Here is a 1084657-nt window from a genome sequence, read left to right as displayed (position 1 = left end):
ATATGTTGTCCAAAAATTTCAGTTTAGTATTTCGTCCAAAATTTGATCAAAAACCACATAGTTTAGTATGTTGTCCAAAACGTGATCAAAAACATGTCGGTTTAGGGCGCCTGTATAGCTCAATGGGTTAAGTGGGAGACCCGTGTACAGGCACTAGTCCCGGGTTCAATTCCAGCTCATGGCCCTTTGCTGCATGTCTTCCCCTGTTTCTTGTCTCTCTTGCACTATGCCTATTAATAATAACTAGCTGAAGAAAGGCCAAAAGATTACATTAAAAGAACAAATAATGTCATAGTTTAGTATGTCATCAAAAATGTCCCCAAAAATGTCATAGTTTAGTGTGTTGTACAAAAATGTCAGTTTAGTATTTCGTCCAAAATTTGATCAAAAACATCATAGTTTAGTATGTCATCCAAAATATGGACAAAAATGTCATAGTTTAGTAGATCGTCCAAAATGTGACTGAAAAACGTCATAGTTTAGTAGGTCGTCCAAAATTTGATCAAAAACATTTTATCTTAGGGCGCTCGTATAGCTCAACAGGTTAAGCAGGCAACCTACGTACAGGGGCTGGTCTCAACACAGCGGCCCGGGTTCGATTCCTGTTCGTGGCCCTTTACTGCATGTCTACCACCAACTCTTCTGCCCCATTTACTGTCACACTTGCACTATGCCTATCAATAAAAAGCCGAAGAAAGGCTAAAAGGTAATATTAAAAGAAAAAAGTAATGTCATACTTTCGTATGTCATCAAAAATGTCCCCCAAAACGTCATAGTTTAGCATGTTGTCCAAAACTGTCAGTTTAGTATTTCGTCCAAAATTTGATCAAAAATGTCATAGTTTAGTATGTCGTCCAAAACTTGATCAAAAACATTTGAGTTTAGGGTGCCTGTATAGCTCAACGGGTTAAGCGGGCGACCCATGTACAGGGGCTAGTCCTGTCCTTGCACCCTGGGTTCGATTCCAGCTCGTGGCCCTTTGCTGTATGTCTTCGCCCAACTCTTCTTCCCAATTTCCTGTCTCTTTCACTCAATAAAAAGCTGAAGAAAGGCAAAAAAAATAATATTAAAAGAACGTCATAATTCAGTATGTCATCAGAAACGTGATAGTTTAATATGTCATCTAAAATTTGATCAAAAACGTCATAGTTTAGTATGTCGTCCAAAATGTGACCAAAAACGTCGTAGTTCAGTATGTTGTCCAAAATTTGATCAAAAACATCATAGTTTAGTATGTCTTCCAAAATTTGATCAGAAACGTAATAGTTTAGTATGTCGTCCAAAATTTGGACAAAAAGTCATTGTTTCGTATGTTGTCCAAAATATGTACAAAAATGTCAGTTTAGTATTTCGTCCAAAATTTGATCAAAAACGTCATAGTTTAGTATGTTTTACAAAAGTCTACTAAAAAAACGTCATAGTTTAGGATGTCATATGTCGTCAAAAATGTCACCAAAAATGTCTTAGTTTAGTATGTCGTCCAAAATTTGATCAAAAATGTCATAGTTTAGTATGTCTACCAAAATTTGATCAAAAACATTCCCATTAAGGGCGCCTGTATAGCTTGATGGGTTAAGAGGGCGACCTGTGTCCAGGGGCTAGTCCCGGGTTCAATAACGGCTCGTGGCCCTTTGCTGCATGTCTTCCCCCATTTCTTGCACTTTGCCTATTAATAATAACTAGCTGAAGAAAGGCCAAAAGATTATATTAAAAGAACAAATAACGTCATAGTTTAGTATGTCGTCAAAAATTTGGACAAAAACGTCATCGTTTAGTATGTCGTCCAAAATATGGACAAAAATGTCATAGTTTAGTATGTCGTCAAAAACTTGATCAAAAATGTTTTAGTTTAGGAAGTCATATGTCGTCAAAAATGTCACCAAAAATGTCTTAGTTTAGTATGTCGTCCAAAATTTGATCAAAAACGTCATAGCTTAGTATGTCGTCCAAAATTTGGATAAAAACATCATAGTTTAGTATGTCGTCCAGAATTTGGACAAAAACGTGATCGTTTAGTATGTCTTCCAAAATATGAACAAAAATGTCATAGTTTAGTTTGTCATCCAAAATTTGATCAAAAACGTCGTAATTTAGTATGTCGTCCAAAATTTGATCAAAAACGTCATAGTTCAGTATGTCGTCCAAAATTTGATCAAAAACATCATAGTTTAGTATTTCGTCCATAATGTGACTAAAAACGTCATAGTTTAGTATGTCGTCCAAAATTTGATCAAAAAAGTTTTAGTTTAGGACGTCACATGTTGTCAAAAATGTCACCAAAAATGTCATCGTTTTAGTATGTTGTCCAAAATTTGATCATAAACATCATAGGTCAGTATGTCGTCCAAAATTTGATCAAAAACGTCATAGTTTAGTATGCCGTCCAAAATTTGGACAAAAACGTTTTAGTTTAGGCCACTCGTATAGCTCAACGGGTTAAGCAGGCAATCCAAGTACAGGGGCTGGTCCTGATGTAGCGGCCTGGGTTCGATTCCCGCTCATGGCCCTTTACTGCATGTCTTCCCCCAACTCTTCTGCCCCATTTCCTGTCACTCTTGCACTATGCCTATTAATAAAAAATTGAAGAAAGGCCAAAAGATAATATGAAAAGGAAAAAATAATGTCATAGTTTAGTGTGTTGTACAAAAATGTCAGTTTAGTATTTCGTCCAAAATTTGATCAGAAACATCATAGTTTAGTATGTCGTCCAAAATTTGACGAAAAACATCATAGTTTAATATGTCGTCCAAAATTTGATCAAAAACGTCATAGTTTAGTATGTCTACCAAAATTTGATCAAAAACGTTCCCATTAAGGGCGCCTGTATAGCTTGATGGGTTAAGAGGGTGACCCGTGTCCAGGGGCTAGTCCCGGGTTCAATAACAGCTCGTGGCCCTTTGCTGCATGTCTTCCCCCATTTCTTGCACTTTGCCTATTAATAATAACTAGCTGAAGAAAGGCCAAAAGATTATATTAAAAGAACAAATAACGTCATAGTTTAGTATGTCGTCAAAAATATGTACAAAAATGTCAGTTTAGTATTTCGTCCAAAATTTGATCAAAAACATTTTGATTTCGGGCGCTCGTATAGCTCAACAGGTTAAACAGGCAACCCACGTACAGGGGCTGGTCTTGATACAGTGGTCTGGGTTCGATTCCCACTCATGGCCCTTTACTGCATGTCTACCACCAACTCTTCTGCCCCATTTCCTGTCACTCTTGCACTATGCCTATCAATAAAAAGTATGTTGTCCAAAAATGTCAGTTTAATATTTCGTCCAAGATTTGATCAAAAACGTTATAGCTTAGGATATCGATCAAAAACACTTTTATATAGGGTGCCTGTATAGCTCAACACGTTAAGCGGCTGATCTGTATATAGGGGCTGGTCCCAACCTAGCAGCCTGGGTTCAGTTCCGGCTCATGGACCTTTGCTGCAACTCTTCTCCCCCATTTTCTGTCATTCTTGCACTATGCCTATCAATAAAAACCTGAAGAAAGGCCAAAAGATAACATTAAAAGAAAAAGTAAAGTCATAGTTCAGTATGTCGTCAAAAATGCCCCCCAAAACGTCATAGTTTAGTTTGTCGTCCAAAATTTGATCAAAAACGTCATAGTTTAGTATGTCGTTCAAAACTTGATCAAAAACGTTTTAGTTTAGGACGTCATATGTCGTCAAAAATGTCACCAAAAATGTCATGGTTTTGTATGTCGTCCAAAATTTGATCAAAAACGTCATAGTTTAGTATGTCGTCCAAAATTTGATCAAAAACGTCATGGTTTAGTATGTCGTCCAAAATGTGACCAAAAACGTCATAGTTTAGTATGTCATCCATAATGTGACCAAAAATGTCTTCGTTTAGTATGTCATCCAAAATTTGATCAAAAACGTCATACAAACAAATGAGCACAAGTCCCACGTGTTATAATGTTGCAACCTGAGGAACAAATGCTTTTGAGCTGCAGAACATTTTGTAAGATGTTTGGAAATTCTACAGTATTTTGGTCCTTTGGTCCTTTTCTCCTGTAGACTTCATGAAGGAGGAAGAAAAATAATATGAGAAAAGAAAAGAACTATTTTCTTCATGTTTCTAAGAGGGAATTGGCTACTTGCAGTAAGATGTAATTGCCAAACTTCAGCGAAAGGCTCTAAGAGTGACAACATTTAACATACACACGTGGACAAAATTGTTGGTACCCCTCAGTTAAAGAAGGAAAAACCCACAATTCTCACTGAAATCACTTGAAACTCACAAAAGTAACAATAAATAAAAAATTATTGAAAATTAAATAATCAAAAACAGCCATCACTTTTGAATTGTTGATTAACATAATTATTTAAAAAAACAAACTAATGAAACAGGCCTGGACAAAAATGATGGTACCCATAACTTAATATTTTGTTGCACAACCTTTTGAGGCAATCACTGCAATTAAACGATTTCTGTATTTGTCAATGAGCGTTCTGCAGCTGTCAACAGGTATTTTGGCCCACTCCTCATGAGCAAACAGCTCCAGTTGTCTCAGGTTTGATGGGTGTCTTCTCCAAATGGCATGTTTCAGCTCCTTCCACATATGTTCAATGGGATTCAGATCTGGGCTCATAGAAGGCCACTTTAGAATAGTCCAACGCTTTTCTCTCAGCCATTCTTGGGTGTTTTTGGCTGTGTGTTTTGGATCGTTGTCCTGTTGGAAGACCCATGACCTGCAACTGAGACCAAGCTTTCTGACACTAGGCAGCACATTTCTCTCCAGAATGCCTTGATAGTCTTCAGATTTCATCGTACCTTGCACACTTTCAAGACACCCTGTGCCAGATGCAGCAAAGCAGCCCCAAAACATTACTGAGCCTCCTCCATGTTTCACTGTAGGGACAGTGTTCTTTTCTTCGTATGCTTGGTTTTTGAGTCTATGAACATAGAGTTGATGTGCCTTACCAAAAAGCTCCAGTTTGGTCTCATCTGTCCAAAGGACATTCTCCCAGAAGCTTTGTGGCTTGTCAACATGCATTTTTGCAAATTCCAGTCTGGCTTTTTTATGAGTTTTTTTCAGCAGTGGTGTCCTCCTTGGTCGTCTCCCATGAAGTCCACTTTGGCTCAAACAACGACGAATGGTGCGATCTGACACTGATGTACCTTGGCCTTGGAGTTCACCTTTAATTTCTTTGGAGGTTGCTCTGGGCTCTTTGGATACAATTCCAACGATCCGTCTCTTCAATTTGTCATCAATTTTCCTCTTGCGGCCACGTCCAGGGAGGTTGGCTACTGTCCCGTGGGTCTTGAACTTCTGAATAATATGAGCCACTGTTGTCACAGGAACTTCAAGCTGTTTAGAGATGGTCTTATAGCCTTTACCTTTAAGATGTTTGTCTATAGTTTTTTTTTCGGATGTCCTGGGACAATTCTCTCCTTCGCTTTCTGTTGTCCATGTTCAGTGTGGTACACACCTTTTCACCAAACAGCAGGGTGACTACTTGTCTCCCTTTAAATAGGCAGACTGACTGATTATGAGTTTGGAAACACCTGTGATGTCAATTAAATGACACACCTGAGTTAATCATGTCACTCTGGTCAAATAGTTTTCAATCTTTTATAGAGGTACCATCATTTTTGTCCAGGCCTGTTTCATTAGTTTGTTTTTTTAAATAATTATGTTAATCAACAATTCAAAAGTAATGGCTGTTTTTGATTATTTAATTTTCAATAAATTTTTATTTATTGTTACTTTTGTGAGTTTCAAGTGATTTCAGTGAGAATTGTGGGTTTTTCCTTCCTTAACTGAGGGGTACCAACAATTTTGTCCACGTGTGTAAATGCCAGGATTTACAAAAATGTCATAGTTTAGTATGTCGTCCAAAATTTGATCAAAAACGACATAGTTTAGTATGTCGTCCAAAATATGGACAAAAACGTCATAGTTTAGTATGTCATCCAAAATTTGATCAAAAACGTCATAGTTTAGTATGTCGTTCAAAATTTGATCAAAAACGTCATAGTTAGTATGTCGTCCAAAACTTGATCAAAAACGTTTTAGTTTAGGACGTCATATGTCGTCAAAAATGTGACCAAAAATGTCATGGTTTAGTATGTCGTCCAAAATGTGACCAAAAACGTCATAGTTTAGTATGTCATCCATAATGTGACCAAAAATGTCTTCGTTTAGTATGTCATCCAAAATTTGATCAAAAATGTCATAGTTTAGTATGTCGTCCAAAATATGTACAAAAATGTCATAGTTTAGTATGTCGTCCAAAATTTGATCAAAAACGACATAGTTTAGTATGTCGTCCAAAATTTGATCAAAAACATCATACTTTAGTATTTCGTTCAAAATGTGATCAAAAACGTCATAGTTTAGTATGTCGTCCAAAATTTGATTAAAAACGTCATAGTTTAGTATGTCGTCCAAAATTTGATCAAAAACATCATAATTTAATATGTCATCCAAAATTTGATCAACAACATCATAGTTTAGTATGTCGTCCAAAATTTGATCAAAAATGTCATAGTTTAGTATGTCGTCCAAAATATGGACAAAAACGTCATAGTTTAGTATGTCATCCAAAATTTGATCAACAACGTCATAGTTTAGTATGTCGTCCAAAATATGGACAAAAACGTCATAGTTTAGTATGTCGTCCAAAATGTGACCAAAAACGTCACAGTTTAGTATGTCGTCCAAAATATAGACAAAAACGTCATAGTTTAGTATGTCGTCCAAAATTTGATCAAAAACGTCATAGTTTAGTATGTCGTCCAAAATATGTACAAAAATGTCATAGTTTAGTATGTCGTCCAAAATTTGATCAAAAACGACATAGTTTAGTATGTCATCCAAAATATGTACAAAAATGTCATAGTTTAGTATGTCGTCCAAAATTTGATCAAAAACGACAGTTTAGTATGTCATCCAAAATTTGATCAAAAACGTCATAGTTTAGTATGTCGTCCAAAATTTGATTAAAAACGTCATAGTTTAGTATGTCGTCCAAAATATGTACAAAAATGTCAGTTTAGTATGTTGTCCAAAATTTGATCAAAAACATCATAATTTAATATGTCATCCAAAATTTGATCAACAACATCATAGTTTAGTATGTCATCCAAAATTTGATCAAAAACGTCATAGTTTAGTATGTCGTCCAAAATATGTACAAAAATGTCAGTTTAGTACGTTGTCCAAAATTTGATCAAAAACATCATAATTTAATATGTCATCCAAAATTTGATCAACAACATCATAGTTTAGTATGTCATCCAAAATTTGATCAAAAACGTCATAGTTTAGTACGTCGTCCAAAATTTGATCAAAAACGTCATACTTTAGTATGTCGTCCAAAATTTGATCAAAAACGTCATAGTTTAGTATGTCGTCCAAAATGTCCCCAAGAACGTCATAGTTTAATATGTCGTTCAAAATTTGATCAAAAACGTCACACTTTCGTATGTCATCCAAAATGTGACAAAAAACATCATAGTTTAGTATGTCATCCAAAATGTCTCCAAAAGCGTCATAGTTTAGTATGTCACCAAGAATTTGATCAAAAACTTCATTGTTTAGTATGTCCTTCAAAATGTCACCAATATTGTCATAGTTTAGTATGTCATCTAAAATGTCACCAAAAACATCATAGTTTAGTATGTCATCCAAATTTAATCAAAAACATCATAGTTTAGTATGTCGTCCAAAATGTCCCCAAAAACGTCATAATTTAGTATGTTGTCCAAAATGTGACAAAAATGTCATATTTTGGTATGTCATCCAAAATGTCATTAAAACGTCATAGTTTAGTTTGCCGTCCAAATTATACAAAAGGCAGTTTAGTATGTCGTCCAAAATGTCACAAAAATGTCAGTTTAGTATGTCGTCCACAATTTCATTGAAATGTCATAGTTTAGTATGTTGTCTAAAATTTCATTAAAATGTCTTCATTTAGTATGTCGTCCAAAATGTGGAAAAAACCGTCATCGTTTAGTATGTCATCCAAAATATGACAACAACATTACAATTTAATGTCATCTCAAATGTGACCAAAATGTCATAGTTTAGTATGTCATCCAACACATAGAAAACAGGTGCCCAGGTAGCTCAATATGTTGAGAGGGTGACTCATGAACAGGACTGTGTCAGAGCCATGGACTCGATTCCACTTCATGGCCCTTTTTTGCAGGTCTTCCATACTTTCCAATATTTCTCTCTCCTTACCTGCTGAATAAAACCAACAAAAGGGCCCAAAAAACAAATTAGAAAAAAATAACGTCATAGCGTACTATGTCATCCACAATGTCACTAAAATGTCATAGTTTAGTATGTGCGCTCTCTGAATGCTTTTCTAGGGTGTTACTGTGCTGATTTTCCTGCTTGGCGTATTTTCAGATGTTGCATTATGTCTCCAGACTGCAGAGGGAGCTGAGGGTTGTTGGGTAAATGCAGCTACAAACTGACCAGTAAAACCTGTGTGGAGTTAGAGAGAAGTCAACTGACCATCTCTGCTGCAGTCGACATCAGCTGCTACTGGGATTACAGAACTGAATCATCAAAGATCCAGCGTGGGTAATGTAGGAAGCAGTTTATAAACAGGAAGAAGAATGTGTGGGGACATACTGACTTCCCTTCTCTCCTCCTCGTTCCTCTCGTTCTCGGGGGAAGTCATATACATCCTGGATATTTGTGCCTAGTGTGAGTCTCACAGAGTTAGAGGGATGTAGTAATAATAGCAGATTGGCTTTCTGTCAGTGAAAACTTGTCTGTAGTTGTGAGTTTGAACCTTGCAGTCCATCTGTGGATGACCAAAATCCACCACAGAACAGCTCAGAGTTATGTTCATGTTTCTGGCAGTCTTGTGCATTACTTTTATTTTGGATAATGCTTTTTTTGTTTCTCGCTATGTTTGCCTTTGTAACTCAACCTCATGCATGAGAAGCTGTATGAAGCGGATTGTATTTCCGGGACCCAGACAGTAGAATCTGAATTAGGGCTGTCCTCATGGTCTATTTGACCTCAAGCCAGCAGAGTTTCAGTATCAGCGGTGGCCGACTGTCCAGCTCTTGAAATTTCAGACTCTTTCAGCTTTTATTTAAACCATAGGTCTACTGCTACTGCTGCATCTCTAGAGCAAAACTAGACTATTTCTACAGAAACTGAGGGAGAACTGCATCCTGATTGGATCATTTCATAGGTAGGTCTGAACCTGTGTTACATAACTTTTTTCACTTTTAATCCTGATTCAATCTGGACCTCAGTGACTCATGTAGGGACGATTCTTCACTGAAAGTTGCTCATAATATGCTCATTTTAAAAGTATATTATCTTGTGTTATGTTCCTTACAGTTGTGTTTTCTCTTGTATTTTCTCACAATGTCATTTGCTATGTTATATTGTATCTCATTGACCGATATGTTTTTGCTTCTTTAGTTTAAATCTTGTGTAATGTTCTGTTATAAGGCTATGTTTCAGGACATGTGAAGCTATTGTTCAGTGACCAGCAACTCACGGGTGTAACAGAATTGAGAAGGCATGAGGCAACAGTAGTCTATTTATAATTTGATGGAGTGTTTTACTGGAATGATTCCATGATTGTGCAAAATGTTACTGATGTTTGTCGGTTCAGTTTGTGTTGATGGTGCTTTATAAAACTCCTCCAGACGGATAGCAGAAGACGCGCGTTTCTGTGATATTCCTCAGTTTTCTTGAGTCTCTGCTGAGAAGATCAGCAGCTCTCAGTGCATTTAACTGTTTTGGCTGCAGCACAGTGGAAAGAAACACCGCTGACCTCCACAGCATCCAGTCAATTTCAGTGACCTCACCTACCTGCGGCTTCAGCCAAAACATGAAGAGGTCGACCTCAGATGACCTGCTGTTTTTATGCTGCAGGTGTTTCTCCCTGTAACTGTAGAGTCAAAGGTACCACACTGTGCTTCTTTTCAGCAAATTGTTGAAAATCTCACGTGTCCCCAGAGTGTATTTATGTTCAGCTCAAAATACCACAATGATGGTTTATTTCACCATGACGTTTTAGCCCTGTTTTAAATGGACTGTTTTACTGTCTGTTGTCTTAAATGCAGCTGCTGCTGCCCATGCCCCCCTTCAGGAAGAAGACTCTCTCTGTATTTGTAAGGTGTATGCGTACCTTGTCGGATTAAATGTTTCAGTTATTGAATCAGAAGTTTAGTGGTGCAGCTTGGAACTGGCCCTGAAGTGAATGCAGATTAATACAAAGTCTTAATGGGCTGCATTTCAGGCACTATTTTGTACTGCTTCTGTTGTTTAAGAGCAGAAACAGAATAATATGTAAATGACACCAGCTTAATTGGAAATTTGGGTATAAAAAATGCAGTATATGTGAGCACAGAGAGCAAGAGAGAAACAACAAGATATAAACAACAACTGAGTTTATATTCATATATATAAATATATATATATATATATATATATATATACACACACACACAAAGAGGCAGCTAGAGAGAATAAACGGTCTTGAAGAGATGAGTTTTGAGTTTGGATTTGAAAAGAGGCAGAGAGCCAATATTTCAAATGTCCGGTTGGAGTGAGTTCCAGAGTTTGGGAGCAGAGAGACTGAAAGCCCTGCTTCCCATGGTGCTGAGGCGGGTGGAGGGCACTGTGAGGTGGACAGAGGAAGAGGACCTGAGAGAGCAGGTGGAGGTAGATGGGGAGTGGCAAGGTTATGGATTGCCTTGAATGTATACAGGACGATTTCGAATTCTATTCTGGATTTGACAGGGAGCCAGTGGAGTTGCTGTAGGACGGGGTGATGTGCTGAAATGAGGGGGGTTTGGAGATGATGCCAGCAGCTAAAATCTGGACCAGCTGGAACTTAAGGAGGGATTTGTGAGGGGGATCAAAAAGGAGAGAGATATTCAGTGGTCAATGCAGGAAGTGACGAGGCTGTGGTTGTACCGAAGCACAGCAGGCGACATGAAAACACAGAAACCCACCCAGTCCTTGTTTGTTGGTTTCCACCATCTCTGGATGCCCTTCATCTTCACAGTTTTCACGGAGATCTGACCTGTGGACTTACACAGCTAATCATGTCATGTTAATACAAAGGATTTTCTGATTGTTGTGTTGAATTTGCCATCAAAACTACAAGTAATTCACTGAGTCTTCAGTTGTTCAAATGTTGGGAGTGCACAAAGACTCTTGTGTTCGCTTTTACAGACAAGAGCAGAACATTCAGTGTGTTTTGTTCGTGGCTGAGACATTGTAGATTTAACAGAAGTAGCTCTGGAAAGTAAATAAACCTGGTGGACTGTGAGGCAGCTGCTCACTCTGAATGACTCACCTGCTCTTACTGCTATTCCTTGGCTATAGGCATAGCAGTAATAAGCATCATTATATTCGCTCAGCTTTTATCCATACTTCCAAGTTCATAAAGCATTCAAAAGAAGATCAAAATGGATTTTCAAAAGATGGGAACTTTAAAAAGAAACACTTCTGCTGATATGCCTCATACTAAACAAATCTTTAAAAATTAAAGGAAATTCTTTTTTAGGTAAACAATTACACTCACATTGAACAAGACCTGACACTTTCTCCCTTTCAGATCCAACATGGCTGTCTCTGAGCAGAATCTGGAGGACTACAGTGTTTACAGTCAACTGTCTGATGAGGAGCTGCTACAGATTGCTGTCGAGAGAAGCCTCATCGACAAACACACTCAACCAGGTCATGATCAGAGCTCATCTCCATCATTTGCACCTCCCACTCCAGATGATGCAACACAAACAAACCCAGACCCCAGCCGAAGATATCCTGATCCATCCAGACGACGGAACCAGGCCCCTCCACCTCAACCTCCAAATCAACCACCACCAGCTGTCCAAAACAGTGCAAACCCCCCTACAGCCATGTCACAATTTCTCTACCAGGCCTTCAAGAGGTGAGTTGCTCCAGAGACAATGTAAAGATACAGAAAATGTCTAAAACCAACCAATAAACATGTACAAAATAAACATTCAAAAACTACATGGCCAATTTTCAGCAAAACGCAAGTCAAAAATCAAACAGCTTTTCAAAATAAGTCTTTATTCTTGTTTGGGCTCGTTTCGGTTCAGTGGAATTATCGACTTATGGCTTAGCAGGTTTGCAGAAATAAATGATCTCAGCTGTGAATCTGTATCACTGATGGAGAATCAGCAAAAGAGAACTGGTGAAAGGGAGACACTTTACAACTGATTTAAATCTGAAACTATGAAGAGAAACTCCTCCTCCTCAGGTTAGATGTGCAGCATCTGGTACCATGGTGATGTAGTTGATTAAAAGAGTCATCTTTATGACACCAAAAGCATTGACTTTAGGTAAACATATCTTATTGACCCACTAATCTCTCTTTACACTACACCTCTCTTGTCCCAGAATCCTACAGCTACATTGTCTGATGATGTTCTGTTTACGATTTGATCACACTTTTAATGTTTTGTGTCCGTAGAACCCTTTAATTGCGGACCAAGGCCCATGTTTGATGTCCCCTGAGTGAACACTTGTTAGTCTCTTTGTTGGAATATCAGATAGTTTGCAGTGTTCACTAGCTGTGTACAGTTTCTACATGTTGTGTGTGTTAGTATCTGGTCCTCACAGGGAGGTTTTCGTGTTCTGCTGCAGAGAGTTCAGTCCTATACTGACGATAATTATCAATGAGGACGTTGAAACTCTGATGGATTTGGTCAGACGAAAGTCCAGCAGCCTGACGGAGCTGAGCGATGAGGGCTGGATCGCGCTTCATGAAGCTGCATATTACGGACGGCTGCAGTGTCTCAGGATCCTCATTAGAGGTCAGGGATGTTGTTGATTTCTGGTGCTTTGACACATACCATTTCTCATACTTTAACACCAAACAAACGGTTTTAAATACAATTTTAGCCCCTGTCATTTTTATACACTATGGGCCCCATTTTCACTGCAAACTAAAGTCCTGCACATCTGTGGAAACAATAAAATCATGGCTAGAAGTAGGGAGGAGTCAAAAATGCCTCTTGTGCACAATACAGTTACAGTGCCGTAAATCATAATGAAATAAAAACAAAAGTTAAATTTCTTTAAATGTTAATTTCACAGAAATGGAAAAAAAAAACAACCCAAAATCTAGAGTCAACATATACTGCATTTTTTAAAAACCCTCAAGTGTTTGCAATCCTAGAAAAAGATAGCTCTACATAGTACAGATATTAAACTATTTACATTTTTACAGCATCTACAAACTAGCTGTTTTTCAACTTTCTATGCACACCAGCTCAGTAATGTATTTGAACAGTAATGTATCAAAAATTCCCGCAATTCTCCAAGTTGAAACTGCTTGGTGTTTAGAGGGTTAAAGTGAAACTGCAGTCTCTGAGCACTCTCATTATACCTGTCATTTCACTGACATTTTTGCTTATGATGGGACACCTCTAAAACTGACTTCAATTATAACTTCATCGCCAATTAAGGTATAATTTTGTAACTGTAGCTATTTGTTGCAAGCCTAATTTCCCCAAAGTAATGACTGATATCTCACAAACATTGAAAATAGGTCAGATGTGTGAGAAACCTGATTGTCCACATTAGATGGCCATTTTATTTTATTTCATGTTTTTGTGATTCTGGTACCACTGTCTATTTTCCTGCTGTATGTTTTCCTCATGAAATGCAAGACGTCTGGTTTCCATCAGCTAAACAGTGGAAATAAAAGTATTTTCAGCCTCAGATGTTTCAGTGATTGAGGACTAGATGTTATTACAGACGTGGAAAATCTAGTTGTGGTGTAACACATGGTTTGACCTTTGACCTCTGTGTGTCCTCAGCTCAACCTGAGTTAGTGAACAAATGTACTTCAAGGAATGAGACTGCCCTGCAGCTGGCTGCACATCGAAGACACTTTTCCTGTGTTGAGTTTCTTCTGAATCATGGAGCCAACCCAAACACTGCCAACAAGTACCGAGAAACACCTCTTTTCACAGGTGAGCAATGACGTCACACACCCTGCTAAAAGGTGCAGTGTTTGGCCATCACCCTAACCTGACCAAAAATCACCCCCTTCTAGCGTCTGTCCTTCTGTTTTTAAAGTAACTTTCACAAACTTTGAGTGTCCTGATTCTCAGTCTCATTCTCTAGTCAATTCTCTAGATTTAATTCTTAGTCAGAATACTGTTGTCTACAGCATTTTCCATTCAAAGTTGCATGGGCATGGTAGACCTACTAATTATTCCTCCTGTTGTCCTCAATGACGGGCACCAAAAAATTGTTTACTTGTCTGGAAAAAGATCTAAAAATTCCGCAAAAAAATCCCCAAAATTTAAAAAAAAAATTTGCAAAATCTTCAGGAAGAAAATTCCCAAAAAATCTTAAAAGTTTCTCCAAATTTGGCAAGCAATAAATTTAAAAAAAAAAGAATTCAAAAAATAAAGATTGTAAATATTTTTTAAAATTATCTGAAAAAAATCCTAAAAATATCTGATTGCATATGTCAGTAAAAGTTCTAATATTTTCTTTAAGAACATTCAGAAAAAAAACAACAAAATCCAGCAAATTTCTCTGGATTTTGGTTGATTTTTTTTTTCTGAATGTTCTTAAAGAAACTTTTTTTTAACGTTTCTTTTTTCCACCAAAAAATGTGAAATTTCCCCAAAAATGTTGAAAATGTGGGAGTTTTCACTGTGAAAATTTACTTTTTTCCACATTTTCAAACTTTGAAACAGGTCAATTTGACCCACAGGATGACACAAGGGTTAAAATAGCAATACCTAACATCTATTTTGCAGATTCAAAGCCAGCTGAGTTTTCATGGATGTGATGCCAACAGTGGTGGTTTGTTTAGTTGATTGCTGACGATTGTTGCACAGTGCATGTTAGTTCGATTTCTGTCTAACTCAATCCTGCTCTGATGTTATGATAACGTAGGCGATGATGTTGTGAGATCAAGATGCTCTCCAGTGCCTGCACAACCTCAGGGCATTATGGGAAATGTGTACCTTGCACCTAATCTAACAGTTGATTAGTTCAGATATTGACTCAACAATATAACATTTGATTGAAGCTTTTCATTCAGCTGAGAACTGAATGAATTTGTCTGATTTTGTGGGTTTATTATAGCTTAGCCACGCTAGACCCAGCTCTTAAGACACAAGGGTCTAGGAACGCTGGACAGGGAGGGAGGTGGGCTAAAAGGTTGTCTTTCAAAGCACTCTGCAGCAATTGGGTAGGTATACAACCAATCAGCGCAACAAATAGGCTGACGTAGTTCCTAGAGCGCCGGATTGTGGCTAAGTCCCATTAGCTTCCCAACCAGCGGAGCCAACTGGTTTATTAAGGATTTGCCATATCCCGTCGGCATAAGTCCAAATACGTCTTTATTCTCAATGAAACACTTCAGTGCCGTCCTTTGTTTATCTTTCAAGTTGAATTTTAGCTTCAAATCTTTAAGGGCTGTGGCCAAAGCCGAGTCGAAAGATAACTGTTTATTGTGCGTCGGTTGTTTCTGTCAGAATCGTCGCGCCTCTGTCGTCACTTAGTTACGCCCGCCTTCTGACTCTACACTTCATGGTGATTCGTCCGGCCAGTTTTAGGAGCATCCAACCTCGAGCCTTATGGAGGGTAACTAGACCCACCCTGGCAGAGAATTAAATTCGTTGCTGTGGGTCGTCTAGGCTAGGTTTATTATGTAAACAGAATATATTTTGATGATGGTTAATGGAGACATTTATGTCAGAGAAACTGAATATATTCTGATTGTATATAATAAACTACCTACACTATATCACATTTCTAGTATGTTCTTTATTAAACCCCTGATGCCTGAATTTATTTACAATTAAAGAACATTTTTACACGTTTTTGCTTTCTAGCTGATGCTGAAATAAGTGGAGATTAATTTATCTACTACAAATAGAACACAGATATATAATAATTAGGTCCCACACTGACCGGTCCTACGAGAAACCAGTGATTGCAAAAGGTTCCAAGGTACGTATTGAATATGCTCAAGCTGGCTTTGGAGGAACGGATACACTAGCTCTGCTGCAGTCTGAATGAAAGTGGTATGTTGCAAATTTGCGACAACAGGCGTTAAGGGGTTAATATTACACTGGTTTGATTTTAAGTATGTAACATCACAGAAACTTAAACTCAGTGGGATGTAAGAATTCTTTGATTAACATCTGTACAGATGTTTCTACCCTGACAGTCTGGATATCTGACAAATCAGAAATGAAAGCCGTTGTCCTTTATTTCTTTCTACTGTATTTGACAATGTATTATTTTCAATTTGTTGTTTATTTGAAAACATAATTTGAGGCAATATTGTCCCACATGATGCAAACAAGACATACTGCTTAGACACAAATGTAGGTATTTATATTCACAGGGAGTTGCATTGGTTGTACTTTTCATCAGCCAGAACTCTCACACAATGCCAACACTGCATACTTTGGATGCTACGGTGTCACATTACGGATGCATTGTTTGTATCAGGTCACCTTACCTCTGTGTCTGGAGGCCTACAAAAAGTAACAGAAATCTGATGATATGGCTGTTCAGTTTGCTCTCCCTTTAGTAAAAGGCTTCTCATATTTATGCAACCACAACAGCCAAAATACAACAGCAATTTGTTCCTCCGGGGGGCAGCTCAGCCAAAGAGTGCAAATAGGCTGTTGCTTAGGAAGGTTTATACCAACTTTGAGGACTTCTTTGCCTTCTGGTCTTTAAAAGGTCACTTGTTGTGTCTTAGCCTGTGAGCATCCAAATGAAGCCATCGTGGAGCTGCTGCTGAAGTCTGGAGCTAAGGTGAATTGCACCAGCACCCAGGGGGGAACTGCTCTTCACGAAGCCTGCAGACATGGAGAGGTGAAAATCTGCAGGATGCTACTGGACGCCAAAGCTGATCTGAAGACTAAAAACATCTTCAGCATTCAACCGTTCTTCACCGCCGCACAGCATGGGCACCCAGATGTCCTTCGTCTGCTTGCAAGGAGAGGTCAGTGTTATAAACATGGACAAGAACTATCTCTTCACTGTCTGTCAGGAGCTCTAAGTGCATATATTCTCCTCAGGTGCTGATATAAACGTGCAGGCTGGAGATGGAGCATCACCGCTATTTGAAGCCTGTAAGAATGGTCATGTTTCAGCTGTAGAGGCACTGCTCTGTCTGAAAGTTGATACCAACCGAGCTACAAAGGCCGGGCTGCTGCCTCTTCATGTGGCTGTTCAGAACAATCACATAAGGTCTGAATCCCTCACAGGGTTTACTGCAGGAAACCTACAATTTCACCATCACCATCTACTCGTCTGTCTGCTGTCTGTCACCTTCTACTAACACACAAAGTACTACTGATAGAACTGTAACTTGACAACTGCCTTTAATATTTCCAGAATCGTGTTGATGCTGATCCCAGTCACCAGCAGGAGGGCAATAAAGTGCAGTGGCATCAGTCCTTTGCACATTGCTGCAGAGAAGAACAGGGACGAGATCATGGAGCTCCTGATCGAGAATGGCTTTGACGTCAACGCTGAGCTGTCAGAGGAATGCTCCAGAATGTATGAGGACCGGCGAACCACAGCACTCTACTTCTCTGTCTACAACGGGAATCTGGAGGCCGCTGAGATGCTGCTGGAGGCCGGAGCTAACCCCAACATCGACATCTTCAATCCACTGCTCATTGCCGTCCGACTGGGCTGGATGGACATGGCAGAGCTGCTGCTAAGTTACGGCGCCAACGCCAATGCTGAGATCTCCACACAGCCATCCGCGTTCCCATCAGCCATCCTGCTGAACATGGAGTGTCTGCCCATGCTCAAACTTCTACTGGACAATGGCTGCAATGCTCGGCCCTGCTTCGACTGTCCGTATGGCCAGAAGACACACCCACCCATCCCACCATCACGGCGTCCTGTTGAAGAATTGCAGTTTGGGGAAATTTCAGCACCCCAGCATTGCATTCAGGTGAGTGCTAGAGGCGGAAAGTACAAATCCAGGTACGTGTATGTGTTAGATGAAGGATGTCTTCCCTCCTGTTTCAGTTCTGCGAGGCTATCTCCATGAAATCTTTCCACCGGATATCCGGTCCGATCATCTCGACGCTGCTGGACTACGTCAGTCACGTCCGACTCTGTTCTCGGCTGCTTGAAGTTCTGGAGAATTGCAGCGATGGGGTGTTGATCAAGCTAAAAGCTCGTAAGGAACAAAAACAGCACCGACAGGTGACAGAAAGTTGACATTGCAAAAGTATAGGTGGGCAGAGACTTTAGGTCACTTCTCGGAGGAGGTTTTTGAATCGTGAGTTCCTACAAACATCTCTACGTTCCTAGTCTCAGTTCCAGTAGTGTCACATAGCCTGACTATTCTGCACTATGCTGAGGGTAGACTTCATCATCATTCTGCTATAGACGGGCACTCAAAGTTATTCATATTTTTTTAAACTAGTTGCAGTTATAGTGGACAGTGCTAAGCCCAGGATGCAGCAACGGTGTCCCCTCAAAAAAATGACTCGAGGAATTGTCTTGATGAAACATTTAAATACATGGAGGCAGGATTGTCATAAAAATGAATAATTTACTGAAATAAATTGTAGGGCTGCTTTCCTGCATGAAATAAATCCTTTGCAGAACTTTAAAGTTTCAGTGTGCTTGGTTGCTGTTCTGAGATTGTTGTTTCCAGTAGTGAAGGGGATTTTGAAAACAAGAACACATAGATAATGGATGAAGGGAAGAAAGCAGTGTGACTGGATGGCCAAGTGCAGGCTTATAGCATACAGTTCCTTATATAAGCTGTGTTTCTCAATTCAAATGGTCTGTGAGTTAGTTTAAAGTGTTTTGTAATCCACCACTGGTTCCAAAAGGGTTACTGACTTTCAGGAGAAATTTAATTCTTCAAATATTTCACAGTACAGAAGAAGCTACCTGAACTTGCCTTTAACAAATATTCCTAAACAAGTTTTAGAAATTCTGCTAAGACACTAAAATTGCATCCAGGAATGTTTTTCTGTTCAGTGTCAGTCTTATTGAAATGTTGACCTTCTGTTTGTGTTCTGGTCTCAGTTCCTCCTCATCCACTGATGCAGCTCTGCAGGCTGAAGATCCGACACCTGGTTGGAGTCCAACAGCTCAAACTGCTTCACACTCTGCCGCTTCCTGCCAGACTCATCCGCTTCCTGAACTATAATGTGCAGTGTTCACTCACCTGAAGTCACCTGTTGCTCCTTAGACAACCAGCCTGATGAAATACTGCACTGGTATTTACAAATGTTGCAGAGATCTGACAAACATCCTTCATTAGCCTTTTCTATTGATTAAAGTTAAACTGATGACTCTGTTAAATTGTCATGGTCACTGTGAGATGATCAGAAGCTTGTTCACCTTTGATCTGTGTAAAAAGTTTTACACAATAAAAAGATTTAAGAGCAATAACACGTAACTCATAACTCATTGCAGGTTGATTTTACTTAACAAGTGAAGCTTAATGTCGGTCAGCTTTGACTTGGCAGTCACTTTCAGACAGCAGCTGAATCTAAAAATAGTGCGCACACACACATACACACGCATTTGGGTATCACTTAGGAAGACCATTCTGCAGTATATAATGGTCTCGCTGCACCACACTTTCATTCTGTTATAGGGGAAAAATTCTTCGACGGGAATTGTTTGAGAGGAAGATTTGCATTCATGGTGACGAGCACTATATAAAATAGATAATTCACCTAAAAAAACTGGGCTATTTTACTGCACAAACCAAATCCTCTATGAAGTTTTCAGTGTGGTAGGTAGCTAGTACGAAGGTTGTTTTTGCTTTAAAACAGAAGCATGCAGATAGCGGAAGGAAAGGAGAAAAATCGCCTGGAATTAGCTGCTAACAGCAGGCTTACCCATAGTCTTCATCTGGTGAGTCAGACTACCCAAACCTAAACTTAAGACTGATCTTAACCCTGCAACCAAGTCCTAACTCTCTGACAGCCTTTGTGAAAAAGGAGCCTTACTTTTCCAAAATGTCCTCACTGATGGTCTACAACTCCAACTTGTCCCCACACTGATGGCTGAAGATAGATGTTAACAGTGAAGGACAAACACTGACCCACACTGAGAGTGAAGAATGAAAATGATCATCAGGTTAAGAGCTGTGAATAAACAGACTGAGAAATGTTTGTGGGAATCTGTAAAGTTAATACCAGCAGGTCTCAAATCAACTGCGTCAGGATTAACACTGAAAAATTTTCTCTTTAAAATGTTTGTCGAATCTATACAGAATTGGAACTGAGACAGATGGAAATCAATATTCTTGGACTAAATCTTAAACTGGTAGGGGAGATGATGAAAAAGGTGGTTCACTCAGGGAGACGCCCAGCCATTGCACTCCAGCCAGCTCATCCCTGAAAATTCCAAAATGTGGGAATTTCGACGGCATAATTTACGGTGGTGGGGGACTGTGACTCAAATTTCCTGCAAATTTCCCCACTGTGGGACTATTAAAGGGTTATCTTAACAAATATGGCAGGTTATGTTAAGGTAACAGACACACATTAAAAAAACACTGACTACTGACCAATCAGTTGTCTTGGAAAACAGAACTACTGTTCCTAGAGGATTCTACTGAGCTTATTTCACAGATAGTGAGAAGGAAAGACAAGCAATAAAGCGGTTAGCAATTATATAGTGCTTTTCTATCTTCATGGTTCTCCAAGTGCTTTACCATGTCAGTCATTCACAGATCAATAGTGGGAGAACTGCCATACAAGGTGTTCAGCTGCCATTGTGAGCAACTTAAATGTTTTGTACAGGGACTTCAGAATGCAGAGGGACTGGGGATTGAACTGCAACCTTGCAATTTGTGAACAACCAGCTGAGCCACAGCTGCTCAGTGTCATTGTTCTAGAGCTCTTTGTATAGTGATATAACCAGTTTACTCAATCCTTTGTAGTGAGCCTGCTTACTGGTTTAAACGATGTTTTTGTATTTGTAATATTTGTTCTTTACCTGCTCCCAAAACCATGTAACATCACTCCAGCTGGGAGAATAAGTACATGACGTGAGAATGTGAAATATGAAAACAGTTCTGTTTTTCTCATTTGATTTTTTATGATCGAAATAATTTGTCTTTTGGAAGTAGCATAAAGGAACAGCATCAGTAATTTTGCTGTACAATTCTGTGATTGAGAATCATGAATGACCAACCCACATTTTAACAATTAAAACACAACTGTAATTACAGTCAGGTCTACTCATGGGGCAGTGATTTCAATCAGCCGATTATCTTATGCATTGACACGGGGCAGTTTTTTTTGCGGCTTTCCTTTCTTACTTTCTCTGCAGCGGTGTTTTTAGCCAGTCTTAAAGTTTTAAATCCCTCTGGTGCCAAAATTGGCTTTTGAATGTGATTTTACGTTGAACCAGGATCAGAAATCTGTGGTTGACATAACTAGCTGATCACTAATTTTGTGTGACTGTTTAGCCTGACAGTGGTTGTTAAATTTAGTGAAGCCAGATAATGAAAGCATATACTGCTTATATTTTTTTAAACTTGCATTGTAGGGGAGGCTTCATGTCCTAATCTAACACAGACAAATAACCAACAGGCCAGACACTAACCCTGGAATCATTCTAATTTAATCTGGAACATATCTGGGCAGGTGCATCAACTTGAAATGGAGCTGAAATTAATAAGGGTAAAATCTCAGATTAAGTGGGTCCAGTTTTAGATTAACTGTCAGATCAACAAAGAGTTAATAAAACACACACACACACACACACACACACACACACACACACACACACACACACACACACACACACACACACACACACACACACACACACACACACACACACACACGTTTGTAGTTTGTACTTCTATCTTAGTGAGGACATCCATAGGCGTAATGCATTTCCTAGAGCCTTACCCTAACCTTAACCATCACAACTGATGGCCTAAACTTAATCCTTACCCTAACCTTAACCAAACCTCAATTCATACCTGTTCTCTAAAAACAAGTCTTCACCCTCAAACATGGCTGTTTCAAAGTGAGGACCGGCCAAAATGTCCTCACTTTGTAAAAATGTCCTCACTTTGATAGTTAAATGCAGAAAATGGTTCTCACAATGTAGCAAATACAAGAACACACACACACACACACACACACACACACACACACACACACACACACACACACACACACACAGACACACACACATATGTATATACACTGACAGTCATTAAAAACTTTGAGACCATATTTTTCAACATAATTTTTATTTTGAAGCCCGAAACTAGATTTTCTTCATATGAATCATTTGTTTAGCATATTGGCATACAGAAACAAAAATCTAAAGTTTCAAGAATGATTTCAAAATAAAGAATTTCACAAAAGAAAACGGCACCTGCCAAACACAAAGTCACAACAGTCAATACCCAGTACGGCCTCCATTTGCTTCGATGCAGGCAGCAATCCGTCGGCGCATGCTTTGGACCAGGCTTCTGATTGTGGGTTGGGAACAGCCCATACGCCTGGCTACATCACTGTAGCTCAAACCAGCGTCCACCATACCCAGTGCCCGGAGACGTTGTTCATGTGATAGACATGGCATGATGCTGTTCACTGGACTAACAATGGTGGCCTTTTTTGGGCCTTTATATAGGCCTTCAAAACCCAGTCTCAAATTGTGCAGATACTCACTGAGTATTGCTTGGTGTGTATTTGGTTCACTTTTGCAAAGTGACCAACCCATGTGCAATGAATCATGACAAAATGACAACTCATTATTATCTCAACTACCAGGGCACTAGATCATCAGTAAATCCACAATGAATAATTACAACCCCCCTACAAGTAGAATTCTGCGTACATTTCTACCTCAAAGTTTCTATTAACTGTCAGTATATATAGGTAAACATAACGTTTGTGCTGGTTTTATTCCCAGACAGGCCTGGAATTAATCCTAAACAGGTCTGGGATGAATCCAGTTCATGAAGCAGCTCTTCATCATTTGTTTTTGGTGTTTGAGATACTGTGATTCAGCTGTTTAGGTCGCTTCATGTGACTCCACCTGTAACATTAGTCAGAAAAGAGGTCAACTGGTCAGCATGCTCCGACTGCAGGTTCTTAAAATAAACCTCAAGTAACCCTCCAACACCCCCCATCACACACACACATACACACACACATGTGCAGACTTCATTGCAGACAGACGGCAGCAGAGCACGCGGATCTCACCACGCTTTAACTTGTAGGAAACAGCAGATATATAAGAGAGAGGTGAGCACCTTCGTCTACTGCAGCTGTTACTGTGTTCTGTAAAGTTTAACCCTCTGTTTGCTGTTGTTCATGTGGCTGTTTGCTGTTTATGTGTGTGTGTGTCTCTCACCAGGTGCCAGTTCCATAAAGAAACTCTATGAAGTAAGCTAGACTTATTTTAGTGTGTCTGACCTACTTTTAGTTATTTCACTTCTATAAAGCAAATTTCATCACAGTTCAAGCTCAGTTACTTTCATAACTTATATTGGGACACTAACCTGGTCCAAGGCTGGCTAACTGTCGGCTAACTGTCAAAGCTGAGGTGTTGTAACAATGAGCCGATGTACAAAGCACAGTTTTTGCACTGACCTTACTGCATGACTTAATTCCCCAATGTCAGTCAGAAAAATTGAAGTTTACAGAAAATCAACTTTGATTAAATTACACAATGATAAACAATGAAGATGTGGACTCACAGACAGTACATACTCAGTTATACAGTATATTATGTGATACCAAGCACTGAGGCTTGAGCTTCACTAAATAATAATTCTATATATAAATGACCCCAACAGAATGATAAAAGCTGCATAAATGCGTCAAAATACAGCAGTCTTTATCAATCATGGTGTGTATATTCACTGAAGAAGTGGTAGATAAGTGAACTGTTGAAGATGCAATGCAGAGCATTCCTTGCTTAGTTGGCCTGTATGTGTGTGCGTGTACATATATATCTCAACTTCTCTTTGCATTACGGTACAGGCCCCTTAAAAGCCACGTGTTTACATGTTTGATTTTTGAAATATAGCTTAAATTCTTTGTATTGTGTTATGCATATTTATTATGCTTGTGGATGCAGAAGTTAAATCTTGAACTTGTGTAGCTCGCTGATCATTTGTATTTATCTTCAAGTTCAGGTAGAACGGAAGTCTTTATGGTCACACACTGACAGTGGTGTAGATTTTGTAGGAAGACAAACAAAATACAGGCCATTTGATTAAAACAGCTCATCCTCATCATAAAAGTCTAATTCACACACAATAAGTTCCTATAACAAACCAGCTCTGGCGTTTCCTCCTATTTGTTTCAGACTGTTGACCCGTCATCATGGCGGCACCCAGCATTTCTCACTCTGGAACATCTAGTTCCAATCTGGCCTTCGAGGATTATTCTCTCTACAGTAATCTGAATGATGATGAGCTGCTTCAACTCGCCATCGAACGCAGTCTGACTGACACACACTGCAACACAGCCACCGACAATGCAACCAACACCAGCAGCACAACCAGCTCCACCAGCACCACCAACAACGCAACCAACACCAGCAGCACAACCAGCTTCACCAGCAGCACCAACAAAGCAACCAGCAGTGCAACCAGCTCCACCAGCAGCACCAACAAAGCAACCAGCAGTGCAACCAACACCAACAGGCCTCGTCATCACCGAGAAAACAGACCGAACCCTTCAGCCAAGAACACAAACCAACCCAGCTGCAGTGCTCATAATCCTCCTCCTGCCGAATCCACTGCACACTACAGTTCTCCAAATCCTCCAAGTGAGAAGCCTCCTGATCCGTACGTAACCCCGTTTTCTTCTCTTTATAATGAGTCTTAAAACAAACAGTATCTCAGCTACATATAGTCCATTCAGTTTTATTTACAGAGCACCAAATCATGACATAAGCCCTTTAAATGCAATGGTCAAGATCTGACGCAAGTATAGGACAGATTCTAAATTCTTCTTTGATGGGCACCTGGCAACAATGGTGATGAAAAACTCCTTTTTAACAGAATGACATGTCTAGCAGAACCAGGTTCAAGGAGGGTGGCCAGCTGCCTCGACTGGTTGGGGTGAGGAGTAAATAGAAAAGAAAACCAGATAGCAGAGAGGAACAGACAAACGACACATCAGAGAACATTAAACACGGAGCAGGTGTGCGAGCCGCAGGTCAGAAAAGTGAAGCTTCTGAGCCAGAGATACCTTCAGACAGGACAAAACAATACAGAGAGAAGATGCAAAGTTAGTTTTTAAAGGTCTGAAATGGTTAAATGACTGGAGAAACAAAGCATTCAATTTTTAATCCTTAGACAGAATAAAAGTAACAACAGAAATAATAACTGCTCCACAGCAGTTGGGCACAGTTCAAAGAAATGAAGAAACTCTGTACCTCCAGCTGAATGAGCTGGAAACAAAGCGAATGGAAACTGCAGGAACACATGGTGACAGCAAGAAAACTGCTGCCTTATTGACCCAAATACACATACTGGGTAAACTGGATGTAGAAAACCAGACATTTTTGCAGGTCAACATCTTCGCTCACAGCAAACGACTTAAGGCAGATTTCAGAATAAATTTACAGACAAATTACTTCACTTTCAGTTTTGTGCTGGACAGTGTCTGCCTCTGTGCTCTGATTGGCTGTTGTCCTGGTTGCAGGAAAACGTTTGAAGGGACGATCAGTCGTTTCATGACAGGTTCTGGAAAGAGGATGGTGGCCTATCGCAGAAATGATGGCAGTCTGGTCTACATGGCTCCAGAACCTGAAGAGTGAGTTCAGTTCTGTTAACAAACCATCTACATACATGTAACCATCTGAGTCACCTGACTCACCTGTGTCAGATGTGTCAGCTTGTAAATGGAGCGGCTAGGTCTGACTAACTGAACAATCCTTGATGAGCTATGTATAAAATTCTGCACTATTTTATTTTTCGTGATGACAGCAGGTCAAGACAGGGGAGAAAGTTTTACCTTTATTTAGGCATACAGGTGAGACAGGTGTACATGTGCACTGGTGGTTGATGGGTCTCATCCCTGCAGAGAGGAGGAGCCTCTGTTCAAAGCCATTCGTACAGGTGATGCAAACAAAGTGAGAGCACTGGTGATGGATCAGAGAACAAACCTGATGCTGCCCAGTAAACCAGGCTGGCTAGCGGTTCATCAGGCAGCATGGTTCGGCCAGGACGCCAGTCTCCATATGTTGTTGTCAGGTAGGTTCGCACACAGACACACACAGAGAGGCCACACTAATCTGAACTCGGAGGTCATTTATTCTGTGACTGTGTGAGCAGCTCAGCCAGGGATGGTCAACAAGAGGACAGCACGTGGTGAGACGCCGCTGCTGGTCGCTGTCAGCAAAGTGCAGCTGCAATGTGCTCAAGTGTTGCTGGAAAATGGAGCCGATCCTGACATCATGAACTATGATAAAGAGACTCCACTCTACAAAGGTAACAGGAGCCACGTGTCATCAGTGTGTCGGGTATCTTATACCGGTTAGACCAAATCTATGTCCTAACAGGACTGTTTTATAGCTGTTGGCCATGGAATACAACTTTGAGTACAATCTAAGCACCAGTGCTAATCCTGAACTCAGTGTCTGTACACACCAAAGAAGTGCTGACCTAATTTTGTTCTGATAAACTGTGCTCTAGTTTAATAGCAGGGTGGTCTGGTCAGGATCTGGAGGAGATACTTAGATTTCTCTGTAGTTTGGCTGGGCTGTCTGTGACAAACTAGTTTTGCTTCCCTGCAGCCTGTGAGAGGAACAGTCCTGCATTAGTTGCATTGCTGCTGAACCATGGAGCAGCGACAAACACTCGCTGCATTCAGGGCTGGACGGCTCTGCAGGAAGCTGTGGTTCGAAACAATGTGGAGATCTGTGACATGCTACTGAAGGCTGGAGCCAAACTCAACCTCACCAACATGTACGGCATCTCGCCACTCTTCACTGCAGCTCAGACTGGGCAGCTCGCCACACTGCGCTTCCTTCTAAGACATGGTACATAAAGTCTTTCTGTGTAGTGATACAGTTAACTACTAACTAACACTACAGCTTCTGCTAACGGCTGCTTGCTTCCAATGCTGCCACCTACTGCTCACCCCTGACCCCATCTTCATCTAACTACAGGTGCGGACATTAACAGTCAGGCAGCTGATGGAGCCACAGCCCTGTATGAAGCTGCTAAAAATGGACATGAGAACATTGTGGAGTTCCTGATCTCCCAGAATGCTGACGCCAATAAACCCGGAAAGACGGGACTCTTACCACTTCACATTGCCGCCCAAAGAGGAAGTGACACGTAGGTACTCTGACGATGACACGTTTAACAAAGTTTAAACCAACGTGTTTTGTAGGCTCTGAGAGTCAAATGTGATAAAAATATTTACAAAGAGGGTCTAACTGAAGTAGACAGACTTCTCAGGCTCAACAGCTACATAGAGCTTGATGTCATCGGCATACAAATGAACATCAGCACTACATTTCACTTCAGCATCGCGCTTTCCTTCTCTTTACAACAAATTTGCAAATTTTTTCAAATACATAAAAATATCTGACATTTTCCATCAGGTGTCCGGTGCTAATTCCTGCTTATTGCTTCCAGCATTGTCTCCATGTTGATCCCAGCCACCAGTAAGGCCAGAATCCGGCGGTGTGGCATCAGCCCACTGCACCTGGCAGCTGAGCGTAACCGAGATGATGTCCTTGAGACTCTGATTGAGGCTGACTTTGATGTCAATGCTCAGTTGTCTGAGGAGCGCACAAAGCTATATGAAGACCGCCGCAGCACTGCGCTCTACTTCTCCGTCATCAACAACAACATAGATGCAGTGCGCATGCTGCTGGCTGCTGGAGCCGACCCAAACCTGGACGTGTTTAGGCCACTGATGGTGGCAGCCCGGCTAGGCTGCATCCAGACTATCACCCTGCTGGTGGAGCATGGCGCAGATATCAACGCTTGCATCCCCACCCACCCCACCACCTTCCCTGCCGTCTACATGTTCTCCATGAAGTACCTGCCAATGTTCAAGTACCTGTTGGACCACGGAGGTGATGCTCTCTCCTGTTTTGACTGTGTGTATGGCAGTCGGGCTCATCCACCAATCAAAACCACTCGATCGGACAGAGAAGGGATCCGCAGCACTGACCTGCCAGAGAGACAGACGAAAAAGGGAATTCAGGTGACCTCTGTTTACTGTAATTAATAGAAAATGTTGTGGTGACCTTAGTTTATGTGTGTAAATTTATGCTATGATGAATGATTTACAGGAGGTGAGGCATTCATTCAACTTCCAGTGAATATGTTTATTATGTAACATCTGTTTAGCTTGCTTAGAACTAAACATTTATATGACCTTCGTTTACCATGTTTAATACAAGGCCTTCTGGTGACCTCTGTTGACTGTGTTTATTAAGAGGTATTCAAATAATCTACGTTTAATATGTCTAAAACAAATTGTAACCTTTTTAATGGCAGTTCTGTGACGGAATAACAGTTCTGTGATTGGCTGACAGTTCTGCGAGATGATCTCCGTCCCCAGTATCTGTCGGTGGGCGGGGCCAATCATTGATGTCCTATTGGACTATGTTGGTCATGTGAGTCTCTGCTCAAGATTGATGGAACACCTTGACAGTTACCCAGATTGGAGCAACATCAAGGAGAAAGCAGGTGAATCAGTAATTGATAATCAGTTGATAATTGATCAGGTGCTGCTGCAGTAAACAAGTTGGTAAAATGTGTTATTGCTACTGGTTTGTCTGGTTTGCTTCAGTGATGCTATTGGTTTACCAGGTGTGTTTCAGTGGAATTGGATTATGTTTACAGTCTCACCAGTCTAAGTTTGTTGCAGCTCCTCCGCGGCCACTGCTGCAACTCTGCAGGCTGCAAATTCTGCAGCTGGTTGGACATCGAAAGTTGAAGAAGTTACCATTGCCTGGAAGTCTGATTCGCTTCCTGAAGCACCAGGAGATGTCACTTGATGACGATTGATTCTTACCCAGTTGAACCTGTTGACTGACTAATCTACACTGACTTCTGATCTCTAAACTGGTTTCAGACAACTGAAACATTCACAGTGTGAGTCCTGCACGTGAAACACCACTGGAACAGCAGGAGAGTGTACAGTGGATAATGCTGTAAATGGTTGAGTTTTTTGGGATATAGGAAAGTATTGTGTTATATTCAAAAATGCTTTAAAACCCAAGAGGAAGGAAACTTTTTAAACAATTCGATGGAAAAGGACGCCGAGCATTGAACTCTAATCTTACAAGTTGAAGTACAGGGCATTCTGGGTTTCATGAACCAGCTGATCCCACATGTTGTCGTTTGTCAGTCTGTCATTGCACATTAGCAATGTCCTGCCATGCTGAGTATTTTCAAAGGCTAAACCCTCACTCCCATTGCTTCACTAGAAGGCAAATGAGTCAATTTCACATTGTTAATGGCCCCTTAACTATCGACAAATCACATGACTAAAAGTGTTAATAGTGGTCAAACTTTATTGCAAAGGATCTCAAGGCTGCATTATAAGTACCTGATAAGTGGTAGGGTTGTAGATCCCTTCCTCTGTTTAGAGATGACTATCCAGTTTAACATAGAAAGTTGTCCTCACTCCTCTATCAAACCATCTGTATTTTTTCTCCAGAGTGTGAAAATTGCTGTCCTCAAAGGATTGACCTTTATCCTTTAGATACAGGTTGACTGCTAAGTGTTTCCTGAGGAGCTGGCTCTACTGTGTTGAGCCATGTGCTTGTGGACTAGTTGTTTAGCGTCATTTATATATAGGTGCGTGTACTCTTCTGCATTGGACTGTATATAAAATGTTCCCCTCTATACTAGTGTGAAATTATGAGGCTTTCTGGAAGAGGTATAAATGTTCTCAAGACTCAAAAAGAAAGTCCAGCTGCCTTCTAATGATGTGGTAGCCTAGCCGCGCTAGACCCATGTTCTGAAGGCACAAGGGTCTAGGGCCGCTCAACAGGGAGGGAGGCGGGCTAAAAGGTTGTCTTTCAAATCACTCTGCAGCAATTGGGTAGGTATACAACCAATCAGTGCAACGAATAGGCTGACGTAGGTCCTAGCGCACCGGCGGATTGTGGCTAAGTCCCATTAGCTTCCCAACCAGCGGAGCCGCGGAGCCAACTGGTATATTAAGGATTTGCCATATCCCGTCGGCATAAGTCCAAATACGTCTTTGTTCTCAATGAAACACTTCAGTGCCGTCCTTTGCTTATCTTTCAAGTTGAATTTTAGCTTCAAATCTTTAAGGGCTGTGGCCAAAGCTGAGTTGAAAGATAACTGTTTATTGTGCGCCGGTTGTTTCTGTCAGAATCGTCGCGCCTCTGTCGTCACTTCGTTACGCCCGCCTTCTGACTCTACACTTCATGGTGATTGGTCCGGCCAGTTTTAGGAGAATCCAGCCTTGAGCCTTATGGAGGGTAACTAGACCCACCCTGACAGAGAATTAAATTCGTTGCCGTGGGTTGTCTAGCGCGGCTAGGCTAATGATGTGGATGACTGTCAATCTACACAGGCAAATAATCTCACAGTTTCATTGCCCTGATGATGCTAAAGCTTTCCTTCATGACGTCCTCAAGACATCTCCATAGCTCCATGTGTGACAAATGGTTATAATTATTTCATTCTTCTCCATTTAGGTATTATATTTCTTGTCTCTAATATTAATTTGTTATGGTGGTGAAGCATGCCTTTGATTTGTTGGAAGTTAGAAAAACCTGTTGCTTCTGCAGCATGTTCCTAAAGTAGTCTATGTTGTGTTTAGAAGTTTATTTGTTTGCCATAAGCTGTAAGGACTCAAGGTACAGTGACCTGTTGTAAAATCTTTCTTTTATTTCTGATTTATACTGAGGTATGATTTCATTGTGTTCTTTCATACTATGGACATAGTTGATTGTGACTTTCAGATATCAGGGAAACTGATCAATCAGGGAAACTTTAATTCAATTTAATGATGTAACCACACCGTCCCCCTTTTTGTATTCTCCTGGTCTTTGATTGTATCAAGACATGGTCACACTGCAAAATATTTGTATCATATTCATCTGAATATTACAAGCTCACTTCCTATAACTGATCTCTTAAGGGTTTGTTTATATTAAACCGAGTTTAGCTGCACTTTATGAGACACAGTTGAATAGTAATATCCCTGACAATGAAATTAAACTTCACTATGTTTTGCACAGAGCAGGTAGGGTCATGGAGGAGCGGCTACAAACATGTGCCTGCATACTTGTCTTCATTACTTGTTATACCAAAGAATAACACTATGTTTTTGAATGTCCGTTAAAATAAATTTTCATTAAAGAAACAAATAACTAAAGGAAAGTTTATTTTGTCTTCTATGAACTCTCTACATCATCCAAATGAACTATTCTGGATGATTTAACAAGAGTTGGCCAGATTATCCTTCAGTGATTAAAATCTATGTAGAGGTTAAACACTGTTCAACTTGTAAGTGAGCAAAGAGTTGATTACAGGCCAAAGCTCTTCTTTTATTTTTTTCAGTCTTTTCATCCTGATAGAATTCTGAAATTTGCCTCAGTGACCAATTCAATATTTTTAATGTTTGTGAGATTAAAATACCTTTTTTTCCCCACAAAGAAGTGCTGAAACGAGGCAATGTAATAATATATATGACATATCGTTCTATTACCCACATACATCCCTGTTTTAAGTCATGCCGAATTGTTTTTTCCTTGTTGCCAGGATTTCTTATCAAACTGAGCGATGTACAATCTGATTGCAACAAGCTGCTCAGCTCACCCCTTTCTCATTACTTAAAGCATCTTTTTTTTCTTATCTTCAAACAACCTGCTCCTACATACTCATACTGTAGTTTATCTCTGATTTGTAGTTGTTATGTACACTATTGTAATTTATGCACACTATACAGCTTTGTATGTGTACGTGTACTGTATTTATTTTGGCATTTTAGGCGAACTAGTGGGTATAGGAGATTTTTGGCTTTGGAGAGCATTTTGTCTGAGTATGTGTAAGAACAATTGCGTTGTTTTGCATATGTGCTGCTTTTTTTTTTTAAACTTCTGTCAAGAAACCAATTTGAAAACATGATGGTTCATTTCAAAGGGTTTATCCTTCTAATAAGACATATTTATTTTCTTTCTTACTGGCATCTGATGACACGAAAATACAGTTAGTGATGTAAAAGTATTAACTGCTTTGTGAAATACTCTGTTAGAAGTACTGTAGTCTTACAAAAAAGCTGCAGCTATGAACATGAAAATATAATTCCAGTGGTGTCAGTAAACGTGTTTTTATTTAAAAAAAGAGTTGAATAAGTAAACAATGAATGTCCAAGTTAAATAAATATTAAAAATGCGTATATGTCTGTGTGAGTCCTACAAATAAAACATACTTCACTTTGTCTGTATTGTTTATAAATGAGTTTGTTGCAGAAATGAGACTGAGTTCAAACATTATAGAGTCAAGTATAAAAAGCATTACAGGTATTAAAACCTCTGTTGATTTTGCTGAATAAATGTAATAAATGAAAAATATTAAACAGTATATTGTATATTTTGCACACATGAGCTCACACAGACAAATGCACACTGCTCTGCTTTCTCCACCAGATGCCACTGTGGTGTCATCATCCACAGGTTACTATGGCAACAGCATCCTTCATCAGTCAGACATCAGTGACTTAAAACATCGGCCTGAAGTTACTGAACAATAACATGCATATCAACATAATAAATAGAGAACAATCATAATTATAATAATTTAACAATCATAATGTGTCTGATTAGTTAATGCGTTTAAACATTATGTTTGTTTTCATGAATGTGCACTCACCAGACACTTCATTCAGCAACCTTTGAAACTGAAGGCAACACAAGACAACAGCTATTTGAAACATTCAGTTTTCTATTTATTATAAGGTCTATAAGGTGCTGATGAACTGGACTACATCACATTGAATAGTGTTTCTGTAATTTTCTCAACATCATTAGCATACATGAGAAGAGCAAACATGTTTGGATAGACTACAATTCATTGCAGAGCTGTTGTAGTTGACCACATTAGATTTCACAAGCATACTAATAAGGTGAATTTAAGCATAAAAGTTATCATCTGGTAATCAAGGTGAGCACATCATGTGACGTTCTGACCCCATGAAACCCGTAAGATTATATCAGCAGACTTGTTGACTGCAAGAGCTCCTGACTTTCATCATGTTGGAAATCCTTTTTCTGCAGGATATAGCTTTATTAAAAAAAAAAAGAGCCATTGATCTGTTAGAAGAGTTATGGCGTTGAGTGAGAACAGATTGCACAAACTCCCATTGGTCATGTACAACGAGTATTTATGGTAAATGGTCTGCACTTATACACTGTTTCGATTACCTCAGAGGCTCCCATGCAGTTTACAATGTGTTTTTCATTCAGCCATTCGCACACACACACACACACACACACACACACACACACACACACACACACACACACACGCTTCAGTGTGAAGATTGAATCTAATCTTGAAGCCCAGGACTTTTTAAAGACTCCTCTGCCTGTCGTGATGGGGATGAGTGCATGCTGAGGGTTTTGATATGTCTTAGTGTGGTGCTGCAAGTGATTTATAATCCATTATGTGCTGAAAAATCATTCCTAAAATGCTTTTCTTGGTGAAATGGTGAAATATTTGTAGGTCTTGGACCTTTCTGATGTAGCCTTCAAGCCTTTATTATAGTCTCGGGCACACACACAGCTATGGACAAGGTTCTAAGACTCGTGGTTTTTGCTATTTATAATTTTTATAGCCCATCTATGCTCTTCTCACTACTCTACATTCTACACCACTCTACACACTACTTCCATGTTCTATATTGCAGCATAGCCAACGCATGAGCACAAAGTTTGGGTGTGTGCACAGACTCTTACAGAATTGTGGAAATTTATGCCGTGCAACTCTTTGTGAAATTGCGGACATAGAAGGCATACTACTGGCCTTAGTTACACTCCTGTGGCATGTAAAAGGTGAACCAGAGAAAAAGACATGCATTACAAGGATTCTGTGCCTCCAAGTGCAAAAATGAAGCTAATAGTGACTCAAATGTGACCAACAATCAGGCGACTGGGTTGAACTGCAGGCAGTGCAGAGCAGAGATGAGCAGATAAGGAAACAAATCAGAGAGGTTGAAGGGAAAGTGAAACATATGTAAGGAGGAGCAAACTGCACCAAGTTATTAGCAGATACATTCAGCATGGTGAAACATCTTTCTAGGGTTGATGTGCAGAGTAGTGTGGGTTGTTGAGGTTATGAATATGTAAAGAGTCAAACAGAATATCTTTATCATGTTGAGGACTCTCTGGACTGTCAAACTGGATTGGTTTTAGACATCTGTGGGATATAATGTGGTAGCAGCAAAGCAGGCTGGACAAGCGGCTGAGACTGTCTCCAAAGTCTTAAGTGACTGGTGATATCAGAACCCAGAGGTCAAGGGGCTTAAAGATCAGAAAGTATTGATGAAATGAAAATTACAGAAGAATGACAAATTTAGCATTAATGAATAGGACTTCTACCTCAATCTAAGTTAAAAAAAAAAAAAAAAAAGCTATCTCTTTCACTCTCATTTGCACTGCATTAGCCTTATTTCTATGTGTTGTCCATCTCCCACTTAGAAACCAACTCTTCAGGTCTTAGCTGACCCATCTGATAAGGCAAATGTGTGATAATGTGCAGTTATGTCCAGCTGCATGTTGTGTTTCTCTAAAAGGACACTATGCTGTCTGACATCCTCCTGTGGTTGTGACAAGCAGACTCAGAATCACAGTGTATTACCGCACTGTCTGTGACCTCCAGGCTCCTGCTGGGCCACGTCGCACAGATGCACTAGGGATCTGGTGACATCTCATTAGCCTCTCTGACCCGACATTACATCTAATGCAGAATGACTATCTGCTGCTGTCTGAGGATTGGAGTAGGCCAGATAAGAAGGAGGACACTGTCTGGGTTGTGTCTAAAGAAAGAGAATTAATAAAATCTACCACAGCGTCTGAAGGAATCTCGGTGTTGAGATTAGTCACTAAGCTCAAAAATGATATCCACGCAGGGAAAGGAGAGCCATTTTCACAAAGTAGTTGGTTGAAACAAACTATAATCATATTAGAAGCCCTATAAGGTCAGTGTTATAGTATTTGCATCCACCAGTACACAAAGGTCTGCATGATATAAAATTTATCATCTGAAGTCTGTGAGAGTCTCCTTGTAGAGCCAAAATGTCTGTTCATACGGTGATTATACTGCAAGAGCAATGGTCTGCATGCTTGGCAGTAATGCGCATGGATGAAATATGTAGATTTAACCTTAAAATTGTGCAACAGTCTGCATCCATGTGTCTGCAAGGATATGTATGACTTAAATCTTGTTACCTAGTACCAGTCAAAGAGATGGTGTTTAAAACGAAGGCTTGTGTTGAGGAGAGGTTATAGGAGGAGATTGTCCAGTAGCCACACCTTTATAATTCATGATTAAAAGATTTGTAAATGAAGTAGTCACTGCCAAATTTTGCAGGTGCTTTGATTTGTACATACTTTCAATTGACAGTGCCCAAATGCAGTAGGAACTCCTAAATTGTCCAGGTATCCTGTGTGCGCTCTAATGGTATGTTCTACGTACAAAATCACAACACTGCTCTTGTTTCTAACTCATGTGTATTGTAGGTTTTTCAGACAGTGTTGCAGTTATAAAATCAGTAGTTTAAACTTGCTGAGCCACAGATTAGAAATGTAGTGTAGCTGGGCTGTGTTTTACTGACTCTTACGTGGCACTGATGCACCACAGGTAACATGAAAATACTGAAACTGACTCCACAATGACTCTCTTTCAGTTTCCACCATCTTTGAATGTACCTCAACATTACAATTTTCCCCAAACTGTGCATGTTGGCAAATGATTAAAGCTAATGATAGTGTTAGCCATGCGGCACGCTAACTCTATAGTAGTAGCCTATTACTGCTGTTACATTGCTTTTAAAAATAAACTGGATCTTCAGTTGTTCAGATGCTCGGCGTGCATGAAGACTCTTGTGTTCACCCTTGCAGCCAACAGCAGAACATTTGATTTGTTTTGCTTGTGACTGAGACATTTCAGAGTTAAAGAGAAGCAGCTCTAGAAAGTAAACAAACTTGGTGGAATGTGAGAAAGCTGCTCTTTCTGAATGGTTCACTTTGCAAGCAGTGGGTAGTGAGGAGGCAGGATGGTACAAATTTTTTAGCACAAGGACTTTTTGTTCCTCTCTTTCTGCTAATCATTGAACAAAATCCTGACTGTTGTAAAGGGGTGAGGTCATCTAACTGTGGAGAGGCTGGAGTAATGTTCCGGTAAGTGTTTATATTCTCACAGCTTTAATTCAAGATTTTAAGACATAACACAAAAAAATGATTTTAAAGCAGCTAGTACTAACTGCTTGCTTAACTCATTACACTTCCTAGTATCTCACCCAAAGCTCTCCATGTCACTGTTTAGTTTTCCTGCATCAGGAAACACAGTGGTGTGTATGTCGGATGTGTATGTTGGTTGCTGAAACAACATCCCATGTAGCATCACAACTGTATGACTGAGAGTGTGGAGGGGGCATAGTCAGATGTGACGAATGTGGTATAAATATGTGATGTGATGCGATTCAGTGTTTGTAGCAACACAAAACCCATGTTTCATGTTTCAACATGACCATATTTGAAACCATGCGTTGCTCATCTGTGTGAAAATGTTACAAAATTTATAAAAAGAAGAAAACAATCACATTAACCTACAGTAACTGCCCGAGACAATGACTGGCCACAGTGATTTCAACATTCCTGAAGTAATCATCATAAATTAGGACTTTTTGTGTAAACTCAGCATTTCAGAAATAGCTTCGGCAGGGCTTCTGTCGTAGAGTCATTATTAGACTCTGTGTGTGTGTGATGGTGGTGGTGGCATTACCTGAGTGTGTTTGTGGCCATGTGTCGCAGCAGCCAGGTGGGCTGGGAGACATGAAGCAGGTGTTCTGCTGTGGGAGCGTGAGGATGCATGCATTGCCATGGCAACAGGCAAATTTCACAGCCAGAGCTCATTCCAGCTTATTCAGCTCGGAAAACAATTTGGCTGCTGCCAGCGAGCGGAGTGGGCACAGAGATTATTGAAAGGCCAGGCTGAGGATCCCATCCAGGCTCTTTTCATTATCATGGTTATGCTTGTACTCAGACAACATTTCGAAGGGGAATGGAGGAAATCAGTCACTGCATAGACAAATAAAATCTGCAATGTCAGAATTAGAATTTGGACATAATGTATGTTTTGACTTTTAAAATATCCAAACAAACATGATGGCTGCTGTTTGACGGGAAAACCTTATTAGTGTGATAATCAGGGAAAGGAGATTAAATACAGAATGTGTGGAGTCAGGATGGAAGCAAAGTTTGAGTCCATAAAGATAGTAAGAAAAAAACACTACAATCTTAACACCATCATCGAGACACAGGTCCCAGCCATAAAACTAAAGAAACAGTTAGCACAGTTATCTTCTAGATGCAGAAGATGCAGGGGGCTGACAAAGTCCTCTGAAAGAACTCTTAATTTGAAAACTAGTAGGACAGTCATAGATCAGCCCAACATTGACTTTCCGTTAACAGCAGTGATTGATTATTAATAATTATGGTACTGGGAAAGATCATGACATCTGTTCAGGGTGGTTTTCACACATCCTGTTTCCAACTTAATGGAACAGTTGGGCTTTTTTTGGTGAAACGTGTGTGTTTCGAAAGCATATTTGGGTATTCATAACCTAGTTTTTAAAAAAGGATGAATGATTCGTATGTCAAATTTAGTGACTTTCTTCTTATAGCTGGTCAATATATGTGAGCTCTGAAAAAACAAGAAACAAACCAACTAATGCACTATTGTGTCCTGTGCATTGTGAGGGAAGGAGGACAGTGGCATTGAGATCGAAGGTAAACCTGGCACATTTTATTTATGAACAATCTCTCACAGACTCCACCTTTAATCCTTGTTTTACACTTTGATTGATTGTTGTTTGGAGTTGTGTGAAACGTTGTGGAAGTAATCTCCCATTAGAGCACATAATATGTCCAGGCCTGGTGTCGTGTCTTCATTTAAAACCCTGATAATGACATGACAAGTCAAAAGTAATCTTTTTTTTAATTGGCAAGAACAAGCCATGTAATTAATGAGGGTTTTTTAATCACACAGTTGCATCTAAATCATTTGCAAAAGTAATTAATCTACATGAGCTGTGAAGCTGTACCCCAAAGCTATATGAGTCTCTAAATGCCTTTAATCTATACAAGAATCTCTGTGCATTTACAACAATTTACACAAACAAGATAGCATAGAAATAAACAACATAAAATGAAGGTTTTCAGCTTAGTGAACCGCTACAACATTTAACTGTTGCTTCATACCTTCCCTCCGGGGTTTGTTTGCCCTCAGGCAAGGCTCACAGGCTAGTGACAAAGGTTTAGAAATAAGCAACACTATAGACTTTATGTACAGTGTTATCTGCTACAGCTGTGTGTTTCACAATGCTATTTCATTATGAAGTGTTCCAATTATAATTTCGTCATTACTCCACCAAGGAGTTATGTGACGACTGGCGTGCACAACATTACTCAAAAAAGGATCAACAGATTTGGATGAAATTTTCAGGGGAAGTCAGAAATGACACAAGGACCAAGTGATTAGATTTTGGCAGTGATGTGGCTTATAGTCTGGATCCATGGATTTGTTAAGGATCTCCCAATGCGAGATAGCAGCACGGCATCACTGTTACTATGACAGCAAGTAAACGTGACGTTCTGCTTGCTAAAGATCACATGATTGTGATCCTACTACAAATCCACTGCTGCAGACTTATCGGGACTTATCTGTCAGATATGATACAAGGAACAATTGTTTAAATTGTAGGGGTGTTTCCGATCAATTCCCGCCGCCTGCTACATATTTCGGATTTGGTATCCGTACATAACGTACACATGCATATCACACGCCTGTGCTCAGCTCAACGTCATTTTGTTTGAGGGTGCATCTATATGAAATGCCCACATTCTATAGTGCTGTGATTTCTGATCATCAATAACTGATAAAAAAAATGCTGCATTTCTACAAAAATATGCTGCATTTCTGACAATGCTGTATGGAGGAATGAACAGCCTTGGTGGAGTACTGCATTCTCTGAGTGCTGTTAACTCTGATACTGCACAGAAACTAGGACGTAAACATGTTTTTTAAAAGAGAAATCAGATTAAACAGAAGGTATATTAATAGAAGATATTCAGAAGGGAGCTGTGTTCAGTTTGTTTCTCTCATAATCACTATCTTATCCACCCATCCATTCAACACAGTAAGCGCTTTCACTCCGGTCGAATGTTATATTTTACATATTTACACATTGTTGTGCACAATAACGAATGAGATAGAGGAGTTAGTTTCACAAAAAGCATTTCTCAAGCACTGCTTACGCAAACTAGTGACACATTTACAAATTTCTGGGAGGGTTTGAAAAGTGAAATCGTCAAAATTCGTAATGTAACAAAATAGTATCACACACGCACACTACCCTGGTGTTTCATAGAGGATCACAACGTTTCTCTGAAGAGCTTCAGAGCCTCCTCACAGTTTCAACCTGCTTCTCCAAAACTGATATACATACACTGTGCAGGGAGTGACACACTGTAAGCAAACACTTTACACAGGCATATATAGGCCATTAAAGACGAAATAATCCTATCTCAAAGCACATAAAAAAGACAGAAAGACTTTTTTTCAAGGACATGTTTTGTGCAAAATATATACTTTCTCCCCTCACTCTTCCACGCTTCACTGGCTGGAGTTCATTTTGACTTTGAGTGCTTTGTGACTGATGACTGCTGGGTAATTTTGCTGATGTTTCTTTAGTGACTAGACAAAATTACATTTGATGAGTCACCCACTCAGCAGAGAGCCACTGTCTTTAGCCAGTCATAAATGATTTCCACATGGTGTCAGTCGTCCAGGCTCCCCTCAGAATGTGAACGCATACACGACGCCCACCACCACGATGTTCCCGATGGTGGCAGTGATGGCGATCCAGAGCCAAATGGCGTCCCGGGACATGGCCTGGTTCTCCTCAGGTGGGCTGTGAGCGGCCATGGAGGCGGCGTGGACGCTGGCGGACGAGTTGAACAGAGAATGGTCGGTGCTGTAGTCGTCGTTGGGAGATGAGTCCATGAAGGCGCCCGTCATCACCGGGATCTGGACGCACAGAACAAAGAAGGAGGAAGTCCAAGAAACATCTATTACTTTTACCTTTATACTGTCAATTTCCAGATTAAAGGTGTCATAAAAGCTGTCAAGGCATAAATGAACATCTAATTTAGTCTTCCTGAACCATAACTTTTGCAATTCATTGACAGTCACTTAAACAAATGTTCCTGTAAAATACTGAAATTTAAGGTTGCTGGTATTTTTCTGGATTTTTACCTCCCTCATCTGCACTTTCACCTCAACTGGTCGAGGTAGATGGCTCTGTTCCCTGAGTCAAGTTCTGTCTCAGTTTCTTTTTCCCTCCAAATAAAAGCGCTTTTTGTTTTGGCTCCTTCCCTCATGGAGAATCCAAAAGAAACTTTGGATTTTTGGGTTCTCCGTTCTTTGTTTAAAATATGTGAAGCGCAATGAGATGACATTTGTTGTGAGTTGGCCCTATATAACTAAAACTGAATGGAGCTGAATTAAAATTATTCTTTTCATAAACAATCAATTACTACATAATTAATTACAGCACATTATTATAAAAGACGTTAAACTCAATCCCGTTTAGTACTGATGTAATTTTATGTTGTTCTGTCTTTTTATTTCCCTTTGTTGTCAGCAAATGTGATGTTGGAGGATTTCTCAGAGTCTAGTTTGCTCCTGATTAATGGCTGATAAATGATCTATAATGCCTTTGCAAACAACTTATGAATAGTCAAGTCATTAATTAAGTCCTACAAAGTCTTCATGAAGGTGAACTATCAGAAATTGAAATCCAAAATCAGTTAAAGAAACAAATTTTCAAGAAAACCATCAGCTTTGAATCACATATGTACAGTTAACTCACTTATGAAGCTCACTCAGTGAAATTCAGTAACTTAGACCAAACCAGGTAAATTAACAAAACTACTGGAGGATAACAAGATGAACAAAAGAAATAAATATGACAGAATACTGATCATAAAGTCAAAGATAACCAGAACACGTTTATACATATTATAGAAAAGCAAATGTTCATATTCCTCCAATGTGAGACTTTTATGATACTGTGGTTTAAACTGAATGAATGTGGCACATTGAGCTTAATCTGATTCTAATCAACAATGAATCCCTGGAGTCGTTCTAACTGAATTAGGTTGGGAAAAAAGTCAGAGAGTGAGGTAAATCTTAAGTTTCTGACATCTTGTGTAAAACCTTGATAACCTGACCAGTGGGTGGTGCCAAAGAAAAACGAAAAACGTTTTTTTACTCTTGGGAATTTCTGATTCAGTTATGGCAATTAGAAAAGGTGACCACCAAAAGCAACCAAAAAGATAAAAACTGTCCCTGGTCTGGCCACAAGACTGAGGGCAACACACGTCTGTATGTTGCACACTTGGACAGAAAGGGGCTCCAAGAGTGCATGAGTTTAAAGTTCTTTTAATGTATGATCTCTCTTCAGATAAAGATGCAAAACAACACAGAGACATTCACCTAGCTACTGTCAGACTTCCTACCATAATTCTGCATAACATTACTGCTGGTCCCCACATGTAAAATCATCAGGATACAACACTACCCTGTTTCACGTTCAGATTCTTGTTTATTCTACATATATTCAGCAAAGGACTCTAATGTACCGTACATGTAAGTTCAGCTTTTGATAAGTATAATACTTATCAAAAGTAATACTGATCCACTCATTAAAAATCTTATCCATTGATTCAGCTTGGGACAGCTCTATTGGCTTCTGGAAATATTGCAAGTGGTGCAAACAGACTAATCTATCTGTATAAGTGGTACAAAATGACTTTTATCTTCTGTAGATGTGTGTATTGAAGCCTTATGATTTAGATATAAAGATTCAATGCTTTACATAATTGCCTTTATTTCCAGCTAACCACTCTGTCACTGCTAGCTCTCTGCAGCAAGCTTCCAGTCATGCACATACAGCCGTATTAAACCTGGTTGTGTTTCTTTACAGGGAGGTACTGAGAGACGACTGCAATCTGATTACTTCAGTGCAAGTAAACACCCTGACTGAACTCAGTGACACCAATGACACTATGCTTGTTTCAGTCTGAACAAAGCCTGAGGAGATTCACAAAAAGTACATCCAAACCATCGTCAGAGAACATCTGTGCCAAATTTCCTTTCACATTTTTTGAAACTGTCTCCCCCCCCAAAAGATCATCAGTCGTATCAGGAGATGACCAGCAATATTTGGCGTTTTTCTGACTGCCAGCTAAAATCAGTTTTTCTGCATATTCAGATAGTATCCAGATTTATGTCAGAACATCTTAAAAGCAAGATGAAAGAAAGAAAAACATGAAATTAAATGATTCTTGCAAATTGGGTCCAAAGCACATTTAGAGCAGGTTTAAAATGTAATCTAATTTAATTTCTACTGATACGACCCTGCCCTGATGCTCTGGTTGCTCAGATGTGGTTATTGGGTTTCAAAGTGTCTTTTAAATCACTAGTAACATGGTAAACAAAGACAACATGAAATCTATAGTGATGGAGGTGCTGAGCAGAATCCACGCTGCTGCTTGCAGAGCATTCTGACTACATCTTGAACAACAATAGTCTGTGGACAGACACGGGAAAGACAGAGAGACAGACGAAGTTGGAAGCTACGTCATTACAGCAGCAGTCTATGCAGTTAGGTTGTTGTTGTACAAACACATAAATATAAGATGATTACGAATAAATTACAGTGTGGACCGACATTGGTAAAAATCTGATTTCCTGCAATGTGAACAAACCCAAACATCCTCAGTGATAGTAGGTACAGGTCATCAGTATTGAAGGAAAAAGTAGTTTGCTGCAATATAAAGTTGACGGGGGTGGATGGATGGGTCAACAAAACACAGGACTTTACCAAGGTGTCCCACAGAGAAGGTTTTTTTTAAACACCATATCTTCTAACTCTAACTTAATTTTTATTACGAAAACTGTTCAGCGAAAAGTATTTCTGAAAGCATTTCAGGTGAGAAATAAGCTCCTGAATCTGTCCACATCTTAGTTCAACGGCGACTTGTTCAGACATTTAACGAAAGTTTTGCGATGCATCGGATCTCTGCTCACTGTTGCTGCATTTGCATAAATGAAAGGACTTTATGCCAATGAGCTCCGGAGCGATGCACTATACGTTAGCTACTACAATCCTAGTACCAGCAAACAGTGTAGCCAGCCCATAATAGAACACTTTTCAAGACACTAGAAGTTCTTGAGTCTACAAAAAGTCTTAAAATGTTGAACATAATAGCTATAACTGCACGTTGAGTTTGCAGTAGTCTGTGAATGTAGTAGACAGATGAGCATAAATATTAATTTGATGTTTTCAGCAAGGACACATGTTTTATTTATATACCAACAGGCTGTTGACAATTTTGGTTTTCTTCGAATGGAGTTCATATTTTCTGTGTGCCCACATGGGACATTATCAGTGCAGGACAGTCCTGTTGACCATCTGTCTGCGAAGAAAACACTTGACATGTAATCCATATTTGATACTGTCTGTTGACAAAGTTCCTGACATGTCTGAGAAGGACCGTCAGTGCTGTTGTCACCTTGAGAACTTGAAACCGCTTGCATTTTCATTCAGGCTCTTATTTCCTTCATCAGCAGCATTAAATGAGGTTCCCTGAAAGCCATTAGAATTCCCAATAAACACACACACATCACTGCTACACCATTAAACCCATTAAGTCAGTCCAAACAATCATTATTCTTCTGTGCCGTGGAACAAACACAGGCCTACACAGAGAGGAGATACTAACAGTTCACAGTGTGTTATGAATAAATAAATAAATACACTGCAAGCATGACCTGTACTCTGTCATATAAAAAATATCAGTTAAAACAGTAGGTGTATTTTTAGTCTTTCATTGCACACATATTTGACATTAGAACACAAAGACCCTCCAGAATTGCGATGAACCTGTCCAGATGAATCTTCCATATGTTGCTAAAACTGCATCTGCAAATAAATTATTCTCAAAACAGGCAAAATTCAATTGTTAAAACAGAATGTTCTATAAAATAGGGCCCAAATATCTAAGGTTACATCAAAAATCAATCATAATTTCAGGTAATGGTGCCAGAGCGTGGCAAAAATGGCAATCAGTTGTATTCAAAGCACGATCAGTTAGTCTGAAAGCGACCACACCATCAGAAGATCAATACTTCTAGGTTTGTTCACTGGGGAAAGAAAAGAAACTTAACCACAGATACAGAATTTGCTAAATAAAGAACACAAAGCCCCAAAGAGCAAAAAGGCAAAACAAAACAAAAACGTTAAAACAAGTCTGTCTAGTAATGTCTCAGAGGACAAATAGTTACTCCAAAACACATCTCAGGCTTGGAAGCAAGACCAAATGCCCGGGGTTGACTAAGATATAGAAGCATTTCACAACAGATCATGCATAAAAAGTCACATTTACTAATATTTACAGATCAGTGGCATTAACATAACCAGTGATATTACAGTGAAAGTGAAACATGGATTTGCTACTCTGGAATTGGACACCTGCAGTGAATCGACTCTAACCAGTGAATCGACTTTCATGCACACCCTATTCTCGTGCATAACGGTACGTTACATTATCAAATTAAGAGTTTAATAAGACTGAACAGCAGACGACCCAAGAGAGACAGTGGTTCATTTCTTCTTTTCCTTGTTGCAATGGATTAAAGTTTATCACCAAAGTATTTCCTATGGTATTAACAGTCACAGAAATTTTCTACAACATTATGCTATTAAGCCAGGAGCACACAGCTTTGGACGGTTACATGGACCAACTACCACTCCTCCAAACTCTGAACACAGACTTTGTTGCTCTTTAAAAGTAGAAACATTTCTTACTTATCATACAATTACCTTACCAGGAGGGAACTACATTTTAAAATGCAGGTAAGAATGCAGCTCTTTCGCGTAAGAACATATCTCTTTGGAGACAGGACTGGCTGCAGTACACATCCTTTTTTGCACACTGCATGTTGGGTAATAGATGCTTTGTGAAGTAACTTTCTGGCCACAACACAGAAATGTCCCATTCTGATTCCCCAGCGGGCGACCTGCTATCTCACAACTCTGCTAATCATTAAGCGGCTTCAACATGGCAGCACAGAGCTGGACACACAGCCTCATTTCTGTTGATTTTCTGCCTTTGCCCAGTTCCCCATTAATCACTGACACAGCTGCATATGTGCATGCTTCTGTAAATACTCCCTCCATTCTGTTACACCACTGCCTCTCTGAAATATCACTATTATTTTGCTGGCAAGCCACAGCCGCATAAAAGCAGAGATATTTTATTCTAGCATACAGTTTTTCCATAAAAGGAACACCTGCTGAAGGTCAGCCATGACATAAAATTAGCATCCAAATAAACTAGATGTGAATGCCTTTATTGTCATTGCACAAGTACAACAAAATTGGTTCCAAACTGACTTCCAGCAGGTGCTTGTCATAAGGGTTGTCACGAAATTTATAGAATCTGCCAGCTGCTGGAATATTCAAAGTCACTCAATTTAAACTGTTAATTAAAGGTTAAGTTGTGATTTTGCAGCTCCATCTTAGAAAGCAAGTATTTCTTGGCTTCTCAACACTAATCAGCCCATTTAATGTACAAAATAATAGAAACAACAGTCCTCAAGTGAAACCTATTATTATATTTGAACTATATCTACTTCAGCCAAGAATGGATGTAAATGAAGACGGTGTTTAGACACACGCTGAGCCAGTCATGTCATACGACTTTATTTTAGAACACTTATTTGGATGAGTTGGTTGTTTCCTCTGCCTGCGTTGGTTCTACTACAAAATCCATCAGAGAATTATCACAAAAAAAGCAAATCCTGCAAGTTAGTTCATGCAGCCCAATTTGAGTCCACTGTTTTTCACTAAACCCATCACACACTACCGTCCCAGCAGCAACTGACAAGTTCTAAAAACAAAATCACAACATAAATTGCTTTTTATATCCTCTAAAAACAGACAACAACAGAGGTCCTGCATCACAACAGTGTGTCAGTGCTTTCTAAAACTGCTTTAATGACAGTTTCCTTGACAGCAGAATAAATACCTAGCTAGGTTTAGACACAAAGCTACTTGGTTGGGGTTAGAATACACCTACTGGTGTAAATAAAAAAACCCTGTACAACATGATCCCCTCTGTCAAAACACAGCAACACTCTTTTATAATCGATAAGGACGATTATGTAAATTACTCTACTGAACAATCATTTTGCCCTCTGTGCAATGTAATAACTATTAAAGGTGACAATATGACAGAAGTTAGTTAGTTAAACAGTCCTTACATGACCCAGAAATCCAATAATGCTGTCTCATTCATTCATCCATCCATCCATCCATCCATCCATCCATCCATCCATCCATCCATCTCCTCCCTTATCTGGAGTTGGCAGCTAAGCAGGGAATTCCAGATGTTCCTCTTCCCAGCAATGCATTTTAGTTCTTCCTGGTGGATCCCATGACCCTCCCAGGCCAGATGAGATATATAATTCCTCCACTGTCTTCTCTCTACTGGACCCTCCCAGAAAGTCTCCAAAAGCCCAGGAGACATCTTGATCAGATCTGAACCATCTCAGCTGTCTCCTTTTGGCCCAAAGCGATTCTACTCTGAGCCTTCTCATGATGTCTGAGCTCCTCACCCTATCTCTGACGCTAAGCCAAACCACCCGAGGGATGAAACCCATTTCCGCCACTTGTCTCCTCTGCTTCATTCTTTTGGGCACTACCCGGAAGTCCTGACCATAGGTGAAGGTTAGAATGTAGGCTGACTAGTAAATCAAGAGCTGCGCTGTCCAGTTTAGCTGTTTCTTCACCAGAACAGTCCAGCACATCTTTCACATCACTGCTGATGTTGCACCAGTCCCTCTATCCATCTCACGCTTAATTTTGCTGCCATTTGTTAGCTAAATCTTAAGATGCCATAAGTCTTTCACTTTGGATAGCAACTCACCCTCAACAGGAGCAATTCACTGGTTTCCAGCGACGAATACAATTTTGATATTTAAATGTTTTTGAGGCAAATAAAACAGAATTTTAATTGAACTTAACAAATCATTCACACTTAGCAGTGGTGGTTATCGCTTGTCCAGGCTGTGTCCCCTTTGATCATATTATTATTATATATTATTATTGGTTGCAGTACTACCAAAGATAGCAGGAAGACATAAACTGAAACAAAAAAATCACGTCCTTGAAAACCTTTAGGTAACGCCATCGATTCAGTCAGTCACTGACGTTACCTATAGCTTGTAATTCTAACACTTTCTGTACAGCTTTTCTCACTCAATATTAAACAAAGCTTTATGTAACATTCCAGCATCAACACCTTTTGTATCAAATAAAGAAAAGACAAATGACTGATTCACCTCCATCAGAAAAGCCAAACAGTAATCCAATCATCAATCAGACTTTCGTCATGGCCTACATGTTGGTGGTCTGCTGGTGGTCTGACTCAGAGAACACTTTAGAAAGCAGCTGTTGTAAAGCCTCACAATCTTGATGTTGCCATGGGCAACAAATAAGCCTCCTGTTGGAAGACTGTCACGGGATGTTTAAGTGCTCTCTGTGGTTTAAATGTTTCTCCGTCTGTCGCCTGGAGGGCAAACGCATGAGGAAATGATGCACTGTATTCGACAGCAGAGTGAGGGAGCCTGCAGCTGCTGTTTGTTCACTGAGAACTGGCTGGATGTTTTTGTTGTTCTGAAAGCAGAATGCACTTATTACATTTTTTTGTTGTGTTGACTCTGTTCAACACAATAGACCTAAAAAGAAATAAAGGGCCTCACAAAAAAGCTTGTCTGACTTATCAGACCTAAATTGTTCTTTCCTACATGGAAATTATTCACTAGATGTGTGTGCATATTCAACACAGTAGTTCATAAAGTTTAGAGGTTATAGATAGTCACTTTCCAAGACTAAACACCTTTGTGTGGGCCTCAGGGTTAAAGCACTAACCATAAACGAACTATTATGTCTCAATTACAATCTGTCCAAGGATCCTTATTTAATCTTATTCCCCATCTGTCTCCCTTAGTTACTGTCATCATTATACCACTGCTACAGTATACAAAAGAACTTGGTGTACATTTACTGGAAGTGTAAGAAGTGTTAGTGAGCTGTAGGTGAAGCATATAAAGTATTAGTATGCAGTTAGCGTGTTAGCCAGCTGTAGGTAAAGTGTAGTAAGTGTTAGCCTGTCCTTTAGCATGTTAACCATCAGAAGTTGAAGTAAAGTATCAGTTTATCAGTTAGCATATTGGACAGCTGTAACAGAAGTGTATGGAGGGTTGTGCAAAATCACTTTGTGTGTAATGACTTCAAACTGTATCACCTCTCAGTAATTGCATTATTTGTAAGCTGACAAGTAGAGTATTTAGTCTTCACAACAATCAAAAGCAAATACTTTAGAGCACCTATATTGAAAATATAGATTCCAAAGTAGAAACACTTGAATACACCTGTGATCACTGACGCACAAATTAGAAAACCTGTGCTCACTGAAAAGCTGAGTACAGCTGTGGTTTTCACTTAGTCTAACTGGATTAACACAGTTTTAAAATTACCAATGAACACCAGAATTGTCTGAGTTGGGGACTTACAGAGTCAATCTGCATGTCTGCATCATGGTGTGGAAAACAACTGAAAGAGGAATTTAAAACTTATTTAAGAATTTAAAAAGTGAAAATCTGGAAACACGGTTGTGGCAGAAATGAGGAGTTACAGAATGAACCATAGTGCCACTAATTAGAACTAAACTGATTGTACTCCTAAAAGGACACAGGCAATGCACTACTTGTGTAATCTAGCTCTGAAAAATAGATGTGTAGCTGTTTCAAACTTCAAACAGGACTTATCAAAGATATTAGAGTTTCTGTGACAGCTCAGACTGTCACGTTTCTGGAATGAACCCGAGCAGAGAACCACACTACTGAGGCAGAGATAGGTTTTGGCAAGATTTATTACGTGAACAGGAGGAGAGGTGGGGGCTCAGGGGTGAGACCAGAGGGAGGTGGAGGAGTGAGTCCGGGTCGGGAGCTCCGAAGCCGGGGACCAGCGGCTGTCGGTGATTCAGGAGGAGACAGAGTGCGGCAGACGAAGGCCAAGAGGACGCCTGGTGGATGGAGGTTGGCAGGTGGAGAGGAAGACGGGGTTGGAGAGGTGCCGAGGAAGGAGGTAGTCACGGCCGGTGGTTGGAGCGCGCTGGAGCGGCGGATGGAATGTGGAGGCGGCAGGAGGATCCGGAGAGCAGGAGGGAAGCCATGGAGAAGGAACCAGGAGAGACATGGTGTCGATTGGGATCCAAGGCAGGGAACACGGAGACAGACAAGGCAGGAGGGAATCCGGGCAGCTGGGTCTTTGGGCAGACAAGTCTGACAATCTGGCAGCGTGTGGGAGGATGAACCGGAGTCTTATTGCAGGTTTGTGTAATCACGGAGATGAGCCACAGCTGCCCGGAGACTGGAGCGGGAGTAATTACTAAGTGGAGGCAGCCGTGAGGCTGCACACCACTTGGAGCCGAGCTGGAGAGGGAGAAGAGAGAGAGAGGGGAAAGAGAGCGAGAAAAGAGAGGGAGAAGGATGGGAAAAAGGTAATAGGAGGCCAGGTGGGAGGGGGACGAGGAGGAGGCCCTGACACAGACAGTGTGAAGAACACTGCATAAAGTGAACCTGTGGACTACCACAATGAATGTATAGTCCTTACAGTTAAGCACGGAGGTGGGAGAGGTGGGAGTGTAATTATATGAGGCTGCATACGTGCTAAAGGTGTCGGGAGATGACATTTATAGGTGGCACAATGAATGTAGGTGGACATACAGTACCAAATACAGGCTGACAAGATGTCTCAGAGACTGTAGGAGTTTGGCAGATCCAGAATAGTCCAGCATGACAATCATCCAAATCACACTGCCATAGTCACAAGAGGACCCAAGTGAAAACTATGGTCTGGGCTATGTTATGTAACTTGAATCCAATAGTACACCTTTGGGACATTTTAATGAGAAAATACAGCAACACAACCCCCCAGCAAAAAACAGCAGAAAAAAATAAATAGCATCTCTACAGACATGAGGTATTCTCTGTGCAGAGCAGGTTAGTTTTTCATTCTAGAGTGTACTGTTCAACTTGCAAGCAATTCAATTACTGAGAGGTGATACAAATTTTTGAATAATTTGACATTTAAGTGATATTGCATTGGGGTGTTTTCACTTCAGCTGCATAATGTGTCTACAGGCACAACAAATCACATAAAAAAGATTATCTTTACAGCAGACATGGTCATGAGTAACACTGGAACAACTGGTCCCCCAGAACAACATTTAACACACATATTTGCACAAATCTGTGTAAAAGTCATAAAACTGCAATATGCAGTGCACCATTTCTTGTGTAGTTTTTCTTGTTTTTGTAATTACTTCGGGGACTGTGGCTGATCTGCAGCATAATGACCAACTGCTGTTTTCCCCCCACATTTTTCTCTTTAAGTTCTGTTAGCGGAAGACAGCAGAAACAACTTTTTGATTTGCAGCAACACAAAAACCATGTGACAGTTCTGCATAATGTTAAAGGCGACTTACATTTCTAACCTGATCTGTATTCCGAGGGTTCCTTCAAAAGCCTTAAAAAGCTTTAATATCTGCATTATCGTAAGTCTCAGTGCTCTCCTACCTTTTCGATACTCTGCACACAACGCCACACAGCAAATCATCCACTGCTTCCAAGAGCTAATCTGGAAAATGGTGGTTCAAGTATTGGATTTTTATCCTCGCAATCTATATTGATGGCCTTTTCACAGGTTGTAATAGACGAGCACTTATTGAACAGTGGTCACTTGTCACAGGCATACTGAGAAGCTAAAAAAGAGAGATTTAGTCGGATTGATAATCTCCAAAATGTGATGATTCTGTGCTGCTCCATTTATGAGTTTATTTTAAATAATATAATAGCAATTGTTTGTCTCAGTGAATCAGAGTGAGAGAATCTGGATTCTGTCTGCATATTTTAAATGTCTTTATGTGACACTGCAGAGGGATAGCGGCTGTCAGAATGACAGAAGCTGTTGGTGGATTGAGATTAATGCTGTGCACCATCTAATCATTCATTTGGCAGCAATGTTTTCCTGTCTTTTTTGACAGGAACGACAGTGATTGTGTGTCCGGCACTGAGAGCCTCCAAAATGCAGGCGACCTACAGCTCATTACTGTCTGTGTCTAAATGTATCTCTACAATTGTATGCTGATTGCTATTGATATTACAGGAGCAAATTTGAAATGTTTGGGACTTAAGGATTGTTGAGATATTTACCTGAGGATATGGTGTCTGAGCTTTAAGCAGGTAGAAGTATCGAGTAACTATGTAAACACAAGTATTACAGTGTATTGTTAGTGTTATACTAATTGAAGTGTTTTTTTTTTTGCAAAACCAGACAGAGTCTACCCCTAACACTGGATCATTCCCTGTTAGTTTTTACACTTCTAATCTGTCTGCAAAGCTCAGTGTTATCAGTATATGTACAGATGGGCGACAAATTAAAGGAAAAAAACAACATAAGTGTTGCCATTCTTCCTCAAGATATCCCCCCTACTTGGTGGTAGAGTTGTCTAACATGATGCTCCAAAATCTCCCATTGGTGCTCAATTAGGTTGCGATATGGTGACTGGGATGTCCAGGATGTATGATTCACATCATTTTCATCAAACCATTGTCATCCTAGGAGAGAAAAGTCCAATCAGGATAGAAATGTTTCACTGTATGATAAAGGTGATTATTCAGAACAACCCTGGACTGATTTGCAGTGATTCCTCCCTCTAAAGGGAGAGTACAACCATGTCAGAAAAATACCTCCCCAGACCACAACAGAGTTATCAGTGGTTCAGGTTTTTCCTCTCATTTGTGCCCCATCTGTAGCTTCAGCTCTACCAAATGTTCCAGACTCTCCGTATTCACGATGATACTGACATGATACAATTTAAAGTAGCTGTTATCCAAACTAACGGTGCAGACTGAGATGAGATCTCATGGAAACCACAATGTTGACATGTTATCACTCCGATTTAACCATCATCTGGGTATATTGGGAGGCAGACAGTGACAGCAGCTCAGACACCTCATTCACCTTTCATTCGTCCTTCCATTAGAGCAGACAGGTAATGGATGAGAGATGAATGAGGTCTGGCGTCATAAAGCCATGCAGCCGCATATAATACATCTGGAACAGATAACGTCATTAGGCGATATCCCTCCACCTCTCTGCAGACTGAATGCTTTGGCTGCTGTGACACTGCAACAGGCTGATAGCAGCCAGCCAGATTAGAAACCTCTTTGTTGCACCTTGTTGTTGAACACTGAACAAGAGCAGAATAGGTACAGAATTTAAATTTCTTATTGAACTCGACATTCACCTCTGAGGTGAATAATCACATGAGACCAGAGCCAATCAAAAGAGTGATTACGGTAGTCATCAATTTGTTGCTCAGAGTTCTGTCTATTACTCAAAGAACACATGCAGGTAAAGATTGTCAGAAACCTGAATATACTCTGAGTATTCTGCTCAGTGCACCAGTTTTATTTTGTATCTTTGCAGAGATATTGGACAATCAGAAATAGTAACTTACTGCATCAAGAATTACACATAGAGAATCCAGATATCTTATGTTTCTTTAGGATGAATACAGTGAATTTGTAGGACCTATTAATGTTTTATTGTTTTGTTCAGACTTGTTGTCACGCCCTCTTCCTCTCCGGTGCTCTGGCTCCGCTGATTACAGGCAGCTGTGGACGAGCCCAGCTGCTCATAATTAACAATCAGCTGCTGATAAAAGCCTGGCTCTGCCACAGCTCAGACGCTGGGCCATTGCATGCCGCACTCTGTTCCATAGACGGTGCACTCTGCTGCGAGCACACTGCTCTCTGGATTCACGGATTACCTTGCCTGCTCGTAACCCCTGATAAATGCTGCGCCACGTCATATGCACCTTGCTGTCTGGACTCCGTTCCCTCTGGATTACCTTGCCGGCTCCATCTTCCCTCTTCACCCTGGAATCCCACCCCTCCTCCATCGACTCCCAGTCTGCCTGCTGCTCAGTTCTCACCACGTCTCCGCCACCGTCTCCCTCAGCTCTGCTCCCCACCTCGTCTCCCGATTCCCCTCCCAGACACTATGTGAGTTCCTCTCCCTCTTTAGTATTAATTTAGTTTTCATCGCGGCCTCAGGCCACTGTCCTTAGTTAGTTCTGTTTAGTTTTCCCCGTTCTGTTTTTTCCCCGTACCTCCCTTAAGGAGTGTCTCCCTCTGTTATTTTCTGTTTAATAAATTCTTTTGTAATTCACCTGCCTTGTCTGCGCCTGCTGCTTGGGTTCACACCGCCCGTTCTTAACACTTCTCTCTCAATGTTTGAGGCTTATCAGCCAGAAAGAGAAGTGATGATAAAGTTTATCTACATTCACCAAAGTCACAAGAACTGACGACATTTTCTCTGTCAGAGTTTTGGTCACACTAGAACATGTTAACTTTGCACAGTCTGTTGTACAGATTTGGGGAAACAATGAGTTGCACAGTGGGTTGGTGGTTAACACTTTTGCCTTCCAGCTAGAAGATCCCTAGTTCGCGTCCCGACCTTCCTGGGATCTTCTTGCATGGAGTTTACATGTTCCAGATTCCTCCCACAGGTTTAGATTCATTGGTAATTCTAAACTGTCCATAGGTGTGAGTGTGTTTGTTTGTTTCTATGTGTAGCCCTGTGATAAACTGGTGATCTCTCCAGATGTCCCCTACCTTCACCTTACATCAGATGGGACAGACTCCAGCCCCCATGTGACCATAATGAGGATTAAGCGGTGTATAGAGAATGGATGGATGGATGAGTTGCACAAAAGCATATTTAGCACAAGATCCCTGTACCTTCCAAAAAAAACAACAACCCTGATATCTACACAACTTAATTTAAATGTTTGTTTCCAGTTTGACTGCAAATAGCGATTAGCTGTCACAGACTTGCATCATCTCCTGCTTTTATTAGGAGTGTTCTTCTACCTCAGCTGGCAACAGAGCAGTAACACCACTAGTTTCTATTTTTTTCTGACTCCACCTTAAGTCTCGTTTTCCACTCCATTTTCGCTCAAGTTTCTCACTTGTATCTAAAGAAATGCAAGCTTCTCTTGTGCTTCATTTTGCCTATGAACAAATATTTTTACCTCTATAAAAGGTCTTTCAGAAATTAGCTTTAAACTATAATTTCAAACATGGTGATAAAAATGAATGAGCTGAACTCAGCCTTTCACTTATCTGCATAAATGCCTATAAGTAAAATGAATAAGCGATGAATACGGAGCAGTGTTTTCTTTAAATCTATTTTTAATGCCAGTCTTTGCATTAACGTAATGGACTCCATTTATCATATTTAAATTTCTCATCATTACCAAGCACTTGAATACATAATATTTAATCTACATATTAATGAGCATGATCAATGTCCATATTTTTCACTCTGTTTTCACAAATGACACACTCAGTATCTCACAGAGCATTTATTCTATTTCAGAAAGAAATTAGCATTGACATGAGGAAAACAAAGGTGAGTGTGTGAACTAATACACTCTGGGTTAACTCACTGAATTGAAGTCAGAACTCTATAAACTGAACTTTTCTCCAGAACTCCTCCACAGTGATGCACTATACTATACTGTACTATGCTATGCTATGCCATACCATACAGTAATTCACAATATATTGTACTATACTATACTTTGCAATACAATACTATGCTATGCTATTATGCTATGCTATTCTATACTATACTATGGTAGACTATACATTACTATACTATATGTTATGCTATACTACACTACACTGTCCTATACTAAGCTATGCTATACTAAGCAATGCTATGCTATGCAATACTAAGCTATGCTATGCAATGCTATACTATACTATGCTATGCTATGCTAGACTATCCTATACTACACTACTCCGGCCTGTAGTAAGCCATGCTTTGCTATGCTATGCTAGGCTATATTAGACATTATTATACTATCCTCAATATATACTGTTGGTCAAAATTTAAGTGTAGTTCCATTCTGACAGCAGTCAGTATCAGTGACGGTTATGTGCGACTGGTTTCAAAGACGCGAACCACTGGAAGTCGGAAAAAGTTGTTGAAAGTTTTGGCTGATGTTAAATTGCCTTTTAAAGACGGTGTGATGGACAGAAAATGCATAGTGCACTAAAAAAAAACCCAAAACTTTAAAAACTAAACTTTTTGACCACCTGAGGAAACCATGTTGTGTAATTTGCAGCCATTGTCTCTTTTGCTCACTCAGCCATGTGTGGATAAAAGCAATCTTTGATGTTGTAAGGCACTTGTGCAGTGGATCCATTAAGCAGGCAGACAGAGAACCCTGCTGGCTCACTGGATGACTCATTCACTTTGTGGCATTTCCTCCCTGTGATGCACCGTCACTTTCATTTGCTCTTCAATTTTCATTATATTTAAGTGAAAAAGCCTATAAGCATCTTTACTGTGCTGTCTTTTTTTCACAGCGGCAAAATAAAAATGTTTTAAGATTGTGCATCACCTCCTGGAGTTTCTTGTGTCACAGTGGGTCAACAGCATTCGTCTGGTCTCAACACTGCTGACACATCGACCTGTTTGCAAAGCGCCTTTTGATGGCAAGTTTTTCTCTTAAGAAAAAACTCAAGAATCTGCAGCCACAGGAGCTCCAACTGTTAAGAAAACTTGTTTTAACAACAGATAAAATGTGGGTCAGAGGTTTGCTTTTTGATCATTCTCAGGCGAAATAGAGTTAATCTTATGCTGTTTATTAATGACCAGAATGGATGATCCACATGTATGGAAATTATGTGTACTGTTAACTGGGCAATGGGCTGATAATGTCTAAATTCGTTATCTTTTTATAACTCTTGCTGATTTTAGTAAGATTTCCACTACATTCCTCATTAACTCTACGGTAACTGATACCTCCTCTGTAGTCAGATAACTGTTTAGGTCCATTTTGCTGCATATCAATGAATTTCCAACAGACACAACTAAAGTACAAAAAGACACTTCCATCAAATGTCTCCCCACGCTCACTCTTATCGATTGAGGAAAACTTCAGCAGTGCATTAAAGACAAGCAACTAAGGCATGTCTATCCTTAAACAACCCTGTGTATGAAGGTGCTCAGATAGTTTGAAAGCTTAGCATTTATAATTGAACAAACAAAAACTTTATCAAAGTTGCTGAAGTTATTTATTCATTCAGTTCAAGCAGGAAAGAAAAAACACTTAAAGTCCAAACCATGACCTTCTGCTGTGTACAAATCCTTCTCCTGTTTCTTTATCTCCAACTGCAACTTCTTCTGACTTTCAATGACAACAGGAAGACGACACTCGTAAATCAAACAGACGTCCTGTAAAAGAGAGCATTCGTCAAAAAGCAGCTGTAGATGGTAAGAACAATATGCAACCCAGGCAACGGAAAATAGGTTTCTTTACAAATAAACTCCTTCTGGATTACGCTTTGAGGGATTTTCTTTCTTTTAGCCAAATCACGTTTGTGACATTTAACAAACACAAAGCAACGCATGACATTTGCTTTACTGTCACTTCTTTCAATTAACCAATCTTTCATGCCATGGGGCTGAACTCATCACCATGGTAACCCAGACAATAGAGAAGCTTCAAATGTGTAGAGAAAGGGTCATATCTTAGCGCAAATCATGACATTTTCTTTAACCTACTCAAGCATCTTTTCCCCATAAGCTTAACCAAGCTTCTAATTGATAGTTATCATTGTGAAAGAGACAACCAAGGCATTACATTTTCCTAAATCTAACCATATTTATACCTACATGCAACCAAATAGTGATCAAAAACTTCAAGTAATCAAATGATAATAATAAAGTAGTGATAGTGATAGTGGAGGTTTGGTCACTGTCAGATACCTTCATTACTCCTCCTTGTGTGGACTTTAATGCTCTTTCAAATTGAAAAAATGTTTTAGAAAACTAGGCATGAAACTGTAAATGAGAATGCAGTTTACTGGTTTAGGAACATTGTTTTGTGGAGACAGAGTTGCAATACAGATTGTTATTTACTTCATTCACTGCTGAATTCATTTTTCCTGACATGTCCTGCAGGTGTTTGGTATCACTTAATGTGAGGAACGCCGACACATCCAAAACATTTCACATATGGTCTCACCTCTGGCGTTCCTGTGACTGCAGAAATAGTCTGATCATTGATGACTCGAGACATGTTGCAAAGAGATCAACACTGCAGGTGTTAAAGCAACAGAAGAGGCAGTTTTGTGTTTTTACAAAATAAGAAATATTCACACATGAATCAGAAAAGCCTTGAGTTGGAGGATCTAACAGGCGTAGACCTACCAGTAGTTATTTTACCATCAAAACACCGATATGTGTTGAAGGAAACCTTTCAAAGCTGCTACTCATCACTGTTGCTCCTGAAATGTAACAGAAGAATGAACGAAGGCAAAGAATTACAAGATCAGAAAGTCTTCAAACATCTCAGTGAAAAGGCTAATTAACAATAAATGCATTGCAGTTATGTTTGTTCTTTTAAAACAGTCTTCACCATTATATTTAAACATACATCTGATATATGTAACCTGATGAAAATATAATCACAGTCTTAGTCTATCTAGTTATATGAATGTATATTTCTTTATAAAATAAAAAGGAAGTAATACAACTTATGCACTTTACCTGTCAGGAGTTTTTTTTCCCCCTTTTATGAGGCACCATCTCTCTGGTTAATTGCAGCAGCATTACCCTTTTTGGTGATGATTAATTCCTCATCTTCATTGAGTTCCTGCTGAGAAGAACGCCACTCTGGTGTAATGCCTCTCTTTGCAAAATTGCATCTTCTTTTGGATAATCGTCCATCCTGGGCTGCTTATACAATGCATTTACAAGCACAGTGTACGACTGTACAAGACTGATTTTAGTCAGCTGTCACGGACCACAGCTACACTGTGTTAATGCATTAGCAGAGATAAATAAATGCCCCCCAGGTAAAACAAGTAAGATAAAAAAAGAACAACAAAATAAACACTCACGAGAAAATGAAAGCAAATCCAGAAAGGTACCTAGAGAATGAATCTGACTCCCATAGATGTAGACATTGGGTACAAGTTTGTTTCTGCTGCACATTTCAGATTTGTCCTTCTTATCTGCTTTTGGCATTCTACTGTTTTTGAAATTGCCCAAAAACAACGGCAACAACGTTTGAGCAAAACTGAAAATGGCACGTTTTGACAAAGATTTGAATCATGCAGTAAGGCAGATCAAGACAGTGCTCGAATGAAAATGTTCCACTAAAAAAAATTGCCTCAATCACTATTGTGCTGGGGCACCATCACTGCATCCTGGGCTTAACAGCACCCATAGGATTGTGATTGGTTTAAAGACACACAAATTGTCCTCCTACAGCAGAATGATAATGAGGTGCAATCAGATCATTCTAGATAGGTTGTGCTATGTAAGACGCTGATGGAGATGTGGAGACACAAGCAGACTTACAGGGAAGAAGGTGTAGCAGGAAGTCACACAACACAAAGAATTCATTCAACTCTATTTATCATAAACCAAGCACAAGGACAGGATCATTACCATCCCTACTAAGCCGAGTTATGTTCCCATAGAATAAACCATTTCTATTCAGTCATTTTTTGTCCCACATTGGAAAAGGTCTTAGAAAAAGTTAAATTACTGCTAAGTTTTATATCACAAGCTGTAATTAGATTTGCAGCCTGTAGGAGCAGCTAACAGGGTTTTGGACTTCGGCTCACACAAGCTGCACAGTCCACTGTCTCCACTAACCAGATCCTCCAGAGATAATATATCTGAGGTCTGTCTGTGCATTCTAAGCAGCAGACCTGGAGGGAGAGTCTATTATCTAACCCGATTAGAAGATTTCAGTAAGAGAGACTCTCACGTTTCTAATTTTAGTTTTAAAATCTGATTTTCTCATTTGGCTCATGTCGGAATGATTGACACCGTCTGACAAGCTGATATTCCACCTTGTCTGGTGTCTGTCCGCACACATCAAACCCATTACGATATGAGGCAGCACAGAGTGGGTGGCCACCGCTGAGCAGCCATTCACTCAGATGGGGACTCATAAAAGACAGATTAAAAAAGACTTGGCAGAAGTACAGCAGAGGCATATCCTGACTTTAAGTCCTGAGTACAGATCAAGTTAAAAGAGGACTGAATGTAACCAGGGCAGAAATACTGTTAAAAAATTGTCAAAAGGCCAAACTGAAACTTCTCTTAAGTTTGCCTAATGTACAGATGGAATGACTGATGCAATTAGTCATCACTGAAATGGAATTAATTGGCATCTGTTTTTATTATCAGCAAAACGACTGAACATTTGACTCCTCCAGGTTCTCAAATGTGAGTATTCGCTGTTTCTATTGGTTTCATATCATAATAAATTGAAAGTTTGTGGTTATAGAGGATGGATGGATGGATGGATGGATGGATGGATGGATGGATGGATGGATGGATAGATGATTTGTAATAAGTGCGGAGGATGTTTGTGATCTGAATCCTTTGTGAATGCGCCAAGTCTGTAATTTATAAAGTAAAAATTCCACCGCAAATTACCTACCGCATTTCACCAAACACCGACGTCTTGTGATAATACTAGTCCCATGCAGTTCTGCATCTCAGTGATTGGGGGGTATTTTAGTTGTTTTTATTTTTTATCGCGTGCCTTTTTCTACCTCTTTTGCGGTTGAATTATGGAGGCTGCGGTGGAAATTACTGACAGCATTTTAGGTGCAAATGCAGGAGTCGTTTTATATCACAAGCTGTAATTAGTCAACAGGCTTAATACCAACGCTCTGACGGTCAGTCATCCCGACAACACTGTCCACTGTTCTCATGTCACATTGCTGCTTTGACATATTTACTGTTGCCATGACTACTACATGCCAACAACAACACCGAATGTTGCAACATGCACAGATTTGACATCATGTCCAGGCTGTAATGTCAGTAAATTCGAGACTTTGCTTATCCTGTGCAAATGCACTGCAAGAAACACAGACGTGGGGGGAGTAATTCACAAATTAGATCCCCAGGTATTACTAATCCCATGAGAATAGTGCATTAGACTGTTGATTAGACTAAACAGGACATTTGAAGATGTCTCTTAGCTCTATTCTGTGGCATTGTGATGGTATTTTTAAGTATTCAAATGTTTCACAGACTAAACAAGTATTGCATCAGTGAATGAACAGACGATGAAAGTAATATTTTGGTGCATTCCAGCTATGTCTGTACTCACTCAATTATCTGTAGCGATGTGAAGGAATATTAGTTTGACTCCAGTTGTGTTTATAGAGTGACTACATTTCTCTCACAAACAATCCAGCCGCATCATATCAGTTTCACGTATCAACATCTTTAGTAAAGAAGTCTCTAGTGCTTGAAATGAACTCATCAAACTAAACTGCAGTGGAAACTATTCAAATTATTTTGGCTATTTAATATAACTTTAAACAGCCGAGAACATTAAGCTGAGCCTTGGAGGAGTGATAGCCAGCTACACAATTGTAGCACCAAAAGCTTCATCACCACAAAAATACAAGCAGTCTAAGAAAAAAAAGCAAATGTAATTAGAAACTGGGTACGTTTCCAAATCCCAGATACAAACTGAATGAAAAAACAGGTCTGCAATAAGGGAAATCTTGATTGTAATCATGGCCATTATAACCACATAAAAGACTGTACATCCTTTATGCTCCGTCAGAACTAATCAGACCTCACATTAATTTCACTGTGTGCACTGGAAAAAAGTGTCACTTGGCAGAGGATTAGAGTGTGTGTTATCTGTGCTGGAGAAGAAATGAGGACAAACGGAGGAAAATCCTTCCACAAAAGACAATTCAACATCCACCTCATATGCACCAGTGAAGGACAGTCAAGTCTTCAGAGCTGACAGCACATTATTTTTATTATTCGCGCCTCACAGCTCACCCGTTTCCTTCTAATGCTTTGAGACGATGGATTCTGTTCTTAACATCTCTCACGGGGTTGTGCTGTTTTGTTTCTGGTCAGATATGATGGAGGCAGCTTCAAATAACTATCTCTGCTGTTGCAACATCAAAATTCTGACCTCGATATGATACCTGCCTCAGTATTTAAATACCACAGCAAAGAATCGAACACGAGTTAAAATAATGTGATAATAATATAAGTGCAATCAGGTGAAAAGAATTAATAAAAAAGATGATGAAGGAAAACTGCAGGAGCGGTTCATCAAGATCAGCTGTTGCTCAAGTTTCTTCTCATCACATTGCTTCTTATTAAAGGTTAAATCCTTGGAGTGGGAGCAGTGCTTTAGTGCACATTTTAATCACCCACTTTCATTGTGCAGGAATTCAGCTGGTCATTATAACTGCTGCTGTTGATCTGAATACTTGAGAACACCAGATTTTTAGCAGTAGTATGAGTTCAAGTTTGCATAAAGAGATGTTTTTCACCCTGGCCAGTTAACTAAAAACATAAAAACTAAGTTTTTCAAGGCTGGGTGGATTTTAAACAGTAAGTGAACAGTTGGTTGTGAGAACTGGGGTGCTACATTGGGGGCCGCATTACAAAATCCAGGTGACTGAAATGGCAAAGCTCTGTGCTGAGTACCTATTAGAGCCCGTGTGGGACTGTTTTCTGCTCCAGCTGGATTTCTGACCATTACCAGCCCTTTCCACAGTATGCATATCAACACTCACAAACATTCACACCTGCACAGTAGAGATTTCCATTGACTTATTGTATCTTTTCCCACCCTGTCGCATTAATGAAGAGATGCACATCTGACAAAAATACCACAACAAAATTACATTAACATTCAGAATTTGATATTATCACACACATCTCATGTATTTCTTGATAGTATCTTGCTGGAAATGTGCATTTTTTTGTCTTTGAAATAGGGCTTACTTTAATCTGAGAGAATGGCGCAGATGCCACCTCAACCCACAGGTGCCAGACTTTATCCTGTTAAACATCAACACTTGTGCAATTTGGTCACAACAAAGTTCTTCTCCATCTTTGTGACAACTGGGAAATGTATCCAAATGTCAGACTTGTTTTGCCAAAAAACACTTAAATGTTTGTTTCTACTTCATTTGTTGACGTGCTGGTTGTGGTAATTCCTGCGACCTGCAGCTGTTTCGAAGTTTAAACTCTCTAGTGTCCAGTTTGTCCAAGGTGGGACAAACCATGAACTGACAACAGGGGTGTGTTAAATTTAATTTTAGGGACACGACCCAAGGAAGTGAGTGGTTTGATCCATGTCACAATCAAAGCAAATAAGGGAGTAGCAGATGAAGATTCAAGATGAAGACTCAACTACATAAATAAAAACAGACATGAAGAAGAAAACCTGATGTTGACATTTCAGATAACCAGCAAAATGTGGAAGATATACGGAGAAACATCCAACAACAAAGAGATGCGGAGGGAGTTCTCCGGGAAAAACCTGTTTCATTTCTTTTTAGCACTAGAGGTGAAAAAGTCAGCAGATACACAGACGTCAGAAAGACGCTTAAGACCAAAATACTCTCACATCCAATAACTGAAGCTTCATTCTGTCTCAATAAAGCAGCATCTTACATGAGTCAGGAGAAACTATCCAGGCGAAGCAGGAAAATATCCTCAAAGAACAGCTGCACTGTTGGAAAATTACTTTTGTAGTTAAAAGAACTGAGATTTTGCTTTTGAATATGTAACAGTGTCGTGACTTTAGGGCCTTCTCCTTACATCAGAATCTAGCTCTAAGCTGTTTAGCTCAGCTCATGGTTACATGATGCCCTATATTCCTACATGAATTTCAGTTCAAGAGCCACATTGCTACAGTCATGTGAAAATATCCCAAGAAACTTGTTGCTTTTTAAAATGTATTTGGACAAGAACACAAATCTTAACCTGCGTGATAGAGTTTCTACAGATGAAGGTAGTAAATATTCTTTTTTTACCATTTATTCAATAAACTTCAACAGGTTGATGTAATATTCTTCTGTAGAAAAAGCAAGTACATGTTGTGTTGCTTTGCAGTTAGAAAAAAAGCAGATTGTGGTAATTAAAAGCTTAACTTTTACTCAAACAACTTAGAGAAAGAGTTAACAGAAGCAGACAGGGGCTCTAACAAAAGGCAGCCGGAGAATCCAACTGCAAACCAGTGAACAATTCAAACAATAAAGTCCAATAAAGAAATCCAAACAAAGACCGGGGAAAATCCAACTAGAAAAGAACCGCAGGGGCATGAGAGGAGAAGCAGGATCCACAAAATACATTCGACCTCATACACAAGGTCTCATTTCTCTATTTTGAGTCTCCTCGTCCTCCTGTCTGCGACCCAGAAATCGATCTTGAAGAAGGTCTCAGTTCTGAAAATGCGTCTCGAGGAGAAATGAGGCATGTCTGAGGATTTATGTAGAACTCTTTCATGTGTCGTGTCATTCCTCTCAGCACATGTGTGTTACATAAAAACAAAACCGCATGACATCCATTCATTTTAGTTGTCAAGTTGTCATTAACATTGTTCTGCTCCTCTGACAGAGGTGATAAAATAGTAAAACAGGCTGCAGCAGAACAGTGGATAGATCATGTGCCACACGACATATCTAACTGATTTGAAAGCAGCAGCTCAGAGACTTGGATGTCTTATTTTGTTAAAAACCTGTTGCCTCCCCTCATGTCTCTATCTAGTCCTCCGCTCACAACTCTGGTGGGAGCGATGACAATTGGAGGAGAGGAGTGGAGGATGTGCAAATTGAAAAATGAGAAGAGGGAGCACACAGACTAAACACATCGGGGAGAGCAGGGGAACAAGGAGGAACTGATCGGGGCTGGAAATCACACAGGTGTGAAAACCAACAAAGACGCAGCACACAATAAAGGAACGATTCAAAACACAACAGGAAACAAATCTCAAACCACGACAGTAGATCAGCAGTGTAGCATTAATGTCGCTCCCTTTAGCAGACACAACTTCTTCGAAGTGTTTTGCATATTTATCCACCAGCTTCTGACATCAGCTTGTTGGAATTAGTAACCTCTCAGATGTTTGAAGGTTTTCTTGCTCATACTGCTGATTTCAAATCCCCTTAAGTCAAATCAGCAGGATTCAAATGGGGGCTATTCTATAACCCTTCTTTTTAAAATCATTCCTCTGTGTCTGTGCCGTGTTTGGGATCAATATCTCGGCAAAATGTCCAATTCTAGTTCAGAAAGGTGACCTCAATTTATCTTCAAGCATTCTTTGATTCGATGTAATTCATAGTTGAGTCAATAACTGCAAACTGCTCATTTCTGATGCAAGAAGCATCCTCAGACTGCAACATCTCCAGAACCATAGTTGGTCTAATGTTCTTCTGAAAAGATTCTCAGCCTGCACCGAACATTTCTACTGTTAGTGTGGCGAAACAGCTATACCTTTAATTCATCAGTTAAATTACTCCAAAGGCTCTTTCGTGACTCACCTCCCCATGCGCTTCTGTCTTTCTGATTGTTCCACATTTCACTGAGGAGGTTTTATTCACTAATCTGGAACCCCCGAGTCTAATTTGATCATTTGAAGCTCAGATAAATGTATCTATAACTTGAACGGAATGATCAAATGTCAATTTTATGTGTCAACTCTTCATGAAGAGAGGATCGAACAACTGTTTGTTTAAAAATGTTGTAAAAAGTCAACAGTTTCCATCAGATATCACGATTGTTCCACATGACTGTACCTTCATCTTCATCATCATCATAATTCATCATAACATCTTAGCTTATATAGCACTGTGTTTTGACAGCCAAAAGGAAACTCAGGAGGTAACTTAACAACAAGCACAATAAAGCTAAAACAAGCAGGCAAAAATGCAAAACACAATTATCTCCATATGAATAAATACGAGTAAAATAATTAAAGCAATCAAGCCTTAATAGTCACTGTTAATAAGGCACATTTTAAACAACAGCCAATGATGCAAATCGCTTTCCATTAAATGAATAAAATTAACTTTACAAAATTACCTGTTACATTTATATATTGAATTTCAGACCCTACAGTATTATTTATTATGTAAATTTACCCGAGTAAATTACATATTAAGGTTAAAACTCTTTAATAAATACATAAAACGCACATTTATCTAGCTAATTCAATCTTTAGGTTAATACACTACAATATTCACCTTTTCATATGAGGGACAAGGTGCTCAATAACAGATTAATCCATCCAATGTCACACATAATAATAAAAATAATAAAGAAAATTTCAGATCCGATCTTACTATAGGTGCAGCCATAGTTTATGGTATAAAAATCCACAATTATCAGCTGTGTTGCAGTCATTCAGGACAGATATCGTTGTATATTGACCCTGTTAATATTATAATAATAGTATATATGTCAACAAGTGAAAAAAAAAACCGTTTCTCTACTGTTGCAGCATCTTTAGAAACTAATTCATCTTTCAAACGAAGCTGGATCAGCGTAAGTCCAACTTCGCAACATTAAACTTATTTAATTACTATAATAATCGATGAAAATTACTACATTAGCCAAAATATATTTACCAGCTTGGTATTACATGACACATGCAAACTCAAACAGAGAAAAAAGTTCCACTGATGGCGCTCTTCGTGTATTCCCAACTCAGTTAAACAGCAAGAATGAAACGTGACGGTTTATTTATTTTTTCTTACCTGCGCTGCCATGAAGGACAGATCCATGGTGGCTCTTTATCGGGACGGTTCAGGTGTCTGGTCCTCCTGAAACTGCGTCCGTCGAGAGGTTTCCTAGTCCCGCTGGGAAGGACACGATCCCCGGCTGGAGGAGAGACTCTGGAGCATTCTCCACAGACCGAACACCAGGCAGCGTCCTCATGCAAAAGCGAAACTAGAAGGTTTAAGAGAGTCAGAGGGGGAGGTGGAAGAGAGAGAGAGAGAGAGAGAGAGAGAGAGAGAGGGGAGAGACGGACAGAGAGCGAGATCACAGCTTATAGCTCACATGCTTTCTTCTTCAGTGTAGCACGAAGTTAATTTCTTGCTGCAGAATTCATTATCAAGACGTAACAGGATATAAAATTGGATTCAGGCTGTTTCCTACTAATGCACTTTTGATTTAATAATCTTTGTTAAGTTGAAAAATGTGCTTTTCTGTTTCGTTTTATGACTTGGACAGGACTGGTCCTCAAACATTTCAGCCTCTTTAAGCTCCTTTCAGTAAAGCAAAAATGAATTAGGCTTTTTACAGTGTAGATAAAGAAAATAACTCAAGTTCATAATGAACATCAAAAGAAAAACACCAACCTATGCATGCAGTGCAGAATTATGCCGTTAAACAGTGATTATTAACGTGGAACTAGTTTGGTTACATCTCAAATCAAGTCTTTCAGGATAAGGTGAGATTTCAGGGACTACAAACCCAAGAAAAAACAATCATATGTCTGTGTAGATTCTGCCAGATCCTGATAATCCTAAGTGCTTCAATAGAAGTCTGTTGGACGTCTCTTTTTCTTCTTAAGTAAGTTTCACCTTCTTCCAAGAGACTTCATCAATTCTATCTGATTGGTGGGGAGTCCAGCCACCAATCAGACTCTCGGGGTGAGCGCATCTATTCTCACCCCGAAATCACATGTTCATGGTCCATTCATGACCCAAGAATCATTTGGTATGAAAGGTTGTGAAACTGTCAGAGGAGGTATCTCAACACTACATTATAAGTACCTGATCAGTGGCGTATGATATGAGGTTTCCAGTGTAGTTATTCTCACCTCCAAATATCTTACAGCCCTTTAACAAGACAAGAGTCACATGAGTCAAAATGCTCAAGATGCTCAAGATTCAATACTGTGCTATAAGTACCTGATGAGTGGTGTTGAAGGTCCCTCCTTCTGTCTAGAGATGGCTCCTCCATTTCAGTCCAGACACCCCCTTCACTCCTCTCTAAAAACCATCAGTCTTATTTTTCTTCACATTGCTGTCTTCAAATTAGTGTTTCTTGTCTTCTAGATGCAGGTCTGTCATGTCCTAAGGCTCTACTGTTTGTAGAACAGTTGTTTGGTTTTTGTATAAAGGTCTGTGCACTCCTTGTTGCATTGGACTGCATATATTGTGTTGCTTAGCTTGTATGTATGTCCTTTCTATGAGCTGGTCTTAAGACTTACTGATCTGATGACTCCCAACACTGATTAACCTCAGACCTACACTGTTTTTCAACCACTAATCATTCACAAAAGCTTCTCATCTGGGTCATTAAAAGGAGCAAACCAAAATTTAAAAGAAACTTAATTGTTCTCCTTCCTTTAAAGCATGAATATAAATTGTCAGAGTATCTCTTTTTTTTTTTATCAGAGATACATCCTGACTAAGTACAGACTCAGTGATCACAGTCTAATCATGGAGAAAGGACAACACAAGAAGTTACATCTGCCAACAGAGTCTGTCTCACTGCATGACAGGTGAGCTAGAGATGGCCCTGAAACCACGACAGGTATAATTATATAGGAGAAGAATAAATAAAGTGTCACTCTTTTTCTCAAATTTTACTGAACTCTATGACAATGAAATGCGACAGATTATATTATGAACAGGACATGCTGCACTTAGTCACACAATATGTGACAACATAATTAAAACCTCACTGTGCATGAAAAATAATTATCTAGACGTCCAACCCTTTTACACATATGGCACACATATTCACACAAAACACATATTATAGTTCTTTCTTATCCTCCTTTTCCCTTTGTTCTACTTAATAGTTTTGTCATTTGCTCACCTCACTTTAGAATTACAACACCCTTAATGCTTTGGCAGTATTTTTCATGCCGGTTAAGCATGTCGAATTAAATCAAACTGAATATATCCAGTCTGTACAGGAAAATGCTTTAGACTATTAATAGCAGAGACTGAGGTCATATACTCAGTAGCATTTGAAACTATCAAGTTGTTCTTGTACATTCTAAATCCAATGGGTTTTAATATGAGATCAGATATCTGGATTATAGTTTCTGCAGCTTTATTTATCAGGAAGTCTCACTGATCACTAAGGTCTTTCCCAAGAAAAGGTGTAAATAGAGAATGCATTTGGAACGAGATCAAATAATTCAGATCCGGAGGTGGTCTTTCTCAGATTGTGGTGTGATTTCTTTTAGGTGTAAATTACACCCACGGAAGATATTTTCCACCACTGTGTAGAAAAGATTCTGTAAGTCAAAATAAACTTTCTCAAAGGAACCAGAAACTTTCAAGATAGTTTGACTATCAAAAAACACCCTTAAAATCCTACAAAGTCCTTTAAATCCTTTCACTATAACCCATAAAATGTGGTTTTGTGCTTGCCAAATGCAGTCACATCTCCTGCTTTGTAGATAAAAGGTTGTTTCTGCCCCGCGGACCGGAGCTACAGACCCTACTGCAGCAGCTTATGTTCGATTCCAGGCTGACAGTGATTTGCTGCATGTAGCCTCCTCTCCTATCTCTCCCTAACTATCTCTGTCAAATAAAGGCAAATGGCCTTAAAAAAAAAAAAGCCCAAGACAAATTGTTTCAGCTATAAATCAAACTTCCACAGTCTTTGTACCCTTAGTGAACGTATGCATAATATACCTCTCTACAGGTACGTATCGGGAAGGATCGTCGTCTTGCATCATGTTTCCTACAGGAAAAGTTTTAATAAGTGCCATAAATGTTAATAAACTAGCAACACAATGATACATGCATAATAATAATACACATTGTCTGAATAAACAATAATATCATAATGATGTCATCATTGCATGATTTTGCAAGTCAGACAGTACATTTAAATAGAGTTTGAACTAGACAAGCTAGGTGTTTCTCATGTTTTCACGTCCACTTTGACTTTCTAAAATAGAGGAGAAATGTTTTCCTGATAAACGCCCTGCATGTCTTTCATGATATTACAGGCCAAGTATTAAATACACTCAGACTACAGAAAGGAATTTTAGGTCAATAATAGGGTAACACTTACTGTTATTTAAGTGCTGTTGACATCCAGAAAATGCACCGAATCAGTTCAAATCTTGTTTAATATGAGCCACACTGAGAATAGAGTCTAATATAGTAATACATTATCTGCTTATATGAGATGCAATCAAGATTTTAAGAGACTATACCTATAAAAACATATCTGATTTACAGTTGGCCACTGTCCCCTTTGTGGTGTTCTTCCATTCCCAGTGCCCCTGTCATATTTGGAAAGCTCTCTCGAAGTCCTGACTGCGTCCAAGAATCATATACAGAAACTGACTCTTCATGATCTGTTCGTAACCCTTTGATGCACAGTGTGGGTCAGGAGATACCCATTTTTTACCCATGATTTCTTTAGGCATAGCTTCAAACAATGCTAGTTTTTCTCCAGTGCTTGTTGCAGCACTAAGTTGGAGTTTGAATGCTGCTAGCTTGTTAGGTGCTCTTGGAGTGGTGAACTTTTCAAGGACAACTCTAAATTAAAACTGGAACTTTAACATCGAAAATCCAAGGTTTTAGCTTGGAAAAATAAAAATAAAAAACAAAACCTAGAACGTATGCATCAGTTTCCGACAGGTCAATGGTCCATTAAGGCCATTTGATGCTTTCCACTACTGCATGTCACATGGATGATTTTCGTCATCCACCATAGTCCTCAAGGTTCCGCAAGGACATCTCCGCAGACATTGATGTGCATCCCAAAATTTATCCACACACAGACTGTCAGGAAAAAATTATGCTTGAAACAAAAGCTTGTTATGAGGATAGACTGTACAATTCTCTGTCACCCAAACCTTTGAAATTCATCTTTAAACTTAACCTTACTTAAACTGCAGGACTTTGAAGGTGCTTTGATTTTTCCCATATGCTTCCCATTTCCAAACAAAGTGCCAGGAAAGTTCTAAATTATCCAGAAATCCTGTGCTGTGTCCATCCACTGAGCTCTGCACAACTCAGGAATGATGGCATTGACACAGGGCTGCAGCTCAGTCTGTAAATAGATGCCGTATCCTGTAAAAAGTGCAAAGTCACAGCTGGTCAGACACATTCATAGGTAGCTTGTGTGTTTTCTATGTTTAGTGAATAAAACTGCACGCGCATCCACATTCAAACTCATGAAACCATGAATAAACTTTAAGGACAGTCCATCATTAATGCAGAACCATTATCCTTTATCAGATATTCATATTTGGGAGTTCTGCCGCATACGGTGCTACTTGAACTAAGTCTTTGTAATTGCAATTGCATTGACATTAGAATTCAATAAGTGCCCTAATTTTAAATTTACAACTCACTTTTCATTACTTGTGGAATAGTGCAGAGTGAACATTGGAGTGCCTTTAGCAACAGCCCTAAAATCATGACATCTATAAACAACCAAAAGGTAATAAACCTAATAAGCATTGGTAATAGTCACACACACACACACACACACACACACACACACACACACACACACACACACACACACACACACACACACACACACACACACACACACACACACACACACACACACACACACACACACACACACACACACACACACATTCCAGAAATGATTTAAACATAAGTTATGGTTCTCTAATTGGATTTTCCTCTAATGACACATATCTACCATGCATGCTGAAATAGATCAGTGCTCAGGATTATGTGTGCTGTGTCGTAATGAAGGCATGTATTTCAACACACTGGTGATCCATCACGCTGAGCATAGCAGCTTTCAGCCCAGCTGCTGTTAAATGCGTGGAAGTCTGTGTGATTAATGCTTGTTTGATGAATTGGTAAATCTTTAATGTAACACTGTGCATTTCCCACCCCACTGCTGCTTTCTGCACCACAGTCTACTAGCTGCATGGGGAATTTTGCTTGGGATTCCAAAGATGTTTTGAAATAATTAAACTGATGCTTGTTGCACTGGTATTTCAAAGCCACTGGATGCACTGTGGCGACTGTGTGGGTGCCCGAATAGCTCGATGGGTTAAGCAGGTGACCCATGTACAGGGGCTTCTCAGCGGCCCGGGTTTAGTTCCCACTCGCGGACCTTTGCTGCATGTCTTCCCCCTACTCTTCTCCCTCCTTTCCTGTCCATCTCCACTGCACCTATCAAATAAAGCTGTAAAAGGCCAAAAAAACAAAAAACAAACCCCAACTTTAAAAAATCACTGTGTATCCTTCTGTAAATGTAAGAGCTCTGTGGACAGTGGTTGGGGAGGCCCGGGGTGGATGCCAGAGAACTTCACTTATAAATTCCCATTGTTGGCAGGTATGTTGTAGACTTCTGGTCTTGTTTTTATTCTAACCATGTAAGGTTAGCACATATTTCCGTATGGGAAAGACATCAGGAATGAACATATTTATGCTGTCTCACCAACAGGGAAAATAAATTACAGGTAAAGTAACCAAATCGGAAGAAAGATCTTCAACATAATGTCGCACTATGTCCTTATTAAAGCAAGTCCACTCTGTACTTTGGAATTACATTCAAAGTTTTCTTTTATGGTTGTAAAACCAATGTTAATGCAAGTACTTTGCAGTGATTGTCTAGAACTTCTGGCATGCAGTTATATACTTGCAGTACATGACAAACACAACGCAGTCAAGAGTTATTTCAGATAATTTGTGTGAGAGGTTTTGTCTCCATTGTCAGACACACTGCAGATTAATTCACAGGACCTTATCATTTCTCAGGATGAAGCCAGCTTCATCTAAATACCCCCTGTCCCCTAAGAGAGCCGCCTCTGATAGTATCCATTATCTCCTATTGTTTTCGAATTGCACATCCTGTCGAGATAAGCAGCCTAATTGTAACATTTGCATAAAGCAGAATAAACAGAGGACCCAAGCAGAAAGCCTCTCTGTGCATTTGCATTCAAATTACATCAGGCCCACGCAGACTGTCCCCATTTTTCTCCCCCTCCTCCTTATTGTCATCAAAGTCCCTCAGCTGGTTATTGTTGTGCAAAAGTTCGCTATTAAAAGCAATGCGTGGCAGCGTGTTGGGAGGACTAATAAATCATACACATATTACTTATATACAGGCAGTGATAGCAGTGGGTGTTTTCCAGCCACTGATGATGATATCATGTTGGCACCTCTGCTTCTTGTACATCGATGCTAAACACTAAATCACTTCAGTGGGCAGTGATGCTTCATTTATTGGGACTGGCCTTTTTAGACAAGGCTTCAAATCAGTCCTCTAGTTCCTGTAACTACACTGATCAGCCACAACATTAAAACCACTGACAAGTGAAGTGAATAACCTTGATCAGCAGTGCAATGTTCTACTGGGAAACCTTGGGTCCTGCCATTTACATGGATACGATTTCAACACGTACCACCCAAGAAACAGATCAAGAAACACCCCACTGCCATGACACTCCCTCATGGCATCGGCCTCACCCAGCAGGACACTACCACCTGCCTTACAGCAAAAACTGCTCAGGAATGACTCAAGAAAGACAATGAACAGCCAAACTGATCGGCCCGGATTGACCTTTCTAGATCCCAATCTGATTGAGGATCCTTTGATATTCACTGGAACAAGCCTGTGTGTGAACTGATACCAAAAGCAGCACCTGGGATGTGATATCAGTACTCAGTGGTATCTTTTAATCTTTCTGCTCTACTTTAATCTCTCTATAATAACAAAAATGGAATACAAAAATGGTAGTCCAAACTTCTCAATTTCATATGCAGAAGTTTAAATCTGTGTTTTTGAAACTGTCATTATTGCACTTTAGTTTCAAGATGAAGCCGTGGCGCTGCCTGCTTAGTTTACTAGTGATGTGTTTTTCAGCATATAAAAACATTATTTTTTGACATACTAACAAGGTAAAAAAAAAAAATTGCTCTGCAGGGAGTCTTTAATTATCCCAAACCAAAAGGAAACGTTGTTAAAGCTTGCATACTTCTGTCCTGATTGATAGATGGGTTTTCATCAATCACAAGGTAGCCACACCTTTCAGCATATTTTACTCTGTCTGGACCATACTTTACAAAATAAACACCATGCTGTATTGAAAACTTGAACAAGGTGGAAGTGACAGCATTTTCTGACAGATTTCAATAGACTTCTTTCTGTAACCAGAGGTGTCGCTCCCTGCTGGCTTTTTAAAAGAATGCAGGTTGAAGTCATTTCTGTAATGGGTTTCCTTATCATGTCTGAAAGCTACATCTATCTTTCATATACAGTCAGTGATGTTAACATTGTTAGTAAATGCAACGAGTTGTTAAAGTAGTACATTCTCAATACTTTGCTACTGCTACATTGTTAGACGTAGAAGAGCCTTAAGGAATGTTTTGGTTTTCCTCACCGTTGCCACTGTAGAGATTTCTTGAAGAATCCCAAAGAAACACCACAAAACATTCAAAGAGGTTTTTGTGGGGTTTGACAATACTTCTTCAACCCCAAAATATATCAGACAGTATTTAGATATTCCTGAAGAAAATGGAGACTTCATTTTTATAGTAGGCAATTAAGGAGCTTGGCATGATTGTTGAGAGCCTTTTTTGAATCTTATCTGGCTTTCTGCTGAAAGACCCCGTTGAGCCCAAATTTACCTTGAAGCTCAAAGAACCCCAAATTTAATGCCAAAAAGTTTTTAAAAATTACCCCTTACTCTACAAAAAATCCTCCAGGAACACCTTTAGTTATCAGAGGATTCTCCAGCAACATCTTCCCTGCGTTAGGGTATTAATTCCTTTTTCTCCAGGATCCCCACAAGCAAGCAGGTTCCTTTAATATCCCCAGAGTTCCTTGAGGGTCTCTGAATTCTAAGAGAATACCTCTCACACTTCAGCTTATCGATTCCTATCAAGGATGGAAATGCAGTTTCATTTCCACAATAACCTCCAAAAGCAGGACACTGTGGACATAACTAATCATGGACCAGTGCTCATTTGATGCTTTCCGAATTATTTGTGGTGGTTTCATGTCAGATTCAAATCAGAGTAAACTCCATGTCCCCATTCACCAGTGCTGTGACTGTATAAATGCCCACATAATTGGCTACTTATTAAAGTATACAACAGTGCAGTTATATTTCTTTTAAGTTTGATGTGCAAAGATATTACAAGACTAAAAATAATAACTATAGAGTTCTGTGCACAGGCTGTGGGTACTTCATGTTTTCTCTGAATTCTTAGCATCACATAGTGCTACCACACAAGACTCTGATTTGTTTCTAATTCATTCTACAGCAGTACAACAGGCCACATAAAAGAAAATAAATCAGCTGAGACAGCCTAAATTCACAGAAGAACTGTGGCAAGTTCTCCAAGATGCTTGGCTCAACCTGTCATGTATTTAATTAGTACAAAATCAAAGTATTAAAACAGCCAAGTGGTTGTCATATGGAGGGTTATGTACTGAAGCGGTCTCTTGGCAGACTGCATTGAATTCGTGTTTGTTGCCTGGCAACCTCGTGAAAGCAACAGCACCTCAGGAAGCCATTTTTGTATTATTATGTATATTTATCATGGGGATATTTCAGTGGATTGTCATTGGCACTATTGTCATGCACATGTGGCTCGGCTCGGCTTCCCATAAAACTGCAACAAGTTTCTATTTTGGCCCTTAAGAAACAACTTACAAGCAAAGGCTTGCTTATTTAGGGATATTCACAGCATGATCATTGTTTCTCAGTCATTTCTGTGTCCACCTAATGAATGTTAAGTTCAATTTTCCCTCTCGCTAAGCTTAGTTTTGCCACTCCAACACCTGAGAAATACGTCTCTTTAGATGCTAAATGCTGCACTGTGCTCATCGGTTCACTTCTAACAGAGTCTGTCTGCTGTTTGCAGCTGAGCAGACAGTATAGTGAAACCTTTTAGAGGTTTTCTCTGAAAACAGCAACCTGCTGAACTGAAAAACAAGCAAAGATTTGGTCCCCAGCTAAAACAATTTGCTGAAAGTTACTATAGAGCTCTATAAGCCTGAAGATAGTTGCAGATTGAGCTGATAATTCTCTGTGGGTTCACTCCATCAGTGACACACTTCATTCACACTGTCACACTGGTTTCTTATTGTCATTAGATACAGTGTAAAAATGTGGATTAGAACCACTTTAAATGATGCCATAACTGACTAGTATCTAATCTTCAGTTTGATTGTTACACTCCTACCGCAGTCTGTGTGCACAGCAGTGCATTACCCAGATTAAATGTCACTGCAGGTTTGTATTTATAGTTGGTCTCCAGTGTAGGTGTGAAAGTGCACCTTAGGCAACTGTATGACCTACTTTGTTCAGATTCTCTGTTTATCAGATTAAGAATCATCAGATGCCTCGGAGACAGAACTGTGATAGCGTGCCTGCTCAGGTCACCTCACAGAAATAACTCTAATGAAGCAGTGTAGATTAATGTTACCTGTACTATACACTCTTATCGCCCTACACAGGCTTGATGCTGTGTGGATGAAGCTCATTGATCATCTGGTGATGTGACATTGACGCAAAGTGGATATAATTGACCACGTCTTGGAGACAAAAAAGCCTGCTGCAACCTCACATGGAAACTTACAGGAAAGATTTCCTGGTATGATGAAACGGAACACTAATGATATCAAATGGAAAACTGTGATGAGCACAGAGACAAGAAAAACCCTAATCAGATGACTATATGGCAACAGCTCACATTGTCTTCTCTGACAGAGAAATTACAGAATAGTTCAGAAAATATGAGCAAAGCAGTACAATTCATTATCACCTTGGAGACTGTAATACATCTGAAGGGAGAGAACAGACATATTATCTTTCTGTAACTGTGAATTTCATCTTCACACAGACAATGCATATTACATTATTATATGTAAAGTCTTCACATTTATTAGACCACATCTATCTGTGTGCATTACTGCATTGATTAACTGTCCGTCCAGTGGTGACCAGTCAATAGACGGCACGTTTGCTGCCCCTCCGGCCACAATAAATAAATGAATAAAATAAAAAAAATGTTAGCATTTTTATATTGACAAAAACAACAAGCAGAGGGGAGAAGGGGGATCAGGATGCTTCTAAATTTGACAATAATTTCCAGCTAAAAAAAAAGGCTGTGTTATAGATTTGTTTTATGTGTGCATTAAAGGTCCCATTTGGTAAACCTTTTCAGCAAATTAATAAAAGTCTCAGTTGTCCCCAGATTGTGTCTTTCAATTTTTCAGCTTAAATCGATGCAAAAATATTAATTTCACTGTAAATGTATAATCCCTGGTTTTAGTTCTGTTTTAAATGCTAGCTGTCACTGTTTACAACCCCATCAGGAAGAAGACTCTCTCTGTGTCAGTACAGACCAAAACATTTGACCACCTGGTAGCCAACACAGGCATAAATCAAATCTGAGGCGACGACTTTTTATATTTCTATCTACATAGAAATATTGCTAACTTAACAGCACAGTCATTTTTAACTCGTGTATGTTGCGGTTATAAAATCTGTATTTTAGCAGTGCTTAGAAATGGATCTGAAGTTTCTGTTGGTTAAAATTGGGTCTTAATGTGCTGGTTTTCAGTCATTGTTTTATATTAATTGGCAGACAACAGAAACAGCAAAACCTGGTGACTATTGATTTCTATGTAAAAAATGAATAAAATTATGACTGGCTAGTAAAGCTGGGAGGCCGTCTACTTTTGGAGGACTTGTGGGATGTTTGAATAAAGCATCTTCATATTTTCATGGCATTTATTGTACAAATTTTAAGTTATTTAGACAAGCAAAACACAATAAAATAGGATTTTCACCACAGACCTTTGAAGGACATATTCTTGTCAAAAATAACTAATTGGTCCTACCACAGATCCCTGAGGAACTCCATGACTAACTTTTGTGTGAAGAAAACAGTCATTTACTTATCAGACGAATAAAACTTGTTACTTTTTCACAGAAACTATGTTTTTTCAGTTTGTTATGAGCCTTAGAGGCTGTTGTCTTGGAAGAGATGCCAGTCTAAGGTGTGAATCAGTGTTGTCACATTGTCAAACTCTGCTTCATAGCTGTTGAGTAAATCCCAAATATATCTACAATATAAAAGTGAATGAATTTAAGTTGCAGATTCAATATTTGGTTATATTACTGCATGCACCTTGGAACTCAGACAACATCTGTCCTTCAGTTTATGTCAACAGGCTTGCAACTTTGACTTTTTTTAATATTAAAGAACAGTTTCCAATACAGCTGTCTGACATTTGTAAATGCTATGATTGCTATACTATAATTTAAAGAGATTTCATCCTACTCAAACTGTAGAAGAGCTCCAACTCCAGTCACTTTGATTTGTCTCTGAAGAAAGAGCCCCATAGCATACATTTTTCCCTTCTTGGAGCTGGAGATAACATTTTAATACTCCTCTCCATTGAACAGATTGATGGGAAATCTTTAAGTCGACAGTGGAGGACACATTGTGTAATTTCCTATACAAATTAGTCACAAAACACCCACATTTACACTTCTATTTGCTTCTCAGGAGAATCAGCTCTCGAGATGGTCAAGCTTTTATGAGCAAAGTCATTTCTGGGAGGAAAAGCAGAACTCAGACACAGTAGGCAGCACTTCAGAACAGTTTTATTTGCCACATAGAACTGTGTGGAGGGAAGCCAAGAAGAGAGTTTCCTAGTAGATAGAGGCAGACTGGGTATTACGCATGGCGAAAGAGTGACTGGTTGACTTCAGTTATCAGAGGGAACAGAGTGGATTCTGACCAGAGAGTAGCATGACTGGGGATTGGGGCGAATCCACTGGCTGTTGAGTCAACTGAAGAGGTCTTACATGAAACTGGCAGGCAGAGAACACGAGTCTGGCAGTGAACCACATTGGCAGGCCGAACGAGTGTAGAGCTGTGGCATAAACTCTGCATGAACTTAGTAAATGAATTACAGGTGTGCTGGTAAATTGACAGCAGGAGAGGAACGAAGCACCAAGCCCCCAGCACACACAAATGGAGACAGAGGTCGAACAACAGAAACACTATGAATGAGGATGAGGCAAAGCTGGGACCAAGACAGTACCCTTCCTCAACGAAAGCTGCAGAGCGACCTGCTGGGCTCGTCTGGATGAGCCCAATGAAAGTCTCTGATGAGCTGGGAATCACTGATCCAGGTAATCATTGATGATCTCAGCAGCTGGAGGGGAATCGGAAGGAATGCTGAAAAGGAGTGGTATCAAGAGACACAGGGAATATATGATGGATTCTCGTGGTACTGGGCAATGTTAGCATGATAACTGATTTGTTGTATTTGTTCTACTGTGAATGGTCCAATTAAATGAGGCAACAGTTTTTAGGTTATCGTTTCGTATGGGGATATTTTCTGAATCTTTCGGACCCATTTTTCAGCCTGGAGTTGTGGTCTGGTGGCAGTTTGCGATGTTCTGGTTTAAGTTGGTGGAACAAAGCAGGGAAGAGCAAATGCCCCTCCTTTCTTTGGAGGGAAACAGATGACTGATAACCCAAAGGAGACTCAAAAGCACACAAACCTGTGACAGCATGGTGAGGGAATTGTGGGCTCTTGCTGGCCAAGCAACCTAGAAACACCAGGATGAGAAGTTGGCGGCGGTAATGCATCGTAGTGCAGCATCAAGGTCCTGGTAAAACCTGCTCTGTTTGGCCATTGGTTTGTGGAGGATTTAGCTGTTTCACGGTCTGTGGATGGTTTGGGAAGAACCACAAAGTGAACTGCTTTAAAGAACTAATCAACAATTTTGAGAATGATTATCATCTTGTGATTGAGGCAGACCAGTCAGTCCAGAGTGATGTAAGACCACGGACGACTTGAAGCATGCAGAGTGCATATTAAACCAACAGGTGGACAACAAGAGGATCTCCCTCAAGTTCAGAAGGAACAGCATCCATGGTGGGCCGCCAAAAGTGCATGTTGAGGGGTGATAGTGTTGCAGATAAATCAGGAGGTGTGCACCCACTGGAGAATCTGAGAATGGATAGAATCTGGGCCAGACAGTAAGGAGGACCTCTACTTGGATCAAAGTACACTGAGCATCCTTCACCACTCACTCAGTCTCCCAGATGACAGCTGCTAAAACAAAGCTTAGAGGGAGAATCGTGTCCAAACTGGGCTCTTCAGACAGAGATGTGTTGGCGCGAAAGAGCATCAGGCTTATTTTTATGGAATTGGATCGATAGGTGAGAGAGAAGTTAAATCTATGAAAAAACAACTTCAAGCATGCTTGACTGGAGTTCAGGTGTTTGAATGTAGTCTAGATTTTTGAGACATGTCCAAACCAAAAAATGCTTCCTTTGCACACTGCAGTCGTGCCAGCAATCCTCTAAGGCAAGTTTTACGGCAAGAAGTTTTTTGTTTCCAACATCATAGTTGCTTTCTGTTAGGGACAGAGAGCAGGAGAAGAAGGTGCAGCAATGGAACTTTTGATCTAGAAGGGCTCTGACAAAAGACTGCCTTCACTGTAGTATCTGAGGCATCAGCTTCAACAACAAACTGGAGATTAAGATCTGGTTGGTCCAGAATGAGAGCAGATGTAAAAAAAGACTCTTTAACTTAATGAATGCCTCTGCTTCAGGCTGGTTAGAGGAGCTGCCTCACTGCTATAGTCTCTGATTAGGCAGTAAAAATTAGCAAACCCAAAAGCAGCTGGCAGCAGAACGGGAACAGAGCAGCACATCCAGACAAAAGCACCCACAGAAGGAGAGAGGACCAATAAGAGATTCAAGCTCAAGACAAAAAAAAGAAAAAACACAAAGAAAGAGAGAGGGGAACAGCCAGGATCATGACAGAAGCATTAATGATATAACTAAAATAAATCAAAATTATCATTACAGAAAAGATTTCCCTGAATAAATGATCTCAGTAAAGTGACACAGTTGTTTAGGCTTGAGATTATTTTTCTGTGTATTCATCTTAACTCCAAAGCAAATATCTCTTATTAGTATGCATGTGCTGTTTGCTTCCCCAAACTTTAGAAATAAAAGGGTCTAGACATCCTTTGTTGTATTGAATCCACACATAATACCATAGCTTGGCTATATGGATAGATAATCAATAACGAACGTGTGTTGAATTGTAATCGGAGTCTGTGACACAATGTCACCAGAACACAATCCTGTGTGTGTTTATGTCAGCCAGGGGTTTATAAAAGTTGACATTCTGGTCATGCCCCACAAAGCAGAGGGACATCCACAGGTGGAGAACAAAATTATGAAGACACACATGAAAAATGACTCTGAAGTAACTAAATCACATTTTCAAAAAGGCCAACACAGTCAGAGCTTACAAGGTTGAATGAAAAATAATTCTTTGCAGTTTCATATCAGATCTGTCTCCTAGAAACTGTTCTTCCAGTTATACTTTATGGCCTGAATTGTGTTCACAGGTGTTTTTTTTGAGTGAATGAAGCACTATATTTTTACATCTAGCACACCACGTGCAGGGAGGTGGATGGTGGGCAGACAAAGAGCAGGATTCTATATTTGCTCGAGTGGTTCATATCCAGACTGATGCCTTTGTTAGGTTTAGGTGTAATGAGTGGAATATTGTGGTTTTAGTTGAATCTTTATAATCACACATTTTTTATGATTAAAGTCACTGCAAAAAGTTTTCTAATCACTACAAGCGAATGTTAATCTTTCAAAAATCCCAGGCAAATTTGCTGAAAGGTCTTGAGAAATCGCAGATGTAAGCATTGTCATATTCTGGCAGGCTTTATATTATACCTCTTTTTATACCCCTTTTATTCCTTTTTAAGACACGCAAAACATAATCAAAATGGATTTCCACCATATGGGATCTTAAATAGCTGATATTTTGTGAGAAAATAAACAGGCATATGTTGCCAGTGAACATTTTTCTGATACTCATTATCAACACTCTTACAACTTTGGGGCTGGATATATCAATTAGCATCATTTCTTCATTATGCTAATAGAGACGCAATCTGTGCTGCATTATGTTTCCACAATTAGTATTTGCTGTTGCAAATTAGTGCTATATAAACGCACTTTAATTTCAAATGACAGGTTTGTCTTTTCTCAGATCTGCTTTTATCCTCCTCATATTGCAAACGACACCAACAGTGCTCTCCATTTGTGCAAGAACTCCAAATCAGTACAAATCTGTAGTGAAGTGATGAGGACAGGAAGAAAAAAACAAAAACTGGACCATACCCAGCTAGAAAGATCCATTAATGATCTTAAAATGATCATTAATCCTCATACAGCTTGGCCTGAAAACACAGTTCTGATGATCTTGGATGATTTTTTTTATATCCAAACACCGTTAGGTGTGAGCTAAATGCATGATCAGCTTTATTTAGCACCCTCCAGATCACATGTTTGCACTCAGAAGCGATTGGTATGGCACTATAACAAATAAATTTGCTCATTTCAAGTGTTCATTTAGCTCATTAAGCTTACAGTAATTGAGGCTGCTGTGGCAGCACACATACACCCTCTATTGGCCAACTGACACTAAATGCAGCCAAGAAATCGCTCCAACACTTTCCTCCCCTCTAAAACCACAAAGTGTTGTTTTTTGAGTACAAGATACAACTTGTTAATTAGTGTTTTTCACTCAGACAATGAATTGTATCAATCTTCTCATCCTCCTCACAAAAAAATACAATAATATTTTTTCCTTTAAGGTTTGCTTCAGGGAACAAATAAACTTCAGGTAGATTGTGAAATATTTTGGCCATCCTGAGGTGTGGCAGCTGCCCCCACTTTACACACTTTATCAAAGCAGAGTGTCTTTCTCTTGCTCTCTCCTTTTCTGTCTTGGCACCCTGCATTCATTACAGGATGGCAGCACCTGTCTGTGGTGTTTAGCTGGAGTTATTTGATATGCCAAAGCCCATTAATCTGTTGGCTTTAAAGAGGCTAAAAGCCAAACTTGGCAAAGGAAAGGGGACTGCCCAGCCAATGTTTATATTGTTCACCACAGAGGGTCGAATGAGAGCCAGTAGACTTACTGCAAATAAAGTAGGCTGGAAAAACATATTGAGTTTCGTACTTAAACCTCATGAATGAACAAACAATGAGTGTCTAAATCAGAATTACTCATCACTAACAAGCTGACTGCCATCGGTGCATCACTTGATTAACCCTCACAAGTCATCCCATCATGTGTCTTGTGGATCCTTCTCCAAGATTTTAAAGTCATCTCACCACAGTCATGCCAGCGATCACGTACATAATAAATGCTTCTCTGACTTTGGGTCCACGTTGTTGACACAGCCAGTCCTGAACAAATCTCAAGTACTGGCCAATTTTGCCATCCAAAGTTATAGAATATTCAATTTTTATTGAAGTCCAAGAATTTAATCTGCTTGATTTGAATTCATCTGTATTCAAGAGCCACAATTCCCACTGAAAGGATGATGCCACATCATCAGTTCTAATTTCATAGAACCTGTTGGCGGGCGTTGACATAATCCATGCATGCATCACTCACTCATTCGGGGTCGGTTTATGGCAAATCCCAAGGCGTTTCCAGGCCAGATGAGATATGTAATCCCTTTGATGAGTTCTGGGTCTACCACAGGGTCTTCTCTGAGTTGAACATGTCCAGAAAAATATCCAAGGAAAAAAGATTCTAATCAGAATCAATTCAGCTGGCTCAAGGGCACCCATTCTAAAAAGATGTACTGACACATCATCAACTCTCATTCTGCTGGACCTGTCAGCAGTGTGTGGCATGATGAACCTCCAAACTATCCTGTCCATTCTATCCAAACTAGGCAGCGCTGGTACAGTCCTACTGTAACTAGAGTCCAGCTTCTCAGGGCAATAGTTCATTTCAGGTGTCACTTCCTCACCCAGGTAATTAAAGTAGGGATTTCCCAGCGAGACCATTTAACAGCGTTGCACTCTGGTTGTGTTGCGGTGTGTTTTGAGCTATGTTGCGGCGTGTCACCCCAGAGTTGCCTGCAGCTCACTTGCATAAAGTAGACTTGACTTCTACTTTATGCAAGTGAGGCGCAGGGAGCGGAGGTCCGGCGCTTAACAAAACCTTCATAATAAATCTTAACTAGCCATTTTTGAACTAAACAAGGACAAATTCAGCAGATGCACAGCTTCTTTCTTGGCTCAAATGCTTTCAGAAACATTTTTGGTTGAATTGTTTTCACATTAAAAGAGAAATTTTGCGACCGAGCCATCATGTTGCTCCGATGCTTCTACTGAACTGAAGGTCTGAACGGCTGTCGTGTGACCACCTAATGGCCCACTAGTACATGCCCACCAAGCAGGTGATATTCTGATGTGGAGCGTTTCTATGTAAGAAAAACGCACCTGTGGACACACAGGAACATGTCCACAGGGTCAAAATTACTCGCATTACATTCATTGTCTGTGTGAAACACATCTCGTTGCATGCTGGTTACATTGCGATGCATTTTGAGCTTTAGAATTTTAAAAATCCTGTTGCGTGAGCCTGCCATTACACAAAATGCAGCTGTCAAGCTTTAAAGACTTTCTAAGAGAAGGGTTGGCATCTCACCAATCAATGCTGCCCTTTACTGGTTACCTGTGACTTCAAGAATTGATTTAAAACTCTTAGATCTCATTTTACCAACTCTTGCACGATTAGGCCTCTGTCTTTATCTGTGACCTTCTAACTCCTTAAGAGGCTGATCACTGCTTAAGAATCTTTCTTTTTTTTAAAGTTATTTTTTGCCCCTTTAAGCTTTATCATACAGGACAATGGAAAGAGAGACAGGAAAGAATGCAGCAAATTCATGGGCTGGATTCAAACCCATGACCGATGCGTCGGGCACTATGGCCCCTGCTCATGGGTCGCCCATTCAACCAGTTGAGCTACCAGGCCCCGCCCCCTTGACTTTTTGCTAAAGGTGAAAGAGTATGTGTGCTGCTGTAGGACGGGCAAACCCAGTATCTTATTTGAAATATCTTCTCAATAGAATATCTTCTAATTCTGTAGAATTTCTCAACTGAAGAAAATTTGTTGAAAACTGTTTCAGTTATTTGATTCTTTTACTTTATGTCATTGTTGGTTTCGCAGCACTTTGTCTTGGTGATACATAAATACAGTAATTATTTCAAGTATTATTTTAATGGACAAAAACACACTTATGACTGCAGGGATATTTCAAATATGATCCATTGGTTTAACATCACTAATCACTTTGAGTGTTCATGCATTAATCCCAGTGTGTGCATGTGTGTGTACATATATTTTATCACACCCAGCAAAAACACACTACTGTATTTCATCTAAAGGTTACTTTGACCTACAGAGAGGGATGTGCTGTCTAACATCAAAATGTGCCACTATGTGTGTCTGTTTTCACATCTATATTATGCTCATTACTTAGTATGTGAATCCTTTGTCCTCTGCAGGACAGACATATTAGATGAAGCACTTCAGTAAATAAAAGTAGTTGACTCAGACTAACAGGTTTGTCTCAGATGACTGATGAAGCTTCTATGTGACAGCAGGGACAGGTGATTTATTTTTTTTCTTGCTGTTGTGGCTATGATTCATCCTCCTTCCCTTCTATTCATTTCAATAACAAGTGTAGCTGCTGTCAGCTTAAAACACAGTTACATAAAATATATGTTTGTTTAGGTTCCGCAATTTAATGTCTCTTTGCTATTATTATTATTACATTTTTGTGTTTTATCAGATGCCAAAAATACAACAGCATGATATCTGTGCTATAAATGTTATATATTTGTCATCGGCCATCCAACTTACTAACTAGTGTGCATCGGCCATTGAAAAACACATCGCTTGACTAATATTATTCAGTGGAAGAGATAGAAGCACATCCAAAACACCAGCGGATTAGCAAATACACATAGAGGTCACAGACAAAAACAAAATCTCATTTGGAACGTTTCAAGCATAAGTCTGTTGATATTCTGTATTTTTTTTAGAATCATCAAATCCCAGTAAAAGCAACGATAAATGCATTGTATTAACAATCATTGTTTGTGTATCCGCAGGCTATTCCTCTGTGCAATACAGTCCAAAAACAAATAAACACATATCAGTGAGCCACAGCATTGCCCTGGGTGACAGGTTTCTAATCTGTCTGTCCTAGAAGAGAAGCCCACTCTTCTCCTCAGCCTCGGATTTCTTCCCTTCCTTTTTCCCTGTGCTTGGCCGGCTTATTGTGCTCCATATTACAGCCTCTTGACTTTATAATTACTTTTCTTGGAGACGGTGACATGTTGCACTAAAAACTAGCCAAGCATTGCTGCCTTGTTCAGCATTCTCTGCCTTACATGGAACTACACTGAGACTCAAAATGTGATATCTGTTAGTCTTTGGAGCTGTTTTTACACAAACAAACATACCCAAACCCTTTGTCATGAAGGAACATGCCACCCAGGGCGACACTGTGGCTCACTGATGTGTTTTTAATAGTTTTTCTTTTTTTAGAAACAACACTCTTAAAATGAAATGTATTCAGGCTCTAGATACACGCACAATACTTGGGTAGGTAGGATCAATTCAGTGCTGGTTTGACTTTTCACGTTTGTAGAAAATAAAAACTGTACAAAATCACCATTGTCATGCTTTCAATAATCACCAAAGCCATCCATCCATCCATCCATCCTCTATACACCGCTTCATCCTCACTAGGGTCGCAGGGGGTACTGGAGCCTATCCCAACTGACTCGGGCGAAGGCAGGGGACACCCAGGACAGGTCGCCAGTCTGTCGCAGGGCTACATACATAGACGAACAATCACACTCGCATTCACACCTACGGGCAATTTAGAGTAGTCAGTTAACCTCAGCATGTTTTTGGACTGTGGGAGGAAGCCGGAGTACCCGGAGAAAACCCATGCATGCTCAGGGAGAACATGCAAACTCCATGCAGAAAGATCCCAGGCCCACCCCGGGATTCGAACCAGCGATCTTCTTGCTGCAAGGCAAAAGTGCTAACCACTACGCCGCTGAGCAGCCCTCACCAAAGCCAGTTAGACCATTAAAGTAATAAAAACACGAGCATCACTGACTGTCGCAACAGTAGTAGTTATCACACTCCTAGCAGTGTCTCCCACAGGCTACATTAAAGCTGCTGTCCGGAGTTTGAATCGCAGCATCTCCCAAAACACTGTTGGTCCCTCCCTCCGTCTGATTTCGCCCCTTTATTTGTGCACGCGCGCAGTACATGAGAGAAGTGCCCGGAGTGCTGCAGCATCTCGCCTGTTTTGCTGTTTTCCACTCTTCTACATTTAGTACATTTAGTAAATAATAAAGGAATTACGTTAGAATGCTGTATTGAGTCTAACTTGTCCTAATACCAAAATAACATGAATCTGCTAGGACGAACGAGTAAAGTTTCAATTTGTGATTACACTCGTGTATCCCTCTCGATGACGTTGTTTATCAAACTTAGTGCATTTACGCGTGTATATGTGTTACATTGTTTATTTATTTCTATCTAGAGTTCAGAATTGCATGACTCCTCTGACGAAGAGTATGTCCCAGACGCCCCAACATCTTCCTCCAGAGGTCGGGCATCTAAACGAAGCCGTCAGCCGGGCTATGGAGGCCGTGGTCGGGGAGTGACGCGAGCACCCCGAGCCAAAAAACGTCCTGCAGTCTCTTGGCCTGACAAGCCGTGGGATTGCTAACTTTTCTGGAAGTTGCTGATCCCTGATGCTCTCTCCTCCACAAGCAAAACAAATGTGCGCCCGGTTGCATAATACGTAGCTCGCCCACCTCTGCATGGGCTTGCTTGCTGTGCGCGTAACCGTTGATTGACAGCATGACAAAGCTGAAGCTCGAACTTGATTGGTCGGCAGCGACCGGCGCTTTTTGGAATAACATGGGGGTCTATGAGAGGAAGGCGGAGCTCATGAATAAATTTTCATATCGCGTTATACTAACTTTATATTATAGTATCGAACTAGACTAACACATTTAAGCTTTGTTAAACAATGATACATAAATTGAAAACAAACGGAAACTCCGGACAGCAACTTTAATTAATCGTAACAGCCCAAAAAAGGCAGTTTGTTGTCCTTGACATCCTCCCAGTTAACTTACTGTTGCTGTTCACTGAGCTGATATGTTCTGAGTTCCCTTACAGCACCAGACTGACAATGTCCCTACCAAGACAGAGAAGACTAAAAAGGAGCACACAAATACAAAGCACCCCGGCTGGGAGTTCATCAAGACAGCAAACAAATGCGTAACAAAAAAAAATCACAACACCCAAACGCAAGATGAGCAAAGTTGTATCGGCAACCCAATGAAGCAAGGAGTGAATAGAGTGATACATAGTGCAAACCAAAGAACCACTCCACAAACACGACACAACACAGCAGAGTCAACTCCACAGGACCAGACTCAAGAGTTCAACTGCAACTAAAGGATAAGAGACACTCCTCTGAGGACAGTACGTTCCCACCTTGGACAGAGAAGATGGATGGGTTGATAGAGAAGTAAAGGAACCAATATACAAGGGAAGTTTCATTCCTACGGATTGATGTAAGTTGATTTTCACTGTAAGTCAGAACTCCAGCCAAAATGTAAACAAAGCCATTATGTGCATCACGATATCGATCAGTTCTTCAGAAGTCATGTTCCGAGTGTTTTGTTATATCTAATTTCCATGGAGATGGCTTTCCTTTTCTTTAAATCACTGCCATCAGAAGAGTCTGACTTACGCTTGGGAACCATGATGAAGGGCAAAAAGCTAGCAAATGTAGAACAATCCAAGGTGGCATACAATCAGCGAATGCTAACAATGCTGTACCACCGCGTGACGACATATTCATCCGTAACCAGTTCCAACTTAACAATAAAACGCCACAGGTCAAGGACGTCGTAAACTGTGGATGCCCTGTACATTAATTTCAAACTGCCATCCCTAAACAGAGAAGAGGACCTACAACACCATTATCAGATACTTATAATACTGTCCTGAGATTGCTCCCTTGGCAGCTTCACCACCATTACCACCTTGAGTCATGTGAGTCTTAAGTGGTTACAGGGCCGTGTGCCATGTGAGTCTGGGTGAGAATAAATACTTTAGACTCCCCATCAGTCTGCCAGAAATGAAGAAACCTCTTGAATGAAGTGCAACATCTTCAAGGGTCAAAAAAGAAGTCTACTAGCCTTCCACTAAAGCTCTTAGGATTACCATGACCTGAATTCAATTAAATTTTATTAATATAGGGCAGATTCACAAAATATGTAATTTCACAGCGTTTAGCATAGTAAGATTACGAATTATAAAGAGAAAACAGAAACAATCCAAAATTACCTTTAGATTCTTTATGAGTGACAATGGGGAGGAGTGAAAAAAATGCCTCGAAAATAGAGGGAAAAAAACTCAGACAGAACCAGGCTAAGGGAAAGGGATGATCTGATTTGACCAGTTGGGTGAGAATGGGGATGAGGGAGGTGGAGGATAAAGTAGCTAACATTAGCTTGGTTATGAATTACTATTAAAAAATTTAAAATTTAAAGTAATTTCTCAACCAAGATGAGTCCAAACCTGGAGCCTCTCCTTCCTGCTGGTAATCAAATGGATGTGCTCAGCAAACTTGGCCTCTGACTGGCTGCAACAGAGGACGGGACTTGTGATATTTGATTTATTTATTTTTTGTCACAGGCAAAAGCCATGCAAAAGAGCAAGTGAATAAGATACTACAAGTCAATAGAACAGGAATGCAACACATTTAACACTTTTTGAAAAATTCCAGATTAACAAGATGTTTTTTTTTTTTTTTTTTTTTTTACCAACTAATAAATAAAATTAAAGAAATTACTTCAAGGAATTAAGGCTGCTGCTTTCTCAACAAAGCTCTGCTGCTTCCAAGTGTTTTCACCATCAAAGTTAGAAAACTGTGGAACTTTTAACTCACAAGTGGTCAGAAATCTTTCACTGTAGGATGAAAACAAATATAAATGTATCATAAGTTATGCAAAGTTATATTTTAGTCATTGTTAATTAAATTAATAAATTCAGGTAGAAAAGGATAGGAAGCAGCCAATGGAACAAGACTGCTGAAAACACCTTAGATAATAGTTATGAGAGGGAGTTTGCAACTTACTTTACTTTGGTTGACTTCTTTAGCTTCTTTCCCCCTTTTCAGGGCCATATTGCAATATTTAATCGAAGCTGGTGTACTGTAACTCGAACCAGCTGCTGGAAATTGGCGAAGCAGATGTGGATGTAATCATGGCTTTTCTTTTAGCCGAACAATCTGCAATACGGCAAGGTCAATGTGAAACAGAGACCACATTATTAGCTCTTCTGATGCTCAGCTCTCTGCCTGCACCTGCACCCTCATCATCAGGTGTGTCTCAGTTGGTACCTCTCCCTGTCCACCAGCCTCCTCTTGTCTCTTCTCATTTTGTGCGTTTTCTTTTTTTTTTTTTAATAATCAGCTATAGACGATCTTTGGACCAAAGTAATAGCTAAATTGACTGTGTCACTCTTCAGGCAAGCAGAGTCTGAATGAGCCATCCATCCATCCATTATCTATTCCTACTTTATGCAGCGGAGGGTGAGGAGGTGAGCCTATCAAAGCTGGCTGGGTAAAAGACGGTTCATCACAGCAAACAACCAAGCACAATCACACCCCTATGGCCAACTTACAATCACCGATTTACATAAGCATGTATTTGGACTGTGTGAGGAAGCTGGAGGAGTGAAAACCAACACAGGCACAGGGAGAACATGCCAACTTCACACAGAAAGACCCCAAGAGGGCCTTCGAGCTGTGAGGCGACAGTGCTAACCACTACACTGAATTTGGAGCCATGATTTTAACACTGAGACAGCCACGACATGCCATGTCAAATTTCATACAGACTACATCAGAAAGATTCAAAGTTCAGGGAACAGTTTAAAAAAGTAAAAGAATACATAGGGAACTTCTAAAGGTTCTCAGCCTCACCGGAAAACATCACAGGAGAATGATTGTTCTTTCATTATTTTTCAGCGTAGTAGGAAGACGGTGACATCTTGAATCTCCAGATTCTCCTCAACAGCATCAATGACATCATCATCCCTCAGAAAATGGCGACTACACAAGTTGGATTTCAGTTTGGGAAACAGAAGTTAGATGGTAATGGGGCAACAGTTTGAAGCAACATTTGGCTCTTTCTGCCACCTGTGAATTGTCCTGGAGCAACATCACCCCAGATCAAAGCTTTTCTCTCCTTTTCCTTTGATTGCTATAAACATTCGAGTTCTTGTGGACAGTGATTTAAGGATTTTTTGTTGTACAGTTATGCCCCAAAAAGGAGTTATGCACCATGTGTCTGGGTGAGGCCAAGAACTTTTTTCAAGCATTCTCATATGTGTGAATGTGAAAATGTGACTAGAGCTGTGTGGAAGTCCTTATGGGAACAATGACGGAGAGACAAAACTTCAAGAATTGGACTGAAGAAGAAAAAATAGAAAATAAGATCGTAATCGGTTACAAAGTAAATTAGAACAGGTCACTGAAATCACAGTATGAGGTAACAAATTTACAGTTCTACAGAAAGGATACCAACATTAACATTTGGCCTGCTGGGATCTAAAATCCTCTTCACAGTCCGTCCATTCTGTGATGCTGCTCTTTCTTTCGTTGTCTCCAGATTTCTGTGTGCAGAACCTCCCTTAAGACACATGATGGCAGCAACACGACGCTGTAAGTAAAACCATCGTCTCTGCTGAGTCTACGCATAGATACTGCTGTTGATTTGTCGTTCTTTTTTTATATTTTTTCTCCATTTTGTGTTTTAATATATTTTCTAATTAAATGTGTTTTAAAACGTTGTTGTAATAAATGAAGACTATTTATGTGGACTAATCTGATCAGATTAAACTGCTGGATAGTATAAAGTAGTATCTAATAATCTGAGTATTTTCTGTTTTTCATCTAATCTATAGTAATTCAATTTTTTGAAAATTTAACTTTGGACTGAAGCAACAAAACTTAAGGTGTCTGTGCCTATTTCAATCATTCTGGTACAATATTGTCTTGTGCATAAATGAACTGAGTATAAAAGAGCTTAAAGGTCTGCAGTCAGAAAAAATGTTGCTCACAGCTTCTCCTCCTCTTCTACATACCAGTAAACATTGAAACCTCAATTTTCTGACAGTACTAATGTGTGTTTTGATATCTTTTTGTAATACTGAAACACAACTGTATGCTTTATTAGTGAAGCTGTCTGGATAAAACATCAACAGGTGTAGATTAAAAAAAATTTGCCATGATGTAGTTGGCATTTAATGCAGAAGTGACTCATCTGCTTTTATGTATGTCATATTACAATACAATATGATCAAATATATTGGTCTTTATTTAAAAATTTTCAGCATTTCGCTACTAATATGTTGGGATTTTGAATGGAGGCAATTAGTGTGCAAAGAAACTATTAAAAATGCTCAAGAGAGTCCTTTTAACAAACCTCTACCTCAACAATTTTATAATGTTCTTCATCAAAAATCAATACAAGTTACTTCTGCTGTGCACCAACAACAAAAATGCTCCTTCATGTGCAGATGCTTGTGTCATTGTGTCTGACGATTGCAGGGATTTGACAATTAAGAAAGAGTGGATTATTCAGTGACATGTGAAGAGGCTAAAGTCAACACACATGAAGGCAACAGACACGCATACAGCCGCAGCAGATTTCATTAAGTTGTGGCTTTGCGGTCAGAGAGCCGGAGAATTGAGAGTCTCGCACCAAATCAATATTAAATCAGGAGCACACACTGAGCAATGTGTGTAAACAAATTTCTAAATTGCGAGCACAGATTGATTTCATTGTTATTGCTGACAAGAATAATCGGCATTTTGATCTGTGATGCTACAGATTAGCTTTTCCACATCATGCCGTGTTGGTGAGTCATTTTTGATGACAGAGCTGTAGAAAAATCGCATGCAGGCAAAGCAACACATTTGTATGGTTTCTGGTGTTTATGATATCAACATATGCAAAACAATAAATCCACATTTTGGAATGCATATGAGAAAGTCATTTAAAGAAGCTTGACAAAAAATTATTTGCAAACCTCCCAAAAACTGCTTTGCTGTCATGAAAAAACTAAAGTGATTTGATTTACAACTAGAGTTTCAAATTATGCACAAATGACTGATGTGAACATATATTCACATCTATGAAGTCCATTATTGTTCAGATTAATGCTTTCAAATTCAAAAACTTACCTCCATTGTGCATAATTAAGACATGTCATTTGGCAGGAACAATAAAACTACATGAAGACAATTTTTTTAGACCTGACACCATTACATTAAATGAAAACATTTTTATGAGGTTAAGAGGTTGTGGAAGGCACTTGAGTAAATGAAAAGCCTTTAAACAACAAGAGCAAGTTAAATGTAAGATTGTGTTGATAATAGACCACATGCAGGGGTTTGTCTTTTGGCTAAATCTTAAATAAACATATTTCTCTTCTTATCCTAACCAGTTGAGGCAGATGTCTGCCCTCCCTGACCCCATTCTACTGAAGGTTTCATCCTGTTGAAGAGTCCTCCTATTGTCTCAGCAGAGCTGCTCAGACAGAATCATTTGGGGTTGTTGGGCTTTGCTGTATAATTTTTTCAGGTCTTCACCTCACTGTGTGAAGTGAGATTGTGTATTTTTGTGTTTTGGCACTAAATAAAAAACAACAACAACATAAAACTGAAGGGAATAAATGTTAGAAAATCAATACAGACAATATTTTTGCTTCTTTTAAAGAATCTGAATGTTTCTAATGAATGTAGAATCGATATGCCCAGGACAAATCTTTTAACTTTACGATCATTATTTCCATTACTGAAATAACATCAAATCCCCAATCACCAGGGATGTAAGGGTTAAGGGTACTAAAAAACAGAATGTTTAGTGTGTTTTGTTCAAATGAATGAACAAACCTTCATATGATTCACATGTAAACAATAAAACATGTTTGCATATATTCACATTTAAACACAGAAGCTGATTTTATGTTATCAAAAATTACATCACCACACCTCAAAACAACGTATTTTAATCTTGTCAGATTTGTGAAATGATTTCAGTGCTATCTAAAGATTATAAGGCCAATATCAAGCAAGGAAACAACTATAAGGCTGTGTCCAGTGGTCTGGAGGGGGTTATATTACCTCAGGGGGGCGTCTTACCCGGGTTTAAGAGCTATAATACGGGCTAGATTAACCCGGGCTCACCGTGTTTACACACTGAGGTCATGTTGTTCAGGTTCGGTGTCATTCTCACTCCGGACTGCTCGGACGTGGAGGTCTTCGTGTCGGGTTCTCGGGTGGAAATAGGCCACTGGGACCCGGACAGAGCGGTTCGGCTGACCGCCTCTCAGAAGCTCCCCTCCTCGCAGGAACCGTGTCTGTGGACCGGCGAGGTGCAGCTGGACGAGCCGGTCAGAGAGTCTCTGTGGTTCAAGTTCGTGCAGAGAGTCCGAGGCTCGTTTATCTGGGAAGGTAAAGTGCATTTAGACAGAGTCATTGAGACCGAATCAGCCCAGTCAAGGTCTAGTTAGTTCACCTGCTGTGGAGGGTCCAGGACAGACAGAACCACCGCCGCCATCTTTGTTTTACTGTGTAATGAGTTCGTCCGACCACTAGATGGGGGTAAAGCGATATTTATTGAACACTTATCAGGAGAGACTCAGCTCCACGTGTAAAATATTACACCACACATGAAGTTCTTGATTTGTACTTCATTTATTTAGCACAAACATTAAATGAACATCAAAATATTATAGTAAAAGGCAGAGTTGTTAGTATAGATTTTAATTTCTGTGGTGGACAATTTTACTGACGCACACATTCACTCAATTGTTTTACACAATTGAGAAGGAAAAATATTAGCAGTCAGTGATGCTCAGTCCACTTGTAGGTTTATTAATGCAGAGCTCTCTCCAAGCCCAGCTGGAACAACAAAACAATCAAAACCTAACCTAATTACATTTCTTTACGTGCCAAATGTGCCTCACAGGACCTTCAGTGATGCATAATTGCACTCATGTTCACGAGCTGCATGTCAAGTTTAAATTAAAAGCTCATACAGTCTCTGTTGTCTCCTAAACATTGCATTTACACAATGGCTTCCAAGCAGTCAGACCTACAATTCAGTTTATTCTATTTTACTTATATAATGCCAATTCAGAACATGTCATCTCATAGCACTTAGCATGACAAAGGGATAATCATCTGAATTTTACACAAAGAACAGAGAACACAGAAATTCAAAGCTCACTTTGGATTCCCTGTGAGAAAGCAGTCAGCGACAGTAGGAAGGAACCAAAAACCTTTAACAGGGAGAAAAAAAGACCAACTCTCAGAGAATCAGGCTTGGAGAAAGTGGCCATCTGTCTCGACCAGTTCGGTTTTGACTTAAGATGCTCAAAATCCGCATAGAAACGCATGAATCTTGCTTCTATATTATGATTTTTAATCTTGTGATTATTTGCCACATTTATATTCATCCTACGTGAATATATATTTCCACACATGTTAAACATATACAAACACATGGTTCAAATGGCTGTACATTGTTTCCCAACACTTCTTAATTGGACCAGTGTATTTTGAAGTATAATAAATTTAAAATGTGAGACACCGTGCTCTTGGCAAAGTAAAGTCATCCACTTTCTTTCTTTGCTTAACCCATGATCTACATAAATATAACTGTGACTGCAGGGTAGCTGGACCAGTGGTTCTCAAACTGTGCATCTTGGAATTATCTATGATGATTCACAGCTATAATCGTATGTAAAGGTGCACTGTGTGGTAAAAATGGCTGAGAAGCACTCAGCTGGTCCACAGTTACTCTTAACTACCATCTGGAGTGAGATTTTACATCTTAAAGGTCTTGAATGCTCGTTTAGACTTTTAGTAATAATGTTATTTAACAGTAATGTGGATGGAAACTCCTTTTAATACTCCAGTAGAAGAGATGCAAAAATCCCTAAACACAAAACCCTAATAAATAACTCATAATGAACAGAGTAAATCTGCTGCCTGGAGGTGAGAGACAAAACTTAGTGTTGCACTAAGCAGAATTTTGAATCCACAAATTCACTTCAGCAAAGCTATAAAATATGATTTAAGCTCCTTCCTTAAAAGTCAATGTTATTGATGAGGATGTTTTTTCAGCAGGTCCACCCAGCTGCAGATGCCAGTATCCTCTTAAGTCTCTTCCTAAAGTTTCTCTATATGTGAAGGTGCTGTTGTAGTTTTCTTTCTGGTCTGTTTTACTTTTATTTTTTACTGTTGATTTAAACATATATTGCGTTTGCCTTCCCATTCCATTTTCTTTTAATGTTAGTTAATACATCACGTTTATTATGAAAGCTTTTATTAGAATTGATGTATCAGAGGAACATTTCTCTGCTGTATTCCGAATTTCTGTACGAAACAGTGGTAAAATTTGACAGTTTTGAGGCCAAAACAAAAACATAAAAGCTATTGAAATGTGAGTCTATTCATAAAACATTCGGGTTATAGCCTTGGATGTCCAGACTTAATGTTACCACCAGTGAAAGAAAACAAGAAAGTAAAATGTCTTCTTTAAAAGTGTTCTGTATGTATTCTCTTGAAATGTGGTTGTTTTTGATTCATTAACATTTAAGCAGCAGTTTTAATGCTGTAGCTGGTTGGGGTTGAACTTGTTTATGTAGTGGTGAATTGTTTATGCTAATGAATGAGTTTTATTGAATTAAATCTACATATTGTGACTGGACATGTCAGATGAAAGTAAGTGATTTTATAGCTCTTTATCCTACTTCTGCACATCTTTTTGTTGCTACCCAACTGATAGATTTACAACACTTTGGTCAACTCGGGTTGTTTTCAGTGTGCAATAAAAATAAATTTGATTTTGTATAATTTGATTTGAAGGTAGAGTACAAAGAATATTTCCCACTAGAGCTGCATAATGTTGGGAAAACTGACACTTTGATAATTTGTTATTCTGTGACAGATATTGTGACATTAAAAAAGAGCAGAAATATTCACCAGATGACTCAAATACATTGATTTGGAAAGAATGAATCATTTCATAATGATTGGTGTGATTTTGTACGGACGTGCATCTGCATAGAAGAGAAAAAGCAGTTTTTTGAAAGCTCAAAAAGCTTTTTGAACCTCATAGTTTTTAAAGTTTATCCCTGGCAAAGGCTTTCAAGATGTTTGTTTTTTTGCTTTGGATGGCATTGAAATGTGGCTTTGCAGCTGTGTATGAATGAATGGACTTGCTCTTATATAGCGCTTTACTACTCATCAGAGTACTCAAAGCACTTATACAACAATTGCTTCCATTCAACCATACACTCACACATTCTCACTCTGGGGCGGATGGAAGTGTGGCTGCCAATCCACGCCTACGGCCAACACCACCAACATTCACACGCATTCACACACCAGCGAAGAGCACTGGAGGTAAGGTGGGTTAAGTGTCTTGCCCAAGGACACAACAGCACATGACTAGGCGAGAGCGGGAATTGAACCACCAACCCTTCGATCATTGGACGACCAGCTCTACCACCTGATCCACAGCCGCCCCCAGCTGTCATTCAGAAGTTTTGGTGCTGAGTTACATTAGTTGTGCTGCCTTGTGTCGTACAAAAAATTGCAAGACACTGCCAACAGAGTGCATGTTTTTTTTGTCAACATCCTTTCTGTAACTAAAATATTTCTATACAAATGTGTGTTTTGGGCTGTACAGTGGTTCGCACTGTTGCCTTGCAGCTAGAAGATTTCTGGTTCACGTCCCATTCTGGGATCTTTTTGCATGGAGTTTGCATGTTCTCCCTGTGCATGTGTGGGTTTTCTCTGGGTTCTCCAGCTTCCTCCCACAATCCAAAAACATACTGAGGTTAATCGGTGATTCTAAATTGTCCAAAAGTGTGTGTGTGCTTGTTAATCTGTGTAGCCCTGGGATAAACTGATCAGCCTTCACCCTAAGTCAGCTGGGATAGACTCCAGTCCTCCGTGACCCTAATGAAGATAAACTGGTGTATAGATAATGGATGGAGGGATGATATTTGTTTCACTCCTGGTTCCTAGCTGACATGCTAAGCAAACATTGTCTTGGTCATGAAATTTTTGAAAAAAATCTGAGTAAACCATGTTTTATTAGACAGTCTTCTGTCATTGATTGCTCATTGAAAGGAAGCAAATTTTGTGTAACCCTCGTAATGCGGGTCAAAATTGACTCGTTTAAAAATGTGTAAAAAAAATTGATTTTGACAGTAAAACTTCTAATGACCACATTTTCAATATTTTTTTTGAAATCTTGGACATTTTTGGTGGGGAAAAAATGTTAAAAATGTTTAAGAACATTCACAAAAAAATCAACCAAAATATGGTGAATTTTGCTAGATTTTGGTGAATTTTTTTTTTGGTGAAAATTCTTAAAGAAAATATTAGAAATTTTACTGATGTATATATAATCACTTTAGCTATCTTTAGAATTGTTTTTGAAAATTTTTATAAATTTTTTGAGAATATTTACAAGAATTTTCTTGCCAAATTTGGGGATTTTTTTTAAAAATAAAACTTTTAGGAGAAACTTTTAAGGAATTATTGAAATTTTCTACCTTACGTTTTTGCAAATTTTCAGAAATTTGGGGAATTTTTTTGCTGAATTTTTGGATGTTTTTCAGACAAGGAAACAATATTTTTTAGTGCCTGTAAATGAGGACAACAGGAGGGTTAAATGACTTCAAGTCCCAAAAAAACATCCAGGTGCCTGTATTTGTTTTAGACAGAACTTAAAAACCATGTGTCAAAACATCCTAAAGCGGGAATACCGTCACTAACCTGCAGGATTGTTGTGTTCTGTGCCACCAGGTAGTGGTCCACATCATGACAGATGCTGTTCTTATGATGAGAGGAATGTGGTGGATGGAGTTTACTGCCACCCGATTGGTCACTGGATCGAGGAAACGGGACACACAGACGAGATGAGACACACCACCAACTTTTACTTCAGTGTGGCCGGTCAGAAGGCCATGCATTTCTCCAGGTAATAAATACAGTGACAAAAAAAGCAGCGTCTGCATGATGTTGTTTAGGGAATGCTGTGAGATTCTGAATGTCATGAGACAAGTAGAAGAACTTGGCCTAAAATGTTTCAGGAGCTATGATGGCTGTAAGATGGCAGCCAAACTTTAGACTGTTAGAGGAAGGCAGTGCGGGTGGAAATATGTGGAAAGCTGAATGCAAACTGAGGTGTACTTCTGAGCTTCAGAAGTGCTGGACAGAACCATCTGATCCCCTCAGGCATTTAAGTAGGTTAATTTTTACTGTACAGACACAAGAGCAGAAGCGCTATGTTCAATGAATCCTAACATGAAGAAGAACATGTTCATGTGCTTATTTTTCAACCTACACAGAATATATTTTTTAATATACATTTTATTTTGCCTTTTTTTTCTTTATTAAACACGATTGTATAGAAATGTGGAGGAAGACCTGCAGTAAATGGGGCTATAGCCCCTTTTCATGAGCCGCCTGCGCAACCAATTCAGTTCAGGCTAGCTTCAGCCGTTGCCGACTATGCCAAAAAAGATCAGCTAGGTTTTACAGATAGTGGTAGATGTGCGTCTCCGCCATCGCTTCAGTTTCTCTAGATTTGCTGCTTTGTCATTTTTGACTCCTTTGTGTAGTTTGGAGCGCCAAAGTACTTGGTCAGTGCAGGTGGACATCCATGATGAAGGCTCCATGTTGAAGTCTTTAAGGTCCCGCTTCAGAATGTCCCTGTACCTTCAGAATAATGTGAAGGATCTGTCGAGGCAGGCGGGTACCCAGTGTTTTGATTTTAATACTATTTTTGCTACAGAAGTATTAAGATGCCCAAATGACTGTTCTTTCAGGCAACGTTAGTAGTCCTTTAAACGGAGCATTGCAGTGAAGAAACAGTTTTGGTTCCAGTAATCACCTCTATCTTTTGAGAGCACTAAATTTTACTACTTTATTTCATGTCTTCAGTCTACAGATTTTTTTAAGCAGTAGAACTTGTTGCAGTCAGTACAAACAGAGATCCATCACTCTTCCACTCACTACAATGAAATGCGTGTGCACAGTTTTCTGCCTTTTTACCTAATAATGCTAGAAAATAATGAGGTCCTTCAGGGCCAATTAATTTCCATGCTGAAGTGTGATTTTTTTTTTTTTTTAATTATTTGTTGAAAAATATTTTTGGCATGTTGCCTTTATTTGATGATTTGCAGTGTAAAGAGACATGAGGCAGGACAAGGACATGAGGAGTAAGAGGCAGGAAACTAAACCATAGGTATTGCTGCTGTGTGCTATTAAGCATGAGTCCACTGGATGTGCATTAATGTATATCCTCCATGCAAATTGATTTCCTGCTTTGTTCTGATACTAAATCTGCCAGAGAAAAGCACTTCAGCGTTATTCATGTCACAACCCCCACCTTCCTTCCTGAGAGTGCACAGACAAAGCCCCGGTCGGCTTTCTGAGACCTGCTCACTCCTTTGTTTTTTAACCTTGCCGTCCCACTTTTAGTTATAATTGCTTTCTGTCACTTTGAAGATGATTGTCCTTTCAAAAGGGGGACCAGTAGCAGCGGTAGTGTCACCTCCACGACCTTGTGAGCGATCTCAATAGAAAGAAGAGGGCATCATTGAGAATTCACTTTTATTTTCAAGCTAACTCGTGCAGCGGTTGGCTCCAGTGATTGATAGCTGTTCTGTTTAATAAAAGCCGTCTTCATTGTGTCTTTGTATTAGTTTCCTTGAAAATCATCTTAACATATTTCACACATTTCTGTTGGAAACAGATTCTGAAGTGTTTGTCGAAGCTCATAACATATTTGGTCTAATTCAGCTTCAAGACTGAATGTTACAATGGAAATGCACATTTGTTTAAACTTTCCTCACAGAATATACCGTTGACCCGATGTACTCCAAGAAGTTTTTTTTTTTTTTGCTTCTGTCATATTTTTAGTCAGTGTAGGCTTAACTTTTACTACAGAATAAAGTCCTGCATTGTTATGGAAACTGCACTACCATGACTAGAAGAAAGAGAGAATGCAAATATTTATTTTGTGCAACATTACACTTATAACATAAATCATAAATTATCACCAAATTTATGTATTTTTGATTATTCATTGACCAAAAGTGAAATCCTGATGTACAGTTTTTTTTCAAATTGGTGATATCAGTACCAGGAAAAAGAATGGTGACACTGTAGATATTTAATTACATACATTTTAAATGTATTTCCATACTTATCTCCTATTGTAGCTTCTACGTGTAAACACAGCCAGCTGAATAGTCTTTGAATTTTTGTCATGTGACTGTTGGTCACAGCTGAGTCACCAATGGCTTCCTGGTTGCAGCAAAAAGCGCAGATTTTTTGATTTTACACAATTTGATGGAAACTGTTGTCAACGGATTACAGGATTAGTTGTATTTTTTCCCCCCACTGCTGGCTCTAGTAAATGGTGTAATTTTGGTGATTTTTAAAAAATTTCAAATCCACCAACTGGTTTGGGAGTTTAGAAGGTTAACTGATTCCTGTTCATTTTCTTTATCACTTCCTTTAATGACTTTTGTAGTTTTTGGGAAGCCAACACTATTTAATCACCTTTCAAGCCACCCGAACTGCCCTCATGCCCTTTTTTCTGTTTTCCCTAAAAATGTAATGTTAAAAATCAGCATACCTTCATTTTACTTAGACACAGTTTGGATCCTTTTCCTGTTAAAGCTGAATCATTCACTTTAATTCTTGGGACGGTATTATCTGTCGAGCAGTGAGTTTGTCTGAGGTTTTTTTGTGCTCTGTTCAAGCCACTGACAGCAGTGTGCCAAAGGTTTTGAAGAATGAAAAGACGCATCATTCTTCAACATTATTTAATAAACTGGATTTCTGCAATAAAACAGAGTGGCCAATAAGCTGTGCAGGAGGTTGAGTTGCACTTTTCCAGCATATCACATCAATAATCTTACTTATATGAAACGTCTCCTCTACTGGGGACCAATGGGTTGTGAAAAATCAGATCAGCTGAACAATCAGTATTTAGCAACAATCAACCTGCTATCTGGCCTAATTAATATTGATGTTAATTAAATAATGTAGTAGCTAGCATTACAAAACTGTTATTTCTGGCTTCCTACCCAGCAACAGTGGGTTATACATCTTAATTTCTGAAGAGTGGAGCTATTTTTTTTTTTTCATTTAATAGACAGAGATAGGTAGAGGCTTTTACTTGTCATTGTGTAAATCCATCAAAAGTTGTGTGGAACTTCGTGCAGTCAGCAGCGTGTTGAATTTGGATAAAAGGTGTGATGGAGGCAACAGCTCTGGGGGAGCAGCTGTTCCACAGTCTGCTGGTTCGTGCTTTTAAAGTCCTGAATCTCTTCCCTGATGGAAGGGGGACAAATGGTCTGTGTCCTGGATGGTTGGGGTCTCCAGTGATGATGCTGGCCCCTTTCCTTAGCTGGCTAACATAGACCGAGTCCAGGCTGGAAAGCTGTGCTCCCACAATCCACTGTGCAATCTTTACGATGCAAGCTAAAATGAATTCAATAAGAGATTCAAAAGAATTCAGATTTGTTGAGTGGATTTCATGGATTTATGTTTGATAAATGCTTTGGAATTGACTATTCCTTGCTTTTATCTTTTAGCCACCACAAAAGTGACATTTGTTGTTTCATTCACACACATCGATGACTGCTGCCCCAGAGGGTAAACATCTGTCTGCACATCACAGTCCACCATCACGTTTGACCGTACCCTGTCCTGTGGCCGCCTCAGACTGCAGATACAGAAATAACTTTTGACGAGTGCCATGCTAAAGCACGAGCTGACTCATCATTCTACAACTGTAGATGTCATTTCTTTAGCAGCTGGCCTTACCTGTGCTGAACACAGTCCAAGACAACATTCAGAAGATACATGTTCATTTTCCAATTAAATCTATAAATTAAACTGAGCACACAGTAAATCAACCTGCCCATGCATGTACCTCTTTTGCACACAGCAGATTCTGCACCATTGTACACACAGCGAAGCAGAAATTAGCACCAGACTCATGGGGCAGCGAGTACGTAACTTGCATAAGAATGAGTCAGCTTGGCTTGTGCCATCGGGTTTTAATTTGTGTCCAAAGACCTTACAAGGCTTATGTCAAGGACCTGTGTTCAGAAGGAAGCACTGTGACTTTGTATCTTGCCTATTAATAGCTTTTAAATTAGTCTCTCAGACTTTGCATCCACGTTGCCCCAAGTATGATACACACTCTCTGCAGTAATTCAATATTAGATGAGAGGAGACTTTTACTAACTTTCTAGCAGGTAATGCAAAGTTTTGAAGAGAGGAGCCCTCATGGTTATGCAGCCACTTTAGTTTTAACTTTTTGAGGTGTTTTTCAATTTGAATCAAAATTTAAAATCAAATTGGATTAGAAAACAGACAGATACCCGGTTTGTAAGATATATTTCTGTACTAAAAAGTGATGACCTTATACAGCAACCATCTAATACAACCTCCCAACCATGGTTATATTCTCCATAAATAATTAAACTAAGCTGCTCTTAAACTACCAGTCATGTGGGATAACTAACTAAGAGAAATGGCTTTAGACAGCTTCTTGTACACTTTAATTTCTTAATTAAGTAGAGGTGACTTGGGACATGCAGTACTGACACTGAGTGAGGGGAAAATAGTGGCAGAAAAAGGACAGTTGAGTCACAGCTGTTTTGTAGGAAGGTTTTTTTACGTGAAAAAAAGAACAAAACAAAACGACAGAGGTCATCTGTTAACAACAAAATGAGACCAAAGACGTTCACTCTGGGACATCAGGGATTAACAGCATCCGTCCTTTCTTTTACGTGTCACCTCCTCTGGCTGTTGACTTTATGCATACTAATGAACGCTGCCTCAAACAGTGTTCAGGGAGAAAATTAGAGGAACGAGATTATTGATGAAAAGCTCTTTGAGTTGCACTTGGTGTGTGAACAGTGCTATACAAATAAAATTAACATTATTAGTATAAAACATTGCTGCTGTGAAGGATTGAGGGAAGACAAAGAAACATTTGTGGTGACATGCTGAGGTCATGTTCCCTTTGATATGTCTGTAAAACGGTTTATAAAAAGCTTCTCATTTTGCACAGGTTGAACGTGAAATTCTGTGGTTTGACCATATTTACAGCCAAGCAGCATCTCTTGTTTGCAATTTCACTTGCCCTCTCAGTGACTCAGGCTCTCTGTCTTCTTTTTAAACCATCTTATCCTACAATACAGCGACACCACCCTTGTAATCCATCATCATATTTCATTTTATATCTCCAATGTCCTTTATGCTTCAACGAAACATCACTCTTGAAAAACACATCTGATAATATGTACCTAGGCATTTTCTTGCTAAATTTCTCAGTGGCTGATACGGCTACTATAACCTCAAGAAGTAAATGAAATGCTTTTTTCAGAAGTTCAACTTGTGCAGCATGTAATAATCCCTCAATCCTCCAGATGAATGATTTATGCCTCCCTGTTTATCGGCTCTAGGGTGATGCCTCGTGTTTGGCTGGGCAGCTGCCCTCGACAGGTGGAGCATGTGACAATAAAAATGAAGCATGAATTGGGCATCACTGCAGTGATGAACTTCCAGACAGAGTGGGATGTGGTGAACAACTCCGAGGGCTGCAGACGAAACCCAGAGGAAGCCATGACCCCAGAGACCATGATGCATCTATACAAAGACTCCGGCCTGGTGTACGTGTGGATGCCGACACCTGACATGAGCACTGAGGGTAAGGACACTGCTGTAGTAGTTCAGGCTTCAACGTCCTCCTGAATTACACTCAGTCGGGTCAGAGTTGGCGTCATCTGACTAAAAATCAGTAACCCTCACAATCTTTCACTATGCTTTGTTTTTTTTTTAACCGTCGATAGTGAAAGAAAATTTCCATTCAAATATTTTGAAGGTCTAAAAATCAGGATGGATAAATGCTACCATTAACTTTTTGTAGAACTAGATGAATGCAAGAAATAAGCTTCAAAAGAACTATGATTGATTAAATTATAGCCACCCCTGACCATAAATCACCTTCCAAGACCTCTATTAACCATGATGTGAACTGAGGAGCTATACATGGTTCTACTCCAAAGGTCTCATATGGTAGAGAATCCATTTTTATTGTATTTTGTACGTCTTATAAAGTTCAAGGTAAAATAAAAATGAGACTATGAAGAGGCTTAATGCCACCATTTCTGAAGTCCTGGTCAAAATGTGAGACTCTTCACCAGTAAATCATGTAATTTTTACTGGCAAACTCACCACAGACATGAGTGGAAAAACAGTGGCTTTGCTGTAAATTCTGTGATGCTGACATGGAAAATGATCACTCAAAGAGAGTTAGAAGCGATAGAATGTTGTGGTATTGCATACATTCATGTCTCTGCTGGCTGCAGTATGGTGAACTGTTTTGCTGCATGCTGTCGGACGAAGAGCGAGTCTCCTTCCTGAAGGGGGCGTGTACACCAGTAGCTCAGCTGAATTTAAAGCTAAAAAGTGAAGTGAATAGTATGTTGAGTGGAAATTTGAAAAGCACATTCTTGAGACATGTGAGAGCTTCATTATTTACTGTAAAGAGGCACGATATGGGACACTTTAATGAAAAAAATGAATAAAAATAGTAAAATTACATAAGATAATCTTGAGAGATCATATTCTGAGCAACAGACCCTGAAGCCTGCACATAATTATGACTAAATTTGTACCTCTTCATTGTGGTGAATGTACATTTTAAATATGAATGCATTTGCCTTGAGGCAAAAAAACTGCCAACTGTTGTTTCAACCATACAGTGTATATTTAGGTATGTTTAAATTCCTTCTCAAAAACTGATGCAATGTGATAAAAATATTCACTTAATCCACACAGATTACAGTTAGTTAAAGGATAAAGCTGATGATATTCTGTACTTCTCTTGATGCCAGCAAATCCCATTATAAGACCTAAACTAAAAATGAATTGGTCCTACAAATAAGTGCTAGCTGTAAGCAGGATGTAGCTTATTCCTTAGTGACCGAGTCAATCCCTCATATGCTTACTGTAAATGTTTTCTCGAGCAGCAAATGTGTATAAATCCACAGCTGAAAATAGTCCTCAGCAAATGCACTTCTTACTTCTGTCTGAACAAAGTTAAGTAGGGAATTTTCATGGAATTTACCAAAAAAAAAACACCCAAAAAACCTTCTCCTTTAAGCATATTGTGTGTTACTGTCTTCTTCGCAGGCCGGATCAGGATGCTTCCTCAGGCTGTCTTCCTGCTTTATGGTCTCCTGGAGAACGGTCACACTGTCTATGTCCACTGTAACGCTGGAGTGGGTCGGTCCACGGCAGCTGTCTGCGGCCTGCTCATGTATGTCCTCGGCTGGACCCTGAGGAAGGTGCAGTACTTTGTTGCAGCAAGGAGGCCGGCGGTGTACATAGATGAGGAAGCTTTAGTCCAGGCTCAGGCAGACTTCATCCAGAAGTTCGGCCAGCTGCGATCATCCATATCTTACTCAGAGACATGAGAGCTGAGTGTCTTTATGCTGACGTCTTTGAGCAGAATTCACATTTATGGCAAGATCCACTGGACTTTGGGGAAAATAAAATGAATTAAACCTAAAAAAAACTTCCTGAGGTGTGAAAAATCATCCTGCATAGTCAGCTAGGAAAGTGCCAGAGGGTGAAATAACCTGTATCAAGTAAATTAACCGTTTTTTCTGCTTAAACCTAATGCACGTAAATGACCCACTCCAGCCGAGTTGCCTTCCAAATGTGGTTGATCCCCAGGTATCTTTCTGCTGGCTGCCAACGTAGATGTTGCAAGCAATTAATCTTACTGCGATGTATTAGCTTTTAGCACCAACAGCTGCAATTTGTGCACTTGGAGTCAGCTGAGGATACCGTTAGTAATTTCAGTAGATGTCTGCGGGGGTGTTCAGAAAAACCTTTTTCCTTTAGCCTTTTTTGTATTAATCAATAAATAGAGTTGACATTTAAAGAAGGCAACTTTTAGCGGATGTGTTAAACTGCAATGAGTGAAGGGAACATGCAGAAAAAACAAATACTAAAAAGCCGCTGTGACAAAACTGCAAACATTGTGCAAGAAGACAGGTTAAATATTAAGAGAGATCTAAATTCTGCTTCTCTTTTCATTGTTTTTTCTACATCCCCTCCGGCATGCTGTGCTCTTCAGGAAAGGATGATTCCACAGTTGCTATTTCATGACTTTGTATCATTTTCGAGAATCCCCTTTTTAATTTCAGGAGGATTTTAATTTTTTTCTTATTTGGGAGAAGGGTCTGAATGCTGCATGGAAATGACACTCCTTACTGAAGCTGCAAATCAATTCTTAAACTGAAAATGTCAACAATGCCTATTCCTCTCTGTCGGGGAGATATTTGGCTCCCAGACGCTGAAGAATACAGCCCCACCCCATCTCTCTCTGAGAGCTTGATAGCATTTCATCTTCATTCATTTGTCTGACAGATGCTGTTCCGATCCATCTAGTAAATAACAAAAACAACATCCCTTTCAGACCATTTTAATGCATACATAATAAGCCATTAAGACACAGAACATTGTTTGTTGTCAATTTTGAACTTTTAAGTAGACTCTTATTTAGGATGTATTGCTTATTTTGCAGGGTTTTGGCTACCTTTCCCTGATTTAAGAAAGTAAGTGACCTAAACATTTACTCAAGTCTTCTAAAGTTTGATTACTTTTCAGTGCAGAGCGTCTATTTATGGAGGTGTCGCTACAGATGGCCCTTTGCAAGCAGAAGCAAATCATCATGGATTTTTCTAATATTAACATTCTAAAAATATTCATAAAACTGAATGTGACAAGCAAAATGCTTTTCTCCTCTGTTTTGAAGAAGCACTACTGTCTTTGTACTGGGCCAATAAAAACACATCAGAAAATACCAACATTAAAAGTGCTTCGTTATATTTAGAGAAGCCTTTTCAAACCCCAGAACTATTTTCTACTTGGATTATTCTATCTAGCACTATTTTTGTTTTTGTGTAAAACTTGTCATACCTGCTCAATCAGTGGTAAAAGTTTACAAAAACAATCTTATTAAAAGTTTTTGTGATCAACAATTTCATATTGAAGTATTTTATGTTTAGTTTAGTTTTTTTGTGACCCATACTTACACATGGTTCAGAAAACATCACTAGCTCACTTCAAAATTATCAAATTTTTGCCAGTGTGCGCCCAAAGATGGGACTTTCATGACAGCTTCATTTTTTTTCATATTCCAACTCCTCCATAATTAGCAGTTATTTGATTTACTGGCCCAGTATTGCAGATTCTGAATTATTTTAATGATGAGAAACAATGAAAATTTCCGGCTTTTATTTTAATTAGTTCCTGAGATCTTAGTACAAATGCAAATCTCACTGTGCAAAAAAACCCCTGCTTAAAGTAGGTTGACAGGGAATTAAAAAAATATGTATCCCAGAAAGTGCTTGATGATTTAAGATAATATTGTAAAGATAGCATTTTGAATACTCATAGTTTATGATAAAGAAGCTTTGAGCAAATGGTCGAGCAGAAGGCCGTGATGATTTTAGATGGAATAACCTAACTGTGATATGTACCGGCGATGGACGCTTCCTCAAAAGCAATAACAAAATTATTAAAGAAAAATTTGATGATTTGACTGAAATCTGCTCGATGCAAACTGCCATTAAATACACACAATGGAAAGCAAAGTTCAGTTGCGTGATCAAACTCCAAGCAGGCTCCTTTCCTGGCTCATAACCAGCCTGTTATAACCTGATTATGGAGCCTTTTGCCCTCCATCGTTCTCCCTGTGGCTTCTGTGCAGGTCGCTAGTCCACCGCTCTCTGGCCTCTCATCTCCCCCGCTCCGATCCACAGGCCTCCCCCTGGTGGAGGCTGCTGTTTGTGTGGACCGACCATTGACACAGTAAAAACCACCCACGTCCCCATGTCCCCCACCACCTCCAGCTAAGGACTTGAGGTGCATGCAGAGGCCGGTGACATCTGGTCCAGGTCAGCCACTAGGAACCTCCAACACAGCAGCAGCTTCACCCTGGTCTCTGTCCTCATGCCTCTGGGTTTAACTTTCTATTTTACGCGTATCAAAGCGAGATGACTCATTTATCCTTAGTTATTTTCATTTGCGTATTAACATTAAAATTATTCCCTGCACACCATGACAAATAATAAATAAAAATGGTTAAACTCAAAGTAAAGCAGTTAAAGTAAAATTAAACCCTGTTTCTACCTATTTTCTGGTAAAAACAGGTAACTAGCCCCACTGTGTGTGCGTCACTGTACGTGTGTGGGTCACTAATGTAGTCTAACTGGTAAACATGTTTCATTTATACTTATAAGCTCCTGTCAGTAATTCTAAAACATTTGTAGTCCACAGGATCTGCCAGTAACACGATCCCCCCCATCCTTGCACTCGAAACAAAGTAGATTTCCCACAGATGTATCTCAGTGGCTTAGACCATTGATTAAACGAAAAACCCACCAACATCTCCAAAGTTCCACTGTGTGCTGAGAGAATACACCGTGTCCTAGCGTTGTTCCTATTGTTTTGATTTTTAATGTCCCTGCCTGCTCTCAGCTTGAAGTTATTCTCTCCACTCCGCGTTCAACAGACACATTCATTCTGCTGAAGCACCATAGACCAGTTTTATAAATTCTCCTCTGCTGCGCACCTTCGCTTTTATCCCTTAATAGATAAAGATGGACAATTCCCTGTATTATTCTCACTGTACAATGAAAAATGCCAAGAGTAAAGCAGAATAATTATTTTAGAGGAATCGCCTCTTACGGTGTAAATCATATTGTATAGTTCAGTCTCATGGCTTGGTGATAACGCATTTGTATAAAAGGTGGACTGGAAGAATCACTCTGGCAGTATTTAAGCATATCTAGTGTTCTCATTCAGGAGGATTATACAATATCCTTTTTTTTTTTTTTTTTTACTGTAGGACTGTATACACGTTGCAAAAACATTGCCACAGCAATACCAAAGATTACCATAATCTTGTCACACACTGTAATATTCAAAATCCATGTAGCATACAAAAATGTTGGGAAACCATCAAATATCCAGGCCTCTAATAAATTTCTGATTTCATCCATTACAACTGCTTCAGCCATTTTGGGGATACTAATCAACAAGATGAATTAAGTTGGAGAAGATTCTTAGATCTTTGTAAGGCAGTTAAGGACAAATCTAGAGCAAGGCAGACACACAGTCTTCTATTTAAACGAACTGGACGTTAAATTTTGTGCTTTTTCACAGCCAACTCATGCCACGTCGCTTCATATGCTATGCATCAGCGACTTTTCCAAGTGATGAAAAACCAATCTGAGACAGTGCCACAGTCTGATAACTACACAGACGCCAACAAGATGGAAACAAAATAGCAGAGCTGTGCCCAGAATTTACTATCGAGCTTCCAAAATAGCATCTACAGGATGTCTAGATTGTCTGAAATGCCAAATTTACCAGCTGCAGAGACCAAATCCCATCATTGTTTGCATTAGAACTAATGCCTGCCAGTGTATCAAAGACGGCAATTATCCTGACGCCTGTTACATCGCTGGCAGCCTCCCAATCAGCACTTCAGACAGCAGTCAGCTCACACAGGTGCAGAATATTATAAAACACAAACCTGAGCCGCAGAAGGAGAATAAACACTGTAGGCGGATCTGCTGCTTGTCATAATGAACTGAGCTGTCATACTGCTGGAAAATATAATTACACTGGAGAAGTCCACATCACCGTTAGAAATATATGCACTCTCCAATAGCTTGAAATTAACTTAATTCAAATCCTCAGCTGTAAATTGCAGCAATAAATGATTACTATATGCAGCTGAAGTGAACCTTTAATGTTCTAACTGCTGCCTGCTCACTGTGACTGCTGTCAGAGTCTCTATATATTTCAGAGGCAACCTGTGGAGTGCAGACACATGATATGCCTCAGGTCAAGTCTACACGTCACATACCATAGCTGGCAATTAAATTCCACTCAATTTAACCACATTGTACAGTTAGTATTACAGCTGAACATATAGGGGAAATATCTAATCCAAGTATCCAATAATAATAATAATAATAATAATGCATTAAAAATGTGATGGAGCGTCACCCCATGAGATGCCATCACAATAGATTGTCACACAATAATGGCATGAATTTGTTAAACCACAGACACGACAGTTTAAATCCTGGATGCACTACATACCATATATCTAAAACTACAGCTTTTGATGTTTCCACTGTTTCTAATGTAGACTAATCATTCAGTACTAATCAGTTTAGTGCAGTACAGTTACAAAAAACATGGGGAATTTGCTCCGAAGTCGAACATCACTATGAACTAAAGAGAATCAGTCAGATGGTGAAGTGGATGCTACATCATGCAGCTCTTCATAATGTGTCAGCCTTCTTAGCAGGCGGTGCTTCACGACCTCTTATATTTACCTATATCACCTCCTACACAGTATATGACTGGATTTGACTTGATTTATCTGCTGTAAATGTACCAAACATGATGTATCTCCTGTGCAGAAACTGCACCGATAACTGCAAAGACAAACATCTCATAGTTCCACAACCACATTTGTTCTCAACGGATGCCTCATTTATAGGTTTAAAGCTTTTTATCAGTTCACTCAGACACTCGTTCCATATCTTGGAAAGGCTTATTAAAAATCTCTGCTTTATTTGGCATATCTGAGGCGACATGCATAGCTATTTAAAGTTAGCAAGGCACACTAAGAAGAAGACATAATTTACTTTCCTTATTAAATATAGATAATTGTCATACCTTGGTGATGCCTCACGAGTGAGAGTGTTTTAAGTTCAGTCATCTGCTTCATCATTACTATGTAAACTACTTTCAGCTAGTTTTTGATCTAAGGTTTATTTGCGTTCATTCACTAAAACTGCTGCCGATGCTAATTACAACATACTACACCCATGATATTGTTTAACCCTTGTGCTGTCCTGCAGACCAAATTGACCCATTTTAAAGTTTGAAAATGTGAAATAGTATATGTTTTTACAGTGAAACTTCTGATGTCCACATTTTCAATATTTTTGGGAATTTTTTGAACATTTTTTTGGTGGAAAAAAAATATTTTGAAAAAAATATTACAAATTTTACTGATGCGTATGTAATCATTTTAGATATTTTTAGAATTTTTTTGAAAGATTTTTACTCATTTTTTGAAAATATTTACAAGAATTTTCTTGCCAAATTTGTGGGATTTTTTTTTTTTTAAATCAAACTTTTAAGGTAAACTTTTAAGGAATTATTGGAATTTTCTTCCTGAAGGTTTTTCAAATTTTCAGAAATTTGGGGATTTTTTTTTTGCTGAATTGTATTTTTTTTCAGACAAGGAAACAATATTTTGTGGTGCCCGTACAAGAAGACAGCAAGAGGGTTAATACTACTCAGCTAGATGTTTGGTAGGGAATAATGTCAACATGATGAAACTACTCATAAAAGCAGTCTCACATTTGATCATGTGAACAGTTACATCTGAATAATGTGAGCAACATTATGTAATCATACACACGTGGACAAAATTGTTGGTACCCCTCAGTTAAAGAAGGAAAAACCCACAATTCTCACTGAAATCACTTGAAACTCACAAAAGTAACAATAAATAAAAATTTATTGAAAATTACATAATCAAAAACAGCCATTACTTTTGAATTGTTGATTAACATAATTATTTAAAAAAAAAAACTAATGAAACAGGCCTGGACAAAAATGATGGTACCTCTATAAAAGATTGAAAACGATTTGACCAGAGTGACATGATTAACTCAGGTGTGTCATTTAATTGACATCACAGGTGTTTCCAAACTCATAATCAGTCAGTCTGCCTATTTAAAGGGAGACAAGTAGTCACCCTGCTGTTTGGTGAAAAGGTGTGTACCACACTGAACATGGACAACAGAAAGCGAAGGAGAGAATTGTCCCAGGACATCCGAAAAAAAATTATAGACAAACATCTTAAAGGTAAAGGCTATAAGACCATCTCTAAACAGCTTGAAGTTCCTGTGACAACAGTGGCTCATATTATTCAGAAGTTCAAGACCCACGGGACAGTAGCCAACCTCCCTGGACGTGGCCGCAAGAGGAAAATTGATGACAAATTGAAGAGACGGATCGTTGGAATTGTATCCAAAGAGCCCAGAGCAACCTCCAAAGAAATTAAAGGTGAACTCCAAGGCCAAGGTACATCAGTGTCAGATCGCACCATTCGTCGTTGTTTGAGCCAAAGTGGACTTCATGGGAGACGACCAAGGAGGACACCACTGCTGAAAAAAACTCATAAAAAAGCCAGACTGGAATTTGCAAAAATGCATGTTGACAAGCCACAAAGCTTCTGGGAGAATGTCCTTTGGACAGATGAGACCAAACTGGAGCTTTTTGGTAAGGCACATCAACTCTATGTTCATAGACTCAAAAACCAAGCATACGAAGAAAAGAACACTGTCCCTACGGTGAAACATGGAGGAGGCTCAGTAATGTTTTGGGGCTGCTTTGCTGCATCTGGCACAGGGTGTCTTGAAAGTGTGCAAGGTACGATGAAATCTGAAGACTATCAAGGCATTCTGGAGAGAAATGTGCTGCCTAGTGTCAGAAAGCTTGGTCTCAGTCGCAGGTCATGGGTCTTCCAACAGGACAACGATCCAAAACACACAGCCAAAAACACCCAAGAATGGCTGAGAGAAAAGCGTTGGACTATTCTAAAGTGGCCTTCTATGAGCCCAGATCTGAATCCCATTGAACATATGTGGAAGGAGCTGAAACATGCCATTTGGAGAAGACACCCATCAAACCTGAGACAACTGGAGCTGTTTGCTCATGAGGAGTGGGCCAAAATACCTGTTGACAGCTGCAGAACGCTCATTGACAAATACAGAAATCGTTTAATTGCAGTGATTGCCTCAAAAGGTTGTGCAACAAAATATTAAGTTATGGGTACCATCATTTTTGTCCAGCCCTATTTCATTAGTTTGTTTTTTTAAATAATTATGTTAATCAACAATTCAAAAGTGATGGCTGATTTTGATTATTTAATTTTCAATAAATTTTTATTTATTGTTACTTTTGTGAGTTTCAAGTGATTTCAGTGAGAATTGTGGGTTTTTCCTTCTTTAACTGAGGGGTACCAACAATTGTGTCCACGTGTGTAGTGGTTACGTTTTCTTCAAACATGCTTGCACACATGTACAGATGTGCACATTGGTGTAAACAAATGCCACTGGAGTGAGACTCTAGTAATCAAGTAAGAATCGAGCTCTCTCTCTCTCAGCAACCCTTCTATTTCCATCATATTCACTGACCTGCTCCCTGAAGCACCTCTTCCCTTCGGCAACTACCACAATCCAATCAGCCACATCCAGAGAGGTCACGGAGAAGTACATCAAAGACTCACTAGAAGCAGTCCTAATCATCCTCTCGAACAGGTGTTGTTTCGTCTTTGTCTCCAAGAAGGACAACACACCCTGACTACTATGGCCTGAACAACATCCCAGGTAAGAATAAGTATCTCTTATCATTGCTAACTTCACCTCCAAGGTCATGATTGTCAATGATGAACTCAGAGATTCCTGAACTGATTTGTGTACCGTGGTGGCATTCTTGCTTTTTCCCAAGCCCAATCCAACAATGTCCACCTCTCCTATATGTCAAGAAAGAAAAGTATGAATTTCCCTCTGGTTCTGTACTGTTTTTGGGGTAAAAGCAGGGACTGAGTGGCCCACACCTGCAACCTGTAAGCAGCCCCAGAGCTTCCTGTTTTTTTGTTTGCCATCTTCTCCCACCTCTTCATCAAACACTACAGCCAGGTGGCAGTTCCTCTCACCCAGCTCACTTCGTCTTCCATCCTGTTCACTTGGTCTCCTGAGGCAGAGCAGGTATTTATTAGGCTTTAGAGTCTCCTCACATCAGCCCCTGTTCTGGCTCAACCAGTCAGTTCATTGTGGAGATGGATGTTTCTGACACTGGGGTGAAGGCGGTGCTCTCTCAGCACCCAGACTCCGGTCAAGCACTTTATCCATTCGCCATTTTCTCCTGTCACCTTTCCCCGGATAAGCACAGCTATGATGTGGGGAAACATAACTGTAAGCTGTGAAATTGGCTTTGAGGGAGTGGAGGAACTGGCTTGAGGGAGCCGAGCAGCCTGTTGTAGCTTGAACTTACCATAAAACTGGTTTCATATTCAAACAGCAAAGCAGCATGACTCTAACAGGCTCTGATCTGTGGAGGGTTTGGGTTCACTTTCACATACTGACCTGCTTCTGGTAATCTCAGACCTGATACTTTCTCCTGCCAACATGTTGCAGATGAGAATGCTTCAGCTTCAAATACCAATAGGGGTTTGGATTTGTGGTCAAAAAGGCTCGATCAGCTTCACTCTAATCTAGGATCTATTTTACTCAAAATCATATAAAACAAATGAATAAACCAACCGAGCCAAAAATGATCAACCAATAAGAAAGCTAACAGGTGACTAATCAATTAATCCACAAACCAAATGTTTAGTAATTAAATGTTTGGGCGTAAAGTTTTGTGGCCACCATCAGAACCACCAAAAACCTGCTTAAGGTTATTGGAATGTTAATTAAGTTGGTGTAGTGCAATTTTATTAAACATATAATTTGGAAATACTTGAATGGAATTAAATAACACACTGGTGTTGCTTTTTTTCTTATACTAACCATACTATAAAGCCCTTACCAGACTCGGATATGTAACGTAGCAGCTTCATCAGTCTGTCACAGTAACAGCATTCTGTTATTCAGATGTAGAATATAATTTTAATGTTTCTCATGGTTTCATTCAGAAATACCCACCACAGTAACGGAGAGAAACATGGTATGGACAGTAAATCAAACTACAAAATGACCACCAGTGCACACAAAACGGCTGCTGAGACACAAAACAACCACAAGTCGATACAAAATTGTCACAAAGACATGAAAAATGACCGCAAAAAGACACAAAATGAGTTACAAAATGACACGAAAAGACACTTATAACACGATTACATGCAAAATAGCTTGAAAAGACACAAGATGACACAAAGAGACCCAGAAGGACACAAAAACTCAAAATGACACGGACACAAAGGAATGTAAAATGACACAGCAAGACACAAAAGAACATGAAAAGACACAAAATGACCACAGAGAACTGCAAAATATGGAGTTAGAACAGTCTCATAATTCACAAATGCACACAGAAGAATTCACAAATGTAAACTGCAATCCACAAATGCACACAGAAGAATTCACACATGTGAACTGGGGTTCACAAATGTAAACTGCAATCCACAAATAAATTAAGAAAGTTCACAAATGTATTTCTGCATTCACAAACTGCTTTGTGTGTGAATCTTTTTTGAGACTGCTCAGTATATTGAACCAGACTAGATTTAATTTTACTGCACTGTAAAGTTTGTGAAGCTCTCAGCCAAAGACTCACGACATTAAACGTGTTTGTGTTGAGGCTGACTTGTCTCTCGAGGCAATGCGAGTGGAGATTAAAAAGCTAATTTTGTATAAACCAGTTCCAAAAGGGGGGAAAAAAAGTTTTAAATGTGTTCGTACGATAAAATGAACATCCTGTTACACTACTCACATGCACAACCAACCAGAGCAACACAACTACAACAACATCATCAACATCAACGCTCACGTCTTGACAGATTCACCGCCGTGACATCATCACGGAGTCACGTTTGGTCCCTGAAGGTTTAAACATTCGATCAGGAGGAGCAGACGATGTGCGGACGACTCCTCCGTTTCACTAAAACATCTTCTTGTCAAATGTTCATATGTGCAAACAGGGAATATTGGACGCGCATCGCGAGGTGTATTTCCTTTAAAACAACCGATTCGTGGATTATATACCGACTTCAAGACATGTTTTGGACAAAATAGTTTACTGGCTTGTGTCATCTGGATGTCCAAGGTTGGATTATGGCCGTTTTTTGTGGAATCTTTTTTTGTGTGTGTAATAATGAACCCGGAAATGTGAGTCGCGCTGTGTACGTTAAAGCCGTGTACAGAGAAAGGATGGATGGATATTCATTGTTTGTCGGACAAATGTGTTTATATTACCCGCTGTGGTAATCACATCTGAAAGTGATTTATACCGGCGGATTCATGAGAATCTAAGCTTTCCATCGGCGTATAATGTTTATATATTCGCGTTTGCAGTCTTCGGACATTCTTTAAATTCCTATGCAAATTAGTAAGTGTACCGCCGGCGGTACACTGAAGTTTAACGGGTTAAAAATGCTGGAGTTACTCCCAGCGCAAACTATATACTCCCAGTCCCGCTTGACTTCTCGCTCAGCTTTTGCCTCCAGCATAAGCCCCGGCCACAAAAAACGTCACAATGTTTGTAAACAAATAAAGGGTCTATTGTCCCCATCAGACGCCATGGTCTCTCCGACGGGCAGCTTCACTCTTCAGCCCAATGACACGGTGAAGTATAACGCTGTGCGGACGCGTTCATATGATTGGCTGAACAGTACACCCACCCCCACGTGGGGTGAGTTTTTGTGATTGGCTGAAAGGAGGGAGACATCTGATTGGCTACAGAAACTTCCGTGTTGAAAAAAATGCATTTGTGGATCGAGCTGACGGCAGAGCAGTCTCAAAAAAGATTCACACACAAAAGCAGTTTGTGAATGCAGAAATACATTTGTGAACTTTCTTAATTTATTTGTGGATTGCAGTTTACATTTGTGAACCCCAGTTCACATGTGTGAATTCTTCTGTGTGCATTTGTGGATTGCAGTTTACATTTGTGAATTCTTCTGTGTGCATTTGTGAATTATGAGACTGTTCTAACTCCATAGCAAAATGACACAAAAAGACAGAAAATTACACAAAAGACACACTGACGCAAAAGATGCAAAATGACAGACAAAAAGTGACACAAAGAGATCCAAAATGACACAAAAAGACTCCAAATGACATGGACACAACAACACAAAATGAGCACAGACAGACAGAAATAAACTGCAAAATGGCACAGCAATGCCACAAAATGAGACAAGACACAAAATGAGCGCAAAGAATTGCAAAATGACACAACTGAAGATACGACATGACACAAAAGACACAATATGGCGTAAAAACAATGTAAAAATGACACGGAGACAAAAACAAATTACAGAAAATTACTTGTGTCAGTTCTTGTGCAACAGGCATCACGTGTAGTCTAAGGTGGTTAAGGCTCAAGCTAGATGCTACAACTAAGGTAAAGTCCGTAAAGCGTATGTTGCCACGCTGATTTTTTTTCAGAAAGTTAAAAAGGAAGGATGGACTAGATGCACTCTGTGCACAAAAGAAATGAATTATGGTAGCAGGATGGCGCTGATGTGGAATACAGAAGCAGAACTTTGCCTTAATCATATGACACAAAGTGCAGCAGTGCTTTTGAGAAAGAAGAATCCACTGTGATGCAGCTGAAAAGATCCAATGTCACGACTGAACTCCTTGTACCTATGAGTGATTATAGCCAATGCAGTGCGTGTGCGTGTGCGTGTGTGTGTGTGTGTGTGGGGGGTCCTTCGGCCTCCTGGCTGCTAATCTGCTGACACTCCTGCTCCTGGTCCTCATCAATTCATCAGGCTCCCTGCAATGCTTCACCCTCAGTGTTGCATGTCAGTCTCCACCACATCGCTCAGTCTGTCATGTGCTGCTAAAGCCGACTCAGTTTCAGTAACCTGTTGCTCTTTGTGTTTTTGCTGCCTGTTAACCTCACTCTCCCTGTATCAGGATCCCAGTTGCTCTGTGTAACCCGCCTGCTAATTCTGCTCAAGTCCTGCCACATTCATTCAGCTCAGCCTTCCCTCTGCAACCTGTCAGCTATGACTCCAAACCGTTCACCATTCTGACTACCTCAGCTCCCAGCTTCCCTTTCTCCTCATTTGTAGCTTTTGGAATAAAATTGTGTTTAAATGCCACCCTTGTATGAGCTAATAACTTCTAATATGAGATTTTAATATGAATAATAACATCCAGTTCAACTTTAAAGAGTGGATTCTGTTAAGATAAGACTTCGGTCCTCTAAGACATGATATTTTGAACTTTGCCCTTTGAAACTTTAATCATTCATCCTCAGCGTACAGTTCTATTTTCCTTAGCAGTCCGCACTGTGCATTCACTCGCCATCGAGAGGTGAAGCTTTTTCACCTGCGCGGACAATCCCAGGAGTCACAGAAAGAGCCACGAGTGATTTATATTCATCCCATCATTCTGGGTTGCTCCTGGTCAATTTACTTAATAGATTCCAAGTCCAGCCATATCATTTGCATGCTTTGAGCTCACAGTGTACATAAGAAAAATCCAGCAATGAAGACACTGCCCTTAACTTTGCTCCCGGGCAGAACTCCAGCCACCCTGGCGGATACTGACGGTACGTATATAACTGTATGTGCTCCTTCAGACACGCTGTAGGCAACTCTAGGCAGAAATGAATTCTGTGTGGACAACAAAAACAGCATCATCCGACAGGTTTGTTTGCTCTTGCAAAAGGCAATTAAGTAGAAAAAGATACGCTGGGGTTTGTTGGAGGGTTTAATAATTTTATTTTAGCTATGTGGTCCAATATTGTGGTGACTCCAGAAGAACCTTTGGTGGCTACTAAAATTGTGAGTCATGGAGAGAGACCTGTCAAAACATAACCAGAACAAATTGCATTGACCAGACAACATGTGTTGAGCTTCTCTGCTGGGCTAGTGAAACTTTTAAACTGCATTATTTGCAGTTTGAGTCTTTCCAAAGGCAGTACACTACTGATATTCAATATCATCCAGCCTTTGTCCCTGAGAAACCATAACAATGACCAGTCTGATATATGCAGACTCAACATTTCTGAATACAATCCGAAGCCGTTTATTGCTGCAACACATAATCTATGCACCCAATTAATTTTGTAATCAGCTGGTGGGCTTCTTGCTTTTACTAACTTCCTTTCTTATCCAGAACCTTGGTGAGATTAATGAGGACACTATGTCACATTCTCTATCATGTTTCTTTTTATAACTGTACCAAAGACCTCTTTGAATGAATACTAAATAGACACCATTTGTTTGTCAGGAATTGCCTTTTAAATTTATGATCATGACACTGATGTCATCCACCATTTTTTTCTTTAACTTTTGATTGTTTTTATTTTGTCGCAGATTTGAGATGCTATTACTTACAGATTCTGTGTGTGTCTCATCTGTCTCAGTGGCTTTATTCAAATAATAATCCATTAAGTTCACAAAGTTTAATGGTCTCCCTCTCCATCAGCTCAGGTATTCAGGTAGCCCATATCAGATTTCTCTTAATGCCATTAACTGGTGTCAAATTTATTCTCTGTGGATAAATGGCTGTATTTAAAATTCATGTCTCACTGGCTGCTGGGTTCGTGTGCAGGATTTTAAAAAGCTTTGACTGATAAATGCAGCTTTGTGTGTGAGTTTTGACAAGACTAATCTTTGCCGCACAAATATTGCTTATGCCCTCATTACATGCATGTCTGCAGTTTTTTACAGTAATGGAAGCAGACCGTTGTTCGCTGTCGCCGGACTCCAAAATATTTTTAATTTCGAGACACAGCGCCACACAATATATGATTGTTGGCGGTTGCAATTATTTTCTCCTTTTATGATGCTGAAGGACTGCACTCAATTTAAGTACATTACGGCTTATCGCAGCGAAAGGAAGAGCGGTGGGTGAAGGGAAAATTAGAAATGGATGAAATAAGTCATTTGCTTTGACAACTTCCCTACACAGTCAGTCACTATGTGGCTGCACTGCCTGGCTTCCTGTAAAATCCATCGTTGCTGTCAATAGCGCTGTTGTTCTCTCCGTCTTCTACATTGCCACCGTCATTGATCAGTGTCAGCGGGACAGATTCTGATGCGAGCGAGGGAGGGGGACACGATGCTGTTGTGCCACACTGAATAACAAAAGTGTTTGCTGTGTCATGGGGGGGAAAAAAACCACGAGTTGTGTGCTGTGCTCAACCCCTGATCAGAATACTGATGCTTATATGTACACGCTGTCAGGAAATGTTACAACAATCTGTCAAGTTCTGCAGGCTCACATGGACAGAGTGTCATTTATCAAGCTCAGCAAGGACTGACAGCTCTTTGCAGGTAGATACTAGGTTCAGTGACCTTGGACTTGGCTGATAGAGATATATCCCAGATCAATAAATCCCATCTGTTACCTGCAGCTTTGCTCTGGGTCAGTGCTCCTGCTGAGCTCTGAATTCCAGGCTGTTTCTATATCTATGTCTTACTGAGGCAGGAAATTAAACAGATATCTTGAGCTGTGCTGCCATATGCTGTATTTTCGATTTGTTAGGCTCAGTTGCTGATAGTTTAGAAGCTGGAAACTACTTTCTGACAATAGAATTAACTGAACAAATCCATATGTTTAAATAGCTATCATATTTAAAAGCTATTAAGAAATTACCCAACTCTAATGAACTCTGTAATTATCAAAGATTTAACTTCCCCCGATTTCTTTGATTACAAGGACCATTGTAGGACCATGGCAGTAGTTTTGTATGATTTGCCTTTTTAATACAAATTTGTACTTTAATTGTACACTTTGCAGGCTTGAAGTAGTTTAATTGTTGTAGTCAAAAACCAAAAATATCCTCAGTAGTGAAATAAATCGCACTCCAACACACCTCTCAGACTGAATGGGTTTGTGTTTTCATTTGCTGAACTAATATCGCACCTGCAGTGTTTTCTGGTGCTCTAATCAAACTAAAAGGGTTTTGATTAGAATATCAGTTGAAACTGAGATCCCTGAAACGATTTTTGCCTTAAAGATTTATGATGCCAGCTCTTTGTGCATGACCAGGAACGATGCAGTGTTTTCTTTTCCCAATACTGTGATGCAGATTTACAGCAAAATAAATCTGAACACCGATACTGGATTTTTGAAACGGATACCAATTTAAGAAAATTAGAAGAACATATCAATATATCTGCCAATATTGTCAAGTTATAGCATGTTAAAGTTACAGTGAAAAGGGAAAAGGATGGGGTCATTGTTTCGTAGATTTCCAGCATCGTATTCCACAAACTAATTAGCAACTCTCCATGAAGACAAAGCTTGACTTTGCCCCACAGTAGCACTTTGTTACATACTCTGCTACATGTGCTGCAGACAGTGCTGAGAAGACTGCGAGCAATGGTGTGGGAGTTGCTCTGTGTCTCAGTTGCAGAAGACACATTTTTATGTTTAATGTTGTGTAAAAAAAGTTTACACAACAGTATTGGTATATATCACACCAATACCAATACATCTGTGAAAGATTAATATCAGGCAATAATACTGGCAACTGATATATTGGTAGAATGAATAACTCCATCCAGGGTTGACCGTACAGAGAAATATCAAGTCATCTGTTTTACTTGCTTAGTGCAGAATATTTCCTGACAGGTTCTGTCATTTGAACCTTTTCATCTGAGATCAGGAAACCTCTCCCATTTTTTTTGTTTGTTTTTGTTTTGTCAGTGCATAGAACTCGTACAGTTGATTTACATTCATTCTGGTATGTCACCTGAAAGTTCATCTATGTTCCTTCACCTTAAGGCGCTCCACAAAAACACTAGCACCTACCCTTAAACAAACCCTGGTGTCAATAAACCGCTGGTGGTGGTAGTGACATTTAAAACAGTGCCTCTCTTCATCTGATTCTGGTCTGATTCAAGGCATGTTTGACAGTTTGACAGAACAATCACTCTGTTGTTTATGCTCTCAAAATCATATCTAATGCTTTTTCTTTCAATTCATTTTTGTAAATCGTGCCTCTGATTCACTAATCCATCACATGCTTTTGCAGTAAACAACAGTGACATGATGCAAATAAATGGAGCCTCTTTATCTGAACTGTTTGTGTGGCTGTCTGCTTTGGTTGGATGTTCCTTCAAATTAATTTCCCTGCTGATTAAAGGTCAATTTAAATTTCAACTAGTCTAAGCGGACTCGTCTAAAAGTAAGAAAACACTGGTTGTGATTTTGCATCTTATCATTGTGTTTATGGGTGCAAAATATTCCTCTGACTTTGGTGAATGAAGTTGATAGAAGCACGTTTTGCTCTGATGAACTGTTGCATCTTTTCAGACTCAGTGGCTCCCACCTGCAGGAATTCACGCTGTTTGCTGGATGTGGCTAACGTTAGCAGTGACATCAGCAGCCTTCTTTCTTTGCAGGTTAACTTCCATGTGCCTGTGCTGAACCTGGTTACACATTCCTGCCGTCAAGTGGTACAATCTTATTGTCATTTCCTAGATCAAAATAAAACCTAAACAGATTTTTTGACATGTCATATGTCCATCACGAGGGGTGTCTGCTGTTTAATGGCGTTGTAGCTCCAATTAGTGGCGGGTGGCTGCATAACATCATAGCTAATCTGCCTTGTGAATCTATAAAATATGAATAACTTGTTTAACCGACTAGTATTTCAGATGTTTAATAGTTAAATTAATTACATGCATGATCACTGTTTGGGTGTGTCTGTACAAGCTACACTATTAATATTGGTCGTCCTGTTTGAACTGAATAAGGTTGGACAGGTGTATATATTACTTTGTGAAAGGAGCTTCTTTGAAGACTTGTTTCAGCACATAATTAAGCGGGCTAGTCCAGAGAAAGAGAATAGAGATTGTGTGGCCATGCATGATAAGTAGACCTGCCTCCTAGTTCCTCTCCCCTTGCCTGAATCAGTGATGCCAGATGCCAAAGCTGACAGCTCAGTTAGCATGGTAATCATGAGATCAATGAGCGCTAAATGATCCGATGAAAGCCCTGCCCATCATTTTAGCGTGACTCTGTAGGGAAAAAGGTTGCCGTGTGATACGTATCATTTTACTCTGAATTTTTGAGCACAAATTTTTGTTTATATCAGTCTCTAGTTGGCAGGAGGTGTGTAGAAATTATTCATGCTTTGACAATGAGAATCCAAATCAGAAAGCTTAAATTTTTGAATTCAGTGTATAAATATTGAAAGATAGAAATTTTTCAGGATTTTTCCTACTTTATACGCAACTCACATCTTCTGTAACTTCACTCTTTGGAATCCAATCAAGTTAATCTTCTTCTGGCATGTGATGTACAAGGAAACTTTAAAACAGGGAGCTCTCCCGGATGACAGCTCTGACGAATACGTGCCTCCGAATGCCCTTGCCCAATTACTAATCCTAGAAGAGTTTGCGATCGCGCTAAGGAAGACAGATCTAACATGGCCGTCCTGTGGTCCGTGATCAGAGAAACCCAGCAGGCCACTGGGGGAAAGAGGGTGACCTGAAATGGGTTGACAGTGGACAGAGCGTGACTCGTCTCATGCTTCGTCGCCCTCCTCACCCTCGTACTATTTGACATGGACTGCCTGCCAGGACAGATAACATTTACTGCAGAACACTGAAAAACCCTGCACACATGGACCAGATTTCAACACACACACACACTGACCTCTTTTCATCACATGGAGGAATTACTGTGAAAAACTGTCTCTGCGTAATTAGTCTTGCCTATTTAAGGAAAAGTCTTTCAACTGACCAGACCTTCAAAATGAGCATTTACAAATGGCTGTTCTTACCTTTTTAAGCAAATTGATTGTATGTAGTGGAAGTATTCACTGCACTGAAAGCTGATGATGTGCATCTTATCATTTATATGCTATTAGGGCACTAACCAGATAATGACTCACTCCACACAAAGAGAGGCAAATTTAGATTACCCATCAGCTAATGGGCCGTCTTTGAAACCGATGTTACATTCTCCCTTTAAACCACACATCACACTGGCTGATGGATAATTGGAAAATGGTAGTTTCTTTCTCCATGTTTGGCAACAACAAACCTTCAGTGAAAACCAAAGTTGCTTGAAGGAGCTTTTCTTCTTTCCCAAATCAAGATCTGCAGTTATGCTTGTTAAGCAGAGCTGGGAGGTGTGAAGCGGAGAAGCGCTCGTGTTGTCAATACCATTAACAGTTTATTCGTGTGTTGATTGTGTCTTTGGATGATGAATCCCAACATCATTAATAGGACAGTCCTGTGTGTGGAGGAATGAGGAGACATATGGCTGCCAGTATGCAGCACTGCCAGACTCATAAATCACCAGTGACAACAGATAATGAATGCAGGCCTTTAAGAGAAGATTGGTTTGCTCATTTCTGTATCAGCTCTCTGAAGTGAATTTATATCAGGAAAATAAGTGTTCGACATGAACTAACGTCTAAGTCAGAACAAGTAAAGATCAAGACGGAAGTAATTAGTCTGTTTCTGTGTAGCACGTGGCGCCACAACTATGAATTAAAGTTCATGTGTTTAAAGTTTTCTCTCAAATATCTCTATTTTATTATTAATGTAGTCAAAAGATGCTTATCTCTTACCACCGACTGCATTTTGCTCAGTCCTAAATCTCTGCTCTCTCCCTTCATTACTGCTGTTCATCAGCACATCTGGGCCTCACAGTCAGACAGATGGAAAGTAGATGAGGCCTGTCTGTAGTCTGGGGACTAAGCCAGGTGTTACCAACTTACTTCAGAAATATACTGGTTCGATCAAATCCCAGAAGACATTAGTAAAAGTCTTTGGCAGCACCTTTGAGGCCTCAGTATCTGGTTGTTGCGCCTGAACATAACTGCAAATTTTGAGAAAATATTCAAAGGCAAATTAGTCATGCAAAGAAGGGGGTCAATATGTTTTCGAAGTCTTCACTGCAGTGAGGTGTGGCGCAAATGAAATTGCATGATTTGACCTTTCCAGTGATCCCAGTTGTTTGTCGGCTCGAGAAAGGGTTGAAGAGAAAACTAATTTTGAATTCAAATTTAATTTAGTTACAGTTCCAATCTGCATACAGCTCTGTGTCCACCTCTACACCCAGTATTGCTGTCTGAACTGTTTATGAACACATCAATCACCTATAGCAGAAAAATAAGGAGCATGATGGGCTAAGAAAACTAAAAGGATGTTAAATCCAGAGAATGGGGCTGGAAGACGCATGGACATTCTCATGTGCCCCTCAACTGACAGGCATATGGAGAGTAAAGAGACAGACAGAGACCATAGAAACTACATGGACCTTTATTCAGTCCAGTAAGCTACAAAACCGCAGAGTATTGCCTTTTTTTGACAGTGACAGACTGACGGCTGAATTGAGATCTTACAGTTTCTGTGATAGCTTACCGAGGATGAGGATGAGATGGAGCAGCAAATGTTAAATGTTGTGGGTGAACTTTCCAAACATTATATCTGTTTTTAACCGTACCACCCCACTGCAACTGTAGTTTTAAAGTCTTCTTTCTCTATGCTTAGGCCCATCAGGCTTCAAGTTATGCCCAGCAGGCTGCAGGGACGCAATACCCTGGTGGAAGCCATGCTAATGTTTTTGGTTCTTCAATTTTGCTCCAGGTGTTCTCTTCTGAGATCAGCGCTGAATTTGATCTGTGTGTCTCCAGACTGTGTGACTGTGGTTCATGCTTTCATATAATAACGTAAATTATTTCATGTGAGAATCTTCCAAGTCAGGACAACACACACAATACCTTCACTGTCTAATTGACAGTTTAACCCTCCTGCTGTCCTCATTTACGGCACCAAAAAATATTGTTTCCTTGTCTGAAAAAAATCCAAAAATTCAGCAGAAAAATCCCCAAATTTCAGAAAATTTGCAAAACCTTCGGGAAGAAAATTCCAATGATTCCTTAAAAGTTTCCCTTAAAAGTTTTATTTAAAAAAATGTAAATGTTTTCAAAAAATGAGTAAAAATCTTCCCAGAAAATCCTAAAAATATCTAAAGTGATTACATATATATCAGTAAAACTTGTAATATTTTCTTTAAGGACATTCACACACAAAAAAAATCGAAATTTGCTGGATTTTGGTTGATTTTTTTGTGAATGTTCTTATGAAACATTTCTGACATTTTTTTTTAATCCACCAAGAATTGTTCAAAGATTTCCCAAAAATGTTGAAAATGTGGACATCAGAAGTTTCACTGTGTTTTCTTCCCCCACATTTTCAAACTTTAAAACTGGTCAACTTTGACCCGCAGGATGACATGTGGGTTAATTAGTTAGGAATGAGTTAGGTTCTAGTTGATATTAGAGATCCAGTTTTAAAACAAAGGCTGAACAGCTGATGGTTTCAAATCAAAATTGTTATTTGAAACCATGCGTTAAATCACAAAGGCTGCCATATAGAATATATAAGGTCAGATGATGTTCATGGTTCAAGCCTGCAGACTGAGAGTACACATCAGTGGAGTGGGCGGGGGGCAACATTTGCTTGACAGTGCCTGACAATGCACCTCAGAAAGTAGGCTACTGTATGTGCACACTTCAATAACAAAATGCATTTATTTCTGTTAAGCTCAAAGGACTTTTTTTTTTTCCAATTTTCCGCATCATGATTCTGATATTACCAGATTCCAGACAATTCCAGACAAGACATCTCCCCTGCAAGCATGAAAGTCAAGGTAGTGAAATTACCCTCAAGATATCTGAGTTTTGTAGGGCTAAACCAGCTGACATTCTGTATTAAGAGAGGGATGATGGCTAAGATCATATAGCAGTTAATGAGGCACCTGAAAAATGTACCTCCACAGTCAAATCACGTGCGCTAACACCGGTCTGTAATGACTTTGCAAATGAAGCAATAACAGGAGAAAGTTTGCCCTGTTGGACTCCACCTATCTGTCTTTATCTTCAGAAAAGTTCTATTCCATTCAATGTCAATCTTTCAACCTGAATATACGAGTTATCTCCTTCTCATTCCGTCGCACACATACACACTTGCATGCAGATGCACATACAAGTACACACAATTTCACTTGAAATCCCTCCCTAAATTATCCTGCAACTCTGGGGGCTTGTGAAACTGCCAAGTTGATGGGAGGGCAGAGGGGGATTGTGGGTAATTTCATGTCACATTTCCAGCAAACTGATGTCTCTTTGGACAGATAATAGCCTACAGCACACAGTGATAGAAAAGGCAAAGTCATAGTGCACCTTCACTTCAAATACTTTACTTTTCCGGAAACAATTCTATGTAGATTTTTCTGAGGGGGATTTGCAATTTTTTCACATTTATAAATTTGCATAGGCATATAAAATTGCTTTTTTTCTCTGAATATTGCCTCCATAATTTTATTGCCTCTGCTAATAATACACGATCATTCCATGTAAGCAGCATGAATAACTTAGTCAATGCATTCAGGCTTGCACTTGGTACCTCCATTAATGGGACAATCAATTTATCTCTCAGCTCCTGTAAACTATTTTGTGTCACTTGAAGGGACATTTATGCAGTCAAGCCAAACCACAGTCTGACGCTACTTTACTTGAGCGATATCAGATCTCCAGACAAACAACTTACATCTACCTGCAGCCTCTGGACAGAAGTCTGAGGGGAAACCCTTCATACATCATGTTTAAAATAAGAAACTGTGTCCACTAATTTCATTAGTGACTTACTTAACCTCTTCCCACTGGGGCTGGCCATCAAGAACCAGTTCCAACTCAGAGCTGGTGCCAAAACTTCAATTCTGAAGGAATAATTAGAACATTTTAATTCAGATTCAGTCAGGGACAGTGTACTACAAACATCTACTGTATATACCACCACCCGTCTGGATCATTATTTATTTTAGTTAAGTACATGCATGCAAGTTCTTCACCCTCTTAATGCATTTATTTGCATAAATTGAGAGTCTAGCACTATTCTAAGTTAACCTACTCAGTCATTACTGAGTTCCTTTTCAAGGAAGTGAAGAAATGTTGTCTAAAAAATGCTTTTCAAGGACCCAATTGGACTCTGCTGTTGTTACAGTAAAGTCAGAGAAACAAACACCACTATTGCTATGGTTTCATTGCTTGATTTAACTCTGTGTTAGTGCTGGTAACAGTAGCTTTGACAGTACTGCTCTGAAGAATAGAGGAGGATGCCGTAGTACTGCCATATGAACAGGAACTCAACACAAAGACTCTCAGTAAGTATTACAGCTGACTTTACTACCACCTTATAGCAACATCACACTGTGGCGCATGTTGGTGCTACTCTCACACACACACACACACAGAAACTCGCTTTACACAAGAAACCCATTAGACTACATCAGCACCTTCCTTAAAGGTGATGTACAGTCAGGCTTTGGTTGTGTAACTTCACTGGTTAAAACACAGTAACTATAATAACTCATACTACGGATGTCCCAATCAGGTTTATTTCCCCTAGAAATCATTTAATATTTGTCTGCCAATACTGAGTCCTAATCTGATACTATATTCTTAGTTAATACACACTTCAGTTACAGTGTATATTCTTAACAGCTAAAAAGTTCTGCAATGCATTAAGGGAAAAAAACTCCACAAGCTCCAAAAGATGAAGAGGCAGTCCCTTGACTCACGAGCGGTTCTGTGTTGGCAAGTAGAGAGCATTGTGCACCATGACAGAGATTTCAGTGACTCTTAATGTCATCCGGCCAGAAGTCGATAAGTCTCAACACCACCAGGCTCTCTCATTCAGACACACGAGTGACAGCGGATGTAAACAAAGAATCAGGCTTAGAAAACAGTGGACACTAATTAGTTGAAAAATGGTATGACTGACATTGATTCTGATCTTTGAGGATGGTTTAGAACATCCCTAATTCATACAAGTTATAATATTATGTGTTTGCTTACATTAATTAACAGTGATGGAGGAAGTACTAATATCCTTGACTACTGAACATCCTACTCTGTAAAAGTCTTGCATTGAAAATGGTATTTAAACTAAACAGTCCATGAAGGAAAATGTCTCCTGTGTCCTGCCCTATAATACACTATATTATATCATTACATTAAAATGACCATTGTAAAAGCAGAATAGTAAATGCAACAACCTGCAACTCAAAAAATCATAATCGTAAAAATACAAACGATACCCAGCCCTACCTCCAGCTCTGTGTGTAAAAATAGAAGCTCTAAATGTGAACTTTTTTACTGATTTTGCCTCATATGCTGCTTTGTCATGAAGGTGGCAGCAGACGTGTATCACTATTCAGCGCTGCATGACAAATAAAAGCTGTACGCAGGAAAACTTATCAACGAGCACTAAAACATTCAACATCTTGCTGCTGTTGAGAAACAGATAATGAGTCAGGACTGGGCCGATGATGCCCCCATCACAGATCCCAGCATCTCTCTCTTATTGACTGTCCCTTCACTTCTCATTTCCTTTCTGTCTTTGGAATTACTACGGTACTGGGGGAACAGGAATTAAGGATCAGAGGTGTATTTCCAGTAAATACTATTTTACTATTCTTTATCTTTTAGTAGCTATTTTATTCTTCAATTTTTAGTTTTACATGTTATTTTTAACACATCTATTTTAGATTCCAGTGTTTCCTCGGTGGGGAGCCGTCTGCATCTGGGGCTTTGCCAGGGCCTGGGCATAATGGCCCTGGAGCTAGCTGGCCTGTTGGGCCTGACGGGGCCTGCTGCCGCCCCGGGTGCGGGCGGCTCTCATTGATGGTGTTTCCTCTTTCAGGTGCTTCTGCTCTCAGCCAACAGACACTATTATTTCTTTTACTAAAGTGTGTGTGTGTGTGTGTGTGTGTGTGTGTGTGTGTGTGTGTGCATGGCTGTGTGACTGTCTGTGTGTGTATGTCTGTGTGTTCTTAGGAAGTATGTTGTGGGGAAGGGTTTGGGAGGGATGTGGGCCATTGTCTTTTTATTGTTTTTTATTGTTTGTTTTTAACTTGTTAAGCACTTTGTACTACTTTTGTATGAAAAGTGCTATAGAAATAAACTCTGATTGATTGATAAAACTATGAAAAGCAAGCAGTCTAAGAAATTCAATGAAGTGACGTGTTTTCCCAATGTGGCACCAGCACACGACACACAACTGAAAATACACAAATTTGTTTATCTTTTTGACAAGTTTTGTTCTTGTTGCTAAAGTTGAAATCACAGAAACTTGATTTCAGGCATCATTTCTGAGGGATCAACATCGCTTTCTCTCTTTATTTAATTAGATTCAGAATGATTCGAAAAGAGGCAAACAAGCAATTAAGAAATGACTTCAATGGGGGAAAAACAATGACAGAAGAGATAACACAAATTATTACACCAAATTCATTTACAGATTTTGATGGTAGTGATAAAGGAGGCACCGGATCCAATTAAAAAGCTGTCAGTCTTAATCTGCGAACCTGTTCCGACAGGATACGGCTCCAATTAAACCATGCAGTCTCTCTCACCCCAGATGGCCCGATGTCATCGTCCATCAGGATGTTTCACTGGTGTCATATGCCAATTCAGCAGACATCTCTAGCATAGCATTAATTCTAAATGCAGCCAGCCCTGATGTATTTCAACTGGCTACTGAGCATCTATCACTGTGAGGACCTCGGGGCATCATGTTGGGTGAGTCGACTTTAAAGGCCCAGGATAAACTCCAGCCCACGCGCTGTGCTGTCAGGGCTCTCGGCCTTGGCACTCACTCTTACTAACAACCACCTCACTGGTCCGCTGAGAAAGGTGGCTCTGCTACTTCAGCACTTGCGCTGCTCTGACATGTCCATCTCTCTGCCTGCTCGTCGCCCACTGCTGTGCCAAATATTCCCACCACTTCAACAGCTCCTTCAGCACCAGAAAGGAAGCTCTCTGGCTGCAAAGACCCAGGCAGACATCAGTAAATAAAGGATTGTCTTCTTCAGAGCAGCCCTGTCAGCCTCCCATAAGCTGACAGAACCAGCACAAGTAAGACGTATTTGCAGGAAAATGTGTCTCTCAAATCCACAACAAAATGCACATTTTTATTACCTTGAGCATGTAAATAACAGCTCCACAGCGACACGTTCTTACGTAATAAATTCTCATCAGCCTCATGCTTCATTTAATAAACAGTCTCGTGTAGCAGGGCTGAAAATATCCTGCAGGCAGCACAGCGAGTTGAATGAATGTCCCTAAGTAGTTGTAGTTGTGTTATTGTAAAAGAAAAACAGAGAGCTGTTTTGGGTTGTGAGGACGGTCGTTAATCAGAACTGTCACACTTGAAGAAAAACAAAAACATGACTGAGTATCACATATTATGAAATAGATTACAATGTTGCACAAGTTTGAATTAATTCATATCGAGAGTCTGTGTCTGTATACCGCAGGGAGAGGAGGGGTTGGTACAACGTACAACAGAGGTGAGGACATTCTGTGCTATGTCACAGTACCGTAATTGCATAACTTCTAAGTGGAACAGTCTGTAAAAAAATTCAGAACATTTTGGATTTACTGTATTTAAAACACAGGCCCCACAGGATCCATTTAATCCAACCATCCATGTTTTTACTTCATATGTCCACCTTTACTTTGAGGATGATCCTCAGCATGGAAAACTCCAGCGTTGCACTGACAGATGTTCTGCCATTCATCAGTATCACTTATCTTCCCAGTGGTTATTGAGTTGTGTTGCCTTTTTCTTTCCCAAAGGTGTTCTACTGGATTCAAATCAGGCGACATACTCAGTCAGGTAATAGTGTGCATTTCATCGTTATCATGCTGGAAAATTTCTCTTCTGCAGACTGGGAATTATCTAGTCAGACAGTATTTTGGTACAGTGGAAGACATTTATGGTGCCATCTATAAATCTCAGCTCCACAATGCTTTTTGTACACACACAGCCCTATACCATCACACTCCTACCTCTGTGCTTCACTGTTGGGACTGTGCATTCACTCTAAACCCTGGCAGTAACTGTGCTACAATGCTGCTGTACCACATGTGAGACAAACTAATTTTTTCGGGTCTAATCTGAATAAAAATATGCTTCCAACTATCGGCTTCTTTTCATGTTCTTTAGGAAGTTTTAATCTTGCTGTATTGTTCTAAACACCACATAAAGAGTTAATTATGTGGATGTCCTCCATAGTTGGTCATGTGACACAATGTCTTTCTCACTGTCTGAGCTCCACTGATAACACTTCTATCAAGTCTGAAACATTTTCCTGTTTGTTTTTCAGAGCTTAAAACAGAACACAGTCTGATTAATAGTACTATTATTGGTTCTATATCTCCAGATTACTGCTGCAACTGTGTGTTTATAGTTGGCCACCAATCTTCCTGTGCCCATTTGCATATTTGTGAAGACTCACTTTAACTCCTCTTTTCTTTGCAAGGAATGAAGATGAAGTCATGCAGACAGACACAGCCCACAGGTCTAAAACTGAAAACGTTCTGGTGTTCACAGGTCATTTAATAACCGTACTCCATCGGTGTTTATTTTAAGCATGACAGGTTTCTAACTTGTGTGTCAAATTTGTTGAATTAAATTTCTACTTTGAAGCCTTTACTTTCTGTAGTATTTGTGACATTTAACTGATATTAACTCCATGTGTGTGAATTATGTTGCATTCTGTACATTATACCTGTAGACAGTCCAACTCCTGCTGCTCACTGCAACCTTGACATTTAATAGTGATTTCAGAGAAAATTCAAGTCTAAGTCAAATGGGATATTTTGGCATAAATACCTTGAGCAAGACAAACCTGAGTGATTAGTGCCCCCACATTTGTGTTATTGCTATTCGTAAAATGAACAAGGACTTGCATTTCAATAACCTGTTTTGTTCATTGGTGCTGTAGTTGGCCTTAAAGTTTAGAATTTTTCCTTCTGTAAAAACTTCACTTTTCTAAAGAACATAAACCTTTTTCTTTTTTTGTTGGATTTCTTTCTGCAACAATGGCTCTTTTGAGTGTGTGCTGGAGATAAGTTTGAAAGAAATTATTAATGGTTGACTAATACCAACTATTTGAGATTGCGGCAGAAATCATCACCACAGTAAAACTGCAGACATTCATTACTATCCAACAGAAAGTTTTTCATGGGAACTTAAAGGACTTTGGGTTAGTTGAAGAAAATTTAATAAAAATGAAGAGAACCATACAGTGGATAATGTAATCTCACTACACAGGGAAATGGGAAAATTCTGATGTAACAATGACTCTAAATTCAAGAATTAACATTCACTACGGCATGTATTCAATCTTGTGCTTCAAAAGTTCCATCTGCTGAAATGCAAAATGAAAAAGTTGCAAAGACAGAAAGTGTGGAGGCAAAGTTGTGTGAAAGATAAAAGATACAGATGGAGAGAGACAACTGTCAGACAATGACTGATTAGAAAATGATAGTCACTTAGGAGATGAAATGGAAATTCAGTGGTGTTGTAACATGGTGATGACTGTGGGATGGTTTTATCCATTTGCATGGTGCTTGAAAAGGGGAATCCACCCAGGAGCTCACCATAAAAGTGTCCCCGGTCGAGCTGTGTAATTTGGGGGCAGCGAAGATGTTAGACTGTGATTGCCAGGAGGCAAAAGAGCAAAGAGGTGGAAATGAAGAGATGGAAGAACAAGAAGAGACGACTGATTTAGTGGTGATTGTGTCTGGTCCCGAAGCCAGTTCTCTCTAAGTGAAGAAACTGATAACTGACTGATGAGCAAAAGTTTAAAAAAAAGCAAGTAGAAAGAAAGAAAGAAAGACCTTTTCTTACATGGACACATTGACAGGAGAAGCTGAAACTTTGCTATTGCAACATCCAGAATGATTGAAAGATTTCTTTGTCATATCAAGCAATAAACAAATTATCATCACTGCAATGAATGTCCTCGCTCCCTGTGTCCCTGTCATGATTAATCTACTCTTACCAACTCTGGTGAGAATCTGAATTTTTTTTTTAAATGCATGTACAGAAAGATAGTATTAAAACATCATTTGCAATAATTCTGGTGCAAAAAAGTTGCGATCTGCTCATATGTACTGATGTAGGCAACATTGAACTTACAAAGTAAAACACAAAAAGGAAGTGTGCAGAGTAAACAGTGACAAACAACCTGTGTGCAATAGTTAAAGTGCAATGATCAACACGTGCAAAAATATACAGCAGTTCAAGATGTGAATGCTACAGAAAACACTAAATGTAATGGCAGTAATACTCAAACTAATACAAGTGTGTGGTTTTGGAGATATAGTATATGTGTACATGTGGCAAATAGGACCCGGGATCTTTCTCTTTGCTTTACACAGACATGTTTCTTTGATGCAGCTCAGTCTCAGCACTGTGGTACTATTATTGTTTATGTCCAGTGGTGGAAAAAAGTTTTTGGACATCCCATACATTTGCACATATATTTCACTCCTCAAGGGCTATTTGTTTTAGTACAGTCGCAGCCGAAATACTAAACAAATCCCTAAAAAAATCCATTAAAAACTTGAGATTGACTGCTTCCATAAAAATAAGAAATTTTGAGTGTTGGGTCATTTCGGTAGAATTTAGTTTTGCTAGTTATCGTTTGCATTTGTTTGTGTCTGTTTCATGCAGCCACACCTTTTGAAACACAGAAAGATTTTTCGACAAATATTTCATAATATTTGAGATTGTGTAAAATTTTCAGGGTTTTTTCCTCCACTGTAGTTCCAGCTGGCTATTCTCGATAAGCTTCATAGTCTAAACAAAACATGGATCAGAGCTTATTATAATGTTTTCTAGGGTTTAGTTGACATACACACGTGGACAAAATTGTTGGTACCCCTCAGTTAAAGAAGGAAAAACCCACAATTCTCACTGAAATCACTTGAAACTCACAAAAGTAACAATAAATAAAAATTTATTGAAAATTAAATAATCAAAATCAGCCATCACTTTTGAATTGTTGATTAACATAATTATTTAAAAAAACAAACTAATGAAACAGGCCTGGACAAAAATGATGGTACCCATAACTTAATATTTTGTTGCACAACCTTTTGAGGCAATCACTGCAATTAAACGATTTCTGTATTTGTCAATGAGCGTTCTGCAGCTGTCAACAGGTATTTTGGCCCACTCCTCATGAGCAAACAGCTCCAGTTGTCTCAGGTTTGATGGGTGTCTTCTCCAAATGGCATGTTTCAGCTCCTTCCACATATGTTCAATGGGATTCAGATCTGGGCTCATAGAAGGCCACTTTAGAATAGTCCAACGCTTTTCTCTCAGCCATTCTTGGGTGTTTTTGGCTGTGTGTTTTGGATCGTTGTCCTGTTGGAAGACCCATGACCTGCGACTGAGACCAAGCTTTCTGACACTAGGCAGCACATTTCTCTCCAGAATGCCTTGATAGTCTTCAGATTTCATCGTACCTTGCACACTTTCAAGACACCCTGTGCCAGATGCAGCAAAGCAGCCCCAAAACATTACTGAGCCTCCTCCATGTTTCACCGTAGGGACAGTGTTCTTTTCTTCGTATGCTTGCTTTTTGAGTCTATGAACATAGAGTTGATGTGCCTTACCAAAAAGCTCCAGTTTGGTCTCATCTGTCCAAAGGACATTCTCCCAGAAGCTTTGTGGCTTGTCAACATGCATTTTTGCAAATTCCAGTCTGGCTTTTTTATGAGTTTTTTTCAGCAGTGGTGTCCTCCTTGGTCGTCTCCCATGAAGTCCACTTTGGCTCAAACAACGACGAATGGTGCGATCTGACACTGATGTACCTTGGCCTTGGAGTTCACCTTTAATTTCTTTGGAGGTTGCTCTGGGCTCTTTGGATACAATTCCAACGATCCGTCTCTTCAATTTGTCATCAATTTTCCTCTTGCGGCCACGTCCAGGGAGGTTGGCTACTGTCCCGTGGGTCTTGAACTTCTGAATAATATGAGCCACTGTTGTCACAGGAACTTCAAGCTGTTTAGAGATGGTCTTATAGCCTTTACCTTTAAGATGTTTGTCTATAATGTTTTTTCGGATGTCCTGGGACAATTCTCTCCTTCGCTTTCTGTTGTCCATGTTCAGTGTGGTACACACCTTTTCACCAAACAGCAGGGTGACTACTTGTCTCCCTTTAAATAGGCAGACTGACTGATTATGAGTTTGGAAACACCTGTGATGTCAATTAAATGACACACCTGAGTTAATCATGTCACTCTGGTCAAATAGTTTTCAATCTTTTATAGAGGTACCATCATTTTTGTCCAGGTCTGTTTCATTAGTTTGTTTTTTAAATAATTATGTTAATCAACAATTCAAAAGTAATGGCTGTTTTTGATTATTTAATTTTCAATAAATTTTTATTTATTGTTACTTTTGTGAGTTTCAAGTGATTTCAGTGAGAATTGTGGGTTTTTCCTTCTTTAACTGAGGGGTACCAACAATTTTGTCCACGTGTGTAATAGTTTCACCTTGAGCAGAAAATCAGAGGTTGCAAGTGTTGCCTATTTTACTTTTGATAAATAAAGTTTATTGTCTGCAGTAGTAACAGTTCAGCAACTAGTGTTTTCGTGATTTCTGCTCACTATGAACAAATCGCTTTTTATTCAGCACAACATTTTATTCATGACTGTGGTAAAAATAGAAAGTTTGGTTCGATCACAAAAAAAGTAACTGAAAATTGAAAGAATTTTGTCCAGCATGTCTTGACAACACATCTCTGTCTACAGATATTACTGTGTTGTATTAGCATTAAAAATATTACCTGCATAACTTGCCGATTGACAAAGTTAAATTCAAAAATAAATATTTTTTCTTCACTTTTTTTAAGTAGGTAACTGAAAATGACCAATAATTATCAATCTTGACCAAAAAAAATAAAATTTATCAGGATAAACTTAGCTGGAGTGTTGCATGTACGCCTCATTTCTGTGGCATCAAATTTGGTGAAGCAGCAGTGGAAAATTTTTGGCGACAGTTCAAAACATCAATGCTTATCGGCTTGTTGTTACAAGGGAGTAACTTACTCTCTTCTTTACAGTTTTGCTGGGGTTTTTCAAATCTCACTGTGGCCTGGTGATGGACATAAAATTTGTTTTTGTCTTCTAAAATTCTTCCAGATGTCCTTTACTCAAGGTTGTTTGTTTTGCATCACAGTTGTGGAGCAGAATCTGGGGATGTTATTTCAGGTGAATATTTAGAGAATTTAGAGGAGTTAAGGCTTGATTAAGTTCGGTAATGGAGTGTGAAAGTTTTACCGGGGCCGCTTTTACTCTTTGCTTTCTTTATATCTTTGTAGAAATGAGTGCCGGTGTCGGAGGGATCACTGTGATGGTACAGCAAAGACATCATTCCACACATGACATCCTGATTGATCCGTTGAAATTATCACTTTTCTTCTCTTTCATTTTGCTGTAGCCGTAAGTAAATAAGATTCTTCAGACAGCAATAAAGTATTTCACATGGGAAGAGGAACGTTGGTCCCAAACTGCCGTCATGCAAACACAGACTCTCTGACAGAGGAGGCCTCTTTTAATGAGTCTCTCTGACTGACAGGCGCTGGAGTCTCAGTGAGCTTAATCATTAATAGCGGCGCTGCTTTCATGCACTTCTTTGTTGCTGTAGTATTTTATTATCCTTTCCAACTGTGTCATTCTGTGCTCTGCTCTCTGTGATTGCATCAGGTTTAATATCGGCCGGTGCTTGTTTTCATGGACTGAACACAATGGCTGAGAGAGGGAGGATATTGAGAGCGCCAAGAAGGAAAGCATCTGTTTCATTTAGCAGCACCCAGTTCCCATAACTAACGGCTCGTTGGACTCACATGCACTTGAAGAATTTCCTAAATTTCTGCTGTAAAATGTCGGTCTGTGTGTGTTCGAACTGGGAACATGGGAGAGAAATGAGCAGACAGGCACCGCAGAGCTGATGCTTTGTGAATTAGAAAACACAATAGTGGTGATACATCATATTCACTGTATGTAGCAGAGCAGCTGGTGACCCACAGAGTGTCACAGTGTCGACTTTTCACAAAAATACACACAATGCTGCATGCTAGTATATTAAGATGCCTGGTTAATATTTAGAACATGTCGTTTTGGTTGCTGTTGCTTGTTCAAAGCTGCAAATGTAATGGCTTATTTCCTCCCTCAGTCCAAAGATGCAAACGCAGACACATTTCACTGCTGCAGACATGAACCTGCCTGTATATTTCTGTCAGGCCCAGAGCATGCTGGGATATATTTTGTCTAAAGCAGGGGTGTCAAACTCTTCTTAGTTCAGGGGCCACATGCAGCCCAGTTTGATCCTCAGTGGGCCAGGCCAGAGAAATCACAACATAATAAGCTATAAATAACCACAACTCTAAATATTTTTTTTGTTTTAGTGCTAAAAAGTACATTCTGAAAATATTCACATTTAAGGAACTATCTTTTTACAAATCATGACCAAACTGAAATTTGTTAAGAGAAATCTGTGAAATTTCAACAACGTTATGCCTCAGTTTATCATTTATACATTAGAACTTACAGATCGGAGAGTGTAAAGCACAAGACATTCAGTTACAGGTATCTGGAACTGAACAATATAGTTTTTTACTTTAGAAAACGACAAATACAAGACAAAATATCACAAAATGAGACACATAACGACAAAAGCAAGAAACAAAATGACAAAAAAATGAGACAAACGATCCGAAACAAAACAAAGAAGTGACAAAAAAGTTGCAAGACGACACCAAAAATGACATAAGCTTGAAATAAAATGACATAAACGACACTCAAACAATGAATAAAGCAAAACACAAAATGACAAAAATAAGACCAAAAGCACAAGTGAGACAAATAGGATGCACAAAAGGACAAAATCTGACGAAAAACTAGAAAAACAAGACAAAATATTACAAAAATAAGACACAAAATGACAAAAGAACAATGAGCAATCTAATTTTTTTACGTTGTGTTCAAAAGAAATTTATAGTTTTCCCAAAGTTACAGTTTGCAGTTGATGTCGTCTCCGTAATTTTACATTTTCCAAAATTGTCCCGCGGACCGGATTGGACCCTCTGGACGGCCGGTTTTGGCCCATGGGCCACATGTTTGACATCTCTGATCTAAAGTAACCTTCAAACTTTCAAGTTCCTAAAATATGAAGATTTGAAACAGAAAGAAGAGTCTTAGACTATGAAGCACCAAATTAGCTAAAAAGGTGCGTAATGACCTCTGTTCGAGGATTTCACTTTGTAGGACACACATTAGAGCAAACATGAGGAGAAACAGTCAAATCTTCTCCTTCATAACGTGTTCTTTAGCCGATAAATTGCCTGTAATTTGGTTGCTAGGCTTCAGCAGCTTGTGACCCTGAGAAGAATCAAATAGAGTCTTTTATTATGGAAAAAGGGGAAATTAGGCTAAATGACATATTTGAAGTGACGGCTGATGTTAGTAGATTGTGTTTTCTTCTGGAGCTGGTTCTATGTACTTTATCAAAATCTAATAACAAGCAATAACATATAATGAATGAAATAAATAAATCTAAAAAAATTAAAAAAAAACTCAGACTAATGGAGTGCAGACTACTGAAATATGAGAAAAACATGCAGTACAGACTGAGTTTGTCCATTTCCTCAGTGCAGCCTGAAGTCAATTTTCAAAACTCCCTCCATGGTCTACCAGTTCTATTGTTGCTTGTTCTGTGACAGCAGCAGAGTTTCTGGTGGATGTGGAGTATCTAGATTGTGTGTGTGTGTGTGTGTGTGTGTTTTTAGTGCTCAAATATCATCAAAGAAAGCCCTGTTACTATTATTTCTTCCATTACAAGTTATGTATCTGAACTAAGATTTCAATCTAAACAACAGTTATATAAATATGCTAATTCACAGACGCCACTGCTGCCTCTATACACATCTAGCGAGATGTACAACTGTAAGCTAAAAAAGCTATAAAGGAAATTAATACCTAGTGTTGCATAAACCACAAATCACACAAATCCAGTGCAATGATTGTACGCCTAATGGTCTCAGTTAAGCACAGAAAAATGACTCAAATGCTTTGGAGAAGTGACACTTTTTCTAATAATTCCTGTAGTGTCTTTAAAAAGTTCAGGCTGAGAAAGAGACAGATAAGAGCTGTACAGTGTGTTTTTGCTTTTACAAGAGTGACCATAAACACATAAACACACAGCAGGCAAAATGATGCACATGACGACCAACATGGAATCAGAGTTGCTGATTCCCACTAAGCAACACATAAATGTGATTTGAATATTATTGTACACTTTTATGTTTCGTATCTTTGTAATTTCATTTACTTTTGGCTCTTACATTTGGCTCATTTACATTAAGTGTGATAAGGGCCTTTCGCAACCCAACAGAAAAAAAGACAAGGAAAACAGCTCTCTTTTTGGAGCAGAGAAAAACTAATTACCTTACAAAAACAGAGGTGAGACTAATGCTACATTTCTTTTTTATTCGTTCAAGATGGTGCCGGAGGTTGAATAGAGCTCCTATGAAGTTACAACAGCGATGTGGATGTCATGAGTGGCTGTGCAGGGTGGATGACATATTGTCTGAGTCATACACAGAGGATGGGCCACGGTGGCTGAACAATAATTGAGTCTATAGAACGGCTCAACCTTGGTGGGGAAGAAAGGGATTCTGAGAAAGTCTTCAGAAAACATGATTTCAAAGGAAAGAGCTGCTAATCTGTGTGAAGTACTGCTCTGTCACAGACTGAAGCAATCACTTGGAATTCTTATTCCAGAGACCTTCAGAAAAGCAATTAATCGACTGAAGAACTTTTCTGCGTGTTGAGCTAACCACTAAGATTCATCTCTGTGTATCAAAGTTACATATTTAGAAGGTTTTGTCCAAGAAAATAATCTTTCCTACCTTGAAATGGTTTAGATGTAATTCTACGCCTCTATTGCTGTTCACTCCTCTCTGCAGCTCGGCACACCAGCTCACCTATGAGTCTGCTCAAATTAGCCCGCGCTGCACAAGTTATAGTAGTAGAGGAATTTAACCAAACAAATTAGACCTGTAACCAGATTCTGAAGCAGAATAATGCTCCAGAATGGTGCTGTTGACTAGCCTAGCCGCGCTAGCCCCATGTTTCTGAAGGCACAAGGGTCTAGGGCCGCTCGACAGGGAGGGAGGCGGGCTAAAAGGTTGTCTTTCAAATCACTCTGCAGCAATTGGGTAGGTATACAACCAATCAGCGCAACGAATAGGCTGACGTAGTTCCTAGAGCGCCGGCGGACTGTGGCTAAGTCCCATTAGCTTCCCAACCAGCAGAGCCAACTGGTATATTAAGGATTTGCCATATCCCGTCGGCATAAGTCCAAATACGTCTTTCTTCTCAATGAAACACTTCAGTGCCGTCCTTTGTTTATCTTTCAAGTTGAATTTTAGCTTCAAATCTTTAAGGGCTGTGGCCAAAGCCGAGTCGAAAGATAACTGTTTGTGCGCCAGTTGTTTCTGTCAGAATCGTCACGCCTCTGTCGTCACTTTGTTACGCCTGCCTTCTGACTCTACACTTCATGGTGATTCGTCCGGCCAGTTTTAGGAGCATCCAGCCTCGAGCCTTATGGAGGGTAACTAGACCCACCCTGGCAGAGAACTAAATTTGTTGCCGTGGGTTGTCTAGCACGGCTAGGGTAGCTGTTGACTGCTTATTTCACAAATGATGTGTCCTTCAGCATATAAAAGACACCATGTGGACATCCTAACAAGTTGATTTCCACTGGAGGGGGGTCTTTAACAATCATTAACGTCCGTATTTCATATTTTTAAATTTACATTCCTCTAAAGCATGTCAAAGAAGTTTCTTGTGGCACTAAAAATCTTGGCATCGACGACAAATCACCCCCCAGCGCACACTATCAGTCAGAGCTCTGCAGTAGTGTATATTTCTCATGTCTTTGTCGAGCGTGTTGTTTATCCCCAGGCCCTTTAAATGCTCAATCATGTTCCGCAGCGTTCGGGGTGGAAGAGAAAAAATACATATGAGAAATCACATTTTATGATTACCAGAGAGGGCCAACTCTGAATACGTTCCATGCATCAATGCTGGATGCGGCTGAATAGCAAACAGCTGTATTAGTGGAAGACACCCCACAGCCTTGCTTCTAATAAGATGACACCAGCTCCTGAACTACACTGACTGCAGACAGTTCTAACACCAGGAACCTGATGCCAGCACACAATTGATCAATTGTAAAGCGAAAGTAATGGTTGCTCATCATTTCTGCCCACTGAGGGGAATTTATGAGAATTACATTTATTTCACAGCATTTCCAAGTCGATGCAAATTTTTTTATTTTCCAAGACGGACAAGTTGAGCCCATGCAATCTGTGCTGTAAACTTTAATTAAAATCTAAATCAACACTCAGTCCACCAATTCAGCAACATGGAGAATTGCTTGTTGGAAAAATCTCTCCTGGGTGTATTTGAGTCATTTGCTTCATACATTGTGCCGCTGAATTAGATTCATATCTCTTTTTTTTAGTGTCCAGGACTATAGGCTTGTGTGTTGATGTTTTTCTGTGTTTTGTGATGCCTGAAGGATGTGATTTGTACAGCCTGAATGTCTTTATGGCTGCAAGTAAAGATACTTTTATCCTGCCGATTTTAGAGAAACCATGGACTTTTTCCTTCAGCACTATAACCTTTAAATGAATAAATAATTGTGCTTTTTAGACACAGTTACACACAGCTAGCATGTACCTAAGGCAGATTAATCTGTAGATTAAAATCATGTTGTTTGCGACTTTGTAAGTTAAGTATTTTTCTGCAAAGTCACAATTATTCATAAATGTACTTTTTCAAAACTGGCTGATGTTTCTCAGCATAAACTGATTTCTACTGTCTTATGTTGGACACATTCTGCCAGTACGCTAATAGCAGTCATATGTTTATGGTAACATGCAGATTGTATAAAGTGTGTAATGCATCATGAAATAACATGGGAAATTACAACCTTGTAATCTATAATATTTGTCTAGTATACTGTTATCAAATACAACTACTGCTTTTAAAATCATTTTAAATCATACTAAAACTCGACTGAAAATAGATTTTTTTTGGGCCCAATGTTGAAACTAAATGCAAATAGTAAAAAAATCCTAACAGAATTCTATCAGCTAATATTCTTTAGATGTATGCTGCAGTTATATTAAATTTGTCTAACATATTCAAGCATCTTTTTGTACTATTTTCTGAAAAAAAGGTTTTCTTATCAGTGCACATTTGTGATACCGCAATATTAGCTAATAAATTGGTATCAATATCAGTTGGGCTTCAGATAGAGTGCATATTTTTGCAATGCTTTTTATGATTTTTAACATTTTGGCATCAAAAGATTATGAATATCCCCCACTAGGCATTGATTAAACCTCTAAGAACTGATCTCTGTGTATCTAAATTATATATTTAGAAGGGTTTTTCCCCCACTACAATAACCCCTTCGTGCCTAAAATGTCATATATGTAATTCTACACTGTCATCTGCTTTAGATTGTGCAGATTTTTGAAGTCTCGGTCTCTTTTCAACAACCACACCTCCACCTGTTGCTGCAGCTCAGCACACCAGCTCACCTATAACTCTGCTCAAACACTGTAAAACTGCATTACACAATGACAAGTTGTAATATTGGAGTAATTCAGCCGTACATGTTTAAACTGGAAATCCATTCTGAAGGAGAATAGTACAGATAGAACCACCCCGTCTACTCACAGCACTGGTTCCTGAAGTTTGTGATGTATCAAACTCTGGAAAAATCTGTTTTTGAGATTCTCATTACACTGCAGTTTCAAGAAGGAAATACTCAGCTGTGGTGCTGGATGTTTGTTTCACTCATGATATGTCTCTAAGCATGGAGAGAGAGAGAGAGAGAGAGAGAGATAGGTATAGATATAGATGTATAGACATGGTGTCAAGGTGAAGAAGTCGAGGTCTTGAGGTCTTGAAAGACCTAGTCTGAAGAAAAACACAGGAAGCGGAGAACTTAATAGAAAAAAGAATGAATTATATGACCTGGGTATGAGTGATGAATGGGTGACAGAGAATGAATAAATTAAAGCCCTCCTTGTCATTGCATAAAGCACAATAAAAGTGGACGAAAGAAAAGAAAGAAAATAGTCAACAAAATTATTTAAATCATGTAAGTAATATATTTCTTTACATAAGTTACATATTCAACACTAAGTATTGAATCTCGAGAACACTGCAGATTAAAATATTTCAATAGAATGCTGCATATTCAGTATGATAAAAAGCTGACGTCAAAACAAGGTCGGGCAGAGTGAAGTGAAATGAAGGCTCCGGGATAAAAAGTGTTTGAGTCTGTTTGTTGCTGATTCAATGGGCCTGAAGCACAACAGTTCAGACAAGTAATGTCTGGGACGAGTCTGACGATGTCCGAGGCTCTGCTGAGGCAGCCAACAGCTGTAAGTGTCCTCGAGGGAGCAAAGTGTGGAAGCCGATAATATTCTGGGTGGTGGAAATAAACCTCTGGAGCCGCTTCTGTCTGGAGGAGCAGCTGGTGAACCACGCAGATACAATACATCAGCACACACTGGATGAACAGCGCTGGAAGGACGTTAGCAGTTTCTCACAAAACCTGTTCTTTCTAGGAATCTTTGAGAGTTAATTGCTGCAGAGCCTGTTGTTGAAGAGATGTTGTCTTTGTGTACGTCCAGGAAACTGGAACCAGAAAACATTTCCACGCAGTCCCTATTGATGTGGATCTGCAGGTTTTCAGACTTGCAGTAGTGCACAAAACTTTTAGGTGCACATCATTTAGATTTTTAACACACCTTTTGGGGCCAAATAACGCATCTGAAAGGCTACTGCTTTTGTCATGTTATGAAAATAGTTTTACCGTATTTTCACGACCAAAAGGCGCACTGTACCAAAAGGCGCAGTCTCAGTTATGTGTGCCATTACTGTATTTAAAACACACATAAGGCGCACCTGATTATATGGCGAGGGTTTTATATACAATCCACGCCCACACTTCCCCCTTTAACGTTCTCATGGTGTCCTCTACTACGTCGGCCTTACAACAACACACACAAGCATACAAGTGTGCGTATTTAAAAATAGAGCGGGAGTAAAACTGAGTTTGGTATTCACATATTTTTTTTTTTACCGGTAATCGTCATCAATCAAACCCATGGAAGTCCTCATCCTCTGTTTCTGAATTGAACAGCTGCGCTAAACCTCCATCAAACATGCCAGGTTCACTTTCTTCACTGTCAGAGTCACTTTCCGTGCCGTGCGGCGCCTCGGAAATGATGCCGGCTTTTGCGAAAGCTCGAACAACAGTGCCAGCAGACACGTTAGCCCAAGCATCTACAATCCATTGGCAAATTGTGGCGTAACTCGCCCGGCGCTGCCTTCCACTCTTAGTGAAACTGTGGTCTCCATCGGTCATCCATCGCTCCCACACCGCTCGCAGCCTTACTTTGAACGGCCGGTTCACACCGATGTCCAGCAGTTGGAGTTCCTTTGTCAGGCCTCCCGGAATGACAGCAAGCTCAGAGTTCATTTGCTTCACTTGTTTTTTCACATCGGCTGTGAGATGGGCACGCATAGAGTCACAGATCAACAGCGATGGTGATGCGTGGAAAAAACCACCTGGTCTACGTCCGCCTTACAACAACACACACAGGACGCACTGCACCATAGGGCGCGCTGCACAATTTGAAGAAAATCTAAGACTTTTATGTGCGCCTTATAGTCGTGAAAATACGGTAATCATGAATAAATGTTTTTTAAGTTTAACCCGTCCCTTTTCATAAGGCTGATCTGGGACTTAACGTCAGTAAGAGGTAAAGCTCTTTATTTCTGACTGTTTCCATGTGCCATTGTCTTTCAATGAAACAGCTGTCAGGGCCAAACACAAGTAACTGAGAGACATCATGCTTGTTTAATGTTTCAGTTTAGAACGTTGATGCCTCCAACTATACTTTGGCTGCAATAAATGCACAGTGTTGGTTGTGTTGTCAGAGGTCATTGTTTCCGGCACACTTTTGGTGGTTGCTAGCACAGCATTACTTACATGTGTGCCAAGACTCATGTAGCTAACAGTGAGATAGGGTAATTCAGATTGTTTAATTTGAAGCTTATTTTCTGAACTGTAGACACTACAATTTACTGATATTCTCTAAATGCTTCACATGCATCAGTAGCATAGACAGCCTATAGACATTTTCAGATGAGGCATATGCAATCATCCAGACATTTGTCACTATTACCTGAATGATATTCAGGCATATCCGGAACAGACAAAACATTAACTGGAGCTGAAGTTTATTTTGTTGCTTCCAGCTGTTTGTAGGAGTTTTTCCTCCGAGTTTACTAAATACCTGGAAAATCAGGCAGCAGCAGAATCCCCTTGAGCATCTCCAAAGTGAGATACTTGTCACATTTACACAAAGGGGCAGTAGAATTAGGATACTTAGAAGCAGAAATTGTCAGCATCATGTAGGACAAACCTGATAACGATCTAATGCCAAATGACTTTGTGAGGCTTATTTTTCTACACCTTAGACAGGTGAGCCATCACACGCTAAGTCACAGTGTAAGTGCGGCTTATAAACTCTGACTTTGTTATATCCAAAGTCAGAGTTTATAAGCGGCACTTGAATTTTATCTGTCGGCCTTCGTAGCTGTTGTCCTCAGATTGAGTCCTGAGCTCCATTAAAGCTGTTTTACTGTAGAAGTCAGATCCATTTAGTGAAGTCACGTTGGGTTCAGATGCAACTGTGTTAACTCTGAATGAAACTGATTTGTTCCTGTTGATTTTTCTGAGCTTAATTGATACTCTCATGTTTTAAATTGAGCCAAGTTTGCTCTGCAGAGTTAGCTTGGGTGTCATATTTGCATTCATATGACAGGACAGCAATAAAAACAAGGGCAATATAACTGTAAAGAAAGTGATCTGAATCTGCATCTAAATTGATTTCTTCCTTCTACCTGCTTTGCCCACCTCTCTTCCAAGTTTTATTAAATTTGGCGTTGTTGTTTTTGTGTGACAAACAGGCAAACTGAAAACACACCTCCTCGCCTTGATGGAGGCACGGAGGCTGTGAAATGAGGTAGTGTCACGATTCTAAATTATTTTCAATCAAGTTGAACAAAACCTTTAACCTGAAACAACTCCACAGAACTTTGCAGAAAGAGCAGCACTTTCTGATCTGATGTTTTGTGACTAAAGTGACACAAGAAAAGCCCAGAATTCCTTTGATAAACACATCAGATTACTTTTAAAAGCTCTCCGTGGAAAATAGTTGTTTATTTTATGATGGGAGCGAAACTGTGGATTTTTTTTTTAAACTAATTTTAGTGACTTTAATGCTGAACTGCTCAAAGTAAAGCGTAAGAGCAGGGTGGCACTTAATGATGCTCAGGAAAAGCTCAGAATTTTCTCCCAAATGTCGAAAACAAACATTACTGGCATCAGATATTGAAAGAAATGTATGAGTCATAAATGATAAGACTGCTGCCTACTTTAGCATTAGTTCAAAGTGTGGAAGTTGCCGCTGATTTGAATGTGGAGGAGGTGGAAGAAGAAGAAGGAAAGACGTGGGTTGTAATACAGTGAATGCAGGCCAATAGAGACATTAATATTAAAAGCGGCGTGAAGGATGCTGCTGGTTGCTCCATAGGTGCCACCATATGCCAAATCTCCAACAGAGGAGCGATGAAGGCAGGAGTCAGTGTCCTCACAGCGCCTCTCTGTTCCAGGATAGTGGCTCTGCTCTCGCCCTCAGGCCCTCAGAAGGATCTCTTTATTCCGCTTGGATCCTCCTCTCTTTGGAGAGAGCTGCTGCCCTACTTGGGTTTCCTCATTCTGCGCCTACAATTGCCCTCCTCTGCTTCAAGCCTGTGCCACTTTCATCAGAGGACTACTTGAATCCATTCCACCTTGAATAATTGTGCAGGTCAAAGCTCTGTGTGGAGGAGCACCATTTGAAAACGGTTTGACATGCAGGTTTGATTTCACTATCAAGCATCAAAGTAAATTGGTTCATTTGGAAAACGCTGCAAACGGCAGAGAGGGTCTCGGTCTGGATATAAATGACACACATTGATTTTTCCTTCTTGCAAAGTATTTCTCGTTGTGGCTCGTGAATGAGCTATCTGGTTGGTATTCAGTTTGAGCACCTCGTGCAGTAATTGAACATGTAACCCCGTTACATCAGCATGGCCCATTTAACATTACTCAAGCAGGCAAGCAACTCATTATCGCAGGCTGAGAGGACGTCGGAAAAAAAAGGAGCAGCATGAGCAAGCGCATTGTGTTCATCATAAACACAGTCGGTAGGAACAGAGGAAAGTGTTGCAAGTGAAACATGAGCCTTGTTATGAATTCCGCAGCAGGTAGCAGATTCAGTACAACATTCGGCAAAATGTCAAGACAACCCTCATTAAAGCGCTCCTCCTATTATCATTAGCCGGCTGAATATTTGTAGCTGGTAATAGATGCGGCTCCGAGCTCGTTAGGCGACCTAGTGTCCATTTGTCAGGAATTAACGAGTAGCCGTGTTCATTAGGAGCAGATAAGCTCCGGAAAGAAGGTTAACTGATAGTGCAGAGGTTATCCGCTGCATGCGTCCACACGGGGCATTGAGTGGGTGGGAAATGTGAGAGACGTGTGTGTGTGTGTGTGCAGTTTGTTTCTTTTCAGCTTCGCTCACAGTTAACACTTGTTAACATGCATATGAACATTTGTTGAGATTAGCTGTGACAGGATTAGTGGTGAGTCAGATGTAATGCAGAAAGCTGCGACACACAGGGACGGACAGGCGGTGAAGAATAGAAGAAACATGGTCAGTCTTTACAGTCCAAATCTGGTGCAGCCATAGGAACATAAAGCTCATCCTTCCTGTATAATCAAGTCACTTCCTGTATGTAATGTTTTCCCCGATTCACCATTTTGACACCTTCCGCCTTCCTGCCATCTCAGTCTGCCTCCATATTTATCAGTAGAAGTCTAATGCTTCTCACCTTGTACCTCCTAACACTGACATTTTGCCTTCAGACTTCAGTGTGTAAAAATTCCAGATGTGACTGCAGTATACACAATGTGTGTGCTTTAAATTTGAGGTGTGTGTGTGTGTTGTTGTGCTGCGCTTGTGGAGAGGCAAAAGGGCAAAGTTCAGTGAAATTCAATAGCTGTGCTGCCATTAAATGACCTTTACAATAAATGCATTCCTTTTTCCAGGCCAGGGAGGGATAAGCAATTCATCCAGTCAGTCGCAATGAAGCCAACTTTAGCTTTGGATCTACTTTTACCCTGCAGGATAACATGAACTCGGGGCAATGGAAAATGTCTTTGCAGCCAGGCCTGGACACACACACACACACACACTCACACACGCACACACACACACTCGCGCGCATACACACACACAGTTTAACGATATTTCTAAATTTCTTAGAGTGCAGAACTCTGTGTCTGGTGTTCAGTGTGGGTCTATCATCTTAAATAATAATAAAGATCCAGAGAGGCAAAAAAGATTTCGAGACTACATTAAATTATAAATTAACATTAAAGAGCAGGTTTTAGGAGGGTGGCTGAGTCGAGAAAGTTACACCATCCTACTTGGAGAGTGGCAAAAGTGAGTTAAATAGACCTGAACAATGAAACAAAACCAATACATACTGGTGATAAAAAAAAACAAAACATCATCACTGGATTAGTGCATTATTTAATGTGTATCAAGGTGAGATTATTTCTTTGTATTTATGGATGTAAATGTATTTGTGTGTTTTTTTTTCATTGCTACATTAATATTTAAAATTATAACTGTGTGTTAATATCTAGGCTAAAGCGTGTAAATCCAATGCAGTGTGGTTAATTCCAATTAAACCTTTATTCTGTACATTTATTACAAATATGTCATCAAAAATATCTTTAATTACAGATAACAACCAAAATTACATCTTTTAACTTTAGGAGTTTTTCAGCTGTATCGCCCAGCCCCAAATATAATATTAACTAACTAAACCTTTGCTTTCTGAGGCTTTTGTAGATTTATTTTAACCAGCAATCAGTTAAGCTCCATTTTTCCACAGGAAGAGTTACATCCTGATGCTACTGTTAGTAATAAATACATAAAAAGGAACACCACTAAATCTTGTTAATGTCTCATCAGAAAGTTGTCAAGTAAAAGTAATTGCAGCTACGCACATCTGAGGAAAGAACAATCTAACTTATGTTGATAACTTCCTCTGGCTGGGCAGAGCTCAGACAGAATACTAACTACAAAAATGTTTTTTTTTAATGACAAGTAAGCATCATGAATACCACAAGGGTTTGGGAAAATGTGCCTGAAGCTGCAGGCAATCTGGAGTGAGACATCCAGCCACATGAGACGTAATATTGATAATAAAAATATCAAAGACTTTAGGGCTTTTCTCCTGGTTTGGACGTGAAGTATTAAGCTAAGCAAGAGACACTAATACTGAACACAGCAGGTCAAATAACATCCTGTTCACTAAACCACGGGGATGTAAAAACATGGACGGTGAAAAACAAGAGCTGCACGAAGTCGAAGGGGAAAAAAAGCATAACATCACATAACCAATGTGACAAAGAGCTGTGCCATCTGTTTAAATGAACAGGAAATTATGTTTTTTATGCTCAGATCAATAAGAGAGAGAAAGATGTTAAAGTAGTAGATTGAAATTTTTATGGGCATTGCACACCCATGCTGCCATAAATCATTTCTTTAAAGCATTAAGCACATTGTTTTTTTCTTAAACGACACCATCATCTGCAAAATTCACATCCAACTGCTCCTGTAACCTTCATCCAGCTGTTGCTCAGACAGTGCATCACCTCAGCTCAGTTCAAATTCATTAATGCCAGAAAAGTCTCAAGAAACAATGTCACCAAAGCATTAAAATACATCCTGTCCAGATATTTAGACAGTATTCAACAGTAGTATGAACATTAATGTCAATCTATGCACAGTATATTCCATGTATATGTATGAGTGTGTGTGTGTGTTTCTGTCAGTCACTGTCCCTCAGGTTGTGGCCTGTTGATACATACTGACAACACGATAATTGCTCGCTCCTTCTCCTTGAAGAATTTTGAAGTTAAAGTAATTTTTTAAGTCATTTAGCTCACTGAAGCCTAAAATTAAAATTAAGCCTAAAATTTCCAACATTAAACAAATCGTCTTATTGTAAAAAAGAGCTGTACGCTTTAAGCAAAATGGCAGAGATTTCATTATATATGACCACTTCTTGTCTTGCATCACGTGCAACACTGCTACAACCTTTACTTATGTTTACCCACTGTCCTCTCAAGGCTATTTTTTCGAATCTAATGTTTTCAGAAACGCATTTCATCAGATTAAAAGAGAAGGTTTTGGAGCGTATTGGACTGGTTTGAAATCCAGGAGCAGAGAGAATATGAACAAAGCGTTGTCCAATCAGATGCAGCCAATGTTTGAGGACCGTAGGAGGGTTGAATCCCGTGCTTTGATTCCTGATGATGAGGAGCAAGTGTCCAGTGTTGGGAAATGGCGCAAAGCCTCAAGTTTAAAACTGGCCTTGTGGACATATACCACGACATCCTGAGGTGTCTGAGGAAGAACATTCAGCACCGCAACAACAAGATTCAGATTCAGAGATTCGGTGCTTCTTGCAAATGGTGCTTATCGGGTTTAAAAGATGAGATATCCAGAGAGAATTATAAGGGATGCAGAAGCACTGTAAGGCTGCACAAGTAGACTACTTCAATGAGGATAGCAGCCAAATTCAAATCAGGTACGGTTGTTGACTTTTATAGACACAGTCTCATAACTTTTAGATCAATCCTTGTAAAGTGCAGCCAAAGAGGCAAGCAGGCACCCTTCCAGTCATGGTCTAGCTACCAATACTACTGTTAATAAGCACAGGATGTGATCTTCGGAACAGTTCCTGACAGATTAGACTGTGACAGAAATACACTTAATTCACATAAGTCACTCATATTGATGTGAAAAATGAAAGTTGCAAAAAAGAAACTTGTTTGCCTCCATGAAATCTGTAAGAACTTTTCCTGGCTAGCGTCGAAATCATTAATTCCTGTGGGCTGGACGGCTAAAATAATCAAGTACATGTTAGATCAACTTTAACACAAGTTACTCAGAACAACTCAATAATGTAAAATAGTGGCTTCACTTCACAGCAGCTCAGGTCATCTTTGACTCAGCCACTTTGGCAAACTGCAGCAGCCATTTGCTCACATTTTGTGTTCTTCTCACATCATTTCTCAGAAGGCTGTTTCAGCGCGATATGGATCAGTGAGTGTGAAAGCATCCCTAAAATGATCCACACAGTGGGTGGAACTGACTTTATTTAGAGATAGAGGGGGAAAAGGACATCTGAGAGGATGAGAGCACTTTATTAGAGACCAAGTTTGGCGATGGCTCTAGCTGCCGTGAAAATGTTTCATGCTATTTGTGAACCCTTTACCAGGCATTGTTTTTGCCACCATGCTTTGTCTCAGCACAGACATTAAGTAAATGAGGGTGGGATGACAGTAGATGGTCGTGTTGGCAGGATCTTACAAAAGCTTAACAAATGGTCCAAAAGTGGCTTTAACAACCTATTTATGGCTTAATGGGGTGGATGCTGTCGGGAGTTTATGTCCAGGCTGTTAGAGGGGTGAGGAATGCTGCCATTGGTCGCGATAATGTCTGAAGTATTTACACTAAAGTCATCATCATTAACTCCTTCCTCTCTTCACAAGCCTGGAGTGGTTAGACAACACTAAAAACTTTTCCCATCATAATATCTGCTGCTCTGTTGTGGCCTACGAGGAGCTGACGCCTCCGACACAATAGATGCAATCAAGACTATGTGTGCGTTTCATTTGTGCCACTGTGTGTGTGTGTGTGTGTGTGCTACGATAAATTCAATTTCCTAATAATTTCCTCATCATAATAGCACAGACTCTAATTACTTATTCATGACATTTAATGGAAGCAAACTGTCTGACTCTTCAGTAGGTAAAAACAGCTGCTCAGGATTCTTACAGGAGCCATTAAAGCTATTATCTGTTTGTGCTTTCCATGAAGTCACAGCCGTATCAGACTCATCTTGATGCCTTCTTTTTTTGCTGTCATTTTGCCTCAAGTACTCCAAACTCTTAAACACTCTTAGGTTGTTGCAAAGCTTCAAGCAGTTTGTCTATGAACTATCCATGGCCGTCTTTTGCTTACAATTACCCACTACTTCTTTCAGCATGCCTTCCTTATAGCAGGTAGAAGCATTTAAATGGGAATGCAGGAAAACAACCACTGCAGCTTTTTTTCGCTGCAAAACAGCCTCTATGCTGAATGACTGTAATAAAAGAAAGCCCAACATGTTTTTGTTCAAGAGGATGAAAAGAATTGAAGGTGTTCAGCGCAAAACTTTCCTGACTGGCAATGAAATTCTTTGCTTTCATCTTTTGAAAAGCAAAGTTTCTGCACTAATATGAACTATACCGTCTGTGAAGGAGTCCTGTAATCAAGGATTAACAGAACGGTTTGCATAACGCATTGAAAGTGTCTTTGAAGGAATGTGAACTTCTGTTAAAGAGGCTGTTAAACACATCCTCTTTAACTCAAGCAACAGAGCAGAAGCAGCAGCTGAAGATATTAAACCTGGATGATAAAATGATACAGAACAGCGACAGACACTTGCTCAACAGCAATAAGAGAACAGTTTGATAAAATTTGCAGGTCTACCAAGGTGTGCTAGTCCGTGGCTGGTAGCTTCTGGTCACCTCGTCCACACCAGACCTCCCACAGTGGGAAGCTGGTTTCACATTCTTACATCTACAACGCTGTGCAGAAGATACACTGGCATCAACCTGCTTTGAGGGCTGACCGAGTTGGTGCCAGGTTGCATGTAGAAGTCGATGCAGGAGTCCTGCCTGGTCATATCCAATTGTGGTCATTCTGAACCTTAACCTCAACGTGGTGTGGTAGTTTTTTTCCTGGTAAATCTCTGTTCACCTCTGGGTTTTACTTACTTTGTTTATCTAACGTTTTTAAGGTGAGATGACTCATTTATCCCGACATGTCTTTATTTAAGAGGATAATGTCTTATTTGTGTGTTTTTCAGTGTTGTAAAAAATATATATATAGTCATTTAAATTACTGTTATAGTGGTAGGAGAGGGTAAGAGTGCAAGAGTAAATAAACTGAGTACACATTCATTTGCTGATCATAACATGGTGACTCAGCCTTGTTCAAGAGTGTTGCTCTGATGCTACCTGTGATGCAGTTAGGATAGCGTCTATCTACGATCATTGTGTGGGAAATGTGAGCACATATTCTGAATCACTGTAAATGACAAGCTTTTGTTGTTTTGCTGTCTGTGTTTTTGTGTGTTAATACAATGTTCAGAATAGTTCAAGACATTACAGTGCAGTTGTCTGCTCTTGTGTTGATATAAATGACTGTTTCTCTGCTTGGTTTGTTATCAGAACCAGAATCTGTACTATCAGTCTTTTTTTTCATTTATATTTTTGCAGTTTTCTGAACAGCAGCAGAACAAAACAACTGCAGAGGGATTCATTGAAAATTCTACCCATTATTAAAACTTTCGGGTTTTGTCATGGCAAACTCCCCAGCACAAAACTTTATAATGACATGGTTTAGTGCATCATTCTTGTACAAAACGGTCTGAGGCTTTAATTCTTTTTTTGGTTCACTGCAACAGATATTTTAGTTCACATATGTGTATTACACACTCATCTCTGAGGGAATGAATTCTTCTGTATAATTTGACTCTGATGAGCAACAGATTTTTATTTTTTTCTGACTCAAAAAAATGTTTTTAGTACCAAATACTATTTCATGGGTTTTCAATTTTGTATCCAGCTGGTAGATATTAAAGTGTCACTTTGCGCTGTGGGACAGTGAAATTACTGCCTTCTTTGCTTTCAGTTAGCACAGTGTTTACCTGTGATAGCAGAATAGTTCAACCTAACTTTTCAGATTAAAACATCCCTTATGTATGAATGCAACTGCGAGTAAAGCCATTTTTCTTCAGGCCTACTGTTATTGATGCTGCATGCAAACAAAGAAGGAAATACACGCATACACACAGTAATTTGAAGAGAACATTTTTGGAAATAGTAGCCCAGCATCACCTGAAACCCACTACCCAGCAGACAAATTGTTCATTAAGGGGAAGCGATGGAGGAATCCAGAACAGAACATAAGAACTGATGATGTGTCTTGGCCTTGTTCCATGGAAGTAAATTGGATTGTTAAGACGAGTCATTTCTATGAGCTCTCCCTGTGATGTACAAGGCTGCCGCTGCCGTTCACACATGTATTTAGAGGTGAACTGATGTGGTTGATTCAGGGCCGATACTGATCCTGAGTATTAGTCATAACGAAGAGCGCTATCTGAAAAAACAAATTTGCAGTTAAAATGAAAAACTCCAACACAAAACGTCTTTAAGTCCTTTAATATCCTTCTGTGTTGATTGGCTGTTATTTCTGAAGTGTAACCAATCAGGTAGTGCTGTGGGCGGGACATTGCTCAAAACCACCAAATGACAACAGATAAAAAGGCAGGTGCATCAAAGCTAAAGATGCATATTTTCAAGTTATTTAGTAATATTATTTTTTTTATATAAACTAAGACAGATTATTTGGATGCACCCAGGAACATGCAACAAGCCACAATAATGGCTGCTGGATGGAGGTCATTAAAGGCATTAGAGGAGATTTAATTTCCTACGACTTTGAACGTAGCATGCGCATGCGCACATACAGCCTCTCCCTCACCCCCCTCTAACCTCCCCCCTCTTAACATTTACGAAGAAACGCCCCCCTCCAGAAACTTGCGTAGCACTCGTGAAGTTGTCTTTTACGGCTGGGTCCCCCTGGATCTTTATCTGCCGTTATGTAAAAAAAGATGAGCAAAACAAGTAGCCAGCTAACTACGAAGCTATACCAAAGCAACACATACAGAAAACACGTAAGTCCAAGGCGTACGTAATCTACGTAACTAGGCCTGAGCCGGAAGATTTTTGATTGACAGGAAAGGGAGCAAACCAAACGCCTCGGTCTGAGCGCGTTGATTGGCTGATGTTTTTCAGGTTCTGCCATGTCCACAGTTATTTTTTAAAATTTTTTATTCTTTTAGAAACCATACATACAAGTCCAGTAAAGGTCAGTATATTCATTTTATGTGAATCAGACAAATTAAACAAAAAAAAAAAACATCCTCCATAATGCCTTTAAACCTCACAGAAGACTTGAAAGGAACAGAAGGAAATTAAAAGTACCAATAATCAGAATAAAGCTGAATGTTGCACCTGATCTAAACTCCTGCTTGTATAAAGGATGTGAAAAAAAATGTAAGATGTCTTACATTGTGACTATTGAGACTGAAAACGGTATTAAATAAACAGGTTAATCTTGTTTTCTTTTAAAATCAGTGTGAAACTAAATCCCTCTCTGGCTGAATAGAGAAAAGATGTTTTTATCTCCATATAAATGCACAGTTAAGGTTGCTCCTTATCCTGTCTTTTGTTCTCTCATCACATTTAATCAACAGAAAATGCAAAACGACAAAATGGCAAAGTCAAGTGCTTCTGTCATGCTTCTTCTGGAATTATAGCGTTTGGCTTGAGTGATGAAGTGCTGCAGGAAACTGCGAATGGTACGCCGCTAAAGCCATCACATCTCTTCTTTATGCAGGATATTTACACCTCCTCTGTTTAAGTGGGTTTGCTTGCTTCTTGTGCATTCAGGCGCGGTATAGACAGAGTCTGCTCTCAGGGATAAACAGAGGTAGAAAGCCGTCTTTTATGCGGCCCACAAGTTGCTGTGCAGCGTTTCCAGCAGTCACTGTGGTGGGATCTGCTCATGGTCTGTAACCAGGGGAGCTCTGAGCTACTAGTCTGAAGATGTAGATAAAGAATGTCACCCAGCCATGATTGCTGTCGTGAATGAACGCACACAGAGAGACACAACACACTCAAGGAAAGAATTGAAACAATGTCCACATCGGCCAACCATGACGGGCCTGACAGGTAATCTTGGGAGAGCAAAGAAAAAGGGCATTCAGTATGTCTCTGCCTGGAGTCTCTGTGTGTGTAAATATGAAGATGAGAATGGAAAGCCCTCTCCTTACTGTGGAGACCCTCAAACCTCACATCTGCCCACAAGGAGAAGCCAAGACAAGAAGGAGAGACGTTTAAAAATGTGTTTTAAATTATCTTTTGATTTGTTGCAATAAAACAATCCACTGAAGGCCATTGGTGATAATACTCATACTTTTCATGTAAAGATTTGCATATATTGTACATTTTCTTCATCTAATCTCTATCCTGAATTGATGGAACACCTTTGAAGTTCCTTCCACAGAAAAGATCGCGAAGTCTTTGAACTATTTTTCAAAAAGAAAACTCATATGGCAAACAGCAATGCAAATCAATGAAAAAGTGCAGCAGCAGCTCCATGAAAAAAGATAAAAAGCACACAAACCCACCCCCCAAAAAGTAAGCAATGCACTGAATCTTATAACAAGCAGCACAACTTTTGCTCTTTTATTTACGTCTTTTTTTCCCCCACAAAGAAACAGACTCACACAGGCATTTGGAATATGAGCACCAGATTATTAAACACTACATGTCCCAAATTCAATGTCACAATTTGCCAAGAGGTTTGATCCATTTTAAATGAGCAATTATTTTCTTGTTTAGTGTTAATTCAGCTGAGAGTCATCTGTAGACGGGCCCGGTGTGATATTATTATGAAGAATAGACCTCAGTGTGCAGTATCTGTGCCCCCAAACAAAAACATTTTTCTACACGGTAAGAAAATGAAGCAGGAAAAAAACAGAGCACCGCTATCATTTTATGAGGCATCCAGCACTCATAACCACACACATAAGCGCCAACCCAGGCTGCATCCAGCTGCTCATGTAGAATATACCAACACAACACATTCACAAGGCAAAATTCAATAATGTCTGATTAGTTTACAGGCACCCTTCTGCTGGAAAAGAACCAGAAGAGCAGAAAAGTGTAGCTTTGCTAAAGTGGCCAGAAAAGAGGTCCGAGTCCATCGCATTAGCATGAAACTGTTGTGGCCAAAATGATCAAAATGAAGCATCATATCAGCACAAACTACTGCAGCTGGTTCCATTCTGCTCAACAACCAGGCAAAAGAAAAGAAACATCAACAGGGCTGTGCAGGTTTTCACACCACGATGTATAACAACGCTTCACACAACGCACCAGCAAACACACGACCAGAGACAGCTTGTCAAGAGCGCTTCACTTCATCAGAGGGATCAGAGGAAAAAACAAGACAATTTGTCAACATCAATGAAGATAATTAAGAGGGGAAATGGCAAAATTAGCATATCATGTGGCACATGTCTGGTGCTGGGTGATCTATCAGGGAGAAATGTTTCATTTCAGTCAGCGTTTATAATTGATGATAATTTTGACGTGACCTTGTTTTTCTAAATGCCAGGAGGAAAACACACTAAAAATGTATATAAGGATAAAGGAAGGATCTCAGCTTCATAAATGTTAAATGAAGAAAGCAGGTGAAACAGAGTAGTGAGGGTGAAACTGCTACAGCGTGCCACAGTCAAGGTTCAGAGAGAATCCAGGAAGAACGGGGACTCAACATTTACTCAACACCTGACATCAAGTCTGTCAACACTTTGAGCACTTTGTCTAGGTGGAGGAGGAAACTGTGGGAGACACAGAGGTGTGGGTGTTTTGATTGCTGATTCTGACTTGCGAAAGCAACTGTTGGTCACCACCAGCTGCAGCCTCGATCAGGTAAGATGTGGACGAGGTGATGAGAGGCTCAGGCAGCCGTGGACTAACACCACTCAGTAGACCATTAAAGGAGGGTAAAGCAGCTCCATTATCAAAGGATATAATGGGCTGTTTATGAGTCAGGATGGGAGCACATTTGGGGGTTTGTTTATGGAGCCTAACTTTAAGATTATGTGACTTCGTGGCAGTTGATGCATTTAAGTGAAACAGTCAAACAGTGTGGAAAGTGATCGTATTTCGTAACTTTCGCACACATTAAATATGTCGTTACTCCCATCTCTCAGTGAGGTCGAGAAGCATGTGGCTTTCATTCAGCCAATCAGCGAGATCACTCGATGTTACAGCAAACTACATCGTGACATTTGAACAATCAGCGGAGGCTTGGGACGTAACCAACTTCTTTTCTCCGACGTTGGAAAAAGACGGACTGTGACTTCCACATTTGCGGCCAAAACGTCAAAACTACCACGGTTAGTTGACGAAACTCACACATTTTGTGGCCGAGTAGTTGTGCTAAGTGATGATACAAACATTTCTTGGAATGTTTTTTCTTTTTTATAACTACCGGGCAAGGAACCATATGTCATTGAGTTTAAATTTCAACATTAAAAATTTAAATTTAAAAAAAATGTCACAAAAGTAAAAAATGCCCTCCAATAACACTAACGTTGAAATTTTGAATTTCAAAGCATTTACAGTGGGTACGGAAAGTATTCAGATCCCTTGAAATTTTTCACTCTGTGTCATTGCAGCCATTTGCCAAAATCAAAAAAGTTCATTTTATTTCTCATTAATGTACACTCAGCACCCCATCTTGACAGAAAAAAACAGAGAATTTATTAAAAAAGAAAAACTGAAATATCACATGGTCATAAGTATTCAGACCCTGTGCTCAGTATTGAGTAGAAGCACCCTTTTCAGCTAGTACAGCCATGAGTCTTCTTGGGAATGACGCAACAAGTTTTTCACACCTGGATTTGGGGATCCTCTGCCATTCTTCCTTGCAGATCCTCTCCAGTTCTGTCAGGTTGGATGGTGAACATTGGTGGACAGCCATTTTGAGGTCTCTCCAGAGATGGAGTGGAGGGCTGCAGTGATAGTTGATTTTGTGGAACTTTCTCTTATCTCCCAACTGCATCTCTCGAGCTCAGCCACAGTGATCTTTGGGTTCTTCTTTACCTCTCTCACCAAGGCTCTTCTCCCACAATTGCTCAGTTTGGCTGGACGGCCAGGTCTAGGAAGAGTTGTGGTCGTCCCAAACTTCTTCCATTTGAGGATTATGGAGGCCACTGTGCTCTTAGGAACCTTGAGTGCTGCAGAAATTCTTTTGTAACCTTGGCCAGATCTGTGCCTTGCCACAATTCTGTGTCTGAGCTCCTTGGGCAGTTCCTTCCACCTCATGATTCTCATTTGCTCTGACATGCACAGTGAGCTGTAAGGTCTTATATACAGCCATGGCCATAAGTTTGGACACAGTATGATTTACTATGTCTGTTTTGATGTCTATTACAGAACATAACTAATATTTTTTGACAGCACCAGTTTAATTAGTCAACAAATCAACAAGGGATATAATATCAATAAATTCCAACAATTGGAACAACTTTGTTCCCAAAACATAATATTAGAAGAAAATAACAAAAAAAATGCAGTACTTTCACAACCCAATTTGGTAAGAATAACAAAATGACAACAAACTCTTTTGATGTTTTTTTTAAATATGAAACTTAATATAGTTCTCAGGAGTTGTGTACTGTATTGTAAGTGACAATTTTGTGGTATTTTCTAAGATTCACAAGCGTCATGGTACTTGTGTTCAAACTTATGGCCATGGCTGTAGACAGGTGTGTGCCTTTCCTAATCAAGTCCAATCAGTTTAATTAAACACAGCTGGACTCCAATAAAGAAGCAGAACCATCTCGAGGAGGATCAGAAGAAATGGACAGCATGTGAGTTAAACATGAATGTCGCTGCGAAGGGTCTGAATACTAATGACCATGTGATATTTCAGTTTTTCTTTTTTAACGAATTTGCAAAAATTTCTACATTTCTGTTTTTTTCTGTAAAGATGGGGTGCTGAGTGTACATCAATGAGAAATAAAATGAACTTTTTAGATTTTGGCAAATGGCTGCAATGACATAGAGAGTGAAAAATTTCCAGGGGTCTGCATACTTTCCATACCCACTGTAAATGAGTGCCCTTTGTTTTTGTTAATGGCGATGTTGGGGATGTCAGGACCGATCAAGGCAATTTTTAATTGATCAGTATCGGCAGGAAACTATGCGAGATTCTTGTAGACACTCGTATTCACACGGAGCTTGTGCAACAAGTTACAATGATGACTTTTTCATGTAACACCAGGATGTAAGAACACTGTACTCGTTTATTTGAGCTTGATGTAACACTGATGTGCTAGCTGGAAGACATTAACCCTCACAGAATACATTATCTCTGCTTACCAACATAGAAGTGCCCCCTACCCCCTACTCTCGTGGCTACAGCACTAAAACAGGGGCTACCAGGTACTGCGGCTAATCTACAATACTTCAAGTGTGTACTCTCTGGGAAAATGGTATCGGGTACCCACAGATACTAAATAATAAATGACTTGGATTGAATCAGAAGAAAAAAGAAAGATCGAAACATCCCTAGAAGAAGAACACGAAGGACACATAGTTTTATCACTCAGGCCTGCCAGCGAAACATGACAGCTTAGAGTATATAAACGTGATCCATGTTTCCATTGAACGCTGCACCCTGAAGGAGACTCTCTGAGCTGAAATATTTTGGTTTAATCATGCATTAATAAAGGACTTTCTATTTGAAATGAGATTGTCTCAGATACTCTGTGGCCCACTGACCAACACTGAGGACTTCCATCCCAGAATCATTATCTTTCATCTTTTATGACAGTTTGTCCTTTATTAGTAGCTGGCAAGAGAGAAACTGGAGTGGTAGTATATGTCTGTGCATGAAAATTCACTTAGGAATTTATGTGTGTGTGCCTCCATTCCATCGGATTTTCTCCGGTGTCTATTGTTTACAGGAATGTTAATTTTTCCCCCTCACAGCCTAGAAAGAGATCAGGAGAGTGTTGGCCAGAATACAAAACGGCCCGTGATATTATCTGTACACAGCCGGTCACCCCTCTTAACAAAAGCTATCCTTTCCATCCCAAAATATCAGCCGTCGCCATGACAACCTGCTCGGATCAGCATGTATCCGCATTAGCTGCTGGTCTCATTGAATTCACCTGGGCTTCCTGATACATCCCGTTGTCTTCGGTAAACAGTAGTTTGTACAGTGTCAGACAGAGATAATCCTGTTCACGGGGACGGATTAGCCTAAATCAATAATGACCCCCCGCTGTGAGCACGCTGTGGCAGCTGGCAGCTACCTGACTGAGCCGGCCAGGTGCAATTGCCCGTGTGCTGTTTAGAAATCAAGGGGCACAATTAGCTATCAAGACAAAAAGGTTTATTATTATGTAACAAATAAGAGATTACTGACAGAGGGGTGCACACTGACACAATAAACCAGTGTGTAATTTCACTTGTCTTCAGCTGCTAATCAACTGAACAGATCCTCACTGTCAAGCATCTGAAGAATTCAGGCTATAATTAGGCTTTGAATGTGATAATTAAAAATTCCAGCTCTTGCAGCAGTCCAGCAGTTTGTGTAGTGAAACAAAATATCCCTCTTATTTAAAGCCCCACAGGCCGGTTTGTGTTCTCCCACGTCAGGCTGACTGATCAGAGAACTTGTCAATCGAAACGGTTGCATCCGAGGAGCAGCAGCATATACATGAAGGCTTTTCCACATGAGACACTAGACGACTCTTGGTTCTCCTCAAACCGTTAAAACCAGAAAAAAAAGATGCTGTGGGTGATTTAGAAATAGTTTCATCATGCAGTGTTTCTGGTATTTACAATCCTCTCAGCGCTGTCTGCAGCACATGTAGCAGAGAACATATCAGAGACAGAGGAGCGGAGCTAAGTGGTGTCTTCACGAGAAGTTGTTCACTGGTTTTGTGAAATACAGAGCAGAAAAGTTAAAAAAAATTACAGTTTCTATTTATTTTTGCAAAAGTTTCAATCAGACTCTCACACACAGCTTTGTTTTTGCTAGTTTTTTTTGTTTTCGCCTTACAGAGATCCAAAACATCATGTAAGTAATTGCATCTTTGAAAATTAGTGTGGAGGAGTCTGAGAAACATTCAAATACGCTTGCATCTTCCTCATTAAATAGACGTGCAAAGAGTCCCTTTGGTTTAAATATCCATTTTCAGAAATTGATTTTACAAGCTGCCATCCATTTTTGCCTGTCTTAGTGTATTATTGATTATTTGATTCCGTCTGTTAGTTTGTCGTTCCATCTGTGCGCAACATTACTCAAAAACGGACGAATGGATTTGAATTAAATTTTCAGGGAAGGTCAGAAATGACAGAAGGACAAACTGATTAGATTTTGGCAGTGATGCGGCTTATAGTCTGGATCCATGGATTTGTTAAAGATTTCTGCATCACTGTGAGTGTCACTGTCCTTGCCTAGCCCCCCTCTTCCTGCCATCTGCTTGTGTATCTGTTCTTTGTGCTGCTCTCCACACTGCAGATGATCAGCGTGGATGGAGAGCCGCTGCTGGAGTCGCACACCTGCAGCTCATGTCATCACCATCCCATCCACAATAAAACCGGCATCTTTTTTTTTTGACTGCATTTATTCTCATTGTTTAACTCCACAGAAGGGGTGTCAACATTTTATGAGATGAATGCATATTTTAGTCTTGCAGCCAAATATTTTAATATTTAGTGCATGTGTGTGACCATCACCAGCCCTCCCTGAGAGCTAAGCTGACATTCTTTATTAGAATTCCCTATTATGAGCCAAGGAGGGCAGTGCTACACCTCAGTGATGTGCAGGGGAAACAAAGGGTTCTGTGCTCAACTCAGCGTCGGATCATACTACCTATTCAGCCACTGCATTCGGCCGACCACGGTGCCACAGAGAACCTCCAGAGCAGCTTGCCCTTTCCCCCCAGAGAAACCTCCCGATTGAGGAACTGGACCCCCAAGGAGGGCCTCCAGAAAGAGGACTCAGAAGCCGTCCTCCAAATAGAGGGATCCGGCTCCCGCTCCCCGTAGAGGACCCAGCGTCATTCCTTGCCGCCATACTCCGTCGAGCACCGGCGTGTTCCTCCCTCAACTGCCGGTAGACGGGAGCCTGCCTTCCCCTCCCCCCTCACCTGTAGTGAGATTTTGCCTTAGTTGATTTACAGTGTTAATTATTTTGGAATAAAATCATATTCCACCCATACCGTGACAGCGAGATAGCAACACAGCATCACTGTAACTATGACAACAAGTGAACGCTACGTCACCTGCCTGCTGACGATCACATGATTGCAATTCTACTACAAATCCACCGACTGAGCAGCCTTGGCGGAGGTCTGCGCTCTCTGAGTGCTTTTCTTGTTTCATCCTGTCTTTTGTACATAATTGTGTTGCTTCCTGTCTTATTACATGGAAAACACTTAGATCAACTTTGGTTGTTTTAAACTTGCTACATAGATACATTTGATTTGACATATAAACAATATTGGCCTTTTGCAATTTATAAATCTTTACTGGTGTTCTCAGAAGCAAAAAAATATCCGTCAGGCCCTACTCAGTTGTGTCCATTTTAGATCATTTGTTTTATCACAACACAAGCAAACTGATGACAGCTTTTTGTATGGTTAGGTGAGGTCCATTAGCAGCTTCTTTAAAGCTTGTTTGATCAGAGCAGTGTGGACATTTATTAGGTTGTATTTAAAAAACAATACATCACTTACTTGGATCACGATGTGGTTCACTGAAGAAACGCACTAGTTGCTCATTTTCTACCTGAGAACGCGAACAGCAACACGTACTTCATCTGTTCTTCAAGTCGGCTCGAAAACACTCTGGGATGTTTCTGTCGGCATTTTGTTCATGCATGGAAGAGCAAAACGAAAGAATGAAGAAAAATAAGAGCAGGGGGGGGGGGGGGGGCAGAATGAGGGAGAAGGTAGTGCAGAGACAGAAAAGGAGGGGAAATCGAAGGCATCGGGGCAAGAGAGTGAAAAAATATGGGAGAGGGATTAACACAATTTCAACAGAAGAGGTGAGTCGGAGAAGGAAGCAAAATGAGAGACCCGGAGGGAGATTTATTAATGTAGAGGATGGATATAGACTATTGGGTGACTGCTGCAATGTTTCCCAATAAGAGTAAAGTCTGAACACAGGTGCAGCAGAGACATGATGTTTAATAGAAAGCAGGAGAGGAAATAAGATTTGTGCATTTGCAGAGACACATACATACACAGATTGCACTCTGCAGGCATTTTCTCTTTTCCCCTCTCAGGCTGAATGTGCGACCATCTCAAGGTCACACACATTTTTTGCTTCCTTCCTGCTGTTCTGTTGGTTTCCCTCCAAACACTGTAATAATTAACAATTAACCTTTAATCGACAACGCTTGTCAGAGCATGTCCGAGCACAGACAGCATTAGCAGCCTGCACACACATAATATCAAACACAATCCAAAACACACAAAGTCTGACCTTCTAGCTATTGAACACATGATTAACCTTTATGCTCGTTTAGCCTTTCGTTCGCTTCATTACTTGATGCAATTTTAATTACAAACCTGAAATCATGTTGCGAGAGCCCTCCCAAGAAATCCATATCTGGGCTTTTTTCCCTGAAGAAACATCAGCTAATGTGCAATTTGAATCTGTTCACATATTTTTTTTCCCCCCGAATTCGCAGCAGAGACATAAAAAAGTTAGTGTTACAAAGAAGCCCAGGAATTTGTCAGATCAAACTTTTGTTGGAAAAATCTCCCGTCATCCAGAAAACATGGCAGGTAACCCTCGTGGATTTCAGCTTTATTTATTTGGGTTTATAACTCCCAAAGCCAAAAGCTGTGCGTTATGTTAAATCTCACCAGGAGTCAATATTAAATGCTTCTTCTTCAAACCTCTGCTGCTTCAAGTTCCAGAGCTTGACAAGGAATCCTCCAAAGCAGATGTTGTTGTCAATTATTAATGGAAAGAGTGAACACATCTTTCTCAGAGAAGAACTCACAAAAGCCCAAAGCTATAGATTTACACCTAAACAATATGTGGACCCAAAGCTGCACGGAGCCAAACAAAGCTCCAGCATCAAAGCACACAATATATAAACTAACACAGCTCTTGCAGGTATGAATTAGCAAACTTTTCACACATGTAGAGAGGCACATTGTGGCTATATTCACTCACATCCATGTTGCTGATCACTGGGAGGAAGCAGGTTTTGTTATATTTAGCCGTTTGCTCCACTTCTGCACTTTGGCTTGTCCCTTGTCAGCAGAAAGCAGCGAGAGCAGAGAAGACAAGGTTGGCAGCTCCGGTTCAGCCGATACTGGAGCATCAGCTTCTATTGTTCACCTGCGGATTTGGGAACAAAAACCAGGTGTTGTGTCGTGCCATCCCAAGCCTCTTCCTCTGAAAGGATAACCTGCTTTCCAAATGCAATCTGCACGGACACAGAGGCCTGATTCCCGGCTAATTCTCATTACGACTAAAGCAACCGAAATGGGCTGCAAGGACACAGAAGAGGGCCTTAAGCTGGATTGGCTTCAGTTTCACTTCAACACATTTGAAGAGAGAGAGAGAGAGAGAGAGAGGGGTGGGGGGGGGAGGGAAAAGTGGGGCAACACTTTCTCTGGCAACTCTGTCAACCATGAATAATGGAATACAGACATGTAGAGGGAGCAAAGGGGGGAAATTGGGGAACTGATATTCGAGCCATGAGATTTTCATTTCATGTCCAAGGCTGTCACCCCGCTGCTTCTCCCTCGGCTCGTTTAATGAGAAGGAAAACTAGTAGCAGCAGAGCAAAAGCAGGCGGTGCTCATGTCCATAGCTACTCCACACCTCAGGATGGAACGAACGGTGTAAAATATTGATTAGCTAATGTCATGGACTAACACAATGATGGTCCAAGCAGAATCACTTCATTTAGAAGCGTAAAATACAGCCAGACACACAGCTGATGGGCGAAAGGATGTTTGACAGCCTACTTCTGCTGGTTTCCCAACAATCTACTGTACAGTGAGCTGACAGACTGTAATTCAGATCATCTACATCAGGGGTATCAAGCATGCGGCTCTTGGATGACTTTGTAAAGGGTAAAAATGACTGAGAATAAATTACCGGCAATTTATAAATTTGTAAAACTACAAATAGAAAATCATTTCTAGACAAGTATTTTTGATCATAAAGTAAAATATAACATTGCTTATTGTTCTTTTGTCACTTTGTGTCTCATTTTTGTAATATTTTGTCTTGTTGTTGTTGTTTTTGTCTGATTTTTGCTGTCTGCTCATGTTTTTGACATTTTGTTTATCGTTCTTGTCGTTTCGTGTTTCCTTTTTGTCTTGCTTGTGTTTTTTGTCTCACTTTTGTCATTGTGCGTTTTGCTTTATTTATTGTTTTATGTATCGTTTTGTTATGTGTTTTTTTTGTCTTGCTGTGTTGTTTGCCTATTTTTTTTGTGGTTTTCTTTCTTGTTTTTGTCAAATTTTTTCTCGTTTTTGTCATTTTGTTTCTCATTTTTGGAATGTTTTGTCTTGTTTTTGTCTTTTCTGACTTTTGTCATTTTGAACATACTTTTTTGCACTAAAACAAAGGGAAAATTCGGAGTTGTGATTATTTACAGGTTATTATGCTCTGATGTCACTGGTCCACCCCACTTGAGATCAAATTGGGCAGAATGTGGCCCCTGAGCTAAAATGAGTTTGACAGCCCTGATCTACACTATCAGTAATTAAACTGGAATAAAGAGAGAAACACCAGCATGAAGAAAAACGTAGAATGTGAGAGAAATGGACAAATATCTATCTCTGAGGTGGGCATCTTGTGACAAACAAAGCAGAATTGGCACATATTAGCATAGTTCTTGTCATATTAGGCTAGTGATAAAAACAGATCAAACCAGCATGATGAATAAACACTGACATGATGATATGTCAGACAGACATTTTTGAAATAAAACTGGTTGTTGAGGCACCAACATGCAGCACAAGTGAACCAGAGGAGACCACACAACACAACAGTTTGCAGGCAACATAGTGAGCAAATCTATCAAATCTTTTACAATCCAGCTTCAGTTCGTTAGAAGAAAAGTCTGAGCCATATGTGCAGCAAAAACATGATGTGTCAAATCTCAAACGAATAAGTACATAAGAAAAGATCAAATGTGAGTGATGTAAAAGTGAGAAAATCAAGAGACCCCCATCAAAAATAAAACACCAGGGACGCCATTAATCAGTAAGTCTGGTTAAAACTTCTCTCAATTGCAGCCTAAAGCGCAACTGTCTCTCTAAACTGACATACAGGAGGGAGCTTGAATGTAACTATGTGCAATAGTGAAAACTAGCAATCATCTCCACAGACTAAGTTGGAGAAGAGAAGACCGGACAAGAAGAGAAACAAATGGAGAATAGCGAGAGTTTAACTCTTCAAGTTGAAGGAAGGAGACACCATCACCTGCAGCTAGCTGTCAGACTCAAACATTAACCTGATGGGATCTGAACACTTCATGTTTGGATGAGCACTCGATCAGTGAAGCAAAATCTGAACAATTTTCAGAACTGATAGTTGGCAGGCTTTCCGATCAATAATCAATCAGTGAAAGACACAAAATGAACTCAGTGGTGACCAGTCTGCATCCGGGTGTAGGAACTTTAAACGTAGTCACATGACTTGAGGAACTGCACTGGTACAGACAATCAGCCACTGGACCACACTGACAGTATGATGACACACATCAGCTCACCTTGAAAATGAAAACTTGGGTTGGGAGGCATTTAGGGTACGTGTCCACTAGATGCATTTCCTGGCATGTAAATGTGTGGCATCTGAAAATCGCCCGCTTGGTGGGTGTTTACTTGAGGCCAGTAGCTGGTGTTCAGCTCCTGCCGACCTTCTTCTTTAACTATCCCGCCTGCCACTGACTGGACGCATCGACTCAGGAGCTGTCTGCTCCTGGATTTCAAGCCGGACCAACATGGTGGCTCAATCGCAAACTTTCACTTTTATGAGAAAACAGTTCAGCGAAAAGTATTTCTGAAAGCATCTGAGGTGAGAAACAACCTGTGCAGTAGCTGAACCTGTCCTCGTCTTAGTTGAACGACAGTTTGTTTGGATGTTTGATGAAAGTTTCGTGATATGTCGGACCTCCACACAGCGCACTGAATTTGTATAAAGTCGAAGTTGAGTCAACTTTATGCAAATAAGTTGTGGCTCGTTCCAGGGAGACACATTGGATTGCAGGTGGAAATGCATCACAACCGGACCAGCAAGCAACATGCTGCGTTTCACATAGACAATGAACGGGATGTGGGAAACTGCCGAATCTAGAGAACATACTGTATACCTTAAGTTTTAAGTGTCACAGGAGACTTTCTAATGGTTGCTCTTTACTAACTAAACTTTCCCTTTCACTTTTGCTCTCTTCTTGCTAACACTAAACTGTTGGTGTGCGGTGTCTTGGTTCACTACAGTGTTAAACAGGCAGATGCTCCACCTGGTGCCACAACAAGGTACTACAGCTATTGTACAATACGTTATCTGACTTCAGGGAAGTCTGATAATACTGGTCCACTGATGATATTGACATAAAAATGTAATATCGATCAGTATCGTTATTTATGTTTGGTTTTTTTTGCTTATCATGAAAACCGATAAAATTATGCCTGGATTTAGCTGCCATTTACTGGCACACAACTGATGACATCATCAAAATTGTACAGTATAGTTGCCACATTGTAAAAGACTCAGAGAGGGAGAGAGTGAATTGTTGTGTGAGACAATTAAAAAAAGGCATTTCTTCCATAGCTTAAGTTGAAGTAGTTTTCTTTTTTTGCACAGACAATGCTTACATTTGGAAACTATTGTTATATTTGAGATCGTGTCCAGTGGAGCATCAACTCAATTCAATTTTATTCATATAGTGCCAATTACAATTGAAATTGTCTCGAGACGATTTACAGAACCCATTTGTCTGAACCCCCAGAGCAAGCCTTAAGGCGACAGCAGCAAGAAAAACACCCTTTTATTTCACAATATAATTAGGAATGATGTGTTAATTCCACGACAGGAGATATGTGATGTTACCTAAAATTAGTTAAATAGCCCACATATATTGGTATCGCTTAATGGCAGAATCTGAAATTGAGAGGTTGACAATATCGGCATATGGGTTATTAGCAAAAATGAAAAATATCTGACATCCCTATCTGACATGCATGTCCTTCATCTTCTGCCTGAGCAGTTAATACAGCATTAGATGGTTAAATCGGTGATTGTAATTAATCAGTTAAATTATAAATATTAAGATCCTCTATCATGATACTTTTCTGGTATCTGTACACTGCGCAACACTATAACATTACATATCACTTTTTGTATTTAACCATTATTTATACAGATAATCTCACTGAGACACAGGCTTTCATACTCCTCAAGTAACATAATAAATAACAAAACAATAAAATAATCAAACAATATCGAGTCACTGACAAATAAAACAACACAACACTGAGTTACAGACAGACTGGTTCATGACAAAACAACATAGACATCAGAATGGATGTATCACTTAAACACAGCAGGACAGCAGTCTGAACTGCATGCAGCTACATTAACGGATACGCAAGTAGATTCATGAGCAACGGGATCTCTGAAGAACAAGAAGAAAGTCACCCAGGTGAGTTCTATTGTCTTTGTGGTAGCCTTATTGCCACTATTACAATTACCATTCCAGAGTGATCACTGAGTAGTAAACTTGTTTCCTGATATTGATTTCAATCTATCCACAGTTACTCAGGCAGCTTAATGAGTTTATTATTAGTTTAGAATGAGCCTTTTGTTTATTAGTAGCTCCTTGACCCTGGATTTACTGATTTCTAGGGCCATGACTAATACTGTGGGTGCACCGAGGCTCTCTCAGTCGCTATTATCCTGAAAGAAGCTGTGAGGAACTTTATTGGAAGAGTGACCTTTGTCTGAATGCCGTCACAGATTGGTGAAGCCAGCAATGTTACGTGTCCTATGTCTGAAAAATCCTTTAGAGAAAATGCTGAAGGTCGAATGAGGACAGCTCCTGTATTCACTGCCGGATAATTGAAAGCACTATTCAGTTTCAGTTATTTTCAAAACTCAAGTTGAAAACAGCCTCTGTGTCATCCTTAATCTGCTTTACAAAGAGTAGGAGTGAAGGATACCAGTTAGCAGCGATTCAGTATTCAGTTATCCATAATAGAACTGATTAAGATGGGCTGAAACAGAGGGGGCTGCCACCAGCTGTCACATCGATTCTCTGCTTACCTCAACTTTCTCTTTGGCTGGAGTTACTTCTATTATTTCTGCTTATAATGTAGAATCATTACCACTTTCCCTTGCTGCTTTCCCTTTTCTGCAGTTTTGCACTGAGTTTGTATGCAGTACGGTAGCTCCTAATCTTTCTTTGCTGTACTTGGAGAAAGTTGTATGTCAGCAGCCTTGTCTTTTGAAGGACCATAATGTCTTTTAAAGTTTAGTCACAGGAGCTTATTGAGAAGCAGCCTTTCAGAGGAACATGAAAAAAGGAAAAGAAACAAACAAAATTGCAGCTTTGAGGTCTTTGCAAATGCACACAAACACAAACACACACACACACTTACACAGCCGTACAAACTCTTTAGTGACACATCAGATGAGCACATCAACCGCTCTCATACTAAACTCCTACCTACATTATTCACTGACAACTCCTCCCTTGTTTCTGGGCTGGTAGCACAGTTACCTGCTCCTTTGACGCACGACGACTCCCTTCCCTCACATCAACCTGCCTGCTGAATGTGACAGACGCTTTAAAGGCCTCTGTGAGCTGTGTTTTGATCATTAGCACCCCATTTGTCAAAAAGAATATGCATATTCTAAAAAAAGATGGATCCCATGAAGACTCTTCTTTGTGGAGCAACTTCCTCTCCTACTGGGGAGCCAGACATTGGAGGCCACCAGGAGCTAAAACCAGTTCGTTGGTGTCGACCAGTAATTTTGAGACATATTGCAAATGTCATCCGTGTTTCTTTGAAGTCTGCCTGCGTTATGCTGCAGATTCATAATCATAGAACATATCGAGAACTAACCAAACGCTCATTACAGCTGATTCTATTGATCCTATCAGTCTTCTGTGATGGTGACATGCTAATTGTGTGTGTCACATTTAGAGCTAAAATATAAAACACCTGCTTATAACAAATTAAAAACAGCCTTCTTCCTCCAACTCCAGCTGTCTGTCTGCTTTCTACTCTCACCACCTGTTGAAAACTCAAATTCAGAAAAGGGAACCGTTAACTAGGCAAAAATAAAACTATGAATGTGATATTAATGAGCACAAAAACTCGTTTTCATGCAATATATGCAATTCAGTTTAATGCAGTTGGGACCATCAGTTGTGTTGTGCAGAAGTCAGGTTGGTACACAGCTGATAGCCCTATTTGACAACTGTTAGCACCCATGTTATGGCAAGAACCAATCAGCTAAGTAAAGAGAAACGACAGTCCATCATTACTTTAAGAATTGAAGGTCAGTCTGTCCAGAAAATTACAAAAACTTTGAATGTGTCCCCAAGTGCAGTTGCAAAATCAGGAAAGGAAGACCAAGAGTCAGCTCTGCTGCTGAGGATAGGTTCATCTGAGTCACCAGTCTCAGAAATGGTAAATTAACAGCACCTCAGATTAGAATCCAGAAAAATGCCACATAGAGTTCTAGTAGCAGACACATTTCTACATCAACTGTTCAGAGCAGACTGCACCAATCAGGCCTTTATAGTCAAACAGCTGCTGAGAAACCACTACTAAGGAAGACCAACAAGCAGAAGAGATTTGTTTGGACCAAGAAACATAAGGAATGGACATTAGACCAGTGGAAATCTGTGCTTTGGTCTGATGAGTCCAAATTTGAGATCTCTGGTTCCACCCACCATGTCTTTGTGCGACGTAGAAAAGGTGAACGGATGGTCTGTACATGCATGGTTTCCACTGTGAAGCATGGAGGAGGAGGTGTGATGCTGTGGGGGTGCTTTGCTGGTGACACTGTTGGGGATTTATTCAAAACTGAAGGCACACTGAACCAGCATGGCTACCACAGCATCCTGCAGCGACATGCCATCCCATCCACCCCCCCCTCACCCATTCTCTATATACCGCTTTATCCTCACTAGGGTCGCAGGGGGTGGGTGGTGGGGGTGGGGGGTGGGTGGTGGGTGGTGGGTGGTGGTGGGGGGTGGGTGGGGGGGGCTGGAGCCTGGAGCGAAGAAACAACCAAGGCGAAGGCAGGGGACACCCTGGACAGGTCGCCAGTCTGTCACAGGGCCCATCCCATCCAGTTTGTGTTTAGTTGGACCATCATTTATTTTTTAACAGGACAATGACCCCGAACACACCTCCAGGCTGTGTAAGGGCTATTTGACCAAGAAGGAGAGTGATGGAGTGCTGAGTCAGATGACCTGGCCTCTACAGTCACTTGACCTAAACCCAATCCAGATGGTTTGGGATGAGATGGACCGCAGAGTGAAAGTAAAAGAGCCAACAAGTGGGCAGCATCTCTGAGAACTCCTTCAAGACTGTTGGAAAACCATTTCAGGTGACTACCTCATGAAGCTCATCCAGAGAATGCCAAAGGGTGGCTATTTTGAAGAGTCTAAAATATAAAACATGTTTTGACTTATTTCAAACTTTTGTTTACTAAATAATTCCATATGTGTTCATCCATATATCTGATGTCTTCAGTGAGAATCTACAATGTAAATAGTCATGAAAATAAAGAAAAAACATTAAAGGAGAAAGTGTGTCCAAACCTTTGACTGGTAGTGTACATGCATTTCATATCCCACTCCACTTCAAATAGAAACATGTTAAAGAAAAGAAAAAAAGAACAAATCTTTGTTTGAGCATGTATAATGTTCAGGTAAACTGTGAGTTGAGGTTCATCACACATTAATGTACACATGCTGAACGTAAAAAAGAACCTTGACCATATGTGGACAGATATTTATTTATCTCCAGGTGCCTCCATCATATAAACCATGTCTGTTCTTTCCAGATAAGAGAGAGTCTTTGCTTTTTCTTATAGCATACACATATTTTTTTCTAAGTGCAGAGGAGTAGATAATTCTGAAATCCATCTCCTCATGCTCAACACACTGACCTTTTTCCTAACAAATTTATCTCTAAAACTACATGTCTCGTTCTTTTTAGTATAGTAAGCTGGACAGAATCTTACAGAAGCTGTGGATGTAGTGGTGTTTGTATGAACAGTGTATCCTGAATATACTCTGGCTGCTTCCCAGAACTGTTTTGATTCTATCACCAAACAGAGTGGTGAATTGTGACTTCTTCCTTTTAAAGCAAGGTACGTTTTTGCACTCCTGTAGCTGTCTGAGGTGGTGTATGTTTGCATTAGTTAATTATGTGTGTGTTAATGGTTTGTGAGAGTGCTTTGGTGCTTTGCCAACCCTCAGTGTTGTTGATGTGTCTCGTCTCCAAGCCTCTTTATAGATCAGTGAGGGAGCACGCTGAGGGTTTGTTCATGCAACCAAACTGTAGATGAAGTGTCTATCCATCTGTATTAGGAGCTTTTATAAGGTTTAAACCACTAACGTTAGTATAGGATCATTTCATCCTAAATCTTTATATTCTTTGAACAATTTCTGCTCAACCATCTCCTTTTTGCCTGAAATCTTATTGTCAAAAATTATGGAACGTTAAGACATTTCAGAAATTTTAGAAATAGTCTACAAGATAATACAAAAAAAAACCTGACTGGCAACTCACTTTCAGGAGGATTATTCAGCCTTTAAAATTTGAAGTCTATTCGTACAGTATTGACACCCATTCCTCGTTACAGCTGTGTTTCTGTGGGCAAATAATAGCTGAGTTTTAGTGATGTTAGTGACTAAGTCTGGAAAAACTAAATCATTGCAGTGCAGGTAACAGTAGTAAAAAACATTAATGTTAGGACAATCTGAAAATACAGTTCTTCAGCCTAACTTCCAACCTCTTCAACTTTCTATTAACTGTATTTTTTCTGTTCTGTAAAGCACTATGATTAGCACTTGATGGTCGGTCCGTGAATGAACTTCCCAACAAGGGTCGACAGCACAGTCATTGCTCAGACAAGATGCAACTTGATACAAACATCCTCAAGCTAATCTGGAGTGTGACAACCTGCCCAGCACGGCAGTGTCATCATCATTGGATTTGCTACCGGCAGACACCTTTATTTTTTATAAACATGAACAACATCATGTAAAGTCGGGCTACACTCACTGCTGTTTGAGGAATTTTATAATCGCGACAAAGAGCAAAACACCCACAGGCACATTTAGCAAGTCAAAGGTTGTGTCCCATTTAAAGAGAACATCATCTGCATATCAAACAACGCTATGCTAAACTGATTAAAAACCACAGTGCCTGCAGTGTCAGAAACTTTTTGTTGCAATTTCACAGCACTCTCTCCACTCTGATTTCAAAATATATGTACCACACAACTCCAGGTCACAATTTCCTTTCAGTGACTCATCTGGGACTTACACGGTTGTGCTACACCTTGGTGGAGTCCACAGTCACTGTTACTCTCATCAACATGCTGCTGTTGTGGTAACTGAGCTCTGAGCACCATGACCAAGAGCAATCATTTAATAATTCAGAGTGTTTTTTATTCACAATCTGCAGGGCGGTGGCAAAGTGTTGTGGTGCATCTACCACAACCAGGGAGCCACAGAGGTGTGATGAGCATTAGGTTTGCCTCTGGCAGCCTCTGTGCTATGAAAGCTAAAGGAAAACACCAGGGACATTTTGTCACGTCCTCATTCCCACACACAGTGGGAAATCTGTAGATCAAACTGGTATCAGTATGCATATTATTGGCATTAGAGATGTGATTATTACTTTTTTATTTACACAACAGATGTCCATTCACCTTCGTGTTGTCTTCAGGTCTAAAATGACCCGGCTGCTATGTTTAGCAGCAAAGAAAACGCCCTAAATGACCTTTTTTCAACTTGAAACTCGATGGCTTTTCCTAAAGTGAAATTTGTATTATTATCATAGGTTAATTCAATTCAATTCAGTTTTATTTATGTAGTGCCAATTAGTCAGACTGTCTCAAGACGCTTTACAGAACCGATATGCCGGAACCCCCAGAGCAAGCTTTAAGGTCACAGTGGCAAGAAAAACTCCCTTTTAACACGGAAGAAACCTTGAGCAGAACCCGGCTCTTTACGTGGGGGGATTCATCTGCCTGCTGGACGGCGGGTTGAGAGGGACAGAAAAGGTAAAGGTAGAGAGCTGGAGAGGTGGAGAGGGGGAGGGATGGGAGAAGAGGGGGCGGGGAACACGGAACATACAACACACAGTTGGATACATGTATGATAAGAGAGATGATACATACAAAGTACAAGCTAACATTTAAATAGATTCAGTTTATTGTTATGGTGTACGGCTCTGGCATTAAATATACTACATGTATATCTGGTAGTAAAATTCAAACAGTATGCAGATGAGCATATCAAGTATAGTGAGGGTGATGCAGAGTGGACTGGTGGAATGGGCGGCTGGAAGCAGTGGGCTGGAGGAAGGTCAGCAGCAGCATCCCACAGTGGACATGATGGAGACTAGACCAGCTGATGGGACAGCAACTACAGATCTGAAGCATCCAGCTCTGGGACCAAGGACACTCAGAGAAAGGAGGCTATACACCTTGTAGGTGGGAGAAATGATTCAAAAAGATGAGCTTAGATTAGTGTTGTATAGTTGAGTTTTGTAGTTTTCCATGTCATTGCACAGTATACAGCACACTGTTGTTTCCCTTCAAAAATGCATTTCAAGCTACTTTCTGCACATTTCAAGTACTATCTGTTGCTACACAAATAATGTTTACATCTATGCAGTATTTTTAGCAGCAATAGTAGTGATAATAAGCCTCTACTTTAGTACAGACAATAGTTATGGCATGCAAGATGTAATAAAAATGAGTGGTGTCCACTGATTAGATAGTGTTTCTGCCCCCCTAAGAGGGAAAAACCCAGACATTCACAAAGTGTGTGATGCAGGACAGGTTGGTTATTCATGTCAAATAGATTTTTGGTTGAAAATTCAATGAAGCTGCTATATTTTAAAAGGATCAGGGAAGGCGGATCACTTTTTACCCTGAGGACAAGGGGAGTGTACAGGATGTTAAGACAACACCAGAGTTAAATATTTTCCAGAAATCTATGAGGACAGCCAATACAATCCATTAGAGACCAGTGTTCTGTGATTGGTTCATACTGGTGCGGCTCTGAACACCGAGCAGGAATGTCAATGACCTGCCTGAAGCTAATGGTCCATGCTGTAATGAAACTGCAGAGACACTGACTAATTCCATGCACACCTCCCACTGTTCCCATTTCAGACACACCAGTGTCAGTCTGTCTCCCTTCATTAGTCCTCGGCCCTGATCAGACATCACGAATGGGCCTGTTACCAAGAGGAATGGGACAATAAATACTACTGGAAACAGCTGCACTCACACATGCATAATATCTGTATCTATGCAGGAGAGGCTCACAGCTAAAGCAGACTCTTAATGAAGAACATAAAAGTGATATAAGGAAGCAGACAGGACACGTCAGGTTGTGCTATCTGTTCATTTTTATTTAAAATCCCACAGAAGAAAATGCTGATTCAAAATGAAAACCTGAGGTCGATGCCCTGCCAGAAGATCCAGTGCAGTTAACTACATAAAATTAATTGTCAAATGGAGGGCTAATATGCAGCTAATGCTAATTCCCCGTGAGCAGTCAGCATATTCTGGAGATGTGAAGTGCACTGAGGACAATAAACTTCAGCAGACGAGTACTGCGAGGGAACAGTTAAAGCAAGTTAGTTCATTAGGATACGAGCTCAACTCAAGTTAGCGTGAGCTGGAGCATTTACACGGAGGACCACTGTGTCAGCATAAAATAGACTAAACTGCTGACATGATAGCAACACTGAAAACAAAAATTGGCTTTTCTCCCAATCTGTTTTTTACATCTCCCATCTAGGTTGCAGTTCCAGCACTCATCCCTCCCTCCCTCCCTCACCCCGACTCCATCCCTCTGGGGTCCAGCCTCTATCCCATATATCCCACGCAGGTCCCGCCTCCCCCTCAACATCTGTTCCCCGTCCCTGCCTTGTGCCAGGGGCAGATACCCACCAAGACAACCAGACCATCGGCCCCAGCTCTGCCTCTGCCTGCCAAGCATCTGATCAAAGAGGACAGCTGTCGAACGGATCTGCATGCCAGCCAGCATTGTTGAATGAATGAGAAACGGGCAGACGAAGGAAAAATAAAGCACTCAGCATCATCAGCACCACCGCTCCGTCCAGAAAAACGGGTTTGTTGGTGGACAGCTGAGGCCATACGGTAAAAAAAAGCCCCGGAGGAATCAGTGTAGTCAGTTTTTAGCCACAGCAAAGAGAATTAGCTGATCACAGATGGTGACGCTCAGAGGAGACGAGGGACAAGAAGACAAGGAAATTAAATAGATTAGACATTGTCTGATATCCTGTGAGAGGCTCATATACATGGGATAAGAAAGAGCTTGTAGAGCGGTACGGTGGGGGTTGTTAGGCTGAAACACTACACGCCACTGGATTCACTTCAGGCCAACTCCTGGTTTCCACATGACCAGTATGGAGTCTGAAAGTGCATTCATTTCTATTCATAATACAGCAGGTGCCTGTCGGTGTGCCACTCAGACGGTCACTTTCCCTCGTATTGGACAGAAAAACACACAGGACTCCCGTGAATGTTTCTGAAAGGCTGCCTGTGACTTTCCACTTTTACAGATGTAGCAGCTGGTTACAGGTTGAGCTGTAGCTCTGTGTTACTGTAGTTATTTCTGAGGTTTACTGAGCACAAAGGATGGACACAGCACAGGATATCTGGAGAATTTAGAACTTCCAACAGTGTTGATGGAAAGCATATATGACTCAAAACACCTCCAAAGTCCAGCAGCAGCTACTTCAATTCACCAGTTTTGTTAGGTTGGTGATGAAATGTAAGATTTAATTGTAGAAAAGGGATGATTCTGGGTGTTACAACTGACAGAAAACAGAGGAACTAGTGATAAACATAGTATTAAATGCTTCATTAAGGCCCTAAAATTGCTATCTGTTCCAAACTGGTGAGATTTATTCTAAATTTTACAAACTGACATTCACATGGCAGATGCAGACACAAGCCCTCGACAGTCCTCAGCAAATCTTTGAGCTGAATGAGCAAACACCGAGCTACACTGCTCTCAACAAATCCATCGAATACATTCAGGTACAGTTCACACAAAACAAGTACAGAAAACAGATTGTATGACTTGAAAAGTAACAACATTGCCAACACTGTCAACTAACATCCATAAAACTGAATAAATACCACGTGTCTCCAACAGTTACATTATCAGCTGTGTGACTCCAATCAGGAAGTCTGTGGGTACAGTATAGTGAGGCCAGTATGAAGAGGAAAATGTGTTTTGTCTGTGTTTGTCTGTGTGAAAATGAAGCTAGAATACATGAGGGAAACTTCTAACCTGTATTTTCAAAAAACAAGAAAGCTTCAATGAACATTTATTAATAAATACAATAATATTGATTCCTAAGTTTAGCTAACAGATGTATACAAAGATGGACAGAGCCTCTGGGTCAAAACAGTCAACATACAAGCGCCTTAACCCTGCATTCTTTCTAACAGCCAGCAGGCGGTGACTCTGCTGAATGTCAAATTAAGTCTGATTGCATAGAAGTTGTTGAGAAAATGGTCCTACTTGTCGCTTAATCTGTTACCTCAGTGAACACCTTCCTAATGAATTTATGGTCTCAGTAACTAGTTTTAAGACTTTCTGATGTTCATTTTGTAAATTGTTCTTCCATTTACCATAAAATAGATGATAAATCAGGGCATGTTTAGGGCGGGACTACTTGAGATAGACAGTTCACTGTCATATCAGCAGGTATTGTGTCCTTAAGTTCTTCAGACAGAAACTACTTTCTTGCTATATCCACTGTTGTACTAGAAAGTGATAGTCTTCCAAAAACAACCACAGATAAACTTACTGCTTCCTGAAGCTCCACTATCTAGTTTATATACATCTACAGCTGTTTTCATCTGGGTCAAGCATTCAATTTCTTTTGACCAGTTAAAATAAAATATTACAAAGCAGTTTTCCACTGCCAGCACCTGATTGACCCCTATATAATGACTTACGTGTCATTAATTCATCCAAATGACTTGATTACATTCATGAGGGTTTACAAAGCAGAGAGCCATGCATCCAGAAAAGCACGTTTGTGTGTAAAGTTAAAAATCAAAATAGGGGACAGGAAGTGACAACTTTGAACAGGCAACTTAAAGGCATTAGAGGAAATTTAATTTCCTACGACTTTGAACATAGCATGCGCATGCGCAAATACAACCTCTCCCTCACCCCCCTCTAACCTCCCCCCTCTTAACATTTACGAAGAAACGCCCCCTCCGGAAACTTGCGTAGGACTCGTGAAGTCGTCTTTTACAGGTGGGTCCCCCTGGATCTTTATCTGCCATTATGTAAAAAAGATGAGCAAAACAAGTAGCCAGCTAACTACGAAGCTATACCAAAGCAACACATACAGAAAACACGTAAGTCCAAGGCGTACGTAATCTACGTAACTAGGCCTGAGCCGGAAGATTTTTGATTGACAGGAAAGGGAGCAAAGCAAACGCCTCGGTCTGAGCGCGTTGATTGGCTGATGTTTTTCAGGTCCTGCCATGTCCACAGTTATTTATTTTAATTTTTATTCTTTTAGAGACCATACATACAAGTCCAGTAAAGGTCAGTATATTCATTTTATGTGAATCAGACAAATTAAAAAAAACATCCTCCATAATGCCTTTAAATAAAAACACATCCATAATTCTGCCTTAAGGGCAACACACTATGGAAGTGAAATTAAATTTAACAAAACTCTTGAAACAGGGCGACACACCAACGAACATCAACATGCAAAATGACTCACATGCATGAAAGTCATTGGTATTCATGACTTTTATGAAGAACTGATCAAAATCCTGATGCACCAAACACCGTTGTTTACATTTTCTCCGGAGTTCCAACTTACAGCAAAAATATCGACTTACATCAACCTGTAGGAACGGAACTCTGACGTAAGTCGAGGACCTCTGCAAACATACAGCTTTAACTTACAGCACATCATCTGTTTCAAACAACCAAGATGGTAACTGCCAAAGACCAAACACAGCTTCATGGCAAGAGATGTCAAAATCTAATAGCCAAGTCTGACCATCAGAGCTTACAGTTACCATCATGCTGATTAGCTATAATTACACTGTGGCTAGTCTGAATTTTTGTTGCAGATATCTACACCTTCACTTTGACCCATAAAAACAAGTTATTCCAGTTTAGATCAGTCAAAATACTAGTTGCAGACATCTCAAATGTCACTATGACTAGCCGGGACAGTTGGACACTCGTGAGGATCCCCCTTGGTTACTGGTCCAGTGAAGCGTTTGAACAGGACTTCATTTGAACCAATGAACAGAAATGATGATGCGGCTGTGGAGCATAAAAAATGTTGTGAAATAGGAAATGATTTTTAAGAGAACATGAGCTTTGTTGTTTCAAAACCTGTGGTCAAACTTCAGAAGAACTTCAGACTCAGGAAACTCCGACACGGTGGTAAAGCAGCTGCAGCTACACTTGTGGTTCCACAATGCTTAAAACCCAGTGTGGATGAAAGGTGAAGTGTTTTTAAGGACCAAAAAGGGAAGTCAAATTCCCTCCTACTTATGATCTCTAAGGACTTGACATGATCTGGGCGCTTGACAATCTACACAGAGTATGTTGGAAAAGAAAACTTGTCGACAAACATCCAGTAATCTTTTAACCCTCCTGTTGTCTTCATTTACCAAAAATATAGTTTTCTTGTCTGAATTTTTTTTTTAAATTTAGCAAAAAAAAAAAAATCCCTAAATTGCTGAAAATTTGCCAAACCTTCAGGAAGGAAATTCCAATAATTCCTTACAAGTTTCCCCTAAAAAATCCACCAAATTTGGCAAGAAAATATTTTTTTAAAAATGAGTAAAAATCTTCAAAAAAATCTTTAAAATATCTAAAGTGATTACATATATATCAAAAATGTTAAAAATGTGAACATCGGAAGTTTCACTGTGACAATATATTTTTTTCCTCCACATTTTCAAACTTTAAAGGGTCTATTTGACCCGCAGGACAACAGGAGGGTTAATGTAAATAAACGACATGACCTCTTTCTAAAAATCTGCACTTCATACGAACACCAGTGAGTGCTCAGAGGATGTCAACATTAATGAGATAGAAGCTAGGACACTCTGTCAGCTCTTTTATTTAGACTCCAGTACATTACCCTGAAGTCAAACCCCACAGTAACGTCTCTTCATCTCAACATTTTGCTGTGTGTAAAATAAGCATCACGGCCACGGGAGGCTGCTCTGGCAGAAAAGTCTTGCTGATTAAATGTAGACTTAAAAGATTGAGGACGTGCCTGGTGGGACACTTAATTCCTTTCAGCTTTAGCCTGACCTTTGACCTCCACTTGGAGGACCAAAAAATATCACTTACACTGTTATCACATCATCATTTAAACATCCCCTAAATTAATTGTGTTTTTGCTGAGCTGCAGAATACTAATCTTTGCTCAGTCTAGCGAGAAGGCAGCACCTCAGCGGAACGTGACAATCCAGCGCGCAGAGAGCTTCATCTGAGGAGGATTAAAGTGCTCTGAACCTATTAGATTGTTGCAGTGATTAAACCAAATCCACCTTCACATGCAGCCGCTCTCTCACATTAATATTAATAACAATAGCAACAATCTTTTTCTTACTGGATCCAGTAAGAGGTAAACACTACGTCTCCCTTGTGTGTGGTACTTTGTTACTTACAAACTTTGCTTCCACATACAAGCTGGTGATTCTTGTGTATTGCAGAAACGGGAGTGAAAGACTAATTAAAGCACCTCAGGGGGCACAGAGGATATGAGCACTCTGTCTATACGGAGCAGAATATGATCCAATTAGGGTGCGCTACCATTTGGGTACTGTTGCATTATTAAAAGGTTTTATATAACTGCTGGACCATAAATGATAAGGAGCGCTATTAGGAGAAAGAGAATCTTAGGCAGCATGGGAAAACTGACTACTTTGATTAGTTTCTTTTTCTTTGTTCAATCTGTGCAGGTGTCACAGAAAAGGCTAGAAATGATCAATGATTGATTTGTCAGAAATCATTTTTTTCCTCGGGACTTGAGCAGAGAGGACAAGGTTACACAACCACGACTCAATTGTTGACATTTTGTGATGAGGAAAGAATGAAGGTACAGTAAGGTGAGGAAGGAGAAGTGAAACAAGGAAGCAACCAGTTTGAATCTGACGCGGTCTAATAACTGCAGCCTTAAGAGTTCAGACAATTTCCCGTTGAGACATAATTGAATCCGACAGGCTGCTGAAATGAGTCCATTTTACTCCAACATGTGTGATCACAGTTCATTTATGGGCAGCAACAGGAGACGGCTACGGCCGAGCAAGATGGTAAATGTCTCTAATAGAGTTCAGAGTAAACTTTACCACTGAGAATCACAAAATGTGCTGCCATCTTAAAAAAAACAAAAACAAACCCACCAAAGTAACATCTTTTATCGGAGTCACAAACTGGAAAAACATAAAGAGTCACCTCCTTTTCTCTAAAGGTTCTTGAGCTGATTATGTGTGAAATGTGGCTCAAGATATTTCATCAAATGACTGTAATAAACCAAAAAATGAATCACTTGTACTAAATCCTGTAAAAAACAAACAATTCACTGAGAAGACACGAGTGACTCAACTGCAAACCAACAAAAATGTAGTTGAGCAGCAGAAAGCGTTTGCACAGAGAAGATGAGACTAATAGGGAAACAGAACATGTTTGATCAATAAAATAAATGCAGCACGGCTCAAGACTGTATACAGAGCAGCCTTTTGTTAGCGAGTTATTTGAGCAGGGATGTCAAACATGCGGCCCGCGGGCCAAATCTGGCCCTCCAGGGGGTCCAATGTGGCCCGCAGGACAACTTTGTAAAGTTTAAAAATTACAGAGGACTGTAAATTGTAAATTTGGAAAACTATAAATTTAAAATAATAAAGACAAGTTGTTTTGATCGTAAAGTAAAATACGAGATTGCTCATTGTTCTTTTGCCATTTGGTGTCACATTTTTAAAAATATTTTGTCTTTTTTGTTTGACTTTTGTCATTTGTCTCATTTTTTGACATTTTGTAACTTCTTTGCCTAATTTTTTGTCTGTTTTTTTGTTGAGTTTCATGTCATTTGTGTCATTTGTCATTCTACATTTGATGTTTGTAATATTTTGTCTTTGTTTTTTGGATTTGTCTGACTTTTGTAATTTTGATCACAAAATAAAATATATTGAGTTCCAGATATCTGTGACTAAATGCTTCGTTCCTTTATAGAAACACTGATCTGTGAGTTGTAATGTGCAAATGATAAACTGAGGCATAAAGCTGCTGAAATTCAACTTTTTTTTAAAAAAAGAAATTTCAGGTTGTTCATGACATTTTGTGAGAAGATAATTCCTTAAACATGAACCATTTTCAGAATGGACTTGTTTGCACTAAAACAAAGGAAAAACTTGGGAATTATTTGTAGGCTATTATGATCTGATTTTACCAGTCTGGCCCACTTGAGATCAAACTGGGCTGAACGTGGCCTCTGAACTACGATGAGTGTGATGCCCCCGTATTATGGGATACATTCAGTGCGGTGAAATATAAATATAATAGTGTGAAAAACAGTTTGTAGAGGCTGTTCAGCTGCAAATAGCAGAATCTTAAAGTATGTGGACATTTTTGGCAACACCTGTGGCCACTTGGAGAAATGTTGTTGACTCCAGGGAGGTGGAATTATTAATGCATGCAGTCAGAAGTGAGTAATGAAACGCAAATAAGAAAAAAAAAGAGCTAGAAGTAGATGGTGAAAAGACTAATTGCCTTTCATTATTCACTTGGAGTTCTCAGCTACAGCTCAGCATGCTCACTGCGAAGGTGTGATAATGATACCATCTCTCACTGCATGATCAATTCCTTTGATAAATAATAACAGTCCTGACTGGATGACAACTGAGCCAGTAAGGAAGCCTGCATTTCTCCAACCAGGTGTGGGAGCTCGAGGAGCAGTGTGATGAATTTCTGATCAGTGTTTATGGAAGCAGTCAAGTGATTAATCCAAATTACAGTTGAATATTCAGTATCAATCAACTGTAGCAATCCGAACAATTCAATCAAGACCAGCAGAGTGGGATGCGTTCTTGTTATAAAAATTTTATTTGGAATAAAACAACGTAGCCATATTACATGTAGTGTGGTCCATCTATTTTACATACCTCAGGTGAAGCGGCACAGCTCTGCATGGTACAGCTCATCATGATTGTAATCACTAAAATCATCATCATCGTCGTTGTCAGTCTACAGTCAGAGGAGGTTAAAGTAGTGTTGTTCGATCTCACAAGTTTTACAGGATAGCATATAGCACAACAACACGACGCAGTGAGGGACCAGTGCTCGAAGGCCAGTGGGAAAAAAACCAACAACAGATAAGGAAATACTCATCGTGACGGGAGGCGAGCTTCAGCAGGCCACAGACCCTTTGTGGTACAGTGATAGTAACTTTTTTTTTTCTCTTTTTTCACTTGGTAGCTCCTCGTTGCAGTGTACACCGATACAGTAAGCTAAAGCTTAGAATGCTGAACCACGTTGTTCTTGTTTGTAAATGATCACAACTGTTTTAAACAAGTTTACGAACCACAAAAACGAAACTGTGTCTGAGTCTGAGGTAGCAAGGCAATCATGGCTTTCCACTGATTTCTGAACATATATCTCTTAAAAAAATGACTATTCTACACGATGATGGCGGGCCTCTTACAAACCCAGATTCAGGACAACTTTAGATTTAAATCTATATTTTCCAAAAACTTCTCTCTTTATACACAACCCCGCTATAATTGTCGTCTCTCTCTCTTTTCTCTAACTGTATAGGCACAGAAGGGGTAAAGTTTACAAAGTCTGCCGGCATATCGATGCTTTAAAGGGGAACTTGACATCAAGCATGCTACGAGATAGATATTCAAACAAAACAGACACTTTGAGAGGTGACATTTTCAAAAATGGTCCTTTCAGCCACTTAATTTTGTCACTCAGGAACTGTGTGCATTTAACCAAGTCTGTGGCTACTTTCTTTGACAAATAACAGCAATTAGGGGCTAGATGGTATAAAGCAGTGGAATGACAAAATAAAATGTAACAGTTTGATTCCCAGTGAAGGCAGGACTTAAAAACAGAATCCCAAACCACCCTTTGAAAAACAAACAAAAAAAAGCATATTTCACTATACAAAGCCCCATGCCCATATACTCATCTGCATATCTAAATAAATCACTGACAAATGTTCAATTAAGTTCAGGTACAATCTACAATTCATCAAATGTACAGTTTGCATAGTACAAGACAAGGTGGTTAAAGTAGTTAAGTCGTCCGCTCTTGTGTGTCTTTGGAATTTCGGGTCGGGGGATCGTTGGTCTGGGAATGGTCTTGCACTGACGTGTGCACACGAACACGCTCCGTCCTCTGATTGGTCCTCACATCACCTGGAAACACACAAAGTTCATCATTGCAAAAAAAGTTACAGTGCAGCGCTGTGTCTGGGTTCAAGTATGGCCGCTAAAAGTTAGCAGTCCGAGTGCAGCAGGTGAACCCGCCTCATTTCTCTTCATCAAGACGTCATCGTGCGGAAACATGAGGAGTTTGAGCAACGTAATCGGGTTTGAAAGCTGGTAAATGGACTGAAGTCCCTCAAGCCAGTTATAGTCTATTAGGAGCGCAGCGAGCAGGAAAGGGAGGAGGTGGGTCTGGATGGTTCGGGGAAGACTTTTGCTGCTCTCTAAGAAATGAAATTAAGCACTCAAACCTATTCAGCCATGGCTTTAAGTAAAACTGAAAGGAAATCTATGAAATGCTGTTAACCAAGAATAAAAAAAACAAACAATAAAAATAGTAAAAGGATGTTTGGGAAATGAACATATCAGATATTGAACTGATGATGTGACAGTCAGATGAGATTATAATGTTGTACAGAGGAAGGCTTGAAGCCCAACACATCATCAACACTGAATGTTTGTACACAGAAGAGCTGCACGATGCATCATGGAAACTGCAATGTGCACGTGAAATAACTGAAACACATTGCCATTTGATACAAAAACAAAACTTTAAAACAAGTCTACAAGAGAAATGTGTCTGATGGTTCAGGCTCCACAGGCAGAAAAATTAGTAAGGAACAGAAGAATACTTGGTTACAAAATAGAAACAACATTAGTTGTAGAACTGCAAAATGAATGGAATATTGATCATGACTTTAACTTCTGACAGGTATATGAACATGTATTGACCAGCGCTGCCAAGTCTGCTTCTTATAAGTGACTTTGGGCTTCTTTTTCTCGCTTGCAAGTCTCATCAGTCATGGGTTGTGGGTTTTTGTTCTTGTTTTCTAAAGTGTAGTTGCCTATTTACTGTTTTTAATGCATATGTCTGTTATTTTAATCAGGGTTTAAAAATGTAAGTTATTCCAAGTTTTCATGTTGACTGCATTTACTGTCAATTTACTGCAAAACTGTTCGGCTTCTTTGGGCTCGTTTCCATACAGCTGGTTGCTTCTTTATATTGCGAGATTTGGCAACGCTGGTATCGACTGCAATACAGACATTTAAAATGCTCTGCTCATAGAAACACAGCCCACGTAGATAAAATGATTTGGTCTCAACTCGGTAAATCAGACATGAGAAGACCTGCAGTGGAGACTAGAGGCTTCTCTGCGCACAGCTACTGATCTAGAGTCGACTATAGACTGGATCTGAGGGAACTTCAACAAACTTTAGCGTCTATCAATAAGATGTTCAGGAACTGAGGGGTTTTTGGACGGATTTATTCATTTTTTTAAAGTATTTTTTGGCCTTTTGTTGGCTTTATTTGATAGGCTAGTAGAGAGGCAGACAGGAAAGCAGGGAGAAGAATAGGGGGAAGACCAGCAGTAAAGGGCCGTGAACTGAACCCAGGCGGCTGCATCCGGGACCAAAGCCCCCGTTCATGGATCGCCTGCTCAACCCGTTGAGCTATCTAGATGCCTGATTTATTCATTTTTTAAGCTCTACAGGATTGCACTGAATTCAGTAGAACCACAATTAGGCTACGATTCTAGGCTGATTTGTTCATGAGCAGGAATGTCGCACAAAATGTAACAAAGTAGTGTTCCGATTATTTAAATGTGGAAGTGTAATAAAAATATTTTGTCCAATAGTAAATTGTGACTAATCATCTCAGCATTGATCAAAATAATCGAGGTTAGAATTTTGGCCACAATCATGCAGCCTTTATCAGTTTTCTGGGAACATTTCAGCTGCAGAGAGGACGATGTTGACCACAGACAGGTTCTCAGTCAGCAGCGTGTTGCCGTTGCTACATGCGGCCACATGACTGATTTAAATCCAGCTCTGTGTGATGAAGTCACATCTGAATGTCATCCAAAGCAAAAAAAAACTTTTTTTTGGATGCTTTTGCCACCATGTGGGAATGGTTCCAAACACTTGGCACTCCAAAAAAGTCTTTGCACTAAAGTCATTATTCAGCCTCCTTTCAGTCATTTCTTATTTCCTGTGCAGATGCACTCCCCCACAAAACCACCCCAATTATTTTAGAGTGACTCATTCTTTCCCAGCACTTGTTCAAGTAATTTGGTGAAAATCCCAGTATTTTTTAATTTATTTGTAATATGCATCTCTGAAAAACTGTCAGTTTTTCCAATATTCTACTACTATAGTATGCAGCAAGCAGTTTAAATTCATTATTTCTTTATGTTTTACTGTATCGTGGTCAGCAGTGGACTTTTTTCTTCTTATTGAGAGTAGATGAGGCGAGGCACACTGGAGACCACCTTGGGAACAATCAACAGCATGTTTGCCTGTTTTTAGATTTCAAACTGAAGGATTCCTAACAGAAGAACCTTCATTATATGATTCACAGAAATCAGAAGAAAAGTGAGAGGATTTGTGGTTCACTTGTGTCTACTGTAAATCAAAGCATATTAAGAGAATTACAGAGTCACAATAAACTTGATGCGACTTAAATTAAATTCAGAGGTGTAACTTTCTGAAAATGATAAGCTGGAATGGTCACTGGAGAGAAAAATGGAAATGTTTTGCAACAACAAGCACCGCAAATGGATTTACAGCACATCGGCAGTTTAACTGGCAGGCGAAAGTGTTACTGGGGAGCAGAGAGACGAGCTGAGGGGTTTAAAAAGGCGCTTAGAGAAAAGGAAGAGTGAAGCAAAGCAGAGGGGGCACCGGAGCATGGTAAATAATTACAATGGGAGGAGGTCAGTGGCAGCGGCTTAAACAATACATCTGTCCCAAAATGCGCCTTGGCATCGGACCGAGAGAATGAGAGGAGCCGCTAATGGCGCTCCCCAGAGATCCATTAGCCACTTCTTTCCCACAGGCCGCCAAACGTGGAGGAGCTGAGGCAGGTGAAGGCTAGATGGAGGGAACTACGTTTGTGGCAGCGGCTGTAATTACTTCTAAAATGTGCTCTGCTCCAAATTCTCTCACCTTTAGCCATTGCTGAAACACTGATCCATCAACGCAACAATGGAGCAGGGAGAAAGCAAAACAAGCTGCTCATACAGAGGCTGCTGTACAGTAACTTACCTGTGGTCTTGAGGAGAGGCTCGAGGCTGCAAGAGACAAAAGAAAGAGACAGTAGAGTAGTTTAACACTTGAACTCCCCGGTTCATTTCCGTTTTCATAAGTCTTCACTAAATTATCAGCCTCTGGGTCCCTCCCACATATTCATGCACACGCTCTGCTCTGCTCAGTCCCGCTGCCTCGGAGCTGTGCGGGAACCAAATTCTAATAACTCTGCCAGATTAGAATGGATTTTTAACTAAAGCTCTCATAGGAGTAAAGAAAAAAAGTTGAATGCAATTTAAATTCAGTGAGCTCTTGTTCAATATTTGAACATTTTATTTATTTTTCTCTTTGATTAACATCCCCAAAGAAGATTTTTTTTTCCAAATTCGGCTATTAAGAGTAATGAGGTTGTAAGGTTTTTCATGATCATATCAAATACCAAATCTAAATGATAATGGAAAAAAAAACCTTAAGGGCTTGTTTAAAATCTTTGTGTCTGAGCAAGTGCTGCAGCAGAATCGAAACCACAAAGTCACGCTGAAGAGGAACCTCGATACGCTGCATAAAAATGCACACTGTGTCGCGCTTTTCAATGAAATATAAAGTAAGACCTTTTCATCCACCACTGTGCACAGCTGCTCAGGCTGCTATGACTTTAAAATGACACTTGTCAGCGCACAAACACATGCATACGCCACGCACAAACGAAGCTCAGTGACAGTATGAGGCAAAGGAAAAGGGAATCAGATGCAAAGCAGGACAGTGTGAAGTGGTGAAAGAGGCAGAAGAAGACGACTAAGGGATCAATAAAACAGTGATACTTCTGAAAATGTTTCATAGGGAGGACACAGGTAACACTCAGGAATTTATCTGTGCTGTTGAATAGAAGCTAGTTAAAAATGATGTGAATATGAGGTAAAGAATGACACACTTTGGTGTCTTATTTTACAGTTAATTTTACTACATATCCTGTAAAGTTTGGCTATTAAGATGCCACTAGAACAGATCAGGTGAAGAGATGCTGCCGAGTGGAACATATGGGCAAGATATTCATCGTTTGAGCTCAACAGTGAAAATCTTCCATTAACTGCAGCTACTTATTCTATACTACAAAGTTCTTCCACTGGCTTGACTACTACTTGTTTCCTTTTCTTAGTAGTTACTTTATCAAACAGGGAGGTCACGTTAGCTCAGTTTTTCGGATGGTGGTGACCTAGAGATCATAGCTTTGGGCGTTGGAAGGTCAGGGGTTCAAGACACAGCACTCCCATGTGGCCAGCGTTGGGCTCTTGACCTTTCTTTGCCCCGGGGGTATCGCAGTGTGGCTGACTCTAGCTCCGATGTGCAAAAAAGTATCTCAAACAAAATAAATCCATACACATCATGCTGTGAAAAAAGTATTTAAAAAAAACTTGTGATACATCAGGAAAGTCTTTTTTTTCCACAGTAAAAAGTTACACAGCTGTGATGAGGTCAGCGCTCATGACCGACTAAACTACAGCATAAATTAGTATAAACTGTAATTATGTCCACCTGTGAGAATTTTAAAGCAAATTTGTATTTTAATGGAAAAAAAAAACACTCATTTTCTGCGATTACTGTTTGTTGTGTTTTGCTGTGAAAACGCGCAACAAATGTGTTACGTGGATGGATTTTGATGTCACACGACAAACTGATGCTGCTCCTCAAACTATCACATCAAAACAAATTACACATCAATACCGTTTTAATCATAATGTCAAAAATAAGATATTGCCAGCAAATGTTAAAGTGTAAAACAGTAATTTATTGATATCGGTACTTCGAGGAAAATGCCAAACATTATTTGTTTCCAGCTTTCCAACTGTGACGTTTGCTGCTTCTTTTAAAACAATTAACAGAAATGAGTGTTTTGAAGGCGTCATGCTGCATTTAAGGAAACTGTGGTTCAGAAAAAAAATGCATTAAGCTTTTCCACCATGTTTGACTTTTTATAACATTTCAAAATATGTAGCTTAATTAATTTTGCAAAGAACTGCGGCAGCTATACAGTGTCAATTAATAAAATCCACTTAATTACATCGCAGAGGGAGAGAGAGAGAGAGAAGAGGAGGATTGGGAAACTTACGACTGCATGCAGGGAAGGAGTTGTTAATCTGCTCCATTACATCTGCCAGGTCAGAGCTGCTGTTGTGGGAGTCCAGCAGCTCATCTGAACACGCATGCAGGCACAGAAAGTTAGATTTAGTTACCACACACACCTCGACGTGTCAGCGAGCAACAAGTTTTTCTGTGATGAGAGCAACGATCAAACTTTCAGAGAACCTCACGAAAAGCTGCAAGCTGCTGTAGAATGCAGCTTATGCCAAATCGACCACATTCCAAGGACAGATCTTCATAGGATAAGACACAGTGAGTGTCTGTGGCCGACTATGCGACACTTTTGGAGCTCGAGTGTCTCACCTGAGTGTTCGGTAAGTGGCCCTCGCTCTTGCACGGTGGGAGGCGACACTCCATTTACCCTTGAATCCACTTCCGGCTGACAGCAAGACACAGAGAGCAGAAACAAAACAGAAAACTCCATCATTGTAATGTAACTGTTGCACTTGCCATCTGCTTGACAACTTCAAAATTAGCCCTGCTTCACAGCAGCAGGCGGAGACAAGGGAATACCAGAGGGCGGCACAATTAGGCTGTTGTCATGCGTACAAAAACATTTCTCAAACAAATCTCTGCCAATGTCCCAAAATGACTGTAAAATGCTACAGTACGAACCACTTTCAAAGACCTTGAAGGACATTTGCATGGATTTTTCAGTGAGTGCAACAGTAAAAATTTGTGAGCTGCCAACTTGAAGGATTAAATGAAAGGCATGACACTTAAATATATGGCAAATATTACTGAGCCCATAATAGTATAAAATACACACTGTGTCCACGGTATTAATCTTCATTAGCCGTCCTTTCCTACTCTTTAATGTCCACCCAGTTGCTCAGAAACAGCAGAGATAATCTATAAAACATTGTTGATATTCAGCATGTTCCTCACAGGGTTCTCCACTGTGGTCAGCTCTGTGATGTTCCTGCTCAGTAGCCACTAGCCCCACTTTGATATCAGCAGTGGGGTTCACAGCTGACTTGTCCTGCTGTGAGCCCCACTGTGTCGGGTATATCACTGAAAACATTGCTTCAGGCATAGAGGAGAATGGAAACACGGAAGAGGACTTGCAACAAAAAAAGCAGCCCGCGACTTTCCTGCCAAGCAGCCCCAATCTGATACACCAAACTCAAACTGACAACACGTTTGTTCTTCAACGAATCCTTTAATTTCAGAAAATTCCTACAATCTGTTCAATTGTGTTACCCGGGTTTGGCTAAAATTTAAAGGATTAAACTAATTTCCCAGTGCTTTCCTCTCGATTTCATCTTGTGTGCACAGAAAGCAAAATAAGTTGAATTTATGTATCTAATCTGAGTTAATAATTAGCTTTTATTATGGGAACTATTAAAAATATTGCAGCATGCTTGCCATTCCTTCCGGTTCTTTCAATGCAACAATAATTAGCTCAAATGAAGTAGTCCAACCACATCACATGAATGATGCATTGTGCTTTAATTTACTTCAGTCACACAACAACGCTCAGTCATGCACCTCTAATTGGATCTGTGCTGGTTCCTGCTCCCTCCTCCTCCGTTCTTTCCCTTTCTTGTTCAGAGCCACCTGTTTGTTTGCACTGTAGTGTATTTAACAACTCATTTGTATTGATGGGCTTTGCAGAAAATATTCTATTTCTTACAGGTCATAATGCAAACGAATTTAATGAGCAATCGAGAGGAGCACTAAATTTATGCTTATTTTACCCATTTTCAATTCAAGTTGACAACCGTTATTTAAAACATGAAATTTTGGGTAACCTCTGCTAAACATTAAGGGGCCGTTTACACGAGGACGCTTGCAGGTAAAAACATCAAAATATTTCAACAAAACATCCTGCCGTTTATACGAGGACGGCGTTTTGGGGGCTTAAAAACGCAAAAATTTGAAACTGGCCTCCAGAGTGGAAAAGTTGAAAACTCTCCACCGTTACGTTTCCGTCTAAACAGCAAAACGCAAAACTTTGCCGAGATCTGACCACGTCGCGTACGCGATTACGTCACATACGTGCGCCGGTGCTTTGGTTTGCCGGCCGGTACAAGGCAGTAAACAAAGATGTGTGATTATTTCCATCCTTCGTACCTTCAAGCAACTCTGGCAGCTCTATGTACACTACAGGAGTCGTACCAACAAACGTACAGAATCTGTACAGATTCCATTCATGAACATTTACCGCGGCAGAGATCCGAAAAGGGAGATAGTAAGCATGCGCGTAGACATGGCGGAGTTTTGTCACAGCGCCACCCAGCTGCTTGGCATGCATATCCAATCGAATTCCACAAACTATAGAGTCACCGTATATACGCAGATTTCCTTCAAAACCGCTCGTCTAAACGTGAAATGACAAGACGCCACATTTGCGTTTTCTGTCAAGATGGTCCTTGTATAAACGTAGCCAAAGTCTGAAAGTTAAACCTTGGAAATGGTCAAATCTGCTGCAGGACTCTGACACACTTAGAGGTTAACAAAAACATTTAGTTAGCTCATTTAGCAGCTGGTCCCTGCTTTCTGCCTCTTCACCTCCGTCCTCATCATCACCTGCAGGCTGCTTTTATTTACGTAGATCTTTTATTTAAGCAGATCAGATCTGTTAGATCTTAACACACTTTGTTTGACACCTTTCCAGCACCCCAGCAATGAGTACCAGACACATTTAACACATTTTAGATACTAATCAGCTCAATGCGCTGCAGCCAAGATGACCTACTGAAGATCTGCGTATATAACAGAAACACAGCTTTGGAAAAACATAGCAGCCCACCGAGGAAATTCCTGAACTTCCCGATGGGCGGTCAGAGCCTGGTACATGCAGATTCACAGATAAACTAGCAACTTGTGATCCAATATTGTCATTAGTAAGACGAAAAAGCATCATAAATGAATACTTCAAGTCATGGCTGATAAGAAATGTCTGATGAAACAGGCCATTTTTCTGAGCAAACACTTTGTGTCTAGTGACATTTATGGCAGAATCTCACATTCCCTTTAGCTTTCCGACTGCAAGAAACTAAATCAATGTCGCTCCCTCCCCTCACTCGTGTGTTCCTCCTTCATCTCATGGTGCCCCTGGCGCCAGTAAAGGCTAACATGTTGGAAATGTCTCTGGAGCACAGCGAGTGTCTTGAGGCTCGTCTTAGAATAGCTCAGGTCAGGGCTTTGGTCAGCCTTCAGGAGTGTGAATTTAATGCGCGCCATCAAGCCGGCTGGGCTTATTATTCTGCAGCCTGGCAGTAATGCTGCAGCTGATGGAAAGACATGTTGACATATCATCAGGTCTCTGGAGACACAGCACAGGTTCTTACTTAGTGTGGGGATGTTGTTCTGTGTGTAGGTGGCTGTGCCCGCCATCATGCTTGTATTATTTGTCTTTCGGAATCAGCATCAGGATGTGGTGACATGTTAAACTCAATGTGGGGACGCAGTGTCTTATAGCATACACAGCACTGGAAAGGCCCACAATAAGAAACTGAACAATTTACAGCACAAACCTCTGAATATGAGTCACTTAATATATAGTGCATTTTTTATAAATTAATTTATGTAACAACTCGTGACCCAGCTGAAGCAGAATAACAGAAAAATGTCTTTAAGTTAGTTATCTGTGTCAATAATAATCACATATTATGTATAATGTATAATTATGTGTAATATCATGCTATGTTCCCTAATGAGTACTCTTGCTTTTCAACATTCAGGACTTCCACTTAAAAACTTGCATTTCTACATTGCGACATTAACACATTCACTAACCTATATGGTAACAATCCATTTTATAGTTTTGTAAACTCAGGTTGTTGTAAACTCAGAGGTGTAAAATAAAAGCTGGTATGATATGAAACTCTTTACTTCAGCTGTTCCTGTGGCCTCCCCACAACTAAAAAGGAGAGCCTCCCATGTTTACAAGACAGAAGGAATTTTACTGAACCACTATGTACAGCTAAGTAGTCTATAGTCATCCAGCTCAAACTTCGTATAATCCTAACCTTTTACTGCCTGCTGCTTACAAGTGAGCCTGCCTGCTTATATTGTCATGGTGAACTGTGGGAACATGTGAGACTTTCATTAATTTGCTGAAAAGTGGCACAATACAGCTCCTTTAAGTTAGATACTATGTATACAATCAGTATGTTAACAACTGCATGTCTGCTGTCTAAAAACTCCCATTTTACTTGTGAAATGTTACCCCTTATCCATTAAACACATGCTGAGTCACGTCAGCAACCATTTGTTGTAGGTTATTCTCATGCTTCCAGTTCCACAGCTGTCCAGAGAACCAGTACCTGTTTGCTCAGTCTGTTGTGTTGAGTTTGTTGCTGGTTTGGCACAAACAAATCTGGTAGTTATTGTTAGAGACCCCGAAAATGGCTGGAATGGTAATGATGTGATTAGGATCTAATCTTGGTCTTGATGAGCGGTTTTTGTTATTCAGAGACACGACAAAGCCAGGATAAATGGGTTATCCCAAATACATACAGACGTGTGTGTGGGTTAATAATTGAAGCATGTATTTATGTTGACATAAAAATTAAATGACTTTGAGAGAATCCTTTCGATTTATTGGAAGCATTCTGCCAGTGTTTCAGATTTGAATTTGTCTTTTTATTTTACGAGCTGCTCTGAAACAACCCTGACAGCTGGTGTGTGTTAGTGAATCGGCGAACTGTGATTACTGCACGGCTGCTCCTCAACAACAAGCCTAATGACCCAAAAGGAAAGGCAACTTTTGGCGAAAAATAAAATTCAAGTCACAGTTGTTTGTGTGCTGTGCTCAAAGGAGACTTTGTGACAGTGAAAATCATACTTTTCCTGGAAAAAATGAATTAATTTTATTTAATTTTGAAAAAATGAGACTATAACCAAATAACCAGTGGCATGCTACATACTGGTTGTAAGAAGTTTCCATGAAACAACCATCATCAACCCTCTGATGTATATAAACTGATCAAAATTTAAATGCAGCCAGCAAGAGGTGTTCTTTTCTGACTAAGAGAAGAAGCTTATGAAACTCATCTCTATTATTCTGGTTAGAAAGGAATAAATTTACCCAATTAAGATGTGGCTTTAAAATAGTGTGATATCAGATAGTGTGAACAGAGCGCAGACTTTCACCAGCAACTGCAGAAATCCACCTGAAATGCAGCTCTATTCAAATGACACGATGCCACAAATGACAAAAGAAAGCTGAGAATGTGGCTGGCATGTCAGTTGGGGCCACATCCAGACACTTGAATGTCCACAACTTCCACTACTCGGCATCTAAGAAATCTTTTCAGACAGCATGGTATGACAGACAGCCTGCCACATGACAGCAGACCATATGTCACCACCCGAGCTACGGATCGTCACATTCAGCTCGTCCAGCTACAGAGTTGGTTGCTGTCGGCTGCAGAGACTGCTGATGAGGTTGTTGGTGTGCACAACCAGAGAATATCTGCTCAAACTGTGAAAAGTTCCCTGAGGGAGGCTGGTTCGCAATCTCACCAGCGATGCCAAAGCCTTAATCTTCCGGCAGAACAGTGTCCTAATTGGTTGTAGTGGGCCTGTTGGTTGGACACTAGCAATATGAAAAAAAAAAAAAAACCCAACATCCTTCTTGCTGACTAGTCTTGCTTTCAGCTGTATTGAGCAGACAGCAGACATCACACTTGGCTGCATATACTATGCTGATGCCATGGACAAAGAACACATCTGCTTTCCATAGATGGCAATCTCAATCGCCCAATTTTCAGGAAGACAAGGCGTGTGTGTCTTTATGTCACTGCACTTCTACCGGAGCTGCTGAAAAGGTTCAAACCCTCCCATAACCTGCAGACTCTCTAGATACGTCACCCTGTCACCAAAATGTCTGCCAACTTCACTAAGACCTTCAGGAAGAGTTCAACTGACAACCTCATTTGTCGGAGATGTGTGGTGATACAAATGGTGAACGTGCATTACTGTTTTTGACCCGACTCAATCTGCTTTTATCACTTCTAATACAGTTGTGCTTGGTTTTAGTTGCTTGATGTGCATTTTGTTCCAGAGATGTGATGGAACAGCAAATACTTTTCATTCTATGTTGAAAAGAACAGAGAACTTTGCTACCTCTGGTTTTAATTAGTTCTCATTTTAAAATCTATGTTGCTTTCTGTCTTTAAAGCACCAAATGACAGCTATTCTCTTCTGCAAACAGGCTCTTCACAGCTGCTGTAACAATCAGTTTTAATCTTTGCAATTGTCAGGGAAAAGCACTGAACAAAAAGTTGCCCCGAGTCCGTTTTGTCTCAGAGTAATTACTACTTTGGAAATATTTATGCAAGACTGCAAATATCCGTCTTCTCTCAAGTATAACCTGTAGATTATGGGTATGAAACTGTTCAGCAAATGAGTGCGAGCATTAAGTCACCTGGTGCAGTAGCTGCCGGAGGCGGTGGAGCTGAGACTCCAGCTGTTTGTTGTGTTCCTCCAGGATGTGCATGCGTGCCTCCAGCCGGCCTTTGTGTTGTCGTAGAAGCTTCGCTTCAGCGAGAAGATCGGCCTCATCAGGGTGGCCCTCTGATTCCCAGGGGCTTGCAGCAGGTGCCCCTCGCTGGCCATGCTGCTCCTTCAACTGTTCATACTCCCTCTGCAGCGTCCTGGGGAAGACAGGTTAGAGGCGAAAACCTACAATAAATAACTGAAGAAACAAAAAATAAGGATACATCCATAAACACACAATGTGTCATTGACTGGTTTTATAAGTGCGAAAACTACGTGAATCATGCCGTGTCCTTGGCAGTCATCAAAACTTAACCAGAATTAACACCTGGGAGCTTGCAGGAAGGTTTTTCCACGATCATCAAAACACCAAATGAGGGATAATCTATATTCTCTCCTGTGTGGTCTTTTCCATCATTAAATAATTATTACAAATATATGATTGTTGCTATAATCCCTGACAGACTCTCAAACAGAGCATTCAAAAGCCTCTTCCTGAACCCCCACAGTGGGGCGTCACAGAAAAATACCACACTCGTGTTTATCTCCGCTTTCTGCTTTCTCAGTAAAATCCTATTTAAAGTGGATAGACAAACATAAAGGACCCCTGCCAAATCTCCCGCCTCACTCCCTCCTCACCTCCTCTCTCAGTGCAGAACCCTAAGCTGCAGTGCTTTACTTAAGTTGGCATTTATGAGCCTGGCAGTAAAGCTCTCTCTCCCCTTTTCTCTCTCTCTCTCTCTCTGTTCTGCTCGCTCTCCCAGTCTGCCTGTATGTGTGTGTAATCAGTGTTAAATCACACCAGTCAAGCTACCGTGCAAAAACGTCTTTTCAACAATGGATTGCGCAGTCACTTTGTCTCTAAGCGATCTCCATTTACAAATCAAACCACGGAAGGACTTGGCACATGAGACATGCTGGGAGTTTGGGAAGTGTGTATGTTTGAATATTGTGCACTGGAGTGTGAAGTGAGCACGTGTACTCGAATTACACCGAGAGGCTGGGAATAAACAGTGCATGCAAAAAAGAAAAGAAAAACAACAACAGAAAAAAAACATTTTATTTAATTGGAGTGCATTTTGATAATGGCAGTGTCCATAGATTTGATACTAATAACTTCTTATTGATCTCAGAGAAACCGCAGCTAAGACGTGATAATCTATTTTAGTAAGATTATAATTTTTTAAGTGACATTTTTCATCTCTAATGTCCTACCTCTGCTCCTCCTCTAAACGAGCTATGATCCGCTCCAGTTCACCTCGCTCCTCCCTCTCCACAGCCTGGAGGATCTGGGCAGGACTCTGTGGCTGGCTGCTCGGGGAACCTTCCCCTCCCAGTGTCTGTACGTACTGAAGGATCAGGGCATGTTCATCATCCCTGTGGAAAGAGCAGAGGTAAGTGATCAGCAAGGAGTCCAAACATCTTGTAGTTATTAGTCAGTTTAATCCACCATCTGTTCACTTAGAGAAAGACAACTTAATTCAGCACTTGAGCAATGTACACAAGAAAAAATGTTTTGTCCTTTAAAGAATTATGATAATTACTTAAAACATTCGGATGAAGGCTGGGAAATACAATAGAGCTTTACAAAGGCATAGAGTTGCACTCAAAGAACCAGTGAAGCTGAAATGAAAGGGGTTTTAAACTGTGTAACATAAAAAAATGTTGTAATTATGTCATTTTATTTCTGTCTTAGCTGATTCAAATGTATTCTATCAATGTCCTTGCCTGTTTAAACTTTTTGTCCTTCTGAAAATGAATTCATTTTTCTCATCTACCGTCCATAGGTACAGAGATTTAATGCATTTCATTATTACTGCTGACACTATCTTGCAATCAATAACAAAACTAAATTTTACTTTTTAAAAGTACCACACTATGGACTTAGTGGCAAACTGCCTAAATTCCAGCTCACACTGATAAGCAACAACATCAAAACCAAATTTAGGTGAAATGAATCACACTGATTATCTTGTAACAGTACAATGTTCTGCTATGAAACTTTGAATCCTGGAATTAATGTGGAGGTTACTTTGAAACATAAAACACAGCTGCAAACCAAGCATGCCCTCCAGCAGGCCTTTCCGCTGGCAGTAACCTCTCCCAGCAGGACAATACACCCCACTACTCTACAAAAACTGTTCAGAGATTGCTCAAGGAATGCAACTGAGAAAGATGCTGCACTGTCCTGAAAACTCTCCTCATCCCAATTCCACTAAGCACCTGTGGGATGTGCCATAACAAGTCCTTTTTGCAGAGGCCCTGACCCACAACCCAAATGACCCAAAGGATCTATTACTAATGTCCACGTTCCAGACACCCCAAGAAGTCTAGAGGTTTCAGTTCATGCCCTGACTGGTGAGCTGTTCAGACAGCATCATGAGGGGAACTTACACAATATTAGGCACACGATTTGTAGCTGGTCAGTGCATTACGTGTCTAATAATATGCATGTTCCCCTTGTACAATCAAAACAGCATCTCTGGTGGAGCCATTTTTAAGGGTCACCAGAGGGACACTGTGGGGTGAGTAGAGCACACATTTAAGGAGCCACTGATTAGTTCAAGTGTGACACATAAGAGATTCATTGCTTTGATCGCAGGCTGGCTGTGTTTGAATTTGGACATTTGATTGTTGTTTCTTGAACCAAATAAATGGAATGGCATGTCCACTCAAAGTAAGTCATCTGATGTCTGGTTTGTGGAAGCAAAGAAATAAGAAGCACACCAATGAAGCCACGAGTAAAAAACCAGTGGTGTGTCACTAATCTCAAGGTGTCCTGGGGTATCAGGCACTAAGACATGAGCAGCAGATCTTGGATGTCCTGAAAGTGGTATGACAGGTGAGGTGGGATCTTTTTGGATGGAACTTGACTTTCAAACACATGTGTGATCAATTGCAATCTGGAGAATTTAGTGAACAAGTCTACACATTAAAATCTGTCATGTTCCTCAAACCATTCCTGAACAATGTCTGCTGTGTGGCACAAAGTTTGTCCTGCTGAAAGAGGCCACAGCCGCCTGGGAACACATTTGTCATGGAGCGGAGTATGTGGTCTGGAACCATGTTTAGGCTGGTACTACTCGTCAAAGTAGAATTCACATAAGTACAGGATCCAAGGTTTTCCAGCAGCATCACGCTGCCTCTGCCAGCTTGCCTTCTGTCCATAGCGCATTCTGTTGTCATCGCTTCTGAAGTTAAACGATGAATCCAGCTATTACATGTAAAGAAAACGTGATTCATCGGCCTATCTTGGTCTGCCGCTCTTTTATCCAGCGCTGACATTCACGTTGCTCATTACAGGTGCTTCTGATGTTGGTCAGAGGTCGGCATGGGCACTTATCAGCAGCCAGACAGCTAGCTATGAATCACTGTGTGTTCTGACTCTTTTCTATCATCCTTCTGTATCAAGGTTTTCAACCATTTGTGATAACGTAGTGGCTCTGTGGGCTGAACTACACACGCCAGCCTTAACTCCTCACATGCATCAATGAGCCTTAAGCAGCCACGACCCTGTTGCCACTTCACTATTTGTCCTTCAAAATAACTGGCATTATCAGTCTGACCATAATTGTGCAGCCCTAGCGAAAAGCTAATGAAAGGAACATAAATTGCGACGTTCACGTCTTTTTGCATAAAAGGAACAATACATCAAGCTACTAGCCTTCCATGTACGTTAAAGAGAAAAGCTTTTGTTTTTTAAATCGTTGACCAGCCTAAGCTCCTTGTGTGACATGAAGCACAAGTTCAGAGCACTTTTCTTTAAGACACAGATTTAAGTTTTTCGTTCAACCTTTCATGTATTTTGTTAAATTTATAGGCACCCATGATAAAAGAGTCATGAAATAAACTTTGTAAGCCGTGCCCCCAATATATTTTGAACCTTTCTGCTCTCTCAGTTAAAGAAAAAAGACATTTCACTGCTTTTTATCTTTTGTAACCAGTAGCCTTTCCTCGCCTTTTCTTGTCCGGTTTCATTCTTTCTGTCTTTACGAAGTCATTACTTTTAATTTTTTATTTTTTTTACATGAATCTAACTTTTTCTTATCTTTCAGAACATTCTGACAGAGATTACATGATATATATGCACATATATTTGAGTGATTCATCAGTGTTTCACTAACTTGAAAGCACTGAGTTCCTAAAAACGGCATACAGACATTTAACAGAGACAAGAAGTTGGATATGACACAGCTACTGAGTACCAACATGCAGTAAAGTACCAACACACACACATATACACACACATACACTTTTCCCTTTGAAATATTGGTATGCCGGGCAGACAGGGACTATGAAGAAAGGCTTGGTTCCCATAGAAGAACTTGAAAATTGGTGTGAGGTTTCTCTGCTGGGGCCCCAGACGGGGGTCCTGCACAAACTGAGTGACCAATTAGGCAGGTCCCCGACAACAGGAGTCTGCAGCAGGACAATGTGGCTAGCAGGGAGAACCCAGAGGACGGCAGAAGGGGATCATTACATGTGAAAATGGAGACTACAGGGGGTAGAGCCAACACAAAGCACCTGCTCTGAAACCCAGGCAGAAAGAGGAAGCGCTATGAAAGGACTGGAGGCTCAGGGAGTGTGCTGAACAGAAACAGACTCAGAAAAGAAAGAGATGGCAGGGGAAAGAGCATCAGTGTGGTAGAAGAATTAAAAGTGAATAATGGTGACGATCGAGGCTATTAGCTTGCTGTAGCTGCAGTGTGAATATGAGTGTCGTGCTCGGTGAGGGTGAGCCGAGGAGACGCCTGAGGGGACTTTAACAGTTTTTACGCAACAACAATAGTCGCCGGGCCTGATGCCACAGCTAGCATATCACAAAGCGAGCAGCTCCTCACAAGCTGAATAGTACTATCAGCTCAGCTCGCAGAGAAACAGTGAGATAAAGACGGAGGGAAACAGGAGAAAGAAACAAGGAAATCAGGAATACCAGCGAAAACTAAGTCAGAGGATGAAAGAAGGGCAGAGGCGACAATCTTTTATTCTCCCCCTCTGGTGAGACACGTTAAAACCTCGCTTTCTCTTTGCAAAGTCCAGCAACTTCGTCATTGGAGTTGTACTTTTGTTGATGCAGGGCTTCAACAAAGCATTTCAGTGTTAACTCTGTGCAGTGTTTCATTTGTATGTTGCCTGGTCCCAAAGGTAAAACATGATTAGTCTGCAACTAAAAATGATGAAAGGAAGCCGAGAGAAGGAGGGGAGGACAGGGGAGGATGAAAGGTGCTTTAACAAGTAAAGGGCTGGAGAAATTAAAGGGAGAGCGACGGGAATAAAGGGCATAATATGAAAGACAAGAAAAAGGCTCAGCACAGGGGAAAGACTGGAAAACGAGAGATAAGCAAACAAAAAAGCCTGGTTCAAAAAAAGGGAAAGCGGGGAGTCTTGGTCGTCAGTGACGTCAGGCAACGCTGTGCTTTGGCTGGAGGTCAGAGAAAACAGGCGAATAACTTCCTAATTAAGGATTCCCTTTTAGATAAAAGCAATGCAAAACAAAAACAACAAAAGCACCGTAGCCACCAAATGCACACACACACACAGCCACACTAATTATTGATATCACTGCACAGCTGGCAGTGAGTCTAAATCGATGTTTGCAGGATTTGAATGATCAGAAAATACAAGCTAAAAGCCAAACATGCATGTAATTGGTAAATGCACTCATCCATGCTACACGACGCAAGTTTTCGTGAGCTGCTACCTCCCAAAGTCCTACGAAGCGTGGGGATAATTTCTGAGTGTGTGTATGTGTGTCTCCTCGCAAACAGCCAGATGGACTGGAGTGATAAACAAAGAGGCTTGGGTGAAATCGGCTGTAGGCGGAACGTAGCACATCTTTGAAAATGAGAGGAAAGACAATCATAAACTAAGAAACAAAAGCTTGAAAACGAGGAGAAAGGCGAGTTAATTCGCAGCAAGAAGACACAATGTTCGACTTCGTTTGAAAAGAAATGCAGCACAGTAGTGGCCCCCTTAAAACAATACCACAACTCTTACGTGAGATTTCAAAGTTACTAATGGGCACACTGGTGTGAAAAATAGGACTACAGCAAAAGCTATAAACATTCATTTACACCTAATTCGATTCGATTGCAGCGCAGTAAGAGCCCCTGGGCATTTTCAGGGTAATTTCACTAACTTTACTTTTAAGCTCCTATCTGGACCAGCCATACATGCTGGATCTTTCCAGATAGGAGTCTTTCCAGATCTTCCATCATTTGATATGATAATGTTTGCAGATTTTTTTTACATAAGCCTTTATATCAAGGGAAAAACATCGTGTATTATGAAATTGTAATGTTTTTACATGCATCTCAGCACAAAATGCTGGCAGCAGAGACATATTTGCAGCTGTGCAGGGAAGACTGTGTGGAAGCTGCAATAACAAAACCATAATGGCATGGAAAGAATATGCACTTAGCGCCTAACATACTGGAGGTGGTAAAGCAGAGTCTTGGATCTTCACTGCCTGCTTGTGCACAAGTGACCTGTGTTCATCTGTTGACCACAACTTCGGAATAATTGCAATTAAAGGGAATCTTATTTTTCAAACAATGTGGAAGGTAAAGTCCACGTAGACATTTTCTGTCATTTCAAAACCAGATTACTCTTTGGCACAGGGTGGGAGAACTTGAATCAGTGCAAAGGTTAAGCTGCAGTAAGCCAACGCTATGAAATGACAGGACTTCATGACTTATTCAACCGAGAAGCAGGAGATATGGGTGAAGAAATGAGAAAAGATACTATCATGCAAAATTGATCCATCTTCATCATGCTATTGCTTCAGTATGTATGAAATATTTACCAGGCATAACTACAAAGCTCAGGCTCTTCTCTTTCTTGTGATATGATATTAACATATAATTGCTTTGATATGTTAATATCGTTTCACTGACTGCACTCCGTAGATATTAACATAAGTATATATTATATCTATAGCATGAAGAGGTCAGGGGTATTCAAACAAGACTAATGAGTGTGGAGAAGGACGTACAACTGTATGGTAGTAACAAGTATTACATCTGATTTAAATTCAAGAGTACTCTTTTTATTTTAACTACTGGCAAAGTTGGAAATGTCAAATCGTACGGCTTCATTTGCTATGTGATACACCTCGCTGGAAGTGTGTGTCAGGCTCTAAGGGTTAGGTTCACATTTATGAAGCAGCATGTTATCCTGCAAAGATCTTGTGTTGTAAACAAATGGTACTCGGAAATCATTTTTAGTCAACTAAGACGGCTGTAACGGTGGCTGCTGTTGTAAGTCCCAATTTATATCGCAAAAGACTTCAGCATTATTTAGCTCTTCAAAAATCTAAGTTTAATATATTGGGACAACAGAGAAAAACGATTTTGGTCATTTCCCTTGTCAATTAATGATACTGCTCAGGCTGCAGTAAATACATATTTTCTGTCTCAGACCCAAATGTTCCCCATTCAAAGCCTAGTTCTTAATCTAATGTGCAACAGCAACTAAAACAGGCTTTTATTGTATCAGGAGTATGCATAATTTAATGATAAGCGGAGCAATATTACCGTTTTTTTCTTGAAATCTAAACAATATGGCAGTCATATAGATGATTGCTATATTGTGCTCTCTGCTGAAAAACAGTCATTCTTAAGAAAGATTTACTAGTTCCAGTTATCTGCAAGCAGTATAATTTTATGGTTGGTTTTTAAATGTTCTTTATCTGCACATTTACATCCAGGCTGTTGTTTTACAGCAGGAAGCAAAAATCTAAGAAAAGCTCCTGATGTAAAAATGACCGAAAGCCCAAGACCTCCGGTTATGTTCTAAATGTTTTTTTTCCCTCTCTGCTGTTAAACCCATTAGCCTTCATCAAACCGTCATCTTCCTCACCTCATTAGCGCCGTGCACGCTTCTGTGTCGAGCGTCAGTGTTGTTTTCAGAGCTGGCAAAGATAATGGCTTCTTCTCTTAAATAAGCCACAGTATAAGCACAAAAGAGAGAGTGAGGAGGAGAAGTGATAATGTGTTTGTCCCACATTACAAAAGCTTTTAGGAGGAAAATAAATCCACCTCTGTTCCCACCTCCTCCTGCTCACCAACAGCTTTTGTCTTTCTATTTTTCTGTCTTCCTATGGATCAGCTGAAAGCAATGAGAGCAGACGAATGCAGCTTTCTTCAGCTGAAGACTTTGTGCTTCTAAAAGTGACACTCTAAGCATCAAGGTTGAATGAAGGTGAAGCGTTGTGCTCATGATGCATGGACATCAGAACTGCATTGTTGATGTGTGGAACCTACACACATTAAAGTATGATGCTTCACTTGATCTTGACTGGAGATTCTCAAAGGTCTTAACCGTCTTCCCATGCGTCTTTCCACTGTTGTGCTGTAAATACTTCTTTAAAGGAGAATTTCCCTTTTAAAAATCCCCAAACCATATTCCCTTCTTTACATGCAGCATACAGGGAATGAATCTCTCTGCTCTGAACGTGTGCACTTTTCAACACTTCTGAAACACACTTAGAAAAAGCAGTCTTTTTGGCTTACAGAGATCTGAGTAGCTTTTGCATCTTCTAGCAACCCGTTTATAGAATCCTCCCTGTCCGCAATGTATCCTGGAATCCAGGTAAAGCCAAGGCCTTGTGGTGCTATTTATACTACAATAGGTATGCATTGTTCTGATGACTACATTGCCTCTCATATCAAACACAGGAGAACACACAAGGCTCCTGTGGATGTTTCTGAGAGGCTTGCTGGAACTATATATAGCAGCTGCAGCACTGTGTCAATGCGATTATTTCTGAGCTGTGACAACACAGTTGGCTGGTGGCACAAGATTTCTGGAGAATTTAGAACTTCCTCCTGTGTTTTTGCATTATTGAGGGAAAGCATGTACAATTTAAACTACTTCTAGTCCCTGCACCTACTTCTATTGCAGCACTTTCAATGATAATTTTTTTTATGATAAATAAATTGGTGAAGACTTGATGTCTAGCTTAAAATTCCACACAGAGGAAACAGTTTAAAAACATGAACAGGCGTGGCTTATGTCATTCTCATCAATATCATCCAATGAATCCATAGAAACATCTTTCTTTCATCTACGCCTCACAGATGCTAAGATATTAACTGAAACATTTTGCGATATTTGTCAACTCATGGTGGCTATACCGCGACCATGTTTAAGTATGTGAGGCAGTGCTGAATGGGGACACTATCGACCAAATAGAAAATCTTCACTTAAATTACATTATTGCTGTGCGGCTCTATTTATTGAACTTTCCCAGACATGATGAAACATTGATGAAATCAAAGCTCCCTCATCTTCAAGCAGTCGTATGTGGTTACTACAAATGGTAAATCTGATCCCGTGCAAGTTGCAAAAGGCGTCCCACAAGGCTCAGTGCTGAGGTCTATTCTCTTCACTCTTCAGATGGATGATACTCTTTCTTTATGCTGATGATGTTATTTTGTAGCTTAATGTGGAGGCCGTACGTTCGGCTGTTCAATCCCTTCAGCACTGCTTTGCTTATTTACAAGTTGGATTGACTAACCATAAATTAGAACTTAATGTAGATTAAACGAAATTCAACAAAGCCAGGAAAATTATGATAATCTTATCTCTACCATGGGGCCAAATGGGTGAGCAAATTAAGAAAGGAAATTGGTTTCTTTAATACTAATAAAACATGTTTCCCTCTGCACTGTAATAGGAAGCTTACTGAGACAACTTTCCAGTCAGTCTCAGATTATGGCGACATTTTATACTTGCATGCTTCGGCTGAGACTCTCACACACCCGGACGATGTTTATCACTCTGCACTACGATTTAGTACCGGTGATAATTTTAATAGTCATCACTGTGAGCTGTATACTAAGGTGGGGTGCCTGCCCCTCTTTGTAAAGCCCTGATTCAATATGCTCAAATGATAAAATTACGCTGCAGGTGCTGGCTGTTCTTACTGAGCCTGGAAAATCCCATTTCACTCGCTGAGCAGCGGCAACCTGGAATAACATGCAGAACAATTTAAAGCTTGACTCATTTCTATCCTGAAGGCAATTTAAATCTTTAATTTCATTTTATTTCACTTGCATCTAATCTTGTTTTAGTTGATTGATTTGCTTTCAGTCTAATCACTGCGATTATTCTTAAGGTTTGATTATTTGTTTTCATTTGCCTTTCATTCCCATTTTTATGGAAGGTTTTATTTGCGTTTTATTTTTGTAAGTTATATTGTTAATGATCGACCTCAGTGTATTTCCCAGTTGATATAAAAGTCGAAAAGAAAATCTTTGGACTCCTTACATGCACAAATCAATTTCACACATGCATGCATACATCTAAATTTATCATGACGATCTATTATTTGGGGAATCTTGGAGATCTACATGCATCTTATCACAACAGGCGAAAAGCAATTCCCTCCAAAGACAAGAACACAGTGACAAGCGTGTGCCCGTCTGAGTGTGCGTTTCTGTCTGGGTGCACATGCGAGTGTGTCCGTGAGCTCATTTGAGCCTCAAAAGCTCATTCCCTGATTAGGATCTTGGCTGGGAAAAGGGGCCAATATGTCCTTTAACTTGAATGGCCTCCACAAGACACACACATGCCTTAACGCACACCATCAAGAGTTTCATCACTCATGCCCCTCATCAGCTTCTCCCGCTTTTTTTTTTTTGGCGATTTCTTTTTCACGCTTTGCCATGTTCTCATCTCCTCTGATCAAAGATAGCGCTGTTGTTATCAGAGATCCTGAGAGCAGTCACTCTCACTTTGTCGGCAGTCTAATCCATTACTTTTCTTGTAAAGTCCTCTCCTTTCCACTGTATTCAGCCACACCCCATTGTCTTTTTCCCTTCAGCTCATACTTCTGCTGCTCTCTCAAAACATTCCTCATTTTGCTGACAGTCTCTCCTGATTTCTTTCCAGGAACGTGGAAAGCCACCTTGTTATTTCTAGCACCATTGGAAAGGGGAAAATCTGACAATTCTTTCAGTTTCTATTGCTTCTACCTCTGATAAATGGCACAAATTTGGCATTTATAATTAAGGAAACAAGCCTTTCACCTCTGCCAGACAGGCTTTGGAGTTCAGAGGGTTAAACAGTGTTTGATGTGTAAAAAAAGAGAGCGAAAAATGGTGGAAATGCTGGAGAGTAACTTACATGCTTCCAGTGGCTGAGCTGCTGTCTGTGGGCAGAGAGCCATTGGAACGTTCCATCTGAGCCAACCTGGAAATTAAAGCATCATCAGTAAAAATTAAAGAATATCAACACCACAGTCACACACTAATTAAAATCTGAAGCATGTAGTGAAGTCTCCAAACAAATCAAATGACCAAAGTTATGAAAAAAAAGAATCATTTCTGCAGTCACCAACATAAGTCTGTTCATGCAGTCTCTGTCCTAATATAAAGGCAGCTTGCAGGACCATTTTTATTTCTGAGACACTGTTCAGAGTGTCAGTGGATGTCTACATGTGCAGCAGAGATGTGCGATTGTGTGCTGCACATGTGGATGTGGTTTCCTGTTAAAGCTGCCATGCTCATGATTACGGTTCCACATGTCAAAGCCTGTATTTACTAAACTCGTGCCATATCCTTAATTATGAAATTGAACTATGACAGAATATGTACGGGTGGAGAAAGTACAACTCCAAAGTCAAGTCTCATAAATGTCTGCATTTCTTTATGCATATCAATAAGCTGCGATATATCTTTAATACTCTGTTTAAATTGCAATTCATGGGTTTGTGTCTGTGTCACTGTTGATAAAACTATGCAGCCAGACACACTGAGTGAAAGTTAATGGTGTATGGCCAGTGGAAGGTTACAGGCCAGACAGAGCAGTGCCGCATCAGAAGACTATTCATGATTAAAGCTTTGTGTAGAAGTACACACTGGGTTGTGTTTTGACAGGAGTAACCTTGATACACTTTAGAGAAGATAAGATTTGGGCTGATTGCAAATTAATTTATTGCTAAGATGGGACTTAAACAAGCATATTTATGGATCTTAACTTTTACTCTGATAAATATAAAAAAAATGACAGGATTTCAATCCAAGTGCAGCAGAACATTAGTTTGGTGATGATGTTAATGATCGACTGCAGCTCTCATGCTGTGTGCATGGGTGTGTTGACGTACACAGCAAGATCATTTGAAGCAGGAGGCTGAAAACAGCCATCGGGCCGATCTGTTGCTACTCTGATCTCAGCAGCAGGTCCATAATGTTACAGCCAAAGTGGTGGGTGGCTGCCTGCCTGTCTGAGCTAACTCACCAACCAGACTTTGACAGTCATCTGACATTTAATGTATGCGAGCACAGTTTGTCACAAAATAAAAAGCAGCCGTGCGACATTAAAACTAGCATTTCATGATTCTTGCCGTTTGCCCTTCGCCGGCACCAAAATATCTGCTAAAACATAATGCGACATCAGAAGCCTTCCACTGGAATCAAGTTCAATCAATAAATAGTGTTTTTCCATTGTGCATCATTTGGAACAATTACGTAGATAATTATTATTCTATAATTATGTGGTGTAATGAGAATGAACTTCCAGACTTTAATGATTGTGATCAGTTGTTCTGGTGCTGTTTGAGCAGAAAGCGGACATTTTATTTTTTTTTTTTTACTTCTATCATTTGCCAGCAGAATCTTTCAAAGTGACGAAAATGTTCATTCTTCCTTTGTCATTCCGTTTTTTTTCCTATTTTTGTAATGTCTCGGCTCAATAGAGCAAGTTCAGTTTCCCAGAATCAGCAACAGGACTCTCTGGTAGACATTGGCAGAATGTGTTTTTGAGCCTAAAGTGTCATTAGAGATGTGTTTCATGGTAATGAGAATAAACAGAAGAAGGACAAGAAAGCCATTCCATTATTTAAAATGTCTGCACCACACAGGCATCTTATGACACTGAATGACATTATTGGTTTTCATTCAATTTAATTTCCATTTATTGCAAATCACATACCTGCATACATTCTGCATTTCTATTGATTATTTAATAAAAAGCATTATATAGTGTTTTCCCTCGCTTCCAAACAACTATTGTTTCCCATTTATTCCAGGCTTTTAATTTATACAGATTTGATTTGGTTGTCAGATACGCATTTATTGTTGTCCATGTCTGGATGTTGCTGCTTGGTAATGCATTTTAAAAAGAAGGGGATTGCAACCGTAGGGGTGGAAAAACACTTTTTGTACAAAGTCATATTCATTTGAAAAAGATCTGCAACAACAATGAGTCATTATTCAAAGGAAACAATATAAAACATGCATAAACACTTGAGCTTTCATTCTATAATGAAGCTCTTCAGCTGTTTCTTAAATGTGCAACATTTAAATGCAGTTAGCAGCTCTCTGTATGTGTGCTTTGTTGCTGATGAGATGGTGATGGGAGGATGCAGAGCGTACCTGCTGGCATACTGCTCTATCCTGGAATGGGTGTCATCATGAGAGAGCTGAGGTGACTGGGACAGCCTGGAAATGAATGAGGTAATGGAGATGAATGAGATTCAGCGTGCTCACACAACCGCATTAACACACACATGCACACACACACACACACGCTCATCCACACACAGCCACAATGGCCCCTCACAACATCACCTAGAAAACAAATCGGATGATCCTAGAAAGAGAAATAGGAGAGCAGGATGATCTACGGAGCAGTTGGATGCTTTTTGACAGCCCTGCTGGGATGAGCAACTGAATGCTAGTTGGGTGAGGAGAAGAGGGTGAGGAGACAGCAGGGGAGTGTTTGTTGGTCGCATGTTCAGCCAGTGGATCAGGAAGGCAGGCAGGCAGGCAACATGCAGTGCAGTCACGGTGTTGTTGGAGGGAGGATGTGGGTGAAGGGAGGGAGGCGAGTGAGGAGAGAAGGGCGTAAAGGAGGTGTTGTTTAGAGGCATTCCAGTCGGGAGACGACGTGTTGTCGCTGGTAGCGTAGATACTCACTCATACTGCTCCGGACACATGCTGATGAGGGTGACGGGACTGTAAGAGAATCGGGGGGAGGAAGGGAGGGAGGGGGAGTAAAGGTACCACAAAACATTTTAGGGTCAAAACCACTCAGTGGGTCGGAGACAAAAACACAGCAGGTGGAGGAAAAAGTGGAAGGAAAAGTGTGTCCAGTTGCTGGGCAGCTGAATTCAACACACAGGAAACGCATGTAAAAGAGTGACCGATTTACACAGCACATGAGGTTAAGATTAGCATTTGTGACAAAGGATGTTCCGATCCAATTTCAAGGGCTAGCATCAGGACAGATGAGGCATTTTGTAACTGATGGAGATCGACCTTAACCTAAACCTAATCCTTTGTTTGCATCTGCTGTCACATAGGTGTTTTAACCCTCCTGTTGTCTTCATTTACGGGCACCACAAAATAGTATTTCCTTGTCTGAAAAGAAATCCAAAAATTCAGCAAAAATTCCCAAAATTTCTGAAAATTTGCAAAACCTTCAGGACAAAAACTGCCATTATTCTTTAAAAGTTTCCCTTAAAAGTTGTATTTTTGAAAAATCCCCCAAAATTTGTCAAGAAAATTCTTGGAAGTATTTTCAAAAAATGAGTAAAGGTCTACCAAAAAAATCCTAAAAATATGAAAGTGATTACATATATAATAGTAAAATTTCTAATACTTTCTTTAAGAACATTCACCAAAAAAATCAACCAAAATCCAGCGAAATTCGCTGGATTTTGGTTGATTTTTTTTGTGAATGTTCTTAAGAATCATTTTTAACATTTCTTTTTCCCCCCACAAAAGATGTTCCAAAATTTCCCAAAAATGTTGAAAAATGTGGACACCAGAAGTTTCACTGTGAAAATATAAATATATATTTTCCCACATTTTCAAACTTTAAAATGGGTCAATTTTGACCCACAGGACGACACGAGGGTTAAAGAAAGCACAATTCATGACAGGAAGCTAAGGATGCATGTTTTGAATAGTTTTCTAAATCAACAATCAGCAGTTATCAATCAATAGATTAATCGGTAACATAAATTGAGCCATGTGTACATTTGTCCTGTGCCGATATCGCTATTTTAGTCAACAGACAAATGATATTAGCTGTAAAGACCACTCTATGACATTTGCTACTGGGATAAAAGACAGCTTTCCAAGCCAATACCAGCTTGTCTAAAATACATAAATTCTGGCTCGAGCGTATTAAGCATCACAGAAGTCTTTGTCATGGTGCCCATCGCTAACTAAACCCTTATAATGTGCTCTGCTTGTTAACATGGAACCGCCCATCGTCCAAGTGACTTTTTCTTCTCTGGTTGTTAAAGTATTAGACATGCATGAAGAGAATACAGGTTTTTGTCCTGTGTTGGAGCTTGTGGAGCCTCAGTACAATCATGTCCTCTCCACGTTACATTTCAGAACATACCCTGCAGGAGCTTTACAGCAATTCAGGTCTCTCTTGAGAATGAGATACCTGTACAAATAAAGGTTAAAAAAAAATACAAAGTTTGTCATCACCTAGGTAATAGTAAAGAATAGCTTGGGTGCAGAAATGCAGCTTTGGTAGCTTTAATATACTTGTAGTGTGTATTATCTAGAAATATTGAACCAGACTAGAACTCTATCTACAGAAACGAAAAGTTAAATGACTCCCAAACAAACACTTGATCGGGACATCCCTACCACTTCTTCTGATGTTGTCTAAAATCTGCTTCCAAACAGACTCGTAACACTTGTGTGTGAAAATTTGTGGGTCAGTGAATTTTGAGAAACTCAAATTGGGCGACTGGATTTGTCACTGCAGTGTAATACGTGCTGGTTGTGTGTGTGAAAGTCCACACACATAACAGTGATTTTGCTGCTGTCACACATATTCCAGTAAATTGGTTTTACACTTCCTCCTACATACAGGATGCTATGTCACAAATTCATTCCCTTTTCTCATTTATTTCCGGCAGGAGTTACTGGGAAAAAAATAGTACAGTAGAACCCATTTTCAGGTTCATGTGCTATTGGGTGCAGTAGGTTTTATACAAGTAGTACAAAACAGTTAAACAAGCATGCAAAGGAATACTGGTGCCAGTGTTTGTCTAAATAAAATATGGCAACCCAGACAAAGCTTCCGGTTTTCTAGTCCGCGATAATTGTTGCTATTGAGACGTAGAGCATAAATTCTTGTTTGTAAACAAATGGGACACGTTCTTATCTAAAAAAAAAAAAGGCTTTTTTCACAGTATTTGCTGGTTAGAAATTGGTAAGATAATAGTTAAGGATGACATTCTTTCGCGTTTGCTCCCACATTAAAGCAGAGAAATTCACAGGGAGACGTGAGGCATGGTGGCTATGTTTCACGCAGCAGGGCGTCCAATGTAGGCACACTTCTGTAGCTGCGAGGAGAATTCAAATTGTAACAGGAGATTCAGACAGAAGAGACAGAAAAAAGATCAGGGTCGGTAAGGCAGGCTGAGCTAACTTCTCAGAGCCACTGCTGCAGCATTTCATGTGCCCTCGCCCACATGTTTGCCCCAAGGTGCAGATGATGTGTTAATCTTGTCTCTCAGGAGATGATTGTTATCTTTACAAAGGTTGATGGCTGTGTAGAGAGCAGATGGTCACCCAAATTTGCCTGGCTTTTTTACTGGTATTGTGCTAAATGTTTGAATAAGCCGAGGCCTATTGCTTTGACGCGAGACTGTTTGCTATTTTATTCATTATGAGAATTTGTTAACAATAGCTAAAAGCAAGGTTACTACTATAGCTACCTCTGCATTCTGATTTGCATTACCACACAAGGGGAAAGTCAGACTTAATTGGACACAGAATTCCAAACAAAACATCAGGATAACACTAGCAGCATTTTCACACAAAAAAAGAAAATCAAAATGCCTTGGTTCATCAATAAACATCCACTCACAATTCATAAAACCTGTGAGGAGGGGAATGAAGAAGCTGCCTCAAATACTACCAGTTTTAGCTCTTGGATTGCTGTGCTTCCTGCCGGCTACTTTGGAAAACTTGGAACTGCTGACTGAGAAGAATCTGCTGGCACTCCATCGAGTATTTGTCAAAATTGTGCATTATGTTTCCCCATGCCTCCACCTGTCTGTCTAGAGGCAGCAAGAAGGCAGGAAAGAAAAACATGTACGTACAGGTGAGTGTAACAGAGACAGATAAATATTACTGTACACGTCTTCTGCATGTGTGTGCACATTTACTAATCATTTAAGGGGAAGTAACTGACAGATGAGTGTCATTTCCTATTTACTTAATACAGAGTATGCAGACAGGTGACAAATCAAAGGACAAACAAGGAACATGAGGTGATTTAAACAGTTTGGTATTTATCAAAAATTGTCTGAATCATGTCTGTAAGTTAAACACCTATAGAAGGTTTTGAAGTGGCATGTTAATCTGCACATGTATTCTACTCAAGGTGTTAGTGTGGGGTCCCAATGTGAGATTTGATTTATACTTAATAATGTCTTCACTTTTGACATGTCTACTGGCATAAAAAAACTGTCACTGTGCTGGCCAGTCACAACTACTGTGGTTTGGGTATCTATAGCTTAAACTACCTCTGAACTTCAAGTGGTCACATTTTTATTGACTGTGGGTTCATTTTTACCTGAATCATATATAGTCCTGCACATCTATGAAAACAGCAGCAAGAACACAGATGTGTCTTTGAATCATTAAACAAGAGTCGATGTTTGATTATTTATTATACAAAAATTGAAAAAAAAGTAATCAACATGCACAGCATTTTTCCAAGTGCCCACAAGTGTTACCAGTACTTAGAAACACTACATACTACAGACATTTTACTACTTACATTTTGTTTGTTTCCTATCTGCACTTCAGGTAAATAGTCCCTGAATTCTTGTCAGGTGACTGTTGATTGCAGCTAAATCACTTACAGCTTCTTGGTCGAGCTGGGCAGCACAGAATTCTTTGTTCTTTACAAAATCTGGTGCTAATGGATTATTTTTTGGCAAATTTGTAAGTGAGACATTTAGGATAAAGTGATTTTGATGAAACGACGTGATTTTAAGCTTCGATTTGGTTAATTTTCACAATGGAATTGCACGACAACTTCGAACAAAAGAATCATTAAATGTGGAACTTACTTGACACTTGAGAGCTTCATTCATTTTAAACTAATTTCCAAAGTGCGTATACTTACCTATAAAACAAACGTGCATACATAAAACTGCACTATTTGCTAATGTAATAATGTCTAGGTTCAAAAACTACTTTGTTGGCCCATACAGCAAACTTTTTACTTCTTCAGTCTGGTACCAAGTTCTCTTTCACCTCCTTTGTTTTCCATGACTACGAAAAAATTATTCTGTCAAGACTTTATTTTGGGAATAAAAAATGACTTAACAACTAGTTTCTAAATTCACGTTCAAGGCCATTAACCTCTCTGCAAGGCCTAATGCTGCAGAGATTAGTCTCCTCTATCTGGTTATGTAGCATAAAAAGCAAAAACCAACAGTGAGTGGGAAACCATTAGAACGGTTCTTTCACGTTATCAAATATAGCTGTGACGAATCAAAAATCCTATCTGCCGTGAAATGAAGCAAAGATATGAGTGGGAGGTGAGAGTAGGTGGTGTTTTGCTCTCTCTCAAGGTGGAGAGAAACAGAGTGGGTGGAATTACAAAAAAGAAATGATGTTACAAGAGTGCAGAGGAGAGAGACAGCGAGTGAGTGCATTAGGGGGGGCAATTATTCAGCAGACAATCTAATTTTCTCTTCTGCTGCTACACTACTTTAAAAATTACAACTTTTTAGAACTTCTCTTTGTTGAGATGATCAATGGAGCCTGACAGTGCACTAAAAAGGTTTGGACTGAAATTTTAAATATGAAGTCTCTTATTACAGTTTAAAACTATAAGCAAAGGAACTGAAATTGTGATACTTTCCTTGTAGTTCGTGCTTTATTTCATTTGTACTGGATGACACACAAACACACACCGTATATATATATATATATATATATAGTTGAAAAATTGGGAGTAATCTTCGTCTTCCTGCAACAAACATGGCAGTAATATTTTGGTGTCTCCCTAATACGTATATCTCCTCGTGGTAAGCAGGAGCTTAGCCTTGTTCCAATTACAGACAAGCAGATTTCAATTTAGGTCACAATGTTAATTTTAGTTGCACACCGATTGCAGAAGCCATTAAACTGTAGCAACACAGGGCTAGAATAAATGTAAGTATTTCTGATTGTATGTTTGGACCAGAGCTTACAGAGCTTATATTGTAGATAAGCTTTTTTTTTTTTTAATTATGTACACAAACCTGTGGCAGCACATGGCTAGCCCACAGCTCACAGTAGAAACCTAATGTAGTAAAAGGGACAGAAAGATGATGACCATGAAATAGCCCTAAATCTCGCTAAGTCTCCATTCCCTTCTGCGATATTTTTAAAAGATCTTTTGTGTTTCGCCTCAATTTCTCTACCTTTTAGGGACATTTATCAGGCAGGCAGCTCAGCAGGAGTCATTTTTCAGAGAGGAAGGGAAGTGAGAGTGGGGCGAGGTGGGAGGTGAGGAGGAGGACGAACGGGAATGGGAGGGATGAAAGAGGTCGACCAATCCATCTGAGCAGCGACTCAGTGCAGCTGGAAGTCGAGGAAAATCTCCCCTGAGAGAACAGGTGACTCATCGGGTGGTGCACGCATAAACATCTCTGAGATGTTGGTGCTTTAAAAGACACAAAACTACGTTGTTAACTAACAAGAGACGCCAGAATGTAATATTAAGAGTGAATGACGGATGGCATATTACACAAAAATATTGAGATAAAATGTCAAGGAAGCACCACAACGAGTAACAAAGTGTGACAGTCTCTGAGTACAGAGGCAAATGGGCTGGTATTCCAACAGGGCCGTGGGACAGACACACTCATGGGGAGGATGAGGTGCCTGTCTGAGGCATCTGCATAATGTGGGTCTAGTTAAACGGCCCTCCAGGGCGATTTAAGGCTGGCAGCTGAAGGGACATAAATCAGACGTATTCACTGGGGCCAGAGTTGCACGCGTAAGATCTACGGTGCAGCGACCGCACCTGGATCGAGAGGTAAATAAGCACATCAGTGGAGTGGGAAATTAACATTCCCCATATGCTGTAATGCAGAGTGCCCAGTATGACACCATCCATAACCTGTGACCTTATGGTTTTTATGACAAAGAGGGACTGAAAACTGATCAATCAATTTTATACATCAGTCATTTTGTGGGGAGATCCACTAACACTGTAAAAAGAATTACATAAGTATATGTAAAATGTCTTGTGCTCTCGAGGGACTTTTCCAAGTCAAAGAAAATATATTTTGAAAACTTCATTCTGGCCTAAAATGAATAAAAATTGTACATCTTACAATTTGGGTTGAGGTGGTGGAGTGTTATTTTTACGGTTTCCAGAGTCTGAGTGTTACAGATCTGAAATTGCTAGAGCACCTTTCTAGCATTTTAATCCTATGCAGATGCACACATGGACATCTATGAACACTATGAATGCATGACTGTTGTTATTATACTACTTTCTAGTCCACAGGATGTGTCTACACACAGACAAGTATGGAAACAGATCAAAAAATGCCAGCAGTAAAATATACACAGCATGTAAAGCCACCTGTGGGCACTTGGGAAAAGGTTTATTCTAGGTTTTTATCATTTTTTGTAAAGAAAAGAGAGAAATTTTTTTTTAATGATTCATGGCCTTGTAATTTTTTTATACTATAAGGAAGACATTTTTCATCCTAATCATATTACCATAGACTGGGGTGATGATGGTTACGGTAGCTGTTTAAGTTATCATGGTTAGTCATGGTTGTACGATTTCCATAGCATTGGAGGACTTTATTTTTCATCAAAACTGAGCCAACAAAAAAACTAAAATGTAACAGAAGCAAAAAAAAAAACACTCAGAAAATGCTTGGAGTTCAGAGGGTTAATAAACTACAGCTTTGCCAGTCAGATTTAAGCAGTTCTTTGTTTCAATAACGCACTTAAAGGTTACTTACGTTTCCATGTTGTCGCCCTCCAAAACTGTCTGGACTGGTAGGTAGCCGAGCCGTGGGTGTTTGGCAAAGTACTTCTTCGAGCGGAATTTGTTCTTCAGCACTTTGGTGAAATCACGCATGTCCTCGCCTGATGTCGTCTATGGGAGAGAGAAAAAAAAAAACGGAGAGAGAGAGGTGTTTATATATTATCTATTGCAGCGTATATGTGAGTTTATGCATTTCCAGTCTCTTGTGCACACATAATCAGCATAAGCACTGGCATGGAAGAGAATGTGTTTGCTAATTAGATACTTAGCAAAGGTGTTTCTGCCATGCAAGCAAACAGCAAATTACCACAAGAGTCTGACCAGAGGGAGAGAAAATCCCTTTGCAGAGGATTCAGAAAACCACTGCTAAACACACACACACAAGTCCACAGTTGACAGATATGCGTAAATGAACAGACTTCATTGAGTTCACTAGGCTTAATGACTAATCCACACAATTTAAGATGGTAGCCTGAGCAAACCAACAGCAATTATGGAACAATTACACTGAAGCTGGAGGAGAATTTATGCACACATGTGCTTTTGTGTGTGTGTGTGTGTGTGTGTGTGTGTGTGTGTGTGTGTGTGTGTGTAAGCTCCTTCCCATGTGGCTTAGGAGATGTGTTTTTTTGCACTCGTATTGGGTAGATTTTGAAAAGGTAGATAATATAAACACATAATATTACGAGAGAGAGAGTGCCAGAGTGAGAATGGGGGGGGATAAAATGCAATAAAGATTCTCAGCTGGAACCGAATGAAGATATTGCACTAATATGGTGGGCGTTGGAACGATTAGGCCACCAGGACGCTCTCTGTTTGACAACTAGAAAAATGTTAATCCCAACAAAACGACACACCAGTCACAGTCAAACCAATACAGCATACTCTCTGAGGAAAGTTCAAAACATTGAAAGTGCAGTAATCCATACAGCACAGCCCAAATTTTGGCGACTTCGATATTACTGACGAACACAATCACTTCCATAAACATCAGAACTTAATAAAAAAAGCAATATTGTGGCCATAAAATAAACAGCATGACAAAGATGAGCGATAGAATCCTATTGTATGGCCGCAACGGGGCTCACAAAAGCCACTATCAATCTGTAACTGGCTCTCAAAATCTGGTTTATTATTCAATCTTGGCTTGATATTTTCAAAGGCAAAAACTAAAATATAATTTGTTTTGAGCATGGGGAGAAAGACAAATATGATTATGTACTATGCTGAAGTTCTTAGAAGACATAAAGAAAGTATATAAAAACATTCACTATGCTGTTGAATAAAGTTGAGCGGAACTGTAGGATTTAACCCTGTGGAACCTGTGGATTTAAAAGGTTGTTTTTAAGAAATGACCAAAATTACAAAAACGGAAAAAAAACATAGAATCATTGGTGAGTGGCACGCTGTTTCATTGAAAAACTTCACGGAATCTTAGTTTGAAATCTTGATTTTTACCCAAAATCACTTTAGTCTACATTTCATTAAAAAATAAACTGTTACGTTGAACAGATTCTGCACTGAACAAAAAAATCTCTGCTCCTAGGTGCAGCCATGAAGCCCTAGTGATTAAGGTGCAGCCTTACAGTGACATGGGATTACATTGATTTGGTCGAGTTTGGGTTTCATTTCCTTCTAACAGGAGGGATTCAGCTTAGAACTACAAGCACTGGGGGATTACCTACCAGTTTCTGCTGTCTTAAAAACTTTATTAATCTGGATATGCAGCATTTATGAACACCAAGTTTCACAGACTTTCACCTGGATTTGAATCAAAGCTGTGCAAGGCTCCTCGTATTTTTGTTCTACAGGCACTCCAGTATCGATCTGGTTGTATGCCTTAGGTCATTGTTTAAACAGAACAATAGCTGCACCGTTTAGAGGCGTGTGTGGTGCTGCAAAGCAACCTGTCCTCTATAATTTGCCTGTATCTGGCTTCATTTACGGCTTTATTCTCACACATAGTCCGGTTGTTTGCGCTGAAAAGCCAATGGACAGTAGGCCGCTGTCAAAGCCATTATTCAAAGTGGTGATGGTGACAAGTTGTGACTGTTTTCTGGCAGACACAGAGCTGATATGTTCAAATATTCATTTAATCAGTGTATACAATCTCTTGTCTTATACTTTCAGATTTTCGTATGATTTTTTGCAGCACCCAGGAAGCTGTCATGAGCAGCTATTTTCCCCCAGATCAGATCTCTGCTGCACTGATTACTGTCCTTCCAGTGAGACCTGATATCCCAGCTCTTTAACCAGCACTGAGTTCAAGATCTCACTCAAACAAAGACTGTTTTACTCATCTACTCTGATTGTTGCTGTACCTCCATCAGATGTACTGTTACATGTAGATATACACAAATCACCTAAAATGACATTTCAAGAAGATTCACAAGGTATCAAATTGACTCCTGTTGTATCTTTGAGTTGCTTGGCTTTTTTTCTTTTTTCTTTTGGTTTTAGCTTTCATTTTATTGGTTTACTGAGGGAAAAAAAAGCCAATAAAATGCAATTAGGCTTTAAGATGCACTGCTAACAAATGACAAAAAGTGAAAGGGACATGCGGAATTCTATCTGAAGACCCTGCTTATTCCTTTCTTTCCAATAAAGCTGACAATCAGTTAACTCTTGAGTGACTAATGTACCCTACAGCTGAGTAGTAATATTAAACTTGCAGTTGTACTGTTTGTTGCTGCAGCACAGTTGAAAATAGGAAAGTTTTCTCAAAGTCATGGACGGCAGCTGCTGGGCTTCTTAACTCCTGGAAGAATGATCACTGCTCCCTACAGCTGCTCCTCCCAAGTCAATATCTACCACATTTACAAAATTGAAAAAGCATATTAAAAGACATAAATGAGAAACGTCAAGTGAAACTGGAGTCACTCAAAGTATGATGTTAAGCAATATTGAAAGAGCTGGCCCGCAAGTGTGAGATCCTAATTGAGAAAGAGAAATGTTCCATTTTGCCAAGTTCCCCCCTTTCCAATATTCTTCTCCCTGTGTAGTACTAAAGTGAAATATTGCCTCTCTGGCAAAAATTATTAAAAAAAGACCCAGGAGAGCCCTGAGTATTTTACTATTTGTTCATGTAAATTCAAATGAAGCCAGGGGTCTGTTGAGAGAACTGAATGTGTAACAAGTTGGAGAATTCAACAGCATGTGAAAGGGGACGAAGAGACAAGAGGGCAGGTGTGTGTCACCTTGTATTAATCATAGTGAGGGGCTAAAATGTGTTTACCATGTCACATTAGAGCACGCCAACTGAAACCCTGAAATAAACAAGCCCACAGTGCAAAGCATGCATGTGTTGGTTGAATCAAAAGCAACTGGATTGTGTCATTGTGCATGTTTGAGTGTGCGTGGGTTATAGGTTTTTAATGTCTGTGCTGTTTTTATTTATTTTACTTAAAAGCCCAACCAGGCGTTGGAGTTGAGAATTAGCTCAATGCTATACACTCTATATGTAATGCATCAGTGCTATGTGTTCTATGATAACTGCATGGCCCCTGATTAACCACTTGCGGTTCAAGGTCTGTTGTGTCCAAGGACACTTTAGCATGTGGAGGAGGTGAAAGTAGTAAATTAAATGTCTAAATTCTCTGTTATGTATGTGTCTACAGGATCTGTTGTTTCTGTGCTTCTCATTCATTTTCCACATAAGCAGCTGTGCAACGCATTCTCATAGAATTGTGTTTCCTTTGTGTAAATTTTATGTGAATGTTAGATGTTGAGCTACCACTCTATGTCTCTGGAAACTCTCAAAAATGTTTTAAAGTAAATGTTGCTGATATAAAATAGAACAGGTTGAGCAGCTGCATGGCTTATTTCTTACATGAAATGCTTTCAGAAATATTTTTTGGTAAACTGTTTTTGTAAAAAAAAACAAAACAAAACAAGTCAAATTTTCCAAATGAGTTACTAAGCTAGCGTGGTTTGAAATCCATGAATAGATAGAAAATGAGTAAAGCTTTCGTCCTGTCAGGTGTGTGGTTATAGGAGGGAAAAGTCTGTTTCCTGTTGGAGAGCTGCTGTAAATCAACTATCAGGACGCTCATCAAGCATCCAATACTGGGAGTTGTCATGACCCCTTGAATCCCAAAATGCACTTTTGGACAAATACCATGACAATTACTGACCTGCTTTCCTCATGATGTGCTGTCCACTCAACCCCAGCCTCCCACAGACTCATACTAAGTTATATAAAAATGATTCACATGAACTTAGAAAGATTTGGAACTGAGGTAAAATGGTATTGGGAGAGAAAAAGTCTGACTGTTGCACTCCTGCCCACAGACTTTGGTTTCAACAAGACAATGTCCTCACACTCAAAGCAAAGTACGCAAAGTAATGGTTTTCTGGGATGAACTGGAACGACGACTGTGAGCAAACAGCTTCACTGATTGTCCAGCTTTACTGAGGATTTTGTGACTGAGAGGGTGAAAATCTCTGCAGCCAGGTTAAAAAAATCTTGCGGAAAATCCAGATTCAGGTATGCAAGTATAGTTGAAAAACCAGAGATTTAGACATTACTGGGAAATCAAAACCAGCTGCAAGACATTACACAAGCTGCTGTAATAGTTCAGAAGTCTCACAGTGTGGGTTAGACGAGCATGAATATTCAGCAGCTGGAAGAGTCAGTGGTGTGTTTGACATCAGGATAGGAAGGTTTTAATGAAAGATGGGTTAAGAGGTAACTTCAGCCTGAAGTCTGAGGTGTGAATTTGTGTGCTTTCATTAAGTGGCTGAGTGGAAAAGTGTGAGCATGTGGAAAAGAGATATGAGCTGAGCTACTGAACACTTGTGTGGCTTCATGTGTGTGTGTGTGTGTGTGTGTGTGTGTGTGTGTGTGTGTGTGTGTGTGTGTGTGTGTGTGTGTGTGTGTGTGTGTGTTACTCCCTCACCGGTGTGCAGTACTCCACCATGGGGTAGTTGAGCTTGTGGCCCTTGGCGGTACGCCCAGAAAAGAAGCAGCTCTGACACACGTCATAGTTGAAATGCTTCAGACTGCGATACCTAGAGAGAGGCGGAGAGAGGGAGAGGTGAAAAGTGAGATAAGTTGAGTTGGGATGTAGCGTTCGTGGATGTCACTTTCATGTCCTCGGGGTTTTGTGTGAACATGTGTGTGCACATATGTAGCAATGCAACATCTCCAGGCTGCTCTGAGGACTCCTGGAGAGCTACTGCCACTGTCACTTCCTCACACGTACACACACATACATACATACATACATACATGCACAATATGCTGACAGAGTGATAGGTAGCTGGATTTCCACCAATACACAGCGATGTGACAACGACTGTCGGGATGTTGTCCTCAGCAGCGGCAGTAGCCAGAAGGCCATTTAACAGCTAAATTGAGACCGGAGCCATTCAGACATAATAGCTTAAGTCTTTTATATCTCTCTCCTCTCCAGCTCTCCCAAGGTTAGCTGACTGATGAGCTCCAAAGGAGAGTCATATATCAAAGGATGCAACAGTGTACATGACACCACCAAGTCAAATGCACCATTAGGTACTGACACACAGCATATTACCACGAGGAGGGGGCTTCAAGTCACCTTCAATTGGGAGGTGCTGAGACGGCAATTAAATAATTAGTTTATCCAGTAACAACTCTGGTTGACTATGGAACCTGTAGAGTCAGGTCTTCTGTAGATACACCCTCTGATCTGTTAAAAGGTGCTTTTTATGAAGCAGTTGTGATGAGATTCCTGTAAATACGCTTTACAGAGAAATGATCAAGATAAGATAAATTCAAGGTAGGTCTGAATGATATTAGAAAAACAATGACAGAGATATGTTTCACTGCCATATCTATTGCACCATAAAAAATAAAGGAATTATCACCATGATTTGACTTGAATACCTCTATGTGGAAAGAGATAATCATACTAGAATATATTGGGCTGTGAGCATTTGCATATAAATTTAAAGAGCAGTTTGGAAACATTGCCATATGGTGAAAAATACATCCGAAACACTTCTTGGCTTTGGTTGGTATTCAGATCTGTCTTGGCACTCGTCATACAGAGCTTTGAGGTGCTGATTTTAATGGTCAAACTAATTAGTCTTGTTGTCTTGTGTGGTGGCAACAGTTGCAAGACAGAATACCTGCTTTTAGCCATCCTTTCTGTCACCAAAATATCTCTATACAGCTAACATTATGCTACTGATTCAGGTTGTTGGGAATTACATACTCTGCAGTCAATCTACTACAACTGGCTGGTCACTGGATATTGTGAAAATAAATATACTTGGGAGCAGCATCATATCAATAGGGATGGTTCTCTTTTGATGTTTGTTTTTAATTTTCTATTTTAACTAAAACACACATTTTTAAAATAGGTTGCTTATTCCACATTTTTTAAACACTGAACCAAGCATTCACTGGCATTATTAAGTCAACAAATTATCACATTAAAAAAATATCACAAAGGGCTTTTGGCTATCAGGCATTTTGTAGTAGAATCCAATAAGTTTTAATTAATATCGTTAGGTCCAACATTAGAAGGAAATTTGCAAATATCAAGCATGCAAAGAACAAGTTTGCTTGAATGCACAGGAAATGATGCATGTTGAATGTGGTTTGGTGGCTTGTTAAATGTTCCACAAAATAGCAGCCGTTCAGTTAACAATTATAAAAGCTAACACATCTGTTGACACATGAAGCATCAAACTCAGCTTGAGTACTTGAATGATCCGCGGCGCCATGCCAGTTTAAAAGCTCCTGCTATTTGGACGAGAAAAATGAAATCGAAATGTAGCACAGCTGGTGTCATGTCTCAAGACCACACAAAACGCCTGCTCTGCATTTTCCTTCCACTTTCACTCCTGCTCTCTGCCTTCTCCTCCCACCAGCGCTCGCTCTCATCGATCACTGACAGAATTTGGGAGATGTGTGCTTCATCAAATGTCTGAATGTATTTCTCTTTCTGCTGGCAAAGCAGGGGATCTGAAGGGGACACTCCTGCCACCCTTCTCCACTTAGCATGCGGTTATACTTATCTCGAACCACACAAAAAATGATAAACTGCCCCCGACTGGAGTGGTCAGGGAAAAACTGAATTCTACTATAAACTCTGTTTGAAGCTGCTGATCTTCACGTACCCGGTGTTACTGTGTCGTACATCTGGAAGCTACTAAAACAAAGGCAGAAACTGGAATGTTGAGGCAACCTTTCAATGCTCTTTGGTCTAGATCACGCTTTCGGTAGAGGACAGGAGTCAGCATGGCCACTCTGACTGTGATCCACTGTGTGGTCTGACACCTCTCTGTCACAGCCAGCATTAGAGGTTCATAGTAATTTGCCCTGCAGTAGGTCTTATGTGGGATCAGACCACACAGACCAGCCCTCGCTCCTCACATGCATTAATGAGACTTGTGCGCTCTTGATGCTCTTCGTTCGCCATCTTTTGTACCCATTTCTCCCGCTTCAAGAACCGGTTGTTCACTCACAGCCGAATGTATTCCACCCTTTTATTGGTGCCACTGTAATGAGGATATCACGGTTTTTTACGTCACTGATCAGTGCATGTTTCCATCTGTGATCGTCACTCCCACACAGTATCAGAGTGTGGTCTGTTAGGAATTTTTTGCCAGACGATTGGCTTTTTGGGAACTTTGTGAACGCGGTGGTGCAATGTATGTTTACGTTTATGAGCGTCTTGTTGTGTTTGTGAATGTGTTTGCGTGTTTCTGTGCAAACCTTCGGATGGTATTTAGTCAGTGGTGTATCAGCTGCTGACATTTAGATAAATGCCTGCCCTCCAGAGCAGATCTGCCCTTTATGCTCAACTAGGAGAGAACAACGCCGAACAGTGGCACGTTTAAGGTCTGTGTGTGTGTGTGTGTGTGTTTGTAGCCTGTTACACGTTGCAGATTGTATCACCTCTCTTTGTTTTGTTTGTTCCACACATCCTGACTTAAATGCTAGATGTGAGTGTGCGTTTACCTGAAGCCAACAATAGGACATTCCTTGCAGATGTTACACTTGGCCTGATGTTTGGCTGTTTCTGCTGCCGCCACTCTGTGCAGGACAGGAAGCCAAACCATCGACTGGGGCTCCAGGCGCATCCAATCAACAAACTGCCTCGGCTCAAGCTCCACTTTATTGGTCACCTGGGCATTCAAGAAGAGGGGTCAAGTGTTAGGAGCCTTTAAATCAAAAGTTTATCAACCGCATTGAGTTTACAGTTTCTATAAAAGTTCAACAAACAGAGCTGATAAACTGTTAAAGTACTTTGCTTGCAGGCACGATAGAAAAACATGCACACCAGGCTGTAATTCTTCCCCTGTTAGCAAACAGCTAATAAAGATGCAGATAAAACATTATTCATGTTTATTGGTTGAAGTATCTTACCATGAACATCGATTGATTTCACCACCCTCACTGCCCTTGTCCTACATGCTCATAGCTGTGCTGTTAGCTAACAGCCATGTAGCTCTGCTGTGAAAAACCCTCTCAAACTCCTTCTCTTAAGTGCTGCTCAATACTTTTAGAGGTGTGATTTTAATGCAGTTTGTACTTGCAGTTTCCATTACTCAGGAAACAATTTCTCATGCTTCTTCAAGCACAGTGATCAATCGTTTCATCTGGTATAAATAACTATAATTCTGTATAACTGTGAGTCAATCTATTCATTTCAACTGCATCCAACCAGAAACATTACCTGAAACTGGAAAATATTTTTCAGCAGAATCTTAGTTCAGCTGCAGATTATAATGAGCCCAGTGCAAAAGGCATCACAGGGTGAGAAGCTTTGACGTGGCTGCTGTAACTGCTAAACAAATCAAAGGCAACCTTTCCATCATCTCCGGCACATAAAAAGGCCAGCAAATGCAGCAAAGGGCAGAATATATTTGCAATAAGAGGAGAGAATAATCAAAAGGAATAGTGCGAGTGTGAGCGCTCCCCTGATCCCTTCCCAAGGCTTATGATGTGCAAGACAATAGAGCATCTCAACTTTGTTAGCATATCCTTCTGGAAATAAATGAAACAAGCAAAAAAAATGCACATTTCAACCTGAAAATTACTAACAGGGATTGGCTTTTGAATGAATGTTCACAGCTGGTTCTCAGAAACAACAATCAGGAGTGAAATAAGTGTACATTTCTGGTGTTAACTCACATTAAATAATAAAAAAAACAACATTAAAATTTTGCCCTTTATCGTTTAATGCCATTTAAAGTTTCCAATTTCTCCCAACTATGCACTGTATTTCACAGGGCAAGTTCTTATGAAGGTTGTTTGGATTGCCCCTCAAATCAAAGTTAGGTTTCTGTGCTCTATAACGTTTTTCTTCACAATACAAAACCATCAAGCCATCTTTGCACACCCATTCTGGGGACATGTGAGATTTTCATTAAATTGCTGAAAAGGAGAACAATATGGGACCTTTAAGATTCTGAAATGAGGACAATCCCGATGAATTCTTCACCCTGATGACATCTCAAATGGTCTTTGAATCCTCCACCCTTCAATTTGACCTTCCCCTGCACAATCTCCCCGTCTGTCCTTTCCCATACATTAGTCTCATCTTCACCTTCTTTCCCTCCTCCTCAGCATCTAACGGCAGAATTATAGCACTTACAGATTAATTACTGCCGGGCTGAAAGGATGACTAGATAGACGGATGTGATGGATAAATGAAGGAGAGCCACAAAGGAACAGTGAACGAGGCCATATTTATGGCAGCGCATCTCGTTCATCACAGACCCATTAAACCAAATGGACTGGGTGACTGCGCTGTCACTGGCAGGGCAAACCGACACACAGGGCGGCACAGGCCTCTGCTTGTCTGTCTGTATGATTGTGTAAACGAGAGAGAGAGAGTTTATGTCATCCTGGTTTCTACCTGCTAACCCGGTTGGATGATTTACTGATTAATAAGCAACTGGACTACAGCTGGCACAGCAATTCATGGCCGAGTCAGTGAGCAATTTGTGCGAGTGTGTGTTCTTGTGTGAGTACTCGCGCATGCTCGCCTCTCTCTGCATTAATACGACATCAAGAAAGTGAATTGTAGGCTGCACGGTGTTCGTCTCTTTGCCTTATTTTGAGGGAGAAAAAAAAAACCACAGAGAGATAAAGTTTAAAACTGCCTCACTCTGCTATTTTGGGAGGTGCAGTGCAGGGAATCAGTGAAATTTATAGCTTCCTAATTTTAATGTTTGGCTCCCATTTATGACTGCCGAAGCATGAGCCAGGGGAGAAAGAGTGAGAAAAATGAAACAGTGATCCCCGGGGAGATGAAGACATCATTAAATTCCAGTAACGTCCAGAGATAAACTCGGGAAAAGTGGTTAGCTGGCCGCAGTAAAACACTAGAGGACAGCCAGCAGAAGACTGGAGGCCATTTGAGGCTTCATGGTTGGTCAGCAGAGCTTAAATATTGAGGCATTTTTTACAGGATTGAGAGAGGCAGGTGGTTTTGGAAGGTGGAAGAAACTCGAGTGCTTAATTACAATTAGAGTCTGGAAGATACGTTGAATCATAATCTCTCTCTCATGCTGACCGACTTGTCAAACATTGTTATCTGTAACGTCACCAGCTTAAAATATAATGTACACAACTTTTCAGCCTCTGGTTCCTCTGATTCTGAAACCACAGAAGAATCCAATGATTGATAGAAGCAAACACAGAAATATTGCCAGAGACAGTTCCAGCTCTGACAGTGCAGTGCCCCTCAGCACAGCGATAAATCCTGTCTTTTTCCTATGGATACTGTATCAGATAGGTGCTGATTCGTGTCACAGACTAGCTCAGAGTGTGACAACAAGGAGTCCATGCAAGAAATCTTCTTTGAATAAGTGACCCTTCAGATATTTTTTTACAAGTGTCTCCTAGCTGTAACAGTTGGCAGACATGAGCTGTGTTTTAACAGGCACAAAGTGTCTCTAAGACATAAATAAACTTGAAATATTCTGGTCGGTTGTAGCGACAGGTATGAGGAATGAACTATAAGATAAAGCCCTGAAGATCTCAGGGCTAATCAGTTATATTTCTGAATAACCATTGGAAGTACAAACAACTGATCTGATGCATAATCAGAGCCCTGAATCCTGATCTGAAAAGATTAGACCCAAACACCAGATAATGCAAATATGTACTTTTTTCCAAACAAGAATGACTATTTATATTAGAAAACAGAAATAAGTGAGTTGTTGTACATTACTTTTGTCCTTGCATTTTAACCTGCTAATGCCTAAGAAATTTTTAAGCACCTTTATATTTCTGTGACATTTTTCACTGTACTATAAAGTATTGCATGTCTTTGGAAATAGCACCACCATTGCTAGGAGTAGAGAAAACTAGAGTAACACAGTTGTGGTGCCAAGAATCAGAACAAGAGAAACCTTGAATTTCTCTGGTTATTTATTTTACAAGAACTGAAAAACCTGCCATCGACATGTAAAACATTTCTCCGAGTGCGTCAGGTTTCCGGTGCTGGGAAAAATGGTGACTCATTTTTAATTTGCTTCCATACTTGTCTCCTCTCTGCTCTGTATAACGAGACATGAAGAATAAAGTGATTTTCTGACAGAACAGTATGTCACAGATAATAAATTCAAGGACAGCTGCAAAGTTGAAAAATTGAAAGTTTCTTCTATTTTTACAGTTTCTTGCTTTGACTAATGGTAGAATTTAGCAAATTAAAGCTGATGGTGAGTTTTGGGGTATAGAGGGTTAAGTTAAATCACAAATTATTCAGTTTCCCCTCTCAGGGCAGAGCAAGCCAGTAAATACACACCTCTGAGAAGCCTAAAGTGCTGGGTTCTTGGCTTTTTTTTAGAACAAAAAATATTCAATGATCAACAATAATCAAGATAGCTGCCTGTTATTTTTCTGTCAAATGACTATTTGAACAATCTCATAATGAATGCAGTGACAGACTCACCAGTCTTATCTCTAAGCTAACACTGACCGCTTTTAATGACAAAAGGTTGTAAATGTAAGAATATCACGGATTTCATATGCTTTGTTATGCATGCATCCTTTTTTCCACAACTCAGTGACATTTAGCCAAAACAGAATTTCAAAACAAGATTTTTTTCCCATGTCCATAATCCATCCAGTGTTAAGAACATTATGTGGCTATGAAATCCCACGCTTATGTATTTTCTGGATGTGTTCATCAGTACACTGACATGCATGCTTTTAGTGCACATGCGTGTGTGTGTGTGTGTGTGTGTGTGTGTGTGTGTGTGTGTGTGTGTGTGTGTGTGTGTGTGTGTGTGTGTGTGTGTGTGTGTGTGTGTGTAATTGTGTGAACATACATGCTGGAAGCAGCTGCGAACGCTCGGTTCGATGTTGGACCCTCCGAACGCTGCCACCTCCCCCAGCTGCCTCGGGATCTGGATGGCTTCGTGCAGCAGCAGCCCGAGCTGCCTCTGGTCACACGTGTCACCTGCCGACGCGACCTGGCTGAAGAGGTCTGAGGAGGGAGCAGGAGGCAGCAGAGTGAGAACAAACACAGATAAAAATGAGAAAGAGAGAGTGAGGGATAAAGTCAGTGCATGTGGGTGATATCTAAAATAAAGAATACAGGCATAAATAGATATGGAAGGAGAGAGAATGATGATATACAGCAGGAAGTGGGAGGAAAGGTGCTAGTGTACGTATGTGGAATATCAGGTAGGAGGTGGTGGGGAGGACACAGGAAGAATCAGGGAACAGATACATTTTTAATCTCTCTGTCTTAGTTGTATCATGCCAAAGCTTCTAATCTCTCCTTCCCTGCCTCCAGCTCTCTCCACTACTTCTTATAGAGATTGACAGAGCTGTACTGGATATGGATGCCTGCCCAGCGACACACAGGCTCCGTCAGTGAACATGTTGACAGCGCGCTTTTTTTGATAAAGTTACGAAACATCACCAGAACTCATGCATAAAATGAGCAAAGAGGGCAGAGAGTGTAATCCGGAGGAAAAAGAGGAGAGGGAGGAACGGAGGGCATGACAGGTCTTTCTGCTTCGAAGCTGCCTTTGATCTCTGTGTGCGGTCTGGCCCTGATGCCAGCTCCTGTTATAACTGTGTGTACACGCAAACACCAGCAATTACGTGACCCCACTTACTACACACACCTCTTAAGACGTCCGACTGCTCAACACCCACATCTCCAACTAAATATGTTGTGCAACAAGATTCCGTTTGACATTCGTCACAAAAGCAATAGAAAATGGCAGACCACCTGGTTGGGCATGTGCTTAGATATGTGTGCAATGCAGTGCAGCTATATGCATGAGACTGACAGTCAATGAGACTCCAAAAGAGTAAAGGAGGAAGGATGCAATCAAGCGTGCTTGATACCCTTCTCAGGCTAATAGAAACTGCCAGTGGAACGAATAGGCTCTGGGATGGAGTCCATGCCATGGCAAGAGAAAAAGGAGGAGGAGTAAAAGGGGAAGGAAGACGGATAAAAGAAGGGAAGCAGGAATTAGTACGATAGGAGAAAAGACAAAACGGAACTGTTAGACGGAGGAACAATGGTGTGAGCGGTGACAGCAAAGGAAGATAGACAGAGTGAGATAAAGCAGCAGAAACAATGAGCAGGAAGCCAAAATGACAGTCTCCTCCCAGTGCAGCAAGCCTATATTCACTCTCTGTAATCCTCAAAAATAAATCAGAATAGGAAATTAAATAAAGAACAGGGAGAATGCGTAGGTGGTCTCTCATCCAATTAGACGACCCGTTCTCTAACTCCTCTCGCTCTTACTGTGAGTTTGATTGATACTGCTGGGATTACAGCTCTGGTGGAGCAGTATGGGATGAACTGGCTGCAGACTGCTGTGTACATGGGGGCGGCACGGCTGTGTGTTTAAGTGCATGTGTACCTCAGCAAATATCTCACCTACTCTTTGGCACTTACATTTGTATTTCTCCTCCAGGTGACCCTTGGACAGAGACAGCAAGCCAATCTTCATGGAGAGGACGCGGATCTTCCCGCTGCGGCCGCTGCAGACACAGAAACGCACAAATCAGAGCCTGGCAATGAGCCAGTTATATTTATTGTGTGCCCACTTTTCTGTAGGTACATTATGTTTACGTGTACTCACTTCATTTCAGATCTGAATTATATGCAACAGCAGTGACAGAAAATCATTACATGCCTGGGAAGAGAAGAATCTTCAACAGTGTGTGAATGTGCTGGTGAGAGATGGCGAGATTTTGAAATGCTTTTCTGTGCACACACAAACAGTGTTTAGACCATTTGATTGTTTACAGCATGTAAACACACGTGACTACACAGAGAGCGCTGTATGTTCGTGCTGTTCTGGTGGATGCAGGGTGTGCGTGCAAATTTGCATATGTATTTATGTTCCCAAACAAAGACAGTGTGGAACAGCATTTGGACAGCAACGGAGGCACATGTTGGTGTCTTTAACATGTTGACAGCATATTTAGAGTATGGAGAATGAAAGCAAAATGATATGGAGATATGTAAACCCATTCTATAATCACGTACGATTATTAAGCATCAAGCATGGAGCTGATTGTCTTTGATACAATCTGATTGAAGACATTTTATACGCTGCATCTTGGAGCACAAAATTAAACTTCTCAACCACAAAACACATCAGGAGATTTAAAAGACATGTTGTCATAAAAAAAATATCAAATCTACATCAGTTATCATTGCCAGGAAGTGTGGAAACAGAAAGAATTGTTCAACTTTACGACAGTCCTCGAACCAATCACTAAATGTCAGCTTAAAATCACAATATTTCATCAAAACCAATGTATTCTACAAGACTTAAAAAAATCCATAATCAGGTTCCATAAACAACAAAGAAATGTGCTGATTAGTGCAACTGAGAAGCAATGACTGACCCAGCTGTGACCACCAGTTATGCGACAAAAATTCAGCGACTATTCAGCTGAACTACGTGGAATTGCAGGCTTGTAACGACAAATTTAAAATATAAGTCGTAAAACATCTACAGTATATAGAGCCACCATTTCTCTCTTGTATTGATAACGTCTCTTGGAACTTGCAAAAATGTTGTACAAACATGTGTCACAAACCTAGATGCAAGTGCTAATATGCATAATTCATTGGTTTTATCAAAATCTGTGAAATTCAGAAAAGCACGTACGCTGATCCATAATCTCCGTACGAAATGTGAAACAGGTGGCATACATACGTGTCGTAAACATTCAGCAGCCAGTTGAGACACATGTCAACACAGAGAGGCACGTTGACCAGGTCTTTGTGCTCCTGCTCCAGGCCGTCGTAGATGGACGTCAGGCAGTTGATGACGTCAGGGACGGTCAGCAGCTGGTTGTTGTTGGTGAGTTTGTGCTGCTCGAAGGTGTTCTGGGCGACGCTGAGGTCCAGCAGGTCCACTGTGGGTCAGGAGAAAGCAGAAGAGAAACAATGAGACATAAGAGAGGACGACTGGTGGGAAAAAAAAACAGTGAAGAAGGGCGGAAAATGGAGGAAAATTAATAAAGACAGTGAGAACAGTGACAAGCGACCAAAACAAAAAAGAACCATTGGCAACCTTTCCGATTTGTTCGTTGGGCTTTCAGTGGCAGCTCAGATTTTTCTAAAAATGCCAACAAATCTGAAATGGATGAGGAGCTGAAAACGGCACAGACTATTCAGAGAGGCACTTCAAAACTGCAGCCTTGACTAATATTTTGTCCAAAACAGTTCAAAACAACTAAGTGCTTCAGTCTGCCGGGGAGCACAGACAGAGAACAGACGGATCACTGTGGTTAAGTATTAATATGGATTCTGAACCAAAGAGGCAAACAAGAAAAACAACTTTAATTTAATTTGTAGGCTACATCTTTTATGGGCAAAAAAAGCAACGTTACTTTTAAATCCATATCTCATTTATAATTCCATCATGTTTTATATGCAGCTCTTGCTCTTACATATCTCGAGATAAGAGGGTAAAAGCAAAGCAAAAATCTAAAAAAACAGGACAATCTACTAAAACTGGAAGAATATTATTAAATGAAACAGCCAGCTGCATGAACAGAATTTTGTCTTGGTGTGTTTGCTGCAGTGTCTATAGTCCTTGAATACCTCACAAACGTGCTTCCTCAGCTCTCAAGAGGAAAGGACGTGAACCTGACACTGGATGGTGAGGAGTGGGACGGGACTCGTATGAACAAAAGAGATGAGTGTAGGTTTCCTTCCATTTAGGATTATGAGTGTGTTGGTCCCACCCTCCCTCTGATTTCGCCCCTTTATTTGTGCACGCGCGCAGTACATGAGGAGTGCCCGGAGTGCTCCAGCATCTCGCCTGTTTTGCTGTTTTCCACTCTTCTACATTTAGTACATTTAGTAAATAATAAAGGAATTACGTTAGAATGCTGTATTGAGTCTAACTTGTCCTAATACCAAAATAACATGAATCTGCTAGGATGAACGAGTAAAGTTTCAATATGTGATTACACTCGTGTATCCCTCTCGATGACGTTGTTTATCAAACTTAGTGCATTTACGCGTGTATATGTGTTACATTGTTTATTTATTTCTATCTAGAGTTCAGAATTGCATGACTCCTTTGACGAAGAGTATGTCCCAGACGCCCCAACATCTTCCTCCAGAGGTCGGGCATCTAAACGAAGCCGTCAGGCGGGCTATGGAGGCCGTGGTCGGGGAGCGACGCGAGCACCCCGACCACAGCATCTAAACGAAGCCCGCAGGCGGGCTATGGAGGCCGTGGTCGGGGAGCGACGCGAGCACCCCGAGCCAAAAAACGTCCTGCAGTCTCTTGGCCTGACAAGCCGTGGGATTGCTAACTTTTCTGTAAGTTGCTGAGCCCTGATGCTCTCTCCTCCACAAGCAAAACAAATGTGCGCGCGGTTGCGTAGTGCGTAGCTCGCCCACCTCTGCATGGGCTTGCTTGCTGTGCGCGTAACTGTTGATTGACAGCATGACAAAGCTGAAGCTCGAACTTGATTGGTCGGCAGCGACCGGCGCTTTTTGGAATAACATGGGGGTCTATGAGAGGAAGGCGGAGCTCATGAATAAATTTTCATATCGCGTCATACTAACATTATATTATAGTATCGAACTAGACTAACACATTTAAGCTTTGTTAAAAAATGATACATAAATTGAAAACAAACGGAAACTCCGGACAGCAGCTTTAAGGTGATGGTTAAGCTGTAATGGGAGGAACAAGGTCCAATAACGTGCCACGGTTCAGCAAATTTTAATGAGAGAACACATCTCGCCAATATTTGTATTTCAATTTTAGCTTCATATTCCACAAAGATGGTTCCTGTAACCATGACTGTATAGTATAACCCCTGGGTTTATCCTTGTTCTGCACCACCTGTCTTATATCTACAAGTTTTACAACAACCACAAAGCATTGTAAAAATGGAAGTTCACCATATGGGAGGTTAAAAATGTGGATTCAAAGCAGTACTCTGACAGACGGACCCATGAAGTGGTTCTTTCATTCTGAGAATGAGCTGCTGAGATGGCAAGAGTGTTTGAAAAGATGAACAACTCAGATGCATATTTTAGAAAAGAGGGCAATTAATTAACTGCACCTGGGAGCTCCTGATATGGGCCACATTCTGCATGGAGTCACGGGCTTGTTTTGTACTTTCTTGTTTTCTGACCGTTTGCTTACCGAGTTCTGTCTTGTTTTAAATATTTGTGTGTACTGCATATGATGAAGTGTATTCACGCTGACAACCAAGGCCAGCTGTGTACGTGGTGATGATGAGCTCTACGGTTTGGTGGAGAGGGAAAGGGCTTGTATACAGATGCATTTTATTTACTACTTTGAGACATAAATAACTATTAGAGGACAGCAACAATGTTTGGGTGTGAGGTTTGTCTCAAAGTAACATCTAACACTGCATTCTAACAATCTAATCATCAATGTTACTCACTTCACCTTTCAGTGGGTTGAATGCTGTGGCTGATAGCTGTATAGTACATCAGTCTGTTTATTATGAGACTAAACCTAGCAGCTGGTCAGCTTCACACAAAGGCTTGAAACTACACACCAGCTAGGCCGTTTCTACCCAGAGGTAAAAAAATAAATAAATCTGACAATCAGCACCTTTTAGGCTCACTAATTAACACGCTCTTATCTCAGTTTTTTGTGTCAGCAAGACAGCAAACAAACACATCACGCAAAATGTCACACTACTAATTTAAGAAAATGTTTTGTTTTTTAGGGGGAAAATGTTCAACATGGCAAGAACTAGTGCTGAGAAAATACATTTGGAATTCAATGAATTTATGGAATCAGAAATTCTGAAGCTCAGACTCTTAATCAGTGTTTTTTTAGGTCCACTGCAAACGTCACCCTGATTCAGATGTATCAAAAATAACTAAAAACCAAGAGATCAAAAAAAAATTTCACTGGTGTATGAAGTATGAAACAGTGGTCAAATGTCCCCCTCCCTTTGTTTCTTTCTGCAAATCTTCCTCTGACCCTTGATGATTTCCCTCACAATACTTAAACTCTGGTCCCTCTTTGAAACTCACATTTCTCTCACCTCATCTCCTCACTTTTGCCTTCTCTCCCGCTGTCCTCGAGACAGCACTAATTACTGGAGTAATCCACATGGAGCGGGCACAGCAGGGCAGCCCTGCTATCAGAGAGAGAAAACTTTACTTCTCTCCAGCTTTGTCACTATACACTCCGATATGAAGCTGAAAGGCTGTGGCATATTAGCGAGATGCCACGCAAGCTCATTTGTGCTTCTCCAGCCCCCTGGCACAGACTTAACCCAATTAGCTGTTTTATAGTATCCCTGTCATGTATGTGTGTGTGTGTGTGTGTGTGTGTGTGTGTGTGTGTGTGTGTGTGTGTGTGTGTGTGTGTGTGTGTGTGTGTGTGTGTGCATACCCCATTCTTTGTCACATACAGGCATGTAAACACACAACAGTTCATTCAGACACACATTGGTCTCTGAGCGACGACTGCACATGAATCCAGGCTAACAACTAATAACTACCGATTCCTCTGCTGTGACTGTGTGTTTGTATGTGTGCTTCTGTTGTGTTGTGACTGTTCTCCTAGATGAAATTGAATTGCAGCGCCTCGAGTAGAAATCACTCAGTCTAATGCGTTTCCATCACAAACACACGTGTGATCAGAGAGGCAATATGAAATAGCCAACTAAAATGCCTCATTCTAACTTATTAACACAATAACACACTGATACTCGTGATTACTCAGGTACACACTGCTGCACAAGCTGCGCACACACATGAGCCTGAGAAATGGTCTATTTTTTTGTCTGTAGCTTGTTTTCATACACACACACACCCACGCACATACAAAGGAAACTTCCTCAAACAGCAGGATGTAAATGAGCAGGGTGTGCTCGCAGTGTGTGTTGCAATAATAATGTCAACAGCTGGATAATAGTTAACATTTGTCACCATTATTACCCTGTGCTGAGCCCAAGTCGCTGCCTACATGCTGGTTGAAACCTCACAAGGGGAGAGGCGACATGCACCTGCAGTGTGTGTGCATCTGTGTGTGCGGTCTGGGTTGATAACCACCTGGGACTGCAGGTAATAGCCACCTTTATCAAAACTTCCATTAGAAACAGGAAAACAGAAACTCTGGTGTTGAGAAAAAAAATAAATAAATAAAAAAAAAAGTCCCACCTGTGCACAACAAACAGGGCTGCGCTCAACAGGCTTAACACAAGTCGCTTTGACTGCGTGTACACAAAATCAAACGCAAACACACATATTCATACAGTGTGTGATGTTTCAAAGCAAAACAATAAAATCCTTGGCTTCTGCGTTCAGGCAAAAACATGTCGTTGCATCTCAGCGTCAAACCAAGCAGACCACAACTGTAGGCGCTCAGGTGTGTGTGTGTTTGTGTGGCTTACTTACAGCACAGTGCTTTCTGCAGTCTGCGAATCTTCATGGCTGTTCGGTATGCTGAGAATCTCACGTTGTTCAAGTCAGCTGCAAGCAGAGAAAGAAAAAGAGAGATGAAAGAGAAATGGACAAAAAGAAAGCCGAGGCAGGAAATCAGAAAACAAAGCGCAACAGAAATCTGCCTTCCGGGCAAGTAGGACCTCTGTTTCAGTGAAATCTGACTTTCTGTTAGTTATTGTCTACGGAGACAGCAGAGAGGAAGGGGGTGCTAATGTGGACTGTGTAATTAGGTTAGTGAGTTCTGTCTCAGTGGGGGCCGGTGCTATTTGTTGAGCCGCTGGCCTACAGCGAGCGCTCCCAAAGTTTCACAGGTTATTACTTATCAGGCTGCTCATTTACGGACAGTCATGCTGCTGCTACACAGGGACACTGACATGCATGTGGATACTGACAGGGAGCAGGAAAGAGGGAGGGAAAAAAAAATCAGCGTGCGATTTTCATAAGATTAAACATGAAATGTAAATTGGCCAGACAAGATAGAAATAAGTCTACAGGATGCTTTTGAACCCTGATCAGAAACCAACCCACAAAAGACCAGAGGCCTGTTTCATGTTCAGTTGTGGTTTTCTTTGGATGGTCCCAGCAGGTTGTCTGTGTCTGGTCACTTATCCCTATCTTTATATTTACATTTGTCTATCGGACTTTTGTTACCTACAGCATATTCTGTTTATACACTCAGTGCATGCGTCCCTGTTCATACTGTTCATTCTGTTTATGCTGTAATCTATTGTATATACCTACACTGCATATAATGCATTACTAACATCTTGGATTCATATTCCTTGCATATTTTAGATGCACTGTTTATACTGCTCATACTTTATATCGACACTGACCAGGCATAACATTATGACCTCCTGCCTAATATCGTGTTCCTCCTGCTTTTGCTGCCAAAACAGCCCTGACCCATCAAGACATGGCCTCTACTAAATCCCTGAAGATGTGCTGTGGTATCTGGCACTGAGATGTTAGCAGCAGATCCTTTAAGTCCCGTAAGTTGTAAGCTGGAGCCTCCATGGATCGGACTTGTTTGTCCAGCACATCCTACAGATGCTCGATACGATTTAGATCTGGGGAATTTGGAGGCCAAGTCAACACCTCAAACTCAATGTTGTGTTCCTCAAATCATTCCTGAACCATTTTAGCTTTGTGGTACGGTGCATTATCCTGATGAAAGAGACCATAGGCATCAGGGAATACAGTTTCCATGAACAGGTGTACATGGTCTACAACAGTGCTTAGGTTGGTGGTACGTGTCAAAGTGACATCCAAATGAATGGCAGGACCCAAGGTTTCCCAGCAGAGCATTGCCCAAAGCATCACACTGCCTCTGCTGGCTTGTCTTCTTCCCACATATGCATCAATGAGCCTTGGCCATCCATGACCCTGTTGCTGGTTCACCACTGTTCCTTTCTTGGACCATTTCTGATAGATACCCACCACAACAGACCAGGAACACCCCACAAGAGCTGCAGTTTTGGAGATACTCTGACCCTCTCATCTAGTCATCACAATTTGGCCCTTGTGAAACTGGCTCAAATCCTTACGCTTGCCTATTTTTCCTGCTTCCAACATCAATTTTGAGGACAAAATCTTTTCTTGCTGCCTAATATATCCAACCCACGAGCAGGTCCATGATGAAGAAAAAGTCAGTGTTATTCACTTCCCGTGTCAGAGGTCAGAATGTTATGTCTGATCAGTGTGTTAGGACATTTGTACCCTTAAAGCTGTTCCACTTTGACATTTGCCATTGCACTGCAATTTTACTGATTTTTGTGCACTTTTGGTTTGATGTTAAACAACATTTCACTGTCTTAATACTTGTACTCTGTGTGATGACACCAAAATTTATTCTAATCAAATTCCATCTATTTTATTAACATTAAACACAGAAAAAATAACAGAAAAAAAGCGCAAAAGTTTGGGCTTTTTGTAACAGTTATGAATCTTTCTATTTGGGATTCAGGAAAGCACACCAGCTCGTATTGTGGATTTGACATACTTTTCGGCTATTTACAACATTCAGCTAATTTACGATCCGTCAACAGATTTTTGGTGATGTTCAATTCAGGGTAACTTGAGGGCCACTTAAAAACTTCTGCCTTTATTTCTTGAAATAGTTCCTTGTGGATTTTGAGGTGTTCTGCTGTAGAAGCGAACCTCCTTATCAGACTTACTGCATGATGTTCCCATCCGCTGACATTCCCTCCACACACACCTTCAGTAATTGAGATGAATTTGAATTTCCAGTATCCACAGCACTTGTTTACAAAACTGGAACAGTGTCTTTTGTGATGAGGTCGCAGCTAAAGTTCCCTGTTGATTACTGCTCCGCATACACCTCGTTTGTGAAAATCTGCAGACTGTAACGGTGGACTGCCACTCCTGTGTCAGCTACAACTTCCTGCAGCTACTTTGCAATCATAAGTGGGTTTTGTTTTGCATTTCTGCCCAGCAGCTGTACAGTTCATCTGAAACTTTTCTTCCACAGTTCCCCTGCTTGTTTAGATCCACATTAGTTACTCTGGTGCATAGTAGCATTCAAACAGCAGCTACTTCCTGTGGCCCACATTATTACTGTAACAATACTTAAATAAAACACATCAAGCACCTCATTTCTTAATGACATCCTTAATGATATTTCAGGCTGTGGAAAGTGCTTTGATATCTTTTTATAGCCTTCTCCAGCTTTGTAGACATTAATTAGCTTCACTTCAGATTCTTAGTCAATTGCTTGGAGGAGCTCATAAATTTGAAGTCAGAAAATTTATCAGCTCTGGAATTGTCATCAGCTGAGTCCTTAAACACTGAGCTTTTGCACATGACACACTGTTTAAATGCCATCTTTGTGAAACCACCCCCACCCAAACTCAGCCATAAAACAGGCTTTATCAATGCTATTTCGGGTGTCACTTTAGCCAAATTCCAAAAAAATGACTTTCAGATTTACTTCTACCACGACTGTCTGGTCAAATTTAGCTTGTAACACTCACAACAATGATGCATTACATTTAAAAAAAAAAGTCAAACAGCAGCATCTCTTCCCCGAATCAGCACCCCACCTGCTTTGGATAATGTACAGAAAACACTGTGAAAAAGCTGGCATTATATTTACTTTCTAGCAAAGAAATACTTTTAAAACAACTGACAGTGAATTCTGTGGATTATCCAGAGTGACAGGAACATAGTTTCTGGACAGAAAAGTTGCTTTTGAATTTACTAAATGGGATCTTTAATGCTTCCATTGTACTGGAGGCGTAATTCTCAGAGACAGTTATCTGACAGTATCGTATTACGTGGGCAAATAAACCACAGCTAATACCTCTTGGAAAGTGTCGCTATGTTTTTGTGATTTGTCTGAACTTTTACGTTTATCAAAATCCAGCATAAGGTGAGAGATTTAGGAGCAGTAGTGACATTACACTGATCCACCACAGTGTTAAAACCACTGACAAGTGCAGAGAAGGACAATGACTGTCTCAGTACAATGAAAAGTTCTGTTGAGATCCCAAAGCGGTGATCCGATTTCCATATTCCTCAAATCCTAATCTGATCGATGCACCAGAACATATTGCACAGGCAATACCAACTAACTCAGCCTGTCCATCAACATACTATTAATCAATCTTGTATGCTGATAAATTGTTTTCTTTACACACTCTACTTTTACACGGATGGGGTGGGTATTTGCAAAACATTTCAATCAGAAAATACATCAATCTAGTCACTGTTTTTCCCCTGATGCTGCCTGATATCACTCCTTTAGTGTGCACAGGCTGAACTCTCCCCTTGTTTACCTTCTGCTTATCGATAGACACTACAATTTACAGACACAACAATTTACAGCTAGGCGGCCATGCACAGAGAGGCCTCTATTCTCTGTGCTCATCTACTGCAGCTCAGACAGGTGTGACACCAACAATTACTTTGAAGAGAGGGAAATAAGGCACTCCAGCGTCAGATTTACTCAAGAGGAAACTAACTGATTTTATCTACATGGGTTGTTCTCCGAGTGGAGCATTTTAAATGTCAGTATCATAGTTGATCACGTTTATCTAATTGTGGGGAGCCAAATTTATGATTGTGGTTACGATCTGTTGAATTATGCTGCTCTTCTACTGTGGCTGCTATTGTGATTGAGCATTAAAGTTTTCCTTCTTCACTGGTTCAGTCGGTATCTAACCGCTTGCACCTGCGCTCTCATTATCAGGTGTAACTGATAATGGTGTATTTAATGATAAGCTATAGAAATTTTTCAGGCAGGGAGAGACTTACTAAGCCAGGAAATAAAAACTACTACTTTCAACTACAATGGCTAGTGCAGTTGTTAATTTGCCTGTGCCTGGCAGAGGGGCACCAAAGCAGCCTAACATCATCACCATATGAAATTTTGACTCTCACACTCAAATCAAATGGTCGCATATGTGACCATTATGGTTGTAAATGTGTGTCTGATGTGTGGTTGTGTGTTTTTACCGAGTGATTGGTAGAGTTCTGTCATCTTTGGATGGTCCCAGCAGGTTGTCTGTGTCTGGTGACTGAAAACCACAAAAGCAGAAGAGGACAATTAGACTGACAAATACAAAAAAAAAGCTGATACACATACAGAACCAGAGATAGTCATGTCAAAACATGCACACACAGAAATACTTTCTGTACTTTCAAGGCTTGTCAGAAGAGTAAAAAAACAAGGACAGACAAACAAAGTTTGAACAGTAAGGTACTTCAAAACACACACAAAACTGTACAAGTAGACACAAACACTGGTCCACACAAACTACACACAAGCTAACATCACTTGTATTATCATTTGACGTGAGCAAACATTGTTGATGGTTTTATTGACGAGTCTTTTGTTATCGCCTCTGAATTGGGGACAAAGGCTACAGAAAAATCATAAAAAAGCTTTGGATGAAGCAATACAGAAGCACACATACACACAAATAGACAATTACTGTGAATCCTTCACATCAGCACAACATCTGCCTTCTCAAACCCCTTGAGACGTAAAATATAAGGGGACCGAGTTTCAAGTCTGTGTTTACATTTGTGCCTCACACACACAGAACAACATAAACCAAATATATTGAAACATTAAAAAATAAAAACAAGACCTGTGTCAGAACTGATCAAACTTGGCTGCCTTCATACACACACACACACAGGGCAGAGAAAAAGTGACTTTCCTCAAGCTGCAGCTGTCAATCAGTGCATCTGCTTGAGCTCTGCTGGCCGCCGTGGCGGTCTGTGTGTGTGTGGTAGTGTCTGCATGCACATATTTCAAGAAGGCACCTAACTGTCAGAAGCAACTATGTCTGAGAAGATTTCTGGTTTCTGGAGGATGGTTTTTGAACTAAAAGTCTGTTTTTGAATGCAGAGGCTCCCCTGTGGATTCTGCAATGGCTCACTCTCTGCTGACAGTCGTCAGGAAGTAAAGTCGAGTGCTGACAGAGAACTGCAGAGGCGAAGTGGATGGCACTAGTCCTCCTCACACGCAGATGTTCATCACTATTCAACAGCTGTACTGAGCGATGACCTCTTTCACACCTGGCCGGGCATTGCTAATGCATGGACTTTGCTGTGCTGAGGACCTACAAAGAGTTTGCCCGAAATGTCGAGGGAGCTTGATGAATCCAAGACAAGGGATTCATTGATATTTGCCCCTCACAAACACAAAAGTGAGGAGGAAGAATTCTGGATATCCAGGCCCCAGTTGGCCAACAGCTTTTGCCATGAAACATTTTTCTGTCACTGAAAAGCAGAAGGGCACATTAAGGACAATACAGAACTGGTACAATGATGCGAAACGCAAAAGTCCATATCGTATTTACAGACACATACAAACTCAGCACAAGGCAGGCAGTGTTTTCACCGACAAACAGATTTGACAGCTTGTGCTTATATCCACAGCTCATGAATGCCACGATGAGGACAACTGAATTGTCAAGTTCAACCGTCTGCAACATTTTCTCCTCAACACATTCCCTTTGTAATGCCTACGCAATCTTTTTGTTGTTCTGTCAGAAGAAAAAAGCAAACTGATGACACACTTACTACAAAGCGGCAACATTTTAGATAACACAGTGGGAAACATTCATAGGCGAGAGGAGAGGCATCAGGGAGCATTAAAGAGCAGGGGACAAAAACAGATGTGCCGGCAGGTCTCTGAAAGCTCCTTAGAGGTACATGTAGCAGTACATCCACAGTGAACATCAGGATAAAGTGAGAGGGGTTGGTTTCACACTTGTAATATGATGTGTGTTCACACTGGCCTTTGACAAACAAACCAACAGCTGTAAGCTTAAAGTCATACAATCTTGTACTATACATTAAAGCTACCAATCCATCGTGTAACTGGTTTTGCTACATTCTGAAGAATGCTACTTGGAGCTGGACTCCATCTCAGTGGACAATGGATGGAAGGAAAAGTTCATCCTGAGCAGTTCACCTAACCATTACGAAGCGACAAACATGTATGTTCACACTTCAATAAATTGACGATTTAGAATCGACAAATAACCTACCATGCATTTGTCTTAACTGAGGAACAGTCCATCACAGGCACAAGGACAACAAGCAACCTTCTGACATAAAGGCCTCAACTATAAACTGTATATAATATAATATTTTTCTATATATACAGTCTGTGACCTCAACTGACCAGCAGACTTGAACTCAAAAGCCGGATGTCAGTACTAAACACTGCCAACACATTCAAACTATAAAATATACACAGATCAGCCACAACATTAAAACCACTGGCAGGTGAAGTGAATAGCACTTAATATCTCATGAAATGGCCCCCTGCTAAGGGTGAGGTATTTAAGACAGCAAGAGAAGAGTTAGCTCTTAAAGTTGATGTACTGGAAGCTGGAGAAATTGGCAGCATAAGGAACAGAGCAACTGTGATGCGGCCCAAATTGGCTGGGGTGACTGGATCAAAGCACCTCCAAAATAGTAGGGCTTACTCATGATCAAAAGGAGTCATGTTGGAAAAAAATGTTCAGGAACAATTTGAAGAACATGATAAAGAGTTAAAGGTGTGAATACATTGAATAGTGTTTTAGCTTTGAATTCATGCTCAGGTTATATACTGTATCTACTTTGATAAAATCCTTTGGTTGGTCTGTTTTTCTTTGATACCACAAAAGAACAGCAGCTAAATTGCGAGATTGTCCTTTTCAGTCAGGATGTTTGGCACAAGACAAAGTAGACCTCTAGCTTTTAGACCAGCTTGACTGAAAGAAATGGTCAAACACAGTGCACCAAATGGGCGCATTGCCGAGGCAAATACATGACTGCAAGTTGTTGTTGATTCCAAAAAATTAAGTCTGCCTTTCAAGTCTTTTATTTCTGACCTTGATCTCTGATCCCAGTCTAGTCCAGCCTGCAGAGCCAATGTCCTTCCTCCTCTATTACACACGTGGACAAAATTGTTGGTACCCCTCAGTTAAAGAAGGAAAAACTCACAATTCTCACTGAAATCACTTGAAACTCACAAAAGTAACAATAAATAAAAATTTATTGAAAATTAAATAATCAAAAACAGCCATTACTTTTGAATTGTTGATTAACATAATTATTTTAAAAAACAAACTAATGAAACAGGCCTGGACAAAAATGATGGTACCTCTATAAAAGATTGAAAACTATTTGACCAGAGTGACATGATTAACTCAGGTGTGTCATTTAATTGACATCACAGGTGTTTCCAAACTCATAATCAGTCAGTCTGCCTATTTAAAGGGAGACAAGTAGTCACCCTGCTGTTTGGTGAAAAGGTGTGTACCACACTGAACATGGACAACAGAAAGCGAAGGAGAGAATTGTCCCAGGACATCCGAAAAAAAATTATAGACAAACATCTTAAAGGCAAAGGCTATAAGACCATCTCTAAACAGCTTGAAGTTCCTGTGACAACAGTGGCTCATATTATTCAGAAGTTCAAGACCCACGGGACAGTAGCCAACCTCCCTGGACGTGGCCGCAAGAGGAAAATTGATGACAAATTGAAGAGACGGATCGTTGGAATTGTATCCAAAGAGCCCAGAGCAACCTCCAAAGAAATTAAAGGTGAACTCCAAGGCCAAGGTACATCAGTGTCAGATCGCACCATTCGTCGTTGTTTGAGCCAAAGTGGACTTCATGGGAGACGGCCAAGGAGGACACCACTGCTGAAAAAAACTCATAAAAAAGCCAGACTGGAATTTGCAAAAATGCATGTTGACAAGCCACAAAGCTTCTGGGAGAATGTCCTTTGGACAGATGAGACCAAACTGGAGCTTTTTGGTAAGGCACATCAACTCTATGTTCATAGACTCAAAAACCAAGCATACGAAGAAAAGAACACTGTCCCTACGGTGAAACATGGAGGAGGCTCAGTAATGTTTTGGGGCTGCTTTGCTGCATCTGGCACAGGGTGTCTTGAAAGTGTGCAAGGTACGATGAAATCTGAAGACTATCAAGGCATTCTGGAGAGAAATGTGCTGCCTAGTGTCAGAAAGCTTGGTCTCAGTCGCAGGTCATGGGTCTTCCAACAGGACAACGATCCAAAACACACAGCCAAAAACACCCAAGAATGGCTGAGAGAAAAGCGTTGGACTATTCTAAAGTGGCCTTCTATGAGCCCAGATCTGAATCCCATTGAACATATGTGGAAGGAGCTGAAACATGCCATTTGGAGAAGACACCCATCAAACCTGAGACAACTGGAGCTGTTTGCTCATGAGGAGTGGGCCAAAATACCTGTTGACAGCTGCAGAACGCTCATTGACAAATACAGAAATCGTTTAATTGCAGTGATTGCCTCAAAAGGTTGTGCAACAAAATATTAAGTTATGGGTACCATCATTTTTGTCCAGGCCTGTTTCATTAGTTTGTTTTTTTAAATAATTATGTTAATCAACAATTCAAAAGTGATGGCTGATTTTGATTATTTAATTTTCAATAAATTTTTATTTATTGTTACTTTTGTGAGTTTCAAGTGATTTCAGTGAGAATTGTGGGTTTTTCCTTCTTTAACTGAGGGGTACCAACAATTTTGTCCACGTGTGTAGTCTAATACCTATTTTGTGTCAACTTTGTCTTTTCATTGTCCATATAAAAATGTTATATTTTAATTTACAACTAAAATGAACCCACAATAGCCTACAAATTGAATCAGCCACTTTTCATTACTGGCTTTAAAATGGTTAAATGCTTTAACCAACTTTCAGGAAGAACTTGATTACTCCACCATCAAACAATCACAAACAATCCAAATGCATCCAAAAAATGAAACAGCACATCTCAACTGAAGCTTAAAGTCTCTACAACATTTGACTGGACACATGTGGCTGCATCAAAACTTTGTAGAGACACTGAACTTGTCACTGGACTAGATTTAAGCTGAGCGAACTGAAAATCATTAGTCAAGTCCAACCATTAATTCCTCTTTCAAGCTTTGCAAATGTGAGAATTCACTTGATTGATAATGCGTGCTCTTTCAGATTTTTTTTGACATTTAGGCTCCACAGCAGAAAATGGCTTCTCATTTGCATCAAATTAAAAGCAAATTAAAATAGAAACGTGGCAATTAAATTGTCCTATAATCAGAAGTACTGGTTTCCTGATTTGGCAGGCGTTAGAAAGAACGAGCCAGAGTGAGCGAGGGAGTCTGGAGATGAAACCACTTGGGTCTTGTGCAATGCATGTGACATTTTCCTTCACAAAAGTCATTAAATGACATCTCAGAATAAGCATCAACAAATCAAATGGGGTCACAGGAGGCGATACTGCAGCAGGGAGAAAAAGATGAAGTTTTTGTAGCCACTAGGGTAACGCGAGAGAAAAAATAACCTTTTACAAGAGGTTTTTATGAGATTTCTGCCTGACCAGGCAAGCAAAGCAGCTGAAGCTATTCAGGAGAAGTGAATGGTCTGACCCTCTCAGAATAACACATCAGCACAATAGGAATTCCGCTTATCAAAAATAATTGCCGTTTCCTTTGACGTTTTCTTTGCAACATTGCCATTTCTGGCTGCTCAGAGTCTCATTGAAGGTTAAAGTGGTTCTGCTAATTACTCAATTCTTTTCTGCTGCTCTATAATTAACCATAACCACAATTTCTCACTACTCTTTCCTTCTGTCCTACAAATAGACAAAGTATTAAATACTGCCTCTGGGGAATATAACAACAGAACATGTAAATAACAAATTTCTTCTGGAATATATCCACCAGGACCAAAAAAAAAACTTGTGGTAGCAGACCGGCCAAGCACTTCTGCACAACATTTCCTTTGCTGGTGGGAGTTTGTCACTGTCACACATTTAGAGGCTGCCATGAATAATCATGAGTCTGCAGATGAATGATCGCTAGCGTATCTGGATACCCAAAGAGACAGAATTAGTGAAATGTCTGAGTAAGCAAGAGGAAGATTTCAGGAACTTTTCTTTTACTGACAGCAGCCTGCCAGGCTTATCACCAAGTGTCTGTGACAGCTGATACGTGCCTGCATTCACCACCTGACATCTTCTGTCTTTCTCCGGCTTTCACTGCTCCTCCTCTGCCTCTTTTTTGCTTTTAAAAAAAAGTAACCCCCTCCTTCCCTGCAAAAACAGCATTCTGCTTTTGAGTTACAGTTCAAACTGTTTGGAATTCCTATTGAAAATGTCTTAAATTAGACATAATGGCTGCCTTTTCTGCGACATACAACCACACACGCACTAATGCACGATGTCAAATGCCTCCCATCAAAAACACAGACAGCACGACTACAAAAAGCCTTGGAACGTGGAGGGACTCTCTCTAATCTTTGCACAGATGCAATCTCACTATATTTCCTCTCAGAAAGCCCAGAAGCTGCATAAGCCTACAACTCTGGCAAAGTGTCCCCAAAATGGGACAGCAAATCCAGCATCAGGCAGCACACACCACCGTTCAAAAGTTTGGGGTCACTTAGAAATGTCCCTATTTTTGAAAGAAAAGCAGCTTTTATCAATGAAGATAACATTCAATGAATCAGAAATGCAGTGTGGACATTGTTAATGTGGTAAATGACTGGAAAATATCTGGAAACAGTTGATTTTTAATGGAATATCTCCATAGGGGTACAGAAGAACATTTCCAGCAACCATCACTCCTGTGTTCTAATGCTACATTGTGTTAGCTAATGGTGTTGAAAGGCTCATTAATGGTTAGAAAACCCTTGTGCCGGTATGTTAGCACATGAATTAAAGTGAGTTTTCATGGAAAACATGAAATTGTCTGGGTGATCCCAAACTTTTAAACAGTAGCGCGTGTGGAATTTGTGTGAAGCCGTTTGATTTTCCCTAAATACGTCAATTGAACTCTTCACTACAGGGGGTGGACAAGCCGCAGTTTTAATCAGGAGCCCTTTGTCAGCCTGAAGAAAAGATGCAGCGCATGAGAGGAGATGGAAGAGGAGTTTGGGGAAATGAATGTGTCAAAGAGTGACGCGCATGTCCCAAGGATGTCACAGTCCTGAAAGCAACCTGTGATTAGTCCTGGAGATGGATTTAGAGTTCAGATCAAACAGCCAATTAAGTGGGGTTTTCATGAGTGTGTGCAAGCCTGCTTGTGTATTTGTGTGTGAAGGAAGGGAGAAAAGTGTACTGCAGGCTATCTTCATTTTCAAAATGAAGGAAAAGCCACACACTGCAGCAAAAAGCTGAAGGACTGAATTTTTTCTCCCCTTTCTGAGAAGCAATTTAGGGTTGCTATAAGAGCCGCATTGGAAAGAAAAAACCTGGTCCTGCCAACCTAGAGGGATCCGCAGAGCATATGGTGTGTTCACAATGAGCCCGTCTGTATTTGGACAGCGGGTTTGAGTTTGGAGTTCATCTGCATCTTTGGGTGTGTAAGCGTTTTCTTGGCAGCTTGAAGGTGAGCGTCACTACATATGTCTCTAAATGAATTTGACTGTATTGTTTAGTGCTGAAGCCTTTGTGCACATGTGCTTTGTTTGTGTGAGTGGGCGGATGCAGGTTCATTGGCTGGGCACATCTGTGATCACAGGCTGTTGTTGACTCTAAAGTTATAAGCCTGCCCTCTGAGTCGCTGGCTGTCTGGCTTTCATCTGTGATCCCACTCTAGTGCCAAGCTTCAGGCCCAAACACAGCGCAGGTGTCGCTAGCCTTCTTTCTTTGTCTGAATCCTATTTTCCCCCTTGACGACAGTATAGATATTAATTGTGGCAACTTTAAAACGGAGAGAATAGTGTTCTCTATTTGACTGTAAGAGAATACATTTTTGAAAATACAGGAAGATCCATGATTTGTTCAACTCCCTGAACCCCAAAACCCACTGGAGGGTTTGAAAGGCATGTTTTTTTTTATTTAATTGCACCATTTATCACAGCCAGAAACAGCAAAAAGAACTGTCAAGAGTTTCTTGCAGTTCTTGATGTGGTAGGCCAAAAACTGCACCGACTAGACCCTGCAAAAAATTCTGTGGCTCATTAGTGCAACTATGAAGCCAATATTGACTGACAGTCACAAGACTAAAATTCAGAACTGGGCTGAACTGCAAACTGTGTTTACGCAGAGCAGATGGGAAACAAGTATTTGTAGGACAATTTCAATAGCATGTATAGTCACCGTATATTTCCACTATTTCTCTCAATTTTCTTTATGATTTACGGCATTATAGCTTTGTTATCCTGCACAACAAAACATAAAAATGAAAGTTCTCTGTACTTCTATCCATAGTTTTATTGTTTCCACAGAGGTTTAGAACTTTATATTGCTGCAAAAAATGTCGTACAAGAAGAAGACACCTAGAAACTACTTGGGGTTCAGAGGGTTAATGTGACAATTTATTTTGTTGTCATTGCATTTCCTTGTTTCTGTTTTTTTGAAATTGAATAAATCATAACGAAGGTGCATCCTAATATTCGGGTTGTATGTGTTGTGGTCTACTTCTATTGTGAATATTGCTATCTGTACCTGTATCTTTAATCTATTTTTGGATCTAATTTGCTTTTGTATTGTGTTTCATTACTGCATTGTATCCCATTCAGCTATTAAACAAAAGCATTGGAAAAGCAAGGATTGGATGCCTTAACAAGCTGATTACATTATTAAAGTGCTGCCATCAAACAAGGGTTTTTAGAAACTGTCCAAACTATACCCCAAAATCATAAATTACCCATATCCAGCTAGTTAAAGACTCCACTAGCAGAAACTGTGAAGATATTAAACAGAAATATAAATGCTTTGTAAAATGGTTGTATCAGAACATTTGGAGATATTCTTCTTTTTACTGGGACAAGATCAGATCTATAAATCTTTATAGCAGAAGCTTTTATTGAAGGTTGCGCTCTGGACAATGGTACAAGTAGTTTTTCTTATTTTTGTAATGGCCATTTGACAATTTTAACTGAGACCATGACATTTCGACTCAGGGCACAGGATGATTCATGGGGCCAGCCATCAAAAAATACGCTCATTTTATCATCCTAAATAACAAAGTCAGGCAGTAACAGTATTCTAACAGAAACCTGAGACGCAAGCAAAGACAGCATAATTTATAAAAGATAGCTAAAACTGCTACCCAAAGATTTTTCGAACTGCCAGCAAAAAACAAAAAAAAAAAGGGTGAATTCGGGTTTGGTTAGGCAGCAGTTTCCTGATACACGGTTACATGATTTCTGGATAATGAGGTCCTTCACACTTTGTGACTGACATTTACTGAGCAGTAGAGGAGCTGTCCTGGCTGCTACAGCACAGATCTTCTCTCTGCCTGTTTAAACAGAAACAGGCCTGATTTGGCAAAAATTAGAATGGGAAGCAAGACGTCAAGCTGAAGTCATTACAGTCACTGTTAGCACTGTTGGTGCGGGAAGCTGTCCTGGGATTCAGCCAGGTATTATCTATTCAAAAAGAAGTTTCTAATGTTGAACTGAATGAGAAATGTGGAGGTGAAACTGACTGAATGCTAATTTACAGACGGAGCAAATTGGCAGACTGAAGATCCTGAAGTGAAAGAAGAATAAATTATGTGCGTGCACAGAAAAACATGGAACAATGGCTCCATGACCATTTATGGGGTGAAAAGGTCACTAGAAGGCTGAGCTCTAAATTATACAGAAAATTGAGGAGACTGCAATTCGCTTCCAGGCAGCATATGAGGTTATTTCAAATTCAGCTCTGAGCATTTCTAAACTTCAAAAACATAATTTTACTCCACTTTTGTATTTTTCACAGAATTTTAGGCATAGATTTGGTCATTTTCCTGACGCAATTGCATGTCACACTTGATTAGTTTAAGAAGTGTATGAAAGTTGGAAACAAGACAATTCTTTCTCTTTTTTACATCTTCTTGCTCTGATAAAAAGTGTCATTTTGGTGATTTTTTTTAAACATAAGATGCCAAAAATGCTGGTGGAGTTGTTACTGGAGGTGGAGATGAATACTTAATTCAAATAAAAGAAAGGGTTTTTAATTATTTTTACCGAATTCCTACAAGCAATATCCTGACTGCAAACCAACACACACAGACACATGCATACATTAATACAGGCACATTGATTGCTATCAAAGCCATTTTGCTCCACTTACTTGATGTAGTAAGGAACCTTATTCTGTGAAACAGCACGTTGCCAGGGGAGCTGTACAGAGGCTGCAGACAGAGAGAGACAAAGATAAAGGAGAGATGAGGGGAGAGACAACAAGTCAAGTAGTTAAAATGGAAACGCCATCTTAATAAACAGCACAATTTTACCATGCAGTAGAGTAATCCTTTTAGCGTTTGGGGCTTGACTTGAAATAATTCTTACATCTAACACTTCCATAATAACATAATCTAGCTATATAAGGAAGACTCTTACAAAGCATGAAATTAAGGGAGGGAAAGTAAATGGATATTGTTGTTTCGGCACAGAGAGAGAGGACGGAGACAATAGGGCATGGGAAAAAAAAAAGTTTATAAATGGAAGAAAAACTTTTGAGAAAAATGAACACCGTGCTCAGGTTTATGCTGATCTTCGTGGGCACAAACAAGATAATAAATATTGACTGGACAGGGAAACGTTGAAAATGACAAGCTGATAAAGTGTGAAAGCCAGCCAAATCTAAGACTCGAGAAGCTCTCAAGAGCAATAAGAAGCAGAAATGTTGCTTGATTTATCGCCCTCCCACTTTCCCTCCTCCTTGACACAGCTCTACACTCAGATAGAGAGATGAAAAGACAGTAAGAGAAAGAGATTAAGCGAGATTGGGAGATATATGAGATGAATAGGGCGAGATAAGGACGCAGTACTTTATTGATCCCTGAGGGAATATTAAGCTACTAGTGTAATGAGAGCGAATGTGTGATGGAGTAGATAGTGTCACAGTGCCAGGAAGATGAAAGAAGCGACTGAGCTGTGTTTTGTCTGGTGCAGTGGCTGAGCTCTCACAGGCGCTTATTTTGTAAATTCATGTCTGTTGGTGACACAGCATGGCCGCCGAGGCTACCACCTGCTCGGAATCACACGCCATCCATCCATTTTGTGCCAGTGTCTGACGTCCAGCAAAGCAAACCAGGTGAAGCAGGAAGAGCACTAATGGCCGTGTGATTACAGAAAATGACGAAAGAGAGAGAGAGACAGGCAGCGAGAGACTGGCTGCTTTGTTTAATGTTCACACTCCTGCATTTGTCTTTCACACCAGCTTTGTCTCTGATGCTCTCTGTTCTGCTAATGACCACTCTAAAGAGGGAGGAAGAGGGGGAGAGGCACTGGAGAGCTGTAATTAAGCCTTGCATTATTCAAGATTAAAGTGCCCAGTCTGCAAACTGTGTGCATGAGTATGCATGTGCACCTTTCTACTGAGCATGCGTGCCTGTGAAGCGTACAACTAAAGACGGCAAGATGAGAACAGTTCTGAGGATGTGCCACTCTGTAGCTGCGGAGAAACAAACCAAATCGCCAAGAATGTCTAATTCCCTGAGAGAGGTAATTGGCTCCGTACTCACTGGAGAGGAAATGCTGCGAGGAGGGGCCGAAGTCTCTGTGGGCTTCCTGAAGGAGTTTCAGTCTGTCCTCCACTGCCACCTGTACAATGACCACACACAGCGGAGAGAACAGTCAGCTGTGGGCTACAAAGCTTCGCTCACGGAGCACAGAACTTCACAGTGGCTGGACCTGGCGTCATGGTTGGAATGAATTCAATTTCAGCGCAATTAAGTTAGAAGCGGATTTTCTGTAAAACTCTGACTCAAGAAACTTTTTAGAGGTGTAAAAATATACAATATAATACCTTGAATGGGTTTACAGGTAATATATATATTAATTCAAGACATTTACAAAGCGCAGCTGAGTGTGTTTGAATTCACTGAACTGAGGTGAATTTGTCCCCACATGGTTTCTATCATGCACACACACACTGCAACTAATTGAATGAGCTTAAATGTACACTCCTAAGCAGCAGTCAGTGTATTACTACACTCTCAAGCATTTCAAAGGTTACAATTACAAGTAACAGAGTACAAAACAAACTTTAAGCATGCGGTATAAGTGCAACCCTATGCAATATCATTGAAATGTCAACTTGTTGAAAATATAAAATATGGAAAATAAAAAAATTACAGTTTAAATTTACTATATTAACAATGCATTCACCACAGTAGCAACTCAATGAAACAAAAGTCTGTACATCTTTCATTACTGGTACTCAAAAATCTTCATTTTTTGATACCTTGTGTGTTAAGTTTTATTTTAGAAGACAAGCTCAGTCCTTGTCAATATGGAGGATACCAAATTTCTTCAGCTGCTCTTTTCTTGAGGGCTTGTGTTGCTCTACCTTTCTTTATAAAATACCCCAGAAGTGTACTGTTGGATTCAAGTCAGATGCCATTCTTGTCCAGGTCATAATTTTCCTCTTTTGTTTAAAATCTCTTGTGTGATTTTGGCAGAGTGCTTTGGATTGTAATCAGGCTGGAATTTTGCCAAGTTTTTGCAGACAGAGTCATCTTGTCAGACAGCATTTCGGTTTATCCACAGCCATCCATTGCCCCTTACACCTTTTACACTCATGCATCTCTATGTGATCACACTCTCACCTTTGTAGTTCACTGTCAGGGCTATGCATCACTGTGGTAGTCTTGACAAAGGGTCACAACTAACTTTGTGGACCCCATCTGGTCTTATCTGACCAAATAATGTGCTCCCAATGTCCATCAGGCTTCTTTTCATATTCTCTAGCAACATATCCTCTTGCAGTTTTCTACCAAACAGTGAGCAAGGGAGCTTTTTATTGGATGTTGTCCATAGAGTTTGACATTATGCAACATCTTTCTCGTGGCGGACCTTTTACAGAAACTCCAATTTCCACTGATAACTCCTTTGCCAAGTCTGAAGCACTTACCTGTCTGTTTTTCAGAGATCGATGGTGCAAATAGTACAATGTCGGTGACGTTATTTTAGGAAGACGACCGCTACAGCTCTGATTAATGGTCCTAGGTCCAACAACTAGGAAGTTCAGATGTTCACACAGCATTTTAGAACCATGCTGATGGAATTAGGCTAATTGGAAATCACAGGTTTACTCACCATTTTCAGTATAGTCCTTGTTGAGTTTTTGTTTTTTAATGATCACAAAAAAAATATCCTTCTGTTTAACTTAGACTTCTGTTTAACCTCTCAGTTATTGGGAGGTGGCCCAAGTCTGAATCATCTTTGACATTTCAGTGATATTGCATAGGAGTACGCTCACATCTGTTGCATACTGTAAAAACATGCATCAGGTCACAGATTCGGCATCTGGTGTATTGTGACAGGCATGGATAAACACATTATCCAGATCTCTGGTGACTGTCTTCTCAGTAAATAGATGTGGCCTAAACTAAAGTTCTTTGACAGCAAAACAGACAAAAATATGATGATACATGTCAAGCAAGTTTGACCAGTGAAATGTCATTAAAGTGAAATTGTTGTGTTTAGAAAACAATTTGTATGAGTGACTTGATAAAAAATTTAATCAAACAGAATTATAAATGCAGCAGTGTCTCTGCACTAAGACACCAAAAAGAGAGAGATGTTGAAAAGTCAGAAATACGTTTAAAATGACGCCCAGCAAGGTTGAGCAATTTGAGGAAAATATCGAAATGTGAGTTTTCTGACAAAATATTCTCTGTTAACCTTGCCAGCAAGTTGATTTCTCGCGATATTTGTGAGTTCACAAATCTCTCAAGAAACCATCTTGCTCCGCTCCCGCCTTCACTTTTCGTACAGCACCAAGTTGGTTCGGGCCAATCACGCAGCAGTATTCGTGGGTGGGGCGGGATAATGGGCGGGATATCCGGGTGTGACGACGACACCAAGCGCCAGTAGATCAAAACAAACATGGCAACGGAGGACAACGATCGTGTAGATGCTGCTATTAAGTCAGTTTTAGCTGAATCTCCTATCGCTTCTTTGAAGGAAGAACAACGAGAGGCTCTTTGCGCATTTCTGGATGGTAAAGATGTTTGTGCTTTTTTACCTACGGGTTTTGGTAAGAGTTTAATCTACCAATTGGTTGTGAAGATCCCGCGATTGGCTAAAAACAAACCTGTCAGAGGCGGGACATACTGTTGCATTGTCCAAGCCGTGCCTCTTTCCTCCAAACGGATTTACATGGAGCGGTCCCAGATTGATATTGTGGAGTACTATCAAGTACTACACAATTATTAATCTGGCTATTGCCAGGTTAATTCTCTGTGCAATAGATTGAAAACATGCAATGGGGCATTACTACATGAGGTACCATCAAAAGTGTGACTGTCAGACAGGGATGATTGGATGAATTTGTAAAATCACAGACAGAAGTTAAAGCCTTGAGTTGGGTGGATAATGTAGGAGCTGAGGCTATTGCATCAGTAGAACCACGGCCTGCATGACTGAACCTCAGTATATATTGATCAACAGGTAAGCAAACAACTCTTGAAAGTTTCAATCTGCCCTGACTGAAAGTTCAAGCACAGCACTAGTCTCATTATTTAATAGCATGCCTTGTATGTCCTATACTGCAGCTTTTGCAATTTGCTAATTGCATTGCTTAAAATTGCAATTTCCACTTAAAATCAATGAATTATTCAGCCTCAACCCACAGATCAGAAAAATGGATAATGACAGAATCCGGTCGTGTCTCATTGCATATTAATTATCATCCAATGCAAAGACACTATAGATTTATGTTACTCACATTCTCCTTTATACCTTAATTATTACTAACAGTCACCTTAATTGTGATCTATTACAATTTATTTTTTAACAACAAATGTTTAGTTTGCTCATAATAATTGCTTTGTTCACCTTTGCATGCAGTGGCTTCAGAGAAAGGTGAAGCTTCACACAGCTTTGAACCATCAATCACACAAACATTCCGTGCTGCACTCCTTTGAAAGCTGAGTATTGACCTCTGAGGCAGTACACCTGTGTCCTGCTGTACGTGGCTGTGGGTTTGCTTTGCTCCATTAGTCTGACTAGCAGGACAGTATTGGCAGTCTGCAATACAGAGACTCGCACATGCACAGTGGTACCTCAGGCGCTACGGCAGCCAGATCACAGATGTCCACGCTGAGATTCTGGAAATACGCACAGAAAGGCCAATAGCTCAGTTTCTTTTTGGCCACTAATGACTGTTGCGCTCATACTGCCACAGCAAGAAAGATGACAGCTGTCTGCATACGAACACCAAATCATCAAACTACACAGTCGGACCTGGCTTCTTAATGAAGGTCCTGCGTTCCTGCAGACTTTAAGAAATAAAGAGAGTGGGCAAAAGATGCGGACAAAATGTACAATCCAAGGAAACTCTGACCTTCTCCGACTCAGTATTTGTGTTATATTCATTGTCCGGTCAAAAAGGCTGTTCGTGGGTGTCTGTACAGTACACAAAGCGACAAATTAGCCCAGCTACCCAGTTTTGCTCTGCCACAGTGTCACAGTTAAAAAGAGATGACTTTAGGCTTCTTTCCGGGACTTCATTTTTCTCAACACACAACTGGTTCCTGCTATTTTTTCTGCCCACATTCCCACCTAATTTATCAGCAGAAACGGATGCTGTGTGGTTGCATATGGATGAAACATCAAATAGTTTATATTAAAATAAAAAGTTTGCATTAGTGTCTTTGAAATCGCAGTCCATCTGCAACGTCAAAGTGTACTTTAAATCGATACGATCACAGCTGACCTGTATTCAGGTCTGATCTGTATTCAGTCCTCCTACTACTGGACACTACAAGCATTCCTGTCCAGAGATCTCAGAGGTTCAAAGAACCACTCATTGAGAAGAGAAATACTTGAACACAACATTTCTCTGTATCAACCTCTGGCTACACCAGTCGATAGATTCCTAAGAGTCAATCTGATTAACAAACATTTTCCCCTGGTTATTCTGTATTAGCTAGAGACAAGGAAGAAACAGTTCAAATCCCTAAAGAGTCTAAAATTTAACTCGTATTCAAAGAGGAAAATAACAAAAAAAAGAGAGAGAAAATAAGATAATTGACCTTTATTGATGGCTGAAATGTGTCTCAAGGAATTTCCCACCAGTCAGTCTCTTACAAACTCAGGGAGAAAAGATTTCACTGCCTAATTCATAGCGACTCCTGCTCTCTTTCTTTGTGTTGACTTGTGTACAGGCTTCTCCACGGCTTTCCCTTTAGGGCTGAGACATGCTCCACTCTGAGAAACACTCAGCGAGTCCCACAGTGGATCAGACCAAGACTATCAAGCGCACAGAGAGCCAAGAATGTGACTGGTGTGCAGTGAGAATGGTGTCCATTGATGTGCAGAGACAAAGTGTCGCGTCGAACATGGAGCTGTGTTCAAATAAAACAGGTACACAGGGAGAGGGACAACTCTCAGTCCCTCGTGTATTTGGCTGACATAAAGCAAAAAAGGCACACAGCGAGGGGAACTGAGAGAATAAACAGAGAACAGACAGAAATCCAGAGACGAAAACACAGGCAGGTGGGAGAATGAGAAAACAGGAAGAAAGAGCAGTAACTTAGACAGGCGTGGACAAAATGCTCAAGGAAGACAAAAGCCTCACATAACAAAATGTGAGTGGAAACCACAGCTGCACCAACATCTGCAGATGATTCAGGAGGGTTTAAACTACCTGTAGGAGTTTCCATCTCATGTTGAGCTGGTCCAGTTGTCTGGAGGCGGTGGACGACAGCTGGATGTCCAGCGGCGTCAGCTCTGCAGAAAGCTCGTTAACGATCCGAACATCCTGACGTAACGGGGCGACCTCCTCTCTGAAGGCCTGGACGCAAAATTTATTGTTGTTGCAGAGTGAAAGATGATAATCATAATATGTTTCAATTATCACTGTTGTGCTTCCACAAAGAGAAATAGAGTTTCTGTCACACAGAAGGTTGATTATCATCCGTTTCATCATAATTGCTGTTTATCTTTTTCATGTTTGACCTCATAATCTCCAACTAGAGAGAAATCAAGTTTTAAATTGAGCTTTGCTGTGCTATAATTTGCTTTAAAAGTCTACTGTGGCTGTTGATATCACATTAATGCCTATGTTCTGTACTGTGTGTCCCATATTGGAGACAAGTGATTCCAAAGCTGTAATGTAATCTATTAAAAGAACGTTTTATCTAAAGTGGGTCCCTAAATGACACAGATATTAAGAAGTATAATTGGCCTGACTGTCCATATGACAGAGACACAGTCATTAAGATCTGAGGTGTAACAGACAGTGAAATGAGTGCAGTCCTTGTGCTTCCACATATAACCTGTCAATCATGACTTGGCTCTTTCAGTTGCCACTGTTCCTCCTCTGTGCTCCATTTATAAAAAAAATGCTGTTGATATATTTTGTTTGCAAACAGAATATGATATTTGTTCCTCAGCCAGGTCTCTTTGGGACAAGACATCCTCAAATTTGATGAGCAGCATTTGCAAACAAACAAGACGCAATCATCAAACCGAGTACATCATCAAATCAGGCAGCATTTTGTTCTCAGAGAGGCTGTGGAGATTGTGTGAAAATTCAGCCAAGGCTCACTCACAATATTGTCCACACTTTTCATTTCATGGACGAACAGTTTTGGCGGATACTATTTACTTGATCAAATTGGTGTTGACTCGGTAATTTATAATCCACCAACGATTCACGGGAAAGCTTTCAATGACATTATCTAAGATTTTGCATGTAAAACAACAACAAGATGTGATTTGTTGAAGAAGAGTTGAACCGAGTACATCAGTTATCAGTGTCACAAAAAGAATAGGGAGCGGGTCGTGGAAGTTCTGACTTGACGTTTATGGTACATTAGCGCTGCTTTCCGTCTGACTCACCATGGTCTTATCGATGTGGTCCTGGAGAGAGTCGATCAGCAGATCGCCCACAGGCTGCCAGGTAGCTTTGGCCTCCTCTGCACGAGTCAGCCGCAGGTCGAGCTGGTCCATGGAGCTCTGCAGCTCCTGGAGTCGCTCCAAGGCTCGCTCCACCTGACTGTGCCAGCCGCCCACGTGTCCTTTCAGACGCTCCCACCGATCCATCACCTCACCTGTCTGCTTGCGGATTGCCCGAGCCAACCCTCGGGCCTTCTCCTCTGGGGTGAGGTCTGGAGGTAGAGAAGACAAAGAGACGGCAAGAAAGGTGTTATTTTGTCAACAAAGACAGGTTTATGGCTTATTTAGCATGTTCTCAGTGATCTTCCCACTACCAAATAATGATGAGGAGAATTTTTAAACATATAATGAAGTCCTCCTCCTCAGAAAATCAAACAACTGCACTGCTAAGGCATTCAAAATATGAACTCATCTAGCTCTTTGTTATTTCAGAACCCTTTACTTCTTCAGCGTCATTGTTGTTTTCCAAATGTGCGTACAATTTAGAGGGAAATGTCTAAGATAATTTCATATCTGATTCTCAACCACAAAGTAATCTAATCTTCATTTGCTCAAACATCTCACTATTGAGATACAGGGGGCTAATTTTTCTAACTGTGTAATCTGATTAAAATCACTTCTTCCCTAAAATGATGCAGTTGATCATTTAAAAAAGGCTTGATTCTGTGTTTTATAATTAGTTTTTTATGTCTTTGTGAAATGCTGTGACTGTAAATGTTATTGGGAACATTAAAGTACTCAAACCTTTCTCGGGTAATTTCCCTCCTATTGCACATTACTTTCCACTATTTGTATGATTTTATCTTGGCCAAAGATTGGCCAAATACATGGACAAAAAAATAAGAAAAGAAAATTGTGAAAAAAGAAAAAAAAAATTACAGCTAGAATGGAAGTAAAGGCATCAACGCATAATAGAAGTGACCAAAAAAAGAAAAATGGTGAGAGAGACCGAGGATCTAGGGAATAAGAAAGGCAGGAAAGGTGAGAGGAAAGGATAATTGTGACAAATCGGAGGATGCAGTTAAAGAGGAAAGAGCAGCAAGGAGAGAAAACTACTCCCCAAATACCCATCTTAAGAAAGATGAGCAGCTTTTATGAGTTCTAAGGTCTCATCTCCAGGGTAGTGACTAAATTACCATTTTCACCTGTTGCACCTCTGCAATCTCTCTCCTTCTTCATCCTCCTCTCTGCATACACAAAAGTCTGACAACTGCAAGACATAATACTGCAGGTAGCGCCTAATGCTCACACACAGCATCAAAGCGTCTGTGTTTTGTCATGAAAAATGTCAGCTACAAGCAAAACAATAAGCGTCAATTTAGCTGCACTGACTAAATAAAAATAGTAGGGGAGATATTTCGAGACTTTAACAGTGTCACTAAGAAATTCAATGTCCTCTGATTGCAAAACAAGTTCAGCTAAATTTAAATCAGCTTTTCAGCTATTTATACAATGAGATGATGCTTTGATATTTGCATCAAAGATCACAGACAACAAGCCTATCGGTCTGCGCCCCTACATAGCCCCATGGGGAGGTTTAATTATTCACACAGTAAGATTTTAGTGGAAGGGAAATGTGCTGACTTTACCAAGACTTCCCCGCCGCATCAAATAGAGATGGAAAGGAAATGCTGAAGGAGTCGGTGCATGTTGGCGCCTATGTGATATAGCGGTATTACCTCAGACAGATTTTACTGAATGGTGTTTCAAGGGCACTTGACCTTAAACTGGGCCAAATAGGTCCTCACATTGAGTTTAAGAATAAACAGACATGCTGCTGTGAAGGTCTAAAAGCTTTCTGGTGCAGAATGTCTTGAATGAGAAACCTTTCTGATCTAATTCTTCATGTTGGTTGAATAGGAGTCTACAAGGCTGCTCTGGTGACTGAAGCCCTTTTCAGACATGGGTTATGGAACATTGCTGGCTTTATCAGACTGGAAAAGTGGTGGCATTCTGTCATTCAGATGTAGATCACTTTTATGTTAATGTTCCCCGTTAAATGTCCCGACACCCGAGGATGGCCGCTACGGAGTAAGTGACTTATCTGCAGCTGATAAACTGATACTCTGTAGGACAGCTCACCTGTCAGCTGTGGGGGAAAAAAGCTCATAATGAGTTGTTGTTAGATCCTGATCAATCCTGTCTCCATGTTGAGGATGCTTCATAATTCTACACAATGAATAAAGCTTGTTCCATGTGTATATTTGTTCGGATGCTCACAACTCTCTGGCATTGGAGATGGGTGATATGGATCCTTGTGCTGTCTGGTGCTGCAGGCATTTAATAAACTCAGAGGAAAGACTCCTACAAACAGCTGGAAGCAACAAACTAAATTTCAACCCCGATTATCACTGATAAGTCTCGATCTCATTTGTTCCTTTTTCATTGCAGTAATGTTTAATTTCTGTGGACACTTCAGTTCAGAAATTGTAGGACAAAGTGAATGAGAAAGGTAGCCTAGCCGTGCTAGACCCATGTTCTGAAGGCAGAAGGGTCTAGGACCGCTCGACAGGGAGGGAGGCGGGCTAAAAGGTTGTCTTTCAAATCACTCTGCAGCAATTGGGTAGGTATACAACCAATCAGTGCAATGAATAGGCTGACATAGTTCCTAGAGCGCCCGCGGATTGTGGCTAAGTCCCATTAGCTTCCCAACCAGCGGAGCCAACTGGTATATTAAGGATTTGCCATATCCCGTCGGCATAAGTCCAAATACGTCTTTCTTCTCAATGAAACACTTCAGTGCCGTCCTTTGTTTATCTTTCAAATTGAATTTTAGCTTCAAATCTTTAAGGGCTGTGGCCAAAGCAGAGTCGAAAGATAACTGTTTATTGTGCGCCGGTTGTTTCTGTCAGAATCGTCGCACCTCTGTCGTCACTTAGTTACGCCCGCCTTCTGACTCTACACTTCATGGTGATTCGTCCGGCCAGTTTTAGGAGAATCCAGCCTCGAGCCTTGTGGAGGGTAACTAGACCCACCCTGGCAGAGAATTAAATTTGTTGCCGTGGGTTGTCTAGCGCGGCTAGGCGATGAGAAAGGTGTTGTAGTATGTAAACTGTGTCTGTTGGACTCCGTGATGTTCTTGGATGAATATTAGTGCATAAATGTGGAAAAACCTTTTCCAAATTGCTTCACACAACTCAAAGTATCTTGTGATCTTATGCATCCTCATCCATTAATGTAATGGCATGCACTTTAGACTTGAAAGTGTGCTGAAGTGATGCAGAAACCTCATAAGACAGCTGCCATACCTTTTACAAAAAGTGACCAGATGTCCATTTCCACATAAAACTGAAGCATTCAGTTCCTGTCAGATCCATGGGAATGAGCACATGTGTGAGAGGAGCTTTAGAAGTGAAGATACTGAACATGTATTTGCAAAAAGTAATTTCAGATCAAGTCTAGCTAAGAATGTTACTCCATGACCTTTAGTGACAGCAGCCTCTAAAATCACCGTCTACTCTTTCCTTCTTTACTAAACATAGAACTACTTTTACACACTGCCATTTAGAATACGTTAATTTAGTTTATAGTGTCTTAAACACACAATACGATAAGCTGTGTTTTATAGATGTAGAAATTACTTGTCCAACATGTAGGTGGTGACACAAAATGATTCTGATTATTGTATAAAAGCTGTAAATCATATGGTGTGGTATATAAACATCAGTTTATGAGTAAGAGTCTAACATATAGAGAGCAGAGATCAAGGGAATGATACAGAATAGAGAGACACTTGCTTTACTACTAAGAGATCAGACTGCCTAAGGCTAAATATGAGCTGTGATTTTACAAGAGACTGCTGAATTAAGTGGAGAAAAAAAACATGAAAAGTGGCTGATGGACTGAGGGAAATGTAATGATAGTTTAAGAAGCATTTACCATTTTTAAATAGGCTTCCGGGACTATAATTTTACGTTAAGTTAAAGCACATATACAGATGCTTTTTTTATGGAATTGGAACAGACCGGTCTTTGGCTGCAGGTTCTTGCGTGGCTCTCCGGGACCCTCAATGGGCTGGTCAGCAAGAAACATCCTGGCCTGGTCCAAAGTACTGATTACCAAGTGCTCGCGTTCCTTCAGTTCTGACCGTAGTAGCTGCAGAAGAAAACACAAAGCAACGAATTGTGAGTATAATCAAAGATAAATTACTTCGAGATGATTATAAGAAAAAGAGAGCAAGGCTGCTATTCAAACAGCAAAGTTTCTGGTATAACTGGAGACAGAACAGCTCGTCTAAAAGAGAAAGAGAGTGCACTTGTGAGCAGAGTTCATTTTTTAGAAGAGAATTCAAGAGAGATAATTCATGCATTTCCTTTGCAGGTATGCTCATGTTTGATTCTCCTGATTTTGCCTGCAGCAGTGAACTCCAAGTGAACTCGGTGTGTTTTCAACAGGCCGTCGCATCCAGATTTGTGCTCCTCCCACGGAAATATCGACTAATCAACCAGTTCTGTTTAAATAAGCTCTGGCGTTTTATGCATTTTGAAAGACACACTTCTGTTTTACTCAAACTCGAATGCACACACGAGATAAGAACAGGAGCAGATGTTTACGTTCGGCTTATAGACGAAATAAACATCGCTTTCAATGGCTAATTAGATGATCGGTGCCCAACAAAAGCAGTTCCGCTGGCCGGGCTTCATCTATTAGGAGTAAAGGCAAGAAGGAAGAGAGCAGCTATGTCGGGAGAGTCAGCGGCAGCGAGAGATCTGAGAACCGAGCAGCGATTGAAGGCAGGAAAACGGGGTCAAACCGGGCATTTCCTTGGGGTCTGTGTGAAATTAGCTGAGCGATCCATGGAATAAAGTGAGTCACTGGGCGCTACAACCCTGCAGGAATTATCATTATAGAGCCAACTAGTAACACCACATATCCTCTTACAGAACAGCTCACACACACACAAACATATGGTCATTCACACACTCCAAGCCCGACATCACAGAAAAAAAAAAGATAGTAAAAGTTCACGGAGCAATTCGACAAACGCTTTTAACCTCTCGTCAAGCAGTCAGCCTCGATACAGTGCACAGCCGAGGCAGCGAGCTTGGCACGTAACAGTATAATTATTCATGTTTTAATATACGTGCGACCCCGGGGGACTTCATTGCCTATCGGAGTATGTGATTGCTTTGTGAGACGGCAGTGTAGTTTAAGATGCTGCGAAGGAAGTTGATTAGATGGGACAATTCGCTGTGATAAAGTCTCTCACTTATCAGAACTATCAAACAGATGAGTACAGCGAAAGGGCAAAAATCCAGTTTTTCATGCACGCGCACAACATTGACCGAAGGGCAGATGGCAAGATTCAGGGTTCAGTGCGATCATATAACCAGCACCACTCGGAGACATAAGAAGAAATAGGGGAGATTAGCGGCCTTGAGACGCACATGCTACTTTTTCTTTCAGTCTGAAACAAAAAAAACCCCACTCATTTCAAGGAGTAAGTTGCTGTCAGAGTTAAGTTTAGACTGATGCAATGACAATTTCACGCAGCCTCCCGCAGACAAATGTACCCTTACGCTGAAATGGAGCATCCAACCCAAATTAGATCATCCCAGCTAATAAATGGCTTGCTCCGTTCCAATGATTTCCTCCCAGCTAACATGGAGGAGACATAATAGGCAGGTAGCTCAGAGAGGGGACCTTGAGAGATAGAAACTAAATGAGAGGTGATTGAGGAAGAGGAAAAGGGTTGTGAGCAGAGATAAGAGAAAGAGGAAGGTGGGATAGAGCTGGGAGGATGACTACCAGTAGAAACCCACCACTCAGTCTTCCATATTATTTGTTTTGCACTCACTGATGTGTTGGTGGTTTAAATGAGGCTTTAGAAGGGATTTAATTGAGCGTGAAGAGACTGTTCATTCCCAATATTCTGTACATACTGCTGAGAGTTTAGCAAGTAAAATATTCTGATATCTGCTTTAAAACATAATTTATTCTTTCCTGCAAATCACTGATAGCAGCTCAGGGTTAGCGCTGGTTGAATAAATCAGGGGAGGCTGGTTACGACCAGACGTAGAAGGAATTAATATTCACAGCGCCAAACCAGCACTCTGTGTACGACAGAAAGCTAAAGTAATACTGAAGCATTGTTTTATTTGTCTGAGAACACAAACTTTAATGATACAGCCACAAGACATGGTGTGACATTTATCCATTAGTTATGATTTATACATTATATTTACTAAAGAGCAGACGTTCTTACATGAACTGAGCAATTATTGAACTATAAAATAGTAACAAAGACATGAAAAAAGTCTTCAAAAAAGTTTTCAAATGTTTGCTTGTAAATGCCTCATCAATCTCATAATTCATTTTCTATTCATCTACTTAGCAATTAATGAACCAACTGTTTCAGTACTAATGTCATTTATTAACTTTCAATAGAGTCAATCTCTGATGGTTTTTGTCTTATGGTAGATAGACAGACATTGAAGCTTTTGTTTTGCACATATCAAAAGTTTGGTCTCATGTAATACATTTCAAGCATTTCTAAATATTATTTGACGATATTTTTGGATCCATTTGCCAAATTTTGACAGAACCCGAATGCGGAAAACGTCTTTATAGTTGCTTAATAATGTGAAAGATTGTTGCTAGAGGTACGGACCCGTACCCGTAGCCTGTGGACTACGGATACGGCACTTGCCATTTGCCAATCAGATACGCGAGATCTGGTCATGTGACTCCCGGTAGACGGTAGCGGTACGGACCCGTAGCATCAGTACTACAGGTACGGACCCTAAACCTGACCCTAACACTAACCCTAACCTTAACCTTTGCTTACCTTTCAACAGTTTGCAGTGGTTAGCAGCTTCTTGACTCGCGAGACTCGCGTACGGGTCCGTATCTGTCTGGCAAATGGAAAGTGCCATATCCGTAGCCCACAGACTACGGGTCCGTATCTGTAGACACTACCAATGTGAAAAATGAACTCTGAAGCACAGTCTTTATTAACTTTCTGATGCCCTAAACGTGCCAGCAGGTCTGAAAGCTCATCTTTTTAAAAAAATAGCCCAAATTACCCAAGACATTGATCAGAGCCAGAAAGTATTAAAACAGACTCAATCATTGCTTTTTTTATGTGCTGGCAGTCCTTAAACTACTCATCTGTGATGTTCTGTTCTGTCAGAAAACCTGATCAAATCTAAGCTTAAAATCACCTGTTTCATTAAAAGAACTTTTAATTGTTGTGTTTAAAATCTTGCCAAAAATAACATCTGCTTTATTTAATTTTTTTTTTTTTTTTTTTGTCTGACAAAAACTCAGGTACTTTTTGGCCAAACTGGGTTGAGCTGCAGGCTGTGTTGACACAAAGCAGCTAGCGGACAAGTATGGAAGCAAATAAAAAAATCGAAATTATACAACATTTAGTTTGTAGAGCTGCCAACAAATAATCACAAAAACTCAGCTTTTGTTCTGTCTTTTTTTGGCAATTTTTTCGATTTGTTTTGATTAATGTCATTATAATTTTGTTACACTACACAAAAGACATTTTTGAGTTCCCTGTACTTCTAATCATGGTTGTGCTTGTTTGCATACAGTTGCAGGACTTGATACTGCAGTAAAAATGAGCTCAGTGAGTAAAAAAATGTGACAGGAGCAAACAAATGTCCAGAAACAGCTTGGGGTTCAGACAGTTAATACCATATCAATAATAAGATCATATCACATCAGTGTAGTCCGATTAGTATTTTGTATTCTTGTTGGTTACAATAAATGTTGAAACTTATGTCAGTGGTGTTGAATCAAACATTATCCTTCACTGTTAACTGACTCCAAAGACAGAAGCCACAGAAGGTTGTAATCGGCCACACAAGTAGAGCCAAGTAATTCCCCCCTGCCAGAAACAGCCTCTGTATCTGACATCCAGCCACCGGGCATCCTAGCAGTTCACACAGACAACACCAAAGACCTTTACCAAACACTCAAACAGGTCTTTTTCAGTAAAAGCTCAACATGCGCACATTATCAGAGCGTCACACTTTTCACAGGGAGCATCAGAGGTAAATATCAAACACATGTGCAGCTTTCATGTTGAGAAAAAATAAACGTTTTTAACAAGCAAATCCCCGCTGGCCGGTGAGTGATAAGACATAGCTCCCAATATCAAAGATAAAACAAGGTCCGTCTTCACATTGTTTTTCTTTATAGTAGTTTCTCAGCACATCAGAATAAGGTCCAGGCTTTTGTAATTTGTGATGAAAGGCAGGACTCTCACAGCATCAGTCCTTGGACCTATGAGTGACCGTGACCTTGACTGTGTGTGCGTGTATTTCTCTATCTGATGTGATTATGTGTGTGTGAGTGTTTGTGCCCATGTTGTGTGTGGCTGTAGCAGCACAGCAAACTCTTATCACTATGTGCCCTGCGCTGTGGCGCCAATAAGATAACATCACAACACAGCTACTTTCAGAGCTCTGCCAAACATCCCTCTTCCTGCTCTCAAAACCCTGCTATCTCAGCCTCTCTGCAATATTACCGCAGCCCTCATCTTCTTCAAGAAAAAAAAAAAAAAAAAAAAAAGCCTCCCAAAAGGACCACTACAATACAACATCTCTCAACAGCAGAGAAGCACCTGACAGGAACTGAAGGGCCCCTCACGACAGGGCTTCGCTCACATCCAAACAAAAACACAAGGAAATGAGGAGTTCTTATTTTTCTGTGGAAAATCAAAACAAATTGAAGTTGGTATTTTTAAATCTTTTTCATGTAAAATGTTTGAACTTCCGTTGTCGGAGCCAGAGGAGATTTACAGCTCATAAAGGAGCCTCAGAGCGACGCAGCCTGAAGTTTTAATTGCTGCTTTTGCCCCTAACATTACTGTTATTGTAGAGTATCTGAAAGCTAGTGATAGATGGTGGTTTTGTTGAACTAAATTTTCTGGCATGCTCTGCTAAACTACTGCTTCCAACGTTGGTCATTTTTAAAATAAGTAAAATACCCGGAGGCTGTAAAAATGCCTCAGGACGAGGAAGAAATCAACCCGAGACAGCTCTGCAACTAATAAAATAGAAAACTAAATAACTTTTCAGTGACAGTTATTTTCTTTAAAATATGTACACTATATTTTACACTGTTGTGGCTGCGTAACTGCGATGACTTGAAAGCAGTGTATAACATTTTGGTGCAGTTTTAACGCTTCTAGAAAACAGAATATTTTCAGATAGGTTTTCACTTGAGCATTAATGCTGTCACTGTCTTTGAATCTAATTTCCTACACATGCTGGTACTCATATTTTGGTAACTTTTTTGGTGGGTGTAGCAGGAAAAACACCAAACCGACATTCTATCATGTTGCCTCAGCAGCAGCCTTGATTTACAGCTGCCATCATGAACATAAGCCAAACATTCACCCTCCTTTCAGCTTTTTTGTGTTTTCCAATAACTCCCAAGGGAAACAACTGTCTCTTCAGCTCTTTAATGCTTCCTAACGTGCAGCAGCTAATTGTTCCTGTAACTCCATCAGCCTGCAGTTTGATGCTGAACTAGCACCGGAAGTATCTGTGCAAATCTGGACCGACACCGTGGAGTCGTAAAACCAAAAGATGAGCACATGTTGCAGAGCATGTTGAATTCTGTGGGGTCAACCCTACAAGTGACCCCCTTGTAAATCAAACCACTGTTTGAGCCAAAGGAGAAATATCGATTATTGCAGCTTTAAGATTGCAGAAGCCAGAAAAATACGTAGAAAAGGATCTGAAGATCAGCTTCTTGTTCTCCCCTTTAGCAGAACGTGCACTTCCGACATGCAAAGAAAGTCAACAGTCCTTTGTGACTTTACCCAGAATTCCCTACTCTCCCAAAACAAAGTCCTCCATCTAATCCACTGCACCACCACCTCCTGCTCCCATCAGACTTATTTATAGTTATTTATACCGTCTCATCTGCTACGGTTGAATGAAACCTATGACTCGTTAAAATGTCCTGACACAGGCTGGATTTTCTGAAAACTAGGCATCGGTGCAGGACTCTAGTTTCCTCTCAGACCACTTGACTTACATTATGCTGCACGGTCAAAAAAATATTGCCTACCCCAGCCCAAATGTTGCAGTGTTTTATACCTCCATGGTGAACAATAAAATTGTATTGAAGAAAACTGCATTTCCTCAGATAAACTAACGACGAAGGACAACGACTTCATGAAGCTGCTGCCAACAAGGGCAAATGAAGCGGACAAAAACAATCAAAAGTTACTAAAAGAGAGCCAATTGTAAGTTTACACAAAGTCCTTCCTTTCCAAAGAGACCCTGAGGTAAAGTCCAGCGCAGCACTCCAATCAATTTCATCCTCCTTTTACGACCTGTCCATTCAAGTGCAAATGGTGCTAATCAATCATGCAGGCACAATGATTAAGACGGGCTGTGCAGCAGATTAGGCTCTCCTCACTTCAGGCTGGGTAATTGTATGCTACTTAAGCACATTGAGACTGCTAAGAAAACCAAGTTAACTAAATTTAAAGTGACACACTTTGCCTGTTTGTATTTATTCTCTCTGAAACATGTGGGGAGGCTGCTGAAAGGGCCTGACTGGACAGGACTAACAGTACAGACAAGAAGCCAACTGTTGCTGAAAGATAAGAGCCGTAAAAAAATGCCCAGAGGCGTTTGTTCTGTTGTTCCAACTCTCTGATCTGAAAGCTGGTAATTTAATATAAGAGACTGATGAGTTTAATCAGCTGGATGCTGACAAAGGCCTTTAGCTGGATAATTGAATGTGCAATTAATAAGCGCTAATATGGTCATTTTTGAAGAGAAAAACAGATACAGATCAATACACAGAGGAGGGAGCAAGAAGTCACTAGAGGAAGACAGAACAACACCCATCTTTCCCTCTTACACTTTTTAAATTCTATCGGCATATTGTCAAAAAAAAAAGATTCTTTTGAGCAAGACTGAACGTAACAGTTGCTTTAACAACTGAATGTCCTAAAAAATAAATAAACAGGTGGAAATGCACCACTTAAAGGCTTTTTCTACCTCCAACTAACCTTTTTTGCCCCACATATACATCTTTTTTCCAGCCTATTTCTTTGTCTTTCCTCCTCATCTAATTTTGCCTGTTTGCCGCTTCCTGTCAGTCACTTTCTTCTAGGACTGTTCGGATCACCGCTCTCTAATATTTTTCTTCCCTCCGATTCTTTAATAACAGCAATATCCGTTGCTCTCTGCTGGGCTAAGTGGCTTAGCCTTCCTCTTTTATCTCTCCAAGTCTCCCAAAATAAAAAGGAGGGGGAAAAAAAGGCAGGTTTTTCTACTTAGCCCTTCTAAGCCTTCCCTACCTCATAGATACCAATTTCCATATATCCACGCACATTCCTCCCATCTCTCTGACGGAGCAGTCGGCGTGTGTGTTTTGGCCTGTGTGTGCATGTATGCGTGAGCGCAGGGGACTTGCAAGTGTGTGTCTGTCAGCGTAAGCAAGTAATAGAGCATGACGTGTTCAAAGCCCCAGCTCTTTGTTCTGCTCAGCCCTCTCATCCTTCTCAGGGTCAGCAAGACCTCCAGGCCAATCTATTAAGAACACAGAGGAGAGCGAAGTGAAGGGAAAATATAACACAGTCAAAATGAAAAGTGAGCCTTCCTCACTCTCGGCTCCCCTGTTACATTATCTCCTATTTCAGCAATCTCAAAGCTGAAGACCTGGAGATGAACATAGGGACCGGAGAGACAACAAAGTCTGAAGTAGAGAGAAAAGGGAGATTGGAAAGACAGAAGACGCAAAAGCAGGAGGCCAGCAGCAAGACAGAAACCACAGAGGAGAATGACAGAAGACGAGATAAAAGCGCTGAAAGGGGGTAATGAGAAAAGGAAGGGGAAAGTGGAGATGCAGGACGATTGTATTCTGTGGGTACTGTGTGCTGCCAGAGCCATTCTTTCTATGATGGAGCTCATCTGATGGGCTGAGGCGAGCTCCGTCCCTCCGCTCCATCGGGTGTCGGGTAAAGACACGGAGCGAGACTCAACCTCATCTCAGACATTACAGGAGAAATTTTGATAAACCTGGACAGAGGTTCATTGTCTCAGGGATTACAACCCAGACAGAAGGAAAACTCTTAGATCGAGTCTTTGATTCCAGGTTAACTGGCAAATAGTACACCAGAATATCTCTTTCTTCTTAAAAAACAAATAATTTACCCAATCTGCTCTGCTTTCGAATGAGGATTCTTCATGAAATCACGCAAAGAATACACTTAGCAGGCATTACAGCAGCCAAGAAATTGATCATCTGCCATTCCCGAGCCCACTGAGTCTCTAAGGTAGATCAGCAATCCATCTTTCTTGATATTTTGCCTTTAAAACAAGTGGCTGCAGGAATGTTGAGAGAATATTGTTCTAATTCTCATGCTGATTTGTTTTCTCTTTCTTTTGTAAATTAAGATGCAGTTTAGAATTCCTATATTTCTATGGACTTTGCCTTTTCATTCATCTCTATATTTTTTCATTGTTCAAGCACACACTGCAATAAAAGTGTGGATATTCCGTTTGAGCTTTTGTGGGAACTCGTGTTGCTGTGTGCATGATTACTTCATTAATTTTGTATATACCAAAATGTAATGAGAAAATGAAATGCAATCTGAAAGTCAGATAACTGGCATCACAAATTGCAATAATGTTTGTGCTTGCAATTGCTTGACAAACTTTCACAAAAGCTTCCACATCATCACAGCAGCCACACTACATGCAAGACTGTCTGCATGCAGATACAAATGTGTTGTTGTTGGATTGAGTTCTAGCTGCATCATACATCTGTGGCACCCAGGTAATGGACTGTGTGTGCGCGCATGGATCCCAAAGTGTGCCGGCTGATCTGTCTGAGTGTGTCTTTGATCCTTCGCCCACGCATGAATGCACGTGTTTACTCTCAAGGCATTTTGGGGAACAAAATAATAGTGTGGTGAACGGGGTGCGGAGAAAAGCATTACAATGTCAACAGCAGTGGCGGCCAGCAGACTGGGAGTAAACAGTAGCCACGGGGTGAGTCATTTATCTGAAAGCAATTACACTCCGATGCACTATCACAATAACCAGTGGTTACAATAAATAATACAGTGGGCAGCACAGATGACAGTGATGGCAAAGGTGTGCACAGGTCAGCACAATAAAGGTATTGATTGCTTGTTAGAAGAAATGATGTGATGTGGGTTTAAGGTTGACAAAAAAAAAAAACAAGGATTTGAAGAATGTAATAAATTGGGCAACAGAATAGCAGTGATTTTGATGTTGGTCTTCGATTCTGCACTGATATGGGTTTAATGTAGTAAATGTACTGTAGCCACATCACTCACCAGCCGAATGCTTGATAATGTCAGGATGATTACGACCACTGCTTTAAAATTCACATTATCTTCTTGTGTTAGCATGGTTATGTTCTAGTAACACTTTGCCCTTTATCGGGTTTCGAATGCTGACAAATGTTCTGTGACTTCACAGGGGGTGATGGTAGTCATGATATCGACAAGATCGTCATGTGAGGCTTCTCATTCACCTTAAAGTACCTGCAAACCTACTCAGTTATTTTGGAAATAACGCCTCTGCTCAGGATGAAGATGGGTGAAAAGATGCTGGAATTATGTGAAATTCAAACTCCATGAACTAACAGCAACGATAGACTTTTGCGCCCTGAGGCCAGGCTCAGATTGCAGGAGTTTCAGACTGATTCCCCCTCATTTCACCCCTCTTGACTGCTGGAGAAGAAATCTGGTCTGGGATCGTAGTCTGCACCGATGTCTGGTCCAGATTATTTTGTAATGTGAGGAGTTTACAGATCCAGTCCTTAACCTCCCAAACCGCCCGCAGACTCATCTGGGCCAATTCGATGATATCAAACATGCTTGGTATTTATCAGGATGGTTACGATAATCACACAAGCTCCGGGAGCAGCAAACACTGTTGACAAGCAATGCGAAACATTTTAGCCCCTGAGGCTAACGTTAGCTACAGACATTACAACCTCCACTTCTCATTGAGAAAAAGATAACCCTTGTTGACCACATCTTCCAAACATTTTCTTATGCAGATTTGTGTAAGCCCTACGTTTTTTTTCCCCTTCTCATTAGCACTAAAGCAGTTTGTTGCACCAAAGTCTCCATTATGTTTACATCCAGATCCCCATGAGATCACATGAGGTGGTGTACAGGATCAACTTAACTCCCTGTAGTGTGTAATGCGGCATTATTTTCCAATCTTGAAATATGTTCATATCCAAGATCAGATAAAAGAATATCTGTACATTTTGTTATGCACCTGCTGCAACTGTATATCAAAATGTGATATTTCTAATCTGTTAGAAATGAGTTTTTAGGAGTTAAATCAATAACTGAAAAATAAAGAAATATATATGTCAAGGCATCATGTAGAGTTGAGAGTATGGTTGAAAATGGTAAAACATACTTAAAGGAACAGACAAAGAAAGAATTAAAATGTAAACTTGACAGTATTACTCGTTGGAAACTTCAAGGAAACAATGAGGGATGAGCTGTGGGGAATGTTGCACAGTGGGGCAGGAACATGGCCTGTGGCGACAGTACGCACCGTGCAGTGGTTCTGCTGTTGGAGCAAGGTGGGCACATCTCCTCCAATGGGCATCTGCTTGGCCAGCTCCTCATCCTTCATGCAGATCCACCTCCACAGCTCCTCCAGGAGGCCCAGCAGACGTGACCAGCGCTCAGCACTCGCCTCCAGATGGGCTCTGCCAACAAGCACCAGCCACGTTAATTATTCTATTACATCTCTTTAATAGCATCATCAGTATTTTCTTTTGTCAGTTCAAACATTGCAACTATTTATTTATTGACTCTTTTTTTAAATGTTTGAACCTTAAATACAATGCAGTTTCCTCAGAGAATTCTTGACTAAATCATCGTGTTTATTAAGGCTGAACAATGTTCCTCTTATATGGTTAACTTATTCCTATGATTGTCATTTTCAAATTACAATGAACATGCTCCTTAAATGTAGTTCTTGCATGTTGTGTCATCTTATATGTTAAAAGAGGAGCCGATTGCAAGACAAAGCAGGTAGTCAGGCAGGTTACTAAAGCAAATGTGACTTAACTCTCTGAACTCCAAGCAGCTTTTGGCCATTTTGGCTCCTGTCACACTTTTTTCTCACTGTGGGTTCATTTTTTACTGCAATAAAAAGTCCTGCACCAATGTGGAAGAAGCAAAGGCTACAAGTTCAGAGAACTCAAAAGTGTATTCTATGCAGTGTAAAAAAGTTCTAACGCTATAAACTATAAAAAAACAGAAAGAACAAAAGCTCAGTATCTTTGATTATTTGCTTTACAACAGTTGAAAAAAATCTGGAATCAACATGTGTAATATTTTAACCTGGTTTTGCAAAAAAAATACACAATACCTGACAGATATTTTTCTATTTGCATTTTTACAACTTTTACAGATTGTGTGTTTTTACACTACTCGACACATGAGCTCTAGAAACATGCTTCCCCATGCTGAACGTATCTCCTGACAGCTTGCTCCTCTTTATAATGCTGATAAGCCATGCTGCATTTACTTTATTGATCACGTATGTTTTATTTTCCTATCAGCTTCTCTTATTGTTTCTTCGCTGCCCTGTAAAAACACAGCCTGCAGCTCACCTGAAAAGTCACAGACTTTCTGTTAGGTGACTGGTGGCTGGATCGCACAGAACTTGATTTATTTTACAGACTTTGATGCAAATGACATGCATACATATATTTACGGTGGGTTCTTGAATGATGCACATTGAAAACAGTGATTTTGTTATATATCACACTTTTAGCTCATCTTTGGTTTCTTTTCTTCACAGAATTCCAAGTCAGACAACACATTCACAGAGCGTCAAAGTTGAAAACTAGAAGATACTTTGTTTTTTTACTCTTTCCGGCTCTAATAAATTAAATTGTTTCAGCAAATTAAAAAAGAAATCATGTCTTTCAAACCTGCTGGCAGGGTCTGAAGTTCAGAGGGTTCATATCATTGTAGTGCAGAGCCTTACAAGAGTCAAGGCAAACACAAAAATCTGGAAGCAGGTTTAACACAGCCTAAGAAAGTAATAAATCCCCCCAAAAAAAGCAGGCAGAGGGAAACACAACAAACAGAGGGGGTAAACACGAGCGAGGAAAGGTGGACAGATGAACTGCCAACGGACAACGGGAGAAACAGCCGGCTAAATACATCAAGGTAATGGTCAACAGGTGCAAACAATCAGGGGATTGCAGGGAAAGGAACAAGAAAAGACAGGAAGTAAAGGCAACAAGGACATACAAGAAAAGTAAGTACCAAAATAAATCAGGAGAGTGATGACCACAGAGACAGTTATTATACCGTTTGCACCGCACAAGACTTTTATTGTTCAACTATATATACAGTATTAATGACAAATCAGTAGTATTTAATAAATAAATAAATATGTGCCATAGATTGTGACATGTGCATGTAGGATTGCAGTAATATAAATGTGGAAATAGCACTTATTAAAGGCTGATGGTTACATCTGAGCACAAATAAAGACATATATTCTTAAACAAGCTAGTAAAAACTTGATTCTCCACCACTGAAGAGAGGCTGCTGGGTCTCTACTGGAGTAGGTGTTATTAGTATAAGTGGATGCCGTTGGCTAACTGTGTGGGTGGCAGCACGCATGCAATATCTGTTGATAAACACTTTTGTTTTTCTCCTCTCCTCTGGACATAATATGTCTGAACATAGTGTAACAGACCTCTTGTTGCCACTCGCTGAGTTAGCCTTAATTATACATGTACGGCAATTAGGGCATAATGGGCTGTATTCAATCAACACACAACATCCCATCTCCAGCACTCACCCACAAAGGTCTCTTGTCTGTTTTTCTCCTGCTTCTTTCTGTGCAGTCCAGCCTATTATGTCTGTGCTGCTTGACCTTGACAACTTTGTTTTTTGTGAACCATATTTAGAATTTCTCCCGGCCCTGTTTTATTGGCTCTGGTTTGTCTTTAACTTTTCCCTCTGCCCCTCTCTTTCTTGTGCTGCTTCTCTCCAGCCTCCCTCCTCCACTTTGCCTTTGAACACCTCCATCTGGCCCTGTCATCTTCACTTCCACCTTCACTTTCTTCACCGTCTCCATCCCCACACGTCACCAATTTTCTTTATTTATGCTGAGGTTGTGGCTGACGCTGCACTATTTGTGTGCTTAGAAGTTCGTCTGCCATTCTGCGTGGCCCTTTGATCCTTCCGGAGCTGTATTTCATCGCTGTGCTTTAAGGTGGATGTAAGGAACACAGACATAATTGTAGAGCTGATAGGAACCACAATAGTTCATAAGAAAATCCCCCATGATACTGAATTTATGCAAACATATGGTTTTCCATGAATCCAGTTCATTTGAGGGGTGTTTGTTCGTGAACAGGACTATGTTTTCTTTTCATGAGCTATGAGTAGTGAATGTTTTAATCAACAGCAAGTTAAATACATTATAAGTTAAAAGCAGAGTACAGGGTGTTGGAGGGAAAGCACAGTATAGTGACCTTAGATTAGTGTAACTGATGATATATGCTTTATGTACTTTCACAGACTTCTATTTTGGCTTCCTTCAGATTTACTGCTCAGTGTTTTAGAGCGGACTCAGGGCAACCTTGGGCCCTACTTTAATTGAGGAACTGCAACAACAAATATGAAGCATTAAGCCTTAGTGAGTCTCAAAGTGCACCTTTGGTTTTGATTCATGTATGTTTGGCAGCAGAAACAGGCTAACTGCTCTGAAACGACTGTACCAATCACACTGAAGTATGATGGCAAAATCTTAAAAATTGAAGAACCAGAAACTGCAGGAAATTATGTTATTGTCTCGACAGCGTAGAGTGGTACTATGGGAACACACAGGACTGTCGTTCTGAAGCCAAAGGCAGACGCACAGAACAGTCAACTAGAACAAAAAGAGACGTAAATAATAAAGATGGCTTGGTGAAGTAGTTTATATGATCACATCAGCCTGATGCTATTTCAGTCAAATACTACTCTACACATGTTACTGGCTTTAGGGGACATAATTCCCTTCATTTAAAGTTAAACGACTTTGTTGAATCTTAGCCAAAATCTGAGATTTTTGCGTCTTATTACGTTTGTAGCAACTAAATTTTTTCGTCATCTGCAATCTGTTCCAGCAAGTAGGGTAAACTTAACAATCCTGACATGAGGGAAACTCTCAGGTTTCTCTTCTAAAGGGAGCTGACTGTCATTTATCAACGACTGTCGAGCTAACCCGCTAACTTGCAGATTTTCTTCAACAAACTCTGACTTTATCTCCAACTCCTCCCCTCCTGCTGAACCTGAAGAAGCTATCTGACATACAGTCCGTATCAAAGCACATAACATCAAAGTAGATATTGGATCATTACACAAAGACTATTTTTAACATGACCGCTTACCAATGTAAGGACGGAGACATTAATCTTTTGACATCGTGATTCATCCGCAGCTCAAAATAAAATCTGTCTTTCTTTTAATAGTTTGACTTTGTGCAAATTAAAGCAGCTGATGGGCAAACATGTAAAATACTGTAATAAGCGTATATCAAATAAAAATAATCATGAAGTTGTTTATTTATCAAGCTGTGATTGGTACACGGATGGAACATTCCTATCACAGAGTGAATTGTGAATATTTCTGAGGATGATCATGTTGTAGCTGAGAAGACTTAAATATTCGAAAACAAAATGTCTTTCAAAAGTGAGTTTTTGAATATAGGATGCATGTAGTCTTACTGTGCACTGATAGGTTTATATATTGAAATATTCACACATCTTCAGTCAGTTTGCGCCTTTTCAACTGCATACCATTATTTGGGGGTGATGCTGCAACAAAGGTCAATAAGTAAACTACGTCTGAGTCCTCTTTTCATCTTTGGTTGCTATCAGCTGCTATCAGGCTATAGCTGAAAGAAAAGATTTGAAAATGGAATGCAATTTCAGTAGGATTCCAGTTTTATCATCCATTCAGAAAAAAATATGTCAGCTATGCAATAAATAAGTGGACTCTGGAGAATAAAGTGCAAAAATGCATAGATGTTAACTTACTGCCTTCTTTCTCTACTCCAATGTTAAGGTCTGAACTATGATGCATTCATGGTTTCAGCTCCACTGGATTAAAATGGAGCCTCTGTTCTTTATTTACCCATTTCCACAGTGAATCACAGTATCAGAGTTCAATTTACCCATTCTTTCATTTCTTAAACCTGCTCTCTGGAATCGACCACAGCTGGATTTTAATACCTTTAAAAGTTGGAATGTGTGTGTTTGTGTGTGTACTGAGCTAAGATGTTACGTCCGCCTGAGCAGAGAGCAAAGAATTGCCCGCAGTGTTTGACAAATATTGGAAAAACAGCTGATGACAGAACACATTAAAAAGTGCATGGACTGCACAGACAAGAGACATTTTAATCAAGCTACTTCAGAAAACATTGGTGCAACAACTCGACTACTACACAGCGTTTTCTACGAGTGCCACACAGATGTTTAGGAGCTTAAAGCTTGAATGAATGATCATTACTTAATGAGAATTTTTTTTTGTTATTTTTTTACAGCACAACTCTCTAAGACTCATTGCAAACACTGAAATAAACAATGTTTTAAAAGTAACGGGTCTCTGTCATATGTGAAAAATGTGGGCTATGAATCATCCTCATGATGTAACTGTAGTTTAAAATGGTATTTTTCCTATTAAGGTGAGAGTTTTAATCATGTTGTGGAGATAAAATGAGACGTAATGGATCAAGTATAAATGTTTTTCTGCGTTTTATCTATTGTCTACGTTTTTGGATGAACTGTTTTATCCCACTTTGTTTTGTATGCAACACAGTGAATGTTTATTCTCAAATCATGCCTGCTTTCTGTCCATAGTTTTCAGACATGAGCTATGTAACACTGCATCGGTCTGTTGAAGTGATTCTGTAATTCAGACATAGGTCACTTTCACAATAATGTTCCTCGTGGCTTCATTCAGACATACACACCACAGTGTTGGAGAGTTTTGATATATGCCATTCACGCAAGACTGGACAGCACAGCAAGTGATGTATAAAGCATATTAATGCACGAATAAAAGAGCAGCTTATCAAGCTGTCCAACTAATGAATAGCCTCGTTTTCTTTTTAAATGTATCAAAAGAATTTGTCTAATTGCTGCAATTTACAATGTGTTTTCCTTGTTACTTGGTTAATTGTTGCCATTTATTTGGTCAATCTGAAGATGGCTGCTAACTAATGACTAGACTAAACAGCTCACCTGTGAAGTGAAGAAATGCACGCAGTGTGACCTTCTGTTAAGCTCCTGACCAACCCTGTCTCCATATCAGAGAACATTTTAATTAGAAAGAATTAATGAACGTACATTTGTTGTTCTGCATGTGTAATACAGTGGCTTGGAAAATCCAAACTGAATCTCCATGTAATCTCCTATCTCCATGTTAAGAGATACAGGAGAATCAGTTTGGCATTGGGCGAATTGAATCGCGTTTCCCTCCCAGGAAAGTTTGGTACGACCAATCATAGCACGGGAGGCGGGAGTTAATGCTGCGTCATCTTCAGCGCCTGGATTACCCATAAAACACCTGCGCACCTCCCGTAACCAAACACCGACTTGGTTTGGCTCCGATTTGAAGTTATTCCTAACACCGCTAATCGTTCGGAAGGAGTCTTTTGTTGCGTAGCCTTTTCAAAAATAAGTGTTGTACTTGATAGTACCCCATGTATTCGCAGATTTTTGTGACAAAAACGGCAGTAATCATTCACCGCGACGCTTTCTCGGCTGCATGCCGTTGTTGTTTGGACTACATGGACTTCAAGGTCGATTTGTTTGTGGGTCACATCCGTGTTACGCTGATTGGTTCTTTCTCGTTCAAGCTGCATTCGTTAGCCCCTCCTTTTTGAAATCGTCTCCTATCATCACAATGCCACACTGCCTTTATTTGTATTTATATTAATACATAAATAAAGTCAGTCTGGATTTTCCAGGCAAGTAATACAGAACAACTCTCTTGCTCTACAGATGCTCTTATGGATTCTGTTGATGTATGATCCTGCAGGTAAGACTTCAGCTTTTGTTAACGTTTTGTCACAGCGTGGATTACATTCATTATTGGTGTGTTTCAATAATCTGTTCTACAAAATCTGTTTTTAAAGTACATCATAATCTTGTGCATGCCTTTCTGTTAATGTGACAGCATGCAGTTAACTTGTACTTGATTACTGCGTTACAGACGACCAGCCGGATGCGTGCAGAGGCGTGTGCACCGAGTCTGCAGCCGCCTGGTGTCGTTTGCATGTAATGTAATCAAGGTAAACACAATGGACACTGTGTGTAATGGGCCTGCTCTCTGGTGCAGCACTTCCTAAATTGGATACTGCACATTCATTAAAATGAACTGACGAAGAAAGCTTTTCATCCAATATAAAGCAGCCGTGGACAGCACCACAATCATATCGGCTTCCTTCAACCACCCGCACAGGACCCAAAATGATCAAAGTGGCAACTGAGTGACGCTACAGCAGACAGGGTGTAGTTCGGAGAGTCTATTCTCAGCATGTCTAAGACATATTTTTCACCAAAATAGTAACAGCTCACTTTGTGCTGCCTCATTTAAAAGAACCGCCCACTTGTTTGTGCTTCTCCTCCCACCTGTGCTCTGTTCTCTCTGTGATGGGCACCAAAATACCACACAGAGGGGTGAAGCAAATTTCCTAGTCAGGACTATACACAATTCTCAGAGCACTACATGTGCTTGTTGTTGTGCTATCACAAAAATAGGGTCTCTTGAGTTCCTAATTTTTGTTGTTTTGTTTTCTTATTTTACATGCAAGAATCAGAATGTCTCTTGGAAACTAACTTCTGCAGTGGTATGATTCACTGGTTGGTTAAATTATTAAACTGAGGCAGAGACCCACTTGAACTGGTGCCATGATATATTTTCTTTTGAGAGTTAAGAGCAGCAGAAGAGCAAAACACTTCAATCTGAGATGCATAAGAGGGAGAAAGGAAAAAACACCATTTCAGTTCACAAGTTGTGAATCCAGTTTAACTGACCGGATGTTGGCTGATTTGGCCTTCAGGTCGCTCCAGCGTTGGTTCATGTCGTCCAGTCTGTGTTGGAGGAACACCGCTTCCTCTGAGCTGCCCAGTGCTTTGACCATCTTCGACTTGTTCCCGTCCACGCTCTTGTAGATGTCATTGTGGGCATCGATCTCGGCCTGGATGTCCTACAAATGGAAACAAAGAGAAATTGCTTCTTTAGGGAAAAATAAGGTTTCGAGCAAATGCACAGTCAAGGACAGCAGTAAAGTAAGTTCGTATCGACTACAACACTAAAAATTAGATGCCACAGTTGTCTCGGCTGTCAGTTTATTATTCATAAATCAAAAATAAATATTGGATTTTACCTGCACAGACTAGCCTGAAGGGAGTTCATGGCATATTGCACACAATGTTTCCAGAGGTCAAAGAAGTTTAGATTTTCATGGAATGTCGTCAAGGAACTCTGACTAAAAAGATTTTAACTTTTACCTTTTCACTGACTCGGGAGACTCAACCCAGCAAGGAGTAAGTCCCCAACGTCTGCCTCCGAACTAATGCAGCATTAGGTTATACCAGGCCTGGGATACAGTACGTAACAGAAATGCAACGTACTGCTATTCCAAAATGCTCTGTTTGTGTGTGTGTGGCTACAAGAGGCTAACACATTCAATACTGTAACGAAGCACGATTTTTCTGTGTGAGTGTCCTTAACACAGCAGCTCTATTACATAAGCACATTTCAAAGCGTATGTGTGAGTGTTTGTGTGTGAGGGCTGAACCACAAGGGGGACTGACGCAAGCAGAGGATCCTGTCAAATGTTTTATTTTTAGATGTGTAAAAGTGCTCCATTTTCTTCTCTCTCTCTCTCGCTCTCTCTGTTGGGACTCCCCTCAGTTCAACCTATTTCAACTGCAGATAAAGAAAAGTCGGCAATACCGTATGGATGAGTGTAACACTGCCTGGAGCATGCAGACGGATTTGCAAACGGGACAAAATTAGCGTAGATAAGAAAAGGGTAATGAGACCTATAGCCTACAACAGTACAGTGATCCAAAAATAATTCAGGAGGTTTTGTGTGAAATCGCTTCATTGCCTGAAGTTGTTGCTTGTGTATACTTTGCATTGTGGTATTTGGCATGGAATTGATGATATTAGTAGAGTTTAATTTTGCAATTACTGTAATTGTAAAATCTAGAAAATCTAGGAAGATTTGATGAATGCTGCTGCATTGTTTTACTATCCTCTGTATTATAAAAATAAATGACCAGTTAGAGGTCCTGTATTGTGGATCTTATCAGCCAATTAATCAAAGTCTACTGAATATGAGAAATGTTCAGCTAAAAATACTACAACGATCGCTCTTCTTACCATGACTGTATGACTCCTGATTTCAGTCCCGTTTTAAATGGGCTGCTTCAGTGTCTGTAGCTATAAATTCAGCCGAGCTGCTGCTTTCCATGTCCACTTCAGGAAGAAGACTCTCTCTGTCTTCGTGATTGACAGCATGACACAGGCATGAATGAGTGTGTAAGCTCAGTACTGAGCCTAACTTTCTCTCTGACCAATCATTTTTACATGTAAATATCACCAAATTCGGAGCACAACCATTGGTTAGAACTCAAGTGTTTGGTGAGTTTGTCAAATAAATGCCTCTGAAGTGAAGATTAACCTGTAGCCTTAATGGGTTGCATTTCAGTCACTATCATATTTTCTCTTCTGTCTGACATCAAACGGAAAAATATATGAATGAGACCAGTTTTACTTTCCATCAATTAAAAATGTTCCTTAGCTTTGCATGTTCCACAAAGCTCTGACCTGTGGACATACAAATAAAAGCTAATGGTATTGTTAGCCACATTAGCTGACTACACACTAACACTAAGCATTTTCCTATTGTTGGGATGACACTGCCAAAGCAAATAACTGAATCTTCAGTTCCTCAGATGCAGGCAGTGCTTTAAGACTCTTGCGTTCACTCTTACAGCCAACAGCAGAATGTTTGGTGTGTTTTGCTTGAGGCTGAGAAATTTTAAAGTGAGCAGAAGCAGCTCTAGAAAGTAAACAAACTTGATGGACTGTGAGGCAGCTGCTCTCTGTGAACAGCTCACCTCTGAGGCAGTAGGCAGTGAGGTGGCAGAATGATGCAAAGCTGAGCTAGACAACTATTATTTTCTCAACCAGTTCTGAGTAGTTCAGCAAAATTTGAAAACAAAAAAAACATTTGATGTGTTGGGTCCCTTTGTTTAAATTTGTGAAGTCTTCACCTCACTATGTTTAGTCTTATGACACAAGTTAGAAATTGGTGGCAAATGAACAAAACTGAATTAAAATTCTCCTGGCTTGTGAAGCTGAAATTTGATCTAATTGTGTGGATGCTTGAGGAATGCCAGAAGTAAACAACCCCGTATCCTAGCAGCTTTTACTTTAACAGAGCAATGGATTTCCATCAAATCTGTAAATCAAGCCAAAATCTGAAAATTATATTATAGTGAATATTGAATATATACTACCCATAGAAAGGTTATTTACTTTACATGCATTTTGTACAGTAATGCAGTGGTTCTCAACCCTGTTCCTCAGGACCCCATGTCCTGCATGTTTTAGATGCTTCCCTGCTCCAACACACCTGATTCTAATGATCAGCTCGTCAGCAAGCCTCTGCAGAAGCCTGATGACGAGCTGATCATTTGAGTCAGGTGTGTTGGAGCAGGGAAGCATCTAAAACATGCAGGACAGTGGGTCCTGAGGAACAGGGTTGAGAACCACTGCAGTAATGCACACTTTCTATAGTGGCACTAATGTGGTACTAACCTAATCATTAAAATCACACACACTAACAGTTGTATGCGGAAACTGACAATAAGCAATAGAGGACAAATTCTATTAAAAAAAAAGGCCTCATTATCACTTATTCACCCTTAAGCATACACACAAGCAAAACATTGAAATAAAAAACTAACACTAAGTGGCTGGACTGTATGTCACCCCCACATAAGTCATAGCCGGTATACAGTAAGTGGAACATGTGACTGCAGCTCAAACATTCTGAACAGTGTGTTCAAGGAAAAAGTTGATCAAATATAGTCCAGCCACAGGACGACCGTGTTACTCCTAAAAAAAAGTTCACAGAGTCATCTGTGACACTGTGCTGCAATTTAACGAAAGCCAATCGACATTTCACAAAGGCTCAAGCAAATCCCTCAACGGCGATCTGCAAGGATGATCACAGACTGGCTTTTTGACACAAATCAAATGCCTCTTAAAGGTTATAGAAGAGGGAAAGCGAGAGAAACAGTCCACAATAGAAGATGGAAAGAAAGACGGGGAAAAAAAACGCAAAGAGTAAAAGACAAAGAAACATTCTGCTACCGACTCAGCTGGCCGTGAATCAAGTCATTACCCAAGTGCTTGCCTTTTCTTTCTCTCCAGCACTTCTACTTCCTTCGACTGCACACACAGAGAGCTCAGATTGTGGGGGCATACAGAGGTGCATAAATTCATTTACAAAGAACCCTTTAAATTTCATCTCACCCAGTGAAAACCTGCTCAGAGCCGGTGGTTTACGTGTGTGGACGTGTATCCTGGGGGGCTCAAGAGTGACAGATCATTTTCTTTCCCTCGCTTGCTCTTTCTCACTAACATGCACAAACACAACACTTGTGTGCAACAGGTCATCGTGTCAGAAACAGCTGGCCTCTGTTTTCTAACCTCCCATGTTTTATTTATGAGTTATTGACTTAATACAAGGCTTTAAGGATCTCAAACTTTGGCTCTTTATTCTCATGTACAAACTGACAAACACAAGCTTTCAGCTCCAGGCTAGCTGGGAACACACTGAAGATGTGAAGATGCAAAGACATGCCTGCAGTTGTAGAAACAAGTGGCGTACAGTTGTCATCGCACACAACAATATGTCAAGTACATTTACAGCACTAACAGGCAGCTAGTGACTCAACTGCATTACTGCTTCTCTCACCTACCGGCATGCAGAAAAACACAGATGTGAGTGGGAAGAAAAGGCAGCAGAAAGGTTAATGGGTTCTGGGTCTCATGCAGACTGGAATGAGTGATGGAGGTTTGCTATTTGTGGGCTGGTTGGAGCGCAAATATGGAGTGACAGAGTCTCCCTAGAAAATAAAGCTACAGTTACTACACAGAGTTTTATGAAAGCATTAAACATAAAGTTAAGTTGTGGCTGAAGTGAAATACACTAATATGTTGACAGTAACTTTGCCCAAAATAACCATTTTACTTTGACAAACAACAATGACCCTCACTGGGCTAAGCCATGTTTGTCTATAGCCCACAATTAATGTGAAGGTCTGCTTTGACAAATTATGTTCATTTCAGGGCTCTGGGTCTCATTCGATACTAATTCTCTCTCTGCATGGTAGCCCTCTCTAACTAGCAAAGCAGGCCAAAACCAATTATTCCATTTTAATGAGTCCAATAATGACTGCTCAGACTTCATAAAGCTGACTGCATTAGGTCCACAACAACAAACACGAGGGAGATGGAGAGTGAAAAGTGGCTTGCTTCCAAAGAAAAATGCCTAAAATCTTTACATATCTACCTGTTCAAACTTTCCAAGCAGCTCCTGCAAGCTGAAATTTAAGCCAATCATCCTGGAGTGTGTGCTCTGGCTCCTCCGACCTCCTCCAGTCTCTACATGTTCTCTACTGCCATGCAGCTTGAAGGATATTAAAGACTTTGGACCAGTAGATAAGTCCTCCAGTGGTTATGGTCAAAACCAGAACCAGAAGGGTCTGGACTCAGATAAACAGTAAATCCAGAGTCTGAACAACCTCGAATACCCAGATACCCAGCTCTTGTAAAAAGTGCGAACACAAAAGGGTCAAATCCAGGTCGCTGTCCCAAAACAGGCGACTTACACACTTCACACACCCTACGGCAGCACCTGTATATGCGTGCCGGTGCGTGTGCTCGCCCAATCCCACCACATGTTCGTAGCATCCTCCTCTGAAAGGCAGCCAGGCTGAGTGGGGAGGGTGACAGTTACCCTGCAGTCATGCTTCCGAGCTGGGACTGGGATTCAGGGACGATTGGTGCCACTGGAGGTTTGACAAAGTAGCAGCTGGAGGCTGAGGGATGAGTTCTTCTGGCTAGGAACACGCCACTGAAACTGAGCGGAAAATCCAACTGATCTTGGGTTGAGGTCTGCAGCGTGAAGATAAAGGTTTGTGTCTCGAGGGGTGAGTAGGCTGAAGTAAACCTTCAAGCGGTCAAAGACAGGTCTGCTACTGTCCTTCAGCCCTGCTATGCTTCCCTTCCTCCACTTCCCTTCTGGGCATAAAAAGAAGCTGTGTACGATGTCCAGCAGTCCAACTCAGGGCAGGGGCGTTTGTTCTCAATTACTCTGATAAAAACACTATCCCTGCCGGTCACACAGCCCCACACACTTCAAGAGCAGAGACGGCGGCACAAAGAGGCACATAGTTTGCCCTCTCAGTCCCTTGAGGGAAGGTAACATGGGCTCAAAGACACAGAGTTAGCTCAGAGCCTGCCTCCATACCAACCTCTCAGGTCTCCAGTCTGGTCTCGCTCTCTCACACCCTCCTAATCACTGCCATGACTGGGCCACTTAGTCAAAGAACGCCTTCTTCTTTTTGTTGGAGCCACATGTTCGCAGAGAGCTGCCTCAAGACTCCACGTCTTGATCCTGGGCGCAGAGTCTGACTTGCTGGCCTCTCTAACTCCAAGCTCTGCCGATTATCTCGTTGCCTCTTGAGGAGGTGAAGGGGAAGGTGTTGATCTGTTTGCTATTCCGTCCTCTTTCTCCTCTCGCCAGGGAGAGAAAACTTCTTTAAAAGTTACCTTTCTTCTTTAGCTTTTTGTTCTCTCTCTGGGGGTCACACAAACAGCCGGCTGGTTTCCCCATTCCTCTCTGCTCCTGTGTTGCTCTCGCTCTCTCTGGCCACTAGCCCCACTCTATCACACAGCTGTTTATTATTTTAATCAGTATCCTCCCTTTCCCCTCCTCTTTCTACCTCTCTCTCTCCCCCCTAAACCAATTTAACACACTACACACCCACTTCCTGTGGCCTGCATGGGCAGAGAGGAGAGTTGAAGAGAAAAGTAAAGAAATCTCTGACAAGTTAGAAATGAAATGAGGACTAGGATTCAGTATGAACAAAAGTATGAATGGATAAAAAAAAATGGAAGTGACGAGAGGAAGGAAATGTGGAGAAAGAGGAACATAGAACAAAACAGTACCCTCCTGGTTGAATCTGAGGGCAGAGGAGCAAAAGTGCAAATGAAAACGTCTATCTGTTGAGTTAAAGAGTTGTAAAAACATGTGGATGTTGTGTTCAAAGAATGACAAAAGAAAAAGGCAAGAATTTGGGATGGTGGTGCGTTCAAGTGTAGGACAGGAGATATATAATCTACTGCATGACTATAAGAATCTTTTTCAGGCATTTGAATAAGAAAAAAGTATCAACGATGATATCTATGATTGCTCATATTCAAATTTCCCCTCCTAAAAATACTAAACTATAAAGGCCGACACAGTTCAGATCACACAATCTGAATACCATCAGCCTACTGGGGACGGCATTAAGCAAGCTGTGAAATTCCTACTGTAGAACAAAGGCTTTGGTTGACTTGGGCACCAGCTGTGGGCTATAGGGTTATGATAAAGAGGTGCAAGCATTAAACCTGAGTCCATATATTAAACCTGTGTGTGCACGAGTGTTTGAGTGTGAGTGTGTGCTGGCATTCTGAACAGCAGGGTAGACATGTGGTGTGCATCAAAGACATGCAGACAGATGGCTGTCAAGTGAGAGAAAAAAGAAAAAGTACAATGCAATCTTGCATATTCATAAGACAAAGGCTTTGAAGTGTACTTAGCTAATTAAAAATATTTACATACTCGAGGCCCTTAAATAGCATTTCTGATGTACTCTGACAAATATATGCCGTTTGAGGGGGGGCTCCGGTGAAGGATGTTAGATTAACTGTTGCGAATTGGCACATTTGACAAGCTCAACTAAAGCAACAATAAACGGAAGCTGAGATGAAAGAAAAAAATGTGATGGAACATGTTTGACAATGTTGGCTTGCCAAAGGTTTTGACACCAACTCTGCAGGCAACTCCAAGAGTGTCACTCAAAAACAAACTGTATACGCAACTTGAGGCAGGGGATGTTGGGGTTAATGTGAGGCTACATTACTGAGCTAAGAGGATTAGAGCCATTACAAGGGTAAGAATGTGACGCTTCCAATCCCTTGAGCAAAAAAAAAAAAGAAAGAAAAGTTGACTGAATGAGCAGAAGAAACTGTATCAACATAAACTCACTGATACTAAGGCGAGGATAGAGGAAAAAAACAACATGAAAGTTAGCAAAGCTGGGAAGAAAGAGTGGGATCAAGGTGGGAGAGAGAAGGAAAGAAGGGCTGGGTGACATATCTGATAAATACATCATGATAAAATGTTTAATTTCAGTCAATATCAATGATTACTGATCAATAATTGACTTATATTCATTAAAAACAGCAGAATGGAGGTTTATTGGTGTTACATTTCGCTTTATCACCCAAGCCAATGCTCCGGGAAGAGATTTTCCCATGATTCCCAGTGTAAGTTGAAGCTTCACCTTTAAATTTAAAGATTGGCAACATGTAAGAGCAACAGTGTACAGGTCAAGTCAATCAAAAGTTCTCCCCTTTCTGTCCTCTCTCTTTTTTTCTCCAGGTTGCAAAAACACGAGTACTGCTGTTACTGACTCGGCCCTTCATGGAGTTGAAACGAACATAGAAGGTTTTCTAGTCAAACCTTTAAAGCTGCACAAACCAATCTACTGAACCACAGTGTGGCCGACCTACAGAGAATTAGTGTGTGAACGACTTTTAGCTCAAATTTAAGGTTTTGATTTCAGACTCGGGTCAGAATTTTCCAGGGCGGTCAGTCTTGGACACGGTTATTTGAGATCTGCACAACTTGTAGATGATTTTTCTTAAAGTGGAATGAGTTGCTTGAAATAATTTGGTCATCATGCCAAATTCATAGACATCCAAAAGCTTTTTATCTGAAAGCCTTAGAGAGCTCATTAGAACTTGGCATGATGACGCCACACACTTCAGTAGCAAAGAGAACAGCAGAGTCTCGATGTCAGAGGTTTAAATAAGACACGTTCTACCTGTCAATCCAGTCCGTTTTATGGATTTGATTAATATTGATTTTATATTTCTCTATATTTTGACAGAGACTATGACTGTCATTTTTATGTAGCATTTGTTTCAGTTATTAATAAAGAGAATCAGGTGTTTGCTTGTTGAAAAATAAGGAAGAAATTAACCTTTCACAAATATTCTTTTCTCCACATCAAGTCATCCACCTTAGGATCACTTCAATGTAGTGGAATAAAAGAAGTTTTTGTTCTGTTTTTTTAGTCATCCTGGCCACCAGGATGACTATTTGCATATTATTCCCCTGGTAAAGGAAGTCAGAAGAAAAGACACAGCTGAAGTAGAAAAATCAGGACAAAAGAAGGAGGAAAAAATGAATATGAGAGCAGGGATACTAAATCTGAAATGTATTTGATCAAATACAGCAGCCTTATCTCACTGTCCACCATGTTGGCTTAAATATAGAGAAGACTGTCAAAAGGGAAAATATGAAAGAGTCAAAGAGCAGCAGCTAAAAGCGAGGAGACAGAAGCAGAACGGTTTACTCTCTCAGATGATGTCAAGAAGGAGCAGAGGCCATACTGTGGAAATAAAGTTGGACAACTATATCGCAGGACCCCAAACACAGCAAATGAACACTAGGGTGAACAAACACAGATATAGCAGCCTCATTCTAACAGCAGACCTATCAACCATGGTGTATTGCTCAGCAGCTATTCCCCTGTCGGATCGTTTAAGATTCATCCGATCCCATCTAATCCAGGCTTTCTGCCCCTACAATGTACATACATATAATGCCTGTCAAAAATCAATGCAGCTGCAGCATTCCACAGTAATTCTTAGCCTCTTAAATCCACATCCAATGAGGTTGCTTCCTGTGTCTGAGGTTATCACTAGCACTCCTCTTCCTGTTAGGAGGGCAGCTCCCTTCAGGGGAGATCAGGGCTCTGATTTGTGTGTATATCAGTGTGGAAAGTGAGGTGTTTTTTTTCTCTGTTGCTCATTTGGCAGCAAAACAAACCTGTCAAACTTTGGAACAAATTGCCGTGGGTGTAAAGAGATGAAAGAACTCTTCCTGTATGTTAAAAGGGCTCTGCTACTCTGCATTCAAATGTAAAAATCTTTTTAATTAAATAAACTGTGAAATGGTGCAACAGAAAGATCTTTACACTTGAAGGTCATTAAGTGGAGCTTTACTGAAACACTACATAAATGTTAAGCCTTCATTTTCTTTGAGAAAATGATTACAGAGTGGACATTAGCTTTATACATCACATCCTGCATACACTGTGCTTTAGATAATACACGGTTAGTGCAGACCAGGTTTGATGATTGGAGGAGGATGAGGAGATAATGTGGTAGATAAATGGAGTGGCATTGACCAAACAGTGCTGCACTTGTCTCGCAGACCATATCGTCCAAGCAAAAAAGGATCAGAAATAGCTGCTCTGAATATTGTAAGTTGTATACAGTGTAAATATCAACTGACAGGATGGAAGTATTGCATGAAGCAAAAGCTCATGTTTGTCATGTTGCAGAGCCCAGTTCTGACACTGCCGGAGTGACTTGCATATAACAAAGCCTGTCAACGTGACTAAGTCTACTTGTCTAGTGTCTGAATCTGAACAATGCTCCATTTAAGTCCAGGTTAAAATCAAGATTACTCCATGAAAACAAAACAAGAGCTAGATAAGTGCAATGTCCAGTCAAAGTGCAAATGCATGTACATTGCAAAGCTGACCTTTACTGAGCTGCTAATAGAGAAAACAGCTGGAGTCAAAGGTCACGCAGATCATTAATAACTTATCCCAAGGATCCAATAATGGTCCATCATCCACAAACACGTAATCATAAGCAAGAAAAAGGACATGTGCAAGCTCCTAAACAGAAAAGTGGAAATTGATTAGGAGTGCTGTTGCCCGGTAATCAGCTATTGATTCTGGAGATGCTTTCGTATTTTTGTGTTTACAAGACCCCTGGGAGGTTATCTTAAGACTGAGGTAAAACGCAGAGGTTCTTTTATGCGTTGGGGTTGTATGTACGTGTGCACATGGGGTGTGATGCAGCGTATCAGCGGAGACGTCGCCAGTGAACACGTCTTATTTAATTTCGCACAATTTTGCAAAAGTTGTAAATTAATATCATGATATGGCCTCCAGAGAGAATGTAAACGTCGTAGATGTCAAATAGAGATTAAAAAAAACTAATGATGCCACATATACTGAACAAAAATATAAAAGGAGCATTTAATATTTTATTCACTGCAATATTTTCCTTTTTCACATAAAGACATTAATATTTGTTTTCCTATAACTGAGCATTTTTATAACAGACTGGATGTCATGAAACAACCAAGAAAATTTTATTTGATCTTTGTAAGTCAGAAAAGAAGACCATTTTCACACTGCATTTCTATTTTTGTTTGGTGTACATACATGCTGTGTTACCTGTAAATGCAGCATCTGTCGGTGGGAAACTCGAGGTACAGAATGTACAGTACAGACAATGTAAATGTATCTGTAATAATAATATTGGTGAAAACATGGAGGCTAGATACAACCTCAAAAAACAAGCTCTTACCATTAAAGTCTTAATAACTATACATATAATATAGTTCAACACTGACATGGAGGTCTCCGTTTTGAATAGAAAATAATTAATTCCTGGATACTGGGCCTTTTGAAACAAAAAGATTAAAAAAAATTCCATCCATTGAATTTTTTACTATGAACTTGCAGAACCGACTGGATTTTAAAACCAGAATCCTCCTGAGGATTCTTATCACCCTGCTCTTCACTAGCATTAAAAGACTCGTGCTCCTCCCTCTTCCCTTCATCACTGGGAGTATTTGAAGTGCTCTGCCTCCGAGGAACTAAAGACCCTGACCGTGGCGGGTGGTCTGTCAGTACGTAGCCAGTGCATCTCAACTGAAATAAAATAAGCCACTGTGACATTATCTCTTGTGAAGTTGCTGCCTTCTCAACCTCGGGTTGAGATAGGACTGTGCTTAGCACATGAGCCCGACACCTGCTGGGTTTGGTGGCGAGAAAAGAGGCCTCGAAAGGTTAGGCGATTGGTCTGACTAGTGTGTCACACTAATGAAGTACTGCTTCCCTCTTTAGAGGATTACTGTGTGGAGAAAAACTCAGAGGGTTGTCCAAACATGAATAATGGGGTATAATAACTCATTATTGTGAGCTGATGTTAAAATAATGGGCTATCATACGTCATAAATAAGACATCCCGCAGAAACGTAAACCATAACAGCACACCCCCTTACACACATAAACAAAGAAAGTTAAATATACAGATATTTTTAAAGAAAATGTCACGCATTGTCAACATGACAACACAGCAGACGGCTGCAGTCTATGGGCTGGCTAGGAGCGACAAAAAGGATGAGAGACGGACTGATGGATGAAAGATGATGAGTTGCTACGTACTTAAGTGAATGAAGCCGAAAAATAAAGAAAAACTCGGAGAAAGCGATGGCTTTAATATCTATAAAGGAACAGATGGTATCGTCATAATACCCTCAAGAAAGCGACGGCACAAACAAAAGTGGAGAATGTGAAGCGTTTAGCTACAAAAGTGTGATGGGATTACCTTGGGTTATTTTTCAATCATGTGAATTGCTTGTTTTGACCAGAGAAAACAGACAGATGAATAACAGGTGGCGCGGGAAAGGGTGCATTCAAACGCTTTTCTGCTGCCGCCTCCATCAAAAGCAACCCCCAAATTCTCCATTATCTGTCATATATTTTCTAGTGAATCTCATATTTACTAATATCAGCACCACATGCACATCCTCTTTGAAAAACTCACTGAATCAATTCAGCAGCTATAGTCATAGTTGTACATGTCTGAATTCCTTAATTGGTTTGAAAGGCATGTAATCTTTGTTTTTTTTAAATGAGCAAAATAAAATCATTTGTCTGAACTGAAACTGCAAAGTCTTAAGTTTAAAATAGTGTTATTTCATCAAAATCACTGTCTCATTTAAAAAACTGCCTAAAATAATCAGTTTCTTTACAGATTCTTTAAAAAAAAAACTAAAATTCTGTGCTTATTGAAACAACCATGAAATCATTAGTGTCTCAGCTGAGATACAGTTGCATTACAAAAATTTAGGAATTAGGCTGAACTACAGGCAATCAATTGATCAGAGTTTATGTCTACAGCCTTTTACAGCAGCCCAAAGGGTGACCAAAGTGCTTCTTTGTGAAAAACACGAGAATAATTTAAAAACAACACAGTAACTTAAAAGAGGACAATCACACTCACACCTATGGGCAAATTTAGAATAATCAGTTAACCTCAGCATATTTTTTGGACTGCAATGCTTATAAAGAGAAGATAGGAGACAAACATGACAAATTTACATTTAGACAAAAAATAATAAATGAAGTGTCGCTTCTATTTTCAATATTTGTAAAGTGGGTAATCAAAGAAATGTAACCTTTTCTCTTAGGATTTATGGGATTATAACTTTCTTACAGTGCACAAAACACATTTTGAAGCTCTCCCTGTTTCTACTTAGTGCACAGTGTTTCTATAGAGGTGCAGGGCTTTATGATAAAATGGAAAATGAGCCTTCAAAGAGCAAAAATTGACAGGTACAAAAAAATTCCCTAACAGCGCTGGGGTTTCAGAGGGCTACAAAAAAAAGTTTAAAAAAAAACAAACAAAAACAGTCATTTGCTTCAGAAATAATTCTGCCCTGCATTTCATTCTCAACTTCAAACATTATTGTTGTCTGTTAGCAGCAAACTGCAAAAAAACAAAAGCACCATTTAGGATGACCTTGATATCTTTGGACAATGAACTGGTAAAACCTGCAGACTTACTGCATATTGTTTACAACTACCTTTTATTGAAGTTTGAGACATGCTGTTTAGCTCTGGTGTGACATTTACTGTCTTTCTCTGTTTGAGACAATTTATTTGGAGTTCACATCGTTCAGTGGAGGGGAAGAGTGTCTGAATTGGAGTGGCCCTGCTGGGTGGGGTTCAGCTTTGAGCGTGCACAGATGAAATAATCTGACAGTTTCTGTGCAGCCTAAAATAACTGCTCCATCAATCACACAGATAGCCCAGCTGGGATTTTAAGACGATGTCTGGATGAGAATTACGGCTTCATTAAAGTTAAAAATCTATAAATAATGGGCTTCCCGTTGATTGAACATTGTTTGGATCGATAAGCACAACGCATATTCCACTCCTTCCTGTGTCAAACTAATTTAATGAGAATACTATGTCACTAATCAACCACTGACACAGCAACCAGGGAACAAGCAGCAGCACTGATCTGATGATAGATGACGCACATTTCCATAAGCCAAAAATCACACCGTGTGGGGGTCTAAATTCATACATGCGACAGACAGTTCCTGTCCAACCCCTCAGGGACAAACGACTGGGTGGGACTCACAGCAGCGCTTCAGTTCAGAGTAGAGATAAGACCAAACATTTTCCAAACACCACATTTGGCATTTTTAGAGAACAAAGACCACATCCCAAACTGTGATCTATTAAGTCACCAAAAACAGCTAAGGACATTTAAGACTGCTTAAAAAAATGTAAATGATTTTTTTCAGCTGTGTGATTTTATTATTGCCTACTAGTGGTAAAAAAAAAAAAAAAAACAGCCTCAAAGCAGCAGAGCTTTAATCCAGCTGGAACTGAAAGTTAATGACTGAATGGAAACAGTAGTTTACAAAACAATCTCACTATAAAGGTCCACTAAAGCACCTGATAAAATCACATTAACTTCATCAGCAGGTGGCTGCACACCTACTACTAAATACTAATGACATCCCTTTTGTCAATACAGCATATTTTTCTGGCTAATCTTTTTGTTAATAAACACATAACTACAATTCAACAGAAGAATAAAAAAGAAACACGAGTATGTCTTTGGTATATTGTTCTCCTCATGTTGGATTTTTGCCCAGATTTTTCTCACTAAATATGTGCTTTACAAAATGACGTGTATTTATTATACAGACTGACAACAAATAAGACAATTTTTCTTTTGTTTTAGGGTTTGTGGAGGAATTAAGCTCACAAACAAGACACTTAAAAGTTTCCAGTAGTCCCAATTTCATTAAAAATCTTTATTTTTCCAAGTTTCTGATGGTCCCTCAACTAATTAACTAAGTCAAATTTACATGCCTCATTAGCACTTGGAGAAACGTTGTGCATCTTGTTTCACTTTTTTTCCAGTTTGTTTGAAACAAATAATCAAAGCAATTCAGTTTTTTCATGATTTATGACAAAGCCTTGTTTTCCCCCCGCAAAAAGTCTTTTTTGAGTTCTCATTACTTGTAGTCATGGTTGCAGTACTGCCGTGAAAAATGAGCCCACAAAGAGTGAAAGTGTCACCGTAGCAAAAAACTCTTTAAGGGGTTAAAAAAAAAAAAACAGCTAAGAAAAGGAAGAGTAAGGAAGGACAGTTGATTGGTTTGAAGCCAAGTTACACAGTGGATGTTTGGCATTGAGGCAAAGATGCTCACAAGAATCAAAACAGCTGACACATCTCTGGAGGGCACTGGCAGCTGAAATGAGGGTAAGAAACATAAATATGTAATAATACGCACAGTATGTTCTGCTAGAAAACCAGGTTAAGTCCTTCCACAGCCTTTGAACATCCAAACAGACTGGATATCACGCATTACTGCTCTGGCAGGGTTGCAAAGGTTTGTGGGTCTGCAAAATATTTCATTCTTTTCGAAATCTTTGCCGTGATAACTTTCCAAGTTTATAAGTCAAACCTCAGGGAAATTCAAACAAACACATTTTTACAAAACACTATTAGTCCTGTATCAAGGTGCCAGCTGAAAACAAAGTGCGCTGTTCTCTGAATGCACAATAACGCAGAGTTTTGAATGTCTGCGTTGGGGATATGAGGCACTGAGGAGGAAGCGATGACACTGACATAGTGGGCACCAAAGTGCATGATGACTTCTTTTTATTGCAATGCAGTTTTCTGGTTCTACAGCCTGTTTGCTCCCTGTACACCCCAGCCTCTCCATCCTACCCCTCATATAAACATTTCTTCTCTTAGTCATATTTATCTTCCTCCACTGCTCCTGTTAACTCAAATTCCTCTTTCTTCCTCCTCCTCCTCCTCATCCTCTATCTCTCCCTCTCAGCACCTCCATCTCATCCTATTCATCGTTTTTTTCTGTCGTCTCCACCTCCCAGTTAGTTTATTGCCCAAGGAAGGTGAGTGAGATGTCTAACCTCCACATGCTGCCCTCTCTCTGAGCTCCCATCAACCCAACAACAGGCTGATGGTTGGCTTATTACTTCCTGGAGTGTTTACTGTAGGTGAGCTGTCTCACTCTATAGCGTTGCTGTGTTTTCTGCCCTGCTGTGCTAAATTACTTAACCCATCACTCACGCACGACTCTCCGTCTTTATTTGTCGGCTTCCCTTTCCTCAGCTTTCCTTCCTCTATACAGTATCCCTCTCTATTTATTTTACTGTCTCAACATTGACTGCATGTAGCTATTTCAGACCACAAGTTAGAAACCGTTTGCTGCTGCTGCTTGACTGAAATGACTTGTTTGATAATGTGTAATCTACACTGCCCTGACATCCAGAAGACCCATCGGATTTAGAATAGATCTGAGACAGAGTCATCTCAGCAGGGGCATTTTTATTCCCGGGTTTAAACTGTTTCGATTCTCATGTACATGGTTGCAGTTTCATACTCTGTCTCCCTACTGCGAATCCATTTCAAGTTTTAATGAGTGTCATCAGCGTTCGGCGCCACTCTCCTCCCAGAAGATGGTTTGCACGGCGCAACAGCTTAGCATGTGTCGTGAATTCCAACGCTCAATTTTCTTCTCACGGACGGGCACTGAGCCACTTTTTTTCCCCCCCTCTCACTCTGCTGGGTATAAGGTGAAAATAAGAAGTAAAAGGAGTGAGAATGTCCTGTGGTCCGCATGGTTTGTCTTTCAAAGTTCTTCATCTCTTGGGCAAACTGAGTGCCGAGCGGTTAGGGACAAATCTCATGAGCACAAACGTCGTCACTAGTGAGCTCCTGGTCTGAGTCCCAGCCAGATGGACATTTACTGCTCGTCATTCCCCTGCTCTGCTTCCACACATTTCCTTTCTGACTCTGCTGCTCCTGTCTGATAAAGGCAACATGTCAGAAAAGTAACCTTAAAAAAAGAATAACCTTTGCCCTTTTCTTCCTTTACACCAACACATCCTGGTTGTTCCCTGTTGACTTTCAGACAGAAGAAAGGGTGAATAAAGCCAGCTTACACTACACCAAAAATATATAAATATTAAAAAATGGAAATACTCTGGCAGCTGTGGCTGCAGAAAAATACTGAAATTTCAGAGAAAAACCATCCCATAACTTACAGTAACTTTCCCAAATTGAAACATAGCTCCCCATCCTTTATTTTACACAAGATTGTGTGCAATATTTATGACTTTTGAATGTTTAATGAAGGCTTTTTAGACATGTAACAACATAGTCGAATAATGTTTAAAATAAGTCATTCAGCACATTACTGCAGTTTCATTATACGTCATGTAGAAATCTTTTGTATAAGAATCTACCATTAAAAATGTATTTCTAACTTTAAAATGAATGGATTTTCTTTTGAGAAACTGTTGAACCATTTATTGAAGCGTTTCCTTTACCCTTTGCACCAGACAGCAATAGGAACATTGTCCAGGTAAACAGACTCGTTGCCTGTACAAGAACACTGATTGGAAGCCATTAACTGCTACAGAAGTCTCTGTCATGGTGGCCCACTGCTAGCTAAACCTACACAATGCTCTCAGCCACACAAACACCGAAAACCACCTCTCCTATCCACAACAATCACAATTCAAACACGACAACTGAAATAATAATCACGCGGTGCTAGTAACGGTTTATCTGTAACTATGCAAGATATCTCTCATTTAATAAAGTAATGAACGTAAAAAATCACAGTACCAATACTGTTTATTATCACTATGCCTACATAATTTTAGAAATAGCTTTACAATACTAAAATTGAATTTAACAGTTTCATCAATGAAATAAAAAATGAGAAATATTTATAAAATTACAATTAAAATGGGTTACTAAAACTACATTCCATTTTATTTTTACAGTGTATCTTGTGGCCTTTCCTCTTCCTCTCCAGGGCTCAACTCCTGCTCTATAAATATGAATTCTGATGTCAGGTTTGCATCCATCTTCAAACTTGCCTGTACTACTACTCCCTCCAGAGGAGGAATAAGGACCACTTAAAAGAATGTTTTTCATTTTTTAGAATGTACACCTCTGCTGAAGTTTGAGAGATGTCTACCACCAACACCAGCTGCCTCGGGGCTCTGCTGTCACTGAAGGATTCAGCAGTCTTGTGCCCTCAACACTGACGCCAACTGGCAACAAGCAAAGACATTATTTTCAGACGCTGTATTCAAAACTGAAGTATGAGTAAGGCTCCCCAAAGTTTTAAAATATCTGTTTAATTACTAGGGCATGTTCTTCTTGGTAAACGTATGCATCAGCATTCCTTAAGAGGTCAGCATAAAGTGTGCAGCTTCTTTTAGTCTGGCTGACATACAGGGTGACACCGATGTCATGAATTGCAGATTTCACACAAGGATATATGTCTGCAGTTGGTAGCTATGCTTTATCACTTCACACAACCTTTAACGCTAAGTCCCAGAAATTATTCATCGCATTAATTTGCTACACACTTGACTCCATGCACAACTTGTTCCTCCTCTAACGAGACATATTCTGTCAGGCAGTAACTGAGGCTCAGATGGAATTCTGAAGGTTTACTGAGGTGGAATAACTTAACTTCACTTCTGTGTCCTGTCTGATGACCCTCTCCAAGAATTAACCACTTAGACAGTCAAATCAAAGAGATGAGAGGCAAAAGGGCAGTGAGATTACTTAAGGGCTGCTTTCCAAAAAAAAAAAAAAGTGAAGCAGAGGAAAGGTATCATTAATTTGACAGTGAATTAGTTTTTAGAGTCCATTAACTCAGTGGGACATAGCTGAAATAACAAGGTGCTGTCAAAGTGAAACATGAATAATGACATACTGTAGACCAATGGTAAGAAACATGTCTGTAAAATCAGACAGTCTGCCTGGAACTTTACATAAAATCATCCTTTTTACGGGCCATAGTGTTGTCTCCAGATATGACGCATTTAGGGGAACATAAATTGAAAGTCATTCATCTCTGCTGCTCTTTGATGTCACATTACAAACTACACACTGTTCTGTGCTCTTCCATCACTCCTCTCGGTGACACTTCATGAAACCCCCAACACAAACACACACAGTTTATCATGTATTGTACTGATGGGACAGGAGATGATACGATAAAACTCAATCTGTCCCTGTTCCTTCGCAGACAGGGTCACTCCAGGACGAGTAAGGGTACAGTCATACATAACTGATGTCAGATCAATATGGAAGCGGGAATACATTTTAATCCCAGAATCAGTCAAATGAATAGTCGTGGTCCATCTTTCATTCATTCTGTAGGAGCATCATCTGTTACCTCTTAGAAAAAGCAAATTACAAGTTGATATTAAGATCGATAAAAACGCATTTTCTGCTGTAACAAAGATGTGAAATCTGCCACACATTTCGTCTCAATCGATTACCAATAACATGAATAATTCTCCTCAGTTGACAAACCGATTAATCCCTCCAAATATGCACACCTTGAACTTTGTCTCCACAAGAGCTGACTGTGCTGGGCCTTGTTTTCTTTAGGAAAAAGTTTTTCACATTGGAAACATTCAAATAGTGTTTGCAGGAATGCATCTCTACCCTCCCATCAGATCAACCCACTGCCATGAGATCAGTGTTCATATTTTCACTTTGAAATTCCAGACGTTGTTCCCATTTAGAGGATCAATTATGGTGGACAGTCACATTCCATAGTTTCACGTTAGAAGATGCACATGCTTTAATGACCGTGCATGAAATGGGCCACGAGTTTGGCAACAGCACAAGCCCAATCAGTACCGATTTGCTTAGCAGATATTAAGGTCAGCTTTTAACTAAAGATGAGATCTCTGGAGGCTACATGTTGTTTGACAAGACCAATTATAAAAGATCTGTCTCCTCTGTGTTTCGGCGCGGGAAGATCGATTATGATCTTACATGAATCTGTTCTAAAGTTACACAACTTTTACTGAGAAGTCAATCACCCCTTTCATCAAACAGTAAGAAAAGTTTCCTTCTCCCAACAAAGTTTGTACACTTCCATTTATAACACTGTATGATTACTACATCAAACAAACAGATTGACAGGAATGAAAACACATCCACCTCCAATTTTCTGAACATTACACTGGCATGACCTCACCGAGGAAACCAGGACAAATGTAATCAAATGCATGAACAGAGGACATGGGGACACAGCTTTGAACTTGCACTTACAAGTACACCAGAGGCTTATTCAAATGAATCTGTGGGACGGACAGGGGAGGTGGGGAGGAAGATGGGAAGACCTAAAAGAGTGTGCGGCCTGAAAAGACTGACATTTCCCTTTCGTCTTGATTCGCACAGAGGGAAACATTTTTGAGCTCGTACAAAAAATATACATCCCCCAGTTTGATCCGTCTACTTCTTTCTCTCTTCCTCTACACTGTGACTGATCAAAAAAAAAAAAGCTCTCAAGAAGCAGAGTAGTAAGACGAGCAAAAGTAAAGAAAATTCAATTAGTCTAATTAGATGGAGAGACACAAGCAATGAGCGTGCAAAGGAAAGACTGAGCGAGAGGTGTGCTAAAATGAAAACAACATGTTTGCGAGTCCATATGCTTCCACAGTGTGTGTGTGAGTTTCAATGTCTTAAACACTGCGAGATTTGTGTGCTACCAGAAAAAAAAAAGTTAATGAACAAACACCAGCTGCTTCCATCACCGAGGAGCAGGAGCACGAGGAGTGGGAGGAAAACCAGAGAGATGAGGAGTAAAGGAGCGGCGCTTGTGCTCATCTGGGCCTCTGCAGTGTCTGCCATGGCTCAGCACCTCAAATGAAGATGAGAGGGCTGTAGGTAGGTGAGAACAGTGGCAAACACAGACTGGGTCAGATCCATGGAGGCGACGACACATTTCTCAAGCAGCACTGAAGGAGGCACAAATGTTACGCAAGTATGCCTTGTGACTTCAAAGCCACAGATCAATGCAAATGTGCATGTTGAACATCTTTCTGGATTCCCTGGAAGATGAGCCTGAGTAGTGCTGGGTCATACGATGAGCAAACTCAGTGAGCTCGACTATATGATTGGAGAGTAACGAGTTAGTCAGCGTTACTGTCTCAAATGCACTAAATCACAAACCAGGGACTTGGTGTATCTATTACAAGACCAAGTCTAGGACATTGAAAAAAACAGCAATTTGGAAAAAAATAATGGACAAATATTACATCTTATGAGTCTCACTGAAATAAGATCTGACTCACTCTGCATCTAATATCTCCAGATAAACTTAAATTGGGAAAAATGGACAGAAACGGTTGGGGAAAAAAACTCAAATCACAAAGCAGGGACTTTGTGAATCTATTACATGATACATCTGGATAAATGACACAGAACTTATGAGTCTAACTGAGATGAGATCTGACTCCATGTCCATCAAAGGTCTTCAAATACACTCTAATCTGGGAAAATGTTTCATATCCACTTGTGACCATCAATCATCACTTTGGGTCAATGTTCTTGGTCTGTTTCCCAGAAATAGGGAACAATTCCCTAATAGATGCACCAGCAGGAACTCTTAGATTGTTACTGCATCTGAATTAAATAATGATTTTATGTTACTGCTGGCCTGTCGAACAGTTTAAAAGAAGTGCATTTAATGGTCGCTACTAAAACCAGCATTTTTCCAACCTTTTCTATCCATTTGCTTCACATTAATGCAGTCACGACTTGTCATTAGCGAGTGCAGAACAAGCCGTACAGCTCTATTAACAGCCAATTCAACTCGCTGTCAACAGGTTTCCACTCATTTTCCTCTCTTTACAATTTCCCTGCTCTTCATTAAATCCTTTTTTAAACAGGACTATACTTTTTACAAAATAAAAAATTATATTGTGGTAGAGGAATGCAGTGCAAGCAAGAAAGTTGATAAATGTAGCACCCTATCATACACAGAAGTTAATCACAGTGCTTCATAGGCAAAGTAGAATAAAAAAATAAATAAATAAATAAATTAAATGAGATTAATCAAAAACAAAAAAAATGTGCACACACATTTTATAGAATAATCCCAACTCACTAAAATGGCAGAAAAAGGCAAAATTTAAGAAAAATGAAAGCATGTAGAAGATAAACTATACAATAAAACAGAAAGAAAACACATTGAAGTGAACCAAAGTGCAGCAAAGTTGCAGAGAAGAATGAAAAAACTTAAGCAAGCTGAAGTACTAACAGAGCTACACAGCAATAAAAAAATTAAGCTCCTTAAGTAATGTTTAGGTTAAAGTCAAAGTAGTGAAGACAGGCAGACATGAGAGAAACCACAGTGATGCGTTATTTTTTTTTCTTGGATGTGAGAACCAAAACAGGATTAGGATGGGAAAAAAATTTAGACTACACCAGGAGAAAAAAGTTAAATAAAGAAAGGTATATTATCAAACACCTCTGTTCCTCTTGTACTGCTGCATATATATGAAAGAATACTTCTGGTTTATTTCAACTTGTCATATTTGCCATAAAAGTGGCAGCTGTTGTGTTAACGCTTCAGTTCTGTTTGTAGGGATTCAGGGAACTAAGGAGTCACACAAAACTGCTTGTGAACAGACAGTGAGCATGACCTCCCTGTAGTTTTCCAAAGAAAGACCATTTTCGGACAAATCCTTTTAAATGTTTGTTTTCAAGTCTGAGTAAAGGTCAGAAATCAGTCGTCTGGAACAGCCATTTTGCTAACTGCATTAGGAATCTCAGTCCACGGATACTTGCTGGCTGACCTAATTACCAACATACTCATCAGTACACACAAGTTTGTTTACATGTGAGGCAAACTTTCCTTGTGGTCATTCTGCCTAAGAAAACTCCAGTTAAATGGCAGATTAAAAGGACAACAGTAGGTCGTTTCAGGTTGATGGTCAAATGTATATCAAAACCAGAATGGAAGAAATCGTGGAGGATGAAGATAGAAGAGGAAAGACGACAGAACGTCCTGAGCTGACAAAAACTGTTGCTTAAAGAGTGGTACATTTCATGAGATTTGTCAATGTCACTAATATTGAGAGGAATTTCTGCTATGAAATTGAAACTAATTAATTTGCAGATTTTTTTAAACAATATCGAGATGGAGATTGTGTTTCACTTTCTGAAAGAAAAGATCAAGATCAGCTAGACCGAACACTCAGCTCTGCACTGGATTTTTGGGGCTGATGTCAAATTTCTTGAAGTCATTGTTTTACTTTCCAACAATGCATTTCAAAAATAAGTTGGCAACATGTCATGAAGACAAATCTTGACTCCGCATCACTGTGTACTCAACTGCGCTCTACTACATGTGCTGCAGGAAGTGCTGACAGGACTGCCAACAATAAGAGTCACAAACACACTATTGGCGCTTTTCCACTAGCAGGTACTCGGCTCGACTCAGTTTGTGAGGTTTTTCATTCGTACTATTTTAGTACCTACTCAGCTGAGGTTCCAAGCCAGCTGAGTCGAGCCGATAATGTGACGTCTACAGAGTGCAGGCCACTGATGGGACAGAGAGTGACGGCACACGAGGGCGACTCCTTCACGAAAACCGGTGAATGTTTTGTGACTTGAAGAAACTTTTCCATTACTTATACCATTGGTGGCAAGCTTACATTAAACAAACAAGATTATTTTGAAAGTAACATCTCTGTCTCCTGTATGCAGACAGTAAGCTAGCTAGTTAGCCATCAACGCTAATTCCGTGGCGGGGCCGCCGCACTATGACGACTCCACACATGATGATGTGGTACTCAATTCTAATGGAAAACGGCCGAAACCGAGTCGAGCCAAGTAGATACTAGTGGAAAAGCGCCTATGTGATGACTGTTTCCAAATCATCCTAAGCACCATTTTCTGTATTAAGTTCTGTAAAAAAAAAAAAAAAAAAAGTTTTCAAATTGCTGTATATCAGTATATGTCAATTGTTATACATCTGTGGCAGGTTAATATCCATTAACCAACTGAAATATCCAGAATTCTCCTTTAAATACAATATTAGAGGGGATTTTTTTTAAGCTCAGTTTGCTTTCAAGTCTACTTTTAGTGCCATAGTGGTCAAAATGCCTTCATGTAGCTTTAAATACCCACAAGCCAACATTTGGTTTTCTATCCCACTATTAAATGCATGTTTCAGATTTGTCATTTCAGCCAGTTGCTTAGCCATGAAAAGCTAAAAACTCATAAACATGGAACACAGTGGTCGGATATCAGTGATCCCTCTGATGTTCTTTTTGTGACGAGCATTCACAGACACACATGCAGGCATGTGTTCCGACACACACATTTATACTGTCTTCTTTTTAATCTGTAAGCGGTGCCTTTGATCTTCCTCGATGAGGAAACGCATATTCAGAAGCAGCAACAGCGAGACATGAAAGGGCTGTGCAATTATGGTGAACTAAAGCGATTCCTGAAATATGGATTTGTTAATAAACACTTGTACACATTAGTTTGATATGCTGCGATAAGTCCATATTCTAACACATTTGCAGATTTGCAAAGGTTCAAAATGATTATGAATACATAAAATAATGCTGTTAATCATTCAAATAGAGAGATGGAATAGTCTGACACATCATTAATGCAAAACTATTTAACTTCAAAGAAGACAAGAGACAGACAGAACTGTTAGAATCCAAATAACATGCTTAAAATATGAGAGATGATGCCCAAGAAGAAATCTGGTGATATGACACTGTACGGAAGCCAGTTTGCTTTGACAGTCCAGTACAGCTTATCTGATGCATTTTCTATATCTATATAATCCTCTACTTACTGTCTAATCTGCTTTTTCATGTTCTATCATATCTCCCAATCTACCACACAATCACTTTACAGAATTCACAGTGAAACAAACACTCTTAAAACATCTTAGAAGAACTGAATAAAAGCAGTACAATAAGGCAGAGGTGCGCACTGTATGGTACACAGTTAACTTTCTATTGATGGCATGACATCGTTGTTTGAATGGATTCTGTGGATAGCGTGCTAGCTTGTCATCAATTTCATGGTTTGTTTGAAAGGCTCGTCTACTCAAGAAGCTTCTGCTATTCCAGTTGTAACAAAGAAGCTTTGAATAGAGCAAAAAGCAGACTTGCCAATGGCAACAGAATCAGGGCTGTTTTCAAAGGACATTCTGCATCTGGCAGTCCTGAAGTGATGTAACAACCACAGCAGCATGTGAAGTTATGTTGCTTCATACTTTGACCACAAATGGCAAATAAACAGGATCTGACAGGCAACAAGACTCAGAATCTGTAGTCATGCTTGCTGCTCGATGAGGCTACAATTAGGTCTAATAGTGCTTTGAACTTGCTAACAAAAACAATGTTTAACACTGATGTGCCATGTTCATCATCCGAGTATGGCCCATTAGCATGCTAACACTTTCTATTTAAAACTAATCATCTTGAGGGGGATATGAATGTGTGTAGTAACATTTAATAGCAATCCATCCAACAACTGTCAGTTTATCTAATCAAAAATTAGAGAAAAAGAAATAAAAAGAATTGAATTAAACTGCTCGACTAGTAAAGGATGCACAAAAGGTATAAGCTCACCTCCTGAGTCCTCCTTTCAATGAAAGAAAGTCTATAAATTCAATAACCTTTCATGTCACATCATCGCCTTTCACATTGTACATCCTTTGTAACAGCAATAACAAGCTCTTTAATGTAGAACATACAATGATGCATCAAGATGTTTTATGCAGAACCGTTTAAATGTCGCCTGCTGAAGTCCGAGCTGACTGATAGGATCCATTTTTATGCACGCGCAATTTGCATCCATTTAGCAGAAATGTGTGGTGTCAGCAGCCGCTCACCTTTTGATACCCAATTAGCCTTCCTCTAACCCCCTGTACCTTCAGCAGCTGCATCAAAAACTGAAGAAAAGAGAAGAGAGGGCCACGACTCATTCGAACTGGGGGGAAAAAAGAAAAAAAAAAAAAACTGCTTCGTTTTTGTTTGTTGACTTGACAGATTTTGTAATCCCCGACAGAAAGTTGGAGAAAACAGAAGCCAGCCCGAGGCAAGATGGGAATTAATGCCTTAGTGCCGACACACACACAGTAAAGCCAAATGAAAACAACAACAAAGTTAGAGTATATATCTTCAAGGCTGCAGTTGTAACCGACCTGTAAAATTCACTTTATCATACACAATCAGTGAGTAAAGCAGGATGAAGGCAGAAATCCTTCAACTTCACGAATACTGAGTAATAGATGATTAGTCATCTGTGGGAGGTTTCTCACAATCCCACAATCTATTACAGAGCAAATAAAAGTATTCAATTGCACTTCACATGGAACAGATTTAAATCCTAAATGTTAACTTCTGAAATATTCATAAGAGGTCAGTCCAACTTTTTTAGTCAGCACATGCTTCCTCACTGTTCAAATAACAGCAGCACGACTCTTTGAGCAACTGCGCAGCGCATATTAGCATATGCATGCTTTTGACTGGCAGTACTTAAAAAAAATAATCAGACTAATTTTAATGAAGCCTGAACTGCTGAGCTGTCCTCCCTGATGATAGCAGCCTCTGTAATTGAACCCCATATGTGGCTGAGATCCTATTTTCCAGCGTAAAAAATAATGAAAAAATAACATGCTTTGAAGAATCCAGGACATCCCGGTGATAGATGTTTACCGTCACAAATCATCCGAGCACACACTTTCAAAATTCTGTGACGGCCTTAACCGAGCCGGCTTAAAGCAGACAGAAAAGTATCGAAAAATGTCGGAGCGATAAGAAAAAAAACACCAAGTGAGTTACCATTGATGTCGAGGCCATCTTCACTCCACAATCTGATTGAGTTAAACTGGATTATATTTTTTATAACCAAATTTAAGGTTCCAGCTCTTTGCACTTATTTTTTCCATCACTCTCCCTCCACCACCATGACTGTCATCAAACCCACTTGGATTCTGACGGCAGGATGTGATTTACAGCCGGGTTGCTCTGATAGTCCACTTAACCCTGACTGGGAGAGTTGTGATGCAGTAATTGGCTTGACTTGAAGCCCAATCTCTAAATCTCTTTGCGAGTAAACTTAAGAGCCAAACTCAGAACTTGCGCACACACACTCACTGGCCATTCATTCTCACCGCCTGGCCACTTCTGCCTGACAGGGCACTCTTTGGACACATTAGGATGCTCCAAGGTTTCAGAATTGACGCAACACTAACAGCAGCCTATGCCGAGAGCTGCCACGCGCCGTCACACACAAACAAAAACACATTCAAGCACGGCTCACACACAGTAAATGTACTAAATGCAGCTGTCTGGAGTAATGATCAGCATTACGGTGCTTCTCATCTAAGGCGGCCAGTATTGATTCACACTCAAAATAGATGCTCTAAAAGCTTTAGGATAAGTAGAGCTCCACTCATCTCTCTCTCCACTAGTTTACTTGTTTTTATATATTGTGGTCCTACAGAGAGGAAAAAAAACTCCACTGCAGCACACTGAGGCTAAATTATAAGCTCCCATTTCTACCTGCAGAGATACATTTTGGGGAACAAAATACAGGGCTTGGCAGGATACGTACAGTTTTCTGTTAAACCGGCACACAGTGTCCATTTGTGCAATGTGACTCTTACAGCAATGTGGCTGAAAGCTGATTTTTACATATTTCAGAGCCTCTGCCATCACGTCTGAAAATTCACATGAACCACTGACTCTAGACTATTAACTGGAGTACTGAAAAATAAGACTATAGGCACAAGCACAAGAAAAAATGGACATAAGTAAAAGTACAATGAACAGGGACAATGAATTATTTTTTTCAGCTCTGCCAGAAAGCACATATACAGGGTTTCTGTAGAAATAAGCCAGTCAGATTGAATGTGTTTTTAATGCCATTTTAACGCTATACTGTAAAATTTTCATGTCGCGATCGTGAACTCAACAAGTTACACGGGTTTGTTTTTTATAAAAGATGATTTTTATATGAAAACTGCTCCTTTTCACTATTTCTGACTCTGGAAACCACCCATGGGCTGCAGTCATTCTCTGAAATCCACATTTTCTTGCCATTTTTTGCTGGAATTTGCATTTCCCCATTCCCCAGCTCTCCTCCACTTGGTCCAGCCTGCCGGCCAGTTTCAAAACATGCAGTTTTTGGCAATTGCACCCGACCGGCCGGAACAATTGTCGCAATGTTTTGGCATGTTCATGCAGATGCACATATCTGATGAATCGCAGTCTATACTGTTGTTATATATTATTATTGTCAAATACTCGTCTTGAAAACTGCAGAAAGAATTCTCAATGCCACTGAGAATCAAATTTATTGATTTTTAATGTATTTAAGACCTTAATTTTCACAAAATCAACTTAATGACTTAATGCTTTTGAATGCCCTGCAGAAAAATCAAGATTTTTGCATGCAACAATTCATTTTGTGCACACTGAATACTTATTTATGAATGTTTTATTTACAACTAACTGAAACTGCCTGCATTATGACATGTAATAACATGTAATTTACATTGAACGATTGATATGTAAATAAGTCTGCCTCACTGTACACACTGGCGCCTTTTCAGGACAGACTTACTGAAAAAGAGAAAATGAAGTACATTTACTGGATTTTACTCTTTAGAATTCTAGTGGTCTCTCTAATTAGGATTTGCAGCTTTGGGATATAACAACAAACAGGCAGTTTGATCTCTGACTGGTTAGAGAATGTAGATTTCAGTAAAAACATGAAAAAGATAAGAAGAATTGCATTTTTACCTCCAATGAAACAGTTCATAAATATTTTCTACATCACGATGTTTGAAAAGTATTGGTCTTCATAGTGATTAGGTCTGAAATAAATATATTCTTCATTCACTATAAGATGTGTGTCCTGTATGAAAGATCAGAGAATTTCAGGAGCGCCTTCAACTGAACTGAAAATATGGAAATCACCACGTTAGCAAGTCACCAGCTATCAGAAATATGCAGCACATATACTATCATAAAGGTCATCTCATAAAGCAAAATGCCACAGAAAGGCAGCTTGACAAACAATCTAATCAGACTCAACCTTCAGTAGCAATGGAAACGTGAGATGACGCAGGATGAAAGATGAAACGGCATCACATCGTTTTCTTCAGTGAGACGATAATTACATCAACGATCCTTGGTGTCAAAGTCAGACTTCTGAGACATCAGAAAGGTGAGAGGTTGAGAAAGTGCAACAGAGAAGCCAAGTTTGAAAACATTAATTAATTCTAATCTGAAGCGGGACTTTCTCAGTGTGTGCTACAGGTTTGTATATAGTCTGGAAATGGGACTCATACATTCTGTTGCAAGAATGCAGCAACCATGAGCCAACCGTAAGTGTTGTAGCTGTTTTATGGGCAAATTGAGTTAAACCAACTCTTGTTCACCAAGATGAGGTAAACTATCAAAAAAAATTAGTCTGCTGTGAGAGATCAAAGCACTGCTGGACCACGAAAACATGGCCAAATAACACAGATTTCCTCAGGATAAGTTCCTTGTTTGTGAACGCAGTGTTTCTGTGGATGTTTCTTTCTTTCCAAATTGATTTCCATAAAACATAAAACAAAGTGCAATTTCTGCACATATGAAGGGGAAAACATCTGAGTCGTTGCTGACCACGTATGTAAATTCAATTGTAATTGGTTCCAAAGAACACACTTTATTTCGCTTAAATAAAGCCGGTATTCACAGAAAATAAAATGAAATCCGATTAACCTTCTAATCCACCCTCTTTCAAAGGCATATTGTCTTTCAAAAATGGGCAAAATGACACCATTTATCAATCAGACACTTTAACAGGAAAAAAATAAAATAAAAATGACTGAATTTTCAACACAAAGTTTTTGAATAATCGTGTGACTTTTGGCATCATCAGGAAAACAGACCAAATCTTAGGCTACAATCATTATAATTTATAATATTGCTTTATTTTAAATGTCTAAACATTTTCCCAAAATAAACCGTTTGCTCCAATGAGATGCTGTGAAAAAACCACTAATTCTGCACTCCTTGGTGTAGCCGTAAAGCCATTAGCGACTGCAACCAATGCGAATTTCTGTTAAATTCTGAGATTTTTCAGTTGAACTGGGCTGAACTGCAGGCAGTGTTTACACAGCGCACATAGGAGACAAGGATAGAAACAAATTCAGTCTAAGTTAAAAAAAAATCTATAGTATGTAAAGCCAGTGTTTTTCCACAGTATTGGTAACACTTCTAAAAATGTTCGACATGTTGATTCAAAGTTTTGAAGAGAAATTCAACTTTTAAAGTTAAAGAAATACCCTTAAAACAAAATTTAATACAATCAGCACAGTAGGCATCTCACTAAAATAAAAATAAAAAATACAGAGCTGTTAAGCAAATGATATACAGAACATAATTCCAGTTTTAGTGATCCAACTACAGCACATTATGGCCTGAAACATTATGAGGAAGCAGCCACTTATAAATGTCAGTCGAGCATTAACAAGTCGGTACACTCTGTCCAATGGCAGACAATGACAGAGAGAGTGAGGCGGAGGCTGGAAAGATTAAAACGATGGAAAAAAAAAAAAAAGAGTGCATGTGTCATCTTAGCTGTGCAGTCAATCAGCATTAGATCAACACACACCAGTCAGCACCTCCAGTGTTGAAGCCATTCATCAAGATAGTCTGTTTGTGACCAAGCAGAGAGAGCAGCACAGTCACTCTCTGCACATCTAGATGTACCGACTGTGTTCGGAGTGTATGTTAATTAAGCTGCGCAACTGAGCAATTTGGTGTTGACTGACACATCTATGGAAAGGTTGGAGCTCCAAATTGATTTACCACCTGCTTAAGGCCCGGGCCTGTCACTACAGCTGTAGAAATACAAACAACTGGGCTCAGACAGAGGCGAAACTGCAAACTCACAACACCAATGTTTAAGTCACTGAAGCATTTCAGGCCAATCACAAAACACTCTGAAGTAAAACTGAAAAAAAAGTGGACAAGGATGAAATAGAGAAAAAGGTATACAGTCTTCCGTGATTGCTCTGCACTGGAATTGCAGAACAGAAATGAATAAAACCCACAAAAACCTGTGAAAAACCGAGTTAGACCACTGACATAGCCAGAGGCCATCTTCCATTACAGAGACCATTTGTCCCCTCCAATTCTATCCTTTTAAACATGCAGTCTCCAAAAGCAATTCAGCAATACAGCACATCATCCCAATATCCTTCATACTACTGGGAAAACAGTTTGGGAGCGATCCAATCAGACTCACGACTGTTTCATATGATGAAATAACACTGAGGCTGCAACAGCATGCGATGCCCAGGAGAGCTCTGGCTGGACATTACAATTCAGAGAATTCACATCAGAGTGCTAAGAGCATTACTTCTCACGCAGCTTTCTTCTTTATAACTCGTCTGTGTTATTGTGTTTTTGTAGGAGGAGTGCAGAGCTGCCTCATTAAATTCCATCGAAGACAAACTCCTCTCAGTGTTTGAGTGTCATCAGGTCAGCCCGGTCAAACAGTCATCTGCTTAGTGAGGAAACAACAATGGAGAAGAACGGAAAGTATTTTCTTGAAAACTTCCAGTTTCTAGTAAAACCCTAGATCAGAACTGCAGAAAGCGTTAGCATGCAGCTGCTGAAGCCAGATGCAATTACTCTAATGCATTCCATTTAGTGCAAGATAGTTTTATCATTATTGAAGCCATTAAAATATCTGTACCAGAGGTTTGAATGGCTGGGAATGAACAATGAACAGCCTACTCAAGCCAGAATATAAATGAGTTTGAAGGCTTTTCTCTGGAACACTTTACTGGCAGTCTGGATCCTTTTTTAAAGCATGATTGACATTTTTCACATAAATGGAAACTTTTCTATAATTGTTGAGCTCATAAATCACTCAACCTGGATTGATTTCATGCACTGAGAACACTTGTTTCCTGAGCATTTTGGCCCTCATCTACTGACTGACATCCTTTAGATTAGCAGCTGCCCCTGTTGCTGAAGACTAGTCTGCCCTGTAATTGAAGCTAAAATGACAATAATTTAGATTTTGAATTATTAAAGAAGGACAGCAGGTAAACTGACTAAAACAGCAGGTAGGCATTGAAAGCGCAGTGCACAAAGCAAGTGTGCCTTTTTTGTGATACAAACAGTGAATTACCAATGTACAGAGGCACATAAGGACATGTGACTGCAGGGGACAGGTACAAAAGGTAAGCTCGGGTGATGAAGCATTAGTGAGGTGTCAAGGGAGCCCAGCTTCTGTCAGAACTGTTCTATGTGGTCAGCTTTAGTCCCTGGTGTCTGTTATAAAACTGCAACCTTTAAAGAGCCCATTTTATGCCTTTTGGGTTTTACCCTTGTGTTATATAGCTGCTTTTATGTGCATGTGAAAGGTCTGCAAACTTACAAAATCAAAGAGTTATTTCCTCTCACAGAAAATACTGCTTTTGAGCAACCTGAAACGCTTCATTTGAAGTCCAGCATTTTCCTCTGTTATTTTCAAATCGCCGGGTAACACATTTGATAATAGCAGCAAGTTCGTCATGCACAGTCCAACAATAATTCCTGGTGGGAATGTTTCTGCCACTTCTCTTTGACCTGTGATCATAAATCTTATTCACATTCGGTCAGTCAGTGGACCAATCAGAGCTGAATGAGCTTTACAGGTGGTCTTAAAGAGGCAGCAGCTAAACAACATATAGACCCCAAAAATAAAATTATTGTGAAACTTGTAAATGAGTATATTCTGAGCTCTTTAAGCATGCCGTCTCTGGCACTTATTAAGCTGCAAACAAACTGTCGAAGTACATCTCTGCTGCATGTGTATGGGAGGATGAAATAACATTCATGTTCCTTCATTATTTTCTATTTTCTCTTGCCTGTCTGTTTGCGGGTCCTCTTGTTTCCAGCAGTCTGTGCGTGACTCCGTCATGGCAACCAGCATTTTCAGATTGTGTTTGCTAGCAGCATAGTAGTGTAATCCATACTCAATGAAGCCCACATCTGATTAATATGTTACACAAACACTGAAAAACAATGATTGAGCTCAACAAAAAAAAAAGTTCTGACAACTTCTAATGAAATTATGTTCAACAACAACAACAAAAAAAAAAACACACTGCGTTAGGATTAGCTTTCCTTCTCCAATCAAAGGCATTGTTAATTACGAACTACTTAATAATAGTTACCAGAAACAAAAGATTTTAAAGTTATTACTCAAAAAATTAAGTAGGTAACATATTTAATTGCCATTATTTATTATAACACTTTTAGTTGACAGTTTTTTTTAATTAAGTTGCTCCAATGTTAAGTATGTAGGGGAGGGGACTTGAAATAATGACTTCAATGTGAAGAAAAATCAAGCTACAATGTCAAATTTCAATAAGTTACAAAAACTTGAACATTTAAACGTTTTAATGAACTAATGCTAAAATGTGAGTCTAAATTACAAACCATTTTAATTTAATGTAATTAATAACATTACACAACCTGTCAAAAGATACTGTTTGCAACTTCAAATGTTAATTTAAATCTGTAAAATTATATTTTTAACATTGCAACGACACATAATAAAAGAAGTATTTTTTAGAGAAACTTTGGCATGAAAACACACAAGCTCTAGAGCTGAAGAATTAATCGATTTGAAGTAGAAATCAATTTGAAACTATGCAATTAGCAAATTGTAAGGGCTCAAACTTAAGATTAAAAAGATGCAGCATATCTGATTCACTGTTTATTATTTATAAGTACTTTCACCTGTTTCAGTGGTTGCTGACAGAAAGGCCCTATTGTTTGAATATTGAAATTATTTAATTACATTTTTTATTACCTTGTTTAATCTGACACAATCACAGCTTTTGTGATTACTATTCTATCTACTATGCCATTTAAACATGTAAAAAATACATGAACAAGAACATAGTGAATGTTTTCATGGTGCTGAACATTTTAAATCCATTACGCAGTCAATGTTGATCTGAAGCTTTAAAAAAATGACATTGCAAACCGCAATATTTGCTAAAATAAAAAACCCCATCCCAGTTAGCATATTTTTCTGCAAAATTGAAGCACTGACTGACACCCAAAGTGAGCTACTGTTTAAAGTGAAAAAAATAGGATCAGGTGAACAGTTAGATTTCTCTTCTGTCCACAGTTACTTGGATCTTGAATGAACTGTCGCAGTAAAAAGCACGCTAAATCTGCTAGCAAAAAGCTCTGAACAGCCAATGCATTTATGTTCCAACTCCTTGATCAGGACTACAGCTTTGGTTTGTGACCAAAGTGAAAACATCACAGACACAAGTGGCCAAAGTCTGTTTCCTGCCGTGGTCCATTTGGGTACAGAGGCTCACTGAAACAAAGAACACAACTGCTGCTACTTTGTGCCGAAAATATCTGGCTGACGGGAGATTTGGACTGTTCATTGCGATGCTTGTGGGACATGCACTTGTATTTCAAAGGGCACTTCCAACTGGGAGGACACCCTTTGGCTGACCCAGAACATGGTGGAAGTATTCCATCTGGCTTGGGAACATCTCGAGTTCCCCCAGGAGGAGCTGAAGGACATGGCTGCGGAGAAACACATCTGAGCTACTCCACTTTTGTTGCTTCCATGGATAAACAATGCTCATTTATGTGGGGGAAAAAAAACTTTCACTAAACAACTTGAGCATGTTGAAGAAAAAAAATTGATATTTAAACAGCGTAAAAATATAAAATTAATGAAAATGTGACATGAAAGCATTTGGAAAGGTGCTGGTGGATAAGATGGAGAGAGAGAATGACAGCGCTGCAGAGAAACGAAGGTCCACAGAGACATGCAGCCAAGCAGTGACAAAAAATATCACCAACCAGATCCACAAACCTGCTTTGTGAACTCTAAGACAGCTGTGACACCAAAATAAAAAAACGTCATCCTGTCAGAGTGCTGCTTATACTGATCTTGAGAGAGTAAGGTCTCCGTGCTGTCAACAAACAATAAAAAGTTCAGAATCAATATGTTTGAAGTGCTAACACGGCACCGTAGCTGGAGAGAGAGTGGTGAGTGTAGATAAACTCCAGGCCACGAATGCATCTTCATTCCAAACAAAGAAACACAGACAGAGATATCGTCAAAGTGAAACAAAAAGCTAACCAAATTCCAAACAGTGGACAGCAAACTGCTTTTAATTAGTTTGTATCAATTTAAATGTAATACCTTAGAGCAAGATGTTCCAAACAGGTCTGCATATGTGGCTGTTTCGAATACACTGATTTATTCATAGCGGCCCACAACAATATCAACACTGACCACCACATATTGATTCTTTTATTCTACTATTTAAAATGGGTAAAATCTTATTCATTGTAGAGCTGTGCAAAGCGCATTGATTTGCTCAGCCCCTCCTTGCCCCGCTCTCTCTCTCTCTCTCTCTCTCTCTCTCTCACACACAACACATTGACCAGCCCGTGAACAGCCCCTCCTCTCCGTGCACACTCTGAATCAAAACATGCACGGGAGGAAGGATTGTTGTTGGCTTTTCCCCGCAGAGTAGATGGCTGGCTGAAGTCCTGAACAGAATCAATCCGGCGTTCATGAATCATGAACACCTCTGCACAAATTTGCCCAAAGCTGAGGCGTTCAAGTTCACTTTGATAAGCTCTTAACGCTACGCCGTCAATCTGTGAAACCCAGCTCCATAAATAAGTTATTAGCAGGTATGTGAGGAACCACGTTAGTAAGGATAGCTATAGGTTAACATCGGAATACATCTGAGAAGCCAAGATAAGCACACTGTAGATTTGTAGCTGTTAGTCAATAATGATGACTTGTGCAAATACATAACAACAACGGTAGATTCTTCACGCTGATGCTGAATGTTTGCTCCCAAATCTGAATAAATATTGAAAAATGTTTTCAAAGACTTAAAAGGGCTTTAACTGAGGGGGCGCAAAGGCAGTCAGAACCAGAGGTATTTGTTTTTTTTTACATATTTGACACAAAGTGAAGCTGCATATATTGCTTAGTTATTCACTTGTCACAGAACTTTGAAAATAAAATATTAACAGTATAATTTAAGAAATCAAGTGTGGGCCTCCTTCTGCACACACATCTAATGAATCTGTATGAAAAAACAAAATTAGATTCTTGGAAAATTCCAAAGTATATTGCTTGTTAGATACTGAACCTCCTACCTCAAAAAACTACCTTCAAACAAATCGGAACAAATTTGAAGTTAGTTAGATCCACACACATAAAGGTACTCTGATGGTTGTAGAAGAATTCTGAAATGAAAGCCATGCCAACATCCACTACAAGTCCCTCCTGAGCATTTTAGAAAGAGGAAATTTGGTTCCCTCAGCATTATCCTTAAATTATCCTTCAGTAAATTAAAAACAAGCTAAAGAGAGATTCAGGAACAGTCAGAGGGTTCTTGCCAGAGGATCTCAAACAGCAATCAAACTCACAAGAAGTCAAGAGATCAAAAATGTGAAGTGGTGTTTGGCCTTGGACCGCGTTAAAAACAAGCAATAAAATGTAAAAATTGCTTGCGAAGTGTTAACCAGTGAAGTGCAGAAAGAATTGCAGCAATGTGGTTGTTTTTACTGGAGCGAGTTAAAAGTCAAGCAGCAGCATTTTGGATTAATTGGAGGCTGAGATTGTTTTTCTTTACTCATACCGAGGTAAAGTGTGTCACAGTAATCAAGCCTGGAGACGCTGAACGCATGAATGACCTTTTCTTCCATCCATCCATCCATTCTCTATACACCACTTAATCCTCATTAGGGTTGCGGAGGGGCTGGAGTTTACCAATTAGCTGAGGTACCCACAGAAAACCTACGCACAGGAGAACATGCAAACTTCATGCAATAAGATTGCGGGAAGACCGATTCACTGTGCAGCCTTTCACCTAATAATAAGGCATGGCCCGTTACATTTCTATTCTAATTTGAACATATCATTACGCACTAAATACTTATTGTGTTTTCCGCATGTTCAAACAGCATTTCAAATAAATCAAAAAACTTGCAGCAAGGCTAATATACAGTCATAATAGCTAAGGTTAAAAGGTAAGTAATTAATGAAGTCCAGCACAGTGCAGGTAGTGTGTATAAGTGTGTGTTTTCTGACCCTCAGCCCCTCAGTGAGCTGGATATCTGTCTCTGAGCTGCGTGAGGGAGGGGAGGCATCGAACAGTGAGGTGTAAGGCCATCGAGCTGAGTTATGATCACACACACAGACAGAACAGAGTGAAATGAGACAGACACAGTGGTGATGTCAGAGGGAAGGTCAACAGGAGGAAGGAGACCGTCAGAGGGAACGAGCAAACGCCCTGTCAATCATTCAGTTGCCATAGCGCTGTCTGGTAGGACGAGGCCTAAAATGAGCTATAAATAGAGCAAGGCAGGATGGGAAGAGGACAGAGGACAATTATGACACATCAGCCAGGGGTAGAGGTGTGTGTGTGTGTGTGTGTTTTGTAGTGTTTAGTGGTAATTATTGGTCTCTCTCTGGGATGGAAAACATCAATCCAAAATTAAATCTTGATGAGCCACCACAAATTGTCAAACCTGGGGGCAAACGCAGATTGCACACATATACACACACTCAGAACTTGAAGCTACATCTCTGTGAGGACCACGACCAAATTCTGCTTTTCTAAGCACACTCCAAAACGAAAAAAAAAAAATCTTACAGAATTAGAATAAGTTTACTCTCATTAAAATGCAGATAGCAGTATAACAAAATTTCGAAAGCACTACCTGAGTAAAGTGTGTGCGAAACAAAGTCTATAAAGACCTTGCAGAAAGTGCAGAAAGTCTATGAAGATAAAGATAAACAGACTGTTATTGTGCAGAAGTACAATGAAATTTGTCTGGAAGAACACGACAGTTGGCAGCAGTGCAAATAAGAATAAATAACAATAGCAGAATGGCAAAATAGATAAAAATACTCTTCAAAATAAAAAGAATCAATGTACAATATACAAAGTAAAGTTGTCAGTGTTGATAAAAAAAAGATGGAAAAAATGTTCTCTAACAGGGCATTAAATACATTCTCATAAAGCTGAGTGGATGAAAAACATTCGCAAAAAGTTACAACATTCTAAGCTATATATTATATAGCACACACACACACATACATACATATATATATGCTAGAAGTCTGTGCTAAAATTTTAAGTGTAGCAGCACCCAAGGGCAGATGACAATAAACAAGTGTGCATATGCATCTTGACATCAAAATTAACCCAAATGTCAGCTGATGCGACATTCTCAAAACCCTCATTGAAAAATCTTCAGTTTTACGTGCACACGGAGCAGAAGTCACACAGGTCCTTCATTCTTACAGTGAAGAAAATGACCCCCACACACACATTTTTGGCAGATTCCCCTCCATTGTTTCAAGGGCACAGCGGAGTGAGTCTCATAGAGATGATCTAATTACTGTCATTACCAGCATCTAATTGGAGCTTTAACATTAGAAGATTAGCTCAACCACTAACTGTGCTAACCTATTTTGGTGTTTCAGAGATCAAGGGAGGGGGGGAGCAAATTCAGAGAAGCAAAGATGGACAACAGGAGAGAGAGAGAGAGGGTGTGCTTCCTAGCCCAAAGAAAATGAGTACTGTTCTGTTGTGTATCATTTACTCACTTAACTTCATGAATCAGCACAGAGAGGACATGACAGACAGAGGGGGAAAGCAATGTGTGTGGCCCCGCAGTGCCTCTTCTCCCCTTTCAGCCTCCCCCCTACTTCACTAATTAACAATTGTTTAAATCCTCCTCTAATTCTGCAGACAATTGCCCTATTTGTGTGTGTGTTTGTGTGTGTGCTGCATGCTGAGGGTCCCTCACACCATTCACCAGATTAGTCGAGCTACTCTCGCCAAGCGTCGCCCACAGCGACCAAAGGTAATTGCTTTTTAATTAAGCCTCCGGCGCTAATCCCAATGATATTTAGCAGGCACGAATTGGCGCACACACATATTTGCACACACAAACACTGAAGGGGGGGCAGAGACTAAATACTTGGCTATAAACTGGACAAATGTGTAATAGGCTTTGTTGGTATTTTTCTTTTGTCCACAGCGGGAAGCAGGGCAAGCGGTGAAAATAAAGTCGCTCATGTACTGAAGCAATAAATGAATTTTCACCCCATGCCCAATCTGAGAAGACCCTTTAGACAGAAAATGAGCACTTGGGTCGATTCTAGACAGTGTGTGAATCCATGTGTGTGTGGGTGTGATTATCTCCCCGGTGACCCTCGAATAAGCCCTGCAAACCTCAACGACGGCAGAGGAAATCACACCTCTATCAAAGATTCCTTCTTCAATCTTTTATATTCTCTAGTCAGTGTCTGGTCTCACTTCCCATCTTTCCTTTCCTTTTTCCACACTCAATTCCTACCTCCTCTTGTCACAATACCCTTCTTTATTATCCTCTATCCTGCCACATTGTCATGTTTACATCTCTCTTTCCTCACTTCCATTTCTCCCTTAAACTTGGCAGCCATTTTCTTGACTGTCATGACATGTTTTTCTTCTGTGTTTTGAGTCACACTCCTCGCTTCTTTTCAGGGAAACCAGAGTCATCATCCTGAGGGGTAAGGAGTGAAAATGTCCCTCTTTTCAGACATTTGTATGATAACTATGAAATGTGCTGAACCGATGAACACCCACACTTGCAGTGCTGCAGTAAATCTAATTTGATTCCTTGTCGCGTCTAACAGCTCTGAATTTTCTTTGATGTCTGTGGTCCGATGTGTGAAGGTACCACTGAAGTGGAGCTAAAGCTTATGTTGGGCTGTCTTTCTCAAACATTTCCATTGCTCACGCTGATCCCCTCCTGTCATTTCTGATCCCTCTCCCAACTTTCTTGGGCATCACATAGAGCCGTCTCGTGTCTAAGCTTTTAACCGAGTTGTGTGAAAAGGACATTTCTAATTTAATGCGTGTTTTTAAAGCTTGTCAGCACAGATACTACAAGACAACAGTAAGAACTCCTTTGGGCAAAGTTAAGTTTTTAAACTAACTGCTCAGCATTCCTGTGAAGTGAACATCACACCCATCATGTTATTTTTCTACACGATTTTACTCAGTTGTATTTCTGCTGTGGCATTTGACTCTCACAGGCTGTACCCTCCCTGCAGATTACAGACTATATATAGCACGATTTATCTTTAATCTCCCCGTGATATAACAGCGAAAACCATTTTCAGCTGCTCTTTGTTTTTGCTGCACCACAGTATTTACCTCTTAGGGTATGCTCAGTGCACTATCCTCCTACTGTTATTGCCTTCATCCCTTTACCCCTCTCCCTGGGTCTCATTTTTTTCTGGTATTTTGTTCTTCTTTCTTGTCCACTTTCGCTCCTCTGATACTTTTTGAAGGGTCTTATTGTCTTTCAGCTCCCTTCCTCTTCACTAAGGCCACCGACAGCTCCAAGTCAGGGCTATGTCCTTCATGAGAAACACGTGAACTGGACCTGCAATTCACACGATTTAGTAAAGATCTTCTTGTCAGAATGCTGAACTGAACTTCCAGGTAGATAATCCTTCATTTCTTAAGTAGGAAAAGGGAATCATTTCCTCCACTAAGCTAGCCTACAAATAGGTACATTCATGTACAGTAAAAAAATGCAGACACTAAAATTGAAACAAAGACGCCAAATCCTTGGGTGGATAAGGCAAATCAAATTATGTTTATACAATTTGTTGCCTCTGATTGAAATTGGTCCTCAAAGGAATGACCTTGCATGATCAATTGTTGCCGTGTCAGAGAAAAGCACTTGATCAATGTTTTAGCAGTGTGTAATGGTCTGTGTCAAAAGTGTAGCATCAAAGTGGGCTCAAGTAGCATGTAAGTCATCTAAGAGTCGAGGAAAAGATGGGCAGAAGGTTTTAGGAGGACGGGAGGAAAAGCGGGAGAGCATGAATGATTTAAGAGTGGCATGCGAAAAGCAGATGACAGCATAAATAGAAAGAGGATGATGCGAGCCAGAGCATATGCTGCATATGGTGGTATTAGGGAAACTGGTACCGAGAGCAGCTCTGACAGGAGAGCAAGAATACGGGCACAGTACAGGGACTCTAGTTCAAAGTTTGGTTTTCCTAGAATGTGGTTTTACAAAAATCTCACAAGCTTGGTTATTCAATCAAAAATTGTTTGTCTCTGTAGACTGGTTCGCATTCAAAAACAGAATGGCACCAAGGCAAAGACACTTGCCCAGATGTGAATCAGAGATTTGAGGAGTGATAAATCACTCAAAAATGTGCACCGTCTCTTCCATAAAACAGATGAATTACAAAATCATTTGGGCTCAGTGCGGCGCAGAAATAAAACACCAAACCAGTGAAACGTAGCAGGAGCAGACGTTATCTTCCAGCAAATGTTCCTCTTCTTTTTAAAGAATTAATTACCCTTGACAAGAGAGGGAAAATGTCCAAAGGTAGAAGAGAATCACAGCAGAGACAGAATGTTGAGGTTAATGCAGGTAAACAGAGGGGAAAAAACGCAGGGAGGGTTGAAGAGGAGAGAAGTAGCAGGGGATAGCGAGAAGAAAACTCATGCAAAATTTCAGGTAAAATCTGTCGCATACTAACTGGGTCAATCCTCTTCTGATCATCATTCTGGTCTTATCGATTGAGTGAGGCCCACTATGTGTCGGGGAGTGTTTGTGTGAGGATTACACACCGTAATCTCTTCTCCAATCTGAAACTGTGATATTTGTCAGCACCACAGAGGTGTGGATACTCACACAGAGAGAAAACACAATATGGACTGTGAGTCAGCACTGTGTTGGACTGCTCACCATGGATATTGGCAGGGTGGGACACTGGATGTGGTGCTAAGGCCTTGTCAATGTGGATTGATTGTCAGACCAAGAATAGAAAAAGGAGCAAAGGAAAAATGATGGCAGCCCGAGTTCCATTTCCTCGACTCAGGTTGCCCCCTGGACTGTACCCTGACTCGGTCGGGCAAACAGTGATGGAGACACAGACGGCAGAGCGAGGGAGAGTTGGAAGGTCACAGAAACCTTCAGCTGGCAACAAAAATGACTGCGCCCTGCCTCTAGGTCAATATGTTCTCTCCTTCTACAAATCTTACAGCACTTTTAACATTTATTGAGAGACGGTCATGACAGAGGGGAAAGAAAGGAGGACAAAAATCCTGAGACGGGTTTGAATGAATGACTGTGTGGTGTGTGTCTTTTGTCCACTGAGCCTGCAGGACACTAATCTCTATCCTGTCTCAGCTCGATGCGATCCAGCTCAGGAAGTCTGCGCCGCCCATAGATCATAATGTCAGGTGAGTTAGAGTGTTCTGGCCAAGTCTGCTGTCTAAAAACAAACAAGTCCTCCGGAACAGCTGGGTATTGAACCTCAGACCCCTTTAAAGACCGCCAGGAATGTGTTTCTGGTACAAACTGCTCAAGTCTCTGTCATGTCTTGTTCATACATAAGATTTTAAAATTAAAATATAAAAAAAATGACACTATTTCAATGTTGTTGTTTTTAGATTTTTAACATTTCTAAATAGAGGAATTACAACAGGTTAATTTGTGGGTCCCTGACAGGCACTGTTGTGCTAAAAGAGGATGTACACTGAACAGGCTTGTGTTTTCTATGAATGGAGAACATACCTGATTGTAAGACAAGATCATAAACATGAGCACTGTTACCACACAGGGAGAAAAGACTTAAGAGGCAAGGCTCTGTTTGTCCCAGCTTGTCACTTTAAGGCTATTTTATGCTGTCTGTGCTCACATCCACAAGGGTACACGGTGTATAAATTTCATCATCCTTCCAAAGCTGCAAGGGTCCACGTGGATTGCCTGTCCAAAATTTGTCTGTCCACACTACAAGCACACCAACTGCACATGCTCCAGGAAAACAAGTAGAGCTAAAAACAAACACTTAGTATGAGGGGAGAATGTGTAAGAAGAATCACAGCCATCCACACCTACAGAAATCATCATTAACTGAAGCTGTACTTAAAGTGGTCACTGCAGAGCTTTGGAGGGGCTTTGATTCTGTACATGCTCTGAACTGGCAGAGTCCAAACACTGTGGGACGTTCTAAATTCTCCAGAGATCCTGTGCTATATCCACCAAGCGTGAGGAGCTGCTATATCCTGGAAACTACCTCTTTACAGGTTGGGTTCAGTGCTTTTTAACATCTGTTTGAGAACTCTGACAGGTAAACAAGGGACCAGATTAGAGGTGAACAGCGCAGATTTTTAAGGTTTGTTTTCATCATCATGGGAAGTAGATGCAGCAAATGGTAAAGTTAAATCAGATTAAATTAGTAAATTCAACTGTGGTAGTACAAAGTATCCCCACATTTTTGGGTCTTAGAGCTCAGTTCAAAATTCTGAATTGTGAAGCAGTTAATTTAATTCTGTATGAGCTACACTCTGAGCTTACGCTTGTGAAGCATGAACTTGTTGCTGTTAGGTGGATTTTTCAGCTTCAGAGAGCACAGCTACCCATTAACCCCTGCTTCCAGTCTCCATGACAAGCTAATCGCAAGTCAAAAACTGCTGCTTTGAAAGCAGAAATCGATCATACAATCCAACAAGTACATTGCGTTTGCCATTTAAGCAATATTAGTGCAGTCTTAATATGGAGAAACGTGTTCAGCACTCCCATCTCTTCATGCCTGTCTTTCCCATCTTTTTTTGCTTTCTTCTAAACAGCAAACTGTTGCTTAGTCTCGCATATTGAAAGGCTGGATGGCTACAAAGCTTTTCAGAAACATAAAGTATACATGATGATAAACCACACAGGCATTAGTGGGTTTAGTTTGCTGTTGGAACTTGCCTGAAAGCCACTAATGGAAGTGCGCTTTCAAAATCCATCACTAGGGCACATAAACGCAAACCCTCCACACACATGCATTACCGGCTCAATAAATGGGTTTACTGGATGTGGGAGAGACAAAATAGGATGTAGACAGCGAGAAGACAGAGCGAGGTACGTCAAAAGACTTTCATTCCATTTATATTTGCATCTATTATCATCAAGCATAGCTTAATGCATATTTTATCTCATCCCAGACTGGTGATTCTCAATCACAAAGCAAGTTTTTCTGTCCTCTTTGCCTCATCTCATCACAAGCGAATGGTCACTTTCTGCAATAACAATAATTGGGGACAGGAGAGCAGCTTAACTCCAGGCTCTACCAATGAGTTAAGTGCCATTTCACATCACTACTGCTCCCAATAGCAAGTCCATCTGCGGTGATTTACATGTAATGTTGACTGGGAAAGAAATCCTGTCCTCATTTTCTTTTATTGTCGCTGCTCATTCCCAATACTGTCTTGATGAATTCAAATGACCTGCATTTATGAATCTGTTACCACATAATTCACCCGCCTGTGACTCATCACTCAGGCTAACTGCAGAGTAAGTGGGTGTGTGAGTACACTTGTGTTTTAAATGTGTGTATGCACATACGTGTGAGAGAGGAGAACGCATGTGCGTCTAAACTAAATGTGTGTAAGGATGCGTGTGATTTGAGTGTGAGCCAGGCTGCTGGGGGTAAAGTGCAGAGGGGGTTATAAGCCTGCACCTGAGGCTCTAACTGCTAATGCTAACACTTGCTAATAACCCAGAGGACCCCAGCGGAGCCTCAAGGACAGAGAGGTCAGACAGCTGGGCTCCATGCCCACGCTTGAGTCACCTGTCCTGGGGTAGCAGTGAGCCAGGAGCAGAGGTGGAAACAGTGTGGCGTCCAAAGGCCAAAGCATTTGCCATACAAACAGTAGGGAAGACAAGGCATGACTGCACATTATCACCGCTTCAGGGCTGCTTCTAAAGTGGGTTTTGGTTGAACGCACATGCACACAAAGTAGGAGCCAACGCCACAGTAATGAGAGTAGGAGGACGCTCCTCCGGAGAGAGGTAGGCCCTTCAGCCAATTCCCAGCTCGTGATTACACACAGAGAGACAGTGCAGAGCAAAAGTGAGGAGATGAAATGAGCCACCAGGGCCCCTCTGCGCGCCACTCAGGAGTACTATTCACAAGTAAACTGGTCGCGTCACAAGCGTGCAAGCAATCGAGAACAGACAGCGCTACAGAGGAAGGACTCCAGGCTAAAGGACAGTGAAAAGGTACAATCAGGATTTTTCAAGGATTCGGTGAACCCCACATTTACATTTCAGGCATTTAGCTGATGCTTTAATGAGGATCCACAATAAATGCATGAAGGACTGTGTCCATAACCAAAGCCGGAGGGAGCCCCGTATAGACGCAACATTTCTCCAATAGCACACAACCTCATTAAACTTTATTGCTTTGAATTGGTAAAGTATGGGAAGAAAACAATTTACGCACCAAATGATAGATGGAATTCTAAAAACAGTTCACGTTAAATGGCTTCTGCTTGGAAATACTGCTAAGCTCAGTATTATACATCAACATAATGAGTGCTGTTAAGAGCTCATGCAAATACACATACACCCAACAGCCACCAGCAAAGCGCGATTAACAGAAAAAGGTTATGACTCAGTAGAATTTATAAACTTCCCCTCATTCACGACACAGTAAGTCAGAACAGAAGCCACAGTGCTCTGTCCTGCTACTGTTAGATAGTGAGGATCAATGTGACGGAGACGAGTGTGTTTTAAGAAGTTAAGCTAGAGATTGCAGCTTAACTGGATTGCCAAGGATAAAATGAAGCTTTCGTGTCAGTGGGATTGATGACAAGAACTGTTGACGTGGTCAGGTCAGCCAGGAAGTGATGGAGATTTTTTTTTTTCCGAGATTTTAAAGAAAAGTGTGATTCCATTACATCCCGCAAGAAAATAATGAATTAAAAATAGCATTATTGTATACGCTGTCAAGTTATTCCCCTCAAAAGTAATTAGGGTGGTTAAATTTTGTATTAATCTGAATATGCTTAAAAAGGGATTCCAGTTTATTTAGGTACTTAATATCCTGAGTCAGACAATAGCCATGTGGGCTGTTTAAGGAGCAGCGCTGTCCCAAAACAAAAAGAATGGCTCGACCCAAGAGGGAGCGCTCCGAGCAAATCCATCATCAGGAAGTCACTGTTCCAGTCTGGCGGCCAGTGAGTGCACCCCGGGGAAGCAGGACTAGCCTGGCATTACTGATTCCCCCAAGGGAAGGCCAAACGAAGCTGGAATGACTGATGCAACCCAGGGGAGGGTAATCGGGTATGGAATGACTGATGCCACCCACCAGTAGGGACACAATCCAGGAAGGTCTGGCCTCTAAGGATGCTGAATGGAGCCAAATGAGCGATTCAAGTCCGGAGTCGATTTAGTTCGGAATTAATAAAAAGGACTAGTGGTGGTTCTTTGTGCAATTGCTGTGCATGTGCAGGGAAGCACAAAGGATCTGATTTCACTTGCAAGGATAACTCCGGCATCTGCAAGATAAACTGAGAAAAAAACATCAAAATTGCTTAATGCTCTGTTTATCGCTCTCGTGTTACATTTTTTCACAAGTCTTGCCCTTGCGCTTCTCTATTCTTTTCTAGTTTGGCTGCAGAGATAAGAGAGAGCTAAATAGACTTTATCCATGATCATATTTATGCCAAATACAAAAAACAGATTGCTAAACAACCAAACACAAGCAGTAGAAAAAGGTGGAGCACTAAACAGCAATGAATTCAAGGATGGATTAAATTGAGCCACCACATGTTTATAGAGGCAGGATTGAGGCTGGGAAGTAATCCGAAACTGTTCTCGTGCATTAGTCTCTCTCTCTCTCTCACAGCACTGTCAGATCTCAAACAGCTGGTCCCCTCTGCCCCCTGACTGGAAACAGGTCAGTGTTGTGCAACGCAAGAGAGACAGCAATAAAGATCAGCAATCAATTATGACCAGTGGGGGAACAAAATGACACCAGTCCTGCACACATCAGTACTCTTTTTCTCTTGGGTAAAAATCAATCGCGCTCCCAAACGGCTGCTGTAACAGGTTAGAGTGAAAGGACTTTGTGTTTCATTGAACATCACAGTCTGTTCAGTTGTATTCAAGTGAACATGTGGTAGGAACTTGCTCAGCTGTGTGTAATGCGAGCATTTAGACAACTTTGCCGTAAAAAAGTCTGTTAATAACTTGCTTAGGAGACTTAACTGATAGTTACGACCAATACAGAACAAATTCTCATCAATCCATTGTCCACTGAGTATATAATGTCAGGATAAATACCACAAACACACTCTTCCCCACTTTGTTAGTTACATTGTAACAATGTCTGCATCACTACAGAGTCAAAACCAACTTCTAAACTACAAAAAAGAAAACAAGAATAGAAACAAAAATACAAAGAACACATACCACAACGGGGATGCACAGTTAGAATTATTCTTTACTATGCAGAGAGTGCCAGAAAGTCCCAAAGTCAGAGAGGTCTATACTTATATACGTACATGCATATATCTTTAAAACAGCATACTGTGGAGGTGACATCAGCTGGAACAGAATGTCTTGACAACCGAATGACTCATGAATAAAAAACAAAAATAGAAGAGAAACAATGGATGAGGCAAAGATAGACTACTTTGTGATCAACTCCACTGGAAAAGAAACACACACATGCAGCAGAAACTTTGCTGACAGGTATATACAGACAGCCTTCAAAACAGCAAAAGTAGTCTCAAAAACAAATCCAAAAGCCTGAAACAGACTCAGCTTGTGCAAGGTGAATCAGAAGAGAAGCCAAAAGCTTCAGTAGCATGCACGACTCCAATCATGCAAGTTTAAAACAAACTTGAGTTTAAAATTAGAAAAAGGAAAATGGAGAAAAACAAACGACAAAAAATGAACTCTCCGTTCTACTGCTCAGTCTCTCCACATACCTTGCAGAGTTTCTGGTAGCGCGGCGAGGAGATGGCCATCCTCTGGAGCCTGTGTAAGAAGACCACCACTTTCTGGAGGGAGGTCCGGACCATGGCCATCATCTTAAGACTGCTACAAGTCTGCAGCAGCCTGCTCCTGGTCCGCATGCTAGCACTGCCCTACCCCACTCATATTGTTCTCCCTCTCCCTCTCCCTAGCCAGCCGACCAGACCCCAGCCAAGCTGACGTGATGCGCACACACACATGTACACAGAGAGAGAGAGAGAGGGAAAAAAACCCACACACACACTTACAAGTGTACTCCGCTCAGCATGCACCCACGTTTCGTCACATACACACACAACATCCAATGAGCGCAGTCTCAGTTAGCGTTTTCTCTCTCTCTCTCTTTATAAACAGTCACACAGCTCTCAGCATGCACACACACATACGATGATGCGGGCGAGCCGGACAAGACGAGACACTCACTTTCTCCTCCACGCGGACATTCACACGCGCAACCCCGAACCGCAGAGCCAGAAGGGAATCAAATAAATCACTTGTGACGGCACCCTGCAGAGTCAGAGAAGGGTGACGGAGAAAAGAAGAAAGAAGAAGAAGAAGTAGAAGAAGAAGAAATATCTAAGGGAGATCGGAGTGGAAAGTGCCGGCAAGCTGGGAGGAAAGGAAAGGAGGAAGGCACGAGTTGCGCTGGATGAGAAGCTGTTCATATGCGGCTCACTTTTTACTGCCACTGATCCAGAGAGAGAAAGAGAGGGAAGGAGCGAGAGGAAAGAGAGAGAGAGATACCAAGGGAGAGAGAGAGAGAGAGATGAAAAGCAGCAGTGAGGGAAGGCAAACAACGCCTGTGAAGGGAGACTGACATTACGCCAGGAAGCCAACTGATCAATGAGCAAGAAAGAGAGAGAGCGAGAGAGAGAGAGAGAGAGAGAGCGAGAGCGAGAGAGAGAGGGCAACAATGAAAATGAGAGAGAGTGACGGAGAGGGAGTGAGGGAGTGAGCGAGGATTCGTAACACACAATAGAGTTGCGAAGAGGGAGGGGTTATTTCGGGCATCCAGGGTTCCTGGAAGTAGAAGTCCCATTCATTTTCTGCACTGGCAATCTTAGCTGGAGCACTTCCACAGCTGAGATGGACATGAAATTCTTGGCTGAATCATGAACAAAGAGATGAGTAAGGTGTATTGGAAACTGTCTCTAACGTCAACGATAAAAAGTAAAAAATTTCATCAAAAACACACGGAAACAAGCATCATTTTGGTAAGAATCATCCAATCACAGAGCTTGAATTTCTGGTATGTGCCACTCAGAAAAACAAGTGAAAACCCAAATTGATGCTTGGTAATACATGTAGCTTAAGTCAGCAAGTTCCCTGGGTCAATTCTGGATGAATTCAACATTTGTGCCATTTTCATTTCCCCCAGTTTCAAAGCAATTTGCTACAGCTCTAATTCGTGACTTCCTTCATCTCCAAAACAGCAGCCGAGGATCATGAGCAACAAAGTGTCTATATAAGAGCTATTTTTAGAGGTTTCTGTCACATCTTCCCATCCACCTCTGCAAATAGAGTTTGCCATTCTTGTTGTCTCAGCCTCAGACACCTGAGATATGATCACTGAACAAATTTCATGTGGTAAGGACATTTAAAATCTGTGAAAGCCACCGCCTCTCTGAATCCTCCAAAATCCACCATTGGGTTTAGACAGCATGTTTGTACTTGAAAGAATCACGTGAAACACCCAGTTCCATCAGAAAATTAACCAAATCAAAGCTTAAAATTGTGATATTTCACCAAAATCACATTCTACATGCCTTTTAAAAAATTCCCCTGAAATAAACCGCTTGCAGTGACCTGTCTTCTGTAAAAAACAAGAAATTCTGCACTCAAGCCAGGACAGGCAGAGCTGTGACCTAAAGTCACACGATATAAAGTCACGGATTATGTGTCATGTTTTCAAAAATATTACCTGAGAGGAGAGCAGGGAAGACTCTCTTAGCTGATAAAAGACAAAAAGAAGAGAAAGTGGAAAGGGCTAGGGCAGAAGGGCTAAGTCAGGAGAGGATAAAAGGTCTTTAAATCTTTTATCTGTACAGAAAACAGCTAAACTTTTAGAGAATAAATCTATTGGAAGCAAACAAGTATTGATGGGAAGACATCAAGAGACTGAACGGTTGGAGAAGGAAAACAGAGTCAGATAAAAGCAGAGATAGGCGTAAAATCATCAAAGATCATCATAAAGCAGCTATTTAGCTCCTGCAGAGTCACTGACTGCGTTGAATTATACCAAGGTGGGCATTTCAAACCAATTCATGCTCTCTATGACTCTTACTGTTTGACTTTTATTTGAAGTGCTGCTGGAAACATACTCTCTTGCTCCCAATCACAAGACAAGAGGCATTTATTTGAAGAGAGGATGGAAACCTCTGTACCGCCCAAGAGCAGCACACTCACCAACAGTTCCCCATAATGACAAATTAAAATGAGCACAAACTCATACATACACAAATTCTGTGTCCACAACAAGAAGGATTACAGTGCTGGCTTTCTACAAGTGAAGGCAGACTCCAAGGCAGAGAAAAAGACTGAACACAAAGAAATTGTTTAAATCAACATTCAGTTTACCTCCACAGCTAGCTGGAGTAAGCATTTACCAACACACACACACACACACACACACACACACACACACACACACACACACACACACACACACACACACACACACACACACACACACACACACACACACACACACACACACACACACACACACACTGAGAGGCAGCATGATAAGCTTACTGTGGAGTTCTGTTTATACAAGGCTTAACCGGCTACGGCACCCATTTCAGTCATTCCACAGAGTATTGACTCAGTTTCACAGGGAATTACAAGGAGACTGAGTGTTTTGTTGGTTCTGCGTTAATGGCACTGACAGTACCATGCCTCTGCTAAGAGGCTGTAGAAAGCATGTATGTCTCACTTGCTCACGGTCAACACACAAACACACACGGTGTTACTGCCCAAAGCGACACACGTAAAAGTCGAGCTTGATAAAAGCGCCTGTTCCGGCTGGGTGCACCTTTGCGCTTCTCTGATGTGAACCATTATCACACTACTCTCTACCATGTGTGGTAAAATGGAGTGGCTCACTGGGAACTGAATACTACAGACCACACAGCAGCTCCAGTCAGACATGAGACGTTACATACCATCAAATGATTTTGTGCTTCTGATACTATTCATAGCGTGATAATTAAGAATATCATAGTTTAATTGCCATGTCTGTACTGGACTGTAGCAAATTAATGAGCAGATCTGCTTTACGACGAGTCGGGATTCAAATTTTACACATATTCCTCAACAGAATTGTGTCATGATGGTTTTATATAAAATAATCGTCATACCTGATCCACATGATGGAGTGACTGTTCACTGTAGTTAATGTTAGTCCAGCTGCTGGAAACAGCTGCTAAGCTTGAACAGATGTCCACAAATACCATGGCAGCACATGTACCAGTCGTCTGTCAGTATTTACTGCCACCTCTAAAGCGTAGAAATGCGCAAACCAGAGCGACGCTGAGACATTTCATCACTTCAGAAACCCTGTTTAACCTCTGTAACCTGAAAGTGTGAGAGTTCTCTGTTCTTCTGTCCTGAAGGTAACAATACAACGACCATTAAAATGTACATTATAGAGTGGCTGTCAAGCAATCTATAGTTATTTGGACAGTTTGATCAGCCTACAATTAATGCAGGTTTTGTCTTTTGTTGATCTTTTGTGTCACGCCGCTTCCATTACCTTTATGTACTGTCCAGTCTCTTAAGTATGACAAATGTTAAACACTGCTAAAACTGCTGAAGTTTACTGCCACAACTTTTTCAAGAAAGTAAGCACATTTAGACATGTAAACGACAGCGAGTCATTTGCTGCACTACTGAGGGGTGAGCTGTTACAGTTGTAGTTCATAAGCTACATTTGCCCTCAGGTCGAGTTCTGAGCTCCATCACAGCTGTCAGGATACTATTTTACTGTAAATGTCTAAATTGTTTACTCAAGTTAAACACTTGTCATACCAAGTGTTTTGTTTTCTTAGTTTCACAGCAAGATATTTACACTAGTGACATCATTATGTGCATGGATGTTTCTCATCACTACATACACAATGTGACCTCTGGCATCATTAGAGTAATTACCAAAGAATGGGAACAGGTAGCAAAACGAACCATGAACCATAATTTGTTAGAGCTATACTATCACTACACATGGACATACTTATCAGTGTCTGAATGAACAGACGGATGAAGCAGCAATGCTACATATTACAGGTCTGAAAAGGGCTGAAATCAAAAATCTCTTCATCTGTTAATCACATCCTAGCTTATAGTTAACTGACTGGCATGATCAATTCTAAACAAACATTTCCCAAAAAACATTTCAGTGCTATTCAGCATCGACACTTTGAAGAAATTTCAGTTAATGTGCCATATTTGTATTCGTCGCAGCTCCTGACCACTCACCAACCGTGGGCTCAGTATGAAAACAGCAGTCAGAATGACAATAACCCTTGTCCAAACATTGTTAATAAAGTAATTTAACACTGAATGGTGGCACAAAAGTAATTTTCATTTTTTAAAAAGACAAATGGGGAACAACTCTGTCAACAAACATTAGTTAAGGCTTAAAGTCTGTCTCTGTTGCATTAACCCACTTTCTATGCATGAGTGCTATCAGTCAATCTCTACTACAACCAGTAATTAAACAAAAACAGGATGAATAAAGGAAGTGGGCGATAATTATTCAGAGAGATCCACCAGTGTTTTGGTGCACCAGTATTTCTACATTAAAGTGTGACTCACAACCAAACACATAATTACTTTGACACTTTTTGGGAATAAAATCCAATATTGTGCAGAGTGTGCCCTTTTAAACTTTAAAAGGCTTTCTAATAATGGATTGTGCTTAACACTGGGTTGAACAATATGTTAAATATTTCCAAACTGCAACCTTCAGACCAACAATTGTGGATATGTTTGGAGGGGAGTGTTTGACAAAGAGAATACAAAGTCAGATATTTAGGATTTGTTGTTTCCAAACCAGATGAAACCTAAATGTAGTGCAATCTAAATAAAGCAATGCGCATTTTATACTAACGTATAGCGCCAGCAAAAGATTCCAGCACTACCAATAAGTCACCTTGAGGCCTGATAAACTGTACAGACAAACTAAACAGCCGTCCAACACTATTCAAACAAGAGGGTGAGAGCAGAGGATAGAAGATGCTTGCAACACCAAATAAACTTGCCAGCAGGGATAAGAAATGCCATCAAATAATCAGGATGAACACTGACAGGTACAGTATTTGGTCTCAAACTTGATTTCTAAATTGATTTTCAGCATTAATCAGTCGCACAGCAGCCACTAATCTTAATTGTATTTAATCACAGACCTGCTTTGTAAAAGACAGAAATCAGTGCAACAAGAACAGTACATAATATAAAGCCAGTTCTTACTTGTGTTAAATTTGAATTGCAAGTCCATCATTCGGTGAGCTGAATTCTCAATGAGGCAGACCTTTAAATTGGCAACATAATGACAAAAAAAACGCTCCAAAAATAAAAACTTTCAATTAACTCAGCCAGTCCATCCATCGATCCATTTTCTAGAGCCTATTTCAGCTACTCCGCCAATCACGACAGCTAAAATATTTCTGTCCCATCTCTACATCAGTACAACAAATACAGTCTGATAAACAAGATAACAACATCCATTATTTCCTGATTATCAGAACTATATTTGCACCAAGACCAAATCTAGCCACGACTCAACAGGTTGCAGAAGTTCTTAATAATGTCCACAAAAATCTGATAAATCCTCAGAAATCTTTGTGGTAATTCATGCAGCAATTCCATGGCATTTTCTCTAAATCTCGTTCCGTTTTTAAATAGCTGGACAATGGAGAGACAACAAAACAGAGTGTCATTCTCAGAGCAAGAGATGAGGACAAAATTGGCGGGGGTCAACATTTTCAAAAAAGACACTACGCCTTCAGAAGAGAAAAAGATCAGCGCCTGTTATATCTGTTGAAACGGTGAGGTGAACCGACTGTAGGATTAAAATGTTACATCAAGATGAGATGTGTCAAACGGCCCCAGAAGGAAGGTTTGGGTAAATGACAAGCAAGTGAGAGCAAGCGAACGCGCACACACACTGGATTCCAAAGCCACACAGGACAAGAAGATCAATGAGCCACATTCAATGCACAGTGGCACTCACATGCCCTCTGTATGCCCTCTCATTCACAGCCCTTTAACCAGCAGCACATGGAGGCGTACACACACACACACACGCACACGCACACGCACACGCACACGCACACGCACACGCACACGCACACGCACACGCTTCAGTTCAGCTGCTGAAAGATGCATTAATGAAGGATGACACTGAGATAATAGGCTAGCACCTGTGCATCAATTCGCCACACATTCACAGTTTATCAATTTGCAACCCTACCTCCAGTTGTTGCCTCAGCTCCTTCACGTGGACGGAGTCCTGCGACACATCTTCCCTCTGGGAGGCGTCGGCCAGGACGTTGACAGTAGTCTCTGCCTCCTGGAGCCATTTGAGGAAGGACTCCAGCTCCCTGAGAGACACCTGGACGCTTTTCAGTTCAGTGTCCAACTGGGTCTGACGGTCACTCGCCCTGCCAATCAATACCGAGGCATCAAACAAGACTATACATGAGCAAAGATGTGATTTATGGGTAGAAATACAGCAGCAGTCAATAGATTATTAAATAGCAGCTGGTAGAAGCATTTAAACAGGAAAGCAACTGAGTGTGTATGCACCTATTGTTGATGCTGTTCCAGACAGCGTTGTGTTTGTCTGTAACCTCTTTGATCCTCCTGGTGTCGTCAGTAGCATATTCTCGCAAAAGGTGACTGGACAGCTCATTGAAGGCTGCAACTGGAGCTTGGCCTCGGCCCAGAGCCTGAAGAAACTCCTGTAAAACAGTCAGCGCTGTGGTAATCAGGAGACAGACCATCACACCGAAAACGTGACAGATGTGATTCACTGTGTAAACTGTACTACACTTACTTCTTTTCTTACAGCTTTCTATATATGGTTTCAGCTTGGTATCCCTCTTCAGTAAGACTAATTGCCATCCAAAGATATTAATGACCTACTCTATAAACTTAATAAAATCAAATAAAACTTACAAATTCAAAGAAATTAGTTATTCTACTGCTCAGCTCTCTGACACTGTTTATCTAACCTCTGCTCAATCAAGCATATTGCACAACACACGACTCCTTATTATACTAAATTTAGCATTTGCAAGTAAGTCATCCATTTATGCCCACCCAACTCCTGCTCTTAACAAGAAAGTACACTTCACTTTGTTACAATTATTCATCATTACAAGGCCACACAAACCAGAGGCAGCTAGCTGTGCATGCTGGGTTCTGCTACACTCAGTTGCCCTCTAGTGTTTGGTTCCAGTAATGTGTCAGAAACACTCAGGAGAATGAATTTGTTTCCACTAACACTCAGCAAAGTCAATGTCTCAAATTAAAATGATGGATTATGTGGGTGAATGAATATTATTAAAGGTCAAAGTGACACTTTATAGATTTGATTTATTCATTCCCGCCTTATATAAACTTGCACAGCGCTAAAAAGACTTGCCTAATATGTTACGGTAAAGTTTGGTGGAAGATTTTTCTCTGCATTAGAAATGCAAGCAGACATATTCCCATGAGAAGATGTCACAGAATCACAGTAAATGACCTCTGAGAGGACAAGCACCAGACTCACTAAGGTCATGGAAAGAAAGTTTAGAAGTGAAATGCTTCCCTAACCTTACTGTCTTCCAGCTGTTTAGTCAGGGGATCTCGGGACCGCTGAAGAAGGTTGTGGAAACGTCCTTCGTTGTGCCCAATGAGAGCCTTCACCTCCTTCCTCTGCTCCTCCCATTGGTTGCTGTGGCCAATCATGTTATCCAGCTGCTGGAGCCGTGCCTCAACGCCATGCTGAGTGCTGTCCCACTGGCTTCGTACTTTCTCCACTGGAGCCAGAGACAGATGCATCAGACGGAGAACAAAAAGATACAGCACACACAGCAAAACACATACTCTGAGCATACTTCTGGCAAAATTACATCTTTGCTGTTGTGTTTTGAGCAGCTTATGTGCTCTGGAAACTGCTCAGCACCTGTTCATTCAGTCTAGCACAATCATTCTGCTCTGTACTTACATTTCTCAGTAATGGACGTGCGAACATCAAGGTTAGAGGTCTTGTTTTTGATGTTCTGTGCCAGGGTGAAAATATCCTCTAGCTGGGGATGTCGCTGCTCCAGGTCACTCTTTGTCACCTGCCATGTCAAAAAAAACAAAAAAAAACACAGGATCATATTTGGTGATGAAAATTTACAGCAAACATATTATTCCACTGAAAAAATGTAATCACAACTTCCATCCCTCCTCTCTTCCAAACATTTCCCACCTGAAGACGCCCCATTGTGGTCCGGATCTCCTTCGTGTCGCCCACGGTGACGATATTCGACTTGAGCATCTGGGTGATGAGGACGAGCCAGTCCGCCAGTTCGGTGGCGGTCTCGTTGAGATCGGTGGGCGCCACGGTGTCTGGCGTGTGTGGCGTTTGGTGGTGAGGGTCCTCGCTTACCAAGCTGGCCATCTGCACGGCTGAGGGGACCGCAGACACTGGAGCAGGGGCGAAAAGAGGCAAAGGAACTTAACACAAGCAATGTTGACATATAGAGCTTCTTTAAAAGGAAATGATGCAATGAACATTTAAGGTGTTAGAGTGAGAGAGGAGGTGTTGTCAAATGGTTCTCGGAGGACAGTGGCATCACACTAAATGAAGATGAATGAGGCACAGGGACTGTTTTAGCGGGATACACAAAAGGACACCGTTGCTCACCTCTTATTTGTCATTTCATCATGCCTTTTTATGCTCTAAATAAAGGCAAACCAATAAGGAAGTGCAAATCTGCCACCTGAGTATTTATTCCAGCTGATAGCACAGGTTTGTATGTTTGTCATGTTGAGGAATTGCTTTATTTTCTGTTCAGTGGGACAGGTTTGCTGTAATTTCCTCCTTATGCCTTTGATGCATTTAAAAAAAAAGGAGCCAGTGATTGTGAATTCAAATGAGTGGATTTCTAGCATAATTTACCAAGCTGCTGGTGCTGGACGACATGTTGGTGATGTGTCCATGGAGAGAGAGGCGGCTGGAGAGATTCCCTCAGTCGACTATCCAGCGCTTTCCAATCAGCTGCCAGCTGCTCTACCTTACTCTGTAAAAGTGAAGGCACAGAGCGACACATACGTATAATTAATGACTTAGGAAAAAATATTACCACAGGAAAGAGCGTATCCAGACTTTAATAAAACAGCCAATTAAACTTTAATAAATTATAGGAAACGGAATTACTCAAAGTGGGGTAGTGGAGTGCAATATGGTATAATTATATGCTACAATTAGCAGTAGTTCTTTCCTAAATGATATTACTATGAAAGCTGGGACCTTTTCCTGAGGCAACAGCTGCTGTCGTCTCTGCAGCTCTATAGAATGAGCCAGCAGGTCCTCCAGGTCCTTCTTCCTGTCCTTCATGGAAACCTCCAGAGACTGGAACAGATCAAGTCGTTTTATTTGCGTGTATGATGAGTGTGGTTTCAGTGGGTATTTGTGAGTTGTTCCTTGTGATGTATTGACCTGCGCTTGGCTGGGATTCAGGCCTCGGGTAATGATCGTCTGGTGAGTGACGACGACCCAGTCAGTCAGCCTGTTCATCCTGTCCTGGAACTGGGCGTGACTTTGCAGATTGGTTTCCACCTCCCCGACTTTGTCCAGCAACTCATGCGTCACCTGCGGAGAAACCAGGGACATAAAAATGAGCCAAAGACAAAGAAGTTGTCAATGAAGAAGAAAGGAAGGACAGAATGCTGCACCTGTCACGGTGAAACATATTGCAGTATTAAAACATTTAAAGTATGGAGTTACTTCTACATTTCAAGGTTGAACTGATAAAAAACAGCGACACAAGTAGGAATTTGAGCTTGAATAAAGTGCTGATATGACGTACTTTGCTCCAGCTGAGGTTGATGGCTCTCAGTTTGCCAATATGCTGATCTCTGTTCTGAGGACTCACACTGGGACTGGCCAGGATCTGAGGAGCGTGTTTGTTCAGCCAACCAAGACGTTCATTCTGTGCATCCATTTCCTCAGCAAGGGCCTGCAAGGACAGACACGCTGACTCTTAATTTCACAATCACTAATTGAAGGAAAACGAGAGAAAGGTCAAGGGAATGCAAACTCAAGATAACGCTGAGCAGGTCAGCCTGTAAAACAGCTGTTTGATACAGCCGTGTAATGTCAATCATTGTACTTTTCACAGTGCGTCTCCATAAGGGAAAAGAGAAAATTGCTCCGCTCAAAACAAGAGATGCGAGTTCTGAGTATGTTCGCTCATGATTGAGATTCACGCAGAAATGTGTGTACAGTGTAGAATATAGGGGAAAAAGAAGAAAGGAAAATGCATCACAGGCAGCGCGGACCACAAAAATAGCACTCTCCAGCAGCTCTGCACTCCCATGAATCACACCAACCCGAGTATGCTTTGTGTCTTGTGGTACCTTGAGTTCTTTGAGGTTTCTGTCAGTGGCAGTGACAGGCAGGGAGCTAACAGCGTTTTCTGACTGCTGCAGCCACAAAGCCAGCTCATCGCGCCTCCTCACCAGGTCTGACATGGCTGGATCCCCTCCAGTCAACCTGCACACACAAAAACACTCGCACAGATTAGGATCTCACATTTCCTCCAGTTTGCAGGCCTAATCCTGAAATTTACATTTAAATTGCTTGTTATAGTCTGATTGATCACATTGATAACGATAACCTGCCAAACACCGATAAAGCAGCAGTGTGATGGTGATGCTACACTGTACTGCACAACTAAGACGTTACACGGTCAGCACATGGGTCTTATCCAGGATCCCCTAAACGGCACTGTATCATGTGTTTCTGTGGACACCTGCGCTGTCGATCAAGGACCTGCCGGTTGACAGCTCTCCATCGCTGACCCAGAGTTTCGAGCTTCTCTTCAAGCAGGAGCCCATCAGGAGATGACAGCTTCCCAATTATCTGCTCCCCAGTGCGGGTCAGTACAAACAGGACAGGTTGATGGCTGGCGAGGCCTTCTTCCAGCTCCTAAAATACATAGAAAAGAAAGAAAATGACCATGTTGGAAACAGAAGAAGAACTACAGTGGAATCAGGGTTCAGTGAAACAGCATAATCAGACTCACTCTGGCCCAAATCCCCAGCTCAAGTCCATCTCTCCAGGCAAATCTCTTATTGACACATAGGCATGATTTGTAGCGAGTCAAGATTTAAGCTGCCAAATCTCTACTTCCACCAAAAGAGATTTAACTTGCCAAGACAGACCCGTAAAGTAGAGTGAGTGATTGTAAAGTCCGCTAAAGGGTGAGTCAGCTAATTGATCTCTCAATTCCCATCCACTTGATCCCTCGTCTCGTTCTCAGCGACTGTGAAAACATGTGGAGGAGCTAGACAGACAGGAGTTTAGCTCAAGCTTCGCAAATCACACTGATAAAGGTGGAAATGGCGGTGGTGCTGTCAGCGATAATGCAGCGGCTTTAGAGAATTTAATTCCCCTTGGAAATGAAATTGCCGCTTTGGTAATCAAACAAAGCAAAATTAAAGGCCCCCTTTCGCCCCGCACGTCAGCTCACTTCTCTGCATTTCCTCTCTGCATAATGAAGACTTAGCTGTGCGGTGTTTATTAGGTACGTTTCAGCAGCCACTTTTCCCCTGGGGGAATGAAATGCAATTATCTTCTGTCTTACATATCCAACCATCTACCTGCCCTATATCTCGCAAAAGCATCCGAAGATGTTAATAATCTTGCAATGAACTTGTCAACATAAGATAATATTGTGGCAATGTCTGTATTTGACTAATTGGTGTTTAATAATAAAGGGAGAAACTAAGCGCACATGTAAAATAATGTGGAATACATTTATATATATGCAAATTCAGGCAGTCAGACACTTTCATCATCCATCCATCCACTGACCTCTTGACGTTGCCGAGCAGATTCTAGATCCAGCTGTCCATCAGGGCCGATGCTCTCAGACAACAGTGTCTCTGTGTCAGTCAGCCACTGACTAAGGTCTTTCAAGTCACAGTGAAACTGACCCCACTCCTCTATGGCACGATCAAAACCCCTGCAACAAAACAAGGAATCATACAAACACAAATAGTGTGTAAATATTAATTCACATCAAGAGATGGAGCAAATGCAAAGAAACTAAAAAAAACAAAAAACAGCAAGGATTGACAGTGAAACACTTCTAAACTTCACCTGTTTAAACCTTAAACACATCAATCAGGGTTCTGCACAGATTTTATAACATGAAGTAGACTTTTGGTTGAACAGTGATTTTCATTTATGGAAATATGCAACAGGAAACATGTCAAACATTGAAGTTTAAATATGTGAACTATGTAACTAAAAAAATCGCAGATGCAGAAATAGTTCATATTCTTTACTGAAACCTAATTGGCAACACTAATGTGAAAACATCGTTACAAGTAAATGCCCTGTATTCAAAATGTATATGTACTGTGAAGAAAATGTACTGACTGCTTCCAATTGAAGATTTTAACCTTGTAAGTACATCTATATTTGTTTTTTTATATGCTACAAGATACATTCTGTGCACAATACGCAGTTGACATCATGGCCAAGCATTTCCACAATGAAGCTGACTTCCAGGGCTGCACACTTAAAGCTCAGGATCAAATCCTGTCAACCTGCAGAGTGGAGATTTTTGTATCATTATTCTTAAGAATTAGTTTACAGTTCAAATATGTATAGCTGATTTATTTCAATTAAAAAAAACTCGCCATTGAGTAGCACTGAGTAGTTTTACAGTGTTTAAGCAGGTGAGCTGCCATGACTGAGTTGCATTTACTATCCATGTACAGTAAAGGAGGAAAGGTGTAGAGTAACATCAGCAGGGCTTTCAGGCACAAAGGGATTATTTTTCAGAGAAAACCCTTATAAATGTGTAAATCTTAATGAGTAAAGTTTTTAGGTGTTTGAGCAATGCCAGAAGAGGGAGTTTAAAGAGCCACTATCCAGCATGAAACAATGAGTATCTGTGAATGCATCATGGAGGAGGCCCCTCAGGACAAACTGGTCACAGTGCCTCAGGCAGCAGAAGACAGAGGGGGGTGAGAAGGAAAAGAAAGAGTCATGCAAGACCAAGCTCCTCCATGGGATATGTCATTAGCAGAAAGAGAAGGTGGCCGACATCAAAATATCCTCCCAGTGGCTAGAAAAGGCCAGTTTAACAGACAGCACTGAGCCTCTGATCATGGCAGCTAAGGAACAGACTTTAAGCTCCATAGAGGCAGTGGTCCACCGCAACAGACTGTGCAAAGACACCCCTCAGACAGTCCAGCATAGAGCAGCAGGATGTAAGATGCTACACTGAGAGGTATAACCAAGTGGCTGGGATAGTGTACAGTGCCAACAAAGTATGACTGGGGCACAGTGCTGGAAAAAGTTGAGAACAACAGAGCTAAAATCCTGCAAGACTTCAAGTTTTACGCAGTCACCCCAGTACCAAATGTGACCGATGTATGCTTGTGTTTTTTAGTTTAGTCTTTTATAAACTACCTGATATTTATTTCTCATTTTTTATAGTATTGACAATATTATTTCTACACTGTTGAATGGATGAGAGCAACGTCATTTCATTTAATGACAATAAAGCTAAAGCTCCAGAGTGACAAGCAGCTGCTGGCTAACAAACCTGACATAGTGGTTCCTGACAAGGAGCAGAAGAAGGCAGCTGTGACAGATGTGTCAGCTGACAGTTACACCAGGAAGAAGGAGCAAAAGCATGAGAATGACCCAGTACCAGGGGCTGAAGCAACAGCTGGAACAGATGTGGAAGGAGAAGTCTACAGAAGCATTAGAGAGAGGCTCCAGCAGACCCCAGGTACAAAATCTGAGTTTTCTGTCCTGAAGGAAGTAACAGGATACTGCGGTGAACCCTTAAACTTCAGCTTGATGAAGAGACATGCAATCCTTCATATGGAGGTATATTTCCTGTTTTTAAATTCAACTATTGCTTCACATTAATGTCTTTAAGTTAAAGCACAACCTTGTATTGAGCATTTCCCACATTTTCTTATTATTTAACTACAGCTGTCAGATAAAATGGATGAAGTTAATGGAGTAAAAAGCATCAATATTTCCCCCCGTAGTGAAGTAATGAATATAGAAGCTTTTTAAGTATTTCTTTCTCAGCTTACCCACACTGTGTAAATAGCTTATGGCAATATTAATGTAGTATTGCTACTGACTCTTCTGTCTCTACATCATATGTAAATAATCTTTTTTTCTTGTCTCTTTTTCTCTCTATTGGCATTTCAAACCTCCCAGGGGTATGTGGAGTTTGTTCACTGGTGGAGTGGTCAGAGTCAATCCCTATTTAAGACGGCTTCTGACTTTGCATTAAACCATTTGGCTGATGAAGGTTTAGCACTGAAGCGTTGCATTAATACATTTATTAGTACAAATTAAAGTCTGTTTTGTACTTGTCACCGTAATGAAGCGACATTAAAAGTATAAAGCTGCATAAAATAAAAGGATCTCAGTAAAAAAACAAATGCCTCCAACATGTACTTAATGTATAACGCATGTAGAGGATGGCCGTTTATGCATTTGGCAACTGAGCTTGGCTGAAATGAGTTCCAGAATAATGTACAAGCTCCATTTCAGCCATTTAATTTTGCTTTGTGAACTACAAAAGGGGTCAGCTTATAGATATGTCGTACATCAATAGCACTTAATGCATTTTTAGTGCTTTAAGTTTAGGCTGAGTGGGATTCATACAAATGTGTGAAAAAATGAAAGGATTCTGCTCTCTAAGAATAAAATCATGTTCAACCACTGGGAAATGATAAGAAAAAAATGGAAGTTGACCTCTATTAAAAATGCCATAGCAATCAGGAACCCTTGACACTGCCATGAAGTTTAGTGACTCTACTGAATAAAAGAAATATAAGAGGCTGATTACTTAAATGCATAATATAAAAAGCAGATCTTTATCACACTGGCGGTCTGTGTGATGGCCATTTCCTCCTACAGCATGGCTGAGAGCAGAACAAATCTGATCAGGGAGACACGTCGAGGAAATGAGTTTTGGATGAGCAATTTTACAAAATATACTCCATTCTTCTGATTTTTAATGATGCCCAGAGGTTATTGTGATTACAGATGGAGTGCTTCAGAGTTTGTGTGTAAACTCAAAATTAGCTTACTAGTTTACTTTTGTCTTTGCACAGACTGTACTCTGCAAATGAAGACTGTTTATGCCCAAGGAATCGTGCTGATGGTAGTCAAGGTCACCCACAATGTGTGTGAATGAATGAATGAGTGAGTGACGGAATATGTGAACAGGCATGAGATTGTTTATGCCCAAGGAATTGTTTTGATATTAACCAAGGTCAGAGTGTGTAGGGAGCCTTACCATGCACCCTGGTCTATCTCTTTGTCTGCTCCCGCTGTCTCCTGACTAGTGGACAGCTGGCATTTAATGTCCCTGCAGCTTGGACCAAACATTCTGACACACAGATTCACACACACATCACTTCTGAAAATAACAGCTTGTTTGTTTTTTTTCTTCACAGTGGCAGAGTTTTCGGTGAAATGCTTATTCAAGCTTGATTCAGCACCTTACCTCTAGCTAATGAGTGTGTGCAGGGTGTGATCTGTTAGATGATATTTATGTAAAGCTGGTGCACGCACCCCTTGCGGTGGCTGTACATGCGGTTGAGGCGGTCCCACTCTGCATTCAGCTGCGTGAGGGCATCTCCAATTTGGCCCGCTTCAGCAGGGGAAGCATCCCGGATGGCATCAGGCTGGCGCTCATGGATCCCTGTGACCTGCTCACTGAGACGCTCTAGATTCTCTTTGATATTCTGTGAAAAGAAAACAGAGGAAGAGGAACAGTAAAGTTAAAGAAGAGGGGGTTAAACTTTTAACTGTGGTAGCCATGTGAACCCAATTACCCTCAGTAATCCCACCCCCAGCCTTATCAGGCTGAATAACACTGTAATCAAGTTTAACTCCAGACCTAAGGCCTCTGATGGCAAAACATTTTGTTTTGGAACACTGTCCGAAAAGTGCAAAACAAGTCACGTAAATGATATGATTTCTTCAACAAAGATGTGTCCGTTCACTTAAAATGTGTTTTTCTAACTGAGATAACTGCTGTACAAAAGCAAATTCTTTCAAATATTGCAGATCATTTCTGTGACATGTCTGCAAAAACAGCTTCTAACATAGCAGGTTGGGTATGGAGTACAGCCCACCTTCAGGGTGTCCTCCTGGGTAGAAAAGTCTTCATAAAGCCCTCCACTAAGCTCTGAGGAGTTCAGGAGCAACTCGTTGTCAGCCATGGCGAGAAGAACTTTGTTGATGTCCAGCATGTAGTCAGAGGGACTCAGTGAAGGAGCGCTGCTACGTTCCACTGCAGACATCTCCTACACCACAGACGACATGGAGAAAAAGTCACATACAAGTGAATTACTTAGTTGGAGTGCTGCATTAATCCCAAAGGACAGTAGCAGTCTTACATCACATGAATCACAAAAACAATGAGGAAGGTAAAATACACTGCAATTAAAAGTTAAACTTCAAGGGGGAAAAAATCATAAAAAATATTCATTAATATGATCAATACAAATGAAAATGGAGTAAAGATAGATCCACAGCTATACTGTGTACATCTGCGAAAATATAATAGTTAGTGCAAGTCAAGCAAATAACTAAAGAGATCAAATAATCTGATAAATAGCAGGTGTGATACATAGCATCATAGATAAAAAAAAGTCCAAAGAAAAACTATATTCTGTCAGAAGAAGTGGAGTTCAAACCCAGACACAATTTGAGAATCACTTTAAACAGTGATGTAGCATTCTTTGTCACACAGGAGTGGAAGACTTCTACTGCTGAAAGTTCTTTGCCGTCTTACAGCAGGTCATGCAGAGGATGCGAGGCAACTGTCGTGAGGTTCAACAGTTTGTCAAGCACCCTCCTCTTCAAAACCAACTCCAAAGGCTCCAGAGAGGCATAGATTCTGCCTTCTCAATCAGTTTTGGTGTCATTGACTTTGCTCCAGCAGACTGCAGTCAGGAGCATTGCTCTACTCACAGCAGAGTGGTAAAAGATCTGAAACATCCTGCAGCACACGCTGAAGGACCAAAGCTTCTCCAAGCAGCAGAATCTGCTCTATGGATGTCAAAGTATTCGGATTCCTCCAATACCTAGGTACAATATATACTGTACGTGTGCATGGATGAGTTCCTCACCTCAGCTGTAAACTCTGTTTGCTCTCTAAAGGCGTGAGAAGACGAGTCCACAGAAACTTCAACCTGCCTGACTTGCAGCACCCTCAGCTCCTAAAGCAGGCAGACACACAACCACAAGTTAACGTGACTGCAAAAGCGTACATACCCAAAATACAACACGACAGAGACTTGTGCGATTCTAAATTTAAAAAAGACACCCTCACTATGAGCCAAGCAAAGAGAAGACAACATATTTTATGCATCTCACCCTGTGTGCAGAATATTGGCTCTGCAACCGGAGCAGCAGAAGTCTCAGCTCCTCCCTCTGACCCTCGTCTGAAGTTTGCTGCAGCAGTTCTTCTCCCCTTCTCAGCAACTCTTCCACGCTGGCTTTCTCTTCATCCATCTGGTGCAGGGAAACAGAGTAAAAGCTCAAATGAAGCTTAAATCCGTCTTTCCTCTATTCAGTGGACATGAAAAAGATCAACTTACACACTAGAATCTGGCATTTGTTCTGATACTTTGCCTAACAAGCTACAAGTTGCTCAGGCTACAGACACTGTAGACACCTCTCAGGAAAATACTGTTGAAAACACAGCAAGAGCTTTCTGACTGCCACAGTGACCTTGCTTTGGATTGGTCTGGGTTTTTTCAGCCTGTGTGTTTAACGTCATAAACCTTGATAACACAGATTGAATTCCAGACTTGTTAAGCCTTGAAATGCCCAATCAAAGCTTGTATTATCAGGTGGCAGCTTTATATAGCCTGAAGCCTGGCATATTACTCATAGAAAAGCTCATAAAATTTCAGAAAGAGAATCACCTGGGTCAATATTCTTTGGTTGTTAAAATTCCACTGGAAAACTGCTACAAATGGCAAACCTTTGACCAGACAATTGACAGACTGCTTCTTCCTCTATTCTCATTTATAAAGTACATAGAGGCCTGTCTTATTAAGGCAGATACTGCCAGTGTCTACTAATATTACCATGGCTATCATCATCAGTTGCTTCTAAAGTTTTGAAAGCGTAATGAAAATTGCTAAAAGTTAAGAGAAACCTGTGTACCTTGTCATCATCCAGGATGTTTACTGGGTCCTGCGGCTGCTGTAGAACCCTCAATGTGTCCCGGAGCTCTGCCCGAAGGTCCTTCACGTCACTGGGGACAACAGCCTCAGCAGGGTGAGTCTGACTTTCTGCTCGGATCTCCTGACTGTGAATGACCTGATTAGAAAGAATGAAAACAAACCTCAGGCACCTCAGTCAGAACTACAAAAATGAATGTAATTATCTTGCCGTATCCTCAAAGAGCATTCAGCCAAAATGAAACTTGCTGTCTTTTCTCTAGAAACACTTGACAGCCGTTTCTATGTGCATAAAGTTTGCATAAAACGAGTTTAAACTTTTTGCCTGTCATACAGTGTCATGTGATAAGATATGATTTATCTGGTTCCATTGCCCTTGGATCTAGTATTAATGATAGTTTCTCGTACCCGCTGGGTTGTATGCTGGTTTATCTCAACGACACCCGACTCCAGACTGGTCATCATCTGTATGCCACAAAGAAAAGAAACACATATACTCGTTAGATAAACTAGACACTGCTGTCTCTATTTCACATTTAACCCTCTGAACCCCACAATTTGCTGGTGGGTAAGAAAGACACGATATCTTTCAAAAAAAAAAATCAAAAATTAGGCTATTATTCAACCAAATGTACATTCACAATCATAATATTTCAGAAAGCAATTTTATTCAACATGCTTCATTTTTAAAAACGTGCCAAAAATAAACCAAGACTAGTCAAGATTCTGTGGAAACCAGAAACGTCTGTACTCCACAGCGCAACCATAAAATTATAGACACCTGCAACCATCAACCATTTTTCGCCTGAACTGCAGGCTGTTTTAAATAGAAGACAAGCTATTAAAAATGTAAACTGTATGTGCTGATTCTTCTTCCTGTGAGCTAAACAGTCAAAGAAATTCACCTTTAATTTTAAGATGTATGGGAATACAAGTCACTGCACAAAAGACATGTATGATTTTCTCTACGTCTAGCTATGGTTGCACTGTTTCCATAGCAGTGCTGGATTTTATTTGCAGTTGAAAATGAGCCTACAGTGAATAAAAACATGACAGGAGTAATAATGTGCAGAAACTGCTTGGAGTTCAGAGGGTTAACTTTTAGTGTATACACCAGATTGAATTCTGCCCCTGATGAATGTGGTAATAACTCTGGTTGACAGGTTTTTAGTTTGTGCTTTCTGTACCTTGGCAGTTTTTATGTGTTGGGAGACTTTGTCAAAGTTGCAGTTGAGCTCGGCCAGTTTGGGTTCGACCACATCTCGACAGGCGGGCCCCCTGCTGGTCATCAGAATGATAGCTTGGTCCCTGACACTGTCCACACGCAGACCGATATCCTCCAGCTCCTCCAGCATGCTCTAAGGACAAACCACAGAGAAGCTCTTCACATATTTATTACTTTATGCTTTCTGTCAATCTCTCTTAAACTGGATGGAAGTGTAGCCTTGGGTCGGATCAGGCAGCTTTGCACAGAATATACTGTTCAAGGTTAGCAGGGCTTGGGAACAGCTGACATTGAGTGGAGACCTTCATCTGTCATGTGAAGAGGAAAGTAAGGGTTAAGAATTTAATACAGCTTCAAGATACATTATTTGACACCATCATAAAAGGTTCAGGTTCACTCTCAACCCCACTTTTTGCATTTAGCCACCTACTTTTTCAGTCATACCCATAAAAACCTCTCTCTTGCCCCCACCCCAACTAGTCCTCACTCTCTTTATTCCATTTGGTGATGGTGAAGACAGGCAATCATTACTGAGAAGTACAACAATACCCAACAGCACACAAATATGTCTGCTTTTGAAAAGTCCCACCTTAACCAAGCACAAAGGTTTCTCCCTCAACAGTGTACAAAGCTAATCCTTTCGTGTGAAAACGCATTAAAATCTCTCTATACCACAAGGTAACAGCAGGGGTAATCCTTGGGTGGATTTTAACTGAATGCATTACCTTGCCAGAGGCAGTGATTTCCGTAAAGCACACTATTTGATACTTCTAAGCTTGTCGTTGTATGAGCTCTGCCGATTCTTACATATTTCTCAGACTTGGTCAAAGAAAATGGTATGAACTAGTAACTTTCCAGTGGTAGCACAGGGTTCCTCTTTGTGCTTGGTGCACAGTATCCACACATTTACTCGGACCTCTCCCAACACTCAGACTTCCTCTGCGTTACCTTCACCACGCTTTCCTTCTCTGCGGGGGCCAGTCGTTCGGCCTCATCCAGGTGGATCTGGGTCTGATAGAGCCAGGTGCTGATGTGAGCCAAGTTCTCATCAAAAATTTCTACTTCATTCTGGTGACTCTGCACACACACAAAGAAAACAAAAGCTCAAAGGTTTCTTTATGGAAAGCAAATATTAAGTGTTTAAGGTTTTGCTGTATTTTCTCTTCACCTAAAAAGAAAGAAAAAGTCATGATTTCCATAACCCTTTCATAATGTGCCGCAGTACGCAATTGTGCAACAACAACAAACTCTTTATTCTCTTTGTTCGAATAGCAAATATATTTATCTCGAGGAGGTGTTTTGTCTGCCCTTGTTTTGTTGCGGATTTAAAGTTTATTCCTTTGCCTAGGTACAACAATCCCTTGAGCTACACAGCATATTAAGCAGAAGTTTTATTTGGGTTGAAAATCTTTTAACGAAATAACCTTGGAAGGAGGAACAAATCTAAGATACAAGAAACTTAGATAATTTCAAACCTTACCATGTATTAAAAGTCTCAGCTTATAACAGAAAGCAGCTTTTGCTTCCTTACAAATTGTGGCAAGAAATGCAGATGTACAAAGACTTAAAGCAGGTGGGAGAATCTACTTAGTCAGAGAACATAGATAAAGAACACAGCAACTCATTATTTATTTTGTCCTATTGTCTGCAGTATTTTCACTCACCAGGACAGCACTGAGCCAGTCCTCGGTCCAGGTGCGGACTCGACCCCAGGCTTCATTGAGGCCACAGAGTTTGTCCTCCAGCTGAGCCTCGCTTCCCTCCACCAGAGTCTGCAGACCAGTACTGGTTTCCATCAGGCTGGACAGCTCCACCTTCCGACGCTCCGACTCCTTCAGCAGGTTCTGATGGACCGACACACACACACAGAGCACAATATATCCACCAGGGTCATGTAATAGCCTCCATGTTTCAGTAGTTTATCGCCGTGTCCTCTAGCTGGTGTTAAGATTTATCTCACACACTGCTGAACATAAAATATAAGGCATGAATTACAGGCACCATAAACATAAATAATAGCCTGCCTTGATATCCCAAAGCTCAAAATATTCACATATTCAACTTAAATAAGAGGGCATTTAAAAAACAGCTGTCAAACTGTCCCACTGCTCCATCTACTGGCAAGAGACAAAAGCACTTATTTGCTACTGCTAAAGACGAGCTGAAAACTTTGGGAAATGTCACACTGATTTAAACTAGTGTTGCCAAAGTAACTAAAGAAATCTGAGCTTTTATTGTTGCTTCACATATTTTTCCATTTATTCCTTTTGATTACAACAAAACAGTCATGGACAGCTACTCACATTAGCCCATGCAACCTCAGCCTCAATGTCAGCTGGCATGTCTCCACAGCTGTTCTTCTGCTGGAGCTGAGCCTCATTTGTGGTCAGCCAGGCCTGCAGGGCAGAACTCTCCTTCTGGAACGTCTGAGACAAAGACAAAGCTTTTTCCAGGTCCTGCTTGCCCTCTGTTACCTGTGAAGAGATTGAAAACAAGGGTGTCTTAAACAGGCCTCAGAGCAATGACGGAAATATTGAACACGATTTAAAATCCAACAGGAGCTGCATTTTGTATAATAAGCTGAATTCATTTGCTTTAAAAATCCCCAAAACGAGTTACCTGAGCCCCTAGGTCATTGTAGAGCAGTTTGAGAGCAGTAAGTTGTTCATCCATGGCCTTGGGGTTCTCTGTCTGCTGTTTCTGCACAATCTGGCGACCTGTTTTTATCACCGTCTCCACCTCCAGCTTCACCTCACTCAGCATTTTGTACAATTTCTAGACAGCAAAAAGACGAAATATGTAGTTGTGTGGGTGAAACAGACTGTCACAACAAAAATAGGTCCAAATCTCCGTTTATGTATCATGTAATGACTTATAATGCATATGCACTACAAGAATCAGCTGCAAGTAAACAATGTAGACAAACTGTGTCTGTGGGCCTGACAAAGGACTGGTTCTCACCATACAGCCGCTGAGGTGGGACTGGATTTTTTCTGGTTCCACGTCCTTTACATCCAGAATGTGTAGCTCAGCTTTGGCACCATCCAGGACTCTCTTACAGTCCAACATGCGCTGCTCAAAGTTCGCAGGTTTCTGAAACAGCTGGTACTTTGTGGAGATCTCCCTCAGCTTCCTCTGCATGTGAACAATGTGGAACAGATAACAAGGTTACACATTTCTGTCACAGCTCAGATGACAAACCTCTTCACTAAACGAATATATAAGCAGCAAAAGCAACTTCAGGCAAGTAAAATCCTGTCAGAACATGAGAAAAAGTCTGGCATGATTTATCGGTAACATTAATCTCTCTCCATCGTTAGACTCTACATATGAAAGCACAGTACGAGTGTTGCTTTATTAAGTGTGAACGATAATGTGGTGGTGAGAGCAGCAGAAACCAGTTCCTGACATCGTCCAGTAGGAGTCAGTGTTACCTGTAGCTGGTCCAGCATGGTGCCGCCTCGAGCAGCTTTGGCATCAGTGGCTGGCGAAGGCAAGTTAGCCACATTCCTTCTCCTCATCTCGTCCACTGTCACTTCGTGGGCTGCGATCTCAGCCCCGATGGTCTGAGAGAAAAGTGAAGACGAACACATGAATACAATGTACTAGATTAAAGGATCTGTTAACTTTATGTATCTACACGTTTCTACACGTAACTTTACATAAAAATCTTGTAAATTTAATGGATCTTCAGTTTTTAAAAAAAGTCATTCAACCTTTAAAATGAATATATTTAAGTTCAAGAGGTTGTTGAGGAATGGGTAAGAATCATGAAAAACAGATTTGACATAACCTTGCCAGCAAGTTGATTTCTCGTGATATTTGTGAGTTCACAAATCTCTCAAGAAACCATCTTGCTCCGCTCCCGCATTCACTGTTTGTACAGCACCAAGTTGGCACGAGCCAATCACGCAGCAGTATTCGTGTGTGGGGCGGGATATCCGGGTGTGAAGACGACACCAAGCACCAGTAGATCAAAACAAACATGGCAACGGAGGACAACGATCGTGTAGATGCTGCTATTAAGTCAGTTTTAGCTGAATCTCCTATCGCTTCCTTGAAGGAAGAACAACGAGAGGCTCTTTGCACATTTCTGGATGGTAAAGATGTTTGTGCTTTTTTATCTACGGGTTTTGGTAAGAGTTTAATCTACCAATTGGCTCCGCTCGTTGTGAAGCTCCCGCGATTGGCTAAAAACAAACCTGTCAGAGGCGGGACATACTGTTGCATTGTCCAATCCGTGCCTCTTTCCTCCAAACGGATTTATATGGAGCGGTCCCAGATTGATATTGTGGAGTACTATCAAGTACTACACAATTATTAATCTGGCTATTGCCAGGTTAGATTTGACAGGCTAAATGGCTATAAGAGTGCTGTACAAGTAGACAGACACTTAATATTTGTATATAAGCCATTAACCATAACAGAAGTCTCTGTCATGGTGGCCCAATGCTAGCTAAATCCCTTTGAATTATTGTATTAGAAGGAAATATTTGTAAAATGTAAAAAAACACAACAACAAATAATTACTAAATAAACATTAAGAGTGTTTTTATGTTAAAAGTAGCACAAGTCATTCATTTTATTTTACATTGGACACATAAATTCATAGATTATTTTTATTAGTATGTTCCTGTAGAATATATAAATTTAATGGAAAAATTAAGTGAAATTACAGGGCTTTTTTTTTTTTTTACAGTGTAGGATATAAACACAACACATGACCTCCCTCATGTATTTGTGCATTTCTTAGATCATTTGAAAGATTTTATGGATATTTAACATTCACATAGAACAATCATATTACTATGACATTTACATATTCTGTTGAAGTCTGCTTTTATGATAAATTCTGTACATAGGAAATACTTAACGACTATTTATTGAGCCTCAAATTGGAAGAAGAGTCTTTAGATTTGGGGGCTTCTCCAGGTGTCAGACCTTGTTTGTTGTGTGAATGCGCGCTGTCTTCGTGTGCACTGTACCTGCGCCTCCTGAGGGAGCTGGAAGGCGTCAATGCGATCAGTGAGGTAGGAGGTGAGCGTGTGGTCCAGCTGGTTCAGAGACTCCTGCAGCGTTTGGAGCGACTGTTCGTTCTCCTTCAGTGTCTGCAGCTGCTGCTCGAGGCCGATCTGCCGGTTCACTGCCTGAATGAGGACACACACAGAAAGTGTTCAGGGTGTAATGTAACCAGCTAGCCTCCTCTGATCATGTGCCAGTAGTTTTGGGGGGGAATTAGAAAAGCTGATATGTTCTTACTAACCATTACACTCAGGAATGAAAGCAGCCCATATCTTTTTGTTTCTGTTAAACCAATTTAGATTTGAACATAAATAAAGGTATGTTTTTATTATAACAGAATATATGCAGTACAATATCAAAAGAGTTCTAATAACGGCACAACATGCAATTAACCGTTTTCTGTACATCCTATAGATGCAATTCATGGCATTACATTGGGGGAAAATTACACAGGATAAAATTAAATGCACATTCTCACAGTAAAAGAACATGCCCAGGTACAAAGATCTGTTGAAAAAGAAATTCAAGCATACCTTTTACCTTATTCTATAGTAACAAACAAACAGCCACACACATGCACAAAGAAAAGGTCCTGACCTGGTGGTTGAGCTGCTCATAGCGGGAATTGAAGGCCTCTAGTTTTTCACTAATGAGTTCATCCAGTATGCCCCCGTCTATCAGCGTCTGACCCAGCTCTCTGATTTGTGTCCGGTTGTCCCCTGGGTGGCGAAGAACACTCTCCAAAGACTTGAGGGGAATGGAGAGACGGAGAAAATGATAAATGTCGGCGCAAGGAATCAGAAAAATCAAGCAAAGAAGGAAATGAGCACGAGGAAGTGAAATCCCCCCCCAAAAATGAAACAATCCTTTGATAAAGCGGCAAGAAAAGGTGAAGAAAGTTGCTTTGGAATGCCAACCTGAAAAAGCCCAAAAACATGAAATCCAGTAAACGAGAAAAAAGTGTACACGTGTGTATGAAAGACTGAGGAAGAATCAAAAAGCTGAGCTGGAGTGCAGATGCAGAAACTGCTTTGCTGGGTGTGTCAGATAGAAGCAAAGTGAAAAAAGATGATAACCGAACGAGAAATGAGAGATGAGTGAGAGAGTGAGCTTGTCGAGTGACGGCACTTCAAACAGTCATTGTTTACGTGGGGTCATTAAATGTGCTTTTTCTTCCCAGAGGTGATGGACAGAGGGAGCGACAGGCCCCCTCCAGAGCGGTGAGGCTGATTAGGAACACTGGGAGGAAGGGAAGGGCGAGAGAATAAGATCCAGAGGAATGAAAGGGGAGAGAAAAGAGAGAGACTTGTTGGGGGAGAGAGAAAAAAAAGACGCGATAAGGACACAGATGAGGGGGAGGAAAACATTGTCTTCAAGGGTCTTCAATTTCCTTCATCACTATGCGATGTTACAGAAGCAGCTCTGTGATTAAAGTGACTCTGACAATCATGCTGCAGGCGGTCTACAGATATAGCAGCAGAGGAAGACGGAGCAAGTGAAATTTGGAAGACAAATCAAAGACAAATGAGGCTGTTGACATATCGCTTCATGTGGTTGTGGAAAGCAACAGCTTAATATCTACCTAACCACTTAATTTGAGAGCCTATTAAATGGGAACATATTACAGAAATAGGTACAGTACAATTTGTTATTCCAAGATTTACTTTTATTTGATTTAAATTAACTGTAATTCACATGTTAATGACAGCATGTTGAAGAGCAGTGATTATGTCAAGTTACTTGTTCAGTTTCTTTTGACATGTGCCCTCAGCTATGGAGAATGAATGAGCTCATTTTCAAAAGTAATTCTGGAAATTATGTGAATACACGTATAATGTTAGATGTGATGGTTCTGTGACTCCTTGTTCAGAAACTAAATAAGCAAATATTCAGCCAATAGTGAACGTTGAGAGATGGTTTATCTTTTTCATCGTGTGGCTACAATCTCCTCAGAGGTCTTCACGGGTTCGGAAAAACTGTTGAAAACAAACCCATCAGCTCTAATTTTATGCCTGATTTTGAAGTTAATTTTCTACAATTCTACAATTTCATTTAGCAGACGCTTTTGTCCAAAGCGACGTACAACACAAGCAAGAATTCAGACATAAGGAAAAACCTGTAGTAAGTGCAAAAGTGCTTCAAGTGTGATTGGTCAAAGGTGTTGATATCAAGTTGCAGAAGAATTGCTACCCACCCACCCCTTTTTTTGTCTTTTTTGTTGTTTTTTTCAACTTTGTCAGCGCTAAATAAGTGCTGGGTTTTGGACCACCTGACTTATTCTACCCCAAAGGTGGAGTCGGATTAAGTGCCTAGGTGTTCTCTGAACAATTGAGTCTTCAATTGTCTCTTAAAAGTAGAAAGGGACTCAGCAGAACGCACAGAGTTTGGTAGTTTGTTCCACCATTTGGGAACAACAGAGGAGAAGAGTCTGGCTAGAGATTTGGAGCGGTGCTGGGCTGGAAGCACCAGGCGTCGCTCACATGCAGAGCAAAGTGGGCACGAAGGGGAGTAGACCTGGATCAGGGAATCCAGGTAGGCTGGGGCCGTTCTTGTAAATGTTTTGTAAGCCAGGAGGAGAGTTTTGAATTTGATTCTAGCTGCAACTGGAAGCCAGTGAAGGGAGATGAACAGGGGAGTGACATGAGCTCTTTTGGGCTGGTTGAAGACCAGACGTGCTTTTAATTTACAAGCAGTCAAAACAAAACTGTCTTAGCTAATGTAATGTCAGTAGCTTTCTGCTCTGTGACTGGCCGTAACACATAATAGAACTTTCTTGAAAAAGGTTGATAAAGAATACATCCAAGTTCTCTGGTATTTCTCTTGCAAATAAACGAAAATCAACGTTTACTCACTTTAAGTGCTGAAGGGTGTTACCAAGCCTGGAGAAATATTTTTTACTTCTTACATTTTTAATTTGTTTGTATACTTATCCATTACCTGCTCTGTGTAAACACATCCTGCAGTTCAGCCCAGTTCAGTCAAACAATCCCAGAATGTCTGTGACATGACTTCTTATTGTATCCCCAATGGCTTCATGATTGCAGAATTTGTTGTTTTTTCCAATGAAACTTATTTAACGGTTTCTAACAACGATTCTGATCAAATGTGATGATTCATGCTTGGCTTGTGTGAGGTTCACTGACAGATCTGCATGTCATATAGGATTAGTTTAAATCATATTGTATAATTTAAAATCCGACAACTGCTTACATTTTCTGGCTCTGAAAAATGGTGCAATTTTGCAGATTTTTTCAAAAGCTACATGCTTTTTTGGGGTTTAAAGGATTAAACATGAATTGAAACTGCCCAACAATAATTGTGAAAACAAAAATGAGAAGAACAAAAAGGAGCAGCAAATTAAATGCGATTACAAGACACGTGTGTGTGTGTGTGTGTGTGTGTGTGTGTGTGTGTGTGTGTGTGTGTGTGTGTGTGTGTGTGTGTGTGTGTGTGTGTGTGTGTGTGTGTGTGTGTGTGTGTGTGTGTGTGTGTACCTCCAGAGCTTCATTAACCGCCTCAGTGCTCTCTGGTAGGCTGTCAGTAGCTTGGACCTTCTCCTCCACAGTGCTGAGCCAACTCTCCTCCATGTCCAGGTACTGAAGCAGCTCCATCCAACAAGACCAAACCTCCTACAAGAGCACACCCCAACACAAACGATAATCAAAAACAATTACAAGAAAAGGAGAACGAATAATGATACTACGACATGACAGCCTTTCACCGTGCATTTTTACGCATCAATTCAATAGTTAAGTTAAACAGCAAAAGTCTAAGGGCACAGAGGCGGTGGTGACTAATGGATTTCAGGCAAAGAACATACATGAGCATAAGCACAACTCAGTGACGTGTCCGACCTTTACCCTGTGGAGTCTGGGGGACGAGAACTAGAAAACACAGCCCCTAACTATGACTTTACACTCACAGATCAGCTCTGAAAACCAGAAACTACCAGCATTCCCTTCAAGCTGCTCTTGTTCTTTGCATGGAAATTAACAAAATAGAATCAGAAATGACACAAAGCATAAACCCACACGTCATTCCAACACTGAACCATAATAAGAGCTGTAAGCTGACGGACAAATTGGGCCACTGATGCATAAAATGATGAATAAATCTTATGTTAATATATGCCATAGCAGCTTCCTGTACTTACAAAAAGGCCCTATACTCCAAGCTAATCTAAATGTATCACAATGAGAAAGTGCTGCTTCTTTTCATAGCCTCAGTCTAAAACTACTAACTGGAAAGCTTCATAAAATCATAGCCTGTTGTCACTTCAACTGATTTATGAAGAGAGTAGAGTTCATTTGTTTGATGATTAATAGTGTTATTCGCAAACTAACCAAAAATAAATAAAAAAATAACAAAGACAGAGTTCACAGGCAGAGGAAGCATTACCTCCAGGGTGTGACACTTGCTCTTCAGACGGTCACAGAGCTTGTGGTAGTTGGCTAAAACCCCTTCTAGCTCTGAGGTCAGCTCGTGTCCACTGCCTCCACCAGGTGGAGAAGTTCTGGACACCAGCATGTTAATGCTGTCTTTCAGGATCTTCACCTTCACCTCTTTCTGAAGCACATCCTCTCTAGCCCGCTGCGAGAACACGAAACAGAACAATGACAACAGAGAAACAGAGCTAGAAAAACATTAAGAAAGCACACAGCATCACATGATCAGAGAATCACCGTATTTCAACAAAGTTGTAACTCAGTCATATCCAGTCCTACCTTCATCTCCTCCAGCGATGCCTCCAACTCCTCAGGACTCTTGTACTCAAAGTCCCTCATGAGAAATTCCTCGTCAACTTGGGTCATCCACTCCTGCATCTCCGTCAGATCTTTCCTCAGATTCACCTGCCTCTCTTGATTCTCAGCCAAACGCTCCTGGCAGCTCAGAAGCTGCAAGGAAACATACATCATCAGGTTTTAAAAAGACACCAGAATGAATTTGGTAAGATCCATATTTTGTAACTTTGAATTAAATGCTTTAGATTCCTAAACTGGATTTACATACAGATGAGAATGTAAAAAATAAGCACAAAAGAGTGCAAGTCAGCTACAGCACTAAAGTCATTTGTTCCCCAAAGTCATGAACACTTTGGACAACACACTACAGATATGAGGACAAATGAATCCTTCACATACACACAAAACAAAAAAGCAATACCGTAATAAAACAATAATTACATTCAAATACACAAAGGATACACAGAATGTTTTTCCTCACCTGTTTGCTGAGTGTTGTCCACCTGCCGTGGCACTTGTCCAGTTCATCCTGCCCCCATTTGGCCAGTCCTGGGACTGCAGCCCCCTGGACAGCGCTCACATTCTCTGCCATCTGCTTCAATGAACTTTCCACTAACTCCATCTCGTTAACATACTCCTAGTAATTGGAAAAAGAAAGGATTTATTTCGGGAAAATTTTAAACAATTCAGGCCAAAGGAACAAGATCTAAACTCTTTATTCAGTTACTGTCTCAGAAAAAGCAACAGTAAAAAGTTTTTAAGTAGTGAAGTTAAAATGTCTTTATGTCAAAATGTGTTGGGGGGGGGGGGGGGGGGGGGGTTCTTTTGCATTGTATTGTCACCTTGCACCGATTAAGTTCTTCCTGTAGATTCTCTGCTTTACCCAACCTTGTGGCATTCCGAGACAACAGTTCCTGTGCTGCATCCAACTTACGTTCCACTTGCTCCAAACGCACCTAAACACAGCATTACTGTGAACCACTGACTACATAAACAACATTCATGTTAGAAAAAGTTAAAAGACAAAGTTCCACATGGAGCTTTATGGCCTTCTAGATCAAGTTGTAGCTACTCTACCTGGTTGTCCTTCATGCTACCCAGAATGCACTGCAGCATCCCCAGCTCTTCACGGGCCTTGGAGGACAGCTCACTCCATTTTTGTAGTTCTGCTGAATCGGAGGCCTGTTGCGTTTGCTCAATCTCTAGACACAGGCCCTGAAATGAACAACAGATGAAGTATGAAATGACAAATTAGGTAACAGTTAAACCTGACATCCCTTTGGTGGGAAAAAGGACTAGTCATTCCTAATCTCTTTCACTGAATGGGACTGGCTAGTGTGAGAAAATACTGTTGTGTTTGTCATTTCCATTTGATAGACTATGCCAAATAAGGATTCCTCCCAAAAGATATATTTCCTACAACAGGAAAGTCACTTGATATGGACTTGGTATCCAAAGAAAAACAGCAGTTCTACATACTACAGATGTTTTATTTTTTACATTTTGTTTCCATACTTGTCTCCTATCTGCTCTGTGTAGACGCAGCCTGCAGCTCAACCTAGTTCAGCCTTTGATTTTATTTTTGTCACCCAATAATGGATTCTTATAGCCTAGCCACGCTAGACCCATGTTCTGAAGGCACAAGGGTCTAGGCACGCTCGACAGGGAGGGAGGCGGACTAAAAGGTTGTCAATCAAATCACTCTGCAGCAATTGGGTAGGTATACAACCAATCAGCGCAACGAATAGGCTCCTAGAGCGCCGGAAATCAGAGGATGCGGTAGTTCGGTGAAGCCTTATTTATATAGTCAATGGGTGAAGCTCAAGTATATTACAGACATGTTAACAGAAAGATTATTCAGAGTCGGTGCTAATGGAGCTCAACGACTGTTGTCGTTTTTGTTGTTGACCCTGGCAGAGAATTAAATTCGTTGCCGTGTGTTGTCTAGCGCAGCTAGGCTAGTTGTTTCCGTCAGAGTCGTCGCGCCTCTGTTGTCACTTCGTTACGCCCGCCTTCTGACTCTACACTTCACGGTGATTCGTCCGGCCAGTTTTAGGAGCATCCAACCTCGAGCCTTATGGAGGGTAACTAGACCTACCCTGGCAGAGAATTAAATTCGTTGCCGTGGGTTGTCTAGCGCGGCTAGGCTAGGACTCTTAGCTAATAAATGCAAAATTTTATGCTCTTTACAGAATCTCATGCAAATAGTTCACTTCGGGCTAATTTTTAAAAGCACGTGTTGAATTTAATGTCAGATTTGACTTGGATGGAACTGCACATCATGTATGAATAGTTAGTTATGACATCTGGAAGTTCACGACTACAGCGCATCTGTACAACAGGAAAAATATGCCCATCTGGGAAAAATTACAGATTTATTGGAGAAAAAATAACCAACTCCTCAAAACAGTTTACACTTGCATATGATAACATGTGAATCTGCTTAATCAGGAAGAAGCAAAACTGAGTCAATAAAACGAGTATCACCATGTCTCATTAGGCTAATTGAGCCCTGAGATGCTGTCATGGTATTGTATGTTGTGGTTGTCGAGCTGACTGACAGGTGCAGCGGCTCCACGCTGAGCTGATAGGAGGTCCCTGCTGCATACATGGGCACGCTGCCCAGAATGTGCCACATCAACGCCCCCCTCCCCAGCACCCTATCTGCCATGATAACAAGAGCAGAGACTGAGCCGCATTCCACCAAAGGACGGAGGAGGAGACAAAAACACACACAGCAACACACACGAAACACAACCACGCGTATATTACAAAACTACATGGAGAAACACACCCGCAGAGGCATGAACACACCCCCTCTCCCTCTTACACAAAGGTTTAATACAGTGCAGAGGGAAGTGACTGACTGATAAAGAGGCCTATTGTGTTCTGGAAAACACAGATTAACACTCACGTCGATATATTGTACATACAAGCACACAGACACAAACAAAGACTGTTCAGACTGAAATTACGACAACTAAGAGATTGCATCAAACATGCAAAACATTTAGAAATTAATCTGACTAGGCTTCTGGAGATTTGAAATCCATTTCAGGAAGGTTAAACACAGAATAAACATTCAACATAGACCCCACAAGAGCATGGCAGGATCAGAATTAGACAAAAATTTCATAAACTGTTCATCAAATCAATCCTAAAGTCCTCTACAATCATATAAAGATGTCACACAATTGAAATATAACAGTATCAATCACAGCATGACTGCGATTATGCAGTCTGTTTTTGTCTGTATGTCAGGCAGCAAAATGTGTCTATTCATATGAGTTTGAAGTAAAGTTTTGTTACTTACCTGTGCCCGCTCCACTGCCCCCTCTGTTGTACGCGTGTCTGCTATCCCTTCTCTCAGAGTGGCCAGTCGGGCCTCCAAACCCTCCACCGGACTCTCTACCACCTGGGTGGCTTCCAGACTAGCTAAGGCTGGAACACGACAAGGACGAGGGGAGGTTTGTGGAAAACAGAGGAGAAAAGACAGTTTGAAGTTCAGGTATTACAACTTTTGCAATGGGACTTGATAATCAGGTTTTCTACCACAAGGGGGCAGTGAGCTGGTTGGGATTTCCACAATTATGTATGTGCAGAGGCTTCTGCTTCTTATGCTGTAAGAGGGTTCCAGATGTTTGACTGCATGTTTCTCTATAGGTCTAACTGTGCTACTGTCACAAACTATTTTATATCATATACTTTTACAGCTGTTGTGCCATCAACCCCCATTGCAAAGATTCAAAAGCACCCATTTTTCACAACTTCAGACTTATTTAATCAAGCATGTACATTTCCTTTTGCTTTCATTCTGAGTCTTCTGCTGCTGCTCCTCTTCACAACTGTCTCTTCTGTTCTGCTTCTCTGTGTGTTAATTACCAGGTGATTTAAAGCTTACATAATCTGGCTGCGTTTATATACACAAAGAGCAGAGATGGAGGGTAACTGCAGGGTGGGTATGGGGGTGGTGATAGAGAGGCCCACGCAAGAAGCGAGCGGCTCTCAACCAGAAACAAAATGGTTTTCTTTGGCTTTCATCCAATTCCTCAGAGTCATAAAAGTCCAAGAGGCACAGCAGAACAGACATGAATACACACATACACACCTGGTCAGGAGGGCATTAAAGTCTCCCTTTACACACTCATTTTTGACAGAGTCATGCACGTAAATTCCAGAGGTAAAACAGTGACTGATTTTCAGGACTGCTCTAGGTTTATGTCACGTCCTCAGGCACAGATGGAGCTGGCTCAGAGCTATGATGCTGCGTACAATCGCTCACGCATCCACTCGTGCATCCGTGAGCTTTTGAGGCCATATAAGGGCATCATCTATTACTTGTGGCTGGCCAAGGATTCATATAAAAGCTGATGTCAAATTTACACAGCCCATGTGGAACTAAGCTCTGCTGATCTTAGCCATCGCTCCTTCAATCTCCTTATAAACCTGAGAGCTTCAGAACAAGACCGAAGAGAGAAATAGACCTTTATTTTAAAGGAAGGCTTAAATCTTCTGTCCTACGCCTCTCATAAGAGGAAGTCAGATTCCTTCAAATGCACATGGTACTGTTATTAAAAATGGACCTACATAGAATAGGAAGTCATTTCTGATTTCTCTGCACTGATTTAACACATTATTTAACTACAGCTAAGACAGATTACCTTCATTGACTTCTTGTTCTCTGTTCTGGAGCTGCTGTAGAGTGGAGGCATGATGTGCAGATACAACCACCATGTTGTCTTTTAGAGATGGCACGGCTCCCAGCGATCCTGCCTCTGCAGACAGCTGCTCCAGTTGTGGACTGAAGGCACTGACCTTAGCAAGTCGGGACTGAAAAACACAAGACAAAGGACAAAGATCGTCAAGGTATTTGGAAGGATCAACAAATGTGATCCTTTTGATTACTCCTAAAAGCAAAGACTTCTACATGGATAATGCAGAAAATATTTGCTTTTGCTGTACATTCAGACAGAAAGGGGCAGTTCTTTATTAAAGATGAGGATATTCCATTGGATAGTGACATATAAAGAATAATCCTGGCACCACAGAAAGCAGGTCCTTGATGCCGCTATGATTAGCACTTTTCTTGAATATTGTAATGACGGCTGTTTTTTAATGAAGCAGAAAGATGGAAACATTTGCTTTTCGAATTGTAATCTATTTTGCACAATCCCTGTACAGTAGATGCTTTACATCTACTGTTTCAAAACACTGGAAACTGCACACTCTGCATCAATGAGTCACTTGACAGGTCTGGAAGTAACTGGGTGGAGTCATGCTTTACACTGACAGGTTTTCCCTCCCTGCTCAAAGTAAATTAGCCTCAAACAGAACAACCTTTGCTCCACACCTCAATACACACCAGGAAGGGTTTTATCCATCTTACTCTGTGTACCAAACACCGCTTTACAAGCATATGACTACCTCTTAACTTTATCTACTATATTACTATTTGCTCTCATGTTTGTTGTGAATTATAATCAGCGTTTACAGTGTTTCGTTTCTGCTGTAAACACTGAAGCATTCAGCCTATGCTTGCTAAAAGGGGTACAAGAAGGAATGTATTTAAAAAGAGATCAGATTGAAAGTTAATCTTACTTGACATTCTCCACACAGGTTTCTGAGTTCGACTTCACTGCACTTTTCTACAGGCGAGGTCGAGTCCAGCCACCAGTCCTGCTCCTCCAAGACCCGGTCCAAGTCTGCAAGTTCTACAGAAACTGCTCTGAGCCGGGACTGAGTGTGAACCCGCTCACGGGCTGCCTGCAGCTCTCTTGCACAGACATCCCACTCAGTCTGGACCAGGTCTATGTTTGGCCTCACCAGGTCTGCACTCACACCCTCTATAGAGAGACACAGAGTCAATGGCTCAGTTGCATTTAGCAATTAATTAAGCATTCACTAAATGTGCTGAATACAACATTCCATGTTTCAGTGGATTTTTGCTTGAACAATAGTACATCAGGAAAAATAAAAAAGTGTGTATCAGCCACACCTCCACCAAGAGAAGCTGTGTACACAGCCAACAAAAACAAAACAACAATTAGACCAAGCCAGCTTTGTAAAATACTTTGAATAGCCGTAATGGGTATTGCTGTCAGCTCAGTTAATGTTGTCTGCACTGTACCTGTCGTTCTCTGTGTGGAAACAGACACACATGGAGCAGCAGGTTAAGTGCTCCAGTCCCATGACCAGGACTGTGCAGACAAATGCGTGGAAACAGACATGAGTGGAGCAAAGGGGAAGCAGAGCAGCGCTGCAAAAAAACAGTGTAGACTCTCACACTGAGCTGCAATGAGTGTGCATATGTAAGGTAAATTACTTAAAATATATTTTTTTTAAATCTTAGTTTAGTGGACAGTTTCAGAGGGAGGGACTGACATGCACTGACATGTACCCAGGACCAGACCGGATACCAAAACACAGAAGACAGAATCTCAGATTACAACACACATGGAGGGCATGCCACTATACTTTCTGATAAGGACAATTATGACACTAGGGCTGAAACGATTCCTTAAGTTAGAGTAATCCGATTACTAAAAATACTCCAGGCACAATTCTTTGAATCAAGGCTTCATTTAATGCATTACATACTACACTACAGGTCACTGACGGACAACGGTCAGAGTCCGGACCCAGATGCCATCAGATTTTAAAATTTGACGGGACGCTTCTATTTTAACCGGTGCAGCTTTTTAGCGTTTACGGCTTTTACCAGATCGGAGGACTGAACTACGAAGGTAGTTCAACATATCCAGGCTTCATTTGTGTGAGTCAGCTCAACTAAAACCTCAGAGTTAGCAAGTATGAAGGTGGTTTTCAACTTGCTTTGTTAACTCACAAACAAGAGAGTTTAACACATAATCTAACTCGTTTTCCACACAAAATGTACGGATCGCGAACAGGTTGTTTTAATGGAGAACAATGAGAAACACAAAAAACGCTGCGACTGAAATGATGTACGACGTGAACGTATTTGTTAAATGTATTTATTTGACTGATCAATGCAGTTAATTATTTCTAACAGACAGCCACACAATAAAAGTACCAAACATATTGAAGTGCATGTAGGTCTGACACAGTCTCATAATGAAGGAAATCAGTCTAATTTGTGCCAAATTAAGTGAAACTAAAGTTACTGATTGAATATTCTCTAATAAAAACTAATAAACTGATAAGTTTTCTTATTTGTGTTCTAGAAGCTGCAGTACCAGCAATTTAAACAGACCAAACATAAAATCATATGTATGGGATTTCTGCATCACCAAATAAATACATGTGGGTTCCCATGGCTTTGAGTTTTAGTTGAAAACCCATGTACTATACTATATATGTACAATACTGTATGTGTACAATACACTGCAGATGTCTGTCCGCTTTCTGTAAGGACGGTTATTTCTGTTACACAGCACGCTCACTTCCGTTTTTGATGCTGTAACGCGCATGCAAAGCATGGAATCCGATTACTCGATTAATCGCACAATAATCAATAGAATACTCAAACATAATCAATAGTTGCAGGTTTATACTACACTATCACTGTATCTTCACATAGTAAATAGATGTTTGCTGCTATATTAAGGCATTATCCATGCTAATTCCTGTGTTGTATTGCATCTTCAAGTAGATTATGCATCATGCAGTCTGAATAGGACAGCATGTGTTTTAAGACCAAGCCCCCAGCAAGTTTAATAACACGAGTGGATAAAAAAAAAAAAAAAAAAAATTGAAAACATAACGGATGAGAGAACAGCAGAGATTTGGGAATAAAACAAGAAAAGTTTGGTGTTTAACAAATCTAGCCCAGCTTAGCAGCGCTGCCCCGCTTCTCCTCACTGCCTCCAGAACAGTGTAAGCACATAAAAGTCCTGAGTGCCTTTTCATTTCATTGAGCAGCTATATGAAATCAGCAACCCTGCAGGCTGGCAGATTTTTACTACGCTGTCGACAATGCACAAATATACACAAACACGCGTTTAGATTACTGGCATCTAAAAAGCGAATGACAATAAAAAATTGTAGGCTTGTAAATGCACAGAAAATACCAAGCAGCTGCAGAAAACTAATGAAACTTAGAGGACAGACATAGTCTAACAGGGAAGACTTTTGCTTGGGCCGGTGCTCATGAGCCGTTTAAAAAGCAATACTTAACAGACAGCTCTTAACACAGTGGAGAACATATCTGACAGAACATGGATGATTGGTTTACAATGATTGTTTGGTTTACCGTGCTTCATACCTCTCTCTAGCTGCTCCATCAGGCCTCGGCCCTCCTGGGTCACCTGACTAACTGTGGCTTCTTTTGCTAGGAGTTCCGACTCCAATATCTAAAGAGCAACACATATTTAAGGCAAGGTTTCAAAACATATCCTTTATTTACGCTGAAAATGCTTGTTTTAAACAGACCCTTATGCAGCTTTACCTTTAGAGTTTGCTGCAGGTCTGAGGTGTCAGGTGTAGTCTCAGGATGAGTGGAGGCCAGCGCTTGAGCTGACGTCTTCCATGTTTTCATCCAGCTCAATAGGTCAGAAAGCTTATTTTCAAACCTGGATAACACAGAACACAATGTGTGCATTGGTGTGTGTTTGAGAGGCTTTGATTTTTATACTTTTCTGGCAAGTTCTTACATTCTTCTGACTTCTGCATCTGTCTCCATCAGTCGTTTCTTAGGGGGAGCAGGTGGGGCCAACTCCTGGTCGACAGCTGAAGCAGCTGCAGCCACAGCAACCGTATCCACGACGATCTGTTCTTCCACCTGAGTCATTCCAGCGTCCGTCACAGTTTCCATTACCTGAGCAGTGAGTTGGAGTATTACTGAGAATCACACTGACAGAAATCAACCACAGCAAACACGTCACAAACAAATAAAATGCAGATCAGAGCGCCATCTTTTAAAATTACAGATACACAGAAGCAGAATAATGTGTATCGTACAAGTTAGCCTTGCAATTTTACAGTTTTTACATTTTAAGTACTTCACAAACTCACTTCTTGGACAGCTTGGATGTCCAACTAAATTCAAATGATAAATGATGTGGTTGATAAATTAAACTACAAACTCTTTCTGACAGATGTAGTCATCGTTTCTATTTCTGGGTTGTTTTTCCTACATCTTATTGAATAAAAAAAAAGTTTAGCTCCATTGACTTTACTTCCCTTCCTTCCTTCCTTGTCACTCAAAACTTAAGGTTCCTTTACAAATTAAATCCAATCAGTTTCCAAGCACCTCCTCCTAACTCAAGTATTTAGGGAGCTAACCTGCATTTCATCTCCTTCTAGGTGTTCACAGTGGAGTGTGGCTTTAAAGCTTAAGTATAAAAAAAATAGCTTCTCAAATAATGCCAAAATTGGCTGAATTAAGTCAAAATGAATTCTGGTCTGGTCTCATCTCTGCTTAACCATGCTCTCATGCAAACAGTCAACAACACAGAAAGGAGATGTGAGGAGAGAGGACAAGACAAGGCAAAACCAGAGCAATATATCAAGCATTCCTTGCGCATAATGTGTAAATACATGACACACACCTGGAAGGAGCAATCCTCCAATTTCTGGACCAGGTTGTCCCATCGCTGGGCCAGCTCCTCTGCATCTGCCTCGATCTTGGCTCCTGCCTCAGCACTTTGCAGCAGCACTGTCACATCCTGTCCTGCATCCGACAGCTGGTCCAAAGTTCTCCTCTTTTTTTCCATGTCTTCCTTTAAAATCTAAAGGAGAGTCAAGGGCAAAAACTCAAATGCACGAAGCATGAAAAATTAATAAGTTAAAGACAGTTACTGAACTGCCTGGGAAAGAGTTTCAGATTTATTGTTCAGTTTAACCCCGAGCAGATTCTAGGCATTTCTTTGGCCCTGTCCAATTGTTAGTCACTTAATATTCAAAAATGTCTTTTCTGGAATAAAGGAAAGTTAAAATGGCAGACACACAGAAAAAAAGAACAAACTGTAGTTGCATTTCTTTCACTATTCATTTTACAATTTAAAAAAAACAAAACATTTTCTCAACATGTCCACAGGTGTTAGCAATACTGAAGAATTATGGCTCTACATCACATAGATCATTTACAACTTAGTTTTACTTCTACAAACCAGCTGTTTTTCCACACTATGTGTTTAATTCTAGCAACATATTTCACCATGGAGAATGTATCTTCCTTATCTTTAATATCCCTGTTTATTTATCTTTTAAAGACAGCATGTTTTTCAAACCTGCCAGCAGGTTTTGGGGTTCAGAGAGTTTATTTTCAGTAAGAACACTGTGATGACATTTACCACATTAGCAACAAGCATTTACAACATATTACAGAGCAAATGCTACAATAGCAGCACAGCAACTATCAAAAACAGCCCTTCTACTTACTGCTAATCGGCGCACATTTGCATTCATTTCACTGGAGTCTTTAAAGTTGCTCGTCTGTACTTCACTCAAGGTCTCCTCTTTTTCAGCCAGCCACTCTTTAAACAAACCCTGCAGAAGAGGTGAGGAATCAGATTTAATTTCAACTACCCAGCAAGCAATATCAACAGAACTTTTGTTTTCAGTTTAACACTTAAATTCAAAGACAACTACATCAGTATCATGTTCCAGGGTTCTGTAAGGATTTTAAAATGAGGATTTGAGTCTAAGTTTCTATTAAAGTAAGAACAAAAGACCTGAAAGAAGAAAGATTCACTTTACACTGAAAGGAATTTTGCCCTTAACCCTCCATGTCTTACAAAAGCGATTAGTTTTAAAACTGTAAATGACATTTTGACTTTTTTCTGCATTTAAATATACTTTGGAGTCTTTCAGGAGTGAATTCATTCATTCTAACTGGCTGTTCACTTGGAAGGACGAATGAAAACTGTATCTGGTAGAAGACAGGACAGCAAAATATCCTACCTGATCTGATATAAGCTGTTGCCAAACCATAAAGACTTCCTGCAGTTTGTGCCACCTTTCTTCTGTCCAGCGGCACACAGCTGCCCAGCGTTCACCCAAAGACTGAATCCAAGATAACAAAAATGAAATCAAGCAGCAACTGTGTGGTAAAGATCTTTTTTACCCAGAGACAGATAAACTATTTACAGGCACATAATCCAAACAAAACCAAGACAGAAGTTGCGATGAGAGTAAAGACAACACAAAAAGCACAGTAAAGTACTAAAACACCTGCCTACACACAGAGTAAACACAGAAGGTACACAGAATTAATCAGAAAAACGTGTAGGTAATTATACCCACAGTAATAGGATTCCGCTTTATTTTTCAGTTTCCTGTCGCTTGGCAAACTTAACACATTTCCATTCTATGGTGAAAAGGTATAATAGTTCAGTGAGCCGTAAAAAAACCAGTCTGTGTCCTCTAGTATAACTATGAACTAAACAGCAGGCATCTCTCTATACTAGAAAGACAGGCTATTAAATGAGGACAAGTAAAAAGTCAGCTACCAATGTTAAGGTGATATTGGTGTAGTTTCAGCCTTCATTCACATTAGTCTGCTCACTAAGAAGACCTGCGTTTGAATTTCTTTGCCGTATACAGAATTAACTGTAGCACATGATTTACAGCATGTATTAGAAGAAGATCCCCCAGATTGACAAAGAATATCAGAAAAACAAATTAACTGATGGTCAAATTACTTGTAGTTGCTCCTCCAGGGCAGCAGTGGCGCTCTCCCCACTGTTCTCGTCCACCACGACCACCATGTGCGTCAGAGAGTTGACCTTTACCTGCTCCGCCTCCAGGTCATTCTGAAGTTCCTGAGCAGAAAAAGTGAATATAGCATTGGTCACATATTACCCATTAACCGAGCTTCATGAAGACAGTCCATGACTCATGAAAGATAAGGATCAAACATGTGCTATAAACTTGAGAAACATGTTTGCCTGTTTAGTGTTTTTGAGATCTCGTCTAGATTAAGTCAATTACCAGTTCTACTTTCACTGAATTCAAGCAACAAAAGCATTTCAACATAAGCTGTTTGAATGTGAAACCATTTACTTTGTGCTGTTCTATCCTTTCTTTGTAGATTTCAAGGTCTTTAGCTGCAGGTTCTATCTCTATCCTTCTGATTCGCTCCTCCGTCTGCGTCAGCCAATCAGACAGCTGTTGTAACTGCTGTTGCTGAAGATCCATCAGTACTTCATGGAGCCTGGAGCAGAAGAAAACAAGGACAGAAAGACAGCAGCATAGAGGTAGAAAGGACATGAAAGCCATCAGTGTAATAAACTTTAACGTACAACAGCCTGTTCAGTTGGTTTTTAACTGCTGCAACACAGTAGCGCAAACACTGGAATGACTCACAGTGCTGTACACAGACTCCACAGTCAATGAGTCACACACAAGCACACAGCTTAAATCAGGGTCAAATGCTGTAGTGAACATCTTGAAAATGATTTATGAAGGACTGTGCAGTTGTGTGTGTGTATTTTAAAGCATCATAAACCTTGACACAGACTGAGGGTTAGACTTGGTAGGCCTTGGAAGACTCGAGGCTTACCAGGTGTCACCTTTGTGTAACTTGCAGCCTTGTACATTTTTCACAGGAAAAACTCAAACATTTGATCTGAACTGTGACACTCAGAAATGACTTCTAGTGGACATGTTTGCGGCACTGCACACTACACTGTCTTCAAAGATGTTCCAGTTTAAAGCTCAAACTAACCCCAAAATGGAAATGGCTTTCAGTTGTTTCCAGCAGAAATGAAATGCATCAAAAAAGTGACATTTCCAGATTGAAAACAAAAAATAGCAACAGCATTTGAACACCTTTAAAGCGCTAAAGCAGGTGTGCCCATCTACCTGGCCTGGCGGTCCATGCTGGCTACTCGCAGGTTCTCCCAGCGGGAGTTGAGGAGGCTCATCTGCTCCCGGATTTCTTCTTCTTCTTCTTCTGTCAGGTTGCCCTGGGCGATCAGTTGGTTTCCTGCTTGCAGCACATTACCCACACTGCTCTGATGTGCCGTCAGCTCCATCATAAAGGCCTAATAAGGAAAGAGGGAAAATGGATATAATCGTAAAAAAAATAACTGCAAGTCTAACAATGAAACTCATAATTTGGTTTTTAAGTTGTATCCTGGAAACAAAGCATTAATGGGGAAAAAAAGAAACACACACACACACACAAGACTGCAAAGTCAAAGAAAGAAGCCCACTATATAACCCCTGTGTATAACCACATAGCTTGAAAACACGAGCATCTTGATCCAGATTATCCCAACATGGAAGCTAAAAAATAAAATGCCTATAATTTGAGGTTCCTTACTAGCAATTAGCACCCACGTGTTAAAGACATGGATGTTAGTCTTTGCACTTCTCTTTTCACCAGGTACGACACCCAGCAGACTACCCGACATCATTTCTGCATATTTGTGTTTGCAAATGCATCCTTGTATTCTTTAAAAAAGACTGAGCACAAACTGAAGAGACTGTCAAGTGGCAAACTGAGGGAAATTGTCAAACGGAAGTGGAAGAAAGAAATGTTCAAAAAGAAACACGAGCAAATACCGTTTGGTTGCTTTTTAACACAGAAATCCTGCTTTAATTTCACTCCAACAACTGAAAGGGAGACCAGTGAATTGAGTTATTGTCCGTCTCCGTGAACTCTCTGGATGAGTAAGCATTTTTCACTGCACTTCTGAGCAATTTGTTTTTGATGAGGCTTTGCTGGCAAAACTGGAGTAAGTAGGGAAACAATAAGGCTGAAAACAAACTGGATTGATTTTCTAGACCTCCTGAAAAGCCTGGCTGGTAAAGAGGCTTTGGATCGCGTTGCTCTACGTCTCACTACCAGTTTTCTGCTTTGACCTGGATTCCAGACATTCAACTTCACAAAGATTCACATTTCAGCCAAGGGAATCCAGCCAAAGCCCCTTTACACACAAGCACAGGCACAAACCTTGCAACTACGCCTTGTCAAGCAAGCAAGCAAGCAAGCTCTGTGCCAGGGCACCGTGGAGCGCTGTGCGCCACTGTTCTCAGCAGAATTCCTGGCATTCCCAACATGTACAGAGCACGTACTGCTGGTTGTGGGAAGCCTCGATTTGTCTCAATGGACAGTGACAGTTTTAAGGGGGGAAAAAAAATCGTGTGCAAGTCAATAACATCTGTAACGTTTTAATACTCTGAACCTCAAAGCCTGCCAGTCAGACGTCTTAAAAATTGACTGAATTAAAGCATTTATCAGAGGCACAACAGAAAGAATTTACAGGTTTTGAACTTTGATATTCCTTGAACTTAAGTGCGGCATGCAGTTCTATCAGAAAAATGCAATATTTATTCAAAATCACTTTATTATGCATACGTCATTAAAAAAATTGGCAAAAAACTTGTCTCCCTAACAGATTTTGCCAAAATAAATAAATGTGTGCTCCTCCTGAACTGCAGACTGTGTTGACACGGAGCAGAGACCAGACAAGTATGAAAACTATTTCAAACTAAGTGATAGAGTATCTACAGTCATAATGTTTTCGTGGGGCATGGTGTGTTGAAAAACTGTTGTACATATTGTTTACAGATTTTTTTCCTGCTTTTGTTTGGAGCCAAAGAAATTCAACTTTTTTTTTCCTTTTTAATGATTTATAGTATTCTAACCGCGTCATCCTGCACAAAGGGCATTTTTCTGTTCTGTCTGCTCACAGCCGTTGTTGTGCTTTTTCCACAGAGGTACAAGACTTTATATTGCACTGAAATGAGGCCACAGTGAGGAAAAATGTGACAGGACCAAATAAACACCCAGAAAATGCCTGGGGGTTCAGAGGGTTACATCCGTGATCATTTGTCTTATAAATGCCCCTTTACGATCTGTGTGATCTGATATAGTGTTTTATGTTTTACAATTTCAGAAATCAAAGATGCATTACTCACACCATAAAAAACCCAGTCCTACAAACAAATCCAAAGGACCGTGAACTGTTTTCCTCCTGTGTCGGTGCACGCTTGCCTGCCCAAAGCCAACCTGTACGTTTACTCGTACCTCATGTGTGTGGAACTGTTCTTTGACTTCTTCCACATCGTCCGACACTTCATCCTGAATGTGGAGGGCATCTTCAGCCGACAGCAGCCAAGTAAGAACCTCCTCCAACGTCGTCTGGTAGCTGTCAAGGTCCACCTCCTGGAAGCTGCCCTCCATCTCCCCCTCGGTCTCGGTCAGAGTGCTGGGGGTTTCAGGACGGGGGCTGCTCCCCGCCTCCTCCATCTGCACATTCTAACAAACATGAGGCAAAGAATGAAGGCATGGGTTGACTTTGTTGAACACAGACAGGCAGAATGTAACAAGAGGAATCTAGTGTCTCTTAATCATTCTACAGGGTAAAATCTACTGTAAGAAAAAGGGAGTTTTTTGATTCCCTGATGTGCCTCATGACAAAACTGACAATCTAAAGCTCTCAGGACAATGATCTCTATGAAATATGGCCATGCCCAAAACCTCCATTTGTCCTTTGTACTCTGAATTTCATTTTTGCACATCAACTGGCAAGTTTTAAAATAGACCCAGACATCTAGGAGGGGCTTGGTGCTGCTCTCGAAACAACTGCGGGCCCATTATGGGATGCTGGGAGGTGCCCCTGGCACACTGGGCAGGTCAATCCTAATTTTAGGAATAGCAGTGAGCTTGAAACAGAGTGGTAACCAGGATAAAGTTGGGTGTACAGTTAGGGAGATGGATGGTACAGTCTCAAAGGAGAAACACAAGGACATGACTGGGATGATACTTAAAATGCTTGAAGGATAAGAGGACAAACCTGTTTGGATAAAATATTAGAAAACATTCCAGCTGTGAGTGAAAATGCAACAGTTTCATTGAACTTTATCGTTTCTAATTCGACTACCATAAAGAAAGCTGCTAAAATTGAACAACTTCTCAAGTATAAATTCTATAAAACAGCTATCACACACTACATGGTCACTTGGTTATATACAGTACACACAAACTATTACAGTTTTCCGTTTTTGTAAAGGAAATACAGGAAAGAGCTTGACAAGTCTGTCTGGAGCCGCACTAAACAAGAGATAAAATCTCTGCAGTGGCACCCATGCCAAGTCAAGATGGCATAAATGCTAATGGGTGTGTAGGAACTGGTACAGCAACAAGTCAATCAGGCCTTTGTCTTCCGGGCTTCGACTACACAGTGGCAAAGCCTGTGCAGGAAGCTCAGGAAAGGTCACCTGCTGAAAATATTCAATGACCTTTTGGATATTTGGGAATAAGTCATGAAAGCACTGGAGGCCCTCATGTTATACCAGTGTTGACTGACAGAGAAGGAGCAACAGGGAGAGGAACAAAGACGAAAAGAGAGAAAGCTGTAGCCTTGGTCTATTCATTGACTCGAATGGCTGCAAAATAGCTGTGGTCTGGCTCAACAGAACATTTTATTATCACCAGATGATTTGCTCAACTCAGTGCCTGCATTCATCACTTCAGCAGTTAGAATCATGGAGCAAATAAGGCTTTACAAAGAATACACCAGCGCTCTTATAATCAGTGATACTACAATATGAAAGGTGGTAATGGAAAAACATCACATTAAATGTCAAGCTGAAGTTATCATCAAAATCAAAAATATCTAAACGCAGCTTTCAAGACACCTAAACAATATGATGAGCCCTTACTGTGAACCTGAAGCTGAACACAGCCATCAGAAACAAAGAGCCTTTATTGCTCCTCCACTCGGTCTCACTACCAGCAGTATTACGCATCACTTCCTATGTGGAGAGAAAGTGTGCCAGGAAAGTAAACCCCTTGTTGGACCAATCAGAACACTATTTAAAAAGACTTTTCCAACACTCGTTCCAGGCCGTGTGAAGTATGTGCCCATGGGCAATAAAAACTTAAGAGGTGGTTTCAGGATTTTCTGACTTCTGACTAAAACCTCCAAAAAGAGCTGCCCCAGGGCTGCATGCGATTAAACGCCGCTGAGAGGGGCTGAGAAGCAAACTAATATGGCTTAAGTGCACACATAAATTCTAATCGGTTTGATAAAGTTAGGAAATACAGTACAGGCTAGCTATCACAAGTTCATAAAACAGAAGGGAGTTGCATTTAAATCAAGCTGACAAGTGTGCACAGATGCTTAACATTAAACTGTATCAGTAGGTGCTTATCAGTCACAAACTAAAGCTAGCACTAGCACGTTGAGCTGAACAGTGAAATAACCTTCCCTGTCAACTTTCTGCAGGCACTCCCATTCTCACCAATTTATTCCCCCATTTCCTTCCACCCCCTTTACAGCCCGGTGTTTCCAGCATGCAGCTCGGCCTGTTGGATAATGTCAGAGGGGTGAGTCATGGCTCTGCTCCCTATTTGCTCGTGCCTGCTGTGCTTTTCATGAGCGGTGCTGGAGAGAACGAAGGAGACTGCTTTTTCAGAGTGGGAGTGACTCACTCCATCTGGCAACGCACAATAAGACGCTTCACAACACTCCAAACGCTCGCACACGTCAATTTCTGTGGCCTGAAAACGAGATGTTATCGGAAACGAAGCACAGCAGCAAAGTTGAAGCAGTTATGAGTTGAGTTTGTTTCTTTTAACATGTCCTGCTTTTCAGTTGTGTTTAAAAGTAGCTGGACTATCATGTTTCCATTCATAGAAAAAGATAACAGTTTGTTGACATAAACACAGAGAAAGGGGATTCTACAGTGAGGAAGACACACCAGCTGCTCTCAAGTGCTGTGTCCCTACTGAAAAAACCCTATCATGGGGGATTAAAGAGATTGCATTAAACGTTTGGGTTTTAGGGCTCTAACACAACTTAAATGCTGCAGTCTGTATATAAATTACACTTGTCAGGTTAGCCTAGCTCATACAGCTTTTCATATGGCAAAAGGCTGAAAGAGACAGAGGCAGACTGATGCAGCCAAAGGTGGGTGCTGTGTTCATCTCTGCACATATACTATACAATCCTCATAAACACAGTGCTTGAGTCTGTGATAATGTTCTTTGTGCATGCATAGTTCTGTAATCATGTAGAGCAATGCTAACTTTTGATTTCTTTTGGACTGTAATAGTTTAGAGGCATTTGAAGAACTGAAGTTGCTCTAATAAGTAAAGAAAGTCTATCTTAGGTTTACATAAGCTCAGACACTGAGAAGTGGCTCCAAATTTACAAGAACCAGCTATTTGTGAGGGAAAACACTCTTGAAGTTTGAACCAGCTCTGCTTCAGTCAGCATTGCTGCGTACCAGCTGTGGATTTTTTTAAACTTTGAGCATAAAAGAGCACCATGGATTTTGTTGGAAAACAGATGCAACTATCTCAAGTGAGCGCCCTTTTGTGAGAGAGATTTGGAGAATAGTACAGTCTGAACCCACATGTCTCACCTACTCTGGTCCTAAATGGAGAAGTATTATATCACTTGAAGAAACAGCTGTACTGTGTATTTTACCTGGGCACCGAGCCTTGGCCCCGAGTCCTCGGCCTCCACTTTGTATTTACGGGGCAGGGTCTCCACCTCTCTGATAGCCTCCATGCTCACGTCTTTGGGCAGCACGGCGAAAAGCGACGTTATGTACATGATGATGGACTTCTTATCTGGTAACTGCACTGCCACATCTAGGAGAGAGAGAGCAAGACAGTGGGAGGGAGATGGACAAAGGGCAGAAAGATCAGAGATACAAATTGAGCATGAGAGGCAAGAGGGAGAAAGTGGGGGATAAAGAGGTGAAAATTGCATGAGAAGGAAAGGAGCGTGGCAGATAAAGTGAGATAGCAGTTAAGGATGACAGGAGGAGATTAAATGGGAAGGAAGGGTAAGCAGGGAGACAAAACGGCAGGTTAAAACAAGTCGTGCTAATCACATACGGCTTTGATACGGGTCAGGTGCAACTGCCCCTCAGTCGTGAGATAAAAACAAGTGTCTGGATTTAGACAGCTCAAGTGCATGCATTCAGCTTCTTATAGATCTCCAGCCAAAGGAAACATGAAGGTATCTGCTGCACTGAGTTTATCCAACTGCTGGCAAGACATAAAGGTGGGATTCAGGAACAGACTGTTTTAATATGGAGGAATTTTAGACAGTCAAATATATGTCTGTGCATATCCAACTTTTAGTTTTTGCAACTATTATGAAAAGCAGTTGTCTATTGTAACCAGTTCAGATATTTTCCACCATTAAATGAACCTTTCAACCCCAAAACCTACCAACAAGTTTGAAATTACAGCATTTATCACATCCAGAAACTGTAAAAGCACACAGATTCATCTGATTTTTAACGTTCTGAAGATTAGTGAACTAATCTTAGGTGACGTCCACTGAAAAACGAATCAAAACGAAGCCTAAAATCAGGATATTCCATAAAATAGCTTCATTTTACATGCTTTATTAAAAAAATTCTCCAATATAAACTGTTCACATTAAACAGTTTCTGCATTCAGATTAGATATGAGACATGTATGTAAACATTAGTAAAATATATATTTAACAATTTTTTTTAATACTGGTATTTACAGTTTAAAAAACCAAAACGCTAATTTAAAAAATGATAAATTTCTGGGCACCCCTGTAGCTCAATAGGTTGAACAGGCAACCCATAAACAGGAGCTATAGTCCCTTATCTATCCCATGGCCATTTGCTGCATGTCTTTACCACATTTTCTGTCTCTCTCTAAACTGTGTACAATATTAAACACAAAAAGGCCAAAAAAAATAACTTGACAAAACAGCTTCCTTCTTTTCCTTTTTATGATTTATGGCATAATCCTTGTGTTATAATGCCCAAAATATATTTTACTACTGCTAATCATGGTGCCGGACTTTATAATATTGTGAAACATGAGCAAACAGTGAATAAAAATGGGGCAGGAGCAGAAAATACCCAACATGTTTGCCTATATTTTTAATCGGCTGACATTACTTGGCAGAAACCCATTTTCACTTCCACATAAAAAACGGCAACTCAAATTGACCGTGAATCAACATTGAAAAGCAATAAAAGGAAAAAAACCTCAGAGGGGTGGATATTTTTCCTGTATATTTTCAATGTGAGAATGTGGTCAAAATCTCTCAGAACATTTGTACCTTCTGGATCCAGTAGCTTCTCGATTGCAAGCTGGTCTTTGGCTACAGTGAAGGCATGGTCCAGTCTCTCCACAGGGCTCAGTCTGACCACCTGATCCCAGCTGAATGCATTTGGCCTGAACACACACACAGAGCAATAAGAGAAACAGTGTTCAATATGGTTAAGTACGAGAGAGATGATAAATCGCACACATCTGCACAACCATAAGCATTTCTCCAGGGGTCATTTCTGCTCAAATACATCAGAAAACGGATAAAACACTGAAATATTATCTAGAAAACTCATTACTTCTGTTGATATCAACACAGTGCTTTAAAGAGGACATCCTAATTGAGAAATAAGCTCCTAAATGTTTGAAATTTGCTCACTGTATACGCTGTGTACAGACACCACTCGTCCCTGAGCGGTGCAGGGGAGGACTTGTGTTGAGGCCAGTTGGGTGAGGAATGTGTGTGTTCAGTGATCCACCTAAAGCCTAGGCCCAGGTCTAAACCAACAATGGCCTTTCTCACAACTCACAATCCTGTTTGGGTGTGTGAGCATGTCACTAGTAAGAACAAGGGGTTACAGAATGAGGGGGGGGAAAACACCCCTGTCACTTCTCTCCCTCTCTTTCTTTCACATACAACAGTGTGGGCACACACACCGAGCATGAGCAAACAGTGACATGGCAGGCATAAACAGAACAAGTCAAGCAGTGTACACACACCCTGCAGGCACTGACCTGACAACCTGACCTTCTGCCACTTACATAGACCCTGCCTCACACACACACGCACAGAAAGCTTCCTACATCTGCCATTTCTGAATTCCAAGCCTTGGTTTCTTGACAACATTTGAAAGGCTTTGTTTCTGCAGTATATTTTACATTCAGAGTCAAAGGGAATATAACCGATATGCAATCTTGGCTTCACGCTGAAAATTAGTCACGCGGCCGCATATGTTCAAAAACAGAAATAATGTTTGGTTTCCAAGTGTGGAAATTTAAATCTCAAAAATTATGTAAACTGCACTGCCCTCCATAATTATTGGCATCTCTGGTTAAGATGTGCTAAAAGCCTTAACATAAACTCAATTTTTAATGCAGCAGCATACTCACATTGAAAATTGTAGAAAAATGCATTATAGGAGCAGATTAGGTGCGGTTTTGTTGGTTGTACAAAGTCTTAACATCAGGGGTGCTAATAATTGTGGCACACATGATTTGATGTAAAAGAATTATTTCTTAATGTGCGATTTTTTTTCCCCACTGAATAAATGCACTTGAATTAAACACTGGATTTTCCTCTTTTTTTTTTCCATTGTGGTCATATATTATTTAGAAAAAAACTGAATTTATTAGAAGCTAAAGAGCACATCTTAGCCAGGGGTGCCAATAATTATGGAGGGCGCTGTATATAAATATTACGTATATAGCAGCTTTTGAAATACAGTTAGAGCGCTGTACAGGACATGCAGATACAGAAAAATCCCAACAATTAAAGCAGCAAATATAAAATGCAATCTCTAAATTCTGATGTGTGACGACACATCTCTTGCGACTAGGCCAGCTCAAAATTAACACACAGCATACACAGTTACTCCATATCCATTTGTGACTCAGACGTATTCTTACGTTTACACTGGTTGCTGAAATGACAAACTAAGAAAAACAAGGCACATTCTCTATCTGCGATCAAGGGGCCAATAGCAAATTCTCTGGTGTTACAGTAATGCATGAACCTGACAGCAACCATGCACAACACTCCCTCCCGCAGTTAGCGTCACCATGACAACGATGTCAACAATAAGGAAATAGGCCACATTAAACAAACATTCATTTGGGGACAGGACTGCTGTGAATAATCTCCACCTGCACTGTCATGTAGAAAAATGATGTAAAAACAAAAGTTTTACACTTCATAAGACATTTCTATCACTAAACAAGGTGAGGTCTGAATTGTCTTGCCATTTGGGCTGAATGCATTGTGGTCAGCATCGACACTGATGTGGACTAAAAGCTAGTAGGTGTGAAGGATGATTAACTCAAACACATCATGCATCAACTTCGAATGCTATTTGCATCCCAAAGAAAACTCTCACGGTTCACTTTCCATTACAAACCTATGAATTTTGTCTGACAGAACATAATTTAAAGTGATTTAAGAAGTTTTTTAATTATTGTATTAACAAGACAGACTTTGGTGATGTGCAGGCTCAGACTGAGAAACCACTAAAGCACTGAAAAGGGAGATTTGGTTGCAAATGGAAACAAAAAGTCACTTGTATTTGCCAACAGAATGGATGATGTTGACCAAAAACAGATTCTCTGTTGGCAGTAGTGTTGACTACTACATGAGGCAACACAACTAATTAGCTTCACCATTTAAATGAGCACCACAAAGCTGTGTATGCATGGGGATGTTCAGCCAGAATTGAACGTCATCCAAAGTTTAAAAATAAAACAAAAACAACTATTCTAGATGACTGTGCCTGTGTTACACTGTGTGAGAATGGTTGCAAACATCCCATTTCAACTTCTATTCCATCATGGGTTTTTTTTCGATGCAGAGGCACTCCTTTAAAAAATCACCTTAATCATTCTAGAATGATTAAGTCTTTCCAGATTAGGTTTTTCAACTCATCTGGTAAAAACTCCTGCATTTTTTTTCTATTTTACAGTACGTCACAGAAAAACAATAGCAATGTCAGTTTGTTTCTCATACTCATAGACCTTTTGTCTAAACTGTGAGAACCCCTGCTCTAGTTCTTGTTTCAGAAGCCCCCAGAGTTCCATGTTCCTTTCTCACCTGAAGTGATGGAGGATGCCGTTGAGAGCGAGGCCATCAGCCCAGCTTGTAGTGAATTCAGCACGTTGACTTCTGGGTATGAGCGGGTGCACTGCCGTACCCAACTCAGTAAGATCTTTTCACTGTTGGTCTGCTGCAGGTTGGACATGATGTCCTTCATGACGTCTTTTACCTACAAAAACGAGCACATGGAAAGACACATTTTAATATAGATAAAGAAAATTAAAAACATTGTCACATGCACTCTTTGATTCCGTTAGGGCTCTAGAGCCTCTGTCTGCTGCTGCTCTTCTTGCGGGTCTCTGGCTGGGCGGAGCTGTAATCAACTAACCAGCCACACCTGGGAGTGCATCAGGCTATATAAGCCAGCTGGCTCTGCCATCTCTGCCTCTCCACTCAGCCATGTGGTCCTTGGTAGAACTTGGTTTTGTTTTACACTGACAACACGTGCTACACATTCTCCACTACCACACCACTGATTCTAACTGCCACACCCCATTGCTATGTTTCTTTACCATAATAATCTTTTGCTTCACTGAAACCCTCCGTGCATTTCCTCCTTTGTTGCGGGTCCAGAGCCGGTTGTAACAATCATAATATTCATTCCTTATTTGGTTGAGTAGCTTTTGTGATATGTAAAGTCATACTTACTCTAAAGATCCCTTTTCAACACCAGGGAGCCACGATGGATTAAGATCATCAGCAATTGACATGTTTCATTCATAATATCACGCACGAAGAAACATCCAGGCATTTTACGTTCTGCCATAAACCAGAAAGAAAAAAAAAAACAGCTGTACACTCTGTATATTTGTACATTCAAATAGCTGCTTTGTTCATGCCCACTGTCACTAGCTCAGAATTATAGATGTGGTACAAATTATATGCAAAAATCAGTTTTCTGGGGTATAAAAAAATATATATCGCTAATAAAACTGACAGCATGTCAAGCATGAAACACACACTGACACACATTCATGGTGCTTACAGTGACACGAGTGACATCAACAAACTAACAATAATAAAGAGTAATGAAAAGCTAATATTTAAGAACTGGCAGACCCAAACCCTTTAAAATAGAACCTCTGGAGCTGTTTGAAATTTCAGCAGGTCACACTCACAAAGGGCTTCCTGATAACCAGTTTACATGCGCACAGCATGTGTGCCATCAACACTGATGTTCCATCATCTGTATTTTGGATCCCTCTGGAACATCAGTCAGCAGTGAGCTCATAAAGTAAGCATAATGAGCCAGCGTGTGTGTGTGTGCATGAGGAAGCATGTGGATGGAAAATGCTCACCTGCCAGGTGAAGGATAATACTCCAGATGAGGCCTAAGGTCAGCTTATGGTTCCCATCCACAATATCTGTGCCTCCTATGTTTACCAGATCCACCTGAAAGGGGGAGCAGACAATGAGACAACATGTGGACAAACGGTGAAGATTGTTACTCTCTGATGTAGTAAAGGGAGGTGAATACTCAAATCTCATGCAGTTCTGCATACATTAATTATATTTTAAAAATATACACAGTTTCTCTCAATTGATTACAATATTTCAAAATTAAGTTAGCTTTAAGTTTGACACTCTGAGGCTCAACCTCAAATATGACTGACTTTGAACTGTTGGTCACAGCTGAGTCCCTCGTGACTTTTCGGTTATACCAAGAAGTGCAGAACTGCTGTTTTTTTTTTTTTTTTAACAATCTATTTAGTGAAAATTTATTTGTTTTGGGCACATTTAAAAATGAAACACTGAATTAAGTGACTTTAATGAAAGATCCCAAATTTAAAGAATGATTTGGATAGTTTTCCAAATGGAACAGTATGGTAGCGTAGTTCCAAAGACTGACAGAAAGTAGACAGACAGTTCTTTCTATTTTATAAAGTTTCTGGCTCTTATAGAGTAATTGGGGCATTTTTAAACAACATGTCTTTCTAACCCACCAGTGGTTTGCACAGTTCAACTAACTTGATTTGTAGACAAATTCCTTTCTTGTAACAAATTTTTTTACCATTTATTCTGCATAAGCAATGAGGCTCAGAAAGACCTGTAAACATACTTTGATCAGTGAAAGTTAAAAAAAATCCCAATAAATAACAGCTCTGGTTACAAAGTAGCATTAGAGATTCCTCATGCAGCTGGGTAAACAACACTGCTTCACATCCTAACGAGTGGCCGTGCTGTTATAGTTGAATATTCCTGGCCAGTGAATTTTCACCGTGTAGTGGATTATTCCAGCTTTGCTGCAGCTTCCCAGTGCTATCCCTGAAGTGTGTCGGCAGGTCTGTCAGACATCCACCATCTGAGGATGAGGTCATGTGTGAGATGATTACATATAAATATGAGGATCCAGACACAGAGTGGAGATACGGGATCAAGGCACAGAGTGGAACATGAGGTCAAATGTCTGGTCAACTAACTAGTGACATCAGTTAGCTGACCAGCACTAATTAGCATGTCATAGCTTGAGCACACAGGTCAGGCCATGACCTGATCTCTTTCTCTATGCAGGCTTGACGTCTGACCTTAGTTCTAGTCAGCCTCATAACTGCCACACCATCACTGCTCTACGCCTCTAAACACCAGTACTGTCATGAACAAACACCATTATCACCATTTCAAAACTGGCAGTAGTGTTTTTTTGAAGCAAACACATGTGAATCCCTGCAAGACTCATTGGTAGTTTAACACTCCTTTAACACTTCATATGTCCGCTCACGGGTCGGCATGAGGAGAATAAGTGGCACAAAAATGCCAAAGACTCTCTAAATCCAGCAGGACTTGGGTCCAAAACTGTGATTGTTCTTCAGCACAGACATCGTACAATTAAAGTAAAGCATGACAAATGTAGTTTCTGTTTCTACTACCATTTTTTACAAAATCCATTCATTTCAAATAAACCAATAAGGCCTCATTTCATTTCTTCCCAATCAGCATGCTCATGGGAACTCCGGCCAGCTGACCGTTATTCTGGCTCTTGAAGGAGTGAAACCAGTAGGGTTTGCATGCAAACTCCAGCCTCTGCTGCTTCCCACGAGCATGCCCTGCCATTTATCTCCCATTGCAGAGGTCAAGGCCTCAAGACAAACAATTGTACACAAAAAAGAAAAGGAAAGATGGAGGAAGGATGATGGAATGAAGAAGCAAGAGAAGCAGACAAAGAAACACCACAATGGAGACAAAATGACACATCCAGATGGAAGGCCATGCAGCCTTGTATCGTCAGAGGAAGCGTAATTACCGGTAGTTTGAATCAACTAAATGCCCCTGTGACTGCACAGTTAGCAGTGTTGTGCTTCAACAGAACACAGCATCAAGTAAATTTACAGGGTATTATGGTTTCCTCTTTTTGGTCATACTACATGGATAAATTGACCGTGCAGACTCTTCAGCCTCAGCGACAGTCAAAAACATTGGGTGTACACGTTTCAGCATCCAGCAAAAAAACACTAGGTACTTACGCTGTTTTGATGCAGCACTTGAAGTACTCTGTTGACGTTGTTGAGAGAATGCACTCTGGTGGAACCTCGCTCCTTTGTCTGAGGAAGAGGAAATACAGCAGAAATCAGCTGATAACACTTTCACTGTTCACTAACCAATCACAAGGCTGCAGGAATCTAAAAAAAAAGTTTGGCTATTGTTTGTTTCAGCAGGCCATACAGTTACAATCAATGAATGGAGTACTTTTGTGATTAGGAGGAAGATTAGTTTAAGTGGATGTAAATAGAATATAGAACATTCAAAGCATTCACATTGATAGCCATAAATATAACTTTTCTCCAGGTAAATCTTTAGGAGTAAAATATAGGAATCCATTGCTACCCCCAGACAAAGCATGTCATCACTCAGCAGTGTTTCACGCCATACATTCATCACACCCATTACCCTATCAGCAGTGTCCATGGGGCATCTTATGGAAAGAATGGCAGGATGAATAGCTGCCAACTGCAAATCCCTTTTAAGTCTTCACATACCTCAACTACTTATTAGCACCCAATTATAGAATTAGTATCCTGGTATCAGTGAGAAAGAGCATATATGGCAAAAGAACAGTTGCACTTAGCACAGCTGCAGGTGTTAGAAAGCTGATATGCTGCTGTATGGGTGGCAGAGAGATGACTGATAATAAGGAATACCCAATAAAATATATATTTATGTCCATGAAGACACATACAATGAAAAATCTATTTCTGTTTTCCAACTCTTTTTGATAGAGCATTACGTGGTTAAACTGTCCTAATCTTTACTGAACAACATCAAAATACTGTGAACAACATACATGCAGAAAATACAGATATGCAGAATTTATCAGACGTTTAAATAAAAGAACGTGTATTCATTTTGAAATGCTTAAATATGAGATATGTGTTAGTAAAGCATCTGTTTTTAATTGAGCCGTTTCAATTCTAGGAACTAAAAACTATCTGCTGAGGTCCCTTGTGTGGCTCCACGTTTACATTAGACTTAGCACTGGAGTTTGCATGAGGTATGCATGAGCCTGTACTGGCTTGAGTGGATGAAGCAGCCATGTTCCAGCTAGAAAAAACAAAAACATTGCACTTCTAGAATTTCCCTACATGCACAGTTAAAAACTCATAAGGAGTTTAGTGGTTTTACCATCCCTGCTTGAAATCAGCAATTTCAGGCTCCCATACGGTGAAAATCCATTTTTATTATGTTTTGCGGTTGATATAAACTTTGAGGTGTAAAACAAAATCTGTTAAAGTAAGAACACTTCACTTCTGTTCTCCTTCAAGCCCCTTCCCCCCTCCCCAACCAGATAGCCTTCCAGCTTTACAAGCCAATAAGAGTTTTACTCAGCTGCTACGTTCCAGCTGAGGAACCAGTAGTCATCTAGCTCAAACTTTGCATCATCCTGACCCCTCACTGCCTGCTGCATGCATGATGAACCATTCAGAAAGAGCAGCTGCCTCTCAGTTCACCAGGTTTATTTACTTTCCAGAGCTGCGTCTGCTACCTCTAAAACGTCTCAGACACGAACAAAACACACCAAGTTTTCTGCTAATGGCTGAAAATTGTGAGTGAGACAATGCACTCCCAGCATCTGAGGAACTAAAGATCCAGTGAACTACTTCCATTATTGCTTTTAGTGTCACCACAATAATGAGAAAGTTCTTTGTATTAGCATGTTGTGTGGCTAATCATTGTGACGCAGAGGGATATTTAGAGAAGGCCACTTTAGACCAATAAACAAGGACTGGGTGGGTTACAGTGATTTCATGTCTTTTTTGCTTTAGTGAAACCTAAACTCAGTCAGAACAACAGAACATGTATAAAATAGTGACTGAAACACAGTCCATTAAGACCATGTTAACCAGCAGTCACTTCAGAGACATTTCCAAGTTACGGCTTTGCACTGCTAAATACCGACTATATAACCGCAGCCTTGTTTGACAAACTCAACACGCAGATAAGTTTAAAAAAAACACATCTGTGCTGAGAATTCAACAATATTTCCATTCCCAGATAAACGTTGGTGAGCATATATTGACGAAGCACTGTACAAGGTGTAAACAAAGCGTTGATAAAATAGCAGCCGTGAAGTTCTAAAAAAAGAAAGCCCTGGAATTTCTAAGGTAAGTACATAATATTTGATAGTAGAAGTGTGGGGAGAAAAGGGGTCTGCAAAAATGTATGTGCATATACACAAGCTCACCAGGACAGTGCCAGTGAGACCCTCCAGCAGGTCCAGCAGCTTCCTCCCATCCCTCAGGTCAGAGAACATATCTTTGATGGACGTCTTCCCCGTCTGATAGGAAAAAATAAGACAACTGGTAAGTCAGATTCAGCTAAAACAACAAGCATCATTTATGAGAGCTGCTCAGTGCAGCTTCAGTCAGAAACAATAATACAGACCGTGATGTGGCAAAACGGGTGTTTACAAATGATTTGAACATTGAAAACGACTGTCAAAGTATCATTTGGAATAAACTTGCATGTCATGGAAGGACTCATTACTTTTCCGTTAATCGCAGCATTTCCTGGGTTGAATTGTCACATACATTAACTGTCAGTTAATAATGTTATGTGCCCACATAAGCAAAAATCATTATTCTAATAAGGAGGACACATGCTCTTTCTTTAATGCTCTTTAAAAAAAAAAAAAAGTTTAAATACAAAGCTAACAGCAAAGTAGGTGAAAAGAAGCCCAAAGGGCAATTTACAGAACAAGCAGTTGTGTGAACACGGCTCCGTTACTCGTTTTGGAGATTCTAGGTGGTATTTGCTGTAGGGCACATGCCTTCAAAATAAAAACAGTAACTCTAAGCGAATAGCAATTGTAACATGCTTACTGAATGTTGGGATTTGTGTGACACACAAATATAAATGATTACAGTTATATGTTACTTTGTAGTGCGCTGCCCCCAACACTGATTAGTGCAACACATTTTCTTCAGTTTGAAACCATCCAAAGCACAAAGACAAGAAGATCAACCATGAAACTAGGAGCATTTAAGAGCTGAAGAGGTTATACTGGACAGTCTGAGGAGTGAAATCTGAGCAATATCAACTGCATGCATTTAATAATAATATATATTTAATATTCTCTCATGTATGCCTATGAGAATAACGAAACATGAGAGCAGGAATACACACACAATGCATTAACACTGAGACAGAAATTATTGCTGGGAACTTTGATCGATTGAAATGAAAATGAAATCCTGTTTAGTTCATTGCTGCAAACATGTACAGTAAAGTTTGCCCTTTATTCTAACAAATTAAGACGAAATACAGCAATTTCTTGCCATTTGAAGCAATACTTGTAGCAAACATTTTAACACTTAAGTCTGCCATTATGTGAGCAGCAACGGTTGCCTTTTAAATAAAAAAAATCGAAGTCTGCAGAGAAAGCTTTTCATCAGAAAGAGGCTGTTGGTTTGAGGACTAAAAGGATTTGTATTTATTCATTTAGTCAGTTTTTGTTGTTGCTAGTTTCTTCTAATCCGTGCAAACGAAATTTGAAATCCATTGGTTGTCCACAGTCTCACACATTACCTTGGAGAACTGTGCATTTATCCATTTGGTGAACGTTTTCTTCTGCACTGCATCATGCTCATCTGTATAAAAAGAAGAAAAAAAGAAAAAGGAGTGATTTGTACGGAGGGTTAGCACATGTAACAGCAAAGAACACTATAAGCACTCAAAGTCCAGACCCACTAGTGGTTTATTTCAGTACCCAACTTCATTCTAGGTCAAATTCACTCACACACTGACATGCTGCTAAATGGTAATTGTAGCTGGAGGCGCTACTGCTTAAAAGCATCAAGATCAATTTGGCTGGAACGTCGGAAAATTACAGGAACAAAATGTAGACAAGGTGGGTATTTTTGTAACGTGCACAAAATGTCAAAAGGTGCGTACCAGTCTGTCCAAAAAAAAAGAGAATCTCTCTGCACATCTGCACTCACCCTTACCCATTTCTAATACTTCCCTGATCTCTCCAATTCTACAAATATTTCACATTCTCTTCCCACTTGAGTCCCTCCCTGCTCCTCCTTTATTCTCTCCAACATGGCTCTCTAATAAGGCCTCATTGTGTGTCAGGCAGAGGGTCAGCTGCTTTGATGTGCCTGGGCGATGTCTGGCTCCTGTAATGGATCGGACTAGATCTTGCGAAGCTTTCAACTTAGAAAAATTACAAACTCTCTCAGAATTTGTCCAAAATTTTTAAAAAATATGTAGGAAAATTACACAACAACAAAAAAATCACAGACTATTGGTAGTAGTTGAACGTGCTTGAACTGCTAGAGGACAAGTATGAACACAAATTACAAATGTAAGTAGTAAATTATCAACACTATGTAGAGCCACCATTTTTCTCCAGTGTTTTTAAACACCTGTGGGTTCATAGAAAAATGCTGTATGTGACGATTATAGGTATTTTTCATTTTTTTGTAAAATAAATAAGGAAATTCAACTTCATTTTCTTGATTTGTGGCCTTATAACTGAGTCACACCATACAAAATACATGAGTTCTCTATACTTTAGCAATGGTTGTGTTGTTTCCGTACAGATGCAGGACTTTCTTAGCCTAGCCGCGCTAGACCCATGTTCTGAAGGCACAAGGGTCTAGGCATGCTCAACAGGGAGGGAGGCGGGCTAAAAGGTTGTCTTTCAAATCACTCTGCAGCAATTGGGTAGGTATACAACCAATCAGCGCAACGAATAGGCTCCTAGAGCGCCGGAAATCAGAGGATGCGGTAGTTCGGTGAAGCCTTATTTATACAGTCAATGGGTGAAGCTCAAGTATATTACAGACATGTTAACAGAAAGATTATTCAGAGTCGGTGCTAATGGAGCTCAACGACTGTTGTCGTTTTTGTTGTCGACCTTGGCAGAGAATTAAATTCGTTGCCGTGGGTTGTCTAGCACGGCCAGGCTAGTTGTTTCCGGTTGTTTCTGTCAGAATCGTCGCGCCTCTGTCGTCACTTAGTTACGCCCGCCTTCTGACTCTACACTTCATGGTGATTGGTCCGGCCAGTTTTAGGAGAATCCAGCCTCGAGCCTTATGGAGGGTAACTAGACCCTCCCTGGCAGAGAATTAAATTCGTTGCCGTGGGTTGTCTAGCGCGGCTAGGCTAGGACTTTCTACCACAGTGAAAAAAATGAGCCAACAGTGAGCAAAAATGTGACAGGCTCAAAAATCACCCAAAAAATGCCTAAAGTTTAGACGGTTAAACTCCAGACCAGTCCCTCAACTGATGGCAGACACATATTAATCAAAAGCCACATACAGAACGGCAGCATCGACATGACAATCCTCAGATATACATCAGTCAAGTGATGTGAAGAGCCTGTCATGTTTTGCGAGTTTAGTTCGAGTGTAATTTCTTTCTCATGCTTTTCCTGTAATCTCCGAAAGAACTATCTCATTAAGCTGTCAGTCTGTTTCAGAAGTGGGGTCAAAAAAGAAATGCAGTCACATCTGTTTTTAAGGACTGGGACTGAGGTCTCACTCAGACTGCAACCTAGGGGTGGAGAGGTGGTAAAAGCATGCGTGTGTATGAGCATTAAACTGCCACTGTCATTCAACTTGCGGCTGTGTAAAGCACCATGAACTGAACAAAAGGGCAAAGATTATGATCACCAGCCCCAGCAGTCGTCGGCCTCTCTGCGTTGGGCGTGTAAAGTCTATGTTGAGTGTGTGTGTGTGTGTGTAGCCGCCGGCTGAGTGAGAAGGGGCATAAAAACAAGAATGTACTGCAAGGGGAGGCCAGAGGCAGGGGTGAGAGAGGTGAAGAGGTGAAGAGATGAGATAAACGGTAGTGGAAGAGGGGTTTATTGAGTGAGTTTCTCCATATTCAAGCTGAGGCTTCAATAACAGGAAAAATACTAGACAGTGTTTCAGAATTTTCCATTTTTTTCTTGACATGAGATACTCAGGTTGTCATTTTTATTCCAAGTTCTTATGTGCCATTCACAGCAGGAAATGGACAAGCACAAATTCTAAACCTAAAAGGATGACAGTATTTATGTAGGAAGAAACAACTGGACAAGAAAGCTTATACGGGGAGGCTAGAGGCAGAAGATGACAGTTGGTTAGAGTGGTAAACACTTGCACTGTCATTTTTTTTGTCTTGAAAATGATGTAAATCAAACTGCAGTAGAAAGGGCCTTCTGAGAGTACGCTGAAGTATCTATCACATAAACTCCAGCCAGCAATAATAATCTGCAAGCTTTTTTCTGATAAATACAAAAAGACAAAGAGGTGACAGACAATGGAACAGAGGAATGAAAAAATGGAACAGAAAGGATACAAGAGAAAAGAAGAGGCCGTGCAGAAAAACAAAGCCCTTTTCAGACATGCAGTTGTGACGGTAACTTAACGTGTCGGCCTTTCTGACTAAATGCACAACCTGCTCATTTTTACTGGGTCAATTCTGCATCACTTTCAACACAGAACAAGTCTGAGCTGAACCATCACATCAATAGATAAGACGCACACAAGCAACAGTACGTCAAATTGTGTGAAGTCATTTATGGACAGCTTTTCCCCCACATTTCAACATTAATATTTATCCAAAAACATCACAGTGTGACAGTGATAATAAAGACCTTTTCTACTCTATTCTATTCTGAATTATCCCCAGAATAGAGACAGAATCAATCAGGATTTAACGGTGAGTCATGCTTTAACTGTTGGTAATGTTGTAGTTTGATTATTATCATGCATGGACAGAAGTTTCCAGAAAAAAAAAAACATCAGGAAATCAACTCGGTTGGTAGCTATCTGGACCCTTTGAGAAGTTGTTACTAGTTGTGAATTGGTGTTTCAAATGCATTATTATACATCACTTAGTATACAGTGTTGAGTAAATGATAAACATCAAATATGTAGCACGGCTCAGTAAGACAAAGTGTAGTATATCTGAATGGAGCTGTGTGGACCATTAACAACAAAAGGATCTATGACTGTATGTCAGAATTCCAGCATTTTAACAGACTGATGGAGCCAGAAATGTTAAGCATCCCGTGTCTCAAAAGGGTGTAAAATTACAGCATGGCTGATAGAAAGTAGCTGCTATAACAGGGGGCCCAGTAACTGACAGCAAGCAATTACAATGGATAACGTGCAGGTGAAAGAGTTAAACATGTTCCAACAAGGACAGACAAGGAGAGAGGAAGAATGAAAGACAGGCAGACCACAAAACAAACAAAATGAAGAGAAAAAGCAAGCAGAGGGGGCCAAAATATTGAGAGAGGCAGGCAGAGGGGGAGAAAAATGCTGGCAAGAACATTTAGAAAACAACCCACAAGGAGCAGGAGGCGCAGGGCAGGTATAGTGCAGGTATGCTTTCAACACAATATCAATTTTCCTTTTATAAAAAGCCCATGTGGAGGCCCCCTGTCCTTACAGCTTTATCGGCACCCTGTGGAGGGCCTCTGAGACCCCTGAGGAGAGGGTCCCTGTGGGCTCAGGTCTCCTGGGCTCTCTACCTTAGCAGCTGGACAGGACAATACACCTGATTCATACGCAGTGCTGCCCCTCAATCTGTCTGCTGCTTCTACTCACCACAGCAAAGGAATGTCTTACTGCAGGACGGATCAAAGCAGAGACAGGGCTGTGTGAGTGAAAGTGTGTTCGAGAGTGTGGGTTTGTGTGAGCAGTGGAAAAAAAAAATATAAAGCAATTTATCAAACGTACAAAGGCGAGTCTGTGTAATATTACTGCACACCAGCCTTCATACAACATTAGCACACCAAAACACATGTCCACTTAAAGCACTTTGCCATAGACTTTTAAGATCTTCTCACCAGTACTTCAGCCATGGATGCACGCCATAAATACCACTTATGGTCACATGTACACTGATGAGCCACAACATTAAACCACTGACACGTGAAGTAAATAACAATGATTATCTTGTCACCGTGGCAGAGTTTGGGATATATCAGGCGGCAAGAGAACAGTCAGTTCTTCAGGTTGATGTGATGGAAGCAGGAAAATGGGCAGTGTGAGGATCTCAGTGACTTTGACAAGGGCAACATTGTGATGAACAGACGACTGGGTCAGGGAAAACTTATTTTAAGCTATATTTTACCAGGATTGTCAAGCTTAGGTGTCTTAAAATAAGCCAGATATGCTTTAAAAAATAGCAATTTTCACTCAAAAATAGATTCTCGCTTTCTCGGAACCTCCTAATTTGAGACGTATTAACCCTCCTGAGGTCTTAATTTATGGGCACCAAAAAATGTTGTTTCCTTGTCTGAAAAAAATCCAAAAAATCCGAAAAATTTTTGCCAAATTTCTGAAAATTTGCAAAACCTTCATGAAGAAAATTCCAATAATTCCTTAAAAAATCCCCCAAACTGGGCAAGAAATTCTTGTACCAGCAAATATTTTTTTTTTAAAAAGAGTAAAAAGCTTCAAAAAAATTCCTAAAAATATCTAAAGTGATTATATATCAGTAAAACTTCCGATATTTTCTTTAAGAACATTCACATAAAAATCAACCAAAATCCAGCAAAATTCGCTGGAAACATTAAAGAAACATTTTTAACATTTCTTTTTTTCCCCACCAAAAAAATGTTCAAAACTTTCCCAAAAACACTGAAAATGTGGACATCAGAAGTTTCACTGTGAAAATATATCTATTTTCCACATTTTCAAACTTTAAATTGGGTCAATTTGACCCACAGGATGACAAGAGGGTTAAACTTATTTTGGGTTTTCTTGTAAAATAATTTCAAGGTTGTTTGACTTAACAATATATTCAAGATGCATTGTCTAAAAACAAGTCCCTCCATCTTGCTGAAATGTCACTTATGTGAATTTATCTTAAATCAAGTGTGATGAGACATTTTGACTAAAAATAAGACAAACAGACTTGGTAAGATTTTGAGTTTTTGCAGTGCAGTAGCACAAGTTGCTGAAAACCTTAATGTTGGTTCTGATAGAAAGGTGTCAGAATACTGAATGTACTTTCTTGCTGCATAGGAGGCTGCACAGCTGTACACCAGTGAGCACGATGGAGTACAGGAAGAGGGCATGCCGGCAGAGGCAGTGTGCTGCTCTGGGCAATGCTGCTGGAAAATCTTTGGTCTTTTACTTCGGCATCTAACATTGCAGCAGACTGTGCACACCCGTTCACTGCAGCAATACTCCCTGATGGCAGTAGCCTCCTCTCAGCTTCCTACCACACTGCAAACATCATTCAGGAATAGTCTGAGGAGGGGAGAATTTGGCTCTCAAAATAAATATTCTGATACCACCGTCACAACCATGTGAATGTGTTTCTTTGTCTAATTAGCAACTTGCACCTCCGCACCTCACACACCAAGAGTACTGTAAACTATGGAGTCAAAACACACTGTGTCAGATACTATGTGATGACATCATTTTATACATTAGCATGCTGTTCTGGTTGATGTTCTGTAAATACATAAATACATGAATGAATAAAACATATACGCGGTACTGATTCATCTGTCCAAAAATGTGCTGAGGTTAATTGATGACTCTAAATTGCCCGTAGGTGTGAATGTGAGTGTGATTGTGTGTCTGTATATGTAGCCCTGCGACAGACTGGCGACCTGTCCAGGGTGTCCCCTGCCTTCGCCCGAGTCAGCTGGGATGGGCTCCAGCACTCCCCCGCGACCCTAGTGAGGATAAAGCAGTGTATAGAGGATGGATGGATGATTCATCTGTGCCAACTTTATCAGTTGATATTGACTGGAGCCCAAGTGTCTGAGCTCTAATCAAAGGTTTTTCTTGTTTAGCAGCATTAATGACCCTGGATTCCCTCTAAAATGAAAAAGTAAAGTTGTTCCCTTGTCTACTTCTCGGCTGCAGGCAACAGTCTATCAATGCTGGCAAGCTTCCACTAGAAAACAGTTATTGTAGGTCACTTGGTCATATGATGACGATATCCTATCAGCCTAGAGGAGAAGTGAACGGCACTAGCACAGTGGAGGAAGGGTCACAGACACATTTGATTGTGGAACAAATATTCAACCCCCGTAAATAATCAGCAATCACATTTCAGATAACAGAGTCATACGCACGTAAACACATCAGTGTCAGCAGATAAGTCTTTCTCTCTCTTTGTCAGCAGCCGAACAGGAAGAAGTGATTACATCAGGAGGAGTAATGTCACTGGCGTCTTCGTACAGCTCACTGAGTACATCGATAATTTCAGCGTATCGTATAGTACTCAGAGCACACCTTGAGGAACACAATGTTGTTCTACTGAGGGACCTGCAGATAAGCCACTGTGAAACTGTTGACTGTGGCAAATGTACACAAACCTTGCAAGGACGATGAAATAAAGAAATCCACTAGGAAATTGATCTGGAAGTGACAACATCCAGCCATCTGCTACTGTGGCTGTTTATTGCACAAGTTGCTATATTTTCAGATGAATGTTTGATTTGCATATGTCCATGAGTTTTCTGAGAGGTACATGATCTGGCAATCCTAAATCATGGACACTCTTAATCTAGGATATAATCTCCTTCAGTTAGTAGGATTAGTTGTGTCTGTGCATTTCAAGGTAGTAAGTTACTAATGTCTAGCAGTACAGTGTCAGAGTCAACCAGGATAAAAAGTACATGCTGCCTCTCTGGGTGTTTTAATCTCACAAACTAAGTCTACTCTGTATCTGTGTACTCTTGCTAATGTCCCCTTTCTACATCATGTGGTGACTCTGTGTTCTCTGATATTTCTCTCTAGTGGTCGATATGAATTATAGAGCAAATCACAGGGTGGAAACTCATCCACCCTAAAACATCTTCCATTACTCATGACTCGACTTTTCTCCTCATGTGTTCATCCCTCCCACCGGAGATGCAAGTAGAGGAGACGAGGAAGAGACACAAGGAGCGAGTAGTCTAGGCAACAGGCATTTAACAAAGTGAGACATCCCAGCCTTGGAGAAGTCAGTGTAAAGCAACATCAATTAAATATGATGTGTGGCACAGTTGCATCCTCTGTCCTTTGTTTTGTTTATGTCCTACCACTGTGGTGTTTTATGATCTCTGTTAGATGAGTAGAACAGTGTTCATTATATATGCACTTATGACTCAGTTCACACCATGGCATAACAGGACAAGAATGTACAGACGTCAAACATTGTTGCTACGTGACAACCAACGTACGATCGTCTGTTTGTCAGTCTTTCTGTGCACAACATTGCTCAAAAATGGACAGATTTAGATGAAATTTTCAGGGAAGGTCAGAAATGACACAAGGACCACATGATCAGATTTTGGCAGTGATGCAGCTTGTAGTCTGGACCCACAGATTTGCTAAAGATTTCTGTATCATTGCGAGATAGCGGCACAGCGTCACTGTAACTATGACAACAAATGAACGCTATGATTGCGATCCTACTACAAACCCACCACTGCAGACTTATCGGGACTTATCCGTAGGAAATAATACAACAACTGAGCAGGTTGGAAGAGTACTGCGCTCTCTGAGTGCTTTTCTTGTTTTATATTTAACACCCATCAACACACAATGAGGATGCAAGATGCATTTTAGGAATTGAAAGTGTGATTTCCAGGTTACGGGCAGGAGAACAGAGGAAACAAGGAGGCTAAAATTAGTAAAATGAGATAAGCCTGTGTTGATACAACTCACCCAACTCCAGTAAGCAAGTTTGGGAAAATCTGCTGGGAAAACTGTGACTATAAACGTGGCTCTGTGATTGTGATTCTTCCCCATAAACTTGTCAAATGATATTTTGAGCAGCTAATCAACTCCTGCTTTTATTAGTTTGCTAATATGTATGAAAAACATGCTGTATATGAAAAGTGCAACGTCTACAATGGGGAGGGATCAAACTGTGAATGAAATACGACTGCAAATCAATTTTTCTTTTAGTGCTGAAGCATTGTTTCCATTAGCCTAGCCGTGCTAGACAACCCATGGCAACGAATTTAATTCTCTGCCAGGGTGGGTCTAGTTACCCTCCATAAGGCTCGAGGCTGGATTCTCCTAAAACTGGCCGGACCAATCACCATGAAGTGTAGAGTCAGAAGGCGGGTGTAACGAAGTGACGACAGAGGCGTGACGATTCTGACAGAAACAACCGGCGCACAATAAACAGTTATCTTTCGACTCGGTTTTGGCCACAGCCCTTAAAGATTTGAAGCTAAAATTCAACTTGAAAGATAAACAAAGGACGGCACTGAAGTGTTTCATTGAGAAGAAAGACGTATTTGGACTTATGCCGACGGGATATGGCAAATCCTTAATATACCAGTTGGCTCCGCGGCTCCGCTGGTTGGGAAGCTAATGGGACTTAGCCACAATCTGCCGGTGCTCTCGGAACTACGTCAGCCTATTCGTTGCGTTGATTGGTTGTACACCTACCCAATTGCTGCAGAGGGATTTGATAGACAACCTTTTAGCCCGCCTCCCTCCCTGTCGAGCTTCCCTAGACCCTTGTGCCGTCAGAAACATGGGATCTAGCATGGCTAGGCTATGTTTCCATATGAGTGCTGTCACAATATTCTGTCCATACCTCCTTTTGTATGCCATTTTCCAGCCTCTGTGAACTCTACAGCTGTTAAATCTTTGAGGCTTTAGTGCCTCAGTCTTATGGTAGAGATTGGGATTGAGTCTCAAAGTAGCAGAGGTGTGTCAGTGGGAGTAGCCACGATGAATTAAGGTAGTTGCTAGAGGTAAGGACCGTACCTGCAGCCTGTGGCCTACGGATACGGCACTTTCCATTTGCCAATCAGATACGCGAGATCTGGTCACGTGACTCCCGGTAGACGCTGGAGGTACGGACCCGTAGCATCGGTACTACAGGTATGGACCCTAAACCTAACCCTAACATTAACGTTAACCTTAACCTTTGCTTACCTTTCAACAGTTTGCAGTGGTTAGCAGCTTCTTGACTCGCGAGACTCGCGTACGGGTCCGTATCTGTCTGGCAAATGGAAAGTGCCGTATCCGTAGGCCACAGACTACGGGTACTGGTCCATATCTGTAGACACTACCATGAAGGTAGATCTGTAGACACTACCATGAATTAACTTCCTGTACTGAACGTAAGAGAGCTGGCTGTGTCTTTCTCCCCCCTCTAGCTCTCACCTCGGTTGATTTTTCAACGTTTGTATTTAATATCAAAAGCAACAAAATCTCCAAAATCCCAAAAAAACATTGGGATAAATATTTATGATCATAATTTGCCAAGCTGTCGGACTGCCACCATTTCCTTAACCCAGTGTTGACTAACATTATCCAATCAAGTTGACAGTGCTAAAAAAAAAAAACAACAACAACACACACACAGGGAAAAACAAACCACAAACAAAAACCTCAAAAAAATTACATAAATAGGCAGGACAAAAATCACAGAAGCACACATGCTCCTCAAAGCAGCCAGCTGGAAACACAGAGCAGACACATAAAATATACAGACCCCAGTCTCCCACCCTCTCACAGGTGGAGAGGCCTGTGACCACACAGCAGGGAGAAGGGGCAAAACTGTGGGAGGTACTGAGGTGAAAATCAAACAAACCATCAGGGTTTCCACTACAGCATCACATAGTAAACATGAGAGCCCAGAGCTTAAATAAACAGACGTATTTACAAAGTTTGCTGCACCAGTGAGCAGCTGTTACCTTTAGCTAAATTATACTTAACAGCTCAAATTTTTGGCCAAGAGTAAGTCTCTCAGTCAAGCTTTGAAAGGCATGCAAGGCCACTGAATGAGCACAATTACCACGACAACCGTAGAAAACTAGTATTAGTAAAGTAACTGGATGTTTAATTAGCAGCATGTGTGTCTCAAAGTTACTGTACCAAAAACAAACTCATTTCAGTTACACTGAAAGCACAGTGCATGCCTTTCTCTGGTCGCTGATGCTAAACTATCAGCCTTCTAGAAAACCTGGCAGTGGGTTTGAAAGGAATGCCTTTTTTTTTTTTTTTTTAAATCACCAAAATTACACCATTTATCCTAGCCAGAAACTACTCATCTGTGACGTGCTGTTCCATCAAGAAAAGTAACCAGATCTCTGCCTAAAATTGTGGATTTCATCGCAATGACTTTATTCTACATGCCTCATTTAAAAAGTTGCCAAAAATAAACCATTTGCTCAAACCACATTCTGTAAAGACAAAAAATGTTGTTCTCATTGGCTCAATCATGAAGCCAGCAGCGACTCAGCGGTCACCAACGATCATATGACAACAAATGGAGAACTTTTTGACTGAACTGGACTGAGTTGCACACTGGAAAAAACACCCCTCTCAAAACAAGAAAAAAAAACATATTTCAAGGAACTTCTACCTTGAAATAAGTGAAAAATCTGCCAATAGAAGAAGTGAAAAATGGATTGGTGAGATTTCTAGAAATAAGATCTGATATTTAGAATATTGAGATCTTAAAATTAGCTGGGAAAACTTATTTTAAGATATATTTGGCCAGGATTGTCAAGCTTAGGTGTCTTAACCCTCCTGTTGTCCTCATTTACAGCACCAAAAAAAATTGTTTCCTTGTTTGGAAAAAAAAAAAAATCCAAAAATTCAGGGAAAAAATCTCCAAATTTATACTAATTTGCAAAACCTTCAGGAAGAAAATTCCTGAAAAGTTTCCCTTAGGGTCATTCCAGGTGAAATGACCAGATATTCCTTGGGGGTGTTCCTGCACCATTTTCAAATTAGTCCTAAATTTGCATGCCATTAGATAGTCACAAAAGTACTTTCTATGCAAAATTGTGGGCCTGTAGCTCAAATAGTCTCTGAGTTGTCAGAATTTGGGCCAAAAAAAAAAAAGCTTTGCCCGGGTTTTTTGCATCTTTAAGTGGTTAATTCTCAGCCTCTAGACATACCAGAGAGCTGTGAGTTGGTAAACAAGGCCTCTGCATGTAGCTAGTGCCCCACAAACATCCTCAGGTGTTTCCCTACACTCTGCAGGCCATGGGGGCTTGCTAAAAATGCTAAAAATTAAGAGATACCTACTCACGAGTGGGGTTTGGGACCTTAAAAGTACTAGAAATACTGCACAGAAGTGTTCTAACACCCCTGGGTTCCATTCTACACAAACATGTGTGATAACTTAGCAAACTGGAGCTTTCTAGGTACCTCAGTTTGGAAAATATGAGCTCCCAAAGTTGGACGAGATTTTTAATTGGCTATTTTTGGTGGCAAAAATCTCAGTGAGGGACAGGCACCAGAAACCTCAAATTTTTCTACAAGACAGTTCCATCTGTCTTCTATCACTGTACAAAAAAGCAGCAGGGTTATATTTGTAGTTACTGAGATATTCTTACTCAAAATGGCATGGGTGATGTCAAAATCGTTTTTTTGCTTTTCAGTACTTTAAATTGGGATAGAAGTATTAGTAGTCATTCCAATGGTCGTATTATGTACGTTTTGTTCTTTTTGAAATGTTAGTTGTTAAAGGGACTACCTTCAAAAAGTGTAATGCCCTTTTTGTGTCACAAGGTCTAGTTTAGAGCCATACCTGTAGATATCATGACATGTTGACACCCATTTGCAATGCATACATGTAATTATAACATACACATACAAATTACATGTACTAACTTGAATTCAGGGAGCTCTGGGAGTTCATGTTAGAGTAATTTAAAAATAACAGCAGTAATATTGAATTTTACAGTATCAGTGCAGTGGGATTAAACATGTTAAATTGAATTGTACAATGTCATGTTACAAGCAAAATACCTATACCTAAGTTATGTTAGTCTGTTAGATAAGACCTTATGTGAGTAAAAAGATGAGAGCAAATCCACCCAGAAACTACTTAGGGTCCAGAGGGTTAATGCAAGCTCTTACAATGACTATTCACAGGAAAGTTTACAGGGTGAACTTCTCCTTGGTGGCTGTTTCCAAGAAGACCCAACTTCTAGGATATGCTTTCTTTTCTTTCAGTAAAGATGCCAGTTGGAAGGCACTAAACCGTAAGCAGGACAAACACATAGCACTACAACAATCAGCTGGCAGGGCTTCATATCAACAAATACGCATCCCTCAACCCGCATGCACTCAAACAACCTTTGTCCTTTCCTTCCATACATACATAAAAAAATATATAATGCATGCACAATCAAATCTCATTCAGTTTGCTGGCAGAGGTGTGCATTATTTTGACTCTGTAGGTTGAAAGGAATGCATAGAATTCCTATAATTTCCCATGCATTCCTCCCTCCTCTCCTCAGTGGTCACTTGTCTAAGCTTGTCCCAGCCAGCACCGCCGTGTTGACATTCCTCCTTCAACATGATTTGGGAATTTGTAAGGAAAACACTCCACAAACGTCCACAAAGATTAACCCATATCCCCACTTATCATCTTCAAAACACCCTTGTGCTCTGCGTAGGTGCATGAATTGGTGTAATTACAGGTGAACAAAAGCGGTAAAGTGAGGAACACTGGAAAGCTGTGATGTAAGAGCAGGCTGACGAATGGTATTTTACAAGCCAGGTCACTCCATAACACAGAGGTATTACAGGCAAACAGTAAATCACCGGTGCAGCTTTTTAAAGGACACTGAAAGACAAAACAAATGGGAGTTTAACTGGTTTCAAGTCAACACAATCCAAAATCATTCTCTGCGGCTGTCTGTATTTACAATCTAACATAGCTTATTTGCAAAACAAATTTCATAGATTTATATCCCTATTATTGGTTTTGACAATTAAGAAACATATTTGTTTTTGGTTTCTGATTTTAAGACCGAGTGTTAGAATTTGTGTATCCCCGTCCTGAGCAAAATATTTAAAGGGTTATCAGTTGTAAATCAGTTTTTTACCCTCGAAATACAAATAGAAATGCTCAAAAAGCTTCCTAAAGAATAAACTGTATGTCTAAGCTTTGGGAAACCCTCTGACATCTATTGTGTATTTACCAATGAGCAGGAAAATGTTGTATTCACTCTGATCAGACTGAACAACGGCACTAAATATGCACACATTTTGTTGGCTTTTTCTGACTCTACCACACCTGTGACACACCTAGCTGCCACTGAACCGAGCATTACACGCCTGTCAAAAGTTCCTACCTCTAAGTTTGAGCCCAAGCTCTGTCATCTTTTACCAGAGGTTGCCACAATGTCGAACCACAGAAGCAGCAAAAGTAAAAAAAAAAGACAGGAGGCGATAGTCCGAGAGTATCCGCAACAAAACAGAATTTGATATTCCTGCCTCCTTCTCTCTCCTCTGCCTCTGTCACTCCTTGACCAGAGAGGGAAGAAAAGATTCGAGGAATGCAGCAGCAGAAAGAGAGAGAGAGAGAGAGACAGGACAGAGAATGAGGGACACTGTCTATGAAAGGGAAAGCGATTGAAGCTGAGCAGGACAGGACAGGACAAGCCAAGAGTGGGAAATCATAATGCATGGTGAGATAGAGGATGAACGCAGATAAACACAGAAACACTGTTCAGCACCATCCCAGCGTGCAACAGGACAGAAAGCAAGTGCTGTCACAAGATGGGGAGGAAAGACAAAGAAGGGCAAACAGACAACACAGGACGATGGCGGAGGCGGCGCAGTAGGCTCGGAGGCATTTACTTTCTGATCTGCATGTGCTGCAAGTCTACGAAGCTTGAATGAACGCAGCGCAGATCCAACTTCAACACAACGCAGGGCAGCAAAGAGGAGCTTGGGTGACAGCGACACAAAGATGTAAGGTCATGAAAGTACTAGAATGATTATCTAAGCGTCAAAATGAGAAAGTTGATTAAAAGTTGGCACTCTCTGCATCAAGTGCCCCAAAAACTGGTGTCAAGTGAGTTTGAAGTGAAAGTAAACTGTTCTTTCATATAGAAAATGGCCTCAATTCTGACTAAGAAGGTAAAATGAGGATGTAAAATGTGCCATTTTAATTCAATATGAATTAAAATATGAATGTGAAAGAGCATGAATACAACACTACATTTTCCAAAACATCGGCGAGATCCTAGTTTCTCTATAAATACTGTGAGGGAGCCTTCTGTTTCATTGTAAAGGTATACGCAAATAACACTGATCAGCTCAATGCCTCTGTTATAGGATGGACAAAAGCAATCCAGAGATGCTAAAAATTCAGAGGAGTATGTCCATACAAATAACCAGCATGCAAACGAAAACTTTTTTTTTTTTTACTGAAAGCAAGAAGCCATGGATGATGCGCACATTGAAAATCTAACTCTGGTATGTTTAGTCCAATTTTAAAGTTACTGAAGACAACCTTACCTAGATCAAAACTATATTCGTGCTTCCCTTTTCTTCTGAAAAAATTGCGCTTCCTCCACGACATCCACTTGCTCAAATTCATGACAGAAAGCCAGTCTTTAAAAAATTTAAAAACAGAGAAAACGCAAGAGAAAGAAATGAAAACAACTAATCCGGAACAGGAAGACAAGGTGGTGGTGGGAGAGTGAGAGAGACGGAGAAAAAAGGAAGAGGAAGCAGAGGTGTGAGAGCATTTAGCGAGTACGCTGGGTGGGTTTATTGGGGGTGCTGGGCCGGCCCGTTTGACGTGACATCACACACACACACTTGACAGACGGGTGACGAAAGTGAGCGACAAAAACAGAGAATGCAGCAGCTTGTCAATTAATATGTAAGCGACAGGTGACAGAGAAGTGTGTATGGTAAGTGACAGCTGAAACACAGGACTGCTGCTGCAAACAGCGCTCATTCTCACATATAGAAAACAGCAGAAAAACATGATCCACAGAGACCTAAACCCCTAACCCTGCTGACAATCACTGCTTTTGCAATATGAAAGTGAAACCTCAGAGAATTGCTAAAGTATCGCAGCAGATTAAGAGTCAAAATTCTACCCATGCTTCTGACATTCAGTGAAAATCTACAAGCCAGTGAAGTGGAGCAGAGAGCAGTTTTTAAAAAAAAAAAAAAAAAGCCAGAGTCCATTTGCTCATTGATATATTAAGTCAATGAGGAGCAACTGAACAAACAGCTCTATTCCCACACAGAGAGGCTGAAATGGAGAGATGTGAGTGAGGGCAGAAGGGAAGGGAGGAGGGAAACAGGGAGAGAAAGTGGTTCTTTTTTCCTGTGTTTTGTTTTCTCTTTTCCTTTCCTTCACAAAGAGGAAGTAGAGGAGGGATACCAGTTCAGTCCACCCTTCACCAACGTCCAGAGACTGACTGAATTAAATCCACCTCCTTCTATAGAGCGCTGCAGCAGCTGGCCTGGTAGGAACTTTCCACTGGGCTGCGTCATTTAGAAACAGGCGTCCTCTTCTGTCGATCCGACTTTGCAAACCGTCCCCGCAGCATCCATTATTAAGCTGCTCCAATACAGCCATGCATGTGCACATAAGCTGGAATAAACATCTCTCTCTCACACATGATTATTGCTTTTCAAACCCAAACCCTGCTTCTTCATAATAGCCAGAACCTTTATTTTCATGTCTCACCACAGACATTGCATGACAATCTGTTAATCAGTGAATTAAAGAACAAACTGTTATGCCATACAGACTTATAAAAATTAACTTAGATTGGGTCAAAGGTTTGTGTTATAGATGTCATTGCCCTGACTGTGACCAGACTGTGTCCTCCTTGTCAAGCCTGTTCTCCCACAAGCCCCAGAAACCACACAAGATTGAGGCTACATTTCGCTACTCTTTTGGCACGTTGCCTGACACTGTTGAGATGGAGGGAAACTGCTCCACCCTCAATTTCTCGCTGGATTAGGGATGCAATCTCAAATAGGAAACTTGGAAAAAAAAATCTGATACACACTCCAGTGTTCCAGGCGGAAATTCTTAAAGGGATGAAACCCCTCTTTAACTTTCTTTGATACAACCTCCACAAGGGTGCAGGAATACACTTTTCCTCCTTGGTCTGTGCTGACAGTGATCTGGATTTTTGCATAGAGCCATATATAGTCTTTCGGAGTCACCACATTTTTGGTTGTGTTAACATATTGGATGTAAAGCCTCATTTAGAGGACTTTTGGTGCTTGTATTCAGACTTTTAAACGACAAGAGGTGGATCGAACTGACAACCGGAGGTCATCCTGCATTGTGATACAGTAGGGAAGAGTCAATCACAGCCTAAACATGCTCTGTTTTTCATTTGCTTAAGGCGAAATGGGACCATAATTTACTAAATGAACATCATATTGCATTGAAAAAGTCTTGAAACTAGCAATTGAGATCATAAACTCATTAGGAAATGTTGACTCAGTTAACAAATCTCATAAGAAGTAGAGTAATTTTCTCACAGATTTCTATGCAATCAGACTTCTTTTATCAGCCAGATGAGCTGCCCCCTGCTGGCTGTTAGAAAGAATGCATGCATTGGTTTCACTCTTCAGACTAGGAGGCTCCATCCATCATTTCTACACAGTCTATGGGTATAACTTTATATTTGGTATAGGGGTGGTATTTTTATAAAAGTGAAACATTGTCAGAGAAATCATTCATAATTAAGGACAACTGCATTGCATACCTTCTACTAGGATTTTCTATCAACATCCATTATCTGCCGACAGAGAATTAGTTTCCCTGAAGGAATCTTCCAAACTTTCAAAGTGCTGCGGGAGTTTGTGATGAAATAGTGTAATTAGGTCTTTTTGTGTGTCCTGTTTCCTTCAGCCTCACTTCCTGATATTCAGGTTTAATTTCAGTTGTTGATCCTCGCAGTCACAAAACAGCAAGAGTCATACGACCTAATTATACTTAAACATGTTACGTCCTTTCGTGGTTTCTGTCAGATGATTTCTCCTTTAATTATTCTGTTTTTATGATTGTTATCTCAATACAACATTACAACATCAGTTAATGAGTTCCAAGTCAACACACAATTAAATATCGCTCCTTTTAAGTGTGTTTTTTGAGTCGGTTTGGCCGTTATGCACATGATTTCGCTTCAAACAATTGCACAGAAAGTGCACATATTCCACAATGCAATGGACCTTCATCCAAATCCTCACAATGTCTAAATCCTCAAGCCTGAGCTCGAACCTTTTGGCTCTATAGTTTCTGTCTCCTCATAGGCTAGTCTGTCTGTCTCTACCCCTCAAAGCAACACTGGAAAAACTGAGGTAATTCTTGAGCTTTTGGTATCAACACAACTGCACAGCTTTCAAATGTGTGCCCTACATATCTAGTTTTAGCATCATAACTACTAGAGCAAGTAACAAACTTGTTACAACCGAACAACAACAAAAACTACTAAGAGAAAGCGGGACTTAAATAAAGGGATTTAAGTTCTTGAGTGAAATACCAGTATAGCTTTAAGGGGTTAATTCAAACTCGCTCTCTGGGCCTCAGTCTGTTTTTTTGTTTTAGTAAATCCTGTCATGCGAGGGGTCAGAAGGTAGATTGGGCAACATGGCTTTGTAGGCCTAATGAGCTAGGAAAAAGGGGTAGAAGGGGGGATTTAAACTGGAGGGGATTGCTTGGAAAAGGGAGATTCACGAGACGAGATCAGCCAATGTGTGTGTGTGTGTGTGTGTGTGTGTGTGTGTGTGTGTGTGTGTGTGTGTGTGTGTGTGTGTGTGTGTGTGTGTGTGTGTGTGTGTGTGTGTGTGTGTGTGTGTGTGTTCACCACCATAGGAACATTCAAGACTGATCATTTTCTGCCATTTTCAGCCGTCTCTTGAAGAGCTTAAATGTCACAGAGGCTGGGTGGGGCGGCTCAGTGCTGCTCGCACACGGACCAAAGAGGCAGAGTCCCACAGACAACCGCACCCAGGGGAGATGTTTTGGCCAGTGCCTCCATTCCCAAATTTCCAGTCATGATTTTGCAGTGCGAGTTTCCTCCCACTTCCCAGGCGGCCAAATTCAGCTCCAAGCAAAGAGAGTAACATAAACACAGGGAGACTTGTGGGCCTATATATACTTCTGTGAAGATGCATCCAGCTGTGTTCCCTGTGGACACTTGTTTCTCAAATATGCTCCTGAAAACTCTCAATGACACGAGTGGGTCTCTAAATCCAGAATCACAGAAATAAAACACAAATTCAGGTCATTACAATGCATCAAGGGGCGTCCACAGTGAAAGCTTCTTTGTTTTGATTTGTATTCCCTTCTACCCACGCATGCACACCCATTATTGTGTATTTGCATTAGAGTGCATATCAGTGCACTCACCGACAGTTTGAACAGTTTTTTCCCCGCTTTCATGCCATAGAAATGTGGCAGTTAACACTCCAGATAGCCTTAATGTTTCATCCAATTATTTCTGAACAAGTAATCCAATCCCTTTCCACACAGGCACACACACACACAGCAGCTGAAGTATTTCCAAGCGCTCGGTCCACCCTACTGCAACAGGCCAAGGCTAGAATTAAGGATCCAAGACATGTAGCAGAGCTAGTATGGTGACAAATCACACCCTCCACACCCTTCATTTGGTGACATTTATACTCGCTTGTTCTCTTGTTCGGAAAAAAAACAGTATCTCCGACATTATACTCCACGTTACACCCAAAGACGGTGTGTAAGCAGATAATTATGAGTGTCTGTCATTCCTTTTATCACGTTTTTTTAATGGATTTTTCAACAGAAAGGGTAAGAACAAGAGCGAGAAAGTGTGGAAACAAAGTGTTGTATCCATTTGTTTTCTGTTGATTTTATTCAGACTGAGATTTAACTGTTGATTCTGGTCTCTTCAATTCTCCAACGTGAATCAACAACCTACTTTAAACATGTAGACATCCCATAAGCTGCAAGGTGTTGCTGTGATTCTCATTACACAACAGATTAACACTGGATAATTGGAGAGGGCAGGGAGTGAGGGGAAGAAAAGACAGAAACAATAGCGAAGGTCAGGTAACCAGAGCTGTATTAGTGTGGTTTTGAGAAGGGCTCTTCCACAGCAGAGCTCTCAGGTGTCAAAGAAATGGAGAGAAAAAAGGTCAGGTGAGTGTTCATTATTGTGTAATGGCTGTTAAACAACAGACAATAACCTTCTGGATGATATCTGACCTTTCGCATTTGTCTGCACACTGAGATTAGCACAGGGGGAAGGGAAGCGCATAGACCAGATATTTAGATAGGACTTCAGGGAGCTACAAGGTAATCCAACCAGAACTTCATCTTTACAGTGTGTTTCAGTCCATTTACAACTGCAGAAAAATACACTGATGGAGCTCAGTCTATTATATGGCAGTAATTATATATCAATCTTTTAACCTGAGACAAAACTGAAAATGCCCTACATACGTGATTTGTTGTTGTGAAGTTATTTGTCTGATCAAAAATCTAAAAGCTAAGAAAAACAGCAAAGAAATAGAATAAAATAAAAGTAAAATACTACATTCGCCTAAGTTGATATTCTAACAAGGAGTAACTATAACTAAAATGGAGCATAGACCAAATAAACAGGTACAATATGGAAATATGTCAACACTGAAGCTTGTCAGTCACACACCTTGACACACAGCAGGCACATAATTGTAAATTACGTGCCAAAGTAGAGTGATTTTTCTCCGGCTACACTGCTCTTACTAGCTTCACATACCTCTACCCTGCACCTTCGTCTCTCTATTCTTTACCAAACATTTTTCTCGGTCTCCCTGATCCATTGTGGGCTCCCACAGCAACTTGACACGCTGGAACACATGAACCTCCGGCCAACACCCCTCCGGAGCTGTGAGTGTGCAGAAGTGACTGACTATCTCGCTCGCTGATGTCCATCATAAGAGGCAGAGCAAAACAAAGACCAGCCTCAACCCACATCGGAGATTAGAGCTCCAACTAGCTAAAATTTTGATGTTCAAACAATCTGTTGATTACTGAAACAAATAACCAGCTACAAATTGCACAAGTACTCAGTGGTCATGAGTCAGACGGTAGAGTGGACTGTATACGAATTGCAAGGCAGGTTGGATCCATGGCACCCCCTTTTGCTGATGCAAGTCGTACCTAATAGGAGGTGAGCATTTTCCCCGTCAACTCTGCCACCACTGCTGTATGAATGTGTGTGAACAGATAAATGCAAAACAATTTAGAAATCGCTTTGTAGGTTCTGTAAAAGTGGGCACCATGTGTGATTTAGTGATCAGCATTGACATTTAGCATGGAGTTCTTTAATGTATTTGCCTAATAACAAAAAGAACAACAATGCTTATGTGCAGGCTACTTTTATAACAGACTACATGTGTGCTTTTTGTGATTTATAATTTGCTACTAGATATCTGCAATTTCCTATACTCAGCTGTGTTCTATACTTTTTGTAAAGCTGCTCAACCCAGGTCTATCCAGTGTTTTCAGGTGTGCTGTGCTGAGATCAGCAAAGATCTTGGTTCTTCCACAACTTAGCCTACGTCCACAGATTATGAGAAGGTGGTCCATGCTTTTATATAATCACATCAGTCAGTAATTCACAAATAATACATGTGATGATGTCGCCAACAAACTGATACTTAAATGTGTTGGCATCGAATTTCTTCATTGATTTTAGCTGATTGCGCTGATTTTTCATTGCACCTCGACTGTGGATTAGAGCTGCTGCAAACTGGAAATCTGCAAATCAGTGAGGCCAACACTGAAAATGCATCAGCGTCAATGTTTTAAACTGACATGTTTTATTAATTTTAGCTCCATAAAACAAATGCTTTTCTTCAGAATCACTATAAAATGGCTGCTTCATGACATAAGTTGTTTTTGGCTCCAGTCATTGATCACTACTATAGTTTCTGACAATTGCAGCAGTAAAATCAAACTCAGTTCAATTTAAAAGCTTCCTAAGACCCAAAGCTTTGAAAGTATGGTTTAATTCAAATTGTCAAAGAAGAAAAAAGGTGTTTGGTGCACTTTGTCCACTTTACCACAGAAACATTAGCGCAATGAATTAGCATCTGAAGAGAAAACGCACAGATGCACTTTACATCTGTTTCATTGTCTTGCTTTGTGTGCACACATATACTGCATTTTGATCCAGCCAAAATCCCAGTAAAGCCGTTTCATTTACATATTTTGCTGTTTCTGTTGTCACACAGCAGAATGAGTTTCAAATAGTGAAAGAACCACAGGCCATTAAGACTACACGATAACCAACAGATGTTTCTAAGCTACTGCTCTGCACCACTAAAGATTTCGCTTGCTCAGGACGGGAAAGAAATCTCTCTCTTTCTCATCCTGATTTTATAACCTCAACGTCATCTGACAAACTAACCACATGAGTTGTAATGTCTGTTAAGAATGCAGCTATATATTTTCAGAGCTTTTGAAGCTACAGCCAAATTCAGAAAGCAGTTACACAATAAGTAGAAAATAAATTGCTTTAGTTGCTCTGAGTTTGTCACACATCTACCATGTCTGCTGCACTTTGTTTTACTTGCAGACCTAAATTGCTCATTTTGTTAAGAGGTTTGAAAGAAACTTTAATTTCTTTTGAGTTGCACCACTGACCCAAATAAAAACTCCCCTTTTTATGTATTTTTATCATGGCAAAGCTGCCAGTTAAACCCTACAGTATTGCATTTACACAAAAAATGTGGCTTACATTTCATACTGTACAGCATTATTCATTCATATACATTCAATTAACTGATACAAAAACAGTTGTTAGATGTAGCCCTACTATAGATGACTGCACTGTTTAGCACATGTTTACAAAAGAAGTACACACTAGCTAAACTAACTCTTCCATAGCTCCAAAATAACAGAATACGCTCACTTTTTCTGCATAATCTGGTGCCAACTTTGTCAGTCAGCAATAGTGACAGTTTGCTGTTTAAGTATACACTCCAGTGTTGTGAATAAATTATTCAACCTTTCAGCAACGCCCACATGGTGACCAGCATGGAGATCACGTGAACAAGTGCATTAGCGCTTGTCATCTCAGCTGTGGAAACATCCCTCCACCTGCTCGCCACACACAGTCACACCTTCACCTGTTTGTCAGTCACTTCTGAGAGCCCAGGTTTCAACTCCATGTAGGCTACAAATCTTTCTCACCACATATCTTCCTGTCTAAATGTCTGACACCAAACACCAAAGCAGACAAACTCAGGTTTGTTTGAATGACACAGAATCAGCCTTAACAATCACTCACCACAGTTTATGAATGCCTGAAAATGTCTTCTTGTGAAACTGCAGATGTTGGTGAAACGTAGAGCAATGTGTCTTCCACAGACTCTTTTCTAATTGGTTTGTTTGCAGCTTTTTCAGTTGCTTTAACTTGGTTTCAAAGACTATAACATGCTCTTTGAATTGTAAAATAGAAGACCTATTTTCAGCCATGTTTCTTTCAGCATATCGACTGCACGCGCTCCATAAACATTCATCCAAAAAGTGAAGATAAGAAACATTTGGACCAAGACCTGCCGGTTACCTCAACATGAAAGAGCGTTGCTATATTCTCTGGACTGTTTTCGTGTGCAGCTATGCTATGTGCTAAATTTTCCCCTTCTTTGCCATAAAAGAAAACATTACTTTCGGGGTTGCTAGGGAAACCTGAATCTTTGTAAGAAAAGCACTGTGGTCTGGAGACAAGCGTTGTAAATTACTAACTCACTTCGGCGCAGTGGAATTCCTGGCACGGAATCTGCCAGCGCTCTGAGGCTGGGTGGGTGAAGAAAGCTGGCACATGGACCGGACTTTTCATACTGTACTTTACTGTTTACAGCTGGGAGAGAGACAGCAGGGATGGAGAGCTGGCAGCGGAAAGGGCAGGTTGAATCCCAGGAGATCACAAAAGAACATGCGATAGATGCCAGCATACGCATTTATTCACAGGGCACATTACAGCTTAAACTAGTGAAAACTACATAAGTTACACGTCCTAAGTTGATTGCAGCTTCAATCATCTGAGCTCCCAGCAGTTTGGGGGCATTTTCTGCTCTTGCCGTATTTTAACTCACTCTGGGCTCATTTTTCCCTGTAATATAAAGTCCTGCACTTCTATGGAAACAGCATGCCCATGGCTGAAAGCAGAAAGAACATAAAAAAATGTGTTCTGTGCAGTATGACAGTTTATAATGCAATAAATCATTAAAGAAGGAAAGCTGAAACACAAGTACAACATTTTTCCAAGTGCCCACATGTGTTACCAACACTGGAAAAATACAACAGGTATTTTACTATTTATACTTTAAATTTGTTTGAATACTTATATAATTTTCTTCTGTTTTCTGTAAATGCCTAAAAGCCTGCAGTTCCGCCCAGTTCAGCCGAAAAGTCCCTGAATTGTCGTCATGTGACTGTTGGTTGCGGCTGAATCATGAAGGGTTTCTTAACAAGGAGCACAGAATATTCTGTATTTGACAGAATATCATTCAGTTTGTTTTTGGTAATTTGACAGAATGAAGTGAGCTTGCTGAAACATTACAATTTTAAGCTGAACAAGTCTACGTCACAAATGATTAGCATAATCACAACTGGAAAGTTGGGGTTCAGGGGGTTAATCTTATAGTGGATGCAAGATACCTGATTTAGCTCAGTTTATGTTAAAGGATAACGATCCACATACGACAGCTCTGAATGCATGCACGACAACATATTGTGTCGTTTAAGGCCATGTGGGCTGAGTTAGCACTTTTAAAATGGGAAGCAGTTCATGAATCTTTACAGCTGATATATGAGAACCATCATAAACATTTGATAAACACATAATGTAAAACACATCTTCTAAAGTATCAAATCAGACCTACACAGGAAGAACACAAGTTATTTCTGGTTCAGTTTATCTCACTCAATCAGTCACTTTTGCTCACACCACCCCATCTCATACGTACAGCACATGAGCATATGAACGTGATATTAGAAAGAGCTTTAATCTGTTGCATTAAAGCACTCCTTTTACTACAACAACAACTTGTTTGTGTGCGTCTCTCTTTTCGTGGGTGGCGTCTGCAAAAGATTAACCTATGGAATGGAATGATCCACGGAGAAAGAGATGGCTGGGTGCGGCCCTCTAAACCCATCCCTGCATTCTTGTCCTCCCTTTTCTCTGCTGTCATTGGCCACCTGCCTTGTTACTTTCTCTTTCTTCCTAGTAAACACGTTACAGTCAACCATCTCTGCTTCTCTTCACGCCTTTGTTGCTTGCCTTGTCTCTGTCCCTTCTCCTTGCCTCCATGGGAGCTGAGGTTAGCTATGCGCAACAGGATTTCTGGCTGTGTCAGTGTTTCCTTTAACTCGTTTGCACATTTGGACCCACACATGCGTTTACACGCTCTATACGGAATATCATACAAAGGCTCAAACTATCAAACACATACCAGATCTCCACTTGATGATGTCGCTGAACTCTTCATTGGCTCCTCCTTCTGCGATGTCACCATGTGATGCCATTACTGCCAATTAATCCACTGTTGGAACAGGTGAAACTGTGTGATAAACCTCCAAGCCTCTTGATGTGCAGTGGAACAGCCCTCTTTCTCCACCTGTAAGCACGAGTAAAACCCCAAATCTGTCAGTTACATCTCGGTTAAGCTCCCAGAAATTATACCAAGCTTTACTCCTATTAGCTCGTTACTGATTTCAGGAGGAGAAACAAATCTCACATCAGAAGTGGCCAAACCAGGCCGCCCAGACTTGACACGCGAGTTAAAACACTCACAGCTGTTTGAGACTTCACCTCTATATCTGTCGGGGAAGAAACAGGTATGTTTCACACCGTAACCTTGAGCTGACAAGTTGGGTATTGATTTTTGTGTAAAAAAAAAAAAAAAAAGACTCCTGTAATCGTAACTGCTGCTGCAATAACTTAGAATTATGTTCTGGATTTTTGTAAACCTTGGAAACAAACTAGATAACAATGTCACAGTTTGAAATACATTAAAAAAAAGCATCACATAGCAATGAAGTTTGTTTATGTCCAACCACATTTGCTTCAGTTTGTCCCCACTAACCATCATACACGTTTAAAGTCTTGTCAAATTTAATTCTCTCTCCTAATTTAGAATTTTGGCTTCAAGTTTATTTCACACCATGGCAACGATTTCAGAGAAACCAAAGGAGCAGCGATGTCTTGTAGACAAGTTGGAACGACGATGGCTTTCTCTGAGAACTCTACAAAATATGACTGTACAGGAAGTTTTTATTTTGTTGGCATGGCATACAAAAACACACAGAACGCTGCGGTGATATGTGGTCAGCTTTCACTTGAGATCTGAAATGATCTCCAGGTATTTATTCTGACCTGTGAACTGATCGGCCGCTTGCCTCAGTCTTGTTTGTTCTTCTGCAACCTGCTTTTTATTCGAGTGCTAATGCTGGTACTTGTGGTTTGCTTGAACTCGGCGTGTCCTTTCATTAAAAACTCAACCGTGTTCACTCCCAGGGAAGCTTGCTTTTACCATGAAAGGAGTTGGTGAGCACTTTTACCAGGGGATACTGGGTGAGTTACAGTTCTTAAGGGATGATGCAAGACCCAAAAATAACAACTGTAAAGTCAAGACAGAGGCAGGCCCATCGATCTTGCCGGTATCTTGACAATTTCAGTTCCTCTGTTTGAGAGAGGAGTGAGATTTTTGACAACCAATGCAAAACAACTGAAGGGACACAACCTACCATCTTAATATGATCTATCAGCAGCTGTACATTGAAATTCTCTCAAGTCTAGTGTGTATTTTCTAGTTTGGTTGATTTGCAGGAGGCATGAGTGTAAATGAAAGCAGCTGGAGCCCAATAAATCACTCCTGTGCTGAATCTGACCAGATTGTCCCCTACGATACTGTTGCACAACACAGAGTAACTTTTTAACAGTAAATCAGCCGTGGTGGCCTTGTGGTTAATGTTTTATCTCTTAGGTATGACTGGAGAATTCAATCCGAGTACAATCTGGCTGGGGTGAAAAACAAAAACCTAAGCTACGTGCAGGACTTCAGGTTAAGCAAATACAGTGATTATTTGGTTTCTTTTTCAATGTTTTAACTTTTAACGGCGACTTTACTGATAAAAGTCACAAATAACGTGTATCCAAATCGCACACTCACCTCTGCTGTCACCAAGGGCTCAGGAGACGTGTTCCCTCAAAACAAGTCCAAAACGTGGAGAGTATGGACACAAACAGGCTGGAAAATGTACTGAAGCGTCTTCAAAGTCCGCCACTTGAACCAGTTTAAGGCATTTTCTCTGCGGCGCTGTTTTTAACTAACGAAAGTTAAACGCTAGCTCGTAAAGACAGCCGTCCTCATGCGCATCCAGACTCCACAATGTACACCCAAATAAATGCTTCACTTTTCTGCAATGCAAAGCAAAGCACAGCGGCCGTGGACCTAAAAGCACACGGCTGCCTGTGTCCGGCACACGGAGAGATGGTTATTAAATTTCACGGGTGAACACCGCAGCGATGTTCACTCAGGTCCCACAACTTTGTTCCTGTTGCTTTCTGGACTCTTTCTCCCTGTTGCGTTCAGCGATGTTAAGCTACAGAGATTCAGCTAAAGACAGCGGAAATAGTAGACACGTTCCTTTAAAGTAAAAGGTTGAACCTTTTACAGCCGTCGTCTTTTTTCTCTATGTGGCGTTTGAAATATCTCAAACAAATTTTATATTATGCAAATTATTGATTAAATTGATTAATTTACAACTCATCCTGATGTTAACACATGAAGGGGCTCACTAAACAAGCTACCGCGATCCCGTTTTAAATTTGAAAGCTGTAACCGGATTCATAGCGTCCACTTCGGGTAACTTGATTGATGTTTTCAGCTTTTTTTTTCTTCCTCCGGCTGTAAAAGTTTTCCTGACGCGGAGATGGAAACATGGCGCGGTGCTCGTCACGTGACAGAACCCCAACAAAACCAGTGACTCTCACTGGAAAACCAACATCTTTTAATAGAAACACTAATTGTGGAAAAATACCTCTCAAGTTTACTAGGCCGAGGGATTGTTTTCACGTAAATGAGTCTCCAGATCGAAGATAGGTGTTTTAATGTAACACACATGAATGTGACATACTGTTGTATTAAATCAACTACTTTAAGTGACAAATGTATTGTGAGAAATTGCAATACCACAGCTTAAAACTTAATTACAAATAAAGGCACTAAGATATGATAAAAGTGAAAATATATTAATCAAACTAATACAAAATTAACTTCAAGCATTAATTGCAAATTTGCGATAATTATAAGTCGCCAACTATTAAACTGATCATAACTAAATAATCGGACATTCATTGTTTGATTTTAGATTTTCTTGAGGAAAAAAAGTCAGAATTCTCTCATTCCTCTGAATATTTGTTGACTTCTATGACAGAAAAACTGAATATCTTTGGGGTATGCACAAGACACGGATCAAAATATGTAACTAATTATTCAGCAATTAATTAATTAGTTTGAGATTGTTTACCGAAAAAAATATTCTTCGATTGCAGCTTCCTAAATTTAAATATTTTCTGGTTTGCTTATTCTTCCATGACAGTAAACTGATTATCTATGGTTTGTGGGGAAAAAAACAAGACATTTGATGACATGATCTTGAGTTTTGATCAACATGTTTCATCATTTTCTGACATTTTACATACACCACAAGCAAATCTAACTAATTGAGAACATAACTGTCAGATTAATCAACTGAATTTACCTTAAATTGCATCAACAATTAAGTGATGCTCAGTATGAAACAATATTCTGCATTCAACTTTAATAATAAATCTAGTCAATATACTTTTCTTTAAGCAAAATTAGTATCAACAAACTTGCAACCCAAACATTTTTGTTGTTTTTTTTTATTTGTTTTTTACAGAAAAAAGCTATAAATTCAATTTATCGGGTTTCTATTTTTTAGTCAATGCATTAAATATACAAAACAGGCCTTTTATTATTAATAATGAACTTCATTTAAATAACACATCTGATACACAAAATGCAAACAAAACCTAGGATGGAACAGATGATTCAAATGACAGTTATATTATAATTTTAAGACACACACATATTTTAAATAAAAAGATCTGTATTGAGCCCCAATTTGCAATAATTCTTTAATAATAGTCACAATAACTGTGATCATCACTACAACAATTATTAATGTGTTATTACAATTAAAATAATAATTCTTGTATCAGGTTTCATTTTATCATACTGGGTGATGTCGGCCTGAAAAGCAACAACTTTTCTGTTACCTGAGGGGACTGAATAATAGATTACAGCTCTTTGGAAAGAGTCTCTGAGGCTTTGGGGATGCAGATATGTTGATCTCCCATTGTAAACCTTCATCCTTCTTCCTCCCGCTTCTCGGTTGTCAGGGCTCTTTTGTGGACGTTTCTTCACAAAGCTCGGAGAAGACGCTCCATTTCACAAATGAGTGTTCTCTTAGGCCTGCAACACCTATCAAGTGACAGCATATTTGTTTGGCGATGAGAGAAGGGAGCAGAGGGGGGGGCAAGAACACATAGAAGTTCACAGACTGCAATTTGTCACAAAGCTGCTGTGCATTCATAGCGTCGGGTTCAAGAACATTTCAAAAAGCCTCTTTTGCATCTGCACTTCTTGGTCTTATGCAGCTACACCACAGCAGGCTACTGAAGCGCTGCTGTTTCCTGTGAAGGTTTTCCTGTGGCAGACGCAGATGACCGGGTACCAATGAGTCTAAGGCATCGCCCCGGCTGTGAAATTACAGGGGTGAGAGTGTGTAGGCCTCTGGTCGACTCAAGCCCAGGAACGACAAGAAGGACCTACAGTGCCCTCTTCTGTCATAATGATGCTATTGGTTCTAAAAGATTAACAGCAATGAAAATGTAGTTTACTAACAAATACAGTTTTGTTTGCTTATTTTTAAAGGATTCAAAATTTAAGGTGCTCATCTTATTTGGTCTAGTTGAAAATACTTATTGAAATAATGCAGATTCACTAAATATCGCAAATGTTTGGATACTTTGTATTAACCAGCAGGAGGTGGTATATTTAAATATTGTGTATGTATTGCTTATCAGTATGATTTCATCCTAATGACATTGTTTTAGATCGAGATTATTCAGCATTACTGTAGCATCAATACTATGTTTGCATGTTTTTTGCAGTATAACACAGAGCAAAGAAACACTGTTCCCAACTAATATTAATAGTAATAAAACAAAATATTTGTATTTATAAAAAGGCAAGCTAATAACAAACACTGCATTACAGTGTTTTAGGTGCCTTAAATTAGTTGGTCACTGTTTCATTTTATATAGTTACTGTACAAATATGCCTCCTTTTCCAATGGCTTATTTTGCTATTCTTGTCGGTGGTCTTCCGAACAGAGGCTGATGTTATTTTATTGAAATGAATGCAGATTATTTGGTGAACCTCACAAAGACACCAACAAACAAAATAACTTTACCAGGAGTGGGGTTCGAACCCACGCGGACATATGTCCATTGGATCTTAAGTCCAACGCCTTAACCACTCGGCCATCCTGGTGTATACACCGCATCCCGCCGCGTTCCCCCTAGAAAAACTCAGAGCCCAAAATCAGATTAACCGATAAATTTATTTTTCATTTAATCTTCAGATTCTTACGCAGTTACCAATTCACATGGAATGTAGCGGTACCTCTGCGGAAGCGACGATGAATCAACAATCACGAGTCAAGTATGATGCTCGTGCGGTGTTAGCAGCTAGCAGCTAACTCATATCTGACTTCTGTGCCAATGTATGCCGTTTACGTAGGTAGCACAGCACGGCTTTAACTTAAACTATTACTTCTGCTACTACTTACGGTAGTGTTGGATGTGAATGGAACTTCAAACACAAAAACGCCAGCTTGTTTACTTACGGGAAGCCCCGCTGTGTGAATCGTTGTCAATACAAGTTATCTCACTTGGATCCGTGTAGTGGTGTTAGCATGCTAACTACGAGCAGAAGTTTCAGTTTCGATACAGCACACACAACACATGAACACACACACAGGGATGTTACGCTGTGTTTGCAGTACATTGCGACCAAAAGAGCGACAATGCAAAGCAAAGCTATTAACGCAGAAAGACGCTTATGAATTGTTCATAAAGTCAAGAACGAAAACAGGGCTGCCAACGTGTGACCAGACCTTAGAGTGAGGTTTGTTTTGTACGGGATGCTGATGAGGGGGCTCTGAATAGAGGAGAGTGTTCCCTCTAGAGCCAGACTGTTCCTAGTCTTGTTCAGTCCAAACAGTGAAAACAGAGCATTATAGAAGGTAGTCATATTAAGTCCAAAACTAGCAAAAGATGCCACTTAGCGTTCCATCATGGGGACAGCAGCAAAACCAGAAAACCAGTGTAATTTTCCACTCAATGTGCAATGCTGAAGGTTTCGTTTTGTGTTTACATTTAAATTGTGCACAATTTAAATTGAACCTTCAACAAAAACTTAAGAAATCCCACTGGTTTTGCTGCTGATGGAATGGCGCAATGCTAACACATGTTTTTACATCACATGCATACCCATCCATCCATCCATCCATTCTCTATACTCCGCTTTATCCTCATTAAAGTCGTGGGGGGTGCTGGAGTCTATCCAAGATGACACATGTTGGATAGACAACATTACAACATGAATACATGTGACTCCTTTTTATAAAAATCATGTGATTGTAAGGGGCTCTTAGGTTTATATGTGGTCCTACCTTCAACGACAGGTGTGTAGTGAGCATCTATCTTTACAATGTTTCTCTGAATAAACTGGCAGGTGTATCTTCTGTTTTGGCCGCTCTGATGCTTCACAGTCAGAAGAGAAACACAGTCTGTCTGTCCATTAAACTTGTACCCGTCCCAACAAGCTCCTATTCATCTTTTGATATTGCTCTGGTTTTAAGAATTCAAAGGTTTTTAATGTTCATATTCAGCAATAGATGAGTTTTCAGTGCAATAAAAAATTCAGCACTCTGTGTCTCTACCCAGCACTGTGGTAAACCTATTTCAAGACTGCATTTATTCAAACACATTCATTTTCATATGGAAATACTTGTTTTCAAGATTTAATATTTGTGTGTTTAATGAGGAATGTAGCCTGAAAAAAATGTAAACAGACTATTTTCTGTTTATTATTCCCAAAAATATACAATAAAAAAGTAATGACATGCCAGTCACCAGTCACTCACTGAATAGAATAGAATCACTTTATTCATCCCCGAAGGGAAATTCAATACTGACTCACATTGAAAAATGTTTTGGACATAACTCAGTAACTCATCTTACTGTGGTCAGGATGGATACAACTTTAATGGGGAGACATGGTTATGCACTTCAGGGCTACCTGGGAGAAGGCGGTTTTGGTAAAGTGAGAGCGTATTCAACTCACATGAAGAAATCAATTGTCATGAAAATCATAGACAGAAAAAACAATTAGTCCTAGTGACAGGGAAAACTTCCTGTCCCGTGAAAAAAAAATCATTAGATCTGTTAACCATCCCAACATTATCAAGACTCATCACATCTCTGAATCACGGCTTGGAACGGTAAGATATATTTATAGTTTCTTCTCTTTTATTGTCATTACTGCACAGTTGAGATTGCTCCTCTACACTGTTCATGGAGATCAATGTTTGTTTCACTTTTCCAAGAGAAGATTGGTTTACTATGAGCACAGTTGTCCCCTAATGTTAACCAATTGGTTATTGTAACCACAGTGACAAGAGCTCTCCAACCTTGAAGTAGTAATTTTAACTTAAAGCATATTCCCCAAGGAAACTAAGTTGCTTTTGTGCCTAATCTTAACAAAATCTCAATTAGTGCTTTTAGGAACCAACAATCAACAACAACATTCTTCAGCATGTTGATGCTGCTGCTACAGTTTATGTTGTGAAGTCAGAATTTTCTCACCTTTTTTCCTTTGCATCATTGTGCATTCACTTACACATACTTTGCTGTTTTTTTTTAATTTGTAGATCTACATAGTGATGGAACTCTGTAAGAATGGAGACCTGTCAAACTACATTTCTGTCCAAGGGGCCTTAGAGGAATCCTCCAGCTGCAGGCTTTTCAAACAGTTATGTACGGCCCTCCGGTATCTTCATAACATGGACGTGGCTCACAGAGACCTTAAATGTGAAAATCTGCTGCTGGACATGCACAACAACATCAAAGTGTGTGACTTTGGGTCTTATGTAGATGGTCAGATGGTGCTGAGTGAAACCTACTGTGGCACTGCAGCATATGCAGCACCAGAGATTTTAAAGAGACTTCCCTACAACCCAAAAGTGTCTGATGTGTGGAGCATGGGTGTTGTGCTATATATGATGCTCTATGCATCTCTACCCTTCAACGACTCCAACATTACAAGGATGGTGAAAGAACAAATGGAGCATTGCATTAACTTTCCAGAAATTCCACCTGTATCATCTGAAGCAAAGGCCCTCATCCACCGCATTCTGCACTCTGTTGTGGAGAATCCTCTCGCTGCATGGCAAATCTGCTAACTACTATTCCACTGTGTAGCCCCACCAAAAAGACAGATGGGTCAAAACTGAAACAGACCAGGAACCAAGGGAGAAAGGAGGAAAAAGAGGCAGAAGGAGAAAGAAGGGCAGGGGTTGGAGCAGGATTATAACACAATCTGGCTAGTACAAAGAGTAAAGTAGTGTCACAACTGCATCATTATTTTCAGTGGCTTTAACACATGATTGGGATGTTAAATGAATAACCAATGATTAACATTAAATAACATACCCGTTTCCAAAGTTGTGGATTTATGTTTTAATCTCTTTTTATTCTGAAAGACCAGATCCACCTCAAAACTCAGATTTTTAGAGCTTTTGTTTTTTCAGCTGATACTAAGCAGACCAAATTGTGTAAATTATGTGCTAAATTAAGTGCATTATAAATGATTATTGTTATTATATACCAGACATGATGCACCCACAATGCTCCAATGATGAGGAGGAAAGAGTGTTAAGAGTAGCTACTATAGGTTTGGTCAGCTTAGTCAGGCTGGGCTTAAGCAACTTGTTTTTTGTTGTCTTTTTTTTTTTTTTTGGTTGGTTGGTTATTTGTAAGTCAGCAGACCACTGGAGTTATTTAACCCTAAACCTGCTGTACCACTTTTTAACAGGATTTGGCTTCCTCTAGATCAGACACACCATCACATTAAAAGCTAAATGTCACAACTCTTACAGAGGAAATAGCTTGGATTATTTTACTGGATCAGATGGCACGTCTCTTCCTCCTTTACTAAAAGAAGAATCTGAAGGAGCGAGCTGATTACTTTAAATAAGTTTCCCCTATTCTTCTACAGGCCGTGTAGTATCATTTGTGACTTGTAACACCTGAATCCAAATTTCTGCCATGTCCCCCATCTATTCAACTTTCCATGTTCAGCTCATGATTTACCACCACTGGCTGCAGTTTGTCAGCTCTTAATCCATTCTTACCTTCTACCGTTCACTCTCATGACTTCAGTTCTTCCAAATTTCAAAAGAACACATGAACAGCTTTCCCACATGACCCGCGTAACTAAGCTGTTTACCAAATGACGACAAACTGATTTTAATTTAGTAGAACAGCATTTATTTTGTGTCAGTAAACCACTTAAAATGTAAACAGATTCCGCTTTTCTCTCTCACACACACACACTGAATAATTCTGTGATTTTACAGTTAATCAAATTTCAAACAGCCTGTAAGTTTAAGAATTAAGCTATACACATTAAAACAATGCAACTCTTTAGAGCAAGTCCATTTCTTTTATACTTCCTGCTACAAGTGTCTCTGCAAAGTTTGAAATTCACTATAAATTATGCATGATATTTTTCAGCTCAGTTCCATATTTTTACTATACATAGTTGATGTTTACTTTAATTTTGAATTGTCCATAAAATTACATAATGTCAAACTAACTCCTAAAAGCTTTAGTTCTTTCTCCAACAAGGTAGACAGGGGCAACACTGCAGAAAAGGGTTTTTCTTCTTGTACTGTACGGCCTTCTTGATGTGATCGTTGATCTGGTCAACATGTTCCTGAGTGCGATGCATGTGAACCTCGATGTTATTCAGGAGGGATCCCTGCTCCTCCACCAGCACGGCCATCTGCAGGAACAGCTCGTGGACCTCCTTCAGCCTGGCCTCCAGCTCCACCAGCTGCTCGTGTCTGCTCTTGATCTCACAAAAGGCCATGCGGCATGTTCGAGCCGCTTGTGGCTGAAGGCTCTGGGACAGTTCGGCCCAGCCTTCACCACCTTTGTCCACCAGCACATCCAGCTGCTCATCGGTGATGTCTGTGCCCATTATGGACGCCTGTCTCTGGATCCTCGTCCTGCATGTGTTCTTCTGCTTCTCCTCAGCTTTACTGTAGTCACTCATGACAGCACGGAAGGCATGAGTCAGCGTGTCATACTGAGTACGGGCGATGCGACTAACAGCAGAGTTAGGACCTTCTTTCTCCTCCAGCTGACTACTCATCTTACCCAGGTCCTGCAGACGGACGTACAGGGCCTCTGCACGTTGCTGGACCCCTTTGGCAATGGAGTCACAGTCCTTTTTAAGGAGGGTGAGGCGGCGCACGGAGGTACCAAAGCGTTCATTTTGCATGCACATACGCTCCACCTCCAGCTGGAGCAAGGAGATCTCCTTGCGTATGAACTGGGCTTCCTTCAGGACCTCATCAATAGCTGAGGAGTTCTCAAAGATCACTGCCTGTTGAGACAGAGTCACCTTGTCTGCGTCATACTCGGGGCCATTAAACTCTAATTCCTCATCCTCATGGTCCTCACTGATGGTCTGCAGCCTCTCCAGCATGTCCCGCATCCTGCCTGAGAGACCAGAAGGAAAGAAAATGCTGGTTTCTGGGTTCATCTCTAGTCCAGCTTTGGTTTGATTAACCAGAAACACAAGAGAGTTCAACAAAAAGATAAAACATATGCTTCATATTCAATATGGCATTCATCCTACATGTGGAGTTGTAGACACACATCGCCTATATACATGAAAATAAACACTCAGTGCTCTGATAGGACTGCAGACTTTTCTACATCCAAATTTACCCAGAGGAAACTGCAAAATTCATCTAAAAGCCAATGTCGGCATTGTACAACTGCTACAACTAATGCAACAACTGGTCAACAATGACAACAGTCACAACTCAGTGCCTCACTGGAATGCCTTTATTTAAACCAGGAACAAGGAAGACACTGCCTTACAGAAAAGAACACTTTTGCTGTGAAACTGGATTTGTCACTTGAGATAGTTTGAGATTTACATTTATTTGTCCGAGTAGTTTGTATATGTTCATCTAGTTAATCTTATTCTGGACAAAACTTGCAGAATTGTAGCATTTGAATGGCAGGTATCTTTCCATGCAGTGTGAGAGTTTAAACTGAAAATCAATTTCCTCATTCCATGTTGGTTTAAAAGTCGTAAAAGTTGTCACAATATATGATCAAATGACTTTAAATTAATCTCCCTTTATGCTGGCTGTGGAGCAGAGCGCTGACTGAATGAGTAGGAGTCATATCCATTATTAGGGTATATCCCAGTGGCCTCGCTTTCACTAAGAAAATCAATCAGATATAATTAAATTCTCAAATCAAACCACCTTACCTCTTCTGCCTGGGTCCCACAAGATTAAAAAAAAAAGAAGTAAATCCTTTCTTTTTAGATTTATTTGATCCAAGGAACTTGAAAATGCATAATACTGACAATCTGATAAGGAAAGTTGGCTGTGTGCTGCCTGTTCAGCATGTGTGTCTGCTGCCGCTTCAGACGTAACCGACGCAGATGAAGCCACTGCAACACACAATACTTCCTTGAAATCAGATCCTTTTTTTGAAGGTTTGGTTCACTTCAGGAATCAGGCAATTCAGTTAAATAAAAAAAGCCATTCTTGTCAAATAATGCACTCAGAACAAGTGAGAAAGTAGGAAATGAAACGTGTGGAATTACACTTTACCAGCTGAGGACTGCAGAACAAGCTGCTGTGTATTTGCTGATTGATGACACCTGTGTGTGGATGTTTGTGCACAAAGAACATGCTACATGCCAGGGAACAGAGAAATGAGTTTTCATAGGATGTCGTTCCATCTCATATCATCAGGGTTCTTCTGCTCAACCATCTCTGATCTGCTTGAAATGTTTTTTATTATATACTATGGATATTTGAAAGGGTATTTGTGAACTTTTAGATTCATATATAAAGTACTTTCTGAGTAAAAACCATTAACCCACTGAAAGCATGTTTTTGCACACTGAGTTTAAGGCTAGTTTAAATGACAATATCTCAGGAACTATAAGGAATAAATGCCTGAAATTTGGACAAGTACATAAAAAAACTTTGACTCTGGGCGAGTTCCATCCATCCTCTATACACCGCTTTATCCTCACTAGGGTCGCTGGAGTCTATCCCAGCTGACTCGGGCGAAGGCAGGGGACACCCTGGACAGGTCGCCAGTCTGTCGCAGGGCTACATATACAAACAATCACACTCACATTCACACCTACAGGCAATTTGGAGTCATCAATTAACCTCAGCATATTTTTAGACTGTGGGAGGAAGCCGGAGTGCCTGAAGAAAACCCACACATGCACAGGGAGAACATGCAAACTCCATGCAGAAAGATCCCAGGCTGGGATTTGAACCAGGCATCTTCTTGCTGCAAGGCAAAAGTGCTAACCACTACTCCACTATGCAGCCCTCTGGGTGAGTTGATCTCTGAAAAAAATTGAAGTCGTCATGAAAAGTCCCACGACTGAGTTCACATTAACAAAAAAATTGCCACTGAAGAAGTCAACTAGTGTCATTTTCTGAGACAGATGTAGCTGCATGTCACAATTACACAAAACGAAACACAAACGGTACTTTTCAGTGTGAAACACTTGGTCACAAATACGAAAACAGGTATTTTTGTTGAACTTTCAGAACTAATTGAGCACGTGTGGCATGTTGTTCCACAAACAAAAGTACCGATCCAAGTAGAAGAGAAATGTTTCTCCAAATATAACACAAAAGTGAATACAATTTTGAATACTGGCGTACAGCATCGCTTTCAGTAACTTAGGACATCACATATTCAGCTCGATGCAGTGCCCTAGTACTTGTAAGAAATGCTTGAAGGCAAAGTCCAGCTCACCACTTTTGTGTTAAAGACCAAGTTTGTTTCCATTGGAATACAAAACATAAGAATCAATTTTGATCCCATTAAACTGTTTCCACAATGATCATGAGAATAAATTTACACACAAGTACATCAGATTACCATTAAATAAACATCAAGACATGAACATTTCCAGCTAGAAAAATCCCATCAAATTTAAGTATTTGATCATGGTTATACTGATGTATGGGTCCTAAAATAAACAGCCCGGAAATGTTTTTTTCTTAGTTATATTTTAGTTAGATTCTGAATCAACGACATATTTGTGAAATAACAGTGAAAATATCCAGCTTTTATCTTCAACATTTCCTGAGATACTATTGTTAAAGCATAGTCTCAAATGTCAAAGCACAAAAAGAGTTGGTGAAAGTTGGACAATTTTTAAACGTAACCATCTGGAAATAGTGTAAAATTGTATGGATATCTTTAAAAATATCCATATTTCGTGATCTAAAAATTTCAGGAAAATCAGAGATGGTTGAGCAGAAATCGGTCTAAAAATTTGATGATTTGATTTGGAATGACCCACAGTTGGGTCATATTTAATTGTCGAGGATGTGTCTGTGTGTTCAAAGTGCAAATAAACACCAAAATACTAAATCTCATCAAAAATTTGTGTGCTGATGTAGATTTTATGTCAAAGCAAGAAAAAGGCCAGAGTCATGTAATATTTTAATATATTATGATGAAATAAAGACACCACAGAAGAAAGACAAAAAAGTATTATACAAAATTCATGAAAAACTAACCATCCATCCAAAGTAACATATTAGTGCACAGTCGACATCAACAGTGAATCCCTGCATAATTCTAGACTGAGGATGAGGTGAAGTCAACATGTTTACTTACGGGCTCAAAAGAGAGTATGAGGAAGAGATGGGGAATTCTTAAAGTGTTGTGCAATGTGGTCAACACAGAACGGCTTGTTACACACAATAATACAGAGAGAAGTTGGTGTAATCATCAAAAACTCAATTTTACAATTTCTAGAAGAGCCTCTCAGCCTTATGTTAACTAAGACCAAAGGGAATTACATGTAGAGATTATAGGACAGATGGTAAAAAAATTAAGGTAAGAATTTTTTGATTTAACCCGTATTTAAAATAATTTCTTTAAGGTTTACCACCGTGGCAGTGTACTGCATCATTTTCTACAGCAGCATTCCCAGCACTAACATGCATCTCGCCCCCTCAGTCGCATGAAAATATTCCTGAAAGTGACTGCATTTGTAAAATCACTGCCATGTGGAGACTCAGCAGGCTCTAAAACATGAAAAATATCTTCAAATTGTAGTTTCACACCTTCATCACACCTCAGTCATAGAGGAAGAATTGTGATTTATTATCATTTCATTTGAACGTCCCAGACTTTAATTACTTAAATATAATTAAAAATATATTAGCCAAACAAAATAGTTTACTTTTTTAAAAACCTTTATTGTAATTCAGGAAAATGTGTTTGAATGCAATAGCTATACAGGCCATGCAGATAAATACTTTGATGACAGGAGCAGTTTACTAATGACATGCTGAAAATGTCTATGTCTGGACAGCAAAGTGCCTTCTTGGCTGTCCCTCGACTCCTCTATTTCTCTACAATCAAGAGTTGAAACATGGAAAACAGCTGCAAAACATCTTTTTGAAAGGGTTGTTGCTGTCATGCCGTTTGGCCCTGCCCAGTTTGACGAGGGCGTCTTGGATTCCTTCGTCTGTTTTCTGCACGTTGCTCTGGATGGACGTCAGCATGGGGCCCTGCTCCTCCACCAGCATGGCGATGTCCAGGAATATCTCATGGATGCCACTGATGCGAGCCTCCAGGTCCACTAACTCTTGGTGACGCTTCTCGATCTGGGACAGAGCAGATCGGGCTGTTTTGCCTTCACTCACGATGTTGTCATTAAAGATGTTCCACTGGCCCTTCTCTATCATCTCCTCGACCTCCTCCCCCGTCACCTCGCGCCCCACTATCTCCATCTGCCTCTGGATCTGGGCCTTGCAGTTCTCTCGGTGACTCATCTCGGCCTCGTTATAGTCAAACATGGCGTCACGGAAACCGTTGCTGAGGCAGGCGTACTGGGTTCTGGCTATGCGTGTGACGGCAGAGTTAGAGCCGTGAGTTTCTTCCAGCTTGTGGGATGTTCCATCCATGTCGTGCAGACGCGCTAGAACATCCTCGGCTCGTTTCTTTATGTCGGCACCAATGGCGTTGGAGTCTCTTTTAATGGTGCTCATGGTGGTGGTGCCTTGCAACATGCGGGAGTTCTGCTCACGGAGCCGTTTGACCTCCAGGCGGATGAGCTGGATCTCCCTGTGGATGTCTTGGGACTGGGAGAAGACCTCTTCCAGAGCGGGGCTGTTGTCCTCAAACACCACCGCCTCATGGGGCAGCTCGTCCTCCAGGTCCACGTTGCTCAAGGTATCAGAGCCAGTGGGCTCTTCATACTCCATCGGCTCCACATGTCCATTGGACATTTCCTGCAGGTGGCTCAGTCTGTCCCTCATGGCTGGGCTGCAGTGGAAGATATTGAAGAGTTGATAACTGTAATCTACTGAAATGTATAATGTACAGTAATACAAAATTTGTAAAATCACAGAAATAAAAGTGAATTCACATGCTGATTGTCTAAGAAACGGCGAAACCTGTAAATAAAGCCCACATTTAAAAATTTGTATTTTTAGAAATTTTGCTTCATGTGATTACAGTGCATTTAAATCAGCAAATTATATTGCAATGTTAGAGACATTTGCAGTTATTTAAAATCAATACTGTGTATAAGAAGAATTGAAAAATAGTAAATGATTTTTGAAACTACTATTTTCGGATTTTTCTGTTCTGATAAATTACAGATAGTATCTAGTACACTATGTGTCTAAATAATCAAAAGAATATTGTAATTTTACAGGTATTTTAAGTTATTTAAAGCAGAAATTCTGTATGTTAAGGATTAAAAGATACTAAATGCCTTTTCTTAAATGTTTTTCCCTTGGTTTTCCATGTTCTGTTAAATTACAGACAATATCTAGTAAGATCATAGAAAAAAATGAATTAATTTACATGTTGATGATAAAAGAAGAAGAAAAAAAACAGGACAAAGCTTTAGATAATGTCCGCATCAAACAGTATACACATAGGAATTTGTGTGACCATGAAATGACACTGTTTTATTACACTACTGTTCAAAAGATTGATGTCACTTAGAAATCTTCTTATTTTTAAAAGAAAAGCATTTTTCTGTGAAGAGAACATTAAATTAATCAGAGATGCAGTCTTGACATAGTTAAAGTGGTAAATGACTATTCTAGGTGGAAACAGCTGATTTTTAATGGAATATCTACATAAGAGTACAGAGGAACATTTCCAGCAACCATCACTCCTGTGTTCTAATGCTACATTGTGTTAGCTAATGGTGTTGAAAGGCTCATTGATGGTTAGAAAACCCTGTGCTGTTATGTTGAATAAAAATGTGAGTTGTCATGGAAAACTTTTGAACAGTAGTGTACATTTAGCTAAAAATATAATTATTTTTACAGGTATTTGCCAGTATTTTCACCATCTTATCCCACTATATCCCACTGTTTTTAATGTACTTTTTAAAAGGCACCATGTATGCAAAAAAAGTTCAATTTATTTCTTTTAAACAGTGTGGAGACGTAATTAAATCTACAAATGTGAGAAGGATTTCTTTCTAATTATAAATGGTAAAGAGGTCTTTCATTGCAAAGTAAATTCTGGACATTTTATTTTCCAGTCATAGCGAGTTTGAAAAAATAAAATCTAAAGACACACAAATTCCATTCATGATCCAGACACAAAACAATATTTAAAACACGCCCAGCTCCTTGTTATATCTGTCTGCTTGAAAGTCTTTTCCTTCTTCCTTGGGGTAACAATCCACCCATCACCGGCCCAACAGGTTCTCCAAAGGTGAGTCAAAGGTGTTGCTTCTCACCAAACGAGTTCTTTTGACTTGTGAGCTGTGTGACATGTTTGTCCAAACATTCATTCTGACTTTTAACCAAACTGCAGCATCAGATTGTTGTTTTTTTTTGTTTTTTTTGTTTTTTTACATCAGATATGGTCGTATCTTTAAGTTTGAGAAAAGGTTCGAACAAAAACATGTCCAGTGTGTAATGAGGAGGCTGGTGACATTATTAGAAAGGCTTTGAGAGGCTGCTAGAAGGAGTACATGCATCACATGTCTGTCAAATTTGTTGTTCCTGCTTTAACTGGAAGTAACAGCTGGAAATGTGTATGAGTGATCAGAAAGGTTTAGATACAATTCCTTATTAAGCTCACATATAGTGGACAAAATACTGAAATGCGTACTAGTTCCTGATGCAAATAGAAATTCAAGTCTGGAGTTGAATATGTAACTGAGCTCTTTGGTTTTTTTTAATGGGAACGATTTAGATGATTTGCAACAAGTCAGTATCATGATGAGAATATTTGCGTGATAAACACCTTTAAAAATAGACAAACACTTAGAAATCCATTCAAAAAGTTGCCAAATACAGCTGCTTTTTTTAAGTAATCTAAAAATACATATCTTATGGTAATTAAATCAAATGAGTGGCTTTTCTCTACTGATCAATATCATAGTTTACTGTTTTTTAAATGACAGAGTCAAACATTTAGCAGATATGCAGGTTAATCGTTTCATCTTTCATCCTCATTGCCATGCACGGTGGTGAGTTTAGAGGAAACGATCTTACCTGTCGTGCTCTGATGTCCGCAGCTATCAAACTTTGTCCGCTGATGTCAGGCTCCGCAGCACCATCCTATCCTTCCTCTCACGGCTGTGCGCAGGACAAAAGGCCCCACGGTGCGTAAAGCTGCTGTGTTTGGAGCCGCAGCAGAAGGTTTTGCCGTGTGGGTTTCGTCCGGGTGATGAAGTGAGCCACGACCAAACACCGTGACGATGTGACAGCAGGAATGAAGCTCGGTCGGTTTGCAGTGACGCCGCATGTCAGGAGCAGGTGAGGGACGAGGTGTGATCAGCTGGAGTGTGTGAACAGAGAGGGGGCAGATGTGAGCATGACGCTGCCTTCAGGGGGCAATTAGGTAGGATTGGTAGCTGAGTTTTTAATGGTTGTGATATCTGATGGTCTCGGAGACGAAGGAGCCATAAACCCGCGCTGAACTGACGTCACAAGGTGTTAACAGCCACGCCCATGACTCCACACGAACTCACCTGTATGTGTGTGTTTGTGCGTGTATGTCTGTATGTGATTAAAGACCGATGTGGTTTTACCTGCTCCCTGCACTGTACATACAGTACCTGCCTGTAACAAACAATTATCTAACACATTAGTTAACCACACAATGTTCCTTTGGCTCAACTACAACATAAATGAACAGTTAGCATCAATCTTTTTAACTGTCTACTGGAATTATGGTCAACCAACAAATCCCACTGAGTTGGGATTACTAGCTTCTCCTCTACAGTCATTTTTAAATGCCATAACTATCTGACATTGTTGAAGATAGAGAAGGAGACTTGAAATCTTGACTTCAAGGTGAAGAAAAATGAAGTTTTAAGCCAATTTTATTGAAGTTGCCTCAATTTTAATTTAGTTTTAAATCAACTAATGCAGAAATTTGGCCTTAAATCACACAGAATATTAAGTTGATGAAATTACCAACATTAATAAGCCAACCAAACTTAGCAACGCAATGCTAGCAACTTTAAAGCTTATAATGGCACCGTGGATTTCGTGAAGTGGTGGGAGGAGGTCCTTTGAATTATTGTAGTAACACAAGTTTGTTATTGTTCCACGCACACTTGCATGCTCAATAGAGCCTAACTAACTTTGACGCAGTGGAGTAAAAACACCATGGCCAACGAGCGCCGTGGTGGTTTATTTGCAGAATGCACATATATCAATACTCTTGTCACAGATCACTTGCATAGGCTACAGCAATGACTCTGCAAGCTTTTGGGTGGAATTAAGCCTTGATTATATCCCTTGGTTGCACAGTGGGTCGGTGGTTGCACTGTCGTCTTGCAGCTGGAAGATCCCTGGTTTGCGTCTCTGGGTCTGGGATCTTTCTCCCTGTGTGTAGTGATTCTAAATTGTCCATAAATGTGAATGTGATTGTTTGTATATGTAGCCCTGTGATAGACTGTCCAGGGTGTCACTTTACCCCAAGTCAGTTTGAATAGGCTCCAGCTCCCTGCAACCCAATGAGGATTAACCAGGGTATAGATAATCGATGGATGGATGGATGGATGGATGGATGGATGGATGGATGGATATATCCCTTGTGGACACTTTGGATGCATAATTATTATTATACTATTTTCTGGCCCACTTGGAGGACACTTCAATAAATGTGCAGTCGATTGGCATCTACATATTCCACACTGCAACTTCTGTAGCGTTGTAGCCTTCTGCCCAAGGACACAAATTCCAGGCTGCAGGCAAACATCCACAGATGAGTCAGTGAGACTCCATGTTGAAATATGCTGCAGTGCACATGCTTGGCAACAGTGTGCATGTGCAGAACACAAAGACACTGGTCTACTGGGCATGCAAGCAAAAGAGTCCTCCAAGGGGACTTAAAGTGGATTAGAAAGCAATAAAAAAAATCAGTGGCTACACATGATGTCCACAGCTGTTCATGTGTGTTCTTAAGGGTGTACAAAAGTTTGTACATGCTTTTTATTCAATTATTTTATATATTGTAGATTAATACTGAAAACATCAAAACCGTAAAAGAATAGATATGGAATCGTAAACAAAATAGTGTTAGTCTTCAGTATTAATCTACAATGTATAAAATAATACAAATCAATAAAAAGCTTTGAATGAGAAGTTGTGTCCAAACTTTTGACTGGTGGTGCATAAGGCCAGTAACAAGCATTTGCATTAGATCTTGCATCAACAAGTATGTGAGAGCATGCTAGAGTCCATTTAATGTGAATTCTGTCACAAGTCCACAAGAGTCTGTATGGAGCCCTCTGTAGACATCCATTTATAGCCCCAACTTTTTGTCTGCACTGTGACTACACTACAGGGACAGTAGTGCACATGTTCAGCAGTGATGTGAGGAATATGAAGATGTAGACCTACCACACATGTAATGGGTCCTTTAAGTGAACTAGAGAGTAATTCAGTAACAACAACTGAACTGTGGTATCTACCAGAGTGCATTATCAATTCCTAATTCTTCTTCTAACACGTTTATCTCTGGTACATCAGAAGCCTTTCTTGGATGATTCATTGGTTTTTCCCTACATTACTTCATAGCTGCCGCTACTCCTTCTCTGTAGCTCGCTTGTTTCCCTCTACAGCTCTGAGCAAATATTGCTGGTTAACACATTCCTTCTAGTGCACCAGTGCTGGAATGTGCAGAAACCAAATTAGAGAATCCATTGCACTAGGAAATACAAAGAGATTTACCTGGCACTGACAGGCTTTATTACCATTGTGTGAACTCATTCGGCAAGGGCTTTACTGTGAAAGGCGTTCATATGTATGAGTCACACGCTCTAGTTTTCATATTTTTTTTATTTAGATTTTTGTTTTTTGTTTGTACTAGTAACAGAAGAAAGAGAGCAGTCAAAATTTGATGCAGAGAAACAGCTGATTCTAATTTGAGTAGACTGGACAAAAAAACCCAGGCCTCCAACCCCCACCCTGTCTTTTGATGCCTGATCTATCACATGCTATTGATTATAGCTTGATTACTCCAGTCTGAGATGAAGAACGATAAGATTAAATATATATTTTTTAATATAGGGGTATGCTGTGTTGGAAATCAGCCTATTCTACCGTTAAACAAGCCACAGAATATGTGTAAGGCTACTTCTGCCCAGTTCTTTTGATGGAGTAGTCAGGAGACTTCTTCTTAAAATCAAAAGTATTTATTAGAGCAAAATTGAATGTGCGATACAGAGCTCTGGGCCTGAATCTTCTGTCCCTAACCAACAACAAGTGTTCAGTCAGTGGAATTAGACTGCTACCTGTTCCTGGCCCAGTCTTCTTATACTCTAACGGTGTGTACAGCTATCGAGGCTGGCCGCCCCCTCCGGTGCTGCGTTGGTCCGCTCTCCTCTGTCACAGCAGATGTTTTGTCATTATCGCTCTCGTACGAATGACCCCTCCAAAGCAAGATTAGAGACTGCACACACAACAAGCTCATGTTCTTTACTGATTACGGCTTACGTCAAAAACTATCTGTACCTTTATTATCAAAAAACTGTCTGCACTTTGATTATCAATCACCTTATGTCTTGATCATCCTTGCATTCAATCACATGAGTAATAAGTAAAATAATGAACAAACTCCTTATTGATTCTGGACTTTTCTACTCTTTGTTTCATTACAGTCACACCATGGTAATGATGCTCTTGACCTTCCTATTCTTCAGAACCAATACAGCTCTTTAATATGCACTCTTAGCAAATTATAAAACACATCATTTCCCACAGCTGTATGTCCCACTGGCCTACTTGCAAAGGTCATGTAGGCTGTCGACCCCTGTGGCCTGACATAAGCTTATCTTCTTGCCGACTCGCTGAATTCCTCTCTTATGAGGCTGCTGCGTTCAGGTGTCGTCAAATTATACATAGAATACTTCAAAGTGAGATACTAAGTTAATAATGAAATAGACCTGTCCCTAAATGTAGACTTTTGTGTGGTTTTTAAACATAGCAAACAAGCGAACTTCAGCAGTAATGTTAGAGTAGGGACTAGAGAGGCAGTAATTTACACTGAATTTGATTACTTTATTTAATTTTGCTGAGCAGTAGGCTACACTCTGACATCGTGACATTCACGTGTCTCCTCTATAGAGTTTGAGTTTTCATACAGTGCCTTTCTCTGTCTGCGATTTGTCACGTTTAGGGGTTGTTTAAGCGCTCCCACATGTGAGTTTTTATATTTCCCACCGCCCCTGAAGACTGCATGCCTCCATCACCTCAACTTTGTTTCTGTTCCTCCTTGGTGAACCTCGCGACCCGCCGCCAGCAACAGGAGCTAAACCGGAGGACCAAAACTTATCAACCCCCGACTTTGACAAGAAATTAGTAAACAAAAAGCAAAAACGACCATGAAATTGGCTTTTATTCGCAGCGCTTACGGCAGTCTTCGGGTACACCCAGCCAGCCCAGGAAGCAGACTCTCCGGCTTGTCTCGGAGGTTCCTACCGCCGGTTGGTGCTACCGACAGCCGGGTGATCCTCCGGACGGCGAGTGCGACCTCCAGCAGCGGAACCAGGCCGAAGCTAACCATCGATTTTGGGAAGCAGCCAGAGAAGGAGGATGGGTCTGAATGTGGAAGTTCTGTGAGGTAACAAAAAAAACAAAACAGACAGACAAACGAACAAAAAACCCCCCCCACTGCATTGGTTAAAGGGCCAACACCTGACGGAAATTAATGTTGTTTTTGTATTTTTGTTTATTTCTTTGCCCTAAATTTTGATTCCACCGAGCGGTATTTAGCTAAAGTGATGGACGGTGGTCGGTCTTTTCCAGCTCCTTACCAGCTGCACGTGTCTCCGGTAGGATCAGAGGGACTCTGCCAGCTGATGTAACATTTATCTTATGTTGCCAAACAAGCTAACAATGCTAGAAATGAACCTGAATTCATCGGTTTGAACACAGAAGTGGATGGGTGCTGTTGACAAGTTTTAATGTGACGACACACTGACCATCTTTACCATTAAAATATGTTTGCAAAATTAGTTGTTTATGATACATATTGTAAGTGCAACTGAGTTCAATCATGTATTTTCTTTATAAAACTGAATAAATTGATATAGCAGATAACTAGCTAATAATGGACGCATGTATTTAATGTGTGCATTGTGGGCCAGATATAGGTCAGTGTGTTAACCTGTAGCCCCTCCCACATGATGTCACTACACAGAAAAGTGAGTGCAATCACACAGTTTTCATTTTATTTTACTCCCCTCCATTAAAAATTAGTTATTTATAATAGGCGGTCGTATATTACTTTAACTGCAACAAATCTGGCCACATCACTCACTTTTTTTTTTTTAGGAGAAATTACAGTTTGCAGAGGCGTATTTCCATCTTAAATTATCAGTGGTCTTCTGCTCAAGCTAGAAAAGCTGCAGGGTCTACTGTAGATCGGGGGGGTCAAACTCATTTTCGTTCAGGGGCCACATTTAGCACAGTTTGATCTCGAGTGGGCCGGACCAGTAAAATCACAGCATAATAACCTATAAATAACACAACTCCAAATGTTTTGCTTTGTTTTAGTGCAAAAAGTACATTCTGACATTTAAATTTCTGAAGAAAAATAATTCCGGTTTCAACAATATTATGCCTCACTTTATCTTTTATGCATTACAATTTAGAGATCACAGTATATCTACAAGGACAGAAAACATTTATCACAGGTATCTGGCACAGATTTTAAATTTACATTCATTTCCACATCTGTAGTAATCCCGACCACCTGAACTGACACACCACAAAAACTAAATGGCAACTATTAAGGAAGGAGGTTAAGTTGTCCGTCTGTCTTGTAAATCTTTAAAATTTAGGCAGCAAATATACATAAAAGTTGTGGCAGTACAGTGGACAGATTTAAAATAGCAGTGACTGTTATTGAAAGATTGCAGTTAATGTCTTCTCTGTCATTTTTACACTTTGCAAAGTCGTCCCGTGGGCTGGATTGGACCCTCTGGTTGGCTGGTTTTGGCCCACAAGCCATATGTTTGACACCCCTGCTGTAGATTATACCTTAACTCCAACAAACCAGCACAAAATCTTACGCTATTTTGCAACAACAAACTGTGTCCCATCCATGTTCATCACGTTATTTAGTTTCCACGGGAAACATTTTTGTTGCAGTCTGTGACCTTCAGTGTTTCAGAGTTTGGTTGTGTTGTCTGTATTTTCTTGTGTTTTTCTTTTTTTAAAAACTGCAGTGCTCTCACCACCTTAGGAAGAGTCTAATATTAATAATAATGCCAATATTTTATTTGAGATAGCTGTGTTGCACGTGTTCTCCCCTTTTCTGTCTGGGGTACATTTTCCATAATCTTACAGAATGGATACAACTAACCAGTTCATTTTTTCCCACAGTGAAGTGATCCAGAGCACTAAGGAGGCAATGGAGGCTCTGCAAGGAAGAAATCCAGCAGTCCGACCTTTGTTGGCCATTCTACAGGTATTGTATGGAAAAACATCAGCACGGATTAGGAATTGTGCTTCTCAATGCACATCTTACGATTTGTCTTGAAATTCACTTACATTTACTTAAAATCGACAAAGCGGTGTTATACTAGAAGTGACACTGGTTTGCCTTTAACCAGGGGTTATCTGTTTTTACTAAATTCACTGTATCATCAGGTCTGTATGTGTTTTTCTCAGTGTGCTTGTTTTGTCTCAAAGGCAGGTGAAGACGACGACGTGTTGCAGATCAACATGAAAATGGCAGGAAAGGTAATTCTTTCTTGTGGCTTGTCTATCTGAATTTAGTTCTTAACTTTGCCCATGATGTTTATTTGTTTTTTCCTCGTAAATTGTAAGTTCAGTTTGTCCTCTCGTTTTCTGTATGTCCCCAGATTGGCTTGAACGTCACTCAGATTTGTCTGACAAAGGAATGCAGTGAAGACGAAGTAAGTAAAGCTGACTCACAAATTAGTTTAATATTCTTCAGTGTTGTTGAACAAGTTTCTACATGACTTCACCATTCTCAGGTTTGAGTGTGCAGCATGTAATAATGGCGGTTATATTTAAGGCTTTCAGGGCCTCTTTCAGACCTGTGTTTCACTGAGTCATTGCTTAACTAAAAGTCAGCATTCAAACAGTGATTGTCTTGATTTCCTTTATGTCATGATTTTTTTTTAACCTCATGGTGTTTCCCTGCGTTATGTAACTGGAGCTGGGGAGAACTCCCTCTGCTCAGCAGGAGGTCAACTCTTGATCCGTCCCAAAGGAAGAAATTCCTGGGAATAACTCATGCATTTGAGCTGACAGTGATTTATGTTAGAATTCCTGACCTTAGAAGAGCTCCACTGCTCTACTTTCCACATTTCCCCCTCTTGCTCTTCCTGTGTTTCCCTCTCTCCTCTTTCATTCTCTTTTTCACCTTCCTCTGGGATTTTTACCTCTTTCTTTCCTTAATCGGTAGCACTAACGTTTGCATTTTAAAGGGACAAATGCTGTTTAACCCCCCTCTAGACCTGTGTTAAACAGTGTGACTAGCAAACCACTAAGGCTGCCGTTTAGGCGATATATTATACAGTATGTCTGACCCAGGCTGTAAGCTGTCATGTTAGGGGTTTTATGGGAGACGCCAATGTTTACAAACAGTGACGTCACGAAGTCACGTGATTACCGCGCTGGTTGGCAAAAGGAACCAGAGGAACAATGGCTGATGCGAACTATCCTTCCGTGAAATTGTCCGATTATGCTCAATCCTTATCACCTGAGGCCCGACAAATATACGTGAGTAAGCTGAGATATCAGAGAAACAGTAAAACCTTGCCAGATCCCTACAATTTGAAGACTGTGTGGGTTGACGATCCTTCATTGTGGCCGGACATTTCCTTCACCGACATTTATTTTTACTTGATTGACACCGCTGGGCAGTTTGCCCACCCAAAAATATATAATTATGAATTAAAAATAATATATCTTCTGTTAATCTTCAACAAGATGTCAAAGAAACGTCAATACGTTGCTGTATTTTTTGTCTGCAGTATGGCTTCTATGTAACAGTAACAGACCCACAGCATTTTTTAATTCTAAAAAAACGATCGCTAGACGCATACAGAAACAAATGTGGTTACAAACAGGAGGCTGCTGGCTTAAGGAGATGTTATTGAATATACTTCAATCGACTTTAGTATACTTTCATCGCCTAAAAACCGATCGGTAACACATGACAACACTGAACCAAACCGAAAGTGTAGAGATCGCTTCACGCGAAGGATGCGACACTAAATCAATATCTTTTGGTAAATAAGCTCAAAGTTGGACATACTAAACATGCTAAACTGTTGAATAGTTTACCTGAAGAAAAGTGGGAGCCACAAACACGATCTCTGCTGCTTACTGGGGTACAATTTTTCCTGTTGATGGCTGAAGCCACCGCCATCTTCTCTCTCCTGACATCGGTATTCGGTGAAATTCCAAGCCCGATCCCTTCTCAAAACGCTTCGTACAACCAACAACTACACACGATATTACCATTGTGGTAAATACATGTGCAATTTCATTCATGAAAAGCGATAACTTTACGTATTTGTTTCAAACACGATACCGTTCTCGTAGCAAGCCGTTATGTTACTGCCAGTTCTTGCCAACCAGTAGCAGTCTTGTACCACGTGACCATAGCAAATGACGACACGCTGGCGTCTCCCATACTTTTCTGTGGACCTCCTTGTGTCACAATCATGCAATAATACAATTTGACATTTTACCCAGATTGTTTTGATCTTTTTTTCACTCAAGTTTTTATTTATTTTTATACAGTTACACAAATAAACAAGAAAAACAATTGAACAATTCCTGGGTAGTAACAGAACATCTACATCATCCTTCAGTCCTATTAATCCTAATTTTCCCCTTGTTCCCCTCTGGCATTGCCATTTCAAATCCTGTATTCTGTCCGTTTAGTATCAGTATTGGTGTGCCATCTGGTTTCTGGGGGGATGTCCTGTTGGGCCTTTGTGTGGGGGGAAATTACATGTGTGGGTTCAGCTGTGGTTGTTCCAGAGTCTCTGGAACCCCAGCTGCCAGCCATTCCAGCTGATGACACCAGAGCTGACAACCTGCACTGCAATCCTGTTCTCCCCGCCTTCTGACCTCCCTGATTGGGCCACCCTCCAGCTCCCCTCCACCTTTATCCACCCACATGCAGCCAGCACCAGACCTGCAGATTATATATCTGCCACCATGTAATTAGTCGTGTTGGCTGGTATTCGTGACCAGTCCGCCCTGGTGCCTCTGTGTGTGACCAGTTGTTTGCGTTTTGATGAGTTTTGGTCTGTAGGTACAGGTGGTTGGTGAGTACCGCAGACCACTTCGGTCTGTAAACACTTGTGGTGAGTGCTACAGACACTGTTGTTGTTTAGAGTCTTTGTGAGTTGTGTAACCAGTGAGTGTGAGGCACCAGTTTAGTTTGTTTCTGTACTTTCGTATTAGTTTTTGTTACTGGTGATGGGTGTTGCTGATGTAGTTATGTTTGGCTAGGGAGTTTAGTTGCTTTGTTTTGGGTTTAGATAAGTTTGGGTAAACTCTGTTTGTCTTCACTTGGTTTTATTCTGTGCTTTGATTTAGCAACACTCACCAGTTGTGTGTTCTTTATTGTCACTTTATGTTCTGTTCGCCACTAAGCAATAAATCCCTTCAAGTTAGCCAATAACATGTTTTGTTTTTTTTTGTTGGATTGTAACATCCGTTTTTTTGTTTTGTCCGTTTGTGCTTCCTGTAGTCTCAGTTTGTAAGTTAGCTTTGCCATTATATAGATTTCCTCAGTAATTTTCAATCATTGGTCCTTTGCTGTTGGTCCTGTTTTCCCCCAGTTTCTCATTATGGCTTTTTTTTTTTTTTACATGCTGCTAGCAGTATTTTGATAGTTTGTGGAGCAAAGTCCCCTATATGTTTGTGTGATGTATAGGATTTTCTGTAGACTGATCACATACAGCATTTACACTTAAAAATGTGTGTTTTGTCCTTGTGTTTGCATGCAGATTGTAGAGGCGTTGCTGAAGTTGAATGATGATCCCAGAGTGCATGGCATCTACGTCCACCTCCCCTCGACCTCCCTCACCAGTCGAGTGCTCAACGCGCTCAAACCAGAGAAGGATGTAGATGGGTAAAAAAAACAAACTGCCAAGACACATTTATTTGTTCATAAAGAGTCTAGTTGTTTTCTGTTGTCACATACAAAGACATAATAATGAAGAGTATTTTTTTTCTTCTTGTAGATACTGTTGAAATATTTGTAAAAACTAGTAATGGGTTCTTTGCCTCTAAAACGTACTAAGAATACAGCAGTTGACATATTTATGCGTCTGCCAAGCAGGTAGAGGCATCATTTGTATTTCTCTGTACCAGTAAATGTTCACTCACATGTTTGCCTAAATCAGAAAAGGCTGCACAGAATTAAGACTAAGTTGACGGCGTGTCGTCGGCGATCAACTGAATGAGAAAATTAGCAAAGCATCCTGCATAATCATCACATATTAAAGCGAACTGGTTCAGTAGAGGACAAATGATCTACAGCCAATGCATAGGATGACAAACGTACGTATTGGTTGCTTTTCATTTTTGGCAGCAATCGACTTTATCTTTTGTATGAGAAAATAAAACATGTAAGTCTTATCCATAGCAGTTTACAAAATAGTCTCAATGTGGAGGCTGCTAAAAAATGCCCATCTTCCAAAGAGTTCAGTAATTGAGATGTTTTATATTTCCTTCTAATTCCCTATTTCTGTGTTGTTATAGGATAACAGATTTGAATATGGGCCGTCTGGTACGAGGAGACCTGAGCAAAGGCTTTGTGCCACCTATAGCCAGCGCTGTTTTAGATCTGCTCGAGAAACATGGTGAGTCTCTGCTGAAGGAAATCAATCCTAAGTTCAGTCGTTACTAAATACTGAGGCTGTACTGTTCGGGGGGGGGGGGGGGGGGGGCACCGATAAGGACGACTTGAAACCTAATAAAAACATGGATTTCCTGACTTATGTAGTTCTAACAGTACTTAGATTTGTCTCTGAAATAACTTTTCTCAAAGACGTCAAAGTGTGTGTAGTTGTTAAAATGAACAAATGTACTGATCACAGCAATTTCTAGCAGCATCAAGCACTGGCTGTCAGTGTTATTGTAGCAGATCAAGACCTACTTGTTAATGATTTAAACAGCTGCAACTGTGTTTATTTAGCCGTGAAACTGTCACTGTGGGTGTGTCCAATGCATATACTACCATACTTTTTAAAGATCTGTATAATATCCAAAAACTTCTTACAGTTAATGGTGGACAAGTACTACTGTACTGTATTTTTTTCAAAATATGTTCTGTGGACATATTTTGTCCATATTTTTTCATCCTTTGCTTTCCATAGATTTCCAATACACCATAGGATTTGCTGTCTTCATTTCTGCAGGTCTTCACTTCGATGCTTCCGAGTACACAAAAAGTGATGTTTTGCAGTGCAGGTTTTTTTTATGCTGTCATGACATTCCTTTTAGAAATATATTTAACAGCCTTCAGCTTCCAGTCACAACCTTGTGATAAAGACCGGACTGTAGAGCTGAGTGTGACTATTTTACACTTGTTAGAAAAAAGAAAAGAAAGATGCTGGCCATTTTCTGTACTTCTAATTCCTTTATTAGAATTAGGAGGTTGTAAGAACTGAGGCAGAGTCCCTTAGTTTGGGAATGTTGTGATTTCATTTAGAATGAGATAAAATGCTCGCTGCTTTGAAAATATATTTTGGAAAAAATCCTTTATCATTTAAAAAAAAATGCTTAAATTGGTATTTTCACTCACTACTACATCTAAACATTTCTGCAGATGCTCCTTTGGAAGGGAAGACTGTCTTGCTGGTTGGAGGAGAAGGACCCCTCTGCTTGGCCCTGCAGTGCCTGATTGAAAGAAATGGAATGGTAGCTCTGAAGAGTCACTGGAACTCCAGCATCCTACAGAGACAGGTCAGCTAGTATGCATGTTGATTCTTCTTCTTTTTTTTTTTTTTTTATCTTGACCTATAAAGAGGCTAAAGATCATGTGGTTTGGTCCTTGTCTGTTTCTGCTTTACATTTTTTGAGGGTCTTCTTTTCAGTGTTTGGAAAATTATTTATTTAAAACGCTTTACTATATAATACAGTGATATATATTCAATGAAAAGTCTCAATCCTCTTTACTCACTGTGTATTGAACCGTCTGTCATTTTCAGCTAGTCCACTTACAGTATGTGCAGTTAGTGATTGACCACATGGTGTCAGTGTTTGCTTTTAATAGTTGTCATCAATTTTTTATTTATTTAACCAGATCAAACCCATTGAGATCAATATCTCTTTCACAAAGGTGACCTTGTTCAGCAGCACACGTCATAGAACAATTGCAAGGAGGTGACAGTAGAAGTTAAAATATACGATTTTGAAGGTGCAAAAATGTTGTACGATAAAAACACGAGCAGGTGTCCCAGACCTGACTGCAGCAGTTTCGCTCATGGAGAAATATCAGTCACATTTTTCTGGAGAGGTTTTTCGGCTTTGTCAGTTTTTTTTTTTTTTTTTTTTTAATGCCTGTCATCCACACTTGTCCACAAATCTTCTGAACTCTAGAATTGGCTTCCCCCCTCATCTTTTTTTCATTTCTTGTACTTTATTCCAGGTGATGCAGGCTGATGCCTTGGTCCTGTTAGATGGAGCAAATGTGGATGTTCCACCCTCCTGGATTCGACCAGGGGCTGCTATTGTTTGCTGTGAGCCAACCTTGGACACAGGTATTGCTGAATATATACTAAATCTGCATGGGCATTAGCTACCGGATAAATTTTATTACATGCATACATATTTTTTGTCATCACATGTTGCTTGGATTTTAAATGCTTGCTGCTGCACACAAATTAGTTTAACTTGCAAGTTTCAATCCTGCTGCTGGCCTTTCAGTATACATTATATTAAATTGTTCCTGGCTAAAAAACCAAAAGACAGACTACTGTAGATGTGTTTTTTTTGAGGGGATTTCTCAGTTACTGTTTATGAATTGCAGAATATGTAGCTCTGTAATTTAAGACCGCTTTAAGCTGTATCTTTCTGCTGTTGCTGCTGTGAAATTAAAGTTATACATTGTATCGTGTTACGAAGCATGCATCCTCTGTGTTCTTTGTATCTTATTATTCTATCCATGAGTTGTTTGCTTTATTTTGTATGTGGCTATTTTTATTTAATGTGTGCATCATTCCTACTGTTTATTTTAGATGAACACACCTTTGGGTTGTCCTCGAAGTCTGGGTTAGGATCCCTCACAGCAGCCTACAGAATACATGTGAGTCTTTTTGTTTGCATTTTTGTCCTCATCCTTTTTGCTTTCTATATCTGGCCCCCATAATTCTTCGTTTTGCTCTCTGTCTGTTAGAATGTGGTACGTAATTGCAGTCGGTGGCTTAAGGAGCAGCAGTACCGACCCTGGCATCTGCACAGCCTCAAACTGCAGCCCCTGACCCCTGTGCCAAGGTACAGGCCAACATGTGTTGGGCTATAAAGAACTAAACTAAATTTTCCTGAGTGAGGTTCTTTCAAACCAAATTTGAACGTTACACAAGTAAGCTGAAGTGTGGCATTTTTTTTCCTCAGTGACATAGAAATATCCAGAGCTCAGACACCCAAACCAGTGACTCGGCTGGCTGAGGAGATTGGTTTGCTGCCAGAGGAGCTTGAAGCCTACGGCAGGAACAAAGCTAAGGTCCAACTCTCCCTGTTGGATCGCCTCCACTCGCAGCCTGATGGCAAATATGTACTGGTTGCTGGGTGAGTGACACTTACTGATCAACCATATCATGTTAAATTCCTTCAACTACTTAGATTTGTCACACAAAGGCCTACTAGTCCTCAGTAAGGCACCAAGCGATCACTGTCCCTGCTCCTTTGTTGAATACTGTGATTTATTTAGGAATAATGGTTTTCTGTTCATATGTGTATGACTGAATCAGTCACACTGCACTCTAACAAATTTGAAATTCAAAAATATTCTATTTTCTGTATGTCTAGTATAACTCCTACTCCACTGGGTGAAGGTAAAAGCACAGTGACCATTGGCCTAGTCCAGGCCATGTCTGCCCACCTGAAGCACAACTCCTTTGCCTGTCTCCGGCAACCTTCCCAAGGACCCACCTTTGGGGTAAAAGGTCAGAAATAAATGCTTTGATCTTTATCACACATGCAGCAATCTCAGAGCCTGCAGCAATCTCAGAGCCTGCTGCAATGAGGCTCAACCACTGTTTTACCATGTGAGGAAATCTATCATATTTCATACAATGTGGCTGAAATATATAGGCATTTTTCAAGCCCTAGAAGGTCCAATCATCACTACAGTGTATGTCAAGTAAAAGAGAGCTAATAAAACACAACAATCCCTGACGTTTAAAATGAACACTGAACATTAGGCAAGTAAACATTCCACCTTAAAAGCAGCCAGAGTGTTGTCTTTCAGAGGCACAATTCATGTACATTTTGACTGAAGTCCCTTGTTTTCCAGTGTTTGTATTTGTGGGCATTGTTAGACATGTTGATTCCATCCATTAGCTATATACCACTTAATCCTTATTAGGGCCGCAGGGGAGCTGGTTAATTATCAATTAACCTCAGCATGTTTCTGGACTCCTGGATGAAGCCAGAGAAAACCCACACATGCACAGGGAAACTCCACACAGAGATCCAGACCCAGGCAAATCGGATCTTCTAGCTGCAAAGCTACGGTGGTGACCACCGAGCCACCATGCAGCCATGTTTTATTTTATTTTCTTCTTTTTTAGGATTAGCACATTTGAATGTTCCCTCTAGCCCCAGCCATGGTTGAGCTGTTTCTACAGAGATGCAGGTCTTTATATTTCAGTAGAAAACAAGCACGCAGTGAGGACAATTGTGACAAGATGAAAAAACACCCAGAAACTTCTTCAGACTTAAATGGTTACGAGTCATACGTTAGTATTTAAATAGGTGTCCAACTGCTTCAAATTGTTTCGTTTGGAATGGAATTCTAAATTTAGTAACATTTATCAGCTAATGCATTTAGGGTTTCGGCAATGCCTTAGACTGGCACCTACTCTACAAGTTAGGAATGTAATTATATTAACTGTGTGATAATCCATCTTTGTCAGTGTGAGGCGGTGTCTACTCTCCCTGATGCGCTTTTTTTTTTTTTTTTCTGAGACGTAGTGGTTCATATAGAGTCCAGCTCTTCTCCTTGGTGTGTCCTTGTCTTGCTGTCTGCTTCTGACTGTTACCTCTCCTTTATGCCTAGGGGGCGCTGCAGGAGGGGGATATGCTCAGGTCATCCCTATGGAGGAGGTAAGGCATGCAGACACTCACTGTACTCCCTAGCAGGATTAGCGCAGACTTCAGAGTTTCTATGAAGAGACTCAAGCACACATTCACAACCCCTGCAGCTGTGACTACAGACACTGTCCATAAAGATGGAGAGAGGGAGGGGTGAGTTTCAAAGCTCTAGACATTAAGGCAAGAATGAAACAGCCTCTTCTCCCATTTGAGCCTGCTCTGTCTGCCCCTCCTTTTCACTGCACATGTGTAAAAAAAAAAAAAAAAATTGTTTGGTTTCCTTTCTAAACAGAAAATCTACATCACGGCCACATGACTTTATTTCAACCCTCATTGTTTCGTATTCACCCAATCCTACAATGTATACATTACTAGGATAATATCTTGATGCCTTGTTCTTTATCCCTTCACTCCTTTTTCTACTTCATTAATTTTTTCATTCTCTATTTTGTCTGCCCGTTATCCCTTTAGTTCAACCTCCATTTGACAGGTGACATTCACGCCATCACAGCAGCCAATAACCTTGTGGCGGCAGCCATCGATGCCAGGATGCTCCACGAGGCGACACAATCAGACAAGGTGACTGTGTTGAGATTTATTGTGAGAAGGAAAGTGCATTTCAGTGATTCTTCATGAAAAAGCACTGAATATCGATAGTTTGGTTGTTCTGTTTTTGATGTACTACACTTTTCCACCTCAAACTGCCAGTTTGAAAGGGGTTGCCTTTAAAAAAACACAATTGCACTATCAATCACAGCCAGAAACTGTAAAAACAAAACAAATTTGAATTTTTCATGGTCCTTGAACTACTCGTCTGTGATGGGCCATTAACCAAATCTATGCTTAAAACCCTAGTGTTTCATGAAAATGTCTTCATTCGTCATGTCTCATTTACTAATTTGCCCAAAATATGCTCTGTGTGATGAGCAAATGCTGTAAAAACCAAAAATTTTAGCACTCTTCCACATGACAATGAAGAAAATGACTCTGCTTCAACCAAAAGTCATGTGACTAAAATTTAGGACCTTTTCAGCTGAAGTGGGCAGAACTGCAGACAGCAGACAAATATGGAAACAAGTTAAAAATTTAAGTAGTAAAATATCTGTAGTATGTGTAGTCACTTGTTTTGTTTCTAGTACTGGTAACTTCTTTAGACACTTGGAAAAAGTTTGTATGTTTCCAAGTTTGATATATGGTTTATGAATGAGTTACTGTATGAAACAATAACTTTGTCATAGTGTCATAGATATTTTTAAACTCACTAGTTCTAGCCATGCTTGGACTGTTCCCACAGAGATGCAAGGTTTAATATTGCAGTGAAAAATTATTTCAGTCCATAAATATGTGACAACAAGTAAAATGGCCAAAAGCTGCTTGGGGTTCAGAGGATTAACCTTAGACGGCTCCCAAAGTCTGACAGTGTTCTTAATTTGCAAGTGTGTAATAACATTCTTGTTTTCTCCAATTCCACCAAGGCCTTGTTTAATAGGCTGGTCCCTTCAGTGAATGGAGTCAGAAGATTTTCACCCATTCAGATCTCCAGGCTACGTGTAAGTCTAAACACAGCAGTGCCAGAATCACTTGTCAACAGCAGTTACTAACTTGCAGTATTGAATATGGAGCTCACATAAAAACAGATTATTCTGTCCACTAGGGGGCCACAGTGAACTTATTTTAAATTCCTCCCCCTTATCTTCAATGTTCGCCTCATCCCCAGATAATTTTTGTGTAATGAATCTCCTGTTTGTGTGAGCATGAGTAATGCTTTATTTTGTATTGATGTATTCCTTACTAAGAAGATATGGTGGATGTTATGAATGCAAGAGGGAAAAGTTTGAACATAAGTTAACTCAGTGTTTGTCCTGTTGCAGGAAAATCTTTTGATAAGTTAAAAGCACTATAAAATATTTATTGCCCTTAATAGAGTAGGAGATAAAGATTGTTTTAAGTAGAGCACTCCCATTGAACCTGACAATGAGTCGATCATCTTGTAGCCGTTTAGTCTGGACTTGTTTTACATGCTTGGATGATAATGTGTCTCCAGGACTAGACTTCCTTCATGTGAAATAAAATGTATAAATTGTCATACAGTATCAAATGTCAAAAGCATCTCTTTTTCCAGAAAGGATCATACGGTCTTTATTCTCTGATTCCAGCGTCTTGGCATCTTTAAAACAGACCCCGCAGCTCTCTCACCGCAAGAAATCAGCACTTTTGTACGTCTTGATCTTGACCCTTCAAAGATCACCTGGCAGAGAGGTACCTCTACAAGTATACTAATTCTCTGTACTTATTTTGTTTACAATTGTACATCCAGCCTGACTCACTAACACGGATGGTGAAAACCACAGAAATTCAAAATTCTTATGTTCAACTGTTTCTCACAGCTCCAACTAAAGGACAAGTTGTATGCTTGTAATGCATTAAATGCTATTTTTCCTAGTTTATAGTCTTTTTTTTTTTTTTTTTTTTGTGCAAAACTAACTATTTTCAAGCTTCCTCTGCAACAAAATTGTGAAGTTATGTGCTGTCAAGCATACAGTGGTGAACTGGAAATGTGATAGATATTTGTGTACTGTGGAGATGTTCTAAGGGAAGACTTGCTGCAGAGCACCCAGTCTGATTTCTGATCTGTAAGCACTGGGGCATATTCTTGATCCAAAGCGTTGTCATGACTTACACAAATGTAATTTAGAGCAAAGATGTTTTGACAAACATCCCATGCTCCATAAGTGTATGTCTTATTGTGCCATTCCTGAGTAATGTCACATGTAGTCTTGAAACTGAACGCGTTTTCCATTTTGATATTGTGAATTCTAAAGTTAGTTCGTATTAGATTAGTGTCTCAAATGTTGAAGTGTTGCATTGGTCAGTCACAAGACAATCAACAGGACATGATAGTTATAGCATAGCAACTGCAGTTGTAGCCATGTTGGTTTAAAGTAGTTGGTGGGAACAACCAGCTGGGGGCTGCTATGACTGATATGGTACTTACTCTAGTGGCTCCAGAGGGCATTCTAAAGAGACGAACCCTGGAGATTAAAAACAGGTTTACCGCCTAATGTTTTGTGGGTGTGACTGTTCATCAAACAAACCATATTTTTCACTTCCTCTGTCATTACCAAACCAGCATGATAATATTTGACTAACATGTTTTTATTGGCTGATTATAACGGTATAGCCATTGAGTAACTGGTTTTCACCCGTATTATCAAAGTCTAAGTGCTGAGTGGGGAGTGTGTGTGTGTGGGGGGACTGTAAAGGTCCTCATATGGTTAAGTCCATTTTTATTGTTTTGTACATCTTAAAAACTTGGAGGTGTAAAGTTAAACTGTTAGAATGTAAATGCTTCCCACAGCCGTTCCTTTAACCCCTTCAAGTAGATCGCCTCCCAACTTTACACACAAATAAGGTTTTCTTTTTTTTTTTTAGTTTCAAAAATGAAATGGAGGAGCCAATATACATCCAGCTAAAAATTAGTATAATCTGCTCCCTCACTGCCTGCTTTGTCCAGGTGAGCCACTCAGAATGAACAGCTATGTCAGTCCACCAGGTTTATTTCCCTTCTAGAGCTGTTTCTGTTAACTCAAACAAAACCCAGCAAATGTTCTGTTTGCTGCAATGGTGAACACTGTTCATGCACTCGTGTATCTGAGCAACTTAAGATCCAGTGGAATACTTTTATTTTTGGCAGTATATTCACCATATCAGTAAGAAATCCTTGGTATTGGCGCATCATGTGACTGTTAGCTTTGATTGTATGAAAAGTCTGTCTCACTAATTTACATCTGTTGACTGCTGTCAATTACTGACAGTCTTATTCGTGAAAGTGACATGGAGAGGAGCAACTCGGCTGCAATTAAAGCTGAAGACACTGAAACAATCGGTTTAGAAGAGTCATTGTGAAATAGACCGTCTTTGCAGTATTTTGAACTAAAAATTTAAGACACATTCTGGGGACATGTAATACTCCCATTATTTAGCTGAAAAGATGTATAATATGGGACCTTTAGATGGCGAATCCCTTATAGGATGAGCATTTAAAATGAATCAGAATGTACCATACACACCAAAAACGGTTTATCAGAGTGCAAGACTGTGGATAGTGATTATTATGCATATTTAACATTTGTTTACTGAAAACTTCAAAATTGTAGATCTCATAACAAAATTTGTGTCTGTCATGTTTTACAGTGGTCGATACCAATGACCGTTTCTTGAGGAAGATCACCGTAGGACAGGCAAGCACCGAAAAAGGACAGATCAGAGAGGTAGGCAGCATTCATTCGTTCACAATTTTGATTCCCTCAGATTACTTCCTGTATATTTTTCACCCCTTATTTGTGTATCGTATGTTGACGGGCATATGAAAGCTTCTACAGTAATTAATTGTGAAATATACTACACCCTTTCATTGTAATATCTAAAATGTTAGATTTCAATTCCAGTAAAATACTTTCACTCAGTCAAATGGGTCTAATGTTGTTGTTGTTAAATTGACATTAGATGCCTGGATTTTTATGCGTTTGTATCTCATAGCGATAACTAAAAATTTTCCCATACACACACGCACTTCCCCTCCACACCTTCCTTTGTCCTTGATACGGCCCAGATGTATTTCACTCCCATATCTGTAGTAATGACGGTTAAATGAAATTCTGTAAATAAACACTAAATGTCAATGGGAAGCAAGCAGCCTTAAGTGAAAGCAAATGTTTAGAAAAGGAGAAAAATGACCCACCCATCTACAAATGCGCACACACACACACACCTTGGGCTGCCTCTGAGCTAGTTCAGCATATGCTTATATTTACTGCCATCAGTTCATCCATTCTGTTTCCCTTTCATTCCTCTGCCCTCCACCTTCCTCCATTGCTGGACACACTATAGCCCCTCAGGGTATTATCACTGGGAGTGGGAATAGAAATCGTGTGTTCCTTGGAGGATGGATGTGGTTTAAGTTGTTTTCTTTTTTTTTTTTTTTTTGTGACATGGAATGGAGACTTCTTTGGTTTTCCAGTCTTTCCTGTGTGTACCTTTAATTCACTCATGTTGTCTTGTTCTTTCCATATTTCTTCTATTTAATTGAAATAGAGAAAGTTGCTTGAAAATTAGTTAAACATGTGCATCGTTACATGTTTTTTTTTTTTGTCAGTCATCATTTCAAAGCTCCAGAATACTCTTATTCTCTTGCCCATGGGATCAACCTGGTGTCTGAGGAAGGTTTCCAGTTTTCTTCCCACAGTGTGATTTCTTCAGCACTGTGGTCTAAAGGCTCATTTCTTTCCCTTAAAACTGTTAAAATCATCAGAATGAGGGGATAAAAGTATTCCATTGTGAAAGTGTAAACAAATTGTTTTTCTTTGTAGCTACAAACTTGCACCTGATTTTTTTTTTTTTTTTTTTTTTGACTGTTTAATGACAGGTAGAATTTTCAGATCTGAGGAACTTAGAATTGTTGCCTTGGTAGTTTAGATGACACTTATTTTCCTGTCTCACGTTTCAGACAGGGTTTGACATTGCAGTGGCCAGCGAGATCATGGCCATCCTGGCTCTGGCAGACAGCCTGGAGGACATGAAAAACAGACTGGCTCGCATGGTGGTGGGGACCAGCCGCTCCGGACAGCCCGTCACCACAGAGGACCTCGTATGTGTTACTGTGTGGTCTCGTCATTCAAGGAGTGTGGGAGTTTTAACCCCTGGAAATGTCACAGTTGCCTTATTGCAACATCTCTGGATTACAGAACAAAAACACTGAGTCAGCTTCAGCTGTTGTTTATACATTAGATAAATAAAGAGTTCTGTCTGTCAAACACTGAAGAGGAGAGTTATAGAGGCATGAAGGTTTGACTTGTATCAAACTGTCTGAAACTTTTGAAGGAAACCCCGTGACATAAAAGAATCAAGTGCAAATTATTTTAACAGAAATATTCCAAAAGGAGGATTTGACCAGCCACAACAAAGCATTTAAAACAGTATTATGGTGACTAAGAGCTTACTTGCAACTTAACAAATGAAGACCAATCACTGACAATGGAAGGAAAATTTTTAAAACGAGTATATGCAATGTGAAGAAATGTAAACTAAATCAAATGCAGAAATACTTGAAGTAATGAATGACAACTACTCATTGATGTTAAACAATTAAGCTAACAGTGTTTATTATGGTTTCATTGTTAAGAAAAGCTCCGTTTCAGAGGTTAGGCAGGGTTTTCACCAAATCACTTTGTAGGGTCAGCTGGTTTTGGTTTCCCACAGATGTCGGTGCTGAAGAGGATCCCCTGTAAGGATGCAAAAAACCATCACCACACCTTAAAGCCAAGCCAGCGGGGATATGGTGGATGACTGTGTGTTAAACAGAAATTGCTGACTCTGCATTATCTGGGTGGCAAACTTTACTCAACATGTTAATATATAAAAGACAGAAGCTTACAAATGGACTGTGGCTCAATTTTTCATTAGTAGCCGACGACTGGGGTAGTGTGAGGGTCGTGTTTTGTCTGAATCCTGATGACTTTTTCTTATTTCCAACTCCCAACCTCATTTTTCTTTCTTCCCCTTTGTCAGGGTGTGAGCGGAGCACTGGCAGTGCTAATGAAAGATGCCATCAAGCCCACGTTAATGCAGACCCTTGAGGTGAGACACGCATGTAACCCCACTTAAATAGCCATTATCCTGCTTAGCTGAATATTTTCTGATGAATGTCTTGTGGAAGACGTAGGGTGCCTCTGCTGAGAGAAAAGCAAGGAGGAGAAAAGCGCTCCACTGAGAGCTTTCAAGAAAGGATTATAGATCGACTTCTTCCCCCTCTGGCTCTTCATCTTAATGACAGCTCAGTACTGTGCAGTTGTCAGGTGGAGCTCTCAGGCAGGAGATCCACCCGATAAAGTTTCATGCAGCTGCGCTTAGGAAACACTTTAATTTGGGTGTGATGACAATACCATAACTCTGCCTCACAACATCTGGCTTTCATTGTGGTTTAGACATTATCTTAAGATGAATGGATATGTGATCACACCTATGTTTATATTATATTTTTACACATGTATGTAATGCACACACATAGATAATTTGTGGCGTAACGCTTTTCTGTGCTAGAGTAAAACATCAAACTCTTGTCAAATTATTAGTTAATCAACAAAAAATATATTTAAGTGTGAATTTTGGGCTTTTTTTGTTTACTTTCAAGACACTGCCTGAGACTTAAGATTTTTTTTTGGACCACAATGATGAATTGGTTATTAATCAACAATTTAAGTAATTTTAACTAGCTTCCTTAACTTTCACATCATATTTTCTGTAGATATTAATATATTATTGAGCCCCAAAACCAGTAGGTTGGCTTAAAGCCTTCACAAAGTTGGGAATCATTGTTGCATGATGGTGGTACTTGGCATAAAAGCAGAAATTGGACATAGAAGGTTAGACTTATGACATATTGTTGCTGACATAAGTTCTCCTCAGGTGGTGTAAAACATATTCAACAAACCATTCTTGTAAAGTAGTTTCTTATCTTGTCAGTCTGGCTTATGGGTAGTGTGTTGGAGTCTGTACATTCAAAGATATTTGGTTTCTTTTTTAAGTTAACGCTGTAACTGTACACTTAACTGAACCTGAGACACACGGGTCAAAAGTTTGCTGCACAAAGCGTATTTTTTCTGGTGGCTTGATTTATGTAGTTAAAACGCTTTTTAGCACAATGTTAAGAATCGTGCTTCTGATAAGTTTTTGTTTCTGCTTCTGTCGTATATGGCTATTTTTCATTTGTTTGTTCCTTGTTGGTTTTGAACAAAAAGCTTGATTACACGGTTATTGGGTGGGGAAAATAAACACGGACTGTCCCAGATTCTGTGTTTTCACGGCTGTAGAGGGGGTGGAGGGTTGTATGCAGCAGAGATTTGGTTACTTTCTGTTTTTTTTTGAGGAAGCATTACAGTCCTGTTGTATGAAACTGTTTCCTGTGTGGGTTTCCTGTCATTCTGGTCAGGGAACTGGTATCGGAGCCGACCGGGCCTCAGAGCTTCATGAGAATTTTCCATCAAGCCTGACCGCCTGTGCCCTCTGTACTCTCTTCATTTGTTATTGTGGTGAATACAGAGGCACTCAGGAGAATAGAGTTGGCATATGAAAGCTGGTGTAAGTGTGCTGCAGCTCGCATTTGTGTTGTTTCAGACTCTCAGATGAGGCAGGGTTTAGGAGAGACATGGCGCAAGAAGAAAAGGGATAGTTTTTGATTTCACTCCCTGTGTACGTGCCCTCAGTTATTCTGTGAGCTTTTCAAACATCCTGTCTACATAGGAGGCAGTAGACCGTCGTGTAGATAGTCAGGCCTTGTGCTGTCTCACAGTAAAGGCTTGGTAATATCTTAGTAGTTTAACACTTTTTCACAGCTTGTGGAGTGAACAACACAAGAGATGCACACAATGGAAAAAGTACTGACATGATCGCCATCTTCCTGTTTTTGTTCGTCCCTCTTCCGAGCCTTCATAACCCTCTTGTTCAAAAGCTGGAGAGGTGACACACTGGACTTGTCACTTATTCCTGCATTTATCACCCTGTTGTAGCTGTTGTATGTCATGAACCGTTTCCTTCTGTACAGATGTGTAATGAGGTAAAATTTTGAAATGGGTCGTGTTAAAAGTTCAGGGGCTGGAAACAGATGGAAAGCCACGTAATGTTTGACGTGTTCGGACTTTCCAGTGAATGAGTGAAGGACATGTTGTTTAGTTGGGTAATAGTGCTAAAAGATTATTTCTTGTCACAATATAGTGTGCCCATCAAAGTCCATTTTCCCTTCGCTTTCCACTATTTTCCATGTAGCCCCTCTTTTTGTTGGTAAAGAAATTGCTGTTGTGAATTGTAGTTCTGGTTTACATGGGCAAATAGACAAGTTGGCAGCTTTTCTCAAAGCCTTGTTAAATGGCTGATTTACTCCTCCGAGGGGAGGCTGTTTATGCAGGCGCAGGGAGAGGTATGCAAACAAAAGCTTAGAAAATCATGCTCGGTCTTCCATCCTTCCTTTTTCCTCTCTGTTAAGGAATTCACATTGAGTGTAACAATAGGTCAGCTGGCTTTCGCCGCTGTTTGTTTTTTGTCCCCCCCCCCCGAAGGGTTTTGATCTTAAAGACTCTACTCTCCCTTGGCAATCATATTCGGTGTTTTTTTTTTTGTTTTTGTTTTTTTTTCTTTTTCCTGCTCCGTGCCAGCTATTAAACGTCTGAGGCAATAGTAGTTTCCCCTCCTTTGAGGGGAAAAAAAAAAATCATGATTGTAACCAGAGCTGCAGCTGGAAGTTTTTTGTTTTTTTTTTAACTTTCTCCATGAAATGTCAATGATTGCGTCCATCACAATTTTTCAAGAAGCAAGGTGATGTCTTCGGCCAACACTCCACATCCATCCATCCATTCCCTATACCCTGCTTTATCCTCACTAGGGTCGCAGGGGGTGCTGGAGTCTATCCCAGCTGACTCGGGCGAAGGCAGGGGACACCCTGGACAGGTCGCCAGAACACTCCACATATCCTGTAGATTTTTTTTTTTTTTTTTTATTGTTGTTTTTTTTGCCAGTGTCAGCTAACAGTTGCTTCCAAACTTCATCCCTTCCAGTCTACTGGAGTGTGTAGGTGTTAACCTATCCATTACGCAGCTCCACAGCACTCTGCTGGATGCAATAACTGAAGACCTAACGATCCCAAAATGAAAGCTCACCACCTTGTTTTGCCTCAACCCTATGCAATACGTGTTCTGTAATTGCAGCCAGTATAAAGCTCCGCAGCACATCTGCTCTGCGAAATGTTACGTATTCAGTGTAGCCACGACGCAAATCTAGTCATACTGTAAACATGACCACAGCAAATCTTGCGCCTGAAGTACTTCTTTAGTCTGTGTGTGTTTCCAGCCTTTAGAGAGTAATCCAAACCAACAGGAGAAGAAAGTTTGGCCCGCAGTCAGGTTGGCATGTCACTCAAGTACCTCTTAACGCGTGACTGCTGTTTAGACAAACACACTGCCAACCAAAGTGCATCCACACTTGGATATTTGTCCTGGAAGCTTGACTGAAAGATGCTGAATTTAGTATAAAAGAAGTGATTAGTCATTATTTAAACTTGGTCTGCTGAGTTTCTGTGGCTGTTTTCTCAACTACTCCTGCATGTTTGTGTGCCCCTGTAACTGTTGTAGGGTTCGCCAGTGTTTGTCCATGCTGGGCCCTTTGCCAACATTGCCCATGGCAACTCCTCGGTGCTGGCAGACAAGCTGGCTTTGAAGTTGGTTGGACGGGACGGCTTTGTGGGTAAGAGCACAGTCCATGCATACAGATCACACACACGAGCATGAAACCTTTGAGGATGATCGACAAGAAGATCCTAACTGTTGGGACTCAGATGGGCAGGCATTTAAAGCGTAAGCTTTTTCAGCAGGAGAGATTAAACCATAAATTACAATTTGAACTTCAGCTTTCTCCTTTGCTGTTGCAACCTTTGCCCTACATTTGTTTTATTTCTAGTTCTGGTCTCCCTGCCTCTGGGACTAATATGTTGCTCTGGAGTCCTGCTTTCTAAGAAACTGGTCAAAAGATTGTGTAAAAAAAAACAAAAAAAATGGGAGAGAGGAAGGAAGCAGGTCGATAATCTTAAGAGCCCCTGGAATGCTTTAGAGTAAACCACACTGATCCCTTTGATGTCGAAGCATACTTACGTATTCTCATTTTTATCTGTATCTATCCTGCTGCTCTCTTTGTCTCTTCATTTACTTCAGCTGCAGAAATATGTTTGGAACGTGTGTGTCTGGAGTTTGCCAGGTGTATTTTATGTACATGCAAATCAACTTGTCTTATATTTGAGTGCGACACATTTATTTTTTGCATAAAAGCAAAGGTTGACGATGCACAACATTTACCCAAACTATAATCTGTAGCTTTGTCATGTGTGGCCAGAGAGCTGGCCTTCACATCGTGAAGCAGAAAAGCTGGGAGGCTTGTATGTGTTTTTATATCTCCACTTTTCTCCACCCCACTTGTTTTCGTCTGTCTTTTTCCCTCCTTCCCTGTCTGTCTGTTACCTGACTCTCAGGTATGCCAGGAACGCGCCCTCCCTCCTTTTTTCTCCCCTGGCAGCTGGGATGCATGTACCCCTCTCACTTCCCCTTCTACTCCCCCCTCTTGTCTTAGAATACAAACATCCTCGGCTATTTGCTTTCTTGAATGAGTAATAACATAGCAAAGAAGTTCAACAAAATAAACATGTCTGCACAAACGGTATATAACAGTGAGCAAACCCTTGTGCAACATCACTTAAATGTCAAATATATCATAATTTTATGAAGTTACAGTAATTGCATAACAACCTAGTTGAACAGCAGGGTATGTCCTCTTGTGTGAAATTAAAAACTGAGTTTAGATTTGCTATATTAAAATTACGAGCCCCACAGTAGCAACTCGATCCAGCAGTAGTCCACCACCATGCATTACTGGAACTTAAATGTTTTATGTTTTCCGTTGTATTGTCTACCATTGTTTTTCATGGCAGACTTTATCGTCCTTGTGTGGAGGATATCCGTGTTGCACAGATTTCTGGAGCTATACGTCAATGTTTTGGTTTTTTTTGTTTTGTTTTTTCAATTCTTTGCTGGCAGAGTTGTGTAGCTCTACCTTTCTTTTAAAAATGCCCTAATTCCCTTGGTTTTAAGTCGGGCAGTACATTTAGTGAGATTATAGATGTTTATTTTTCCACCTTTTTGTTCGTTAGGAACTCATTTTGACATAGCATTTGGGACCGTTGTCATGCTGTAACGTTACTCTTCTGCCAAGCTTCTGGAGGCTGGAATTCATCTATTCAGCCAGTATTCTGGTATATCCACAGGTGTCTTCAAAACACCCATTGCACTCCTGTTACCTCATATCAGCACCTCTGTGCTTTACTGTCAAGACTATTCACTCGCTGTGGTTGTCCTTGTGAATTTACAGTTCGGATCAATTCACCCTAAAATTTCTACTCGTGACAAAGGAAGTACATGAACTTTCTGTGAACTCGGGAGATCTCTAGGGATAATGAAGTTACTTGTAGCCATGCTTCATCATGCTCCGTATTATTGTAGTGTGTTTCAGGTCACTAGGATCTGGACCTAAAATGTTCCCTTAGGTTGGAGGAGGGGGGGGACTGCTGGGAGATGAATCCCACATGCCAGATTTGTGTGATTCTCGTATCATTAACTGTCTGGAGTACAGAATAGAGATAGCCCCTGATGCTAACATTTTCCCACATCAAAAAGTCACTATTTTGGCCTCCATTAGTTGTATTGTGTAATTTTAGTTTAACTGAGCATTAAAATTTCTTTTATATATTTCTTCCACTTGTTTTGGTTATTGAACCAGAATCTGCACTCTCTACAAAAACAAGTGCATCCTGGAAGCTGCAAATACAGCTTTCACATGGTGTTTTTGATGGATTGATTCCAGAAGCGGTACGGAATGATTTGTGGATTAACAAGTTATTTGGATGACAGATAATCACCAATTTTGACAATGATATGGTGAAAAAAGGCCCCTTCATTTACATGAGTGGCTGCATTGCTTACTTTTTACAGCTGATCAGACAAAACAAGAAATCTGAAGACCCTTAAGGAATTGTGAAATAATGAAGGATGCGTTTTCTGACATTTGAAAGGCAACTGATTAATTGCTGAAATAATAAACATAGTAATTTGTAACAGCAAGAACTGTATGTTGCAACTTCACTGTTGTGGAAAACTCTTAACAGGATATAGATGGTCTTGTTGATGTAGCCTACTTTCCAGCATTTTTTTTCTGTTTTTATTGGCTGAGTGGTGTGATTGTACCAAAGCTTTGACTTGTAGTCCACCATCCAGCTTTCCCTTAGGCCTTGTTCATTACAACATGGACCTCCTCTTCCCCTCTGGCTCTCTGGATGGTTCATGGTTGTTGCACAGAACCAAAAGCTTGTGAATGTTTCCTTACAACTTCCTCTTGGGTCAACCTCCTGCTTGGTGTGGTGCCGTAGTGGGAACCTTGTTGTATTTGCTGTTGTTGCACACTAGCTCTCTGTTCTGCTTTCCCTTTAAATATGCCTTGCTGTGCTGGACTGGGTGTTCACGGTATGAATTTTTCTGTGCTCACTTTGTGGGAGATCACAAAAGTTTTTGGAAATATCCGCAAACACTGTACGTAAGAATGTGATTTTCATTGGCAGGCAGTTCAGTATGCGGCGCTCTAGTGTGGCGCTAATGAGAAACGCTGCGCTCTGTCGGGTTTGTAACCAAATAGTCTCGCTGCGTTCTTGTACTCTTCAGTTTATTTGTTGAGCAGAGATACTTTTTACGATGCAAATGATGAAGGCCCCAAACCACAATTTCTGCTTAACCACAGTATTGTCATTTATCTTCCTAGAAACTGAAGTCCTATTACTGAAATCGTTTTATTCCCTTTCCAACATCATTTAGCTTTTCTTCTGCCCAGAACAGTTTATCATTTAATTGAGCTCCTCGTGTCTTTGCACATCTTTTCCCTCCCTCCCTTGAAGCAGTGTCTCAAGAAGTAAATTATGCTTTCACAAGTAATACATTGAACCAAACAAAGCAGCTTGATGTATTTCCTCATGGAAACACTTGTTTTCTCACTAAACCCATAGAGATTTACTTTATCAAGTGTCAAGACACTTTGAGCGACAATAAATTCTTTTTCTTTCCAAAGGCCTGGTGCATAATGTTCACTTGAACTAATATTTTTGATTTTCTTCTTTGTCATGTTTCGTAGTATATTTCTTTAACAATTTATCTACACACATTTTATAGGCTTATCCTTTTCTTGTGTAGAATCTATATCATAATGGATTTTACATCCTAGTAGAATTGATGCCACTCCTGGAACTGTGACAGGTTAGCTGGTCTCTATTAAGTGTGCACTTAAAGTACAGATAGAATCTTGTGCATGCACAAACCTACAGGACATAGAATTTATCACCTTCATTTGTTTGCAGACATGGTTTAGGGTCACATTAATTTATGATCCTTTTAATCACCTTAAATGCTAAAAGGGTTAGCTGTTGGTCATTGTGTTCGTCAGGCAGGCTGCCCACGCATGAAAACACATGTGGCAGTCACACAGATGTTTACAGGACTGCCTAGTGAAGAGTGTGGAAGAAGGTTGTTTTTAGTTGGTCTGGCCCAACCCTCTAGTTGGAGCAGCACTCATGCTTTGGTGGAATGCAACTTTAAAGCTAATACATTTTCATTAGAATAATAAAATGGTAATTAGGATAATAAACCTTGGCTGTTAAAACAATCCAGCCCCTCAGTCTTTCTTCCTCCGTGTTCTCTTATGTAACTGTTTGCTGATTCTCGCTTTCATCCAGTGAATATGCTTGTGGATCTCACTGTCATTTAACTTTGTTTATAAATTCTTTTCTGATTGAACATGTGTATTTTTGGACAGGTTTCTTGATCTTTTGTTAATATATGATTGTGTAAATAATACTTCAATTGGGATTACTTTTGCAATAGTAATTTATTACAAATGGGTTCAGCCAGACTGTTGCAAAACATGGTCTGTTTTAGACTGTTTATGGTTCAGCTGTTACCCATGTACCATGAATTCTTAACATGAGGTCACTTTGGCAGACTCTACTACATTATGTGGACCTGTGGGAGAAAGTCAAAACAAACTTCATTTCTATGACTGACAGAAAGTCGTGCTACATTTGAAGGCTTGCTCGGTCTTCTTCGTCGTCAAAGAGTTTGTGGAGCTTTAGAGTTAAACTGGACTTCATTTCTCATAAACACTGACTGGCAGATGGAAGCTTGAGGTTACTAATCTGGAAACCCCTGCTCTGTGATGACATGAGGTTTATCAGTAAGTGGGACACTTCCTCAGAGCGTTTTTCTTGGAAACTTCTTTATCATTACTCCAGCCAGCATTTGCTGGTAGTTCTGACATCACAGGTGAAGCTTCCTCCCTATGAAAGGGGTTGAAGCAATGTTACTCATCATTCAAAATAAGTCAAACTCTTCCTTGCTTGTCCACTATGATGGTGACAGTACCTTCACATGCACCAAAACTGACAAATAGATGCCAGACATAATTTTGATGTTGGAGAGAAGACTGCTACTTAATATCACCAAGAGAGCAAAGGTGGCGCTCATTATAACAAGTACTTTTCTCTTGCCAAAAATGTCCCTACAGGAGCCTTCTTGAGGTTGAAATGTGTGTAAAGGTTAAATCTTCCTCCGCAAGTTTCTACAATGGAAAATGGCCTGTCAACACGAGCTTAAATAGAAACAGAACTGCACTTTACACTACGTATATTGAGTTTAGCTTTTGGACCGATTAATTTCACTGGGATAGCTGTGTATTGTTTCACATGCATTTAACCAAACAAAGCAATTAAAAATAAAACCTATATTGGACTGTACAAATAAGTAGCTGTAGTACAGTCAATTTAGTCACTTATTTCCAAACTGAGTGGTGTCCAGTGAATTGTACCAGACTAATTATTGATTCATTTGTAAATCATGTAACATCCATATCTGCATTTTCAGTACAAACAGCATCCGAGTTAACATGGAAACAAACTTGAAAGCTCTTGTATACATGCATTTATTTTCATTTCAGCTAACTATAAAAATCAAAGTTAAGTTAAAGTAGTCTTTGTTTAAAGTTCTGGTTTTGGCCCACCAGTGTGTTTTAGTATGGTGGTGCGACACACAAGTAAGAGGAGACCTTGTCTTAACAAGACAGTCATTCCAGGTGGACTTTTCGCTTTGTTTGGAGCCTGTTCAAGAGGCCTGTGTGGAGGGCTGTCCATATCAGAGGCCCTCTGTCTCTTTGAGAGCCCTTTCATTGAACCCATTATTCAAATACACCTCGGAGAGAAAACTGATTCACCTCTTTTTCCACGTTTTTTTTTTTTTTTTTTTTTTTAAGCTCACGTGTCTAGAGCCCAATGTGTCGATCGATGACATTATCTTCTGATACTGACCCATTATAGATATATTTGTCTGCATATGTGTTGTCATATATGAAACCTTTTTTTTTTTTTTTTGAACAGAAGATGAAACCTGCTCCATTTCAGAAATGGTGTCTCCACATAGTTTGTCCAGAAGAATAGTTCAAGTATTTACAATAATCTTAACGTTGTTTGCCGCACACGTAGCAGAGTATGTATCACTACTAAACAGATGGTAGCATGAAAACAGTGACCACAGCATTTTCTCTTTTCAGTATAACTCTAAAATACACTCCTCAAAAAAATTAAAGGAACACTTTGAAAATGCATCATATTTCAATACGGGGAAAAAACAAACTGGATATTAGCATTGATATGGACTGGTTAATGAGTTAGGAATGAAAAGTGCCACATTGTTTGAGAAAGAAAATTATCAACCCCCCAGGAGGGCTAAATTCAAGACACCCCAAAATCAAAGTGAAAAACTGATGTGGCAGGCTGGTCCATCTTGCTGAAATTCCTTGGCAGCAACTCAAAATGGTATTCAGTAGTTTGTATGGCCTCCATGTGCTTGTATGCATGACTGATGATGCCGGGACAAGCTCTGAATGAGACGACAGATGGTGTCCTGGGATATCTCCTCCCAGAACTGGACCAGGGCATCGCTGAGCTCCTGGAAAGTCTGAGGAGTAACCTGATGGTGTCAGATGGAACAAAACATAATGTTCCAAAGGTGTTCTATTGGATTCAGGTCAGGTGAGCATGGGGGTCAGGTAATGATATCAGTTCCTTCATCCTCCAGGAACTGCATGAATTCTATTACCACATAAGACTGGGCATTGTCGTGCACCAGAAGGAATCCAGGACCACTGCACCAATGTAGGTCAAAGGATTTCATCCTGATACCTAAAGGCAGTCAGAATGCCATTGTCCAGCCTGTAGAGGTCTGTGCGTCCCTCCATGGATATGCCTCCCCACACCATCACTGACCCACCGCCAAACCAGTCATGCTGAACAATGTTACAGGCAGCGTAACGTTCTCCAAGGCTTCTCCAGACCCTTTCATGCCTGTCACATGCACTCAGGGTGAACCTGCTCTCATCTGTGAAAAGCACAGGGCACCAGTGGTGGACCTGCCAATTCCTGTGTTCTATGGCAAATGTCAGCCGAGCTCCACGGTGCCAGTCAGCGAGCACAGCGGGCACTAGAGGACACTGGGCCCTCAGACCGTCTCATTACATCTCTTTCTGATTGTTTGGTCAGAGACATTCACACCAGTGGTCTGCTGGAGGTCATTTTGTAGAGCTATTGCAGTGCTCATCCTGTTCCTCCTTGCACAAAGGAGCAGATAGCTGTCCTGCTGATCGGTTGAGGACCTTCAACAGCCCTGTCAGGCTCTCCCAGAATAACTGCCTGTCTCCTGGAATCTCCTCCATGCGTTTCAGAATGTGCTGGGAGACACAGCTAACCTTCTGGCAATGGCACGCATTGATGTGCCATCCTGGAGGAGTTGGACTGTCTGTGGAACCTCTGTAGGGTCCAGGTATCGCCTCATGCTACCAGAATTGACACTTACCCTAGCCAAATGCAAAACTAGTGAAAAACGGTCTGAAAAGATTTGGAAGGAAAAAAATGTCAGTGGCCTTCACCTGTAAACTCATTCCTGTTTTGGGGGTTGTCTCATTGTTACCCCTCTAGAGCATCTGTTAATTTTATAAACACCAAAGCCGCTGAAACTGACTAAAAAGCCCCTCAGTTAGTTACTTGACCAGATCAGTATCCCACATGTTTCACTGATTTGATGCAATACTTAGATTAACAAGTGTTCCTTGGATTTTTTTTTTTGAAGCAGTGTATTATATGTACATGTATTTTTTTATTTATATATATATATATATATATATATATATATATATACAATGAATAACAATATATCTAAAGTTTTTACTCTCTAAAAAGGCGGTATCCTAATCTGCTGTTGCATCTGGTATATACAGTTATAAAGTCATGTTTGGTAGAACATGATAGTAAACATTGCAGTGATGATACAAATGATGAATGTAGTAGATGGCAGCACATAATCAAGTCAGCATGTCCTTTTCTCTCCCCAGTGCCGCTGCTATAGCTTTGTTTTAGTGCACAGATCATTGTTTAACCACCATCTTCTTACATTCTGCTTTTGTTTTCAACTCATGAACACAAACTCGGTAACTTACTAGTCGGCATGTTAATTTGATTTCTATTCATGTTTGCTTTGAGTGAAAACCTGTCTCTTTCCTCACAGTGACTGAAGCAGGTTTTGGAGCAGACATTGGGATGGAGAAATTCTTCAACATCAAATGCCGAGCTTCAGGTTTGAGGCCCAATGTGGTGGTGCTGGTTGCGACAGTTCGAGCGCTGAAGATGCATGGTGGTGGTCCAAATGTAAGTTAACCGAGCACCGTTACCACACCTCAATACATGAAATCGGTATGAATTATGTAGATAAATACAGCTGGAGACCTCACATTTTTCTGGTTTTCTTTTTGCCATGCTGTTATGAAATATGACATGCAATGCAGAGTAGTGATGATGATGCAGATGAATTCAGTAATATATGTGCTTGTGTGACTCCAAAATAAACTAGCATCTGGGACTGTCATGCAAGAGTAACGTGCTTTTAATGGTCATGAAAAACTACTTTGCCGTTAAAAAGCTGTAACTCAGAATTGACAGTTTAGCCATCTATTGTGGTTACTAAAGGTTGCACGCCTTTCCATGCACATTTCAACTAACAACAAATCTTCTGTACGGTTCAGTCAGATCCTTTCAGGTGTTTACTTTTTCAGCCTGTGTCCTGACATCCATATAGACAGTGAGAATAACACACGGTGTAAGCCCCAGTGCACACATGAACGACATTTGATAGCTCAAGCTAGCGTTCATTTAGATTTTGTAACTTCTAGATGTTTGTGCTGTTCTCCATGGGAAAATACAACTTAAATGGTCCACATTAATATAATTAAAACGGTTATAAAAATTTGATTAGCATTTCCTGGTATTTATTTGTGCCGCATTGTTTATCCCATGAAAACCGGTTCCATCTTCCAAATAAATGTGATCAAAAACAAAGTGGAAATATGCTAACTGAGACATTGCTTTGTGTTATGCTACAGAAGCGGGCAATTATTTTTTTGTGTATTTGTAGGTGTCAGCAGGTGCACCTCTTCCCAGAGAGTACATCGATGAGGTATGAGCCATGTCACACATACACACGTGGACAAAATTGTTGGTACCCCTCAGTTAAAGAAGGAAAAACCCACAATTCTCACTGAAATCACTTGAAACTCACAAAAGTAACAATAAATAAAAATTTATTGAAAATTAAATGATCAAAAACAGCCATTACTTTTGAATTGTTGATTAACATAATTATTTAAAAAAACAAACTAATGAAACAGGCCTGGACAAAAATGATGGTACCTCTATAAAAGATTGAAAACTATTTGACCAGAGTGACATGATTAACTCAGGTGTGTCATTTAATTGACATCACAGGTGTTTCCAAACTCATAATCAGTCAGTCTGCCTATTTAAAGGGAGACAAGTAGTCACCCTGCTGTTTGGTGAAAAGGTGTGTACCACACTGAACATGGACAACAGAAAGCGAAGGAGAGAATTGTCCCAGGACATCCGAAAAAAAATGATAGACAAACATCTTAAAGGTAAAGGCTATAAGACCATCTCTAAACAGCTTGAAGTTCCTGTGACAACAGTGGCTCATATTATTCAGAAGTTCAAGACCCACGGGACAGTAGCCAACCTCCCTGGACGTGGCCGCAAGAGGAAAATTGATGACAAATTGAAGAGACGGATCATTCGAATTGTATCCAAAGAGCCCAGAGCAACCTCCAAAGAAATTAAAGGTGAACTCCAAGGCCAAGGTACATCAGTGTCAGATCGCACCATTCGTCGTTGTTTGAGCCAAAGTGGACTTCATGGGAGACGGCCAAGGAGGACACCACTGCTGAAAAAAACTCATAAAAAAGCCAGACTGGAATTTGCAAAAATGCATGTTGACAAGCCACAAAGCTTCTGGGAGAATGTCCTTTGGACAGATGAGACCAAACTGGAGCTTTTTGGTAAGGCACATCAACTCTATGTTCATAGACTCAAAAACCAAGCATACGAAGAAAAGAACACTGTCCCTACGGTGAAACATGGAGGAGGCTCAGTAATGTTTTGGGGCTGCTTTGCTGCATCTGGCACAGGGTGTCTTGAAAGTGTGCAAGGTACGATGAAATCTGAAGACTATCAAGGCATTCTGGAGAGAAATGTGCTGCCTAGTGTCAGAAAGCTTGGTCTCAGTCGCAGGTCATGGGTCTTCCAACAGGACAACGATCCAAAACACACAGCCAAAAACACCCAAGAATGGCTGAGAGAAAAGCGTTGGACTATTCTAAAGTGGCCTTCTATGAGCCCAGATCTGAATCCCATTGAACATATGTGGAAGGAGCTGAAACATGCCATTTGGAGAAGACACCCATCAAACCTGAGACAACTGGAGCTGTTTGCTCATGAGGAGTGGGCCAAAATACCTGTTGACAGCTGCAGAACGCTCATTGACAAATACAGAAATCGTTTAATTGCAGTGATTGCCTCAAAAGGTTGTGCAACAAAATATTAAGTTATGGGTACCATCATTTTTGTCCAGGCCTGTTTCATTAGTTTGCTTTTTTAAATAATTATGTTAATCAACAATTCAAAAGTGATGGCTGATTTTGATTATTTAATTTTCAATAAATTTTTATTTATTGTTACTTTTGTGAGTTTCAAGTGATTTCAGTGAGAATTGTGGGTTTTTCCTTCTTTAACTGAGGGGTACCAACAATTTTGTCCACGTGTGTAAGCGCATACACACAAGCACATACACGAATGAGCATATTCAGTGTGGCTTCAAGATAAACTAGATAAACTAACATGAACATGTCGAAATGTTTGTTTTCCACTAATCTGTTACTCTTCTCAATATATCTGTGGTACTGATTTAGTGAAATAACATTATTTGGATTATAGACTTTTCATTTGTTTCCATACTTTTGGGTCACCCTGTAGATAAGGCTTCTGTGAAAGAATATATTATGTACAGGCTGTAGTTGTATCTGGCTGCTTATAATGCCAGTACGTTGATCAGTATTCTAATTCAGCTATCTGTTCTTTCTCATTTTCATAGCTGCAACCAGTCCATGTGTAGATTGAATCTGTTCGGACATCTTCTCTCGTTTGTGTTTTGGTGTTATTTTGATAAAAGTAATTGTTGTTCAACATTTCTTTGATCCAACTCCGGCATGATCTCCTCTGTTTCAGTGGCTGGTATTTGTACACAAAAGAACTTCATATAGTGGTATTCAAACCCCATAGCTCACTAAGGTTTTGGTGGTGTAAATGCACAGTGACAGACACACCAGTGGACAACTATAAATGCTCACAACAGCGTAGGCCACGTGTGTAGTGGCAGTGTAGAGTCAATGCAGGAGTGTGAATCAGTTTATACAACCCATGACTTTCTGTAGAATAACAGACTTTTATGAAGTTACTTTCTGTGCACTTCAAGGCAACGCAGTGCTCAGTGTTTGATCTGATTATCAAAGTCTTTATACTAGCTCTAGCCTTTAGGCCAGTGGTCGGCAACTGGCGGCCCGTGGGCCAAAACTGGCCCGTCAGGAATAATATCTGGCCAGCCAGATGATTTTGAAAATTTGATTTGGCACAGAGCCAAGCCAGTCCGTCACCGCAACACGAAACTCGCGTGGTCGGCTGCTGCTGGGCATTTCCGCGTTTGCGCTACTGGTCGGACACGGTTGTACCAGCCAGATTTCACTGAGCAACAGTGTGTGCAAAACGTGTGTGTGTCTCGGGAGTCATTTTTAATACATCTGTGATCAGAATTGAGACATGTCCCAAGCAGCGGCGATCAGCTGTAGAAGCTCCGCTGAAGGTGCCACGGTTAATGCCACTGTGCAGTGACACTTTTTGTGGCACCGCCGCGGTGCCACAAAAAGTGTCACTGCTAGCTGCTAGTGCCACAAATCGGTCTTGCCCGTAGTGGGATTATCAGTACAGGTAACCTTACTCAGGCTCTCCCATTAGCTTTGGACAAGTAATTACTGCCAATAGAGCTTCACTTGTCAACTACTTTATTTTCCATATTTTGCTTTTAGTTGGCGGTAACATTGAGGAAACATATTTTGCTTTTTTGGGGGGCTTTTTTTATTGTTACTGTAAGTGTTTCTGCTGTCTGACGACCAGCTCCGGCGTTGGGTAAGTTGAGTTAAGGATGTTAAATTAGTAAAATTAGCAACCCGAACTTTTAGTATGTTTTAATCTAGAGGAGAGCCAGTTTGCACCTTACAGTACCAGTGTTGTGCCATAAAGTGATTGCAGCCTGTTGGAGCAGTTATCATTTGCCTGGACTATTACCAATCCAGTTGTTTTTACCTGCTGAAATAGCTTTAAGGACCCATTCAGCTCATATAATGCAGTTTTATAATTATGAGTGCAGCCCCTTAGGTCATATTTGTGTGATATGGGCCAAGATAAGCTCTGCGTGTGAAATGTCCTTTGACACTCTTTTATAGAGATCTGTGTGATGCCATAAAGAAAATTTCAAATTATACTTGAACCAATCTCCCTCAGGCCTCCAGCTGTATTGTCACTGACATTTAATTCTACACCTTTACATACATAGTTGGCCCACCAACATGGATAAGATCACTTATTTAATTGGCAGCACAAATAGGACATTTGCATTTGGTTTCCAGGTATGTGGACCTTACCGGAGTGGAGGGATTCTTTTTGGTGTGAGTCTGGGTGTGCACATCCATATCTGGCTAAGATCACTGGATGCTCAGGCAGCTTCAGCTGAGTAAATAATGAAGCAGTAGAAGTTAATTCTGAAGCCTATAATAGGAACCAGCAGTACAGTGGGAAACGAAGCCAGGGAAATGAATTTATGGGACCTGTATGGCCTTACTTCACTGAGCCTGAGGCTACACACACACAGACACACAGATTGTAAGATTGCTGTTAATGTGTTTGGGAGTAACAGGCATCCTGTGCGTAGTAGTATGGAACAGAACATGGGAATAAGTATTGCATAACCCCACACAATAGGATACTACCACAAACTTATTACTGTAGTTTATTACCAGTTCAAGTGTAATAATAAACATGTTAACAACCTATCTACATCAACGAAAAAGTATAACCCGCCGTGAAGGCAAATGTCTTAAATTCTGATTTGTATTAGCTTGGACAATGCCAGCTAAATGGGTAAATAGGAAATGAAGGTATTTAAAGTAAGCTTCCTCTGGAATTACGGATTTCCTGTCCTACCCTTGAAATTACACCTCTGCCAAATACTTACCCAGACAATTTTTTCCCCTGTTGTGCTGACGATGTAATAAAAGCTCTTCTCACTGAGTTTTATTTATGGTAATTTTTTTTTACCGTCCATTTTCACTGTGACCCTAAAGAATGTTTGACTCTGTACGTGTTCTATATTACAGGAACTTCCATAGATTTTTTTTTTTCCCATTGTTTTGATGCATCAAGGGGGGAGAAAAAAAGGGAATAACACAGAACCAGTCCTGCTTTAAGGGACTATTATTGAGATGTACTGAAGCCATAAGTTGTGTAGAGCATTTTGTTGATGTATCTTCTTCAGCTGAATTGCAATAAGGTTTCTAATATCTGCTTTCTTCTGTCTTTTTCTCCTCTAGAATCTCAGCCTAGTTGCAGGTGGTTGCCGCAGCAATCTAAAGAAACAGATCCAGATTGCACATCTGTTTGGGGTACCAGTCGTGGTCGCACTCAATGTCTTTAAGTACGACATATGCAGATACACACATCCTCAAAAATACAGAATAACTTGCATGAAGAGCTATTCTGTTGTATACAATACTTACACCCTGTGATCCACAAGTCATTTTGGGTGTTTTTTTACTACTGTCACACTTTTACTTGGTGTGGGATAATTTTTTCACCGCATTATAAAGTCCTGTACTTTCATGGAAAGAACACAACCACAGCTGGAAGTAGGGGAAAGTCAAAAACCTCTTCCGTGCAGTATTACAAAGTTGAAAAAAAGAAATGCATACTAAAAGAAGTTCAAACAAGAATCAACAAGTGAGACATTTTTTCAAGTCCCCACCATGATGATATCACTACTGGAAAAATTGTTGGACCTACATACTATGGATATTTTACTGCTTACATTTTCAAATTTGTTTTATACTTGTCTCCTACCTCCTGGCTTCGTTAACTGAATTATTCCTGCATTTTTGTTGTGACTGTTGGTTGCAGCCAAGTTAAATATGACTCTGCGGTTGGGCTAAGGAGTCCAGTATTTTTTGTTTTTGATAGAATTCAACCTTTTTTTGGCAAACTGTTAAATGAGACATTTAGAATATAATAAATTAGATTAAATATTTCAATTGAAAGTTTCCAGACCAAACTGTACATCACACGTGATTAGTTCAAGGACCGTCAGAATGTTGAAGATCCATTGATTCTTTCTGGGTTTTTTTTTAAAATACTTCCTAGCGCTCACAAGAGTGTAATTTTTTTTTTTTGTTAATTTAAAAGACCACACTAGCGAGTTTTGAGGGTGTGTGGTTAAATGATACGGTAGTCCATACATCTTGTCAGCAAACTAAGCCACTGTTTGTGTTTAAGTTCATTTTACCAGCATGGTCACCAAGCACTGCTGACAATGTTTCCCTGGTTCTTTAGGACAGACACCCAGGCAGAGATCGACCTTGTGTGTCAAATAGCAAAAGAGTGTGGAGCGTCTGACGCTGTGCCCTGTCACCACTGGGCTCAAGGTGGACGAGGTTCTGTAGAACTGGCCAAGGCTGTGGATGAGGCTGCAAACAGACCCAGCAACTTCCAATTTCTGTACAACACAGAGGTGAGTGCAGAATTTTTTTTGTCTTGTAATGGATATAGCCACGTATTAAAGGCATGTCAAACAGTCTGATGCCTTTGTTATTGCTCTACAACAGGCAATATCCCTGTCCCTACTCTTTCAGTATTTGATACTTTGTTTGCGGTAAATGATGTCCTCTGGGAGTGTGTCGAAGTCAAAAACATCAGCTGCTTTGAATTACTGAGTTTAGGAAGTTGTGACTTAAATTAGTGGATCCTGTTACAATGTCTGTCTGTGCAAGGCTCCATTCAGTACATGCATGTGCCTGCATACTAAGATTCCAACAGGATTACAATATGTACTTCTTTCTTAAATCCAAATTTAAGTACATTAGGTTCAGCTAAATTTATATACTTTACACTGTTCACTCTGTTTACTTTCCATGCTGGTAGCTTGTATGGAGCGTACAGAAGAGCTACAGTTTTCTTTCATTTGGCAGCCCCTCACAACTAGACCTTGATTTCACCAGACATGAATCAGCATGGCCACTTATCTGGAGTATTGGCTTTTTAAATGTATTGTAAAGATGGAACCCTGACTAGCTCCAGCTCAGCAGATTAAATAATGAATGAAAGATGTGCCAATCTTATGGGGAGCTCCAAATTTACAGAAGAGGTTGTATGTGTAGCAGTGTGCGATTCTGTTTCCACAGTGTGGTCATTAAATAGAAATTCTTTTTCTTTTCCTTTTTTTTGACTGCATGGGAAAACAAAGGAATGCACGACAGGAGGTCAAAGTCTGACATGTTGAATGATTTAATTCATTGAGTTGAATCCTTAACTGTGACGTCACAATGATGTGTTTTCAGTTCACCTAATCTAATTCCCCTGCATCCCTTTGACTGTAGTGCTGTTGTGTATCCACCTGCTTCTGATGCGCTGTCTTTCCCATAGATGCCGATTGTGGAGAAAATCAGAACAATAGCCCAGAAGGTGTACGGAGCTGATGACATTGAGCTGTCTCCGGAGGCCAAGAGCAAGACAGATTACTACAATCAACAAGTGAGATCACTGACTCACACACTGACAGGAGTCATTCAGCTTCTCTTCGTCACTGTCCTTCTGTCCGTGTCTTACTTTCACCTCGCAAACACACACATTAGTAATGCTCTCTTTTTTCCCCTACTACAGGGCTATGGTTCATTACCCATCTGCATGGCCAAGACCCACCTGTCCCTGTCCCACATGCCTGACAAGAAGGGTGCGCCCACTGGATTTGTTTTGCCTATCAGAGATGTCCGTGCTAGCATCGGGGCAGGCTTCATCTACCCGCTTGTGGGAACGGTATGTGGTCCGTAACAGTTCAGGTGCTACAGGTTAATGCTAACAGGCTTCATGCTGCATTACATCTCACATAGATACTGCTCAGAACAAATTCCTTAAAGTGTATCTGAACCACATTCATATTGTGCTGCAGATCAAAGGTGTGGGGATTCATCTGGCAGACTGGTGAAGCCTAAAATATATCATGTTTTTACAAATCTTATATCTTTCGTTAATTTTTTGCATATCATTACATTTTGAATCGTCAGTTTAATGTAAAGTCTGGAGCATGCTGAGATTATGGTAATTATGTCAATGTGCAGATGTTGAAAGGCAAATGTACATTTTAACCTCATGTACAGAGCCACACACATGCTTGTTTGTGTATTCCACTTGTTAAGTGTGCAAGTCAACAAACATGTTTGTGTGTGCAGCTATGATTGCCTGTTTACTGCACAAGATATGAAGTCCTTCCTCTTCATTGTTACAGTAATATCCACCTCAAACACTATTGCCTCCAACTGCTTGCTTTGATCTCTCAGGGTTGTGGACCACTGGCTTGAGTTAGTGAGTTTGGACAGAAAATTAATTAACTTCCCCCTAAATGTAGCTGAACTGAAATTAGTGAAAAGTTAATGAACCTTCTCAACCTCAAGCAATTTTTTTTTTTTTTTGCTCCTGTCACATTTCTACTCGCTGTGGGCTCGTTTTCGAAACAAAATAAAATCCTGCACCTCTATGTGAACAGCTCAACCATGGCTAGAAGTGGAGAGAACTCTGAAATGTCTCTAGAGCAGTATAATAGATTTTTAATGCCATACATTATATAAACAAGCAAACATATTTGATTAACAGTAACAGGAAAAAAACTCTTAAGCACATGTTAAAAAAAAAATCGAGTGCTACATAATGTGGACATTTTGCAGGTTACATTTCTATATTGTTTCTCTACTTTTCCCCCTCTTATTTGTGTGAAAACGGCCTGCAGTTCGTTCAGCCAAAAAGTCCCTGAATTTTAGCCTTGTGACTGGTAGTCATATCTTCCTGGTTGTGCCAAAAAGTGCAGACTTTTGTTTGTTTTACAGAATTTTTTTTAGGACTAGCAGTTTTTGGTGAATTTCTAAATGAGACATGGATCTGAACATTCTTCCAGACTAAACAGCATGTCACATATGGAAGTTAAAGGACTGTTGGAAGGTGTAACATCTGGTAAATCTTTCTTTTTACACATTTCTGGCTTTGAGTGCTGTAATTCTGGTATTGTTTTTTATTTTGTTAATCTTTTAAACCCGCCAGCAGGTTTTGCAGTTCAGAGTGTTAATAGCCCCATCTGTGTTACCAGGAAACATGATTTCTGCGGTGTTAATTTTCTTCCAGCTTTTTTAGAGGTCATAGCAGAAACTTTTTGTCCATGAATCCTTGTCCTGGCACTTTTGTGGCTGTTTGATCACACAGGTTGGTCCCTTTAGCATTGTTCATGTCTGAGTCGTAGTTGAGATTGGGGTCTTGTCCCCTGCCTTTCCTGACAACCATATTACTGGTTTCAGCTAACTGGGCTGGCTGGAGCCTCTTGGTCGATGATGGGCTGGGCAGGAAGGAAGCCGCTTCCTGAGTGTTTTGCCTCCCGCTGTTTCACCAGTGTGCCCTGAGGGTTGGGGCTTTGATGGGCTGAGGCGGAGGTGTCAAACACTGGCCATGCTGGGAATGGGCCATGCTGGCATCTGTCCACTCTCTCAAACCTGCCTTTGATCTGCTTTGGCCCATGGAGCCACTTGAACACTGACAACGCTTGAACTGTTGCTAACCCAAAGGGGGTCTCTTAATTGTTCTTTCAAGTCTTTTGCTTTACCTTCATTTGACAGACAGATCCATAGATGGATTTTTTTTTAAGTTTTAGAACGTTTCCATGTCAGCATGTGGTCCTCTAGCTTCGGACAGACAGCAGTGCCGTTATTTTGGTTTGAACAGTGAGGTTCTCCAATGTTACGGTCTACTGCAGAAGTACATCCCACTAGAATATGAAAAGAAAACCCCATTATCAAGTTTTTGATTTGGTTGAATAATTATTTTTATACTTGGCTTCATAGAAAAGAAGTCTTCAAAGAGAGAATGTGGAGAGGACATAGCTTTTTCCTTGACACAACTTTTCCTAAGTATGTTTTGCTGTTTGTTTTGTTTTCTAATCAGTGTAAAGTGGTAAAATGTACAAATTCTCAAGTCACACTTGGTTCAAATAAGTGGACAGATCTTACTCGGTGACAGGGTGTGAGGATGGGAGGGGAGCTTTACATGGAAGGGTTCTATACAGGGTGAAGAATCAGGAAGGGGCTGATGTCATTCTTCAGATATGTGAGGGAGGGGTCGCAAGCAAAACAATAGATCTCTGTAGAATTCATATCCCTTCAGAGCTGCCTTCGCTGCACCATTGAACCTAAACAGTTCAGTTTTATCGAAACTCCCTCCTAGGGCTGGTATTCTACATGCTCATAACTGCTTAATGTTTAACAAGTTACAGATTGGTCTGAGGCCTGTGATTAAATCTATGAAAGGAAATTAAACCTTAATTTATTTTGGATAATTTCAGTCGTCATACTGATCCAGTAAATGTTTATCTGCAAGTTGACTTATGTTTTAAAGGGAGTGTTGCTAAAGTATTAAAAGTGATGCAGATATGGAAAAACTTACACATGCAAAGTGTGCACATCAGTATTCATTTATCAGCTGTCTGAGCTACTTCCTCAGCTGCACATTTTCACTGCAGCAGTACAAGATGCATAATGTAGATCGATAGTAATATTTACCCATCAAGTACAACATTATGACCACAGACAGGTGATGTGAATAACCCTGATTATCTCTTTATCATGACACTGGTTAGAGGGTTTGATATATTGGGCAGAAAGTGAACATTTTGTCCTCAAAGTTGATGTGTTAAAAGCAGGAAAAATGGGCTAGCGTAAGGATTTAAGCACATTTGACAAAGACCAAATTGTGATTGCTAGACGTCTGGGTCAGAGCATCTCCAAAACTGCAGTTTTTGTGGGGTGTTCCCGGTCTGCAGTGGTCAGGATCTATCAGAAGTGGAAGGAGGCGACCCAGTAGTTTAACAGGTTGAGTGGCCCAGAAACGATGGCTATAGTCCCTGACGCAGCAGCTATGGGTCCGTCCCCCCCCCCCCCCCCCCCCCCCCCCCCCATTCTTTTCCCCATGCCTATTAAGTCGAAAGGCAAAGTAAATCCAACAGACAAGCTGCTGTACTGATGCTGGTTCTGGTAGAAAGGTGTCAGAACACCCAGTGCATCACATTCTATTGCGTATGGGGCTATATAGTGACAGACCAGTCAGGGTGTCCGTGCTGACCCCTGTGCACCGCCGAAAGCACAAACAATGGGCATGTGAGCGTCAGAACTGGACCACGAAGTAACGGAAGGTGGATGAATAGTATAAAAAATAAGTTTAAACATTATGAATCAGTCAATCAGTGTTTACATCACCGGGGCCAGAAGCATGCCAACTGCACTTTTTGTAGGTTTACACATACATCCACAGTTACTCTTCTGCTATTTGGAGGAACAGAGATGTCAGTCACTGCACACACACGTTCCCTCTGTCCTTGATACACTCTTGTTGGTATACTGCTTTAACCGATAATGGGTCCTGATTGGTCAGCATGGTTTTAGGGCTGCGTTGTGGTCTGTTGGTTTGGCATGCTCTTGATGAGGCCTGTGTTACTTTTTTTATTAAGATCTTTTTTTGAGAATGTATAAAGATGTTTTGAAAAAAAAATCCACTAAATGTGGATGAGGCCTTAATCTTATTGATTTCACTTTCTCTCATGCTACTTTGGCATTAAAATGGCACAAGTATTTTGTGTGTTTTTACTTCAGTTTCATAATCTTGTCAGCCCTCTTCTTTAGAAACTGTGGTGTTTGTGGACAGAGAGTCATCTCCAAAATCAGTGGGGGGTAGAAATCAAGCTGCAGTGTCTCCTCCAGGGTTTTCCCCAACAAAGCTGCATTGTGTTTGGACATAATGAAGGGACTTATTTGTCCGAGTGGGGTTTCCAACTTTAGCCACGGAGTGTTGTGTGTTTTTGCGAGTGCCAACTTGTTTTCAGGCTTGAGTGGAGGACTGCTGGCAGAACAACACGTCTTTTGTTGCTTTCAAAATGTTGACAGTTTTTTGGGGGGATTTTTTGTATTCAGATGTTCTGTGTAATATTTTATTCCAAACAGATGAAATTAAAATATTTTCTTTAATTTTATTTTTAAAAACTTTCAAAGTTGTTTTTTTTTTCTGTGAGCTGACAGGTTGTTGTCCGCATCTGTTTTATTTAAGCAAATAAATAAAAACTAATGGATCATGGTGAGGAGCAATGAGAGAAGTCTGTCTATTTTAGCTCCCCCTGTCATAATTGGGATGGTATACCAGCTGCGTTTTATACACAAATCATAGTTTGATGGGGAGCAATGGTTGAAAGTTTTGTAGCTTTCATGCTTTCCAACTTGATTTTATGGTAATTAGATAATTTCTCTGAATGTCAAGGGTATTTTATTGCATGATGTACAATCACCATTGCATGCTCTCCTGAATATTAATCAGCTGGCTGTTTTGATGTTTTTTTGTTTTTTTTTTGCCATGTCTTTTTTTTTTATGTGTTAAGAGACTGTGACGACAGACGGGAAATGTGGGTACAGAGCATGGTAATGACGTTCAATAATTATCTTGGGCAGCCAGGATTTGAACTGGGGACTCACTGCTGACGGCTTTTGTGCATATGTAGGCTGGGTCATCGTACAGTATGGACAGTTGTCTTAAGCTTACATCTTGTTTTATTTCACATTTGTAAAGGAGCTGGGCTCGGTACAAAGTAGATAACGCAAGACAGTTGAGCAGGGTCCAAAACACTTCTGAGGCATAGCTTCCTGTTCTTATTTAACGAAGCAGAGAGCATGTTTTCCCATATGGAGCTAGGGTGGGATTCCATGGAGTCAAGACGCTGGTGGAGTAAAGCCTGTAGGTGGATGATGAATGCTTTTTGAGAGAACATCCCTGATGTAATATCAGAGCTATTTGAGTTTGATATGTTGTTTTTCTACAAAGCATAGAATTTAGAGATGTCCAGTCAAGGCAGTGTTTAACTGATCAGTGTGGTCATGAAGCTAAGCCCGTTTCTTTTAGTATGCTGTCACACAGGTGTCTTCAGTTTGAAGAACTTGACAGATTCAGCATTCTCAATGTCATCGACAATTAACAGTCTCATGCTGATGTTGCCATTTGAAGCCCAGGTCACATTATAGAGCCACAAATATCCCGGCTTCATAAGCTGCTGGGATATAGTAACGCTATCCCAGTTGATCCCAGCTTCAATTAGCACTGGATGGTATTTATGAGGCGTCGCAGAAGATATTGTCATGATGCCACTTCACTAGCTAAATCCCACAATGCTCTTTGCTCACCAACATGGAACTACCTTTCTAAAACATTAAATGACATTTTTGCCCTCTGTCCATGTTCCCTTTTTTTTTTTTTTTTATAAATGTCACAACAGTGACCTAACTAGGTCCTAGGCATGTACATGTGATGTACTTTGAATGATGTAAGTGATTTGGGGAAACCTTATTTCATAAATCAGCTCCAATATTGTTCCTCAAACATCAGAGCAAAGAAGACAATTTTTGTGCCAAAATCATAAAACAGCTCTTGTTTCACATCTATTCCAAACTGAAAATGTCCATAAAAATAGAACTTTACTGCTTTACTGTCTACAGGTCAGATTAATCATTCTCACCAATGATTAATCAAATCTAGATTTTTACAAAACAGCTGAAGTTAAGTTTGTTGCCTCCAGCTATTTGCAGGAATCTTTCCTATGAGTTTATTAAATACTTGCATTGTGTTCATTTATGAACATTGAACAACATCATTAGTTTTTTATTCATTTTAGTTACACGGAAATTATTCACCACATAAAGACAGCATTGGTCAGGATCTAACGGCATCGCACTGATGATTTTCTTCCCTCAGACATCAGCTTTCATCACTGTTCATTCGCTGCAGTTAAAAAAATAGTTACATGATATGTATACAACAGGCTTTTTAGCTTTTTTTCACACCTCGCATTACAGAGACTCATTGCTATTAGTGCAGCACCCAGATTCTGTTCTATTGTATTCATTCAGTCTTATCAACTCATTAAGTCTTTCATTCCACTGACAGGATGAAGTCACAAGCTCATTTGATTTACTTCCTTTATATAGTGTCGTGGCTGCAGTGAGCAAGTGATGTCACAACTAAATGAAGTCCAAAGAATTAAGTAATTCTCTGTCATCACTGCTCTTAATGTACTCCATTAGCGGGTAATATAATACACTGATATTGAATTCCTTTAAATCTGCTCATAGTTTGAGTCATCAATGGTTAAATCTTACTGGGTGGACTTCGGAAGGCACACTCATGTCACAGTTGACTGGCTAACAGTAAGAGTGAGCAACTAGCATCCGCTCTGTTCGACTGTGTAGGCGCGTCCTCCCTGTTTTGTCCCTTTTGGTTTACTTGCAGAGCCGCATTTCCTCAGACAGGAAACTCGCCGGTCACTTCCTCCTGTCTCATTTCCACTAATGGCCCTATAAAACTGCCCCTGGGTCAGAAGAAGGGAGGCATGCAAAGAATGTCGCTGCCTGTCTAATGAGCAAGATGATTTACTTTTCAGTGCGGACGGGACGACCTGGCTGGACTTTGACGGAGAAGTGCCTTCTGAGTCACACATGCAGTCTTTCTTTTTCATCTGCCAGGAAACAAACACTGGAGCTGACTTCGATTTGAACTGACTTACCTTAGAGTTACGTAGTTTAGTTTTGCTGAGTTGCTCATAGCACATGTCGGTAGCTTATGAATTTCCATTGACTCTTTGCTTGTGCCACAAATTACATTTAGAAGGCTTTCCGCTGTCAAGTATACTTTTCCTTTTTATTGAACATGGCTCAGGTTCCCGGGGATCTGATGAGAGTTAATCAGCTTTTTACAGTAGCAGAGCTCTAACACAACAACACACTGTGGATATGAACAGAATTGCTTCAGTCTTCATAATTGCTGTGAGGAAACGTCATGAAACAGAGTTTAAGTCAGAGGAACGTGGACAGAAAATGTTGGGAAACATTATATTCACAGTCATAAAAGCCTGAGGCACCTTTGATTCCTCTGTCAGTCCAGAAACTTAAGAATGAGGATCAGATAGTCCTGTTGACGGGTGTTTGTCCTGTACAAACTGATCACTTGTCCTCGCTTTTAAAGGATAAAACTAATATAATTTACCTCTTCTTTTTCCTCAAAATAACGTAATAAGCACTTTCTGTGAGCTACTTTTAGGCCAAATCGAAGCTCCCTGTGATGCACTGAAAGCCCAGGGGTTCTTTGCTTGTGAACTTGATCTATTTCAGAAGTGGTTACTCTCACTACTATGACTGTATTCTGCTTATTAACTTTGTCTCATATCTGAGAGGCTGCCTTTTGTATTCTATATTTTGCCGACATTGAATACAAGGCTAGTATTTTCTCCAGCTAAATTCACCTCCACTAACGCGGAGTTAAATGAGTCTAGATTATAGTTATTGAACCCACGGGGGTTGATCCTGCGCTGCAGTAATTTACATTTCCATGCTAAATCTTAGTGCACTATCGCTGGGTGTAGAGCAGCTGTGTTGTGGTGAAGGACTTAATGTGAGGTTTTGGTTGTTATAAAAACAGAAGAACCATAGAACTCATAAAAAAATATCTTCTGTGCAGCATAGTACAGCTATAATGGCATAAAAATGGCTTCTCAATTGCTTTAATGAGAGCATATTTTTTGTTGTTTTTGCAGAGTTTAGTTTTCTTTAATTTTGAATCAGATAATTAGAATATAGCAACTTTGATTAAATATCATGATTTTGGGCACCCCCGATAGCTCACCTGGCTACGTGGGAAACCCATAAACAGGGGCTATAATCCCTGATGCAGTGTTCATGGGTTTGAATCCAGCCCATGGCCATTAACTGCATGTCATTCCTCCACTCTTCTACCCAGGTTCCCAGTCTCTCTCTCTCCACTGTCCCTATACATAATAAAGACAAAAAGGCCAAAAAATATTTGTGATTTTAAACTTGAATTTGTTTCCGTTTCCTGATGGAACTGCACATCACAGATGAGTAGTTCAAAGTTGAAAATCTGACTGTTTTTACAGTTTCTGGCTCAATTTAGGTGTAATTTTGACCATTTCCAAAGGCAGCGTGCTCTACAAATCCACTGATTGGAATGTCTTTACCTTTTGGTCGTTTCTCTACAGAGATAAGACAATTTTTAATTTAAGATGTTTTTAATCTCGGTTTAAACACTTGTCATATTTTGTATAAGTACTTGTGTATTTGTTATCTTTCTTCCTGCTGGGACCTCTTTCTAAGTCATCACTGTAAATGAGAAATTGTTCTCGACTGATCTTACCTGGTAAAATAAGGAATGAAAAAAACAGTTATCAGGAAAATGTAGCCGTATGGGCTGCACAGTGGCGTAGTGGTTAGCACTTTTGCCTTGCAGCAAGAAGATCCCTGGTTCAAATCCCGGCCTGGGATCTTTCTGCATGGAGTTTGCATGTTCTCCCTGTGCATGCGTGGGTTTTCTCCGGGTACTCCGGCTTCCTCCCACAGTCCAAAAATATGCTGAGGTTAATTGATGACTCTAAATTGTCCGTTGGTGTGAATGTGAGTGTGATTGTTTGTCTGTATATGTAGCCCTGTGACAGACTGGCGACCTGTCCAGGGTGTCCCCTGCCTTCGCCCGAGTCAGCTGGGATAGGCTCCAGCACCCCCCTGTGACCCTAGTGAGGACAAAGCGGTGTATAGAGAATGGATGGATGGATGGAGCAGTATTTTGGGTGGATGTTTGTTTTTTACAGTAGTTTTCTGCATATCAAGCCTACAATTTGCTCCGTCTCTGATTACTGTAAATCAAATGTTGTATAATATTTAGAATCTTAAATAAGTTCTCACCTGTGATGTTTCTCTCTCGCCTCAGATGAGCACAATGCCTGGCCTGCCGACCCGACCTTGTTTCTACGACATTGACCTTGACCCGGTCACAGAGGAGATCACAGGGCTCTTCTGAGCATGCTCACAAATGATGCTCTCATGGGTATTGTCTCATAAACCTTTCTGCCTTTCCTGGCATTGTCACTGTAAATACTTCATAAGTAGTTGTCAGTATGGTTTGTTACGCGAGTCTTTATTTTCTCCCTGGAGTTACCAGCCTGTTGACTCATTGCCAAGACTCCAGTCTGTAAGGCTACACTCTCTCACTGATGCACACCGTTAAAACAGCATCTTGTTTTCTTCCCAGGATCCTCCGCTCCATGAATGCACTGTCAGATGAATTTCTCCCCGACACCTTTCACTGGAAATGGTTTCTTCCTGTTCTCAGCAGCCCATCACTCCCCACGTCAGAGTAACCTGTTCTGGGTGGAAAAACACCGGTGGAGCATTAGCTTTATGCTCTTTTTGCACATCTGTGTGATATGCGAAAGACAATGTCTGTCAGCTATATCGTAAATATCCCACGTGCTGTATATGTTTGCTTTTCACCTCCCTCTACAATGTTTTCTGTGAATGGGTCAGTTGGTCTGCTTGAATTTTATTTCATTCTTTTCATATACTTATGTTGTTGTGGAAAAGAAAAGCTTTCTCAATGTCTTACTATTGGTACTAAAACTTAGACATCTTAAGGTTTCTAACTGAAATGTGAACTAAGCTGCTGTTGTGTGCACAAAAAGCCATTTTTACCCTCTGGTGTTCTAACCTGTGTGACACTGAGTGTCAAAGCTGCTATACATTAACTGAAAATCCCTTTAAGTTACATTCACCCACTGTAAGCTATTTTTAAATACCGTCGCCGTTTACATTTTTTGAGGGCATAGGTTTGTGTTTGTTGTTGCTTCATCTAATTTGACTTTTTTTTTTTTTTTTTTTTAAATTGTTGAGCAGAAGTGTTGAAGCCACCCAAATAGTGCCTCTCCTTTATTTACACCTAACGCTGACTGTCTCAACAACTAGTTTTGATTGTGACTTCATCCACACTCAGAGTTTTGTTTTACAAACCGAACATTGGATTCGAAACGTGACAAGGTTTGGAAACATTCGGCTGTCTTTTGAACATTTTAGTTCTCTGATTAAAAGTGCCTTTCATATAAACCTTTAAATGACTGCAAAACCTGTTTATTTGTGTTTTTACACCCAGCAGCTGACTTGCAGCTTAACCAATCTGTTTGGACACGTGCTGCCTCCTTGTTGTCTTATGATTCTTTAGGACTGGGGTGTCGAACTCATTCTAGTCCAGGAGCCACATTCAGCCCAGTTTGATCTCCAGTAAGCTGCACCAGTGAAATCACTATAAAATAACCAAAAAATATCCACAACTCCAATTTATTTTCTCTTTTAGTGCAAAAAAGTGTGCTTTGAAAATGTTCATATATAAGGAATTATCTTTTTACAAAAATATTGTGAACAGTGTGAAATTTCTCAAGAAAAATAAGTTGTTAAATTATGCATTAACATTATGCCTCAGTTTATCATTTCCACTTTACAACTTCCAGATCAGAGTGTCTACAAAGGAACAAAACATTTAGTCACTGGTTTCTGGAACTGAACAATACAGTATTTTACTATATGATCAGAACGACAAAAGTCAGGAAAAAAACATTATTACAAAAATAAGACAAACGACATGAAGCTAAACAAAGAGAAAAATAAATTGACAAAATTTACGCAGTGACACAAAAATGGACACAAATGAGACAAAAAATGGCATAAGTAGACAACGCAAGCAAGACGGAAAACAAAATGAGAAACACAATGACCTCTCACTCCTGAAACCTTTAAAAAAAATGTTCAATCTTTTTTTCCTGTTTTCTGCCAACTACAGCTTTACTCACACAAAGTGCGGCACCTGCCGAGAAGCCAACAGTTGGGGGGGCCCCCCAGCAGCACCCCAGGGTGCAGCATCTGTCATTATAAAGTGTTTTGGTTTGCAACATGGAGCCAATGTACATGTGTGCACGTGTCATAGCTGGCATTCCTCACCTGCTTAGTCTGTTATTGTCTGCGTTCACCAGGCAGGACTTGGCCTTTTAACTACAGTAGACGCTGCAGGAATGCTCTCATTTGTACAGTAGTGCTCCAGCGGCAGATTCAGTGTGTGTTTGACACTGAACCCTCTTGTTTTGAGCTGATGACAGATTTGAAGACGTGGTGTTGATGAGGAGGATGCTTTGTAATGTGCTGGAAAATCCCCACTCTGTCAGGTTAGAGTTGTTTGTGTTGAGTTTCTGACTCTCAGAGTTGTTTAAGCTCTCATCTTTTAGCAGTCATATTTAATAGACTGACTAATTTCAGTACCAAGGACAGGTCCTTTTAAATGTCTGAAAGTAACTGAAGAGTGTCTGATATGCATTTCAGATTACTTAAGGCTGGATTAGCAACATGGAAACTGCTGCCTCTGGGTCCCCAAAAATCTCACTGTCACATTTTAGTTTTAAAGTAAATTTGACTAAGTTTGCATTAATAAAATACTGGGTCCTGCATTATTCTGTAGTCTTGTTACTTGTTTTTATTGCTTACATGGGCACTCTAACTAGATAATGTGGTGTTTCAACAAATTCTCACAAATTAACGGATATTTAGAAATCCATGAGGCAGGCAGTATTCTAAGAGTACTGATTAGTTTTTGACTGTCCAACTGATGCACAGTGGCAAAAAGAAATGAGTACATCCTTGTCAATAACTGCATTATTTTTAAATTGACAAGTAGAGTATTTCCTCATTTAAGAAATAAAAAAAATCTTCAGAAAGACTATAAAAAATAAAGGCCCCAATGTAGAATCTCAAGGCAACTTAAGTTAATATAAACAAGAGCAATCTGAGATTTCTGACCTCCACCAAGGGAAGATGTGGATGGTAAAGTTGGAAAATCTAAATCCGGATCCAGAATCCAGATCCTTATCCGGATCAACACAACATTTGAATGGAGTCTTCCCTGGGCCAAGATCCACCTCTGGTGAAAATTTCATGAAGATCCGACAAGTAGTTTCGGAGAAATCCTGTCCACAGACACACACACACAGACAGACAAATAAATAAACGGACCCGATCGCATAACCTCCTTGGCGGAGGTAATAAATGACACAGAATGGTCATTGAGGTTATGTGTTCTCCCCACATTAAATGCTTTCCAGAAGCACACTTAACGGATATCAGTGGACTTCATTCTAAACAGGACATCTTCATTACGTTTTCCTAATTATCTATATGCTTTTCTATTTGTTTAATTTCACTATACAAGGAGGAGAACGGGGAGAGAGTGCAGACCAGGTAAAGTGATGCTGTGCATCACATTTCAAATAAATGTCAAAAAATAATTTTTTATTTTTTCTACTTAGTGTTGGAGACTGGTTTACTCCAGAAACATACATGCTGTGTATGTTGAGGAGCTGCTGTATCTAAAGGAGTCATCTTTTCCCAGAAATTAGGGTTACGATATGTTTCTTTTAAGATTCCAGTGCATTCCTCCTTTGCTGTGACTCAGCATTTAAATAACCTTAAGCAGACTGGATGGTTTAATCACAGACTTTTTCAAGAAGTGTTATGCTTTTCTTTCACAAATGTGGGAATGAATTTGCGTTAAAATGTACAAAACAGTGAAATTTATCTTGCCTGGCCGGGCACCTCTGGGTGCTCAGCACCCCTAAACCTCTGATCCTGGAATCACCCCTGGTCCTGACAGTAAAGCACGAAAGTGGGAGTGTGATGATATGAGAACCTCAGATGCTACATCTAGTCAGTCTTGTTATATGGATGCGAAACGTGGACAATATCAAAGAATATGCAGAAGAGACTCCAGACGATGGAAGTGTGGTTCCTTTGAAGAATACTAAAGATATCGTGGGTAGAAAGAGCAACCAATGAAGACGTGCTTATGAGAGCGAATGTGAAAAGAACAATGCTGGCAACCACCAAATCGAAAAAAATTTAATTCCTAGGACGTGATGAAAGATGGTGTAGAAGATCTTATAACAGGCAAAATAGAAAGGAAGAAAGCAAAAGGACGCCAGAGAATGACTGTATCGACGACATCAAAGGTTGGACAAATACATCGAATGCCAACACTGTACTACATGCAACCTGTGGCAGAGAAAAGTGAAAAGGCAAGGTTGTCAATGCGATTACACAGGACACCTAAGAAGAAGAAGATGATATGGGTTTGCCTAAGTGCAAAACGTGTTTTGGAGATAGCAGAACCACGAATGCCTTCAGATATACAAAAATACTGGCTGACAGGATGACTCAGTGTGCAGAAGCTTGATAAAAAGCCATGATAACCATCCAAAATGACACAAGAATTTCAAAAGAAGAAAAAAATGCGACTAGTCCAAGTATGTCATCTGAGTTGAATTCAATGGAACATCTTTGAGGTATTTTTAAGAGAAAGGAAGAGCAACACGACTCCTCCAGCAAACACAGAAGCAATAAAATTACTGTAAGGAGCTACAATTTTAAATCATTTGACTCTTAACATTGCACAGCGGTGTCGTCATTCTATTGTGTACTGTAGCAGATAGAGACTGATCTCCCCCAAACAGATGAATGTGTCCACAGATGATCGAGTGACTCTGAATAAGTAATGAAGAATATTACATTTTTGATGAGTCTCATTTTCTGTCGTCTTTTTTTAGTCGTCTTTTATAATTCTCCCAACATCTGGTGGCTGACACAGGGATTATTTGTTGTATTTGTGACATCTTGTTTTTGAAGCAGAGGCCTTTATTTGCTTCTTTTCACAAAGTATTTATATGCCAGACCTTGTTGTGTCTGGGCAAGCTCTCTCTCTCAGTGCCCCCACCAGCCTTCAGCCCTCAGCGCCTCATTTTTCAAGTCCTGCTGTCTGAAACATTTCCCACGGGTTCATTATTGCATTTAATAAATAGCAGAGGCTCAGTGAGAATGCCTCCTAAAGTTTCCACACTCATTCTATTTATCAGTTTGGGTAATGTAGTGATGTAGTGCCTCTAGAAACTATTTATATGTTTTCTTTTTATAGCTTTTCAACATTGAATCGTGATAAATTTAATTTGATATTTTAAGCAAGAATTTACAAAAAAGACTGGTTCATATCAAAGTGAAAACAGAGTTCTTTTTTTTTAAGCTACTTTTTCACTTTATTTGACAGGTTAGTAGAGAGGCAGACATGAAAGTAGGGAGAAGAACCGGGGGAAGACCTGCAGCAAAGGGCTGTGAACCCAGGTCGCTGTGTCAGCTTCTCTGTAGCTGCTTTGAAATGGATCCATGTCACTTTACTGACAAGTTTAAGTCAATCATTTGGTTTTTTTTCCTCTGTAATCTGCTCCAGTGGCGCAATCGGTTAGCGCACGGTACTTATATGACAGTACGCTGTAGAGCAATGCCGAGGTTGTGAGTTCGAGCCTCACCTGGAGCAGTGTTCCTTGAATTCTTTATACTTGAAGTATAAAGGCTGCTGCTTTGGGGGCTCTTGCACCTGTTAATGGGTCGCCCACTCAGCCAGCTGAGCTATCTGGGCGTCTGTGAAAACAGATTTCTATTAAGTAATCTCAGTTATTTCTACAATTAGCAATTCATACTGGTATGACCTCTTAGCTTCTTGTGAGTGATTCTGATTGACTGCAGCTGCTGATTCTCTGAGCCACTTTAAGTATAAAGGCTACAATTGAGAAGTCTTGATAATTTATCCATTCCCTTCGGAGAATTCAAGAAAATCTGCTCTAAGTGAGGCTTGAACTCACAACCTCGGCATCACTCTGCAGCATACTGTCATATAAGTACTGCACACTAACCAATTGCGCCACTGGAGTTGAGTACAGACAGGATAAAACCAAATCATTGACCTGAACAAGTCAGTAAAGTGACATGGAGCCATTTCAAAGCAGCTACAGAAAAACTAAAGTGCAGTAGTGTCACTGCTACGATAAGGAAGAAAGCACAACCTATTGCATGCTGCTTAGAGACTGTTGGTCAGGATGGTCAAGAATCACCAAAAAGCAGCTCTGCAGTTAACTAGAAGCTGTACTCTGCCATGTATTTTAGTGCCATATGGTCAGCAGAATACAGTCAGCTAAGTGAACCGTCCTCTCCCATGGAACAACAATAGGACAAGTGTGAAAAAGCAAGTATCAATTTGTGAATGTTGCAGAATCCTTCTTCTCATTAATGTGTGTTTGCGTACGTAGGCGTGCTGTGTGTCTTTAATGTGCCCTCACATTATACTGAGTGGAGATACACCCGGGAAGGCTTTCAGTCTAATGAGCTCCTCCTTCCCCAACCTCCTTCTACATGACATCCGTGTTACTACTGGAAGGCCCATCACGCTGAAGGTCATTCACTAACGCCCTTATCTCCACACACTGAGGACAGCTGGAATTATGTTTTCTCTCTCATTCCCTCTGTCATGTGTTTGAGATATTCTTCGATTGTAAGACAACACGTCTGCATTAACGGGTTAAGCTCACAGCTGAGCTCTCCTTTGCAATATCTTTAGAAGAAATAATTGCACGGCAGCTCTATGTAGGACTGTTTGCTTCCATCCACAGCATTGTAGAGTGAAGCCATGCACTGTTGTGAGTTTATGTCCAGACTCAGAACATGTCAGGAAGGGAACTCATGAAAACATGTGGAACAGAGACTCCCTCATATTCTGACTTGTGACCAGTGCGTCCGTCATTCCTATTAGTTCATCATGTGTCAGTAGTTAGTCTGACTTCATGTAATTAGCATTCATTGAATTAAATCGTCATGATGTTAATCTTGTCAACACTGCAGATGTACAAAGAATTTTAATGTCTCAGAAGCTGGTTTGGAAAAGGCTGACAGAGATACTGAACTACTATGACCTCATGTAAACTGTAGCTTTTCAATAGGCAGACTGCTTTGCTATGAATCAGGTTTAGAGTCTTCATGCACTTCAAACATCCAAGAAACTGACCACCCAGAGGATTATGTTTGATTTTGATGGCGACACAACAATAGCTTTGATCACATGGTCACAAGTTAGAGCTCTGAGGAAACTAGAATGGTGACAGATACTCAGAGATGATGGTGAAAACTTAAAGGCAATGAAACGATTATGAAGTAATGACTGAAGTGTGGCCCATTAAAACTACATGGTAACCAGCAGGTATTTCAGAGTCATTTAAAAGCTGCTGCTCTGCACTGCTCATGTACTGATTTTATAATCTTAACATTGTCTGACATATGCACAAACATGCGTTAAAAACAAGAGCTAGAATTGATAGAAAGTCCTGGTTTCACACATTAAAACTACACCAGTGGTAGCTGTTGTGAGGTCGAGTGTTTTGCTCTTTGCTGTCAGTCACAGATACAGAGAGAGTCTTTTTCCTGAAGGGGGCGTGGACAGCAGCAGCTCAGTTGTATTTAAACCTACAGACACTGAAACAACCCTTTTACAACAGGGCTAAAACCAACAAATATACCGGCATGCTGAAATGGACCATCTCTGCATTGTTTTCAGCTGAAAAGTTGAAATGTACATACTGGAAATGTGACATTTAATCTGCTCAGAAAGTTGCACATTATCAGACCTTTCAAGCTGAACTTTAAGTACATTTTTTGTAAATTTAAAATAAAACGCTCACATTGATTATATGCAGGGTGTTAGTGGCTGTAAAAAGCATCGAATATTTTGTTGGACTGCCTTTAGCTTTGAGTATGGTGCTCATTCACTGTGGCCTCGTTTTGATAAGCTCACAGCATTTATTTATGTCCAGAGATGCATTCACTTACGACCAAGATCTTATATTGATGGTGGGAGAGTCGCACTGCTGCACAAAGTCTTTTCCAGAACTGATTTCTTTACTGATTTGTCAGTATAAAAAGTAATGTTATTCTATTATAACAGATGACAAAATGAACATCATTCAACTAAATCTGGACTCATCAGACCACATTACCAACCACATTTCTTCCTTGAAGATGATGGTTTACCACTATCCTTCCAGGTTTGAATAATGCGTTAAATGATTCTTAACCTGATTTTAATAGTTTCAGAAATCTCCTGAGTTGTTTTCTTTGCTTGATACAGGCCAATAATTTATCCTTCTGAGACAGATTAGCATCCTTTCCATGACCTCAGGATATGTCTTCCAGCATGGTTGTTTAAGAAATGTGAAGCTCCTCACTGCATCAGCTAAAAAAGTTGTTGCAGCTGAAACATTTTCATCACTGCAGTAATTATCCAATGGAAGGCTCTTACCTATTTACTAAATTATATCCAAGTGGCAACTTTTTTTTTTTTGGCCAGGCAGTGTATATCCAAAAAAGATTTTTAAAAAATGGCCCCTAGAGTTATTTTCAGTCCATGCTGTTACTGTTTTTTCCCAACACTTGGGTCATAAACTCTCAAGAGTTTTCTCATTCCTATTTGTGTTGTTGCACCGTGTGTTTGGGTTTTGGTTTATCTGTCGGGACCATAAGTCTAGGCCTGTGTGAACTTGGGTTTGAGTGCTCAGGCTGTAATTTGTGCGTTCTAAAATTCCAAACAAAATGACACATGGCTCAACCTGCAATTAGCATGTAAACCTGAACATCAGCTCCCCATCAGCAAGCGGAGCTGTTTTACACCCAAACATGTCATCAGCACAATGAACCAAGACAAACCATAATGTCAAGATCAACGAGTATACAACATGTATGCCAGAAGAACAGATTAGATCCAGGACTGAAAGCTGGACTAAAACTTTACAAGTGTGTTTAGAGAAACTTGAAATAAGATACAGATCAGTAGCCTAGCCGCGCTAGACCCAGCTCTTAAGACACAAGGGTCTAGGAACGCTTGACAGGGAGGGAGGCGGGCTCAAAGGTTGTCTTTCAAATCCCTCTGCAGCAATTGGGTAGGTATACAACCAATCAGCGCAAAGAATAGGCTGACGTAGTTCCTAGAGCACCGGATTGTGGCTAAGTCCCATTAGCTTCCCAACCAGCGGAGCCAACTGGTATATTAAGGATTTGCCATATCCCGTCGGCATAAGTCCAAATACGTCTTTCTTCTCAATGAAGCACTTCAGTGCCGTCCTTTGTTTATCTTTCAAGTTGAATTTTAGCTTCAAATCTTTAAGGGCTGTGGCCAAAGCCGAGTCGCAAGATAACGGTTTATTGCGTGCCGGTTGTTTCTGTCAGAATCGTCGCGCCTCTGTCGTCACTTCGTTACGCCCGCCTTCTGACTCTACACTTCATGGTGATTGGTCCGGCCAGTTTTAGGAGCATCCAACCTCGAACCTTATGGAGGGTAACTAGACCCACCCTGGCAGAGAATTAAATTCGTTGCCGTGGGTTGTCTAGCGCGGCTAGGCTAACAGATCAGTGTTGGTTGACAAAATGTTCTTAAAGAAACATTTTTTTTATTTTTCCATCAAAAATGCAGAAAAAATTCCCAAAAATGTTGAAAATGTGGGCATTCGAAGTTTCACTGTGAATATATATATATTTTTTTCCACATTTTCAAACTTTAAAACGGGTAAATTTTGACCCGCAGGACAACAGGAGGGTTAATCATAAATATTAGTTAACACGGAATCACAGGAGGTTTGTGGATAAAAAAATACTACATGATTATGTTATTAGCTTTTAAATAATTCAGATTGGTGGAATTATTGGGAAGGCTTTCTGTCAGGAAGGCTTTAAGAAGTCACGTGAGCAGGAGAAAAGCAAAGAAGGGGTCGAGGTGAGCACAGACTAAAGCCTGGCAACCCTGTTAGATTACTATGTATGCACTAATGGAACCGTTACATCTACTAACTAGCATTAGTCTTTCCAAAGTGTAATGCAGAGCCACTTCTGTACAGCTTTTGTTCTCATAAAGATGTATTTTAAAATCACAATCTCCCCCTATTCAACCACATAAGTACATCTGATCAACTATATGTCATGTTTTTGTCAATGAAAAGTGTATTAGTCGTACAGGATAGCATAAGAATACATCTGTGTTTAGTTCCATGTAAAAATGCAATCTTTTTGAACATGTTTTATTAGTGTGATTTAGGTTGAGCTGTGGATTTAGTTAAAGCTCTTGTACAGATGTGGAAACCAGTGGTACAAACTGCTGAAAAATGCAAAACTGACCCAGAATCTGCAACCACAAGAAGGAGACTAAAGACTGGATGGTCACAGTTTGAGGTCTCTACTAGAAAGGTGTCGCTTTTGATATTGCCTAAGAGTCATTAACGTTATAAACTTCATAATCATTGACTTTAGCATCCGTTCTAGATTTACAATCAATTGAGAGTCACTTTAAAAAACTGTCATCCTGTGTAGGAGTTCTCATGCATTGTTATGGTCTTGTCTGCAGAAGCAAATAACAACAGGGAGTGACCAAAAATAATTGTGTGTCCTGCAGTGATTTGCTTCAAAGAAAAACAAACGAGACATAGCACAGCCCCAGTGTGAGTGATGGTCTCAGCATGGCCACTCCAATAAAAGTTTGTCTGGCTCTGCCGCTGCAAGCAAAATCTAAAAAGAACAACGAAGTCCACATAAGGAGGAGATCATGGTGGATGAATGGGTCAAACAGAAGCCCTTCACTCAGAAGACTGAGGTTTGTGTCTGGCATGGAACACAGATTTCTTGCTAATTAAATCATCTTGGAGTTTAATGTTTTGAAGAACTAATCTACGGAAGAAGCAAAGAAACGGAGGACAACTGAGGACTCGTATTTGCATTCTAAAATAATGAAAAAGTGGATTTTGCATAATATGGGTAATTTAAAGCTGGATAAAGTTGGATTCTTTGCTCTTGTTGTTCATACTGTGCTTATTTAAATGTTGTAATTCTCAGGTTCAAGCATTAAGTAGTGAATTTAGTCCAAGCTATTGGATTAAATACAAAATAATTAAGATAAATCCACCTTATACAGGCTTATAGTGTACAAATAATAAACACAGATGGGGTTTTTACTGTTTCCATATTAGATTCTGTTACTTTCTGATTGAGTCTTTTTAAAACTGTCTTAATTATTCCACAAACTCACGAGTTTATCTAACAATTTCACAACTTATTCTGCAATTAAACAAGGGGAACAAGTCCAGTGTGCTTAAATTTTACCTGACACCTGTATATAAATGGTAAAATCTTCTTTCTTGCAGTATGTGACAGTGCAACAACTCTCTTTTCCCTGCTCTCTATAGAGTTGACTGTTTCCAAATGACTTCTGTTTTGTTTTAGGGGATTTCTGCATTTTAAAAACATGCACAGAATTTCTTCTCATGCCCTGTGATCTGTTTTAAAAGATCTCTAATTGCATTTTCCAATCTCCCAGGATAGATCTAATTTGTGCAGAAGATGAATGCAGCCTTTGTCCCCTCATTTGTGTCCTCCTCTGGTCTCACCTCTGTCCTCTTCCTCCATCAGCACCGTCTCTGATGCGGCAAGGCGTGCCGCCGCTGACGGAGGTGTCGGAGGTGGGGGTGTCCTAAAAAGAGTTGGCTGCTCCTCGCACTTCATCACTCCAGATCCAGTCCACCCCGGGGCGGAGCTGCACCGCTGCACTGCTCGTACTTTTCGGACGCTTTTGGATACTCGTTTCAGTCGTGCTGTCCGGTTTGGCGCAGAGGCTCATCGAGAGAGCAGCCAGAGACGAGTCAAGAAGAGAAGTAGAAGAGCACATCTGTGATTGTTGTTCATCATGGGAGCAGAGAGCTCAGTGCAGCGGGACGGGAAGAGCCAGGAGGATGCATCAGTCTCAGCTTCAGCTTCAGCCTCCGCCGGGGAGCTCCAGGAGGGAGGCAGCGTCCTCGACAGCAAGGTACGGCCGACACTGACGCCCTGCAGTCCGGTCACATCACACAGACCTGGGACCTGTCCTGGTTCTGCTGCAGACCTGCTCACTTTTACTCTTTTTAAAAAAATAATATCAGTCCACCTGTGTGTTTGTAAACATACCTGTCGTCACCCCCTCTCCCTCCCTCCCCCTGAAAGCTTCCCTGTGCGCATCAGTAACGCGCTGCGGCGCACAGGCTCCATGTGCGCCTGACGCTGTTTTTTTGCTGAGTAATGGGTCGAGTTGTCTGCAGTCCTGCAGTAATAAAACGCCAGCAGCTCAGCTTCAGATTTGCACACACACAGCACCAGCTTGGCTCTAAAGGTTTCTCAGCAACACTCCGGATAACAGACAGCCACCTATTTTATTTCTTTTTAGCACTTTTGGACCAAGAGCTGCTCTGAAGGCAGCAGTGGTGGATTACAATCAGACTGTCATAAAGAACAGCATCATTGTTTTCACCAAACAAGAAAAAATTACTCATTTTTATACTTCGGAACAGATAATTATCGTATTATTTATAAAACAAAAATCTAAAGTAAAGGAAATTCTACATTTTGGCCTCATCAAAACACATTTTATTACAACAGAAGTGGACTTCTAAAGAATTGACGCATTTTTTCAGTTTTTGTTATTTTAATTATCTATATCAACTTCATTTTGTAATTTTTGATTAAAATATCTACACATGTTGTGTCTGTTGTGAAACCAACAAGCTACTGAAGTTGACGAAAATATAACTGAAATGTAATGTGATATTGGAAAATTCTGATAAAATTGACCATTTCAGACAATAGGCATTATCACAGCTCTGCCTGGATGGATAATTATAGTTTATTTGTGCCATGAGGGCTAAACAAACACCAGTTTTTTTATGAGGAATTGATCTGCTGATTATTTTCTTGATTGCTTGATTGGTTATTTTGTCTTTAAAGGTCAGAAAATAGTTTTGAAAAAGATGGAAAGTCACAAACCCTCATATTAAAGAGGCTAAAAACAGAAGATGTTTGATGATTAATGTCCTGTCAATCACCAGGGTTATTGATTGTCAAATCATTTCAGCTCTAATTTCAAATCAAATCAAACATCTTCATCTCCAGAGTGACATTAACCTTCTGAACCCAAAACCTGCTTATGAGTTTGAAATGTTATTTTTAAGATATTCCCAAAATGACATCTTTTATCAGAGCCAGAACTGTAAAAACAGTAAGATTTACCTGATTTTGAACTGTCTTTGAACTACTCATCTGTGACGTCCAGCTCCATCAGGAAAAGTAACCAAATCTGAGCCTAAAATGATTTCATCAAAATTAATTAATCCTACGTGTCTTGTTTTTAAAAAACAAGTAGTTCACGTGAAGCAGATTCTGTAAAAAAAGAAAAAACAACAACAACTAATAATTCTGTTCTTCTCTGTGCAACCATGAAGCCATTATTGAATCAGCTGCAAACAACAATCACATGGTTATAAATTCAGGGACTTTTTATCTGAACTGGACAAAACTGGAAGCTGTGTTTACACAGAGCAGAGGGAGAAAAAGTATGAAAACATGTAAAAATGTAAGTAGTAAAATATCGAATGTGTTGAGCTTTATGAGCTGATTACAAGTTTTTTTCCATTGCTGTAGAATAAGTACTAAAAAATTTTAATCAGCGAAAAGTTTAGACACACCCTCTCATTCAATGCTTTTTATTTATTTGTGTTATTTTCTACATCGTTGATTAATACTGAAGATTAACACTTTTTTGTTTACAAAAATAATTCCATATGTATTCTTTTATAGTTTTGATGTCTTCGGTATTAATCTACAATGTATAAAATAACTTAATAAACAGCATTGAATGAGAGGGTGTGTCCAAACTTATGAGTCCTTCTGCTGTTTCCATGCAGGTGCAGGACTTAAAAATGAGCCCAAAGTGTGGAAAAACAATAGCCTAGCCACGCTAGACAACCCACGGCAACGAATTTAATTCACTGCCAGGGTGGGTCTAGTTACCCTCCATAAGGCTCGAGGCTGGATTCTCCTAAAACTGGCCGGACAAATCACCATGAAGTGTAGAGTCAGAAGGCGGGCGTAACTAAGTGACGACAGAGGAGCGACGATTCTGACAGAAACAACCGGTGCCCAATAAACAGTTATCTTTCGACTCGGCTTTGGCCACAGCCCTTAAAGATTTGAAGCTAAAATTCAACTTGAAAGATAAACAAAGGACGGCACTGAAGTTTTTCATTGAGAAGAAAGACGTATTTGGACTTATGCCGACGGGGTATGGCAAATCCTTAATATACCAGTTGGCTCCGCTGGTTGGGAAGCTAATGGGACTTAGCCACAATCCGCCGGCGCTCTAGGAACTACGTCAGCCTATACGTTGTGCTGATTGGTTGTATACCTACCCAATTGCTGCAGAGGGATTTGAAAGACAACGTTTTAGCCCGCCTCCCTCCCTGTCGAGCTTCCCTAGACCCTTGTGCCGTCAGAATTCAGAACATGGGTCTAGCGCGGCTAGGCTAGAAAAATGAGGAAAAACACCCAGAAACTGCGTGAAATTAAGAGGGTTGAGAAGTAACATTCAAATGCTTTACATTCATATTCACAAAATACATTTCATTCAGTTTATTTTAGATGGAAAGATGTTGATACTGTCTATCAGCAGTAGCTGTTATACTGTCAGTTAAATGACATCATCTTCTGATTCCCACTTGAAGTCTGAGACACTGCCAGCATTCAGTCTTGTTTTATTTCTTTGCATTTAGATATAAAAGCACATAAACAACTCTAGCATGTTGAAGTAAACATACATACATCTCCTCGGCCGTCTGGCCTGCTGTGGTCCAGCTGCCGTCCTCTGAGGCGTCCTGCCGACTCTGCACTCTTACCTCTGTGTAAATTGCTCACTGTGGTGTGACTGAATATTTGAAAAGTGCCTGCTAATGACTATGTATGCTTTGCCACCTGCTCTATCCACGCCTCATATTGGATGTATTGACTTTTTTATAGGCCATAGGTCAACAGGTCGCATTTCGTGGCTCGTCTCTTTTCCTCAAAGGTCACCAGAAAGGTCAAAAGATGTGAAGTGGAAGGAGAAGCACAAAGGACTTAGCATTTATCGGGATTTTAATCAGTTATGCTTGCTTGTTCTTGTTTAATTCTCAAGAATGTGTGTTGTTTACTCGTGTTGTTTCATGCTGGCGTGTTTGTGCAGTTGTTTTCCAGTGAGCTGACATCACCCCGTGTGGCAGTTGTATGTTTTGTTAGGCCTCTTATCGCAGGTAGCGTCGTGATAGCAGTGTGTTCACTCGTATTTTCAGCTGACATTGGAATGTACGATATGAAATATTTCAGAGGCATTGTGCTCTGTGGTCTCAGCTGTGACAGGTGATACAGTTTGTGAGTTCAGACTCGCTGTTTCTGCACGTAGCAGGGTGTTTGTTACGACGACTAATGAAAATGCAACGTTTGTTTATTCCAAATCAATGAAAGCTGGCAACCACCACGCTGGGATTCCAGAGGAATATTAGATAGGATTACCTCATGTGTAGAAATAGGAGAAATGCATGAAACCTCTGTGCCACCTCACAAACTTATAGCTTGGATCTTCCTACCTAAATTGAGTAAAATCAGGGATTACGCCATGATGTAATTTGGACCGGATGAAGTCAAACAGATTTACAGCTTAATATTATCAGTAAACTTTATTACTGCTTCTCTGTGAGGTTCAGTGATCTGAAATTTACATCCAGACTCGCTGATTCATGCACACGTGGTGAATGAAGACATAAAATGGTGTTAAATATTTGGCAGTGTGTTCTGAAGAAATTAGAAGGATATTTGATTTACATGCTGTGACGACACTGCAGATGTTTTCGCCACATTTTAATCTGATGCAACTGCTGCTTAGAGAAAAACTCAAGACACATTTGGTAAATAATCCCAAAAGCAAGGCTGCTACCAATTATTTCAATTATTCACTCATCCACTGACTGTTTTAAATGACACGATTAGTCATGGGGTTCATAAAATGTTGGAAAATTGTAAATTGTAGTCATCAGATCCTTCTAAAGTCTTCCAATAACTTTATAAACAAATCGCTTGTTTTTTTCCAACAAACTCAAAAATATTCAATTTCCAGTCACAAAACTCAAAGAAAACCAAAAAAAGATCAGATAAGAGAGAGGTTTCTTAAACCTGAAGGAAATTTATGGGCCAAGTATTGCTCAGAATACAAAATAACAGAAGAATGTTTTATAATGAAGCAAGAAGATATAAGTCAGAAAAACTGCTGAAAAACAATGAGCAAAAGCGCTAAAATAAAACTAGAAAATAAAGTAACACTGGCAATAATTCTGAGGTACTAAGTTAATATTGCTCATGTTAAAGAAATATTGCATGATTAATATTTCAATTGTACGTTCTGAGGTTTTCATCGACTAAACTGTTTGTGAAAATAGTCAACATTGTCACTCATTATCTGTTTGTATAAGAGCTGCTACAGTTAAGGGTTAGTCCATCAAAAGAGGTACTGAAACTGTTTTAATACCTCATTTTTCAAGCAAAAAAATCAAACATTTGAGGATTTCAGCGTAAAAAATAATCGTGTTTCTTATTCCGAAATTTTCTTTTTTTTTTTAGAATATTTTGGAGTTTTGATAGTTTTAGTGACAAAATCATACATTTAATCAGGATTTTTCAGAGCTTTCTGAGGTTTCATTGACCAGACTTAGTGAAAATAATCAGCATTATCACTCAGTTTCTGTTTATATGAGCTACAGTTAATCAATTAGTGGATCAAAAGACAATCTGAAGCTGTTTAAATACCACATTTTTAAGTAAAAATAGAAAACATCCGATGGTTAAAATGTGAAAATTGACCATGTTTGTTGCTCTTACGTCATAGTTTGGATAGTTGCGACAAAATCAGACATTTATTCAGCATTTTTCAAAGCTCTCTGAGGTTTTCATGGACCAAACTGTTAGCAAAAATAAGCAACAAATTATGAAAATGTTTGTGCCCACAGGAGGGGGCGTATTTGCATTTTGTGTATTTAAGAGAATACTGTGATAAACCTTATCTTCCAAGAGTGCAACTACATTAAAGTGTTATAAAGCATTTATTACATCTTCATATGCTGCTCACAAAAGCTAAATATGGGGATTTAAGTACAATTTATAGATCTGTGCCTGTAGTGCACAAACATCTGGCCTGCTCTCTGGCCAATTTTTCAAAACAGATTTTTGGACATTTTGCATGAATATGTTGTTTTATTGTTTTAATCTTTCCTGTCAGTATCTGATAGGCTGTAGCAAAGAGCATTTTATTGTTGAAACATGTCAGAGTGGGTTGAATGCTGACGCTAAAACTTTTTATTCAGAACAAACTGTAAACACTGCAGTCTTAAGAGTTGATCTATAAAGTTTGCGTGAAGTGTTTCTGTACATTTGTATCCGATGATGTATTTCAGGTTAGAGAGCAGGAAGTGTGTGTGTGTTTGGACGGTGACAGTTTGTACTCAGTTGAAGAGGCTGAAGCTTTCTCGCTTGATAAACAGTCGATAAATATCCTCCTCACTCCACAGAGGAATTTTAGAAATGTGTCTCTCTCTATCACCGCGACCCGCCTTCCTCATACCTCTGTGTCTCCTTGGCCTCGCAAGTGTTATCAAAGTAATCCAAGCTCCATTAAGGTCAAATACATGTAGGTGTTTTCAAGATATTTTTCCTCCAAACTGCTGCTAAGGCCGTGTCCACACGCATCCAGATATTTTTAAAACCGAATATCCGCGCCCCTCCGTTTAGGAAAAAATCTGCGGCCACATGTGTCCGTTTTCTACAAAAATCTCCGTCTACACGTATCCAGATACATGAACGTATATATCAAGCTTATCCAATCAGAATAAGCTTCCGTCTCGTGTCGTGCCGACAAGGAGTCGGAATTGCTTTTAAATGTTGTTTTGGAGTACATCGGGAATAAAACCCAGCAAGATATTGATTGGGAATCTTGCCAGAGCCAGTATGGGGACATACTGGCTCTGTTTTTACAGCAGTATCCCGCGGAGACCTCCGACGACTTTCCTCATGCCGGAGGCGAATTCCTAACGCGGACTATTCTAACTACAAAAATGAGGTGAAGCAGTAAATGAGCTTGTAAGATCAAACAAGCAAAAAGCGCCTGTAGTATTGTTGAAACCAGTACACTTTTGAGGACGTCCATTCTGCTCCGATTGTCTACAAAGGTCGCATGTCTGACGTCACAGCAGTTTTGTCGCAGGCAGTGACGTCTGCGTTCCTAAAACTCCGGTTATGCCTGTCCACACGTAAACGCAAACCCGGGGTTTTTCCCAAATCTTCACTTTGGCCGGAGTTTTCAAAACCTCCGTTTTCAGAACCTCCATTTTCAGAACCTCTGTTTTCAGAACCAAAAACCTCCAGTTATGACAGGCCGAATCGGAGAAAAATATATGCGTTTTCCGACTTGTCCGGATACGTGTGGACAGGGCCTAAGTGCTTCTCAAACTGGGAACTGTTGGTTTCTCTCTATAATAATAATAATAATAACATTAAGTTGTTTCTTTGAAGTGCCCTGAAGTGACATATGTTAAAATCTAGCACCATCTAAATCAAATTTCTTTTAACTGGAAAAATAAATAAGTCTTACTTGTTATTTTGTCCTAATCAACCAATGAAATTTGGGTACAGTTCTTACATAAGCTCCGATAATTATTGCAGTCATTGCATTACATGGTTACATTGGAATTTGATCGTAAACATGTTTTGCAAGCTGCTGCTGCGACTTTCACTGTAAGTGTTTGTCTGTACTGTACCTGCATTTAATGAAACAGACATGTAGTGTCACCAGTTAATCTCTCTCCTCTTTCAGACATGATGGTGGGCTCACCATTCTCTGTTTCTCTTTTGGAAAACTTTCTACATCTGTTAAAAATGCAAGATGCAAAGCTTGTGCTATATTTGGTGATATTTGATGGTCGGTGTATAGTTTTAGTTTTATGAACAAAATGGAAGATCTCTCTCACCTGCTTATCAGAGAGCACTTTTCCAATTCTTGCAAAAGCCTGGAAATTTTAGTTTTGGAACTGGACAAAGTTGCATACAAGTATCAGATCGATGCAGGGAAGGGTTATGGTTCATATGAGGTTGTATGTAATGTATGCAGACCAGCACACTTTGTAACTGTCAGCAATGTGGTGCATGAGCCACACAGTTTTTAAATTAAAGATGGTTTTTGGCTCTGGATTAAAACACAAAAGGTAAGGCAAGTTTATTTGTATTTGCTTTACATAAAACACTAAGAGCATTACAGTCAGGTGCAGATAGTTAAAAGATACCGTGCAGATTTTATGCATAGGCCATGAGAAAAGAAATGTTTTTAACCTGGATTTAGAAGTGTCTACATTTGGTGAAAGTTTAATCTCCAATGGCAGTTTGTTCCAAAAGGAAAAAACAAAAAGCCACAAAACATGACACCAATGCACATTCACTTCTAAAACTCAACATTCATCCCCTCCAGAAAGTAGCACAATGTCATGATTGCAATGTGGGTAATAAATAATTAACCCTATCCTTTTTGGTTCCTTGAGGACACTGTTGTACGAGAACAGGCCTCTTGGATGAGAGGTGACACATCTTCAAGAACGTAGAGGAGAAGTCCAAATGCCTTTTTATTCCATGATGTAAAAATAGCTAAGCAGATTGCACATTTTAAAGTTGAACTGAGGGGAGTTCTGACCCGAAAAAAACGTAAAATACACTGAAATGGAAAACATACGATCAGAACATGAGCTTCCATGAGCTGCATGTTCTAAGAGTCAAGATCAGTGTCATCTTGATTGCACCCAGTTAGATAGAAACTTCCTGTAAATACGCATTACTGTTGCAAAAGTAAATCCTCGGTGCTTTTAATCACATCTACAGACTCGCAGACAAACAATAGCAAGCGCTGCACAAACAGCAAACCATGGACATGAGACCTGAATCACATGTCGGCTCCTCCGCCTGTCACAATGGCAGCTGCAGGTGACTCCAATGATCTAACATCATGTTATGTAATGTAATGTGTCCTGATTAAAGCTTGTACGTTCCTGTATAATGAGCTGCGGCTGATCAGATGCTGCTGCTCTGATTATCCTGTTTAGCAGAGAGAGAGAGAGAGAAGGGGGAGGAAGGGGTGAGGCAGGAGAGGGGTCAGACAGAAGATCCATTGAGAATGATGGAGGGAGGGGGGGCGAGCTTGGAGACCCCGTGAGCTACCGCCAGTGGAGGAGGGCTGGAGAAGCGTTTTGGGTGGGCGAGAGAAGAGAGGACGGGTGAGGAGCCCTGGGGGAGAGAGAAAGGGGGAGTTACAGGGAGGTCCGACAGCGTGACACAAAGGCAGATGAATCAGCCGATTGTTCCCTCGGTCCTCCCTCCTGCCTGATTTTAAAAGGACACTGATGACAGAGGTTGAAGGAAAATGGGCTCAGGTAAAAAAAAAAAAAAAAACTCAGTGTGGTAAAATGTCTGTTAGCGTGGTTGAAAGTGGAGGTATGGACGTATCACTAACTGATCACACATAAAATATATAAAAATTGACTCATTTTCCCAAAACACTCACCATCCTTGAACATGGTGTACAATAATGCAGCAGTGGAGTCAAGGCCATTTTCTCTCCTGGTGCTCACTGGCTGGTGCCCATAAATCCATTGGCTAAACCACCACCAAAGGCAGAAAAGTCTCAACTTCTTCATTTGTCCACAGTAAAAGTCTGGTTGCCATATTCAAATTTTGAAGAGCAGAAGTTAGGTGAAGAGTAATGCGCACCGTCACTGTTAACAGCTTTTTTAAAAAAATGCCAGGTTTGGTTTTCGTGAAGGAGTTGCTCTCGTGTGTCGTCACTCCCTGTCCAATCAGTGGCCTGCAGACGTCACATTATCAGCTCGACTTTGCTCAGCTTGGACCCCTGGCCGAGTAGGTACTAAAATAGTGCCTGGTACCAGGTACTATGTCCTAATGGAAAACCTCACAAACCGAGTAGAGTCGAGCTGAGTTGAGACGAGTAGGTGCTAATGGAAAAGCGCCATATAGTTGGAGAGCAGAGTAAAGGAAGCCATCCATGTGAAACTGGGACTGCCATCTCTAAACAGAGATATAGTCTACGACACCACTTATCAGATACTTATACTGCAGTCTTGAGATTCCCCCTACCAAAAAATAAGTTTCATCACCATTAACACCTTGCATTATCTCGCATCTGGCCGTTTCCCAACCTCTCTCAGGTCTTTGGTCCTGAATGCATCAGGACACCAGGTATATGAACATACATATCTGGGACTCTTCAAGTCTGAACTGAAGAAGGCCCTTGGACGAAGATGAAGCAAGAACCAAAATTAGAAGTCCAGCTGCTTTTTTTCTGAAGCTCCTATGATTCCCATGAGCATCTTCCCAAACATTTTAATATAATAACCGACTTTCAGAGGCAATTTGTTTTCTGTCTAAAAGAAAATCTAATTTTCATTTAACTTTTATGAACTTTTTTGGGAGAAACAGGAAGTGGCTTTCTGCTAATTAGTCTGTCCCTCAGTCAGCCTCCCATTTTCCATCTCTTAGATTCGCTGCCAGCTCTAATACGATAAAAACAGACCGTTGTGTTTGTTCCTCTCCCCTCTACGCCCCTCACTCTCAGTTTTATAATTAGATCTAATAATGGATCAACAGGACAACACCAAATGCCAAATTATTACATAATGATGCTTCTTTTTTGTACTCAGCTTGTTTTGTTGTCTGTACAGTGCTGCTATGTTGTATTTCAAAGCTTAATTATCAGTTAAGTTGTTTGTACTGAGACAGAGCTCATATATATTAGTAGTTAATATTTTTGTCCGTCCATTGAATGCTTTGTTGTTGAGCTAACTCTGAAAATGCAGTGGAACTAATTATTTTTCAAATTTTATTAGCTTCAACTTTGATCTCTTTGAATATTAACAACTGAGGATGTTTTTCCCCCAAACTCTGCAGTGCTCACGACATGTACTGTATCTGGACAAGAAATAGAAAACTTTTTTATTTTCTCTGTATTTTCTTAAATTTTTCTTCATTTGATAGTATTTACCTCCAGAAGCTTTTAAAATCCCTCTCCGAAAATGTCGATTACACCCCTAAAAATTCATCTCTGTGTGTGAAAGGTGCAGATTTAGAAATTGGTTCCATGAACATAATCTCTTCCTACCTTAATGTGACTTATATGTAACTCTAAACTGCTGATTACTTTACTTACGGCCCACTTATGGCAGCTCAAGCACACCAGCTCACCTAACACTAGTAGATCACTGTAAAACTGCCACTACAACTACACAATGATAAGTTGTAATATTAGAGTAATGCAGCTGCCAGTTAACAGAGTTGGTTCTTTAGATTTGCTACCGATGAAATCATGAACGTTGTGTTTTTAGTCTTAAACTGGGACACTGAAGTTTCAAGGAGAAAATGCCGGGTCATGGTGTTGGCTACTTATTTCACTCATGGTTTGTCTTCTAACAAACAAAAAACACCAAATGCACATATTAACAAGGTAAAACACTGCAATTTTACAAGATGCAGCCTTTAGAGCTTCTTTATTTTGAAGATAGGAAAAATAAAATCACGTATTGGTTAGCTTGACCAGGACAGAACCTAGAACTGTAACTATGGGTTGCAGCAGGTAGATATTATTGCGATACAAGAAAACAAACCCATAGGGAGTTTGTACAAGTTAGTTACAGTTCATTAATCAAACTTTAAACCCTCATACTAGACAGCAGTACTTGTTTTAGCAAATATCAGAAAACGTCAGCTGCTTACGTTGGTGTCACAGCGCCATCTTGTCGTAATAAAGAAGATGCCATCAGACTACGTTCTCGAGCCACAAAGTCCACGAAGGGAGGAGGTTGGGGTGGATGGATGAGTCAACAAAACATTGGAATTTTCATTGTCGATCTTGTTTCTGTTGACTGCCTCTTTATCACTGTAACCGTGGTGATGAAGACCCTCTAAATAGGATTTTAATTTGAATCCAAACTAGGATCTGTGTCTAAATCTGGCATGATTCCTGATTTGCCTTGAATTGAGTGAAACCTTTATTGTTGCTCTGTCACACCTTAATGATGAGATACTTGTTTTTCAGCTGGGATTTTTAACTATATATGTGCTGCTGATACACTGCAGGTTGTTTCAGAAGGTGGGGATAAGCAATGGTTGCTTAGGGTTGAAAGATTTTTATAGATATACTCCCTTTAAGGATCACAAGCTAAATGCGTGTGAGGAGTGCTGTAAAACACAGTTTTTTAAAGCACTGACAATGCCATAATATAATAAATTCAGTAAAAATAACAGTTGACACTCTTAGCACAATGTTAAAAAAGACATAAAACAATGTAGACAAATGGTCTTTATTCACCGAGAAACAGAGAGGTTGACTATTTCAGGCAGGCTATTAGAGGCGCTTAAGTTGGATAGCATGACCACAAATTGGAAAATGGGTTTATTCAATTTATAAGTCTTTTTTTATTCACTTCTGACTTGCACAAACACACATCATTCAACATCACACAACAGTGTTTATTCTTTTCAAATGTTGGAGGTATTTGGAGGGTTTTCCACACAGAGAATTATCGTCTTGTGGTGAGGAGACGTTATTGAATATCTTCTCTCTGTCCAGCGGGCTCGTCTTGTCCCACTGGACTCTTACAGCTTCTCTGGCCAAATCATTCATTGTGATTGGGCAACACGTCCACAGCGGTGTCCTTATTCTGTGCAGTTTTTCACTCTTGCTCACTGCTGTGTCCTCATTTGAGAGCAAAGGTAACGAAGAAGACCGGTCATGCTCCGAATGACAAAGATTACTCAATAAGAAACAGATGATTAGTTCTGCATCTTGAGTAAATGAGAATACATGACTGTGCAAAATTAGATTGCGATCACACACACGTTCTCATCAAAGTATAATTACATTGTTCATGCCTCACAGAAGGAGCTCTGAATAGACACAGACGGCTCCTTTCTGACAGTTTTCTGTGCATCAAACAGTGGATTGGGAGTTTCAGATGACACCTTTTTTCCCTTATCCGTGTCTCTAACTTGGAAACCATCAGGTTTGAATCTTATGGTTTTGCTGCAGTTTTCTCCATTTTGTTTGATGTTTCTTTTTTGTATATCCTGAAGCAAAGTGTTCGTTTCACAGTGTAGAGAAGTAGCTCCTGCAGAGTCTGTTCCTTTGAAGGAATGAGAAGTTAGACTGAAATTACTCAGAAATGAGCATTTATATTTCTGTCACGGACACCAGACATCCCTAGCTATATAACCACCAGCCTCTGGATGGAAGTCTTGTCTTGGGTTCTGTTTCTGTTAAAAAAAAGACAGTGACTAAGTGTAAATAAGTGTTCCATTTGGATTTTATCCAGATGTGACAAACCAGACATTTGGTTTTACAACAAACTGCTTTAGCTACTGCCTCTGAGAAATCAACTTAATTAGAAACCTTATATAGTTGTTTAACCCTCCTGTTGTCTTCATTTACGGAAACCTGAAAATATTGTTTCCTTGTCTGGAAAAATTTTTTAAAAAATCTGCAAAATAGATCCCCAAATTTCTGAAAATTTGCAAAACCTTCAGAAAGAAAATTCTAGTAATTTCTTAAAAATTTCCCTTAAAAGTTTTGTTTGAAAAAAAAATCTACCACATTTGGCAAGAAAATTCTTGTAAATATTTTCAAAAAAATAAGTTAAAACCTTGAAAAAAAAACCCTAAAAATATCTAAAGTGATTACATATATATCAGTAAAATTTCTAATGTTGTCTTTAAGAACATTCACATAAAAATCAACCAAAATCAGCGAAATTCGCTAAAATGTTAAAAACATTTTTAACATTTCCTTTTTTCTACCAAAAATGTTCAGAGCTTTCCAAAAAATGTTGAAAATGTGGACATCAGAACTTTCACTGTGAAAATATTTTTTTTCCACGTTTTCAAACTTTAAAACAGGTCAATTTTGACTCATAGGACAACACGAAGAATAAAGCAACAAACAATGCTGTTATTTTTCTGCAGAGAACCACATTTGCTTCCACCTACAAAGCCTTTTCTCTAACTGCTGGGTGCTCAGTACTGTGGAGCTGGTCTTTTTTATGTCTATAAGAGGCACGGTTAGATTAAAAACTGTTCTATTCATAGTTCTTACCCTCTCTCCGCTGCACTTGTTCACCTCTCTGGCTGCCTTCCTCTATGTTGCTCGTCTTTGCACATCCATTTTTTATCAGCTCTGGTCCTGATGCAGCACTAACTGCTGCACTGAGCACCAGGGAAGATGTGTGAGGTCATGATGTAGGTGTGTGTGTGAGTGTGTTTTTTGTGGCAGTGTGTGTTTAGTTCTGGTGGGAGTCGGAGCATATGAAGGACAAATGTTGAGTCATAGCCACGGTGCGGCTGCTTTTTTGGTGTTTCTAATGTGGGGTAGAGTAGCTGCTGTAATCTGTGCAGCTAAAGCGTGTTTACTGTATTAACACACGACTCGTATATCAGTCACCCATCGAATTACAGTAAAACCTGTCTATCTGAAAAACAACATGGTTTATTTTTATATACAGGACAGATGCTTCATTTTCACCTGATCTGCATTTAGTTGACAGTTAATGTTGTAAGACTGGCATATTAGTTGTCGTTACAATGAACATATAAAATATTATTTTTATGTATTATGTGTTTGGATAAATGAAAAAAAGACCAAATAGTGTATAGTCAAAATTAGCTCCATCTCAGCCAAATACAACATGTTTGTACATGAAAGCATCAGGTATGATTTTAATAAGAGTGTATGGGATACAGCTACAACTATTAATAGACTGAAGAGCTGTCAATTATTATTTTAAATCACCGAATATTTTGGTAATTGATTCTCTGGATTGAATCATTTTAAAAAGGTACAATTCACTGATTCATAAACTGAATATCTTTACGTTGTGGACAAAACAAGACATTTGAGGATGTGGTTTTGGGATGTGAGAAACACTGATTGACATTTTTCACCATTTTTATAGACATTTTAATCGGCCCAATAACAGTCAATTAATCAATAGATTTGTCAATAATGAAAAGTAAAGGGCCTTTCTGCTTTTTCACACTAAGTGTTCATAATAACAAAGTACTGTCTCTTATAAACTATTTACATGCAGGGCCTGTGTTTATGATGGAAGATTTTTATATTTTGGTACTACGGCTGTTATTGAAGATCGCACTGACAAGAACAGATGTAGCAAGATGGGAACAGACGACAAGACAGAGTCAATCTCTATATAAAATCCACATATTGTGCATTTTTGGGGTCAAATTTCTCCTTATGGTGTCCTTCCTTTAACCCTCCTGTTGTCTTCATTTACGGGCACCAAAAAGTATTGTTTCCTCAGCTGAAAAAAATCCCCAAATTCTGCAAATGAAATCCCCCAAATTTCTGAAAATTTGCAAAACTTTCAGTACGAAAGTTCCAATAATTCCTTAAAAGTTTCGCTTAAAAAGTTTTATTTTTTAATAAAACCTCCCAAATTTGGCAAGCAAATTCTTGTGAATATTTTCAAAAAATGAGTAAAAATCTTCCAAAGAATCATAAAAATATCTAAAGTGATCACATAAATATCAGTAAATCTTCTAATATTTTCTTTAAGAACATTCACAAAAAAATCAACCAAAATCCAATGAAATTTTGGTGGATTTTTCTGTGAATGTTCCAAAGAAACATTTTTAACATTTCTTTTTTTCCACCAAAGAATTAGACTAGATTTCAGATTACAGTGATTGAGCAGAGTCGTGGTGCCGATCAGAAGGTCACTGCTTACTCATTTGAGGCGAATGGAAATGTTGTTTGAAACCGTAAACAGCTGCTTGCTGCTCTGTTGACATGTGAATTATGTTTTTGATGAATGAAAGCAATGAGACATGGAAAACAACACGAGAGGGTGGATGTATTCTGGGCAGAAAACAAGCTGCTTTTCAACACTGATTTCTTTTACGTGTCTCTCTTAACGACATTAAAATCAAATGACACTCCGACGCACGATGAAATTGGAGACATGACGAAGGTTTATTCTGAAATTCTTCACACGTGGCTGATGGGTACATATGTGCTCTGAGCTGCACTGATTCATATTTTTAGATTAACAAAGGGTCAAGTGACAACCTGTGGTGTCAAAGGATGACTACAAACCCACTCACCAGCCATCACATTTGCAATTTAGTGTCTTTTTGATCTGACTTTTCATCAGTATTATCGTAGGGAAGCAGGTTCCACCAAGATTTGAACTCAGATTACTGGATTCAAAGACCAGAGTGCTCACCATTACACCGTGCACTGAGAGTTTAAGAGGAATATAACTGCATTTGTGAAGATTTCCAATCATTCAAATCATAGGAAATCTCAGTGAAAGGCAGCTGGACTTGCTGTAGGTTGATGTTTTACCTCTTAGAAGTTCTAGAAAGGAGGTGGTGACAGCAAAAACAGAGGAGATTCAAAGTGTTATTTTAATTAATCCATCTTCAGTTTAATTACAAAATGCATATGTTCTTTAAATCTAGTATCCATTTTACAAAATATTTCTGGAATCTCTCAGAACTTTTACGTCACATCTGTTAAGGCTGACATTGATAGAAATGAAGCTTCATTCTCATCTTTGTATGCAGATTCTTCTTCATTACAGTTAACATATCCACACATCTTTCTGTGTCATGAGTGTTTTCCATGCAGTAATTAATTTAATCTGAGAACATCTGGACTAAAGCGGACAAACGTTGAGTTAGCCAGTTTGAAAAATATGTTTTTTTAGCGATGAAATGAAAGCATGAAGCTGTATTTCGTAATAGAACAATACAGTTCTGTCTGGACAACACAGACATGTTGCAACACAGCTTAAAAGCTCCGTTTTCTGAGTGTCCTGAACTTCTGAACTCCAAGCAGTTTATCTTGTCACATTTTTACCCACCCCATCTTAAAAAAGCTAGAATGAAAGTTGAATTTCTGTGATCATTTTTTAACAATAAAAATCTAGAATCAACATGCCGAACATTGAGATTTTTGAATCTTCATGCTGCATTTGTTTTATTAATCAAATCTGTTTTCATTTCATCTTAATCTCTCGTATTGTCTCCTCTCTGGTTTGTGTAAACATTTCCTGCAGTTCAGCTGAATACCGAGTCATGGCTTCTCACAGATTTTTGTGGGTTTTTTTTACAGGATCTGGCACAAACAATTTATTTTTGGTGAATCTTTAAATGAGACATGTAGAGGAAGGTGATTTTTAGCTTTAATTTGGTTGTTTTTTCTGACAGAACCACGTGGGGCAAGCCACACATTATTCAGTCTAGGAAGCTGGAAAGTTGCAAGTTTGATTATTGTGTTTTCAAAGTTTCTGACATTGATAACTGGTGTAATTATGGTTATTTTTTTCCCAGATAAAATGCCTCTCAACCCCTACAGTGGGTTTTGAGTTTCAAAGAATTAATTGTGATTTGAAAATACTCTCGTTTTTCCCTTAATGCAACAACATGATGAAGCAACAGATCTGGGGTTTAAGGAGAAAGGAGCATTGCTTCTCCAAGACACCAGACATCAAAAAATCTGTGTCTTTGAAAAGTGCTCCTCAGCCCCAAGGTCAGACAAAGATTGTTTATTGTTGAAGTGACAAATCTGACCCTGAAGACTGTTTCTGTGCCAAAGCTTGGATCAAACATATAGACATTAATAGGGTAATAATCAACGAGTGACTGTAGGCCTGAAGCCATAAAAAACAAAATCTGGTTTCAGTGTTTCAGTAATTAAAACCATGTTTATGGTGTCTGCTTGCGTTCCAGTCATCTTCTTTTCTCATATATGACTCAAATACTTATCGGGGTTTAGAGATATTTGGAGATTCATGACAGGAGGGTCAGCAGAGAGGCTGGATTTGTTTTTTCAACCCAGTTCGAGAAGCAGGCCTCTGGGGTCAGACGCTGGCCAGTGTGGCCTGATTATGATCGTGTCCTGGGGGGTCTTTTCTCCACCGACACTGTTGTTGTTGTTTGGCTCAGTTTGCTGTTCAAGTGTAGCAGCCGAACAGATGAAGGGGTGATGAAAAACAGACAAATTGTGGGAGGTATAGAGACTTGGGGTCAAAGGGTTAGTGACACACTGATGTAGGTAGACGAGGACACCCTGGTCTCATCTGTTGTCCTGGAATGGCAGCTAACAGGTGTGTCTTCTGGTTTGCTGTTATTTCATTCTGACTCTTTCCTCCTCACACAAAAACAGGCGAAAGGACACAAAACGCTGAGTGCTGAGGCTTATTTCTGTCCTCCTCTTGTTTAATTTATCTAACTCAGTGTCCCTTCTCTCACGTCATGCACTTCATGTGAACCGGAAATTAAGCACAGCTGACAGTCACACACTGAGGGACTAATGTGATTCTCAGGGCCGAAATGCACAACAACACTTACATGAATCTATTTACTAATTTCTGGCTCTAATACCTTACATAGTAGGCTAATCTGTAAAGGTGTACTTCCACACAGTCTCAGTGGAAATCAATCAGCTATTTGATGCACGTTTTTAAAAGCGTAGTGCAAGTTGTTCAGTTCTCTGGCTGCTGACCATTAAGGTCATTAGAATTTAAAGCATTCAAGTTATGCTGACACAGTTATCAATGAAATGTCTGGAACTGACATTTCCAGTCGCACCACCATAAAACTGACACTTCAGTAAAACATTTCATGAATTATTGGATGGATTGCTAAGAAGTTTAGTTCAGATTCTCATGTTCTCCTGAGGATATATGGATATATTGCAGCAACCGTTCTCATAATCACGTCAAAATGCGCAGTTCTCTAGCACAACAAAAAGTACCTCCAAAGCTTAGGTGTAATGTTAGCATGCCATGTGGCTAATGTTAGCGCTAGCTTGCGTTGTATGGCCACATATCAAGAACTGTGTAGAAACTGTAAAGCTGAGGGATGTTCAGAGATGGTGGAAATTTTAAAAAGTGGAACAAATTAGCAAGAACTGGTTGTGTTGCTTTGTTTTCATGTGAACTGTTCTGCTTCATTGTAAGCTAACCTTAGCCAGTGTTTGTTGTGTTTGTTTGCTTATGATTTTAACACAGACAGATTCTCATTGAAGCTTTTCTTATTTACACTTACTCCAGCAGTCACTTCAGATTCATTTTCAATCAGCTGCTCTGCTAAACTACTGATTTTATAACTGCGACATTATCTGACAAACTCTATATTAACATGCTTTGCTCTGCACTGTCAGTCACAGATACAGAGAGTCTTCTTCCTGAAGGGGGTGTGTACAGCAAAAGGCAGCAGCATTTAAACCTACAGACACTGAAACAGCACATTTAGAACAGGACTGAAATAGCGATATTAACCATCTTTTTGGCGTTTACAGCTTAAAAAAAGACATTCAAACAAAAAAAGGGCACAATATGGGACCTTTAAATCAGCTCTCAAGAGTACAGCTCTGATTTTCACAATAAAAGCAAAGCCACTGAAATGGAAAGATTGTAATTTTCCTTGTTATGAAGACTTTCAAACTAAAAACTGTTTTCTTTTCCTTCGTTTCCTGAGTCATCCAATCCTGAGGTGAAGTGTAATTAGTTACAAACAGACATAACTTTTAGCCACGAGACTGAATGTGACCTTTGTAGAGATAAACCAGTAGAGGAGCTGGCAGCACCACCTCTGGACAAAAAAAACACACACAGGGGCTCTCTGAAAAATGCAAGCAGCAGGGGAGGTTTATTGTAACGGATGCCTTACTTCCGAAAGCCAACATAAATGAAATCACAGTGGCAAACCTGCTCTGCATAAAGAGCAGAAGTGGATGAAAAAACTGGAATGAAATTAAAAAGAAGACTTTCCGTACTCTTGTAAATCTGCAATCTGGATATAACATGATGAAGTCACATTGGGCTCCATCCAGATGTCTAAAAATCTCTTAAAGTCTTGCTCAGTGTTGCTTTACTTCATTTAAAACCTTGTAGACTGTGTAACGGCTCACACAGGAGCTCAGGTACTCGGAGTTGGAGCACCTGAGCAGAGTTAATGGATTGTGGAAACAGTGAAGTGTTCTTCGAGGGTCTTGTCAGGCTTTGATCTTTGGTATGTACTGAATGTGGGGGTCAGATATAATAGATTGGGGGCTGGCAGGGGTGAGGAGACATGAATGGAGGAAGGAGAGAGGGAGGAAGAGGGGGACAGACATGACTTTCAAACAGGCACAGGAACCTCCTATAAAATCTGGGTGATGTATTTATTGGCAAATATATCTGGCAGCTTGTTTTTACATGATGGGAACTGGTGTGACTTTCATAGAAAATCAACAGATCATTCCAGTTTCTCAATACAGTCTATCCTCAACTAGGCATATGTGCTCATTTGGACGGCAACACATCCGATAGTTGAAGAAATTTTACTAAAAACAAAACTTCATGGTGATACTAGAAGAACAATCACTGCTGTCGTTAATGGGTAAGAGACTAATTTTTATCCTAAAAGCTACATTACATGTATGACTATTCATTATAAAAATCATTGATCATAGATATTGCAATATTGTCTGTTTGTGCAGCTAGTTTGTGGTTTTCTTTTTACGTTCTATTACCTGAAGTGTTTTCTAAGCACTACAATGTTAATATAAGGAAAATTTGGCAACAAGATTGCTAGAAAAAATATAAAAAAAAATCTAAAAAATAGTGAAATAACATTTGAAAACTGTAAAAACTTAAGAAAACAACAGCAATTTACATGTCTGTGAAACATTTTTTGCTTTGTTACATGTAGAAAATCTTTGTAATTTTATACTCTCAAATTGTAAAAGAACTAATTACTTTACAGTTTAGGGATGTTTTTACAGTATATATGTAAATTAAAGTTAGTTTTAGTTTCTTTTCTGTTATTTTTCAGCTCTTATTAGGTGTTATCTATAATTTACCAAAAGAGACTAAATCTGTAATTACAAATACTTGCACTTTTTTAGTCTATAATATACATATTTTTCTTTCGAACAATGGAACATGTCTGTAATATAACAATATGTTCTGCTAATTTAAATACAATAAAATAGTGTTGCTCTGTGGTTAAATGTTGTAAAAGAACAAAAAGTCCAATTTATATAATAATAACACATTATTTACAGTTTTAGCCTTTTTGATGCTTTCTGTGTAAATTCCTACTTTTTTCTGAGATTTTACTAGTTATTTTTAACTTCAAATTTCAATCTAAATCTGCAGAATTGCCATACATTTTTCAAAAAGTTACGTTTAAAACCTTTTTTCACAACGCAAATCTTGCAACTTGCAGTTTTTCTGTTAATCTGTTCCTCTTAAATAACATTGTTCTACATGCAATATGAACCATGTCTCAGTTAGATCATCTTAAACACTCTTCATCTTCTTTTTATCTCTACATCTCTCCTTTCACCTCCCCTGCTCGGTCTTTCTCCCTCCATTTGTCTGCTCTGAGACTCGATCCACACCTCAGAGGTCAGAGGTCGTGAGGTTAACTGTCTCGACCAGAATGCGAGCCCACTGAGAGTCTTTAAGCCTGTTATCTTCTGCGGTAAGTTTGCTTTTGTGTGCACATGTCCTCCTGAGAATAATCCAAAGGTGATGGATCGCGTTACTAGACTACTTTTAACAGTAAACAGAGACGTTTTCCCGCTGGTTTCTTTTCAGCGGCGGTTCACTGAGTAATTGTCCAAATACGGGCTGTAAAGCAGATAGAGCGGCTTTACGACTGCTGTTTTGGCTCCATCATCATACTATGATTGACGTTTATTGGTGATTTTGTGGTGAGATGGAAAACATGATCTGATATATGTTTATTTCTACAAGGATTTCCACATTTATTTGCTCCAATAATAGCTACTTTAATACACTATTCCAACCCTGTATGAACCTTAGATGCGGACTTATAAAGCTACCTCGATAATTACGCATAAATCACCAGGTTTTGGATTAAACTGTATCAAATGTGAACCGTAAACCACAATGGTCCTGTTGTTTTTTAACACGTGAGCTCCTAAATCAAGTTTTAGGGTGCTTTCAGTGTTACCTGCAGCCTGTTCAATAATAATATAAGGACAAGCCTGTTCTGTTTTATTTAAAGCAGAAGAGACAAAAAATTACAAAGCAACAAAAAATGGACAAACGACAAAAACGAGACAGAATATGACAAAAAAAAATAGACAAACAACACAAGCGAGGCAAAACCCCCCACAAAATGACAAAAACGATACGCAAAACAATGAATAAAGAAAAAACACAAAATGACCAAAATGAGACAAAAAACACAAAACAATAAGGAAACAAAATGACAAAAACATGAGACGAACGACAAAAAAAGGCAAAAAAACCCACAAAACAAGACAAAATATTACAAAAATGAGACGCAGAATGACAAAAACAAGACACAAAGTGACAGAAGTGAAGAATAGTATGACAGAAAATGAAACAAACAACACGAAAAAAAACAAGAGACAAAAATTACAGAGCAGCAAAAAAATGGACAAACGACAAAAACGAGACAGAAAATGGCAAAAGCGAAAACCAGAACAACAAAATAATAAATAAACTACACAAGTGAGACAAAAAAAACACAAAATGGCACAAAAAAATACACAAAATAATGAATGAAGCAAAACACAAAATGACAAAAAGACAAATAATACAAGCGGAACAAAAAGAAAACACAAAATGACAAAAAGATAAATAATACAACCGAAACAAAAACAAAACACAAAATGGCAAAAACAAGAAATAAACTGTTGAAAACATGAGACAAAGGACAAGAAAAGACAAAAAAACCAACACAAACAATGCAAAATATTACAAAAATGAGAGCGAAATCAGACACAACATGACACAAAACAAAAACGAGACCAAAAATTTGACAAAAAAGTTACAAAGCGACAAAAAAAAATGGACATGGACAAATGACAAAAGAACGATGAGCTATTTAGTATTTTACTTTATGATCAAAACAACTTGTCATGGTCTAGAAATTATTTTAAATTTATAATTTTACACATTTATAATTTGCAGTTAATGTCTTCTCTAAAATGTTTACGCTTTACAAAGTCGTCCCACAGGCCACATGTTTGACACTCCTGATTTAAAGGGACCAGAATTAAATAAATGCCACTAAACCTTGTTTACATACCTACTTAAATTGGTGTCTTCTCTCTGACTACTGTGACACTCGAGATGTGGCTTTAAATGTGGCAGCTGTGTCACCCTCTCCTCTTCCATTAACTCCCTCCTCCTGGGTTCTGTGTTTGGTTTAGAGGATGTAAATCTCCTCCGCTGGCTTTTGTGGAGCGATTTAAATGACAGCAGGTTGTCTCTCTCATGCAGCCAAGAAGCAAATGACGGAGGGGGATAACAGGAAATAAGAATCAAAGATGAAACGGCCATAACAGCATTAAGGTGAAGTGAAAGAAAGGATCGTAGGAACGCAGCAGAGGAGAAAATCTAATCTGTTCTTCAGGGCTGATCCGGATATTGTTAGTCTGTCAAAATGTGGGCAATCGGATGGGGAGGATTTAAAGTTTATCTTTGAATTACACCTCTCAAAGTATTACACTTTGAAATATATATAATGAAGACGCACCAAAGACGGCTTAACGCTGAGGCTTTTTTCTGTGTATTAGTGAGATACACCTCTTGATTTTGTTTGAATCTGTGCAAGTTTGAAGACATTGTAGTTCTCCGGTGAAGAAAAGAGCAAGGTTTGAAGAGCGTGCTGTTTAGCTAACCAAAATTTAAGTTTGCATTTTAAGTGACTTGGTGTGTAAATAAAAGACTGAATTACTAATTATTACAGTAGTCTATGGTGATACATTAAAGTCAATGTAGCATCTCAGGTGAAATGAGTTAAAATGCACCTCTGTCAACCAACAATCAACAGCTATTAACGTCTTTGTTCATGTGTACTTTAAATACCACTCAGTGAAACCAGAAAAACTAAATAGTAGATGTACTTTTAGTGGAGATATATGGTGGGTATTAATCTCCATTTTTCTCTATTCTTCATAGGTTAGACATATTCCATGAATCTGTTTTCTAAAACGTGTTGACCTTCCTACTCTCTTCAAGACTCTCAGCTTCAAGCCAAGAAAAAGTCACGTTTGGAGTCAACAAAAAAGCTAACACCTCAGTCTTCACCATTCCTTTTGAGTTCTGAAACTACATTGAGTTTTTCAACTGTCTAAGGTATTATTGATTACAACTCCTTAAATGATTGGAGAATAAACAGTTTTGAGTTTTTAAGTTGATTACTCTAAAAAAATTAGGTTGTTCCAAGTCATATTTAGACTTCATTCAAAACAAATTTTATAAGTGTTGTGTACATAATTAAGTTTTTAAGTTGGCAAGTGTGTGACATTGCACCAGTATTTAGCAGGTAGGAGAGAAGACTTGAAATCCTGACCTTGAGGTGAAGGAAAATTAGTCATTAAATTACCTCAACTTGAATTTAGTTTTAAATCAATCAACGCAATGTTAAGTTGACGCAATTAGCAACATTACTTTGTGAACAAAATCTGTCAAAAGGTGTTTGCAACTAAAAAGGTTTATCTAATCAGTAAATCAGATTTTTTTTAAAATACTGCACCTGCAGCCACATGTTTGCTTCAGTCGTGAAGATAGGTTCCTCTTTGAGTGTTTTAGAGTGGCTCAATAGTTTCTAAGAAATATTGCAGTAAATGGAGGATTTGTTTAGGATTTTCAAATGCAAACCAAATTACATTTGGTAACTTAGTCAACATTTCTAGCCGCAGGACGCCATATACAGGACAGACTCCAAGTAAACTGAAGCGCTGAAGAAGGAATCGTACTGAATGATGATGCTGCTCCATGCAGCAATCTGTCTCACTGATGTACAGGGTGTCCCAAAACATTTGACATCATTTCGAAGGCCAATAACTTTGGCAATTCCTGTTGAAATAACCTCAAATAATCACAGAATGTATAGAAACAGATCAAGATTTTACATTATTGGCCTGCGACATGAGGTCCAATTTTTTGGGACACCCTGTACTTTTACTAGTTTTTGGATGAAATGCAGGTTCACTCTGTCTCTATCCAGTTCACCATTACCTGTCTGCCACTTGTTCTAAATGCACCGCTTCATTTTACAGCTTGGATAATACAAACTGCAGCATTTATTTATAGCTCTGAACGCTGACTCAGCATGAGTCGACTCAGTGGCCGACAACACCGAGTGCATAATAGATGCACTGAAGTAAAAGAGGCTGCAGAGAAGGAAAGGGAAAGATAGTCAGTCTTTTTGAGTATTCAGCCTCTTGTGATAATCAAAGTTGAGACCAAGAACAAATGTGAAGAGCTGGGTGTTTACTGGTTTCAACACGAACATCTATGCATAATGTCTCTCTGTGGAGTCCCATTATAGACAACAGAATCAATCACATCTATTCGTAGATAGAAACATGGCTGCTCAAGTGTTTTCCAGCAGATTAAATTAAATTAGATCATATTAGTCAGAAAGCTGGACAGAAAAAAAGCAATCCCCGTCTGTTTACTCCATGCTGTTGTTCGCTTAAGCGGATGTTTTGTTGTGTGACCATCCCATTCCTTTGTGCACTTTTTGTAGGCGGAAGTCTGTCTTTAGGTCTTTGTGGCAGACCATGTTGACCAGGCAGACGTCAAAAAATGCACAGTTGGCAACCAAACGTCAACATATTCTGTCTGAGTAACTCGTAAAAGGAATTCAGGGCTGCTCAGGCGTCACAGTTCCGGCATCAGTGTTTGGGCCAGTTTAGTTTGAATTTGACTGCAATGATAAACTGAGACTGAGATTCCTTCAAGACCAACACACCCCCTAATTCGCAGTCATTTATAAATGTGATGGATATGAGATTCATTTCCTGATCACATACTGTTGCAGAATTGAGCTAGATTGAATTCTGAAGATGTTATTAAATTTCATTTAATCTTCATTTAACCAATAAATGTGCTAGATACAGAGCAATAAAAATATGTTGGAGACTAAAAACAGTCACAAGACCAGAATTAAACGTAAACACCCAAACAGTACCAACAATGAATCAATGTTTTTTCCACACATTTTTCTTCCTTGTCAAAACCTGGCCTCTACCTCACAGGTCAAACACCTAAGTCGCTGACAGGAGTCAGAGATTCTACTTTGTTGTTCTCGTAACGGTTGATGTAACCTCAAGTCCTCGAGACCTGGGATGTGTGAAATTGATGGACGTCCACTTGAACCCTCTGAACCTCAAAACCAGCAGCTTTGAAAGGCTTGCCCCCAAGAAAATCACTTTATTCTACATGTTTCAGTTCAAATTTCACTAAAAATTATCCGTTTGCACAAGAAGAAGAAAGTTTAAGAGGAAAATAAAGCACAGGTGATCAATGAAATAAATGCAGCATGGCTCAAAAAGGAGCAAGTTGCTGGAATATGCAGTCAGTGTGTTGAACTATTTCTGCAGAGTTAACATGCAGAGGTTGTAAAATAGCTACAGTGTTTACACAACTTTCTCCATTATTAGTAACACTTGAGGAGGTATGAAAAAGTGTTATACAAAACAACAAATACTGTAATTCAGCTTTCTTTTTTCTTATTTATGACTTATGGCATAACTAAGTCATGTTTGTGTTTGCTCTAATTCTAGCTATGGTTGTGCTGTTTACCACAGAGGTGCTGAACTTTATATCAGTGAAAAATGAGCCCACAGTGAGCAAATAAAATGTCCAGAAACTGCTTTGGGGTTTAGAAGGTTAAAGAGAACCTAAGTTTAAAATGGACTCATCAGTGTCCCTGAGGTGTGTATGGTGTTTTACATAAACTTTGTTGCACTTCCTTAGGTAGGAGTGGCAAGAGAGTGACTTGACTTGTTCACATTTACTACCACATCCATGTATGTGCTGGTGTACATACGTTAATACCCAACAAAAACCCCCAAAAATCTCACTTGCTCTTATGTCTGCTCATGGCGACAATATCGTTAAGGTTAAGGAAATATTACCTAATCAACTATGGTTATGTATGGTTAGAATTCAACAAATAAGAAGGCATACCTTATTCTAGGTTTGTGATGGGACACAAATTTAAAACTCAACTTTCTTTTCATCTCTTTGCATGTAGAGAACAATCTTGCCTGCATTCAATCTGAACGTTGGCCTTAAATAATATTCATTAGATGTCCAACATAGTTCTTGATGATACTGGGCCGACAATCCCAAGCACTCTGTGTCGGTCTAACTTAAGGCCAGAAGCGGTCAAAGGGTGAACATTTGGGGGATGTAAAGTCAGGTGTTTTTGGATTTGTGGAATTTTGGTGAAGGGGACAGAGAATCCTAGGAATGCCAGTCACGAGGAAGACTATGGGATGTTGGGGTTGCTGCAGGTCAGCGGATGGCTCAAACATCCAATCTGATCTGAGATTCTTGTAGTTAAAAAAGTATGAAAATGACAGGATCATACTCCTCTAAGTGCAAACATTAGAACTAATGAGCTTATGAAGGACATATGTGAGTGTAAACGATCCCAACAGACAACAATAATGTTGTCTGTTTCAAGTTGGTTTCAGATTTATTGTGAGGAAATCAGGTTTGCAGCTTGAATCTTGCACATCTGGGGAACCAGGCTTCACTATTCCAGAAACTTAACACATCAGTCAGCTGTGAGTTGTTTTCTTATTTGACAGTTTAGTGCAAACTTTGTATCAGATCAGGATTTGTGTATTTCTTCCTTCCTAATAACGCCACAGGCTGTGCACTGATGTGGCAGCTGTGTTGGCGTGTCTTTACACAAGTATCATGTTCCTGGGTGGATCAAGCCTTTTAGCAGCAACGACAGAACGGCACCGTGTGCACTTAAGGAACCATATTGTTCACGACCTCAAAACGAGGTTCTCCATCTCTTTATTGAGCTTTTCTGGGTGGGTGAACTTGGCCAGCGGTGAACAAACATGAAATGTATGATTGTATTATGCTTTTGCTGTAAATGTGTTTTGAGATGTCTGATTACATCTACAACCGATCACAGCCTCTTGCAGTCAAAGCCAACTCACTGAGCAGTTTGGCAGATCAGAGGCCAACGCAAACAAATCAGATGTTTTGTCCTTCCAACAACTGATTAATAGAATCCATTGTTTTGAAGCAGAGCTGCATAATGAATTTACTGGAGGGAGCTGTCTCGCTGCAGAATTGACAGGAGTGCGCTTAGATCATTCATGTCACGTTAAGTTTCACTAGCAAGGACTGCGCAATCAATTTTGAAGCTTGATTGTTTATTGGATGCAAATGAGCATTGTACCGGTGAAGACTGAGTTGAGCTGATGCTTTGTGGGAAGAAAAGATTAGTCGGGGATCAACAGCGGCTCCCGGACCCCTGACAAAGAGGAGAAGACGGCAAGAGGAGGCAGAAGTAAAGGGAGGGTAGATGGAGCACGAGAAGCAAGAACTAACAATCAGGAAGTGCAGAGTGGTATGTATAGACGTACAACAGGAAGGAAAGTGATTGAGGTGTGGTCCTGATTTCCATTTCAATTAAATGAGAAACAACTCTTTGCTTCCTACAAGCTTCTAAGAAATTTTGAAAACTGGTTATCCAGATGTTAGAATGTGTTGCTTTACTTTGTTTTCTGTCATTGTAAATTGAATATCTTGCAGTTGTGATAAAGCAATTTAAGATTGTTACCTCTGAGAAACTGTAATGAGCATTTCTTTACAGATTTTTGATAGATTAAATGAAGAATTATAAAAAAAATGATTAGCATTTTAAAAGTTGATTAAAAAAAATAGTAGCTTACAGCCATGTGCTACGGCTAATGCTTTCATTGCCTGCATGTCTGCAAGCATCTGCATTTTGTCGTCTACCCAAGTCCTTGAGGTTCCATGTCTGCAGATGTCAGTGTCCAAAGTTTCAAACCATTATGTCTATACTCCCCTCAAACATCCTGACTGTGAGAGTTCTGGGTATTTAAAACAAGTGTTATGAGGAGAGACTATGAGAATATTTTCTGTCATCCACACCTTTAGAATTCATCAAAGAAGAGTTGGAATTAAAAGTAGTGGCTGCTGTACATGCTTTCCATCGATGGTGTTGTGTGCCGCCTAGTACTTGAAATGTGACAACGATTCAAGGGCTCATGTTGGTAGTAGTGTACATGTACAGAATATGTAAATACAACCAACTGCACATGTATGGAATAGACTAGAAAATTTGCAATCATGAGTCCATGTTGTCCACAGTTGATTGCACATCTGCAAGGAAGTAGAATCAAGGCTTAACTAGCTGCTATATCTTAGAAGAAACATTCAGGGGAGTCTTCTGTGTTTTTCTGTGTTGGATGTAAAGGAGAAATCAATTTTCTGTGTGCAGGTGGACACATATCTATCATAATATGAATACAGCCATCGGTTTGGCTGCCGTCTATTCTCAAAGTCTGCATCAGTCTGAGAGCAGGGGTGCAGAATCCATGAATTAGGCTTCACTTCCTTATTTTTCTGAGCATACATCAGCTTGATTAGTTGCATTTAAAATGGAAAATTATCCCTTTTTTGTCCTTCTTCTTTGCTCTGGTCCTTACTCATCACCAGCTCCAACAAAATGTAGAACAGCCCTCCACCTGATGAATGATTTCAACCTCCCCTCGTTTAGTCTGCTCCCATTTTCTTTTTCTTTATCTTTTAGTTCATCCTTCCAACCTGTCCCAAGCAGATTGTCTTCTCTGTGGTGTCGATTGTCAGGGCTTTCCTGGAGGACTTTACATTGCTGGGAATGGAGCCTGAGTTGTCCATTAGTTGTATTGGCACCTTTGTGGGGAGACTCTGGTTCCTTCTCCCCTGGCTGGGACAGACAAAGGCTCAGACCTGCCTGCTATTGTCCGGCTGTCAGTTGGAGCTGGTTGCTGCCAGAAAAACTCTGTCAGTACTCAGATCCTCTGATAAAAGGACTGTGAGCCAGACTGTGTGTTGTTAACTTGTTAATACACTTGTTCATTCTGAAAAATGAATGAAGTAGATTTTTTAGATCCTCTTTTTAATAACTGTAGCTCTTTTTTACATTTGTTTGCCAGTTTACAAGTGATTCAACCACTGAACAATATCAGCAAACAGAAACACATAAGATTGATGAATGAGGTGAGTCTGGCTAGATGCAAATTTACAATTTTTTGTCCTTTTTGGGTTGTTTTTGTCTTTTATTCTGCCCATAAATTAATCTGCCTGATAATAAAACTATTTATGGACGTGTAATGGCAGCAGACACACCATTTAAGGATTAAAAAACATCCTGGCAGGTTGACTCTCTGATCTTGAAACATGATGGACAGGTTGACATGAAGGGATTTATTTAGTGGTAAGGATTGTTTGAAAGCCTTTATAGGTTTGTGCTGGTGGGGGATGACAAGCTGTAGATAGAGAGAATAGCTCTTGTTTGTCCTTTTCTGTTTAATTTGTACATCAGAGAGGTGATGCTCCATGTCTCTAGAGCCATGCTGTGACATCAGGGTTCACCACATCTTGATGCCTGCACTTGTCTTACCCCAGCTTGCAGTGCACCCAACTCCTACATTTACCCCAGCAGGTGGTGGGCTTTGTGCCCAGCTAGCTGTTTGCAGTCTTTATGCTAAAGCTGCAAAAAGATAAGCTAACCACCTCTTGTGTCTCACAGACAAGAGTAACAACAAAACAAGTTTTAGAGGAACTAGCAGGAAGATTTTGTCAGTGCTGAACCAATCATTTTTCCCTCCTTTAAGTTTTTATGTGAGGCTAAGCTAAGCTGGCTAATGCTAGCTTTGTACTTAGCACACATACATAAGAGTCATCTCTTCTAACTGTCACCAAGCAAGGCAGTAAGAAAAAAGTAATATATGATATATGTCCTTGTGTATGTAACAAATGCAAGTTTATTTCTGAAAGCAAACTTGACTTATTGTCTCTTATTTCTGCTTCTTTTTTAGCCTCTGCAGAAAAATGGCCAAATCTCCAGCATGACCAGCCTGAACGGACACTCGGAGGACAACACGCTGGCAGAAGGTTTGTGTTTATGTGTGTCTGTCCTGTCAGTGCTGTTTATTTATCGTGTGTGACTTTGGGAGTTGTTCCGCCGGTCAGTGTGGTAAGTGGCAGTGTTTATGTGTGTTTGTGTCTGGGATTTTGTACTGTGTCTTGTAGGTAGGCTTGTTTGTGTGGGGTCAGCTTTCAGTGTGTAAAAAAATTCCTGCCTGCAGATGTCTTTGTGACTGCTCGATCTGCTTGATCCTAAACTGATCCCTTTGTTAACATATAGGGGACACCTACATGGGCTTTTCACTTTGAAACCACGCACACACACGCACACACACACACACACACACACACACACACACACACACACACACACACACACACACTCACATCTGCCCACATACCAACATTCTCTCTGTGCTGCGACAGTCGTGGCTAGAGGCATTATGTTTTTCGGGTTGTCCCACCCACCTCTCCTATTCTTGTGAGGAAAATGTCTCAGCAACGCCTTGAGGGAATTTCTTCAAATGTGGCACAAACATTCGCGTGGATTCAAGTATTGGCCTGGTTACAAGTTGGTGATCAGAGGTCAAAGGTCAAGGTCAATGTGACCTTACATCTGCCCCATTCTTATAAACATCATAAATCAGGAACGTCTGGAGGGAATTTCATTACATGCTGCACAAATCGCCACTTGGACTTGAGGATGATCTGATTATATTTTGGGTAAAGGTCACAGTGACTTCACAGAAACAAAAAATTGACACAAATTTCTTAGCAAGATGAAATGATGAATTGATGATATTTTATGTCTAAAATGTCAAAGGTCAACTTCACTGTAGTCTGGTTTTGCCAGCCCATCCCAGTCTGTAGAAAATAATGGCACCACAATATCATTCTACTACATTGTATTTCTTTAAAATCACTAAAGTCATCGTGGGCAGATCGACGTAAAGGATGTGACTTTGGTGTTCTCTCAAAAAAGTGATGGAGGGAATTGTTGTGGTGGAACTTTTGCATACAGGAAGAGGAGCAAAGAATATACCAAAGGGAAAAAAAACTAGCTTGATGCAAACATTCAGCAAAAATTGACATTTTTATGGTGGTACGTTCCTGCTCGAAGGCCGTCGTTCTTTCCTGTATTGAAGGAAACCGCAACACGCAGATAGTGGAAGGAAAGGACAAAGCCAATCCCAGACTGATACCAGCATCCTACATCTGGTGAGTTAGACTAACTTCAATGTGAGACGATATTCTGCAAACACACTTTTCTGGCCATTTTTCAACATTAACACTCAGTAACAGACTGTGGCCATATTCCACACTTGGTCAGATACTGAAAACTGGTGACACTAATCTTGGACACCTTGAAACTTTAGTGATTTTATAGTGTATAAGTTCTTTGCAGAAACATCTGTATTTGAAGCATTATCTACTGTATAGCTCTATCCTCGCATATAGTATGTTTCTGGACAAACATGGACATAAACTTGGGTTGGCGAAAGTATGGAACATTCTTCTATGTGGGCAGCTACAAAAACATAACTTTAAATTTATCATAAATTAAAGAAATGCTATTTTTTTAAGTTATTGTTTTGGCCTTTTGTTGGCTTTATTCAATAAGTTAGTAGAGGTAGACAGGAAAGTAGGCAGATGTATGTGGGGATACCTGCAGTAAAGAGCTGTGAGCTGGAATCGAACCCCGGCCGCTGCAATGCAGACTTAACCAGTTGAACTACCTGGTTGCCCATAAATACAAATTTTTGTGATAAAATACGAACATATAAATGTTTATTGTAATAATAATAAAGTCTATCTTTCCCTCCCAGTGACTGTGCAGGAGAAGTAGACCTCATTTGTCAAAACATTGTTCTTATAAAGTGGAAATTGTCTATGGAACTTTACTAATCTTAGATAATCATTAATCAGCAATAAAAAAGGGTATAATTGGTTTGTGATGAAGTTGTGCGCTAACCTGCTCTGTCCATCTCCCGCTGTGCCTGTCTATCTCTAAAGCTACATTTGTTTATTTTCTTTGCCATTTCTGTCATGTCTCCCACAGTCTGGGAGGGCTGCAGGGCCGTGTACACCCTCCCTAAATATTTAGCAGGCCGTGACCAGGCCCTGCACAAAGCAATGTGTGCACTTCATAATATGTTATGGCCCAGGGGAAGGAGTAACCCTATACTACTTAAAACACAGAGATATGTCACATACCACTCTGTCAAATAACCTATTTAATAACCTATTTAATGAAGCGATTCTGGCTGTTCATAGAGTAACATAATACCCTCTTCAGAGCGTATGACTTGATGTGGCACACAGACCAGTGGAGAGTAATTCTGCTGTTAAAATAGTTGCTTCTGTGCTCATGTACTGTAAGGTAATTATTAACATGGGAAGCTATGGAACTGAAAAGAGGGTATTCACATATTTACCTCTTCAGGAATTCTTAGATCTTGTGCACTTAAGCAGAGACAAATAGAAACTGCAGAGCTTTTGCTTTCATGTGCACAAGTTGTGTCCTCTTTGTGTTCACCCTCTGAACTCCAAAGGCATGTTATCTTTAAAAAAAATCTGCAAAATTACACCAATTATCATAGCAAGAAACTGTAAGAAAGAAAAGAAATTGTAGAATTTTCCAGAGTTTCTGGGACTACTCATCTGTAAAGTGGTCTTCCATTGGAAGCATTTCAAATCTGCATAAAATCCAAGTTTAAAAGCAAAACATCTTACATGTTTCATTCAGAATTTTGCCAAAAATACATTTTTTAAAACTCTACTTCAGCTATTGGTGACTGAGCAGTGTCATGACAAAAATTCGGGGACTTTTCAGTTGAACTGAAGGCTGCGTTTACACAGAGAGGAAAGGAGACCAATAAAAATAAAAGTAGTAAAATATTAATAGTATGTTCACTGACCATTTTTGTCAGTGTTGATAGCACAGTTGGGGACTTGGAAAATGTTGTATGTGCTGATTCCAGGTTTCAACAACTAAAAACAACAAAAAAAACAATGAAATACAACTTTTTTGTTTGTTTTTCATTGATACACTACACAAAAGGCATTTTTGACTTCTTCCTACTTATAGCCATAGCTGTGGTGTTTCCATAGTGGTGCGGGACTTTATATTACAGTTAAAAATGTGTCCACAATAAGTTAAAATGTGACAGAAACAAAAAATGTCCAGGAATTGCTTGTGGGTATGAGGGTTAATTCTACTTTTTAAGAAACAGCAGAAGTTGAAGGTTTCAGAATAAACAACACGCTGTAGTCCTGTCAGTCTTGTGGAAATTTTTCATTACCTTTATTGTCCATTTATCTCTTTCAACATTTCCATGGCTTTTTCCTTCACTACTAAAAGCTCAGCAAGCAAGCTGCCAGAATCTGAATTGGAGCCACGAAAAAAACCTACCTGAACCCAACGTTCAGGACAAACGTTTTTCACTCAGATATCACCGTGGCCTGATTTGCCTGCATACCAGCAGACACTCTCACTTGAGCAGGACAAAAAACAGGAGACAGACAACAGAAGTTTTGAACATCCTTCAAGGCCACAGATTGAGGGGAGTGAAAGGAAGAGAGAGAGAAGATAGGGCAGAGACAAGTATGGGGGGGTTTCACATGGTAGCGCTGCTCTACCTCTTGCACGGACTGATAAAGACAGCAGTGCATTGTGGGAGACAGGAAGAAGGGAGGAATCTCTACTGATAACGCTAAAAAACAACAAAAGACTGGCTGCCGATCAAAACACTGACACATACGCAAACACACGACCACAATCTCTGTTTATCAGGTATAGCACAGTGTTTACAGTCCGCCCAAAACACGTCACACAGCAGCCGGAGAACTGGACAAACATGCTCAAAGTAGTTATTAGTCGGAGACACCCAACTCACTAAGTGTGTTTAAAGAAATACCTGCTTGTTACTGAACCCACTATGGATTAAAATTAAAGATGAGATTTAATAGATGATGCAAACACTAATACTGAGCTCTTCTGAATACATTTATGGGCATTAGAGTGATAAAGTAAACTTATCTAAATATACTGTGTCGATGTGCAAAAACTTAAAAACAGGTATATACGTTGCAGTAAAAATATTTTACTCCATCAGCTGTCGGTGAATGTTTAGTTAAATTACCTACAGTGTTTGTTTGAATTGGCGTGAGAGCATAAAAAAGATCTGGAGTTACATTTTCCAGGCCTTCATCAGTAGACTGCACTGGAAATACTGGTTCACATGAAGTGAAGGGGATGTGGAAGCAGCTGTATTTTAGATATTGAGAAATCTCATAATGAAAGACAAACAATTCACTCAAATAAGAAGTAAGCAGTGCAGAGTTAAAAATTTAAGTTTGCGGTTGCTTGTTTCTGTTTTTACATGGCGTGGTATCCATCAATCTGTGTGCCTAATACGTGGTTTCTACTTCTTTCCCCTGTTTAAAGACCTCTGCACTGTTAAAAAAACATCTGTAATTTTACAGACAGATTTTTTTCTGTATTTTTGGAAATACCTGAAAAGATCAATGCAATTACAAAAACAAGCTGTGAATTTATGTGTTTAATGTTTAAAAAAACATTTAAAAAATATGTTAAAACCTGTAACTTTGAAGAACCGTTTTTTTTACTTAAAAAAGAAAATATCATATATCTGTTAAAATATCACAATTCTGTTAAAATACATTCAGTTTAATGTAATTTGGCAAATATTTCATGTTTATTAAATAAAAGAATCTTATAAATTCAGTTTTGTAAATACATTTGTATTTGTGACAGAAACAGAAATTTATCTGTTAATTAGAAATAAAAACTTTCAACAGCAAAAATTTTGAATTAACTTGTTTTCATCAGAGTATAATGTCTATAGAAACTGGTAGTGTTTTTAATTATAAATATTTTTTATTGTATATTTTTCTTCATTAAATTTTTTTACACATGTAAATATCCTTCATTAAACATGTAAATAATATTAAAAAACATTAAAAAAACACAATCTAATGTAAAAAATAAGCCTAGAAAAAGGATTTTAAATATGGAAAATTACTGTATTTACTTTTCAGGAGCTGTTTCTGTCATTTTACTGTGTTTTTTGCCCCCTAGCTATCAGAATATTACTGCTTTTTTACACTTTAGACATTTGCCTTTAAAAGTTATGATCAACTGCATCTAATGCAATTTGAAAATCATTCTTAAAATTTGTCAAAGCAGAAGGCCAGAGGCTTTGAACTGTAGGGTTTGCAACAAATCACCAGGTAGACAGAAAGAAGTTGAATGAATATTACATAGAAGCACTCAGAAATGTTTCTCTGCTAAAAAAAAAGAAAGAAGAGACAAGCAAAAAGAAAGAGCCAGCCAGAGTAAAAATAGATGAGAATAAAGACATTAAACCACAGTTATTCATCAATGATGCAGCCACCAATTACATCAGTCTACAACATAACAGCAAGGGCATCAAGTTTAGTTTTCATCAAAATAGAACCCGTCTCTCTAATTAGTTGCCGTTAGATTTTGTGTTCACTGTGTTAGTCAGTGCATGTAATCTGCACGCGTGTTTGTGCTGCTAGTTCCAGGGGTGTGGGTTGAAGGGGTGCAGTGAGAGTCCAAAGAATGACATCAAAGCTGATGTAATTCACTGGCGTGAGCATTGACAGACCCACCCAGAGGGTTCACAGGCTCAAACACAGAACAGATGAGGTTTGCTAAAAGACTAGAGGAGGAGATAATGCTGACTGATGCCCCTTTTTCCATCAACTCACAGACCGATTTGAGAGCTGGTTCCTGATCTTAAACCAGTTCTTCAGCCAAAGAACTGGTTCTTTACTCGGAAAACCAAAAGCCACTTGCATCACGGGCTGAAACTGGGATGAATGTGACTCAAAACACCACCAAAAAATAGATAAGAATAAAGACAATAAGCCACAGTTTTTCATCAATGATGCAGCCACCAATTGCATCAGTAAAAGCAAGGGCATCAAGTTCAGTTTTCATCAAAATACAACCCGTCTCTCTAATTAGTTACTATTAGATTTTCTGTGTGCTGTGTTAGTCAGTGTAGAAGTGCATGTAATCTGCCAAAGAACTGGCTATTGACTAGGAAAACCAAAAACCACTTGCATCAAGGGCCGATACTAGTATGACTGTGACTAAAAACACCACCAAAAACTTGTTTCTCCCATTTTTGTAGCATCTAGTCTTCCCGATCCAAAGAGGAAGGCGACGTTTACAAGGACAGGAGCACCAAAGACAAAGCAGTCTGCAAGTTTTGTTGGAAAAGCAGAGACATGATGATGTGGCTCTTTAGTGGCTCTCTGGAAAAACAAACTAGTTCTTAGAAGGCGAGCAAACTGAACCAGGTCTGAACTCGTACCTAGTTTGTGGAAATGGTGTTTATTAATAGAAGTCACAGGCCAATCACAGATCAAAGACTTCATGACAGTATTTTTTTGGTTTCATCCCACTCAGAGTACAGTTAAATCAGTACACAGAATTCATTTATGTGTGTGTGTACAAATCAGTGTCAGTGCTGCAAGTTGTCAGTCAACTGTTGAGTAACATAATTTTATACTAAAATTAAATTCAGTTGAAGACAGTCCCTTAAGTTTGTGTGTATAATTACACATCATACCACTTTGGGTTGTTCAGTTTGGGTTTTTGCAACTTGCGATGCACTAAACAGACGAAACAATAAGCTGATTTAGCAAAAAAAGTAGTGGATATGTTACTTAACAATGACAAGTCGTAGCGACAACCCACCTCATGTGACAAACTGTACTTCATACTGTAACGATACAACTACTTCTTAGAGACATTTTTCAAACACTGCCGAAATAATTCACTGGTGTCTCTGTGTGCTGCATTTTCATTTTGTATTTGGTTGCAGGTGTAAATTTTTACGAGGTGACTGCAGCTTGTGTGTACTGTAGCTGTGTGTGTGTGTGTGTGTGTGTGTGTGTGTGTGTGTGTGTGTGTGTGTGTGTGTGTGTGTGTGTGTGTGTGTGTGTGTGTGTGTGTGTGTTTTATGTGCAGCCATGATTTCATTGCAGAATGGTCTTACTTAGGCTCAGCTCTGGGGACGTTCAGAGCTGCTCTGCCAAAATGTTCATCATGCCTGTGGAAGGGACCTCTCCCTTCACTTAAGCTCCGTCTGATCTCTGCCAATAAGGCTTCAAACTCATAACACAATCCAGCCACCGGATCGTTCCTCTTGGATTTCTGCCTGTATTCCTTCTACATTCCAGCTGACATTACTTATTACAGTCGACGATTCTGGTTCAGATGTTCGGCTTCTACTGTGCTCACGCCGCTGGAGGGAATACTTGTGCCCTTCATTTGTACTGTAGGTGTGCGCAGACAGCGATCCATCAATCGGCAGCGTGACGTCAGAGTGATTTCTCTCCCCTCAGAGAAAGGAAGAGATCCCAGAGGAGAGTGTTAGGGAGGCAGAGTTTTAAAACGAAGTGCTTGAAAGCCCTCCAGTCCCTCCAGGTCCGTTAATGTCCTGTGAGTAGTTCAATTATGTTCATCAGAGCAGCATGTTTTATTTAGTCATTGGTTGTGAAGGGGATGCTTTAAGGAGAGACATCGAGGCAGGAAATGATAAGAGATCTTGATTAGAAAGCTGCTGCTGGTCAGCTGCTGCCTCAGCTTTAAACTGATCAGACACAACTTACAGTTCTCAGAGCAACATAATGTAATGGAACAACCTCAACAACATTTCAGCTATTTAACCCTCTAAACCCCAAGCTCTGTCACATTTTAACTGGCTGTGGGTTAGTTTTTCACTGTAATATAAAGTCTTGCACCTCTACGGAAACAGCACAGCCATAGCTAGAAGTGTAGAGAACTCAGAAGTGTCTTGTCACAATTAGAATGATCGAAAAAATAAAAACTGGAAAACAAAAAAGCAAACTTGAAGTTCTTTTATTATTGATATGACAACCGACATGTCCATCCATTTTTCCAAGTTTCCAATGGTGTTACCTATTTTTAAAAAAAACTGCAGAAGGACTTTACATACTATAGATATTTTACTGTTTACATTTTTCTTTTGTTTTCATACTTGTATGCTCCTATCTGCTCTGTGTAAACACATCCTGCAGTTCAGCCAAAAAGTCCCAGATTTTGTGTCTTGTATTTGATAGTCAAAGCTGAGTCAATAATAACTTCTGGGTTGTGTAGAGGAGTGCACCTTTTTTATTTTATTTTATTTTTTACAGAATTTGGATGAAAATGATTTATTTTTAGCATTTTTTTTTACATGAGACTTGAATAATAAACTGTCCTTGATGAAATATCACAATTTTAAGCTTAGGTTTGGCTAATTTTCCCAACAGATTTGCCTGCTACATGTTATTAGTTCAAGGATTACAGTAAAGCTGGACATTTGTTACGCTTTTTTTTAAATTTTATTATTTTATATCCCTTATTAATCCCACGAGGAAATTCTGATTTTCCCCCATCTGGGGGGGTCAGAGCGCAGGGTCAGCCGCGGTACAGCGCCCCTGGAGCTCACACATTCACCCATTCACCACCATCAGGAACAATTAGGGGTTAGGTGTCTTGCTCAGGGACACCTCGACATGAGCACGACAGGCCGGGGGATCGGTTGCGAGATGGCCACTCTACCCACTGAGCTATGCCGTTTCTTTTTTGATAAATAACATGCCTTTTACACCTTCCAAGAGTATTAACCCTCGCGTCGTTCTCACAGTAAAACTTGTGATGTTCACATTTTCAACATTTTTGGGATATTTTTGAACATTTTTTGGTGGGAAGAAAAAGAAATGTTAAAAATGTTTCTAAAGAACATCCGCAAAAAAATTAATGAATGTTCTTAAAGAAAATATTACAAGTTTTACTGACATATATGTAATCAACTTAGACATTTTTAGGATTTTTTGGAATATTTTTACGCATTTTTGAAAATATTTACAAGAATTTCCTTGCCAAATTTGGAGGATTTTTTTAAAGTAAATTTTTTAAGGGAAACTTTAAAGGAATTATTGGAATTTTCTTCCTGAAGGTTTTGCAAATTTTCAGAAAATTGAGGAATTTTTTTTGATTTTTTTTTCAGACAAGGAAAGAATATTTTTTGGTGCCTGTAAATGAAGACAACTGGAGGGTTAAATGATGCTCAGCTGGGTCCTTTTGAGCTGTCATAAATACGACTGCACCTGCAGAAACACTGCCCGTCATTAGCACCATTTTCAGTCAGCTGGCTTCTTACTAGTCGATACTTTGGGTCCTGTGCTTTGCAGGGTATGGTCGTTTGGATCGGTTTTGCCGCATCCTTCACTGATCTGGTGAGTTTAGAGGTCAATGCCTTGCGCTCTTAGTTCTTAGCTCCTCAAGCTTTTCCTTGAGCAATTTTTGCCGTTTGGTGGAGCGTCTGGTCATGCAGAGGGGGAGGGGTGCTTGGTTTGGGGCAATGTTTGGGTAGGTGTCAAAGTAACAGCCACATGAATGTCAGGACTAAGTTTTTTTGTCCATGCAGAGCTTTGCACTGGAACAAGATCATCAAACTGTGGTTTTTGAAGCTGTGACCGGTTGGTGACATCCATTTCTAGAAGACAAACCGAATTGAAATAACTAAATTAGTCCTCGCTGCAAAGGGCCTGACAGTAATAAAATCACACTCATGCTAGGCTCCCACTAGGACTCAGACCCCCCAGGTCCTACTCGTCTCCACAGGCAAACCTCTCTCATCTTTCCCGGCATCAGGAAACCTAATCTCCCTCCTCAGCCCCTAACCTCCCCCAGGCACACGGAGGATTGAGAGAATGGACCAAGAATGTGGCTGACCCCTCCTTCTCCTTCTGCCATAATAGCGTTATGGCCTCTGTTTCGATGCAGCAAGCATCCATATGATATAATACGTTGTTTTTACCTTGCACTTAATGCCAAATTTTCTCAAAAGAAGGGCCAAGAATATGTCAGTGAGGTGATGGTTTTCACTCGTGTACAATGCAAAAATTAAGTTTAATCATCTTTGAGCAGGACACTTGATACTTGAACAATCTGCCTTGTTCCACCTTGACTTAAATTACCAACATTTGTCTCTTAAAAGGTCCCAAAACAGCTAAACCATTGTGGAATTATCTCACTCTGCTGGCCTTTTTAGCAAAAAATTTGATTTAAATACTCAGTTGAGATTAAATGACGTGTTAGGATGAACATTTTTGCACAAGTTGGTGGATCGCTGCCAGAACCTAATGTCAAGCAGAAATGTGCATAAGAATGAAGAGTGGAAAAGACATAAACAGCCAAGATTAGGATCATTTTTATGCAAGTTTTCACGAAGAGCAGATGGTTGAGCTTGAGCAACATTTTTATCAATAAGATTAATTTTTTTATCAGCTTCTCTCCACTATTTGGTACAAAGGAAACCTAGATTTAGTTTAAGTGTGAACATTCATTTACAATGAATCCTTGTTGAACTGGTTCCCCTGCTGATAGCTGACGGGAGGAAAGAATCATGTCCCTTCATCCACATTCATTTGTAAATGCTGACCAGTTTCAAGGCCTCTTCAAGCTCAAGGAGGAGCCCTTTGAATCCTCACTTCTCCATTTGTACATTCCAGTCTATACTAGTAGACAAGATGATGCATAACAACAACTGGAATGCCAAATTGCTGGTGCAGATATTTCAGGAATGCAGAGAAAAGTGAAGACATGTATAACAGATGGCAAATGCCGCACAGCTACTTGGGAAGAAACTTAAAGCAGCTTTTTTTCGTCAAAGGTTGTAAGACTTGAACTGGATTTCTAGGAAGACCAGCAGCGACAGATGCAAACATACTTGGTTGCAAATTCAATTTAGCCGATCGCATGCAAGAGGATGCCACATTTAGCACGTCTCTCAATGCTGAAAGCTGTGAACGTGATGTTTCATTGTCTTAGAGCAAAAAAAAACAAAACGTGAGACGTCACAGCCACATTGTTCATCTTATCACGTCACATCATGTAATGTCACGGAAAGACAGGACGGACTGTGCAGAATGAGTGTAACTCGAGGAAATGGGCAGAAGGAAGAGGAAGCAGTGATGTCAAGAAATGGCTGCATTTCCTCTCCAACATTCTTATCCGTCCGTCCAGCCCACTCACTAACAGGAGGAGAGGTGGACTCAAGAGGCCAGAAGAGATCGAGGGGAAAGTAGTGAAGGATTAAAGAGGATTTAAGTGCAGATTCGGGAAATAAACTACGGTGTGAAAGGAGCAAATGAAAGAGTTTTAAATGAGGGAGAAGAAAGGAAAGTTATTGAGTGAAACGTCTCTCTGATCTCGGGCAGTTTCACACACTCGGCGGCCTCGTTTCCTTTTCCTCCAATTATTTCAACATCATCCCTTTACAGTTCTTTGAAGAGAAAGAGGCAGTTTCTTCTGCGCCGTCCAATGATGTCATTCACATTTTTAAAGGCCACAAAACAGCCACTCCGTCCGGCATCCCAACCTTCCGCCGACCATTCAAGACCCCTCCTCAAACATTCCTGAACTCAGGCACGTTTTCAGATTCATCAAGATATGTGGGGCGTCACCTCCACAGACTTAACTCTGTGTTCTTGCGACTTAACTGCAGTTTAAATGCAAAACATATCTAAGCTTATTCACTGTTGTTACTGGAGAATTAATTTAATCAAACTCAGCTTTTTCTTATATAGAAAGAAATGACAGCTGTGTATTTATTTTCCCCTTAACGAGCTTTAAAGACAGTTTTCTAGTTTGTCTTATTCTGCCTCTTTGTGGAAACTATATAATGTTTGCATTTCTATTTTCTAAATGTCCTGGGCATCATTTTATACACATTTCACCAGCAGGCTGAAAGCGTTTAAAACTACTATTGAACTTAGAGTTAGTGCATTTCACAAAATAATTAATCAGTGTAATGACAGAAACCTAATCGCAGCTTTTCTGATAGCAGACAAATCATGTAAATAATTTTCTAAAGCAAACTGTAAAAATCAGAGGTTCGAGGTTTTCAAATGTGAATGTTTCATGTTATTCTTAGTCCTTTGCGACAGTACGCTGAATATATTTGGGTTTAGGACTGCCTGACAAGAGAAGTGATTGTTTCTTTTGCTATTTTCTGACTTCCTGAGCAAATTAAAGTGAGTTTGAACAATGTTCACAGTGTTTTGCTGCAGATCTTGTTACGATGGGCCACAGCAGATCAGCAGGGTGAAGGGGTTAATCGAGTTAGCCCTGAGACCCAAAAAGGATAAAGAAAGAAACACTCCATAGTGATCAGAGTGTATAGATGTGACCCTTTTAGAGCTTTTAAGATTTTTATTTGTGTATAATAGTGATGGCTGGTGGTATGTGAGGAGAAGTTACAGTATATGAAGGCAACTTGCAGACACATAAATCCAGAGCATGGTTATTGTCTTTCTTGTTGATGATGTTTAAAAAATACTGTAACTCCAAGAAAAACCATATTCATTCTTTGTGCTATTGTCTACAGTTTTTCCCATACTGTGCGGTCAGAATAGAAATCTCTCAGTATGTATGGAAGTCCAGGAATGTGATTGATGTGGATGACTCACATGAAGGAAGTTGGGAGGGAAGACGAAGATGAGGGCAGACCCAGTGGAGATTCTCTCCCTAAATTCCCCTCAGTCTGACTCACTGTATGCTCAGCATAATATACTGTCACAGTGGTCATTATGTAGCACTGATAGTAAAATACTCATTAGATGAGTCAACCCAACAACAGAAAGCCTCACTGGTGTGTCAGAATGACATTCTTAGTTGATGACTGATCAAACGAAAGAGTGTCTCATGATATAGCAATCAGTTTTTATAAAAATTCAAAAATTTTACATTTTTTCAACATGTACTCTGTTAAAAAAAGAAAGTTTTTTTCATAATTTTAACTTTTCTGAAATATTAGTACAGATTTTACTTGCTTTAATTAGAGATAATAATTATTAAACCTCAAAGGAAAAAACAATTGTTTTACATGTTAACCATAAAAATAGACCAAAACTGTACAAAAAAATGTTGAATTCTGAATTTACCCAAACAGTAATTCATTCTTTAATAATAACTGTATAATTGCAGTGTTTTTCAATGTATTTAAGTCAGTCAGTTAAAGTCATCTTTGTCCATATGTTGTTAAATTACATAAATTTCTTTTAGCAAAATCACATGGAAAAGTCTTGATTTACCTGTGCTGTAAAAAAGGGGAAAAATGTCAAATCTGTGTGTTTTTAGAAATAATTATTTATTCTTTTACAATGCGTGACTGTAAAATTACAGCATTTTTACTATATTTACTTCAGCAAAAATATTATTTTACATGTTCTTGATGTTATTTGATAAAAATTATACACTATGGATTGAAAAATGCTAAATCATTTATCTGTTTTAACTATTTTGGTAAATGAAAGTTTTAAAAAATCACAGAAAACCTTTAAAACATCAAAACCTGTTAAGACCGCACATAACATCTACAACAAAAATCTGTATTTTTACCCACGGTAAGTTTCTCCTTTATAGTGTGTGACTGTAAATTTGCAATTTTACTGTATTTAAATCAGCTGCAAGAGGTCATCATTTTAGTGATATTGCGTTTCACTGTTTTAGTGTATCTTCTCTGGCATGCTTGTCGCCACGTTTTGACTGTTTCTTTACGGATTTGTTTTTACAGTTTGATTAAATAACCTAACTAATGAATGGACCGGAAACTGCATCTATGACGAGCCTAATTTGAAAGTCTTATCCGTGATGGTGCCAACACTGTCCTTGATTGCTCCAGCCAGACTCTTTATCAAGAAACCTCCCACCGTATGAATACTTTGCCTACATTTTTAAATCCCACACACTACTGCTACTACACACTTTCGGGCGAAGGGGGCTGCTGTCAGACGATACTTGATTACTGCTGTTATCACCCATTTGGGAGCCTTCTGGAAGGAATTCACACATTCCTGTGGGACAATGCTGAAGTGTGACAGATCTGATTATGCTGGTATTTACCTGAGGATTTATCTGCATTCCTGCCAGTCTCTGTCCCCACACAGACAAAAGCTGAATTAAAAGTGTCTGTATGGGAGCAATTGAGAGGGGCCTATTAACATTCACATCGGGCAGGCGGTGACCCGATGGCACACCCATTCAAGATTGGAAATGTTGCTTTGAAGAATGAACATGTCTAGTGACTGTATAGTGAGCTGAGTTTTATCCTGTTTTTCCTTTTAAATAATGAGATTTTAGGAGCCGAAAAGCTGCCATTTTCATCCATAAAAGTCCTGAATTTCCCTCTGGATTACCTCCATCAACATTCCTACATGACTGGTGACATGAACTATGAGATACAAGGGAGGGAGAGCCTGGTTGCCTCCCGAAAAAAGGGGAGTAAAGGGGAGAGCTTTGGTGCTTTTGAGGACACATATGGATATTAAGGCCAGACAGTTTGCATCTACGTGACACTGTAGACGAGATTAAGTGGGTGGGGGGGATATGTGTGTCTGTCGTTGGAGACAAAGAGTGGTATGGAGTTTGTATATGTACAATAGTTTTTTTCTATTTTTTTTTGAGGAATGGTCGACTTCTTTGAGAGATCACATGGAGAGCTCCCGTCATCCAGGCTGAGGTCTGAGGGAGTGTGAGCGGATAAAGAGGGAGGAGGCAGTGGAGGTGGGTGGGTGGGTGGGGGGGTCATTCAGAACAGCTGAAGAAAGGCAGGAGAGGTGGGAGGAAGAGGGAGGCAGGGGTGGTCCTAACATGACATGTGTGTCAGTCTGTTGAAATGTGTGTGGAGCCTCTTTTCTGTTCATACTACTTGGAAGCGCTGGAAGAGAGAACGACACGGCTTCAGCCCGCAGACTGAGTTCAGCAGTTAGAACGGAGCCAAGCGACAGAAGCTCATCTCACAGATCTGTGTGTAGAGAAGTGATACTCAAAGACTGAATAGTTCGAGACAATTATTGAAATCATCTATTTTTTTAAGATTGTTTTTGTAATTTTTTGTTTTTGGAGAAAGGATTTTACAGACTTCTACCAATGCTTGGAACAATTACTTTAACAGGTAAGAGTTACATCGAATTATTAACATTTTACCATTTTATTTGGGCTTTCCATTCATTATAAAATACTTTATATTAATCTTTGCTAAACTGAATGTAAAGTTGTGGCTGCTGCTTCCTCTAAATATTTAAACTCTTCATCTATTTTTGTTACTTTTTGTCATTTATTTGCAACATATTGAAAACAAAGAGTGTTTATCTTACTGTATATGAGTGAGTATAGCTAAAGCCATTGTTGTCCTGAGGGTGTGGTTAGTTTGCATTGCGGTTTGTAGATGTCCCAGCACTGATGAGTGATTTCAAGTTGGAGACGTCTTTGCTTCGACCACCACAGAGCCTCAGTGTGTGTAGAAAATCAGATCATCTTTAACTGCTGCCGTCAGTCATACTTACAAATATTATTCCCAGCTGCCTCCTCAGGGCAAAAACCAAACTTCTAAGTGTCTTGAATTCAAACTGTGCATCCCATGCAACCGCTAACATTTTTTGTGGGAAAAAAATTCACACAGACACAGCTGCCAGGTTGAAATATACTGTGAAGATGCATTCACAGACTGAAGTATTTTCAACTCCTGCTTTCAGCTCATGCGTCCATCTGAGCCAGCTCCCTGCATCCCATCATGTGAAGTATTTCATTAGATTAGAGTGGGATCCTAATTCCCAGTGGGGTTATTCAGCTTAGCCACAGAGCATATAAGGGGAGGGAGGAGAGACGGGTGTATGGAATTAATTACATACCAAGACTGATTCTTCTGCACGTCTTATAACTGGAAGTGATGGTTCAGATAAAGCAGAGTGTCTGATTTCACGGTGACCTCAGGGTTTTTGGTTTTGATATATGAATGGAATGCTTAAATATTGATATTAATAATAAAAAAGTGTGTTTTCTAGGCTGGGCTGGTTCAACATACAGTCACATCTGGGTTGGAATTGATGAGAATTAGATAAAAGAGGGACAAATGGTCCAACAGTGGCATGTCATTAAACTGTTGATTCACAGAGACACTCTGACCACACCTTTGATAGAGAGTAGGGGTGCTAGGAAGCGTCTCTGTGGGGGGAGGGCATTGGGTGGGTGGGGGTCTCTGTTTTAACTGACTCCTATTGTTTAAAGGCTCTTCGTCCAGACTATAGTCATTAATAACGAGGATTTGCATATATTTGGCAAAGTTTGTAGCGCGTAGAAAGAATAGCTGCCATTCAGACTCCCAACTGTCACCCCCTCCTCCCCTCCCATCTCATATACACACAGTCCCTAAGTAGTGCTTGCAACAGCCACAACAGAAACGCTATCTGATCTCGCTGGAGACTGGAGTAGATTTACAACAATCAGATTTTTTTGGGGGGGCTGCGGCGATATTTAATATGAGCGCCGGGCCTTACCACATGCTCTCCCTCGCACATAAACAAAGCCTGTCTCCAGCAGAGTGAAGCATCTCAGCTATGGATGTGTGTGTCAGAGATATGTGACACCCTCTAAAGTGAGTTAGCCCTGTGGCCGAACACCCCCGACCTCCTCTCTCCTTCCCTCCCCTCTCGTTCCTTCATCTCCTCACTGTCCCCCCTCCTCACACCCAGCTCACCCCTCACATTCTTTCTGGTACAGTCACTACTCAGAACACCCTCCTCCTTCTCCTCCTCCATGCATTTACTCCTTCCCCTCGAATCAGAGATGTTAACGGTGCTGGAAAAAAAAAAAAGAAGGCAGGCCACAAAACAAAGATCAAAAAGACGCAAGACATGCCAGTAGTCTGTTAAATCAACATGGTTCCTGTTTTATTATCCATGTAGATGCACATGGTCGTGGCTGTAACAGTGTGACTACACCCACACGCACATCTTTGTTAAAAAAAAAGGCTCCACTACACCGGAAATTCATTGAAAACAGCCCAGAGGAAGTGGTCCAGTCATGTACAGTAAAATGGATTTTCAAAGCTTGTTTTCATATTAGCTGATTTAATGTTTTTTTTTTTACACTATGCTTGTGCTCTCCTGGTCCTGACTCGCCTGCTAAACAACAGTGTGATCTGACAACTACCCTAAAAATAACACCTATGTGAGACCGGGCGCGCTGCAGTGTGACACAGATGTCATTAATAACCACCCAGGGCCCCTTTTTTCCCATTCTTGTTCAGACCAGTGCACTAAAGTTATCAAATTTCTCCAAACTTACTCCAATCTTGTGCATGTCTTGATAGGAATAGGAACATTGACCAACCCCCTTTCCTTTATTTTCAGAGGCCAGAGAGGGTTAGAAGGCTATTGTGTTTGTATGCGTGTGTGCCTTGGGAAGGGGGTGGTTCCCCATCCATCCTGCTGTGGTGGAATTTGGGTCAAGGGGATTGGGACTTATTTTAAGGAGGGGTAATAGAAGCTTGTATTGTTTTGTATGAATACTATATGGCTGCAGACGAGACGCAGTTTAACCGAAAAAAACAAACATTCTTGAAATCCCCTGGCATTTAAATTGAAATTATGTTTAGAGCATCCTAAAATAATTTTCCTAAACACGGGGTGACCAGCATAGCTCACATTCCTCTCAAGTCAAATCTACACATGAGATATGGGCGTGCCCTCGCTAACAACATGAGTATATATAAAATCACTTTTCTTTATTTTCTCACACATATTTAGTGTGAATTTAGTGAGAAGTGATGTCGTGTTTGTCATAAGGTTTTACCCAATTGTTTGTGCTGGTCATGTAAATTATTAAATAACAGTTTTCTATTTTAGAGCTTAAATATTCTAGGAATGCAGCACTACTGAGGGAAGCTTCATGCCTATAATTTAGGTAAAGGATGTCGACAGAAGCGGGCACACAGTTTGACATTTTTGTGTGATACAAGAACAGTCATCTTTCACAAATTATAGAGATTTACTTACAAACTGAATCCAGCGTGCACAGAGACTGCATATTTAAATGCACTCTGTTTTTAAACCTGTTCGCTATTTTCTTTCTAGATTTTATTCTGAATTAAAATCTGGTATTTTACATAGCTAATATATTGAAGTGTAGTTGACCGGTTACTGACAGGAAAGGAGTCGAGGATAGTTCCCACAGTGTGCAATGTTTAAGGAACGTGTATGCATCTCTGTGTGTAATCATGTAACCTGGTATCCAGGGATTTAAAGTTTTGGGAATTTGTTTTGAGAGCTCAGGGGTCCCACTTGCGAAGTTTCCCAGACTGTAGTGAGCTCAGAGGAGACCCTGGCAAATCATCGTTCCCCCTCACCTTCCTCTGTCAAAGTGCAGATAGTCATGGCAGACATTTATTTTATGTGCATGTGTGGTTTCTGTCTTTGATCTCAGCTTTAATGCATCATTTGTCTCACATTAGTTTGACCCCTAAAGCAGTCACTCACCAAAATGGAATAAGTGTTTCAGTTTGACAAAAGTGTGAAATGTGGGTAACGCACTGCACCACTGGCCGGTTGTGTTACAGGCTTGCACACATTATGCTTTTAATTGTAATGCTCCAGCATTTTCAATGAATCCCCTTAGAGACTGTTGTTTTACTTGTGTCAGTGCCAAAGCTAAATATCCAAGGATTAGCTGGACTAAATTGCAATCTGATTGCAGTTAAGTAGCCAAATACCTGATAAAATCAGCTCAGCAGGTCACAATCTCAACATCTTTGATCATCTACAGATGGGAATAAGAGTTTTATGAATTACATAAAACTTGTTGTTTTTGAGTTTCTCTCTTAAGGTTTTTTTTGGAATGCAGAGTTCTGGTGTCTCCATCAGTGATTTGATTTCCTCATTATTACCTGAATTTGTTAAATTGAATGTTGCAGATTATAGTCTAATATGAATATCATGGGAATGTCATTAGTGACCCTTCTGTAGCACAGCAGTGGCTGCAAAGACAAGTAGTAAACTGAAATGAGAAATATGATCAACGTCTTACAGAAAGCTCTTTCTTCTCTTTTCATTTCAGTTGGCCAGCCGGATGGTGTGTCTGTGGCTCAGAAAGAGGAGGCTCCTGAGACCATGGATACCGTCCAGGATGAAGTGACTCCTCAAGTGAATGGCGAGAAAGTTGATAAAGAGTCCCCTGATGCAAATGACATATCTGCTGTTGAGGAAAAGGCAGCAGAGGAAAAGCCTGATGATGCCAGTGAAGTGGGCTTCAAGAAGATATTCCGCTTTGTGGGCTTTAAGTTCACACTCAAGAAGGACAAAAGTGAGGAGAAAGACCCTGTGAAGCTACTGACAGTCAAAGACAAGGAAGGAGAGGAAGTCAGCGGAACTGACGAACCTGCAAAGGAGACAGAGGTTGCAGCTGCTGAAGAAACGAAGGCTGAAACAGAGGCATCTGCTGTTGAGGTTCCACCTGAAGCTACTGATGAGGTGGCCAAAGAGGAAGGAGTTGTGAAGGAAGCTGAGACCAGTCCAGCATCTCAGGAGACTGTGTCTCCCTTCAGGAAGCTCTTCACTGGAGGACTCTTCTCAAATCTGCGAAAGAAATCCAGCATTAAGAAGACAAAAGAGGAGGAAGACAAGGAGGCAGCTGCTGAGGAGGAGAAAGCTGATGTAGAAGAGAAGGGGGAGAAATCTGGGACTGAGCATGAAACCAAGGAGGAACAATTAGAGATTTTTGTGGAGGAAATGTTAGGGGTCAAGGAAGACACCCCAACCACGTCAGGGAATGAAAAATCAGAGGTAACTCCAGAGCCCAAGGATATCCCTGATGAAACTACTGATGACACCAAGCAAGAAGACCAAAAGGCAGAGGCTGGTGCAGAAGAGGAGAAGGCTCCAGCTGAGGTGACTTCTGAGGCAGAGCTGCTGTCCTCACAGGAGAAAACGAAGCCTCAAGGAAGCCCCCTGAAGAAGATCTTCACCGGAGCTGGCTTGAAGAAGCTCTCCACCAAGAAACAGAAGGTCAAGAAAGATGCTGAATCAAAGCCCTCTGAATCTGGAGAGCAGGCAGCTGAGCAACTCCAATCCTCCACAGAGATAGCAGAGGCCCCCAAGGCAGACAGTGGGCCCTCATCTCCAGAGGAGTCAGGAGAGCATGTTATGTCTGTGGAGGTGACCCAGAATGAATCTAGTCATGAGAATGAAGGTGAAGTTTCATCTGATGGAGAGAAGAAAAAGGAGGGCATCATTGCCTGGTCCTCCTTCAAGAAACTGGTAACACCCAAGAAACGTGTAAAACGACCCTCTGAAAGTGAAGATGAAGTCACAGCTGAGAAACCAGCCAAGTCAGCCACCCTGTCCTCCTCGGAGAGTGCTGCATTAGCAGATAAGGGTACTGAGGAGGAGGGTAAGGAGGAAAAGCCCTCTGAGGAAGAACCAAACACTGAAAATACTGAGAAACTGGTCAGCAGCACAGAAGAACCCAAAAAGAAAATGGACACTTCTGTTTCCTGGGAGGCTTTAATGTGTATGGGTGGGCCCAAAAAGAGGACAAGGAAAACCTCTGATTCTGATGATGAGGAGACCAAGATTGAAGAGGAAGTTCCACAGGGGGAACAGGAGAGCAAAACTGAAGCTGCCGTTGTCACTTCCCAAAATACAGAGAGTGAAGGAGAAACCGTTTCTTCACCTGACCCTATAAGCAGCCCCCCTGAGAGAGAGTCCACCTGGGACACACTGAAACGAATAGTTATGTCAAAGAATAAGTCCAAAATTGAGGAAAAGCCCGAGGAGTCTTCAGACCAAGTCCTGTCAGATGGTGAGATACCAAAAGATGAGTCATCTTTCTCTTTGAGGAAGCTCTTCCCTGGACGCAAGAAGAAGAAGGTTGAAAAACAATCCTCCTCTGACCTGGCCTCAGGTGAGGAGGACTCTGACACCCCAGCTGTGGTTCCTCTCTCAGAGTATGATGACCAAGTTGAAGCTGAAAAAGAAACACCAGCAGAACCAGCTGAAATACAAATTAAAGTGTCTGCTGCTGAAGACAGATCCCCTTCGTGGATCCCAGCAGTTGTTGAAGATACTGATGATAAAGTCGATCAGCTGAGTGATATCCCAGAGGAGGCAGAGAATGCTTCCACACCAAAGTCTGTCGAAGTTGACCTTACAGAGGCTGAAGATAAGGCTGCACTGCTTCAAGTTCGAGGGCGTGCAGGGCGCAGGCTCTCCACTGCTGAAGTGAAACCAGTTCCTCAGGCTCCAGATGCAGCAACCACCCCTGTTGCTCAGGGACCCACTTCAGAAAGTGCAGTAGAGGTTGTGCAGGGTATTGAGGCCCAAATCAGTGAAATCCCAACCCAGACATCTGTGACTGTAGAAGATGTACCCATGGAGGCAGCCTCTGAGCAAATTGAGCAAGAAATAGCGACTGAGACTGCTACATCTGTGACAAATGCTCTTCTGGAGCCACATGCTCGTGAGGAAGCCATGGCTATCTGCATTGGCCTTGACACCAAGGAAATTGCCAGAGTAGGTCTACAGGAGCCTATGCAGTCCATTGTTGAGTCTGTGGCTGTGCTTTGTGATCCTCTGAGCACAGAGATGTTAGTGAAGGAGAAGCCACCAAGTACAGAGGAAGCAAGCGTTGGAGAAGACGAAGTGTTCGTCGCTCAAATACAGCAAGTAGATGCTACTGATCTTGAGCCACCTATTGAAAATTCAGTGTGCATAGACCCAGAGGTTGAAGTCACCAATCAGAGTTCTGAACCTGAGTTTGAGATTCTTGGAGCTGTCAGCAGGGTTGATGTTAACATGGAAAATAGCCCTGTAACAGAGATAATTGAGCCTTTGGCACCCAACTCATATGAAACCATGCAAAGCGCCATCACAGAGCAGACTGAACCAGTCATCCCCGTAGCCGCACCAAGTGAAGAGACTCCCATTGTCACAGAAACAGTGGTGCTGGTCGCCCCACTCGATGTTGAGTCTAACCAAGTGGTATCATTACAGCCAGTTTTTATGGGAAATGCGTCATTTTCAGAAACTGTTGATACTGAAACAGTCAAGGTACAGAAAACCAAAGGGGAGGGTGCTGTTGCAAGGACTGTGAAGGCCACAGCCATCCCCACTGAAAAGACGGATATCAGTGCAATCATTGAGCACGCCAGCATGAAGATTGAAGGAGTCAAGGAGGACGTCAAGCAGGAAGTCAAGCAGGAAATCAAGCAGGACAGTGAGATTGAGGCCCAGAGCATGGTCATTGCCCAGGCTGTCATTCAGGATGCGGTGGATAAAGTTTCAGAAGATGTGCCTGAACACAAGAAGTCTCCCAAGCAAACGACCCTCATTCCAAGACCAGTCAAGGCAGTAGCAACAACAGAGAAAGAGATTGACGTCAAAACTGAAACCCCTGTTATCACTGACACCCCTGTTGCTGTTGACTGTGAAAAACCATCAGCAAAATTATCTCCATACCTCTGTCTTGCCATGGAGGTCTCTGACACAATCCCATTAGAGTTAGCAGAGAGCCTTGAAGGGGAAAAGAAGGATGAGAAGCCAGTAAAAGACTTAAAGAAAGCTGTGGAGGTAAAAGCAAGTGAAGAAACTGTCATAGTGGAAGAAGTAGAAGAGATAAAGGAAGAGACAGGTGAAGACCTTGAACAAAGCAAGGAGGAACAGATCAATGAAGATGAGGAGCCAGAAGTAGAAGAAGCAGCTGAGGAAGTGAAATCACAGCCAGAGGAAGCCAAGTCAGAGGCCCCTTCAGGGGAGAGCAAACAGAAAACACTCTCAGTCCACATGCCAGTCCAGGTTGTTCTGCAGACAGCGGAGATGATGGAGGAACTTACATTTGAAGAAGAGGCTGCGGAAGAGTTTGGCGGCGACACTCTACCAGCTAAGAGACCCAGTTCACCAGCTAGGAGCCCTTCAAGAGGAAACAAACTCCCCGTGTTGTCAGAAGAACCTCAAGCGGCAGCAGAGGAAGTGAGCCAACCAGAGACGGAGAAAGCACCATCAGCGAAGTGTGCAGAAGTGATGGCCCAGGTGATCGAGGTGATTGAGGAGGCTGTGAAGGAGATCGAACCCGTGTCTTCAGACATCACGGCAACGTCATGAGACGGTAAGACTTATCTACAGCACTGGTTCACAGTGTGTTTGAATGTTTTGGAACCAATTTTTGTTCTCATTTTTTAAGTTTAGAGTGTTTTTTTGTATTTCAGTATTATAAAATTAATGATAGAATGATGAAGAATGAAAACATTTTTTTTTTAAATTCCTTTGTTGGCCTATCAAACAATCTTCTCATCGAGGCTTTTTTGAAACATCAATGGGTCCTACTTTTATTAGGGAGTAGGGGAGGGGATTTGCACTCTGACCAGATGAAAAAGCTTTTGTTCGGACTATGAGTAACCAGGGGACCTTTGATATCAAAGCAGGAATGCCGCCGTTGACCCCTTCTTTGTAGGCCGGGGTCTTAAAGGGAAGCGGTGTGTGTGAGGGGCAGATGAACTTGTGCTGAAAGGCTGATTATGATTCCTCTGCTCCCTCCTCATGTTTTTCTTCTATCACAGTCTCAGTATGGAGTCAAGAAACCATGTCGGTGTATGCATTTGTTAGATTCAATTACAAAGCTTCAAAGGACTGAAGTTGTTGGGGTTTTTTTCAATTTTAACTGAATTATATCTATTAATGTGCAGAAATGCTTTATAGACACTGTCTGATGTTATTTGATATTGCCAATGAGGAGGAGGCAGAAACTGGGCGTAGCTCACTCTAATATTTATTAGACAGTCATGCAGCTCCTATTCATGAAAAACAAATTAAGTAAAGAGAAAAAAATAAATATTCTGATAGTAAATATAAAAACTATTAGATAAAAAAAAGTAAAAGAAACAATTTGGACACAAAAAGTTCAGATTTTGGCTTAAATCTTTAATTCAGAATTTAAATTTTAATTCACAATTTCGATGTTTTACCTTCAAGTCAAAACTTTAAAATATAAAACTAAATCTTGATGTATAAGGTTAAAATTTAGACTGACTTAAAAATATTTGTTTCTTAAAATCACAACATTGTGTCCTTTTTAGTGTTCCTCCACTAATGGAAATTAACTGTGTAGAGATGATGTACTCTTATTTGAAACTACAATCACACATAGAAAATAGTATAGAGGAAAAAACAATTATACATTTGAGCAAAATTGTGTTTGTTTCCCTATTAAAAAAGTAGCTTTGCTTCTTTCAGTTCTTTGTGGACTCAGATGGTTTAGTAGAGAACCTCTTTTTAAAATCTATGGTTCTATTCTATCTATTTTTGCGGCATTTCTGGCTCCTCCATTATAATACGTTCATTAATGGTTTCTGGACTGTTGGTCAGACAAAACAATGTATTAAAAGATTTGAAAAACTCAGGCATTTCTCAGAGAAAATAGTCTGCAAAACGAATCAATAATGAAAACAGTTGCAGCTTTAATTTAATGCTATTACCTGCTACAAAGTCACCCCAACACAAGTAACTAACCTTTAATACTTTAAAAACATATAAATAAATTAAGAACCATTTCTTATGTAAAGAAGCTGTGATGGTGCTTTGAAGAACCTAAAAGGCTTCATTAAAAACATGATTTTTCAGTGGTATTCTAGTCTTACAACATACCAGGAGACAAATATGTCAGTCTGAGATGGTTTCTTTCTGTAGATAAGAGAAGACATGATGCAGGCTTTCCTCCTCCTAATATCTGTTTTTGTGGTTGTCCACCACAGCTGAAGATACAAGACTGATGCCTGGGAGACGGACTGTCTGGACCAGGATGTGAGTGATGAGGGAGAGAGACAGAAGGAGGTTCTGCTCTGTGGTAACTCGCTGAGACCGGGCCTCACCCATCCCGCCCAGAGACTGACTGACTGAGCTACAGCTCCGCCATTCTCTCCAGCTCCCCTCCCACCCTCTGCTTCATCCACCCATCCTTCAACCCCAGTGTGACCACCTCACCCACCCACTCACCCACTCTCACAGACACACACTCATGCATGTCCTGTGCCTCAGAAGCGTCCCATCTTGCTTGTAATCAGTGCAGTGTATGTTCAGCGTCTCACTTTCCTTTGCCCTCGTTGCACAGGATGAGGACCAGGCTGAGTGTGTATCTGTGCATATGTGTGTGTGCGTGCAAGTGCATTTGTGTTTTTTTGTGTATAGTAGCAAGAGTAAGATGGTGTCAGAAGGGGAAGAGATGGAGGATTATCTTGTATATTGTATTTATATCCTTGCGTATTCTTGCATTGACCCATACGTCTTTATTGTTTCTTTTTTTCCCCCACTGTTATTTTTTCCCCCATTTGTTATTTTATGGACATTGGTTCATTTTCCCCCCCAAAATCCCCATATTAAGCTGTGATATATCAAGTATTTTATTATGACAGTCAATTTTAAGATTGAAACAGTAAGACATCTACAACGTTGTATCTGGACAATGAGAATGTGACATAGTTTCATACAAACTGCTTTGAGTATCACAGCTTTAAACTGTCTTATTCAACTATTATTTACCAGTCTGTAGTAATTACTACTAAGCCATGGTACAAGTGCTACTCCACTGACAGAGACGCCATCAGGAGCGCAGATAGTGTGATGACATCTACCAGAAATGTGCCACATTTGTTTGTCATGTTCTTCAATCTGCACCCAAACATAAACTCAATAAGCTTCATGTAGGTAAGAAACACAATCACTGCCTGATTCACTGTGAAAAAGACGTTGTTACTCATTATTTCATGTAATAATACAATAAAATACTATCACAACACACTCATTTGATAATGTGGCCGAGGTATCTGGTAAACTTGTAAACAATATAGATGCCAATTTTTGACACTGTGCTGACATGTGCATTTAAGAAACACTTAGAAAGCATGTCATGCTCACAGTGTTTAAAGGCCATTTTTTCTGAGTTACTGTGTGACATGTTATATTGATGTGAAGCAGTTTGAACACTTTCTTTATTGCGCTGTATTTACAATTACTGATGGAAAGACGGTATGTCGATGCCCTCTACTGCTTACAAAAAGTAGTGCACCCTTTATTCATTGCTGTCATTTTGACTTCATGTATGTTTTAACCAGGTTAATAACGTATGACATAATCTTCGTTCGGTTCAGTCTTAAGCTAGACCTGCACTATGTCGTGTTGTTCACCGAGCATGATCTCGAGGGTCACTGGACTGGCACCAGGGAGGACGCAGACTGATTGGTTGATGATGTTAAAGAGGCACAGACACCAACCCGCATGGTACCAGAAATAAAACAAAAGCTCATTTTGCTCTTTATTTAAAAACCAAATCGAGTTAGGATAAATCAGGGAGTCATGGTCTTTCCATTGCTCATGGGATAAGACATCAGTTGCATCCAATTAGATTCCTAAAGCATCTCCTCAGCTACTTTGATTCAGGCATCAAACCTCAGTTACAAAGTTAGGGCTTACTGTGCAGATTTACTTTCATACTTGCATGTTTTAGGAATGCCTGAAACACTCCTGACTCACTTGATTCACTTTTACCACCAAAGTAATCATGTTACTATGGGTTACACTTGTTTTTTTCTTAACGACTTTGTAAAAAAAAAAAACAATCGCACCATTTCAATCATTTTAATATCCTATGAGCTGGACGTGAGTGCTTCTACAATCCATTGAATCTATTTTTTTGTGGCTGATACAACATCGTAGACTCACTTTTCACTCAGCTTCATGACCAAACGAGTCAAGGATCAGGAAGTCTGGACCCTTATTTAGGTCACCACTTCACTTTACTTTGACTCCACAGGGTGTGACACATCCACGATATAATTGCTTTATTTAAAATACATGATTACAAAAAGACAGTGAACTAAAGACTTGCTATTGTTGCATAATGTAAAGCATTTAGGAGCAAATCCCACCTGCTGTCCTCCCTGCTTTTTGTAACACTCAACTGTGAACCTGTTAACATTTGTACAGATTGTATACCTACTGTATGTACTTAAATCATATTGTTGTAATATTAACTAATAACCTGCATCAATTTAGCATAATATTCATGTAGCATGGTCTTAATTGTCTTTTATATTTTCCCAGCTGTTAATAGTAAGGACTCAGAAACCTGTCTATATTTCATTCAATAAAGTTAGAGAAAATTGCTGTGTATTTTCTATTATTTTTTAAACTTCTCATTTTTGGCAGCACAATGAGGTTGAGGTAAAAACAAGACAAAGCCATTTACTATTATAAAAACGTGTTTTTATTGTTCTTTCTTCACTGAAAAAGAAAAAAAGTTTAAACAGAAAAACTACTCACATTCCTGAGAACACAGATTGATCACAGTAGATGTCAGATGGGGAGGAGGGTAACATTGTGAGCACTAAAGCTGCTGGGTCGGGGTCCTCACTAGTCCTGAAATCATCATTTTGATAACCAACAGTGGACAGAAAAGACAAACTTGTCATCTTCCTGAGATACTGAGCTGTTTAAACACACACAAACACAGAAATTAACTGACAAGACTGGTGTCTGGATGATAATTACAGCTTGAACTAAGAGGAGGATTCAGTTCTTCTACAAAGCTGTGCATGTTCCTGTGAATCAATTTGGCTCAGAAAAGTGAAGGTCAGTAGTACAGCGTTTCGATCGCTCCTCGTTCAATACTGAGCATTTTTAATAGCACATATATACAGAAATGCATTTTTTATGTGAACTTAATGTAATGCAATATCCATTTATGGCAAAGCAGGTCCAATAAATGGCAAGTACACAGTCACATTAGTGAAAATATCTGTTAAAATGTGATGTTTTCCACCCCATTATTAGACCTGAGTAGACCATAAAGAAAAACAGCTCCATCTAGCCAAACACTGGGTGAACTGCAGCAAAGCGACCACTGCTTTCCAACACTTTGCACTGTTTAACATACTAGGGATGGGCATTTTTAAGATTTTTTTTATTCATTTCTGAAAATTCAAAGATGGAGGCAGGTCAATAACACTACCAGAAGACTACAGTTAAAATTATTTTCCTACAAATGAACATTAATTAGCTTTTGAGGGCTACATCTCAAGTTACATGTATATTATTTGTCTCCAGGGTGATGGCTACCACTACTGGCTACTAACAGGAATCTAAAATGACATTTGGAAGAGCGAGTGCAACTTTTTTTTCTGTTTTATGAATTGCGGGACACTTACAACCAATTTAGAGTTTCTGGAGCAACAAACGAGGCAATTCTGTCGCATTTAATAACAATTACTTCCTACGGGAGGGAACAATAAACATTTTACAAGCACCTCTGCAGTGGGTTCACCTCAGAATTCGGGTATATAAGAACTGGGAAAAAAAACATTGAGTTTCTAAGTATAAAGTTTTAATCACAGTTAAAATTAAGTTCACTTTTGCAACAGAGAAATCGACACAGATGCTGACTGGTATTTTTTTTTTTATCATTCAAACTATTTGAGTTATTATTACACTGAACATGTTTCAGCAAGACAAATTAGTTAACATGTAAAACACTTTCCTAGCTTCACATTTATTCAACATGTATGTTAAGATGTCTCACACGTTCTAGTCATCAGTAGTACATAGGAAGTGTCATCCCAAAGAATCTATGTCGTTGAACTGTTTCACAAACACCCCTTTTACCTCCCCATAAAACACACCTATATATCTCCGTGTTAGCTCATATATCTAGCCAGCTGCTTGTCATTAATGCAAACTCTTTCTGAGTCGCACCGTCAGTTAACTTTACTTCCACGCAGACAGGTGAAGAATTACAAACATCGCAGCCACTACTAACGTTTTTCATGGTACGGACACGGCTTAAGAACATATACAAATGTCAGACGGTCTTTACAATCCAAAAAAATAGTTCCCTTTGCATGAAATGTATAAGACGGTTAGCAATTAGCACAAACATGGCAAACAAAAGAGACCTAAAATCCAGTTTGGTCTCTTTAATCGTCGGTTATTTCTTGGAGGAATTAAGGATAGATTCATCATGCCCATCCCTCATATGTTAACTTCTCCTTAACGTATTCCTATTTTGAAAGCTATTTGTCTACTAATATACAAATTTCTTTGCAATATAATGTGTTCTTTGTAAATATAGCAGTGTATATAAAATTAGAAAAGCATGTCAAACCAAATTCTGGGGCTTTTAGGAGTAAATTCAAGCAATTTATAAAAGACAAGGTGTACAATATTGTACAGAACAGCCTCTCATCAAGGTATGTGTGTCTGGATGGAACATGTTGCCTCTTCAATCAGCAGGCAAAGAGTTAGACAATATGGAACATGCACAACAAGTAAAAATGAGAAAGAATTAAAAGTGGCACAAGAGTGATTGCTTTTGTTCACTGTGACCGATTCTCAGAGGCCACATGCTTAGTATGAGGGGCAACTGTGAGCTAATATGGTGGGACAAGAAGGAAACAGGAACTATAATCACATCTAGCACAGTCCAAATAGGAGTAGAACATACAGGAGGATGCAGCCAATGGTCATCATATAACATGTCTGAGTATTCATTCTGCTGGAATGAATACGAATGGAAGACAAATGTACTTTGATGCATATCGAGAATCTACTCAAATAAGAGCACAGATTGTCTCAGGTCGGTGTGCTTTTAGCTGGAAATTTAATTCTATACCTGATCTGCAGATTCAGCCTTTCAGCTATGAGCATGTAGAAATAACTGTGCAGTTCCGAGGCATTGTTAGTAATTTGTACCTCTTTCTCCTCCTCAAGTCTAGCGCAGCCCACTCATCGCACAACATGTTGTCTCCTCCGGAACTGCCTCAGCTTCCTCTTCCTTTCATGCTGAAAAAACTGCCTATGCAGCGTCACCACAAAACTAGCTCTGAAGGGTCTGGTGCGGCCTCACATGTCAGAGTATAACACCAATGCACACAAGCAGTAAAATTATGCCATTAGCATTCACCTCAGGTCAAATGTCATTGTTATTTGGTTTCTTTTGAATAGAGAGAGAGCTATAGGTTATTTAATTTGGACTTTTAGTTATTCCGAGGGCCAAAATATCCAAAACATGCCATCATAAAAACTTAATTAAGTTTAAGTAGATCGAGAACCTCCAACATACATACCCTGACTAACGTCAACTTTAGCTTACCTAATAACCATAACTTAGATTATAAACACACATGTTATAAGGGACAAATACACAGTTTCGGCACTATTCTACAAGGATCTCCTCGGTCTTTATGGGTTCTAGTGGAGTGCCAGAGTTGGACAAATCGGAGCCTTCATCTTTGGAAAATTCTTCACGCTGGAGCAGCATGCCTGCACCTGCGTTTCCCTGCAGCCCCACTAATCCCCCTTGGGTGAAACATAAGTGTTTGATCACCTCATTGGGATTGGAGAAGGTGGTGGCACAAATGTTACACTTGTAAGGCTTTGATGAGCCCAAGAACATCGCCTCCATCTGGCTGCCGTCATCTCCTGCAGCGCACAGCTCCATGCTCTGTCGGTCCACCATGGTGTAGGTGTCGGCCCCCTGGTTCAGGCACACGTGACGGGCTGCCTGGTTAGCACGGCAAAAGCTCTTACCGCAAGCACTGCATTTGAAGGGCTTCCCTGTGTGGATGTACATGTGTTCGCGCCAGTGGCTCTTCTGAATAAACTTGCGCCCGCAGGTGGAGCACTCGTACTTCCGCCGCTTCACTTCCCGGTCCAAGTCGGCGCTCTCCAGGTTGTCAATATCCGCAATGTCTGATGGAGGTGGTGTGTCCGCCTGAGAGTTCAACCCTCCCAACCCCCAGCTGGAGGTGGACACCTCTGCTCGGGGAGAGTCCGAGTTGGTACCTGAAACGGGGGTTTGTTCGCTGTCGCTGATGATCTCGACCGCCGCGGCAGCAACCGAGGGACTTGACGCAGCTTTGTTCCCTTTAGGAAGCCCCTCGACGGGTAGGTTGTGTTCTCCAGTCATGACAGGTGAGAGAGCATCGCTGGGCTCAGTCAGGGTCTGCTGAAGACTCTGGGTGTGCTGCAGGAGGTGCTCTCTCAGTAGACTCCTCTGGGTGAATCGGCTCCTGCAAAGGTGACAGGAGTAATGCTTCCTAAAGGAGGAACTCCTCTTCATTATGCTGGGCTTCACATGGAGGATGGCGTTGGCTGAGGAACCATCTGCACTTAGTAAGTCCATTCCCCCCTCCTCAACCACAGGCTTAGCGCCGCTGGTCGAAGCCTCCACATCAGGGGGTGAAGATGACAGCTTGGGTGGTACGGAATTTGAGTATGAAGTACTCGCTGGTGTGGACGGTTGCTTCCCCTCTGAGCTGACCTGCTCCACATCAAAGGGAGAGGACAGCTGCCGTCGAGTGGGCAGCCTGGCTGACAGTGCCACCTGCTGATCAGATATCTGGATGCCGTAGAGGGAGGTGGAAAGGTTGATGCTTTGCTCAGGCTGGGAATACACTGACTGGCTGGCCTCCTGTAAAAGAGGATAGGCATGAAGGAATCTGACCCCTTGCTCTAGTCGCGCAGGATCTATCAGCTGTGGTGCCAGCTTTCCTGTGTACATCAGGTTGAGGAGGTAGCTGAAGATGTCTGGCTGTATGTCAGCCGCCTTGAGACGAACACAGTCACTGCAACAAAAACAGATTACAGTCAGCTAGCAGCAAATAATGGGTAAGTTAATAATATTACACAATGTTGACCATCAACTGCAACTAAAGACTACAGCAGGAAACAAAACACTGCTCAAAAAATTTAAATAAATCATTGACATACACGGTGTAATTTATTGAGCACAAAATGACCAAAATTATTTACCCACTAAAAGGGGGATTCACAACCACTTACACTTCCTAACTGGACAGACAGATATCCCAGAGGTTAAGTTGAATTGATGCTGTACTGTGATGATTAGGTGTTCCTTATTTTCTTAAGCGGTGTAGATACAAGCGATTACTACACAGTTACTTTACAATGAGGACAACAGGTTATCAATGAGTGAACCTCACTATAACACGTTATCAGGTAGCACAGATGCCATTCTGTAACCCAAACCTTCTTAAAACCGGCTGGAGGGATGTTATAGGTTTTTAAAAATTGCTAAAATTACAACGTTTATCACACCAAGAAACTGTATAAACAGAAAGAATCATCCGATTTTCAACTTTCTGAGGGTCCTTGAACTGACCGTGTGTGTGTGGTGTCATTCCTTTTGTAAAATTTACCAAATCTAACCATAAACCTGTAGCATTTAAACATTTGCCAAATTTAAAACATGCACACAAACCAGATTCTGTGTAAAACAAATGAAAAAATCTGCATAGTTAAATTAATAAGTCATTACAGACTTAGCTGTGACCATCAGCCCCTTGACAAAAATTCAGGAACTATTCGACTAAACTGCAGGCTGTGTTTAGACAAGAGCACAGAGGAGCCAAGTATGAAGACAAATTAAACATGGAAGCTGTTGAGTAACCATATTCCCAATATAGTGGTGATACCTGAGGGCATTTGGAAAAACTGACATGCTCATTCCAATTATTTTTAATAGTAAAATAAATAATCAGAGAAATTCAACCGTTATTTATTTATCATTATTTTTATGTCACACTACAAAAAGACATCTATGAGTTTTCTTTATTTCTTGCCATGGTTGTGTTGCTTCCATAAAAGTGGAGGACTTCATACTACTTTGAAAAATGAGCCCACAGTGAGTAAAAATGTAAAAACACCCAGAAACAGTTTGGGGTTCTGAGGGTTAACTAGCACTACTCCGACACCACTTTTACTGCATTCCTACTGTGCTGTACAGTTCCTATTGTACCTGTCCTGGTGAATAAAGAGCATTCTGAAGTAGTTGGAGAAGGCGGCGAGGACGGCTTTGTGGGCTTTGAAGAAGACATCTCCTATAGCCACGGTGCAGTCGCACAGGAAGCCAAACTCCCTCTGAGCGTTAAGCTGTTGCAGCAGGATAAGACCATGGTTGGCCAACTCCATTCTTCAACCTGCACAAAGACGCACAAACACACACACACACACACGCACACACGAGCAGCAATGAGTTTCCTGTGTGGAAGCTGGCCAGAGATTATTGTGACCACAAAGAGTCAGGCAGACAGCAGTGATCTAACGACCTTGTAGAGGCTAACTTAACACAACTGAGGAATAATTTTGTTACGTCGGAGACAATTTGTTCGACATTAACGCCACACAAAATGATGTTGATTAATGGTATGGCTCTGCAAAGCAAAACACTGTGGTCAGACTGGTTGACTGTACTGTCCTGTAGGTTTAAACATGTTTTTCTAGTGGTAATAAAGAGGAAAAGGAAGTTATTTGTGAATTCTAATTTCTTAAAGCACATTGAACATGGAAAATGTCTTGTTCTATATCAATTTTAGAAGGCTGACGCTTGTAAGCAATTACAGCCAGCACGATCATCGTCAGTAGTCTATAAAGCAGCTTTGTACACAGATTCCCTAACTGACCTCTAATGACAACTTTAAGTATACATATGTCGTGCTAATCACAACACAACTTCTGTAGTTGTGTCAGCAAGATGGAAAAACTACATATAGACATCTAGTCTGTCATTGCCCACTTCAAACTAAAAGCTCTCAGAGAGTGCAGTACTCCACCAGGGCTGTTCATTCCCCCAAATCATCTTCAGAAACGCAGCACATTTTTTTCTATAAGCGCATCATTTGTTAATTAGTTATTAATGATCAGAAATCACAGCAACATAGAATGTGGTCATTTAATATAGATGTAGCCTGAGCACAGGTATGCGTTATGCATGTGTACATTATGTACGGATACCGAATCTGATCAAAATATGCAGTGGGAGGCAGGAATTGACAGGACTCGGAAACACCCCCACAATTTAATCAATTGTTCCTTGTCTCATTTTCAACTGATAAGTCCACAGCAGTCGATTCTTAGTAGGATTGTAATCGTGTTCGTCAGCAGGCAGCTGCAGCGTTCACTTGTAGCCATAGTTAGTGATGCCGTGTCGCAATCTCGCAATGATACAGAAATCTTTAACAAATCCATGGATCCAGACTATAAGCCACATCACTGCCAAAATCTAATCAATTAGTCCTTGTGACATTTCTGACCTTCCTTGAAAATTTCATCCAAATTCGTTATTCCATTTTTGAGTAATGTTGCTAACAGAGAGACAGACAGACAAACCAGCGCCGATCGTCACATAACTTTGCAAAGTAAAAATCAGGGTCTTACAATAGTTAGGCCCCCAAACCTCAGTGAGAGGCCCTTAAAACAAGAAGTAAATAAAACCAAATGCCTTATCTCTTCAGCTCTGTGTTAAAAAGGTTGATGTAAACACTACTTAGCGCGATGTTGTGTTGGAGTACTATGTAGGAGACATTTCAGAGCTGTGCACATTCTGCTGACCAATGAGATGAGTTCTGTTGACCCTAAAGGTCGCTGTAGGACGGAGAGGGCTTCAGGCCATCACATGATCAGCGTTATGGGTGTCGACACACATTCCTAAGGCAAAACTGGTTCTACCCCCGTGCACTGGAGCACAAAAACAGTCCCTAGAAAGGGTGCATCTCCTTTCTCCCAAACCTTCTCTCACTACAGATGAACAGAAATGTCTGGAGACAAACAATGACGAACATTTCAACAGCCAGTTTACCTCCCAAAGAACAAAAGTCTAGTCCTGTGTACCCAGACTGCATACAAAAAGACTTGAAAATCTCTCTACATGTGCATTTCATCAGAAAGGTCAGAGTGCAAAGATGCTGGTGTTATAGCATGGGCAGAAGTTTCACAACAACATCAAGAACTGAAGAGGCTACAGACAAAAGTACAACATGCACCAACGGTGGTCTTGTCACGCATAGCTTCTATATAAAATTAGTTAGCAGTTTATTAAGTGTAGCTAAAATTAATGCAGTCAAAATACAGCCCTGCAATGAATCCAATCCACATGAAAGTTAAACTGTACAGTTTTTGTTGAAGGTGACATAGAGAGGTGTGTATTAAGTTTTTTGTTCATTTTTAAAGGCTGTAGTTTGTGATTCTGTTTAACTGTGTGTCCATATAGAAGAGGGGATTCTAATATTTAATCAATTTCATTTATATCAGTCAGCAAAGACTAAATAAAGGCTGATTTTATTAATTAGTCAACAGAGAATGAATCAGTGAGTATTTTTATTTTTAAATTTTTTTAGCTATTTTGCTGAATGCTCTCTAGTTCCAGCCTCTCAGACTTTGCCATTCTGTAGATGACACCAAGCAGAATGTCTTTGGATTTCATTACAGTAAAATATGCCACCCTCCTTCCTAAAACATTATAATTTCATTATTTTCTGACAATGAAAAGCTCATTATAGTGCATTTTTTTATCAATGAGGATATTGTCTAAATGTTAAAAGAATATCTCTCAAAAATGATAATAAAATTGACCAACACTTCTCTAAAAGGGTTGACAAAAAAAAGTACATTGCAGGGTTGTTAGTGTTATAAACATGGGCCAAATAAACTTCTAACAGTGTGCTTATTTTGTCAGTGCTGCAGCTGCTCACTTTCCCTGCAGCGACTAAATCAATACATGGTTTCATTATTAGTCCTTATTATTACTCCTTCACCACGTCTGCAGAGCAGCTAAAGCCGTTCAAATGTGTTATTATTACTCCGTCAGGAAACGCGACGGAGTTGTGTGAAGATTGACGTACGTTTGTCCTTCTCCTGAATCTGTGAATCCATCTGTCTGTGCACAACATTACTCAAAAACAGAATAACAGATTTGGATAAAATTTTCAGGGAAGGTCAGAAATGACACAAGGAGCAACTGATTAGATTTTGGCAGTGATGTGGCTCATAGTCTGGATCCACGGATTTGCTAAATATTTCATCATCACCGTAACTATGAGAACAAGTGAACACTACTTCAGCTGACTGCATGAGAGAACAAAGTGCTGTCATTAAGTACTAAGGTATTAATTAATAAACAAGAAATCTAAAAAACATTCACTTTGTAGCTTCTAGAGCAACTAAATCGTATCATGATTGCTTTATGTTTTATCAAAATTGCTCTTTTGATAATCAGTTGATCTTAATGGTTTCACATCTAAACACATTAGTCTATCACACAATTATTATGATAATCTATTGGTGCAGTAGCATTGTCCAAGAAGAGCATTAGCTTGCTGCAACTTTCATTTGCTTTGCAGACATGAAAACAACATCTGGCAGCAAAAAAAATAAGTAAATAAAAAAATCAGCATGGCAGAAAAAAATGTTGTCTGAGAGAACACAGGCTTTACCTAATAAACAGACTAGAAAACTATAAAATATTCACATTGCAGCATCCAGAGTAGCTACATTTTTTCATTGCTTAACGTATTATCAGAATTGTTGCTATGGTATGCTAATTGTTAAGGGTATTATAAATCCAGTAGTTTGGAAAATAAAGGCATAATATTTTTTAATGCAGCTTAAGCTTGGTGCAACTTCCATGTGGGTTTTAGATATAAATCAACGTGTGACAGGAGAGAATACAAGTACTCAACACACTAGAAAACTGGAGAACAGTCTCATTGACTACATTTTGCAATTGATGTTGCTTATCAAAATGATTCATCTGATTGATTAATCTTAATAGTCTCAGCTCTAAGCACATTAGCCTATGCACAGCTGTCTGGATGGTTTATCCCATAATGACTTTTAATGCTGTAGTTTAATGACCATGACTGGCTTTAGCTTGGTGCAGCTCCAAAGTTAGCTCGGTTTACTCGCTGCATAAAGTTTTCTCTGAAAGTGGAGCCATGGGTTAGATAGAGTAGATTTGATCAGACAAAAAAAACCCCGTAAAATCCCAATATGTGCTATTTTAGCTACAACAGCATGAGCGAATCAATACGAACTTGTTTGCAACAATATAGCACCGCCCCTGATGTGATGTAGACACGTGGAACAGTTACTTCCGTAGTGACATTTGCTTTTATTCCGTAAATACGCCGTTAAACTGTCTGAGCAGGAAGCCCGAGAGCAGCCCGGAGCCGCTGCACGAGTGAAGCTCTACGGTGAAACGGCGGCTCCGGTACATAAAGGATCTACAGGCAACACACGGAGCTGAGCGCGCGTGGACCGATTTTCGGTTGCTATTGCTAACGCGAGAGAACGGACAGCTATCTGCGTGCACGCTGACGCGCGCGCGCACAACACACACACACACGTAGAGGCAGAGCGCGCGAGAGGCGCAGGGGGATGGGGCTGGTCACGAACGCGTTTCTTTTAACTTCCCCGTGAAAATTTACAGTTAGCCAAAGCACAACCGAGAAGCCCAGTAACGTAACACAACGGTTACACGAACGGGTGAGTATGTGGCTGAATAAACGTACCTGCACTCCGCTTAAATCGGTGGAGTTTGCCGTGTCGCCGTTGTTTGTTTGTTACCGGAGACTCGTCCGTCCTCTCTGGGGCTCGCAGCAGCTTCAACTGCTCCTTGTAAACGCAGCATTCGTTGGCGGCGGAGAGGGTCGTCCGTCGGTGTTTTCCGGTTAGGGGTTTTACGTTACAATCACATGACTGTGGGTAAACGCCAGCCGAAAAAAAAGAAGCAGCCGTTGTAAAAATCCGTTGAGCGAGGGGGCGGTTGAGTTAACGTTAATTTCCCGCACTGTGTAACCGCCGGGAGATCAGCCCCCGCTAGTCAGCTCTGACAGCCGGCGAGGACGAACGCAGACAGGCAGCAGCTACGTAGACTCACCGTGTGGTATTTAATCACTGCCGTTAACGACACGTAAACATTAAACCGAAGTGTGACGGTGTGTGTGTGTGTTCGCTCTCACTACCACCGAGACACACTGCTTCTCACGCAGTCCACTCTTATTTTTTACATTTTAAGGTGAAGCAGTTTCAGTGTTTTCAACAAGTTTAAATAAAATGTAGGCTACATATATTTAGCCCAATGTTAGCATCAACGTGATAACATTGTAGAGAGGTAACATTAATATTTAAATACAGTCCGGTGGCTTAGTGTGTACTTTTTTATTTTGTAGTTTTTTGTTTTGTTTAAACAGTAATTGCTAAACTACTTGATTACATCCCTGAATTTTTTTAACTTTTACACTTTGGCTATGCATGTACTGTATCAGTTCTCAGAGTTCTCAGAGATTTGACCACAGTTCACATCTGATTCTTTGGACATTTTTGCAAACACGGAAAGTTAGACCCTTTAGCTTTAATAAGACAAATGTTAAAATATGGATATAAACCAAATGCACATTATATGGCGCCTTCCCCCCTTTTCAGCTCTTTAAAACAAGTTGTTTATTTGTTCCTGTGTTTAAAACAACAGACACTCAAGAATTATGTGAAAATTATTAAGACAAAATACTTTGAGTGCATTTTCAGATTCAGTTTTCAGATTTGAACAAGTTTTGGTATCATTGTTCTGTATAATTTCATAGCACATTATAAATATGTCTTTCCCTTTTTCCCCCTTTAAACCCGACATAACTAATGAGCAACAGACACATAAGAGTTATGTTATATAACTAGATATCACTAAATAGCTTACTACAATATGTGTTTATTACTGAAATACTACCATACCTATATGTTATTTCACTATACAGTCTTTTGCATATACAAATGAATAGCATAAAACGCTACAGTATGAGTTAACTATTTAAGTGCCATATATATATATATATATATATATATATATAGACTTAAATAGTTTTATGCTCTCTCTATATATATATTTAAACTAACCTTTTCTAGGTTATTGTGTATAATTTATGTCCTTAATTTATTTTTTAATCTCAGAGAGTAGTATGAGTGAGTGAAACTTACAGTTGCATTGCTATTTGGAATTAAATTTGATTGTTTTTTTGTTTTTCCGTAGTTATTTTAGGAGTTCAAAATCTTGTTGGATGAATAGGAATTACACAACACATCTAAAAGAGTATTTTTAAACTTAAGTCTTTTATTATGTTGTGTTTTAATGCCAAAATATACTATAAGGTACAGGAGTTTTATATGTTACACAACTTGAAATTTAAGAAGACCAGTGATTGAGGTTATATTTGTTCGGCTTTGAGAGTGCTGCTTAGTCCTGGATTAAACTAAATTTTATTATAGGCCTTTCTGAGGCAGCAGAATGCAAGTTTGTCTGTGCAAATAAAGAAAATCTATTTTTACTCAAAGACTGCTGATACACCAGCACTTAAGTCCATTTACACTACCAGACATGTAGCTGGTGTTCACAGTTGCAGAGCATAACCAAGCAGTGGCAGAGCTGTTTAAATCCCTATTTATTCCCTAGTTATATGACGATTGGCGTTGGTTTGTCTGTCTGTTAGCAACATTACTGAAATAACGAACTAACAGATTTGGATGAAATTTTCAGGAAAGGTCAGAAATGACATGAGAACCATTTGATTAGACTTTGGCAGTGATGCGGCTTATAGTCTGGATCCACGGATTTGTTAAAGATTTCTGTATCATTGTGAGATAATGGCATGGCGTCACTGTAACTATGACAAGTGAACACTACGTCAGCAGCTGCCTACTGATGATCACATGATTGCGATCCGACTACAAATTCACCACTGCAGACTAATGCGGACGTATATGTTGGAAGTCATACAGGGAACAATTGATTAAGTTGTGGGGGTGTTTCCCAGTCATTTCAATTCCCGTCGCTGCTCCATATTTAGGTCAGATTCGGTATCCGTACATAATGTACATATGCATAACATACGCCTGTGCTCAGCGCAAGGTCATTTTGTTTGTGGGTACATCTATTTTAAATTACCACATTCTATGTTGCTGTAATTTTTAATCGTTAATAACTGATGAACAAATGATGCATTTATTTGAAAAATATGCTGTATTTCTGACAACTCCATGTGGGGAAATGAACAGCCATGATGAAGTACTGCGCTCTCTGAGTGTTTTTCTAGTTGTAAATGCTGTGGACCTACTGCACATTTAAAAAAACAGCAAACAGATTTTTATGACTTGTTACTTTTGTGTAATACGAGTATTTAACTTTTGAATTTTTCACCCTTAATGGGTTCTTAAACTTCCCATCCAGACATGTCTGGAAGGTAATCTGCTGTGAATAATGATTATTATTGATTCATTTTAATCCATAAAATGGCTCAGTTAGACGTTTAGTAATTCTTAAAATAACATTAAGACACTTTCAGTTAATGTGAAATCCGTAATATGTTCATCCATACACCCATCCATTATCTATAGTCCTCTTAATCCGCATTAGAGTTGCAGGGCAGCTGGAGTCTATTCCAGATGAATGAAGGCAGGAGATACCATGCACAGGTCACCAGTCTATCACAGGGCTACACAGAGTCAAACAAGCACGCTCACATTCACACCTACAGGGAATTGAGAATCACAAGTTAACCTTCCTCCCCCAGTCCAATGTCTTTGGAGTGGGGGAGGAAGCCAGAGAACCTGATGAAAACTCACTGCACAGGTAGAACATGCAAACTCCACACAGAAAGATCCCAGGCTCAGGCCGGGACGTGAACCAGGGACCTTCTCCAGAATATGTCCCTATTTTTAATCTACAAAAGTTTCCAAAGTGTAAGATGAGTTGCCTATTGGAACTGTACTTGTCTTCAAACTAGCAGTCATGCTTGAAGGTACCTTAAACTCATTTCTTAGTAGAGAGACCGTCCACACCTTGAACATACATCATTCTGTATAATAAAGCTCACACATCCAAGAGAAATAATATTGACTCAAACCATATATTTTACTGGAGACTAAGTGTTTTTATTCTGATCTCAAGAAAAATGTTGCTTACCAAAGAGTCAATTTATAAACCTAAAATATCTGTGGAAAACTAATTTTAGAGTTACAAAAAGTTTCAGTAGAGGGAGGGAACTTCAATCGAATTTCAAGCAAACCGTTTTCGTCTTTCCACAGGCACAGGAAGCGTAGGAGGACCTTCACAAGTGCACTTTGGAGTCACATCAATATTTTGTCATCAGATGTTGTCATCAGTGAGTTGGTAGATGTTGTTCCAGTGTAAACACCAATTTTTTCCAGACCTGTCATTACAGAGTTGCATTTCAGCCTCAGGGCCGGGAGTCCACAGGACAGACTGAGCGAGCTGCAGCATTTGAAAATGCCTGCTTTGCAAGAGGATGGGTGGAGTCAGTCAGTAAATGGAGATGGGAGACATAGGAGGGGGGCTTGAAGACCTTAAAGTCTCCGTCCTGCAAACAAAAAAAACCTCAATCTAATCTTCTTCACATTCATATTTGTGAAACTAGTCAATAAATAGAAATGTCTGTGGGGGTGTAAAATGTTTTGCACAAGACTGCCTGAGACCACAGGTGTTGGATGTAAATGACAGCAAAACAAAAGCCTGTTTGCTCTGCTGAAAGGCCCACAGCAGGGGTTTATTGAATGAAGCAGATAAACTGTTACCTCTGTCTCACTGTTGCTGTTTTGTCATGAACATCGATACATTCTAATCAGTAGAGTTTTAATGCTTCCCCATTGGCAAGAATTATGTATGCATGCCTCTGTTCATTTGGCTTTCTTATGCAGTCTCCTTTAACTCAACGGCTCAGTCAACAGAGATTCAGACTGGACTTTCACATGACTGCCCCGCCATTGATTTCCATTAAATTGATTTGTCCTGCATTAATGCATTTTTAAAAGCAGCAGCGCGGTCTGCAAGAAGCTGCCTAAAACGTACCGTGAGATTTGCGCCTGTTTTAGCAGATCCTGACGTAAATGCGCAATTTCATTTCTTTTACAAACAACACATGACGGGACTGCGCGTCGAGCTGAAACACCCGTTTAAACAAGGCTTTAACGTTAACCGCCACCCTCCCCCTCTTTCTGGGCCTGTTTTGAAACCGGAGTGGTGAGTCACTCCTCTCTCGGTTTAGAAAAACAGATCCGGCGGGGCTGGGGCCCGGCGGGGGGATGGGAGGCCGGCGGTGGATGAACACCGGAGGTGGACGCAGCTGGACTCCCACTCTCAGGGACCCCACATCCTGACAACGGCCCGGAGCGTTCCCATAGTGACTGGGGCTGCTCTTAGAGGGAAAAACACCGCCGGAGTGAATTGAAATGCGCATCTTTCCAGACTAAACTGGCTGCAGACGATTCATTGTTGTTTGAAAGGAGAGTCAAAAATGGTCACCTCATCCCATTTCCAAAATAAAGTTTACTGTATATGCTCCCATTTTGTTCTGGTTGCTGCAAGGATGAAAAGGGCCTACTTGAATCCCTATTGTATTTTTAACCTTTTATTAAATAGACATTCACATTGGAGTAGAAACTAATGAGCAGCAATATGCGTCGTTGAGAACACTAATTATTTTTGCAGCCCTGATACCCTAAGCAATGTCAGAATATTCAATTAACCATTTATAAAGTGATTTATGTGCAAAAATCTGGTATATGCTACAAGGCTGTGAAACTACATGAACTCCACATACAAATGACATCTCCATTTTGTAGCCTACAGGCATTATGAGTTTACATATTAAACTAATTATTGCTATTTATTTAGGGTCTCTTCCCTCCTTTACCGACACCACAGCCCACTCGACCCCCCCTCCACCTTTCCCGCCCAAAAGCCTCGGGGGTTCGAATCCTGGCCTTTTCTAATACGCTGGATCGATGTCTCCATGACAACTGTTGCCCCGGACAACCAGGGATGCTCCGGGTGCTGAGCTGAATGCCATGCGCAATGCGGAAACGCGCAACAGCCTGGGACCTGCATCAGGAAAAATACATTTTGAGAGCTTTAAGACTGAAAATATGAAATATGTTGCAAAAAATCCCAAAACAAAACACAATTGCACGACAGTAAAACAGTGTGCCATGCAGCATCTCCAACATCATGTAGGCTGTGACAACTTGCCAACATTGCACTTTACATTTCAGCCGTTAGATGGCAGCAGCGTATCTTTAATAAAAACCCGTGTCTACAAGGAACTCGGAAGCAAACATTAAAATGTAAAGGATTTTCAGCAGAAAGAGAGGACACGAAGATCGAGAAGAGCTGCTTTGTCGCCCTACGCGGAGGTAAAATTCGCGTTCACGCCTCACGTACTCTCTCTAAACTTTGCTCTGTCCTGGTGCTTTGACTGATAAAGTTTGATTTTGAAACGTGTCCCACTACTATAATGATGGCGGCGGATCAAACTGTGGCCGGAGTCCCCCCTTCGTTGTCTGCCAAAGTGGTTGGGTATGTTCACACAGTTTTGTCATAGTGTTCGCACTGGTGGAGCTAAACGACTGCGTGTTGTTTCGTCTGTTGTGCTAAGGCTAGCAGTAGCATTAGCTAATTGCTAAGTGACATTCTTCCAAGTTGGGAATGTGTACACATGCTTCCGTATGAGGCTAATACTTTTAAATGAGGACATAAATATGGCTCCACAGTTGTGCATAATACGTAATATTTCCAGTGGGAAAAGTCCGTACAGCTAGGGATGACCTTACATTGTGCTAATTAGCCGGTTAGCTTGCTGTTCAGTGCATACACCTACTGTATGATATACTGTCAGTCTAAAATGACATGTTTTCTCTGCAGGTCATTTGCTTATTTGACTGTAAGAGACAGATTGCCGACAATCCTCACTAAAGTTATTGACACAATACATCGCAACAAAAACAAGTTTTTTGAAGAATATGGAGAGGTAAGGATTGGTTTTGGTTAGCCCTTGTAATTTGATCTGCTTTCCTTGCTAACCTGTGTACATCCAGAATCATCAGGTCCTTTGGAAAACTTGAATTCCATTTTGACTGTGATTTCTTTATTTTCACATAGGATGGTATCCAGGCAGAGAAGCAAACAATATCTCTGCTGTCTAAGCTGAGGAATGAGCTTCAGACTGATAAGCCAGTGCTAGCATTGACAGACGGCCTGCCAGACACAGAGTCCTGGAACCAGTACCTGAACAGACAACAGAGACTGCAAGGAGACCAGGAGTCTGTCAGCTGGTTCAAGTCTGCTTGGCTTTATGTGGAGTGCTACATGTACCGCAGGATACAGGAGGCCCTCCTGCTCAAGTGAGAGGCATTTACAGCTAATAATAAATACAATTCCTGCTCTACACATTGCAATATTTTAGAAATGATTAAAACAAGCGTCGATATATTGCCCATCTTTTGGAGAAGTAAATGCACGATCTGTTGTTCCTTTTTATGGTCTAGTTATGATTTCTATTTTTTTCTTTAATTTCAGTCCTCCCATCAGTGACTATGATGTCTTTAATGAAGGAAAGACTCAAAGCTTCTTTGAGTCTCAGCAGGCTGTGATGGCCTTATGCACATACTTGGAGGGTGTCAATAAGAACATAGATGAGCTCTCTAAGAATCAGCTGTTTGAGCATTTCAACAAACTACTGCAGGTCAGTATCTTCTATACCCTCTTAAAACTTAAAAAGTTATATCACAAATCAAATTGCAATATCTCTAACAGATATTTTCCTGAATATTTTCCTTAATCAGCCTTACCTACATCCCTGAGCTGGATAAGCAATACAGAAAAGTCAATGTGTCAGAGGAACTTTTCTCTTGACTGTAAAAGTCATGCCTCAGTGCAGCATTCACTGAATAACGGATTTAAAATCAGTGATGGAGTGTTGCCGCAGGAGATCCTATCAATAGCACAAAATGTTCCCACAAGGTGGATAGCATGAATTTAAAACCACTGACATGATTTGTAACGTGTCATAATGTATATTCCAAATTAAGTGGGAACCTGATGAAGCCCACTCATATAAGTAGCCTGCGGGCTTCATCATTTCATTGTAATGCAAATGTCCTGTGTCAATCAAAAATATGTTATATGTGCCCAATAGAATTTGCGTCATGTAACCCCCCCACCCCCCACCCCCAATACTCTGCATATATGGCAGTTTAGTCCTTGGAACATTTAAAGTATTTAAACAAAAAAACATCAAATATTTTAATATTGTAGCATTCTAATAGGTTTTGTGACTTTTTATAGGTTTCTCTTTGGGGGAACAAGTGCGACCTGTCTATCTCTGCTGGACAAGAGAACTCCCAGAAGACGAGTCCGTTAGATTCCCTCAGCAGCTTACAACCCTTCATCTTGGTGGATGACTCCAACATGGTGTGGTCGACGCTTATTTCTGCCCAGAAGCCGGGAGAGTCGGGAAAAACCACTGCAGACAGAGTGGACATTGTGCTAGACAATGCTGGCTTTGAGTTAATCACTGATTTGATCTTTGCAGATTTCCTGGTTTCTTCTGGCCTCGCACGTCAGATTCATTTTCACGGAAAATCATTCCCGTGGTTTGTCTCTGATGTCACAGCCAATGATTTTCAGTGGACCATTCGGCAGACTATGGCAACCAATCACAAGTGGATGTCCAAGAGTGGTTTCCAGTGGCAGACCTATCTGAAAGAGGGTGTGTGGTGCTACCACGACCATCCTTTCTGGACACAGCCCCATGAGTTCTGCGACATGGCAGCTGATGCTCCTGACCTGTATGCCACGCTGCAGGGGGCAGACCTGGTGCTGTTCAAAGGTGATCTCAACTACAGGAAGCTGACAGGAGACAGGGAGTGGGACCACACAGTGGCCTTTCATACTGCACTACGGGGTTTTGGGCCTGCGCCACTGTGTAGCCTGAGGACTCTCAAGGCCAACGTTCAGGTTGGTTTGCAGTTGGGCCAAGGGGAGAAGCTGACCTCCCAAGATCCAAGTTGGATGACCAGTGGCAAGTATGCTGTCATTCAGTTCAACTCAAAGTCGGAATAGAGAGACTGACCTCAGCATCTTGCTGGAAAGACTTGGATTTGAAAGAACATTGCAGTAAGGAGTTACCTTTAAGCCATAAGACAATTTACTTATAAGTCTGCTAAATGGTGTCATTGCTCCTTGTCGTCTCTTAGCACTTGATCAAGTTTGATATGGAAATGCACATGAAGATTTAATAATTATTTTCACAACAAATTTATATCATCTCATGTTTGAAATGTTAGCACTTATAGATGAGATGCTTCACGGTGATTGAATTTCAACAATTGTTTCAAATTTATCCTTTGAAGTAATATATCAAGTGTGGCTTTTTTATAACAGGCGGCTAACATGCTGAGCGCCCGGAATGAAGTCACGATGTTTACAGATCCATGTAGATACAATTCCTGAGGTAAAAGTGAATAACAATTGGGCTTAACAAATCTGCATCCTAGAGCAGTAAAACATTTGCACGCAGGTGAGCAGAGCGGTGATAAATGTAATTTATATTATTTCTATTCACTCAGGTTGTTTTACTGTTGCACTCGGTGTCATTGATATGCATGCATCAAATCAAGCAGCCAGCCACTGAATTAATGAAGCACATCATAACATCATTTAATGCCTGTGTTCCTCAGTTTAATGGATAATTTTTTTTTATTGCGGCAATGTAAAAATAACAGTGACATGTGCTTGTTTTGTTCAAAATGAAAACCCAGACCTCTGCATCGTTATAGATAAAAGTGGATGTCTTTGTGCACACTATGTCATTTACAACCTCACTGTGGTGTCCTTTACCACAGAGCTGATGCTAACTGGATTTTAGTCAGTGCTGCTGGAGCAAAGTATGTTAGTTTCATTAAGTGTTTTTGTTCAATAAATGACTGCAACTGGTTCTGTCGCTCACTGTCGTACTTTAAAGGCAAGAAAAAAAGGAGTGTAACATGTGGTCTTTATTTTATAACAGTAGTTGTTACCTGTTGACCTTTCATATACTCAGGTCAGGTCAGACCAAGAAAAACATGACAAAACAGCTGGAAATGTTGCAACATGTGCATTACGATTCTCTGAACTGGGAAAACTGAATGGCATAATTTTGGCTGCTGACAAGCTTTGTGAATGCAGTCTTATGAAAACGAAGTCAATTACTGCAAGAAGCAGCCTATCTTGAGCCATTTAGGTGATTTAGCGGTTTCATTTGTCACCCTTCAGTTTCCTGTTTTTTTTTTTTTTTTTATGTAACTGTGTCTTGTTTTTTTCCAGGGGAAATGCAAAAAAATATATATCAGGGCTACTTGTTTTCCACTTGACCTGACATGTCCTAAAAATTGGGCTGTTTACTCAAGAAAGATTTTGCACAGAGAAGAGCAAATGTGGGCTCTCTGCCAAATTCTACTTTTTTTCACTCTGTGGTGTCATCAACAGTTTCATAGAATCATGTTTATGAATTCCTCACATAAATGACAGTCTAAAAGGCTTTAAATGGCCTAAATGATTTTGCTGTGCTTTCTGTGATTGAATCTGAAAATTTGTAACCTGGAAATGACTTGATGGCAATGTGGCAATTTACTATTTCTATGTGTACAGAGTTTCATTTCACAGTTGCTGTGACTGTTTGAGAATAATCCCTGTATTTAGAGTTTAATGTTTCAGCCCACAAGGTTGTGCTTTTTTCACCTTGACGCCTGGTCCCAAACCATCCAAGGACGAAAAGGATCCCTGAAAATCACAGACCTGAAACATTGATTCCCTCAAATGTTTATTTGTGCTCTGTTCCTTTTGGTTTGTGCATGTATATAGTGTTCTATTTATTCTGACACTTCACCTAGTAAAGTAATGATTAACTAGCCGGTAATATATCTCATCCTTCTTGGAATGAAATATCACTAGGAAAGTCCGATTTAACAAAAAACAATAATTCAGTTTAATTGTAATGTTTATTCAAAGAGATAACTTAGGTGATCCAGCATCTGAAATATTAAAAGAACATCAGTCCCCTCATTTAGGATTGATTGTGTAATTGCTGGCTGTCAGAATGAGATTTGACCTCCTATTTTGTTTGCTGTGTTATGGTGACCTGGCACTTAAATGCACCATGGTTATCGATTTGGCAGCATCTTTAATTTGTTTATCCTTTTTTTTAAAACCTTCCCACTCTTCCCATTGTGCCCATTGAGTCCAGGTAGATGCTTGTGAGGCAAGCAGAGGGTTTGGGGAGAAGACTGTGTCTGTGTTACGCAGCAGATATGAGGATGATTCACGTGTAAGGGGTGAGTATAGTGTGTCATGGTACATTCTGCTTTCATTTTAGCCTCTGTTGTTTTAAACCATTGTTGTCTCGTAACTAATGTGCACACTGATTTGATTTAATGCCGAGTCTCTGGTGCATTCAGTAATTTAACTAGAAATGTGCTGGTCATACTGGCAGTGTGCTAAATTAATGATGCATTTACAGAGACAGCCTTTCAGCTAGTTTACAGCTGGCTTTTATTTAGAATCCAGTTATAACTAAGAACGCTTTTTAAAATAAGACAGAGGTGAAGTGGGAATAGGGATGTGTGAGAGAAGACAGGGAAGTTGTTTTAGAATCACTATTTCTGTCCATCTTTCTTTTCCTCTCTCCCACCAGCTCTCCCTCCCTTCCAGACTCAGGAAAGATGTATGAGAGGAAAGGAGTGAAATAAAAAAAGAAGGGAGTTTGGGAGGAGTCTTTCCAGATGTCTTTTTTGTTGTTCTTGTTCTTTTGCAGCTTGGTGGGCTAAAGCTCAAGGCAGACAGGGCTAAAGCGCTTGAAGAATAGTGGTCTCTCCAAGTTGACAGGTTTCACAGGGAAGAAGAGACCCAGGGAGGGAGTGAAGACAGACAAAAGAGAGAGGGAGAGCTGCATACCACTCCCCCTCCCAGCAAATGGGAGAGGAAGTCTAAATCATGTTGCTTATCACTGCTGTTGTGCTGTGATGTTGCTTAGGCAGAGCCCGGTACAGAGCAGGCAGCCGTGTGGACCAGTACTCAGACCCAGGATTAGCCCAGCCTCCTCAGAACTGGAGACCATCTCTCCACCACGTCTCTCGCCTTCGCCACGTGCCCCCCTCAGTGACATGTACCCCGAAGAGAGCCGGGGTTCTGGAGGGGTAGCCACTGTGGACTTCCTGGAAGGGACGTACGACTATGCCACCCCCACCCCTGCCCCGACTCCTCTTTACAGCCACTCCACCACTGGCTATTACTCCGCTCCTCTAGATGCCCATGGACCACCCTCAGATGGCAGTCTTCAGTCCTTGGGCAGCGGACCGACCAGTCCTCTTGTGTTTGTGCCCTCCAGCCCCCGCCTCAGCCCCTTTATGCACCCACCCAGCCACCACTATCTGGAAACCACCTCAACACCCGTCTACAGGTGAGCGAACATTTCTTCTTTATGCGGATCAGCAGAGTGGAGAAAAGTGCTAGACTCTGTCAACAGGTTTACCCTTTTGATTTTTATAATATTAAAAGAACCTGGTGTATTTTTAGCCCCTTCTGATCCATCTAGCAATAATTCCCGTGGTAGGAATGCAAGTTGAGAGCAATGGCACATCTAGTGATGGATTCTGATTGTTTGGTCAGCATTGTTTGTGCCAAGTTTGGTGATTGTGTAACAGATAAGAGTAGTGCAAGCAGAAATAAGCTTGTCAGGGTTTTTTTTTCAGTTCAGATTCTATACATATATTCCATTCAGGAAATATTTAAGGAATTAACTTGTTTTTTAAAATAATTAATTTTACATATTTCCTAAATATATTTAGTACTTATTTTTTTTGCTTTACTGCCCTGGTGTTTTCTATTAAGTGGCAGCAGCTAGATGTAATATTTGTAGCTCATGAATCATGGTAATGGCATTTAGTTGCGTCCTCAAAATGCCATTGTAAACAAAATATAATTATATAACTGCCTTGTTATTTTTTTTAAAATCTCTTGCTTTATACAAAACATCCCCACTATCTCCATAGAGAGGATCAAGCTTTGTCCTGGTTTCTAATTCCAAAGATTAAGGACTTTGTCAGGGACCTTGAGAAAGGAACAATACGTGAGAACATCAGAAGTACACTTACAGATTGTGTCCTGATTCAGGTGGAAAACTGTGCTAAAGTCATTTTAAGTCATTTTCAGGTTTGATTTGATCTGTAATTGTTTGGTTAGCTCTAATGCTTCTGGATTTTTTGGGCAGACATTTCTAGGTGTATTTTCTGTTGTTGCGTGCTAATTGCTGTTGCTTATAGTGTTTTATTAGCATCATAATTTGTCGTTATATTTCTGAAAACACTAATTATTGAATTAACAATCATGGCCTGTTGCAGATCCAGCTACCAGCCGGCCTCCAGAGAGGAGCAGTGTGGCAAGTGTGATGAGGCATACGAAGTGGGTGAGGTGGGAACTGGAGCAGCGGCTGGGGCCTTTGAGATGACCAAAGAGACACGTTTCTGTGCCGTGTGCAGCGACTATGCCTCTGGGTACCACTATGGGGTGTGGTCCTGTGAGGGCTGCAAGGCCTTCTTCAAGAGGAGCATCCAGGGTAGGTAGCCTGCCTGCTTCAGATACTTGTGACCAGTGCATGTATTATGAAAATTTTATCTGTTTGGAAAATGTTTTGTCTTACTTAGTCTTACTTTACAGATTAACTACAGTTATTTAGGAACTGTCAGACTGAAATAAAACATAGGAAAGAACACGATACAGGACAGTAATGGACCGTACTGTACCCCACAAAAATGCATTTTGCTATCAGGCACTGTGGTTTAATCTGACACATATGGTGACCTGAACAACGTCCATAAATTTAAGTTAAAAAATTAACGTTAAAATAAAGGAAGGTGACACAAACTAGAGAATAAAGCAAAGAAAGAGGGAAGATATATGTTATAAATTATGACATTGTGAAACTGAGAGGTTGTAATTATAGAGAACAGACAAACATGTTAGTTTTACTGTTATTATTTTCACTTAAGAACCGCCTATCATTATTCTAGCCGTCTACCTTTGCCTCTGTGTGCTTGCTGAAACTTCGGTGCTTGGTGGCTTAGTCATGTTCATGATATGATGCTGTGGCATATTGATGCAAAATCTTACAATGAAAGAGTGGTCATAAAGAAACCAATAGTCTCCATGGCAATGACAAAGCCAAGATGTCATGTTTTACTTTTTTTTTTTCCAATCTCAAATTCATTTACAACGGGAATAGAGTGTTCCTGGGTACTAACTAATCTAAATCTGAACTGAACACTGGAGTGGGATGCTGAAAGTAATAGATTTTTTTTTTCATTTCAGGTCACAATGACTACATGTGCCCAGCGACCAATCAGTGTACTATTGACAGGAATCGGAGGAAGAGCTGCCAGGCCTGCCGTCTTAGGAAGTGTTACGAAGTGGGCATGATGAAAGGAGGTGAGTAAAAATACCAGCAGAAAGAAGATACTCCATCTCCTTTTGTCTTTTTAAATGTGCTTGTTCCATTTTGCCTTTGGTTACCTCATAGTTTTACCCCATTTTTACAGTTGTTTTAGAAAGGCTTTTAAGAATAATTTTTCTTTCACGCAGCTCATCTTGTCTGTGTATTGTTTTTATGACAGCAACATCTGGTTGCCCTCTTCTCAACAAACGTAAAAAATAAATGTCTAATTACCAATCCTGGTTTGTTGCAGACAACACTGGCACAAGTATGTGAGTGCTGGTGGATGCAGATAAGCTTGAGACTAACTTTAATATGACCTTGAGCAGATTTCCTCTTAAGGAGTACAGCTACTGATTAGCCCACACCCACATTTTTGTTTTCATACTTCTTGAATCTCTCTATCATCCTTATGTCCGTGCTATACTTTGTTTTAAGAACAGAATTTGAAGTTAGGTGAGAGTGATACTCAGGAAAATGTCTGATGATTTATTTACATGTGTGTAAGTTTGTGATGTGTCTATTTTGTGTATCTGCATATTATTTTGTGGTAAGAACCTGCTGTGTCCTTAAGGTGTGCGAAAGGACCGCGGTCGTGTTTTGCGCCGGGAAAAACGACGGACTGGCATCAGTGACAAGATTGCTAAAGACCTGGGGCACAAAACAGCGCCCCATCAGGACGGGAGGAAACGCAGCAGTGCGGGTGGTGGAGGTGGAAGATCTTCAGTGACTAGCATGTCCCCTGATCAGGTGTGGAAACAATGAATATCAGCTATTAAACAACTATTAGTTTTGTTCGTTGGCGGAAAATTTTGATGTGAAAATGTGACTGTTGGGTAAAGGTTTTAATCACTTTTATCTTACAACTTACTGGTTACGTGATCTGACTGTGTTTATCTCCTGTGTTCTCAGATGCTCCTCCTGCTCCAGGGTGCTGAGCCCCCAATACTGTGCTCACGTCAGAAGCTGAGTCGCCCCTACACCGAGGTCACCATGATGACGCTTCTCACCAGCATGGCCGACAAGGAGCTGGTCCACATGATCGCGTGGGCCAAGAAGCTTCCAGGTTTGAATAAATAAACAAAAATATAGGAGACACACCAAAAATACATACTAAAAATAATCGTTATCATTAGAAACATCATCCAAATTATAATGCACTGCAATTTTCTGCCAAGTGTGCTTGGCCATTTTGAACCCAAGCAGTTTCTGGACATCTTCTACTCACTCTGAGCTCATTTTCACTCCAATATAAAGTCCTGTGCCTCTGTGGAAAAGGCACAACCATGGCTAGAAATAGTCTTTTGTGCAGCGTGAAAGTTATAATGCCATGAACCATAAAAACAAAAAGTATACGTTGAACATTTTACCCACACCTTGGAATCAACAAGTACAACATTTTCCTGGTGCCCATAGGTGTTATCGATACAGAAAAATAATGGCTTTGTCCCCTATCTGCTCTGTGTAAACACAGCCTGCAGTTCAGCCAGAAAGTCCCTAAATTTTTATCGCATGACTGTTGGTCACAGATGAATCATTAATTGCATATTGGGTACACTGAGGAGCACAGATTTCTTTCTTTTTTTTTGCAGAATCTGCTTAGAGCCAGCATTAGTCGGTCATTAACATCAAACATATATGGTCTGTACTGTGGTAGAACAAATTGTTCAGTGCTGGAGGGACTGAATATTGTTCAGGACTGGTGTGTAGTGTTTATTGTTATTTGAAATGAACCAGCTCTTGTTTCCATACCATATTTTTATATTTTGCATGTACACTACAAAACTTCAAAAGTTTGGGATCACTTAGAAATGTCCTTATTTTTAAAAGAAAGATTTTTTTTCAATGAAGATCACATTAAATGAATCAGAAATCCAGTCTAGACTTTGCTAATGTGGTAAATGACTATTCTAGCTAGAAACAACAGATTTTTTAATGGAATATCTACACAGGGGTACACAGGAACTTTTCCTTCAGCCATCACGCCTGTGTTCTAATGCTACATTGTGTTAGCTAATGGTTTTGAAAGGCTGACTGATGATTAGAAAACCCTTGTGCAGTTACGTTAGCACATGAATAAAAGTGTGAGTTTTCATTGAAAACATGAAATTGCCTGGGTGACCCCATACTTTTGAATGGTAATGTACGTAAGAAAATCGTTGGCAGAATTAATGTCTAAAAAGTTACTATCAAACTGAGTGACTTAATGAAATGATCGAGTGGAACCAGGTGAACTAAAAGACTCTTGGTTGCAAATTTCGTTCTCTCAAAGACCATTGTCATTATTTGATGTTAAAGCCAGAGAAACGATTTTAGTCAGACTTTTTCCAATAATGATGCAAGTACTGTAATATTCTATCGTTTAATCTTCGGTGGCTAAAGATTATCAGCAGCTTAAATCAGTCGCTTTGGATTGATTGAATTAAAATATTTAACCCACAAGTATTTAGGTGAGGTCAGGTCTGATGCCTCTCCTAACCCTCTTGTTGTCCTGCAGGTCAAAATTGACCCATTTTAAAGTTTGAAATTCTTGGAAAAAATATTTATTTTCACAATGGAACTTCTGATGTCCACTTTTTCAACATTTTTGAGAATATTTGAACATTTTTTGGTGGAAAAAAGTAAAACATGTTTCTTAAGAACATTCACAAAAAAAATCTACCAAAATCCAGCGAAATTGGCTGGATTTTGGTTGAATTTTTTGTGAATGTTCTTAAAGAAAATATCAGAAGTTTTACTGATATATATATATATAAAATCACTTTAGATATTTTTAGGATTTTTTGGAAGATTTTTACTCATTTTTTGAAAATATTTACAAGAATTTTCTTGCCAAATTTGGAGGATTTTTTTTAAATAAAACTTTTAAGGGAATTATTGGAAATTTCTTCCTGAAGGTTTTGCAATTTTTCTGAATTTGGGGGGTTATTTTGCTGAATTTTTGGATTTTTTTCAGACAAGGAAACAATATTTTTTTTGGGGTGCCCATAAATGAAGACAACCAGAGGGTTAAACATTGAAATGTACAGATGTGATGTGAGATTGCAGCTGTTTAGGGATCTCGATTTGACTTCTTCGGCAGCAGCACAGAGATAGGAGACCTTTATAGTAAAAGCACACATAGACAAACACACACACACAAATGCAGAGCCATTACAGAGATGGTAATTACAGTCATCACCTTTGAGAGGATTGTTTGGTCAATCTGCTGGCACCCCATAGAGCTTAAGTGCAGCACAAGACACATCACCCTTTTGCATGTGCTCTCTGTCGCGGGCTCGTCAGGAGAGTAAATCCTGCATTTGAGGTATTGCAACCTTGTGCGTCACTAAAAGGCACACAGTTTTAATTGCAAGGGGTCACAGCCAGAGTACAGAGGGGGACAATGAGAGCGAATTGGCTGTAATTACATATGAACTGAGACAGCTGAGTGCCAGCGATAAGGCTTCTTATGAGGGCGCAGAGATTGCAGATGGTTTCATTCAAGTTCCTGTTCCCTGACCGAGAACAGGAACAAGAACATGCGTGGGACGAAGGAGAACGGAAAAACACTGATATACCATAACATGTCATAGTTAAAAGCCGCCGCTCTGGATATTCAGAATAGTTTTATTTACTGTTTTCTGTAGATACCAAATAATTGCAGTGATCTGGCAAAAAACAGAATGTTAAGGGTTTTTAATGAGAATTATTTGGAATAAATGTTCTGTGAATCACCTTTATCCTCATCACTGGTCACTTTATTTGTTTTTCTAGGTTTTCTGCAGCTGTCCCTTCATGACCAGGTGCAGTTGCTGGAAAGTTCATGGCTGGAGGTGCTGATGATCGGGCTCATTTGGAGGTCCATCCACTGCCCCGGCAAACTCATCTTCGCCCAGGACCTCATACTGGACAGGTAGTAAGGAAGTCCTGCCTGACGTCCATGCTGACACCTACCTCTGTATACTTGTTCAGCTCTCTGCCTTTGCTTTCTCCTCCCTGTTTTTCCTTCTTTGTCTGTCTCACATAGCTCTTAAGAGTGATACATCAGCATTGTAGATTTTCCATTTCACACCTTGCCCACCATTGTGCCATCCCAACACATCTGTCACAGAGTGAAAGACTAATTACATGTTCCCCATGGAGAGAAGAGCAGCCTCTCTCGAACCTGAAATACCCCCTCATCATTACAGTGCTGAGCTGGGAACCAGGACAGAGATTTAATCAAAGCCTCAATGCAAGGAATGATGGAAAACCAAGAATGACGGAGGGAGAGATGACGGGGAACAAGGCTGACGAGAGAGAGCTAAATGATGAACCGAGAGGATGAGAAAATAGAGATGCAGGCAGGCATAAGACACGGGTGTTTTCTACTTTACAAGCACAGCCTGTTCCCTCCATTTCCCCTCATGTTCAGAGTAAACAAGCTGGCCAAACCACAGTATCTACCTCAAAGAGAAAAAGAGAGCGTTGGAGGCAGCGAGAGGGATGAGAGAGACATGCAGACAGACAGAGCTTTTACGCTCTGATGTGCCTGATGGTCCCATTTGATTCAAAAGTGTATTACTGAGTATTATCTCTGAAACCTGGTCCCCATATGAGTGTCCTGTCCAATTGGACATGATGACTAAAATGCTGTGGGTCAGGGTTGACACATTCCCTTAGCTCTGCCCTGTCCAAGTTCATCTTGCACTCCAACCAGTGGATATCACCCATCTTTCCATCACTTTTCAACTCTGCCAACAAATGAAGCATTCCAGTGATTCGGTCCATTAGGTGTTTATCTGGATGCTCTTTGGATCGTTCGATGAAGCCAGAATTCTTTTCTTCTGATGCTGCAAAGCTTTGGTTGTTTATGTTAAATTTACGGTGACTGCTGTGTTTTATTGAAAACATATTTACTTACTGAGTGACTTCCAATCTTCATTTTTGTTTTAACCCTCGTGTCGTCCTGCGAGTCAAAGCTGATCCGTTTTAGCGTTTGAAAATGTGGAAAAAATGTATATTTTCACAGTGAAACTTCTGATGTCCACATTTTCAACATTTTTGGGAAGTCTTTGAACATTTTTTGGTTTGAAAAAAAGAAATGCTAAAAATGTTTCTTAAGAACATTCGCAATTTCTTTTTGTGAATGTTCTAAAAGAAAATATTACAAGTTTTACTGATATATGTAGAATCACTTTAGATATTTTTAGGATTTTTTTTGGAAGATTTTTACTCATTTTTTGAAAATATTTACAAGAATTTTCTTGCCAAATTTGGGGGATTTTTTTAAATAAAACCTTTAAGGGAAACTTTTAAGGAATTATCGGAATTTTCTTCCTGAAGGCTTTGCAAATTTTCAGAAATGTAAGGAATTTTTTTGCAGATTTTTTTTTTTTTTTTTTACATTTTTTTTCAGACAAGGACACAATATTTTTTGGTGTGCGTAAATGAAGACAACAGGAGAGTTAAAAAAGAAAGGAAAAAAGTTGAGCCTGTTTCTTTCCGTTCTGCTCTCCAGGAACGAAGGCGACTGTGTTGAGGGCATGGCTGAGATCTTTGACATGCTGCTGGCCACAGCTTCCCGCTTCCGCATGCTCAAACTCAAACCTGAAGAATTCGTCTGTCTCAAAGCTATCATCTTGCTTAACTCTGGTACGGTAACGTATGAATGTGAGGGCGTGCTTCCCAGTGTGTGACTGTGTTGACAGTTTTAGTAACTCTCTTGTGAAACATCTTGTGAAACAACTGAAATCATCAAAACATCAAGTTTAATTTTTCTGATTTTTCTGATTTGTTTGCATGCACACCACTTCACAGGTTATTATTGAACAGGGTCAAACTACACCCACAGAGGTGCAGCTCTCAGTGCTGCTCAGACACATTAGACAAACACAGTGCTCTGGGAAGGCCTGCACCGTCAATATGCCTGATAGCTGTTCCCATGACAACATGAGACAGCACAGAGGGCTAAGTTTGTCCTGGAGGTTCAGATATTCTATATAGGAAACTGAGATGACACTCCAGGCTCAGCTGCTGGAGCAGAATGAACTTTTGATTACTGTGATTTAAAATACTGCAACTGAAATGATTGCTTTCATCTGCATGCGTGACTCAGCTCTTTTATCAAACTGAAGCCAAACGTTGTTTCATTTCTTGACATGAATCTGTAGCAAGTTGATTGAATTTTATCATGTCAGTTTATTAGTTTGATCTGTATCATCCTGTATTGAGACAAAGTAACTTTGTGCAAAAACTCAATGTAAAATGCATCTTAAAAGAGCATTTCCTGTTTCAGTGACAGAAGTATTGCTCAAATATTGACCAAACTGTCAAAAAATTTGTACTGTTTAAGGAGGCTATCCATCACATTGTGATTTCATTGACACCCCAGATTCTTCCTCGTCTGACCCACAGAAAACCTACCCAGGAATTATTCTTAGACCCTGTGAGCATTTACAACCCCATTTTCATTCCACATCTGGACCATTTAATGCACCTAACCTTTGTTCTAAGCCTATGGATTAACTTATAATACACAATGCAAGAACACAAAAACACAGAAAGGCACATTCAATAACATTCAATTTAAAAAAATCTTCTTGGTTGTTTGTTTGAAGCCAAAGCAGCCGGTGTGAGGCGTAGGTTATGAGCTGAAGCCTCTGTTTGAGGATAGAAGGATGGATTAGATGGAAAATATGCAACAGGCTGATTGTTTTCTTCTGTTAGGTGCCTTTTCTTTCTGCACTGGAACTATGGAGCCGCTTCATAACAGCGTGGCGGTTCAGAACATGCTGGACACCATCACCGACGCTCTCATACATCATATCAGCCAGTCAGGATGCTCCGCTCAGCAGCAGTCCAGACGACAGGCCCAGCTGCTCCTGCTGCTCTCCCACATCAGGCATATGAGGTAAAAATGAATTAAAAATGGTCTCTTTTCATTTTAACGACATTAAAAGCCATGTGATTTCGACCTGTTCCCCTGAAGACCATGTTTATATCATTCTACCGCTGCTCTTTAAGGTGGTAATGATCTTAGTGTCATCAGTTCAGACATTTCTGCATCTCATCTCCACAAATAATAACAATAACTTAGGACTAGGGATGTCCAATATTGGCATTTTTGCCAATAACCGATATGCCGATATTGTCCAACTCTCAATTTCTGATTCCAATGTCAACTAATATTGATATATGTGGTGCACTTGTTTACACACTTCACAATGCAGTTTGATGATGTCATCATATGCACGCCAGTAAATGCCGGTGAAATCCAGGCATTATTTTATCAGTTTTCATGATAGGCAAAAAAAGGATGACGGTATTGACCAATGCTACATTTTTATGCCAGTAGCGGCATAAAGTGGACATCCCTACTTAGAACCTATAAAAAATGCTACACATAAATGTAAAAGAATTAAATAGCTACAACAAATACCAACAGTTCAGTTTAAGCCATATGATAACAATGAGTCTTTAGAAGAGATTCTTAAAAGAGGACACTTCCAGGCCGGGAGTTTCACAGCAGAGAGGCCGAAACAGCAAAGACCGGGTTTACCTTCAGTGACAGGTTTAGACATCAGAACTGTTAGTAGAACTCTGCTGACAGATAAATGCAAGGACCTTACCATTCAAAACTCAGCGGTATCCAGTGAATTACATCTAGGATTGAGGGAACATGCATTTTGGATCAACAGCAGTCTTTAAATGTTTCGCTTCCTTAATGTCAAAGTTACTTCAATCTGCTGATGGTTTGTAGGATAACAGTCTGTATGAGATACAATAGAACCAGCTGTTTGTGTGCTGAAAGGATGAGTTTGGTGATGTTTCTATGGAGGTTTAAAGTTATGTATAGTTAAGGATAAGATGTCTGTGAGATAAGTTTTGGTGATATCTTTTATGATAAGTTTGGTAATGTGTTTTTTTCTGAAATCTCACTCCAAGACCAAAAGTCAACAGAAACTGAACTTACAAATAACTCCTGTCTGTGTGGCTGAAGCCTGATGTAGCCTCGTCCTTTGTCATCGAGTTTTACTGTTGACCAAAAGCTTTTAAAAACTCATCAATCAGCGAGTTGTTTTTCTTCATTACAACATAGTAGTGTATTTTGTGTTGCCATATTGGCAAAGTCTGACTTTGCATTCCTCCTAAATGATCCAAAAATAAGCAAAGAGGTGAACTGTGAGTGGAGCTGAAGCAGCACCACCTTTAACTCTATGTAACTTTACACCTCTATACAATTTAAATGACTGAGTTGGATAAAAATCCATCTTTTGTACCGTTGTCAGAAAAAATAGGTATAGGTCTGCTTTTAAAAGCAGACTGTAAACATGTTAAGATGTCATGCAAAGTTGTACATTTTAATGCGGGACTACAGAAGAGCCCCTACTGGTCATTTGAGGAACTACATTAGCTTAATTTTTCTTCTCTGTAGGCGGCCGCTTGTTTTTTTTACTCCACCAAGGAATGGGGGAATTATGTGAGGATCGGCGTACCTTTGTTTGTGAATTTGTCTGTGTGAAACACTACGCAAAAACGGAGAAACACATTTGGATGAAATTTTCCAGGAAGGTCAGAAATGACACAAGGACTAATTAGATTAGATTTTGCAGTGATGCGGCTTATATTGTTGATCCACGGCTTTGCTGAAGATTTCCCATTGTCAGATATAGCAGCCTGCACAGTGTTGCTGTAACCATGACGTGAACACTGTGTCTTCTACCCACTGACAATCATGATTTCGATCCTACTACAAAATGACTGTGATTCATCAGTTGGAAATCATACAAGGAACAAACGATTAAACTGTGGGGTGTTTCTGAGTCCCATCAATACCTGCTGCCTGCTACATATGTAGGTCACTTATGTAGCAAACCCCAGCCAGACAATTTCAGCCATCAGCCTTATTGTGAACACAAATTCACCTTTCTGTCCTTCTGTCATTTCTTCGCTGTAAGACCTTGTCCCCGCTAGGTGCTTCTAAGTTCATACACATCATTTGCTAGACAACAACAGCGTGAAACCATTTTCTTTTATCTTTATGTCAATTTTCAGACTTTTCGGCAGGGTCTTCGTCATGTCAAGAAACCTCTTCTAAGAGAAGTACTTCCTGTACCACTGGAATGGTTACAAAATAAAAGCCTGCAACATTAAAAATATGCCTTTACAATAAAAGCATGGAGGAAATTAAACGGTTATTTTAACACTAGCAAAACCAAGGCTTTCCAAAACTGTGACTACAACATGTGAGCAGAAAAATCACAAAGTCTGTCTTTAGTTCAGCTGAAAATCTTAGTTTTTGTCTTTTTTATTGACCAAACTTTTCAGGAAGTAGATGAAGAATAATTAAAGCTCTCATGTAGAAGTCCAACTTATTTTGGATCCTTGTGGAGAGTTTAATCTTAGAGTTTGTAAAGCTGTTGAGTTTTTAGGGTCACATGGATTGTTTTGACATTTAATAGAGAGTTTAGCGTCTGATTGTAATTCTGTTCAGTGAGTGGATAATTTCAGTTATGAAGAGATGTTTTGTTTTTGCTTGTTTAGCTGTTGAGTGCATTAAAATCCTTTAAGACAAATGTTACAAAGTGGTTGATGGAGTTATTTCAGTTATGCATGTATTTATGGAAAATACTGAAATGTGTTGTGCACATCCAACCACCGAAATTTCATCCATATTTTACAAGAAGAACCATTTTCAATACTGCCTGCCCTTGCTCTGTTTTTTTAAGCTCAGTGGTTTTTTTTTTATTATCCCTTAATGTTATCTCTATAATAAGATTTTTACAAGCAAAATGCTCTTACAATACACCAGAATGCATGAAATAGGATCAATCATTTTCAAAACTTTCCAGGGGAGGACCCCCAGACCCCCCGTCAGCATCACACACAGACCAAATCTCAGTCTAAGGTTTGGTCACAAGTTGGCAGGCCTGAGTTACTCCGCCAAGGAAAGCCTGAAACATTAAAAATCCGCCTTCAAAAGAAAAACATTAAGGGAACTGTTATTTTAACACGAGCAAAACAAAAGCTTGCCAAAAGTGATGAACTGATCAACACACCTTCATAAGTGTAATTTACACGTAGTTTTAGTTTTGTTTTATTATTTATACATATATATATATATATATATATATATACATATATATACTATCAAAATAAAAAATAAAACTGAACTGTTGTGTTTTTAACAGTGGGTTTTACAGGGTTACATACACACTAGAGTATTAAATTTCATAAATAAGCTCTAATAAATGCAGCCTTTACTCCTGTTTGAAAAACATTCGCTAAAAACTACGACCAGCTCTTCTGAAATTACTCAGCCATTGAGAAAAATCCTCAGTGGAAATAAAATGGCTTGAAGCTGAGTGCTACATGCAATTTAGGAAAGTCAGAAAGCACAGACCAACTCGCATGTTTCTGTTTTTGATGTGAAACATGAAGGTTGTTGGTCAAGAACAACAAGAATGAGATGCTTTTCTCAAAAATATTAACACAATGTTGTCAATTCTACCAACAGCAACAAAGGCATGGAGCACCTCTACAGCATGAAGTGTAAGAACAAAGTGCCTCTGTACGACCTGCTGCTGGAGATGCTGGACGCTCATCGGCTCCACCGTCCAGTCAAAGGGTCGCAGGCCTGGTCCCAAGCTGACAGAGACCCTCCCTCCTCCACCGGCAGCAGCAGCAGTGATGGAGGTGGAGGAGGTGGAGGTGGCAGCTCCTCCTCCTCCTCAGCTGGTTCCACTTCAGGACCTCGAGGCAGCCATGAGAACCTGAGCAGAGGCCCATCAGGCCCGAGTGTCCTGCAGTACGGAGGCCCCCGCCCTGACTGCACCCACACCCTATGAGACGCAGCATCTGAAGGTCAAAAGTCGTTTTAACGGAGGATGTGTGAAGCACAGAATGATAAAGGGTTTATAAAGGAAAGGAAGAGGTTCTGTTTGACTTCAAGTAATGAGAGAATTATTTATTAATTCAGTGATTTTATAGCTGTTTAGGGAGAAATTACCGCTTTAAACTCACTGCAATCTGAGCTCCAGTGATCTTACACGCTGCCTTTCATAATATCTGTGATTCTGAGTCGACCTCTAAGAGCTTTTCAGTCCAGCTTTTATCCCCAGACCAGTGGGTGTTAGCTCATACTGTGGCACTCTGTTCGCTACTGTGATTTGAAATGACGAGCAGCTACTAATTTTTGAGTTTATTCGCCAAAGTGCACTTTCTCTTGGATTTAACGGGGCATTATTTTCACTTCTGCATTTGAAGGATGATCAAGCCAAATTACAATGAAACCGGTTTAAATGAACGTTTAATTTCTTTTGTGTTTCAGTCGCAACATTGGTCGACTGGTAAACGTCAGGGTTTGTGAATAGATGCGCAATTTAAAAACAAAATATTTCAGTAATCACGTTTTGAAATGAACACCGGCTGAGGATGTGTCTGTTGAATTTTAAGCAGCTAAAAATTGCACAATCAAATCCTGGAGCCCTGATTCCACAATAAAGGAGCTTTATTGTGGGTTAACTTCACGTTACCCACAGCTTGTAGTGCAGAGGAGGTTTGTTCTCTACGCTCACTTGGACTAATTTTTCTTCTTCTGAACTTTCCGTGTTAAATGTGTTTGTGTGAGTTCATCAGAGAGACTGAAAGCCGAGATTTTTGTCTTGATGCAACATTTCAGCAACATCAAAGCTACAACCTGCAACTATCCGTCTAGTAAATCAGTGATTACACGTTGAGGTTGGCTGGATTCACACACCGAGGAAAAAGTAAGCGATTGTTTTTCTTTTGCGAATTGGATCCAACTGATAACAGAAGACATCAGACAGATGTGATTACATGCATGTAGCCCGTACTGTGATTTATATAACATTTATTTAATTTACTGCCACAAACGACAAAGAAAGACGGAAATCCCCAAAGTGTTTAGACAGATGGTGAAGCAAAATTTCACATCACATCACTGAACTTGATCTCTGTGCAGTCGACTTCAGTGAATTCAGAACAAATCGGTTCAATCAGTGGTTAACAGACGCGTTTAGAAACAACTAAACAACCACCTTTACTTACTAAATGAGTCGGAAAAGTCCCCTCTAACAGGTGGTCTCAGAAAACTGTTCTCCTTCTGGCTGCTTTCTAATATCATCAGCAAACTCCAAATTATAGCCAGCTGGTGTTACATTGACATGTACGGACAGGTGACAAATTAAAGGAAAATCCAACTTTTGCCAGAGCAGCTTTCGTGCTCCTTGGCTGGAGGGATGAACGTCATTCTTTCCCTCACGATGATGGGAGCGGAGAGCTCAGTGTCCTAACATGTTGATCCAAAATCTCCCACATTTACTTCAGCTGGGTTGAGATCTGGTGACCGTGAAGGCCAAAGCAGACGATTCACACCATTTTCATTCTCACCAAACCATGAGAGGATAAAGAAATATTGCATCACATGATAGATGTATTCAGTCAGAACGACTTTGTTCTGATTTACAGCGATTCTTCCCTCAGAAGAGACAAATGGACCACAACCATGTCAGCAAAAACAAAACAAAACAAAAAAAACAGCAATGTAGCAGAACCACAAGGACTGATCCAGATCATGGGATCAAGTTCTTCTTTTAATTTGTCACCTGAGAGTAGAGTTGCAACAGTTAGTTAATCAGTCAATTAGTTGTTAAATTAATCATTGACAGTTTCAAAAATTAATCAGTTTATATGACTCTTTTTAGGAGAAAAGGGTAAAACCCTCTGATATCAGCTGCTTAAATGTGAGTATTTTCAGATTTTTTTTCTCCTCTATGACAACAGACTATCTTTGGGTTGTGGACAAAAAGATACTTGAGGAAACTTTGATTGACCTTTTCACCATTTTCTGACATTTTATTCTGATTATTATCTACAGTAATAATCACGATCAGTGTCGGCACCTTTGCTGCCTTTTTAGGCTCATTTAGATCTATTTTTTGGAACCGGAGCCAGTCGTAAAAACACCGGTCCTGGACTCTACTTCCTGCTCATGTCGATGCGGAGCAGAGAAAAACATGCTGCAGTTCTGAGAGGAGACTGTCCTTATTTCAGCCTCACTGTGAGAACATTTCTTGAGGCAGGTTCTGGTGACACTGACCTACCTGTAAGATGGTTTCAGAGCGAGCCCACTTCAGCCTCGCCAGATAATTCTGCTCTCCTGCTCCCCTCAATCTTTTCTCTTCTTTTTTCTCTGTACCTTCATAAAGCAAATACATGAAGGAGGATATTTCCAGCAATAACTCCACGTCTAATTGCTTGCAGTTACAATTTAGAAGCCAGGACAAGATGATATTTGGCTTTTTTATTCAGACGTTTCATGTTTTATACCTGGACTTTAACTGAATTGATGCAGTATAAAATTCTGCAGTTCTAAAAGGTGTTGCCAGAACAGAAGCGATAACAAAAAGTATTAACTTACAGTGTGTTGTCCAAACTGGAGGCATGTGGGAAGCCTTCCCCACTGGATCAGAAAAATTAGTTCAGTGTGAATCCAGCCAAAGCTCACTTGATCATCATCTGTTTACTCTGCATATAAATAAAAGCATCGAGTGGGAAAATGTTGCTCATCACTGTGTTTCCCCGACCCCCAAAATCAAAGCCCAACAATAAACAGAACTAAATACTTCATGTTTTATTATTTGCAAAGAGACTATTCTTCATGAAGTCGGCATTAGCAAACTGTACATACATAAATAACCATTTTCATATTTCATTTTTTTTTACAGATTCTGTTTAACAACGCCGTGATCGTGGTGTCTCGTCACCGCAGAATAATTATCGCAGTTATTACAAAGCGCACTGTTCCGTGTCGCAGCCTTCTACTAAAACACTACTGGTGATTGTGTGGCTTTTTTTTAAAAGCAGGGAGGCTTTCAAGTGCATGCTCAAAGAAAAAAGATAAAAAATAACTCACTGTATTCAAAGGCATTTAAAACAATAATATACAAATCAGTTGGAGAGCTTATCTTTTCTTTATAGTTGCCCCAGAGGGTTAAATACTGAAATCTAAAACAGGAACACAAGCCTTAGTTTCTGGGGGAAGATGCTTCAGTGCAGTACCTTCGACAGTGTTCGTGTCAGTGCTGTAAATTTGAGCTTTAACTTCACACAAAAACTTCATTTCCAAATTCAAGCGGGTTCTTTTGAAACGTGTCAAGCAAGAAAATAAGAAGCTGCACCTCATCCTTCACAGAAAACTCCCGCCGAGCTGATTTTGTTTCAGTCACTGTGTCTGAGCAGATCTTCAAAACGTGTGGAATGAAACTCTTCTTCCTAAAGTTGTGAATGATTGCTACTCAAACTGCAAGTCTACTCTACAATTTACAGGTACAATATTCCACGCTAAAGGTGGCACTTCAGCTAACGATCTATTAACTGATTGAACACTAAATAAATAGTAGCAGCACTGGATATCATGGACAAAAAGCACAGCTGACTTTGGCTCCCAACATACAGTATATAAATAGTGCTTTGTTTCTCAATGATTTCACAGGTTTCTTCGGAAACCTTAAAAATAATATACACATTTAAGTTAAAACGACAAGAAATATTTGGACTGGGGAACGGGGGGGGGGGGGGGGGGGGGGGGGGGGGGGGGGTTCTCCAGAACAGTCCGGAGAGCGTTGCTTTAAAGGGTTGAGGTGATTTCAGAAGAGCAGGTGTGCAATGTTAGTGACAGAAGTCTTCATGTCACCTCCGAGTCACTTCAGAATGCGAGAGTTTGTTGCTTTAGGGCACAGGGTGAAGAGGAAACATTCACAGGAGTCAGTGGAGTCCTTGGCAAAGCAGTAGGTAGAGACGTTCGGCCGCTCCTCCTCATATGGGCGGAGGTCCGTTGGTGTAGCGCAGCATGGGATGGAAGGAGCGAGCGAAGTTGTTGGCGTGGTGGCAGCTGTAGTCCTCCTCCGTCATGGGGACCAGGCATGCCAGGCCGATGATGAGGAGGAGGAGCAGCTGGACGGGGAGCGCCGCCCTGAAGACCCTCAGCAGGAAGGACGGGTCCTTAGAGGAGGAGGAGGAAGAGGGCGAGGGGAAGTCTGGGAGGTCAGAATGGGAGGAAACGCAGCCAGCGGCGCCTGGTGATCTGCTCCGGCTGCAGGAAGACCCAGACAAAAGTTAAACACAGCAGAGAGCCGGCCTGAGCTCAGGAGTATTTGCAAACACCGCTGAGCTGAAAGAACGTTCAGCTGAAGGTTTGTGTTCTTTTTTATGGAGTGAAAAATGCTCCAACTGCATGGCCTTAAAAATAGTGTATTTAAAGGAGAATCGCTCCCCTAAACTCCCTCAACTCTGGATTCTTTTTTCCCCCCAATAAATCTATTTTATACAAGAAGAACTTACACTTCATGGGCTTAAAAATGATGATAAACTTGGAATGTGACTATCCGCATTAAATCAGTGGACAAGTGATGATAGAATCAATATTTATCCCTTGATAACCAGAGGGCTGTACGACAAAACAAGTTCAACTAAACCTAGAAGTGATGGTGAGCATGAAGACAGTAGCTAGGAACTTTCTTTGTTAACCAAGTGTTCTTTACTAGACTTGAACGCATCATTTGGTTGCACAAAATGGACCGATTTTGTGCTGCAGTAGTTCAGTTAAGAGGAACAGGTTGTCATAATGGAGAGCTATGGAGGATACAAAAATTATTACTGTCCTATGATAAAGTGTACGTGGAAATCACTTAGTTTTTGGCCAAATGGAAGTTAAAACGCTACTGATTTAATATTCTGTGATAAATACCAACAGACGTCAATTTTCTAATTTGTTTTCTACAAGCTCCAGTAACGTCAAAGTAAAAGTGCAGCTAATCAAGCATTTACATATTTATGCAATTTCTGCATCGCCAACTAAATACATGTGGGTTCCTGTCCACATCTCTCCTTCCCTCTCCCCCTCTCCCTCTTCTGTCCCTCTCAACCAGCAGCAGATGGTTCCCCCCACGTAAAGAGCCGGGTTCTGATCAAGGTTTCTTCCCGTTAAAAGCGTGTTTTTCTTGCCACAGGGCTTACTCTGGGGGTTCAGGCAGATGAGTTCTGTAAAGCGTCTTGAGACAATTTGAATTGTAATTGGCACTATATAAATAAAACTGAATTAAATTGATACTGTAACTGCACAACTGTGTTCAGTGGTATAACTAACATATAATGGATCCCTTCACCTGAGAATCTGAGTCGCTCAGAAAAAACACTGTCAGGAAAAGAATTGTTCCAATGATGGTGCTCCTTACAGCTCATTTAAATCCTGAACTCCAACACCTTAGCGGGTTAGCTGTGCAGCATCAGTTACCATGGTGATCTAGCAGGTTAGAAGAGAGCCACCTTCATGACTTTTAGGATCAACACACCTCTCGCTAACCTCGCTTCATAGAACGGCTCTCTGACCTTTAGGGAACAGCGATGGGCATTTTTCACTACTTTCAGAACAAATAATCAATTGAAAAATGCATCTGTGGCTGCAGTGAAGCCGATGTTTGCAAATACTGTCGAGTAAAACAAACACCGAACAGGAAGGAAAGGAAAAATACAAGAATGAAGCAAAAATCCAGCAGAGAGAGTCACACACACGTCGACCTGAACACACACTGAACACTCACGAACACACGTGCACATTCGGAGGATTATAGGAGGGGAGACACTCTCTGGCTCTAGAGCCGACTATGTGAGAGTTCAATGCCACGTCTCTTCCAAACAGGAGCGGAGGAACTGCCAAACGCCTCTCTGGAGATTTCCACTGATAGAGCCAAGAGTCAGAGGGGAGGAACAGAACGTTCTCACTGCGACTCATCCTCACCGAGGCTGAAGGAGGGTCAGACACGCACTGCAAAAACTCAAAGTCTCACCAAGTCTATTTATTTTTAGTCAAAATGTTTCATTCACTTAACGATTGACATTTCAGCAAGATAGGGGGATTTGTTCTAAGACGATGCATCTTAAATATCTTAAGTCAAACAATCTTGAAATTATCTTGTGTTGAGTTGAATTTTACAAGAAAACTCAAAATAAGTTTAACCCTCGTGTCGTCCTAAAGTTTGAAAATGTGGAGGAAAAAAAAACATTTTCACAGTGAAACTTCTGATGTCCACATTTTCAACATTTTTGGGAAATCTTTGAACATTTTTCGGTGGAAAAAAGAAATGTTAAAAATGCTTCTCGAAGAACATTCACCTAAAAATCAACCAAAATTCAGCGAATTTCGCTGAATTTTGGTTGATTTTTATGTGAATGTTCTTAAAGAAAATAGAAGTTTTACTGATTAGATGTAATCACTTTAGATATTTTTTGGAAAGATTTTCACTCATTTTTTGTAAATATTTACAAGAATTTTCTTGGCAGATTTGGTGGATTTTAAAAAAAAACTATTAAGGGAAACTTTTAAGGAATGGCTGTAATTTTCTTCCTGAAGTTTTTGAAATTTTTTAGAAATTTGAGGAATTTTTTTGCTGAATTTTTGGATTTTTTCCAGATAAGGAAAAAATATTTTTTGGTGCCGGTAAATGAAGACAGCAGGAGGGTTAAAACTTCTCAAATTAGGAGGTAACATGAAAGCAAAAATCTATTTTTTAAATGAAAAACTGCCTCTTTTTTTAGCATATCTGGCTTATTTTAAGACACCTTAGCTTAACAGTCCTGGTAAAATAGAACGTTCCCCAGCTAATTTTGAGATCTCAAGATTCTAAATATCAGATCTTATTTCAATAAATCTCACCAGGCCATTTTTCACTGGTTCTTTTAGCAGATTCTTTCACTTATTTCAAGGTAAAGTTCCTTGAAATAAGTTTTTTGTTCTTGTTTTGAGAGGGGCGTTTTTTAAAGTGCATGAAGTCCTCCTCCATCCTGAAGTCCGTCACATATCAGAGATTTTATCAATGGTTTAAGGCCTGGCAACACCTCCTGCTCTGCTGGAGTTCTCACATTTAGGATTATTTCTGCTTCTCATACAAATTATGTAATCAGGGGGAAACAAACATATTAATTTTTTGCTACAACACTCATGATGAGACCAGTTTAGGCCGAATCTTCACCACGTCTGTGTGTTGTTGTTGGCAAAACTCATAGAAAGTTGAATCAGGAATGAGAGGAGAGACAGAGGTGAGTGACTTAAGAGGTCTGGAAAGGAAACAGGAGAAATTGGGAGTTAACGTAGAAGGAAAAACCTGCAGGAGTGAATGCATCATATCCTGCTGCAAAACTATGACAGGAATGAACCAGGAAGGAAAGGTGAGAAAGAAAAACAAAAAAAAGCTAAAGCTCAACAGCTGAGAGGGTCACTGGGGCTCTGATAATGCCATCTAGTGGGGGAGGAGGGTACTACAACGTCACTCAAAGGAAGGAGAAGCAAAAAGTATGACAGCAGTATTTCATGATGCCATTCAAAAAGCAGCAAAGACAAGCAGTGAAATAAAACATTTAAAGGAGAAAGGGAGCGGCCTGATGTAGGCGATTCCCCGCTCGTTTAAGAGCTGACAACACGGCCTCTAGAATAAGGGAGGATCATGGAACTCAGCGTTAGAGCCTCAAAGGAAATCAGAATCATCGAATAATGTTTGACGCTCAGTAAAAGCTGGGTGATTGTCATGCACTGATTTGGTTTGAATGAATAAAATCAGGTTTGTAGGCGGGCAGCTCTGGTTCCATCATCCTCCCGGGTCTCTAGAGTCCAGCAGAGAGGTACCTGTGGCGCGGGCCGCTCTCAGGGTGTCCTGGGTGGGCCTGACTACTTTTGCCTCGGGGCTGTACCACGTAATGAGCAGGGAGGGGTAAAAGAAAGAAAAGAATGTTTCAGTCAAGGGCAAATAAAGGCAAAAAGCCTCAGATGAGAGAAAAACAAACAACATAAAGAGAGCCATAACATCGCTAGGGAGAGAGTCATCAATAACCGAAGAGCAGCAACATAATCAGTGATGGTGATTGACTTTCAGAACCAAGAAATCTGGCTTCTCAAGACAAAATCCTGCAACATGAAGCTCAAATAAAATTACATCTGTAATTTACATTTATGGTAAGGCCTGAGAAAAATAGATTTTAACCTGCATATATTTCAAATTTAACCCTCCTGTTGTCCTTCGGGTCAAAATCGACCCGTTTTAAAGTTTGAAAATGTGGAAAAAAAATATTTTCACAGTGAAACTTCTAATGTCCATGTTTTGACATTTTTGGGAAATCTTTCAACATTTTTTGGTGGAAAAAAGAAATGTTCAAAATGTTTCTTTAAGAACATTCACAAAAAATCAACCAAAATCCAGCAAAATTTGCAGGATTTTGGTTGATTTTTTGTGAATGCTCTAAAGAAAATATTAAAAGTTTTACTGATATATATATGTAACCACTTTAGATATTTTTAGGATTTTTTTTGGAAGATTTTAACTCATTTTTTGAAAATATTTACAAAGATTTTATTGCCAAATTTGGGGGATTTTTTAAAAAATAAAACTTTTGAGGGATAGGAGACTTTTAAGGAATTATTGGAATTTTCTTCCTGAAGGTTTTGCAAATTTTCAGAAATTTGGGGAATTTTTTTTGCAGAATTTTTTTCAGACAAGGAAACAACATTTTTTGGCGCCTGCAAAAGAGGACAACAGGAGGGTTAAGCCACTACAGAAGAGTTTAATCAGTGAAACGAAAAGCCAGGTTTTCTTGTAATATTTGGCAGATCAATATGGTGTAGGGCAGCAAAAACATCTCATACCAGGGAGATGAGGGGGGTCAACAACAGTTTGTTTCATGTACATGTTAGCAGAGCAATTGCAGAAGGGAAAAAACATTTCTATTAATAAAAATAAAAGGGTGGGGAAATCTATCCGGGGAGAAGAAAGGAGTGCGCAGTATCAGGACGGGGTTGTCGTTTTTGCTGTTGAGCACACAGACTCCACCCTTCAACTGCACAACATGAGGAAGAACATTACCAGTCTTTTGCGACTTTGGACGGTCACCTCTGAACCACGACCAGCAGATCCACAGGTCTCTGATTTGCCGATGGGCAACGGTAAGCAGCCCTGAAAAACAAACCAAAGCAACAGTTGGAATACACTGGAAAAACGCCCCTCTCAAAACAAGAAAAAAAAAATTTCTTTCAAGGAACTTTTAATTCAATTAAAAGTTATTATTAAATTATTTCAATTAAATTATTTCAAACACTTGAAATAAGTGAAAAAAATCTGCCAAAAGCCAAAGTGAAAAATGGCTTGTAAGATTTCTTGAAATTAGATCTGAAATTTAAAATATTGAGATCTTAAAATTAGCTGGGAAAACTTATTTTAAGCTCTATTTTACCAGGATTGTCAAACTTAGGTGTCTTAAAATAAGCCAGATACATACACACATATCTAACAACAATCTGCTGCTACTCTTCAGTATCATCTGACCTGCTGCGTGTCCAGGGCCTCCAGCCTCCTCTCCAGCCCCTCCAGGTCTGAGCTGACCTCCCTCTGCAGCAGTCTCAGTCTGTTCCAGATCACATGGACCTTCTCCTGGGCCTCCAGACACTCGCTGCCCTGAGCCTGGACCTGCTCTGAGGTCTGCAGCAGCAGAGTCTGAGGTTTGGTGGTGACCAGCAGCTGAGCCGACAGCTCCTGGAGGGACGACACCTTCAGCTGCGAGTCCACCAGCTCACGCTTGATTTGCTGCAACGCAATAAAGCAGGGGTGTCAAACATGCGGCCCGCTAGACAAAAGCTGCCCCCCAGAGGGTCCAATTCAGCCCTCTAAGACCAGGCGTAAACTAACCGTGACGTCACCCGTTGCTTTCAACGGCGAGAAAATGAAGCCCGGATTTTGCTACTTCCTGGTCGCCGTTTTGGATTTTTTTGGAGCCAGTGACGTAAAAAGCGTCATCAAACAGACTGGACCGGAGAGCAACTAGGGGCAGGATTGGCTGAGGACTCTCTTATCCCGCCCACGTTTTGCCACAGAGGCTTCTGTTGCTGTCTATCAAGTATAGCCACGCCCCCTGGCTCCGCCGACTTTAACGATTTATTTAAAATTCTGTATTGATTTATTTTAAGATCGGCCACCTGATCTCTCATTTTGACCATGAAAACTAACAGGAAAAAAATCCTGAGCTGTAGAAAATCAGTCTATCAAATTTTATTTTTTCCAAAAATGAATTGGGGTCTATGGAGAAAAAGCTTCTTGGAGCCAACCCTAGCGGACGGCGTGATATTGCAAGTTTTTGACACTTCCGGGTTGGCTTCAATTCTGGAGCCAGATGCTACGTCCACTATATATACAGTCTATGTCTAAGACAGACAAGACATTAACTGCAAATTCTAAATTTGTAAAACCATAAATTTAAAATAATTTCTAGACCATGACAAGCTGTTCTGATTATGAAGTAAAATACTAGATTGTTCATTGTTCTTTTGTCATTTTGTGTCTCATTTTTGTAATATCTTGTCTTGCTTTTGGTTTTTTGTCTTTTTGTGTGACTTTTGTCATTTGTCTCATATTTTCTTCCTTTTGTTTCTCGCTTTTGCTGTTTTGTTTCCTTTTTGACTCGTGTTTTTCGTCTTACTTTTGTCATTGTGTGTTTTACTTTATTCATTGTTTTGTGCATCATTTCGGTCGTTTTGTTTTCTTTTTGTCTCGCTTGCGTTGTTTGTCTATTTTTTTGTCATTTTGTTTCCCGCTTTTGTCACTTTTTGTCTCATTTGTGTCTTTTGTCCACTTTTTTGGCGCTTTGTCAAAATAATTTTTGTCTTTTTTATGGCTGGACCTGAATATCCAAATATCTGAATATTTGGTCGCTGAATATTAATTTTGAGATCTGAATATTTGGGTTTTTTATGAGTTCAACGACCACCGGATAGCTTCTGTTTTGAACATTTCCAGCATTTTTAAAAAAAATAAAAGGCGTACAAACCTACCAACATGACGCGGGGTTCAGATGATGAAGCAACCCAATGATTACTTTCAAATTTGCTTTGTTTTGTCTTTCTAATCTTATTCAACAAATCATTTTAAGATACATCCACTAATTATTGTTAGAGCAGTGGTCCTGAAACTGCTGTACTGCTCATCAAGAACCAACGAACAACTTAGACATGAACTCAGATCTGATGCTATTTTTTCAAGAGAACATTTTTGTTTGTTTTCAGGGGGAAGGAAACCATCACAATAAGTTACTTTTGTTTTACTGAATTTTGCCAAACTAAAGAGTGTGAAGTAACACAAAAGGCTGACGGAAGCCAGACTCACACCACATATAAGCAGCATTCAGAGACACGTACCGTCAGGGTTTTGTGATGAGCTCTTAATGTTTCTCGATCTGCTTTTTGAGGGATGGGCACCACCTCGTTCCTCCTGCGATCGATGTTCTCCAGCCATAGCAGCAGACCGTGGCTCATTTCGTGGAACTCCTGAATAAAATATTCCATCAACATGAATGGAATTAGACTCTGGTACACAGCAATCACACAAGATAGCACAGAGGCATTCTGAGGGGATGAATATAGACGTAAAGTGTTGTAGCTTTCCTTTATTACTCAGCAGCCTGTCACAGTGCATGTTTTAGTACCTGACACTGCATCAGCGCCGTCTGCAGCTCTTCCCTCCAGTCCTCCAGCGAGGCACCGAGCCGATCCCAGCGAGAGTTCATTTCTTTCAGCTGGTCCCTCAGCTCCCACGCTTCCTCAGAGTCGGGCTCTGATTGGAGGAAATCTGCACTGCTCAGGTTGATGGAAAGCACCTCTGACTTATGAGCGTCCATCCCCTTCTGCAGCTCCTGGCGATGAGAAATAAAAATGATTCATGACAGCATCTGCACACGTGACGCAGGACATTCATTCTAATGCCAACAGTGAGGAGTGCAGCAGGACTAGACTGAAGACACACGCTGGATGTAGGTTACTTGGCTTCAGAACGATGTATTTATAGATTTGTGGTATCTTTCCAAATGCTTTACAGGCATCAAATGCCGGGCTAGATGCTGAGGTGTGAGTGTGTTGATGTGATTTGGTGTGTGGAAGGACAACACTGTCAGCACCTTCAACCGGAAATACGAGCAGGGTCAAATGACTGCAGCCAAACTGTACTTTATGTACAGTCCCTGATGATACACCACACCGAGACTGATAAGGCAAAAGTAAGCCAAGGATGAGAAAATAATGAAAAATGTGAATCCGATTGCTGCAGATATCAAATGCAAGAAAGTAAAAGACAGATATTAAGTAGATTATTCCTCCTGTTGTCCTCATTTACGGGCACCACAAAATGTTGTTTCTTTGTCTGAAAAAAATCCAAAAATTCAGCAAAAAAGTTCTCAAAATTTCTGAAAATTTGCAAAACCTTTAGGAAGAAAATTCCAATAATTCCTTAAAAGTTTCCCTTAAAGGTTTTATTTTTAAAAAAATCCACCAAATTTGGTAAGAAAATTCTTTTGAATATTAAAAAAAACAAAAAAAAACGAGTAAAAATCATCCCCAAAAAAATCCTAAAAATATCTGAAGGGATTACAGATATATCAGTAAAACTTATAATAGTTTCTTTAAGAACATTCACAAAAAATATCAACCAAATCCAGCGAGATCCACCAAATTTGGCAAGAAAATTCTTGTTAATATTTTCAAAAAATGAGAAAAATCTTCCCAAAAAATCCTAAAAATACCTAAAATGATTAGATGTATCAGTAAAACTTCTAATATTTTCTTAAGAACATTCACATAAAAATCAACCAAAATCCAGCAAATTTCGCTGGATTTCGGTTGATTTTTTGTGAATGTTCTAAAGAAACATTTTTAACATTTCTTTTTCCACCAAAAAATGTTCAAAGATTTCCCAAAAATGTTGAAAATGTGGACATCAGAAGTTTCACTGTGGAAATATATGTATTTTTCCACATTTTCAAACTTTAAAACAGGTAAATTTTGACCTGCAGGACGACACAAAGGTTAAACCAAATTTTGTCCCACAAATAGAGATTGCTGCTACTAAAACATTTCAGTGGATGTTCCTTTATGTTACAATATATTTTCTAATGTTCTTGAAGCTTTGATACAGCAACAAACACACGGATATACAGTCCACAAACCTTGAGCTTCTTGATTCTCTGCTGGATGGTGTGTATGTCGGTGCTGAGATCGAGCCCTCGCAGCTGGCTGAGCTCGGCCTCCGACTGACCCAACCAGGCCCTCATGGTCTGCAGGTCTGAGATCAGCTGCTGCCACTGCTGCAGGTTCTGTTTGTGTCTGTGCTTCTCACTCAGAGACTGAGCCTGGATCAGCTCCCAGCGCTCAATCACCCCTGGAGGTAAGAAACGGATCATTTAACACAGCCTGCACAGTGAACTGTACAGTGTGTGTGTGTGTGTGTGTGTGTGTGTGTGTAACTGACCTGCGCTCTGCATGTCTGGGCTGGTGGGGTTGGTGAGGCCTGGCATGTCGTCTTCGTCTTCAGTCAGCTCTCCTTCTGCTCGCTTCACTGCATCTATACTGCCACGACACTCTCCCATCAGACGCATCTGTACGGATGGAATAATATGTTACATGCATTTACTGAACTAAATAATGCTTTCTGATTGTTTACTTAAAAGGAGAAAATAATCTCTATGAACAAAAATCGCAGACATTATTGAAAACATAAGTCCATACACTGCCAGTCAAAAGTTTAGACACACCTTCTTATTCAGTGCTTTTTATTTATTTGTATTATTTTCTACATTGTAGATTAATACTGAAGATTAACATGTTTTTGTTTACAACATGATTCTACATGTATTCTTCAGTATTAATCTACAATGTAACAAACATTTTTTAATAACATTTATTTACCAAAACTGTGCAGATGGATTGTTCGTTGAAATATAAAGTTATTTCTCTTTACTAAACCTAAACAGCATATAGTAGTCACTGCATACAATCAAATACAAAAGAATTATATTGAAACTCTGGATATCAGTGTACTATGTCTATCACTTAGACATGACAAAATCAGTTTAAGTAGTTGATCTAATACTAGCTGATGCAAACTACCCATCAATGGCTTTTATTAAATTATTTTCTACATTGTAGATTAATACTGAAAACATCAAAACTATACGAGAATACATATGGAAATATGTTATATACAAAAAAGTATTAATCTTCAGTATTAATCTACAATGTAGAAAATAATACAAATAAATAAAAGCCATTGAAACTTTTGACTGGTAGTGTACAATAGCATAACAATATTGTGTGTGCATGCCGAAAGAAGTAATTTAGGAAAATGTAACACTGAACAAGAATCGTGATGACATGATCAGATCAGTCTGTGGCTTCCAAGATATGCAAGCCAAAATGATTACATTCCTCATTTATCATTTATTATTAGAAAGACAAAAAACAAATATCTTATCATAAATATGAAATAGTTTGTGCTTGTGTGATTTGTTTGCCATAAGTGACCAAACCGGATGTTAGTTTTTTTTAAAGAGTAAACAAAATGAAACTTCATTAGTCATGCTAAAACTATCCCTCATGATGTGGTGTAAGACAGCAGATGCTTATTAACATGAGGAGGACTCACGTAGCCCATGTAGGTGGAGTCGATGTCGGGGCTGCAGCGTTTGGCGGTGACCTCTCTCTGCTGCAGGTGATACCGTCCTGCATCCAAAGCCTGATCCAGCTGTCTCAGACTGGCCTCCAGCTGGCCTGGCTCGCCTAAACAAAGAGAAAAATCAGCTCTATAAAAGCAGAACGGTAAAATTTTCAGCGACGACATTTCCGTTAGCATGCTGTTGATGCAGAGTGATGCTGAAGTGGCATGCGTGAGTCTGAAACGCAACAAAAATGAGGGGAACACAGAAAACAGGTTTCCACACAATTAATTAGATGAGACATGAATGAGGGGAGAAAAAACACTGCTGCAGATGTGATGGTTGGAAGCAGTGATGGTGACATCTTTGCATGCAGACATACAAAGATTTTTCTAGATGGTGGGACATTGAGCCTGAATGATGCCTCTTAGTGCGGCAGTAAGCTTCTGTTAAAAAAAAAAAAAAAAGAAGAAGCGTGATTTAGCTGATGGCATGCTCTTCTAGCTCATGCTGTTTCCTACCAGAAGATGATTTCAAAGTGTTCTCAGTCAGTTTTATATAGGCCTCTGGGCTCTCTGGGATAACTACATCTGGGAAGAAACACATACAACACACACTACTTATAACGTAGGCACGACTCAACGAGATATTGGTGATAAACGGCAACGACCTGGCAGTCATTTGGCACTGATATTTTGTTTTTTCTACTGTTATTTCTATGAAAGTTTGTGAGATAAACGAGCCCAAGTATAATGAAAACAACTGAATTCATTTAAACTGCCAAAGGTGACATGAATGATACAAATTTAATTCAAAGAATTAAACACCAAAAAGCTCTACAATCACATTATAATGCTAGAAAGGTAAGAAATAATTATTTTCTCACTACTAAAGCTTTTCTGAGCAGTTAGATCGAATCAATTCTACTTCACCAAACTTTTTCCACCAAAATAACACATTGCTAACATTATAATAATTTCAAACAGTTGCTGTCATTTAGCTATCCTATTTTTCTGATGTTCATCAGCATTTATATGCCCACAAAACTTGATTCCATCTCATAGGTAACCCTGTGTTTCCTAGATCGAAGCACATAATTTGGTATTATTTATAGGGAAATTACTGATTCTTTAATTACTGAAAACATTTTTATTCATGTTTAACGATGTGCTTTCCTGTAGACAAACACACAGTAGAAGAATTTTAACCCTCCTGTTGTCTTCATTTGCGAGCAACAAAAAAATATTATCTTGTCTGAAAAAAAATCCAAAATTTAGCAAAAAAATTCCCCTAATTTCTGAAAATTTGACGAACCTTCAGGAAGAAAATTCCAATAATTCCTTAAAAGTTTCCCTTAAAAGTTTCATTCAAAAAAATCCCCCAAATTTGGCAAGAAAATTGAGTAAAAATTTAAAAAAAAAAATCTTGAAAAAAATCTAAAGTGTCTACATACACATCATATATCAGTAAAACTTCTAATATTTTCTTTGAGAACATTCACAAAAAAATCAACCAAAATCCCGCGAATTTCGCGGGATTTTGGTTGATTTTTATGTGAATGTTCTTAAGAAACAATTTTAATATTTCCTCTTTTCCACCAAAAAATGTTCAAAGATTTCCCAAAAATGTTGAAAATGTGGACATCAGAAGATTCACTGTGAAAATATACATTTTTTTCCCACATTTTCAAACTTTAATTTTGACCCACAAGGCAACACGAGGGTTAAACATTACTAATGAAGCTGCTCTATTGTACATCAATGGGAATCAAACTGATTTAAAACTGTCCCAGAAATGTGTGTTAGCGGAACATCTTATGACTGAATCCTCCAGAAAACAGCAAATATCCACTGAGCATCCATCGTACAGTTCGTACAGTCGACCTACCTGACAGCACCGTGGCAGCCGTCCTCAGATACTCATCCTCCTCCTCTTGACCTCGACTCCTCTCACCGTTGCCTCGTCCTCCAGGACTCTCCAGACCTCTGCTCAGATCGTAGTCGTGGTCCCACTCTAATGGGATGGAGTCCACGCTGGCCGGAGTGTCACGGCCCGAGCGGTCGGCCCGGATGAGGGCTGCTGTACCCGACGCCGGACGACTTGACGTCCGGGGCAAAGAGGAGTCGCCCCACTGCAGCTCAGTGAGGTCTCCACCCTCCTCCATCTCCAGCTCTCTGTCCGAACCGTCGAGTTCGTCATCTGCCAGCTGGGAGAGACAGACGAGAACATGTTGTCAGAAAGCACTGATGGAAGTGGATATAGTACAGTGAAGGCTACACGGTTGAAAATGTTATTTAAACTGGTGAGAGTGCAGTTTTGAGGTACGGTCAGGCCAACATGTGTGTTGTCCTGACGGTTAACACGCTAACAGGAAAGTGAGTGTCTCCCGTTTCCAAACAGCTGTCAGACTGACACTTTGATATGTTTTCACCATGTCAGGGCTGGTGAGAAATGCTGCAATGAGTTCAATTTCTAACACAACAACAAAAATAAAAAGCATGCTCTTCTACCTCCCTTTGTTACATTTCAGCAGGAAATCCTGCTCATTAAAATCAAATTTTACAGACAACAGTTTTGTCCCAGGAAAAAACACATCGCTTGTCCTTGTGTTAAAACTGTTTGACTTGTAATTTAAATAAGAATCGTTGTGCTAAGAAAAAACTACTGCATGTTGAATAGAAAATACTTCACCTTACCCTAAATAATAGCATTTGAGTGTTATTTAACATTTAAAATGGAGAAATATCGTTTTCCTGCATTTTTGCAGGCTAGTTAATATTTCTGTGTTTACTCACAGGGAGTCGAGTGAGTTTCTTGTAGTATCTGTCCACTCGTCCGAACACCTCCTGACAGTATCTCTGCAGCTCCTCCAGCTCCTCTTCGATCACGGCTGCGTCCAAAGGTTCGCTCTTCTCAATCAGAGCTTCACCCTGCCTGAACACCAGCTCAATCTTCCCCGTGTTCAGGTAGATCTCCTGCTGGAACGCCTGGAAATGTATTCCGCAAAATGTATAACCAATAAAATAACAGCCCATTCCTATCACAGCTTAGTTTCTTATAAATTGTCAAGAGAATCCTTAGCGTTTGGTATGTTTACTTGTCAAGTACCTTCTACTAGAATTTCTACTGGAAGCCAGACTGACCAGCTTTTATATTCCCCCCCTATTCTCATGATTAGGACAAAACAATCTCTTGAACTGTAAGTCAGTTGTGTTCTGCGTCATGCTGGCTTTAACTGAAATCCCCTGCACTGGCTGTTGTTCCCTCAAAGAACCAAATCTTCTATCTCCAGTGTCTTCAAACATGCCGTCCATCTTACCCTGAGCTGTTTTATTTTGGCCTGAACGTCACACTCAGAGAAGTGCTCTATGTTGGTGAGCTGGAGGTCCATCTCTGTCAGCCACACCAGGATGCTGTCTCGTGCCGTCTCGAACTCCTCCCTCTGGCTGATGAAGTGCTGCACAAACACAGACAGAAAGATGAAATCACTACCTTGTTCTAAATAATTTCAGCATAAATTACATAAAGTGTTTTTGGAAGATGGGGCTCCACAGTGGCTCGGTGGTTAACGCTGATGCCCCGTAGCCCTTTCAAAACCTCTCTAAGTCGTTGCACCTCAGACTACGTTACCTTGAGTCTCCGTAGGATGGCTGCCACCCTTTTCTGCAGGTTGTCCCATCGCCTGTTCCCATCATGCACCATTTCTCTGAGACGACAGGAGGAGTCCGTGCGGTTTTCTCGGGCCAGACGACGATACTGTTTGTTGATGAGTTCCAACTGGGTCAGACATTCCTGCACCTGACGCTGGAAGGCCTTTGACAAAACACACACATACAAACATATTATCACTCTAAACAGGACACATAGAAAATATACAACAGATATGAGTACAGTTTTGAGCAATATCATTTAAATGATCAAACGGAAACATAAGTGCACTTTTTCTAAAGTGACAAGTGGAGTATTTCATCTTATAAACAAACGATTCAGAAAGACTTTATGCAAAATACAGGCCCCAAAGTAGATTTACTATACTTATTAAACATGCCAAAGGTGCATTCTGAATTTGGAAAACACTGCTTTAAGTACTCTGTGCCTGCTGCCTGGAACTCACTGCAGAAAACACTAAACCTGAAGGAACTCATCACCATTGGAATTTTTAAAACCGTATGAAAGATCTTGCAGCAGCTACTTTTCCCACTTGGTGGTGTTTTAATGTAAATTCTTAATCCTGTGCTTTAATCTAGCATGCATTTTATTTATTTTGTTGAGTGACTTAGTGCTGTCTGTTTTTAATTGGTGTAATTTAAATGTTTCTCAGGCTGCTGTCTTGGCCAGGCTTCCCTTGAAAGAGGCTGTTGTATCTCAACAGGACCGACCTGGTTAAATAAAGGCTAAACAAAATGCATGAAATGGTTATAAAATGTTTTTTGTAACTAAAGCTGTGTCTAACTGCATGGCTGGATCATGGCTACATGTGCCAAAAGAACTACTAGAGGAACTGAAAAATCTGACTGTGTGAAGATTACAGATTGTCATTGCCAACATGTAAACTTAACTACTGTTGATATTTTAAAAATACTGAAAGTCACAGCAGTCATCTAAAGATTTAATCAGACAATGACGTCTGGAGCAAAGTGCAATAAATGCTCATTTAACCTACCGTAATTAGAACAACTTGAACGATTTTTAGATTTCAAATCTCAAAATTCTACATTTAATGAAAGCTTCAAGTCTGGACCTACGCAGGCGGATAGCAGCGGCCCAGGCCAGACAGTCAGCTAAGAGGAATGTGCACGTGCACAGTGATGGACAGCAGCAGCTGAGCAGACCAGTGCGAACGAGTTTCAGCAGCATGACACCACTTTTTCTTTCTCTCTGTTTACTCTATCCTGCAGTGACTGTCTCTGATTTTCTCTGCGGTCGTTTGAGATTTTTTTGTTTATCAAGAAACTTTAAAAGCATCAAGACATGCACATGTATGCAAACTCTGTGTAACTGCAGCTTTCTTTTCCTCCACATTTTAGTAAAAAATGTTGAATAGACTCACCTCAAACTTCTTAAGCTCTTCCTTTGCGATGGTATAGAGAACTCCAGAGGAGTTTGGCAGGGCGGCTGTTTTTTCTGAAGTCTTCAGCCAATCCTCAAACCTGGAGTAATCATCCAAAAACTTCTGCCACAACCTCCATGTTTCCTCAATCCTGCAGAGAAAAAAGTTAAGCAATGAGGGAAGTAATGTCTATTTAAATGTTCAGAAACAGCAGCAGTGTTATACTTCAGAGGATACACTCAAATAAGGTGCAGATGTGAAATTCAGGGCACATTTGCCATAATTGAACTCAGCAAAAACCTCCAAACACACAAACAAAGGCTAGAAAAATGTGTCTCTTTGGCATTGTCTCACAAAATCAGCAATAATGTGAAGACAGTAGGTTAGACAGAATTTATCCATGAGGCACTGACTTTAGCCTCCTCTCCATGGACATGGCGCAGATGTTCCTCCAGCGTCTGTCCAGTCCTCTGGTGGCCTGCTGGATGGAGTCACACTCTGTCTCTGTTGAACAGGCATCACAGTCATGCAGCAGGACTTCACACAGGTTCAGCACTGACGCCACACCTGTACTGTGTTTCTCTATGTCCCTCTGCAGCTCCTGTAAAACAAACAGAATAATAAATTTGTTTTTTCAGTACAGAAAAGTTGCATATTCAGCATCCTGTATTATATTTAACACCAATTGATGTCTTCTGGCCTATCTTTCCATCTTTGCTCCATTTGTGCTTCTGTTCACGTTTCATGACAGAAAGAAAACTCTGTTTGTACCATAAATTAATTAAGCAAATGTCTCCCAATAGTTTACAGAAGGAACACAGTCACCCTGCTGAACTACAGTAAGTCCATGTGTCAGCTAACTCTGCAGCTCTGGAGAGGAAGCAGGTCAGTGGGGTCTCAGGATCTAGTCCAAATTTAGAGCAGCATCTTGGCAGTAGGAAGTCTACTGACACCTACAGTGGACTGTCTTTAAACAAACAGCTAGAGATGCATACATGAGTCATGCTTTGATTTCCTCATGTGCTTCAGTGTCACTCCTTTTCCACCGACTCAATTTGAGTCATGTGGCCCTGCTACAATTTAGTCTGTACAGAAAATACACACAACATACATGTGTGGTTCTTTGTGCTGGTGAGGGTGGTTGTACATATAAGTGTGCTACAAGTGAGCAACAAAGGGCCGACGGATTACCACATACTGGTCCATTGCTGCAAAATGTTTAACCCTGAACTCCTCTGTTTGTGTATCCCAGGACTGTGTATGTGTGGCCCTCTTGCCTGCTGTTGGTTGAGTTTTCTCTGAATCTCCTGGTCATCACAGGTGTCATAGACGATGGGCCTGGAGAGTTCAGTCTCGATGTGAGCGAGCCAAGAGCGCAGGCTGCTCATGTTTTTGTCTAACTGCTGCACTGCCACCAGGGTCTCCCTCAACTTCTTTACCCTGGTACAGAAACAAAGTCAGAGAGGAAGTCAATACGAGGACAAGTGGCAACAGTAAAGGTGAGGAAAATCCTGACAGATTCTTGCACAGTTTATGTAAAACATACTGTAAATACAACTGATACACAAAATAATAAAATAAAAGCAAATGTGTCTGTTTGTTGAAATAGGTGCAAAATGTCAAATGAGGCAAAGTGACATTAAGAAATGATATTACATTTCCGCTGAAATAAAATAAGTAACATGTAACCAAAAATAATAGAGAAAGCAATCTGTGGCTCCATCCAGACTGCGAACCCAAAATAATGAAGAGTTTGTGTGTGTCTACATTCAGCTAAACAGACCAGAAGAGTAAAATGAGCATGAGGAGTAATATTTCACATCTGAGCAGATATTTTTGTTGGGAAGTGATGAAACCTTATTTGAACCCACACAGCAACTGGGGACCATTTTGGATCTGCAAGTGCCAGACATTTTCAAACACTGTCCACTGCAATCCATAAAATGTGAGCTATATGAGCCAACATCCAGTTCCTACATCAGTTCATCAAACATTCGGCGCCTCACCCTGCAGAGCAATGCAACGCTCACTGTCTCATCAGACAGGCTTGGTAGGATTTAGGCTGCAGATGTACTTTACTGCACAAAAGCACAAAAGCCCATACTTGTCTAAAAATAGATGCACTAACAGCTTTCCTCCACATACACTCAAGGTTACTAAGGGACTGACAGTACTGTCTAAGGAAAGATGTTTATGACCTGCAGCTATAATGTGCTGTGCACTCGCTGCTGCATTTCAAATTCCTAAACTAGCTGTGAGGCATCCCACAGTACCTCAACTGTTCACATTGTAGGAAAGTATATTAAACAGATTTAAGCATGATCTAATGCACCAACAGTCTTCTGTCAAACACAAATAGAAAATAATCAAATTTGCAAAAAATTTGTTTGCATGTTGCACAAGGTTGCACAGCTTCACTGAATCATGTCTGATCAGATGAGATGTGAGTCAGCTCACGATGCTATTCTCACACTAACAATAACACTCCTGCTATTGTTTTAATTGCCTTGTGTTGTCTCCACTCAGTGCAGGAATACCAGCTCGTTAAGACAAGACTTAGGACATTATTTTTAAATACTAGTTAAACCAGATGTACGATCATCATGAAGCTGAAACAACAATCTCTCTGGGAAAAAACTTAAAAGTATGCACGGCAGAAACACCCTTAAAACTACTCTGATACTGTAGCATTTGGTGCAGCAACGCAGACTAAATCAGACATTTTGAATCACAACAATGATCAACAATCATTCATTTCTATTTACATGTGATTCTACATACCGTAGCAGAAGCTGGTTAACAAACTACAACACACTATTATACATCTAAAGAGCAAAGTGCATGAGTCTAAATCTATGTTTTTAAGCATCAACATTTTTGTCTTTTACGAAACGTCAGCATAAAAGAATATCATCCTGCCTGTTGACATCACAATCGCAGTCCGGCAGATCGTCCTCGCTCGGGCATCCTGCCATGTTATCTGTCCCTAAGTCCAAAACCATGGGGTTGCAGGATTCTCAAAGACAATTTTAACGTCACAAAGCGTTAGCGTGTCGATCCAAACACTGCTCTCTTTCGTCTGTGAGCTCCACGTGGGACTTTCTCTAAACTCTGTCTGTACATAAGGGGAGGACCAGCAGGTAGTGGAGGGGTGGCACAACTGTTGCTCTCCAAGGTTAAAAAAAAAGAGAACCCCAAACAGGCATGTGCGAGTGTGTAAGTGTGAGTGCCTGAGAGTGACAAGTGCTGCTGTTTCTAAAAAGAGACTTACAGTCAGAGGCATGTGCTGCAAAGCTGGGCAGTGTTGGAATATCAGACAACACATTCAGACTGACGTCGTGTGAACAGAAGAAGGCTGCAGGCACCATGCATGTAAGCACACTTCAATGGTACAACGTGAACAAAAGTTTTTCAAAAATCATGTTTGCAGGAGAATAGTAGGAAATCCTCATGTCCACAAAAAATAAAAAATTCAGACACCATTGATGGACCTTTCCATAATACAAAACAAAAAAGAAAACCAGAAATGTTTCTTTGCTGACTGTGACCCTCTCCCTCTTGTTTTAGTGAAGAGAGGATATAAGAGACAAAGAGATTGCAGCTGTCTGCATAAAGTCAGAAACAGTCCTCCCCTTTTTCCCTCCTCCAACACAGTCCCAGAGGGCAACAGCCGGAAGACAGCCGAGGGGGGCAGCTGGGGTAGTTAGAGTCAGTTTGCGTCAGGTCAATAACTTTCAATGGACAACAAAGGCAGGGGAGTTTATTTTTTTCCATATTAAGTCATCAGAAACGGAAAAACTTCTGTTGCCTGCTAGTTTTAAAGTGCATTTTAGATTGACTCAGTCAGTAGAAGACAAGCTACATACAACTCTGGTAGGCAGCGACATCCAGAATACCAAAAAGCTACAAGGACACAACAAAAGACGGTTGAGGGGGGATGAGGAATGTGATCTCTCCCTACTTGGTTTTAAAACTCCACTGAGTGGACGTCACACGGACACCAGCAGGGAACTAATGATGTACCTCAGCTGCACTGTGGTACATGAATTTCCCATGGCTAAGGAGCCAAGTCCAGACACGCCTTCACTAACATCTACTTCTGAAACAAAGTGGGATCTGCAGGGTCAAGTGCAAACACACAGACTCTTAGTTTTCACTTTACATTGAAAAAATGAAAAAGTTAAAACATCAGAGTGCAGATCTGATGCTCTCTGGCTTTTCAGAAATAGGTGAACTGACTTCACACTGTAAAATCAAGATAACATCATATATTCAACTTGGTTTTTTTTTCATCCACAGAGCTCAACATTCATCAGAAAATTAAGTAACGTTAGTAATGATTTGTGCCATAATCAACTAATCCTGTTGAATTTTTTTCCAGCTTGCCTAAAAGTTGCATCTACTTTCACAGACCACACAATCTCTGCCATCAAACACACACTCTTCTCCTGGTCTCTTGACTCTTGTCCACCCACCTGGCAGCAATGAGGTCCAGCAGGTGTTGCCAGCGCTCACTGACTTTGCTGAGCTTGTGCTGGATTTCGGCCGCCTTGCCGTCTTGGCTGGCCCTGGCCAGTCGCTCGCCCATAACCTGCAGCTGCTGCTTGTTCTCCTGAGCGACACTGATCTCCTCCTGGTAGTCCTGGTGGACAAACACAAGGAGGTGTCAGTGCGATGTACAACGTATGAGCTTGTCCAGCATTTAATTAAATAGGACATCAGTAAGTCAAGACTTTGCAAGGGAATGCACCTATTATGCAGATATTGTTTTATATTCTTTAGAAATTTGCATTCAAACGGTAGAGTTTCATTAAAAAAAGTGGTTTCATTCGGCATCAGGCTGATGACAATGAATAAAATAGTTTTAGGTATAATTTATGCACAAATATATACATAAATCAACCACTGAATAGAAGTGGTCAACATCAGAAAAGCTTAACTGAAAATACCTGAAAGAAAACTATTTCACTACCGTGAACTTCATATATCTGTACAACAAGGCTATCATTCATTCATTTCTACATATTTGCATTTCAGGTGTATTTCTGTAAGGACTGAAGTTACCTTGCGTAGCTTTTCAATCATCTCTTCAATGCTGATGTCACCATTCTGAGAGACTTTGCTCTCCATCTGTGTGAGCCACTCACACAGCTCCTTGTTCTTCTCATTGAACACGGCCCACTCATTCAACTTCTCGCTCACCTGCTGCATGCGCAGGGAAAGCTGAGGGGACACAAGGGGAGACAGGTTGATTTTTAGACAGAGGACAAGACCAAAGCACGAGGATGAGCGTGAGAACATGAGAGAAAAGCAGCAGCATTGGAATATAAACAATGAAAGAAGTGATAAGTGAAAATATCAACCAAAGATAAAATAATAAGGTTTCTGACAGCACAGTTTATACTATTATCAGGAAAAGCTACACAGAGCAACAACAAAAACCTACTAAAGCTGCAACCAGAAATGCACCAAAGTCTTGTTAATTCTCTAAATCCTCTCTCAGTCTTATTCAGACACCTCATCACAGCAACACACAGCTCACAATAACAGTGTTGGTTCCTTAATGCCTGACATGTTAGCCACTAGTATAAAAAGTTAGCCACAGCTCTCACTTTGCCAAAGGTACCACAGCTGTTAGCACTATCTATCATTCATATCTATTCATTCTGCATAAGGATATGCTAAGGGCACAGGCCAAATATATTTAACACACATTTCTCTTATTTTACATCTCTTGTGAACGCATCAGCTGGATGAGGTATGATATGTTAATTAAATCCAAAAGAATGAGCAGATAAAGCTATAAATGTATCACATACTACACAGAAAAATAATTTATTTACTTACTGGGTCAAGGAAAATCACAAGAATGTGCACTGTGAGTATTTACCTGGTGGCAGACCTCCTCCCACTGGCGCTGTAGCAGCTGGAGGCGTTCCTGTAGCACTGTGATGTCATCTGCACTGACCACGCCCTCCAAGGAGTCCCTCAGCAGGGATAAGGAAGTAAGGTCATCAGTCCAGCCCTCCACACTGCTCTCGAATTCCTGCACCAATGACATGACAAGACATCAATAAAGGAAACGGGCATGTAACCCCTAATATTAAATGCAAAGACAGGAACCGAGCTGTCAAGACTTATTACATGAATTCAAGAATTATTACATGATGACAAACAGCCACAGTCGGTACAAACAGGAAAACCACAGACTCAGTCTGCTGAAGCTCAGTTGCAGCATCCTCAGAAATAGTGAGAAAATGCAAAACAGCCAACTGACGAACATTACAGCACGGCATGTTGAAAAATGACAGATGTGCTAAATACAGGAATTCGATGCCAGTCTTCTGAGGTAACACTGAAACAGGAACATATCCCATATCATATTAAAATAAAGCAGCTACAAGGATAAAGGCAGGATAAGGTAACAGAAGCATCCAACCTTGCATCTCCTCCTCCTCCGTCACTGTGACGGTTTTGCTGCGCTGCAATCATTTGTGGTCCGGGAGAATGTCTCTATTACGCAACACACACTCACAAAAGGAAGCACACACATGCACACACACATACATACACCCCCACAGCACACAAGGATTCTCTCTCTCTCTCTCTCTCTCTCTCATGCGCACGTAGCCTCTCTTTTTCTCTCTCTCCCTCTCTCTCTCCCCACCCCCTCTATCCTCAGCTGATGCTAACTGTGTGCAGCTACTCACAAAGCCCTCCTCCTCCCTGAGGAGCTGAGGACGTGTCATGCATCAAACATGACTGCATACAGTGACCAGTGGTTACCATGAACTGAAAGTGATCATAATCAGAATTTTAAAATTTCTGTGGGCGCAAATAAAGAAAGCAAGTCCCTGATTTCAAGCAGTCATGTTAAATAACTATTTACTCAAGACAAGCTCCTGTGCAAAACAACCAAAAAAACCAAGCATCCCTCTTAAAATGATACATCAAATCTGTTAAAACAGAAAAAAATAAAACTAGCCCGACTACCATAGAAGCAAGGTCAAACATCGGGACAGCAGCTAGATGAATACAGATGTTTTTTTGTCTTTGTTGCTGCTGATCTGATTGTTTATCTGTTTGTCCTAGCAGCCAGATTAAAGAGGTTATAGCAGGACAAGTCTGAGTCTGTGGGTGTGTGAATGTGCTAAAGAGGAAGAGACAGCATGAGCATATGTTTAATGAGAGAAAACCCCACTAAGAATTAGTGGGGAGGGTAAGGAAATAAATAAAAAAATGTAATTGTGTGTGTGTACATTCTCCTTACTTTGCATCTGATTTGCTCTGAGTGTAGCTCCTCATGGTGGTCCGGCAGCGGCAGAGACAGCTTTCTCTTGAAGGCTCTCAGCTTCTCCAGTGACACGTCTATGCCCTTCTCGCATCGCTCCCACTTCTACACAAACACCCACAATAAGAATTAGAGCAGAAAACACAAACGCACACTCATATGCATGGACAGCAGACCGTCTTTTAAGGAAAGAAGCTGCTACAGATTCTTCCTGCAGCAGCAGCAGCAGCAGCGGCATCAATAAGAGTAGAGCTGGAGAATTACAAACAGACACACTGTATACACACACATAGGCACACGTTAACGCATGGCTAGTCAGCCCACATCACTTCTCACACCATAGATGGCCCACTTAGCTTTGAGCCTCTCAAGCAACACCATAAGAAAGAGTGATTCAGCAAAAATCCACCAGCCGAAGAAGAGAATGAACAGAGCTTGATAATAAACGAGAGAGGTTCTGCTCCAAAGGGCAAAGATTTTGGCTATTTTTAGAGTTCAGGATGCAGCCTTATTCAGGATTAAACGTGGAAATATTTGGCAGGGCAGCAAAGTAGCATGCCTGAAGCAAGAGTCATGGAAAAAGAATAGCTACAGTGGCTGTGTAAACCAAGGAAGATAACGAGATCATAGAAGAATGAGATTATGATGAGGACCTTGGATGCATCTTTTAAACTGCGTCATTCAGTCCATTTCAAAACAGGGGACTATCCCAGCCTGTATCATCACCTCACAGGGTGTTTGTTTGTGTGTATTTATATGGATGTGTGCCACGGTTTAATCCTTTCTCATCTTTATGCACTGGTGTCATTTTTTAAAGCTTGAATGTCCTGCGAGTGTGTGTAAAGATGCTACTCCTATGCAGATGGAAGAGCGCTGCATCTCTGTACTTCAGCGCTTGTCAGGACAGAAGGTGCAGTGTTGCATAATTAAAGTTGTAACCTGGATTCACTGCCCTACATGTACAGCCAGGTTGACTCATTTAAGGCTTAGATGCCCTTCAGCACCCTTGAGAGTTGAAGACACAGCGTCGCCTGCAACACTGACTGTGCACAAGTAAAACCTCCTGCAGCAGGATGTCCGATAATGCAGCACTGATTATTCAGCAAACCTCATGAAGTGCCACAATACGTAACTAATGGGTGATAGTCAAACATAAAAAATAATGAGCGTGAATGGGAATAATTAGCCTGAAATAAAATAAACTCAATGCAGACCTAACGATGTTGTTCTGAGACTCATAAAACATCAACAGAGGGAGAAAAAAAGCACTAAATAAATAAGCACAATGAAGTTTCAGGATAATTCCAGCTAAAGTCTGACCTTGAGCAAACCATGCAACTCCCTCTTCTGTAGGTCCAGGCGATGGTGGGCATGTCTCCATCTCTCCTGAATCTCCATCAGCTCTGTCTGCAGGGTGGACTCTGCCCTGGCATCAGCTGACAGCAGCAGGCTCCTGCCGGCCTCCACAGTCAGGATGTAGCCTCCCTGCTGCCTTTGGAGCACCCGCTCCCTCAGCTGGAGGAGCAAAGATAGAGACAAAGGGCAGAGGGGGTACAAGTTAACTAAGGGAATCTAAGGTTGGAGAAAGGGTGAGGGTTTGTTAGAAAAGGGTTTACATTTGTTTAGATTAATCCTGCTTTATTGAGTTTAGGTTAAGTTGTTAAAAATCGTATATAAAGTAGGTTGGTAAAAGGCTCACACTATAGTTTTAAAAATTTGAGGCACTGCACTTTTTCAGTGACCTCATAAAAAATTCAAGCTGTATGAACATATAATTCCTTTTAAGGTGAAGTGGGAGTATCAGTTATTGAACTAATTGCCAATCTAATCCAACCGTTAAACCTGGAACCTAATTTTAATTAGAATGGTGCCTGGCTTAGATAGCACAGCATGGCATATTTAAGATAAAACACTTCCAGAAAAAAAATAGTAAGGCAATGAGGCTTTAAGCAGTGCTTACTTGTATCTGATCTAACAGGTTTCTGGCCTGCTGCAGTGCCACTGGTTCTCCCGGCTGATGTACATCTGGATCATGAGTCACTTCTTGAAGCCATCGTAGCAGCTTTTCTACCATCTCCTGGTAGTTCTGCCACTGGCGGACCAGACTGTCGATGATGCCTCTTCGCTGCTGGGCCCGTCTCACTACCCCTTGCCACTGATTGCTCAGTAATGCCAGCTTCACACTGAAGTCATCACTGTGAGAATAATATGGTTAGCTGGATATATTTTTTCTGGGACAGGTAAAACTATCATACAGAACTGTGTGTTTATTCACCTGTCATCCACTTGTCCCTGGTCCAGCAAACAATGCCCATCGCTGATGATGGAGTAAAGAATCTGTTGTCTGCTGAACATCTCTGCCTGAAACAGCTGCAAGTATACATATACCAATAAAACACTGTGCACAACCAAAGACAGGACTTAGTACACAGCACGCATTACTATCATTCATGTACTTGTACACAAACAGCGACCCTCTGACCTCATGGTCTCGCTGTTGCTCCAGCAGACTCTGGTAGTTGCCTGAGATCTCAGCAGCCAGCTTGTGTTCAGTCTGAGACAGGAAATCCATCCAGGCCTCACACTTCTGGAGGAAACTCTGCTGCTGGAGCAACACTGACTGCAGTTTACTGGAGAGAGAAACATTAGAAACATCCACATCAGCACACAAGAAGACAGATGCATTAAAAACTGCCACTATAAACTCTAAACATTTCTTATAACTTACTATGCTGTACATAAAAAATGATTTACAAGTTTCCAAGCTTATATTTCATATCAAAATGAAGACACATGGACAGACATCTACAGTGTATCTTTAGGCTCAGTGCAAACATTTTTTTCTGCCTCCCAAGATTTTTGACCTTTTACTCAAAAAAGAAAATGATCATGGCAAAAAGATGTTTCATGACTCACCACCATCCATTTATTTATGATTCACTGACATTTATACCAGGAGGCTTGAAGGCTGACAGTAAATAGTATGTTATCATGAATCTGTAAACCCTTAATTAACGCCTATGCAAAAAATTAAACACTATACCTTATCATAAAGTTATGCAGTATAAAAACACAGTATGTTTTCTTTATTTAATGAGCTCTCACATTGGTAAAAAGACAGCTGATGTGCTTTTGTTACAGAGAAGGTGTAAGTTTCATGTTTCAAGGGCAAACACAAAAATGCAGAATTTCTGCAATTTAAAAACAATTTTTTTTTTGCATTTATTTAGTTTTTTTCTTGGGTTTGCAGTGTGGTGGTTATTTAGCATTAAGAGTTTACAGTGCCACTGCAAACAAATGAAATATGAAGGTTTTAGCTACCTGAGCCTTTCAGTGAGGTGAGCAGAGTGAGTGGCCCAGGCTCTGTTGAGACTCTGCAGCCGTTTAACATCTCTGTCACTGACTGGCAACCTGTACACCAACTCATTCACACGCTCCAGGTCTGGGGATAAACTGCTCAGCTTCAAGAGGTGAACCTGGAAAAATTTCATTACACATTGTCAGCTGGGCAGTCTAAGGAACAAACATGTCACGCAAGTCAAATTTAAGACAGAGAAAAACATGAATTCAAGCAAATTCAAGATTTTCGCTGCACAGACACATATTACATGACCACTTCTCAGCAGCATTTTTCATACTTTGAGTTTTTCGATACGTGTCTGGACCACAGTGAGGTCTGGTGAACCGACTTGGTCAGACTCCTTCAGCACCTCCTCTGCCTCTGCAGCCTTACAGATCAGTGTGTCCAGCTGCTCTCTGAAACCCTCACAGGCCCGAGATCCAGACTAGAAAAAGCCAGACAGACACAGTGTTAATACAAAGTGATAACCTAATGATCATATTCTTTAATTCACATATGTAGTGTATGTATAGTAGGAAAAGTGACATGAACCTGATTCTGCCTGTGTCTACCAATCCCTGCGAACCTACCTGCAGTACTTCTTGCTGCCTGTGAAGGGCATGCTCTAGTGTTGTCAGACGATGTGTGAGCGACAGGCGGTCTGACTGGAGGGATGCTGAGGAAGAGGCGTCGACTTGGCTCCTCAGCTGTTCCCCTAATGCTAGCAGCTGCTGGAGGGACTGGTGCACTTGGTCCTGGTCACCAAGACATTCCTGACATAGCATCAGAAGAAACAGGAGAATGGGAAGAGAGTTCGATTAGTTAGCATATGACAATTTGTAATGTAAACCTTGTCATATTCAAAATATGTGTGGTTTTCACCCAGAGGGTCCTATTTGTTCCTTTTCTAGAACATCATGAAAATAACTATTTTGTAAAACCACAAATGAACAGAACAAATACTGTGTTTTCATGAGTTGCATTTAGCTGACAAGCATACTTTGCATTGCGCTATTGTGTGTAGTTGTGAATTGTGTGTTCTTTTCTATATAATTTTGCATTTTGCTGTTATTCTGTATTGTTTGTGATTATGTTGCTATTTTTTGTTCTGACCTTCCAAAGAACTAAAGATACAAATCAAGTGGAGGACAGTTAAGTTTGAGCTGTACACTGTTACTTCAAATAATGAAACAAACAAATGAAAAACATCTTAAACAGCCGATGCAACAGCAAAGACCACTGTGTCTGGCAACGGTTTGCATCAGTGATCATTTGTCAGAGTAACAGTCTGCTTGTGGTGTTACAACTGTGTGTCTCTAGATGTCGCCCAGTATGGTCTTACAAGCCCAGCGTGACACCAGGAGACCCCTGTAGTGTAAATCAGGGGCCTGTCTTTCCCTCTGCAGTCTCTGTCTCTAAAGGCTTTTGTTAGATTGTGTTGTGAATCTACATTTAGGCAGACAAAAGGATGGGGTGCAATTTGGTATTCTGCAGAGGGGTAGAGGCTTTGTGAACCCTCGGAGTGAGCTGACAAGCAGTTTAGGAGCTTATTTCCAGTTCCTTAGAGAGGAGATTGAGGCTGAGCGGGAAAAATCTCACCACACAAAATGTGGATGTAGTATTAATTTAACACGAGGATGGGACCCTGGAAGATTTTTTTAAAAATTGTTAGGTTAAAAGATGTTCACAAGGTCATATGCTGGACAGCTACACTTCACTGTATTATCTCTACTCACATTGCAGTCCTTTATCCATGCACTGCTCTCCTCCTCTGTGATTTCCCTGTCAGTGGCGCTCCTCAGCAGGCGATCAGCACGTTCCTCCTGTTTCTGAACTTCTGCCACACACTGGCCATACAATGACCTGTAGTGTTGCCACAGTCCCAGCAAGGCCTTACTGCTCCTCAGCTGCTCTGAGATCTGCTCTAGTAGAAGATTCCACCTGAAGCAGAGAATAAGAAATCCTGAGATCAACACAGTTATTGTTTTACACTTAAAATTTTCAGTGCAATTCAAATTTAAAGAGACTGAGAGATGTCTTTTAGTTATTACCTGATGTTGACGTCCCGGAGTGCTCTGTTGAGTGTTTCAGCCACGGAGGGGTGACACTCGGTCAGTAGCTGGTGGGTTATGGAGCCAAACTTCCTCAGACTGCTTTCCTGTTTATCCATCTCGTCCTGCAGGTTCTGAATCGCACAGATACCCACAAAGTTTACAATTCCTCCACTGTTACATAGATGTTTTTTTTTCAGGAATGTGCAACTTTTCCAGAAAACTGTTTATTTTCACTCCTCACCTCCAGACTCTCCACCTGCTGCTGAACCGCCTCAAGGGATCCATTAAGGAGGTGCAGCCTGGACACAGAATACCTTCCCTCCATCAGGTAACCATTAATTTCTTCAGAAGCTCGCCTGTACAACGTCCACTGCTCCAGCACCAACCGCAGGCTCACTTTCATCTGACTTATCTGATAGGAATGATAAAGGACAAATATGTGTAAGTGTGGGAAAACTCAGGAATCATTCAAAATGTAGACAAGGGATGTGAGAAACTCACCATGTGGTCCAAATGAGCCCAGGATTGATTCAATCCTTTGAGGGTCTCCTTCACAACAGAGCAGGCTGCACCTTTCTTATCCTGGATCAGAGCGTTTCCTCGTTCTTCTGCTTTCTCTAGATCCTTCTCTTTTTCTTTCACTAATTCTTCCAACTCCTGCGAGAACAACATATTTTTATTTTGAGAAAATGTTACAGAGTTCCTAAAAAAACTCAATCATGTGTGGTATGTCTGGGCATGCTGTGTCTCTACCTGACAGTCTTTAAGTGCATTCTGCACCGATGCTACATCCTCTATCCTGTGTCTCTTCTTCAATTTCTCCTCCTGTAATGTCAGCCAGGTTTTCAGAGCCTGGACTCCATTTTCATGGTCTAACCAACCTTCCACAAGTCCTTCCAAAAGCTGAATCTAAAATCCAAAATAAGTAAGTAAGTAAATAGAGCAGGACAATTTAACAGTGCAATAATAGCAAACTTTTAACTACACTTCAAACATTACCTTTTCAGCAATAAGCCCCTGCAGTATCTGCCATCTCCTGTTCATAGCTCCCAGCTTCTCAGCAAAGTCTGTTTTGTCACTGCGCTTCCCCTCCACATCCTGACTGCTGATCTGCAGCACTGACTGGTTCACAAAGTCCACAGTCAACTGTTTACAGGTCAGATCTATACGGAAACCCTGTTAAATAAAGGTGAGACAGATGTGATGAGGGAGACAGAAACAAAAAAAGGTGGTTTGGCACAAACACTTTTTTAAGGAAGACTGATTTTTTTTTTTTTACCTTGTATTTTTGCAAGAAACTCTGGACCACCTCTGAGCCCACAGCTCCCATGATCTTGTCCTGGTCTTCCTCTATAATGTTCTCCATGAGAGAGATCCAGCTCATCAGCTCTGTGATGGCATGCCGTGATGCCAGCTTCTCCATCTGCAGCTGATGGCCCAGAGGAGAGGGATTACAACGGTACAACGTAACTAATACAGCATTATCAACTGTACCATGTCAACAGCAACACCAATTACCACTGGAAACCAAAAAAAAAATCTGACCAAATATTGAGTTCTGTACAAAATTCATTCTGAAGAAAACAATGTTAACAAAAAGTAGTGAATACTAGGGTCATTAACGTGTAACAGCTGCCTTTCTCAGACCTGGTGTAGCTTCTCTTGTACAACAGGGATACGAGTCAGCAGCTCAGCCCATTGAGTGTCGATTTGGCCCAGCGCTGTCCTCAGGCCAGCAGTATCTACCCTTTTTAATCGCATAAGTTGGTTGCCTGTGCTTAGCACAGAAGAACGCAAAGATGACTTCGCATCCACCTCTTTGGAAAACTCCTATAAGAAAGATAAAACAGTGGCAGAAGTTACATTTTGACTGTTCATTCAATAAACTGATCTGAAAACGGTGAATAGATATAATGAATTATAATCAATAATATAACTGGAATATTTTTGTGGCTGATGTGATAACATAGCTGACCAAGAAGGCACAGAGGTGATCTCTGACAGTCTCTAGCTCCTGAGGCACGGTCACTGACTGTGTTGTCCAAAACTCCAGCCTGTCCAGAGCCGACTGCAACCAGTGGCTCAACTCTGCTGACTCACTCTGGTACCTGTGATTTAAAAAGGACAAATTATGTTAGATCTAAGGGATATTCTTTGGCATTTTCGTCTTGATTACATGGTAACAGCGAAGAAGGACAGGAAATACTATACGCAGAGGCTATTGTGAGTTCAGCATACTCAGCTTCTCTGCGTCACAAACTGGATTACTGACGCACAAAAACAATATAATTGATTCAAAGATTTGTGCAACCACAGACTCTGACCTGCTCCAGTGTTTGAGTGTTGAGTCAAGGCGGTGCAGCTCTTTGTTGACCTTAGTGGTGGAGGAGAGCCAGTGCTCTCCTAGTTGTGTCAGCTGGTTCTCCAAGTCTGAACAGCCAACGGACAGAAGAAGCTTCTTGCCCTCCTCCAGAACCTGGTACAGCTGAGGTTGATGCTCCGTCAGACTGGCCTTCAGACACTACAAAAAGAGGGGAGGACAGGTTAATATCTGACTACTTAAAAATTCAGTTCTCTAAGAAGCATGTTTGACAAAAGATTTTAAGGTTGGTAAGATTTTGAAACTGCATGGATGCATTTATTTGTGATGTTATGTGTGTGTAGTTTGTATAAAGGTGCTGACCTGGTAAAGACTGATCCTTTCAACAAGTCTCTCTTCTGTCTCCTCCACCAAACCTACAGTGGGGATGCTGCACTCCACAGCCTCCAGCTGTCTACACAGAGCCTGATAGTCTTCCACGAGCCTGCTCCATGACTGTCAGAGAGAGAGAGGGGAGAAACAAAACAGTATTTTATCTACTATATTTTCTGTTCTCTGCTCCACTTGGAGCAGAACTGAATGAAACTGCACAGATACTTTTCCTTATAATTCATTGTTATTCCCACCTCCAGGATTCCCTCCAGCTCCACTCCCCTCCTGTGGGCCTGTTTGAGCACACTCTGAGCTAAAGCCATGGTTTCCTCCAGGGCTTGGCTTTCCCTCTGTACCACCAGACCAGACACTTTACTGTAAAATGTCTGTGTGAGGATCATATGGCATTCCAGACCCTGGAAAAACTCCTGTATTCAAGGAGAACATGTTTTAAAGACAATGTTAGAAAAGAAGTGGGCAAAGCAAGATTTTAGCAATTAAAAAAATCTACTCCTCCTTACTTTGTGTTTGTCCAATAACATCTGGACCTCTATGACAGATGCCACAGTCATCTTTTGGTCAGCAGCCATCTTGTCCTGAGCGGTGTCCACCAGGTCAGTGAGGTCATGAAGTGCAGCTTCATACTGAGCCTTCAGAGACAAGCCATGGTTCAGGCTACTCCGTCTAGAGCCCACCATGAGCACCAGCTCCTCATACGCATCCTAGGAAGAGTTATCAATATGTCAAACAATGACTATTACAGTGCTGAAATGTTAGGAGTACTATTGAAGAGAAAAGGGACAGTACTTGTAGTTTGAGTAGTTCCTGGTTGGAGGTTTGATCAGACTGGAGTGCCTCTGCTCTGGTCTTAAGCTCAGTGAGTCTCTGCTCAAACTCCCTCAGAGTTTCTTCCACCTCTGACAACGTCTACAAAAGACACAACATACTCATTTGAAATCTCTCCGTAGAAGTTTGTTAGGCATCTTAAATATACTTTTATTCTTGTGTATCTGCTGTTCTTTGGTGTCATACCTCTATCTGTTTGGATACAGGTCTGTCTGAAGTTCCAGCCATCTTCTGCAGCAAGTGGTGTTTACTTTCAGTCAGGGCTGTGAACAGCAGCCTCAGCTCATTCTGATGAAATAACAGAAACAATAGTAAAGACAACAGCAATGAAGCTGGCCTCCCTAATCATTAACAAGACACATCAAAACACCACCTGAATCAAAATCATACTGGCGGAGTAACAGTGTAGCTTTAAGACCTGGAATGTCGAGTGCTCCTGCAGCCTGTCCCTCATGCTGTCGCAGTGCTGCTCCAGGGCAGAGTTCAGCAGGCCCATCCTCTCCTGTAGGCCCTCGAGTGTGTCTTCCATCAGAGCTCGCTCCTCTCCTCCACACAGCCGCCCCTTTTCTCCACTCAGCAGGTCTCTGTACTGGTTCACCTCCCTTGCTATCTCCTTCAGCTGTTTATTCAGACCCTGGACAGAGCAGCAGTAGTGAGTTGGTACATGTCTCCACCAGAGTGCTGGTTGCTTATGCTTGTTATTGTATCTGCAACAGCCTCTGTTTACAGTGTCAGTACTGTACAAATGATCAGAGTTAATTCTAGACGAGTAGCAAATAAACATACATGTAATAATATAGCATTCATTTCCTGCTGTGATTTACATGTCAAACTATTCTATATCTTTATATGTGAATAAAACTGATCCTTGTTTTTGTTTGATCCTACCTCTAGATTTGAGAGTTGTGTCTCGGTGTCTTCAGACAGCAGCACAGGACCAGACAGCAGCTGATTCTCAGCAGCATCTAACCAGGTGGAGGCTGCTGATACTGCAGCATATAGGTCCTGCTGTACTGTTGCGCCTCCAAAAGACACTGCCACTTTATTCTCACCACCCGTTGCCTGTGAGGAGAAAATAATAAATATTTACTCCATGCCTTGAAAGCTGTCAGTAAGGATGTTTTTGTTTTTGGTTAAACATGCAAAAATCCCTGCAGTAGCATAAGTAAACAGAGATTAGAACAAGAAAATTTGCACTTCACCTCTTGAGCGATTAGCTCCAGGCTCTGGCTACAGGCCTCAAACAAAGCTCTGGGAGAGCGAGAGTCCTGGCTGACAGGCTCGCCCCTGAACACAACACTGGGACTGGACAGACGGGACCGGTGGAGAACCTGCAAAGAGCGATATATAAGAAAGGTATGAAGGTCTGACTGGCAACAAACATAACAATGACAGCGTGAAATTACAGAAGAGGAGGAAAACATATCAACAAAATACACATTAACCTTAAAAAAAGTCCTTCTAATGTAGGTCAAATTTAACAACATTTATTCAAAAACTTCACACTGAGAAAAACAAAATATAATTGAGAAAATACAAATTCATAGCATCTAGTGTGTATACCGGGCTAAGCTGGTCTTGTTCCAGGGAACTGAGAGAGAGCTGCAGCTTTGTGCTCTGATCTTTATTCAGGTTTTCCCATCTCAGTCTCAGCTGGTCCAGAGGAGACAAGGTTTCAGTTTCCAGCAACACTCCACCAGGGATGGACATCTCACTGTAAGAAGGAGCAGAGGTGTTGTCATTTAAAACTAATATCTGGTCCTGGCAAGGCAAGGCGATTTAAGCTGTGCTGTGTAAAACTGCATTGTAGTCAAAATCCTGATTGGAAAACATCAAAACAATTGTTTCTGGATTATTTTTTTAAGGATGGAACATAGCCACAATGAATTCAACATGGCATAAACATGTCTGTTGACTAATATAGGTCCAAAACTCAGCCAATAGAAGTGTGGAGAAGTGTGACTCGAGTGTACTGTATATTGGTATTTTCACTTGTGTACTACCTGTAGTTTAGAGCATGTGAACCAAAAGCTGTGGGCACTCAGTATAATTACCTGTCCCCATTGGGAGTGGTCTGTTGGCTGAGTAATTCTTCCCCAACACTGGCAACAGACTGAAGTAGCCTCCTCTGCTCAGCAACTTGCTCTTGTAGCTCCTAGAATACAAAAGACCTGTATGAGACTCATCTACAAGATTTAACTGATTTAGTTTAAAAACTACACATGAGGTAGTCAGAAGCAAAGCAGTTAAGACTGGCTCTGCACAGGCAAGTTAAATATATGTAAAAAGATACAAAAGTTCAGCTTCAGTCTTACCCTCTGTCGAAGCAGGTTGTCGTGGTGCTGCTGTGTGCGTGTTGAGCGGGCCTGAGACAGCCAGTCCTGAACATTAGGACTCTGGGACAGAGATGAGTCTGGGTCACTGTCCTCCTGCTCCTGCAATGAACCCTGGGACACAGATAGATACCAAGGGTAAGAAGAGAGTTTAAAACAACGATGTTTAGTTTCTGCCATCACTTTTACTTCCAGGTGACTTTATCACCAAAGTAAAGTGATGTTTTTAGAAGAGACATTAAAGACGTTGACATGAATCTGTTTTATTAAACATTAAAGTACTGTGCAAGTCCTAAGAACTAATAAAAATACTGAAATATAGATTGCTGTCAGCAGTTCACATTGCCTAAAAAGTAACTGTAGTATCTCAACAATAAAAAAACTGAGTTTAATTGGTTAAGTAATGTCATCTGTAACCAAAAGTTATGTTAAGCTTGGCTAGCAATGAAAATGCATGGAACTGTCTTTGTTAATACGTTTCAGTGAAATCTGAGATGTGACAGAGGAAAACATGTTTTTGCTCAAATGGGACATAAAACACAGAGCAAAAAGGTCATGTTGTGTCATCAGAAACACACCTGAAGCACCGCATTTAGTGTTTGCATGTGATGAGTTAGCATCCTTTTGTCTAGTGTCTAAGGCCTATTGTGAGACACACAGGCTGTTGTTGTTGTTCCATAGTAGAAAACAGTGGACTTTTATGAAGGAACATGAAATGACCTTTAGTACTTTCTGCACAATACTACCATTGACTCTGTAACCCAATTCAACATAATGCAGCACAGCACAAGCTAAATGACACAGAGGCAGATAGGCTGAAAAATGTGTGGGCCTTTGGATGGTTCGGACACTGAATGCACGGATACAGAGAGATGAATTTAAATCGTGGGAAAACAAAACAGACAATATCTCACCTGTATGTCAACCTGCTTGTCCTGCAGCATCTGTTGCAGCTCCATCAGGCTATCCTTGAGGGAGCGCAGTTTGAGTGAAAGTTGCTCTGCCTCTCCTTTGGTTTCAGCCCGGCCCTCCAACAGCAAGCTCTCACTGTGGACGGATAGCTCTGACAAGTAGGATACCTTCTGCTCGATCTCAAACAGCATGTTCTAAAAACACAAAGAGATGCAGTTGATAAAAATAAAGCAGTATCTTTTTGTAACTCAACACGTCATTATGTCTTCCAGGCGGAACCTATTTCCCTCAGTCCTTTACTTAATATTTGAAAAGAAACAAGAGTAAAAGAGGCCCTCCCTTTCCATGTCCAGACTAAGTGTGAAAAGTACCAACAAGTGTATAGAAATGGAAAAGAGGGGGGTTAAGGTTGTGTCACTTCTTTCAGAAAGGGATAAAAGGGCTCTTAGCTGGAATGGAGAGGACACTCTCCTCAGAACATTTTCATGCAATACAGTGTTTCATATAGCCCGTTCCCTTCCGTCTCGAGCTGTTGCTCTAATCATTCAGTTCTCTCCTCTTTCTACCCAAAAGCCTCCTTATAGTATTGTAATTTAAATTTCAAAACAGCTCCTTCTATTTTTTGGCCCAGGATAAAATAGCTTTTGTAGGTTTTGTTTTTTTGTTCTCACTGATGCAACGGCAAAATAAGTAGAGTTTGCTACAGGGTAATGCAATGTGTGCCTCAAGTTTGGACTTGGGAAGTTTTTGCATGGACTGATGACACACTACGCTTAAGTGGTTTTTAAAGCTGCTTACAGTGAGATGATTTTCTTCTGTTTAAATGAACAGGCTGTGATTGTTTGAATACCTAACAAGGTAAAATCAACTAAAACTGAGAATAAAAAATACAAAAAAAAAAACATACTTTAAAGCACAAACCTTACTCATCTGGTATCACACTTAAATGAAAACGTTTCTTTGATCATTACTTATTGTAAGTTGTTATTCAATGATTTTACTCCTCCCTGCCAGCCCAAGTTCCTCCACTTTGGTGCTTTTCTCGCCTCCATATTTCTCTAAGGTCATATCCTGTAACACATTTTGTCCTTTCCAGTGTGTCTATACTGAAATAATCTATGCTTGCAGACAGTTTTTACCCCGTGGAGATGAGATCTGCATGTGCAGGACCTTTAGACCTGAGCGCCACAGGAGGCATATGTGAGTTATAATCAGCTTACTGTCTCCCAGCTGCTACGAATAAACTACAACACTCTGATTTACTTTGCCTGAGCAACAGAACTAACATTATTACTGCTAAGAAGCCAACTGTGGAGTGTCCTGTGATGAATGATAAAACATATATTTATATCATTTCAGTCAGTTAGATCACATGTATTGCAGATGTAGATTATTTACAATATCGGTATTTAGCATCTGTCTTGACTCCCCACAAGGTTGTGATAAAAAACAATGTTGTAGCTTTCTATTACAGCATCGAGATCTCAAAGACCAGGGACGCTAGCCTGAAGATATTGATGTATTTGATATCATATTTGATATTTATTGACAATATTTGTTGACAATTGTTTCTATGCGCAATGCAAGATCAACCTAATTCAAAACTGTCTCATACATATAAAAGCCTTTGACAGTGACACAACTGTGACTTAGGCACCCAGTAAAAAGCATCGCTTCCTACCAAAACCCTGAATAGAATCTTTACAAGGACATGACTGTGGCCACTGCTGCTACCGTTTAGCCACGGATGCTAATTACCCCACAGATAAAAGCAATGTTACCATGGAAACATGTCTGAGTAGGGGAGCAATCCTGACGAAAGAATGTTTGAGGACGAGTAAGGTCGGGCCCTAATCCTAATCCCAGAGTCTTAATCCTAAAGAAGTGTCTTTTTTGGACAATAAATGGCTCCTATTCTGTTCTGTTTTACAGCATTCAGATATTCTGTAAAATCTCTTCATTTTTTCTGGTTGCTGAGAATAAACTGAACAGTTTACATGCGACGAAAATAATGACAATATGATACCAAGAGAATGACTCCATGGATAGGCACTAGTTCTGGAACAGTTTAACAACACTTCAATCTAGCATTCGACAGCTTCATCAAAAACAGAACAGCAGCATTCATTCATTCTTACTGTGCATTAGCCACTTATTGGAATCCCAATTAAGAAGTTTTCCTCAACTGTGTCAGCTGAGGAAAAACTCCGGATAGGAGAAGTTGTCACTTTTATTCTTGATAAACCAAGCTCAAATGTTTTCACTGCTCAAATATTTGAGAGCAAAAATGCCAGTCTCACCTGACAGTCGATGAGCTGCTCCTCCATGTCCAGGTCTTCATTTTGGGGCTGAAGTGCAGAGCTGAGAGTAGCCCGAGTGCTTAGCAGCCAGTGGTCGAGCTCCTCTGCCTCGCTGTGGTAACGCTGCAGCGCCTGTTCCTGTCGCTGCTCTTCTAGCTGTTCACTTAGTTTCTCCTGTAGTGGCAAATGTCACGTGTTAATATTCCTAGATAAAGCTCATGAGCAGTTTAAAACAAAGAGAGTATACAGAGGCGCAAGATACACTAGAAAAAAGATCTGAGAATCCAGGACATTTTCCAGCACACACCTCCAGCAGCTGCCTCTTCCCAGAAGCCTTCATTCGAATGGTGGCCATCCTTTCTCCCAGCACAGTGAGAGTGGACTGAAGGGCCAGTTGGTCACCAGCATCCCCATCACTGTCGCTGTCTGCCAGCTCCTCTGAGAAACATGTCTGCAGCTCACCAATCTCATCCTGCAGCATGAGGATCTCATCCATCAGAGCCTAGACGGACAGCGATTACAAATATGTGAAAGGTCAAATTTTAAAAAAAAAATCTGTTGGAAGAAAGAGAGCTGATGAGAAATAATGAAGAAAGGGCTGAAAAGCAGACAGTGAGAGGGCAGCAAAAGAGAGTTTGTCCAAACTGCCTGACAGTGGTGTTACAAAAAGGAACTGAATCGGCCATAGCTGTGATGTTGGCATAGCAACAGAGAACAGTGCCATGCAGTTTGTGCAACCATTGCACGGCCTCAGGCAACATTAAACCCCTCAGTCATTCTCTGTTTTCCCAGAGTGGGCTTGTTTATTGTCATCTTTGTCTTTGCGCGAAGAGATGTCCCCTTTCTTCTTTAATGACAACAGTTCATATATTATGCTGCTACTTTCACTATTATTAAATGTACTGTACTTTGATCCTCTGCTTTAAACAATGGATGAATACAATTTTTCCAATACCTCCAGACCCCTGTGACATCCCCAGCTCTCTCTAACCTGGTGTGCAGCCATCTGACTCTCAGGGGTCTTGCTGGGCTCCAGGCCCTCATTGAGCGCCCCCTCGATGGACTCCATCTTAGTGGAAATGGACTGGAGAGATTCCTGATAATGTTGCTGCCGCTCCAGAGCTTCATACAGGCTCTTTTGCTTCTCGCTGATCTGTGACAAGAGAGAAATGATTGCAAAATCAAGGCGTTAGATGGAGTTTGTCTTGTGATTGGAGAAGCCAGAACTAATGTGAGATCTGAGGCTCAAGTTTCAGTCCAAAATTGGCTATACTGTAGTCTTGCTAAAGATGAGAGACAAAGACAAACTTATGATACATTTTTGTGATAACTTTCATAACAATCTAATAGTGTCACAAATCTACAATCTTAAAAGTAACTATGTGGATTTCTTAATCCTGTTCTTGACTCAGTCACGCCAAAATTTTGTAGTTGTGACAGAAAAAAAAGTTTTTGAACACTCTTAAAATTTTACACAATCTTAAATATTATCATGAAATATTTGTGGAAAAATCTCTTTTGGGTTTCAAAAGGTGTGGCTGCATTAGACAGACACAAACAAATACAAATTAGATTTTTGTTGTTTATTGTCAACAAGAAAAACAAAACTAAATTCCACCAGAACGACCCAATACTCAAAATTTCTTACTTCTATGGAACCAATCAATTTAAAGATTTAATGACTTTGTTTAGGATTTGTTCAGTATCATGGCTGTGATTGTACTAAAATAAATTCTTAATGCAATATACTTGCAAATATATGAGTTGTCGGAAAACTTTTTTTCCACCACTGTGTGCAAGTATAACATAGTGATATTTTTTGTGACCTCATTTAGCTGAATGAACCCGACGTACCACGTTCTTGAGTGTTTCCCAGGATCTCTGCAGGTCATCCAAATTAGCAGCGCTGGTTTCCAGAGATGGGTCATACAGTTCCTGGAGCGGTGCTCGGTTTAGTGTGCCTCGACCCTGTGGCACGACACAGTGAGTGTGGGCTTCATTAGTGTGTCAGAGCGATGAACGTTCGCTTTTTGACATTCACAGCGTATTCTATATCTGATATGTCCTGATGTCCCCAAACATACTACAAACAATGACTTTAAATCGCCACATTTGGAGCAAATATGCCGAATATGTATTGGTGAACATACATGCTACTAATAATGCACAAATTTTGAATAAAGTAATAGCAACAGTTCAAATAAAAATGTGTTAAGAAATTTACAGGATGTCACATTTCCTCTTGAAACTTAAACTGAAATGGCAAATGAAGTCAAGAGCTATGATTTAATGGTTATGGTATTTCTCTGTAATGGTAGGTTCAGCTACCACATTCACACCGCCACAAAAAGGATTTCTCTCAAAATCTAAGACTAGTGAGGACTGTCTATGAGCTGTGAGTAAAATTTCTTAGGTTCCTTGTCTGATGTTTTGACTTTAGATTCAGTTATATTCTCCACTATTATACCTTCCATGTATAGTTTTCTAATTTCCCAGTTGCCTTTGACCTTAACAGATTTTCTTCTTAAAACAGTGAACCACAATGACACGTCACAAGACAGAAATCCTGTATTTCGCAATAATAACAACAACAAAAAAACGCAACAATGACCTTTGCTATTTCTCTTGGACCAACAACGTTCTGCTGTTTCACTGCTGCATCAGCATAAGTAAAAGGCTGCGCAAACATGCTTTCTGCTTTACTGCATCTACGCTATGCTTGGAAAATGCCACCTCTTCATTGTTATCACAGCGAAAACCCAAGCAGCAAAGAAAATTTCTTCAGCAAAGTAAATATGTAAACATAGTGCTGATAAAAACAGAAGCAGGGACAACACAACAGCTCTCCAGCTGCCTCAAACACACAATACACTGTATTGATTGCGGCGCAGATGGGGAGGACATTGTTTGGTGGTGGGAGTCAGCTTGAAGTGGTGGTGGAGACAATGGAAGGGTTGGGATGCAGAAATAACATGTCCATCTTAACTGGTAATTCGGTCACATAGTTAATACTTTTAAAATCATATATTGACAGAAATACAGTAAGATGAAGGTATTTGTTGCAATAATATCTTAAAACTAACTCTCTAAACCCTAATTACCAAAATTATGCCATTTATAAGAGCCAGAAACTATAAAAACACAAAGAATCTCTTAAAAATCTTTGCCAGATCTAAGTTTAAAAATGTGACACTGCATCAAAATCCCTTTATTCCACACAGCTCATTAAAAAAAAAATCAATATGGAAGCAAATTAAAAATGTATGTAGAATATATATATTGTTTGTGGAGTTACATTTTTTTCTAGCATTCACAATTGTAACTGTCATACTGCACCAAAGACATCTCTGAGTAATCTCTACTTCAAGCCATGGTTGTGCCGTTTCCTTACATTGCAGTGAAAAATTAGCCCACAGTGAGTAAAAATGTGATAGGAGCAAAGAAGCATGTTCAGAAACTAATCAGGGTTTAGAAGGTTAAATTTAAAATCTGCAGTAGAAGTATCCATCAGTGTAACTGAATGGAAGAACATGTAAAATGGTAAATGACAGTTTTTAATTATTTTCAACAGAAGATACAGAAGACAAAATATTGGTTTGCTGACGCTTTAAGATGGACATTTTTACTTCAAACGTTAAGATGGTGACTTCGTATGATGATTGCGATGACAGAAAATTTGAGGTGTAATATGTAAGACGGACACGAGTTGTATGGAAGCTGGGCAGGCCCGGTAGTGCTGGAGGGCTTTGGAGATTAGGAGGGGGGATTTGCAGTACCTGGTTAAGAGGAGCGTCAGTGTTAGCCCCCGGAGAGGGGGAGCGGCAGGCAGGGGGAGAGGAGACCTCGCTGTTGGTTCCCTCCTCCCCTGACTCCTCTGTCACAGGGGAGAGGAGTGTGTGGCAGCGGCCGGCTGTCATCTGACCACACACACACACCGCACACAAAACACACACATCAAAGAAGCAGGTGGAATAAAGGGAGGAAGACGAAACAGAAAACAACCAGATCAAAGGAGTGAGGAGACAGAGAGAGAGAAAAATGAACAGGGAGAAGAAAAGAATATAAAAATTAATGGGGAAGTGCAGGTTAGGTAGATTGCAGTGAGCACACACTTTGCTGATTAAGTAGACAGTGAGTAATCAAATAACACAGAAAGGAGGCCCATCAGATCACATTAAACACTGCAACGCTTTTGCTGTAGCGCAGCATTACTGGGGCATAATTCACTGGAGCATTGCTCTGCGCTAGAATGAATGAACAGCAGACTTCACTGCCAGTGGATGAGCCACCCGGCTGTTTCATTGAATACATCAGGGTAAAGGAATGGCCCTTACCAGGAAACCGACGATCACACATGCAGTGATTGTTCACACCACACAGTTATCCAAACATACCACAGAGCTACAGTTTCAGAACCACAGTAATTTCCTTTTCATCAAAAGTATAATTCTTTTTTTAACTGGCACCTAAACACCGTCCATATTGTAGGAAAGTTTTAATGTTTTCTTCAATGTTTTAACAGGAATCTTGAAAATGTAGAACAAGATCACTCACATAGTTTGACAAAGAAGTACTGTTAAAACTGGTATGTTTAAAGTAAAAAAGAACACCACCCTATGGACATTAAGAAGATGCTGTCTAATGGAAATTCCCATTAGTATAAAGGTCTAAACTTAAACAAAGAAAGCTACAGCATGTCATATCTCACAGAGCCTGGGCCTGGTGAACACAGCAGCAGCTGTCCTAGAAGTAGCACAGTTGTCAGTGTGCCTGCATGCTTCAGTAGAGAGGCAGAGCTGAAATGTGAGCCAAGCCCAACTGGGATGCCTTTTGGCAGTTAATGCAGAACTCGGTCTACCGACTCAGGACCTTCGGAGGACTTTTTCCCGGGTTTATGATGCAATGCAACGCAACAAAGAACATCAGCACACCGACGTTTGTGGGAAACTCAGTGGTTCTATACAGTGAGCTTCATTGAAACTGAGCAGCACTCTAGCTGCACTGTGGTAACAATGATGACATGAAAACTATGTTAAACAGACAGAACTCAAGGATATCAGCAGTCCATGAAACACGTTTATCTCCACCATTACTAGACACACAAACCTGTCATGCTCGGCTAACGCACACACATGCAGTAATATCCTGTTTCCTGGCCTGCTGAGAGACGAAACACACCACAAAGAACCGCTAAAGGATGACATACGGTGGTAGCATGCAGACAGATTCAGTCGAATATGAAGCGAAGTGAATGACAAAGCAAGATATTCCTGCAGTGAGACACTTTAGAAGACAGCCAAGACAGTAACACTTGAAATGCAGATAAGATGAGGGAGAGAAGCGCAGATTATTTGTGTGAAATACCAAAATCACACACAGAACAAGAGAGAACCCCCCAAAAAATACTAATATAGGAAATTTAGAACCTGATACAGTACTGTGCAAAAATGTTAAGCATCTCAGAGATTCAGATTCTCATCCATCACATATCCTGATTTGTACTTGGGCTGTGCGATCCCAGATTCACTCTATACCATGACCACAACCCCAAGCATACAGTCAGATTCTTCAAGTGCTATCTTTACTGACAAAAAGAAGATGGTTCCTTCAGCACAGGACTCTACAGAGCTGATCTGAACATCATCAAGTCAGTCTGGGATTACATGAAGAGACCGAAGCAAACGAGACGCCTAAATCCACAGATGAACTGTGGCAAGATCTCCAAGATGGAGCAGCCAAGAGCCTTGAATAGCTGCCTAAAGCTACGTGATCACACCACATATTGACGTGACTTTTCTGTTTATTTGACTTACTATGACATAAACTGATTGTCAAACACTATTGTGTCTTCTCGCTGTATTTTAAAAACCTCCTCACGTTACTTTTATTGCCTTTGGGGAAGCACTGTATATATTTACTTGTCATGAGACACATGTTTAGTTCAGGGTTAGGGTTGTTACCTTGGAATTTAGTTATACAGATATAACTCTACAGTTGTTACCACAGAAATAAGAAGAGTAAATAAAAGGAGTTAATCCTGTAATCGTAACTGTCATCAGATGTCCTCTAATTTGGGATAACTTATGGATAAGTAAGCTAATTACATTGTCGTGAAATAAACTCTATGAATCCTCTAGAGACGCCAAAATGACCTGTAGGGATCCCTGAATTGTACTTTGAGAAGCTGTGGTTTTGACAGACAACAGAGGAACAGAGCCTAAGAAACCATATGCAGACACAAACACAAACACAAACATGGATGAGTACACATGCGCACAAAAGCCATTCAATTTGCACATGTGTGGGAATCCGAAAACTGCTTCGCCACTCACCATGACTACAGAGGGGTGTGCAGGAAGCTGCTTGGTGGCAGCTGTGGTGATGTTGGCTACAGCGCTTGGCAGCTCCTCATCACTCAGCTCCTCCATGCCGTCTGAAAGGCCCTCCACCTCGCTGACAGTCAGCAGCATGGTGGCGTGTTTGGCCTTCACTGTCAACATCTTACACTTGGAGTGGAGCGAGGCGATCTGCTCCTGGTAGCCACGGATCTTCTGGGCTAGCTCCTGTCAAAACATCCCCCCAAACAGAAAACACCACCACCCTCAGGATAAGGAGAGTGTAGCTCAGTCCACAACAGAAGATCAATAGTTCCCAGCTAAATAGGATCCTGTAAAACTGAGTTGGTTCAGCGCTGAATGTGGTGCCGGTTAGATGGGAGTAAGTGGAGCGAACGCATTCTCTTCTCTCCCTGGTCTCTCGCTTTTGGCTTCAGCGTGTAAGTGTAGAAAGAGAATAGCACTGCCTCACTCTCTTTTCTCCCCTCTCTGTCTCTCTCTTCTGTATCTCTAAACCAATCGGAGCAGAACAGAGGCGGGTGACTCAGATCGGTGGTGAGGCTAACAGACAGGATGTTTGGTTGAGGCAGAGAACCTCGCAGCAATAGTTCAAAATCCCTCAGACACTCCCTCTCGTACACATACACAAACGGCAAGGAAAAACAGGAAGTGACCTCACTGTCCACACCTCCCCCCTCCAGTGCCGGCTGCTTCCCTGCTCCGCCAATCTATGGGCAGATTCCTTTCAACAAAAGAGAGCCGCAAGGAGAGAGGGAGTGCTCATGGAGGAAGAATGACAGAGATGGCATCAAATTACAGCTATGCTACGAGCAGGCAGACTGGGTCCAGCCCTTACTTCCCTCCTCCTCCTGGCCCTCTGCTCCTTCTGTCCCGCAGATGGTGAATGCACTGATAATCAGGTCATGTGACTAACTGGGCCAGTGGACTTGCAGCTCTCTGCTCAGCTTAGAGATCAAACTTAGACATAAACATACAGCCAAGCCACTCAATATCAATAAAGAGACTGCAGCAACAATAAAATATCTACAAAAAACACCTCAGTTCATATCTTCCTTGTGCAGTTCTGAAAATAGATAATCTGTCAGAATCATGCAGGGGTAAAGTTAAAATGTAATAAAAAAGATGTGCTGTCTCTGCTTCTCTGCAGGTTTTTGCTACTCCCCCCCCCCCCCCCTTCTCGATCTTGCTCTCCGCATGGGAGATCAAACGCACTTACTCAGCAAAATGAAACTGCAGAAAGCACAAGGCTCGAATAGCTCAGGTGAAAACTGTAGCGATGGCATCTATCTGTGCAGATTATATTTATATGCGGCATCAGATAAAAGGAGGAATGCGCCTGTGTTGGGCTTGCAGAGGCACAACACAATACTGTCCAAGAATTTATGTACGATGGCATGGTTTGAAAAATGTACGGTTAAAAGGGATTAATCTTATATGCATTTATTGTGTGATTTCTATAGTGCACAAATCAGTTAAAAGCCCTTTCAGTTTCAATCAAGACGGCTGAATGTCTAAATGACTACTGTACACTCTGGCTTAGTCATAAGGGTTGTCAACAACTATTTTAAGATGCACTGTAAATTTCCTGCTGTTATAACTTCTCTTATTTTGTTCTTTTATGCAGTAACAGTACAGGAAATACACAATGACTCAATTTCTGTTTCTCTCTTTCAGCTTTTTGATGCTTTAAAAAGTGGAAGTCGTCATCAGCGTCATTTCCTCAAGTGTCAAACATATTGCCTTTTGAGGACAGGGAAAATGAGAAAGTTGTAGAGCTCTACAAGAAACATGCTGCCATCTGATTTGTTAACATTCTGATGTGTGGCGATCATCTACAGTCAGTCTAAATGAAACTCTATTGTGCTGCTGTTAGTTCATGGGCTATCTTGTCATAACAAGCTGTGCATTGTGTGACTAGACACCATTTCAGTGTAAATATAATATCTTTGGTGTGGGGCTGTTTTTTTATAGAACATGATAGACTATACAATGATATTTTAGGCAATATGAACTTTGAGTAGAGTTAGCAATAAGTTGCTTTCTGTTTCAGTGTCACAGTGGCTGCACACAAAGCACATCCCATCTCGGTCACTGAGGTCAGCAGATCAGGTTTTACTGGTGGTGCCAAAGACTGAAAAGAAATCGAGAGGGGATCGTGCTTTTTCTGTGGCTGCTCCTAGATTGTGGAATGAACTCCCACTACATATCAGATTGGCAATCTCTTTTAAAAGCGCATTTTTTTAACTTGGCGTATGGCTCAGCTTAGAGCTGGCTTTTATTGTACAACCTGTGTTTTATGTCGTATTTTTATGCTCACACTATTTTATTTGTATTTTATTTATTTTATTTTTGTTTTAACATGTACAGCACTTTGGTCGACAGTGTCGATTTTTAAAGTGCTTTAGAAATAAAGTTGATTGACTGATTGATTGAAAGCAAAGTAAATGTTTTCCAAGTCAGGCAGAGCAGAACTTCACTGCCCTGTACTTAACTGCATCAGATACTTTTCGGAGCGAGGCCTTGTTGCTCAAAGTCCAATCTCACAGCTGCTCTTAAGTCTGAATGGGAGGAAATCCCTTCAAGCAAGTCACAAAATCTTAGAGCAATAGCTCTTTGTTTAATTTGCGGATATGTTGTATAACACTTACATAAAAGCTGTAAAGATAAGAAACAAGTGTGTGTTGTGTCCTCTCGTACCTCATGGTGGTGTATCTGAGCCTGAAGTTCCTGTATGTTACTGGTGGAGACAGGACGGTCCTGAATGATGCGGTGAGCTTCCTCGATTAATCTCTGGAGGTTCTTCACCTCCTGTTCATATTGCTCATACTGCACCACAGCTTCCTGTCAAAGACGAAATAAAATGTCTTTGGTAGAAAGAAAGTAAAACATCAACAAATGATCACTGTAGGTAAATGATCATTTCTTTTGCCTCTTTTCACAGGGACGTCGAAGGTCAGTGTCACCTACAGAAGTCATCTGAGTCGAGTAATTTCTTCCCTTTTATATGCCACAAAACTACAATGATGCTGATTACTACATGTACCATATCTGTCAGTAAGTGCGTCCACATGCTTATTCTTTCGTGGCATTTATCAGAACAGGATAAACAGACAGCATTTTCAAATATAAAATCTTACATGTTGCTGATACTTAAGCACTTCTTCTGTTTACAGTCATCCTATGACAAAATTCAGAACACTATCGTAAGCGTTTGGATCTCAGTATGTATATAAGCAGTTTATCTCAAATTTGACTCTGAGTCAGAACAATGCGAGAACATGACAAGCTATTCATTTCAATTCTGGTTTGACCAAATGTGTTTGAATAAAGTGGCTGAGATGCTTTAGGTGTCTTTCCCTTTGAAGGCTCGTCTTCACAACAAGTAGCTTAACAGCAAAATCAGCTCAGAACCAAAGGAATGGAGGAAAACACCAGTCTGATGGAGGCGGAAAGAAAAGACAGACATTCCAGAGAAGGCTTGTTGTGACACCACAAGCAGAACTGAGAGCATCCACTCCAACAGGTGATCAAGTAAAGTGACACAGTTCTTCTCGGTTGCTTAGATGTTCTTGTTGTATATCTACTTGATTGGCAATCTAGCAATTTTGATGATTTAGGTTAAGAAATATAATATAATACAAAAATGCACGATCTTGGGAGTCTTATCACACTGACTGGTGATGTAATCCATTTCCAGAATTAAATTATCTCTAAGCTCTGCTATTCATTGAACAGTTAAGTAGATCATTTGCCAGATATGTAGCCAAAGGTTAAGTCTTCACCTTTGGCTACATATCTGACAGCTGACCAGCAGTATTCATAACACAAGGACTGCCCTCTACCTGCAGGATGTTGCATTGCTGTATTGTTGTATGCTGCAGTTGGCTAGCTTCTTGTTGCAGACTCTGAGCTGTGCGGCAGATCGGCAGACTGGCCACTACTTCTTCTGGTAGCCGGAGGGCGCTCTGACACTGCTGTACCGCTGCCACTTGCTGCTTAAAGCCCTCCATTTCCACCAGCAGACGCTTACAGGAGAATAAAGAGATGTTAGTTAAAACAAAGAACTGTCAAGCATGTAATTAAGTAACACTGTGTCTAAAATTTGCACGTAAACTGGTGCAAGTTCTGAGTCAATATCATAATGCAACTGTAAGCACACAATGTTTACTGTGGATATGAAGTACCCCTCTGAATCTACTTTAATTGTAAATTGTTTACCTGTCTCTGTGTGAGCTGCTCTCTGAGGCTGAGCTTGTTGAGGTCAGGGGAAGCAAGAGTGACCTGGATCTGGTCTACAGCAGCATGGAGGCTCTTTACCTCTGCCTCAAGACGCAACATGTCCTTAGGAAAGATCCAGATATAGCATATGAAAGGAAAGCACATGTGGGCAAAGTAACATCTAACATTTATCATAAACTAATAATGTAGATTCTTTTCAAAGTGAAAATCAGACTTGGGCAAAACAGATAATCAAAATCATTAGTGCTGATGCAGATCTAGTTTTTTAGGCATTCAATCCTGCAAAAAGTTTTTTTTTTTTTTCCAGTTTAGTTGGAGCTCTGAATAGTGAGCTGTGTGAAACATTCATTTGCAAATTCTAACCGAGCTAGATGTATTTAATGGGAATGAAACGAAATTACAAGACGCTGCAAATTAAGCTTGTGCTCTGCAGTGTAGACCTAGACAAAAATATAACTCGCAGGAGGAATTGTAAACAGATTTCGAATCCACAATGTTATTAGCAACAATCAGCAACAGACTGTCATGTGGGAACCAGCTGCATGACAATCAGATTAGCGTAACTGATTACTTCGACACAGCTTAAAACAGAGCATTCCATTATGATGGTGTAATACTTGGAGAGTGACCATAAGGGGGCAATGTTGCATTGTGGCTCTGAAAGGATGTGCACCTCTTGTTATGCATCAAAAGGTTTGGATTTATGAGGTGGAATTTTTGACAGTTTAACAGAAATGACGATCATTTGATCACAGTAAGTGGGGAAAAAAATGAGGAGGCGTTACCAATGTTTGACTCTTCTAATGTGTATCTACCTTAGCTGCATCTTGCAGACTCTGGAGGCGAGTCTTGGCAGTTTGCTGCAGCTCTTCTGTGCGTCTGCTGAGGTGTTTCACCTGCTGGCTCCACCCCTCCGTCTGCAACACATCTGCCAGCTGCCCCTCCCTCTCCCGCATGGCCTCCAAGTCACCATGGAGACCTCGACACTCCCGCAGCAGAGCCTGTCACCAAAGGAACATAAATTACAAGTCAAAGAGAGGAGCCTTATCTGTTGTGCAATTATACTAATTAAGGCTGGCCAACACAGAGCAAAGGATGACATTTCACTGGAAATCAAATAAGTGTGTGAATCTAATTAGCTCCAGATTTGTGGGGTACCATCACATTTAATAGGTTAATGCAGGAAAGAGTGCTATTTATTTTTGTAGAAACACACACAATGCGTTTGTTTTTCTTTTTTTGCACAACACGACAGCAGCTTTAAGAAATCTTGCAGCTCTTTACACTCCCTGCTGTGAGACTCATTAGGACTCACTTGGTGTGCTCGAATTTGCTCCTGCAGCTGGAAGGCAGAGCTCCAGATGATATTACCGGTGACCAGGGACTGAGCTTTTTCTGTCCAGCCCAAAATGAATGCCTTCATGCCCTGATATTCATCCACCTGTCTTTCTGCCTGTTCACGGGTAGAAGCAAAGACCAAAAAGACAAAACAATAAAGACAAGGAAGGAAATTAATTCAAGAATTTTTTGATTCTCACTCTATACTCTGGCAATTCAAGACATAAAACACTGTTAGAAATGTGTCTTTGGGGAGGTCTACAGAACTGGATGCCCATCTCACCTTCTTCAGTCTGTTGGCTCTGTCTTGGGCCTGCTGTGTGGTGTGGCGTTGCACCTCTGTAAATTTAGCCACAGCGTCACCCAGTTGCTTACACAGCAGAGGGTTCTGCTCCCCAAACTCCTGCACAGCCACTCCTAACTCGGCCAGAGAGGAACCGCAGGATTCACATTCTTCACAAAGAGTCTGGAGAGAAGAGGTTAAAAACAGAATTAAAAGGAGAAAGCAGATGGAGACAGATCCAAATCAAATCAAAATTGAAATGTACATGTCAATAAAACCTTCCATCCATACTCCACATTTTTAAAAGAATCAGTCTACATTTTGGAGAATGCTCTTACATTAGAGTTAGTACCTAATTAACAAATGATCCACAGTGCACAGATGACAAGTTGCAGTTTGATGAGAGGTTGTGGGCCAGACTATGTCTTGGCCAGGGAAGGTGATTAATTAGCAGACTTTCGACATGGATGCCTCCAGAACTGCAAATTATTCCTTTAACTGCACTGAAACTTCAGGTTTTCAGGTCTACAGATGGGCAGAGGAGTGACATAAGAAAAATGTTGGAGAGACAAGAAGAACAGGAGGGAAAGGGCTCAGACTCCCATCTGGAATTCTTCTCTCAAAAGTGGGTCACTGCTGAAGCAAGTATTCAAGCCATGCCATTCCAACTCTCACACACTCATTAACCTCAACATCTGCAAAATGAATAGCCAACTGAACAAGGGTTAATTGCTTCCTAATTAGTCAATCTGTCTGTTTGATTACTTTGGTCTGTTCTTTGGCTTCCTCCAGGGTCGGCACCCTTGTCTTCTAATTTTAGAGCGATGTTTTTCAGCTTGCCTCGATGTCTTGAAAGTCTGGAGCTGAAGTCTTCTTTCACATCTCTGGTCTGCTGCACCTCTCTTTCCCTTGCTTGCACCTAGAGTATAATGCAGAAATACATACAGTGTTTTTGGATATTTTTTTTGGCATGTATTTCTAGTATGATTGGGCAGAGAGCTGGCAACAAAGGAAAGACTCAAACTGTGGTCATGTGGTTATGGTAGTATGAGTCTTAACTACTATGCCACTGAGTGCTGCAGAAATACACATATTACACACAACTGTCAAATGCTAATACATGTCTTTTAACACAGCTAAATGAAAGAGGAGAAGTTACCTGATCTTCAGCAGAGCCCAGAGCCAGAGTCACCTCAGCTAGCTGCTGCTGAGCTCAGAGGGCAGACCAGCTCGAAGGTCCTGGTACTTGGACTGCTGCAGCTCCGTCATAACGCTCACACTTTGACGTCTGCTGATGACTTCACATGTGCAGTCTACAGTGCAACAACATCATATTTAGGACTGTAAATCCATTTGAGTATTTTTCTGTTTTATGATGTTATACTATATTTTATGCCAAACAGCAAGAAAGGCCGTCATCTTAGAAAAAAAGAGGTCTGTAGCTAGTGAACAAGGAAGTGTTGGCTTGTCCTTACGTGTCAGGTGTGTGCGTGAGTGCGTACATTTAGCGACCTACCTCAAGCTCTTGCAGCAGTGAATCAAGGTCTGCAGTGGGACTCAACAATAAGCCACGAGTGTCTTGGATCCAGCCTTTGACTAAGCCCAGCTCTTTTTCAACCTCCTCTCTCTCTCTTAGCTCCTGATGTACCTGAGCCCTGCTGGTCCGCACCTGCAACACGAGGCTAAACAAAACATAGAAAAAAGTAATACCAAGTGAAATAAGTTATATACAAAACAATATTCCATCTAAAAGTGACATTCATTTTATTTTTTTCGGTATTTGTCCATAACCCCCTAATATTCCAAGCAGTTTTCTGGGCATTTTTTTGTTTCCGTTACATATTTACTCGCTGTAGGCTCATTTCCCCTGCAACATGAAGTCCTGCACCTGTATGGAAACAGTGCAACCATGGCGATAAATATAGAGAGCTATAAAATGTCCTTTGTGCTGTTAGTCCCCGTTATGATGTCATAAATCATGAAAATGAAAAGTTAATTTTTAACCACTTATTTAAAAAAAATAAAAATGTGTTCCACATCATTGAATATGCCTACATATGTTGCTGAAATACTGAAAAAATGCTATAGATATTTAACTATTAAATTTTCATAGCCTCTGACTATTAGGTTTCTTTCATGCTACTCTGTCAACTTTAGAAAAATATTTCACCATGCTGAATGTATCTTCCAGCAATCAGCTGACAACTTGCTCCTCCTGTTTTTGAGCCATGCTGCATTTATTTCATTGATCAAGTATGTGCTTAAGCTTAAATTTTGTTAGTTTTCCAGACTAAACCGCTACCATCACAAATGATACGTTCATACAACTTTTCTGCTTTCATGCTTTCTGGTTCTGATAAATTGCATAATTTTAGCCTCTTTTTCCTTTCCATTCTGCTTCTAGAAAATATCAATATACCTTTGCTGTTCATATAAAGTCATGTGTTTAATTGCCGTCTCACCTGTCATATTGTTCCTGCATGCTTCGAATCTCTTGTAAACACGGTGTCTCCTCATGTCCATTCTCTGTCTCTTTCTCCATCACGTCCTCTCTCTCATCCTCCCCTCTGAGACTGCGAATTTGTTGCCCAAGCAGGGCCAGCATAGACTGCTCCCTCTCCACCTCCAGGCTGAAAGAGTCGTGGTACTCCAGGAGACTCTGAAGCGCCGCCCTAGTGGCTGCCTTCTCCACTGTGCTGTCTGGAACGCGACTGTGAAGGTCTTTGGAAACAGATCGCACTTTCTCCATCTGAGGGCCAGAAGTTCAAATACAAGCATACAGGTGATGCAGCAGATTTAGAGTTAATAGTTCACTGATTAGCAGGAAGACAATAGGTTTAAATCTGACAGTAGGTTTCATGAATGCTATCATGAAAAGTCAGACATTTGCTCACATTCATCTTGATGGTGGGCAGGTAGAGAATAAGTTTTAATAATGAGGGAGCTGGATGAATGTGTTTAAGTTCATGACTTGCCTCTGATTTTGTGGTTCAAGTGAAACATTTGACACTTCCACCGAGTTAGATATGTAAAATTAATTCCAATAATGTGATAACTAAATATATGTGTCCACCCCTGTGATTACTTCATTTGACTAATTATCTTTCAAAACCGTTTCCACAGTACATGAGACGGGGCTTTGTGATAAGCAAAGGAAGAAAACAGAGTCCTGATTGCCAGAGAATGACATCATATCCAGCCGAACAAAGAAGTCACAGAAAAACAGTGAACAACTGGAATGTGCCACGTAGGAGGAAGTGACATTTCCGTATAATCTGACTTCATTTCCCTTTTAGGAACAGCGTGTTGTGGGTTGTGTTGGGAGCTGACATCCTCCAAACTTGAAATAGGTCAAAAGGCGGGAAAACGCTTCATGACATACTGTTTTGGCAGGAGGAAACAACTGGCTGGAGCCTGGAATTACAATCACAGCACACCAAAGTGCTATTCAGTTGCTGCTGTATTTGACCCAAATCTGTAAATGCAAGAACAGTTTTGGTTGACTTGAATCTTACTTGGCTGTGAGGATTCTGGGAGTAAATACGTCCCTTGTTAGTAAATGTTGGCAGTTCAGTGGATTACTCAGTTACTCAAATCGAAACCATAACCACTACTTGGCCTAATCTTGAACCCTAATTTGAAACCAAGACTTTCCTAAAATTCCATTATTTAAATTATGGGGACTTCCTTTTGTCCCCAAAAATAACTTAAGCCCCCACAATGTGCTTGTGTAAACCCGATTTATGTCCCCACAATAAGCAAGCACACACAGACCAACACAAGGAACCACATACAAGCTCACTGAATAATTCTCCTCTGACCTTCTCAACGAAGTTCCTACCACTCTCTCTCAGTGTCCTCCAGTGCCCTCCCCTGGGCTCTGGCCACACTGCGGAGCCTGGACCATCGTTGCCATAGTGACGACACAGGGTGACTGGTGACAGCTTTGCTGGATTCGGAGATGATTTGCTCCAACTCTGCTGCGTTCTCTTTTCAAAGCATTCAGAGGCAACTCCAGCAGGTCAATGTGAGCCACCAGAGACTGGAGCCAAAAGAAAACACAACAGAATACACAAAATACACAAGCTCTTTAATAAAGACAATTACCTGAAACTTTTTACAGAGCACCATGAGAAACTAAAACTGCCCCATAAAGTTACAACTTCTCAGACACACAAACAATAAAGGAGTAATACACAAACTCTACACTCTTTAAAATGAATGTGCATCTGCCATGGTGAGGACAAATGCTGGAATTCAATGTATCGCAGCACATGATGTTAGATGATTTCTACAAATACCTGATAACCCTTATAATGTTTTATGAGTATTAGACAGTGACCCACCCTGTGTCGTTGGCACTTGTCCTCTGCCTGGTGGATACTGATAGCTTTTGCTGGCTGGTGAACATGGCCATCCTGTTCTCTGAATCATTCATCTGTTCGCACCAGTGTCTCCTTCTCATGTTGGAAGGAACTCCATTAGAGCTGTACACCTGGAAAAATACATGTTAAACCACTGCTGAAGTGACAGTATATTAATACGTAGAATATATACGATTGTAGAATGAATCCAAATGTAATGGATAAATAGAAATTGCACATCAAAGATTTTCAAAGCCAGAAGGTGGTCAAAACAAGTCAGCCTGGACCCCACCATACCTCATGCAATGAACACATTACGAGGGATAGAGGGTTTTCTATTTTGACATAAATTTTCTCTTGATCAATATATTGCTAGTGGCATTGCATATACAGATTAGCTGGAGATTATTAAGGGCAACTCTGTGCCTAGATGAATGTGTTTTGATGTAGCTTATTTCCCTGTCATTGGCATCGTTGTCATGGCAACGCCAACTGATGGAGGGAGCGTTTTATGTCGTTGCTGCCGAGTTCACGCATTGATGTTACAACTGAGAAATTGCTGTCAGCACATAAACCGCGGATACAGAATGTGTTTTGTGTTCTCCGGTACAAAATTTCTACAACTAGTGGCAAATGCACTTAACGAACTGTGTCTGCCTCCAGTTTGTGTTGCTGCTGTGCTGGAGATGTGATGCTTGTAACGCAATCATGCATCACAGTTGAAGGGTCACATTAAAGCAACTGCAAGCAAACAGTGCATGACTAAGCTTGGATGTATTTTGGATGTCTTGACTTTCTTCAATTTGAATGTATGTTGCTTAGTAAGTTAGCTAAAGTTAGCGGTTTAAATGATATTTTGCTGTTCTTACTATGTAACGTGCCCTGAGATGACGTGTTATTTTTGGTGCTGTACAAAAAATGAATAAAAAAAAACTGAATTGAAGTTATTACTAAATCTTCACAGATCTCTGACCTTGAATAAAAATCAGATGTGGACCTTTTGAGTTTGAAAAGCTCCATATATTGTTCAAACTTGGCGGACATGACACATACCTACGTAAAACTTCTCTGTAAGCATCCACTTGCTGTTTGACTTCTGTGTTTCTTAGCTGCAAAACCCGAGTTTTTTCTCTGAGCGCACTCATCACTCCTGCCTCCACAAAATCCACCAGCAGCGGCTCCAAAGCCCTCAGTTCCTCTAAAGCAGCTGTGGAGCTCTTTTGCTGAGCAGAAAGTTCTTCCAGGTCCCGCTCACAGTCTGTCTGGTTCTCAAGCTCCACCCCTGAGCTGGCTCTCTGGAGCAAAGCTTCAGCCGAGTCAGGCCATATCTGCATGGACTGCAGAGAAGAGTGGAGCCTCTGGACCAGGGAAAGAGCTTGATCCACAGCCAGCTAGAATACACAGAATGTGATTCAATTAATTTCTGTTGATCATCTTACTATAAGAATGTCTCCATACAGACGTATTCATACAGAAATACATGCTTCAGTCATTACAACACTGTCCGGTCTGCAACACTATTAAGTTGTATATGTCTGCTGATGTACAAAAATGTCCTGTTATAGGATCTTTACTGTGTCATAATATAATTGTAGACATCAGGATTTCAAAATGTTAAAAATGTGCTTTTGAAATTCAAGTTTTCATAGAGCTCATTTATGAAATGGATTTAAAAAGATCAAATATCAAAATCCTCCACAGCTGGGGAATGGCAGTAAGTGGTGTTTCTACCTTTTCATTGTAAAAAATTACATTGGAATGTAGTATTTAAACAATCTGAATCCCAATGACACTTATAAATTACTGATAGCATACTTATTTAAACATACAACATTGCACAGCATCTCTTGAAAAATATTTTGAATGTTTCAGCTTCCCTAAACCTAGTAAAAGTATGGGAGAACAGAAGATGGAAAACATTAGGTGGTGATCAGTTTCCTGATGATCTGAGGATTGGAAAACGTGATTGAGGCAGTGAGTTCTAGAATTGTATCAATTAAATACAAATCATTTCTACAATACTATCAGCTGATGCAGAAAAGATGACTGAATAACGTAAATAAGACATACCTGTTTAGCACCAATTTCTTGTTGAACTTGAGCTCCCAGCTTTACCAGCACCTGTAGTTTCTCCTCTATATGGGCAGGAACAGCTTCTTTCTTACTTTCATGCTTTTGCTTTTCTCTGTTACCCAAGAAATCAACGAGCCTCAATCTGCTTTTCACTTCTTCTTCCATGATTTTCAGTTTCCGCATCTCCTCGTGTATCCTCTCAATCTTGATTTCTGAAAATGTCAAAGGTTCCTTCAACTTTTCTTTAACAGTCTTCAGCCAGTCCAACATTTTCTTCGTCTCTCTTGTGAAACTTTCATTCTTCGTGACTGTCGTTTCACTTTCTTTAACAAAACTTTTAACTTCACACTGTAAAGACTGCAATGATTTAAGCTGGAGTGTAGTTTCTTGAAAAGCAGCAGCATCAAACTTCAGATTAAGCTTTTCTCTTTGTTCGGTACATTCTTTAGCCTGAGAGCTCACTTCATCCAGACTTTCCAGCAGTGAATAAAGACTTGTGATTTTATCTATGGCACTTAGGTCTTTGTTTGACTTTAGTCGGAACAGATTCTCTTTAACTGACTTTAACTCTGAGTCTACTTTAGACAATACTCTGCTGTGTTCAGCTAGTACTTTCAAGCAATCATTTAACTGTTTAATCTTCTGATCACTTCTCCTTTTGAGTGTGTTTTGGAGACTGAAGAGCTGCTGTGTCTCTTCAGCTTTGTATTGCTGACCCCTGCTGAGAAACCCCTCATTTTTGCCATGAATTTCTCTAACAGCAGGGCTAACATGGACTAAACTTTCATTATATTTCTGTATTCTTTAATTAAACTAACAACTTCCTCCTCTCTAATACTGATAGTCTGCTTCTCCAGATTGTCAAACTGCTCTTGAAGCTCGTCCAGTGCATTTCGAGTAATGTCAAAGAAAGTGCTGAACTCTTTTCTCTCTAAGATTATCTGTTGGACTCTGTCTTTTTTCTTTGGCTAAGGCTAGGATGGCATTGTACTGCTGAGGCAGGGCATTGAGCCGCTCCCATCCGGTAGCAATGGTCAATCTCATTCAGAGTCGGGAGGATCTCCTGACCTATTCTCTGGACAATAAGAAGGAGGTTCTCATACTCTGAGGCTTGTTCTAGGACCTTTTGAAAGTTAGACAGTTGTGTCTGTAAATCCGAGCTGTCGTCAACACTGCTTAAATTGATTTCAGGGAAGGTTATGGCATCTGCGTGTCTCAACCAGTGGCAAGTCTTGTCCAGGTCAACCTGAAAGTACTTCCTGGAGGTCAAGGCTTTCTCTAAGGCTGTGAGACGTTGGGTGGTTCTTTGGAGGGCAGTTTCAAAGGCAGCCTGTAGTTCCCTCAAGTCTCGCCAAGGTTCGGCTCTCTCTTTGTCGGTGGCATCTCTCTCCAGCTCTCGTCCTTGTACCAGAGAGATGCCAGCTCCCTCTGGTAAGCTCGTAAGCCACTCCGGACGCCCCGACATGCAGCTACCTGCTTGGCCAGGTCCTCCGGAAGAAGTGCAATGTGGTCATCTATCAAAGCCTTCCTCTCCTGTTGCTGTACCCAAGACAACGCTCTCCCTAGGCCTTGAAGGAACTGTGTCTCTCTGTGAAGGCCTAGAAAGGAAGAATTAAACATTACACATAATTTACAAAAGGATTTAGCAACACATGTTTAATCAGTAACAACACAGCGTTCTTTTACAGTTTCTTTCTTGGAATACCTGATTTCCTTTTTCACTGGACTAACAGATCAGAAATAAGTGTTTTCCTTTAGGGCACATGTGTCAAAGTCAAGGCCCGCGGGCCATATCCGGCCTGCGAGATCATTTTACATTGATTTATTATTATTGTTATTAATGGCCCGACGATATGAAGCGCTGATAACACACAAACTACAGATCCCACAATGCAGCGCCTAAAACATTTGCACTAAAACGTAGGAAAAACTTAGACTTATTGTTACTTCTCGGTAATTATGCTATAAGTTTACTGGTCCGGCCCCTTTGAGATCAAATTAGGCCGCATGCAGCCCCTGGACCAAAATGAGTTTGACACCCCTGCTTTAGGGTATAATTAAAATTTTACTTGAACAAACACCCCTGCTTTAGGGTATAATTAAAATTTTACTTGAATCCAATTCAAAGTTCCAGCTGTTTACCTTACTGAGGTACTTCCTCCTTTGGGCAACCCGAGCCCCAAGAGCCTCCACCTCAGTCTGGGCTTGTTCAACAAGCTCCTGCAGGCCTCTCTTTTCACTCAGCCCCAGCCTGGACGTCACAGCTTGGGCTTCGCTCACTGCCTGACCAAGCAGCTGCTGACGAGCCTCAAGTTCTACACATACGCTCAGGTGGTCAAACAGGAAACTCTGGGCCAGGTCAGGGGGTGGGCTGGATTTCAGTGCAGAGGTGAGGGGCAGGCCGCTGTTCCTCCACCCATCTCTGGCATCTCTCAGCTGGGTTTCCACTCTGGCAGATCCTCTAGTGTCTGTGCAGAGTCCTGGATCTTCTGCTGAATCAGAGTTTCAAGCTGGCCCAGCGCGCTCCAAGTGACCCACCTAGTGAAAAGTAAATAGAATCAAAACCATACATCAACATTACTTTCAGCATAAGTTTCCGACCATGTCAACATATATTTTAAGTAAAAACTATCCTGTTCTCACCTGTTGTTTGACCAACTCTTTGTCTAGCAGGCTAAGTCGAGGTAGAATAGCTTGCCTCTGGTCCCTCAGGTTCTTCTAGAGTTTCTCTCTGGTCCTCAAGGTCACTGGCAAGTTTCCTCAGAGCCTCAAGATGTTCACTTGTGCTTTCTGTGTCAGCTCTAGGTACATACATCCATAGGTTGAGTGACAAAGGCAGACAGTTCTGTTCTGGATTGTGTGTATACACAGAGCACAAAGCTAATTCTGGTACATAACATAATCAGTATTACTCATACATCCACACGAAAATCAAAGTTACAGTATGGTAAAAAAAAAAAACCTAAATTGAAAATTAAACATCACAGTGTCTGAGAAAAACCTGATACCTGGCAAGATAGTCCCATTCCCTGGACACCTGGTGGAAAAGTTCCTCCACAGCGACTACACTCTCCTGGTACTCTCCACTTCGCTGCAATGTCTTCCCCCCGTTGAGCTTCCAGCTCATCAGCCCGCTGGCCCAGGTCCATCCAGCTTCTTTTCAGTCTCCTTATCTCCTCCAGGGCAGGAGAGACCTGTCCATCCGTCAGCCTACCGATGGCGTTCACTCAAACGTGTTACCTCAGATTGCCTTTCCTTAATTCTGCTGGAGAACTCCTGCGGAAAGATAACAGTACAAGTTAATTTATTTTCATTAGTCTAAAAACTTCGTCTACATAACGATATCTAAACATTCTGTTTTATAATAAGAGTTTGCTACTAGTGTGAAACAAATTCTTTAAAACAAAAATCATGATCAAGAGCATTCGTAGCAAACAGACCTGTGCCTTGTCCAGCTGGTTCTGTTGCTATCTTGGGGCTCCAAGCTCTGCAGGTCTCCTGGTGAGATTCTGAAGTTGCTGTTCTGTCTCTCTTAGCTGGGTCTCCAGATCTGCCTTCTGTTCTTCAATGTCCCTCCAGCTGTCTGCCAACTCTTCGCAAAGAAGCATACGCTCCTCAATCTAGCACAGAGATACAATGGAGTCAATTCACCACTAGGCATTTTGTTAACTGAAGTATTAATTTATATAAGCAGAGCAACTGATGACGAAAGCTACAAACAGGAAGCTATGGGTCCTTTCGTTTACAGTTTGTTTTAATTGAACTGACCTGCAGTTTGACCTGCTGAATTTGCTGCTGCAGTCTCCCTGACCCTCGGCTTCTGACAGGTCACATGCTGAACACACAAGCTGGAGGTATGTTGCTGGCCTGTTCCTGGAGAGCCCGCTCCTGTTTCACCTGTTTTGTCAAAGTTTCTTACGGTTAATATCAATTTATTGACTGATGATATCTCCCCTTCATGATAACTGCAAAAACATTTGTTCTCTGCCCACATTTTGATCAATTCATACAAACTGAGAATGATGTCATGTAAATAAAATTATTAATTTGGAGATCTGTTGATTAATTCTGGATGGATTCTATATTTAAAAGAAATAAAGCAACCAACTAAACAATTAGACATCAAGTGTTGTGCAATGGTAAATTGTTTTTAGAAGCAGGTAGCGGCCTACTAACCTGCTGTTAGAGTCTCCTCCAGACTGAGAGAAGGATGTGGTAGGAGCAAAGGTTCTTCTGAAACAGAGGTCAGCCACGTCTGGCACTGCTGCAGTGTGTCTTGCAGACTCACATGTCTCTGTAACTCATTGATCCAGACTCTGATACACCTGTAAGATAGAGGAAGAGAAATGTAAGCATTCTCAACAATATGACACTAGACAGTAAATATTTAGGGAAACACAAAAATTATTTTGAAAACATTTTCAGTACTAAATTTCATGATACGTATGACTCTGAAATTCATTTAATCAAAGACACTGAAGTGTTGTCTATCAATAGCAGCAGATACTCACAAGCAAGAAAACACAATGAGCTAAAGAAACAATAAATAATACCGTTGGCAGAGGGCACAATGCCACAATGCATGGCTTTGAAGTCAAAAATTGGCCAAACACAAAGACCACATTAAATAAATAAAACCCGAACAAGAAGGCAGTTATGCCAGTATTCCATTAACAGTGTTGAATGTGGAGGCGTCTATGCCCTCCTGAGGAGAGTGAACAGCAAGGTCTGATTGACAGCGTTAATATGAGAACCCGAAAGAGAGGAGTAAGGGGGGCAAATGCTGGCAAACTGCCCAGTGGATTGGCAAAGGCTATAAGGCTGGCATGGGTGGCAAGTGGCAGGCAGGATATAGAGCTGCTGCTGCGTGGGACGCAGTTGGCAGTCATCGTAACACTGGAGGCGCAGTTGTAGAGAAGCCAGCAGTGTAGTGGTAAAGTGTGGCTGATCACACAATGCCAATTGGATGTGCGAGTGGTAGCTGGTGGTGTATCTTGGGAGGTGAGCTATGATGACAGACTATAGGTTGCCAAATGACAGAGTGGGGCTGGAGTTATAGGGCTCGCCAGATCTACTGAATAGTGGCGTGTGACCATTTTTGGCTCAGAACATGAAAAAGTGGAGTTGACGGGGGATATGTGGAGATTAATACGGGAGATTGAGTTAGTGATTTTGGCTGGGGGGCTCAGTTTGAGTATGGCTGCTGCTGAGCTCCACTTTGGCAGCCTTAATTGGTTGTGCCCTCTACACTGGCAGTGAAGGGCTGTTTTAAGAGATGGGTTTAAGTGTCAGAATGGGTTAGGATTAAGTGGATGCCGAGGCTGTTGGAATATTAACAGCACTGATATGTACACTGTGTGTATCTGTGCATGCACGTGTAGTCACACGCACATCCATGCATGGTTGTGTAAATGTACGTGCACCCAATGGACCAACATGTCTTACATGAAGAATATGTACATCTCAATAATTTAAACATAGAACTTATATCTTTCTCAGCTTCCAACAACTGCTACCCTCCCTCCTCCTCCTCCTCCTCCTCCTCGTCTGCATTCCCTCCCTCCCTCTTTCCATCTCCTCCTCCTCACTCACTCTCTGTGCTGTGCTACAGATGGCAGAGTAGCTGTCTCTGGTGCCTTGCTGGTGAGCCTGGACCTGCTGTCTCAGCCTGCTCTGCACACGGTCACTGCAGCCTTGTACCAGGTGGTCTCCTCGCTCTTTTAGGCCTGCCAAGCGATCCTCAAAGCCTGCAATTTCCTCCATGATGGCCTGTGGAGGATAAAGCAACCAAGTTGAATCATGTTGGAGAGAGTCTCCAGTGGAGATGTAATACAGGACGAGTCTGTTCAGCGGTTAGTGACACAGGAGGTCAGCGCAAACTGACACCACACATGGTATTAGACCGGCCTGATTGGATGAGCTTCAAAGAGGGTGACAGAAACATAAAGTTCATTTTCAGAGGACAGCAGGTTTGTACATTAGGACTCAGCTAGTTTTTCTGGTTTTCTAAATACAAGGTCTGTTAAAGACTGAGGGTGAACCGACTGAGAGAAAACAATTTTAGCAAAGTTCTGCAGATGTATTGTTCGTTGAAATATAAAATTATTTTTACTAAATCTAAACTGCAATCAAATACAACAGAAAAAAATTATATTGAAACTCTGGATATCAGGGTACTACATGTGTCACTCACACATGACAAAATCAGTTTCTCTAGTAGTTAATACTAGTTTATGTACGCTACCAGTCAAAAGTTTGGCACACCTTCTCAATTAATGGTTTTTATTCAATTATTTATACACTGTAGATTAATACTTCAGACATTTAACAGTAAAAGTGAAATAGTGTTTGGTCACCTTGTGCCTGGCCAGCTGTTGAGTGGCTGCCTCCAGGCTACCACTCACGCTGGGATCAGGAGTCACCATCCTGCTGGACATCTGTAGCAGCCAGCGCTCCACTTCCTGGAGTTCATTATGGTAAAGTTCCTGCTCCTTCACCTGGCCCTCCAAATTCTCCACATGACCCTGGAGGACGCAAATCACACAAAGAAACCTTGTTAATGTACACTCCTTTTATCTATGTGTGTTTTTTTTATAAAAATGCTAACACTCACGCTTGGAAAGAGCATTTATCTGAACAAAGGTTCTTACCATGGCAGCATTGCAGAGTCCAGTGTAGTCTTTTTGCAGCCTGTTCATTTTATCTCTAATGGAGGGGTAGTGAACAGAGGCCAGAAGAGCATCTCCCTTCTCCAGCACTGATCTGATTGACCCATCATGGGACTGAATCATCTGCAAAAGAGCCTGGGGACACAGACATACACCTTGTATCTTTAATATCCTCTAAGACCATCCCCAGGACATCTCAGTTTGTTAGGTTGAGTTAGATGGTAAGATGGTAATTTACTACCAATGACTTCTACTATAATGCTAATCATTTTCACATACATCCAAAAGGAATTTGTCAGCATAAAAAGTAATTGTTTAAAATACATTCATCTTTTGAGTAAATGGGTTAAAGCATGGTATGTCACTCATGTGGTCCATTAAGTTAATTATGTTCAGTACCATTTTGCTGCCTACAGAGTGGTATTAATGCAGGGTCTAAATCTAATTTTGCTGCTATACCTTGTACTTTGCCAGCTGTGCTCTCCGTTGGTACAGTTCAGCCTTGGGCTCCACTGGAGTGCTAAGCAAAGCTCTGGTCTCCACCAGCCAGTGAGCCTGAGCCTTATACCGGTCCTGGAACTCCTTAGCTAGCAGTAATGCCCGCTCCAGGAAGCTGCGCTCCTGCCTAAGTCCCCCAGCTAGCTCCTCCAGCTGGGCAAGACATGTCTCAACCTCTCCTCCTAAACTTTCAGCTCCAGCATCGTTCAGGAAGCCGGCTGCCTGCTCTGCACGCTCCCTCAGGGATTTCAGGAAACTGTGACCATGCTGGAGCTCAGACTGGAGATTCTGGGTGAAAGAGAGAGCAAAAATACAATTCAGCATGGGTGGATCATGCTGCTACAGTGCTATTGCAATGAACTTATACTAAATTATCTATTCCCAGGGCTCTATAGAGTTGAAAAAAATGGATAAAAAAAAACTGCCTTTCTGCACTGTTGTACAAAGAATCGTAACACACATGGTCAAGGATAAAGAAATATATTGATATCATAGTTTCAATGGCTTTGAGAATAACATTCAACACATCATCAACACCGATTTCTTTGTCCTTCACCTCAAGTGCTGCCCCAGTTACACAGACCATCCTGGCAGTGTGTTTGAAGGGCTTTGAACCCATCAGGTAAGCTGACACCTGCATGGCAAGATGTGGAGAAGACTGAGAGGTCATGGCGTGGAGAAACCACAGCGAATAATATGAAAGGAGGACCCAATTATAAGGACCCTTAACAGGCTCCAGTAGCTGCAGGGGTTTCCAGGGCAACCACAACACACCACACACATGCACAGACCTCTACTCCATGGGATGCCATCTAGCTTTCATCATCAGTCTATTATTGCTTGAGTAGAGAGTAGCCTCACACTTCAACAATCCCAGACCTTCAGCTACTGCTGTTGGTAATATAATATAACAAGACCTGGGCCTGTCTGCACACGTCCTTGATTCAAGCTTGATGTGACACTTCAGGCTTGTTCATCATTCCAACAACAATGCTTCTGCTTTATGAGTTTAACGAGCAACTATAAATGTATCTCAATGTAGAATACTGCTGTGTGCTTAACGTGATCTAAAACAAAGAAGTCTGCAGTAATTACATCTTACAGTGCTCTAGATGTAGTCCTGTGTGACTCATTATCTCCACTTCATACTGAAAAAAATCTGCTCTCATGTCATGCTTGAGATTCAGTTTTGTTCTTCGTAGCAGCAATGATTGTCTAAATATTGAATTAAATTTGCAAGATTTTGTTTGAACTAGCACATAGGAATAATTTCTTTAACATTTCACCAGAATCTGATTTGTTCTAAGTGACGCATTTGCAAACCCAAAACAAGTGAGGTAGCACATCCAACCTTTTAACTATCTTCAGTTCAATATCTCCAAGTTCCATTCGACATCTATTTGTTCTGGAAGGACGGAATAATAATTCAGTGGACTTAACAGAGCCTTCAATTTGGTCTGTCAATCCATCTTTGGATTAACTAAGCTTTCAGGGGAAGCCTTGAAATGTGCTCAGGCTCATACCATTGATTGCTGCTGAGGCACTCCCTGTGTCAGCCTCAATTATGCAAGGCAGCGTCCTCATGCACCTGCTGTAAATGATGAGTACAAGCAATTCAGACTCTTATTCTGCACCAACTAACAGCCCCCTTTATCTACTGATATGCATCTACTGTGGCGCTGACAACCATATTCATCAGTTACATTATCTAATAACAGAGAGAGGATATTGCTAAGGTGACCCTGATAGGAGTTTATTAGTGTCCGGTTTGAATATGTATACTGCAGTGAAACTACAGCACAGAGGCATCACACTGTGCTCTGCATAGCTGGACATTTTGTTGAAATGATGAAGGGGCATATGTTATTTTCTTGTTGTTTAGTAGTGGTAGTTTTAATATGAAAAATGTGCACATATTGTAATAAAAAGGAAATTTTGTTTTAATTTGCATCAGAAACCATCAGGGACTTTGGGAAAAATGCCCTTGAACATTTATGAAATGCAAGCAAAACTGGAAAATATGGAGGAGGAAAGAGAGGGGGCTTAATAATGAGAATCAACTTTTCCTATTTTGCATTTTGCACTGTCTCCATTTTTGTAGGAGCCAGTAAGGATGATGCCTTTTGGAGAACTGTAGTTTAGAGATTGCAATATCACATAAAACATGCAAGAAGAACTACAAATGAAAGTCCTTCTACATTATCACAATACTTTATTTTCCAAATTCTCACATTTTTAATCAGGGTGATCCACCACTGCTGTATGACTCATGTTTTTACAGCATCAAATAAAGTCCCAGTATAACTAATGGCCCTTGACACAGCTATCGACTGCAGGTCTTTGTGTCAATGCATAATCATCCCAGCTCACTGAACAGCTCTGCAGCTCTCACTACAGGAGATGAGTAAGTGGCAGAGCGCTCCTGTGTTATCTGCAGTGCTGGAAGGACACATGTGGTGGCAGCATGTCTTCAGTCCCAATGAAGAGACGGAGCATCGATCCCAGACAGGGATTACTGCAAAGGCGACACCAGATGATGTATTGTAAATGTCTATGTGTGTGTCTGTGAAAGCTTTTCTGTGTGTGTGTGTGTGTGTGTGTGTGTGTGTGTGTGTGTGTGTGTGTGTGTGTGTGTGTGTGTGTGTGTGTGTGTGTGTGTGTGTGTGTGTGTGAGGACGACAAAGAGAAATGAGCTATATGTAGTGATACATAAAGAACTGAAGTGGAGAAAATGTGTGAAATCACAAAGGACTCATAGATTTGGAATTTGCTGCAGCTTGTTAGTGAGTACTTTGGACGGGTTGTATGATATGAAACGGGTGCGTGCATGTGTGTGTTTGTGTGTGTGTGTGTGTGTGTGTGTGTGTGTGTGTGTGTGTGTGTGTGTGTGTGTGTGTTATGAAGCGGTAAGGGCACTGCATCAATTACAGTGTCTGTGCCAGCAGGCTCCTGACACCGGCGCTTCTTCATCCTCTTACTCACAGTGGTAGGTCTCTTCCTGCTACTACGCTTCCTCCAAAGCAGCACCCGCTTTGTCTTCATAAAGAGCCGATCGATACACACATACTCATCCAATCCTCCGCACACTCAGTGTGAACTATGCCAGGCAAATGATAGTGGCGATTTTCTTTTTATCACAGTTTGTGCATGTCTGAGCAAAATTACTTCCTTCTAATGCCATTTGGATAAAAAGAGGACAAAGCGAAATTGTTACAGTTTTGCCACCAAAGTGATTTCCCTTTAGTTGAGAGTGCTATCCAAATATTATACATGCACTGAATGCTGTGTAAGCTTTACAGGCAGACCAAGCATATTGTAGCTGCCAAAAAAATCTGTACACTTCATATCATAGCTTGTAAGTGGATATTTTTGCTGGCTTGGATGAGATTGAGCTGAAATTCTTCTCTACAAGCTAAAGTCTTGCTAACTCATCAGTTTGCTATGGTAATAGTCTGTGCCGATTTATTGCAGCGTGTTCAGAGACGTGTATCGGCGCCACACTGCACCTTCTATCTGAAAATTAAACCCTTTAACCATGTAAATAAAAAGAGTGCATGTGTAGTTTAACAAATGAATACCTCCAGTTTCTTCATCTTCTTCTCCATGGCAACCCGGTCCAAAGGCTCAGAACCGTCAGTTATCGTTGCAAAGGTTTTCTGAGTGGAGCTGAGCCACTCGGTGAAGGACATGCAAAGGTTTTCTGCCTCTTCAATACTTCTCAGCTCCTCCTGTAGTTGCTTGATTGTGTCCTGAAAATAGATAATAAAGGTCAGAGGAAAAGTTCCACAAATATTAAATTAAATTGCTAAATTGAGATGTAGTCAGTATTCTTGCTTTTTTTTCCAATCATGAAAAGAAAGAACAGTTTACTTAAAATAAATGTGTGCAGTACATCAACTATCAGTGCAGGTATTTTTATGTCCTTTTTTGGCAACAGACCTGATCTGATATATGATACATAATAAATAGTCTGCATTGGCCTGCTATATTCAGCATTTTTCTTTACAAGCTATAAGGTAAACAGCTTTGCTTCTGCAACTGCTGCTTTTATATTCTAGAGCTGAGAATTTTTGGAAAGACTCCACAAAGTCTGACTGTGCTTGGTCCCAGGAAAATACGGGAAACACGGCCAGTATCTTTTTCTTTTGAGGTGTGAAATGTGCCTCAGTGGTCTAACATCGGCCACCAAGGACCACAAGCTCTCTGATCAGCCATCAAAAGGTAAAATATCCGTTTCCCCCCTACTCTTTCATCTGCGCAGTGTCAATACCTTCACGACAAGGTGAAGTGGGGTTTTATGCTTTTGACGCATTATCCACTTGACTGAGTTTTTCAGTCAATAACACCACGAGGATGGAGAGGCTTTCTTGCAAGTTTGACACATTATTCACTCAACTTGCAAATCCTGCAGTGAGAAGCTCCAATTAGCTGATAGTGCTGAGTGCACACCTTTTCAGACTACACTAGGTAACAGCTTCTCACCTCAAGCCCATATGGCCCCCACTTTGCGCAGTATAATTACAGGCATCCACGGTATAAGGGGGATGTTATGTGTCTGCATACATGTGTGTCGGCATGCCTGTAAGTATATGCATGCCTGAGTCAATCTTAGCAGGGAAGGAAGGGTGTGGGGTGTACAGAGAAGGGACGGTGTAAATAGGAACAAACACGCACATACGCACTCAGATGTGTTACAGTGAAGGTGTAAAAAATCAATGTAGCGCAGGAACAGCTTTTCCACTCCTGGTGCGGGGTGTGAGATTGCCTTCTGTAGCGTTTAATTACAGCCTTAGCCCCAGACCAGAGGAGCCCCATTGATTTTCCTTTAGCCCCCCCCAGAGGAGCAGACAAATAAAGAGGCTGGATCTGAGTATACAGAGCAACACAGGCTGGGCTCTCAGGGATAACTTTCAAAGCTACTTCAATAGCCTGCTACAGAAGCAAAGTACAAACTCTCTTCGGAATAAATTCCATGGTGAGATGGCATAACCATGTGTTCAAACCCCACTGTGGACAGAAGCCAGCAGAAATGCATGCCAATTTATACTTTCTAACATCTATAACTAAAACAGTGGCACAGCGGCGTTTTACCCTATACCCAGTACATTCAATTATTTATGCTTTGATATTTCTAACTCATGATGACAGGCAGGTCTTGTTGAAGTAAATCTTCCGGCAGACTGGAAGCTGTACTAGTCTGACAGCAACATATTTAACCTATTTGTCTTGACATAGATACTACAAAGGCTCATTAAAGCAGCAAAACAAATGAGCCAAAGGGACTTACATACTCTGGATGTTATCAAGAAATCTGTGTGTGTCGTTTAGAATTTCAAACAATCATACTAACATGCCACTGTTGCAGACAAACAGGCATTCAGGAATAATGCAGGGAAGTGATTGTCTGAGGAAACTGATGAGGAGGAAAGGGTGGGTAAGTGGGTGTGGCAAATCAGGTGAAACTGAGGTGAAAACTGAGGGCATCTGCTGAATGGATGGAGCACAGCAGAAGAAATTCATGACCTGGGATAGTGGGAATGTAGCTGCGAGAGGACGAACTTGCAGAAAAAATACAACTCGGACAGGAATTGCACCTCCTTATTTTTTAGTTTTACATCACTGCATTGATGAGGAACATTTTTGTTGTTCTACTACGTATGCAGATGTTTAAAGGAAAATGGCTTTAAAGGAATCTTGAAGCAACAGAGAACAGTCGGAAGAATCATCAACTTCTATCAACACAGAGGAACAAATCCAACACATATAGTTTGAGTGCTGAATAGCCAAAGGAATAACTATTCATTTTATGCTACTTAAATAAGCATCTGACCCTTTATTTTTACTGTCTTCAAATAATTGTGATAACTAAAGCAGGTATTAATTACACTGAGTATGTAACTTTTTGAATCTTTCACTGAACCAGCATACGTATAGGTAAGTGTATTCCAAAACTACAAAAGTGTTATAGATATATGAATTTGTGTGTCAAACCTGTATGTTGAGCAGCAGGGAATGATAGCGGGCAGTGAGCTGGGTGGCAGTAACACTGACACGGCTACTGATGTAGGTTTCCTCCAGAACCTGCTGGGCCAGAGTTGAGAGGCCATCAACTTCTCCCTGCCGTGCTAGCACCGCATCAAGGCAACCCTGGTCGATAGGGACACAGAAAAAACGATAAATTAACATATTAGAATTATTATCAATGATGTATTTTTAACTGCCTGCTATATGTTTTTTTTTTTACGACAAAATACAAGTAGACAAACATCGGAGAAAAAACAAAATGAGATACAAGTTTACATCACTGACTACAAGACATGGTTCCCAGAGACTGTGTATGAGTGTGAGTGTGTTGCTCTAAATGCAAGGAAGGAAAATACTGAGACTGTCTGACATTCTGACACTAGCAGGAAGCATGCGCAAACAGGAGGAGGCCAAGCAGAGGAATACTGCTGCTTTACTTGAAATGAAAAAAAAAAAAAAGGATGTGTTTTTGTACAAAGAGACACAATGCTTCATAACTCATTCTGACAGGCAAAATCTTATCATTGGCTTGTATATTGTTGTGGCTGAATCCTGAGTGAGTAAATTAGAGCTCTGTTTTGGGAGCTGTCTTTATGTGAATGACAGTCAAATGAGGAATCTGAGTGAAAGGCATTCTTGACAGGATTCATATAAAGCCACTAAAATGTACTTAGATTTTTTTTTACATTAGCACTTTTCCATATGCGGACTGTAATTAGTATTAAAGCCTGAATAGGCAGTATTTTCTTGGTAAAATTAGGCAAAAATCCATTCTAACCATTCAACATTGTCCAATTCAAGTGATCTGAGATTTAGAGTTCTTCTCCCTTTCCTGGCTTTGGGTTTAGAAAAATTTGTACATATGACGAGCTCTTAGCCAATCAAAGGATTTTTCATTGAATCAGATGAGAAAGTGTAAAGAGCAACATAGTTTGCAATGAGACTACAGTGCGGTGGTGCAATCGGTTAGACGGTGGACCCTCATTCATGAGAGTGGGGTTTGAATTCTAGGTGAAGCCATAAATGAATATTCACTTTTAATTAGGGTATTTTTGAAAGGTGGGCTCATCTTAAAACAGAGACAGAAGATCTGCAAGAGTGGGATGTGTTTTTCAGATTTTGATGGGGGGTTTTGTTCTGCTTTTCCTCCTTTTCTGCCTAACCTGTGCTGAGTGTAGTAACCTCCTGCTTAGTGTCAGCTTGGGCAGACTTCAGCTCCCTGCAACACGATACAGGATAAAGCATGTATAACTAATAGGTGTCTGCCTACTGTAGCTTTAAGAAAAGATGAGCTGATAGATGTTCTTCTTCCCGTCATAAATGTTGTATTAAAACAAGTATGTGGTGTATAGCATAATCAAGTGTTATTTCTGACTTAAGATATGTATCCCAGTGTGTAAATAAAAGTGCAAGAGAAAAGAATGTTTGCAGAAATATTAACAGAAGGAATAACATACAGTCACAGTAAGTTGATATATGTGGTAAAGTTTGACATTTTGGGAAATACACTTATTTACAATCTAGTCAGGAATCGGATAAAGTGTAAGAATGTTTACTGCCAGCACCTGGCTAACTTAGCTTAGCATAAAGAATGGAAAGGGGGTACAACTGTTTTTTGTTACCTTTGCAAGGTAACACAAACCTGCCAACAAGCTCAGGTTCTCTGGCCAGTTCCAGTTTATCATCTACAAAGTTAAATGATTCATATGTTGTATTCTATTGATATAATCCATACTAAAAAGGCCATTTTGCTGTTCACTGGACTATTTCTTGGCTGGGAAAAACAACTTTCTAAAGTCTGCATTGGTTGCTTTACGACTGATCCTGGTCAAATGGTCAAGAAAGTAAATACATGGATTTCAGGAACTGGACAACAAACATTTCCTGTATTAATATAGTGTCTTGAGCTGTTGCAGGTCAATGTGTGCTCATGTTCCCTTGAGCTTGACAGTATTGACAGATGTGTGAAATAATAAGAGCAGATATATTAAATGTTCTTTCTCTGACCTGGAGTTTCTTCAGTTGAGTCTGCTTGGTGGTTCTGTCTGACCTCCGGTTACATCTGATATTTGCCACTTTCTCCATCTCCTCCAGCCAATGAGCCAGGTTTAGGAATCTATGGCCCATCTGTCTGAGGCGGGTCAGTGTGGAGTGGAGCTGGGCCTGAGTCTCCTCCAGGCGGCTCTGGTAAGCTCCCCACTCTCGCTGAGCAGTATCCAGGGCTCGGTCCTCAATCTGAGGTATACCCCAGGGGATTACTGTTTCTCTGCTTGTCAGCACAGATGAGAGCAAAGACTGGCCATTTGAACAGTGTTCCTGCAGGACCTTAGAAGAAAATAAAAGGATAATAAAGAAACTGTGTTACTGAAGAGTGCACAGTAATAATGCAAAGCTTTCCCCTATATTTGTACGTCCTCCACTGCACACAAAGCATCAATACCTGTAGCTGTTGCAGCGCTTTCTCAAGTGTATCCACGTTTCCTTCTGGATGAGACAACGAGGCCAGAGAGCCCTGCTCCTGCTCCAGCCAGTCCTCAAACACATGCAAGCCCCTTTGATATTCCTGATGAACTAGCACCAGCCCCTTGGCCTTACTAACTGCATTCTGCAAAACAAAATGTTGGGGACAAGGTATGCATTGATAAAATAGTACGGCATTAAACACTGAACACTGCAAATTTAAGTACAGTGGTGTTTTTGAAAAGCGTCATTGTATGCCGGTAAAACGGGATGGTACACTTAAAATCACAATCTGAATGTATATTTAAAATGTCTTTGAAATCAAAACCATCATAAAAATGTATTTGTGCTTACATCGGGAGACAAACATATGTCATGAATTTTAAATGATTTAAATAGAAGTGAATAAAGTTTTGAACACGCAGGTCACGCTTTCTAATATTTTTGTGGGATTACATTTTTTGAAGAGATTTTTGAAGTAGGCATTCACAGAAAAACTCTCAAAGCAGTCATTCATTATTCAAATGCCCGGAGAGGAAAAAATAAAGCCACATGTTGTGGGTAAGTACCTTGGCCTTTTCTTTGAGGGCGTTGTATCTACACTGAAGCTGCTGCACCTCCTGCTGGGTAGTGTAGTGCTCAGCCATATTGGAACCCTTTGTGGCAATGGTCTCCAGAGGACTGCTGTGGCTCAATACTTCCTCATAGAGAAGCTGAAAATTAGAACACAGGCATCATTGTAGTTTATCTGTAGTAACTGGGAAGCTCTTGGATCTAAATGTATGTAACTGGATGAGTCTAAAGAAGAGCAATCCATAAAACAATATTCCACTTTTCTGGAAGAAAATAAAAACCGGAAAAGCAAGGCAGCTGTTGAAAACATTCCACAAAATCGCAGTCATCTCCATGCAGCAGATAAATTTACTAAATCTACTCTGGCTTTTTAAGGCTAGTCAATATTGTCGCCATGCTTCACCTTCGTCTTTCCCAGGTTAGCAGTCTTGTCTCTCATCTCAGAGTACTGTCTATCTGAGCAGCTGAGTGTCTCTTCAACCCGATCCATCCACAGAACAAACTGATCCACATCCTCCTGATAGCTGGTCCATTGCGACAGAGCGCCTTCCAACTGACTGTGACAACAAACATGGTGCAGTTCATACAAAGAGAGCAGACAAGCGTGTGCAAAAACACAGATACGCATTGTACACAAGCAAACATTGAAATTGAATTGTCCCGGTAACCTTTCAGCCTGTTGAAATCCATCAAGCGAAACTAGACAGTTCCCAGTCCCATTTATCAAAACACTGACAGATTGATTGTTTGATTGTCACCTTTTGCACTGAATTGAGGCAGAAAGCAATGAGTCCCAAGAATCCTTGAGGTCCTGGATCTGTTTACGAATCACTGGGACCCCCTCAGCTGAAGTGTTCCTCTGCACTGCTTCTCCCCGTGTCAGCAGCATTTTTAGCTGGATTTCTCTCTCCTGACGGGCAGCCAGTAAGGCCTACAGACACAGGGGTGAACAAACAGATTAAAAATGTAAGCATATAAAGTGTGAAACAAATATCCTCAATTTGCTTTTTCTGAACCATTTCTGAACCAGCATCCCCAGTATATTTGCAAGGACATAATTTAGTCTGATGTGGCATCTTGAAAATTTGTTTTTCCAATTCCCTTTAACCCAAAGCTCACTGCCAGGTTTGAAAGGCAGGTTATCTTTAAAAATTGAAAAAATTACACCATTTATCAGAGCCAAAAACAAATTGTTGGAACTAAATTCTGTAAAAAAAATAAATCAACTCAAAAAAAAAAAAAAACACAACTTAGATGCCATGAGAGTTTGTGTACTTCCTCTCATTCCTTTTTGAATATGCAGACCTAGTCCAGAACGTTGAATATTTCTTTTGCTTTATGATTTTGTTTTGTATGTATGTATGTATGTATGTATGTATGTACTTGGTACTTGTCTTTACATATTCAAAATAAATATCTCAATCAATGATTGAATCAACAGTGACTAACAGAAAAAAAATCAGGGACTTCTCCGGGGAACTGCTGGCAGTGTTTACACAGTCAGATAGAAATAATCAGAGATTAAGAGAATCATAAATATGGTGACAGAAATGAACCATTACTGTACAACATCATTTTAAGCAATATTATACAAACCAGGAGTCCTGACGGTTCACGTATTGATATTTTTTAAACATTCCAAGTTGTAGTTTCTGTAATGCCAGATGTTCTGCTGTATTTGTACTTGGCTATAAAATCAGACACAAGGCTCATCTCATTTCACCAATTTCAGCCTCCTAGACTCCACAGTCCTCTGTCCCTCTGCCCATGGTCCAGAAATCAATCTGGTTGCGTCATCACAAAAGATATCTCAGTTCCTAAACTGCACTTTAAGGACAGAGGATTGAGGAGGCTTGCAGGAGGAGTGAGGATGGCATAAATGAAGCGAGGACGTCTAATTTTGTTTAGTACCTGTGTCTGTCTCCTCCACTTGAATCTCTAGAGAAAGATTCTAAGACGCAAGGAGAGGAGGCGAAATGTTTCGACGTTGTAGTTAGTGAAATGAGATGAGAGGACAGATTTGGTAAAGTCTTCAAGCTCCTACGAGACTCACATCTCACTGACAATAATGGTTTTCCTAAAACCATGACACTGGGTGAACTGTATCGCTGGAATGTTTTTTTCTTTCCTGACAATCACTGAAAATTATGTTGCATCTCTTTAAAGGATCCTCCCACCCATTCTGTCTGTGCTTACTTCTAGTTGTAGCATTCTGTCCTCCAACACGCTCTTGTCTGTTGTGGTGGAGATGCAGGTGTTGAGGACCCTCTGAGCTTCACACACCCAGTCCTGGAGCTCTTTAAGTCCTTGAGAGAAGAGGCGGTGTTCTCCTACAATGCGCTCAATCCTGGAAGCCTTGTCCTTCACATATTAAAACACACTCTGTAAACACACTCTTCAGATACTATATTGGTTCTGACAAACAGGTTAGCGCTGAGTTGAACATGATGGACAGTCGTTTCCGGTGCACAACAACACTGTCTTCAAATTGTTCTGTTTGAAATTACAGCCTTGTTTTTCCTCTCAGACGTCTCCAGAGACCCTTCCACCCCCACATTACAACACAAACACAACATATTTATTTGCAGCCATCAAACTTACATTTCTAACATCTGTCTAACTGTAGAGTGGAGAAATTAAAAGCTAGAGTAACTAGTGGCAATTTTAAATGACTTTTCCTGTCTCCATGTCTGGCAGGGAAGAGGAACTAAAAATAGCACTCCACTAGCTAGCCAGCAAAGTAAATAAATCCCATTCATCATTGCTGGGGTACTCTCATTGTCCTGAGGTATGAGAATGGTGCTTTGCGGTCAGTGTAATGCTTTGTTCTGTAATATATCAAATTAATCATAAGAGTGTGACCAATCTAATGAGAGCTTCAAAAAGGTCAGCTTCTTCAGCATTGACACATTCCAGCTCTGACATTTCAGAAGTGCTGTAGTGGATAAAGGTAAGCTACACTACCTTGGCCTCTTTATGTTGATGAAGCTGCAACCAGAGGGACCTTTTGAAGGTGAGATAGATTATTGTCCTCAGGTAAATTACTCTGGATACTAACACTTCCTTGGGTGCAATATCTTTACCAGAGGCGAGCTGATTAGGGCAACCAGGACTAATGTGCAACTGGGGAATATTCTTTAACACAACCAATCACACAGATCAACACCGAACAAAATGGCAGGACAGACAGCTCCGAAGTTTTCAAGCAAGGCACGTTTAGGCATGCTGCAGCATTTCTGTGACAGAAGCGCGCGTACAGTAAGGCGAAAAGACAGGAGGCCATGTGGTTACTGTGTGAGAGCAGTGTTACCTTGGTTAAGTTGCTGAGGGCCAGGTACTGTGCCGACAGCTGAGATACTCTGTGGACGAAGCCCTTGCCGGCTGCTTGTCCCTCCCAGAGATGATGAGCTCTTTCTCTCAGCCTCCCCAGCTCTACCTCTCGACTGGCCATCTCGTCCAGTACGCACTGGACCGGCATAAGGCAGGAGAAGGAGGAGATGGAGATGCAAGAACAGGTGGAGCAATAAAAAGGTGGGTGAGGAGGGAGTGTGGGGTTAAGGGTGACAGATTGGAAATGATGGTTGTGTGTGAGGGCAGTAAAATGAAACAACAACAAAATAATGTGTTTTTCATGACAGCGGAGACAGAGACAGGCGGCGTGAAAGCACAGAGGAGGGATACAGGGTTGAGTTCACATGTCAGAAGTACAGACAGAGTGACGAGACCACAGCAAAATACGTGGATAAAAACAGGGGAAAAGAACATCGTAATACAAGCATCAGCAGTATTTCTCTTGATGCTCATTTTTAAATAGAAACACTGTTATTCAGTTAGACACCACATTCTGTAATGTGGTGTCTAACTGTTATTCAGTTAGACACCACATTACAGAATGAGAGGAAGACACAAGGTTGATAAAGTAATGCAAAGGCGGGGGTGTAGATGTGAAAAGGTAAAGAGGATTTTGCCAACACAGGTTCGTACACTGAAGACAGCATGTATTGTATTGTACTTCAGATGTTCAGGGAAGAAATGTAATTGCTTGCAGGGCCAGACAAAAGGCAATGAGGATAAGTGCTACAGCGGGCGACAGAGTAAATACAAAAATAGCAACAATGATAAGGGCAGAGCTTTGAGATGGGCTTGATATTTTTTTTTCTCTTTGTCAGTTTTATCTTTTTAACGCTTCATGCCTCTCTTCCTTTTTGTCTCTGTCAGACGCGGCAGAGGCTGTTATCTCATCCTGAAAAAAAGGCCTTTTTAGCTATGCAGTGCTTCAGCTGTGACAGAAGGAGAAATAATTAGATTTCTGGACTTTTCCTCTGACTATTGTGTCAAGACGCTCCTCTATTTTGATCTAGCGGTGCTCGACAAATGTAATTAGGTCCTTCTCTTTTCCCCACTGATTTGGAAATGTACTTCAGGGATCCATATCTGATGAAGAGCTTACTATTTAGTAACCTTGGAAAATCTACTTAATATGCAATTTATGGTGTAATGACAAGGTCTACTTGAGTGAGGAGAGGAAAGGAACCAACATCAGTGACAGCAGATATAAAGACAAATGTAAAAAGGCACACGCTAATGTAAAGCAGTTCAAGGAAAATGGATCCCACAGCATGGATTAAAATGTCGTTAGGTGTTGCAAAATCTCTTGCTACAGGAATGGCAATGAAACACTGTTAAAACTAGCAGACAGCACCATGAATGACTTAAGTACCTGTAGTTTGCTGAGCTCCTGTTTCTTGGCTGGAAGGTCGTGGAGTCGAGCACTGCTCTCCTGAACTCTGACCTCTGTGCTGTTAAGCCAGTCCTGCAGAGGCTCAGCACTGGCCTCAAACTCTGTCATCTGGGACTGCAGGTTCTAGAAATGTGACACATTAGTAGGGCTGGACCCGAATATTCGTTCGCTACGGCGGTATCCGGATATTAATTTTGGTATCCGAATATTCGGACGTTGGACGTTACGGGGCGGAACGAATATTCGGATATTCGTCTTTAATAGGGCCTGAATATCCGGAGACCAGAAACCACTATTCGGGCAAGCCTTACACATTAGTAGTAAAATTTTGCTATAAACCATGTCTGCACAAACTAATACATTCAGTTTATTAGACAGGGTAAGCATTTTAATGTTAAGTTGAAATTATTTATTCATTATAATCTGATGTCAGATCTAAGATGTACATTAAATCCATACTGACATCTGCACATGTGCATAGCCTCTAGTATTTAGTAAATATTCCTTCTCACAATAAATCAAAGCAAATTAGTGCTTTAACATAAAAGTATATGGATTATGACAAGAGGTGAGCAACCACATAGATGGATATATTTCAGACAGATAATGAGTCTGCACTCATGTAAAGAGCTAAACAACGCAGCTGACCTTTATTTCACCTTACAGTCAGTCAGATTTTATTCCTCAGAGGACACTTCAGCAAAGAAAACGGCATCCAAACAAAAATAAATGCAAACCAACCTTGAGCGCATCTTCTCTCATTTGCAGGTTATTCATCAGGCTCTTCCAGTCCTCTCGAGCATTCGCCACCTTGGCCTTGATTCCCTCCACTCTGTCTTTGGACACTACAGCCATCAGCAGCTCCCCACTGGCTCCTACTGTACTCAGCCTGGCCTGGCCATTCTCCCTGTCACTCAAGAACTCCTGAGGGGATACAAAGACAAAGGAGCTCTGACTATTTAACACAAACATGCACACAAAGGGAGGAGGGTGTCAAAGTGAAAGGAGGAAAAAAAATGGACTGAATGACGACTCTCAACTTTTTTTTCTGCCTTTTGTTTCTCATGCAATGGATGATGGATAAGTGAAATCAATATAGCCAGTCTCTAATGGCTAACAGATTTAATTTCAGTGTCCCAGAATCTTACTATACACTGTGAAACGGAGTAATTACAGGGAACCGAGTTCTTACTAATTCTATATGCATGGACAGAAGGAGGATCCTGACCCAGAGATGCATTTAAAGACGAGGAAAGAGAGTGAGCCTAAAATGCGTTGGGTTTTTACATAGCTCCTCTGTACCCACCCACTGACAATGTACACACATATTAAGACACACACGCATATGCAGTATACACACACAGACATCCCTCCCTCAGAGCTGAGCTGATGACAGTAGCGCAGCAGGGACCACTCCACCATCTGTGCAGTCAGCACATCACTTACACACACTATAGCTTCAGCCTCCTTATTCTCACACACACACACACACACACACACACACACACACACACACACACACACACACACACACACACAGAAAGTCTGCGTCTTTCACTGTCTCCCTCAATCTCTCTTTATCTCACTGTCTCTTTATTTTTTGTCGCCACTCTATATTCATTCACAATGTTTTTCACACTTAACACAATTCTCAGCCTGCCAATGTATCTGTATGCCACCAATTAAGCATGACACAATGGATGCCCCTGCCCCTCCCACGCTGGCCCTCCTGGAGGTCAGCCATGTGGAAACATTGTTCCACATTCCTCACCAAGTCAATAATAAATAAAACATGATTGCCTCTGTATTCCTCCCTCCTTCACTGCCACATGCTCTATGAAATTCCCTCTCATCCTCAGAGATTGTCGAGAAACTTCTGAAGGTGTAAACACATAAAATCTTACAAAGTCCTTCTTTAATCGTCCTTTTGAAAAGTATCTTTTTCACATTGCATGTTCTGACTTTAGGCTCCAGCACCCCCCGCGACCCTAGTGAGGATAAAGCGGTGTATAGAGGATGGATGGATGGATGTTCTGACTTTCTGAGCTGTCGCTTCTCTGTGACCATGTGACTGTCATTATGTAAATTATGGATCAGAGGTTTTACCACTGCTGAACCGCAGTTTCAAAACAGCAAGAGTACAATCAAGTTCGTATTGTCTTAACACAAGAGCTCAACAGTAATACCACATTTCCTTGCCGGTAATGTGTTGGTGGATGTGGTCAGGTGTCTGAGAGGTAATTAACTGTCTGGTGCAGGGATGTAGGGACGTCTACCTTAACAGAGAAGCACCTGACTCTAAGCCAGGGCCCTGCGGTGCTCTGAAGAAGCTGCCAGGCCAACAGAGTGTCAGAGAAAGACACAGACTTCTCAGAAAGACACACAGAGATATTTTTGAAGAGAATGACAGAGAGACCCCACTGTGGAGCTTTCTCTTATCCCTTTTGGCTATGTGCCTATTTCCAGTTAATCCTGCCTACTGCAGGTCCCATCACTCCAACAAGCCCACCAGAGGACACTAAACAGTGGGCATGTTAATTTAGACATCCCTTGGAGCAATCTCATATTGTAGGTGAGTTGATTCTTCAAACATTAGATTACTTGACTTTTCTTTGTAGTAGCAGTCCTTTCTCGGCCAGTCACCGCTATGCAAAGAAAGTCAAAGCTAGTACTGGTGTGCAATTAGCAGCTCTGGATTGACATATCACTCAAAATTATGCAGATTTTAAGCTTCTCTAGGAGCAGACCAGCTTTTTATCAGTGATAAAAAGCTTGTCAACTTCAATGCCCCCAAAGCGGAGAAAAACTCAGGTTTATGTAAGTGAATAAATGAAAGTGCCTTAGCTCTGCTATCAACAGATGCTGACTCTGAAACCATCACTGCTCCAGTGGAGCTGGTTAATGGACAATATAAAACAGAATATATTGCCATGCTGGGTGATAATTCTCAGATATGAGACTATGACCGGATGTCATTATCTTCCCTGCAAACACTCTACCAGCACAAAACAAGTTATTAAAAACGTAATTTTCTCAAAAAGCTGGATTAAAGCAATATTTAGAAACAGTTCCATTCAAATAAAATACTACTTTCTATTCCTCCTCCAGTACATTCTGTCCCTGAACAATATTACAAAAATCTGATTAAATGTGTGTATTTGCTTTTCTGTGTCTGGTAGGGCTGTTTTGGGACAACGTCTGTGGTGCACAGGAGGTGGTGCATTTTTTATTTCTAGCAGCAAAAATGGAATCCAAACTGAGAAAGCGCAGTAACATCTGAATATTCTGAACAAAATACCAATTTCCGCATATCTTCAATGTGTAGTGCAAAGCATCCCACCAAAGACTGCACATGTCCACAATTTTATGCCACCAACATTTTGAGAACGTTGACAATTTCACAGATGTCAACTGTAAATAAGAGTTAGGGGGGAAAAAAAGACGAGTCTTACTTGAATCCTCTGCAAAGCGGTGGAGGCCTCTGTGACAGTCTGCGGCACATCGAAGCATTTGGCGGTGCTGATTTTGGCATTGACCAACCACTGCTGGAAGTCTCTCAGGGCAGCACGGAACCTCTGCTCTAACAGGCGCTCCTTATTCTGACACTCCCTGGATGCACGGAGGCTGAGGCTGCGAGGAGGTAAGAAAGAAAAGGCTTAACTCATTTAACATGTTCCTCACAGGTTGGAATCTCCCTCAAGAGATGAACAAAGAGAAAAAGAAGCTACAACCAGAAGGAAGTGTTTGCCGTCTATTGGCCATGTGTTCGTCAAAACAAAGAAGGCTCGTGCAGATGCTCAGATGCTGTCCGTACTGTACACACATCACGCAGGAACAGCATAAAGCCAAGCCTGGGAAGTGAGCAGGAATGAGAAACGGGCAGGTGGAGAAATGGTAAAGTGGGTGAAGTGGAAGGAATGAGGACTGGGGCAAAGAGGCCGAGTGGGGGGATGGTGGTAAGGGGTACCGCGTGGGAGGGGGTTGAGAGGCAACATATGATTGGGGCAAGAGTTCACAGGGGTGACAAGATGTAGAGAACGAGGCATGACAGCTTGCCTCGCTATAAGAAAAACGGTGAGATGGAGGAGATTAGTATGGAGGGTGACAAGATACAAAAGGGAGACTGTGACATTTTGATTTCAGTGAGTTTTATTTTAACAGACTTTTCTGCTGCTGTTCATCTGTCCTTCACCATTAATAGCTGTAACCATTGAATACAGCAGCAAAATAGACAGATCAATAGCACCAAGTATTGTAGCGTATTGAAGGAAATAAAAAGAATTCCGACACACACACAGGTAGGATTTTTGGCAGAAAGAATAAAGGAAACTGGAAGAAGTTAACTGCATGAACACTCAGTTTTTTTGTTTTTTTTTTACTTTTAAAGTCAATAATTCTCTGGCATGAAAGAGTGTAAAAAACACAGCGTTCCACCACCCTGACCTCTCCATCATTTTTTTCCACCTTCCTACATATGAGGCAAATTGCACCACATAAATTGTGAGGTTTGGAATGTACAACATGCATGTAGCTTCCTGGGATACTGTGCTGTGTAATTTATGTATGTCACATGATTTACTTCCTTTTGTTTCAACACGCAACTGTGCATTTTCATTCATTCATTTATTCAACCTTTATTTAAACTCGCAAAACACCGAGGTATGGAAGGTTTACTTATGGTGTTGCTGAGCAGTATAATTGAATTCCAACCGAAAACAAAAACAAAGCAGGACAACAAAAGAAAAGAATCTCAGGGTTTCACATGTAGAGGGCAGAGGGTGAAGGTTAAAGGAGGGAGGCGAAGAAGTGATGGAAAGGATGACAGAAGGGAAACAAGGTGCGCAGCTGTTTAAGCAAGAGTTGCTGTCCAAAGGGAGGCATGGAAAAAAAACAAAAACAAGGCAAGAACACACACCTCCCTCCTGCTGTAACAGACCTCCAACACACACAAACACAATAATGGACACACAAACCTATGCACACAAATACCCTTGAGTTTTAATGGTGTGATGAGGGCATGAAAGGCTAACGCAGTGGGGCTAGCACGGGTGTAGAAGAAGCACTTTTTTCTGCTGTGACAGACAAAATCTGGCAAGTGCTATGAAGAGGAGGGGGGAGTCGCTGCCTTTTCCTCCTCCGACTCTCGTTTTCATTCTGTCTGCTCACTCTTCTTAATGTAGGACAGGTGCAAAGTATGCACAGGCCAAGTCTATAACAGACTAAAGGGCCAAGTGAATAGGGAAAGGTGCTGTTTTTGCCAATCAGCAGCCGAAGCCAATTAACTGCCAAAAGCATTTCCAACAAGTTGACCTCACTCGGGTGTTTTGCCAACAAATGTTAGTCACAGTGCAGCACATTAAAATCACATCTATGTAAAGAAAGTAGATGATTTGTGCTGCTGTAGAAGTTCATAAATATTATTGAATATGTATATCTGTGTGCATGCATGATCTTTTGTTTGCAGTGTTATTCTTTCAAAGCAGGCAGTTAGAGCTTTAGTAAACAGACTAAAGCGAGCGATGTATCAGTATGGGAAAAACGGCCTTTCAGATGTGTCTAATTTCCTGAAAAATCGCACTGAACCTTGCATAAGAATCAACCTGAGAAGAACTCAAAACACAGGGAACAAACACAGGTAAGGGAAGGCAGTTACATGTCGCTTAGCAACTGATGGCGCTGTTGCTCTCTGTCACCTTTCACCATCCTCTGGCTGACATCACCGCAACTCTGAGATGGTGCCACACACACACACCCACACATCGACACACACACACACACCTATAACACAAAGAAGCTTGTAAAACTGAGTACTAACGTGAGCTGTTCAGTGGGAGAACCCTCTCCTTCTACTGCTGTGTTATGGAATAAACACTTCAATGTATGTTAGCTCATGTTGTATGTAGTATGTAAGTTGTGTAGAATATGTTGTATGATGTATGTACGTAACACATCCCTTATAGCACCAAAATTGAGCCACAGCAAAATGGTTTAATGTTCCCTTGTCTGAAAAAAATCCAAAAATTCAGCAAAAAATTCCCTAAATTTATAAAAAAAAATTTACAACATCGCCAAATTTGGCAATAAATAAAAAATAAAGAAAATTGAAATAAAAATATTTTCAAAAAATGAATAAAAATCTTCAAAAAAATTATAAAAATATCTAAAGTGATTCCATGTATAACAATAAAAGTTCTAATACTTTATTTAAGAACATTTGGGAAAAATAAATAAACCAAAATCCAGCGAATATATAAAATATATTCTAGGTCAGTAGTTTCCAACTTAGGGGGTCAAAAGTCGAATCAGCGAAAAAGCGAATTTCGCTGGATTTTGGTAGATTTTTCCCCTGAATGTTTTCAAAGAAACATTTTTTTTTTTACATTTCTTTTTTCCACCAAAAAATATTGAAAAACTTCCCAAAAATATTGAAATGTGGAAGTTTTCACTGTGAAAATTTCTTTTTTTTCCACACTTTCAAAATTTAAAACGGGTCAATTTGACCCGCTAGGACGACAGGAGGGTTAAACCTTCAAAATATGACTTTTTCCAATATCAAAATACTTTGCCATTTCACAATATATAATGACATGGCTCATGCATGCAAAATGACAGTTAATAAGTTAGACAGCATAGTACAGGATCTTTATTATCTATACTACAGACAAGCTGCCTTTAGCCTCACTACACAGAGCTAAAAACAATAAAAGGAAATAAGCTGAACACAGTATGAACAAACATAATTTTAAAAGCAGACATGCAATTAAACCAAATGAAAACGTAGAAGGTCCAAATGTTTGTGAAATCACTGGGATGCATTGCACTCAGCATTCACATTATAATTACTTGTCCACAGCATTTTTCTGATGCATCTACCTGCTGCTGTAGACTGTTCTGGCTAAAAGTGCACATAAAAAGGGTAACCTGAATTATTATTATTATTGACACCATTAATTTTAATTGAAAGTCCATAAGCAGCAACACAGCTCTATCTAATACGTCTGTTTTTCATTTTGCATCCACAAAAACGCACAAACAGAAAGATTCCTCAGCGTTCGCTCAAGCAGAAAGATTCCTCTCACCTGTTGTGCTGTTTGATGAGCGCGGTAACCCGGTCTGATTGCGAGCCCAGGTCTCTGGAGTACTGCACCAGGTCATTCAGTTGGCCTTTCAACTTCTCTGCCATCGGCTCGGCACTCTGCAAGCCCTCCAGTATATCCTAAACAACACAGAACAGACACCAGCTGGCTCAGTGTGACTGTGTCTGTGTCAAGGGGAGACACGCACAGTACGGATCTGCATGACACCCTTCTATAAGTGAACTCGCATTCCTATTCACACCCTGCTTTTTTTGCTTTTCTCACACTCACACACACGCTCCAGCACATACTCACAGCACTGCTTGTACAATAGCATTTCTGTTCTTCGCGGAGTGTGCCAGGAAGGAGCTGTGGATAACGTTCTCCCGCTCGTCCTAGCGTGCCTCACATTCTGCACTCACACAGTCATGTAATCCTGTGCCATGAAATATGTACAAGCTCGCTCTCTCTCTGACTCTCACCCGCTCGCTCTCTTTCTGACGTATAACGATTAAACAACCCTCCCTCTGCTGCTCTTGTGGACCTCGGCGCTCTCTTCTCCTTCTTCTCCTTCTCTCCCTCCTCCTATCATTCTACCACTTTCTCTCGGTCCCTCCTCCCACTCCTTTCACTTATTCCCTCTCACACATTTTTTCCTCCCTCTCGCTCTCTCTCTCTCTCACGATCTCTCCTGGTGGAATTCAGCTGTCAGCCCTCACAGATGCAGAATTGGTTGAAACAAGCACGTAACGAAAACAAGGCTGGACACAGGAAGTAGGCTGGAGGAGGAGAGAGAGAGAAGCGGAGGAGGGGAAAGACTCCTCCTCTGTTATTTGACAGCCCTAAATTGAGAAGAACTGGAGAAAGGGATGGCCCGAAGAAGCCCGGGGAGGAGTGTGTGGCTGTACATGCTGGCATGGCCTTGACAATACAGAGAAATTGTCACTCTGTAAACATCCTGTGGAGGTTAGAAACAGGAGCAGCAGGGGAGGTGAGGAGCAAGAGCATCTAAGAAATAACGCCTGCAGCCAAGAAAGACATCTCTGCACACTTCAGACCAACCAAGTCAGTACAGACAGGAGAAAAATAAGGAAAACAATTAGGGGGATGTTTGGGTGGGAAAGATAATGGAAAATAATGGGAAAAAAAAAAAAAACAACAAAAGGGGGAGGGGTAGAGGGGGACAGCAGGGGAAGACAGAATGAGCTGAAAACCAGGGAAAGTGATGGGATTGTAGCTGTCACTCCGCCGTCATTCCAGTAAAGCTGATTTACAAACTAATCTGTTTTTAGGATTTACAAATAGAATGGATAATTACTGGCAGAGGAAGCGTAGCTGAATGCAGAGGATGTATGTCTGTCTGTGCAAGTGTGTGTCTCTGGGGACTTTCCATTAAACAGGCTAATCACCGTCTCTGATGGTACAGTACCACACAGTAGACACTGTCAGCTTTTACACACAGCAGTGACTTTTCACTTATTACTTAAAAAAACAATGGTGAGAAGATTAACAGAGACTAATTTAGACATTGTGTTACTATTATGTTTATTTAAATTTCATGCTACCTTAGCCAGCTGCCATCCTTCCACTGCTTCCTCGCCGTTGCTCCGCCCTTCAGCTTTCACCAGCTCCTGACTCCACCCTCTCAGTTGTCCATCTAACTCTTTCAACTCGTCCTCCAGTTTGGCGGTTAGATGCTCGTATTCTTCTTCCAAAGCCGCTGCAGCAGCCAGAGCCCCCTCGAGGCCATCCCTGGCCCTTAGGGCGGCCCCCTCCCACTGCTCCAAAGCATGCGACAGCGCCCCCAGCTGTCGATCCATGGCCTCACAGCCTCCCGCCGCCGTGTGCTCCGCTGTGGACGCTGCACTGCGACGTACCCGACTGAGGCGCTCTCGGCCTTCCAGGAGGCGACACTCAACACGCTCCTAGAGAGATAGTGGAAACAAAGTTGCTACGGAAACTGTGGCTACAGAAACAGCAATCTCTGGTTGTGCAGTTTATTCTATTTAAAGCTGCCATATATTCTTTTTCTCTTACGTCTTTGACTCCATCACGTTTTATCTTTACCTCTAATTCTTTGATTCTGATGTCCCATATTTTCATTTGAAATCTCAGGCTTCTCTCTCTATACTGATACTGATTTCCTCCCTCTTCATCCCCCTTCACCTCCATCCCTCACTCTCTATGAGAAGGTAGCACTCGGTTGGCAGACGACATGAAAAGCAAACACTTGAGTTTGATGCAATAGCAGCGAGCTGAGAGGGGGATTGAAAGGGGCTAAAAAAACGACATCTTATCATTGTAGTGTGCTTGAGTATACAGATACAAAGATTAATGTTGAGACCATGAGTGAAAAATGAAAATGAAAGCTAGCTTGTGTATACAAGAAACGATATCTTCTCTTTTACTGAAATGCTTCACACCATGGCTTTGCAAACACACATTTAAATTGTGAAAATTAAGGCCCACGTGTAAAATTTAAATGCAAATGAATTTCTCCTCACATATTTTCTCTGCTCTGTAATTGTAGAATTGTCAGGCAGGGAAAACTGTAGGCATTAATTCCATTGCTCTTCTCTTTTACCTCTTATTTTTGCATGATAGTAATCCAATGTATTGGCAGGAAAATGTATCAGGAGAGACAGAGATATTTGGCATTGATATGGGAACAAACTGAGAACCAATTCCAATTCCCTACATAATTTGCTCTCCCCTTCACAGCGAGAATCCATTAAGATTAGATTAAGCAATCAGTTATATACGCAAGAGATAATAGGTAAAACACTTTTAAACCGGGATTCAAAGGAACGGCACATACCTGAAGCATGCGTGGGACTAAAACTCAGAGTGGAGCTAATTCAGTTAGAATTGTTTTCATTTGCACATAATAAATGCAATACTACTACAAAATAAGTGCTGTTGATACTGCGCTATTGTTTTATTCTGATGTACTCCTAAGAATATTGCTAGATGTTCAGTTACCTAACACTTACCACAGTAAACCTACACAAAAACGCCAGCAAATAAACAGTTTAAATGAATCATTAATCATCAGTGAACTTTCAATCTCAGTTTTTATGGCAAGGAAATCACCAAATACTTTACAGTTCCTAGATAACTGATCAAACCTGATCTGTTGATGAACACTGTATGAATGACACAAAGTTCCACGAACGCTGCCTAGTGGACTTTGTGTGATGAAATTTTCCTCTTAAATGGTGCACGGTATTCTAACATTGAGTGCTACATTTGGTTTTAAATTGAGTGAATCCAAATTAATGCTAGATTGTTTGTTTGTATTGTACAGCACGCTAGCCTTGCCACCTGTTAGCTCTGCAACAGCCTGTCAATTTATTGAAACCGTTCGTTTTCATTGGGAATGATGAAACCAGTAATTTCTTTTGTAGCTAAAGTTCAAATATTCCAGTGTAGAAACTCTTCTACTGCAAATGTAAAAGTGATCAACATGTTCTTAATTTGTATGCAACCCTCTTTCTTACCCTGACTTCAGACAGTTTCTTTTTGATCGATGCAGAGTCTCCTGATGTATCCGACCAATGCTGTAGCTCCTCCCCTGCAGTCATCAGCCAATCAGTGAGTTCCCTGACAGCCTCCAGGTAGTCCTGGTGCTCCAACACCACTGCTTGTGCCAAACGTACTCTTTCCTACAGAATTAACACAAATGAGGTTTACGCTTTAGAAGTTGGCAATATTACAGCAAAAACTAAGCTGAAAGAGGTTCAAGATCTTTTTCTTCTATATTGAAGAATAAAATAAAGTCCTTCATACCTCCACCAAAGCTGTGAGATCATCAAACTGCATTTGCAGCTGGGTACGAGCACCATGGTTAAAGCTGGCATCACCAGTTTTCTTGAACAGTTCTCTGGCTTTTTCTTCCAGGCTGGATAGCGCCATCTGGTGGTCTTCAAGGTCAGCCAGCAGGGCTCTCAGTCTCTCCAGCTGTGATGCCTTTTCTCTGGGTCCTGGCTGGGGTGTGAGAGGGGCACACACCTCCCGCTCAACAGCCTCCATCCAACACCGCAGCTGGGCAGCACTCTCAAGATATCCTCCCCACTGAGACACAGTCCACTCTAATCGACTGCAGGGAAGACAGTAGATCTCGGTTTCAGTGTGTGACTGGCACATAAAGGAATTATACAGTTTGAACAGACAAAAACATGTGTAGAATATCCAATGCATGCACGTGCAAAGAATATACAACCTACTTTGTAAAATAATAACACATTTTTAATGGACAGTAAAGACTTGTTTGGCGTGTTTGATCTGTGATTGTTATTAAACATATAGCTAAAAATGTGTAAAAGTAGGAAAAACATGACATTTATACAAATGTATGTGTAATCTAAATACTTTAAACTCCTATATTCTTCACTCATTGTATATATGATAATCAAGACAAAAACACAGTGTATGCTTTTTGACTCTCTTACACCGCTACAGTGTATATTTCAGACCCATGACAGGCGCAAGAAACGTAAACTGTCAGCAATACTGGCTTATTGCCTTTTATCCCCTTTTATCGAGAGGTTCAAACATACACAGACACAGATACACACCCATAATTTTCCTTGCCATCTGTTACCCCTGCATGTACAAATAACGCCAATATCCACACACTCACACACACATGCATCTCTATTTCACCTGCTACCCCTCGCCTCCTGTTATCCCCTTCCCCTTAAAACACAAACACACCCCATGTGTGACCCACTGTTTGCCATCCTCCATTAAGTCCCTAATGAGATCAATTTTTTCTTGGAGGGGCCATAATTGCTCAATTAAACACACACGCACAAGCCAGTGCATGTGCATGTTGTCATGCGCGCACACGTACACAGAGGAGCACACACTATGACACATCAATCAGCATTACAAAATGAGACAAATACTTCTCATTATGTATTTAACCTAATGGTAATTAATAGCACTGACACATTAATTTATCAAGATGAAAAAAAACTATTCCCAGCAGAGAGGATTTTTGGCACAAAGTTAAATGGCCTCAAAAATGTCCACAGGTAAATATTTTACGTCACATAAAAAAGAACGTAAACAATGGCTAAATTAAACACGATTACAGTTAACACAGAACAGATACAGTGTCTGCAATGATAGGACTGCTTGTTTTGGAGTTATTAACTGCACCCTGTGTGTACTCTATATACACTGGAATAATGTCATCAGAGTATATTGCGGGAAATACTTCAAGGTGAGAGTCTACCTGTGGCAGCTCATTGCGGTCACAAGTAGTGTGGCCCACGCATCCTCCACCTCCTGCAGCTGAGAGCGGACCATTTCCTGTCCGGCAGCTCCATAACTGCGCAGGGCCAGCTCACCCTTACCCATCGCCATGTTCAGCTTAACCTCCCCCTCTCCCTTTAAAAGCAGGATGTCCTGTGCAAACAGACATCATAGTGAATTGGATTTAGACATCAGAATTTTAAGTGGAAAAGTTTCTTAAGCAAACAGCCCCCTCTTGTGTTCATTGGAACAATTGTATATTGTAATAGAAGTAGACTTTTTTTAAAAACTATGATAGAATAAAATAAATTGATTACGCAGTGAAGAAAAAAATATGTGTATGCTCAATGGATCCTTACAATCACTTTATGCATTTCATAAACTAGTTATATTTTATGAAAATTACAGGTATGGATAGACTCCTAGTGAAACTCCCTCTCACCTGCACAGTCTCCAGCCTCTGCTCTAACTGCTCTTTGGTCCCCATTGTGCTGTCTACTGTACCCAGTCGCTCCTGGATCTCCTCCAGCCAGGCCCAGACTCCCAGGAGGGTCTCACCAAAGGCCTGGCTCTCCTGGCAGCCTCGCAGCCTCTCCCTGGCTGCTCTCAGCAGGGCCTGGTGCTCCATCTGTAGCTGGCCTGTCACTCTGACCTCTCCTCCTGACCCCCGGCCTGCTTCTGACAGAGCATGGGCCTCCTGACAGAGGCGCTCGATAGATTCCCTTACAGAAGAAATGGATATGTTATCCCTCAGAATAATTAACAGATGAAGGTATAGCATGTATAACATATGGCCCCAGATGCCCACATATACAAACCTTCTTGCTATCAGTTCCTTATGGAGGTCTTCCATCTTCTCCAGCTCTTCAGTGGTATCTGGGGCTCCTTGCTGGCTGTCTGCCCCAATAACAGGCTCACTCTTGAGGCTGACATCCATCTGCTTCAGCCAGTCTCTTATACCTTCCACGCAGTCATCAAAACTAGGAATGGAGAGGGGGAGGGAGAGAAGAGGCAAGAGGTGAGTTTATATTTAATTAAAATTCCTTGGCATAAAATGTAAGAAATGCCAAGAGCAATAACTTACTTTTTCAGAAGGTCAATGCTCTCTTCCAAGTCTTGCTGGTTTTGAGAGCAGCTGTCGAGGTAGTTCCTCCACTCTCTCTGACAGAAGGAGAGATTGTCTTGGACCTGTGCTGCTCCAGCTTTGGGCAGATGGAGCTGGAGCTTCTTGGCCTCCTCACAAACCTGAGAGAGACGTTCCTCACCCTCTGACGTCCGCTCAATTGACACCTGTGGATGTAGGAAGAGAAACATTTTACTAATAAAAACTGATGTACCTGCTAAATTGAAGAAATCAAAATCCACAACCTTCAGATCAGGACTTATAACATTTTTCACATGAGCAAAATTTCCAAGCTTCAAAAAATTACTTCTCTGGGAGTGTTTGTGCTTTCAGTGCAATCCCTTTGTGTCATTCTCAACCTAGGTTGAGACATAGGTTTATCTTAGTCCAATATTGATACTAAATTAAATGTAAAGTCCCAAATTTATTGTTAAATATTAATTTAAATATTTGCAATGATAAAATTATAACCTACAAATTAAATCATTACAGATACAGAGAGGTTTTTGGCTTATCGCAACGTCCTAACAACTGCATCATAGCAAAGACAGTATAAAAAGTATGACATAAATCAATACCTTTAGCCTTTGCAACTTGGCTCCAAGGACGACAACATCTCCTGATTGGTTAGAGCATTCTTTTAGCTCCAACTTCAAATCAGTGAGCCACAACTGGAAGTCTTGGACGAGCTCTGCTTTGAGAAACGGAAAGAACGAACATCCTTGAATCCTCCTTGAATTATATGGTGACAAGTTGAGGAAAACTGACGTGTGACAAATAACGGTGGAAAAGACTTAAAAGTGGAGGAACCTGAAGGCGAGAAGAGGCAATGTGTTGAGGCAGATGGGAAGTGTGGGCGTGTCCATGCTATGCAGTGCTAGGTTGCCTTGGTAACAAGCCCAAAATGACTCCCTCGAGAACAGATGTGACATTACTCTCCGAGGCACAGGTGTGTGTCGGAGCACTGAGAGTGCACCGGTGTACCTGGCAGTGTGTGTGAATGGAGTGTGAGTTTTAGTGGGCGGATTGAGTGTGCTCTGGGGAAAAATGTGGGATAATCAACACCAAATCTGTTGCACTACTAACATGGACAATGACATTGCTTCGTGTAATAGTGTACTGTTTAATTGGTTAATTATGAGGCTTAAAGTGTTATTAAAATTCTAATTTATCCTCATCAGGAAATGAGTTACGGTAACTACATAATTTAACTATGAGATAAATCACCAAATATATTTGGGATAAAGAAAAATTTAGTCCTCTCTATAAGCATCTGATGCACCATCAGGACAGAACTCCTCATACCAAAGCTGATAAATGAAATCTTTTACCATTGAAGTGGAGCTGTAGCCCATCCTGCAGGTTTCCTCTGGTCTTGTTACAGCGTTGGGCAACAGCCTCTGTTCGCTTGGCAATGGAAGTGAGATCAGAGGAGAGGAGTGACAGCTCCTGAGATGGGTGTGATCTGCACAGGGCAGTCAGGGCATCTCTAGCCGAGTCCATGTCTTCCCTCTGTTGCTGTACAACGCTCTGCAGATCCTGTAAATGAAACATAGTAAGAAATAAAGAGTGAGAGCCTGAGCGCATTCGTTATTATGGCTGGTGGTGGAACAATACAGACACATCTACAGTAAATCCCCCTATCTGTGTCTGTTGTACTGTGTCTATCACACAGAAGTGTTCTAAAATAAAATGTTCTGACAGCCTAAAAGACGGGGTTCTGTTGTTTGTCTGATCTATTGTCCTGAGTAAGGTCACATTTGTGTAATGCATAAAGGTTTTTAGAATTGATCATTATCATTATCTTTTATGGTGAGTGTCCTGCTGGAACAATAACAACTGTCATATAATAATTGGCTACTTTTATAAGGAATGTCGCTAATTAAGGCAACAAAACACATAGATCATGTCTTTTTCACTTTATTTTAGAGGTTGGAAGTTGGAAGTAATACAAATTTCTATAAATGAAAGAAGAAAAGCAACAGAAACAACAAAATAAACAATTGGACACTGCACTTAAACTTAGTGTGTTTTTGAGACAGACTCATTCCATACCTTAACTGTACTAATGTCTTCAAGGGAAGTAGCTTCGGTGAGATCAGATAAGGAACCTTCAACCGCCTCCAGCCGCTCGGCCATCTGGGACATGAGGTCTTCCAGTCGCTGCTTCTGGAAGTTGAAGTAGGTCAGAGTGTGTTTGGCCTGATTGTACACTTCCTGCGCATGGGCCATCTTCTTCCTCAGATCTGACTCCAGAACCTGGTTCAATAAAATCAGTAAGCCACATCTTACAGTCAGCTTTACATAGCACAAAGGCACTGAAGAGTATATTTAATTTTCTACGAAGTATGACGCAGCAATGTCGTTTTGTAGAATCATGCATGCATGTTCCTTTTCTGTACATACTACACACACTTTTTCTCAGTTCAGTTTCAAAATACTTCATATGTCAATCAAGGAGCAATTTGAAGTATCAAGGCTGACAACAAAACAAACACAGAAATCTCACCGACCTACACCTATGCCTTAATATGTTAGGAAAAGTTTAAATACAGAAGAAAAAGTTTAATTTCTCAGAAATCTATAACAATGACAGTCCATGGGTGACCAACAAGGGCACATACTATGAGTTTGTATTGTAGAGTAGAGGTTTGCAACTGGTTCTTGTCGTTTTTACAATAAGAAGTAAACCAGCAAAAAAATTAAAAGGATGAAATGCTTTCAATAAAGGAGGAATGAATCAGTGCAAATATTCCCTAATGTACTATAAAACTATTGCAGATGCTGCTGAGCCATATTACGGCAACATGAATGCATCCACAGTCCGCACATCTTCACACATGAATACTTTGACATAATACATCACTTACAATGTGTTTTCTAAAAGCAAACATTAAAGATTCAAGAGGTTTGCTTGAATACTTTTTACTATTAACGGATTTTGGGGGAAAAAAAAATCCATATTACTAAGCAAAATAAAAGTATTTTCTTCAGTTTTTGTGTATAATTAAATGTGAACTAGAGGGCGTAAAATCTTCACCCTACTATGTTATAAATTTATCCATATTTAGCAGTTTTCAGTTCTCATCATTATTACAATATTATCATTGCTGTTATTTAGAAAAGCTGCAGCCTCCGTTGCATATTTGAGAAAACTCCTTTACTTCTCGCCATATTCACCTGCATTTGTAATGGGGTTTCCTGCAGTTTGGCTTGCTCCTTCAGCTCCGTCACTCTCTCCTGCAGGACGTCCAGCCTCTGCTCCCTCTTTTCAACCTCAGCCTGTAGATCAAAGTGCAAGACAATTAAATCACGCCCACTCCCAATTCAGTGAACATTACACCACCATCATCACTCATACGTTCTGTTCTGCAGACGGCCCAGTGTGCTCTGACCTGAAAGGTGGCAAGATGGGCCTCTGTCTTCTCCTTGTTGCTTAGACTGGTGATGGTGTCAGTGAGATCAGCGATGGAGGGGGCGCTCCACTGGTTGATGTCCTGCTCCATGGCCTTCAGGTCATCCCAAAGTGACACACAGTAGCCGAGTCTCTCTGTGTTGGTTCGTATTTTCTCTGAGACCTGAAAGAACACACACCAGCAGCCTGTTTGAGCACAGAACAAAATACAGCTCAATCAACAGGAGAGGATGGACCCCTCTCTTTTGTCTTCAGCTTTCTCTCAGTCTCCCTGTAACAAGGGATGGTATGCTTAACTGGGAGATGGAAGAAAATCGCCGCTTAATTAGTTTGACAGATGTGGGAGTGAGAAGTGAGAGAGACACAGAAAGGCAGATAACCTGTCTAGACTTGTTTATTTTTCTGTCTCATTTGTGACAGCTGAGCAGCCAACTAACTCCCAAAAGAGGAGAAAATGTAAAAAAATAAATAAAAAATGAGGGAAAAGAAGAGAAATAAAGATCATTAAATGAGTAATGGTGCAAGTGTTTGGCAGAGCTGGATTGTGGACGTTATAATAGATTTTTTTCAAAGCCACAGTAAACAATACAACACATTTCTTTATGCTCTTCATATCATTATCATATTACCCTTCCACACTCGGGTAAAACAATATGGACTATTGACTTTTTGAACAAAATATTAATGGATGGAATTGTGGTCAATTTGTTAATGCTACAATACTCACAAATATTTTTCTTTAAAATATCTGATTATACAAGTCTAGCATGTTAATCTTTCATGCATTTATCTAAATTAATTGAGTGACTTTTGTCGTTGTCTACATTTCTAATAAAGCAGTTTCAAAGCACCACACATGACATCAAGTCCAACTCACCACCAGCCACTGATCTCTGAGTGTCTCCATGTCTGTCTGGATGGAGCCCATATCAGAGGTGGGAACCTTCGCCAGCTCTCTCTGCAGGTCTTCGACTGTGCTGATGAGGAGATCCATGTCTTCCTGTTTTTCTTTCAGCTCAGCTTGAATGGCCTCATGCTGCAGGGACAGAGAGGAGAGCAGAGAGAATGACAACAGGCCACCACTAGAGGGAGAGAAACAGTGCAAAGTGGAAGGAAGACCAGTTTTTAATCACTGAGATGCATCAGATTGAGACTTAACATCACTTAATAATATGCAGGATAACTAATGCACATTTAACTTGTTACCACCCAGTAAAAGCAATATATGTTTGTTTAAACTTCCCTGATGGACTGAAAAAAATTCTTCTGCATCCTATAAAATAAACTCACTGAATAACCAGAACGGTGAGTCATACAGGTGAAAACATCTTGTTCTCAGCTCATTAAAAGAGGATGTTTTGGACATACATATTTTGCACAGGAGAACAACAAATCCAACAACCCAATTTATCAGGAAAGTAATCGACCTTTTCCATGACACTTTGACTTATCACATCCGGGAAATCCCTGGCAATGAGGCACCAGCCTCACAGCAAGCTAATATGCACCTGGAACCGGGATCCTATAACTTGTGCATCTAAATGGCTAACATGGTTGTTTTTACGGTTACCATTTACAGCAGAGGTTTCTTAGAACAACGGACATTCTGTCTTGACTGCCCTGATAACGTCTCAGTGGCATATTTAACAAGACAAAGCAGAAAATTCAACAATAATAATGCATTTCAGAGAAAAACAAAAAGATACTGACTTGTGTAAAAGTCCTTTTAGCCTCCTGAGCAGTATGGTTATGGTCAGGCAGGTTGTGAGCTACAGCCTGAGCATTCTCCACAACTGTGGCGAGGAGTGACTTCAAGTGGCAGAACCGACGAAGAAGATCCACCACAGTGCCACTCTGTTCCTGACTGCATGTAGAAACAGGGATACAGCGATTACTTTTCAAGTGGTAATGAAAACTGGAGAACCAAAATCACAAACAGCAAAAGACTTCAAACTGCGTGAAAGAGTCAAAATCAGTCTCCACCATCTCTAATCCGTACCTGTTGGTGATCAGTGTACTGACATTCTCCCAGGCTGTCTTTACCAGAGCTACCTCCCTGAGAGCTTCTCCTGCCAGCTCACTGTCTCTTCGGGCCAGCTGGTTTCCCTTCTCTTCTAACCACCGTTGGGAGTGCTGCAGGGACTGGAGCTCATCCTCCAGCTGGACAAAGAAACGCAGCCTGGGAGAAATAGATCCAGAAGAAAACAATAGGGATTACTCGCCTGAGCCCAACATAATATATCTCATTTTTCAGGAGATCAAATTTTAATGGATTTGCCCACGTGTGGTTTAGTTTTCAGTAATATACAGTATATTAACATATTCTTGAGGAGTTTGGAATATGGTGTCTGAATCAAAAGCTTACAAGGTGCATTTAAAAGAAGAAGTACTATATTATCAGCATGTATTAAAGGAAACAAATGACTCATAGGCTGAGAAATAATATTTTGTAGAAAAACAATGAGTCAAATTAATTCAGTAAAACCAGGCTTTTAATCCAAATGAAGAAGGTAAGTTGAGTCAAATGAGGGCGATTTGCCATAAAATACATATATTGTCTGTTAAGTTATTATGATAAGAGATAAGTTATTATCCATGGTTAGCATAAAAGAGAATCGAAGAAGCTGAAAATGATATGCCTAGAGGAACAAAAAGCTATTTCAATGTTTACAATTTGTAACGGATTAACACAAATATTGCTATAGAAATGGTGATACTAAATATCCTAATATGTCTATTAGTTTAGGTGTGTTGAGTAATACATATTTATACCTGTTTTGAAAGGCTTGTACAGAGCTCTCTCTGGTCCCCTCCTGGTTTGCATTGTCTTCCAATTTCTTTAAATTCTTCATCACCTCCTCCCTCCTCTCTCTGAAAGAGCTCCACAAGGCCCCTAAGGCATCTGCTTCACTTTGCCTCCATCCCACGCCCCTCTGCACCTCCTCCAGAGCCAGTGTCAGGGCCACTACCTGTCCTCTACAAGATGTTCGTCCCTGAGGATGGCTCACATCTTTGGAGCCCCTCCACTCTGCTCCACACAGGTGCAGGTGTGCTTTGCTTAGCTGCCCATCTAACCCGACGGCCCCTGCCTCAAGCCGAGCCACATCTTTAGCCACTTCCCCTATTCCATGATGCAGCTCTTCAGCTTTGGAGCGATCCCAGCTCCCCCTGCCCTCCACAGCCTCATGAAGGTGGCGCACAGCACTGGTTGCTGCTCCATGCTTCTCAATGAAAGTCTTTAACTCAGTAAGGCACTCTTTACGGAGGAGCAGGAGGCGCTGGGATTCACTGAGGGGTTGTAGGCAGTCCTCTCTCCAGCCCTGCAGCTGCTGCTGGGCCTCCAGGGTGGAACTGCAAAGCAGGGTGGCCTCTTTTTGATGGAGAGTTTCTCTCTGTGACACATTCTCCTGTAGTTGTGTCTCATGCTCCTGCAACAAGAGGGTTCAATTAGATTCATTTATATTAGCTCGAACAGCAATCAATATAAACTTGACTACTGTAACTGCTCTAAGAAAACCTACAAAAAACATCACAGTTGACAGCAAATTACTGATTTCTCACCTTCAGCTTTGCAAGTGCAGCCTCAAGATCAGCAATATCAACCTGGGAAGAGCTTCTCAAGCCAGACAGAAGGTTTTCACTCCTTTGGGCCACGCTCTGCAGCGCCTGATCAAACTGCTCCAACTGCTCCAACTGCAAGTCCAGCAGCTGAAGCCTAAAGGACAGATGGAGGGCAATTTGGATTAAGAATATGACCCTGATTACTGTTTTGCAACTTGGGTAAGCTTGTATTAGATAAATGTATGAATCCAGTCATGTATTGGTAACTAGATGTACATAATTTATAAAATAGTAACATAAAAACAAATACCTGTGCGATATGCTGTTCTGTGCTGAATTGCATCTCTGCTGTAGTTGCATGAGATCATCACTGAGTTCTTGAATACAAGTTTCGGGTGCTGTGGGGTACAGACAAAGCCTGAGATTCACAAGACCCTGGAGAAGAGCCTCATAGGACGGGGTCTCCCTCTGCATTTCCTGGATTGGTGAGTAAATATACAAAAATTATGCAATTCAAAAACTAATCAAACAACAGAACAAAACTCATTCCTTTTTGTGCAGACAAAAAAATGAATAGCTAACTGATTTTACCTGCACATTTTGTAGTTCATTCCTAAGCTTTGCTTTATCTGCAGAGAGGAGTTGAGTGTCTGGGCAGCACACAGACTCACACCTGTCCAGCCAGCTTTTCATCGACGAATTCTCCTTTTCAAATCTGTAAGTACAAATGTGGCATGTATTCAAATAAAAGAAAATGTGAGCAGCACAATAGATGGATACCAGTAACAGCCTAAGAGGTTCATACACATGCACAATGACACACACAGCGATACTGTCTGTGGTATTTTTTTTTTTTTTATCTGACCATGGCTCAGTATCAGTGACAGGGTCAGAATGGGGCAACCATATCTCGCCAAAGCACACAGTGCTGCAAGTAATCCCTTATACATATACCTGCAGGGATGAGGATGAGGCTGACTACATAAAAAAACACAGCTCAGATACACAAACACACACACATAAAGCCTGCCATAGTTTAGCAGCAAAAGGATAATTGAGCACATTTTAAAAAAAGAAAAGAAAAAAAGACTCACTGGGTGGGTAAATACTAAAAAGCAAGCACCAAAGCGTTAACACTTTAAAAGTCACCATGTGACTGGATCATTATTTTCTCCTCACGAATAATAAACAATTCTTTGGAGAGTCTATTGTGCGGCAAAGAAAGCGATAAGAAAAGCATATAATTAGAATAAAAATGCAACGGCTGACAGGCGAACAGAAAGATTGCGTCAAAGACAAACTCTCACTATTCTACATCACACTAAGATGAGAGAATGATTCGGAAAATATAAGCGGAAATTGGCATAGAGCGAAGGATTCAGCAGGAAGAGCACATGCTCAAGAAAAGGGGAAATAGCAATATTTATACAATTAGAATAAGATACATGTGTGAGCAGAGACCACAGGCGACAGGGAGACAGAAAGCAAAAAAGAAAGGCTAAAGAATAGTAAAAAAAACAGATTTTGCTCTCTCTTATAATACATTTTATATTTCCTGCTTTTTTGCAATGTGAAATATTGAGACACACCACATACTCCACGCAGTGAGGCACCTCAGAGCTCAATTTTATTTTATAGCATCAAATCATAACATAAGTTACCTTAGCGACTTTACGTAGTAAGATCGAGACCTGAAAGCATCGTAAAGAGAAACCTAACAACCCCACTTTGTGAAAGCCCTTGCTGACAGTGGGGAGGAAAATCTCCCTTTTGACAAGAAGAAACCTCAGACGAAAGTGAAGTGAGAGAATTGTTCGATAAATTTATGATGACTAAACAGACAAATCTTCATACTGTACAGTGGGAAAGGACTCATGCTTGGGTCTCTAGTATGGTAAAAAAAAAAAAAAAAAACTTAGCTGATATTAAGGCAATAGAAACATGGGATTGGCACCAACCAACACTCTATTCTCATTGTCTAACACCTACATCTTCTTGCAAGGAAAGCATTGCATTTATACTGTAGTTATTTTCTCAAATGGTTCAATTTTCAGGACATGCATAATTCAAGCATATTTGACTGTTTATTGTACCTTTGCCACAGAGCTAGAAGGCTCTCTAATGTAGATTGTTTTTCTGCAGCCTTTCCCATTAACTGTGTCTGTTGCTTCTGGAGGTTATCCACCTCTTCTTCCAGCTGGCTGCCCTCTCCAAACCTCTTTGTGGCCGAAAACAGAGCCATCAGCCTGGGCTTCAGCTGCTCAATGCCCTGGCAGATCTCCTAGAGTAAATGGAAATGTACTTGTAATCAAGTCCTCAATAACTACCAAGTACACCCTTGAATATATCATATTAAAATGAATTCACAATCACAAACGTTGAAACAAAAAATAAAACAAAAGGCCCATATTGTCATAATGACGTATCATGAAGGCATGAGTTGTGTTTTTTTTCTTACCATGTGATCCTGGAGGTGTTTGTAGGTCTCTGATGATGATGCGCAATATGTGATTGGACAGTCCAGTTTTTCCTTAAGATCACAAATTGCTTTCTTGACCTGATAAAGACAAACATGTCAGTGATTATTATGGCTTATACATACCTTTTACAGTATAGAAATCTGACAACATTTTTCCGTGAACCTGTTCAAGGTTATCATTGCATCTCTGCCTGTAGGAGGCACTCTGGTTGAGCTGCACGCCCAGCTGCTCTACTCTCTCCTTCAGCTCTTCCCAGCACCGCATCATCTGGATGAGTTGTGCCCCGAGATGTCCGGCCTCTCCAGGAGTCACAAACCTGGACAAAGCCTCACAGTCAGCCTCCATGTGGGCTAGAGTGGCTCCTTTCTCTTCTAAAACTTTCCCCATCACCTGGAGAGATGAAATAGCAGAGAAATATTAGTGAGGGACAGTATATGTGAAATTATTAGAAGAAAAGTTACGGCACAAAAGTTGATTAGAAAAAAAATAAGTTTTCAAAAGCATGTGCTTTCAAACTAATGAAATGTCTGCCTCGGGATTTCTAAGTTGTGATATTCCAATTTTGTGATATTTTTTTCTAAACACTATCATGAAACTGACATGGCTGAGGTCTGGAATGCCAAGATTATATTTTATTAAATATGGTCAATTTATTTTCTACATGTAAGCCTTTGCTGCAATGCTGACCCAATTTTCCCTGGAGGTCAGATTAAAATTTCATTTTATTTCATCCTAATCCTAATAATTTTAAGGCAGCAGTGATACTGCAGACTACAAACAAGACAGCAATGTGACGTATTTTACTTGAAGCTACTATCAAACGTTTGGATGATGTATTTTTATTTGTGAATTTAAGAAGATTATTGAAGGAGTTGTAAAAAAAAAAAAAGACTACAGTGTACAGACAACATGGAGTAATGAAAAGTCTTGCCTCTGAGTAAACCTAAAATTAGGAGAGCCACCCACACCATGAGATAAAAAAGAAGGTACAGAATGAAATGCTAGATACAAAGAGACACCTGACATACCTCAACGGTGCTGATGTGTTTGTCTAAAGGATCCGAGGAGGAGGTGGTGCTGACAGCCTCCAGCTCCTGCTCTCTCTCATTGATCCACAGAGAGAAGGCGTCTGACTTGCTGCTGAAGCGCTCCCACTGAACGCACATTATCTCCAGCTGGACAACACTGGAAGACACAAAGTAAGATCCAATTCATTCCATTATGTAGAAATCAGAACAAACAATGACAAGAGTGGATAGAGCAGAACAAACACCAGATAGACGCCATAAATCCAGTATGACAGATCGGCAGTTTTGCTGTTGCACGCTGAAAACTGTCTCGATCTCTCACACTGAACCTGAAAATATGACTTTGTTTGAGAAAGTGGCAGCTTATTCCACTGCAATTGAAGAGTGTGACATACTTCTTGTTGAGATGGTCTTGAAGTTGTGTGACTGCCTCTCTGGTGGACTGGGCCTGCTGTAGAAGAAGGTTCTGATTCTTTGGCCCAAGCTGAATATCTGCTGCCTTCTCCAGGAGCAGATCCGCTCGTACAGAACACTCCAAAACCTTTGCGAGGAGTTCCTAAAGACAAAAAATAAACTAAGAAATTATAGGCGCAAATACCTCCCGTAAAGAATATGCATGCACAGATAGATGCACACATTCTGCACATACACACCTTGTTATTCTGATGTTCAGTCCTCAGGCTGTCCAGACTGTTAAAAATTAACTCTTTGTGCAGTTCATTATTGGTATTGGTGATAAACTTCCAAATAGTTTCTCTTTCTGCTTCAAAATTTTGCCAAGAGCTCAGAGTTGCCTTGAGGTGACAAGGAAAGAAGAAAGTTATATTAGAAGGTACAAATTCATACCAGATAATTACCTTTAAAATCTCACATAGGGGATGTGGGTACTGTGATATGAAGTGTCTTTTCATCAAAGGTTTTCTGATCAATTCGAGGAGAAGGACTAAAGTGCATCAACAAATCCCAAGACAGCAGATAAATCAAATTAACATACCACATAATAATCAATATCTGGTCATGGTTTAACACGGCACAATCAATGATCACGGCAGGGGAATGTGTGGATGATCAATGACACTGACATGTGCAAATATTGTCACGCTGACATGAGAAGAATCCAGGCTCTGTCTACCTGCAGATTGTGCTCCTTTGCCCCTGATTTGTGGTCAACCTCGATGAAAGCTCGCTCCAGCTCCCGTAGAGACTGACTGAGCACCTCCCCTTTCTGCAGCTGGCGGCAGTGTGACACCAGAAGCTCAGCCTCTCTCCTGTTAGCATGCAGGTGTTTTAGGTGTTGCTAGAATTCACAGACAAGAAAAAAAAATATGGTAAATAAGTGTCTTCATTTTTGTTTTCTTTGCTCAAACCAGACATAATGTAAATTGCAATTTTATTATTTTTATTATTTTATTTGTATACAATACTTCAATGTATAAAGCGTAAGACATTTTAATACAGAAACCTACGCTTCTGCATAATACACACCTGGTGAATGAGGTAAAGTTGTTTGGCCTCCTCCAAGCCATCGGCGTTCAGAATCCTGCTGCTCTGTTCCTCAGCCTCCTTTCGGGCCCTCAGAACCTCCTCCAGAGCACCTTGTACTTCATCCCTCAGCTCCTCATACTGGAACATAGCAGAACCCTCTTCCCCCAACTGTGGCAGAGAGGCAAAGGATCAGGTTTTGTTGAAAAATAACAATGAGAAAGAACAGTTTTAACACTTGGAATACCTGACAGAGTGAAGAAAACACTCCTCGCAGGTCAGTCGAGAGTTTGGCCAGAGCTGTTCTCTGTCTCTGGACTTCTAGTTCAGAGCTAACTTCAGACAGCCCAGTAAGGCGGCTCTTCAGCCACAGCAGGCTCTCTTCTCGGGCGTCCACTACTTCCTGCAGTGCCTGGAATTGACGGAAACACATGGACACTGAAGTTAAAATGCACCAAATCATAACCAAATGTCTGTGTCTACGGCAGCAGCGTGCTGGCTCACCTGAACAGCAGCATCGACTTGCTCCTGATGACGGGAGTTCAGTGCTGTCTCTCTCAAGAGTCTTACTTGCCTTCTTTGAGATGAGAGCCAATCAGAAAGCTCACAGAACCTACAAAATGGAACAGTGAGTTTTGACTTAAAGTAATCGATATAAATTGTTGGAAAAAGAGTCTTTATTTCTTTACCTTTCATTCCACTCTTTCCATTTATCAGGGTGCTGCTCCAGTTTAAGGTGGGCACTCCTAATTTGTTCCGTAACCTCTTCTACACCCCTTCTCGTTAAGTCAAGCGTTCGATAAGCCATGTCGTTGTCGGGTAACTTGTGACACAGATCCTCCATGTTTCTAATCCTCTTCTCACACAAAGTCAGAGGTTTACGTTCCTTGAAGAAAGCCTGAAGATAAAAAAGAAGGAAATGTTGGCATGTGAGAGGCTCTAGAATGGCAATGATGACGACGTAAAGTGATTTTGTTCTTTCTCTCACTCTTGGTTTAAAATGTTTTAAGTTTCTACCAAATCCAAGGCTCACTCTGTGCTCTTTGATCACTTGCTCACTGGTGCAGGTGCCTGACAGGGCTTGCATTTCTCTGTCCAGCTCTGCTCGGCAGTCTTGTAGGATGACAGCCACTCGACTTCGCTCCACCTCCACCTTCAGACGGAGCAGGTGAGATGGGACCTCGCCCTGGATATCCTGTAAGAAAGACAGAGGAGATGCAGAGTGCTGGAGAGTAGCATAGTAATTTCAGTGTCATATCACACCTGTCAGAGGAAAAATATCTGTTAGAATGACTGCGAATAAACACAGAGAGGGTCGCATTTTAATATAACTAGTTCATGTTAACTGGAAACAGACAGGAGGGATCTCTGTCAGTGTCAAAGGTCTTCCTGATAAGTTAATGTATCGGCTTGCTGTCTCTTGAGATGCACAGTAATTAGAAGGAGTGTTAAAGCACGGTGACCCCTGACCTTCCAGTGTTTGTGCAGCCTACGGACAGTTTCTTGCAGCCCCTGTTGCTCCTCTTGTGGCAGGATGTCTGTCAGCTCATCACACGCTTTCAAGAACACACTCAGCACCCGTTGGTCCAGTTGACCAAAAAAATCCTGCAGCATAAAAACACAGGACTAAAATAAGAGAGGCCATCAATATTTTTCTTCTGAGATTCTGGAAACAGGCTAACAGTGAAAGCTAAGCAGTACCACTACAACACCTAAATGTATAAATTGCTAATAGTAACGTTTCTGCAGATTAAATGTTTTCAGATGTGATCTTACAGTGTGTTTCTTCAGTAATTCTTCAGGATCTCCCGTCTCTCTCAAGCAGCCCTGAGCTCTCTTTAGCACTCTCTCCAGTTCTTGTTGTGATTCCTCAAACCTCCTCCTCAAGCAGTTGTTAGCCTCTTCCTGCCTTCTCCATTCCCCAACCTCCTTCAGCAAAGCCTGATGGGATGGGAGGGAAGCAGCAGTGATCGTAATGGGTCTCTTCGGTAATACAGTGTAATTACATTATTTGTTTTACATCAAGCAAATGAATAATGAGACGCAGTTTAATCTGCACAGCTACCTCCTGGGTGTTTTGATATTCCTGTAATCTCTTTACTATAATCAGCATTGCGGATAATGCTGTCTTCCTTGAGGCATCCTGGTATGTGTACATGTACAGTGTATGTATCAGACCAACCTGCGCTGAGCCTTGTATCTCTGCAACTCTCTTTTGCAGCAACGACAGGTCGAAGTTTCGGAGCACCTTACTGGTGGAGAGAGTCCTCTGTATGGTGTGGTGGTTCCTCTCAATCACTGACAGACATCGTTTACAGCTTTGCTGCTGGTGTAACAAATCCTGAGACAATCGGGAAAGAAAGTGAACACAAATACGTTCAGTGAGTTGACAGTAGGGCGATACCCAAGTATCCGAATATCCAAATATTCAGTCATTGTGGTGGTATCCCAATATTAATTTTGAGATCCGAATACTCGGATCTCTACTCTGTTGAATGAACCGAATATTCAGATATTTGTCATTAACTGGGCCCAAATATCCGGAGCCCAGAAACTGCTATTCGGACCAGCCCTAGTTTATACAAATATAACAAAATATTGTAAAACGTTAATTTTATAATATCGAATCCTTTCCAACCAAGCTGGATGTTAATTTAATGATGCAGGAAGAATTACGAAGAAGACAAAACAAATACAGAAATGCAGGTTTGGACACGTCAGTGCTTACTTTTACCAATTTCATCAGTTTTACTGAGCAGAGCGCCTTTAAACAATTACCCAGTTCAATCAAAATGTCTAAACTACTTATTACATATTTAAAATTATTGTGATTTTATGCAAGATATTAATCATAATTGTCAATTCACTGCATACTCGACTTCACAAGAGCAGAATAAAAGCTTAAAAATGATACTCTTCTCTTGTAGTAAAAGCAAGTTTTTGCTTTCCAGTCAAGCCTCAATCCAGTACCCATTTACTGGCAATTTAGTCATTTCATTGTCATCCTAACTAACCTGCCACTTGAGTTTTTGCTGAGCCTGTGCCTGTGAGTCTGGATCTCGTGCAGTGGCAGTGATGCGACTAGCGCGCTCCAAGGCCTGATAAAAAGCATTGATGTGTTTCTCCATCTCCTCCAACAGCGGCAGAAGGACGTGACATTCCCTAACCAGGGAGGGACACCGCTCTCTCACCTGGAGACACATAAAACAGGTCATTAAACAACGACATGGAAAATTAAAAGGATTTTTAAAAACACTTGGCAGATAGAGAAAAGTGTGTTGTTGCTTTTTTTTTAAGATATTGCACTGCCCTCCATGTTTAGCCTTAAATAAATCCTACCTTGCTCAGCTGATTTTTGGCTGTTGCCATAGTTGCCATGACCCTGGCAGCCTCATCCTGCGGTGCATCCTTGGCAAGGAGCTGAGCACTGCGGGCAGCCAACTTGTATTGTGTCTCCATGGCAACAACCTTTTGCTTGGTCTTCTAAGATGAGATGCGCAGGTAAAGGGTCATCTCACACATTCTTAAACTGAATGCACATTCACTATAAAAACTACATATATCATTATTTTGTTTACAGTTCTGTCATCACAGCAATGACATGCAGCTTTTACTAATTCAAAGTTTATGAGTTTACTAAGTTTACTAAGAAGTAAAACAATTGGGGAAGATAATGACATTATTTTCTATGAATGTTTCTGCCTGGGGAGCTGGTTGTTTGCGAATGTGTCTCTTTGACAGCTACGTCTCATTACAGTCCAAATGATAATATAACCGGGACCTAATCAGTGCATTATTATTCAGCTTGTGATTTGCTACCCACAGATTAAAAACATATACCTGGAGTTGGTGTAATGTTGAGTTTCTAAGCTTTCTTAGATCCTAAATGCTGACTAGACATTGAAGGTGCCAGTAAACTGGGCACAAATAATGACAATGAAACAGTGTCAGGTGAATCAACAGAAATCGCTGCAAATACACTGGGTTGTACTTGTACCGATGTGCTATCCTGACCTTTACATGTATTAGACAATCTGGCATTTATCTTCCCTCACCTCCACATCGAGTAGAAAGGCTCTAACATTAAGGAAAGACACTTGAACAGGGGCGTTGAGCTTGGATTCTGCTGTGTCTAGCAGCTCTTTCAGGGCCCAAACAGCCTTCAGGTGGTCTTTTTTCCACTTTTCCAACTCATCTGAATGGGCATACTGCAGTGAAAAAGAAACATTATTCAGAATGTGGAAAATGTACAGCTATCAGGTATGAATTAATTTGTGCCAAATCACACTAAAAATAAATCTGTCTCATACTATTTGACCCAATTCTGCTTTTTGGTCTGACAGTATTTTAAGATGTGGTTTATTTATTTGTTACTTGTTTGACTTTGAGGAACAGATCTCTCCATCGTCCATTCAAGAGAAGCAGCTGCTGCTTGAGCTCGAGTGACACAGTCTCATCACACGTTTCAATAAGAAAATTCCCTGCGTCGTTCAGGGCTGCGTGCTGATCCATCCAGTGGCTGAGATTCCTGAAAAACTCCTGGAAGAGAGGCAGGCTCATTAAAAAAAGACAGACAGAAACGGAGACAAAGAAATTAAGAAAAACAAAGAATGAGTGTCAAAGAAAGAAACAAAGAAAGCTAATCAAAAAAGAAACAAAGAAATGGATTCAAAGAAAGAAACAAAGGAAGGACAATAAAAAACTGGGGTAATTAGCTGTCTAATCCTTGGTGGGGATGTGAATCTGCGGTAACCATGGCAATGCAACAACAGGAATATCCTCCGTGGCTGGTTGTAAGTCAAAGAGATCATTTGATACTTGAGTGGAGACTGCTAATAAGATTCGTCTTAGAAAACTACATGCTTGTAACTGGGCTGACGTAAATTTGATTGCTACTACTCCGAGACATCTGAGTCCATCAAATACATGTCTATATGAGGGGATATTTAATCAGTTCACACAAAAAAAACAAGTGTAACGATGGATTTCATTCAGTATTAAAGTCTCTCTTCGGCCATCGGTTACACCCCTAAGAACTTGCCTCTGTGTTTCAAAATTATTAACACATTTTGGAGTTGTTTTCCATCAAATAATCCTCTCATGTCTTTAAATTACTCCTCCATATTGTACAAAAGTATAAAGTCTCCAGATCCATACAGCAGTTTGACACTTATTTTTACTCATGATGTGTCTTCTCAACATATGAGCACAACAACAAGGTAAAAATTAGATTGTCATTGGAGGGCGTCTTGGAGTCTCATACCTGTTTCATGTTTTCTGGTTGGCTCAGAGCTTCCTCTGCATCCTCCAGCCAGGCTTGTAAGGAGGCTACAGTGGAAGTGTACCTCTCCCAGTTGGACAGCACTTCCTCCAGCATGCTCCTCACACTGCGGACCTCCATGGACAGACTCCTCCACTGAGTCACCACCTCCCGCATGAACCTGCGCACTCCCATCTCACCATCATCCACTGAAAGAAAGATAAATCAAGTTTAGTAACAATTACACTTTGAAGACCGCAATGACTTCTTTCACTACCAGTATTGTTGCTAAGAACATCAGTCTTAGCAAAACAATACATACAGGAGTCATCACAAAGATTTTGAATATTTGTTTTGATTTTGTTTCCAATATTTAACATTCCCGATTTTTTTCTGACTGTATATGAATTCCATGTGAAAGTCAAGTGGAAAACGCATGTTCTGTCTCACAAATAAAAAGTTGAAGCAGCCATTTAGCAGCTGCTGATCTGTTTTGTCTGATGTGACCAACAGCCTATAGTGACCAACTGTTTTTGAGTACGTCTGATCTCATGTTACTCTTACATTGTGTTTTAACTGTCGCCTGTTACTGCTGTTTGGCAGAGGTACATAGTCTTGTTTAAGGCACAGGACAGATGGTACACATTTTCATAGCAACACCAGATGAAAAGCATATTGAGGCTGATGGAGCTACATTCCTTTGCAGACAAATCTCTGACCCCAAAAACTCACTGCTGGGAGATGTATCATCTGTGCTAGGCATTTATTTGATGCTAACTCTCCAGCCTCATAAGTCTTCTACCATAGAAGACTATCAGCTAGTGTGGAAGTGTGAGAAATTAACCAAAAACAAATATCCAGTTTTAAATGTACATCAGAATCAGATCAGTACAATATCTTAAAATGTAACCCTGAATTTACTATAACGTCAAACTAAACTTGTTAAAACATCCAAGTAGTCTCATATTAACCCGATCAGAAGCCGAGATGCTAACTATAGTACCAGCAGTTGTATATTTAATTTGTGGGGTGGACCAATCAAACCTCAAACGTCCTGATTTCTCGCCACACCTCACTTCTCTGCTCTGCATACCCTAAAGCAACACAACCCTGAAAACTAATGAAACCAACAAGCTAGCTCAGTTTTCGCCCAGAGACCTGCCAAAGTGGAGCAGCCCCTAACTAGCAAATGGGGTCGTATTCCCCATTGAGAGCTTGGAGTGGAGGAACCTCATTTAGCTGTAGCCTGCAGACTCTCCTCTATTACCGAACTGTAAAACCAGTCAGGGGAACACTGAGAGGCTGCAAGAGAAACCCTCATTGGTTACCGAGTTGTTGAAACAGTAAAATACAGTTGAGATATAATGTACAATTTTGAGATATTCAGTGTCAGTGAGAACACATTTATGGATGAATGATAAATTTAATATAAAAGTAACATTAAAGACAATATGACATTATATATCATGGTTTTTTCCTTTAATGTCTCTGGTCTTATCAGATCACTGTGGGTCACATTTTTAATGAATGAGTAGGACAGCTTCACTGCAATATTTTAAATGTTATGTGAGTTTGGCATCATTATAATGAAGTTCCAAGTACAGTTTTGAGTACATTACTGCCCCGCTATTAAACTGTTTATATTAAGTTTTTCAATTGAGTTACAACAAAATTTACCATATCATGATATAGTGATATTTTGTATAATGATATATATGATTTCTGTTACCTATTCCTACCTTCAGCTATTAAAGTGCCTATTTGGTCATTGCTTAAACCCTAAAAATCCTCTATGCGTGCCAAAGTCACATATTTATTTTTGTCCTTTGGTGATGCGTCTTCCAGCATATAAAAAAAAACAATGGACGGATATGTCAACAAGGTAAAAAAATTTGCTTTTCACCTTTAAATAAAATGCATACGTAAAACAGAGAACAACTGTACTCATATTAGAAACACATATTAGCAAATATCCAACATACAGTATGTATATTATACTTATAAACACACATCTCAGACGCTTAATTTGGTCTACATTCAAAAGTTTTATTTTAATCTCTTACCTGAGCTGTCAGCACTGACGTAGGCCTCAGCAGACTCTTTCAGAGTCTGAAACAACGCCTCGTAATTTTCAAAGAAACGATGCTTCTCCACAAATGACTGATGAAGACAATAGGAAGTTATCACATGCAAACAATAATTCAAGAAAACCTTTCATACAAACATGTAAAGTACCTTTAAAAAAATCAACTAATATTTCAGCACAAAATCTGAACTTACAATATAGTTGTGGAGCATCAGTTCCACAGATTCCTGCTGGCCGTATTTGATGATCCAGGACTTCAGCTTGGACTCGGCCAACGTGAGGAAGGCCTGCATGTGGTGCTTATTCTCCAAATATTCCATTTTAGCCAGGTGGATGCTAGAAGATGTAGAGACAAAGTTCATCCTAAAAAAGACAAAGTTCATACAGAACGTGAGACCTATAGTTTAACCTTAACACTCTACCGCTCCTCTGAACAGCAGAATATGAAGCCATGCCAAGTCAGGTGGTTCATATAATTCCAATACTGGATGCCTGTCAGCAAGCCTTACTATTGATTATAGTGAAAGATAAACAGATAACTTGTCTCCGTCTCTGTATTCTGGGCTGTATTTTATATCTTTCTTTGGCTACCTCTCAGCCATGTCTTGGAGCTGGTCTGCTGGAACAGGGACTCCATCAACACTTCTGTCTCTGTGGATTCTCTGAAACACTTGCTGGTGACTTTCCAGGCTCCTCAACACATCCTGCACAACGCACCGCAAATCAGACACAGAAACACATATGAAGAATACACAACAAATACGAAGATGAATAAGAAATATTATGAACTGAATAGATGTTATGATTAGAAGATATTAGTACAATTTCAAACAATATGCATGGTGATGTACTACTTTAAACCATTATTATGCCACCGCAGCCTCTCTAAAAGTACTTGTTATTGCATATCATGTGAGCATCGCTGTAGATGTTCTATTTTTCACTGGAAAATTGCCTCTCTCCTGATCCCTCTCTGCGTGGCTCCATGCTGACCTTGTGCTGTTCCAGAGCTCTATGTACAGTGGTGGCTGTGACGTCATGTGCCTGTTGGACAATAATCTCTTGTCGCAGGGCTCCTTCAGCCTCATGCAGCCATGCACCCACAGAATCCAGAGGAGCTGGCAGACACCGGTCTAGCTGAAGATGCCAGTCCAGGAGCTGAGATAGCAAAAAACAGTTGATGTGTCAAATGAAGACACTTAATGAAGTTTTAACACAAATAATTCAGATTTTGTCTTTTTTGTGGGGGTGGTTAATTCATGGATGGTAGATGAAGACAGTGACTGGCCAGCTCTTTGCATGGAACACAAATATGTCTTTGGTGCTATAGTGAAAGTTCAAAAATAAAAGCACATTAGTTTAAGATAAAACATACTTACAATGTAAACTGTTAAACACATGTTGAACATAAACAGATCATAAGGAGGTTTAATTGATTGCTTTGGGTCCATAAACTTATGCCAGCCCAATAAAGGTGAAATGGAATCAATTAATCTTACATAGATAAATGATACCATCGTAAGTTTTAATATGAGGTCATGACAGCAATCAAATAATTCACACTTCTCATAGCAGCTGACAAGGAAAAGGTCTTTGTGTCAGTCAGAATATTTTTACACTGGCCTTGAAGAGAATCTATAAATATATATGTGTTCATTTCTATTTTCTCACTTGCCTGAATGGTGAGACTAAGCCATAATTTACTAATTGTCATCATGAAGACTCTAAGATTCTACAGAAGAGCTAGACGGGGGCTCTTCTCTCACCCTATTGGAAACCCTTTCCCAGGCCTGCTTGACCAGAGCCTGATCCACAGTCAGCATCCCATCCCTCTGAGTGGACTGCAGAGCCCCTTCTACCTGCCTCCTCCTCATTTCCAGCTGGACACGCAGACTCTTGAACAACTGAAAAAGAAAAAGACGTGATGTACAGTTCTTGATTCCCGAAGAAAGGCTGCTCAGTATTCAAGTTACACCATAAAGACATCAGCGCTTCTTCACAGGTCACACCCTTTTCCCATTGGTACCTAATCAGACACTCATAAAATCTCTGGCTAATTGCCACTAAATACTGTCCCCCTGTCTGGCTCCAGAATCTCAGACTTGTACAAAGAAAATGAGGATATCCCACATGCTGCTGAATATGGAATTTATCCCGAGGCTTGGTGGAATAAGCCAGACTGAGTAAAAATATGACGGCTGCTGTCTGATCCCCACAGTGTAATGCCACTGATTAAGTTAATAATAGAAGCGTGTCTGCCCGGTGTGACCACTTTAAGCTGCCATACACCCACCCACACACACACACTAACCTGGTACTGTTGAGAAAGATTGCCCTCAGTCTCCTGGGCCTGTAATGCATCTCTCTCCAGCTGGTCGAGCCACATTTTGAGCTCCCTCAGGCTCTTGCGCTGCTCTCTCTAGGAGGCCGGGATGGGGTGGAAGGGTGTACCACGGGTGGAGAGATGGACAAGGAGATTGAATAGTGCAAAGGGGAAATAAAAAAATAAATTAAAGTGAGAAGGAAAGAGTATCACAGACAGGGCAAGAACAAGATAGAGCAGAGAAAGTGATTAGCCAGAGAGATGTTTCAGACATCAACAAAAGGATGAAAAGAAGAAGAGGGGGCAGAGGATGTACTGTTAAACATGTGTTCCCCTAATCCTCTGTTTCTCCCTGTGGGACAAAACGTCAAAAACCCACAGCTGCCAAAAACACTCAGCTTATACAGCGTACTTTGTCTAAGACCCCCTACTAACATTTCATTGGATTTTAAGTAACCATGACGATAATACTATGGTGCTCAAAAGCTTGTGCTGTACACTATTCAGTTTGAGAGCTGTTCAGTCTCAGTCTTCACTTTTATCACTTCACGATGGCTCCTGTAGGAAGTCCAAACTTTATTCTCTCTGACAGTTTAAGACATTAAAGTAGACTGAGTTAATTCTATCAAGAAGCAGTGTAATATTAGTTATACTGTACTCACCATGATTTCTGCAAATATTTTTATGTATTCATCTATATTTATCAGCAGCTGTTTACTTTAGAATTTAACACTTGTGTTGTTTTCATGTGAAAACACAATGGCTAATTGACCCTCAGGACAAACATTAGCATGTGAATGTGAAACACAACAAACACAGAAAGGAGTGTCGGTGGTTGGGAAGGTTTTACAGCACATTGCCGGTCTGGAGACTTTTAATCTTAAAAACAGGCAACCCGTACTCACATGCCTTCCATCAAATACGCTGTATCAATGCATACTGCTGATGCCAGAGGCTTTCATTGTCATGCTAATGGCACCAGGAGCCATAGCACTAGGTGGTAACATTCATAAATGGTAATATCACATCTTATTACACTGGACTTCCTTTTGTTATCATGGCTCAGAAACCCCGGGGCAGGAATATCCCATCATGTTAGATAAAGTGCCACTATTAGCATATAGGTTCTATTCTGACATGAGAAAACAATGTTTAATCTCATCCTTACAATGTACAGTAGGCAGTGATACAGAAATCTAATAGAACAGCCAGAAAATACGAATTAATCACATTTATATGGAAACCATGACCGTGCAGGGTTGCTAATTGCATTGAGCTGTTGAAAATGATTGAAAGCCTGCCCCTGGGACCTTAAGTTGCTCTATAACCTACCTCCAACATTTCCTCTATATCGCGGGGAGCAACATCATGCTGTGGGACAGAGGCCAGCACAACAACCACAGGAAAGTAGTCACCATACAAAGACACCAGAGAGAAAGACAAGAGGAGAGATGTACAAAAAACAAACAAGACAGACATGCCAGAACTCAGTGAAATCCCACTTTGGTTTTTGCCTACTTTAAAAAGGTAAAAAGGTAGGCCTTACTGCATCCAGTAAATTATGAATTGACCAAATACAAAATTATACAAATTTTTAAAAATGTGTTAAATGATAGATTTTAACAGGGTTAAAACAAGTAACTGAAAGTATTTGGCTTTACACACTTACTACACAAAGATGGAACGTCATCTACTCTATGTATATTTATATATATATATATATATATATATATATATATACATTTATATATATCACAGATAAGGTTTGACACACTACTGGGGACATTTTACGAGAAAGAAAAAACACTGAGGATGCAGACAAAGAGGAGACAACAATGACGGGCATATCCAGACTGTGACAAATCCGGCAGCTGGTTACCTCGTCCTCTGGCTGTTCCTCGGAGTCGCTCTGCTTTCGGTCAGTATGATGTTTCAGGAATTGAGCTACGTATGTCATAACAGATTTCTCATCTGGTTTGTCTACATCGACATCTGAGGAGGGAACCAGATTAATGTAATCAAAAGCAAATCAGGTATAGGCCAAGAGTAAATTCTCCAAGAGTTTGGCTCAATGAGAACAATAATGGCCACTGATATGAATAGGTATGACTGAAATAGACAAATGGCATCTCAAATGAAGACAATCTTCAGCGTTATAGATCAGTGTCCAAGGTCTGCATGGAGGTTCCACCATGCTGAATCTCATGGCCTAATGGACCTTAATTATACTGATGTCAAGCTTAATTTATCAGAGTTCATTCTGAAGGGCAGGCGTGAAGGGGCACAGATGGTGTTTGGCAGTGTCAGTGAAGTGCACAACTGATGCTATGACAGACCCACGATTGTGTTTCTGTTGTCTGAAACGTTAGCTGGATTTGATAAGAAACGCCTGATTTAAGTTAATTCATATTATTTGAGTGACGCAAAAATCAGGCCGTTTTTCATTAGAGACAACACAGCACAATAAAAACAAAAGGAAATATGACTGTGGAGGTTACTGGATCTCATGATGTTGTGGGTATGTGACTGGCTGTTCAAACAAATCCCTGTTCAGTTTGGTTTTAATAAATGCAACAACAAAGTCTCGAGGAAAGGCTATAGGAAATGTTATTTACCCTCTGGGTCAAGAAGCTGTGGAATGCCAAACTCAGTCTCAGCCAATAAGAAGGCCTCCTGCAGATTTTCTCGATTGGGTCTCCTCCACACACGTTCCATGTCAACTAGATTGGGCCGGAGGGCATGGATAACTGCAAAGAATGCTAAACCAGTGCGCCAACTGGGGCCAAAGTCTTTCACCTCAATCCCTAGACATCTGGAAAGGACAGGAGATCACAAGGTCACCGCAGATAAAACTGAACCTATGATGCAGTGACTTTGGAAGCAGATTTTACACTCAGTAGTCAGTGTACAGGGAACCAGCGGATTTAACACATTTTTTGCAAAGATTAGTGAATGTGTCTTCGTACTTGGTGGCTGTCTGCTGAACCCATCTCAGTAAGGCCCTCCTGGCTCCACCCTGCAGAGGTGGGACGGGTTTCTTTTTGACGGGTGGGCTGGTGGCCTCAGTGCTGCTGTTGGAGCTGTCCAATGAGGAGGTGCTGCTGGACAAGGCCTGGAGTGCTGGTAGGCTAATGGTGAGTTCCTCAATCTGCAAAGAACAGGGAAAAAGTCAGATTTAAGAACCCCCTTTGATGAAAATCAGGTGTTTCACCTTTTGAATATGTCCACATAGTGTTTTTTATACGCTAGAAGACACATTATACGCAAAATAAGTAGTCGACACTATGGCTGAGCAGGTCCACCTTAAAACTGCCATGTACCAATGACAGACTGAAAAATATGGATTTGGATATCTGGGATTTGATATGTTACAAACCTAAGAAAGTAATCCTGTCAGCTTTAAGAGTGAGGCTTCTATATTACTATTGGTTACCAGTTTGAACGTGTATGGCTGAATTACTGCAATACAACAAATTGCCATTGTGTAGCGTGTAGTTTGCACCTCTGATCACAGCCTGTGTACTGTACTGACACAACCTGTATATATGTAGGTGCTTTTAAATCAATACATGAAAACATTTACCCTTGATAAATCAATGTGCAGATTTCATTTATAAACAAATTACTACATTTACATTTTGTATTTGTGCTTTTGCAGTTATAAATGCTACAATTTCCTGTAATTCTGATTACGGAGTTGCATTGTACATAACAAATGAAACCTTATTATTATACTGGGAACGTCAGGTTATTATTCGTATGTGTGGGGAAAAAGTCTGCGCATAAACTTGGGACAACAATCTAAAGTATTATTAGACTTCAGCTCCAGCCAGCTCATCAGTTGTGGAAGATTTGTTGTTATGCACACAATCTATTCTCAGTTTCTGTTCGCCACAGCCAACAAACTGAGGCTCCTCACAGCTCAGAGAATCTGCAAATAAAATATATCCTACTGATATCAATACTGAATGTCAGTTAGTGAATAAGTACGTTATCCGGTGTTGTGCATTTCCTTTATCTAATATTGTCCTGGATGCTGGAAAAGCAGGCATTCATATGTGCTGATGTTGCTAAGAGACTGTCATATTGGGGTGAAATTCTTGTTGATCAGTTTAAATGTCTGAAATGCTTGAGGAAGCGACTGCTCATTTTCAGTGTGGATGCTTTCAAAGATAGATTTTACCATTTTAAATGTGTCTTTAGTTGAAATTGCTTGGGGTTTTTTGTAAGCCGGAAAAACCACATATTTTCTCTGCCTGCTTCTTAACAAGTGCTGACTATATTATCAGCCATGTTGGTTGTCAGTTTGAAGCTGTTGTGGTGAGCTATTTAGTGATACTCACACCATGAACTTTACTGAGTATCAGCTTTATTCACATTGTTTTGTGTCATTGTCTAATTGGCAAATAATAGGCTAATCTATGTGCACTGCACTTAGTTACCTGGAAATAGAGAATGATGGTCCACACCAAGCCCAGAACAATAGATGGCCGTCCATCCACGATGTCTGTGGAGTTGATGTTCACTAATTTGATCTATGTCCAAAAAAATCCAGCATTAGAATACATCATAAACAGACCAAATAATCCTACAGTACAAACTATTCCAGTTTATTCAGCTGAATAAACTGGAATAGTTCCAAATCAGCTTTACTATAATGTCATACATATGGATTACATAAACACACTTCCTCAATGTGGTGAATTGGTCTCATGCATACAGCATGGTTTCACAACATTAAAAACATACAGTACAGATGTTATACTCAGCACAGCATCAATCCTGGCTCTATCTATTCCATCTCCTGAACAAACCAGAGCAGTAATGTTATGAATACTGACCGGAGATCCTCTGTAGGCAGACTGGGAAAGATAAGAAAAGAGGAGGCAAGAGAGAAGGAGTGGGAAGAGGAAGAGAGTGAGGGAGAGAGAGCATTTAGAAGTAGTCTTGATATATTTGATTGAAAGCAAACGCCTCATTGACTGTGAGATAGTATCTCCGAGGTGAGATAACTTGAGTGGTTGGCTGAGAGGAGAGATCTATCACCCCTACACAGGCACCAGGGATTATATCCAGCAGAGAGGGACAGAAAGAAAAGGAGAGAGGGGCAAAAATGAGCAGGAAAAGGGAAAAAAGGGGGGGGTGATATCTTGCGACATGATGAAGTATTCTATATTATCACACAGAGTTTTTTATTACCGAGGTGCTGCAGCACAACAGGTCATCATTTGGTAATACGTGCCACCCCGTATACGTAAACAAGCATGGAATAAGAGATTGGGGGCAGGCAAGGCCAGTGTGGGATAGTAGTAGATAAGAATATATGCAATACATGGTTTCATATTAGACAACACAGCAGGCTATCCTGGCAAATCAAAACAGTAGTGAGAGGCAGAAATGGTTAACCGAAGTGTTCTGTGCAAACACGAGCAAATACAACACAGTTAACCATGTAGTAGTGGTTATGTTTGTACGTACGCTATGTTAAAATAGAAATTATTCAAAATTTAAGATTTCACTTTCCAGCTTCTCCAATGTGAGAATTTGCTGCTTCCCTTTATAAAGTCGTCAAGTGAATATGACAGCATTTGTGTCATTGGTGAGAAAAACAGCTATTTGAGACGATCCCCTTGAGTTCTGGAAATCAGTGTTAAAATCTACTTTCTGTCATTTTACAGCCTTGAGGAAAAATAAACTGTTTCAATGATGTTAAAAACAATTGTAAGTTGCAGCCCTGGTTCACACTAAAGCTATGAATTTGAATTCCCTGTTAAATAAATATACTACGGGGATTCAACAGCTTCAACAGCCAATGCATGCTGGATACAAGAGACAAGCGAGAAAAAGCAATTGGGTCTCTAAAATAAAATGTAAATCCGGTTTAAACGTACATCAGATTTACACACAGAAAATATTTACATTCAATTTTCAACTCACAGATGTACCCAGCCACTCACACACAGACGCATACAGCAGAGTGCCCACTGACGCCTCATCTCCAGACTGAAGATTACTGGCATAGGATTTACAGTTTTAACCCTGTCACACTTGAGAAAGACAAATCAATGTCTCTGCAGACACCAGCTCATACTCATGGCTTTATTTATGTATATCCAAGGACAAGCCAGGCGAGGCTTTGAAAAGGTTTTACTAATCTCATGGAAGGGCAGTTGATGCATCTTGATCATTATATCCAAAACCTCACTGAGCGGTTTTTGGTGTAATTCTGCCAATGAAGCTGGGAAAAGGAAGTGTGTTGTTTGTTAAGAAAGAAAACCGGAGCATACTAATAACCACAAGTATAAAAAGATTTGTGCGGCAGACAAGTACTCAGAGTCAGTTGAAATGACAGAATTTGTCTCAGTAACTCAATTGTTACATTTTCAAAGAATTTCTGTCATTTATAGACAGCCAAACAAACTGATTAAATTATTTCATTAAGACAAAGTCTGAACAACAGCAAAAAAAAAAAAAAAAAAAGAATTTGTGCAGAAGACAGAATATACTGGTTTGACGATAAATGAGGTTAGTGGGGAGATGGAGACAGTAAGAGGCGAGGAGGAAGGGGGAACAGGTCACAGAAGGTCAGGATTCAATATTTAAGCCCACAAGGCACCAGATGAATAGGGAGAGCAGCAGGATGGGTAAGAGTCAGAAAAAAAACAGTATAAAAAGAAGGCACTGAACTCTTACCTTCCTACCCTCAAGGAATTTGAGAGCAGTACCGATGTTAGCGACCCAGTGGATCCTCTTTAGCTTCTTGCCCTGCTCACATGGCTGGAAGGAAAAGGCAGAACAATAGATATGAGCAGACAGGAACAGACAGGGAAAGATATTGCGGGGATCAAATGAAACAGTGCTACTGAAAAGAAGAGATGGCATTTTAGATACTAATATATAAGTATTAAAAATATTGCACATGCATGGAAATTTAGCAATACAGTTAAAAGGAATCAAGAAGATAATAGAACATGGATGAAAACAGAAAATACAGTTTGTGAAATAATGTGAAAAAAGACACACAAGTCTAATCAGAGCTGTGTTTGACTATTGGCAGATCAATAGGACATAGGCAGCTTAGACCTTAGGCAATATTGGCCAAGTAAAATCCTCAAGCTGTGTGTGTCTTTGTCTGTGATGCGTGTGTGTTTGTGAACTCTGATCCGCCCTCGTTAATCTGCGCTTTCCTACTCAATTCAAACATCCTAATAAAACCGATCAATAAGCATTTCCATGTAATTGTGGCTCGTTTCACATGCGCTGCATTAAGTCTGGGGCTGTTTGGAGACTGACTGTTGACTGCTACATAGCAAACAAGCCAGAATTATAGTTTTTCTCTTTTTTCTTCTAACCAACCTGATCTGCGTCAGGTCAGCTCAGCAGGATCAAGCAAAAATGTAATCCAGCAAGATCAGAGGATATAAGTGTTTGAAGTCTGTGGCCTAATCACACGCTGTAGAAATGACCATGAAGCTCACCAGTTTTTGTCCAGAGAGGACTTCCAGCAGGGCCAGCAGCATCACACCATCCTTGATGTCCTCAAACAGGTCTGTCACCACCAGAGGCGGGACATGCTAAGCAAGAAAACAAATGCAGTCATGTGAGGGATTCAGAAAAAGATCTTTGATTTCATATTTTTCACATAATACGTTCAAATAAGCACAAGCAGAAAGAATGCTTCATGTAGTAATGATTTAGCTTTTAACGCTGAAAATTAAATGAAATAGCAACACTTTGACCTCAAAGCATCACAATTTTTCAAGTCTACAAGAGACATTTCAAAATCAGTACCTGGGAATTTAATTAGTTAAATAAGTTCAGTGTTGACATTAACTTTCCATTCCACGAACTCAAACAAAGCCTTCTCAGTTTTCATGGAATGCAAAGATCTGGGATTTAAGTCTTACTAGCTTTTGCCATGTACAGAAAACTAGGAGGCAAGTGGTGTTTTTTCCTGCACATTATCCTTCGCTAAGTGGCCGAGCACATATATAAACGAGGATACAATGCATATATTACACTGTAAGACATTAATTTAAACTTGTGAAACACGGATAAGGGAAATCCTCACAAGAAACATACTTGAAGCCCAAATAGAGTTTGGTGGTGCGTGTATTACTGACAGCTAGATTCACATACGAGCAAAAGCTCAGCAGCCACTGAATGGGTTCCTCAAATCCTAAAATATGCTGATGATTTCAAACTCTATCCTTCCCAATGACTTCCTCCCTGACCTGACACAGACTTCCAGACTTGAGGAAATCCACATATCTCTGTTTCTCGCCGACGCCACATCAAGGATTTCTCTTAAAGCACAGTCACATGCTGGGGCTGAGGAGAGGTTTTGGAGGGGAGGAGGGGGAGGCGTTCAGACGAGCGAACCATTCACAGGGAGATTAGCGGCGAAGGGAGCGAGAGAGGGAGAGAAGAGAGGGTGGGCGAAAGTGGAGATGTGTGCGCGAGTGTGTCTGTGTTACCACGTGCGAGCGGAGTGCGTGTGCGGTGAGAGAAAAACATTTGCAACCCCAACATCGTGAATGTGTGAGAGGGGTTTAACTGTGAAGAAAGAGTGGCAGCGAGAAAGATGATAGATGGCAGAGAGAGAGGGGACACTAACCTTCCGTCTTTCAAAATTAATTAGCAAACACAGACACTCTTCTCACTAATTCCTCTTCTAATGTCATTTTATGGTTTTGGATATTAGAATATTCAGACAGCACTTGTGCCCACATCATAGCGTGACAGAAGAAGCACTTGCAAAGACCCTTCAAAGGGATGAATTATACCATGAGCTAATTGAAGTTAAATTTACCTATTTGTTCATTATAATCCCAAAGCTAATGAGGAAATTTCAGACTAATTACAAAATAAGAAAGTAATATTCATTTCCTCTGCTAAGCAACATGCGCTAAAAAAATAAATCAAGAACTTAATGAGCTAATTACATATGAGTGTCTGGGCCATAATTGATTGTGAGGAGAGGAGTTTGAGGATGCGCGTCTGCCTGAGCTCTCATGTTATTCTCCTGGTGCACTTGACTCAGTGGATTCCAAAAAATCCACATCATAAAAGACACAGGGATGGGCAGAAACAAAGGGGAGGCTGAAGGGTTTCATTTTGAATTGCAATACATCCAGTTTGAACGAACAATTGATACTAGAAGCCTATTGTTAAAATCTTTTGAAGACAAAGTTACAGTAAAAGTGCATTCCTTGCACGTAAAAATACCAATAAAGAAATTGCAGTGAGTGAAATCACAAGTGGGGAAAATAGTGCATTAATTACTGGTAATGGTGAAAGATGCTTATCTATTTAAAATACTGTTCAGATGCTGGTAATAACGTCACCACACAGAACTAGCAGCGTGAAAAACCGTCCTACAAAGGACAACTAGGCTACAAATGTCAATTAAATAAACTGAATGGAGAAACAGACTGCTAAAAGCTACAACGTGATCAATATAACACTGAAAAAAATGAAAAAAGACTGCTCCATTCATATTTTCTACCAGAATTGTGCTGCACATATGAACCCACTTATTTTGCATTAAAACAATGCTGATGTTTATCACCTATAGTTTACCATCGTCCTCATCTCCAGTATTTTTCAAATTATGAGGATAGATATTTTTTGAACTATTTCCAAATAAAATGCATTAATTTAAATTTGTGTTATTTGGCATCAAATGCAGCTGCTTCTCTCTATCTGTGGTCACTCTGTCATCTTACTTCATATCTGATTGGTTACACATCATGAGCAGTAGCCCCAATATTGAAGGATAATTGTTAAAAATGTTCTATTTTAATGAAATATACATAAAACATAAATAGACGGCTTTTCAATGACGCTTCGTGTTTGTGCTATTCTTAATTTTAACAATGAGATTTTCATTTCTACCATAAATGTATCAGTTACAAATATCAGTTATCAACCTTCTTGATTATTAATTGTCAGTATAAGCTCTGAAAAACACATCAGTCCACCATCAAATTAAACACTATGTACATACAAACTGAAAAACCAACACTACCAATGAAAAGACACTGCCATTGACTGTATTCACAACAATTTAAGAAGGAAAGGAAAACAAAAAGGCTGGGAGAAACATCCCGGCAGCTTAGTTAGCTCAGGCCCATAATGTCTACCATGATTTGTTGTTTGTATTTAGTGTGTATTAAGGACCTGTCCCGCTCAATCCCACTGCTTCCACCCTTTAAAAAAAAGGAGGGAGAAGTGGGGACCAGTGAAGTAAACAGTGAGAGAGGAGCTGGGCTTCACTTGCTGCTGCCGTAATCTCTAAGAACACTTGGTTCACTGATTACTGTAGTAAAGCTGTTTGCCTGGAAAACGGCTGAGAGACGATGAGACCTCTGCTGTTCACACTGGCCACTCCGTAATTAAGCTTTAACCTTCTCAGAAAGGATTTGTCAAAATGGAAACTTGGGGTCCGCTCTCTGAATCCACCCCCCTTAAACGTGTCACTCCGCTGCAGAGTGCAACTTGAAAACCTACTATGCTTGAAAACTGAAATCGAGCCGTTCCAGGCAAAAATTTTGAAGCAAGAAAAACTGTAACATAATATACATACACAACTGACTGTCATCTAAACAACATCAACTTGTGTTTAAACCACAGCCTGTAAAAAACAGTGCCTTGCCGCTCTCTTATAGTTTATATCTTTGGTGAGTTAATCTGGTGAACTACTCCGAGTAATGAGAGTCATTAATCTTCTGTATAAATTACCAGCTTCAATACGTCCCCTCTCATAGAAAGTCTTTGTCAGAGCTCATAAGACTTCTTTTGTTATACCTGTGGAGTGGAAAAGTAAGGGGGAGGGGAGTGATAGTGAAAGGAAGCCCTCATGCTATGTCTCAGCTCACCTAACGATTAATCACATACCTTTAGGCACTGAATTAAAGACCTGTGATAACTGGAGTGGCCTAATCATCTGCATAGCCAAGGGCATGATCTACCCCTGTGAGAGCAAAGCTAAACCAACTGTTAAAGCTTCTCTGTCTTCTTTCCTCTCTCGATCCTTCTGTCTGTCTTACTTCCCTGCCATTTTCTTGCCTAATATGTCTCCTTAAATGGTGCTTTGTAGAGTAGTAATACATGTGAGACTAACCCTGTAAGATACCATATTATCTCTTCTAGTCTGAAGAACGACATCTTGCAGAAATGCACATCTTTATCCTTTGCACCAATTTTAAGTGACTCGTCACAAAGCTCTCCGAACATTCGCCAAGCTGCCGTGACAACCAAGACATTTTTGAAGACAAATACAGGCCAATCAGTGTCACTATGGCAACGTCAGGCATCAGGTGAAAGGGTAAGCAGTTTCATGATGGACGAGGAGGGGAAAAGCACCTACGTAATTTGATCAACTGGATGTGAGAACAGAGCAGCGAACAACTATGGTTATGAGATGAAATTGTCATGAGCCACATTTGCCGTGTATGCAGCTTGGAATCATGGACACCGCTTTCAGAGCTAACCCCAAAAGGTTCACTTTTTTTACCAAGCAAAAAAAATATCTTCCCAGATAGAACTGACAGTGAGTTTTATAACTGTACTTCCAGAGATCTAATGTATCAGAAAGTGCATTCTACTGTCTGATAAAGATGGACAGTAAACTAACTCTCCCACCAGAAGAAAAACCTCTTTGATAATGACCAAACCTCTCAGTGACTATGGATTTCTTCCTCAGAAGACTGGATCATTAAAACATGCTGTCTCTCTCTCTCTCTCTCGCTGCATCCTACCTTCCCACTTTGGTATCTTGTATGAACATCCAAAAAGTACATTAGAATGAATCTTCTTTCAGAAAATACTTATCTCAAATGAAATGAATTAACTGTTTATCTAACATGTAACCTGAATACGAGTTAGAAGTACTTGCTAAGATCATTTGTTACATGTAAAACCCTGTATGTTGTGTGATTTTCAAAGATTTCAGTATAGTGTTTTGTATGTAAAATTAAGCTTTTTTCTCTTTTTAGTTAACAGCAATATTGAAATCAGATTTGTAATACATATTTTAAGTATATATTTTCTGCTGAGTGACTGAGTGATGTGCCAATAACGACTATTCTATTTTCTCACATTCTTTCTTGGCTGAAATCCAGAGCGGAATTTAAAATCCTTCCCCTCACATACAAAGCCCTCAATGACCAGGCTCCATCTTATCTTAAAGACCTCATAGTGCCATAAAATCGCAATAAAGCAATTCCCTGTCAGCAGGCTTTCTTGTGGTTCCTAGTTGTTCCAAAAGCAGAGTGCGAGGCTTCAGTTTTCAGGTCTTTTTCCTGTGGAACCAATTCCCAGTTTGGGTTTAGGAGGCAGACGGCCCCTCTACTTTAAAGATTAGGCTTTAAACTTTCCCTTTCGATACAGGTTGTTTGGGTAGGGCTGAATCAGCCCTAAGTTATTGGGGGAATCCCCACATGCACTGAACACCTCTCCTCTCCTCTTTTTCATGGTCCATGCTCTTATATACCACTATTACATGTCACTGAGTTTGTGTCTTCTCTCTGCTGTAGTGTATTGTTTTGTCCTCTTTGCATGTGACTCTGGCTCTGGAGCAGCATGTTTCTGATTGGCGGTTACAGGTCCCACCAACCTCCCCTTAATGTTCTTAAACATTGTTTATGTGTTTCTCTCTTCTGCTTCTCTTTCCCTTCGACCCTGACCCCAACTGGTTCAGGCAGAAGGATGCTCTCCCTGACCCTGGTTCTGCTACAGGTTTCTTCCTATTTTAGCCAAAGAGCTTGCTCAAAGGGCACTGTGGGATTTGATAGGTTTGTCTTTACAGTATAATACTGTAAGGTCTTCACTTTACTATCAAAGTCAAAGTCAGCTTTATTGTCAATTCTTCAATATTTGCATGACATACCAAAAATCAAAATTCCGTTACTCTGTCTTTGTGCAACAATAGAGAACACTTAGAAGGTACTGAGATTAAAAAAATAGTATAAATTTAGAAATGTAATGTACAAAATACGATATAAAAAGGCAAAAACTATGAAAATTAACAACTAGAGAGCAAAAATTAGGTAAGCTAAGAACAAAGGAAGCAAAACTAGAACCAAGCAACAACTAAGAACTAAGAAAAGTAGAACTGAGTGAAATGTAAACACAACTACGTAAAGTGACCTGAGACGGCGTATGTTATGAATTGGATTATTTTTCTCCTTCTTTGATTGGCTAATCATCAACAGTCTGCTTGGGCATAAATGGTGTACTGTTACAAGAAACCATGCATATCTTTTCATTTCATTACTGTATAACATCAGTTGATGTCACGGTATAATCCAAGTTATGTTGAATTTCATCTATTTTGTATTGTATTGTTGTTTATGAATCATGGTGACAGACAGTACATGAATTTGTGTGCAGAATAAAATTTTAATCATATTAATTCAAAAGACTTAAAGGACATTTTTCCTTTTCCCTCTCTTGAGCACAGAGGAGAGAGACATACTATAACTAGAGACAAGAAAACACTGCTCTCCACTTTTGTACATACCCTTAGGAATTGAAAAAGTAAGCATTTTTGCATCATCTGCTTTTTCACATGCTTCAGCATAACTTCTCTATAATGCGCTATTGTTATTAGCCACTTGGCAGCACCAACAACTTTGGTTATGACCGGAGAACCCCCAACCAAACAACAACGCAAGCTATACTTTTGCTTTTGTCGAAATAAATAACAACCTCCATTCTCGTATTAAATATATTCTATTATTACTAACCCTAACCCGTAGTCTTTAAAAGTCAGTTTATTCATTTGCTTTACTGACTGTTTACAATTTGGTTCTTACTCAGTTATCATTTACTCTGTGTTAATAGTTGTTTAGATAATAAATATTTTTATTTTGACCAAGTCTATTTCTTTCACTGAGTTTGAGAATTTATGACTCTAAATATAAGACTACCTCTATTTCTCAGATAGTCTGGGATGGCGCAACAAATATACATGAAATTTGAATTCTAAGTAGTAATATTTTGCTTCAGTTAATTAAAGCACTTAAATAAAATTTAAAGGATCTTTACTACACCTGTTTCTATATGTTCTTGCTGCATTAATTCAAGAACGTTAGTTGCTTTTGTGCAGAAATGTACACAGGAAGATCAATATCACTCTTACTTCTGTATAGTAACTACTAACCTTCTTAGTATGGACACTAGAAACAGGAAAATTCTGCTGACCAACATTTCTAAAGCTCTTTAACTGACGCATTATATCGTATTGTACTTTATAAGCTTGTAAAATGTTGAATGGTCAGTTTTTCTTTGGACAGAGCAAAGCTTTTCTGTTTCCCTTGTTTCTAGTTTTTATTATTCTAAGATGTAAGATCCAGCTATATATTTTATACAGATGTGAGAGTGGTGCCAATCTTCTCATCCAACACTCAAGAAGACAGCAAATAAGCACATTTCCCACAAATACCAATTTTCAATGACCAAGAAGTACAAAAAGGACCACAGCTCTCCATGGCAGCAGAACAACTTTATAAATAAACTATGTCCTTATCTTAAATGTTATTAAAAATTCAAGAAATTTAAACATTGGGCTGTGTGTAATTTTCTGCTGGCACAGTCCTGTGACGTGATATTTAATATTACGTCATGGTTTATTCCCTTCACACTGCTTTTCAAATGAATTTTCTGCTCCACGTCACCGCAGTTCAAGGCCTCCACAGCTGTCGGAATCAAATAGGGAACCTTGAGAGAAGCATCACAGATTGAAATAGCACTTAATTGTGTTGCAGTGTGCCATATTTGCCTTGTCCACCCATTCCTGACACACCATTTAAGCAGTAATGGGTGAAATTGAGGAGCGTAATGCAGTATAACACAATAATTATGGGCATACAACGGCCCCTCAGCATGTGGCTGCATCAAGCGTAATTGTTTAGGATAAGTTACAGATATACTGTTGTCCAAGCACATTGAGGAGACAAATGAAGGGCAGGCTTTAGGCAAAACCTCTTATCTTGAACAATCTAAATTGGCCCATATTGAGACAGAGTGGTTACTAAGATGTAAATTACTCACTGTAGCTTCCAGTAAAAAAAAAGACATACAGCGGAATAAATGCTGTAATGTGAAAGCGATAATTAGAGCCACAGCAAATCCTTGCTACAAGCTATATGGGACTAGAAGAATAAAAAGGAAAAAGAAAGGCATGCAAGCAAGAATGACTGTTTGTGTGGTCGTAGTTGGCACATGCAGTCCCATGACCGGCTTCACAGTGTGTTCTGGAAATGGAGCAAATGTCACAGCACCCAGAGTGGGTGGAGTAAGGAAAAGTAATTCAAAGCAGAAAAACAATGAGACGGACAAGTTTTCAATGCACAAACGCCAGCATTTGACTAAACGGACAAAACAATACTGGCAGTAGCAGTGAGAATCAACCAGACCGTCTTACCTTTGCCAAGTGGGAATTGATCCATTTTGTGAATGTCCTTTTCTGCACTGCCTCCTGCTCATCTGTAAATCAGAGCCCACAGCATCACTATTAATCACATGCAATAATAAACAAAGCAGGGATTAAAACACAATCTTCTCATTGTCTATTGTTTTGAGAGTTAACTGGGTTTGCAGCGCTGGATGGTGACTCTAACTTTGATGCTATTACTTCCTGTTTAATGTGTTTGAACACAGTCACATGAAATCCTACATTACACTAATGCACCAAGAGAAGGCATTTGACATTTACCGATGGCCTTTTCACTAGCTGAACTCATCTTAGAGCGGACAGAAAATTCTGCTCTCAAAAATGCCCTTTAAGTGATGGAAGGGGCAGCGGTTCTTCCTATATCTGACCCACAAGACTGTTTCATCCCTTTCTGACTACAGCTGATGCCTTCTGTTGTACTGTTCAGTACTGTGGCAACACAGAGCCAATCTGAAACCAAATTTTGTGATTGACCAATGCACAAGGAATGACATGGTTTGTGGTGGCTTCAGCGATAAATGCCTTTTAGCAAAGTCAAAATCAATAGCGTAGATGTCTGCTGACAATGTCCCCTAAAAAGCCACTTAGCTTAAATGAGAACAAGACAATAAATCAAGCCATGTCTTTCACATGTTCACAACCAAGCATACAAAATAAGTATAAACTCCTAAATTAGAGAGACAATTTTGGGAAGTGTGTTTATTTTACTGACTTTTTCTAGCTGGCTAATACATTCCTGTGGTAATTTATTCTTGCTGACACCTTTCAACAGCAAAATTCAATGTTGTCTGCAGCCCATGCAATAAAATTTGGGACCTGGCTATTGTTGCCTCTGGAAGTGACACATTCATATGCATCTGCCACATGCAGTGAACACAACACTATCTTCCTGGGACTCAAAGGATCCCATCTTGTACAGTCACTGGCACTGTGATTTTGTCTGTCCCGTCTGTGCTACAGAGCAATATCCTTGAGATAAGCACGCTTTCAATGAGAGAGGACGTCTGACACTGCTTTCCTCTACCTTAATGAAATATGCTGACGGTTTGATTATAGTCAAGTTGGTTAGTGTGTCACTGGGTACTGTGGGCAGACGCAAACAGGAGGGGATGTGTCTGTGTTGGAGAGTAGGAGACTGGAGGGGGGGGCGTGATGTTCATACATAATGCAGATACATTCACGCATAGTCATACGTGCCACTGAGCAGGTCCCTGTTCTATGAATTAATCTTTTGATTGGGTCCGGGAGTAATCAAATATTGATGGGGGGTAATACTGGATGAGAATGGGAAAGATTTAGCCCGGCATCTTAGAGCAGGAACATGTGTGACGGAGAACATGTCTGCACGTGCGTGATGCCAGCCTCTCAGTCTCAGGGACGAGGTGACTTTGAACTCTGCGCACACACAGTCGCACTTAAGCACACACGCATTCAGTCTTTTGGTATCACAAAGGGAAACAGCTGTCCTCAGCAACCAAACCTCACAGCAGCATTTTAACACAGTTGATTACCTTCTGTTTCATTAGTCTCATCTACAGCCCCTGACTTCCTACTCTGACCCCCCACAGGGAGGATGACCTTAATGAAATCATTAAAATCCAGTTTGTTGTCTCAAATGCTGCGTCTGCTGACAAACTGTGATGGGACTGATTCAGAAACAGGCAGGCAGGGCAATATGAAATGACTTCAAACAAATGCTCACATTTCGAAGGATTTCAGTTGTAATTTCTCAATAGAATAATTAGATAATGTGACTTATCTATCAGACAGACAAGGAGGCAGACAGATTGAGGCAGATAGCCACAGGGTCAAAGAGAGATATGGAATCCAACATTTTGACAGCCAGCCTGCTGTGCTGTGACACATGTAGTAAGCTGTTACTTGTCTGCTGGGTACGCTTGCTTCACCTGCTGTAGGCTCAAAACTCTGCAACCTCCACACACACAGAGGCAGACACACACTCTGCCAAGGTAGAAACGCCCCCTTCAAATGTCTGCCCATTTCACTTAACACACACACACTCGCAGCCCCTCTAAAAATCTACCCTGCGGGGAACTCTCGGTAAGGAAATTACACTGCAAAATGCACACGCTCACACATTTACACACACGTACAGTAGGCACGTACAGTCCATACTGCAGTGCCACGCTGCACATGCAGGACACTCCATCACACAAGCAAAAATACATATACTGTGTACTTGGCTTCTTTTCCCCGGTCTAACCATTTCAGTAGCACACACAGCCATGCACATACACTGCCCCACTTACCGCGGAGGTAGTGGTAGAACCCTGCCACCAGGTTGAGGGACGTCTTCCTTTTCGAGGAGGTTTCGCCCCCTACTCGTCGTGCCATCTTGTGCCCCAGACTATGCCTTGATTTCTGCCTGTTTTCATGAGGACGTTGAGAGGACATCCACAACAACCTCTGGGAGAGACAACACTTGCCCTTGCTCCTGCCCTTGCTGCCTCCCCCCTTTTTTTGGGGAGGTGTCTTTAAAGCGCTCCCCGGAGCACCGGACCTCTAGAGGTGACAGCGGTGGAACTGTTGCTCTGAGGTAAAGCAGGGAGGAAGGTATCGCCTCCGCTTTCTCCTCTCGCCTTTTAAGCCCTGCTGTCCTCTGTCCGGTCCTGCAGTAACGGACTGCAGACTCAGTCAGACTCAGTGTTTTTCCTGCCTGTTAAGCAGCTTGGGAGTGCGATGTGTAAGTACGCGTAATGCAAAGATTGTTTGTGTGTGAGTGAGTGAGTGCTGCGCAGTGCCGGCTTGCCTCAGCATCAATCTTTCTTTCTTAGTCCCTTTCTCCGTCTCTCTCTCCCTATTTCCCTCTCATACAGTGTCTACCTTGGTCCTTCCCTCCCACGTTTTCTCTCTGTCTCTCTCTCTCTCTCAATTTTTCACTGTAGACTGCAGGAACAATCCACTTCCCTCCACTAGCGAGCCAATCAGAGTGTGTGGGAATGAGTGATGTCACAGCAGCTCCGTCCTGATGTGGAGAGGGAGGACTGAGTGGTGGTGGGTGGGTTGAAGGGGACTGTTTTGCAGGTTAGTAGGGGAAGAAGTGGGAGCTCCACTCTGACAGCACCACACACACACACACACACACACAAACACACACACACACACATTCTAACAGCAGCCGGACAGACATGCAGAAATTCCCTATGCGCTGCTGGCACTCTCAATACGCATTCTCTCTCTTTTTCTCTCCCTCTCCCTCTCTATCCACACTGATACCATGCGGTGCTCTGAAGCATGCGGCTTTCTACTCTATAGAGTCTGCAGGGGAGCAGACTATCACTGACAGTCGTCCTGTCTGATCTGCTACTGTACTCTCTTGAAAAAGGATCTGCTTTCATCTCGCCACCACAGTCACAAACAGTACATCTGTCTGTTTGTTTTCTCTGTGGGAGGGAGCACTGAATGGAACAGAATACGCTAGGAGAGAACGTAATATTTGAGGCCGGGTTGGGATATCGTATGTCATGTAATGTACACAGTATACGCGGCAAGATCAGAGTGTAAAGCGTCTGTAATGAAGATAATATAGGGTAATGCAGAACAAATACAACAATGTTACCTGTCTTTTCACTTATATTCATTCTGCTGGTAAAACTTTAATGTCAAACCAAACGAAAAACAGACAACACCAAGAACAATGGCAGTATTGTTCGTCCAATGATTGTGAGTTCAGCATCTAAAGAGATATTCTCCAAATACAAGAGCTACTACAGCTGAACCTGGGAATTGAACAGAAGCTAACTCGCCTAATAGAACGCCTATCAAACACAAGCATTAATAGATCGCAGAAGACTGGAAATCTGTGCCCCTCAGATGGACATCTTATGACATTATTGCATTGAATATTTGCTATGCCAGCAGAGTCCAGCATAACAGTAGCCATCTCACTAATATACTACATTTCTATCAGAAAATGGTATTGTCGCCGTACGTTGACCCTTTCTCTTTTTCATTGTCTGATTTGTATCTCTGTTTCCGTCTGACCTATGCTCTCTCTTATTCAGCCCGTCTACTTTCCTCATATGTGTTCCTCATTTTGTCTAAAAAGCACAGACACATGCACACAAAAACATACAGGCAGTGTGAGCTCTGGCAATATTAAAAGCACTGGGCTCCTCTTTGAAACCATATTCAGAGAGTTTCCTGGAAAGCAATATTCCTGCTGAAGAGCCTGGTGGGTCTTATATCAGCCTTAAAGATGAAAGGACTATTCATCATTTGTGTGATTTTCCCTTTTGTTCTTTGGGTTCCCCCCATAAGGGATTTTAATTATGAAAGTCATCAATAACCAATGGCAGCTGTCATCCGCTATCTGTCTGCTGATAATCACACTGCTGACACTTCTCCCTCTAACAGCTCTGAAACTGGCCGTCAAAACGCAGCCTATTCCACGGACCTGCCTTTAAAATGAGTGTCTGTCAGGGATGGGCGCCACATTTCTGTAAACATACTACGATTGTTGTGTATTTGCCAAACTGTGTGCATGTGTGTGCAGATACTATAGCCAGCTGAGAGTTCAAAGAAATATTCACACAGCCCTGGTTTTCATATTTACATTTACATTGGTTGTACTAGCCGGCAATAAACTACAAATGCACAATTTTCTATCAGGGCAAAGCAGAATCCATTGGGGCTTTCGCACTGGACAAAGTCACAGTCCTGACTTCATAACATTACTGCAACAAAATCCCTTGGCCTATACGCTACAACAAGCAGACAAAAATCTATTGTTCTTTACATACTGCTGTGAGTGCACCACTAGTCAGCCCACACATTATCAATGATGTAAATAATGAAACAGGCTATATTGACTGATGCACAATTTGTGTCCATTTATTCCAGAGTCTCTGCCAAGTTAAAGGTGTTTTGATGAAGAATAAAATATTGCCGGTGAGCTACACTTGATTGAGAAGTGTGAGGGAACTATCCAAGGTGCTGAACCTGCCGATGAGAATCCTTTTAGTCTGACAGTTGTTTTTGGTTTAATAGATTACATTTACAAGGAGCCAACAAAATAGAGAGCAGATATAGGTAAATACACTGAAGATACAACATTCAGTGTTTTTGTTATGTTTTAGAGAATTCTTCCATTTAACAGCCATATGGCAAAAAATGAGGAAGCTCAACTTCTCTGGTGAGCTAAAGTGTTTAGAAAAACAACCCCAGGACAAAATCAAAACAAGATGGTGAAGATTCATGGGACTTATTAGGCTTCACCATGGGAGTTCAGAAAAACACAGGGTGAGCAGGTGCATGCAGACACGCAAACACAGACACACACACACACACACACAATGAGAATGGAATAAAGTGAATGGAGACGGATTCATTTTCACAGCGACTGTATGTGCAAGAATAAACCAACAGACTCCTTTAGGCTGCAGATCTCTGGAGTGTTTCAGCCTTTCCAGGAGAAAAAGAGGGTGGTGGGGGGGGTTAAAACAGACTGAACCTCAGCTGGTCTGGATCCCTGTTGAAGCCCCTGGCAGCCCTACAAAACACCAGATCCCTCACTGAGGTTGTGGAGGTTAGACGTGGGTCAGTGCCCGGCGCTCACACAGGTATGTCTGCGGGGTGCGATGCTTCCTGAAGAGAGCAGGAACAGCCTCTTTTCAACCATTAAAGGAAAAACAAACGGCCTCCTAGAGGGTGGAATAACGCTGCTTCTGCTCCTATTGTAATCTATTCGCCCTAAGGATATTTGGGTTTGCTTTCTGAACAACCAAGACTTCTTATTTAGCCCCAGAAGAACTATAAAGAGACACAGCGCCCCCTAGTGGATACGTAAAGCTTTGAGCATGTGAAGTTCTCCTTTTAAGTGTTTGGTTTAAAGAAGCACTGTTCAGAGACAAAAGACATCCAGATGAGGCAACACACAAAAAGACGAGACAGGGAAAAATGAGCAAGCTCAGCATAAGCTCAGCATTTAAATTGCAGCCTCCCAGATGACCCTGCTCTGCACACGAGCATCTCTGATGTCTCTTAATCTATTAATGACTCCACAACTCACCAGCCACGATTATGGTCAGTCAGATCTGGACAGGCACTCCATGTACTTACTGTATAAGGTCACACACTCTGCTGTCAAGTATTAATTTACTAATACATTCATTTAATTATATAATCTTAATATTATTCAAGCTAGTGGGTATTCACAAAGAACAGCTGCACACCATGCTTACATTAATTGCTTAAAGGAGCCTCAGTGAAAATATTGCTGTACAGAAGTCTTTTTTTTTTTTAAAGTTTTTCTAGCAATAATACTTTTTTCTTCAGCAACACAAGATTAATGTAACATTCCTGTTAAACCTATCATTCACTAAATGGATGTCTTTGTTGTGCGCTGCAGAGGTACCTCGTATTTCTCCATATTCACACACACCAAACCTTTCAACACTTTCACACGCACACACACACACACACGCAACTCACCACAATGACACACAAAATGGTTTTACCGGTTTTGGAGGCTTTTCTGCCCTTCTACTCCTCCCAGTAGCTTATTTATCCACTTCTTGATTCCAGCTCTTCTCTTTCACCCCAACAATTCCTAATCTAAAAAACCCTTCTCGGCACTTCCGCCGGAGTACTTTAGCCCTAACACTCAATAACACCCTCTATCACACTCTCAGCACCTCCACTCAACCCTCACATGTCCATTCACGCTCTCCATTTGCCATCCCACTTCATCTACGGCACATTTTTACCAGTCCCACTGTAAGTGCTGAGACGGAAGTCCAAATGTCAGCCCATTAGCATAGCTAATTACATTTCAGCAATAATGACACCACATTAAAGAGAGTGAGAAGGGGGGAACAAGTCAAAGTGATTATCAAAACAAGCCCTTTCCGCTTTCAAGCACCATCACTCCCTTTTCAGCACCAGATGTGCAGAGAACGCACTTTGTCGATGACAAAAATGTCCAAATATCACAGTGTTCATTAAAGCCAGGCCACTGATACAGTAATTTCAGCAATTTCAGCACCTGCAGTAGTGACACACAAGCGCACAAGCGCACACGCACAAGCGCACACACGCACACACACATGCACACACACACGCGCACACACACACACACACATCAATGAAGCAGATGAACATGCAATTAGCTAATGTTAAAAAAAAAATCAAAGCTCTTATAATGTAATAAGAAACAAACAAAGAAAATTTATGTAACAATTTAATCAAAAATATATAAAATTAAGTTTATATAAATAAATTTGCAAAAATCCCCATGGGGTAAAAACCACAGTAATTTCAGTTATTAATCTGATTCATTTCTGACAGAGATGCTGCAGAAAATCAGATATACTCTGTGGCAAATCAGTGCTACGCCGCAAGCTATAATCTCCTTTCTTCTTTTCAAGCGGGCTTTTATCAGGCAAATATACTCAGCTGAACAAAACTAAATTTTAACACCATACACAAACAGATTGAACATGCGGCTAATACAAAGCATCTATTCCACTGAAGATACCGGGGGTCGTATCAAAACACCACTCAGTAGCACTAAGAGCATTACAAAGACTCAATTTGGCTTTGAAAAAATATTTTCAGCTTGATGTTTCTATGCTGCTCTCCATAAATGTGTGTGAGACCATTGTGTGTGTGTGTGTGTGTGTGTGTGTGTGTGTGTGTGTGTGTGTGTGTGTGTGTGTGTGTGTGTGTGTTTGTGTGTTTGTGCCTGTGGGATGCTTTGTGTGTATGTGTGGGAGTGCATGAGTGGGTCAGACGGTCTAAGCTCTTTATCCAGGTTCAGTGGCCCGCCACACATTACAGGGAAGAGTAAAGTGAAAGGACTGGCGTCAGCACACTAAATAAATCACAGAGCAGTAAATTCAGTTATAAGTCTCGTCTTTGCTGTGAAATAAAAATACTGCCTGGCACAGAGCCAGATTCATCTACAAAATCCTGTTGCATACAGCCACTTGAGTGTATTTATGCTTTTCCAGTTGATGCCATTTTCTGTCTTATTAAAACTGAGCCTAAACCAATTGTTTTTGTGCCTATTGTTTTACTGAAACCACCTGTCCATTTTGTAATGCATGCCATTCTGGAAAGGCATTATCAGTATCCTTTGAATTTCCTAAACATCACTCGGATGCTCTCTTTTTCTTGCTAAACATTCTTGAATTATTAAAAGGACAGAAACAGGGTTTGTTTTGTCAGGTGGCAAGTTGTGTTTGTGTTTGGAGCAGGAAGCCTCAAAGAGAGAAAACGGAGAAATGTGTCAGTCTGCAACATAACAGGAAATACCATTTCATAGATACAGCATTTTCCATTTGCTGTGTTTTTCATCTACAGTAAATAAAAAGTGATGGTGGATCGCATCCCTTTGAGACACAGTAACATGGGAACTGAATCCAGCAGTAAACAACGATACTACCCAAGTAAACACCTGACAAAGTGCGGAATTTTGCACTGATGTATAAGAGATGAGTTCATTTTTATAGCAAGGATGATAATAGGATTGATAAAGCATTTAGACAAGCTCAGGTGTTTTTTCAATGTCAGGATGTATTTCTGTGAGCGAAAGGTTATTAGAAACTATCTCCTGGTGCTCCGGGCGGATTAAAATAAAAACTTTGAATTACTTACTTATTTAACTCAGACAGCTGAAACCATCACATTATGTGGCCGGCTGACTTTTCTAAGGTCAGGACTTCACAGTTTGACCTCTATTAAAAGAACCTTCAAGTGCAGAATCTACCGCCAGCGGCAAAATTTCCCACACACCAATCACAATGTGACAGGTGAAAAAAAGGGGCAGCGGAGTCTGTGGGTGAAAGATAAGAGCATGCATGAGACTAAAAGTGCTACAGACAGAGGCTGAATGTGTCTTGGGGTCAAAAGCTCAGATGTCAGGATTATATCTGTGAGGGTATTGTTCGGGACGTCCATCAAAGCTATCTGATGCCTCAATCTGACAGACAGAGGCAGATATGCTGCTGAAGGTACTATATCATGGAATCAGTGTGGCCTTAGGCTGAAATTTTGGTCCATGCTAAATGTAATACCGAGTCAACAGTACATTGTAGTGCAAGATTCGATAAATATTCCTTTCATTAGATGTGTAGAGAGTAATTAAATGGTGCTTGGGTTACCTAACATTTTAGGCAGTCTGTCTCAACATCATCCGATACCGAAGATAGAAATGATGTCGGTTTGTTCAGAACGAAAGAACAAATACTCCCTAAGTATTTTTTGATTTGTATAGAACACAGAGACACCTATGTTTGAAATTCTATTTCACTAAAATAATGTTGGAATAAACGCTGATCTTTGTGAAGTTGCAACAATTCAAAGAGGGTTTATAGTAAATGAATTCTGTCCCACCTTCCATATTGTATGGGTGGGACCCTTAGTGGCCTAATCTTGTGATATGTCATTCAAACCTTCAATGACTGTCAGGTTAAAAGAGATTAGAGTCTCATTTGCAGTCGACGCTGTCACTGAGAAACTTCCATTTGTGCACAGACACACACACACACACAGACCATGTTATCAAACATAATGTTCTGTTACAGAAGCAGAGTCTGAACCAGACATGGCCAATAAGCCTACAGGGAAAAAAGAGAAAGCCTGTGCTGGCTGTCATGCGACTGCCGCTATGGCAACGACTCACAACCACAAAGTGGTAAAACAAGGAGAAGAAGCAGTAGAATAAATAGCATCACATGCTGTAGCTCTGTTCCTCACTAGCCCTACTGCCACAGTTTTGCTCTGGCAGCAGTGAGGACTTGCTCTGGGTCTGTTTAACTGCTCAGCTAAAATGCGGACTCCCAGTGGTATGATAGAGGGAAAAAAAGATGCATCACAGCTATTTTTAACACCAAGTGTTTGTTCCGGTGTCTATGTGTAAAACTGGGCACATGTGTGTGTGAATCCATGGTATCCAAAGCTGCAGACGATAAATGGTGGTGTCACAACTAAACAGGAGGTTGGCATGGCTCAAGGTGACCGTCTGCTTGGGCCTTCCTTGGCTGCGGCCGAATCATAATGTCGCCCCTGGCAACAAGATGTCACCTGGCCCAGTGCCAGGATGAGGATCTGTGCCAGGCCCACTAGCAATGAGGAGCTTAAAAACTGGTGTGTGGTCTCTCTACCTCTCTCTCTCCCCTGCTTGTCCAGTGTAATTTTCTTGCTTTTCCCCTGCTGCCTCTGTCATTCCTATTCCATCCATTCAATGCTCTCAATATGGGATTCATGTCTTCCAGATGTGCTGACCCGTTTTGCCCTTGCCCTTCACCCTTTTCAACTTTACTTCACAGTGAGCATCCTCCTTGACTACAATGAGATATGCAGAGAGCTTAAAACACATGCTGTATATTTCCTCAAATGCAGTCACTTTGTTTTGCAGAACAAAATGCCATGAAGTCTGAATTGACTAGGAAACTCAATCTGTGGCCATCTCCTTCTGTATTATCTGATCACAAGCAAATTGCCAGTAGAGGATTACAGACAGCCTACGCAGAGAAAACTCAAGCAGGTGTTCCCAACACAATGAGACTTAGCAAACTTGTCTGCTTGATGGGCTAGCAGACGGTGAAACCCAGAGGCATAGGCGGGATTGTGCGCCTCGGCCGCCCACGACAGAGAAAACAGGTGAGAAATTGAAATAGGAAAAACGGTGCATTGCTTTTCTCATTAAGGAGAGACAACAAACAGGCAAATTCCACAGCATATGGAGGAGTTCAGCCTGGGAGGTGTTCAAAGCGGCCTCGCCGTTCTCTGCCATATGGTGTCACTAATTGCTGTTTTTTCACTGCGACAGAGAGGTGCACCAAAAGAGATGGTTGAAGGGAGAAAAACACAGACCCAAAACTGGGGCAAAAGTTTTGATTGTTTTGATGTTACACTGAGCAGTTACTAACAGCTTCCAAATTGAGCCTGAAGGGAGAATATTTCATTTCATGGTATCTGGTGATTTGTGGAATGTGTCTAATTTGAGAACATTGTATTCTCTTGACAGGACAAGTAAAATATGTTAATCTAATCAGCCTTTTCAAGACAAACAAATGGCATTAGATACCCACATTTATATAACTCTCAGGTGCTAAGAAATTAGAGTACAATCAAGTATTTATCAAAAATATGTCCTCCTAACACACCAATATAACCATTTTCTGAACAATTATCCCACTGAAGTGGCAACCAGAAGACATTAAAGTAGTGTTATCACTAACAAAGGCTAGACTGATTCCTTTCAAAGCATTTAGGAACAAGCTTTTGACTATATGATGCCAAACAAACGAGCAACACTTGCTTATCTTATGTCACGTTCAAATTATGCTATGAGTCATTTCATGTGCAGGTTAATGAAACATACGTGTTCCTCTTTGATTCCTAGAAAACGTCTTGATGATATTATCACAGGTTCAGCACTCGTCTCCCAGGAGATGGACGGCAACCAGAAGACATCAAATAAAACATCACATCAAACTAGATTCTGTGCGCCCCTTCTAAACAAGCCAATGTGATCATGTGCTCAGAGGACAACATATACATCACCAAAGGTAATATGTAAATACAGCAACTAATGGTCATGCAGATCCATTCAGACAACAGGAAGCATGTCTGACTCACAGCACATCTCTACTCTAGGATAAGGGCACAAACAGAATCCAGCAGCATTAAATGCTCTGTCTCTGTGGTTAATTTGACTATGATAAAGCAGTACTAGTCCCACAAACCCTCAGTCTACCCATCTGTAAGGATTACCACGGCAACAAGACTCGTCGTAATTGAAATTACTGAAATTGCGTAACTGCTAAAGGGACAGTTTGCTAAATGAGATAAACGTTTCACTAACTGGTGTTGACATACCCCCTAGAAAGAAGGATCCAGTTAAAGGAGTATTGTTGGAACAAGCCACTGCATAATAATTCACTGCCTCATAGTGTTAAATGAGACTCCTGTATGTAGCTATAAGCAGTGAAAGCCCCTGTGGCTATTCATTCTCTACAGGTATATTTTGTTAGTTTGTCAATGTATCTAGCAGTACCATTCATCATTTTGCAGTAGATGAAACATGTAGCTCCTCAAAACAGGAGCATTTGCTTGTGGATGAATTTTAAAATTTTTGAAAGGTGCATTAATCCTCTTACATAAATAATATTGAAAGTTAACACCACTGCGTTGTGATTAATTGTTAGGTCTCGCCGACTGCACGCCCGCATCAATTTCTCTTTGCACTGAAGAGAGAGCTTAAGGGGAGGTTTCTAAATTTAGATCAATCAGTGCACAATTGGGATTCAAAGTGTGCATCCACACCTGCACACAGTGATGCAGAGGAGCCACGTGGCTAGTGATGCTGCTCTCAGCTTTCACAGAAACTGCCACCTCAGAAGCCACACAGGGAGCAGCCATATTGGATCTCGGCTCTAGTGTCACCTGACTTTCCTGCTACTTTGTGAGCGTCATCAATCTGATCCTGTTAGTAAGGGATATGTGATCTTGACACACAGAGATACACAATTATATGAAATCTGATTAAATGCCGACATCTGCTGCAAATGCCAAGTTACAGCACAATTGAGATACGATTTTTAAAAATCTGCTCATTTGATTTGACCAAATTTGAAAAAGGATAAACATAGTGGCTGTAGCTCCAGTGTTACAGCCACAGCAAGTTATTTGTACAGTAGGCTAAGGATAGTCCTGCTAATACTGTCGAGTTAAGAGAGAGCAATATACTTCATCCTGTCAGCCACTCTGGGGATTACCTTTGCATTGTCTGCTTCGCTGTCCATCTGCATGCAGACTCATACACAGACACACACTGATACTTTACCGTGCAGTATGTGTGCACAAGCAAGTAAGCACACTCCTACAGCAAACACACACCGAGCATGTGGACAAATGAACACAGACAGTAAATACACACAAAACAAGGGGAAATAATAATGTCTGCAACATGGTAAAAAAAAAAAAAAAAAAAATCTGCTGCCCCCAAAAAAACATCTGCATGAATCTCCATCTCTATTCTCAAGCATTGGCAAAAATGCAAAGATTCCACAGAAAGTAACGCAAATTAAAGCACTGATAGCAAATGAATGTTATTAAAAACATCACTGATTATAACCTAAGAATTCCACTGCTCTTGCATGCTGAATGCTGTGACATTGCATATCTCACCCAGTTATGTCCTTCTCATACCAAACATTTAGTAACCACATGAACTCGAATTCCAGCGCTACACAGAGGCGATGTTCATGGACACAAGGAGCAAGATAAGAAACCCAGAACTATTTTTTACAGTAACACTGAATGTCTTCAGCTAATTCTGGTCTGCTGTGTCATACCGAGCACTAGGTCACCTCTAAAAGCGCTGCAAACCAAGTTAGAGCGGTGTGAGTGAGTAAGCACTTTACACCTACCTTGCAGCTTCTGCATCACATTGGCAATATCCCGAGCAGAGTGTCCGTAGTGCCTAGGTGATGCCATACTGCTGTCCTGAGGTCACCAAAGTCACGTCCCAGCTCCTGTGCGTCACCCTGGCAGGATCCTCATGCTCTGGCCAGGACTCAGATTGGGCTGCAGCAGTTGCGTGTGTTCACATTGACTGCAGGATATTACGAGTGAATCATGTCCATGTTGCCGTGTTTCTCTTCTGAAGTCATCCCTGTTACAGTAGCAGTCTGCAATCCTCACACTCAGCAAAGCTCCTCCCCTGATAATGATGATGTAAGTGCATACTGTATGTGTATGCCAGCATGCATGTGTGTGTACTGAACATCTTAGAGGCCCCCTCCCTCGCCGGAGTGCTTTAGTTCTACAGACAGGATGGCTTCCTCGTCTGTATGCACTGCCACCTGCTGTCCAATCAAAAGGAGTGCTCTTCCATCGCGCTGAGACCTTTGGCACTGCTGTCCTGCCTCCTGGTTCTACTGTAAGAGGGGTGGCTGTTAGGTTTGTAAGTGTGAGAGAGAAAAGGAGACCAAATGTGAGAATGAGAGAAAACAAAAGCAGCGATAAAAGATCTGACGTGAATTTGTAAAAAGAATGCATCGTTAATCCACCCACAAAATAGATAAAAATGATCGCAAAGTTACCTTTTAATTGTCTATTTTTGCTGAAAATCATAGCAACAAAACTTGACCTGATGACACGATACTTTCTAAGGCTGTTGCAAAATAATCAGACTCATTCTGTGGACTAGTATAATAGCATATTGAAATATATAAGTGAGTTTTATTTGCCAGAAGTATTGCAGATATATGCACATTATTTTTCCAGCTCATTGCACGGAACATCAAGTTTCTATTGGACTGTAATTACCATTTTACCATTATGACTACTCCAACTTCAAGTTCACCTTTATTGTCATTCAGCAATGTCTGTAGCAAACAGTTAAACGAAATGGTGTTCCTCAAATCCATTCATGATGCAGAAATAAAAGTAACACTATAAAAAATATGAATAAATATAAGGTAAAAATAAATACAAGTCAAATTAAAAAACACTAAACTAAAAAAAACACAAGCTTATATCAGACACCATCATACTCGCTATTGAGGTGATAATGGGTGAGATTAATGTGAGGTGACAGGTGTGTGTGCAGGTCTGTGTGTGCTGCTATTAGCAGGTGCAGACATACAATGGCATACTTTTCAAGTACACACATTAACTGGGATTAATAAGGAAACTACATCAACTTACAAGAAACATGTTTTATATTTGAGCTTACATAATTTTTTATTTTAAAAACCTTTAGCCTTACATGTGTTTTCTTCATGTCAGTGCTCATTTTAGTCTGATGCCAATATTTTGTTTTAATGCCTAAACCAATCATATTATCATGTATCCCTAGGTATAAGGCCACCTGAAATACTAGCTTAAAAAATTATCATTTATACTATTAGCAAAAATTACTATAAAATCATTGATCACAAATTGAGGCAGAATAAACATCCATGTATCATATAGACTAAATAATCAGGTAACGAGTGGAACAAATAAGAATAGAGAAAATCACTGTTGAATGTTTTGAAACAAGATGAGATAAGATGACTCTGTTAAATATAAATCAATAATGTGTGGTCTTTACTCATTTGCCCTAATCATGATTTGTTGTTCTTGCCTTGCTCTGTGTACATGTATGTACAGCACTTTGGGTCAATCGGTGGTTGGTAAAAGTGCTATATAAATAAAGCTGGATTGGATTGGATTGTTGGGTATTCCTGCATCAAGGTTATCTCTAAAATCACAGTATTCAACCTAAATATTCTACAAAACATGTAGATACAGATATCTATGTGTCCATAAGTATGCCTTTATGTACACACACAGTAAACAAAATACAGTGCATCCAGAAAGTATTCACAGCGTTTCACTTTTTCCACATTTTGTTATGTTACAGCCTTATTCCAAATCGGATTCAATTATTTTTTTCCCTTAAAATTCTACACATAACACCCCATAATGACAAAATGAAAAAAGTTTTTTGAGAGTCTTGCAAATTTATTAAAAATAAAAAACAAAGAAATTACATGTACATAAGTATTCACAGCCTTTGCCATGAAGCTCTAAATTGAGCTCATGTGCATCCTGTTTCCACTGATCATCCTTGAGACGCTTCTACTGCTTAATTGGAGTCCACCTGTGGCAAATTCAGTTGATTGGACATGATTTGGAAAGGCACACACCTGTCTATATAAGGTTCCACAGTTGGCAGTGCATGTCAGAGCATAAACCAAGCATGAAGTCAAAGGAATTGTCTGTAGACCTCCGAAACAGGATTGTGACGAGGCACAAGTCTGGGGAAGGGTACAGAAAAATTTCTGCTGCTTTGAAGGTCCCAATGAGCACGGTGGCCTCCATCATCCGTAAATGGAAGACATTTGGAACCACCAGGACTCTTCCTAGAGCCGGCCGGCCATCTAAACTGAGCAATCGGGGGAGAAGGGCCTTAGTCAGAGAGGTGACTAAGAACCCCATGGTCACTTTGTCAGAGCTCCAGCGTTCCTCTGTGGAGAGAGGAGAACCTTCCAGAAGGACAACCATCTCTGCAGCAATCCACAAATCAGGCCTGTTTGGTAGAGTGGCCAGACGGAAGCCACTTCTTAGTAAAAGGCACATGGCAGCCCGCCTGGAGTTTGCCAAAAGGCACCTGAAGGACTCTCAGACCATCAGCAAAAAAATTCTCTGGTCTGATGAGACAAAGATTGAACTCTTTGGTGTGAATGCTAGGCGTTTTGTTTGGAGGAAACCAGGCACTGCTCATCACCAGGCCAATACCATCCCTACAGTGAAGCATGGTGGCGGTAGCATCATGCTGTGGGGATGTTTTTCAGCAGCAGGAACTGGGAAACTAGTCAAGATAGAGGGGAAGATGAATGCAGCAATGTACAGAGACATCCTGGATGAAAACCTGCTCCAGAGCGCTCTTGACCTCAAACTGGGGCGGCGGTTCATCTTTCAGCAGGACAACGACCCTAAGCACACAGCCAAGATAGCAAAGAAGTGGCTTCAGGACAACTCTGTGAATGTCCTTGAGTGGCCCAGCCAGAGCCCGGACTTGAATCCAATTGAGCATCTCTGGAGAGATCTGAAAATGGCTGTGCACCGGCGCTCCCCATCCAACTTGATGGAGCTTGAGAGGTGTTGCAAAGAGGAATGGGCAAAACTGCCCAAAGATAGGTGTGCCAAGCTTGTGGCATCATATTCAAAAAGACTTGAGGCTGTAATTGCTGCCAAAGGTGCATCAACAAAGTATTAAGCAAAGGCTGTGAATACTTATGTACATGTGGTCTCTTAGTTTTTTATTTTTAATAAATTTTCAAGAATCTCAAAAAAACTTTTTTCATGTTGTCATTATGGGGTGTTGTGTGTAGAATTTTAAGGGAAAAAATGAATTGAATCCGATTTGGTATAAGACTGTAACATAACAAAATGTGGAAAAGGTAACGCGCTGTGAATACTTTCCGGATGCACTGTATAATTTTAATAAAATGCAGAGCCTCGAGTTGGGATACAGTGAATGAGTGCTTCCATAGAGTCCAGTGGATTGCTTGATAATTCAAAGCCTATTGAGCAGTTGCATGAAATATCATGTGACATCACCTCTACAGTCTGCACCTCTGCTGCTCAAAGGTTAAAGGGGGAATTGTTTCATCTCTCAAATCAAATCATGCCTGGTACCTCGGAAACAACGAACTGGGACTCTAGTCTACACATACTGGATTTCTCCTTAAAAATATTTTTACAAGATGCAAATTTTACAGCTGGAAAGAAAATAAGCCAGAAAAGACGACTGATAATCAAAACACACCTCTGGCAAATGCATAGAGCATTTCTCTAAAGCACAACATTCAAGATGCTACTCCACAACAGATCAATGCCACTTTTTGAAATGCAGGAGGGAGGTGTGAGGAACCACCGGGCTCTGAGCACTTATCACGATGTGTAATCCCATTAGACAAGTCCTTTCATCATCATCTCTGGAGAGCTCTTAGAAGAGCTGACAGAGGAGCTACAGTGCTCTGGCCACAACATCACTCAATAAATGTAGATACAAGACTGGGCATGGAAAACAAAAAAGAAGAAAAAACAATAGATTATCACTGATTGCAGATTCTTCAGTTTTTATAAGTGATTGGCAGCAGGTAAATGAGGCTGATTTTATCGATGGGAGAGTCCTTCACAGTCAGTCTGTGTGTCCAGATTTGCAGGTTTCTGTATTGTCTAGGAAGCATTTTGAAGCTCTGCTGTGTACTTCTTTTCTGCAGTGACCAAATAAACCAAATAAAAGTAAATGTTTACTCTTGGGCAAACACTCAAAATGGTGATTGAGACTGTAGGAAATGTGGAGCATGAAACCTCTCATTCCAAAAATAAAACTACTGTGTTCTACGGGCAAAGCTCATGACTAACTGCATACAACTTGTTTCTCCACACTGTCAAAGCAAAATCACAGCTTACAGTGAAAATATCTCACAAGACAAAAACAATAATCCATCCAGACTGCATTTTCAAAGAGCCAGGGGTAAATGATTTACCTTGGAAGTTTAACCGCCTATTCAGATTCCACTGTATCAGCATTTCAGCTCTACGAATGTACATGCATCAGAATCTGCTGTTTGACTTGCAACTGCATTGAAATGTTGTGGGATTTAGTTGGGATTGGCCGGCTGCTCGGCAGCAGGGATGGACTGCTGATTCGTACATTTTTACGCAGCTCAGCTGAGGTGACCTCTACCGTTCAGAGTCCCTCAGGACCAAACAGATTCAGCAAAAGAGAATGCAGACAATGCTGCAGCAGAGGGGAGCAGAGAGCAGAGACAAAGCGCTCAGGTCAATAGAAACTCTTTCAATAGTTGCCAAACCCTACCCTTTTAAGATCCGTTTCCTTATCTAATCGTAGCACAGGCAGGGAGCAGGGACCGAGACCGCCAGTCTGGTAATCTCTTTCATACATAGTCAGCAGTTTTCTAAAATCTCATTAGAAAGTTGGTTGTCAACCTGTATGTCAAAATCAACATAGTAGCAAACAGGAAAATCCTGTGCTGCAAATGGATTTATGCCTGAGAGAAAATATGTCTAAATAAACAATTTAATCAAGAACAAACAATGATTTTCTTTGAGCAAAAAGACCAAATCTTCATAGGTACAAATGATGTCACTAAATCATATCAATATTTGGAGCCCAATATAACACAATGGTTTCAAGATACAAAGAGATGTGCATTTGACTCAGAACCCTTTTTCATTGCAAAACACCACAAGTTTTGCCTAAACTTTGTGTCAAATCACTGCTTCACACATTGCTAAGCCACACAATGGATCAGATATCACAACTGTGAGATGGCTTTTTTGTATGCAATGTAATAATCATCATTTGAAGCCCAGCAAACACACAGTGTCACATATTAAAAAGAACTACTTGAAAGCTGAATATCTCAGCTCCTACATAATTACTGTGGAAAAATTCTGAACTGGATGTTGTTTTTGACTATATAAAACAGTGTAGACCACATGTTTACTGTACACGGTGGGAATGGATCTGTTCTCCACGACTTTCAGGTCTCATTAAAGGCATTAGAGGAGATTTAATTTCCTACAACTTTGAACATAGCATGCGCATGTGCACATACAACCTCTCCCTCACCCCCTCTAATCTCCCCCCTCTTAATATTTACGAAGAAACGCCCCCCTCCAGAAACTTGCGTAGGACTCGTGAAGTTGGCTTTTACGGCTGGGTCCCCCTGGATCTTTATCTGCCATTATGTAAAAAAAGATGAGCAAAACAAGTCGCCAGCTAACTACGAAGCTATACCAAAGCAACACATACAGAAAACACGTAAGTCCAAGGCGTACGTAATCTACGTAACTAGGCCTGAGCCGGAAGATTTTTGATTGACAGGAAAGGGAGCAAACCAAATGCCTCGGTCTGAGCGCGTTGATTGGCTGATGTTTTTCAGGTCCTGCCATGTCCACAGTTATTTTATTTTTTTATTCTTTTAGAGACCATACATACAAGTCCACTAAAGGTCAGTATATTCATTTTATGTGAATCAGACAAATTAAACATAAAAAAACATCCTCCATAATGCCTTTAAGAGAAAAACTATGAAATTATCCTAAAGAATTACTCCATCTATTGGTGAAATAGGGAATAAAAGGAACACATGCAGTTTTAAAAACTGTTAATTCCTGGAAGTTAGTTTAATTTTCTAACCAACACAGCCTCTCTACATACAAACAAGACTAACCTTTGAGCTGTTGTAATTTTTACAAAGAAAAAAAACGCACCATGACAAATTGCTTACTCTTCCTCTCACCAACAACGCCTCTATTTTTAACAGGTTCATAGACAATTGTTCCAAAATGTAAAAATGTAGAAAGGCACTGTACTAAAAATTAAATTGATATCAAATGGATTTCAATAAACCTGTAAATCTGGAAACTATTCACTGGTCTATATGATGTTAAAAACTTAATAATATAGTAGATCCTTCATTGCTGCCTAAATCCTTGAACCCTGTACAGAAAGCTAATTTCCTTACCAAGGCATTAAGGACATTTCCCACCACTCTACCCAATTACATTTTGGCCGTGAACTGAAGCTATAAAGCTCAAAGAATGTCTCTTCCGCCTATGAACAAAACGGCCCATTACCATCCAATTTCTCTACAATAGGACACAATGACCACACATACTATTAGCTATGGGTGTTTGTTACGGGTGCTTGCTGGTTATTTGGTTTTATGGCAGAGCCAACAATTAAAGGAAGTTCAGGTTTTAGTCAGGCTATTCTCTCTTTTTGCCACTTAGAAGGCTTAGAATATAATACCCTCACAAAAATTTAGACAGAAAATACAACCATTTTTTTTTATCTTACTGAAGTTAATATGTTGACTCAGTCAACGCTGAGACTGAAGTTAGGATGAGGGATAACCTTTGAAAAGTAAAATTAAAGATGATGGAGCAAGTGGGCTGGCCTACATTAGACACACACCAGCCTGACTGCTTGCATCCTTCTTTCTGATGACTACACTGATGACCTTGCAGATTTTGCACTGAGTGGATTAAAGAAATGCTGAGTTTAGGATCAAGAATGAGTAGCATAGGCAGGTTCATTTCCATTCACTGCATACTAATTTGTTAAGGACAGAGCAAAAATGAAAGTAAAAATGTTGGTGCATTAGGAAGTAACCGCACTGCTTTTCTGTCTTATCAAACTACAAAGTTTGTACTGGATCTCTTCAACTGAAAAAGGACCAGACATCCAATCCAGGGACCACTGACCTGGCAGACACTGTGGAAAGACTGAGCTTACCAACAAAGACGCTGGAAATCAGGCAGATACCACATAGTCACACACTGTTGAAATGCACCAGAATACAACCACTTTTTGCATCACTACAACTGAGTATTAAAAGCACTCACAAACTTTCCATCATCAATCCCAGATGTGAATTTCAACACACATTTCAGGCCCAGAACTGTAACTGCTGGTCCAACTAATAGCAAAACTGCTGCCTGTGGTCACTGAGGTGGAAAGAAAAAATATGAGAGATTGAAATATTTATCATTTCTGAACGGAACAAAAAGATCGGTGCTTGCGGTGAACTTTCCTCTGGTGAAAGATGAAGGACTGACTCTAAGGCTGCTGTGGTGATACTTTCTAACATTAATCAACCTGAAGGAAATGATGGGAGAGGAAGTGATTATAGAAACACCCTGTCTCCCCACCTCCAGGATCTCTGTCCTGGATAGATAAGCCACTCCTGTTGCTAATTTCAAGCAGAAAAGCAGGAAATGTGACAGTGTAGTTTTCCGCTTCCATAAACAAGATGACTGCCAGAGTTAGCCGCCAGTTCTGTGTGCTTCTGGGCTGAGTCTCCCTCTGAGGGAGTCAGACAAACTGACAGAGAAAGTGAGCAAGGGACACGAGAGGGAGAAAGTAAGGGAACAGGAAAGAGACGAGGCAGAAAAGACAGGAAAACCCATCAGAAGGAAAGAAGGACAAGCAAGAACTGACAGAAGAAGGGAAGAATAGAGTAAAAGACTGACTGAATTAAGCATCACTCTCTCTTCTTTTACTCTGACAAAGAAGATTAAGTCATGGCTGCAAACGACACAAGTCTCTTTCTGGAAATACTTGAGTCTTTCGATGCTGGTGAGTGTGTATTCTTTTCAACTTTCCTTCTCTTTGAGCCTGTCTTTTTCATGTGGTTGCTCTGATTGGCGCCGTTGTTCTCTCAAGAATTCAAGCTTTAATCATCCCTGGAATAGATACAATATGTGGGTCGAGTTCCTTCTGAACAGTACTTTATCCAACTAATCTGAATATTCAAAGAAACCTTTTTTTTCCATTTCTAAGAATACTTACTCCAAATCTGTAAGCTACTGATATGTTTTCTTTCCAATTGGTTCCCTCAGGTTTCCCAAATGTCATTTCCAGATGACTTTTGACCAGTGTCTGCTTTCCCCTTTGCCAAAATTAGGGTAAAACTACTGTGGAAATACGGGTTAGCAACAATGCAGGTTCAGTCAATTTAACACTTAACTGTATTGAAAGGAAACTGATTTGTTTGCCCTGGAATAAGTCCAACAAGATTTGTCTTATCCGCTCCATTCTCTCTCTTCTCTCAAGCATGTTTATGTTGGCTTTACTTCTTCCAAGGCAAAGAAACAACAAGCAAAAAGTCACTGCTCTTTTAGTGGGAATCAGATGCAGCCAGTTTGTTGACTTGCTCTGGTAAACATGAAAGAGGAAAGGCTACTATTATTTTGTTACGGGGAACCAACGTTCAAGACATTATTGGCAGGACTCCATTTGTTAAAAGCAGATGTTTTTTGTGATCTCGGCAGGGCCATAGATTCTAATTAAAATTCCTTCCATTCCCCAGGGGAGATAAAAAATGACTGTCAATAAGGATAAAGTGCATTTACATGTATTGCATGTAGATAACTTATTAAACTTTTGCCCCTGCAGTGATCCTGAAAAGTAGGATGTTTGTGAAGAATCTATCAAAAATGCATACTGCAGCACAGATCATAAAATATCCTTCTTGATATTTCCTCTCTTTACAGTCCCTTTAATTATAGCTTTCTGTGTGTCCATGGCGGTTGGTTTGCTCTTGGGTGCCCTGGTTTACGTGATACTGACTTGGATGTCCCGACGCAAGGCAGGTTCTGCCAGCATCACCCGTCACTCACCTCGCCACTCGCACACGTCTTCACGAAACCGTCCAGGCTTCAACCGCAACAGCAGCTATGACCGACGAAGCAACAACAGCTTGGTCAGCGCTGCATTCAGCTTTCACCACCAGACATCCTCCCCAGATCACTTCGACCCGCTGGGGCACAAATCCAGCTTCAGGGCCTCCACTTTCCACCCGCTCCTCCAGTGCAGCCAAATCGCAAGGGAGGCGGAGGAGGGCAGCCAAATCACACTGCCTCGCACACCAACTCTGGCCATGTCAACTGGATCAGCTCAAACTGCAGCGCAGCCAGCTACCACACCATCAAGACCAGAGTCATTTTGGGGCAACAATGGTCTGAGGGGTCTCCCAGCTACACAAACGCCACCTCCAGCGTATGAGAGCATTATTAGGGCCTATCAGGAAACATGCACCTGAGAGGAGTGAGAGCACCAGGCAGATACTAACTGAATGAGTCCAGAGTTGCAAATGGACTTACAGAAAATACTGGACTAAATCAATCTTGATTTATACGACGAGGTGGAGCGAATGAAGTCAAGGTCAACTATGTGCCCTACTCAACACAAAAACACTCTGAAACAACATAAATTTTGTATTTTTTTGTTATATATATGTATACACACGAAAATTTTCAAATATGTACTTCTGGGCATTTATGCAAGGCTGCTTTTTCTCTGCGGGTGATATAACTATGTAAAAACCAGAGACAATCATTGTATATCTGGAGTCTAAAAAAGAAAAGTGTCTGTTAGCTTGTAGTTAATAAATTGCAGGTGTGGAAATTGAATATCTATGCAAATCTATGTAAAAGACCAGGTTAAATTGACCTGATGTTTTCTTTGTTGCCTCACACGCGTTTTATAGAGTTACAATATATGAATGTGTGTGACATTCAAAATAACTACGTGTGTGTGTTGGCATGAACAGTGTGTGTGAGTGTGACAGATGCCACAAAAAAGTGGGCATTAGGTGCAAGAAGTTTTTGTATGGTATGTATGTTTTGAATGCAATTTGCTGAAGTGTGCGTCTAAGTTAATGCAATAAAAGTAAGAATCAAAAGTTTTTCATCCAGAACTTTGTGGTCTGTAACTGATCTAGAGGATATTTGCTAACACACACAAGACAATCACCCTCTCTGACAAGGCAACAAAAGATATACACATAACAAACACTTTAACAATAATGCAATCAAACCGTTCCATTAGTGTTCGACAAATGTTGATTTTTTTTTTTTGAGATCGTAATGTACCGGTACATGTAGTACATCCTGAACAAAACAAGAGAAACATTTTATGAAACAATTACCCACAACGCAATCTATTACAACACCACCACAAACTGTAACCGGATGATAATAAATCAGTTTCACTGGCACAAACACCTGCTTTTGGGAATATTATGCTTGCAATTTTATTTTCACTCAGTAACAGTTGAATTCAAATGCTTCCAGCTGTGCCATTATTCTGTCCACCACTTTGAAGCAGACACAGTACCTTTATGACGGTTTTACTGCTGTTTCCTGAAGGGGAAAATCTTATAGTACAATTAGTTTGGAGTTGAAGGACACTGCCTTCCCCAGAGCTCTATAATTTTACAGGACAAACAGAAGACTCATCCTCTTAACTAAAACGCATCAACAAAAAATATATTATTGTACGTTGGATAGTTCAAATTCAACAACCACGCAAATACTGTGCTGCTACATGACAAAAATAAAGTCATGATTTATTCTTCCCTGATAGAGTTGCGGAGAATGACGTATTATTTGTGAGACAACTTTACGTCGTGTTTATGAACACCGGCTGCAATCGTGGAGGACAGTATCGTAGTTTTTTGAAATCCTCTACTTCGATAAATAAGGTAAAGTCACTGTTCATCAATCAAAATGAACCAACAGCACACCCACAGGTTAACTTTGTCCGTTGGCTGGATAAGCAGCGGTGAGCCCGAGAAGTGAAACGTTAGCCATAAGCTAACTAAATCTTCGGCAAATTACTGTTAGCTAATGGTTAATGTAGCTTCACCTCAACTGCAGCTTTAACGTTATAACTGACTGAAACCTATATCTGTGTGTCATTTAGTGTGACATATAAACTGAATGTGGTTAAACTGAGTGGCAGTGGAAGTGGCGACAGCCGCACCTACCTGTTATTTCAAGTTAGGGGTAGCTAAGTTAGCTAACGTTAGCTAGAGGACTTGTTGAACGAGTTTATGCTTTTTTAATGACAGTGTCACAAGTTGCATCTGTCGTTTGTTGTGTCATTAAAGCCTTGCAACTCAAAAAATCAAACCAAATCTAATAACCAGGGCAGTTTGGCTAATTTAACTTGGGCCGTTAATTATTTACGTGCCTTACATTAGCTACATTAGCTTCATCAGATTGTCATCATCCACACTTCTGATTCTGTGTTATCTACACGTGTTTTGTGAGACAGGCTGTGTTTTGATTAACTTGCTCACGCACTGGAAGGACATACAGGTGAAGGATGTCTGTTGCAGCTCTACGTTTGATCCGCTGTCGGAGGCTGAGTACAGCTGGACCACCTGGTGTGAAGAAAGTGCTTCAGTGGAAAGATTTAAGTAAGTTATTAGACATAATTGGTCTACGTGTACATAGCTTATTGTCAGGAATCTAATAGACTCAATTATTCTCAATAGATTAATTTAATCTGTACGTGAGAACAGTTTAAAGCCATTAATAAAAAATAATCTTTTTTTTTTTTTAATTTAGGGAAAGTTGCAAAAGTAACTGGAGCCGTTGTGTTGGGGTAAGTTGCAGTATTAACAAGCAGATTTTAAAACTTGACACCCGAATGCCCACATTGTATTTCAGTAATTTTTGTGAAAATAATTATCACCGTCCCACAGTTTATCCATTTTGCTTTCTGCAGGGGCTGTCTTTTTATTACTTATGAGGTGGTAGCCTTGGATAAGGCTGTGACCATTGACACTAGTGCAATTCTTCAGGAGAAATACAAGTCTTACATCTATCTGAAAGCCACTCCCTCCGATGAAAAAGACAACCTAGCTGCAGGTGATGAATATCATTCATTGCAACTTTATGGTTAAATATGAAGTTATCTGTCAACAATATTTGGAGTGTTTTTTAGAGATTTTGTTTTTAGACTTTGTTCTTCTCACATCAGTCTGATGATATTTGGTGAATATTACCTGAACAATAATCTAAATTCAGCATGCAAATGGTCCTTTTTCTTATGTACAAAAAATTTAAAGTATAATTTCTGTTCTTTTGATTAGCAAAGGATTAAATTTTGCCAGTTGTGAGCAAAACATTTTTGATTTGTTCAGCTGGTCACAAGGTGATCAGATAGTGTGACCAATTCATAGGCACTCCTTTGACCAATTATTATAAAAAGCCACCATAAAATATGCAGTTTTGTTAAGATGACAAGGCCACACGTGACAAGAAAAAAACAGAACGTTTTGTTGGCTGCTGCTTGCTGCCCACAACTAGATCCGTAGTCTGGCACTTGAATGTCCACAACTGCACCATTTGTAATTGCAGAAATAGTTTCAGACAGCTCTGGATGGATGTGTCTAACATCGTGATCCTGGCCTCTAAAAATATCCACCAACTTTACCAAGATTTTCAGGAAGAGCATTCCACAAGCATCAACACCTTATTAACTCTGTATGTCACATATGTGGCATTTGTTGCTCACTTCTGGTTTCTGGGGGTACCCTTTACCGATTATCATTTCCAAAACAATACTTACTTGGCCGTTTCACAATGTCCACTTTGTTGTATAGATATTATATGATGGGACAACAAATTCTTATTCCTGTATATTAAAAAGAAAGAATAGAATCTAGCAGGATCCATGCTGTGTTTCTGTTTTTGTTTAGTATGTGTCTGATATGAACAACATGTCGAACAGCCATGTCCAGCTGACCAGAAACATCTGTTCTCATTTCTTCCTGCCTGTCCTTCCCCTTCTCACCAACTTTCCTGCCTGAAACTTTAGGTCACTCTGTCACTGATCTCACTTCCACCAGTCTAGGTTCACTTTTTATGTGACAGCAATCACCATTTACTTTTACTGAAATACCTACTAGCAACCATTACTATGTAGCGTCTAGTGTCTTTGGAGTGATTTTGCTGAAATGTGATTTAAATCTTCTAGAAGGTGGTATTGAGTAGTAAATGTTTTCGATTGTGTATCTGTTCCAGGGCTTACACACAAAACAAGGAGGGAACTTCATAAAGCAGCAAGACGGTTTCTGGAAATATCCTCTAGGCTTTTTCTGCGATCACTAGATGGTAAGAAAAGTTGTTTTTATACCAGTTCACCTAAAAAATGGACTGTCATATTTCCCCTAATATTTCTGGATTGAAAGGTAGGCATTGTTGCAAATAGCGGCACAAATATTTCTGTTGTGTTCAGTGTGCACATGGGGACCAAAGGAAACACCTGCCTTGTTCATGCTGCACATCCTGTTTTTGCGGGCCACATAGTTTGTACATTAATGTGTATATTCTGCGATTCGCTGTAATATGAATTGGATTGTTTATGTTTGTTCGCACTATATCAACCACTCATGCTTTAAATTGTAAATGCAGTTTTGTAGGAAAAAAGAAACACATAAGTTGATTCACAAAATTATATTCTGGTGAGACATTGAAAAAATAACTTTTGACCTTTTATAAATTGATAGCTGCCAACTTGCCGACACAAGGTTTGCTACAGAAAGGTTGGTCATGTGACTCTCTAGCTGTTGTAATAATAGAAAAGTGGTGCTGTAGATAGAGGTCATTAGAATGGTAGAGAAAGTTTAAACAGTTTAAATTTACAGTTACAGACATTTGTTGCTCACTCTTCAATTTTATCCTGTAAATTTTAAGTTGCCCAGTTTGTTTTTTACCTATGTGTCTTAGAGCACTTTACCAACGTGGATGCAGACCCACATGAAGTGGCGTTATGGGTCCTGCTGAAGAGGACAATGTCGGCCAATAAAGCCATCAGACTTCAAGCTGTGCAGGAGCTAGCAGATAATTGTCATTGGCATGGTAAAATATGCTAAAAGTTGCATCTATCTTGAAGCCGATTTACAATACGTGAACAGAATTGGTATTAAATTACACCTGTTGTGAATAATTCAGATTACCAGTACCAGACAGCAGCCCAGGTTATTGACCAGCGGACAGCAGTGGGCCTGGCCCGAACTCCTCGGGTCGACCTGCGATTTTTCCGACACCCTCCTGCACTGCGCAACTTGGAGGATGTATGCATCTCTATGACAAAGTTTACTGTTAAGGATATATGGAAATAGAAGCTTTACAGTACACATGCACTGTATAAGAGAGGAACTAAAATGTTTTAATATCTTCTCAGGGTTTGTCAGCAGAGGATGAACTGAGGCAGCTGTTGGCATCTTTGCCCCAGTCTGAGGTGGACAAATGTGTTCAGTACTTCACCTCAATGGCCCTCAGAGAGAGCACTCAGTCCATGGCAGCACAAAGGGTAATGATGCCAGATGTATGCATACATGTTGATATTCATTAAGTCTTTAGGAAGGTGATTACCTCAAACCAAAAACAGCAGGATGGTAACTATCACCAGCATACCCAAGAAGTTTGAAAAAATCTTGTGCACTCATTATTGTTTCAGGGTGGTCTGTGGTGTTTTGGTGGCAATGGGCTGCCTTATGCCCAGAGCCTCACCTCTGTTCCTTCTGAGAAGGTGGAGTCCTTCTGTCTCCAGGCACTGGTACAGCACTCAAAGGTAAAGATTTCCATTATGCATCTCAATAGGATTTGGTTGTGGATAGTCTAATTTTCTTTTTAAAACTGATCACAATCATTGCAGCAGCAGATTGTACAAATCTCCCCCAACATTTAAAAGCAATTCAAGTAAAAGCTAGTTCAGAAACAAAGCACGTTTTGTTTTAGTTTAGTTTACACAGTGGAATCTAATGTATCGTGGCTGGAGAGGCCCTCGTCTGCATGCAATTATTCATAGTTGTATTAACTCATTATTTCATCATTTAATGTGGTTCACAAGTGAACAAGCATCTTAGTGCAGTAAAAAATAACCTAGAATGTGTTTGATACAAGGTTGTAATTTACTTACATTTGACTTTATTGTCTGCAGGTACAGAGTCACTGTGACCACATAGTTGCCAATGGGGGTCTACAGCTCCTCCAGAGGGTTTATCAGCTCAGGGGAGATTCCCTAAAAATTCAGAGGAACATTGTTCGCATTATAGGAAACTTGGCATTAAATGAAGGAGTTCACAAGGCCATAGCCCAGTCTGGTAAGTCTCTAATTAATCCATAGACAGCTCTGGTTATTTATCATCTTGACCTTGTGTGCTGTGGACGTTACAAAGAACAAAAATTAGATTATATTAATGTGCCTGTTTGATCTACAGATGACTTATTCACCACTCTTTATTTAAAAATGTTTGTTTTTTATGGTATTACCACAATTATTCACCCAGACACACTTTCAAGTAATTACCCTTGGGCACACCTGTCTGTTTGGGTGTATTTTCTCTTTGTCTGACTGGTATTAACTGATAGATGAATCAAACATTATAATGGATTTTACTTTTTCCCCTTCCTTCCTTACCTATGTGCTGCGCTCAGGCTGGGTGTCTGTGCTGGCTGAGATGATGCAGTCTCCTCATGTAATGCAGGCATCGCATGCAGCTCGCGCTCTGGCCAACCTGGACAGGGAGACAGTGAAGGAGAAATACCAAGATGGTGTTTATATCCTTCACCCACAAACACGTGACAAGTAGGAAATGAACTCCATTAAATTGTTTTGTAACATCATTTTTTTTTAGAACGTTTAAGTTTAATGCTATATGTAACCAAACACTTATTTTCTACTGTGTGTTAATTTCCAGTCAGCCAATCAAAGCAGACGTGCTGTTCATCCATGGAATTTTAGGGGCAGCTTTTAAGACATGGAGACAGAAGGACCGTGTTACATTAGAAGAAGAGAGGGAGGCTGAAAGCAAAGATGACTATACAGAGTGCTGGCCAAAGGTGACAAATGCCCCTGATTCCTCTTATTACTGTGCAGTGTTATGGATTTCCATGAAGTGTTTACCTCCCACAGTGAAATGAAATCTTTGCTGTACCCATTGATTGGTTTATCTGTCAAAGGGGAAACTAATTAATGTGTGGTTCAAGCTGTGCAATCTGAGGTCTTCCATTTAGATGTATCTTGAGAAAGTGAGTCATCCCCTCATTGTTATTCCATGTTGTTGTGTTCTTTTTTATTGACAGTCATGGCTGGCTGCTGATTGTCCAAATCTGAGAGTACTGTCAGTGGAGTATGACAGTCATCTCAGTGACTGGATGGCCAAATGTCCTGCTGAAAATCAGAGGTAAAAAAAATATAGATATGCAATTGTTTTATGTGTCATCTGGTAGTCAAGTTTAAAAAATGCTAATATTGTAAAGCTGTGCTGTTAAGGAAATATGTTCACTCCTTTACTGGGGAAAAAATGTCCACTATGTTTAACACAGAAATTAATTAAAAAATACATTAGAATCTGAATATTTCACACAGCTTTTTCCAACATTGTGTCTATTCAAAGCTAATTAAGATACTTGTGTGAGTTAAATATTTACAATCCTACGGGTTCTTAAAATCATTATGCACAATATAAACAGACCAAATGGATGGCTGGTTTGTCTCCTCAGGAAGTCTTTGGCCTATAGAAGTCAAGAGCTGCTAAAGAAGTTAAAACAGGCTGGAGTTGGAGAAAGGCCTGTGGTCTGGGTAGCCCACAGTATGGGAGGTATTCTGTCAGAACTTTCCTTCCACAAGCATGCCAAACTTTTACCCAGATCCCTTTAATACAATTTGAAAAACACATTTCTTTCACTCTTGCACCGTGCATGTGACAGTGTTTGACTCACAAGTTGCACTCACTATGCCTCTGTATGTGTTTCTGTCAGGATTGCTTGTGAAGAAAATGCTGATGGATGCCTCAGAGGATCCAGATATGCAGGGGTTGTTACAAAACACCAAGGGTGTTATGTTCTACAGTGTTCCTCATCATGGCACCTTTATGGCAGAGTACTCGGTCAATGTCAGATATCTTCTCTTTCCCTCTATAGAAGTCAGAGAACTCTGTAAAGGTGAGTACACACAATGAACTATGAGGTAAATGTCTGTTTCATAGAAATTGTTATAACCATCTACTGTGAAAATTATGTCTGTGTGTTCAAAGACTCACCAGCTCTGCGCAACCTGAACGAGAATTTCCTGAGCATTGCCAAAGAAAAGGAAATCAAGGTGCTGAGCTTTGCAGAGACGCTGCCAACAAACATCGGTCCCATGATCAAGATACTTGTGGTACCAACACAGTCAGCAAGTATGTAACACTGATGTACTTGGGAAATAAGGAAAGCCTGTCTGTAATGTATAGCTTAAATATGTCGAACAGACCTTGCAAGCTGTGTCTGTAATGTGATTGCTTTACCTGTTGCCTTCAACCTGATGTGGTTTGATTTCAGATCTTGGCATCGGGGAGCTCATTGAGGTAGACGTAGATCACCTCAACATCTGCAAGCCAGAGAAAAAGGACTCGTTTTTGTACAAACGCAGCCTCCAGTTCATCCAGGAAGCACTGAAGAGCTACATCAGCCACTGACTGAACTCTATCAGCAGACACACTGATACAACCTACTGTATACTTGAAATGTGGAAGAGCACAACCATCCCACAAAAAACCAAAAGGAAACAACTGATGCACATTCACATGGACAACCACTAATGTGATTATAGTATAGTTAGGGTAAATTAAATTAATTTTATTTTACTTGCTGATATATAAAAAAATGTGATAAAGAAGCCTTTGTGCATATTTTGTTGTCCTAATCATGCACCTATATTTGTATCTCTCACTAGTAATTCATGTGAATTTTAAAGATCATTTGCATTTTTTAATAACATAATTACTATGTTTACAAGTAAGTTCAGATGAGAATTTATTCAAATTCAAAATTTACTTTTACTATCATTTTTCTTTAATTTTAGACATATCACTTTAACACAGGATACATAATACTTATGTGTTGTATATTTACTTAAAGATGCACTGACATTTCATTACCACTTGTATGCCTCAGTATTTTTGACCAGAGCAATAATTTAAAATGTTATTTTTATATTTATGTATCTTACTTTAACAACAGTAGGACAGTCATATTGGGTGCCAAAATGTATTTTTCTTCCTAAGCCTTACCTCAAGTGGACCTCAATTAATATATTACCGTAGTTCAGGTTGCTTTATTTATTTGGGCTGATCAAACAATTGATCTGGAATCTCCATGTATTTGCAACTGTCACTAGAAATGCTAAATACTGGCAAGGAATTGAATAAATGTGTCAAACTGGAGGGTTTTAGTTGTCTTGTGTATGCACTGCATATCTAATGATAGATATAGATAAATAGATAGATAAACGTACTTTTATCTCTTACATTTGACTTGATTGCAGATATTGCAAGTTCCATACAGATAATGTGATGGGAGAATTTCCCATATTTGTTTTGTCATTAAAAAGTGTAACGGTTCATAGCGCACAGAATTAATGTGCGTTAAAATATAAAACTTGCTTCTTTTTTTCAAGCCTGAGAGGCGAAAGGCAGCGTGGAGATGGTTAAATATGCTATAATTTGCTCAACTAGGATTTGCCGCATACGCGGTTGTTGGATCGAAGATTGTCCCTCGACACGCACCGTACGTTAACAACGCAGTGACGAATTAGCACCGGTTAGCACAAGAAACAACCATAGACTGTATACAACTGAATCTATCAGGTCTGTGTAAGGCTGTCTCTTACCCTATGTCACATGTTTTTCCCTAAATGTAGCTTGGTACGCAAATGTGTAACGAAGGCTTACTCTATTTAATACTTGGAAAACGCAGTGTTTGGCTGAATATGTCCGTGATTATATTGTTTTCAGTTAGCGTTAGCAGTAAAAAGCTAGACTGAGGGTAATAACTTTAACTGATACTGTCTTTCAAAGATCGAGGTCGAAACATGCCTAAGCGTTCTATTCTTTTTACTGGAATTTACTGTCCTGTGTCTAGTTACTGCTACGTTAGACCTACCATTAGATAATTTACCATCAAGATCACGTCTTGTTTGCTTTGTGCCACAGGTCTGGATCACTTTCATTTGTCTCGACTGCCAAATTCCCTGCGCCTGTCAACATGGTCAATGTGCACAAAGGAGTCCTTGTTGAATGGTAAGGAAGGTTGTAAATCTGTTGTGAAAGCTTGATCGAGTAGAACCTGTGTAAGTTAAGGGATAACACAAGGAAAAGTAAACCTGTCACGCTTAACGACCGTTTTACGGTTTTTCAGTATATAATGTTTTTTGAAACCCACATTCACATTTGTGGAACATTTCCATTTGTGAAAATGCAAAAAAACAGGATTTTTATTATTTTTTTCCTCCCGCACGTTTTACAGTTTTGAAACTGTCTAGGCCTCTATGAATTAGACTTACTCAACCAGATTAAGTATGGTGGTTTTAGATCTGGTTTTCAGGATCTCATCTAATGAGGTACAACTTGTGGGGAAAAAACAATGAAATCTCCATTTTTTGGCATTTTACCAAATAAGATAAAGGCTTGACAAATCTAAAAGAAGGTTTCAGACAACGCCAAGGATTTATGTAAAATTACTTACATGATCTCACCATATCTAAGGGCTTACCTTAAATGTCCAACAGTTGTACATTATGGAAACACTGAAAAAACATGGAATCTGTCACTCAGTGCTCTAAGCTGAGTATGGCTTAACTTTACCTCAACCACAAAATCAGAGTCTACAAACTGGAAGCTAACTTCAGCATCTTCAACACCACTAGGTTGATTGTCAGAAAAGTCATTCAGAGCTTTTTTTTAAACAATACATTTATTCCTTCTTCGCCTTTCTTTCATCTGCTCATAGTGATCCTGCCATGAAACAGTTCCTCCTCTACCTGGATGAGACGATGGCCTTGGGAAAGAAGTTTATCCTCAAGGACCTTGATGACACACACTTGTTCATCCTGGCAGAGGTGGTTCACACCCTCCAGGACAGAGTTGGAGAGCTAATGGACCAGAATTCATTCCCTATCACGCAGAAATAATCCTAAACTTCATCAAAGAAGAAGTTTCTTCTTGGACATTGGACTGTTTATTTTCTTAAAATGAATATTGTTTGCAATGTTTTGTCTGCAGACTAAAATGGAATAATTGTTCGGTCTTTGTGACAGAGTAAAATATTTGTTTTATTACTTCGTTTTTGGTTGATTATTTTTCTTTTAAGCTTTGATAAATGCAAGAATCAGAATCAAAGATAGTATCTTTCCAGTGGGGTTGTGACTTTTTTTCCTTTCTTTTTTTTTTTTACAATTGCAGTTATTTTGTTGCTGTTCAATCAAATAATCCATCCATCCATTATCTATACACTGTTTAATCCTCATTAGAGTTGCAGGGGGCTGGAGTGTATCCCAGCTGACTTAGGAAACACCCTGGACACGTCACCAGTCTATCACAGGGCTACGCATGGAGACAAACAAGCATACTCACATTCACGATCAGAAGGAATATAAAACATTGCAGTTGAAGTTGAAAAATTCTAACCATGTCCATTGTGGGACTCCAAACTTTTGCTAAAATGAAGCCTCTGATGGGAAATTAATATAAAACACATTGATGTCTTTATGTCTAACTCCTGTGAGCAATATATGAAATTTCTCGCTTGAGTTCACTTACAACTTGCTGCAAATATTTTCTGTTGATCATCATCTAAATGCTCCTGAAATCCAACAAAAAAAAACATTTTAAGGACTACTTCTTCAAATGAAACTCTGTAGGTGAAAGCAACGTCTTTTTCTCTCAAAGTTACTAAATGAAATTAGAACTCAGTATACAGTATTTACACATTTCAAGGCATGGTGATTTAAAGTCAGTTTAGTGATTAAAAGTGACTTTTACAGGTATTAGGAAAAAGGTTAGTAGTGCCTATATCAAACAATAAATGTGAGTATTCTAAGTATAACAATATTACTTTACCACTAACAGGTTTAAATAAGTTTACATAACAGCAGCAATCACCACACAGACTCAGAAGTGGAGTTTCTGCTTCATTTTTGGTTTTTACTTTCCACATGTGAAAGGGGGTGCACCGTTCCTGGAAGTACTGCAATACCAGGTCGATGCGTGGAGTGGACGGAGCAAGCCCCTATTCCATCTCCCTGTTCCAAAAATCAATTTAATATATGGTCCCCGGGTAGGGGACGTATCAGATATTAAACTGATAAGAACAGATACTACACTTGATCTTAGCCAAAAGGCCGAGAAGCGATACTCCAGAAACGTCGGAAGCAGGAGAGCCATGCTGCTTACTACGATTCTCACTGACGGTTCAGTATGATTATACGGAAAACAACAAACTACCAGATGAAATGTACAGAAACAAACTGATTGTTTTTTGTCCTAATCGGTGACAAAAAGTTGTTTAAACTGCACATTTTAGTGTCAGAACGTCGCTAAAGTGAATGCGGGTTAATGAGATTCCTAGTCACGTGACGTGCTCCAGGCCAATAGTCGATGACAACGAAAAAGTATCAAAAACATCTATATTTAAACTTTAGTAGCGATACTTTCGATCTTATCTGTTACATAAATGATTAAGATATAGTGCAATGAATTCTAGCTGTAGGATGGTTGTCTATGAATGTAAATAAAAAATACTTCCAATATCCAAACGCTATCACAAAGACCCATCGAGCTCTGTCTCCCTCATGTGTACAATCACAAAACTGAGCCTGAAACTGCAACTGCTCTGATGTGAAACCATGCATGTGTAGCAAAAATATGAGCAAATGATAAATATTCAGTTCACCCACTCTGGTAAAATCAAATCATTTCTACGTGAGCGACCCAGTGCATGAAACTCACCAAGCTAGCTATGGGACTGTCTGATACTTAAATTTTCAAAATAAACGCCTTTATGACCAACAAAGTGATGTTTTCGGAAAAGTTAAACGTTTTAACATTAAGTACGCAAGTATTTCAAACTTTTATAGCTGTTTGAGTCAAAGCATTGACACGAAATTAAGAAAATTACAAATAATGCGGACTCTGTCCACCATCTTCAGAGCTAATGTAAACGTCAAAAGAGCACTAGAATGCAGAGATATTTAATAAGAGCACTTGTATTTAACGATACCTCAAAACAAGATATTTACAGTTCATTAACAGTTAGCATAGTAAGCTAGCCTGCTACATCAGCGTGGTTTGCTTAAACTTGGCTAGTTGAAACAACTGCACAGGCTGTTGGAGATTCTTACTGTCTTTATTTTGTCTGCACTACCATTACTATACTGAATTAAAAACATTAACCCAGTAAAAAAAAAAAAAAAAAAAAAAAAACGAGTTCAAATTTCAAACGTTTTACATTCTCTTCACCCTCTCTGCAGTTTTAGCTAGTTTATCAGTTAGCCTAGCTTAGCGGTTAGCAACACAAACGTCCCTTCAGGTGTAAAAATAAAAGTAACTAACAAATGCTGTGGTTTTATCTCATTTATTAAAAGTAAAACCAAAACAGCGACGGGCAAAACAACTTCTTTTTAAAGTAACTGGTATGTAAAAGCACAAATTACCTGAAATGTTGCTCCAAAGGGCGGAATAGCGGAACAAGTTCAGGGCCTTGTGCCGATCAGGTTTAGGTCATGAGCAACTTCAGGTTTCTGTAGGTGTTAAAGTTACAGCAAATACACCCAAAGAGAACCGAGTCTCATTTACTGTGAGCATTTATTTTTCTCAATAAAATAATTTGGAAAATGTCACCTTAGAAGTCCCATTCTATTTCATAAAATCTTATTTGTTGATCTATTTTGGATCATTGATTATCATTTTTAACAGTAAATGAGAACTGCAGTATAATTAGCCTTATGTAATCCTTTGAAAATCCTTGAAGACTGCTTAAGTTATGCTTTTTAATTGCTGATAAAGAAGCTATTGAAATTACTTAACTGTAATTGTTTAACTCCAGCCCTTTCTGCAGGAAATGATGCCTAAAATATTGAATACTTTGATCTAAACAATATTATCAGGATTATTGTAATACTACTTCTCAGTAGTTTCTGCAATATTAGCTTCTGAATCATGTGTAGCATTTCCTTTCTTGTGTGTATTTCAGTTTCATTTGCAACTTTTTGATTACATGTGCAATATTTCATTTTCATGTACAGCGTTGGCAGCATGTGGAATATTTCATTTTCATTTAATTTCTCAGGTGCAATTTTATTTCATTTTTTCCATTATCATGTGTGACAGTCTCACCTGTTTCAGTAATTTCATTAATGCATATGTATGTACTTATATTTTCCTGGTTTTTACTTTTTAAACACTGCATTTCTTGATTTTTTTTAGCAACATGTGGAACAAGAATTTCCTTTGGGATTAATAAAGTTTTATATTATTTTATTATAAGTACAGGTAAGACACTTCAATCAAAAGTGTCTTACATGTACAACAAAAGTATTTGTCAAAAATAAAGGCTTCTTTCTGTCTGCTCAGAGCATTCACCTGGTTGACACATCACACTGTCCATCCAGGCTTTAGCTTCATTTCTTTTGGCTGCAGGTTCTGGGTCAGTCTTGTTTCATCCCTAAAGTCTTTCTAAACCTGAATCATCCACATTTGAACTAATAAAAACACAGACAAAAAGGTTCTTTATTTACATGTATTTTATTTGTCTTTTTGTATTCTATACACATTTAACCATGACAATATTACGCATTGTTATGTAAGCAATGTAAGAATTTCATTGTACGTTGTAACTGTCTAGTTTTCAGTGCAAATGACAAACCTCCTAAATCTGAATCGGTCTGTCCCCCGCCTTCACCATGAGTCGGCTTGGATAGGCTTCTTCAGTTTATTACATTATTGTGCTGTAATTTATCACATTATTGTGCTGTAAAAGTCTGATCTATTTACAACAATCAGAACATTCTTCTGTCATAACAGTTTTATTTGTTAGAGATTTCTATCATCATAAATAAACTGGATGTCTTACCCTTAGGGTTGTAAGTCTATACAGTCAAAAATTTGCAACATTTTATTAACAAATCACTCTTTTTTCAACAGATGTTCCCTGTTTTGTGACAGCTGTTTAATTACAGATAATGAGCAACAAAATCATAGGGAGGGAAACTATTGATTTTACATCTTAACTGTAAGAAGTCAAGCCAAAACTGTAAATAATAACAAAATAGCAAAAAAAAATTTATGGTTGAAAATTTGGTCTTTTGCTATGCTTCAATGTCACTGAAATCTTTTAGATTTTTAACTTTTATTTGACAGATTTTCTCTGTTTTGACAATTACTGATATGTAGTAAAATCGGTAAAAGGGAAGCGTAAGTAGTTTAAAAAATAACTCCATTTTCATTATTTCATTTCATTTATTTATTTTGTAAGTTTAAATGTAGCCTATATACTACCACAGCATAAGAGAATTATTGACATTCAGTTTTGACTTTAGGTTTTTGAAACATGGATATTTCTCATTGAAGTTTTCATTTTCTTTCTTTCTGTATTTATAGAGATTGCGCCTTTATTCTGACAATAACCAACCGGAAGTTCTTTGTAGGTTAGCACTGCTCACTTGACCGAAGGCAGGAAACATGGACAATTACCAGATGGAAGAGGACCCGATGCTTGTAAGTAGCTACTTAAAACTCGCTACTGAATGTGTTTTTATCATCTAGAATTAGACTCACAATGCTGTTTGTGAAGAACCTTCTTGTTTCTGAGGTTAAACAGAAAGTATCGTTCATAGCGAGCATCCCTGTAGACGGTTAGCTTAAACTACAGTTTTCTCTGATATCTCACAGACAACGTTCGTTGTTGACGAAGTGAGGAAAATTATTAATGAGGTGAGTAAAACATTAACAATAATAATCATCTGTGATTCATGCACAAACTTTAACACCAGACATTCATTTCCGGCTAGCAGCTTTGTGTTAGCAACATGTTGCTAAGGACACTGTAACGGTTGCTAAGGAAGTTTCCCCAGCTGGACCGTTATGCTGTATTTAATATTTATTAATTTATATAAAGGATTTTGGGGAAACAGTTATTTGGATTGTTCATTTTAGGCTATTGTTTTATGATACATATTTAATGTATAACAGTCGTGACTCTGTGTGTGTTGATTAGTGTTACTGAAACACAACTTTGTTTACACTGCAGTCAGTGGAGTCCATCCTTGGAGGAAACGTGTACCAGCACATCAGAGTGAAGCAGTGGAACTCCAGTGTCACTGAACAGTGCCTCAGTCATCTTAGCAAGCTGGGAAAGCCGTTCAAATACATTGGTATGTGGACAAATGCCTCAGAAAAAAATATGTTGATGGTTCTTGGAACTTTACATTGATATTAAAACAAAGCATTTGTGTGTTAGTGAATTGCATTATCATGCAGAAAACTGGAGCAGGTCTACAAACAGCCTGTGCATGCTTCTGGGACAACTCTACTGATGGTAAAAGCACAACACTTCTATCAACACTGCTATGTTTTGTTTTGTGTGTTAAAATGCATGTGCTCTGTGTTTTCTTGGCAGTTGTAGTAGAGATGTGAGCGTGATAGGTAATGTTTTCTCCTGTCTGAAACTATCAGTGTAGTACTGAGCAAGACGCCAGTCTTACAAACATGCAAAGCAAGAATATAAACACAGCATGCACATACTCTTCTATTCTGACTTGAAGATAAGAAATTTAAAATCCGATTTCTATTGTTTGGGTTAGAAAAAAGCTGCATTAAGCCATCTGTGAATAGTTTTTGAACTACTTTACATTTCACATCACTTCTCCCCAACAATGCATTGGGAAATCTTTTCTGTAATTTAAATTCACTTTTTTTTATCTGGTCCATTGCTGCATTATTTTTTTAAACTTGTGATTATAGGAATCTGTTTTTCTTTTTTAGTGTGAATATTTTTTTAAGAGTAACTCTTTGTAAGCTATTGACCAAATACAGTGTGATAGAGAAATAACTGGATCTCAAGAACAAAAAAATATAACTGCAGCATGTAAGTGGTCTTTGTTAATGACTTAAGGAAAAAGTTTTTTTAAAAAAATCTGATTTCTATTGTGGGGATGCACAGTGAAGTAGTGGTTAGACCTTTCGCCTTGCCGCAAGAAGATCCCCGGTTCAAATCCCGGCCTGGGATCTTTCTGCATGGAGTTTGCATGTTCTCCCTGTGCATGCGTGGGTTTTCTCCGGGTACTCCGGCTTCCTCCCACAGCCCAAAAAAATGCTGAGGTTAATTGATTTCTCTAAATTGCCCGTGAGTGTGATTGTGTGTCTGTATATGTAGCCCTGTGACAGACTGGCGACCTGTCCAGGGTGTCCCCTGCCTTCACCCAAGTCAGCTGGGATAGGCTCCAGCACCCCCCGCGACCCTAGTGAGGATAAAGCGGTGTATTGAGGATGGATGGATGGATTTCTATTGTTAAGCTTAGCAAAGAGTCAAAGTTTGTCAACTGTGCACAAATAGTTTTTCAAATTTTGGTGTGTTACTGTAAAAATCCACCTTAAAATGCAGCTTTATTTAAATGGCACCAATGCTACAAACACCAAACTTTTCCTTGTGTTACAGGAAACTGTTCGGTGAAATGGGAGAACGAGTCCATGTACTGCATCGTCACTGTTTTTGGAATGGCCATCTGAACCTACAACAGCCAACATTTGTACAAATCTCTCTCTTTTTTTGCTTTAGGAAGCAGCACGTGGGGTTTGACCATGCTGGCTATGTTGTTTTTATTACAATGTGTTCGTTTTTCATGTTAAGTGCAATTAATTAAAACACTACTATGCTGTATATGCTTTGCTTTATTTACACGCCACGTGATACTGCTACATGTACAGCATTTATCTTGTAAAGCAACAAAATTTTGCGGGTACTTTAACACATTTCAAAAGCAATCTCATTTCACCACCTTAAACCAACATAAGCTACATTCACACGGAAAGAATCAAACATGTACTTTTATGTCAAAGCATTTACAAATGTGAGATTACAGGCCAGTTAGAAGAAAACAGAGTAATGTGAAGACAAGGCACCATCTTGATTAAAATACATACTTGTAGAGAACAGAGATATATTCGTTTTGGCTGTTGTTGTCCATTAGCTCTGGTTTTATAAAAGAAAATGGCAGCAATTACCTCATTGTAGGCAATTTAAGCTAAGCCATGGGAGGGAAATGATTATCGAACATAGCGTGTTCAACAAAGGCATGGGGAAAAAGTTCGTGCTGGGTAAAGAAATGACAGGTCAGCAGTGAAATGACAAAGTTGTGAGAAAATTCATACAAATGATCCAAATCCATCCATCCATGTAGTCAGATGATACAGTATCAAATGTTATCACTTTTTGGCAAAATAAAAATTCTTGAAAAGTGCAATTACAAAGCTTAGAAAAAAATGAATTAGTAGGAGGACTGTTACTTCGGTTAAGGCTCTCTGTATTTTTAAATGTCTGAGGACAATGGATTTATCAACAGATACCCTGTTCAGGAATCATGTGAGTAGAAATACATGCGGTCAGTGTACTTGCAGCTCTTCCAGTTGGGAGTTTCTTTTACCATTTCTGCTGTGTTTACTCAGCTTTGGCAAGAAAAAAAGTTATTCTCATTATTCTCAGACTGTCAGAGAGCAGAGTGGAATGGCACAAACAACAAAAGTATGCAGTGAAACAACAGTGGTTCAACAGAAAGCATTAAACACAAGGATCCCACGCATAAATCCCAAATGAATATCAGCACTTTCCCTGGTAATTGTTTGTCATCAGGCTGTGAAGAAATGCTGGTTTACAAAATGGTAAAAACCTTTAGTGGTTTACTTTAGCGTTTGTTTTCTTGTTTTCAATGAGTGGCTACATAACTCACCTTTCAAAAGTACAGTACATTCAGTAGACATGGAATTGATCTTTTTTTAAAAATATATTTATGTACACGTCCAGTCAATCATTTTATACTACCAATGCCAGTGCACCGTATTTGCACATGAAGGTTCCTTGTGACAGATTTAACACAGAGGAGGGAGGACACATCAGTCGCTGTCAGTCTCATCCTGGTACTTGGCGGTTGCTTTGATGGCACGTCCGTTTTGTAAAGGCATGTCTTCGTAATCACTCCTGTCAGAAACACAAAATCAGAAGGGTTTGTAGATGTTCACATTGTGTATAATCTGCACAACTGAAGCAACAAAGCACATACCCATATATCACTTCGTCATCCGAGTCGTTTAGCATGGAGAACGCTGGATTATCTTTCAGCTGGGAGTCTGAGAAATGAAACCAAACCGGCTGGTTTAATGCAATATGTCCATATACGCAGCAGCAAAAGAAGGTGTCTGAGAAACTACCTACCATAAAGGGCATTTTTGGAGGGAGAATACACAAATGCTAATGTGTACAAGTAGAAGTTGAGCAGGCCATAGAAGGATAAAAATTCAGCTGGTATGTCTGGAATTAAGGAACAACCTTTCACTATTTCCAACAATAACAAGCCATGGTACGATGCCAACAAAAAGCTGCTCAAAGGATATAGTTTTGGTAATGAGTAGACAATTCAGCCACGAAATTGTCTTGAAGAGCCTTGGCACCAAACCTCAGGTAGAGAATGACCATGCTGGAGGAGAGAAGCAGTGATTAGAACAACAACCCTTCAGAAGAAAAAAAATGGAGTTTGCTTTTCCTTGAACGCACCTTATAACGAGGACGACGAACGTCAGCGCCGTCAAAAACTTCAGCCGGAGATCTAGTGATCCAAATGACAGCTCTTTAATATGGTCGCAGTGAAAACTTAAGTTGACTCGAATACAGAGAGGTGTGGTGGGATACCTGAGTAAGGCATGTTCTTGAGTTCAGAACAAGCTCTGACGATCAGGAATATCAAGTAGAGGATGTAGAAGGAGACCACAATCAGGAAAAAGACCTTCATACCCTGAAGAGTTAACACAAGGCGAACAAAAACAAACGCTGAATGTTTATTACCCCATTTTCTTTCCCAACATTGCAAAAGTGGGCTGAAACGATCACGACGATGTTGCTGCCATTCCTTCAACTCCGACTTCATAAGAAGCTGCATAAAGTTTCACAAAAGGTTTCAAAAGCCTCACCTGAAAGTTTGCTATGTCAATTTTGTACAGATAAGTAGGATCCTGGAGTTCATTAACCCTGAAAAATCAAACAAGCAGAGTAAGTCTTTTCAATCCTGTTATGAATTAAAATAAGCAATTTGTGGGCAGAGGACTCACTTACGTTTGCCATATGCCGAGTGTAACCGCTGAGAGCCACAGCAGACCTACGATGATCAGCTTGGGCAGGTAGAACGTCAGGAATTTCCTCTCACCCTGCGGGAGTAAAGCGAGAAGATTCAGAACAAGCCGAAAACGACAGAAAATCGTGAAAGTACGGGAGTGACGCTGCGCCGACCTGAACCCTGATGCCGTGGTAGACGCAGAGCCAGAAGAGCAGCAGAGCACACAGGAAGAGAGCCTGAAAGAAAGCATCCAACGTCCCCGGAAACCAGCTGTTCACCAGGAATGACAGCGGGAAGAACGGATCTGAACAGCAGAGGAAAAAAACCCGTCTGAGTGGAGAGATGTGTGTTTTTCAGTAATATTCACACAGAGAAAAAAAATCATCCTGTAGTTATTCAGCTTAGCATTACTAGTACAACAGACTGTCACTTGAGGTGTAATGTGTTCTGTCTGTGGAATATTAAGTAAAGTTTTCCTCTTTATTAAACATTTAACAATAACAATGGGTTATATCACCAGCTCTCCACTGCATCTCAGTTCTTTTATTTAGCTACAAAACTTCTACATCTGGGAACATTAATTCTCTGATGACACAATCAGTGTCTGGGTGTTTGTTGCTCCTGTCATATTTTCGCTCACTGTGGATTCATTTTTTACGTCTCCCTCTATGGAAACAGTCAAAAACTCTTCCATGCAGTATAACACAGATATAATACCACAAATAATTAACAAAAAATAAAAGAAAAATAAATTGTCTCTGATTAACAAAATAAAAACTATCAACTCCTATTAAAAAATAGAATTAATATGTGCACTTTTTTTCTGAGTGTCTACCAGTGCTACCAATACTGAGAAAAAAATGGTGATTCCACATATTTTTAATATTTTACTAATAATATTTTTAATTTGTTACATTTTTTTTTTTTACAGAATCTGCTTAGCTCAAACTGATAATTTTTGGAAGATTTTTAAATTAGACTTGCAGAATAAAATAATTTTGACGTAGCTTTATGTTTTCACAGCTTCCGGTGCTGAAGAATTGTGTAATTTTGATCACTTTTTAAACAACAACATACCATTTAAACCCCCCAGCAGGTTTTAGGATTCAGAGGATTAAATAGCAGCTAATCTTTTATGATGGACCCATTTTAATTCAGTGATTTATAAATCATGTGTTAGGCGGGTGCAACCTAAAATGTGCTCTGAAGAGAGAAAAAGACACTCACCGTTGTAGAGCAACAGCAAAGGAAGCAGAATAGACATCCATTTCTGTTCTATTCCCCAGTCCCTCATAGAAAATTTCCTCAGCGAATGAGCAAACATACACTGCCACATAAAGGAAGAAAAAAGTCTGTTTTAAATGTCATCTTTTATTCAGTGTGTGCCGATTGAGCTGGAAAGTGGAAAAATGTAAGTCCTGATAGGTACAATACAATAACTTTATTAATCCCCGAAGGGAAATTCAATGATGGTAAACCATGCTCTTACCGTCACCATAAAGGTCAACACCACAAAGACGAACCGGAACCAGATTTCCACTTGTGAGAATGTCGGATTGTACGTTTTCCACTAAAGAGGAGGAAATGTAGAAAAGAACGAAAAGGCTGTGAGTGACCTGTGAGCTCAAGTAACTGAAAAAACTCCACAGCAGCAACGAAAAGGAGTCTTTTTCACTCACCACAAACTGAACCTTGATTTCATACGTGATATTTTCGAGGTTTTTGAAGCTGACAGAAACTTGATACTGGGTGTAGTTCAGGTAGCCGAGATGCAGCAAAATGATCTCATCACATTTCTGCTAGACAAGACAAACAAAACACGGCATCACTGATAGCTCAGTCAACAAACCGCTCCGTAGATCACCAGCGTCTATCTGACATGATCCTCAAATTTAAACCCAGCCTAAACTACAGGCTGCCATATTGTTGCTGCTGCCTCACGAGCTCACTGTCAGACAGAAAGATAGCGAGAGATGACTCACACTTACCACTCCGCAGTGTAAAGTCCGCGACTTCTGTACTTTGTTGATGTGCATCATGCTGGCGTCCTGCATCACTCCTTTCAGCTCCACGCTGATTTCAAAGGGCTGCTTGAAGTCTCCCACTGACACAGATAGCAAGAGTGGTCGTTATTAAGTATGTTTACGAAACAATAATTTAAGAAAAGGCTAAATGACTTTGTCTTAAAATCAGCTGTCAGGGCCGATGTTTACTTGTACGCTATTACTCCGAATACAACCAAATTTGATAATTATGTAAATGGGATTTTGTGTTTGGACATTCTAAAATAAGCCTTATTCCAAATGTAGCATTTTCTGAAGAAGGCATGTGTGACATACTGACGCTATCCAGAATTAGGAGCTTTCTGTATACAGCTCATTTGGGATTAACCTGTGTCTCAACTGAGGTTTTTACCACACAACCTCTCGCTTGCTTACAGTCAGCGAAGTGTGCTATAGACTAACCAGCTCGCTAATTGCTGGGGTAGGATTGCATGCCCAAAAGAAAAGCTCACAATTCTGGTCAGCAGAAGAAACACACCTACTTTTAAATTTTTTCAAAAACTTGAAAATGACCAGGTTCTAGAAAAATATGCTCGTACTGCAACATCGACCTTTCCAATAAGGTGGTTTAGGAAAGAAAAGAGGGACTCTGTACTATTGTTTACTATTGTAAAAGTCTGCCACAGGTCGACATTTAAAAAAAAAAATACTACTATAACGTAAAGAAGCGACTGTTACAAGCAGCCATGCCCATTCCATTTCTGGAATAAGCATCTCTGCTTAGCTTAGTGGGAATATTTTCTTTTTCGGAATAAGGGCAAAAATAAGCATGTAAGACATTTTTCCATGGGTGTTACCAATTCTGGGGAAAATGCTGATTCTACATGCTATAGATATTTTACTAATAATATTTTTAATTCGTCTCATTTCTGTTGCAAGCACAGCCTGCAGTTCAGCTGAAAAACATCAGATTTTTTTGGCTTGCGACGGTTCGTCTCAGGTAAGTCAGATATGTCTTCTTGTTTCGTGTTATTTTCTGCAGAATCTGTTTTGGTGCAAGTGGTTTATTTTTGGCAGATTTTAAATGAAACGTTTAAACACTAAAATAACTTGAAAATGAACAGGTTTTGGAATGAACCACAAAACCATTCTTTTGGGCAAAGTGGTTCGAGAAAGAAATGAGGGAGTCTGTACTTGCACAATGGAACAAGTCCACAATAAGTCTTCAAAAATGTTACTTTAGTGCAAAGAATCAACAGTCACAAGCAGCCACATCAATTTTATTTTTATATTATGTATGATAAAAGACATCTTTGCCACACTGATTGGAACAGTCATGAAAATAACTTAGCTGGAACATTGCCGTTTTTGGAATAAGGGCGAAAAATATATGTATATAATATTTGTGCATGTAAACAGCTAATTCTGTGTACTTACTATTGCTGTTCTGAGCCTGCATCACACAGGTGAGCCATAGCTGCTGGTTGTAGGTGGTGAGGGGAGAAGACAATAAATTGAAGGGCCCAGTCTGAAAATATAGAATAGATAACACGATCAGTTTGTTCATTATTATAAATGATAATTATTGTCATCATTTTAGAAATGTCTTACTTTAACTGAAGAATCCTTTACAAGGAACCGGGTGCCATTGCACTCGTGTTCAGCAATAATCTTAGGACCTACAAAAATGAACAAAACACAATTACAGTTTTCACGATGTAATGCCCCAAAAGTTTGATCCCTGAAAGGAAGACACAAGAAAAGACTGATTCAAACATCTGACTGACATGAATTTCCATGCTCAGTAACCCTTGGTTCACCTAAATAATAAAGTTTCCCTCTTTATTCATTAGCTGGATGCTTAAGTAAAGTTAGGAAGATAAGTTAATTAAGCAAAACATCTTCTATTAAAAGCAGTCATCAAATCTGGCTAAACAAATGGCCCCAACTCTGAGTTGTGGAGGAACTGAAACGGGAAAAGTGTACGCCCAGAGAGAAAAATAAATATAAACTGGGCTACAGAATAGTGAAGGAACTGAATGTTGCAATGTCTTTTTTAAAATAGATGCACAAAAACTGTTGAGAAATGTTGGACTATCCAGAAAGAAGCCAGAAAAAAAGTGCCAAAAGAAACACGTGTTATCAAGCACTTTGTTATCAGAGTAGCTGACATTATCATCCTAAATGAGTCACTCGGCTTTTATCTACCTCGCTGACATTAAAAAGCATTCTATCTATTTGTCTGAGTAACACTGAGCAATAGAAGGAGGGAGCAGCCAAATAGTAACATAATTATGATTTAATGAGCCCGGACATGTTTTGATTATTTAATAACAGACACTAACAGCTACACTAGGTCAAGATTGTACATTACACACTAGAGGAATTTTGTTACAACTACGACCTATATAATTTTGAATCATGAGAAATACTGCCATACCCGAGACAGGTGAAAAATAACTGACAAAATACTCATATCACAAATGCTAGCCTATATATTAGTAAGAAATTCCGTTATAACAACTGAAAAAAATGAAGCAAAACTAAAAGTATGGTCTTTATTCACAGTAACCAGCCTAAATCACTGCTTCAGTGTGTTTATCAGCTGTACCTGCAATCCCAATGAAGACTGTGAGGCCGAAGCAGATGAGGAAGACCACAAACACCAACACAAAGTGCCTTTTAGACAAGGTGTAGAGCCGCATGGGGGCCAGCCTGTCACAGGGAGAAAGTCATCAGATTTAGCATACAAAAGCTAATCGCTGCGACCACAAGAGGAAAGCAGAAGTAGAAAAAAAACTTGGTGAGTAATATGTATTTCATGGTTACTGCTTTTCGCCCACAGCCTGAGGTTCAGGTGCGGACATGTCAACACTAGCATCCGTGCTACTTCATGCTAGCAGTGACAGATGGTAAGAGAGAGCTACACACTGGTTTGAAGGCTCGTCCTCACACATTCAGGTCCGAGTGTTAAACCCCGAGTGTGTCCGCTGGTTTAATGGTACACTTACCGCTCCATTTCTCACGGTTCGTAGCCTCGGTGGCGAGAAAAAAAGCGTAAAAATGTTCGCAGCGGATCCACATCCGTGTATCAACATCAGCCTGCGACAACTGGAAGTCCTACGTCACCGAGTGGGAGGGGCCTGGAACGCGTGACGCCAGCGGAGCGGAAGAGGACGTTTCAGAGGGAGAAGGAAGTAATATAGGATCCTTCTATTGTCCTTCTTCACTCTTCTGTGTCTATATGCATCTTTCTGCTCTAAGACGCAGCATATACAGTGAGGTTCGGGGCTCTACATTTCGTCAATACATTACATTTGTAGTTGAGGCCCATTTACAATATGCAAAAGACGTTGCAATTGAAGGAAGCCAGTGTATGTATGGAAAGCCAAAGGTGCCATGATCAGCCACTGTTTGCAAATCAAACCGAAATGCAACTTTTGACAGTGGAAAGAGGGCTCTCCAGTCACAAAGCTGCATCTTACATCACCAAAAGCAAGGGTGTAGGTTTGCATAGGGACGGTAGGGACATAACACTACCAACTTTTCAAGAGGGTCAAATTGTCCCCACCAACTTTTAAGCAACCTTATTTGCATTATATAATGAGTTCAGTTATATAGGTAATTTTGATTGTCTTCCCATATGTTGTAAGGATAGAATTGACCCTACCATTATTAAGTGAATTATTTTCATTATGTTCAGACCAGGTTCAGACTTACATTTACCCCTTTTCACTTGCTGAATGTGCCGGTCCAATCAAATGTGCGTTTGATTGGCTGATGACTTGCCCCACCCCCCACCCACACACACACACACTCACACGCACACTCACACAGCCCCGACAGAAATACACAAGAAATAAACATGCCGCCTTCTCCGCCCCCTTCGAAGAGGAGGGATATTAGAAGTTTTTTTTCGGCCAGCAGCAGCAGCAGCACACGACACTGTAAGTAATGTAAAAAGACGTCAATGTTGTGGACGTGGGGAACACACCACTAATGGTGCTACTGAAACTCCGACCTGCATCAGAGTTAGCATAACATTAAACTGTGTGAACTTGCTAACCGGCAAAACTCGAGTAGGAAGCTGCTTAGAGAGAATTGTCCTCCTGTATAAATTTTCTACTGTTAACGTTAATTAAACTGTGAGAAATGTAGTGAACTCTGCTGGAAAATATAGAACCAGAAAAACGTGAGCAAGAAGCTGCTTAGAGAGAGAGGTCCCAGTCTGTGTTTCACAGGAAAGTGTTGACAGTCAAAAAAAAAAAACACATGTTGCTGCTTTTCTTCTTGTAAACGGCCTGGTTTAGAAGGAAAGAAGGCTAGAGCATGTTGTGACTTTACACTTTTGAAACCAAATACCTATTAGTGCATTTATTTATTAATTAAAATGTATTTAATTACTATCACCTGAACCAATACACATGAAAGTTAGTATAAGTCAATACAGATTTATTTTGCATTGATCATTTAGCTTATCAATTAATTAGGTTCATGTTCGTGAGAAATGTAGCCCTGACCCCCGTTCACCCAATCTGTTTGGTCTTATTACTGTCCCATCCCCAGCAAAAAGTGTACATGCAGGTTATGCTGTTATATCGTCCCTACCAATGTTGAGACCAAACCTACGCCCTTGACCAAAAGCCTAAACGTTGCTTTATTTACTGGGCTGCTTTATATCCCATCAGAAGCTAGCATACTAGCTCATAAAAGAAACACTCTTTTACTATGTTGAAAACCTGTTAGCTTTGGCAGTTTTTATAATGGCTGTGTCCAAAATCATCCATTCATTCCATACTCCCTACTCCTTATGTAGAAACCACTATATAGTGAACTATGTAAGAATCTTCTCTGCAAAAGGAACACTTTTGGAAACTACTCGGGTCTTGTTGCTATTAATTACGTCACTACTGTTGTTCAATTAAAGCATATTAGATTGATGCTGGCTATGGTAGTGAACCTACTGGCAATTTTAAACATAGTAATACAAATGATTATTATATTATTTTAATATTTTTGCACCATAACTCATGGATTTGTCTTGTGCCTGTTGTCATTTTGACAAGATGCACATAAAATAAAGATATGTTCCATGGAAAAAAAATCTTAGCACAAAAAAAATCATATTAACACAATGAAAATAGCTGTCAGAAGCTGTGGAAATGCCACCAGTCCTCAACTGGCTCTTGTGTCCTTTGCTCTACTTCTTCAACACAATGCAAGATGATACATATTGCTTCAAGAGTGACCATTAGCTGTACACTACTTATCAGAGTGCATTTTGGGAATAAATAACTTATCATTCAGACAGCACTACAAATTGGGGAATACCATATGTAATGCACTATATGGGGTATAGTGCGTGATTGCAGACATGTTATTCAGAAGAAAAACAAGCACTTCTGTCTGTTTTTTTTTTTTTACAACCAGTTAATTTAAAATTTCTGTATCCAATCAGTGAAGAGCAAAACCAGGCCACAGCAATCCATCAGTGAAAGGTGTCTGCCATTGTTTAGCAGGGAATCTTTGTTTTACAGGATTTAGAGGATTAAATAAAAAATTTCACTGAGATTAAAGTCACCTTTCCTGCCCTTGCTGTCTTTTAAAATAGTTTGTGTTAATCACTGCTGTGGAAATCCTGGGTGGGCACCTTTAGGAAATACATGGCTAGTTGTTTATGTTTATTATTTGTTTGATTGTCTTGTATTAATCACTGTAGTTATTTATTTATGCAGCTGCACTAGAGTCTATAAAAATTGGTGTAACTGATGGGTTTGCCCATATTAAGAATAAAAAATAGTGTCTTAATACATCTCATTAAAGCACTTTAAAAATCAGCAATATGCCACCTTATATACTGCAAAAAGAAACAGCAATTTAATTAAAGCACTGCTTCATTTATTTATCTTCTGAATACAGCTGCACTGGATGCCATAGAAATGGGAGTTTCCATTTCAAATATTTGCACTATTATGGCACTGTCCGTTTTCTATATGCAGCTGAATGTTGCAGCCAAGTGGAAAGAAGTTTCACACATGCGCAGCTCGTTGAAATCGCGTGCCAACCAACGTTAACTTGTAATTTTTCACAAGCTGTCAAAGCAGTAACCTGGACTTTGTTTCTTTTAATAATTTAATAATTTTATTCTACGTTTTTAGAAATAATCTGAACCCCAAAATGTATATTTTTAAATGAAATATATTGCTTTTAATCAACATCATAATGATATAAATCATGGCAGCACTTGTTGCCTTTGATGGACATCTAAAGGCCTCTGCCATTTCTAAATTGTGGGTTTGGCATGATCAAATAAAGTAATACAAATTGATAACACGTACAAGAAAATGCAAAGAATCACTAGCTTTTCTGATTTTTCCCCCCAACTTCTCCTGAAATACTGCATTATGCTTTTCACCGAGCATGTGTTTAGTGTGGCATAATCTAAATACAGAGTAAGAAAATACAACACAGTCAGAGCTGGATGCTCGTGTTTGTTTCTGATTGATATTATGCTCATAATAAAACAGGATCATTTAACACGCAGAAAATGAATTATGGTTGAGAGCGAACAGCACCAACAGAGCCCGGATCACAGAGCGGATCCATCATTGCCAGACGCCTACCTATAAAAGCGATCATCCCTGTACGGCGTCAGGTCCTCCTTCAGCTCGTTGTAGGCCTCCTGGATCTTCCTGCAGAAGTACTTGAGCTCGCTGTACAGCGGGTTCTCCAAGCCGGACGAGTAGTCGGAGTCCATCGCCGCTCCGAGCCGTCAGGCGGCTGAAAATGGCGATGTGAGGAGACAATCCGCGGCCTTCAGAGAACAACACACCGACCTGCCCGTATTGTCGCGTCGCTTAATTAAAAGTGCAGCCAAAGCTGTTTTATTTGTGTCTGTTCAAAGAAAGAAAGAAAGAGACAGAGAGAGAGAGAGAGAGAGAAAGCAAGCGGCTGTTGAAGCGGAGGGGGGCGGACACAGAGAGGCACGGCGGAGGGTCACGTGATCTGGGTTCAGCACCGCGGACAGAGACAATCCTCATCCACACATCCATAATATAATATAATATAATATTATTCATCTTCTATACACTGTTTAATCCTCATAAGGGTCGCTACATGTAGAGACAAACAATCAAACATGCAAACTTCATGCAGAAAGATCCCAGGCCCAGGCTGGGTGTAAACCAGGGGTCCTCTAGCTGCAAGGCAAAGTACTAACCACCAACCCACTGTGCAGCACATAATATAATACAATAATATAATATAATACAATACAATACAATACAATACAATAGTAATTTGGGTTATTACAACATCTGTTCTTGTACAGAAAATTACCCAGTTCAGGTCTGCTTAGATCCACTTTATGTTGGCACCAAGCTGTGGTTTTCTCCATCAATAACATGTAAATGATAAATAATGTAAAAATGAAGAGCTAACTCAAGGGTTATCTATCATAATGTCAAGCTGGCTTTGACAGGTTCACATCACCAGGAGTGACACTCAGGGTTAACTTTATAAGTTAGCAATAGAATAGAATAGAATAGAAATACTTTCTTGAGCTCTAAGGGGAAATTCTGTTGTTACATTAGCGAGCAGAAAGAGTAAAGTGACTACCACAATAAAAAAAGCAAATATAAGACACATATATTAAATGTATTAAAACTTATGTAGGTGAAACATAAATAAATGATTCATTTTATGCACAGTGTGGATAAAATGCTAATTATATAAATTATGTTACACATTATTTATGCATACCTCTAACCAGTCTCTCTTTGTCCTGTAGGTTGCTCTACATAGCTGTGACTGAGATGTTGCAGGTTTGACTGATGGTGCTCTATAGAGATGGAAAACAAAAACTTGAAGGCAGGAAAAACATTATCAAGTGATCTATTGACTATAGCTATCCTCATTTATATTAAAACTTATTTTACAATCATATCATATATAATGTACAAATATAAAATATAGCAATCGAGTGTCTGTCTTTCTCTTTCAGACGCTATTACATCCACCTGAATCTGGTGGCTCTGTGTGTTGAACTCATTAAATGTAAGCCAGAAACACTATTCTATACCTATATAGTACAAATATAATAATAACCTATATTTAACAGTGCATGTTTGCGTCCTTGCTTGCTGGAATTGTTTTCATTATTCATATAGTTTGACATGTCATTGTGACGCACCTTGAAATGTGCTACACAAATCATTATACTGAAACACTATGCTCTATTACATCATATATGCTGGTAACATTTCTGACTTATCCCAAAGAGATGCTTGCCATTTTGTAATATTAAATTCAAAATTCTGAGGGGGAACCCAAAGTAATATACTTTTACCATAATATTAAATTGTGCATGCCTTCCACAGCAGAACAAGCACTGCTGTTATTGTTCATGAATGATGACTGTGTCTGTTCCAGTTGGCTCACTGCTTTTAAAACATCTGCTGTTAGAGACAACAGAAACCACCTTAAGTAAACTCTGACAACTGTCCTGATGTCAACTGCGCCATCTCTGGATATATTCAAGAACCAACACCCAGTATTTTTTTTTTTTCTGAAACAATGACATTTTATTCAAAAGATGCGTGACATATACAATTATAAAATAATTTACATGGCATGCCTTACTATCCATTCACTAGAAATGTTCAGTCACCAAATCAGACTCGGATTTTTTTTTCGATGGTTTTTGTTATTTAAGTCTACACCTACAAATACAAAGCACGTATCTTTTCTAAAAGAAAAAGCCAAATCCTACAATATCTACAACAGGTCATCATCAGTTTAAAGTGAGTCCTGAACCAAGTCCATAACCGATGCTGAACATGAACTCAGTGGCTTACACTAGTGAACTCATGTGAACGGGTGTGTGTGTGTGTGTGTGTGTGTGTGTGTGTGTGTGTGTGTGTGTGTGTGTGTGTGTGTGTGTGTGTGTGTGTGTGTGTGTGTGTGTGTGTGTGTGTGTGTGTGTGAGAAGCCATGACCACGTACGTTTGAAGATAATAGATTTAACACTGATGGGATTGGTAGACTGCACAGCTGAATACAGACACACCTTGACTTGACAGTTACACTCTACATAACTAGTTTACCAACTACATTAAACTGGGCACTTACTCATTCACATCGTTTCCATCCAATGCAAACTTCACAAAACACTGAAAATTTGCCCCCCCCCCCCCCCAACCCCAACCCCAACCCCACCCCCACATTCCCATCTCACAACTTGGGCTACACTTGTAACAAACTCTTATCAACACAAAGAAATGTTCTGGAAACTCCACAATATACAGTATGTATAGATATTTTATCCTCTTTAGGAAATAATCTCATAAATAAAGTGTACAGACCATCAACGGAGATGCTGAACTAAAAGAACGGTATCAAACTGCTCAAAGTGATGACAAAGGATTTTTTTTTTCCCTAAGAAAATATTGCACAACTAACACAAAAAGATGAGTATTTTCTTTATGACATGCTCATGTTCTTTTCATTTTTAGGAGTGAAGGGACTTTGTTTCTTTCAGTCCCCATTCCTACAACCCCTCAGTAACAAGACATGCATCCTGTAGTATGGAAAGATCACACCAAATAATGGAATCATCTCATCAATTCAGAGACCAAAACAGAGCTGCTCCAAAGTGAGAGCTTTATCTATACTAAAAGTACTCTAAGCCTGTTTATTTCAGCTTTAAATTCTACCAAATTTTGGCACAAATGTTTATCGCACCAGTTCAGTTTCATTACACCTAAATATTACTGCTCTTTGTAGTGATTTAGGCTGCCATCCAATGCAAATAAAAACAGTTGCAGACATTTGCAATGTGCCTGATAATTTCCTACTGCCCACAATCCAGCCAGCTCTGTGTCCACAAGCTCCACTGCCTGACACACGCAAACAACAAAAAATAAACCAGCTTTTCAGATTTCAGAGTCAGCTTACTAAACGGACAGATTTCTACAGCTTCATTCTTCATTGGAGTTCTGACTTCAAAGATTCAGTGACGACAATTTCAGCTCAACTGCTCGTATATTTTTGTGGTTGCAGCTGTTGAACTTGAACAGTACTACAGCTTCGCTCCACACCTGAAATTACACTTAAAACACAGTGGAGACAGGTGTAAACAGAAATCTGTCCAAGTCACCCAAGTCTCTTTACAACATTTACATACGACTGGTACGTATTTACACGACTTCTGAAAAGAGTATGAAATGGCATAGGTGAAATATACAAAAATATTTCCTGTACCTTGCTTACATGTAATAGTGTGGTCTTTAAGAGCAGGGACGGCCACCCTAACTACATACTCACTTCACAGAAGTGACAGCAGGTGACACATCACTTCATGCCAGAGGTTAAGTTTTTCAGTCTAGGCTTTGGTGACTTCTTTGGCGCCATGTCACCATATGTAGATAATGAACTAAGTACAGGGTACGTCAGCCAAAGCTATTCTGTACACCACTCCCACCTGAATTCTCCAGACTACACAGCAATATTCAAATCGAATCTCCCAAATAAAGCAGGTAAGAAAACGTGACGACAGGGTATGAGGATTGTATATCACAAACGATGACAATAATGTTAAAATTCATATCTGACTAGATAAACGACAACATGTACATATAAATTAATCCATGTAGCAGAGTAACATTTCTCCTTCCTTCAGAGTCCCATGTGGAAAAGACTGCGCTTCACCTCAGCTATATTTAGTTTTCTACCTTCCCAACAGTGGCACACCTTCCACTCAACAGTGAAAAGTCTAAACTCTTAGTAGTGCTCCTAAATGATGCATATATCTAAGCTTCAGTTCCAGCCGAGATAGACTGAGATAGTAATAAAAGGAATGGCAGAGAGCAAACACAAAAAAGACCTTCCTACCCTCCACCATGTTTAGTCATTTAAGAAAATCCTAAAAGCAAAAGCAGTATAATAAAGTGGTAACTGTTTCACTAAAGGTTTGTACAGCAATGGATTTCAGTGCCCAGTAGTACCTGTGCGCTCTGGGAAAAATAACTTTGATCTCCAGAGTGTGGTTTTCAAGTATTACTGCTGCTTCTTTTGAAAACTGCACCTTGACCATCCCTCTCTTAGTTAACCCGCTGGTTATCACGTCTATAAGCTTCTTCTAGCTAAAGCAGCATTTATTTGCATGATGATCACCAAAGTTCAGCTCAGCTCTTTGGCCCCACATGCACTGCAGGGTGCCACTGACTGCCGAAGAGAGCAGATCTGACAGCATCCTCTACAAATGCGGTCGACGCTTATTGCACCAACTCTAGTGGCAGCATTGTGTAGTGCAGCGTGATTGTATTTCTCTTTATAGCCAGGGCTGATTTTAGTCTTCTCTCCAAAATCCTCTACAAGAGTTTGTTCATCACAAAAGAAACAGCTGTGCCCCTTCAACAGCTTGCAATTTAATCCCAGATATAACTCGGGGTAAGTAGTGAGGGAAACATCTCATTTGAGGCGTTGAGTGACATTGGCCAAAGCCACTGCAAAGGCCTGGACAGCAGAGAAGGGATACTGGAAGTCAAGGATGTAGGCATTGCCATCAATCCTGCCAAACTGCATCACCTATGTACAAAAAAACAAAACAATAAAAGACAAAACCATTGAAACAAATTCAGCAAAGAGGCATTAACAACACGTCATTAACACATTTAAAATTAACCATATTTGAAAACTCGTAAGGATCACTAAATGATATTACTTCAGTTGTCTTACCTGTCTGCCCTCCAGTTCAATTTGAAAGTTCTTGGCGGATTCCTGTGTGACTCGTCCACCAAAGTCCAGCTGGTAGACCTGCGTGGCTTCGTTCCACAGCGGCTGCTTGTTGGCCATGACATAGACAAACCCCTGGCTGCCCAGCCCTCGGTCCTCCTTCTCATTGGCTTTCCGACATTTGATCTCATCCAGCTCACAGGCAGCCCTCAGGTTCCTCTTACTCTTCCAGCCCTTCTTCCCACTCTGGCACTGATTGAGTAGCTCATCCCCGCTGATGAACAGCTCTGGCTCACTTTCTGAACTATCTTGGAACTCACTATTGGCAGTGGCCTTACTCATCTTTTTAGCTTTCAACTGCTGCTCTTTCTGGCCTTTCAGCTTCTTCTTGTCCCTTCCTCCCAGCCGTGGACTGGAAATGAGTGAGTTGAAATCGCCCAGAGCTCTGCCCTCCTTCTTTGACTTGCTCCCTTCAGCCAGCGGTGGCACATTTGCCTCCTCAGCTCGACCATCAACCCGCTTGCGGTTCTTCTTGCTGAACTTCTCAGATCGCTGTGGCACAGGGCTCTCAGTCAACGAGAGCACCTCCTGAAAACCTTCTCCAGCCTCGGCCATGGCCTCTTGTAATCCTCCGTGGCTCTGCAGTTCTGCTGGTGGTGGTGGAGGGGGTGGAGGAGGAGGTGGAGGAGGTGAGAGAACGTTTTTATCCACTGCCAGGTGGGAGGCTTTGGGTGGTAATGGCACTGCAGGACTGGGCATAGGCGGGCAGGAGTTATAGGTACCCCAAGGTGTGTGGAGGGCAATGGGAGGGATAGGAACCCCAGCACAAGCACTTCCTCCTGGATACATGGGTGGGAGGGGCAGCAGGCAAGGTTGGCTAGGTTTGCAGGGTAACCTGGTGGTAATACCAGAGTTGCATCCTGCTGTGAGAAGGGCACTGGGGCCACTACCTCCTTTGGGGACGAACAGGGGCGTGGTGACCCAGGGATGGGTTGGAGCTGGGCACCAGAATAGGCAGTTGCAGGGGAATACTGGAGAGAGATTTGGTAGCCTGTAGCTGCTGCAGCAGTTTGGAATGATGCAGCACTGGGGCTGGTGGGGGACTTTGGAGAAAGGACAAAAGGCAGCCTGGTTACATCCAAGTGCTGAGCTGGGCTAAGAATAAGGGGAGGTGGTTTATGTGGTCCAGGGGGGCCAGTGGAGTTCAAAGTTGCTGTCCGTTCCTGAGGAACCCACACCTCCTCAGTGGCAGCTGGATCCCACTGATAAGGAGGCGGACGTTTCACAACCAGCCCCGATGCATCATTTCCACCGAGTGCCAGATGCCTCAGTGACTGATTCAGTGTTTCATCCTCTGTAAATGCTGAATTAACATAATCAGCCCTGTCTCTGTTACTTCCACCTCCTGCTGCAGTTCCAGATCCTTCAAGTGAACTCATCAGGCTATAGGAGGACTGGGAGGCCAGAGGAGTAGCGCTGTTGGAGTGAACAATAACTGTGCTGTGTGGTGCGCCATTCCCTGGAGGGAAATCCTGTCTGATGATAGTTCCTCCTGCTATTCCATTAGCACTCCCTGGGGCAGTGCCTCCAACACTAGATCCACTGCTACACTGACTGCAGGTGTATAAGGCCGTTGGCACCCTCTGCTGGAACGAGGCTGCTAGTGCACTACTGTTTTTAGCCTTCGGAGGCAGTGGTCTAGGCGGTTCCAGCATCTGAGAAACTTTGAGTGCGGCCTCTCGGCTGTTCCTCCTGAGAGTGGCGTGGATCAGACTGCTGTCAAGCCTCTGACCAGGGTTTCTTCCAACAGTACTGCTCTGATTGGCTGGGTCAGGGTATGGAGGAGGGTCTCCACTGGGTATGGAATAGCGAGGTGCAGTGAGTCTGTTGAGAGTAGCGGAGGCGTAGGGCAGCTGGATCTTCTTGTCAGCGGCAGCAGAGGATGAAGAGGAGGTGACCCTGAGAGTGGCAGAGCTGCCAGGTCCCTGGAGTGTGTAGACATTCTGGTTGCAGACAAGGCGTGTTCGAGGACGACATACTTCTTCCACATTCCCACTGCTGTCAAATGTCGTTATCCTCTCATAGCCCAGTGGTGTGGGGTACTGCGCTTGTTGTTGACCTGAAGGATAAAGCTGGAACTCTCCCTTCTTCAGGCAAAGGTCACCAGGGGGAGGAGTTCCACTGGTGCCCCCTCCTGCTGCAGATGCAGCACTGGAAGCTGCAGTGGATGCTGACGCTGAGGCAGCAGCAGCTGCTGCAGCAGCGACAGCAGCAGCCACGGTTCCGGGGTAGGGAGGCGGGGGGTTCATCTTGCTGAGCTCTAGAGGGGCACTGAACACCACTGTGTCACCCTCAGCCAGCTGTGGAATTGAACGAGTGGTTTTGATCTTCAGTAAGTGCTCATGTTCAACCCCCACTGCTCTCTCAACCACTAAATCAGCAGGTGGATGAGGTATCTGGATCTGCAGTGCTCCTGTCTGTAGCTGGTGCAGAGTGGCACCTGAAGGCTGTCCTGATGACATAGAGGAAACAGGGATTTGAATTTGAAGCTGTTGCTGAAGCTGATGGTGGTGCTGCTGTTGCTGCATCTGATGTTGCTGCTGCTGAGACTGCAGTTGATGCATTTGTTGCTGCTGCTGCAGTTGCTGCTGAATTTGTTGATGCTGTTGTTGTAGTTGTTGCTGTTGCTGAATGTGCATGTGCTGCTGGAGCTGCTGTTGGTGCTGCTGCTGCTGTATGTGTTGGAGCTGCTGCTGAATGTGCTGTTGTTGAAGCTGCTGTTGCTGCTGCAGGTGTTGGTGTTGAAGCATCTGCTGCTGCTGGAGTTGCTGTTGCTGCTGAAGCTGCTGTTGGTGGTGTTGAATTTGTTGGTGGTGTTGTAGCAGTTGTTGTTGTTGTTGTTGCTGCTGCTGCTGCTGTTGATGTTGACTTGGTTGCTGTTGCTGCTGTTGTTGTTGTGAAGGATGATGAGAGGGTGGAGGTCCAACCATCAGACGACCGACTTCCAGTCCCCCAAAAATGACCTGACCAGGACTAGAGTACCTGGTGGGGACTGTGTACTGGGCTGTGAGGATGGTGTCCTGACTTTGGTCTGACCCACTGGCAGTTGCTCCAGCAGGGGTTGCTGAGGGATTGGTTAGGACATCTAGCTGAACATTCTGATTGGCCAGGAGTGACTGGACCAGACCAATGCTTTGGGCAGGGGACATGGCCTGGGCGGGACTATGTATGGGGGCGATAGGGATGTTAACAGTGCAGGGTGGGTTGTCATCGGCACCACCAGCAGGACCTGTAACAGGCAGGTCATCTTCATCCTCACTGAAAACATTAGGGCTGAAGACAGGAAGGTTGATGTAGTCCATAGAGATCTTGCGGACCTCTGGCAGGTAGATGGTCATCTGTCTGGGCTGCAGATGGAGGAGGCTTGTCTTATAGATAACTATGAGAGTGCAGAACAGGGCAAAAACAAGAAAAAGAAGCAAGCAAATGATAGGTAATTTAGTCAAATTGAAATTACATTTTTTTTAGTTATTTGTGAATTACTTATGTAAAGCTGCCACTATTAGCAAAATCAATGACATTTCTATCCAACGCATGTTTTTTTCCAATCTCAGTTTAACAAATGTTCAACTTCAGTATCACTACATGATGGCTGCTCAGGACCGCAGTCATTTTTGGTTCCATCCACTGGTCTTGCTCTCTGTGCTCACATATATTGTATTTTTATCCATATTCCCAATAAAGCTGTTCTCATTTACTTGTTTTTCAGTTTGTGTTGTCAGACAGTGAAGCAAGTACAAAGCAGAGACTGGATTCAGCTCACTAGGACAACATGTTAACCAGCAGTTAAAAAAAGCTGTTGCTCTGCATTGCTAAAATTCTAATTTAATAATTGTAACAATGTCTGCCAAACTCACCCTACAGGAGTGAAAGACACCGGCTGTGCTGAGAATTCAAATGTAATTTCATGAATTTAGAAACCACCATCAAAGTCAGAGAGCAATTACAAAATAAGGAGAAAAGGAGTTGCTTTAGCTGGTCTGTGCTTGCAAAAATATATACAAATAATAATATGTAAATCTTTGTTTACACATTGTGCTGTGCTACATTATACAATGACATGCAGTTTCATGAAATAAAATGAACTTACGTGAAATTACCATTTTGCTTTTTCCTTTTAAATAGCTGATATATTATTCAATAGGAAATACTCATTAGTGGCAGCTTTACCATGAAGTATAGTTTGCCATAAGACAGAGTTGTTGATAGGTTACCTGCACCAAGATTGGTTGGCAAGAATGTGGCCAGCCCCACTATCTTAAACTTTGTTCCCCAAATATTGGATGTGACCTGAGCAAGGTAATTTTGCTGCAAGACAAAAACAAAGAAAGTAATTAATGCATAGAAATACACAAATATAAGAGACACATTTTTATTAAAACGTATGAGATCTACGATGCACAGATATGCTGTTTAGCTGCCTCACATGACCCTGTGCACAGGCAGCATGATCAGTCCACATGGAGGCACATAATCCCTCACTGGCTTCTAACTCGGCTCAAGTAATATGACGTTTACCTGAGTGATGTCATCTAGAGGAAATTCCCTCCGTGTTAGACTGGGTGACCCAATCGAGGGTTTCCTTATAGGTAACCGTGGTGACCTGGAGATCTCCTGTGTAGTGCGGGACAGTTTGGGCGATTTTCTGGGATCGATGTTAATCCTGTTGGTAAAGGGACAAACTAAGTCTCTACAGAGAAGGCAGCAAATAAAAAAGAAGGTTTAGGCATGCAGTGAAACAACAAAACAAAAAGCAAACACAAAACATTTGATCAAAATCCACCATTTATGCAAAGTGGTTAAAACGGGGAAGTTAAAAAAACATACCTTTTTCATCCCTGGAATACAGTATGACTCACTTATTACGATAAACTACACTGAATTGGGCAGAAATGTAAATTTAATACATCTTGTGTTTCTTATTCTTATGTTTTTATGTTGTTGTAGAAGGAAGTAACGGCCAAGTAGAAAATCTGAACTTGTCATAGTTCAGGCATATAAATGGTTCTTGATTCAAACTAAGTAACTCTGCAGCATGTTAAAAACCTTAACCTTATTTAATATTGCGCAAAAATGTGCAGAAGATCAAGCTAGTACTGCCCATTTCACATGGACCGCTGCTGTGGAGGAGTCAAAGCAGCAAGTGTTGGATTAGAAAACACATTTTAGTATAGTGTAATAGACACAGGTCAGTTGTTTAGTTACCTGGGCAGTTTGGGGGATTTACTACTCCTGGATATCTTTGGAGATTTCTTGCCAACCCAGTCATCGCTCAGTTCAATGTCACTGGAGTCTGAGCAGTTACAGCTGTCAATCATGGCCGATATCAGACTGTTACCGTAAATCTCATCTGAGGAGACAAAAAAATACAGAATGAGACACTCAAGATAAATTTCACTTAACAAATGTGCTGTGTCAGCTTCTTTTACTGACTAAAAAGCTCAATCTTGCTGTTTTGGAGAGACTGACTCAGAAACAAATGATGAGAGAAAAAATAGGAGTTGCTCCATAGAGTGGCAGTCTTTTAGCGATTATTAAAGTGATGCTGGTCCTGCAAGGTAGATTTTGAAAACTACTTTAACAACCTGGAGAGAGGAATTGTCATCGTTTTAGCAAAACATGATGGTGCAGAAGTAATGCTCCACAATTTCTATAAATAAACATTTAAAACTATTCAGTCCAAAGCATTGTGCAGCAGGTTTAATTCTTTTCCTCGTCATAGTCATATGGAGTCTGCAAACCGCTGCTGCTCAAGTTTAGGTCAAGCTAATTTATTTAACGGACATTAAAGTGTGAATGGGCTGGAACCATTTCATGGCTGGCTTCATTTATCACTACATGGGGAGGAAGAGGGTTGATTTATGAGGAACCCAGGAGCCATCAGAGCACCCATTAAGCAGCTTTTAATTAACATAGGGCCATTCTGTCCTATGTGACTAAAACATACTCACGCTCTGAGTGCCAACTCAGAAACTCTGGAAAACTACTGGAGGATGTCAGAAATGTGTCTAGGTGGAATACTTTCAGTAGTTCTATTTGAATTTTCAAGAATAAATATACAAACAGCATATGTTAGGATTAACTCAGGACTAGCATAAGGATGACGCAGCAAATAAAATACATTTAGGTTGTTTGGAGAGCCTTGTAAAATAAAGTCTGTTAGACAGGGGGCAGTACCAGCTCATTTAAGATGTCAGAAGAGTATCATTTAGCTGTAAAGATCCATCTTTTTAACACCCACATTAAAATGTGGTAATTAGGTTGACCAGATGGCCTCAAAACATTCCAGGTCTTCTTTTTAAAATGTTTTTTTTGTTAGATTGTATTGTTTTGTTGATATCAAAGAAACTCAGTCTCACCTGTTTTCCCATCTGTCTTGGGGTCCATAATAACAAACTCGGGGCGCAGTTTACTTATTCGTCGGCCCTTGAGGATAGGCACCAGACCTCCGAGGTACTCCAGGTACAGAGTATAGCAGGGTCCCCCCACCTCAGGGTTATCCTCTGTACGTTTCATAGTGCAGTGCAGACGTTCGTTCCCAGCTGTTGGGTAGCTCACAAAATCCCGCATGTTGTTTGGGTCGGGGATGGGAGGCTGGAAATGTAGAAAGTGTAGTTAAGTTAAAGAAATTCATATTAATACAACAACCATTTAAAAGTAGAGCATGTGAGTCTCATCCAACATCCATTGTTTGTACACAGCCCTGGTTAGGTAAATGGCAAAGAAAGTGTGTGATCCGATCCACACAACACTGTTCCAGCAGGTTCTGTGCACTTCAGTGGTATGCATCAGGCAAACATCATGTAAATGTCATGGAAGCCATTCACAAATATTTTGATGGCTTTAATGGACCTGAAGCCCCCTTGCCCTGAGTTACCTTGATGGTGGGGACAAAAGCGGCAGTGACGTAAGAACAGAGGCGGGAAGGCATGGTGAGCTTGGCAACATCTTTCTCCTCCTTTACTGCGGTGGCGATGCCCTGCTGGCAGAGCAGCTGCAGGGTGGCAACGCGGTGTTCCACTCGAACCACGTAGAGCGCCGGGCCGGACGCCAGGAACAGGCGAGAGTCCCGGTGACCCCAGCAGAGCGTAGTGATGGGGCGCTGCAGTGTGAAGAAGATACACTGAGAAAGTGCACCGCATCTTTTTACATTGTTAATGTCAAGGATCGTTGAAAGTAAAGGTTTTGGAGTGTTATGGCTTTAATAAAAATCTCTCTTACACTTTGCTACTTTGTTAGGGGTCATGTCTTTGAATTAATTCTGAGAACAGCTTTCTCCTTCAATATTATTTACAACAAAGTTCCTCTACACTTATAGAAGACTGCTGACTAGACTTGATCAAGTGGTCTAGACAATTGCGTTGAGAAAACTAATTTTCTAACAATATATCATTCAAATTAGTCTCTATTATATCACTGGTCACTTTACAGAGACTAATTAATGTAACGTTAGATTAACATTAGAACAAATACAAAATCTAACAACAGAATAAATATTTTGTAGGATGGCAGCCAACTGGTAGGTTTGGCCCCACTATGGAGTAAGGAAAATAAAATTTGTCAAATTCAAGTTTTAGAAGACTTACAGTGCATGACATTAATAGAGTCAGTAATCCAACTACTGTGACTTCTCGCTATTTCAGTTCCTCTGCTGTGGCTAAAGTTGATCACCTGTGCTGGTGTGTCCAGTGAATAGATGTGTTCACCCCGCACGTTGTAGAACTTGACAATTGCGTTCCTGGTAGGTGGAGGACAGGAGGTGTCAGGGGAAAGGACTATCCTCTCCATCCCTGCGACTGCAAGCAGATCCCCCTGCGAGCACCACTGGACCACCACATCTAAAGCACAGGACACAGAAGAAACACAATCCTCATTACGTTAGGAATATTACCATATGCAGACAGCTTAGACAACACGATGTTCCTTTAGACAGATTTTGTAAAACCAAGTGAACAAGGGAGTGGGAGAAGCAATTAAATAGAGAGACACAAAGCTGGTGGGACACGTAGGTATCAGTGAGATTAATGATAAGACAGCCCACACACCTTTCAGACCAGTGTGGATGAGGGTGGGGGAGAGGTCGTCGTAGTTGTTCATCAGACTGATGTCTCCGGAGGTGAAGCTGACTGTCAGCAGTGGTTTCTGGCTGTGCACTGAGAAGAGACACAGGACAACACAAACGTCTTAGACAGGCAATGTGAGAGAAACACAGGGAGCTTAAAACATAGATATGGTCTCAGCTGTGAACTGTTGAACCCATGAACAGAACTATCACTTGCTTGCATTTACATTTAAGTAATGAAAACTGGTGTCAACTGGCAACTTACCACTGCAGTAACTGCAGGTTTTATGTGGCCAACACCATTCTACACCACAATGGCCACAAAAAGGCTGAAAGAGTCAATCAGGGGCTGTTTCTGAAATGTTTGTGCTATTGTGTGTCTATAAATCGAGGACTGATGCTGTAACTATACATACCTATGCACCCAATAGCGGTGGTTTAGTACAACTACAATTTAGACTACCACTACATAAGGGTATGACAAATAAAAAAAAAAACAATCGGCAGGCTTAATTTTAAGATTGAGCAAGTCTTTCTTAATGAATTTATTACAGAATAACACATTTAGAGTATTTTTAAGTAGATGGTTGAGTAACAAAACCCCTCCAGCAAAAAGCAACTGAAAAGAAGAAGGATCATCGCACCAAAAAGTTGTGCAAACTGGTCATCAATGCACAGGAGGATTGAATTTGTAATCAATAACGATCAAACATACAATTTAAATAATAACTGGGATCTCTTTTTGTTACACTGAGGTTGAAGTTTTGAGTTCTAACCAGCCTGACCCTTAAAATTTCTCTCTCCTTTCACATATTCCAGCAGTGACACAAATAAAATCTGCTTTTGATTTTCACTCCAATAACAGTTACTACATAGCAAGCAGTTTAAAATGAGAGCTGCATTAAACAAGATAGATGATGCTGCTGTAAATGCAGTGTATTGTGCTGTGCAGTCATAACGGGTCATCATAAAGAAGAGGTGGCCTGGTGTCTCAGTCAGATTGGTGACTTGAAAAATAATTTCCATTGGTGCCAACCAGTTCCTCTTGACAGGTGTAAATCAGTCAGCACACAATCCTGTCAATGCTAGGCTACTACATTAATCAACATTAATCAGGAATTTCCATGTTTGGAGACAACTCAACTGTAATGTTTGTTTTACTGTCATTTTAAATAAAAAAATCAGTTTTTAAATCAATCATTTTATCTTAATTTTTCCATCAAAAAAGCAACATATGTAGGAGGTATTTACTACTTTTCTGATAGAAAGGCAACTATTTTGGGGTTTGGACTATTGGTGGGTCAAAAAGAATTTCAACATGCAATTTCAGGTTCTTGGCCATTTTTTTTTATAGACAAAATGATTAAATATTAAACAAATCATTGGTTGTATCTCCAAAGAAATACCGTAATTCTGCCCAAGTACCTGCAAGAATGTAAAACTGGTCTTTATTAATAATATTCCAGTTGCTTTAGGTGAATCAGTACTCCAGAGCAGGAATATATTGATAGGAAAGACAGCCATTTCAATTTGAGGTGTAAAAGTGTACAGAAAAGCATGGCCTTGAGTGATAATTTCTATCGGGCCCAATCAATTCCTATTGACTGGTTTAATTAGTGAGTTAGAGCATAATCAGTGATCCAGCTAAGGAAAGCACTTTACAGCTTCACTGCTTGGTCTGTGGTGAAGGGACAGGAAGAAACAGCACAACGGGAGGGGAACAGTAGCACACAGCGCTAACAACTGGGAGTATTTCAGTTAAAGAGAAAAGGAGGCAAAAAAGCAAACAGGAACCAATAAGAATGAGCTCATTACGTGGGCTGGTGTACACAGTGAAAGCAGCAGGAGGAGGTGGGTAACCAGATGCAACTAAGCCTTGTGAGGCAGCTTTCAATCCCAGTGTAACATATACTCTCTGTTTGAAGTGGAAATTAGTTGAAAAGTTCCACTTCTGAAGCTTCATGAAACGGTTTAAGCTACAAAGTTTGCCTGTGAGATCAGCATCACATGTGACTTAGAAAAACTTTCTAACTTCAAGTTTCAATAAATAACTTCTGCACTTCAATCCAACGGTGTAGTCTAAACAAAGCAGAATTGTGCTTTGAAATGCAAAATTGTTCGACAAAAAAAACAACACAGAGTTTTGACCACCACCGTGTACACACTGGGCAGGACATCTGGTCATAATTACTACAGAACTGCATGTATCCAGCCAAAAATATGGTGTGTTTTAATAGATTTTTCAAGGCATTCACAGGTGGACAACTGTATCTCTGTATTCATACAGTGCAGATAAGACTCTGAACATAGCAGACCATTAACCAATCAAATTACAACTACCTCTTGTTTGTATGGAAACTGAACTTACTGTACTGTGCTTTGGATAGTGTCAGTCAAAGGATTTTAATCAACTTCAGACCGAGTTTACTTATCTTAAATACAACTTCATAGGTTAAAAAAATATTAGATTTTGTTCCGTTGGTCTTCATAGATTTCAGTGGAGAAACAGCGGTAGAGCTGGACTCTCAGTTGGTCACACCAGCATAGGAGTAATAGCAACTCAAGATTTGATATTTGCGAAATAGTTTAATCTCACGATATACGAGTTTTGTCAACAGTTGTTTCCCTGAGGTTGTCTGATATCAGTCCTGTACACTGGGGACAGACAGCAAAATCTGACATTCTAATGTCTGATTTGCCCAGGTTTAAACCAAGTAATTTTATCTTCATGGGCTGTTTTCTATCTGCGGACTTTTCCACGAGCAGAGTGCATTGTAAACATCAACATAGCCTTTGAGCGTGCTCATTTATGTGGGAAGCCAAATTAGAGATCGCTATTAATGTTGGTTTAGTTTTACAGACCCAGCACTGTGTTAGCCTAAGTCAGGTAGGGAGAGAATGAGTGACCAAATGACGAAGACAATGCACCATTTTAAACCACAACCGCTAATACAGTAACTACTTGTGCTGACCAGAGCGTCTCCAACATGTCATAATGATCATCATACACTCACAAATATGTGAAATTTTGACTCGGACACTTCGATAAAACGGTCGTAAATGCAACCATTTTGGTCACCTTGGTAGAGAAAGAGGTGTGGTTTGCCATAAAGGTCCCTGGTCACAGATGAACCATGTATATTGCATTTATATGGCATGCAACAAAGATGTAGACCATCATAAAGTCTCCAAACAGACCGAGTGGGTGTGAACAGGTCACTGTGCAGAGTTTTCTGTTCAAATCAAACCCTGTGCAGCATACCTTGTGGTGGGGAGTACTCGTCGGAGTCTGTGTCACTTTCACTGCTGTCCTCCACCAGGAAGCTGGGGTAGTTCCAGGACATGCTGACAATACCATCCGACTCGTGAAGCAGTATGTGGGCCAGCATGCGCCCATGGCAGTCCATCACTATGACCTGACCGTCTGCAGTACCAAACAACACCTGGAAAAGAAACGGCAAAGGGCTATTTGAGACGAAAAAAACTGCATGACATTTAATAGGGACACAGACACAAGAACAAACATTAAAAAGGGAGGCACACTCGGTCACAGAAAAGGAGACAACAAGCAAGGAAAGTCAAGAGAAATGCATTTTACAAAGGAAAAAACTTGAAGAAATAGACATAAACAGGTTGCAGGCGATGAACAAAGACAGAGACGTGTATATAGACTGAAAATCTGATGATGTCCAACCTGAGCTGACAATTTACCAGCATGAAAGCAAAAACACAGCCCAACAAAACCAACGAGACGCTCAAGACAGTCAGCGCTTGCTGTCACTCACAGATCTCTCAGGGCCCTTCTCCACCTTCTGAATGACAAGTGTTCATACTCAAAGTGGCAAATGAAAAACTCAAATTTCTACATGTATTAGCATTCAAAGGTTGGCATAGTGCTCGGGGGAAATGTCGTATCCTTCAAAATCTGTAAGGTGCGTGTCTTACCTGTTGGTCATCGGGAGTCCAGATGCCACAGGTAATCTGGCTTTCCAGGTTGATCTCGGAGGACCAGTGCCTTTGCCCACTGACGGAGCCCACCAGGACAAAGCCATCACGATAGGAGATAAGAGCCTGGGTGCCATCATGGGACCAGGTGAAGTCACTCACCTATAGTGTGCAAGACATGCCACTTTAGAATGAAATATTTAGAGGCTAATAGCTTTAATGAAATGGTTCAGAAAATGTTTTCACAACTCAACTGGAATTTACAGAATCAGCAGTCTCTGATGTTTGCTCTCCTGCCATATCACCGAGAAAAACTGAAAGTTATTTGATTAATTAAGACTGATTAAATTAATCAATCAATCATTTTTATAGTAAAATTCAAAAAATCCCATATGTCACATTTCTTTGTTAGTGATGTCACATGAAAATGACTGTCTTCAGGTTTTTGACTGGAGGTTGTACATAAACAATATGAACATGCTACCTCAGGCTGTTATGAACTATAACTGGGCTTTTTTTTTTTAAAGTTTTCTCTTTTATAAAATAAAATGATGAATTATTGAACAAATCATTTGTAATAGTCCCAAATTAAACAACCTAAAATTGTCCAACTACCTGCAAAAATGAGAAACTGGTCTTTAATAACAACATTCAAGAGTTTTAAGTGCCTCAGTAGTCACCAGCAGGAGTATAAATATCAGTCAAAGTGACAATTATAGGTGTAAAGAGGGGCACGGTCTCAGGGAGTTATTTGTAAGGCACTTAGACTCATCAATTTCCATTTCTGGTTTTAATGACAACCACTGGTACTGTCAGAACATGGCAGAACACAGAGTAATTGAAACACATGTCATCCTGCAGACTGTTAACAGTGAAAGTGTCTTCACTCAAATAGTGAGTAGCTTGGTGATTTTTAGTTTAAATTTAATACTTGTATGTAATCAAACCTTAACCTCCAGGGGGGAAAAAAACAGTGTTACATTGAAAAACAGAGGAAATAATAAAATGACAATACTGTTTAGACTGTCATCTAGTAAATAAATTGATCACAAACAATAAGATGCTGTCAGATTCAGCTCAGCAGATGACAGCGACTGACTGATGGGGTCTATACATCACCCATGTTTGATAGGCTTCATGTTAAATGAGCAAATGGAAGGTCAGGGATAAAGACTGAAGGAAACCCTCTGACTCGTTTCTCGGCTGAGAAGTGTTGGAGATAAATCGCTCAGTCAGTGACCACATGGTGGGAATGTTACCTTAAGACTATCTCAACGCTTTTGTACATCACTATTTTGTTTCAATATATAATATGTGTTGCTACTGCTGCTCGTCTTACTCCTAATATTGTCTGTGCAGTGCTTCTACTAACTATTTATACACACTGCATTACATTTTTATGAATACTATTTTTATGTCTGTACATTTTGTCAGTGAAAGCACATTAATAAGAATGCAATGAAAATCGTAATCCTGCTTTTTGTTCACTTTCTGTCTCTTACTTGAGCTCCACGGTCATTGACCAACTCCACAGACCAGCGACCTTCATATTGGATCCAAACAAAAATCCCTCCATCGGTGTCACAAGTGGCCAGTTTCTGGAAAGGCTCATTCCACCGCACCAATACCACCTGTAAAGCACACAAAATAAAAAAGGGGGGAAATGAGGGCGAAAATGATTAGATATTTGGGTCATTTTGACAGACATCATTTATTAGGAGACATGCAAATGAACCAATTCCAATTTAGCTGTGGCCTCACACAGTTTTGTGTACTCTTACCTACAACAGATAATATGAGATAACCAAGAACAAAGAGCTGTGTAAAAGTGCCCTTGATTAAGGCACAAAACTCTTGCCTGCATACTTACTGTTTCTTACTCTAATGCATCAACTGAATGCCTAAAATTCAGAAAATCCAATCCAAGTTCCCACATTTCAATGAGCTAAATTTAGCCTCAAGCGAGATGGAAATAAATCACAAAGTGGGTTAACCTCCTTTTGAAAAAGTCAAGGAGGAGTGAATATTCTACATTTTACAGTTGATGAGAATCAATCAAACCATCGTCTGAGTATTTTATATCCATGCCACACCTCTTTTTAAACCAGGAAATTTCTGACGACACCAGTAAAGACCTTGTTTTATGTGTGTTTCAATGCACATAAAATTTTTCTGTTCTTATTTTATGGAAAGCATTTCATTTATTCAAATAGGTATTTTGGAATATGCAGTACACATCTCAGAAAAGGGGAAAGCAGCAGTAAGAAAAAAATAAAAAGCTAAGAGAAGGGAAGTGAAGGGGCACGAGTGCATTAACGTCCCTACAGAAAATACCATGCTGTGGTTAAAGGGTAATCGCACAGTAAAGTCTATAGCATGTAACGGCTGCAACTCGCAGGGGCATGGATATCTGCATTCGTCCTGAGGTCACTGGAAAAACAGATGGATCCTCACTGGCAAAAGACACAAGTAGCAAAGGAGGAGGGCATTAAAAACTGCCAGAGAGAAGTAATTAATCAAACTGCATGTAGCCAGTTCCTCAGTCAGTGTCACTCATTTTAAAGGCACCCATTATAATCTCGATCCAGCTCCTCCTCCCCCCCGGTGTCTCTCTCTCTCTGTCTGGTCTTCCGTAGCGTGACTCAGCCTATTCCCAGAGGAATAATCCTAAGAAGGGAGCAGCTCTGCTCTCACTGAGTGAAGCACGTGGGCTGAACACGCTCAAACACACAACACAGGGCAGGTTTTAGTGGGGCTTATGCTCTTAGAGTGCAAGTCCAATAGATCAGGGGCTGAAAGTTGGATAAGCCAGCCAGTCCCGCTCTTTTTCCCCCAAACAACACCATCTCCTCTTTACCCTTGTGGAACACACTCATGCTCTAATACGTCCATGACACAGGTGTCATTAGCAAGGTGTTCATGACACCATTTTATATTCTTCTGAGAAGAGACAGTTACAGAAAAAAAATTGGGAAACCAAAGCTAATCAGTCATTCTTACAACACCTGAATACTAAACAATATATTCATATTTCTGAGGTAAAGGCTGCATTAGATCAACCACCCCAACTCTGAATAGTTTTACATAAAGAGAACATTCTGTAACAAATAACAAAAACAGAATGTTTAGAATGCACTTCTGCAAAATCGGACTTTGACCACTATCATACTCCTTTGTCACTTACATCAAAAAGTAATTTGGTTTTACGCAATATATAATTGTAAGCTAAATGTGTTTTAGGGAAAGAAAGCAGAACTACTTAATATGTGCACAGCAGCACATTCAATGAATGGTGCATCATTTCTAACTGAACTGACTACAACTTCAGCTCAGAATATATCTGACAAATCACACTATAGCTTTACAATAAGTTCTTTTCAGCAGAATCTTGCAATATCAAATAAATTACAGACAACGCAGAGTTTTTGAATATGTAGCAGAGATGATAAATAGCAAGGCTGAAGCAACTCAAGCTATCCATCATTTTTATTCAGCAATTCACTATTTGTCACTCTCTTCTGTATCATTAAATAGTTCTCCCAGGTGAACATGAAGTCATCTGTGTCACACAAACATGTTTATGTGAAGACACAATGTGTAGAGTTTGAGCTCAATGAGTGTACAGAGGCATTCATCACTCTCCTCAGCAATGAGTTGTCCTGTGAGCCAGATTTAGTGTGTTTTCAGTCCCTCATCTAGTGGTATATATCCTAATGTTGCTCTATATGCGTGTCTCAGCTGGCAAGCTGCAGGGAAGAGGACACAATGAGAAGCGGCCCACTGCAGGTCTGCAGCAAAGCTCTCTATGTCGTTCTGAGTTGACCATGTTCACAGACCATTAAAAACAGCCTGCCATCTATCATTCAGGGACAGCAATCACTCATGCAGCAGTGCTCACTGGGTGCAAAGCTAACAGGCTTCTGCAGCAGTGTTGTCAAAGATAACAAATTTCCATGCACAGGGATCTCGTTGAGGGAACACAAATCCTTGTTGTTACTCTGTCCGTGCACTGTCTGCAACCTCTGGTAATCAAAAGGGATTTTCCGGATAGTATTATACAACAAAATTCAGTTTCAACAAGTTGCATTAAGGCATTAGATTAGGTAAGAGCTCCGGTTTGCAGAATTCTAACATCATTTTGACATTGTACATACACTAACAAAAAGGGTCAAAAGAAAAACACACATGTTGTGTCTCACGTGTGCGCACTTAACTGCAGCCCCAAAGAGGTAAGAATAAACTGTGTATCTCAGTAAATTTAGCTCATTGTGGAGATTAGTGTGAGCTGGTCAGGCATCCTGCGAGGTGGATAGCTGAGCACCTCGCTGTGACGCAGCGGTCTGGGAGATCAGACGTCACATGGAGACAGACAGGATAACGGTGAGAAGGCACAGGACAATGAGGGGCTGCAAGCACACACAAAGACATGCGAATGTTTCTGAAAGAAGAAAATATTGATCAACAATTTTGGCCAATAATTACACAATTAGTGCTCTTATATTCAAAAATCTTTTCATGAACTTTGGAATAAGTATAAAACAATCAACATTTATAAAATTACAGAAAGGCTTGATGGAGGACTTTTAGCTGACAAGCATCATTTCATCCTAACCAATACTGAGTAAGGGAAAAAAAGACACAATGTGCTTCCATTTCCTTAAATTCTGCACATAGTCACAACCTCTGCTTGGGCACTTGGCACTGTGTTCACTCCTGCAGTGCTTTGCTGATGTCATTCCAGCCCTGACCTCTTGTTGGGGCTTAACAAGTGCCTCCACAGTATGAGCTGCACATTAGGAGTGAAGCAGCAGCTCTGGTTCTCCCTCTCTGTGTTTACACTGGAGGCACAGTATTGAGCTGTAGGTCAGCTGCATTTCACAAGAGCACAGAGTGCGCTCTACTAAAAATGAGTGTGTAGACGGTTGGATTGATTAAAGTAGTAGACTCTGTTCCACCCGATACATGAGAGGGTCGACTGAACAACACGGCTGAAACAACGTCTATGTAGACACAGTAATGGCTGTAAATTTGTAATGTTACATGGTGATTGCATAAAGGGCGTTTCAGCCATATTTCTTACATTTTCTTTCTTTCCTTGCATAGCCACCGTATTTGTGTATTGGGGTCTGACTGCTAAATACTACACCTTAATGCTCCTGTGTAAACACAGATCCTACATTGGAGCTGCTGCTGCTCTGCTAGCATGCCGTTTACCCTACACTTTCAATGTAAACACAGTTGTAGGGACTAGGCACAGAGCTGACCCTTGCAATTTAACTGAAGACCAAATCAAATCAAGGGACAGCTTTGGGTTGCACTGCAGTCAGCAGAACTGAGGGGACACTGTGACAGTGCAGTGTCATAGTGGTGCAGTTGTGAGGACGAGTCCACGACAACACTAGTCCATGGCACAACTTTGTTTTTGTACAAAACGCTCAAGAAAAGGTTTATATTAGACACGAGCAAGTCAAAGCAAAAATTAAATAAATAAAAAGATTACTTCAGTTTTGCCTTCATATGTTTGTCCTCAATGCAGAACTAAATTTGCCGCATACCAATAATAATCACATAAAATACAAAAGCAGTTATAAAAGGTTTAAATATGTTGACCACACAACTACAGCAGCTATAGGTTTAAGGGCTCAGATTTCTTGACTGCTGAGTCACTAATCATCAAAAGGTCAAAACTAACTGGTCGACTACACTTTAAAATTAGATACAGAGCCAGCCAGTGAGAAGACTCTTCCCTTTCCCTTCACTAACACGTCCAGCTTCTGTGATTCTGGGTTCTGACATGATATTAAATCGGACACAAAACGCAAAGCGCTGTGCTGATATGAAAGCAAAAAAGTCAGAATGAGCAAAGTGGGGCAAGAGTGATTTGAAAGACAACTGAATGGCAATGGGACAGGACCTTTGGGGGAGGTACACTCTGATGTATATGAGTATGTCAACCATGTGATAAAACCTTAATCAATGTTAATATCTGATAGATGATGGCATTTACGTTATGACAGCTTGTTTCAGTACATCAGCTGTGTGTTGACTAGCTGATTGTGCTTTTAAAAGTTTAGTAAGGATTAGGATAAGGGCCACACATTTCAACATTTTATGTATGCAAATTATTTGGTTATGTTGTTGAGTGAATTGGTGGTAAGGTTCTGTCTTAATAATGCAAAATAAATCATATCACCACCTGCCACACAAGCGCTAATGAACACTGTAGAAAACCACATGACATTTATAAACAAACTTTATCAGAGTGTGTAGATTGTAATGAACTTTTTTTTTGTCCATTTCCTAAACATGTTTTAGGACTATAATAACTAATTAGTCACAGTGTCAATGCTATAGGCTAAGCAGAAACCAATTAAGTGTGTCAATTTGTGTTAACTTCTTTTTACTGCAATACAGTAGCAAATATAAAGTAAAATTCATGGTATACAAAGTTTTCAAATCCTTCCAGCTATTTGCTATGTAGGATGGAATGAGGAGTTTTTGTCAGGCAAACAGTAGTTTTAAATTAAAGTGAACCTAAGTGAGCAAATATGTCTGTCTGATGATCCAAGACTACAAACACAGTTCATAATAAAAACAACCTGCAGTGTACAATCCATGTTGTCCTTCTTGGAAAATTTCTCATGAGCAGACACCTGGACCTGAAGACGCAGCTGAACCCAAGTGTTATGCAACATGTTCTCTCTAAGGGTTGGTGAGCACACTAAAGCCATTTCCACTAAGCACATTTGTTGAGACCATTTTAATGCAGGGGTCATGTACTCTGCAGACTTGAGCAGAGTGGCTTCCAATGGCAAAGATCAGTCAAGGAGAGAGCAGATGAGGGTAGGGTAGCATAGAGCACAGAGGAGATTAAGAAACAAGTAAGAAGACGATGGAGGTGTGGTACAGAGGAAGGAACCAATTAGGCAGTATGACAAGACCAGGACTGACAGGTTAGTCTCTAAACACAGGTCATGATGCAAGACAAGCTGAAAAAATCTCGTCAGCTTGTAGCCTGTACAGCAGGCAGATTTATTCTTCATTCAGTCTGTCTTGCATTTCTTTGTTATGGTCCTCATTAAGTCTTAACAGATGAGTTAGTTGTAGCGCATCACAGAAGTAATGCAGTACCCTGTTCTTCCTTTGTGGCCATTTGAAAGAGCTGTGCAGGTTCCAGATCAGTGTTGATTCTTGCACATGCCCACTACTGGAGACATAGACTGATTTATTTATGAGGCTTGCCAGGAAGCAAAAATTAGCACGAGAACATCCCAGAGTACATGTGAGAAACACACTGGCAGGACTCATCTTCACTGAATGTTTCATCTATCACAGTCTGCAGCACTTCAACACGTACCCGATGAAGTTTTAAAACTTAAATACTTTCAGAAGACAAAAGGCCAAAACTAGTGGCACAACAAAACTATACATTACCAAGTGCTTTTGACAGAATGTTAAAACTTGAGCCACACCAGTTTCTTCAAAGCTTCATAGGAGGGGATTTAAATCGGCATAGTGAATACTTTACAGTCAAATAAATTGGCACCATGTATTAGAATTGTAGACATAAATTAATGTGTAGATCAGTATTTAGGCCACACAAGGAAGTTGCACTGTTAATTCATCTTAAATGACAACGTGTTGAACGCAAGTTTTTGGCCTGATGTCACAGACTTCTGTTGGATTCAGGCTGCAGATACTTGTTCCTTTTTGCCTTACAAAATAGTCTCAAACTGGCCTCAAGGGAAAACTAGAATGTGAGATTTCTGCCTACGGGCATGATTCCATCTTGGTGTGTATGAATGTATTATAACTACTAGGGATGGTTCGATCCGATCCACTGGATCGATATCGCGTTCGATCCAGGCCAAAATGACTCGATCGAGCATCGGAGTTTTATATTAGAACTCGTTCGATCCGATCCATAAGCCCAATCTGTCTCATATATCCTCATCTTCTCTTTTCACGACATGCCGTAACACAGACGAGCCGTTGCCATGGTTGCCATGTGCCCGTGTTTTCGTCACGTGAGCAGAGAGTGAAGAGAAGCCTGGAGAGCTGTGGTCATCTCTTCCATGTGGAATTATTATATGCGAACGGAGGAGAAAAGTAAAATAGCTGAGTGCAACGTTTGAAAAATGAGTGTCTCAAGGGGTGGCAGCAAAACCGGACATTTTAACACAACGAACTTAATAAAGCATCTGTAGAAGCATCATGGAAAGCAGTACGGAGACTTTTTACAGGCGAGTGCAAAACAAAAAGTGACCCACGGCAACCATCGTTGCAGGAAGCACAACAGAAGGGTACAAAACTCGCTCCAACGCCAGAATATAACAGAGAAAATTGTCGAGTTCATTTGTCTGGATGACCAACCACCTTGTGTAGTGGAAAATGTGGATTGTTGTATTATTTTCGCATGAACGTGTGCGCCTTACGTTTCACTCTGTGGCCACTTGACGGCTTTTCTGTTGTACGTTTACTGTTTTTTTTTTTCCCACTGTTTTTTGGGTTAAATGTGATTAAGTAGCGAACTGTGGACATGTCTTCGTGTTAAATATGATTAGGTGACAGGTCTCTCCTCTTCTCATCTGCATGTCCGCCCCACCGGTGTCTAAATGGCATCAGGGTAGATCCTATGCTGCTCTCAGCTTCACTCGCATGAGAACGTTAGGACAGGGTTTAATCGCCAGATATTGTTTATATTCCATCAGTGTTGTACATGTCAATAAAATAATTGTTCACTGTGTTTTACATACAGTACAACATCAGCGGCTGCATGCAAAAGAAGAAAGACACTAGATTGCACTGTCACTGTTTACCCTTGTTTTTCTGTTTTTGTTTTGGTGCAGCAAATCAGGTGTATAGCCTAGATTTTTATTGTGTGTCTTGAGAAGCCATGTGCAACTACTGAGTACTACCTACATTGTTCTAGTGGAGATGCTATTATTTGATGTTAATTCATAAATTATTTATTGCAGCCTTGCAATGCCATTGAGGTGTAATGTGACTTTTCTGTTTATACACTGGGATTATTTAGTTTAATTTAAATATGTGCACCAAGTTGCAGTTTTATTTCAAACATTTGAATGGTGCAGCTGGGTCTGTTGTGTTTACAAACGCTGTTAAAAGCGATGTGAGCTTTAAGTTTTAATAAAGCCACAGCAGTTACACATAACTTGTTGTCACATGTTTTCCTTCTTTCTTTAGGGGACCAGAACAGTTGTTGTACAATGAACGTGGTGTTTTTAGATGTCAGTATCAAGCAAATTACATCCATGTATTATTAACAACTTTTAGAATGACAAAAAGAATCATATCGGTATCGGCCAATCCTGAAGGCTGCAGTATCGACATCGGTATCGGATGTGAAAAAGTGGTATCGAGCCATCCCTGATAACTACCATGTCTGCTCAACAGTTTCAGCAGTGATACAAAACTTTTCAGCAACCAAGAAATGAGGTTCCAGTCACAACAACCCCTGAACACAATGACATTGCACTGAACATTTTATCAGGATGCCTATTTTAGGTAACCAAAGTGATCACACACCACCCTTGAGATTGTCCTTTATGCTCTACTTTCAGTTTCCATGCTTAAAAAAATAGCCACACTGTGTGTGTGTGTGTGTGTGTGTGTGTGTGTGTGTGTGTGTGTGTGTGTGTGTGTGTGTGTGTGTGTGTGTGTGACTACTATGTACCGCAGCAAATGTCCTAAAAGCCAGTAATGTGGCAGCACTAGTAAGCCAGGATATAATTGTACACAGTATCCAAGTCTGCTGCAATGTGGACGATGAAAAAAATCTGCATTCCTATTTTATATTATATAGAATATATATTATTATTATTACTATTATCATCATAAATGAAAGAAACGTATGCAAATACCTGACCGCATCACTGAATCTACAGCTGATCATACATAGCAAGCACTTAAGCATGATTCAACCAAAAGACAAATATCATAGCTAGCAGATGACAGGATACTGACAGACAACTTGCCCAAAATCTCTGTTGTGGCCAACATTTCCTTGTCAACATACTGACAGTCATTGTCAAGCCTGTCTTGGATGTTCAGCTCTCATGGAGAATGAATGGACTCCTAGTGACTAGCTGCTCACTCTGTTCAGCATCTGAATGCATTGTAATGGGAAAAAAGCACCGGACTGTCAAAAGAAGCGTTGATCTACTCTGACGCACCTCCCAGAGGGATTATTCAGCAACACCACAAGCATAGTCATATCAAAAGATGTAAAACTTAGTGCTTTCATCTATTTTCAACTTTCAATGTGGTGCAACTGACATGCCTGCTGCTAAAGGTTAGCAACACAGTTTAAACAACTATTTAAAAATAGCATCAGGACATTTGAGGGCATTTTTTCCTTCAATACAACATTTTCTTATTTGTCTGGTTGATGTATTTTTAGTCTAAAAAGAATTCTTACGCTGTCATAGCTGCTACACAGTAAGGTATGCCATTTTTAGTATATTATCAAGAAAAAATAAACAACACAAATGGCAGTAATGTCCCACTGTCAGACGGCTTAAAAAAAAAAATCGAAAAAAAACTAACTCACTAGTTCTTACTTTGCTGTGTTTTGGATACTGTTTTTCTATGCTAGTATGTTGTCCAATTCATGACATTTGACATTATAATGTTTGTTTTGTATCAACTATGAGAAAGAGACATCCACTTCCAGCTCATATGAAGCTGGAACCAGTTAGTGTTGTTGCTGTGGCAACACACGCCCATTAATTTGGGAGTCGAAGCTTCTGAAGCAGCACTGAAGGAAGTACTCCAAATTTTGACCAAGTACACCATATTCATAATGAACTTCAACTAACCAATGAAGCTAGCAGCACAATTTCAGCTGTCAAAAGTAATCCTGCCTGCTGTTCTGTCAACACTGACAACATCTTGTTTCAGTAAATTTTTCTTAGTTGGAATGGTGATCGTGTCCAGTGTGAGTTTCAAATGGCTGCTGGTTTATGGACCTGCAGTTTGAGAAGAAAGTCAGATTCTCTGGTCTTTCACATGATATAAGACAAAGATTAACTTAAATAAGGTAAAGGTACAGCTTTTCAGGTCACACTGGTACATACTTCTACAAGCAATTCCAGCTTCATTTTTTAATATGAGAACTGTAGCACAAATAAAGTTCATTGTTATTAATACCAAACCAAATGGCTTGGGATGCTAGCCCAAATCATTACATTCCTAATAACACTAGTATGCCACTATAACAACCTAAAATAGGTCAAAACATGTCTACCAAACAACCACATTACATGAGAAATCTGGTGAACAGAATGTAAAGTGCTGTGCTCCTGACATCTGCTGTAAAAGATGGTTGTGGGAGACTGAACAAAAAGATCATGACGACACATATCTACCCTCGCTCCTTTTGAAGCTTTACCTTGTAATTGTTTGTCACTCTCGTAAGAAGGGAATTAGACACACAGAGGACAAACATTCATCTGGATGTATTACAGGCCTTAGAAAAGCTTGTCATTATCTGGCGGAGATCGTAACAGACTTTGATTAAGTGCTACAGCAAGACAACAGCTGAGCTTCACCACAACATAGTATACTTGTGGTGAATCCTTTTATTCCAAGTAGCTTGCAGCATCTGTATCGTAGCGGGACTCAAGTATAAAAAAAAATCAAACCTCAACTCCAAGCATTAGCAATATCCCTTACTAAAGCAATAAAGTTCTCCGTTTGCCCTGTCATTAACAGATGCCTAACAACTTAAGATCCGGCTTTTACTTTACAACATTGCTCAAATTGGGCCAAGTCCAAAAGACACATCCATTCAGACTTGCTTACATTAGAACGATCGCAGGACACTTGGGTCCATACATCAACAGGAATAATGGCTTAACTTAAGTATGCTGGCATGAGTATCGATCTTGGCAGGTACAGACTCCTACAGGATAAGTTCATATTGCATTTCTGTGTGTGCTCATTCATGACACGAGTTAAACTAATCTGCTTGAAAGGACAGTCGTCAGCAAAGACAAGCGCTCAATGCCAATGCTGATGTTTAAAGGGCAGGACTGTCAAGAGATGCAACTGCATTTAATGCTGAGTGAGCAGCTTTGGAAGACAAAGAAAGGTTAACCAAATGTATTTGCATTGTTCTTTTAAAAAAATAAAAAAAATAAGGTAATTTAAAATGAAATGTCGGCGAGAGGAAAGTTTTTTACCTGATCAAAGACATATTTTGATACCTAGATGGGATTCGACACGATAGGCCAAGTTCCTCGGGGTCATTTCCTTTATGTCATAATCTATAGTATACTGCATTCTGTCCTCTCTTCATCAGAACTGGGATGAAAAATGCTGTGACTGCGTGAACACATCTGTCATAACTTGACAGAATTAATTAGGAGCGTGACTTCCACTGCTGTCAGAAACCCCAAATTATGCACAGGGTAGACGAGTGATGGATTTCACATTTCCCAAAGCATTTATTTATTGCTTTATATCAAATCAAGAGTGGAAGTGGAGAGGACATTTACCATTTCATTACTGCTGCTGGATGACGGCAGAGAGGAAATGTGCTTTTTTCACTAAGTTGTTTCTGAGTTGTAATGTGAAAACCATCTTGATAGATGCTAAAATCACACATTTCTATTAGCATTGTTACGGTAAAATCTGTGTCACGTAACTTCAGTGGGGTAAATTGTGGATGCAATTTAATGGTACAATGAAAATGCAGAAGCAGCGATGTAAAGACCCGTGTGACTTTTAGGGCTGCCATCTAATAGTCAGTGAAATATTATTTACTGAGACTTAACCAGTTTTGATTACCGTAGTTGATTGGTCACAGGAAAAACAAACAAACAAAAAACTCCAACTCCACAGGAAGTGGAAACACTGATGGAGAGACATTATCACATACTCAGCTGGTCCCTGTGGTTTCTGCATATGGCAGGCAGGATATCCAAAGCATGTGATCATTTCAAGACTATAAGTCAAAGTCAGCTTTATTGTCAATTCTTCAATATGTACATGACATACCAAGAATCAAAATTACGTTACTCTCTCTTTGTGCTACAGTAGACATTAAATAAACACTTAGAAAGTTCTGACATAAAAAAAAATAAAAGGACAACAAAACTTAGCATGGCCACCAGCTTTAAAGTTAGATAAGTATGCATTATTTAAATGTGAGACGACCAGTTAAATAATGGGTTGAAGTAACAACCAGTACACAAGGAAGCTCTTTGGTCGTGGGCAGCACTAGTGAGCCAGAATGCAAGTCTATCACACTGAAAGCATCTCTCCTCTAGAGGACAATAATGAAGGTAAAGGTAAAACGATCGAAAACGACTGGTGAATAAAGCATTGTGTAACAGAGAGGAGTAGTGCAAAATTGTTGTTTTTGTATTATTATTTTGATGGACTCAGCTGAAGTGCAACAACCCTATAAGGATAAAAAAAAAATGTTATCTCTAGAAAATGAATAAATTGTAAGATTTTTAATGAGCTGAAAGTGAAACCTACATTTTTTTTCACTCAAACTGGCAACTTGAACGCACAAAAGGGTTGGATGAAGTCAAATTCACCGTGAAATATGTAAAATCATGGTAAATTATAAGTCGTGTAGATTTAACATTCTCCACACCGAATTCACCAAAATGACAAAAGCAAGAACTTCAGCACTTGGACCACATTCAAGTGGGCAGAGATAAATGACATTTCTGCTGTGCTTCAGTCACTCGGTGTAGGGATTCATCCACTCTCCCCTCAGCTGCCTTACGGAATGCTGACACAGCACCGTGCTCCATCTGACCAACAGCTACACCCGCTAAAGGAGAAAATGCAACCTGTGTGCAATCTCCACTTGTGCCAGCACTGCTATATATTGACAGGAATATTTTCTCTCTTTCTCACACACACACATACATACAGTGGATATACGACTCAGACGTTATTCAGCTGATCTATACGATCAAACTAAAAGGCCTCAGTGCACTAGAGGAGGGAAACTTCGGAGGGTATCACCCTAGTGAGAAAAAACAGCAATGCCAGAGAGTTGAGCACACCAATATTTTGACTAGTAGCAGCAGGACCTGAGGGAACTGTGCCACATCATGAGCCACTGAGGATACACTTGTGTTTCCTCCAATTAAACAATAAAAAAGTTGATCTAGTTGGCAATGCTGACTGTTTTGGCTGAATAAAAACACCTCTCTCAGCCTCCATGAAACAGTTTTGGAAAATACGAGCTACACAGATACATCTTTGTGCTAGACAAACCAGCGCAAGTGTTTTAGTCACTTCTTCTAAAACACCTACCTCAAAAAATGGTGGAGCCTGTTTAATGGTGATCAAAGGGATAAATCTATCTTTGCAAAGAGAAATGTAGAGAAACTCATGTTACGTTGCTGCATGGTGTAGAGGCTGGTTTCACTAAGAAGTGGGAGCTTATTCAAAGTAGTCAACTACTAAACTGAAGCTTTTAAAGGTATTCCTGTATATTTTTAATAGATTAAATATAAGATTTTTTTACAAAAGAATTCACATGCTGTGCACATCCATTATAGTCACATCATTGGAAGTGCGGTGTGAAGTAAGACAACTTAACTCAAACACATGCTACAACTTTTTACTGCTGGCTTGTAGCATGGGAACGCGTACAGATTCTGGCCACCATAGGGTGAAAATTAAGTACCTTGAAATATTTAATGTTATATACCATTTTAAAGGGTGTTGTCTGGGGTATTATCCAGTGAAGTTTCAGAGCTTATATGGCATGTTTCTATATCAGGTCCAATATGCAAAACACAAAAATGTGACGTACACAAAAACGTGACGTATTGGGACTGAGACATAAGAGGCATTTGTTGAAACTTAAGTTACTACTTGTAGTGCTGAAGACAATACCTTTTTGTGAGTACCAATCAATAGTACACACTAACTCATGACATGATTCCAAGCTGGTTCTGTAAGATCTGGAAATCTACAGGGCGTGACGTACACAAAACGTGACGTACTATGTCTGTGTATCATTAATGGACCTGGTATCAGATATATTAGAAGAAATAGTTGACTATTTAGTGACTAAATCTAACTAGCTACCACTACTAGTAAAATACCATAAACAGCTGGCCTGTATCATTGGTAAGCCATCCCTTGGCTTCATTTTTCACCCTATGGTGGCCAGAATCTGTACGCGTTCCCATGCTACAAGCCTGCTTGATACAAAAACAATAATTGAACCGTTCTCATATACCATGGCTAATCTACAAGGTAAATCTCCATAACATATGAAATTCATTGTGATTAATAGTTTCTTGGATATTCTATTTTGTCTAAATTTTATTCAGAAGTACAAGTCAAAACAAGCAAGGATTAGAAGAGAAACACTAAAAAGGAAGATTAGGTTGCAAACTAACACCAGACTGTTTGCTGTATGGAAATATTCGGCCAAACAGGTACTTTGCTGTCAGTGTCGCACAACTGTTGCCCCTCTGTGAGGCAACGGGACTAATTTGTTTGACCATTTAAATCTGCACCACAAAGCTCCGTGTGATTAGTGCAAAGCCAGATCTGAATGCTATCCAAAGCAAAATACTACTCAGGTTGCCTTTGCCAGTGTCACACCATGTGATGAAGGTCCTAAATGACATTTTTTCATTCCTACAAAGTCAACCAATTGACTCCACAGTGCATCATTCTTTCCAAATAAAATTTAGATTTTTCTTCAAGTACCAATATTTATCACAGAGAAAACACATATAGCAAGGTCAGCTTTTTTTAATTACAATATACCAGAGGATATACTAATTAGGTATGCCTTAAACATCTTTTCCTTTGTAGGAAAATTTCAAACAGACTTTTATCAAGGGCTCCACTGAACTAGACAAGGACTGGTTAGTGAGGCATTTACATAATTAATGTCATGTTATATTGCAGCTTTTACAGTGACTGTTAGGTAGGGTGGCCTTCAGATGGACTGCTTCTGTTTTTCACTCTCCTTGCCAACACTACTCTAAAATACCGTACTTTAATTTCTGTCATTAAACCATTCTTACCTCGCTGTTGTGTCCTCTGAGGTTAAAGTTGACTCTCTGCGGGGTGGGCCGGTCCCTTCTGCAGTGGCTGGACGTGAACGTGACCCCAACAACTCCTCGGCCGTTCCCGGTAGCGAGCCAGCCCTCCTCGTAGTAGCGCTTTCTGCACACTGGCTTCTCCTTCTCGCTCTTAGGCACCCGGCCCTTCCAGGACAGACACAGGATGTTGGAGTCGCTACAGAGCACCGGGCCATGCTCCACGGCGGCGAACATCCCTGCAGCTCCTCGCAGCTCTCCAGGGAAGAGAAAAGTACCCACAAGGAGGCTCTTCGGAGGAGTTAATCCCGTTACCAGCGCCTCTCCTCCAGTGAGGTTACCTGCTCGGTGTCAGATGTGAGACAGCGACAACGGTGCATAGTACTTGCACTTTCCCTCGGCTACTTCTGTGATCTGCAACAGTGATTCAAGGTGATCAGTGAAAACTTCCCCAAAAGCACGAATGAGGTGACAAAACTGTTACCATTGCTGGATTAATAATGCCATGGAGCCGAATGGGCTGCACAGACACACAACCACAAAAAGAAGGCACTCAAGTCATTTTGATGAGTCTGATCAGTGAGCTGCCTTGTTGATGGAACAAATGAAAGTGCCATAAAAATGTTTAGAGATCCAGACTGAAAGACAAACATCCACAAAAAGCGTTATCTTGTAAACTCAAAACCAGGCGACACATGCATCCCATCCAAGACGTCCCGACTGCTTCCAGTTGTTTTTCTCCTGATCAGTGTCTCATTTCTGCACTCTGCGTCCTCCTCATTTGCTCCCGGCTGTGTGTGTGAGAGGAGGAGGAGGAGCAGGGACTCCTCTCCATCAGCTGTCAGCCCGCAGAAGAGCCGCTTCTCCCGGTAACGTCATCACGTCAGCCAGCCTGCCTCTTGAACCAGCCTCGGGGATTCCATAGAGGACTGCTGGGGTTTGTTTTTTTTTTTTAAAAAAAGAGAGGATGTCACGATCAAATAGATGAATAGGAGTATAAAATATGGAAATTAGAACACGGTGAAGAGGCCGGTGTCACGATATAAGCAGTGCCAAACCGCTAAAAGCACTCTGCTGCCTGCCATAGCAGCCGCTAATTTAAATATTAATACGCTCGCCTAAAATTACCCCACAACCACTTTAGTTTGAGGACTATCCTGCTCTGCGGAAGGATATTTAACTAATTGCTGAATTATTTAGTAGAACCATTTTGGGTTCCGTTTTATTAGGCTACCGTGATGTAACGAAGCGGCCTCTCGCGGTCAAACGTTTAAAGTGACAGTAAAAAGAGGAAAACAGACGAGAAGGTAAACAAGAAAATAATGTTATCTTATGGTTAGAGGCACGAATAAACAGTGGCAGTCAGAAAAATAAACCCAACAACGTCCCACGGACACAGTGGCGGACGTTACAATATAAGATGCTAAAAACTCCTCTGATTCTTTGAACATAATCGACATTTACATCAAATCAGTTGTCATTTTGAGAAAAGGCACCGATTCCAGTCGGACAAGTAACGGTAAAGGAGCATCCCTTCAACCTCCAGCAAAAGAAACTGACTAAAATACTCTGTTGTAATACTAACTTAACGGAAAAAACTCGCCCATACTTCCAATACTGACATCCAAACGACTACTGCTGAGATGATGCCAAATTAGTCGAAACATACATCACCGTGAGCAGCATCTTAGCCACAGCTAGCCCGAACCTGGATGTTGGATCCCGGATAGGGCGCTCTATGGGCTCCCCGGATCAAAACAAAACGCCAGCCGCTGGGTTCATTTGTCCAGTCTTTTGACGTGTCTGCTTTGTGTCTTAATCTAAAAGAGATGCTAGAAACGCAGCTAGCTAACGTTAGCTGCCTATGCTGTCTACACCACAAAGAACAACCAGCGAGAGCTAACCGGCTAACGGAGGAGCTAACAGACCCTGAACCACAATCAGCGGACACTAGCTCCGTCCCTCCGCCGCTTTCACTCGTCGTTAACAAGCTACGGCTAGCTCCTCAGACGACGGTTTATTCCGATGTTTACTTGTTTCTAGCGTGTCGCTAGTCGAGTAAACAACATGTCGTGGGTGTATAGGGCAAAGTGGAGAAATAATACCGTGTCGTCAACAAAGCCGGAGTAACATCTCGGGGCAGTGGAAAGCTTACCTTGGCTCTGTTCTGCTGCTGCTTCCTCTGCCTGCAGACTGCTACTGTACACTCACTGGCAGGGCCCGACAGCTGGGCCACGTGACACGCACGTGATCAACACCAATTAAATCATTCACACCAATAGCTGTGACCCCGTAGCTTTAATCTGATCCCTAAAATGAGGACAAACATGTATGGTAAACCATTCCAAATAGAGCAACTATTAGAGAACGAATGTTATGTTTAACAGGTGAAAAATGGTAGAAAAACTTTTAAAGGGGACACAAACTTTCAATGCAGACATACATAATTCAAAAGCCTCACAATTCTAACAGATACCGCAGCAGCACCAGCAGTTCCTTACTTTGTAATTGTGTGTATACAGTAAAACAGTATATTGTTACATTTTCTCTCATCTATAAGAGTGCATACTTAAATCATTATGTGCTGCCCACGGTTTCCACTGCAAGAGTCCATCAAACCCAGTCGGGGCAAGACCGATTTGTGGCACTGGCAGCGAGCAGTGACACTTTTTGTCACCGCAGCGGTGCCACAAAAAGTGGCACTGCACAGTGGCACTAACCGTGGCACGGCTGCGGTGCCACAAAAAGTGTCGCTGCACAGTGGCACAAATCGGACCTGCTGTCTCTCAATAAACAAAAGGCGTCTAAACATTTAGGCCTTTTTTGATAGAGGGTAAATATTATAGGTTAAGGTATTTTTCTCTTTTGCTTTATTTTCAATAAAAACTTAATTATTTATGTGTTTACTTGTTGTTCAGTAGCGAAACATTCAATAAAGACAGATTTATGATGCCCAGTTTGTGCAGGTATCCACGTTTCAGCAGCAGCAGTTCCTCCTCCAAGACACGTGGGGGCAGCACTGACTCGCTTATCTTCTGCTTCTGTCCTCCAGAAACATGGCTGCCCCCACGGCTCTAAAGCGAGAATTGTTACCTTTGGCAAGGATATTGGGTGGAATCTCACATTTGGTAAGGAAACTGACACCTCTTTAGTTTTAAACAGCATGTACGAACATTAAACTAACACAACAGCTGTTTAGGTTTGGAAAACTGAACGTAGCTGCTTTTAAAATCTCACCTTTGGGTCACTCGTGGCGGCTGAAGCACCGAGTTTCTCCCAGTAAAAGTCAAATTTACATGTTTGCTCATTTACTCTTCTATTACCAGAAACCCAGAAGTTTGACGGTCTGTTCAGGTCACAGGAAATGTAGTGTAACACGGTAAGTAGAAGGTTTTCTCATGTGCTTGTTATTGTGGCAGCAGGTGTCATTACAACATTTGTATTTTACAGCTGTCTGATTCAAATCTTTAAAAAAAAAATCATTATGCAATACCTATACTTATCATAATTAATTCATTCAAGCTGTCCATAGCTGTAGGGGATTATTTCATAGTTTGCATTCTAAGGTACAAAGGGATGCAACATTTAAGATGATAGAAACAGGTAATATGTCTGTTATGAGCTTTAAAAGTGTGCAACAATATGTCAGTGTATTTTGAAACTCTGTAAAAGATATTATAGTAACAAGAATGTTATGAGGATTTTGTAATTTTTTTCCTTTGTCTTTTTTGTTGTTTTGTTTTTGTATTATGTTTTGTCAGTATAAGAGGAATGTCATAAGTGAAGCTCAAATCAACTAACTGCACATTTTCTTCAAGCTTTTTGTTAAATCACACCAGCAATTCTTAACTGTCTCTGCAGGTCCTGTCTTCCATTGACACCCAGCACTTCCTTCCACACAGCGACATTCTTATCATCGTCACCCTCAGCAGTAAGTGTTCATTTTTATTAACCTTATGCTGCATTTCTCCTGCTCTTTAATGAATTATTTAGTTTAGCACATACCATAAAGCGATTACATTGAATTTGTCGTTGTGTAAAGCCCCTCACTTAGATGCTATATGGTGTTTTTCTTCCAGATCACAGTTACAGAGGAGCCGGACACGTTGTTCCAGAAGCTGCTTGTTTCGGTCAAAAGTCATGACAGCGCCGTGTTGGACAGCTATGAGTTCTTTGCCACTATGGCGGCTAAAGAGCTGGGAATCACCATCGGGAAAGTGTGAGTCCTGTTAGCAACACTTTCAGTTCAATACATTATTGTCCTATTAAATGCTAAAATGTCTACCATCTCTTTACTTTGCTGCAGTTTTGAGCCTCCCAAGGACATAAAGAGAATGACACTCCTGAAGTCAGTGCACATCTTCAAAAAGCACAGGGTCCAGTATGAGATGAGAACACACTACCGGTGCATTGAGGTAAGGAGCTTTACCTTTTCTGTGAAACATAAAGAGTCATTAGACTTCCTCAAAGCTATAAGGCATTATTGAACTGGAGACATTACACTCTACTTGCAATGTAAAGCCCCTACACGACTGTCCTATTTGTGTCAAAAGGTTATGATGAGCGCTGCACGATATATGGTTTTAGCATCGATGTTGTTGATGGGTACGTGTGCAGCAGTCACACTGCAAGAAATGTGAATAACTCAAATGCACCGTGCTACAACTTTTTTTTGTTGTTGATGATACAGAACGAAAACTTCCACTTTTCTCATTTTCCATGGCTAAAATACAAAAGTAAATAGTCTGATAGGACATATTTTACTTTTATTTATGTGTTCCTGGATACGCTGATTTTTAAAAAAACTTTATTTACAAGTTGGTTGATATGAAGACTGAACATGTGCACAGCAAAATACTCAAAGAACAGGAGGGAGACGTTGAAAAGGACGATTTAATTACGACAGGAAACACAACATGAGTTATATGGAAATATTTCAGTTACAAAAAGATGACGTTAACCAAAGACAGGTACTCCTTTTCTACATGAGGCAACATGACTCAGCAGTGTTTTGGTTGCATTTTTAAGTGTAACACCACATGAGAACACGAGTAGATTTCCACATCCTTGCACAGGTCCTGTCATGTTCTACGGCTGTAGGTCTGGACTCTTTAATGAATTCTACAAACAGGAACATTTATAGCTCTTTTTTTTTTTTTTTTTAAATCTTTTTATTTTGTATGCATTTGCCCTCTAGGATGATAGATTCTTTCAAAATTTAATTATACACTTCATATCAAATAAAGAAAAGAAAGCCTCGGTCACAATATTTGCAGTCTTCACAATACTTCATTGTGATTATGCGATTAGTTTTATAAATTTCTATTTCCTTTTCCATGACTGACAGAACTTATGCAAACATCTCAGTTGATATGGAGCAATACTGTAACAGGCGATGGAAACGTTACAAAAATGCATCCACGTCCACAGATAACAAAATACACCAAAATTGCGATAAAAAGTTGACAGGATTCCTTGTTTATTAGCTTGTTGCATTAAGGTGTCTTTTGTTTTTGTAGCTGTCTCACATAACGGGCAGCACAGCAAAGGTTTACCTCGAATACATTCAGAGGAACCTTCCTGAAGGCGTAGCCATGGAGGTCAAAAAGGTAAAACACTGTCGACACACGAACCAGCTATAACCCGACCTGCTCACTCTCATTCTGTGTGAGAATTAGACAACGGGCTACAAAGAGATACATTTAAACCAGCTAATTCACTTGTGTGCGTTCTGTCCATGTTGTCAGACTGCCATGGAGAAGGTTCCAGATCACATCCTCAAGCCCCTGTGGGAAGACGTCCCCGCTGAAGACAAGCCCGGCCAGTGAACCAAACCACGACCGATGATTATTAAATGTGTTTTGACTGTGAATATGTTGTGTAAAGGAGAAAATATGAAATAAGCAGTACAAAGAAGTGAATGTGGTGGAAATGCTCGTGTATAATCCAATAGAAACGCTTTCATCATAAAAAATTGACACAACAGAAGGAGTTGTCTTTCAATAAACAATGAAAAGTCTGCATTTAAAGATCACTTTTTGTGTGTGTGTGTGTGTGTTGATGTCGCAGCCCTTTGTCGAAAGTCTTTAAATGTAGAACAGGTCAGGACTTTTCTTTCCAGCAGTCAGTGCAGCCATTTTCTTCGAACAATCCCTCTGTTTCATCCTGTCCTGCCTTTGTTTCCCCTGCACATCACTGAGGTGTAGCACTGCCCTCCCTGGCTCAGAATAGGGAATTCTAATAAAGAATATCACCTTAGCTTTCAGGGAGGGCTGGTGATGGTCACACACATGCACTTAATATTAAAATATTTGGCTGCAAGAGTAAAATATGCATTAATCTCATAAAATGTTGACACCCCTTCTGTGGAGTTAAGCAATGAGAATAAAGAGACAGACAAAAAAGAGGAAAGCTCTGAAATTTTTAGAAACAAATTTAATTTCCCTGATGTAAATTTTGTATTTTATTTGTTCAACAGACTGGATTTAGTGAATCTCATTTCTCTATTTGAAGACACCTACACAGGCATGTCCTCAATATTTTCAAACTGCGACCTATCCCACCTTTAAATATCTCTCAAATAGCTAGCTAGATACAGTAATATCCATGAATATTTGGACAGGGACACAATTTTTGTACCTTTGCCTCAGTACCCCACCACAGTGGAGTTGAAATGAAGCAATCAAGATGTGATTAAAGTGTAGACATTAGTTTTGATTCAAAGGCTTCAACCAAAAATATTGTATTCACCGTTGGGGAGCTAAATACATGTTTCACACAGCTGGTCTAATTTCACAGCCAAAACCAGGCTATGGTGAGTGATTAAGCTTACAACTGTTATCGCTCAATATGTAAGAAGTTGTTGATTTAAAAAAAAAAGTGTCTAAACACTGCAGAGGTGTAAAATCACTTCTTTGCCGTTGGCTGCACCCTTGAGTCATTTATTCAACAGTAGAAATGGGGTTTGAGGAAAATCTGCTGATTTTTTTTTTTTTTGGTTTTACAGTTTCAGATAAATGGAGTAATCTGAGAGATGTTTTGAAAAAAGATAACATGTTTACTTATTTTTCTGGAAATAGATAGGGTACTCGTTACTGAACAGTTGCTTTTGGTTGTGTTTTTACATTATAAAAACTGAGTTTTTTAAAAAAAAAAAATAACATGTTGGCTTATTATGCATGCAAGAGACATGGTACTCATTACTGAACCATTGTTTTTGGTTTTATTTTTATATTATAACATTGTGTTGTAATATAAGCTCAGACTTTAACAATCATTTACTCATAATTGAGAATTTCACTTGCCTACAAAGTATCTCCAAAAAGTAGCTGCATCCTTGGTTTACAAGGGTTTAATAGCAAATCGACTTCACATTTTGCTCGTAATGTTGTTGTCCTTTCTGAAGGTTGAGGTATTGATCCGTCTCAGGCTTGTTCTGTGATGAACCGGTGATCCACCCTGGGTGTCCACCGCCTCCCAACTGATATTGTTTCAAACACGTCGAGTTTGAAATGAATCGGACGAACAGTTTGTTGAGACAATTGAAAAACACAAAAAAGATTCTAGAATCGATAATCAAAGTGTGTGTTTTCAATACGTTACAATGTTTTGATGTTGGACTGTACTGTCGGACACAAAACCAGCACACGCAACATTGAATTTGTGTCTTTATTAAATAATTGACATACAAAAAAAAAAAAAAAAAACATTACAAAATGTAAGAAAAAAAAAGTTTGAAAACAAAACATCACACATTCTGGACAATTGGTGCTTTATACTTACGATCATTTTCAGGGAGATTTTCTGGTCAGAGTGGTGTGTTTATCATCAGATACTTTTTTTCACTGCTCTATTTAAGCACTGCCGAGGACTCTTACTCTATTAAAGACATTTAGTGTATCATTTTTACAAAGACAGCAGCGCAGACCTTGCAGAGTGACTGCAAACGTTTTTAGCTATACAACATAGTCACACTATTAGAGTAGATTTCATACCACTGCAGTGATCCCTTTGCTTATATGCTTGTTCAGATTTCTCCTGTATACACCATACCTATTACTGATGCTACTGACCGTGATTATTTGCTATGAGCAGTTCACCAAAATGCACAGACTTCCTTTTGTGCTCCATGCTTACATCAATATGAGATCTCTTTAATCAAAAACAGCATAATTTTAGTTAGAAAACTAGTCTGACAGTAGTAATGATGACATTTACGAGCAGAGGTGGAAATTAAGTTGGTAAAAAACTCTATGATCGGCTCTGCAACAGGCCTTTTTCACAGCAGATATTTTAACTTACCAGCAGAAGTGTCACTAATAAGTCTGCCTCTGATAATGTCTCTGTTTAATTCAAATATGACAGTAAGAAAGTGAACCAACATGTACAAAAGCAACGCCCTGAAAATAATGCAGCTCTACTGGATGTCCAATACATCATTTTCAAGCTATTTATATACTTCTGTCCTTCTCGCCTTCAATTAGCAAACAATGTAAGAGGTTTCATTGTTTCTCATTTCATCCCAGATTATTACATTTTTATAACAGTTTCTGCTGGAACATCTCTGCTGTACCTGAAAATGTTATAACATAAAATATGGATATTCATAAAGACGTGTGTCTTCTCGAAATGATCTTTGTTTCCCCGTCGACCCACTTCAGCACATTTTTTTCCACCTTTAAATTTAAAACTGTTGGACTAACAGTATCTCAGGAATTATTAAAGATAAACACACAAGATTTTTACTAGTATTTGTCATCCTGCCATAGAATAATCTGCAGTATAAGTCATCATGAAGAGTCCCATCTTCGAGCACACCTCTTTGTACATTGACATATATATATATAATGGTAATCTGAAGTATTTATGTGAGCCAGATTTTGATGGGAAAGTTATTCTTATCATTGTGGAAACTTTGATTGGATCAAAATGGATTCTCTTGGTGTTCCACTGAGTAAATAACTTGGATTTGAAGACAAAATTAACTGTTAGAATGTGAGTTTATATTTATAGTAATTGCTGAAGAGTTTACATTTGAGCATCTTTTCCAATAAGTAATAGTGTAATGCACTGAATGTGTGACGTCCAAAGTGCCTGAAAAAGACGTTGAACGCCTATATTAAGAATTTATGTTAAGATTGTGTAAAAGTCTGAGATTGTTATGGCAAAAAGACCTTGGTGAAGAGATTAGTCAGGAAACATGGAAAGGAGTTATTTCAAATGTGGGGTGGGCTACGAGAGATGCAAGAAGTTTGTCCACTATAAAATTGTACATCGCTGTTATTTTACACTCCTGAAATTGTTTAAGGTAGGATTAATCCAGGACAAAAGTGCCGGAAATGTAATAAAGAAGAAGGGACATTTTTTTAATGCTATATGGACTGCTCAAGGGTACTTCCTTTCTGGAAGATGCTACTGAAAAAATTGGGAGGAGTGGCTTAAATTATCTCTACCAGAATCAACACAGCTATGCCTATTATGAGATAAGTCTCTTCTTCCATCAAGACTGTATAAGGCGGAGCTTAGATTGATTTTAACGGTCTGTATGGTCGGGGCCACAATCATTCTACGGAACTGGAAGAGCCCAAGTAAGCCAGAATTTGCAGAATGGCTTTAGCTTTTGACAATGGTGAAAATTTGAAAATGGTGCAGCAACACCCCCAAAGAATATCTGGTCATTTCACCTGGAATGACCCACTTGTCCAATATTGCTTATTTGGAATCAATACCATGAAAAAATAACTAGGCTTTTCTCTTCTATAGCTATTAAGATTCTGACATCCAAACTTAGCCTCAAAGTTTGATGTGCAAAAAAATGACCTGAAAGTGGGTGGAAGGGCAATAAAAGCAAAACGGCAGAATGTATATCCATCCATCCTCTATACACCGCTTTATCCTCATTAGGGTCGCGGGGGGTGCTGGAGCCTATCCCAGCTGACTCGGGCGAAGGCAGGGGACACCCTGGACAGGTCGCCAGTCTGTCACAGGGCTACATATACAAACAATCACACTCACATTCACACCTACGGGCAATTTAGAGTAACCAATTAACCTCAGCATATTTTTGGACTGTGGGAGGAAGCCGGAGTGCCCGGAGAAAACCCACGCATGCACAGGGAGAACATGCAAACTCCATGCAGAAAGATCCCGGGCCCACCCCAGGATCTCAACCGGGGATCTTCTTGCTGCAAGGCAAACGTGCTAACCACTACGCCACTGTGCAGCCCCAGAATGTATATGATATATTAATTTAAATTTTCACATATACAATTTTATTTTCCATAGTTTATCTCAAAAAAACTTTAAATGAATCAGAGATGTTTGAGCAGAAGCTCTCTGATAATGTAAGATTAAAAAACCCAGTACAGAGTCACCCTTAATCGTCCGTTTCCTGACAATCCTGGCACACCTGTGGTTGTTTCGACGTCCGTCCTGAAAGAAAGAATCTCCTGGTGTCAGAGAGGGAGGGGTTCAAGGATTAACACACAACAGGCTCACCTTTGCAAGTGAAGTGCTGAACCTCGGGCATCACGCCGCTGGTGAAGGAGGGGAGAGATGTGAGGGAGGGCCTGGGTTCCTGGGGCCCGGGAGGTTAACTGTACTGTGTGCCCCCCTTCAGGAGACAACAACAGTCACTCTGTTACAATCAACCACAGGGAGGAACAAGCAGCGGCTGCAGAGGCTGAAGAGGCAGCAAAATGTACTGACAGTGCTGAAGAGATGGAGAAAGACAGGAGGGGAGAGTGCAACAGCTGTCTGTGGATATTTACTCATCACCTCTTGGGTCTGTGGCAAAGTTTGATTATTCTGTAGCGGCTGTGTGGTTCAAACAATGAAATCTATCATCTAAAAATAAAGCCAAATCATTGTTTGTTTGAGCCTGCATACAGTATAAATGATAAATGCTGCTCTTTTGCTTTAAGGACAGGCCTTTTTGTTTTACCTTTACAAATTCAGCAATTACTACAGCATGGAAAAGCAGCTACAAGCATTCACACAGACAGCAAAACCTAAAACAGCTAAATTATCTACTTTAGTCCAATTTATTTCATTTTCCATCATGTGGTGCCATCACATCATGATGTAGAGAAAATTTGTGCTTTGTAAAATTATAAGTTTGCTTATCAGAACTTATTTCTCTCTGCTACAAGTTACAGCAACTACATGCATGGCAAGATTTCTTTTAATATACAGAGAGTATGAGAAGGTACATAAGAATATTAAAATAGAAAGAATTATAAAACAAAACCGGTAAAAAATTATAATAAAATAAAAACCTCTGACCAAAATGCACATAGATGAGATTCTCTGAACCCTCTGGTCCCTTTGAAGTCAGATTGAAATTGCTGGTGATATCAGAATAGCAAGAAAATATGACAGTCCTTGGTCAAATCAGAGTGTTTATTCTTTTCAGATGATGTCCTCCTTTTAGACATGCTACCACTGATTTTGAACTGTGACATGACGTTCAGTCACGAGCATTTCAATGCCTTGAAGTGGAGCGGTTCTGAGTCCTCCAGTCAAATTTACACGGTAACAGACTTCTTAAAAAAACATTTTTGAAGTTCTCAGTTACAATGAATACAGTTAATATATTACGTTCCCAAACATTTTTTTTTCCTGGATTGCAGTTAATTTCAGCCCTCAGCAATGAATTCAGCGAGATCCAGTGAAAAATATGTTCCGTATAGGCTTTTGGTCCTCCAGACAGCAAAAGAATTAACTACTTTCCTCTTTACTTGGAAATGATCACTTTTAAATATCACAAAAATATTTAAGTTCACAATGAAATGGCAGTTCATTCTGTTTCAGAGATTACAGATATGTTGTAAAGTGTAATGACAACTCTCAGACTTGTTTGTGAATGAACAAAAAAGAAGAAGTTGAGTTTATTTTTAGTTTTATTTTTTTTCTTTCACGACTATCGCATACGTCTTGACGGTTCTCATAAAACACATTCACAGGTTCACAAAAGTTATGTTAATTACAGTGAATAGAGAAGTAACAGAGAAACTAAACACAGTAAAGAGTAATTTCTTATCTTAACTGAAGCAAATAAGAATGGAATTTGCTTTCATTAATAATAACTACTATATATATATATATAAATATAAATAGATATATATTTTGTCATACTATTCATTTATAATGCCTTTTTGTCATTACACAATAGACTGCTGGAGACAAACATGAATGTTCCAAACAGCAATATTCAGAACTTAAAATAGCTGCACATTAAAGATATATAGTATAAAATCAAATACTCATGAATACTTGACAAGTGTGATGTTGTCAAATCACTTGAAAAACTGTGGAAGTGTTAAACAATATTTGCTGCACTGTCAGGTGAGGTTATCATACATAAGTATCTCCATGTAACAGTAGGACAGGTTAGGGAGGTCCGAGGTGAACTAAACTAATGAACAGTGGTGCTTGAGGGCTGTTGCACCTTTTCATTATTTTTCTCCTCCTCCCCCACCTTCAAACATACAGTGTCACCCATTTTTAAATCTTTATTCAGAATCAGGAAAATGTCTTAAGGCTCACAGGGTGACTGTAACAAGAACCACAGAACATTTAATAAACTTAAACATGAATTTTCCTCCCTTTGATAACAGTGACTTGTTTTACCAGGTGTTTCTTAACAATGTCAGATAGTCTCTACAGTACCAACAGTATTTATTGGAAACATTAAGTGAGAATGCCATTACGTTGTTAAGTTGTGAGTCATTTTATGCGTCCTCAGTTGTCATTAGTCATTATCACAACATTTCTTTGCCAGTAGACAGTACCAATAACCAAACATTTGGCCAGTATTTCAACGATACTCAAAAGATACTCAGAGACTTTGTGTAACACATAAATCAGGGGCGCTTCATTCGCTGCACCACTTTAGGCCCCTTCTACGTTAACAAGTGCTCAGTAATAGTTTTTAGGGCAGGCTGTGTTAAAAGCGTCGGCCACCAGGGGGGCCTGGCCACCTCTGGCCTCTGCCAGGTGGGGGGTGAGGCGGAGGAGAGACCGGTCCATTGTGGTAGCTGTGTAAAAGGATAAAATCACACATTGGATTCTTGGCTTTGGCCAATAGGGGGCACACTCTGATAAGAGCAGCCATCTGAACCACTCCAGTGGGGGTGTGATCCCCTCTCAGTTAAATGTGTACCTTTGAAAGGCAAAATACAATGTAATGTGTTTGGCAATTTAATCATCCATGCACTATTTAGGAATCTAGCTACAAGAAGTTGAGCAGTAAGTATGCTTTTATTTAGTAACTGACTTTACAGTCTTTGACTTAACATTTGCTGTAGTGAGACAAACTATTAAGGCAAAACGCTACACTGCTTTTCTATTTGATAAACAACTAAGAAATACGTGTGGCTATAAGGTGCAAGTTCAGATAAAGAAAATTAAGCTATAAGGAGACTTAACAGAAAGGGAGAGCAGGACTGTGCATTTGTGTCACAACCCTCAGAGCTTTTGCTCAGTTACTGCATCACAGAAGCTCAGAAATACAACTGGTGGAAGCAGCTTACCAGGTGTACATGAATTCATTTAGGAATCTTACAAGCGTGCAAGCAAAATGCAGAGAATTGTGACTTTTAAAGCTTAAGCGTGATATTAATACTGAAACACCTCTTACCCTCTTGGGCCACGGGGGTGGAAGTGACGTGGAGGTCCAGGGGGTGGCATGCCACGACCTCGAGGGTGTGGTGGACGCCCTCTGAAACCAGGGTGACCTGGAGGAGGGGGTGGAGGGGGTCCATGCCTGTAATCAACAACAAGTAAAACATTCATCTATATTTTTAATGTACATTTTTAGTAACAGAAAACCCACTCTGTTGACTGACTGATCTACTGTTGATGCAAATGTAAGATCAGCTGGGTTACAACACATCCACTCATTCAGAAATGAAAACGAGGCTGAAACCTGACAGACTAAAAGGGTTGGCTAGAAAATGCATGGTTTGTATGACGACAGAAAGACACAATTACAAGGAGAAAACCCTTTGAGATGCTGGAAAATCATCTTCATGTATCTGCCACCTGGGTGTTTGTGCATGTTTTGAGTCTTGTGTGAGGAGGTTACCTGGGCATGGGTGGGAAGGGTCCTCTGAGGTGCATGTGAGGAGGTGGGGGAGGAGGGGGAGGACCCATGCCCATTGGTCCACCCCTACCTCGGTGACCTCTAAGGTCTGGGTAAGGTCGCATCCTCCCCATTCCTCTGCAAAGGAAGGGAAGTAATTTATCTAAACTGATCCAACTAATGGATACGAGTTATGCATTTTAAATCACCTAAAACATACACATCAATGGCAGCCCTTTAACTTAGGGGCTAAAAAAATGCAAAATTACACTATTTATCGCATCATAGTGAGAAACTGAAAAAAACATAAAGAATCATCAGATTTTCAACATTCTGAATGTCTTTAAACTCCACAGGTGTGACTTTTATTAGAAAAACCTAAATCTAGACTAAAAATCAGAATGCATCACCAAAATAAGTTTATTCTACATCTCTTACAAAAATATGGTGTTTGCGATTACCACATCCTGTAATAGACAAAAGAATTGTGACAAAAAAATTAGGAGCTTTTTGGCAGAACTGAAGGCTGAAGGATAGTTTTGTAATCAAATAAAAAATGCAAGCAGAAAATTATCTAAGGTATGTAGGGCCCTGTTCTTTCCAAAACCTTCCCAAAAACCTATGGCCACTTGGAAAATGTTGTATTATACAACATTTTCAGGACAATTCCACATATGTAAAGTAAATTATCAATTAATAAACGACAAAAAAATGAATTTTTGTATCATTTATGCATGTATAGCTGTACCAAGTTGCACACACGAGATTCTGAGCTGTCTCTACTTCTAGCCATGGTTGTGCTGTTTTCATATAGGTGTAAGACCCAGATACTGCTCAGGGTTCTGGGGGCTACAGTGCATACATATATAGAACTGTGCATATTTGAAACATCAGTACCTCATTGGCCCAAAGCCATTCATATCTGGGTCCTTCATTCGACCCCTCCCACGTCCCGGTGGACCAAAACTTTTCATCATGCCCCGTCCACCACGCATACCACCTCGGTTCAAACGCCCACCTCGGCCACGGCCTCTGAAACCACGACCCCTGAAGATAAAAGACAACATGAGAACCACCACTAGTCTAAGATCAATCGTGTAAAGACGTAACACTGCTGAACCCAAAGCTGTGCTATTAATATTTAAGTCTGTAAAACCTCCAGTTCAAAAATGATCCAAATTCAAAACTCAGGAATCACAAATTGCTACCCCTTACAAAGACAGTTAAAATTGAGTCATGCTCAGAATGTGATTTTTTGACTTCTTAATTTGCCATAAAAATGTTCAAAGTGTAATTTTGGGGGGAAATAAGCAGAAAAGATTGCATTTGGTTTTATAAAGGTCAGGTGTCAGCCTTAGCCAAACATAATTCTGTCATATTTGATGTTTTAACTTCATGAAAATTGTATTTTTTTATCACACATGGAAGATAAAGTGAGATAAGAGCTACTACAAGAATACAATCAGCATCCTAGTGTTTACCATGACTGCTTCATTTAAAGACACATCAGAGGAAAGTATCAGAAAAAAGACCTAATATGTTAGGTTTACTAAATACTATGAGACCATAAATACATGAAAAGACAGTGAGAGAAAAGGACAGACCTGAATTTGAGTTCAGTTACAGATTTCTCAGATTCATCCTTGGAAGTTTTAGAAGTTTCTGTGACCTTCTCTTCTGTTTCTGCATCCATCTGAAATGATTCAGTTCCAGTTATACAAAGACGACAGCCAGTATGGACATCTAGAAGACATTCACATTTGGTAAACATTTGAAGAGTTCATTTGCAAAAACAGGTAACTGCGTTTTATAAATTTTCAGAAAACTCATTTTTTATTGTTTACGTTAGATAATAATAACACTAATAATTTATTTATTCTATATTTTGCTATGCATTTTTCTACTGAGTCAAATCTTCAGTTTGATTGATATTATCTCAAGTAAACAATAAAATATAAGGTTTTCTGACAATTTATCAAAACGGAGTTATCTGTTTTGGCAAATGAACTCTTCATTTTAAAACTAAAATCCAACATACTTTTTGTTTTCACACACAAAATGTATTTTTCAAGCTGTGCAGCAAGTAGAATTTGAACATTTTACTATTTTAAAAGTAAATTTACGCAGAATTTTGCAGCAACACTGTTGTCAGTGAGCAGTTTTATGAGCTTATGGAAAAACACTGATGATCCATTGATTTTCGTTTGATTTTGTGGCTGTCCATCTGCTATGGAAGCTGTTTAAAATTTGCAACCTTTCTATCTACAATGTGAAAAAAAGAGAAAAAACTGTAAAAATATCACTGAGCAGAAAAACTTGAAATCCTGGTGCAGCATTTTCAACATTATTCAGTAGTTGGGTGGTTCATGCTCGCACTAAAGCAGGTCCCAAGTTTGCAAGTTATTTACAGGGAACTACTAGTCAAACCTGTTAGCATGTAAATTAACAGTTCCAGAGCTCAGATCAGTATTTTCAATGCAGCATGTTTGTCAATGCTGGTGTGTGTGTCGTGGGACTGAAGCCTTTTTGTGAGTTGGGGGAAAGATATGAAAAGAAATGGTGGGAGATAATTGAAGAGATTACATTTCTGACTTGAGCAGCTGCACTAAAACACCAAATTCCCATCGACTTAACATAGCCTTTTTTGGAGAACCATAATCTTATTCTTATTTTAGAATGCAATAAAACTACAGCCCATCTGATAAAACCTTTAAGGAACAACACTAATAGAAGACAGCATTGTAGGTGATAATGGTGGCACTATGAGGTCACCATGAGCTTATTGTTTAACACATTGTTTTTGACTTATGGTTGTTTCAGCAAGCAGCAAAAGTCTGCATAGGCAAGTGTAAAAGAAAATGTTTTAAGCTACAGGATCTTTTCGATCCATCAAAAATGAACGCTTTAACTGATGCATGTATGGCTTTATTCATATTTGAGACTTCAGTACACTTTGTCCCAACCTTTATCTTAACATATATGCAGCCAAAACTAATAATAATAATAATAAATCGATCAATCAATCAACAGTTTGGACATTAAATTGTTCAGTCTTTGTTGGGAGGTGTATGTGGCGTTGCTGAAGTACAGAGAAAGATGTTTTTGATAATTTCTCTAGCATAAATATATCAGTGAAAGAAGACTCTCTCTTTGGATTCCCACATGATTTCAATATATAGATGAATACAGCAAACTCCTGATTGCAGTTCGTGTCTAAATACATTAGCTTATTGTAGAGAAGTAGCAAAAGCAAGGCGTTGTACGGCTGTGCTACTGCTTAAGATGCACTGCCTACTGATAATAGGACTATAAACGTGAAACTTTAAATACTGTGACCGTGGGATGGAGGACAGTCACATATACATAGCTTTCCACTGTGGTATTTACAAGTAAATAACCCTGCAGAGCCCAAGGCACGTCGAGCGTCATGGAAAGATTTTTACCCTGATCCCTGAGAGGTGGCTGGAGCTGTGTGAGCTCTTAAATGTTAAGCTAGCTGCAGCAGAGAGGCCCTGTGCAACAAATACACTTAAAGTCTCTGATAATACCACTTAATGCTGCTAATGTTGAGCACAGTTGGCCGAGTTATAACGCAAAGCCTTAAAAGGGCCCCGTCTAATTCCTGGAGTTACCGTCGCACAGCACACCTGATATCAACAGTATTTGATGTCCAAAGCAGCTGTTTCGTAATATAATATTCAAGAAGGCTTTTGACATTTGGACAGCCACTTTCTATGTAAAATTATGACATTAAAAAGCACGACGAAACGTAATTCTGTAAGCTAAACGTTAGTGATTCAAGAAAGGGGCGTTTCTGTGCTTTTCAAACGGACAGAAAGAATGACTTACTTCAGTTGGTGGTGCAGTCGAGGTAGATTCAAAAAGTAATATACTCCCCCTAGTAGCTAATAAAAATAAAATGCATTAGAAAAATAAAAATGAAACGTACAAAATTTTCCTACAGCTTCTGGGGCTCCTTAGCGCTTTGAAATGGCGGCTTAGTCAGACATCCCAGGTTGGGATTTCTTTGTGAGAAAAACATTACAAGAGGGTCACGCCCACCGGGATGAATACTGGTTTCTCATTGGCTGCTCGGCGCTCTCATTCAACCGGCGCTCAGAATTGTAGCATTCTGATTGGAGGACGCGGCTGACGTGCTTCCAATTGTCTTCAGCCTCAAGACGGTTCATTAATTAACTGGGCCACAAGTTCAACACACAAACACATTTATTGCAGACGTTGAAAATACATTTGTATGTAACCCGGATCTCACACAGGATGGAGAAATGCGTGATGAATTGGTCACTTAAAAAAATCAGTAGATTTCAGGCACAACCAAACAAAAGTATCACACAACTTCTTCATATTCTAACATACACACCAAAAGATTAAAACTCTCCCAACAAATCTAAATTAGCTGGTAAGATAAACACGGGAATATTAGAAAGATTCATTAGTAAAGTTGTATTTCATACTCTTTAAGAAAAGAACTCTAAACTATAGGTTCAAACACAAAATTCATAATTCCAACAAAGGCAGCCTCATATACAATAATATATCCCCAAGTGCCTCAGAGACAATATTTACATCATGAATGTGGGGAGAAAAAAAAACAGAAAGAAAAATGTCAAATGAAACTGTATGGTGGAGTTTTAAAGTTGCTACGTTTGTCATCAGAGTCCGGATGAGAGTAAACCGTGTGCGTAAAAGCTGTCCATTGTGAATCCATTATGCGCGGCTCAGGATGTCCGAGAGCTTGTTGATGTATTCAATGGTGTATTTGAGCGTTTGTATCTTGGTCAGGGGCTGGCCTGTCTTGCTGTAGTCTGGCGGCAGGTAGTCACGGAGCTGGTGCAGAGCCTTCGCAAGGCTCCTCATCCGCATCTTCTCCCTCTCGCTGGCCTTCATGCGTCTTTTGGTGGACATTTTTGTCTTGCTTTGTTTTTGCGCCGCCGGAGTCACTTTGCGCCCCCTGAAGCCAAAATCTTGGATCTCTTGGTTGTCGCTGGAGTAGCACATCTCTGGCGAGGAGCACATGGAGTCCATGGCAGACTCCGGTGAGGAGGACTGAAGTGACTCCAGATTTTCTCCAAAAGCGCTCTCATGGCTCTTCCACTCGGACAGTAATTTGGCTGTAACATCCTCCAGATCCATGTTAGAAATCCAGACGGCCACGCAACGAGGATGACATTCACGGTGAATGACAGGCGGATCGTGTGAAAGTGATTTTGGCCAAAGCGTTTTTATATAGAAGGAGATCTCCGGAGGTTTATGGGTTCACAGCTCAGGCAAAAAAAAAAAAAAAAAAATAGTTCAAAGAAATCCGCAAGTGCCAAAATGCGACCCTCCAAGAAGGAGCTCGTTCGTTATCACTTGGGTGTGAATAAGGTTAAATAGACGGATAATGTGACAGAAAGACAAATAATTAGATTCCTTTTGTGGGAAATTACTCCTATAGTCTGCATGAGGACAATTGTCAGTTTGATGTGATCTGTCTAATGAAGCAATGGGAGGATGCTGTTTCACCTGACATCCTCACACCTCTCTGGCAAGTCAGGCCTGCGTGTGTCTTCAGACTGGAAGCTAAATAGCCAGAATAAAGACCATAGACCAGAGTTATTACTGACTTTTAAAAAAATAGATCCTTAGAGCCAGATTTTCTTAAAGATATACATTTTATCTGGGCAAGGAAATGCAGAATCTTCCCTTTTCCTGTCAGGAAATGGGAAAATTATTTGATATATCTGTCCTTACTTGACTTAAAATCTTGTTTTCATTTAACTGTGTGTAAATGGCACCTGAAGCAATTCTTCTCCAGTGCAATTTAACCTGTTGGAGTTTCACATCAAAGTTTCAAGAAATTTACTCAACACATTTGACAAGTTGAACTGGAAAAGAAGCTGCATCATCCTGACAATCTGCTATGTTGTTCTATGTATATCAGCTCTTATTCTAATAAAAATAAGATTAAAGAGCCAGTGCTGTAGGACTCGGTTGTTATTTGGGCAGAGGATGCAGCTGTCACCAAGCTCCTGCCAGACCTTTCATGTCTGAAAAGGTGTGAGGCCTCACTCATGATCAAGGGGACCAACACTGGTGGGCTATAAAACCAATGGCTCAGCGTCCTCTGTCCCCGTCAGCTGCAGCGCCTTCTCCCTTTAGCTCTGTGAAGTTACATTTAGCTTGTCATGGAGCACTGGGACAAAACAAGCACACGTGATGCCATCAGTGGGTTTTTATATAGTCACACTGTGCTAATACACAAAAAAGGAGAAAGACAGATAAATAAGCCGTTCATCAGAAAAACTTCAAGGTCAAGGTTCAATAAATAGGTTCTCTGGAGCTTTCAAACTTTGTTGCATTAATAATTATCATTTAATACTTAAAACTGTACACAATTTCCTTCTCTATTTTACATAATCAGTTCCCTTTATGATCACAGTATAACATTATGGCAAGATTCAGATTTTTTAAGTATTTGGTGTATGAAATATTTAAAAAAAAAGAAAAGAAAGAAAATCCATCAGATTCCTGCCTGTCTGATCAACAGTCCAGAATCACACATTAAAGTTGGAAGCATCAAAAATCTGGCATCTGTGCTTGAAAAATGACTTAATTTATGACTTGACTATCAACAGTGTGCTGCAGCTCCTTTGGGAAAAAAAAACTTACAGAGCAGAATTTGAACGAATGCTTGTGCTGATGTAGAAAACGGATTGCATGTCCTTATTCTGCATCCTGCTGCTCACTTCAGGAATTTCAGCCTCAGTCTCTCAGCCAGTGGCAGCGGACTCTCACTGCAGATCACTGAATCGTCACTATCTGATACAGAGATAGGTGATGCTGGAGCCTGAAGTAAAACATCATCACCCTCCACACTAACAGGTGGGACATCCTGGCATCTACTTTTAGCTGCTACAGGTGTGCCGTTTTCAGTATCGACCCTGTGGCTTTGAGATGCTACCTGATGACCGTGAGCAGCTTTTGCAGCCGGCTTGTTCATTTTAGGGATAAAAACTGGTTTCAGGGGCAAGTCTGAATTAAAGCTGCTCTTGATCTTGTTTTTGGACTTTGTGTTTGTGTGGCTTTGAGGTCCGGACTGCTGGTTTTCTACGTCGCTGTCCTCGCTGGATGAACAGACGCTCATACAAACACTCCTCTTGGTGGTCTGAGGAACAGTCGTGTCCGTCTTGGCACTTTGACCCGGGTCAGAGTGGCACCTCTGTGGTGGGACAGTGGATGATGAAACAGCTGTCCTGACAAATTTAAATTTCTGAGGCGGCTTTTTGGAGCCATTGGATGTTTCTTTTGTCTTATTTTGAGCTTGTACTCCAGGCTTTAGCTGCTCTTTTGAACTCTGAGTTTTGTATGTGAGTGGTTCATTTTTGTGAACAGCAGTTTCTTTCCCTGACAACTTAGTGTCTTTGTGACCTTTACTGAAGACCTGTCCATCAGGCTTTAACTTGGAACCGTGTTCAATAGCAGGTAACACATAGTTTAGCTGTTTTGATACCACATCATTGTATACCTGCACCTGATTCATAGATTTGGCCGTATTCCTCATGAGCAGCCTGTCCCTTAGAGGGCACTCGGTGTAACACAGATCGGCCTGTTTGACATCACTCGAGATGTGCTTTGTGTCTTCACCCTCTGTTTTCCTGACATGACTGTCTGTGGTTTTATTTAACTGGGGCTGTGTGGTGTGGTTTGCAGCCGCTTGTGGAGTTGGAGAGGATGTGAAGGACAGAGCTTCCCAGTCGATATCACTCAGGTGGAGAGCATCGATAACAGCAGAGACAGAAGGTGAAGCAGCAGCCTCTGACTCAGCATGAGATGGAGGAGCTTTGGGGTGGTCATGCAGGCTGCAGCCGTCTTCTTTTCCTTTCGATGCTGCTTCTGGCTCACCGGAGTGTCCAAAATGATTACTTCTGGTTCGTCTGTGTTTGAAATGGTAGGAAGTAGTGTTTCTGGTTGAACTGAAACACTCTTAAGGGTCATCTGAGCCAAGAGATCTGAAATACCATCGGAAACTTCTGATGGCTTCTCCTTTTACTTTTTGGTTTCCTCTCTGTAAAGGAAATTGAAACAGTGTTAGAAGACTGTCACCATGCACCATGAAGAGCATTCTCTGCTTTTTGCACTGCATCATGCAACTATCATTTGCACAACTGTGTTTATACATTCCTTTCTAGCTGTACATTTCTGTATATATTGTGTTACATTTAAATTTAATCACTATTTTTCCTCCCTGTTCTTCTTTCTATAGTTTCTTTATTTTGCATTATTCTCTTCCATATTCCTATGGTGACACCAACAGCAGAAACCAGATTTCTTGTATGTTGTATACATACTGGCCATTAAAGCCGATTCTGACTCCAGACATGATCTGAATGAGCCAACAGCCAATCTCAACACATTCACTATGGTATTTGTCAATTGCAGAGCTTTTTCCATCCCTAGTTGTCCTTCATATGAGGAGGTGAATGTCTACAGCGTTGAAAATCAGCGGGAGAGGAGCTCAACTTGCATAAAGTGACAGTGAAGCCTGTGAGACAGACACCTCTGAGCTGCATCAAAGCCTTTGGTGTGAACTGGCCGAGCTGCCAAACTCTACATTTTCAGGTGTCAGAGCTGCTGTAATAGACAGCCTTGAAAAACAAGTCAAAGCTCCAGGTGCCTTTGATCAGGACGACCTTCTCAGCACAGCATGGGACGCTTTAGAGCTCGTGAAATGAGTAAAGAAGCTTTAATTGTGAAAAAAATTGCTATATTTGCCGTCATTTGTAGTTAATTGTACATATATCTTTACAGACAAATGTTATATTGCATTGAATATATGTTTCTGAATTAATAGGCATTTAAAATGTATATTAGAAATGGTTGTCTTACTCTTGGTTTTGTTCTCCTCAGCCAGAGCTTTGTTTCTCAGGTAGCTCTCCACCACCTCTGGGTAGGCCACACGAAACAGAGATTCTTCCTCCACTGTCCTCACCTCATGTTGATCCTCTGCAGGTCGATCCTCAGGAAACACATAATGCTCTGCAGAAAAAGCATCAAGGTCGGGCCTCAATAAGCCTGGCATTTACCTCACAGACACAGAAAATGCAGTCCACTCCTCCACCTTTACAATGGAGCTGCAATTACGTTTTTTTTTTTGTACTCTAGAAAACATTTTAAGAAAAAGTTCCTAGAACATGAAACTACATGGTCAAACCATCCAAAGCCTTGTTGTCATCTGACCAACAATCCAAACCTCCTAAATACTGACTTTACTAGAATGTTAAAACACTTCTACAAATTCTTAGATCTATGGACTTGCAACTATCAGATTTTGAAATTTGTGCTTGAAAAATAACCTGAATGATTATCAGAATATCAAAGCAATCACCCATTCATTTTCCATTGATCAACTAACATATTACAGCTGTAGGTTCTGTACCGGAGGATTTGCTGATGATATTAACATAATCAGAGAAGAATTTAAATAAAGTAAATACATTTTTACACAAAATTCAAATACTTTATCCCTTTAAAACATAAATGCAATCATACATTTTCTAGATAATTACATGTTGATTTGTGCAGGACACTGGTGTGATAATGTACTTCCAGAATTTACATGCAAAATTAAACTTCATTGTTTCAATTCTGCAATCAAGACAGGATGATCAGGTTATTTAACCAAGTAACTACATTTTACAGGCCCTCCTTAAACTGCAAGGGACTGTTAATACTGTTTACTAGTGTTTCTGTTTAATAGTGTTTCTAATCAGTGACTTCTGGAGATGATGCTTTTGAATCTTCAGTGATTTAACTTATGTTTCTAGCCATGATATAATAATTTAACTGTACAAAAATATTTGTTTTTGTGGCCCAATAAATGAGGAAACACAGTCTAAGTTAGTTGATTAAGACTTCCTCAGGCCAGCCACGTCAGACGGGCTTGTTAGTGATGTGGACTTTGATACGACAGATTTCCCAGGTCGGGGAGGAAGCCAGTTTAGCACCTAGAGGCTGCTGTGACTGATCTGTCACCTCTGAACCCCACCTCACAGCCCGTCACTAATAGACAACCAGGTGACAAGCACCCTACACCCCAACCTCCACTTAGCGCAGCAGTCCTGTCAGTCAACTTAGGATTGCATTTTTGAAAATATCCCTTTTTTCCCCTTCATCTTAAAATGTGAACCCATGAAGAGGACGTGAAAACGGAGACATTCGGATTACATGATGATTTAAACTGACCTGGCGAGCTCCAGATGACTTCAAAGCAAGCAACGGCATTCCTCACCCTTGGTTTTAAAATTCTTTAATGGAAAGAAAAAAGGTTTGATGTTATGTGTGTAATGAAAGTCCCTTTATAACAACAATATCCTCACAGTGACATATATACAGTATTTTTTGCTTTAGGAGTACCGAATAGGCTTGATTTGTGCGGTCATATCTCTTCCATATTTTCTGTTCATCAACGCTGCGTAGGTCATCAAGACTAAAACCTTTTCGCTGGTGTAATGCTTTGGCCACTCCATCTTGTCATAGGCAAATTTCTAGAGAACAACAAATGTTTACATGCAGTTCATGGAGCAGGCATTTAAATAAACAAATCATCTATTAACCGATTACCTGCATCAACAGCATGTTTGGCTGTCTCCTCTTGAAGTGTGACACAGGCTTATCCTTGGAAACCAGGAACTCACTAATGATCTGTAAGATCAAGTTTAAATATCAAAAAATAACTCAGATGATTATATTTGTGATTTTTAAAAAAAGTAGATCAAAATAACTGTACCTCTGTAAAAGGGAACTGTTGACTTGCCAGAGTTTTCCTAAAAAAAAGAGATGTAACACTTGTAATTAAATGCCTGTTAGGAGTTTCTAGAGCCCTTGTTGACATCTGGAATTAGCTTTCCAACCAACATTCAAAAACTCAGAGATATTATCATGGAAGACCTAAAAAATGGAAAAAAAAGAAAGTATTTGAGTATCTGGAACCAATTGTGTGTTTTTTTTGTTCTTATAATCAATAAAGTAATGATTCCTCTAACCATTTTAGTGCTTATGAATCATTATCAGTGACATCACTTCCTCAAACTGACTCACCAGAATACCTAATAGACTTATTAACATGTTGATAAGCTAACTTCAGTTTCTCCTTTTACAGTCCAGTCTTTCTGATTTTCATTTTCTGCATTTATGTGACAAAGTTAAGCTGCAGATATTTCCTGAGAGGTGCGTACTTTCTGATGTTTGCCTCAAAAGACAAGGCCTGGCGGTTCTGCTCCCAGCGGTGCCAGTCACAGGGACACTGGTAGTCAAAGTCCTGAGGCTGACAGAATCGCTGGCTGTTGCAAAGAGAACAGCCGCCACGCTCATGTGCCTTCGCTGAGCCTGAAAGCAAAAGATGACAAATCAGAGGAAATATTTGAGAATGCACATGACCAAACATGGTTGTCAGATGCATGTCGACTCTAAAAAAATCTCTCACATATGTCTATGTTTTAACAAGACAGATTAAAATGGCCATGTGTGAGACATGTCACCCCCCTCTTTGCTTTTCACCTCTCAACGGGAACACGGGGTCACAGTTTAAAGTTCAAAGCAGCACTCACCAGGATGACGACATAAGTTGCAGTGAGGAACCTTCTTCACAACTCCATCAGACACGCATAGATTTTCCTCCCTCCACTGGATGAACCTGTGGCCATTCAAGAACGATTGCATAACCTTAAATACAGTCTACACAAAGTAAAGGAAAAAAATAAAAAACAGTTATTGGCATTTTTGTACCTCTGCAGAAGTGTTTGTCCTCTCAGTGTCTGGATGAGCTTCAGGGCCTGCTCTCTGCCAACACCTGGTATGCCCTTATGGAAACATTAAAATGCACAGTTAACATATCAGTGATCTTGATGTGGCAAATTTCAGATAAAGCTGTCTTCCTACCTTAGGAATATAATCACAGCCAAGGAGAATGCCCAGACCAACAAGGTTCTCTCTGGACAGATGTAACTCTGTTTGCACTCGAGAAGTCTGGTAACAGTCGACCTGAGGGTCCTGGAGGAAAAAGACAGAAACAAAACTAAGCAAGTGATTGTTTTTTTTTAACATTCAAATGAAATAGCCTTCCGATTAGTGGTTCAAACTACAGACTCAGGATTGCAGTTGCATTTTCAGTGTGGATTCATCCAAGTACTACTTTAATGATATAGTCTACTAATTGGCAAAATATTTGACAGAGTAGCAAGTAATTGCATCATATAATCCGAAAGAGTTACACTTGTAGAAGAAGAAAAATAATGAAATATTTCCATTGGTTGCAATCAGCAAATCATTTGCATTTTTACGTAATTCAATAACTAAATATAGATCATCAAAATTCAGACACATTTAATTTATCAGCTGATTATTTAAACAGCAATTTTGCCATCGAATAATAAACAGATTAGTATTTTGTATTCAAATAGATGAATTGAACCAAAGAGCAAATTCTTATGTCATTGGGGAAATGTCCTTTAAAGATTTGTTTTGAATAATTTTAGGTCATATACTTTTTCCATAAGTGGTTCAAATACCTGGTTAGAATTTCTAAAATGAAGTATATGCCTGCTTCTTCATTAAAAAAATAAAGTCAAGTCATGAATAACAATCCGCCACAATATTGAAATAACTTGCCAAACTTTTTTAGGTCCTTCTGGTTCTGTAAAAACAGATTGGAACTTTCAGGGCAAGAACATGGGACCTCTGGGGGTGTTCTGTGCACCAGGATGGTATATTGGGATCTGGAGAGTTTGGACGCAAAGCTAACAACTCAAGGTATAACAGCAGAACAATGGGTTAACTAAACACTCAACAACATCATCATTGGTGCCTGAAGTGCAAGAATGAGCGGAAAATAAAGTGTAATGAACAAAGTGCAGACAGGGGAAACAACAAACCATATGCCCAGGGAGAGAGCATGTGAGAAACTGAATCTGCCAGTTCATATAACTGAGCAGCAGCAAGGCCAGATGTTTACAACATAATGGTGCTCTTCATGCTTCACTCCTAAATAAAGACAAAACCACCCACATAAGACAGTCCTAAAAAGGAGTCAGGACAGCTGTCAAACACTGGAAATTAACAAGGAATTAGTTTTACCTCTGGAGAATCAATAATCACAAGCATAAAATTCAATTCCCAGAGGAGGAACTAAATAAGCCTTTTCAATAAACTATTAAACACACCCACGTCCAGAGATTTGGGTTAAACTACCCCCAGATATTAAGGTAAGAAAAACATACTTTGCTGTTCATATTGAAGTTCCTGTACACGGTCCTGGCCCCGTACAAGAAGGCGTCTCCATCATTGGTGATGCAGCCGTCCACCACACCCTGTGAATCCAGGTACGCACACATGGCCTCGGCCTCCCCAGCAGCTGTCACCCACGGTACACCCAGGTAGTCTAACATCTCTGCACACTGGAGAGGGGAAAGACAGGTTGGGAATGACACTGACATTTCATAACATTCTGACAGCAGTTTTCGCAGTGTGTTAGGGTGCATTGGCTTGCAATGCTTGGGTGGGTGGTACATGTCAAACATCCACATGAATGTCAGGACTCGAGGTTTCCCAGCAGAACATTGCATTATGGCAAGATGATTCACTTCACCTGTCAGTGGTCATAATGTTGTGGCTGATCTGTGTATTTTTACAGTCTGTAAAGGGGAGTAAGACCGACCAACCAACCTCTCGAAGAACAGCTTTAAAGCGCCCTCTGCTGGTGTTTGTTGGCTTCGACTTCGGAGCAGAAGCGTTTTTGAATCCTCCGTATCTGGTTTCTGTCCTCTTGCTCATGGTTTCTGCTTTAAGTTTGGGAGCTTCTCCTTCCACGACAAAGACGAGCTTCGCCCCCATCAGTGTGAGGGACGACACCCGGAAAAACAGATTCCTGGGCACAAAATGGCACCATATTGGAGTTACTGACCACAAGCTAATGTACAGGAACACAATTTTTAAAATTAATTGTAAAGAAGATTAATTTGTGAGTGTTACCTCAGATGCGGCTTCATAACTCTCCCCATCATCGCTTGGACGTGTTGAGCCTCGCAAACCCACAAACTCAAGTCAACTGCCAGCGTCTTTCCGCTCAAACTGTACAGTGGCACCGACTCACGAACCGGCTCGACGATGGACCACAAGTCGTGAACCCCCATAATCACAACAAAAGTTATTCGAACTAAATAAACGCGAAAAAATGTATAAAATGCGGTAACACTTAAACAACACAAAACACGACAACGAGTCGGAATTTTCAAACAGTGGCGCCGTTAGGCCGCGTTCCAATTCGTTCAGCGTCTCCTTACTACACTACCTTGTTGCTGCATTATTCATCTCAACGTCAAAAATAAATTAAATCTGGTATTTAAATTTAATTTATGTAGTGAATAACACCTTTATTCGGTAACTATAGTGGTTTTAAATGTTTTAGAAAAATGTACATTTTTAAAAACATGGTGGAAAGAAAAGGGCCGCTCGAACGAACTGGATCGCAGCCCGACATTTTAAGTCACGTCATATTCAAGCGCCTTCAATTCCTTGTTGCTATGGATACGAGACTGGCGATTTTCTTCTAGTATTTTTCTCTTCAGTCATGAACTCCAAAATACACCTAGAAATTGTTGGCTTAATTAAAGACAGCAATTTCCATGTTGCCAAAAGTATTGCCAAGGTAATCCTTTCAGTTTTGTTTCACAACAGCTCTCATTTATTTTCACCTTAACAACATTTGTATCTGTTCACGTACAGGGACTGAAACAGCAGTTTCCCGAGGCTTTTCTGGAACCCAAAATTCAACCACTTCTTGAATTCGACTGGCACGCATATCTGTGTAACAAGAAAAGGGTAGGCCATCTTGTTTACAAATACCAAAACTGTAGTCCATTCAGGGATGCAGAGGTGGGCTGCGCAGTGTTTTTCAGCTTTTCTTCATCTGTGCTAAATCAAATCAAATCAAATCAAGATTTATTGTCATTTTGCTGTACATACAACAGTAATACAGGCAAGATGAGAGAGCGTTTCTCCAGGATCCAATAACTTAAAGCTATTAAGTTAAGATATCAACACTCATGCAGTCACACTCCCAACATACACATACACACCTCCCTAAGACGTCCTTTTTACAAAATTGGCTGTATTTACAAATTGACAGTTGTGTTTTTAAAGAAGAAGAAGGTAAATTGTCAGGTATTGTTATATATTGTTATATATAATAGAAAAAATGTTTAAATATTTCACTGAAGTGAAAGATGAAAATGTTTTGAAAGGGAATTGACACCTTAACAGTTGCTGGGGGTTTTTTGCAATTAAATTTTCTTCTTTTGACATAAACAAGTGACATGTCCAAAACTATTCATATCCTTTCTCAGTAATTAATGACAATTCCTTTGTTTGCCACTCCAGTAATCAAATGTTTTTTATAATTTTGAAAAAAAATAAAATAAATGTCTCCACTGGGATTTATAACCACTCATCTTTTGCACTGATCTCCAGTTCTGTGAGGTTAGGCTCCTTGCCATTACTCTGATCTTCAGTTTCCTCCACAGATTCTTAATGGGATTTAGGTGTATTTCTGTTATGAATTTATTGAAATCATTGTGTTGTTTTAGGGTCCAGTGCTGCCCAAGAATGCCACATTTGTTCTCTAGAATGTTAATATAGCTCTGTTTTTTCATGCTGCTGTTTACTTCAACAAGGTTTCCTGGTCCACTGACTTAAGCCACTTCACCCTATGCTATTTGACCACAGAACTGATGACCAGAATCCTTCTTCTTGACTTTGGGCAGCATTGAGCCCTCCAAACAAGACATGGTACTGAAACATACAACCAAAATGATGAAGAAATGCATAAAAGTAAAAAAAAAACAGCATTTTGTAATGCCTCAGCCTGCGTCCACACCTGAATCCCACTGAGCTTCAGTTGAGTTTTGCATGAGCCTGTCTTGTAGAAGTGGAGTCCTTCTTGGTCCTTGTCTTTGTCTGCCAAAGGATCTGCCTTAAACTGCTGGTACCAGAATTGCTCAGATTCATAAGGACGACCTTGGTGATCCTCAGATTTTTCTTGTTCTCTGCCATTCTTGCCTGTCCAGGAGTCACCTTTGTCCTCCTAACAAACCCTTTGAGATTTCTTACATTGTGAAACTCTTATTTTTTAATTATGTTTGGCACTGTGGCTGCTGAAAGCACTTGGATTCAGCTTTGCAGTCATTCCCTGTCTTGTTAGCAGCCACAGTGCACAGCCAGCTATTTATAGTGTTTTAGAATTCTCTAGAACTTAGGTGAAACTACCAGGATCGCATCGAATGGTATAAAAGCTGACACTTTCTCAGTTACTCTAACTAATTAGACCTCTGCTCAGCCTGAAGCTTGTCACAGCTGTACTGGGGGATACATGATGTCCTGTCTGAAATCTCTGTGTGGTAATAAGAGAAAAGAATGTAAGCTGTGCCACTAATGAATTCAACAAAACAAACAGGAAAATCGGATAGGTGTCAGCCACATGCTGTGTTTCCTTCCTGAGCAGAGACATCCAATCATGCAAAACACTTGTATGCACCTAAAATAAATAGTCACAGAATTTAAATGTTGTAACACATTAAATTGAGCTGAATTTGAATGATGAGTTGACTAAGCAATCTATACAATGCATTAGTTTTGTACAGTTTGCACATTTCTTTTGTATATTCTTAATTTGCAAAGTAAACAGTAGCTAAAGCTGTCAAACAAGCATAGCGGAATAGTAAGAGCAGCATTTTCTCTGAGGTATATTATAGTACACACTACACCTTCATAGATGACACCATCTAAAATGACTGATGATAATGCTGTTATAAATAATGGATGTAAATGCGTGAACTGCAGCAATTTGTGACGCTCTACGCCTACACAACGAGAGATGACTGTCGTTTGGCGTTTTTGGTTGTTCTAAAATGCTGAATCACAACACATTCATTGTTCCAAACTTGTGATTCAAGGAGCTGCGTGGTGAAGTGTGGCAGTACTCCAGCGGCCTGATGTGCTTTCTGAACGGCTTTCTCCTCGGCAACGAAAACGAACTTGCCAGCTGGGCTCAGAAGCAGTGGAGTTTCACTTTCACTCGACCGCAGTCTTTCTACATGGCTCTCACTGAGGACTTCTACACCAAACACTTCCAGAAAACTGGGGCAAGTCAACATCACAGTCATATAAAGAACTAATGTAGGTAAAAATATGGATACATGAAAGGCCAGTTTCCCTTCTGAGGTTGGTATCAGGAAGCTCTGCAGCTAATTTAATTACATTTTAATGAAATAATTGGCTTCTTGCATGCATCTTGTGACTTTTCAGGTCAGTGTATGTGAAGCTTTGTAAACCACTCGGCTTTTTAACCTGAATATGACTTTAACCCTCGTGTTGTCCTGTGGGTCAAAATTGACCCGTTTTAAAGTTTGAAAATGTGAAGAAAAAAATATTTTCACAGTGAAATTTCTGATGTTCACATTTTCAACATTTTTGGGAAATCTTTGAACATTTTTTGGTGGAAAAAAAGAAATGTTAAAAATATTTCTTTAAGAACATTCACAAACTCAACCAAAATCCAGCAAAATTCGCTGGATTTTGGTTGATTTTTTTGTGAAGGTTCTTAAAGAAAATATTAGAAGTTTTACTTATATATATGTGATCACTTTAGATATTTTTAGGCTTTTTTTGGAAGATTTTTACTGATTTTTTTGAAAATATTTACAAGAATTTTCTTGCCAAATTTAGGGATTTTTTTTAAATAAAACTTTTAAGGGAAATAATTTAAAGGAATTATTGGAATTTTCTTCCTGAAGGTTTTGCAAATTTTCAGAAATTTGGGGAATTTTTTTTGCAGAATTTTTTGATTTTTTTCAGATGAGGAAACAATATTTTTGGTGTCTATAAATGAGGACAACAGGATGGTTAACTTGAGACATTAAAATGAAAAATACATATATGTGTTCCTTTGTTTTAGCATCAGTTTGTCTTTATGGACATTGAGATAGCAGGAGAGGAAGCAGGGAGGTTATTGTTCGAGGTGAGGCAACGCTGACACATGGAGCACAGAATCTAAACTCATGTATTTAAACAATTCATCCTTTATAATTAATAGTGACCGAGCATTTGACATTGTTCAAATTATGAATGTAAGAAAACAGACAATCCCTACAGAACACTGTGATCTGAGCACATTGTCTCTCTTCTCAGCTGTTCTCAGATGTCTGTCCAAAGACTTCAAAGAACTTCGAGGCTTTGTGCACAGGGGAGCGAGGACTGTCGCAGGGCGGCTTCCCGCTCTGCTACAAGGGCTCTCTGTTTCATCAGGTTGTGCCCAACGGCTGGGTGCAAGGTGGAGGTATACTGTATGATCCAGCAAAGTCATAACAGAGTGTCTCATAAAAAAAAAAAAAAAAAAAAAATCAATATATGCACAATGGAAATACACAAAGAGGCTTTAAGTGCAGGGAATTTAATGATCTTTGATATATTTATCTCTGTGGCAAGTACATACTAGTTAAAGATGTAGATGATACATTATTGATTTGGACATGGTTATGATGATAACTTTATTTAATCTGGAAGTGGTTTCCCTGTTCTCTTTTAGCTAAATGAACCTCTAAATACATGGACTTAATAGCCACATGACTCAATGTTTTTTCATTTAGATCATAAAGAAAATATTGGGGGGTTAAAGTGTTAAATGTATCCCAAAATAATTTTTTTGTGCCATCACAGTTTTAATTTTCTACCTGGATTTTGCAGATATTTCTCCAGGGAGCAGAGGTGATGGAGGCGAGTCAATCTATGGACCAACCTTTGAAGGTACAGTTTCTCCAATGACAGTATACTGTTAAAGAAAACTGTATATTCGCAGATTTATCTGAGCTCACTCTGTATTTGTCTCACCATGTGTCGGTCCTCCTTTAAGATGAGAGTTTTGCTGTTTCCCACTCTAAGCGAGGTATTCTAGGAATGGCCAGTAAGGGTCCTCACAGCAATGGCTCACAGTTCTACATCACCCTGCAGCCAACGCCCTGGATGGACAAGACCTATGTAGCCTTTGGGTTTGTACCACCAAACTCACTTAAAAGACACCTTTTAAATTTACACATTCTGTCACTCTGTAATAAATCAGCTCTCCAGTGCAGTCTTTAAGACACCCGATGTCTTCTCTTCTGTTTTCAAGTCAAGTGGTTGAGGGTGTCGACGTCCTGAGAAGATTAGAAGAGGCCAAGACCTACAACAGAAGACCAAAGTATGAATGTAAAGTTACAGCCTGTGGAGTGTTTAAACAATAGCTCCTAAGCACTCTTTGTTGATGCCTTTTCAAATATGGTTTTTGATGTAGGAAAATAAACTTTAAATTCATGTATACTATGACACACATTTGGTGTTTTTTTTAAACAAAGCTTTCATATTTATTTGTAAATTGCTAATTCTGTTACAGGGATTACTGTTGATCTTTGCACAGATTTTTATAGTAGCTCAAAGGACTTCATTGTAATTAAATTTAATTGCCATTTTGCATATTATTAACAAAAAAAATCGTCCACATGCTGCAAACTGAGCACACAATCTAAATTAAGGTGGGAGTAAAAATTGTCGCCTTTGTTTATTTAGTCATTCAGTCTAATTGTTATGATTTTCTGGGAACAGATGCTGATTCAACATCAACAATAACAATTAAAATTTATTACAGAGAAGAAGAAAAAGAGATCAGGGCAAATACTGACACATTTTATGAGTCATGCTGTTTTAGCTATTGCAAATAGGATATGATATATAAATATATATATATATATATATAAATATGATTATCTAAGACTAATTAGAAGAAGGGCTGCACAGTGGAGTAGTGGTTGGCACTTTCTCCTTGCAGCAAGAAGATCCCCTGTTCAAATCCCGGGGTGGGCCTGGGATCTTTCTGCATGGAGTTTGCATGTTCTCCCTGTGCATGCGTGGGTTTTCTCCGGGTACTCCGGCTTCCTCCCACAGTCCAAAAATATGCTGAGGTTAATTGATCACTCTAAATTGCCCGTAGGTGTGAATGTGAGAGTGGCTGTTTGTCTGTATATGTAGCCCTGTGACAGACTGGCGACCTGTCCAGGGTGTCCCCTGCCTTCGCCCGAGTCAGCTGGGATAGGCTATAGCACCCCCGCGACCCTAATGAGGATAAAGCGATGTATAGAGAATGAATGGATGGATAATTAGAAGAATTTAAATGACTGTAATAAATCACTTGTCCAAATGGAGACAGTCTAATTTGAATATTTTGCAAAGTGTGTCAATAAAATACATCAGCTGTTAAACATATAGGTTATAAGATTATCACCCTGATCACTAGGATGACAGTTAAGCCACAAATGATTCACATCTGTGACAATTTTTGATTCATTCCTCTGCTGTGAAATAACATAAATAGGAGATAAATGATGGTGACACGTTGTCGAAGAGATGTTAATGATTAACTTGAACTATTTTACCAAAAAAAAAAGCCAAGACCAAAACTTTTTATTATCACTATCTCTCAGTAATCACTGGCAAAGGATTTATTTGCCACAAGAGCTACCAAATGGTTCTTATAATTTCTAACAAGCTTTTCACATGTCTCTACTGGGATTTCGTTCCACTAATGTCTATGATGTTCTCCAGGTGTTTGAGGCTGAAAGACTCTGTTTTCATCACTCTGGTCTTCAATTCCCTCCACAGATTCTTGATGGGATTTAGGTCTGGACTCTACATTGGTAGCTCCAAAATGTTGATTTTGTTTTCTTTAACCAATTTCTTCACCATGGTGATGGTGATCCCCAGATTCCTCTTAGCCTCTTCCTTTAACCCTCGTGTTGTCCTGAGGGTCAAATTGACCCATTTTAAAGTTTGAAAATGTGGGGGGAAAAAATCGATTTCTACAGTGAAACTCGTGATGTCCGCATTTTCAAAATTTTGAGGAAATTTTTGAACATTTTTTTTGTGGGAAAAAAAGAAGTATTAAAGAAATATTTCTTAAGAACAGTCACAAAAAATCAGCCAAAATGCAGCAAAATTTGTTGGTTTATGATTGACTTTGTTTTGTGAGTGCTCTTAAAGGAAATATTAGAAGTTATACTGATATATATTACATACGTATGTAATCACTTTCGATATTTCTCTGGGTTTTTTTGGAAGATGTTTACTCATTTTGAAAAAATATTTTGAAGAATTTTCTTGTCAAATTTGGGGGATTTTTTTTCAATAAAACTTTTAAGGGAACCTTTTAAGGAATTATTGGAATTTTCTTCCTGAAGGTTTTTGCAAATTTTCAGAAATTTGGGGAGTTTTTTTGATGAATTTTTGGATTTTTTCCAGACAGGTGCCCGTAAATTAAATTTTGGCTTCCAACCACGTTCACAGTTTGGAGCTCCTTGTAGTTTTTGGTGATGTCTTACGCCTTCCTCGCTGGCACATGAAAGCACTCAGATTTGGCTTTATGCAGTACTCTCAGTGACAATCCATAATAACAAGCTCACTGAGGTGCTTGATTTAAGGCAAAATTTGCAGTGGACAACTGACTGATCATTCACCTTCTAACCGTACCTGCTTAGAGGATCATAAATGACAGGAGCCAGCTGACATTAGGCTAGACAGGTCACCAGTTCATCATCATAGGACAAACATCACAGGGCTAAAACACAGAGAGACCGACAACCATAGCACACAAACTCACACCTATAGGCAGTGTCTTTGCACTTTGGACTCTGGGAGGAAGCCAGGACACAGGCACAGGGAAAACATGCTGACAGAAACATCCAGAAACATCCACAGTGAAAGATCTCAGATGACCTGCAAGTTCAGACTCAGAACCTTCAGAACATTATGCTGCCCACTACTGCATTCAGTCGATTCATTTCATCGATTCTGTGGTTGGATGAGGTGAAAGTGAAGATCACAGTGAAATGCGGTGGTGGGAATGTAATGCTTTTCTTTGTCAAAATAAACCAATGTGTCTGCAGAGCCATGAAAATGGATTCTGGAGGAAAATAGCATTCAGTCTGCAGAAAAAGTTCAATTTTCTTCTGACAATGATCTAAAGCAAACAGTCAAAGTGGTGAAGAAACAGGTAAAAGAAAACAATAACAACATTTTGGAGATTCCCCAGGTAGAACCCAGACATGAATCACACCAAAGATCTGTGGAGACTTGTGAAAATCAGAGTGACAGCAAGGAAACTTCCAGCTTCAAAGACTTGGAGAAAAATCAGAGAAAAGGAGTGGAACAAAATCCCAGTGGAGAAGTGCTTAAAGGTTGCTAGAAATGATAGGGAAACATTTCATTGCTGTGGTGCCAATCAAATCAAATAAAAAGCTGGCTATTGATCCCTGAGAAAAATTTTAGATGCTGCTTTTTTTTTTTGGTAATATGTAACCAACAACAGCAACAACATAAAAATAGTTCAAATCTATCATCAACATCTTCAAACACAGTGTCAAATTGTCATTTGCCCCTTAATTGTGTTATTTGTAGGCTTAATCTTGGTTTTTTCCCCCTTCTTCTCTTTATTAAATTTTAATTGAAAATGGATAAACACCAGCTTCCAGAAAATGACAACAACATATAATCAGTTTGTGTGTTCAGTTTGCAGCATCTGGACAAATTTTGTTGCAAATAATATGCAAAATATAAATATGATAAAGTTAGAATGAGCACACTTTTGATAATAATAATTATAATAATAATAATAAGTATAAGTATAATAATCACTATTATTATAAATTATAAAAATATTTTTACTATTTATTAACTGTTATTAATAAAATAATAGTACTTTGTTAATAATATATATTAACAAAAGTACAAGCCTCAAGATAATGACCCAGAAATAATAATAATTAATAAAAATAATAATAATAATTGTTTGTTAACTATTGTTAATAAAATAATAGCATTTTGTTAAGACTATGTATTTTAACAAAACAAGATAATGACCAAGAAATAATAACAATAATAATAATAACAATAATAATAACAACAACAAGAGGAAGAAGATGAAGAATTGTTTATTAACTATTATAAATAAAATAATAGTATTTTGTTAATTCTCTCTATATATTAATAATATACTAAATATATATATTAACAAAACAAAGTAATAATACTACTACTACTAATAATTATTATTATTATCCATTTGAATATACTATTATGCTTTTGATAAACTAAAAATTAATAACAATAATAATAATAATAATAATAATAATATTTATTGTTATTATTATTATTATTATTATTATCATCATCATTATTTCTGGGTCATTATCTTGTAGCTTATATGTTTTGTTTTCGTATTTTGTATTTCTTTATTTAAATGGTTAAAAGAGTAGCAAAGAAAACTGAGTAGATTTTGTTGCAACCATTGAAATATATTTTTCAAAATTTGCACCAATGTCTGGCAGTCTTTTGGCACTTGTGTATGAAATTTTCAGGCTGGGTAAACGTCCTGGATGGCTGGATATTAATCACGTTTTGCTTTTAAAAATGCTTTAAGGGCCTCTGCCGCGTCACTCCCACCTTTAATTTAATACAGATAGTTGCGGCCCACAGGTGTACCTCCGTCAGGTGTTTGCGGCTGCTGTCTCAGCCAATCAGAAGTGGAGCTCTGCGTTAAATCGGTCCTTGTTTCCTGGGACGTGTTTGCAGCTGAACCCTCCCCGCCAGCAGCGCCACATGACCTGTCAAGTAGGAAGTGTCGAGCTAGCAGCAGCAGCAGCAGCAGCAGCAGCGTCAGACGCACAGACGAAGAGGGAGCTGTGAAATCTCCTAAGTCTCTTTCTCGACGTTTCGTTCTAACCCGCTACGTTTTGCTCCCGTACAAAGAGCCGCTAAGAGCTCCAAGTTGGCCGCAGTCATGTCGCTGAAAGTGGCGTTTTTCGCGGTGGCTCTGGCTCTGATTGGCGCAGCAGCCGCAGGTAAGTTTTGCGACCTCTCACCGCTTAGCTAGCGGCTAGCTGAAGCCAACCGTGTCCCTCCTTTAGCCACCCGGTAAACTCACTTTTACCCCTGCGTGTGGCTCTAGTTTCACTCCCTTTAGGCCCCGCTACACGTCTTGTTTTTTTAGTTTCATAGCTGTCATCTATTCTTTTTTTCTAGCTTACAAAAATAGCCCTTTTTTGGCAACTTGTCAGTTTTATTTCCACTCTGGCCAGCAAGAGTTACCAGGACCAGCTAACGCTTTAGCCTGCTAGCACGCTGTGTTGCCCGACATTATATTTACATCGTTAACTGCTATTTTTGTGCCATTATGTGGTTCATGGGAGGACACAAGTAAGAGCGCAGGAACAGGACTGGTGTAGCCCAGGTTGATCAGGTTATTAGTGGCCAGACCAGGTTGTTATGTAACACTCTCACATTACAGGCTCCTCTGTAGTGCCACACTTAGAAGATTTATTACCATGTATTACCCTGCTTTGTTTGCCTTGTGCCCGGAGATTCAACATGTCCTTTGTTTGCCTAGCCGCCCCAGAGAGTTAGTTTCATTTTCTGTCACATGTAAGGAAGTTACTGTAACTCACAAATAGCCATACCTAAATCTAATTTCTTCCACAGATGAATGTTCAACCAAGCCATGTGCATCATGTGAAGCGTTTACTGACTGCCAGTATGTTAACTGCACGACATGTGAGTATCTGTCTGAATGTGTGACAGGTTGTTGCACAGGTTGGTCTTTGTGTGTCCCTTAATTGTCCCCAATTGTGGAGACGGCTGAGCGGACTGGATGTGTGATTCCTGGGCACAGAGGGAATTTATGGCAGCAGTGGTGCGATCTTTGTGGTAACTCGGGCCTGTGGATCTGAAATCTGGATCTAAATCCTGCAGTTGCAGAGTATTAACGGGAGGGATTGTTTACTTATTAAAATGTCTATTTTCAGCTGTGACGGTCTCACTACTCAGTACTGCTGTTCTTTAATGTCTATATGTTAAATCATATCTCTGCCTAAACACAAGGGATCTGAATAGCATAAATCTCTGACTTCTGTTAGGAAATATGCTACAATGATATTTTTTAACCTAATTTGGAAATCCACTGCTTGTGATTAGAAGTGTGCACTGTTCAAAGTACTTGCCATAACAAAACTGCATGACAGATCGTTTCCCTGAGTCGTCCTCCTTCTACAGTTTGGTGTTTTTGTGTTTTCTGCTGTTAGTAGGTCAGGAGAGGAGCTGCTTGTTGTGCGACTAGTGGTGTCAGAAGTTACAGCTTTTGAGTAAAGCTTCTGTCATCAAATTTCTGACTTATCACACAAGTTTAATCAGCAGATAAGAATATAGTTGTACTGAAACGTGCAGGTTTATTGGCTCGAAGTGCACTTGTGACTGTGTTTGATGGAAAAAAACATTCCTCGTGATTGAAGGCTCTCTTGGGTAATGATGACCATTTGACCCTCAACGGCCTTATTCCCTTCGAGTTCAGTTTGTGTAGTCAGCCACACACATGGGTCTGTGGTGATTGTGAAAAGACGAAAAGGACCGGAAACGAGGGGTCGTGTGGCGGGAAGCTTGCAATATCCTCATAGAGGGGAACAGAAGGAAGGAGAGGATACCGACAAAAATGAGAGGAAAGAGTGTGCAAACAGGATAAAAGATTAATTTGCTGTGTGTTAACGTTTTTTGCTTCGAGTGCAGCTCAAGACTCAAATTTCAGTCGCTTTAGGCTCATATAATGGATAATGTGTGTCACAGGTTGGTTGGGTAACTCCAAAATCAGTAAGCTAAGCTCCTGTGACAGTTAAATTTAGTACAACAGGCACACAGTGTTTTAACTCACAGGGGGGTTGACCTGTTTGACAGATTCACCAATGAGAAGCTGTGATTCTCTCCAGGAGAGACTATCTTGAGATTTGGTGAGCCCACACCCTCCTCCTGCTTTGTCTCTGAATGTTGCGTGGCCCCCGTGACGGTGATGCATCCCTTTATGATTTATTTAGTGGTGAACAGGACGGACGAGATGGCAGTTATGCGCTGCTTTTTAGAGTCACGCAAGACTGGATAGGTGGGTTTCTTTTGTGCTTCCCAAGGGAGAAGCAAGTCCGGGGTTTAGATTACATTTTTATTCACAGGAGGAAATAACACCAACAGACACAAAAACCCAAATCAATATGAAGATAAAGCTCTGTTCCCATATTAGGTTGGTTAAGTTTTAAGCTGCTTTGATTTATTTTACAAAAGATTTAATAAGCAGTTGTTTTACCCAGATTTGAGTACGATAAGCACTCTGTTCTTGTTTGAAAATGTGTCTTCGGCTTTGACTTCCTGAAGACTTCCTTCTCACACCAAAACAAACAATCTACTTGAGCCCGCACTGTTTACCACACAAAGCAAGAGTACGGCTAAGGCTTTCACAAGCTCAAAAGTGGATCACCTATTTGAAATTACCTGGGCAAAAAAAAAAAAAAATCCCTTAAAGGTTAGCTCTGGCCAGCCAAGATGGCTTTAATGAAATGCAGCATAACCACACCGCTGTATTGCAAGTGAACGCCTACCACATTGTCATTACCAGATTTATCTTTGGCTTAGGGATTTTGTGTAAACAAGCCTTTGGTGTCAGAAGCGCATTTCCTTGCTGCCTGATGTTTGAATGCTCAGAAACTTTACACGTGTACACACACAAGCTCTGTAGCGCGTTTAAATGTAGGCTGTAGTCTGAGACAAAGCTTGTTGAGTGCTCTTCACTTAGATAGAGGCTGTTTTCTGCGGTGAGCTCGAGGCCCAAGACTCTTCGCTGACACCTCTTGTCTGAGCAATTTGTAGATGTGACGATAATGTCACCATCTTGGAAACGGGTGAGAAAGAGCTCTACCTTTCACAGCTGCCTGCGAGATAGTATCCCTCTGACCTGTTGGACTGATAAAATCCTTCTGCCACGTGGTTCAGTATTCATAGATCTGTGTCAGGTCGCGCAAAGGGTTTGAAACATAAGACGGCCAGTATTTAAGAATTCATTTAATCTGGGATCTAGCTGTATGTTGGTTAGGAAGGCAGTGAGTCATTTAGTCATTTCTCACTGCAACCCTCCAAACCTCAAGCAGTTTCTGTTGGTGGTTTTTGCTCCTGTCACATTTTGAGCCCCTCTGTGGGAACAACACAACCATAGTTAGAAGTAGAAAGAACTCAAAATGTCTTCTGTGCAGAAGTCCTAAAACAATAAAGGAGAATTTCTTTGTAGATTTTACAAAAATAGAGAAAACTAGGATTAACACAGACAACTTTTTCCAAAAATGGTGATCCATGTACTATAGATATTTTTTAACTTAAATTTTTAATTGGTTTCCATACTTATCTGTTTTGCCTAAACGCAGCCTGCAGTTCAGCTGAAACCTCCATGAATTTTTGTCATGCGGTGTTTGTCACAGCTGAGTTGCTAATGGCATTTGGGCGTGCTGAAAAATGCAAAAAAATTAGGCTTTTACAGAATCCGGCTACTGCAAATGATTTATTTTGGTGGAATTTTAACTAAGACATGTAGGATTGAATGATTCTGATGAAATATGTCAATTGTAGGTTTAGGTATGGTTAAGGTTCCAAAGGGAAATTCAAAGGTGTTGAAAATTCAAACTATTTTTTTTTCAGTTCCTCACTCTGATAAATTGTGTAATTTTGGCAATTTTTCAAAAATAATTTGACACATCACTTCCCTTTCAAACCAACTGACTGGTTTAAGGGTCCAGATGTTTAGAAACGTTTCACATTTATATTTTGACTTACAAAGTGGCAAATGACTAATTAGGGTTGTTATAAATTGTGTAGATTTCCTTTGCTGAGCTATAACGGTAAAATCATGTAATTAAGCAGGATGAGCCATTTAAAAAAAAAAAGAAAAGAAAACGTGCATATAATCAGGGAGAAGCTACACAGGCAGATGGAAACAGTGGTGATCAGTCAATACTTTGAGTAATGGACACTAACAGAAAAAAACTGCCTCAATAATCACATTACCAATTGTAAAGTAGCATAATTTTAAATAAAAACCTTGCATAATTGACTCCACAAACTACTAACTGTGGCAGAGATGCTGTTTAATAGTTGCTTGTGTCCAAATTCAGGGCAAAAGATGCATAAGCTGATAAAAGGAACACAAACTATAGTCATGGGAGCAAATGGAAAATGTAACACGAGCCAGCGAGTTGTTTTCTGTCCTTATTTGGAGACGGACAAAAGATGCTTCCAACAATTGCTGCAGACTGACTTTGTGTTAAACTTGGTTTATCTGTAATTTACAGGCAGCCATCTGGGGGTAGTCAGTGGTTGCTCTGGATTAACATATAACCAATAAGGAAGGTGTAGGAAGGCATTTTCCAGCACCAGGGGCACCACAGCGAGTGGAAACACTTTCCTTTATGATGTTCCCATATTCAAGGTAACACCCCCACATGCCCATAAAACAAACTCAAAAGTGGCGTTTCCACAAAGAGGAGGACAAAGGTCTTTAATGGCCTTCCTTGTCATAATATTTAACGGTTATTGAGGCTTTGTGGGAAATGTCTTTTCAACTTCTGTATTGCGTGACCTGTTTTAGTTTGAAGACGTGCTAAGCAGTACTCCAGAAAGAAGTGAAGGAAAATTGCTGCTGAAGGATATTTGTGTCCTGTTATTTTCACAGCTGTATCTGCACAAAATTATCCCAAAGTTCTGAGTAAAGGTGCTAATGTCATAGAATAATCTGTAATGTATAGTAGGGCTGCAGCATTGACTCCTGAAAGTGAATGCATTTAGTTTTTGTTATGAATGATGAAGAAAAGCATACAATTCTGACATTTTAGGAGCCACAGTTTATGCTCAAATACATACATTTTTCTAATTTATATTTAACTTCACACACTTCAGACTTCTCAGTTGACACTAGACATAGTGGGGACGTCGTGTTTAGGTTTGTGTTCATGAAGAAGCTTTGACCCAGATGTTATCAGTTTATGGACCAGATTTCTGATGTGGGTGTATCTGTGCTAAAGCTACTGATAGCATCAGTTCAGCTTCAACAATAGCCTACAAGTGTGCCGCATAGAACTGGGTGAATAGAAATGTGTAGTCACAAGGTGCTGACAGCCATGACTAATCGTCTCGTCACTGCAATACAGTCAAAGTTGTACATGAAATTACATGTTTGTCCAGTTTATCGTGTCTGTAAATCAGTAAAATTTAGTCATCTGCTGAATGTTTATGAACCTAAATCATTGACTGTCTGTATTTTGATTTGCTGTCCAGGTGTCTAGAATCAGCAAGACTTCATGGCGGGTCAAAGTTCCCTTCTGTCATTGTTAATAAGTCATCCGTTCACAGTAAAATAAAATACACCTAGATGATCAACATATGACGCACAGGACTGAATACACATTAATAGATGGAAATGTTTTCAGTCTAAGAACCATGATAGAAAATGGTACATTTGCTTCAATTATTGTGTTGACCTGCATGTTATTAGATATTTGCAACTGACTTCACTATCACTGTTCTTTGCTACTTCATTCTTCTGGGAAATGTGTACATTTCTCTACTACTTTTATCTGACACCCATAGTTACTTTGCTGGTAAATACGACAGATAAAAACATTTAAAGTATCAAATATAATGCAGTGTGACGGATCAGAATTGTTTAAAAAGCTTGATCTTATCAAGGTACAGCATAAATTATTCTGCTTCCCATTTTTGTGATGTATTATTAATTTGATCCTATGTTGTTTAGTAGTATAGCTCTGGGGCAGCGTCGTTGTTTTAAGAAATACCTGAAGTGCCATTTGCTGTCAGTTTCCATATTGTATGTATCTATTCTGAATGCAGAGTTCTAATGGAGTGTGTTTGTGTCGTTCTTGCTTTTACTTAAGTGTAGCGTCGGAATCTCTTTCGCTGCTGCAAGAAGTATTCCACATTCTCCTCACTGCGACTGCATTAGCTACAAGAAATTATGCTGATACAGTGCTGAAAATGAAAGTGCACAAACCAGGTTCAGGCGGGTATGATGGGGGCAGCAAGATGAAGGGAACGCCATCCTTCAGCTGCAGGATGTGGGCCTGTGAGCAACTGCTCTGACCTTCCTGTGCAGGAGATGAGCAACGAGAGCTGTTCTACCACATTTTGTGCTGCTTAGCTATTTACATGGACAGACTCAGTGGAAAACAGATTGCCAGCTGCAGATAACTGTGTTCTGTGTAAAATCTGCTGAAGAACAACTGAACATTGTCATGTTTTGGCGTTTTAGACAAATGCCCACAGTAGCATTGAATGTAACACACAAAATGAAGTCCTCCTGCTCTTGCTGACTCTAAAACATGATTTGACTGCTTGGATAAAGTTAGCTTCTACAAACCCTGAATCAAACATTTAATTCCTGATGCTTTTGTCTCTTCCAGCATTTATTGGTTGTCGCAATATGACTCTTCTTGGCGCCAATGAAACCTGCCACAACATCAGCTGCTTGGGTAAGTTTAACGACATCGTGGTTCTAAGTAACAATGAAAATGACCATTCAATGTTCTTTTAGGACTCCTTTTCTTCAAATGAAGTGTATAAACTCTGCAGATTCTGCTTTCCTGCTACGCTCTAAAGTGTTAAGTGTCAGTCTGAGTCTTTCTGGGTCTTTCTCTAAATATTTTCTGTGTGTCCAGCAGACTTTGCCACATGTGTGACATTATTTTAATCTGTGGAAGATAAATGGTGGGGGACAGTTACGCAATTCTGTAATTTGGGGGCATAACCTTCTTGTTTGGCTGGTTTCTGTTGCTTTCCCCTTGTCTTGGTGTTGGTTCCTTGTCCAGTTGATCAACCCACAACAGTCCAGGCTGAAGGTTCCCCACCTACCCCGACTGCTCACCCTTCTTCGACTCATACCCCTCCCACTACAGCCCCCCATACCTCTGTTGTTGTCCCCACCTCTAACAGCAGCACCACAGGTAACATTCCCTAAAAACCTCAGCTATCCCCTCCTGTACTCTGTGACGTGGGCTTTCCAATAGATTTGAGAGCTCTTAAAATTATAATTCTTAAGAGCCTGTGATTTTGATACTTTTATTTTTATGGGCTTCTTTTTTCAACAGCAGCCATTCAAAATGTTTACATTCTGTAATCAAGTCAACAGAAGAGTTCTGATTATTAAAAAGTACATTTTTTGCTCATTGTGCTCATTTTTTGTAACAACAATATAAAGACCTGCACCTCTATGGGAAATAGGTATAGAAGTAGAGAGAGCTCAAATGTCCTCAGCAGTTTGACACCGTTATATTCATGTAATCATAAAAGATGGTTTTATTTCTGACTACATGCTATAGATTTTTGTGCTTTTTTGTTTACATGTCTCTTATAAACAGGGCCTGCAGTTCAGCCAAAATTCAGCAAAAAAATTGCCAGAATTATTTGTCATGTGACTCCTGGTTGCACCCGAGTCACTACTGGCTTCACGGTTGGGCCATATAGAGCTGATTTGTTTCGTTTTTATGATACGATTTACAGATAAGTTTATCTAATTGGTGTCTGTTTTTGAAGTGATGCAGAATGTCACCAGATCAGTCAGAAGTATTAAGAATTCCAACTTGAAGCCTGTCACATAAAGGCATAGAGGCTAATGGATGTTTTCTTACTGTGACGCTACTACAGACAATGCGACTTCTACCGTTGGACCAACTTCCAGTACCAACGCCAGCACAACCACCACCACCACCACCAACACCACCACCACCACTACTGCAAGTAAGTCTGGCACAATGATGGAGAAATTTCTAAATCTGTCCTCTAATCTGTACATAAACGGCAGTATCTGATCTCCTTTGCCTTGTCTTTTACTACAGCTGTGGCCAACGTGACGAGCACCACACCAGTCACCCCTCACAAGAAGTCGACCTTTGACGCCGCCAGCTTCATCGGTGGAATCGTGCTGGTCCTGGGCTTGCAGGCAGTGATCTTCTTCCTCTACAAATTCTGCAAGTCCAAGGACCGCAATTACCACACCCTTTGAAGTGGCTTGCACTTAAGGTTCCACATCATTCGACCTATCCCACTGAGTAGACCCTGCCAGAGAAAACTCCCCACTCAGCACACATTCATCAGGGCGGACTCAAACAGTGTTTTCAAGCAGGTTTTTTTTTTTTTTCCTTTTCTTTTTGGGATCTTTTGATGTTTGTGCCACTTGGGGTTTTGGCCTGCGTTAGAGCTGCCTTTGTAGCTCGTATTAAGGCAACCACGCTGCCTGTATGTATTATAATTCACATCACACCAACTTGTACATCTCTAGTGACCAGACTTTTAGGCTTTGAGCATTTGATTACATCATCTGGTAGCTACTCCCACCTCCCTCATGCAGTTAGTCACTCTGCAAAGACCGTTTTCCAGTGAATTGATTGGGCGTGTTATTTACAGCACCTCTCGTCATGCGATCCTCAGTTAAACACACCACATGAGAGTAAAGGAAGTAGTCATGTGTGTGGAGTACCTTCACTGTTGATGCTTGGAAGTCGTACAGCTGCAAAGTGGTAGCATTTATATCGTTTATTTAAAAAAAAAAAAAAGTCTTGATTTGGAAACCCTGTTTGAGTTCACAGCTATTCTTAAATGTGATGACTGCGATGATTCAGTATTGCTTTTAGCCTCTTAAGTTGTAGGTTTCCTGTCCCTCACGCAGCTGTATCGTGTTTATAGATGATGGAGAAAAAAAAGGCAGAATTACCTACAAAGCAACACTCGATCATCTGATGTCGGACTAAAGAAAAAGGTTTTATTTTCATGGGAGTTTCTCTGAGCATTTAGGAGTCCTCTGCATTTTCTGCTGTTGAATTCCCTTGGAAAAATTTTCAGCCCATACAAGATGTTAAAAATGTCCAACATCAACTGCCAGTACAGCAGCTCAATGCAATAAATCATGGATCGAATTAATTTCACAACCATTAATCTCCCAACAGTCATTTCTGATCTTACCCACTTGGGTTGCTAATGTAGACCCCTTCCTTTCTGTGGAGTATTCAGAAGGGGTCAAAATTGTTGAATACTTCAGAAAATGTTTAAATGTATAAAATGGAGAATGGGGAGATATAAAATGGCATGCACCTTTTCTTGATGTGGACAGTGAGAGCAGTGAAGTGCCTTTAATGTCCAGTATGACTTAAAGAGAGAGAGAGAGAGAATGAAGAGTCTTTTCTTCCTGGTTGAGGCCCGAGTGTTGTCATTAGTTTATATTTGTAAGCAAGAAACGGTATCGCTGTGCTGATATTGGTGAGAACCGTAGTGTCCCAGCTGGACTGAAGAGCCTTTTATCGTTAAAAGTAGATGGTTATTACTCAAGGGCCTTGATCAGTCAAGACTATTGTCCCTGTAGGTACCATAGAGGACTATATTCAGTGCATGAAACCCACGGTCATGTCACCGGTGACTTTGTAGAAATTAATCCTTTAAAGGTACTCTCAATTTTGTAGCATCTAATCCTGCCGTCTAAATTTCCTTCCGTCTCTGTTTTAGAACAGTTGCACAGCAAACGATGAGCTGACAGGAAGTTTCAGACTGCTGTTATAGGTGCAATAAACCTGAGTGTACCTTTCTTTTAAAGAAATGGAAAAAAATATTGGACTTAATTTAAAAACTAGTGTATCGGAGAGAGTGTGTTTAAGTAAAAAAAAAAGAAAAAAAAAAGGGAGAAAAAAAAGTTTGAGTGTTGGCTTTGTGCACCTCTGATTTCTGACTTTGCCGTACAAACCAGAGGATTGAGAATGAAATGCAGAGTTGCAACAACAAGGTGGCTGCGCTTATGCTCATGTCAAGGCCTCTAATTAGTTAGCTGCTAACTGTGATTTCTTCCTTTCCCATTTGGTCCCTCCTGTACATAGCCATGTCCTGTGTTTTGTTCATCTTCTAGGTTTCAACTTAAGGAAAGGCTAAATGAAGAAGTGTTTTATTGGAAACTTTTTGCTCGTAGCAGCTTGTCAGTGTCGGGAATGTTTTGTTTAAATGCCTTCTTTGTGTTTTTTTTTTTTTTTTTGTCATTATTGCATGCTGAATGCTTGGAGTTGTGATTTATTTTCCTTCCATTGCATATGTTCTTAGGGGTTTAGACACACTTAAAAACCACTTAATTATTTGTGATTAGCCCATATGCTAGCTGAAGGAATGCCTTGAAACGGTGTGCATTAAGCCAAAGTCCTCACTTCTGGCATGGAAATTGAGCATTGCACTGACAAGCTTTGTTTTGTAACTTTGCCTTTATAAATGTTTTCATGGTTCAGCTAAAAAAGCAAAACGACAACAAAAAACAAACAAAAACAGATGCTTGTATAAATACTCAGTCTTGAATATTACTGCTAGATAATGAATGAAGAATTACCCTGTTTTGTATGACCACAAATGGTAAGAAATTCATGATCAAGTGTTTAGTTTTTTTTTCTTTGCTTCTATAATTTGGGATTACATGTTTACTGCTGCTCACTATTAACACGCCTTTAACCTACTGTCATCTGGTGGCATTAGGCTACAGCCCAAAGACCCAAGTGTGGCGAGTAGGCTAGAGCGTTTTTGCCTTAGCTGCACCCATCTCATTCACTCTCTGCATGTGGAGTCCCTTCGGCCAAATTAAGAGAAATACTTTGCGTTTTCGCTCACGGCTGCTGAGTGGCCTGCTGTGTAACCACTGAGTGCTCTTCGCATTCCGACATGGTAGCTGCATTCCTGAAGAACACAGCATCACATGTTGACGTTGTCCAAACGGGTCTGTTGTCCATGGATACCCGATGTCCGCTGTGTTGCATCTCAGCAACTCCTTCACACAAGCTACCAACTCAGTTCCCTGCACCTCTTAAGGAAAAGTGCCTTATTCAGTTGATATCCTTCTATAGTTGTGATGTAAAACGATATGCCACATGTATTAAATATCAACGGGACTCAGCACTTTCAGGCCCCTGTTAAGTGGTTCTCTGTGTTGTATTCTGCTTAAATGTCTGTCTTGTCACACTCGGCCTTAACTTCCTGGTCAAACTCAAAGAACATTTCCTTGTGACGGGCTGTTCAGGCAATTATCAGGGCCGCTGTGGCTTCAAAGGGTTCGCTTGTTGGATGTGTCTTGAACCTGCGTATCACATTTCAGCAGCATTTAACGATTACACGGTGGAATTATAGCTTAAGTGCTGCTTAAATGACTCTAATCGGATGAATGGCGTAGTTTTGAAACAGATGAAGCCTGGTCGTGGCCCGGACAGCTTCTCACCACGTCATTATCATAAAACAACTCGCTGGTGATGTTGTAACCACAGCCACCGACCTTGAGTGTGCTTTATTGCAACATTTCCTCCACACTGCATATCACATGACTTGAACTCCTCTTTGGTTGTAATATGTGGTGGTCGATTCGAATGACATGACATCTTCTGTCCAGTAGGGCTTTAAATTCACATTTTTGCTTGGTCATGGAGGGCTCTCCTATCAGTTTTCAGCCTTGTAGTGTTCAATTCAAAGCGCGATGAGTAACAGGCTTTTTGATTCCCTCCTTTTGCCTTGTGGCTTTATTGCTAAGTGCACACAATCTAGTGCCGTACTTTTACCCGTTCTTTTAGAGGCCATTAGTCTTGTAGGTACGATTTTTGGTTTTTCTTGCCACCCCACTTTGACACACACACAGCCATATGTAGACACTTGCAGGTGCCACAATGCCTCCTGAAATGTTTTTGTGCTTATTTTGTTTCCCGTTTTTTTCCCCCCCTCTCAAGCTTTTTCTTTTATGTTTTGTTTCTGGCCTTGTTTTCTAGTGTTGCCTTTAGCTTCACAATGTTAAACCAATAAAGTTTGAATATTGTTAAACAAATTACCCTATTTTCCTTTCATTTGACAGCGGTGTCGACTTCCTCAGAGCTTGTAATTTACATGAGTGGGACGATGATACGCAGGCAGGTCTTGTGGGGCTCTTATCGCCATAGTTACAGTTGAAAGGCCAGTTACCCGGACAACAAAAGGTGGTGTATCAAATTCGTGGTTTCCCTTTGTCTTGCCCTGTGTGCAACTAAGACTACGTCAACAAATTCTCTTGTTGGAGATGTGAAGAACAAAGCGGTGCAATCAAACCATATTTACATCATCGAGATATTTTTGTATCTCTAAATTGGCAGTATGCATATGGAGGTGGTTTAGTTGACTTTGGACAGTATTCCGCTAGTTATATTTCCAGGCTTTTTACAGTGAAATTAATATTTCCCAAAAATGTCAAGTAAATCTTAGAATAATTTGTCCAATTTGTTTTGCTGATATTCTTTGGCTGTATTTGTTAAAGTTTTGCCACTTTTTATGATCCGCTTCATGGATCATTTTCAGGCAGATTCACAACATGTATGCTACTCTTATGTGCAACATCTACCCAGCCCCATTCATGACCTCGATTCCTAGTTCCTTGTGTAGTGACGAGACGATGATTACAGGGAAAAGAAAAATAGATTACATTTCTAGCACACATTTAAATATTCCGGGGAATATTTAAACTAAAAAAAAAAATCCTTAAATGAAACAATCTTATGCTCACATCACAGCAGATGAATTTAAAAAAAATCTGATTGTGAGACTTCATAAAGATGGAAGTACAGTCACAGGAATACACTGAACCATAGTGCACTAATCAGTGGCCATCCTCCATAAATGATAACGGACAGTTCACTACGAGCATGTCTAGCTGTGAAAAAGAGATGGGCAGGTGTTTCAGACTTCTCAATGGGATTATCTGCTCAAATTGAAGTTTCTGTAACGGTTCAGTGTCAAGAGAATTGCATAACGTGAATCTCTACAGATGACTATAAGAAAAGAAATCTCTTGCTTGCTCTTTGGCACTCAACTGAAAGGTTTGACTTTCTGATGACCGTGGGAGCTTGTTCATTTGTCAGAGAAGATCAAAATAAATTTGTTCAGATTGAGTTCAACATTTTGATTTCAACCTGGTCAACGGTACCACGGTGAATGCATAGTCCTGAAGCATGAAGGTGGGAGGGTGAAGGTACAGGGCTGCATGAGTACAAAAGCTGCTTCAGAGATGATTATTTTCTTCATAGAATGAATCCAATAGAAAACCTTTCGGTATTTTAAATGTAGAGCAACACAACCTGTCCAGCAAAGAGCAGCTGGAAAAAATAAGTCTTTCAGGAATGGCAGAACATCTCTGCAGGAATTTTGTATCCTCCATGCTGAAGATGATGTATCCATCCATTATCTATACACAGGGAGAACATGCAGAAACCAGGGATCTTCTAGCTGCAAGGCAACAGCCCTATCTTGACTTAATTTGTTGCCTTTTGTGCTTCAATTCAGATAAAATTCATCTGATTGATGTAATCTCATATTACATAGGATGTATTTCAGCCTGGAATGGCATATTCCGGACTATTCTATGTCAGCCCCCTGGGTGTAAACTGGGCTAAGCTGAAGTATACTTTGGCTGGGGGTTTAATCTGGCCTGTTGCACATCGATCAAGTCAATCTTAGCTTGAGCACAAATCAAAGACAAAACGGAGATATTATACTGAAATCTACAATGTACAGAAACAATTGAAAGCAACACCAGCCAATGTGGATGTTCTTTCATAATGTTTTGCTTAAAATTTTCTTGGTTTTCAATTCAGTTTTTCCTTTGATTTGAACTTTTTAAATCGTAATTAGCTCAAGGACATTCTAGTCATGTTCTTTCATAATGATTTGCTTTCTGAGCATACCTCTTAGTAGCAAAAACCCTAAATAATTGAACAATTAAGAGTTTAACATGCTTAATCTTTATGTGTCAACAGGAATAAAGTGACCTAGGCCAGTTTATATTCGGGTATACTTTGGCCGGGGGTTAATCTGACTTGTTACATCGGAATGCAAACCAGGGATCTTCTAGCTACGAGGCAACAGTGCTAATCACTCTGCTGTGGGGCCTGTATTTTTAATCTAAAGCAAATCTAAATTGTTATTTTTTAATTTGACGTGAGAAAATACCTTCTGGTTCAACTTTGCAGAAGTTATCCAGTCACCGCAACGTGGAATAACTTCGAATAATTTGACATTTAAGTGATGTTACTGCTTATGACCACAGCTTTTTCTTCAGTCTACAAAAATGATCCTGCATGTCCTAAACTTTGAGTAGCCCAACACTTCCTCAGTGTGTATGTCATTTAGATAAAGGATCAACATATTATTGAACGGGAAACACGTGCAGGGTTTATTTCAGCATGTGCAAACATCAATAAAACTGCCATTAACATGTGAACTGTTGCACCAATAATGTCCAAACCAGTCGGTGCGAACCAAAAACAAAGTAACCAGACCTCCGTTCAAAACAAACCATTTGTTTTTTAAGTGTTGCTCTCTTAACAGGACACAAAGTCAGTTCTCAAGGTCGCTGCAAGGTTCTGCTTATGTCGCAAAAACTGTTTGCTCCAGAGGAAATGTCAGCGAGCATGTGTGGTTATCTGACTCACTCAAGAAGCAGAGTCCACTCGACTACATTCTTGAATGAGGTGTGTGCTTATAGTGTGTGTATTTGAGCTGAGCGCGGTGTTATTCTTCCACTGACCGAGTCCCCAGCTGGCAGCTTCCCAGAACTGTTTTAGGAGAGAAAGTTTGTGGACAGCCTCTCCCCAAGTCCATTAAAAGAACAGGCAACACTTATTTACTCTGTGCTGTTACTGGTGGCCCTGTCATGAGGAAGCGGAAAATCTTTTTGCTTACCAGCAAACATGTAGCCACACGGTGGGGATGCTACTTTTCATTTTTTCCTGTGTGAACCTCTAACCCCTCTGTGACACAGACTGTAATTTTCTCGTGTCTGAATGCCATACTATGCAGACATACCTTAATCTGTACAAGACGATGGACTTCAAACTGTTAGGAAATCCTTTTACTCACCCGCGGCAATGTGCATTACACAGAAACACAGCTGCCTCTCTGAACACACCACTGCTATTCAACACCACACAAAAAGAGGGGGCGTGTAGTCACAAGGTATCAAAGTTGCAGGGTCAGGAGTGTGGACAGAAGGGGACAGAGACGCTGTATGTGCGGGAAAGGAGGGATCTTGACTTGCCTTGGCTAACCTGATTGTTGTGTCCAGTCATGCTCTGTAATCTAATATAGGCGCACAGAGAAACAATGCATGAGGTTTAGTCTTTCTTGCAAACACCAGCTCAGTCCGTGTAACCATGCAGTGAACTCTGCATCATGCCAAGAATACCAGGACCAAGCAGCGTTAGCGACATAACGCACTGACGCAGAAACAAACAATAACAATCATCTGTTGTCTTCCCAGCCAACAGTCTTCCCAGAACCTCAGACTTGGAATTTAGAAGTTGTTTTCATCTTACTGCTTATTTCATTTCAACAATCTGTGACTGTATAGCACATCTAAGGTCATTTATTCTGTTATTTGTGGTATGAAGGCGGGGCAGGATATTGCTATTTGTGTGTCCAAAATATCACCTGGTGATACAATAAAAAAAAAAAAAGCAGACCCAGTCCTGATAAGGTGGATACAGGAATGCTGTGAGGCAGCTTCACGTGTGCTTATTGATTCCACAAAAAGGTGGCTGACTCAAACAAACAGAGCAAAGTTTAAGTGTGAGGCATGCAAGAAATGTGTCCTGTCATCTGACCCGCATATGATTGAGATAGCTTTCGTAGTTGAATTAAAGAGTCAAGCTGTTGTGGCTGTGTGAAATAGCAAAATTCTGAAGACGGTTCCTCCTACGAGCACAGAGCAAAAACACCCACGTCTGTCTGACCTGTGGTCGTGGCTTCATCTACTCAGCTGTGCGGCCAGCTGCTCCAACAGTTCAGAGCATTTGGGCCCTCTGCATTATGCTCTATTCAATACAGCTGGACGAATGATGCCGTACACATTATTATAAAGGTATATTTCATTAGTAAACATGAAATGACATGACTGTTTAATATAGAAGCCTTCAGGTTTGTACACAGATGTAGGCTTAGCACTGCCCTCTAGTGGTTGTTCTGGTGAGGTTCCAACAAAAACAGCAAAAATGAATACGTAGAGAATAAGCTTTATTAAAATTTTAAAACTACATTCTTAAAAATCATTTACATCAGCTCTATTTGAGATGAATTATACTTCATTCACATACTTTTTAAAGCAGATTAAGGTCATAAATTACACCCAATGAAGGCACTGTAAGCACAACCACCTTCCTAATAGGTTTTGTAATAATATACACAGTCCTAATTTGTTGCTAAAAATGACCCACAAGCTGTCTGGAGAGAGATGAAAACAAGCTGCAAGGAGCCGAGGGGGGTCTCATCCAGCTGTAGCATCAGAGCCTGCACACAGAACCTCACGTTTCCCACGAAAGGTCGTCTTGTTTGAGGCCGTTTCTCAGCTTCTGCGTCTCTCTGAGAAGCTGCAGGTTGTTCTGAGTCGTCATACCTTTCTTTTCTTTCTGTTTAGCCTTAACAGGGGAGGGGGCGGGTGGCTTGATCCCACTCAGTTTCTGGGCTGTGTGTTCTTTAGCACATGACTGGCTCTGGGCCATTTTCTGGACCTGTGGAGGAGCAGAAGACAGAAAACTTCACTCCACTACATTCAGATATGCAATATATTACAGATCCTACACAGACATGTTAGAGAAGAAATGACTTTGATTTAGATAATTATGTGTCCATCAAGAGTACAGTTACCTGGTTTATAAAGTCTTATAATCCTATCTTGTCTTCACATAAATATCCATGATTTATATTAACATATAATAACATTTATTAGCTCATATATATAATTTGATATATCTACAGTTTAACTACTGGAGACAAGTCCACTCTTTGTTTGTGCAAAGCAGGCCTCAAGTATCCACATCATTATAGTTGCCTACTGGTTCAAAACGGATTTCCAAACAAGTTCTGAGTTAACAAATCATGGTTGCTGGTGCACCTCAGATTTAAGAGGAGCTTGGAGCAACTTTCAGCAAAAAATATTTGAACAAAGTCCTCAAGAATCAAACGCTGAATATACGCCATTCAGTATAATCAAATTCAAACATAAATTTCTGTTCAGTGCTTTTACACATCCATAGAGTTCCTTTATGAGGTAAAAAAATGTCTTATTTGACATTTACCTCCAGACCCTCTTGGTTCTACTGATTTAAAGCTCACATACCATCTGCTGGTGTTTGCGGAGCTTCGTGATCTGAGCTCCCTTCTCCTCCATCCTGGTGTGCAGCCTCTGCAGCTCGCTCTGCAATTCCCGCTTTCGCTCCTGATGTTGGACGGCATCTATCTGACACACCAGCTCCTGATGTTCACTGACAAACAGACAAACACAAAGATTAATAACGGCTTGAAGAAAATCTACAAAGAAACAACAACAAAGAAAAACAATGTACAAGCTCATCTGTCCCAGCTCATCCTGCAGACCCAACAGCAGGTCAGACAGCGAGCTCAGCAGCTGATCCGGAGGCAGGCTGTCAGGCTGATGGAGGGCAGCGGAAGACGAAGGAAAGTCCTTTTGGAGGCTTTTCTTGGCTCCAGAGCCGGTCCTGTGCAGAGCGCTCACTCGCTCACACAGCTGGGGCTGGTGGTGCTTCATCATGTGAAGGATGGTCTGCACGTTGGCGTGGACTGAATGGCTGGGGCTTGTCGACTACGACGGGTAGGGAGAGAAAAACTCAGTCCAAAGGAATCAAGATGAGGGATTTTTTAGAGTCAGTGTAGAAATCAGAATTGACTTACTGTGCCGGCGACAAAGGGCATTCTTTGGCGCCTTGGACTGCTTAGTGCTACTTCAGTCTGTTTAGAGGTTTTCTGAGACACAAGACAAGTATTGTCACTGCTACGTCCAAACAAATATTGTTCTCTTTAACAAAAATAATGACTTTATAAGTAAAACTAGTACCGTAACAGTCTTTTTTGTCTTCTTCTTTGCCTTTGTGTCTTCAGTAGTTGGCACAGACAATCGAAGGTTGACGTCTAATTCCCTCTGCAGCTGCAGTCATCAGAATTAAGGCAAGGTTAAAATCTCAACAAAAACAAAAAACTGAATCATTCTTCTTTTTCAATCAATTTTTATGATGATTTTGTGGCATTTTACTACCGTTAGCATATTTTTAGTTTTTTGTACATATGAATACTCCGGTGTACTTATTTTCCATTTATCATACTTTAGAATAAAATTGTGTGCTACATAATCGCAATGTCCCAGTTTATTAACAGTGTTTCACACCATACCCTCTTTCTCAACCCATTTTCTGTCCAGTAAAGGTAAAATGCCCCCAAAATGTTACGTAATCAGAACAATTATTTGGCTATTTAGAAATATCCCTTGATACGTATTGTTGAATGTGTGCAAGCTAAGGAATAGGGAATGAAACTGCACACCGGAAAAGGTGAGTCCCATGTAACATTTAACAAAAGTGATCCAACCCTCATGTGAAACAGTGCATTGACTCTGACTGACCTCATCCGCCTTCTCCTGAACAAGTTTACGCTCATGCTCTTCTTTTAGTAGCTTCTGCTCCAGAATGGCAAGCTTCATCTGAAAGTTTAGAACAGAAAATCCACACTGAAATAATGATCTTATAGCTCAGCTAGTGATGATTAGTATTTAGGATACTGATTTAGGGATAAGCAGGCATTTTCACTGGATAGTCTGCAGCACTCAAAAACCTTAAGTCACCTCTGCCAGAGTCTGGGTTCTGCTCAATTTAAGACACTCCGATTCAAGTTTCTCCAGCTTCTCCCGCTGAGTTTGGTTGTTTGAGTTGCTCGGCTGCTGGCTCTGAAGTGAAGCCTGGTGGGGAGTAAGGGGGAAAGGGGAGTCATGTGGTTATTTAGTAACATGCACTCGTGTCATGTACATCTAGAAATGCCAGGAACTAATAAAAGCTGCATCACCAGAATGCATAGCGAACAAAAATCACTTGTTAACCTTTTGTGAAGCACTTTTATTCTTCTACCTGATTTTCCATCAGAGCACTCCTCTCCTTTTTGGCATTTTCAACCATTTTCCTCATGTAGTCCAGCTGCTTCTCAAGGACCTTACAGCGGGCCTCAGCAGACTGCAGTTTTGCATCCATATCTGTTATCATAACCACATGTATGACTTTAATAAAACATGTTAAGGTCCCAGTGAAGCACAGTGGCCTCTCTCTTTATAACATACCTTTCCTGGCAGAGTTATCTGTCTCAGACTGGCTGGCTGATGTTTGACTGTGCAATGCTGTGACCTGCTGATGCTTCTGAGCTTCATGGGAGAACTGATGGTAGCTCTTCTCTGCTTCCTTCCTTTCCAGCTCCAACCGCCTGATTTTCTCCTGGAGGGTCTTTAGTGCATCAACAACAGCTGCAGATGAGTTAACAGCAACAGAAATCATAACGGATTATTGTAAAATAACAATAATAACATTAATAAATCTTTCAAAACCGGTTACGACGTGCTTCACAAAAAAGAAGAAACATCGACCAAAAATGAAGCAACAATTTGACCAAGACTGGAGTTATGTGTTCTCTGTAGACAAGTAAATAGTGAGTTGCAGTGGTCCAGGTGGAAGAAAATAAGGGTGCGGCTTAGTTTTTTAACGATGTTTTTGAGGAGCATTGGTTTGACAGTGTTTTAGATTTGTATGTAGTTGGATTAACTAAGAATCTTAATGTGCAGAGTTAAGGTATTGATCAAAAGCAACTCTCAAGTTTCTAGTCGATTGCTTCAGATTGGTTGTTGGTGGGGCCAAAGACTGAGCCCTGTGGGACACCACATGACATGAGAGAAATCGAGGAACTAAAATTGTCAACAGCAACTTTGAATACTCAAAATTAAGAACAGTTCAGATCAAAAAGGTGGGAATGACAAAACCCTGGGTAAGACAAGACTAGGGCAGTGCCTGTGCCATACCTTTGCTGTCAATGTTCCGCTTGGTCTGTGGCACTTGACTACTGGCCAGCCATGGGTCCACCCTGACAGACGACTCTTCAGGGAGCTCCAGCTGTCTTGATACTGGTTGTAGCCTGTCTGGAGGCTGGTAATAACTCCCAATGTAACTGTTTTTGGATGGTGAATCTAAAATCTACAGACATTAAGGGAAGAAGATTACTATACAAACTATAAAAAGGTAGAACTAACATATTTTTCATCATCAATAGATTGTTTTGTGTCTAACATTGCAGAAAATATGCTTACTTTACATGTTTTTTTTATTTGACTAACAGCTGACGTGGAGTATCTTCTGCCTTAATTTTACTAACAAATTTGAAAAGAAAATGAGCAGAGTCTATCATAAACTACAAAGAGAGCACAACAAACCGAGTCAATCTCTAGAGCAACTGAGTAAAGGAAGCCCTGTGTTTTGATAAATACAATTCTCGACCTGCCGAGTGAGCATCAGCCTGCATGAAGCAAGCCAATATGTGATTTTCTGTTCTCATCAGCTCCTGATTTAAGACACATTGCGTATGATCAAGCGTTTCAATGTCTCCAACCTGAATATCTTATGATCAGGACATAACAGAAATGGAGTCTCCGTACGTTGTAGCACTTCAGATGGACCCTAATGATTCTCTGTCAATGTGCTATCACACACAAAACTTTCCATACACTTAAAATGTTCAATTGAAACGCTATGTTTATTATGGTAGTCTTGAGTTTCCAGTGACGCCTGCAAACTCCTAATTTTCTCTGATGGAAACATTGAAACACGTGTCACAAAAAAAAAAACAATCTTGGATTTTGGTTCTTTAACAGATTTATTAGAAAATTTGTCAAAATCTGCTCGGTCAAAAATACACATGTAGCAATTGCTAATATAAGACTGCCATGATATCCATAGTCAAGTGTATGTACAGTTTTATTGACAACTGTGTGCGTTTTAATGATTATATACTTATATACAGTCTTCCACAAACTATAATCAAAGGTATTCAATAACAGCATATCCTGTCTGGAGTTGACACCAAGTTAGTATTTTCCTGAATAAAAATTTACCATCACGCCGTTTTCCAAACAACCCTGCCTCCGTACCCCTAAAACTCTGAAATGACGATAAATAAAGCCTTAATAACGGGTTATATTAGTATAAAGCAGCGCTGACTTTGCAACCATCAGTTCGTATGTTTGCTAAACAACGCAAAGCTAACAAATTAGCCACATTCCGAGCTAACGGCGGGTTGACGGACGTTACCTGGTCGAGGTGAGTCTCCATTCTGAGACATAGAGAAAGATATCTGTTTATTTAATTATATATAGCAATCCTATAATGCTAATGTAAGCTGTTAATCACTTTGTGTGGCTAATTAACTAACTAGGCGACTCAGTTGTCCTGTCGCCGTTAGTAGAGGCGGTCCGGACTTTTTAAATTTCCCTCCTCTTTGCAGCCCTCCTCACTGTGGTTCCGCCTGCGACTTTTCAAGGTAATTTAAGATACACAGCTACATCTGATAAAGGTTTTTGTCACGGTTGGTTTGTTTAATATAATGTAATTAACAAGGAAAATGCAAAATAAATATAAAATAATAGTAATATAATAATTAAAGTAATAGTGCTTCCCTCTGAAAAAAGAGTCCTACACACCTCAAAAGAAAACATTTTAATTAGATAACATACAAAAAAATTAAAGTATTAAAAATGTACAATATTGAGACTAGATGTTTAAAAGTGGCTGCACAGTGGAGTAGTGGTTAGCACTTTTGCCTTGCAGCAAGAAGATCCCCGGTTCAAATCCCGGGTTGGGCCTGGGATCTTTCTGCATGTTCACCCTGTGCATGCATGGGTTTTCTCTGGGTACTCCAGCTTCCTCCCACAGTCCAAAAATATGCTGAGGTTAATTGATTACTCTAAATTGCCCGTAGGTGTGAATGTGAGTGTGATTGTTTGTCGGTATATGTAGCCCTGTGACAGACTGGCAACCTGTCCAGGGTGTCCCCTGCCTTCGCTGAGTCAGCTGGGATAGACTCCAGCACCCCCCACGATCCTAGTGAGGATAAAGCGGTGTATAGAGAATGCATAGATGGATGGATGTATTTGATCTACACATAGGTGTTGACAATCTGATTACCTATTGAAAGATCCCGGCTATGATTGTTAACCATTTATAGTAACTGTCAAATACACTGCAAATTTTGTTTTATCACCTAATTAAGGCCTGTGTGTTGTAAGACTTGTTTCCTTTTAGCCAAACACACTGAGGACATAACCTCGGTCACACTGGGATGAAGACACACAAGTTGTGAAACGTTTGTCTATTTGCACAATTAAAGGAAATAAATTAACCAGTGTGCTCTGGATCTATTTTGTCCTAATTTTTCTGTCCTCAAGCTGAGAAGAACCAGTTTCAGCTGCATTTTGTTGGAAGGTGTCCAATGAACTTTGCTTTTACAAGATGATTCAGTGTCCTCAGTATTATCTATGCCCTTGAATAAACTACATTTGAATTCAAACAGAACCGACTTCAAGATTGTACTAAAGCCTAGTTTATTCTGGGAAAATCATCCCCTTGTAATCCCCAGAATGGGATGCTAGAATACATCATGTTGTGTGGAGATGTGTGTGGCCCACTGTACATTTTAGAGGCAATTTCTCTGTTTAGTGTCTGATCACTTATGCTATCGTATGTTAGTACAACATCTATTTGTGGTAAATCCACTGATCACACTGTCAACATTTGCACAGCCGTATGCAAATACTGTCCTGCAGCAATAGGAAACGTATGTTGTGCAGGCTGCTGCTACATTTTGTTCTCTCACTTGCATCAAACACTTGTACTCTGAACAGCCTTGTACTGCACATCAGAATTCCATGTTAACTTTAATTTAATTTCTCATGCTGACATTGATGTGTTTTTCTCATATCAAATGTATGAGGCGTTTCAGTGTGCAGCTTGGCTGACAGATGCAGACGAAGTTAAACACAATGAACAAATCAAATGGAAATAAAAACAAAAAACATCTCCACCTTTCTGTCTGGTGTGTCTGTTTTTCTGCCTGTCTCAGTTATTTCTGATAAACAAGAGGAGGAGGGGGGCTGCTGCCAACGAAATGTCTGATGGGAGATGAAGTTGGGAAGCCCTACCCTACAAAACAAACACAAAGTCAAAAAGAATACAACTCCCATAAGCTTTTCCCCCTGGACCTGGTAACGTCCCACTAACCAATCACCTGTCAGAATTTTTACAGCACCGCCCTAGAATGTCGACTCCCTGTTTTCATTGGTCAATCCCACCTGCCGATCAAATGTTTACCTCGAGTTGCTGCTTCTTGTCGTCCCCAGCTTGGGACTAACGTTACCGGTCAGCGCTGAGACGAGGCGTCCCGTAGCAGGAGACCTGCACCAAAGAATGTGGATAAAGTGAGTATTTTAGAATGACACGTCCTCTTTTTGGGCCGCAGTGAAAGGTTTGTGTTTGGGGTTGTTGTTTTCGCCGCGGCTCGGTTGTACTTTGCTGGTGTCTTTGTTAACGGGCAGCTTGAAAGCCTTGACACGAAAGGCAGAGAGACAAGCAGCGAAAGATTGAATGGACTTCACTGACAAGCTGTGTGCCTTTTATTCACGATATGTCGAGGTAACATAGAAAGAAAGAAAGAAAGAAAGGAAAAACCCTCAAAAACCATAACCAAACGTTTTGGGGTTTTTTTATCTGCAAATGCACTTTATTGACTAGGTTGTTGAGAATATGCATTTAAATCATGCATTTATTAGTGGATGAAGACAAATAGTCATTATGGTAAAAGAGTGATAAGGGTTTCCATTTTACATTCAGTTCAAACATGCAGTTTTGGTGAAAAACATGCATTTTTTGATGACATATTTAATATACAAAATTGTTTTGCACCATTTTTTGCATGTGAACTGGTCAGTGCACGAATTTTTTTAAGAACAGACATTTCTGAGTGTTTCACTCGATTTTTAAGCAAATTTACTCTATCTATCTATCTATCTTTCTATCTATACACACATTAAGGGGTGACATGCTTTTTTATTCATGATGTGTAATAAATCCTATAGATTGTAGGTTCGACATTGCTTTAGATTACAGAGCTATTAAGACAGAACTGAATCAGAGCTGAAGTTGTGCATTTTTAAACTGTTTTACTTTACTGGGATTTGGTTGGGGGAAAAAACAAGACTCAGAATTGCAAAAATGCTGAATATTTGCTCAGATAATCATCCAGGCTGATAATTAGATGATTAATGTACTTTTCATTGGTTAAATGTGTCATACTAATTGCTGTTCTATTGCGCGCTGCTGTTAACTTCAAGCTTAAACTCCTACAGATTGTAGACTGTTGCTCCTGCTTATCACTTTGGGCCTGACTTACACACATACATATATGTATGCACACACTTTCCTACACCTCATGCACATTTTTTTTCCACACACAAAGATATGCTTCTATGCTTCTTCCTTGTTGACCTGTTTACTTTTGTTCTGTGTTGCATTTATATGTCTATTTATCTGTGATTTACATGTGTGTTTGTTCCTGCTGGCGTTTCTTGGCCAGGTCATGTTTGCAAGTGAGAACTGGTTCTTAAACATGTATATTTGGTACAATAAAGGTAAAACAAAAACCAATAGACTTATACTCTGCACTTTATATTTACTGCTATTGGTTTATTTCATGTTATATTTTATCTTCTCTGTGTCTAAATTACAGCCAACACATCAGCTGGCATTTGCTCTGATACTCATGTGTCTGTGATAGGCTAATATAGGGCTATAGTATCATCCTGCTCACCACTCTTCAATGGCTCAGTCTGATATCATCTAGGAGAAGTCATGTAAACTTGTTTCTGGTCTTATTTGTCCGCAGCCTGTTGTAAGACAGCACAAACTTTAGTCTTACGCAAAGCAATGGAGGTGCAGGACCAAGAGTCTCTGGGGCGATGGGATGGGCTGGGTAGCCGCGATGCCAGCTCCAGAACTGAGGCGATGGAGAACATCTGCCAGGACGTCATGAGGAAAGTGGAGGCCATCGGGCCCATGCCAGCATTGGCCCCCTCGCCCCCGGCTTCAGGAAGTCCCCCGAACAGCGACCTGAACGACATCCTGGCTCATCTTCTCATGCTATCCAAACGGTGTCCTTTTGAAGACGTCAAGGAGCAATGCATTCGGCTTCTCCAGGCTGTCCAGGTAGGAAGTTCATATGATGTTTAATGACACCCTGGTGAGGGTTTTGTAATGTGTTCCGTCAAGCTGTGCCGGTCGGCGATATGTCCTGCAGTGTTTGTTGCATTGTTCTACTGCCATCTGCCATCTTCCTCTCTTCACCTCCTCATAAGCATTGCAAACATTGTGGTTCAGTCAGAAGCTCACCAAGACTTATTTATGTTTGGTCAAGCGGATTACAGTCAATAATACGATGAAACACCACAAACTCATTAACCCCAGGAATATACCATCAACCCCCCTAGGCAATTAATTACACCATGGAGTCTAATCAAATTTTGTTACCTGAAATACTGTGAAATATTGCCTTCTCCTTCAAGGCCAGAGACAACTGGAATTGCTGTTAAATCAGGCATATTAAAGGTGAAATAAAAGACAATGATAGTGCTACTTTCAAGGGACACACATTTAATTATTATAGCATTTCATTAATATATTCACTACACTACACAATTGTTGGTAAATGTATGTACACATTCTCACAAAACAGTGTACTTTAGTATGATGATCTTAGTGCATGTCATGTACTTCAGCATAACAGACATTGTATGGCGATACTAACCAGTCTGTTTGGTGACAGTGGAACAACACAAGCTATCTTTCATACTTTCTGACAACAGATGTTTTCAACTTTATTCTGCATTTCATTGGATTTTCCGTCTACACTTTCATTAACATGGGCGTATGTCAGAACATTTTTGAATATGGCTTGTGATTAAAAGACTAAACCCACCATCACGCCAATTAAGCTGGTGATAAAGACATTATTTACCACACAGATACATCTTGTTGTAATATTTTTGCTGTGGATGTTCAGACTTAAAGAAAATATATTACTTAGTTGGTGTACGGTTTTAGAACCAGGGGTGCCGCTTAAAAGCATGAGATAAAAATGAGCACCTTTAAGCAGGTTTGGTATCAAAAACCTGCAAATATTTATAGAAATGTTGTCAATGACACTTGAATTTAAAAAGATAAAAGATGACAAAGATCTCCAAAATGTCATTTGGATAAGATTTTTGAAAGATTCCAGATAAATAGTAGTTTTATTTCATTTTCCATGCTTTTATTGTCTTCTCTACACTAAAGACGAATGGCACTTCATCATTACTTTGCTATATATGTTGTGAATGAGCAATAACAGACTAGGAACAGTCTGACCAGTTAGTTATATAAGTGCCATTTATTGATTATTATTTATTGATTAAAGTACAGCAATGGGCTCTTTCTAAAAAAAAACTGAAGTTTCATTTGCTTTATTATTCTCTTTTCAATTTACTTTTCACAACTGCCCAGTGAGTTCTGCTGGTAAAACCACTGACTGTGCATATATGTGGGTGTTCTCAGAGAGCTGAGGTTTATTTACTGAAAATACAAAACCATCGGCGACATTACACCAACATGACGCCCTACATTGCTATCCTTTTTCACTACACCTAATGCGGTCTGTCATTGCGTTTGGTAATCTAATTATGCTACGCTCAATGCTGTTGTTGTCGCAGATTTGAGATGTAGCAGGTGTAACCGCCCACAAGTCAGTTACTAATGGATGGTGCTATACTATTACAGCAATGGCGGCTGACAAAATTGCTGTTTCAACCAGCTGCTGACTGCAATATATATCCTTGTATCAATTACGATCAGTGCCAGCACTGTCACTATGCTGTCTAAATTTTGCCGATATTGGTGGTTTATTACGGAATCATGCCACTATTTTCACAGCATGAATCTCAATTTGTATAATCCTGAATATAATACAATTCCAAAAAAGGGGATAGGACTGCAAATACATGCATATTTATCGTTCCATTTTTTGTAGCTGCTAAAGCATTTTGGATTTATCTTGTTTTGTCAGCTAAATGTGTTATGATTGACTGGTAAAGAACTAAATATTGGATTTATCCCGGCTTTAGCGTGGCGTTAGCTGCGGCCTGCTCCACTTAATTAGCCCTCTAATAACAAACATAAATGAAGCCCAGCAACTTTTGATGGCCTGACATGTTGTTATTCTGAGGAAATGGACTGTTTGTACGTGGCATTAATTCCTGTTTGTGCGCAAGTGTTTTTGGAAGATGGAGGAGAGGGGCAGAGAGAGACGAGAGAGGGAGAAAGCTGCTTTGCGGGTTTAGCAGTGCACCACAGTACACACCGTCTGGTATTTTTGAATTATGCTAAGCTGCATTTGCACAGGGCTTGCCAAAGGCTGCATTTATGAGCCCAATGTGGTAGCTCATGTCGTTCTGGTCCCACGGTTGAAGACCTCCCCCCCCACCAACAACGCACACACACACACCTTTCTCACATTGTCAGGGATGGCGGGGGTAAAGGGAGGGGGTCTCCGGCTCAGACAGACCTCTAATTCCAGCAGATCCTCTGATTAAAGACAAAATCTTTGAAAGCACAGACACAGTCTTTTCCTCCTGTCCTGGAGAAGAGGAAGACCTCCTGCTTGGCGAGAATAATGTACCCCAATACCCTCATGGCTCACAAAACTTTGCCTCTGAACAATTTTGTGCTACTTTGCTGGCCCAGTGTGCATATCCATTCTGTGCTTTTTTTATGAACTGTGAAAGCAATTTCAGTGATATTTATAAAAAGGAGGAAATATGCTCCAGTCTGTGGGTGTGGCGTGGATAGTATCCCAATCCAGGCTCTGATGTAGGTGGTTAAAAATAAAAAGATGATGCTTGTGCATTAAGAACATTTAGCAATTCATGGTGACATACTGGCAATAGTTTGACCTGTTTGGGAAAATGGGCTGATTCACCTTCTTGTAATTGTTGCTAACAGACACCACTCATATCTGTAGCAGCCTAGAAACATATGTAAAGCTCACCATTTAACATGTTTGCTGGTATAAAGTGTAAAACATGACATTCTTGATTTATTAGGGTTTGTAGAGCTATTCCTTAGCTTGGTTTGTTCTTTTTCGAACTTGTATGACAAAACAGAGATTCATCTTGCACCTTTCTTTGGTTTTCATAGTTGCCTCACTTGCCTTTTTCATGCAATTTGAGTCCTTGTTTGTTCTTCAAGGCCCCCTGTGAGTATGCAGGACAACTGGAATCACAGTTAGAGGACGGATTTGTGGGCTTGAACATCTGAGATGTTATGTTGTCTTAGTATTACTGAGCCCCAGGGGTCAGGGGTTATGAGGTCACATGCAAAAATAGGGCTGCATGTGCGCGGGGAGGGGTCTGGTTCTCACAAGACATGCTTGTGTAGGGGTCAGCTGGGGTAACAAGGGGTCAAAGTGGCTTACCCATGCAACCCTGAGAATATGGTCAACACAAGCAGACGCCGTCTGCAGAGGGTCGTCCCGTGGCTTATGAAGGCGACTAACCTTGCTGAGCTGTACTGATTCCATGTATATAGGAACAATGGAGTAAAGATGGGCACAGACAGAATGTACCACTTCCAAACGCACACATTCATGTGCACACAAATCAAGAGAAACAATAGTAAGTGTTTGTTCTGAGTCCATGAACGGGGTGGGCAGACTCTCTCCCTCCGGTCACCATGTTCCGTCTCTGGATGAAAGGGACCCAGTCTTGGGCGGCTGGACAGAGACAGAGAGGGGTTTCTTTGTGTTATGTAATTACACCATTGTGTTAGACCCTTTACCCCTACATGAATTAAGAGCTACTCTCGAAAGATCAACCTGTTCTTGTGATGTGGGCTGAGATTCCAGAGACTCTGTCCGTGTCTACAGCCTGCAGGACTGAGAAGATGAAGTCAAGAATGTACATTAAATACCAAACGGACTTGGTGTCTCTTTGAATTTGATTCAGTCAAGTTCTTAGTACATGTGATGAACTGGCAATCCATTTTAGGACTTTTAGAAGTGTTTTTTTTTGGAAAATTGAGCAATTATAAGAATTCAGCTTCTTACTTTATTAGTTTTGGAGCTTGTTCTAAGACAAAGCCTTTCTTTTTTAATAACCAATGGCATCTTCATAGTTTTCCAGCATATTCATAGTTTTTTGCCTCTTTGTACTGTCATACCATTTGAGCTATGCATACGCTTTTTGGAGACTTTCATGGCCAATTTCCACAATTTAGAAAGATTATTTTGTCGATACGTTTAGAAATACAGTAAGATTTTTAATCAGATTTACAACTTGTGACTTCCTAATACAAACAAAAACGTTGCCTGGTTTGTTTCGTTTGTCCAATGTGAACCAAAATAAAAAAAAAAACGAAACATAATTAGTAGATGTAGTTATCATTGTTCATGTGTTTCCAATTAACTTACATTTTCATTTGTTGTAATAACTTATATTTTTCTGGTGTTTTTCGGAAAGAGGGACCATCTTGTCTTAAATGAGGAAATTCATTTACAACTTGGAAAATTGGTTGAAAATCTTTCAAATCTTGCTGTTTTTTGAGAGATCATTTTATTTAAGCCTTTTAACAAACCATTTATTTCATTGATAGATCTTTAGTCCGTTTCCTGTATCTGGTTTCTCTGAGGAGGCAGCGGCGGTGGATGTCCGAAATGTTTGCTGCTCCTTTATTTTTCTTTACACATACTTATTTAGCTAATTATGGACATTAATGATGACTCAGCAACCTCTTTAATAAACACACACGTGTGATTAATTAAGTGAAACGACTTCCTAGATCTGGCCTCCTCCCGGAATAACCTACAACACATGGACGTCTTGGCGGTGCCTCAGGCCCTTAGAAATGACATCAGATATTGATAATTTTCTGTTAAGGTTTGATTTATTCACAGGAGTTGCGTAAGGCTTTTGTCACATAGTATATAAAGGACAAGCACTGTTGTTGAACTCTTGTGTCATGACTGAAATATGCATGATTAAACAAACACGTTGCTTAAGTACATGCAGTTCCACTACCTGAGTTTGGTGTTGCATGGTAGCTAGTGCGTTCTCTGAATTTGTGATTGATTGTGGGTTTGGTTTGGTCTCAGAAGACTTGTTGTCTGTGTAAGCATGTTTTAGTGTTGGCATGCTTCTGGTGAGGCTGTATCAACAAACCCGACTTGTCAACCTTGACAGACAGGCGTGTGGATAGAAACAATATGGCTTTTTCTGAGGAGCCACATTCAAAGTCCACTTGTAAACTGCGGAATTAGCTCAGAGTGACAGAAAATCCTGTCCTGATGTGTTTTATGTGCGTCTGTGCAATAATGTGAGTGTGTACGTGTACCTATCTTTGTCCCGCTGAGTGTATGTGTGCATGCCTCCAGTCCTCTTTGGGCTACCTCTGCTTACTGTGTAAATAAAATGAGGACCCATACAGAGAGAGAGATCTGCTGGATTATGGGCAGTCTCTGCTCGAACCAGGTCAGACAAGTTGTTTGGTGAGGGGGAGAGAAAGCAGCAGTGGTAGCAGGCAGTGACCTTTGGCACAGTAGCTGTACAGTGAAACGCTCCATGGCTATGGAGGACGCGATAGAGAAATAAAGCTGGGGATTTACAGCTGCCAGCCAGCTGGGCAAGAGTGGTAGGACGGAGCGGCGATAGGAGTGGGTGGGTGTGAGCGGTGACTGCCGATGTGCCTGTGGACAGTCTGTGGGATGTTCAATCTCACTAAGCTAGATGAAGCTTTGTGTTGGATCGCATTGTTACCTCTTAAGGCCTTTTTACACACCGTTTCATTTCTATTGTTGCCGATACTGAGATGATTCCTGCGTGATGACGAAGCTCTTCACTGAGCTCCTCTTCTGGTAGTCTTCCAAACAGTGGTACAAAGCATGCTATCGCTGATTGCATATCATTTTGGCATCCTTTTGTGTAAATAAAAGGGATTTCTGTGCCACAAATGTCTACTAATACTAATACTTAATTCAACTGCAGCTGTGTGACTTTCTCAAAGTATGTTAAGGGTTTAAAAGCAAATAATGGACCAGTAAATAGGCTTCGTACAGCTTGAATACTTCAACATCATTAAACAGAAGAAAATAGAAGGGATTTCAAACAATTCATTGATGTTCTAACCAAACATCCTTCTTGCCACGGTATGAAAAGCCGTTTCTAACATGGTAGGAAAGCACACAAGCCTCCACTTTGATCCTACAACATAGACAGGCCCCCACTTTTCAGCCAGTGCAGCATGCTGCCGGCTGCAGACTGGGGAAGACTAGAAAGACGGGGAGGGGGCATGTGGGAAATTTGCAACTAGGTCACTGTCAATCCTGTTGTAAGCCTGAATAAATGATAAAAAAAGCATCATTTTCCTGTTTTGCTACACAATAGTAGATGTGCAAAAATCTCAGACATGGTTTTCTGTATAAAGAAGCAAGAATTTAGTTTTATTAATTTGCCTTCACTAAGCATCATCCGTCTTGAGTGTACCGAGTGTTTCACTGAAACATGCAAAGGCTGTATTATCCTGTCACAGAGGGAGGGACGGGTTAGTGTTGGGTATGGGCTTCTAGCACAGCATAAGCAGTCGTCATGGTACCAGTGGCATGAGGTGCAATGATGGAGTGGGTTGGTTGGCACCGCTACTTGGGGGTGGGGGTGCTGGCTCGTCTGCGATTATTTCTGGCCGTGCTATTCAGGAATCGAGGGGGAGAAAGAGAGACGGCGGAGTGAGGTGGAAGAGTGGGAATGAAAGTGGAAAAGAGAATGTGGCAAAATCCGACGGCTGTTCACTGAAGGTCGAACGAGGGACGGAGAAAAAGCAAAGTAGCGCAACGTGAGTTTTAGTGCTGGGAGAAAATAGGGGGGAAGGGGTGAAAGCGAAGTGAACAAACACTGTCTTTCTCTGTATTCACTTTGCAACCTCCAATGGAAAACTACTAGCACCCCACAACTACAAAGAGCCTCACTTACCAACGCCTGAGCTGAATATTTTCTGGCAGAGTCCATGTTGATTAGCTTTCAGTGACCCAAAATCAATGGCAATTTTCCTTGTAATAAGTAGCATTTCTCTTTATTTCCAAGAGCATTTTGTCAATTCACCAGTCTGCAGTTATTTCACTGAATCAGGGAAACATTAAAAGGATCATCTACACCTCTTAAGACTGTGGAAGAAGGTTGGAGGATGGATGCTGAGAGTAGCAAGGAGGTGGGCAACACAACTGTACACACAAGACCCTTAAATAAAAGCGATATCAACAAAGCCGTCTGAATTTGCGTTTGAAATAATCATGCTCATGCACTCTGGCCGTGCTTTCAATCCCAGACTGCAGAGTTTTTTGCTTACTAGGAGATTTAAGATTTGAAATAAGATGATCTCATAGTGCTGTTGAATAAACAAGTCACTTCCCTTCTCTCTCTCTTATTACCACAATGTAACAGATTTATAACTTACATATGGAATTAAAGTTCAGAAATTATTCATAAAGTCTTCTGCTGCTTTGTTAGCTCATTTTTTTCTTTTCTAAACACATCTCTCACAAGAATGTGTTCACCTCTTCTTTCTGCTAGTTTAATGCTGCCTGTAGAAGCCAAAGCCTGCATAAACATTCTGAATTCATTCTCGCTGTGAAAGACAGAATTATTAGGTAGTTTAGCAACACCGAACCCAAAAAGTTTCATCCACAGAGGCAACACAGCAAGACTTATCATAGCATAAAAAGCATCATTTATAAGACACTGGGAAAAAATAGCTGAATTCTATTTAGATGCTCCTCTTCCCCGGCCTGGTGTTAAATATGTAGACTAATACTGAAATGATTCACTGGGACACTAATGTTGATGAGTTACCATCAATGTTTTAATCACACCTGTCCTGGCAACATGTCTGCTGTGACAAAGGTATATTTAACCTGTAATCTGACATCATTACCCTGCAGCGATGGTCGTCTTTCCCTGAAAACATTCTGACATGTCAAAGGAAAGGCCTGATGGCTGATTTCCAGTTAGCTGCTTTGGTTTCATGGTTGTTTTATTGTGCGTGCTGGCTCACTGCCACACAGTCAGGGCTTACTGGATACTTGAACAGAAAGGAACCATAGTTAAAGTTATTAATAACATTTGCACTTGCTGCTGTGGAAAAAGGCCTGCCAGCTCACAGAGTTATGATACCACAGCTGTGTGGAGATGAATAAATAATCTAGATTTGCATTTTTCTCTGTACCCCAGTTATTTAATTATATATTTTTTCCTGCATTGATAAATCAAACAATTGATGAGTTGCCAACTAATAAAAACCAGCTTGATAATCAATTTATTGGTCTGAGTCACATTTAAAGAATAAAAAGTCTAATTTTTCTGATTCCACCTTCCTAAATATGAATATTTTCAGGTTTCTTTCCCCTTTCTATGACAGTAAACTAAATATCTTTGGGTTGTGAACAACGGAAGACATGTAGGGATGGCATTTTGGATTTTGGGAAAATACTGATCCACATTTTTCACCATTTTCTAACTTTTTGTACGCTCAACTACTAATCAATCAAATGAGAAAATAATTGAGGGACTGATCTAAATAATAAGTCGCAGCCCTATTATAAATACAGAAAGTGCAGCATGAAAAATGCCTTTCAAGAGAAACTGGAGGCAAGTCTTTGAGTGTGCCTATATTTTTCCCTTCTGTTGTAGTCATATACACCTTATTAGTAAGTAAAGTAAAGTAAATTTTATTTATATAGCACCTTTCACAGACAGAGAGCCACAAAGTACTTCACAGGATGAATAAAAACAACAATTAAATACACATAAATAGTCAACACTAAAAATGAGATCATAACAGCCCCAAAAACTAAGCAAAAGCTTGAGCAAACAGGAAGGTTTTAAGTTGTGTTTTAAAAGCGTTAACAGACGCAACTGAGCGGAGAGAGAGCGGGAGATCATTCCAAAACCTGGGAGCAACAGCCTGGTACGATCGGGCTCCTCTAGTCTTAAACCGAGTACGTGGCACCTTTAACAGATTCTGGTCTGCAGACCTTAAAGCCCTCGCAGGGGAGTAAGGCTGGAGCAGGTCACAAATATAAGAAGGAGCTTGACCATGCAAGGCCCGAAAGGTTAGAACCAAAATCTTAAAGTTAACTCTATAAGAAACTGGCAGCCAGTGAAGCTCCTTTAAAAGCTAGTTTATTAGCTAGTTCTATGTGAGTATAAACTGAACATTAGGATCTGCTACGGTGCTTCCACAAATTTTTATGTGCAGATAATTTGGTATTAACTCTCATGGTTTGTCTACGACTGATACCAAATACTTGTAATCAAGGAGACAATAACGGATCTTTGGAACTGTTTATATACTGGTGTTTTACATGTGCTTTATTAAGAGAGAACTTTTCTTCCATGTATTCTTCAATGTTGATAACAGGCTGTTACTTGACGTGTAATCAGTCATAAAGTATTGTTGTTAGGACGTCGTTCAGGACCACAGAGTGACTATAAATAGAGAGAAGTGGCTCCATCAGAGCCAAAGTAGTGCATTTTTAAGCTAGATTATTTTAATGTGAATTGGTTGGAACAAAAAACAGCAAGACTGACAATCAGAAAAAATCCTAAATGTCGGATCAAGGCTGATAATCTGTCAATCCCTACAGGTAATATTATACTAAAAAGATGCTTGAATTGAAAAAAATATGAAGTTATGACAGGCTTCAATGAAATTTTGCTTAAACAAAAGCTATGTAAAGGTAAGAGAATTAGTCTTCCTCTAAATTGAACTCAGAGGTATTTTTGATTACCAATTAGTTATCTCTTTGTAAAGTTTTTGTGGACTTTTTAAAAAGTGAACTATTATGGACAATTCACTTTAAATCAATGCTTGCACCTTAAACCATTTATTTAAATCAACAAATTGGAATTTTTTGTCCTGCAAGTATGCATTTAACTAAGTGGCGGTAGATTGTAGTTTAAGGTGAAGTCTGATCTAAACAGCGATTGTTTAATATTTAGCTAGTTAACATGCACCGGATTTACCTTCCTTCTCACTTTTACTGCTCCCTCAGATGTGCAGCTGACTTTCTGGAATAATGTTGTGTCTGAACCACTTTGTTTGTTGATTTTTATTATATTTTTAATATTTGTGCACAAATAGAACAGACAACCAGGTGACTGTGAGGAAATATTCTCTGAGTTTGACGAAAAATGTATTGGACTAGAATTGCCCACTTTCCCTTGAAGATGCAAATATAGCCGTTTTCAGCATAAGGTGTCTGAAACTAAACCTATGCTCTTGGACTTGAACATCCTGTGAGAGTACACACACAGACAAACACACACGCTCTCTAACACATGCACACTCTGACAAAATGATATGCTGATATAGAAAGTGGCTGCGTATTACCTCACTTGCCTCGTACACTCAGCTGCTGGTCTCAGACACTTTCATCTATTGACTTGCATGCCATCTGTTCAGGATTAATTTGATTGAATTCATAAATGAGTGATGAAGGTTATTGCCCAGTGGATGCAGTATTTGAAAAGAATCAATATGTGCCTTTTATCCTTCACCCTCTTGCTCTTTAATGCTCGGCTTTATACTCGATGAAACAGAATGGGCCGCTGAGTGGTTTCATCGTTCACACAGTATGCTGAAGGACCGAAGCAGCTGCAGTTCAGGTGTTCAGCCTCAGGAGGGCGCTCCACACCAGTTGTTGGCCCACTTTTTTCTCTCATCTCAAGTTGCTCGATGGGAATTTTCCATGTACTGGGCTGGATGCATGCAATGCTGTGCATGATTTTAATTTTTTCCTTTTGCCCTGGTCACTGGGCGTTCATCCAGTGTGTGTGTGTGTGTGTGTGTGTGTGTGTGTGTGTGTGTGTGTGTGTGTGTGTGTGTGTGTGTGTGTGTGTGTGTGTGTGTGTGTGTGTGTGTGTGTGTGTGTGTGTGTGTCTGTGCTTGTCTCTATGTGTGCTGACCTGTCTGTCTTTGAATGTGAGTCAGTATGTGCGTGTGTGTTTACACGTCTTGAGAGATTTATAGCAGTGAGCATGCAGGATTTAGAGGCATCTGCGGATAAGGTCACAAAGCATGAATAGCCCAGTGGCTGTGGTCCAGGCCTCAGTCTGAGGTAGCCCCTATTAGGATACAAACCACACAGGCTCAACACCAGGCTTAGCCAGCTGGAATACACAAAATATTAGGGGCAATCGCTCCTGCTTGGATCAGGAAACATTGTGTAACCACTAAAATAGAGCAGTCCAGGTGAAATGAGCCCAGGTGAAAAGTGCAGTTTTTAGCTGATTGAACCTTTTTCTTATACCTGTGTTTGTCTTGATCAGAAGATGCTACAAAAATGTCAAACATTAACTGGTTACAGCCTCTGAAATGTAAAATTTTGTTTGAAAAATGCAGGTCTTCAGGTTTTGGACCACTTGTCAGATAAAACTATGCGAAAAACATCAGTGTTCTGACATTTAGTCAGCCAAAATATTCAGTGAGGAACTGAAGAATATGCAAACATTCACAGTATGACACCTCAGTATAGATTTTGGACTGACATATTTACCTATCTGCCTTGAACCTTGCATGAAAACCATGTTGCACAAACATAAATAGCGTTCACAGAGTGCACACTTGATCCAATCTTGCGAGGACCTCACAGTTTGAGACATGAACTTAGCCGTGTCAGCACCTGATGGATCATTTCCCATTGCAGTCATTGTGTGGTGCTGCTCACCGAGTGATGTTGCTTCAAGCTTTACCCAGTGCCATGTTGGCTTAGGATCGGCTGTGGTGTTGTTTTAGCGTGTGTGGTATTGTTTCAGGCCCAGTGTGTTGGGGTGGAGAACATTGTGCTCTCTTCTCGGGGGTATTGTCCCAGGCTGATGTATGTGTGCTTGTTTATGTTACAGGCCAGTTTGTCAGGACGGTGACAGTTTCACGCTGCGGGACCTCCGCATTCCCACAGTCCTTCACCTCTGACCTCAGCTCTTTTGCTCCTAAGTTTGAGTGTGTATGGTGGAGCAGCAGACTGAGAGTCTATATCTGCATCTGTGATTGACATGCAGTGTTTGCAATAGCTGCTTGACTGGTCTTGCTTCATAGTGTTTACTTAGGGTAGGAAAACACACTCCCTCACATTGACCACTGTGTCTGGTCTAAATCTGGACATGCACCTTCATGTTGGGAGTTATTTGGTGTCATATCTCACACGTATACATACAAGAAGGCACTGTTTATATTGTGAAGTGTAGTCGGAAAGTTCCAACCATTAGCATTAATTTATATCAAATCAGCAATGTAGGAAATGTAGCTCCTTTCGGGGACATGAGATGCTTAAATAAACAAGAGAAACAAGGTGTCTTAACTTCCGAAGATCTGCTTGTTTGGATTTTTTATTTCATTCTCTTCAGCAAGAGAACCACTATCCATTAGATTGAGGTCTGGTGACTTTGCCACTCAACAATAATGCACCATTATGGCATTAAGAAGTCTTTAACTGCTTTGTCTTCAGCTCAGTTTAATAGAGAATGCTTTCTCTCAAAGTGTGATTTGAAGCAGGTGTGTTTGCAGTACAGCTACACACAATTCAAACATTAGAAAAAATCTTCTTAAAACGTATACACTTCAAAAGGTGTAAGATTTAGTTATATGTACTTCTTCATCACAAATGCACCTATATCGATCCATGCTAATATTTGCTACATTTGTGACCTCAAAGGTATTTACGGTTGTTCCAGTCAGCTGTCACGAAGCGTCTAATTCTGTAAGAGCAATGAGATACGGTGCCAAAATACTTGGAATGATATTGATCCACCGCATAGGCCACCCACATGCTTCGGAGGCACAGATTAATAGCTAGCGATACGTTTTCAACATATGGTGCGCTCAGAGCAGATTATAGCACGTTGATACTGATGAAGTCACATACATGATTATGATGCACATTGTTATAGTTTAGGGGACAACTACGGGGACTGTGATTAAAATATTTTGAATAAATAATATTTCACCCAAATTATTGCTATGTGCATGTGCTAACCAAACAGCTAATGGCATTTATTGCTTTTGCTTAAAGATATGTGATTGTTTTTTATATGGTGCATTTAAAACGATAGCACTTGCGCCAAAAAAGATCATGATTACTGTTACACATTACCTAACAAGTTCAGATGTTGGAGTTTGGACCCTATGGTGTTATTTATGGCATCATTGTATCTGACTACTTTACATATTAGGGATAAAACTCCACACATCTTTATATAATATACTACTTTACCTGACTAGAATACAGATTAAGGCTGAACCAATACAGTGTTGTTCATTCTGCAGAATAACCTAACTAAAGAATAAGCAATTAAGGTTACTAAAAAATAAGCACAATCAGTATTTTTATAACAAAAAATTTTACAACTGGCACAAAGTCTAGGTTTCACTGCTAACTTAGGCTTTACAGACAGATAAACACCAGAAACCCCAATCCAGCATGATCCACCAAGGATCCTGGATGTATTAAGGAGAATTGGATACTGGATTACAAAATAATACAGAATGAAAGCTGCTCAGTGGGGCAAATGTCAAAATACATCTACAGGCTTCCTCCAGTACGGTAGACAATATGTCTTATCGAGCCAATAGTCAAGGTTTACTTCCTGTACTTACTGATTGGATAAAACAGAACAATAATTTGTCTTTTCTAGAGTCTCTAAATGTTAATTAAACAACTGTAGGAAGCCATAAAGCAGTGTTTGCAACTCTCCCTATAATGGATTCACCTTTTTACAGCTGCTCCAGTAACTGTATATGGGTAAAGTGGGCCAGTATGAAGAACCCTGAAGTTGTAGTAACATGTTTTTGCCACTATGCTAAAAATACTTCATAGCCCAGCACTGTTCATGGGGGCTTGATAAGGATGTTATGTAGGGGAAAATATCTGAGAAACTTTATGACAAGTTAAGCTCTGTGTCTGTTGCAATCATGAAACCTACAGATATGATGAGTGTCACCCTGCTTATACCATAATCATCTGCTACCAAGTTATTATTAAAACTGTCTGTCCAGTGGAGATAACATCACATAGAGTTTTCTCTCTCATATATTCAGGCTGCCTCTTCATCCTCCTCTATCTTCAACTTTTTATGTCCTTCTTCCCCTATCAATCTCTCCTGCAACTTCTCAGTAACTCCTTATTTTCTGTCTGGTTTTGGCCTTATTTTTCTGAGTTTTCTTGCAGACTTCCCTCAGACTCAGACTACTAACACCTCAGTTTCAGTCCTGTTTCCCTTTACTGCAGTTTGTAGAATTGCACAGATTCATCTAAATATGATTCACATTTAACAGATATACATTCTCACTGGGAAGCCGTTTATCTTTTTTCTTCTTCTTTTGATTGTAGTTTATGATTGCACAGATAATTGTAGTTCCATCCTCGTTATCTGAGGCTCAGCTGTTGCTTTCTTTACGTACAATTTATTTTGAAAAGCAAACTTACAAACCTCTGGTGATTAGCTAAACTGTCGTGTTACTAAAAGATAATGGTCACTTTCCAACCAAACAGAATCCAGGATTTTTAATGAGCATGGTATGTATCAATATTTGCTCCCCTCTTTTGCAAAATATAGACAAAGTAAAAGGCCGTCAGAAATGCAAATGTGATTTGTTCTCAAAGTATGTTGAAATACGACTGTGTGTTACAGCTGATAAGCTATAATTAGGTGATAAATTCAACCTTGTAGCATGTTTTTCACACTCTGCTCCTCCTCTTGACGCCTGTTTGTCACACTTGTCAGCATCTGACTGTCTGTATGTATTTCTGCGGGCCGGTTTGTGGTAAGTGAAACTCGGTGTGTGTGCGTGCGCGTGTGTGTGCATGTGTGTGTGTGGGCTCTGTACGACACCAGTGTGATAGCTGTCTGCATGTTGATTAGGTCACTTCAGCTGCCCGTGTCTTGTGTCTTAAATAAAAGAGGACTCACGTGTCGCCAAAGAGGAAATGTCAATGTTCCCTTTTTTTTTTTTTAAGGTTTGTAGCAGTTCAGTGGTTTCAAAGTTCAAGGCTGAATAAAGAATGGAAACTTCGGCTTTTAAAGGTGCGCAGATGATGCACCGAGTTGTTTACCCTCCTAACGCTCACACACTTGTACTACATGTCCTAACACTGTAATTAGAAGAGATACAATTACATCATGTTGTCATCCATCATACCTTGTGAGTTTATTAGAGTCCCGGTTGCAGCCAGCCACTCACCACGACACACAAACACACTCAAACACACACATTGACCTCGCACAAAGCACTCCTGGAATGTTCTGACAGCACATTACCTAATGGCTCTGCACTATAACATCTTCTGAGTGTGTTATACACCAGTAAGCATTTTTGTCATACTTTACTGACTTGTTTTGCAGGAATCAGTTAGGTAAGGTTCTGGAAACTGGTCACTGAATTGCTTCACAAACATTGCAGGAAAAAGCTGATATTTTGTTGTTTGCACCAATAATCTAAGTGATCTTTAAATTATTCCAGATGTTAGCTTCAGCCACTCTGATAATATTACAAACTCAGGCATCAGTGTGCAGATGACACACAGTTTCCGCAAGCTGAACCCAGGTTAGAAGGGAGAAGTTTCAGTAAGTTGCACAAAGAATCTAGTTTGAAATGCTTTTTTGCAAACAATGATGATGCTCAGCGAAGCAATCTGGATGCTGTCACTGATTTCCACTTTGAGTCGTGCATGTGAAATACAACCAGAATGCTTTTAACTGATGGAGTCACGCTGCTAAATGAAGATATTTTTTCTCTCTGCTGATGACTCAAAGGAGCCTCTTCATTGTTTTCTGGCTGGACTTGGCTCACGTTGATTTTGTCTAAGATCTGCTTATGCATCAGCTAAAAGCGTGGGCTCAGTTTTAACCACAGCTTTATTTTGGGACTGGTTAAGCAGAGGTTTTGAATTTAAAATGTAACCCAGTTCTCTGATCAGCTTTATTTGATTTGCTTTTGTGATGTTATTAATTTATTTTGAATTATCTCCTTTTTGTGCTTGTAGTTTTGTGGCTTTTAATATGCTGTAAAGACAACCATATTTTCAGCATGTATTAACTGTGAAATCAGGGGTCTTTGTCCTTTTATAACTCTCATGCATTTGTGTGTGACATTAGATAACACAGTTAAACATTATCCGAATTAGCAGTAAAGAAGATGTTTTGTAAGTTTGTTTTTCCCCTTTTCTTTTTAACTGTAGTGAAGATGAAATTCACATTAGTCTTTTCATGCGGAGACCTTTTTTTGAACTGCAGAAATACCTTGTGCTCTTTGATTTGGATGAGTGGGCAGACAGGTTGTACCTGTCACAAAGCTGAATGTTTTTATGCATACATGTAGAACCCTCTGTCTTTACTTAATCGACTGTTTCACATGTTTTGTTTGGCTTCAGGAAATCCCATCTCAGATGGGTGAATTATGGCAGCGATTTAGTCCCATCACGGCTTGAGAGTATTACAAAGGGTCTCCAGCAGAACAGGAACCTCCAACCCTCTGTAATTCAGCAGAAATGATCCCAATTACAGGATAATTAAAAATTGCTTTTGGCGTCAGACCAACAAAAGGGAAATGACTACTAGAGACTTTTCTGAGGCTTAATCTTAAATTTATAGGATCTGTGGCACAATGGAAAACTATTTGGAACCCCAGTAAACACAAATATAGAAACATAAATAACCTCTGTTTCTGATCTCATCCGATAATGTATACCAGTGCACAAAGCCTTTATTAGAGCACTACAGCTATGGTGTACTGGTTTACTGTGAGCTTACTGTTTGTCTCTGCTGCTGCTGATTAAAAGTAAGAATGACCCGTCATTGAAATACCAAGTATAATCTCTGAGGCCAAAGAGCGCATTAGACAGAGATCTAAACAAGTAGAAATACTCGGAAACAATGCAATCCATTGTTTAATGAGCAAACGAGAGGGTTGGGAGGAACGTAGGTGAATAAACGGGTACAGTGAGGTATAGTAGAAACTGAACTTAAATGTAACAGAAAACAGGGCAAAGGTATGAGGGGGGAAAACATGTCGCAAGACCACAATGAAAGCAGCAAAAGGAAGATATGTTGTGCTGCAAGAAAGCATCTTGACAAAACAAAGGACTATGTTACAGTCTAATTCCACATGGCTCTTCTGGCATTCTTGTACATAAGGTCTGAAAATGAGACATTAATTACAGGGATCAGTTGGGTATTATTCTGAAAGCTCGTCATCAAACACACCATGTGTCATCTGGACGTGACTGATTCATAAATATTTGAGAAAAAAGGCAGTAGTTTGTTGTTTGTGCCAAAAATCAAGATTGTTCCCCTCTTTGAATAATTTCAGATGTTGGCTTTAGCCACATTGATGATGTTAGAAACTCAGCTGTCAGTGATGATACATTACCACCAGATGAACAATGATAAGACGAGAGAAGTTTTATTAATTGTCTCTAAGCAGCTGGTGACACAGCTAAATGAATTAACTGGGAGAGCACAAACCAGCACAAATGTACAGTGCCGATAAAAAGTGTCAAACCCAGCTGGAAGCGTTTCCTTTTTATTGCTTTTCAACACTGAATTTAATATTGCTTTCTGACAAGAATTTGCAAAAAAGTACTCTTTCATATTAAAGTGGAAACAGGTTGCTACAAAGTAATGTCAGTTAATTAGAAATAAAAAATGTAAAATAAGTGTTTACATAAGTTCTCAACCACCTTTAAAGTGTAGTAACCTTTTTACACAGTTGCATGAAGTGTTCTTTTATCTTCATGGTGTAATTATAGTCAGGAGTACTGATTCACCAGTGACTGGACTTTCCAGATATAGGTATCTTTATACTAGAGACACATTCACTGCACTAAGACGATCTCCATGTCACTAGGAAGTCATTTTAAAGAAGGTAAATACTTGTACACGTATCTTAAAAGTTGTATTTTATTCAGTGGACAGAGAAATCTGTTTTTATTTTGACATGAAACAGTCTTTTTTTGTGCTTTTTTGTCAAAAATTCATTTCATTCTTCAGCAGTAAAATGTAAAAAAATGGATAGAGTGTAGATGTTGTGAGGGGTAAATGTGACAGTTATAGACATTATAAAACAAAGCTCCAATAGAGAGAAATGTGGCGACAAAAGCCTAGCACTGCAATTCTGAAAACATTTTGTCTGACTTCCAGTGAACCTAGAAGTCAAGAATAGTAGGGGTCAAGCTTGGCTAAACTCTTGAGACAACAGAAGTATCTAGGCCACAGGCAGATAGATAGTTAGAGAGACAAAAACAACTTCTCCATCAATAGACATTGCTGGCAGATTGCCACACCTTGTCTGCTCCTCTGCAGGTTTCTAGGCATCTAGTCATGTTGCAGTAAACACTGTGAGGCCCTAAGGAAACCAGGCATGTCAAGGTTGGCAGCTAACCAATATAAAATATACACAAACCCGTGAGTCACCCATCGACTCATTTTTCTCCCCCCTTTTGTTCACTGCTGATGATAACATCTCAGTAAATACCTGTAAAATCTGAAATAGTGCCACATTTTCTTAACATTAAACCTCAGTCTTAGAAATGGAGAGAAGCAGGCCATATCTGCTGTAGGGACAGATCCCCTCATGATCCACATGAGCTTGTTTTGACAAGAGCCCCCCTCAGGATATCAATCAGCGACAGTTGTTCATTGGCTTGTTTTGAAGGAGTATCAGTGGGCCATTGACTCACTTCTCCTCACTTGACGTCAGGAAAGAAGGAGCTCCACAAGGACTCTTTGTCATTAATTTTGACACTGCACAGGGCACAGTGTGATGTGAGGAGAGAAAGCAAACAAGCAATGTTTGGTAACTTATGTAAGAGTTTCGCAGGGCTGATGTTAATTCCAGTAGGCGAGGAAATCAATTCACAAATTGTCACATTAAGCTTGATTTTACACTCCTGCATTGATTCTATGCAGATCCTGTAGCCAAAACATTCATAACCTACACCGCTGCTGACTTTTATGTTTGCACAATGCTAACTAGCTATGGCGTTTCTTTGCCTCTGTGTTGGGTTTCTTGGAACGGAGTGGATCATATTGAAATTGAAGCTTATAAAAACGGTTTTGCCAAAATTATTTCAAAATAGAAATAGGGAAACCGTTAAGACTCAAACAGTCTTAACGGTTGGAAAAGCTATGAAAATGCGAAATATTTCTTGGCTATGTTAGCGGAATACTGTCTTTTGTGTTGGCATTATGAGCAAGCCATTTTGTCTCACAGAAGCATTGTTTTGTGCAAATCAAAATGCTGTGTTTGCATGGCATTAGTGCTATTCATAGTTGTTGCCGTCTGTGTTGCTGCTGTAGCTAAATTTCTGGGACAGTGCATGTCTTACAGCATCTCCATGGTGTAGATTCAACCCAGAAAAATGAATCAAACTTTAAGCCGCAGCAGATTATTTATCTTAAAATCGGTTGGATGAACATTTATTGAGATTAAATGTTGTCGGTCATCTAAACTGGCCTTTAAAAATAGGTCGATTAAGCTGAGTAGGCAGATTGATTGATTATACAACCCAATTTTTCTCATTCTTCACATATTCAGTGTACCTTAGTCACCAAAAACAGTGTTCCTCTTTCAGCTGCTGTATTGCCCATCTGTCATTTTCTTTGTCAGTTCTGTGTGTTTGCTTGTCTTCATGTGGATGCCTTGCTTGTTTTTCTTTGCGGTATTGCAGCAAAGTCCATGCTGCTCTGTTTGTTTGCCCATTATATCTTGTGTGTGTTTAACTAGATATATTAGGCCAATTGCTGCCTGGTGGTTTGGTGCTGTGTCACATGCTTCTCCTCGCATGAATTTTTAATGTCTGTTTTCTAAGTTGATGAAGCAGACTGGTGCCGACAAGGCTTTTTTATGTTATCATAGTATGAGTATGTTAGCATAGAGTAGCTTTACAGTGTTTGAGCAGAGTTGTGGGTGAGCTGGTGTGCTCGAGCTGCATCGAGCGGTCAAAGTTCAGGGGCTCATCATGGCCACGCCCTTTGACTGATGCAAATGATTTTGATAAAGTGTCCTCATTAACACCTGTTTTACATACTGTCCGAATTTAATGTCTCTTGGAATTGTCCCGTATGAGTAGTTAACCACTGAAAAAGACCAAAATAGCCAAAAATCTCACAATTAATTCAAAATGGCGGACTTCCTGTGGGTTTAGATCTTGCATAGTCTAAAGGAAGCTATGCTGTTGTACAGTTACATAGTTTAGTTTTAATCCATTAAAGCATTTTCTTTCAAACAGAAAAACTTCTACATATGTAACTTTGATACGCAGAGACAAATTTTTAGGGGTTTCAATGCACAATTTTAATTAAATATAAAGTTAATTTAATATATCAGAGATGTGTTTGTGGTCAAGTAGAGGCAACAAGAGAATATCAAGAGAAAAAGAGCAGTTTATTCTGGAACTGTAGTATGCTGCTATTGTGGTCACATATGTGTTTATGAATATGGACCAAATATTAATATTGACAATTAATCATACCAGCAACATGAGCAGGGTCCACTCAAGGCTTAAAATGACTGAAATGAACCAAGCTGACCTACAAAATAACTGAGTGTGATGTGTAAGTTGCCCGGGTGTTGCTCCTAGATAAATCTTGGATAACCAAACTATTTTCCAGAGATTCATACACCGCCTGCGCCTGTCATTCCACACGCATGAATATGGGTCAGCAGGGCTCGGTTATATGTGGGTGAAGGAGGAAAAAAGATCAGTGGGTGCTGTTGGACCGAAGAATCTCTGTGAAATACCACGAGTGTCTGATCGTTTCTGAATGCCGGTGTTTGAAGACGAAAATCCAGCTGAGACGTCCATCCAAACATGCTGTCATCACTCTCTTGTCTCAGAATTTTTCCGTTCGCACTCAGGGGAAGAAGAAGATAGTACAGCATTCATATAAGACCTTAAAAATCCCTAACTTGTTTTCGCATCTGAAAACAATACTTTTTGTGAAGATGTGTGTTTTTATCACCTGCTGATATGCTAGAAGGCCTGAGCAGGTCCATTCCTCTTGATAAGGGCTGTGTTTTCGCAAGATTTTTCTTTTGAGAGGTACAGATTAGCAGTTGCAAACAGCACTCTGGTTGCTTCGTTGTGCAATACAACCTCATTACATAAATTTGGCTATAAGGAGGAAGGGGAAAGAGTGAGAAAAACAAGTCATGAATGTTTCCTCTTGGGCAGATTGGTTTAGGGTTTCTGTGCAAAGCTTGTATTTTTGAATCCCTCGTGCTGCTTTAGAGCACTGCAGGTTTTGCAACTACTATTCAATTTGTTTCCCGAGATATTTCTGCTACAGGTATCTTACTTTGAACATGTTTTTTTTGTGCTGATGTTGATGTTGGAGGCGCAGAATTGTCTGTGTTTTCGTATCTGTTGTCGACTGGTTTGTCAGGTGCTCTGTTTGTACTGGACAGGCTGTCTTCCAATGTTGCCAGCTCTCCACACCCTCCTGACCAGATACAACCAGTAACTCTCTCTCTCTGTGTGTGTGTGTGTGTGTGTGTGTGTGTGTGTGTGTGTGTGTGTGTGTGTGTGTGTGTGTGTGTGTGTGTGTGTGTGTGTGTGTGTGTGTGTGTGTGTGTGTGTGTGTGTGTGTGTGTGTGTGTGTGTGTGTGTGTGTGTGTGTGTGTGTGTGTGTGTGTGTGTGTGTGTGTGTGTGTGTGTGTGTGTGTGTGTGTGTGTGTGAGGAGGGTGGTGGTGGGGTTGAAAGAGGACATGACTGATGTTTATGTGCAAGAAACAAAGTCGGGCCTGTATATGTTTGAGGGAGATAGATAGAGATAAGTGAATGCTGGGCATGCTCTTGGGTAAAACAAAGTGTATGTGTGTGCACTATGCTCACACACACACATGAATTCGAGATCAGCCGCTACCTAATTGCAGGAAAGCACTCGGAGCCTATTAATACCCGACCCGACCTCCTCTTTATTCCCTCCATCCATCACTGTGAAGACTCGCAGAAAGCACAGAGAGCAGGAAAACAACAACTGCCGTTAACAGAAGGCAAGACGGCTGCTCCCACCACCTGCTCCGATTGGTCCAGATGCTTTGCTTGAGAGAGCCGCTATTGGCCGAGAGGAGACACACCTCTAGATTCTGTTTATGTGCAGCCAGAATAATGTAATGGGGGTGGGGGTGGATGGAAGAAGGGGACATCAGGGTGGAGTGTGATTGCGAAGGGGTTGGCAGAGGGTTAGGGTTAGATTGTGCAGAAACAGAAGGGAAGAGATTTTTTTTTTTTTTTTTTTTTTTTTGGAGGAGGGGGGAGTTACGTGTACGTTCTGGACAACATCCATTGGAACTTGTTCAAAAACTTCTAGGAAACCGGGATGTTTGTTTGCTTTTCTGTGTGCATGTGCACGTGTGTGTGCATGTTTGTGGGTTTGTGCTGAGCCCCATTTAAAAACGCAACCAGGCTAACCTAATTTACTCACACCATTTATAAGCCAGCAGCTCTTCCCAGAAAGTTGACCAAGAGCTACATGTAAGCTTTGTTGTGATAGATGAAAATCGACAGCTTTATCTGCTGTAATCACAACAACATGTTTCTGTGGTCAGGCCTGCCCTCGCTTGCTACAAAGGCACCACTTTATCATTAGGAGCAGCAGAGACGTTCGTGTTTTTCATATTTGATATACGCAGTCTCTCGGGCAGAGCATACATGTCATTCGTCACACGTGTGAGAGGAAGTGTGCAGCCTTTGAAGTTAAAGCAACCCAGCTAGTTACAGTAGGTCACTCTGTTTGAGGAGGGCTGTTGTTTTCTAATCGCACATACCAAGTGGGTAGGAGGAGCTTACAGTGTTTGTGTCTCAGTTCAGATGTACACAATGTAAATTTCTGGAGGTGGAGTCATTCATTGTGTCCAAATGCTTTTCATTACACTGTTATCTACCAAGATTAGGTAATCTTACACTGAAAAATATATTATGTAATCGCAGCTGTGTTGTATAAATTGTATTGGTAGTGAATTAGAGGGGTAGAGGGCATTTAGAAGCAAATGGTGGATCCTCCCACTTAAGGGCAATGGCTGAGAATTACTGGAGTGATATAATGTTCTGATACGGACAGAGAATTTAAGAGAGTTTAATGAACATTTTGAAAAATGAGTGCTTGCGAAATCTCTTCCTGCAATGAAAGTGAAATAAATAGTTTAAAAAAGAGACACAAACCAAAATATAAACCACACTCTGCTGTAATCAGCTCTGCTCAGGATAAGGATGATTTCACCCCGGAAAGTAGCTGTGATATGGACTAATCTGAGTTACTCCAATGTCCAAGAATAGTGAAAAGCCTGTCACATTACACATACTTATCATATCAAACAGCAAAAAGCAGGAAATCCTGACACTTTAACACTATAAACTATGATTTTCTTTAGCATTTTTGTTCGGTGAATTACTCAACTTTTCTGTTGATTGCCAAATTGTCGGTTTTGATTTTCAGTTACTTGGGTAATTGTTTCAGCACAGCAAGTTGAGTCACAAACTGTGAAGATTACTGTCCTTTGACCGCAGTTCCCAGGGCTGACTGAGGTCAAAGGTACTACAGATGTCACAGTTTCTGCAGATTTAAAGCGTGTATGCTACAGTCTGCATTAAGTGTTTATACTGTATGTAGGGTGTATTTATGGGCAGGGTCAAGGCCAGGAATTTGTGCTAGTTATGAAAGCCGAGAGGCCTGCAGCGTCATCCATGTCTTGTTTACCGCCTCGCTGTTTGTGTTTGCATGAGGAAGAGTGTCTGGCTAAGAACCTCTGAGCTCGCCTGTGGAAAAGGCTAGGGTTACTAATGTGTGGGTTACTTGCGTACATCCACCCGCCTGAGCATCATGTGACAAAAAGCAGGGGGCATTGAGGAGCCAGTTCAGATATGATGCATGTTGTTGCACCACCAGACCTCCCTGCTGTCTCTGCACGCCCCTCAATTTGCATCGACAAAACAAAACTGGCAGTTTGACAACCGCTAAAAAATAGACAAAGAAGAAACAAACAAAATTTTGGCCATTTATGAGAGAATAATGAGACTTCTTTTCAGTTAATAAAGCAATTCAGTAACCATACGTGTCAACTTATTGGACTTCTGTAAATTTGACACATTTTCTCCTTTTTAATTGCATGACTGACTGAACTTTTATGGGTGTTTTGTGTTTATGTCTGATGAGACTTCAGTGAAATGGTCCACTGTAGCCACGCACTGGATGTTACCAACTACATGTTTCACAAGACTGTGCTGTGAGCATATTCTGTGTTTATTACAGGTACAATGATGCAGTAGATTGCTTTTGTTGATTCCTCTTTTAATAAATCGTTAATATCTAACATTGGTTTTACTGTAGATTTTACTGATTTTTCCATCTGTGGGTATCCAAAGAGGTTGACATGCACGAGTAACTATGTCAGCTTCATTTTTATCTTCCTTTTGCAAAATTTCTCAATTTTGACATATAAGGTGCAATATTTTACCTCAGTTTTTTCAGTGGTATCGGTCATATGTGAGATATTTCATACTACACGTGACACGCAAATGAGTGAACACGTGATAACATATGTGTATGTGTGGTTGGGCGAATAGTAGAATGCATGCATTTGAATATTTAATTTAACCACCTGTCACCTCCTGCAGGAAATATCTGAAGGATTATTTTTCCTCCGATTAACATGTTCAGGCATGTTATGACATGACATTGCCTGTTATTTACCTTTTAAGGACATGTTCTCCCAGCAACAAGTTCAATTTGAACAAATAAAATCTTGTAGACACATAGTTTCTTTGCGTGAGGGAGTCTCAGCCTATCAATCATGACTGCACTTATCCATAAAGCCAGTGATTAAATATACCTTCTATGACTATTTAACAGCCATCAGCTGAGCATATGGCACTCTGTTTTTCTGCACATTGCACATACACAGCCATGCTATGTGAACATTCCTGTTTTCTGTGCTGGATGCTCTTCTTGCCTGTATGTCAGTTTACTCAGAGTTGAAGCGTTAACAGCATTTACTAAAAGGGTGCACACATAAGTCACAGTTACATATATGGTACATAAAAATGTGTATGCAAACAGACAGAGCCGTACCCTTGTGTGAGTCAACTGGTAAACCATTCATGAAGCTGATTTGCAGCACACTTGTGTGAAATGTTCGGTCCTTGGGCCAAACTGCTCCCACATGTGTGAATATAATGTGCGATGGAAAAAAAACTGTTTAAATCACAGCAGAAAAATGTCTGAGTGTGTCCAGTATGCTGTTCAGTGTCTGCACTTCAGAATTTGCACTGAGAGCGAAGTTTGAGAGAGAATAAAGAACCGTGTACAACAATAGATGTAGAAGAGGAAGAGAAAGCTGATTTAAAGAAGAAGATTGACGCTGAAAAGGTTGTGAGGGAAAGTTTGACTCTTACCGGAAGTGAAGCTCACTGTGCGATACACTGCACAGGAAGCAGAAAGACTGGGTAAGAGGTCGTCTGAGCCCACAGGGGGAAATTTCTCCAAGGTTTTAACAGCTGTGTGTGATCTCTACTGTAGCCTACATTTACATGTTTGGCATTTAGCAGAAAGCAAGAGTGCTTAATTCACAGACTACCAATATATGCAGCCAGTGGGAACGTTTTTGAATAGAGTTAAACATGTGTAATGCACTAAAAGCTATTTTTCTAATGACTACTTTACGGATTAGTTTATTAATGTAAAAGAATTTGTCTCCTATATGATTTTTTTTTTTTCAGGAGCAGTGAATGTCAAACAAGACCAAACACACACACACACACAAAATTGCATCGTCAGTCCAATTTCAACATAAATTCTGCCAAACACTGCGGTCTTGTGATAATATTTATTCTGTCTGAATTACCATCTCTGTGATTTGGAGTCATTTAAATAAAAAAATGTGAGGTTTTTCCTTTTCTCTGTACTTTCTACTGCCTCTTTCCTGCTTGAGAATTCTGGAGGCCACAGCGGCAATCATAAATGAAAGCTTGGACAGCATTTTGGTTGCATATTCAGGAGATTCTTGTTGCTGCACAGCATGAAGAGCTGTTTGCAAAAATAGCAAATCCATCGGAGGAGCAAAATCTCGAAGGACAACTAGATGAACACGCATGGCAGCATGGAGGAGGGAACATTTTGACAGGCTTAACAGTTATTATATGGCATTATCATGTCGGTAAACTCCAGTAAAACACAGACTTATCCTGTGTGAATGCACTACATTAAACACAAATGTCACATGTAAATAACATGAGTTCAGGTAGTACTAGTCCAGGGTAAACAGGGCTCAGGTATGTTTGCACACGTAAATGTCTGATTTTGGAGACATTTCTGTAGATCGACGAAGAAGACAGAACCTGGGTCGAAGAAGGGTCACTAAACTGCATAATTCCCCTCTGCAGAATGACTCATGAGTACAATCATCTAATCTCTCTCACATATTCAATATTTTAATATCTCATTTCACACATCAATCATATGCTGCCACTGTATTGCTTTCACTCTTATTTAATCTTTCTCACACCTAGCACCTCCTTACCCCCCACTGACGCTCTTTTTCGCTTTCCCACACACGCACAGATGCAGTTTCAGAACCACACACACTCGCTGACTGTGACTGAGGTCGGCTTGTTATTGTAGGCAGCTGGTGGAGGGCTTTCCTGTCCAAACAGCCCAAACGCTGAGGTGGCAGAGCTGCGAGGGACACGGGGAGAGACACAGAGGAGAGAGAAAATAGGCCGAATGGGGTGACCACCAGCTAATCCTCAGGCCGGGCTGGGGCTGAAGGCGGGGGTGGATGGAGCAGGAAACACAGGGCATGAGAGATGGGCAAAGGCCAATGAGTTCTTCCTCTCTCACCCCAAATGGCAGATAGTACATGGCAAACTCCTGTACACATTCACATGTATACATGAGTTTGGAACCGAAGCCACATGTGCACTTGAGGACGAAAATACACACTTGCTCGAAGTAATTTTGCAGTAAACCTAACCTGCTCCACCACCCGCCAAGTTTGTCACAGGAGACTTGTGGTGTTGCTCACCCCTGAACCTCATCCTGATCATTTTTCCCCTTTGTTGACAAGTGTCTGAGGTTGAAAACTCTATTTAAAATCTGAGCAGTTCCTAACAAATGCAAAGTTAGTTCAGAAGAAATGTTAGGTAATTCTGCTTTTAAGCCTGGATAAATTACACAAACCCAATAACCTGAAGCGTGATACACCACAATTAGACAAACCGCACAGGTGCCTTAACATTCAGTTGTGCCTCGGGTAATATTAGAATGTGAGTCATGCCGTTTAATGGATAATAAAACTGCCGGAGCTCTCTGGTGCTCCAGTGTAAAACAAGCCGAAATTAGAAAACATTTTGGCGATACTATTAAAAAAATATTCTGCAGTTTTGTGCTTTTTAAATTCAGATTGCTAATGTACTAGGTTTTACTGTCCTTTTGAAAGTATGAATTTATCAAAAAGCAAAAAATAAGTCAGCAGTGATTCTAATAATTAATAAAACAAGCAAAATTCACTAATATTACATAGCTAGCACTGCTTATGTGTGATAATTTGTTGCTTTTCTTTGTCTTATGTGATGTCTTTGAGTTTTTAAGTTGTGGTTGGACAAAATATTAATCAGTTTATCAAAAGTCAATTGCAGCTCTAGTGTAGCATGCTCTGTTTGAATTACGCTAGTTATTACAGTTTTCGTGGTATTATTAAACACATTTGAAGGGCCAACAGCAGTTAGAGGTAATGCAGATTCTGGAAGGGAAATATCCCCATGCAAAATGTTCCCTGCCATTGTTTCTGATATTTGGGAAATTCTGGCATTGAGACCATGAATATATATTTATATAAAAGTATTGGCTACCCTTGTAAAAGCAAAGGAAATAAATATTGAAATTCTCAACTGAAGATCTCTTTCCATCAAAGCTTTTTTTTTTTCAAGCACCGAAAAAAGCCTTAAAAATGGGAAAACTGTCTAAATAATTGCTGAGTGTGTGACAACAAATCTAGATTCTTTGGTTTTTAAAACCACAACATTTATGGTTTGGCTCATTTTCTATGTCTGGTTTTATGTGTCTGTTTGTCATTTGTCAACATCTTCAAATCTTCCATTCCATTACATTTTTAACTACTACAATAAACAAAAAACGACAACACAGAACCATTTATTTGGCTGATGATCCAAAACTTGTCACTGCTCTGTGACTGAATAATAGTCAGCACTGACATCATCTAAACCCTTGCAGAGGAAATGTACTGCAGTTGGACTGTTATTCCTATTATCCAGTCCTAGAAAGTTAGACTGTACTAAAACTTCACTGCTTTACTCAGATTACACTCCACCCTAAATGCCACCACAGTATTAAAGATACAGATGCCAGTGTACACCATAATCTGCATTTCCAGGGTAAACGACCCAAACTGCAACCCGCTGAGGCTCATGTGAACTCCCTCACACCTCAGGGCCTCAGAGTTATGTATCCCGGGGTAAGAATGACGACTGCAGGGGGTTTATTTCCGCACTCTGACACTCCTGTGTGACATTCTGCACTGGCTTCGACTGATACATCCTGGTGTTTATGTTTCTTCTTGACACATGCACAGTTTTTTGGGCACGAAAATACAACCGACCACAGTGAAACATCTCGAGACATGAAATAGACACTGGTTTGAGGAGCCAGAAAATGTAGAGAAAAGGAAAAGGGAAGGACCAGAAACTAAAACAAATGGTAGAGGGATGTGTTTTTTTCAGACTAGCTTATGCATCTGCTTTGTTGTAGGTTTTTTCCTAATCAGTGTCCATAGACTCTGTAAGGAAGAGAAGAGGGAGAGCGGAAGAGATAGGCTGAGGGAAAGATGAATGGGCAGATGGGGAGTCGGGGTGATGACTGAGGTGAGATAATGATGAGAACTGGAGGAGAGAGAAAAACATGCACACATTATGAGATGCTGAATAGACAATGAAAAGAGAGGATGGAGTGGGAGTGGTTGTTTTGGCTGATAGCCTACGCAGCTGCATTAGACAAGGCCCCTAAGCGACAAAGATCAGGAAAATATTAGCCACACTGATACGGACACTCTCTCTCTCATGCACATTCAGTTTAAAGACCTTCACCTCTTGGCAGCAGAGGCCTGTTTTTGTCCCTCTGCGGTCTCAAAGTGGATTTCGAATAATGATTTGAATCAGTCTTAGAAATTAGAAACTGGGTCAAATTGATGCAATCAAATGATTGCTGATGAATCATCAGAGAGGAGTTAAAGAGTAAACAGTGGAAATTGTATTGTGGTTTTCCAATGTTAAGGCTCTCATAAATCCGTGGGGTTTTTTTGTTTTCTTTGTGCACCAGTGACATGACTGTTATTCAAAGTCAGAGTGAAAAGTCGACTGTCAAAGAGAAGTGAGGAAAAAACTGCAAACATTTTTGGGCATTTTGTTTGACAAATGACAGAAGAAGTTGAGTGAGAAAATGGAAAACAAAAGTTGGAGAAATAAAGTCAACATCTCTTTATTTTCTCACCTTCACACTAAGGCTGAATGATTTGCGGGAAATCTGCAATTGGGATTTTTCTGACAGATATTTTGAATGCATGTTGATTTGCATGTGATGGAGGATTGCCACATGAGATAACGACAAGAAGTGTCTGTTGTACAGGAGGACATTGTAAAACCACTGACATGACAGTTTAAACCCTCACTCAGGTGCACTGCATAACATAGGTCTTAAATTGTGTGTGTTGATTTTCTGTTTCAGAAACATACAGAAGTGGTTGGTGATAGTGTCACAGTTCAGACATCTGGTTACAGATGTTGTTTGACACCTTGAGGCCACCACTGCTGATTCTGAGATTCATCTCAACCACAAATGCCTCTCACCGTCTTCTAATATACACACAGATGTACAAATACAGTAAATACTAAAAATGATACAAATGATACGGTATGCTGTTTTTAACAACACAAGGTCTGGTTTGTACCTTTTCCTGTAGCCTAAAAATTCATCTGTTTTCATCTGTGGATTGAGTGTTGTTCTCGATACTCATGTTTCCATAGTTTGTCATTTTCAGGAGGAGAGAGACAATATGGGATGAAATGCAACAACTGATGATGTTGTGCTTATGTGGTGCAGGTCTCAACTACCCTGCTAATTTAGTTTATCACATGAACGTAATGTTGAGATTATTTCATCAAACTGCAATTAGTTTGAGAAGTCTTCATTTATAACAGAAAAGACCTTGAATGACTGAGAACAAATTTGCGAAAAGTAAAACAGCCCATTTATTTACATGAAATGCAATCTGACACAGTTTGTCAACAAACCTTTTCTGACTTTAGGGCCTGAATTTTCAGAACAGCTACACGTGTACACGATCATTCACGCCACATCCGTCCATCCCATCAGACGGACGCCTCCAGTTTTGCTCAGCAGCTCCAGTACATTTGACAGTTCGGTGTAAAACTGTCCCTGCTGCTATCCAGAAATAAAGAGCCACATGTTTAGCAGTTCGTTTGTGTGTGATGACGAAGCTAGCTCATCGTTACTGACTGCGCAGCAAAGCAGTGGCAGTCAGGCGACACACACAAATCCAGACTCTATCCTCAGGTAACACCCTGTTTTTCTGACCCTGCCGTCAGAGGACAGTAGGAAGATTGCGAGCAGCTACGTGTCTATTAACATGCCTGTGAGAAACGGCACCACTCCTAAACCACAGGCAACCTCTGCTTATTTAACCCTGCGTGTGTCCATGTGTGTGTTCTCTGTCAACATGTATTGTGTGCCTGCAGGCTATTGTTGAGAATCTTTAAGCATCTGTGTGTGTGTGGTGAGTCTCCTAAGGCTTTGAATTGTTCTGAAAAACTTATATATACAGTACAAACACACACATTTCTATGCATCTGCTGCTGCTGTTTATCATTTTGACTATCTAACCTGATCCAAGTATCAACATTTAGGGCTGTTAGTCACTTTGACTAATGTATAAAGTCCAAGTATATTTCATCTTGACTTACTGCCTTTGCTGTCAACCAGCAACGAAGACTGTGGTAACAAGTTGCTATTCTACAGCCATAAATTGGCTGCTTGTAGTATTTTTCATTAAATAAGTGCAAAAATGACGCGAGGAAAAGAAAAATAGACCTACTTTATACTCATGTCAGATCTCCACTGTGCACATCTGCAGTTTATGGGCTCATTTTACATGTTATGTAAATCAGTGGCAGAGATTGTTCTTTCTTTTATTGTAGCCCAGATAGAAGAAGACACCAGTTTTCTAATTTCTGGTTTTGGTAAAATACTTAACAAAAAGCAAAACAAAAACTTGGGAGTAGTCCTACTGGGAAAGCTTCCCTGGGATAAAACCTGCTTAGGGATAGAATAATCCTCATCATCAGGCAGAATATTAATCAGCATGTGCAGTTTATCTATCAGTTACATAGTCAGAGACTTTCCTGTTGTGGTGATTTTCTCTGACTGCTAGTCTGAGGCACTCTTTGGTTCTTTCATGTCACCTCTCATCCATCAGTTTGTGAAACTAACATCACAGATAATGTCTGTCAGGCTGAAAGTTTTGTTTGAAAATGTGACATAAAAGTAAGCATGGGATGTTTCACATGTAAATGGAAGAAGATTTATTATTTTTGCCTTGGGAAAGCATCTTATGTCTTTATCTGTCAGTTTGCTTTTACAGTAATAGTTGTCACAATAATATGATGGTTCCCCTGCTGGAGAGACTTAATGATCTCTGCAAATCGATGTAGAAAACATGTCCATGTATCTATATCAACATCCAAATTTGACCAAAATGAGTTGAAAAAATATTGATTATCAGCAAAAACTTCAACTCTACGCATCCATAATCATTACCTGACTGAGATTCTGTGCAGTCACTGACTTCTACCATTTTTTTTTCCTTTTCCTGTCTCATCATGACATTCACTGATACCAGAATTAAATTCACTCTTGTCACTCTCTTAATTGTTAGAGTAAATCAAGTTATGTTCAGACTTAGCTGAGATTACTTTTGATAATAATATGTTAATTGACAAGCTCGTGAAAATGATGAATTGGAAAGGGCACGCTGTCCTTCATTTTGTGTGCTGCCTATAAAGCCCTGGATAAATTTATGTCATGGTCACTGTTAGAGCACGTAGCCATGGAGCTGTAGCTGTCTCTATGTGTGTTTGCGTGTGTGTGTGTGTGTGTGTGTGTGTGTGTGTGTGTGTGTGTGTGTGTGTGTGTGTGTGTGTGTGTGTGTGTGTGTGTGTGTGTGTGTGTGTGTGTGTGTGTGTGTGTGTGTGTGTGTGTGTGTGTGTGTGTGTGTGTGTGTGTGTGTGTGTGTGTGTGTGTGTGTGTGTGTGTGTGTGTGTGTGTGTGTGTGTGTGTGTGTGTGTGTGTACTTGTTTCTGCTATACCGGTGGGGACTTTGACCTGACTATTTGCTATAAAGGTGGGGACTTGTCTTACGGTGGGGACCTAAAATGAGGTCCCCATGGGTGGCAACACCGTTTTCTTGGCCATATTGTTGTTAATAAAAAATGTAAAAGTGCAAAAACGTTTGTTTAGGGTTAGGCATTGATTTGGTGATGGTTAGGGTTAGGGTATGGGTTAGGAGTTAGATATGAATGGGAGTCAATGGTAAGTCCCCACCGGTATAGAAAAACAAACGTGTGTGTGTGTGTCCTGTCAGAGTCCTCTTTCCTGGCTGCTTCCTGTTCAGATCCAGGGGTGTGCACCATTTCCTTCCTGCGCTGCCATAATCTCAGTCAGGCTTCCTTCATGTCTTCCAGCTTCATGAAATCTACTGTATGTGACTGTACACTGTAACAAATATCATTTTTAAAAGTATTTTTTTCACTTTTTTACATTAACTGTTACTTTTCCGATGTTGCGTGTTATGTGAAATTAAAAATACTAACTGGTGGTAAAGTCACAGAAGAAATACTATTTACTTACTAATCGTTCAGCAAACAGAAAAATACCGGCCAAAACTGGAAATAACCTTCCCATTAAAAATTAAAGAAAAACACTATTCCACAGATATTTGTCTTTATTTCAGACAAAATGTAATATTTAGGACTTTAAAATCGTAAATCATTCTTTAAACTGTTGTACATATTTTTGACCTGTGTTGTTAAATTGAAGATATCAAGTAAAATCTTAGAAAAAAAGGGTATTTATTTTGATGTCAACTGTAAAAAAAGCGACAGACCAATAGTGTAAATAATGTCCACATCAGAAAACTGTATTTTTAATGCCAAATAGTAATTTTGAATTTTAATTTTAATGTCAAATAATAAGGGACTGCCCAGTGGCTTCATGGTTAGCACTGTTGCCTTGCAGTAGAAGATCCCTGGTTCGTGTCCTGGCCTTCCTGAGATCTTTCTGCATGGAGTTTGCATGTTCTCCCTGTGCATGCGTGGGTTTTCTTCAGGTACTTTGGCTTCCTCCCACAGTCCAAAAATATGCTGAGGTTAACTGGTAACTCTAAATTGTCCATAGGTGTGATTGTGTGTCTCTAGCTTAGAATACGTTTTTTAACATAATATTTCTGGCTCCCTTGCTAACAGATTTTTAGTTTATTTTGTAAAGCTGCTGTGCGTGTGTCTGTGCACAGGTATGTATGAATGATGTACCTCTACAGGCGCTGAGGGTGCACATGGGGCACCGAACTTCCCTGCTGTGTTTTCCTGTGATCTTTGCTCTGTGTGCACAAACAGTGTCTGCACCTCTGAGGTCAGAGGCAGATAAGAGAAAGCATGGAGTGATTTTCCCACACAGTGATGTCAGCACTGTGAAAATCCTGTCACAAACCAGCCTGTGCCTGGTCACTTGGACTTTTTCCCCTTTGTCTTTTGTTCTCCAGCGCCTTCAGCTCTTTCATCAGGCCCGGCAGAACAGATGCTGTCCTGCGTCACTGATACCTGCCCAGAGGGTGGATGGTCACTGCTGCTGGCTCAGACTCGTAGCAACAGAAAATGCAAACAACAGAAAAAGACAATCCTGGCTCTTGTTTATGTGGTTAATACTTCTCCATCGTTGATGAAACATCAGTTTTCTTGCAACACAGAGGAATGTCTCTGCTTCCCGTCTGGTCGCTGCTGGGTGCTGCTGTTTTCTGACCTCTGCAAACCTTATAATTGGCTGCTTGTTGTGCTGGTGTTGCAGCAGTCAAAGCTTGTTTTTTTGTTTTGTAATCTGGATAAAGAGAGAATGCCTCTTGCTCACTGGATATGACCTAGTAACACTTGGAAATACATTGTTTAAAGGTTTATGGGGGCAAGCGTTAAAGAAATCCCTTCATCATCATATTTTTATTATCATTATAGTTTGTTCTTTGCTTTTTCAAGAACTGTTACACTACATATAGCGTGCAGCGGACATGATCTGCTGTGTATATACCTTTTGTGCATGTTTGTGTAGGTAATGTTTGTATAAAATTTTGACTGTATGTCCTCATTGTTTGCTTCTGTATATTTTATTTCTTGTATTTTAAGACAGCCAGAGTCAATCTGATTGTACTTGTCAAAGTTTATTCCACTTCTCACCACTTGATTGTCAGTCAGATCAGTAAGCTTATGAGATACAAATGCGTGTGTTTTATATATTAAAGCTTTATTTAAAGAAAGGACATATGTCACTCCACCTGGATGTGGGTGTTTAGGTATTTGAATCCTAAAATCCCTGTAATCCATAAATATCTTGATAAAATTAGATATATTTCCATTCTTTTAGCTGTAAAATCATAACCACTGCAGCATGCTTTTAGCTCATTTGGGGAATGGTCATAAAAATAGTAATAATTGTGGTGTCAACTGCTGCTCTTGGAGAACATAAGTTAAACCAAATACTCAGGACACTAACCCCAAACCTAACCAATATAAAATAGGAGGATAAAATGCACTGCTATGCTCTTGAAACCAAACAGCTTTTTCATTTAAAAACTTAAGAAACCTGCTCTATTTTATTTTATTCTAGAGTCTGAATTCTCTGAGATCATTTCACACATGTAGACTGCAGTCAGCATTTGTCAACTCTTTAGCTTTTGATTGATAAAATGTCACATCTGGTTTTTTAGTAGTCATCAGCAACCATTTGTGGAAATTTTAATCTGCAGTAACTGAATTTCTTGACCACTTGAAGGCAGTGGAAACAAACTGTGACCACAAAACTGACATTTTATCGTCTTTAAGGCTGGATTCCTGGAGAATGTAATATTCACTGCACTTGTAGCTCTGTTTTGGTCTTCACACACATGAGAAATATGCGGCTCTTCAGTCTTTAAATGCTCCAACAAGTTCTTGGCTCCCGCTTATTGCTAGTCAAGAGGTGGTCAGTCAGTTTTAAGATGTTTTTCTGAGAAAGTAGTTACTTGCTGCCACTAAAAATGACATGAGAATAAACAATGTGCATTGAAGGAAGTTTTAAAGCTCTCTAGACCAACACTTGTGCTGCAGTGGTTCTCCCCTGAATCGTGAACATCAAAGTGATGACAGACATCAGTGTTTGAGTCTCTGAGGGTAAAAGTTTTAAATAATTGTGGATGCCAACAGTGAGGTGTGGTGTATTGATAAACACAAAGAGACTCTGCTCAGTGTCTGACTCTTTGAAGCTTCTCTGGCCTGTGGTCAATCTGAAATCGTGGGACTGTTTCCATGTGTGTATGTGGCTGCCATAGCAACCGGGGGGGGTGGCGTCTGATAGGATGACCTGTCCCCTATCTCACTTAAGAGTCTCGCCTTGAGCTCTTGTGAGACACTTCTGGAAATATGCCCTGTGCTGTAACATGCTGCCAGCATCAGTAACACACAATCACAGATAGTCCGTAAATTCAGGGCACGACTGATGTCCTAAATGCCAGAGCTGACCAAACAGCAGCTGGACTGGCTGCTTCAAGGCTCTCTGTTAAAGTTCATTATTTGTCCAAAGTGCATAAGAAAACAGAAGCAGGCAAAACAAAACAGGAAGAATCCATGAGCATTTGTAAAAGCAAATACCATGAAAGCAGCCAGTAAGCAAACAGACACAGAAATAGAAACAGAAAAACTTCGTCAATCCTGGCTGCTGCTGCAGATATTTTAATCAGAGCCTGACCGATATTATTGGCCGATATTGGTCTGTCACAGATGTACTGTCATTGACTTGTATGTTTTCCAATATATGCTGATATAAAAACTTTCTTTTATAGAACATAACACAGGGGTAATTCATAAATGATGTCATGATGTAGTTCAGCTCCAACTCTAGTGTTTATGTTACTGTCAGCAGCGTCTGCAGCACATGTAGCAGAGCGCAGTCACAACTGAGCAGGTGTTGGTGTGCAGTCAAGCACTGCCTTCATGGTAAGTTGCTCAACATTTTAGAAAATATGTAACAATAACCCTATATTTTCATTGTACAAGAAGTCTCTAACATGTATATAAAGAATATTTGAACTGATCCTAAAATTGTTGTCGGCTATAAAAATCTAGTATCAGTCGACCTCATTTGTGTTTTGTGTACATGTGTGTTGACACTCTTTCCTTTAGTATGTCAGGCTGTCTGCAGTCTGTCTGTGACTGGTATTGTTTAGGCCAACAGACAGATTATGAGATGATGAGCCACTGCACCCAAACACCCTCACCCCATATCACAGCAAAAAAGTGTTGATTGCACCAACTCTCCTGTTCAGACAGCTCATTCACACCTCACAACCCAGAATGTATCCCTAAACTTCCCTTTTCATTTTCTTTCAAGCAAAACAACTTCACGACTCCACCTCACAGCAAACGTTCTCCTATGCAGCCACAAAACATCAAACTATCCCCCAAAGAAAGGCCTCGGTTTGGCTTTCCAAGAGAAAAACATTGATCTGTCTTCAGAGAGAAAAGCACTTTTCAAGAAGCCAGTGTTTTTCATCATTCACAGAAAACGGCGTGGAAAACAGCTTTTCCTCCTCTTTCCACAGTTGTTTCCATGCTGTATAATCATCTCGGCTGTAGGAGTGTCAGCATGTGGAGATGCCTGGACATCACAGGGGAATGTTTGTAACTCGCACCATTTGATAAAGAAAAATAGCAATGATCGCCGTGTCAAACCACAGATATGGTGGAGAAAAATCTTGAAACCAGTTTTGCAGTTCAACATATAACTGTGAGCGCAGCAACCTCATTCAGATGGAGAACAAGTCGGTGTTTTGGTAGTGCCTCCTCTGTGAAGTCTGGAGTCTAGAGGGCCCACTGTAGCTGGGTTGTCTTAGCAGCAGGGGACTATGGGGGCTGTATAGACTTGGCTGTGTTTTCTATGTACACTGTTCATGCTTGTGGTGTTTCTCTGCAGGCTGTATGTAGAACAGCCGTGGAGGACCTTCGCTCTGGGCTCTCAAGGTTTTTTTTTTCTGGCAGAGCTGATGAATTTGGTGGGGTTTGAGTCGTAGCATCTGTTGCTTTTAGGGGGCCTGGTATTTATCAAGCTGAAGCTTAGCTCCGTCTGCTGGGAGCCTAAAGGGAAAGAAACATGGGCGTACTATATAGGTTAACCCCCAGTTCTCCCTTCCTACGCCCTCTCCCACTCTCTTTTACCCCCAGCCCTCTGCTGCTTGTTGTTTGTGCAAAGGGAATAGCTAGGAGGGGCTACAGGGGGGGAACTGAAGGACGAAGGGGGTGTGAAGGGAAAAATAGAAAGATAGGGCACAACCTGCAGTGTTTTTTCAACTCCTTATAGTATCGTAGCTGAAGGCCTGAAAAAAATACTGGCTTATTTTTATGTAAGTTCTTGGCACCTGATGTTGTTTTTCAGAACTCTGCTGAGCACTGAAATGCAAATTGGCCCCTGGCTTTTCAGGAATCCACCAGCAAGTTCTTAGAAAGATCGCTTTGTTTTTTTGTTTTTTTTATCCCCAGCATCTTATAGCAACAGTTGTTACTTGTTTTTACGTGCATTAGAGAACAAACAGCTCCTCAAAAGCACACTTTCACAGCGAGACATGCCACCTCGGGCACCTACGATGGTATTTCCTCAGCTTTTTAACAGTTTGACTGCCTGCTTACATACATAGAAACACATGCATGACCCGAGCTGCTTCTCAGCGAGATGACTAATGTAACAGCCGGTGCTCAGGTGTGCTGTGAATCCCGCTTTGACCACATTCTTCGTAACTGTCCCACTGATGAAAACAACGATCCGTTGAGACTGCTTCAAGGCAGTGATGAGAAGCAACACCGAAACAAATTAACAAAAGAGAAAGGGAGTGGGTGGATGATGAATAGCAAAGCTGCAAGAGGTTTATTGATTGACAGAAAAGAGACAAATAACTTTATTGGAAAGATATAAAAGAGTCGTAGATGGACTATGAGAGCTGCTGTATCAGGTGAAGGAAAAGTAGGTTAAATATCTAATCCCTGCATGTGAACATATACGTATAGTGTTTTCTTTGCATCTGAGGACCTATTTACATAACCACTGGTCACCTTTCACTGCTCCTCTTTCCTTTCCCTGTTTGCTCTGTCAGTTTGTATTGACCTCTCTCCTGCTCTCCTTCCCCTGACTCTTCCCTCTCATACCTCCACTGTGATGCAACTCTCTTAACAAACATGTTTTCTTGATGGAGGTCTGCTCCGCAGTGTACACAGAGGCTTCACTGGTATAAAGTTGTTATCTGGGATTTACATCTTTTAACACGGAAACACAAATAGCTCACATGTCTGTCCTGCATCTCACGGCCCGCTCTGGCCAATAAGCCCTTTATTTATGCAAGATGACTCTTATTATTGGTTCAGTCACACCAAAACATGAGTCCTGACACGCTATAGAAAATAGAAGAGTGAGAAAAGGCTGGGCTGTTGTTTTTTCCTCCATTAGCATAGGTTGAGGTGAGCAAAGAATATAAACAGTGTTTTTGGGATTGCGCACAGTAGGCAAGAGGGTCTTCCTCTTTTCTCTCTCCATCTCATGTGCACACACGTATACTTCTGCAAACATATGTCGACCAATGCTCTCCAATCAAAACTTTCACAGTTAGAGGCAGCAACTGGTCAACAGGATATGAAACCTTCCTTTCTGCCTTTCTGAAGCGACCTTTTCCCTACTTTCTCAGTCTGTGCTCCTTGCATGAGCGTTTTTGCCATGTTTGTGGTTTACCCGGGTTTGTTTGGCTGACTTTTTGAGCCTGTGACATTCATTGTAAAACACAACTGAAAGCTATACCCTCTGTCAGTTTCCCTCGCCACATCTGGGTCTAGTAAACTTTCCATTTCTGTGCTGTAACTCTGTGCAGACTTGGAGATAATCGTTGTCCTGCTCATTTGCTTCATGTGTTAGGACTGAGTCATTCCCATGTACTTGGTAAAGGTGTCCGCTCTGACAGAGACCACTCTAATGAGCCTCACCCCTCATCCCTCCCCTCCCTCCTGACTGGTGTTAGTGGAAGGGAAGATGACCATCTGCTGCCCCAGTTGCCCAGTGACTGGACAACAGCCTTCCCTTATGGCACAGTTCCACTGTCCATTGTCTGCTTGAGAGTGTGTGTGTGTGTGTGTGTGTGTGTGTGTGTGTGTGTGTGTGTGTGTGTGTGTGTGTGTGTGTGTGTGTGTGTGTGTGTGTGTGTGTGTTCTTGTACTTGCTACATGGTGAGTACCATTTTCTGCATTTAACTATCAAAGTGAGGACATTTTTACAAAGTGAGGACATTTTGGCCGGTCCTCACTTTGAAACAGCCATGTTTGAGGGGGAAGACTTGTTTTTAGAGAACAGGTATGAATTGAGGTTTGGTTAGGGTAAGGATTAAGTTTAGGCAATCAGTTGTGATGGTTAAGGTTAGGGTAAGGCTCTAGGAAATGCATTACGCCTATGGATGTCCTCACTAAGATAGAAGTACAAACGTGTGTGTGTGTGTGTGTGTGTGTGTGTGTGTGTGTGTGTGTGTGTGTGTGTGCGCTCAGGTGCTGGCTATGCTAGTGGGGACCAAATGTCTCCACAACTGTAGGAAAACCGAAAACAATGTCACTTGTGGGGACCTCATTTCGGTCCCCACAAGTTTAAACAGTGTTTTCTTGGCCATGTTGTTGTTACTGAAAAAAGTAAAAGTGCAAAAATGTTTCTTTAGGGTTAGGCATTGTTTTGGTTAGGGTAAGGGTTAGGGGTTAGATATGAATGGGAGTCAATGGTAAGTCCCCACAGGAATGGCAAACCAGACATGTGTGCGTGTGCTTTTATGTGTGAGTGCTAAAGTTTGGCCTAATCTGCCTCTATGTGTGCGCTTAGTTGGCTCCATACAGTAGATGTCTTTGTGCGTTTGTGTGTCCTCCTCAAGGAGAGCCAAGTATTGTGTGAAGATTTCCTGTGGGAGTCCCGCAGAGAACGCACCCTCATGGTCTTCGGTGTGGTGTGAGCTGACTTGGCCTTACAGGCAGGTTAGTAAAGGGTCAGATGTATAGGCTGTATGCCAAACCTTTGCCCTAGTGCGTGAAGAGAATAGATTTCCTCTCTAGACATGTGTCCATGATCGCACACATGTAGACAAAGGTGGGATCCTGTTTGGAAGGGAAATATGTGATATTCTCTTAATAATTATATCCTGATAGATTGTGTTTCAAAGGATGCAGAGTGCTGAGTTAAATGAGCAAACTCTCCATACTATACTGTAAATATAAAGCTACAGTAGTTGTCTTAGGTTATGTAGTTTAAAGACTGGAAAGAGACAACAATAGCTCACCCTGCTCCATCTTAATGGAGTTGTTTTTACACTTCTGTTTGTGTAGAGATTAACAAACCAGATAAAACATATTAGTGAGCATTAGATAGCATTAGAGGTGGCTGGTAGGCAGATTGTTTTTACCTTTGGACAGAGCCAGGTAAGCTGTTTTTCCCTGCTACCAGTCTTTATGCTAAGCTAAACGCCTTTGAGATCTAGCTTCATACTAAATGCACTGACCTGAATGTGGTGTCAATCTTTTTAGTGAATTCTTGTGGAGGGAAAAAAATTAATTTCTGACCTCAGATGTTGTGCTACTTACACTTTTGATAGATTTGTATATTTATCTCCTCTCTGGTTTGTGTGAAGGTGGCCTGCAGTTCAACCGAAAAGTCCCCAAATTTTTGCCATGTGACTGATTTCAGTGAGTTTATTTTTGGTGAATTTTTAAATGAGACATGTAGAAGTGGCTTTGATTTGTACCATGACCTTAAGCTTGGTTTCGGTTGAGTTTTCTGACAGAATGGCATGTCGGAGATGAGTAGTTGAAAGATCATTGGAAAGTTGAAAATCAGGCTCTGATATTTGGTTTAATTTTGGAAGGTTTTAGGATTGTGAGGGTTTTTCAGTTCTACTGAATTTAGTATGATACATTGTAAGAAACAGCAGAGAAGTGAGTATTTTTATCTATCCATCCATCCATCCATCCATCCATCTCAGAAGGTAGATGCTACATTTAGATTCGGTTGCTGATTGGTGACCATCTTTACCCGTAAGCCCATTGCAGCCATGCTGATATAATACAACATTTGGAGTCTCAGCAGGACACAGACAAACAGACGGCGCCTCAGGTGAATGCACACAGCAGTGATGTGAGGAGGTTGCCATGTTAGTCTACAGTTCATGTTTTGTTATACAGCTCAAAACCAATACTGAAAGATCTGCAGTGGCTAACCACACATATTGTTCCCAACAAAAGAGATGTACAGCGCTTTATGTGATCATGAAACCTAATCCGGTCTGTGTAGAGAAAGCAAATACACACACTCAGCAAAGCTCATCTTCATCTTAGTCACCCCAGGAAGTCAACATACTGTTCTTATGTTTATCGTTTCGTTTCTGAGTTTGAAATCGAGACCAAAAGTCGTTCAACTTTTCTGGTCGCACATGTCTCTTAGCCTGTATTTACTCGGTGTGATCTGATACGGCATCAGTGTTCTTTGATATTTTTCTCACCCTCTGGTTCCATTTTTGTCTTGTCACTTATTCCCTCTCCTTCCTGTTGCGCACTCTGGTTCTCTCTCATAAACATGCACTGCACTGAGCTCAGTTACTCATTATCCCTCCATCCAGTCCTGTCAGTTATCTGCCTGCTCTTCCACTGCTTGCCTTGGCAGGGCAACAGCAGCAATCTGAGAGCCGTGCTCACGATGCTGAACTTTTCCTCCCAGACATTTATTGAGGAAAACAAGCCAGAGGCATTGCTTTTTTTTCTGCCGTGCTGAAAGAATCCAGTGAGCACATCCAGCTACAGTTCTGTCGGTGTGGCTTAAAACTCAGACCGTACACCAGACATTCATTTATGAGTGACAAAATTTACGAGAAGCTCTTTGAGTGATGCCAAATGTCTGTGTGGTTGAAAATGTTCTTATTCTACACTTATTCATTTTTATTACCTTTTAACTCTGACCTTGGCCTTTATTGCTAAATGATACACTGTAGATTGAGCAAAAAAAAAAAAAAAATAGGCAGAGAGAATAGGGGTTGACAAATACTCCTGAGGAAAGCAGGGAGATCTGGGAGATTTGCGGATTGGGGCTGAGCCATGCTGCTCCGGTTTTTAGGTGTGTGCATGTTTGTGTGAGAAACCTGATAGAAATCTGATTTGGCAGAGCCATTATCCCCTTTAGACTTCAACAGTAGGCCTACACTGTGCTGTGGCTGCCCCTAATCCCATAATGGGCTGACTCTGCACTGAAGCCACACAAATACTGTTCCCCGTGGTGAAAACCATGACACTGGGTTTGTTTCTGTTAATGCTTTCCATGTATATCTGCTGCATTACAGTGTGTGCATATGTTGTGTGTGTGTGTGTGTGTGTGTGTGTGTGTGTGTGTGTGTGTGTGTGTGTGTGTGTGTGTGTGTGTGTGTGTGTGTGTGTGTGTGTGTGTGTGTGTGTGTGTGTGTGTGTGTGTGTGTGTGTGTGTGTGTGTGTGTGTGTGTGTGTGTGTGTGTGTGTGTATGTGCGCCTCCTCAGGTGAGTGGGCAAAGATAAGTAATCTAGTGTACAGAGTCATCGATTTTCCCACTGCGCAGGAAGTGGCTGGTTATTGATTCTCTGGGACAATGATGTCACTCCAGACGGTGTGGGTTGTTTACTTATCCATGATAAGGTCCGAGGCGCTTTCTCTCCGCGCACTGGTCAAATAATCATCTCCTTCTGTCCTCTCTGCTTTTATCGCACCTCGTCATTCTTTCTGCCGCCCATCTCGTCTTGCTTTGTGAATGCCCTCTTTAACCTCCACATCCATTATGTGTGACATAATCACAGAGGAGGGATATCACTTAAAAATATCGTAAAAATAATCAGACATCTTGGCAATTATAACACACCAGGCATATAAATATGTACATTTTAACTTTGTGTATTATGTTTTTCCCTTTTATACAAAAGATCTGGAACTTGACTTTTGTCTGTGAACCAAAAAATAGTTTGCAACAAAGTTGTTTACATTCATTGATGCTCATTCCAAAGATACGAAGTTTAGCTTCATGACGTTCTTGTCCTTTTTCTTCCTGTTTGCAAAGTATCCAAAAATATTGTCTCAGTCCAGCCACAGTAACAGTTTAGCTGACTGACGTAAATCATGTTCTGTTACAGCTTGTCATCCTATTATATCACAGATTAATTAATTTTATCAAGTGTGACACCAGTGGGAACACCGCCTGACCTCCTGGCAGTGCTAATACAATGGTGTCTACCTATCTGGGTTACATAAGACCATTTGCTGCACAGCAGCACCCAGTGGGTCACCTGTGTGCTTGTTTTTAACAAAAAAAAGGATAAAATATCCAGGTACAATTACAAAGCAACAAATTTCCGATCTAAAAAAGTAATTTATTTGCTACATGAACACAAAAATCATTCATGTTTCTCGTCATCACAGTAATGCAGTCAGTGTACGCTACATTGGACAGAAGCCTCCTAATCTCTTAATCATAACTGACACTTGAAAGTTTGTGAGATATTTGTGAGTCCACAAGAAGAATGGTATGAAAGGTTTTCAACTGTTGGCTTGTTCTTTTCTCGGTCCCACAAGCCTGTAATTCATTAACCACAGAGCAAATATGTCCGACACTACCTGTATCACAACACAGACACACACACACACACACACACACACACACACAATGCAGGCACACTTGTGTTGGGGTTATGAGGTTCATGGAGAGTTTGTAAATGTCAAGAACCAGCACGCACACACAAACCTTACACATTAACCCACTGCATTGTTAATACACGTTTGAAAAAATAATAAACACAGATAATGTCTCATGAGACTGTAAAGAGTCTTTGGATGAAAATTTAATTAGAAGTATATTTTTTCCTACTCTGCAGCTTTTCTTTATATCAAGCCAATACAGTATGCAAGCATGAAAAAGATTGCTTAATGCACGCACTGTGACAGTTTTCAAAAGCTACTATACTCAGCTTTATCAAATATAAAGCTTTAGTTACTTCAGCCTTCCTGTTGTCTTCATTTACAGGCACCAAAAATATAGTTTCCTTGTCTGAAAAAAATTCCAAAAATTCAGCAAAAAATTTCCCCAAATTTCTGAAAATTTCCAAAACCTTTAGGAATAAAATTCTAATAATTCCTAAAAGGTTTCCCTTAAAAGTTTTATTGTAAAATCTCCCAGATTTGGAAAGAAAATTCCTGTAGATATTTAAAAAAAATCAATAAAAATCTTCCAAAAAAAAAAATCCTAAAAATACCTGAAGTGATTTTATATATATATATATATATATATATATATACACATATATGTGTGTGTGTGTGTGTGTGTGTGTATGTATCAGTAAAACTTCTAATATTTTTTTAAGAACATTCACAAAAAAATCAACCAAAATCCAATGAATTTAGCGGGATTTTGGTCGATTTTTTTTGTGAATGTTCTTAAGAAAGATTTTTTTTAACATTTCTTTTTTCCACCAAAAATGTTTCAAAAATTTCCCAAAAATGTTGAAAATGTGGACATCAGAAGTTTCACTGTGAAAATATTTTTTCCCATATTTTCAAACTTTAAAACATGCAGGACAACACGAGGGTTAAAGTTGTTAAATAATTGTAATTTTTATGCGTTTTATTTATAATTTATTGTATTACACGTGAATGACTCAGCAGCACCATGGACACGTTTCAGCCCACAACATAAAGTGCCTCGGTAAGCATTTTCTACATTTTTCAGCTGTTGTTTTAGACAGTACAAACTCATGAGCTCATGTCATATGCTTGTGTTTTCATATTTGAGGAACTCGCTGGGTATAGTCTCAGTAGTACGACATGCATGTACATGCACTGTGAGTTTGTGTATGTAGGTACTTTTCCCTCTCGTGTTTGCACACATTCAATCTGCTGGCTTCAGTGTATTTTCTGTACTTTGTCTTGGACCCTCTGTTTGAATATAAACTTTTGGTGCAGGAAAATGGCAAAGTTCAAAGCTGTAGACTGTACACTTCCGTCTGTTCGGAGACACATATGTTATGATTCAAACTTCGTTCGTTGACCTTTGGCTGGCCTGGTTAGTTCTGGGATACGGTTTACAAGACCCACCTCAAACAACTGAAATGTAACTGACACATACATACATTTAAAATATAATATTAAGTATATCCAAAAATAATAAGAGGAAATGAGAGAAGTTGCTGACTATTGGTTGAACCTCTTCCCCTGATTGTCCAGCAGAATTTAGCAACAATGACTGGGTACGATAGACCTATCAAACTTTCTCCATGTCTCCACAGCATTTTGCATGGAGCTCTATTTACAGTGGTGTTCTACATTTTAAGAGTTATGAAGGCCTCTGTCTTTTTTTTTATTGAACCTTTCTAAAATCAAAAACACAAGCACAAACATGTAAAGAATATGTGTCGTAGCTCAGTGTTAGCAAGCAGCTGGTGTTTCATACTGCATTGTGTTTGTGAAGTTAATTTATGTTAAAAATGCGTCTGTCCTTGATAAACTTGAACTGGCTGCCTTAAGTGTGTTTCTATATCAGAGTCTAGGCCGAGTTTTGCAGCTCTTGTCTTTGGGGGGATTTTCATAATCACAATGAAACTTGCCAGGAGGATAATTTTTGACAATTTGCCCCCTAAAATCCCCTGAACTCACTTTTTTTCCTTATGTAATACTTGGGCTTACTGTCACTACGCTGATATACGAGAGCTGATGAGGATGTTGACGTCTTTGCAGCAGCTTTAACCTTTTAGTTTTATCTATGTAGCCACTGTGTGGAAAAAATAAGGCTCTTTTTATGCAATTTTTGCTTAAAATGAAGCCAGATGGAAAAATTAAAAAGTGAGTTGATGATGCAGCTACATTGTTAGCCTAATTAACTGGAGGGTTAATGGCTTAATACAGCGAATTAAAACCGGAATAGCTGTCAATTTAGTGAAATAATTGACAATTGACTATGTGCATTTATGTCTGACTGAAATCAAAGACCCGTTGTTTAAACGATTATGAAGAATCCCAAGTGTTGAATCTACATTACTGCTGAGAACTGATCGATTCTGGTGAATGAGTAAACATCTTCATATCTTACCAGCGTTTATTTTACACTTCCAAGTTCCTAACAGCCACAAAACACAATAAAAATGGATTTTAACCAAATGGAATCTTTAATATGCAAAACATGAGCTGAATGGTTACACAGAAAATAGACTAAGTCCTTAAGTGAAATCATGTAGGGAACTTAAGTTACTGTAGAGAATTAACAGAACCTCAATTTTAGCTACAGGTACCAGTTCTGTTTACAAAGACAGTGAATTCTCTCATCATGTGAATTTATATAAAGGTTTATCTACTGCATAATGCCATTCAAAGCATCAGCCACACAAAATAACCTCTGATATTGATGGAAATGTTGAGTCGGTGACGGTGGGTGAAGAGGACAGAGACCAAGGTGATTGAGTTTCAAGCTAATCAAACACACATTTCATAAAGGATTAAACATTAATGGGGCTGTGGCTGTGACGTCATACTCAAGTGAGGTTTCTGCCAGCCATTTTGTTCTGAGTTCAGTACCGGGGCTCATTGCATTTTAATGAAGTAACAGGACACGGCCAAAACAGTTCTAAGGGCAACAATTAGGCTATATCACTTCCCCCCCACATAAAGTCCAGCAGTATCACATCCCCTCTTCAACTCTGCAATCAAAATACATCCTGGTGAAGGTTACAGATTGAGAGGACACACAATGGAAAAAGAGAAGGGCAGAAGTGAAACCGGCATCAGCAGCAGACAGAAGTACAGATTAATGCAGAGTGCAATCGTTTCTAATCTTGGCTGGAGCCTCTGCGATGTATTACATCGGACTTTATCAGCGTACCTCATACTGGATCGTCGCTCTCAAGACCGACAGCCCTTCTTGTGCTGTAAAATAAGAGTTCATTGACCTGCTTGTTTTCTGTAAGCAGCTACATGGAAACAATAAAACTCCGTCAGGGCTCAACAGCTCCTCAGGTCGTTGTTGCCTTTGATTTTCTGTGGCTCACATTTGACCATCACTTGTCCGTTGTAAGCTGCCCTTCTAAACATGTTGTTTATTGGTATTTTGGGGAGTGAATCCTTGGCTTTCTGAGTTCTCACAGAAACAGGTGAAGGGTCGGTTCTTTTGTGCGCGGTTTACAGTGCCTATTAAGAATTACAGGGCGATGATCAACAAGTTTCTGGCCGTGTTCCCAGTGAGATGAGTCATTTTTTGCTCAGTCAGCAAAGCCAAGCTCTTGTCAGGAAGAGAAAAAAACAGCTGTGCATGCGAGGGAGGCACACAGCAGCATCAGACCAGAGGAACGGTTTTATTTGGGGCTGTTAGAGTCTTCATGCCGGTGTAATTTACTTCTGTTTTTGGATAACATAAGCAGTAAAGATAAACTTGCCCTAGATTCCCCACACAAGTTTTCAGTATCTGAAACATTCACTATAATATTTTGCAAAAAACTCTGAGTTAAGTCTTCTAAACTTTTTGCAGCACCTCTAAGCAGCCGTCTCTTATGTTTCCATCGATAAACTTCACAAAGTCAAAGGAAAGCTGAGGTTGTTATTACAGAAATAGAGAGAATACAGTAAAGAGGAGGCCAGGCAAAGCAGAATGAAGAGCTTTCTACTGATTTGCGGTGGCTGTGTCATATCAAGCTAAAGATAGCAGGGGAGGGTTTGGTATTTTGTGTTTTTCTATGGGATCTTTTCTCTTGGAGCCCGTTGTATTGTGACAGCTGCCCTCTCCCTGTTAGAATAACATCCCAGGGAACTCACTCTTCCTCACGTGCACACGGGTTACCGGCCAACACCTTTTCCTCTGGCCTGTGTACCACAACACATGTACATTATTTAGGGACTTCTCTATATGCCTCACGGTATAAAGTCATGAAAGTGAAGTTATCTTTTGTTCCAGATACCTCGATCCCCTCGCCTTTCTTTCTTTTTACTTTAATTATTTTCCGTGTTCTCCCTGAGGTCTCTGCAGTTCCTCTGCGTTTCATGGAATCCAGGGAACGTTGCTTCCTCCCAGTGTTGGTGTGCGCTGGTCTAGGACCCGCTGGTCTGGGGGGGGCAACGCCTCTCCTCTCAGGAAAGCCGGCGCTTGGCGAGACCACTCCACTCTGATAGCCTGCCAGAATACACACAGATCAGAGAACAGGCCACTGAGAAAAAGAAGAAGAAAAGGGACCAGGGTTGCTCAAAGAGGGCCAAAAGGCAACTCCGGTCCAGTTAATTCCCACACTGAAGTGAAAATTATGGTGATAACTATTTCACATCAACCGTCACATGTGACTGTGAAGCTTAAGAGCAATATAATCTAAAAACTTTGCATCATTTTTTTGCATTCTAGTTGCTGCTTTGTACAAATGTAGTTTGCAGCCTGCAGGACAGGTAAGGGTTAACCCTGTTGTCTGCTTCAATAAATGTTCAGTGATAGATGAAGAGGCTTGAACCAAGAGCTGTGTTTGAAGAGTGGGGTGAGGGATATCCTCTTTGACCTCAGTTTTCACTCTTTGGCTGCATACAAGGTTTAAAACTCTATTTGCACCTATAGAAACTCTGTGTAAACGCTCTGCATCAGTTTTCATTCACAGTTGAAAACAGTTATTACAGCTTCCACAGTTGTTTTCATGGAAAAAGTTCTCTGGTTGTTTTTCACAGATGAGAGCTGCTGTTGTGAGCCTCTGGGCTAATTTGAAACATGTGGTTTTGTGTTTGCTGTGAACTTCGAAGACATTTGTTTTGCCACTTTTAGTCGGAGTAACTCAAACAGAGAGAAATTACGACTTTGCAAACACACGAGCAAACTTTCTATGAAACAGAGCAGAATAAGTTTTTCAGTGAACTTCATACCTCGGCACAACTTTTTTCTTTCTTTTTTTCTACTGTTTTCTTTCTCCCTTTTTTTCAGAGAAACAAGAGAGGCAGAGAGAGAGCAGAGAAGATTGGTTCCTGAAACTGTTGTTCTGCCCTGTGATTGGTGGAAGCCTGTTGCTAGGCTTATGTCAGTGTTTGAGAGTTTTCTGCTTCCTCTCTTCTGCGCACTGATAGGTCAGGTTTGAACTGGTCTGGTGGACTTCTGCCACTTGTTGAACATCCCCACAGTTTCTGCGGTTCCCTCGCGTCTCACTGCATGAGAAAACACAGCAGCCGCAGCGCTGAGACACACATGTGCAGAGTTTATGCCTGGCATGGCTTCCTCTCTGTTTTTTAATCTTATTAACTTTTATCATCCTCTTTATTGGCTCAAGGCTGTTGTCAATTCCTCTGCGCTCTCATAAAAGATAAACAACTGCTTTTCTTAGCATTTGAGAAAGTAGCTGGAATACTTTCTAACTTATAAAAAAAATGCAGTGAACTAATTCTTCATAGTTGACAATTAGATCTTCCTGAAACGTCTTTACTTTAAAACTACTGATTGTTCAGATTCAGGATCTAGTTTCTACCACATTCTACAGTAATGCTCTTTCTATCATTTTAAGTATGTTGTAAAAAAAATCCAGCTGCATGGGAAATTATGGCAGATTCAGTATCAATACTTCGCTAAACCCTAAACTCTACTGTAGCAATGTCGCTTATTGAACTTCACCATTACCAAGGTTTCACATTTTGCTCTTGTCTTTTATATAAGAAAACTTTCACACTCTGAATGCTTGAATAGTAGCTCTAAAATGTTTGGATTTTGCAATTTTGAGGAGCACAGAAGTGGGGATTGGCTTAAATTTAATGTGGACACAATGAATTCAAAAAATGACAAAACAAGTCAAAAAACATCCAAATAAAGTTGTTCCAGCAGGAATATTCACTTCTTTAACTGTCTGCCCATTTGCTCAGTAAGTTCTACCAAAATATAGCCAAGTTCACTGCTGGTACACTGCTCTTGCTTCCCTCTATGGGAAATGTGCATAAGCTGATGTTCCCATGTACAAAGTACACATTAAGCTTCTGTGGGCCATGGTTCATGCTGTAAAGCAAACTTATGTAACTTTCTCTGAACAACAGCCTCTGTGGCCACAAGAAGCAATTATGGGATAATTGGAAATTCTAAAATTTAGTGTGTGAGTAAAGTCGAAGTGGCTGAAAACTCTGAAGCTAGTTAAGAGTTGTCATCATAAGCTTTGGCTGATACAAGCCCCTGTAAAGCTGTGATGCCAAATCCCCAAAGTGTATAAAACAGTGCTAAAGTTGGTGTTGTATGATAAGTTTTTCTTTCTTTCAGGGGTTATTTTAAGCCCTTTTATACATGGGAACATTAAGGTCACTTTTACGTTAGTGTTCCTCACAACTTATTCAGACAAACACACCGCAGTGAAGGAGAAACAAATGGTATGTGTGTCATATTCAGGATGTATATGAGACTGGACAGTAGATCAAGTGTCACAGAATGTGTAATTTAACAGTAAAAAAAACAAAAGACTAAATCTAATTCCACTATGTAACAAGGATTTAACTGTAACACTGTGTGTGTGACCAATCCTGGTGCCATTTATAATTAAATAAATGATGAACTCAAGCTGTTTGAAGCAACAAACTAAACTCACATTACATTATTACATTAATTATTGGTGAGACTTATTAATTTGGCTTTTAGGCTCCGTTTTCACTGCGTTGCATTTTTGTTTTTCTGAACCTTTCCAGTTTTGAGAGGTATGACATTATAGAACAAAGTTTTTTGTGATTTTGACTCATATTTCGTGTCTTCTGCTCGTTGTGATGTTTTTGAACTACTATTAGTGCTGAAATCTGGAAGAAAAACTTCTGACTACCATTACTTTTGCATTTAAAGGGCTTACAGTTCAGACTTATGCCATGTATGAAGTGATACAAAAATCTTACTAGGTTCGACCTCGTGGGAATGCCATCCTGACCAGAGTGCTCATTCAGACATGTGCTGACATGTTCAGATGCCGTCACATTAATGGAAAGGAGTCTGAATGGGGCTTTGGGTACACTTTAAAGCTGATTTGTGTACTTGTTTTTATCGATAAAAAAACAAAAAGCTTCCTGCCTTACTGTTGTTCTTACTGTTAAATTCTGGAAAGCGTCACCGTTTTACCAGTGTTTAAGTCTGACTTAGCTGCACTGTATCCAAAGTGTAATTTAGGTGGAAACCGAAAACTGCTTCTTAAAATTGCCAAGAAAAATGACATTTAATCTTAACAATTTTCATGCCTATTATAGTTCATGGAGTATTTTTATTAGCATTAGTGTAAAGCAAGTGGAAATGTGTCCATTGTTCAGGCCCTTCCTCCAGCAGATAAGTATCTGAGACAAATCTGAGATGATTCTTGATGTTTCAAGGAGTCTTCCCCTTTAGTTAATCTTTGCAGTGTTGTCCTAACCCCAATCCAAATGCAAATTTCTTAAACATAAATATACAGCACACTTAAAGTCCCATCTCCAGGGTTGTAATTTGGTGGCTTCATTGCTGCCCCTACAGCTGCTAGGTCCTTGGTTTATCCCCAACAACATCTAATACGTCTTTCAGACCTCTTGTTTTCTCTCAGCATCTTTGGAGTGGTTGATTTCGTATTTCGCTTATTTAGTTTGCAACAATTAGCCACCTAAGAACAACACATTCACTTCAAATTCCCTGCAGGTGACATCAAACAGCTGAGACACCCACAGATACAGATCTTCAGGCACCTGCAGTGTGGTTTTCACTTGTCACACTGTGTTCTGAACCAGCTTCAGAAGACTCACCAGAACACACAAAGTCTTACATGTTGTTAAAAAAAAAAACAACCAGGTGAAACAGATGAAGTTCTGGGGTGAACAGTTTAGTCATGTTTTCTTAAAGTGTGTCAGTACTGGAGACAAAAATTCAACACAATTAAAGACACCAGGGCGGGGACTGAAGGTACAATGGGGCAAAAACACTTCAAAGGTCACTTCTGGAGATCTCTGAATCTTTCCACAGCATTTTTATTGTATGTATGTTTTCATGAGTGTCTCATCATGTAAGATTTTTATGAATATACTGTCTTGTTTACAAGCTGGTCTGTGTAATTAATCCCTGGTTACCAACAACAATCATGTGCTACTTATGATTTGGACGATCAGCTGGAGGGGGAATCTCAGCCTTCATCTACGAAGGAGAATGTACATTATTGCCTGGATCACTGAGACTCATACACACTACTGATGTGAATACGGTGTAACGAGTGCGTGCACCCTGACAATAGTGTTTGGCCCCGTCTGCGAGGCCGGACCCCCGAGCCTAAGCGCTTTTATGTGAAAAGGTTTGGTGTGTCGTCAGCCCTAACGCTGACCAGCCTCTTCTGCAGCTTTGCTGAGCCATGGGGCTCCCGACAGCCCTGGGAGTGCTGACTCCAGCCCTGGGAACATGTTTACTGCTGCCCTGCACCCCACCCTGTGGCATCAGGAGAGGGACCGTCGGGGGTGGCTCGATCCACACAATGAACCTGCTGAATACTGTGCTATCCAGTTATCGTTGCTGGGGACTTGCAGTCGGTTGACAAACTGGCCGGGCAGGCTCTTGATCAGATTGCACAGGGACAGACTTGTCTCTTCTTGGCTCCCTCGTTAACTCATCTTTTCCAATGTGACTTGTTTGTCTTTTTTTTTATTGGGTATCCTATCAAAGTCCACCCAAACACTTATGTAGTCAGAGTTGTTGCTGTAAAAATGAACTCTGACAAGATCAGTATTTCAGAAATTTTACGAGGTTTCAGACAGTACAAACTATTATATGCAGTTATTTTCCCTCACAGTGAGTCTTTGTGAAATCTCATAGAAGTCGTCTCTGTTTTGCTTGGGAAACATGCTATTTTGAAAGAAACATGACGCACAAATGTGTGTGTTTGTGCTTTTTTAATGTGGTTGTGGGCAATCTAGAGAAAACAACACTTGACTCGTATGTGCTACTATGATAAAACACAACTAGTTATCTGTTGTTTACCAAGAACTTTAAACACAAGTGTACTATCTCTGGTGAAAAGAAACATGTCTGAATGAAATAAGGTGAATATTACAGTGTCATATAAAATGTGCAGTACACAGTGTTGCTTTCAGATCGTCTCGGCAGATCTAATTTGGAGGTATTATTGACGTGCGGTGCGATAAACCAGTTGCACCCTGTTCCACTGTACAGGTTATTGTCGAGCTGGGGTAAACAAAGCCATAAGAGCTGCCTTTCTTATCTCTGCTTCCTCCTGGCTTTTAGAGGACTCCTTCACCCAGACCTGATTGGTGGAGGAATCTGTGGTCTGATAGGCTGCAGTGCAAAAACCACTAACTGAAGGACTGTTGTTGCAGCAGGTCCTGCAGCGATCCATCTCGCTGCGTGCTGATGCTGATCTTTGCACGGTGGACCTCTGGCTTTTTTCTTTCTTTTTTTTTTTTTTACCAAGGAGAACTGGTGGGGGCTCAGTTTACAGTTTGCACCCCCCTTCTTCTCCTCCAGTACAGCCAGAAACCAACAGGGGGACTTGCAGCTGCTGCTAGAGCCGGCTTTGGGGTTGTTGTTCCTAGTGAATGCATATCACACAGCACAGATAACACCAATGCTCTTTTTCTATTCTAGCTATTTTGAGTATTCCTTCAGTGTGTTTCTCCATGCCATGAAAGCAAATTCATTTATTGATTTGGAGAGCAAACTTAAGCAACAATCAGCTTGGGTTGATTGCATTAGTTTTGCATCCAGAATAGTGAATTGAATCATGATCAATGACAGCAGGGAACAAAAGAAGGAGAGAGAAGTGATGATGTTTTCTTAGAGGGGGGAATTGTTCTCTCAGCTCACGTTTAGGACCCCCCTCTTTCCTCACTCCTCGCTCCGCCCCTCAAACGCTCCTCGCACGCCATTGGCTCCTCGCGGGCTGTTTTCGGCGCCCTATTGGCCGCCGAGCGCGTCAATCACACGAGGCTCGACTTATTTACCGAATGTATGAGCCGGAGAGGACGGTATTCTGCTGCGGGGCTGCAACAGCTGACTACAGAGCACTTTGCCCAGTGCCTCAAGGAACAAAGAGAGAAGGAAACAGCCATTCGATTACATTTTTTTTAAAGCAGAAATAATTTTTCTACACCCCTTAAAACAAGCAGGGTGCAGCGAGGACACGACATGAGGCACGCCGTCGCACCTGCAGAAACAGTGGAAAATAATTCTTTTGCAGTGACAAACCTTTTAAAGATATGCACCCATTGTGAACGGATAAGCAAAAAGGTAAGAAAATAAAACAAGACTTTGCCAGCAGCTATCACTCAGGCTCGATCTGTAACGATTTAATGTGCACTTTGGATTGAGAAAAGAGTTTTTGAACGTGTCTAAGCGACATCTGTGCTTTTGACAAACAAGCTGCAGTGCAGTCTTTTGTCCAGGCTTGTTTACGAGTCACAAGAGTTGGTGATCATAGGGCAAGAAATCTTTCACGGATCTCTGTCGATTTGAGTTTTTGACCGATCTCCCTTTAATTGACACATATGAAGTGTGTTTTCAACCCGATGTCACTTGTGAATATTTTACATTTCACGGTCATTCATTCATCTGCTTCCTTCTCTTCATTGTCCGCTGCAAGACATGTCCCGACAAGCAGCGGAAAGTTACAGCTCAGAAAAGAGACAATGTCAGGGTCTTTTTTGAGTTTTAAATGTGTGTGATGCAAACTGTCACCACGTGTATTCGGATGTCTCATTGATTATAGGTTTAATTTTAATTTTATGCATTTTTCTTTTTTTGTGAGTGACAAGTTTCATGTTCCTTGGAGCTGTATTATAGTTTTCTGGTGTCAAACTATCACTGATGGGGAAAAATAGTAGAAATGAGAAGTCCTGATCTGCTTACATGTGGGGATTTAAGCAGCTTTTTTTCTTTTCTTTTTTTTTGTCTTACAGGACTTGGGAGTAAGGATCCCAAGACCTCTAGGTAACGGACCAAGCAGATTTATCCCTGAAAAAGAGGTATGTCATCTCACCAGGTATTTTCATCTCTGTTTCAGATAAAAAGTGGACTGAATCTGATTATTTGAAATGTTTTTGATCAGATTCTTCAAGTCAGTAAAGTGGACGCCAGGACACAGTCGATATTTGAGGATGCGTTTGCAGCCCTCGGTCGCCTGGACAACATTTCCCTAGTGATGGGCTTCCACCCGCAGTACCTGGAGAGTTTTCTCCGGACGCAGCACTACCTGCTGCAGATGGATGGGCCCCTCTCTTTGCACTACCGACACTACATCGGCATCATGGTACTTGCACACCCAGCCTATAAATTGTCAGATTTCTTGTCGTGTGGTTAAATATATAGCGCTGAACCTCCGTCTGTTCACCTGATCCTGCAGGCGGCAGCTAGACACCAGTGCTCCTATTTGGTCAACCTGCACGTGAACGACTTCCTCCAGGTCGGTGGGGATCCCAAGTGGCTCAACGGCCTGGATGAAGCCCCACAGAAGCTGCAGCAGCTCGGAGAGCTCAACAAAATCCTGGCCCACCGACCTTGGCTTCTCACCAAGGAACACATCGAGGTGAGAGGACGGGCACGGTGTGGAGGGTGGATGTGGATGTGAAGAGTCTGATGTAACACGCTGAGATCATGGGTGGGGGCTTCAGTATGGCTGCAGCTGTACGACTTGGAGACTCCAGCAGTGGAGGTGTAGTGACTGACAGCGATTGGGGTTGAGGCTGGAAAACAAAAAGAGACTAATTTGTATTTGAAAGGATGAACACATATTTTCCCACTTCCTGAAAGGTCACAGATATTGAAGTCACTATTTGGCTTGGAGTTAGCATCGCTCACAGTTTTTCCTTTTGTTTTTCTGTTTCTTGCAGCGCCTTCTGAAGGCCGAGGAACACAGCTGGTCCCTGGCAGAGCTGATCCACGCCGTGGTCCTCCTCACACACTACCACTCCCTCGCTTCCTTCACCTTCGGCTGCGGCATCACACCCGAGATCCACTGCGACGGCGGACACACGTTCAGACCCCCCTCCCTCAGTCAGTACTGCATGTGTGACATCGCCAACGGCAACAGTCACGCTAATCACCACGACGACTTGCTGGGCAACCAGGTGAGTGGCAACGGCGAGAGAGAGATAAAACTGAGAGCAATCCCTCCGCTTAAAGTCCTGTGAGTGCACTGATAGAGGAAGTTGACAGCAGCTGAGGGGAATTGTCTCTGTATCTGTACTTCTTTCATGATTTTATGTCTTAACTGTGCCCTTGCTTTTTGCAGGACATGTGTGGTGAGGTGGAGGTGCTGATGGAGAGGATGAAGCAGCTGCAGGAGTGCCGCGATGATGAAGAGGCCAGCCAGGAGGAGATGGCAACTCGCTTTGAGAGGGAGAAGACCGAGAGCATGCTGGTGGTCACAGCAGAGGACGAGGAGTGTGTCCCCTCCAGAGACATTTCTCGCCACTTTGAGGACCCCAGCTATGGCTACAAGGACTTCTCCAGGAGAGGGGAGCATGTGCCCACATTCAGAGTGCAGGTAGAGATCATGTACAGTCAGCAGGTCCTGTAGAGTGAACAGGAAGTCCACATGAATGTCACTGACTTATTATCCCTGATGTCTGCAGGACTACAGCTGGGAGGACCACGGCTTCTCTCTGGTCAACCGACTGTATCCTGATGTCGGCCAGATGCTGGACGAGAAATTTCAGATGGCCTACAACCTGACCTACAACACCATGGCAACACATAAGGACGTGGACACCAGCATGCTGCGCAGGGCCATCTGGAACTACATCCACTGCATGTTTGGCATCAGGTCAGTCACTGGACACTCAGAGAGCTCTTAATGTCCAGATGATGTAACCTTGATTTTATAATAGCTGCTGTTGTTATCAATCAGCTCTGTGTCACTCTGGCCTTGCTGATAACACTGTTTCTCTGTGTTCTTCAGGTATGATGACTATGATTACGGGGAGATAAACCAGCTGCTGGACCGTAGCTTTAAGATCTATATTAAGACCATGGTGTGTAGTCCTGAGAAGACCACCAAACGAATGTATGAGAGTTTCTGGAGGCAGTTTCAGCACTCCGAGAAGGTGAGATGCTACCTCTGATCTAGTTGCATCTATTTCAATTTGGTTAACTGTACTACAGTGTTTTAATTCCTGTCTTTTTTCTGTGTCTTGTCCTCTGTAGGTCCACGTTAATCTGCTTCTTATGGAAGCGCGAATGCAAGCAGAACTGTTATACGCTCTGAGAGCGATCACCCGCTACATGACATGAAGTGCTTTTGGCGTTTTTACCATTGTCTTTTTTTTACCGTCATTGTTGTTGCTCATTATGGGACACATAAAGAAAAAAAATCAAAGGGGGTGGGTGGGGGTGGGGATTTGACAAAACTGTGGACGAGAGCCCTGGGTTGTGACGCTGGATGTTGAGAAGAGGATCAGAACAAATGGAAAGCAAGAAAAAAAACAGAACTGTTGGAGAAAAATCATCTCAAACTATAAGTGGATACAGAAACCCAGTTTGTGTTGCCTGCAGTGCCAAAACTGACCAAGAGAGGGCAGTCTGTAGCAAATTCCTGCTCTGCTGGGGAGTTTGTGCCAGAGCACTGACACAGGAGGCATCCAGGACAACATTTCAGTATTCCAGCTGGCAACACTTTGGTTGCCGTTCTCACCTGTCTCCTGGTAGAGTCGAGACCTCGAAAATCCCCAGAAAGAAAGCTGTGTCGCCAGAAACGGTGCACTGTGATTCTGTTGTCACTGTTTTGTTTTAGTTTCTTTAATATCTTTTATTTCATTTTGTATCACGAGAAGCGGATGTTGTTGTCGACGTGGTTGCTGTTAGTGGTAACTGGAGATGGGCGCATTAACTTTGGGCGGTGTTTTTTACGTGTGCCTGAACTATCCAGCACAGTGTGCATACGTGCTGATGCTGCTGCTCCCATCTTATACTCAGTGGGGTCATATTGATCCCCAAATCACCCCTCACCCAATTTTCCCCCATCCCCATTACATAAGCCCCTGTCCATTAGAAATCCACTGCATTACCCCCACCCCCCTCCTGTCCTCTACCCACATCCCAAATCTCAAATGTCAAAGTAAGCTAATCCAAGGAGTGTGTGAAAACCAGAGAGGAGTAGAAAAAAACTCAAAGAACACTGTCTGAGCCCTTTTTGAGTTTGACTGTAGCTGTATGGATGAGGTCTGTGTTCATGATGACTGAGGTGTGAATGTTTGTGTGTGTTTCACAGAAATGACAGAAAGGAAAAAAAAAAAAGTACGTCTTGGAATTTCATGTGTCAAAAAAAAGCGAGGCACTTTGAAGGAAAGACTTCTTGCTTCTGCTGTAGCTGTGTTATTGTGAGATAACTGTTTATCATTTTTTTTGATGATGATGTCTTTTATTTTTATGGTAACGGTGGGGGGGGGGAAAAGCTAATCAAAAAGAAAGTTAGAAACCAGGTTTTCCAGGAGGGATTTGCTTCCGGTTGTGCTAACCACACCTCGTCTGTCTTCCGCTTATCCCAGCTGCCTGGTCATCCTAACACTTTCAGAGCTTTGGATTGTGAATTTTACCAGTAAACAAATACCTCTTCTGTTTTTCTCTATAAAACATATAAGAAGTGCTCTTTGGTGAGCAGAGACTCTTTCTGGGGCTGCCATGTTCCCGTCGGTCGGGGAGCCGGTGAACCCTCACAGGGCCGACTGCGGTCGATAGCTTTCGAACGCAAAAGGTTGTAGCTGTGCTTATTTCCCTGTTGGGGAAGTCTAACCAGTGCAAAAGCAGCTTTTTTATTTTGAACAGAGGTGTGAAACCTCTGCTGTTGTTTTTTTTTTTCTTTTTTGTTGTTGTTTACTAAAATCAGTAAAGTACTGCATTCTTCTGAGGCTGGACTGAGAGGATTGGACAGATGAATGAGTGAACGATGGGGAGGAGGAGGGCTGACGGTAAAGGAATGGTACATTTGGAAGTGGTTTGAGAGGAAGTGGAGATTTTTTTTCAAACTTCTGACTGATGTCAGTTACTGACACTTTTTTTTATATGAAAAATATATTTAAAAAAGAAAAAAATAAACTATAATATTGATTTGTCGTGTATCATTTGTAGTTTCTCCTAAACAACTTTAATTTCATTGCTTCGTCAAAGAGATTGTATCAGATGTGGAGAGACCAACACAATTCAGGAATCAAGCAGTCATAGCACAATCACCATCAGCTCACTTTTACTGCTCAGTTGCACAAGAAACTTAAATGACCCGTGATAATTAGTAAGCATATTGGAGCGCTGTTATGCAAAAGATGAGTCATGAGAAGATGGGGAGTTTTACTTATGCTCCAAAGTACACTCAGCTCTTTGAGAATAAAGCTGTTTCATCATCAGAAAGCTGAACTCAGGGGAATAGTTCAGTTTGTCATCAGTAAGTCCAGGGACTTTCATGTGAATTTCATTTTACTGTATTTGTTCAGGCCTGTGTGACTCACTAGGAACCAGGTGATGGTCCCTCTTCCTCTGGTGCGGTTGAGATCAAAGGTTCTCTTTTTCCCTGACTAACATTTAGATTGAGATAAAGGGGGAAGTTCCTTGTAGGACACCTTGCCTTGCTTTCCTTTTCACCCCCACATCACACCTGACTGGGAAAACATGTTTCGCTTTCCAGATGAGGCTGGTTCATCTGTCTGAACTTCAGGGTGTTTCCCAGAATTCTGTCTGTCAAAACACAAATCACCAGCAGAAAATCCTCACTGACCAAACTCTCTTCACATTTCGGTGACTTTCAATTTCAGACAATTTATGGACGAGGAAAAGGGTTTTTAAGCAACATTGATATCAGCCAGCCAACCGTCTTTCATATCAACGTGAGAAACTCTATGTAGAGAACAATGTTTGTTATCAGCTCTGGCTAATAGGTTGTTTAGGGGTTTTTGAATGATGGGCTTGTCTTGTGGTTGTTTAAGGTCACTACTGTGTGAAAACAGGGGACATTGACGCTGGGGGTTTTTACATTAAGTGCCGTTTCTGATTTCTTTCTATGTAATAACAATGTGAATTTGAAATGCTGTACTTTAGGCTACTTGGTGTTACTTGTAAGCACTGCCTGGCCCCATATCTGTGTAATAATAAAGGCTTTGAGAAGCAAAGTTCTTCCACGTTCCTTTGCTGTGTTTTAGTAGTTCAAATTTCACACAATTCACAGACAATAAAACATTCCCTTACAAGGTAAAATCCATACGAGTCATCTGATACCTTTACAACACAGCCTACTTTCCGTACAGTGCAAGTTAGCTGTATAAATGTGCAAAAAGATTGTTCTAAATCATTGGTTTTACATGTAAAGATACCCAGAAATGAATGCTTCGGCAAGCTTTATGCAAGTTAAAGTGCATGAAAAGGTTAAAAATAATGTTCACAAATGTTTCAAAAATATAGCTGCTTGTGTCGGGAGGACACAGAGTGAAGGAAATTGAGAAATAAAAATAAAATACAGATGGAAATGCAAATGAATCCCTGCATGTTAAAAAGCATACACATCCAGTGGCGGAATTTCCAGGCGGGCACGGCTCACAAGTTACAACAATTCACACATTATCAACGATCTTTCTGACTAAACTAAGATAAAAATTGAAAAATTGTCTGATTCCTGCATCATGAATATGATTTTTTTGTTTTTTGTGACAGTAAACTGAATATATTTGGGTTTGACATTTTATAAACCAAAACAAGAAATGAATTACTGGAGAAAACAGTCAACAGATTAATGGACAAAGAAAATGTGTTTTCCAACATATATGGCTGAATTCCTCCAACATTACAAGATACATACAAATTCATTCAATATTATTTATATAACACCAATTACAGGTCAAATTGTCTCAAGACGCTTTATTTTTGATTTTTCATTTGAAATATGACAAAGTAAGAAATTTAAACCTCTTGACTAATCCAATTTATTATTTAGTTTTTAAGAGACTAATCGACAATTAAAATAAGTTTCTCCACTAAAACTAATAAACATGAGGTCAAATAGAAGGAACAGTTTTAAATCCTGCAGTCCCACAATGACAAAAATAAAGTTTGTCAACAAAAACTAAATCTGCTGGTGGATTCCATTAAAGTCCTAATAAATGATAATAAAGTGTGATACTAAAGGTTTGTGGAGCTAAAAATCTCAAAGTAATGATATCAAGTTGAACATCTGGATGGAGGCTGATAAAAGTTGACCTCCCTTCATTTCTCTGGAGCCGACTCCATGGATTTTAGGGATGCTGGTTAAAGACCTATTTTTCTAGTCGTCTTCCTTCTAGTCGCTGTAAAAAGTCACTTCATCCTCATCGATTTCAACACCTCTTCATGGCAACCTGTTCTGCTTCCGACCTGGTGGAAACTCAAGAAACTCGGGAAAACCTGTCAAGACTCGGATTTTCGAAAAACTCGCCGGGCGGAGGAAGGTGTGGTGGGCGGTGGGGGGAGGTGTGGGGAGGGCTTCTTCTTAAATGTTTAGTTTTGGTCTTTTCTCACCTTTTATTCTTTTCTAATGTCTGATTTGATTTTGAAATGTTTGTCTTTTTAATGTTTGTTTTTTCAAATTTTTTAACAACTTGTTTGAAAAATTTCCTTTTCTTTCCCAATGTTTAATTTTTAGATTAAACCTTTGTTAAAGTTTTTCTGTTTAAATGTTTTTCCACCTTTTAATGTTTAATTTTCTTTTATTTTCTTCATTGTATTTTCTGTTTAATTCCTATTTAAAGTTTTGTCTTTAAGATTAAAATTTCTAATTAAACATTTAATTTTTTGATTAAATGTTTTGTCTTTTTAAAGGTTTAATGATCTAGTTAAAGAGTCAAAAAAAAAACATGAAAAATATTTTGCAAAAGTGAGAGGTCAGTTGCAGCTTTCGTTTTTTCTTACAACTTTTCGGTGGCTCCCCCCAAAATATCTGTTGTCCCCCCCCCCACTAAAATTAATCTGGGTCCACCCCTGTACACATCCACACATACATTTGTTTCACCTTTTGAGTGCAGTTTGACTTTTCTTCCTCTATTCCGCATAATTACCTGCATCATTTTTTTAAAACCTGAAACTCGAAGTCTTTTGTTTGTGCTGCGACTGTTTCACATTGACCATCTGGAGGCTTTAAAACTGGCTGTAAAAAAATTGTAACTCCATCCTCTGTGAAAAACAGCAGCTGCAGTCAGCTTTATAGTAGTTAGTCATGAGGTGGCAAAATGTTGACTGATTGCAGCACAGTGGGCATATTTTGAGGATTATACACCGCAGGAGGGAGTTGGGAAGCTTCTCTGGGAATCTTGATACTTTTTCTGACTTCGAAGCTCGTCACTGAAGTCACGCACAAACTCAAACTCGCTGTTTTTTTTTCATGAAAAGGAAACCTCAAACCCTGACAGCCATCTTTACAAAGCCACAGGAGGAGAGCATTTGATCATAAAATATAAATCCAGTGTCTTTATAACCCGAACTGTTCCATGACAAAATAAAACTCTTATCTCCAAGAGTGTCAGGCTGTTAAACCTGGAGACTGAAGCCCCGTCATCAGCTTTTGAGCAACAGGTAGGAACTGTGATTCCCAGCATGCCCTGTGGAAGTCCCTCGCATCCTCGTTTTCTGTCCACTTCAGGGCCTCCTCTTCATCTGAGGATTTAGTTAAAAAGAGTGGACAGAGCATGAAAGAGAGAGAGAGAGAGCAGTGAGAGGTTTCAGGTTTATTTTCGATACTTTACAGTGACAAGTTACGTGCTCAGGCAGCTTCCAGATGTGACCGTGGACGTATTATGTTCATAACAGAGGGAATACTACCCCTCCCTTCCCCTCGAGGGCAGCTGATGTGAATAAGAGCATGTTCTTTCCAGTGTGTGTCCCTCCCTCATTGCGTAAGGATCAGCAGCAACACCAACCTGAGTACGTGGTGAGCATCTCCAGCAGCGACTCTCTGTCCTGAGCGTCTAAGTGAGCCTCTGAGCCGCCACCAGTCAGGTTCCACATGGCCTGACAGACGTGAGCCGCCAGCTGCCAGTCACCTGGACCCAAGTCTCTCAGACAGTCTACCAGCCTGGACACACACACACACACACACACACACACACATCATATGACTAGAGGGAGGGGGATTCACATGACCACCAGGTTTCTGAACATGAGCACCACTTCACTGGACCTTCATCTGACAGAGGACTGTGGGTTTACGTGTAAAGAGGACGTAAGAAACTATATATTCAAACAATGCCCTCCTTTGATAGTCAGAAGATTGCACTACAGAGAGAAAACACCGAATTTGTTCCAGTCCAACTCCTCATATGTCAGAATTTACACAGAGAATTGACTGTGAACACATAATGTGTAGCTTGAGGTAATTAGAAGCAGCTTTATTCCATCTCAGAACAGCAAATTTTCAGATTTGCAGTGAATTCTAATAGCATAAAATCAAGATATTTATGTAGATATTAATGCTTTTTTTTTCTTGATAGATAAAAATTGACCACCTTTCAGCGTGTTTTTTTGGACACTGTAATTTAAGGCAAACTTTAGTAATCAGTGACGAAAATTCAACAAAAATAAAAACTAAACTGTTTTCTGTATTACTGTGACATGCAGCTATACGGTTCATAAAATATCATTCGTTGACTTGTCCATTGTAAATTTTTTTGTTTAAACGAGTTTTAAGATAGGGCTTTTCATGACGACTTGCTTTTTTTCATATTTCAGGTCATCCTTAAAGACTGTTTGATCTGTTGTTCTTTATTGTCGATTCTGAATAGAATTTTGTGTTGAGAAATAACTGAAAATTTCAGACTTTTATCTTTAATAGTTCTTGAGATATTGGCATCCAAACATAGCTTCAAATTTCACTGTGCAAAAAAAAACCCTGCTGAAAGCGACTTATTTTAAAATGATCTGAAAAGTGCTTGATATGTCAGTCTACATAATTCATAGATGGCATTTAAAATATCCATAGTTTATGATAAAAAAACGGCTTCAGGCAAATCAGCACCAGTTGAGCAGAAAGCCCCTGATGGTTTGAGATGAAATAATCCCGCATCTTGTTTGTATTAGTGGAGTTGTTTGTCTGTGCAAAGACCAGATTTCTCCACTAAAATAAACTTTATGCTATCTTTGCCAAAAATGTGTTTATTTTGGAGAGAGTTACATCCGTGTATTGATTTCACTCCCGTGTTTGTTTGTTACCATCTGGTTAACTTAGCATAAAGTCTGAAGACAGCAACTCTGCCTCAGTCTAAAGGTAAAAGTCCGTATATAACCCCACATAAAACCTTTCGTTGGTACATTTTGGCTTTTCTGTGGTGTGGAGAGACTTTGCTTTACTTCGTCTGGTGGCTGACGGACTGTATTGCTCACATGGACCTTCAATCTGTATTTCTATTCATATCTTAGTCTCAGCAAGAAAACACATTTCACCAATTGTCATCCCTCCTCTTTTCTATTTGCCACAGAGCTACCTTTTTATAATTTACCAAATTTAGTTTCAAAATCTTACCAACTTTGTCTATGTGTCTATTTCTTTTTATCACTTCAAATGTCCTGGATTTGCTACACTTACTGTGTAGTGACATGGAACACTTGCTTTCTTCTAAAATATTTTTATTATTATTTAATTTTTACAATATTTGATTTCATTCTTTTAATTTCCTGGAAAGTATAATTTAATGTACTTGCTAACAAAAGTGATTTTCATTGTGATTTTGAGGTATAATCACCAGGATGTCTCATTCCAGTGTACGTTTGCTACTACATGCTGCTTTTTCCATCAAACCTAACTGATATTTTTGGAAAAGTCTTTAATATGTCTTTCAAAAGCATTACAAACATGCTCTACACCGCCTGTAAATGCACACTGACATACTTGCACTCTTGTTCTCTAAGTGCATTTGTTCTTACTTGGCAGAAGCCCCCTCTAGTGAGAGACAGGCCCTGTTGGGAGGGTCCAGAGCCAGGTTGATGAGGACCCCGCAGGCTGAAAAACACATCTCAGCACTCTTGGAGTCGAGCAGCGTCACTAGAAACCGGTGCACTGAGAATTAGAGCACAGAAAGATGACGAGGTGAGGAGGCGGGTGAGGACAAAGCAAGGCAAAGATAAGAGAGCTGCTATCACCAGAGTCAGCGGGCATGTTTATACTGACTGTAGCTGGCCTTGCAGATAAGTCCAGCCTAAACATGACACAACAGTATACAGAGGTGTGCTGTGGTGGAAGTTCAGTGCCAAGTAAGTACTCGATTTTCTGCTGAGTGGTGTATATGAATGATGTGATTTAGAGCAGTAATTCTTGCGGTATTTCTGTATAGGTAGTGTCTACGGATACGGGTCCGTATCCGTAGCCCATGGCAAAAGCGTATTTCACGAAGTAAGTCCCTGGTTTGACTCCCAACTGTCATTCCCCCGCACTCTATCCCAATGTTTTTCATCTATCTCTGTTCTAGTTCCAGGCTTTAACCCTCCTGTTGTCTTCATTTACGGACACCAAAAAATATTGTTTCCTTGTCTGAAAAAAATCCCAAAATTCAGCGAAAAAAATTCCTCAAATTTCTGAAAATTTGCAAAACTTTCAGGAAGAAAATTTCAGTAATTCCTAAAAAGTTTCCCTCAAAAGATTTATGTTCAAAAAAATCGGCCAAATTTGGCAAGAAAATTCCTGTAGATATTTTCAAAAAATTAATAAAAATCTTCCTCCCAAAAAATCTTCAAAATATGTAAAGTGATTACATTTTTTTTAACATTTCTTTTTTCCACCAAAAAATGTTCAAAAATTTCCCCAAAAATGTTAAAAATGTGGACATCAGAAGTGTCACTGTGAAAATATATATTTTCCACATTTTCAAACTTTAAAACGGGTCAATCTGACCCACAGGACAACACGAGGGTTAAAGAGATGGAGACTTCATTCTATTACTGCTGCGGACTTTAGACACAAGGCTGAAGATACCTTTGTTTTGTATGATGAATTCTCGCACATCCCTGGACTGTGACAGGTTTCCATAGACACACGTGGCCTCAAACATGCCGTCCATACTGGAGCTGAGCACCAACTTCAGCATTACTGAAGTACAAAGAAAATGTGATTGGAGGAAAAGTTAGCACTTTTCAGCAATTGTTTTCCATTTCTCTCCTTTTTTTTTTGCCTTACACTTTGCGATGGTGAGTTCATTGCGTCTGATTGGAGAGTCTTCTCCCTGGTAGAAGGACAGGTTGTTGATGGTGCTGGCTACGTTCACCATCAGCTCCTCGCTTTCCTGAACAGACCTCAGCTCTGTGTCACCCAAACATACATTCACATACAAAGAAGAAGCAAAATAATAATTTTAACATGGGGCACTTTTTACAGAGAGGATGTTTTATTTGGTCTTCTTTCATTAAAAAAAATCTTCCTGAATGATATTACAGCCAACAGAGGGAGCATGTTTAACAGGAATACACTACTTAATGGTCCTGCTGTCCATTCATTCATGTGAAGTGACCCTTATTCTGGTAGCTGTGATGTGGGAATTGTTATTACAGCTTTTCATTGCCATGTTAAGAATGCTCGTATTCACAGAGAGCTCTTCCCCAGATAATGACTTACCAGGTGAAAGCATTGCTTCCTTTTGTGTTGATCAAAAGAAGCATTTAAAGTAAGATTATTAATTCTTTCCACAACCACATCATAGATCATGTAAAGTGGGTAGAACTCAGTATTAGTTTCTATATTTGAGGTACAGTGCAGATGTTACTGGAAATGCAGGAAAATGCTCAGAGAAAGAGGAACATTTCAGCAATTTATCTACGATAGATACATACAGAAATGAAGTGAATTCTGCTGTTTTGTTTGCTATAGTGCTGCTGTACTGAAATATCAAGGAAATGTGGTAAAAATAGCTGTCATCTGTGGGTAATTTTGGTCTCTTACAGCTGGAGTGATCATGAGCTGGCATATAAAGGTCAGAGTGACCAAATACAACCAGTCACAACACTGTGAGCAGCTTGGAAATAAAGTCTGTTCCTGATATAGCAGCACATGTCTTGTGCTCGGTCATAAATCGCAGATATTGCGGTTGCACTGTCAACCGGTGCCTGTGTCACACAGAAGTTTGTTTCTGGTCCTGACTGGAAATGCAGCCCCCCTCTTCAAAGCTCTGTAATGGAAAGCAGCTCAGCCTGTCATGAACTTGATCAAAACAGGACATCAATCAGCCAAGCATTCTCTTTCATCCTTTACTAAGATTTCGATGTCTGCCTCTAGCGTCTCCACATTCTTGTTCCGTCACCAATTTTACATTTCTTTCTGCTCAGTTGGCTTCCTCTGTTTGCCCTTTTTTTTCACTACTTTGACCTCTGTTTTGTTTTCTTAATTCTCTCTCCCTACTGTAATGCAGTCAGTGTAGGAGGTTGGCAGCAGAGAACAGAGTTTCACACCCACCTATCTATCAGTTCAACCTGTCCTGAAACCATCTAACCACACGGGAGAAATTCACACACGCAAACCAAGTCGTCTGTGAGATGTGACAGAACATCCTGCTCATGCAGCGAGGCGCTTCGCTCTGTCGGAGCAGGTAAACCAAAAGAGGATGTGCTGTGTATCGAACAGAAAGCACAGAGAGGAAGGCAGCAAAGGAATGAACAGGAGTGTGTTTTCAACCAAATTCACATCGTGTTCCCAGCACAGGGGAAGTGGTCGGGGCCTCGCAGATATTTACTGTACTCAAAATGCATTAAACAGCTATTTTTAAACTCCATATTCTCATACACTGCTTCCTTGGTATGATGAGATAAAAGACAACAAACAGAAAAAGACAAATCCTACAGCTGCACGCCTGCTGCTGTGCTCACCGAGCGTCTCCATCAGAAGCTGAAGGCAGGTTGTGTTGTTGGCCAGCGATGGGCCTACAGCCGGGTGGATGCACATGTTTGCCAGCACTCTGACCAGCTTCACCAGCACGTCGTCGGCTTCCTGCGCACTTATGGACGTAGTGGGATACCTGCACGGGGAACGGACACACTTCTGCAAGGGTGTGTGAGGTGACACGTCTTTCCTCTGGTAGCTGTTGTACAGTCCAAGGAGTGTGTCCATACAGCTGCTGCACTGAAAGAGCTGCTGGCGAGACTCGTCGATTTTGCCTGTTATGTTCCCGAGGGTGAAGAGAATTCGCACGACAAAGTCCTGTGGAGAGCAGTTGGAGATTATTCTCACAGTTTCTGAATTAAATAAAGTGAGCAGTGAATTCAGTTATGTATTTATTTATACCGAAAATGTCAGTGAAAAGACAATCTGTGCTGGGAAAAGTTTCTTTTTCGCTTCAAAAAGTGTGCAGCTAATCTGGTTTTCTTCATAAAGCAGCCTAATTTAGTATTGCAAAAAAAGAACAACATATATTCTGAGCTTTTTTCACTACTTCCTGGGTTTATATTTACCAGCTGTACATATACAGAATTTTGGAGAAGGCAACTAACAATCCATGTCATATCATATTGACCTTTTATTGTGACCTATTGTCCTATGTTTTATTATATGTTTCACTGTTATGTTTTCTTTGTGTACTTTTTGCAATGTGCTTTTATTGTGACTTATTCTTTTATGTATTACTGTTATGTCTTTTTTCTTTTTACCTAGGGACTGCGGATCTAAATGAGCATTGTGCTATAATCCGGCATATTTCTGCCCACTATAAATAGGCGCTCATTAATGTGCACTGTCCCTACCAAATAAAGAAATAAATATCTAAGAATCTGCTGACTGAAAGTATAACACGTCATGCAAATGGCCTTCTATTTTGACTCAGAGAAAAAGTTAAACATCTTTTCTCTGTTGTTTTGGTCAGAGAAGGGTTAAATTGAGCCATTTATGCGCACAAAGTTTCTGAGCTTTGCAACTGGTGACAAATTCTCAACCACTGAGTTAATCCACACTCCAGTCAGATGTGGCTTTACAGGACAATGACCAGATACCGTGGCCAGAATACTGACACTTCAACCAGCGACTATAAAAAGCCTCCCTAAAAAGCAGCTTTATTCGAACAACTCAATGCCACAGATGACAAGAGAAAGATGAGAAGGGGCTGCTGGATGCTGGTGAGCCAGATAAGACTGTAGCCGGGCACTTGAATGTCTGCAACTTGCCATTTGTCGTCTAAGAAATCATTTCAGACAGCCTGGTATGAAAGACAATCTGCCACATGATGCTCTGGAAGGATATGTGAGAAAATGTGATCCTGTCCCCCTCAACTGCCAAATATTACACACTGCATTTGTGTTTTTGTTTACTATGGTTGCTTTAACCTTGAAATGCCAGAGATTAGTGAAAAGAGCCCAAAGTGATCCGTTCAAATGTCTTGTTTTGTCTAATAAACAGTCGAAAAGTAAAGATATTGAGGTAGAAAATATAACAGATAAAAAAAACGTCCGTTTTAGAGGGCTGGAATCACAATATGTTGGCCACTTTGATTAAGGCAAGTAGTTTATTATCCAAACAGTTGCTGATTAGTTTGAGCTCCAGGATATTTACTGCAGACTTTCCTGAAAAGAGGGAGGCTGACTCACTCCACCTGCAGCTCGGTGAACTTGCCCTGTCAAGTAGCCCAATTATCAGTGTCACTCCTTCACCTGGTAGAGCTGAGAGCTGTGTAGACGTGCTCCTCTGTCACTTCGCCCCATCTTACCAAGAAAAATTACGTCACACTGAACTTACTAAACAACATGCTGAGCAGGTGAACACAACATTTCTCCCATAAAAGTGCAGAGGCGCTGCTGAGGATGGGACAAGCTGTCCCAGTACGAGGAACTTCTTACATGTTTTGCTGCTCAGTGTGTCCATGAGTGTGTATTTTTACACGCGGGTGTGTGTTTACTCCAGATGAGATTAAGAACACGCGTCACTCATTTATGATTGCCAAAAATCCCCCACTTTTCTTTTCCTCTTTCAACTGTCTTCCCTCCCCTCCACCTCTATGTCACCCCTTGCTCACATACAACCTCACCTCCCATATTTTTTCCTTTCTCATCCCTCCCTTTTCCTCGACTGACTGACCCCCCTCCCTCTAGAACGATTAAATGTCAAAACACACACGGCAGAGCAGCGAAGGAGGGAACGTTATGTGTAGATGGACACAGTGTCCCACAAGCGTGCTTAGACTTGAAGTGCGTAAACATGTTACCCTGAAAGTACACATGCTTGTGTGGTGGAGTGGAGTTACACCATGAGCGCTGGAAAAGTTCATTTTCACCTCTCTTTATTACACAAAAACTCAACCACGGCACTAAAACACAGAGGAGATTTGTGGACTCACCTGTTTTTGGTGATGTTTGCTCAGCAGTTCTAAAAATAGCTGGTAGCAGTTGGGGGTTTGGGCCAGAGCGGAGCGGCACTCAGAGTAAGAGGAGAGTTTACTGAGGGAGAGAAGAGACAACAAATACCACCGATCATTCCACTCACTAACTGCTCGGCTGTGCTGACTAAATATGGAGATATTAAATCAACATTGCTAATGGATATGTAGCCACGGGCTGGGATCTCATTTTTATGTTCCCATTGTCTTGGGCAAAAATATTCAAACAGTATTAGCTTTATCAGCAGTATTAAACTACTTTTTCTTGATATTTTCATTGCACTAAATATTCTGCCTGATGCTTCACATATTGATGAGGAACATGAGCAAAAGTAAGAGGCATGGGGATGCATCATTTGTATTGTTGCACTCAGTTTGGAGGATATTGAGCCTATATTGTCGCACAGTACAACTGGCAAACTTTCCAGTACATTTAATGTAAAGTGTAAGAGACAGTTCTACCATACATCAGATCAATCTATGCTAAAAATACCTTACAGTCACAGAGTGCTGTGTGTTTTATGAAGTATACAGCTCTCTGTCAAGTGAAAAACATGTTATGGATGAACAAGTTCAAGCAGTAAGTTCTGCTTTTCCTTTTATCTTAGCTTTCGCAATTTTCTGAAATGAACATTTCTAGACCTTTATTTTCAATAAACCTGACCTGTCAGCCTTATAAAAGTTCAACCTACAACTGTTGCAGTGTTTGCATGTTTTTTTCATTGTACATTCAGAACATCCTGTACAGTTGAAACGCTGATAAGTGTGAGTAAGGCAAAACATAAAACTGCCAACAGATGTGTAAACACCTGCCATCTGATGAATGCTACCTAACACTGGAAGCTCCTGTTTTGTTAGTTTCATCGTCATACGATGACTTCATGAAAGAGAAGGAAAGAATAGAGGGAAGTTAATAAGGAGAAAGAAGGTGACGCAAGAAAAAGAGGGTGAAATCTGATCAGTGCCTGTTTTGATTTAAATCAGGACAGGCTACGAGAGTTAACTTTAGTGAGCCATAACCAGAATTGAGGTGTGGCATTATGTTTTTCATTAGAACCACAGAGAAGTGCATGATACCTGTAAATTCTGGAAATGTTGGTGCAGACATCCTGGTCTTTGCAGTGTTTACGCAGCACTAAGCAAAGCTCTGGCAGTACTGAGAAGGAAACAAACAGCGGACGGGATTCAGGGTGATCGGCAAGGTTCCTCAGGGTTGCTGTCAGCTACAGGGGAAGAGAAAAAGAGGCCAGAGTTCAGAGTTAGTGATAGAAGCACATGCAGTACCTAAACAGACTGTATTTCATCCACTAATGCATATCAGTGTTGTGTTGTGGGCAGCACACAATGTCAGGCTTGTGCTTATTAAAGCTGGCTGCTGGACTGTGCAGGACACGGTGCCGCTGAGCGACAGGAAACTGCTCAGTAATGAAATTAATCATTCCATCACAAGAAGGAAACAGTAATTTCCAACACACGGCCGCACTGAAAGTTCTGGAACATTCATGGTGTGCTTATTTCCCCTTCTCTAACGGGATAATGAGCTGTGTTAGGTATCAAATAAAACACTGGTTCAAGATGTTTGCTTGAGCCAGCTTATGCGGTTTGCAGCAATCATATTCAGTGGAGTGAAACAGGGTGTGTTTAGGACCGAAAACTGGCCGGCAGCTAACATCATGCTCACAGAGCAGCTTTTATACCAGACGAAAACAAAAACATTTTTGTCTAATAGTGGAAAAATCTACATCAGCCAACCAATACAAAAAGAAGCACTTTAAACGTTTGGTTCCCCTTTTTTATGGACATGGTGTAACTTTGTGGTTTTGACTCAAACTGTCTGCAACTGAAAAGGAGAATTGTAAGATTTGTTTTACAATACTAAACCTAAAGCTTTGATAAGCATAACTCTGTGACACACCTGTACGAGGATGTGGCCTGCTATGGGGAAGTTGGTGTCTTCTCCTATGCAGAGCTTCTTCAGGAGTTTCTGAGCTGCACTGATACAGTTCTTATCCAGCAGAAGTCTGAGCACTGCAGCGTTTCCAGAGAGAAATTTCAAAGTACCAACACAATACAGCAGAGCTTCTCCAGATGCAGACACATCCTCATTGCACAGCACATCCAGCAACAAGTCTAGACAGAAAAAATACAAAACATCTGTCATTACCTTCCATATGCGATGGGGTATGTACCATTCTAAATGACTGAGTATAAAGTTTGACAAAAATGAGACTAAATAGAACCAGACAGATAAAAAATAACCCAGAAACAACAGCTAATTAAGAACATAACTCGCTGCAGAATAAGAAACCACTAAAAACTGTCATCCTGACCGATGATGGAGTCGTTCTGGAAGAGGATGTCATTGTTTTCACTGCGGCTGATCTGGAAAATGAGCTTACAGATGTTGAGCAGGTTGTTTCCACTGACGCACAGCTGGAGAGAAAAATGCAAAAGACTTTCACACAACTTTTGCACTAAGCAGTGGCCTGGATGCTTTATGATAGAGACTTGTGTCAGACAAACACACACACACACACACACACACACACACACACACACACACACACACGCACGCACGCACACACACACACACACACACACACACACACCAACAAACACACATTTTGCAAAACTCACAGACAACTCACAGCGAGGCAGAGCTTGGCGATGTGCAGGTTGAGCCGGGCAGAGTTGAGGTCAATGAGGCGGAACAGTGTTCGAAGTATCCCCGACCTCCTCTTACAGCGTCGACCGAGCATGTCCGCTTCTGCCAAGGTGCCGTGGAGAACGTCGCACAAATCACACAGACGGTCCAGCGAGGCCTCAGAGCTGCCTGGCATCGCAGGTGAGGGCACGCATCATATGAAAAACTAAGTCAGGATCAGGACAACATGTCAAACGCTCACAGAGAAAGCAAACATTCCAGAATGAAAACACCCACTAATGTGTGTGTGTGTTGGCGAGTGTGTATCCATGTAAATACAGACGAGGAAGGTTTTATGGATATTGTGGTGTGCATGTAGCATATGCTCTGCTTTATGGTGTATGGGAATGTGAGGTTAAATCCTCAATAATACATTGGTTAGCAGAAAATTAACATTCTCCCCCCTCTTCTAAGAAGCAGCTTGGAGTTTCAGTGGTCAAATGCTGGGGAACAATCCTGCAACAGGCAGCAACAGTCTTGACACAGAGGAAGAGAAAGGGTGGAGTCTTTTCCTTGTTTTTGAGGTAAAATAAATGTTTTCCCTGCATAAATAACAGGGTTTGGCCCTTTCTAAAAAGGATTGGACACAGTCTCACACTCAGCTGCGATTTCTCACTGAATCTGTAAGGTGTTTTATGCATGAGCCAGAAGGCCCTTGGTATCATAAATATTTAATATTTATCTTTCAAATGAATTTTCCATTAAATTTGTAGAATGTTAAAATATTTACAGCCATAGATTTCATTTCATGGCTGCCAGACTGCAGTTTCAGGCAAAGACAATTCTGTATAGATGCCAAACAAAACACGAGTTTGTTTGTATTTCTTCAGTGGCTGTGATTTCATTTTGCAAGACTTTCTGCGTGACTATCTGCCAGTGTTGAAAGATCTATTTTTCAGCCTGCAGTTTGAAAATGAACTATGATAAGGATGCACAGGGCAGAAGGGCTAAGAAGAGAAGCATAGCTCTAATAAACAGAGCAAACTCATTGCAACCACAATACATTTTAGATACTTAAGCCCAAAAAGGAAAAAATGTAGTTGTTGATTTCATGTGTTTACACTTTGTTTTTCCTTATTGTGTTGTCCACAATACCTGCAGCCACACTCTCTAGTTGATGAAGAAGAGGAGTGATCACATCATTCCACACCAGTGACTCTGCATTCTCCTCTGTGCTCACAGTGTTGTCTCCATACACCAGCTCTGAAATAAGCAGAGAATTGCAGTTACCCAATTACCACCTCCGAACACAGGCGCGGTAAGTATGGTTCACAAGTTCACTGTCTTAAAATAAAACAGCAGGAAGTTTGATGCCACACTGAAAGGTCACCATCCACAGCTACACTTCCTCCAATTTGTGTCTGCAAACAGTCTGCATGTGGGCATGGGAGTGTGTGCATGTGTGGTGAAAACACGTGGGCATGTGTGCTGGTGCATGCAAATGTCTGCGAATCTCTGAGACGCCGTGCACCTTTTTGGTGTTTTTTGCTGAATATTTGCATACCCCCATGCTCGGTGTGATCCAGGAAACTGTGGTTGAACAAACCAACAGCTCTCTCAGCTATTGGCTGGCTGCCTGTCATGGTGGAAATTGGGCCCTTAGCAACAACACCCCAATCAAAGTTTGACACTTTGAGGTTTGTTCAGTTACAGACATAGAGGTGTGTCTACACTGCTGGTGAAACAACATTTCTGGGCTCAAGAGTGAGACATTATATTTAGACTTGCTAAGACAGATTTAGTCACAGCTATCTTACAAAATAAGCTACATCTGATGTAGAATCACTGTGTAAATGAAGTAATATGTAACCTTAGGAAGTGCTGCAACTACATTTCACTTTTACATGCCCTACAAAATGCACCATTTGTGTTAAATATACTTAGCTTTGTAAAAATAAGACTGTACGGTTCATTTCGTGTATCTAGACAAACCTGTTTTCCGTTCTGCTCTGCATTCTGTGGGTCCTGAGTCAGCACCAGGCTGCATTAGTCTACTGCTGATACAAAGAAACACAAAAACATAGAGTCTGGTTATTTCAGATTGCAGAGACGAGACATAGTGTTCTTGCTTTGTTAAATTTACCTGACCTTTTGAACTCAGTCGGGCATTGAAATAACAGTCAAAAAAGTTAATCTAAGGAATAAAAGTATATATCTAAACACTGAACTGCTGTAAAGTTGCTGACTTTATTTTCTGGCAGAAAGAACAGAGGTGTGTTACCATCACACACCACTGGGTGTCCCTGTTGCAGCAGAGGTTGAGTGCAGGATCTGTTATCTTTGTTTAGTGTGCATGTACATTTACACTATGCAGATACATGCGTGTGTCTGTCTGCCTGTCCGTGCGTCACTACTTCTAATGTGTGTGTGCATCTGTGATGTTGTGTGTGTGTGCCAACATGCACCACAAACTGCAATCCCCAACAGACAGGAACTTGGATCTTGTGTTTGTGGGCAGTCTGGTTAAGGCTGTTCATGCTTTGTCACTGTGAGTCTCCACAGTGTCTCTGTGCAGTAACCGTAAAGTGCTCCCAGAAAAAACACACGCCCCAGTGTCATGCTACTCTATGTGTCGTGGCTTGCCCCTGCATGTCACTGTTACATCTCACTCTCGAGTCTGCACTACTCCACTCACACGCAAGGAAAATTACCCACTACTCCAGTGTGTTCTGTGGCATTTGACAGGTGGTGTGTCTTATGACTAATTACTACACGAGCAGCTGAGAAAATAATTATTAATAAATACAGATAAACACGAAGCAGCATGTTGAGTCATCCTTACCACCTTTGTAACTGCAAGATTTCTCCCACAAATCACACAAAAAGAGCAAATCAGCTTAAAATACAGAATGATGTAATTAGTTTGGTAAGAGGCAAAAATTACGATGTTGTCCGGACTGAAGCTTTAGTAGTGATATTAATTCAAAATGCTAAATTTCAGGATGGACTATTTTCTTGAGCTTTTGCACACAAATGACAGGCATTGAAATACACATAGCTGTTGTAAAAAACATCCTTTTCATTGGAACATCACCACACACTGTATATAGAATGATGAACACATTAATATACAGTACAGTATGGCACGAGGGTATTACTATAGAGCACACTTTCAATTTGGAGATTTAGTGATTGGTAAAAGCTGGCACATGGGGCAAATGCAGCAGGGAGTGCTGGCCGAGGCATGCTGCAGTGAATGTCAGGGGGCTTTGGCTATGTATGATAGGATTAAGAGCCTGATAATAAGGCCTCTTTGTGTGATTCTGCATTCTCTGAGACATGACCTCATCCCTGTCTTAGGCCTGGCCAGTGCACTGCAGTCACAATACATGCTGCTGCCAGCCTTGCCCAGATGGGCACCCAAATCTAATAGAGAGCCATTTGGAGCTATAGAGCTCTGGCTTATTGGAGAAAAAAAGAACCTAGTGGATGTCTAATCTCCTCCTATCTTTATATCTCATCCAACTCATCATATTAATCTGTCATGTTGTGTCCATTTCCATTTGCAGTCAGCGTGTTTCTGCCTTGACTCCCTGTGATTGTCTCTGTCTAATGCACCTTTTATGTAGTTCATTGCAACACTAGAGAACCGTGCGTCAAAAACTCTGACCTAGCACTTATTAAAAAGAGGAAGTTTTTAAGTTTGTCCTGTGTAATCATAAAGTGACCATGGTCTAATCACTTGGGACATCTCTTTGTCAGCAACAAGTTCCACAAACATTGCGTGCTAACTTGGCTTACGAGGGAGGAGGTGGTGCTGCGGGCAATGGCCCAGATTTCCTGTAAAAGTGTTTTATGGTCTATCCCCCCTCTATAGCCCCAGCTGCCCCACCCAATCGATAGGCGGATGGATTGTAACGACAGCCCCCAACCTCACGCCCAGAGTTATGCCCCTCGTGCTGACACACAGCTGATGAGGTCGGCAGAAAAAAGCCAAGCTTTTAGCCTCCCTGCACTGTGAAAGTGTAAAAGCTGACACACGATAGTAATGACAGATAGATGCAGTTTCATTGGGAACGAAGCTCACCGAGAAGCTTGATTTAACTGTGACCAAGATATAGTGTACAGTGAAGTTTATGAGGGTTTAAACTGGGGTCGAGTGTCGAAAGTTGAAGAATTTGTTCTCTTAGTTGGTGACACTACCGCTGCTCTAACTGACTTCATATATTCAGCTGTCATTGTTGGAAGCTGAAAATATCGAGGAAGTTTTTGGCTTTGGGTCAAATACATTAGAGCTTTAAAAGCCTCCTGCTTAACAAAATGTAGTACAGTGGTGATTAAAGGAACAACCCTTATTTTTTGACCATTCATATTACATCCTCATTAACATTAATTATTGAAGAGCTTGAGTTACCAGTGGAGTATCAGTTTTTTCTGTGTTCTTCAAGTCATCATTATTTAAAGTAATTAACTTATATGTTTGCAAATATTAAAAGGTGATATAAAATAATGTTGAATTGATTTTGTCTGATCTAATATAAAGAAATGATAAGAGTGATAGCTATATTTTCAGAAATTTAAACACCAAACATTAGAATCATCACTAAATCCTTTCCTGCTATGATTTTCTCTGACTAGGTGTCTGGATTAGCATCAGTATTAACCAAAAGGACAGTCTGTGAATCTGGGAAACGCAAACAGAAAGGCAAGAAAGCAACAAGCACAATTTGATGAAAGGCAAAAGCAGGAGGCACAATCAGCTCCATCTAGTAATGGCTACCTCTGCAACCTTGGGTGCCAATAAATCTCCAAGTCATTGTCGTGCTGTCGTTACGGTCAAAGAGAGGGAGCTGGAGAGGGCGGAAGGCCAGAAAGAGAAGGACACAGTGTACCTTGTAAGAGGAACAGGAGGACAGAAAGCCTACCTTTCACTCGCTGTTCTGCGTGGGCCTGGTCTGCGAGGAACCGTGGTGTGGTCTGCGCTGGAAACCCATTTAGCTGACTGCTGCTTTTGTCCCGGGACTGCATTTAATCTCTCTTTCACTAAAACACGGAGAAAAGATGTGGCAAGAAGCTATTTACAGATTGCTGCTATTATATTGAAGTGCTGCTTCATACACCATCACATACTGAACTTATACTGTATATTATATGTGTACAGCTGAAATAATTCAGTCCGTCTGCATTACCCGTTTTATTGTTTTAAATAGTACGGCGATTTTGCAGGAAAAGGTTGGAGAGAGAGAGTAGTCATTTTCCACTCAAAACAGCAATAGTAAATTATGCTTTTCAACCTAACCCAACCACAGAGAATGTAAATCAGGTGAAATGTCAGCATGTGAATGGCTCCATTCATTTCTCTTTGATGCAACTGCTTTAGCACAAGTGTCTCCGCAGAAGATTTAGAGTGATGCGACGAAAAATGCTGTGTTGTTTCCTTGATTCATTTTGCACCTATTAAACAAGTGCGCAGTCCTATAAATTCTGATATTAGCATTTTATTGTAAGCACAATATAAATGATTATCTACAAAAAACAATTTATTCACTGCGTTTGACAAATATTGTAACTTTCTTTTGAGCATCTTCTCAAAGTTGAGGCACACTTGCATGCAAATTATTTTCTTTCCTTACCATGTGTGTGTGCTTCCAGAGGCGGTAACGTGGTGAGAGATCCAGCCCTGAGGAGGCGTGTCCGTGACCCTACCAGGCCCTTCCTCGCTTCAGCTGGGTCAGTGGGCGGTTTGGGAAAGGTCTTGGATGGATCCTCGGCATTGCATTCGACAGGAAACTTTGGTTTCTGCTGCAACACAAACAATTCACTGACATGCGACGGTGTGGAGAATCAGCCCGAGGATTCATTCACCAGGTACATCACTTTTATGCACAAAGAAATCCTCTAGTTTTTGTAGCTATCATTACAATGCAATATATTTAAATCATAACCCCACTTATTAAAACCAGAAAATCTTCCATTTTGATAAGAACAGCAGTGTCAAAGCTGAGCTGGCACACGGCCCCATTATCCAATTGAGCAGGTGGTAAAAGTTAAGTTTTTCACAGTAAAACTCTGAATATTAGATGTGTACAAAGCTTACAATACACAGTTTTTGTGTGAGGGAACATACATGGTCCAGTGGAACGAGTCGAGTCCCAGAACTTGGCCTGGAGTCGGAAGCATCAAAATTTTGAGCATGAATACTGTAAAAGAAATAAACAATTATTTTGACACCTTATATGAGAACCACGGTTGATCTCAGAAATTGACCACCTGCAAAACAAATTAAAGTGGAATTAGTGACTAACCTAAATGTGGATGGAGGCCTGTTGTCCCATTCTGAGCGAGCGGAGTTCCTGCCAAACAGCTGTCTTTGTCCATCTCTGGGGGTAAACGGTCGGAGGGTGGACTGAACTCGGAGGGACTGTCTGGCTTCACTGACTATCTCTGCACTGGTTTTCCTCAAAGCGTTGCGTCGTGGGAGGAAAGGGCTGCAAATCCCATGTTTTGTCTCCATAGATTCCACTTATACCTAAGTGGCATTTGACAAGAAGGTCCACAAATGACTGCAGGGTGTATCAGTGATGGAAAACAGTCAGATATTTCCCGAACTATAGGCGTGAAACTTTTCTGAGGTGAAAAACGTCCAGTATCCAGGTCCTATACTTTAAAAGAAGTAACATAATTTAGGGAAAAGTCCTGTATTTAGTCTTATTTGACTAAAAGTAGGAAAATATTCTCACAGAATGGTAAATGTATCTGTTGTTTATTTGGATCAGTTTATTGGTTAATTGTTTAGTTCATAAAGTATGGTAAAAATAAAGAATAATGAGTATCAAAGTGTAAACTGACACTCTGAAATACTTATTTAATGGGAAGACCATTAGAAAATTCAGAGACATGAAAATTATAGTCAAATTTAAAAAGGACCACATTTTAGTAAAAACACAATACAACCAAATAAAACACAACCAAAACCTAAACTGATTAATCAGTCACAAAGATAGTTGCAGATGAACTGTTTGTTGATTATCATATCTATTAATGAACTAATTCTCTAGGTTCTAAGTGAATTAGTATTAATAATGTACATTTTTACTACTTTTTGTACTGTTTTGAGAGTTTCATAGATAACAATGCATCATATTTTAAAAGACAATGATGATTTTGCATTCAAAAATGAGTGAAATTTGGGGAAGTACTAGTACATTGCAGCATAAAGTATTAAGGTGAAGCAGAGGCTTTTTAAAACTGAGCTTAAGTATTGTAAGTAAAGACACTAATATTGAACCAGTAATGCCATCAAAATATTTTTTGTTAAGTGCTAACTGCTTATTTGTAGCCTGATGTTCGATCTTGAGGAAAATAAAATTAAAAACATAATTTGAATAGTGACAAATCTCAGTAAATATCAGAAATTAATTATGCGGTTTGGCTGATTTAAATATAGTAAAACATTATCATTTTACAGTCAGACCACTGTTTGTAAAAATACATATCTTGATGTGACAAATTATTTCTTTTACAGTCAACATATAAGTTATTTTCCGGTTATTCTACTAGAAATAATCTGTAATTTAACAAAACAGAGACAATCTAAATATGCTTCATTTTTTTCTCCATTTAAAGCCTTTATAAACACAAATTTTCTGTTTTAATAACCCCAAACGTCAATAAAATTATGATTTTTAAATTTATTTAAGGATTGTAAAATAGTGTAATTTGATGGTCAAATGGTGCAAAAGAAAAAATAAGCATCTGTAAAAACATGGACTGATGATGTGGATATTGTTTACAGTTTTAGTCTGTTTTTTGTGGTTAACATGTAAATTATTACTTTTTTCAACAATTTTACAAGTAATTATCTGAAATTTAGCAAAACAGGGAAACTGTAAAACAGCAGTAATTCATGCAACAACAATAAACAAACATTTAATACTCTTCTAAAAAAGTTCATCTTATTACAGTAGGAAGCCAAATTAAATAAACTGAGAATGAAATTTTTTGGGTTGTTTTAAGAATGCAGCTTCTACTTCTAGTGGTGAATTGAATGAGAAGTCCTTCTGCGCGTTCACGCTCCGTCTCCATGGTGACAGAATGTCGCTGTGGCAGCTTGGACAACAAACCCAAGAAACAAAATAAACTTAACATTCAAGAAGAGAAGCTTAAGCGTGTATATTATTCCACGCAATAGATACTAAAAAGCGTCACTTCTTTTCTAAGTGTGACCCAGTTTACCCGAGGAGCTCTGAAGCCGTTTGAAGAAACCGGGGTTGAATGTAAGCTAGTTCACCGGATAGTGAAGAAAACACTCACCGTTAACCCCTCTACGGCCTTCTGAGGGGAACAGACAGGACATATATCACTCCAGATGGTAAGGTGGACCTCCTCGTCCAGAATAGTAAAATCATGACACCTGAAACTTGTTAAAAACCGAGGAGTTTTCGAGCAGCGACTTGCAGAGCTGATGACACGTGCACTAGCCTCAGAGGTCCTGTAGCGCGCAAGGTGACGCGCGTTCACCGGTGCTGAACCAAAGACTGATGTTAGTTTAACCTCAGGTCTCTGCACTGGATCTGCTCTTTGTCCTGAAGTATAATCAGTACAGCTGATTTGACCAGTTCAACTCATATAATACAATTTTACACTTATATAGTCAGATACAAAGTGCAGAATAAAGTGTAAAATACACTATGAATAAAAATGTACTAAGTTTACAAAATGTATTGTTAAATGGCAACAACAAAAATATACATTGAATGAGGAAATTAAAATGCATCAAAATGACATGATTTCAGTCACAAGGGTAATATTTTTTAAAAAAAATATAACCCTTGGAATTAATTGAAAAGAAACTGAATCTTTATTTTATAGTTAAATAATTTCTATTAATCAATCAATATCCTTTTTTTTACAGTCTATAAAGGTTATTAGACATACCAAACACATATAGCCTAAGCATCAAAAACAATACCATAATATATAACACTGCCCATAATCTCATTTTACAGAACAGAAACCAGATTTTTTTATTATTATTTTCATTGTCAATTAATCTGTTGATTAATCAAATGGCTCGTTGGTTTGGAAATGCCAGAAAATGGGGAAAATGTCTGAAAAAGTATTTCCTTTATTGTCGTGTTTTGTCCACAGAGATATTAAGAACATAGAGGAGTAAAGAAGCCACAACATTTTCAGATTTAATAAGCAAGAATCATACATTTTAGAAAGTTGCTTTTTTCTTACAAAATTGCTTAAACTAATAAATTATCAAAATACTTGGCAATTTAATTAATAGTTGCAGCTCTGGTATAATTTTAGATCTCACACGTCATCATGCTATAAACTGCAAACATTTCTTTGGTCACAATTATTCAGTTACAGAAAATGTCAAGATTCACAAACACAAACCTTTGCTTTCATCATTGATATTAATTTATGTGTATTTGCTTGTTGTGTGTTTGATCCTGATTTAAACAGGTGTGGACGTGTATAAACTGGGCAATAATCAGTTTTTGTCACAACAGTGCATGAGACACAGGAGCAGTTATCCTGGTGTCTCTGTATTGTTTTACCTGTTCCCGTAGCTTCGAGGACCAGGTCAACTCATTTAATGCTTTTTAAAATTTGCTTAAACAATCAAGCAAGTTTATCTACATAGCACCTCATTATGCAAAGAGGTTATTCGAAGTGCTTTACAGGCACAGTCAAAATCAAAACAGGTAAAAGAGAAAAACTACATCAGTATAAAACAGTATTTTACAATTTAAATCAATAAAAACAAGTTACATTTTTGAAAAATATTTGAATGAGATTGACTAAAACAGTGAAAACAGACAAAAGGTAAGCACAATTAAAACCAGTAAAAGAAAAATGAAACAAAAAAGAATAAATAGAAGTGTAGACAAGCTTAATATAAGTGCAGGAACTTTATTTCAACTTGATACAATAAAATCTATTACTTTACAGCAGAGGGACAAAAGAACTGCTTAAGCTTGCTTTCAAAAATACCAACTTTTGGCCCAAAACTGGTTCCAGCAGCAAAATGACTAAAGGACATTTCACCGTGTCTGGTCTGAATCAGTCCCTCCAGATGTGTGGCACCTTCCAGGCATCAGCAAACATATCTCTGAGATGTTTTGATCCCAGACCATTCAGAGACATATAGACATTCAGTAGAGCCTTAAATTCAATTTTATATCCAACTGGAAGTCAGTGCCGGGATCTAAGAATCAGAGTAACGTCTCTTCTTGGTGTTTGTCAGTATTCTAGCAGCAGCATTTTGAGTCTTATTCATCTTATTATGAGGAGTAGCCTCTAGCAAGTACTAGTGAAAGCAATAACAGCAGAAATTAAATTTTTAAAATCTTAATTAGACACACAGTTTCTCAGTTTGTTTTCAAGATACGAGAGTGAATGGGGCTACTGAAATTTAGAAGAGTCAATATATAATTGAGGGACTTTTGAAGTCCATGGGATATATCTTGCATAAATTTTTATTAAAAGTAAAAAGCTAATGTTTTTTATGTTCTTTATGATCATGTCTTTACAAATCCCATAAATATTTATTATGGAAACAATGACTTCTTAATAAAAAAATGACTGGATATCACTAAAATGTCAACTAAATAACCAAATTTTGTAACAACCACCTTCTAATTAGCTAAACAATAACAAAATGAGCTTATTCAAAAATTATTTTGATTGTGTTCTTTTTATTAAGTTGAGATAATCATGACAGTGCCTTTTTTGGCAATATATCAAATTTATATGTAAAATAACAAATTGTATCTGTACCCGAGCAATCACTTTCAACTAAGTTACCCATTACAAAAACACCTTAAAGAAGTGTGTTAATTCCAGATCATATGACCTGCTCCACATGATGTCATTTCCTCCTGAAGAAAAGACTGGCAAGACTCCAAGGCTTTCAGAGTTATTTAATGTAACGTAGTGCGTGAGTCAAGTGTGGACAGTGTTGCTATAATGTCTTATAAATAACTTTCAATTTCAATTTTAATCAATTGTAGATATAATATTTAGAAAAATCTTTCTCTTAAAATGTCATGTGGTGTTTGTTCCGAATAAAAGAAATGTTGATTTTAGGTCTGAAAACAGCAAAAATGTGAACCACAATACCTGCTAACTATGTTACAAAAAATCCCACAATTATATATTGACCCAGATCCTCGTCACTGATATTTTTGACCTGGGTGTTAGTTTTTAGTGACCTGGACTGAAGGTAAACACTGAGCAGTCGTTCTTCTTTCTGTTCGGTTAGAATTTTGTCCTGTCTTTATTTATCCAGATGCAGTTTTGCTTCAACCAATTGTTCCAACAAATATATTAGACACTGAAAACAACCCTGTGTTATTGTCTGATCATCATAAATATCAAATCTGATTTGCACTATAGACTATTTCTTTGGTCACAATTATTTGGATGCGAAAGGAACTAATGTCTCGCAAGGATCTATCGTAACTGTCACCTCAGACATAAAGTTACATGTGATTACATGTCATGTTAATCCAGATAAAGGACAAACATCCATTTTTGGCACCAACTTCAGGAAACTAATCCAACTTCAACTTCAGGCAGATAAATATCAGGACACAGTTAATTTCCACATCCAACTTTTATTGATTTGAACTTGTTAGTAATCACCCTAAAAAAACAAAGTCGCTGAAAGTATAAGTTCTTGAATTCAAATGAACTGAAAGTGTTTTGTTTTTGTGGAGTTCCTTGATAAGCTGCATTTATACACTGATCCTGGTACCTTCCGCTATTATCGGTAGTTTCAGTTCATTGTTAGATGTTTTAAAGAATGTAAAACTACACAAATGTGAAGGATGACGCTATAAAATGACTTATCTACTGTGCTCAGAGGTGTTGTTTGTATCCTGAACCATCATCAATGTTAAGATTTTATCCCCTTTATTTAGTAAAATTATTGCCAAGCATGAGACACTGTGCTCTCTGCAAAGTAAAGTCATCCGATTTTCTTTCCTTGCTTAACTCACAATAACATCACAGTGTGTGCAGAACAGTTGGACCAGTGTTTGCCAAACTGTGTGTCTTGGAATTAATCTAATTTATGATATTTACAGCTATAATCTTATGTAAAGTTGAGCCTCATGACAAAAACAGAATCACTGAGCAGGTCTGGAGCTTCCACTTTTAGCTACCAGCTGCAGAGAGATTGAATATCCAATATTTCATTAATATTCGTCTTAATTTATAGTGATAATTTTATGTAATAGTAATTTAGGTGGCTGACCCAGGAGAAGAGATGCAGGTTCTGGTGAGGAGAAAAGGTTGACTGATAAAATTCAAAGCAAAAAACCCAAATAAAAAACGAGTAATCAGAGTAAATCTGCAGCCAGATCAGAGACAAACCTAATGTTGCACAGAGTAGAGTTTTAAATCCACAAATCAACTTCAACAAAGCTTTAAAATATGATTTGAGCTCTTTCCGTAAAAGTCTGTGTTATTAATGACGATGCGCTTTTCAGCAGGTCCCCCCCGATACTGGCATTACAGATGCCGGTATCATCTTAAAAATCTCTTCTTGAAGCTTGACTTCATGTGCAGGTGTTTCTATATTTTTCTTTCTGGTCCTATCTGCTTTTCTTTTACACCTGATTTTTATTGTTGTTTTGAATTTTACCTTTCATTGTGCTTCAATTTCTCTTTCCCCTTTGGTGTTAAAAAAGACATTACGGCTTCATATGTGTTCATGTATCAGAGGAGAGTATTATAAAATCATTTCCAGGCTGCCTTTATATTTTCTGTACTGAGTAGTTATGAAGCTTGATGGTTGTCTAAGGTAAAAAAACAAACACTAAAACAAACTTTATATTTTAATAATTTATTGTTTTTGACATCCAGGGCTATGACTAAAACATTAGAGATTAAAGCCTCAGACACTCAAACAACTGATTGTGATCCTTAGTTATGAAGTATAGCTACATTTTCAAACTTATACTTCCAAGGCAAAGACAGACCATCCAAATAAAAACACTCTTATGATTACTTTTTATTCTTTTTAGTACTCGTATTATTTTTACACATGATCTGCAACAGAGAATATTATCAGTCCCGACACTAATCCTGCACAACAAACCATGAAATATGACCAAGGCTGAGTCCATGACAACGCTGAAAAACCAAATCTCGTTGCAAATAGTACAACTGTTTATTACGTCCTGACTGCGATGACAAAATGTCGAACAGAGAATTAATCATTACAATCTGCCTAATCTCCTACACACTACAAAATACAGTCAGGATGCAAAAATACCAGCAGGACTAATACAGCTGCTGAGCTCCACTCAACCACGGGCACACAGAAATACACATATCTGTATACTGCAATGTCAAAAACAATTTTAAGATATGTTTTTCTTTAATGTACAAATCTTTGTTTTTTTAACAGCACATTAATTTATCTGACTGTACAGAGATTTTAAAGGTGGCTGAGCGTCCAAGTTGAACTCTGTTACATCGTCTGTGCTGCAATTTCAATAAGCCGTTTAACAAATGTCACAAATCAGTGTATGGGGAAACAAACATGCCCATACAATTTATCAAATTTAAACCTGGTAATAACTGATTCTTTTCAGTGGGAGCTTGAAAGCTTGTTAGAGTCGGATGTGCTGCACTCTAAAAAAAGTTTCACAATCTGAAGCATAGAGATTACAAGCGATATCAAATATGGATATATTGTGCATCTTCATTTACTTTAACTTATTAGCTTATTTTCTCTCTTTTTTAAAGCACTTTCTGACCACCGATCACTTCCGATCAGTGTAGTTCTGGGTTAATCTTAGTTTGTAGCCGTGGTTGTAGCTTAAGACTACTTCTCTAACCAGTCAAGCCAAAGACACACAGATAATGTTCTACAATCCTGTCAGCCACATATCTTAAGTAAAAATGAAGCTATAGGTAAAGGGCACTTCATTTCAGTTTCATTTTTATCTTGCAAAATGTTTTATTCCACACAGTTTGTCACAAAACATAAGTCAACAAAACATGTTGGCTCACTAGAAATAAATGACAGTCTCTCATATTAGCAAAATCCACCAATCACGATCTACTAAATTATTAAAAACGTTAAAAGTTCACTTTCAGAAAGACTTTTGTGCTACTACCGTGACATTCAGATTTGTCCGCCATTTTGTAGTTGCACAGCGTATGACGTTTCAAAAAATGCCCAAAATGGCCGCAGACTTACGCTGTGTTCGTCAGCGAGTTGAGTTCACTGCGAGTTGGTCTTTGGTGCAACGTTCCCGCTCCAGATGCACCATTACAGACCAGCGGCCGGCTGCCCCTCCTGACACACACTCTTGTTGTGGTTGTTCAGGAGAAAACACCTCCAGCTTCTACTTCCTCTGTCCATTCGATTGAACCGAACCATCCCACTGCTCTCTTCAAGCTTCATTTGCTGCAACTCAAGCATCAGTGCAGAGGAGAAGTCGGATTTGATCAATATTCATAGACAAATTCAGAGTTCAGGAGAAGCACATGATGCCGAAGTTCATTCATTCAACTCACGCTTCGCTCTGGGTCTCTTTAGCCCGTCTAGATGGGCTGACCACTTTAAACACCAATCAGGTCTGTCTGGATTTTCACATTCATCCACTCGTAAACCTTTTCCCCCTGGCTTTTTATTTTTTACACTGTGAAATATACATCTGAACAATCTTGTGAGTCTCTGGTTGGATTTAAATAGCCTTACATGCTTCAGTCTCTTGGATACAGTGAACCTGATTGGCCGGGAGTGCATGCTGGGCATGCCCAATCACAGGGCATCACCATGGAGCTTAGCAGCCAATGGGAGGAGGAAGATGGTCTCTGTGATTTCATTGTCACTAAGGGAGGGGGGGTAACATACTGCCAGGACAGTTGGCACTAACATGCTAAGCAGTGGACTCTATTATAGCCAGAGTGTATATGTTTGAGATAACCTGTGGAGCCTCATCAGGAGTGTTGCCGAGGAGACAACAGCACAAGGAAGCTCATCTCACCAGGAGCTATACAGTCCCATGCAAACGAGCTCGTAGTACACCCACGTCACAGTTATCACCGCCGCTGCTCACGTCACAGGAATGAATGGGTTGATTTGTGAGAGCCATCGTCCTGCTTGAAGGTGCTGTGTCTCCTTGGCAACCAGCTCCATGTCTGGCACTTAGCTCTCAGGACGGGGCTCCTTTCCTTCCCTTAGATTTGTCATCTAGTCCTGGTTTGACCCCAGACCAGAGTGCCGTCTCTTTTCCCACCCATCTGTCTCCGCCCTCCTGGTCTGATAACACAGTCACAGCAGCAGCAACAGTGTATACTGTATGTTTGATTAATGGATGTGACAAATAAACCTTTTCATCCTAAAAAAATTGTCATCTTTCTGCTTCTTTTAGGGCTGCAATTATCTTTGACTCATCTGTCATTTTCTTGATTAATTGCTTGGTTAGAAAACGCTGAAAAAATTCCCAGAGCCCACGTCGACCTCCTCAAATGACTTATTTAAAACACTCCAAACTCCTATTTAAATATTCATTTTCCAATCATAAAAGAGCATCTGAGAAGCCAATACTAGCATTTTTTGCTTGGACTTTAACTGCTGGCAAAACATTTTGTGCCAAACGATGTACTGCTTAACTGGATACTTGTGTCAGCTCTGACTTGTACATTAAAATGAATGTGAAAAACACACACTGGGATTTAGCTCAGAGAGTCTAAAACTGTAACTTTGTAGACGCTCCTTTTAAAAATGTCTATTTATTGAATTAGAAGACTGACAAATCCACAAACTGCATGTGAATATGGTGGGGTTTGTTTTATTGTCAGGTCATTTCATATGCTTTTGTCATTCCCCAAATAAAGATTTAACCCTCTATAAAGCCACTTATGGAATAAAAACAACCTTCAAAGTTGTTGTAAGATTTTCCTATCATATGAGCACCTGGTAAGCATTTCTTCTTTGAGAAAAAGTTACACATACTGATTTCTTTATCTGTTTTTCTTTCTTTTTTTCAGTACTCCAGTAAAGACAGATTTTGACTTTGACTTAGATTAAAAATGTAAGTTTAGTTGGATGTCTAAATCTGTTGCACAGAATTCTTTATCTCTGGCTTATCTTCGTGACTAAGACAGATTTTGACATCAAGACATTTTGATGACTAAAATAAGACATGAAGTGTTGCTGTAAAGGCTCCCGATCTCTTATCTTTTTTAATCTAGCCTTTCTGCAAGTTTCTTATCAGCTTTTCCATTAGTGCTGCATTCTGTAAGTAACCGCCTCCGTAAAGTTTTTATGAGGCAACAAGATGACGCTGGATCATGACAGAAATCAGCAGTCAGTTGTTCTTCACTTTTGCTCTTAGTCATCTGCTGGCTTGTTGCTGACCTGACACAAGAAACATAATTCCTGAATTTTTAGCACTATTAGCTCAGAAAATATGTGATGAAATACCCTGTTCAAAGGAAGTTTGTAACATACAGGAAGAACACGACAGAACAGTGTATTCAGCATATTTTATGGAGATAAAAAGCCACTACAGAAACTTCTATTACTTGACAGCAAGCAGTTTTTTTAACCAGCTGTCAGTTCTATTAAAGAAGAAGAGGCTGAATCAGATATAGGATTGTTGAATCTTGCACAGACAGTACACTTCAGACTACATATGCAACATTTCCTTTAGCAGGGTTTTTTTTTTAAAAAAAATGTCAAGCAGTCCTTATTTGTGTCATGAAACGTCAGAAGCAGAAGTGGGCAGAAAGCCAGACGCTCCTGCCGCCTGTAAGAGCGAACCGACAATGTACACAGACATTCAAATAAAACCGTCATGCTGGGCAGACAGTCGCTGTCTTATCACTCATCTGTCTTTGTGTGCATGGAAAATGCAACATCTCACATGCACACACACACTTGTGTTACGCACAGACAAGCTTTTTAGGAGCCTCGCCCAGGCACTGAATGCTCAAGATGTTGTGGAGCATAAAGGAGTAGTTGACATCTGGGGGGGATATACTTATTTGCCTTCTTGACAAGAGTCAGAAGAGAAGATTTATACCAGTAATATAAGGCAGACAGCTAGCCAAGGTAGGCTTAAAGCTCACAGAATAAAATTTTATGTCAAATTTCCTTATGCAATACGGAAAGTGTAAAAAAGTCATTTCTTAGTTGTTTCTACGAAGCTAAGCCGCAGATGTAAGAGTAGCATTAATCACCTCATCTAACTTTTTTCAAGCACATAAAACTATTCCTTAAAGTGATGCATTTGAATTTTAAATCCACCATTTTTATCTCAAATTGGTTCCCTATTGAAGAGTGTCATTCCACATAGGCCCAATGAAGGAAGTGATTTTTGTTCCCCTCAGATAACCATCACCCTGACGAATCCCAGTGAGCCATGTCCATCTCATTTTCCATGCTAATCAAAATGCAGGCGACTCAGCTCCACCTTGATGGAGCTTCTGTCTGTTTCTATGAATAGATTTAGCCAGCGTGGGTGCTGACCTGCCCGTGTGGTTCATCGTGTTCCTCTCCTGCATCGGTCTTCGCAGCACTTCTTCACCGAGGCCACCTGACCGCACACAAACATTCTCAAACGCGCATTCTCTGACTCACTCCAACACGACGGCCCTCTTTTTTTCTCATTATTTATCCTCCCTTCTTGTGTGGTTAGGTTTTTGAAAAAGAGAGAGAGAGAGAGAAAGATTCAGTTTAAGAAGTGAGCATCAAGGTCTGTGCTTGGCACTCTCACAATAGGCTTTTCACAACAAGTACACACGGGGGCTGGTGAAGGCCACCGGCGCCTGCTAAAGCCCTTTAACAGCGTCTGTTCTTTATCAGGCTTTGGTTTGCTCATCACGGCCACACTTTTGTTAGTAGCTGCGTGTGCCTTTTTGTGTATGTATGACAATAACCAGCCTCCTCCTTTTACTTGAATGTCTCTTGCCAATTCATGTTACGCAACCAAATGCAACACGCATGCTCTTTTACAGTAAAGACAACAAGAAATGGCATGCTAGCTTATTCTGTGCTCCCATGGCCACTTGTTAGATTGCAGGAATATGTCACTCATGATGCATATGAGCTGGTTTAACAAAGTAAGAAATGGTATCCGAGGCTGAATACCTTAGACTGAGAAGAACTTCAATTGATTTAATCATGTCCTTAACATTTTGTTTGAGCTCCTGGAGATTTTTGATCATTAACGGCAGCAGAAGTACTGATCGTTGTTTTATCACACTGGATTATAAATATAACATTGAAATGATGGCATGTTTCAGAAGTCGGCTGCTTCCCTTACATGTAAAACACAAAATACAATCTGCACTTTTTATCCAGCACCGCTCCTCCCAAACAAACAACAAACAAAACAACAAAATAAATTTGCTTGGTTTTCTGTTAACTTACAATTTTTGGCCCATGGACCTGCAAAAGAAACACACATTTCTTCATGCACAGCCTATAAAACTTGTAAAGCATGAAATATGGTCAATAATTGATATAATAACAGTGATTAGTGGCAACTTCTGTGTTTTGTCATTGTCATTAAATACCCTGACATTTGTGACGTCACACTTCAACCCTTGTCAACACAATCAGATGGAAAAGGAAAATATTGGCAGCTTTTGCAATGAATGGACTATAAAGTGTGAGGAAGTAAAGCGTGGATGTATTGCGTCAAAAGGAATTTGAATTTTCAATTTTAACAAGCTGTACCAAGATTATTTCTAAGCCTTCCCCCCATATTTCTTGAACCTCCTTGATTATGTTATTTTAAAAAAAATTCACCCTCTGCTTCCTTTAAAAAGCACTTCTGAAAGAAAAATATTGCAAGTGGGAAACTATCTCGCTAAAATCAAGCTGTTTGTTTTTTTTTACATGCACTGCACAAGAAAAGCAAGTGTTGCACAAATCAGCTCACACCGTGCTTGTTTGGTCTTTACTGCCGGAATTGTGAAATGCTGAGGAAAAAATATTAGACCTGCGTGTATTAGACCTGCCTGTAGGGCAGCGTGTGAGACAAATGCCAATATTGACAGGAGTGTGTAACATTCTTTCTTTGCTTATCACACGGAAAAAAACATTTCATCTGCAGGCTGCTGTCCTTGCAGATACACACAGAACAGCTGAGCCAAGTGGAACACAAAGCAGGAGAAAATACAGGACACGGTTGCTCATTCTTAAGATTCCCATCTAAGCCACATGTCAACCAGAAACCACGTTTTTTTCAAATTTAAAATCAAACATCCAGCAAACCCTGTCAACAATTTCTAAAAGAGACAGAAAAAGAAAACGGGATCCTCATACACTAGTACTGCATCTGATCCTGCAGAGCGTTTTATGGAGCTTTGTTGTAACCTTCACTATATTAACTGCCACACACAGTCTATATCGGTAAGGTCTCCTGGTCCTGCTGTCAAACCCCCTCCCCCAGATCCTTTGTTCCACTAAAAGAATCATCCATCTCCTTTGGATGATATCTGCTGGTGAAGGGCCATACGGTCACTGCTGGCGTCTCCCGCCTTGTTTTTCCTTGTTTTTCCCATAAATCCAATCATGATCCCGCCTGGATTAACACTGATGGACTTTTCTATGTCTGGACTTGCTTAGATCTTGCACGCACATATGCACACAAGCACAGTGTTAGAATCAGGTAACAATCTGTTAAGGTTATCTTAATGAACCTCAGCAGCATTCATTCAACAAAAAAAAAAATAGCATGCATGTGGAGTCTCACATTCTTTGCTCTCATGCAAAGACTTTTCTGCCTGTCCAAAGCCATGACTGTATATGGATTCACACACGCACATGCACAGACAAACATATAAACACCCAGATGTCAAAGCCTGCATGTAAACACATATGTAACACAGATGTAAAAGCGGCCTTTAAGAAGAAGGCTGGGGAAATGATTATTGTCACATAAGCACAAACACATGCGTGCCTAATGTCACACATGTGATGGGGCCAAAGTTACAAAGTGGCATAAGATTAAAAAGAGATTGAAGGTGCAAATTATGGTCCTTAGAGACCAAAACATCTTCTCCTCTTCTATATTTGACCACACTGATGAGATGCAGGCAGCATCTGGTTGGGAAAAAGGTGAACTGGTCCCACGTGGTGCTTTATTCAAGTCAAGTTGGTGTAGAACTTCCATTAATGTCACATTTCTCTTAATAATAAATAGGAATCTGCAGTGTTGGATGTGTGCCACACTGGATGCTGACCTCACCTCTCTATAAGCTCATTCTTTATGGTAGATTAGCTCCTCTTTGTCTTACCGGCCAAGAAACCATCAGCACCATTACTTAACGTGTGGAGAAACCAGACGGAGGGTGGGAGGGGAAAAGATGGAGAAAGGGAGTAATGAAGCTCTGTATATGCTTTCCCTGGTGGTTTCAATGGTGAGTGCTGGCCATAATTCACTCCAACGCACACGCTCACGAGCGGCAAATGAATGCGCACTCAAACACGCCTGTGCATGAGCACACAAAGCAATACTTTTGCCTCCCTCTTTGTGTCTTTGTGTGTGTCCTAGCCTCCATTTAGACCAGTGCAAAGAAGATATATGGATGTGTGAATCAGAGTGACCTTGACTTTCTGGGTGTGTGTGTGTGTGTGTGTGTGTGTGTGTGTGTGTGTGTGTGTGTGTGTGTGTGTGTGTGTGTGTGTGTGTGTGTCAGATGGGGGTTGGTGAGGGTCTAAACCGACTGTGCACCAACACACCCACATATTAATCATTGTAGTGGTACAGCATGGCATCAGTGTTCCAAAATAAATACACAATAACAAAGCTGCTGTGAAGTATTAGGCAAATTTGGGGATTCATGAGACTATTTTAAGTATTACTGTTTTTTAATCTTTAAGCGATGAAGAAAAATGCTATTGCAGTCAAGATACCATCAAATACAGTGAACACAACTTACAATAGATGTGCAACTACCTGACCCTAGACCTCGGGTTTTCTGAATATCAATATGTTGATGAAACACAACTTTTTCAAGAAACATGCATCACATTAACACAGAATGTTCAAATTAAAATGATTTGGAAAAAAAGATAACTTATCAGAACAAGAAACTGTAAAAACCGTAAAGAGACAATCTTCAGATGTTCACTTTTCCAACAATCCTTTAACTACACATCTGTCACAAGTTGGGAAAATCATCTAAATCTAAGCTTTAAATTGTGATATTTAATTAATATTACTTTATTCTAGACATTTTTTAAATGCCAAACATTTACTGTCAAAAAAAAAAAAGAAAAAAGTACCTTCCTTGACAAAACTGCAAAGCCATCAGTGAAGCTATGAGCAACAGCGACATGACAAAAACTCAGGGACTTTTTAGTCACAGAGCAGAGAGGACATCAGTGTGGAAACAAAAAAATTCTAAGTGGTAAAATATCAACAGTATGTAAAGCTGTAATTTATTCCAGTGTTGATGAGGTCTGTGGGCACTTTTGATTCTAGTCTTTTACTAAATGTACTTTTGCATGCTTTATGATTTATGGCATTATAATGGTGTTAAACTGCACAAGAGTTTCTGAGTTCCTGTCACTTCTAGCCATAGCCGTGCAGTTTCCATAGAAATGCAGGACTTAATATTGCAGCGACCAATGAGGCCACATTAAGTATAAATATGACAAGACTAAATAATGTTCAGGGTCTGCTCAGCATTACGTTTTAAGAACTAGACTGTGTCACAGGAACCGCCACAAAAGTAGAAGATCAGATGATAAAAGTGACGATTAAAGAGCTGTAAAATTATCTAAAACCAGCTAACACACACTGAACCTGACCCATAAAGATCTAGTAGCTGCTCAGTTAGCCCTTCTACAATTACACCCACTGCATATATACAGCAAGCCTGGTGTATGAGTTTAGCAAATGTCTAAGTTTGGTGATCCCTAAAGAAAACAGAAAATTTGATTTCCTACAGTGACCAAAAAACGAAAAGCAGCATGTAAGTTTTATCCATTCTTTTCAACTTATTTTATGCAGAATGGATGTTGTGAAGCAACTAAATGTGTACTATATTGGAAATAAAACTGAGCAAATAGAGAGTAGAATCATATTCCAGAAATCACAAGTCAGTGTCTGTATATATGCCAGGCATAGAAAGAATGAGGCTGTTGATGCTGCTTGTGGTTTGTTGTTTCACTCTTACTGAAGCTCTGGGTGAAGTTGGTGAATGTTTTTGTGGACTGGATCATGTTGTCAGACACGTCCATCTAGAGTTGTCAGAAATGATGTCTTAGATTAAAAACAGGGGAGTTTTGGACATTGAAGTATCTCACATGCAGCATCCATCTTGCCCATCGCCTGTTCCTGTCTTTCTCTCATAATCTGTGGCATCGTTTAATCTGAATAAAAGCACATTTTAAGGCCTTCTTTCATAATTCTTGGTCAAAGGAGTGTCTGTGAACAGGTCAAAGTATCTGATAATTGTCCTTTAAAGCTACACCTGACACAATCCTTAATTTAGTGACAAATTCTCAGCTCAATACATTCAGTGGTTGAGAATTTGTCAACAGTTTAACGTCACATAAACCTTTTGTGAACTTTCCAACTCCAAATCAGAAAAAGAACATGTCATTGCCCCAATACACTCCTATTCATACAGCACTACCGAAACACCAACACAGCCATTCATTGTGTCATGTCTTCTCTACTATGTAACTCTGTGCCAAACGTCTGGTAAAGTTCGGCACAGGTCTGTCTTACAGTCGAGGAACATTTAAAAAGAGGGCATCCATTGCGGCATTTTAGTCAATGAAGTTTTACCAATGAGGAAAAGGAATAATCACACAGACTAACACACACACGCACTCACTGGCTATTAATCTGGAGTAATGAACACACACTCTGTGAGATCACACATTCCCATCTAGGTCAGCGGTGACGATGCACGACATATTCACACATACAGAGTGACACACAGACACTGCTCCTCATCTTCACATGCTACATCCAGCCATTTCATCAGATGGCTTTTCCCGAGGAATCATTCGCCACCATGAGAGGACAGCATGTCAGAGTACAGCGTGGTAGATTGAACTGCTGCTACACACATGTAACATGCAGTCACATGCAGCCACATGTTAGAGTGGGAGGTAATGCTCTGAACCCAGAGGGAGGTGGGGGATGGGAGCATGATGGGGGTTAGTAGGTTTATGCAGCAACAGGACTGAGCAGAGGATGATGCCCCCTCACATGGGAAAATACAACAGCTGAAGTATTTGTTTGTGTGAGCGAGAGCACCGAGATGAACTCAGCATCTCCCGGACTGATATAAAGAAGGGGATGAGGGCTGGACAGGCAGCTTTTTCTGTCTCCTGCATGATTATTCCACCTCATCTAACCCTGCGTCCAGCCCAGCATCCCCCTCGCTCCTTCTCTGTGTGGGGCTGTTATTGAAGGGAAGTGAGGTTGACAGAGGAGAAACAGGATGAAAAGCAAGAGATGATACAGGAGAGACATGTGAGAATGAAGTGAAGCTGAGGAAACGGCTGTGAGGGGAGACCGATTTTATTGTGTAATATGTATGATTTCATTTGGCGTTTGTTGATCCTCATGAATAAATTAACAGACACAGTCAAATGAAACTGGAGGTTCATCATATATCTCTCGGATTAGATCACTTTGCTCAAACCTCTCAAAGCCGCCCAAAACCAATCAATGTGACAAATGAAAAGCATCAATCAACACAATGATTTCCACTCTTCAAACAGTCCACTCCTGCACTGCCAATGCGTGAGGTTATCCAGTTCAATCCCATCAATGACGGAGATGGAAGCAACAGAACCAGTCAGAATCCATGGCGATGCTTCACCAAGGTGGATAACATGATGTAGCTGGATCATCCGTCAGCCTCTGCTGCTGTTTTTTTTTTAGCTTCTTTTCTTCATCCATCCACCTTCTCCAAGTTTCACATGATGGTTTAATTCACACCTCTTTTCTTTTCTCTCTTTTTTTGTCCCTGAACACATCTCTGTGGAGTTAAATAGCGTGAGAGGCTACATCCACCATCTACAACCCCTCCTCCTCACCATCGTCTTCATACATCAGGGTCTTTATGTGACAAAGAGGTGAAAAACTACAGAGAGGTCAGGCAGGGATTTGAGAAAAAGGAAGGTGAAAAAATGAGGACAGTAGCTGGAGGTATTTCATAAACTCATACTTTCTTCTGGATATTAGCTGTTAAATTCCTAAATGAGACAGATGAAAACTGAAAACATTGCTGCCATTATAAAGGTGCAACTGACGTTGGAAAGATATTTCACTCATTTTAAGAATTTCACCTGAAAAACAAAATACTCCCAATGCTTTCAAGTTTTCTTAGAGCACTCTGTGTTCAGTTAGTTATTATTAGGAATACATATTATACATTAAAAACAAGATAACAGAATCAGCTCACTTTAGAAGGTGGTATACAAAGAGAAAACCTTGTATGGATTGTATACATCTATCTATCCATTGGTTACGCTGATGATGTTCTTCATGTTCTCGGATTGGTCAAAGCTCGGAAAAAGGATCAAAAATGTCAACAAAAACCAGGTCGGGAGTGATCAGACATGGAAGAAAGCTGAAATAGAGAAGGTTGCAGCAGGAACCATCAACACTCGATTCCTCCATGGGACTTCAGTTTAGTGAGTAAGGTAAGAGCAGAAAGGGAGCTGCCACTCGGACGTGGTTCTTCCACCCAGAGACGACCTCTTTCATTTGTCACCGCTACACATACTGCCCTAGTTGAAGTTTTAGGTGGAATATTCCTTTTAACCAGCCCCTCAGGTCTCTTTGAGGATTTTAGATGGAATACTCGGTTAAACCAACATTTTAAGTGCATGTCCAGGGATTTTTGGTGGAATGTTCTTTAAAGGTGGATGTATGAGGACCTTGTAGGTGGAATACTTCATGAAACCAACCTTTTAGGTCAACATTCAAAGATTTGAGGTGGAATATTCCTTTAAACCAACCTAAATTTCATGTTTTGATCATTATCAAGTGAGAAGCCTCAATCCAGACTCCTCATAGTGACGTTTGAGATTTATGCTGCTGTTATTTGTTTAGTCCAGACAAATGACAGAAATCCACAACTGTAATTTTATTTCAGGACTCAGTTATTAATGTCAAAACAATTCATGTGACTCTTAAAACTCAACAGCTTTACAAACTCTAAGATTAAACTCTACACAAGGACCCAAAATAAGTTGGACTTCTACATGAGAGCTTTAATTATTCTTCATCTACTTCCTGAAAAAAATGGTCAATAAAAAAGACAAAAACTAATATTTTCAGCCGAACTAAAGACAGACTTTGTGATTTTTCTGCTCACATGTTGTGTTGTTGTAAACTTACTCTTTCAACCCCCTGGAAACCAGCGTTTGTGCTGTTTTTGTGAGCTCCTGGGCAACCCTAGACAGCCGCTCGTAATGTTTTTTGAGCAACACACCATACTATGACGTTTTTACAGTGAAGGTAAACTAACAGTGAACTAGAGGCCAGGGCAGGCCAGACCCTTCTGCAGCACAGAATGGTCTGACTACACCTCATTATCACTCTGCAACAAATAGAAAAAACACTTTCGCTTGTTTGTATTTGTATTTTTAAAAAGTCACAGTCGTTTTAGCTAAGTGAAAGATGCAGTGACATAGGAATTGTTTTGGTGGGACATTTGCATACCGGGAGATGTACCCTGTTATTAAAATGATTAATTCACTGAAATACGTAGCTGGGCTGTGTTACTGTGTCATCCAAATCCTTTGCAAAACATTTTCAGTGCGGTAGGCTGCTTGCTTTGAAGTTGTTTCCAGTAAAGAAAGTCATTTTAATCTGGTAAAACGTAGATACGCCAATGACCAAATCCACATCTGGTGAGTCAGACTAAGCAATGAGTCACTGACGGTAATCTTATCACAATGGGGACAGAATGGCGGGAAATGGCATAAAGCTTAAAATTCATTGGCATGACACACAAAACATCCTCAAAAGTGACATTATGATTATTAGTACTGCTGGATCGTAACTACTTCACAAACTGCCATGAGATGAGGTTGATCTCAAAAGAAGAATTTACAAACCGAGAGGCATATAAATCAAAGAAAAACAAACTTTAGCCTCGTTATGGATTTCTAGAAAAGCAAATAAATATGACATTTTTTAAAGTCATAGAGAAAATTGCAAAATGTTTAAAAGACGAATTAAAAGGAAGGATGACACCACAGATGGAGGTGAAGCTGTTGTCCTTGTAGGAGTTTTTCTGACATGTTGTGGGCTGAGATGACGTGAACACACTCTCTTTTCCTCAGCTCACCCTACCAGTTCTTATCACTTCCTCTCCTATCTCTGTTTCTGTCGTTTCGTTACACCTCTGTCTATCACCTTTCCCATGATACTGTGCATCACACCCTCTCACATTTGTACTTGTGATGTTCCCACATGGATGCAAATACTGTGAATCTTAAAGGAAAAGACAGAGAAGAAAATCGGAAGGCCTGTGATTATTCGTGTATAAATTCATCTGTATAGCAGAGTGTGTTTGCCCATGAGCATGAACAGGATTGTTTTCTGGTCTGTTGGTACATGCACATCGTGTGTATGAGTGTGAATGTGTAATTACAAACGGGCTGTGCAGTGTGAAGAGATCCATCGTCCCACCGCAAGCTGTGAGTCTGAGCTATAATCTGCCTTGATGACGCTGATCACAGCCTGTGAATGGAGGAGCTGCGGGACAATGCTCAACCGCTCTGTGCCAGTGTGCCATTACAGGGATGACATCATTCCTCTGCAGCACTTAGTGCGCGCATGTACACTCACACACACACACACACACACACACACACACACACACACACACACACACACACACACACTTACGTACACAAGTATCATTTACGACTGCTGGATGTCATGGATCCGTCCTCATGCGGCCAGCAGCAATTAGTATGTTTTAGTGCACGTTTGTGTGGATGTGTGTGCAGCAGCAGTTCAGATAAGGTATAGAGATCAAGTGAGGCGACAGGCGAGGCATCAAGATTAAGAGAAGACCCACCACATCCATCAATGAGGCAGCATCAGTGCTGGGGGATGAGAAGCCCATTAATGGCCATATCTCAGCCGATCCATCACTTCTCTATCTTGTTTACACTTTGATCCCACACCACACGATGACTCATGTCTCATTAGCCAGTCAGTACATGCATGCATGGCATCGTATGTCCCCACTTATGCACATGATAGATAGATAGATAGATAGATAGATAGATAGATAGATAGATAGATAGATAGATAGATAGATAGATAGATAGATAGATAGATAGATAGATAGATAGATAGATAGATAGATAGATAGATAGATAGATAGATAGATAGATAGATTGATTGATTGATTGATTGATTGATTGATTGATTGATTGATTGATTGATTGATTGATTGATTGATTGATTGTCTCTCAGCAGCAGGAGATACCTTGCATCTTCTTCCTGGTTGTGGGGGTGACACAACTCTGCTATAATTTTGTACTTACAATTGGCTGTACAGTTGATTTTAGGATCTGTAGCTGCTTTGAAATGTCTCCAAGTGACTTTCCTGATTTGTTCAAGTCATCAATTTGCTTCTTCCGATCTGTTCTGAGCTCCTTAGACTTTCTTATTGTAGCCTAAAGACTTTATAAAATGGCCCCTGTTTAAATTTGCTCCAAGGAGTCAGCATCTTTAGTGAATTGTAATCATTTTCAAGAAGGTAAGAGGCCTTGCTACTAAGAAAATTTGATCAGCGCAACTTTCTGCATCATCCAAACTGATAATTCAGCAGATTTTTTCTTCTTTTTTTTGTACCCAAGACCTATATAATACATCTATAAAAGAATCAAATGCATGATTGTTTTTGTGACATTTTCATCATGGAAAATTCAGATATTCTATATAGGAGTCAACAGAGTCTTAGGAGTTATAAGAATCACTGGAAACTCAGACTGCCATGATATACAAGGTCTGTACAAGTGTATGTAAACCTTTGTTCATAACTGTAGATAGCCAAAGAGCAGAAAATACAACAGTAGTAAAGCATGTAAAGGCCTGGCATATACACAGATTGTGTATATGCCATCTATTATTCTTAGTCATCCTGTTTTATCTTTGTGTCGTGCCCTCTGTCATTATGAATAATAGCAACTGAAGCCAGAAGTGGCTCTTCAGTGGCTCTTCACCGTCCAGTCTGGCTGGACGGTTGTCTCTGTTTTGCTTGTTTAAGTTCTAAAGTTATTAATATTAAAGCCTTTGTTATGGCTCAGACTTAGTAGGAAGATGTGCTGTCTCACCACACCAAACAGCAAGCCTGGCTATACCTATTACAAACTGCAGAACTCAAGGGTGGGGCACGAAACTGTCCACCAGTGAGTGGACCGGGATTAGAAATCAGAATTTAGTCAGAGGTCATGAAGTTTGAGAAATATCAGCTATATGATGATTAATAGGGTTGCACCACTGACTGGATGTAAAGATGGGCAAACCCTCCTTGACGTCATTCATAGGTTTCCCAAACAGCGGTTTTGAAGCTCGGTGTTGTGCCTCCAGTCATTGCTAAGTTGTCACTGTCTAGTCTGGCTTTGAACAGAACCGAATAGTCTGACTGCATCTCATAATTAATCTGCAATAGGGGGAAATTGCTCTGATGTGTTCGTATTTCTTTAAAATAATCATCATTGTTTAGGGCAGAGCTAAACTAAGGATGCATGGAATTGTTTTGATGAAACATTTTCATGCAGGTTGATAAGTACTGTCATTAAAATGGATCACCCACCAAAAAAACATAGAGGGCTGTTTTACTGGACGATATGAATTTTCTGTAAAACTTGAAATTTTCAGTGTGGTAGGTTGCTGCCCAGATGTTGCTGTTGTTGTTTTCCAAAGTGAAGAAGACACACAGATATCACAAAGGAAGGACAAAGCCGCCTAAACTTAGCGGTCAGTGGCAGGCTTATACCTGCATCCTACATCCAGTGAGTCAGACGAGGCAGTGTCGCCTCCTAACACCCTGCTAATCCAAAAAATTGCAAAGAGGTGGAGCTGCTTTTTCTGGGTCACTGACATTATGCAGAACACTGAGTCTTAACAATTTTTTTTCTGTAAAATTGGACATTTTAACATGGGGTCTATCAGGATGGACTTTCTCTATGAGCAACCTTCAAGTGGCCATTTGTGGAACTGCAATGTTTGGCACTTGAACGTCGCCACTTACGTGACACTGTTTTATGAAATTACAGATAATAACTTTTAAAATCCCAGAAAAAGTAAGAATTTAATGTGAACTGTAAAAACACGGTCAAAATTCTAAAAGATGTCAAAACAATCTGTACATTCACAAATTGTAATGGATGCTTTTACAATGTTTAAGCATAAAATGACACAGTTTTATCATATTGAAATGTAAAATTGTAAAATCAGTTTTTTGAGAGATATTTGCTGTTATTTGAAAGAAGAATTATGTGTATTAAGGACTTAAAATTTGTAAATATTTTTGTTAATTGTACATAGATGTGCATATATATATATGTACTGGTTCTTTTCTGCTGCTGAACCTTGACTCCTCCTTTTGTCAGGTGATCGCTGGTCTTCCTGTGTTGATTCGTGACTGTCACAGTGGATGAAACTATGACTCACACTTCTGGCTTCATAGACACTGACATCAACAACATTGTATAATGCGCTACCTGGTGAGATAGATTCAGGACATTGTTGCCTAATTCCAGTCCTTTGAATCACTGCTCATTTCTTGGATTTGTTCAGATAATTCCAGCATACCTGGTATTGTTTTCTTGTTGTTTTCACAAGTTAGACAAAGAAGATGAGCTCAGCAGTATGATTAGGAATTAGGGCAGATTGTTCTTAGCTAGTTTACAAGATATGAAGTTCTTCAAAAATAGCAACTGAAAAATGGCCATAAGCATGAATGTATTTAACACATGCCAAATAAACTGCTCATGCAGCGTCCGTGTCAGCTGATTATTAAATTAGCAAGCATGAACATTAATAAATGGAGTTAATCAAAAGAAATGACAATCTAGTGTGATTATCAGGGTGGGAAGATGCTTCTTTAGGTGAGAAGTAGTTAAATTCCACACAAAATACTGGAATTTCTCTTTATAAGCTGGAACTGATGGTTCAGAACATCAGCTGTCTGACTTTGGCCTTCAGGAGGCTCATAACATTTTTGCTGCAAACATGCTATGGACTCTACATGTGGTCCTGACTCACGATACTACAGACGGAACAGTATGAACAGCAAACAAACACAAGATTACACGTGGGTGTAGAAAGACTCAAATGGCACTCAGAGGACATTACAAAAGATCAAACCGCTCCCTCTCAGGTAGAATTACACCCTGATCTTACACTGGGAGTAATTTAACCACACATTTGTTTAAAAGCACGACCCGTGCGTCAGACAACCATCTTAATCTGCACACACAAAGATAGATGCAAGGCCACATGAAAACACATCAAACATGTTATTGTCATGGGAAAATAGATGTCAGGTCCTGATAATTTACGGGACAAAGCAGTGCCTATAAGAACTTTGTACTCCCTTGGAAGTTTTCCAGTGTTATTGCTTTTTAACATCAAATCATAGTCAATATATTTTGGCTTTTTTGACAAGACATTAAAATGTCTACATACAACCGCAAAATCTTTAACTTTACTTTAAGTAACAATGTCTGTTTATTTTGGTCACCTGTCAGTGGCATGATATCCCCTTTACCCCCGCAACACGGTAAACATTAAATAATATAATGGAGCGTGCAGAAGGAAGAAGAAATAGAAAGCGGTTAACCAGTTAGCCACTTAGCTGTTTGTTTGCCATTCTGGTGTTCATCACTTGTCATGAATCATGATTTTCTTAGTATGATGCTGACCACAGATAACAGAACTGGGCTGCCACACGATTAAATTGCCACATATTCTCAGCCACGGCCACTGAACGGGCAGGGAAGGAGCTTATACAGACTCTTAATTAATACAGGGGTGAAACCTATTTTAAAGAGCTCTGGAAACAAGTGATAATAACTGTTGAACAATGCAAGACTGACCCAAAACTTGAAGTCAAAAGAAAGAAAGTGCAAACTGGATGGACACAGTGTGATGTCTTCAGCTGAACAGGAAGACTTTTGACTTAAGACTCTTATATGTACTTCTCTTAAATAATTTAAACCGCATCTTATCTAATGAGCTTATAATAAACATAACTACATTTAAAAGCTTATTATTACTCTGAGTCCTCATGGTGCACTTGTACATGACAGTGTTGCCTGCATAAGTAAGTAATAAAAGTAAGCGACAAAATAAAATTAAAATTTGGTCAACAACAATTTGATAATAATGAGACAGCAATAAAGTAACGTTGAGACAATGAGCCATCCCAATGTGAGTAATAGTCTCAGTGTGGCCGCCCTTATAAAAACTGTCTGGCTCCAACACTATGCATGGATGGTCAGCTCATCTAAGCTTGCAATTGACATTGTATTAGGCAATGTTCCTTTTATTTATTCCTTCATTCAACCTTTATTTAAACTCATTTAGGCCTCATTTAGTGAGAAAAGGCCAACAAATAGGCAACTTAGAGGCAAAATTTGTAAAAATTTTAAAATAAGAATATTGAATCAACTAGAACAAGAACAGAAAAATGCAATGAAAGTGGAAACCTGATTTGTAATAATAAAAATGTAATAAATAATAAAAATGAGTCCTGCTTTAGATTTTTTTCACAGCATTTGTTAATTAGAATACATGACTAACATGAACATAATTTTAATGCATTACCTCATCTGTGAACAGAATTCCTGCCTAAACCTGTCAGATTTTTATTTTCAGCAGTTTTGCTGAAGCCCAATATTCCCACACCACTTCCCAATGTCATTAACCCTCGCGTTGTCCTGTGGGTCAAATTGACCTGTTTAAAGTTTGAAAATGTGGGGAAAAAATAGATTTTCACAGTGAAACTTCGGATGTAAACATTTTCAACATTTTTGGGAAATTTTTGAGCATTTTTTAGTGGAAAAAAAAGTTTAAAAAAATGTTCACTGGATTTTGGTTGATTTTTTTGTGAATGTTCTTAAAAAATATATTAGAAGTTTTACTGATAAATATGTAATCACTTTAGATATTATTAGGATTTTTTTTGAAGATTTTTACTCAATTTTTTTGAAAATATTTACAAGAATTTTCTTGGTAAATTTTGGGGATTTTTTTTATATAAAATTTTTAAGGAATTAATGGAATTTTCTTCCTGAAGGTTTTGCCAATTTTCAGAAATTTGGGGAATTCTATTGCTGAATTTTTGGATTTTTTTAAGACAAGGAAACAATATTTTTTGGTGCCCATAAATGAAGACAACAGGAGGGTTAAAATATTACTGCTTTTACTGAAAGATCCTATACATACGATGTGTTAGGAGATAGAGGACTTCGGTGATATGCAATGTAAAACACAAACCTCAAACAGTACATCAGCACTTCCTATACACCCAGTCACATGAAGACCAGTTCCCAAATGAATCATCATGTGCTGATTTATGGTGGCGTACGGTGCAGTCTAAGTAAACAGGTTAATTGCTTCCTGTATTAAAACAAAGATGACATTTACTGAATATGAGCCCACTGACATGGAACAAGGCAGAGGCAAATAAAAGACTGAAAATGTGGGCGGAGATGGAGATTGTGGGCAAACAAGTAGACACGGTGATTAAGTTATGACATGACATGAAACCAGCCAGCGAGACACAGGAACAGACCGCATATAGGCGCTTATTTTATTATAATAAACCACATGAGCACAGCGCTTTGGAATGTCCTCATTCTGACTAACTGCACAAAATACAAATTCAAAGTCAAATTTAGTGATCTGTCATTTACAGGCTAAAAATAATGCCAGTGGTCATGAAGGGTTAAGGATGATGCAAAAAAAAATCCTGCCTTAAAATTACAGAAACATAAATCTGCATGAACTGTTGTTCTCCTAAAGTAAGCAAAGAAAGAAAACAGAAAAACAAACAAGATCAGATGAGCTTCCAGCTATTCTGTAACCTCAGTGACCTTCTACAAACTGGTCTGCAGCCATGCCAGACATTTAGTCGGTCAGGTGACCAGCTGACTGGGAGCTGCTATTGAAATGTGGCTTTGATATTTGTAGTTGTGGTGAGCTTGTTCTCTTGGTCATAAAGCATGTTTGAGTATATTGGAGTTCAGCATTGACTGTTTAGAAGAGCTTAGGGTATATTCCCAGTTCTTTTATCCTATATGAAATCCTTTCTTGTCATGAAAGAGCGCCTGGAGATACCAAGCAAACTGAAAGGGCTTTTTGTTTGACTGGAGTTCTTTTGTAGGCCACATTGGTAGACCGAAAGCACTTGAATCATGTCCTAGGTTTGGTAACAATGAAAAACAATGTGGTTATGAATGTACCATACTGTGTGTGACAACACAGCTTAGGCTTTACAAAAAGATCTCTCCGCCAACAAAGACCAAAGATGACATTAAATTGCTCGGCATTCCTCAAGTGCTGTATATACACTCAACAAAAATATAAATGCAACACTTTTGGTTTTGCTCTCATTTTTTAGGAGATGAACTCAAAGATCTAAAACTTTTTCCACATACACAATATCACCATTTCTCTCAAATATTGTTGACAAATCTGTCTAAATCTGTGATAGTGAGCACTTCTCCTTTGCTGAGATAATCCATCCCACCTCACAGGTGTGCCATATCAAGATGCTGATTAGACACCATGATTAGTGCACAGGTGTGCCTGAGACTGCCCACAATAAAAGGCCACTCTGAAAGGTGCAGTTTTATCACACAGCATAATGCCACAGATGTGGCATGATTTGAGGGAGCATGCAATTGGCATGCTGACAGCAGGAATGTCAACCAGAGCTGTTGCTCTTGTATTGAATGTTCATTTCTGTACCATAAGCCGTCTCCAAAGGTGTTTCAGAGAATTTGGCAGTACATCCAACCAGCCTCACAACCGCAGACCACACGTTCATTTCTCAGCCTCAATTCAATTCAATTCAATATATATAGTGTCGATTTCAGGTCAAATTATCTCAAGACACTTTACAGAACCCACATGCCTGAACCCCCAGAGCAAGCCCAGAGGCGACAGTGGCAAGAAAAACACACTTTTAACAGGGAAGAAGCCTTGAGCAGAAATTTTAATTTGGTTGGAGCCCATTTTACTTTCAGAACTATCTCAATTCTTTGTCATGCAGACTTAAGAAGGTGCTAGAAACGTTCCTCAAATATTTCAGTCAATATCATCAGCTGCTGCAAATCGGCCATTTCACCACATAGAAATGGTTCTTAGTGCACTGGTGTCTGGTGACTGTGGCGGCTGTTTGATTACAGTGAACTCATTACCATGTTGGAAAAATCAGTCTGAGATGATATAAAATTTGTGACATGGCACATTATCTTGCTTAAATGTTTAAATTACAATGTTGTGCTCTTAAAGGCCTGGTGCAAAGTTAGGCTGCAGTGTTTAAATCTGCTGAAACTCTCTAACAACATGAAAATATTAAGAAGCTATAAGATTTATGTAAAGTTCTATGTTTAGTTAGTGTAAGCAGTTGATAATGATTTAGTAATGTCATATTTATAATGCGTCATACTGCAAAGCACCTGCTGCTGGACTGCATTAGTCCAAGTAAAATTCTAGTCAGAGGACTGAATGTTTTATAGATGTCCTGCCAAAAACAGAATGCTATCCTGAAAGACTTAATTTCTTAATGGCATTTTAGTAAGAAGAGGTCATCATTTATGACACTGATTGGAATTAATTAAACGAGAAGCACAAGCTTATGTTAACACTGTTGAGATCAATATATTTCCTTGAGATAAAACAGATATTCAAGTTGCCATAAATGCCACAGTGTGAGAAATGTAATCTTACAGTTTTATGGAGGACACTCTTTGCCGTTTAAGAGTTAAACCACACTAATGCACACACAGAAACATACACATACACTCTTGAACTTCATACTTAATGTGAAATTTTCTTTTAATGATAACAGGCTTGACCTTTGACAGTGAGAAAATGTGGCTCGTTGGTCGTTCCTGGAAAGCGAGAGGAGGGATAAGACTGTCAGCAGAGCTTGTGATCTGTGTTAATATCTGATGTGGAGGCCTGGGGGAGATTTCAGACCTACAACCCCTCGTGTCTGACAGTTCCCCCTCTCCTCTTCTCTTAATGTTTCGCAACACTGGAGGAAAAGTACCCAGCACAGTGTCAGGTATCAGAGGTTTGCTGTACGTCTGCTCTCGTTTAAGGCGGCCTTACACAAAACAAACATTGTGCAAGAGGACTTCCAAGAACTTTAGCAGAACATGGAGTTGTTTTGCGGTCTAGATCCCTCTAGACTGACACGAGGAAGAGATTTATGTTCTGCAGGGAGTGTGAGGTTAAATTTGTTCGTACACGTACACGCACACAAACACACTTGTGAATTAACAGCACATGTAAGGCCAGCGAGAGCTACAAAGTTTTCCTTGCTTACTTGAAAATTCCTATCTTGGCAAAATGAGCTATTAACAGCAGATCTGCTCTTTAACCAAAACAAAGTGAGTCAAGACAAAGACACGGGAACGGTGTGGAGCCTCACCAAGCTTTATTTACATGCGCACCATTTCTTATACAAACTAGATTAAAATTCAAAATGGAATACACAGGAAAAATACCCACTAACATCAAGTCGAGAAGAAGCAAGATTAATAAAGGGCGAAGTCTGAAGGGGAAAAGCTCAGAGGGGCATTTGGAGGGGAGCTGGCCTGGGCTTCTTAACAAGGACAGGAGGATTCAAGAGAAGATAATAAAAGGGAAATGTCCAAGAGGTGATTAAGGTATCTAGTGGTATGCCTCTATTTTATTTGTTTTTTTGCTTTTGTTAACTTTAAAGCAGCTTGTGCTGTGCTGCAGGTGTGTGTGTGTGTGTGTGTGTGTGTGTGTGTGTGTGTGTGTGTGTGTGTGTGTGTGTGTGTGTGTGTGTGTGTGTTGAGCAGATTTCACGTGCCTGAATGAAGCACTGAGTGGTTGAGTGGACGGCCTGCTCCACTATTAAATGTAAACGATCTGCCTGAAGAGCCGAAACATTTCACACTGAACGTACGAAATGTTAGGAACACCTTTCTGTGACTGAGATTTGCAGTTTGTCAGGGACCAATAACCTCTCTTTAAATAGAAGAGGACTAGAGCGCGCGCTGACTTCACCTTGTCAGTCTTCTTCACAGGACCGGTAAAGTAACATTTAGTACAGGCAGTGCAGATGACTTGAAATGCTCAGCAGTTCAGGTGATGGCTCAGGATTCCCTCCCTGTCAAAAGAAATGATTGATAGTGTTCTGGAAATACTAGATGGAAATTTCAGCTCGTTGTCAGTTGACACTTTTACCACGTCAAAGGTTTAATCGATGGGAGCATCAGGACATGAACCTGCTCCATGTGGAATAAATCCAGTGTGAAGCTGAGAAACGTTCATTAAGGAGGGTTTTCCCTGCATCTGCGTTGACACACACACACACACACACACACACACACACACACACACACACACACACACACACACACACACACACACACACACACACACACACACACACACACACACACACACACACACACACACACACACACACACACACACACACACACACACACACTAATAAAAGCGGGAGGATGGCGCAAGAGCACCTCTGTCAGCCCTGATTTTAAAAATAGGAACAGAGTGTGTGTGTTTGAGCGCTAAAAAGGCAGGGTTTCTCTGTGTGTTACAATTTGTCGAGGGACGGCACCACTGGAGAGGTGGAGAGGGGTACAGCTAGCTCATGCACTAAACCTCAGATACACGGGAGATCATTCTAGCCAACCATGCACACCCAATCCTCTGCCTCAAAGTGATATACACAAATCTGTACACTATTATACACAGCAGGGAATACACTTTCATGTTGCTGCCCCAAACCAAGAGGGGGCACCAGGGTGTCCAGATTTTCAGAATCTGGTCCAACAATTCCATCTCTGGTAACAGTGTTCCCTCCTACCTGGCATGTAACCTTGTTTCTTCAACTTCAGAGGTATCACAAAAATCCATGGGTCAAGTACTACATGAGTATATAAGGACATACAGCGAGTATATATGCATTTCACACAATTCATAATGCATAAATACAGACATGCATACAGTCGGCTGTGCTGTATGCACCGTGAGGGATTACACATCCTCGTGGATTAAATTCAACTGAAATGAACTCCACAGATTAACACACAATAACAGGAGATACAGGAAATCACCTGCAGGAGCACCAGGCGTGTCCATGAGGGCGTGTGTGTATGTGCATCACAAGTCCAACGAGAGGAGAGAAAAAAAAAAAAACACAAAACGATGACAGCAGAAACCAAAAAAAACATAACAGACTGCGTGAAGTAATGATCCTGACGTTTATCTGCCTTCCTCCTCTTCATCTCAACAGCCAAAAGTTCACAGGTTACAAGTTCACAAACACAAAGCATTGCCTTTTATTGTATATTTTTAAGCAAGAAATGTTAAAATACTATTCGAATGTGACTTGATGTTTCTTAAACGGGAAGCCTCCCTTTCCCCCCCTGAGTGATTCTGTATATGCATAACAAGCCCCACAAGCTCAAGACAAGAAAACAGCAGAGCTTCAATACACATCCCTGCTGTTATTTTACTATCTGTGAGTGTAATATATATATATGTATATGTATATACACACATATATATATACATACATATGTGTGTGTGCTGTGATTTGGCTGCCAGCATATCCTACTGTTTGTTTCAAGTAATTTGGCAATATACAGAGATAGCTTATTGTTTTACTCAAGAAACGAATGGCTTCTAGAGGAATGAGCCTTAAAACCCTGCTCCCCCTGCCGTCTTCAACCTCGCCGTGCTACAAGTGGCTACAGCTCTGGCTTCTGCAGGTCATGGGTAAAAACAGAAAGAGAAAAAAAAAAAAAACAGAACAAACAAAATGCACGGCTTGCTCTCAGGACAGGATTCAACACTGTTTATAATAGCACCTGTTATGGTGTGGAAATGTTCACAACCCTGGGACACAGGTTTTCAATTTGGCTACATCGTATGCTGTGACAAATGACCTCAACAGAACTCACCAGAAGCTCAGAAAACTAAGACAGACGAGATCTTTTCCTTAAACTTCCCGCTGCCCTGCACTGTACAAGGATCCATGACAAAGATTTTCTTCTTCTAGGCTTTTGTCATTTTTTTTCTCTTTTTACAGTTTGATATACACAAGGATAAATCATGTTGCAGCTAATTGTAATAAAACCCTCCATATGCTACAGTTAATTTAAATCCAAGCAATTTGTAATAACAAAACAGCAAGTGTGTGGCGTTAAACTGAGGAATTCAAGATTCTACAACTGGGACGAGGTGTCAGTTTGTCTGTATGTGTGTCTGCATGTACTGTATGTGCGGCCACTCAGTGAGTAAAAACACTCATCTCTTCATTTCACCAAAACACCAATTTCTTTTTGTACAGACATGTATGATCCAGAAACAAGTATGATAAAACAGAAAATCCAAAAAACAAACACAGAACATTTAAAATCACTAAGAACAGAGGGAATTTTTTTTTCAACATAACATCCCAGGAAACCACTGGATCAGATTTACACCACATCACTTCCCGATTTTTTTTCCCTATCTTTTTTACACTTCTGTCTCTTTTTTCGTTGCCTTCGACGGGAACAACTGCACTGTGCACTCCTTCCATTCTATGCTTGATCTTTAGTCCTTGTATTCCACCTGAAACCCCTTCTGACAAGCAGTGTCTCTTTGATATCAACAGGCTGGGTGGCAAAGGAAAAAAAATTGCATAATTCTGAGATTTGTGAGTTTGTCGTGATTGTTTCTTCTTGTTGGTGTTTCACAGGAGGCTTTGAGGGCTGATGTGCAGCATCTCTAGAGTCTGTCGGATCGTTCATGGTTTCACCAGTGTGGGAGCGAAGGTAAAGCTCTCAGGAGGAAGTCTTCTTCTGTAAACACAGGGTTTGTATTTTACATTGTGCTGATGGCAGGTTTGGCAAAAAAAGGATGTTGTGTGTCTGATCTTCTCTTGCACCATAGTTCAGACCTGAAGAGACAAAAGACATCATATGATTCTATTTGAGTGTTTGTGATGTGCTTTAAAGAATAAAATCGTCTACAGTCTTGGTTGCAAGTCAAACATTTTAACGAGAATATCACCAATCCATGTTACCTACAATTTTCTGTTCAGTTCTGGATGGAAGCTCAAAGCTACTACAGGCACTTCTGTAAAATGAATGTATTTTCAATATGAGGGCAATAACAGGACTTTACAGTGAAAACATAAGTGTTGAATGGACTTTCATAGCTTGGTGTCTCCAAATATTTACTGCACATTTTGCACCATGAGTTAGAAAATAAAATACAAGACAAGTTGTTTTGTTTAGCAGACAAGAACGATGAAGCAAGGCAGAGCCGAAGTGGTTTTGTGAAGAAAAGCTTATAATTTTGTTCTGTGAACTCTTTCAATTCCAAGAGCAGAACAGACTTGGACTATTGGTCATCCAAGCATCTCAGTGTTTATTTTCAGGTCTGACAGTACCAGTAAGTCCACAACATCAACCATACATAATGCATTTAACCCTTGTGTTGTCCTGTGGGTCAAAATTGAGCCGTTTTAAAGTTTGAAAATGTGGGAAAAAAATATTTTCACAGTGAAACTTCTGATGCCCACATTTTCAACATTTTACGAAATCTTTGAACATCTTTCGGTGGAAAAAAATAAATGTTACAATTGTTTCATAAGAACCAATATCCAGCAAATTTCGCTGGATTTTGGTTGATTTTTTGGTGAATGTTCTTAAAGAAAATATTAAGTACGTTTTACTGATATATATGTAATCACTTTAGATATTTTCAGGATTTTTTGGAAGATTTTTATTTATTTTTTGAAAATATTTACAAGAATTCTTTAGTCAAATTTGGGGTATTTTTTAAATAAAACTTTTAAGGAAACTTTTAAGGAATTATTGTAATTTTCTTCCTGAAGGTTTTGCAAATTTTCAGAAATTTGAGGATTTTTTTGCTGAATTTTTGGACTTTTTTTCAGACAAGGAAACAATATTTTTTGGTGCCCATAAATGAGGACAAGAAGAGGCTTAATAAACCTTCTACACAGTACAGAAAGATTTGTACAGTTCAAGAAAGTGACTTATAGTTACACTCTAACATTGTGATACACATATCGTCATAAGTTCTACACAGAGACCTTACGAGATTTAGCATTTTGTTGGGAAAAATTGCACTAGTATCCGTGTTCTTGCATCTGAATAAGCTCACCTTTGCTCAAATGCCTCATGATTTTCACTCAAAAATACACACCTGCTTTGCACCCTGCCTCTCAGCCAGGTACCCAGCTCTGAGAGGTCTGCTTGGTGCTCGCGAAGTTGCCGACTCCGTTCATGTTGGCCAAAGAGTCAAAGTTAAAATCCAGGCCATCTGCATCCATCAGCTCATTCCTGATGATGGAGTCCATGTCACACTCCAGGCTGCCATTGAACATGTCCAAGTCCAGATCTGTGGGGAAACGATCCTGACAGATCCCTCCGCTGCTGCTAACTGTTCCGTTCAGGAAGATTGAGGTGTCGATCTGCATGGAGGAAGACCCGTTTCCTCCCAAGGGTGAGAGTAGGAGCTGCTGTTTGGCATTAGCCAGAGCATTAGCTTCGTTGGCTAGGTTCAGGCCTCCGTTTAAAGACCTGTGGTTGTGGTTGTTGCTTTGCAGCATCTCGCGCTGGCTGCCCTGAAGTCCTCCGGTGGTCCCAAAGGTCATTATGGGATCATTGCGGAGCATGAGGCCACGGCGGGAGTTCTGGGAGATGACGGCCGCCGCGCTGGCCTGTGACATCAGCGGGTCAGACTGGGTCATCATGACGTCGCTGTGGTTGTGGCTGTCAGAGTTGAGCAGGTCTTGTAGTGTCTGGCTGCCGAAGCGGGACATGCTGATGCTGGAGAAGGACGTCTGCTTGTTCTCCTGGATGGTCTGCATGGGGGACGGACGCAGAGAGGAGCCCGCTGTGTGAGGGCCGAAGATGGAGTTACTATAGCCATTACTTCCACCATTAGAAGAAGAATTGGAGGATTGAGAGGAAGTGGAGGAAGGTGAGCCGATCCCGTTGGGCTTGGACCCAAAGCTGAACCCTGAGGAGCCATTCTGTGTGACCTGGCTGGAGGTGGTTGGCACCAAGTTGATGTTGTCCAGCAACTCGTCCATCAGGTCGTCTGTGAGTCCGTCGTTCAGGTTCATTGTACCTGCCAGGTCTGCTAGGCGGGGCAGCTCAGTCGGCACAGCTTTCCCATTGCTTGTAGCAGGAGACAGCGCCCTGCCAGGACTGGAGTAGAGCATCGGCGAGAGAGGAGGCTCATCATCGGGCACCTCATCTAGCTCGGGGTTGGCCAGAATAGGCGAGAGGCGGCCGCTCAGTGTGCTGGCGTTGGAGTTAGTGCGAGAGCGGAAGTCTGTCCAGGCATCCAGCTCCTCGCTGCTGCGTGACGTTGGGCTTCCAGGCCACTTGGAGAGACCAGACGGACTATCTCCCCCGCCTTCACCTGCAGCAGCTGCAGCCTGCAGGGCGGCCTTCTTCTTGGCGGCACGGCCACGGGCAGATTTGGTGTACTTGTTGCTGTTGTCCATGGAGACCGCCCGGCGCCGTGGAGCCTTGCCTCCCTTTCCTCCCTCCGGGTTGATCATCCACCAGGAACTCTTCCCTGTTCCCTCGTTCTGGACACGGATGAAACGGCTGTGGAGGGAGAGATTGTGTCGGATGGAGTTCTGCAACACAAAAGCGAGAAAGACTACACTGAGTGGAGTGTGCTAAATCGTCTTGGAACAATTACTCAAACTATGACTGTCATCAGTATTGATTTGTTGTATTCACTCTTTCCTTTTGCCAATACAACACTCAATGAATACCTCTCATTAAGTCCAACAACAGTGATCCATAAACCACCCACTGCCACTGATTCTGCGGCAACGTAAACACTTGCTCTCTGTGACTAGACATACAAACAAAGCAAAAAAGCCCATTGTTTCAATTGTTTATCCACTAAATATAGACAGGCTCACATTAACGTGGAGCGGCACTTAGCGCTGATGTCTGCATTGTTCCCACTGTAGCTTTTGTGTTGTGGGTACAGAAGAGAAAAGAGACAGAGTGGTCTATAATCAAGCGTCTCCTCGGTTATGAATGACACGCACAAAAAGCCTCTGTGCACCAGATCATGTGTGTTTCTGTGCGCCTGTGTGTGAGTCTTGGCTGTTTTGTATTGATCAACTCTGTGCTGATTTATTGTGAGCGCCCAAAAGGCTCATTGTGGGGGAACTGGTGCACATGACAGCCTCTGCTAATGATCAAGAGTTTTATTCACTACACAGAGGAAGCATGCACACATTAAAGGCCCAAAGTGCAAAATAATAACCTTGTTGAATCACTCGTGGCCCCACTGCTGCTGACTTTGTATACATACACTGTTATCAGACGGTACCTTGTGTCATACTTCATACAGATACATTTAACTCATTAGCGGCGTGGCTCCAACTGAAATATCTTGACAACTATGGCAAGGATTTTACACATTCATGGTCCCCAGAGGAAGAAGCTTACTGACTTCTACGAACAACTGTCAGAAGAAGTAGCTTTGATGATCTTTTGATTTGGTATCATGAATTCAAAGCTTTACTTTACCCAATGCTTTGACTAAATATCTGAACATCTAATGTCTTTCTCATGAGGCTGTGCTTTAATTTCTGTTCAGTGATGACTGAATGTTAGCACATGAACACATCTAATAAATTATGCAGCCAAACATTATGCTACTAGACTCTTCGACTTGTTGAGATACAACGGAAAGAAGTTACCGCTAAGAATTTAAACAGCTACATGTGTTGATTCTGAGGTAGATAAGAGTAACTTTCATAACTTTTATCACAGTTCAAATCACAAATACCTGAAGTGGTAAATACTAGCAGAAGCTGTACGAATAAAAAAGAGTGAAACCCAAACTGGCGCCTTTCGGATGATGCGATGAGTCGGGTGATATTCAAACCGCAAGAAAAGAAGGTGATACTGTTTTGTGAAACTATGATACGTTTAAACAGGAGCAGGCCTCGTAGGCTGCCTCACTTCTGAGCTCGTTTCCAGTAATTGATTAGTGCAGGTTAAATGAAGGATTGTATGATGTAAGCTCTGGCTGTGCAGCTACTCAAGACTTGAAATTCCAACTATGCTCGATGCGTAAATTACACCCATGCACACGTCCATCTGGACAACTCCCTTCACGTTCACTCAGGCACCTACACAGCCACACATTTGCAGCCATCTGGTTACTTAAGAAAAGTTCCTTCATGGTTGCTATATGACAGCATAATGATGATACACAAATGTTAAGACACTGTTCTCAAATTTCAACCCAGCAACAGGACATGATTATAAAAATGATTCTAACCTTTCTGACTCGCCTCTAGCATTGATTACACTTTCTTCTTTTTCTTCTTGTGCCCCAAAGTCCAATAAAGGCCTGGTTAAGCTCTTGATTCGGTCTCAGCCCTCCTTCTCATTCCATGCCCCCTCCTTCTCACGCAGTTTCTGTTGTTTCACAAACACACAGCTCTTATGGGCCTTGAGGGACTCCAGGGCTATGCTATATCCTCCCATATAAACAACCCAACCGCCATCCACAGCATGCATGCATTTTTCCTCTCTCCATTTTCCTCCCGTGTATATTTTTACTCCCTCGAAACAGAGCAGATTTCTGGGTTCAAACCAGGGAGCACCAACATTTCTGAGTGTTTTGTGGGAATCGCAATATTGTTTTCCATGAAGCGGTCCCGTCTTTCCTGGGCAACAGTTTACAGACGAGTTGGTTTGGACTGTTATTCTGGTCAGAGGCAGTTCAGAGAGAGCAGGTTTAAGTTTCTGAATGCTACGTTGGCAGAGCGAGGACCTCTGGGGCCAAGCTGAACCTCTGACCCTGTGTGAGAGTGAGTGTGTGTGTGTGTGTGTGTGTGTGTGTGTGTGTGTGTGTGTGTGTGTGTGTGTGTGTGTGTGTGTGTGTGTGTGTTCTTGTACTTGCTACATGGTGAGGACCATTTTCTGCATTTAACTATCAAAGTGAGGACATTTTGGCCGGTCCTCACTTTGAAACAGCCATGTTTGGGGGTGAAGACTTGTTTTTAGAGAACAGGTATGAATTGAGGTTTGGTTAGGGTTAGGGTAAGGGTTAAGTTTAGGCAATCAGTTGTGATGGTTAAGGTTAGGGTAAGGCTCTAGGAAATGCATTACGCTTATGGATGTCCTCACTAAGATAGAAGTACAAACGTGTGTGTGTGTGTGTGTGTGTGTGTGTGTGTGTGTGTGTGTGTGTGTGTGTGTGTGTGTTCTTGTACTTGCTACATGGCGAGTACCATTTTCTGCATTTAACTATCAAAGTGAGGACATTTTTACAAAGTGAGGACATTCTGGCCGGTCCTCACTTTGAAACAGCCATGTTTGAGGGTGAAGACTTGTTTTTAGAGAACAGGTATGAATTGAGGTTTGGTTAGGGTTAGGGTAAGGATTAGGGTTAGGCGATCAGTTGTGATGGTTAAGGTTAGGGTAAGGCTCCAGGAAATGCATTACGCTTATGGATGTCCTCACTAAGATAGAAGTACAAACATGTGTGTGTGTGTGTGTGTGTGTGTGTGTTTGTTCTTGTACTTGCTACATGGTGAGTACCATTTTCTGCATTTAACTATCAAAGTGAGGACATTTTTACAAAGTGAGGACATTTTGGCCGGTCCTCACTTTGAAACAGCCATGTTTGAGGGTGAAGACTTGTTTTTAGAGAACAGGTATGAATTGAGGTTTGGTTAGGGTTAGGATGAGGATTAAGTTTAGGCAATCAGTTGTGATGGTTAAGGTTAGGGTAAGGCTCTAGGAAATGCATTACGCCTATGGATGTCCTCACTAAGATACAAGTACAAACATGTGTGAGCGTGCATGCGTGTGCTTCTAATAGCTGCAATAGAAATGCTCTTGAATGTTTTGGAATTGTTGTGCAAATATTGGCTCTGCAGGACGAGGTGCTTGTTTGTGACCACCAGTCCTCCAAAAACATTAAAAAAAAAATGTAAAAAAAAAAAAAAAATCACACTACATGGTATGTTAGTGTATGTATTCGTGCGGCTGAGTATTCTGTACAATGAGGCAAGATGAGAAGAAACACCAGGGAGACCAGTGTTTATCCTCTGCCAGCATCTCTCGAGGCATGATGTAATGCTGTTTTATTACAGAACATTTTATAAACACACACACACACCACTCGGGCTAAACGCTTCCAGCTGCCAAGTGGATGTCAATAATGGCAGAGGACAAACTTCGGTAGAGGAAAAATAGAACTTTTAGGGGAATGAATGAGAGGAGAATGAATGGAATGAGAGTTTCATTTTCCAACTGCTGTAAACATTTACCTGCCAGCTCCTGACACTTCATCAATCCTTCTCCCTCCGCTTCGTCCTACATCCCTTTATCCCCGTACCTCCGCCTCCTCCTTCTATTCCTATTTAATGTTTCTCTTTTCCGTGCCACTACTCGTATCCCTCAAATGTCAAACGAGGTATTTCATAACTCCGTGTGATGGAGGAGCCGTGAAAGGAAACGGGACATCTGCAACCGAAGCACGGACAGTGAAGAAAAGGAAAGAAAACCCAGCGCCAAGTGAAGGTGAGAGTGAGAAGATGGTGATTGCAAGATGAAAGAAGAAAAAATGTGCGCTCCATTTATCAGTGAAATGTGCAATAAACTGGATGTGAGTACAGCTGTGGTAGTAGTAGTCCTATATACTCTTCATCACTGTTATTCTGGAGCATTTAAACGTTTCCTAGGTTCACTCCACGGTACAGGGATGAGCACCATTTGTGGTTCAGTACATGGAAAATATGCTGTTTTACGATTTTGGTGCACTGACCTTTTAACCATTTGATATTTTCCTCGCTCCACATGTCATGCAGACATCCAGCCTCTCCTGCAGACCACAGACTCATTTCTGCCCTTCTTACTGTATTTAATGACACACTATGGCATATTATTTAACTTTCCATGAGTTCATTAAATTCCTTGTGAATAAAAAAAACACATCTCCTTAGGTCCAAAGTATCAGAAAAAGTCTCACAGAGGGAGTTCATTCTTTTGTCAAAAATAAATCCCAAGTCCTGTATCTTAAATCCAAATCCTCCCCTGCATCTGCACTTTCCCTTTATAACTGACATAGATTTACTTGGTAGGATAAATATGCCATGGAAGCTTTTTCTTGGAATCCTTTGTTTGTGTTTGGTTTTTTTGTGTCAAGATGTGGCTCTTAAAAGCAATGCTGTAAATCTGACATAAAAAAAAAAAAAAACACGATTATTATATGTTCTTTTTCCCGCTGGATGTTCAGATGTGCTGTGGGTTTGTGTGCCTACATGGCACATCTCAGTGTGAGTGGGACACTGTATGCTTACCACTGTGGCTCCTCTGGGGTATTCCCAAAGCCCATTAATAAAAACAGCTCAGTGAGACAGCAGCTCTGATTCAGAGCTCCTACTATGCAGCCACAGGAACTAAATAACACACACACACACATACGTACAGTAACACAGCTTGCAGCGGAAACCTTCCCAGGCACAATGACACTGCTGACACCATCAAGCTAATTTTAGGGATTTTGAAAAGAAAAAAATCTCTCTTATTTCATCCGAGCACCTCTGAGACTTAGATTTACGCACGGGGGCCCAACTCGCTAAGACAGACAAATGGGTTAGTAGGCTTAGTTTGAATTTAACCTTGCTTTTGGGATCTAAGAAACTGTCCTTAAAACACACAGTTTGACATTTTGGGATATGATGAATATCTGCATGTTGGTTCCATATGATTTTACAGCCAGCCGAGATTTAGTGTAACTAAGCATACAGTGGAAATCGTAGGAAACTGGTTTCCTGATGCAGCGACAAATTTGGATCAGACAAAACGAATACAACATGTCAACCCTCTAAATCCTAACGTCTGCCAGCAGATTTGAAAAACTTGCAGTCTTTAGGGAAATTGCCAAAAATATACCATTTAGCAAACCCAGAAACTGTAAAAACAGAAAGATTAATTCACTTTTCAATTTTCCGATGGCCCCTGAACTACTCATCTCTCAGTTCTATCAGGACAACTAAACAAATCTAAGCTCAAAATTGTAATTTTTAATAAAAATAACTTTATTCTACAGGTCTCATGTAAATGTACCAAAAATAAACAGTTTGCTCTAATCTGATTCTGTAAGTAAAAAAAAATAAATATTCCGTGCTTCTCAGCACAACCATGAGGCCATTGGTGATTTAGTGTGGCCACCAGTCACATGATGACTATTCAGGGAATTTTCAGCTGAAGTGAGGCTGAACTGTAGTCTTTGTTTACGCTTGCAAAACGTTGCAGAAGTGCCTCCAGTTCTTTTTCTTTGTAAAACAAGCAATCAAAGAAATAGTTTAAAGTGTTACTTAAGAGTCTCCATTTTGTTAGGTTACAGATAATATTGAGCAAAATCACAAAAATGAAATATTAATTTACATGTAAACACAAAAAAACAGACAGAATTACACAGTTTAATGTATTTAAATGCACAAAAAATATTATTTTACAAATATCTGGAGCTATTTTGACTTTTTTTAAACGTTACAGTATGCTGTTTTTCTGATACCCTTGCTGCCAGATTCTCTCAGGATTTTTTTTTTTTTTTTTACAGTGTAGGCAAGCAGTCGACTCATCCATAGAGTTTTTTTTTTATATATATAATTATTTTGTACTTTTTCAGTTGCAATGTGCTGTTTTAGACCTCACTAAATTTGACAACAGGACAGGCGGGTTATTCTAAAATTCACCTCTGTTGGTGTAGAAAATGCAGGTTCAGCTGTCAACTGTTCATTAAACTGGTTATCCAGGTTCACCAGTGTCACATTTAGCACAGCAGCTAACTCAAAGTACCCTGACAAAGCTCAACTTGCTTTGTGAGACAGACCCAGCTGTGTGTGTGTGTGTGTGTGTGTGTGTGTGTGTGTGTGTGTGTGTGTGTGTGTGTGTGTGTGTGTGTGTGTGTGTGTGTCTGTGTGTGTGTCTGTGTGTGTGTGCACCAGCTGCAGTCAGAGCTCAGGAACACAGAGGCCTTTTTGTCCGTCAGCAACATGTGGGAACAATTAATCACTGTCAGCAACCACGCTAGGAATCTCTCTCCCTCCTTTCTCTCAATCTTCTCATTTTTGAAGGTGTGTAGCTGAACCCATATTTGCATTTATGTAAATCTGAATCTGGAGTGCTGGAGTGTGTGTGAGCATATCAACATTTGTAAGGAAGTCTTCCAGAGACACTTCAGTTCTAGGCAGGAAATTAGACGATATATAAGAAAAGCTGTAAATGCATAGAAGTTCAGACCAGAATGGTAATTAAGAGGAAGATTTCTCCGATTGGTCTGGATGATTCTAAGACTGCTTTCTAATTGGTTGTCGCTGTTCCTGCTCCAGCGCTGGTGATTGGCTGAGGGGAATTGGTTTATGTAGCCAGGCAGTACAGAAAAGGGAGGGTCTACATGGTGTTGCAAGTGTATTTCATCACCCAGCGACAGCACGTATCTGAACTCAAATGTATGAACTGGGTCGGTTTCACTTGGCCATGTTCCTGTACTCTGTATGAGCCTCAGAGAAACAGTCAGCGTTGGACACAGACGCCACTTATTGGACGTTGAAAAGGGGACAGCGGAGGGAGGGAAGAGCTTCGTTCTTTAGGAAAGAGTTGTGTCAGAGGGTTACGGTGTCACCGAGTCAAGAGACGGCACCGAGCCAAAGGTCAAAGTGCTTCGAGGTTGCAGATCTAGTCTCATACTTCGTAGCTCTGCCCCTTTCACCCAGCTTCTCCTGCCATGATTGGACAAACTCTGTGACTTGAACCTCACACCTTTGGTATATTTAACCACCTACTGGGAAACTGTGGATGTGTGCGTGAGTCCTGGCCAAACACAAGCACACTTTATCAGGCATTATGTAAACCAGCACTAATCTGACTCTAATGTCAACAGTGGCTGCTGCTGCCGGGTCAAGCAGACAACAAGAGCGATGTCTGTGACCATTTAAGACGAGAGACTGACGAATGGATGTCATTAAAATAAGACTTTTCTTAAGAACTTTTTAGAGAATGAGAAACAGACTACCTTCATGCAAACGGTTAAAGGCAGAGATCTAGCAAACATACATTTTTTTAGTATTAGAAAAATCAATATATATAACTGACTGCATTTGCTAACAAGTCTCAATATTTTACAGCTTGATGGAAATGTACTTTTTTGCTGTAACTTCATAATTACAGTAAATGTTAAATTCCATTGCTAAAAACTAAAATTGGATTTTTTTCATTATTTATTTAAAATTAAAAAAAAAAAAAACAATCACCATGTACAACGCCATGCACAATGTACACTGGTGCAAGGAAATATTGTGGAAAAACACAGAGGCGCTACAAACAATAGATATTTCACAATTTACATTTTTTTTTATTTGCGTTCGCACTTGTCTCCTATCTGCTCTATGCAAACACAGCCTGCAGTTCAACCCAGTTGAACTGAAAAGTCTCTGAATTTTTATCACATGACCCCTGATTGCAGCATCGTCACAAATGGCTTCTCAGTTGCACCAAGAAGAGCAGAATTCTTTTCTTTTACGGAATTGACTTAGCGCAAAAGATTTATTTTTGACAAATTTTTACATGAGACATGATGCAACTGCAAGTCACACATGATTAGTTCAAGGACTGTCGGATGTGGAAAATCTAGAGATTCCACTGTTCTTACGGCTTCTTGTCCTCATAAATAAGTAATATTTAGGTGATTTCTCTAGCTATATCTATATATTTATATCTATATATAATAGAGGTGGGCAGTGAAAGTGCAGCAAGGTGGTGTAAAGCAGAGGTGTAGACAACAAGTCGCGCTTTGACACGTGTAAGACGGTTTATAAATAAACTGCATGGCTGGTCTATGCTAACGTTGCCGAGACAGGATGGTTATTTATACTGTGACCCTACACAAACACGCACACATTCTCACAGAAACACACACACCCAGACACACACTCGGTCCAGGTTCCAGCTGCCCTGAACTCTGGACGGCAGACAGAACATTCCATTCTCTTCAATCATATGTGTGTTTCCCGGCCAGCGGCTGGGTGTCTCTCTCGGCTTGCGTGTGTGCGTTTAAGTTGCGTTTATGTGTGTGTTTATGTGTGCGTGCGCTGGACGGGGATCTGGAGCTTGGCAGGAGGACTCCAGTTACACCTTATTCCATTTGTATTTCTGTTCTAACATTTTTCTGAATATGTTACGAGACACAGACACACGCTTAAATGTCTTGTCTTTAAAAGGACACTTATCTAATCTTTAACACCTGTTTAATAGTCATTTAGAGGAACAGAAGTAACTTCTCCTGGAATTAAAGTTCAGCTAAAGTGAACACACTGCTTTCCAAGAGTTGTGTTAAATCACGAAAAAGTCTGTTCTTGTCATCACAGATGCCTTACAACTGCAGCTACTCCCTCTCCTTCCATCTTTCCCATCTGTCTTCCTTCACTCTGTTGTTTCTGTCTTTGCGTTCATCAAGTATGTTGTGTAATTCCACATGCTCAAAGAACTCCTTGTTTACGCTCCCATTTCCTCCAATCGGTTAGCCTGAGGTGGGGGAGTTGGCTGACCCATCCCACTTCGAACGGCCAATCAGCGCAGGTCGGTGAGAAACGTGGTTAGTCATGTTACCCTGGTAGGGCGTCGTTGGGTCAGTGTATTTTGATCAGTTCTGGTCATGTAAGTTCAGCACGCACACACACACACACACAAACAAACAAGCTGGTGGGAAGATCACGGTTATGAAAATAAAAAGAAACTGCAAGAAAATCTATCACCGGCTATTTTCATGATTTGCATCTTGAAATGCAAATGTATGAGCTTGACAGGCAGTTACTGTACGTTCACCAGCGCACGTTTTTTTATGGCGCAGTCTGGGACCTGTACTCTTTGCTTTGGGACAACACAGGACATCCCTGCTGGGTTTTATCAACCCGAGTTCCAGGACATGCCGTCCTTAAGCTACCGAGCGACTGCCAAGAACACACACAAACACACACACACACACACGCCCAAACACACTGACAACAGAAACATCCCAGCGAGCACAAAAGCGACACAGACGGAGAAACGGGCCTAAAGAGCTGAACGCATCCAACAGCAATCTTCTTATCTTTGTGTAGTGTATATTTTAAAGAATTCAAGCTGTACCACACCTAAATGCTGCATATGGAGATAAATTTGGGTGGGCCAAATACTCCGTCTTACAGTATAGGTACTGTTCTACTGTAATCCCAATCACTTAATTGAGCAGCTAGTTCATAAACACAGCAAATCTGAGGCAGATAATCGGAACTTTAATGCAATTACAGTAGAAACCGAGTGACGAAGGAGCCAATTTCTCATGTGATCTAAAGAAAAAACGGTTGCACAAGGCGTTACTTTATTACATAGCTGAAATATTTCATAACTCAACTACAATTATGAAACTAAAATGTAACTACAATAAAAAAAGGGCACATAAGGGGTTGCTTTATTTTCCAGTCCGCACACCGCAGACTTGTACTGTAACAAATGAGTTTTTTCATACATTTTCAATTATTAGTAGGAATTTTCTTACTATAAATGGTTGTTTTATGGTGTTCACAGTATTAATCAATTATGTTTCAATGTTAACATCAGTGAATTTGACACTAAAACGTGCATTTTAACATAAAATCTTTCAATTCACAGCATTACAAGAAGGAAACACAAGCAGTTTTCAGTATATTTGGTGGTAAACTGCTGCTGATGTTTAGAATAGCGTATTTATGCTGGAGTATGAATTAATTGCTGTTTTAGTTTCTCCCGGGGCTTCGAGCTGACTGATCCTCTGCCCCGGCTCTGACATGATGCTGTGGTGACTTGCCGCCTGCCCTTTTTAAGAACTTGAACTATTTCATCATCTGACATCTAAAAATAGAGAGCGACTAGAGGGCAAGTCTGCCAGAGACGATTATCGTACTTATCCTGGCGTGTGAGTGCGCTGATGATAGAACGCAAAAACATACACAGACAAGAACAACACAACAGTGTAATGATGCATGGAGAACACGAGCGTACAGAGACGACACGATCGTACCAGTGTGCATTAAAGGGCTTTTCTGTGTGAGCAGTTGATTAATGAGACTTTCAAACTATGCGCTACAGAGAGAGAGAGATGGAGATTGAAAGACAGTAAGAGGGATTGAAGGAGACGGAGGCAGATAACGATGAGAGGAAAAGAGGGCACCCTTAGTATTAAGACTAGCAGGGTGTCTACATGATTAATTACATCTCTGTGCGATATGAGCGGCGCCGAGGAGAAGAGCGATGGAGGAAGAAGGGGGGAAGGGCAGAATCATTCATAATTATCAGGAGGGGAAACGCTGCAGCTCCTGTGGGAGAGATACAGTGCAGGTGACAAGGAATATGTTTGGGAAATAAACCTCACATCTACACGTCAGCCTCAGATGTATTTCAAGGACAACAGGGTAGCGAAGTGGGAGGATTTATTTTTGGCATTCGGGGGTTTGAAAGTAAATTTAAGTTCATTTTCTTGCATACATCGTGTATGTATGTTCCTGTACAACTCAACTGAACAACTAAATTCTTAATTATGTTTTGAGGGACGGGTATTTTCTGTAATTTATCACAAATATGTTTGCTGATGCTCATTTCATTGATCCAATCATATATTAGATGGGGCGGGTCTTGTCAATGCTGTAGTGAAAGGAAGTATTTCAACCCAAACTGTGACATTTTCTGTAACCCTTACCAATTTATACTGGTGGCTAACAAGGAAAAGTGTTTAACAAAGAGTGATATTTTCCTGAATCTACCCAGTTTATGGGCCTAACCCTAACTAGAAACCAAAAGTGAACAACAAAACTTGATTACGAGACTGATGACCTCTCTGTGGTGAGGGTAAGATTTCTGTTTTTTTCCCTCCATCCACCCTCCTCTCTCCTAACACTGGCCGCCTTTCCAATCATGTCACAGGTCAGAAATCCCATTTGCTTCTAAAACAAAATTAAATTATTAAATAAAACGCACTTAAGAATGCAGGTTCGTGTACAGGAACGTCATTTTGAGGATTGGGTTGGTGCCAGGTGACCGGCAGTGAGAATGCTGCAGCAAAATATGACCATTATTAAAGCTTAGGAGACAATTTTAACCGCAATTCACAGCCGGTATGAGAAATATCAAATCACTAAGCTTAAAATTCTAGCCTAATAATCCGTCTGAGTTCATTTTATTTAACTACATACAATGACATTATGTTAGCATTGGTCGTTTTATTCCTGACTTCCATACTGACACGTTCTGCAATAAGCCACCGAGGCTCATGGTCATTCTGTAGTTGATGAGGAAGATTTTGTATCAGACTTATGCATTAAACTAAGTGACAATGCTGAAAGGTTTAGAGGGCATAACTAATGCTTCATCTGCGATAGATAAATAAATAATATAATGTTTTAGGCACACTGAGGATCTCACTAATGGAAAACCTTCAGAGGCAAAATTCTCAATGACAGGGCAAGAAAAGGACAAAATAATACTGCAACAGTGTAAGAAAAAGCGGGAGAAGGAGAGCGGGCGAGGTCAGGGGAAAGAGAAGTGGAAGGACAGTGTGAGGAAGGCTGGGTGGGAAGACATGCTACTTTTATGTGTACAGCTTGGGTGAGGGGTTGATTGAGGTTTACTGCCTCTCTTAACACCACTCTGCCCGCAGCTATATGTTAACTGAGGATTTGGAGGAATTCTGCAGAGAACAATACGGCCGCTTTTACATGAGCCGAGGACATGCTTGGGTCATGGATTACACTGAGGGTCTGGAACAGATTTATCTAGCTAGGGCTTAGCTTATTTAACTGCAGAATGTGTAATACTTCGATGCTGCTCTTGAACGAAAAACGACTTGGTTCAGTGTCAGAGATTGTTTTGAATCGTCTTACTGTTATTGTTTTGTAAAAAATGACTCAAGTAATGACAAAACTAAGCTTTTTTTTTTCTGGATTTTCCGAAAGTTTCACTGTAGAACAAGGGATGCTTTTGGTTCTCACAAATCATGTCCACACAGGAGCCATAACAAGTCTGAAAGGAGGCTTTTCTTAACGTTTAGGTGTCCACAACACAAAAAGGACAGAAATCACTGCCTGACTAGTCTGATTTTAAAGGCTACCTTGTGCTGACATATGGGGCCCACTGGTATGCAAACGCAGCCTGTTGCAGTAGAGCTGCTAACATTAGCTATGATCTCAGTGGTAATGGCAGTTGTAAGAGAATCAGTGCCAATAAAATGTCCTTCAGGTTATGTAACACAAACATGCACTTGTGTCCTGCTGATACAGTTCACGGCTCAGTCCCCAAACTACCTTAGTGTCTCTCAAAACCACTCACAACTATAACATTGTCCACAACGCAGTATTATCCTTCACTTTTCTATGCTTTTTTATATGTTTACTTTGCACTGACACTGCACATGTACTCCAGACAGACCTTTGCCACCGACTTTCCCCTCAGCTCTTTATCAATACACTTGTCCATCTGAGATACCATTGCTCCAGTGTGTGTGTGTGTGTGTGTGTGTGTGTGTGTGTGTTTGATCCAGTGTTTCCACAACACAGCCTGCCTAATGCCTCAGGGCTGCATCCAGCTCACGCCCTGCTGGAAAGGGTTTGTGTAGTTTTCTGTCTGTTGATGTTTGCAGTTTATTAGCCTCTCAAACCTTCATTTCGCTCCGCTGAAGGTGAGCTGCATGATCTCACTGAGACAGATTAGGGTGATAATAGCATTACACATAATCATGTTGGCTAACTAAACAGTAGGCCACAAATCTAGTTTGAGCTCGATTGTTGGGAACCGGTGACGTGCTGTTTCTTGTTTGCCTGTGGGTATTTGTGTGTTTGGAGATTTCTCAGTGCAGCGCTGGAGTTCACATCTGGTCCAGATTAGTGTTGGGGCCCCGCTCGTGTTCACGGGGCTCTTCGCTCTAATGGTGCTAAAAACAGATACAGTACACATGACACACACACACACACATACACAACAGACCGCTGATTTTTACCGTATGTTGCACCGTGACACGCACATTTTTTTCAGCTCGGCTTTCATTCTTAGCTGCAACAACAACGCTGGGCTCGCGGAGTGATTTCACAAAAAAGGCATCACAAACAGTCATGATTGTTTTCCAACATGTAGGTTCTAGTTTCTAACTCAAACTGTCCATTTATCGGACTTTTCATACAGACTTCACAGTTCATTCCTCACAGCTGAACCTTCAAATCAAGTCTAATCCAGCTAAACTCCGTCTGAGATGCTTGGAGGCCTTTGTTTAGTACAAAATCACTCCCAAAGCTACAAAAATAAGACTTAGGTTGAAATTAACCAAAATCTTGTGCTGATCTCTTAAAGTTTTAATGATGCATCACACTGCAGACTCACTGAGGAGCCGCTTTTGTGCTTCTTTTTTATAGATTTATGTGGATTTTTGACCCCTGAGCCTGCTGGTTTACTACTGTGGACTTTGTTTTCTGTGATTTCCTCAGGTTTTAGAGCATGTAGGTCAGTTTAACTCGCCTGACCTGATCTATACAGCACCTCTGCACTAGAAAGTGTTTCTGTTTGCCTGAGTGTGTATGTGTGTGAGTGTGTGTGTGCGTGCATTTGTATATGTGTGTGTGTGCCTCCTTCTCTGCTGATGTCAGCACTTCCAAGCCCGTCAGCTCTCTTCCTCCTACACACCAGCTGAGCAGCCGCAGAAAGAGAAAGAGGCGCTGCTGAAGGTCTCTGACACACATATGCTCACACAGTACATCTGTGTCCAGAGTGTGTGCGTTTCAAGTGTGTTTTAGCACCGGGGGAGATCCTAACCTTTGCAAGGCAAACACCTGATGACACACAAACGCGCACACGGACGGCTGAAACACACACGAACTGCACAGAAGACGCACCTCAGAGTTTTCCCCCAGCAACAGTGAGCTTGTTTCTCAGCCCCTCTAGACTCAGCCCCTCTCAGGAGTCACATGTCTTCCTGTTTCGAGACAAAAGGAAGGAGAGCAGCAGCTTGCCTTAACTCTCTGCTCTCCTTCTCTACTCTTGGCCTGGACTTGACTATTTCTGCATGTTTATATTGCCGTTTCAGTGAGAGCAAGTGTCCTTATGTCATGAAATACTCCAAAAGTCCAGACAACTAACATCAAAAAACAAAAAAAATCTAGAAATATTCTGTCGTACTTTACACTTTGCCCTTACAAACTCTTAATTTTCCCCTGTTCTCATACTGTTACATCCCTTCCTGTAAAACAGACCATTTGAAATCCCGGTTTCTAGAGTAGAGCTATTGTTCTACGACCACACAACCTCCTTCACCGTTAAGTGTATGTGTTGGTCACGCTTGGTGTCCAACATGATTATGCCTGATTACATACGTGCATCGCTGAACGGGAGCTTGTGTGTCTGTGTGTGAGCAAACGTGAGCGTCCAAGTGCACCCAGGTCTTCCGTTAAGCTCATTAATCATTGCTGAAGGTGACGACGATGACGTTGCCTCGATGCCAAACTCCACGCTGCTGTGTCAGCTGAAATATGCACGTCCTCCTCATCTTAATTCAGCCACTGCTGTATGACCGTGTGCATATTTGTCTGTTTATTTGGGCATCTGTTCACAATTTGTGGCTTCTCATTTCCATGCGTTAACATGTTTACAAGTGAAGCTGCATATTGCATAATGCAAGTCTTATTTCACATCCTAAAAACTTTAAAAAATGCTACTGCATCAAATCAAGAAGCAACCTGGTGTTAAAAGAAAGTGCATCAAAACTTAAAATTGTACTTGTCATCAGAATAACCCAAGTATGTCGAATAAAACTGACAGGAGCCGGTGATGTAATATTGCATTAGCTGTTAGTTTCAGTTCTTTGGGCACGCTCTGCAAGACTTGCAGTTCTTCCTCACTGGTCTTTTTTCAATAAATTTGCTTTGTTCATATTTGTTTTTCTGTGCTGTTAGTCTGAAAAAGGCTTAGAGATGGGAAATTCCAAGATGATGCACTATCTTTAAAATCCATTTTTAAAATTCAATCTCCTGAACTGACTGAACCAGTGAGTGTGTTAAATCTAAATCCAGTTTCAACTGTGCATGTGGTTGTTTGACAGGACGTGAACTGCAAACCACAGCCATAGAGGGCTGAGCAGCACAGAACAGAGGCCCCCTTTCTGACCTGCTTTTCTACTCTTCTGTTCTTATATTTCCCTGTTAAAGAACAGAAAGGGGCAGTTTTTTTTTTTTTTGGTTGTTTATATGGTGCAAATGCTCTTTATGATTGTGTACTCCCAAAAACGGAAAACTGTTGCACGATGTTGGTCTGTTTTTTGTTGTTTCTGATCTGTCATCACATCATTCGGGCTTTATTGTGTGTAAGAGTTATGCTACACTTTTATGGCATTTTTTGTTTTTTAAGATGTACATAAAAGATGAAGGACAGAAAGTCTCGGGTGGAGAGAGACAGACAGAGAGGGAACATGCTGAAAAGGTTATGAGCCAGACTGCAATGAATTTTAAAATATGCATTTTAGTCCAAAGGGACCCACCACTCCTTCTAATTCCTCAATCGCCCACTCTACTTTTCTTCCACCTCGCAAAATGTACAGCCAATGAAATCTTCGCCGCTTGCGAGCCAAGTTGTTCCTTTCATGAAACGAGCGACGAACCATATTAAACTCATTATTTATCTTCATACTCGGAAAGGTGTCATTATTTTTCAATGCCTGGCTAGATGGAAATGCCACACACCACCTCTCTCTTCTCCCTGCTTGAAGTGAACTTCAATGCCATGGTGACTCTGGTGGAATTTCATTAGCAGAGTCCGAGCAGACTGTATATTGTTATCAACTCTGGGTATTTATTTTGAGCCCAAGGGCGGCGTGAACTTAAATAACCGCTCCTTAGAGGGTGGGTTATTTGGGGGTACCAGTAAGGCGTCTGGGCACCAGTGTACCCAGGGCAGAGAGGGTTCAGTGGGGACACAAGAGGCCCTCCATTGCCTTCCTTCATCCTTCTCTTTGTCCTGGCTCTTTCAGGCGCTCACAGCTTAGCACTCCGTTTCATACATGACAATATGCACACAGACACACTTACGATTGCTCACAGGCCACGCTGGGATTTCCTTACATCCTCTGGCATGTTGTACACATCCATGAGGACACACACAGTCAGGTGAACACTATCCTCCGTGGATACCATCATGTCGCCTCACCCTCCATCTAATCGAGCTCTCATCCCCACACGAGGTACTTTGCACTTATATTACCTCGCTATTAATAGAGCAGCAGCAACCACACAGCTACTGACTCTGTGAGTGTGTGTAGTTTGCATTAGCAGCATCAAATCGTGCCTGCAGGTATGTTGAAGTTTTTTTGCGCCCTTTAACAGTCGAAAACCTAGAGGGATGGGCTGAAATGTGAGTGGGGGATAGATAGGAGAACAGTGCAGCTGTGGCCTGATCTCTTCTAATCTACTGTACAGGCTCATGAATAAGTCTCTATCCTCTGGTCTAAACCCACTTTCCCCCCCCACCCCTTTCTCATCTCTCTGATGTCCTCTCATTGCCAGTTTCTGTATTTTTTTCTGTCATCTCCCACTCTTTTCTCTCCCTCTCTGAAAGGTCTTTTCTAAGTCAACCCTCCGCACAAAAGCTGTATGGTGGCACTAGCTGGCTGCAGGCCAAGACTCTGCTCTCTGCCTCTTTCTCTCCGTCTGTGTTGGTGAGCAGCAATTACTCAATCTGCCTATCCTCCTCCCCAACTCTTCTTCCACCTCTCTTTTTTGTTTTTTCCTCCTACACTTTCTTTTCTCCGAGGAGGCAGAGTGGGTAGAAAGTGTGAGCTCTCGAATGCTCAAATGTGCACTTTCACACGCACACATAGAGACACTGTGAGGTGACTGTGGAGCTATAGGGCTCAGTGCTTCTGAAAGGGGTGTGTCTGGTAATCCTTTGGAGCTTGTGTGCGAAGGCCTTGTAAACCAGAGAGGGAAAAAAGGGGGAAGAAGAAAGGAAGAGTGGAGGGGAAAAAAAAACGAGAGAAAGAAAGCGCTGACAGGCTTTTGAGCCAAACGGGCCTCTTTCTGAGAGGCTCGACACCACCGCTTCCACATGCTGATAAAAAAAAACAAAAAAACAACACACACATATGTTCACACAGCACGCTGATCTTAGAGTGTGTGAGTCCTTCGAGGAGTGCTCTTGTGAAAAACTTTACCTCAAAGCTGACTGGCATCACTTTGACCCAAATGCAAACATGGACACAGTAATAAAAGCCTTGCACATGAATGCTAGCCATGCAACAAGTTCACATGGCATCGGACAGCGTTCCTGGAAGGCAGTAAATTGGAGAAAGAGGTGCCAATGAGGACAAGGAGGGAAAAAATAGTGATGGGAAAGGCAGAGCATACTGCAGCCTGTGCAAGGAAAGAAAAAGTGGTTTCAGGTGTCTGGTGTGTAAAGTTAGAGCAGAATCCAACTGGTGAATTTTACCCTAGTGAACTCACATGCTGACCTCGCACCAGTCACTGTGGTGTGACACGTGTAGTCAGCAGCCACCAGCCTCAAACTGACAGAAATAAGCACAGGAAAAAGGAAGTGATGGTATTACAATGGTTGGTTGGTCTTGTCTAGTCACAAGATTAAGGAGGAACAAAGAGCTTTAAGTGCCTCTTGCTCTACCTTCTGTTGTAGCTAAAAAAAATGTTATCTATTAGTGGTGTATGTGTCTTTCTGCCTGATAAAATATGCTGTGCAATTTCTACCGTTGTAGCGCATGTCTTTTATCAGACTGTGTGCTTAAGTTTTAAGGTGTGGTCACACTATATATTACAAGCTCTGTAGGGCGTGTGCGCGTTTCTCTGTGTGTTGCTGTATGCTGCCCTATATGTTCGATATTTTTATGATGAATGGAGAGGGTAAATTTAAAGAAAAGTAAGAATTCGAAAGAGAAGATCTGCACTTTTGTATTTGTCTGTTTAATATTAGTCTCATAATATTCTGCAGCACAGAATGGAGCAGAGAATAATCAGGCGAAAACCACTATCATTCTGATATACAAGGGGAAAAAACACTCTGGGTTGTCTGCATTTCTGTCAGCCAGTTAGAGTCATACAGTGCAGAGCTAAGCCCGGTCTGCAGCAACAGTGTCCCCTCAAAATAATGATGGGGGGCTTGTTTTGGTGGAACATTTGCATTAAGGAAGGGGGGCACTTTAACGGAGGTGAGACATTGCACGATCTACATTTTCAGTGTTGTAGGTTGCTTCTTAGAGGTTCTTATTGTTTCCCATAATAAATGTGATTTTAGACAGTAACATATAGAGAGCAGATCGCACCAATGGCAAGCGTATACCTACAGTGTAAAATTAGAGAGACAGGCTAGTTTAATATAAATCTGGAGCCAAGAGACAGCTAGCCTTGAATATTCGGAAAAGGCTAGTCTGTTAAAAGGTAACTAATTCTATCAAGTTGAACCTTTAAGATTCTGATTGCTACTCTTAGACAGTGCCATGCTAGCTGTTTTATCCTGTTTCCAGTCTTCATGCTAAGCTAAGCTAAGCAGCTGCTGTCTCCAGCCTGAGACTGGATGGTCTAACATGAGAAGGCAGCATCAATCTTCTTAACGAGCTATCGGCAAGAAACTGAATTAGCATATTTTCAGTGCATAGCAGAGACCAGAGTAAGCTTGACCCATCAAACAAAGTGATGCGTATTGACGATACACACTTAATGACTAGCAGTAAGAAAACTGTTCAATAGAGTGTTTGATAGTTTCAGATCCTTGGCTTTTTCACCCTTAATCGTGCTCGCTATGTTCTTTGTTCAGGTCTCCTAAGACATGATAGTCTGCAGCAACTTGGGCCTCTTGCCACCTCTATGCATGAAGAACTGCCCTGGTGGAAGATGCAGTTACTAGGTACCGATGGTTGCAAATGCAAGATGGATTTTGCAGTCAAAAAACACCCACGACCATGTCCCCACCACCGCCACCTAAGTGACGCACTCTTAGTAGTCTGCATGGAGACACCCAAGGTCTATTCATAAATGACTGAACAATTATCCATATTGATTACAATACAACATTTAATCAAGACAAACTGCACTTGACTGGAGTATATTCAGTGAAAGTCCTTGCAAATGTGGTAATAAATACGTGACTGTGAAGAGCTTTGTGTGTCAAGTGATGGCACACTGAACCAACCTGTGTGGGACTGCTCAACAGTAACCAAGTAAACCGTACGTACTATCATCTGCATGATCAAACTCTGAGTCAGACTGTCCACAACATACATGGGTATGTGTGGGTGTGTATCCGTATGCATCTTTTGTTGTTTTTAGCTTAGCTTTCCCAGAATGCCCTGGAGTAAAAAAGCCTGCTGTCCGTCTGGTGCGCTATTCCGCACTAAGTGGGTCAGTGGCCGGCTGAGTAAGAGGGTAAAGTCAGGCTAAAGTCAGCCTGTGTGTGTCAGTGTGTGTGGATGTGGGTGGGGATGAGTCGCCTACAGCCACCATAATAAGTTCAAAGATAGGGCAGGGCGAGAAGAAGACAGAAACAAAAGAGATTTAAAAAAGGAAATAAGAGAAAACCAGACAGGCCAGAATGTACTTTAACCCAAGCAATCAGGACCAGATCTAAAATGTAATGAAGTCTACTGTACTAAATAATTGGTTTCTAATAAATAAAGAGCAGACAGGTGTAAAAGGGTGAGATGTGTAAATAGAGGGAGGCAGACAGACATGAAGAGGGAGGGCTGCACAGAACACAAACTGCTGCGGGGTGCTTTTAATGTGAAGTATGCAGACAGACATGGGTGCAGAGGGAGTAGTAAAGTGAAGTGTACAAGACTTTATTTTGTCTGCTTTTCACAGTCTGCTTGTCTGGGTTAGTCTACTATGGGCAACGCCTAGGGACCAGCACTTACGGGGGGTGCTGAAGTGCGTTTCTGTCTGTCTGTGGGAGCACTTAGGGGTAGAGTAAACACCGTGGAAGAATTTGGGTTAGTGTGAATTATTCACTCGTGTAGCAGAGCATGGAAGCGTTGAGCGCGGATCTCCTTGGGCGTCGCACTCGTTTTAAAAAGCCGGGATGAGATGCATGGGGTAAGCTGCGGCAGGGTGGCTATGAATGGGTTTACTGTGTCCACAAAGTCACAACCCAGCAGATTAGACAATCAAACAAGCCTCTGTCTGAGCTGTTTGTGGACCTGTGAGGATGCTCTGTGATCAGAGAAAGTAGAAATCGTAGAAAATCAGCTGGAGTCTGTATCCTTTCATCAGTGTTATTCATATTCTTCCCGTCCCCTTCCTCCAACATTCAAACAGAGAGAAAATAAATACGGTGCGCTGCTATATTTGCCAGGAGCTGTCTGTGTGGATAGTGTGTGTGTGCATATATGTGTGTTTGACTGACTAACACACTGTACTATTGCACCGCCGAGTGCAACAGGGCACTCCATGTTAAATCAGTCCCTTCCCCCCACCTACGCTCCCCTTGCCCTTTTCCGTCTCCTCGCTTCTTCAACTTCCCTTCCTCTTTTAACCTCTCTGCTTTATCCCCTCTTTTCCTCTCTCTTGCCTCAAGTCTGGGTTTGAAAGTTGGAACGTGGCCAATTAATACAACAGCCAGTTCACCAAAAAACCGAGGTGGTGGAGGAGGGGAGTCGAGCAGGAGAGGAGGCTCACATCACTACACACTGACCTACATACACTTCCACCCAGCTGATTGAATCCTACGTTGAGGCCTGCGGCCAATCACGAGTGGGGGTGGAGTGCCAGCCAGCCAATGGCATCAGCCACTCTTCGCAGAGCTCTTGCACTGTCTCCATACAGTTTTCAGTAATCATACAGCAGCTGAGAGAATGAGCAAGACACGGAGAGAAAAGGGTGACAGATGAGCGTCACTGGAAATGAGCAAAAAAGAAAGAGACAGAAGGGGGAGAGGATGAGACCGGGAGAGAAAAATTAGAAAGGCAAAAGAGACAGACAAAAATAAATTCCTCCCTTGTTTGCTCCTATCCTTACTGTCTTATGGTGCTACAACTGCAGACAGATGAAGGCTAATGCTGGTTAATGCTGAGGAGTGGATTAGTGCCCCATATTTGTCCTTGCTCCTTTCCTGCCCAGAGGTCTTGGTTAGCCTTTTCTGAGCCTGAAGTCTGTGATCTGCCTCCTTGCGCTAAAATTATTAACATCTTCCAGAGTCACCTAAAATTATCAAAGGTGGACAAATTTATCTCTGTAGTTCTCCAAACACCCCACGCTATGCTTTAATTTAGCCTCATGACTGCTTGACTTGTACCAAAGTGCTGAACTCCACAACTTTTGAGGGTTTGATGCAACACCACTGCAACAACCTGTACTGTCCACTTTTAGCGCGATAACATTAGCTGCTAAACCTCATAATCCCACAATGACGACGAGACCTGCGTTGGATCTGTTCTCTGTGCTCCCAAAAGTAGAAATGTAAAAAAAAAACAAAAAAACATTTGCACAGGTGCCAACAAAATAATCAATAAAAGTTTACATGATTCACTATAGATGTCTGCAACCGTGACTCACAGTAGAAACACTGAGCTCATCTAAATGCACCCTGCAGACAGACACTGAGATAACTCTTGGCCACACACACACCAGATTGCACTTAGCATGCGCACACACACACACACACACACACACACACACACACACACACCTTTGACAACGTGATGCCACCGCAGAGAGGATGAGGGCATCCCTGGCAGCAAGCAAAATGGAAAGTTCAACCTGCAGCCAACTAACCCCAGGGTCTGAGAGAAGCTTACATAAACATGTAAGCTATGTTTATGTGCAACATAGACAGCACATTTCTATTCTATTCTGTTCGATATTATTCTATTCTCTTCTTCGTCCTTTTGCTGCGGTGGCAAAAATAAACGGAAGGAAGGGGGGAAAAAAAAGCGTGTCAAAGGCAAGACAATAAAAAAGCTCAGAAAAGCAAACCGAAGGAAAAAGAGGGGGCAGCAGCAGTGGGGAGGTGCAGAGAGGCACCGCGAGGCACACTAACCCATATTTGAGGAGATGCAGGCTTATGCAGCTCCCACAACTGAAGCAACACTCTGGAAATGGATCACGGGCCTCGCGCTCTTTCACTGGACAGCTGAGCCTATCAGGGGTGATGAATCTTCATGAATAATGCAGACATTGACTCAAGTGGTCAAATGAAAATAGATTCCTGACCAATATTGACCTGTCTACTTGGGGGGAAGGAAAAAAAAAAGCAGCACTCTACTCACTAAGCTCTCTCCAGAGTGAGGGGGTCCGGGGTAATTATACTGTACTATGATAGTGAGAGGGGTGGAGGGGCTGCCGAGACCCTCCAGCCTTAACACTTGACCCTTATAGAGCACTCTTATGGTAGGATGAGGGCGTGGGAGCACACTGGTTGATCAGGTACAATGATTTTTACCTGTCTGCTTGTGGTATTGGGAATTGGCATTTGCCTCGGTGTTGCACTCTGCACCGTCACTGTAAGTTAGTGTTTTAATTGCTTGCTTTTTCCCTAATCTACTTCGTTTTCCCAACCAACAAAGAACGTGACTGATTTCTCACTATAGAGTCCAAGCAAATGGTTTGAGACATGACTCAAAACCAAAGATGTTCATGCTACTGAAGTTTGTATGAATGGAAAAGTTTCTCCTTTCTGCAGTACTTCTCTCTTTGCTTGACCATTAACTCAACATAACAAAGCACTGATGTTTGAGTTATGAGTGACTGGAGACTTAATCTTCACATTTCCAAGGCATACTTTTGATAATTCTAGTTCAGAGTCTGAAAAGCTTGTTTCTCTACCAACAGGATTAACAAAAAAGCACCACGAGAGACAAAATAGTCCCAGAGACGTAAAGTGTATCAACAGTTGTTTTTGGTAAATCGCGTGAATTTCCTGTATCCCTTAGTTATCTCTCGATACAGTTGCCTTATTGTGTAGAGTCTCTCACATAGATAGTAACAGTGTAACAGGGTGGGACTGCTCATGCCGTCTTGCTCCCTCGACTCCAGCCAGATCACGAGTTCCAGCACTGTACGTCCCCATCCCCCATCTCCTCCACCACCACCACCAGCAACAGCAGCAGTGTGCAGAGGGACTGACAGAAGACGAGGAGGGAGATGGAGGAGGAGAAAGGCAGAAGGCGATGGGCCCCAGTTTCTCAACTCTTGCTCTCTTTTGCTGTACTCGTCATGCTGACCTGAAGGCTTCCTCCAGAAGTGTGGATGTTTGGTGTGTGTGGCTAAAGTGAGGATATCTCTGGGGTAAAATGTACAACAACAGCTGAGACCAGGGCTTTCCCCCCTGCATTAGTCCTAGCCCCCTCTGCTTACAGTACAACACACACGTGCCTGTATAGTCATAGTGAGCACAAAGCCTTCACTATATCACGACTCCCACACATTCAAATGCCTGGACTAGAACATGGAAACAGAAATGTGCGTGAGAGAATGCCTCCTCGACTTTATGTGAGTAAATGCATGTAATGTATGCACACTGGTGCATGCTTGTTTGCTTTCAAGCGTTGTCTATAAGTATATTCCACATTCTGTCCTTGCCATAGAGCCATTTTGAGACCCTCCAGGTCAGTGTCTCTGGGTATCAGTTACTCTCCTCAGCAGCACCAAGGGACTCGGTGACTGATGGGCAGATGGCTAGCTGGTTTGGGATGAAGGTCAACGTGGGAACAGAGCGATGATCTACAAGGAGAGAGGAATCACAGATGCATGCGTCCATAAAGTCTATGAACGCGACGCACGGAGAAGATGAAGGAAGGGCTGAGGGAAAGAGAGAGAGAGTTAAAACAGAGAGGAAGGCTCTGTGTCTGGGTAGAGCAGTGCCCAATGTGCCTTGGGGCTTTGGAGCGATTTCATGCCCCCATAAGCAATGAAATGCACAGACCCAGACCCAGACACACACACACACACACACACACACACACACACACACACACACACACACACACACACACACACACACACACAGTGTTGGGCATTTTCTCTGCCCAGCTACCCACATCAGATGAAAAAAGCATGGCACGTGGTGAGACGGAGAAGGAGAGCAGAACAAAGATATGCAAAGAGAGAAATCTGCTGTTACTAAAAGTTGCAACTGAAGGATCTAACTATTCATAAAGCGTTTACCTTTTAATGTCATTAGCTAATAAATATATACACAACCTTCTTAGGTTACTGGTAGGACTCTTCAGTGGGGATTTCTTGGAAAGCAGCCTTTTTATCTTTTTTCGCAGAAAGACATACCTTGGAGCTCCTCAAACCCAAGTGTGTGGTTACCTTTTGCCAAAATCATGTCAGAATAGCACACATCTATGGTCGCTGAAGCAAATTTGTGCAACTCAAAATTACATTAGGAGGCAAATAGAGCGTAAAAACAGAAATGGATTGCAGATGTGCACACAGTTCTCTTTATACTACACTGGGTGTCTGTATACACTGAAGTGTGTGGGCACGTTTGAGTAGTCACAAGTCCCTCACAGACTCTTAAGGTCATGCAGATGCAGAAAGTACAGTCAGTTTTATTGGGTTTTACAGCCTCATTAACAGCAGTTCAAGGTCCAAATCAAGCTCTCACAGAATACAAGGTGCTTTGGGTTATTTCTCATATGCAACCAGGAACAATCTGACCTCTTAACAATGCTCCCTTATCTTCGATGTAACATCTATGTTTTAGACTTCTGCATCAAATGCAACACTCTCATGTAGAATTTGAGCAGAGTGGAATATATGGGAGAATGCGGAAGAGGCCCTTTTGCTATCAGCTCACCAGTTACCCAGAATCAAACTGAGACTGTAGGTTCGTGGATGAGGAGTCCCACTGGAAGCTTTCTCTGTGGGTTAATGGGCCAAGAGTCGACTTCTGACCTTTTCCCTTCATCAGCTTGAGATGGGCATGACCCTGCTCACAACCCCCAGCATCCAATTTCACCAGCACCACAGTTTCAGCCTTAAAACAGCTCAAGGCATTTGCACGGTTCCTCAAGTCAGCTTTTCAGGTTTTGAATCATTCCTCAAATCAAACCAATTTGTCCAAAAACTGTCTTGGCTCAAAGTCGCGTCAGTTTGTGTGCTGTCAGCATGTTTCTGGATCTCGCATTAAACAACCCATATCTATAGTAGATGTGCTCTGCAAGCATATCTGCTGACCCTTATCAAGCCCCCACCTCCCCCACTGTCTCTAATAAAACCCAGGTGTGCAAACACAGAGGTTTACCAAGGCCTCATAAACGATAACAGATAAGAGGAAAGGAGCAGAGTAATGAAAAGAAAGGAGCCCAGATCCACAGTGACCTTCTAATCTGGGTTGTGACTTGGCCTAGTTTTTTTTTTTTATTCTGAAAAAGAAGAAAATGGAAGTTCTTGCACTGATAGAACGCTATCTGTTCCCTCATCCTCTCAAAAGTTAAAGATATCTTAGTGGCAAAACATCCATCGGGTATCTACTTACAATCAATCTGCAGTGATGGTCACCAGCTAAAATGTACAAGATAGTGCACCAATTAAAAATGTTCAAATTTCCCTGGATGATATGTTAAATGATGCATATGAATATGTGTGCCAATTTTTATAACAAAATATCCAATTGTTTTAAAGACATCCAAGTCAAAATTATAAATGTCACAAAAAAAAATCACCAAAACTATGAAGACACAAAGCCTTGGAATCACGAATTTCTGTCCAAAAATTGTATTAATCAAGCAATTCAAAGATATTTGAACAGAAACATGGAAAACTACTGTATTAAAAACGTACCAACAGATGAGAGATGTGGAATTAATGAAAGATGACACACTCAGTTTTTAGCTTCCACTACTCCAGAGCAGATGGATTCCAGCTTTTAAAGAGGGACTCGGAAAAAAAAAAGTTAATTGAAATTGTATCCCTTGCGTGTTTCTCTGTAACCTCGCGGTTAGCTTCTCGTGCAAGCAGGCAAAGAAGAAAAAAAAAAAACCTCTGACATTTGATACATGTGAAAAACATAAATTACACATGACAAATGAAAGACATGTTTCTATTTCGTGTTTGTGTAAACTGTTTAAACATGTTCAGATGTGTACATGTACAGAAATGAACTGTCTTTGATGTAACCTCAGCTGCTGCCATCGGCCTCCTCTTTCTGTTTCAGAGGCTAAAGTTGCCTCAACAATGGCTCGCCTTCATCCCACAGTAACAAGCTCACACACACATACAGACACACACACACAAGCATAACCTCAGAAGACCAGGGCTGTAGTTGTGACTCCATGAAGACTGGGATTAACACTAAGAAGCTGATGTGTTTGGAACCAAGAGGCTGATTGGACTTTGACTGTAAATTCACATCTGAGTAGGCACTGTAAGGCTAAAACACACACACACACACACACAAGAAGGAACCATATTTTGCGCAAAGAAATCTCTTCAGGGACATTATGGGAACGATTATCAGATGCCCAGAAAGAACTGAAAACATCATTCCATTATTTTAATGACGCATGGAGGACGTGGAACATTGGAGCTCAGCATGCGTACAGCAACACATCTCAAGCTGTGTAATTCATACCAGAATCTGACACGCTTTGCATGTGCGACTCTGACCTATAGGATTTCACAGAGACAAGAGAATCCCGTGTGTCCACGCAGAAAGCCTGTGGGTTGAACAGGTGGCTGGCAGGATGGCTGCTCGATGGCACTCTCAGTCTTTGCTTATCAAATCTGGGAGTGCCGTCTCTGTGGTTGGAGAGCCTCCACTCGTAGCTCTGGGCCAGCAAAGTATGTAAAACAGCACCCTGGCCAAGCAAAACGATAGAATACTTTTTGCACAACAGACCAAACTGAGAACTACTTGTATAATTGGTAATTGGTTGCTGTTAACTAAAATGGCAGAAAATGGTGAAGAAAACGGAAAAACCGCATCTCCCTTGGGGTTAAGATAATTGTCAACCAGAAGACAAAGATAAGCAATCACTCAAGCTGTATACTGAAAAAGAAAAGCAGAAAATCTCAACTCTGTGAAAGCCAAAGGTTTGAAAGGCATGCTTTCTTTGAAAAACAGTCAGTGCCAGAAAATGTAAACAGAAAAAAATCCTCACATTTTCAACTTTACAACAGTCCTTAAACTGCTCATCTGAGACATGCCATTCAGCTTCATTCATATTTCATCAAAATCACTCTATTCCAAATGTCTTATTAAAACATTTGCCAGTAATTAACCTTTGGAACTGAGCAGGCTCTGTATAAAAAAAAAATAAAAAAAAGAATTCTGCACTCTATGCAAACTATCAATGACGCAGCTGCTCCCAACAGCAACATGAGAAAAATTTTGAGACTATTTGGCTAAACTGCCGGCAGTGTTTACACAGAGGAGAGACATGACAAGCAAAAATACGAGTTATAAATTATCTACAGCATTCAGAGCCACTATTTTTCCCCAGTACTGATAACACCTGTGGGCGCTTGGTAGATGTACATGTTGATTATATTTTTTTTTTTACATTTTGTAAAATAAATAATTAAACTAATTCACAAAATTATGTATGAAATTGTAGCTGTGTCACTGCACAAAAGACATTTTTGAGTTCTTTTCATTGGTTCATACTTTTTTTTTGGCCTTTTTGTTTTTATTATATAGGACAGTGTGGAGAGAGACAGGACACGTGGGTGGAAGAGTGGGGGAATGGAATTTTTGGATTGGATTTTTTTTTTTTAAACCAATGACAAAATGGTAAACTGACCGGCAAAATACTAGTTCTAAATCAGGTGAAAGTTAAACATTAGACACAATCTCTTACTTCTTCTAAAGAATCAGGTTAAACAGTTTTTAGAGATAAGAAGCATTGTTGTGTACATGACTCAGATCTGATTGTTTTGTGGCCGCTAGAAATGAATATTTTCAGAGTTTGCTTGTGTTCTCAATCAGTTCAGTGACTTTAGAATCTCTGAAATACTTCCTTAGGTGGTTATAGAAATTGTTCTCAATACCGCATTCAACAGTGGCGCAGACACAATACATCACACCACTCTGTGGGCTCATCGTAATCACTTATGGGATGTGTCTAATTCAGTGACTCACACATCTCCGAACACATGAAACGTGTTTGTACACACACACAGACACACACACACACACACACACACACACACAGACACACACACAGACACACACACACACACACACACACACACACACACACACACACACACACACACACACACACACACACACACACACACACACACACACACACACACACACACACACAGGTGGGTTAGCTCAATTTAGCTGCGACTATGGTTTCCAAAACACTTAATCTAGTATAATCCTGGTTTAATCTGCTGTCATCAATCTGGACTAACCCTGACTGAGAAGGAGGGGTATGAGTGGACTGAGAAGCAGGAGTATGAGGGGGTTGGTGGCGAGGTAAACACGACGGGGAAAGCAGATAATCTTGGTTTTAAAAGTGACTGAGAGCAACACAGAAAGGCTTGTGAAACTGATTTTTCTTTCATGTCGGCAGCTCGTCACTTTCACCCCCGTTCCTCTCCTCTCTTCATCTTCTTCTGTCTCACTCCTCTGACACAGAAAGCTTTATTGTAGTCGATTAAATGTTAATCAGGAACAGTAGCTCAGGCCGTCCTTTGCAGACTCAGTGATGCCAGACAGGTGGAGTGGTATAATTGAAAGAGACAGGCTCAGAAGAAAACAAATTAAAGTTTAAAAGCCAGGAGTCACATTGGTGAGACCGACTCAGGGATAACTCAGAATAAGTCACTGGCAGATGTAGAGGAGGGCATGTTCAGAGCTTCTACCTTTACAATTTTGAACTCCTGCCTCTGAGAATATATGAAGAAGGTGCCACATATAAAATTATTACACACACACAGATGGTGTATGATATGTTGGCGTGTACGGAGGTGAAGGGAGTCGATTACAGACGAGGAGGAGGAGGCAGAGAGGCAAGGGGCCCATTTCAGCAATGTGGTTATCAGAGAAACTGAGAAGCAAGGCCAGAATGGGAGGTATGTGCAGACTGAATGTGTGTGTGTGTGTGTTTAAGCAAAGGGAGATGTGTTCACTGGGTCACTCTGTTATCAGCTGTCACCCAAACTGCATGTCGTCTGTCCACCTGGTTGACAAGTTATCAGTTGCTATGGAGACAAATAGGCAACAACCCCCTGCCTCGCCCCGTCGACACAAGTATGCATGCCTTTATGCGTGTGCAGTTGACAGCGTAGAAGTCCTTTGAAAAGTCCTGAACTGTATCTACGATCTCTGCATTGCTGCCCAGTGAGTCGTCCTGCGCTCTGCTGCCAATTTTCGGTTTGCCATCCTATTTAAGGCCGCTCTGTTTGATCTATCAATATATAAATACATTTGATAACAACAGAAAGAAAAAATAAGTGGTAGAAAATGCAAATGACACAGCGGGTGTGGTAAAAACAGCATTTCTTCTGTCATATTCTCAGCACACATTTGGAATAACACATTACTTGAAATTTTTCTCTCAAATTCGCTCATTCCACTTTCTTGCCAGGAGTTAAATGAGAAGATTGCAGCCTTTCTCACATCTATACAGTAAATATGGAGCTCAATTCAGCTGCTAGTTGGCTTATTTAGACAGAGCAAACTGGCTAAGAGAGAGAGACGCGTAATTACAGGTTTTCTACATGTTCTATTTATTTTTAGACGGACAGTGAGTCTTGAAGCAACATGTCCTATAGCATGATTTTCCAGTCAGACTGGTGTTTCTGTATTTGCTCTTGCGCAACTACAACACTTCTGCTCCGTGTAATTTATCGATCGAGAGAGCTGTTCAGCTTTTCTGATAGGAGGTCAAGGGTCAGGGCCAGCTACAGCAAGCCGAAAGCACAGAGGAATGCAACGGAAGATTTTCAAGGAGACTAGAAGTAAAAACTAGTCTCTAACCACCACAGACTGTTGCTCTACTATACTGAGGGTATGGTGCATTTCTCCTAAATGTTAAAAAAGTACATTTCTGCCTTTGCAATGCTCTTCACTGCAAAAACTCAAAATCTCACCAAGTCTATTTGTCTTATTTTTAGTCAAAATGTCTCATCCCACTTGATTTAAGATAAATCCACTTTAACAAGTGACATTTCAGCAAGATAGAGGGACTTGTTTTAAGACGATGCATCTTAAATATCTTGTTAAGTCAAACAATCTTGAAATTATCTTGTTTTGAGTTGAAATTTACAAGAAAACTCAAAATAAGTTTAACCCTGGTGTCATCCTGCAGGTCAAAATTGACCTATTATAAAGTTTGAAAATGTGGGGAAAAAAAAAAAAAAAATTCACAGAGACGTCCACATTTTCAGTATTTTAGGGAAATCTTTGAACATTTTTGGGTGGAAAAAAAGAAATGTTAAAAATGTTTTTAAAGAAAATATTACAAGTTTTACTCATATAAATGTGATCACTTTAGATATTTTTAGGATTTTTTGGGAAGATTTTTACAATTTTTTTGAAAATATTTATAAAAAATTTCTTGCCAAATTTGGGGGATTTTTTTTTTTAAATAAAACTTTGTATGGAAACTTTAAAGGAATTATTGGAATTTTCATATCTGGCTAATTTTAAGACACCTAAGTTTGCCAAACCTGGTAAAATAGAGCTTAAAATAAGTTTTCCCAGCTAATTTTGATATCTCAAGATTCTAAATATCAGATCTTATTTTAAGAAATCTCACCAGGCCATTTTTCACTTGTTCTATTGGCAGATTTTTTCCACTTATTTCAAAGTAAAAGTTCCTTGAAATAAGTTTTTTGTTCTTGTTTTGAGAGGGGCATTTTTTCCAGTGTTCTTGCTTGCTAGTTCTGACGGTTCTAGCGACTTCAGCTGTGCACTTTGCTGCAGCTATCTTGCTGGAACACCAGTTTCACGCACCAACAGTTGGAGAAGATCAGCATGATCTGATGTTGTTTAAACTGCTGAGCAAATGTTTTGTAGCTTGAGGGTGCGCTGATAGCAGGATCAGAAATGCTGGCGACTCAACAGGCTCCCGGCGAGATACTGAAACATGATAGCTCTTCAAGCGCTTGTTTTATGAAGCAATGAACAACTTAAAGTTAATCCTCTGTGGAAAAAATGGTTAAGATTTGTTAGCATGCAGGCCGTGGAAAATTACAGCATCAGCACAGCCTGTCATGCTCCTCATTGGTCATAAAGTGAAAATTACAATGTGATTTTCTTCCTGCAGGATTGTGAGATTGCATTCAAGCCTCTCTAGTGCTATCTTTAACCTGCAGAACCACAGGCTGATGCAAGGCAAGTTTTGCTCCTGTCATCATTTTTTACAGCGCTATAAAGTCCTGCACCTCTATGGAAACAGCACAACTCTGCCTAGAAGTACAGACAACTCAGAAAGGTCTCCTGCGCAGTATGGCATAGATATAGTACTATAAACCATAGAAATAAGAAAATAAGAAAAAAAATAAGTTGAATTTCTTTGATTATTGCTATTACAAAAAATTCTGTAAATGACTGTAAATGCTACAGATAATTTTCAGCTTACATTTTTAATTTGCTTCCACAATTGTCTCCCATCTGCTCCTTTTAAACACAAGTCCCTGACTTAAAATAATTTTGATAAAATGTCATGATTTAAAGCTTAGATCTGGTGAAGCTTTCACAGATGAACAGTTCTAGTGCTGTGGGAAAGCACAAAATCTGCCACTTCTTTCTGTTTTTACAGTTTCTGTCTCTGATAAATGGTGCAATTTTTTGCCATTTTTAAACGATAACACGTTTTTTCAAACCTATTTCAGGTTTAAAAGTTTAAAGTGAAGAAAAAACTGAGAAAAATCCAAAATGATGAGAAATGTGCTCATGTGCATTCTTGACAGAAGTTAGATAAGAAAACTGACGGTTCTGAAACCTGCCAAGTGAATATTTAAAAGGGGCCAGCATCCTATTAGCTTAGCATATATGCTAGGAACAGCTAGCTGAGTTTTGTCCAAAGAGAACAAAAGCTGCTCCTAGGGCTGGGCGATATGGCCAAAAAATAAAATCTCGATTTTTTTTAGCCATCTTGGACGATTACGATTTTAATCGATTTTTGTTGTTTCTTTGCGGTCTGTTTGCTATGGCTAGTGCTAGCCATGCCGCACTCCCGTAGCTGCCAGCACTCTTCCCATTCTTTAGGATGCCTCTGCCGGAGGTGCTGAAAGAGATTAGTTGTGCTGCTACTCTTCGTTTTCACAGTACTTTTGCAAACCTTGCACATGACTGTAGTTTGCTCTGTGTCAGTTTTGTCAAAGCCGAACCACTTCCATATAATCGATGTAACATGAAGCCCTTTTCTCGCGACCAACTCTTCGTCTGCTGTTCTGTCCGCCATGACGGGGGTGTGAGTGTTTTGGCAGAAGGAGATGAGAGGCGGAAGCAAACACCAGTGCAGAAGTCGTGAAAGGCAGAAGAAGAATCTGTATTGTTATATATTTAAGCTCGCCTTGATTTACGATTTGGCAAATTTTCAAATCGTCAGGTTTTAAAAAGGTGAATTAATCGAATTAATTCGATTTATCGCCCAGCCCTAGCTGCTCCACACCTTCTCTACAGTTCACTAATTAGCATGTTCTAGGTTTGTTTAGTCCCTGCTGTGGTTTTACAATGCTGATCTCCTTTGTGTCCTGCAAGAATTTACACCAAATATACAGTACATGAGACAAAATGCCAGTTTATACCCGGCCCCCATCTGTCACCATGTTAGACACAAGTGTTTATATTTTAGATGCTATCAAGGACTGGGCATGTGCAGGCAGCTGGTTTCTATTATGCTGTGTGTCTGCTGAACACATACAGCCTCATGCAAAACACACAGCATATAAATCCTGTAACCTGTCTCCCTCCAACTATCATCATCGCCATGTCGAGCCGTTCTGAGTCTTGACAAATTCTGACAAGATTTGGAATTACTGCAGACAGCTCAACACAGCTGGGCCACACTGAGGTTTTCAGACTACTCATTTCTTTTACAATGTCTCGAGTGTCTGAAAAAATGCTGCAGTGTTAACATGATGGCCATAATAAGACGAGAAGGAGTCAAGGCATACTCCCTTGACTCTTTCTTGTCTTTTTTTTCATAATAAGGGGAGAGGCCCAAGATTTATCTCCATTCATTAGTGCCCACAACAGATTTCAAGAGCTGTGCTTCAGAGGAGCAGCAGCGAGCTACAGGGGAACGACTTGTTTTTGCTCACCACAGTGTTTTACATCCAGACAAATGAGAGAGCTGGCAGGAAAATAATGAGGGATGGCGTGAGAGAGCGCGAAAAGGGAGTGGGGGGAGAAAAAGAAGAGTTCTAGCCATGAAGGAGAGAGAGAGAAACTGTGAGAGAGGGTTAGCCTTTAGCCAAGAACGGCCTCTTAAAAATTAATACAGTGATCTGAATTCATCCCAAGTGCGCTGAATAATTGAGAAGAGTCTTTGAGGGGAACAGATCGTGCAGAGGGTGACATGGGTGGTGAGGATGCAGAAAATTAGGGGAAAAAGAGGAAGAGGCACAAAATATGCTCTTTCTTGTCCAGCCTTCTGAGGATCATTTTGTATGAGGGAGAAAAGAGATACCAATCTAAAGTGTACAAACAAATGCACACAGGAGACTTGAAAATATGCTTATTTCTGCATGTTTGACTGCCAGATCTAATTATGACAGGAAGCCTATGAAATAACATGTCCACTTCAACTCACATTCAGATGGATGAACAGTGAAACAAAGGAAGAGAGACAGAGAGAACAGACAGAGACACTTGTTGACATACACTTGTGGCCAAAAGTATCTGGACTTTCTGTCCTCATTCATCTGTGTACTTTTAGTTTAATTAATGGAAATCCTAATGCTTCAACACACAAAGAAATCGTAGACAATAGCATGACTAACTTTGCAGCACAGTTTAGGGAAGGTCCTTTCCTGTTGTAGCATGAAAAATACCTCACGCACACAACCTGGTCTTTAAACCTGCAATAACTCTTTTCTTTAAACATTTAGAGGCAGCTGAAAGAAGTTGAGATATGTTGTATTTTTTGCCCAATTCTTACAGTGGAGCTTTTTAAATCTGAAAACAGCAGCAAGAACACTGAGAGTGAAGCAAAACATCAACGTTTCAGGCCTAACAGCTGAGCACAAACACACTGTTGAGCTCTGTGAAGCCAAGAAGAGCTTTAGATTCAGGCAACAATTCTATCTGGGACATTTTTAATCACACTGTCATCGATTATACCCGATAAAAGAAGACAGTTTTCCCAGTTTGGAGTGAGCCCTGACCTAAACCCCAGCCAACACTTTAGACTGCATGCCACCCATCATCTAGATGCCTCAATGGATGAAGATTGTGGGTACCAGCCTACAATTGGCTGCACATTTTACACGGGTTTCTCCTCTCCTTCCACAAAACAACAATTTCCAGGCATTAACCCACCACACTGAAAATTCCAGCTTTTGCAGAGGACTCAGGTCTTGGGGAATTATTTGTTTTTATAACATTGTTTGACTCACTGTGTCTAAATGTTCCAGCAAAACAATTCTGTCACTATTCTGAGGGGACACCGTTGCTGCATCCTGGGCTTAGCTCTGCCCTAAAAGGATCGTGACAACTTCAAGAAACACAAATAAGCCTGAACATTTTTTCCCATCATTAGCACCATCCCACTAGCTAGGTAATGAGATCTTATGGAAAGTCTTCCCTGCTGCCACAGCTACATATTAGCGCCCTCTCTTTTAACCCATAAGAAGCCACCGTGACACCAGTGTAACAAGCACTTTGAGTGCCCCAGTCTCTTCCTTGTAAAGCTTTATGTCTGACCTTAACTCATTAAGTCCTTTAAGGAAAAATGGGTCTGGGTTCTTATGGGTTAAAATCACATATTCAGCAAATCACATATGGATGGAATGTTCAGGTGCCCTCATACTTACGGCTCTATAAAGCAATTTTAAGATGGAAATCTAGATGAAACGTAGCTCCACAGGCGTTTCAAGAAAAAACACGTCCATTGATTAGAAATGGAACCAGAACAGAACCTGGGGGTTTCCTCCGCGCAGAGGTTAACTGCACTGGGTAACATTATTCAGACTTGGAGGGGGGCCTGGAGCTGGTGGGTTCACATAACCCGTCGTTCCTTCACCGTGCACACCCTTAAACACCCTCCGTTGGGAATCACAGCCAGGGGGCAGTTGTAATACACTAATTTAGAGCCAAGCTTGTTAATGTACTCCCTCAGCAGCCCCCCCTCCCTTCTACTTCCTTTACTGTCTTCTTAACCCCCCAACCCCTTCCACTCCCTTTTTTATTGTCTTTTTGGTTCAGTTCCTCCAGTGTGGCACTGTGCCAGCTCCATCCGAGAGGACTTCTGATTGCGTTCTGCACACATTCATACTCACACAGACTCCCCCCCACTTTCCTCCCAGCTATCTTTTTTTTTTGGATTATAAGAACTTCCTTAATAGCCAGTCCTCTCATGTAGACCCTAGCTACTACCGCCCTTGTCTTGCAGTAATATTCATGGCCTACACAGGCATCTTATCACGTAGATCAAACTCGCCCCGATCTGCATTGAGCAGGCAATGAAAGACCTAATGTGCTTTTCTTTTTTCATGTGTGAACACCCTCCCCTTTTGTCCTGCTCTGATAGGAACAATAAATAATTTCAGCCCCAAAGAATCAACACTTTGAGCGTGCTAGGCCATTAAAATGATAATCAACATGCAGGCTTGTGTGAGGGGCTGTTTTCCATATGCCTCCAGACAAAGTCAGATGGGATAACGTTTAAAGAGGGGGTCGGGAGCCTATTTGTATCTGTGTGTGTGTGTGACAGTTGTTCCATTGATGAACCAGTTTTTTTTCCACCGCATTGTGGAGCAAGAGATAAGATGAGAAAAGATACGTACTCCTGGTGGTGGTGACTCACGCTCTCGTGGTTTCAGCTGAACATGAAGCACCTGCAAATAGCCTTCAATTACCTAAGAACTTTAAGACTAATATGCATGACATCATGTTGACAGCTACTTGTTGCAGGCCTGGAGGTTTTACAATTACAAGAAATCTAATGACAGAATTCTAATAACTTGTTTCAGGCGCCTGTATGGATTAAGACAGCAGAGACTTACAGTCAGAAATGGTGTTGAGCACGAACATGACCAGACGAAGGAACTTGTCTGAGCATGTCTTGGCATGTCTCTGCAAGAATGCATGACAGGTTTAAAGAAACACATGAGAATTTAAGCGGTTATCAAAAATGGCGAGAACTGTATGTGCCACATATGTAGCTATGTGTAGCAGTTAAAACCTCCTAACCTTAAATGTGACATAACCAGGTCTTGGCCCGTGATGAGTAGCTATTGGGAACAGTGAGACTGTTACAGCGGGGTTAAGTAACACTAGAGTACAGAGTTCAGTGCAGTCGGGAACACTTGCGCACACATGCACACACGCACGCACACACACTTCCCTTTGGAACTTCAAGCAAATACACATCTTTACATATCTTTCATTTATGTAAAGATACACACACACACACACACACACACACACACACACACACACACACACACACACACACACACACACACACACACACACACACACACACACACACACACACACACACACACACACACACACACACACACACACACACAATATGCTGTGTGTGTGTGTTTACAAGTGCTATTTTAAGATGCCGTTCATCACTCCCCCACCAGAGCAAAGCTTCTCTCAGCAGCAGACATTTCAGCACCTCTGAACCAGACCTGCCCTTCCCGGACAGAACTCTTGCTGAAAAGCTCCAACACATACCGTTAGAGAGTATGGCACCAAGGAAAAAAAAAAAGAGTCCCAACACTTGAGCTGACAAACTCCTCGCATACTCCAGAAATAACTTGACTCGATCCTTTTTCTAAGAACATATCTGTTTCAGAGTACAGATTCCTGGAAAATCTATTGACCTAATTGATGTGATAAAAGATAAATTATCTGAATGTCAATATGAATATGTAAGTTATTATGTCCTATTACAGAAATATGTACTTATTTTCCAACTCTAAACTACTTTCTTCATTAAAAAATTGCTGTTGAGTGTTGCCTAAAGGAAAGCAGTCACACAAGAACACAGCCAGAATAAAACTGGCAAAACTTGCAGTTTACATCAGGGAATATCTAATCAAAAAGTAAGCCAACAAGATTATCAATTTAAATAGACAGGTCTGATGTTTGCAAAACAGGCTTATTAAATTCTGTACAAATAAAGTATTGAGACTGGATATTCAGACCTATAAAAGGTACACAGACACCTGACAGTCCAGGTGAGGTCATGGTTGGTGTACAGTGTGTTGTGTTCTTCATTGTGTAAGAACAAGTAATAGCCAAACAGTAATGTTTCTATTAAGAGCATATCTAGTGGCTTTCCTTGGGTAAAGACAACCTAAGGTGATAAAAGTGTTATTGTTGGCTGTCTTAAGCTACTTTTATCAGGGCTGATGGTTAGCCAACAAAGATATGAAGCAGTGTGACGTAGGTGGGAACCTGGGAGAGAAACCCAGGGGGATTACTAGGATTTGCTCAGCAAATCTCCTCAACAAAAGGTGCCCCGGCTGCATGAAACTGTAGGTGTTCAGACCCAGCTCTGTGTGGAGGTGAAACCTAAGAGTCTCTGAAAGTGGCATGAGGGGGGAAAGGGGCTCCAAAAAGTTGCCGTACGGAGGTGGTGCTCTGAAAACCCGACCGTGAAGCTCCGAAAGAACAGCTGCTGTTAATGAAGTCCATCTAAACTCCACTGATTTGTGATATGCGGTGTCACAATTATACGTTTGCAGGAGAAGCGACTGTCTTATAAGAAAACTAACGAAGCCATTGGCCGAGAGCTGCAGCCGAGATTTACTGACAGCCCATGTGTAACACTAAACCACTGACAGCCTGGCCCTCATGCCCGACATTCCAGGAGTAACAGCCCTGCATGGTGACGGTGAACCTGGCCTTGACTTAGTGGGGCCACACACACACACACACACACATATACGCACACACTCCCACACAGCCTCCTTCTGCTCTTAACTGGAGCATATCACATAGCAAAACTTGAGAAGCCCTGACAGAATATGGCCTATAGGCTCCACGCCCCGTGAGACTGGTCTTTCTGCTTCTGATGGGTGTTAATCTCTGCTCTTTGACCTTTTGTGACTTCCTCCTTTGCTCCGACTCTCTTTCACCGGCCCCATATGTCTTTTGGGTGACTAGATTGATGCCTTTAAAAACGAAGCTTTATCCTTAACAGACAGCCCAGACGCAGGGCAACCTGGCCGTTATGTAATTCCCCCATGGCAGGAACAGCAACCTTGGCAGTTGCTTACCTGACCCAGGAGACTGGTAGCTCCCTGCCAAGGTTTACATAACAAATGGGAAACAGGGTGATGCGCTGCGGTTACAGTAGCAAGATGGAAATTTTGCTTTTAAATTAAAAAAAAAAAAAGCACCACAACATGAAGTGATAGAACCATAAGGTCTTAATCTCTCAACCACAGAGAGACTGAATGACTGGACTGAACCACAGTGTCACAGTGGAGGTTAGTCATAACGCAGAGCTCCTCTCAGGTGTTGCATGTTTTCTCTGCAGCATTATTCTGTTTGCATTCAGCTCCTCCTTGGCCCATTACTGGATTAGCTGCCGTTCAGGAACTGTCTTATGTAATTGTATCATTCTCCGAGTCTTAAACAGGATTGCATAAGTCAAAAATAGGCTACTGTGTTTCCAGACAAACCGGTTACAATGTCTGCTTGCTCCACTTCCAGCCATCAAAGAAGGATTGTGCATGAAATCAAACACTACATGAACATGCATCTGCTGCATTCTCCAAACCTTATGAAGCCTGATAAAATGCAGTGCAGGATTTGTATGTAAAGGTTATTAAAAAAGATAAATGATCTGATTTTTTTCTGCTGTTTTCTGCCTGCTCTGTAATTTCCATTAGTATGATAATGAGACGTGGGCTGTAATGAGAGCCAGACTTTCCAAAGAGATGCTCGTAAAAGGCTCGACAGCGGTGGCGTAATTGTGTGCGTGCGAGTGTCTTTCTGCGTGTGTGCGTCAGTGGGTTTACAAGCCACATGCTTTTTTGTTTTTGTTTTGATGGAGGAAGGAGGGGGGCTGAGCGGCTGCTGGGCGGTGGAGGTGCTGGACTCTTACCTTCCATCCTGCAGAGCTGTTGCTGTCGCCTTTGTCCTTGAAGTATGGGATGGATCTGACCATCCAGTCGTAGATCTGGGACAGGGTCAGTCTCTTGTCTGGTGCGCTCTCGATGGCTTTGGTGATCAGGTCTGCGTAGGAGAGGTTCCCCCAGGCGTTCCGGCGAGAGGACGCTTTCCTCGGGGTCTGCGCGGCGGCCAGGCTGCTGGGGGTCAGGACTCCGGAGGTGGCCGTCGGGGAGTGCGTGGAGAGCGGGGAGCCTCCGCTGTCCTGGCCCGGGGAGGACAGCGCTCCATCCGCAAGAGGGCTGTTGCTGCTCTGGTCCTCTGCCACCACACCGGAGCCGTTGACACCGATGGCCGCAGCGGTGGCATTGTCCTCCTCATCGTCCTCCTCCTCCGGGATGATATCTGTGTCGTTGCTCTCCGGTTTCACGGCGCTGGAGTCCGGTCGTGGCAGCGGCCAGGTGCAAGATCTCGGCCGCTTCTTGGGCTCAAAGTCCGGGTCGATGGCCACGTCCAAGTCCGGGAGCGCGTCGGGAAGCGGAGCCTCGGCCATGATCCCCCAACTCCACTCACTATCTGCCCCCAGCTGCCAGTTAATAAAGTTAGAAGATCAGAAACGAAGAGCTGTCAAAGTCGCGTCCCATGAATGCGCGCTCCCGTCCTTTGTTGCTATTCAACAGCACTGAAGTCCCAACAGGACTGAGAGCAACTTAAGTTATCAGCCTGTTGAGGACAGAAACACAGAAGAAACGCTCGGTTAGAGGTTAGTGAGAGCAGACAGCGGCTGAGCGAGCAGCTTTAACATCTGTCAATGAAAATGTTTCTTAAGAAAAAGAGATTGAAATGAAGCTGCTCCCTCCCTGAGATTCACTCCATTTATTCATTAACAGGAGCGACATCGCGTCCTGCTGAGAATCTGAACCAGAGGAGAAAGTGCTCATTTCTCTGGGAAACAAATCTCCCCCCTCTGAACACTTTAAATGAAATACCTTGCACGGCCAGTCACTTGCGCTCCGCGGTAGCAGGAAAAAAAATAGACTAGATCCTGGATTGTCCACTTCCAGATGCCATCTTGACTCTTTCACTCCTCAAAGTGCGCTCTGGAGACAGAGAGGATGTGCGCAGGGCAGGTCGGTGTCGATGTGGAATAAGACTGCCACCTCACTCCGGTTTACTACTGTATGTCGATTTGCTCTCCACTCAGTGCTCCACACACACATACGCACTCATACACGCACACACACATACGTACGGACACTCACATACACACGCACACGCATGCAAGTCGATGAAGGGCCAGCCCCCTGGATCCTGCGCATGGGATCGCCTTTTAAAGAGACACTGCAGCGCAGGTGGAGGCTGGAATACGTCCTGACATGTTGGTGATGTGCGCAAAATGACATGGACAAAGCATGAGAAGACAGAAAAGAAACACTGAAATCTAGTAATATTTCCATTTCAGAGTGAATTTTAGCCTCACAACCATTTTTTACAGGTTCCAAAACACTTTTTAGTGTCAGTAAAGCATTATTTGGAAACACGTGGGCAATATATTGATTATTTTTATAAAACGCCACAAAATATTTAAAAATACCAAAATTTACTGCCTTTAATTTCACAAAATTTTCTTTAAAGGTGGCTTACATAACAACCTCATTGTCAAAATAGCTGCCAATTAATCTTTGGTGCATTGATGAGTTCATTTACTTGTTTATGTTTATATATTGGTTTTATTGTAGAAACGCACTGTATTGATTATTTTCATAAAATGTCATAAAATTACCTAAATTCACTTCTCATAAATCCCACCAAATGGTAATTCACAGTGAAATTTGCTTCTAAAATGACTTGCACTACTAGTTATTAAGCATTATGTATGGACAAATCAATTAATGTGCCTTTTTTGTTGTGATGTTTCTAAAATAATGCCATTTTATAAATGCAGGATAGTGATTATTTTCATAAAATGTAATAAAATATTAAACAAATGATCTAAACTCACTACATCAGATGAAAATTTCCCTCAAAAATGACAGACCTCATTGTCAAGCTGGTAATTAATCTTTTGTGCATTGACTAATCAATTCATTTACATTTTGAAAAACTTATAAATCATTAACTTACTAGCATTAATGATCATCATCTAAAACTTTTCAAAAGCTATAAGCCATGATGCAGCAATTTAACAGGAATGTCATCATATACATGCATCTAATGTGAATATAATGTCGGTATAATCTGACAGTAATCTCTCACCAGGGGTCAGGTAATAATGAACATTACCATTCATCATTCTGAAGCATCTGGAGGAGAGCTCGGAGTTCAGTGGCTGATTGTGCCTTTAATCAGGGAAGCAGGTTGTCAATCACGTCCTGTCACGGCGCCCAGGCCCCGCCCCCTGCTCCTGGAGTCTGGGATGACGTCACCTGGTTTGTTGGCCAGAGATGAGGGCAGATATCCAAGAAGCTCCTCCATCCTGTAAGTGATGCTCTGGACCTCCCTCCTCCTCCTCTTCCTCCTCCTCCACCTTGACTGGATCAAAACAGCCTCGTCTTCTTTGTCTCACCGAGGGCTGCCGTGCGCGACGCCCGTGCTCGCTGTTTCTGTGCAGGAATGCGCGTTCACATCTGACCATAACATCTCCTCACTTAAGCCTTGCAGGGTGGCTTTGTTATAAATTCTGCTCATACATTTAGACACAATATTCTTATTACCTTTGTGTCACTGTGATCTGTTTGACTCATGAATTCTGTTTTTATGCTGTCAGTCACAGCGTTTATGACTGTGTCTCAGTCTTCACAACCATCAAGGCTGAAAAACAAAAATGAACACTATTGTTTGACGGTGCTCATTGACACACATTTCAGCAGACAGATTGCCGCAATCATTTACAGCAGCAGCAGTCTGGAGTCTTTACTGTACAGGATTACAGGAGATAGTCGTCCTGCACGTGCACACATACTGGGATGGTTTTTGTTCCCCTTTGCATCAAAGAGAATACCTGATGCAGCAGTTTGGCTCCCGCAGAGAACTATAGAGTTAACTGCTCTGCTGGATGTACAGCAGGAGGTGAGGAAGTCTGAGTTTGTGTCTGTATGCAGAGGAATGTGATGCACAGTGACCAGCTGTATCACAGTGAGATAAAGGCGATTCTGTGTATATATAGAATATCTGAATGAAGTAAATGCTTAGTACACTTACAGAGGAATTAAAGCATCATTTTGTTTGTATTTGCAGCTGGTGATCATTCAGTTATGTCTGGCTTTTGTTAACCAGCTGCTTTAAAAAAAATCATTTCATGGCCACTCCACATAAATCTGAGTTTTCTATTATATATTTTACTAATTTGGCAATAACATATATTGATGTCTAAAACTACTCTCTGCTCTCTACAGGTTTCCATTTTTAATGCCTTTTCTCGAGTGCATTCTGAACATTTATCCACTATTCCACCTTTAACTGAAACCAGCAGAAGAGACTATTTGAATAACTAAACACTGACTTTTATTTGCTTCATCATGTGACACCTGCACGCTGAACACAGTAGGCTGCAGCAGTTGTGTACTATACTATAGCATTATACGTGTCCTGACAAGTCTATTTAGATATTTGTCGATCTATATCTCATCAGACGTGTTCCTTAAAAACTTGGCTATGGCATCTTTAGCAAGGCTCCAATTTATTCTGCACCAAGATAAGCCCACTTCACCCTAAATGGCCCTTTTGAAGGCCACAATAGTGCAGCACAAGGAGACGGTCATACACATAAGTCTAAAAATACACACACATACCAAAGTCCTTCACATTTTTACATCTTTTCTATTTGACTGAGGACACATTCTAACCACTGACTCTGTATAATCCAGTAAAGACCTGATTAAACAACTGTGCTCTCTCAAAACTCATTTTTCAGACCTCCTTACATCAAATTCTTGCTACCTTTTATATATACAGTAATTGAATGCACGTTTTAGGCATTTTAGCATGTTTTGTGTTTTATCCCTCGTAAGTAATTAAAGTGAAGATGCAAAAGCTGCTTCAGGTTTTCCCCTTCGTCAGCATCGGGCATCATAACTGTGGTCCAGAGACGACGACGACTCCTCTAAGCCAGCGTGAATCATCCAATTAAGACAATCACAAAGCAGGCGCCCATCTCCGTTTATGGCTGTTTGCCCCAAATGGCATGAAGCTCTGATTGGATTAGGTGCCTCGGCATTGACTGATTTTTTTATTTAATTAAAAGTTATAGCGGGGTCGTCTCTGAGCCTAGCCACTGACTGAAGCATACGTTTATGCAACACGTCATGTGAGAGGATCTTTGCACACACCAACATGCTTGAACCGTCCCTTGGATCTAATGAGATTATGCATTTACTCCGGTGTTTTTGTTTTTGTCCATTGATACTTGCTGGTCGGTAGAAAAACAGAATCTTATATAATGCTCTTGGATGAGATAGTGGAGTAGCTGTGTGAGCGGGCAGATCCAGGCTGGAGTGGTGCACTAGGATGACCTCATCCTTAGATGGACACAATAATAAACCTGGAGGAATTGCTGCCCTCTGCTGCCACCTACAGGCCAACGGGACGGAGTTACAAAACACCATAGCCAGTTTCATCTGCAGTTATATACAGCTAGAATATAGATGGAAAAGGTGTAGCTGGTCGAGTAGAATTTATTTTTCCACTCTCCTTTAACATATAGTATATTACATCTTTAATGCTGAGGTCATTTTGTAATACAAGATGCTAGTTTTTCATTTGAATGTGGGGCAAAATCATAAAATACCTCAACTGCAGGAATTATTGGTTCTATTCAAATTATGCAAAATATAATACATATATTTTCCATGTTCCATTTTAGCGATTTCAGTGTTACATTTTACCCAAAAAATGGAAGAGGTTTCCTACATGAATATGAATGATACATTTAATTTATGTACAAAAATAGATCCAGAAAAGCACCAATAAAGCAATTAAAAGTGAACACTTGCAAGTTGATACACATAAAATAAATGAATTCTTTTAGATTTATTTTTTTCTTTTCTGTTAGTGCTTTTTTAAAAAAATCTAATTTAACTGCTGATTGCTCTACATTTTTAGAAACCTGGATTGTTTGTCTCAACAAATTCAAAAATTCAATATTGCAATATTTTGCCATAGTTTTTAGTTGGCAGTTCTGTATGCCATTGCATGCAAGAATGCAATGCAAATTTCTCCATCCAATAGCAACAAAGTCCAGTGTTAGAAATAGGGGCTGAGGAGATTTTAGTTCTACTTGGTTACAAATCCAGACTTGGAATAAACCAACAAGAGTGTAACAGCTACAAAAGATATCTCAACATTTCCTCATGCATAGCATTTTTAAGCCTACTCCAGATTTTCCTCACAGTAGGTTAAAGTTAAAACTGAACAAAGACTGATAATATTTCATAAAAACATGGCCAGGTTGAGAGCATTTCCATTTTTAGATCCATCCACTAGAGGGCAGCAAACTACCGCAGTGAGAGACACTTGGCCTCCTCTTCTCTCTGAAGTGAGCACCTGTTTGTCTTGTGGTTCACACATGCCTGAGAGATTTACATACTCTTTCAGACAAATAGTCCACAAGGGGGAGAGAGCACACCTCATAGGAAAACGCAGCAAATAAAAATGGTGCAGCGCTCATGGAAGATGAGGAGTAGTCAGACCCAAAGGCAAACGGGCTTCGTGCTTAGCTTTGCCTCGTTATAGATTTCTGTTAAATCTCTTATGTAGTGTCAGTGAGGTACTGTGTTGTCTGGAGGTAGATGATTATCGTGGCAGCGACAGATGTTAGGTGTTGGAGTGTTTCTTGCTGTGACTGCGGTCTCCCTCCACCCAGTAGGACTCAGTCTGCATCTCCATCAGTCTGGACACGGTCCTCTGGAAGGCAAAGATCTCCTCCTCGGCTGTGAACAGACTAAGTCGCTCTGCTGCCGCCTGAAGAGAGCAAACACTAGAGTTGGCAGCTAATACAATCAAATCTAACCTAAAAAAAAAAAAAGAGAGAGAGAAGAGAGGATAGATCTGCTGCCTTGTTATCCAGAAGTCACCCATTAAGTCCCCAGTCTGGAAGAATAACTTTGTCATTGTGAACACGGCATTCCTGATCTTTCTTTCAGTGAAACTTTCCAGAAAAAATAAAGACAAAAAGAATCAATCATTGAAAACAAACTTATTCAAAATGCACACCTCCCTTTTTCTCTCTAAATCCCAAAACTTGACAGCAGCTTTGAAAGACATTTTATCTTTAAAGAAATCACCAAGATTGCACCATTTATCAGAGAGAGAAACTAAAATCTAAAAAAAAAAAAAAAAAAAACATGATATTTTAACTTTCTAAGGATCTTTGAACCACTCATGCGTGGAAAATTTACCAAAATCTATGCTAACATTTGGGATATTTAATCAAAATCACTTTATTCTGCATGTCTCATTAAAGAACATAAAAATGGATACATAAAATAAACCATTTGCTAGAGCCAGATTCTGTAAAAAACAGATGTTTTGCTGTGTAATCCTGAAGCTGCGATTCCCTCAGCTGCAACTAATGATCACATGACATAAATTCGGGGCCTTTTCGGCTGAACTGCAGGCTGTGTTGTAAGTCATAAAGTTTCTATAATATGTAGAATCACCATTTTATTCCAGTATTGGTGACACATGTGGGTACTACAAAATGTTGCACAGGTTGATTCCAGGTTTTAGCCAAAAAAATAATAATGTAAGAAATTCAAATTCTGCTTTTTTTCCTGCTTTTTGCATTTAAAGTGTGATAAGACATTTCTGCGTTCTCGTTACTTCTAGCCATGTTTGTGTTGTTTCCACAGAGGTGCAGGACTTTATGTAGCAGTGGAAAATGAGACCGCAGTGAGTGAAAATGTGACAGGAGCAAAAAACACCCAGAAACTGCTTGGAATTCAGAGGTTTAACACCACAAAAACGACTCACAAGGCCATGAGTGATTATAACAATGTGGCGTGTTATTACACCAAAAAAGTAAATAAAATGGTGACATGTGAAGGTAAATAAGAGATGCTTTCTCACCCCGCTGAGGCCCAGATCATCCAGCAGCTGTCGATCCCTCTCATCGTCTCCTCCACTGTGGATGAACAGTCGCTCTAAAGGCACCGCCGCCAGCAGCACAACTCTCACCTGGGCCAAAGCAAGACATGTGAATGTCCAGTTTGTTTATGAAGATGACTTCCTCCTGTATATCATTAATGATTCAGTGTCCGTTTGCTGTGATCAATAATAATGGAAGTGGTTAACCAGTCATTCGTTCATTGCCTAAAATTACAGTACTCATATTTCTGGCTGATATGAGGTGTTTTATTGCATCCCTGAGATGATTTAAGTGCATATTGACTTTTTTTATTACTGAATCATACTCTCTCTTTGACATAATAAAGTATTTATTGATAAAATTACAGTGCACATGAGGTGAGTGCTGATGAGGCTGGCACAGTGTTGAGTGGTAATGCAGTTGTGTAATTACTTTTAGCAGAACTGAATGGATTTACTGTTTGCACTTTCAAAGCTATGTTACCAAATGCTGACACATCAGATTAAAAGTAAAAATTCCAATCCGGCATAAAGTGCATTTCACTTAATTTTGCTTCAACAGTGAATAATACGGAGAATGAAACTTCCAGCACACTGTCTTCTCTGAGCTGTCAGAGCTCTCTGGTCATCAGACTGGAAAAGCAGCACTGAATAAACTCTTAGAAAGGTTGCCCAGAATCAACCTGTGTCAGTGAGGTGTAGTGTTATCCCTTCACACCGTGCCAAAGGACAAAGAAGCTGTGCAAAATTCCCTAACCAGCATGCAGCAAAAAGATGAGAATAGTTACATCTGAAAACTAACATGTTGTACGACTGACACGGGTCTCTTTGTGGGGAACTCCAGCTGCTGGTTCCAGGTATCACCCTGGACTCAAAGGAGAAGAAGTCAAGATTAGTGCTCAGAGATGTCCCCGTCCAAATGCACGGGAAGTGGCAGGAGCGCTTGGATGTGAGCAGGCTGCAACATGTGGAGACTGTTCGCAAGGTGCAAACCCAATGACCAGGGCTTTTTTTGTCTATCAAGAAAAGGGTGGAATCTCATAACTGTGACAAGGCAGTGTTTACAGAGAAGCTGCCCATTAAGCCTCCATCCACCAATGCAGGCATCCAACACATCCTGCTAAAGTGCAAAACTGCGCTAACCTCAAGAATCTGCAGATGGACCTGTAATCAGCTCATGAACAACAACCATCACACCACTTACAAGCACCTTGTCTGATTCTTTAAGCCTGCAAACAGCTTCACATGAAGACACAAGGCTTCTAAAGTCTCCTTTTTCCACCAAGGACTGAAACACGAGAGTTGCCCTTAATATACAGCTTCAGTTCCCTCCAGAGATGATCAGGACTTCATCATATATGCATAATTCTCTGGTTTGCAGCTGCCAAGACCGCTCTTCTCCTCGAGCGCCATCCCCTTGAAGGAGGGAGTGCAGACTGCTCACAAGCGAAAGATGATGAAATATTTAAGGTTGCAGAAAGTCAGGCTGCACCACCATTATCAGGCTGTCGGAGCTTCAGCAGTGCATCAACAACACAGCTGTTCCCAGATGTGACCAGGAGGTCTGAGGCTTTTTTGGGTTTGGTTCGTTCTAATATTCTGCTTCACACTTTGTGGCAGAAGTTTGGTAAAAGCTCCTTCCTGTTACAACACAACAATACCCGCTTTCTGAAGAAAAGTTCTTAAAGAAATAGTTTTCTGAGTTTGATATAAAGGGGCTTCATTTACCACATCTCTGTCCAACCTTTGGAATAAACAGGAACACCAACATCAAGCCACTTCTTATCACCCAACATCAGTTCTGACCTTTTTAATGCTCCTGTGGCTGAATAGGAGCGATTCCAGGTGTGAAGCCATTTATTATCACTCATCATCAGTGTCTGACCTCAGTAATGATCCTCAATGGTGACAAATTTGTTCAGCCAGGTTCAAACATCCTGTGTAAAGTCTTAAAAGCAGAGTGAAGTCTGTTGTAGTGGCAGAATAAACTCCTGGGTTTGGAATGAGAAGTCCAGCTATAATGTCTACTTTTCTGGTGTAGTGCATGTTAGGAGTGTAACGGGAACGTCATAGGTGATGTAATAAAATAATAGTTAAAGGCAGAAAACATGTAAAAATAGAGAAAATGCACTGTAAAAAATATCCCACAAAAAACCAAAAACAAATTGGGAAAATCTGGCAGAAAAGGTGTCAATAAATAAAGCAAAAAAAGTGCAATTTTACTGTGAAACATTGTAAAAGAACCAATTAAAACACTGATTTTTTTAGCATTTTATCATTATTCACCTGTTTAACAGATAGCATGTAAATTAATACTTTTTTCTGTGATTTTATTTTTACATTTACAAAACAGGAAAAATCTGTTTAAAAAATGCAAAAACAGCAAACTGCTAAAAAAAAATAAAACATTTTCACAATGTAATGTGTGGTATGAGGTATCCCTATTTTTTAGCCTCAAACCTTGTTGTCGTAGAAGTTGTCTATGAGGGTGGTGAAGCGTCTGGCCTGGTCCTTCAGACTCAGCGTCAGCAGGGGAACATGGCGGATGAATACGGTGTCGAAGAGCCGAGCCATCTCCAGGTAATCACTGGCACCCAGAGCCTGCAGAACAACAGAGCAGGATACACACTGAAACAAAGTCAGACTTTCTAAATGAACCACACATCAGAGAGCAACCCTTTTCCCGTGCTGTCCTTTTGCACAGCTGCCTCCTAAACACACACAGTGAGTTTTCCACACTTGGCCTGGAAAAAAAAAAAAGACAATTGTGCATCGAGAGCATGTTGCGCTAAAAGACTCTTGTCGATGTCATTTTAGTCCCTGTCCTTGGTTCTTTGCCATTCAGATTGATTGCTCTCAAAATTAATGAGAGCATGCCAACATCTGTCAGAGGAAGCCTTGAAGCTCAGATGCCTTCTAAAACTCACCGCTGTCCATCAGGGTTGAGACTTTTTCACAGATTGCTGCAGCAAAACGCTTTATTTGAGGCACAGTGGGCCCAACCAATCAGAAAAACGTCAATAGGCTTGCTTTCTGACATTGAGCACAAAATAGGACCAAGATGGAGGTCAAAGGCTTGGGCAATAAGTACACAAAAGGGTGAAGAAATAGAGCATAGAGGCAATAAAGAGACAAGAGAAACGCTTTGAATTGGAGTAGTTTTGATTAGTGGTGAGTGGATTTCGTTCGTGTGAGAGCGTCCTGTATGTGCGAGTCAAAAAGAGAATAGAAGGATGTCTGCACTTTGAGTTTGGCCAGATGTTATTCCATAGATTTCATTCCACTCTGTACTATTAAGCTGTTTCAAAGGGAGAAAATTGCAAAACTCTTGTCCATGTTGGTATAATAACGGCATTTTGTTGAAGAAAAGGCTAAAAATTAAGACAAGCTGGACTTAATTTACTCTTTGTTTTGCACTTCGTAAACATTTATATCTCCATATAGCAAAAAGAAGATAACTGTCGTTGTGTTCTGGTGCTTTTACATACACAATGAGGCTACAGTGAAGTAAATGGATATTTGTAGAGAAAATGATGTGAACAACACTCACTCGACCACACAGCTCTTCAAAAGTACAGTCAGCGACGGAGCCGCAGGTCTTTTCTAGAGTCACATCTCTGCCCAGCACAGAAAGCACCCGAGGACCTGTAACTATGGAAACACGCACAGAAACAATATAAGTGATTCTCATGTTACACAGCTTTGATCATCCCAACTTAAACTGAATCTTTACGTTGAAACAAATCTTTAAAGAAATGTGCTGCGTTGCTACAGTACAGAACTAACGTTTTGTTCAGAAGTAACTCCTTTTTACTCGCTGCATTTGTCGATCCTTTTGGAATGTAGAATTCCAAAAGTGAAAATATTATCTTTGTATGCCAACATAATATAAAAAAATCCTTCTGTTATGCTTATATGTATAATGAAGTTTCAAATCAAGCATTTCTACATGTGTCTACAAATGTTATTTTGTGATATTGTGTCACTTTTAAACCGGATTTCTTAAATCTGTGGAATAAAAAAAAACCTAATAGCCACCTTCAAGGTCAAGTTCTGAAACTGAATTTAAATCTTCTTGTGCTTTTGCTTCTAATAATCAATAATACACAAACAAATCTGGCAGTTTTGACTAATTCTTTTAAATAAATGATAAACCAGTTGATGTTTCATATTTTTACTATTATGATGTACTTTATTAACAATTGCAAACTACTAATGTAATTATTCTAACAAGCATTGCTCTGTTTTCTGGGCTACAGTGCTTCATTGTTGGACAGACACCTGGTTACTAAAAATTTGAACTAGAAACACCAACGAATAAACTATTGATTTTAGACTTTTCATTAAGAACTAATTAAGAATATATTATGTACATTGTCAGTCTTATCCTTCAGAACCCTCTGAGAGATTGCCTGTGGGTTTTAGAGGCATGTTGTCTTCACAAAATCACCAATATTACAGCATTTATCGGAGCCAGAAACTGTTACATTGAAAAACTGAAACATTACAGTCGTCCAACAATCCATGACCTACTCATCTGTGATGTATTGTTCGATCTGAAAATCAAACTTAAACTGAAAATCCCATCATGCCATATGCATCATAAAAAAAAAAAATCAGCAAAAAACAAAACAAAAAAAAAAAGAAGAAGAAATTTTGCAAAATAGCAAAAAACGACACACTCCTCAAAAACACTTTAGTAATTTAGCTGCAGCCAGTAGTTATGTGACAAAAATTCAGGGACTTTTTGTATCAGCTGGGCTGAACTGCAGGCTGTGTTTTAACAGAGCAGCAAGGAGACAACTGTGGCAGCAAATTAAAAATGCAAGTAGTAAAATATAGCCTATAACATGTACTCTTCCAGTCAAAAGTTTGGATACACCTTCTCATTGATTGGCTTTTATTTAATTATTTTATACATTGTAGATTAATACTGAAGACATGAAAACTATAAAAGAATACTTATGGAATAATGTTGTAAACAAAAGTGTTAATCTTCAGTATTAATCTACAATGTAAAAAATAATACAAATAAATAAAAAGCACTGAATAAGAAGGTGTGTCCAAACTTTGACTGGTAGTGCAGAGTCGCACTAATTTCACCTAATATTAGTAACAGCTGTTGTCATTTGGACAAAATTTGCACATAATTCCATTTGCTTTTCTTAAATTATTGTAAAATAAAAAAACATAGAAATGAAATTTCATTTTTTTTTGTTATGACTTATGGCGTTATAACTGTGTTATACTGCACAGAAGACAAGTTTGAGTTCTTTCCTCTTCTGACCTCTGTTGTGCCGTTTCCATAGAGGTGCAGGACTTTATATTGCAGCGGAAAATAAGCAAAAAAAACGGAACAGGAAGACATCCAGAAACAACTTGGGGTTCAGAGGGATTATGTGCAAAAACGGATGGGAAAAAAAGTAGCAGATAAAAACATGCGATGCACAAATCAACCCAAACAAACATTTACTAATTTCTTTAACATTGGAAGCGTAAAGTGTTATTATGCTGTATCAGATTTAATTACACTGGAGATGTAAAGCAAGCAGAGCTTTGATGTTTCCTTGTAAATGCAATGCACTTAATGTTGTCCTTTAGCTTTCTTACCACTTCTTTGTCTTAATGCCAGCTCCTCAAACAGAGCATCCAAGAAGGCTTCGGCTCCAGGCTCCCCTGTGCTGCACAACACACACACACACGCACACATGCACACGCACAGGCGATGAGAAGAAATAATAGGATATGAAATTAATAATGCTGAAGTGGCCACATCAAACGGTGGCAGCAAGGAGAGCAGGGGAGGGGGGGTACTTAGCTTTTCACTCCGTCAGTAAAAAACAGGATGTCAGGCTCTAAACACAAGCATTAGCCTGTGAATACGCATCAAAATAAGAACGTGAAGTGTGTGTGTGTGTGTGTGTGTGTGTGTGTGTGTGTGTGTGTGTGTGTGTGTGTGTGTGTGTGTGTGTCTGCATGTGTTTTAACTCCAGGTAACAGGGTGCGATGGGCTCTGGTTACAAACAGTGAAAGGACGCAAGCACTTGTTTTTCCATGCGTGTGCACGTGTGTGTTTGTTCCTAACAGCATAATATGTAATAAGGAAAATAGAAAACTAGCTTTTAAAGCTCTGCCATTTTCTAATATTCTATTGATTCACATTTCATTCTTTTCATAGCTCTGTAAAAGGTAATGCGGGTCTTTATCAACCTCCCAGCCTGCTTCTACCCATTTATCCATCTGTTTGCCTTTTCTGGCTGTCTCTTAAAAAAAATCAAACTATGTGCACAAACATCTCCTCTGTGTGTGTGTGTGTGTGTGTGTGTTGTGTATGCAGCTTATGTTGACTCTTTATCGAAGCTCTGCACAAAATCTGAGCCGAGTTGGATGAAAACACGAACAAAAAAAATGTTACTACAGATACTGTGTGTGTCTTACAGGTAGTAGAGCTTCCCTGCTTCAGCCTTGTCCAGCCTCCTGTAGTCAATCCCAGCATCCAGGCAGATGGAGTGGCAGTATTCCTGTACACACACACACAAACACAACATACGGTAGTACAATTAAAATATCAGTCAAAGGAAAAAACATTCACAGTGTGCCTATCTAACATAGATGGGCAAGATGGGGGGGGGGGGGGGGGGGGGGGAGGAGGAGTTGATTTCTCTCAATTCTGCATTTTTAATTGGTTGGTTTACAATTAGGACACCAAAAAGTTAGAAATTTCAGTAAACACACTTTATACAAAATAAATCTACACGCGCCTTGCCGAGGACTCCGATTCACACAACACTGTTACATATTGTGTTTCCTGTGCATTAAATAGGAAATGGTACACTGGGAGTGAGATGGATGGGTAAATACTCCACATGCTAATTTAAGACAACACAAGACCAACTTTATTCATCCAGGAGGAAATTATGTTGCCAGAGTACAATAACCAAAGGTGAGTGGAATATACACAATGACACAGAAGTTAGTAGTAAAACAGAAATAACAAATAATATAAAGTGCAAAATGTACGTTTCTAAATAAGTTGCTAAATAGCAACAATCTTTAGACAGAATCGTGAGACAAATTCACCTCTTTTTCCTGTACAAACTAAGGAAAATGTATAGTTTCAGTCTTTTATCTTCTAGAATGGGAGGCAGTTTCTTTAAAGGGTAACGCTGGTATTTCTGCTAATAAATTGGACACTGGTTGAGATTATTTGTTCAGCTTATTCATATTTTTTTTCAGTATATTTCCCATGGTTATTGTCGAAAAATTCCTTTAAAAAGCACTAAATGAACAATGTAGTACTCCCCAAACTGGCTGTGCTGCTCATCCCAAAATCCACTAGCAACTACTGAGTATGTAAACCTTTTGTATATCCTAATTGTTTTAATAGCAAAAAAAATTTCCATTCTTATTGTAGTTTTTTACCAATTGATACTAAAACAAAAGTAAATAGTACATTTATTAGAGGTGCTAGTGAGAATTTTTGTCATCCTGACTGAAAAAAAAAAAAACTACGCTTCCCTTGTTCATCACATTGAGGTTTTACTTTTAATGCACTTGTAGTGATTTTTTTTTTACAACAATGGTGGTCAATGGCAGAGAGGAGCAACATATGAAACTCTGGCTACACAGATTGGGTCAAATGTTAATGCTTCAGTCGTTTTTTATGTCAACAAGAAGAAAAAAAACACAATTTCAAAGGCAAATTGCTTAAATCTTGTATTCTCAGCACATTTTTAAAGACAGATCTGAGTTTTTGCATTGAATTTTTAGTGATACCGTAAAGAAATATTCAAAATAAAGAATGGAAATATAAAAAAAAAATCAAACACACGAATGCAGTTAAGCATAGCAAGATATCAAACACACGATCATTTTTATTTTGTAGCTGTGAATTAAACCATTGTATTTCCTGATGATATATTTTTAATATGATCTGCTCCTGTAGTGCCAACGTGATAAAACAGCTTCCATTGCTCTGCAGTTCTCTCCTACACGCCTGTAATGTGAAAAGTAGACAATGGCAGCCGAGTGTCGCTGCTCCCTGCTCGCGCTAAATAATAAAACGGAGAAAGAGCAACTGAAGAATGAACAAATAAAATGACGGGGCATCGCAGAAGGCAGCCGGCATCTTACTATCCGCTGACAGCTCTGGAATATGGTGTCACTTCTTCATGGTTTATTGAGCTGATCCATTGTTTTGCAGCTATTCAAGTGTGTTCTCGCGGGGTCGAACCCGTGATGCAGGGTTCAAACTTTTCCAGATAGTGTAAAACGTCAACAGGATTCATGTCAGGGAGTACAGCACAAACTATAATCATCATCTCCACTATTCTATCAAAGAAAAGCGAGGAATTGCATATCATCCCATCCAAGCCATCACCGGCTGACTGAGTATTCAACGACAGCTCCAGTAAATTATGAAATCAGTGGATTTCTGCCACTGGCCTCCTTAAGCTGCAAGATAATTAGTAATCATCACAAAGCAAGGGGACGGAAATACTCTATTCTTCTCTGCTGTCAACTTTTTATCTCCGTGTCCGCTCACACAAACGGGGTTCCCACTCTGAGCCAATTGGCTGAATCAGGCTTAATAACAACCTGACAAACTCGCCCTCCCCCACGCACAAAAGGGAGGTGTCATTTCATCAACCTGCTGTGACCCCACCAACGGGTAAATAGTCCCTCCAAAAAGGGAAAAAAAAAAACTTGTCACTATTGCCGCTACATCATTAGAATCTCAGTTTGTCTTTTCTCCTGCCGTCCTCCCTTTATGAAGCGCCTCTACCTTGATGAAGATGCGTTTCTTGACGGCAAGGCGAAGTACAAATAAGAGAGGGAGAAGAAGGAGGAGGAATGGAAACACAATCAGTGGTGATGATTCCATTGGTTATTTATAATCAGATGAGGCTGAGGCCTTGCGGGTCATTACTTGATTATCCATCTTGAGGGGATTGTCAAGTTCTCACTCCTCCAAGATTTCATCCGCCTACACATTGTGGTCTTGCGAGCCCCCCACCCCCACCCCTCAATGCCGCCATGCTCCTCTCGCAATCCTAGTCAGCGTACTTTGCAACTTTCAGTCTTATCTCAAGCTGTGCCTTTAGTTTGTCCTCTAAATCCTGCTGTACAGATATGAAACATCCACCAGATAGACCCATTTTATTAGTGTAGAAAAAGAGTCAACTGATCAGTCAACCGACAAACTAATAAAGGACTAAAACAGGATTAAGCAGTGCATTCGTTTGAGACGTATTTCAGCTGTGGAATTGTTGCGATAGCGAGTATTTATGTGGAGCTGATTCGAATAAACTACAATTACCATGTTGTAGTAATTTTCGGACAACAACAGAAGTCTATGGCACATCGTAGTAAGATATATCCAATTTTATTCTCATTTTTTGGACAAAACAAGCAGTTCAATAGCATTACCTTGGGCTTTAGGGAACTCTTTCAGTATTTTTAGACAATTCATAGGCTAAACATACAATCAGCCTCCTGCATGTTTTTCAAATATTAAAACTTAATGCTTTCCTTTTGTCATTTCAGAAACTATACAAACTGAACCAAAAGACCTTGGGCTCTTGGAAATTACAACAGTCATTTTTCATTACTTTTAAAGAATAGATCAGATAAAACTGATAGCAAAACATTTGTTTGCTGCAGCCCTGAAAACTACAATTGCGCATTTTTGTGCTACTGGTGGAAAAACTAGGTAAATGCAGGGGACTCAGAAAGAAAAGCATGCAACTGCAAATTAAGAGTTTCGCTACTTGCACATTCACCGACTCAGACACAAGAGGGGAGGAACACAAGAGAGAGATGACAGACATGAGAATCAGAGACTCTTTAGAAGAAAGTCATCCAAACACATGTAGCTCCAATCATGTCATTGTCCGAGCTGTCCGCTGCTCTCTCTGGACAGCCGTTTAGCATAAAAACAGAGTGGCTTTCTTTTTTTTTCCTGCTCCCCTCGGCGCCTGCTCCCTCCACGACATATCTTTCTCTATCCTTTACTCCTCAAAAAGTTGCTTTTGAGTTTTTCAAAGAGCGCGGTGCCATTGAGCTGCAACAAAAGCCAAGGATAGCTGACTATTGGGCCCTGATGAGGTCCACTCCCTCATTACCCGGCAGCAGAAAACATTTGATGCTTTTTTTGTTTGGCCTGGAGAATTGACCAGGCCTCAAAGAAATGCAGGGTGGGAAGGCTGAAAAAGAGACGAAGGGGGGGGGGAGACAGAGAGAGGAGGGGAAAGGTTGTCGTTCATTCAACCATGTGTGTCTTACAGCCCTGTGTGGAGGGATAGAAGAAAAGTGGGAAGAGGAGGGAGGGGTGCAGGGATAGAGGGGTCGAGAGAGAGAGAGATAGAGAGAGAGAGTGAGAGAGAGAGAGGGGGGAGACAGACGGGGGAGAAAAGAGAGAAAGCTTAAAACACTGCCTTTATGCTGGCAAGTTCTGGACGACTCTTCTGACATCAAAGTGTTTTCACTAACTGGGGAGCTGCTGTGTGAGCCGGGGGTGTATCTGGTGATTTTATTCATTCTTGGGCAGTCGGAGGGGAGTGGGGGGGCTACGTGACAATGTGAACACCCTAATTACACCTAATGATCTATTCCCTTAAAGTGTGACCGCCTTGGGCCAGCCGCGGATTGTTCTGCAGGGTCGTTCTCACAACCTCCCCCTGCCTCGGCTGCTCCTCTTGGGGAAACATCCTTTGAGTCGGAGGCCCCACCTTTTGTGATCCGGGACCTCGCTGGACCCCCCACCCTCAACCCCTCTTGAGTTTCGCTGGCCCAAAACCGAACCGAAACCGCGACTCGGGGCGGGCTGTGCTACCTGCACCTGGCCAACAGAGGCTCCACATGGTTGTAACAACAAGTCAGGACATGAGAAGTGGGATCGATGTAGCCGAGCGTGTGAGAGCTACTAAAAGTTCTGCACAGGGTTCCATAGCAGATCAGATTAGACTTTAAAATGCTGCTGCTACATTGTAAAAAAATCAACCCAGCAGACCTATAAAGAGCGCTTCACTTCACACATTTAGCACTGAGCTCACATAAGATTGCCCTTTAGTATGAGCTAACACTGGTCTAAATACAGGCCAGGATGCTACTCTTAGCTACAATGATACTGATTGCTAATCTATCAATACGCCTTTGAGTATCCATAAAAGCACGAATAGGATTGTTGCAAAAAAAAAAAAAAAAAAAAAAAAAGAAGTAATTCTCAGTTTAGCTCATGTTCTGGACACATGAACCCATCTATATGCTGCTGCTCTCTCAGTGAATTCACACAATATATTGATTAGTTTGCACCAACTAATCTTGTCTTGTGTTTTAATATGCATGTAATTAATTAAGACAGAACGGTCAAAAAAATGCATGAAGCATATCAGTAATTCATTAAACGCATAAGAAATGACGGTACGCTGACTGCTTTTAATCATAAAAGTGTCAGTGATTACAGCACTAGTGTTAGTACCAGATCAGAAATGTGTCTCAACATATACTATGAAACTAGGATAGCGTGTCTTTCAGTCCTTCATTTATGACATGACGTTGGAGGTGGCAGGTAGTTTGTATTGATTTGCTACATTTTTATTCCTTTCCTTTCATCTGCAAAGCACTTTGTTGCATTTCATTTGCATGGAAATTGCGATATCAAGTTTGATTGATTTATCATAGCTTAAATCGGCCCCACAACTGCATGAAAATGTTGAGATCTGCGCTATATTGTATAGCAGATTTTCCACGATTTTATTGTGTACCTTTACATTTTCTTTGGTATTCTTTCAGACAGTCAAACTGTGAAAATCCTCTAATTCCAGCTTGTTAGATATAAATACTTTTGGTTTTGTCTTTCTCCTCTGTGAGAGCAAACTGAATATCTTCGTTTGTGGACAAAAAAAACATGACATTTGAGGACATTGCTTGGGCTTTGGGAATACATTTTTAACTAACATCTGATATTTTACAAATAATTCACAGATTATTTGATAATGGAAATAGTCTTCAGTTACAGGTGTAGTGCCATGTAAATGTCTTCTGGTATGTTAGTCTTGATTAGCCTAGTCGCGCTAGACAACCCACGGCAACGAATTTAATTCTCTGCCAGGGTGGGTCTAGTTACCCTCCATAAGGCTCGAGGCTGGATTCTCCTAAAACTGGCCGGACGAATCACCGTGAAGTGTAGAGTCAGAAGGCGGGCGTAACTAAGTGACAACAGAGGCACGACGATTCTGACAGAAAAAAACGGAAACAACTAGCCTAGCCGCGCTAGACAACCCATGGCAACGAATTTAATTCTCTGCTAGGGTCGACAACAAAAACGACAACAATCGTTGAGCTCCATTAGCACCGACTCTGAATAATCTTTCTGTTAACATGTCTGTAATATACTTGAGCTTCACCCATTGACTGTATAAATAATGCTTCAACGAACTACCGCATCCTCTGATTTCCGGCGCTCTAGGAGCCTATTCGTTGCGCTGATTGGTTGTATACCTACCCAATTGCTGCAGAGTGATTTGATAGACAACCTTTTAGCCCGCCTCCCTCCCTGTCTAGCGTGCCTAGACCCTTGTGCCTTCAGAACATGGGTCTAGCGCGGCTAGGCTAAGTCTTGATGCAATATGTGAAACACTTCGCATCTCCCTTCAAAATGCCATCTTGCCTGATGTGAACCACAAAAGTCTTTTGGTACTTAAGTAAATGTATAAATAATTCCTATATCTGCATAAGAAAGCCTCACAAAATACTTCAATTCCTTCTATCTAAAACCTGGACGTCTTTTCAGTGAAAAAAAATTGCACAAAATGCTGTCCACAGTTCAGTTCCGGGCCAACTAGACCTTCAATGCATGTCATTCTTCTGCTGTCTTTCCCTACATTTACCGTCTGTCTGTACTGTGACAAACTAAAAATGCATAAATGCCCCCAAAATCTTAACATACAACCACAAAAAACACAGAAAAAACATAATTTGGTCGAATGAAGCCAAGGTAGCTGGATCAAGGTGGCAGATTTAATTCTGGCTCTTCAAAAGGAGAAAAATCAATTTATCCTCTTTTTGAAATGGTTCAGGTTTTAGAAGAGAGGGACACAGATATGAAATAAGTGAGCTTTGCCCTCGAGGCACACAGTTAGTGACACTGGCCTGCTATTAAATGCCCCAGAAGACAATGAGTGTCATCAAATATCAAAATCCATTCGATTTGAACCGGCAGGCTTCCAGCTCTTCAAGCACGGTCCTTCTCACCAAGGTCTTCACTGGAGGACCACGTCCCTCTCATTCTTTAATGCTTGTTTCTCTTCCATTCGGGCTTTATTTATATATTTCCTCCTCTCTCATCACCAACTGCACAGCACACGGCATTTATTAATAATGACACACACACACACACACAAAAATAAAGGAGAAGGAGAGCGGATCAAAAGAAGGGTTAAAAACAGCAGGAAACCCAGAGATACTCAAAGTTGCCTCAGGGTTGTTGTCATGTTTTCCTCCTCTCTGCCGCTTTGTGCGCGACTGCAATCGAACAAGCGGAGGGAAAATAAAGTCACTATTCTGCTTCCAAAATACAGAGACCTGACCTTGGGTGAGTAAAGCCAGCGAGCAGAACAGGATAGTGATAGAATAAAGAGCGGGGATAGAGGGGTGGAGAGACAGGATGGGCGATGAAAAGTGGAGTGGAGAGGGAGGACAGTTTGTGAGAGAGAACGAGTGTCTTAGTTACAATACTGGCAGTGTCCATTAAAAAAAAAAAGGAGAAAAAAAGCCCTAAAACCCTGTATTTTACAGAACTCTGAGCTTTGCCATGGCTACAAAGAAAAAGAAGCCTCAACGACTGAATAGATTCACTGATGGAGTCTACAGAGCCGCTAAAACAGACAAGAAATTACAAATGACTGAGTAAATGAACCAACTGCTAAACAAACCAAACAGTGAGAATTCAATGAAGTTTGCATCTACTTAAAACCTTCTTCTTATTTCTAAAATGAGGAACTTAGATGATGGCGGAGGTCGGGGCGCTCCGGAAAAAGGGTGTCCCAACTAATCAGAAGTCAATCGTTAAATAAAGATATCAACTCGAGCGGACAGAGACGGTGGATTAACCTCTTCCCCTCCGGCTCAGGTGATAAGAAGCAGAGGTCAGAGGCTGTTTTTGCATGTTAACACCCTCATTCTCCCTATAGAAACACACTCTGGCACACACATGCCGCGGAGATCTGCACGGACGGAAGACGACCTGCACCGCTGCTCCCTGTGAGCATTAATTCAATCCATTAAGGGTCAGCTAGTTAGCAATGTGACCCCGCTAAAGCACACTTTAACGGGCCGCTATAGAGAAACGCTTTGCACCTCCAAAAAACCCCCAACCCCGAAAACCAGATGGCCTCACAAAGGGGAACATGGGACCCTGAAAGAGAGGAGGTAGTACGGGGCCGCGAGGGACAACAGGCATTCAGGACCTTGATGAGGGTGGATTAGAGAGGGCAAGGGTGCTGCTGGGATGGTGGGTGGGGAGCAGGGTGACTCCAAGACTTTCCCGGTTGCAGCGGGCTTCATTTGTGTTTGTGCCTGCATGTGCGGTTGTGATTCTGCAATGAGTTGAATTGATGACTCTGAAACTGTCCGTCACACCAGGACAACACAGATCGGCCTTATCGATGCCGTTAAAGCACCTGTCTGAAGTTTTGTAATCTAACAGGGAAAACAGTCTTGCCAGATCCATCCAGTGATGGAGTTGAGGCCAAAACTTATAGAAAATGTAAAAAAAAACCATCATATCAATCTATGTTATACATCAAATATGCAAATATGCTAATTTGTGACGCTATCTTATGTCTGTATGCACAGATTATACTAAAAAACCGAGTCAACCTGATTTCTAAATCAACCCGAGCGCATTTTTCCCGCAATTTGTACTGTAATTTTTTAGTCATAGCACAAAAAAAAAAAAAAAAACTCCTACATTGTTCTTCAGAAGCCTCTCTGGTTCTTCAGAGTGCCATCACCAGTTGAAGTTGGTTTGTACATACTCCATGTAGTCATTTCAAGTAACAAAGGTACTTTAGTAGACTCATCTGATGGCAGGTAGTAGCATGAAAATAGAGCTGCAACTGTCTTTTTTTTTTATCATCGATTAATCTGCAAGTCATTCTCTCAGTTAATTGATTTAACCATCAGAAAACAGTGAGAAATACTCATCACAGTTTCCTAAATCCCAGGTTGAGTACAGAACCCAACATAATACATGTATTATAACGGAGGAGCCAGAACCGCTGCAAATTCTTTTCTCTCAATTCTTGGTTTCCAGTTTGGATCCATCACCTAATTTAGGGTTTTAGGTGACTTTTTTTCCTCTGATAGTGATTGATTTTGTGTTTCTGCAACTTTGTGCTTCTCTGAGGCTGTCCGTTTAAATACCTATTTGTCTTTAATTGAATGAAGCTAAATGAATTGTAATAATAGCCAACAACATGTTCATGTGCTTGTTTTTTAACCTATACATTATTTGATTTGAAGATTCTGATAGAACTTTATTAATCCTGAACAACAATCTTGTGCCAGATTTTGCTAATACAAAATTTCAGAAAAAGAGAAAAGGAATGAAGGACAAAACATAAACAAGTGTCTTGAAAAAAATTCCTTAAAGTACATATTTTTTGCTGGTATAGTTATTTGGAATATCATTTATGATGCCTAATGATGCTTTGGAGGTTATTTAAAGAACCCCTTGCCAAAAGGTTTGCTTGTGGAACTAAAAACTGTTTTACTGTGGAATCACTGCAAAGAATTATTTTTGCATCCAGTTAGCACCTCTACCTTTCGGAGTATATACAAATACCAATGTATCAGTGATGTTTTGTTTTTGGAATATTATAAAATGGCACAAATACAGCAACATATACACTGATAAGACTGCCAATATTACTGTAGTACCATTTTGACAAAGGTGTCTGTTAAAAATAATGAGCTATAATAAATATAATTTTAAAACTATTTCACTCACTTAGCAAAGAAGTTCAAGTAGCAGTACGAGTGGTGATTTTCAGTGACCGAGTCACAAGAGAGCATTTATCTGCTACTTCATACTGAGAGTGTGACTCAGCCAAACCTTAGCAGAGTGTAAAAAATATCTCCATTTAAAATACAGGTCACACAGTAAATCACTACTAAGTTAAAAGCTGTCAAACAGGATCACTAAGGTGACTGTGTAAATCTCCGCAAACTAAGAAGGAAATATTAGAAATCGTTGACGATCACATTTGGAAGTTACAGATTAGATGAATTAGCACCTCTCTTCTGTAACTAAACACCATCAGTGCAAGTTGTTTGCATCATTTTGATCATATGAAGCGGGAAAATGACAGTTTTGATGCTGCATTGTTCCAAATGCTTACTGTACTTTATATGTTACAGTAAATATACAGTGATGTGTTTTGAGGAACTGACATGGTGGTGAGTCTTGTGCTTTTAACATAAATTTTGCTTTTGTTGGCTACCGTTTTCCTCCACTATCAATGTTTTTCTCTTCTGAATAGTAAAAAACAATAAGTTGTGAAATCATTGCTAAAAAAAAAAGCCGCCCTATGCTTGCCTTTATTATTTTGACTAAATACCAATAAAAGGTGCAAGAATGCCGCTCTCCTCTGCTGCAAGATGCATGACAACAATTTATTATGCAATTATTTATGATCAGGATCACTCCAAACACATCAATGATCATCTGAGATGCAGGCAGGATAATGATGCTGCCTGCTTAAATTGCAAAGCAGATTTTTTTTTTTTTTTTAGAAAATGCCTCTCCTCTCCTCTCCTCTCCTCTCCTCTCCTCTCCTCTCCTCTCCTCTCCTCTCCTCTCCTCTCCTCTCCTCTCCTCTCCTCTCCTCTCCTCTCCTCTCCTCTCCTCTCCTCTCCTCTCCTCTCCTCTCCTCTCCTCTCCTCTCCTCTCCTCCACCCATCTACCTTTCACATTACCTGTATCCACTCGCGCGCTCTCCCTACCTTTCTCTCAGCCTCTGTGCGAGTCTTTCAGCCTGCCCTGGTATGATCAAAGACAGCTTTGTGACACTGTGTGAGGCATCCAGGAAGCAGGAAACATCAAACCACTAAAGAGCAACTTGCAAACGGACGGACACAGAGACACAGAGGCATACATGCAAGTGTGTGTATGTGTGGGTGGTAAACAAATGAATAAATTAGCAAGACAAGAGAGAGGGATGACTTTGTCTCTACCTTCAGCACGTCGATGAAAGGTAGGAAGGTGTCCCTCTGAAGTCCGTTTTTGTACAGATCTGAAAGAGGAGGGAGGGCCTGTATTAGAGCTGCTGTTTAGCCTCCTAATAATGTCATTCCCCCGCCACAGATTGGCAGATAAAGTGGCTATTGATGAACTGAAGGATGGGTGGGGAGGCGCGACAAAAGGACTGGGACCAGGGGAGAAAAATGGATTTCTCTACCGGCAGCGGCAGCAACATAAAATTCATTACATTCCCAAACAATGGTGGCGAGAGAAAGGACCGTCGCCTTTTCAGCACGGACAATGTCCACAGCAGCTCGCTGAATAGAGGTTTCAATTAGCTCGGCTGGAACAAATTACATCTGAAGTAGCATCCCTGATAGACAGATAAAACAGACAGGGATTCACACACAAACAGGGACAAAGACATGCACAGACACATGCACGGTGAGGCTTAAGCTCTCTCCAGCTGTGAATGCAAACAAGTGGCTGTTGTTGATGTTTGTGCTTAAGCTTCGTACAGTAGGACCTGACACACAAACAACCCTCACTTCATAACTCGTATACTGTATTGGACTGTGCTGTGTGAGAGACATTACTGTTGCTGAGGTTCAAAGAATAGAGTTCAATATACCGGGACGTACATTTCAGAAGATGTCCAAAGTCTGCGTTTTAAATGCGACTACAGATGTACGGATTAATGAAAGACGGTATAGTGTGGTCAAGTGTGAAGTTTCAAGATCCAAAAAGCAAATAAGGACTCTTCAGAAATGTCAAACTACTCCTTTAAGACAAGTAGAAGGTGTTCAATCACACCAGGTACCAGCTTTTTCACTTATTATAGGTCTATTTTTCACTATAGCGTACCTTTAATGACTACAACTGAATGCAACCAAAGCCACTGTCAACGACATTTAGCACCTTAACTTATTTTGGTCACACAGATTTGAGTCCATTAATGCAAACTACATGCCATCAGCTCCAACGAGGGTGTTCCACTCCACCTTTTATCCCTCTAACCCTCCTCAATCACATTAAACTCAATCAGCATCTAAAAACAACAAAACATTACACGTTCGAGTCTAAATCCGTCTCTGAATTTTCCCTCCAAACACGTCTTCTTGAAACCGGCATCTCCACATCAATAAAGATGTAAAACCTTTCATGTCCACTTGTCTCTTATGGCTTTCAGTGTTCCATTGACCATGTAATTAATACCAAGTAGGCTTTCTATCAAGTTTTCATGGTGCTTTGTTCTTAATAGCTAGCAAATATAAGAGGCGTTGGCCTTTGTCTACAAGAGACATCGTGCTGCCATCCACTTGGCATCTACTTAAGGCTTTGAGACATCAACATCTTCTCCAAGAGAGAAAGACGTCAGACGGCACATCATGCATTTATCACCGCAGTGATCGCCGTCTTGCTAATTCTTCATCCATCCTTGCTCCGCTGGCTGTAAATGCAACATCAAAGCCTGTTCTCCAACTGTCTACAAAGGTGAGAGTTACATTAGCTGTTCTCCACCGTTTCTACGGATACATTTCTGCAACCAGAAAGCAGTTAATGTGGTCCAGTAAAGGTTGACTGATTGTTGCTGGACAAAATTAGTCAGTAAATGACTTACATGAAAGTAACGCAGCTGACTAATGTGTTAAGAGAAGCAAACACGGATGTCTCGGAAATACGACTTTGCATTTTAGCTGCAGGCAAACTGTGTTTTTTTCCAGTGGATTTTTAGGCCTCACGGATTGTTTGACCGCATTTTACTGTGAGCTTTTGTCCTCTCGGTACAGCTAAACTTTCTACAGATGCTGAATGTCTTTGCACCCTTGAATGTTTGCAGTAAGCGGTAAAAGCTTTAGTTCCGAATTTAGAAAATGTGCAGTTGAGGTGAACACTAGTGAGAAATTCGGTGCCTGGTCATTAAAATAAATCCGATCACACAACATCCCATTCCTTTTGTCCTACAAAGATCCCCAAAATAGGGGATCTTTATCATATAAGCCATCTAAGTCATATGATGATAATAACTGTAGCACTAAAACAGATGACTAACAGAATCAAGACAACTGAGAGCATTTGAAAATTCGGAGGATGTGCAGAGAAGTTAACCTCCGAACCCCAAAATCTGGTTTGAAAGGCAAGTAACCTCAAGAAAAACTTAAATAAAACTGCCTAAATTACACCATTTATCATTGTCAGAACCTGAACAGAAACAGAAAGAATCTTTAGATTTTCAATTTTCCAACAGTCCTTGAACTAATTACAATTAACATTCAGTCAAATTACTTCGTTCTACACATCAAATTTAAAAATTCCCCCTAAAATACATGAGAACAATAGAAAAAAATGTAAGGACTTTTCATCTAAACTGGACTGAACTACAGGATGTGTTTACACAGAGCAGATAGGAGGCAAGTATGGAAACAAATTAAACATGTAAATAGTAAAACACCTATAGTATGTAGAGCCACCACTGGTATTATTAGCACCTGTGGGCACTTGGAAAAACGTCATATATACTGACTCGCGTTTTTCCACTTTGCGTAAAATAACTAAGCAAAGTCGTTTCACATTATTTATAATTTACAGCATTATAATTTTGCTAGATTGTGTTTTCTCTACTTCCATCATGGCTGTGCTGTTTCCAAAGACGCACGACTTCATGTTGCAGTGAAAAATGAGTCCATATTGGGTTCAGAGGATAAAGAGAAGTGTATTTGATAATGTTTCGACAGACAAACAGTTACTACTTAAACAGCTGATAGACCATGACCAAAAAGACCATGTATCTTCAGCTGTGAATGCAGAATCAAAAAGATGTCTCTAGACCTGGTACAAAAACTCTGGCAGAAGAAACAGCCAAGTGCTTTTATGGAAAACATAAAAGCTCATAGGTACTTAACCTTGAGCAGAGATTTATAGGCTGGTGCAGTATTTACATGCAGGTTTGATTGGTTTATCAAGTGAGCAAATTTCCTCTGGGAACACTTACTTCCCTCATGAGGATGAGATGGCTAGAAACAGCATTATGTTTAAAAAGCGGCTGTAAAAGACAACATATCAATTCTATTTTGTGACACAATTATTACATGTACCTGCAATATTATTGAATATATATTGTTGCAACCATATATTCTGGGGTTAGCAATGACATTTGTTTTGTTGAGATGATCCCTTACTTCTAAAGTTACTGACTAGAATTTTTTTTTGTAAACCGAGTATAAAATATAAAAAAATCATTCCACTTCATTTATTGCTTTACATGGACCTGGAACTGCATACCTGCATGAGCACAAAACCGTCCTACTACAAATTTCCTGTATATTTAATAACAACACTTTCCTTCACAAGGGATCTCTAAAAAGACACATTAAAAAGTACAAGACATGTGTGCTGTCATACCATCGGAGGGTCTGTTGGAGGTGGCTACCACCACCACTCCGGTTTTGAACAGCGTCTCAAACAGCTGCTTCAGGATCATGGCATCAGCGATGTCAGTCACCTGATTAAGAGAATCAGAGGAGAAGAGGCCACATTTATTCACTGTATAATCCACCTTTCCTTGCCTCCTGTGTGTCTCTCTCTGAGGTCAAACCGTGCCATCAACACTCCATGTTGATTAGTGTCATTCAGGTGTGCTCATTCAGTCCTTTTTTGTCTGGTCATGGCCATTCACACTTACACATATCCACACACACACACACACACACACACACATAATCCACTTGAACTGACTGCAAATGGTCACGAAGCAGCTTTCTGCTGAGGACAAGTAGCTGAGGCAAGGCAACAGACCTGAGCTAATCAACTGAGCTGACATTAGAATGACTGGACGCAGGCACATAAACAAGAGGAAGAGAAGAATAATGAAAACAGAGCAATGTTGGGGTCACGATGGCAGACAAAGCTTCTACTGAAGATGGCCACATAAAGGCAGTAAAGGTGCATGTGTGTGTCTGTGTGCGCATGTGTTGTATAAACCAGACACAAGGCTATACGAAGTTGGAATGCATAAACCCAATTCAAACGCCTGCTGCCTTTTTCATCTACATCATTTCCATGAGTCCACAATAAACAAAGGTCGATGACAACACTGAAGCAAGGACGTTTATGAGTCGCTGGCTGTTAAATGAAGAGCTCTGACCTTTCTATTAGTAATCCAGTGCTCTCACTTTTGTTCTTATTCTCTCATCTCCCTCTCTTCCACCTATGTTGCTCTTTTGAACATCCATAAAGGGAAAAATCATGTTACCCTGTGATGCACGCCAGTCAAAGCGGCATGTATTTAACACGCCTGATTAAGCGCGGTGACCCGCTGATGAGAGATGAACATGAAAGAAACTAAATTATTTGCTTTTTTTTTCTGTTTAAAGTAGTAAGTCTTGAGCTGATTGTCATTTTATATTTTATAAAATAGATTTGTTTTCTTCTTGGAAAACAAAAAGATCTAAAAAAAAATCGGGCAAAAGACATTTCTTTAAAGAAAGTATTACAGTTGGGGGTTCTCGTTACACTGCGGTACATTATATTATTGACATTTTAGGTAAAATCTTAGGTTACTATGTATTTAATTAAAATTCTTTAACAAAGGAGGATGTCTTGAACAAAAGTAAGACTTCTCAGTCGTGTGCATGTCCCGCCTTCTCCTCTTACTGCCTCTTACCTACTTTCTTCTATATAACAGGCACTTCTGACAGCCATACCCACAGCATATGCCTCCTTTCATACTCTGGAGAGTCTTCTGCTTTTGCATATTAGCCCCACTGCCCTTGCCAATACTTGATTAACATTTGTGTTAAAGCCTTGATTTCACTAAGGAGAGGTGGCTAAGGGCATCAAATTAGCCCGTGTGTGTGAGTGATTCTGTGTGTGTGTGTGTGTGTGTGTGTAATGAGAATCAACAGGAAGCCAAGGCTCTGTGTCTCTCTGAAGGGGCCCCGATTTTCTCCAACCACAGGATTTTATTTTCATTTCAAAAGAATCATTTAAAAATGACCTTTTATACGGCATGGATTTGTTTATTCATGTGCCCTCAACATGGGCATAGTATGAGGGGCAATATTGATTGCTGAATGAGCAGGGGGAGAGGGACAGAGAATGGGGACCCACAGAATGAGAAAGGTGGAGGGGACTGATGTAGCACTTGTGGAGCACAAAAATAATGGTGCAATCTCTGTCAGCCATTGCTGATATTTAAATGAGCATCCAATTACTCAAGCGGCTGTCAGTTTACAGCGAGGGACACGGGTGCCAAATTAAACCTCTTTTGATGTTACACCTCTTTATGTACACAACCTATGAGCAATTTCACAGAGGCTGCACAGTGACTGAGGCCCTGAGACAATGACGCTCAAGCGTTTTCTTCTCACTCTTCTTCCTCGTCCTTTCTCACTCTCTCCCCATCTTTCCATCTCGGACCTCTCAATGGCGAGTATTCATTAGGAGAGCTGGGTGGGGGTCATAAAAGGAAGGAGGGGAGCTACAAATTACTGATAATGGCACGGTGCTAATGAAGAGAATGGCGAAATGTCATTAGCATTTAAGAGGATAAGATCCATCTGACCCGCCGCCGCCAGTCGCTTTCTAGCTCCACTCACTTAAGGAAGCAGGAGAGTGCGAGTGATACCCGGAGCCTCATTTGCATGGCTGAGTGGAGGAGGATGCTGATTGGTATAGACCCCCGCACCCACAACTCTCCCAACCTCACAACCTCTTGTTTATGCATCACAAACAACGTGCACATGTCTACTTGTTTCCCCCTCCATTCACTGGTAGCAACAGTCGACGAGCGAAAACAGCAAAGCTGGCGACGGCAAACAAAACAAATCAATGAGAACGCACAAACAGCGCCGCAGTCCAAAATGTGAAAGACGGGCAGATGAAAGGAGCAGCTCTTGATCCTCGCGGATGCATAGAGAGTGATTAGAGGGAGCAACTGCACCTTGTGTGACCTCTGACCTGCTGGCATTAACTGTAATGATATCAGGAGGGGGGACAGCATTGTGTTGCTAACAGATGTGCTTGGCTGGCTGACAAGTACAGAAACACATGTCCTTCTTCAATGCAGTGAATAACTAACTACCTCACACAGAGCTTCAGTAGTGGATCTCGGCTCTAACACCAAATAAAGAGGATTTCTGTATCGTTACTGACTAAAGTTGTCCTTTAGTTGTGGATGGCTGAGAGGAAACTAACCGTGAAAGGAATAAACAAGCAACACAAGAGTCAATTTTCAGGTACTAGCAGTGAAAATGTTATCGCAATACAAGTGAGATCATGCAATATTATCCTACTAAATCCCAATTTTACAAAATACTCGGGAGTGAGACTGTTTTGTGCCTCCTGGACATCCTTTTACTGTTTTGCTATATTCTAAAGAAGCCACTAGGTGTCCCCAGTCGTGTTTTTTTATCAGAAGAAGTACACGGCTGTCTAGACAAGCTGTGATTGAACATTCATAGTGATCACAGACTTAACACTCTTTTCTAGAATAAAAAACACACACAGTGCAACACTTCACATATTCTCCTGTTCCTGACTACCACAAGGCAGTTACACTACAAACAGCAGAAGCAAACTAGTAAAACATCACTTTGTCTGCTTCTTCTTCACAGTTTTCACAATCTCTGATCGACAGGATATTCCAAAGACTCATTCACTGTGGTTTTCTTCTGACACCAGATTTCAGTTTGGTTCTAATAAACCAGACATGAATGATGATTATAAAAGCAGCTACACATATAAGAGAAGTATGCAGCAAGAGCCAAAAGGATGCACAAATAAACACTTTGGTGTGTAGGGAAACAGAAACTGGAGCAAATGTGTATTCTCAAAAAAACTGAGATTGGGTCAAAATGTGTTTTATCTGAGGCATCATTCAAGTTTAAAACAAACTTTTTAGGCCTTCCTGGTCATTTGTTTCTGTTTACAATATATGTAAACATATAGGTGTCTTAAAAACATGGATACATTTATGATATATCCACAGTATGTTCCAAAAGATGCATATACTTTTCTAGAGATGTATGTATCTCATCTTCCCAGCTAGCATTAGGTGCTAAAAATGACATATGAAAGTCTTAACATGGCAATACATTACGTTGTACTAGCAGTAGGGCTTAACGATATGCAAAAAAATCATATTAAGATCTTGTGATTTCAATGTTTGTCAGGATTTCAGTGAGAATTGTCATTTTTGCATTTTTTTTCCTCACTGAAACAAATCTAAAAATGATGATGTGATTTTCTCTACCAAACAAGCATGTTCCCTTCAGTGAGCTCAGTCCATCTCTGTAGCACCACAATATTTCATGTAAAATACTACGTTGTGGCATATTTTACTTCAATCCAAAAAAAAAAAAATGCTGCTTTTGCAATTTGGAATTTTAGATTGCAATTTCTGGCAATATTTCATCCTTATTAACAAGCATCACCACAGCAAATATATACATCTGAATATTAAGAAACACATATTGAAAACTCTCAATGTCTTATTTGTTACTTGAAACTCATTTTCAAGCAGCAGCAACAGATAAATGCACACACATGCACGTTAACAGTCTCTGTTACATCCTCGCTCACCTGAAACTCATCAAAACACAAGAGGCAGGTCTCATTGCTGATCTCCATGGCAACCGGTGATATGGGGTCATAGGTGAACATTTTCCCTAGCCTTCGTTTTGGCAGGCTTTGTTTCCTCCGATGGATCCCTTTAAGAGACACACAAACGTCAGGCACATCTTAAAGCGCACCTGCATTGGCACCGTAAACCCACTGACAACACCGAATAAAGCCGTAATTTCACCTGTATGCATAATGTTAGACAATTAGCGAGGGGGGCTTTCAGGACAAACACTGAGATAAATGTAGGATCTACTCCGCAAGAGGAGTCAGACAGCTTCCACAAAGTCATGAGAACCAACTTTCGGCAGATTGTGCCGTGAAGTGGGAGGACGCTACTAACTTTTGTGGATGTCCAACATGAAGCCGTTGAAGTGGACTCTCTTTTTGCGGCCGTTTTCCACGCGGGAGTAGAACAGATCCATGAGCATGGTTTTGCCTGTGCCTGAGGGAGGAGAGAGATTAAGATAAAAGTAATATAAGAACTTCTTTCAAGAAAACAGACTGTTCTTTTTGTTTTCTTTAGAATTTTAGCATTTATATCTGTGTTCTTACCAACATCTCCGTATATATAGAAGCCTTTGGGTGGTGGTGGAACACTTGCTTCCTTTGGGGGAAAAAGAAAAAAATAGGAAATGACAGCAATGCTGCATGTTGTTTTACATTAAAAGCTGCTTGTAATCAAAAAACAATAGCACACCATAGTTCTGAACGGTCATCCAAAATAAATACATACATTACTGCCTTATTAAAAGCATAAACCACTATGGATGGTGACCTAGATAAACTTCTCTATGTTCATTACCATATATGTGTGAATCATCATTTAATAAACAAAGTATGCTAAGGCATTAAGCCACCACTACAGTGTGAGGTTTCACATTCTCCAGACTAGCCCACTGCAGGGGAGGAAGACAAAGGGGATCTAATCAACAAGACAAGCCAGGGTTCCCACGAAAGAAAAGCATCATCAGAGGAACAATGGGGGGATTTGTCAGACAAAACGGAGAGGACTGGATGAGGCTCCATACGAGATGGAGTGGACTTGTCTGTGCAGCCTGTTTAGCGCTGCTAATTGTGATACGGTACTGTTGCATTGAGGTGCTGCTGGAAGTCATTGTGCTGCCTGCCTCCTATTATCAAAAGGTCCTTGCTTCAAAAAAAAAAAAGAAAAGACGATGAAAAAAAAAGTCTTCTGTGTGACCAAGCTGAGAATATCGAGTAAAGCCAAATATCTCTAAAGAGGACCCAAGCCATGTCAATGCATGTGTCATCAGCTTAATCATGACGCAATTATCACTGGAAGCATATGTACCTATAAGTGGACAAATTAGAGATCTTTTATATGGGTTATAAGAACACTGTGGTCGAGGATTGTCCATCTCTGTATCTGGGCAACAGTAAATAGCTCCAGAGTTAACTCACTCCCTAAACAGAAGGGATTGTCCTCTTAAAATTTAATTTAGCAACAATTTCATGGGGATGGTACTCAATGTTCACTGCACTTGGTGTCCACCGCAGAAGGAGCACTTGACTCTGGTAAATGTCGACAATGGCAGATTGAAAACTAAATTAAAAAACAAACTTGCTGTCCATCCTCTCTCCCTCTCCTCCTCTCCTCCCCCTCCATCGCTCCACCGCCTGTCCTGAGCTGGATGTGAAGTACTGGAAGAGCAACAAGCCTTTCCTGTCTGCTCTGGCTTAACAGTGTGTGACTTCTCCCTGACTTCCCAAGCTGCCCTCTGGCATGGTGGGGTAATTGTTAGTGGTGGCTGGTAGCCATTCTGCCACGGCAGAGTGGAGACGGACAAGGCCGCCCCTCAGCTACTCTGTCTAGCTGAGCTCTGTGGCCTTGTCTCACCTCCTGGTGAAGGATATAGACTGGCACATGAGCGGAAAGTTCACATGCAGGACAGCCACTTTGGCTTTTAAATGACTTTAGGAAAAACTGTGTTTGAACATGTTCCTTTACAGCCAAAGATGTCATGTCTCGCACCAGCAAGGCCAATGGAGCGACTGTGAAGGCCAAAGTTAGGTTTAACTCATACAAGTGTCCTGCTGGAGGCCTACCGTGTACAGGAGGACTCTATAATGCAGGTCTGACTTGAAGAGGGTAGCTCCCACCAAACAATGGCCCATTGTCAGCCAACCATCCGCAAAATCACGCCACATTGGGTCAATATTAAGTCAAGTGTACTCTCCTCACAGACTTGGTCAGTTAGTGAGGACAATGGCGGCACTTTCACAGACAGAACAGACACCAAGAGGACAGTGGTGTGACCTGATTTAAACCAGAATAATTGCATAAGTACTTCAGCCAGTGTGTATGTGTGTGTGAGAGACAGAGCAAGAAATAAGGTGCAAAAGGAGAGGGGCGGGAGGTGGTGGTTGGTGGTGGTGTTGATAGCCTCACACCAAAGTATTTGTCAGAGTCCCAAATCAAAAGCAAAAAGGACAAGAATGGCCCAGACAATGGGGATCCCCTCATTACTGCATGGGGACGGTGAGAGAGTGAGAGGGGTGCCTGGACGGGCCCAGCGGGAGGTCTGCCCTGCTGCCTTCCAAAATCTCTGCCTAACCCTATGTGTCTGTGCCAGCCAACCAACAAAAACACTCCCACCACTAAATACTAGACAGTCAGCTCCCCTGACCTAAAAACAACAACAGCCCCCTGCATTATGCCGTTCCAAAACTCACATGCACAATAAACTTCCCAGACCCCTACCCTCCCTTTGACCTGAACCCCGTGGCCACCATCAGAGATGCAACTGGAGTACAGTGCAGTCGACTCTGTCAAGCCCCCCATATGTTAGACGTCAGTGGGGGTTTAGACTCAGAGAGTCCAGATGTCACACTGTAAAATGCTTTAAACAAATCCACACTGCCTTGTTGATCCCAAACTGTGTCCAGAACACTCGATTTTGCTTTACACATTTTTGCTTGGGTGTTGGAATTCTCTCAAGTAAAAAGATGAAAAAAAAAAAAAAGACACATTGGAAAGTGGTTCAAAAGTGTTTGCAGGATGTCAACTGCCTGCTCTCTACTTAGTGTCCACATTTCAGGAAATATTAAAGGAGTGAATGAGAGATGGATTTCAGACATAGCACTAGTCTTACACCTTATTCAGCCTCTTTATCAGCTTTAAACAGTATCACGCTCTTCATCTGCAGATGGAGTTTGCTGTGACAATAGATTGATGTTCTCAGAATCTGTTCGTAAATCTGCCTTTTTTTCAAATCCATAACAGCTACAGAGCACGTATATCAAAAGAACCATCTCAGTCACAACAAACCTCCTCTACTGACAATGAAGGCTGTGTAAGATATGTTTGAAAATACCAGAAAAAGCTACTAAAGCGTAAACCTTGAGCTTGAATGGTGGTATCAAATCGATAATCTTGGTAATGAGCACCACATATTCTCTTTTCTATATGAACCATGACTGAACAGTGAGAGGGATTTGAGTTTATGTTTTGTGTTCAACAACACATGGCAAATCATTTCACCGGAGGGGAGGGATTTTAAATCCTTATGCAGACGCATGCAGACAGGAAAATTTGGCTGCATCAGAGCAAAGCATTAAACACCTAATGGTTCTATGTCGTAGTGTTTACCAGGGCCGAACAATAAATCAGTGCAAATCAAAATCTGAAACAATGCAATTACCACACTGCAAAGGCTGGAAATTAAGATATGGGAGGTGTGGCTATTTAAGAATAAGCCTGATGCTGTAATTCAATCATATTCGAATTGAGCAGATTGAAACTTCAGGGTTGTTTGTGCTACCTATTGATCATTGTATACTATTCAAAATGTGTGCCCCAGCCTTGTTATTTAATGCCATTTTGCAGCACTTCTAACCCAGTGTTAAACTTTTGTGTCGCTGATTTTAGAAATGAATTCCATCCTTCTTGTGTGACAGTCTTTTTTCTTTTTTACCATATCCCAAGTAGTAATGATCCTTTACATATTTTAAATCTATTACACAGCAAATATTGAAGTTAAGATGTCACTTGCTCTCTGTTTTTGCAGACACTTGTAAAAAATCTGCAAAGAATAATCTAAATCAAGGGGATAAACACAGCAATTTTGTGAACTATTATGTTAAAATTCAGCTCTACAAACTGCAATATTAAAATAATCAGCATGAGTATATGAAAGGGATGATACCCGACAACTTGAATCATCCATTACGATTATGGAAAGCACACAGTATTATCTTTATTATAGCTTTCTTTACCTTTTCAGTGGGTTCAGAACTTTTGTTTTCAGCTGGCATTATGCCAGTCTGAGGTTTACTGCTGTCATCTTGTGAGCTTGACCTTGGTGAGTTCAGGTAGATGCTGTTACTGTAGGTCTTCATGGTGTGCTGTAGCTGGGCCAGCTGCTGGATAACGTGTCTCTGCTGGAAATCTTTCCTCAGGTGTCCACCCTGAACCAGGCGGTCGAAGTGTTGAATAGTCTCACTGGAGACACAATTATCTGCTGCTGGAGCCTCCGAGGGGCAGGAAGGTGCAGATGAACTGCATGTCCTCCAGCTGCTGTAACCTGAAAGCACTACAATAAAACACACCAGAGTTGATTATTACTTCGAAAACACCTTGGATCAGTTACGTGACTGAAAAACAACGCAGAGGTTGTGTTATGTAGCCGGCAGTTACAAAACGTGTGTCACCTTCACAGCGACTAAAACACAGTCTGAAGATTTAAGTGCAATGTGCCGTAAACTGACCTTTACCACCGCGACTGCCTGACAAAACACAGATCTTCCTTGAAGTCAAAAACCCGTGTTTTAGTAGAAAATGTTGAGCGCTGACAACTGCACCTACAGTGCAAGTCGCCATGATGTTTCAAAATGCCAAAACTTTATTGAGATTCAATTGACAAGAGCATGTCTCAACAGCACGACACCAGCTTGGGACTCATTTAACTGTCAGTGTTGTTTAAAACTCCTAAATGTGATATTATAAAATGCAATATAAAGACGAAATACTCATACAATTTATTTTAATTAATAATCAGTGGTGTTTTGCATATATTAGCTTGCAGAAGCCGAACAATGAAAACAAACTGTTGTAAACTTTTTGCTCATCTAATATTTTATTCTATGGTTATACAATTTCTATGTATTTAAAAAAATAGAATATAAATAATTAGCATATTTTTGAGCATTAAATCTTGAGTGTGGAGCATGACATTACTGCATGTTTACTTGCTGCCAGCAATTGCTTCATACCGTGATCGGTGACTTATCGAGATTATAGGACTAAAGTTAATGCATTTATGACTGCGGTGTAATAAATGATCGAAGCAGAGTGCCCACTGGCGGGTTGTAAACAAACCGAGCAGCAGGTGGCCGAGCAGCGTCAGCTGAACCTCAGCTGATCGGAAGTGCTGTCCGACGATCTGTCAAGCTCACGTCAGTGCGGAACAGAGCAACTCTGGAAATTACGTAATTTAGCTTCAACGTAAAGTTCACGATTTCACTTTTGAATGCAAACAAAGACAACATAACGTGGAAAAATGAAAAAAATTAATTATTATTTCATTGAATACACACTCTGCCTTAATTGTTTTCGTTTTTTGTGACAAAATCTTTTATCACACTGACGCAACATTCGCCAAATTTTTAATTTTGAAGGGCAGCAACGGAACATACATATGTGTAGTGTGACGAACTTAACACAATCTGTAGCTGCTAAAAGGACAGGGAGAAATGGCTGATGCCATAGCTGATACAAGAAGGCTTTTCACCAAGCCCCAGAACTTAAATGATGCTTATGGGCCTCCGAGTAACTTTCTAGAGATTGATGTGAGCAACCCTGAGACCGTCGGGGTTGGCAGAGGCCGATACACCACCTATGAAGTCAGACTGAAGGTGAGCCTGCAGTAACAAGTGCTAGTGACGCTAGCTTGTAAGCTAGCTACCTAAACTAGCTAACCTGTCTTTTTTTGGTCAAAGTAAGTTATAACTTCTTGACATTAGTGTTGCTGCCGTCAGTAAGACGCGCTTAGAACCACAGTGTCGATATTTAAGTGTTTAGGTGCCAAAGGAGTCAGTGTGAAGGATTCTTTGCTAAACGAATTAGCCGTCGCTTGCTAGCATGCTAGCAACGTTTGTCTGGCTAATAGTGGTTGGCTAACTGACGTTACACTAATTATTAGTTACTGGTGTGAGCGTTCCCCTGGAGTTATTTGAGTAAATGGTTATTAATACGTCTTCGAAACGTTTTGGCAACAATGTTTACAAGTACTGTTGACACAATAATAATAATAATGATGTTTGCGTAAACGGCCTCAGGAACGTTGTCATCGCCATGGGAGGGAAGAGATATTGTTTACATTTGCCTCAAGTGTTTTTCTACAGTGGCGTAATAGTGCAACTGTATTACCAATTCACATAAGCACCATGTTTGCAAATAAGATAGCGTTATGTAATCTCTCTTTAAGATAAACAAACGATGATCAAATCACCTCTCTAAAAAGTTAACGCCTTTCTGAACAGTTCAGAGTTGAACTCCAGCCACACGTCATTTTCAGACTGCAAACTGTAGATAACAGCATTGGTTACATTTTCTTGTAGCTCTCCTGATTTTCCAGTGTGTTTGTTTTTTCATCAAAACCGTCCAAACTAGTATGCTTCAGTACTGGCCTAAAAGAGGACGTAATTTCTTTAGTCAGCTTCTCTGGAACTGTAGACAGGATGCAGTATGCTGCCTGATCCTCTCCTGTTTCGCTCACCCCCCAAACACATTTCCTTCCTCCAGCTCCAGTTGAGAACATGCAGGGGAGAGCAACTGCTTTAATTCTCTGGAAACATCCTGTCATCCACTTACAATCTACTTGGTTGCTGGTCATCGTGCTTATGTAATTCCTTTCCAAATGTGTAGTCTGAAACTATTGGCTAATACATACCAGAACTTTGACATTACAATTGAGCAATCAGTGAAGAGTGTAACGGTTAGACAATCCTAAAAATTGCAAAACACGGATCCTGTGTGTATTTTTTTTCAGTCAAAAAAATCAAGGCCAGAGGAACCTGAAAGTAATTTTAGACCAATTTTGAGCAGTAGTGTCAGTGTTTTTCAAAGCACAGGCAGACGATGATAATTTGAGGTTATATTTAAAAAAAGTAAACCAAAGTTTTTGCTTCTGAACTTTTTCTCAAACTTTCAAATGTATCACATGGCCTTCATCAGCAAATAGAGTTTGGGAAGTTGTCATTAATCTCCGTTTCAAAGCCATTATAGGTGAGAAATCCTAGAGGTGGTCAAAACAAGGAAAAGCTTAAACATGCGTAGTTCGGTTACAACTCAACATTGTGTGGTTGAAAGCGCAAGAGAAAAGAACTTGGAGAACTATGAGCTTTTTTTTCAACAACTGGTTGTTTCCAATGACAAGAACAACCTATTGTACTTATATTAGGCATTGTTTAAGTGCTCAAATTTTGAAAGGTAAAATGCAAAAGTTGTTAGTATGTAAATACAATAACAGATCAAATAAATTTAGTTGACAGTGAAGACAATCAAGTAACTGCCTTAAACATTGTCAAGTTTGTGTTATTTTCTACAGAGATACACTACTAATCAAAAGTTTGGACACACCTTCTCATTTGATGGTTTTTCTTTATTTCCATGACTATTTCCATTGTAGATTCTTACTGAAGGCATCAAAACTTTTAATGAACACACATGGAACTATGTAGTAAACAAAAAAGTGTGACATAAAACAAAACATGTTTTATATTTTAGATTCTTCAAAATAGCCACCCTTTGCTTTGATTACTGTTTTGCACACTCTTGGCATTCTCTGGATGAGCTTCATGAGGTAGTCACCTGAAATAGTTTTCCAACAGTCTTGAAGGATTCCCTGAGATGCTGAGCACTTGTTGGCCCTTTTGCCTTCACTCTGCCATCCATTTGATCCCAAATCATCTTGACTAGGTTTAGGTCAGGTGACCATAGAGGCCAGGTCATCTGACGCAGCACTCATCACTATCCTTCTTGGTCAAATAGCCCTTACACAGCCTGGCGGTGTGTTTGGGGTCATTGTCCTGTTGAAAAATAAATGATGGTCCAGCTAAACGCAAACTGGATGGGATGGCATGTCGCTGCAGGATGCTGATTGTGCTGATGATTTTGAATAAATCCCCAACAGTGTCACCAGCAAAGCACCATCACACCTCCTCCTCCATGCTTTAGGGTGGGAATCATGCATGTACAGACCATCCGTTCACCTTTTCTGTGTCGCACAAAGATACGGCAGGTGGAACCAAAGATCTTAAATTTGGACTCATCAGACCAAAGCACAGATTTCCACTGGTCTAATGTCCATTCCTTGTATTTCTTGGCCCAAACAGATCGCTTGCTTGTTGCTTTTCCTTTCCTTAATCTTCTGATTGGTCAGTCTCCTCTGAACAGTTGATGTAGAGATGTGTCTGTTACTAGAACTCTGTGTGGTATTTACCTGGGTTCTAATCTGAGGTGTTAACTTGTGATTCGGATGAACTTATCCTCCGCAGCAGAGGTGACTCTTTGGTCTTCCTTTCCTAGGATGGTCCTCATGTGAGCCAGTTTCATTATAGCGCTTAATGGTTATTGTGACTGCACTTGGGGACACATTCAAAGTTTTTGCAATTTTCCAAACTGACTGACGTTCAGTTCTTACAGTAATAATGGACTATTGTTTGTCTTTGCTTAGCTGATTGGTTCTTGCCATAATATGAATTCTAACAGTTGTCAAATAAGGCTGTCAACTGTTTACCAACCTGACTTCTGTACAACACAACTGATGGTCCCAACCTCATTAAGAAGACAAGAAATTCCACAAATTATCCTTGACAAGAAGACACACCTGTGAAGTGAAAATCATTTCAGGTGACTACCTCATGAAGCTCATCAAGAGAAGGCTGAGAGTGAGCAAAGCAATAATCAATGCAAAGGGTGGCTACTTTGAAAAATCGAAAATGTGACGCATGTTTTGACTTATGTCACACTTTTTTGTTCACTACATAATTTCATATGTGCTCATTCAAAGGTTTGATGCCCTCAGTGGGAATCTATAATGTAAATAGTCATGAAAATAAAAGAAACACCATTAAATGAGAAGATGTGTCCAAACTTTTGACTGGTAGTGTCCATTTTTCTTTTTCAAAGACCTCTCATTCCTTATTCATCACGTCGGTCCCCACATACGGTTTTGTATAATTGTAACGATTCCAGTGCCGTAATACGTGTTTTTAATATGCAGGCTGTACTGCGAGTCTAAAACTGTCAGGCAGCCACTGGGCTTATCTGATTGCCTCATCTCTTATATTCAAATTGTCATTTCAGTTGACTGACACCCCTGTAGTTAGTGGCCTGGAGTATTTATATTGTTTACCAGCCCTTAAGTATTTTATAGTTTCCCTTTACCTTAAAGAAATGGGTTTAGTGGAGAGAAGCCGTCTCCAGGCATTAGCGTTGAATATAAGGCTACTGTACTTGATTAGCGTGTAATAATTAGCATATGCGTGTAATCAGCATTATTGTGCACTTCATAGCCCTGTGTGACCCTGCTTTGCATAAGACCACAGAAGAAGCGGCGCATCCCTCACTTCTCAACAAATGTGGTGTCAACTTAGCTTTGCTTCTCTCCTTCTCCTTTCTTCAGCTTTCTTTAGAAGCATTTTACCCCATCTCCAGCATTTTAAGAGTGTTAGCCACAATGCCTCGGCCTGGAATGCAGTGTTTGTTTTGCTGTTTTTGTTTTATCTTTCCCATTTTTCTTATAATATAACGGACTACTTTAATTTGATCATCTCTTTATTTTATACAGTTTCTGTCTATAACCTTTTCTCCTGTTCTCATCGCTGCCCCGTTATCCACCCCGAAATCGAGAGAGCTCTTGTGGCCGCACTGAGAGAGTCTGCCTAATCCCCTCATTGAGAGAAGAGAAGAATGAAGCAGGCCAGGGTGTGGGGGAGCTGGAGCATTTACTCCCCATCCTCACCCCCCACCCCCACCCATGGGAGGGCAGAAAGCCACCCCCTCACCAGTCTTCGTCCCATTGCCCACTTATCCTATTTCACTCCCAGCTGTGTGCAGTCAGTTGCTTAGTTCATCGTATGGTTGCTATTGTGCCTTTGATAGCTATATAGGCTGAATGGATGATTTGCTGTTAAGTGTAAACATCACAGCGATGGCCTATTCCTACTATGAAATTCTGAAGTTTGCCCTGACTCTGGTTGAAGAGGTGTCAGCTTATTCTTATGCCTGTGATTCAATGCTGGTGTCTGGATGTTCGCAAAGATAGCAGTGAAACAAACTGTTGAAGGATTGGATTATCATGTGAGAGCCTAACTTTTTGCACTGGCCATGATGCATATGACACAGTCACTCGTTTACAGTCAGGCCTGTATTTAGCGTTTAAAATCAATGGCATCAAACTACATCTTTCAGTCAGCCCTTTTTTCAAAAAAAAGTAAGAGGTGGTAGCTAAGTTCCTTTGAAAAAGAAGGCGTGTATCTCATTTTGCCTGAGCAGACTTGTAATGTCCAGGGTCATGTTGAAACAGTGAATTTCTGTTCTCATCGAAATCCCTTCCTTTTAAGTGTAATTTTTTAAATGGCTTATCGACCACAGGAAACTGGTCGGTTTGGTGGGCTTCTTTCTCTGCCTCTGTGCATGTTTTTCATGTTGCTAATGGAGAGTTATTTTTCGAAGTCCTATCATGTCATCTTAATGGTTTTTTGGTTGTTGCGTGTTTGGAGGACCCCCCACCCCCCCCACCTCAGCAGCATAGTGCATTTGTTTGGACCCTCAGCAAATAGAGGATTGGAACTGGTGTGTGTGAGAGGGGGAGAGAGAGGGGAGGAAGGGGTGATGGGTATTATCAAAATTTCTTGTTTTTAGTTAGTTCCCATCTCATCCAGAGAGCACATTCAGAGGAGCGAACTTTGGGATCTCACTTTGTTTATGGATAGAGTACATAAAAGGGCTCTTATAGCTCTGTCTCTCACTCTCACTCAGTCTTCTACCCCTCCTCTTCTCTTCTCCCATAGCTTCTCCCTCTCTCTTTCTCTTTTCCATTTGGGCACTGGGGTGGGGGCCTTTGGTCATTAATAAAATGGGGAGAGATGGGGAGCGTGTGTGTGTGTGTGTGTGTGTGTGTGTGTGTGGTGGGGAGGTTGGGGTGGGGGGGCTTGTCAGGCACAGTCAAGTGTAATCCAAAGTCTACAGCATCCTCTTCGACAACTATTTTAATGGAAATAGGGAACATATTGTATCAAGGCAACCATATCCTACTTGAAATGACAGTATCAAAAGTGGGAGTTGATACTATGGCAACAAAGCAGCTTTTTGCCAGCTAGGCGAGTCGGAGAGAGGGTAGGCTGTCAGGCCACAGGGGCCGGCAAAGCGAGGGAACGAGTGAGAGAGTACATGGAGAGGCGAGAGCAAAAGACCCATAGCCCCAGCGCTTTTGTTGCTGGTCTTTTTTTCCCATTTTGGAATATGATGCAATGAGATGGTATTATGTTGCCATTTTTAATGCCATTATTCTGAAAGGAGACTATATGGGAGGGGTAAGACGGGGGCATGGGGGAGGTTTAGGATGCGCACTCTCAAACTTGACTTAATCCATCCTGCTAAAAGCTAATGCATGGTGGCCTTGAACTATTCTCTCAGGAGATGAGTGATCTTTGTCCCCTCTCTCCCTCTTTCTGTGTCTCGCTGTTTTTAAGGGTTCTGCCTCTTTTCAACCCATTTTCAATGAGCCTAAGGTATTGTGTCCCACACATTATGAATCACATGCTCTTCCTATGAAGCATAGATTGCACCTTGTACACTCATAATTGAAAGTGAAGCTAGGAGATCTACTTTGATGTAGGTACATCTAGCTTTATGCTCTTTTTTTAAAGATAGAATATTTCTCTTTTAAGGTGGCCATTAATTCCACATTTATGTATTTATTTGTTGTTCTTTAAGTTTAGAAAAGTCGTTTGTGCCCTATAAGTTTTTTTTTCTGTCCCATAGAAAACAAAAGAGTCAAAATGTGCCTTTTTTATTTTTTTTTATTTTTTTAAGTAAATCAATGAAATGCTAAGGCCTGACTGGGTGTGGGCTGGTCCCATCTTCCAATCACCACAGGGGCCAGTAAGTTGAGACACCGGGGCCCTAAACTCTAACCAGCCATGAAGAGAACAGAGGCCAGGGAAACCTGATCTTTGACTCGTAGAGCTCTCACGCACCGCCTCTTTCTATGTGTTTGTGTGAGAGAGAGAAAGCGTGAGTGAGACCTCTCATTTTTCAGTTCTGTCGTTTTCGGTCCTCCCCTTGTCCTGCAAGGCCAATCTCTTAATCAGAGGGTTTGAGAGGGTGAGGGAACTGAAAGGCCAGGTGACTTTCTTTCCTTACACTCTCACTGCTCGCTTCATTGTCTTGAGATTAGTGGTCTGGACTCAACTGTGTGTGTACAAACAGGCTTGAATGCTTTGGACTATTATATTTACATTGTTAACTGTGTGACTGGTCAAATCTTGTGCTTAACACCTGTGCATGCATACTTTATGTACACCAGTGTGTGCTTGCGCGTGGTTAAGTGTTTTCTGTGTGCACATGATGGGATTAGAGTCACGGCGGTGGCAGATTACCTGTAACTGTGATCTGTTGTGGTGGGGATTAACTTTGTGGCGCTCCATGCTGTGAGGTAACATGACGCAGCAGGGACAAACCATGGTGAGAGGAGAGTGGAGTTAATGCCAGAGCACTGGGGCGATAAAGCTAAGATAATCCACTTTTCCTGTGACCTGAGAAAGAGGAGGAGTGAGGGGATCATTGACAACTTCACCTGGAGAGAACTTGAAATAAATGGGGAAAGGGGAAATTTTCAGGGTTGGTGAGTCATATAAAAACTCAGTGCGAACAAGGAAGTGGCATAGCTGTACCCTGAGTAAGGAAATATTCGTATTAATGCAACTGTCACCTTAATCAGATTATATCATCGGCAGTAAATGAGACCTTATTTTGCTTGTCTTGAATGTTAGTGAATTTTTTTTTGCATGTACAGATCATAACGTTCAGATCATTTACTGTGAAATATAACAATGGATACTACATTAACATGCCAAGTGTCAGTTTTATTTAAAATCCTATGTGAAATAATACAGCTCCAGTGTCCAGTAGCGTTGAGTGACTGAATAGGGATATTAGCTGCTGGTGATTGTCTAAGTGCAATGCTGGTTTGTGTTTTTTTTTTTTTTCCACTTCATCTTGCTAATTGAATGGTCTACATCCAGTAGAATAGAAATAGACCTATAATCGTCCAGGCATACTATTGGGGTTGATATTTGACATTTTCCTACTCCTCTTTGTTATTTTAATGAACCGATTATCAAAAGGTTGAATACGCTACTTTGGGTCTGATGCAGTTGGCTGTCTCTGCCTATAGTCACTCTGTGATCTCAGCAACCGTTAAAAACTGAACTGGAAACATAAGCCGTCACAAACTAGGGAAGTAGCCACTTTCACATTGGCCAAGGGTGCACTAACTGGTAGTGGCTAATTTAGAGGCTGCAACAAACTACCACGAAACAGTTTCTGGAAAACAATAGCTAATGATGCTTTAAAATACAGATCTTAGTGAGCAATAAAAAATGACCGAAGCATAACTCCCATTGCTGGCGTACATATTATTCAGTCATAATATTCCTTATTAATGAAGAACCCTAGTTGTTAATGGCAGTTTTTTTTTGCTTTCACAAATATTGGTTATTGGTATCTCTTCATTACCAATCAGTATGGACCCTGAAACACCCATATCAGTCAATCCGTACTTTACGATTTAATTCGATAAATAATTCACTTGTAAAGTACTATTAGAAACTGAATGAGGAACTGGTAGCTGGAGTGTAAGAAGCAAGTTAGTGACAAGTTTCTGTTATGTCAGAGAAGTTTATTAGGATCCCCATTAGCTCCCACAAGTGGTTGCTAGTCTTTCTGGGGTCCACACATAAAAATCAAAATTTTCCAAACATTAAAACATACATAATACATTACAATAATGTCCTATTAAAACAAACGATTATTGCTAAAAAACGATTTGCGTGAGCACAAACTGAGATTATTACTTTGCCGTTATCAGCCATGAAGTGTCTAAATTGATCTAACTTTCAGTATAAAAGTTATCACGATCTTGTGGACCATGCATAGTTCCCCAGAAAAGGAAATAAAGGCTTACTGCATGCAACGTTACAACAATGTAGCTCTGCTTAGTGCCTACAGAAAACTATGCAGAGTTGGTCCAGGCAGTAATGGCTAGTTAGCAGCTACATGGTAGGCTCCTTTAAAGACACTTAGCCTAAAACCAGAGATTCCCTGCTACAGTCTAGAGCCACAGATCTGGAAAAGCAACACAGCTCTTTACATGTCTGATAGCTTGATGAGGTAGGTTTCTGAGACTGACGGATTTGTTTTAAGAACAGGTAGACAAGTTTATCAGTGTTAACTTAGATACATAGGTTCTAGACAAATTTTGCAGAGGTTTTTGTGCTACTAGCAATTCGTGAACTCCAGATTGTTTCTGTCCTGAAAAGCCAACAACAATGCTTCCTCCTGTGCATGTTTTGATTCAGAGTGTGCATGAGAGGAGAGGCTGTTCAGACGTGTCCATTGCAGTCTTATGTTTTTGTGAGAGAGAGAAAGCAAAATTGACGCACAGCTCTGCTATAAAATAAGATTTGACCCAATTTAAATAATAGAAAGCAGAAATTCAGTGTGTGGCAGTCAATGCTGAGATTATAGCATGCTCAACTAATCATGTGATCATAGCTCAACTATATCTATGGAGATAACTGGGATTAGGATCATATGTGATGATGATGTTTTGGCCAAATCACCCTAAGAACACTTATAAACTCATCTTCGTGTGTCAGAATTATACATTTCAAAATTATTTTCAAGAAAATTCCTGCCTGCCTTAAAATAGCTTAGATGTAACTTACTGTTGCTTCCTTTAATCTTTGATAATAATATATATGGATACACACATGGACAGCAGCAGGTACCCACAGATACATAGTTGTTTGTTACTACTTGGCTAGTCTGCCTGAGAGCCTCCTTTCTATTAATTGAATTAGATTAAACTTTGTCATTTAACAGTGAGTGCATTTTCTCCAATATTACTATATACAGAGTGTACAGTGTATTGCAATGTAAACAGAATGGTATGAAGCATGCATGCTATTGCTGGTGTGGTGTAGTTACCACACAGACGCACATTTTGAGTCGTATTCAGGTGTGTGCTGAGGGTCCAGCATGCACGATCACAGATTTGATGAAATGGCAAATCCTCAGCTCTCTGTAGCTCAAGCGCACCAGCTCACCCACAGCTCTGCTCAAACACTGTAGAACTGCTTCATACTAGGCAATTTGTAATATTGGAGTAATTTAGCTCGAAACTGTCATCGGTACACTCTAGCGTCAAGGTGGAAATGCTCAGCTGTGGTGCTGATAGCTTATTTCACTCATGAAGCTATATAATAAATACTATATATTTTTTAAAGAAGCACCACATGAAATGGTACCAAGGTAAAGGAATTGATTTTCACCAGAGAGGCTCTTTAGGAAAAAGAGCTACAAGGCTAAACTAATGTCACTGCCTGATTGATAAAGATTTTGAAATTAGGTGGAATTTCAAGCACCACAGTTTCAGTTCTCTCATTTGAGGCATTTACCTACTAGATGAATAGATGAGTCAGTAGTTTGCCATCGACACTAGAAAAAAGTATTATATATGATTATATACCATCAGAGTATCTACATTTACAGTTGAACATGAAATCCCAGGCGGTTCTCTTCATCGTTGCTGAGATTTTAACAAAGGAGTTTATTTTTTTTTTCCCCACCAAATTTTGGGTGGACTCCATCGTTTTGAAGACTGGGAAGAGGACAGAGCAGAGAAGGAAAGAAAACCAATTCCTGTTTTCCTCGTTGAAACACCATAAGAGGAGTCTCAAGGGCACAAAATCTGACTTATTTTTGCAGATCAAGGGAAATAAAGAGGAAAAAAGACTGAAAAGGGGAGACCATGAGAGCGAAAAGACCACTCCTGGTCTCCCTCCTCCTCAATTAGTCTTGCACAGAGCAGGCGAAGCTCCCAACCTCTCCAGTTTTTCTGCTCTTCCTTTATGACCACATACGCCCCCTCCTTTCTCTTTTGTTCAGCCATTTACTCAGCCTTCTAGTTAACTCTCCTTCCCCTTTACTGCGCGCAGTCACAGTCGTCTGCTCATCGATCAGTCTGCTGCTCACGCTGTATTCAAGCTGCACCTACTTGCTCAATTGCTTTGCTCTTGTGATTCCTTCTTCCATGAATTCTGACCTTCTGTGAATGTGGCCTGCCAATGAAATGCTCATTCATTCCCTCCTTGTTTGTACATTGTCATGGGATGGCCATGTGCTGTCAGGACTGGTGAAGAGGTTTGGCATTGTGCTGTTTGCTTCAATGTTCTCTGTCAATGTCGAAACATCTCCCCTTTTTAATATGAAATTCACTCTCAAGTGCTTGTCAACAGCAACTTAGAATTATGCACACATCTGTGCATTGGCGTACACGAACACAGAAAAATTGGCAAAACATTCTGAGTGCGATAGACCTTGGTGAGCAAAACATAAGTGAACTTTTTTTTTTCGCCTGGAGGCCAGTTTCAATTTTTCTATTCAGTTTGGTTCAATTTGAAGGAGTCTTTGTTTTTTTTTCTCCCCCATTTTTTTTCCTTTTAATAAAGTCAGAGTAGATAACACAAGGCTATGCCCAAAACCACTGCAATAAAACCTTTCATTCTCTTTTTTTCATGTTGGCACAATCTCTGCCTACAGCTTTCAAGTGTAATTTTCTGCTATTTATACCATTGCTACAGAAAGTACAAACCCCAGTTTGGTTTGTAGCTTTAAAAACTGTATTTTTGGACATATTTGTACGTGTTTACAGTCAACAGTGCAGTAACTGTTTTAGATCTTGTTTTAACCAATTGATAACCATTGCTTTATAGCTTATGAATCAAACAAGCCCTGTACTAATCACATTACCTGAGACAAATTCTGTTTTCATAGCAAAAAAAATATTCGTTACAAGGTGGATGAAGATATTTGCTTAAAGTCATGGAGTCAGTCCAATGAGGCAAAAGGAAGCAGAACTATTATTTTCATAATTTTTTCATCATTAATTCATCTCTTGATTATTTTCTTCATTAATCAATTAATTATTTGCTTTGTAAAATGGCAGCAAATGGTGCCCATCACAATTTCCAGAAGCTTCAGGCTAATGTCTTTAGTTTTATTCTGACCAACAGTCTAAAACAACAAACTAAAAGCAGCAAATTTCCTCAATGGAGACACTTGCCGATGAATCTTTTTTTCTTGTTTATCAGCAAATCAACTAGTGTAGCTGTAAACTAAAGCAGGAAGCACCCGTTGTTATAGTCCATCATGACACTGTTTCATCATGGCTTAAATATAATAGCCAGCATGCATCAAAAAAACAAATTGAAACTAGAGCTTAACCTTTAAAAACAGTTGCAAGCTACACAATTAGAAAATACAAAGGCTACATTTGAGGATAAATGATATACAGCACATCTGCCCAGTTTTTAAAGTAGTGTCAGTCGTTTTACAGATCCATTCCGTTTGTGACAGCCACAGTTTTGATGGTATCATGTGGTCCATCATGTTTTAAATCGACTCCACAGTGAATTTTAAACTGAAGCAGGACTTAAAAATAATATCACAAATCCTAATTGCAATATCTTTCAGAAAAAAAATTGCAATTAGATTTCGTCCTCAAATCGTACAGTCCTGCTAGGGGACATTTTGTGACGTGATCACAGCATTTGTGACACACTGAGTACTCAGTGGTCATTATGTCATGTTTACACGAGTACTCACAGGTCAGACCACACCCATACTCAAATTTGGCTTTGATATGATCTTACCTACTTGCCTGTACAGTTTCATGAGTACATCTTACACACTTGTGATGATGTTGAGTTGACACACTCTGTCCACGTGGAGACTTGCCACAGTATTCAAAGCTGCCCTTGTTGTTTGTTCCTGTGAGAGTAGTTGTGTACAGGACCATGTTTTGTCATGATCACACACACAAATAGACTCTCTATCAATACCTGCCTCTCTGTCATGGCAAGAAAGTGCTGTATGCAAGGCAAAGAAATCCTACGCTGCAAGAATACTGTCAGAGTTTATTCAGGTGCCAATGAATGAGACAGTTGAGCAACAGATTTTAACAGTTTTGTTAGTCAGTTAATTGTTTCAGTCATTTATCAAGAAAGAAATTAAAAGAAGAAAAAAATCTTCTATTTCTAGCTTCTCAAGTATGAACATTTTTGTGTTTTTATACACACACACACACACACACACACAAATTTATATACATGCATAGGATTGGTAACTTTTTGTTATTTTCTGATGTGTTAAAGACAAAACAATCATGTAATAAGTATGAACAAAAATGCATTCATGGAATAAGAACAGTCCAGGATGTGAAGAAAAGCATGAACACACACTTGATGTTACTGACTGGCATTTTACCTGAATGTAGATTTAAAGTATTTGTACTGAACTCTGCTTTCTGAGCTGTTGTTTGAACTCTTCATTTGCCTAAGTTTAGTTAAGGCTATTTTGTTAAAGAATTATTATTCCTTTCGAATAACACCTGCGAGCATTTTAGGACCATTCCTTTGCGAATCAGTGCAACTCTTAAATGTGACATCAGTAACAGTTTGCCTTTTTGTGTCCACAGACTAACCTGCCCATCTTCAAGCTGAAGGAGTCTTGTGTACGGAGGCGGTACAGCGACTTTGAGTGGCTCAGAGCGGAGCTGGAGAGGGAGAGCAAGGTGAGCCACTGAGGTGAACTCAACACAAAGACTGCTGAGTCGCTGGTGTTTCAAAGCATCACATAGCATTGACCAGATCTGCAGTGTTTTGGTATGAGAGATAAAAAAAGAGATGTTGAAAGGGCTTTTGAACTCCTGTGGCTTGTTAAAACACATTCCCCCAGTCTGAGTTGAGTTGGTAAATTGTCACAACACACAAATGTTTAGACAAGATCATGTTGTTGAACTATTTTATTAATTTTTAGCATTAGAACCGTATTTCTGCTCGTTTAACTGATGCTGTTTATATCCATTTGGTGCTTCATTATCTCAGGTGGTCGTACCACCTCTCCCAGGAAAAGCTCTCTTCCGACAGCTTCCGTTTCGAGGGGATGATGGGATATTTGATGACTCTTTCATCGAGGAGCGGAGACAGGGTCTGGAACAGTTTCTTAACAAGTAAGCCTGTTCACACCTCCTCAGTCTGTATCCATTTTCCCGCTGCTTGGCCATGAGGTTATTCTTTACAATTTCTTCTCTGCAGCTGCAGCCATTTGCAGCTTGCACCTTAGTGAGGTATTATTTTTACTCTGAAGAACAATGAAACACTTTGAGCACTGAGTAGATTCAACTTTTTCACTTCTTTTCATATTGTTAGCAAACTGAACTCAGAGACAGGCAGGTCTTTTCCTCACCATCCTCCTTAATTCTCTTTTATAATTACCTTGCAAAGGACAAGAACAACCAGAGGACTCAAGTGTGCACCCCCACAACATCATTTTTCCCACATTTGTTTTGTTGTTGATGTGTAATTTATGTTAATTGCAGCTCAAATTACAGCGCGTGGTTCCATGGGATGGTGTGTGCACCTCTGCTTATTTTTGATCCAGCATGTCCTCATTTTCAGCTGTGGAACAATAAAAGTTACAGTGTGATTGTAATTATTTGCTTTGATTGCAGACTTGGCCATTATCTTTGTTTCATGTGCAAATGCACCAATGTTTCCTGTTGGAATATTAAGTGCGCAAAGACAGTTTTGAAAATTAAAATCTATAAATATGCTTTTTAAGGAAGATGAGAATGTGTTGGTAATTAAGGTCCCCCCCTCCCTCCTTTGCTTTCTGTGAATGAAACCGCACTGTTGATCATATTATTGTTCAGCCTTAATAGTGGCTGACGTGGCTGGCGGCATTGTTTAATCTGTGATTGAGAGCATTGTGAAGAGGAAATGTTTTGAAAAGCTAAACATGATTGTCGCTGGGAAACAAGTGAGAAAGAGGAAAAGAAAAGGATGAAAATGAGTTTTTGATTAGACTAGTAAAAAAAAAAAAAAAAAAAAGATGCTTCAGGTTAAGAGAAGGGCTTAAACCCGATGTTCTAAACGCAATCAAGGCCGTGAGATTTTGACACGCTTCTTCCGCGCCTTGTCCACCATCTTGACATCTCCAAACCGATTAAGCAGGATTTATTTGCGGCGGGATTGATCCGACCAGTGACTGCCCCGGTGTTCAACCTGTGAATCATTCACTGTGCTGCTTAATTTGTCTGAAATATTTCCTATCAGAGGTTAAGTTGCATACATTTGTACGAACTTATGTTGATCTTTTCTGAGTAATTTATTCTTTTAAAAAATGTCAAGTTTTAGGGTCTCAGGTGCACGAGCTCATTCTCATTAAGTTTTTCTGCGTCATCTGAATGAGCATCCAGGGAATGATAGTAAAGTGGCTTTAACAGAGGAAACGCAGCCCCAAACGTACAACTTGTTCCTCAAGAAGTAATGAGATACAGCTGTAATAGAAGTGATTTAAAGTGCAGATTGATTTAAGTAGCAGCAACCCACATGGGAGTGGAGTTACATTACCTAAAAGTCAGGAGAGACATGTACCGGTTGCACTTTCAGAAGGCTCTTATGTGCCTTCCATTCTGATTTGAAAGGTTTTATTCTCTGTGTGAGTTTTACTTTAATATAACTCAGGAGTGTAGGAAAGATAATAATGCTGCTGCTGCTACAGAGTCAATTGCCCGTAAACCATCATCTGTTATAAAGCTAAAGCTAGAATGTGGAACAAACAATCATTAGGTTGAAATGTGAATATTAAATGAAGTCAAAAATGCCAAATACATGAATTGACTTTCTTAAACAGGCATGATTTCTGATTTATTTAACGCAATTACACTGGGAATAAATTAAGAATAGCAACATGTTATGCAGTGAAGTGTTTTTGTAGTTTCTTACAGGATTTAAACATTTAATTATGTGGGTCTTTTTCCAGCTTAGCCGTGTGTGTTTTTATGTTCAGACGTACCTTCATGTCTGTTATCTTTTGGGTCTGTTTACATCCACTCAGGTGTCAAACCCTCCTTCTGCTCTCTTGTGTTTCAGAGTGGCCGGTCACCCTCTAGCTCAGAACGAACGCTGCCTGCACATGTTTCTACAGGATGAGTCCGTGGACAAGAACTACACCCCATCCAAAATCAGACAAGCCTGAAAAGAAAAGACGGCTCTGCTCGGCCTGCTCCGGCTCGGCCCCGCTCAGCCTAGCTTTGCCTGACAACCCAAAGCTCTCTTCACTGCTCCAGGTTTCTCTCAAACAATAAACATTTCAGTGACAACTTCTCCCTCCCCCATGCCCCCCAAAGTAATATCGTTCACTGCCTCTTTTAGTTTAGTTACCTTGATCGGTGTTTGTTTTCACTTTCTAATTGGAGTCAGGAATGTTCGACACATAACTGTGGTTGAAAGTAATTTATAGTAATTTCTCTTTATGTCCGGAAAGGCCACTAACATGGATATATTATGTATTTATCATTTAGCTATGTCTTGAATATATTCATTTATATAGTAACATTAAATGAGCTTTCTATGTATGCAGAGCTCTTGTAATGACCCACAACGTTTCCCCATCCAGTACTGGCATGTTGCTCACCATAACTAGCAACTTAAACACACGCAGACACACATCGGATGGGCCTCGACGTTCAAAACCACACTTAGTTGATCCTCTAATTCCAAAGGAAGCATGCGTGTGTGTTTGTCAACCAGCACCTGCCCAATTACCACGATTTTCTAGTAAGAAATTTACACAGAGGGAACTGCAGTATTTCTACTGGCTATATGCATTTTGAGATTTGTATACTGCTGTGCCATTTTTGTTTATTTTGAAGATTTTCCAATAAAATAGGTGAAATGTCTCCACACAGAAGTACATTTGTTGATCTATGACCAGTGCAGCTACTCTAACTTTTATCACCCCAACATTAATTATTCAATACATAGACACTAAAATGTCAGTTAATAAGAACTTTCAGGCCTGTGGTGACACAGAGAGCTTATTTAAATGGCCCTGATTTGTGATTTTGAACAGAGTGGGCTTTTTCTAAAGGGAAAATGGTGACACTTTATGATGGTGCAAAACACATGCATAATGCATAATTAATAGATAGCCTGTTAGCATTTAATGCATTAATAAATAGACAGTGTATCAGGTTGACCAATTTAGTATGTTTAATTGATTATTTATATATTGTACGTGATAATTACCATAAATTAGATCTGCCTGTACCTGTTTATTCTCACTTTTGGTTTATTTACAGGAACTAATCATCTCCAAATTTCTGTTCGGACTTGGAGAAAACAGAAATAGTCATGTCTTGTGTGGGGGGAAAAGTGCACACTGAATGTTCCATTTGATAGGACTACAGCCCTGTTTGAGCTTAAGGCATGTCTGTGCATTTTAAGATTTAAAAAAAGGCTCCTCATAATGTGACGTGAATGTTAGTTTGTGCAGCAACATGTGGCTGTTTGCGTTTGAACCCACAGTTTGATAAGAGCTTCATATTTGCTGTGAAAACAAACGCTGCTCTGATTTGTAGAGAGACATCGATCTGAAATGCCCCCTTTTACGCGAGTGGATTTTAGCTCATTTGGTGGCACATAAAATAATAAGAGGTAACTGAATTAGCCGAGGCACTAACAAATCCCATTAACTCGCAGTGACTTGATTATTTCTTAATGATGAGCTTCAGGGATTCATAATACATCCTGCATTAAATCAACAAGTTATTAGCCCTTAATCTTTTAGCATGTGTTTTATACCCAAATTATAAACTGTTACCATTAAGTATTTAGTTATTTATATGTGAAACACTTGTGATTGTTTTGCTGTGCAGTATAAACAAGCTTCAAAACTGCAAATGGTAGTTTTACTGTATATCTATGAAAACTGTTTAATTCAATGTCTTTTATTCTCTCCAGTTACAACTGGAAATAGTCATAACCCCGGATATTTACAGCAGAATGAAAACATCACAGGCCACAAAAACAAAACAAAAAGAAAAACATTTCCAAGTGCTGAACATTATTTTATCCAGTGTTAGTGTCTAACTCCACAAAGTCGACCTAAACATGTTTAATGCTGCGCCTCAGACAGGACACACCAACACAAACAGGACAGTAGCCACTTAAATACAGACACCATCTTCAGATGAATGTACGTTTATAGTCAGGAGGCAAGGCAAGCATATCCTTTTTAAAGTCTCTTTCCTCGCAGAGCTGGCACCTCTCCATTGTAGCGTTTGGTTTCAGCACCGGATCGAGGAACAGCGACTCACGTCCTCACCGTTACGCATGCGTCATCCTTTTTTTTTCTTTTTCTTTTTTGGTTTCCTCCGTTGGGATTGAACACAGCAATAAAAGATTGAATTGGTCGTCAAGATCATTGGTCTCACAGACACTCGAAAAACATCTTAATATACAACATCTCTTTCCCACACGTACTTGGCAGGTGCTCTCAAGAGTCCGTAGGTGATGTTTCCACGCTGTTTGCCCTCAGCACAGATGGCAATTTTCGGAATCATACAGGCAGTTCTATGTTGACACGCTAATCCTTAACTAGAGCAACTGTTAACAGGCTAACTGGTGATCAGGCTGCGTTGCAGTCTTTGTTTCAATGGACCCTCTAGCACTAAATAGGCTATATTAAGACAGCCTAAGAGATTTTGTGCTCAGCAAAAAATCAGCCCAGTGGCTAGAGCTGCTATGATTTGACGCTCTGTCGTGTGTGTGTGTGTGTGTGTGTGTGTGTGTGTGTGTGTGTGTGTGTGTGTGTGTGTGTGTGTGTGTGTGTGTGTGTGTGTGTGTGTGTGTGTGTGTGTGTGTGTGTGTGTGTGTGTGTGTGTGTGTGTGTGCGTCTGTGTGTGCCTGTGTGTGTGTCTGTGTGTGTGCCTGTGTGTGTGCCTGCCTGCCTGCGCGGGCCTTCACATCTCCAATATTTTTTTTCCCGATGCCAAAATTCATATATCGCTGGACTTGTACATGTCGGAAAGGAGCCTGGTGATGGGCACGTTGCCGATGGTCTTTTTGAAGAACACCTCCTCTATGGTGGACGGACTGACGGAGCGGAGCGCCGGCAGGAGCAGGAGCAACTTGCCGAAGCGACAGGGCTGAGTCGGGTACCTGAAACACATGACTGGGGTCAAAAGCAGCCTCGTCCCCCCTCCCCCTCCTCCTCTCCGGCTCTTTGCGCAACACTGTCTTGTCCAATTAGCGCACACCTGTAACACATAGCTGAGCTGCGTCTTTGCACAGCTGCAGAATTACAATGAGCAGCTTATTGCCTCATTAACTTCATAATGAATCTAAGTAGCTGCATAAGATGGATGCGTAAAAGCATGCGGTAGATACCTGGTGTGGATATAACTGTTGAGAGTGAGCTGGGCCTCGTCTTGTAGTGCTGCGATGGCGCTGGCATTGCGAAAACTTCTCAACTCGGTGCTGCCATGTGTAGGAACTGTAAGACAGGATTGTTGCTATAAAAAAGACTCTTGTTTTCATCCCCATTTCTTCTTCAGATTTGGTTTTACGCATGCTTTCCCAGCTCCGAAAATGCGTAAAGTGTGCAGAGAGCTGTACTCACCAGCTTTGAACGTCACGATACATTTCAAACATGCGAACTCTGTGGCATCAAGACGCATCTGCCTGAACCTGGTCACCACCTCTTGAAGTGCTTGAATCTCAGACATGATCTTGTTCATCCGCTGAGACTCCGTGTTTTCAGTGTTCATCCCTTTTTTTTTGGATAAATATAGAAAACAAAAATGTCACCATACGGGATACAAGCACAGCCCATATTTCCATCTGCAGCTCCTGGGTGTTCACATAAGCTCTCTCAAGTTTCTTACATACCAGAAACGGCAAGAAGAGTAGTGGAGTCCACAGGAATGGCCCACTGCGCAATGCCCAGAACGAATAATTCCCTCCATGCGTCCTCCAACAAAATCAGCTGGTAATGAAATCACGGTTCATTTTAATTCAGGCGTTTTTAAGCACAATAATATCCGTAATCTCTACATAAATATGACATTATTTCTACATCGTGCGTATTTCTTTTGGTCAGTGTCGAAGAAGTTTGTTTCTTCACTTTAAATAGATTCCCTGCACCTGTTTACAGTTTAAAAAGAGCCCTGCAGCAGGGTGATACTCATAGAGCTTATTTAAAACGCTTGCAATTCTCCCTCGGCCCTTCAGTCCAAATCGTACCTGATCAGATAATGGGAGCGTGGAGAAGGCGGGCACACTTTTAGCCCACTTGATGCTCATGAACAGGAGGCGCGCCGCCGACTCGCACACAGACTCCGTGGCCACCTCGTACAGGTACATGGGGGTGCCGCTGACCTCGTGGGGATACTGCAGAGAGAGAGAGAAAAGATTATCCTCATTATTATCACCGTGTGTCAATTTATGTTTGAAAGAAACGCGGTTCAGAGAATAGTGAACGACAAAGGTCAAATTCCAAGCCCCAGCACCTGGTTTTATAATTATTAGTGTTGCTTGTGGGGGATTTACAGTGAGAAATCTAATTGGCGGATTTGTGGTTCTTACAGGCTGCTAAATCTGGACAAGAATTTCAACTTCTAACCCTCACGGGGGGGAAAAAACAGTAATCCTATAATAACATTTGGGAAGGCTATAATACAAACATCATAAACTATTAACGAATTGCACATCTTAGAAATTATAATTTGCAAACACGACTTTAAATCCTGTAAATGGCAGCACAAACAGGAGCAAAGAAAATGTCCTGTACACCAATTACGCACGACAATGTCTCATTTATATCACTTCAATAAACCGAGTAACGCATTCAGCTATAAAACCAGGTGTGAAAACATTGCAGATTGTTGAAATAAATGTCAAACCTACAGCCTACCTTCGGGGTTGGCTGTGCTAGACCCACGATGGCCTGTCTCTCGGGCGTCGTGGCCACTGTGCTCATCTCCAGGTTGTGAGGCTCCAGCTGCGTGACAGTGGTGAAGAAGGGAGGCCCGGGCAGTGAGGATCCGGGGAAATGCGTCGAGGAACCGTTCACTTCTTTGTGACCCCTGAAGTACAGAGCGACCTGTTTGCGGATGGTGGACGTCCGTGGGCCCCTCTCATGCTGAACGGCTGTGGAGCGGGACACAGCAGACAGTGAAGGAATGATGTCTCTAAGGGTAAATTGCTCTTTTTTATTGCAATTTCACAGTTAATACTCATTAAGCTATAATTGTTTCTAAATTTTAAGGACTCAGAATGCAAATGCTCGACGTGAAAGAGGAATAATTGGCTGTAATGAGCTTCCCACAGAGTGTAAATAATGTAAAACAGGCTGAGGGCAGGTAGCCTAATTATCAACTTCTTTTGAGTCCTTGATTAACAGCCCTTAATACTCTTTTCCATACGAGTTTGCCCACCTCCAATCCAAACTCCACAGCATGGCGTTTCTGTGCTCAAAGTGATAATTCAATTAAGCCCATTTACCGTCTTTATTCATGTTCACTTCCAGACACTTTTTCAAACGGCACGCTCGGCACTGGTTTCTGTGAGTTTTGTCAACGGGACAACCACCCTGTACAGAGGGAAAAACGGGGGGCAAGAAAAAAAGAGAGAAAAGTGTTACAGTTTCTGGTTAAATCTCTATTAGACATCTTCTTGTCATTATCCTCCTGGGAGGCCAATCTACAGGTGAAAGATCGTGCTATTATCTTGATGGTATGAACCTGCTCCCCTGCCGCTCCAGAGCAGTTTCATCCCGAGGGATAAGTACTCCATCCCGCCCTCTGCTGCCTAAATCCTCCGAGGCATCACATTAGATTGGATTACACCTGATATATTACGGCTGCGAGGTGTTTAGCCCAGCACTTAATGGTGCAGGCATGACACAATTAGGTTCATCAAGGGAGACTTAACACAGCGTCCCAAGGGAAAAAGCAAACAGAAATCTGCGCGTAAAATGCGCATTCCGTGCGTAAAGCTGGGAATTCTTTTAGGAGGAAACTCAGGCACTCAGCCCTTTTGAGGATAAATGCAGTACCGGTTGCTTAGATTATTTGGTGAAAGTAAGAAAGTATTAGACACAACAGTGCACCGAATGCTCACTTGGTCAAATCATTTTAGTCGCTTGTTTTTCTGACTTGCTTGGATTTCCATTCAAACGTGCCAAAAAGCGACAAGAGCGAATGTGAACTCGCGTACAGTAAGTGGAGTTTGCCACAAACAATTCAGACCAGTGTGTAAATCACAGAAACACCTGTTCACCACTTAAATAAACTACAAAGAGGCCTCACCTGCGATCCAGATTTACAGACGTAGGTCCGGTTTCTGCGGATGCTCCTCTTAAAGAATCCCGAGCAGCCGTCACAGGCGTAAACACCGTAGTGTTTCCCTGAGCTCCGGTCGCCACACACTTTACATGGGATGTCCAGAATACGACCTGGAGGAGGCCCAAATGTCAATTAGATAGGAGGCTCACTGAATTATCAAGCACTGGAAGATGCTCAGCTCACTTGAAACGGATAAAGTCTTACGTAAACACAACAGCATGTTTAGGATGTGGATAATTTGCAAGAAGAATTTCAAAAGTTGACAAAAAATTGTAACTTCACCGTCAAATTTTTGCAGTTTAGTTGTGTAAGTTAGTCAGGTGAGTTTCGCAGATGTATTATATTAAATACCTGCCCTGTAGACATTCAATGAATCCCAAAAGTACTTCGGTTTAGATGCACTTGAGAAATTAAAATATCGTTTATTAAAATACTAATTTTTGTCAGACAGTCCCATAAACACACGCACACGCCCGCTAACACACACGCACACACACGCACCCTGGACAACACCCCACGCCTCGACCGACCATGACCATGGGAATTCGGTGCGCACATTTCAAGAATAAAGTCCGGTGGGAAGCGTCATATCTGAGCTCTCTAAGACAATGGTCTGAGGGCGCACAATGGAGACATTAGGGGAAAGTGTTAACTTAATGATTTTCCCCCATTGAACCTCGTCTGACTGCCTGGATCTCGACAAGCTGCCAACTCCACTTCATAATGGGACTCGACAGCTGCTTTATCCCACAGGTCTATAGGCCCCAGGATTAGGGAGTGACACTGCACCATGAGAATAATGCGCACCAACTCGTTTCACCAACTCAAATGAAGTGTATGTAAATCGACCCTGGTGTAGATGAAAAAATGTGATTTTTTTTGTGAAGATTTTGTATTCAAATCTCTTAAAAAGAAGTATATTTGTATGCATATGAGGGAGGCTTTCTCCCCTCCATTCTGGAGGGGAAAGCCGTCTATGTAATTACACTGACGTTTTGCCACCTGCTCATTGATTCACCAGTGACCCGTCAAAAAGGGTAGCATGGGAATAACTACTCAGCAGCAAAAACAATGACTTCAGGGGAGAGTTATAGGACTCCAATTGGCTGTTTATTGAGAATCAGAAGGCCGTGGAGGCTGTTTGACTGTAGGCCACAGCCGTGTAATTGTCATAAGACTCAGAGAATCAGTTTTTGATGCAGCATTTTTGTGCGTAAATAGTTTATTTGAGCGAGAAGTGACATTTTGAAAGTCATCTTCTCATCACGGGAGAATTTGTGTAAAATAAGTCCCACGGGTAAGATAAAGGCGTTTTAATTACTGGATCTGACAATTTTAAATAAAAAGTCTCATTGGAAAGACTTATATAGATATTTAATAAACCAAATCTAAACAAGTCAGGTTTATTTGTGCGCTCCCAAAGTTGAATTCGACTAAAAGATGAACGAAAGGGCAGAAATTTCACCAAAGACAGGCTCCAGCAAAAATTAAACTGTGGCTGCTGAGAGTCAATTAAATAAAAAATGGCACAATTTTGTTGTGAAAGGGGGAAATGTATTTAACTTCCCACTGTGGGGGTCCAGTGCATCTCCATTGTGTGCAGTAATTGCTTGGAGATATATGGCATATTCTATTAACGTAATCACCATCAAGGAGAAAGATAATGCTGGAAATTCACTTTTACTGAGGGAAGGAAAGGTTTCCTATCACCATCAGAAATACAACAGATTTAGAGTTTTTATTATAATTTTAAAACATTTGAATTATTTACAGCAGCTGATCACATTTGAGCACCTGGGGATAAAACAGAAGCAACAGTTTGACATAAACGTTTATGTTTAAAAACTGCTAAAAGAAACGCAAATGTGAATTTAACTTAAATGTTTTGAAGCAGGATAACAGCCCAGTTTAGGCCTTTATTATAATCAGAGTCTGAATAAATTTGAATTCACAGTGAGGCCTAGAGGGATAACTGCACAGATTAATAATTTTACTTGGATTGTAATTAGATTTCAAACCATAAACCACAAATAAATCAGTAACTACATAAACAATCCATAGTTTAATCTAAATCAATGAGCACTTTTAAGGTGAATTAAATTAAAATCTCCTACAGTAGCAGAGAAATTCTGCGCGCACGCATTGAGACAGAAAAAGCACGAATTTGTCCAAAAGATTTGACTCAGTGCAGGAAGAAAATAATCTCCAAGCTGAATTTATACTATCAGAGATGAAACAGCTCTCTGTTTACTGCGTCTTTTATCCTTTTAACTGAAAATGAAATTACAGGCAACAAGTGGCATCAAGTGGGAGGCAAGTGGGGCTCTTGAGGAGGAATATTCCGAACATGGATGCAGCTTATTAGGCCTATTTTCTTCATCTGATCCATTTTATCTTTTAAACGAAGGCACGTGTACAGAAATAGAGCCCTTAGTTTTTGCTATGAGGCGCTTTAATTATCAGCCGTGGATCTGAGGAAGAAACGGACCCGAGACTTGGATCGATACGCTCGTTTTTTGTAAAGAATAAACTGATTTAATTATCGTAACGGAGCTCAGATGACGTGAGAACTATCAACTCGTGTGCAGACAGCATTTGCTACTTTTGTTAACTTTCATTTTTATTACCTGCTCCTTGTCAGGCCTGTTCTGTTCAGTCACAGAAGAGATGAGCGAAACTTACTTGATTTGACATTCAGAATATCCAAACAGCCACTTGTTGAGCCGGTAGGTTTGCTCATCATGGATCCTCGATATATATTTTAAAAAGAATCTGAGTGGAAAAAACCTCCCCCTTCTCTTCTTCTCGATAACCGAAAAAGTGAAATGTCTGAAAGCGCAGCACTTTTCTCGGCTTCTTTCACCGGCAGCAGCGATGAAATCGGCAAAGTCCGGAGCCCAAAGTTGACTCAACCTCCGATCGAACAACTCCAGAATCAAGACACGCGACTGCACATTGTATCAGCAACTCTCCCACACGCAGGGGACCGACCTGGAAGCTCCGGTTAACGGCGACAGCAGCCCTCCAGCTCCGGTGCACAAAGTTGGGAGTTGCGGTGGGAAGAAAAAAAAAAAACCTGGAGCGCATCCGACGGTGCCAAACCGGTGGGGTGAAAATAAAGAAGGAAAGAGCTGAAAGGTATAGAAAAAAATATAATTTGTATTTTCTGACAGGCCAAAGCTTGTTAAACCCCAGAACACGATGTGACTTTGTGGTGCGAGTTCCCCTGAATAAGCCTTGGTAATATTTATGAGAAGTGTCAGGGGGAGGCTGGAGGGTGGAGATCTCCACTTCCTTCATCCACTTGGCTTTCTACTCCAAACTCTAGCCTGACGTCACTGGCGTGTGAGGCAGTGTGTGAGTGTGTGAATGTGTGTGCAACTGATGTGAAGTGCCTCATGGATCCAGAGCCACCGCAAACAACAAAAAAACACGTGTTGCATGTACGTTTTCTGCAATATTTAAAATCATTTTTACGCACCATTTCATCATTACGCACAGCAGCATCCTAATACTACTGCTACAAACAATAATAATCAGTATTAATAAGTCTAAATTATGTCCAATTAAACTAAAATCGCATAGCATATATTTTTAAAAATGCAAAATAAAGCGTTCTTTATGCATAAAACTTGAGACAATGCAGCTGTAAACTTGCAGTCATGACCACTGTAAATATTTCCAGGACTGCTGAGGCATGCAGACCACTAATCAGGGGTTATTACCGGATACAGGAGTGGGAGGTGAAGAGGGGGTTCAGGGGGGCTCAGACCTCGAACAGTGTCATGCTCCTCTTTTCCTACACGAACACAAAAACATTTGCTTCCACATGCAGTCCTTAAGATCCAAGGATAAGTGCCTGGGCCCCGCTGCAGACACCGATCAGTCAGAACAACTGGATCCGCTCGAACTGGAAGCATTTTCTTATTTATAACAGTTTGCTGGAGGTGTTCTTAGTAATTAGAGGTTGCAAATTCCAAGAGATGATCTAACAATGTGATATTGTAGACATATGCGTATTTTTTGGTCCCTTTTTATTTTCTCTCAGAGAGGTTTTGTTCCATCTTCCCTTTGTTAGTGGGTCAATTTAAAGCTGTTTTGAGCGTCATTGGTCACAGTGTTTTTCAACCTGTTGCAGGTCTTTAAGGAGCTCCATTCAAAACATTTGCAATCGATTGATCGGTGTGGTCAGTGTGAGGTTAGAGCTCGTCAGGTGAAGGGAAAAACAGATTTACTTTTTAGGCACCAAGTGGCAAAAACATTGGTGACTGAAAAAGGGAATGCGGAAAAAAAAGAAGAAAAAACTCAATTCAGTTAGTAAAAATAGTCTATGCACAAAACATTGAAAGCGTTGACTTTTCCCTGTTGCATCAAGAGCACAAGTCCTCTGCATTTTAAGCAATATAGCGTATTGCGTAT

The 1084657-nt window shown here is 40.4% G+C and overlaps 34 protein-coding genes, 1 long non-coding RNA gene and 3 other non-coding genes across 57 annotated transcripts; 18 read left to right on the top strand and 20 right to left on the bottom strand.

The window, feature by feature from the left end:
* Positions 1-10877: 10877 nt before the first annotated feature.
* Positions 10878-19331, top strand: LOC110970837 (ankyrin repeat and SOCS box protein 2-like). Its single transcript, XM_051937008.1, has 8 exons — positions 10878-11902; positions 12625-12794; positions 13803-13958; positions 16724-16969; positions 17046-17217; positions 17365-17935; positions 18013-18166; positions 19030-19331. Exons 1-8 carry the CDS (start codon positions 11574-11576, stop codon positions 19173-19175), a joined length of 1944 nt encoding a protein of 647 aa, XP_051792968.1. The 5' UTR covers positions 10878-11573; the 3' UTR covers positions 19176-19331.
* Positions 19332-23987: 4656 nt separating this feature from the next.
* Positions 23988-29019, top strand: LOC110970838 (ankyrin repeat and SOCS box protein 2-like). Its single transcript, XM_051960873.1, has 9 exons — positions 23988-24787; positions 25650-25760; positions 26031-26200; positions 26282-26437; positions 26743-26988; positions 27118-27289; positions 27593-28169; positions 28504-28657; positions 28839-29019. Exons 1-9 carry the CDS (start codon positions 24321-24323, stop codon positions 28976-28978), a joined length of 2193 nt encoding a protein of 730 aa, XP_051816833.1. The 5' UTR covers positions 23988-24320; the 3' UTR covers positions 28979-29019.
* Positions 29020-37956: 8937 nt separating this feature from the next.
* LOC127537733 (uncharacterized protein C14orf132-like) lies at positions 37957-67466 on the bottom strand. The gene is made up of 3 exons (XM_051960854.1): positions 67031-67466; positions 66008-66200; positions 37957-40261 (listed from the first exon to the last, which is right to left on the bottom strand). Exons 2-3 carry the CDS (start codon positions 66032-66034, stop codon positions 40031-40033), a joined length of 258 nt encoding a protein of 85 aa, XP_051816814.1. The 5' UTR covers positions 66035-66200; positions 67031-67466; the 3' UTR covers positions 37957-40030.
* A 22133-nt stretch (positions 67467-89599) lies between these two features.
* On the bottom strand, positions 89600-93528 carry LOC127537734 (uncharacterized). Its single transcript, XR_007947556.1, has 2 exons — positions 93418-93528; positions 89600-90886 (listed from the first exon to the last, which is right to left on the bottom strand). It is a non-coding gene; the product is annotated as an uncharacterized LOC127537734 (long non-coding RNA).
* On the top strand, positions 92704-107339 carry epm2a (EPM2A glucan phosphatase, laforin). Its single transcript, XM_022217382.2, has 4 exons — positions 92704-93684; positions 98059-98233; positions 103749-103993; positions 105481-107339. Exons 1-4 carry the CDS (start codon positions 93438-93440, stop codon positions 105762-105764), a joined length of 951 nt encoding a protein of 316 aa, XP_022073074.1. The 5' UTR covers positions 92704-93437; the 3' UTR covers positions 105765-107339.
* Positions 107340-185272: 77933 nt separating this feature from the next.
* Positions 185273-383137, bottom strand: LOC110953978 (dystrophin). Its single transcript, XM_022198233.2, is given in 73 exon segments — positions 185273-186610; positions 189725-189750; positions 191814-191897; positions 192149-192224; positions 198225-198453; positions 199511-199672; positions 209426-209491; positions 211675-211740; positions 219264-219400; positions 224188-224299; positions 227241-227407; positions 231566-231723; positions 233158-233243; positions 234434-234635; positions 239134-239208; positions 243658-243719; positions 253741-253801; positions 255137-255215; positions 260269-260415; positions 261465-261733; positions 265487-265616; positions 276056-276212; positions 283563-283735; positions 337213-337402; positions 337548-337702; positions 338562-338767; positions 338956-339073; positions 339205-339422; positions 339898-340018; positions 340249-340350; positions 340438-340590; positions 340808-340957; positions 341358-341493; positions 341753-341928; positions 342817-342967; positions 346567-346739; positions 347133-347303; positions 348132-348221; positions 348379-348516; positions 349177-349332; positions 349602-349658; positions 350381-350551; positions 351367-351495; positions 352083-352262; positions 352722-352892; positions 353038-353193; positions 353380-353553; positions 353853-353984; positions 355404-355565; positions 356038-356187; positions 358935-359069; positions 359839-360030; positions 360165-360335; positions 360664-360819; positions 361025-361138; positions 361260-361397; positions 363496-363623; positions 364844-365012; positions 365781-366025; positions 368425-368512; positions 368608-368731; positions 368813-368976; positions 369710-369889; positions 370542-370649; positions 371064-371165; positions 371804-371923; positions 372165-372315; positions 372966-373147; positions 375139-375369; positions 378548-378714; positions 380180-380295; positions 382970-383027; positions 383030-383137. Coding segments are annotated over 73 exon segments (10158 nt in total). The 5' UTR covers positions 383130-383137; the 3' UTR covers positions 185273-186601.
* A 96-nt stretch (positions 383138-383233) lies between these two features.
* On the bottom strand, positions 383234-416744 carry LOC127530389 (utrophin-like). Its single transcript, XM_051937029.1, has 7 exons — positions 416323-416744; positions 414604-414768; positions 389993-390054; positions 388650-388742; positions 386434-386511; positions 384271-384364; positions 383234-383295 (listed from the first exon to the last, which is right to left on the bottom strand). Exons 2-7 carry the CDS (start codon positions 414674-414676, stop codon positions 383234-383236), a joined length of 462 nt encoding a protein of 153 aa, XP_051792989.1. The 5' UTR covers positions 414677-414768; positions 416323-416744.
* A 2909-nt stretch (positions 416745-419653) lies between these two features.
* On the bottom strand, positions 419654-419736 carry trnal-uaa (transfer RNA leucine (anticodon UAA)). Its single transcript has one exon. It is a non-coding gene; the product is annotated as a tRNA-Leu (tRNA).
* Positions 419737-421511: 1775 nt separating this feature from the next.
* tssk6 (testis-specific serine kinase 6) lies at positions 421512-422925 on the top strand. Its single transcript, XM_022198237.2, is given in 3 exon segments — positions 421512-421638; positions 421640-421750; positions 422180-422925. Coding segments are annotated over 3 exon segments (765 nt in total). The 5' UTR covers positions 421512-421515; the 3' UTR covers positions 422711-422925.
* Positions 422926-423675: 750 nt separating this feature from the next.
* Positions 423676-425065, bottom strand: LOC110953970 (syntaxin-11-like). Its single transcript, XM_022198221.2, has one exon. The coding sequence runs from the start codon at positions 425029-425031 to the stop codon at positions 424138-424140; it is 894 nt and encodes a 297-aa protein (XP_022053913.1). The 5' UTR covers positions 425032-425065; the 3' UTR covers positions 423676-424137.
* A 2963-nt stretch (positions 425066-428028) lies between these two features.
* Positions 428029-432626, bottom strand: stx11b.1 (syntaxin 11b, tandem duplicate 1). Its single transcript, XM_022198220.2, has 2 exons — positions 432086-432626; positions 428029-429881 (listed from the first exon to the last, which is right to left on the bottom strand). The coding sequence occupies exon 2, from the start codon at positions 429872-429874 to the stop codon at positions 428972-428974; it is 903 nt and encodes a 300-aa protein (XP_022053912.1). The 5' UTR covers positions 429875-429881; positions 432086-432626; the 3' UTR covers positions 428029-428971.
* Positions 432627-436298: 3672 nt separating this feature from the next.
* Positions 436299-483774, top strand: mthfd1l (methylenetetrahydrofolate dehydrogenase (NADP+ dependent) 1 like). Its single transcript, XM_022198231.2, has 28 exons — positions 436299-436667; positions 438434-438518; positions 438743-438793; positions 438916-438969; positions 442051-442175; positions 442808-442908; positions 443877-444013; positions 444699-444810; positions 445288-445355; positions 445446-445543; positions 445664-445837; positions 446078-446214; positions 447330-447376; positions 447836-447943; positions 448840-448914; positions 449521-449623; positions 451559-451635; positions 452871-453011; positions 453932-454000; positions 457543-457654; positions 465604-465743; positions 466507-466548; positions 471080-471183; positions 472092-472269; positions 473181-473288; positions 473418-473570; positions 482598-482714; positions 482919-483774. The coding sequence occupies exons 1-27, from the start codon at positions 436429-436431 to the stop codon at positions 482685-482687; spliced, it is 2928 nt and encodes a 975-aa protein (XP_022053923.2). The 5' UTR covers positions 436299-436428; the 3' UTR covers positions 482688-482714; positions 482919-483774.
* A 4195-nt stretch (positions 483775-487969) lies between these two features.
* Positions 487970-488063, top strand: trnai-uau (transfer RNA isoleucine (anticodon UAU)). Its single transcript has 2 exons — positions 487970-488007; positions 488028-488063. It is a non-coding gene; the product is annotated as a tRNA-Ile (tRNA).
* Positions 488064-494136: 6073 nt separating this feature from the next.
* On the top strand, positions 494137-551526 carry akap12b (A kinase (PRKA) anchor protein 12b). Of its 3 annotated transcripts, none has more exons than XM_022198226.2 (4): positions 494137-494414; positions 524421-524496; positions 543434-547477; positions 549120-551526. In XM_022198226.2, the coding sequence occupies exons 1-3, from the start codon at positions 494295-494297 to the stop codon at positions 547471-547473; spliced, it is 4236 nt and encodes a 1411-aa protein (XP_022053918.1). In that variant the 5' UTR covers positions 494137-494294; the 3' UTR covers positions 547474-547477; positions 549120-551526. The 3 variants fall into 3 exon arrangements, with proteins under 3 accessions (XP_022053918.1, XP_051816930.1, XP_022053919.1); XM_051960970.1 differs by lacking the exon at positions 494137-494414 and adding an exon at positions 514914-515032; XM_022198227.2 differs by lacking the exons at positions 494137-494414; positions 524421-524496 and adding an exon at positions 539219-539495.
* A 77-nt stretch (positions 551527-551603) lies between these two features.
* zbtb2b (zinc finger and BTB domain containing 2b) lies at positions 551604-562057 on the bottom strand. Its single transcript, XM_022198228.2, has 3 exons — positions 561723-562057; positions 557174-557354; positions 551604-555980 (listed from the first exon to the last, which is right to left on the bottom strand). Exons 2-3 carry the CDS (start codon positions 557344-557346, stop codon positions 554570-554572), a joined length of 1584 nt encoding a protein of 527 aa, XP_022053920.1. The 5' UTR covers positions 557347-557354; positions 561723-562057; the 3' UTR covers positions 551604-554569.
* esr1 (estrogen receptor 1) lies at positions 560817-589137 on the top strand. 2 transcript variants are annotated; one of them, XM_051960971.1, is made up of 11 exons: positions 560817-561696; positions 572277-572364; positions 573063-573488; positions 574429-574643; positions 575396-575512; positions 576091-576266; positions 576429-576582; positions 579273-579411; positions 580999-581132; positions 582207-582390; positions 585997-589137. In XM_051960971.1, exons 3-11 carry the CDS (start codon positions 573193-573195, stop codon positions 586325-586327), a joined length of 1746 nt encoding a protein of 581 aa, XP_051816931.1. In that variant the 5' UTR covers positions 560817-561696; positions 572277-572364; positions 573063-573192; the 3' UTR covers positions 586328-589137. The 2 variants fall into 2 exon arrangements, with proteins under 2 accessions (XP_051816931.1, XP_051816932.1); XM_051960972.1 differs by lacking the exons at positions 560817-561696; positions 572277-572364; positions 585997-589137 and adding an exon at positions 584535-585032 and having other exon boundaries at positions 572394-573488.
* armt1 (acidic residue methyltransferase 1) lies at positions 563475-570989 on the top strand. Its single transcript, XM_022198229.2, has 5 exons — positions 563475-567571; positions 567917-568022; positions 568154-568395; positions 568571-568736; positions 569339-570989. The coding sequence occupies exons 1-5, from the start codon at positions 567510-567512 to the stop codon at positions 570113-570115; spliced, it is 1353 nt and encodes a 450-aa protein (XP_022053921.1). The 5' UTR covers positions 563475-567509; the 3' UTR covers positions 570116-570989.
* Positions 589120-720888, bottom strand: syne1a (spectrin repeat containing, nuclear envelope 1a). The gene is given in 167 exon segments (XM_051960973.1): positions 589120-590595; positions 594181-594239; positions 595412-595501; positions 595871-596128; positions 597733-597861; positions 598020-598226; positions 599532-599743; positions 599834-599960; positions 601007-601140; positions 601538-601606; positions 602904-603222; positions 603812-604003; positions 604336-604473; positions 604647-604829; positions 606067-606217; positions 606480-606667; positions 607344-607506; positions 610542-610708; positions 611131-611289; positions 611957-612112; positions 613337-613462; positions 614678-614872; positions 615318-615552; positions 615633-615727; positions 615840-615987; positions 616679-616833; positions 616996-617142; positions 617288-617470; positions 618434-618638; positions 618749-618882; positions 618993-619163; positions 619253-619408; positions 619505-619660; positions 619751-619927; positions 620031-620180; positions 620399-620581; positions 620727-620859; positions 621076-621272; positions 621435-621566; positions 621698-621871; positions 621965-622165; positions 622251-622370; positions 622476-622577; positions 622708-622923; positions 623178-623351; positions 623492-623620; positions 623853-624003; positions 624344-624444; positions 624605-624736; positions 625537-625728; positions 627835-628008; positions 628142-628336; positions 628826-628987; positions 629689-629802; positions 631611-631751; positions 634167-634397; positions 636888-637031; positions 638033-638215; positions 638409-638531; positions 639245-639430; positions 639745-639882; positions 640051-640233; positions 640816-640842; positions 640844-640969; positions 641210-641256; positions 641259-641363; positions 641560-641732; positions 642513-642799; positions 643872-643889; positions 643891-644043; positions 644045-644092; positions 644397-644531; positions 644533-644545; positions 645468-645805; positions 646485-647275; positions 647278-647450; positions 647452-647504; positions 647506-647894; positions 647897-648073; positions 648076-648085; positions 648630-648940; positions 648943-649004; positions 649006-649025; positions 649131-649199; positions 649201-649288; positions 649496-649584; positions 649586-649708; positions 649710-649763; positions 649928-650107; positions 650256-650276; positions 650278-650304; positions 650306-650347; positions 650349-650401; positions 650664-650793; positions 650795-650812; positions 652080-652256; positions 652844-653011; positions 653138-653290; positions 653615-653941; positions 657232-657402; positions 659645-659800; positions 661685-662002; positions 662118-662282; positions 662707-662850; positions 663114-663267; positions 663469-663641; positions 664907-665071; positions 666021-666176; positions 667431-667574; positions 668193-668375; positions 670904-671081; positions 674531-674667; positions 676093-676452; positions 678028-678192; positions 678317-678626; positions 679770-679942; positions 680232-680511; positions 680608-680769; positions 680874-681079; positions 681491-681603; positions 682244-682451; positions 682968-683171; positions 684093-684194; positions 684308-684490; positions 685205-685363; positions 686038-686191; positions 686327-686506; positions 687100-687755; positions 687889-688042; positions 688199-688365; positions 688480-688603; positions 689982-690169; positions 690347-690445; positions 690531-690758; positions 691397-691553; positions 691792-691952; positions 692050-692190; positions 692529-692693; positions 692882-693049; positions 693126-693290; positions 693383-693491; positions 693568-693776; positions 693912-694073; positions 694349-694483; positions 694655-694819; positions 695061-695219; positions 695893-696069; positions 696218-696361; positions 696934-697086; positions 697253-697417; positions 698142-698347; positions 700202-700298; positions 700419-700587; positions 700816-700928; positions 701218-701382; positions 701991-702128; positions 702536-702643; positions 703880-703918; positions 704427-704539; positions 705163-705359; positions 705514-705695; positions 706990-707082; positions 707389-707409; positions 709241-709324; positions 710026-710121; positions 717978-718039; positions 720278-720888. Coding segments are annotated over 167 exon segments (26679 nt in total). The 5' UTR covers positions 720423-720888; the 3' UTR covers positions 589120-590318.
* Positions 720889-739291: 18403 nt separating this feature from the next.
* myct1a (myc target 1a) lies at positions 739292-741760 on the top strand. The gene is made up of 2 exons (XM_022221541.2): positions 739292-739650; positions 740568-741760. Exons 1-2 carry the CDS (start codon positions 739596-739598, stop codon positions 741113-741115), a joined length of 603 nt encoding a protein of 200 aa, XP_022077233.1. The 5' UTR covers positions 739292-739595; the 3' UTR covers positions 741116-741760.
* Positions 741761-742435: 675 nt separating this feature from the next.
* On the top strand, positions 742436-750079 carry serac1 (serine active site containing 1). 3 transcript variants are annotated; one of them, XM_022221543.2, is made up of 17 exons: positions 742436-742558; positions 743134-743278; positions 743430-743466; positions 743590-743732; positions 744891-744980; positions 745596-745727; positions 745821-745942; positions 746053-746181; positions 746329-746442; positions 746812-746974; positions 747309-747459; positions 747572-747713; positions 747957-748057; positions 748377-748474; positions 748635-748817; positions 748910-749053; positions 749196-750079. In XM_022221543.2, the coding sequence occupies exons 2-17, from the start codon at positions 743185-743187 to the stop codon at positions 749330-749332; spliced, it is 1980 nt and encodes a 659-aa protein (XP_022077235.2). In that variant the 5' UTR covers positions 742436-742558; positions 743134-743184; the 3' UTR covers positions 749333-750079. The 3 variants fall into 3 exon arrangements, with proteins under 3 accessions (XP_022077235.2, XP_051816999.1, XP_051817000.1); XM_051961039.1 differs by having other exon boundaries at positions 742450-742558; positions 743169-743278; XM_051961040.1 differs by lacking the exons at positions 742436-742558; positions 743134-743278; positions 743590-743732 and having other exon boundaries at positions 743424-743466.
* Positions 750080-750381: 302 nt separating this feature from the next.
* Positions 750382-751971, top strand: gtf2h5 (general transcription factor IIH, polypeptide 5). The gene is made up of 3 exons (XM_022221545.2): positions 750382-750502; positions 750848-750934; positions 751644-751971. Exons 2-3 carry the CDS (start codon positions 750900-750902, stop codon positions 751822-751824), a joined length of 216 nt encoding a protein of 71 aa, XP_022077237.1. The 5' UTR covers positions 750382-750502; positions 750848-750899; the 3' UTR covers positions 751825-751971.
* Positions 751972-752854: 883 nt separating this feature from the next.
* On the bottom strand, positions 752855-753045 carry LOC127530421 (U2 spliceosomal RNA). Its single transcript, XR_007937011.1, has one exon. It is a non-coding gene; the product is annotated as a U2 spliceosomal RNA (small nuclear RNA).
* A 3230-nt stretch (positions 753046-756275) lies between these two features.
* Positions 756276-758567, top strand: dynlt1b (dynein light chain Tctex-type 1b). The gene is made up of 5 exons (XM_022221540.2): positions 756276-756406; positions 756581-756622; positions 756939-757062; positions 757149-757226; positions 758346-758567. Exons 1-5 carry the CDS (start codon positions 756371-756373, stop codon positions 758414-758416), a joined length of 351 nt encoding a protein of 116 aa, XP_022077232.1. The 5' UTR covers positions 756276-756370; the 3' UTR covers positions 758417-758567.
* tmem181 (transmembrane protein 181) lies at positions 758561-770007 on the bottom strand. Of its 4 annotated transcripts, none has more exons than XM_051937013.1 (17): positions 769637-770007; positions 765625-765728; positions 764625-764692; positions 764451-764541; positions 762993-763114; positions 762690-762806; positions 762500-762580; positions 762238-762337; positions 761184-761314; positions 761010-761101; positions 760868-760925; positions 760590-760692; positions 760455-760506; positions 760295-760377; positions 760116-760205; positions 759964-760030; positions 758561-759881 (listed from the first exon to the last, which is right to left on the bottom strand). In XM_051937013.1, exons 1-17 carry the CDS (start codon positions 769768-769770, stop codon positions 759797-759799), a joined length of 1578 nt encoding a protein of 525 aa, XP_051792973.1. In that variant the 5' UTR covers positions 769771-770007; the 3' UTR covers positions 758561-759796. The 4 variants fall into 4 exon arrangements, with proteins under 4 accessions (XP_051792973.1, XP_051792974.1, XP_051792975.1 ...); XM_051937014.1 differs by having other exon boundaries at positions 762690-762809; positions 762999-763114; positions 769637-770006; XM_051937015.1 differs by having other exon boundaries at positions 762999-763114; positions 769637-770006.
* Positions 770008-772831: 2824 nt separating this feature from the next.
* On the bottom strand, positions 772832-805153 carry tulp4a (TUB like protein 4a). Its single transcript, XM_022212863.2, is given in 15 exon segments — positions 772832-774599; positions 774750-775603; positions 775606-778185; positions 779021-779114; positions 779325-779469; positions 780012-780156; positions 781166-781400; positions 781684-781908; positions 782478-782644; positions 782852-782959; positions 786131-786311; positions 786814-786975; positions 788316-788444; positions 802857-803803; positions 805027-805153. Coding segments are annotated over 14 exon segments (5394 nt in total). The 5' UTR covers positions 803109-803803; positions 805027-805153; the 3' UTR covers positions 772832-774482.
* Positions 805154-805923: 770 nt separating this feature from the next.
* On the top strand, positions 805924-808905 carry mrps10 (mitochondrial ribosomal protein S10). The gene is made up of 7 exons (XM_022212844.2): positions 805924-805999; positions 806198-806250; positions 806733-806802; positions 806951-807090; positions 807178-807286; positions 808391-808480; positions 808619-808905. The coding sequence occupies exons 1-7, from the start codon at positions 805928-805930 to the stop codon at positions 808697-808699; spliced, it is 615 nt and encodes a 204-aa protein (XP_022068536.1). The 5' UTR covers positions 805924-805927; the 3' UTR covers positions 808700-808905.
* A 1620-nt stretch (positions 808906-810525) lies between these two features.
* On the bottom strand, positions 810526-821003 carry si:ch211-51e12.7 (uncharacterized protein LOC336335 homolog). Of its 3 annotated transcripts, none has more exons than XR_007936999.1 (6): positions 820804-821003; positions 818559-818647; positions 817852-818001; positions 816958-817092; positions 816511-816636; positions 810526-813582 (listed from the first exon to the last, which is right to left on the bottom strand). XR_007936999.1 is itself a non-coding variant. In XM_022212850.2 (6 exons), the coding sequence occupies exons 2-6, from the start codon at positions 818645-818647 to the stop codon at positions 815818-815820; spliced, it is 591 nt and encodes a 196-aa protein (XP_022068542.1). In that variant the 5' UTR covers positions 820804-821003; the 3' UTR covers positions 814754-815817. The 3 variants fall into 3 exon arrangements, 1 of the variants encoding a protein (XP_022068542.1); XR_007936998.1 differs by having other exon boundaries at positions 810526-813483; XM_022212850.2 differs by lacking the exon at positions 810526-813582 and adding an exon at positions 814754-815908.
* A 679-nt stretch (positions 821004-821682) lies between these two features.
* Positions 821683-822108, bottom strand: msgn1 (mesogenin 1). The gene has a single exon (XM_022188683.2). The coding sequence runs from the start codon at positions 822106-822108 to the stop codon at positions 821683-821685; it is 426 nt and encodes a 141-aa protein (XP_022044375.2).
* A 2728-nt stretch (positions 822109-824836) lies between these two features.
* On the bottom strand, positions 824837-831490 carry LOC110964204 (GEN1 Holliday junction 5' flap endonuclease). Its single transcript, XM_022212856.2, has 13 exons — positions 830983-831490; positions 830677-830878; positions 830232-830408; positions 828895-829005; positions 828742-828815; positions 828564-828649; positions 828192-828342; positions 827744-827780; positions 827578-827658; positions 827371-827501; positions 827200-827261; positions 825844-825993; positions 824837-825022 (listed from the first exon to the last, which is right to left on the bottom strand). The coding sequence occupies exons 1-13, from the start codon at positions 831141-831143 to the stop codon at positions 824949-824951; spliced, it is 1497 nt and encodes a 498-aa protein (XP_022068548.2). The 5' UTR covers positions 831144-831490; the 3' UTR covers positions 824837-824948.
* Positions 831491-831514: 24 nt separating this feature from the next.
* Positions 831515-836369, top strand: ppil6 (peptidylprolyl isomerase (cyclophilin)-like 6). The gene is made up of 8 exons (XM_051936671.1): positions 831515-831658; positions 831736-831831; positions 833961-834149; positions 834962-835024; positions 835195-835342; positions 835750-835809; positions 835916-836051; positions 836174-836369. The coding sequence occupies exons 1-8, from the start codon at positions 831581-831583 to the stop codon at positions 836283-836285; spliced, it is 882 nt and encodes a 293-aa protein (XP_051792631.1). The 5' UTR covers positions 831515-831580; the 3' UTR covers positions 836286-836369.
* Positions 836370-840632: 4263 nt separating this feature from the next.
* Positions 840633-852781, top strand: cd164 (CD164 molecule, sialomucin). Of its 2 annotated transcripts, XM_022212854.2 has the most exons (6): positions 840652-840929; positions 841567-841638; positions 847362-847430; positions 847767-847901; positions 848602-848694; positions 848793-852781. In XM_022212854.2, exons 1-6 carry the CDS (start codon positions 840869-840871, stop codon positions 848957-848959), a joined length of 597 nt encoding a protein of 198 aa, XP_022068546.1. In that variant the 5' UTR covers positions 840652-840868; the 3' UTR covers positions 848960-852781. The 2 variants fall into 2 exon arrangements, with proteins under 2 accessions (XP_022068547.1, XP_022068546.1); XM_022212855.2 differs by lacking the exon at positions 847767-847901 and having other exon boundaries at positions 840633-840929.
* Positions 852782-856975: 4194 nt separating this feature from the next.
* cep57l1 (centrosomal protein 57, like 1) lies at positions 856976-862294 on the bottom strand. 2 transcript variants are annotated; one of them, XM_022212861.2, is made up of 11 exons: positions 862107-862294; positions 860825-860996; positions 860096-860275; positions 859890-860011; positions 859610-859723; positions 859391-859468; positions 858830-858919; positions 858667-858738; positions 858321-858577; positions 858095-858239; positions 856976-857486 (listed from the first exon to the last, which is right to left on the bottom strand). In XM_022212861.2, exons 1-11 carry the CDS (start codon positions 862125-862127, stop codon positions 857280-857282), a joined length of 1458 nt encoding a protein of 485 aa, XP_022068553.1. In that variant the 5' UTR covers positions 862128-862294; the 3' UTR covers positions 856976-857279. The 2 variants fall into 2 exon arrangements, with proteins under 2 accessions (XP_022068553.1, XP_022068552.1); XM_022212860.2 differs by having other exon boundaries at positions 858095-858577.
* A 1859-nt stretch (positions 862295-864153) lies between these two features.
* sesn1 (sestrin 1) lies at positions 864154-926439 on the top strand. Of its 2 annotated transcripts, XM_022212846.2 has the most exons (10): positions 864154-864268; positions 865732-866051; positions 921240-921305; positions 921389-921589; positions 921683-921865; positions 922170-922406; positions 922571-922825; positions 922914-923104; positions 923240-923384; positions 923485-926439. In XM_022212846.2, the coding sequence occupies exons 2-10, from the start codon at positions 865773-865775 to the stop codon at positions 923569-923571; spliced, it is 1644 nt and encodes a 547-aa protein (XP_022068538.1). In that variant the 5' UTR covers positions 864154-864268; positions 865732-865772; the 3' UTR covers positions 923572-926439. The 2 variants fall into 2 exon arrangements, with proteins under 2 accessions (XP_022068538.1, XP_022068539.1); XM_022212847.2 differs by lacking the exons at positions 864154-864268; positions 865732-866051 and adding an exon at positions 920301-920571.
* Positions 926440-926643: 204 nt separating this feature from the next.
* On the bottom strand, positions 926644-947926 carry armc2 (armadillo repeat containing 2). 5 transcript variants are annotated; one of them, XM_051960724.1, is made up of 18 exons: positions 947581-947926; positions 945573-945924; positions 945395-945467; positions 944901-945069; positions 944193-944310; positions 941260-941324; positions 940423-940530; positions 939272-939456; positions 938954-939056; positions 938539-938753; positions 937701-937846; positions 936585-936684; positions 934132-934462; positions 932453-932575; positions 932252-932365; positions 931207-931339; positions 929208-929362; positions 926644-928944 (listed from the first exon to the last, which is right to left on the bottom strand). In XM_051960724.1, exons 2-18 carry the CDS (start codon positions 945779-945781, stop codon positions 928811-928813), a joined length of 2481 nt encoding a protein of 826 aa, XP_051816684.1. In that variant the 5' UTR covers positions 945782-945924; positions 947581-947926; the 3' UTR covers positions 926644-928810. The 5 variants fall into 5 exon arrangements, with proteins under 5 accessions (XP_051816684.1, XP_051816683.1, XP_051816685.1 ...); XM_051960723.1 differs by having other exon boundaries at positions 945573-945796; positions 947581-947924; XM_051960725.1 differs by having other exon boundaries at positions 941260-941321; positions 945573-945796; positions 947581-947923.
* Positions 947927-974923: 26997 nt separating this feature from the next.
* foxo3b (forkhead box O3b) lies at positions 974924-1022200 on the bottom strand. Its single transcript, XM_022190436.2, has 4 exons — positions 1021774-1022200; positions 1020780-1021507; positions 979725-981174; positions 974924-978450 (listed from the first exon to the last, which is right to left on the bottom strand). Exons 2-3 carry the CDS (start codon positions 1021335-1021337, stop codon positions 979744-979746), a joined length of 1989 nt encoding a protein of 662 aa, XP_022046128.2. The 5' UTR covers positions 1021338-1021507; positions 1021774-1022200; the 3' UTR covers positions 974924-978450; positions 979725-979743.
* A 3239-nt stretch (positions 1022201-1025439) lies between these two features.
* afg1lb (AFG1 like ATPase b) lies at positions 1025440-1057581 on the bottom strand. Of its 3 annotated transcripts, none has more exons than XM_022190437.2 (13): positions 1057464-1057581; positions 1056972-1057288; positions 1053288-1053339; positions 1053076-1053177; positions 1052694-1052821; positions 1048515-1048614; positions 1045106-1045164; positions 1034306-1034388; positions 1033478-1033548; positions 1031418-1031518; positions 1030328-1030468; positions 1027850-1027957; positions 1025440-1026742 (listed from the first exon to the last, which is right to left on the bottom strand). In XM_022190437.2, the coding sequence occupies exons 1-13, from the start codon at positions 1057573-1057575 to the stop codon at positions 1026596-1026598; spliced, it is 1521 nt and encodes a 506-aa protein (XP_022046129.2). In that variant the 5' UTR covers positions 1057576-1057581; the 3' UTR covers positions 1025440-1026595. The 3 variants fall into 3 exon arrangements, with proteins under 3 accessions (XP_022046129.2, XP_051816492.1, XP_051816490.1); XM_051960530.1 differs by having other exon boundaries at positions 1026679-1026791; XM_051960532.1 differs by lacking the exons at positions 1045106-1045164; positions 1048515-1048614.
* An 819-nt stretch (positions 1057582-1058400) lies between these two features.
* snx3 (sorting nexin 3) lies at positions 1058401-1074790 on the top strand. The gene is made up of 4 exons (XM_022190439.2): positions 1058401-1058609; positions 1071524-1071619; positions 1071933-1072057; positions 1073982-1074790. The coding sequence occupies exons 1-4, from the start codon at positions 1058448-1058450 to the stop codon at positions 1074085-1074087; spliced, it is 489 nt and encodes a 162-aa protein (XP_022046131.1). The 5' UTR covers positions 1058401-1058447; the 3' UTR covers positions 1074088-1074790.
* A 2032-nt stretch (positions 1074791-1076822) lies between these two features.
* On the bottom strand, positions 1076823-1083609 carry nr2e1 (nuclear receptor subfamily 2, group E, member 1). The gene is made up of 9 exons (XM_022190438.2): positions 1082921-1083609; positions 1080203-1080348; positions 1079397-1079484; positions 1078807-1079042; positions 1078137-1078283; positions 1077783-1077879; positions 1077514-1077663; positions 1077282-1077387; positions 1076823-1077053 (listed from the first exon to the last, which is right to left on the bottom strand). Exons 1-9 carry the CDS (start codon positions 1082979-1082981, stop codon positions 1076891-1076893), a joined length of 1194 nt encoding a protein of 397 aa, XP_022046130.1. The 5' UTR covers positions 1082982-1083609; the 3' UTR covers positions 1076823-1076890.
* Between the last annotated feature and the right edge of the window lie 1048 nt (positions 1083610-1084657).

Source organism: Acanthochromis polyacanthus, chromosome 16, assembly GCF_021347895.1.
Source record: "Acanthochromis polyacanthus isolate Apoly-LR-REF ecotype Palm Island chromosome 16, KAUST_Apoly_ChrSc, whole genome shotgun sequence".
Classification (NCBI taxonomy): domain Eukaryota; kingdom Metazoa; phylum Chordata; class Actinopteri; family Pomacentridae; genus Acanthochromis; species Acanthochromis polyacanthus.
The sequence above is the reverse complement of the archived record's forward strand: the minus strand, read 5'-3'. Positions and strand labels throughout refer to the sequence as shown.

Bases quoted from the DNA above. Each gene is read 5' to 3' on its own strand.
- gtf2h5 (XM_022221545.2), top strand. From the start codon at position 750,900: ATGGTCAATGTGCACAAAGGAGTCCTTGTTGAATG. The intron at 750,935-751,643 runs GTAAGGAAGGTT...ATCTGCTCATAG, and splicing joins AAAGGAGTCCTTGTTGAATG to TGATCCTGCCATGAAACAGT.
- akap12b (XM_022198226.2), top strand. From the start codon at position 494,295: ATGGGAGCAGAGAGCTCAGTGCAGCGGGACGGGAAGAGCCAGGAGGAT. The intron at 494,415-524,420 runs GTACGGCCGACA...CTTCTTTTTTAG, and splicing joins GCAGCGTCCTCGACAGCAAG to CCTCTGCAGAAAAATGGCCA. The intron at 524,497-543,433 runs GTTTGTGTTTAT...TTTTCATTTCAG, and splicing joins GGACAACACGCTGGCAGAAG to TTGGCCAGCCGGATGGTGTG.
- cep57l1 (XM_022212860.2), bottom strand. From the start codon at position 862,127: ATGGAGACTCACCTCGACCAG. The intron at 858,920-859,390 runs GTCAGTCAGAGT...TGATGACTGCAG, and splicing joins TTCAGGAGAAGGCGGATGAG to CTGCAGAGGGAATTAGACGT. The intron at 858,739-858,829 runs GTACTAGTTTTA...CTTGTGTCTCAG, and splicing joins AGACAAAAAAGACTGTTACG to AAAACCTCTAAACAGACTGA.
- mrps10 (XM_022212844.2), top strand. From the start codon at position 805,928: ATGGCTGCCCCCACGGCTCTAAAGCGAGAATTGTTACCTTTGGCAAGG. The intron at 807,287-808,390 runs GTAAGGAGCTTT...TTGTTTTTGTAG, and splicing joins CACACTACCGGTGCATTGAG to CTGTCTCACATAACGGGCAG. The intron at 808,481-808,618 runs GTAAAACACTGT...CCATGTTGTCAG, and splicing joins TAGCCATGGAGGTCAAAAAG to ACTGCCATGGAGAAGGTTCC.
- stx11b.1 (XM_022198220.2), bottom strand. From the start codon at position 429,874: ATGAGGGACAGACTGAGCCACCTGCAGGAAATGTCCAATGGACATGTG.
- LOC110970837 (XM_051937008.1), top strand. From the start codon at position 11,574: ATGGCTGTCTCTGAGCAGAATCTGGAGGACTACAGTGTTTACAGTCAA. The intron at 11,903-12,624 runs GTGAGTTGCTCC...GTTCTGCTGCAG, and splicing joins CTCTACCAGGCCTTCAAGAG to AGAGTTCAGTCCTATACTGA. The intron at 18,167-19,029 runs GTAAGGAACAAA...TTCTGGTCTCAG, and splicing joins GTTGATCAAGCTAAAAGCTC to TTCCTCCTCATCCACTGATG.
- dynlt1b (XM_022221540.2), top strand. From the start codon at position 756,371: ATGGACAATTACCAGATGGAAGAGGACCCGATGCTT. The intron at 756,623-756,938 runs GTGAGTAAAACA...TTTACACTGCAG, and splicing joins TGAGGAAAATTATTAATGAG to TCAGTGGAGTCCATCCTTGG. The intron at 757,063-757,148 runs GTATGTGGACAA...TTTGTGTGTTAG, and splicing joins AAAGCCGTTCAAATACATTG to TGAATTGCATTATCATGCAG.
- foxo3b (XM_022190436.2), bottom strand. From the start codon at position 1,021,337: ATGGCCGAGGCTCCGCTTCCCGACGCGCTCCCGGACTTGGACGTGGCC. The intron at 981,175-1,020,779 runs GTAAGAGTCCAG...TTTGTGTTGCAG, and splicing joins ACAGCTCTGCAGGATGGAAG to AACTCCATCCGACACAATCT.
- msgn1 (XM_022188683.2), bottom strand. From the start codon at position 822,108: ATGGATCTGGAGGATGTTACAGCCAAATTACTGTCCGAGTGGAAGAGC.
- serac1 (XM_022221543.2), top strand. From the start codon at position 743,185: ATGTCTGTTGCAGCTCTACGTTTGATCCGCTGTCGGAGGCTGAGTACA. The intron at 746,975-747,308 runs GTAAGTCTCTAA...TGCTGCGCTCAG, and splicing joins CAAGGCCATAGCCCAGTCTG to GCTGGGTGTCTGTGCTGGCT. The intron at 748,058-748,376 runs GTAAAAAAAATA...TTGTCTCCTCAG, and splicing joins TGTCCTGCTGAAAATCAGAG to GAAGTCTTTGGCCTATAGAA.
- armt1 (XM_022198229.2), top strand. From the start codon at position 567,510: ATGATGGCGGCGGATCAAACTGTGGCCGGAGTCCCCCCTTCGTTGTCT. The intron at 568,023-568,153 runs GTAAGGATTGGT...ATTTTCACATAG, and splicing joins TTTTTGAAGAATATGGAGAG to GATGGTATCCAGGCAGAGAA. The intron at 568,396-568,570 runs GTGAGAGGCATT...CTTTAATTTCAG, and splicing joins CAGGAGGCCCTCCTGCTCAA to TCCTCCCATCAGTGACTATG.
- esr1 (XM_051960971.1), top strand. From the start codon at position 573,193: ATGTACCCCGAAGAGAGCCGGGGTTCTGGAGGGGTAGCCACTGTGGAC. The intron at 579,412-580,998 runs GTAGTAAGGAAG...TCTGCTCTCCAG, and splicing joins CAGGACCTCATACTGGACAG to GAACGAAGGCGACTGTGTTG. The intron at 581,133-582,206 runs GTACGGTAACGT...TTCTTCTGTTAG, and splicing joins TATCATCTTGCTTAACTCTG to GTGCCTTTTCTTTCTGCACT.
- LOC127530389 (XM_051937029.1), bottom strand. From the start codon at position 414,676: ATGGCATCACATGGTGACATCGCAGAAGGAGGAGCCAATGAAGAGTTC. The intron at 390,055-414,603 runs GTATGTGTTTGA...CTTTTTATACAG, and splicing joins CATCATCAAGTGGAGATCTG to ATGAGCATGATGCAGTGCAG. The intron at 383,296-384,270 runs GTGAGCATTTTC...GTGGCTGGTTAG, and splicing joins TATTATCCTTCACCTGGCAG to TTGATTACAGCTCCGCCCAG.
- LOC110964204 (XM_022212856.2), bottom strand. From the start codon at position 831,143: ATGGGGGTTCACGACTTGTGGTCCATCGTCGAGCCGGTTCGTGAGTCG. The intron at 827,659-827,743 runs GTACAGTTATTT...TTGATCTTACAG, and splicing joins AACAGTTCCCTTTTACAGAG to ATCATTAGTGAGTTCCTGGT. The intron at 827,502-827,577 runs GTAATCGGTTAA...GTTGTTCTCTAG, and splicing joins CAAACATGCTGTTGATGCAG to AAATTTGCCTATGACAAGAT.
- ppil6 (XM_051936671.1), top strand. From the start codon at position 831,581: ATGAACTCCAAAATACACCTAGAAATTGTTGGCTTAATTAAAGACAGC. The intron at 834,150-834,961 runs GCAAGTCAACAT...CCTTTGTTTTAG, and splicing joins AACACTTCCAGAAAACTGGG to CATCAGTTTGTCTTTATGGA. The intron at 836,052-836,173 runs GTTTGTACCACC...TCTGTTTTCAAG, and splicing joins AAGACCTATGTAGCCTTTGG to TCAAGTGGTTGAGGGTGTCG.
- mthfd1l (XM_022198231.2), top strand. From the start codon at position 436,429: ATGAAATTGGCTTTTATTCGCAGCGCTTACGGCAGTCTTCGGGTACAC. The intron at 442,909-443,876 runs GTGAGTCTCTGC...ACATTTCTGCAG, and splicing joins AGATCTGCTCGAGAAACATG to ATGCTCCTTTGGAAGGGAAG. The intron at 444,811-445,287 runs GTATTGCTGAAT...TGTTTATTTTAG, and splicing joins TGAGCCAACCTTGGACACAG to ATGAACACACCTTTGGGTTG.
- si:ch211-51e12.7 (XM_022212850.2), bottom strand. From the start codon at position 818,647: ATGGATGCAGAAACAGAAGAGAAGGTCACAGAAACTTCTAAAACTTCC. The intron at 818,002-818,558 runs GTCTGTCCTTTT...TTTTATCTTCAG, and splicing joins GTAACTGAACTCAAATTCAG to GGGTCGTGGTTTCAGAGGCC. The intron at 815,909-816,510 runs GTAAGAGGTGTT...CCTTTTACACAG, and splicing joins CACCCCCGTGGCCCAAGAGG to CTACCACAATGGACCGGTCT.
- LOC110970838 (XM_051960873.1), top strand. From the start codon at position 24,321: ATGGCGGCACCCAGCATTTCTCACTCTGGAACATCTAGTTCCAATCTG. The intron at 26,438-26,742 runs GTAACAGGAGCC...GCTTCCCTGCAG, and splicing joins AGAGACTCCACTCTACAAAG to CCTGTGAGAGGAACAGTCCT. The intron at 26,989-27,117 runs GTACATAAAGTC...ATCTAACTACAG, and splicing joins GCGCTTCCTTCTAAGACATG to GTGCGGACATTAACAGTCAG.
- LOC127537733 (XM_051960854.1), bottom strand. From the start codon at position 66,034: ATGGATCTGTCCTTCATGGCAGCGCAG. The intron at 40,262-66,007 runs GTAAGAAAAAAT...CTGTGCGTCCAG, and splicing joins TGTCCTTCATGGCAGCGCAG to ATCCCGGTGATGACGGGCGC.
- tmem181 (XM_051937013.1), bottom strand. From the start codon at position 769,770: ATGGACTCCGACTACTCGTCCGGCTTGGAGAACCCGCTGTACAGCGAG. The intron at 762,581-762,689 runs GTGAGTGAAAAA...CCTCCTCTTTAG, and splicing joins AAATCAAGGTTCAGTTTGTG to TGGAAAACGTACAATCCGAC. The intron at 761,315-762,237 runs GTGAGTGTCTTT...TCTGCTGTTCAG, and splicing joins TTTGCTGTTGCTCTACAACG to ATCCGTTCTTCCCGCTGTCA.
- sesn1 (XM_022212846.2), top strand. From the start codon at position 865,773: ATGGAGGTGCAGGACCAAGAGTCTCTGGGGCGATGGGATGGGCTGGGT. The intron at 922,826-922,913 runs GTAGAGATCATG...TGATGTCTGCAG, and splicing joins TGCCCACATTCAGAGTGCAG to GACTACAGCTGGGAGGACCA. The intron at 923,105-923,239 runs GTCAGTCACTGG...TGTGTTCTTCAG, and splicing joins CACTGCATGTTTGGCATCAG to GTATGATGACTATGATTACG.
- afg1lb (XM_022190437.2), bottom strand. From the start codon at position 1,057,575: ATGGCGACTTGCACTGTAGGTGCAGTTGTCAGCGCTCAACATTTTCTA. The intron at 1,053,340-1,056,971 runs GTAAAGAAAGCT...TTTCCCCCAAAG, and splicing joins GTTCTGAACCCACTGAAAAG to GAAGCAAGTGTTCCACCACC. The intron at 1,034,389-1,045,105 runs GTAGAGACAAAG...GTGTGTGTACAG, and splicing joins CTTTCATCGACGTGCTGAAG to GAATACTGCCACTCCATCTG.
- armc2 (XM_051960724.1), bottom strand. From the start codon at position 945,781: ATGGAGACAAAACATGGGATTTGCAGCCCTTTCCTCCCACGACGCAAC. The intron at 938,754-938,953 runs GTCAGGATGACA...TTTTCTGTCTAG, and splicing joins CCAGAACGACTCCATCATCG to ACTTGTTGCTGGATGTGCTG. The intron at 932,366-932,452 runs GTAAGGCAAAAA...TTTGTACTTCAG, and splicing joins TGAACTCACCATCGCAAAGT to TAATGCTGAAGTTGGTGCTC.
- zbtb2b (XM_022198228.2), bottom strand. From the start codon at position 557,346: ATGGAGTTGGCCAACCATGGTCTTATCCTGCTGCAACAGCTTAACGCT. The intron at 555,981-557,173 runs GTACAATAGGAA...TTTTTGTTGCAG, and splicing joins CTCTTTATTCACCAGGACAG to TGACTGTGTTCGTCTCAAGG.
- LOC110953970 (XM_022198221.2), bottom strand. From the start codon at position 425,031: ATGCGGGACATGCTGGAGAGGCTGCAGACCATCAGTGAGGACCATGAG.
- cd164 (XM_022212854.2), top strand. From the start codon at position 840,869: ATGTCGCTGAAAGTGGCGTTTTTCGCGGTGGCTCTGGCTCTGATTGGC. The intron at 841,639-847,361 runs GTGAGTATCTGT...TGTCTCTTCCAG, and splicing joins GTATGTTAACTGCACGACAT to CATTTATTGGTTGTCGCAAT. The intron at 847,431-847,766 runs GTAAGTTTAACG...TTCCTTGTCCAG, and splicing joins CCACAACATCAGCTGCTTGG to TTGATCAACCCACAACAGTC.
- snx3 (XM_022190439.2), top strand. From the start codon at position 1,058,448: ATGGCTGATGCCATAGCTGATACAAGAAGGCTTTTCACCAAGCCCCAG. The intron at 1,058,610-1,071,523 runs GTGAGCCTGCAG...TTGTGTCCACAG, and splicing joins CCTATGAAGTCAGACTGAAG to ACTAACCTGCCCATCTTCAA. The intron at 1,071,620-1,071,932 runs GTGAGCCACTGA...TCATTATCTCAG, and splicing joins AGCTGGAGAGGGAGAGCAAG to GTGGTCGTACCACCTCTCCC.
- myct1a (XM_022221541.2), top strand. From the start codon at position 739,596: ATGGCTGCAAACGACACAAGTCTCTTTCTGGAAATACTTGAGTCTTTC. The intron at 739,651-740,567 runs GTGAGTGTGTAT...CTCTCTTTACAG, and splicing joins ACTTGAGTCTTTCGATGCTG to TCCCTTTAATTATAGCTTTC.
- epm2a (XM_022217382.2), top strand. From the start codon at position 93,438: ATGTTGTTCAGGTTCGGTGTCATTCTCACTCCGGACTGCTCGGACGTG. The intron at 98,234-103,748 runs GTAATAAATACA...TATCGGCTCTAG, and splicing joins AAGGCCATGCATTTCTCCAG to GGTGATGCCTCGTGTTTGGC. The intron at 103,994-105,480 runs GTAAGGACACTG...TCTTCTTCGCAG, and splicing joins ACCTGACATGAGCACTGAGG to GCCGGATCAGGATGCTTCCT.
- nr2e1 (XM_022190438.2), bottom strand. From the start codon at position 1,082,981: ATGATGAGCAAACCTACCGGCTCAACAAGTGGCTGTTTGGATATTCTG. The intron at 1,078,284-1,078,806 runs GTAGGCTGTAGG...CTCTCTCTGCAG, and splicing joins TAGCACAGCCAACCCCGAAG to TATCCCCACGAGGTCAGCGG. The intron at 1,077,664-1,077,782 runs GTATGTAAGAAA...CCAAAAAAAAAG, and splicing joins TACTCTTCTTGCCGTTTCTG to GGATGAACACTGAAAACACG.